General features: G+C 46.0%; 2 protein-coding genes and 1 long non-coding RNA gene across 4 annotated transcripts; 1 reads left to right on the forward strand and 2 right to left on the reverse strand.

Moving 5' to 3' along the window:
- Positions 1 to 83992: 83992 nt before the first annotated feature.
- On the reverse strand, positions 83993 to 152529 carry RWDD4 (RWD domain containing 4). Its single transcript, XM_085641889.1, has 8 exons — positions 152485 to 152529; positions 152031 to 152173; positions 132115 to 132195; positions 88728 to 88837; positions 88483 to 88633; positions 87995 to 88106; positions 86971 to 87020; positions 83993 to 85161 (listed from the first exon to the last, which is right to left on the reverse strand). Exons 2-8 carry the CDS (start codon positions 152052 to 152054, stop codon positions 85129 to 85131), a joined length of 561 nt encoding a protein of 186 aa, XP_085498015.1. The 5' UTR covers positions 152055 to 152173; positions 152485 to 152529; the 3' UTR covers positions 83993 to 85128.
- An 86-nt stretch (positions 152530 to 152615) lies between these two features.
- On the forward strand, positions 152616 to 778841 carry TRAPPC11 (trafficking protein particle complex subunit 11). 2 transcript variants are annotated; one of them, XM_085641890.1, is made up of 30 exons: positions 152616 to 152780; positions 192290 to 192514; positions 194029 to 194198; positions 196064 to 196134; positions 205190 to 205304; positions 205750 to 205849; positions 210282 to 210355; positions 249102 to 249198; positions 249356 to 249489; positions 287253 to 287400; positions 287731 to 287824; positions 306919 to 306998; positions 307079 to 307160; positions 307276 to 307330; positions 309529 to 309674; positions 315267 to 315328; positions 315418 to 315550; positions 333285 to 333415; positions 349410 to 349565; positions 358639 to 358826; positions 392379 to 392527; positions 446603 to 446724; positions 502913 to 503032; positions 554361 to 554426; positions 579577 to 579733; positions 668484 to 668595; positions 685799 to 685890; positions 738752 to 738885; positions 766913 to 767080; positions 778652 to 778841. In XM_085641890.1, the coding sequence occupies exons 2-30, from the start codon at positions 192311 to 192313 to the stop codon at positions 778694 to 778696; spliced, it is 3405 nt and encodes a 1134-aa protein (XP_085498016.1). In that variant the 5' UTR covers positions 152616 to 152780; positions 192290 to 192310; the 3' UTR covers positions 778697 to 778841. The 2 variants fall into 2 exon arrangements, with proteins under 2 accessions (XP_085498016.1, XP_085498017.1); XM_085641891.1 differs by lacking the exon at positions 152616 to 152780 and adding an exon at positions 177041 to 177305.
- Positions 374224 to 379264, reverse strand: LOC146862671 (uncharacterized). Its single transcript, XR_014978494.1, has 2 exons — positions 379185 to 379264; positions 374224 to 376268 (listed from the first exon to the last, which is right to left on the reverse strand). It is a non-coding gene; the product is annotated as an uncharacterized LOC146862671 (long non-coding RNA).
- Positions 778842 to 1153433: the final 374592 nt, after the last annotated feature.

A 1153433-nucleotide genomic window follows, 5' to 3' on the forward strand; every position in this document is an offset into this window, starting at 1 on the left:
TTGGACACGTCTGGCCTTTTTGTTTTTCCTCCTGGACTTACACACCAGAAATCCAAAATGTCAAATATGCCAGTAGTAAAATATCAAGCACATGTTGCTCCAACTAAACCCACATCACATATGCACACAAGCGACCTTCATGTCCTACAGGGATTAAGCGAAGTTTGCAGGGGGCTGGCAGAGCACTTTAGAGAAAAGAGGCCAGTAGTCAATGCTCCCTGGGCAGGCACTGGTAGAAGGCATACCCTGTCACTCTCCTCTTTCTGCAACCACCACTATCAGTCCTCCGCCGCTCAGTGAGCTGATAGTAGTTACACTCGCGAAGGAGTGGTGCCCATGGTATGCCCATCCATACCACACAGTGCTTAATTTGAGCCTTTGGTTTCCGGTGCTCAGCACCGACCCTTAATTGCCGGAACCTGCACTTATGACAGCTGCCACATGCTGCAGCTGTTTGTGTAATTTAAAGAAAAGCAGAAAACCAGTTGTTTCTTAGTTCAATGTTCATAAAAAACAACTAATGCCCGTTACCCAAGCCATTCTTAAAGCTTTGGCAACCTCGAACGGTCTGAATTGTCACACTTGTAGCAGTGTGATGGTTAGTAGCTGTGTAATTATAGTGTCAACGTGTGGTGCAAACTTCAGTGGCCTCCTGACGAGGGCTCCTGCACTTAGTTTTTTTTACAAATTAAGCACTGATACCACAGAGCCCAATCCTGAGTTGTCTACCAGATTTCCGTGGCCTATTTAGGGTACACGTGTGATAGTCATGTGCGCTGTCTTGCAACAGGTGATGTCTGGGCAGGTGTGCATGCTCTACTGAGCAATGACTTTGTGGCAACTAAATTTGTATTGCATTTGCCTGCCAGTTGCAATGGCATACCAAGAGTTCCAGGGTCAAAATGCAAGTAAGGATAACTACGGCTTGGGTGGTAAAACACTGTTATAAGGAGGGGTACAGGAAGCTTCTAACGTCCCTGGGCCCGGGTGTCACTGCACCTGCACGTTGGCTCTCTCAAGGAGTATAAAAGCACTATACAAATACCAATACGTTGATAGCTGTGCCGCTATCCCAACCTCTGACTGTCATGGCGGAATGCCCAGTTTTGCGACACCAGTCAGAAATTACATGCATGCATCCAAAAACTTCTGTAAATCAGTCCCAGTGTTTAAACTGCTTGAAATAAGCATGCCAAAGCAGGGAAAGTCTGCAAAAGATCCACATAAAAATGGAGGTGCATGTAGTAAGCATCTGCTAATAGCAATGAATGATCATGATATGCTGCTTGGTATACATCATGCATAAATCTAGTCTAATGGTTACATTTTCAGCTCATGAAACAGGTCTGCTAATCTTCGCTCTCACTTGGCCAAATCTTGTGATTCAGGGCCTGCTAATTTTTTCTGTTGCCGGGCAAAAACAGGTTGCCTCCTAACAGGGTAATCAAAAGTTAGATACGAATGCATATTTATGTAGTGTCCTGCCTTTGTATGCTGTTTTAGGTGGGGTGAAAAGGTAAAGTTGGTCTTAAATGTGTGTGGCATAAGGAGTATATCTAAGAAATCTCCACAAGAGGTGTGGCCTATGAAACTAATTGTGCAGCCAGAAAAACAAAATAGACGTTCCCGAGCAAAAACAAGGCAATTAAGCCACTTAAACAGTAAATCTCAATGTGAGTGACACGAATAATCCAGAGTCCAGTGAATCAAAGATAAGTGTATTCTTCTTTATTTTCCTTAGTCTTCTTTGCTCGTATTAACAGCACCAAGATAAGAACAGTAGCCTCTTCTTTGCTCGTATTAACAGCACCAAGATAAGAACAGTAGCCAACACGTGTTTCGTCTCGGGTAAGTTGCCCGGCGACTTCCTCAGGGCTACAACAACAACAATAAAATTAATTCTAATCAGAAACTTAGCCACTTCTGGTTACATTTCTTCACAGAAGTTAAATTAGAAATAAAGATAAACCATAAGTGCGGTGTGATTCAGGTAGGAAGAACAAAAGGCCATACATTAAAGAAAGCCAAAAGAAATCAACCCAGTGAAAAAGCCAGAAAGTAAAAGTACTAGGCCACATCCATGACCAAGAAAGAAACGCTCACAACAGAGGATCACCTCTTAAGAGAAGGAAAAACGACTCCCTACTGCACCTGAAATTGGATTCCCAAAATGGTGAATATAAGAAAAAGGAGAACCAGATAAGTCCGGTGTGTCACAAAAAAGGTATATAACAGAAAAGATCCAATCGCATGCCAAAAGAATATTTACAGGCGTCTACTCACCATAACAATAATCACATCCAAAAAATATGTTCATTAATCCACCACATCAATAATGTATTACAAGTAGGTCCATACAATTTTGAACGTCTGTGTACAGTAAATATATATCTCTGAAAGGGGGAGAGGATAAGAGACCACATCAACTAATGTCCTACTCAACACCGAACTAAAAATAGTCCATAAGAGATGCCACAATATCCCTCAGTGAAATTGCTTGGAAAACGCCCCCTTATCCCGTCAAGACATAGTATCCCCTATATATAGGAAGTAACAATGGGACGGAAACGAAACAAAACAAATCAAAAATGAAAATCCTTTTTGTTAGAACAAAAGCTATTAGAAAGCGATATTCTAAAACAGGCATAGACCACTCAATACATCATTTGACAGATAAATTGCTAATATTAAGACGTTACCTTAAAACACTTTCTCAGTCCCGATCACAAAATCAGATGAAAGGGGTAGGACAATATATCTAAAAAAGGAGCAAGACCAAACAATTAGGTCAGGCAACTACTAAAAGCACTGTCAATAAATATAAAGCGAAGATTCATTAGAGCCAAGAAATCTAAGGCATATGTACCGCTGAATTGTGCAGCCAAACACATGTGAAATAGAATCTTCTGCTTGGCAAATTCTTGTTTAGAACCATACTGGACATTTAATTACCGATACCAGTAGACTTCAAGATATTTATTTCGCAGTCTATATAGCACTATTTTCCTTAGCCATAAGTAATAAAACAGTGACAAGGTAAACTTAAAAGCAAGCGGATATAACTTGGTTATTCGGTTGGAATGAAATAGTATCTTAGGTCCTGGTGCACCACTGATAAAAATAGAACCGATAATGTCGTCTGAGGGTCCCAAATTGGATGTCTTGCGTCGTATCTTATACCTCCAGCGTGTGACTGCCATGTAAAAAAATGTCCACAGTTGGCAAAGGACGGGCGAGGAATAGAAGGTCCAATAAGGAAAATGCCAGAATTAGTGACTCCGGACCCTCCTTAGCACCCATTACTTAGTTATTTTTCCCTTTCTATGACTGCCTTACCCTTGCTCCACTACCCATTCACATCATAAATGGCACATCCGGCCTTCTAATATCGTATTTGTGCCCTGCTGAACCTCCTCAGTAGAGTCTTTGTATTTTAATTTCTTTACGATAGGTCAGCGGAATGCTCCCTGAGGGCTCTCACACCACCTTTCTTTCTTTTCTTGTTTGGACTCTACACTGATTCGTCGGTTTGGAAGCAGGCACACTGGTATGGTGCACTCAAGCCACCGGCATCTCTTTCACATGGAAGGAAGAAGGGGCCACATGAACGACCAAAACATTTTGCGAGTTCCTAATCGCAACTTTTTACGACTCGCAATTAGGAAGTCGCAGAATGCAACGTACCATTGTGTCTCAGACACATTTAGCGAGTTCCAATGGGGTCGCAATTGACCTGCCTCATCAATATTCATGAACTAGGTCGCAATTTGCGCCCCAGTGGGAATGGTCTGTAATCAGAAGGATGGTGGCCTGCTGGGGTCAGCAGACCACCAGGTCTGTGATTGGTTTTCAAATAAAGCATTTTTTAAAAATGCAGTGCGGTTTCCTTAGAGGAAAATGGAATGCATTTAAAAAAGAAAAATTAAAAGTTTCCTTTTAATTTTTAAGAGTAGTCAGTGGTCCGTGGAACTACTATCTGCTCTTAAAAAATATTGGCACCCACATTCACAAAGGAGAAGGTGTCCTTTGGGGACCCCTTCCCGAGTCTGTAAAATCTGAATGTTTTGAGACTGAATTCAGGTTGCAAAACATTCATACATCCCTCTGCGGCTCACTATTAGGAAGGGACACCCTCAACATGCCCCTTCCTAATACCGACTTGCAAATCCTATTTTGCCAGTCGGTATTAGGTTACTGATTCGCAGAATATGCTTAGTACATGTGAAAAGGCACTTTCGCAGTGGCAAACAGCCAGTTTCTCCGTTTGCAACCAGTAACATGTGTCGTTCAAGTGCCCAAGTTGTTTAACAGTGGTGCAACCGAACCGCTTAAGGTATTTGATATAAATATGAGCGCACCCGATCGCCTTCATTTATTTCTTTGAGGAAAATAATACGACGACCTGCTGGTTTGAAACAGAATAGAAGAAATCATTAATTTACCTATACTTTGTTTTTAGTCTTGATTGCTGCGTTTTCTTCCTTCATATTTTGTTAAATAGCATCCGTTGTGGAGGTTCATATGAACATCAAGTAATGTTTTTTATAGAAAGGAAAACGATGGATCAAATGTTAATGGGGGACATTTACTTCCCTGTCTTTCTGTGTTTGTCTTATTTCAGCGATGCTGATCTTGCATACACTTCAAGTATTAATGCTTTCAAGGTAATAAAGACAGGATGGTGTTCAAAGTTAAAAGATCTATACATCGGTAACAAAATAAAATCCTATTTATTAGACATTTTTCAGGGTGACCTTTTATTGAAAACCCTATGATGCTATTTAAGCTTCTAACTAAACTCAGGTCCTGCCCTCCACCCTAATTCCATTTATTTTAATTGTTGTTATAAAATGTGATAGTTCTTCTAACTCGTCTTTTATCCATTCAAAGCCTTCTCAGGCAACTCTTCTTCCTTTTCAGGTTCCTGATTCCAAGAGTAATCAACATCAGCATTCCTGATTAGGCCAGAATCGTTTGGCAGTCAGGATCTTGGGAAAATATTTAACCCTGTTCGAAGAGGCAAGGAGAATTTCAAACAAGTGGGTTCTTGAGGTAATTTCAAAATGTATACAATGGAATATATACTCAGGCTTGCTGGCATCGAGAACCATTAACGAGTAGATCTTTACAGGATTGTGTCAATCCTTTGGCAGCAAAGAAGTCCATTATTCCAGTTCCCCTCTAGGAATTTAGGTTCAGGTGGTATTCTACAATGTTCCTGGTCAGAAACGAATATCATGAAGGCAATACAGAATGGTGATAAATTAAAGAGTATTGATAAGTTTATAGCAACATCCTGCTTTAAAATTAATATCCTTCTGGCGATCCTACCAGTAATTCCTCTGGGGGACTTTTTAGCACCCATAGACCCACACAATGCTCAGCTTCATGTTCAAATTCAGGCAAGGTCTCACGTACCTTACATCATTGGTTATTTTGAGTTCTCACATCAGGGTTGAAAACAGCTCCATGAGTTTTCACCAAGGTTCTTACTCCACTATTGTTGCTGCTTCACAGCGAGGATGTTCAGGTGCACCTTTATTTGGGCAATGTACTAATTAGGTCTCCTTCAGACACTAGAAAATTCTTGCCACCTGATTCAGGTTCTAAAGGATCATGGCTTCATGATCAATAAGCAAAGTTTCATCTTCATCCTTCTGAGAATGTGGAGACTATTGAGGCCGGGTTCAGGAAGGGTCTGGGAAAGGTCTTTCTTCCTCCCTCCAGAAGGACCAGACGATGTCACAGGGTATTCTAAGTGTTAATGAAGAAACACGAATCAGCCTGAGAAAGTTTCTAAGACATGGTGACTGCAGCTGTTAAAGAGAATAATGTGGATTTTGGTGCCAATCCAATAAAACACATCTCTCTTTTTGCTGTATGTGTTTTTCTTACACTCTGCTTGCTTGTTTCTAGTACCATGGGCTCATCTGCATTTAGGACCACTAGTTCTTCATCTCCTGCAACACTGGTGCACAACTTTAAGGGTTTTTGCAGCTACGATTTCTGTGACAAATTGTATCCAGAAACAGCTTGAATGGTGGTTCCTACAAATGTAGAGTCAGAAGTGTCTTTAAGTCTTCAGGATCTAATGATTCTGACAGCAGGCAGCAGCAGTCTGGCACAAGGAACTTCTTCAGGTGTTGGGCAAAACAGCAGAAAAGACATCCATGGCAATGGAAAGAGTTACCAGCTGCGTAGAGCAATCTGCAGGTTTTTGCTCCAAATTTTAATTGTAGGATATTAGCGATTCAAACAGACAACAAGATTACTGTGGGCCCAATGGTTTCGGCCCCAGCACACACGAGGAAGGCAGAAGAGCTTCCAGAGAGGGTAGGGAACAAATAGAAGATATGGTTTTACGGGAGTCTATTAAACAGTACAATCATGTCTGTCTAGTCTGAAGAGCTGCATTTAACAGCATCCAACCAATGCACCTCTGAGTTTAACCGCCCCCTGTCCCATGCATTTCACGACATATCTAGATGACATAAGGGCAGGAAAGTATTGTAGCACCCAGAGAGAGTGACCTGTGACGTGCAATTTGTTGTATTATGATCTGGTATGATCTATATTATGGAATAGCATGGTATGGTTGATTAGATAGGCATGTTAGATCAAGTTATGTGATGCAATATTTGATATATCTTGACATGTTAACAAAGTATTTGATGCTGTGTCTTAAGATGAAAGGCGGTCCATTATGTTGTGCTGTATCCTTATGCTATGCACAGGGGTGTAGCTTGGTCAGTAAGACTGGGGGGTGGGGTGAGCCTCAGGCTTTTCAGCAGCCATGCTAGCTGGCATAGCATGTTACAATACGTAATAAGAGAAGCAGTGCAGAATAGGTATTTAAGAGGCAGTGAAAAGGGAGTGCAGTGCAGATTGTAAGGGGTCACTTAAAACACAATATTTTGTAAAATATCCAACTTTTTAAAGACATTTAAAACAAAGACGAGAGACAGTGTTTGCGTCTGTTTTTGTCTGTGCATGAATGTAATCATTCCAGGTGAAATCCGACTGTATCCTTTTCACACCTGACTGAAAACACCTCTATTTCATGCCCTGCGCCTGCTCTGCGTGTTTCTACAGAAGACGATGATGGAGTTGTTTTGCCTGAACACAGGGTGCGATTATATCTGCTTTTCGGCCCGTCTGTCATGTTGACTTGATATCAAGCCCTTAGTATAATGGGAGGCAGAATTCTTTCTAGGGCATATTTAGCATGACAAACACTTTTTTCTGCTTGAGCGGCAGCAATATGACGGAGTTTAGGGCAAGTCATGGGAGAGCGTGGTCCAGCATCAGCGAGCCCTGCTCCGGAGAAAGGGTGCGTAGACTGAAGGCCAAGGGCAGAGGGTTACCGAGTCTTGTGCTTTGTCCAAATGAAGGCCTCCAATAAAGAGTTATTTTAATCAACTCAAACAACTTTCGATATTTCCCCTCAGAAAGTGCCTTATGGTCGTAGAATTATTGCAGCTCAGTTTGCACTGCGCTGAGCCCGGCTTTACAAATGGCTGCTGCCTCCATATAAACAGCGCGCGCAGTTTATAGTGGTCACGTGTAATGGAGAATATTAACATGGCTCGGAACAAAGCCGATTACACGTAAACGAATTGCTGTAGGAATGCAAATATTCACGTCATGGCACGCATTGGGATGCAAATGTTTATGGTGCTAGTAGAAAGCCTCCAACATCCTGCGGGAAGCCACAGACGGGCGAGGCGCTGACTCCGCCAAATGGGCCACTGCCCGTCCTAAGCCTGTAAGAACAAGCACGGTCTGCTTTCACTTTCGTCCGGCGTGAAAACTTTCTTTTCTTTATGGGGCCATGTGTTTTGAAACACATGGCCCCATAAAGATAAGAAAGCTTTCACGGCAGAAGGAAGGCAGACGAGCCCGTCCAAGTGGGACGGCTCAGAAAGCTGAACGAAAACGTCACCAACACCTCTTTTCCAATGGCTGGCCACCATTTAGCATAAACGGTGACGCCGGCCAAAGGAAAAGAGGGCCGGGGCTTAATGTCAAAATACCCCAAATCATTAAATCTCACCAGCGAGACTGCGCATGAGCGCAGCCCACGCCAGGCGAGACCTAAAAAGGAGCACACGCACAGAACGGCATGTCACAGCTACCAGCCTTGCTCTCACACTACCCGTCTCTCTACTGCCCATTCACAGACACCTACATGTCCTATATATATATTTTTTTTTTAAAACTAATTTTATTAGGTCACTACGGTGAGGTCTGGGCAAAAGCCCTACATGTACCAGTAAAAGGGCAGGGATACGCAGGAACACAATTATTTTTAAAAAAAATCTTTTGCTATCCTGCCAATATGCAGACAGTTCAAGAGTCCACTCAACAGTCCCATAATAAAATCTTTGAAATACAGACTACTCCAATGCGGAAAGGTGTTATATCTAGGAGAAATACCTACGCAATGACCACAGCTAGGGGTCCATTGATGGTAACGAGGGGAGCTCAATCCCATGGTACACTGCCCAGCGGGCCCATATCTTGCGGTGTTTTTGAGGACAGCCACGTGCCATAAGTACTGCAATTTCCACACCCATACACCTATCAAGCTCCAGCTTCCATTTGCCCAAGGTCGAGGGTGGGGGGGTAGGAAGTCCCCTTCCATAGCTGTGCAATGTCGCGTTTAGCAATAGTGAGGGCCAAGAAGAGTAAGTGCTGCTTGTACCTGTTGCCCTCTATCTCGGCGGTTCAGTATAAGAGGAAGAGTCGTACATGTCCAATTTATTTTTAGTAATTTTATTTTTTATATATCGCCGACAAGGATGACATAGCGCTAGAAGTAGTAGTCAAACGGTGTGATTAAAACTTTATCAGACGTGGTGGAATTGCCATTAAAAGTACACCAACTCTTATAAGAAGTTCTGCGACTGCTACTGCAACATTCGAGTTTAGGGGAAATGTGTGCATTGTGCCACTCACAGTAAGTCCATCAGTCATGCTGTAAAGTGCTACTGCTGTGTCATAACTAGGGCCACTGGAATTATGCGACAGGACCAAATTATACAGCAGGGTTGACTAAATTATGCAGCAAGAAAAGGCAAACTATGCAGCATCATTTTCCGATACCGTCAGCTCATTTTTACACATTTTAGCCCAATGGACCGTATTACGGAAGTGCCCTGGGAACACTATGGGTGTTAGCGCCCACTTTGCACTTCCGGGGCACTTTAGTATTACAGAAGGTGCCGCAGATGCTTGTTTGGCCCCTTCTGTAATACAGATAGTGTCGGGGCTATCACCAGAGAGCGTTCCCGCAAATGAGGGAATCCTTTTGTCTCAGCGCCCGCACCACACTATGGACACGTGCACAGAGGCAAAGAAACTGTCAGGAGGTGACTGCCAGTACGCCACTTAAAAGTTGGCACACTGTTGTTGTGCTCCCTGATGGCAGCCCTCTGGAGTGGGGAAAGGAGGTCCTATGGAGCCCCCCAGACATCTCCTTTCATGCAGGTGCAGTCACTCACTGCACCCACCTGCAAGGGGATCTCTCTCCCCTCTTAAAAGTGCAGACAGGTTGCTGCCTTCACAGTGAAACACGGAGCGACTTCTTCGAAGCTGCTCTGTTTTTCACTTGAGAGTGCTGGGGCAGGACGAGTTCGCAGCTGCCCTAGGGCAGCGCATTCAATGTAGTAGGGTACACGTTTTCTGTTTGCGCAGCACACCTGTTTTAAGGTGCACCGTGGCACAAACAGGGAAAGTACTCCTATCCATAATATATGCAAGCAAAGGTCCTTAATACTAGTATGACACCTCTCATCTAGTAAACTAGTATGACATCTTTCATATTTAAGAATTGTCGGTTATTTGTTTTGTGAGGTGGTGAGGCTCACTCACTTTGAGAAAGGCTGTTTGTAAGCTGAAACGCATCAGTGGTTTGAACTTGCTGCAATATAAAAGAAATAAAAAATTGCACAGACTGGAGTGCCTGCAATTTTTCGGTTTTCTGAAACAAATAAGAATATGTAGGCTGGCGTTGCACCAACTGTGGAGCACCCACACAAAGGTGGATGAAACCGTTTTGCGATAAACAGCAGCTTTTGAAACTTGAACGGTTTCCACTGCTGCCCTTTCGGAAAGGCCATTGTGGTCTGAGCGGTGAGAGTCATGACGAACTGCCCGCTCGACACAGAGTCTCCCGGTGACTGGCAGTATGGGATCAATACAGCAGTAGGGTTCTCGCTCGGGTGAAGAAACAAGCCTGATTACGAGAAGTGGTGTAATTACTTAATTTGGTACAATGCAGCAATGGAGTCCAACAATGGAGATTTGGCAACTCCGGAGACAGACAAACATGTGTTTTATGACGATATCGATAATGTTGGGAGCAGCGGTTTTGGAGGAAGTACGAGAGGTGGAAATTCAGATACTGTCACTTTAAAACATAAATTGTTTATGCTTGAGAAATTATCTAACAAGGAGATAAGTAAATGGTGGGAACTTACCTCTCTCTCACTATATTAAAGTAAATCAGGTCCCATGGGGTCTAAGAATATTCACAGTCCCCACATGTGAAACACCATACCCAGGATTGTAATGTTGCGCCTGTGACGCAACAGGCGTGGAACGTAAAGGTCATGTGACCTTCATGTAATAAAAAGGGTCGCGTGTGTACGTACGCCACTAGGGCTACGACGGCGAGACCACAAGTAACCCACAACTGGCTCCCGTGTTTTCATTTAAGGCCTTGCCCCTAGTCTGTAACATTGGCCTGCATAAGTGCCGGCCGCGACCCAGCGCCGGCCCTTTAAACACAACAATTGGCGACGAGGGCAGGCGTGCCCTTGCCGATTAGCTGCCCATCGGTGAGGCGGCCGTGAGCACTGCTATCGGCTCGTGGCGCTCGTGCCCCGGTGCGTGGCGCTTGGTGTCCCGACAGCGGCGCGTTCAGCGGAGCGCCGATCATCGAGGCAGAACCATCAATTAGAGCCCCGCGAGGTAAGGAGGCGAGGCATTGCCCCTCCCCCGAGTCGGCGCGAGCGACGCGCAGAGCCCTGGCCTACCAGCCACGTGGCTCAGGCCTTGAATGCTAGGTTGTCCTGGTTGATGCCCTTTGAGCCTCTGAATGATCCTGTCTCCTCTTGACCCAGACTGCAGTGAAGGGAGGTGCTGTATCCAGAAGACACTGTTGGCTGTGTGAGGGGGGGTGAAGTGAGGCCCACATTACAATCAGCCTGGGCACGTCTGAGCAGAAGAAGAGTCCACTGGCAAGTGGGAAAAGGGCATCCACCTGTAGCAAGGTTTTCTGCCGCTGAAGGCACAGTGCTGCAACTGCCATGGGCCAACTTGAGTGGGGGGGAGCCCCAGTGTAGGAGTCGGCCCACATGCACCGAATGACGCACACGCCCTAAGAAGCACAGCAGCCAGGAGGGACACGGATCAAGGCGGTAAACATGGCCACTATACCACCTATAGAGCCTTTCATAGTGGAGGGGTCGCCTTCATCGTAAGCGCCCAGATGGAAAGATTGGGTGGATTGCCTGCTTAAATTCTTTGAGGCCACTAAGGTCCACAAGGACCAGAAATGAGCGATGCTGCTACACCTGGAGGGCAAGGACATCCACAACATCGCCAAAACACTGACAGAAGCGGCACCCAAGAACCACCACACACTGATAGACGCCCTCAATGAACACTTCGAACCAATGGCCAATCAAGATTATGAAAGGTTCATATTCAGGCAAGCGCACCAGCTCCCTGAAGAGTCATTGGACACCTATCACGCCCGACTAAAGAACCTAGCGTCCACGTGCGGGTTCCGCGATGAAAGGGAAGAGATTCGCGGACAGATAATCCAAGGCTGCGCATCGGCCAAGCTCCGCAAACGAATACTAGAAGAGTCAGGGAAGTCTCTTGCGGATATCCTAACCCTGGGGCAGACCAAAGAACTGTCAAAAGCGCGAGCTGCGCACATGGAGGCAGCCCTCCAAGTACCGGTAAAAACTGAGCCAGTAAACGCCGTAACGACCAAACCCCCAACGAGATGGGGCAAGAAAGGGCCTGGAACCTCCACCTCGGGACAACCCAAATCATGCGGATACTGCGGGGGATCACCACATCCGGCGGCCGAGTGCCCCGCCAAGGGCAAAAGGTGCTCAGGGTGCGGACGGTTTAACCACTTTGAGAAGGTCTGCAGGTCAAAGAGGTACCGCAAGCCCCGCCAAGTGGCAAACACCCTGACCGAAGGAGAAAGAGAGCCCAGCGACATGGACGATGACGACGAGGAAGAGAGGGTAGTGCACAAAGTCCACATGATTGGCACCACCAACCGAAAAGCGAGGCGTCTACCCCAATGCAGCATTCGAGTGGTAGCCCAGGACGTCACGGCAGTTGTTGACAAAGGTGCCACCATCAACATCATGGCGTCGGCCCTACACAGCAACATGAATCCAAGGCCAGTCCTGCACCCCTCGCCAATAACCGTGTTCGAATACGGTCAAGACTCTCCTCTGAAGATACGAGGCCGCTTCCAAACGTCCATCTCACATGGGGCTCAATCCATCACCACCAATGTTTATGTCACCGAAGATGGCCAAGGAATGCTCTTGGGGTGCCGAGCGGCTGAGGAGTTAGGGGTAGTGACATTTGCCTATGGGGTGCACCAGGAGTCCATTCAGCACCTCCTCACCAAATTCTCAGAAGTATTCCAGGGGATCGGAAAATTCAAGGGGAAAGAGATACACCTCCACATTGACCCCACTGTTCAACCGGTGGCATTATGGCATCGGCGAATAGCCTTCCACTTGCGGCCCCTGGTCGAGGAAGAACTCAAGAAATTGGAAGCTGCTGGTATAATTGAGAAGTATCCGGTCCCACCCCGTGGGTGTCCCCGATTGTGGTCACCCGAAAGCCCAAACAACCTGGCGCGGTGAGGATTTGCGTTGACATGAGGCTGCCTAACGTCGCGATCAAGCGGGAGCGCAACATCACCCCCACGATAGACGATCTGATTGGGGAGATGGCCGGAGCCTGTTGGTTCTTTAAGTTAGATCTGAGGTCCGGATATCATCAGCTGGTGCTAGATGAAGCGTCCCGCAATATTACGACATTCTCAACACATGTGGGGCTCCGGAGGAACACACGGTTGAGTTTTGGGGTGTCCAGCGCAGCTGAAGTTTTCCAGAACATCATACAGGAGCTGATTGCGGACATTCCCGGAGTCATCAATGTCAGTGACGACATTATGATACATGGCAAAACCATCCCTGAACATAACGAACGCCTTGTCCAGGTGCTGCGGCACCTGCGAGACGCGGGCCTCACCCTCCATCGAGAAAAGTGTGAGTTCTTACGCAGGAAGCTACAATTCTTCGGTTGCACGTTCTCCATGGAGGGAGTCAATCCGGACCCCGAAAAGGTTCGAGATATAAAAGATGCCGTCGCCCCACCAATGTCACTGAGGTCTGCAGCTTCCTTGGTATGGTGAACTATTGCGGGAGGTTCATTCGGGATCTAGCCAACTTGACCTTACCCCTGAGGGAGCTCACCAAAGAGTCCACCACCTGGAAGTGGGGCCCTGACCAGGCCCAGGCATTCAAGAAAATCAAGGATGCTCTTTCGGCGGCCACCACGCTGGCCTTCTTCGACCCCAGGAAGCTGACATTGGTCGCAGTGGACGCTGGCCCCGTGGGATTAGGGGCCGTGCTGCTGCAGAGACGGAACCCAAGTGAGGACTGGGCCCAGGTGGCGTTTGCAAGCCGCTCTTTCAACGAAACGGAGCAAAGATACTCCCAAATTAAAAAAGAAGCCATTGCAATTCATTGGGGGTGCTGTCATTTTCACCTGTACGTCTACGGAAAACCCTTCGTAGTAGCGACGGACCATAAGCCGCTTGTGGCTCTCTTCTCGGGGACCTCAACTAAGCCGCCGCCACAGATTGAGAAGTGGATGCTACAGCTCCAGAACTATAATTGTAAGGTAGAATACCAGCCTGGTTCAAGGAACCCGGCCGACTACCTGTCTCGACATCCCCGGGCAGCCACCATTCAGGAGATGGAGGACGCGGCTGACACGGAAGAGTATGTCCGGTGTGTCGCCGCTCGCTCCTGTCCCATACCCCTTTCTATGGAGAGCCTCCGTGAAGCGACGGGCCAAGACGAGTGTCTACAGCGAGCCAAAGCAGCCATGAAGAGTGGCCAGTGGCACAAGGCTAAGGAGGAATGGAGAGTCCTGACGGCCAGTGCGCAACGAATTATGGAGAGTATCTATCACATCAGAGACGAGCTCACTGAAGATGACACGGGGTGCTTGCTGAGAGGACACCGGCTGGTGATCCCAACATCACTAACCCAACGAGTCGTTGATCTTGCACACATTGGACACCAGGGCATGGTCAAAACAAAGTCCCGTCTCCGAACCAAGGTGTGGTTCCCGCTGATGGACGAACTCTTAGAGGCCACTATACGGGCATGTGTGGCCTGCCAAGTAGCTGGGGAAGCACCCCGACCAGCGCCCATCATTGTGGAACCCCGGCCGGGAGTCCCGTGGTCACGAGTCAGCCTAGACTTTGGTAGCCTTCCCGATGGTCGCCACACCTTCGTAGCCATCGATGACCACTCTAAATACCCGGAAGTGGAGATAATATCGGTGCCCAGTGCTGCCGAGGTCATACCGAAACTTGAGAAGATAATGGCCAGCCATGGCCTCATACAAGAATTAAGGACTGACAATGGTTCGCCCTTCCACAGCCATGAATTTTCCTCCTACGTGCAGTCTCTGGGCATTCACCACAGAAGAATCACACCCCGGTGGCCACAGGCGAACGGGGAAGCAGAGAGATTCATGCGGACCCTCAATAAAGTAATCAGAATTGCACATGATAAAGCCCAGTCCCTGGAGCTAGCCATATTTACCTTCCTAAGGAGCTACCGCCAAACGATACACTCCACCACAGGCATAGCACCGGCCCACCTTCTCATGGGGCGAGTGATCATGGATTCGATTCCCCATCACCCGGAATGGCAGCCGGAAACCCCCAATGAGACTTCAATTGATGCCCGGCGCCGAAAGGCACATGCTCATGTCAGCATCCGGCGGAGATCCACAGCCCCACGTATCTAGAGAGGGGATGTAGTGTTGCTAAGAATCGAGTCACCAGTGGCAAGTTCCGTTTGACATATGAAAAAGAGCCATGGACAGTGGTAACAGTCAGGGGAACCCGCATCATTGCCACCCGAGGGAGAGAAAGAATAACATGCAATGTGTCACACTGCAAGAAATACCAGCCCGAAGGTTCCGGGCCGTCACCAGTCCGGCTGGAGCATAACCTCAGTGCCAGGCCAGTGGAAGAAGCCAGTCCAGGTGGAGTGGAAGCCGGGCCGGTCATGGAAAGCGTCTGGGAGTCCGAAAGCCCTGAGTCAACTCCGTGCCGAGGGGCTGCTGGTGTGGCGGTGGACTATGGCCGTGGCTCTCCAGAGACCCGGCCCAATGAAGTCTCACTGGACATTGGAGGCCGGGACTCTCAAGACTGTGGTATGTCACAGCATAATCTGTGGGGGAACCCTGAGCCTTCCTGCCGTTTGAAGGACTACCTCACGTAAGACTGTTTCATTTTATTTTGGCAGAACGTTTTCTTTGATGATCATTGCACTGAACTGGGAGGTAGCCCAGAGAGGTAATTGCTATTGTTGTTTTGATGTTTGTTGGAGAGGAATGTAATGTTGCGCCTGTGACGCAACAGGCGTGGAACATAAAGGTCATGTGACCTTCATGTAATAAAAAGGGTCGCGCACGTACGTACGCCACTAGGGCTACAACGGCGAGACCACAAGTAACCCACAACTGGCTCCCGTGTTTTCATTTAAGGCCTTGCCCCTAGTCTGTAACATCGGCCTGCATAAGTGCCGGCCACGACCCAGCGCCGGCCCTTTAAACACAACACAGGATTATTAGAGGAATGGTCGAACTTTACTGCCAAAACCAGCAACGTCATTAAGGAAATCCTGGTGAAGTACACAGAACTGGATCTAAGAAAGATTCATGAGGAATTAAGCAATTTGAAAAAGAAATTGGACCAACATGCTGATCAGAATATAATTAAGGACTGGTATTTGAAAATGTCTCCTAGATTGAAGAAATATGAGGAGGAGATTAAGTTAAAAAAGCAACAGAAATTCTAACGCGACAAGCGTGATTATGCTGACAGAAGAATACTGACCTTTGCAAGAAAGTATGATGCATACTGCAAGGAAATGCAACAAGAGGACACTCCGAGGAAACAAGACAGCATTTCTACAGCCTAAAGCTCAGATGTCGGTACAGATAATGAGGACCCACGAGAATGTGTACGAAGAGCCGAGATGTCGGGTTTTCACAATGAATATCGATTACTTCGACAGGCAGACCAACCGATAAAAAATCACCCACCTTTGAGAGGGAAAGGAAAATGAAAAGGTGCTGGCAGAGGCACAGGATCAGAAGAGGAGGGGGGCATGGCAGCGTGGACCGGAAGAACAACCCTTCAGAGCAACAAGAAGAACCAACCCCCAGATTGACTGTTCTGAACCTATCCCAACGTGACTTTATCACAGATGTGATTTCTTTGCTTAAATTAGGACTGTCATTTTGCCCCTACTCGGGGTTTAATTATGCAGAGTCGTATTGATTTGCACTTATTTATTTGAAAGTTGAAATTAATTAAGGTGCATAAATTGCCAAAAATAAATTGAATTAACAGCAAATAAATGCACCTCAGTGTGATTTGCAAATTGGGGAGGTAGAAGGTCTCATTGCCCTGCAGTCCTTACATAGAGAAAGCGATTGGGACGAGGCAACTGTGGAATTAGATGAGGTACTGGGCAACCTAGGGATTGATTGGGAGATACCAAGCGGCAGTGGTTTAAAACCAAAATCTAAATTGATTCTGACCCTGCCGCATGAGAATTTGGATATCTTTAATGCGATCATGATCAGGCAGCTGATCAAGATCAAAGATAATTGTGGAAAATCATCGGATAATTTAGCACAACCTCAAAGGGATGCCCTTCTATCTTCAAAAAAACAATAAATCTCTAGTAATAACACCCTCAGATAAAGTGGAAAATGTTGTGGTTCTTGATGCCAACATGTATGAAATAGAAGTCATGAGGCAACTATCGTAGGACGACTGCTATGAGGTCATAATATCTGAAGTATATAAGGCTTTGACACTAAGATATGGTGAACATCTGTTAGATTGGCAAGATAGGGGGATCTCAGATTTTGATGAATATTATTTTTTGAGGTCAGATCACCCCAAGGTACCATCTCTCTATGTACTGCCAAAAGTACATAAAAACAGCAGCAATCTCCCGGGGAGACTGATAGTCTCCTTAAATCAGGGGTCTTCAAACTGTGGGGCGTGACCCCCAGAGGGGCCGTGGAGCGATGCAAAGGGGGTCGTGCATTCCCACTTATGCCCAGGCCCAAGGGCTTCAGACCCCGCTTCCCCCGTCCTGTGTCTCAGCCCGGGTTCTGAAGTGCAACTCGAGCTGCTGGAGGCTCAGCTGGGCAGTGTCTGGAGTCTTACCTCTGGCCCGCCCAAGTTTTTCACAGGTCTTTAAAGACAATTTGCATATTTACATGCCTTTGTAAACTGGTTACAGAGGCTTAGTGTTTTTTCCTGGTTCCAGTACCCCCTGGGTCCCCACTCTGCCTATTCCTTACATTTGTATTTTACATGTACTGCTGTAGTGTGAGAATGCATTTCATGAAAAGGAATATAAAGTAGGGTTGCCAAAAGAAAAATGCCTGTCGTGTGTTGTTTAAAGAGCCTGCAAAGACCTCTTTGACACTAAATAGAGTTATAAATAAAGAAATATGTATTCATTCATTATGTGACTTTTCTGTCTTTGTTCTCTTTAATTATCAGTCATGGGTCATTGAGGCAGCCCTAGAACACAATTAAAAGAGCTTTCTATTTATATTTGCTGTTCGAAGTATGCACAGATAAGTGCTTAAAATACAGCTTTCGGTGACTGCTTATTTTTGTCCTGACTGGGCCATCAAAATAATCTGCTGGCAACCCTAACCATAGGACTGGAAGTTTGTTGCAGGATCAGCACATTTTTTATTTCCTCCACCCTCGATCCCTGATTAAAGCCATAATAGCAATAGTTTAACTTAGATCTTAAACCCTACGCCGCTGTCAATAACATGCTGAGTTACTTCAAGTGTCTGGGAATGCACCCTGCATTCAGACAACTCACTCCTCATTCTCGCCCTTCACTTTCACGCTCACCCTGCACTCACAGCGTTCACAATGCACTCACACTGATCACCATGCACTCACACCATTCACCCGCTCACACTGCACTCACAGTGATCACTCTGCACTCACAATGCACTTGCGCTGTTCATCCAATACCTCACCCTGCAGTCACACAAGCACACTACCCATCCTGCACTCATGTGACACTTCATTCACCTGTCAATATGCAACTCACTTAAACAAGCCCATCAGTAATCATACATTAATTCGTCCCATTCTGAACTTGCATCTGCACCCAAATTCGTACGGCCACCTCACTCACCCTGCAGTCACTCCTCTCACCCTACTCTCACACTGTTGCATCGCTCACCGTGCACTCAAATGGGCACTCTTGTCACCCACACAGTGCAGAGGGTTAATGTGCCTGCTACAAAGAATATGTACCATGCAGATCACAGAAATGAGTGTGAGTAAACTATGAGTAGCGCTATAAAAATTGAAATTTTTGTTAGAAAGAGGCTATAGAGAGATGAGGCGCATTGTTGGTGAGTGGTAGTGAGGGAATTCATGGAGAAGAAGGAAACAGGGGTGGGGCACCAAAAAAGACTGTTGCACCGTGTGCTACCAGTGTTGGGGCCAGCCCTGGCTGCTAGTGTTAGCCCCCCACCCCGAAGTTCTGGTCTAGTGGCTCCCCTGCTTCTGCCTTTTATTATTATTTACATTTGTAGTGCGCTACTGTTACCAAAAGGTGTCCAGGGGGTAATAGCCATCTGCTGCCTGAAGGCAAATGAGAAACACACAGACGGGGAAAGAGAACCAGCCAAATGGGGTAACCTACAGAGCATAGAGCCAGGTTTTTATATCTTTCTAAAGGATAATATATTCTTGGTGGAGCAAAGCAAAGGAGGGTGCAAGTTCCATAACTGCGCGTCCTGAACCACAACAGCGAGACAGACAACTCATGCCTTCTTGAATTAGGGAACAATAAGCAGAGTGCCACAGGTCGAGAGGAGCATACTGGTCCAACCCGTATGCTTACTGAGGAGATATGAGAGGGTGAGAGAGGACAGCAAGGGAGTGAGAGAATTTGATTGAAGAGGTCAGTGATGAGGAGAAATGTGAAGTGCCGAAGAAAAGTGTGGACACACAAGAAGTGAGTGTAAACCAAAGGTGAGGGCTTCTGTTAGAACAAAGGGGAGAAGTGAAAGATGAATGGGGGACTAGAGAGGTGTAAGATACAAATAGACAAAAATTTGAAGGGAGAGACGATGTGAATGAGAAGTGCTGAGGGGCACGGGAAGTGACGGGGCCAGAGAGGCCATGAGATAAATGTGAGAGACTGTTAGAGATGAGGGCAGTGAAAAGGCAGAATGGCAAGAGGTGATTAAAGGTGAAGTGAGAGGTTGAATGGGGAAAGTTCAGAAGTTGTAAAAAGGGGTGAAAGAAAATGGCTTGCAAAGTGAGAGAGGGATCCGGGGTTGGGAGAGAAGAGAGGGATGGAAGGGAGGGGGTGAGTGGAAAGCCGCATCGGTAAATTGCTTAACTCTGCACAAAACCGCCAGGGTTTTAAGGGACCCCTGCTTCTCCCGGCCCGGGCCAGGTGAGCTTCTAATGTGGCAGCACGTATTCCTTCGGAGTGGAAGGTCCTTCACAAAGGTTGACTAGAAATCTTTCTGATGTTAATTGCTGTATTTTTGGTTATAACCAGGTACTGATGGGGTGAAATCTTTCCTCAGTGTTACTGGGTGTAAAAAATAATTTCAAAATAATGAAGCAATGCTATCCCAAAATACGCGGCATCACATAACATCATTTACATTTTCTTCCCACACAATTCAGTCAAGCCTGTTGTGTAATTTGGTCCTCACCTGCCTCATAATTCCAGTAGCCCTGCCTACAGGTTTAGAAATTTTTGTCAGGAGGGGGTCCTTACACCTCAAGATGTTGACGGGGTCTCGGCATCCAAACGTTTGAAGACCTCTGCCTTAAATGAAGGCCTTGCTTGAAAACACAACTATCTATATAGATTTTTTTCTATTTCCATTTGTGGCTGTCCTTCGTTCCTACTGTAGAGCTAGTAGAGACTTTTTATCTAATATTTTCACCATAGAATGGTCATATTCATTTCAGATGATCACATTAGGTGTAGTCTCACTACATACATGTATAGATCACAGCTTTGGGATCAGAGCTTGTGAATATTTCCTGAAAAGGATATCTGACTCATTTCTTGAGTATAACAAGATGCTAGTCAATATGATTAAGTATCCAACAAAACATTTTTGTATAGGAAGGGACCTTTTACAGACACACAGTGGGTCCTGCAAATGGCACCTACTTCGCCCCCAGCTTCGCAAATCTCATGATGGGCAGGTGGGAGGAACATGTGGCCTGAGGAGAAAGACAATCGGGAGTTTTTACCACATATTTTGATTTGGTACCGCTATATTCTTAACTTGTTTATTTAGTGGAGTGTTCCGAAAGAGACGGAATATGAATATGTTATTAAGTTGAATGAAAACCCTTTTAATGTAAAATTTACAGTCACCATGAGTTCACAAGAAATTGCTTTCTTGGATGTATAATTGCAAGTGCAAGGAGGGAAAATACAGTCCACCGAACACCGCCAACCAACAGCTGGAAATAGTACTTTACACTTTAAGAGTCAACACCCTAAAAATCTAATATTCCGCATGGTGAAACTTTAAGATAAAAAATTATTTGTAGTAAGTCTAACTCCTCCATCCGAATGTGGTAAATAAAAAGAAGTTGAGAGTATTAGATTCATAACCACCTATAAGTCTGCCTCATATAGAGTGAGAAATGTAATGTGTAGACATTGTTCCATACTAAAGAATGATGGAGTGATAGGCACAGAACTGCCAGCTAACCCAGCTATCACCTACAGAATGAGCAAGTCTTTGGGGGATGAACTAACGCACAGTTACCACACAAGCACTTGAAGAACAGACATGTGGTTGAGTCAACCCAAAGGGTTTTATAGGTGCAATCATTGTAAAGTTTGTAGATTCACCCCAAATACAATGGAATATAGTACAGCTAGTGGTTTCAAAACGAGAATATGTGTTTTTTAGATTTGTGGGCCAGATCATTGCGTATATGTATTGATGTGCCCATGCTTGCTCATGTACATGGGCAGCACCATCTTTCCTTTCCATAAACATATTTTAGAATATCAAAGGGTGATCAGAAATTTGGATTTTACGTATCCAGTTTTTACAATTATCACCATAACGATATTCCCAAATTGAGATTCTTTGAAGTAGATAGGATAGCTGCTAGCCTGAGAGGAGGAGACCGAGTGAAACAACCGAGACATATGGAGTCGAGTTATAGTCTAGACCTGCAAACAAAGCCCCAGCAGGATTAAACAGGGATGAAGAGATGGAAGTACATTTAGGATAAATAGTCAGTGGCTGATTTTAGATATTGTAAACATTGTGCAAAGATGCTGTAGGTTCAGGTATAGAGAAAAATAGCATATATAGCCTATATCAATGAAAGGAGAAGTTGAAGTTTGAATGAGGCCATGTGTGTGCAAGAGAAGAATATTTTATGATTAATATTTTTTAAATAGAAGGATGAATTTATTTGAAAATGAAATAATTTTGTATTTATATTTGATAATTTGTTTTCTCTCTGTTGAAAGTTGCTTCAGACATATAAATATTGTACATGGTATGGGCACTTGCTTGATATTTTGGTGTTGAGCATTGTTAACGTAGAGGCAGTAAGAGATGGAAAGTGAGTTTCGCTGCTGCCTCCGCCAAGCAAAAAGAGTCTCACTTTCACAATAATGTTTTTGGAAAGAGAGATTGATGACTTGAATTGTAACTAGAGTCAGTAGATTTTACGGAGATAAGATTAATTAAATTTTAATGTATTAGTAAAGTATTAATTATCTATTCATCAAATTATATGTAGATCCTCTTAAGCTTTTTTTTAATCAAGTCTAAATTCATTGGAATTGTTTCTGCTTTTACCTAATTTTTTTTTTTTTTAAGTATATATTTTATTTTCCGTTTTGCACATATAGTATTTCATATCACCATACATTTTGTAAAATTCCATAAATTCAAAGCAGTATCCATTCAGTACTTATACATTGCAATTACATTTGATTACATTAGTACTTCACAATAAGGCTTCTAAACAGAAATGAAAAAGAACATAGAATAAACCAAGCACGGGCCCTAGATTTTACATATGGTTCATATTTTAAACATATACTATTCCTTACCTATTATCCCATTACCTAGAAATAAGTAAAACCTTCCTTCCACCTAGTGACAGGCTCCCATATTCTTAACCCAAGCTGCTTCTTCTCTTGCCTTTTCTATCATAAATGGGCTTTTCGAGATTGTATACTGCCAATAGGTTAGCCAACCATATTTGCCAACCCGGGGGATTCTTATCCAACCAGGCTCTAGCTATAGTTAATCTGTAAACTGCCATGGCTATAAACGTAAATTCCCTTTGTGGAGTATCGGTCTCTGGGCTAATCCCTAAAAGGATCCATAGTGGCGTGAGTATAATTTGTATGCCCAGGGATCTGTTTATAAATGTCTCTATATCTCTTATTAAGGTATACAATTGGGGGCAAGATGCAAAGATGTGCACAATGTGTGCGCCAAACAAGTTACAGCGAGGGCAAGAAGTCCCTGTAGTTCCTCCCCATTTTGAAATTCTAGCAGGGGTGAAGTATAATGAATATAGGGTCTTATAATGTTGTGACTGTAGCGGAGCAGAGCAGAGAATTGTATAACCCAGACCCAATGACTCTTGAAACCATTGTTCTTCCCCGTTCAGATTTTCGGCCCACTTTTTACTATATTTATCCAAATCATCTGGTTTCCCTTTTATCAAACTTGCATAAAAACTTCTAATTGTGCAGTCCCCCCACATTTTTATCTTCTCTAGAATTTCGTTCGTGGCAAACCCTACTGGGCCCCCCTTTTTATTGCATAAAAAGCTTCTCACCTGGAGGTATTTAAAAAACCCTCGTCTATCTAATCCAAATTTATTTATTAAATCAGTAAACTGCAACACCCCCTCAGAATCCATAACATCACCAATCTGAACTATACCCTTATTAGCCCATCCCGCCATTGTCGAGTCTGCGAAGACTGGAACCGGAAAAGACTTATTCCTATATAATTTAATATATCTATTGAGTCTTCCCAGACCAGCACTCTTCAGGAAGGCTTTCCATACTTTGATTGCCGCACTGACCGTCTTGAACCTCGTTCTATTGTAGTACCCAAATTTAATGCAGTTTAAAAACAGTTTTCCGCCTCGCCCCCTAACACGGTTGCATACACCTTGGTGGAATTTGTGGTGACTCTTGGATCTATTCCACCCCCTCCTATCAGCCCCTGCATATATTGCAGCGCTGTTGCCCAATAATATAGCCTAAAATCCGGTGCACCCCACACACCCCTCTCTCTGGGGAGGGAGATAAACTTATAAACCCTTTGCGTCTTTCCTTGGGCCCAAATGAATCTATTTAGTGTTGCCTCCAGCGCATTAAACCATACGGCTTCAAAAAACAGAGGGATAGTCCTAAAAAAGTAAAGGAATCTAGGTAAAATTAACATCTTTATTACATTGGTACATCCCACAAGGGATAAATGCAGATTATTCAGCCTCTCCAAGTCTGCTTTTACCTTGCTAAGTAATGGGACCATATTTCCCTCTACCAGCTTATCTAAGTCTGCCATGATCGTGACTCCCAGGTATACTGCTGATCCAACCACCCTTGTGTCATTACAATTAGAGTACATGTTCTCAACTATCTGTGTCTTGGACCTGTTCAAATTATAACCAGATATTTGTCCAAATACCTGCGCCGCTGCTTCCACCTCCGTAATAGCCAATGCTGGATTAGGTGTCAGAATGGCCACATCATCAGCATATGCCAGCGTTTTGACCTCGCTGGCGTTGAACTTCATAGGGGGAATATCATGGTTACCTTCTAACCTTCTTAGTAGTGGGTCCAAATACAAAGAAAAAAGAAGGGGGGACGAGGGGCAGCCTTGCCTAGTCCCCCTAGTGATCTTAACTGCTAATGAACATCCCCTATTAACTCTAATTCTGGCTATAGGCTCTTTATATAGAGTTTGGATGGCTTTTATATATCCCTCACCTATGCCACACCACCTCATAGCCGACCAGAGGTAGTCCCAGGAGACCCTGTCGAACGCCTTCTCTGCATCTAGAAAGATCGCTGCCATAGGGTCTCCCGAGGTGCCTGCCGCATCAAACATTGTGATTACCTGTCTAACATGTTGCGTAGTGCCCTTTCCTGGGATAAAACCATGTTGTGCAGGGCTTACCAGGCACTCAATGATGCCAGCCAGCCTCGTTGCCAGTATTTTTGAATACACTTTAGTATCTGCATTCATTAATGTAATTGGCCTATATGAGCCTGGTGCTGTCGAGGACTTCCCTTTTTTTAAAATCACAATAATGTCCGCTCCACCCCAAGACTCAGGAATAAATTCCCCTTTTTGTGCCTGCAACATAGTACTATACATATCCCTTTCCAACACTCTTTGAAATACTTTATAAAATTCCACCGGGATCTGGTCCGGACCGGCTGCCTTACCCGAGGGTAGATTACACAAAGCTGTGCTAACTTCTTCCAGCTGGAATGGGGCGTCTAACATCTCTCTTGCTTCCTCTAGCATTAATGGGGAAGGGGTGTCCTCAAGATATCTCTCTATTTCTTTTGACCAATCTTCAGGATCGGAAGTATATAAAACTGTCTAAAAACCTCCCTCACTTTATCTGGTTCCGTGACAGCATTGCCTTGGTCATTTATAATCTCTTTTATATCTGTAAAAGCTAACTTTTGTCTGGTCCGCACAGCTAGAATGTGACCCATCCTTTCACTTAGTTCATATGCGTTTTCCTTTCTGGTAAGATAATTCTCTGCAGCTTTCTTAGTGATGGATTCTGTGACTTCTGCTCTAAATGCTGTAATTTTAAGCAGATGCTGCTCCAGTGGGCGATGCTGCTGAATGTCTAGGGCTAGTGCTTCTTCGACCTTAAGTAACTTCCTAGAAGCTTCTTCAACCCTGAGTTTCTCCTTCTTTTGTCTCGCTGATACAAAGCTCAGTGTCTCGCCCCTAACCCCAGCCTTAAAGGCGTCCCATACCACCCCCGAAGGTGCTGTCCCTCTATTTATATCCCAGTAATTTTTAATCCAGACCTCCATAAACTCCCGATATACCTCATCTTTCAGTAATATTCTTTCAAATGTCCACTGAGTATCCCTTCTTTGAGGATTACCTATTTTAACTGTTAACACCAGTGGGTTATGATCGGAAACAGCTCGGGATATCTTTCAATCTGTGATCCCTGAATCAGGGACCTAGTAATTAAAAAATAGTCCAACCTAACCATAACCTTGTGGGGAGCTGAGTAAAATGTACTACCATCTATATTCGGATGCAGCTTGATCCATGGATCGTCCAGGGAATTATGCAAAACCATATCTGACAAAGCCCTATTTGTTTTCTTCTTCCTCCCCAAATAGCGCCCTCCTGGCTGTAGAAATGAACTACTAAGATCATGAATGTTGAGGTCGCCACAGCATACAATTGGCTCTGGCCACTGAGCCAACTCTGTGTCTAAATATTGAAAAACATACGGGTCATCCTCTGTTGAGCCGTAAATGTTTACCAACGTAAGCCTTTCTCCTTTGAAAACTATCTCCATTAACACCCAGCGACCCCAATGATCTTCCCGCTTCCTACTCACAATCACGTTTCCACTTCTCCCCAGTACTGCTACCCCTCTCGTTCTTGTCCCTTGTTTGGAGTGTGCCAACAACGAGAAACCGAGCTGTTCCAATAAGTACCCCCTTGAACCTTCTACATGTGTCTCCTGAAGGCAAACCAGATCTAACCGAAATGTTTTAAGTAGAGCAGCAACTCTAATTCTTTTGTTAGGGTCGTTAAGTCCACAGACATTAATTGTGGCAATTCTACAAGCCATTGCTGTGGATCAGATATCTTCCCTGTAAATACATCCATATCCTTAAGTATATATGTGGACACGAAAAGTTGTCAGTGTACTGCTGATAATGCTCAAAATGTACTTTGCTGTATACTATACTATGCTGTGCTAAACAATGTGTGCCATATGATTGAAGTCCATTTACCCCCCTCCCTCCCCCCTTAGCCCCCCCAACCTCCCAGCCCTGCCCTCCCCCCCTTTTACAGGCAAATAGGTCAATCGTGACCTATGTGTGGCTGCTTGTGAGTCATAGTTGTCGCCTCCCTCTCCCCTTGAACCCGAAATATCTACCCGCAGTAGTGCTCCCTCTTGGAAATGTTGCCCCCCTTCCATTCCTGTACCTTATCAGTTATTTCTCATCTACCCCACTTTCTGTCCTTTTAATTCTTCTAAGAACTGGTTTGCTTTGATCTCTGAGAAGAACATTCTTACATGACCCCTTGTGACTACTTTTAGTCTAGCAGGGAACAGTAGGTATGCTTCTGAACCCAAATTTTGAAATGGAGTAATTAGTTGCCTTAATTTCCATCTCCTCTCGACCGTCACATGGCAAAAGTCGGGTCTCGCAAAAAATGTGGAGCCGTTAAAAGATCTTTTCGAGTCCGGTCTGGCCTTATCAATAATCTCCTGTCTCAGCAAGTAGTTCCCCACATACACCAACATTGCCCTAGGGAGGCTTTCTTGGCCGGTAGGCCCTTTTTTCCTTAGTGTGAGTGGGAATCTATAAGTCCTTTGGACTTCCGACTCCCATTGCCAGTGCGCCTCTGGAAAGGCCCCCTTTAACAGATTTATTACAAACCCTCTCGCATCCTGCCCTTCCACCCCTTCAGCCAGTCCCAAAAGTCTAACATTGTTCCGTCATTGGCGGTTCTCAAAGTCCTCCATCTTCCACTGCATATCTTCTACCACCTTCTCTTGAGTAGATTTAAAAGATCGCCAGTGTGCCATATCATCTTCTAACCTTCCAGTCCTTTCCTCTACCTGTACTACTCTGTCCGCCACCTCTTCGTACAGTTTGTTCATTTTTTTGAGAGAGGACTGGATTTTTTTATTATCCTGTCTGGCCCTCCGGCTCACCGCTCTTGCCTCCCCTTGCATCTGTTTCAGGATATTAAATAATAAATCAAATGGTGTTTGCTGGGGTGTTTCTCCTGTTGAAACTTGGTTGTCTTCTTGATATATACTTGGTGTGGCTGAGTAGTCCCATAGGAGTTTTTTGCTCATAGACGTGGGAGAGTTCTGTCGTCCTGACTTGAAGATCTTTTTCTGGGTACTTTTCCCTCCTGGTGAGGTAGACTCAGAGTCAGAACCCCCACCTAGACTGCCTTCGCTGGAGGCTACTGATTCGGAGTCTTCATTCAGGGAAAAAAATCGGTCACCCTCTGGGGAACCTGCCCCTCTGTTATCTGTATTTTTAGAACAAACATCTGTAAATGAATAATGCGGTGGAGTTCTCTCCTCCCCTCCCCCATGGTCTGTTGCTGAGTAAGGGCTATTCATCCCAGCCTCCACCTGCAATAGAGCGTCTAGCATGTCATTGTTTCCAGTATTTCCTGTATTTCCCGGCTTCTCCGCTCGCCCCTCGCGTTGCTCTGGCACATCCCCAGTCCTCACCTGCTTCTTTCTGTTGCTATCCACGATGCACTGCTCGGATTTCTGCTCGCCTGTCTGCTCGACCGTCTCCTCCGTCGAGAGTGTCCAAAAGGCTGGGGGTTGCTTGGCAACCACGTTATCGGCGTTGTCGGCATCCTAGCGGGTTTGAGAAGCGTCTGCTTGCCAGCTTTGCTCTGGCTTCTCCGAAGATGTGTGTTGAGCTGCCGCTACCGCGTTACTGGAAAACATCTCTGCCAAGGTAGATTGCCGAAGTACTGTGTCCTTTGTGTTAACGTCCTTTACCTCGCTCGGGATCCGCAGAACGTTTTGCTGGAGCGCTCCTCCTTCTGTGCTATCGGCGGTTATCCTGTTTTGTAGTTCTGTTCTCCTCTCTGCCGTCTTTTTCTTAGTTGTTGTGGGGATAAGCTTCTTATTGACAGGGGGGGGGGTTTGATTACATCCTGGTGGAGCCGTCGCCTTGCTATTCCCTTTAACCCCATGGTTTGATTCCTTCGGTATAGCACAGGATTCCGCGGTAGGCTTTCCTTTCTCCTGTCGCTGTGTACATGCGGGCATCTTGGGCAGTGTCGTAAAACCAGCGATGAGCTGATAGAGGGCTCTCAATTTTAAGTTTAGTAAATGCAAACTTGTGAGATTAGCCCAGTGCTCAGGTAGTGTGTGCAACCACCTTTCTGCCTCCTTGCCATATACAGCCCAGCTTTCCAGATACTTCGGGGGCCACTTCATCCCTTGTTCGGGAGAGGGATTGTGGCGACTGCTCTCTACGACCCAGCTGCGGCCATCTTGCCTCACCTCAGACTCAAACTTACTTTTTTTTTTACGGAGATAAGATTAATTAAATTTTAATGTATTAGTAAAGTATTAATTATCTATTCATCAAATTATATGTAGATCCTCTTAAGCTTTATTTTTAATCAAGTCTAAATTCATTGGAATTGTTTCTGCTTTTACCTAATTTATGATTACTGTTTTAATTGTTTTTAAACTGATTCATGAAGTATATACTTTATTGTGAAGATATTGGAATTTCTATGCAGAGAAACCATTAGAACAATAGTATATCTTTCATATTTATGAATCGTCTGTTATTTGTTTTGTAAGGTGATGGGGCCCACTCATGTTGAGAAAGGCTTTTTGTAAGTTGACCTTGTATAACGTCCCCCCAGGGGAGACGTCTCCTCTGTGCACAGCTTCTCCTCCAAACTAGTGGAGTAATGCCAATTCAAACACACTTTACACCAAGGGTGCGACTGTAGAATTGATTGGATTCTTCATAAATTCTCTTTGGTTTTCCAATTACGAATACATAGGACTATGGTTTGCAATTCCTCTACCGAGGTAGTGTACCATGGGTTGACTTGCGATTTGTGGTATCAATTGGTCAATCCCAATGCATTTCGGGCTCTAAGGGCCCTTTATCAGGGGAATGTTCACAATCTTGTGAAATGACACCAACATTCTCCAGCAGGTACGAGTTGAACTAGTTTGGAGCAGAAGCTGTGCACAAAGGGGACTTCTCCCCTGGAAGGACGCTATACAAAGTACAAAAGAACGCTCAAGGACCAGAGAGCGATACCCGAATTGCACGCAAACAGAATAATCAGTTGAATTTCACCTTATTCTTTTGAACAAAGGTGTGCATGTACCACCCTTGACTTTTTTGTAAGTTGAAACATGTCAGTGGGTGGAACTAGCTGCAAGATAAAAGAAATAAAGAATTGCACACACATTGTGTTCACGATTTTGCGTTTTTCTGATACAAATAGGAATTTGTAGTCTGGTGTCGCACCAGACGAAGGTGGAAGGTGGAATATATATCATTTTTTGTTTGAGTTCCTGACCTTCATTAAGAAGTACACAGTCCTAAAGAATATAGGTGGTGGAAGGGCTGATTAGCATAGGTAATGTGTAATCACAGCATGTAGAGTGATGATGCAGGGAGTGATATTCCATGAAATGATGTCAGAGCCCTATCATACTTCACTTTATTAGGAGCATGCCTGTTTTATAAGTTAAGGTTTCCAGTTTCTATTTCTTGTGAATTACTGTGAGGTATTGTCATTCCTTTTCAGTGTTTTAAAATCAGTAGTCATCAGTGTTTGCACTTTTTTGTGCCATAATAAATGATGGGGACAGTGTTCTTGGGGTGCTTACAGGGGATGATGCTTTTATTACTGTTTACTTTCTGCATGCATTAACAGTGAATCATAAATACATATAAAACTAGTAAACAGCAATATAATACTAGCACTGTCAGATCCAGACCTATTCTTGCTCTGCCTGTCCTATACATACTGTTAGCTATAGGGCGTTTAGTGTCTATCAACAGTGATGCTGTATAAAAAAGAAGCTAAAGTAATAAGGAAACTTCTTGATGGTGCAAAAGGACAGAAAGGGCCCATATACTCATTATGGTTGAAATTGTTCTGTCTGGAAGAAATACTAGGAAACACAGAGCAGTGGCTATCTCTTCATTATTTTGAGCTGTACAACCTGTAGTTCATACACTAATGTCTGGATTTTCTGAGTTAATGTATTCACTGTAGGCAAAGCAGTTTCAGCAAAATCAGTACATAGGCATTGAAGATGTTATTGATTGTAAAGGCATAGCCTTTATCTTTTTGTATGAGCAAAGTAACTCATAAAGGCATGCTTTTCAGACCATCATGAGGAACTAATAACAGGAAATGCAGTGCGTCAAGGGAGGACATTGATTCTGGAGGCAACCATATGCACAGTGATATTTGTTGTCACAATCCTAAAAACTTTCAGAATGCAAAGCTCAGTTCTCCTCCTACTGAAGGAGATGACCTCATGTTGGCCTTATCTAAAACGAAGACCCTGCTCAGAGTTAAACTTCAAACCTGCAAGCCACTACAGTGAAACGGCAGCATACAGCTGGCTGAAGCCTTATGAAGTGTGTGACAGGTTGGCTTAGTATATCGTGATCAATTATTTAAGTGTAGAACTTTGCACTAATCCAGACAACCTTTATGATGATTTTAGTGGTCTTAGACAACCTTAGAAAGCTCTCTACTAAGTGGTAGCTGTGGAGAGCAGCCTTCAGGCTTAGTCCAGGAGTGTAAAGCAGCTTGCTTTACCAGCACATAATCTTATTGATATAGATTAAGGGGAAAAGAACCACACTGCATTTACATTAATAAGTATTTATTATAAAGTACTCACTAACACATACAAGTATCTCCCACCCGGAGAAATACACACCCGAGGACCAAAACATATATTAAAATAGTGGGTTGTGAACCATGACCCTAGTCAAGACTATACCCAGAAGACGTAGAAGTGCTGGGGACCCAAGGAACCACAAAGGTAAGTAACCAGGTACCCCTCGGAGGCCGTGTGCAGAGTGGGAACACAACAGCGTGCTCCATTCAAATCAATGGGTAAGTCGTGTTTGCAATTTTAAAGAAGGACCCTTTCCAGTGGACCCTGAAGAAACCCTGTGGAAGACAGGAGGTTGGAGAGCCACCCCACCCATGGATACCCTCAGAACCATGATACCTACACCAGGGAAGCCGGGTGCACAAGTGTGAAGTGGCATCCGAAACCTCCGTCAAACTCAATGGAGGACTTTAGGAATATGCTGCTGGTAAAGAGGGTGAAAGTGTCTGTCGGAACCCAAAGTTGGATTCAAGATGTATAGTACCTGCAAGCAGAGGGGACAGAGTCTATTTCACTCGGGAGTGACCAGGAGGTACAGAAGACGAATGCCCACCGATGTCGGGTGTTGCAGGAGAGCGGACGATGACCTTGGAGCTGTGGCTGTGTGGAATCGGCGAAGGTGTGGAAAACCAGGAGCCGTTCACGAGCTGTCCCACGTCGGATGTCAAGAGTTGAGGGGTAGGTGTACATCGAGAGCACCAACAAGCCTTTGCAACTACAAACAACATGGCAAGTGAAAAAGGTGCAGGGTTAGGACCACAAAGGCCCAAGGGTCTCACCAAGTGCAGGTGAGTCGGAGAAGGCCCCATGCAAACAGGAGAGCCCACTGGGATCAAAGAAGTCCCTTGAGAGGACCTGAAGATCTCTGGAGACAAGAGTCACCCAGCCTCAGCAATAGCCAGATGACACGGTGCACAGGGGCTCTGTTCCAGTGGTACAGACGAAGGGGTTGTAGAACCAACACCTGTGTTACTGAGCCTGCTGAAGTCCATAGTTGCGGTGCCTGCAGTTGCAGGGGAGTGACTTATTCACTCCATGTGAGATTCCTTCAGATGTCCACATGCCCTGTGAGGGTCCTGTATGGAGTATGGACACGGATGATGCAGCGGACTTGCAAGACGATGGGACTCGGAGCAGACGGAGTCTTCCCGAAGTTCGATTCGGTCAGCACAACGCGGTCAGAGAGTCCAGACGGTTGAAGATGATGCGGAGTTGAATCTGAATCGGATCCCACGACAAATCTAGGGTCCTACCCACAGGTAAGTCCTTAAGTACTGTAAGGAAAGGGTTGGGATGATTCAGCGGTCCCTCCCAGTGGAGGGTTTGGGCAGTGGGGAGGATACTCCCATGTCCTTTGTCCAGTTTCGCGCCAGAGCGGGAGCCAGAGCCTCCCTGTACTGGTTTAAACTGGAGTATGCAAGAAGGGCACCAAGTGTGCCCTTCAAGCAATCTCAGTGGCGGTGGCAAGTGCCCCCACCCTGCCCCAATACACCTCCCTGTGACAGGATATCTATTGTCCTACCTTCCCCTGCTCGAGCTTGGCTCAGCAGCAGGAGGGCAGAATCATATCTCTGGTCGGCAGCAGCCCTAGCTTGCTGTCCGGTTCTGGAAGACTGGTACCGGGAGCACTGAGGGTCTCCCGAAGGAGATTTACAGTGCAAGGAACCATACCTCCCACACCGGCTATGGTGTGGGGGTATGATTCCAACATGTTTGATACCAAACATGACAGAGTTTGTTATAGCCAGTTTAGAGATGGTCATCACATTGTGACGCATGACCACTCTATATATTGTTATAGCTGATGCCCTTACAACCCAAGAGAATGGACTCCAAAGGTTGTAGTGGTGTCCTGCTCATGCCATGTACTAGGGACTTATAAGGGTGCACCAGTAGCCAATCTGGGATGTACCTAGGTACTCACCATATCCAATTTAGGGTGTAAAGCACAGAGACTGGGGTCCTGATTAGCAGGATCCCAGTCAAACTAGTCAGAAACAGCATAACACCAAGCAAAAAGAGGGGGTTACCATGAAAGCAGATCTTACTTTCCTACAAAGTGAGTAATGCTGCCAAAACGGGAGTAGAAGAAGGTCCTGAGTGTCCTGAGACCTGGCAGACAGTCACAACTGAATGTTAGGTACTATACAATGGCCAGAATGAGTCTTATCAGGAGCATCCTTCACGGAAAAGTACTTAGAAGCAGGTGCTGCACTTCTCCTGCTCTGACACTAGAGGACATCAAAGCAGTAAAAGTGCGGCAAAATGAAGTGTCTTGCCGTTACTACTGAAAAACAAAAAACATAATTTGGTGGTGATTAGATGCTATGATTTGTTTGAACTAATAAACAAAAAACCAGGACATACATTTGGGGGTCTATCACTCGACCAGCCAGGCACTCTTCCAGCACAGTGCAAACACAAGGAGATAGCGGACGGAGTGTTGAAACTTTTCAGACACTCACCTCCAGTCACAGATCTGGGTTGAATCCATCATCATTCATTGCTCATGGGGCACAGGGTCAAGAATGATTTGCGTATAGCTGGGTCTGAACTGGGGTGGCGAAGTGAGCTAAAGAACGATGATGGATTCAACCCAGATCTGTGAGTCTGAAAAGTTTCAGCGCTTTGTCCATCATCTCCTTGTGTTTGCTTTGTTCACCCTAAGTTCGCAGAGTATGCCCAGACGTGGGTTCCTTGCTCACTTTGCCACTGGATTCCAGCTACCCAGGCTGATGAGGGGTGTTACCCCGAAACCGGTCCCAGGATGCTTGTTTCCGGTCCAGGGAAGACCTGGCTTAGCAGTTCGGGCTGGACTGTTCCCATGAGGCACAGGGTCAAGACTGATTTGCATATAGGTGGGTCTGAACTGAGGTGGTGAAGTGAGCTAAAGAACAATGATGGATTCAACCTAGATCTGTGACTGGGGGTGAGTGTCTGGAAAGTTTCCGCGCTTCATCCATCATCTCCTTGTGTTTGCACTCTTCCAGCACAGTCCAATCATTACTTCCCACCCATCCTAACTCAACACATACCGAGAATACATATTCCTTCCTCGCCCATTAGAATCAAACCAGCCCCCAGAACAGCCACACCATCTCCACCATCTCCTTCCAGCATGCTACTCCGAAAATCTATGGACTCGTTCCCCCTCCCTGACCAGCAACAGCATCAAAGCTTCGTCAAGGGTGCCCCGACCGCCCCTGCCGCCAATCCAAAATTCAAGAATGATGCAAGACCCTACCCTACCCTGGATATGAAAATGTATCGCCCAAGATGACTTACTTAACATCAGCAAACAAAGAAGACCTACACATACCATTCCAACATAGGATTACAATGACTCACCCCTGTCAATCAGCATTAGAATTCCGTGACAGTAACTGTGACTAAGCCCATTTAAAAGAAATCATCCAAACGATCCCATTCCAATTGAACTAAACAGTATGAGGCTTGAATACAGCAATTAGCACAAGCAGGTATGAGGACCTGGGTTAAGCAACAACATATTACACAACGGTATGTTTTTAGAGCCTCTCGTTTATGGTATGTTATGTTTGAGCCTAGCCTACACACCTAGACACAACACTGCCACATGCTCCCTGCTGTGTATACTTGCATTGCTGCCAAGTTTCCCAGGCTCCAGCTGCTCCACGCTAGTTTAATGTCTTTGAATTCCTGGATTTGCATTTCTGGTTTTATAATGGAATAAATAAGACTACAGGTACCAGAATTCAAAGAAAACACCTGGACTGGACCAACTCATCATACATTGACCTGGTAAACTTGAGAATAGAGAGCTGAACACTACTCTCTCCTCACCTGCAGAAATCCTAGAGACTGTGATAGAGTGGGCCACATGGTCCTCTTTTACTGCTGCCAGATCCGGATTCATTTCTGAAATTCACCTTTGATTGAGCTGTGATTCAGCTTAGCGTACTGCCAGGGCCTAACATGGGCTGGGGGTTGGGGTCCTCCATCTTCGTAGGTTTCGCCATTTTCTTAACAACACTTTGCAACGTAATACTGCTAAGCACATCTCAGGATATTTCCAGTTGCAATGCTGCTATCTCTAAACCGAGTTGACCTGAATGAACGGATAATAATGTATAGAGCTGTCACCCTATTAAGGTGTCTTTGCACTTTGAGATTCACGTGATCAGATTAAATGGATTGATTGAAAAGCCAGGTCTTCAGTCCCCTCCCCCACCCCTCCTCCAGTACTTACATCCCTGATCAGACCTAGTAGAGAGGGGGATATTGAAGGGAAGAACGAACCATACAAATCTCTGTTGGTTGAAAGAAGGACCTAATTGAGCGATTGTCACATAAAGATGCAGAGCGCCTCGAAGTCGAGCTTAGACACCAGGAGCCAGTGTATATCAAGAAGCAGGCCTAGATGGTGAGAAGGCTCCTCTGGAGTCTAGCAAGTGTGCTCTTGATAAGCTGAAGTTTGTGAATCGCGCATTTGGGCAGACTGAGGTAAAGAGCATAGAACAAGGGATTGGATGACTACTTTATGACAATCCAGCGGTAATGTAATTTATCTGCCTGATATATCAGTATCCCTTTCGGGTGCTATGCTTACAACTTTACTTGGTGTTCCCCTCACACAGAAATGCGACATATACATTGCGGTGATCCGCACATCATTACACATTGATAATGATGGAACCTGTATCCCATCATAAGGCTTGGGAGCCCGAGACAATTTTGGTGGTGCGAGTTATGAGGTATGCTCTCACGATGTACCAGATATCGCAGGGTCTAGAGGTCGGAGGAGGGGGGGGGGGGAGTAATGTGCAGCAAAAATAGGTGAGTGTGTTGGTTCGTGCTAAGTCAGTGAGCCAGTCTGTTGCCTTACGGGTTTCACCCCCCCCACCCAGGACATCACCACTCATCTTTTGTCCAGTAGTATGGCCAAGCCTACTCGATTCCTACTGGTTTTGGGAACCAATTTCACATAGCCCAATAACACTAACATAGGGAGTCAGATCGGTCAGATCACTCAGCATTTGTATCAGGTCGTCCCATAGTGGGCGATAGGGGGGCACTGCTATGCCAGATGCATGAAGCCCACATCCGGTGCAGAGTTCCTTCCTCAGTTAGCAAATTCTCTAATTATTGGTTTTAAAAACTCATTTTACGGGTGAGTTTAATAAAAACACCAACCCAAATATCAATTAACTGAACCAATCATTATATATATAAAGTTTTTGTTTTCTTGCGTGTGGACTGACGTTAGCTTCCCCATCGCTCGGCAAAAAACTGTTGTTACGCAGTTAAGAAATCACAAGAGGAAGGGCCATCCCCTCTGTTTGAAATTACCACCAGTAATCTGAATTGACCAGGATCTGTTACAGAAGCAGCGAGAACAACTTGTCCACGATAAAGATTATTCGAGTTAATCGCAATCAATAAAGGGTCTTTTTATGCAATACCTACTGTCCTGAAGATGGTCTGACGGATTGATGCCATCCAAGACCGAAACGTCTACTCCATCATCTATTTCCGCAATATTCATTATTTTCAGTTGATTATTTTTCTCATTATGAGATATGTCTCTGTTGATTTTATTGGAATAGATGTTTTTTCGTGAAATGTGGATAAGACTTAGGTTTTCCTTTTTCATGATTTATTGCTGAATCAATTGTTCATTTGTACTCCTTTTTAATCGGATTTGCATATAAAAACATTTGTGTTTATTTCACAAAAAGATACTCCCGTGTGTGTGCTTTATATAGCTAATGATTGGTTCAGTTAATTGATATTTGGGTTGGTGTTTTTATTAAACTCACCCGTAAAGTAAGTTTTTAAAACCAATAATTAGAGAATTTGCTTGAAATAAAATCCCTTGTAGGCATTTTGACCTGTTATTTAGTCTGCCCAAGCCCTCAAGGGTATATTGGGTCTTTTTCCCTACGGTTACATTACCACAGTTAGCATCATCTTCTCCTTCGTATCTATGCAATTTGAGTGGTGTGTAATATAGTTGATGTAGATATTTTTAATGTTTGAGGTGATGTCTTCCATTCATCGAGACTTCTTTGGCAGTAGTCCCATTGCAGGTCCATAATCTTCGCTAAGTCTTGGGACCACTGATCTTGGGATCCATGCCCTAGTTTCGGCATGGTGGTGATGGTTACTGTGTTTAGCAATGTGATGGTGTGATTAGTAACTGGGCCTGCTGTGAGCAGACTAAGTGGATGCCAGTATACAGGCTTCCACGTGGAGGTTGGAAAGAACGGACTCTCGCAGTCAGTGGTAGGTAAACACGTCTAGAGGTGTAGATCTGTCCCTGAGCAGGTAGTCATTTAGGGATATGAATTGACTGTCTGCGTAAAAATCACCCATCGTACCAAGCTGTAAATCTCATAGGCCTTAAACAATTGCTGTTTCGCTGGTGATGGTCAGTTTTGGAGTCTTCTAAGTCTGATATGCGGCAAGTATATTGCGTCAGTGGCACACAATTGCGCCGGGCGTGACCATGCTCATACAGTGCAGTCCACAATGCAGATTTCCCATGGTCGGGTGGGTGTTTTTATCACCACAGTATTTAGGTTCCACAGAGCTGCTAGTCCTCGCTTTAGGTGAGGGTGTGGGACCTTTCTGTGGCTATGGAACCAAGCAGCGACAAAATGGACCTGTGTAATATAACATGCTTCGAAATGGGGTGCCGCAAAGCCGCCTTGGTTATACAGCCTCTGCCAAATTTTCCAACTGATACATTGCTGTTTGCCAGCGCATGTTATTTTTCTAAATATTGTCTGGAGTTGGGTGTAGCAGCCTCAAATTAAAGGAAACAGATAGAGCAATTGCGAAAGCATTACTATTTTAACTAGAGCAATCCGATACACCATTGATAGGGTCAGTCGGCTCCATCTATTTATCCATCTATTTATACTTGCTTCTATTTTAGACATTGTTCTCCCCCAATTTTCCCTCATGAGGATATTCACATCTCTATGGATTTAAATGCCCAAATATCTGATTGGTTTCTCTTGCCACTGTAAGGGATAGTCCAGGATAGGTTTGTTAGTGACCAAGGTGAGAAGAATAAGTTGTGATTTAGACCAATTGATTGTTAAACCTGATAATTTGCCGTAAATAATTATTTCCGTGATTACAGGCCCAATATTTGCCTCAGGAGTAAGAAATCATCTGAGTACAGTGAAGCCAGAACGGTGTAAGGACCCAAAATAAACACCCTTGCAGGATCAGCTCTTCCACTAGGGTGGAGGAGTATCACACCACTGCTTTTTCGCAGTGCGAGAAGCAGAAACATAAAAGGGTAAAACTACCATTTTATGTTTCTGCTTCTTGCACTGCGAAACAGCAGAAGTGTTTGGTTGTGGGAGGGTGGGGGGGGGCTGCTCTACGAGCAGGGCTGCGCAGTGGAGGAGTGGTGTACCTACTCCTGAGTGTTCATGACTGGTTTGGTCGGCCCTCTGGGGCTCCCCAAACCAGTCATGCGCACTCTGCCCTTTCTCCATGCAGGCTGCAATGCAGCCTACATGGAGAAAATGGCCTCCCCATAGGCGCCTGGCTGGGCGCCGTCCCGACCAATCACAATGCTGGCATTGCAGCGTTGTGATTAGCTTAGGGGAGGGGAGGGAGGCTGCCTGCTTCCTGTTTCTGCCAGAGGCAGGAGAGCAGGAGCCGAGAAAACGCAGGACATGACGGCGGACAGGTAAGTTTTTAAATGTATTATTACATTTACCAACCCCCTCCCTGCGCGACCCCTCACCCACGATTAATGCCGACCGTGACTGGGGGAGGGAGGCTGCTTGCTTCCTGTTCCTGCCAGAGGCAGGAGCCGAAGCTGAGAAAACACAGGACCGACCGGCCGGCTGGCCGGTACGTATTAAAATGTATTATTACATTTACCACCCCCCTCCCCACGCGACCCACCTGCCCACCCCACCCATAATTGATGCCGGCCGCAATAGCACCCTTGTCAGAGTGTATTTCATTTATGCAACTCAACAAGGGTTCCAGTGCTAGAGCAAATATTAAAGGAGATAGTGGACATGCCAGCCAGGTTGTGCATTGTATGTTTTTTCGGGCAGATAATTGATTATTCACTTGATACAAGTTGTAGGGTTGGTGTAAAGAAATCCTATCCTTTTGAGTGTAGACTTGCCCAACCCCTTCCTGGACAGGGCCCCCAAAATATAGGGCCATTCATTGAATCGAATGCCTTGGCAGTGTCAAGAAAACTTGGCCTTTGCCTTTGTCTCCGGATTAATCTGGTGTAGGACTGCGAAGAGTGTTTGTAGGTTGTCTGATGTAGAGTGGCCTGGTATAAAACGGAGTGGCTGCAGTCATGCTTCCAAACATTTTCCCAGTATTTTATTGTCCATGTTAATAAGAGAAAGACGGTGATAAGAAATGCAGTAATTAGCGGGTTTCCCAGGTTTAAGCAGCACGACTTCTAGTGCCTCCATGACAGTAGGAGGAAGCTCTCCATTTTGAAACGCCTCACCATACATTTCCAGTAGGCGGGGAGCTAAGAGATTGATGTATTCCTTGTAAAAGTCTCCCGACAAGCCGTCATTGCCGGGGCTTTCCCATTAATTAAGTTCCTGACTGCATTTTTTATCTCATCAGTTGTGAGTGGGGCATACCTCCTCCTTTCTTATGTTAATTTTTGCTCCTTGTTTATTGAGGAAGGTCTGCGCTGCTTGGGGAGAATCGCCAAAAATATGGGTTTTGCCTCGCCATTGGAAGCGAAGTTGTACCTGGTAAAGCATGGCATATTTAGTGTTAAGATCCTGTAGCTTCTTTTTGACTGGGTTGAATTTAGGGCGAACCTCCTGGACCAGTTGTGTTTGGTCAGGGAAAAATGCTGTTTTGACACCAAAATAGAGGATTTCTCCCCTGGCAGTATCAAGGATAGTATCCCAGTCCCTGTTTAAGAGCTTTGCGAGGATAGGTTGCGATGGGGCACCTGGGATCAGCCAGGGTCTCAGTGTACGATGTACCCACTCCATAACAAACTGAGGAAAGTTTATCTTTTCCATTCATAGTCAACAGTAGGCACTCTATGAAATCTTCTGTTTTTCCACAGGCTGTGGATTCTGGGTCTCCCACGATACGGATATTGCTGCGCCTTGATATGGCTTCCAAATCTTCATTTTTCATTTCACACATGCCAGTTTCTCCAACATACGTTTTTGTATGGAGTCAACCGCAGTAAGGGAGACTTACGCCTCTTAGAAATTAGTTTTGGTTGTTGTGATGTGTTGTGTTTTTCCTGGCATTCCTTCATAGCGTCTAATCGGAGTCAATGCGGCTATTTTCAAGTCAATTTTTGTGAGGTAGTTTTATAAGGAGAGCAGGAGGTACCACACTTCTGTGCCAGTCTCTGCGGGTGAGTGCATTTCCATGTCCACACCCAAGGTGTCCTCCATAGTCTTGTTGTGGGAGCATCTAACATTTTTGGCCTCGAAGGCCAGTTTACACTGGGTCTGGTTTTCTAGATCTCATTAATTCCTCCAGTGGGGCTTGCAGATGTGGTCAACGGTGTAGATAGTTGCAGAGGGAAGAGCTGTTATGGCCCGCACTGATCAGCACTGTGCAGTCATATCAGTTCATAACGTGCCCAGAATGAAAAGAAAGGCTTCAATCTCCTCCCTCAGGGCTATGGTCTGGCCAGGCCTCAGCTGCCAGGTATAGTCCACCTCGATGTAGGCCTCCTGTGACCCTGCATCCCCCCTTTCAGTCTCTCCTGCTCTTCTTACCACTATGAATTTTAATGATGGGGAGGCCACTTGATAGGTGTGTCGCCCGTCATCCCCATAGGAGAGCAGTGTGTGGGCATCACACCAGCGCATTCACCGTTGTCCCGAGCGTCACGATAGTGGGTGTGTTCTACCACACATGCCTGGCATTTCAAGGCCTCGACTGCTGGTGTTTCCTCCTCCAGTTGTGCAACGGGCCAAGAGCAAAGTATCAGCGGGGGATCCCCAATTGCTGCAGGGTTATATCTTCATTTAGGTGGCATTGTCAGAGTGGAATTCGGAAGTCAATGGAGCCTGCCTATGTTCATTTATTTGGCTTGTCCATTGGAGCACTCTTGGAGTGCGGCCTTTTTTGTCATCTCTCTAACTCACCGAGGAGAGCTTCTATGTTTTTTGCAGAATTATCAGGAGCGGTAAGAATTGGCAGATCTAGGAGCCACCATCAAGGTGTCCAGAAGAAGGGAGCGGTATCACAAATCAGCACCTCAGCAGCAGTGGCTCCCTAGTGTGGGCAAAGGGGGTCCGCCCTTTTATTTTTCTACCTTAAATAAGAAAAAATAATAATGCCTATACACACACACACACACACAGAGTACAACTCTCCATCTGTCCCAGTCGCCCTTACGCCTCAAATACTTATCTCTGCACTGCACTTGTAGTGATATGGTGATGGTGTGTGCAGATGCTTTATTTAAGCTGGCAATGGTCATCAATTGCCGGGCTGATACATTCACAAACCTGAAGCCATGACGTCATCTGCTCCGCAAAGTAATAGCCTTTTGGCATAGGCTCCACTCTGATGATGCTGGACTAAAGCATTTCGGGGTCAAGCCCTGTTGCAGCAGAGGATACATGTCAATTAATGATTGGAGCCGTGTCACCCAACCCTTCCCCAGTTCGTCACAGAATAGGGTGGGGCAGTGGGTTTCACTGATCCCATTTTCCATAACCAGTCACCTCCAGTTGATAATTGGTGCCTCTGGGCACCATAGCCGCTTATTTGTGGTGACCGGGACTACTTTCAGTTCCTTCCATAGGCAGTCCTGACGCTGGCAGGAAGATAGAAATGGTCCTGGTTGCCTGTTCTGTGCCGGGGTAAGGTGGCCCTTCACTTCACTCCCTGCTTATCTCAGCGTTGCATAAGAAATGAGGTGAGATGAAGTGGTTATCCTTGCTTGCTGAGTCTGGTGTTGCCATATCTGGCATGAACGAGTAATAACGTGGGGGTGTAAAGCACTGCGAAACACCAGGCTTTTACTAACACAAGATCACATGTGGTGATATTTCAGTAAGCGCACTATTGCGAGAGATAGCCACACTGGCAATGGGGGGGAATAGCCCAGCCTCATTAGCTGGTTAAAGCAAAGAAAAACATCTGATAATGAGGACATATTAACCTTCTGCTATATAACCAGATATAACCCGGCTGTCTGACCTACCCAAAATTAATACCGGTTTTTTTTTCTTCATATTTTACTTTTGGAAATTCCTTCGTTGTCTGAATATGCAAAGGCTCGAATCCTCTTGTACATAAACCTGCATTCAAGCCCAGTCCCGGAGAGCAGCCCATGAGCCTGCTGATGTATGAACTCTTTCTAAGATGCCTCAGACACTTGCCTAAGCCCATGCTCCTACCAGCATTGCTGAACATTTACATTTGCAGTGTTAAATCTGATTGTTAAAGCGGGCATCTTTCAACATAAATGTTATATTGCAGGAGCAAAAGAATTTGCCAATAAGCCATCTTGTCCAGTTAGGTGAATAAAGCTAATACATTAACTGTGTCCAGTATAAGAACTTTGTTTCTTTGTGTGTGTCCATTGAGTACCCACCAAAATCACAGATCATTGCCTGCTGTGAAGAATTACATGCCCTTTCTCCAGACTTGCAAACCTCAGTGTACCTTTAGCGCCATTACCAGTGAGTGGTGGTGTAGAGCAGGGTTCTCCAAAGTGGGTCCTGGAGAGCAGGATCCATGCCAGATTTGTAGCATATCCCCATTTAGATAAATGTAGTTATATTAAAAATCTGGCATGGATCCGTCCCTCCAGGACCGACTTTGGAGAACCCTGGTGCAGAGGGCAGGGTTTGCCCAGCATATTGTGCTCCTCCTGATTTCTTGATATGACACTCACAGACCCAACATGCAACGTGTGCCTCTGACTGGGCCTAGAGCCCAGGTCTTCTATTTTCATATTTGGTCGTTCGCAACTATTATGCATAATAATAGTCCTGAAGGATGAAAGTCCATCGAACCAGGGTTCAAGCAATTAGGAACTGCAGGAAAACAATGATCCTGCCTGCTCAAAGGTGTTAGAAGTGCAAAGGAAACCAATTCTGGTGAAATATCAATAAGGAGTGAAGTGTAATAAAAACAAATGCTCAAAGAAAGGAGAAGTGCTATGTATGAAGGATGAATAACAAGCAAGGAAACAGGCTGCAAAATGTGACCAACACTGTACTGGTGAACAGAAGGCCTATTGAAGTGAGCAAAAGGCAGCAGCGCAGCAGACAATGGAGGGGGCTGGCCAGCACCAGAGTAGAAACCCCTCGATGACGGGCTCCTAGGATGAACAGGGAGAGGAGGGTGCTTTTAATTAATTTTTTTTAATTTGTATTTTTTCCAAAGAGATACAAACCGCGGTAAGGCAAACTCAGAATGCTTAAAATACTATGTTGGAAACACTGCACAACTCTACATCTTTAGCACATAGCAGAATGTCCCTTTCAGTTCACTAACTTCAACACTATTCCTCTCGGTAGGATTATACCCATCATTTGTGTGACACTGCCCCCTTCCTCTGGCAGTGCTGGTCAAAAGGCATTCATTAGATCTGCATTCATGCCCAAACTCTGCCAGGAAGCCCTTCTATCCACCGCCATCTCCTAGCCTAGGACAAACTCTGACTTTGAAGGTGTAACTCATAGGTGGTACTCTAGATTGGATAGTAGCCTTAGTCAAGACTTTTTCATTTTACCCCTTCCAAATCCACAGAACTATTGCTATCTGCAGCAAAGCCGCTGGCCCCTTGATCTGGAATGAAGCCCCCCGAACTAGCCTCATGACAATCTTGCTCGCTAGACACATTCCAAATGTTTTCTTTTCCGTTTCATCACTTTAAAAGTTTACCAGCCGCCACTGCATCTCATTTTCTCCCCTTTGAGCTCAAGGGTGTAGTTACATTGTTTTGAGTTATATTCTTTAGCACAAAGCTCTTATCTTGAGGTCAAGTTTACACTCAAACACCTTCATAACATCGGAAATTTAACAGAATAAGTGTAAGTTTGGACTGGTCAGATTTTTGGTCGTTTTGAATTCCAAAAAACGTCACTTTGGCTTTTGGAACCAGGTTATGATGACCCCCGAGGATTGAGTCCATCAGTAATTCACATCTGGGGATGCATTACATTTTGGCTCACCTGCTGAAGGTCAAGAAATCAGAACATTGTGAGATGAATAGGATGAAACCAGGGTGGCAGCTCTGGAAGATAAAAGGAGGCCCTTGTAATTTCGGGTTCCATTCACCATTGCGAGGCACCACCTACTTAATTGAAACTACCCGGAAAGATGTGACATGGATTTGTAGGACTACAAGTTGTAAGATAGAGGCATAAATGGCTGCAGTCGAAAGCCCTGACACTTATTGGATGTTAGCATTATCACTTATAAAAAAAGCACGCAAAACATGTCTTTTATTCACTGAAAACTTTTAAATATAACACACGACGCCCACATCCTTTTAGTTAAAAACATTATTACTGCATGTCACTTAAAAGCTAAACTACCCTTTAACTTGTGGAAGAGATACGTGGGATTTTACAATAGGTAAATTTACAATTAAAAGGTATTTTCAGATTTCTACCTGTGATAATATCTGTGAAAATATACTTTTGTATAGCGCTCACACAATGAAGTGAGCGCTTCACAGCATGTAGGAGGCTGGCTTAATATAAGGTGCACACTTAAAGAAGTGATGCACCTTGCACTAGTCCAGGCAACGCTTATTGTGACTAGCATTTTTGTTAACCTTAAAAGCTCTCATAGGGGTAGCTGTAGAGAGCAGCCTTCAGGCTTATCTTGAAGGAGTGTAAAGCAGCTTGTTTTACAACATTTAATGAAGGTTGTAGATTAGATGAGAAAGGACCACACAGTGTTTATGAAAAATAAGTATTTATTAACAACACACAATCAATATAACTTGGGATATCTTCTATGCTGAGACATCAACAATACACATAAGAATACTTCAAAGAAATCAGGTAAGTAGCACAAATATACACTGGTTTTCAGGGGGAGACCAAAACATATACCAAATAAGTGGAATGTGAACTGCACAGGAGACTGGGACTTGGACCAAAGGACTTAGAAGAGCTTGGAGAACCATGTACCATCCAAGGTAAGTATCCAGGTACCCCGAGGAGGCTGTGTGCAGAGTGGAAGCAAAGCCACGTGTTTAATAGAAGTCAAAGAAGTTGCGGTTGCAGTTTTAAAGAAAAAGGACCCTTCTTTGAGGACCCAGAAGAAACCCTCTGGAGGACAGAAGGTTGGAGTGCCACCCCACCTATGGCATCACCCAAGAACCAGACTACCTGCATCAGGGAAGCTAGGGGTGAAGTGGCGTCGGAATCTCCCGTAGATGAAAACAGGCGACTTGGGAAGAAAGGCCTCCGGAGAAGTCTGTGAAAAAGTCTGGTGGAATCCAAGGACAGATTTTGGAAGAGGAGAACCTGCAAGCAGAGGGGACAGTCACTATGCCACTTGAAGGTGACCAAGAGGCACGGAGGCACAATGAACACCCTTGGCAGGAAGTTCAGAAGAGTTGACGAGGACCTTGTTGCTGTAGCTGTGGGGACTGGGCGATATTGTGGAAGACCAGGAGCTGTACACAAGCTGTCCCATGTCGGATGCCAGTGTCCAGGTGGTCGGTGTCCAGCGGGAGCACCAACAAGCTTTGGTAGCTGCAACTGGCGTTGAAGACGAAAAGATGCAATTGTTGAGACCAGCAAGGTCCAAGGGACGCATCACGTGCAGGAGAGTCAGAGCAGGCCCCGAGCAAGCAAGGGAGCCCACCAAAGTAGGAGAAGATTCTCAAGAGGACCCACAGGCCAAAGGCACAGGAGTCGTACAAGGACCTCAGGCAGCTCATCAAAGATGGAGGCCCACGATGCAAGGGATACAGGGAGGACGCTGATCTGAGGGGTGAGGTGCTGGAGGCTTGAACTTCTTGTAGCCAAAGATTTCTGGAGCAACGGCAAATCAATGTGGTGCACAGAGGTTCTGACCCAGCGGCTTTGATGAGGGATACTGTCCTTCAAACTGCAAGGAAGACTGGTCAGGCCTCTGGAGAGCCACAGATCCACCATCTGGGTTGCTGAGCCTCAGGGCGTCTGCAGGACTGCAAGAGCAGCAGACCGGTCAGCCTTGATGCGATGCCTGAAGATGCAGGGGAGAGACTCCTTCACGCCAAAGGGAGATTACTTCAGATGTCCTTGATGCCCACAGGTCCTTGGAGAGCCTGAGAAAAGCACAGACACGGATGAGGTAGAATACTTGCAGAACAGCAAGACCAGGAGCAGCAGGAGTCTTCCTTGATGCAGTCTCGGTTCCAGGCGAAGTCCAAGTGTCCAGAAGGTCGAAGAGTGTCTTGGTTTCAGAGGTGAGTCTTGTTCCATGATGAATCTGAGGACCCACCCAGGGGGGAGCACTTAAATACCCAAGGAAAGGGTTGGAACAACTCAGGGATCCCTCCCAGAGGAGGGGTTGGACAGAGGGGGGGATAATCACCGGGCTTTTGTCCAATTTCACGCCAAGGTAGGTTCCTGAACTGGCGCAAACTGGTGTACACAAGGGCACCAAATTAGCCCTTCAATACAGTCTGGTGGCACTGGAAAGCGCCCCCAGCCCAATACACTAAGTCCTGTCTGGGAGGTGGTCACACATCCCAGTGACAGGAAACCTATTGTTCCATCTTCCCTGCTCAAGTTCAGTTCAGCAGCAGGATGGCTTAACAGTGTCTTTGGTCGGCCGCAGCACTAGCTTGCTGGCAGACACTGAAGGCTGTAATCTGGAACACAGGGGGCTCCTCTAAGGAGCTCCCCAGTACATGGGATCATACCTCCAACACCGGAATAGGTGTCGGGTATGATTCCAAGATGTTGGATACCAAACATAACCAGGTTCAGTGCAGCCATTATATAGTTAGACATCTCGTAATGACTGATGTTCACTATATGTCATAAAATGGCTGACCGCATGTACAAAGCCTGAAGAATTGACTCTGTGTTTAGAGGGGTGTCCTGCTCATGCAGGGACACCCTCACAATTATAACCAAGCACCCTACTCTCAGGACTGAAGGGCCTACCATGGGGTGATTTATAGGATTTAAGTGCAGTGACTTCAGATAGAAGGAAACATATCTGCTGTGAGTGCTGCAAGCACCATCTCATACAGGCTGCAATGGCAGGCCTGTAGTCAGAGTTTAAGTGGACTTCTGTGGGTGGCACAATACACGCTGCAGCCCATGGGAGGCCCTTGGTGTACCTTGCCCTTGGTACCTTAGTACATATAATAGCAACTTATAAGGGTACACCAGTAGCCATTTGCAGAGGTACCAAAGTACTTACCACAGCCAATTTCGATGAGAGCACACAGATGCTGGGGTCCTGGTTAGCAGGATCCCAGCAAACTACAGTCAAAACTTACTGACGCCAGGCAAAAAGTGGGGGTAACCCTAAAAGAAAGATCCTACTTTCCTACACAGCATTAATAAAAACAGAACATGATCACAAATCTCTGACAACCCTGATTGGAGCGCTGCATTCATACCACATGGTGCGCTCTCTTTAGAGTATCTCAAATACATTTTCACAAAATATATCGATGATATTAATTTGTGGCGCTCCATATAGAAAGAGTTATGGCATAAGCTCTGGTAAAAACAATCTTGGTATTCCTTAATGTCTGATCTACTGCATGGCAGGTATGAATATTTATTTAAAAATTCATTTTTTTTAATCTAGGGTCAGGCATCAATTTAAACACTGCTCCTTTGCAAAAAAACAAAAAAGTCGTTACACATGAATGTGTAGTTTATTTATATGTACTTAAATTCACATATAATATATATTTTTCAAACGTATCTCATTTTGACTGAATAATAGAGCTATCCCTATTCAAGTGATGGTAGATAGGGTTTTGACATCTCTTGTAATGACTCTGGTATATCATTGTCCATTGTCCCGGCTAATCGGCCACCTACCACTTTTGTGGCCATGCATGTTGTTATTATCTGGAAATCGGGCACATGGGTCAGGTTATCCCATGCTGGTAAATTTCCAGTCAGAAGTCTTCTTTTCCGCATGGGGATTGTGGAAAAAATATCCGCCCCCCTGCAGCTTTAAAAATGCTTGCATCAATTATTTTGTTTTGAAGCACGTTTGCAAGAGTTTACAGCGCCAGCGTGCAAAACTACCTGGTAAGTTTTGGCGAATCCCATACATTTCCACATTTGTTTGGCTTTCCAAATGTTTGACTAACATTTTCTTTCGATTTCTCGGTCCTTTCCTCTGAAAGGGAAAAAGCCATCACATTTGTCCACTTTTCCATGTAAATAAATGTGTGTTTGCTAGGAAATCCAGGGTCTATCAATCGGGAAGTTCGTTTCAGATGTGGCTATGAATTTGTTTATGCTTATGCCGCCTATGGGCGTAGACAATTCCGGTGATTCAGGCTCTGTAGGGCATATTGAAATATTTCAGTGTATGATTCGTCAGCACTCATTTACAGAAAAACTGTGAAATGTTTGAGAAACAAAGAAATTCTATCTGGCTATCACCAAATTGGAAAATCCGCCAAACACATTCTTTGCACCCTGTATTTAATTCACAAACACATTATGGGCCGAGCAGGAATAGCGGCCACTCCTGCGTTTTGCGTGGAAGATTTTTTCCAAATCCTACATGGAGACAATTATATAAACAAGAAAACCCAGCAGCGCGGGCAACAACACCACGCGAAAAAACAACAGCCACAAATTGTTTTTTTTGCTCGTCATTGTCCTTTTACTAGAACAAAACACGTACTCGGCTGGAAAACAGTCACGATACAGTGCGCAAACCATAGCTGTGCCGGGGTCTGTTTGCACCGGTTATAAACACACCACTATGTTATTCCTTAACATTTTTAGAAAAGCTTCTAGCAATTATGTGGAATACAGAACAAATATTGCTATAACAAATAAAGTACTCTGGGCATAATGCCACTGCCTGGTCACAAAATGGTTAATAGGGTAAGACCCGTGTTTTTCCTCCATTGGACTTTGTTTCCCTAAAGGAGGTTACGGCATCCTTGAAAACGCCTGGTCTGCTTTGCTGCTTCCTCATAAAGACGCCCCCTGGGCTGGGAGCTTTACACACGAGCTGCCAAAACAAGGCGAACCGCAAGAAGGTACTCCTTTTGTCGGGAGTAACAGGAGCGAGTGTTTATATGAATTCCGAGAGCATCCTCCAGTGAGAGCGCAGGCTGACGAAAACACAAGCGGACTGGAGATTGGAGAAACGCATGCAAAGGCGACTATGCAAAAATACATCACTCTTCTTTCAGTCCAATAAATATTTCATCCAGCGCGTTTTAGATCAATTACCTTTTTCAGGACAACTCCGTTTATGCTCTTGATTTGGTTTATGCGGCGAGTACTTCCCGTTATGTAATAACTCGAGTTTAACAAACACTGAAAAGATACATTTGTTTCCTACACGCCGGGACTCTCCTAATTCCAACCTGCGAGTAGCCTGCAACCTAGTGGTGAGGCTGAAAACCACTACTCAATTCACAGTTTGTCTGGTTGGTAGCAGATATACATCACAAGATGGACAGGGGCCAACCCAAATGCCCCCAAACCTGTGTGCACCCTGGTTTCAGAACCTCAATTTTCACGCATGAGCAGAACACAAAATGATTAGTCAGCTCTTCCCCAGGCAGCGGACACACACTATATATATATATATATATATATATATATATATATATATATATTTTCACTGAAAAAACCATAGGTTTCAGGGGCGTTATAGTTAGCTGGACTTTTCACTCGTACAAAACCATTGAAATTCCCCAGTTATAGTTAGTTCAGCTAACTATAACTCACGCGCCCGCAATGCACTGCTGATGACGTCACATATTACATCACTCATGACATGGTCAGTGACATCACATCTCTAGGGAACACTATGCGTTGGGGTCCCCCTGTGATTAGCATGACCTCCTCTGTAAACCCCTAGTATATAATAGGGCAGGGGATTAAAACTACCTCTTAAAACGCGCCACTGGGCGTGTTTGCACACGTCACCTCAGGTCCCAACCCCTCCCTTCCCCACTGTGTAAACACGCACTGTGGCCGTTTTTAGTTGGGAGATTAAGTCCCCTTGAATCCTGAGGGTCCCTAGGGTCCAACTAGACCACTAGGTACCTCCAGTAAGCGCCACAGAGCTGCGTTGCAGAGAGGTGTAAAAAGTGGCACTGCCTGGACCACCTCTCTGCAACGCAGAGCAGTGGCGCTTACTGGAAGCACCTGGTGGGCTAGTTGGCCCCCAGGGTTCCTCAGGATTGAAAGGGAATTATTTCCCCAACTTAAAACGTGCCACAGGGCATGTTTGCACACGTCACCTCCGGCCCCGTCCCCTCCCTTCACCACTGTGTAATTGCGAGATTAAGTCCCCTTGAATCCTAAGGGTCCCTAGGGTCAAACTAGCCCACTAGGTACCTCCAGTAAACGCCACAGAGCTGCGTTGCATAGAGGTGTAAAAAGGGGCGTGGCCTCAGAACACCTGTCTGCAACGCAGCTCCCTGGCGCATACTGGAGATACCTGTTGGGCTAGTTGGCCCTCAGGGACCCTCAGTGTTGAAGGGGAATTAATTCCCCAACTTACAACTGGCCAGGGGGCGCGTTTGCAGAGTGCCTCAAGGAGGGGGCGTGGCCTCCGGCTCGATGCCAGTCTTTTATTTATATATATATATATATATATATATATATATTTTTTTTTTTTTTAAGAAGGAGGGCTGTGTGGCCCCCCTTTTTCTAATTTATTGGCCCTGGCGACCCCATCCCCCAGGGCCTGCACCCTAATTTTTTTTGTTGAAAAAAATTAATTTGGAAGGGGGCCGCGTGGCCCCCCTCCCAAGACCTTAATCGGCCCCGGGGACCCCAACCCCCAGGTCATGACCTTTTTTTTAGAAAAAATCTTTAGGAGGGGTCTGCGTTGCCCCCCCTCCTCAGGCCACTTATGGCCCCAGGGACCCCATCCACCAGGCCAGCCTTGGTTTTTTTATTTATTTTTTTAAAATATATTTATAGAAACACCTAGGACATGCTGGACAAACCATATGTACCTATCACCATGACGATTTGCATGATATTCATTAAAAGGCGACTATGCATACAATGAATCCACGTGGAATGTATTTACACCGCCAGTGAAGCTCTGACGTGTCTGACGCCCTACCGTGCCTAATCCCGGCGCCCCCGCCGGTGGGTACTCTCCAAGTAGACACCCTTGTCGTTTATTTATACAAACATGGGTAGCTATTGACGGGCACATTTAATACACACGCACACCAAGCCATTCAAAGGGGATTCGACAACAATTCGACCAAACTATGCAAGAAACCCCCCTCACGGTTAATAAAACACACATCCACCGCCGGATGTGTAATACTTTTTATTTTACTCTCTGGAAAGGAAACAAACCTCACTTGAGAGTCACAGCGTGCTCCTGGCTGAGCCCAATGCTGTGTTACACCCACCAGTGCCCGCCGAGTGCCACACACCTCTGTGTTGTATTCCACCAGCTAGTACGTATTCTAGGACACTCTCCATCCCATGTGCACTGTAGCACCACCCGTGAATATGTCATGCCACACTTGCCTTTGCACGGGTTATATTGCCCCATCTAACGTGCCTTCCTCGATGCCTATGTTATAACACACAGCGCTATGCCATACATATTACAATCTGGGATCCATATCTTTGTCACAGTGCATATGCAACATTACACTCCCCAGCACATATTTTATATTGCAACTTTAGAGACTAGTTAGGTTACACAACACTGCCCTGTGCATATTACACTCCAAGGCGTATATCGCATAGCACGCGCTAGTGCCTGTGCTATCTCGCGCTCTCCAATGAATCTGTCATTGCGCACAATGTATTGCATGTTATATTTCACGCCCGGTTCATCTTAGATCACACTTTTTGGTGCATAGTTTATACCATATACTATATCTAGTTTTCATTTTCAATCGTGCTCTCAGGACTATGTTCTATATAACACTGCATCCACATACCCTTTTCACAGGCATTACATTTTGCGATGGGGGGTGGAGGGTCAGGGGGTGTTTCTGCCAAGTGAGCCCGGAGTCACAGTCACAAACGTCCTCTTCTTCCTGAATAAAAGTGAGATTATGCTGCATACTTGTTCATATTTTAAGTAGTTCGCACATACACACATTTTAAAAACAAAGTTCCTAATACCCACCTTCTCTGAACAGTTAGCTTGCTGCCCCATCCACCTCCTCCCTATCCTCTGTTGTCTGAATCCATGGACTAGCCTCCTCCCTCCTGCCATGCATGGTCTGATGTGCTGCCACTGCCCTTCATTTAGCATGATGTACCAGTCCACTCCTCCTGCCCTCCATTTCCCAATTCTATGGCCCATCATTGACCTCCTGCTTAGCCTCTGTGCTTAGCTTGCTGCCCCTATTCTCCTTCCACCTGCTCTCCGATGTCTTTGTGCATGCCCCTGCTCCATCCTTTTTGCCCACCATGTTCCATGGACCTGCCACTCCTATCTACTCGGAGTGTTCTGTTGAGCTGCCACTCCCCTCCCACCTGCCTAGCATGGTCAGATGACTGTAACCTGTCCCTGCCACCTCTACCCTGCCTGTCCACATGCCATGCCCCCATCTCCTTCCTCCTGTCCTCCATGGTCCATTTTACTGCCACACCCTTCTGCCCTCCCTGGTCTGTTGTGCTACAACTGCTCCTCCTGCCTGCCCCGCGCGGTCTGTTGTGAGGCCCCTTCCCCTGAACTCTCTTGTCTGTGCCCAGGTCCTGACCCTCCCTTCTATCCTCCATGGTCCTTTGTGCATCATAGCCATTGTGCTGCCACTAACCCTCCCGCTTGCCATGCATGGTCTTCTGTGCTGCCATGGCCCCTCCCACCTTCCCTGTGTGGTCAGCTAGCTGCCCCTGACCCCCTCCCACCTTCCCTCCATGGTCTGTGTGTATGCCATCATAGTCTCACTGTTGCTCTCCATGGTTTGTCTTGTTTCTAGTGCCCATCCTGCCTGACCTCCATGGTCATCTTGCTGGTCCTGCCCTACCCCCTTGCCCCCAGCACTCTGTTTCCTCCCTCCTGGCTCGTCTGTTCCATTGTAATGCCCCTGATCCGTCCCTCCTGCCCTTTATGGTCTGTTATGCTGCAGCTTTCTCTCCTGTCTGTCCATTATGGTCAGCTAGCTACCATTGCCTCTTTCCCCTCTGTTCTCTGTTGTCCATGTGCATGGTCCTGTCCCCTCCCTATTGCTTTCTATGGATTGTTGTGCTGCACTCCCGTCCCGCATGCCCTGTGTGGTGTATTGTGCTGCTGCAAACCCTGATACCTGCCCTGTAGGTTCAGTTTGGTGCACCTCTCCATGTCCCTCCTGTCCTCTGTTTTCCGAGTCCAAGTCCCTACCCCAATTCCTCCTGCCTACCATGATCCAATGTACCATACTTGCGAACATTTTGAACTTGGTAAGAGGGAGATTTTGAAAAAAACTGGGGTATTGATTTTCCCCTTTGAGTTACATTGAAAAAGAGGAGATTGTATACAGATCAAATAAAGCCCATTTGAGCTTAAAAACATTGGACGTTTCCTGGCTGAAACGGGTCTGTTGGCATGTATGGTTGTACTACCACTGCCTCTTCCTTCTGCCCACAATGGTCTATTATATTGCCACAGCCTCTCTTGCAAGTCCTGTATTGTTGGTTTGTTGCCCCTGCCCTCCATAGTCTGTTGTGCTGCCACTGCCCTTCTTGCCTGCCTAGTGTGGTCAAATTGTTGCCTCTGCACTCTCCTACCTGCCTTCAATTTTCAGAGTCCGTGCTCCTGGCCTCTGCCTCTCAACAGTATCCCAATGAACAACTAGATTGCTAACATTCTATATTTATTACAAAAGTGTGGCACGCCTGACGTCATCTTGATGTAATCAAAACTGTAATACCTAGAGCATTTCCTTTAGAAATTACATATACGAGAGGGTCTTATTTGCAGCAAAATTATGGTTAGTGCTCTAAAAAACTAAAATGAGGACATATTTTCTGAGTTTTCAAATAGCGACAAAGAACTTTTAAATTATTTGTAATCTTTATGTTTTTTATCCAGTTGACCACTTGATTACATGTTGCACTTAGGGGAGAGGATGTGGTGTTACTTCCAGAGCTGCAGACTTTGCAACTGGGGAACCAGGTCGGAGTTTCTGCTTCAGCTCAACATTCTGGTCAAATCACTTAATCTCCCCATGTCTACAACCAAAATGAATTTGATCTTGTATGATGTAACCAATGCTCATGTAAAGCACTCCAATGCCTGACAAGTCTGCACTATATAAAACTGCAAATACACAAAAAAATAAGTGTTTTGCACACTTCTGTAATTGGGCTACACGTGGGCTACATCTGGGTGATATCTGTGCTGCATTTGGGCTCTTTTGTCTCTGGTGGCCATCTTGGGAGATTTATTTGTTATGAAATTTCCTAATTTCCTCATTTACTGCAGTCTCCTCAGTAGGAAATACTTTCAGTTTTTTACTTTGGTTCCATCAAGAAGACATTCATATGTGTCACTTATTTGCCATAAATTCTGAATATTAGCACTCTAGTTGCTCATTAGATCACTGTAGTAAAGCTACTGCTCACCAGGGAAGTCTGCTGCTGGTATTCAAAGTGCATGTTTCAGTCTGCATGTCAGAATTTTTTTATGAAATAGAAGAGGATTTGAGAAGTCACTCAAAATGTGCCCTAATTTTCTTTCTGCAGCACTAATCATACTTTCTATGGCAAAATGACCCCCTTATTGTGTTCCTTTTTAAATTAAATGTTTTAAGAGTTACCACTTTATTCCAATCAAGATGGCTTCAGGTGTGCAATATGTTTGTCATAAGTAGGACTGTTAGCGCTCTAGTTGTTCTTTAGAATACTCTGGGAAGCTGCAGTAGAACACAAAGGAATCAACTGACAGTCTCTGCCCTTGTTGGAAGTACATGTTTTACTGAGAATTTCAGACTTCATTCTTACATGACTGAGAAAGATAATGTGAATTTACAGAAAATATGCTCTCAGTTTAGCTTAGAGATCACCTTCCAAACCTCTGTGGGAAAAGCATGAGAAAATAGTTCTCTCAAACATGATTCATGATATCACAGCAGAAGGCTTTTTCACATGGTAAAATCACCTTAGAACTCACCACAATTCCTAAAATGAGTATGGTACCATCAACAAATGATTTATAATGTAACTAAAGTCTTAAAACCTTCTATTAACTGCAATGCTTTTTAATGAGGTGCTATCATCTATATTGGTCCCTAGATGGCTGCTAACACTTCTTGGATGAAGTACTGACAGCCAATCAGATCTCACGATGAGATGTGTGGTTAGGCTCTGCCCAGATATATCTATCTTTTTAACTCTAATTTTCTCAGGAACTACTGAACGGATTTACACCATTTAAGCAAAAGGCACGAGTCTGAACTGAGGACTACCTCTTTGACAAATTTGGTGTAATTCCGTTAAGCAGTTCGGGCTGTAGCTGCGTCAACAGGTCCTATGGGAAAATGCATGGGGAAAACGCGTTTTGGGACCCCCCCCCCTTTTTTCTCGGCCCCCGCTTGACGAATCACCGTGAAATTTTCAGGATAGGAGCTGGCCAAAAGTTTGGAAAATTTCGCGAAGATTAGTCAATCAGCGCCAACGTTATTTCAAATAGAATGTTGCGGATTTCCTATGGAAAATAGGTCCTAACTATAACTACCTACTGGCGACTGCCAGTAGGTAATATATATATATATATATATATATACATATACACACACACACACACACACACACAAAGAGAAGCAGAGAAATCTGGGTAGTTCTCAAGTTTAGGTGGAAAGCAGCATAATTCATGCGTCACTCTATGCCTATAAGGGTATTGTCTTGACTTATACTGGGTGCTCCCTTGTGTCTGGACTAAGCCATACCTCTCTGAAGAGCTCTAATGAGAGCGAAACACTGTCAGGGGTTGCTTTTACTCATTTCAGGTTGGCTTTGTTGGTATTTTACCAATTGAAAGCTGTAATATAGCCTGGAGTGGTAAATGGCTTTTGTCATTTTACAGCTTGGCATGGACAGCACTGTGGTAGTCCTCTGCTTAAAGATTTGCCAGAAAAATGGCAAAAGACTTTGTCCCTTTCTATCTCAGCGTGGATGTCACTGTGCTAATCCTATGCTTAACGACTTCGACCGAAAAGCAGACATTTGAGGTGAGCAGATCTAGAGTGTTGCTGGTGTTGAGGGTGCTCTATACAGGAGCTGCTTTCCACCTAAACTTGAGAACTATGCAGAGTTCCCTGCTTATTTTATTTTTTCATAATTTATGTATCACTATGCCTGAAAGGGTATGGTTTTGACACACACAAAACTACATATGCACACCAAAAAATAAAGGGAGCAGAGCGACCTGGGTAGTTCTCAAGTTTAGGTGGAAAGCAGCTCCAGTATAGAGCACTCTCAACATGTGATTACCTCAAATGTCTGCTTTTCTGTCTTTAAGTGTAGGAATAGTACAGTGCCATCCACACCAGACTATGTCATTTTCTATCTCGGCGTGGATGGCACGATGCTAATCCTACGCTTAAAGACTTTGATAGAAAAGCAGACATTGAGGTGAGCACATTTAGAGTGTCACTGGTGTTGAGAGTGCTCTATACTGGAGTTGCTTTCCACCTAAACTTGAGAGAAACCCAGGGTTCCCTGCTTCTTTTTTTGCATAAGTTACGATTCACTCTATGCCTGAAAGGGTTTTGTTATATACATACTCTCTCCCTCTCTCCCCCTCCCCCTCTCTCCCCCTCCCCCTCCCCCTCCCCCCCCCTCCCCCCCCCCCCCCTCCCCCCCCTCCCCCCCCTCCCCCCCCTCTCCCCCCCCTCCCCCTCCCCCTCCCCCCCCCCCTCCCCCCCCTCCCCCCCCTCCCCCCCCTCTCCCCTCCCCCTCCCCCCCCTCCCCCTCCCCCTCCCCCTCCCCCTCCCCCTCCCCCTCCCCCCCCTCTCCCCCCCTCCCCCTCCCCCTCCCCCTCCCTCCCCCTCCCCCCCCTCTCCCCCCCTCCCCCTCCCCCTCCCCCTCCCCCTCCCCCTCCCCCTCCCCCTCCCCCTCCCCCTCCCCCTCCCTCCCCCTCCCCCTCCCCCTCCCCCTCCCCCTCCCCTCCCCCTCCCCCTCCCCCTCCCCCTCCCCCCCTCCCCCCTCCCCCCTCCCCCTCCCCCCTCCCCCCTCCCCCTCCCCCCCTCCCCCCTCCCCCTCCCCCTCCCCCCTCCCCCCCTCCCCCTCCCCCTCCCCCCTCCCCCTCCCCCTCCCCCCTCCCCCTCCCCCCCTCCCCCCCTCCCCCTCCCCCCCTCCCCCGTGGAGCGTGGAGAAGTAGTGAGAAATTGTCAGAGAAACTGCTGATTGTGAATTAAAATCCTGACTGATCGACGTGCTAAGAGGGAATTAAAAGTCAAAGAAATTTTTCATAAAGACCAAACAGCAAGTGATGAGGATCGACAGAAAATGGATACATCCCCCTTGAAACTGGTTAGAGAACTGGAACAAACCAGGATTACAGCGATAAATAAATGGTGGGAAATGACCACATTAAAGAACTATTTATTGTGTGAAAGGATCCCGAGAGGTCTAAGAATCTTCGTACTACCAGCTCTGAGTGACCTAGACCCTGACAAAACAATGGCAGGAAGATACAACGGAATTCTCCAACAAATGAATGCCGACATTAATTACACAAGCGGATAGAAAATTAACAAAAGCAGTAGCTAAAATAAAGGAACTGGAGGATGTCCTAGAAACTATGCAGGACAGAGAAGATGTAAAGAGCGCATTAGTGAAAATGGAACAAAAGCTGGAGAAACATGAGGAAGAGGTGGAACAAAAAAAGCAAAAACTTTAACAGAGATAAAAGAGACTATGCTGCAGGAAGAATATATACGTTTGCAAGAAAATATGATTATCTATATGCTAAACAAACTTCAGTAATAAATATCACTGGCATTAGACCAGTCACCTCAAGTGTGGAGAGTTCCGAAGCAAGTTCGGGGGACTAGGAGCCTACAACACCCTTCTCCAGGCTATATTTTTCAGGGGAAATGAGGCTCTTCCAAATGACAACAAGACAAAAAGGAAGGGGAAGAACAAATGTGACCCTGGAAAGCCCCGCAACACCAGAAGATCTAAAGGGAGGTACAAAAAGAGGAAGAGGAACGCAAACAAGAGCCCCTAATGAAATTGAAAGCACAAGACGATAATCTGGTCATTAATCTCTCCAAGAAAATAATCAATGATAATTATAGGACCCTCCTAAATAAGGGATTACGTCTTTGCCTCAATGAGCGCTTTGATTTTGTAGGTACAAGAATAGACTTTTATAAATTCACATGGAAGGTGAAATTGGAAAAACATTTCCTACAGAAGAATAAAGAATGGGATGTTAAGAAAGCTCAACCTAGTATGAAACCATCCATTATCACAATCAATGATCTCGGTTCACTACAATCTCTAACTTGTCTGGAGAGAGAGGCATCAGGACTACAAAGCACCTCCAGTTAAGGGCTATCAGAGACGGATCTTTGTGAATACCTTGAAATTCCTACAGATATGACATCTTAAAAGTGGGTGTAAACCTAAATCCAAATTTTGCCCCCAACTACATGTTGGCAGTAACATTGATCTGTTCTATGAAATTGTGACAGATGGATTAAAAAATATGGTATCAGTAGAGACCACTAGATCAGAAAAAAGGAAACAATGGGCCAAACAGAACGCAACGAAAAAGGAATGGGAAGCTTTGAAAGATCTACAGAGTGATCAAAATATCATAAAACCAAGGGGTAAACATTGTAATTATGAGTCTGCAACAATATCTAACTGAAGTGAACAGACAATTTAAGAACAAAAACCATTACAGAATACTCCCAGACAATCCCCTCCAAATGCTTATGGCCCAATTCTCCTCTAAATTAAAAGATTGGCAAGAAGGAGGGCTTATGGACGCGGAAGAATACAATTATTTGAACACCTCTCATCCAATAACTCCCACCATCTATTTTTTACCTAAGGTGCACAAAGATCTAATTAACCCGCCGAGCAGACCGATAGTCAGTTCAATTGGAGCACTAGTAGAGGACACATCAAGATTTATAGACATTTTTTCTTTTTTCCTATGGGAAAAAATTACCATCTTATCTACGTGATTCGCAAGCTTTCCTCAAGAGGATCAATGAGCTCCCTTGGAAACCAAACTACTTGATGGCTACTGTGGACGTAGTGTCTCTGTACACTTCAATTCAATATCGTGATGGCATGGAGGCCTGCAGATGAACACGTTTAGTCTCCATACTAGAACACTCAGACATGTGGATGCAAATGATAGAAGTCTGTTTGCACCATAACGTCTTCATTTCAAACAACAAGTACCATCTCCAAACCCAAGGGTCAGCCAAGGGGATATCATTTGCCCCAACCTACGCAAACATATTCATGGGGCTTTGGGAAGCGGAGGAAGTATGGAAGGAGTCAAACAAGGAGAAGATGGAACAGATAATACTGTGGGTCCGATTCATTGATGACCTCTTCCTAATATGGGAAGGGGAAAGAGTAGATCTAGAAAATGTTCTAAAATCATTGAATCAGAATATATTTAACCTTCAATTTACCTTTGACATACAAGATCAGGAGATTAATTATTTGGACACCACAGTATACATCAGCGCAAACAATAAAATCTGCAGTAAAATGTATAGAAAGCCTACCAGCACAAACAGTTAGTGCATGCTAACAGTGGGCACCCTTTGCCTCTGAAATGGAGTGTCTCATATGGGGAGTTTTTAAGATCAGACGGTGCTGCTTGGAGGAGAAGGATTTTAAGCATCAAGCAAAGGACAGGAACATGCTATTCTTAAACAGAGGATACCCGGATGGGCTTCTGAAAGATGCTCTGAGGAGAGCTAGTGCAAAGATAAGAGTATTGTTATTAACATCTAACACAGAGTGGAATCAAACTAAACTAAAAAGTGAACAAGAAGTGAGATTTATAACCATTTTTAACACATCAAGTACTAAAGTTAGAGACATACTTCGGCACAACTGGAAGATCCTACGAATGGAAGATCTAAAGGAGGTACTGTCACAAAAACCAAATATTACGTACAGTAAATCACCCTCATTGGGGGATCTTCTGACTACCTCCCACACGAGACCAGTGAACGCCCAGAAAAATATAACATGGACACCGGCCACTACACAAGGTTTATTCAAATGTACAAAATGCAAAGCCTGTAGGTATGGCAAGAACAAGAGCAAATATAAAACCATCTATGGCTCGAACAGTAAAATACAGGAGAAGATTACCTGTGAAACACAATCTGTAGTTTATGTCTTGGAATGTCAATGCGAGATACAATATGTAGGCAGCACCATCAACAAGCTCAAGTTACGTATATTGCAACAACTAAGGGCAATCACAAATAAAGACTACCAATGCACCATGGCAAAGCATTATTGGGAGAAAACAGGATGGCAAGCCTGAAAACATAACATACAGTTATGTTATGTTAAAATCACTTATTAAGCGCACGTACACCAAACGGTTTCATGGCGCTAGAGTCACGGCGAGGCAGTGGCAAGGGGGTTGGCTTAGTCATTAGATGCCTAGGAAAACAGCCAGGTCTTACGCTGTTTTCTGAACTGTGCAAAGAAAGTCAAGGACCTCATCTCCACAAGGAGGGAATTCCAGAATTGTGGGGCCAAAACTCCAAACCTTAAACCACCATGCTTCTTACATTTGAAGGAGGGGGTTGCCAACAGGCTCAAGTGGGAAGACCTCAGGTCTCGAGATGGAATGTAGCGTTGAAGCCTTGACGAGATAAAAGCTGGACCATTGCCAAAAAGAGCTTTAAAAATAGTGCATACCAACTTGAAGGCACAGCGGTTGACCACTGGAAGTCAATGGAGGCTTTTCATAAGTGGCCCAACGTGATGCCACTTGGGTTGGTGAAAAATCAGCCTGGCAGCTTGGTTCTGAACCAATTGAAGGCATCTCAGTTGGTACGCAGGGATGCCTACATACAATGAGTTGGCATAGTCCAGTCAGGAGATTACCAAGGCTAGAATGACTAGGGTCAGAGCATCCCTACTCAAGAATCTGCTAATCTTCTTTATTCTCCGCAGTTGGAAAAAGCCAGCAGAGACAACTTAACTGATCTGGGCTTTCATGTACAGGTCATTACTGATTACTATACCCAAATACTATGGTATTAAACATGCACAGGAAAAAACAATAGGAGGAAACACGGAATTAGAACTATGATGTGAGGAGTTGAAGAAGATCCTCCTACTGGGTACAGAGACCCCCAATGGGTTAAATGCTGATGCTGAATTATATATCCACATTTAATCTGATATTTGAGAACTGTTGGAATTTCAACGATCTGTAAAAAAGGATTTACTCCATGGGCAGTTTTACGTTGATATGATCTGGAGATAGAAATATTAATGTCAACAATAGAACAATGAACATTTAAAGTGGATTGCTTTTCAGATTCTGAAACCCATGAACTCCATTTAGTTCTAGATGTACTAATTTGATGAATTTTGATCATCGTTTATATTTCACAAATTTCGATAAATTGGTTTAGAATGATATTGACATGGGAGAGTGGATATAATCTTGTGATTTGCAGGATTACATGGAATGATATTATGGATTTGTATTCCGCTTTAGGCGTCCGTATATAGGTTTTCCTGATACATGTCCTTTTATAGGCACAATTCGCATGGACCTTATATAGGCATAAGATCCCAGTCCTTATTTAGGCATCAGCCATGCTATCCAAATACAGGCATGGTCACCTACATCCGTCCACCCCAACGTCACGAGTTTTTAGAAACTAGACTCTTAAGCTCTTGGGAGTTCCCCTAGCACAGGATTATTGATTTCTCCAATAACTAATTTATTATGCATGAACCGCTATTCCTTAAGGGTCCATTCCGGACGTCTTCCTCTGTTCGACCTTTTGTCAATGCTAACATTCCAAGGCACCTACCGGGTATAAATATACCTTTCCTTGTCCAAGCAAGTAGGAGACCTCGACTTTCGAGGAGCCCGTGTCCCGGCCTGACGCACTGACAAGAGACGCTGTCCTCCCTGCTCGCAGAGAATCCAGCTTCCAGTGTTCTGACTCCCTTCGCGGGGTGTTAAAGTTCGAGACCCGGAAAGAGATTCCCACCTCTCATTCTCAAGGTATGGAGCTGACTAGAACCTAGAGGGACTCTTGGCATACTAAACTTGGCATACTAAACTTAGCATACCAGACTATGCTATACAGCACCTACTTCTTACCTTGTACTACACTTAGGTTAGGTACACTGGGGTAGAACTAGTTAGAGAAGCATCTCATGAATATTCACATTTTTATCTTATGTAATTTATGTATATGAATATATGTGTCATAGCTAAAAGATAATGCTAGTGCGGTATTATTTCTTTCTACTGCTCACGCTGTACATAATATATCTCGCATACTGTCTTATGATTGTAACAGCTCATATCTCTTACACGGGAAACAGGACTGTTCAATAAATCCTTTTATTGAAACGCCCGTCTATTCTTTCTGTGCAACTCTGAAGAAACTAAGCATGCACAATTAGCTGAGTGAAACGGTTATCTATTGTTTCCACAATTCTGAGTGTTCAGATTCTAAAGGGAAACAAAGTTGTCATGTTTATGGGGTTGCCCGAAACTACTCCCTTCTTGTTTACAAGGAGTTTCTAGTGGCCTTGGAGTTAGCTGGTTCAAATTAATTAGGTTTAATATACTTGATGGGGGAATACTGATCTCAGTCCTATGCCAAACCTATAGGGTATATTATTCCAATGCGCAGAGCCTATTAGGGAAATAGGAACTACACTACATGGCGCCCAACGTTTGGTAAAGCATTAATTTAATGCTAGATACTGAGTAACTCAGTAGCGCTTTTCTCAGAGATCCATACTCACATACTCCATAAGACGTCTGGAGTGGGTAGGGTTAAGTATCCGCCAAAGGACAAAAATCCTATATATTAGCGGATTGATTTGTTCAATGTTGAAGGATACAGTGTTCCCAAATATTGCGCACCTTATCTTGGTTTCCTTGAAACTGGTTCTACATTTTCCCTGAAAGGGGATACTAACACTGAGAACAGTGTAGCTGCGGTTGACCCAGTCGTAAAAGCTTTTAATTTTACAGGTTTAAATGAAACCGATGAGGGTGTTCTAAACATCCCTCCAGACTTAAGGAGAGCCATCACTCTAAAACGTATAAAACATGGCCTAACACCAAGAGGTGGTAGAGCAGTTTTAGTGATAGATGCACACGAATCCTTTCAGACAGAGGTTTTCTATTCATGCATTATATTCCCCGAATCAAATCCAGTAACAAAAGTATTTCATTTCTTTAAAGAAGATGAACCACCTGAGGAATATATTCCTTTCGAGGGTATTGAAATTCCACTCACATACCAGGAGCATAATCTCTGGTTTAAAGGCGCCCTAAAACATCACAAAAACATTACCAGGCTTGGTCCACTAGGTAGACCAGGAGCAACATGGCTGATTTTAGCAGGTTACACACCTCATCCTGATATCGAAGAAATGTCAGACGAAGAATTACTTACTCAACTACAAAAGGTAATAAAAATTTACAGACAATTGGTCCAATATTTCATGCGGACTTTCACAGTTCAACAACCAATAACTATTCCAAATCAAACCCCTCAACAAGGGAATACACTAAAAATTACTCCACAGACTTTACACGCAGTCATGGGTAAAATGCCCACAAAACATGAACAAATTCTATTCCGGATAGCTCAAAACATTATTCAAATCGAAGCAGTATTTCCAAATACTAGCCCTTATGAGAAACACAGAATCTTGAAAATCTGTTCGCCAATGGGGATCACACCACAACTGGAAGACTGCACCACTTGGGGCACAGTCTTTGCTGCCATCTATACTAAAACACATGGTGTTCCGTCAATTACAGTAATACCAGATGTCCTAAAACAAATTCAAAACTAATACGGGGCAGAGCCTGCTCTGAATTTAGGTATGAAAATACTGAAAAACTTCTACCAGGTCTCAACAATAATATTATCTAATATTAAAGGGAAGGCAGCATCAGTGGCGATCCGCCAACGCTTAAGGGAATTTGATGCAACAGAACATCAACATGAACTACCCAGAATAATAGAAAAATCTTATGCAGAATTAGGCAGAGACAGTTTGGGTGGAAAACCTTTGAAGCCAAAACTGTCTGAAGGTCCTGAGAAGGACTTCAATATTCAAAATCCTACATAATCTAAAAAGAAGTGGGAAAATAATAAACAAAATCCAAAAGAGACACGTTCTCAATCCCGAGGTAGGTCTCCTCAAAAAGAGCCCTTTGAAATGAGGTATAACCTCAGGAATAAGGATAATTTAAGAAAACGGACAGGTATCTAGATACTGATACACGTTCCCCTCGTACCTTTGAGATATCGTCACAGACATTAGAAAGAAGAGGACGGTGAGACCACAAAGAAGAACGCGTGAAGTCCAAAGACGATTAACACGTTCAGAAAAATCAATCAAAACCTCAATTCACCAAAATGAGGTAGCAGGTCTGAAGATCAGACATGCTGAGAATACTGAGAACACAGCTCAAGAACAGAGAATGGGCTCAGACAATGCTGGACAGTGCAGCAGAAGAAACAATATCTCGCTAGAACCTGAAGGAACTTCTGGAGATAGTGGACTTGAATGAGTACATAACAGTAGAGACTGTCAACACCAGGGTTAGTACTCCACAAAAGTTATATGAAATAACACTCCGGATGGAGGGAGACATACCAAGTAAAGTGAAAGCACTCTTTTGGGAGAAACTTCCAAGGGGTTATGATATACTTCTAGCAGAACAGGACTGGCCACCAAAATCTGTCAGGGAGTGCCCACATGGCGAGGACATCATTATGCCAGCCTTCTCCAACCATATTTCAATTCATTTAAAATATACTTATGTCAGGAAATGGGCAGTAGCCCAGGCCCCATCATTATACAAAAATCATGTAGGATGGGATGAGGACTCACCTCACCACAAAATACAGCAAAAAAACAAACAAAAAACAATCTACTGCACAAAGGCAGTGCCCAATAATGCAAGCAGCTAAAAAAACAGGCCAGGGAGATCTTAGATCAACTTGAATACCAAGGGGTGATTGAAACATGCACCTCCTCAATGAACAATCCTTTGTTTCCTGTATCCAAACCAGACAATACATATCGTGTAGTTTTGGATTACAGACACTTGAACACTTGTTCCAAAACATTTGCTGTGCAAAATGCACATAGTACAGAATTAATGAATAACTGTGCGTAAAAAATATAAAACCACATTGGACATTTCAAATGGTCTCTTTTGTCAAAACATAGCACTTGAAAGCAGGTACTTAACAGCGTTCTCTATAATGGGGACTCATCGTCACTTTTGTCGACTCCCACAAGGGTTCAAAAACAGCCCGGGGTTATTCTCAGCAAGGGTAACAGTGTTACTACAAATTTATGATGACGAGGCATTGTCATATGTCGATGACATCTATCTGACAGACGATGACCTAGATAGGCACTTGAACAGGGTGAATACCATTATACTGGGCTTCGCCTCGGAGGGCTGTAAATTAAACTTTAAAAAATCCAGAATTGCCAATCTCAACGTCCTTTTCCTAGGATATTAGCTTTCAAGTGAAGGCAAAAGCCTGGTAGCTAACGTTTTAGAAAAGTGTGCGCTGCTCCAACCTCCAAAAACACTGAAAAACTTACAATCCATCTTGGGTTTCTTAAAATTTGGAAGAACTTACATTCTAAATTACCCAGAAAGGGTTAAACGAATTAATCAAACCTGATTTTTCAACAAAACATTGGACACAGGAACACTGACATCCTGCGTTCACTCCATGCCAACATGTTAGCAACAAATCACTTACAAACACGCGTAAATAAACGCAATTTAGTGATCCGAATAATTTCGGGTCAACGCGGATTCACCTATTTAACATTTAATGAGGGTGAAAAAGTACCAATAGCATACAAATCATATTTGTATATACAAGCAGAAATGTGCTTGACTTCAACAGAAAAGATACTGACAGCAGTTAAAACCGCTGTAGCAAAAGAAAGAGCACTAGCTCAGGGGAAACGCATTATTGTTGTGACTCCATTATCAGCCTTAGAGGCAGTTACAAAAGCGAGCATTCCAAATGCAAAGCTTTACATCCTAGATGGATACAATGGGTTAATTCTCATGCTGCAAAAGATGTTAAATATGTTTTTGATCCTGATTTAAAAACACAAGCGTTCCTGCAATATGAACATGAATGTCCTCTGCCCACTGAAATTCTGCCTCTCGATCAGTACAAATTTATAATTTATACGGACGGATCAGCACAACCCGCTACAGGGAGTAGGCAATTTTACAGTTCAGCGGGCGCAATCGTTAAAGGTCGCATGCGCGATGGTAACTCCCAACCAATGGTCACTAAAACTCAATCTCTAGGAGATTGTACAGCTCATCGAGCTGAAATACAAGCATTCAAACTGGCACTTGAAAGTACAGATCGCAAATTCTCCACACTTAGAGTGTGCGATTCGTTTTACTGTGTTCAGTCAAATAATCAATATTTACAGAATTGGCTTCAAAACAGATTCAAATATGCAAAAGGTGGCACAATAAAGCATAAAACGCTTTGGGAACAAGTATTTCAGTTGAGAAACGAACTACCAAAAGCTCACGTGATACACACGCTGAGTCATCAACGTGATGGCGTTCACGTTGCAGGGAATTCATTGGCCAATGAAGCTGAAAAGGGGGGGGGGGGGGAATGTACAAACTGCTTCCGTAGCTGCGATCACTCATTCAAAAACGAGAATAGACAGTGAGATATTTAAGGCTGTCAATGCTTCAAGCAAAGGAAGTGGTTCAGCGTTACCAAAGAAATTTCCACTCAAGTACTCTTATGTAATTGATACGAACAACATTCCTTTTGCTCGAATCCCTGGAGTGGGGGGGATAGGGCAACTCCAAACATGGAACGTAGATTAGGACTGATCCTAGCAGCACATGAAGGGATAGCCTCTGCCCATGCAGGTGTTTTAGCAAAGATACTGTTGCAGAAACAAAGATATTGGTGGCGTGGCATTAGGAAACAGACCAAAAACTAGGTTTTGGAATGTGAAATATGCCAACAAATGAAAATCTCCACAGTGAAACATCCTGCGCAGACACCCCTGTTGATTTCCACAAACCATTAGCTTGTGTTTACCTGGACCACTGCGGTCCCTTGCAAAGGGACGGTAACTATAAATATATAATGGTCGCAGTGGATTAGTGCTCAAGGTTCTTATGGATGTGGCCTCAGCGCTCGGCTGACGCTCAAACTGTTAAAAAAGATTTGCGAGTCTTTATCGGCACACTACAATCTGGCCAGGGCCCTGCGTTTAGCTCTCGGGCTTACAAAGAAGCCATGGCCAGTTTGGGCGTAGCATTGCGGTACTCCTCTCCGTTTAAACTGAGGGAAATTCTGTTGTGGAAAGGAAAAACCTGGACATAAAGCAGTCTATAACAGCTAGAGTATTAGGTTCGGGCAATGGGTGGGTCAAACATTTTTATGGGGTCCAAAGCTCATTAAATAATTTGCCAAGAAGTTCTCTAGAGGGGGTCCCTCCATATGAGGTCCAATTTTGGGACAAGAATGTGGGTTCCTGATCTCGAATGTAAAGGCACAGTTGTGGAAAATAAACCCTTTGATATTAAAGATAGTTTGGCTGTTTTACAGGATCTAAATGAACTAAGATCGAAACAAAGCAAAGTGTTCCTGAAGCCAACCACCACTGGGGAAAAACCGGCAGTCCCAGCAAGGCCTGTCTGGATCCCAAAAGTTAGGGATCTAGTCAGAGAGAAGATTGCGGACAAGAAGAAATTTGGACCTTCTTACAGACAACTAGTACCGGTCTTAGCCATCCACGGAACAAGAACAGTACTTCTGCCGCCCCTTGCTGGAAAAAAGGAGAAAAGATGTGTGTCAATCGACCTCATCAAACCACACTATGTGGCCGATACTAAATAGTAGGCCTCGTGGACTCAGACCTAGTAGCAGATGCCCTCCTCTCGCTACTATCCAAGAGGTTCAGACTAAAAGGCTCATATACATCGAGGATTCAGCAGTAAGCGATGAAGGACTGAGCAACAATGCTATGGAACTCATCCCTCTTGAAACTCAATTAACAGTTCATCCAGATACACCTGTCTACACAAACGTAACACGTGATCAACTGGTTCCAGCGATTGACGAATCCTGATGAAATTCCAACAATTGACCGAAATGCTTCTGGCTATTTCATTAACTTTGATACGTTTTCGGAGGATCCAAGCGAGCCTGAAACGACACCAGCCCTAAAAACTTTCAAACGACAAGTACAAGAATTTTTTCATTTTCTGAAAGACACTTATCTGGTTTTACCATGGATTGAAGTATGGATTATTTCTGAATATTTGTCTTTCTGCTTTGGCTACCTTGGGTAATGACTCTTAGCGTGCTTTTGAATGGCAGATACATTCGCATGGACACTGAAAGTAAAAATGTGAATTTATTTTTAAAACCACACCAATCTTCCCATTGTGAAGCAAGAGACTTATCAGCAGTGAACATCACCGTTGTTCCTATACAGGATGGTATAGTTTGGGACAAAACCGATTTGAACTTATTCGGACCGACGGAACTTTTGAAGATTCCACACTTACTTAAAATTTCATTAAGTGACTTTATTACCTCCAGTACCTATTCTGATGATTGGGACTTTGAGACTGTTCATAACATGATGTCTGATCTAGAAAGGTCTGCTGCGTTCTCGAACAATGAAAACTTAGAGGGTTCATCAGACTACAAACAGCTTTATTCTTACAACCACTATGGTCATCATTTCTTGCATAAATCTTCAACACCTAGAAATGTGTTTATGTTTAACCAATGGGAACATTGTCCTACACCACCAAAGGGTAGTTTAAAAACATTTGCAAATAAGTTTCCATTTTTTCAGCGTACAATACATCTGATCCAGAAACATTTTTCTATAGAAATGTAAACAAAACAGGACAGAAAGATATGTTAAGAAATACAAAACAGATTTATTCTGCAGCCTTTATTGCCCAACTGTCTAGACAAGGATTTGACTTTTGGAAAGACACAAAATCTGTCTGGGGTTCTAAAGATTGGCAAGTGCAGGGGATACAAGCTTTGTTTAGAGCCTGTATAATCCCTCAGCTAATGTTTTTGAATGACACTGTGCAACAAACGTCTTGCCTTGGATTAGCCAAGATCAAAGACATGAACATACCTTGTGTACCAACACCTGCAAGCAATAGCACTACACAGGGAGCGGTCACAGTAGACACAATACTACAAACCAACAGATCAGATCCTGATTGGGAAAATGGTTGCGCTGGCCCACACACACAAACATCTGTCTAGAAAGATTCCTGAAAAGAAGACAGGGCTTTACTAGCCATAGGCCAGACCCACGTTATGTTCAACGACAGCATCCGGGGGTAGTAACAACATACAGTGTAAGAAAATTGTGCCTCGACTGGCTACGAAAATCTATACTCAAGGATGCGAAACAACACTTATCTTTACTTAAAGATGACGCAGACCTTAGGGATTTCTTGCTAAGACCAAGAAAACCGCGTTAAAAACGTTTCATATATGCCGGCATTTATGTTACTTATAATGAAATATGGAAGGTTTCACAGGCGGAGGCCGCAGAAAGAATATGTGAGCTTGATCGTATTAACTTAAAGAAATCTCGCTCTGTGGTCGACAATGGGTTAACATCTTGGTCATCCAGAATATATTCACTGGACAACATTGTACCCTCCGCTATTGACATACCGGAACAAGATTTAGCCATGTTACAACAAGGCCAATCTCAGTAACGTTCTATTATGTTATTAGGCTGGACGCTGCAATCCTTGCGTGCATGCTATGTGCCTTGGCGTTTTATCAACACGTAGTCTCTGTTTTCAGTATACAATCTCACGGATAAACAGATTGAACTGGCACAAAGGGGAGCAAAGTATACAGTGCTGAGCATTGACAAACTGGAATAATTACCATTTACGGTAGCAGAAAAACCAGCTCCAGAATGGCTTATCCATGGCAAAATAACTCTGCCTGACACTACTTTTCATTTTCAGTATTGCCTCAAACAGATGAAAGCAGGCAAATATGAAAGGTTGGGTGAAGAATACATTAAGACAGCCTGGGTTTTACCTTACGAATACAGATATTGGAGTGGGGGTCGTGAAGGGTTTCTAAGCGGTCCACACTGTGAAAATGCACTGAGCGGATCTCTCATATGTCAGGAAATGTCTTTACGCGTGGCTTGCAATGGTTCTGTGGCAAACTTGTCCTGCCACCTGCAGTGTACAGCAGCTGCTGTGCTTAATCCAACGTTTGGCCAACTTTCTAATAGGAGTTACCTCATGTTGAATGATCAAAGTTGCTGTGGCATGTTGCCAGGAATCCCATATCTGGTAACGGTTAGCTGCAGGGTTACTTGTTGTATGCAAGTATTGCTCCCCCAAATAGACACAGTCAGGGAGTCGCCTCTATGGCCTTAATTGAATGTTTCTTTTATACGTTTTGATACTTCAAGCAGAATGAAAGCCATGCTTTTGCAACACACAGTGCCTTTGACCTCGGCCAAAGAAACCTATGATCTACAAATTGCAAGGACTTCGTCTGAGATACAGGCTCTAATAAGTACAAACTGCCCTATACATTTTGTAGAAATGATGGGACATATCTTAAACATGTCTGATAAGAGCGGAATTGTACATGTATTTAAGACCATATGTTCAGGACTGTTAACACCTTTTCAGGCGGTCCTCTGAATCATTCCAAACTTCGTGCATTCGGTGTTTGGTGGTCTGCCATTAGATCTAGCGCTCATTGGAGGAATCCGGTTTCTATTCCTACTGCTACGCTATGGCAAGCCTATCCACCGGCGTCACTCCCAGCAACTTGGAGAAAGCTCTCCTAGAACGGAAGGGCCGTGAGCGTATAGTGCAACTTTTGGGCATTCCTCATATACGGGAACTTAATACAACATGGTTTCTGTCATTTAGACCAATCTGGCAAGATTGCATCTTACCTGTTCTACGCTGCCTGCTTTGCGGTGAAGAATGCGTGCTAGACATATGTCTAACACTCCCATCAGTCATGCCAACGGATATCGATACTCTGCTGGACCCGATAACGGCCCATGCTCCGTGTTGTCCCCAGAGGATACCAATCCTGATGACGGCATTCGTTGAGATCTCACAGACGCTTCCTGCTGCTGCTGAGGTACGAGATGGATCAACAGGCACACAGGTAACAACTGACGCGAACATTGCTCCGGCATCCCATGCTGAAGGCGATGCTTCACATCTCTGTGCAGTTAACCTTCTAAACGATGAGTTCCAACTGTAACCAACATCGGTAGATGATCTTTTTTCTACAAGAGTTGATGATTTCATGTTTTCTCCAGACCCATACACTGACTTTGATTCGGCTCACAGTGTACCAGGGAAGCAATGAATTTTGCCTCCATATTTTCAGAACAGAACTTGGAACTCTTCCTAAAATTGACTTTATTCTAAATTTGAAAATACATGGCAAATCAATCTGCTTACAGTAGAACTATTCATATAGAACGGACTTCTTTGAATACTTCCAGGGACACATTGTCACCTTATTTACCACTATTTCATTTAGTACCATGTTATGAAATGGCTTCGGTTTTTTGAATAATTTGTCAACCATTTCGTCATATGTATAGATTTCTATTCATTACTATTGCATTTATTTCCGATATATGCTTAGAATGAAAAACTGCTTTAAAATATACAGTACCTTTTCATTACATGTTTAGCAACAGTTTTCTTCTTTTAGTATGCTTTTACAAATATTTTTAGCAACATGTGGTACTCAGTTTAATGTTTAGCAGTTAGTATCATTGTTCATTCGAAAGTGGAGCGGGTGTTGTATTCTGCTTTAGGTGTCCGTATATAGGTTTTCCTGATACATGTCCTTATATAGGCACAATTCGCATTGCCCTTATATAGGCATAAGATCCCAGTCCTTATTTAGGCATCAGCCATGCGATCCAAATACAGGCATGGTCACCTACATCCGTCCACCCCAACGTCACAACGAGCTCTTAGAAACCAGACGCTTAAGCTCTCTGGAGTTCCCCTTGGATTTCTCCAAGAACTCATTTATTATGCATGAACCGCTATTCCTTAAGGGTTCATTCCGGACGTCTTCCTCTGCCTGACCTTACATCAATGCTAACATTCCAAGGCACTTACCGGGTATAAATATACCTTTCCTTGCCCAAGCAAGTATGAAGAGACCTCAACTTCAGAGGAGCCTGTGTCCCGGCCTGACACACTGACAAGAGACGCTGTCCTCCCTGCTCGCAGAGAATCCAGCTTCCAGTGTTCTGACACTCTTAGCAGGGTGTTAAAGTTCGAGACCCGGAAAGAGATTCCCACCTCTCATTCTCAAGGTATGGAGCTCATTAGAACCTACAGGGACTCTTGGCATACTAAACTTGGCATACTAAACTTAGCATACCAGACTATGGTATACAGCACCTACTTCTTACCTTGTACTACACTTAGGTTAGGTACACTGGGTTAGAACTAGTTAGAGAAGCATCTCATGAGTACTCACTTTTTTATCTTATGTAATTTATGTATATGAATATATGTGTCATAGCTAAAAGATAATGCTAGCGCAGTATTATTTCTTTCTACTGCTCACGCTGTACATAATATATCTCACATACTGTCTTATGATTGGAACAGCTCATATCTCTTACACGAGAAACAAGACAGTTCAATAAATCCTTTTATTGAAACGCCAGTCTATTCTTTCTGTGTAACTCTGAAGAAAGTAAGCATGCACAATTAGACGAGTGAAACTGTTCTCTGTTTCCACGATTCTGAGAGTGTTCAGATTCTAAAGGGAAACAAAGTTGTCATGTTTATGCAGTTGCCAGAAACTACTCCCTTCTTGTTTACGAGGAGTTTCTAGTGGCCTCTGAGTTAGCTGGTACAAATTAATTAAGTTTAATATACTCGATGGGGGAATACTGACCTCAGTCCTATGCCAAACCTATAGGGTATATTATTCCAATGCGCAGAGCTTATTAGGGGAAATAGGAACTACACTACAATGGAACATCATGAAAACAGGGAGTCTTCTGAAGAGATTGTTGTCCTGCATGTGGCATTGTATCAATTGGGCATGTCTTTTCTTTCAATTAGATTGTATATTACTGTGGTCATTTGCAATACTTGCAGCACTATGCACTTTAGAAAAAAAAAGCTGCTATGTTTCTAAGTATTGAAACACCATCCAGGACTTAATATAAATACGACTTTATTTTCATCTATAAGTATGGATGAGATCAGTTTGAAGTGTGAAAATACGGTCCTAATATCTGTTTACAGCACAATGACACTTTAAAATTAAGGTACTGTGCATCAGAACAACAGCACTTTAAACATCATGGTACTGTTTATGAATATAAAAGCACATTACATAATTATTAAGTTACTTTTGATATAGCTGATTGAGTTCTATCTATTTGTTATTTATTGAAAGTTATATTTAATAGGTAGATAGAAGGATATTGCCCTCTGACATAAACAAACTTAGATAGACAACAACTCAGGAATGACGGAAGCATTTCCGATTTTTGATCTTTAAGTTCTAATGTACTTCCCGGACCGATCATTACTTTCCTTGACATTTTCTAATGTCTTTTTACAGTCTCTCACACACACACACACACACACACACACACACACACACACACACACACACACACACACACAACACGCACCAGATTGTTCAAACGTCGACGGTTCTGCAGAGTGGAGGTGTCGGTGTCTCATTATAAGCTCCCCAACCCAGCATCCACAAGTCAATTTTTAATCTGGACAGAGTACCCAATATTAAAATTGTAATAGGGACTCCATGAGACCAGTTTTAAACCACTATAGCTGCACCTTGTTTCACGTGTGATCCCATTTTTCTCTCAATTTATGTTTTTTTGTCTTCCCCCTCCCTATTGCTCCACCTCCAGCGTTGGCCTGCGCGGAGGTGTGTCAGCAGCCCTATGATTAAGCACGACACAGCTCGCTGTGTGTGAGGGCAGTTTTAATCACCTTTGTTTTTTCCCCCACACGCACACTCTATCAAGTTTCCTGTCCCTCTTCCAGGTTGTGATTAAGAAGTTCCTCTTGACCCAGAAGTGTACAAGTGTACAGTTAAATGTATTGCTACCAGATTACCCTTTAAAGTCTCTATATGGTAAAGGAGATTTGGGGATTGGGTATTAGAGATTTAAGACCCCAACTGGGGGTATATTGATCAGACTGGTCTCGACACACTCTTTAGTTACACATTCATTAAGTCCAGGTTCCGCTGGATTACCTAATTTGCCTTCCATCAGCGGAACCGATAGACCCGGCTGATCAAAATTCCCCCAGATAAAGTCTTACAGCTACAATCCCAAGATAGGACTATTTCTTGCCTTTTTATGAAAGTGTACATAGTTCTAGTATTAATAATCCTGTATGTCCTGATAAAGCCCATTGACTTGCAGGCAAGCAGTGGGGTTGAAAAATGCTGACATTAGGCAGGATGACAGACAGAATACTAGTCACTCATCCTCCTCATCTATTTTTAATCTGATCTTCGATACCCTCCAATAAAAGAACCTTTGGGTTTACTGAGCGGGATTTTTACTAAATATCTGGAACCCAGTTATGCAAAGTAATTATTATTAAGAACCCCCTCGCTCAGAGTTGAGCGCTCCCTGATCGTACTCCCTTATCAAAGTGGGGTGAGTTCACCTAGGATGACCCACAATAGTGTGGGTGGGGCCTCCTAATATAATATCCACTCTGTTCCGATGACTAGGTCTCTGATGCAGAGATTTTTTTTATTTTGTTTTTACTATCATCACATCTTTAGCCATTTTATGGTACAGTTTTGCCCAACTTCAAGGGTGTCAAAACACTTTAGTCTTGGTAACCCAATGCTATTGCTTACATCAGAATGCAATCGAAACCGAATATGCAACTAACTAAGCTGAGCCTCTTACAAATAAAAGATGCTTTCCAAGAGGGGCAATTTTTAGCTCTTTGGGTTCCCATATTTTGTTACATAGCGTGATAAAGGGAAGCTACTCTCGAGTCGGATACATGTGGCTCACTTGCAGTTGATCACAGACCCGACTCACACTGCTAAGTGCCTGTATATATAATGCAATGATGGTTTTAAAAACAGGGGTGCATAACAAGACAAGAAAGCTCTGTGACAGAGACCTTTGGTATTGCAATATCTGATGACCAGTGGGCTTCTTGCTGCACACACTCTTCATATAGTATTATACATTTATCCAAAAGGTATATTACATGGAAATGGGCATGGTATCATTTCTCCTGGATGTAGACACCCCATGTGGGAGATATCATTAATTGGAGGCATATTTAAGTTGGAGACTTACTGGCAGTGCATTTCCCCCAAACTCCCAGAGCTGTCAATTCTGATTGGGTAAGACATTTGTCCCTCACCTTTACAAGGTTATGTCAATGATGTCCCATCCTCATTATGTAGGTTTCACACACAGTGTTTTGAGTACTCAAAGGAGGGAATTTGTGAGCAGGGGAATGGGCACACAACCTGTCGTCACTCAATGGGTAAGATATGTGGTTTACTCGAATGCAGACACCTATAGCACTCCGTTACCCCTTGACCACGAGACATATGAGCCCACTTCCATAGTTTAACACAAGAGGAAAACTTAACTAATCCATGATATGCACTATTCTGATAACCTTTTGGTTTGCATAGCATCGGATTGCTATGCTGCAGAATGTTATTTTGTAGGCTATTCTGACATTTCTTAAATAAAAGTTGCATGAACTTTTTTGCATCCACAGCAAGATACTACTTAATGCACCAGAAACTGCACACTCCAGTAATTGTTGAAAAGGTAAATGCATCATCCTTGGAGCAAACTGGCTGTGCCTTCTGTAATTATCAGGGCATTTGGTTTCAGATTTGTCATTAACCATTCTCACTGTGGGGAGTTTTGTTATTTTCCCTTACTGACAACGAAAAGAAAACGCTTTAAAAATGAACCAGTGAGGGGGCGTGGCCAAGATGGCGGCTTGAGCGGACGTGTTCCTCGGTCTCTCCCGCCGGCCGTCCAGCAAAGCACTGGCGACCGGCTGTAACCCGTGTCCCTGTGCCGGGGCCGGTCGCTGCACCGATAGCTCCGGGGGCAGCATTCCCGCGCGAGCGCGGCTCTTTGGCCCCCCGCACAAAGGAGGAAGTCGAGCCTGCGGGACCCGACCGGGAGGCAGTGCGGCGACGCCATTACCAGGTGGAGTGAGGGCGGCCTGGCCGGCGGTGGCATGGGTGTCCGAAAGAGGACCAGTGGCCGGACCACACACTGTGGGGGTCTCCACGGGCCTGCATCGGGGGCTCTGTGCGGAGGGGGCGGCGCCGGCTCCCCTGCGGCTTGCCTGCGTGGGGGAGGTGCGGAGGCCCTCGGGAGCACCCTATTGAGAAGAGCGACCCAGGCCCCCGGCAGAGCCGAACGAGCGGAGTCGAGAAGGCCTGCGCTCGGCGCGGGGCTGCCACGCAGAAGGGCGATCGTGTGAGTGGTGATCTGGAGGCGTGAGGCCGGTCGGCGGCCCCTGGGAGGAGCTGGAGGAGGTCGGAGGGCGCGGGGCAGCCCGAGCTGCCGGAGACGCGGAGAGGCCTGCCCGGAGTGCCGGGGCATCCCCCGGGGGGAGGCGGCCTTCGAGAGGACAGCGGGAGCTCTGCCTGGGATTGCCGGTTGGAAGCGCCTTGGAGGCTCGTGGACCCTGCGGCGGCTGCGGACTTCGAGGAGAGACAAAGGCCGGCTGCTTGGTGAGGTGAGTAGGCCTGGGCGCCCCGGGGTGCGCTTGGAGGGAGCGAGCATTGGCGGAAGCCTGGTGGGCTGCAGTGACACTCCTCCGCCCTGGGGTAGCATCATGGAGTTGTCTGGCGCCTTTGGGGGCCGGGGGAGACTCAGCACGCTTTAAGGAACCCCGAGCACCGGACTTACAGGCGGGCGACCGTGGTGTTGAGGCCTGGTGGGAGCCACCTGTGGGCCCCGCCGCACGGCGGAGGATTGTGGCTGAGTGCGTGGCACGAGCGGAGGGCCTGGAGTTGGAGGGCCGGTGAGGTAGCATTGGGGGCTCAGCGCGCCTGAGTGGACTGACATCGGCTACGCCCAACCGGGGTGGATTGCTAGCAAGTGGTGGGGAGCGGCGGCAGTGGAACGAGCTCCTGGTGGTCGTGAGCGGCGGGGCTGGGCCTTCCCGTGAGGGGGAGGAAGACGGGAGAGCAGGGGCGCGTAATGGTCCCCCCAAAGCAGCGGAAAGACAAGACGCTGAAAGAACTGTTTGCCCACGCTCCGGCGGGTCCCGCGTTGGGCGCCATGGCGGCGCCCGGCCCCTCAGCCGCGCAGCAGGAGGGACCTGAACAGATCACCAAGTCCTTCCTGGAGTCCATGTTCACGGCCCTGTGAGCGGATATCCAAAATCTGCAAAAGGAATTCACATCTGAACTCAAGGAGGTCCGCAGAGACGTGGACGGCATCGGAGAGAGGGTCGCCGCGCTGGAGGAAAAAGGCGACGGGCGGGACACACAGCTGGCGCGTTACAGCAGGAACCTATCCGGATACACGACCAGCAGGTGGACCTCCAGTCCCATGTGGAGGATCTTGAGAACCGTTCCCGGCGCCACAATATCCGCGTTCGCGAGTGAAGCTCACGGAGGACACGAAAGATCTGTTTGGCTTCACGACGGCGCTCTTTAAATCACATCCTGGAGCGTCCGTTGGATGCGGAGCTGCGGATCGATCGGGCACATCGAGTTGGGCCCCCCAGGTCGGAGGCCGCCGCCCCCTCGGACATTTTGGTGTGCATACAGGACTACCGTACTAAGGAAGACATACTCCGGAAGGCACGTCAGAAGCACCCCGTGACATTTAGGGAACATGCCCCGGTCCTTTATCAAGACCTCTCGGCGCTCACGCTCCACAAGCGCAGACTGTTTCGGCCGATCACGGTACATCTACAGCAGCACAACATCCCGTACAGCTGGGGGCATCCTTTTCGCTTAGTGTTCCGCATTGAAAACACCCTATACCAATTGTGCTCCTTGAAGGAGGCGGCGCAGCTGCTGGAGGTCGAGTTGCCGGCGGAGGACAGCGGGGATGATGGTGGCTCGGCAGACAAGTGGCCGGGGTGGCGCCGGCAGGGACGCAGCAGGCGCACCAAGAGGCCCCCAGCGGCAGAGATCCTCAGAGGCCAAAAGGCAGCGTTGGAGACTGTATCTGCGGGGATGCGCGCCCCCTCGCCCACCTGAGCCGCACACTGCAGTGCCCGGCTCGTTGGCTGGACTGTCGGCGGGAGAGAGGCCTCCCCATTGTGACATCTTATTCCTCGCTGCTTTCTTATCACTCTTTGGAAGGTAGAGGACATTGGTTCAGGACTTATCCCTTTTTTCATTCGTTTGGTTGTTGATTTTTGGTTGTGGGGTTAGGGTAGGGGATGGGGGTATTATTTTCGAGAGGGTCTGGAGTTCCACGTCCATCACTAGGTGGGGTTGCATCTGTCGACAGGCTGCGGAGCGGGCACATCAATCACACATGAGGCGTTCCCTTGTAGTGCGCTGTATTGCAGGTCAGGGGCCTCCTAGGTTCTACAGATAAAGCAAATGGCTCCTCATACACTTAGAGTATTATCACTTGTCCTGTTTAGAGAACTCACGAGCGGACATCTGTCTCTTGCAGGAGACGCACCTCCTAGCGCAGGACTGTTACAGGCTCCGGTCCCGTAAGTTCCCAACGCAGCTCTTCTCCTCTGGTTCTACCAAGGCAGCGGGGGTGGCGATCTTGGTGGCCCAGCGGTTTCGCGGGGAGGTCCTGCAGAAGGAAGTGGAGATCAGGGGGCGGCTCTTGGCTTACAGGTTCGCTCTGGGGGCCCAGACCTTCACCATTGGCTCCATCTATGCCCCTAACGAGGGCCAGGAGCGTTTCTTACAGGCCGCACTCACAGAAGTTACGTCCACCAGCGACCGCAACGTCCTTCTGGGGGGGGGGATCTGAATCTCGTTTTTGACAATATACAGGATAGGTCCTGTCAGCGTACACATCAGGCGGGGGTCGCTTTCGGCGGCGGGAGTGACCCGCATACATGACTTGGGGTTGTGCGACTTGTGGCGGAGTTTTCACCCCCGGGGCCGCGAGTTCTATTATTCTCACGCGCATAAGACTTCTTGGCCTCATCCACAGTGCGGGCACTGGCCACGGAGGCGGAGATTGGAGTGGCCTCCCTTTCTCACCATGCACCGCTCCGCACGGTTCTGGCTCTGCCGCCGGTGGTGCGTCCGGATAGAGTGTGGCGTCTCAGGGACACTTTGCTGCATCGAGAGGAGGTAATGGTGCAGATACGTAGGTCTATCAAAGACTTTCTTGAGCACAACGCTAACACCGACACGACCTTAGCGACCCAATGGGCGGTACTGAAAGCCGTCCTTCGGGGGGGAATTCATTGCTATTTCGTCCGCCGACAACAAGGATCGAGGGCGTAAGAGGGAAGAGCTCACACGGACAACCAAAGAGTTGGAACAGATACATCAGAGGACGGGAGCACCCCGGGTGTGGCGCCAGCTTAAGGCCGCCCGACAACAATTAGCGGCTCTGGATCAAGATAGAGCAGAGTACGCTGCCCTGCGCTTAAAGCACGCTTACTATACGGGAGGAGACAGGTGCGGGCGCCTATTGGCTCATAAGCTCCGGGAAGCCCGCAACCGACAGGGGGTCCGTGAAATATGCCGGGAGGACGGCACGTGACTTACAGACGATAGAGGCATAGCTGAGACGTTTCGTGCATACTATGCCGACCTCTACACCGGCTCTCATCTTGTGGCCGATCATGGGGTGGACTATCTAAATTCGATCACCCTCCCAACTCTGTCTGGAAGCCAGGCGGACCAGCTGGACAGGGACATTCGTCCGGAGGAAGTGATCACTGCCATCTCGCTGTTGAAACTGGGGAAAGCCCCGGGGCCTGATGGCTTCACCGCTGTCTTCTATAAACAATTCTGTACCCAGTTGGCTCCCCTGCTTACCAAGCTATTCAATTCCTTCGCGACAGAGGGCGCGATCCCTGCGGATGTTAGGGGCCCATGTAACGGTCATTCCCAAGCCAGGGAAGGACAAGACCCGTTGCGGGGCCTATCGCCCCATCTCCTTATTGAATGTCGACCTCAAGCTATATACGGGAATTTTGGCCAGTCGGTTGGCACCTTGTATGCCGGGCCTAATCGAGCCAGATGAGGCGGGGTTTAACCCAGAGCGTCATGCCCCTGACAATACGAAACGAGTCCTGCATCTGATTGAGAAGGCCTCCCAGACGACGGGTGGGGTGGGGGAGTGGTACATGCTTCTCACGATCGATGCCAAAAAAGCGTTCGATCAGGTCCATTGGCCCTATCTAGAGCAGGTGTTGCTGAGAATGGGCCTTGGAGAGAAATTCCGCACCCACATCTTCAATTGTTACAAATTCCCTTCGGCGGCGGTCCGAGTGAATGGACACGTCCTCCAGCTTCCGGATAGAACGGGGCACGAGACAGGGGTGTCCGCTGTCGCCGTTGCTTTTCGCTGCCTATATGGAGCCTCTAGCCCAGAAGATTAGACAGAACCAAAGTATCTCCGGTATCAAGTTTGGGGCTATATCCATACCATCAGCCTGTATGCTGATGACGTGCTGCTCTCCATCGCTAACCCGCGGGAGTCCCTCCCGGCCTGCATAGCGGACCTGGACACCTTTGCAAGTGTAGCGGGGTTTAAGGTGAATATGGATAAGTCACAGGCTCTTAGCCTCTCTCAGTCTCGGCCCACCCGGGAATACCTGCAGACTCTGCTCCCCTTCCAGTGGGAGGGGGAGTCCATCCCCTACTTGAGGATTCAGCTGGCGCCTACATTGCCGCAGGTGGTGGGCCTCAACTACGCAGCTCTGCGTCGGAAAATTCGCAGGGAGCTGGAAGTACTGCCCCCTTTCATGGCTGGGTAGAATTGCGGCGGTCAAGATGACCGTCCTGCCACAGATTCTTTACCTATTCCGCACGATTCCCCTATACCCGCCCAACTGATGGCTCCGACAGATGCAATCGGAGCTGGCCCACTTCATTTGGAGCGGGCGGAAACCGCGCATGAAGAGGCTGTTATCCACTCTCCCACCTGAGAGCGGGGGGCTGGGGATTCCTGATCCTCAGCTCTACTTCCAGGCCGCACAGCTGCGCTACCTGGTGGAGTGGAGTCGCTGGGAGTCGGAGAAACACTGGCTGTTTCAAGATCAAGCAGTTGCAGCCCAGCCCCTGCAGGAAATTCCCTTCCTACGTAAGGAGCACAGGCCCCCTAACCTGTACGCCTCCCACATCACCTGTGTGCCTTTAGAGATCTGGGACCGCATCAATATCACGCATGAATTCACCACGTTCCCCTCTCCGCTTACCCCTTTGTTTGATAATCCGGAATTCACCCCTGGGATGGACACGGAGGCGTTTTGCCAGTGGAAGCAGTCGGGTTGTCGCTTTCTTTACCAGATGTATGATGGGGAGGGTGTTTGTCCCTTCACGCAATTCAAACAGGAATACGGACTGCAGGAGACGGAGAGGCTTCGTTACCTGCAAGTTCGGCATTGGGCGCTGGACAGACGGGTGCGCCCGTTGGCAGATCGGAGATTCACGCCGTATGAGAAATGGCTCCTCACGCGTACCTCGGATAAACAACTAATCTCCGATTTGTATAGAATGCTGCAAGCCCGGCACACGCTTACTTATAACGCGGGGAGGACACGGTGGGAGAGAGAGCTGGGTCAAACCTTGACTCACAAAGAGTGGGAAGGAATATATTATAGAGCCTGCCATTCCGCGTACCATATGGGCCTCACTGACACGCTCACGAAGATTGCGACCTACTGGTATTACACCCCAGAGCGGCTACATGCCATAGATCGTCAGAGGGAGGCATGTTGCTGGAGGGGATGCGGGCAGGTGGGCACATTGACGCATTTACTTTGGGAGTGTGAGTATGTACGGCCGTTTTGGTCGCATGTGCTTGATGAGGTGGACAGGCACCTTAACACAGAGATACCGCGTTTCCCTGCATATACGCTACTGGGCCTGCCAAATCCCTTGACCTATCCGCTTCGGTCACGGAGGGGAAAATTGATAGCTATAGCACTGGGCTCAGCGACACAAACTATACTCACCCATTGGCGCACTAACAGCACTCCAACCTTCACTGAGTGGTTACATCGGTTATGGCACGTCCTGGGCATGGAAAAACTTACATTGACATTAGCAGGGGAGGGTTCCAAATATGGGGAGCTGGGGAAACCCTTCTTGGCATTGTTGGCCTCTGAATTTCGGGAGGTTACTTGTCCCCGATACCTGCGTTTACTGCGCCTCTCCGAGGATCAGAAGACTGAGTAGAGCTTCCAGATCGGAGGTGTCCCCGTGGGATGAGGGGGAGATGGACGTGGAACGTAGGGGGGGGGGGTCGGAACAGGGGTGGGAGGGGACGGGTGGGGGGGCTTAGGACCCCCGCGAGGGTGCTGCTGCAGAACTACTTAGAGGGGCGGCAAGGATCCACGCTACGTTCTCAGGGAAGGGGGGGATGGGAGTTCTAAGTTCGTTGGATTTTTTCCTTTCTTTATGTTTCATTTTGGTTTTATGTTCAATGCTGGAGCACCTCTTGGAGCTTATAGTCTCAGCAGGTCGTCTGCCTACAGGCACGGCCTTGGGGCCCCTTGACTATTCCACACGGCCCTCGGGCGACATGTATGTGCTACTACCCACATTTTGCAGACGCGGCCGGCCCGGAAGGGTTGTAGGCGACTTGCTGTGTTAAACTGTGGACAATGTTATATAGTTTGTTGCCTCTTGCTATAAGCGGATACACGGTATGCCGGCCCTCTGGGTTGTAGGCATCTTCCTCATGTTCCTTGGATTGGGCTCTGACAAAATAAATTTAATCCTAAAAATGAACCATTGTTCTTAGTTAACACTGCTTTATTCACTCTTCCTGCTCTTTCAAAACACAAAACATTTTATTAATATTCTTAAAATTACCAACATTTCAGTAATTTTAGCAACTTTATCTCTTATTTTGACCTTATTTTGTCCAAGTTGGAGCTGCGATTTCTTCTGAGGCATATACTTATTTAAATTTGTCAGATTTATCAAAACAGCTTTGTTTCAATTTCGTGTTTTTTTACTTTAGACATTTGTCAGTCTGGGTTCATCAAATCCCGCTTATAAAACTAGAAAATAGTTTTTGGTAACATAATCCAAGTCAGGGTGATTTACAGGTGCTTCTAGCCTTACTAACACCTTGTCTACTGAGAAACAATGATAAAATCCCTTTCTTAATCATTATACCATTCAATGCTCTTAAACGTAAACACATTTTAAAGTGTATGCGTAGTCAAATCACTCTTAGGCATTACTGGACATGGCAATGCTAAGAATCTTTTTTTATTTGTGCCATTTACTATTAAGCAAACAGAATACTAAATTTGTGAATGTCCTAGTCAGTTACGTTTTGAAAGACTGCTATATACGCATTGAATGCTAATCAAATATAGACTAAAACATTCACATGGCAGAGGAATAGTTATTTATTAAAATATCACAGACAAAAATAGCACATTAAGGCAGTTTATCCTCAACTACTGTTTTTTCTTTACATCAAGTTTTCTTCACACCCTCACAAATAAATTTCGATGTGGTCAGATGAAAGTGAAATTTCTTTCCCTCCATACTAATTTATTGTGAAGACAATTTGAATAGAGGTAAATTGACATCAATAACATAGCATGTTGTCACATTTGTATCAAAGCCAAATTATTAAACGAGTTTTGAAAAAAAACATAGCTGACAATCTGGCGTCTACTGCACATAATGGGCTGCAATTGTGCTGTAGAGGAGACATTCATATATGGCGGCACTGCTATAAAGCAGCTTTCTGGCTGTAGAAACTATTAGGACAAAGAAATAAATATTCCCCAATGCCCAAAAAAAGCACTGAACAAAAGGACAGAATTAAATTAGCTCAGTATTAATCACAATATGCCATAAGGACTAGTCTAGGACCATTAGGCATGATCCTGGATTGGAAGATTTAAAAAAAACTGTGCATCCTTAAGCATTTGTCATATTCATACTTATTTTTTCAAGTATTTATGACATATGAAAATATGTTCAGTTCATTTTCTAACATCTTATCTTTTAGTAGTGTGATACAGTGAGCACTACGAAATAAGGTTGCATTGACAAATCCAGAAGAACAGTGTTAAATAACATCACTGTACTAAGATATTTTCTTTTTATTGCACCACTTAGTGACCAAATTAACTGCAAAAATATGCACCTATTTTCCTGCTACTATTTAATAAAGCAGCATAAGACAGGACTACTGCAACGCCTTCCAATTCCTTCTTCAATATCTCAGCCACAAACGCAGAAGGAGTTCCATGGACCAATTTGTATATCCTTAATCTTCATTATCCCATATAACTTTAAGGCAACAGTTTGGTTTCAGGTTTGAAAGAGTTGACAAGAGGCCAACAAATAAAAATCTATGCTTTAATATTTAGGAGCCTTATAAAATGGTCAGTCATTTTCTGTATAAAATTACTTTCCACTTTCTTAATAAATAACTATAATAAAAGAAAAAACTGCCAGTCCAAGACGGAGCACATCTGTATAAATGTGGGATTATTTGTATCAAAGTCCATTATTCATCATCTTTTGAACCAGTTTTGGCCAACTATAAATAAAGAAGAATGACAGTTAGAAACAGTTTAAATATGACCTTTAAATATTTACAAATGATTTAGCTTGTGCATTTAAATACTTCACTGTACACTCCCAAGTCTCTAAACTTCACAAATATGTGAAGGGCCAATACACAAATTATACAGTAAATTAGGAGGGGTGCTCTGGCAAGAATCTCTACTACTGCCTCAAAAGAAAAGAAATGCACGGATACATTCGCTACTGCAGATCTTCACAACTTCACTGACATAACAGGTAAACATGTGATACAACATTTGGTGTGCAACTATTTTATTGATTTAATATTTAGCTATAAAGTATTAAAAAGAGACATGTAATAGAGCAGAAATTGCAACTCACTTAGAAAATAAAAAGAGGCAAAAGAGTATTCAATCAAAGCCTCCGGGAGCTTAGATGTCAGTCTGAACAACATTCCTCTTCTTTAGTTGCCGACTCAATAGTATAGATAGTCTACCCAAAACTAATTCCTCATTTGTAAAGAAACTACACTTTATAGGACAAAAGGGCGTCGAAAAAAGTGAATTTTATTAAAATACTCCAGCACAATACCCACCACATCTTTTGAATCCATCAGGATCTAAGATTGTGGTCACTATTGGCCCATTGTTCTGTGTCTGACGGTTCACAGGGCCATCACACTTTTTCCTCTTAAGTGTTAGTTTCTACAAAACAGGATCAGTGTGTTGAAGTGCAAGAGGCAAGAATATGTGATGTAATTGGTTATATCTTGTACTTTTGTCCACTTCGTTCAATTCCGATGCAATAGTGGTAGGTATTTTCTCCGGAACAGTCACAGACTGCTGTACAGTTCTCTGGATAGTGACAGTAGTTTACAAGTGGTGTCAGAGGGCCTTCGGAACTGCTCATTGTGGAAAAGTATTCCTATTTGGGTCATGATTCTTCAATTGGTGGTGTGACCGAGTTAGGAGTTGATAATGGTTTGGAACTCGCATACTATTTGACGAGCAACATTAACAGGTCACTGTTCAGAGCTATGTTTCTGAAGAAATTGTAAAAAAAACATTTACAAACAATTGAATGTAGAATGGTAAAATGAAGACAACAAAGTAGTTGATGTTCCTAGAAAATTCTTCAACCTAGCTACACCCCTCAAATATATTTAGAAAGCTTACACATTAAAGCAACACTATTCATTTTATCTTGGGGTCTATGGGCAATACAAAGCTATGGGACTGAGATTGTGAGTATTGGACAGTGTAAGATATTTGGTTTTCAGTCTTTTACTATGGCAGTGTCTCCCAATGAGATCAGATGGCACACAGAATTAGTTACAACAACTACAGTTCTTTAAAGTGACTCTACCAACATAGGGACTACAGGTGCTGAAAATAATTTTGTGTATCCTAAAGGTACTTCCAGGAGTACCAAACTCAAGGGTTTCACACCTCGCAGGTGGAAAAGGTTTCATCTGTCAAGCACAATAAAATACATTATGCTAATGCTTTGCAAGTTATTCTGACACTTCATCCCTGTACTTGCATTACAGTGAACTGCAAAAACCTAGCAAGAATGTCTGCATACCACATTATTTCCTTATGCATAAAACTTTGATTAAAGTTCAACAAAATTATCAACTTAAAAGGTTACAGTAAAATGTTTTATGTACTCACATGCTGATATAGCAATCAGTTTAAGAGCCAAAAAGTAGGAATATGGAGGGGAAAAAAAACACAAGGTTAAAAAATAGTTTGTAGTAGACTGCATACAATGAATGGTTGTGACCATTTAAATATCATTACACTTCTACAAATGACAATACCTTAATGACATCTACCCAGTTCCATCCTCGTGGTAACTCCCCTTTGTGATCTGCAAATTAGAAACAGATTTGATTGAAAAATAAGATTGTTTCGTCATGAATATATTGCGTGACTAGTTATAATTTCATAACCAAAGAATTTTTAGCACCGTCAGCTAATTGGTGGCTCTAGCTCACGGAATGTATGAAGACAAAGATCTTAAACCGAAAAACAAACCTAGAATGTGCGGATGCAATACCCGAACCTTTAGATGCAACATGGAATTTATGTTTTTAAACAAGGATGACCCAGGTAGGAGACAATATTTAACAGGATCATGATTATATTTTATGTGACTTAAGCTCCCTCAGACAAAAAAAAAAAAAAAAAAAAAAAAAAAAAAAGGAGGAAATGCATCCCCTTCTGTGTGTGATAAATAATATATTTGAACAGACTTAGCAACCATATCAGGGGACTGTACACCTGTTATTTTAGAAGCTCTTCTATACGAAACACGTACACAATCACCCAATGGCTGTGGAAAGTTTACAAAAAGGTGCAACTGAAGCCAGGGTTTTGCAAACATGCTGTTTTTGGATGTTTCCTATGCTGCACACTAAAGCCCTGCCCACTCACATCCAAGCTAATCTAGTCGGCATTAAAAAGATAACAGAATGGACTATGGTACTGGTAAGCAGGGGGAGGGGATGGGGGGTCCAGGATGGCTTCATGTCACAAGTGCACACAATGCTCCAGTAAGGCACATTCATTTCACACCCTCATCTCCTGGGAGTTGTTACCTTGCTTTACATTAATTCAGCCTATGGGAGTCATGCTCAACATAGCACTGAAAATGAGGAACACCGTTTACTAGTTGATTGGGGGGGGGGGGGGGGTCTAATATCTCTGGACGAGGGGAGGAGACACAGAGTGGAGGCATGCCAGATATATGTGCCTGGCAGGTAGATCTGCAAATAAAGCTTGTCCATGTTAAGAGCCCTACACCCAGCACACTTCATTGATTATTGTTGTAGTGAAACCAACCGGTCTTATCTGCTAACTTCCGTTTCTGAGATTTTGACAACTGCTCCTTTTTATCCTTTTTCTTGTTCGACGAAACGGAGTATACAACAGAATCCTCATTTCCAATTGAAGTCTAGGGTAGAAGGTATACATAAAAACATTACGGAAAACAAGTTTTGATTATCAGAGAAATACAACATTGAAATGATGCCCCAGATCTGTGTAGGTGCTCGTATATCAGAAAAGAGATCCAAAGGTCTTCACAGCAAGTCACAATAAATGGAAAATAAACTTTAAAAGGACAGTCTTCTGTGTGGTAGTCTTACCTTAGCCAAAGTTAATATGGTATCAAAGCTTAAGTAGCCAACTTTTTCTCCAACTACTAAGGGTTCCCCCCCAAACACTGCGTCAAAGTGCTTTGGTTAGGAAACATCCCAAATCATTAATTTCTATCATATCATATTTCAAGGATTTCATTAAGCAGAACAAAGAATAAAAGATATACTCGCCACAGCATTGACATAAGGTTGGTGATCTTCCATAAACTGTTCTTTGTTATCCTTGGCATATTCAAACAGTGTGTATGTCATGGAGGTCCCTAGATTAGCTTCAACCTGTTCCAGTAGTTTATCTAATATGCTTTGTTTAATAGCAGGTGATCTGTAAGGAATGCAAAACAGAATGCTTCATTCACAGAGACCATATCAACCAAAGTTTACTGAGAGGTCTGCAGGAAGGAAGAGAGATAACTTACATACTATTATTAAAGAAAGCGTTCATAGATATGTTGGGTGCAGTTTCCGGGTACGTTTCAGGCCAGGATATGTCCACAAGGAAGGCTTTAGGATCTCCATCATCACCTACCTAAATAAAAACATAAATTAAGATGGGATAAGAGAACAAAGGATATTTTATTTAGAAGGCATTCATGCCAATTATTGAGACTAACAAAACTAACCAAATGCTTGACAAAAATAGATCTACAGAAATGCACTCATGCAAAAGAATCTTAAATCACACATTAGCTGTCTGGTAACTTTCATGAACATCACACATATCACTTGTACAGTTAAGAATTGTCATCCAAATTGAGAACTCAAACGCAGGCAAACATTGTTGTGCTGTGTTGTTAGGCACTGTCAGGTTCGCAGTATTTCACATAGCATGCTTTTCTGGGTAACAGCAGAGTTAGATGGTAACAGGCATATGTTTGTGTATGAAACGGAAAGGTTTTCTATACTGGGTTCCTTTGTGGAATTTGCAATACTCCCTAGCTCCTTTTTCAATAAGCACAATATGAGGTAACACTTTCTGATATCAAGAAACTTAATTAACATCTTGATATCTTACATTGTCCCCAGCTGCGCTGCCATATTTTACTATTCTTTAAAAATGTGTTTCACAGGACACGAGGGGCCAGAGAATGGTAAGAAAAAGTATGTGCACAGTATTAGGTAGAATTGTTTAGGTATCCCTCTCAAAAACGTTCAGCTTATTCCTTGGTCATTTATATTTTCACTATTGTCTGTTCATAGATATCCAAATTAGCTGTGTAGTATATTTCTGTCCTTCTCTTAATCTTTAAGAAACCGTATGGCTGAATGTCCGATAGGCTGCACTTCGACTTGACTAAACTCTAGCCATGAAAATTACTTTCCCTTTCTTGTTCTATAACTTATCTAATTTATTGAATATTATATATGATTTACTGTTACTTGGTATGAACACAAGTTATTTCAGAATAATGTATACATTTTATGGTTTCTATGCATTGTGAATTTCTTTTTCTCAAATAAATAAATATGACACAAAAAAAACTCTAGCCATGTTTCTCCAGTACTACATCAATGGGCAATAAACTATTGAAATGCATGATCCAATATTAAATTAAGCTCCTGGAGGTATGGTTCAGAAAGGGACAAGTGTATGTGTGGGATGGAATTTAAAAAGTAGGCTTAAAACGTGCTTGAAGGTCATAGTTTGTGTCAACAATGGCTTGGGTAGGGAAGCATAGCTAGGCTACTGTCAAGCAGGCTAGTTTTCTATAGACCTCCTTAAAACATGCTCACATTTGGAAATATACCTTCAATACAAGATAATACACTAAATAAATTGATTTGTGATTCATAGTCAATTTTACTTGAAATATGTTTGGCAATGATTTGGATAGTGAAGACTGATAAAATGGCGGCGACCAAGAAGATTTTGTTCCCTTCCGATGTGATGGTGCAGCTTGTGGGCCCCTTGGATATCAAACTCTCTTTAACTGCAGGAGATTCTTAGCAAAGACAGATATTTTGGCTGTGTATGGCAAGTAGATGAAGCAAGCAATCAGGCAAAGGCCCTGGAAGAATAGCTGAATTTGTATTCAGAAGGCAAAACAGATAGAGCCTCACCCATTTTGTGGGCAATTGTGTTGTTCCTTTGAACAGCTAAGGAAAATAGATCATAGATATATACAGTTATCCAGAATAGAGCCATTTCACAGGGCAGCTGCTAAGTCAAGGCCAACCACGTGACTGTTACAGCGGATGCCAGTAGATAAAGAGCATAAATGCAAAATGTAGTCATGATTTCAATAGCAAATTTTTAAAAAATAATACGAAACGTGCGGCAAATCCCTTTGCCATCATGCGACTTGGGAGGATATGTGGGGGGGGGGGTCTCTGAAGATTGCTTCTACTTTCTTTTTCCTCTTGGAGAAGTGATCTAGCAGCTATATTGTTTCTCCTCCTGGAAAAGCGATTTAGAAGCAATTTAGTGGTCTTCTTGAAATGGGAAATGTTTTCTGGGGAGCCAGTTAATTATATAATGCAGGGCAAATGGGCACCATTCAAGTCACTTGATTGAGCACCTGAGTGCCTACCAAAGATGGGCAAACTTGGAGCAGAATTGCTAAAGGCAGTGGAGAGGTTTGCATACAGTGTTTTTATTGAAGCACAAACATCGTAAAACGGACATTGCTCACAGAATGTTACTTTGTGCGTTCATGCTGAAACCAGATTATAGAACCAAGGATATGATGGAGTAGGTAGATGGAAACATGCTACTGCGACAGAACTGGATTACTTCAAGGAGGAAGAGATCATCTGCGTCGGAACAAAAGCTACTACAATCCAACACCGCCAAGATGCTGTTTCTCTTCTCAAAGGTATATAAACACTTGAACATAGGTAAAACAAAAATAAAGTGGGGTGGTACCGACTCCCAAGGACTGAACAAGGGCAGATGTCAAGGGGGAAAAGGAACCGGGTAAAGAAGAAGTAGGACCGATAAGGCATTTGATGGGTAGAGGAATGAAGCTGGTGCGGAGGAAAGTAGGTAAGGCGTGGAAAGGGGTGAAGACAGGTTTGAGGGAGAAAGATTGGTGGTGTTAATCTAGACAATGTGCCGGTGTTGTGTAGTTCCTACAAATCTATGTTGTCTAAACGCGCAGATCCTATAAACTAAGGGATTGGTTTCCATACCGATTCTAGACACCCCCACAGTATAGGTTAGTCTGTGGACCAGCTAGCTCACAGTGCCACTATAAGCCCCACAACCGTACCAAGGAGTGAATGGTTTCTGCCAACTATCAAACATGACAACCCTGACCCCTCAGGGATTGTGGAAACAGTACAGTACTTTTCGCTCAGTCACTCGAGCTCACTTCTTCTCCGAGAGATACACAGAATAAACGATGGGGATGTTTTAAATCAGCATTTATTGAACCAGCGTCATTTTGGTATAAAATACATGTGCTGCAACAACCATTAGACAGAAACAGCTATATACAATTACAAGCACCAACAGAGTAAATAAAAGGTAGAATTCTACCATGGTGCTAAAACTGTGGATATATGCATGCATATAAATACATGGCAGTAATCATAGGTACTCCGGAGATGCAAATCCTAGCTAGTGTACCTGGCATGTTTGCAGGTGTAGAGCCGAGAATCCCCCTAGGAAAGTGCCAACCCCATTACCTGATGGGAGAGAACACAGGACCCCGTGTTGGTCTCGAGTTGGACAACCCACAAGGGATGTCAGACACTGCGTACTGGTGTGTCTGTGTGCAGGGACGTCAGCGTCTCGTGTCAGCATGGAAGCTTCTCCTCTAGTTTGCTCAGCGAAAATGAGGTACTTGTATACCCGAAAGGTACCCTTAGGGGGTTCTACCTAGATATGTCATGGTACTGTGGGCCTGTCATCCAAGGATAACAACAGCAGTGACTTCTGTACAGAGTTCTTATGCAGAAGATGGTAACCCTGCTGTGATACTAAGAATCCTCATGCATAATAAATGAGGCTAGTTTTCAAGGAAAACCACACAACATTTATTCGGCATCTCAATCAGTCGTTTGTTAAGCACAACTACTCACCCGTAAGAGTCTCAAGGTGGTGGGGTTTAAGCAGGCTCCAGTCCACCAAGGAGGCGGGGGGGGGGGGGGAGTTTGAGTAGTTGTGCTCTTCGATGAATGTGGCGAGTTATCTGTGGATGGCTTTCTCGATGACCTTCGCTGGGAACGGGAGCAGGGCGATGGGTCTGTAGTTTCAGGTCGGTGGGGTCTGCTGAGGGTTTCTTCAGGAGGGGGTTAACCTCGTCATGTTTCCAGTCGTCTGGGAACATGGCGGATACCAGGGAGCGGTTGATGGTGTGGCAGAGCATGGGTGCGATTGTGTCGGCGGCTTTGTTGAAAATGTGGTGGGGACAGGGGTCTTTGGGGGCCCCGGAGTGGATCGACTTCATCGTCTTCAGTGTGTCTTCGGTGGTGAGGGCTGTCCAGTTGTCGATCGCTGGCTTCAGGGTGTCGGGGGTGGTTGGTGAGAGTTCAGTGTGTTGGTCGTCTTCTAAGTTGTCATAGATGCTCTTGATTTTGTGGTGAAAAAAAAAGGTGCTGAGTTTGTGGCAGAAGTCTTGTGATGGGAGAGATGTCGGTGGACTTGCTGGTGGGTTGGTGCGAACTCCTTGATGATGTTGAACAGTTCTTTGCTGTTGTGTGCATGAGTGGAGATACGGTCTTCAATCGCATTTTTCCTCACTTTTCTGATGAGTTAGTGGTGGGCGTTGGTGTCGGCTCTGAAGTTGTAGTGGGCTTCTGTGGAATTGGTGTTCCTCCAGCCCTTCGAGGCGGCGGCAAGTGCGTCTGGACTCTTGATATGGTGCACAAATCACCCGTGAGCATCTCGGCATGGTCTACAGTTACAAGCAATTATCCACAAGGATCGGTCACTTTAAAATAGGTAGGCTTTCAACAATTTCCTAAATTGGCAATAGTTTATGTAGGTACGAATATGCACTGGGAGCCCATTAGAATAGGAAGGGGCCAGGTAGGAAAAGGATTTCACCCCGCATCTAGTCAAGCGGATGCGGGATACACACAGCAGGACTTTATCCTTGGATCTTAAGCTTCTGGTGGGTACATATGCTTTGATTTTCTGTTGGAGATATTTGGGTTCTTTGCTCCTCAAGGCGCTGTGTGAGACAGCAGATCTTAAAACTGCTCCTTTTTAGGTCTCGCGTGGAGTTGCAGTGCAAAGCGGTGCTCGCCTCGACGAGATTTATTGTGAACGAGGAGTTTTAGAAAAGGGCTTTAAGCCCCGCCCCTCATTTCCATTGGCCGGCGTCACCGTTTATGCTAAACGGTGGCCTGCCATTATAAATTAGGGTTTTTCGTTGACACCCGGACTGGGTTCCTGCTTTGCTGCTGTCGCAAAGCACTTAATCTTTATGGGGCCATGTGTTCCACGCTAATTAGAAACAAATGGCCCCATAAAGACAAGAGATCGATGCTTGTTCCTCCAGCTGACGGATCCGGTGAGTTCGTAGAGAGGGGAAAGCCGAGCGGAATCCTGGCTCACACGCACACACAGCCCTCCCTGCCTCCCTCCCACATCCCTCTCCCCCACCCCTCCCATCCGTCCCCCAACATCAGCAGATAAGTAAATCCCACACTTGGGAAGCCGGACACCAGCTCTGAGACGCAGGCTCAGGTCTTAGCTCCAGTGTGGAATAAAATAAATGCACGCATAAATATATGCACATGTACTCGCAGGTATGCGTGCGTACCCTGCATTTCCGAGGGGGGATGGGGGTGTGGTGGTGTGTGCTCACACACGCTGACGTAAAGCTACGTGTCTGTAGGTGTGAGCTTGTACACAATAAGTATACAAATATACATTGTACACAACTATGAAGGTAAGGGGGCAGATGCAGGCTGATGGCTAGAGATAACGACAGGAAGGTAGGTGGGACTTGGGCAGAAAGGCAGTCAGACCGGTAGGTGGGTAGGCAGGGTGGCTGGTAGGGAGGCACATACTGATGAGAAGGTAGGTAGATGTGGACATAAACAGCTAGCGCAGGCAGGCAGAGAGGTGGGTAGATAGAAAGGGGGAGGCTGGCAGGCAGGGCACTAGGTGGGTAGAGGTAGGTGTATATGCAGGCAGATAGTTATGCCTGTGGGATTCTATGGGGAGACAGGCAAGGAGGTCATCAGGTAGGCAGGGAGGCAGGGAGGTCTGGGGGCAGACAGGTAGATGAATATGAGCATAGCGGCAGGGAGACCGGTAGGAAAGTATGTAGGTAAATTAGGAAAAAAACAGGCATGTTTGTAGCTAGGGAATCAGGCAGACTGTAGGTGGCCTACTGGGGGAACTGATGGAAAAAAGAAAGACTGAAACAGCTAAACATGTGCATTAAGAACAACATGCATGGCGAAAAATACCCAGTCAGCGCCTACATGAGTTGGTAACCAGTTTTCACACAAGTCAGCTCTACAGAGTAAATAACTGGAATGAGATATTCATTAAAAAACAGAATATTTTCCATGTTTCCACCCAGAACTGGACATTAGTAGTGCAGCAGGCGGTATAGGCATACACCTTCAATTTACGAGGCCCAAGTGAAATTTCCTGTTTGCTGCGTAGTTCTGTGTTACGCTTGTTATGCAACATTCCTGAAATTACTCAATATGCCACATCAAATATTTAGCGAGAGTGCACAGGAACAATGTGGACAACCAGAATACAAGTGCCTGCTATTTGGGGCCGTTGTATTTTTTTTTGTGCGCGCGTGCTAAATACCCTTGTCACGTCTAAAACGGGTGTGACGTCGCATTTTTGGCTAAAATATAGCGCAGGATTTGTGTGTCAGTAATCACACAGAATATTTAGTCTGAAATTATGCAAAAACAAAGTATGCTAAGTTCGCACACCACTAAAGTTTACTTTACAACAGCGAAATCCTCCCAGGAAGGATCACAACTTCACCCAGAGGGCTTGGGAACAAAAATAATATGCAAAGTTTAATTTTTAAAGATTTGAAAATATATAAAAAGGCTCCTTTGTGAGAGATTTGTAGTGGTGCCTAATGATCCACCGACTTGTGAATGTTTATACATGCTAAATATTTATAGATCAGCACATTCTATGCTTGTGTCTGCAGCCGCGTTAGTGTATTCTTGAATGCTCGGATTCGAAGTTCAACCAATACAGTCATCAAGGCAGTTTCAGTTCCATGTCCCGGCCGGAAACCACATTGTACATCCTCCAATTTATTGTTACTTTCCAGAAACTGCAAGAGTGTTCTACTAACCAGGCACTCTGCGATCTTAACAGGGTAGGGTAAGAGTGAGATTGGTCTATAGTGATTAGGGCTCAAGGGGTAGGGAGCTGAAGGGGTAGGGAGCAGCGGACAGATCTGTCGGAGCAGCGGAAAAAGTTCAGTTTTTAGTTCTTTCCAGATTCTATGGGGTAGTGGATCCATTGGGGAGCCTGAGGAAACACTTAAGGCTAACTTGCTGAATTCCTCTTCTGACGGTATATCAAAGTGATACAGAGATGCCGTTCAGGCCCTATCTAACCATACCTCCTTCTGAATCACTGGTGGTGAGCCCTCATGAATGCTGCTAGGGTCTTCCACTTTATCTATCTCACATAATCTAAGGCCATCAATGATCTTGTTAATTTTCTCCACAAAAAAGATTGCCAGCTTGTCAGAGATCCTGTGTGGCAATGATCTTATTTTTTGTGCAGTCTGGATTAGAGAGATCTTTCACTATTTTAAAAACACTTTTAGTACTATTTCAGGCTTTCTAGAAAATACCTGCATAATATTCCGCTTTAGTCATAGTAATTTCTTTTTTATAGTTACTTCTTACAGGCAACTTTGTCCTCCTCTGCATATTCTTTCCTCCACTTCCATTTTGCCTGCCTGCAGCCCTTTTTACATTTTTTTTTTTTTTAAACATTTCGCTATACCACGGGCTGAGTGTCGACATGTTTTTTTTGGTCATTTTTCATGGGGGCTACCTGGTTTAACATACTACTTATTTGTTCACAAAACAGCGTGTAATTTTCATCCACCTATTTGTTTATGTTTAAAGGACCTAGCGCAGGACATATTGGGGATAGTTTTGATTTTTCAAAAGTTCCTTCTTCTACAATGGTTTCCTTTGGTACAAGTAGAGGTATTGCGTCTAGGTATATATATCAGGAACTTTATCAAGTAGTGATCAGACCAGTCTCAGGGGTCTCCCCATATTCAAGATGGCAGGGACTGAAAGTTGTACTTTACCTCGCCTACCCCACCTTATGGGTGGGGTTGGCAGAGGAGAGCACACCTCCTATTCTTTTAAATGTATTGTGCCAGTTTTCTCGCCCAAAGTGGAGGTGTATACCAGGTGCTGCCATCTGCTGCTTGCAGCAGAGGCTGGGGGTTGCATTACAGAGGTGTCAGGCCTTTGAAGATCCCCTCTTCAAGCACTGGGCCATCCTGGGGGAGGAGGCATGACACCTGTGCCCAGGATGTGCATGGTTTCTGGTCCCAGAGAGCATGGGCTCTCTACCCAGGGGTCCAGAAAGATGTCTAGTGATGGCTGGTTGCCTACAGCCGGTCAGAGACCACACCAGGTTTGGTAGGTTTTCAAGGGGCACCTCAGAGTACATGTTATGTTAATCTGATTTGTAAAGCACACAGCTACTCAGCAGTGCGTCCCGTCGCTCAGGCCAAGAGCAACATAACAGGACACCTATATTGGCTGCCTGAAGAGCCATGTCTTCAGTTTCCTCTTAAAGGCAGCGAGAATACTGGTCAAGTGGAGGTCTGTTGGAACCTTGTTCCAATTGAGCGTCCTCAAGTAGGAAAAGGATCTACCGCCTATTCTATGGCAATTGATCCGCGGCACTCTTGCAAGGAGCGCGGAGGAAGAACGCAAGGTAAGGTATGCGCTGGAATATATTTGCTGATCCTCTCTCTAAGGGTGACTGCGTCCGTAACATGCATGGCCTTAAGTATTAAGACCAGAGTCTTAAAGACAAGCCCCTTTTTAGGTCTCGCCTGAGCCAGCGCATGCGCTGCTCTGGCGAGGCATTTAGTGAGTGGGCTTTCAAAAGTCCGACTGGGTGGCATAGAGCGTGCAGTTACGCGCACAATGATGAGCAGAGGCGCCATCTGGCTTTCCTCTCATGGTGCACGCACATCGCACACCACTCGCCAGCCTGCTTTCACTTTTCCCATCGCGCGCACGCACCACTAGCGTCCTTATTTTTCCTTTAGCGCGCACACAAATCCCGGGCTTGTTTTTTTAACTTTCACTTTTTTGTCCTCGTCAGTTACCGGGCTACAGCTTTTTTTTTTTTTACTTGCATCGTTAGGCGCGCGCTTGTCTTTTTCTCTCTCTCTCCTTCCGCTGGTGACATTCACAGCGTGCAGGGACCAGGTGACTGCTGCCTGCAAACTTCGCATAATTATAAATCCCCACATTGCTCTGTAATCTCAATCATATATATCATACAAAACAGAAGGCACAATACTACATACGTGTCCTTTTCTTAAACAACAGTCCAGTACTACAAATGATGCAATCCTGATGCATACTGCCGACTGGTAACCATGGTCTTTAAGGATGTGTTCATGGCTGTGCCATAGATAACAACTAGGCCCATGTTAAGAAAGTACCCCTATGCCGATTCGGTTTTTAGCCAAAAGCACGTATTGTGTTCGGACGTACAGTCACACTTCGAAAATGAAACTACATCAGGAGTCTACTGTGTTGTTAACTAAAAGGTCAGATGTGGCTACTGGCAATATTATTGGAAAGGGATTTTTGCCAACCCCTTGCTACTGGGTCATACTCAGTTATTGGGTGTCTGATGGTGCGCGACAATACAGTCTGGCACAAATCATCAGGTGTGTGTCTGACTGTTCCCCCTTTCGCTTCAGACTCGACCTCCATCATGATATCCGCTCCTCCCTCCCTCCGTCAATGACTAACTATTACAGGTGGCATATTCTTGACGGTGCCAGGTCTCCCAGTAGCATCTCCATCAGGTAAAGCGGTTACGCGAAGGGGAGGCTGCAGTTCAACTCCTTGCATGAGTCTACGACCTGATACTGACAACCTACTAACAGACCAATCAAAGTGGCTCCTTCTCTGACATTCTCATAACAGGAAGTGACGAACTCCGCCCGCGACTTCGTACACTAGGAAACAGAGTAACTTTATGTAAATGAGAGAGAACAATGACGGACAAAGCTGTACCCGCGCCATCAAGTTGAAGAACTAATAGTTGTCTTGGAATCAAAGTTATTCCGTCAAAGGATCGAATGTTTTTTGTGAAAAATCACTTCAGCTTACAGCCATTTCATATATGAAGACCAATTCTCTTTGTTCGGATAGTATAAAGTCAATGTGTATTTGTAATTCTGTTTCATAAAGGATACTGCAAAACATTGGTTTTTGTAATTTGGAAACAATGATAATATATTAATCTGCACATATTTTCCTCGGTGTGTAGGAGTAAAGCTAAAGCCTTCCATAAAGAACTTCGAATATAGTGTAATTTCAAGATGGCTACCCTGTTCGAGCTCAACAGAGTGACTGCCGTTGCTTTCCATCCAGTCATATGGACAGTAGCTCTTTCTGGAGTTAATTCAGTGTCTCTTGGGTTTTTCTGTCCTCCTCGGGCACGGGCAAGGGCAACTGTCCACCTTGTAGGTTTTGGTTTCGTCTAGCGCTCTGGCATTGTGTTGATGTTCTATTTATTCACTTTTGCTGTTGAAATATTTCCCATTTTCTTTATCCAGTTGGTGTTCAGAACTCCCTCTTTCGCGGTCATTTATTCCTCAAGCTAACGTTTGGGCTTTTTTTTATTTTTTTATAAATATCTGACAAGTGCTCGGTGCTACATTTTCGCGTTCCTTGATTTTGGCTCAGTTGTTTTGGACGACTGCATTGCCCCGTGGCTGAATGATCGTGGCAGGCTGTACAAATGCTGCAAACGAAGTAGGGACAGTTTCAGTAATGCGCACATGGGATGGACGGTGAGTTTGTCCATTAACACATGTATCATGGAAATGTACACTGGGGGGAGGTTTCAAATATTAGTTAACAAATTACTGTAGGAAATAAGGATGTTTTATAATTAAGACTCCTGATTTTCTGTGTATACTGGTCTTTACAGATATACAGACAGACAACTATTTTCTAGTCTGTATCATGCATGCCAATAGACCCGATTCGTTTGGGAGTTTCCCCAATTTTGAAGCAAAAAAATGGCTTTATTTTGGCTCTCCTGCCTGAAATTGCTTAGCCTTCAATAGAAGTCAATGGGGGAAATGCATTCCTATGATTATTTTTTTAGAATCTCCCACTTTAATCCTCTAAAATGTTGGCATGCATACTGAAGTTATGTTTAAATGTGGGTGTGAACGGAAATGAAGTTGTGTTTTGAGGGATTCTAAATGCTGTCAGTCATGACTGCAAGGCCAGTAGCTGTGTGCATTGACAAGTAAGATGGTTTACAAAAAACATGTTTTAGTAATGAGGCTTCTAAAGCAGTAGATATGCACACACCTCCACACCTCTACCTCTACACACCTCTCGCTCTACACACCTCTCGCTCTACCTCTAAGTGGCAGCCGGAGCCTGATCGCACTGCTTGTCCTTTAAAAAAAAAAAAAAAAAAAAAAAAAGAACTGGCATAGCCAACAGGTCTCGCCTTTAGGGCCTTATAAGTGTTTAACCATGCAACAGTTAATGTTGTTGCACCAAGGATATTGTGCTTCATAACTAAATACTTATAAGGCCCCAAAGCGAGACCTATTGGCTATGCCAATGCTGGTTTTATATGGAGCCTGTGGAGGGGTGAAGTCTATTAAGAAGAAAGTCAGGGAGACCAAGATGTTACAATAAATCCCACACTATCACTAGTGTGAATTTATTGTAAGGAGTAGGTTGGTGCCAAACACTCCTATGTTCATTGAAGCCATCATGGTGCTGTGGAACTCGAGTTTGAGTTTCCAGCCCATGTACTCTCTATGGGTACACTGGCACTTACAATATTAGGAAATGGACCCTAATATTGTATTGGCATATCTGCTCATGCAGATATGCCCTCGCCTGTGGTATAGTGCACTCTGCCTTAGGGTTGTGAGACCTGCTAGAGGGGTGACTTAACTGTGCCTTCAGGCAGGGTTAGCTGGCATGGCACCCAAGCAGTGCCATGCCAGCAAACAGGCTACCATTTACTAGGGACTTACAGGTGGTAAAAGGTCTAATTGGGGGTTTGTTTTTAGGGAAGACGCACTGTCAGGAACCCTGTGCGCTACATTTGAAACCACAATAAAACCAGGCAAAAGTTGGGGGCTGACCAAGCTAAAGAGGCACTGTCTCACAGAGAGAAAAGAAACCAGGTGATTTGAAGAATTATGGAACTGGATTAATATAGCAATTTTCCTGAATCTATAACTGCAGCCATATGCTGTGTTTAGTAATCCCACATAAAGAAAGCAGTAAAATGATGAGCCTAAAGAACATGACCTCTCTATATCTGAATTAAAGGAAATATCAGGACTTTCTTCTGGGCAGGATAAAAGCTGGAAAACGGCAAATTGAACATAATTCACCAAGATGTAAGCTCTAAACCGAGACCAAAATAAAGCACATGACCAACAAAAACACACCTTTTGCTCATAGGTCAATAGCAATAATAATATAGCACACAAAGGCAAATGTTACTTTAAGGAGCCATGCATGTTCTGAGACTGCCTCACTGAAGAAATGCTTGAGATCCCAAGAAGGTGAAGGTTTACAAATCGAACGGAATAGCTTTTTCAACCTTTAAAAGAAGTTTTAAATCACTGGGATCGTGAAGCAATATCAAGTGCCTTAATCAATGAGAAAGTCTATTCTTGGCCAGCTGCAGTAAGTAAGGCAGCAGCAGCACTTAATGGCATGGTGTGGCAGGATACGGAATCAATGCCCTTTCCCTGGAAAACATTTTATAATCTTTTGGCAGATTTAAATGCCTGTAACGAATGCAGGTAGGAGCCATGCTGCCAAATTTAAGGATGTCAAATTTGGATGGGGTACTTGGCCTGGAACTATGAAAAAAAAGGTTGGGTTTGCGAGAGACAGCCTCTTGTGAATTTTTTTCCAACAGATGAAGTAAGTCGCTTTGCCACCACTTTTTTCGGCCATTCCAGTCCAATCAAGATCTTCTTGGTCTTTGTCGGCCTGAGCCTCAGTAAAGTGCAAGAGATTAGATGGTAAGAGGGAAAAGCGTAAAAATAAATTTCTGACCAGTTCATCAATAGGGCATTTTATAGGGAACCTGGATGTGGGTATTTGGATGCAAATTGTCAATGAAGAATTCTGCTGTTGGAATAGATTTGAGTTTTTCCCAATCAGCAAAGATGCATCTTAGAAAGTAGTTTAAAACCCCCAGTTTTTCTTTGTACAGTATGCTTTGAGTAGGCGCATGACTATTCTCTGTTCCTGGCAGAAGCATCAGTTTTATAGTGTAAGCCAACTGGAATTAACCATTTTCATATTGTTTGTGCTTCTCTAGACAAAATCCTGGATTTGGATTCCTATCGCTTGTTGAGGTAATGCAGTGTGTTTATACTGTAAGTCTGAATCTGAATTTTGTATGTTGGTAGATAAGGAAGGAAAGAGTAATTGAAGGGCTAGATGAAGTGCCAGAGCTCCAAATGAATTTTAAAAGATAGCGTCTAATTCTCCTACTAGACGCTCTGTGCGGTCAGACTGCTGAGATGCGTAACCCAGACAGTCACCTATGCATCCCCGACTAATGTCGGTTTTGGGGATCTTGATAGAAACTGATTTCTTGAAGACAATTTTGGCGATTGTTCCACCAGGTTAGACACTCAAGGCTTTTTCGGATAGAAGTATTTGATGTCCCAGGAGTCCCACATCGGACTCATCCGATGATCTTCCAGACAAGAGCATGCCCAACTAGGTGCTCGGAATTATGAATACGCATGAAGCCATAGACCCAAGCAGAGAAGAGACTTGCCTCACCATTCGGATTGTGCATCACTTTGAGTTGTCAACCCTTCAATTCTAGAGCACATACTTTATCCAGTGAAGGAAAGCTTTTTAGGTCTCGCCTAGGCAGCGCGCATGCGCGGTCTCTCCGAGACATCAAGTAATCTCTATCAGGGGTGAAACTCCGCCTTTTGCCGGGGAATTTCTCCTGAAGCTTGCCATTTGTAACCACTGGCATTGCTTTTCTTACAGGGCTTATTATTGGCTCTAGAGGTGATGCGCCACTTCCGGTTATTACCGAAGCAGCACCGTCTAACTACAGTTTTTGTCCGCTTTCGTGACCAGTTTAGTTTCTGCACAGCCGTATTTTTCATTTATGGACTACTTCATTTTTTTTTTTTTTTAAAGCACCATGGCGCATGGTTCAGCCATAGCGGCCCGCGCCTTTCTTTTGTTTACTCTATTTTTTTGTATGGAGTTCATCTTGTATTTTCCTCATCCCGTGGTTCAGCCCGGGCATCGCGAAAACTGCGGCTGCCTGTGCCCCGGCCGCCATCCACTTGTCTCTAAGTTTAGTGTGAAGGCTGGCACTGAACTGATGCCAGGTTCATAAACTCACCGTCCGGCTCATAATTCAGTCTGATTGGCAGGGGGGTTCCTCTGACGGGCAGCACTCCGGGCTCCAGTTCAGCGCCCCCTAATTCACCCACTATCGAATCCGGCTAGCGCCTCTTACTGCCATACCTTCCCAAGCGCGCACTCTTCATTGACTTTGTTCCTGTGTCAGATCACAAAGCAGTTTACAAAGGATTCCCACACAAAAGCTGGGAGGACGGTCTATTGTCCGGCGTCATTACATTTTATTGAGCGTGTGACCCTTCAGAGCTGGGAGATTCTGAAGCCTGGAAGTAATATATACTTCTCAAATTCTCTCTGTAGTTTAGCTTACTGCCTTTGTCACTTTTTTGATATATTGCCACATTTAAATAAACATTCAATATAGGCGTCGTGCGTGCGTATGCAACAGACGGGATTTGGTACCTCAGGGAACTTTGGGGGCCTATAAATAGCTTGGCGGGGACAAAGGCAAGGTGTCTGAAGAGCACCCCTCCCATGTGTAACTCCGGCTCACGTCTGTAGTGAGCATCAATAGAAGGAGCGGCTCCTGCAGGACCAGGGACTAGAAGATGCGGGATCCCGTGCTCTCGCGCCTCACCGGAGCAGCCGTGCAGCTCTTAGAAGCGGCCCACTCAATGCGCTGGAGCTCTCGCGGCCACCGCCGGGGCAGAGGGACATGGTAAGTTTGGCTTAAGATGTTCAAAAGACCATTGGCTTTTGCAGAGTGTGTTGCTTACTTGTCAGTGGGGGTTAAATTGAAGGTAACCCGAAAAGTGATGTTCGCCATTAAGCAGCATTGTTGTTTACATGTGTGCAAAATAATTAAGGGCACAAATGTATTTAGCCGTTGTTTAAATGAAAGCTCCCCCCTTTTTACTTTGGCTTGTGTACTCCCCATACTACGCAGCCGCCACTCATCTGTTCACCACACAGCCCTTGTGCACATATACACATTGTGCAGCCTCCTCTGGCGGGCCCTTTGTCTCATCTGCATACCACAAAAAACCTTCAGCTTTATCTACTTACCGCACAGCTTCTTACAGCTATCGGCATCGTCTGCACAGTCATCTGTGGCCTGGAGACTCCCTCCCCACCCCCCACATATCCCTTTGACCCTTCTACCCTCCACCGAGCCATCTGGATCATGTGCACCCCACGCAGCCACTGTTTGACTCCTCTACACACCACACACCACACACATCCCTTTGACCATCTGAAAACATAACCCAAGTGTCACAATAAAAAAAACAAGCATTTGCAATGCAAAAGGTCTCGCATTTACGCATTTGAGCTATTGACATTGCAAATAATGCCTTTTGTTTTTGTTTTAGAAACATAAATAAAAGGCATTGTCATTTACAATGTCAATAGCTTAAAGTTGCGTAACTGCAAGACCTATTGCATTGCAAATGCTTGTTCTTGGATGGTGTTCAGAATTGAACCCAGGTACCTTATTTATATACATATACACACACACACACACACACACACACACACACACACTTTTTTTTACATGCTCAGGACAGGGGATTAAGTTCAGAGTTCTGTAACGGCTGGCAGCCAAACAGAGTCTGACTCCCGCAGGAGCGGATTTACACCAAATTACAAAAAGCACAGTATATGTATGGACCACGTACTAGCTTCTTGCCAAATTTGTTGTAAGTCCATTCAGCAGTTTTTGGTGTAGCTCTTCTGAAAGAAGTCCATGGAAATGATTGGGGATTTTGCGTTTTGGGAACTCCCACTTTTGGGGCACCCCTTTATCTTTGCCCTCTTTTGAAAAATCACCCGAAACGTTCCATGCACAAATTAGCGTAAAAGCAGCATCTTTTTCGAACGTTTAGAGGAAATTCGTCAAACTGTGTCAAAGTTATTAGCAACACAAAAAGGCTTTTTTTATGGACCAGCTGAAATAAATAAATATATATATATATATATATATATATATATATATATATATATATATATATATATATATATATATATATATATATATATATATATATATATATATATATATATATATATATATATTTATATTATCCCAAAACTTGCTCAGATTTGAGGCCGCAACTCACCCGCAGGCGGCTCACAAAGCCTTTGTATAGCTCATTGCAGTTTCCCATCACAGTGTTTAATCCTTTGGCCTGACGCGCGTTTCGAAGCCCATTCGCTTCTCATCAGAGGCCTCACGCAAGACAGTTCGTTTGTGCCACATCTTCCCAGCAAGCTTTTTCACGACCACCATTGGTCTTCTCTTCAAATAGAGTTCAATTTTCACCAGTGCCTGCTGGGATATGTAGTTTTGGGCCATTTCACTCCCCTCAAGTGGGTTCCGTTCTTGCATGACATTTCAGGATTCATTTAAAGCCCTCCATTAGGCTCCCGGATGAGATTGTGCAATGTCAATAATGCTCCCCGCTGGTGCCGATCAAAGAGGAACGTTACCTCTCTGTTGGTTCCTGTAACACTTTCAGGCAGCGCGATCCCTCCACGGCCGAAGCCGCCGTGATATTTATTATCCCAAAACTTGCTCAGATTTGAGGCCGCAACTCACCCGCAGGCGGCTCACAAAGCATGTTGGGAGATGAATTGCCTAGTGACTACATCTCCCAACATGCTACGTGTGAAATTGAACTTTACTTAAAGAGGGGACTAATGGCGGTCTCATTAAAGCATGCTGGGTAAATGCGGCATAAATGCTCTGATTTCCTGCGTGGGGCCTCTGAGGAGAAGCGCAAAGGCTTCGAAACGCGTCAGGCCGAAGGACAAAATACTTGATGGGAATCTGCAATGATCAATAAAATGGCTTTGTGAGTCACCTGCTGGCGAGTTGCGGCCTCAAATCTGAGCAACTTGTGGGATAATATATAATATATATATATATATATATATATATATATATATATATTACCTACTGGCGGTCGCCAGTAGGTAGTTATAGTTAGGACCACGTTTCCATAGGAAAACCTCAACATTCTATTTTGAATAACTTTGGCGCCGGTCAACGAATCCTCGCGAATTTCTCAAAATAGGTGGGGCGCTACGCTCCGCTCCTACCCTGAAAGTCTCGGGGGGATTCGTCAAGCGGGGGCTGAGATAAAAGGGGGGTCCCAAAACGCGTTTTTCCCATGCATTTTTCCATAGGACCTTTAGAACGAGCTACAGCCCGAACGGCTGAACAGAATTACTAGAAATTTGGCAGAGAGGTAGTCCCTAGGTCAAGGAAGTGCCTTTTGTAGGTTTGGTGTAAATCTGTTCAGTAGATTCTGAGAAAATAGCCTTTAAATCAATATATATATCTGAGCCCGCTTACGGTACGCTTACCGTACGCTTACCGTACGCTTACCGTAAGCTTACGGTGGCGTGCGCGAGCGCGATTCTGATTGGCTCTTAGATCTTAGTAAACATTCGAATCGGCCGAAACCAGGAAGCGGCGTCCGCCATTTTGTCTCTCGCACTGAGTGTTGTTTATCAAACATGATGGCCAAAAACATGTTACGGGGCTGTTTTGACAACTCCCTCCCACATAGTCATGTTGAGGGAGTCCCCAAACATCCCCCAAGAGCAAAAACGGTTTTATTTTTTTTTCGGCAATTTCGCGGGGTACGCTTACCGTACGCTTACCGTACGCTTACCGTAAGCTTACCGTACGCTTACGGTAAAAAAATAAAAATAAAAAAAACACTATCCACACTTACCCCACCCCCTGTGCTTTTGGTGGCCGCAGGCCACCAAATGTGCAGGGCTTATTAATAGAGAAAAAAAACGTAATTTTGGCAACATGAAATTATAAAATCGAAATAAAAAAAACACTATCCACATTGACCTCACCCCCTGTGCTTTTGGTGGCCGAAGGCCACCAAATGTACAGGGCTTATTAAAGTTGATAAAAACCGTGCACGGAACGAACTGCGTTAAGTGGGCGCGCACGCCACAAATGGCGTAAAGTAACTTAGCATTTAAAAAACCGTACAAATTCACTGAAAAAACCATAGGTTTCACACACGTTATAGTTAGGAAATAGCATTTAAAAAACCTTGCTAATTCACTGAAAAAACCATAGGTTTCACACATGTTATAGTTAGCTGGACATTTTACTGATAAAAAACCAATGAAATTCCCCCGTTATAGTTACTGTAGGCAACTATAACTCACGCGACCGTAATCCTCTGCTGATGACATATGTGTCTTTATGAAAAAAAAATATTTGTAATATATGTATAGCTAAAATTTAATGGAAGAAGATATGGGCAAATAAGTGTCTAAATACAGTATTAGCATCAGCAGAGGATTGCGGTCGCGTGAGTTATAGTTGCCTACAGTAACTATAACGGGGGAATTTCATTGGTTTTTTATCAGTAAAATGTCCAGCTAACTATAACATGTGTGAAACCTATGGTTTTTTCAGTGAATTAGCAAGGTTTTTTAAATGCTATTTCCTAACTATAACGTGTGTGAAACCTATGGTTTTTTCAGTGAATATATATATATATATATATATATATATATATATATATATATATATATATATATATATATATATATATATAATCTACTGGCGGTCACCAGTAGATAGTTATAGTTAGGACTGAGTTTCCATAGGAAATCTCAAAATTCTATTTTGAATAACTTTGGCGCCGGTTGACTTATCTTCGTGAAATTTTCAGAACTAATGGGGCGCTCCGCTCAGCTCCTACCCTGGAAGTCTTGGGGTGATTCGTAAAGCGGGGGCTGAGAAAAAGGGGGGGGGGGGGTCCCAAAACACGTTTTCCCCATGGATTTTTCCATAGGGACTTTAGTCGCAGCTACAGCCTGAACGGCTTAACATAATTATGTGAAATTTGGCAGAGAGGTAGCTAAAAGGTCCATGAAGTGCCTTTTGCAGGTCTGGTGTAAATCTGTTCAGTATTTCCTGAGAAAAAAAAGCATTTAAAACAATATATATATCTGTAAGCGCGCAGCGTACGCGCTGGGTGCGCGCACTCGGCACTGCGCGAGCGCACTTCTGATTGGTTGTAAGAAGTAAGTAAACATTCTAATCAGTGGAAATCAGGAAGCGGCGGCCACCATTTTGTCTCTCACATAAAGAGGGGGTGAGAAACAAAGGGGGAGAACGTGAAAAGGGGGCAGAGTGGGGAGATATTGACCCACTAGGCATTGTAAGGGGGTCACAGTAGGACCTTGTAGGGCAAAAAAAAAAGATTTATATTTTGAAAAAAAAATATCGCCGAGTGCGCGCACCCAGCGCATTTAAGTGTTTAGATATAAGGTGGCTCTAAAAAGAGCCCTTATGTTTATTGTGTGTTTTTTGGTACCTACAAGTAAGTACCGATGCAGAGTCTAAAGTTCAAGAGGAAGACTCTGTTGCCTTCATCAGTGAAGTGTACACCATCTCCTCTATAAATGTCTTGCATGTTGTAACGCAAGTTGTTGTGGTATATAGAACCCATACCATAGTCTCTGAGGAAAGCAGAAATAGATTTGTTGACGTGCTTCCTTGCTTTGTCAATCTGTGGACAAAATTGGTTGGACCAGTTCCACTTTTGCCTTCGGCATATGTTAGAATATACGAAGGCAGTTTGTGGAAAAAGTGACATCAATTGCACAAAGGTGTCCTTAATAAGCATTTTCAGACCTACCCCAGTTAGAGTGCCTAGGTCATTACCACCACAGTGCACAATAAAAAGGTTAGGCTGTGGGAGATGTAGAAAGGTTTTCACCAAAGGCATTAATTGGTGCCACTTTAACCCTCTCTGACCAATCCATTTAATGTCTACATTTGGCAAAGCAAGGTCTCTCACCATACCTCTTTTTTCTGCAAACTTTTCACTCCAGAAGACATAGCTGTGACCTACAATCCACACTGTGAACATCTTCCAAGGAGATCTGGATGCACTCAGGAGGTGTCTTTCAGTAGAAAGGCAATATGAAATGAAAGACAATTGTAAAATGGAGGCATACATATTTTTTTAACATAAAAAGAACACATTGGCCGATTCAAATCTTTTAACAGAAAAACGTAGGCTGTATGTGTATATTTTTAGAAGCATGTTTTGTATTGGTTCAGAAAATTGTGTTCCCACAGAAGATTAGATTGGATTTGCTGTTAGGTTGGACAGGTGAACTACTCTTGCTCTTTGGATTTGAAACATTGTGTGCTGAACTTCTGACCTCTCTCCTCACAGCAGTGTTCCATGAGCTGTTGCTATGGTAGCAGGCAGAAGTCAAGTTGGGGGAAGGGTACATTTGGAAAGGGGTTGAAGTTTTCAACCAATAGAAATGTGTGATTTCATTTGAAAAAAAGTGGGAAGCACTGAGATTTGAAATTAACATGTATATTTGTGAAAAAAGAGGGAAACATTGCCATTTACTGGTTCTGGAGAGAGGAGAGATGTGTAGACCTCTGATATTCTGACTCTGATAGTCTGCTGTTTGAGTGGCACATTTCTTAAACAACTAACTAATTTTAAAGGTGAGTTATGAGTTTGAGAGGGAAAGTATGTGGTGATTTGAGATAAATATTAGAATTGTGAATCTTCTACAAAAGTTATGTTTTACATTTTGAGGTTTGGGAGATATTTAACTGTCTTGAACTTGTAAGATATTATGGAGTATGTTTTCACCAGAAGTTAATGTGTACTGGTAACAATGAGGAATACTGTTTTGTGCCTACCATCAAACCATGAGTCTGTGTGCAGAGAAGAATTGTTGACAGATTTAATTTGTGTTGCTGTTGAAAAGTAAGACTGGCAGTTGAAAAAAAAAAGGACAGCTTCTTTTTAATTGTGATGGTTAGGATTTAGCAGAAATCACTTTGAAAGAAAAGAGAGGAAAATGGCAACACATTTGAAATTAGCATTAGTTCTGTAAGAATTGCAGTCCCAGGAAAGGGGCAGCCTGTGTTTTGTGCCTACCAACACAGCATGAGTCTGTGTGCATATAGGAATTGTTGTCTGAGATTTAATTTGTGAAGTTGTTGTTCTGTAAGAATTGCAGACCCAGGAAAGGGGCAGTCTGTTTTCAAAACACAAATTAACTCTTACCACACATGCACTGTTACATACATCCCAGCAGTCTTCATGCAGTTTTGGAAGTCTCTTTGCTCATCTGTCTTGCACCAGACAATACACAGTCTCCAGAAACACACTCTTGGCACACACGCAGCAGCTTCTCCAACACTCCCATGCGTACTACTCAGCTCTGTGTGCTGTTTCAGATAGCACTGTGTAACGCAAACACATTCAACGTCACCAAGGCTCATTTCCTTTGCTCTAGTGTAGTCACTCACCCAGGTTGCACATGCTCATGGTATGAAAAAGCAGTAAGGACATGTGCTCTTTTCTGCCTCTGTAATCTACAAGGAAAATGTGTCAGGCTGTAACAGTAATTATCACTTGCTCTACCACAGTAGTAAATGTGCTTTGAAATTGCCAATCAAATTCTGTTTTCTGCTTAGAATCACACCATGAGGCTGTGTGCGCACAGGAATTGTGGCCAGAGATGTAATTTGTGTTGCAGTTGTTGTGTAAAACATGCACTTGCAGGAAAGGGACAGCTTGTTTTCTTCAAATGTGGTGGTTAGCACTCAGCAGAAAACACTAAAACGCAAATGAGAGGCAAAAGCTAAAACATTTTAAATTATTGAAAAGCTAAAAAAATTTTTTAACGAATTATAATTACAAAAAGGTATTTTTTTTACAGTTTCTTGCAGGTATTGCTGAGCAACAGTGAAAAAATAAAAAAAAATGCCTTTAAGGACAAGAAAGAGGAAAGAAAAGCAACAACAACTATATCTGGACAAAACTGGAAAAAAAAAATAGGAGGAAAAGCTGGTGATGGCAAAAAGAAAAAGTCTACTGGTAAGCAGAGTAGAGATTTCTTAAAAAAGATCTTCAAAAAACAAAAAAATGGAAAAAATAAATGTAAAACAAACAGTGTTTTAGGTACAAAGCAACAACAGAGTCAACAGCAAAAAACAAAAGCTAATGTACAATCAGAAGTAAGTAAAAGTGATTTAACACGAAAATTAGATTTTAAAAACATTCGTCGAAAAATGTTTCAGAGAAGAGTGATGTTAAATTTGCTAAAGGACGTTAAAAAATATAAGAAAAAAACAAAATTTATTAAGAAAAAAAATGTATAGAAAATATTGTAAGTAAGGCTTTGGAAATAAAAAGAACACTTTTTATTCTAATTTTGAATAGGATGCGTAGATTAGATAAATTAGTCAATGCAATGAAGTCACAAAGCAAAAGTAAAAGAGAAGTGAAAAAAAGTAACTTTTATAAAGTGTTCTTGGGAGAATGGAAGCACAGATCAAGTACTGAACCATTTTTTAATGAAGAGAGTTATCTTCAAAGTAATAGCTTGTTGCATGCAGTTGACACCAATGGTAGAGCATATGAGGTTAGAGATGGTTGTGTGATGGAAAAGGAGAAAATGGTTCCAAGAAATGAGGAAGAAGTGATGGCTGCTGAGGCTATGGGTTGACGTCCAAAAGCCCCAGTGTACACTTGGAATTGTAGTAGTATTTGTACTGTGCGTCAGGAATCTATTGATAAATTACGTGAGTTTCTAAGAGAATTTAGTAAAAAGAGTGTAAAACAGAAGATTAAGGTGCTTCAAAGACTAGATCCATGCAGAGTGAGAGAGAATACTGGTTTGCAAGGACATTCTCTGGCTTGTCTATCTAGGAAAGTGTGTCAAAGTGTTTTTCACCATTTTAGGATGCTGGCTGTTCATCATACTGAAATGAGAAAGTTTGTGAGAACATTGTATTTTGCTAAAAGTCCAGCAGTAAAGTTAAATGAGTTAAATAATGCTCTGTTCCGTGGATCTGTATCAGATGTAGTGAAGGTTACTGATGAGATTCAGTTTTGTTACTTCGGTCCAGAACAAGAAAGTGCAGAAAAGGACACAGTTAATGAGGAAAATGTGGAAGAGAATGTAGAACTCACAGTTACTAAAAATTTTGAAGATGAAATGACAAAATTTACTATCATCTCCAATGAAAGACCAAATATTACTTGTATTTGTTGCCGGAGAAGCCATTACAAAATTCAAACAAGGAATGTTTATCTGTATAAAAGTGAAAATGAAGATAATTATAAGTGGAAGGATTTTGCAACATATATATTTCTGGAAAATTGTTATGAATTGGGTGAAGATCAGCGTATTTGTAAATACTGTTATAATAAGTTAGAAGAAAATAGAATGCCGACCAGAGCTGTACATAATAATTTAGAATTGGATGCTATTCCTGCCGAACTTTCTGATTTAAATACATATGAGTCTAAACTCATTCAATGTGTTCATCCGTTCCAGACCATAGTACGTATGGAGCCCAAAACTGGTAAATTACCTCCTTCAGATTTACTGAGAGGTTTAAAAGGAAGAGTGGTGTATTTGCCATTGGATTTGAAAAAAAATATGGAAACTATTGATGTAGATAGTTTGGAAACTGAACCATTAGTTATTCTGGTTAATGGTGTACCTACAAAGAATAAGAAGATTTGGCAGGAGCTGGTAGATGTGCGGAAAGTACAAAGAGCAAATTTATATTTGAAAAGGAATAATAAAATGGTATGAATCAATTTATATGGATGAAGATGAAGAAGAAATACTAGAAGACACAGAAACACCAACTGGGCAAATTGAAAAAGTCAAAAGAAGAAGAAATTTATGAACATTTTAGCATACATCCTCTTCATTCTAAAGAAGTTATGGGAGACACTATTGATCTGTTTCAGATGAAGAAAGCAAAAGGAACTCCCGTTAGTGTATGGGAGAAGAGCTTGGAAGCTCGATGTTTTCCCCAGCTGTTTCCTACAGGAAAAGGTGGACGATACGATGATCGCCCAGAACAGATTCCAGCTTCTGAGTATCGGACTACAAGATTAATGCAGAAGATTCAAGATTGTCAAAGTATTCCTTATTTGTTTCATCTTTTATTTGAAAGCGACTTGTCTGCACTATCTTATGCAGTAAATCACATTTTAAAAAGTGGAGTACATCTACATAATGTGTCTGCTAAGGATTTTATGGACAAAGATGATCATTTGGAAACACAATTGATCAATCTCATGGCTTGTCAGCGTGGGACGAATGAATATTGGTACCGACGCCATGGAGAATTAAAATGCATGTTACGGAATTTAGGAACTCCAACATGGTTTCTTACCCTAAGCTGTGCAGAGTATGCTTGGGATGATTTACTGGATTTTCTACGAGAGGCAAATTCTAACATTAAAAACATCCAATACAAGACAGCAGGAGAATTGTGCTCATTGGATCTGGTTAATGTTTGCAGACAGATTTGAGGCTATGATGTCCTTCATCTGCAATAAAAAAAAAATCCACCTCTTGGAGAAGTTATGGATTTCTTTTTTTATTATTTTATTTTAATCGAGCAAAAATTCATACAACATAATACGTCATACAGTACATAGTAATACATTAGCAAATCTGAAATAAGGATTCAAATCAAAATTTAAACAAATAAGCAAATATAAAGCCCAACAGCTAACTTGTTTAATTCAAAAGAGGTGGCTCATTGGATCTATGTTTCAAATACCATTTAGAAATAGGAGCCCAAATCTGGGCCCCAAAAAGCCGAGCTTTTTTACCTCTAGAGCTATAAATTAAAAGCTCCTGTTTGTATGTTGCTAAAAATCGGCTAAGCCACATCTGAAAAGTAGGTGAATCTGTGTCTTTCCATCGTGCAGCTAAAATAATACGAAAAATAGCAGTACCCAAAAAAAGTATCCTTTGTTCTTCAATATTATGACCAAGTGATTCATCATGTCCCAATAAATAAAGAGTTGTAGAGTCTTGAATGTGATGACCAAATAATCGGTTCCAAAAGCCCATGAGCGAAGCTTTTAATAAATCTAATTTGGGACAACTTGCAAACATATGTACTAAATTCGCTTGGGGCTGATTACATCTCGGACAGTTATCATCAGCCCGAAGACCCCAAGAAAATAGCTTTGCGGGGGTAAAGTAGAGGTTATAAAGAACTCTGTAATATTGGGCTTTAAGATTCGACGGAATAAAAAGCTCAGATGAAAGGGCCAGGGAAAGATCAACATCAACATTTGGATTAGCTAATCTTATAGCCCAGGTCTGTTCAACCCGCTCTAAATCATCTGAAGTATTTTGGATCAGCAGTTGATAAAAAGTGCCGATCCTAGTGGAGTGTTTCCCAATAATAGAGAACAGCTTGATGTCATCCAATTTAATACTAGGCGTCCGGTCACGAATGCTTGTAAACACCTGCAGGTATTTCAAAAAATCAGTGGAAGGAACATTAAATTTCTGTTGTAACCGTTCAAATGACAAAGTGATGTCATTGCCAAAGAAATCATCCACTGTATTAATACCTAAATGTTCCCACCTATGGGTGGTAGAATCGTTAAGACTAGCAGGTATAATTGCACTATGCCATAAGGGAGTATATTTCGAATATTTTGGAATCGATAAATATTTAGATACAGATTTCCAAACCTTCCAAGCATCTGTGACTACCCTTAATTTGATTTTTTTGTAGTATAGTTGCTCAACCTGCCTTAAAAATAACCCTTGACATTTATTTCCAAGACTTAGCTCATAAATAGAAGGGATACAATAATCCATACTAGGCGAGGTAATCGTTTTATATCTAAATAGGGGAGCCATTTGTTGAACGAGTGTTGCCCATAAGTATAATTTTAAACTGGGAATCCCGAGCCCACCTCTCCTCTGGGGTAGAGTCAAAAACGATAGGGCTCTTCTGATCTTTCCAAAGCTCCATATAAACTTGGACATGGAAGAATCAATAGTCTTAATAAAACTATCTCGGGGTAAAAGCGGTATTGCTCGAAACAGATAGAGTATTCTTGGAAAAATATTCATTTTTAAATAATTGGCCCTGCCAATTATAGATAGATGTAAATTATCTTTTCTCCTAAGGTCAACCTTAATTTTATTAATCAAGGGAGTATAGTTAAGATGATCAATTTCACTTACATCAGAAGAGAGACAAATGCCTAAGTAAGTAGCTTGTTCAACTCTTAGGGGGCTATCAAAGACAGTATTATTTGTGCACAGGACCATTGTTTTGTCCTTGTTGAGGGAATAGCCTGAAAAGAGTCCGAAGGACTGAGTGATTGATTCGATTTCCTGAATGGCCTCAGCGGGATTTGTCGTTAAAATGGCCACATCATCAGCATAGGCCAATACTTTCGTTGATAACACACCAATATCAATAGGCCGAATAACGGGTGAGGAAAGCAATTTGACAATTAACGGGTTAATGTAGAGAGAGAATAATATAGGAGAGCAAGGACATCCTTGTCTCGTACCTCTTTGTATATCAACAAGCTCCGACTCGACACCGCCAATGGAGACTTTTGCTTTAGGATCAATATACAGGGATTTTATAGCTCTGATGAATTTATTCCCAAAGTTGTTAAAATCAAGAATGTTCCAAAGAAAGCTCCATGATACGCGGTCAAATGCCTTCTCGGCGTCGAGAAGGATCATCGACATCTCACCCCCCATGCTGCCCATGATATTAAAGAGGGTAATGGCTCTCCGCGTATGATCAGTGGTACCCCTACCTGGAACAAAGCCGTGTTGCCATGGGGAGACAAGATGTTCGATGATCCCACTCAACCGATTAGCTAGAATTTTAGCATATAATTTTGAATCAGAGTTTATCAACGATATAGGTCTATAGGAGGATGGATTATGTGGGGGTTTGCCTTTTTTCAAAAAAATGGCTATGTTGGTATGTTTCCACGACTCCGGTGGAAGTGAGTGATACTGAACCCCCAAAAACAAGTCCAGTAGATAAGGTAGAATTTGTTTGCCAAGCACCTTATAAAGATCAAGTGGAATTTTATCCGGTCCGGTCCGGTCCGGTCCGGCAGCCTTCCCATTTGCTAAATCGTAGAGTGCAGTTTCCAGTTCCGACATTCCGACATTGAAATTTCTCTTTCGAGATCTTCTTTAACTAGATCAACCACCGGGTTAAGGTCCTGACCCGATAGCCATTTTTTAAAAAAAGTTTAAGGTATTATCAGAATGTGGATTATCATTATGATACAGTTTTTGGTAATATTTTCTAAATGCCTCTACTATCTCGCTTGAAGATTCATATTCCTGACCCTCATACTCAATCTTCTGGATCTTGTTTTGTGATAATTGACGTGTTCGAAGAGCTAAATGTCTGCCTACATTCTCTCCAGACTCATATAGCCTGTTTTTATTAGCTTCATATGTTTCTACCGCTTTCCTAGTTAGAGTATTGTTAATTTCAGCTTTTAATACCAGTATTTTTTGAAGAGTATCGAGAGTTGGAGCTCCCTGATGTATCTGGGTAGCATGTTGTGTCTCGAGGTTTGACAATTCTCTCATTAAACTCAAATTAATATTATCTTCAATCTTTTTACGTTTAGCAACGAATGCAATAGTCTCCCCCCTTAATGCAGCTTTAAAACAGTCCCAGACGATCAATCTGGAGGCACTAAACTGATTACAGTCGAAATATTCCTGGGCCCAAGATGTAATATGGGCTATATATTGATAATTAACAAGTAGCTTTCTATCAAAGGACCACTGCGTTTTCGGCTTCGTATTGTTTGGGGAATCAAATATTAGGGTAAGTGCATTATGATCTGAGATCGTTTTCGGGGATTTAATTATATCTACCAAGAGGTGGAGCTCTAATGATGACATAATATAGTCAATTCGGACATACTTGTTGTGTGGATAAGAGAAATAAGTAAATCCGTCATCATTTTTCTTTTTTAGCCCCCATATATCCTGTAAATTATGGCTGTCCATCAGTTGACGCAAAGCCCTATATACCTTAGGTTTACGCCCCTTGTAATTAATAGAATTTTGATTATAAAAATGACTCCCTGTAGCTATGTTTAAATCCCCACATAAGATGAGGGGTCCAGACCAAGAGGCTAGTTCCAACTCTAGATCTCTAAAGAGTAGGGGATCATCCAGGTTTGAGCCATAAATTGCACAAATTACAAGACCAGATTTTAATTGAGCTATGGCCCACCTGCCATGACTATCGGCCAATGTACGAATAGGATCACCGATTAAGGGCTTTACAAGAATGGCAACCCCGCGTGTTTTAGTTGTTTGTGATGTTGCTATAATAACATTATATCCTGGAATATTAAGCAGTTCTTTATCAGATTCAGAAATATGCGTCTCTTGTAAACATAAAATATCGACAGGATCCTGCCGCAAAAGTTGGAATAATTGTGCCCTTTTATTTCTGTCATTTAAGCCCGCAATATTCCAACTACAAAGTTTTATTCTCCCCATCTATAAAAACAAGAACAGTTTCCAAATCTAATTACTAAAAAGAAGATAGGTTTTATAGATAACAAAACATAAATCTTAATCTGGTCCCCTCTGATTACTTGGATATATTCCATGTACAAAAAAGTGAAAATTGCCTTATTTGCATGAATTTGCTCATTTTTGTGTTTTTTTCCCCTCACCCCCCCTCCCCCCCCCTCATCCCCCCCTCCCCCCCCTTCTCCCTCTCCCCACCCCCCTCCCCAAACGGCGGCCAACAGGGCATGAGACTCCGAAGGAGTCTAAATCGATGGAGAGATATGCTCTGACCAGCATAAGAAGAATAGCCATCAAGAGTGAAAAATCCAATAAGACCATAATGGTGCAATCATAATAAAAAAGCAAAAAGATAAAGAAAAAAAGAAAAAAGGGTAGACAACTAAGCAACCCAACCCGTTTCAGCAGTCAGTGCTACAGGTGCTACTAGTATATGTAATATGCAATATATAATATACATAATATAAACAAAATTGTTTAAAGACTTTAAAGGGTTAAGTTCAGGACAGGCTATCCAAAAATTCCTTAGCTTTAATTTCTGACGTGAAAAATTTAGCCTGACCATTGTGAATAACTTTTAGCTTTGCAGGGTTGTTTAAATACACCTGCATTTTTTTTTCCTGAAAGGGTTTGATTAATTGACGAAGACGCCATCTCCTTTCAACAGTAGTGTGACAAAAGTCAGGCCTAACAAAATAGGAGATATTGCCTCTGTTACGCCGGGCTTCAGGTCTTGCTTTCTCCGTGATAGCCTGTCGAAGTAAAAAATTACCGAAAAAAACCAAAATTGCACGGGGGTACCCCCCTTGTGTTGAAGACTTTAAGGAAATTGGGACTCTATGAGCACGTTGGATTTCTAGGTCCCAGTTCCAAGATGCCAACTCCGGAAGCGTGTCTTTGAACAGTTGAACTATAAATGAGCGTACGTCATCGCCCTCAATTTTCTCTGGTATACCAAGTACACGAAGGTTGTTACGTCGAAGGCGATTTTCCATCTCCTCCATTTTCCACCTAACATCCTTCAAATCGTCTTCATGAGCCTCAACTTTATTCTGAATTGTGGCGGTTTCAGTTTCGTTGGCAACTATACGATCTTCAATCTCCGTCAGTCTTGTGTTGAAAGTTGTAACTGTTTTAGAAAGCTTCCGAACCACACCTTGAACCTTATTAAGGGCTACTTGCGTCCTGCGACCGTCCCTGGAAGTCTGTTCCCGATGGGAAGCGATAGCCTGAAGTACTGTATCCATAACAGCTGATAAAGTAGCGCTTTGCGACTCAATAGCAGGCAACTCAGAATGAGACACAAAGGAATGGTCCTGTGGGATTGATAACACCGCTAGGGAATGGTCTCGTGCTGATCCCGATGCTATATGAAGGCTCCTTCTCTTTCGCAGCACAGACCGTCTACTCTCCCTAGACTCTCCATAATTTGAATCATACTCGCTTCCTATTGGCGCGGTATCGTGATCAGTATCAATTTTAGAGTCTGAGTCTGAGTCCGAGTCTGATTCTTGAGACCATCTAAGCTCCTCCAAACCTTCAGATATAGAATAAAAATCTGAAGGATCTTTATCAGTATCAAAAGAGTCAGAGGTATGCATTTTCCCATTAGGAACTTTGGCGCGATGTAAGCATTCTTTTTTGGCGTTTTTGGCATTTGCAGGGGAATCGGCAGTCACAAAAGGGGCATTAGAAGCATTAGAAGCATTAGAAGCCACAGAAGCCACAGCAGCTAGTGAAGGGGGAGAAATAATTTTGGCAACCCTACCTTCGCATTCTTCATTCCCTTCATTCCCTTGCACAAGATCTTCAGAGGTCGGTGGCTGAATGTTACTTTCTCCCCCCTCTCCTCCTCCTTCTCCCTCTGGATTTACCGGTATACTTCTTCTTGATTCAGTACTAGGCACCCTCGCCTCAGTCTCTACTTGTCCGAGAGCATCAGCTCCAGCTCCAGCTCCAGGCGGGTCACTCTGAGCTAGCGAGACCAGCTCGACAGGGGTGGATGGGGGAGCGGGAGAGGAAATCCCAGGCACTTTTTGAAGTAACTCAATTACCGAAGGGCCAGGTCCCGGAGTAAGAGGGAGTTGCTTTGATGTTTTATTCGGTCTCACGGAAGCATCGCCTGGGCAGCTAGCTTTATCGGAGTCATGAATCTCCCCGCGTCGCGTTGACAGCTCGCGGTCTCAGTGCCTGCTTCGCTGCTCGAGTTTTTGAGGCTGCAGCGACTGCCGCGGCGTTCTTCGGTGCCATTGACGTACCTTGGTCCAAGCCTGCCGTGATCAGCACACGAATAGAATTTCGCGTACTTTTCAACTTTTGTGCAGTTGCTGTTTCGTCTCCCTGGTCAGTAGCAGCGAAGGCTTCAATGCGGGATCCAGTCAGCCGGGAACGTGAACGTCCGACTGCCCTCAGCACTACGAAGCCGATTAGAGAAGCCAGGACCCGCAGGTGAGAGCGTTTAGAAAATGAGATCGGCGGGCCTCCTCCCGATTCCATTGGACTCACAAGTGCTTAAAGCCGTTAAGTCCTTTAAAGTTTAAAGTTTGAAGTTGAAATCGAGGTTCAGCATAGCTTTGACATAGTTCAGAAAAGTATGTACACTTCTGCCGATATTGAGAGGCCTCGGGTTAAGTCCATTATAGTCAGAGCCTGTGCTGGTCAGAGAGATCTCACAGCGGTCAGCACACCGCCGCCATCTTGCCCCCTCCGCCGATAACCTCCACCCAGGAAGTTATGGATTTCTTTTGGAGAAAAGAGTACCAAGCAAGAGGTGCTCCTCATATTCATATGCTGTTGTGGATCAAGGATGCCCCAAAATTTGGAACAGATGCAGATGAAGCAGTTTTAAGTTTTATTGAAGAATATGCAACATGTGCTATACCTAAAAGCACACAAGAGAAAAAGTTAAAAGAGCAAGTTCTAGGTTTTCAAAATCATCGGTGTAGAAAATACTGTCGAAGAAAGTACAAGAGCAAAGAAAAATTCTACACAAAATGTCGATTTGGATTTCCAAGACCTGTCCTTTCAAAAGGAAGGGTTAACAGTTTTATGTCAGCTGTGCGACATACTATTACAAGAAAATCGCCAAAAAATACCTATAACCCAAGAAGAAAAGAAGAGTCGAAATACATAAATGACTACAACCCAGTCATTTTATCCATGTGGAATGCTAACATGGATATTCAGTATGTGGCAGACAATTCTATTGCTCGGTATGTCACATCATACATCACTAAATCTTAGAAAACAGAATTGAAAGAAATGTGGGAAGAGATTTCTCATGAGAAGACGGTCAGTAAGAAGCTATACAGTTTCAGTTTAAAGATGTTATCGCATCGAGAAATTGGATCCTATGAATGTTCAGATAGGTTATCATCTGCAAGTCTTTACTCGAAATCCAGAAGAATAATTTGGGCAAGTTTAGGTCTTGCAGGAATGCGAAATCGGGTACTGAAATCTATTCGAGAAATTGAATATTTAGCAGAGTTCGAACCAGAAAGTACAGACATTTTAAGAACAAACATGTTGGACACATATTACCCACAAAGAAGTCATCACCTTGAGAACATGTGTCTCTATGAAGTGCTGCAGAACTATGTTTAAACGGAATGTCACAGAAGATATCAACAATGGAAAATATAAAGTCATTGGTGAGGAAGGATGTTTGGTGAAGCAAACAAAAGGACGTTTGATAAATCACCGGAAGCTGAGTTGCGAAACTCCTGATAAAAAGGAATTTTACTACTTGGCACTTTTGCAGCGGTTTAAACCATGGCGTTCAGAGGACGAACTTCAGAGCTATGAAGATTCCTTCAATGCTAGGAAAGACAGCATCGAATGTAGTACTTTCACAACTTATGTTCAAATGTTAAATGAAGAAATTGAACAAGAAGCAACAATTGCAGCTGAAGTAGCTAGAGACAGTTCTCAAGACAGTCAAAGTTCTGGGACATTCAGTCAAGATCCTCTAGGACAACCGATCATCGAAAATGAAGCAGCAATAGCTATGAACGAAGTGGAAACAGCTATGAATCAAGCTCAAGAAGAATTAGTAGACTTAACATATTTGGAGGAGCAACTGAATGAAGAACAAAAACACATTTTTGAAGAAGTCAGACAAAAAATTGATCACGGATTACTACATGAAAATAAAGAGTGCTCATGTACATCTTTTGAACCAATGAGAATGTATGTAAGTGGACAAGCAGGAACTGGAAAAAGTTTCTTAATTAACGTAATTAGAAGCTACCTACAGAAGAAAATGGAATCCATTTTGTCTTGTGTTGTTACTGCTCCAACTGGGTTAGCAGCGTATAACATCAAAGGAGTTACCTTACATCGTTTGCTAATGTTACCAGTAGAGTATGAGAACAAAATACAGTACCACAAACTAGCAGGAGAAGCATGCTTGGAAGTTTCAAGAGTATTGAAGAAAATGAAAGTACTCATTATTGATGAGGTAAGCATGGTATCAAACTTAATGCTTGCCTTTGTGCATTTAAGAATGCAGCAAATTCTGAAGACAGACTTTGACGTCCTATTTGGAGGAAAACACATCATAGTTTTTGGAGATCTTTCGCAACTTACTCCAGTTAAAGGACAACCGGTATTCCATACTCTTACACATGAAGACACGAAAAAGTCATTAGGAAGTATAGGCAATGTAAATATTTGGACATATTTTGAGTATAAGGAACTCATTACCAATATGAGGCAAGCCAATGATGAGGACTATGCAAGTATTCTGAAAGATATAAGAATTGGACTACTCACAGAACATGGCAGAAAAGCATTAGAGAGTCGATTGCTGAGTAATTTGTTTCCAACAGAACAAATAGTTCCAGAGAAAATATACAAGGAAATTGCGGAAAAAAATACTGTAATCTGCTTAATGCCAACACTACATGAATGCTCTGTATTCAATGAAGAACTTTTGAAATTGGAAAATGAAGAGATCATAAAACTGGAAGCTGTGGATAAAATAGAACATGAACGAATAATTGTTATATTGACAGGCAAATTGGGTACTAAATTGGATTCTCTGGAGAAAAACATTTCAAAAACAGCTGGTTTGGAAAAGAATCTTTATGTGTGTATGAACTGTAGAGTAATTTTAAGACGTAATTTGGATGTAGAGAAAGGTTTAGTGAATGGAGCTATGGGAAGAGTTGTGGGTTTTATTAATTACCAGAAAAAAGTTGGAATTGAATGTTTAAAAATAAAATTTGATCAGATACAAGAGGTTAAAGACATTTGTCGTTGTTCAGTTCGTTTCTTGCTTGTGAAAGACTTATATGTGCGTAGGAAGCAGTTTCCGTTTTCTCTAGCATATGCTGTAACTATTCACAAATCTCAAGGATTAACTGTTGACAGTGCTTTTGTAAACATTGGATCTACTGTGTTTAAAGAAGGTATGGCATATGTTGCTTTGTCACGCGTGAAAAAATTATCTGGGTTATTCAGGATAGACTTTGATGATTCAAAAGTAAGTGCTGATGCAAACTGTGTAAAGGAGTATAATAGATTAAGAAGGAGCTATGCTCCTCATTTAGGTCAGTATCCTGTGTTTGAAAAACGTGTTTGTCGGAAAAGGAGATTTGAGAATATCTAATGAGGATGTATAGAAGAGAAAACAAAAAGAGAGTAATGAGACTGCAAGCAAAAAGAAAAAGGACAGTGTGGAAGAGGTTGTTGGTTGTCATTTTGAAAATAGCTCTGGTGTCAACTGCTACGCAAATGTAGTGCTGAATGTTGTATTTTATCTTGATTTTTTGCAAGAGCAGATAATACTAAATCATGAAAAAAGATTCTGTTCTTTGCTGAGTCTCCTCTATGAGAAGCTGAGTAATGATAAAACTAAAATAGAAAGTGCTTCTGATGTTAGAAATCTTTTAGATGTATGTTCAGGAAGTACACAGTTTAGTCAAAATGTCCAGCAAGATGCACAAGAATTCTTAATATATATGCTGATGGTACTTGAAGATGAAGGAGTAGAAGTAGAAAACTTATTTGGTATCTCTTATAGATGGGAACATTGCTGTGAAAACTGTATGAACACATGCAGTAGTAATGTTGATTTTGAAAGGTTCATATATTTACCATTACCACAAAGTAAATCAGTGACTTTTAGTAAATTAGTTAAAGATGCCAATCATAACATGGAATGTTCTGAATGTAAATCTGACATGTTTTCCACGTTATTTTTACAGAAATGCGGTCAGTATGTTATTTTAATGATGCAACGTTGTAGAGCTGATGGTTCTAAATTGGATACTTTAATAAAGAAGTTTATAGGACAACAATTATCAATTTCTGGCAAAACTTTTGTTACAGTTGCAATAATTTTTCATGAAGGACCTACTGTAACTTCGGGACATTACACAGTTTATCTTAAATGTGAAAAAGGCTGGACATTGTGTAATGATTCCCAATTGATTTTCAAACAACGTTTGCCTTATGATTTACCCAATTCTTACTTAATTTTTCTGAAACCTAAATTTAAAAAAATAAAAACTGCATCTGAAGAAAGCATTTTTTGAAATTTTAAAGGATTATAATTGAAGATATCACTTAAAAAGGATTTTAAAATTACTATTTGGACTAAAGGAAAAGTAATAAAAGGATTTTGAAATTACTATTTGGCCTAAAGGAAAAGTAATAAAAACAATTGTGGACTTTTTTGATAGATATATGTGCTTTTGCAACAAGGTTTAAAGACAGAATATCTAAAAAAAATGTATTCATCTAGAAAGGTATTTGTAATATATATGTAATATTTGTAACAAGGTATATTTTAGTGTGGATAGTTTTGGGGCTTTTTTAAACAATCTTTCTGATTGTTTTTTTTTTGCCCGCTGTTAAATGATGAATAAAATTGTTTTCACTATTTTAAGTGAAAATTAAAAAATTCTGAAAACAGCAAAAAAAGGGCAAAAAATTGCTTTGTAAAATATGTAAAAACATGTACTGCTTTATAAAATGTATGATTGAATATTAATATTTTCTCTTTTTTTTCACAACTTGAAAGAAAAATTAAAAAATGAAATTCTGTTTCCTTGCAAATTATTAAAAATGTTTATCAAAATAAGTTTTTTTAAAAATAAGATAACTAAAAAATATTTGTATTTCTTAATCCTTCCTTTTCATTATTCCTTTTCTTCACCTCTTTGTTCATTAAAATAAAAATAAATTTTTTTTTTAAAAAAACTCTGCGCGCACCCCAAAAAAAAAGTTTAAAAAAAAAATCCCCCAAAAATATTTTTGGGTTTAGTTTTTAGGTGGCTCTGAAAAGAGCCCTTGAGTTAATGTAGGGAAACGGGAAGAGAAAAACGAAAAAAAGAAAAAACATCTATGGCCTAGAGCAATGATGCGCATCAAATTTTCGTTGAAGGAGATCAAGACTGGTCTCCCCCACAGAAATAAGACTACCTCAATCAGTGCACCGTGTAGACAACCTCGCCAAACAAGGTGGTCCAACAAGAGGTGTAGAAAAAGGTGAAGGCACCATCGCAGTAGAAGTGCTAGCCTGAGCTGCCGAAGATGTGCTCGGCTGAGCTGCTGCAGATGTCGTCGGCTGAGCAGGTGGAGGGTTTGCTCCAGAAGCTCGACGAAAAGTCACTGGATGCATTTTGTCAACATGCCTCAACATAGTGTGAATTAATCAGTGATGTCATGAGTGATGTCACTGACCATGTCATGAGTGATGTAATATGTGACGTCATCAGCAGTGGATTGCGGGCGCGCGAGTTATAGTTAGCTGAACTAACTATAACGGGGGAATTTCATTGGTTTTTTACGAGTAAAATGACCAGCTAACTATAACATGTGTGAAACCTATGGTTTTTTCAGTGAATTTGCAAGGTTTTTTAAATGCTAATTCCTAACTATAACGTGTGTGAAACCTATGGTTTTTTCAGTGAATTTGCAAGGTTTTTTAAATGCTAATTCCTAACTATAACCTGTGTGAAACCTATGGTTTTTTCAGTGTATATATATATATATATATATATATATATATATATATATATATATATATATATATATATATATATATATATACACACACATACATACACATATACACACATACATATATACACACACATATACACACACACACATACACAATGTAAACATATACACACATACATAAATGCAGATATATAAACACATAAGGAGGCAGGGAACTCTGGACTGTTCCCAAGTTTAGGTGGAGCCTTTTGTCATTTTTATAGCAAAATGTTTGAGCATAGGATTAGCAAGTGCTGAAAAATGGCAAAGGCCTTTTACCATTCCAGGCCACTGTAAAAATACCAAAAGGCTTTGTCACTCCCTTGCTTGGCATGGATGGCACTGTGCTAATCCTAGGCTTAAAAACGCTGCTAGAGAAACAGACATTTGAAGTGAGCAGATTCAGAGGGTCGGTGGTGATATAGGGTGCTTCATATACAGGAGCTTCCCCTTCACTTAAAAGTTGGAAACTACCCAGAGTTCCCCACTTGTTTTTTTGCCTACTTTATGCAGCACTCGGTAGCGTCTTCCCAGCTTGGGTAGCAGCCAAAAAGCACGCCAAACACTGAGCTTAGTACTACACGTCTTTATTCTGCTGCATGTAACTGTGAACCAACATTATAAAACAAGCTTTCATGGCATTGCGCTCGGACACCTACGTCACAGGAGCCAAAAGAGTTCCATTCTAAAATAATCGCTAGAAACTACATCTCTCCCTCTGTTAAATAAAACATTTACACACACACACACACATCACATATCTTGAATGAACCTTCTGAGTGCTTTAATCACTCAGCCTGATCTTGTTACTGGAAGCTGTCATCTTCACTATCAGATCTTCGAAGACTGAGAAGAAGTAACAACAGTCACTGGGTTCTTAGGTTCAGTCTATCTTTCACCATCTGAATTAGAAGACTGGTGAATCAAAACACGAAAGTAAGAAGAGACTCTGGTAACAGACTTCCCAGGATGTTGGGCAGGCACCATATGTCCTTTGGTGGACACAACGTGGAGAGGTGTAGCATCATATGGAGCATCAGATTTTCTCCTTTGCAGTTGGAGGGCGATCACTAGATCTCCTGTCTTAAATTCAATGATCTTTGTATGTCGCCTCTTGCAAGCACAGGCTTTCATCTTTTCTTTATTAACCAAGTCCTTCATTTGAGTTGTATTAACACCACCTTCTCGTTTGTTGGTTCATTGAGGTAACTTGGTAGTCATTGCTCTCCCGAACATCAAAGTCACAGGACTTTCACTCCTGGTCGAATGAGGTGTTGAACTTGTAGGGTGGAATTCAACACATTTTGCAAATAGAGGGTCACAAAAGCTGCATGCTGTACTGCTTTCTTTAGCGTACTCATAAACCGCTCAACAGGACCATTGGCATGCAGCCATAAAGGTATACTTTTCTAATATTTTATGTTCGGATGCTCCAGAAAATCCTTGAATTCTCTACTGTTGAACAGCAGGCCATTAGAATACTTCAAAATGGCAGGAACTTCCCATTTTGCAAAAATGCCATCAAGTCTCTCAATGACTCGCCAATGAGGCGAGGATATGAGATCCTCCATTAATGAAAAATCGAGAGTACTCATCCACAATTACCAACAAATTATGTCCATTGTCGAGTGGACCAAAGAAATGGATGGCTATTCTCTCCCATTCATGCTTAGGGAGTTCTGACATGGTAACAGAATGTTAAGTAATGTTCATAGAGAGGCAGTTACATAGAAGACAGGCCTGGAGATTCTTTTCAACCCTCTCATCTAAATATGAAAACCCGACTATCTCAGATAGCTCTCTTAGTAGCAACAGTACCATTATGTCCTTCCTGAGCCACTTCAATTATCTCGGTCTTAAACTCTCCGGAATTAGGATTCTCGACCCTCGCAGTATAACTCCTTCCTGAGTTAGACAGTTCATCTTTAATTTTTAATTATATCTCTCAACTTCAGCATGTCACTATCATGGCTCATGGCAGTGATGATCTGGACTAACGATATGGCAGCTGGCGTATTTGACTTTACAGTGAAACTGATGTAGGTTTCAGTCGTCTTGGATAGAGTACCTTGACCTTGTACAGGCGTTCTGGAAAAGTAGTCAGTGTTTTGATCCTACAATGGTGTAATCAAACTCTTGTAATCAAGAGTACCCACCGCTTAATTCAAAGAAGCATCTTGGCTTTTGGATTGCAAAAGATAGTCAAGAAGGCATGATGATCAGTTACCAGCGTAAAAAGCTTTCCATACAGGAATACATGGAAATGTTCACAAGTCCATACCACGGCCAAACTTTCTCTCTCGGGAGGAGAGTAAGCCTGTTCCGTTTGGGCCAAACTTCTACTGGCATATGCCACAATATGCCCTCAAGAGTGGGGTGTCTGCTGTGCCTTACCAGGATACCGTCTAACCCAACAAGTATAGCGTCAACAACAACATCTGTGTGAAGCTTTGGAGTTAAATAGGCCATTTCAGTAGCCGTTTCAATGGCTTGTTTGATTTTCTTGAAACTTCTCACATTCCTGGGACCACTTGAATGAAACATTTTTCTTTGCCAACTCTCGTAAGGGAGCGCTTATGGTCGCAAAGTCTCATATGTATCTTGCATAGTAACTGGTCATGCCAAGAAATGAACGTATCATAGAAACATGGGGGGGGGGTGGTAAACCAGCATTAGTCAGAGCTTGTACTTTAGCAGGATCAGGTGTCATACCCCATCAGAAAAGATAAGGCCAAAGGACTGCAATTTAGTCTTGTGGAACCCGCACTTGTAAGCGATATACTTGAGTGAGAGCTTTAGCATGCTCCTTTAGTGTAGCTCTGAAAATCAATATGAAATCGCTATAATTGAATGCATTCACACCCACCGGCTGTATGACACGCCAAATGACATCTTGGAAAAGTTCTGCACCCGATGACACACCAAAACTGAGCCTTTTATATCGAAACAGAACTATGTGTGTAGAAAAGTTTGTAATATTCCTGCAATCTTCTTCGAGTTCCATCTGATGTTAACCTTTAATTAAATTAAGGTGAGAGAAAACCCTGGCACAATTTAGTTGCGTTACGTCAGCAATATTTTGCACTTGGATGTTGTTCTCATTCAATTGCCTTGTTTGCTTGGCACATATCAACACATATGCGTACAGCTCCTTCAGTGTACTTTTTGGCCACTGCCACTATGGGAGAAACCATGGCGTCAGACCAGTTTAACGCTCAATTAAGCCATGTTTAAGTAATGATTCAAGTTCTTTTTTGAACAGCTTCTTGTAAATGAAAAGCAACTCGTCTATGTTTCTGAGCAACAGGATGGACAGTCATTAATGATTAACTTTAATTCCAAAGTCTTCAGCATTCCCAAACTGTGGCACAATGAAGGAAATTGAAGGAAATTGACTTACTATTTTGTGGTAAGCATTCTGGTCATAATTCGCAGAAATCAGTTCCAAATCAGCAGCGGTGCTGAAACTGAGCATAGAGGTACTTGCTGCTGTACCTAGAAGCACATGGATGGATGCTTGCACCTTCGTTTTCTTGCGTTTCAATGTTGATAAAAATGAACCTTGACTTTTTATGGGCGTTGATGCTGCCAAGTGTACACTTCGGCTTTCGATGGTGTAAGTTGAGGTAATGGAGACAATTCATGATACTTCTCTTCAGGCATAATATTTATCGATGCGCCACTGTCGATGATGAAAGGTATCGAACAGTCATTTATTTCTGTTATTTTTAGGCAATGTTCGTATGACTTTGGTATGTCAACTTTTCTTTGACTGACATTTTTCCTCGCATGCGGCCAGTCTGACATGCGCTTTTTTCAATACCATGGTGCAACATTCTTCTTCACTTTCATTTGATACGGAGGCAGATCAGAGGTTTGATGAAGATTTAGAGGACAATCTACTTCGTTCAGTGTTAATTCGCCTCAATTTATGTCGCAGGTTGACCATGTGGGGATGCGTCGAACGTTGCCTCTGGAATGCTCGTGGCGGCCATTTTGTCGTTGTGCCGTGATGCACTTGCTTTTTCCTTCGCTTTACAAACTGTCAGAAAATGGTTCTCTTCCCCTCAGTCTTTACATAGCTGTCCAATGGTGGGATATTTGCCTTCATGTGTAAACGAAAATCCACATTTAAAACAGAACTTTTATTTACTTGAAAACAGCACTATGTGTCCTTCAGTCTTTTGCTTACTTTTTATGCTCATGCCCGATTTACTTGGGGGGGGACCTCCGGACCCCACGTCTGTGGCTTGTCTTTCAGCACGCTCCTAAGCTCAGTGACAGCCATCAACACTGGCTCCAGACTCATTTTCTCTCAGCATTTGTCGTCTGAATGAATCTGACAAGCATCCATCAATAACTCGCATAGCTTCCTCATCATTAAATTCATTGAAGGTACAGTCTCTGAGCGTATCAAGCCTCTCCACAAATTCATCAATGGCTTCACCAACTTTCTGATGTTCTCGACTGAAAATGTATCTTACGTAGTCAACATTTGGCACTGGATTGAACTTTAAATTTAGAGGTTTTTTTTTTATCTGACAAGTACTTCCTTTTTAAGTTCACAGCATTTTCTTTATGACTTTTTTCACACAATCGCCAGCAAGATTTTTTGGATACTTGATAATCTTTTGGTTATCAGTCTCTTCAAGTGCATCCATGAAATCATCAAATGTCTATCTACACAGACTGTTGTCAATAGTTTGCTTTTTGGCATTATCAAAAGGTTGTGCTGGTTTCAGGAACGCAGCAGCATTGTAGACCAGTGTGGAACTTAATGACATTGCTGGCTGTTCCTTGTGACTTGGTGTTTGCAATTTGAGACATTGCAGTGCACTGGCCTCAGACTCATCTGTAATGAGAGCCAGGAATGAGACTTTCTTTGCAGCAATCTGAAAAAAGTAATTATTCAGAAAATCTTTCTTGGACCTTTGGTCTTCAAAAAACTGTGAAGTTGTTCTGAGCCTCACTCGGCAACATTGTAAGTGAGCCGCTTCGGGTATTGATGACTCCGTAAGCACAAACCCGAAAACTTCTCCTTGAGCCACCTTCACCTAGTGCGATAGAGTTAGACCTGGCATCGTTGGCGTAGGTTTCCCCTGTATTTTTGCCTTTGCCTCCTGTGTTTTTGCTGTGTGTTGGACTTCGTTTTTGCTGGTCTAGATGCTTTGGGCACTTTGTCACTGCTGTTCAGTGCCAAAGTGCAAATGCTCCCCTTGTAAATTATTGTTATGGATTGGCGATTCCACGATTGGCATATTTGACTCATTAGTCAGACCCTAGTACAGTGCACTGTGTGTGCCCAGGGCCAATAAGTCAAATGCTGCCAGTAGGCCTGCAGCACTGATTGTGCAACCCACATAAGCAGCCTGTAAATGTAACTCAGGCCTGCCATTGCAGTGCCTGTGTGCAGTCTAGTACTGCCATGTCGACTTGGCAAGTGCACCCACTCGCCAGGCCCTAACCTACCCTTTTCTTACATGTTAGTCACCCCTAAGGTAGGCCCAAGGTACCCCTGTGGGCAGGGTGCAGTGTATGTGAAAGGTAAGACATGCCTTTAGGTGCTTGGATTGTCCCGATAGTGAAATACTGCCAACAAAAAACAAATGCAGTTAAATTGGGAAATGCAGACTTTTACCGATGAAAAATCAAATAGTTAACGTGAGCGCTACTGATGTCGGGGTTTGACCAGAGACAAAAGCACTGAGAATATGTCTTTATGGTATGCACTATCTCAACCCAGTCACTCTCACGGCTTACAATCAGTCATCTTACTTCCCACCCACTCTCACAGTGCTCTCCTCAACTCTTCTCCCCGGCAAGTGCCTCCCAAATGCAGGCCCGCGCTCTTTCGCATCCGCATGATTCAAATACTGGTGGCACTTGAGCCTACCAAACCAGACTGCCGCCTTCCTCTTCCAGCAGGAAAACAAGATCATGAGCTTCAAGAATGTAGAAAGGACGCATGGTTAGGGAGGATTGCATAAATTGGGCTTAACAGAGCTGGCATCAGGGCTGAGAAGAAGGGCATGAAACGCAAAGAGGACGCGAGAGCCAGAGAAGCAGCACCTCCAAGCTAGAGAGGCAGCAGGCGGGTAAATGGGGGAGTGTAAGGAGCCAGCTGTAGGGTATTCGTTGGTGTCTGGAGACGCATTCAAATTAGCTGGTGGATCCATATTATTGGAATTATAAAGTTTTCAATGCTGGGCATTATAAACCATTTTCATGTGAAGTGCACAAAGACTACAGCTTCCACAATGCATCAGAGCGGCCTACCTCCTTCACCCAGGGGACCCCAGGGCCCAGCCAATATCCAAACTGAGGAAGAGCCCCCACCCCCTCCGAGCCATTAATGGCCCTGGGGACCCTATCCCCCAGGGCTGGTCTCCTACTATGTCCTGGGGTGCCTAACCCCAGGACAGTGTTTTCCCTGCTCGCACCACAAGGCCAAATCATTAATCAACACTGGGCTTACCTATTAAGCTATACTATAGTATGGCTCTGATGTTTTGACCAATCATTTAGGTCCAATCTGTCAAAAAAACTAGGAACACTGTGGAGAGGGAATGTTTATAACGTTTTGACACAGGGGTAGAATAAGTGAAGTTGCTTGTTTTTAAGGTGCTCTGATAATCTATAACTAGTAAAAGATTTGTAAATCACTCTGTAGCATTTCACATTGTTGGGTACTTTAATACAGTATTTGTGTTGTGGCTATTGAATGTAGTGATGCTAAGCAGGATTTCCAACTACGCATTACAAGTAAAAACACAATGCCGATTCCACATCACAGAGGTGCAATTAGCACATAGCTGCTCAGGACTGTTATCAAAAGTCTTCTTTTACCTAAAAATAAAAACAGGTTTTGTAGAGCCTTACCCTGTACTGAAAAGCAGCAGGACCAAGTTCTTTGAAACACTCATCGCCTTCATAGATGGAACGCAATGCTTCCAGTTCCATCTGAAAAACAGTATAATTACATTCAAAATGTAAAGTTAACAAAAATATAAATGCTTAGAACTGTAAAAATGTTAATAAAAAGAAGTCTGTGTTCGAGGTCCTGAAATGAAACCAAAATGTCAAAATAATGCAAAGGGAACAATTCTACTTTCCACAAGTGAAAGGATCAAACTTCCTGGTGGTAGTTGCACATAAAATGCATTCACTTCAGTACAACGTGTTCGGTACTAAAATAAACCAATAAAATAAGTGCGCCATTGTCTACAAAAGACTAGCCATTGCATTATTGTCTAAACTCTTTCAAGTCAATATGCAGTTCAGCCCAAGATAACCTTCTTCAACCCAACTGTGAGCACCAAAAATTCTACTCGCATGACTATCTTAGACTACAATTCATGTTGCCCCACTTTTAGGTCTCAGCTAGACTCCCATGCGCTGTCTCAAAGAGACATGTTTACAATTCCGTGGGCTTCACCCCAACCATAGGCTTACCATTTGTTCGCTCCTTCATCGCTCTCGTATTATTTTTAACTAGTACAATGCTATGGCTTGTGTTAGATCTCTACTGACTACAGCTTTTTTTTTTTTTTTTTTAAAGATTCCTATTGCCTTTCTAGTGGCCTTTTGCCCATCACTTGAAAGATGCTGCTCTTGGGAGTGCTCTAGTAATGGACGATGGCCTAAACTAAAATGCAGGTGGGAACAGGGGCACAGCAATGGAACAGAATGCCTGTGAAAGTCGAGCCTCGGCAGAATGGATGGACATTTATCATCTTTTATTTTCCCCAAAAGGTGACATTAGAACAGCTGCCCTAGGACCTTGCTGACAAACTAAACTCCCTCAAAACCACATTCTTTGGAGAGGGTATTTTACCTTTGTTTTTCATCAATGCTCAATTCTACCAAGACACACTTACTAATATTTGGCAAGAATAGACAATAAATAGACAAAACCTGTCTCACCAAAAAGAATATGGATGTATTCAAACCACAATATTCGCCCAATACCAATTCACTCAGATTGTCTAATGCTTATTTATACTGCGCGCATATCACCTGGGATGGAGGAGGGGGGGGGGGCAGGGTATACCATCGCCTGTAGTAAGGGGTGGAGGGGGACTGCCCTGTTTGGCATCTACTGAAGACCCAGGTTTTCAGTTTCTTGTGGAAATCTAAGATGGAGCTTGCAGATTTGAAGTGGTAGGGGAGGGCGTTGCACCAGCTATGCCTTGGCAAAAGTGGGTGAGAAAACTTGCCGTGCAGAGAAGCCTAGTAGGTGTGTGGAACTGGATATATTATATAAATTCACTGAAAAAAAACAAAAAGGTTAAAGTGGGATCACACTTTGTTAAAAAAACAACAAAAAACACTGTAATTCACTCATTAATTTAAGTATATATAACTTCGCCCTAACCATGTACAGGGATGCCATTTCAGGTGACATAAGTGAGGTCATAGACCATGTGATGAGTGCTGTAGTATGTGCGGTCATAAGCAGTGCATGGCGAGAGAGCAGGTACTACCACAAAATTACACAGGGGCACTGAGCCTGCAGTAGTACCAGAGCTCTATGAAAAAATCTTTTTCATTCGACACCGGGCATGTCCCTCTGGGATTCCACTCCCCACCCCAACGCCCCACAAAGACCAAGGTACTCCTACCCTGCCCTCTTATTCCTTATTTTTATTAGTTTCTATGACACAGGGACTGAGTCTCACAGTCATAAAATGGCAGCCACAACTTTCTCTTCATGGTGCAGCCAGACAATCACATTGCATGTTTTGACGGAATGGTACCGGGGAAGTACAGAGGAAGTAGAACTTCAGTCAATCAGATTGCGTATTTTGAACTTTAGTACACTTCGCTACGTATACATGCATTTTGAACCTTAATTTCTCAAAAACGAAGGAATGGATTTATACGAAATCACAAGAATCACACTTGCTGGGCAAAGATCTAGCTTTCTGCTAAATCTGGGGTAATTCGGCAGGCTACAAGCTTCAGTGCACGATGGCGTGCAGGCGCACAGCTGCTCCCCGCATACCCCCTCCCTTCTCGCCCAGCCATCTGCCTTTCCTGCTCCAGCCTTCAGCACCATGCCCCTCCCCCCGCTGCTTTAGCGCGTCATCGCAATCACTTTCAGAGTGCTCGCAATGACTTTCGCTTTTACGGCAGCACGGCGTTACTTTTACTGCCGCACGGCCAGTGCTTGTTACCTCTACCCATGTGTTCTCTTTTTCAATTCACCCTCTTATCCTCGCTTTTCTTCCACTTACTACTTTGCTCTTCTCCCTTTGTTCACTCTTCACTCCGATCCCCATTTTCTTTCTTCTTATGTTCCGTCTTATGTCTTCCTTCCCTCTCCCTCTTCTTATCACACCTCCCCACTCTATATTGTTTCTATTCTCCCACATTGTGCAATAATTTTCACCCCAAGGAGGGTGACCGTCACCCCTTTCAGTTCTCTTTTGTGATTGCTCTTAGAGCCTCCTCTGCCTGTCTCTCTTTCTCCTGTCACTTCTCTGCATTTCCGTCACCCCATCTCTCCCCGTTGCTCCTACTTCTACATGTATACTGGAGCATTTACCAAACCTTTCTGCAGCCAAAGCTGGGACCTTTCTTGACTAATGAAAAAAAACAATGATTCTGAAAGATTTTTCAAAGCAATATTCAATCCCCCGCAGCGTTGGCTTCCATCAGTACTGCAATTTGTCCAACATTCTTCTGGTATTCAGCCTCGCAAACAAACAGCGGGACGTGCTTGGTGCACAATGCATGCACCTATTTTCTGTTATCAGACCGATTTACAGGTCTACATTATTAAACTCAAGTAAATGAGATGGTGGAAGAAATGTTGCATTTCCTCTGAATCACTACAAGAAATTTTCCTATTTCCAGGTGGTAGCTGGCCTCGCTGTATTGTGCAATAATTTAGTAATGTCCTATTGAAATGTATTGGATCAAAAGAAGATTTTTGAGATGGGCAACAACAAATACATCTGGAAGACCATAATTCATAATTACGTTCTTTGTGAAAATAGATCCTTTCGCTCTGAAGTAGCGTTTGGTAGCATCCATGTACCCTAGTCAATAGTTCATTCACTCCAAGTTATTCACTGAGCGCAAGCCCTCTCTGCAGGTCCCCTCTTCTTAACAAGCATTTGCAATGTAATGGGTCTCACATTTACGCGAGTTTAAGCTATTGGCATTGTAAATGACAATGCCTTTTATTTATGTTTTAAAAACTAAAACAAAAATAAAAGGCATTGTTATTTGCAATGTCAATAGCTCAAACTCGCGTAAATGCGAGACCTATGGGCTATGCCAATGCTTGTTCTGAGTTCCGGCTTGTCAGACCACCCTGAAACGTTTCACAAAGGAGCAGAGTTGGCTTAAACTCTGTTGTGAATGTTGTGTGAAGATTCATCAGATGGTGCCAATACTATTGGCAAAACAAACTCAATTTCCTATGAAAGCCCTGTCCAAATCATAGTTACACAGTGGAACGTGTATGAAAAAACCAAAGGTTAAAGTACCGTTATAGTTAGGTAAATGTCAGTAACATTGACATTTTCAACAAAAAAATTCAAGCACAGAAATTCACCAGTTCTAGTGAGCAGCACCAACTATAACTTGCAACCCTGCCATGCACTTATGACCCTACATATGACCTCGCTCATGAAATGTTCTATGACATCATTTAGGACATCTCAAATTACATCACTGATGACGTGAACCTTTCTTTTTTCAGTGAACCTCTAGGGTGTAACATAAAGTAATATTTCATTACCATATGTGAATGCAACCACCCCCCCACCCGCCGTGCCTCTTTAGGCCCTTGGGAGCCCCTTCCCCGAGCAGTTATTGGTCCTCAAGACCCCATCCCCAAGGGCCTAGCGTTCTTTTGATGGAAGGGGGGCACGCAGTCCTCTCCCCAGGTCAATTTCAGTCCTGGGGACCCCAATCTCCCGGCACTCTTTTGAGGGGAGGGGGTAAGGCAGCCTGGGGGCAGTTTCGCCCGGGGCATTGACACTTAAAGGTGGGTGCCCTGGAGCCCAATCAGGGCACTTACCATAGTCTCATTGAGGGCCACAGAAGGAGCCCCAAGGACCCCGTGGCCACAGCAAGCTCCCTGCATACAGCAGGAGCTGGCAGTGCTCCCACCTGCAAGGAGTAGCTTCTAATGCTGCTCCCCCCAGGCGGGAGCAATCCTTTGATCCGTTTCCCTGCCTGCTTCAGTGCGGGTAGGGATGCAGAACAAAAGTCCACACCCAGGGGGCACGAGCATTTTTGAAGCTCCCACCCACTGAGAGTGGACTTGATGTTTAGTCCTCCTTGGTAGGAGATTCAAACATACTCCTGCCAAGTGAGCGCAAAAACAGGTTTAGCAGCCCGCACTGGCAGGGAAACCACTTTGTCCCAAAGAGGTGGGCTCCCCAGGCCAAAGCATCTGAGCCAGCCCTGGGGGGTGGGATCCCCAGAGTATTTAGAGGCTTGGGAGGGAGGTTGCGTGGCACTCCTCCCCATTTTGAACAATTTTGGCCTCTGAAGGCTTGGCGGGTGTAAGGCATGCGGCCCACCCTCCCCATATAATTGAATTCGAAGGGTTGGGCTCCCTGGTGTATAAGGTTATGAAATGTGCCCCTGTCCGCCACTTTATTTTCCCCCCGTCCATCACTTTACTTTCCAAATCCCGCAAGTCTCTCGCGGGATTGCAGGGGGTGGAGTCCGCCCACACACATGGGGCCTAGTGGGGGTCAGGGTATTCCTGCCCGCTTATATTATTTTATTAGTTCAGGACAGGGGACTAAGCTCCAGAATCAAGTAATGACTCGGGGAAGGGGGGGGCTTTTTTTAAAAAAATGTTTCTCTTGTTGCTGTCAGCCAATCAGAGTGATCACTCCAGAGGCGTCCAACTCTTGTGGAGCGAGATGTCCCAAAGGAAATAAAGCTTCCTGGGACAATCAGAACAAAATTTTTAAACTGGTGCTCACGCAACAGTCTCTTGAGGCTCTCGCAGACCCAACCATCCAGATACATAATTATTTTTGTCCCTTAATTTCAAGAACTACTGAACGGATTCACACCAAATACAGTTTTTTTTTTTAAAAAAGCACAATCTGAGGACCAAGATAAAGCTTCCTGTCAAATTTGGTGTCATTTGACCAGTAAAAACTGGTGCAGCGGCCATTAACCAACTTTATCGAGAGTAAGGGCATATTACATGACACCCAATCCAGTTTTCGGTCTGGTTTTAGTACAGAGACTGCGCTCTTGGAGGTGGCTGAGTCAGTAAGACTGTCAGTAGATTCGGGGCATCGGCAATGCTGGTGCTCCTGGATCTCTCTGCTGCATTCGACACAGTGGACCACTTCTTGCTGGCTCAAAGACTGCAGGAGATGGGCATTGGGGGCATGGCCCTGGCCTGGCTGAAGTCTTACCTCAATAATCGTTCCCCTCATCCTTTAAATCTGCTATTGTTTTGCCCATTCTTAAAAAACCCGGTCTAGATCCTTCACTCCCATCTAATTTTAGGCCTATCTCCCTTCTTCCCTATCTTGGCAAGATTTTAGAAAGCTATGTTACTTCTTGCCTTTCTGCTTATATCGAGGAGAACCATCTCCTGGCCTCCCATCAAGCAGGTTTCCGTCGAGGCCACTCCACAGAGTCTGTGGTTCTTGCGGTCCTCGACGAGTTAAAATCTAAGGCGGATTCTTCCCTCCCTCAAGCCTTGGTTCTCCTTGACCTGTCCGCTGCGTTTGACACGGTCGATCATTCCATCCTTCTCGACCGTGTCAGCGCGGCGGGCATTCGGGGTTCTGCACTTTCTTGGCTCGCCTCTTTTCTTTCTGGCCGTTCTCAGGCAGTTCACTTGTTTGGGTTTTCTGCCCCCACCCGCTTTGTCTCCTGTGGGGTCCCCCAAGGTTCCTCTCTCTCCCCTCTGCTCTTTAACCTTTACATCTACCCTCTTATTTCTGCTCTTCTTGACCTGGGGGTCTCAGTGTATAACTACGCAGATGACCTCCAGCTTGTCTTTGATCTTTCTTCTTCATCTCTGTCTCTATCGAAATTTCACTCTACTTTGGTCTTTATTTCTGAATGGATGAGCTCCAACCATCTTAAACTTAACCCGGACAAGACCGAGCTGGTCTTGACGGGTGGCTCATCCAGTTCTTGGTCCTCTGCCTTTTGGCCCCCCTCTTTTGGCTCTCTTCCTACTCCTGTTTCTTCAGTTAGAACTTTGGGTATTCAGGTCAGTCATGACCTTTCTATGCACTCTCAAATTAGCTCTGTTTCTTCTTGTTTTCTCTCCCTTCGGCTCATCCGAAAGATCTCTCGTTTCTTTTCTTCAGACGCTCTCAAAATCATTATCATGGCTCTGATTACTTCCCGCCTTGACTACGGGAAGAGCTTGTATGTGGGTATTCCTGCTTACGAAACACGCCGTTTGCAAGCTATTCAGAACCAGGCCGCCCGTCTCATTTTCCACCTCTCTAAAACTCATCATATTACTCCTCTGCTTAAATCTCTTCATTGGCTTCCTGTTTTTCAGCGGTCTCTTTTTAAAATGGGTTGTCTTGTTTTTCTAGCTCTTGCCCGCTCAGCTCCTGCTTTCATCTGCTCTCTTATTTCTTTTCACACCCCCGCTCGTACTCTTCGTTCTTCCACTTTGGCCCTTCTCAATGTCCCCCGCTTCCGTAAATCCAGAACTGGAGGCACACGTTTTTCTGTTCTGGCCCCCCGTTTCTGGAATAGTCTTCCCCTCTCCATGCGATCCATTCCCATCTACTCCCATTTTCGCAAAGCTCTGAAAACTTTTCTGTTCTCTCAGGCGTACTCTTGCTAATCCCATCGGGATGCCCTTGTGACTGTTGGTCTCACTACCAGCGCCAGGAAGCCGCATGGCCACAGTGCGCTTAATCAAGTACTTTTTTTCATTTCATTTCATTTCAGAAGGTCGATTTGGAACCCTATCAGTCTGAACCTAAACATCTTTGGTGCGGAGTCCCTCAGGGTTCAGCGTTGAGCCCACTTCTATTCAATCTCTATCTGGCTCCGCTGTTCTCTCTGATAGCTAACGGGGGGTGAAGGCGATTTCATACGCCGACGACACCCAGCTGTTGTTTTTTTCCTTTAAAGAGCAGACTAAGGATACCTTCAAGATCTTCAAGGGCTGTTTGAGAGGCATTGCGTTGTGGATGAACAATAATAAACTCAACGATGGAAAAACGGAGGTGATGTTTTTCGGGAAGGAGCCGCCTCCAGCGCCAGATATCTGGTGGCCGTCGGAAATAGAACCAACCCCTGTCCCGGCAGCTACTATAAAACATCTAGGCGTGAAGTGGGAGATCGATCTCTCATTCTTGGCTCAAATACGACAGGTGACAGCCTCCTGTTTCAGCAAATTGAGAAATTTGAGGACATTTCTGCACCTGCTGCCAAAAGATTGCCACAAAATCATAGTCCATGTGATATCTAGGCTAGACAATGCAAATGGCCTCTATCTGGGTTTGCCAAAGTACCTAATTAGACGACTGCAGATAGTCGAAAAGGAGGCTGTGAGACTGATTAGACGTGTTCCATTCCATTATCATGTCTCTCCGCATATAAAAGCGCTCAATTGGCAACTGGTGGCAAAAATAATTGAATTCAAGGCTCTGACTTTGGCATTTCGTGCTATGCATGGTAACTGCCCCAGATACCTAAAACAAAAGTTATGCTGCTATAAGCAGACTCGCTAACTTAGGTCCAATTCACAAAAGCTGCTCTGTACCTCGCGCTTTAGGAAGGCTCGCCTAGGCGGCAGGTCCTTTACGGTCAGGGCTGCCAAATTGTGGAACTCCCTTCCAAGCAACCTCTGTCACATTGATTCAGAGCCTCTCTTAAGGAAATCAGTTAAGACCTGGCTCTTTAGGACAGAATAGTGGTTTAGGGTTTCTGCTCTGAGCTTTTCGTCGGCCTACTGCTAGAGCGCCGGGACACCTGATTGAGGCAGCTGTTTGCGCTTTATAAAGGTCGGTATTATTATTATGCATTCTTGTCTAAAGGAGTCCATCCAAAATGCATGGGGATTTTGCATTTTGGGACCGCCTCCTTTTTTCTCACCCCCAGCTTAACGGTCACATTGAAACTTTCCAGGAAGGAGATGAGATGGATGAACTTTTTAGTTGGGAAGATTTGTGAAGGTTCATCAAACAGGGCCAAAGGTATTAGCAAACCAAAAACACTCTTTCTATGGAAAAGCAGACCGAATTATAACCATCTAGTGGCGATATATATATATATATATATATATATATATATATATATATATATATATATAAAATCTGAGAGAAGAGTCATCGGTCTAGTTCCTGACTAATGAACATTGATTTTGATTAGGTGGTGGTATTAGTGGTTTACCCCATTAAATAGGGACTCTAGCAGCATGACTATGGCCCTGTGGAAGGCTGCGGCCAAAATGCGTAGGCTATATTATGACTGTACGATGTACTTTGCTTGTTAAAACAACAACAAATATTAAATAAAACTATTTTCAAGATCTCCGAGGTGTCGCTTGCTGCTTGAACCAGGAGAATTTGAAGTTGCAAATCTGTTTGATTTGAGAAGTAAACAGTCTCCATTGATGTGTATACTGGCCCATCCTGGTCTGCTCATTGCCATTTGTATATGGCAGTGTGCCAACCCTGCCCTGTGGGTGTGCACACATCTTTAGGCTGTATGCACTGGGAGTGGATTCCATTTAAAAGGAGGGTGAGTTTGAATCACCTGGGCCAACTGTCATTCTGAAGAGTGGGCAGGGTTAATGGGGCTATCCTTTCCCAATTTCCCTAGGATCACTGCGCATAACATTTTATTATGCTTAAAAGTCACTGTGTAAGTTGTTAGCAAACTCTTTGGGCTCAATGGCTGCATGAGAAAGACACTCAGAAAAAGTGATGAACAGATCTGCATCTGCACGAAATTTTAAATAAAGCCTCTTATTTGAAAGAACCAAGCATCTGTAAAAGTATGATGTTATCTGTACAAATTGAAATTGCCTTACTGCTAAACAGCTGACTTTACAATACCTACATAATTACATATTTGCAAGGGTGTGGAATTCCTATAGCCGACTCCCAGGACACTGTTTGGGGTCAGGCCAACAAGTTTTCCTTTTGTTCTTGGGACAAGTAGCCCCCAGCCCCTGCAGTACAAACCCTTTGGCTGCCAGTTTAAAGTACCACATTATGGATCAGGGAAGGGAATTGCCTGCAGTCAAGGTAATATTTGGTCTGTATGTTAATGCTGTTCGAACTATGGGTTATTAATACAAAGCCTATCTTATCAAGGCGAGCGTGCCAAGGAAATGTTGTAAGCTTGGACTGCACTACCGACAGTGGTTCCAGTGTAACAATGTGTACACGCGTTTGCAAAGTTTAATAATATGAGGCTACATACAAAGCTCCCAGAACGCTCTCTGATTAAATGCAAATCTGCAGAAGCTTGAAAGCAAGATTGATGATCCTTTAATTTCAAAATAAAATGTTCATACATTAAAACAATGCAACTAGGGAAAAAATGTTTTGCTAGACTACTGTGAAATAGTAGGTGACATTTCTTTGAAGCATCATTTAGTAAATGTGTTGATGCATGCTAGTATTTCCCAAAAATATTCATAATGGAAAAATCAGTGCAACCAGTTTCTACGAAATAATGGGAAACAAATATTCAAGCATTGGCAAAGCCAATAGGTCTGATATTAGTAGTCAGCCTTTTGGTTTTGTCAATGCGTGTCTTGATATGATTTTTGTAAACCTTTGTGAGAACTGTCAGACCCTCACTATTATAACAAACATTGACAAAAAGGAATAATATTTTTTGGTCTCAAGAAGTACATATCGCCACAGTAGTCCCTGGAACTGAACAAAACTAGTGTGTTCCTTGTGAAAGAGCGGAAGCCGATGGATGATGGAGAGCTATAGATATAGAGAGGGCTATAGAGAGAAAGAGAGTGACAAAACAAAATGTCTTGGGTAACTCCAGACCTAATTATGGGCCCAATTCTTTAAGAAAATAACAAATTTGCATCCCTGGTATATGTCCTTTCCTTAGTGAAGATTTGTGGCTTTCATGAACTTACAAAAGTAGCCCATGAAATCCTACACCTAGAAAATATTTGAGAACTGTTTTTTAGCGCAAGCAGATATGCAGGTGTAGCTCATGAGAAAAGATGTTGAGCGTTTACAGGTACACTTTCCCTCCAACCACTTTTTGTCCAACCCTGGAGAAAGTTTTACTTCTGCCATTGTCAGGGGTAGATTTCCAACCTCTCTCAGTATGGGAAAGAATTTGAGAAATGCTGGTGAGAAACCCTAAAACATGCAATTTAGTAGGTTTGCAAAGACTCGAAAGGGCATTCAAACCTGGGAACCATTGCTTAATGCTACCTCGAGCCCATGTATGGAGATCTGTTGAAAGTTAGCAAAATAAGGAAATTGCTAGAATTCAAATCCTACTATAGTATGAGTCCTGGCATAATCAGAAAGGATAATATCAGAGCTTTTATAGAATGAGATTGCTGCCATAAATTGTAGATGCACTGCGTGGTCTCAAAGGGACAAGTGGATTTTTTTTTTTTACAGCACAAGTAGATTTATTAAACAACCTGTCCCATGGACAAGTAGATATTTTACTAAATGTCACACCCCTGCATGTTTGGGTATTTCAATTGAATAAAAAGCTGTGATTTCAGAGCCATTATTTTGCAGGTATGATATACCTGTGAATTACTTTCCACAATAGTCAAAATGTGTGTGGTTCTAACTAGCTATTGAAAAGCAAATCAGGTGAAGTATAATGATACATTTAGGTAACAAAAAAAACAAAATACATTGCTCACCTTCATCCTGGCCCTTCGTTTAATCAATGTTGTGTATGTCATATTTGTCTAGCAAAAATCTAGCCAATGGCACGGAGCACTGTACAGAGGCAAAGGTAAATATAACAGTGTAACACCTAGTACCTTGTGCATTTTTGGCACCATTCATTGGTCAATTTGAACTCTGCTCCCGTTACCTCTGCTCTCTTGTTCCTCAAAGAAGCAGGCTTTACTTACTGAAGTTCGTAAGAGCCCCATCCTTCCCTTCTTTGCAGCCTCGGTTTTTTACTTTCCGCTTTGCTCTCTTTCTCTCCTTTCCCTCTCTAGTGTGATCTTGCATTTTCCCACTCCCCCCTCACCACTTACTGGGCCTGCTCCCATTCTTTGCTCTTTTTTCCCCTGTGTACAGTCTTTATTTTTCCTGTCTTTCGCTCTGCAATTTTCTCGTTCTTTTCCTCTCCATTCATCCCCATGCGATCTCCCACTCACCCCCGCCAATTAGTGGCTCTTCTCCCCTTTCTTTGCTTTACCTCTTTGCAGCCTTTTTTGCTCTTTGTGATGTTTTTATCCTTTCCCTCTCTACTCACTGTGTGTGCTTTGACTTCCCTGTATTCTATCTGTCCCCTTAAAGACCCTGCTGACTACCTAGTCTGCCTATCAGCCCAATTACTGGTTTAGTCTTTGCGCTACAATCAAAGAGGCCCGTAAGGTACCCACTAAGTCACAACAGTAGTAAGGGATATCTGCTTTAGATCAGTTTGCTGCTCCTGTTTGAGTTTATGAAACATATACAACCAACATGCACACAATCTCTAGGTCACTCCAAAAAACCCTCACCCAGCAGCCACTATGTATCTCTACAAAACACTTCTACATATCCTTCTACCCTTACATCTACACAAAGGATCTTTCACTTCTACACAAACCGCAATTCTGCTAAGTCCCAATCCAAAATACTTATCCCTACTATGCTACTATCCCACACTGTATATATCAATACTCCCCACGATCTCATCATCCACACCATCTCATCATCTACACCACCTTAACCCTTCACATTCAAATCCTACATTTCAATATGCTATACCATTATCAGACAATACTACCCCACCAAAACAAAACCCAACACAGATACAATCTTTCTTCAGCAAAACATCTCAGAAATTCCCAAACTCCCCCATCCCACAACCAATGTTCGCTCTAATTTTTTTTTTTTGCTGTGCGACAAAGTAGTGTGTGTGCACACTTTTCTGAACTGTGTGTGCAACAGAGTCATAACTATGTGAGTGAGCGTAGCATGCTGCCTCTAAAAAGGGTGAAAAGCAACAGCTCTCATTTTTGGACAAAATGAGGAGGAAGGGTGCATGGCTGAAAGTTTTTTTTCAATGAGTGCTATGACGCAGCCAGCATTGGCAGCATCAAACCTATTTTTTTTATTTTTTGTGGCAGGTGGAGGGGGTAACACGGAAAGCGAGAGGAGAGAGAGGGAGCAAACAAGAACACAGACGGAGGTTGGGGAAAACAAGAAAACGGACAGTAGCTGGGGGCAAGCTACAACACCGACATCTAGAAGAGGGGGCAAGTAACAGCACAGAGTGGGAGGGAGTAAGTAACAACAGAGAGCGAAAGGAAGGTGGGGAGGGCAAGCTACAACACAGGCAGCAGGAGGTACATGAGGGAGCCAGATGAAAAAAGACACTCTGGTAAAGTGCTTAAACTTAAAGAAAAAAATTACACCTAATAAAATGAGCAGTGGAAGGACACAAGTAATGAATCAATGCTCCAGGAGAGGGACAAGCACATGAAGAGGAAGGAAACCTACGGCAACTGACCAATAAGATGCAAGCAAATGAGAATGACAACGAAGCCAACCAATGGTAAATAATAGGTGGCCTCCAAGTCCACTGCATATAAAACAAAAGATCTTACATGTACCGTCTTAGGCAAGACCTAAAAAAGGGTAACGTTTTCTGGTACGCATATAAAGTGCGCCAGGGCCCTTGGGACAGGTTTGCGCTATAAAAATTGCTGAAAGGAAATTGTTTCTAGGTGTGTTAGCTCAAATGGATCAACACATGTAAACCAAGACCATAACTCAGACTGCACAGGGCTGTTAAATGCAAATCCAGCTTCCAGCATATTAATGGGATCTACAGGAATTGAAAATGGTGGTCACTGAAGCCAGAAAGGGCGAACAAGAACAAGGGCCGAATACGCAAAAGCATTTTGTGTTCACAAAAAGGTATGATTTGCAATATTGGGCTGTTTGCACCCTTAAATATTGCCTTTTGGTATGCAATTGATTGCAAAAATATAGATCACAGTGTGCGACCAATAGCAATCGGAGCTTCATACATCTAGACCAAGAGCTTTAGTAAAATCACTTTTTTGGTGTTTTACTGCCATCACTTTTGCCTAGTGCAGTGTTCCCAAACATTTTAGAACAATGACCCACTTTTTAGTACGACCAACTTTTGTGGCATCAGAATTATACAGAAAAGTGCTTTCTTTTCGGTTTTCTAACTGCAGAATCTATACATATTTACAGGCATTTACATTTTGTTGTGTTCTATGAAAAAAAAATGACAACCTACAGCCTTTCCTATTTTCACACTTTATGTGCCCTAGCAAGACTGGCCCATAATTAACTACTTTCTCCAACTGCAAACTAAGAGGAGTTTATAAAACGCCAGTTGTGTTAAAAAACACACACAAGCAGAGGAAGACATAGCCTGACTTTTGACCAATATGTTTGAAGCAACACAAACATGAAAAGATAAAACAGAATTTAAAGGCATCTTTTTTATAGCTTGGACATACCACCTTAAATCAAAGGTTTGGAAAACATTGTCCCAGCACTAAAATTAAAGGAATATATGTAAAATGTAGAAGGGTAGAAACAAAATATAGTCTATGTTGAAAAAGAAAGGTCTCTCTTTGTAATGCATATATACTTTAGATTCACAGTGCTCTCCTTAATTGATTCAGTAAAACAATGCCACAACAGTTGCAGCCCACAGCAAACTGCCTCGAAGATTAAAGATGAAACATTCTGCTGTGATTTAACTAAAGAAATCCAGTTACACCCCTGCCCTGTTCTTTTTATTGCTGGCACCCATCTCTTTGTTCTTCTTCAGATGCGTGTTGATTTTCAGATGTCCGTAAAGAGCTGCCCTGTTGATAATCAGAAGGACCCTTTTTAATGCGCACTCTAGATGACCACCTGCGCGTTGATAAATGACAATGTGCGCAGCCACCCAGGCGCTCACTCTAGAGGGAACAGTGCCCACAAGATTCATTTACTATCAGGCCTCGAAATATCATGAAAGTATTACTGCAGGTCTAGTAACTTCTGAAATCTACTCGACCTTACTGTAATGCGCTTGACCTATAAACTGGTCTCAAAAATTGTATGATCCTAGGAAAGTATTTTATTTCACCAAACTGCATTTTTCTTCATTATTACTTCTGAGAACACATTTTAATATGTGAATTGAGCAGGTCTGCTGTACAAATAATTGTTGGTTTAATAGGCTAAACTTTTGCTACATGTATAATAAGAATTTAGCCCACATATAGGTTACACATGACCCCTAACTAGACTCTTAGTTCACGTACATCACTGTGATCAGGGTGGAGGCATGAATGTTTCTCAGTTCATGTTTAAAAAGTCTCACTTTTAATAAATATATTACTAAAGCACGATGTGGTAGCTCACTGTCATTTACAGACTGCATATTTTCCACTTAAATGGCCAAAACATTTCCCACTTAAATGCACTTTTACTGATAAAATTATATAGCATACAGATGTACATGGCAAACATCAACAGACTTGGACACCAGGTCTCACACCTATACAAACTCCTATGCCCAAAATCCACCAATCTTAACACTAAGACAATTAACTACGAAAAACAAATTAAACAAACCATGGACGAACAAGAGCTGGCAACACTATGGGCTTCTGCCTCACGCAATAAAATCTCACTGGTGCTCTCACAGACAAAATTTTGGCTACTCCACAAGGTCTTTTGGACACCGGCACGCTTATTCTCGCTAGGTCTCAGGGACAACGAGCTATGCTGGAACTGTAGCAAAGAAAAAAGGGATCTAGTACACCTTATCTACCAATGTCCAACTCTCAAAACCTACTGGGAGAAAATCTTTGGGTTTATAAATAGGGTTCTGGGCTGTACACTAACAACTGAATTATCCTCCCTCGCCACTGCATTCATGACCACAGAGTTAAGATCAGAGCACGATAAGGACCTACTGCTGACCGCAGCGGTGAAAATGGTCCGAGCCAATTGGAAGGACACAAGTAAGACCTCATACAAGGGCTGGTTCAACTGGATTACGCACCTCAGAGGTGCGGACAACATTTCACTACAGAAATCAACCTGGAAACCAGCGCCAGAGGATGTGGAACTCACTCGACACATACCTAGACTTCTACGAACCCCCATGAGACCAATCCGCCCCGGTGACACCCCCCCACCCCCGTTAAGTGCGGCAAAAAGAATGCAAATGAGCGTAATCACTAGGGCTCTACGAAGCGGTTGGACCGACGTATCTCCCTACCTCGCCAGGAGCAAGCCATTGACGTGGCGGCCAGGTCACGTTCCTATAAGCCTCACAACTACAGAACCTTCCTTGTACCCTTCTTTCACTCCTCTCTCTTCTGCTTTTTTCTTTCATCCTTTTTTTTCTTGTCCTCACCAAACCACGTCAGGTGGAGTTAGCTAAGCATATGTTTCGAAGTGACTGCTAACACTGCTGTACAAACTACGATTGGATAACCTTGGAACAGAAATCCTGATTTCTTGTTTATAAAAATTAATAAAATACTTTGAAATCAAAAACAAAAGATAATGTGTAGAAATCAAGTTTCAGCAAATATTTATCATGTACACATTACCAACTAAACGTTCTAATTTGTTTTGATCCTATTAATATCTGTTTCCATAACATAAAATACAAAAAAGTGCTTTCTTTCTGAACTGCCAAAATATTTTGAAATAGTTGTACATTTCATTTACAAGCTATTTAAATAGTGTGCTAGAAAAAAAACTGACACCTAACAGCCTTTCATTTCACACCAGTGTCCCCATGCCCAATTGTGAGGCAGTTCACTTAAATAAAATAAAAATAAAAAGTCTCTAACTTTGCAGTCAGAAAAAGAAAAGTAAACCCCAATCTCTGGTATAAAATAAGCAGCAATTTGTAAGCTGACATTTGACCTCTGACTTTGAACGCACAACAAACTTGAAAAGATAAAAACAAGATTTAAAAGGAATCTTTAATTATCTTTCACTTTCTCAGTGAACAGCACACTTTCTTTGCCAGCTCAGCTCTCTCGCTAGAACGGTCCAATGAGCCCTAAAAACAGCACGCCCTGATAAAATGTGACTTGCCATAGCCAGTGGACAAGAAGAATTTGAGGACTGCGTTATGTCCGATACTGATGCAAGCGTCTAGATACAATTCCTTTTAAAGTTAAGCACTGGCATTGTGCAGCGCCTACAATACACAACAGAGCTGCCAAACCAATGCGAACACTCACCCCTGGTAACATCTGTAAAGGTAGATGATCTACAGGCAATCCAGTAGTGTCTCTAGAAGTAACTTTTGAGGGGGCACACACTGTACCACAGTTAAAAGTGCAGTGGCCACTTAAAAAGGTGTGTATGTATATATAAAAAAAATATTTAAATCAGATTCTGTGTGTGCTATCTTAAATTTCTTATATATACACACAGGTACATAAGGGGTCATATTTAAACATTTTAAGCAAACAACAGTGCTTTGCAGTGTACTGTACCTGGGCTGTTCACTATGGACGAAGCTTTCAAGTATCGTATGTTGGCGCAAGTTGTGCATATAGCTCTTTTTAGGTCGAGCCTAGAGCAGCGCATGTGCTGTTTGCTCGACTTTTAGTAAGGGGGTTTTGAAAGTACTACCCACAAGCTTTTCCTGGCCTCAAGCTTGCATGCACGCGCGCAGCCACCATCTGCCTTTCTTATCTCTTCCTCCGCATCGCAGGCCATTACTTTCACTTTCGCGGCCGTATCACTTTCACGGCCACGCAGCCATTGCTTGTTAACTATAAATGCACGTTTGGCACACTACTTTTTGTTTTCCCCTCAGCTCATGCACTGTCCCTAGACCACCTCGCACCTGTTATTGCCTTTCATGCTTGTGTTGACACCCGTTGGCAGCCAGTGTGCATATGTGGGACTAACTAAGAAAAGAGTAACCCGTGCCACTTGTTTCTTTCTCTGAATTGCTCCCACCCCGTTTGGGATCCTCTAATCATTCATTGCCAGCGTCCTCTACCATGACGGTGGACGGCCGTTTTGAAAGGGGCTTTCATTATGGTAAGCGCTGTGCTGTATTTGCTTGTAACATGCTGCGCTCTGCACCTTTGTTCCACAGTTGTTTCACTTTTCACGCACATTTGTCTTTGAAACCTTGTTTATGGCAATGCTCACTAAACGCCGGCAGCCCTTCTCCTCCTGCACCCTTTGGAATCTAATTCTCTGTCTTCGTTTCTCCCACGCTATCTGCCAGTGTGCACATTAAGTATGCACATAATACAAATCACAGGAACCACTGAAGGTCCACAGTGGCGAGGGACAGGGGCACATAATGCCCCAAACTGACTCCCCAAGCACATAGGCCATAGTATGGTCCGTCTTGTACTCTACTGGCTCTGGGCTGCAACACGCATAATTTTCACCAAACCATTTTCAGGGACTTTAATTGTAGTCCAATGCTGCAATGGCTGTCCTGCTCTTTCTAGCTTTCCTGATTCTGTTCACATCCCATTCCGTCCCTCATCTCTCCCCATGTCCATCCCTCCTCCCCTCTGCAGTCATTGCTTGTTTTGATTACTACATATTTTATCCAGAACGTTTGTGTACTTGTCTGGTCCCTGGCTCTTGCCCGTCGGGTGCTGCTCCTCCATGCAGGTAAACGGCATCTTGGCAGTCAGGAATTGAGAATGAGGAGTTGGAATCGCCACTTGTGAATTATAAGAAACAAGGAAGGGCATATGGGATGAGCAGGATACAACACATCCTTGTCTGATGCCTGTCCAAGCCCTTTTAGTCAAGCCACTGATTCAATTTGGTAAAAGGACAGGCCGGCCAAAGTCTGAACAATGACTAGTGAGTGCTTCCACTGCGCTTCTTAACGCAGGCCTCTGCGGTTTACAATTGTGAGCACGTTAGTAAGGCCCTTAACTTTCGAAACCTGTTGGGTTTCCCATACTTAATTCCTAAACATGTCTGTGCTCATTCGTATGAGATCAACTTCATGGAGAGATTATGTGCTGGGGTGAACGATGGCACTGCCTGAGATCCAGTGCTTGGCGGGTTTGTCCTTTTGACTGCTGCTTGTGGGGGCTTTACAAAGCAGTGGGGGTCCCTACAGAGGTCCTAAAGGAAATAAACGTTTATTATACAACACCACAGGGTATTTTTCAAGATTCTAGTATGGCCAATCTTTTTGAGCGGTTGGCAGCATCGTCTCTTCAGAGGAAAAAGTTGCCACAAACTGTGCTGAAGGTGCCCTTACTTAACTCTACTTCCCTTAGAGGTATATCATAGGTCAAAGATTTGAGCTTGCCTCCCTACTTACAATCTGCACTCCCACATCAGTTAGCCACCTTTTGAGTTCACAAGGTGAGTGGCAGATCTCCATGTTGTGCTGCGCACTGTGGTGTTGTAAAGGGCTATATTAAGCCACGACATGCTATATTTTGATTTTCAAGTCCCCTACAGAGTCAGCATTGTGGACTCATGGCATAAGGGCACATGAAGGTAAAGGAGTGGTGGCATTCCATGGTTTTATAACTTTAAATCTTTGGAAAAAAATGTTTTCACTTTAATATTATCTACCACTTCAGGAGTAAAAGATTAGCCTCTGCTTCAGCCTTTTTTGCTTTTCCTGCTCTCTGTTCTGCACCATCCTGCGACTTTTCCTCCCTTTTCTCTCAAACTTTTACTACGCATATGCCTTTACCATTCATGTCTTTACAATGAAATGTTCGTTGTAAAGGCATGCATGGTAAATGCATATTCGTTGTAAATATAAATGATAAAGGCTTGCGTCAAAAGACCAATTCGTGGTAATGCCTTTGTTTGTAAAGGTATGCATGATTCAGCCTTCGTTGTAAAAGTATTTGCCTGTTTAAACAGGGAAACAGCCAAAATAGGAACTATAGAAATGCCAAGCAATGAACATACAGCTTATAAGAAAAGAGGTCTCGATTCCAGTTTAGAGAAGAGAATGCGTACCTTTTTAAAACAAGCATTGGGATAGCCAATAGGTCTCGCATTTGGGACCTTATAAGTGTTTAGCCATGCAACAGCTGATGTTGCAGTAAGGATATTGCGCTGCCTAACTAAATACTTATAAGGCCCCAAAGGCGAGACCTATTGGCTAGCCAATGCTTGTTTTGTATTTGCATGCTGGTCCTAGTAGTTTAGAAAGGACTTCGCTGCATATATACCAATATTTTGGAACATATAGCTCTCAATAGAATATGAAGAGTGGGGCATTGAGGCTGGAACGTACGTTCACAAACCAGGTTTCTTGGCACTCGCTGTAAGGATTCGAAGTAGCGTGTGTGCTGGAAAATAAATATTTTTCCATGTTTTCTTAAATATCATGGCTATGTGGACGGCAAAAATGAACCATGCTTATTTCAGTTGACTTGCACCGGAAACAGGGATGCTTGAAGATTAAGAAAGTAAAAAACAAAGTTTACAAATATAAAGGTTTGCGTTTCTGGGATGAAAATGTGCTAATGTCACCTAATAAGAGATGGCTAGCACAAAAGGCACTGAAACAGACAGGCATGTTGGGAAACAGGGCAGGCTGTCACCCCATACATTCCACAGCCCGTCCTTATGCACGGAGACTCTTGCCCACCGGAGAGGGCTAGACTACTAATTCCGCGTGCTCACCTCCTGGTCCTCGTTAGCCGTCATGCTACTGCCCTAAAACCCTCTGCTCTGAAGGAAGCTGCTGCCTTTCTCCAAGCTGCACGCGCAGCAGCCTGCAACGTACGCTTCCCTGAGTCCCGAATTCATGTATTTACGTCACCACGCTAAAAAAAAATAGAAACAGAAATGGGACTGGCGAATATTAATTTCGTCGTTCACAGATACCTTGATAAACAATAAAAAGATAATGCAAAACAAGCTCGCACTATGTCATCTTTCATAACCACTTCAATTTCTGCACAAATTGTACCATCTCTTTAAAACTTTAATAAGACTTTGGCATAAGCTAAAATAGCGATACATATACAGAATAAATAAAATCCATAACACTCATTTACAAAATTAATCTTTCTATGTACTTAAAAAAGGATTTGCGCATAAACGTTCGGAACACTTTCTATCAAACTAGACCTACACTTCAACACCCATTAGGTTCTTCTGTTTGTAGGCAGGAACTCGGTATCTTTTCAATTCCCACGTTTCTTTCATAACCTTTCCAGACCCCGCCCATTTTACAGTCACTAAACCGAGCAGAAGGCGGTCCTAACCCGCACCCGTGCGCATTGATTGGGTACTTGAATGACAGATACCGACTGGCTTGCTTTTCTTATTTGACTGGAGCTAACTTGGCCCTGCTGTGAATCCGTAGCAAGTCAGGAACGACGTTTCTTTCCTGGTGTTGGATGGAGCTAATAAAACAGCCCATGACAGGTATTCAGGCAGCGGGGACCCTGGGTTCTAGTCCATCAGTTTTAGAAGGTGGTACGACGACTGTGCTGTTATTCTTAATCCCCGCAATGGTTTGCGTTGTGTACTCTAGCCCTATCTGTCTCCCCACCCCTTAGTGATGTCTGTTGGGTGCTTATGTGCTAGCAGCCACTCAACTTCGAGATCTATAAGGATCCTTCCTGATATTCCCCAGTAATCCTGAAACTAACGCGCAATATCCCAGAATGGATATAGTTAAGTTGCGATGGAGTACTGTGTAGCAATTTATACTTTTGTTGTATAGACGTGAGGTTGGGTTCTGTTTTTTGTTTGAATGTTATTATTAGCATTCCATCCTTGGATTACATTATTGCGAATGTTCAGTACCTTTCCACCTACTGGTCGTTGTAGTTCTTATGTTAATGGTGAGCTGACCTTCAATGAATCTTTAGAACTGAGCAAGCCATTTACGAGAAGAGCCGATCATGGGTCTGGCTTGCATTGTAAGAGCTAAAACATGAGTGTCCTTGATAGGTTGGCAGGCTGAGAGTTGGAGAAAGATTAGTTGAACTATGGACATTCTGTGATTGGCTGGTACACATGCCATTCCAGTAAAGTAGGTAGTCGCATATCACGTTACTATGTCAAACAGTTCAATATTTTTGATTGTATGGCGAACAAAAACCGTTACAAATAGAATGACTATCAAGCAATTCTAGAGAAATATAAGCCAATAACCATTTTACAATACTGTTGTTAAAATATCTTAGTGCTGTGCAATTTTATCAGAAAAAGGTAAATATAAAACGAGAATTCCTGCTCAGTGCCTATTTTTGTTATAATTTGGCCAAAACTGTTGTAAAAAAAGATTATAAAACTGCTTGCCCAATGCTTATCTGTTTTCGGGGCTAGTTAACATATCATCATATTTAGATGCCGAGGGATGGAAATAAAAATTTAGATTGTTCTATGAAAATGCCATGACAGAAGAGGTAGTTCCTTCCAATAGTAGCTAAAACTGCAGTTCGTGGAGTCGCGGGTTTTATTTCCATCCTTGCTATAGCGTTCTCCCCTGGCTGGATACCTTGAAAGGACTAAGCCATGCACAGAGCTTAGTAATGCACATCTTTATTCTTCTGTGTGTAACTGAGAACACAACATTTTAAACCAGCCTTCAGTACATTCCGCTTTAACGCCAACATCACAGTTCTACTGAGTCCATCTGGAGCCAAAAGAGTTCTATTCTTTCTAATTCTCAAGGCCCTACACTTGGCTTATCTCCCATCATCAAATTGGCCAAATCTCAGTCTTGTAAGATTACGTTTCATTCTGAGCAGGAGTGCTGCCAGCAGATAAGATCCTATTTCGTTTTGGCCATACAGGATCCATAAAGTAAGTGTGATTTGTCCAAGAACTTGTAGAGTTGTCTAGAGTAAAGGAGCATAGACACTGTTGTTTCCTCACTATGGAATTAAAGTGGCACCTCAGTGCTGTTGGGTCCTACAAGTCCGTCATCTTCAAAAGATTGAGAGAGTTAGTCATTGCATTAAGATAAGTTTGATTTAATTTGTTTGCAAGACCTAACTCAAGACTATATTCTAGACCTAAGTGAACTTTGCAGGGCCATCTGTCAATTATGGCAAAAATGTAAGATGTGTCCTGCTTGGTATGCAATTCGATGGGTCGGGCTGAATTCCAGGCAAATTTGGGCTTGAGCTGGGGATGAAGGAAGAGTGTAAAGCTGCCAGAACACAGTGCAATGCTGTTTTTCTAATAGCCTATCAGTGATACAGGAAACACTTTACAGCCTTCTGTTAGTGCCAACATGAATTTATCTTTAATAGCGTCCAGTAAAGTCTTCAGTTGTGGACTTGTTAAGTTGTTAACCAGTTATGTCAGGGTACATGCTGTAATTTTCATTTCCTCTTTTTGTTTTGAGATGGATCCATTATTATTAAACCAGAGGGAAAGATATTTATAAGATACCACCACTTAATTATTTTGTTGTTTATATCCAATCAACTCTTGTTTAATATTCCAGGTACTGAAATATAGGACATTTGATTTTAATTAGTTCATTGTTAAATATTTTTTTCTGCAGTGTGCTTCAAAAATTTTCAGTATGTGCTGTAGCCCTATGCTGGTTTGATCAAAGATCATGGTATCAGCCTCATATATCAATTGCTGCATTTGTCTTCCTCTGATGTTTGGAAGACAGGCTTTTTTATTGTGCAAATTGTCAGCAATATCGGAAACCTAAAGACTAACAAGTAATGGGGATAAAACACAGCCCTGCTTAAGGCTTCTAGTTGTTGGGAACCTTTGGTGAGTGACTTACAAGTTTCACTCTGATCCAAGTGTTAGTATATAGTACCTGGTTGGCTTTTAATAACTAATTGTCAATTCCCCATCCTTTAGTTTGAGCTAAAATAGTTCCAGGTCTAGTTTATCAAATGCGACCTTGAAATCAATAAAACAGGCATAGATACCTACTGTAGTTGAAGGTAAATATTTACTAAATAACATTAATAGAATCATGATATTATCTTAAGTAATATTATTGTCTCTAGACCTTCTCTGATTCCAGCTGATCAGTTCTTGTTCCTCTGCCCAAGTTCTAAGATCATTTAAAAGGAAAGTGGCATATTGTTTTGCTGTTGCATTCAGCAGAAAATCATTCTTTAATTGACTGGGTCTGTGTGTGGGCCCTTTTTGTGAAATGGAATGGAAGATTAAACCCTGCCTGTTAGACATGGCATCTTTTGGCGTTATTTTCCCTGTCTTTTTGCTTCTGGCCTCCTGTTTTTGACTATGTGCTGCATTTTGTTTTTGCTGGGTTTAGGACTCTCGTCACTGTACCACTGCTAAAGTGCAAGTGCTCCCTGTGTAAAATGTATTGGTTATTGGTTTATTCATGATTGGCATATTTTATTTATAGTCCTGACCCCTTGATATACCTCAGAAAAAAATTGTTGTCCAGAGATTTTCATTTTTGATTTGTGTTTTTGTATCATTAGTAAAGTAATTTAGCTTGGGTAGATATCGATAATCTGGGCCAAATTTTTCTGGATAACCTTTTTAAAATGGGGACTATGTTGCAGTGATGATGTAATATTTCAGAAACCATGAGACAAATATACTTCACTTTGGTTTCAAAACATAGGTTTTGGGGGTCAAGTAGTCTTATATAGACAGAAAATAGCTCCTCAGAGCAATCATTTCAACACTTTCCAAATTGGTGGCTCTATAATGATGTGTTTTAGCCATCATATTGGTAATTTATTTTAATATTGTTTTTGTTATAGGTTTTCCGTTGATTCAAATTCGTAAAAATGAGTGAAGCAGGTGGTAGCAGAGAATCTTTATCTTCTTAAAGAGTGTTGCTAACTACTAAATCTACTACTAAATCTGAGGACTCCTTCAACATAGAAAAATGTGTCTTATGCCAAACTAATCCAAAAGAAAGCTAACATCAACTATGGCTGGACAAACAAGATTACAAGATGGTGCAGAAATATGGCAAGACGAAATTCACAAAAGATTGAAACTGAGAGGTGAAGAGGATCAAAGATTTTATCATTGTAACAGCAAGTGCTGCAAGTCTTATACAATAGAAAATAAGCCTGGAAAAATATAGCTAAACAAATAGCAGAAACCAGTGAATCGCAACAAGAATTAGAGTCTTCTAAGAAAGCAGCAACACCAAACCCAGTTCCCATCCACTTAAAAGGTCAATGGCTACCCCCTCATCCACCTACAAACTGATCAGAAAGAAGAGGATCTTCAATGTGTTATCTGTGTTTTAGCCAAAACAAGGACCAAAGGGATTGACGAAAGAGCAAAGTACAGATCATGTGAGTCTCAAAGGGCGAACATGTTTTTATCTGCAGGTAGTTTTCTTCTAAGATGAAGTTTTCAGCCGAGTAGCTGATCTAAACAGCGAGGTGAATGTATTTGCAGTGGATTTGTATGTCCACCCGAACTGCATGCATGCATACATTCGAAAATATGAATATACAGTGAGCTCCTAGCAGCAACGTAACCGCCAGCCTTCAGTTACGTTTGCACTCTTTGAAGTTTTAAAGCCACTCTTGAGTGCTGGCTGTGGGTTCACACACCATGAGATCAGAGAAATAATGGTCAACTTTGAGGAAACTGTATTGATCTATAATAATGAAATTAAGATTTTTCTGGTGAGAATGTACAATGACAGAATTCCTTTTTGTCAGTCTAACAAAAAATATTAATGAATCAGAAGTTGGTCGCACTCTGCTCGTCACACCAGCAAGTTGCCCCAAGGAACTGTGATCAATGTAGTGGCGACGGCGAGTACGCCTATGCCACGGTGTATGTAGAAAAGTATGTGTCGCATTAGCCATCCCTGGACACGTATTTCGAGGTAGTTGCCTCTCGTCAGCAGGGAGCAGGTCAGTGTAAAGGGGTGCCGCGTGGACTTCCAAAATGTAATTAAAACAGGTAGAGTACCTCTCATGGCGCGCAGGTGCAGGTCCAAGGCTCGTCAGCCCGTTGGCTCAAGGGAGCCGTAATAAATGAATCAGAAGTTGGACGCACTCTGCTCGTCACACCAGCAAGTTGCCCCAAGGAACTGTGGTCAATGTAGTGGCGACGGCGAGTACGCCTATGCCACGGTGTATGTAGAAAAGTATGTGTCGCATTAGCCATCCCTGGACACGTGTTTCGAGGTAGTTGCATCTCGTCAGCAGGTAGCAGGTCAGTGTAAAGGGGTGCCGCGTGGACTTCCAAAATGTAATTAAAACAGGTAGAGTACCTCTCATGGCGCGCAGGTGCAGGTCCAAGGCTCGTCAGCCCGTTGGCTCAAGGGAGCCGTAATAAATGAATCAGAAGTTGGTCGCAGTCTGCTCGTCACACCAGCAAGTTGCCCCAAGGAACTGTGGTCAATGTAGTGGCGACGGCGAGTACGCCTATGCCACGGTGTATGTAGAAAAGTATGTGTCGCATTAGCCATCCCTGGACACGTGTTTCGAGGTAGTTGCCTCTCGTCAGCAGGGAGCAGGTCAGTGTAAAGGGGTGCCGCGTGGACTTCCAAAATGTAATTAAAACAGGTAGAGTACCTCTCATGGCGCGCAGGTGCAGGTCCAAAAAAAAAATTAGCCAATTATGGTGTTCTCAGCTTATTTGACTTCTGAAGTCCTTGCTGCCAAAATAAGATCACAGGATGCAGTAAAATCAGCAGGAACCATTTTAAGAAACGTTCTGAAAGATTTCGAATTTTGGACTTAATGACAAATTTTGTGATGCCCTAGAGCTCCGCAAATCGTGGGAGTGAACAAGAATGCCTGATGTTGTCTTAACATTTTATACCTCATTGTTTAATATCAGAAAAGCAAAACTGTTACAAACTAAAGTTCTTGAGTTCGGAACAGAAGCCGACCACATTGATGATGGCTTTGAAGTTATAAGCGAAGAAGTGGAAGACAATCACATTAACCGACAGGCTTATGCTGTGCAAATGTACTGTCTTTTCCATTTAATGTTTTATGAATTGCATCTCGGCAAAAAGAAAACTCAGCTACATAGGATGACTGCCTACGCAATCTGTGACAAGTACAAAAGTATAGAGCCAATCACTTCAATTAATAGGATTGGTGTACCAACAAGTTATAATGACATAGAACGGAGCAGGAACTAAATCTTGTGAATCTGACAGCACACCACATCCAAGTCACTTTCCCAGGAAAGGATTTACAATTGCTGCTTTTGATAATTTTGATTTTGAAGACTGCTCTTCTTTGTCTGGAACATCTAGCACACATGATAATGCCATGGTGCTTTTTCAAGACTGTACCAATGAAGTAGCTGCTGGAAAACAAGCTGAGTCAGTTGTAGACCTAATCAAATGAAGCTGCAAACTTGTAACCCAACTGCCTTGCCAACGTGTGCAGAATCACTACAAGCCATCAACACATCCCATTCCACCAGAAAGTTTCAAAGTGACTGAGGATATGGATCTTCTTCTACCTGATGCTGTGGTTTGTAAAGCTAATTTAACTGAATTTTTCATATAGCTTATGCGGTGCGGACTGAAGGTTGTCGAAATGCCAGTGCCTCCCTGGGCTGGAATTTATGCTCTGATCTCCCAGAATACCATTCCACTGAAAAAGGTTGGGTTTTTACCAGTAATACCATCTCCAGTCACAAACTTCCCAACAGTATACATAGCTCTAAACCTATTTTGAAAAAATGTGCATGCTCAGCTTGAAGACCAGCGTATCCTGCCAATTTTCTGCAAGTAAGGTGTTTTCTGTATTGTAGCTGACATTTTTATGAGCAATCCAGTAGAATTTGATGATCTTTTATCCATTATGGGTGTTTTTCCACATGTCAAAAGCTCGCGTTGAGGTGTGCAGGAAGTTATTTCAGTGGATGTGGCACAGACAATGCACTTATTGAGGCTGAAATCTTTTAAAGCAAAACTGTCCAGCCAGTATTGGGCGGAACTCATTATGTTCATTCATTAGAAGGTATGCTCATCATATCTGTGGGTATAGAAACATTGCGTTGGAATTCTCTCTGGAACAAAAATGACAAATTAGGTTGTGCATATCTTCTCTCTGAAGTAAACCAGACACTTTGCGCACTTCATTCAAAAACATAATGCAAAGCCAGGCAATGTTCAATACACTTAGTTCAAAATCTGAAATACAAGTTTGGAGTTTGTCAAAAAATTTGAAGAAAAATCTGATCTTTTCAAGTACTGGGGAACTGTTTTACACGGTATAGCTCTAGTAAAAAACGTGTTAATTGCTGATCGGGAAGGTGATTGGGAGCTGAACGTTGAGTCTGTGGAGTCACTGATTACTATGTTTCTCAAATTCGATTGCATAAACTACCTGAGAAATGGGTCCTGGTATTTGAAGAAACTAGAGGTAGAAAAACCATACCTCGAGAGAAAATTCATCCAAAGACATTTTGTGGTGAAAGACAAAGTGAAGGTGCAATGAATATGAAACTGGAACAGACAATAAAGAGATCACAGAAAAGCTCCAAGGGAATTGTTGGTCAGACATGTTAAAGTGAATATGTTGCACAAAGGCAGAAGTCCTTTCTGTCTGCTATGTTTTCAGAGAGATGACAAATTCTGAATTAATGGACCTTTGTGAAATTGTTCCTTACCACAAACTTGTGGGAAAGAGAGCAGAACGTTTTAATAAACATGTTGACAGCCTTTTTCATTTCATGCAGCAGCAAGAAAACCCCTTTGAAATGACTGGGCCTGTGTGACTACCAGTGGCGTCTGGTACAGAACGGTGGCAGGGGAAGTGTGGGGGGGCTAAGAAAAAAAAAGAAAGAAAACTTAACTGGTGGTCATTGTCACCAGTTGCCGCCTCTCCTCCGATGCAGGAATCAGGGAGCACCCAGGCTCCTGGACTCCCCTGACCAATCACAATGCAGCGTTGTGATTGGTCTGAGCACCGTGGTTCAGTGCTTGGAATGGATTGGGAGACTGGGCATGCTCTCCATCCAGGCTGCAATACAGCCTGTGGAGAACATGAAAAGTGCAGATGACGGTTTGGCCGGCTCCAGCCGGCCGGGAAAAAACAGTCATGCACAATTTCGGCGCAGCCATCACTCCTCTTCCCTCGACGTCACTGGAGCCCGGCCCGCCCGCCCTAACTTAACGTGGTTGCAGTGCAACTGCAACACTAAAAATAAAATGATACTAACGTTCCATTATTATTTTATTTTTCTTTTGCACTGCTTTAAGTGGGTCAATGCTCTGTCCCCATAGCGGAAGAGCTGCCACTGGTGACTACACAACTTTGTGACCAAACAATATGTGGATAACGATTTAAAGACACATCTACTAGATGTCCTTGACCATGCATAGAAACTATATGCAGGACTGAAGCAGGAGAGATTTGTATTGAAAGAGAAAAAGCTGTTTACATAATTACTAAAGCTAAACTTCCACACTTCATTTGCCTTGGTATGAGTTTCGTCCAACCAGCCACTACAAAACAGGTTAAAAAAAAAAAAAGCACATACAGAGGTGGGTGTAGCGAAAGAAAGGAGTGAATTTAGCAAGGGCCTTCTGTCGCATGATATTCTTCCAACAAAGCAATTATTTGATGGAGATACTGCAGCCAAACCAGTGAAGCACAAAGAAGAGCTCTAAAAAAAAATATCACCTGAAGAATTTCAATTCTAAAAGGTGTCCTCATTGAAAAGTGCTGTTGTTGTAGACTATATGTCACAATTGCAAAGGGTCAAGATTTCATCCTTGCAAAACTTCGAGAGAGGTCTTTCAAACTATTCTACAGATATCAAAGTCAGCATGCACCTTGCAAGAACTGCGCAATGTCTTTGACAGCTACCTGCCAAAGAAAGTGAGAGAATCCGACAAATGTCTTCAATTGGAACAATTGACCTTGCCTGCATCAAAAAGTTGACACCTGTACCTGTGCAACTCTGGTCATCAATATCGTACTAGACTAACTTGGAGATGTTAACTCGTCAAAACATTGCTGAGGCTTCATTGAACACTTAATTTCCAAATATTGTAATTGGAATGATTGACAATGAAGAGTTGGTGACTGCAGTGAATTATTCAAAAGTTACGGGCCATATTGTTCAAGAACCTAACAGCAAATTTGAGGAAGCTGTCCTTTGTGTTGTGCCACATGCTGAGTGGGCTGTTCAAAATGGTTCTATTCGAGTCATTGTACTGTCAAATGACACAGATGGTATTATTGTGCTACTTAGATTTGTTGCAATGTTCATAAGTCAAGGATTGTCAGAGTTATGGAACAGGCAAGAAAGACACTTAATACTGCTTGATATTTTGTACAAGAAAATTGACCCAGTCTTCTTATCAAGGCACACATTCTTACGGGTAATGATACTATGAGCAAAATTGGAACAAAACTTGGAGCTTTAACTGATGAACCTGTGAAGCTTCTAAAAGGCTTTGCTGACACAGAAGAAGAATGTGACTTTAAAGACGTAGAAAAATACCTTGTGCGTGTGTGGAAAACGAGTTCTGGCATTTACAGATTTGACGATCATTGGTGCAGTGTGTTCAAGAGATCAGTCCCTCTAACTTTTCACCAACGTCATATTCTGTGCGTGAACGCATTAAAGGAGCGTTCTACTTGATCATAAGATGTGTAAATGTTTTGGATCATGCATATGTAGAGAAAGATCTGTGTGAATTTGGTTAGGAAGATATTGATGGGGTACTAAAACCTATGAATTTCTAAAGCCTCTACCCACAGAACGTACATGTACTTGCAGAACCTGTGCTACAAAAAGATGTCCCTGTTGATATGCTCTCCTCAAATGTTCAACATTCTGCAAATGTACCACGAGCGTTTGCCGAAACAAAAAAAATAAGGTGAACTATGAAAATGTGTCTAAAACATGAGTGATAAACATTATTTTCTTTTCATATTCAGGTCATAAACATTGTTTGGTGTATACATAAAAGGATTCAAAACCATTATTATTTGTTTCCTTTCCATATATGTCTCTACCTCTATTGTAGCTGCCATTCTGAAAAATGGAAGAGGGCTTGCTCTGAGGATTTATTTTCTGACTCTAAGACCACCAAAACTTATGTTTCAACACCAAAATGAAGTATATAGGTCTCATGGTTCCTGAAATACTGCATTATCACTGCAATACATCCGCCATTTTTAAAAATGTCGTCCAGAAAAATTCGGCCCTGATCAGCAATGTCTACACAAGCAAAAATACTACTCTAATGATTCAAAAACGAAAATATTGGGACAACAATTTTTGTATGGAGATATATCGGAGGGCTGTGATTATTATTAGGAAGCACCAGGTGTGCCCAGGTCCTGTAAATCAAATGCTACTAGTTAGCCTGCAGCACTGATTGTGCCACCCACATGAATAGCCCTGCAAACATGTCTTAGACCTGCCACTGCAGTGTCTGTGAGTGCAGTTTTAAACTTCCATTTCAACCTGGCAAGTGTGTGCACTTGCCAGGCCCAAACCTTCCCTTTTACTACATGTAGGTCAGTCCTAAGGTAGGTCTAAGGTAGCCGCGTGGGCAGGGTGCAGTGTATTTAAAATGTAGGACATGTACTGGTGTGTTTTACATGTCCCAATTGTGAAATGTTGCTAATTTTGTGTTTCACTATTACAAGGTCTATCTCTATTATAGGGTAACATGAGGATTGCCTTAAACTATACTTTAAGTTTTAATGTCCCAATAGGAAGGGTTGGAGCTTAGGGGCTCTAAATTCACAATTTAAAAAAATACATCTTTTGGTGAAGTTGGTTTTTAAATTGGGTGCTTGAAAATGCTACTTTTAGAAAGTGGGCATTTTCTTGCTTAACCTTTCTGTGCCTCTGACTGTCTGTAGAATACATGGCTGGGTTGGCTGATAATTGGACTCTTGTGCATTTACTTAAGACAGTCACACAAAGGGAGCTGAGGTGTGTCTTGCATATCCTGATGGGCTACCCCCAGGCTGATGGGTCTTCCTGAGCTAGAGTGGTGGGGGGAGTTGTCACTGACACCTGAATAGGGGTCTGCCTGTCCTCACACAAAGCTGTTTACACCCCCCTGTAGTGTGTCTGGAGCCAGAGCAGAGAAAGGCAGGGTCTTGTGCACTACAAAGACTTTCCTTCGAAGTTTGGCTACTTAAGTGGCAGAAAGGGGTAAAAGTATTGTACCTCTAACACCCCAAAATTAGAACACTTCTGGACTGAGGACATTCTACCAGGAAGAAGAGCTGGATGCTATAGGAGGGACTGCCACTCTCTCTGCCTGTTGCTTTTTTGTGCTGGCCTGCTGCATGCTGCTTCTGTTCTGGGGTGAAAGGACTGAGCTTTGCTTTAAACATCCTGCGTCCAAGGTTCTCCATGAGCATGTGCGTGCTTGCCTCCTGTTAAGAAGTCTCAAGGCCACCAAAGACTTCACCTACCAGTGCCTGGGCTCTTCTGCTGAGAGTCCTGACTAGCCAAGTGGTGCCATCTCCCGTTTCTTGGCCCTTTGAAGTGTAACCTGGTGATCCTAAAGAGAAAATCCATACATCGACTCCAGCTCCTGTTTTCTCAACTCATCGCTGCAAAAGATTGATGCATTGCCGCTGGCTGCACCTGCTGGAAGCATCGACCACGGCTTTCACCGCAGGCCCCTGGCAGCTCGTCAGAAAAATCGATGCAGCGTGAGTCCCGAGTACCATGTCACCAACATCCGTGGCACCTGTTCTGACTCCGCACCTGCTCGCGGCTGAAGAATCGACGCAATGCCGGCCTTGCGGCTGTAAAATCGGTTCTACGCAGCACGTCAGGATTTCCAACGCATCGTCCTTGGACTCTGAATCTTCATCGACACCGCAGTAAGGAACCGAGGCCGTGTGTCCGGAAACCAAAGCATCACCTACCCTATCAGTAAGGAACCAATGCATCACCTCCCCTGCCTAGCAGTAAGGAACCGACGCATCACCTCCCCTGTGCAGCAAGGAACCAACACATCACTGATTTTTCCTACGCCTCACCTCTCCTGTGCCTTTGATTTGTTCATACATCTAACTTTGTGTTTAAACAAATAAATCCATTTATTTCTATGGACTAAACTTGCTTAACCTTTTAAAAAGTGATATTTTGGCGTACGTTAGATTTTTATCATTTTGGTCTTGTTTTATTCAGATAAATATTGGCTATTTTTCTAAACTGGTGTGGACTCCTTTTGTAGTGTTTTCACTGTGTTTTGTGTGTTTGGGTACAATTGCTTTACACATTGCCTCAGATAAAGCCTGACTGATCGTGCTAGGCTACCAAGGGGGTGAGCAGGGGTTATCCTAGCTGTGTTACTCCATTACCCTGACAAGAGTGAGGGTCCCTACCATTCTAATACTGCAAAAAGGTGGAATTAAACCAGTGGAATAGGAAATATTGTGTAAAGGATTGAGCTATTGAACTCAGTAATCAACATCTAGTTTGAATACTTTGGCAGGTTGGCCGTTTGGGCTGGGGGCTACTACTTGGCTAGTGCACCAAAGTGCATAGGTTATTGTTTCATTCATAATGCCGCCGGTGTTTCCCTTGATTTATAATATACTGGAGATATGCTCTTCCCATACGGTTTATGGTATGCTGTTCCCTAAGTTTCCTGTGTGCTTGTTTTCAATTGCGTTTACACATGCCCAAAATGTTCGAGAAACTGTAGATTTGCAAATGGACATTAGTGTCAGCCATTCGTTTTGTGTTTTCTTCGCCTCCTATACTTCTTTCATGTATAGTTTTCTCTGCGCCTTATAATCTTCGAGGGCTCAAACTTTGGGTTACTTAGTTTTATATGATGCCTTAGTTTGTTTAGCTTCCTTTAATATTTCCTCAGTGCCGTGGTAAACTTCTTGTCAATTCTTTGTTGCTTGTCTTTCCCAGATATGTTAGGTGATTTAATGATTTTGTGTTCAATCGGAAATTGTTTCTTTGCTTTATATCGAGGAATGGTCTCTATGGGAAGTTAGCTACATGTCTGTGTTGGTGCACTATTAACAGAAGATGATCATTCCATACTTTGAACCAAGTGTTTCACAGATGCATTTTTTTCACTTTTGCTATGTTCTCCAGGCTTGTATCCTATTTTTGCCTCTTTACCTTCTACAGCCCTACAGATTAATCCAAGTTTGATTCCTCATCATTATGCAATTTGTTGAGGGCCAGTTCTACACTGTGGATGAAATGACGACTATTCAAGGCTTCCAGTGTTTTGAAGTCCTTTATGTTTTTAAATAGAGTCAGGCTTGCAAATCTGTAATCCAAAGGTTTGGCATTTTGCATTGTAGTTAGTGATTCTAGTAAAGTTGCCCAGTTTATCTGCAGGAAATCTGCTGACAAGACTGCATACTCCTGAGATGTATAAATAAGTTACAGTGTTTTCGCTCTGATTAGTGCTTTTTTGTTTTAAAAATGTGCAGTCCGGAATGCCCTGAAATGAATCTTGTACTTATTTTTTTATTTTTTTTTATTTTGGAATTCAGGAAAAACCAATAAATACAATTATTTCAAGTATTGACACAAAATCAGATTCATCAGTTACTTCATCAATACATACAGTCGTGAATAATTATTCCTAACTTAGCTTACTGCATACCAATATATCCTGCACATAAAGGATGGGTAGAACAAAAATAATGAGTAAGGTCATGAAAAATAGATAGGGTATTATATTAAGCATACAGAAAAGGGAGAATGTATCCAAGAGGAGGTTAGAGCAGGGCCAACTAAGTGGGAGGGAGGAGAGATACAGAAAATACCTTATTTAAACTATAAACTTAATTCTCCTCTACTTCCCACAGCGGGTCCCACAATTGGCGGCCTCTTTTTTTTGTGCGCTCCTTCCTTTACATTTATACAGTGCCTTCTCTAAATTAAAGACATGATAAAACCTGGCATACCACTCCTGAAAAGTCGGTGGATCTACATCTTTCCATTCAATTGTGATTATTCTACGAAAAATGGCTGTTACCATAAAAAATAAGTATATTTGAGACAAATCCATCTGTAGACTATCGTCAAAGCCAAATATAATCAATGTAGAAGTTAATGGAACTAATCGTCCTATAGTTTGGTTCATAAAGTTTTCTATTCTTTGTTTCAAGTCGCACAATTTACTACATCCACAAAACATGTGAACTATATCAGCCGGGCCTAAACCGCATCTCGGGCAACAGTTAGTTTCCCTTTTCCCCCAAATAAACAGTTTCGCTGGCGCATAATATAGCCTAAACACAGTTTTAAAATGCTGTGCTTTGAGACTTGCAGCCAGAAATATTTTTTTAGAGAGATATAGAGATCTGCACATATCGACATTCTGATTCCCCAACTTCCTGCCCATAGGCTTTCTGATCTAGCTATGTCATCTTGATTAGCATTCAGGAGAATTGTATACAGATCTTTAATCCGAGGCTGTCTGAACACCAACCAATCTAACATGGGGATTTTAACCAGACTGGTAAGCTGAGCCATGAATGGTTTAATTATCTCCCTAATTTGTAAATATTTAAATGATGACTTAGAATCTATGCTGTGTTGTAGCTGGAGTTCTCTGAATGACATTGCCTCTGTTTGATAAAACATATCTCCTAAAGTGTTTATTCCAGCCTGCTCTAAATTTCTACCCAGCCTATCGTTAAATAAGGGAGGGAACATAGACGATCGCCATAAAAATAAGTATCTCTGGACCTTTTGAAACTCTAACAAGCTTTCTTACCTTGTTCCAAACATTCCAGGCTGTTCTTAATACTTTAAATCGCGTTTTCTTATAATAACTCCCCTCCAGCTGCCTCAATAAAATTCCTGATGCTGCATCCCCCAAAACCAACTCGTAAATAGAGGAGGGATCTCCCTGTCTTGATCTCCCGGGGTAGTTTCTATCCAATTTTTAGGTCTAAAGAGGCCAATCATTTGCTGCAAGGTTACTGCCCAGTAATAATATAGCATGTGGGGGATTGCCAAACCCCCACGGTTTTATGGAAGAGTCATCCAGCTTCAACGACCTTCTGACCTTTTTATAACCCCAAATAAATTGTGAAAACATTCCTTCGATTTTTACAAAGAACCCATTTGATGGTTCCACCGGTATACATCTAAATAAGTAAAAGATTTTGGGAAACATCGTCATTTTTATAACATTTCCACGTCCTATAATGGAAAGATGTAAGGTATCCAAACATTTCAAATGAAATTACACGTCGGACGTGGTCGGTCGTTCCTCGTCCTGGAATATATCCGTGATGTCACGGGCTGACCAGGGAGGATATTATTTTTGCCAGTCTTAACGCTAACATTTTAGAATAAAGTTTCTCGTCTGCATTTATAAGGGAAATGGGCCTGTACGAAGCGGGGTCTTCAGAAGGTTTTCCCTTTTTCAAAAAAATGACTATTGGTTTCCTTCCAAGACTGGGGCGGGCTTCCCCTATGCTGTACTGCCAAAAACAGGTCTAACAAAAGGGGTGGGAGCTCCGGCTGCAAGGCTTTGTATATTTCCATCGGGATCCCATCTGGGCCAGCAGCCTTACCTTGTGCCATAGCCTGGAGTGCCTCGGAGACCTCATTTAACGAGATTTCTTCTTCTAGTTCCTGTAGTATAGGGGGGAAGATATTAGTTCCCGCACCTACTAGTTTTTGTGAGTTAGCCTCAGAACTATACAGGTCACCGTAGAATTCAGCGAAAACTTGAACAAAGTCCTGAGGTTCTGTCACCATTTTCCCATCCTTCCTCTTTAGCTCCGAGATATTATTTGCCACCGCCCTCTGTTTAAGTCTGAGTGCAAGATGTCTCCCTGTCATCTCCCCATATTCATAATTATCCCCGGCCCTAGTCTGGTATATTTTGGCAATTTTTTTATTATATATTCCGTTTAGTTTTGCTTTAGTGCTAATTACCTTTAATTCTAATTGGCTCTGTAATTCCATCTGGTTTCTTGCAATAGCCCCCATATGTTGCTCCTCATATTTAGAGAGCTCAACCATAAGCTGTTGTGTAACCTCTCTGTTCTTTCCTGAGATGCCCGGCATAGCTAACAATCTCCCCCCTGAGACAAGCTTTATATGCGTCCCAAACAGTTTCCCTCGATGCACTATACCTATTTGCCTCATAAAATTGTCTAGTCCACCCCCTAATATGATCTATAAAGCCCTCAGTAACTAAAAGTTTTCTATCAAAAGACCATTTAGAGGGAGAGTTCTCCTATTCCTGAACCTCAATTTCCAGCAGTAAAGGGTTATGATCTGATAAAATCTTTGGTAATTTCCATATGGTGGCTCCCTCTATAAGAGAAGCAGAAATACAAAAATAGTCGAGCCTAACATATTTCCGGTGAGGGCAAGAAAAGTAGGTATACCCAGCGTCCCCCATTTTTTTGTGAGCCCACACGTCCACTAGGCCATGGCTTGCAACTAAAGCCTTAAGGGCCTTATATACTTGTGGCTTTCTCCCCTGATACTTCCCCCGGGTGTATCCTGTGTTCCTAGGTGGATATTGAAATCTCCACAGATTATAAGTGGAGACGGCCAAGAAGCTAGCTCCAGCTCTAATTTTGCCCATAAATCCGGGTCATCAAGATTTGGGCCATAGATCGTGCAAAGTGTTATCCTACTGGGTAGTAAAGCTATTGCCCATCTTCCCCATTTATCCGCTAAAGTTTGCACAACTAATGGCATCCGTTTTGAAGTATGTATAGCTACACCTCTCGTAGTAGTAGTCTTTAATGAACTGATTGCCTGCGTGTATCCAGGGATAATATTAAGTCCTCTCTTTTGTCATGGGATGTGGGTCTCTTGTTGACAGATAATATCTGCACCCCAAGAACGTAACACTTCTGCTGATCTATTTCCCTTGCCGCTATCGTTCAACCCTCCTATAGAGACAAGATGGCGGCCGAGTGAGGCTATGATGAGGGAACATATGAGGAGACGTACATAAATCCGCAAAAAATGTGGAGCCCCCCAGCCGCTATTTTCAAGGGAAGTGATAGCAGTGCGGAGATTAAACAAAATTTGTGCAACTTACAGTGCTGGGTTTCGGCGCTTGTCAGGAACGCGGAGCTGCTGATTGCAGGCTGTAAGCGTTTCGAGCAGGCGTTGCTTCGGGCTCCGGCGGGAGCACCGCCCGCTTCGATCTTGGAGAGTATGGGCCCTAAGGCGATCGCAAGAGGGAGAGGTGCTGATGGGTAAGGAGCAAAGTGGGGCCGGAGCAGAGTTTGAAGAACGTTCGACTGGTAAACCTCCCTTGGAGGTAAATGACAATCAGAATAGTGAATCACTGCAGCCGGCCATTTGTATGAATGGAGCTATTGAAAAAGCTCAGCCAACTGTCCCCCCTGGTAATGTAGCCATCTTAGGTAATAGACATGAAACTGAATCGGAAGTGATAAATACACAGGAACACATGGGAGTAAGACACAGAATGCCTTATTTGGGGGATCGGACCGGATCCTACTCAGTCAGGAGCCTGGGGGAATCCAGAACACAAGGGGGGTTTTAGAACCCCCTGGCTCATAGGGAAAGAGATATTGATTCAGAGGCAAATGATTTTTTTCTCGCTCTCGGATACAACATGGTCAGGTTTTGGCTCAGATTCTGGGGGCAATTCTGAGTCCAGTGAAGAGAGTGATACACAAGGCAAGAGCTTGGCAACCTCAGACTCTGCAGTAACCGTCCGGACGACGTATCCTAACTTGGGGGGGGGGGGGGGGCCTGAGAGGGAAAAGCAGGGGGACCTGAGATGGGATTACTCTTATGGAGACCAGCTGACGGGGGGCACCAACAAACCCCCTGACAAAGTACTCATCCCAGACCCCCCAAACTCTGGAATCGATCCTACAGTGCGTGGCAGCGCACCGAGAAGAATCTCGGCAGCAAAGTAAAAGATGTCAGAATGCCTCCCGTAAACTGCAAGGTGCAATCAGGAAAGTTGCAAGAACCTGCAAAGACATAAGTGACCGGATGACTGAGATTGAGTCTAGAACGGATCTGCTGGAGTCAGAGGTAGCCGGGGCAAAGGGGCAAGTAGAAGTCCATGAGGCACGAATTGTGGATATCCAGTGGAAGCTGGAAGAGAGTGAGAACTATCGGCGAAGGAACAACTTGAGATTCCAGGGTATTCCGGAGGGAAAGGAGGGGCTTGACGCACGTGTATATATGGCGCAACTACTGCAAAATTCCTTCCCTGAATTGGAAGGTTGGAACTTGCAGCAGAAGATACAAAGGGCACACCGAGTTCCATTTGCTATCCAACAACCATCCCGCCCTGATGCCAAACCTAGGGAATTTCTGCTCTATTTTGGTATCTATTTATTGAGGCAAAATGTGTTTGAAAGGGCGAGACCAGAAGCACAACATAGGGTAGATGGGGTTTTGTATTTTACTAGACCAGACTATTGCCATTTTACTGTGGAACGTCGGTGGCGCTTACACCAGATGATCAAGCCCTTCCAAGATAAGGGAGCGCAGGCTTTTCTTTTAAATCCTGCCCGACTAGAAGTAGTTTGGAAGGATCAAACGAAATTCTTTATTTCAGAAATAAAGGCGAAGGAATTTCTCGATGCCGGGGGGAGAGTATAAATAAATAACTCTATATGGCTGCTTGGATATTTCCTTTGCCTTGATGGGTTCCCCACAAAAGGCAATAATTGGGATGGGTAGCTCTCAAGGGACGAATAATATGGGTTCAAAGCATACATAATCACACGCACCACTATCGGGAAGGTTCACTGTTCATCCACTACAGACCTGACTGGTCTGTTGTCTCCTAAAACTGGGAGGGCGGGGTGGGAGGGCTGGCTAGGTAGGGGAGGGGTGTATGGGGGGGCGTAACAATTCGGGGAAAACTGAGGAGAGGCGAGATCAGATTGACACAGAGATGAGGGAATGGTTTAAGGTACAACGTAGGTATCAAACAAATTATAGGGATGGGTAGGTTAAGTATTTGCTCGGATGAATCTTGTACTTCAATGTATTTGTTACAGGGGCTTCTGGTTAGTAAGTTCAAATTAAAGTTTCCTGGTACTAGGAGTATAGCATCCATGTACCACATCTTCTGCTTTTCCTATTAGTTTTTGATTTTGGGTAATGCTAATTTTTTTAAAGTTGTCCAGCTGCAGTAATGTAGATGTTTACCATTGCAACCTTCCCTGGCCATAGTGGACATTGTCTGTGCTCAATGAGTGTTATTTGTAAGAATGATTGATCAGTCATGATTGGTGTTTCTGCGGGGTATAAAGAAGCAGATGTCTAGGTTGCTAAAATGCCAGTTGAGAGTCCAGAATTTCAATTTTTTTAGCAGGAGTATGTGTTCTCAAAAAGCCATCAATAAACTCAGCCCCTACGTCCCAAGTTTCCTGTTAACAAAAAATGTAAGTTTTCTTTAATTCCATCGCTGAGTCGATATTTGTTTGCCTCTGCAGACCTGCCACGTTCCAGGAGCCGCAAAGGAAAGAGTTAGTGTTGTTGGTTTCAGATGTACCAGGACGAAACAATGATATGCTAGGAGTGATATTTGATGACTAGATTCGCAGATAAAGGCTGTTTAATATGCATCCTTACAGGCTGATGGCCCCATGAGCTTGTTTGGACTGGGCCAGTCCAGAGGCAAGGTCCTTGTATGTCACTACCACAGTTGACCTGTATACTTGGCTGAGGAATCGCTGTATAATTTGTAGCTCCTTTTGCTGCTCTCTGTAAAGAGATCGGTCTGTCACTGGAACCCAAAGGCTCAGACAATTCACACAGCAGTAACTGTGTTGGATATGATTACTTTGCTGGTTTTACTATAATTATTCCCGTGTTAGCTAAGCCATTTTTAAACGAAAACATCAGATCTACTAACTATGTCTCAATCCTCCCTGCCTCTAACACCAACCAGCCTGTCACAATCTGTGGGTTTCTGACCAGTATCCTTATTGAGAGCATAGATTAACTGAAATTAACTGGGCATCATTTCTATAAAAAGCCTTTGGAGGCGATAGAATGGCGAATAGGCCTCCAGGAGCAGGGCTTACTTGGCAGTGTAATGCCAACAGACACACATGACTCACTGGCCTGGGAGCCAAGACAAGTGACCCATGCATCACCTATTCTTTCTTCACTCATCTGGCTGCACCCGGCTCCTCCGAGAGCCTAAATGTGTGCTTGCATGTGAGCGGCATTCATAAGTGCCTGTCAGCACATTAAATCTCTTGCCAACAAACTGTCCTTGTAACACATCTGCTTGCTGAACTTCCAGTGGTCCAGTTGGGCCAAAGCATTGCAGCTTCACCTATGGTTAGGGAGTCTATCAGAGGTCATATGAGCAATTACTACTCTCTTGCAGATGTAACAGGCAGGCCTGGCCTATGTCGATGGAACTAGTCACGATCTGCACAGGTGATTGGGGCGTGATGTCTTCCTTTGTTGCGTGTGTAGTTCCAGGTTTATATGTCTGGGACTGTGTTGGGGTACTATCTGGGGGTGCTCCTCCCATCTCAATGTTTTATTTGTAGGGTCATCACCATTTCAATGTTTGTGTTCTCTGGCTGAGGGAATCTTTCGAAAAGTGACACATTTCGGGTCACCTGGGTGTCCTGTCTCTCCACTGTCCCCATGGTACCTTGCACCTGCACTTCTCTCCATGGGCTGCATTCAAAAAGAGTCCTGAACTTCCTTGCTGGGAAACCATCTTTTAGGATGACCCACTCTGCTGTTTTCGGCTAACTCCTTGCTCACCTCATCAGCCGGCATATGTGGTGTTACAGGTCCTCCTCTGGAGTATCATGTGGGTATTCAATTGCTGAGGAGTCCATCTAGGGTTGTGAGGCAGAACAACCTCTAGTGTCCGCTAGAACATCTGGAAAGCTGTGGAATACTGTGTTATACATTGCAGCGTGAGCCAGGTGTGCTCTTAGGAACTGGTGTATAGATGTTTCTATGTTTTTTCCCTGCTCAACTCCAATTCGGATGGTCTTATCTAATGTCTGCGAGAAGCATTCCACCTCCTTGTTAGCTTGTGGCCAGCGCTGCAGTACATTCTTTGAAGTAAGCCCCTTAGAAGGGGTTGTTGTAGGTACTCCAAACGCAAAAACTTTATCATGCTTTGGTTCAAAGGCATTTGAGTTAATCATCTCTATGACTTGGTATTTAGTGTAGCTGTCAATAATTACTAGGAGCTCTACAATAGTAGCAGTTAAGTGTAAATCGCACATCTCCAAGTAATGTGGCCTAATTAGTACAACATGATTGAATTGAAAACAATGCTTGTATAAACTGATGTAATCCGTAGTAATTCGTTGGACAGTGTTGAACGATAATACAGAAAATTCTGTTAATTTAATTGAAGTAGTTTTACAAAATTACCTATTAGCTACAATAATGCAATCTGTTAGTAAGAATATGGTCAGCCGGGCCACAAATTTAAAAGCCAATGCTTTTGGTTCTGTCAAAGACATTGGCGTAGCATTAGTATTTTCCAGTAATTGTTCCGAGTTAAGGCAACAATGTCATTGTCCCATGTCTCTGATGGCGTGTTGCAATACCAGCAGTGTTAGGGGGACAATAGTGAGAGGTGGACAGTCAAATTAGACCTGCGGAAAGGAAGCAACAAAAAAATCCTACTAGACATAGCAAAACTAGAAGAAGACATCTGAGCTGTAGCTCTACCTGAAGTATCCTTGAAAAATCCAGGCAGCAATGGCTAGGCAGATTTGATCAGGTCAAGCTATTTTTAGCACCTACTGGTCTGTTGAGTGAACATATTCTTGGAAGGAACAGGTGTTCTGTTCATTCAGAAAGTGAATGTACAATAAAGATGCCTTTAAATCTTGTTTTTATCTTGACACATTTTCTGTCTGTTCAAGGAAAGAGGTCAAATGCCAATTTGCTATTTTACTAATTGCTGCTTGGAAAATTGAGTTTATTTTTCTTTCTCTTACTACACACAAGCATATTGATTTGTAATTGAGAAAAACAAATCAGAGCACTTTGCTTGGTGATGTGCAAATGACAAATATTTACAGAAACTCGATTTCCAAACATTCTTTGTATGCTATATAGTTTTATCAGTAAAAATGCATGTCAGTGGGAAAGTTTGAGGCCATTTCAATGTAAAATCTGCTGATTGCAAATTATAGTGTGCTACCACTTCATGCTTTAGTTATGTGTTTATTAAAAGTTATAGGTTTTAAACATGATTTTAGAAACATACTTGCCCCCGCCCTGATGAAAATGCTGTTAATGAACTAAGAGGCAAGTTGGAGGTTGTGTGCATCCTATATGTGGCAGCATTTGTAATAGATATGGCGCAAAAGTTTAATCTATTAAATCAAATGGAAGAGTTTTTTGTACAGCAGACATGCTGAACTCACATATTTGACGGTGCTCTCATGTGATAATGAAGAAAATGGCTGCTCAATGTATTAAAATATTTGCCCAGGATCACATCATTTGAAACCAGGTCATGAGCATTATTCATGTCACTAGACCTGCAGGAATGATTTTTTGAGGCATGTGAAGCATATGCCCAAAATGACAAATCCTTAAAGAAATTCTTGACTCTGATCAGCTGTATATAAAGGATAACATCACTTTAACCAGGGCCTATGTTTCTGTTCATCTAATGAATGTGACTTTGCTCAAGTATACATAGACTTTTATAAATGTGTTTGTAAAATCAAGCTACACGGTTACTTTCATGAAAATCCAACAAACCATCCTGCTATTCCACCTATCTCACTACCATGTAACATGACTATTCACGATATACTTGACATACACACCTACGTATCCATCAGTGAGAGGGAAACCAATGAGTCATCCCTAAGGGAATTACTACAGGATGTAGACATAAGATCTGATCTTAATGTTGAAAGTCGTCTTAACCTAAATCAATATTTAGGCCACCATTACCATTCAGTAATGATTGATGATTGATTGATTGATGTACTTATAGAGCGCAGCTATCACCCTACGGGCATCTTGGCGCTTGCATTGGGAACCCGTCCTGGTTTTTCCCTGTAAGATAACCCGTACTGGGCATCCCCAAGGTGAGAGCCAGGCATCCCGCCGCGGGGGGCCGTTGTGGAGATTAAGCAGGCTTGTTGCCCAGAGCTGCATAGTGTGAACTAGTGCTTAGAGTGGGCACCGAAGCGAGAATTATCGAGTCCGTGGACGATTGGGCTCTGGACCCTGCCGCGTCGGGAATCGAACCCAGGTCCCGGGTCTGATCTCTGCTTCAGGGTATGCCTCCTCTAACCAGTGAGCTACACTTCTCCACAATAACATTGATCTCTTCTACTAACCAATAATAAATATATTCTTTAACATCATTGTGGCAAAAAACCTCCCGCCCAACACTTAGACAACCTGAGTCTCAAAGAACTTACTGCCCTTGAATTATTAATGAAGAGGTGATCTTGAATTATTAATGAAGAGGTGATCATGAACAGGTCCTAGCTCAATAGACCACTTAATCACTTGCTTATGAGACTTTAGACAGGAATTGGGGAGAGGATGTGGCCTAACGGCTACGGCGGTCAACCTCAAATCTGGGGAACCAGGTTCGAGTCTTTGCAACCATGCTCAGCATCCTGTGATTCTGGGTAAATCACTTAGGGCCAGATGTACAACCCTAAATTGCATCCGAAACGGACAATCGGCTCGTTTGCGACCGCAATTTAGAGCATTGTCATGTACAAACCTCATTTTGCGACTCAGTAAATTTTACCGATTCGCAAAATGAGGTTTGCAACTCGCTATTGGGAAGGGGTATACCTTCCTAATAGCGACTCGCATTTGTATGTATGAATGTTTTGCAACCACAATTACAGGCGCAAAACACTCGCAATTTACCACCTACTTCAAGTAGGTGGTAAACCATTCGCAAACGGGAAGTTTCATATTTCTTTTTTTTAAATGCATCCCGTTTTCCTTTAAGGAAAATGGGATGCATTTTAAAAAAAAAATGCTTTATTTTAAAAGCAGTCACAGAAATGGTGGTCTACTGACCCCAGCCGGCCACCATCCTTGGGAGTGCTAGCCTTTCCTAATGGGATCGCAAATTGTGACTGCCTCATTAATTTTCATGAGGCATGCAATGTGCGACCCCATTAGGAATCACAAACCATGTCTGACACACTGCGACTCACAAATTGAGATGTACAACAAATTGGTGGGTCATACATCTGGCCCTTAATCTCTTCGTGCCTAACAAAAATAAATGTAAAAGCTACATTTGAACACACTAATATGATTCTAGAAAGGATTAATCTGATACTAGAAAACAGTGTGTTTGCACATGATTAAAAATGATTGGGCCAAATATGGGCATAGCAACGGGAACTACATTTTCACCATCCTATGCAAACCTATATTTGGGCTACTTTGAAGAACATCATTTGTAGAAAGTGTGCCCCAACAACTCTATCAGCCTTTTTCACTGGGGCTGATATATTGACAATATTGTGATTTGGTACATAGATGCATCACAAGATCTTTTTGTGTACCTCAATATCAATCGCTTTAATCTGTATTTTACTAACAAATTTAGTCCAACATTAATATAATTTCTTGACATCATACTATATGTGCATGAGCAACACCTAGCTTCCAGACTATTTAGAAAGCCTTTAGCTTTCAGTTCTATTCTCCATGCACTACACACAGCTTTAATATTCAGTCAGTCACATTCCATGAAATTTCAGATTGAGATGCAGTTGCAGTGATTACATCATATTCCAAGAAGAACTTCTACTAATGGAGTCATGTTTCCTAGATAGAGGAGACAATCAATACATATTGAGAAAACAAATACAAAGTCCCAAATTACCGGGACCTCATCACAAGGCAAGCCGGTGAACCCTCACTGGAACCGGACTGGCTGGGAGCTTCAATGGGGCCTCGCGATAAAAATCTCCAGAAAAGTTTCCAAGTGTGAAGGTAGAAATTCTGACCGGGACCTGCCGGGAGCTGTAGCTGCTCAGGGCTCCATCACGCCTGGCCTGAAACTTTGACTTTGCACCAGTCTATCGTGAGCAGGTATGGTGCTATAATCTTCTAAGTGCTATATTTTATTAAAACTTTAAAAATTCATATCTCCGGTTCCCTACATTGGATTTTTGTCGTTTTGGTGTTTTTCTAAAGATAACAATATTTCCTATTTTTATAAATTGGTGTTGGATCTTTATTATGTATTGTGACATAATTATTTACTGAAATTGTGTTTTTAAATGCTTTACATACCTGTCTTTGAAGTTAAGCCTGTCTGCTCGCAGCCACGTTACCAAGGGTTGAGCATAGGAATAATTTTCTAAAACCTATGCTGAGTCCTAGCCTGTGTTAGTGGCCTTATTGCCAGTGGCAGACCTACATTTGCCCCTACCAATAACCCATTTTCCAACAACCACCTTCAGGACAATTGTTTAGACATTTTACACACAGTTCACGTACAATAAATCCTAGATGAACAAGTTAAAAACATGCCAAAAAGCAAACATAAAAACCTTCTCCTCTATCGCCACTCATATGTCCTGGTGATTCTATATTCTGATCTTGCCCTATCCGGAGGCATCATCAAAAAAGCAGTCCAAAAAGTCCATGACATTCATGAGCCTGTCTTGGAAGAGAAGATGGTTTTAACTTCTTGTCTGTCACTCTCCAGATGCTACAAATCAGCTTATGCAAGAGCAATAGATGATTCATTTAGACCTTGCATCTATGAATCGAAATTTGCTTAGCTTAATAACGGTAAGTTTCAATTCTATTAAGGGCACGGAGGTGAGGATTATGCTTTATTCCTTCTTCGCTATATTCTATAAAACATTTTCAGCAGCCTTTTTAAAACATATCACCAAACATTTTTTATTCCAACCAAAAGGGAAAAACAATCTGTTGGAGATAAAACCAAATAAGTCTGCGACCAAACTACTAATCCCATCAGTCCATAGGTCACTTCCAACATTAGTCCTTTTACAGTGTTCACAGAATCCTAGAAAGACCCTCCTCTGCCTTTGTCCCTCTGCTTTCTTCGCGCGAACGCCTCAGAGTCACTGGTCTTGTTTGGAACCATCATTACCTAGAACAAAATACATCATGTAAGATTCACCAGAAAGTGTGAAAACCGCAACATAACAGTAATCCAGAGAAATACATCAAACATCGTTACGCACACCATGTAAACATATCCAAGAAGGCTTACTTACTGCCATACGGGAGGGTTTGCACCAAAATGTGCCGTGGGAGGGATAATCCTCGCCTCCGTGTCCTTAATAGAATTGAAACGTACCTTTACTAAGCTAGGCAAATTTTGATTCTATGTCCGGACCGGAGGCTCTGATTATGCTAGTTCAAAGCTGACTTACCACCAAATGTGCGATATCCACAACCGGTTTGAAATAAAACCGTTTAAAAGTTGAATCCGAAGACCAATCCGCAGCTTGCATCAAATCACCAAGCGAGCTCACAGGGAAAAGGCTTTAGAAGCCATTGCACCCCTGGCGGAATGGACACCAAACTGCTTTGTGTCAATACCCGCTTCCTGCATGACCCAAAGCACCTACCTAACAATGGTGGGGGAAGAGACTGCTTTGTGCGGTTTCCTTAGTGCAATAAGGAGTTGTCTCTCGCCCGGAGGGCGTAATTCAGCAGTTAAATCCTCATAAGCCTTAAGGCAATGCACAACACACAGCTTGGGTACATCCAAAAAAGCTGGATACCAAATTGTTCTTGAAGCCGATTTTGTCCGGCGACCAACTGTAAACGTCACCCCATCCGGGGAAAAAGCTTGCGCCGAAATATCCAATGCACGCACATCCAAAACCCTGCGACAAGAAACTAAACATAGCAGCATGGCCAGCTTAGCAGAAAGTTCCTTCAAGGAAAGATATTTATTAGGCTGCCAGGACAGAAAAAGATTCAGAACCAAATTGACGTCCCATAAGACTCAGTAACGTGGTTCAGGAGGTAATGATAACTGAATACCCCGCAAGAGCTGACAAACCAGAGGATGTTCGCCCACGGGGGCACCATCGATCGGGCAATGAGCCGCTGAAATAGCTGAACACACTGCATTAATGGTTCGATATGCAAGACTGTCCGTCGCCCACTTTGCCAAGAAATTTAGCACGGGAACGACACCTGCGACCACAGGATCCAAGTCCCGTCGAAGACACCAACGAAGCCATTTCGTCCAGGCAGACCGATAGCGTTTTGAGGTACTGCTGGCCCAGGCCTTTGATAAAAGGACCTCAACCGGTCCCGAAAGGCCTGGGAGCGACCAGCGTCGCCTGCAAGCTGCCATGCCATTAGTTGGAGAGAACCCTGGACGATCAGGCGATGCTGTTCCCCGACTGGATCCTGAAGGAGATGAGGAAATAGGGGGAGTAGGATTGGAGAATCCCAAGAAAGTTCCAGAAGAACTGGAAACCACACTTGGTACCTCCAAAGCGGTGTCACCACCATCACCTCTGCTTTCTGACGGCGGACCTGAGCCGCCATCCTCACAATCATGGGGAATGGGGGACGCAAACCGATCTTTCGAGAAGGGGCCCCACAGACCGACATCCATTGGAAAACGTGAAAATCCAGCTTCCACTGGCTGGAATCCCGCAGGTGACGGGAATGCCAGTCCGACACCTGATTGGCCTGGCCCGGGAGGTACTCCGCTGTAACGGAAATGTGATGTTCCAGACAATAACTCCAAATATCCTTCGCTAGATTCGCTAGAGCCTGAGAATTGGGGTCCCCCAGGTGGTTGATGTATCGCACCGTGGAGACATTGTCCATCTTTATCAAGATGCGGGAGCAAACTCTGTCTCTGATCCAGCACTGGACCGCGAACGACCCTGCCAAAAGCTCCAAGCAATTGATGTGTAATGCTTGCTAGTCTAACAACCAGGTGCCTCCAGTGGAGAAATCTCCGCAGCGGGTGCCCCACCCGACCTGTTGGCGTCAGACTCTATTACAACGTCGGGGCGGCCCCGAAAATGGCCCTGCCATTCCAGGCATCCATGTGGGAGAGCCACCAGGACATCTCCTCCCTGACCTCGGGGGACCATCTGGTCGTACGACAAGACCCTTCGAAGGTGGTGCGCTTTCAGGCGTTGCAGCGCCCTGTAGTGCAGGGGTCCTGGAAAGATTGCCTGGATGGACGAGGAGGAGTCCCACCACCCGGGCAATCTGACGGAGAGAGACATGGGACTTGGATATGGTCTGCCGCAGCAGGTGCCGGATCTTGGTCATCTTCCGAGACGGAAGGCTCAATGACGAGTGGACCGAGTCCACCACAAGGCCTAGGAAGACAATATTCTGAACTGGGCAAAGAACCGACTTGTCCTCGTTGATGATGAACCACAAGTCTTGCAAGAGAAAGACCGTCTGGTGCAACTGAAGAGTCAATTTCTGAGGACATTACGCCATGAGAAGGGTGTTGTCCAAATAGACTATCATCCAAAGTCCCTGGCTCCGCAGGGACTCCACTGCGGGATGGAGCACCTTTGTAAAGCGCCAAGGTGCTGAGGAGAGTCCGTACGGGAGGACGGTAAACTCGTAAACCTGCAGTCTCCCCTGGAACTGCAAAAAACGGCGATGCAGAGGGTGGATCGGGACCACTAGATACACGTCCTTGAGATCCAAATGCGCCATCCAATTGCCCGGCAGGAGACCATCTCGAAGGAGATGGATCCCCTCCATCTTGAAGTGACGGTACATCAACCATCCGTTGAACTCTTTTAGGTTAATTACCGGACGCCGTCCCCTGTCGGTCTTGTCCACAAGAAAGATATTGCTTAGGAATCCGTTGGGGTGTAGCTCCGCCCGACAAATCACCCTTTTGCGGAGGAGCTCCGAAATTTCCTCCTCGACCAGCAGTGCATCGGCTGCGGAAAAACTGATCGGATATGTAAGTCTTGCTTGGCGGGGTGAATCGTAGAATTCGATATGAAAACCTCAAATTGTTTGTAGGACCCAAGCATTGTTTGTAATGGCTGTCCAAGCCTCCTGGAAGGCCGCCAGCCGCCCCTCAATATGAACTTGAGAAGCCGAAATGAGACTTACCGGTAGGGGCAGGTCCGCCTGTGATATTTTTGTAGCCACCGCGGCTCCGGAACCCGCTGGCCTCTGGTTGGGTAGAATTTGGTGTAGTTGGTGGTGGAGTTGTACTGCCCCCTCCCAAAGCCTTGTCCCCTGCCGGGATTGTGCTGTTCGCCACGGCCGGTCGCGCGGCCCCTGCCACGACCGGCCCCGTTGGAAAAACGGGACTGAAAAACCCGTTTAAGGTTGGACTGGGCCTTATCCAAACTAGTGAAGGTGGCCACGAACTTCCCTAATTTTTTTACAAAACGATCTCCGAAGAGGCCCCCTTGTGCCACCGCTCCTGCCTCAGAAGAGGCCAAGTCACCCAGTTTCGGGTCCAACTTGATCAAGAAAGGGCACAATTGGCGTTACCCAGAAAGATAATCGCCCAATTCGAGAGAACGTCGGGGGATATGGTGGATCCCATCACTTTCGCCTCCTCTGCATGTCCAAAATTTTAGTTAGTGGTCCCACCGCGTCTAACAGCTTATCCTGACAGGAATGCCAGGAGCGGTCTATACCCTTGCGGGATCTTTCATGAATTTCGCCAAGAAGGTGGCCGTCTTGGAGTCAAGCTCTGGTGTAACGGCCACCTTCCCATCCAATGTCGGTCGAGGACACTCAGCCCTCAGACACTCCCTAGCATCTTTCTCCAAGGGCTTGCGGAGGCAACCCGCCACAAACTTGGCCACCTTGTTCCCAGGCCGCCGACCGCCGACCGCGGATGAATAATCTCATCCGGGTCCAGCATGCCAGAAGAATCCTGTGGTAACTCAGCGGCAGAACTGGCCGGGCACCAAGACCGAGAGGAACCTTCCTCGTCATCTGTATCCGCTGGCGTACCCCCATCCGGCGACGGGGAGACCAGGACAACGGAACCACAAGGGTTCAGGCCAGGGGATTTGCCGGTGGTGGGACCGCCGCCTTCACTAGAAAAGCGCTTTTGAGGCGGTTGAAAGCTTCTTTGGCCACCCTCTGTGGCCCCCCTGGGCCCTCCCCCGTGCGAACACTCTTAGGTAATGAGGGACCCTCACCCTGGGGCAGGTCAGCAACGGGACTCGGTGAATATACGTGGGAAAAAGCCAACCTTGCGCATTCTGCAATAATGCGATTAGATAAACACTCCTCCATAGGCCTCACTATGTCATTCACACACCTATAAATAGACTCATCCACAGCCTCAAAGAACTGGTCATCTAAAGGTAAGTACTGGCATTGTTCCTCCTCATAATAGTCTGCCTGACTCATTGTTTCTGTGGCTAAAGTCCACCGAATACCAAAACCCCCTCACTACTGGGAAGAACCACCCGTTAAGTATATGGGGAAAAACTGGAGGAATTCAGAATATTCACCGGCAGCCGGATAGACTGTACAAGTTTTGGTGTGGGGAAACCACCGCGATAGAGGCTGCACCTGCCTGGAGTGCGCCGGCCCTCAGCTGAACTTACGGTGCCCAACCGCCACCCGGCGCGCAAGAGAAGCTCACCCTGGAGCAGAAAAACGTGCAACTACCCGGAGGCGATTTTCGCGGCCGCGCCGCAGTACGGACCCCCAACAGGGCGTGAAGAATTAATTTGGTGGGGAAATACGGACCCCCGAGGGGGCATTCAGGTGTGGCGGCAAGGGGACAAAGCTCGAAGGACCCGCAGTCTCGCCACGCGTCTCCTCATCTGAGGAGACGCGCCGCGGGACCAACGAGTTGTCCGAGCTCCCCATAGCGGCTCAAATAGGAGACTGCAACAGGTGTGGAACGGCCGCGAAAGGAGTGAGAGCGCTCCTGTTGCCGAAGGGAATCTGCGAGGGGAAACCAAGCAAGAAATAAAAACAAAGTGACTCCGGGTCCCGTTTACCACGGAAACCGGGGCCCGGAGCATAGAAACGTACAAGGAATGCAAAACACACAATGTTTCATCAGAGAAGAACAAGCATTTGCAATGCAATAGGTCTCGCATTAGGAAAGTGTGAGCAGTTGGCATTGCTATTAATAATGCAATACTAGCTATTGGCATTGTAAATGATAATGGCATGACTTTATGTGTTTGTTTTATAAAATAGATTAAAAAGGCATTGTCCGGAACAATGGCAATATCTTAAAATTTAGCAAAAGCGAGAACTTTTGCATTGCAAATGCTTGTACCATCCATGTATATGACATGTAATGCCTCCTAGAATTGCTTGCTGTATTTTGTTGCCTTGTTTCATGTTTTCCACAACAAGCAATATGGCTAGGGAGAGGTTTTCAAAGGGAAACATCTCCCCCTTCATCTCACTTCTTGTCAGTCAGATCAAAGCAGCCTGGCATTGGAATGCCTGATTCCCTCCTCCCGTTGTGGAAGATCCTGGCGCAGCCATTTGCCTGGGGACACAGAAAGAGGTCTTTCCTCGCTCCAAATTAACGGAGTAATTATCACATTACTGAGATAACAAAGAGCCTGGGCTTTTGTTGAATCTTTCCCAGATCTAGCAGGCTTTTTTAGGCAGAGAAAGACAATATGCAACCTAAAGTGGCGCTGGATAAATATAAAATAAGCGGCCAGTGGTGGATCTGGAGCAGAGATATAGAAGAGAGGGGAAGTGAGAGCGGTCAACCTCGAAGCCGGGAAACCGGGTTGAAGTCTCGGCAGGGACGTTTATCCTGTGAGTCTGGGCAAATCACTTAATCTCCCGGTGCCTAACCAAATGAATGTAATCGTCTGCAACGCAACTAGTACTCATGTAAAGCGCTCTGCTACCTCCGGGTCAAATTCACGCGATATAAAACTCCAAATTAAAAAATATATACATCTATACTTGTTATCATTGATTATGCTTATTGTTACTTTGGTATGTTTCTGAAGTAATGACTGGGACAAGGACATGTGATGGTAAGGTAATGGCCTGATTAATTACCAGCAATATTCATCGCTCTGAGTCTCATCTGAGTCATTACAGCCCACTCTCCCTCCCTTGACATTCATGGTCTTCATTTAGGATTGTTATGGTACGAGGATGCAGTGAAAGTAAGCTTTTTATGACACCCAGCTGTGTGGGTGGGATTTTATTTATACCATATCCGGTTGGTTCCTGTCTCAGATAGGTGGGATAACCCCATAAGTAATAATTGGGACGAGTGGGGATTACGAGTAACATACCACCATATTTCCATAACTTGATTTCTGTGAACCGCTAAGGCCCTGGTGCCACTGAACCTGTTGCGCTATTAATGACTATGCCCCTGCATGATACTAAAAGCATATAATTTGTTTCTGGACGAAAAATCGTGACAAGCTAAAAGTCACCCTGGTAGACCAGCCCATCCCAGTGAAAAGTTCTCTCGCAGAGACAGCCCTCGGAAGGGAAGGAGGGATGGAAAAGGATCCTGTTGTTTGGAGTGGGCGGGGTAGTGCTGGGAAGAGGACGGTAACCACATTTTCCATAGGGATTTATGTAACTAAGGCGTAGGGCCTTGTGCGAAAGGGACACTGCCAGCAAAACACCCTCAGGCTGGGAAGGACGTCAGAGACCCTCGCGGTCAATGGCCGGCAGAGAGGAGGGCACATGTGTTTAGGACTAGTTCTACAGCATACTAAAGGGACGATAAAGGAGTGTTCCGCATTTCACAGAATAGGTGCCACATGCTTGTTTTTTTTGGGGGGGGGGGGGGGTGGTTTAAGAGCAAATAGCAGTTACGTCTTGGGATGGGTGGTGACGTATGAGCGCTCACCTGAGGGTTCGAGGGTGTCTTGGCGGGAAGTTGAGAAGAAGCAGCAGCGCTTGCTGTCGGATCGGAGGAAGGGAAAAAGAAGTTGAATACGACGAGTCGCCATTTTTAAAGTAAGAGCGCGCGTGGTGCGCTGCAATAAAACACTAAAAGCGCCCGCCATTGTTGAAGCCGGCATCCCGAGTGCTGTGTGGGGCAGGATGTAAAATAAGTGTACGGCATTGTAAAGCGAGCATGGCACACTGCAAATTAAAAATAAATAAATCGATAACTGGAAAAAAAAACATTTGGGTGTGCTGTGCGGCCGGTTCTACGAGTGGGGGGTGTGGCTCTGCAGGAGGTAAGCGAAGCCCCCAGGTCGGCGTAGCTGCCTCGCAGTGCCTGGGATGTGTGGAGCAGCGCATGTTTTCTCAGGGGTATTTCAGCTGTTTTGGGTGATTCCTTGCCGTGTACGGGTAGGAGCTCAAAGAACGTGGGTTGGGGGTCGTTCAGAGGGGCGAGCCCGCCCATCCAACAGTTAGTTTATAAATTCAGAACTTGAAGGGGCTGTGGAAATGCGCTGAGCCCCTTCATTTGAGATACAGTATTTGAGGAGCGCATGCATATGGTTGCGTTTACCTGGAATTCACAGAGAGGCGGCAGTTCCCTCCCTGCCCATGAAGAGCTAAACTGAAGTGAGGCCTGTAACTTAACTATTGCACATGTTTACGGAACCACGTCTTCTTGGCCTTGCATGTTTCCTACATGGCCTAGTGCTATATTTAAGTCTGCGGACTTTAGGCAGTGCTGTTTTCTTAATATAGCGCTTTTTCTACCAGGATTTTGACATTTTCCCAAGCGCTCCCATTTGTGACATATGAAAGAGCTTAGGAAAAGGCATAGAAAGTGAGGGGCTCCGGTTCGTAATTAAGTCGAAATTAACTCCGTCATTTTTATCCCTACATGTTAATCCATGCTTTAAATGGTCCTGTGCTGTCAAGCTCTGAGTACCTCACATGGACATTGCCTGCTCTTGTCAGCAGTGACGTGGCTCTCGCTCTCTGAGCGGGGTGTGTTTGTATCCTTGGTGCGCGGCGCTGCTGCCTTCCGTTCACAGTTTGATAACCGGAGGAAAACGTCGCTATTGTTGAACTGCAGCCGACATCTCAGAGCCGCCTATTTTCACAGCTGCCAACCTATTGAAGAAACGTGTTTATTGAAGTCTTTGATGGCACAGAAGCACGTTGAGTCGGCCACAAGGGAATATCTTGTTTATTATTGGAGCCTGCTTTGCCGCATATCAGCATGAATGAGTCTTCGAAGTATCCTGAATAATGTAGTTTTATAATGTAAAGTTTTACTAGAGGAAGTATTTCTCACTACGATACAATTGCCAATCACGTCTTATAATGACTGCCTTGCATCACAGTGTGGTAAGTATTAACTGATGTCATATCATTGGCAATCTCTTGCCGAAACAAGACCAGCCCGGCGGAGCGTGGCACGCGCGCGCTTGGGGGCGGGAGCGCATTCCAGGCGGGGGAGCGGACCCTTTGAAGTGCTCCCAAAAGGCGGATTGCATGGCGGCACGATGCGCGTGATTGTGCGCGTGCTAGCCATGCAATCCGCTTTTTGGGAGCACTTTTCAAACCCGCTCTCTATAGTCTCGGTTTGCGATCGCTTACGCGATAGCAAGGTCGAGACCTAATAAAGCAAAGATGGGTCAGATGAAAGGGCCTTAAGTCTTTTGTGTGTGAGTCGACAAATGCTGTGCGGGCAGGGTGCACGGGGGATCTTTGGCGCTGCCTGGCTAAGGCGCGCAGCGGTATTACAAGGAGGGGGACAGCGGGTGGGAAAGGGGGAGGAAAACCCGGGAATGCGAGAGAGAGGGAGGTGCGAGTGCGCGTGCACAAACATCGGGAACGCAAGCTGGAGGCCTGAAAAGCCACTGTTTGCACTTCCAAAACTCGCTTACTATAAGTCTCGCCAGAGCAGCGCTAAAGCGCTGGCTCAGGCGAGACCTAAAAAGGTGACTTAGCTTTGGCTGCGGAGCAGTGAAGAAAGAGGAGGGACAAAGGCAGTGGAGAGTCTTTCTAGGATTCTGTGGACACTGTAAAAGGACTAATGTTGGAAGTGACCTATGGACTGATGGGATTAGTAGTCTGGTCGCAGACTTATTTGGTTTTGTCTTCTACAGATTGTTTTTCCCTTTTGGTTGGGATAAAAAATGTTTGGTGATATGTTTTAAAAAGGCTACTGACATTTTTTGTAGAATAAAGCGAAGAAGGAATAAAGCATAATCGGAGCCTCCGGTCCTGATATAGAATCATCAAACAGTCCCTTCTAGTGAAAAGGCTCTAAAAGCTATTTTCACTGTACCTTGTCTGATTGTTCCATAAGAAAGCATTGGTATACAAAATAATTATTATAAACCCAATTTCTGGTAAAGTTGGATTTGTAATTAAAAAATATTTTGGAAAGGATAGTTTTAGAAAGTTACCTCTTCCATTCCTAAATTTTCTAGAATCCCATTTACAGGAGCTTCAACTGTCACATAGGAGCTGAATAGCCATTCAAATGAGGTGTGAGACAAAGGCTTTCGATGTTTTGAACCTATTACAATCTGTATTTCCATCTCACTTCAGAATAAAAAAAAGTCCTTTCCTATCTACTGAAATATATTTTGAAATAGTTGTATAGTTAATTTACAGGTTATTTAAATGTGTGCCAGCACATTTGTCAGACAGTTCACTTTACAAAACCTTCCAACTTAGGAGTCCGAAAAAGAAAAGTAAACCCCAACATCCAGGATAGAATTAGCAGCAATTTGTAGGAAAACATAAGCCGACACTTGACCTCTGTTTTTGGCCATACAGCAAATGTGATAAGATAAAAACATGATTTAAAGGCTTCTTAATTGCTTATTCACTTTCTGAAAGAACAGAACACTTGTTCTTTGTCAGCTAGAACCAGTAGGCACTAAAAATAGCCCTCACTGATCAAATCTACCTGCCATAGCAATTGGGCAAATGGATTTCTTGAGGCCTGATGTATAATGAAAACATAGCTCACGTATAGATTACACATGAACCCCGACTTGCCTCTAAGTTCACTAATAGCATTGTCTGGTCGGGGGTAGGAATGTTTCCCAGTCCGTATCTAAAAACTGCCACTTCTAATAAATATAATACTAAAGTGCGATGTGGTAGAGCCTTTTCCTTTGAAATGGCAGCAAGCTTTCCCACTTATATGCAGTTTTACTGATAAAACCATACAGCATACAAACTATAATGTGTGGAAATCGGGTTTCAGCAAATATTTATAATTTGCACTTCACCAAGTAAAGTATTTTTAATTGATTTGATCCTATAAAATGTTTGTTTCCATCTCTCTTCAGATATACACAAAAAAGTGCTTGCCTTACTGCTGAAATATATATTTTGAAATATTTGTACTATTCCTTTACAAGCTACTTAAATGTTGCGTTCTTGGCACGATTGTCAGACAGCCACTTTAAAAAATCCTCTAACTTTGTAGTCGGAGAAAGAAAAGTAAACCCGAATCTCCTGGACAAAATACTCAGAATTTTGTAAGACGACATAGGCTGGCATTGGACCTCTATCTTTGAATGCCTAACAAATCTAACAAGATAAAAGCAACATTTAAAGGCATCTTTATTGTTCATTACTTTTCTGAATGAAGACCAGGCCACACTCGCCATAGCGAGAGGGTGAGTAGATTTCTCAAGGCCTCAGTTTGCAGCCTAGACCAGCTGGAGGAATCCGAGCTCCAAAAATGTGACTAAGTTGAAACTTAGAAATCTACACTGGAAGGCACCAAACATATGTGACCGGTGAGGGACCTTCATAGGCCGTGAATTTAAAATTTCTCCTGCTCAGAGCTTTCGCCCCAAAAGTCAGCTGCTTCACCGGGACTTCGTCCCACTGTAATGCGGCCTCCTTAAGCACTTCACGGCCAAAGTCTTCTGCCTGAGGGTTCTTTACAGTCAAAAAGAGACCAAGTCAGAAGGAAAAATTTCTGACTGGGACGAATCTGGTTACTTTATCCAAATTGAGCTCAATCGCGGTTGGACTTTATTCAGCCCATGGTCCCAATCAAGCTCAACCAGATGTCCGCAGTTGGTGCGTACCGCTTTTTGGTGCTACTTTTGCATTTTAACTTTAAAACTTCGTCTCTCTGGTCCCCCTTATTGAATTTGTTTTGTGTGGCTGTCACTTTGTTCAATAAATTATGCTCTATTTGCAGGATTAGTGACATTATTACTTGTGGTGGGATATCAACTACCCCAACTAACAATCCACTTTCACACACTGTGCATCTATATGGCGATAGTGTCTCTAAGATCGTCATCCAGAATGCCAGTCCCCTGAGTTGATCTTTAGTGAATCTCTTGTCATATTTGATCAGCAAATATGACTCCTTAAGGGTTTACATCACTCTGCCACTGCAGCATCTCCAGGCTGGTCTGGCTATTCTGCCTCTCACTTTTTTTTCCCCAGTTGGCTGGACTTTATAGGACTGCTTCAGTGTTTGATGGGCTGCATGACTCAAAAATTAAAAGCTGTTTCAGACCCACTCTAGACACAACCCCCAGCAGCGTATCTCTGGTTAGAACAGCTTGAGAGGACTGATCTTGATTTTTAATCTGTCCCTGCAGGGGCTACGAACTTCTGCCCTTACTCCCCTGTACATGCATTTGAAATCCCACACTGCAAGCTGCCCCCATTCTCTCAAACTGTCATTAGCACTCTCCTGGCCTCTTTAAAGAAATAATTTCCTCTTTGTGCAGTAGCAGAGTAATCAACCTGGGCATCACAGCTCTATCACGGACCATCCCCAGCCTAGACAATTATTTCCTCTCCAGTGGTGTCCTCTCTCAGGTACTCAAACATGCAAACATTATCCCTATTATAAACAAACACAGCACTTCTCCAATCTGCAGATTATCTCTGGCCTAGCTTATGATGCAAAGGCACTAGAATCAATCGTCTCCCATCAGCTGTCTTCCCACCTGGAGACAATTGGCTTCCTAAGTGACTGCCATTTAGGTTCTGAGTAAGCCTGTACACAGAGACCGCTGTTCTTAACACCAGGGACCAAATTAATCAAACCCAAAACCAGTGCCAACCCTAAACGTTGATCCTGTTGTTTAATGAAAATATTGCCTACTTCAGCTTATTTCAGAGGAGCTGCACTGAGGTGGTTTGCATTAGTCTTGAAAACCATTCCCATCATGTTGAACTTTGATTGCTCAATCGTCTCCAGAACAGTCAACAACAAGACTGTTGATAAGGCTTTTACTGTTTAACAGGTACCTGGCTGCTTTTGCTAGCGTTTTTAGACTTCTCCATGTAGGTAGCAACATATAATATATAGTTTCAAGTGAAGCTTGAAGATGATCTTGGCAACCTACACACATTTTCTTGCTGTCTTTCATAGGTTCACTTCTAGATGCACAACAACTAGCTCTACCTCAACAGCAATAACCCCGAAATCCTGTTCCTTGTCCCATCATCCTTTCTATCCCATTCCCTTTACTTAGTCTGTATGAATAGGACTTTCCTGTCTCAGTGGATAAAGCTTGCAATTTGGGTGTACTTTTTCATAGTGATGTAATATTTACTCACCAACTAAATACATTATCCAAAACTGTATTCCTTTATATGTGTTCTGCCATTACGCCTCTGATCCCAGAAAATGCCTCTCATCCCTGACGTAAGTTGTGTCCTGCTTTGATTATTATAATAGCGTATGTACAGACCTCCCCAATGTGTATCTCTCAAAACTCCTGAGAATTCAAAATGATGCAGCCTGTCTGTCGTTTGTTTAGATCCAACAGGATCACATCATTCTGACTTTGAAATTCTGTCACTGGCTCCTTGTAAAAGAGTGTGATTTAAAAAAACTACCTAATGAATGGGGTGCTTTATGGTCATTTAATGAACTACTTCAAAAAGCTGTTCATCCCTAACCTACAAACCAGAAGCCGTAGGTCTGCAAAAAAGTCTCTTGATTATCTTTAAATATGTAAGAGGCTTGGTTGTCAAATGGTTCATTTCCAAGGCTACTCCTTGTGGAACTGCCGCGACTACATCTGAGCCTTGACAATGACTGTGGCGAGTTCAGAATAGCCTTAAAGAGTCATCTTTTCTCTCTGACCTTTAGATAATGTAGACTCCTCCAATACCGTCTGACTCGCCTTCTCCTGAAAGTCCGGGCTGGCCAGACACCTAAAGAATGCATGCTTCTTTTACCTTGGCTTTTATGGCTCTGTTCTCTAAAGGTTTGCAATCTGTTGGGGCATTTAGATGATGGATGCCAGAGGCAACTTCCTCCTTTACCTGATTAACTTTTCCCTAGTTTACATAGTCAGATTTACATCACCATCACTTACTACTCACTTCTCTTAAAATGTAAGCGACCCCAAAGTGCTCCAAGGCTATAAACATTTAAATAGCCCCATAAATAAGTTAAAGTTGTGATGGCTTGGAGGGGATAAGGGAGTGCTGTTCAATGTAAGAAAGTGACTTGGCTGAGATGAGAAGGTAGATGGTCAATGATGCGTCAAGCTGCAGATTGTAAAAGAGTTCATATTTTTGTCTATGATAATACTGACTGTGTCCTTAGTAACCTGAAACTGTTATGACATTTTGTGTTAGAAAGAGATTCATCATTTTCTTGGCATTACTTAATGACCGTGCACTCACTTCCAGTAGAAGCCACCTTCACAGCTAGACCCGGTGCTACTGGCAAGGAGAGTTGGGAAGCAGTCTTTTTCTACCACGAAATCTGTCCCTCCATTTCGCTTGCATACCTTGCCTCCTTTACACTCTCCTTGCATGCCCCTGTTGCGAAACTGTTGTGTGTGTACTATGTTGATTCCTGGTTGTACACTTGAGCCGAATAGTAAATTTTTTTTTTCAACCAGGCTCTGGGCCCAACCGAACTTCTAGAGAGAAATAATGGATCAGTGTATTTATTTGCCAGATCCACCCAGCACATTTGTTGACTGGATAAAATCATGAATGAACATCCTTTAATAATTTTTTACCTGCCTACTTCAGATTTGGAGACAATAGAAAACTATATTTCCTACATTTTATTGCACACTCAGGGAACGTTAGTCGATTAGTCTGTTTCAAATCTTTGTGGCTCTTTGTAACAGTTGTTGGTGGAAGGATGAGAAAAACACAAATTATTTAGAGATCGATTATTTGTATTTTAAAATGTGCCTATACCATTATTATTTCAGATTGGTTTTAGAATATTGAAGATGAGTCCAACACAATGGGATTTTCCTGTGGAACTTTGCTGCCGGCCTATGGCCTTTGTAACGCTCACTGGCTTGGACATAACTTACAATGCCATCCATCGTGCAATATGGGATGCTTTCTGTGCCAACCGAAGAGCAGACCGGGTGCCAATTTCTTTCAAAGTTCTACCTGGTGACCATGAATTTCCAAAATGCAGACAGAAGGTAAAAATGTTTTACAGTCTCTCCCTAGATGAGAAGCTTTTCAATCGCTCCTTTCAATAAGTCATTCCATCACTTCCATACGCTACCAGCACATGGCACTATCTTGCCACACAAATGCGAATGATGTTTGTCAAGAGGCGTCTGTTATGAATTGGTCCCCCACATACTGTGCAGTTATGCGCAAGAGGGGCTAAGCATGAAACTGATCTCACTAACACACTGTACATCTAAGTGGGTTAATAAGTTCAGTGAATTTGCTCATATAGAGTGGCTGTCCATGACATTGTCCCACTCTTACACAGCTCTACACTTATCTGTGGCCAAATAACCCTTCTCCCAAAACACACACTGGCTGATCAGTAACTTGCGCTTATAGACAAAAATATATATGTTTATGATTTAACAAAGTACAGCTACACTGTGGATAGTACATAGTGCACCTAATCAGAGTTTCAGAAAATGTAGTCTTCGAACGTAGGTCTTGTTGTTGGATGCACATGTCGATGTCCGCATTTTTTAAAGCACTGTTTGCGTTAAGAAAACCAGCATATACCTTGCTGCAACTGACAAACATGTCATTCAGTGACAACATTTTGAAACACTTGCCCCTGGTATGTACATAGATCATAGCAGTGATTGAATGAATAGTTATGCCTGTGCAGTTGCTAGTTTGAGAATTCTTGAAGTACTGTTTCTCTCATGTGATTCCCAAGACGGTGTATTTTTTAAAGAACTTCTAAATGCTTCCCCATGAGATAAGCCTTCTTATTAGGGGGTGTCATTTATTTGTTGAACTTCTTTGGCAACGATGTACTGTCTTCTGTTAGAAGGAAATCACAATTGTGGGCGCCAATGATCAAATCCACGATACATTAAACGGCAAACTATCGTCCACTTTTAAGCTGTCGTGAGAAAGTACTTTTTCCCGTTGCGTCTATGGACTTGGTGTGTAAGTTGGGAGCTTTTGTCTTTTTTTTTAAGGGATGCTCAAATACACTTTCACACACCTGACATAATGGTTTCTAATATGCATTGACTATACCAACACTTCAGTAAGAATTGTTGCTTCTGCAGGTCCATGTTCCGGCCATCGATGTGAATAACTCCATTGATATCTGGGTAGTTTCAGGCATGGGGCGGTTGTTGCTTTGAAGTTCCTGAGAAGGCAGGACTGGTGTCACGTAAATATTGTAGTCTACACTAACCATGCTGTTGAAAAAGTGTTAGTATGTTCAAGAAACATGCGATTTTCCCGATGCTTTTGTTCCGTCATATTTGTTACAATGGGAAAATATCGTTTTCGTGATCTTCCTGACTGCGTTTTTGGCAAGATGCGTGCACAAGAAGTGTGGTTCTGCTTGCTATAAGCGGAGAAAGTGATTTTTATGTTCCTCTTCACGAAGTAGAGCATAATGGATGATTGTATTGAAAATGATGGGGGGCGGGGGGGGGTTCTGGAGGTATTTGTTTAACTAGTCATTTCTTCCTTTTTTCCTCCGGGGCTGTCTTTTCAGAGAACGTCGTACGAGTGGTACATTCCCAAAGGCATCCTGAAGACGGGCTGGATGAACAAACACCTCAACCTCGTGCCTGCTTTAGTCGTGGTCTTCTATGAGCTGGACTGGGACGAACAACAGTGGAAGGAGAAGCAGCTAGAATGTGCAACGAGGGTGGAGATCGTCAGGTGCAGTGGTCGGCTTTACATTGTACTGCTGACAGTAGACCCTGTAGTTAAAAGAGATATGTATCCTCTTCCCTGTACATAAACAACTGAACATTCCTCTAAAAATGGTGTATCAACGTCTGACACTTATAACATGCTTCCAACTAGTTACATGCGCAAAATCCGAAAACAGGAATGATTTCCAGTTACCTGCATTATTTTGTCCTCCAGGGAGCACTCAACCAGTAATTTAGAACTGTTTCCTTAACTGATTTATGTGGGAAAAGAGGATTATCCTTCGTACATGAAGACATAGGTTGTATTTTTAGGTCTACTTGACAGCACCGCTGTCGCCTACCTTATGTGATCAACAGAGAGCTTTAAAAGCACTGCTGAGAGAGGCGCAGTTAGTTCTGGCAAAATGTTGATTTTCTTGAGTTCAGATTTTGGTTGTGCTGAAGTTGTGTGCTTCTACTGAAAGTGCACTTGCACTTTTTTTTCTGTCAAAGCTTCTACTCGGCGCAGCAGGATCGAGTTTGTTATGGTGACAAGCCATTGATCAAGGCTATTATAAGTCTGATCTAATTAATGACAAAGACGGTAGATCTGACTTACTTATTGTGAAAAGCAGACGTAACTGCCAATTGGGCTTTTGGGGTATATTGTCATTACATTGGCTTTAAGTTTGTAGAGGTGTTTTGTTAAGGGAATCTGACAGATCATCGTTGTAGACATAGCTTTCTGTGTTGGTTACCCCCAGTGACAAACCCCTATGGTAGAATGTTGCACTCTTAGAATCCTTGTTGCGCCCTTTTTAGGATGGGTTGTATATCGTTTTTCCAACTGTAATTGTTTTCATATTTGTAATTTTATGGCTGTATACGAATAGTTGCCTTCTGGGAAAGCATATGCAGAATACAGTGGGCTTGAGTTTGTTCTGGTGATAAGCCAGTGATTGGAGCTATAGGCTTGATTGATTCCTTGGTAAAAGTTCTGTCAGAGGCCATAGGCCTAATCATTCTATTATGAAAGTTTACGACAAACGCTTTAGACCTGACCTATTTATTGTGAAAATAATATGGTAAAGCTAATAGGCCTTAAAGAGTGGATTATTTTTAAACTGTGCTAAATCCTGTAGGCATGTATTGTGTTACATGGATTCTCATAGATTGCAGTAAATCTCATATGTTTATTATACAAAGTTGCGTATAAGCTAGTAGGCATTACCAGTTGATTTCGATATGCTTTTATTAAAGTCAATGTTAATTTAAGAATGTACTATTTTATAGCATTGTGCTAGATCGGTGCCAACTTACATGAAATACAGGAGGCCTGAATTGGTTATGGGGACAAACCAATATCAAAGGCTTTGAACCTTATTTTGTTCTTTGGGAAAAGTTATGACATGTGCCATAGGTCTGATATGTTTATGATGATAAGCTATGAAACAGTGATACATTACATATTTTAACATTTGAAGATGACCGCCATGTGTGATGTTTATTGAACAACCCTCTTTGAATGGTATTGTACATGATCTACCATTGTTCTTACTGCTTCAAGGTGGCAAACATTTTGCTTCTAAACTGGTAGCTATGTTGGAACTTTAAAACAACAATACACCATGTATAATACCATTTAAAGGTGTCCGCCCACTATTCTGTATAATTTTCTTATACTTGATTGCCTGAATTCATCAGAGACTGAAGAAACACTGAGTTATAAGCCCAAGCACTTGGTATTACCAGTGGTTGTCTCTTTCCTCCATTCCATGTCACTCCAGCTTTTTACAACTTCCAAAGTATATATATGCTATTTTGAGTTCACAACAGCACTAAACTCCATGGGGTTCCCACGCTAACCATAGTCTACAATTTATTTTACAGGCAGAGTTTGCAAGGGCGCAATACAAAGGTTGCTGTTGTGTTGATACAAAAGAAAACACCATTACCCCCAGGTATGTCACTGATTAGTTCAACGGGACTGAGTACCAGAACATAAGCATTGCTAGCTCATGCTCTAGGAACTATTTATTTGGAACAAGTGCTTAAAATCCCAAGGGTTGGGAAGAAATGCTGTTTGCGTTTATGCTCACCTGCTTGCGATGTTCCAGTTGGTTTACATACATACATACATCAACCACCTACACCTGCCACACTTAATTTCTCCCTCACATCCTATTTTGAGCTGTACGCATGCTCCAGTGTCTTCCTTTTCTAGTTTTTACCCCCACAGTGATTCTAATTAACAGCGGGCTACTTATCTGATATCAATGATGTTACCAAGGTTCTTTGCTTGAGATCATATCTGTGATAGGAAAATTATATGCAGGGCTCTGCAATTTCTGATCTCTTCATCATTGTGCCAACTGCATGACAGGTTTATTAGTGAACTCTACAAGGAAGTGCAGGGCAAGCAACACCTTCTCCTAGGAACATACACTCAACCCATTAGCATAAATCCAGACCTCAAACATACCCAAATTAACTGCTTTCAGCAACTTCTCCCCTGGTGAACCGGCCCTGAAAGCCACCTCATACGGATTCAGCATAATGTCGTCATTGCTACTAAAGACATAAACTGGAAAGCTCTACCATTACTGCTGAACATCGCCAATGCTTCAGTTGTTCATGACACCTTTCAGAATTCCATATGACCAGACAGATACTGCCCCTCCTGAAGAAGAGCAACATAGATTGCTGCCAACGTTTCTGATTACGGTCTCATCATCTCCCTGCCATTGCAAATGAAAATTATGGAGAAGGCTGTAGCAGCTAGCCACATGAGAAGATCAAGAGTCTTTCACGCCACAGTACAACGGATTCTCAACATGCTCCCTTATCCCGTTTTGGCTTTTCTGCATTGCCTGACCCAGTTTCCCACCATGCCCTTTGCTCCATCCACTGCCTATGGAATGTTCTTAGGCGGTGCATTAATGCAGTGGTTCTCACTCTACCTGAATTACAGAGCCCAGCTCACCCTGATGAATACCTCCACATCTGAATACTTCTCTATCACCTTTGACATGGTATGCAGTCTTCACAACGTGAGTGTAACCACACATTACACTTATCACACAACAGTTAACACAGGTAAGTACCATGACATTTTCTGGCACTTTACAGCATGGAAATTTACAACGTAAAGCAAGTAAGTGTTTTTAAAGATATTTTAATAAGCGAATTAAAGGAAATTAAGATATTTAAGGGGTTTGCAACGAGTATGGGTAAGTAAAGGTAGGACTGGGTTTTTAGGGTCCAGGGAAGGGTTGGAGGTAGTAAAGGGTATAGAGAGATTTTTAGGGGTCAAGGATGGGTGAGAGTGCAGGGTTTTAAGGGTTTTTAGTATTCAAAGTTTGGTAAGGATGTGGTAAAGTAAGGGATAGTAAGGGGATTTTAAGGTCCTGGATTAAGTAAGGGTCAGGGTTGTAAGTGGCTTTAGGGATCCGGGAAAGGTAAGAGTATGGGGAAGCAAGGAGATTTTTAAGGATTGTGGGGTTGAGAGAGGGTTATAGACAAAAAGGGTGGGTTGGGGCAGGTTTCTTACCCCCAAAACAAGATAAATATTTAAAAACAATAATGCGATAGAAAATAGGAAACATTTGGGGGGGGTGGGGGGGTCCCTCCTCACACACACGTGCACAAGTGCTCTGCTTGAGCAGGCATGATGCTTAGGCAGTAGGAGAGGGAGGGATTCCTAAGTTAATTTTGTGTAATATGGGATTATTGGGTGACCAACATGTTCCTATGCACCAAGGATCTAGACTGTCAGTCTAGGTCCTCCAGAGACTGCCTCTTCTCCAATTCCACAAGCATCAGAAAACCCAGCTGTTTAAGCAACACCTCACCACTTTGGAGGTAATCCGGCAAGCAGGTGGGTACTTGCTTGCCTGATTACCTCCAAAGTCCTTGCTTTCCTAATCCTGCTCTCCTTGCCTCTTAAACTTCATGAAGCCACTCCTTAGCTCCATTCTCCATAGGTTAATTCGCCAACCTGTTATTCCACTAATTTACTTGCTGTCCCTCTCCACCTTCCAATGTTTGGAGAGTGCTCTGTTGCTAGGTTGGTGCTTTATAGGTTTCTTACGTACTGTTAGAAATGGGGTCTCTTGTTGGCAGTGGTTTGCACCCTGTCCAAGTAGGGACCCTCACTCTAGTCAGGGTAAGTGAGTCACACAGCTAAGATAACCCTTGCAGGCCCCCTTGGTAGCTTGGCATTAGCAGTCAGGCTTATCTCCGAGCCAATGGGTAAAGCATTTGTGCATACACACACAGTAACATGGTGAAAACACTACAAAATGAGTCCACACCAGAAAAATATAGCCAATATTTATCTGAATAAAACAAGACCAAAATGACAAAAAGCCACCATACGCAAGTAAAGCTATCACTTTTCAAAGGCTAAACTAGTTCAGTCCATAGAAATCTAAGAATGGGTCATTATAAGCACAAGGTACCTTGTGTTGCGTCCTAATTCAAAGACGAAACGGACGCAGGGGAGGTGAGGTGCCGGAAAAAGAAAGCGATGCGTCGGTTTCTTACTTCCAGGGGAGGAGATGCATCGGTTTCTAACTGCTATGCAGGGGAGGTGATGCGTCGGTTCCTTACTGCTACACAGGGAAGTGATTCATCAGTCTGTAGACATGCGGTCTTGGTTCTTTACTGCTGGGAAACGTCGATAAAGAAAGCGGCACCCAGGAATAATAAGTTGAAAATCCAGATGTGCTGCGTCGATTCTACAGCTATGAAGAAGGGGCTGCGTCAGAGTTGGAGCAGTGCGTCGCGGAATTCGGTGATGCGGTGCTCAAAACTCACGCTGTGGTGGTTCTTCTGACGTACTCTGTCAGAAAGCTGGGACCTGCAGTGACAGCCATGGTCGATGCACTCATCAGGAACCACGCTTTGGTGCTGGCAGTGGCGATGTGTCGCCATTTGTAGTGATGCATCGATAAAAAGAGGTGCTGGGAGTCGATGCATGGATTTTCTTCTTCAGTTTCCTAGATTCTACTTCCAAGGGCCCAGGGACTGGATTCGGCACCACTTTTCAAGTCAAGACTCTTAACAGAGAAACCCAGGCACTGCTCGGTGAAGTCTTTGATGGCCCTGAGACTTCTTCACAGGAGGGAAGTGTGAGAACGTGGTTTGGATATATGCTGTCCAGTAGTTAAAGTGGGCCCCTTGTACCAGGCTACACGACCCTTATGATGTATGAGGTCAAAGATAACCTTATTGAAAGTTATCCTAGTGGTAGCTATGGAGAGCAGCCTTCCGGCTTAATCTTGAAGGACTGTAAAGCAGCTTATTTTACCAGAATATCACCTCCTGAATGACTAAATGAAAGGAGAACCACACAGTAGTTATATAAAATATATGTATTTATTAATAGAACTATCTCTACTAATCACGAGATTAAAACATAAAGCACACAATACTTTAACGATAGAACATTCGTAAGTAGCAAGATACACAGCGGGCTCCAGGGGGAGACAGAACCATATACTAAAAAAATGGTATCACAATCACGACTTCAATAGACACAGTGCCTAGAGCACATAGAATCACTGGGACCCCAAAGAACCACCCAGAGGAGTGACACAAGGAGCCCATGGAGGACGGGTGCAGTGCGGGAACACGACCATGTGCTCCGTACAACTCTATCGGAAAGTCACGGTTGGAAAGTTAGAGTTTAAGGACACTTCTACGAGGACTTCAAGCAAACCCTTTGGAACATAGGAGGTTCTAGAGCCAACCCACAAGTGAGTACCGAGTACCCGTGTTACCTATCCCAGAGGAGCCGGGTGCATAGGGGTCAAGTGATGTCGGGAACCTTAGTCGTTTTCAATAGAGAGCTGCAAAGAAGTACTGCTGCCAGGAAGGCGAAGAGTGTCCAGTGGAATCCAAGCCTGGATTCGAGGTAAGAGGACCCTGAAAGCAGAGGGGACAGAGTCTGGGTCACTGCAAGTGACCAGGGGCTCGGCAATCGAATGCCCACCGATGACGGGTGCTTCAGGTGCGAAGAAGGGATGCTTGACTCTGCAGGCACAAGGACCAGGAGACATCGAGGACGACCAGGATCCAAAGGTAAGCTGTCCCACAAAGGATGTCGAGTGCTGGGGGGTCGGTGTACGGCTAGAACATCAACAAGCCTTGGCAAATGCAACCAACGCGGTCAGAGAAAACGGGTTACGGTGTGTGGACCAGCAAGGTCCAGGGGACTCTCCAAACAATGGAGAGTCAGGGCACATCTGTAGCAACCAGGTAAGCCCAAAAACAAACCAGGTGACCCTCGCCAGGAACCATAGGCCAACGGACCAGGGATCACAGATAGAGCACTCGTTGAGTGGAGACCAGATATCTTCGGTGGAAATACTGCTCGGGGTCAGGACTACACGGAGTCCAGTGCACAAGCTCAGGGATCACCAAAAAGCATGTGCACTTGCAAATGTACACGGTGCACAGGGGTCGGGTTGCACAGCCCCCACAAGGGATACTGGTCTCAGAATCGCTGAGAGGTCAGATCTACCTCAGGGACCTTCGGGAACCAACCTACTGTGTTGCTGAAATCTTCAGAGTCCGCAGGAGCTCTGGAGAAGCAAACCGATCAGATGTGTTTAGGTGCCTGCTGCTGCAGGTGAGTAACTCCTTTACTCCAAGGGAGATTCTTCAGTCGCGCAATCGTAGTGCAGGCAGTCGAAGTACTTGGTTTCTTCTTAGCAGAATCTTGTCCAGGTAAAATCTAAAGTCCTGTAGTCAGGTAACCCACTTTATACCCATGGGAAGGGGTTGGAAAGATTCTGTGAACCCTCCTAGGGGAGGGGCAGGACAGGGGGGTGGCTACACCCATGTCCTTTGTCCAGTTTCGCGCCAGAGCAGGAGCCAATGGCTCCCAGAACTGGTTTGAGCTGGACTATGCACAGGGACACCAAATGTGCCCCCAGTGCAGACTTTCTGGCACTCTCCTATTGCACCCACCCAGCCCCAATACACTAAACCCTGTCTAGGAGGTGGTTGCACCTTCCTGTGACAGGATGCCTATTGTCATGCCTTCCTCTGCGCTAGCTTGGCTCAGCAGCAGGAGGGCAGACTCGTTTCTGTGGCTGGCAGCATCCATTTTGTGCTGCCCTGGTCGAGAAAGCTGGTACCGGGTAGACCGGTGACCCACAGTAGTGGTTCTAGAAGGGTGGAATCATACCTCTCACACCAGTAAGTGGTGTGGAGGTATGATTCCAAGGTTTTTGACACCAAACACGACATGTTTCTAAGCAGCCATTTTAAAGTTAGCATTTACCGCAAGGTTATAATGCACTTAAACATATTTGTCTGGCTGCATTACAGACAACCCTCGAGAATGGTCTCCGAAGGCTGCAGAGGGGCTCTGCTCATGCAGGGGCACCCTCTCATGTAAAACCCAGCACCCTGCCTTCAGGATTGTTCAGGCCTGCCAAAGGGGTGACTGATAGGTTTTTAAGTGTAGTGATTTAGATAGATATAGTGAACCTATATCTCAGAAAGTGGTGCAAGCACCATCTTACACAGTCTGCAGTAGCAGGCCAGTTGTGTCATTTTGAATGGCCTCTCAGGGGTGTCATAATACATGCTGCAGCCCATGGGAGGCCTCTAGGGTACCTATGCTTTGGGTACATAGTGTACCATATACTAGGGACTGACAAGGGTACCTCAGTATCCAATCTGTAGTGTACCTAAAGTACACATATAACAATTTAAGGGAGAAAGCAGATAGACTGGGGACCTGATTAGCAGGATCCCAGTCAGACTTGTCAAAAACTGTGATACATCAGCAAAAAAGTGGGGGTAACCATAAGAAGCAGATCCTACTTTCCTACAGTAAGCATACAAAGGCACTTGGAGAACATTGGCAGCAGGATACAGAAAGCAAAGTCCAGTCCTTTCATTCCCAGGACAGAAGCAGCAGGCCAGCACAACAAAGCAGCAGGCCGAGTGACCCTGCCGCCTACAACATCCAGCTCTTCTTCCTGGCAGAATATCCCATAGTCCAGAAGTATTCTGATTTGAGTGTGTCAGTGGTCCCTTTCTGCCTTTGAAGTAGGCAAACTTCAAAGGAAAGTATTTGTAGTGCACAAGAGCCTGCCTTTCCCTAACCTGGCTCCAGACGCACCAAAGGGGGTAGAGAGAGCTTTGTGTGAGGACAGCCCTATTCAATTGTCAGCGACAGCTCCTCCCACCACTCTTGCTCCGGAAGACCCATCAGCCTGGTGGTAGCCCATTAGGAAATGCAAGGCGCGCCTCTGCTCCCTTTGTGTGACTGACTAGAGTGCATGCACAAGAGCCCAACTTTCGTCCTAACCCAGACATGGATTCTGCAGACAGGAAGAGGCACAGAATGGTTAAGGAAGAAAATGCCCACTTTCTAAAAGTGGCATTTTCAAACACACAATTTAAAAAACAATTTCACCAAGGTCCAAGGTGGCAGAGACTGGGTAGGTGTGCATCTTCACTCGATGTCAGGACACATGGTGTCCCTAGCCAGCTAAAGTTTAGCTTGGTCTCTGCATCCACCCGAGGGGCCCTCGACTTCCTTAATTGGGTTGCTGTTTTATCATCACTAAAAGTATAAAACTGGTTGCCACAAATTGATGGTAGTGATTGGATAAATATACATTGAGTAAGATAATATTTCCAATCATGGTGTAGGTTATGAGTTTTAGGTCCTGATGAATGTACCTTGATTGTTTTGACTACCATGGCAAGAAACATGTCGACTCATGAGCTGATACAGACCATGACTTCTGGTTACAGCCATCACTTCTAATTTTAACCTAGACAAGGGGACCCCTGAATAAAAATAGTTGGTAGGGTACTCCTTAGCCTATTCAAACTCACTCTCACCAATCTACGCCAAAGAGCCCTTCCACACTTATACCCTAGCCTCACATCTGGCAAACAAACAAAAGATCTCCGTCAAAGAGCTCCTTTGTGGGTGCTTGTCGGGTATTGTTGTGCCTGCCAGTTGATGAGGCATGACACCTCTCTGGGTGTGTGAGGGCTCTTGCTCCTGAGAATTCAGATGTCCCATTATGTGTCCTCAGGCTTTAAGCATCGACCTGTCTGTATTCTCACTCTAGTTCTTTAGGAATTGCATACTCCTTGTTGGTAACTAGTGCAAAATACCCTGTCTTTCCCTAATCTGGCATCAGACACACCACAGGAGGGGTGGAGTCAGCTGTGTGAGGACAACCACAGCTCTATTCAGGGGCAGTGAGCACTCCACCCACTACTAGCTCAGGAAGGCCCATCAGCCTGTGATGGCCCAACAGGATATGCAAGGAACACCTCAGCTCCCTTTGTGTGACTGTCTACAGTGTATGCACAAGAGCCCAGCTGTCATCCTAACCCAGACGTGAATTCTACAGACTGCCAGAGGCACAGAATGGTTAAGGAAGAAAATGCCCACTTTCTACAAGTGGTTTTGAGAAACAGGGGTACCCCAATATGTGAACCTGGGTTTGTAAGTAATTATTTTAAAGAACAGTGGTTCAGGTGTGGCCTAAAAAGGTCCAAAAGCAAGAGGGGTGACCCAACGAGGGCCCCTGTTTACACAAATGAAATCAATCCAAAGAAGGGAGCAAAAGACAAAGTCTGTAGAGGGTCAAGTAGGTCAAAAGATGACAGATATTTATTTGAACAAATTCAATTTAAGAGTGCTCACATAATAAGTAAAGAAAAGCGTGGTGTGAAATAGTGATCGTGGAATTAAAAAAACATTGCATTGACAACAGTATAGTAGAACTCCATAAATGATTTATACGTATTCTAAGGAGTTCATGTTGTGGGGTGGTCGACGGCATTTCAAACCCAAATATTGGGGTTCTTCTTCAGGGCAATGGTGAGCAAGTTTTATAAACTGAAAAACAACCCAAACGAAGCTGGGTGGTGGCTAAGGCACAGTTTTCCATTGCGGAAGTCAGGAGCTCCATGTAGGCAGTATTACTTAAGAGCCAAACGTGTTGGTATGAATTTCAAACGGGTATTAGGCTGAGCAGCTGGGCAGTGCAAGGATCCGCCTTGGCAATATCAATTTCTTTGGAGAGGCGACAGGGCATTAAATGGGTTCCTGAAGCCTGAGCAGCCGGAGATGTCCTGCTGCTGCTGGGGCTGGCTGTTGAGTGCACTCAAAATGTATATTTGTACATGTTGAATTTACCTTAGAAATTTAAAGAGCAATATGCACAGCTGTTTGGAGGGAGATCAAGTGTAACCTACAAGTGGGTGCACTTGCCAGGTCGAAATGGCAGTTTACAACTGCACACCCAGACACTGCAGTGGCATGTCTGATACATGTTTGCAGGGCTACTCATGTGGGGGGCAAAATCCGTCCTGCATGCCCACTAGTAGCATTCGATTTGCAAGCCCTGCATCTTGTGCACTTTACTAGGGACTTAATAGTAAATCACATATGCCAATCATGGAAAAAACAATCACAATTACAATTTAGACAGAGACCATATGCACTTTAGCACTAGTCAGCAGTGGTAAAATGCCCCAAGTCCTAAATTCAACCAAACCGGTGAGAAAAAATTGGAGGAAGAAAGCAAAAAGTTTAGGGATAACCCGCAAAAAGTGCCAGGTAAAACACATACGTTAAGGGTTTGGCTTTTAATTGAAACACTGTTTGCATTGTGTAAAACACATTCTTTTAATCTTTACAATTTACAAAAATGTTTGGTGATGCTTATAAGACGTATTTAGTCTCCAATATATTTTGTGTATATACTATTGTTCTCCATTAATTTTATTCACCATCTATTGCAGGACCAATGTAACGTGGTTATCAAATACTGTTCCTTTTGATCTACCCTGTTGCATGGCTCAATGTTTATTGAAGTATGAAACATCCATTTGTATAGTCAAAACGCATATCTAACAAGTACACCCATAATATACATTCTTGGTTCTCCAAGTGTTTAGGTAATGATATGACATGGCTATACTAAACATTGTTTTTTTACTTTCCGATTGCGTGTTTATTATCAGGGGAAGACGTTATTGCTTCAGAAAGAGCTTCAACGTTGTGCAGTGCTTGTGACCTGTCAGGAAAATCTTTATTTGTGTTGCCACATACCGATCATCTTGTTGGTTATATTATCAGGCAAGTAGGGCATGAACAACATATTTTACTTGCTTGCTATTCACTGGTTGCTTGTACTGTCGATGCCCATTTTTGCAATCTTTTGGGTCTGTAATTGTCACTTAGCTTTCAGGTTTTGATACTTAATAGCCTTCTGCTGCTATTTTGTCCTTTTTATAAATAAATTGACATTTTTATTAAAGTTAACATTTTTGGAGCACTGTTCTATAATATCTAATACAATATTATGCTGATATGTTTGCTTTTCATGGACGTGACTCAAAAACCAGGAGAGGGGGAGGGAACTGACTATTAGGAAAACATATTTTGTTGTTTCTGGTTAATCTATAGCTACTGTACATAGGTCAAGGATCATATTGAAGTGTGTGTGCTAGTGCTATGAGTGCCTTTTCAGATGGGAAAATTAAAACATGCTGAAGTATCACTGTCTTTTTCTTTTTCACAGGTTAGAGAATGCATTTTATGAGCATGCACAAACATATTATTACACAGAAATCCGGAGAGTGAAATCACATAAAGAATTTTTAAACAAGACCACACATCAGGTAATAATATTCCCTTCCAATTTTTTATGTTTCTTAACTAGCTTATAGCATTCCATGTATGGAACATATACGTAGCACAAATAGAGCTATAAATCAATGGAGTGCTGCACAAAGTGGAGGTTCATATTAGAGACAAAGTAAAATAAAGAAGTTTGGGAGAAGGCGTATTTGGTCGACAGTTATAACCTATATAAACCAATTGAAAAGAATGGTGAAAGTTGGTAGATTAGAGAGGCTGCTGGTAGGCGGTAGCTGTGCTAAACTCGAATGATGAGTCACATTATATAATATGACTATGAGCTCCTTTTAATTGGGATTCAGGCTGCAGTTACCAAATGTAATCCCTTTGCCTAACACAAGTAGAGATTCCATGCAAAATCCAATCACAGTACAAGGCGGGCAAAGTTAAAACACATTCAACAATCCCTCTTTACATAAAGAATTGTGGAGGGGATATTGTGAGCAGGTCACAGGTATTTGTCCTAGTCAGGCATATTAGATGCACATGTGCATGATCCCTGTGGCCCCATAAGGCTGCAGTACTTAATAGTTAGTAGGGCAAGAGGTTTGTTTCGTTAGCAGCAGGACAGTGACTTGATAAAACTGTCTGTGCATGGTCTGTTAATATACATGATGTGAGTTTGCAAATGGACTGTGTGGATGAAGATGTGCGCCTTGAGTGCTCCTAATGAGGGAGTGTTTAAGTAAAAGTTAGTCAGGTGGTAGTTATTCTTGAACTGAATACATTTAGAAAGCACTTTGCACGTCCAACTATTATTAGGCTCTGTGCACCCTATTGCCTGCATGGATTGGAATGAAGCCATTACAATGATCTGAATTATGTGATAGGCGTAGGGTATTAGGAAGCACATTCCAAAGTACGAGGCATGCCCAGTGGAAATAACACACTCGTGTTGTGGAATTATAAAACAACTGCAGCTTTCAAACATTTCCTTTTGTGGTTTTGAGCTTCAGAGTTTTTTGCCAATCAGTCCTTCCTAGGCAACAAGACCCAACCTCCTACAATGGCTATCAAAGGAGAGAGGGTGTGTGTTACTTTGATGGAACATTTACCATCTCACTATATTTTCACAATAGCAAAACAAAGGAATCTCCCATCGCTATTACATAAAATCAAAAGGTCCAAGGAATGAAGTTGGTCTCATCTGAGACCTCAAAACTGTCAGTAAATGAATCAAGTTAGCATAATTCAAAGTGTTGATGCTCGATCAAATTAATATATAAATCCAACAAGAAGATTGATTATCACCATCAACATACAAATGAATATGTTCATGTTCCAGTAATCTAGAATGCAGAAAGATTCTCTTCCATTGCAGTAAAAGAAATCGTTGACTGCCCATTCAGTGTATCACCATTACACCTGGAGCCTGCTCTCGGAACACCTTTAAAGTATTTGGCTTTGGTTGCTTCGTACGTCACATGGTGGATGCTGTCTTGCCTAACGTCTTCCAGAAGTCTAACAGACCCCTCCTTGGGTAGCTCAGGGCATATCGTACAAGAACAAATTCGGGCACAGCCACACTTATGATGAATGTACCTATCACGTATGGGGATGGGCCAACTATTGTTCAACTTTTTATGAATTTTAGTGCAATCCCCTCTATGGAGGATGGAAAGCTGCTTACTTGTAATTCTAGTTCTCTGTTAGGGGTGTATTCTGTCAATTCATAAACAATCCACTCTCGTCCTAGGTAGAGCACAGGCAACATTACAAATCCATGTTCAATATTTCACATGAAAATAAACTGTGAGGCTAACTACTCTTGCAAAACATGATGGCACAGGATACCCCCTGGAATACTTCCAAGAATGTAGTCAAAATAACTCTTCATTAAGGAAAGCACTTCCCTTACTGCCATTTCCTGTTTGTTCTTGTCTGTAGGAAATCTGGAAACAATTTTGTTTTCTAAGCAAAATTAAATTTGCAGTTTTAATGGATACATATACAATTGTCTTTTTAAAATGGGCCAACAATGTTGCCTGTTATAGGCTTGTTTTTGCAATACGTTTTTATATATTTAACTTTGATTTGGGTTTTCATAAACAGGCAGCGATAGTGTAGTGTTAATACATTCCCAGAAAATACCCATGATAAAAAAACCTGGATTACAAGTATATAACTATTTATTTCTTACAACCCAGACCCAGTACCCCATTACTGTCATGATTGATGGAGAAATAGGGGCAGGAGTGCTCTGCCTATTGTGTTAAAATCAAATAAGTTAGCCTAAAGGTATTGTTTTATTGGGCACCATGATTTACTGATATAATGTTTATGCCAATCGAGCACTAGCATAATCTTGAAAGTGAGAACAACACATTCAGTTTCTGGGATCCCTCAGTCCCCAGAGAGAGAGAGAGAGAGAGAGAGAGAGAGCGAGCTCAGTTGTCAGCACTCACACTGAGTACCAGGAGCAAGAAGTAAATTACAAACTCCTACCTCCTCTTTTACCCAGAGACTATGCCTGAGTATTTATGTATAATCTCTCTTTCAATTTCTGAGGCATCCATTTGCTGCTTCGGATCCAAGCTAGTAACTTTGCACCCTCATAACCTCTACATAGAGTAAAGTATGTAAACCCTAGTTCACATAACAGACAGAACAACAGCACAACTAGGCGACCTGAAAGCAGCTTTTAAGGTTGTCAGAAGTTAGCAAATGCAGCATCATGTAGGGAAGTGGGACGGGTATCCCATACGTAGATCCTCTGCTCATTTAGCCACTGGAACCAAGCTGCACCTGACCAAAAAGGCCCAATTAGGCTGAAAGCGGCCTTTTGTTGCATATGTTCCTGTTTAGAAAATCTGACTTGGCACTTCGGGCTGGACTGTTCCTATTGGAGCAGGACCAAGGCTGATTTGCATATGGCTGAGTCTAATCTGAGGTGGCAGTTCGGGCTGGACTGTTCCTATTGGAGCAGGACAAAGGCTTATTTGCATATGGCTGAGTCTAATCTGAGGTGGCATGATGGGGGAAAAAAAAATTATGGACTAGGATGAGGCTCCAGTAATTAGCTGTGGGTGAAAATAACTTAAGCATTCTGCCCATCATTTTTTGTTGTCATACCATGTTCTAGCATATATTGACTACTTTAAGTCATTTGCTTGTCTGTCTTAATCTCTTTCTTTGCGCATATACACCTGCAACTTAACAAATCTAATAATAGCTATTTGTTCCATTTACTAATGATCAAGTCATTATGGTACAATAGAGAAACCTGAGTAAATGCATTTTATGACTTCTTTGAGAGCACATGATTAATCCCAATAACAAATGGACTGACCGCTAACTTTGGGCTCCTGGCTAGCATGCTACTTACTGTAAATCCCTTCAGTGCCTTATCAGGGGTAATGCGCACTATGCAAATGCAATTTCAATTAAATTATCATAGGGTGGTTTAGGTGTGATAAGGGATTCAGATCCCTAACTCACATTCCCCTCTTCCAAGCCAGCCATCAGCTGCATGTCACCCATACAAGTGGAAATCCACATTATGCACTCTGCTAACCCTAGTCAGTAGATCAAAGAATCAGCAAGGGAAAACTTTTCACTCTACACCTGAAGAGACCTATCTTTGAATAAGATTACTTCATTATTTGACATCCTTAGGATCCCTGTTGGAATCTGCAGAGGGTCTGTCAAAAACTCATGCTCCATAGCCTCAAAAAGAGAACTAGGGCCAGATGCTCTCTTCCCACAGTAGTTTTTCAGCAATTCATCTGGGGTAGTTTCCTTTCCATCAACTTCTTGGAGATCTGATTGGTTTGCATCTCACAAATTTGGGTATTCAGTATGCTTCTGCACTAACTGACATACCCAAATTTCATAAGTGTGCCTTACATGGGCCATTAGATGCCAAATTGGGGATAGTAGAGCTTTTTTGTTGTGGAGACCTTGGCACTTTTCGGTGCATGCATGCGTGAAAAATGTCTATATATGTATTTCAGTTAGTTTTGTGGCCACAGCCACAGCCATTTTAAAAGTTGTGTACTGGAGATGATCCCCTACAAGAGATGAAACAGAAAACAGAAAGCCCACTCTGTTTCTCAGCCTGGCCACAGTCATGGGACACAAACTGTTTGCCTATAATGCCCAGGCCTCTAGGGATGCCTTTTGTCTGCTCATGCTGTCAAAACAAGGGGTTGACCTTTGACAAGCTCCAGCAGCACTACTACAAGGAATGTTTAAAGAAGCCCCCCCTTCACCAAGCCAGCCTAGGCATGCAGTTTCATAGTGTTCTTAAGTACCCATAAGGCAATATGCCATTGTTATACACAACTCTTAAATAAATAGAGGATGAGCAACTCTTCTTTCGTATAAGGCCACTGATCTGTTGAGTATAAAACAAATACAATTCATTAACTTCCAGAAGCTGAAGAGTAGCATGTTTTTCTGTTTATTTTACAGCTCTTATTTGTGAGACATCAGTTTAAGATTGCATTCTTCAGTGAGTTGAAACAGGATTCCCAGAATGCTCTCAAGTAAGTATGTTCCTATATGTATTTTTTTGAATTGTAAAACCTATTTTTATTAAACCTCAAAGACGATAAATATGAACTCTTTGATGTTATAAAAAACTTGAAGTGCATATTGTGTCAATACCTGAATATGGATTTGATAGGTCTTTGCACTGGTACATTTACATATACTTGTTTGCTTTGTTTTTGGACAGAACTATTCCATTTTTTTTCTGTAATTGACCTAACCTAGTAGTTTAATTAGATGGAGTATTTGTTGACAAATGGTCACACCAGTTATTGCAGACCGCAAGCATTTCACAACATGAAGGAAGTAAGGGCTAAGAGTACCACAGAAAAAAGTTTCAAAACGGCTGGTTATTACCACTCCCCTGTTAACTGTTCCTTTTTTCCGACAATTTTCGACAAAGCAGCTTGTCTTTCTACTCTAATTCTTCTGTAAAACCATTACCATGCATTAAAGAGGTACAATGTGTAAAGGAAAAACTGAAAAATTGGGAATATTGACCTCCAGCCGTTCTTTTTTTTTTTTTTTTAAATAGATTTGATTGCAACGTATAGTCGCAACATACAGGAAAAAACAAAAACGGTGTAATCTCCCTCCCCTTCCAACGACCTTCCCCTCTCACCCTTGATCCCACAGGTGCCCTAGGTCTCAACTGGGTTGTAGTGTGGTAGTGCCCCTGTCATTAATCACACACAGTTATTTCTGTGATCCCATCAATCAGGATAATACAGTGCTATACACTGTGGTGATGTTCATCCTACTGGGATTGTGTAGTGTGGTCCTGTGTTCATTTATTCAGTTTGACGTGACACCAGTTCTGGCATTAGGAGACCCTGGGCGTGACTCGATAGGGAGATTTATTTGCAGACGTTGCATCATGTAACATTTACAGTAGTTCGTCCCAGGTGCTTGCTACCTCAGGCGATCCCTGTCCCCTCTTGGTGTCTCTAAGTATATTTATGCTTTTATACGTTGCCCATTTGGTTCTGCTCTACATTTAGTCACTGTAGGGCCATTTGTCGCTTTCCAGTTAATTTTATTTTAGTGCTTTGCCAATATCAATGTAATGTCATTGAGTTTATTGTAACCTTAAACTTAGCGGAGCATGGAAACTGGCACGGTAGGCAAGTTTTTGGCAGTGTAGCAATATTGCGCTCAGTGACATCATTGATCATGTCCACCATGCCCGTCTAGCAGTCATGGAGAGATGCATCACAGGCATCATCCAGTGTGCGCCTCGGGGAGAATTTGTTTATTTTAACAGGTGTCAGATATGCTCTGCATAAATAATAAAAATTAATTTGCTGGAATCTAGCATTGCGGGATATTTTCAGGGTTCTCTCTAATATTGTCACACACTCTGCATCCCTAATGGGCTCACCCATATCTTTCACCCATTTGTCTCTCAGTGTGTGTAATGGTGTAGACATGTCTGCCCATATTTGGCTTGATATAGCCCTGTTATAGCTTTCTGTTTACCTGTAGTTGTGCATAGTACATATCGACTCTGGTTTGTTTTGGGTTCTGCCATGCTTACCCTTCACTTTTGCTTTATCGTCACTCCCACTGGTCCAAAACAGAGGAAGTGACCCGCTGGGATGTCATATTCAGTTTGAATCTCCTCAAAGGATCGTGCCTTTCTGTCTGCAAAGAAATCGCCTAGTCTATCTACTCCTAGCGTTGATCATTCTGCCAGTCTTCCCTGTACTTTGCTCTTCAGGAGGTCTGCTATGAAGTGAAGTGGGATGTCCGAGGAATAAGGGTGTTCTGTTCTTGTGTTTTTGTAAGCATCCCAGCCAGCAGTATTTTGCTATTGCAACAACCCATGGTGCTCCGTTTGTACCTGTTTAGGCGTCAAAATCAATTGTGCATCCCTTTCTGCGGGGACCTCCTCATACTTTTAGCATGTACCCATCTCGTGATCCATTGCATCTGTACTGCCAGGTAGTATGTTTCAAAGTCTGGAGCTGCAAGTCCCCTATCTGTTACCTGCTTTTGTAATTTGGTCAGCGCCACCCTACACCTTCCTTTGCTCCATTTCAAATTGAGGAGTAAGCTATCCAGCTCCTGAAATTTCCTCATGGGTACTATCTCCGGTAGAGTAGAGGAGAAGTACAATAGTTGGGGTAATGCTATCATTTTTGCAATGACTACTCGTCGTGCCGCTGACAGTGGAAGAGTATTCCAATAAGATATTCCCAACTGTAGGGCAGTGATAGGCCTGCTCATGTTCCCGTCCAACAAATCTTGCTTCTGCATGTATAATCTAACCACCCTCCCAGATATTGTAGTGACGTATGTTCCCACTGAAGTCCCAAGTGGAGTAAATCATCGCAATGTGATGGCCTAAGTTGGAAGAGGCTTTTTTGGGCAGTTTATGTAGAACACTGAAATAGATCCAGAGCCGTTAAGCAATTGGATAGCTTTCTGAGATTCCATTCTTACATCGTCAAGATATTGCAGCATATCATCTGCATATGGTGCAATATGATTTGTTGTTCCTCGCACTACTAACTCATCATAGTGTAGCCCCATTCTCCCACTACACACAGTGGTTCAACCGCAGCTGTGAATAATAATGGAGACAGTGGGCATGCCTGTCTTGTGTAACGTTCCACTTTGTAGGACTCACATATAATCCCACCCATCTTGACCCTTGCACTCGGAACTGTGTACAGCAGGCGGGTCGACCCAATAAAATCCTCTCCCAACACCATCTTATGCGTTACCTCACAGAGGTATTCCCAGTTCAAGCTCCCAAATTCTTTTTTAATGTCGACTGACATCACCGCTGCATATTCATTAAGTGAGTGTGCCTCAAGTATGATATTCACCACTCGTCTGATGATTATTGTGGTAGGTCTTTTTTTCTTTTTTTTTTTTAATGGATCCTGGTACTCTAGAGTTCTAAAATGAGCTACCCATTTTTATTTGGGTTAACTAACCATGCAAGTTGTGTGCCCTGCCCTGTCATATTCTGTTTGTGTTTATATCATGTACTCCCTATAATCAAAGCAGCGTAATCGTTCAGTATGTTCTGCTAATTTTTCTTTCCCTACCAGCAATGTCTCCTGAAGGTCTGCGCGTGGTGGTGCATCCTTTTTCTATTTTTCTTCCTGACATTCTGTCTCGTAAAAGTGTTCTGCGTACTCCCCCATTTTTGCAGTGCGTTGACCTCTGATTACTGTTTAAAGTCTGCCCATTCTATTAGTATAGAAGAGGTCGTGTTTTCGTTGTCCATAAAATAGCTCCCCAATGGTGTGGTGGAAAAGTGGATCATCTAGAGTGTTGACATTTAGTCACTAACTTCATATAGTAGTGCGGGTTGGCACCCTATCCAGCATAATAACAACAGGGTCAGATCTGACATAGTTTTGGCAAGGAATTTTAAGTCTGTAACTTCTACCTGAATGTCTGTTGTGCACATAAATATGTCAAGGCGGATATGTAAATCAGCGAGTGTGGAGTACAAGGAATATTCAAGAGTATCCATTTGTGTCATCCAGCACGTATCCGCAGCTGATCATTGGGTCTGCCAGGTCTTAAATTTCATCGCTAGTCTCCTGACAGGGGAGTCCTGAAATGGAAAATGCGACCAGTCAAGGTCAGGGTCCGTAACATAATTAAAGTCTCCTCTGAGGATGACCGCATGGGGCATATATGCTGATACAACTGTGGACAGGTCGTCAAGAAATCAGGCTTGATCCATGGTGGTGGCATATAGATTAACTATAGCTATATCTCCCACCCCCCCTGTTTTTCCCCTCCAGCGTTTCTGGAGCGGCAATCCCTCTTAAGGCATTAAATGGGTTTCTTGTAATAATGCTATGTGTACTCCCCTTCATTTCAGGAAGGGCTGTACCTTTTATCGTTTAGTCATATTATTTAACTCTCAGACATTCCAGGATATTATTTTGTACTTAACACATCCCACACCAAATCTACGACACCATGGTAGGGACCCTGGCTGTGTTCCTGTGTCTGTGTATGATGTTCCAGGTGTTTTGAACAGGGAAGGGCACTGTGTGTTGTGTGGGAGACTTCAAGGACCTCAGTAACCAAACTCGTACCCTCCTCGCCAGGATAGTAAAGCAACACTCCCCCTGGACCCCCAACTAGTAATAACCATAGAAAACTCATGTGCTAATCACACAATCTCATGTCGTGGGATAGTGGGTGCACATTAAAGTGGGCCCCGGTGTCGCAACCCGCCCCCTAGTCCACGATCACTAGTGAGGCACTGGTATGTTAATTTCCTCCCATCCCTCAGGTTTACCTGAATTTTCTGGTATTTACGTTAATGTCATTATCTTGAATCTCAAATCCCTGGTGTTGCTTGAGCCATATTGACCTTCTCCCTTGAAAGGTTTTCCGATGTCTGGATTAAAATCCCTTTGCCTAACTAATATTTATTTATAATTTTATGCAGTGTCTTCTAAAAGACTTGGGAATGGCATCGGAGAGCCATTAATTAGTGTATGTAAACCGAGGCAAGCATCATCCCAAGAGATTTCACTGATTACCGTGAAAGATGGGAAGTTGGACTTTGATTCAATAGGTCTTGCACCTTCCGAAGTACTTTGAGGGTGTTCGAGGGATGTGATCTTTTATATTGGATTGTAAAACATAATTTCAGTTTGCACTGCGGCCCAGATCTGGCATAGTTTGTTTGGTGCTTTACTTTGTACAATCTAAACGTCCAGATTTGTACTCATTGTTTTAGTAGCCCTAAACCTTTAAATATTCTTCTGTTATCTGGATTACTGGGAGTGTGGTTGCAGTGTTTACATGTGAGATGTAGCACACGAATTTACATAGAGAATGCCTGTTTTCTGTGATTGAGAGCCAAGTAAGAAGTAGGGGCCATTGAACAAGCTTACTTCGTGTATTGTGAATGGAATAAATGATGGGACTAAATGGAATATGTGATCCTATTCTATCACCGGAGATGCAGTTCCTTTCCTGATTAGGTTTAACTGTGACCTTAGAATTCGTAAGGGCTCAAGAGAGAGTGACATGCTGGTTCAGGTATTAAAAAGTTATTATATTTGGTATTTGGCATTCTTGATGCCCCCCACCACTTCAAAGTAAATCCCTGATGAAAATACAGCACCTACTGGAAATACAGATCCTGCCTCTGTGTGGGTAGGCAGTCTATTTTGGCACGCTTTGCAAGGGCTTTGCTCAATTGAAGATGTTTGAAATAAATGGCACCTGGGGTATGAGAGTTTTCTCTTTCTAAGTGTCTTGTTCTCCCTTTTTGAGAACCCAAGTAACTTTGTAGTTTATGGCCAATGAGGCACACGGATATTAGATGCATATCATATGCGGTCTCTTGATGTGAGAGTCAAACTAGAAAAGATGATGTTGGAATTTCTTCATCACAGCAATCATTCGAGAGTGATGACACATTGAGAGGGTTCTAACAATGGTGAAGTCCCTTCTTCCAAAGAAGACTATCCCTTCTATTTATCACTTTTGACTATACTAATTATGATTTCCTTTTTTTATTACTGATGACTGCACCCACATAGACTTGATGAAATTTTTCTTTTTAAAATGTAGTTTTCTGAAACTGTTCACGTGGTCATTTTGTTCCGTAAATTAATAAGATAAAGCCCCTCACACTACCCTTGCTTCTATCAGATGCTTTTGCTTTTCTTTTTCATCTGTTCATGTCTTTCCTGCTCTTGCATGTTTTTAAATGTATTGTTTTCTATTTGTTCAACTGTTCGCGCTTCATTTATTCTGCTCTAGTCTTTGCACAGGTCCTGAACCTTCTATTACTCTTTAAATAACGGATAGGAGAAGCAACCAGTACGATTTGCTCCCAATTACATTCACAGTTTTCACTCTCAGTATTCATTTAATTGTCTGAAAGCTACCTCTTCCCAGTTGGTGTAACTTCCTTTATTGATGCAATATCACTTGGAGCGTGCGTTAGCAGCAAAACGGTTTTCATAATTTGAAATGTTTTACAATTTTATTCTTATACTATATGATTTGTAGTGCATGCAGTTCCCATAATTATTTTGGTTTCCATAACATGAATGAACAAGGTTGAAATGAATCCCTTGTGAAATTTTGCAAAACGAAATAATTATTATAATGTACTCGCTGATCAGTATTTTCACTGAATATCTGTATGGGATTAACAAAGGGTACATAAAGGGATGTGAAATGCTTAACAAAGAATGATTTCTGATGGATACTTCTAATTGCAAATTCCTTACCTTGTGAATGCCCCCTAGGCGCCAGACTGAATCCAGAGATTTTTCTCAGCGTTATTTCGTTGCCAAAGCCACATATATGCGCCACCTCTGTGTGCTAATGTCATTTACTTTTTTTCTGCACCTTTGGATGCAGAGCTCGTTCCCAGACTTTTTGTGTCACTTGACAAATGTTTCTCAAACATTTTTTCACTGAGTGAAAAGAAATATGTCCCCTCCAAAGGCTACAGGGTATAATCATAGTAGGGAGTCTCACTTGACAAATGTCTGTGAAATACCGTAACAAGACTTTTCTCTGGTGTCTAGGTTCGACTCATTACGCCATATCTTGCAGGGTCTGCACCTGGATGAACTCCAAATTGGTCCAGCACCATGAAGCCAAACTCTACATTGCCAAACACCATTGGAAGTTATAGAGTACTGGGTCCTGGTCAAAGTAGAGGACTGAAACCTGCTTATGTTCTCAATGCCATTACTGTGACAGGTCTTCTTACCACTCCAAATATTCCATTCAGCATAAATTAGAAAAAAAAAACGCAAGAAGACAGGATTGTTTAACGTCCCTCCGCTCTCAAACAGGGAAGTCGCATGGACTTCTATGTTCTGCCGAAGTTCTGGACATACAGCTCCCATCCATTGAGGTCAACACTTATATCCTCACTGAAATCCTACAGCCTAGGCAGGCTTCCACAGAGCTGCTTCTTCCCTTTATTGAAGCGCTGGCAGATACTCTAATGGGCACTTGGGCCAAACCACCTTATTGCGCTCTGGTAAAAAGTGGCTAGATGGCACAGACCTGCCCCAGGGGGCCCAGCTTTTCTCACTCATCACTCTACGCCTAAGAGTTTGTTGGTGCAGTCATCCACAAGTAGACTGACCCAAGTTCATTTTCTACCACACCTCCCGATAGGGAATCAAAATGTATGTAGGTATTTGGAAAGAGGATGCTTTCCTCTGCTAGTGTGGCCCTTCGTTTGATCAATGCCAGCTGTCTTTTAGGAAGATACTTGCATGTGTTGTTGGACATGGTTAGTGAGATCTTGCAGACAGTCCCTGAAGACGATTGCGCCAATTTAGCACAAATATTTCAGGATGATCAAGACGCAATAAGGTTTATCTGCTCTGTGCTGGACACTGCTGGTTGTTTAGTCCGGGGGGTTGGTACCAGTGTGGCACTTTGGCACCACACATGGATGAGATACATGGGTTTTTCTTGTGATACCAAAGCATCCCTAATGAATATGCTGCTTGACAGCACTTGTCTCTTTGGAGATAAAGCAGATTTTGCACTGGAACACTAAAAGAGTAGATCCTCAGCACGCTCCCTCTGTCTGTCTTTATCCGTGAGGCAGTATCTCAAGCAATATCCTCCCTTTTAAGGCTTCCAAAGGGGTTTGGCTCAAAGACAGCGTCAATGGCCACCACCCCAACAACAGGCCCGAAAGTCCTTTCAGAACTGGGGTCGGGCATCCAGCCTACAATGTCTACGCCCTTAGGGGCAGCATACTGAACAGCCCCCGTGCCCCTCTGGCTTCTTCTTCTAAGCCACTTTAGTTTGCCAATGGTGGGACATGGGCGCCCTAATAGAGGCAGGATGTTATTTTTTTAAATGGGTGGCAAAGCAAAACATCTGACAAATGGATGCTCCAGATAGTCCAACAAGGATATGCCCTTGCATTCATGTCTAACCCAGTCACATATATTTTCAGCATCAGAGTAGCTTTTGTGTGTCCATTGCAGCAGGAAGTCCAGGCTCTTTTGGACAAAGGAGCCATAGAGATTTTTTCAGCATTGGAAATGGCGACTAGCGGTTACTACTGTTATTTCCAGATGCCGAAGAAGGATAAAGGTCTTAGTCTTATTTTAGATCTTCACCCTCTTAACGTCTTCCTGAAAAAGGGCAAATTCAAGATGCTCAGCTGACTAAGGTTTTTTCTGCCCTGGATCCAGGAAACTGGATGTTAACGCTGGATCTGCAGGACACCTATTTTCAAATCCATGTCCTTCAGTCCCACAGGCACTACCTATGTTTCAAAGTGGGGCAAGAGCATTTTTAGTTTGCCATGCTCCCACACGGCCTCACCAGTGCATCTCAGGTGTTCACAAAAGTGATGGCAGTGGTCACAGCATGCCTTTAGAGATTGGGTATACCAGTCTTCCTCTGACTTTATGACTGACTGCTGAAGGCGGGCTCACTGCAGTCAGTCGTGAACCACTTCCAGATGGCGGCGGACCTCTTGACATCTTTAGGTTGTTCAGTCAACGTGCTGAAGTCACACCTAACTCTGTTGCAAAGGCTCCTGTCTATCTGAGCCATTCTGGATATGGTGCAGTTTCTAGCCTTCCCACCAGTTCAATGAGTCCAGGCCATTCGTCCTGCTTGTGGATGACGCCTGATGGCATATGGAGGCCTCAGTAGCCTGCCGGATTCCACCCTGGTTTTAAAGGAGGTATAGTAAAATTAAGCAGTTGTTTGCCGACTCCACAAGCGGGATCTCAGAAGTTGGGTGTGTGGTGGGGGGTGAGGGGTGTGTCTGTGTGTTTGTTTTTGTGTGTGTGTGTTTGGTTTTATTTTTCCTTTTCATCCAGGATCGGTTGCCACTGGGTAGTTGTAGCTAGATCAGTGTATCATTAGGAAATGCCTTTTTTGTTGTGCTAATTACTTTTGTACCGCTTAATGAATCTCAGGAAAACTTGCCTAGTTTGTAAAGCGTGATCTTTTAAGTGGAGGCTTAGAAAAAGAGGGGGGTCACACAACGCAAAATCTCAACGCATTTTCCAGAGACTTTTTTTTAAGGCAGCGCTAAATTTTTTCTATCATAAGGTTTTATCAAACAAATTTGTTGCAGGTCCTTAATCATACCTCGTTCAAAGGTGTAAGTAGCATCATTCATGATCTGGGGCATGAACACTGACTTCGGTTTCAAGCCGCTTGAACAATTCATGCTTACCTCAATATCTTCATTGATCAAATTTAAAAAGGGGTCATCAAATAAAATTTGCATCATCCTCCAACTCATGCATGGTATGCAGTACGTCAACATCATTAATGGTTAGAGTTGTGGGTTCACCTTGGTGGGTTGCAATTCTTTGTGCATTTCGTGAGGCATACCATTTCTTAACTTTTAATTTCCTCATGAAGTGAAAGAGATCTGTGCGACTTTCAGTATAGTTGAAATTAGACGAAGGGCAGAAAGACAGACCTAATGCTAGAACTTCCAATTGATGTTTACTATGTTCTTAATCAGATAAATTTACCACGGTCCTGTTGTCTTTCATGTTCCACCATTTTGCCCCCTTGTTAACACTCCCACTGGGCTTTCTTGTTGATCCTTTTTCGTTGTTCTTTGCTGATATGCCACTTTGCTTTAATTTTGTTCAGTCTTGAATACGAAGGAAATCTTTTTCAATTGTTAATACTCCAAGCAAACAAAGAATCTGTTTATGTTTATCACGTCACACGGAGCACATGTGGCGTTTCTTTAAATGAATCGGAAGTAGCGTACAAACCTAACCCGCGGCCAAGGAGCGGAAGGCCCTGAAACGCGTTGGGAGTTTGTTGCTAGCGTTTTGGAATAAACATGCTGAATACATTAGAGCCGCTGTATTGTGGTTTTTGTGTGACTCGTATGTACCATGATCGAGCTATACCTGCAGCTTTGGTTGGATATTTGGGGTTCGCTACCCCGCCGCAAGGCTCACCGTATAAGTGGCTTGGGCTAAAGCGATTAACGACTGGGTGGAGATCTATATAATATATAGATTTTTTTCTTCTTCAAAGTCCTTTCTATCTCAACGATGTCATGTCACCACAAATGAAAAGACAGCCAGGGCAGAATTAATATCGGCGTGTTTATTTTCTTTTTAAGCAACAAAAGAAAAACGCCTGACACATTTCGAAGCCTTCGCTTATTGTTCACGGGACAATTGCTTTTACCATCCTACACCATAAATACATGTGACCTCCCACCACCATAGAATTAGGACCACATAGAGTACTTATTTCCAACATTTTACATGACGGCCATCTTTGAGCATTATTGAAGTTTACCCATCTTGCTCAATTTCATTAACAACCAGGTATTCTCTGGCTCTTACGAAGCATGATTCATTGCAGTTTATCTAATACTACTGTATGTGATTCACAGTGTAAAATTAACAATATCTAATGAGTGAAATTCACTCATCCATCCATTCAACCTTTTACTCAGTCCATCCATCCATCCACTCATCTATCTATCCATCTATTTACTCTTTCCCTTATCGATCCATCCTTTCACTCACTCATCCATTGTTTCTCTCATCATCCATCCACCATTACATGCATCCATTCACCCTTTCACTCATCCATCCATCTATCCTTCCTCCTCTTCACTCATCCATCCTTTTGCTCATTCAGCCCTGCATCTATCCATCCACCCATCCATACACCATTTTACTCACACATCAATCCATCCACCCATCCATTTACCCTTTCACTCATCCATCCATCCTTTCACTTACTCATCCATCAATTCACCTTTACCCTCATCCATCCGTCCACCCTTTCATCCAGCAATCCACCTATCCTCCCTTTCCCTCATTCATCTATTCTTTAACCCATCTGTCCTTATATCCCTCCTTTCACACATTCGTCCACCCATCCACCTATTCTCTTACCTCATCCATCCTCCCTTTCCATCCATCCATCCTCCCTTTCACTAATCCATTCTTACATTCATCATCCTTAAATACATCCTTTCACTCATTCAGCCATGAATGAGTGGCATACCCATCCCACTTAGGGCGAAAAGCGTTACAACAAACAAATGATGGACGGAATGCTGACAATGCAGACCTTCTCCCCCAGCTGAAATGCCAGAAACCGGTCCTAGGAAGCTTGTTTCCGGTCCAGGGAAGGCATGGCTTGGCAGTTCGGGCTGGACTGTTCCCATGAGGCACAGGGTCAGACTGATTTGCATATGGCCATGTCTGAACTGGGGTGGCAGAGTGGGCTAAAGAACGGTGATGGATCAAACCCAGATCTGTTGACTGGGTGTGAGTGTTTGATTGGTTCTGATGCTCCGTCCATCACCACCCCCTTTTGTACCGCTTTGTTCGCCATAAGTTGGCAGGGTATGCTCAGACGTGAGTCCCTTGCTCACTTTGCCACTTGATTCAAGCAAGCGTGGCTGAAGACGGCTGAAAGGCCAGAAACCGGTCCTAGGAAGCTTGTTTCCGGTCCAGGGAAGGCCTGGCTTGGCAGTTCGGGCTGGACTGTTCCCATGAGACACAGGGTCAGACTGATTTGCATATGGCTATGTCTGAACTGGGGTGGTAGAGTGGGCTAAAGAACGGTGATGGATCAAACCCAGATCTGTTGACTGGGTGTGAGTGTTTGATTGGTTCTGATGCTCCGTCCATCACCACCCCCTTTTGTACCGAATTAAAAAAGCAGAGCTGAAGCTGAAACTATTGTTGATGACAAAATCTGATGTGTTCCCATTGATGTTTCAAATCCCGTCTCCAGTGGCAGTGACTCACCATTATCAACATCAACACCCGTGTCTATGATATCATCAACTGTAGTTCAGTCAATGAAGATTTAGTTGGCGAAACAGCTGGCAAAATACTTCAAAAATACTTTTATTGAAAAAGGATTGCAATTCTTTTGTTGCCTGAACACCTCTCCAAGCAAAGTGTCACTTTTGCCACCTTGATAACTTTTCCGATACTGAGGGATCTGATGACATTGGGCTTTCTTGTTCGTCTTATAACCCAGTGTAACTTAAGGTTCACTACCAGCATCCAGTTGATGACTATGAGGAAGGAGACACAAGCCTTCCAGTCTCAGCACAAGGTCAAGGTGGCGGACATGAATCCAGAGTCCCTTACCAGTCGTCTAAAGAACATCAAGTTGATGAAGATTGACTTTATGATTATGCTCTTTGTGAGGAGGAGTCATAATAATCGAAACAACCTATTGTTCAGTTTCCTACAGCACTAAGGAAAGAACTCCAGAATTTGCTTTCTGATTATAAAGAACAATTTTGACAACCCCCCCCCCCCCTCCCCCCCATGTGGTGTAGCAACCACTGATTACAGGGTGCTAGCTTGTGCTGCTGTGTTGTGCATGCAAGATTGACTACATTCCAAGTCATTTACCCCAAAGATCCAAAGTAGGATTCTTAATATGCCCTTTGAGGGAGAGCCATTGTTTGGAAGGCATGTGGATAAGGCTTCCCAATCAATCAAAATGACTCAACACTGCAAGGTTGCTGGTAGTTCTTGAACAGAGGTGACTACGCTCATTTCGTGGGCCAGAGGAAGAGGACAATCTTTGTACTGAAGGGCATTGCAATCCTTCAGACACCAGCCATACTTGCAGCCTTATCAACCCTACTGCTAACAGTGTCCAGAACAATAATACAGACAACAATACAGGGCACCACCATCAGTCTAACAAAAACAAGTGTCTTGCTGAAAGGATGTCATACAATTGAGATCATAATACTGCTTTGGATAGCAGTGGCAATCTTCAGCATCAGCCATTCATTCAATAATTCAGAGACATTCCCTTTGGGGGGGGGGGGGGACGCTCTCTGCTTGTTACAGTTAATTGGCCCATATCACAACAGATCTTTGGGTCCTGGACACAGTAAAATATGGGCATACACTGGAGTTTGCCTAGAAGTCTCTTCTACGCACAAAAGCTCACAACAATAGTTTTGCCAATTACAAGTCAAAAATCACTTTATTATGAAAAAGGGGAGTGCTAGGTTCCCAGATCAAACCAAAATATGGGTTTTAACTCGTTTTGTTCCTGGTTAGGATAAAATATTGCATCTGGTGGGTGATTTTAGACCTATGGCAGCTGTCAGAATCCGTTCAGCAGTCCTCCAGACAGAGAGAGGCTAGTGAGTCACAACCATGAGTGTTAGGGAGTTTGCCAACTGATCTCTCATTACTGGTTCCTGGAAAAAAATGCTCCAAATACAGTCCTTGGGTCCACCATACTATGGCTCATCAAACTGGGCAACTGATTCTGCACTTGATTCTCAGGATAGGGAGTGCGAGCAGTGACAGGCTTCTCAAAAGGTAGTGTGGAATGCTCAAACGCCACAAACAATCAACCAACAGACACAATAACTTCAATGTTCTGCCCAGTGCTTGCTTTTTTATTTTTAAAATAAGTACTTTTAATCAAACGGCAGTTCTAAATATTACACATTACAACTTAGTACACAGAGTAGTGACTTTAGATACGATCTTCCTTTGTGATGCCAGTTGCACAAAGGTGACATCCCTTATGTCCCCTCCTCTCGTAGTCTGCTCCCTCTTCTAATAGTTAGGTAAAAGTATGAATCTTAATTTCCCCCACAAGTCAAAAGGCGCACTGAGTTCAGTTTTCACAGTTTTTACACCCTTGTGGTGTTGCAGATAGTCTATAGTCTTCTTTTATTTTTGTGTTGCTTCGGAGCAGGTGGTCCTTCCTCACTCCAATAGGTGGGGGCTGCGACTACCAGAGATGGTACCAGGATGCTGGGTAGGCAAGCGGTGGGACATATCTCTCTCTGTTGCCCACCTGGCTTAGACCTGTGGCACAACGGCCCTGGCATAGGTGCGGTCCCTGCTACTGTAGCTTCTTTGAGCAGTGGCTATGTTCTGGGCCCGGCCTGGATTTAATTGGGTAGTTGCAGCCCGATCGGGATGATGCACGGGTCATAACCAATCTGGGTCCGACTGGACTGATGTGGTGATCACTCAAAATGCAGCCCCACCTGGACTGATTGCAGTTGCAGACCTGATCAGGCTAGTGCAGTGATCACAGCAAATGTTTACCCCTAACCTGGTCACTGGCAGTTGCAACCCAAATCAGGCCAATGTGGTGATCATGGCATATGCAGCCACAGTTTGGCTAGTGCATTGATCCCAGGAGATGCAGCCTGGCTGTGCCAATGACACCGCTAGATGAGGCGGTTCCAGCCAGGAACCAGTTATGAGAGACCAGGGAGACCCTCGGCAGCGCAGGTTACTTCTAGCTTGCAGTCACACAGTCGACTCTCTCCAGATGTTCCTGTGTCCCGGAGACATTTTGGGCCTCTCTCCTTCTTGACTGTCTCTCTTGTTCCATAGTCAGGCAGACCCCTCCTCTCTGTCAGCAGGCCGGGTTCTAAGCACCCAGCAAGTAGGCAGCCTTCTAGGCACTCCAAGTAGATCTTCCAATCCTCCAGCAGAAAGTGCAAATTTAAGGTGATGTCCACTTGACTCAGGGAGATTGTATGTCAGGCAAACACCATCCCTCGTTGCACAGCAGTCCTTTGAGTATGCGACAGAGCGCCCTCTTTCCTGATCATTAAGGACTTGGAACTGGAACCGAGAGGAGTAGTTTGGGTCCCACTTTGTGTACACATTTCTACACCTGGGATGTGGATCCCTTGTTTCAAACTGAGAACAAACTAGTTTGCAGTGGTTCTCCTTTCAAGGTCCACCTTAGGCTGCTCTCCATACTCCATCCTTTGCGTAGAGTGATGCTTCTTAGAGCAGGCAGATCCGAGGAGGTCCCCATACTGGAGCATATAGGGATACATTCACATATTTTTCTGGACACAATACATTAGATCCAAAATATTTGTATTTTAAACTTGTTCCCACAATAGCAAAGCAATATATGCTTACTCAAACTAAACTAATATATACAGATTTGTTTGCCATACAATTAGCCATGAAAGGCTATGACTATTGGCAGGATACCATTGACGTAAAATCAGTTCGGGGCACAAAATCTTGGCAAGTTCAGGGAATAGACACTTTATTTCGAGCCTGCTTAATTCCAGCACAGATGATTTTTCTGAATGATAAAATTCTGCAGAGTACTTGTCTAGGATTGGCAAAAATGATACGAATGCACCAAACATTCCTTCCATTGCCCAATTTGACAATTGGCAACATCTCACAAATTACTCTGAACAACAGCTCAAGTGTATGTTACAGAATCAATCAATCATTCGCATTTATAAAGCGCGCTACTCACCCATAAAGGGTCTCAAGGCGCTGGGGAGGGGGGGGGGTCAGTGCTCGAAGAGCCAGGTCTTGAGCTGCCTTCTGAAGGAGAGGTGTTCAGGTATGGCGCGAAGGTGGCTGGGCAGAGAGTTCCAGGTCTTCGCTGCCAGGAAAGAGAAGGATCTTCCTCCGGCGGTGGCTTTGCGGATGCGGGGTACGGCTGCCAGGGCCTGTCCGGCGGATCGTAGAGTGCGCGGAGGAGTGTAGAAGGAGACGCGGTTGTTGATGAGTTTGGGTCCGAGGTTGTGAAGGGCTTTGTGTGCGTGGGTGAGGAGTCGGAAGGTGATCCTCTTGTTGACTGGGAGCCAATGGAGTTTTTTCAGGTGTCCTGAGATGTGGTGGTGGCGAGGGATGTCCAGGATGAGTCTTGCGGCAGCGTTCTGGATCCGTTGGAGTTTCCTCAGCAGCTTGGTGGTGATGCCCGCGTACAAGGTGTTCCCGTAGTCCAAGCGACTGGTAACGAGGGCGTGGTTGACGGTCTTCCTGGTGTCGGTGGGGATCCAGGGGTACATTTTACTCCACACTTTCAAGTCCAAATGAGTGGTTATTGTGGCCAGTGGATATGCTTGTTTTTTTAATTCCACACCAGGGATCTGAAAGAAACACGTTAGTTAGATTCCTCACCTTAGAATATCCCCAGGCGTCAGACTGGATCCGGAAGATTTTTCGTCAGCAATACCCCTTGCGCGTCGCTAGGCGTCGTCTGCGGCTCCGCGTCCGTCGTCGGCGTCGTGCGCCGGGATGACGTCGTCGGAGTACTTAGACGCCGCCCTCGCGCGCTGACGTCAGTTCTTCTTTTTTCCGCGCCAGTAAGCGCAGATCCGGGAGAGCTACCCCTTTTAGTCTTTTTTGACTAAATCTTTTTGATCATTTTTGATCCTTGTCTGTCGACATCTGGTGCCGGTAGGATGCCTGGGTTCAAGGCTTGCGAAGATTGTCATCGACTGATGTCGGTGACCGATCACCACCGCCGGTGCCTCTACTGCTTAGGCCTCGACCACGACGCGGAGTCGTGCAACGACTGTCAGGCCCTGACTTCGAAGGCTAGGCGGGAGCGGTCCCGCAAGCTTCTCGAGCTTCGCCACTCGGCTCCGCGTCGTGCGCGATCCCGGTCCAGGAGGAGGTCCAAGGATCGCTCGCGGAGCCCTAGCCGACGCCACCATCGATCGTCGGGCTCCAAGTCGTCGGGTAAGTCTAAACACTCTAAGAAGTCCAAGCGGCGACATCGCTCTTCGGACTCCCCTCGCCGGTCGCGCGACTCGGCCGAGGGTCCAAGTGGTTCCACCCCCGCGGCTCCGGCGGAGCCGCAGGTGCCGCGTCCGCCCCCATACCTTCCGGTCCCTGGGGCTGACGCGGCGCCGGCGGAGATCAGTGCCTTCCTCTCGGCCATGAGGAGCCTGGCCCCGCCGTCGACGCCCGCTGGCGCGCCTTCGGGCCCCGCGGACTCGACTGGGCGACCTCGCGTGCCGGCGGCTCCGGCCCCGGCGCCGTCGACGACTCCGGTCTCGACGCCGCAGGTCCCCGCGGGGCCCTTGCCTGGGCCCCAGTCGACGCCGGTTGACCTTGTCACTCCTCCACCGGCGCCGACGCCTGAACCACCGACGCCGTCACCGGCGCCACCGACGCCGACGCCTGTGACGCCGACGCCCCAGTTTAGCCCTCATCCGGACCCGACGCCGGCACGGCGTCCGCCGACGCCGCATCCGACGCCGCTTGAGTCCTACCATCTCTACAGTCCGGTTCCGATCATTCCTCCTGTTTATCAGGAATCGGAAGAAGGGGGCGACTGGGAGGGGTTCGAGGACCCTCTGGCTGTTCAGTCACAGCTTTCTCAGGACTGGGCAGATGAACTGGGGGAGGCCAGCGGGCTGGACACCTCGCCAGACGCTGGATTCACTTCTCCTCCGACCGTGGCTTCGGAGGAGGGTGCAGCATTTTCTGTGGTGCTGCGCAAGGCGGCTGAGGCCCTTGGGCTCGAGTTGCCTGCCGTGGCTGTGAGGACCAACATCCTCACTGAGGTGCTTCAAACCTCAGCAAGCTCCACTGAGCCTCTGCTGCCGTTCAACGAGGCCCTCACTGACGTTCTGCAGGGCACCTGGTCCAAGCCCTCCACAGTTCCTCCTGTGGATAGGAACGTTGCCAGGCGCCACCGCCCTGCTCCGGGCGACCCCAGTTTCCTGTCCCAACACCCCACCCCCGAGAGTCTGGTTATCCAGGCCTCTACTTCCCAATCCTCCTTCCCGACCGCTCCGCCGGACCGGGATTCCAAGAGACTCGAGCAGTTTGGCAAGAAACTGTTCTCGTCCCTTAGTTTGGGCCTGCGGTCCTTAAATACCGCCTGTCTCTTGGACCGTTATTCCCATTCCCTGTGGGATACGGTGGAGGACGTGCTGCCCCTGTGTCCGGAGGAGGTCCGGACGCGTCTTACCCAGGCTTTGGCCGATGGGAGGGATGCAGCACGGCACGCCATAAGATGTGGGATTGACACCACGGACTCGCTAGGTCGGGCGATTTCCACCACGGTGGCGCTCCGCCGCCACGCCTGGATGCGGTCCACGTCATTTTCCGGGGATGTCCAGAACACCCTCATGGACATGCCCTTTGATGGCACTCGCCTGTTTGGTGAGAAGGCGGACAGTGCGCTGAACCGCTTTAAGGACTCCCGGGCTACGGCCAAGTCCTTGGGCCTCTCGGCTCCGCGGGCGCACACCTCCGCTTTTCGCCCCTTTCGTGGCCAAGGAAGGGGCGCCTCCTCACGTCCGCAAAGCCACCAGCCGCAGAACCAACCTGCGCGCGGTCGCGGACGTGGCTTCCGCCGTGGCGGGAATGGAGGCCGACGTGGTCAGCCCACATCCACCCCGGCAGCATCCGCCTCAAAGCCTTCCTAGTCCGAGCTTTCAGGCCCATACCACGCCAGTGGGCGGCGGAGTTCGCCATCACCTGCTCCACTGGCGGTCCATAACATCGGACAGGTGGGTGCTGCAAATCGTCCGAAGGGGCTACTCCCTCCCCTTCGAGACGACCCCTCCAGCCATGCCACCGCAGCACCACCGTATCTCGGGGGATCATTTGGATCTTCTCCGCGAGGAAGTTTCGGCTCTCTTGGCCAAGGGGGCCGTCGAGCGCGTTCCGAGTCCAGAAGTAGGTCGTGGTTGTTATTCCCACTACTTTCTGGTTCCCAAGAAGGGCAAGGGGGGCCTGCGCCCTATCTTGGACCTCCGGAACGTCAATGCCTTCCTCCGAAAGGAAAGGTTCAAGATGCTAACGTTGGCTCAGGTTTTAGCTGCCCTAGACCCTGGAGACTGGATGGTAGCGTTGGACTTGCAGGACGCATATTTCCATATCCCCGTCCTGCCGGCCCACCGGCGTTGCCTGCGGTTCACGGTGGGCCAAGAGCACTTTCAGTTTACCGTGCTCCCCTTCGGCCTCACCAGTGCCCCTCGGGTGTTCACGAAAGTGATGGCGGTGGTCGCAGCTCATCTGCGCAGATCAGGGGTCCCAGTCTTCCCCTATCTCGACGACTGGTTGTTGAAGGCGGGCTCGCCCCAGGCAGTCGTCTCCCACCTCCAGACTACGGCGGATCTCCTGCATTTGCTGGGGTTTTCCATCAACGTGCCGAAGTCACACTTGAGTCCCTCTCAGAAGCTCCTCTTCATCGGAGCGGTTCTCGATTCGGCGCAGTTCCGGGTCCATCCACCGGAACAGCGGGTCCGGGACATACAGGCCCTGATTCCCATCTTTCGGCCTCTATCCCGGGTTTCGGTCAGGCTAGTGTTGCGGCTTCTGGGGCTGATGGCCTCCTGCATCCTACTAGTGCATCACGCCAGGCGGCGCATGCGGGCTCTGCAGTGGGACCTGAAGTTTCAGTGGGCCCAGCATCACGGCAACCTGTCCGACCATGTCTTGATCTCGGAGGGTACTGCACAGCAGTTGCAGTGGTGGCTCACGGACCGCGAGTGGGTCAAGGGCAAGAGCCTCTCCCTTCACCAACCGGAGCATGTCGTAGTGACGGATGCGTCCCTCCTGGGATGGGGTGGCCATATGGGAGAGGCGGAGATCAGAGGCCTCTGGTCTCCGGCGGAGTCTCGTCTCCACATCAACCTGTTGGAGTTGAGAGCGATCCGGCTTGCACTGAAAGCCTTCCTTCCCTCTGTCAGGGGAAGTGTCGTGCAGGTGTTCACGGACAACACCACCGCCATGTGGTACTGCAACAAACAGGGCGGGGTGGGGTCGTGGACCCTTTGTCAGGAGGCTCTGCGCCTCTGGACATGGCTGGAACACCAGGGCGTCACCCTGGTGGTTCAACATCTGGCGGGCTCTCTGAATGCCAGAGCAGACGAACTCAGCCGCCGGTGCATGATGGATCACGAATGGCGTCTGAACTCCGAAGTGGTGCAAGGCCTCTTTCAGCAGTGGGGAGAGCCTTGGTTAGATCTATTCGCCACCGAAGAGAACGCGCAATGTCAGCAGTTCTGCGCGTTGGAATTTCCAAGGCGGCACTCGCTCGGCGACGCTTTTCGTCACGAGTGGAGTTGCGGTCTGTTGTACGCCTTTCCGCCTATACCACTTCTGCCCAGAGTGCTGAAGAAGATCAGGCGCGACCGGGCCCAAGTCATCTTGGTGGCTCCGGATTGGGCACGAAGATACTGGTATCCCGAGCTACTCAGTCTGTTGACCGATCCCCCGATACGTCTGCCCCTTCGGGAGGATCTTCTGTCGCAGCAGCAGGGGACGGTCCTCCACCCGAACCTGTCCAGCCTCCACCTCCATGCGTGGAGATTGAGCGGCGGCAGTTGATGCCATTTGACTTGCCTCCTGAAGTCTGTGATATCATTCTGGCAGCCAGGCGTCCCTCCACAAAGTCGGTATACGCCTGCCGGTGGAACAAATTTGTGGCATGGTGCACAGCAAAGGCTGTGGATCCCCTTTCCGCCCCTCTTTCTGAGGTTCTCCTCTTCCTTCTTTCTCTGGCCCGGCAGGGCTCTGCCCTGGGCACCCTGAAAGGTTATCTTGCTTCCATCTCCGCCTTCTTGCGGCTTCCTGATCAGCCTTCTCTTTTCAAGTCCCCTGTGGTTACACGCTTTCTCAAAGGCATTACACACACGTTCCCTCCTGTCCCTTTTGTAATGCCTCAGTGGGACTTGAATCTGGTTTTGACATTCCTGATGTGCGCTCCCTTCGAGCCTCTTCACAATTGCCCTCTTCGTCTTCTAACTCTAAAGACTGCTTTTCTGGTAGCCATCACCTCGGCTAGACGGGTGAGTGAGCTCCAGGCTTTATCTTCAAAGCCTCCTTTTCTATCTGTTCATCCGGACAAGGTTGTCCTTCGGCCTCGTCCCTCCTTTCTTCCTAAAGTGGTGACTCCATTTCACCTTGGGCAGTCTGTCACCTTGCCCACCTTCTTTCCGCCTCCGCATCCTTCCAAAGAGGAAGAGAGGCTCCACCGTCTGGACCCAAAACGTGCGCTCTCCTTTTATCTGGACCGCACAAAACAGTTCCGGGTGGACGACCAGCTTTTTGTTGGGTACGTGGGCGCTAAGAAGGGGAAAGCTGTGCACAAACGAACCATCTCTCGGTGGGTCGTTTTGTGTATCAAAATCTGCTATTCCTTGGCTAAAAAGGACCCTCCTGTTGGGCTGCGCGCCCATTCTACTCGGGCCACGGCGGCTACTACTGCCTTGGGACGGGGAGTCCCTTTGCAGGACATCTGTCAGGCGGCGACGTGGGCTTCGCTACACACGTTTGCCAGACATTATTGCCTTGACAGCCAAGTCCGGAGGGATGGCTTCTTTGGCCGTTCTGTCCTCCAGGACTTTCTGGTGTGATCTTGGTTCGCAGACCCACCACCGGGGATGGTATTGCTTGGGTATCTATTCTAAGGTGAGGAATCTAACTAACGTGTTTCTTTCAGATGAACAAGTTACTAACCTTCGGTAACGATGTATCTGTAAGAAACATTAGTTAGTTAGATTCCTCACCGACCCTCCCATCCTCCCCGTTCTGCGAACTGACATCTAGGGTTAAGGTTGTCCTTTCAGGCCCCTAGATTTTATTTTTGGCACCAGTGTCGGTCTTTGCATGGCTCTGCGTTCCTGGCGCGGAAGGCTGTGTACAAGAACTGACGTCAGCGCCCGAGGGCGGCGTCTAAGTACTCCGACGACGTCATCCCGGCGCACGACGCCGACGACGGACGCGGAGCCGCAGACGACGCCTAGCGACGCGCAAGGGGTATTGCTGACAAAAAATCTTCCGGATCCAGTCTGACGCCTGGGGATATTCTAAGGTGAGGAATCTAACTAACTAATGTTTCTTACAGATACATCGTTACCGAAGGTTAGTAACTTGTTCTTTAAGGCAAGCATACCCGACCCTCTTTATTCACATTCTCAACACTTCAGATTAGTCACCACCTATTTGGTAGGGAAATTGTGCTTGGAACATTCCACACTGTCTGCTGTAACCCAAAAATGTTCTCTCCTTTCGGTAAACATTTACCTATCTGACTTTTTATTGGGTCTTAAGTCTCTGCGTTCAAAAAGATCCATCTATGCTACATATAATGAAAATTTGGAAACATTAACAAATGGAACCTGCTCCGTGTTTAAGACTAATTGTTCATTATATTTTGGATAAAGTGCTTGCTGTTATTGATAATAGTATCAATACGTTATCTTCTCGCATTTATAACTTGAATAACATTGTGTCATCTTGTATCGATATTATGCACAATGACATGTCTTCATAATACCATGGGCAAAATCATCCTCGATATATCATACAGTTTAGTTGGGCGCTTCAAGTTCTTAAAAATCTCCGCGTGTCATGGGGTTACCTCAGTTCTACGCAGCTATTTTTGTCTTTCAGTCTGACACATAAACAACGGCTCATGTCTAAGGAAGATGCCACTTAAACAATGTTACACTTCGAGAAGTTAGAACAACTGCCATTCACAATAGCAGAAATACCCTCTGCAGTGTGGTTAATACATAGCGTAATATCTTTGTCAATTTCAACATTTCAGGTCACAGCTTGCGGGAAATTTTTTCAAGTGGGTAAATATGAGGCCCTACGAGGTAGCTGTATTCATAAGTTGGGGTCACTCCCATTCTCTTACTGATGAGTGGGCTGAGAAGGAGGTATTCCTGACTGGAAAGTAATGAGACTCTTTTGTCGGTCACTCACTTGTCTGTAAACACATTACCATTTATGGTGCATGCAATGCTTCTGTAGCAAATTTGGCCTGTTTTCTAAAAGGCGTTCCAGCACCTTCATTTCTCCCCCTCATCACAGTCCTTACAAATGGAAGCTATTTAATGTTAAGTGACCAAGAGTATTGCAGCATGAAGGCCGGGATCCCGTATATTTAATTGGTCTCCCAGATAGTCACCTTCTGCAATAATAAGCTTTTCCCACCTACATATACGTTTTCTGGTAGGTCATTGTGGCCTTCAATTCCAACTTTGAAGGCAGATTTTAAGAGCTAAGCTGACTCAAAGCCTTATTGTTTCAGACAACTGTATAATTAATATCTGCTAGAAAACCTTTTGAACTGCAGTTTGCAAGGATGTCCAGTAGAATACAGTGCTTGTTGAACACAAATCTTCCAATGCATTTCTGCGAGCTTGTGCACCGAATATTAAATGCCTCCAATACCGCCGATGTAGCAAACTTTTTAAACAATCTGAACTGGCTAGGTCAGTACTTTCCAGAAGATCTTTGGAATAATACCAGCATTTATCCATTTATTATTTTCCAGTGTATTCGAGGCATATCCTTGCTCCTTTTCCTCATTTGTTGCATTTTGCTTCCATTGTTGCTTCTCTGCAGTGACTGTACCGTTTCGAGGGCTATTGGTACGGGGACTACCTTCAGTCCAGCTGTGCCGTGAGCAATTAATGCTACTCTTTAGAATCCCTTTGCTCCATGAACTTATCACTGACTGGTCATTGTCATTCCGACACGCCTGGTTCAGCTTCGTGCAACCAGTGTTTCATTGCCTGTGGTGCCCCTTCGAATGGGCACAGGATGTCTGCTTGGCTCTGCAATTGCCTGTTCCTGTGGACATCAATCTATTTATGAGTCTGACGATAACGACCCATTTTGGGGGAAATGGGTGCTTCAGCACAATGAATACTGAACTATAGCTCTAATAACACAGATACAGGTCACCCAGCTGCATCAGCTGATAACAAGGATCCTGTCTGTTCTTTGGAGCTTATAAATGGGGCAATTAGGTTATCATCATTTGCGGATATGGAATCTTTTCTGCATTCGTTAAACATTGATATTATGGAAGAAATCTTGGGTGCCTCCAGCTTACCTTAATTTGGCAACGTTTTCAAAATGTACATGTTAAATTTTATATTATGATTATAATTATCTTTTATGACATGTTTATTCACATTGCATTGAATTAGCATTTTTATTATTTTGTTAGTCGCGAAGTTACTTTCCCGACCAAGGAACGGGTGTGGTGGTTTACATTTTGGTTCCATTTTGGTTCTCCCATAGTTGCACATATTAGCTGTTTTAGGTTGTCTTTGCTTTGAACAGGCACATATAATACATTTGTTTTTGTAACATGTTATTTTATAAATACGCTGCACATATTATTTGTTATTCAGTTGCTATTCTTTTGATTCAGACTGAACATTTTGTACAAAAATGAACAACTGCCAGTCAGCAACATTTCCTACCATTTTTAGACATAACACACAGTAGCACAGCTGCAGTTTTCTAATCTGTAATGCTTATATAAACCATGTCTCCCCCTCCACAACCCCCCCCCCTCCCCCCCTCCCCCCTGGGATGCAGAGAGGAGAATTCCAGCAGAGAGACTAGTCCTGGAAAGGAGGCAGCAGCCTTGCATAAACTGAGTTTACACCTATGATGTGGACCTACACACACACACAGCAGATATGGGTCCGATGCTAATCCCAGGGATCACTAATATATCCCTGTGCTCACATAGCGAGGTTAGGCCTAGATATATATATTAGTTGCCATGTTTTAGATGTTCATTGTATACAGTCTTCTAGTAATGTTGATAACGTTGCTCAGCTGTATTGGTTTACTAATCGCAGCACACTTGCTTCAAAATAGACTACGATAGTTTCAATAAATATATTGTAAACTTTCTTTGTGTCTTTCCTTTGTTTACTATGGACATGCATGAGTGAGAAATGAAATGTGATGATCTGTTTCCACAGTTCCCTTGAGGACTAAACGTTTATGTTCTAGGTTTGCCGAAATCACATGCTACTCTGGAAGGTTAGGAGTTCAGGTGAGGCACTGTAAGCTAGTAGGATTTGGGCCTGCCAATACTGACGTGGTAGAGAGACTAAGGGCCATATGTAGGTAGCCCAATACCGGTCGGTAACGGCCGATTTTCGGTAAAGATACCGTTACCGACCGGTATTTAGGCTCTTGTTATGTAGGGGGAACATTTCAGGATTCAGTAATTTACCGAATCGGTAAAATTACCGATTCGGTAATTTTACCGATTCGGTAAATACCGAATCCTGAAATGAGATGTAGGTGACACTCAAATGAGTGATGTGTAGGGAAAATAATTCTGTATTTAGCACCAAATATATGTTGGTGCTAAATACCGAATTCATTGCAAAAAGCAATATTTTGCTGGACTGACAGTGCCATGTGGCAGACATACATGCCCTTAGGGCATGTATGTGCGCCACATGTGCACACATGCAGGAATCAGGGGTGCAACAGGGTGTCAATGTGACACCCTGCCACCCTTGAATGTGCACCCCCCATTACCGAATCGGTATTTACCGATTCGGTAATGAGGCATACCTTCCCAGTGATTCAATCAATGGGAAGGTATGCCTCATTACCGAATCGGTAAATACCGATCCGGTAATTACCGAATTTCTCAGATTCGGTAATATTTACCGAATGATTACCTACATACGAGTTACCACTTCTTAAATACCGAATCGGTAAAGTTCGGTATTTAAGAAGTGGTAACTTGTATGCTACCTACATATGGCCCTTAGTCCCTACGTTCTGACGTCTTGTTCGCCCATTTCTTGCTCAGTCTAATTACTATACATTTACCTTGGCACCACATAACCACCCTTGTGGTGGACAGCATGGGGAGTGGGTACCCCAAGCGTGAATGCGCCAAACTGGCTGGCAGACCAGAACATATGTCTGATACTGAGGAGGGAGGGGCGGAAACAACCACCACTGACATCATGGCGAAATTACACACTGGTTTCCCCTCCATTGAGGCACATTTCAATATACTGGCCGGCCGTTTTGATAGTTTTTTTGAGAGGCTCGATCATCATAACATCCGTCTAGAGGGTTCAGAGGAACGTATATCGTGCTTGGAGGATGGCTCTGTGTCACTTTCTAAATGACTGGAAAAGACTGAACGGCTCCTCAAGGCATTTGCTGTTAAAATGAAGCAAGATCGCATAGGAATAACATTTGCATCATGAGAATCACAGACTCTACAGGCATTTGGGGCCTAGACCAGTTTGTGGAACGTCTCCTTGCGAAACTTGTTGACTGCCAAAGCTTCACGCCCACACTTGTGGTAGAAAGAGCCCACATAACATTAGCCCCCCCGTCCATCGCCAGGGCCCCCTCCTCGGCCTATTATCGCACACCTATTAAACTGTTATAATTCATATCAGTACCCTAATATAGGTCCAGGGAACATCGTACACTTTCCCTACATCATCTGCCCTTCATTTCATATGAACGAGCCTTATAAGGACAGCACTCCTAATAAGGACAGAATTCCTTATAGGGACAGAACGCCTTATAAGGACTGACACCTTTTATGGACTAAACCTTTCACCTAGTTCCATGCAATGGGAGGGTTTTTTCCAATCAATATTGCTAAGGCGTCATCCTTAGCACATATGAATAATTTATGAGAACACTACCCGGGAGGTATACTTCACCTCTCCTATCTACGCACAAGGTTTAATATCCATACGTCATCCTTATACTAAACAATGGCTAACACATGCACAAGGACTGTATAAATACAGCAACTTTTGCTATCAGTAGGCAGGAGGGAACCGAGACTTTAAGGCCGACACACTGACCAGAGACGCTGAGACTCCTGCATGCAGTTGCTCCAGCTGACAGTAGTCTGAACATCCCTTGGGGGGTGTCCAACTCGAGACCAGGACGAGGTCCCACACTCTCATTATTCAGGTAATGGGGTTCGACTAAATCCTAGCGGGATTCTTGGCTCTTAAACTTATTAGCTCTTTCACACCTACTCACATGCCAAGTACACTTAGGTAGATCTAGACAGGCATCTTAGGAGTATGCGCTTTATTTTATAAATGCATTTTATATTCATGTATATGTTCATGACTATTGCAAAATGGTAGAACTGTACTATTCCTTTTTATTCACTGTACTGCTGATCCTATATCTCTGCTAATGTGCATCAGTTGTAGCAGCGCATATATTGTACACGGGAAGAACAACAGTGCAATAAATTCTTATTGTAAACACGCTTTACTGTTACTTCCGTGTATCTCTCTGAGACAAATTGAGCAAGCACAAGTGACTGGGTGAAAAGTAGTATATTGTTTCCACGAGTCTGAGGAATCCGGGTTTTTTGTGTTCTGAGGTTGCCAAAAACTAATGTCTCTGATAAAAGGAGATTCTAGTGGCAATGTGGGCTAGCTAATGCAAAACAAGGCTAACATACGCAGTGGACGGTGCACAAGGTCAGTCTACCACCCGACCCACCGTATATGTTGTCCAAAAGCGCAGGTCCTGCAGGGGTACTATAGGAACTACACTACAAAACCACAGAGATAGGGACACAACGCTCTGCTTGGCCCGTGAATGCAGCCTGCTGCAATATCAGGGAACCACCATCTCCTTCTATCCTGAGTTCACCTTAGCGGTGCAAGAGGCGAAGTGCAAGTTTCAGGATGTTAAAGCTGTGCTCCGGAAACAGGGACTGAAATACGGCATGCTATCCCCGCCAGTCTTCGCGTGGATGTAAATGGGAAGGCCCGATTCTTTGACTCCCTGGCATAGGCGATGGGCTTTTGTAAATAGAATGGAACTGGCAGGTCCACATCCCGCAAACCTCATCGGAGCACACTCCTCCGGATTTTCATGCCTTGATGAGCACGGATCTGTTCACCCCTGACTGAGCAGATCTCGCATTGATTTGCCTGTGTATTCTCCTATGTCCATACATCCCAGGGCAGTATCACACCTGCATATCTTTTGCATTGCTCTTCCTGTAACCCCTGTTTCATGTTTAACATCAGGTATCTCTTATCATTTGGGCTCAATTTGCCGTAGTGTTGCCCACCTCTCAAGGTGTATATCACACGGATGGTGTTTGGGGTATTTGTTTTCTAGATTTCACTGGGATAAGCTGGGTAGTTTGGTGCCTGGTGTGGGAGGTAATGGACTGTTCATGTGGGCATTGTTATTTTGTTTTTGCTATAACGCCTGCTTGGAAGGGGACTACGCCATCACCATATACACAATACTGGACAGACTTTTTCCACTATGACTAAAGCTCCAGGGGCGAGGTCACATGGCTGAGCTTACCTTTTTTTTACGTGGAACATACAAGACCTAAACAATCCCCGTAAGGGCAAACGGGTACTAGCATACCTCAGTAGACGTGGAGTGAAAGTCACTTTCTTGCAGGAGATGCACCCCGACCCCCTAGGACACACCCGCCTTCCCTACCTCATGGGGCTCACATAGATAGTTCTCTAATTACAGCATACATTCGCAGGGAGTATGCACACTCATCCATAAAAGTATCCCTTTTAGCCTTACCGCCAGTTTATTGACAATGAGGAATGTTGCTTGATCCACGTGGGCAAGCTGGCTGGACAGCGCCTTTTACTCGTTAACGTTTATGCTCCCAACGTAGATACTTCTACCTTTTTTCAGGAACTTCAATCCATCATGCGGCGTGTTGACATAGACACAGTCCTACTGGGTGGGGACCTCAGTATGGTTCAGAATCCAATGATGGACTCAACTAGTGCCAATACAGTGGGCAAACCACAAACCCTACGTGTTTTTCAGGATATAAGCGACACTTACTCCCTTAAAGATGCTTGTTGACACAAAGGCTAACATGCCGGAGTATAGCTTTTACTCTGCACCCCATGCGTTGTAGGCACATATAGACTGCTGGTTCATATCAACTAATGCCCTCTTGTTGCTAGATGATATTCGTCATCTTCCGCGTACATTATCGGACCATTCTCCAATGAGGATGCTATTGAAGATACCATATGGAGGGAGGCTGAAGACGAGGTACTGCTTTCCTGGCACTGCGCTCCTGCACGCTGTATTCCGCCCGAACTGCATGACTCCATACATGTATACTTTGAGCTGAATATTGGCTCTGTTACATGTCCGGCTAACTTGTGGGATGCCTTTAAGGCATATATCCAGGGAGTGTGTATTACCAAACACTCTCGTGTCCTCCCCTACATCCTCAATAGCCTTGCTCGCATAGAGACCAAATTGAAGGATATTGACAGGGCCGACGTACAGCAGCACTGCAGGGCCCAACTACACCGGTGCTCTATCCTGATGGAGGACTTTCACTCCCTGTCTAAAAGGGAGACTGCCTTTTTGCAGACATATGCTAAGACCCGTCGATATGGGAAAAGTTAACACCCAGGACACATGATGGCCCGTCTAATGCACCTGACCGGTGGTTCAAAATACATCTCTGAGCTCCACCTTAACAGGGTTGGGATGGTCATTGCTAACGATGATGTTACTCGTAAGCTTCTTCAATATTATAAACAACTGTACGCCTCCAAGCTCAACGCGGATGCACATGCAGAGTATCTGGCGGAAACTGAGACGGTGTGTGTATCACTGACGCACAGTGACAATTCCTGAGCGAGCCTATTTTTACCTGTGGAAATCATCCAGGCAATTGATTCCTCAGACTGCTCCAAGGCCCCTGCCCTGGATGGCCTTACAAGTGTTTTCTATAAGGCATACAAACTTATCCTTTGCCTGCATCTGTTGGATATGTATGCGGAGTCTCTCACGGAAGAAGCCTTGCCACCTTCGCTGTGAGAGGCAGTTATCATACTACTGCTGAAACCTGGTAAGGACCCCCATCTCTTCATCTTATAGACCTCTCTCGTTAACTAAACTTTGACAACAAAATCCTGGCTATGGTGATTGTTACCCAGTTATCCTTCCTGATTGATCAGATTATCTCCCCGATCCAAACTGGATTTGTCCCCCACGGATCCACATCCTTCAATCTTTGCACCGTGTTTGCGGTGCTCAACAGGGTATCCCCAGATGTACCAGCGGCCATTGCCCTGCTCGATGCAGAGAAAGCCTTTCAATCCTTAGAGTGGCCATTCCTGCAAGCGACGCTCCAGAAGTAGGGGCTCCTCTAGAGCTTCATGGACTTGATCCTGTTTTTGTACTCCTATTCAGTGGCCCAGTTACAGGTGAATGGCTAGGTCACTGAGCCGTTTACCATGGCTAGGTGTATTTTCCAGGTCTGCCCCTTGTCACCGCTTCTTTTTATAATTGCTGTGTAACCGCTGGTTCATTTCTTCATAGAAAAACAAATGCATCATGGCCTTCGATTTCGCCCCGGTCCCCTGCTCATATCTTTGCACGCGGATGCCATTTTATTGTTTATCCTTCACGCCTCGGACAACCTCACTCATATTGTCTGTGGGATCATCCGGTACGGTGGCTTATAAATACTTGGGCATATTTTTGTATTGTGATGTAGAGCAAGTACTTCGTCTAAAGTATAGCCCTGCCTTTGACAGGCTCACAGTCCAAACTGAACAGTAGTTGCATCTCTCACTTTCCATGGCGGGTCTGTAGCCATCATTAAACTGGTGGTCCTCCGCCGCTTTTTACAACTATTCTTTAATATACGAATCTCTTTTGCCAACGCCTTTTTCCTCTCCCTCCAGGGTCTGTTGCTGCTCCTTAACTTGGCTGGCTGTAGACCTCCGATTTGTTGGGATACATTTGTGCTTCCCTATGATATGGGCAGGTTCGGGGTCCCAGACTTTCAAATCTACTATCTAGTAATACAGTGTCAGTTTGCATTTCATTGGTTTCATGCCGATGCTCATCTGCTATATGCCATATCTGAATGTGACCAGGCGGAGGAACCTCCCCTGGTGTCTCTACTGTCACTAGGGCTTAAATTGGATCCTTCCGACATGCAGACTTTGTCCACCACGAGTTGGGGATGGACGAATCTCCGCTGACTCCTGGGGGGAGGCGCGCTATACTCACCTGCGCTCCCAAAGGCATACAACCCGTGGCTCCCCCTGACTCAGGAGAAATTGGTCCAACGCACATTGATTTGTCATGACTTGCACACAATCGGGTGCTTCTTCCCTGACGGCCACATACTCTCCCATACTGACGATGTTAGATTTGCAAGTGCCACACATATAGGATGATTTTGTTCTGTGTTGCTTACATGACTGCGTGCGTGCCCGTATCCCCTCTTACCCATTAGCTCCTTACTATTTCCCTCCATTGACTTTATTAATCGCGGATATGGGGGGGAGGGGGCCACTCTAAGCTTGCATGACCATGAGACCATGGGCGCAGGATGGTAAGATTAGGGAGAGATGCCCGCTAACAGACAAAGAGTAATACTGCTGCTGTTCACAGGCAAAGTTAGTCTTACCCAACCACAGGCATAAACTTCTTCATTTTAAGTTCTTACACAGGGCATAAAGTCCCCCAAGTGCCCTAGCCAGGATTGACCCTACCAGATCCTCCCAGTGCCCAAAATGCAACACAGCAGAGGTCGCCCACTTGACCTGGACATGTCCACATATGGGTACATATTGGGGGGAGGTATTTGGGTGCCTTTCTTTGATGACAGACGCAGCTCCGACTGGCCCCCATCATGGTGCTTCTGAGCTATGTAGCAGACCTGCCAAAGAGTGTTAGTAGATTTACTGCCATAGCGCTCCTGTTGGCCAAGAGGGAGATAGCAGTACATTGGGGCGGAGGTATTCGTCCTACTTGTAAAGTTTGGCTAACTAGTATGATGTACTGTGATACGATGAGCGAAGTGTAAGCGACCCTGCAGCCACCCGCTACTAGGCCGGAGCACATTTGGCAGCCTCTTTGTGATTACTTGTTAACTGTTGATTCGGAAGCTCCGAGTTGAAAAGCTGAACCTATTCTCTTGTACGACTACTATAGCCTGTGCTCTGTGTCCCAGTTATTTCTAGTTGGGCCTCCTTGGTACTAATCTATGAGCTTGCCTTGCCCCGTCCGAGGTGTCCTGTATCATGTGCCCTGCTAGTAACTGATTATGGTAATGCCCCTTCTTGAAATTCCGATGCACTGAATGTATGCAATATCTAACCCACATCGTGGGATTGTTGTATTGTTTTTTTGTTGTTCTGAAAATAATAAATACATAAAAAAAAAAAAAAGGATGTGTTATTTTCTTGCCAAACAAGGAACTTCAAGAGGGCATCAGAGCTCATTCTACCAGGGCAAAGTCTTCTACTTTGTCTCTGGCAGGTGGAGTGCGCATGGTAGAGATCTGCAAAGCTGCAACTTAAGCTTCTCTCACACCTTCTTAAAGCACTATTGTTTTGATTCGGAGGTTTGAAGGGAGGGGCACTTTTCACGATCAGTCCAAAATACCTTTTTATTTTAACAACTCCTTTAAGTCTCTCCTCCTGGTTGGGTATTGGTTGAAGAACATATTCAAACGGTAAGGAATCTGCAAGTAGAAGTATTCACCAGAAGCAAAAGTTGCATACCTTTGCTAAGCATCTTTCTGTTGGATACTCGGACTACCATCCTGCCCCATCTACCTCCCCTTCTTAAAGACTTGTTTTTTATTAGTCTTTAAAATAAGGTTCCAAGTTTAGATTTGCACCTTGCTGATATGATGTCGCTCTCTTCCAGTCCGCCTCCAAAGCACAAGAAAAATTTATAGAAAACTGAAGTTCGGGTGCCTTTTGCTGAGGGGGCGGTAGCTTTATGGCTTCAGTGTCATGATGGCACTGTTTCCGGTACCAAGATGGAACCAGCTCTCCCCGACTGTGTGAAGAGCTATTGAAAAGTTTCAAATCCAGTCTATCGCTTGGGCAGGGAAACTGGAAGTATGCCATTCTGCAGTCTGTTTTTTTCCGCATAATTATGGATTTGCCGTGTGATCTGCTGCAGGCCTATGCATCCAGTCTGTCTCCATGCAAATCCTATGAGTACAACCTCTGAAGGCTGGAAAAACGCGAAGGGGGAGCGAATTTTTACTCACCTGAGTCCTGCTGGTGCTGTTGGTGCTCCGCGGCGGTTCCTTGGCCATTGCTGCCGTCACTGCATCGCCCCGGTGTGGGCAGACTACATTTCCCAGGCGCCCTAGCGTCCCACACACGTCACCCAAGCGCCCGGAAGCGCTTAAAAGAACGCCGCTCCTCTGGTGGAGCGGGAAGGCTGGAAAAACGCGAAGGGGGAGCGAATTTTTACTCACCTGAGTCCTGCTGGTGCTGCTGGTGCTCCGCGGCGGTTCCTTGGCCATTGCTGCCGTCACTGCATCGCCCCGGTGTGGGCAGACTACATTTCCCAGGCGCCCTAGCGTCCCACACACCTCACCCAAGCGCCCGGAAGCGCTTAAAAGAACGCCGCTCCTTCCGCGTCGCGGGACGCGGGCGGGCGCCGGACGAAGCCCGGACAAAGGGCGGGCCCTCTACGGCCCTCATCGGCAGGAGGAGGCAGGGGCAGGGCCAGAAATGCTACAGGATTCATCTCCGATATTATTCCTCAAGTAAGCCTAGCCTATATAAGATCTTATGTACTGTTGTTCATGCGTTCTTCCCTAATATTTGTTATATTATAAGCCATGCCTAAAAAACTTGTTGGAGCTCAACAAAACAAGATTAACAATTATCTTGTTCAGACCGTACAGAAGATTAATATGCAAAGGAGGGAGTCATTGGGGCTGAGCCAATCTCCTGATTTGCTTTGTCCGTCTCCATCTAGACTTGACATTACTATGACTGATGAAATTATCACGCAAGATGTCTACAGTACAGCCACGATTGCTGACATTGCTTCCCAAGTCATACCTGACACTCCAGACAACGTAACCCCGGCTTCTGAGGGCTTGCCCGTTGAGGGCAATGCAGATAACTACAATGATATTGATTCTGATCAAGACACACAGTCTCAGGTCTCTGGTCTTGACCAATCTTCTATAGGTCATGCAGTCAGACCTAAGCGACAATGTACAAAGATTCCTCTAAAGCGGGGTGGTTTATGCTCAGGGACAAAACGGAAGAGGGCTAATACCCCAAAATGCATACAAATGACTCACGCTGAGGATCATCCTATCTGTTCTATTGAAGAAGTCCTTCTCGATAAAATTGCAGATCTTATTGAGACTAAAATCAACATCATTGTTAAACCTCTCATATCCAAGATTGATAAATTGCAAGCAGAGGTTAAGAAGCTGGGTGGTCACCAAAATACAGTTGCAAGTGGCATTGAAAATATAACTACGTTAGTTACTCTTTTGGGCAATAATTCTAGGGGAGTTGTCGCCGGAAGCGATTTGGGTGTTGGAGAAGGAACTGAACTGCCTGGGGAGAACCCATTGCCATCAACTTTGACTGCTATTATTGAGGGCTCTACGCTACCATGTCCTCCAACAAACCCAACCCCTTCGGCTAATATTCCCCGAGTGCAAACACAAGTTCAAGCCCAAACTTTCACTACGGATCCTCTGCAATTTATTGTTGAAGCCACACCTGTGGTTTTAGTCCTCGCAAATGTCCCTCCGCTGGAAAGAGGCACGGTGGAAAGTTCTAATTCACTGTGTAGCAAAGCCCTACATTGGCTAACTAGTAATATGCGGCTAGCCCCAGGGGGACAGCATCATCTAGTAAGTGTAATTAAATCAGCTACTAGGGTTCCCTGGCTGGGAAATCGGCCAAAAAAATTTAAAGGTGACTGTGTGGCTGTGAGCTTTTCAAATCAATACGTTCTTCCCAATATCCTTGCAAACATCTTTCCTCCCCAACGACAAGGCACCGTGGTCCCCCTTACTTTGAAATTCTTTTATGGGGAACAGCAGAACGTATCTATCCCAAGGACTCCTGCCCCAGGGTGGAATACCAATTGGGATTTTCACTCCAGATGGGGACAAGACTTAAGGAACAACGCACCAGTCCACCGTCATCAACCCTTTATGCTCAACCCTGTTACACAGCCCTTAGAACTGTTTAACCGCTTTGCGCCACTATCTCTTATGGACCAAAATGATTGACTTTTGCCAAGTCAAGCCAATGACGTAGAGGGACCACACCCTGCTTTTGGTTTGTCAGCTCAGTCCTCTGCAGGCGCTAGGGCCCGCAGAATTATGAGCTGGAACATTGCTGGGCTTAGAACCAAATTTAAAGATAAAATCTGGTTGGACAAAATCAGGAATTATGATATTCTTGCTTTTCAGGAAACTTGGGAAACGCTAGATTGTTTGGCCTTAGACGGCTATTCTCATTTTTTTGTACCTGCAGTCCCCAGTAAAGCAGGAAGAGCAAGGGGCGGGTTGGCTGTATACATTTCACTTGACGTCAAAGGTAAACCTAGACATATTAAGTCTAAATCTAAAAATTGCTTAGTGGTTGAATTGACTTCATCAAATTGTAACTCTATTTTACTCGTTAATTTTTATAATTCCCCGACCAGTCAATTTCCTAACGAGCACTTGTTATCCCTAGAGGATCTCTTATCCACTCATATTGAGAACAGTTGCTACGGGTACGAGGTGATCCTTATGGGAGATTTTAACATTCATCCTTGCCAGGCAGGTTGTTAGAGGGAAACTGAGAAATTTTTTTCTTATTCCTCCTCTCCGCATTTTGAACACACACCAAGCGGAGAGGTTTTGGAATCGCTCTTGGCTACCCTCAACCTTCATGAATCATGTACCTGCTCAAATGATTTGAGGCTACCGACATATGTGGGTAATGATTCTGGCACAATTATTGATTATATTTTTGTATCTTTAAGAGTTCTACCTGAAATACTTGTTTATAAGGTAGAAACTTCTGTTTTTAGTGATCACAATCCTGTGATTTTAGAGGTTTTTGCTCAAGGAGTCCTGGGAAATAGGAAGATGGACACACTGTGTGCGACAGATCTTGTGCTAAGAGATCAAAACCGGAGGCTCAAATGGGACCAAGTTACTCCAATAATCTTTTTACAGGAAACCATTGCCAAAGTCGCCAGCGAAATTGCCATCTGTTTAGACAATAAAAACCCGAGTGTCACTATGGTCGAGGCCTTTAGTGTTATTTGCCATCAAGTCAACTTAGATTTGACTGTAAAGGCAAAGTTTAATAAATCAAAGGGCCCCAAATGGTTTGATACAAACTGTTCTAAGGCCCATTCAACTCTTCTTAAGGCCCTAAAGCGTAAACCCAGAGACAGAGTGTTGATAGCGTTATTGAGGAAACAATATAACCTAGCTATCAGGAAGAGGAAATCTAAGATAAAAGACGAGGCCTGGAATGATTTGTTACTGCCCGAGATACAGAAAGATAGTGCTAAATTTTGGGCAGTTATAAATCACCCATATTTTGTGGGATTAGATAATCAGAGAGCTGACTGCATTATCCCAGATGAACAGTGGGTGACACATTTTAGCAATATTTATAGTCAAACTTATACCACTACAGAATGCGAAACACCTCTACCAAAACCGTTAACTTACATCACTCCCTTCACTCAGGAAGAGGTGAAACAAGCAATTAAAGACACACTCTGTAAAAAGGCACCGGGGCCAGATGGGGTCCCTGCAGACTTTTTTAAGAGCGCTCCTGAACTTAGCTCAAAAATTTTAACTAATATTTTTAATGCCACAAGGGAATTTATTTTCCCCTCTAGCTGGGCAAATTCGACCATTGTGCCAATCTTCAAGAAAGGACAGAGGACAGACCCGGCTTGTTATAGGCCAATCTCTCTTATTGATTTGAGTGTTAAAATCTTGGGGAGAGTCCTCTTAGGTAGATTGACCCTGATTTTAGAAAGTAAGGGTATTTTATCTAACGCACAATATGGCTTTAGAGCCAATAGAGGAACCTTAGATCAGTGCCTAAACCTAGAATTAATTTTAAATAAATATGTAGTCGCCAGGGGTGGTTCATTGTACATGGCCTTTATGGACCTCTCCTCAGCTTTTGACCTGGTCAACAGGTCAAGGCTGTGGGGGATCCTTTTGGCCATGGGCCTTGACCCCCCTTTGGTCGATTACTTAGCTGAGCTACATAAGGATCTTATGACTTCAGTTAGAGTCACTAGGGAAGGAAGATGTACTTGTCATTTTAGGTCAGAGAGGGGGGTCAGGCAAGGGTGTATACTTGCCCCCCTCCTCTTCACCCTATATATTAATGACCTTGAGGCAGTAATGTCAACATCACATAGTGACATCCCGCGTGCAGGTGAGACAAAGATACCTGTCCTCCTGTACGCGGATGACGCTGTTCTTTTAGCACGCTCTGGAGTTGCGTTGAACAAACTTCTTTTATCTTTTGGAGCTTTTATGTCATCACTGGACATGAAAATTAATACAGAAAAATCACATGTAATGATTGCTGGATCTGCAGGTAGGAAAAAAAAGTCTCTAACATTTTACTGTGCGGGGAAGGAGGTTAAGAGAGTCCCTTCTTTTCCATACCTAGGTGTGACTTTTGATGAAAAGGGTACTTGGGGCCCCCAGCTTCTGGTCAAAAGCAGCGCTGTTGCTAGAGCGGCCGCAGGGCTGCTAGGTTTTGCTAAAAAACTGGGCGCCCGTCCCATGGAAAGCATAATTAAAGTTTATAAAGCAAAATGTCTGTCAATCGCCCAGTATGGCTCTGTCATCTGGGGATATACTAGCCCTGCCAAAATACAGAACGTAGAAAACAAATTCTTGAGATCTCTGCTTTCTGTTCCCCAATCAACCCCGACCTTTGCATTGCATACAGAGGTAGGCTTGGGCTATATATCTGACACTCTAAAACTAGCCCCAGTGATTGGCTGGTTAAAAACCTGGCTTAACCAGGAGCTTACACTAAATCATATTATTTTAAAAGATTGTTTAGCCCTGGACAGAGCCCTTAATATCCCATGGGTAAGATATGTGAAAACCCAGCTTATTTTAGCAGGCCGCCCGGACCTCTTCTCATCTCCAGATGGAATAACCCATGAAGACCTAAAATCAGTCAAAAATACTCTGACAAATTTATATGCCCTGGAGAGGGAAGCAATAGAGCTAAAAAAAACCATGGTAAGGAAACACTGTATGCTTTCCTCTGTTCCTGGAATGGAACCATACCTTTTTTTGGTAACAAATCCTTACCATCGCTTTCTCTTAACGAGATTTCGCTTTGATTTAATTCATTTTATACTGGGCAATTTTAGAACCTGGACTAGACCTGATGACGCTGAACCATGTGACTGCGATCATTTTTCAACACAGGACACGATGCATTTCATCATGTTTTGCGGTCATTATATTGAGATCAGAAAAAGATATTTGCTCCCTATTTTACGTAATCAGGGCTTTATTCAGGTAAAACCAGCCCTGTTGTTTTTGCAACTTCTTCCTAACATGAAAGTAGCTTTTTCTGTCGCTAGATTTCTAGTTGCAGGAGCACGTTTAAATAAGCATCGCACAAGGCACAGGCACTTTATCTTTGAAAAATGAATTTCCTCTTTTTAACAAACCCTTCTTTTTATTTATTTATTTTTTTTTAAATATTTATGTATGTCTTACTGTAAAATTTAGTGTTTTTTGTGATAATTGTTTGCAAAATTTTGTGATCTGATGAAATGGTGATATGTATTTTTGCTCGTTCTTTTATGATTTTTAATAATCGAATAAAGATAATTGACTCACTGACTGACATTTAATGAATCATTTGCTGCATAACCTTCAGATTTTAACAAAATTTGTTTCTAGCTCAAACAGATCAAAAGTTAGAAAAAATACGGCGACTTGTTCGCACGCAGGGGAAGGCCCTTCACACAATGTAAATGGTCCTCTTTCAGTTGCTTATTTTTGTATTTGGTTGTTAAACTGATACTAATTAGATGAACCAAGAGAAGTAATGCTATGAGAAAATGCAGCATTAGGCCGCATAATTTTCCTCTTCTTACTGCATAATTTAGCCAGCTCTGCCGCGTACTTTTGTGTTCCCCTGCTGCATAATTCCAGTGGCCCTGCGACTGGGATATTTAAACTGTGAGGAATTTGCAGGTAAATGGAGTATCCGCTATGAAGATTGTTGCCAAAGTAACTTTTTCTTTAGGGACTATAAAGCTATATATTACTGTTGGGTGGTGCAGTTCCTTTTTGTGTAAGCAAGCCAATGGGTAGGTCAGTTGCTGTTTGCTAAGTATCCTAAATGCATTACAGTTTTGCACATTGCTAAAATCAAATAATCTGTACTATATTCCTTAGGCATTACAGAACAGCATATAATCTTGTGCATGAGCTCAGGGCACATGAAACAAACATGCTGGAGATCAAGACAATGGCCGGATTTATAAACTACAAGGTAAAGTACCAAAATAATTCCAAGATGTGATTTGTAGGATCATAAATCAGTGACTCTTCACATGATTTGTTTTAACTTTTTGTATATTATAAGTGGTGAAGTACAGAAGGATGTATTTTCAATTGCAATGTTTCTATGTTCTTTTCTCGATTTATAGATCTGCCGTCTATGCTTTCAGCATAACACCCCACTGGATGCGATTGCTCAGTTTCGAAAACACATTGACTTGTGCAAGAAAAAAATAGGAAGTGCTGAATTGTCGTTTGAGCATGCAGCCTGGATGTCCAAACAGTATGTTTATTGTGTAATATTTTTTCAGTATTTATTGTTTCATTCTGTGTGCTCTTAAATTGCTTTCTGTGCATCGCTTATTAATTGCCACATTTCAAAGGAAGCCACCCACGGTTGATACCTCTTCATAACCCATTCAGTTACTGATTTATGTCATGAGTTTATAGCTGCAAAATGCATTTATTTGTGTCTGGCTCTTTTTGCTCACAGCATCAACAAGCGGTAATTGCCACTACTTCATTTAATAATTCATTTGCATTCAGGGAACACCAAATAAAAACAAATCTAGTCATGTAGAGGAGGTTGCCAGGGGACCCATGAGATTCTCTGTTTATGATGACCTTTTGGCTCTGCAGCCCCCACAGGAAAATAAACATATGTATATGTAGATTAAAGTATATGTGGTGTTGTACAGCACTCCATATAAAGGAGGTACACTCCGCCTAAGACCTGGGAACTCCCCAGGGCAACCTGCTTCTTTTTGCAGTTAAGGTGGCGGTGAAAAAAAGTGTTTTCCATTTTCGCTCCCATAGGAAATTTTGGTCAAGTCACATTTACACCACGCTGGGCATGGAGGAAGAACTTTACTCAAAGTTTGCTTTTGTTTGTTTTATGTAAATCCATTCTGTAGCTTTTGAGATATAAATGTTTTTTAAAAAAAAGTTACAGAGCAGGTTTTAAATGGCTGACACTTTTGTATATCACTGTTGTTTGGGAAGCGTAAATATTTTACAAGTCCAGGATTACAATTTTTTTAAAACACAAATCAGATTGGATGAGGGAGCTTTTCGGCTTCCGTCCCTTTTGGATCTGCGGTATGCGAATTGGTCCTGTGGATACCAGAGCTCTGATGGTATGCTGAAAAACAAACATTTCTCATGCAGCAGTCATTAAAAGAATCTGCTTGCAGTCCCAGTGTCTTGCAGTTTAAAAAGATTGGCTATAAGAGGGCACTCCCTGATCCCATACCACAGTGGGTCGACCCTCAAAGAGCACCGCTATGGTTAATGTAAAAACCTCGATGCTCCGATGCATAAAATGGTGGGCGTATGCAGCAGGGTTGTGCGTACGCAGTGGAGTTGTTAATTAAGTACATCATAACAAAAATTAAACTGAAAAAAACTAAATTGACAACTGAGTTATGGTTCTGGCTCAAACGCTTAAGACTGTTAAGTCAAAAAAAAGCTCCGCTTGGGGTTCAAACAGTGATACAACAAGTACTTCAGACTTTCACACCTCCCACCTTTCAGTCTTATCCAGCACTTTAGTTCGACCCCCAACTCCACTGAAGTTAAAAACCACACCTACACGCGGTTGAAAAGATCTTTAATGCTCTATTCAATAAAATCAAATCCAATAAAAAAAGCAGTTATGAAAATTCATCTAGGCATCACAAAGTGAATCCTATAGGTTTTTATTCAAAATACAGCAGCAATTTAAAAATGATTGAAACTAAATCTGGCAGGCATTGAGACGCAGTAGATGTTGGCTATCTGGAAATACTATGTGTTCATAACAATGGTAACAATGACCAAAACAGATTCGTTATTGTAAAGACATATGCGTTTGTCTTATGTGTTCTCCTCGTTTGTGAATCTTTGTGATTTATTGTCAATGATTGTTGTTTTAATTTTTTTTTAAACCGTTTATTGAAAAATGCAAAGTCCAACTCTGCTTCTCGCCTACAACCCTGGGGCCGGCAGCATGTCGATAATGAGTAGTAAACACAGCTAATGAGCCAACAACCCAGGGGGCAGGCAGCGTTCCGGAACCGAAGGATTCAAGTGACAAGATGTACAGAATATTCGTGGTGAATAATAAAACGTCCAACATAAAGCCAATAGAGCTTACTGCGGTCAGTAGTTAACGAAGCGCATATAAAACATTTTGAGGTCAGGTGTATATACATGCATCGGTCAGGTGTGGCACCCATCTTGTCGGTTGGCACCAGGCCCGCATGCCCTCCCACCCAGACACACTGTACGCCCTATGAGTCAAGGCATCCCTCGGACAACACACTCAAGAAGACACTGCATAATGGAAACTGCAAACAACAATTTAAATGACACTGGTGTGAGTATTATCATCAGGCTCTACTGGAACAACCACACCAGGCTCCGCATTCCTGTTGAGCAAATATGTTCTATAAAGCCCCCAAAAGTTCTTACTTCTACTCCGGGGTGGAAGCAATTCGCTGAAATTCTCAGACTGTGTGCTACAATAAAGCATGTCGTGAGACCATTGTGACATTGTGGGTGTAGGGCCCTTCAACCAGCACATTGCAACCCTTCGTCTCGCTATGAGTAGACCCATGTCCACCGTACTGCGTATCGCCTTAGGCAGCATTTTAGAATATCCCAAAAGAGCCAATGCTGGATCCGCAGAGAGCTCAGTGTCAACAATTGTTCCCGATTCCAAAAAGACAGATTCCCAGAATTTATATACCCCTGTACAATGCCAAGCTAAATGAATAAAATCTGCATTTTGTGCGTGACATCTGTCGCAAGCCAAATTGTCCCTCAGACCATACCGATATAATCTCTCTGGGGTATAGTACTCCCTATTCACAAACTTGAAGTGTATCAGCCTATGCCTGCCGTGCAAAGAAATACGTCGCGTATTAGTGCAGCAATAGGACCACAAAGTCATCTATGGTGAGTTGTAAATCTTGCTGCCAGGCAAGTCTGGCTTTGGTATAATGATGTGCTCTGTGAGACATTGCTAACTTATATATATTAGAGACCGACTTGCGGGGCGTCTTAGTTTTAATGATATAGGACAGTTCCAGCACCTCAGGGGGTTCCTGTGGGTCATCTCCCAGCAAGTCTCGCAGAGCCCTTCTTACTCTATAAAACTGAAATCGTTGCAGCAAATTGCCAGCTACTGTCAAGTCCTCAACCTCCTCCCATGTTTTAACCACGCCATCTTGAAATAGATCTCCCGCTGTCGATATATTCAAGTTACGCAACACTCGTGTAACCTCTCTATTCCTACATGGAGCCAACCAGAGGGTCCACTCAATCGGCATAGCCGGGGAGTACAGCAGTGCCCCCGCCTGCAGTTGCAATAGATTATGCCAAGCGTGGCGAGTCGAGCCAATGGAATCCAGGAACCCGGTCCTGCGATCAGTAGGTTCAAATATCGTGGCCAGAAGGGGGAGCGGATCTGCAAAAAGTTTTTCCATGCGGAGGAACAGAATTTCTGGTGAGCCATGTATCCAGTAATAAGCTAGCGAACCTTGTGCCGCTCTATAATATAAATTCAAATCTGGCGCGCCCAATCCCCCCATGTGATATGGTAGAGTGAGCATCTGCCACTTCACCAGTGCCTGTCTAACCGCCCAGGCCAATTTTATCAATGATTTGTTGACTGTGAAAGAAGGAACGAGGCAAGACTATGGGGATATTTTTAAAAAGGAACAGGAATCGGGGCAGAATCACCATCTTCGTAATAGAGACCCGGCCAAGTAAAGACAACGGCAACCTGATCCAGGCTTCCACGTCATCCTCCAGCCTGTTGACTGCAGTGCCGTAGTTATCTCGAAACACGATCTCCGAATCCGTGTGTAGACGTATGCCCAGGTAGCAAATCGCCTCAGTGGACCAGAGTAGTGGGTAATCCGCCTCGAAGCTAGTCGTGACCAGGGTGAGTGGGAAAATTACGGACTTAGACCAATTAACCCGCAAACCCGACAAAGCCTCAAAGTGTAACACCTCCCTGATGACAGAGGATAGGTTGTTTTCTGGATCATGAACATACAGTAGCTTGTCATCCGCGTAAGTGGATACTACAATCTTATAATTCGGGAAACAAATACCTCTATTACCATGGTACTCCCTTAATGCGCACGCTAGTGGCTCAGCGATCAAGGCATATAAAAAAGGGGACAGTGGGCATCCCTGTCTCATCCCTCTGGATATGGCAATAGAATCCGTAACCAAGTTACCTATTCTTATGCGTGCCTTGGGTGCATTGTACAATACCCCGATCTGTTGGAGGAAGACTGCGCCCAGTTCCATCCTAGACAATACTTGTCGCATGAAGGGCCACTTGACTGAGTCGAAGGCCTTCTCCATGTCGAGAAAGACAGCAACTGCTTTAGTATCTTGTTTGACATGTTGTATGGTTCCAAACACAGTGCGGCGATTGTAGGTAAGGTTACTATCAGGAATGAATCCCGCCTGTTCAGGGGCCACAAATACCGGTGCCAAGGGAGCTAAACAATTAGCAAGTATCTTCGCAAACAACTTGGTGTCGACATTGAGCAGGGAGAGTGGGCGATAAGACCCACACTCATCTAGTGGTTTACCCGGCTTAGGAATGGCGACAATAATCGCTTCCCTCATCGTCTGCGGCATTGTGCCTGATACACACATATCATCAAAAAGCGTTGAGAGACGTGGGAGTAATAAACCAGTGAAAGCTTTATAAAAGCCAACTGTAAGGCCATCCGCCCCAGTTGTGCTCGCTGCTTTCATACCTGCCAAGGACAATAATAGTTAGTCTTTTTCTATGGGCTGCATAAGGAACTCCCGGTGTGTGTTGGTAAGAAATGGTAATTTGATATGCTCTAGATAGTCAAGGATTTCCTCCTGCGAGCCAGAAGAACGGGAAGTTTATAGTTCAGAGTAAAATTGCTTGAACCTATCCGCAATGTCCGCCTCTTCAGTTAGCATCTCACCCTCCGCTGACTTAAGCTCAGTGATCAGAGTTTTGCCGCGCTTAGCTTTCAATATCTGCACTAGTACAGAACCAGGCCGGTCACCCTCCCCATAGACTCGAGCTGTGGCTTATTTGCCTAAATGCTTGATTTCGCTATCTGCAGCTTCCTGATATTCCCCCTGCAGATCTTTAATTTCACTTGTGAGTGCTTCGTCCTCACTGACTAATTGACGTTGTTCCAAGGCTCCCAACTTCCTTTCCAGGTCAGTCAGTCTCTGACGAATAGAGCAGAGAACTCCCGAGTGTTTGGCCATAGCCATGCCCCGAATATAGACTTTGAAGGCTTCCCATACAGTCGTCTGAAAACTGTCCACTGACCCCACATTAATAGTGAAAAAAGTGTGTATGGCTTCAGCTAGCTCTTCTTTAAAGAGAGGGTCCAGCACTGAATAAGGGAGAAACCACCACGTAAAAGGTGGTATAACTTTCCTAGGTGTGGCCAGAACCAGCAGAAGTGGTGAATGATCCGACAGAGTACGTGGGAGTATCCAATAGTCCCGAATATGTGTCATAAGTGACGAAGAGAGCAACATCCAGTAGTCTATATGAGTGTGTAGATTATAATAGGCAGAATAGTGTGTGTAACCTCCCTTGTCTTTTTTAACCCAGGTCAGCACCCCTCGGGCACTCGGGCATGAGTAGTGAAACCTGAGACATTTATGTTACCCAGCAGTCCTCTACAACGTAACAAAGCGCTATTCAGGAGATGTCTACTGAATTAGGGCTACATCAGTGTTCTGTCTATTCGAATAATTCAACACCTTGCTTAATTTACGGTGGTCGCTAAGCCCCCGGACCTTCCACGTCCGTGTGCGGAGGGCGTCTATTGCTTTCGGAGTGTTATCCTCACTGGGTCCCACCATCGTGTGTATCAGAGCCCATAATGCATCCTGACCTATGCAACCTATAATTAGTGTGCACACCATATAGTGACCAACTTCAGACAGCAAACAACCAAAACAACACAACCCCCCCCCCCCAATCCTCCCCGACAGACCACACCCAACTTGGTCGCGAAGCGTCCCTAAAACTCCCAATCAGTCTCCCTCCACCACCCCCAAATCAAAAAGTACCACCTTTGTGTGTTTCGCGCGTGGACAGCGGTCCCTCGCCTAGCAAGGAGAACAATGGAAGCATTAAACAGCTCCACCTCCCGTACATCGTCCTATTTAGGTATACAGCATTCCACGCCAAAAGCCTCAGGCAATGATAACATTACAGAGCAGAGTGAGGTATCACAACCTCCGCCCCCCCCCCAGGTCCAAGGTCCCCAGCCCCAAGGAGCCACAGCGGTCCTCTCCGAAAGTACTGGAGGAGTCACTATATGTCCAACGCCTAGTAGCCCCATCAATCACCTCACTCAATTAGCCCAGTCGGCCATCAACATCTTTTCGGGAATTCCTCCCCCCCCCCCCCCCCCCCCCCCCCCCACTTCTGTGCTACGAGTTCAGTCCCGAGCGGAACGCTGGCTGCATCTGGCAGTATGCAGGCCACCCACAGATACACCCACTCCCCTAGTTTTCGGGCCCCACGTCCATACTTATCATCTAGTGGCAGCTCGTCCTTATTAGTCTTGTTCCTCCAGGGGACCCCCAGCCGCCTCATCCAGCAGGTGTCGCTCCAGACTGTGACATTGCTCCTTGGACCAACCCTTCGGGGCTTTCTGTAGGGACTTTGGGTCTGTAAAGATGTGAGAACGGCCCTGTCTGTTGACCCGGAAATTAGCAGGATACAACATGGCGTAGTCTATGCCCAGGTCGCGGAGCTGTTTTTTCATCGGAACAAACTGTCGGCGAGCCTCCTGCACACGTACAGTGAAGTCCGGGAATAGGGATATCGTGGATCCTTCGTATGCCATTGACTGCTTTTCCCTCGCCAGTCGCAGGGCAGTGTCCCTATCACGGTAGGTGAGCAGTTTTGCGATAATCAGTTGTGGTGGTGCCCCCGGGGGTGGGCGAGGCCCCAGGGAGCAATGCGCCCTCTCCACCACAAACATAGTGGAGAAGACTACCTCTCCCAGCAGTGTAACCAACATCCTCTCAATAAATTGTTCCATGTTACCAGTCGGGGTGGACTCCGGAAGACCAGTAATTCTGAGGTTACAGCGACGGGAACGCGCTTCTAAGTCCTATGTTTTATCTTGAAGGACACGCAGGACTCTCCCGAGTTGTTTGTGGTCAGTGTCGAGCGTGGTGTGCACCTCCTCCACCTCTGTAAGTCTCCGCTCTGACATATCCAGCCTTTCAACATGTTTATCTAAGCGCTCTACCATTCTGTCCATCCTGTAGGAGAGAGCGTCCATTTTTTGTACCCAGAGAGGTAATGTCACTTTGACTCTTCTCCATGGCCAAGAGCATACTACGGATATCAGTGCTGGGATCTTCAGTGTTGGGAGCCGGCATCCTGGCAACCTCATCCGTAGAGGCGTCATGGGATTTCGACTGTTTCTGATCAAAGGAGAGTTTGGGCTGCAGTCTGTCCATCGTCACAATCAGCAGGGCCCACCAGACAGGGTCCTGCTACTCCACTGCATCGGGACTCCGCACTAAATATGGCCGAAGTGACCGTGGGCCGCTGCAGGCGACTCCAGTCTTCAACAGCGTCTGCTCGTCGCAATATTCAGCACTCGAGGCAGCGCAGTTCCGGAGACCCGCTCCCTGAAGCCGGCACCTGGCGCCAGACTCCTCTGCCCAGGCGCCACCAGCAAGTATGGTAAGTCCAAGTTGTACGTCCCGGTCAGGCCTCAGTCGCCAGCTAGAAGGCACGCCGCTGCACCCCGGGCTTCTTCACCTGGCACCCCACTGTCCTGTGCGCCACAGCCGGTGCTACACGCTCTCCTCTCTCAATAACCAGCTCAGAGTCAAGCCAGCGTTGTACAGGGCAGAGCTACCGGCCCACATTACGCTCGCTCCATCTCGTATGCTCCCCTCCATACCAGCCATGGGCGTTCAGGCCACACCAGATTTCACAACCAACCTGGGGGGACCGTAGAGGTTACTGTCTCAGTCCTCTCTCTCCGGTGGTTCTTTTCGTGCCTCACTCTCCCCCGACTCAGGTGCGAAGAACACCAACCTCCAGCGCAGCGTCTCACCCCAGAGCCGGGCAAATGGCGCTCAGGGCGCTGCACAGCAAGATGGCGGTCTCCAGGGGTAGGAGGCCCACCAGACTGTCCGGACCCCAAGTCGTCTCAGCAAGAGCAACACACTGCTAGGAAATCGCCTTCCTAATATGCCCAAGCTCTGGAGGGTGTCCCCACAGCCGGATCCACGTGCGCTCGTGATCACGGCATCGCTCGCGGCGGTGCAGTCACTTGGCTCCAAATACCTTCTTGTGTAGCGCCTTAGCCGCTCGTCTCCCGCTGTTGCGCCAGGCCTTCAAGCGCACTCCGGTGGTCTGGGGCTCATCAAGGCGGAGGCTGCGACAGACCTCCTGGGCCGCTACAGCGCCGTCCGCGCCCCAGGCGCCGTCGCGTCACGTCGCTGTACGTTTTCTGGCGCTTCGGACTACTCGAGCTGGGGGATTCAGGCCCTGCAGGGCGGGCAGCGTCAGAGTCTCGTAACACGGGCAATCCCGGTCGTAGAAGAGCCGGAATTCATCCTCCGCACTCCCAGCCTGCTCCGGTAGGCAAATCTAGTTCGGCCTTAGAAATAGTACGATGCTGTCGGATATATGCCGGATCTTAGGACGATGTTACGGAGCTAAAGGCTCAAGCGGCCATCTTGGTCGCGAGCAAGCTCCGCCCCCCCGTCAATGACTGTTGTTCTTAATGAAAAAAAAATCTCTCTTTTTTTTAAATAAATGTAATTCACGTTGTTTTTAAAAGATTTAGTTTTTTACATAAGTCTGGTACGGTGCCTTGTCCTCTTGGATTTTGGGCCTCTCTCTTTTTACATTGATCAAACGCTTAAGACCACTGAAATTCGCCAGTTATGGTTCTTAACGCGCACCATAACTCCTGGCATCTGCCATGCCCAAAACCCCAATTTGGTAATAGCTCAATAACCATTATCATGATAACAACAGGAGAAGCAGCTCCAGTTATGGCGCGAGTTGTGTGTGCGGTGAATGACTGACAAATAAATCAACCAAGACCGTGTCTCTATAAACTGCAAGGCCCTGCTGTTTGCCCACTGACGCCACTGCTTTTTGTTTGTTAACCCTTAGCTGCTGAGACTTTTCAGTCCTCAATGTTGAATCCCTTTTTACCTAAATAAGGGAGATTTCACGGTTAAACATTAAAATTTTCATACACACAGGTATACAGGCCAAATTTGTGTCCTTAGTTCCCACTCTTGTTGTGGATTCCCGTGAAGAGAATTGAGAAAAATGCTAAATATAGCATGACTTTGTGTTGTGTTTTTTGTTTTGAATGGGGGGATGGCAAAAAAGCAATGTGCAAGAAAGCGTAGTGTCCCCCCTCCGTCCCCTCCCCCGCCCATAACAATTGCATCAACAAGAACTTTGCTATGCTAAGAATACCATCTTGCCATCCTCCAGGAATAAGCAGAGTTGTAAAAAAAAAAAAGTGTGTGTACACCCATACATACTATTTTTTAGCATTTTTTTCAGCAGTACACCATTTTTTCTATTTTTATGGATGCTACTTACTTTCAGTGTATGGTGGGAAGACGTATGAAACCCAGGTTGAATTTGGAAAGCTATACATTTCTGAAAAGTGAACAAAATTTTGAATTTGGTAAGGTGTCATTTGTTTAGATCGCTCTCAGTTGTACCAAAGAAACTACTTGTTGAAATCAAAAAATGCCAAAAAGTATGAAAAGAAAGTAGGAGGTGGTAACGTTTTCAACTAGGATTTTTCTTTTGTTTCTCCTGATGGCTGGTATACAGAAGTAATATACTATTACATTCATCAGACCCTTCTGTTTTCAGCAAAATAGTGTTTGTTGATCATCCAAATGCAAGCGGAACCCAGAGCCAACAGCTAAACTTTTTAATGATAGCTCATTGAGTACCAGCCATGCATCAAATCACACGGTAAAATGAAATGAATGGAAAAAATGGATATGAAGGAAATATAGGTATTTTAGGAAAATTCCCTAGATACTGAGTTTAGGGCTAGTAGTTATTTGTACAACTCAGAAATATGGGTTACTATCATGTGATTCAGTAGAAAATGTACGAAATGTGTTCTTTCTTGCACACTGGTTTACATTTGGAAACCAAAAATGGAAAGAAAATCAATTGATAACAAATTTTCTACTATTCTGTAGTCCTCATAAAAACACCACCCCATTTGTGTGGCTGTGCTTAGCGCCTGTGAAAGGAAAGTCCCATAAACACAATGTGAAAACATCAAGTTTTCGTCTTGAAAATTGGCCCTTTTTGGCGATGTGGATAGCTGCAATATTTGAGACCAAGGTTGACTGTCACTCAGGGAAACCTACTAAACGCAGACATTTCTGCTGAAAATTGTACTCCCAGGCGAATGGAGGGTTGTGTAACTTGAGCAGATCCTACTGCATTTTCTCACATAGAATGCCCTCAAATCTCAAACTTCAGCTATAATTACACATTTTGTACACATTTCTATGAAATGGAGTTCTTGAATCTGAGGGGATCCACAAAAAAGACTCTCCTACCTAACCCCCAAAAAACACATTAGTGGCCTGCTTATGGATTGCAGCATGCCAGCCACCTACCAGCAGGAATCATTTGGGGAGAGGCATTGCTTAACACTCCCTCTTTTGGTCAACCCTAACCATAACTGGTGAATTTCAGTAGTTTATAGGTTGTATTTAGTGAGCAAAACTTCACTTGAACTAATTTTTTCCAGTGAATGTGTGTGTGTGTGTGTGTGTGTGTGTGTGTGTGTATATGTATATATATATATATATATATATATATATATATATATATATATATATATATATATATATATATATATTCACTGAAAAAACCCATAGGTTTCAGGGGCGTTCTAGTTAGCTGGACTTTTTACTCGTACAAAACCATTGAAATATTCCCTGTTATAGTTAGTTCAGCTAACTAGAACTCTATCGCATGCAATGCACTGCTTATGACGACACATATTACATCACTCATGACATGGTCAGTGACATCACTCATGACATCACTGATGACCTCTCCAATGACCTCACTGATGACATCATCCAGTGAATGTGTGTTTTTCTGAAAATTAAATATGTTTTATATATATATATCTCAAGGTCGATGGAAGAATAAATGGGTAGATAAGTGTCTAAATGGATGAAATTATTTTAAAAAATTGATTGTATAACTGACTGATTAAGTGTATCTTAGTGAATACATGGCTTAGTGAATAATGTTTAAATATGTAAATATCTGTATCAGTCTCTCACTTTGTGTATAAGTGGCTGCATGGGTTGGTGAGTAGCTACATGAGTGTCTATATAGGTTATTAGTTGGTTTTTTGAGTATCAGTAGGAGTGTCTGAGTGTCTGTATGGTTTGGTGGGGGGTATTACGTAGTGCATAGGTGCATGAATGACTGACTCACTGTTTGCATGTGTTGAAGACAGCATGTGTGCAGGACTGTATAGGTGGATGAGTGTGTGTATGGGTGTGTTAGTGAGTGAGTGACTGTCTCAATAGTGTCTTTATGAGTAACTACATATGTTTTAAACTACGATATGTGACTATTGGTGTATATAAGTGAGTATATGTGAGAGTGAGAGATTGGAAGAGTTCCTGTATGAATAAGTATGTGTTTCTATATGTGATTGTTTAAAAGACTAAGTATGTGTAAGTTTCTGTAGAAGTAAGTGTGGTGGTGTGTGTATAACTGTATATGCAAGTAAATGGATGTTTGATTCTTTATTAGCATGAGTGACTGTGTATGAGTAACTCTATGGATGAGTGGCGTTGTGTAACAGGATGTATAGGTGTATGAGTACATATGAGTGAGTACATGTATGAGTGACTGTATAGGACTGTTGGTGAATGAGTGGATGTGTATGTGGATCTTAGAATTACTGAATAGGTTGTTGTAACTGGTATTGGTATGTCCATTGTTTTGGAAATTTTAGTTTCTATTCTTTAATGTGTGTATCAAAGGTTATCTGAGGGTGAGAGGAGGCCTGCCACTCTGTCACAAGGATGATGTCATCCGTGATGTCATCAGTGATGTCATGAGTGATGTCACTGACCATGTCATGAGTGATGTAATATGTGACGTCATCAGCAGTGCATTGCGGGCGCGCGAGTTACAGTTAGCTGAACTAACTATAACGGGGGAATTTCAATGGTTTTGTACGAGTGAAAAGTCCAGCTAACTAGAACGCCCCTGAAACCTATGGTTTTTTCAGTGAATTTCTAAGGTTTTTTAAATGCTAATTCCTAACTATAACGTGCCTGAAACCTATGGTTTTTGTCAGTGAATTTAAAAGGTTTTTAAATGCTAATTTCTAACTATGCCTACAGTGATAGGACATGTGAAGAAAGAAGAAAAAACGCACAAAGAAAAAAAAAGAAATGCAGAAAGAAGCAACAGAAGTCCTCAAAGATGAAGAAAAGTGCAGGAAGAAGGATAACGTGCAGAAAGAACAAACAGAAGAGCAGAAATAAGTCTTGTTGCAAAATCATCCTGTACCCTCAACTTTTTCAGATGGATACTGGTGATAACGGCGTCTGACTAACCAGTCCTAGAGCCAGTGCTATGTTAAAAGACACTCAGAATACAGTGAAAACACCTACATACACTAGGGAACACTATGCGTTGGGGTCCTCCTGTGATTAGCATGACCTCCTCTGTAAGCCCCTAGTATATGATAGGACAGGGGGATTAAAAAAACCTCTTAAAACGCGCCACGCCACAGGGCATGTTTGCACACGTCACCTCAGGCCCGTCCCCTCCCTTCCCAACTGTGTAAACCCGCCCTGTGGCCGTTTTAAGTTGGGAGATTAAGTCCCCTTGAATCCTAAGGGTCCCTAGGGTCAAACTAGGTACCTCCAGTAAGCGCCACAGAGCTGCGTTGCAGAGAGGTGTAAAAAGGGGTGTGGCCTCAGAACACCTGTCTGCAACGCAGCTCCCTGGCGCATACTGGAGATACCTGTTTGGCTAGTTGGCCCTCAGGGACCCTCAGTATTGAAGGGGAATTAATTCCCCAACTTACAACTTGCCAGGAGGCGCGTTTGCAGAGTGCTGCAAGGAGGGGGCGTGGCCTCCGCGATGCTGGTCTTTTATTTTTATTTATTTTGTAAGAAGGGGGGCTGTGTGGCCCCCTTTTTCTAATTTATTGGCCCTGGGGATCCCATCCCCCAGGGCCTGCCCCCTAAGTTCTTTTTTTTTTCTTTAGAAAAAAAAAATTGATAGGGGGCCGCGTGCCCTAACCCCCCCCCCCCCCCCCCCCCCAAGCCCCCTCTTCAGGCCACTTATGGCCCCCAGGACCCCATCCCCCGGGGCCAGCCTTTGTTTTTTATTATTTTTATATATATATATATTTATAGAAACACCTAGGACATGCTGGACAAACCGTACGTACCTATCACCATGACGATTTGTGTGATATTCATTAAAAGGCGACTATGCATACAATGAATCACCGTGGAATGTATTTACACCTCTAGTGAAGCTCTGACGTGTCTGATGCCCTACTGTGCCTAATCCCGGCACCCCCGCTGGTGGGTACTCTCCAAGTAGGCACCTTTGTTGTTTATTTATACAAACATGGGTAGCTATTGGCGGGCACATTTAATACACACACACACCAAGCCATTCAAAGGGGATTCGACAAAAATTCAACCAAAACTATGCAAGAAACCCCCCTCACGGTTAATAAAACACACATCCACCGCCGGATGTGTAATACTTTTTATTTTACTCTCTCGAAAGGAGACTATCCTCACTTGAGAGTCACAGCGCGCTCCTGGCTGAGCCCAATGCTGTGTTACACCCACCAGTGCCCGCCGAGTGCCACACACCTCTGTGTTGTATTCCACCAGCTAGTTCGTATGCTATGACACTCTCTAGCCCATGTGCACTGTAACACCACCCCGTGAATATGTCATGCCACACTTGCCTTTGCACGGGTTATATTGCCCCATCTAATGTGCCTTCCTCGATGCCTATGTTATAACGCACAGCGCTATGCCATACATATTACAATCTGGGATCCATATCTTTGTCACAGTGCATATGCAACGTTACACTCCCCAGCACATATTTTATATTGCAACTTTAGAGACTAATTAGCTTACACAACACTGCCCTGTGCATATTACACTGCAAGGTGCATATCGCATAGCACGCGCTAGTGCCTGTGCTATCTCACGCTCTCCAATGAATCTGTCATTGCGCACAATGTATTGCATATTATATTTCATGCCCCGGTTCATCTTATATCACGCTTTTTGGTGCATAGTTTATACCATACACTATATCTAGTTTTCATTTTCAATCTTGCTCTCAGGACTATATTCTATATAACACTGCGTTCACCTACCCTTTTCACGGGCATTACATTTTGCGATGGGGGGTGGAAGGTCAGGGGGTGTTTCTGCCAGGTGAGCCCGGAGTCACAATCACAAACTTCCTCTTCTTCCCGAATAAAAGTGAGATTATGCTGCATACTTGTTCATATTTTAAGAAGTTCGCACAGACACACATTTTAAAAACAATTAAGTTCCTAATACCTGCCTTCTCTGAACAGTTAGCTTGCTGCCCCATCCACCTCCTCCCTATCCTCTGTTGTCTGAATCCATGGACTAGCCTCCTCCCTCCTGCCATGCATGGTCTGATGTGCTGCCACTGCCCTCCATTTAGCATGATGTACCAGTCCACTCCTCCTGCCCTCCATTGCCCAATTCTATGGCCCATCATTGACCTCCTGCTGTCATGCCCCGCGGTCATGCCCCAGAGAGCAGAGAGTATTTAAGGGGCGAAGGGCGTGCAAACGCTGCTTAGCGTTCTTGCACTTAGCCCCATTTCCGTCCCAGTGGTGTTTGGCTGACTTCCGGTTGGGTTGTGTTTCCTGTTTGCGGTTGCAGACGAGTTGTAGAGAACGAGTGCCGGCGTATTTGTTGTTCCTGGTGAAGCGTGGCGTTGGCGTTTTCGAGCCTACAGAAGCGGCAGCTCTAGCTGCGCAATTCCCTCTGGTTGGTGTGGCTGTAACCGAGTGTTTCCCCATTACCAAGTAAGGTCTAACAGTTGGTGTCTAGTCCATGGGTCCCGTTCCACACGCTGTTCCTTTCAGTGGATTCTGGGACTGAACCTTGCATTAACAGTCTTTTGTTTTTACGAGTGAAGCCTGCAGTTAAGGCGACCCTCCGTCTTTGTCTAGCCGGAGTCTCATTTTGGGTTCTTACTACTTATCCTTTGATATCACTAACTTTAAGCCAAGGGATTTCCATATCTTTTCCCTACACTACGTTCCTTTAAACGTTTATTAGGTGGTGAGGACTGGCGTGGACCATTGAGCATTGATTTAGGTTTTCCGTATTGCTGTATAGGAAACACGGTAATCTTCATTCATAACTCTTAAGATAAGGTGGGGGATATTAGCCTTTATTTTATCTTGACCCATAACTATTTGTTCCCTTCAGCCCTAAGGTAACTTACTCAACTGTAGAGAGTGGTAGAAGAAGACGATTGTTTAGCCTCCCACCCAGTTCACTTGGATACTTACGGGGTGAGCCAGGTACCTTCACTGTTTAAGTTCATACTCTGAGGGATGTTGAGTATTGCACTTGTGTCTCATCATGGGGTCTTCTTATAGAGTGATGCACAGATAATCATGCTGACAGTTACCAGAGCGGCTGACGATAATCGTGGTAGGTTCCTTAATCTTGAGGATTCAAACAATCATGGTTAGTGGAAAATTGGTATTCCTTAATACAACTTTGTGTTACAGCTGGGAGTTCTTGCCTTTAACCCTGACGTGATCCACCAATCAAGACCTGCCTTTCTCCCCGCCTATCCTTGTTTTGTTTCCCTGTTTTCCCCTAGTGTGTCCTCCGTACTCTAGAGTCTGATAGAGTCGGAGGGACGTGGGGGACGACTGCGGACTTTTCTCCGAGATTCCAGACGCTCCTGTAGAACATCCTCTGCGATCATTACACCTGCTTAGCCTCTGTGCTTAGCTTGCTGCCCCTATTCTCCTTCCCCCTGCCCTCCGATGTCTTTGTGCATGCCCCTGCTCCATCCTTTTTGCCCACCATGTTCCATGGACCTGCCACTCCTACCTACTCTGGGTGTTCTGTTGAGCTGCCACTCCCCTCCCACCTGCCTAGCATTGTCAGATGACTGTAACCTGTCCCTGCCACCTCCACCCTGCCTGTCCACATTCCATGCCCCTATCCCCTTCCTCCTGTCCTCCATGGTCCATTTTACTGCCACACCCTTCTGCCCTGCCTGGTCGGTTGTGCTGCAACTGCTCCCCCTGCCTACCCCGCGCAACCTGTTGTGAGGCCCCTTCCCCTGAACTCTCTTGTCTGTGCCCAGGTCCTGACCCTCCCTTCTATCCTCCATGGTCCTTTGTGCATGCCCCTGCACCCTCCTTCTTGCCCATCATAGCCATTGTTCTGCCACTAACCCTCCCGCTTGCCATGCATGGTCTTCTGTGCTGCCACAGCCCCTCCCACCTTCCCTGTGTGGTCAGCTAGCTGTTCCTGACCCCCTCCCACCTTCCCTCCATGGTCTGTGTGTATGCCGTCATAGTCTCACTGTTGCTCTCCATGGTGTGTCTTGCTTCTAGTGCCCATCCTGCCTGACCACCATGGTCACCTTGCTGCTCCTGCCCTGCTCCCTTGCCCCCAGCCCTCTGTTTCCATGTGCAGACCCCTATTCCCTCCCTCCTGGCTTGTCTGTTCCATTGTAATGCCCCTGATCCGTCCCTCCTGCCCTTTATGGTCTGTTATGCTGCAGCTTTCTCTCCTGTCTGTCCATTATGGTCAGCTAGCTACCATTGCCTCTTTCCCCTCTGTTCTCTGTTGTCCATGTGCATGGTGCTGTCCCCTCCCTATTGCTTTCTATGGATCGTTGTGCTGCACTCCCGTCCCGCATGCCCTGTGTGGTGCATTGTGCTGCTGCAAACCCTGATGCCTGCCCTGTAGGGTCAGTTTGGTGCACCTCTCCATGTCCCTCCTGTCCTCTGTTATCCGAGTCCATGTCCCTACCCCAATTCCTCCTGCCTTCCATGATCCAATGTACCATACTTGTGAACATTTTGAACTTGGTAAGAGGGAGATTTTGAAAAAAAACTGGGGTATTGATTTTCCCCTTTGAGTTACATTGAAAAAGAGGAGATTGTAGACAGGAGACAGATCAAATCATTCCCATTTGAGCTTAAAAACATTGGACGTTTCCTGGCTGAATCGGGTCTGTTGGCATGTATGGTTGTACTACCACTGCCTCTTCCTTCTGCCCACAATGGTCTATTATATTGCCACAGCCTCTTGCCAGTCCTGTATTGTTGGTTTGTTGCCCCTGCCCCCCTTTCCACTGCCCTCCATAGTCTGTTGTGCTGCCACTGCCCTTCCTGCCTGCCCAGTGTGGTCAAATTGTTGCCTCTGCACCCTACTACCTGCCTTCAATTTTCAGAGTGCGTGCCCCTGGCCTCTGCCTCTCAACAGTATCCTAATGAACAACTAGATTGATAACATTCTATATTTATTACATAAGTGTGGAACGCCTGCTCTAATCTTGATGTAATCAAGACTGTAATACCTAGAGCATTTCCTTTAGAAATTACATATATGAGAGGGTCTTATTTGCATCAAAATTATGGTTAGTGCTCTAAAAAACTAAAATGAGGACATATTTTCTGAGTTTTCAAATAGCGACACAGAACTTTTAAATTATTTGTTATCTTTATGTTCTTTTATCCAGTTGACCATTTGATTAAATGTTGCACTTATGGTAGAGGATGTGGTGTTACTTCCAGAGCTGCAGACTTTGCAACTGGGGAACCAGGTTGGAGTTTCTGCTTCAGCTCGACATTCTGTGATTCTGGTCAAATCACTTAATCTCCCCATGTCTACAACCAAAATGAATTTGTTCTTGTGTGATGTAACCAATGCTCATGTAAAGCACTCCAATACCTGACAAGTCTGCACTATATAAAACTGCAAAAACACAAAAAATAAGTGTTATGCACACTTCTGTAATTGGGCTACACGTGGGCTACATCTGGGTGATATTTGTGCTGCATTTGGGCTCTTTTGTCTTTGGTGGCCATCTTGGGAGATTTATTTGTTATGAAGTTTCCTAATTTCCTCATTTACTGCAGTCTTCTCAGTCGGAAATGCTTTCAATTTATTTACTTTGATTCCATCAAGAAGGTATTCAGATATGTCACACATTTGCCATAAATTCTGAATGTTAGCACTCTAGTTGCTCATTTGATCACTGTAGTAAAGCTACTGTTCACCACAGAAGTCTGCTGCTGGTATTCAACGTGCATGTTTCAGTCTGCATGTCAGAATCTTTTAATGTAATAGAAGAGGATTTGAGAAGTCACTCAAAATGTGCCCTAATTTTTCTTTCTTCTTCACTAATTATAATTTCTATGGCAAAATGAACCCCCTCATTGTGTTCCTTTTTAAATTAAATGTTTTAAGTGTTACCAGTTTATTCCAATCAAGATGGCTTCAGGTGTGCAATACGTTTGTCATAAGTGGGACTGTTAGTGCTCTAGTTGTTCTTTAGAACACTCTGGGAAGCTGCAGTAGAACACAAAGGAATCAACTGACAGTCTCTGCCCTTGTTGGATGTACATGTTTTACTGAGATGGTCAGACTTCATTCTCACATGACTGAGAAAGATAATGTGAATTTACAGAAAATATGCTCTCAGTTTAGCTTATCGATCACCTTCTAAACCTCAGTGGGAAAAGCATGAGAAAATAGTTTTCTCTCAAACATGATTCATGATATCCCAGCAGAAGGCTTTTTCACATGGTAAAATCACCTTAGAACACACCACAATTCCTAAAATTAGTTTGGCACCATCAACAAATGATTTATAATGTAACTAAAGTCTTAACACCTTCTATTAACTGCAATGCTTTTTAATGAGGTGCTATCGTGTATATTGGTCCCAAGATGGCTGCCAACACTTCTTGGATGAAGTGCTGACAGCCAATCAGATTTCACGATGAGATGTGTGGTTAGGCTCTGCCCAGATATATATGTGATTTTACTTTTGATTTTCTCAGGAACTAGTGAACGGATTTACACCATTTAACCAAAAGGCACGACTCTGAACCAAGGGCTACCTTTTTGTCAAATTTGGTGTAATTCCATTCAGCAGTTCGGGCTGTAGCTGCGATTAAAGGTTCCTATAGAAAATTGCATGGGGAAAACCCCCGCTTGACGAATCACCCCAAGACTTTCAGGATAGGAGTGGACCGGAGCACCCCACCAGTTTTGAAGATTCATCAACCGGCGGCAAAGTTATTCCAAATAGAATGTTGCGGATTTCCTATGGATAATAGGTCCTAACTATAACTATCTACTGGCGACTACCTTAGTTCAAATGAAGTAATGTTTAGTAAACTAAAAGCCACTGAAATTAACCTTAACTTCACCCCGTCAAGCACTTCTTATGACGTCATGTATTACATCATTCGTGACATGTTAAATGACCCCATCGATGACGTATTGTTTGTCATGGTGCTTTGCTGTACGTATAAGTTATAAGCAAAGATGTTCAACTTGAACCTTTGCAGGCAATGAGGTCAAATGACATTAATTATTCTGTGTTAATATTAACAGGTTTTTCCTGCTAAGTGATTTTAATATGCATTCTTTTAGAAAATAAAAAGCGTTTCACTTGTCAATTACACTGTGTTATGATAAAAAGTATACATTATGGCCTTTGCACAATAGTAACAAACCCCTTTGCTTCTAGCAAAATGATTCCTTTTTCTCTTCTATGGTGTTTGGATAAGTTACTTACCTGTAATCCTAGTTCTCTTCCAGGGGTATCCTCATCAAAGATCAAAGTCATAAGCACATGAATATTCCTGCCCATGCGTGGGGACCCCGGGAACATATAAAACATATATGTGGGAACATATATATATATATATATGTGTGTATATATGTATATGTATGTGTGTAACAATAAATACATTGCAGCCTTCCATGTACTAGAAAAGCTGAGCAATGTTGTAAGAATTTCCTTTGCACATATATACAATTCCAATAAAGCAGGGAGAAAGAAAACAGATTTGAAAACTGCTTTAATCCACTATAGAAATCATAATCCTGCAAAGAGGAATGAAAGAACATTGCCAGCACATAGGCTGCATTGCAGAAACATTAGTGTAGAAAGCTGAAAAGCTAACCCACAGAAACACACAGAATAAACTGGCACCGTGCCTTTAAGGCAGCCATTACCCCTTGCTTCCCATCATGCCTCAGGGGTGACAGTTGGGTCAGTTGTTCTTTACGGAGACTGGAAGGCCAGGGCACAAAGAGATGACATGTACCTTGCTCATTTGCCCGGGGAGGCGGGTGGGGTGCTTATGACTTTGATTAGGATTCCCCTGGAAGAGAACTAGGATTACAGGTAAGTAACTTGTCCTTCTCTTCCAGGGGATCCTCATCAATAGTCATAAGCACATGAATAGAATAGCAAGCCCATGCCCTCATCCTGCGGGGAAGTGACAAGCATAAAATAAAGTAACATTGTTAAAAAAACATCAAAGAATCCAATCAAGTTAGCATTGGAACCGATTCCTCAAGGAGGTTTGGCCTACTTGGGTATCCGCTCTGGAGTCAGAATCCAAGCAGTAATGCCTAGTAAACTTTTGCACTGATTTCCAAGTTGCAGCCTTGCAAATCTCGGCCATCGGTACATTGTGTAAGAAAGCTATTGTAGCCGCCTTCCCCCTAGTAGAATGAGCTTTAGGGGAGACCAACAGAGGCTTATTCGCTAATTGGTAAGCCAATTTAATACAGGACACTATCCACCTCGAAATGGATTGTTTGTAGGTTGGAAAGCCTGTTCTAACAGAACCGTAGTTTACAAACAACTGATCAACCTTTCTAATGGATTTTGTTCCCTCCAAATAGAATTTGAGAACCCTCTTGAGGTCTGGTGAGTGAAGAGACCTTTCTGCTGGTGTAGCAGGATTGGGAAAAAGAGGGGAGAGAAATCATCTGGTTGACATGGAAGTCAGACACTACTTTTGGTAGGAAAGAAGGGTGAGTTCTCAAAACCACCCTATTGTGATGGAAAACCGTATACGGTTCCTTAGAGGAGAGTGCCTGGATTTCACTCACTCTGTGTGCTGATGTAATAGCCACCAGAAAAGCTACTTTCCATGTAAGGTGTTGTAACGTAGCCTTATGAATGGGTTCGAAAGGAGGACCCATCAATTTGGACAAAACTAGATTCAACATCCCAAGGAGGAGGAGGAGGTCGGACAGGGGGATAAACCTTCTTTAACTCCTGAAGGAAATCCTCGAACTCCTGTAGCTGAAAGAAAGAAGGTTGGTTAGGTGATTTTCTATAGGCTGTAATGGCCGCCAAATGAACTTTTATGGAAGTGTACTTCAAACAAGATTTGGCCAAGTAAAGCAGATACGACAAGATTACCTCTTCTTGCCCGCTAGTAGGACTCCAACGATTGCGCAAGTAAAATCTTTTCCATTTAAAAGAGTAAGAGCTCCTTGTGGATGGTCTCTTTGACTCCCTCAAAATGTCCATGCAGTCCTTAGGGAGATTCAAGTTTCTTTACTGCAAGACCTCAGGAGCCATGCTGCCAATCTCAGTGAGGGCAGGCTGGAGTGCAGAATCTTCCCGCCCATTTTGGTCAGAAGGTCCGGCCTGCACGGAAGACTCCTGTGTGGACAGATCGAGAGCTGTAATAGGTCCGGATACCACCACTGGCGAGGCCAGTCCGGTGCAATCAGGATCATCTTCATCCTGGATTGGATGAGCTTGGTCATCACCTTCGGGATGAGAGGAAGGGGCGGAAAGGCGTATGCAAACGTCCCGGACCAGTCTATCAAAAGAGCATTCCCTCTCGTTCCTGGACTGTAAAATCTGGACGCGAAGGCGTGGCATTTTCTGTTTAGATCATCTGCAAAGAGGTCGATGGATGGACGACCCCATTGATGAAAAAAGTCTGCCACTACCTCGTCGTTGAGCACCCAGTCTTCTTGTTCTTCGAAGTGTCGACTGAGAGCGTCTGCTTGCACGTTCTGTTCTCCTGGCAGATGCACTGCCATGATCGAGAGGTTCCTGGCCAGCAGCCAGTGCCAGATCACTTGCGATTCCAGAGACAGAGGGCGAGAGTGTGTTCCACCTGGTTTGTTCAAGTAATACATGATGGTTGTATTGACTGTTTGTATCAGTATCGACTAGGACAGAATCGATGGATGGAATGCCTTGAGGGCCAAGTGAACTGCCCACATGTTTATATGATAGGTCTGCTCCTTGTTGGTCCATCTGCCCTGAGTCTGCAGTTGACCCAGATTCGCCCCTCATCCCTGAAAACATGCATCTGTGATCAGGAATTGCTTTGGAAGAGGTTGATGGAATGGGACTCCCACTAGAAGATTCTTAGGCTGAGTCCACCAGAAAATGGACTTCTTCGCTGCTTGAGAAGGGAGAATTCGGTCTCTCCTCCGAATGGAACAATCTTCCTAGGCCGGAGTCCAAGGTGGAGCCCAGATAGTGAAGCGATTGAGTGGGCTGATGAACTGATTTTTCCATGTTCACATGAAGGCCCAAGCGGTGAAGTATATCTAGGCAGATGTGGTAGTGGTTCTGCACCATGTGAGGAGATAATCCCTTCAACAGTCAGTCGTCCAGGTATGGATACACAAACAGGCTTTGGCGATGTAATGCTGCCGCCACCACTGCCATGCATTTCGTGAATACCCGTGGTGCAGAGTTGAGGCCGAACGGTAAGACTCTGAACTGGTAATGTTTTGCGCCTGCCATGAATCGCAGGAACTTGCGATGCCGTGGAGCAATTGGAAAGTGGAAATACGCATCTTGGAGATCCACCGAACACATCCATTTCCCTTTCCCCAGATGTGGAAATATTTGATGGAGCGCCAACATACGAAACTTCTCCTTTCAAATGATCTTGTTCAGAGATTGGAGATCTAGGATAGGACTGAACTTGTTTGCTTGGGCTTTTTTCGGTACAAGGAAATATCTGGAGTAGACTCCCTTTCCCCGCTGAGCAACTCGAGGGACCTCTTCTATGGCTAGTTTCTACAGAAGGGTCGACACTTCCTGACGCAGCAAATCCAGGTGCTGAGCACATGACCTTACCGGAGGAATGTCTCTTGGAGGCATGCAAAAACATAGCGTGTACCCATTGCGCAGTATATTTAGCACCCACTGATCTTTGGTGATGTTGCGCCACTCTTTTATGCAATATGAAATACTTCCTCCCACTGGAGTGCGCAACGGTGCTAGGGGAAGCAAAAACTCATTGCTTGCCTGGAGTTTTAGCTGTGGAGGAGGACTGCTGTTGATGTCCTCCTCTGCCTCTCGAAGAACGACGGCCTTGGTATTGAGATTTTGATTGCTGTTTTTGCGACCATTGAGGTGTTTGAACCATCTGATGGTAGTTTTTACAGTTATAGGGCTTATAGCGCCGCCTGAACTCTTTTTTTTTTTTTTTTTTTTTTTTTTCTTTTCTAGGCCCACGGCTTTCAGTGTATCCAACTCTGCCTTCATTCTGGCCATCTCCTCGTCGGTGTGCGATCCAAAAAGGGAGTTACCAGAGAATGGAAGATTTAAAATACGCTGCTGAGCTTCCGGTTTCAAAGCCGTTTGGCGTAACCAGGAAGACCTCCGTGCACATATTCCATGTGCATGCGAGTGTGCAGCCAAAGAAGCTTTATCATACGCTGTGCTGATCACTTGATTGGCTACCAGCGCCCCTTCTTGGAGAATCTGTGCGAAATCTTGTTGATCCTTCTTTGGCAGTTTCTCCTTAAAACGCTCCAAAGAATCCCATAAGGACCTGTTGTAACGGCCCAGCAGGGCAGCAGCGCTAGACACCTTCAGAGAAGATGCTGCAAAGCCGCAGGCCTTTCTCCCCCAAGAATCCTTAGCTCTACTCTCCTTGTCTGGAGGAACTGAGGAGGAAGAGGCAACAGCGTGCGTCTTCTTTGCTGCTGCGATGATAACCGAATCCGGTGGAGGATCTGATTTCAGAAATAAAGGATCCGATGCAGCAGGTTTGTACTTTTTCTGGATCCGAGCCAGAGCTGTCTTAATCGAGGATGGGGTGAGGAAGATGTCCATTATTGGTTGAAGGAGACCAGGGACCAGAGGGAGCAATGGTCTAGCCGCAGACCGCTGATGGAGAGTCTCGAAAATGACTGATGTGGTGGTCTGAGGAGCCGACATGTCTATGCTCAGCTTCTGCGCTCCTCTAGCGAGGACATCGTAGAAGGTGTTAACATCATCGATGGCTGACACTCTTGAGGGAGGGCTATCCGTAATGGTAGGAGAGTAGTCCCTTTTGGAAGAGAGAGTCGAAGATGATGACCAAGATGGCGTTCTTCGTCTTTTATGATGAGCATGAGTTGGTCTATGCTCCGGAGATTTGCCTCGGTGATCCCTGGTCCAAGTAGTGGGAGACCTGTCCACCTCCTGCACCAGTCGTTGTAGTGGAGACCAGTGCAGTGGACTGTAATAGTCCGTAGGCCGCTGAGCTTGACCGGAGAGTTCTTTCTGCCAGTGATGGATAGGCTGAAGCCATCTTGGCGAAAGATGAACCGAAGGAGATCGCTGTCTCCATGGAGAGCCTCTTGGAGATCTTCTTGTCTGCTTAGGAGACTGAGCAGAAGAGCTTTGTGACGTTGGGAGCACCTGGGGAGAGCTCATAATAGAATGAGAGGACTCTCTGCGGTCTTTGGAGACTGATCGGCGTCTTGATGAACAATGTGACGTTGATGGGGAGTGTCTCGACGTCGACCGACTATGTGTCACCAGCACTGGTGAATCTTTAGAGGGGGATCGTCTCCTCGATGCCGAACTCTCCTTGTGTTTCGATGTTGTATGCTGCGACGTCGAACACGTGGACCTTACAGACTTCGCCCTCGATGTTGAGTGTCTAGGAGAACCCAATGAAGTACGAACTAACGGAGAAATCCTTCTCGACGTCGTGTCTTTAGGCCTTTCTGATCTCTCTCTCTCGACACGGAGCATCTAATGGAAGCCAGCGGAGTCGAGATCGGAGCACTTCTCGCTGTCGAACGACGCCTAGTATACTTGACCCTAGGTCTCGACGACAAATCCTTCTTCGTCGTCGATAGAGAACTTGCCCTCGACGTTGATCGTCGCCTGGTTGACAACAACGGAGGAGTTGAATGCCTTGCCTCTGGTGACAACGAGGCACGTCTCGACGTTGACCGCTGCCTTGTTGACCACAACGAAGACGCCTGCTTCGGCGACGATTGCTGATGAACCGGCGATGGCGGAGCATGTCTCGAAGTCGAACGCCAAACTGATGGCGACAACGGAGATCTGTCCCTCGATGTTGAGGGCGAGCCCGCACTAACGGAGAACGACTTCTCGATGCCGATCGTCGCTGGGTTGACGACGGCGGAGTATCTGACGTACCTGTAGTCTTCGTCGACGACCGGTGTTCTCTCGATGGCGAGCCCGCCATCGATGATCTCTTCGATGTTTTCGCTGCCGATTAAGGTATTTTTGGCGCCGAGCCCAACGCCGATGAAGAGAAGACTGGAACCTTACTTCTAGATGAAGATTTGGCTCTCTCTTTACTTTTCTTCATCGGAGACCTGCCTCTTGAAAGTGTCTTTCCCTTCTCAGCCATTCCATAGAGGCTAATTCTCTCTCTGTCCTTCAGAGTTCTCTTGGACAGGGACTGACAATGCTGGCAAGTCTTAGGAGCATGATCATTAGGAAGGCAATGAATACAGACCGGGTGGGAGTCTGTTTTAGCTTTCTTTTTGCCACAGGAAGGGCAAGAGTCAAAAAGAGAGGGCATATTTGTGTGAAAATTATGCTCAACTCTCTCAGAAATAGCAGAAAACTACTTCAACAGCGAAAAGACGTCGACGTAAAAAGTTCTTGACAAAAAATAAGTAGTAATTTCTGACAGAAATCAGAAAAAAAACTGAGAGCTGAAGTTACCAGGGTCCTGACAGAAGGAGCCGGAAAGAACAACTGACCTAACTGTCACCGCTGAGGCATGATGGGAAGCTAGGGGTCATGGCTGCTTTAAAGACACTGTAAAAACCAAAGGAAATGATGGACGGAGTGTTGAACATTGCAAGCACTCACCCCCAGTCAACTGATCTGGGTTTAATCCATCACCGTTCTTTAGCCCACTCTGCCACCCCAGTTCAGACATGGCCATATGCAAATCAGTCTGACCCTGTGCCTCATGGGAACAGTCCAGCCTGAACTGCCAAGCCATGTCTTCCCTGGACCGGAAACAAGCTTCCTAGGACCGGTTTCTGGCATTTCAGCCGTCTTCAGCCAGGCTTGCTTGAATCCAGTGGCAAAGTGAGCAAGGGACTCACGTCTGAGCATACCCTGCCAACTTATGGCGAACAAAGCAAAAACCAAAGGAAATGATGGACGGAGTGTTGAACATTGCAAGCACTCACCCCCAGTCAACTGATCTGGGTTTAATCCATCACCGTTCTTTAGCCCACTCTGCCACCCCAGTTCAGACATGGCCATATGCAAATCAGTCTGACCCTGTGCCTCATGGGAACAGTCCAGCCCGAACTGCCAAGCCATGTCTTCCCTGGACCGGAAACAAGCTTCCTAGGACCGGTTTCTGGCATTTCAGCCGTCTTCAGCCAGGCTTGCTTGAATCCAGTGGCAAAGTGAGCAAGGGACTCACGTCTGAGCATACCCTGCCAACTTATGGCGAACAAAGCAAAAACCAAAGGAAATGATGGACGGAGTGTTGAACATTGCAAGCACTCACCCCCAGTCAACTGATCTGGGTTTAATCCATCACCGTTCTTTAGCCCACTCTGCCACCCCAGTTCAGACATGGCCATATGCACAGGGTCAGACTGATTTGCATATGGCCATGTCTGAACTGGGGTGGCAGAGTGGGCTAAAGAACGGTGATGGATCAAACCCAGATCTCTTGACTGGGTGTGAGTGTTTGATTGGTTCTGATGCTCCGTCCATCACCTCCCCCTTTTTTACCGCTTTGTTCGCCATAAGTTGGCAGGGTATGCTCAGACGTGAGTCCCTTGCTCACTTTGCCACTGGATTCAAGCAAGCCTGGCTGAAGACGGCTGAAATGCCAGAAACCGGTCCTAGGAAGCTTGTTTCCGGTCCAGGGAAGGCATGGCTTGGCAGTTCGGGCTGGACTGTTCCCATGAGGCACAGGGTCAGACTGATTTGCATATGGCCATGTCTGAACTGGGGTGGCAGAGTGGGCTAAAGAACGGTGATGGATCAAACCCAGATCTGTTGACTGGGTGTGAGTGTTTGATTGGTTCTGATGCTCCGTCCATCACCTCCCCCTTTTTTACCGCTTAAAGACACGGTGCCAGTTTATTCTGTGTGTTTCTGTGGGCTAGCTTTTCAGCTTTCTACACTAATGTTTCTGCAATGCAGCCTATGTGCTGGCAATGTTCTTTCATTCCTCTTTGCAGGATTAGGATTCTTATTGTGCATTAAAGGAGTTTTCAAATGTGTTTCCTTTCTCCCTACTTTATTGGAATTGTATATACGTGCAAAGGAAATTCCTACAACATTGCTCAGCTTTTCTAGTATATGGAAGTCTGCATTGTGTTTATTGTTTTGTATATGTATGTATGTATGTATGTATGTATATGTGTGTGTGTGTGTGTGTGTGTGTGTGTGTATATATATATATATATATATATATATATATATATATATATATATATATATATTCACTGAAAAAAACATAGGTTTCACACACGTTATAGTTAGGAATTAGCATTTAAAAAACCTTGCAAATTCACTGAAAAAACTATAGGTTTCACACATGTTATAGTTAGCAGGACATTTCACTCGTGAAAAATCAATGAAATTCCCCCGTTATAGTTAGTGCAGGCAACTATAACTCACGCGACCGCAATCCTCTGTTGATGACGTCAAATATTACATCACTGTATTTAGACACTTATTTACCCATGTCTTCTTCCATTAATTTTTAGCTATACATATATTACAAATATTTTTTTTCAGAAAGACACATATGTCATCAGTGATGTAATATTTGACGTCATCAGCAGAGGATTGCGGTCGCGTGAGTTATAGTTGCCTGCACTAACTATAACGGGGGAATTTCATTGGTTTTTCACGAGTGAAATGTCCTGCTAACTATAACATGTGTGAAACCTATGGTTTTTTCAGTGAATTTGTACGGTTTTTTAAATGCAAATTTTTTTTTGAGATTTTTGGTAAAAAATAATATCCAACCTATGTATAAAATAATATATGTACTATATCCTGCATTATGGAATGGTTAATTTAAAAAAAAAAATAATGTTTACATACAGTTGTACATCACAGTTATTATCTTCTAGAACTCTTGAAACTTGTATTTTTTTTTAATGCATTGTTTGCCGTGCGCGTACGGTAAGCTGACGCTACGCGCTCCGTACGTCATAAGTACGGTGCGCTTACGTGATACGATGCGCGTACGGTAAGCTGATGCTACGCGCTCCGTACGTCATAAGTACGGTGCGCTTACGTGATACGTACGTGACGTATGCGTACACGCATGCGCGTTGCGCGGAACCAACATCGCGGTTATGCGGGTGCGTTTAATGCGCATGCGCGAGTGCGTCCTACGTACGCGCTCCGTAAGCGCTCCATAAGCGCATATTTACGTCACGTTTGCGCATGCATACTTGTTTACGAGCGCTTACCGTAAGCTTACGGAGCGCGCACGGTAGGTCATGTGATCCACAAAGAACACTTTTCATTGGTTGAAACTACTTTCAGTTCCAGAAACTTCCCACACCCATTCCCCTCATTACTGCTTGAGATCCCCTAGGAGAAGTAGCTGAATTGACATTGAGATACAATGGCAGAGCAGCAGTCCTCTTCTGAGAGTGAGCCTAGCAGTACCATCATCAGACAGAGAAGGAGGAAACAAAAGGATTCTTTTGTGTGGGAGTATTTTACTTTTCCAGAGGGGCAGAAAAAGGTCAATGCTCCATTGGTCACTTGCAGACTTTGTGACCGTGTTTTATCTAGAGGAGATCCAAGGAAGAAGTATTCCTTTGGAAATCACTCTATGATGAGACACCTTAGGGATAAACATCCCAGGACCTTTGCTCGACATACTGAAGAAAACTCTTCAGTAAGTCACCGGAGCCCAACCTCAGAAGCTCAGCCGAGTACATCATCGGCAGCTCAGCTGAGCCCTTCCTCTGAGGTGGGAGCATCACCTTCTTCAGCTCCTCTGGACATTAACCCTCGATTTCGGAGGGTTTCAATGAGGTGTACAACGTGTTGTGGTCTTATTGTTTTTGGGGAGACCAGTGTTTCCCTTATTAACAATAAGATAGACCAGCACGTTTGTAGACGTTCATAATATTCCCATTCTTTCTTTCCTCTATCCCTGTATTAACACAACGGCTCTTTTAAGAGCCAACCTTACCTCACAATTTTTTTTATTTTTTTTTAAGCTTTCCTCTTTGAAATTTTTTTTTTGCCGTGCGCGTACGGTACGCGTAATAGTTACGCGAAGTTCGCGGAATTTTTCCGTTTACACCGTACGCTACGCGCATTCCGCGATTTTTCTGTAAAAAAATTTAAATTATTTTTTTCCCTTGGGGGTCCTTCTGGGACCCCCTGACAAAGGCTAGGGGGTCAGGAACTGTCCACCCTGCCCCCTTTTCACGTTCTCCACCTTTGTTTTTCACCCCCTCAGACTGCGAGAGACAAAATGGCGGCCGACACTTCCTGGTTTCGACCTATTTCGAATGTTTACTAAGATCTAACAACCAATCAGAATCGCGCTCGTGCACGGCGGCGTGCGCGTACGGTAAGCTTACGGTACGCGCTCGGAGCGCGCCTATAGATATATATATTGATTTAAATGCTATTTTCTCAGGAAATACTGAACAGATTTACACGAGACCTTCAAAAGGCACATCCCTGACCTGAGGGCTACCTCTCTGCCAAATTTCAAGTAATTCTGTTCAGCCGTTCGGGCTGTAGCTCGGACTAAAGGTCCTATGGAAAAATGCATGGGGAAAACGCGTTTTGGGACTCCCCCTTTTTCTCAGCCCCCGCTTGACGAATCCCCCCGAGACTTTCAGGGAAGGAGCGGAGCGGAGCGCCCCACCTATTTTGAGAATTTCGCGAGGATTCGTCAATCGTAGATTATATATATATATATATATATATATATATATATATATATCCCAAATTTGCCCTGAAGCAAGGACGCCCACGCAGAAGAGTGCTTTCTGAAAAAGCTTTTACTTTCAGAACCGGCATTTACACACCAACAGCAAAGTTCCTAACGCGTTTCAAAGCCGGGAGGCTCCTTCATCAGAGGATGGCACTTGTTCCAACTGACAAACTCGCAGGGGCGCCATTTACTGCATGCTCATGTCTTGCCCACGTGGCCCTCACAGGTGAGTCATTATTCAGGCATGCTGGAACCCGTAGTTTATTGTTTGCGAAAAAGTTTCCCCATGTAGGTGCAGTTCGAAAACAGTGTCTTTTCTTTAAAAATAATTTCCAAGTGGACTGGAGTGAAAACGCCAATTCCCTTTCATTCTCCTCAGCTGCGCCGCAAGGTCCGATTCTCTGAGACCTCTTGGCCCCATATTTCAATCCAAGGTGGGGCATCCTTCTCGGCCAGGCTGCCGAGTTAAATAAATCCCAAATTTGCCCTGAAGCAAGGACGCCCACGCAGAAGAGTGCTTTCTGAAAAAGCTTTTACTTTCAGAACCGGCATTTACACACCAACAGCAAAGTTCCTAACGCGTTTCAAAGCCGGGAGGCTCCTTCATCAGAGGATGGCACTTGTTCCAACTGACAAACTCGCAGGGGCGCCATTTACTGCATGCTCATGTCTTGCCCACGTGGCCCTCACAGGTGAGTCATTATTCAGGCATGCTGGAACCCGTAGTTTATTGTTTGCGAAAAAGTTTCCCCATGTAGGTGCAGTTCGAAAACAGTGTCTTTTCTTTAAAAATAATTTCCAAGTGGACTGGAGTGAAAACGCCAATTCCCTTTCATTCTCCTCAGCTGCGCCGCAAGGTCCGATTCTCTGAGACCTCTTGGCCCCATATTTCAATCCAAGGTGGGGCATCCTTCTCGGCCAGGCTGCCGAGTTAAATAAATCCCAAATTTGCCCTGAAGCAAGGATGCCCACGCAGAAGAGTGCTTTCTGAAAAAGCTTTTACTTTCAGAACCGGCATTTACACACCAACAGCAAAGTTCCTAACGCGTTTCAAAGCCGGGAGGCTCCTTCATCAGAGGATGGCACTTGTTCCAACTGACAAACTCGCAGGGGCGCCATTTACTGCATGCTCATGTCTTGCCCACGTGGCCCTCACAGGTGAGTCATTATTCAGGCATGCTGGAACCCTTTGCTGTTGGTGTGTAAATGCCGGTTCTGAAAGTAAAAGCTTTTTCAGAAAGCACTCTTCTGCGTGGGCGTCCTTGCTTCAGGGCAAATTTGGGATTTATTTAACTCGGCAGCCTGGCCGAGAAGGATGCCCCACCTTGGATTGAAATATGGGGCCAAGAGGTCTCAGAGAATCGGACCTTGCGGCGCAGCTGAGGAGAATGAAAGGGAATTGGCGTTTTCACTCCAGTCCACTTGGAAATTATTTTTAAAGAAAAGACACTGTTTTCGAACTGCACCTACATGGGGAAACTTTTTCGCAAACAATAAACTACGGGTTCCAGCATGCCTGAATAATGACTCACCTGTGAGGGCCACGTGGGCAAGACATGAGCATGCAGTAAATGGCGCCCCTGCGAGTTTGTCAGTTGGAACAAGTGCCATCCTCTGATGAAGGAGCCTCCAGGCTTTGAAACGCGTTAGGAACTTTGCTGTTGGTGTGTAAATGCCGGTTCTGAAAGTAAAAGCTTTTTCAGAAAGCACTCTTCTGCGTGGGCGTCCTTGCTTCAGGGCAAATTTGGGATTTATATATATATATATATATATATATATATATATATATATATATTCACTGAAAAAACCATAGGTTTCACACATGTTATAGTTAGCTGGACATTTTACTGATAAAAAACCAATGAAATTCCCCCGTTATAGTTACTGTACGCAACTATAACTCACGCGACCGTAATCCTCTGCTGATGCTAATACTGTATTTAGACACTTATTTGCCCATGTCTTCTTCCATTAAATTTTAGCTATACATATATTACAAATATTTTTTTTTCATAAAGACACATATGTCATCAGCAGAGGATTACGGTCGCGTGAGTTATAGTTGCCTACAGTAACTATAACGGGGGAATTTCATTGGTTTTTTTGAGCTGGGCAGTGGTATTTATAATAGATAATAGGCGCTTGTGGTGAGTGCACCCGGTATTCGTGAGATTCTAAATCAGTAACGGTGCTAGAGGGTAGGGGAGAACCACTAGCCTCCCTAAAGGATTTGTGGCCAGAGCAACAAAAGTCAAGAGTTGGGGTACCCAAGCACACGTAAAATAAAGTTTGCATAGATTATTACATCAAGTAACAATTGTAACACAATAAGTGATTTTCCGTTTCTTTCTTGTAGCTTTCTTCAATTTAATATTCTTGATTCATAGCAATTTCACAGTCTTCACAGTGGTTTCCAAGCCAACACGTGTTTCGTCGCCTCTAGTAGTATTGTACATGCGACTTGTTCACGTCTAGGTACAAATTGATATGGTAATTTACATTAGTTGAACTGATTATTTAGGAAATTGCATACATTTGTTAACATTGTAAACAAATGTGCTCCCAGGGTAAGTGTCACAAATTATGGGTTCTTTTCGTGGGAGGTGGTATCCCAAGGCTATAGTGTACTTAGCATGCACCGTGAGGTCAGGTGAGTACTAGCCTTATAATATCCGTTTGTGACCAATCAGATACATGTAGCTTTAGCGTGAGTGTGGTGTGTAGTGAAAATACACATATGTGATAGAAATCCGTTTTTTTGTGATGTCTACTGATAAAGCATGCGATATGCAGAGCCAAAGACCCAGGTAGGTGGTAATGGGCAGTTGCAAATCATATAACATCAATGTGGGGTATGTTAAGCTGAAAAGTTATTAACTCGAAGGTATGAGCAAACTGACCTGCACACTGTCTAATTATCAGTATCTGCAATGAGTAAAAAAAGGAAAAAAGAAAGTACATGTGGCCATGAGTACCCACGTAAGGGGACACTGAGATCATAATAATCGTCACAGGCATATGCCAGGGAGAGATACATACTTAAGGTATGACGATAATTCCGGGTCATACAGTCATGCGACGGGGGGGGCCCGGTCCTTGTAAGGTAAACAATTTCGGTTGGTGGCTGTGCTCAGTATAACAGCAAAGATCCCATCTACGGTCAACGAGACAAAATAATAGGATCCGTGTAAGGAAACACTATTTAAATTAATAGGTGGTCAAAAGGACCCAATATGCGCGTCCCGAGTGCTGCTAGTTACTCTCTTACCTCCGAGTAGTGGAGAGTACGTCCGTAATATGAGACTGCCCCCATCCGCGTCTGGCTCCAATTCGAGTTGCCGGTAGAGAACACTCGGCATGTATTTGACTCGGAATCGGAAGTCACATGACCGGAAATCGGTCATGTGTACTAACACAATGCAGGTAAATGCAGGCGCCATGTCTAGGACTGTTTAGAATGGCAACATCAATGTGTATAGGCGATCAGAATATGGTCATGTACATCGTGTGGGTAATTCAAGACGTACATATTTACTTGCGTGTATGAAACGATAATAATCCCGAAACAGCGAAGAAAGTATGTTCGGGTGTTCATAAAGATGATAATGTTAGTAATCGTATCCTATAATATCCATGGATACGTAATAAATCTCAAAGGCCATTATCAGAATGTCGAAACTAGGTCAATCCAAAATAAAACTTCTGGTTGCAGCAATATGTGATAGAAAGGCGGCGGCCATCTTGGGTCAGGATGTGCCCCCGTTTAGATTAATAGGAGAAAAAAGCGGCAGTGAAGCGCTGGGGTCAGTTTAACTCGATATTTGACATGAACACAGAAAAGCCAAATGTGGTTAGCAAAGTATGTATTCGAGCTGATAGGCGTATATCAGATTTAATCTGAAGTTATATACAGGCTCTTCTAAATGTTAATACTATCTATAAGGGCAATGATTGGGCCCCTTGGGGGATGGGTATATTGCCCATAAAGTGGCAGAGCTGGCATAAACCTTGAGGAATTGGGCATAAGCTGTAAATAGTCTATATCAGCGAACTTCAGAAGTTGTTGAGAATACTTATATATATGAAGGGCTAAACATACCACTGTGTGTAATTTAGTGAAAATATGTAAATTAAGGTTTTCAGTAGCTAAGGTGCAGGGATGAGTGACATCTTAAAACGTAATATACGCATCTGTTAAAACACTTAAATAGCATATGTACAAAATTTATGCAGTTATCAAAGATACTTCATTACTGTGTATACATGACAGGAGATGTATACACAGTAATGAAGTATCTTTGATAACTGCATAAATGTTGTACATATGCTATTTAAGTGTTTTAACAGATGCGTATATTACGTTTTAAGATGTCACTCATCCCTGCACCTTAGCCACTGAAAACCTTAATTTACATATTTTCACTAAATTACACACAGTGGTATGTTTAGCCCTTCATATATATAAGTTCATGTCAAATATCGAGTTAAACTGACCCCAGCGCTTCACTGCCGCTTTTTTCTCCTATTAATCTAAACGGGGGCACATCCTGACCCAAGATGGCCGCCGCCTTTCTATCACATATTGCTGCAACCAGAAGTTTTATTTTGGATTGACCTAGTTTCGACATTCTGATAATGGCCTTTGAGATTTATTACGTATCCATGGATATTATAGGATACGATTACTAACATTATCATCTTTATGAACACCCGAACATACTTTCTTCGCTGTTTCGGGATTATTATCGTTTCATACACGCAAGTAAATATGTACGTCTTGAATTACCCACACGATGTACATGACCATATTCTGATCGCCTATACACATTGATGTTGCCATTCTAAACAGTCCTAGACATGGCGCCTGCATTTACCTGCATTGTGTTAGTACACATGACCGATTTCCGGTCATGTGACTTCCGATTCCGAGTCAAATACATGCCGAGTGTTCTCTACCGGCAACTCGAATTGGAGCCAGACGCGGATGGGGGCAGTCTCATATTACGGACGTACTCTCCACTACTCGGAGGTAAGAGAGTAACTAGCAGCACTCGGGACGCGCATATTGGGTCCTTTTGACCACCTATTAATTTAAATAGTGTTTCCTTACACGGATCCTATTATTTTGTCTCGTTGACCGTAGATGGGATCTTTGCTGTTATACTGAGCACAGCCACCAACCGAAATTGTTTACCTTACAAGGACCGGGCCCCCCCGTCGCATGACTGTATGACCCGGAATTATCGTCATACCTTAAGTATGTATCTCTCCCTGGCATATGCCTGTGACGATTATTATGATCTCAGTGTCCCCTTACGTGGGTACTCATGGCCACATGTACTTTTTCTTTTTTCCTTTTTTTACTCATTGCAGATACTGATAATTAGACAGTGTGCAGGTCAGTTTGCTCATACCTTCGAGTTAATAACTTTTCAGCTTAACATACCCCACATTGATGTTATATGATTTGCAACTGCCCATTACCACCTACCTGGGTCTTTGGCTCTGCATATCGCATGCTTTATCAGTAGACATCACAAAAAAACGGATTTCTATCACATATGTGTATTTTCACTACACACCACACTCACGCTAAAGCTACATGTATCTGATTGGTCACAAACGGATATTATAAGGCTAGTACTCACCTGACCTCACGGTGCATGCTAAGTACACTATAGCCTTGGGATACCACCTCCCACGAAAATAACCCATAATTTGTGACACTTACCCTGGGAGCACATTTGTTTACAATGTTAACAAATGTATGCAATTTCCTAAATAATCAGTTCAACTAATGTAAATTACCATATCAATTTGTACCTAGCCGTGAACAAGTCGCATGTACAATACTACTAGAGGCGACGAAACACGTGTTGGCTTGGAAACCACTGTGAAGACTGTGAAATTGCTATGAATCAAGAATATTAAATTGAAGAAAGCTACAAGAAAGGAACGGAAAATCACTTATTGTGTTACAATTGTTACTTGATGTAATAATCTATGCAAACTTTATTTTACGTGTGCTTGGGTACCCCAACTCTTGAATTTCATTGGTTTTTTATCAGTAAAATGTCCAGCTAACTATAACATGTGTGAAACCTATGGTTTTTTCAGTGAATTTGCAAGGTTTTTTAAATGCTAATTCCTAACTATAACGTGTGTGAAACCTATGTTTTTTTCAGTGAATTTGTACGGTTTTTTAAATGCTAAGTTACTTTACGCCATTTGTGGCGTGCGCGCCCACTTAACGCAGTTCGTTCCGTGCGCGCACGGTGCGCTTCGCGCACCGTGCGCGCACAGTGAGCACGCGGTGCGCTTCGCGCACCGCGTGCCCACGTTACGCTAGATGGGCCATGAACGCACGATGCGCTTCGTGCACCGTGCGCACATAGAGGACATATGATGAGCATCGTTGTGACAGGTAAAATATATGTTTTGTTTAGCTCCAATAAGCCATGCACAAAAGGTGCGCTTCGGGCACCTTTTGCACACGGGGTGGGGAGAATGTGGATATTTTTTTTATTTTTTATTATTTCTTACCGTACGCGTACGGTAAGCGTAATCGGCGAAATTTTCGAAAAAATTAAAATTGCCTTTTTTCACTTGGGGGATCGTTGGGGACTCCCTCGACATGGCTAGGTGCTTGGGAGCTGTGTAAACAGCCCCTTTACATGTTTTTGCACTTGGTTTTTCAACCCCCTGTCAGAGTGCGAGAGAGAAAATGGCGGCCGCCGCTTCCTGGTTTCGACCGATTCGAATGTTTACTAAGATCTAAGGGACAATCAGAATCGCGCTCGCGCACGCCACCGTACGCGTACGGTAAGCGCACCGTAAGCTGGCTCAGATATATATATTGATTTAAAGGCTATTTTCTCAGAATCTACTGAACAGATTTACACCAAACCTACAAAAGGCACTTCCTTGACCTGAGGACTACCTCTCTGCCAAATTTCAAGTAATTCTGTTCAGCCGTTCGGGCTGTAGCTGTGTCTAAAGGTCCTATGGAAAAATGCATGGGAAAAACGCGTTTTGGGACCCCCCTTTTATCTCAGCCCCCGCTTGACGAATCCCCCCGAGACTTTCAGGGTAGGAGCGGAGCGTAGCGCCCCACCTATTTTGAAAAATTCGCGAGGATTCGTCAACCGGCGCCAAAGTTATTCAAAATAGAATGTTGCGGATTTCCTATGGAAACGTGGTCCTAACTATAACTACCTACTGGCGACCGCCAGTAGGTAATATATATATATATATATATATATATATATATATATATAGCTACATATATGGTTTCCACATATGTTTCCGGGGTCCCCGCGCAAGGGTGGGAATATTCATGTGCTTATGACTATTGATGAGGATTCCGTGGAAGAGAATCTTTTTTTTTTCTCCCAAATATTTCTTTTGGTTCTCCTACTGCCTTCTTTGTTAGACTGTTCTCCAGATAACTGCAGTTTCTTGATTCTCTTTTTTGTGCTGTTTACGGGTGTCCGTGACTATCTTCGACTGTAGCTGTCAATTTAACTTGGTGTATAATGTATTCTTTGTGGAATCCTGGCCTCTGTTTTCGTTGTGTGAGAAAAATATTAAGGGCAATTCCTCTTAAAGGTGTATTTCAAAGCAACAATTTTCACTTTTACTCAATCTGTATCATCTTTACAAAGTATGGCAAAATTAATAAGGGAGAGAACCCCCAAATCATTCTGTAACATCTCGCGTTTCAAAGGTTCCAAGCATTTGGAGACTTATTTGATGAAGCTATAAAGTTGGGTTTGACGGCTATTCAGACTCAGAATCCAGGTTTCTACTACCAGCAGGCTGCATACTACGCCCAAGAACGTAAGCTGCTTGCCAGTCAACTCTGCAACCATGACGTAAGTGTCTATTTCAGATGTGGAGTTGTTTCGTACTCTGACAGTCTCAATATGTTTACCAGCTTCATTCCCAAATGTATATATATATTTTTATAAACTGGCCCAGTTGTGTTTTTGCAGAGACTACTTACACAGCCATAGAGAAGACCTATTCTAAATGTAATATATATATATATATATATATATATATATATATATATATATATATAGGATAATAATTACATTTATGCAAATTGTTGGTAATAGTCAAAAAATTTGAAAGGTACCGCTACGAGAAAAAATAAAATCACAAATACCTTGTGTATTGACACTTTCGCACCATTTTTGTAGGCCTCTGCAGTGTACCCTAATCCTGACCCACTGGAGACTCCAAATGGTACGCTGGACTTCTATGGCCAAAGACCCTGGCGGCAGGGAATATTGAGTATGTGTTACTTTTTTATTGACATAGGAATTGTTACTTTGTAAATAATCTAATCAGACTGAAGAACATGGAATCATTATGTGTTGTCCCTGCAAACATGAATATTGTATGTCTTTATTTATATTTCAATGAACATACTGAATTGGTCTGTCTCCCTCATCAGACCACTCAATTAGGATACCTTGGGGCCCTCAAATAAACAAGCATTTACAAATGCAGTACGATTGGCCTTATAGTCTATTGCTTTAGTATGTTTATTGTATTTCTTTAACCACAAACATGAGGTTAATTACCACTGTAAGTAATGGGTGTGAGAAGTTGGCCTGATGTATGATGTCACTAGTTCTAGTGTACACCTTATATCAGTCCAAACAACCCTTATGGTGATTGGTTGTAAAGTCAACCTTATAGACCAGCTATCCTAGTGGTAGCATGGACAAGAGCAGTCTTAGGCTAAACTCTGAATGGCATGTGAAGCCAGCTGTGATACCATATATAATCCCTTGAATACCAAATGAAAGGACACCACAACAGATATATATATAAAATAAAGTGTATTTATTCTAGTCAAACCCTCAGCACTCTTTATGAGATTCGAGGTAAGTACAACACAGTCTTATTTAAGCATACATTAAGTCACACAGGTAAGTAATACAGTTAGGCCCTAGGGGCCACGTAAACCATATACTAAAGAAGTGGTATAAGGACCACTGTCACGGAAATAGAATAGGCCTAGGCCTAAGGAATCGCTGGGGCTACACTACACTACCAACAGTTAGGAAGTGGGAGGCCCACGGGATTTAGGTGCAGAGTGGAAACACTCACGCGCAATGCGTATAACCGATAGAAATAGTACAGTTTTGAAATAAGCAGTTTTAGGACACTTCTGGAGTAGCTAGAAAGTCGAGACTCGGAATCTAGACCCTAGGATAGTCACTACCCTTGTGAGCACCGAAGTACCCAAGTTACCTAGCCCCCGGGCTGCGGGTGCATAGGTGTGAACTTGCGTCGGGTTTCGTCGTGGACTTCTATGGATGCCTGAAGGAAAGTTGCTGACAGGCAGTCAGTGCAGAGTGTCCGGTGGATCCCAATGCCGGGATCAAGAAGGAAGGGTACCTGCAAGCAGAAAGGACAGAGTCAAGGTCACTAGCCAGTGACCACGTGGAACCAGGAAGGAACCAGGCGATGTCGTGAAGATTGCAGGTGAAGAGGTGAAGCTTGTCACAGCAGCCACGTGTACCAGGAGACGTCGAGGACGACCAGGACCAGGAGGCGAGCTGTCCCACGAAGGCTCTTGCTGTCGGCGGCGTCGAAGTCGAACTAGGACTCACCAAGCCTTGGCAAGCGGAACCCACGAAGAATGGAGGACTTGCTTCTGGTGCAGACCAGGAAGGTCTGGGGTGCTTCTCTTTTGCAGAGGAGCGGGAGCCAGTCTGGAGGAGCCAAACCAGCAGTGAAGATTCGAAGGTGTGTCGTCGCAAAGGCCGCTAGCCAACGGGCAAGCAACCGGACAGACGCGGCAAGCAGGAAAATGCAGAAGGGCCCCACGCAGGACTCGTGGAGTGTGGGGGGCTGATCGTCGGTGCAGATGGTGCTTGGGGTTGGGGCTTCTCAATCCCCGGTGCACAACTTCGAGGGTGCCTCAGAAGCTGCGCTGGAAGATACTCGCCACTTTTCCCAGGTAGCCGGTCCCACGTCTCTCGTCGCCTCCACGGATCTCAGCTCGGCTGTGGATGTGGATCAGGGTCGGAGAAGTCTGGAAGTCAAGGCTCTGGTCAGGCTCTGCAGTCGGTCCCTCGTAGAACTTCAGCAAAGCAAAGGGTAAGTCTCTTGATGGTTCCTGTTTGCACAGGGTAGCCACTCCTTGGCCACAAGGGAGATTCTTCAGTCTTCTTCTTTCGTCGAATGTGGAAGGTCCAGAGTTTCTGTTCAAGTTGCAGGTTCAGGATAATCTAATCTACTGGGGCCCAGCTACCACACTTATACTAATCTGGGGGGCTGGGTTGCCTGCTAGGTCACGCCTTATGGGTGGGACCTGGGAGGGGGGTGGTTACACCCCCTTCCCTTTGTCCAGTTTCGCGCCAGGACTGGGGCTGGAGTGCCCCAGCACCGGTTTGAACTGGACTATGCATGGGACACCTTGTGTGCCCCAGGCATGTCTCATTCCTTTCAGCCCTCCCTGCCCCAATACACTAAAGTCTGTCTGGGGAGGTGCTAGCACCTCCCCAAGCAGGAAACCTATTGTCCAAGCCTCCCTTGCCGGGATCACTCCCAGCAGCAGGAGGTCAGACTCGTGTCTGTGGCAGCAGCATCCATTTTGTGATGCTGAGGCTTTGGTTAGAGTTAAACAGCAAAGTAGGATTTTAACATGTCTCTCCCTCTAGAAGGGGGGAATAATATCCTCATCACCAGAAATGGTATGGGGGTATTATTCCAAAGTGTTAGACACCTTACACGACATGTTTTGATAAAGCCAAACCATAGTTACCATAACCGTTTAAGATTATAAGGTATATGGTAGGCTATGTCATAGAACAGCTATAAGGACATGGTTCCGAAAGCTGCAGACAGGCTCAGCTCATGCTAGAGCACCATCTCACATGTTACCAAGCACTCTGCCTCCAGGATTGTTAAGGCCTGCCATAGGAGTGGCTGATAGGTACACATGTGTCTATTTTAAGGGTAGATATAGGTATACTATATCTAAACAAGGGGTGATTACACGACCTTGCCCCAGCTGAGTGATCAGCCAGTTGTGTCTGATTGGAAGGCCAGACCAGGGGTGGCATAATACATGCTGCAGCCCCTGGGAGGCCTAGGGTACACCTATGCCCTGGGTACCTAGGGTACACTGTACAGGGTCCAATAAGGTGATCCTTACCAATTGGGAATGTACCTAGGGTACATGGAGTCCATTTTAAAGAGAGAGCAGACAGCCTGAGACCCTGAATTGCAGGATCTCAGGCCAACTAAGTCGAAAAACCAGCTAGACACTAGGCAAAAAGTTGGGGGTAACCATAGTCAGATATCCACCTTCCTACAATGGGCATCACTTAACTTCCCATTACATGATTAACCATACATGAATGAAAATCTGGATAGTCGACAAGAAAGATAATTGCAAACAAAGACAGTGGTGTGAGACCGTAGCAAGAATGGCATTGAGCAGCAGCAAAACCAGCATTTGATCAGTTTTAGACAATGGTTACCAGAGAGACTGGTGGTGGCATTCAGAATCGAGCCATACCAGGGTCAAGTAATAAGTGCTTTTGTCCATGTCAGGCAGTTGCAAGGTAACTCTCAGAACTACTATCAGGCAACGGTTCAGTGCAATGCAGTAGTTGTGGTAGGCAAGCTGGGTCAGAAATCCGCAGTAGTAAGGTCACTGCTAAAAGCCTGGGATGCTACTATCTGCCAGTAGTAAAGCAGGTCATGAATGTGTGAAACTAGTGCCAAGAAGTAATGAAGCTTCTGTCAGACAGTGCAGGCATCAATGAACCTGAACCGGCTGTGCAACTTCTGTTCAGTATCGCTGCTCCCCAACCCAGCCAAAGTGAAGGATAAGGCCATCAAAAAGCAACTCTGAACTTACCTCAAGTTGCACCACCTACTGGACAACACTCAATCAGGTTTCAGAAAGAACCACAGCACTCATTGCAGCCACCGACATCAGGGCCATCCTGGATCATGTACAAACAGCAGCCGTCATCCTACTTGACCTGTCCATGGCCTTCAACATCGTCTCCCCCAATACTCTGATCGGAAGACTCCACCTCATAGGCATCCAAACACCTGCACTCGACTTGATCTGCTCCTTCCTCACGGGGAGAACCCAAAGAGTTAGAATGCCACCTTTAATATCAGAGACAGAGAAACTGATCTGCCTAGTCCCTCAGGGATCGTCTCTCAGCCACACCCTATTCAACATCCACATGACCGCGCTAGCCAACATCATCCGATCCCAAGGTATCTCCATTATCTCATACACCGATGACACTCAACTCGTCTTTTTACTGTTTTCCTCTCTCTTAATAGAGGCAGGCACTTTGTGTTCAATTTCCAAACCTCATGGTGTACAGTGGTAATCTTATTGAAGGGGGAAGGCCACCTATTAGTAATCTCGATTTGTCGACTCTTTATGGGGAGCTTGCTGTCCATTAACCGGTCTTCACTAGATTGAGGATACTGCTGTGCATGTGGTTCCATGGGAAAGCCCAGGTCCTTACCTTGATTGCCCAGTGGATGCTAGTGTTAGTTGCTTGCTGTGGGGATGCAGCCTCAATTTGTCTCACTATAACCCACTCCCCCCCCACTCCCCCAATCTCCAAGGAAGAAATGTAGCCAGTTTCACCTTGGATTCTTTGCAGTCTGGGTTAAGTGATATCTGTAGCAGAAGTGGTATCCTTGCAAAGTCTTCTTTGGTTAGCAGATTCTTTGTGATTCAACAAAACATCTGCTGAACGTTCAGAGCCTTAAGCATAAATGGGGTAACACTGTGTTCCTTAGAACCTGGGCAACTTATAGTGCATAAGCACAAGTTATTGTGTCATATACAATTTTTGTTGCATATATACTTTATTCATTCAAGAGAATGAATCTAAGGAACACATAGGTCTAAATACCTCAATGAATCAAATGTATTTTACGAAAGTACAATAGCAATAATTAATTTGATCAAAAGTGCTCCATATGTGCCAAGTCAAAATGTGCTCATGCAGAGCCAACATATGTAATGCTCTATCCTTGGTGTGGTGATACAGAGTTTGGAAGGACTTGGACACTGGTGATAAATGATAGGTTTCAGTTCTTTGACAGCTGCGCCAGTGCTTTGGTGGCTGCAAAAGGTCGGTGTAATGCTGCCTGAAGTGCTGGGACTCCAAGAATGGAAGTTAGGCAAGCTGTTTATTGACATTAGTGACCAAAGCTGCAGTGGTCTACTGCATGGCTTTGAGGGAGTGAGAGGAACACAAGTATGGACTAGTTAGCTTTTACATTAGTCTAAGAATGCACTTTCTGATGGATACATTTGCCAGTGGATTCCTCACCTTGTGAATATCCCCTGCGCCAGCAACATTCGGAAACTTTTGTAGCAGTCCACGCCGATGAGGTCGAAGACGACGTCACAGAGACACCTCTCCGCTCGCGACTCCGCTGACGTCACTGGCTCCATAAGAAGACCTCGTCGGCGTGATGACGTCCGTTCCCTTTTTTCCGCGCCGTCGACGCCAACGGATTTCGGGAATCTCTATCTGTAGCTTCACTGTTACTTTATTTTTTTCTACTGCTTCTCCTTGTCTTCTTCTGTGAAAATGTCGACAAAGAAGTCAGGATTCAAACCCTGTTGTGAATGTGGGAAGCATATGTCCATTACGGCTCCACATGACGACTGCGTATGGTGCCTGTCATCGGACCATGATGTAGAGGGATGTTCTTGCTGCCGCAAGATGAGTTCCAAGGCTCTCAAGGAGACAGAAGCAAAGCTCTTCATCACGAGGATGAAGAAAGAGAAAAGAGGCCGGAGAGATTCGAGGACGGGGTCAAGATCGAGGTCGGCGTCGACTTCGGGGCATGCTTCCAAATCCAGGAAGCACAAGAAGAGGAGGCATTCCTCTCGGCGTCACTCAGATAAGAGTACGGCTCCAAGATCGAAGTCGCCCACTCGACGCCGTAAGGACTTTGTATCTCCCTCACCCGTTCCGGATTCACCTGTTGGCCTGTCTTCACCTGTGGCTTCACCGGAACATGCTCCGGCTCCATCTCCGACGCCGGGTCCATCTCCAGCTCCGGCTTCGTCCCCGGCACCGGTTGAGGAGCTTCCAGTTCCGGGTGAGCCTTCGGCTCCGCAGATTCCACCGTCGGCGCCGGGTAGCCCGAGTCAGGTGATGCCTGAGCAGTATCCTGCATTCCCTGGACCAGGTCAGGACCCCACGCATTATCTTAATTCAATGTACGGGGTATTCTCCAGAGCCATGTACCCCTCTGGTGCACCTATGGGTCCTATGGCCTTCAGTTTGGGGGTTCCTCAAGCCTATCCTCAGGCCCCCTTCATGCCATTTTTTCCGGCGACGCCATCTTGGCATCTACCGGCGCCGAGGACGTCGACGCCGCTCCCTTCTTCACCGGCGCCGACTCGACCTCGCTCGACGCCGGCTGCTCCTGTGGATCCACGTTCGACGCCGTCGGATTCGATCACGGCGCCGCCGATGCCGGTTGTAAGAATCCGGTCTAGGAGGGAGGCTCAGAGTGTGTTGGATGAGCAAAGATACCTAATGGAGGAAGTAGAAGAAGGGGAGCTCATGGAGTCAGATGATGTTTTTGAGGAGTTGAAGAAGGCTAGTGGCCTGGACTTGTCTCCTGAATGGGAGATTACTCCTCCTTCTGATGCACCTTCAAAGGATGTGTCACCATACCATGCGGTCATAAGAAAAGCAGCTGAACTTTTAGACCTGCAGTTGCCTTCAGCTGAATTCAAGCCGAACATTTTAACGGAGGTGCTGCACTCTCCCACTACTGTTTCTGAGCCTTTACTTCCCTTTAACAAAGCTGCCATAGAGCCAGTGATGGAGGTGTGGCGTAAACCCTTTTCTGCTCCGGCAGTTTCGAAAACCATTGCCAGGAGGTATAGGGCAGCTCCGGGGGACACAGAATTTTTAACTTCTCACCCATCTCCTGAGAGTCTGGTGGTCCAGGCGGCATGTTCACGGAAATCTACAGGTTCGTTTCCCCAGGTCCCGAGTGACAGGGAGGCTAAAAAACTGGATCAGTCAGCCAAGAAGGTCTTTTCTTCGGCCAGCATAGCCCTTAAATATACGAATGCCACTTGCCTCTTGGGACGCTATATTCATGCGCTCATGGATTCAGCGAAGCAGCTAGCTCCAAAACTATCAGAGAAGGATAGGGTTGGTTTTAATGAGGTCCTTTCGGATGCCCAGGCGGCAGCGCGTCAGGTGATACAGAGTGGATTGGACACAGCTGACTTGGTAGCAAGAGTCATGGGATCTTCTGTTGCCACTAGGAGGAGCGCGTGGCTTAAGTCATCGGAATTTTCCCCTGATGTTCAATCAATGCTGGTGGACTTGCCTTTTGATGGCTCCGGACTCTTTGGCAAGAAGGCGGATGCTGCACTTGAACGTTTTAAAGAAAGTAAGGCTACGGCTAAATCTTTGGGCCTTCAATCCCAGTCAAGGGGATCGTTCAAGAGGTACAGGGGTTTCGGAACGGCAACCTTTCGTACTTACCGGCAGTCCCAGCAGCAACAGCAGCAACAGCAGAGCACTCTGTATAAGGGGTACAGAGGCAGAAGCAGGGGTCGCGCTTGTGGCCGTCAGCTCTCCTCCTCCTCTTCCTCCTCTTCCTCAGCCCCTCCCACCACTGCAAAGCAGCCCTAGATCCACCATTCTGGATCATGTTGGTCCTGTGGGGGGCCGGCTTACCCATTTTCTACAAGATTTGGAATTGGTTACTACAGACCTTTTGGGTTCTAGATCTTGTAGCAAATGGGTATGCCCTTCCCTTTCGGGAATTTCCTCCAAATTACCCTCCTTGCCAAGGGGCTTGCTCAGAGAACCACCGTCTTCTCCTACAGGAGGAAGTCCTGAAGTTACTAGAGAAAGGTGCGATAGAGGTGGTTCCAGAGCAGGAGCGGTGTCAGGGATGCTACTCCCGGTATTTTTCTGATTCCGGCAGATTGCGTCCGATATTGGACGTCAGGATCTTGAATCTTTATCTGAAGCAAGAGAAGTTCAAGATGCTCACCCTTGCGCAGGTTCTTCAAGCGCTGAATCAGGAGGACTGGATGGTGTCGATCGACTTGCAGGATGCGTATTTTCACATCCCCATCCTGAAGTCGCACAGGAAGTATCTCCGGTTTACGGTAGGGTCGCAGCATTATCAGTTTGCGGTCCTTCAATTTGGTCTTACTACTGCAGCTCGAGTCTTCACGAAGGTGATGGCAGTGGTGGCAGCCCATCTCAGAAGGTCGGGGATTTCAGTTTTCCCCTATCTGGACGACTGCCTGATCAAAGCGGAGTCGCCAGAGAAGGTGCTTCATCCTCTGCAGGATACAACTCCGCTGTTGTACAAATTGGGTTTCTCGATAAATGTGCCCAAATCTCACCTGGTGCGGTACTGGACACTACTGTGTGTCGGGCATTCCCACCTCCACAGAGGATTCTCGATATACAGGAATTGATTCCTTTATTTTACAATGGAGCGGTTGTTCCAGTCCTGAAGGTCCTTCGCCTGCTCGGTCTGTTTGCTTCCTGCATTCTGTTGGTCAACCATGCACGCTGGCACATGAGGGTGCTCCAGTGGTGCCTCCGCAGGCAGTGGTATCAGCACAAAGGAGATCTCAGGGAGTCTGAGGATCTCCAGAGAAGCTGCGGCAGATCTGTCTTGGTGGAGTGTGGAGGGCAATCTGTCTCAAGGAAAGCCCTTCCATCTACCTCCATCGGTGGCCACAGTAATAACGGATGCATCCACTTTAGGGTGGGGTGCTCATCTGGGGGATCTGGAGATCAAGGGTCTTTGGTCTCCAGAGGAAAGGTTGCTTCACATCAACCTTCTGGATTTGCGGGCGATACGTTTGGCGCTCAAGGCCTTACTCCCTTCCCTTCGCGGTCAGTCGGTTCAAGTCCTGACGGACAACACTACTGCGATGTGGTATGTCAACAAGCAGGGAGGAGTGGGTTTGCATTGTCTCTGCAGAGAGGCTCTGCGTCTCTGGTCCTGGGCTCAGGATCATCAGATTTGTCTGATGGCAAATCATCTGGCCGGGGTTCTGAACGTGCGTGCAGACAGTTTCAGTCGGCAGTTCTCCTCCGACCACGAGTGGAGGCTTCATCCGGAGGTGGTCCGTCATGTTTTTCGGATGTGGGGAACTCCTCGGGTGGACCTGTTTGCCACTCACGAGAACGCTCACTGCAGTCTCCAGTATTCATTGCAGGGAGCTTTGGGGGACGCGTTTCAGTTGAGATGGGACTCACATCTCCTTTACGCGTTTCCTCCCATACCCTTGATTCCTCAGGTTCTGAGGAAGATTCGCCAAGACCGGGCCCAAGTCATATTGATCGCCCCGGATTGCCCAAGAAGGGTGTGGTACACAGATCTTCTCCACCTCTCCTTGTGCCCTCCGCTCCGTCTCCCTCTGAGGGCAGACCTCCTCTCGCAGTCGGAGGGGCAGGTTCTACACCCCCACCTCCAGAGCTTACACCTTCATGCCTGGAGATTGAACGGGGCAACCTGAATTCTTTCTCTCTCGCCCCGGATGTGGTAGGTGTAATTTTGCCTGCCAAACGTCATTCCATTAAATCTATCTATTCCTATAGGTGGTCTAAATTTGTTCTCTGGTGTGGAGAGAAGTCAAATTATCCTTTAAAGGCTCGTTTATCTGACATTCTGCAGTTTGCCCTTTCTCTTGCTCAGCAAGGCTTTGCTGTGGCCACTGTAAAGGGATACTTATCGGCTTTGTCGGCTTTCCGTTGTTTGCCGGATCAGCCGTCTTTGTTCAAATCACCTATTGTTTTACGATTTCTAAAGGGCCTTACAAACAAGTTTCCTCCTACTCCTTTTATTGTGCCTCAATGGGACTTAAACCTTGTCTTAACTTATCTTACGGGTTCTCCCTTCGAGCCCTTGCACAAGTGTCCCTTGAGATTGTTGTCTTTCAAGACGGTTTGTCTCATTGCGATCACCTTGGCAAGGAGGGTAAGTGAGCTTCAAACTCTGAGTTCAAAACCCCCGTTCTTGATCATTCATGCTGAAAGAATGGTGCTCCGGACCAGGGCTGCTTTTCTGCCAAAGGTGGTAACTCCTTTCCATCAGGGGCAGTCCATTACCCTTCCTACCTTCTATCCTCACCCTTCCAAGGAGGAGGAGAGACTTCACCGCTTGGACCCTAAGAGGGCGGTGAGCTTCTACCTTGACAGGACAAAAGACTTTCGGGTTGATGACCAGCTCTTCATGGGCTTTGTTGGCTGCAGGAAAGGCAGAGCGGTGCACAAGCGCACCCTTTCCAGATGGATTGTCTTGTGCATCAAGATACGCTACTCTTTGGCCGGTAAGGAACCTCTAGAGGATTTAAGGGCTCATTCCACTAGAGCTAAGTCTTCCACTTCTGCTTTGTCTAGAGGTGTTCCTGTGGAGGACATTTGTAGGACGGCAACTTGGGCCTCCCTTCACACTTTCGCAAAGCATTACTGCTTGGATTCCGAGGTGAGGAGGGACGGACACTTTGCTCGTTCCGTCCTTCAGGACTTTCTGGTATAGAAGGGTGGACACCCTCCTCCGGGAGTGGGGACTGCTGTGGGAATCTATTCACACGGTGAGGAATCCACTGGCAGATGTATCCATCAGAAGAACAAGTTACTTACCTTCGGTAACGCTTTTTCTGGTGGATACAGTATCTGCCTGTGGATTCCTCACTGACCCACCCGCCTCCCCGTTGTCCACCCTTGTATACCTACAATTCTACTAATGGTGTTTCAAAATGTATTTGTTGCTGTTAAAGGCATTGTTATTTCTTTTGCCTTTCTATTTATTTTCCACACTGTGTGTGTTGATTTGTATATTATGTACTGTGTATACTGTGTATATATTGTTGTTAGTCCGTCCGTGTGCCTCGAAGGCACAGAAAAAAGGGCGGAACTGACGTCATCACGCCGACGAGGTCTTCTTATGGAGCCGGTGATGTCAGCGGAGTCGCGAGCGGAGCCGTGTCTCTGTGACGTCGTCTTCAACGTCATCGGCGTGGACTGCTACAAAAGTTTCCGAATGTTGCTGGCGCAGAGGATATTCACAAGGTGAGGAATCCACAGGCAGATACTGTATCCACCAGAAAAAGCGTTACCGAAGGTAAGTAACTTGTTCGTTTGGTTTGCTGATTGCTGTATGGTGTTATCCGTTAGTGTAGAAGAGACCGTGAGGATGGGTCAGCCCCAATAATTAGGCAGTTGAGAGATCACATTTGTCTTTGTGGGGGAAGATGCTACCTTTCATTCTCTGTAGGTGGGCACAGACATGGGCATACTTATTCTGAGGGTCACGGGAGGTAAAGTTCTGGTTCAACCCTACCGCCAACTCCTCCAGTTGTTTCTGGTCAGGCTGTGGTAGCTGTATTTATATCCCTCACAATACTTATGCTATACTTGACTGGGCCACTTTAGACCTTCTTATGATGGGCTTTTCTGGTGCAACTCCTGCAGGGCGTAAAGTTAATTAATTTAACCTGATATTACTTGAAGTTAGAGCTTTATTTTTAGATAGTGCTGCTTGGAAACCGTGGGCAGGTTTACCACTTTCTAAGTTAGCTATCTGAAAATAAAGCTCTAACTCTGAGAAATACTGGGTTAAATGAATTTACTATATGCCCTGCATGCACATAAAACAGACACTCGGCTCTGCTTCAGAGAAGTCCATCATGATATGGCCCTTGATGGTTTTGCCCTTGTCTACTCTTTTCTTGCCAACTAAGCATATTTGCACACTGTCCAGGAAGGTTGGCGGAGTGGGAAAGACAGAGGATAACTACTGCACAGTTTTAGAAATAAAACTTGAATTTCTTAAAGGGGTAGAAAGATCAAATTGTCCTGGTTTTATCATTTTAGTATACCCATTGTTTTTGCATTCATGGACACATCTCTGGACTTCTTACTGGAATTAACATGTTTTTTCTGACATACTTAAGCACCGGTTTTGTGATGATTTTTTTGTTTCTTTTGTGATTTTTTTTTTTATTGGTACCTTGGCCCACCCACACAAGTCTTGTACTGTTTTGATCACGAGAAATGTGGGAACGCTGAGTGGTAGAACTTTTGTCAATCCTTGCAAATTTCTCAACTTTCCTTCACAGAAATGTAAAGAAGTTCTATGATTTTCATCCAAACATTGACATTTGTAAGGCATCCCTGGTAAGATAAAGTGGTGGGGTCCAAGCTTGCCTCACCACTCTGGATTCCATGGAGTGTCTAGCTTTTGAAAATTCCTGGGGTTGGCATGAGACCTTGGGCACCAGCCAATACTCAGCCCAAACCCTGTAGCTATTCCCATTCCAAAAAGCAATGACATTCAAATAGAAATCATGGTGTTGCTATTGTATGTTTTGGGCCTTTAATATCCATTGCGATAGGCCCACTCGGGTACCACTTTTATAGAGACAAGTGTGAGAACATGGAATAGAATATTTGTTATTATCTACTGAATTCTTAAATTTTCTTTACTTACAAATGTAAGTCATTGTGCACAAGTGCAAAAAGGTACAGAGGAAAACTTTCTCATCTGTTTTTGTTTTTCCAGCCTTACTTTAACTGTTCCTTGATTTCAACAATTATTCTCTTTGGGAAAGCCATTAGTGAACTACATAAATGATTATTGGTTAAATTCAGAATTTTGTCCCCTTTTCAAAAATTATATCTGAGTGCACCCACGGATTTCAAGCCAGTACAGCATTCCCAAAGTCCAATCATCAGCTTTGAACAGGGAAGGCACACAAGCCAGTACAGCATTCCCAAAGTCCAATCATCAGATGACAGGTCATGTGAGATGAGTCGGCATGCTTTCTTTAGATTTTGTAGATTGACGCTTGTCACTTTGGACTTTTTATTTTTGTGTGTGATAACGAGAGTGAGTTGTGTCCAATGCGAATACTAAGGATTTAGGAGTTGTGGATGTGTGGGATAGAAGCTGTCCAGGGTTAGTACATTTAGGATGGATGAGTCACATTTGCTTGTGGTAGTCGCATAATACTAGGAATTTGGTCTTCAAATGGTTGAGAAGAAAAACATTTTCTTTCATCCAAGTTTTTAGAAGTAGAAGTGTAAGACAGTTTCCAGGACTGGCTAAGTCATCAGTAGAGAATGTTTCCAGAAAAAGCTGGTTGTCATCAGCGTATTGATGCATACTGATATCTTGAGTCTTCAAATTAGGCTGAGGGGCTTCATGTAGTGGCTGAGTGAAGATGGCATGAAGATAGAGCCCTTTGGATTGAAACATTCATATCCGTAGTGGTCAAGAAGTTCTCCCACATCTTTGCCAAAAGGTGTCTGTTAGTTGAGACCGATGTCAATCAGTTTAATCAGTTCTAAACAATTGTTAAAATCCAGTTACTAGTTCAGTAAAAAATGGCTTATTCTATACACAAGGCATATTAAATCGAGCACCTGACAGAGTTTTGTTCCATCTCAGGAGTCAGCAAAACGCTTTTCTATGTCCCTTCTTCATGGAGAATACTTTTCTACATCGTAGGATGTTCATTGATAGCCATAAATGCTTGAATGATCTCCTGCCGTCTGCATGGATCCGAAGCACTTTACCACAGATATTTTGTTCATGTAATATAACACAGGGCGTGAAGAATCCATTTGTCCGCTGGATGAAAGCAGAAGCCTAAATGTGTGAAACAGCAGGTTCATCCTGACAACATTTCAAAACTACATTTCAACAGCTTATGTGCAGGTTAGAATGTGCAAGGGTTTAGTAACTTGATAGACTTCTAATGTAACACAGAGTGAAGAGTCCTGTCCCTTTAACACGAGAAAGCCCCGCTACCCATGATGTTTTGACTGGCAGTTGGCCTCACCCCAGTTATTTATTCTGGCTCCTGCAAGAAGGATCTTCTTCAAAACTATGTCCTAGAAACAAAATTTCATTTTCACTCAATGTTTTTAACAACTGAGATAATATTTTTCCACATTTAGAGTTTTCCTCAAAATGCTGTGTCTATTTGAGAAATGTCCCTCCTATGGCAGAAAAAATGCAGTGTCAGACGATTACAAGATCTTTGTGTAGTGTGTGTTTTTCTACTGCCCCCCGCTCCCTCCCCGAGCACCTTGAGACACTTGCGGGTGAGTAGCTGCGCTTCACCTGGCCCTGATTGATTGATTGATCTCATAGTGAAAGACTGCAATATCTACCAAAAGATGTGTAAAACAACTCTTAGGAACAGGGATGACTCAAGACTTTGTGGAATGCTTGAAAACCCTGAAGCATGTATCACTTCATTGTAGATTTCTGTGATTCAGAACTAGAGGCCAGATGTACGACCAATTTTTGCATGCGCAAACAGGTTTGAGAACCCGTTTGCGCTTGCATAAATGGCATGGGGTATGTACAAAACCTATTTTGTGAGTCGCAATTTTTTGTGACTCGCAAAATAGGGTTTTGCGACTCGCTATTAGGAAGGGGCGTTCCCTTCCTAATAGCGTGCGCAACCCTATGTATAGATGTTTTGTGTCCGCAATTGCGGGCGCAAAACACTCGCAAATTACCACCCTCTTCAAGAGGGTGGTAATGGGGTAGCAAAATGGAAGGGCTTCCCCAGGGTACCCCTTCCCCTTTGCAAACACAGGGGAAAATATTTTTTAGGGCAGGCAGTGGTCCCAGGGACCACTGCCTGCCCTTAAAAAATTGAAACAAAAATGTTTAATTTAGTTTTTTTAAATGCATCCCGTTTTCCTTTAAGGAAAATGGACTGCATTTGAAAAAAAAAAACTGCTTTATTTAAAAGCACTGCCAGACATGTTGGTCTGCTGAGCCCAGCATGCCACAATACCTGGGAGGGCCTGCCATTCCCAATCGGGTTGCAAATTGCGAGAGGCTCATTAATATTCATGAGACTCTCTATTTGCGACTCCATTGGGAATCGCTAATAGTGTGTTACACACTGTTGCACATCCTAAATAGCGCCTCACAAAAAACTCGCAATTTGTGAGGTGCTATTTAGGCCATCGTACATCTGGCCCTAGTACTACAAATAAGTAACCATTTCTTTTGAAGGATTTAGCTTCCAGCAGATTCCTCATCTTACAAATTGGCATTGCAGACTTCAGTCTGGTACTCAAAAGCTTTATTCCAACAATGCCTCACCACTGCTGCCAAGTGGCCCCAGCTGGTGCTCTGCATTGACATGAGTACAGGAGATGCCAACTGGTACCCTGATGCCAGTGCCTGTTTTTCTGAGCCTCATTGATCTGGGTCCGGACCTCTTTCAGTGATTCACTGATAAATTCTTCAACATTTTAAGAGTGACTAAATCAGAAGTCTCCCCCTAAGATTTCAAGGTTTAACCCTTATCGCAGATGCCCCAAGAAAATGTCTTTCGCATCAACGTAACCTCTTCATGTGGTGCATGACTTGTGGCCTGTGTCTCTTGTTCCTCCTTGTAACCAAAGTCCATCAGAGAGCAGGAGGCCAACTTGTATTTAGCTAAAACCCGCAAGGGGAAACTGAGCACTTTGCTTCAATCAGAGGTAAATCATCCTAGGGAACGTTCTCCTAAGGATTTTTTTCCCACGAAAATCGCCATAGGAAGGAGAAGTCCTCTTTTTTCTCGACAAAATAGTCAAACTCTTGAGACCGTCCGGAGTCTTGACTCCATTTGCCCCAATACCAGACTCTTCCTCATCATCAGACAAAACTACAGCTCCAAAAAATTGAGACTGGGTTTTCAGGGTTCATTGGTTGACCCTGCACAGGACAGGCCATGGTTTTCTGGCTGGCAGTGCTGCCTATTTTCAAGATGGCTTTAACACCCTCTGGGACACTCGCCAAGGGGGAGCTTGACCCTTTTTGCATGGCAGTACCGACTCAGGCAACTGCGATTGTTACTTCGACCCCGGCTTCTACAGCGATATCCAAGCCAGTTAAGGCTCAGTCTCCCATTTGCACCAGTGCCTACTTCGGCATCTCTATTGATGCTGCCCAAAGATTCAGCCATGTTGCTGCTCACAAAGCTGTTTAAGTTGGAGGAAGTTATCTGTGCGGCAATAGTGATGGTTAAGGCAAAATATGATTATGTACCCTCGGCCAAGCACTTCCCCAGCGTTCAGAGATTTGGCCTAATGGAGGAGATTTCTGACTCTGATTCAGATGCCTTGGAAACACCAGACTAAAACTATTGCCACATAAAAGGTGCCTAAGCAGAGATGGACAACCTCCCACCACACTATATTATTGATAATAGACTTACCTAAACTTAGCAAATTCAAGTGGCCTAGGTATTTGCCAGTGTTGGCATTCCCTACCTTTCTGACTCTGCGTCATGGGAGGTTTACTCCTTTAAGACTGTACTTTAGAAGGCACAGGATGCATTAGAGTTGACATTATATTTGCGTAGATAATAATCCGACTGAGATATTGCTGTTCTTTTCCTCAGTGTCAGAGCTCTTGCTGACATTTAATAAGGCCCCTTTGGACCCAACCATGGCTGCAAGGAGAAACCTTTTTCTGTAGGCCTGCTCTGGGCGATTCCTTTTTTTTTTGTCTTCTCACCTTTTTCTGGAATGTCTGGTTGTCCACACGTCGCCCTCCAAACAGAATACAATAACCTTCCTATGGCCCCTCCTGATAGAGTTGTAGAAACTTGGCCATTTAGGTCACAAGGGTTTTTATTTAGATAGCCTGTGTCTCTGAACTGCTAATGCCACCTAATCTCTTGGCCAGTATATGCATCCCTTGTGAGAAGTGGAAAAACTTAAGCTAGTAAGCTTGCTAGACTGCATGAAAGAACTATTTAGAGACCTAGTGAATGGGTGAGATTCAGCCAAACGTTTCTTGAGGTGCACCTTGACTCTGCGTTAACCGTTGCTTAGTCCATGGGCATGCCTTTTTTTCTGTTCCAACACTTTTGAATGTGTTTCAGTAGCTTTTTTTTGTGATGCCCAATCCACAGTAATGGGCATGCCCTTTGGTGGCTAGTGGCTGTTAGGATGCAAAGCCGAATCCTCCTTGGACAGTTTCAGAAACAACTTGAGCGCTAAGATTCACCTCCCAGATCGTCATTTACACCAATAGTACAGAAGGTTTCGTGGCTATTCCATAGCAGTACAGTCACGTCAGTGATTACTTCCTCAACCTGTCCAGACACCCCTGAAGCTATACTGCTGCTTTTGGGGCAAACATGAATGTAGGGGATACCAGCTACAGCAACAGATGCAATCTCTGCCTTCCTCTGACAGCTCTGTTACCTCAGAGACTCTCTGATTTCCGTCTCTTTTAAGCCATGATTGGATATAGGTGTCCCATTTGGTCCCCAAATGGAAGACTATCCCAGAGATTTACGGCCCACTCTGAATTGTCAACATCTGAACTTGATTATTTGGTGAAAGTGGAGTCCCCAGAACTGGTCAAGGGATAACCTCCAGCAAATGATGGCTCTCCTCCAAAACTTGGTCTTCACGGTTAACAACCAAAGATCTCAACTGTTCTCTATGTAGAGGTTAACCTTTATAGGGGAAGAACTGGACATGATCAGCATGAAAGCATTTCCTTCTTTGCAGAGAATCGCAGATATTCCGGAGATGATTTTCACACTAGCTCATTTCCCTGTTCAGCAGGATGGGGCGGGGTGATGGATCTTATGTTGGGAGGTGATTCACTTGTGGAAATGGTCTAGGCGAGCAGGAATCATCCTAGCAGTGACCCATTTTGCAGACTACTTCAGTGGCAAAGTGGTGCTGTCAGGATTAAAAGTGGAAGCTGCACGCCGAAGTGGCAGGGGTGATCTTATACAAATTGGAGTTTCCATTCATGGATCTCTTTGTCAAGACCTAACACAGGGTCTTTTGTTTTGAGCCATATGCTTCCCTCTGAATGGTCCCTTAGGTGATTCCTTCACGTTTACTGGTCTTGGCCTATGCATTACCTCCAATTTCTCTACTGTTGATAGAACCACTGAAAGTGCAGGATGATCAAGCTCTGCTAAGCCTGATTGCTTCAGGTAGGTTGCGGATATTGCGCTGATCTTTTGACACTCCGCTTTTGGCTGCTTCTTATTCTCACAGTGGAATGGTCAGGTCCTTGACACCAATTCCCAAAAGCTGCAGCTGCATGCCTAGGAATTGAGCAGTATTAGCTAGAGTTCTTTTGCCTACCTGAAGAAGTCACAGACATCTTTAGTGGCAGTAAGCCTGCTACCAAATATGTCTGTGGAGTCCAATGGAATACATTTGGTCAGTGAGGCAAGTTGGAAGGCCGCAATCCTTTTAAAAATCTCAACTGTCTGATGTCTTGTGATTTTTGTCGTCCCTTGAAGGGCAGGGTTTGGTGGTGGCCGAAGTTAAGGGCTATTTGGCTGCCATGTTTGTCTTCATGCTTCTCCTGATCTTCCTTCCCTGTTGAGATTGCCACTAGTGGTGCATTTTCTCAAAGGTTTGGTTTACCTGTTTCATTCTTTCCATTTATTGTTCCTCAGTAAGATTTGAATCTTGAATGCTGACTTTCTTGGTAGAATTCCTGTTTGAGCCAATGTAAAGTTTCAATTTTGTTAGTGACTATTTTTTCAGCTTGTAGGGTCGGAGAACTCTAGGCCACTTTTAAGTTCTTCTACCTTTCACAGTCTTCTACCCAGGTAAGTTGGTACCCTGCACTTGCCCGTCCTTCTTACCCAAGGTGGTGTCTACATTTTTATATGGGCCCGCCTATTACTCTTCCATATTTCTTCCTTCATCCACAAAGATCCGGAGAGGGATACTCTAGCAGCATTACCGAGGAAAAGTTTTCCCTAACCAGTCTGAAGCCTTGAAGGCTAATTCATCAGGTGAAGAATCTGTCAGAAGAATTTGTCTACCAGAAAATCTTTGGAGAAGTTTTCTTTAGTGGACTAAGCACTCTCTTCATAATTATGTTTTGGGCTTTATAATGGAACGTTTGGTGTGCAGCTGCATCTTGCTGGATTTGATAGACTAAACAAATGAAGCACGTGGGGAACTGATTTGCCCCAAATCGTACAATTTGGTTAAGTGGGGAAACCAGTATTGGAGCTCTGATTTTCTAGTTCCAAACCTGTCAATCTAGGCATTAAAAGGTATCTCACCTGGTGGATGTACCATGTGATTTTGGAGCTCATTTTTAGGGATTCAGCTTAGTAGCTATATTAGAAGAATGATGGAGCATGGGTGTTCTATGCAGCACAAAGGGCCTTCAGAGTTCTCTGGACACAAACATTCCATCTCCCAAGAGACTGAAGCTATGTATATAGAAACGCTTGCTTGAAAAAATGTATTTTATACAAGTCCCCTAATTGTTCTTTTTGTAAGCACATTCACCTTGCCTTCAGAGCTAGATACTGTTCCCATTAATGGAGTATTCTGTATCGTTCCCAGGCTTTGATTTGTCTGATCCTGAGAAAGAGAAGGCTGCTATTTTTGCCCTCCAGCTGAAAGAGCGATCTGTGCTCCACACGGTAAGCAATTAATTGAAAATGATTCTGAAAGCTTTCATATTCTGGATCCTGCTATATCCTCAGTTTGGGCTTTCTTCCAGGAGCTGATAATAACCACACTCTTGAGCAATGCCGTGGCACAGTTTAAGAAGTACAAGTGTCCGAGGATGAAGAGCCATCTGAGTAAGTTTATGGTTACATTTTCATCGTCTTGTAGGAAATACCTGTCATTTGTTGCTTGCTGTGATTTTTAGAATGTTTCTCCCTATGTGCATTAATGTGACTACATTGTTTACAGTGGTTCAAATGGGAGAGGAGTATTACCATGCTAACGATTACACAAAGGCTTTGAAGTAAGTGTTTTTCACAAACATCTACTTAGTACTGACCTGTTGCAGTTTCTCTTTATTTTGTGTGTGTGAGCTTTGCTTCTTCTGTTGGCACAACAAAGGCTACAGGGACCATAATATTCATAGTCACCAAATTATTATGCCATTGTTTTAGATTGAGCCCTGTGTCTTTTATTCTGGTCACTCCATGAAATATGTGTGGAATGAGGGTTTCTTGGGACATTGAATTACACTTAATATAAGTAGCTTCTGCTCAGGAACAGTCAAAATACTATTAAAACCTTAAGTAGTACCTTAGGGTCAATCGATACAGGGCCTTGAGAAAATAGTTGTAGTATACTGAAAGAAGTCGAGTCCAAGTAATTTTCCATGAAGGTTTGATTGATTAGCAGGTTACATGGAAAAGAAGAATAAGAGCCCCACCAGGAGCAGCTTCTCTGCTGCTCAGCCCATACACCAACTGACTCAGGCACTCCAACATTCCAAATCCCAACATTCTCTCACTCAATCATTCTGGCTGTGCAGCAGGATACCACATATCTCCCTCTTTTACAATGGAGAAGAAGGAAGTATTAAAATACATCAGAAACTAAGCAAGAAAATAGAGAAGAAAATACACTGGAAGAAAGCATGGAAATGAAAGATGGAAAAGTAGGAAACGCAAACAAGAAAAGATGAAAAGAAAACAATGACTAATGCACCAACACCCTTTCTCACAGAAAGACAAACCCACATCCTCCCTCACATAAATAACAAAACAAACCCAAGTACAAAGATATGAAAGCTGGCCAGGCAAACACAAAAATATACAAGGTCATAAGCAAAAAGGTGAAGGAGAGAACAAAAGACAGAAGCAAAAGAACAGTAAGAGGGTGGAAGACCGCTATAAATAGAACAAGCAAAAGGAGAGTTGCCTTTAACTCAGGCAAGAGTATGAAGAAAAGTCCCCAGAAAGACAGTAAATCCTTGGGGAGAAATCGTCACACAGGGGAAACCCTCGCGACTACGGCTCAAGGTGAGGAGGTGCCTCGCGCCGTGTTTAAATGTTGCAATCCAGTAACGGTAACTGCCAGGGCTGAAATGGAAATGCTCGGGGAAACATTTTCTTAAATTAAACTGATAATGCAGGCAAATATAAGTCCCACTGACCTCCAGCAGATGGCAGCGAACATCTATTCACTCCCGCCGGTAACATCAACAAAATTCGAGTGCCATTTAAATTGAAAAAAAGTAAAGTTAACACTTCTGCTCGGCTCTTGACCCCCTGACCTGTTAAAGATTGTGAAACACTGACCAGATCTTGTTCTCATACTCCGGTTCTTGGTCTCTTTCTCTGTTTTAGCTCTCCTTTGTTAATTCTACACTCTTAGAGCCAGAACAGGGCTCACTAACCCAGTTGACATTTCTTGTGCCGGTTCTGGTTTTTATCACCCGTTTTGTAGGGTGAGCAGGAATTAACCAAGTGAGGGCGACCGATGTCGCAGAAACTGGCAGACAGCAGGTCAGATAGGAAGGAGGATCTTTGGGCAGGAACTGCAGGCAGGTAGTAGGCAGGAGGAGCAGGTAGACATAAATTGTAACTGTCACGGTTGAGTTGTGGGCGACCGATGAAAGGTCACTGGTGGGGCTTGTTGATGCCAGTTAAATTGAAGTGCTCCTTATAAGTTTCAAAGGGAATCCTTTAGCTTGATTGTGGGTTCTTGTTTCTTAAGCCTCTCCTTTTCAGACTGTAGACACCCCACTCCTGCTACCAAATGTAGTATAATGAAAGAAGTCGAGTCCAAGTAATTTTCCATGAATATTTTATTGATTAGCAGGTTACATGGAAAAGAAGAATAAGAGCCCCACCAGGAACAACTTCCCTGTTGCTCAGCCTATACACCAACTGACTCAGGCACTCCATTCCAAATCGCAACATCGTCTCACGCAATCATTCTGGCTGAGTAGCAGGATCCCACAATAGTGTATACTGTGCCAGCCAAAGTTTTGATTACATATTAGTCCCTGCTTTGGTATTTACATCTGCCCATGCATGCCAAGTCTGTGTTTTAAAATTGTTTAAAAAAAAAAATACTGTGGTGTGATGTGAATCAGGCAAAAAACCATATTTCTTTATCTGAGAAATGGCTGACTACAGGAGCCATAGTAAAAGGAAAATGCACAGGAGTCTAAGCTTTGTCTGTCTTGTTTCTTCATTTTAGGCTGCTGGATTATGTGATGTGTGATTACCGGAGTGAACGGTGGTGGACGCTACTCACTTCCATACTATCAACAGCCCTTAAATGTTCTTACCTGATGGCCCAACTGAAAGAATACATTACTTACTCACTAGAACTTCTGGGTAGGGGTATCCTTCCGAGAAGCGTTTACTTTATGTGCGTCCTTGGCTATAAGTAGAAATATCCTAATCTTAAACATGCTTTAAAGAGTTTTTACTTTCTCCAGATGCAACCCTGTGCCAAAATAGGCATGTATATAATCAACACTTCTGTTTTGATTTCTTCTCCAGCTGGTTTTCCTGGTAATTGCAGAAATGATTAACGTAGGGGGGTCATAAGTCGATAAAAAGTCTATCACCGGGAGGAAGAAATAGAACGTCCCAATTCACCCAGATGTCATAGACTTAGGCTGGAGTTGCATTTGTAGTTTAAAAAACATAAATTCTAATGAACTCAAATTCCTCACCTCTTGAATCTATTCTAGGCGCCAGATTGGATCAGAAAGTTGAGGTAGCTCTCCTGTATTGATAGGTGTTCCTTCGCTCCGACTCAACTCCAAGATCTACCTTGGATATAATATTAAAGAGCAGTATAAGGTGCCATCCCAGAGTTGCTGTGATCTGAACATTTCCTCACAAATTATCTATTTTTGCAGTTTTTGACAGAATGCCTCCCTTGAAAATTAGAGTTTAAACCATGTTGCTCTTGTCACAAGCAGATGTTCCTCTCAGAACTTCGCCGTGTTGGTCTCTGGTGCCCAGGCCATGTGAGAAAGTGTGGGGTCATGCATGTCAAAGTCATGAAGTAGCGGAAATCCAAGCTCTTCATGGAACAGGCTTGAGACGAATGCTGGGTCTGTTATTGCTCTAGATACAGGTCCTACATCCGGTCCTTCTTCAGCTCATCCTTGACTAGAAGATCTTTGAAAAAGGTTCCTGACAGGTCCTCCAGGGAGAAAAACGAGAAACTGCATCAGAGGAATTGTTCGGCTTCTCACCACTGCTCCCGATCAAAGGGTAAGTCTTCCAGCCAGTAGCTTCATTCCACAACTTCAGCCTTCATTCGTGTCTTCGAAGCCAGTCTTGGTAGAGATGTAGCAGATGCTGAATTTAGCGCCAGTTCCTGGCCCACATCCCCATGCTCTTTCTAGAGTTTCCAGCCCCTGGCACTGATCATCCAAAGATTGTGGCTTCTCGGCTAGTTAGAAAAGTGGCGACTTTTCCAAAGACCATTTTGATCAGATTTTAACACAAAAATCAACAGTTCATGATGGAAGAATCCCGATACAGACAATTAGGAGTACTTTGGCAGGTTTAAGGGACTTTCAGACCCCATTCACATACCCACTATTTTTATGATGACATTGACGGACTGCAGTGAAGTGGTAAATATTCTCTCCTCTACTGGAACAGATAGTGTTGACCTTTTTGTGTGTTCTTCGGGGCCAACCGCTAAGGAAGTTGTCCCACTGCTTTTCTTTACAAAGCTGCAGTGGTCCTTGAACTGCCATTTCCTGTGGAACCGAACATCATACACTGGTCCTGCAATTGCACTTGCCTGCATTTTTTGGAGCGCTCCCCCACTATCAATTAGGGATCCTTTTGTTGCGCTAACACTTGCTGCTCAAGTCTTCTTAACAGTGATGTAGTTTGTTGCGGCGCATTTTCGCAGGTCGTGTACACTATTCCCATACCTCGATGATTCCCATACCTTGATGACTGGCTGTTGAAGGGCAATTTGCTGTATCTGGTGTTGGAACCACTTGCAGACCACGATCTCCCTGCTCTTTCACTTAGGTTTTTTTAATCAACCTCACCAAATTGCCTCTCTGACCCCGTGCTTCTATTAGGAACAGTAGTGAGTGCAGAAACAACAGTCTTTGCTATTTTTTAATTTGACCAGGGCATAACTTTTCAAGGTAAACCATCCAAAACCTCTGCCTCGGTTACCACTAATATTCTGCAGAATACTAAAAAATCTTCTTGTAACTGAAGGTATATGAGCATAAGAGATGTGGCATTTTTGCATGCACTCAAACATTGTTAGCTTGCACAAAATGAACCATAGAAACAGTCCCATCCAGTGTACACACCTGAGCTATGTTGACACGCATTAAGGACTACAATCTATGCTAAAATTATTAAATACCTAAAACGTTTGTACATACAAAGCAGTGGCAAGGACTACCAGTACAAGTGTCATTAAGTGAGTAACATGTACCGGTAAGACTTGTGCCTCTAGATTGGAATGTGTAAGAGGGCATGTATGAGCAGCCAATAGTGAATAGAATGTGCTGTGACCTTCCAGCGGTTAACCGTTGACAGTCTTCACAAAATCGTGATGATGAGTTGGTTTTTATTTTTACTGCTGGCTAGTCTAGAAAAGTTGTAACATGTTCTAGGACGTAGCCTTAAAATGTTAGAATACGAGAGGCAAGAAGCACTCTTGCCAACACTTGGGACCCTATTAATGTGTAATTTGACTTGTCTCTATATTCATATACTTCACACCTGGTACTAGTTAAGTAAATTGTGCTCCAAAAGTGAGTGTATTAGATTAAAGTTTATCTGATGGACCTTACTGGGACAGCATGAGGTCAGAGGTGATATTCTTTTTGACCACATTCAGGGGAATAGGGATACAGTTCAATCCTTACTGCTGCTGTAGACACTCCCCATAGAGGAGCTAAATCTGTGATTCGTCCAGTAGTTTCATTTTTCAGTAGTGAAGCAAGGTCAGATAGACTGGCCCCCCTCTTATGCAATTTCTCACGTAGTGGGTCACTCGGTCCATTTGCCCATTTTTATGTCAAACTGATCACACAGTGGTCTAGAAATGACATGCTGCATACTAGCAACGTGCTCGTGCTAACTTCCTGTCTGTCCCCTAATGTACTTGAAGTTCTTACTATTACTGCCTGTAGGAACCTGGGTTCACCAGGCCCTAAGGGCGGTAACGTGGCGCGAGCCGGTCAGGCAATCAGAGGGCTATGTGTTAAGCAACCATACACCACACGCTTCTCATGGACTAGAGTCACACACAATAAGGGACGCCACACCGTTTACATTATGCAAATACTTCAAGTTTATCCAAGTATAGCTGGTCAGTTGCAGTTCAGGAAATAACAAGGTAATACATGAATCATAATACCATCGTTCAGTACATGCGACACTCTTGGTGATATCTATGCAGTGCCTAACCTCGTTCATGTACCCACGCCCGCGGGTTAAATGCGGGAGATTCTAGCGCTGTGCGCGCTTATGTACAGTCTTTCCCTGAACAGGCCGTCTAACACAGCGCACTACTTGTAAGGGGGAACATTGGGTTCATCAACATGGCGCCCGTCGAACTGAGCGCTCCTCGTGACCACTGGCCCCTAGTACTGTGAAGCAAGGCATATAAAACACAGCGCTACGCGCAATCAGTTGCATATGGAAACGTTCGCGTAGAACAGTTATCACAACGCGTTACTCGTAATCAGTTGCATATCATTACCTTCGAGCAGAGCATATAACACAGTGCGCTACTCGCGTTCCTGGGCAGGTAATTAATTTCGAGCAGAGCATATAACACGGTGCGCTACTCGCATTCCTTGGCATGTAATTTACTTTCGAGCAGAGCATATAACACAGTGCGCTACTCGCATTCCTTGGCATGTAATTTACTTTCGAGCAGAGCATATAACACAGTGCGCTACTCGCATTCCTTGGCATGTAATCTACTTTCGAGCAGAGCATATAACACAGTGGGTTACTCGCAGTCCCGGTCTCTCCGGCTGGGGAAGCAGGGTCGGTGGCGTGAAGCGCCACGCGAGGGTAATGTCAGTCAGTTCTTTGGGCGGCTTCCAGCGGGGAGGGTGACCGAACTTGAGGAGCGGGTCCCTATGCTCCGGTGCAGTCCACAGAGCACCGCGCTCAGTATTACCAAAGGGGGGACACGGACAGGATCCCTCGGCGGGGTCTCTCTGTCGCGCAGGCAGGGGAGGGGACTCCCACGGAGGGGACAACCCGGGCCAAGTGCGGTGTGGTTTCCAGACCAGCAGGGGGCGCACCGGGGGGATCTCGGCCTCCGGGCTTACCTCCGTCTCGGTGTCAGCAGGCGTCCGTCCTCACGACGTTGGGGGAACTCGGCCCCGACCTTGCAAACCTCCTCACACGGCTGCGACGGCAGCGACGGGGCCCCGGGCTTCGCCTGGGCCTCGCGACACAGCAGGGCACTCCTCCAGGCCGCGGCGGTGAGCGCGCTGGCTTCGTCGTCGCAGGGGGGGGCTCAAATTAAGGATGGGGTAAAGTGCTCAGTGGAGCACGCTGCCGGGGGTCCCAGACCAGGGCAGGGAGCGCGGGGGTCACAGCGCTAGTACCTGGTCGATCCCCGGTGGCTTGGCAATCGGTTTAGCAATTAGTTCAATAGGTTAGCTTGGACACGCAGTCTCAGCTCTGGCATTCAAGGCTTACAGCTCGCTCTTGTCATGCAGTCTCAGTTCTTAAAGTTAGGTTTCAGTTCTCAGTTGACAGATGAAGTCTTTTGGCGCAGATGTATCTGGCGCCCTTAAGGGGTTCTGTTACAGGGGTAGGGATGGAGAGGGCGACTAGGTCCTTCCTAGTCAGGCTGGCAGAGAGTCTCTGGGTCCTCCTACTACTGGGCAAGATCAGTGGGATTCACAGGGCACCTCACTCACTTAAGAGGCAGTATCTAAATCCTGTCACTCTCAGAGGCATAAGTCCCTGGCTAGGCCCTACCGCCTACACTCCTGGTGGATTCTTCCAGCTCTGCTTCACCCCAATGGCCAACTCACCACAAAAGTTTCCCTCCCACTCTTAAGTAGCCCTAGGTCAGGTGACCTCTAGCCAAGGCGGCAAAAGTAAAACCCCACCTCCCTTCTAGAAGGTTCCAGCTTCTTCCAAGAGCTTCCCCACTCTAACTATGGGACAAAAAGGCGGGCTGGTATCGCAACATTGTTGTGGGTCCCAGCCAGCTCCTGGCAGCTAGGGTGCTACTATGAAAAACGACCACCCTGCAGTAGCAGGGGTCTGTGGCAGCCATCTTGGGAGAAGTAAGCACCTGCACCTTAACACTACAAAAACGAAAAAAATGAGGGAAAAAGGGCCAAGTCCAACACTGCCCAACTTGTAAATGGGCTGTATTAACAACCAAGCAAGACAGATAATGTTTAATCTGTATTTTTAGTGAAGGTTCTTCGAGTAACTTTGTGCTGGAAATTTCACTTTGGCAAGCGAAAACCTGTTCACGCCATAAAGTAATGCTGCTGTAGTCCTGTGTTTTGTTGAGCGGATATAATCTGTTTGTTTTCTCATTTATTTTTGTATTTGGGCAGTCTTTTGATATGTGGAGTATCTAGTCTTGCTTTCCCCTTTACTTCCATTAGCTTACCCTAGGTAGTTGCAGTGGGACTGACAAAGATGCTGTGAAGATCAGCTTTTGGTGAACATGATAAGTATGGATGTTTTAAGGTATGCTACAAATGAGCACACATGTGATTCATGGGCATCTGTGTAACATAGCAGTCTGATTACTCTTTGGGTTTTCTCCTTTCTCAGCAAAAATTTATGAAGTCAGAAAGTCACAGCAAGGAAAATGAAATGCATTTTACAAAGGTTATTTCTCAGCAAAAAGCAACATAGAGGAAACTGAGCATGTGTCTTGTTTTATCACTTTGTACACTGTTCATTTGAGCTTAATTTCCTTAATTATTCTACTAGCATCTACTCTAAAAGATGATCAGAAATCTAGAATAGAAAAGAACCTGATTAAAGTCCTAATGGTAAGTGAGAATCATTCAGTGGTGTGATTGTTTTGTATCATGTGTTTTTTTTATGGTGCTATTATTTTACTCTGCTTTGTTCTGATTAGAACGAGAGTCCTGACCCTGAACCTGAATGTGATGGCACCATGGTGAAGGCTGCACAGAAGCTGTGGACAGACCGAATTTCTCTGCCTGTCAGCAATGTGTTTAAAATAGTAGTGCAGGATTTTGTACCATTTGGTAAGTACTTAATGTGATTTTCTGTTTAAATGTGAATGTTTGTGATTTAGGAGCATTATTCTAGCTATTTAAAATGTTAGGGATTGATTCATAAAGCTACTAACACCCATAAATCTGATTTAAAAGTAAAAAATTGCTTGATTTATAACTACAAGGAATTTGTAAAATATGAGCTTACTGGTGTAAATCATGAACATCTTGTATAACATTACCCCACAAACATATAATACTATGCAGGAATGATCCCAATTAAGGGATAGGGATTGGATGTTTCAAGCAGTTATCCTTAAGAGTTTTTGAATGTTCAAAACCCTTCATTTTGTGGCTATTTTTAAACTCATCTCTGCTTACTCCAGTCAGGGACTGTAGTAAAAACCTTTGCCTGTTTAGGAAAGGGCCATGAACACTCCCAAGCTTTTATAGCATCTTCAGGAAGGGGTTTCCCAAAGAGAACATTATTTTCCATGTGAAGAGAAAAGAGAAATCACTGCGATTACTCAAATATGCTGGATTTTCATGCTACACTATTGTAATGTGTATACAGTTCTGAACTGGGGAATTGAAAATACACATTAAAAAATGTACATAGCCTTTCTAAGATTGTCTTAAAATCTGCAACTTGTTTAAGTGTGCAGGTGTACTACTGGAAAATGTGAATTCCTCAAAGCCTACACCTTTACTAGTTTTCCAAGTACGAGGTAGATTTATAAGATCATTTATGTATCATACCTTTATGTTTTGTGTTGATAACAATTGCCTTGGGAACTGCATGCTTCTCCTACCTCAATTATAATCCCTTCATGTGCTCGTGCATTGGTGATTGAGTACTTCAGAAATCCCATTTGAAGTTTTCTGTGTACAAATGGAAATGGAAAGTGAGATACCTTGACCAGTGGGGTTAAGGAATCAACCAATATTATTCTCACAAACATAAACCAGTCTAAGTCTGTACAGAAAATCAATGTTTTGAACATATTCAGATGTGTCTGAAAACTAAAAAATGCCTCGACTGACGTGGGGCACAGAAGATGGAAAATTAGTTTACAGCCAGTAGCATTCAAGCTCAATTGGTGCATTATATCCACTGTCTGTTATCAGATGGAGCTAAGAGCAGAGAAAGATCAACACCCATTTTTAGGTCAAGCCTAGCAGAGCGCATGCACTGCTCAGCGAGGCATGTAGTATCAATTCTAGGGCTTGACGCACCTCACATGTTTAGGTCTCGCCTAGACAGCGCTTGCGCTGTCTTTTTCAGACATGCTGTATCATGTGTGGACTTTAAGTTTTGCCCATTTCGCGCCCATCTTTTCAATTGGCCCCTGTTTCTATCCTTTGTAAATAGTGGCTTTTGATTCGTGAATAGGCTTAGTAGTCCCTCGTTAGTACCTCCTTTTCTCCTGTTGTCACCTCCCATGAGGACTGCCTCTGTTACATGTGTTGTTTCTCATTATATTTTATTTACAGTCTGTGAGCGCTATTTTCTTAATTGTTGCCCTTGCTTAATCTCTCTCCAGTACTATCCCCACATCACCACCACCTCCCATCCTCCCTGCTTTAGCATTCCTCATTTTGTTTTGTGACATAGTCATACACTCGCCATGCTTTTGCCCCACTTGTGACCTTGCGCTCAGTTAGGGATTGTGGAGCATTCATAATTTTGTTTCTGTGACGATTGTCCTGTATTTACCTTTTATTTTTTTTAATGATGATTACCGTATATTTATATTATATATTTTTTTTAAAGGCACAGTTTTAACAAATGCTGAGGCTTGAACCCTATTCCCCAGGTCCGAAGTCAGCAGCTCTCAAGGTTATGCCACAGCTTCTCTCCTGTTGGGCATTGGCGTCTTTTTGCTTTCCCTCCTCCACTTGTGACCTTGTACTCAGTTAGGGATTGTTGAACATTCCTCATTTTGTTTCCATGACGATCGTCATGTATTTACATTTAGTTTTTTTCTTTAAATGACGATCGCCATGCATTTACATAATATATATCCAAACTATAGATCAGACACTGACACAGGGGTAGCGTCGCTATTCCATGCATTTATTTCATTCCTCTTGCTATATGACGCATTTCGGCATACCTGCCTTGCTCACATTGGCCAATATATATATATATATATATATATATATATATCAACCACAAAAGTTGCCTGCAGTGAGAGGCCCACACAGGTAAGTTCATCTTGTACCAATTTTAATGAAGGATTGCACGGAACAACAGCTTGGTGCCTCCAATGATTCGATTGTCCTCTCCGACGCGTTTCATGCCTTGACAGCACTTCCTCATGGGGCTCTGGACTCCAAGAAAGGACCACGGCAGTTTGATATCGGCACAGCTTTCATAGTCTTAATCCCCCTCCCATGTGGGCGTGGCCACCCGCGTGGCCTGGTGGTTCTCGTAGTGCCGCACTTTTACTCCAGTGAGTTGTCGTGCCTTGCTTGAATTCAAAATTAAATAATACCAAGTGGGTTTGCGGAAAGCAGTTCTGCCGTCTCCCGTGCCTCGTTCCTCCTTCATTGACAGTTCCCTGTCCCAATGCCGAAAAGCCGTTTGACCTCTCAGCGGGGCTGCACAGGAGGTGTAGCGGGGCTCTTCTCGCGGCTCAGGCGGTGCCGCTTAATACCAACCACAAAAGTTGCCTGCAGTGAGAGGCCCACACAGGTAAGTTCATCTTGTACCAATTTTAATGAAGGATTGCACGGAACAACAGCTTGGTGCCTCGCAATGATTCGATTGTCCTCCCCGACGCGTTTCATGCCTTGACAGCACTTCCTCATGGGGCTCTGGACTTACCTGTGTGGGCCTCTCACTGCAGGCAACTTTTGTGGTTGGTATTAAGCGGCACCGCCTGAGCCGCGAGAAGAGCCCCGCTACACCTCCTGTGCAGCCCCGCTGAGAGGTCAAACGGCTTTTCGGCATTGGGACAGGGAACTGTCAATGAAGGAGGAACGAGGCACGGGAGACGGCAGAACTGCTTTCCGCAAACCCACTTGGTATTATTTAATTTTGAATTCAAGCAAGGCACGACAACTCACTGGAGTAAAAGTGCGGCACTACGAGAACCAACAGGCCACGCGGGTGGCCACGCCCACATGGGAGGGGGATTAAGACTATGAAAGCTGTGCCGATATCAAACTGCCGTGGTCCTTTCTTGGAGTCCAGAGCCCCATGAGGAAGTGCTGTCAAGGCATGAAACGCGTCGGGGAGGACAATCGAATCATTGCGAGGCACCAAGCTGTTGTTCCGTGCAATCCTTCATTAAAATTGGTACAAGATGAACTTACCTGTGTGGGCCTCTCACTGCAGGCAACTTTTGTGGTTGGTATTAAGCGGCACCGCCTGAGCCGCGAGAAGAGCCCCGCTACACCTCCTGTGCAGCCCCGCTGAGAGGTCAAACGGCTTTTCGGCATTGGGACAGGGAACTGTCAATGAAGGAGGAACAAGGCACGGGAGACGGCAGAACTGCTTTCCGCAAACCCACTTGGTATTATTTAATTTTGAATTCAAGCAAGGCACGACAACTCACTGGAGTAAAAGTGCGGCACTACGAGAACCAACAGGCCACGCGGGTGGCCACGCCCACATGGGAGGGGGATTAAGACTATGAAAGCTGTGCCGATATCAAACTGCCGTGGTCCTTTCTTGGAGTCCAGAGCCCCATGAGGAAGTGCTGTCAAGGCATGAAACGCGTCGGGGAGGACAATCGAATCATTGCGAGGCACCAAGCTGTTGTTCCGTGCAATCCTTCATTAAAATTGGTACAAGATGAACTTACCTGTGTGGGCCTCTCACTGCAGGCAACTTTTGTGGTTGGTATTAAGCGGCACCGCCTGAGCCGCGAGAAGAGCCCCGCTACACCTCCTGTGCAGCCCCGCTGAGAGGTCAAACGGCTTTTCGGCATTGGGACAGGGAACTGTCAATGAAGGAGGAACGAGGCATGGGAGACGGCAGAACTGCTTTCCGCAAACCCACTTGGTATTATTTAATTTTGAATTCAAGCAAGGCACGACAACTCACTGGAGTAAAAGTGCGGCACTACGAGAACCAACAGGCCACGCGGGTGGCCACGCCCACATGGGAGGGGGATTAAGACTATGAAAGCTGTGCCGATATCAAACTGCCGTGGTCCTTTCTTGGAGTCCAGAGCCCCATGAGGAAGTGCTGTCAAGGCATGAAACGCGTCGGGGAGGACAATCGAATCATTGCGAGGCACCAAGCTGTTGTTCCGTGCAATCCTTCATTAAAATTGGTACAAGATGAACTTACCTGTGTGGGCCTCTCACTGCAGGCAACTTTTGTGGTTGATATATGTATATATTATATGTATATATATATATATTTATTTATTTATTTAAAGGCACTGTTTTTAACCGATGCTGAGACTCGAGCCCTATTCCCTCGGTCCAAAATCAGCAGCTTTCGAGGTTACGCCACAGCCTCTCCTATTGATTATTTTTTTGGGTAGTTGGCCAGCTCTGGTTTCCTTTGTAACCACTGTCAGTCAGCCAATTACGAACCATTTACGATATGTGGTCACAAATCATTGCCTCTGTCGAGACCCTTGCAGGCTCCGGAAGCAATTAAAGTAAACTCAATGACTGTAAACCTCTCAACCGGTTGATCCGCTTCTCAGACCAACACAGAGTAATACGGTGAGTGCTGCTTCATTTCTCGTCTCAATGGCCCTTTAACTACAACGTAACGGGTCACCCAACATATCATTTATCTTTCTTCGCTGGGCACGACCCGGTCTCCCCACAATTACTAACATCAATTATAGGCATCGTTGGGCCTACTAGTAACGTATAACTAATGTCGGATGATCCCGTTTAAGCACAATATTAACGTTGCATGTCCGCATTAACAATCGCGCTTTGGCATCAATTATTTTCTAGCCTGGAACACTATCGCTATACGCGCGCACATTAGTTTATTTATGTGCTCCTTTCCACCACCACCGGAACACGGATCCGGCTATCACTATTAAATATAGTAAACTATGGCCAACCAACACAGCTGTTTTTTAACGCACATTAGTTATTTTAGTATGCTCACTCCCGGGCCACCCCTTGAACTTTGTTCACGCCGATACCATTAAGCGGGCTTAACTTCTGACTCACTATTGAGACTGCACTCGTTCTTTTTAAATTACCACCACACCCATTGATCAACGATGATGCACAGTACGTGAGCATGTGCATATTTCTAGACTCACTTTTAGGTTTAAATCTGTTTTTATTGGTCTTGACCAGGTATCACCAACACAGCAGTAACTTCCGCCTACAACCCTGCGGGCCGGCACGTTACTCCCCAAAATACCCAGCCTGTCGTAGCACCAGTGACTCATGTTGTGAGGACATCTCTATACACAGCATGCCGCCTACAACCCCGCAGGGCCGGCCGCGATTAGCCTTAAGCTGAACCAAAGAGACCCCTACCCTCTCACGGACTGGCGCTGTGAGGCCTACCTCCAGGGTGAACCCCGTGTATAGCCCCTCCCGGGAACATGCTGTCGTGAAGAAACCCCAGGGAGGTTACCATCCCTCAAGACTCCGAGCCCCCCCTCGTGTCGATAGTTCCACTCTCTTGTCCTATCTGGGAGGGCCTCCGTCTGCTGTGATACCTAGTAAGGAACCCGAAGTCCTACCCCCAACACCCCCCCCCTAACCCTCCCTCCCCCACCCCTTCCCAACTCCCAATGCCCCCCCCTCTTCCCGACCCCCCCTCCCCTTCCCCCTCTCAGTCCAGCGCGCGCCTCCGGTGGGTCCTACACAGTCCCCGGGCCCATGCACCGGCACCGCCCCTCAGCCATCTCCTGCGGCCTCCTCCTCCCGCACAGCAAGCCGCAGAAGTCTCAGATATTTCGGGCAGGTCAATTCTCTAAATTCCGTGATCAGTAGGGACCGAAACGGCTGCCAAAGGTCAATAAACTGCTCCGCGTCGCCTGCCACCGCCAATGACATTTTCTCCATCCCCAGCACATGCCACAATCTGTGCAACCTGCCCGTAACTGTGGGGATCGAGGTTGAACGCCAATGCACAAGGATCGTCTGGACTGCTGATCCCAAGGCTATGGCAATCTGTCTGCCCCTGTGGGATTTTAAGGGATATGTTAGCACATTTGGAAGGCCCAGTAGAGTATACGCCGGGAAGCGCGGTATTTCGGTGTCGAAACAGGAGTCTACATTATCGATCACTTCCTTCCAGAAGGCGGCTAGCAGGGGGCAATCCCACAATGCGTGCGTCAGGCGACCTGCTCCCATTCGGCATGACTCAGGGACCTTCCCAGCTCCCTTTCCCAACGGTCTCTACCCAGGTTATATAAGTGTGAAGCGGGTGTCTGAAGAAACCCGTACAGGTCACTGATTAACTTTGTATCGGATGTGCGTGTCAGGAGCCAGCGTTCATAAGGGAGGAGACGCCGGTCAGCCGCCTCCCGTACCTGAGGGTTCAGCGCCCAGTGGCGAACCTGCAGATATCGCATTCTCTCGGATTCCGGGAGCGCATACTCCTGTCTGAAGCTTTTGAAGGGAAGGACTCCCTCTGGGCCGTACAAATGACACAAGGCTCGGCATCCGGCCGGCCGCCAGTGCTCGAACACTCCTTTCTCTAATCCCGGGGCGAAGTCCGGATTGTCCACTATTGGTGGCAGCGGGGAGGGGAATGACGTCAAGCCATGCACCAGGTTTGTGGCATCCCAGACCCGCAAGGTAACTCTAGTGATAAAGGAGGCATAGAAATTAGCTGGATGGTGAACTCTACGCAGGAATGGTACCTCCTGTAGAGACCGCCCCGCCACTGCCTGATCCTGGAAGAGCCTGTGTTTATCTGACTCCCATCGGCTCCACTCCACAAGATAGCGTAATTGTGACGCATAGAAGTATTTACGAAGATCCGGGATTCCGAGACCTCCCGCCTCCGTCGACAACATCGAGAGCACCCTTCGCATCCTGGGTTTCCGGCCCTGCCTAATGAAACGCCCCAGATCGGATTGCATCCTCCGAAGCCACTCCGCCGGAGGCTGCAACGGGAGCGCCCGAAACAAGTATAATATCTGAGGCAGGATTGTCATTTTAACCGCCGCCACTCTCCCCAGCAACGAAAGGGTACTTCGGTCCCATCGAGTCAGTTCCCCCCGAACCTTCGTGCCCAAGGCAGCGTAGTTTGCTGCCACCATCGCCGGCAGCGTAGGGCCGAGCTGGATCCCTAAATAGGACACCGAGTCTGACGACCAAAGTATCGGAATCCTTTGCCGCAATAGGGCTTTAGTTCCCGGGGCTAAGGAGAGATACAAAGCCGCTGATTTCCCCATATTCATCCTGAATCCCGACACCGTCACGAAGGAGGCAAGTTCCGCTATACATGCCGGCAATGCCGCAAGCGGGTCATCCAGGGAGAAGATTACATTATCCGCATAGAGGCTGACGGCGTGGCTGAAGCCTCCGAACTTCACCCCCTTCACCGCCGGATTGTCCCGCACCCGCTGCGCAAAGGGCTCCATATATAGTGCGAAGAGTAAAGGCGACAGCGGGCAGCCCTGTCTCGTGCCTCTTTCTATCTCACAGCTCTGGGAGCAATATCCGTTCACTCTCACTACTGCAGTCGGGGAACGGTAGCAGTTGAAGATCATACAGCGGAACTTCTCCCCTATCCCCACCTTCATCAAAACCTGTTCCAGGTATGGCCAGTGGACCCTGTCAAACGCCTTCTCGGCGTCCACTGACAGCATCATTCGTTCACCGGAGACCCGCGATGCTTTTTCTATTAGATGTATGATCCTCTTGGTGTTGTCCACCGTCTGTCGCCCTGGCACAAAACCCGCCTGATCCGGGTCGATTAACCCCGGGAGGAGGGGGGCCAGGCGGCCCGCCAAGATCCCAGTGTAGAGCTTAAGATCGATGTTCAAGAGCGAAATAGGCCTGTACGAGCTGCACTGTGACCGGTCCTTCCCTGGTTTGGGGATGACCACTAGGGACGCCCGCAACAGGTCCGGCGGTATGGCTCCCTGCGTCGCAAAGGAATTGAACAACCGCGTAAGGATCGGAGCAATCGACGCGCAGAAAGTCTTATAAAAGAGGGAGGTATACCCGTCTGGGCCCGGGGATTTACCGTGCTTCAGCTTGGCGATGGCGGAGATAACTTCCTCTATCCGGATCTCCTTATCCAGTGCTTCCGCCTGTGCGGGTGTCCGGGACGGCAACGAGACCGAGTCAAGGTAGTCCACTGTGGCGGGGGCGTCCGGGGGGTCCCCCGTGTACAAGTCCGCATAATACCTACGAAAGCGCTCCGCGATTTGGGCATCCTCCGTGGCCGTCGGCCCCGAGGGGTCGGCGATCTCCTTCACCGTCTGACTCTGCCGGGCTACCCTCAGCTTGCTCGCCAATAGCCGGCCGCATTTGTCTCCCCCGTGTAGTAGGCGTGCCGTAGGCGTAGCGCTGCGTACTCCGCGCGGTCCATGTCTAGAGCCGTCCGGAGCTTCCTTGCCCCCACGAGCTGCCGCCAGACCCGCGGAGCGCCCGTCCGCCTGTGTATTTGTTCCAGTTCCCGTACCCGCTGCGTGAGCTCCTCCCGCTTCTGTTGCCGGTGTGCGTTGTCCGCCGCCGAGATCGCAATAAATTCCCCCCGGAGTACCGCCTTTAGTGCCGCCCACTGTGTCGCTCGCGACGTGTCTGAGGTCTCATTATGGGTCAGGTAATCCCGAATCGCCGCAGTCACTTGTTGGACCACCTCGCGCCTATGTAGTAGTGCGTCCCGGAGACGCCAGACTCTGGGGGAATACGAAATCGGCGGTAGACAGAAGGTGGCTGTCACCGGGGCGTGATCTGACATGGAGACCACCCCTATGTCCGCCGCCGTGGCCAGTCTGCAGACTGGTCCAGTGACCAAAAAATGGTCCAACCGCGCGTAGGTCTTATGCGCGTGGGAATAGAAAGAATAATCCCTTTCCGCCGGGTGCAGGTGGCGCCAGAGATCTGCGAGGTCCATAGCCGCCAGCTGGGCCTTGCACCCCGCCGAGAATTCTCCAGTCTGCGGCGAGCGGGGGGCCGACCTGTCGAGGGCTGCGTCAAAGACCATGTTAAAGTCTCCCCCTACAACAATGTGTCTGTCCGGTGTGGCCGTGACCGCACCCAGCGCCGCGCTGAGGAAACGCTCCTGATGCTCGTTAGGGCTATAAAGGGACCCTACCGTGAAGGGGATGCCGGCTATCCTGAATCTATACGCTAAAAGCCTGCCTTTTTGTTCCGTCTGTTTGTGGAGCACCTCACCTCGGAAGTGCCGGGCCACCAGTATCGCCACCCCCGCCGTTTTTGTGTTACCGGACGAGAAGAACTGGGTGGGAAAAGCTGAGGAGCGCAGTCTAGCACAGTAGCGGGGCAGGAGGTGTGTCTCCTGTAGAAGACCAATATCGGCCCGGGTGCCTTCCAAGAGGGAGAGGACGGCTCGTCGCTTGAGCGGGTTGTTGAGGCCCCTGACATTCAATGTAACAATTTTAAGTGCCGTGGGCGTCATTGCCAGTGGCAAGTTGGACAGCAGGGTCCTCTCGAGAACCCACGAATCAAAGAATGGGTGCCGCCACTGCGGCCGTGATGTGGGGCACGCGCTGGACTTCCTCCCCCTCCCATCTGCCTCTCCCCCGCCCCCCACCCCACTCCCGTGTTCCCCCCGTTCCCCCTCCCCTCCCCAACTCCTGCAACAAACCCCCCTCCCACCCCTCCCCCCACCCCTCGGCAACGTGCCAACAATTCCCGAGCCCCCTCGGGCAATGCCCCCCTCCCGCTCCCCTCGACCTGAGTCAACATTGTCCAAGTCCGGTCCTCAAGGGACAAGTCTTTGGTAAAGTACTCCAGTGGACGCCCTGCCATCGAACCCCCCTCCCCCGCCTCCGCCCAGCCCCCAAACCTGCTCAGTGTAGAAGGCCATGATGATCTCCCCCCGGAGCAGACCTATGCTGTCAGCGCCGTGTCTCCTGGTCCAGTATTCTCCGCCATTTCCGCCACCGCCTCCGCCATACTTGCTCTGATAGTGGGTGAGTCTGGACGCGCCACTCGAGCCTGGTTGTGTCGCCTCGACACCCGCTGCCATCCGCCGCTGTCAGTGCGCCCCCGCCTCCGTGGGGCCACCTCCTCCTCCGGTACGGAGATGCCCAAGACCTCGCGCGTCTCCCGCAGGGAGCGCAACTGATGCATAGTACCATTCCATCGGAATATGAGTCTGAACGGGTGTCCCCATGCGTATGGTGTGTCGTGCGACCTCAAGAAGTCGGTGGCGGGTTTAAACGCTTTCCGTTTCTGAAGCCTAATAGCTGACAGATCCTGATACAGAGCAACTGAGTGGCCCCGGAAGGTGAGGGGATGCTTCCTCCGAGCCTCCGCCAGGATGCGCTCTTTGAGCGGGAAGTCCGGGAGAAAGGCCAAGATGTCCGGGGGCGGCAACGACGCCCTGCGCCGTGGCTCCACTCGATGCGCCCGGTCTATCCGGATGTGGAGCTCGTCTGACTCTCCCAGGACCTCTCGGAACAGGGCCTGCAGGTATCCCACCATGTCCGTTCCTTCTTCTGTGAGTGGAATGCCTCGAACTCTGATATTGTTGCGCCTCGATCTGTTTTCTAAGTCCTCTGCGTGCGCTTGGAGGTTGATCTGTTGATCCCGGAGGCGGATCACCTCCTGTTGCAGTCGCTCTAGTTCTTCGTCCCTGTTCCGTCCGGTATCTTCGATCGTGGCTACCCGCTCTCCCAGGCTGTCCACTTCCCTCCGGACCTCCCGCACCTCGCTGGCTACCTCTTTCTTCAGGGCCTGGAAATCCTCCCGCAGGGATCCGAAGAGGGATTCCATGAAGGATCGGGTGATCGGGGGCTCACCGCCCTCGGCAGCTGGCGCTCCTCCGGAGGGGCCGGGCGAATGTTGTCCCCGGTCCACTCTCTGCTGGTTCCTGCCCAGCAGTTCGGGGAGGGTGCGTTCCCCTTTCCTTCCTCCTTTGCTGCCCGCCATGTGCTCAGAGACCCGGCACTTCTCGGCCCCTCGATGCCCCAGGCGCCTCCCAGGGGCTCCTGTCCCGCGTCGCCGTCTCTGGCCTCTGCTTATGCGCTCCTGTGATCCGCAAGTGTGTCCCGCTGCGCGCCCTCTGCTCCCTCCTGCACGTGTGGCGCAACCGCCGGCTCTGCGGGCCGCGACCACCTCCCCAGTCGGTCAGCTGCCGCTCCCGATCCGTCCGCTCCCTGCGTTTCACAGTCTGTCGCCTCCGTGGGGGACGCGCAGGTCGGATCCCAGCCTTCTGACCCCGGGCCTCGGGCCGACTCCCTCCAGGCACACCCCCAGTCTGTTGGGCCCCTCCAGTCTCCAAACCGGCTCCGAGGGCTACGGGGGCGTGGGATGAGGGGAGGGGGGGGGGCGTTCATAGGCACCCACTTTCTGATCCAGCTGCTGCCCCCCTTCGGGGTGCTCCCCAGGCCTCAGTGCCGTCGCGCGCCCGTGTCCTCACCCACACCGGGACTCCTCCACGATGCCGTCCTCTGACCCCCCGGCCTGGTCGACCGCCTCAAGTCCGTCCCGTTTCTGCTTGGGCGGGGGGCCGGCACCGCACTCTCGGGACCGCGTCCCGTTCACCGCCACCTCTGTGTCCGCCGCTGCTGTCCGCCTTTGGGCTCCGAGGGCGCTCCGCTAGGCTCTGCGGGGGCTGTGGGGGCGCCCCCGACCTTGCACTCTGTGGACTTGCTCCTCTTGTCCGCTGCCGGGGGCAGGATCACGCCTCCCCCGTCCGGCCACCTCCACTGCAGCTTCGTGCCACAGCTCTCGCCTTTTTTCCGGCCGTTGTTTTGGCCGTCTCTCGTGCTGTGGACCGGGCGCTCTCGTAGATAGGCGTCCGGGCGCGTCGCAGCTTGCGCCGGCCTGATGCTCTCCCCACCCCCCCCCCCCCTCGGCTCCGGCTGCCAACTTCTTCCGGTGGGCGCCGCGGGTTGAAATCCAGCTCTCCGGGCCGCCGGGTCGTCCCCACCAGCACGCCAGAGTCACCGTCTCTCGCACCCCGATCCTCCGGGGGGAGATGCCGCGGCTAGGTCCGGTCCAGGGGCTCAGCGGAGCGGGAGCCGACGGAGAAGCCGTCCGCGTCCTCGCCATCTTGGCAACGCCCCCCCTCTAGACTCACTTTTAACCACCGGGGCCACTGCGCATTTATCGCCCATGGATGCTCTTACCCACCGGGTCCTCTCTTCCTTTTCTACCCTCTGTTTTGATTAGATCAGCAGACTCCCCTGATTCATTCGGGCACTCTGATTTTCTGATTTACGCGGATTCGCCATAACTTTACCTGGGCTCCATGCTTCTTCTGGACCAGTTTAAATACAACACTAGAAGTAAGTGCGTTTTCCCAGAGGTAATTTCTCTCTTGCCCCAATATTTATGATATCTCAACCGGCTGACAGGCTACTCATGTCTTACAGGTAATTTCTCACTTCCTCCTTCCTACGTTTGGGAACCACTGAGTCCATTGCACCTCCACCAGTCAACTGTGAGAGACCCCATCCCCAGCCATTCTTGGTAACTAAATCGACCAGCACCCTTGGGTTAACTGGTTTTACTCTGTTTTTAACTTAATATAGGGTCCATTCTTTTGTCCTTGTCAGGTGCCCCCGCACTCCCTACTTCCGTCCTGAGGAAGACCCTGCTTGTAAGGGTCTGAAGAACCTACACACTAGGGGTCGAAGCGTCGACACTTTGTTTTTCGCCAGTCTTTCTCATCAGTACTCATTTTACTGTGGATTTGTACATGACATGGCTAAATATGCATAGATGAATTGTGATTAATACCCGATTGACCTTTGGGCGTGCAAATTGTATATGCCCTATTGTTGAACTGAGATATTGATATCACTACCTATATTTCATTTACCTCACCACCGTACACAAATCACTTTCCCGCTCCTCCTTCCTCCCCCTTGGGCACTGTTATGATGATTTTGTTTCACTAAAATATGTCGATTAATATTTGTCGAATGATTTGTCATGTGGTTTCAGTGTGATTAAATAACACTGTAACAACTTACCCAGTCTTGTTTGAACATTCTACTTCAAGTACGATTGTCTATTTTCTCTTCACCTTGCACATGATGCTTTGAATACTGGGACCACCATTATAAATACTGCCTTGTACCCAGGTCCCAGGGATTTTTGGGTTTACCCGCTATTTGTAACTGTGTTCTCTGGGACATTGCAGCAGATCTGGCTTACTGGAGCTTGGAGAAGAATCTTGAGCAGCAAAGTATGGCCATGGTTGTAACAGATGCCTCCGTCCTTGGATGGGGCACACACTTTGAGGAACTGGAGATAAGATGACTGGTTTCCAGGAGAGCAGATTCAGCACATGAATCTGTTCGCACTAAGGGCAATTAATTTGTGGTCAGTCCAACCATATCCTGTCAGACAAATACAACAGCGATGTAGTATGTCAACATGCAGGGAGGAGTGGGGTCTTAGCCTTTCTGTCAGAAAGTGCTGAACCTCTGGCCTTCAATACACCAGCACGGAATTTGCCTGGTAGTGGACGACCGAGCAGATTCTGTGAACACCGGGGCTGCCATACTCTGCCTGCGCCATCTTGCCGATCGCAAACAGTGTCTCCATCTGGAGGTAGTCCAGTACATCTTTGCTCTCTAGACTACCCCTTCGGTAGATCTATGTGAGGCTCATAGCAACATGCATTGCTCACAGTATCTGTTGAGCCTTGCGGGATATGTTTCACTTGAAATTGAATTTTCCTCTTCAATATACCTTTCTTCCCATTGCCTTGAATCCTCAGGTTCTGAGACAGATTCACCAAGACTTGATCCATGTCCTCCTCATCACTCCAGATTGGCCAAGAAGAGTACGGTATGCAGACCATCTTCACTTTCCTTTTGGCCCCTTCCTGTCTTCCTTTAAGGGTGCAAACTTGGGGCTTGACGAATGTTTCCCCCTAGTCCCTTTGTCATGCCTCAGTAGGACCTTAACTGGGTTTTGATTTTCTTGAATGGGTCTTAATTCACACCACTTTATATGGGCCAATTAAGGCTGTTAACATTAAAAACTGTTTTTCTAATAGGTATTACTTTGGTGAGGTGTGTCTGAGTTGCGAGCCTTGAGTGTATCCCTATCCATGGTTGTGACCTCATACCATCTTGGTCAATACATTACTCTCCTGTTCTTTTAACTGCTCCATATCTCCCCAACGTGCAGCTCAGACTTCACTGACTGGATACAGAAAGGATGCTTAGTTTTCATATTGACTGCAACAAAGAATTCCAGATTGATGAACAGCTCTTTGTAGGGTACGGAGGCAGCAGGAAGGGAAAAGCTATTCAAAGGAGACCCTTATTGAGGTGGATCATCTTATGCATTAATGTTTTCAATCAATCAAAATTCTTCATTTCCAAGAAATACATTCTTAAAGAAATGTTGTACAATACTCAATTCATTGGTGTATAAAATTACAGATATTATAAAATCAGCAATACATAACACTTAATTAAATCAATTCGACCAACCTGTATCACCGGCCTAAAATGAATCTAAAATGATGTGAATTAAAATATCTTCTCACTAAAACTCATTGAGCGATCTGCAGCCCATTATCCCACACCTATTAAAATATTTGAAAGTGCAACCATTTACCAACAACATGCAACTCATTTCGTTAACAAAAGAGCATTACACAGGTCAGCATTGCATAAACTGGGAGAGATGATCCATGTTAAAAATCTCATTCGACAGAGCATCATGGGATAGGTTCGCCCTAGAGGAGCATAGACGTCAAATCTTAGTTATAAAAAAATAAAGTGCATTGTGCGGGTCCAAGTTATCGCAATCCACAAGCGTCTCATTCAGAATGGCCTCACCAACAGACCCAATGTTCCCATCTTTCTGGTGGATGCTCTTTGTACCGGCAGATTCCATACTGATTCCACCCTCCTCCCTGTCTTGAAGGGTGAATAAGGTTCCAAATAGTTTTGTTGTGATGCACCTCTAAGAAATTCAGGCCATTCTCATCCTTCCGCCTTGATGACATGGAAAAAATGGATGGGAAAGTGGCATCCGGGTGCGGCGAGGAGAGTGGTTGTTAGAAATGAGGGTCTCTGGTTGGCAGTGGATGGCCACTGTCCAAGCAGGGACCCTTCTTTCTAAGTCAGAGTGAAGGGCTGCACCCCCTTGACAACCCCTGCTCCACCCTGTGGTAACGTAGCACGAGCAGTTAGGCTAATCTCAGAGGCAGTGTGTAAAGCGTTGATGGTCATACACAGCAAATACAGTGAGAAACACTACAAAGGGACACAACATAGATAGTTATCAAAAAATAGTTATCTTTATATAGAGGCTTATCACAAGACCAAATAACGAGGAAACCACAATACTGTACAAAAAAATAGTTCTCTCTGGATGCTGCAAAAATAGTTCCAATGGGGAAGGTAAAGCTCAGTTCAGGGCAATGGTCTCTGCGACCCTTTTTACTCACAGTTCTGAGATGTTGTCAAATAATCCACAAGAAATGTCGGTCCAGCGGGTTAGCGATGTTTTTCTTCACGCTTTGGTCACAGCCACTCGCTAACGGGGGTTAGCGACGATTTTCCGGACGCTCAGCCACTGTAGCGATGATTTTCGGGCTGCAAACATGCGGGCGATGATCAGGCCAGCGGGCCTTCAGCGGCAGTGATGCGACGATTTTCTTCACGCTCAGCAGCTGTAGCGATGATTTTCTGGCCGCAAACATGCGGGGCGAATATCAGGCCAGCGAGCCTTCAGCGGCAGTGATGCGACGATTTTCTTTACACTCAGCACCTGTAGCGATGATTTTCTGGCCGCAAACGTGCGGGGCGATGATCAGGCCAGCGAGCCTTCAGCGGCAGTGATGCGACGATTCTCTTTACGCTCAGCAGCTGTAGCGATGATTTTCTGGCCGCAAATGTGCGGGGCGATGATCAGGCCAGCGAGCCTTCAGCCGCAGCGATGCGATAATTTTCTTTACGCTCTGTAGGTGTAGCGATGATTTTTAGGCTTTAGTGATGAAATGAAGTCTACTGGTCCTGAGACTTCAGTCGGGGGGCTGGCTCTCTCTCTAGCCCTTGGGTGATTGCAGGTTCAAGATTAAAGTTCTCTTACAGCTCCTTTTCCCTCCTTTTTCCTGTCCAATGAAAACTACTGCAGGCCAATCCAGGGAACAGCACACAACACCAGGACAGTCCTCTCCTGTAGCTTTCTTCAGTTCCACAGACAGAGGTTGGTCTTGAGATCCAGGGGCAATACAAATTGTAGGGGTTTCAGCACAGATATTTATACCCCAAAAGTCTTTGTTCTAAAGAGTCACAAGTCACTGAGCCCAGCCAGAACCAGTTCTGCTCAGTCCTGGAGCACTTGGTTTACCAGGCTGCTTCTTTCCTTTCAGGGTGCAGGGCAGAGACATCAGACACACCATAGGAGGTGGAGCCAGCATTGTGGAGGGAAGGCACAGCCCTATTCAGGTCCCAGGTGCAACTCCTCCCACCCATCTAGATGCAGATCTCTCTATTCACCACTGGGACACCTCACCCTGTCTTCTGGAATTCCCCAACCCTGTCACTCCAAACCCAGACAGCCAATACACATAACAGCAGAGCACACTGGAAGGCTTAGGCAAGAAAATACCTACTTTCTAAAAAGTGGTATTTTCAAACACAGAATATAAAAATAAACTTCACTAAAAGATGTATTTTAATATTCTGAGCTCAGGCATACTAAATTCGTTTTTGTACCATGTTCTATGGGTCAGTTAGGACTATAGAATGTAATAGCCAAACCTCCCATTCTGGCCTATGGAGAACAGGTAGCCTTACAGTAGTGAAAAACGAAATTGGGTGTAATTCACTACCAGGACATGCTACACACATCAGAGCATGTCCTACCTTACACATACAACGCACCCTACCATGGGGTGGCTTACATGATGCCAGGGGTTGGGAAGTGGGTGCACTTCACAGCCAAGATGGCAGTTCTAGACTGCACACAGACACTGCAGTGGCAGGTCTGAGACACACTTTACAAGCTGCTTCTGTGGGTGGCGCAACTCAGCGCTGCAGGCCCACCAGCAGCATTTGGTTTACCAGCCCTGGGCACACACAGGCCACATTACTAGGGACTAACAGGTAAACCAAATAAGCCAATCATGGATATACCAATTCACATGTCATATTTACAAAGGGAGAGCATATGCACTTTAGCACTGATCAGCAGTGGTAAAGTGACCAGAATCATAAAATCAACACAAACAGGTCAGAATAAATACAGGAGGAAGGCAAAAAGTATAAGGATGACCCTGCAAAAAGGGCCATTTCCAAAAATGGTGCTTTATTGTTCCAGTGATGCCACAGTGGCACTGTTTCCTGCATTGATGTGGTGCCTGCACTTCCTTCTGGTATGAAAGAGCTATGGGAATGTCTCACATGAAAGAGCTATGGGAATGTGTCTGAACCCAGACTAGCGCCTGGGAAATTTAAAGAGTGAGGAATCTGCAGTTAAATAGGGTGTCTACCAAAAAAATTGTTATTGAAGATAAGTTACTTTTTCTTCTAGGAGTGCATTGTCAGCAGTTGGATATGGTACAATGCTTAAGCTCCATCTACATTTTGAACTAAACCTAGTTTTGTGAAATATATTACAGACAGTTTAAAATATAATTCTAAATGTGTATTAGCTCGCAGAATGACTGTAGCCTTTGCTTTCTTTTTAGTGCAATGCAAAGCCAGGTTTCTATCTCCAAGTTTCCATGTGGATGTACCTGTTCAGTTTCATTTATATCTTAAAGCTGACTGTCCTCATCCTATCCGGTTTTCCAAACTTTGCATTGGTTTCAATAATCAGGTAACCATGTAAATCTTTTTTTGTTAAAAGTATATTTCTGTGACTTATGATTAGATTAATTTGGTTGTTTGAGTTTTGTTTAACTTATGTCCAGTGCTAGAAATGTACTGAAATTCAAATGAAACCAGTTCATGTAGTGAAACTAGAGCAGGGATTATATTCTTTTCAAGACACTGAGTTGAGTTCTTGTTATTTAGTTGGACTGGCTCATTAGTGTTCTACATTGCATTCTGATTCTGCCAGGGACAAATTGTAGTAGGTAAAGAAAACCTTGCTATATGAATTAGATGATGATGATATTACAGGTGAGTCAATATACTCCAGAGTGCACATTTCCTGCTTGAAACACTGAGATGGCAATGGCCATGTGGCAGTGCAGAGTTGAGGTACCCATCCAATCATTGACTGAGTGGGGAGAAATCCAAAGAAGTTGATGCACATAAGAGTGACTTTTCATGTCCTATTCACAGTGGTTTCCCAGCCTGCAGTGAAATATTTTGAAAGCATCTGCAAATCTATGAACGTTATGAAAAGATATGTATGGCAAATTAATACAGTTCCAAGTGTAACTTGTTTTTTTCTTATAGATTCATATTTGAGAATTTTCCCTCACAGTGGGATAATCCCAGAAAACATTTCAACACTATTTAATTTGCTTTTTACAATTCATCGGCGCATAAAATACTAATACTATGCATAAGAATGCATTTAGATGTTGCCAACAGGCCCTTCGTTCAAAAAGCAGGTTCAAAACCTCTGTGATTGAGGGGATCAAAGAATGCAGTACATTTGCTGCATCTCTGATTTTATAGTTCTGTAGTAGGGGATCTCTGTGTATAGTCATAATCTAGTGAATAGTCCCGCCCATGTGCGTGGACCCCGGAGCAATAAAAAATAATCTCTAAAAGGTGACAAATCATGCAGACCTGCATACACCTTTAAGAGAGAATTTAATTTAAAGACAGATAATGCAGCCTATACCCACAGGCTACACTGTCCAGTACTTCAACTAGAATTCCACCAACATCCACAAACAGCACTGCCTGTCTAGTTTTTCTCCCCATAGGAAAAAACCCTGCCTCTACCAACAAAAGCCTCTGGAATGATAGAGAGGAAGGAGTGGACAGACAAGCCCCATAGGCTGCCATTATGTGGCTTAAAACAGGATACTGTGCCTTTAAGAAAACTTTCCAGGTTTCCAGAACTTTCCCCAGTATCCCAGAATGCCCAGCAGGTCCCATTTACTTTCAGTTCTTTTTTCCGGCTCCTGCTAGCAGGACCCTGGAGCATTGAGCTCTCCCCTTTTCAAGGGTTTTTTGGAGATTTTGTCAATTTTTGTCACTTTTTCAAGTGCTTAGTAGCTGGTACTGTCAACATGCCTGGCTTGTTCGACAAGTGCCCGGAATGTGGTAGAAAGAAGGCTAAAACTGATCCACACGAGGTGTGTATAGGTTGCCTTCCCCAGTCCCACGTGCCTGAAGACTGTACCATCTGCCACTCGTTCTCAGCCAGGACCCTGAGGGACAGAATGAAAATCAGGCTTCAAGTTCTGGAGGAGAGAAGACTGAAGGCACCAGGTGGGTCTGGAGGGGCTGATTTGGCCCATACTGAGGCCTCTGGGGGGCTCCCCAGGGGCAGGAAGACCACTAAGCGCTCCCACTCCCCGTCGAGGGCGTCGACGGCGACGTCGAGGAGGATGACCACCGTCTGTTCGCCGTCTCCCCAGGGCTCTGGGGAGAAGCGGCGTCGACGATCGACGTCGAGGGACCTGAATAGGCCGCCGTCGACTACATCGGCATCGGCGGCGACGACGCCGTCTTCGGCGCCGTCCAGCAGTCGGCGTCGAGCTCGGACCCGGCGTCGGCGCTCGCCGTCGAGGGGAGATCGCCGTTCGCCGTCGATGAAGAGGAGACGGTCGACGTCACCGCCGAAGAGGAGATCGACGTCGAGACGCTCGAGGTCGAGGAGATCGCCGTCGAGGCACAGGTCGCTACGTCGAGGCACAGGTCGCTACGACGAGGCGAAGGTCGCCGTCGAGGCGAAGGTCACCGTCGAGGCGAAGGTCACCGTCGAGGCGGAGGTCGCCGTCGAGGCGAAGGTCGCCGTCGAAGAGAAGATCGACGTCGAGGGAGAGAGAGTCACCGGAATCGGTGTACTCTGTGGTGTATACGCCTCCTCGGATGCCTCCGTCACCGCCTCCTCTCCCACCTCCTCCGACCCCTTCTCCACCACCACCACCAACGCCGCCTCCTCCACCACCGCCGCCACCACCGCCTCCACAGCCGCGGACACTGCCTCCGCCGCCCCCACCTCGGTCGCTGCCACGCACTCCAGTGGGGCCGCCGCCGGTTCCCCCGCGGTCGGTTTCCCTTCCGAGGTACCCGACTCCGCCGCAGGGGACCCCGAAGCCACGACGCCCGCGGTCGCCGGGACCGGCTAGACCGGCGGACAGGCCGAAGCCGAAGAGGTCGCGCTCCCGCTCTCACAGGAGGAAAAGGTCACGGAGCCGTGGACGGTCATCGTCGGACTCAGGACGACGCCGTAGGAGGCAGAGGTCCAGGTCGCACACGCGCTCCTCGACCAGAGACTTTTCCCCGACGCTGTCGGACTCACCGGGGACTAGGGTGTCTCCGGTGGACTATTTGGTCTCTTTCCAAGATGTGCTGTTGAGAGGGGCAGCAAAGTTGGGTATCACGGTGACGGTTTCAACACCCACGACGTCCGTGATATTCGAGACACTTCATAAGAAACATCTGTCTCGCCCTCTACTGCCTCTTGTACCAGGACTGGTGGAACCCGCGTTGGAGCTGTTCCTAACTCCCGCGATGACGAAGGCCGCCCCCTGCAGGCTCATGAAAAAGTATAGGGCCCCGGAGTCGGACCCTACCTTTTTGAGAGTGGACCCGAAGCCGGATTCGGTCATCGTGACGGCGGCGAGGAAACAACATGCGACCACCCCTTCGTCGACGGTCCCGCCTGACAAGGAAAGCCGCTGGCTAGACTCTGCGGGCAGGAAGGTGTGTGGGACCGCCGCCACCACCATGAAGGCGGCGAGTGCAGGGGCTTTGTTGGGCCGTTACGACCGGGCCCTGTGGGAGTCCCTGCAGCAGTATGCGGACCTGCTGCCCCGGGACAAGAAGGAGGACTTCTTGGAGACAGTGCGCGAAGGCATGCTGGTTTCTAATCAGGTGATCGGTGCAGCGGCGGATGTATCCTTGTTGGCCGCCCACGCCTACTGTCATGGCGTCCACCAGAGGTGGCATTCGTGGCTGCGCCTGACGTCCCTCAAGCCAGAGGCGCAGCAAAGAGTGGCCAACCTGCCCTTCTCGGGGGAAACCCTGTTCGGGAAACATGCGGATGATGAGATGGCCCGCATGAAGGCGGAGGCGGAAACCCTGACGGCCGTTGGGTTGGAGAAGGCCGAGAAGAAGAAGCGCCCGTTCCAGAGGCGGTTCGGGTCTTCGGTCAGAGGGCGTGGGCAGGGTTCGGGACAGCAGCAGCAACAACAGCAGCAGTTCCGCAAGCCCTTCCAGAAGCGCCAGAGGGGTAGAGGAGGCCAGCAGGCTACTACCACTACCAAGGGCCCGGCCGGGTCTCGGCTCTGAGCAGCTACTTCCCCCTCAACCGTTACCCACTCCAGTGGGGGGAAGCATTCAATTTTTTCCGGCAGAGTGGAGAAAAATTACTCAGGACAAGTGGGTGCTGAATATTGTTTGCAATGGATACAGTCTTCGGTTTATCAGCCCGCCTCCAGCGATTCCGCCGGTCAGCTCTCGATTCCAGCTGAGAGAGCTCCAGGCGGAGGCAGACATCTTGTTGAGAAAAAAGGCGGTAGAAGAAGTACCTCTGTCTCAAAGGGGAAGAGGTCTGTACTCTCGGTTCTTCCTCATTCGCAAGAAGGACAAGAACGAGTTCAGGCCCATTCTGGATTTGCGACAGGCAAACAAATGGATTAGCAGAGAGAGGTTTCGCATGTTATCGTTGCACCAGATTTACCCTCAGCTGCAACGGGGAGACTGGCTCTGTGCCATAGATCTACAGGATGCGTACTTCCATGTGCCCATAGCAAGGAAGCACAGGAAGTTCCTGCGATTCCAAGTCGGCGCCAATCACTATCAATACACAGTACTGCCATTCGGGCTAAAGTCTGCTCCCAGGACCTTCTCGAAGTGCATGGCGGTGGTGGCGGCACACCTGCGGAGGAACAAGGTGTTTGTCTACCCGTATCTGGACGATTGGCTGATCAAGGCTTCATCCTTCTCGGAAGCATAAGATCACTTCCGATGGACGTGCGCTCTCTTACACAAGCTGGGGTTACACGTCAACATGTCCAAATCGGTCACGACTCCGGTCCAGTGCATACAGTACCTGGGGGCTTCCATCGATACGCGGTCAGCAAGCGTGTCTCCTTCGGAGGAGAGACGGTTATCACTCCTTCGGAAGGCTCAGGACCTCAGGACTGCTCCTTCGACGACAGTGAGGAAGGTGTCTTCTCTACTGGGATCGATGGCCTCCTGTATCTTCCTCACGCCTCACGCACGGCTTCACATGAGACCACTGCAGGAGTGCTTGGAGGATCAGTGGGATCAGAGGACAGGCTCTTGGGACGACAAGATACGACTGTCGCTGCATGCTCTTCAGTCTCTGAAGTGGTGGTGTTCGGCGGAAAACCTCCTCAAGGGGGTTCCCTTCCACAAGGACATTCCCACGACGAGTGTAGTGACGGATGCTTCTCTCCAGGGCTGGGGAGCGCATTCCGGGGACTTGCAGATTCAAGGAAAGTGGTCTCCTTTGGAATCGACGTACCACATCAATTTCCTGGAACTCAGATCTGTCTTCCTGGCACTGAAGGCCTTCCTTCCGTCCTTCCAGACCACCTCGCTGCTGATACAGACGGACAATACAACCACGATGTATTACCTCAACAAGCAGGGGGGGGTCGAGATCGCGCACTCTGTCGCAGGAGGCGCAGGCGATCTGGCGCTGGCTGCTGGCCCGAGGACTGACGATTACGGCCACGCACCTGCCAGGGGTGCAGAATGCTCAGGCGGACGCCTTGAGCAGGCTGATTCAGGAAAACCACGAATGGGTCATAAACGACGAAGTACTAGGAGAAGTCTTCGCAAGGTGGGGGACTCCAGACGTAGATCTGTTCGCCACCGCCGAAAACAGCAAATGCCGAGACTTCGCATCCAGGTACTACCAGCGGGGGACGCTGGGGAATGCGCTATGGATCGATTGGTCGAACAGCTTTCTGTACGCTTTTCCACCCATTCCCCTGATTCCGGCGGTGCTCATCAAGCTGTCCCAGTCCAGGGCGCGGATGATCCTGATCGCCCCGGAGTGGCCCAGGCAGTGGTGGTTCATGGACCTTCTTCACCGGTCTCTCCTTCCTCACATGCGGTTGCCGTTCAGGCCGGACCTTCTCACGAAGTTCGGGGGGCGGATGGTGCACCCCAACCTCTTGTCTTTGAGTTTGGCGGCATGGCTCCTGAAATAGTGCAATATGGCCATCTGAATCTACCAGACGATTGTATGGACATTCTGAAGGAGTCTAAGCGACCTTCCACTAGGACATCCTATGCTTACAAGTGGAAGAGGTTCTGTATCTGGTGTAAGTCCAAGAACGTTGATCCGACAACATGTAAGGAAGATGTCATCCTTCCATACCTTTTACATCTGGCGCAGTCTGGCCTTAATTTCCATTCCATTAAGGTTCATCTGGCTGCTTTGACTGCTTACAGGAAATGCCCTTCACAGACTTCCTTCTTTCAGATCCCTGTGGTCAAGGATTTTTTGGAAGGCTTGAAGAAAGTGTTTCCTCCCGTCAGACTTCCCTCGCCTTCCTGGGACTTGAATGTGGTGCTGTCCAGACTGATGAAGGAGCCTTTTGAACCCATTCACAAGGCTTCATTGCAGCACCTATCCTGGAAGGCGGCGTTCCTAGTGGCCATTACATCGGCCCGCAGGGTGAGTGAACTTCAGGCATTATGTTGTCAAGAACCTTATACTGTATTTCATGCTGCTAAGGTTGTGATGCGTACTCACCCTAAATTTCTTCCTAAGGTTATCTCTGATTTTCATGTCAACCAGACCATAACTTTACCTACGTTCTTTCAGAATCCCTCTTCGCCAGCGGAAAGGTCTCTCCATTCCCTGGATGTTCGGAGGGTGTTGAAATTTTATCTGGATAAGACCAAGGATATTCGTAGGTCTGACCAATTGTTTGTTAATTATGGCTCAGTCAGGACTGGTCTTGCGACCTCTAAGCAGTCCATTTCTCGGTGGATTGTGTCCTGCATACAATTGTGTTATCAAAAGGCTAATAAGACCTTAGGGGGTAAACCTAAGGCTCATTCCACCAGGGGCAAAGCTGCCACGACGGCTTTGCTGCGTAATGTTCCGATTGCGGAAATCTGCAAGGCGGCCACTTGGAAGTCGGTCCATACCTTTGCTGCGCATTACTGTCTGGAAACGGATGCCAGGGCAGATGCTCAGGTTGGGCAGGCTTCGCTGCGAAATTTGTTCGCACAGTAGTGGTAGTGTCTTGTGTGTTCTCCACCGCTTTTGTTGTGTGGGGATGGGCTTGCCATTCTATTCACTAGATTATGACTATACACAGAGATCCCCTACTACAGAAGGAGTAGTTTCTTTTCTGTAACTCCAGTTCTGTAGTAGGGGTATCTCTGTTATAGTCATAAGCGCCCGCCCTCCTCCCCGGTGGAGAGATACTTATTCATATGTAGAATGCTACAGGTCTGGCGTGCTACGCCTTCAAAAAGAACTGAAAGTAAATGGGACCTGCTGGGCATTCTGGGATACTGGGGAAAGTTCTGGAAACCTGGAAAGTTTTCTTAAAGGCTCAGTATCCTGTTTTAAGCCACATAATGGCAGCCTATGGGGCTTGTCTGTCCACTCCTTCCTCTCTATCATTCCAGAGGCTTTTGTTGGTAGAGGCAGGGTTTTTTCCTATGGGGAGAAAAACTAGACAGGCAGTGCTGTTTGTGGATGTTGGTGGAATTCTAGTTGAAGTACTGGACAGTGTAGCCTGTGGGTATAGGCTGCATTATCTGTCTTTAAATTAAATTCTCTCTTAAAGGTGTATGCAGGTCTGCATGATTTGTCACCTTTTAGAGATTATTTTTTATTGCTCCGGGGTCCACGCACATGGGCGGGACTATTCACTAGATTATGACTAAAACAGAGATACCCCTACTACTGAACTGGAGTTACAGAAAAGAAACTACTCCTTTTGTTGCACTACCATCCAGCTTTCGTGAACCTATAGGCCATGCTGCGTCTAACAGTTGCATTTTTGTGAAGGACGGTTTCTTTAATGAGATTTGGCCTTTCAGTGCAAATTACATCAACCAAAAGAGTACTTGAGATACAGGCTCTCTCTTTTTCAATACCCATTTGTACGTTTCACAAAGGTAAAGTGATGCTTAAAATACAGCCAAAATTATTTCATTCAGACTTTCATTTCTTATAAGATAGTCTCCAAACAGGTGGTGCTTCCAAATTGATTGTGCTTGGCTGATAGAATGTTGCTGACGTTTAAGCCAAAGGATTTGGATATAGCTGGGAATGAATCTACACTCTTTAGACTCATGAACTGGCTTTTTGTGTCTTTAGGCAAAAATAAACCTAGGCCAAGATATCAAAAATCCTTATAGACATTTCACTGCATTAATCTCTGTGTCACAATGGCCCAAAGACCATTGCTACAAAGCATCACAGCCCATACAACAAAAGCTGAGAAACACCACTATATGAATTGCCAGCGCTGTAACGTGCATACGTTTACAAATTACTGCTGCTTGGATGTTAAAGGATAGTCCGATTCACAAAAAAACTAAACTGTAATTTGAAATCTCTTCAAATTATTAACTACTTTCTCCTACCTCCCTCCTATATGCAGCTCAAAATACTAGTCCGTAAAGAATGTGAATCTATGAAAGATTCAATACTGGATGAGTAGTAAGTACTTTAAGTGTATAAATGAGAAGTTCAGTCCTTTACAAACCCCTACCCACAATGCTTTGTACCAGCAGTTAACTACCAGAGCCAGTTCTTTTCTTCAGCTTGCCACAGCAGTATCTATGAGCAAATCTGAGGTTTCACTACTCTGGAAAAAATCCTTATTTTTTGTCAGAAAATATCTTTTACAAATTTTACTTGACCTCTTTTCATTTCTAATGTTGAGGACACTGGTTTTTCCTGACTATTATTGAGTCCAAATCCCTTCCTTATTCACCAGCATCCCTTCATGTGGAAGGAAGAAGGCAGCTACTGATGCCCACAAGGTCGGTGTGGTTTGTCTACCAGTGTCCCATTCAGTCCAAGACTGTCAATCAGTCAGGGAATTGTGAAGCGCGCTACTCACCCGTAAGGGTCTCAAGGCAGGGGGGAAGAGGGGGCAGCTCCAGTCAGTTGAAGAGCCAGGTCTTGAGGGTCTTCCTGAAGATGTGCAGAGTGGGGTCGTGTCTGATGTTGATTGGGAGCTCGTTCCAGGTCTTTGCTGCGATGATGGAGAAGGCTCTTCCTCCCGTTCTGGCTCTGCAGATGTGCGGGGTTTCGGTGAGGGCGAGGTCGGCGGATCGGAAGTTTCTGTTGGGTGCGTGGAAGGGGATTCTTTCATTGAGATATTGGGGTCCGGTGTTGTGGAGGCATTTGTAAGCGTGGGTGAGTATCTTGAAGGTTACTCTCTTCCTTGACCCTTGGGTAGGTCACTTCCCCGCCACTGCAGCTCCACCTGTCTGCCCGGCTTCCCACCTGCTGATCTCTCAGTTCAGCGCTCTGCTCGAGCGCCGCCTGCCTGCCTGTGTGAGACCGCGTGCCTGCCCCCTGCTCTTCCTCCTGTACCCTGTGCAACTGAGTGTCCCCCCTTTTTCTATTCTGTACCCCGCGTGCTGTGAGTTGTGTGTTTTTTACTTTTTTACGGGCTTCCAGCCCCCCTGCGTCTTCCCGCCGCTGCCTCCCGTGCGGCTCCGCCCCCCCTGGCACCCATTGGCTCTCCCTCCCGCCTCCCAGCTGACCCCTCCTCCCCTCCCTCCCTCTTATGGCGACCGGTGCGCGGCGGAGTCAGTGACGCTTGACCCTTGGGTAGGTCACTTCCCCGCCGCTGCAGCTCCGCCTGTCTGCCCGGCTTCCCGCCTGCTGCTCTCTCAGTTCAGCGCTCTGCTCGAGCGCCGCCTGCCTGCCTGTGTGAGACCGCGTGCCTGCCCCCTGCTCTTCCTCCTGTACCCCATGCGCCTGCCCCCTGCTCTTCCTCCTGTACCCCGTGCAACTGAGTGTCCCCCCCCCTTTTTCTATTCTGTTCCCCGCGTGCTGTGAGTTGTGTGGTGTGTTTTTTACTTTTTTACAGGCTTCCAGCCCCCCTGCGTCTTCCTGCCGCTGCCTCCCGTGCGGCTCTGCCCTGCCGGCACCCATTGGCTCTGCCTCCCGCCTCCCAGCTGACCCCTCCTCCCCTCCCTCCCTCTTATGGCGACCGCTGCGCGGCCGCGCCGAAGGAGCGCCTAAGGCAAGCCCGTCTGCGCCTGGACCGCGCCCAGCGCCAGGACCCCTGGCCGTCAACGATGCCATCCCACCCGTCTGACTTACGACACCGCCACCCTCCTCGCACTCAACACCGGCCGGAACAACGCCTGCCACCCGGCCAGCCCGAAACGCACCCACGGACCCTTTACCTGCCTAGCCTGCAAGTTCACCTGCATCCGGACCTGCACCGTACCTGCCAGACCAGGCCCCAACACCAAACACCTCAAGTGCATTCTGCTCAACACCCGCTCCATCCACAGGCACGCCGTCGAACTCTGGAACCTCCTGGACGTGACAGCACCGGACGTCGCCTTCCTCACAGAGACCTGGATGAGCGTTTTCTCAGCTCCCGACATCGCCATAGCCATCCCGGACGGCTACAAGATCATCCGACGGGACCGCACCAACCAAACAGGAGGAGGCATCGCCATCGTCCATAAAATCCCCATCCACGTCACGACCAACTGCGACGACTCCCTCACCACCGCCGAGCACCACCACTTCCAGATACACACTGACCCCACGACCACCCTCAGAGGCACCCTCATCTACAGACCCCCAGGACCGTGCACCCACTTCAGCGAAGCCATCGCAGACTTCATCAGCCCGGTCGCCCTCGCCTCCTCAGACTACATCCTCCTAGGAGACGTCAACTTCTACCTGGAAAACAACAATGACAGCAACACCACTGCCCTACTGGATAACCTCGCCAACCTCGGACTCAAGCAACTGGTCACCCCCCCCACCCACGACGCCGGACACACGCTTGACGCCGTCTTCTCCTCTAGCAACCACATATCCTTCAGCCACTCCACCGGACTACACTGGACAGATCACAGCTGCATCCACTTCAACTTCAGAAAAACAACGACCCATCACCACCCACAACAGATCCCCCGAAGATGCTGGAACAAGATCACCACAGCCCAGCTCACCACCTCGCTGAGCTAGAACCCTCCCACCCACACCACGAACCCCAACGAAGCAGCCCGCAACCTCACACGTTGGCTCACCGATTGTGCCGACACCCTGGCCCCACTGAAGAACCCCCCCACGAGAACCGGCAGCAAGAAAGCCCCGTGGTTCACCGACGACCTCAAAAACTCCAAGAAATCCTGCCGGACCCTCGAGAAAGCATGGCGCCACGACCAGTCAACAGAGAACATGACAGCCCTCAAAAACGCCATCCGCAAACACCACCAACTGATCCGCACCACCAAAAAGACAGTGTTCAGAGAAAGACTGGACAACAACACCCACAACAGCAAGGAACTCTTCAGCATCGTCAGGGAGCTCTCCAACCCCAGCGCCAGCAACAACGACATCACGCCCTCACAAGACCTCTGCGACTCACTGGCCCTGTTCTTCCACAACAAAATCGCCGACATTCACAACAGCTTCGGCCCCCATACCACGCACCCAACCACCGAACCCACACCCGCCACCACCACCCTCCGCGCCTGGAACCCCGTGAGCACAGAAAACACCATCCGCACGATGAACACCATCCACTCCGGCTCCCCATCCGACCCCTGTCCACACCACATCTTTAACAAAGCCGACGCCATCATCGCCCCCCAACTGCGGAACATCATCAACAACTCCTTCGCATCCGCCACCTTCCCGGATAGCTGGAAACACGCAGAATTCAGCGTCCTCCTGAAGAAACCCACCGCAGACCCCACCGACCTCAAGAACTTTCGCCCCATCTCACTCCTCCCCTTCCCCGCGAAAGTCATCGAGAAGACCGTCAACAAGCCGCTGACTGCATTCCTCGAAACCAACGGCTCCCTCGACCCTTCACAGTCTGGCTTCCGAGCGAACCACAGCACCGAAACCGCCCTCATCGCGGCCACCGACGACATCGGGGCCCTGCTTGACAACGGGGAAACTGCCGCCCTCATCCTCCTCAACCTCTCGGCCGCATTCGATACAGTCTGCCACCGCACCCTAACCACTCGCCTCCACAACGCCAGAATTCGAGAGGGAGCTCTAGACTGGATCACCTCCTTCCTCTCAGACAGAACACAGAGAGTCCGCCTCTCCCCCTTCCAATCATCGCACACCAAGATCATCTGTGGCGTCCCGCAAGGATCCTCACTCAGCCCCACCCACTTCAACGTCTACATGAGCCCCCTCGCAGCCATCGCATGCCAACACAACCTTAACATCATTTCCTACGCTGACGACACCCAACTGATCCTCTCCCTCACCAACGACCCCGCCACCGCCAGAGCCAACCTCCAAGAAGAAATGAAAGAAGTCGCGGAATGGATGAAACTCAGCCGCCTGAAACTGAACTCGGACAAGACAGAAGTCCTCATCCTCGGATCATCCCCCTCCACATGGGACGACTCCTGGTGGCCCCCGGAGCTGGGCACCGCCCCCAAGCCTACGGACCTCGCACGCAACCTGGGCTTCATCCTGGACTCCTCCCTCACGATGACCAAGCAAGTCAACGCCGTCACGTCCGTCACGTCCTGTTTCAACACCCTGCGCATGCTCCGCAAGATCTTCCGATGGATCCCTACCGAAACCAGAAAGACGGTCACCCAGGCCCTCGTCACCAGCCGTTTGGACTACGGGAACGCCCTCTACGCGGGATCCACGGGCAAACTACAGAAGAAACTGCAACACATACAGAATGCTTCAGCACGTCTCATCCTGGACATCCCCCATCACAGCCACATCTCCGCCCACCTGAGAGACCTGCACTGGCTCCCGGTCAGCAAGAGAATCACATTCAGACTCCTCACCCACGCACACAAGGCCCTCCACGACACGGGCCCTACCTACCTCAACGACCGCCTCACGTTCTACACACCCACCCGCCAGCTCCGATTCGCCACCCTCGCCCTCGCCACCATCCCACGGATCTGCAGAACCACCACAGGAGGAAGATCCTTCTCCTACCTGCCTGCCAAGACATGGAACTCCCTCCCCACCCACCTTCGACTGACCCAGGACCATCTCACGTTCAGGAAATTGCTCAAGACCTGGCTCTTCGAGTTGTAGCACACATACACACATACAGAAAAGAAAACAACTGGCAAACCATTGCAGCTGAGGGTGATCAACGTTGAGACCTACAAGGTTTGATTTGAATAGATTGACTCTGACCTGCTTGTCGTCAGGAGATGGATCAGCAGTGGCTCATCAACACTGACTGCATTCAAGATCTTTGCTGTCAAGACCTTTGTTATCAACACTGAATAGATCACTGTCAGTCCCAATTTTGACCGAGCAGGTAGATGGACGTCAGCTGCCTGCTGGAATCTTGCTCAGAAGTCTCTCACAACTTGGTTAGTCGTCTTTGAAACCTGAGGCACACCTGATTGCCAACCTGCCATTTCTCATTGGGGTACTTCAACTTTAGACCTGTTTACCACAGTTCAAAGGAAGAAGTGCTGAGACTTTGCATCGAGAGCCCCAGATCTGAACTCAGTGGCCAATGCCCCTTTGATCGGTTGGTCAACTCCATTTGTCTGTTTCTTTCCACCAATTCCACTGACATCACCGGTGAACCTCAAACTACGGAATTCTAAAATTAAAGTGATTTTGATGGGACCATATTGACAGAGGCGGTGGTGGTACCTGGACTTTCTAACAACTGTCCCTGTTGCAACACAAACAATTGCCACGCAGACAAGATCTTTTGAGTAGACTTTGGGGCCAAATACAGCATCCGAGTCATAAGTCTTTGAATTTGGCTGCATAGCTCTTGAAATCAGACAGCATGGGCATTTAAATCTTCCCCTTGATCCACATGAATATCCTGAAGGAGTAACAATTCCCTTCAACAAGATCCTGTTATGCCTTAAAGTGGAAATGATTTTGCAGCTGGTGTCAAAACAATGGTCATGATGCCATTACTGGTCAGGAAGATGTCATACTGCCATACTTGCTTTATCGCACTAAAGCAATTATACAAATTCCATTGCGAAAGGTTTATTTGGCGGCCTTACTGCTTCCAGAAGATCACCACAACAGATATCCTTCTTTAAGATTCCTTTAGTGGAAGATTTCCTGGAAAGTCTTGCGGTGGGTTTTCCACCAATAAGAAAACCGTAACCATCATGGGAGTGGAATTTGGTGTTATCAAAACTGATGAGCACCCCCTTTTGAAGCTGTTCACAAATCACCTATTCAGCACATTTAATGGAAAACTGCTTTTTTAGTAGCAATTACGTCAGCAAGAAGGGTAGGTGAGTTGTAAGAGTCTTTCACTGTTCTCCATGCCAACAGGGTAGCCTTAAGAACTAATTTTTACACAAAATTGAAACTTTACAATAATCAGTCTATTACACTCGTACCTTCTTTACTAACCCATGTACACCAGCAGAGAGAGCTCTCCACTCCCTAGATGTTAGAAGAGTACTACATTTGTGTTTAGATGTGTCTTAAGATATTCGACAGACTGATCAGATATTTGTGAATTACGGTCATATTAGGCATAGTGTGGCCATTCTAAACAATCTATTGCAAGATAGGTAGTGGCATGGATTTTCTTATATCAAAGTCTATTAAAGTCTAATAAACCTTTTCCAGGTAGACCCAAGGTCCACTCCACAAAACGAAAAGCTGCCAACACAGACTGGGTTAGACGTGTACCAGTTTTAAACTTATGCAAAGCGGTGACAGAAGTAAATACATACGTTTTTTAGACAATACTGTCTAGAAATGGACTCTCAGTCGGAGGATAACGTTGGTCAAGAAATGCTTAGAAATCTTTTAGAATGAGAGCAGTGTTTATACAACTAATTTCCAAAGATTAGAAACATTTGACTACTTTGACCTACCAGCCCCTTAGTAGACTTGCTGTTCTAGTCTGCACCGTAAGAATCTTCATTTAGGTTATAAACGACCCAACGCCTCCCTGCCAGTTCCTAAGCTTTGGTTATAAACGTCATTGAAATGCTTAGTTTGTAAAAAAATAACACGCTTCAGCAGGTAACTGCTGGAACAATGCATTGTGGGAAGGTATGCCTCCCAGATTTTTAAAGGGACAGGCCTTCTTTTTAGCTGCCCTTAATGGAAGCCTATAAAGCTACATTTTTACTTTCATGCCCACAGAGGCGTTTGTCATGACAAATGATGTAACTTAATAAAGTTAGACATTTCACAGCAGCATTTTGAGCATCCGTGAAAAAATGGCATCTCTAATAGAGTTCAATCTGCATTGTAGGACTCTTCATTGAAGTAATAAACGTTTGAATAATTCTCTGCTGCTTGCTTGGACCTCAGCCCAACTTTCCACATAGGCATGCCTTCATGGGTTTACCCTTCTCTCTGCTATTCTTTTGAAATCATTTTTACAATTAGCATAAACATTTTTTGACTTTGGAGTAACCGGTGTTAAATTCAGCATTTTCTGTTTTGGTGTTATAAATGCGGTGAGACACCCTTCCAGTAATCTAATCATTTCTCCTTTATCTTATGCTTCACCTAACGCTAGCCCTAAGCTTTCCTTTGTGGTATTTTGAATCTTCAGCATAACATTTGCCATTACCCCATAATGCTTAGCTGAACCCTTCTTGGATGTTTTACTCCCAGGTTTTTTTTTTTAGCTGGATATTTTTGTATCTAGATTTTTTTTATCCCAAATAAATTACTTCACTATTGTATAATTTCTAGTATGTTGAAGAGTTATGCCTATTTTCTTAACCCTAACGTTTAATAAGGTTAGAAAAATGCACAGATTTCTTAATTATGATAGTTTTAGAACTCCCTCGTTTGTAGATAATTTCCTTTTCTTGAAACCTCTTCCTAAACACAGCTTGTAGCTATTGCATGTAAATGCATACCTTTTGTCAGGGCCATTTGTGAATGTGAATACCCAAACATTAGTAAAGGTGAATTTTCTGCAGATTTCAATTTCTTGCCCATGGACACTTTTATGCTCTGTCCTTTGGTACAGCCTCTTGTATATGACCAGTTGGAAATAACCCAACGTTTTACTGTAGTCCACAAACTTATTATTGACTTCTGTTTGTGAACACTGTGTGGTGCATGCTTGCATACCTACTTAGTCCTTTGCTTCTTCTGTTCATGATTCTTTCATCCTCACTGCTCTGACCTGCTTAGAATATCATCTGCTTTTGAGAGGATGTTAAGGAGCTAAGAGGTGATGCAAGCAAAGAGCTCACTGGGTGCACATTTTAAGGGGCGTTTGTGAGTATCTTGGAAGGCAATGTTTGTCCCTAAATCATGTAGCTTGAAGACATTTTCTAGTATTGTGTGTAAAGTGGTGTGGTTGTCACATGTTCTGTAATTCTGGTTATTTGTTCCATACTTACTTTAAATTACTGCAACTTGAGGGTAACCGCTGTTTAATTAAATCATTTGAAATTTGCTGTTTATTTTGCATGTTTATGTATGTTGTTCTGTTTTAACCCAATGTTAAAGTAATTGCTCATTAACATGTAGCAATTAATTTAATGTCTCCTTGTTTTAGGAGTACAATGAGTACTGTGTGGTGGAACATGCATGTCCGTCAAGTGAGAATATGGAACTGTCTCCACAAGGAACAATGTGTCTAGTCCCTGGGAAAACAAGAAAATTCACTTTCAAATTTGCTGCAAAGACTGAAGACGTGGGGAAAAAAATAGAGGTTTGCTATTGAATTTCAGAATAGTTTTTTGTGTAGATGATAATTTTTTTTCTGTAAATAAAAGTTAACAAATTATACAGGAATCATAGCATGGTATAAGTGGCATTTTTTGCCTTAACGTTGTTACTCAGTTACCCAATGAATCTGCAAATTGAGATGCCAAAATAGTGATCAAAGTCCATACGTAGAGTTTGCACACACCAGACAAAAGAGAAATTACGTGTATAATTATCTAGCTCCCCTTCATGTGATCAGCCACTGGACATGCTCTGGGAGTAACTCACAGATACAATTAAATTCATGCCAAGCTCTACTATAAAAAGTTCCCCGATTGTAATGAGTTGTTCACATTTTCAAAGTAGAATTAATTCAACAACCTCCATCACCAGATGCAAGTCCACTTTTTGTCACATTAATATTTTTGCAAGCATAAAAGCCAGAACCAGGATTTTGGAAATCACATGTGTCAAAACCAATAATGCCCCTTTTAGAATTGTCAGTCTAGTTACCAAATCGACACTGTCAAAACAACTCAGACCAAAATTAATTAACTTTAATCCAATTCCATATAATAGGATGCTATCTAAAATATTTATTATGTGGTAATGTAAATAGAATAAGAAAACTATTACAAGATAAAGTTACTATATGCATTTTTTTAGGTACAATTGTAGTATTTGCTGTTGAGTTTACTTTTGGAAAACTTTCAGTATAGATATCTATTGTAGATATTGCACCATTTCTCTTGCTCAGATGAAGTCTTTTACTACTAGTTATTGCTTTTAAATGAGTATAATTTTCTTGAGCGATATGACCGGCTGTACAGTCAGGCCATCCCATCTTGCATGCCTCAGTATTGACCACCATTTGCTGTATTGATGTCTGCCAAGCACTGTACCAAGAAGAATAGAGACTCCGTATTTCTGCTTTGAGTTATCCCATCTGTGTTGAGCCTTGGCTCTTCCAAGCTCTGCTAAAGGCAGAATGAAGTGTTTTTCATATTTACTTTACCTTTCAGACCCTAAAGAGAAAGAATGCACCATTTACCATTTGATTGCAGTGCCAAGAAAGGCGACCCTGTGTCCTGGTCTCGTCCTTTCTCCAGGGGAAAGTGGTTTTCTAGTGATACCTGCTATGTTATTCTTGTAATTGGAGACTTGTATTGTAGCTATGCTTTTCAAGGGATGATTACACTTTGAGTTTATTGATGGAAGTGGAAAGCTGAAAAGTCTGTTGCCTCCTTTCCATCCCCAATGCACTTCCACAAAAAAGATTATTTTGCTACAGTTGCGAATAAGGTATTTACAGAAAGAACAGCACTTTACCTACAACACATATCATTTTAGTATTGAATTTGTTTTAGCAGTATTTTGCACATGATTCTATCAAACAAATCTGTACAATCAAGCTCTCTCTCTTCTCGACAGCTTTTATGTTTTGTATTTGAGAGCACAGTGGTGTATCAAATCTGTGTTGGTAAAGTTCTGACAAAAGGATACAAACAAAACACCACATTATACCATAACTCCTGCCTGCCTGCCTCTCATCTCTTTTTCCTCCTCTTCCTCTCTTCCCCATCTTTCTTCTCATCACTTCTTATTCTTGCCTCCCTATGTCCTGCAGTCTCTGTCATGCTTATCTTCTCATTACTCGCTCTCATCGCTCATGCCTCTCTTCTTAGTCTAATTTATTCCCTGCTGCTGGTTATCAGCCTTCCTCCTTCTCCTCTCTTCTCTGCCCTTTCCTACTTTCCCTTATTACTGCCTCACATCAGCTTGTCCCGTCTGTCATTTTTGTCCTCCTTCCTTATCTTGGGCTTTTTCTCATGCCTCTCATTAGTCCTGCCAATACTATATCCTGCTTTTTCACTCTTTCTTCCTTCTGTCTATTTTCCATTCATTCTCTACTGCCTCTGTTCCATAATCTCATTTATGCTAGCAGGTGCACTGATTTCTTATGAATACCAACTGCAGATTCCTCACCATCAAATATCTGTATCTTAGGTGCCAGACTGGATCCGGAGAATGTTGTGGCAGTGCCCCTGTGTGCTGGTAACTGGCGTCATGTGGCATATATGTGCTACCCCTGCACGCTGGTGTCAGTTTCATTTTATTCCTGCACCTTCTAACACAGTTCTGCATCTCCAGTCCTGACTATGTCAGTCTGTCAATGACACCAAAACTATTCCACAGTGTACTAGCGTGCAGTGTCCCCACCAAAAACAGAATGCAAATCATGCCATGACTACAGGAAACAGGTATCTGCCACAGACCTGCACAAAGTCTGCCTTTGGTGCTTGGGCTCTGGACACAGCTCTTGTCGTGTGATAAATGTGCTTCAATGAGCACGAAGGCGATTTCAGACCCAGAGACAAGTTTTACGTCACCAAACACAAGAAGTTATAGTCTTCACACAGACCCCACACCTGCTCCAAGTTGCAGGCATCATCCCGAGGGCATTCTAATTATCGTATTATCATTCCACTTCCTACTTGAAGTCCTCCAGTGAGTTCAAATACAAGGTCAGAAAGTGAAGTGGGACACAACCGCATCCCTCCACTCTGAATCCAAAGAGAAGGCGCAAGGGCATCAAGATATAAGTCGTACTCAGTCGAGGGCACTTGCCATGGAACAGATTCCTTATTTGGTTCCGAATCACCCTGGGCTTCCAGGTCTGTCATCGATCCCGTATCAGATCCAGGTCTTCATAGAGGCCATGCTGTACATTTTAAGTATGATTTTGGTTTCCTTTAGTGTACCTTTGGGCCCCACAGAACAGTAAGGTTCTGTGTTACTGCTAGTACACCTGTCCCAGATGCCATCTGTCCCCTTTGGAACTGTCTTGGGGCCCTTACTGACTCCGGTACAGACTTTCACCCTGGCCCAAAATCCATGCTGATGGCAGCTGCTACAATAACAGTGCTGACACTGATGGATGATCCGGTGCAGATGCCTATGTCGGACCCCAAACTGACTAAGGCTTGAGCTTGACTGATGTTGCCTTATGAAATTACAAAATGTCGGTTGGTATGCACCCTGATTCCTAACACTTTCCCTCTACTACATTGTTGCTATCAGGGCTCATTTGTAGTGGTGGTCCGAGCGGGGCAGCCAAGGTACTAGAATTACTGCTGCCTTCCTTTGAGACTGTAACAAGTGTTTTGGCAGTCGTTCTATAGGTTGGGAACTTCCTACATCTGAGTCCTCATTTAAGGATGCCAGCACAAATACTCTGATGGCTATCTAGTTGAAACCATGTTCATGCCCATCAATTAGTTGCCTGGTGGACAGAAGCCATGGGCTAGTGCCCTGTGATCTAGATTTTCTCATCAAGCAGCCTGCTACTGAAGGTCTCATTGAACAGGCCTTGACCAGTAAGATGGTCCCACAGATAGAGAATCTAAAAGGATTGTTCCCTTTGGCAAACACACTTCCTGTGCCAGCCTGTCACCATGATCAATAAAAGAACCTGTCTGTAGGGCTGATACACACGTGCCATTTGGAACATGGCCAGTGAGATCCTAACGGCAGTCCTGGAGGATTTTAGGGCCCATCCGGCTCAGACTGTTCTTGATGGACAGGATAAGGCCAGGTATCTTTTTCGCATGGGTTTGGATACCACTGATTGCATTGACAGGGCGGCGGTTCCAGAGTTGGACATTCCTGAATGGTGTCTCTCTGACGATGTATAGGTTTTGTTAATAGATATGCTCTTTGATGGGTCTCACTTCTTTGGAGAGAAGGTAGACTTCACTTTGGAATCACTTTAAAGACAGCAGAGCTAAAGCAGGTCTTTGGGGCTTTTGACCCCTGCCAAACTGTTTACGCACCAGTTCAGGAAATTTAGAGATGTGGTTCCAGCAGACACTGTGCAGGCCATGAGGAGCATCAGTCGTTTAACTCCTCTTTCCATACCTCAGCAGCTAACAGTCTGCTTTAGTTTGCTCTCAGTGGAATGAGGGCAGGATCCAGCACTTCCCCTCAGGTTTTCTCTCCTCCCCAGACCCCCACGTACCCCCACCCACTCCCAATATATCCTTCTGCACCAGAAGTGTTTCAGAAGAACATCTGGCCATCCTGCTACAGGAGATAAGCCTGTTATTTTCCAAAGCTGCAATAGTTAGAGTGCTGTACTCGGAGGTAGGAAGGAATTTTTATTCCCACTACTTCTCCTCTCGACAAAAGGAATTGGACCTCAGGCCTATCTTGGACGTCCGCCCCTTAAATCTCTTCCTACGGAAGAGCAAATTTAAAATGCTCACACTGGTTTAGCTCTGGACCCGGGAGACTGCATGGTGTCCTTGGACTTGTGGGACACTTCTTTTCATATACCAATCCTGCAGACCCACAGGTGTTACCTGTGATTCAACGTGGTCCAAGAGCATTTCCAGTTTTCTGTACTCCCCTTCGGGTGTTCATGAAAGTGATGGCGATTGTCTCTGCCCATCTTTGAAGATCAGGAGTTCCTGTATTTCTGTAACTCGTTGATTGGCTTTTGAAAGCAGACTCACCACAGGCAGTTGTGGACCACCTCCAGACAAGGGCGGCACTCCTAACATTGCTGGGGTTCACTATGAATGAGCCAAAGTCCCACCATAATTCCATCACTTAAGGCTTCCATTCATTGCGGGCATTCTGGATACAGTTGAGTTCAAAGCTTTTCTTCCGCTGCATTGTGTCCACGACATTCAGGCTATGATCCTGACGATTCAGGCTCACTCCTGGATCCAGGTGAGAGTAGCTGTGAGACCTCTTTGCCTCGTGCACCCCCTTCTTTTCAGCTATGCCAGGTGACACTACTCATGAGTTCCTATAGTAGAACTTGAAGACCGAGTGGATCCAACATCAAGACAGCCTTTCCAACACTATCCAAGTCTCTGAGGAGACTGCCTGCAATCTGCACTGGGGTCTGACTGGTCACAGTCTGTCTTGCAGCAGACTATTGTCCCTTCTCCTCCCAGAGCTTAAATTGGTGACATTTATATTATTGCTTGGTTGGGCTTGTCATCTGGGGGAGGTGGAGTGCAGAGGCCTATCCTCTCCAGTGGAGAGCCAGCTCGACTGCAGCACAGCTATGTGAATAAACCTTAGTACGAGTCTTCAAAAAATACAGAATGACACTCAAACCACCTTCTGACCCCTTGACACTGCACATTAATCTTGACCTGCTGCATTCCATATTATTTGAGTACATGTACCCACGCTCTGCTGTGCCAGTGCACCTCGGTCCTTCAGTGAGCGGGAGATTGCTGGTCAGTTAGTGAATGAGACATTTTGCTATTAAAACACTCCGTTGTAATAAATGTTCATCATATATTTCACAACTCTTAATTGTCATTATCCACTATCGTACACCAAAACCTGGCTATGTAGCAAGGATACACACTTCCCTCAGTGTGTGTTACAGAAGTATAATCACCTATATTACACAGTCACTGTGCCTTGCAATACACACAGATACAACCCCAAGTCAGGAAAAAGCTAACTTAAATACCAAATGACTAGAGAACTATAGAATTGCCATCAGATAAACATTGTCCAGCATTTACTCAAACAAACTGGGTGAAGGTGACCAATATTACTTTGGTACGAATCGAGGGTAGGAATTGGTTAATCACCAGAAGCATACATAAGGATTATAAAACATTAGTGTGAGACAAAAGCCTGTTGCAAGGATTGGGCCATATTATTATTAGTGTAATTCCAATATAAATTAATCCATACAGAATTTATGGACGTGCCTCACTACGAAGCTTTTGACTTAGATGGAATCATGCCTATGACAAGTGGCATATAAAAGAACCCTGAAAAGAGAGCTTGTTTTCCTGTCCTGTGGAGTGATCTATTTTTATTTACCCCTCTAGTCATTCTGATAAGAGATATAAAGGCCCTGGACTTTGTTTGGAGAAGCGGGTTCCCAGCGGTCTGTTCTGAATATATTCCTGGCAAATGTTGTGAACATATTTTGTTTTTAATCCATGGAAGGTTTATATCTATCATAGTCCTGACGAAGGTGGAACTTATAATAAATGCCACCAAAACGCTTCGACGAATTACTGTGGCACAACCTACAGTCACTGGACATTCCTAAATAACATAGAGCAAATTCATAGATGATCAGTGATGTGTATGGTAGAGGTGTATATGCTTGAAGGCAGATTGATTTGTCTTAGAAAAATCTACAGTTTCCTTTGTGGTTATTTGTGGTATATATACAATTTTTATCTGGTTAAAATTAAATATTTTCCGTTCATTTCATATTCACATTAGCCTTTTTCTGACTTAGGGTTGTGTGTTTGTGTACAGACAATTATACATCAAATGTAACGCACCATTTGCTTGTTTCTTCCTTTTGTATTTATATATTCATAGGTACTCTGAGACCTTGGTCGAACAATACGACAATACATTCACTTAGGCTGTGACATTACACATCCTACACCCTCTTAGGTCCTGAAGAAGGCCCCCTGACCCACATGGGCAAACTCTAAGGGCCGAAACATGTCGACCTCATATATGGACAAACGAGTGCGTTAGACTAATAATACGTCTTCATACGCACCTCACTGTTTTTACTTACCTCGACTACCTTTCTGAATAAAGGTACAGTTTAGGTAATGAGAGGTTTTCCTTTTTAAACTCACTGATCACCCCGCACAGAGCACATTCACATTTTTTATATCTGATCGCTACTGTACTAACCAGTGGTCCCTCCAAGTGGAGGAAGCAGAAAAAGAAACCCAATGATGATGCTATCACGTTGATTAAAAAAGGCGGAGAATCAAGATACACCGCCCTACGACCTGTTCACGTGAATGAGGGTTTTTTACTGATAGACGGAAAGTGCACTGAACCCTGGTTATTCAGGTACAAGTAATCCATTCTTCTCCGATTATTTGCTTTATTAATCTTGCCATTTTCTAAACAGTAGCTCCTTCTTTTCTGAGACCAGTTTTTTCATTGCCAGTATTTGCAAATATTTCAACTTACAATGGGCCATGTAGGGCACATATGAGAAGATACCAGCATGATGAAGAAGGTATTAACCTCTTTGAACTACAATGTCCCTTTCATAAACATCGAATGAAATGAGGGTGAGGAGGTGCGGTCTATAGAGTACATCATTTCAGACAAGAGCATTTAACTAGAAAACTGAAGACCGTATTCTGGTCTTTCTCCTGGAGGGTCTGTGTTCCTGGACCAAACAGTTTATATTTGTTTGTGTCTTTCCGCTCTACTTTAATTTAGAGATGAACAGCAAATCCAGTATTAAAGAGATCCTCCTGGAAATATGAAATCTCAGAAAGCCACAATACCTGATGGATTACGTTTAAAAGTCAGCTTGGGCACAGTGTGCATTCCTCCTGAATTGTGGATGACCTCCCTAAGCTGTGCAGATGGGGAACTCCCCGCCATTCATGTTCTATCCCATTAAATATTCTCCTATAGCAGGCCCATGCTATATGCAACCCATACATACTTAGTGTTAGTAAATAAACTGGTATTGTCTTATAACTGTTTGTGGGTGTACATTAACAGTCATCAACTCTTAGCAACTTCATATTTCTCAAATTTAAATACAATTAACATTTTGCAAACGTGTTGCATATTTCGCAGTAGACATGTATAGAATTATTTATATACTGTTTTATGATAAGGAGCCCCAGCCCAATAAAAATCAAGGTCAAAACCATGGTTAACTGATAGCCATGCATTGTTGTACATTGAAAACCTGTCTTTTTTCATGAAAATGGAAAGGAGTCCTCAGTATTTACTATTATATGATGTACTCAAAGGACACCCAAGTCTGATTCTCACTTTTCATCCCTCACACTTTACCTCCAGCCACAAATACCTAAATACCTCTGGGCAGTTCTTCTCTGAATGGCTCCTTACTCACTCATGCTGAACTCTTTCAAAACACCTCCACCCTTGCCTTCTTACCGAACAGAATCTACTTTCTCCCTAGCACTGGCTTGTTTCCGCTGCAAGAAACCTTATGATACTGGTCAACCCCTCTGTGATTGAAATACTTTTTTACCACCACATCATCCAGCTATTACGTTTTAAATATAATAAAGTGCCGCCCAAATATCCATTTCCACATGGCCAGAGAACTGATCACTTCATTGATCCTCACCAAATTGGGCTATTTCAGTACTTTGCTTGTGGGTCCTTAATTCCTCTTCTCTTTTTCCCTACTTGGCTACATCTTAACTTTTGCTATATGTACCCTACCGACTATCTTCAGACATAGCCCTGCCTTTTCATATCGCCATCAGGTTGCCTGACCGTCACCCAAAGACAAAGGCTAGGGCAAGCTATAGATTATTGTTGTTAATCCTTTCACCTCTGGGTGCTTCGTATATCTTTATCCGGTATGGTATAAACTGTAATTATTGCAAGGATGAATGGACTATTTATCCACAATGTTTATATTAACTGGGCTATGTGAAATGGGTACATGAGTGCATCCCCTGTATAGTTACTTGGTTTTCTTCTTCTACTTATGCTATTCTAGGATAACATTAAGTAGTGGAACCATTTTTCAACTGGGTTCTGGAAGATATGCTTCTGGTTCGTTAGAAATGTAGACGTGAAACAATGTAGAATTGTGGTGACAGGCTCCTACACTGCATTAATTAAAGCTACATGCTTGTACCAACACTGCACAGTTTCTACTATGCAAACAACACTGTCCACATCTGACACACTGCACTCCTTTTCTATATTTCCATTGAATAGTGGTTGCTACTGGATCGCCTCATCTCTTACTCCATTTTGCTTAAAATTCACACTTGTGTGTGTGCAGTGAGAAAAGAATCTTAGTACACCTTTAATCCTTACACACAATATCAAAACATTACAGATGAACTCTGCCTAGCTGTCCAGTGGCGTAATACAACCATTCTACAAATGCACTTCAGTAACTACAATACAATATATTACAATACAGCATAATTACAACTTTGTACTCCAACGAAAGGAGATCCATTTTTGTGTAGTCACCTAGCTACATTTTTAAATTAAATCAAAGTAGTCACTAGGCTATTTACAGTAAATGTTTGTTGCAGATCACCTCGGTAGATCTCATTCTGGGCAGTGAGACGGGCAGGTGTGTGATTCTGAACTGGAGAGGTGGAGGTGGAGATGCTGCATCACCGCAAGAAGCACTGCAGGCCGCTCGTTCCTTCAAACGGCGACCCAAACTCCCTGACAACGAAGTGTTTTGGGACAGTATAACCATTCAAGCAAGTACAATGTGAGTGGTCGTAAAAAAAATATAGATTTTTGATTGTATATATCGTGGAAGAAGTGTGTATTTGTGTGTGAAGTTACACTAGACTTACCATAGAAATGGGGGTTTTCCACTTTTATTATACTTTTTGGAAATGCTAAGACACTTTGCTTGCATGCATCAAAAATGTATAGTTTGGCGGCATATTAAGTGATTTTTGGAGAATATGTCGGATTTCATACATTTTGTGTCAGTGGAAAATAGGAACCCACTTGTAAAAGTGGAGGCAATTTAATTGAGCCTTTGTTTTTTCAATGTAGTATATTCACATTAGCAGTGGGGAGTCACCTAGCTGAAGATATTCCACCTTCAGGTTCAGAATATTACCCTATCCTTCAATGTAAGCAAGTTTATGATTATATGAATGAGCACCACAGCTTTGAAGTTGCTCAAAAAGTTGTTAACTCGTCTGCCATGATATCAGCAGCAGCCGTTTAGGAAATAATTTGCTGCTGATATAGTGGAGAAGTTTGGTCCATCGTTTGTGAGAAGCCTGTTAGAGCTTCTGCCACCCCAGCAATTTGGTTGCCCCTTGTCTAAACAGCAAGTCACCCCTTAGGTACCTAAAGCAATGAAAGCACAAGGATCGGTATATGCATGCTTGTGAGTTGTAATAAGGTGTATTATTTCGCTGAACTCCCCCTCTATTATCCCACAGTGAAGAGATGTTCTCCAGTTTGGACCTCATATTTCATCCTTTCAATGTGGGCTTCTAAATCCTTTTAAATGCTTCTATCCTCTGATCGAGATGATCCTGCTGTTTGTCAGCTCTGCGCACAGAGCGAGTGAACTACAGGTAGATTTGCGTGAACAGCTTTATCCTTGTGAAACTCTCCATAACATTGTTTTTGAGAACACTTCCCTCTTTGTACCAAGAGACTATTTTATTTTCACATCGAATTGAAAAATTTCTACAAGCCCTTTTTTCTGCTCCTCTTTCAGTTGCTGAAAGAGTAATCCATATTCTTGCTATACTGCAGGCTTTTTCTTTCATGGGAGTATATGTAATATTCACTTCCACACGTGTCATTCAGGGCCTGAAGAAATATGATCGCTTCTGATGGATACTTTTAACCGCAGATTCCTTATCTTTAGGTATCCAGGTACCAGACTGGATCTGAAATATTTAAACAACATTGCTCCTGCCCGTGGGTGGGTGGCTTCGACTTAATTCTGTCACAGAAGTGATGAACGGAGCCGCATAAACTCCACCACTGCACGCTGACGTCCGTCCCTTTCTTTCTACGCCTTTGCACACTGATCGAATTCCCATGTGCAAGGGAACAAACTCCCCTCCTAAAACTTCAAGGTTTAAGCCTTGTAAGGACTATGACAAACAGATGCCTGTAACTGATACCAATGAGGTCTGCCTCTGGTTCGGTGCACAAGTCCAAGTGATGCAATGAATCCAATAGCAATTCAGGAACTCGATGTGAAGCTGTATGCTGCACCGAGGCATTTAGAGAGACGGGGTTGCAAATTGGCAGTACCCTGCCAGCTTCCTCTGACATGCTATTGGACTCCAAGGATCTGTAGAAGACTCCAGTTAGGATGCCACCTGCGGGTCTGCCCTCTGTTCCATCCGTGCCTCAAGAATCCGCCTGGGTTATGTTTTGCGTTGGAGCTGACCTCCAGTCCGGCACTAAAATTTGTGCCAATTCTTGCGACATAGATGCTGCGCCACAAGTGCCAGAGGATGATTCCATTTCTATGGTCTACTCCGACTGTGAGCCAGATTCATCTTAGCCCTGACGAGGGTAGTGTCTCGATGCAGTACTGATGCAGCTGGCCACAGTTCATGCCGACTCAGACTGAACCATGCCTATCTCTCAGAGCCCCCATCCCAGCGATTCAACAACTTTTCGGTTCTGACTCTTATAAGAGCCACCCAGCCTTTGGGGATGACAGTGGTGATGAAAGAAAGTATTTTCCCCAATGTAATGATGGCAATTTGTATCTGGATTTGCAGACGACCAGTGGGTCACTTCCCCAAACACTTGGCTTTGTTCTCCCACGAGACCACCAACATAAGAGTGCCTCCTTTCCAAGATTTTTAGATGCAGAGCAGAGGATTTGGACTTAAAACTGCCAATTATTGAATTCAAAACCAATTTACTTACAGCTTTTACTGAGAAACCAGATCAAAAGCAGACATCTGAAAGAAACACGTTAGTTAGATTCCTCACCTTAGAATAGAATATCCCCAGGCGTCAGGCTGGATCCGGAAAGAGTTTTGTAGCAATACCCCTTGCGCGTCGCTAGGCGTCGTCTGTGGCTCCGCGTCCGTCGTTGGCGTCGTGCGCCGGATTGACGTTGTCGGAGTACTTAGACGCCGCCCTCGCGCGCTGACGTCAGTTCTTCTTTTTTCCGCGCCAGTAAGCGCCGATCCGGGAAGAGCTTACCCCTAGTCACTTTTTGACTAACTTTTTGACCTCTTTTGGTTACTCGACTCGACATCTGGTGCCGGCGGTAGGATGCCTGGATTCAAGCATTGTGACGCCTGTCACCGACTGATGTCGGCAACGGATCACCATCGCCGGTGCCTGTACTGCCTGGGGGCCGACCATGACGCGGAGTCGTGCCCCGAGTGTCAGGCCTTGACGTCGAAGGCTAGGCGGGAGCGGTCCCGTAAGCTGCTCGAGCTTCGACACTCGGCTCCGCGTCGCTCTCGGTCCCGGTCCAGGAGGAGGTCCAAGGATCGTTCACGGAGCCGCAGCCATCGACATCGCTTGTCGGGATCTTCGGGTAAGTCCCGTCACTCCAAACATTCTAAGAAGTCCAAGCGGTGTCCTCGCTCTTCGGACTCCCTTCGCAGGTCGCGCGACCCGGCCGAGGGTCCGGATGGTTCCACCCCCGTGGCTCCGTCGGAACCGCAGGAGCCGCGCTCGTCCCCATACCCTCCGGTCCCTGGGACTGACACGACTCCGGCGGAGGTCAGTGCTCCACTGTGCTCTCGGCCATGAGAAATCTGGCTCCGCCGTCGATGCCTGCTGGCGCGCCTTCGGGCCCCGCAGGGTTGACTGGGCGACCTCGCGTGCCGGCGGCTCCGGCCCCGGCGCCGTCGAGGGCTCCGGCCCCGACGCCGCAGGTCCCCGAGGGATCCAGGCCTGGATCTCTGCCGGCGCCGGTCGACCTCACGACGCCTCCTCCGCCGGCGCCGACACCGGTTCCGCCCCCGACGCCATCCCTGCAAAGCGTCGAGCCTCAGTTTAGCCCTATTCTGGACCCGGCGCCGCTACGGCGCCGTCCGACACCTTTCCCGGCGCCGCTGGGTGACCGCTTCATCCACTGTCCGGCTCCGATCATTCCTCCTGTCTACCAGGAATCGGATGATGAGGGCGACTGGGAGGGGTCTCAGGACCCTCTGGCCGAACAGGCCCAATTGTCTCAGGACTGGGCAGAGGAATTGGGGGACGCCAGCGGTTTGGATACCTCTCCAGAAGCTGGATTCATCTCTCCTCCGACTCTGGCCTCGGAGGAAGGTGCAGCCTTTTCTGTGGTGCTGCGCAAGGCGGCCGAAGCCCTAGGGCTCGAGTTGCCTGCTGTGGCTGTGAGGACTAACGTCCTCACTGAGGTCCTTCACCCGACAGCAAGCTCCACTGAGCCTCTGCTGCAGTTTAATGAGGCCCTCATTGACGTTCTCCAGGGCACTTGGTCCAAGCCCTCCACAGTCCCTCCTGTGGACAGGAACGTTGCCCGGTGCCACCACCCTGCTCCGGGCAACCCCACATTCCTCTCCCACCACCCCACCCCGAGAGCCTGGTTATCCAGGCCTCAACCTCCCAATCCTCCTTCCCGTCCGCTCCTCCGGATAGGTAATCCAAGAGGTTGGAGCAGTTTGGCAAGAAACTGTTCTCGTCCCTGAGTTTGGGACTGCGGTCTTTAAATACCGCTTGCCTTTTGGACCGTTATTCCCACTCGCTGTGGGATACGGTGGAGGACGTGCTGCCCTTGTGCCCGGAGGAGGCCCGGGAGCGACTCACCCAAGCACTTGCTAACGGGCGAGATGCAGCGCGGCACGCCATTAGATGTGGACTAGACACCACGGACTCGCTGGGTTGGGCGATTTCCACCACGGTGGCACTTCTGCGTCACGCCTGGCTGAGGTCCATCTCGTTTTCAGGGGATGTCCAAAGCTCCCTCATGGACATGCCCTTCGATGGAACTCGCCTTTTTGGCGAGAAGGCGGACAGTGCGCTGGCCCGGTTCAAGGACTCCCGGGCCACGGCCAAGTCCTTGGGTCTTTCGGCCCGCGGCCGCAAACTTCCGCCTTTCGCCCCTTTCGTGGCCAAGGAAGGGGCGCCTCCTCACGTCCGCCCAGCCACCGGCCGCAGAACCAACCTGCACGCGGTCGCGGACGTGGTTTCCGCCGAGGCGGTTCTGGAGGACAACGTGCCGGTCAGTCCACATCCACCCCGGCAGCATCCGCCTCAAAACCCTCCTAGTCCGAGCTTTCAGGCCCATTCAACGCCAGTGGGGGGCAGAGTTCGCCATCACCTGCTCCACTGGCGCTACATCACTTCGGACAGGTGGGTGCTGCAAATCGTCCGAAGGGGCTACTCCCTCCCCTTCGAGACGACCCCTCCAGCCATGCCACCGCAGAACCACCGTATGTCGGGGGATCATTTGCATCTTCTCCGGGAGGAGGTTTCGGCCCTCTTGGCCAAAGAGGCCATCGAGCGCGTTCCTGGTCCAGAAGTAGGTCGTGGTTGCTATTCCCACTACTTTCTGGTTCCCAAGAAGGGCAAAGGGGGCCTACGCCCGATCTTGGATCTCAGAAGCGTGAACGCCTTCCTCCGGAAGGAACGGTTCAAGATGCTAACTTTAGCTCAGGTTCTTGCTGCCCTAGACCCTGGAGACTGGATGGTAGCGTTGGACTTGCAGGACGCTTATTTCCACATCCCCGTCCTGCCGGCCCACCGGCGTTACCTGCGGTTCACGGTGGGTCAGGAGCACTTTCAGTTCACTGTGCTCCCCTTCGGCCTCACCAGTGCCCCTCGGGTGTTCACGAAAGTGATGGCGGTGGTCGCAGCTCATCTGCGCAGATCAGGGGTCCCAGTCTTCCCCTATCTCGACGACTGGCTGTTGAAGGCGGGCTCGCCCCAGCAAGTCTTCTCCCACCTCCAGACTACGGCAGACCTCCTGCATTCGCTGGGGTTCTCCATCAATGTGCCGAAGTCGCACCTGAGTCCCTCCCAAAAGCTCCTTTTCATAGGGGCGGTTCTCGATTCGGCGCAGTTCCGGGTCTATCCGCCGGAACAGCGGGTCCTGGACATTTGAGCCCTGATTCCCATCTTCCGGCCTCTCTCCTGGATTTCGGTCAGGTTGGTGCTGCGGCTTCTGGGGCTGATGGCCTCCTGCATCCTGTTAGTACCTCACGCCAGATGGCGATGCGGGCTCTGCAGTGGGACCTGAAGTTTCAGTGGGTCCAGCATCGAGGCAACCTGTCCGACCACTTCTTGATCTCGGAGGGCACTGCGAAACAGCTGCAGTGTTGGCTCACGAATCGCGATTGGGTCAGCGGCAGATCCCTCTCCCTTCCCCAACGGGAGCACGTGGTAGTGACGGATGTGTCCCTCCTGGGATGGGGGGGCCATATGGGAGAGGCGGAGATCAGAGGACTCTGGTCTCCGGCGGAGACTCGGCTCCATATCAATCTTTTGGAGCTGAGGGCGATCCGACTTGCACTGAAAGCCTTCCTTCCCTCTGTCCGGGGAAGTGTCGTGCAGGTGTTCACAGACAACACCACCGCCATGTGGTATTGCAACAAACAGGGCGGGGTGGGGTCGTGGACCCTTTGTCAGGAGGCCCTGCGCCTCTGGACATGGCTGGAACACCAGGGCATCGACCTAGTGGTTCAACATCTGGCGGGCTCTCTGAACGCCAGAGCGGACGAACTCAGCCGCCGGTGCATGATGGATCACGAATGGCGTCTGAACTCGGACGTGGCGCAAGGTCTCTTTCTGCAGTGGGGAGAGCCTTGGTTAGATCTATTCGCCACCAAAGAGAATGCGCAATGTCAGCAGTTCTGCGCGTTGGAGTTTCCAAGGCGGCGCTCGCTCGGAGACGCTTTTCGTCGCGAGTGGAGTTGCGGTCTGTCGTACGCCTTTCCGCCTATACCACTTCTGCCCAGAGTGCTGAAGAAGATCAGGCGCGACCGGGCCCAAGCCATCTTGGTGGCTCCGGATTGGGCACGAAGGTACTGGTATCCCGAGCTACTCAGTATGTCCATCGATCCCCCGATACGACTGCCTCTTCAGGAGGATCTTCTGTCGCAGCAGCAGGGGACGGTCCTCCACCCGAACCTGTCCAGCCTCCACCTACATGCGTGGAGATTGAGCGGCGGCAGTTGATGCCATTTGACTTGCCTCCTGAAGTCTGTGATGTCATTCTGGCAGCCAGGCATCCCTCCACGAAAACGGTATACCCTTGCCGGTGGAACAAATTTGTGGCATGGTGCACAGCGAAGGCTGTGGATCCCCTTTCCGCCCCTCTTTCTGAGGTTCTCCTCTTTCTTATTTCCTTGGCCCAGCAGGGCTCTGCTCTGGGCACCTTGAAAGGTTATCTTGCTGCTATCTCTGCTTTCCTACGGCTTCCTGATCAGCCTTCTCTTTTCAAGTCCCCTGTTGTTTCACACTTTCTCAAGGGCATTACTCATATGTACCCTCCTGTTCTTTTCGTAATGCCTCAGTGGGACTTGAACCTTGTTCTCACTTTTCTGATGTGCGCTCCCTTTGAGCCCCTTCATAACTGTCCCATCCGTCTTTTGACTTTGAAAACTGCTTTCTTGGTAGCAATCACCTCCGCTAGGCGGGTGGGTGAGCTCCAGGCTTTGTCATCTAAGCCTCCCTTCCTTTCAGTTAATCAGGACAAAGTTGTCCTCCGGACACGTCCTTCTTTCCTGCCTAAAGTCGTGACTCCCTTTCACATCAGGCAATCTGTCACGCTGCCCACCTTCTTTCCGCCTCCGCATCCTTCAAAAGATGAAGAGAGGCTCCACCGTCTGGACCCAAAACGTGCGCTATCCTTTTATTTGGACCGCACAAGACGGTTCCGGGTGGACGACCAACTTTTTGTTGGATACGTAGGGGCTAAGAAGGGTAAAGCTGTCCACAAGCGGACCATCTCTCGGTGGGTCGTGTTGTGTATTAAGACCTGCTATTCTTTGGCGAAAAAGGTTCCTCCTGTTGGGCTACGGGCCCATTCTACTCGGGCCACAGCGGCCACGACTGAACTGGGACGGGGAGTCCCCTTGCAAGACATCTGTCAGGCGGCGACGTGTGCTTCGCTGCACACTTTTGCGAGACATTACTGCCTGGACAGCCAAGTCCGGAGGGATGGCCACTTTGGCCGTTCTGTTCTCCAGGACTTTCTGGTGTGATCTTGGTTCGCAGACCCAACACCGGGGTTGGTATTGCTGGGGTATCTATTCTAAGGTGAGGAATCTAACTAACGTGTTTCTTTCAGATGAACAAGTTACTTACCTTCGGTAACGATGTATCTGTAAGAAACATTAGTTAGTTAGATTCCTCACCGACCCACCCAGCCTCCCCGTTCTGCGAACCGACATCTAGGGTTAAGGTTCTCCCTTTCAGGGCCCTAGATTTTTTGGAACCAGTGTCTGTCTCTTGCATGGCTCAGCGTCCCCGGCGCGGAAGCTATGTACAAGAACGGACGTCAGCGCGTGAGGGCGGCGTCTAAGTACTCTGACGTCATTCCGGCGCACAACGCCAACGACTAACGCGGAGCCGCAGACGGCGCCTAGCGACGCGCAAGGGGTATTGCTACAAAAATCTTTCCGGATCCAGCCTGACGCCTGGGGATATTCTATTCTAAGGTGAGGAATCTAACTAACTAATGTTTCTTACAGATACATCGTTACCGAAGGTAAGTAACTTGTTCTTCAGGTCGATAAAGGTCGCCTATAGGTGACATTTGCTGATAAGCACTGTTTTACGGTATAATTGGAGGAAACAGAAGACAGTGCTGGTCTTTTCCCTGACGCCTGCTTGGAAGGGAGAGAGTATCTACCCTTCTTCGACTTGTGCACAAATTTTGTCTAAAACAGCCCGGTAAAAAACTCTTGTGTATCGAGTCATTCAGACTAATTGGTTTGTAGCATGATGACAAGTTGTGGTTCTCTTTTTTTTGTAAATTGGTAACACCCCAGCACCTTTCCAGGACTTGGGAATTGGGGCTCTTTTGCCTGTACATTGCTCAGGAGCATAATGTACTCAGCCCACTTTACTTTGTCAGAAAGGTAAATGTCGCCGGGAATACGATCTGGTCTGGGGGCTTTCCGCTGTGCTGTAGCACCTATGGCAAACTCTAAGTCCTGTAGGTCGAATGTTATTATAAGGTCTGACTGGTCTATGTTGATAAAGACCTCACCATCTCTGGTACGATCTGTCAGGCCATCGTCATACAAAGATTGGAAATATTTGGCCCACACTAGGGGCTACTATAGTTTGCAGGCTGGGCTGTTGCATCAACTCTTCACCATGTGCAAAGTGACCAACATTTTGTCACATCTTTCTCCTGGCTAGAAGCTAGAAGGTCACTCCTCCTTTTTTCCCTATGCAGCATAGCTTATAGTTGGGCATGATTCTAGGCTTTTTCCAAAGCTCTAGTTTGATTAATGTATTTACTTTTTATTGCTACTATGAGTTTAGATTATAGTTCCTGCCCTCAACGTTATACCAGTACGTGATTTTCTGCACACTTCTTCTATTGTTGTTGGGCACACAGAAGTGGACAATTAGCTGGTTTAAAAAGCTTGAGTGGATTTCGAGGACATCTTGTGGGTTATCCCTGGGAGCCCCACGGCAGCTTTGAGTTTTGCTAAAATGCTTAGCACTTAATTCTCTTTCGTGGCCAAGGAAGGGGCGCCTCCTCACGTCCGCCCAGCCACCGGCCGCAGAACCAACCTGCACACGGTCGCGGACGTGGTTTCCGCCGAGGCGGTTCTGGAGGACAACGTGCCGGTCAGTCCACATCCACCCCGGCAGCATCCGCCTCAAAACCCTCCTAGTCCGAGCTTTCAGGCCCATTCAACGCCAGTGGGGGGCAGAGTTCGCCATCACCTGCTCCACTGGCGCTACATCACTTCGGACAGGTGGGTGCTGCAAATCGTCCGAAGGGGCTACTCCCTCCCCTTCGAGACGACCCCTCCAGCCATGCCACCGCAGAACCACCGTATGTCGGGGGATCATTTGCATCTTCTCCGGGAGGAGGTTTCGGCCCTCTTGGCCAAAGAGGCCATCGAGCGCGTTCCTGGTCCAGAAGTAGGTCGTGGTTGCTATTCCCACTACTTTCTGGTTCCCAAGAAGGGCAAAGGGGGCCTACGCCCGATCTTGGATCTCAGAAGCGTGAACGCCTTCCTCCGGAAGGAACGGTTCAAGATGCTAACTTTAGCTCAGGTTCTTGCTGCCCTAGACCCTGGAGACTGGATGGTAGCGTTGGACTTGCAGGACGCTTATTTCCACATCCCCGTCCTGCCGGCCCACCGGCGTTACCTGCGGTTCACGGTGGGTCAGGAGCACTTTCAGTTCACCGTGCTCCCCTTCGGCCTCACCAGTGCCCCTCGGGTGTTCACGAAAGTGATGGCGGTGGTCGCAGCTCATCTGCGCAGATCAGGGGTCCCAGTCTTCCCCTATCTCGACGACTGGCTGTTGAAGGCGGGCTCGCCCCAGCAAGTCTTCTCCCACCTCCAGACTACGGCAGACCTCCTGCATTCGCTGGGGTTCTCCATCAATGTGCCGAAGTCGCACCTGAGTCCCTCCCAAAAGCTCCTTTTCATAGGGGCGGTTCTCGATTCGGCGCAGTTCCGGGTCTATCCGCCGGAACAGCGGGTCCTGGACATTTGAGCCCTGATTCCCATCTTCCGGCCTCTCTCCTGGATTTCGGTCAGGTTGGTGCTGCGGCTTCTGGGGCTGATGGCCTCCTGCATCCTGTTAGTACCTCACGCCAGATGGCGATGCGGGCTCTGCAGTGGGACCTGAAGTTTCAGTGGGTCCAGCATCGAGGCAACCTGTCCGACCACTTCTTGATCTCGGAGGGCACTGCGAAACAGCTGCAGTGTTGGCTCACGAATCGCGATTGGGTCAGCGGCAGATCCCTCTCCCTTCCCCAACGGGAGCACGTGGTAGTGACGGATGTGTCCCTCCTGGGATGGGGGGGCCATATGGGAGAGGCGGAGATCAGAGGACTCTGGTCTCCGGCGGAGACTCGGCTCCATATCAATCTTTTGGAGCTGAGGGCGATCCGACTTGCACTGAAAGCCTTCCTTCCCTCTGTCCGGGGAAGTGTCGTGCAGGTGTTCACAGACAACACCACCGCCATGTGGTATTGCAACAAACAGGGCGGGGTGGGGTCGTGGACCCTTTGTCAGGAGGCCCTGCGCCTCTGGACATGGCTGGAACACCAGGGCATCGACCTAGTGGTTCAACATCTGGCGGGCTCTCTGAACGCCAGAGCGGACGAACTCAGCCGCCGGTGCATGATGGATCACGAATGGCGTCTGAACTCGGACGTGGCGCAAGGTCTCTTTCTGCAGTGGGGAGAGCCTTGGTTAGATCTATTCGCCACCAAAGAGAATGCGCAATGTCAGCAGTTCTGCGCGTTGGAGTTTCCAAGGCGGCGCTCGCTCGGAGACACTTTTCGTCGCGAGTGGAGTTGCGGTCTGTCGTACGCCTTTCCGCCTATACCACTTCTGCCCAGAGTGCTGAAGAAGATCAGGCGCGACCGGGCCCAAGTCATCTTGGTGGCTCCGGATTGGGCACGAAGGTACTGGTATCCCGAGCTACTCAGTATGTCCATCGATCCCCCGATACGACTGCCTCTTCAGGAGGATCTTCTGTCGCAGCAGCAGGGGACGGTCCTCCACCCGAACCTGTCCAGCCTCCACCTACATGCGTGGAGATTGAGCGGCGGCAGTTGATGCCATTTGACTTGCCTCCTGAAGTCTGTGATGTCATTCTGGCAGCCAGGCATCCCTCCACGAAAACGGTATACCCTTGCCGGTGGAACAAATTTGTGGCATGGTGCACAGCGAAGGCTGTGGATCCCCTTTCCGCCCCTCTTTCTGAGGTTCTCCTCTTTCTTATTTCCTTGGCCCAGCAGGGCTCTGCTCTGGGCACCTTGAAAGGTTATCTTGCTGCTATCTCTGCTTTCCTACGGCTTCCTGATCAGCCTTCTCTTTTCAAGTCCCCTGTTGTTTCACACTTTCTCAAGGGCATTACTCATATGTACCCTCCTGTTCTTTTCGTAATGCCTCAGTGGGACTTGAACCTTGTTCTCACTTTTCTGATGTGCGCTCCCTTTGAGCCCCTTCATAACTGTCCCATCCGTCTTTTGACTTTGAAAACTGCTTTCTTGGTAGCAATCACCTCCGCTAGGCGGGTGGGTGAGCTCCAGGCTTTGTCATCTAAGCCTCCCTTCCTTTCAGTTAATCAGGACAAAGTTGTCCTCCGGACACGTCCTTCTTTCCTGCCTAAAGTCGTGACTCCCTTTCACATCAGGCAATCTGTCACGCTGCCCACCTTCTTTCCGCCTCCGCATCCTTCAAAAGATGAAGAGAGGCTCCACCGTCTGGACCCAAAACGTGCGCTATCCTTTTATTTGGACCGCACAAGACGGTTCCGGGTGGACGACCAACTTTTTGTTGGATACGTAGGGGCTAAGAAGGGTAAAGCTGTCCACAAGCGGACCATCTCTCGGTGGGTCGTGTTGTGTATTAAGACCTGCTATTCTTTGGCGAAAAAGGTTCCTCCTGTTGGGCTACGGGCCCATTCTACTCGGGCCACAGCGGCCACGACTGAACTGGGACGGGGAGTCCCCTTGCAAGACATCTGTCAGGCGGCGACGTGTGCTTCGCTGCACACTTTTGCGAGACATTACTGCCTGGACAGCCACGTCCGGAGGGATGGCCACTTTGGCCGTTCTGTTCTCCAGGACTTTCTGGTGTGATCTTGGTTCGCAGACCCAACACCGGGGTTGGTATTGCTGGGGTATCTATTCTAAGGTGAGGAATCTAACTAACGTGTTTCTTTCAGATGAACAAGTTACTTACCTTCGGTAACGATGTATCTGTAAGAAACATTAGTTAGTTAGATTCCTCACCGACCCACCCAGCCTCCCCGTTCTGCGAACCGACATCTAGGGTTAAGGTTCTCCCTTTCAGGGCCCTAGATTTTTTGGAACCAGTGTCTGTCTCTTGCATGGCTCAGCGTCCCTGGCGCGGAAAGCTATGTACAAGAACGGACGTCAGCGCGTGAGGGCGGCGTCTAAGTACTCTGACGTCATTCCGGCGCACACAGCGCCAACGACGAACGCGGAGCCGCAGACGGCGCCTAGCGACGCGCAAGGGGTATTGCTACAAAAATCTTTCCGGATCCAGCCTGACGCCTGGGGATATTCTATTCTAAGGTGAGGAATCTAACTAACTAATGTTTCTTACAGATACATCGTTACCGAAGGTAAGTAACTTGTTCTTCAGGTCGATAAAGGTCGCCTATAGGTGACATTTGCTGATAAGCACTGTTTTACGGTATAATTGGAGGAAACAGAAGACAGTGCTGGTCTTTTCCCTGACGCCTGCTTGGAAGGGAGAGAGTATCTACCCTTCTTCGACTTGTGCACAAATTTTGTCTAAAACAGCCCGGTAAAAAACTCTTGTGTATCGAGTCATTCAGACTAATTGGTTTGTAGCATGATGGCAAGTTGTGGTTCTCTTTTTTTTGTAAATTGGTAACACCCCAGCACCTTTCCAGGACTTGGGAATTGGGGCTCTTTTGCCTGTACATTGCTCAGGAGCATAATGTACTCAGCCCACTTTACTTTGTCAGAAAGGTAAATGTCGCCGGGAATACGATCTGGTCTGGGGGCTTTCCGCTGTGCTGTAGCACCTATGGCAAACTCTAAGTCCTGTAGGTCGAATGTTATTATAAGGTCTGACTGGTCTATGTTGATAAAGACCTCACCATCTCTGGTACGATCTGTCAGGCCATCGTCATACAAAGATTGGAAATATTTGGCCCACACTAGGGGCTACTATAGTTTGCAGGCTGGGCTGTTGCATCAACTCTTCACCATGTGCAAAGTGACCAACATTTTGTCACATCTTTCTCCTGGCTAGAAGCTAGAAGGTCACTCCTCCTTTTTTCCCTATGCAGCATAGCTTATAGTTGGGCATGATTCTAGGCTTTTTCCAAAGCTCTAGTTTGATTAATGTATTTACTTTTTATTGCTACTATGAGTTTAGATTATAGTTCCTGCCCTCAACGTTATACCAGTACGTGATTTTCTGCACACTTCTTCTATTGTTGTTGGGCACACAGAAGTGGACAATTAGCTGGTTTAAAAAGCTTGAGTGGATTTCGAGGACATCTTGTGGGTTATCCCTGGGAGCCCCACGGCAGCTTTGAGTTTTGCTAAAATGCTTAGCACTTAATTCTCAATAGAGGATAGAACACCATCTCTCGCTGCCAAATGTCTCCATTTAAGATGGCGTTTGCTGTTGGCTAGCAGGACATCCTTAGTAAGTCAACCGAGATGGAAGTCAAAGGTGACTTTCCTCCTACAAGGAGTCATAGTTAGGCATAGGGGCTTTTAATCGCAGTTGTACTTTTCACAACCATGTTGTAGGAAGCTGGCTCTCTATATAGTGTACACTGTGCAGAGCGTCTAGTGGGTCCCCAATTGGTTTGCAGAGTCTAAAGTAAATATTGGTAACGCTCTCTTTTGTGGTAGTGTGGGCAAGCAGTTAGGCTTATCAGAGGGTAGTGCTAAGCGTTTGTTGTACTCACAGAGGCAATATATGAGACACACGCTCAAAGAATAAATCGGAGACAAAATTAGAAAAAGAACACTTTTTTTATATATGTTTTAAAGCCAAGAACTTTGTTCATCGGTAAGTACTTTTCTCAATAACAAATCGTACAGGTAAGTAAAGCTGGTAAAGTTGTGCACCTTTACGCACAATGCAGTCCTATGAAAGGAAATGTCAAAGATACATAAAGGTAGGTACAGACTGTTTCAGGCATTCACCTTGTGGGATCGAAATAGTAGTGGGCAAAGGTTCAAAGTACTACCAGCAGTTCTTTGGGAATTGCCCAGGTTCTACCAGGAGCAGGATGCTGGTGAGGATGGTAGCTGGTGCGCTACAGAGAAGTGGGGCCACCTGAAAAGAGGCTTCACATGGGGACTAGCGGGCAAGTCTGAGGGCTCACAAACGGGGGCTCAAGTTGCAAGGGGTCTTTGAGCACGGGGACACAGCGGGTTTGTCAGGACCTGGACCTGGGGGTTTGGGAGCAGAGGGGTTTGGTTGGTTGGGCTGGGTGCACAGAGATGCACCTCGTGGTCAGGGGCAAATTCAAGGCAGCTGGGCCACTCTTGAAGTGGGTCTCAGTGATGCTGAAGTCCCTCGACAGCTGCTTGGTCCTGGTGCAGTGAGAATCCGGACTGGTCTCTCACTGTTGGTGTTTGATGAAGGGCGTCCTGTACCCCAGGTGTTGGTACTAATACTGCATGGGGTCTTTTTACTCTGTGGGTAGACAGATTTGACCTTCCAGAGCACGAGTACCTTCTCCTGATCATTTACAGCGTTGGTCGGGCTGGGGAGCTGCAAGGCGATGGACCGGACGTTGCTCATCGGTGCCTGCGAACAACAGGGTAGTTGCTCCTCTTCTCCAAGGGAGACTGTAGGAGATTTTCGAAGTACTGGCAGGCTACCCAAGACTTTGGCAGTTCTCCAGCTTGCAGGACGAGTCACTCTGTTGCGAATGTCGATAGAAGGCAGAGGACAGAAGGGTTTTGCACCAAAGTTCTACTGTAGTTCTCGGCAGGCAGTGACTCTCCTTCAGCCTTCTACTGTTGTGCCACCTAAATACGCAATTTAGGGGCGTTTACGGGGAGTGACGTGTAGTAGCCAATGGGCTACCTACCGTTAGGAGGAATCTGAAATGTGGAGTTTACGTCATCTGACCTGCCTTAGGGGTAGTGCTGGCTGACTGTGGGCACACCTCCTAATCTTACTCATTTTCCTGCCTTTCTTGCCAGCAAAAAGTGGGGTTAGGACAGGGCTGCGGGCACTTCCACTATCTGGCAAGGCCAGAAGTAGCATAACAAAGGGGAAAGGGGGCTTTGAAGCTTCCCGCCCTGGAATGCCCATCCAGCATCGAGGAGGGGTGAACATCTCCGCCCAGAACAGGCTTTGTTCCTCACCTCCGAGAGCGAAAGCTCTCACCTCAGTAGGTCAGAGACCTGTCTATGTGTTTTGAATGTAGCTTCTCACCAATAAGCCACACCCAATCCCTGCAATCCCACCTGGGAGGCAAATAACAAAATGCAAAGACTCTATCACTTTTAGAATAAGGTTTGGGGTTTATTATAAAGGCTATCTCAGATACCAAATGCATAAGATTCAAATATATGTAGCAAACTCATAATCTAAAGGCATGAATCAATAACTGAGCAAACTATAATACTGATTAATAAACAAGCAATAACTGATATAAGATAAGATACACTGGACGTCCTGCAAGAGATCAGAAAGATATATATATATATATACACAGTAGAGGATCACTCTGGATGTGCACCTCCCACACCACAAAGAAAACACCTCAAATGATCAAAGCCACTGGCCACACATCACAATGGCAATAACCACACAACTCAATACATCACCTGGTGCATACACTGCCCACTTCTGACCGGGGGAATCACAGCCGGGGATCAGAGCTCAGCAAGCCAGGGTTCAATCCGAGATAGACACGTCTGCCCTCACTCGGAATCCAAACTCCCAGTTTCTCAGCCTGCAACCCTCAGCTTTAAACACACTAGAAGATTCATGAAAGACCTCCTCCCACCGCCAGAGGAATTTTACCACAACTGGCCAAGTTCCAAGGAAGCATCTCCATCCAGTAAGGAGCTCTCAAGTCTCTTCCTCCATTTGCACTTCTTACAGCCTCTGTCTTGACGAAGCTCTCACAAGGCCTTCCACAGTACACTAAACAAAAACAATCGCTCAGGAAAACACCAAGACCTTGAATGTGAATAACCCAAACAACTTGCAAGCACTGCTGTGCACGAATCAGCAAGGCAAAGTCCGACATGAGGCCCTGCCAAAGGCAATAGTCAGCACTTATAATTCTCATCCACACAACTTACAAGCACCACTGTGCACACAGAAAAGTTTGAAGCAAGGTAAAGTCAGAAGGCAGGATGACCTGACAGCAAGATTACAGGATGGAAGAGAAGCAAGTATATGCAGGACCATCCTACATTAAGGCTAGGGTAAAATAACACACTAAAGTCAGTTAAAATGGTGGCGGTCGGAGGTCATCATAGGGTGCCAGACTACAAGAGTGGCTCTTTCACTACATTCCACCCCATGACCTTCGACTATCACCATTCACATATATCAAAAACTGAACCTCTTAACTAAAGACACCACCACTAGTGAAAGCACAAAAACTGCATTCCTTAATTGGAAACACAACTATAAGTGAAAAACCTCATTTCATAACCGAAAGTCACAAATATAAAAATGCATGTGATAAGCATTACTGGAAAGCAAGTTGTAACTGAAAACATAACCATGATTGAAGAACTGCATTTCAGTACTGAAGAAACACAACTAAAACTGAAAGAACTGCATTTAAGAACACAAATGTGAGTAAAGAACTACATTTCCTAAATACATGTTGAGACAGCAACTTATGTGCTGAACTGAAAGCACAGAAATAGATCATGCATATCTGGATACATGTTTGATGGATACACAAAATAAACGAATCAAGCTTTTGAACGCTCCTAATGTCTCTAATGGTTAAACTGGAACTTCTACTGCTAAGGCAGCCAAACTAATATGAATTGCCCGCTGAAAAATAAAAGCAACATCAACATGTTTTTCTCTGTTCAGTCTCTAGCACAGAAAATATCTGCTCAAATTGCAGCACAACGTCTCAGTTGTACACCTTCTTTTGTGTTCAAACCAACAGTTCATCTGGGTAAAAGGCACACAGCCCTTGCATGTTGTTTCATCACAAGTTAATAAAACCACTCCAATTGCAGCACATTCTGCTGCTCACTATTCACTTGAAAACGAAGCAGCCTGTCTGTTTGAAAGACGCACAGCCTTCTCGCTTGTCGCGTCATCTCCATCTCCTACACATCAGTACTGTTTGCTCGGCAAAGGAGGACCCCATCCAGTCCGTTCAGCAAAGGAAGACCCCATCCGGTCCGGTCAGCCACGGACGTCAGCCTCCCATGTCCGGTGATCACTCCAAGCTTGGGGGGGGGAAGGGGAGGGAAGGGAAGGGGAAGGGGAAGGAGGGGGAAGGGGGGATCCCACTCATACGTGGACTGGGCACCACGCACACCAAGGCGCTGCAGTACGATGATCTGAAAAAAAGAAACGAGCATCACTTTTCTTGCAAAAAAACATTTTTCAAAAGCATTCCCGTCTGCATAGCTCTCCGCTGGCTCTGGGGAATTGTCTGAGAATTCTACCCACGCTTTAATCTCTGAATCCTTGATATGAGAGTGAAACTCTTTTTCCCTGCACAGTAAGAAGGGCTTGGGCAGTCTACTTCCTGACTATTTTTTCACTCACTGCTGAATACGTGCTCCCTTTATCAATTGGCAGCAGCCCAAGGCACTTCATCTGCTCTGGTAATTTTCCTTACCCCAACACGCCCTTCACCATCGGTGGGGCTGGTCTGGCTTGTGCATTCTGACACATAAGAATCACAAATCTGAGGAAATCTAGGGGGATATACATCCCTTCATGGTCTGCCCACCTGTTTGTATGGTCTTTATCTCCTAGGTGCTCGAAATTAATCATGCACACCAAATTTAAATCCTGTATCACCACCTCTGTTAGCCTTTTCATCTGCAAGGAAATTAAATGCTTGGTCATGTACAATAACTGACACTCTGGGGAATCCTATATATCAATTTCCACCACTGGACTTTATTAGGACCTGAAAAATCACATTCTATATTTTCCTTTCCCTGTTCATTACAAAAACTATTAAGAACACACTGCACATTCCTGAATTGACTACATTTCAGTTTCTAAAATAACATCCCTCCCTGTAAAGCAAAATTTATTATTCACCAACATGTCTAAGTTATACCTACGAACAGCGATCGTTAAATCTAAAATAAAAAAACTGGTCTATTCATTTTCCTCACGTTTTCTAAACTCACATTTGTTCACATATGACTCATCCTGGCTGGTCAAAACAAATGGCTAGAGTACATGTTTAATTCTCTCTTCAAAAAAAACGAACTTGTTTTCAAATTGCTTTAAAAATACATCTCTCCATCTAATGTTCAAATAACCTGTTACAAGGATGGCAAAAGGACACCTTTTAACTCCTATTCTCTGTATCTTTTTCCACTATCAGAAGCTGCTCTGTGTGTGTCTCTCAATCCCCCTTGAGCACTGCACCTCCTCTGTAAGGCTTCCGCGGAACCTTCTGGGCCCCGTGCCAAAATTAACAAGCAGAGCCTTCTTCCTCTGCTGCCTCTAGCCCCCACCTTATCTCCTCCAAGGCCAAAGTGCTCTGCACACCTGCCAACTTTAGTCTGCTCCTATCTGCTCTGCGACTCTCCTCATAGGGGGGAGGAAACTTGCGCCTTTGCAAGCCTCCCAAACATCTATCTCAAAGACGCACGCACTTCACCATCACTGACTGTGTATTTCATTTCTCATCCTGCACCAGATTTTTACATGCCATCCACTCCCAGGACGAATTTCATGTCTGAGAGGGAAAACAGCCTCATATTTTTTTTTCTCAACCCTTTCACCTCTTGTCAGAAGGAAACGGAATTCACAAGCTAAACATTTTATTCAACACTAATACACCATTGTCTCCCTTTCTTCTGTTCTTATCTCAGAGCTATAAACTGCCCACTATCAGACCATGAGTCTGTATTTCACTTGTCCTAGTGCACATTTAAATGTGTGTCAGTGCAGCACAAATTCACACTGGCCTGAACAGTCACAGAACTGCCTTTGATTTAAACGCACATTTCTTTTTCCTAACATTTCTCTCCTGTTGAATCACTTCCTATATTAAAATAATGTACATTCTAGTACTTCTAATCAAACCATATTTTTACATTTGTTACATTTTACAAATTAAGAACAACCAGGACAACAAGAAACTCATTCCAGGCATCTTCAGAAAAGGACCAAATTCATTAGTTTGCCTGGGAAAACAATTGCAAATGCTCCTTTTATTTTATCATGTTCTCAAAGAAACCAAACAATTTCAAGCGCTTTTTCCAAAGACCTCAAACAAAGAACACCCCACATTTCAGGGTTCCAGTCAATTCCAACCTTTCAACGCACTGTTCTCCTATTAACCCTTCCTCTGCTTTTCCTATACTTATTTAGCATGATACAAACCATATCCTTTTCTACCACAGTCTTGTAAGTTTCCCACTTATATTTGCAATAATTTATTCTGACAGGTTAACATTGCAGAGGTCTTTTTGGCTCCACAAACCGTGTCTCTCATGTCTCAAATTCACACTGCAACTGAACATATTTTGTATGCATTTCTTAATAAACACTTGAAAGGGATCCAGTCCTTTCTGCTTAACGTAGCAAATGATGTATAAGCACTTTTACAAGAGACACTGAAACACACACACTCCAATTCTCACTCAGCCCAGCACAATTAGCTCACTCTCGGGCTAGCACACCATATGGGCTACCTCCCATCCAAATATATACATATATCAATTGGTATCTGAGAGTCTGCTTCTAATTTCTAGCAAACATATTTCTTCCCCTTTTAAATCAACGTTCACATCCTGCAACCGACTACGCCAAAATGTTTTGAATGTAGCTTCTCACCAATAGGCCACACCCAATCCCTGCACTCCCACCTGGGAGGCAAATAACAAAATGCAAAGACTCTATCACTTTTAGAATAAGGCTTGGGGTTCATTACATAATACTCTCTAAACAAAGGCTATCTCAGATACAAAATGCATAAGATTCAAATATATGTAGCAAACTCATAATCTAAAGGCATGAATCAATAACTGAGCAAACTATAATACTTATTAATAAACAAGCAATAACTGATATAAGATAAGATACACTGGACGTCCTGCAAGAGATCAGAAAGTATATATATATATATATATATATATATATATATATATATATATATATATATACACAGTAGAGGATCACTCTGGATGTGCACCTCCCACACCACAAAGAAAACACCTCAAATGATCAAAGCCACTGGCCACACATCACAATGGCAATAACCACACAACTCAATACATCACCTGGTGCATACACTGCCCACTTCTGACCGGGGGAATCACAGCCGGGGATCAGAGCTCAGCAAGCCAGGGTTCAATCCCAGATAGACACGTCTGCCCTCACTCTGAATTCAAACTCCCAGTTTCTCAGCCTGCAACCCTCAGCTTTAAACACGGTAGAAGATTCGTGAAAGACCTCCTCCCACCGCCAGAGGAATTTTACCAGAACTGGCCAAGTTGCAAGCAAGCATCTCCATGGCAGTAAGGAGCTCTCAAGTCTCTTCCTCCATTCGCACTTCTTCCAGCCTCTGTTTTGATGAAGCTCTCACAAGGCCTTCCACAGTACACTAAACAAAAACAATCGCTCAGGAAAACACCAAGACCTTGAATGTGAATAACCCAAACAACTTGCAAGCACTGCTGTGCACGCATCAGCAAGGCAAAGTCCGACATGAGGCCCTGCCAAAGGCAATAGTCGGCACCTATAATTCTCATCCACACAACTTACAAGCACCACTGTGCACACAGAAAGGTTTGAAGCAAGGTAAAGTCAGAAGGCAGGATGACCTGACAGCAAGATTACAGGATGGAACAGAAGCAAGTATATGCAGGACCATCCTACATTAAGGCTAGGGTAAAATAACACACTAAAGTCAGTTAAAATGGTGGCGGTCGGAGGTCATCATAGGGTGCCAGACTACAAGAGTGGCTCTTTCACTACACTATGGTGGCCGCTGGTCGAGACCAGTCAGTTTTGGTCTGTAGGTTTTCAGGGGGCACCTATGAGGTGCCCTCTGGGTGCATTCATTATTAAAACCAGCACTGGCATCAGTGTGGGTTTATTAAGATGAGGTGTTTGGTACCAAACATCTTGGGGTACAGTGCAGCCATAATGTAGCTGGGGAACCAGTAATGATGAGTTTCCAGCCTATGTACTCATTATAGAGGAAAACCGAGCACAATGTGGCAAGGTTTATATGCGCAAACATTTTTTTTTGTAATCCCCACAATCGGATGCAAACTAATTATATTGTGTGCTCCAAGGAAGAGGGCAGCCACTCATACCCCCAGAAAAAGGACCAGAGAACCGGTTCCACACCAAAAGAAACAAATATCCTGAGCACAACACCATGTGTGTCATAAAATCAATGTCTTTCCAATTCCGTTGATTTTATTCTTGAAGTGTGATAAAATCTTCTCCAGATCGCACAATAGCCCAGATCGTACAATAGCCAACACGTGTTCCGTCAGATCTGATGCCTCCGCATCTCTGACTTCATCAGGGCTACAAACAAATTGACAACAAATGTCTGAGTAACTCTTAAAAATATTTAAATATGATCACCTCCACCACATCACCCATGTGCTTTCGGCAATCACATAGTGATTCTGAAATCATTCATAAGTGCCCACAATGTTTGTTAACAAACATATAAATGTACCAATCGTATTAATATCATGAATACTCATAAAGAAGAGGGAATTGAAAACCATACAATCCTAACCTCCATACAACATTTTCCATACATCAGTATATTCACAATATGTAAACACCAGAGCACGAATAGCATTTATACCTAAAAACAAATTCACTTTTTATGGTGTATAATTCATCATCACACATATGAATAACACAAATGACTAATCTAGTGGTTCCAGACAATGAGCTTGCCTTAGAAATATCCCAAATCCATATATTAGTTCCACCGTACTCCAGACGTCAAATACTCGTATTAGATTAATGTGTAATCTGGAGTATAGAAAAAAAAAAATATATATATATATATATATATATATATATATATATATATATATATATATATATATATATATATATATATATATATATATATATATATATATATATATATATATATATATATATATATATATATATATATATATATATATATATATATATATATATATATATATATATATATATATATATATATATATATATATATATATATATATATATATATATATATATATATATATATATATATATATATATATATATATATATATACCACAGGTTGCCCCAAGTGAGGATATCACACATGAAGAGGTAGCGCACACAGCTACCGGCAGCAGGGTTCTCAGCCAGCCCTCCAGTTCTCAAAAAGTGACTGCCATACGCGTTTCGAGGATACTCTCCTCTTGATCACTGGCTCACTCCAATTAGGCAAGGAAAAATGGTTTTGAGAGGAAACACCTTTTATTTGAATGTGTAGACCCGCCCATGTGGGCGTAAGCAAAACAGGGCATCATGGTCTTTGTAGTACAGCCCATCGTCGCTGAGTCAAGATCCCATATAAAACCTGGTTGGGTACCGTTCTCCCACAAGGAATGTTCACTGAATTAATGTCTACCCCAGTGGGCTCGAGGACCGAAAAGGCTGCTTCCAACTCTGCCAATGTCAAACCAGCAGCTAGGCCCTCTTCATTCCCAAACAGCGCTCGCCAAATCCGAGCGTCAAGGAACCGCGGCAGGACATCCTCGCGGCCGGACCAGCCGCTAAATACAAAAGCCACAGGTTGCCCCAAGTGAGGATATCACACATGAAGAGGTAGCGCACACAGCTACCGGCAGCAGGGTTCTCAGCCAGCCCTCCAGTTCTCAAAAAGTGACTGCCATACGCGTTTCGAGGATACTCTCCTCTTGATCACTGGCTCACTCCAATTAGGCAAGGAAAAACGGTTTTGAGAGGAAACACCTTTTATTTGAATGTGTAGACCCGCCCATGTGGGCGTAAGCAAAACAGGGCATCATGGTCTTTGTAGTACAGCCCATCGTCGCTGAGTCAAGATCCCATATGAAACCCGGTTGGGTACCGCTCTCCCACAAGGAATGTTCACTGAATTAATGTCTACCCCAGTGGGCTCGAGGACCGAAAAGGCTGCTTCCAACTCTGCCAATGTCAAACCAGCAGCTAGGCCCCCTTCATTCCCAAACAGCGCTCGCCAAATCCGAGCGTCAAGGAACCGCAGCAGCGGCAGGACATCCTCGCGGCCGGACCAGCCGCTAAATACAAAAGCCACAGGTTGCCAACCGGGTTTTATATGGGATCTTGACTCAGCGACGATGGGCTGTACTACAAAGACCATGATGCCCTGTTTTGCTTACGCCCACATGGGCAGGTCTACACATTCAAATAAAAAGTGTTTCCTCTCAAAACCGTTTTTCCTTGCCTAATTGGAGTGAGCCAGTGATCAAGAGGAGAGTATCCTCTAAACGCGTATGGCAGTCACTTTTTGAGAACTGAAGGGCTGGCTGAGAACCCTGCTGCCGGTAGCTGTGTGCGCTACCTCTTCATGTGTGATATCCTCACTTGGGGCAACCTGTGGCATATATATATATATATATATATATATCAGGCATATAATTGGAGCATCCCAAACAGAGTGCATGCTATAACATGCTAGACATTAACCAAAGCGCCTTTCCGTAAATTTCCATAAGTCCTCTATTCAAAGCAATAAATGACCATAATAAGTCTTTCCTGACCTGCAAATAATACAGATTAGTCAAAATCGGTCTCGTATCACTATTTATATATAGACACCACATATTCTAAAACGAAATACAAATGTACTAACAAACATCTCAGCTTGCCCAATAACATCTTAAGGATACACTCACTACTTGCTACATATTTATAGGTGACAATCAAAATGACAGCGTATGTCCAAGTACACTTTAAACCATGTCACCCCAGTATTAGAGGATCCTTATCATCTGCTATCTAAAACATACAGGCTAAATCACTGTTACAACTCACGTGCTATCAAGTATATAAGGAGAACAATAAAGTATACGACCAGCCACACGGACCAAATCACAGCATAAGCCTCATGTCTCATCACGCTTGCTCCAGTTTCCATAAACTTACTCAACCGAGCAGCGAAAAATGCCCCCGACTCGCTATTTATTATATAAAGACCACATATTCCAGAACCAAAAATGCATGTACTTCTAGATATCTTATCTTACAAAATCACATCATAAGAGTGCACTTTGCTGCCTACTACATATTAATTGGTAACACATGTAGAAAAATCTCAATGTGTTTTAAAATACACTTAACACAATATCACCCCGGTAGTGGATGACCCTTATGATGCGATGTCTCAAACATACGGACTAAGTCGCTGTTAAAACTCACGTGTTACCGAGTATACAAATAACAATAGAATAAACGGCCAACAACATGGACCATATCACAGAATAAATCTCGTGTCCCATCACGTTTGCTCCAATCACAAAAATACATTATAGCCAGCTAGTACACATGTTGCTATCTAGACATGCTTACCCGAGCAGCGAAGAGTACTCCCCACTCATTACACCAGCGTCTTGCTTAGACGCCGTCTTAGATCTCCTGCTTATATAGTCACAGTCTGGGATCATGCCTCACATATTCCAAAATGCGCTAAAGTATTCCTGTAATATATAACTCACAATACCTACAGGGAAATACATGTTATGCTAAAAATATTATTATTACGATGTTTTCCCAAATAAACGCTATTAGTAACGGTAATAACCTTACACAAGATGGCCACCAGAAACTTCATCACAAGCAACAAAGTTCAAATCTATGCACGAAACGTAATCCGGGACCATCAGCCAATGTAGAAAAGCAAATAACTTTATTGCTATCTCTATTTCTGCACCAACACACGCAGGCTGCAATGGCAGTGTGCATGAGCTTGGTGAGGGGCCCCTTAGGGTGGCACAATTCGTGCTGCAGCCCTTGGGGGCCCTCTTTAGTTCTAAGTCCTTAGGTACCAGGGGTACCACTTACTAGTAACTTACAGGGATCCTAAAGGGGTGCCAATTGTAGAACAATTGTACAGTTTTAGGGAAGAACACTGGTACTGGGAATCCGGTTAGCAGGATCCTAGTACACTTTCAGTCAGATTTGCACCAGATACCAGGCAAAAAGTGCGGAGGGCGGTACTGCAACAAAACCCAAATTCCTAAAGGGGAGAGGGGTTACTGCAACAAAACCCAGTTTCCTACACAAGCTCAGACAACCCTCACCCCAGCCAACTGGCCAGGGAGCTCAGCCACTACCTGGGAGAACCTACCTAGTCTGTCGGGCGTGGACAAGTATGGAAACAGGCTGGATTGTTGCAGGGCTTACTCTGCCTTACATCATCCTGTCTTGGTCATTGTCTCTGGGAAGTTGAACTCCGTCAACAGTGTCCGGACCCAATTTAAAAAGCACTTTGTCTGCTTCTTTGCCGAGTTTCATTTCTTTGGGGTGAGAGGTGTCTACCTCTGATAACCCTATCTTGGCCAGGGGAAGCCCCAGATTACCCAAAGAGGTCACCCTCAACTTGAGTAAACCCACCATTACCAACAGGGTCAGGGGTCCTGGCTCGCTAGTCGACAGGAGGTCAGACCACCATGCGAAGAACATTGTAGCCACAACGGGTAACTCCCAGCAAGGGCACTAAAACCTGTCAGTCCCCAGAACCACACCTTTAGCTCTTCACTGGAAGGTGAAGGGGCTAACTTAAAGGCTTCGTTGAGTTTAGGTTTCCTGTCTGCTGTTTGAGAGTGGGGGTTACTACATCCTGTAGCAGGCACCCTCCATCCACACTCTCTTCTGTTAGCTGAGGAGCCACTTTCTCAGGGTTAACAGTTGCCTGGGTAGTTGGGACTTCTCATGAATCAGGTGAGGCTTCACCAGAGCCACTTAGGGAACCCTCCGCAGCAAGGGCAGGATCTCCTTGGCTTACTGGAACTTTGGCTAAAAGTTGTCCACCTTTCCTACACCTTCTCTTTTTTCTATTCTTCTGGGGCCTACAGGTTTAGCACCTTCAGAATCCTTGTGTGATGACTGACACTGGACCAGTACCTCACTTTGGCGCAGAGGATCCTCTAGGTGGTCATTCCTAATGAGAAAGTCAAAGGGGGGTCTTTCCTTTTTACCAACCTTCTCCAACTAAGAGCCCAGCTATTTCTAGGGGTATTACAGCCACAGGCCTAATAGTAACCGCCCTTGGGATAGCCCTAGTCTCACCTGGGATATACTGGTTTGAGAGGACCAGCCTGTCATGCACAACAGTGTGACTGGTACAGGTATATCTCAGGCCAATGGCTGGGATTCCATTCACCAGTAGGTTGTGGAAGTGTCTACTCCTCCCTGGAAACTCCAACGCCACTTTTGGGCCCTTTTCCAGTTAAAAGCTAAGAAGACTTCCTCATCTGAGGAATCTCACTCAAAGGCTACACTGACAACCCCAGGGGATACACTAGTGGGTTTGTTTTTAGGACAGGAAGAGTCCTTGGCCTGGTGCTTTGCCTGTTTACAGTTAAGGCAGTTTTGCTTGGTGTCCCAGTTCTTACCCTGGTACCAACCTCTGCTCTGTGAGGTGTTTCGGGGCCACCCTCCTGGTCAGGTTTTTGGGGTCCTACAGAGGACTCCTTTTGTTTATCTTCAGAGTGGTCCACATTTTTCTCCGGGCTGAAGGTGGGGGAGGGTGGGGTGTTTTTTCGCTTGTTTTGGTCACGCCCTCCATGACGTGTCTTGGACACTCTAGTTTTTGCCCAGTGGTCAGCCTTCTTCCCCAACTCTTGGGAAGAGACTGGCCCTAGGTCCACCAGGTGTTGGTGCGACTTTCATGAACACAATTGCTTAACAGATTTTCTTTCATAATTCCATTATAAAGCCCATCATAATCATGCACATTGCTACCTTTTAACCGACCGCCTAGTATTGTTACTGAAAAGTCTACAAAATCAACCCAGGACTGACCTGGTTTTTTGAGTCTCCTGGAACCTGATCCTGTATTCCTTAGTGGTGAGTCCAGAGCCCTTAATCAAGGTACCCTTTATGTGGTCATAGGACTCTGCATCTGCTCCTGTCAATGTCGGGAGTCTATCCCTGCACTTACCAGAGAATAATTCCCAAAGTAGAGACCCTCCATGCTTCTGGCTGGCCTTCCTCATAATACAGGCTCTCTCGAACGCTGTGAACCATTCTGTGATGTAATCACCATCTGAATATTTCTGGAAAATCCCTTTGGGGATTTTACTCACAGGTTTCCTCTCTGACGAGGTATTATTTTGCTGCCACCATTTATGGGTCCTAAATCCATATCTGCCCTTTCTCTTTCTATGGCCAGTATGGTCTTCCAGGGCTAATCTGTGGGCCAATCGCTCAAGAAGAGCCTTCTCTTCCGACAGTTCTTAGATGTACCTTGAGCAACCTGAGCCATCCTCGCTAGAGGCAGGCGCTGTTGGCACATTAGGTTGGTTTTGGGGTAGATGTACGGTATCCTCTCCTCTGAGTTGGGGTATTTTTGGGTTATCCTCCTCACTCGCTCTGCCCTGGTTTTCAGGGTCGGTGGCTCATCCATAGGATGAACCGGCTCATACTCTCCCAACAGCTTCTGCCTTTCAGTGGTAGGGTGTGAGTCAGTTTCTATTTTGTACCCTTGGCAGAGGATCCTTAACTGCTTGAATGTAAGCGGCAGATAAGGGGTAATTAATTATTGCACCGTCCATACAGGAGGTAGTCTATAATGGGAACACACACGGAGGACACATTTGCCATCTGTTTCTTAGTGTGTGTCCACAAATTATATTTTGAAAGGTTTACAGATTGAAAAAAGGAGACGCCTCCAAATTAAGAAGCGCAGCCATAGTATGGAAGAACAACTGGATGACTGAAGAAAGTATCAAGTTGCTACACAAATTGTAAATTCAGAACTTGTACAGCACGTTATTTTTGCTTGTTCTTTTTCATCTTGTGTGATATATGTATAACTGTTTGTCAAGAGTGTGTTTTACTATATACACTTTAGGTACCTGTACCCGTAGTGAAGATTACCATGATTGTTAACAATCAAATACATCACCAGTGACTAATTCAAATTTTCACTGTGAAAATTACACTTCTTATATTTCATTCCCATTAGATACAGTTTCCGCTGGACTAGCTTGTGCACGGTATTAGAGCACATTTTTTAAATATCTTTGCATGTTTCCTTTTCTGAACATTGTTTAGCCCAAAAAAGTGTCTATAGTAATGAACCTTTAAAAACACGGCAACATTTACTTAACCAACTCAGTAAAGTATAGGCTAAAGTATAAAATATTCTAAATGGTGCATTGCCCCATTAGACACAGAGGTTTCAGTCAGACGTTTGCTTTTCCTCTCACTATTGGAGTATTCCAGACCACTTCAGCTTTTTTTTAAGGCCACTCTTGAAAGAAAACTAGTTTATTATTCCATTGTTTATTCAGAGACTCTTGAGGAGCTATTTTTTCCTGCTTCTGTTTAAGTTTCTGTCACCTCACTTGTATTTCCACAGTCACAGAGCCTCCTCTCTTTGACCGATGTTCTTTCTGTGGTAGGAAGATGTCTAAGAAGGTTCATCCTCACATATACGTTGTCTAATCAGATAATCGCTCTGAAGGAAATGGGTTGTATTATATGGTGTGGTTGTGAGGCATCACCATGTAATACACTTACCAACCCTTATAGGACCAGCAAGTTTAATTTGCTGAGCCGTCCAGCTCAACCATGGGTAGCTGTGGATCAGTGCAGCAAGGCTTACACAAAGGAACAAGTTAAAAGCATTTAAATAACACTAAAACAATCTGAGAAGAACTGCACACAACACTCAAGAAATCCAACATAAATTTATTAAAATAGATTGTATTTTTATGTATTTATAGACTCCACAACGAAAATGAACCACAGAGGGTTCCGGCGATATAAAATTTACAAGATATAGCAAATATGCACTTTTTCACTTAACCACGAACAACTGTATGCAAATTTAACAAATGTTATACTTAGAACGTTTTTTAGGAAAAACTCGGGCAACTGTCAATGCAGTTACTTAGAGTTAGTTACTTAAGGCGACCAACTTCAGTAGGGAACCAGTCATGGGGACCAGCAAAGTCCCTTTTATGCCTAGAAAATGCTAGTATGCAGTTGGCAACCAATGGGCTACCAGGTTCCCTCCCTCCTGATGACCACTTTCGGCGAAGTGTGGTATCTGGTTATACAAGGATGCACCATTCTGCCCGCATCCAACATTTCAGAACCTCTCTTTCGGTGTCCAGAGCTCCCTAACCAACCCAGGCGCTGTCTACACGCCGCTGAAAAAGTGGTTTGGCAACTGGTTTTCCCTAACCCTGGTGCCAACATGTCTAACTAGACAATGGAGCAGCCCATCTAATAGTGTTTCCCATTTGCCCTTCTAAGAGGCTTCACCTTTAAAGTTCACCTTTTGGGCCAACATGCGTGTGGCTTCCTGCAGAAGGGCAGTAACACCACCCTCCAGCGCAGGCTTCTATTGTCTGCTTTCCTGGGAGTCATTAGAACGTCTCCCAGGAGGACAGAAAGCTATCTTGAGGACCTGCTCCTTGTGCTACCAATAAGGGCACAGGAGACTAAAGGCAAAACGTCACAACTTTGTGAAAGTTGCACACAACAACATGTTAAATTAATTTTGATTTGAAAATCAAGTTGGGCTTAATGTAACGAGTTGTTTGATACCATGGAGGTTCAGCTTTGGTCTTTCCATTCAGGAATTAGCACAGCTGATTGGTCAGTATGTAACCCTGTACTTGCCACTGGGGCAACCAAGTCTTTCCACAGTAAAACCTAACATTTCACATTTTTAATGCCAGAACATGTAAAATACATTTTCTGCCCATGAAATATGCTGCACCCTGCCTTAGGGCTCAGTATGTCTGCCTTAGAAGTACCTTACAGATATCTCTGCAATATGTGTAAGTCACTCCTAAGGCAGACCTACTGGGCCCTAAGGCAGGGTGCAGCATATTTCATGGGCTGAAAATGTAAGGTTTGAGTTTACCATTGCTTTAAATGGCAAAGTCAGGTTAGCAGTTTAAAACTGCTCTTCCAGTCTGCAATGGCTGAAGTCACACAATTATGTGGTCTTAAATTGTTTCTGGTCAGCCCACAGAACACTTTGAGCACCCATGGAAGAGATACAGGTCGTGTGGTATTTTTTGTGTAATTGTAATGCTTTTTTTATTTATTTCCCAGACTTTAAATTACTATAGTAGGGGATACCATCATTTTCTGGTTCACCCTTAGCCAGAGCTGCAGTCTAATCTGTTTTTCTGGCAACACTTTCCAGAGTCACTTAATCAACTGATTCAACCAGTGAATGCACACATTAGAGGGATCATCAGAACATTGGATCATGCTTTCTGGACCCATGAGTGGCCATTACTCTTCCAGGGCCCAGAGGTTTACCCACCAAGGTGAGCTTTTTTGCTCTGATTCGGTCTCATTGGATATGCCCATGTATAGTTCCAGCACACTGGCAAAGATGTGTAAGAAGCTGATAACCTTCATTCACCACATTAGATTGATTCTAGACTTTATATGGACCTCCTAAATGCCACTGTCCTCTGAATCCTCATGCAGGGATATCCCCTATCCTTCAGTTCCTCCTTTGGAAGATAGCTGTTCTTTCATGGCTCGAATACCGAAGCTGTGAAGACGCTGGAGTCCTCCTCCTGACTAATAAATCAATGTCAAACCTCTTGACAGGAGTTTTACAACCATATTTCTGTCTTTTAATGAGGCCCAGCTCAAATTCATGCTTTCTGCTTGGAAGATCCCTTTTAAGGCATACTTAATCCGTCCTAAATTTCTGTTGTCCCACCACTCCCCAGAAAGCCTGGTAGTTCATGCATCATCAACAAAACTGAAGTCCACTGCTTTCCCACCTGCACTGTCTGACTGTGAATTTGAGCATTTGGATGCAATGGGACAGAAGGTCCGTGCATCTGCCTACAGCAACCACTATGTGTATTTTGAGATATGTCCACACAACTTGAAAACCTTTCAACTTCACAGCTATAATCTTTTTATGTTTGTGTTGACTATACATAGATCTCTTTGTTTGCCATGAAGTGCCCCTTGTCAGGGTACTTCACTTTCAACTATGAAGGTAGCTGAGAGATGTGTTCCATTTGTAGTGGAACAAGGGTCTTCTAAATGTGTTCCAATCAATTCCATTTTTCTTGGGTCCTCCAGATGTCTCTAGTAAACCCCAGCGTCCCAACTTGGCAAAGATGGTCGGCGTCTGTGTTCCCCCTTGGACAGTGCTGATTTGCTGTCACAGCATGGTGGTTAGGTTCTGTATCCCAGCTCATGGATGCTCCTACTGAATGCCTCCATTCATGGAGAGTAAGTGATGCATTTGATCTGCCTTAAGAGATCACTGATGTTATCTAGGCTACTAGGGAGCTGACCACGAATTTGGCTTATGTTGGCCTTCGGTACAGGTTTATGCCCTGGGTGATACTGCAGAGGGCTGAATTTCTGATGCTCTGCGTTTTGTAATTTCTCATGCCCAGCAGTGATCTGATGGTTTCCACTGTCAAAGGCTACTTGGCCCCCTAATCTACATTCATATGCCTTCCAGATCAGTCTTTTCACTTCAAGTCCCTCTTGGTGGCCAGATTTCTGAAGGGCTTGGTGCTTGTTTCCTCCCTTGTCTTTGTTGCTGCATTCCTGCCAGCAGGGACTGTAAGCTTCAAACCTTGGTAGTATTGACAGGCAATTTTACCCATACTCCTCCGTACTTTCCTGTTCCATTCTCTTCTAAGGAAAAGAGTTGGCTACACAGGTTGGACCTAGGAAAACAATCTCATACTGCTTTGATTAAAGGAGAAATGGATAGGATGGTTGAGCAGCTTTTTGTAGTCTTAGCTCGCACTAAAAAGGGTAAGACTACATGAAGTAGACTATTTCCTATTGGGTCACTCTTGAATTCAAATATGCTATGCTTTGGTGAAGAAGAAACTGTCTGAAGTTATTAGGGTGAATTCCTATTGCATGTCAGTGGCTGCTTTTGTGGCACATTGCTGGGTGCTTCTTTTTCTGAAAATCACTAGTCTTTGCTTCATAAGTTTTTTAAACAGTACTGCTTGGCTGATCAGTCTAGGAAGAATGGCCACTTTGCAAGAGTTCTTTGTTATTTTGAAATTTTCACTCCCTATTGCCAACCCCACTGGCTGCTGCTTTGGGACTCATTCATAAGGTGATGAATTTGAAGGAAGAAATATCCACTAGCAGAATTCATTTACATTCAGTAATGTTTTTTTTCTGATATTATACTCTGTGTTCCTACAGACTCCACTCCATCCTCCTTCCTAGCTTATGGCATTTCTGATAAGTATCTGTGGTCTTAACATTCTGTTATTTCATCATGCCTACTGCCATTTAAGTCCTTGTCTAGTTGTGAGAGCCCTGTTATGCATAGGAAAAAGTGAAGAAATAGACTCATGCGTGCCAATTGGCTACGTATATGGCCATGGGAGGTGAGTAGCGGTAGGTCACCTGGTGATCCTACACAGTTATATCTTGGAGAACTTTTCAGGATCCAATCTAGAATATAGAATGTCTACCAGAAAAAAAACTGTTGCCAAAGTAAATAATTTGTTCTTCAGGGCTTCCACCTGGAGAACGGTTAATATTTTTACTAAAGATTACTGCATAGAATCTGGCACTCAAGGAGATACCCCATTGGTTCAGTCTTCTCTGCGCAGTCAGCTTAATTTTCGTCACTATAATCCTGCCTCAATCATTTTAGATATGGGGCAAACTTGCTGTTTATGAATATCAGAAGAAATCCTACGATTGGGAAGGAAAAGAAAATTCACCTCCCCATTGACCAGATTCAGACTGTGAATAGGGTTTGAGTTAGATCTTTTATAACACTGGCTTGCATGCAAGGGGATACAACGGTGTATGATGGTGCTGAGAAGTTTCTAAAACCCTCAGAGTGTCTGTGACTATTTTCAGCCATAAAAAGCTCCTTAATGGGAGTATAATTCCCTGCTTTCTTCAATTTATTTTAAAATATATTCTAGGCTGGTGTATTTAGTTACATGTTCTTTATTATGACTCTCTTAGTTTAATGGGATTGTTTAATAAAGTATAGAAGAAAGAACATGACTATAGACATGTTTTCATAGCTATATTGATTTCAAGATTATTTTTAAAAGTGTATTCTATTTGTAATGCATAGGTGTCTAAAGTAGTCATTACTTTAACACTTGCATGAGATGTTTTGGGACAAGCTTTTATTCTTTTTCATTAGGTCTCTTTTGTGCAAAGTCTTATTCTGTGGTGTGGAGAATTTTATAAATAGATTTGTCTGTCAGACGCTTATCAGTAGTATTTGTCTTTGAAATTTAAAGGATTATTTCCAGAGTTCCAAAAATTTCCGTTCAGCTCCGTCATGAGCCTCCTGCACTGACCAATGAAATGTACTGCCTTATTGTGACCATCCACTCAAATGAGGAAACTACTATCAAGGATGTCAAGCTTACAGCTGGCTTGAAACCAGGTACGTACTCCTTTCTTCCACTTTGAATTTCCTGTTTTCATTCCCCTTTAGTGCTGTATTGAAGATACATTTGTTTGTATTAACATTTTGGAGGAAAGAATGGTAACAAAATTTACAGTGACCGGGTATTTATACAATTCTAAATCTGAAAATGAAGTTCTTGCAGTCTTGTTGCATCACCTGAGGTTTTGGATGACAGGGAAATCTTCATTTATAGTCGTACTCATTGGATTGTCCATCTAGAACCGGGTTCCCCGAGCAATTTGTACAAAAATATATACAATCGTTTTGACAGCCCATAATATTCCATATAAGACAGTTTTCAGGTATTTTCTTTAAATATGCAAATGTAAGAATGTCACTATTTTATTTATAGCCAAGTGTGGCTCAATGATTAGAGCGGCAGACCCTGATGCAGCGGTCTAGCCCGGGACCAGGGTTCAATTCACCGCCTCGGCGGGTCTTGGGCTAAAAAATTCCACGGACCTGATAATTCTCGCCTCGGTACCATTCCAATCATGGAGTCCCACTCTGCAACTCTGGGCAATAGCTTGCTTAATCTCCACAACGGCCCCCACAACGCTAAGGATGCCTGGCCTCCACCTTGGGGGTGCCCAGGAGTGGACGCCTCACAGGGAAAGCCAGGATGGGTTCCACAGCGGTATTCGTACAAGCGCCTTGAGACCCTTGCGGGTGAGTAGTGCGCTATACAAGTATCAATTTACATTTACATTTTTTCACTGATCGTTTTAAAGCAAGGGTGAGAAAAAAGATGTTCAATATTTTTTTGTATGGGCAAAGAAAAGCTGTTACTGTTGTTTTAAGGCACAGCTTACCACTAATATTCCATCATGCCTTGTTAGTAGCACGTGTGCCAATTCCCTTTTTACTAGGATCATGGAATGACATTAGGAAATTTCTTTGTCTCTTCTCCGGAGATAAAGGAGTAGTGTTTATGACTAAAATGAAGATTCCACTGGACGAGAACTCGGATTACAGGTTCATAATTATTCTTTGTCCTCCAGGGAATCCTCATTTGTAGTCCTAAGGTTAAATAGAATGGCAAGCCCATCCATGTAAAATGCAATGACAATGACAGATAAAAAACAAAAGTACAAAATCTATAAACATTCCAAAAAGAAGCTTGCTCTACTTAGCCATCTTCTCTGGAATCTTAATCAGAATGTTCTATAAAAATATGTACCAACCTCCAAGTGGTCGGTTTACACATGGCAGCAGTGGATACAATTCTTAGTTTGCTGCGGTAGAATATTTACCTTTCATGGAATGGTCTTTCGGAAATTGAGAAATTGCCTTTTTTAGAAGTGGCTACACATGTACATGGCCGTAATTAACAAATAGATGGTAATATTATATATATATATTTTTTTATTAAAGTAAAATTGTAAAACCATATTAATATCCAGAGATTGTAAAGTACTCTCTGCTGGAGAGCTGAAAAGCCAGAAAGCATTGGAAAGGAAATAGTTTGATTAGCAAAGACGTTTGAAACTACTTTAGTAAGAAAACTAGGATGAGTTCTCATCACAATGTCCTTTTTAATGGAAAATAGTATATGGCTCCTTAGAACACAGAGCACAACTAGAGTGACCGCTATCAGAATAGGTGCTTTCCCAAAGATATTTTGCAATGTAGCTTTATGAGAAGTTTCAAAAAGGGCAGCACATTAATTTTTTTAAAATAAACTTTTTATTGCATATACAATTTGGCACAAGTTTATCATACAGTACATAGAAACAGTATATCCAGACATCTGTGTTTTGTCAGTCAACGGCACAGTGACTTTACAGGTATCATAGCTGTGGACAACTTCCCATCCATTAAATCCGGCCTCCCCATCATTCCCGTCTTCAGATTCCCCCTCCGCCCGCATCTCAGTAGGCTCGCAGATATATCCCCTGAATTTATTCCACGTCCCCCATACTCTGCTCCACTTCTTCAGACATCCTCGATGGATAAAAACTGCCCTCTCGGCCATCATAGCGGTGTCTAGATCTCCACACCATGCAGCGAGCGTTGGTGATTCTATCGCACCCCATTTCTGTGCGATGTTGCGCTTCACCATCAGTATCCCTAGTGTGGCCCATTCCTGCATTGGGCGCGTGAGGTCGTTTGGTTCCCACATGTTTAGTAAGCATCTCCTGGGTTCCGGCGTCAATGACACCCCTATCGCCTGTGATATGGTCCTCATTACTTTTACCCAGTATTCCCTGATTTTAGTACACTCCCACACCGTATGAAAGAATGTGCCTTCCCCCCCACAACGTCTCCAGCAGTATGGGTGCGGCGCCGACCCTATTGTGCGAAGAGTGCGTCTCGTGTAGTAGGTTCTGTGTAAGATTTTAAGCTGTACTAATTTAAGTTTGGAGGGTATTCCCACCTCGAGCGGTGAGGCCAGCGCCTCCCGCCATTCAAATTCATCGAAGTCGCCCAAATCCCGGGACCACCTCTCCCTGAGTGCTACATGTGGGTCGGGTAAATTGTTTACTAATTTACAGTAGGTGAAGGAGGTCGCCCGCTTCGGCATGTAGTTTGTCAGCAGCCTATCCTCCAGGGGGGTGGCCTCCGGAACCTCAGTGCCGGACTGCAAGACCGCCTGCAATGCATGTTTTATTTGCAGGTATCGAAAGAGTTCTTATGGTGCTAAGTCATACTGCGTTTGAAGGCGCTCAAATGGTATCACCTCCCCCTTGTGCCATAAGTCCCCCACCGTGGATATACCAATTGCGTCCCATTTGTCAAAGCCTTTGCACTGTTTTAGGCTGCCCAAACGTTGTGTATCCCATAAAGGGGTAAGTTGGGTTATCGTTCCTTTCCAGCCCAGTTTAGCTTGAGCTTCATACCATAGGTCGACTGCCTGTTTGGTGGGTCCGATCACCGCCGGTGACCGCCTTCTCTTATATAATGCAGACATCATGCCCTCATTCCCTAGCCCATGCCTATCTGCCTTGAAAGCGGGATCTGCCTGCGGGGCGTGTATCCATTGGTTGATTACTTTCAATTGGGCTGCCCAATAATACAGTTTTATGTTGGGGAGTGCAATGCCGCCGTCATACAACCCTTTAGTCAATTTGCGCTGCGCTATGCATGCCGGTTTGTTCCCCCTTAACAGTCCGGAGACCTGGGCCGCTATCTTTTTGAAATAATCAGCTAGCACGGGGTATGGTGTATTTTCCAAGGCGTACAGGAACCCGAGGCAGCGCCATCATTTTAAATAGCGCCGCCTTCCCTAACAGTGTCAGAGGCAATGTCCCCCAATGAGTTGCATCCCTCTTTAAGCGCTCCAGGGGGGGCAATAGATTTCTTTTTAGAAAGTCACCCGGATCAGCCGTGACATAAATACCCAGATATTTAAAGGCGTCACCAGAGATCTGTAGAGGACAGTCCCTTGGGAGTTGCGGTGGTGGGCCCCGAAGCACAAAGAGTACCGACTTGGACCAGTTTATTGTAGATCTAGACGCTCGACCGAACTGGTCACATATATTCAGTAGCACTAGAATGGATCGTCTGGGGGAAGTCAAATACAGTAGGACATTGTCCGCATATAATGAGATGCGGTCTTCCCAGCCGTCCGTCCACCTAAGACCCCAGATCATTGGCTCCCATCTGACCCACGCCGCTAACGGCTCCAGAACAAGGGCAAATAATAACGGTGACAAGGGGCAGCCCTGACGCGTGCCCCGGGACAGCGGGAAGTCATGGGATATGTGACCATTCGCCGTCACGTGCGCCAGTGGTTTTGTATATAAGAGACGCACCCATGCGCAGAACTTTGGGCCAAAGCCCAAGTGTGTCAGCACAGCGAACAAGAAAGGCCATTCCACCATATCAAACACCATACGGGCGTCCAGTGATAGAAGAACGGCTGGTTCTTGAAGATATGGTATGCAGGCTATCACTCTGTGCAGGCGCCTCAGGTTCAGTGCCGTATTTCTATTGGGCATAAAGCCGGACTGGTCCGGGTGAATTAGGGTTGTGAGGTGCGGGGTCAGTCTGATCGCGAGAAGCTTTGCAAGAATTTTGGCCTCTGCATTGAATAAGGAAATGGGGCGGTAGGAGGTGCAGTCTTCCGGGGGCTTCCCAGGCTTTGGGATCACCACCACCGTGGCCAAACGCTGATCCGGCTGGAGCTCACCTATTTGTAAGCAATCGCAGTACATATTGAGCAGATGCGGGGCCACCCTCCCCCCTAGCCTTTTATAAAGCTCTTCGGGTATACCATTTGGCCCCAACGCTTTCCCAGATTGCAGGGTACCAATTGCCACCTGCAGCTCATCAGTGGTAAGGTCCGCCTCCAGTGTTAGTTTGGGCATTGCAATATCTTTTATATAAGTCAGCGCCTCTTCCACGGACATCTCGGAAAGCGATGTGTAAACCTGTTGAAAGTGCTGTGCTAACATTTGCACTATGGCGCGCGAATCAGTCACTGTTCGGTTATCCCTTGTGCTAAGCTGCGCTATCCACTTTCGGTCTCCCTTTTATCGAGCCATGCCAGGAGCTTTCCGGCTTTATCGCCGGCCTCATATACCTTGTGTCTCGTGGCCGTGAGTCGGAGACGAGTCCTCTCTGTGAGATATTCCCTATGTCGTGTTTTTTGTAGATGCAAGTGCCGGGCTGTGGCCGGAGTTGGGTTGTGCGAGTGCTGGGTGTCCGCTTTCTGCAATTCTAATTCAATAGTAGTGAGCTCTTGCTCCCGTTCACGCCTATGTCCTGTGACAGCGGCAATGGCCTGCCCCCTCAGCACGGTATTATATGCCTCCCACAGGTGGGTCGGGGATTGGACCGATGCAACATTTTCTTGGAAGAAATTTTGCGTTGCAGTGACAATAGTTTTCAGGATCTTGGGGACCTCCAGGTATCCCGGAAGTATGGGGAAAATTCGCTGCCGTCCCTTTTGATAATAGGTATAAGTTAAAAGGATTGGGGAGTGGTCCGATATGCCCCGAGGTCTAATTTCAATCTTGTCCACCTTCTTCAAACTATCTGAGGATGCAAGAAAGTAGTCTATTCTGGATAAGCAGTTATGCACTCCAGAGTGAAAAGTGAATTGACGCACCACGGGGTGGCGGTACCACCATACGTTCACCAGCCCCAATGCATCCAGAAAGCTCCCCATTTGCGATACCCCCTTAGTTTGCTCCCTCGCAGGGTGTCTGTCTAGTGTCCCATCTATCGTGGCATTGAAGTCTCCCCCTATTAATAACTCTCCCGCGGGGAGGTCAAGGAGGAACTCGCTGAGTGCTGGGAGTGTGACTGCATGTAATGCCGGGGGAATGTAAACTGACACTATATTGATAGGGTGTCCTTCCCACTGACCGACAATAGCCGCAAAGCGACCACCCCTGTCCGTTGCCGTTCTATGTATTATCAGTGGTGACTGTTTTCGCACTAGAATACCCACTCCTCTGGAGCCAGTTGTGAATTCCGAGTGGACTGCCATCCTGAACCCCACCTGTCCAATGCCCGACAAGCGGTACCCGTGAGGTGCGTCTCCTGCAGCAGGACCACCGCCGGGGAGCATCGCTTAAGATATTGTAGCACTAAACCTCTTTTAATTTTGTCCCCCAGTCCATGCACGTTCCACGTCACTAGCAACAAGGAGGCCATCTGTGTGCTGGGGACCTGCTCCCGCTCAGAGGTCCGTGAATTTGGCGCTGCCATTGCCGATATCGTGTGTATGGAGGGTATCAAGCTCACTTGAACTGTGTCGCTGCCACAAAGTGTTGCATACTTGTGCCTGCGTGGTGCATACTAACAAAAAAACTCATAACCAGAACAACAAGCCCCTTCCCTCCACCCCCCTCCCTGCCTCCCTGCTCGACGGATTTAAAACTACCCGCCACCCCAACATTGCAGAGCGCTTAGTACCCAATCCCTATAACAGTACTTGCGGTTCGGGGGTGAGAAATCCGGGGAACATCGCATCCTCCCCCCTCCTTGAAGTACACTGTTCATTTGAGGTTCGCCGCCGCCTCTCAGCTAGGCCCCTGGCCTCCGGCCTCGGCCCATCCTCTTGCTGTCAAAGGCAGTCCTGGCAAGCGGGGGCCGCCCGGCAGACCTTCGTTTTGTCCCTTAGTGTTAGCCCTTGGGGATCTCCCGGAAGGTCGGTGTTATCAATCAGGTCCTTGTCTCTTGTGATCAGTCTTTAGCCTCCGGCCCAGGTGCGCTGTCATCGTCCTGTTCCTGACTGTGTTCCTCGGGATGCCTCTCCATCATCCGCTGTTGCTGGCATCTCCCGGATCCGTCCCTCCATCGCCATCCCTCGAGCCACTCATGGGCCTCGTCCGGAGTATCAAAAAACCAGGTCTTTCCCTCCGCCACCACACACAGTTTTGCCGGATATAGCATGGAGTAAGGAACTTCCCTGCGCCGAAGCTCTTTTTTTACCTCTAGGAAGCTCCTACCGCGTTTGGCGACTGCCGCTGTATAGTCCGGAAAGAAGAAAACCACTGAGTTCTGGATGCGAAGTGGTGGGGCCACTCTTGCTGTTTGTAGTATTGCATCCCGGTCGCGGAAATTAAAAATCCGGGCCATGATTGGTCTAGGAGGTGCTCCAGGTTTAGGTCTACCGCCCGGCACCCTGTGTGCCCTTTCCACTGAGAAATAGGCCGAAAGCCCCCTTGGCTGGAGTCTTGTCTTTATCAGTTCCTCAACATAAAGGTCCATGGCCGGGCCCCCTTCGCTTTCGGGTACACCCGTGAGGCGGACATTATTGCGACGGGAACGCCCCTCCTGGTCATCCAACTTCGCCGCCATTAGTTTGTTTTCAGTCTCAAGGAGGCTAACTTTTTTAAGTAATGTGGCCGTGTCTCCTACCAGGGTTTTCGTTACCTGTTCCACCTCCGTGACTCTAGCAGACATTTTCTGGAAGTCGGCTCGTAGGAATGAGACATCTGTTGAGATGGTGCCCACCGTCGACTTTACATCAGCCAGAGCGGCCATTATGTCTTCCAACGTCACTTTAGCCGTCTTTTCTGCCTCCAGGGCTCTATCTGACACCTCTCTGCGGTCCGTTGATTCTTTCGTGTAGGCATACTTGTCCAGTTTGCCCTGGGCGGCCGTGCGCGGGCCCCTGTTCCCCTTTTATGCCTGGATTACTCTGCGCCAACCGGTAATCGCCGCCGCCAGCCGTTGGAGGTTACCTCCACACGCGGCCTGTCGGTTTTCCCACCGCGCTAGTATCTATATGGGGACGGGGTCCGGTGTCCAGAGTGGTCGGTTTACTTGAGAAAAAGCCGTCCACGGGGGGGGGTGCACTCCACCCGATCTGGTGACCCCCGTTGGCCACCCCGGGCGCCCCGACAGCCAAGCCTCTGTCCGTAGTGAGTATGTTTGGTGGAGCCAGGGTTTTCCCGCCTGGACTGTGATATGCTCCACGCGCCAATTCAACCCGTTCCCCCTGAGGCCAACGTCTGGTCACCAAGTCGTGGTGATTGCGGCTCTATTTGACCCCCAGGGGCGCCCTTAGTGTTCCTGGTTTCTCACAGCATGGTCCATTGTGCCCAGGCTGGGGCCCCTGGAGAAGGGCCCGTATTGAAGGGGTCCGGGGGAGGCAGAGGCCGGGTTTCCGCTATGCCCACTGGACCGTGTTCTGCAGTAGGTGGGTGTCCTCACTCTGTTCCCACACCCTGCCTCCTTCAGCTGCAGATTTCACCCGGGGCCGAGGTCCGAGTCAACCCCCGATCTGCCCTCATTCACCGCAGGGCACCGTTGCAGCAGGTCACACGTTCGTCCCGTATTCGGAGCCTCTCAGGGCTCACCACCCTGCGGGACCCCCAGGATCCTGCGCCGCGGGCGTTTCTCCCTAAGCCGCTTCAAAGCAATGCCTCCAAGTGGGGGTGGGGGGGGGGCAGAGCCTGCACCGACGACTGCGAGCCCCGCCCGCGCCCCACTGTCCCCCGCTTACGTTAATGCCGCTGCCGGGCGCACTCCCGCAGCCGAAGGCCAGGCGCCCCCGCCGGGTCTATGTTGCAGGGCAGTCCCCGGCTTCAGTTGCTCAGGTAGGCCGCACCGCCGCACTCGGTCCCTCTGTAGTCCTAAGCAGCGCAGTCACCCGGAAGGCAGACCGATCGGCGCACCGGCGATTCCGATCATTGCTGGCCGTCTTCAAGGTCGGATATTGCCCCGGATGATATGCCGGATGGTGAGGGGAGTCTACCTCGTCCCCGGAGCTATTCTATTCCGCGGCCATCTTTAGCCGGCGGCAAGCCACGCCCCCCAGCCCATTATCGATAAATTTGCAGCCTAGATTTCACCAAATGAAAAAGAAATAAGTCAGAAACTATCCAACATACAAGAACATGAACTTATGGAATATTAATGTATGTAACTTTGGCTCATGTAGTGTTAGCATTCAAAAGGAAACATGCTGGATTATGTATTGCACCAATAAAATATTCACTCTAGTTTGAACTCTCAAAGTAGATATATCAGATCCCATGCCTATTGTGACTCCTATGCTCTTTGTAACCTTAAATATATTCAAGAACAGAATGGTTCTGGTGGACAATGTAAGAATACTTTATAGAGTGTAAGCACAATGACAAATAAAACTAAAGTAGGATGGCAACTGAGAAACTTTATACAGAACACAATAAAGAGAACAAATACTGTTTTGTAGAAGAAATAGTAAGTCTGTATTGTAAACATGCAGATAGTGCTCGGTTTCCCATGTGAAAGAAACCAACATAACAGGGGTAGCAAATTGAAGCATAGAGCAGGGTTTCTTAATACATATAAACAACCATTTTCAAATGAACAGTGTCACACAACGGTCTTCTTTCAATTTAGAAAGGCCAGGTACAGTTCATTAAAGTATGAGATGATGATGTTTCGACCCCTTAAACAGGTGGGGGGGAGGGGTCTCATCAGGACCTTGGAATGAGGGACACATAATGAAATAATGGAAATCAGCTTTTCTTCTTACAGTCACTTTTGCTCGGCGTGTTAGTGAGAATCAGGCCTCATTAACCACCCCTCCATTTACCATGTTCTCTTAGGAAGGAGTGACTTTGAGGGTGAAGCCTCCATTATTACCTAAAGTAGCTTATAATTTTCATATCGCAGGTCGTTTCTTTGCCTTCCTTCTTTCGGCTTTTGCATTTTTCAAAAGAGCAAGACTATTTGCTCAATCTTCATCCATCCTTTCAATCATTAAATTCATAGGTCTAAATCACTCCGGTTTCTTTAGAGATTAAAACGGTAAATGAGTTGGAAAACAAATTATATCCAGATTAATCTTTGACAGTATCTCAGTATGTAATGCAGCTTTGTGGTCTTTGTGGTCTTCTCCCCATTCATTTTCTCAACATTATTGCATTAGCAACCAATGCAAAACAGCACAAATATTTTTAGGAGAGCACTTATGTAGTCTTTTCTTCTTGACAGTTGAAACTCTCAACTCTCCCTATTCTTGAGGGGGGCAGGTGGGTCACTTAAGGGATCTGGAGGAATTATTAGAGAAATACTTTATTTGCTTTTGGTAAACATTCTTTCTAATAGATGTCAGAGCGTTTGTGTCTGGCTACCAAATACTTTGCAAAGCTGAGGGAAGAGAAGATTTGGGATACACACAAAATATAAAGCAATACAATTTGTACCGTTTTAAGCTCATGTAATAAGGAATATGCAAAGTGTTTTTGTTCCAGTCTTACTTGGGACTATATCACAGTGTTTTACTCTACAGAAAAAAGAGCACTAATGTAGCACTATTTTTTTCTCCTCATGCAGTTTGAAATGGCGCAAACTGTGTGTGAGATAAATTGTGTCTACTCTGTTCATTATTAAACAAGTGGTAAATATGTTCTCTCCTGTCTTCTCGGTGAAAATGATTTTATGATGAGTGCCAGCAATACCTCTTAGAGTGGGACAATGAGTTTCAGAATAAGGGGAGGTAAGGCTTGTCAGTCCCATGTTTAAATGATTTAAATGTTTTATTTGTGTGCCTTCAGAATCTCTTGATTTTTACTTAAATTATATCAATAATTAAAATCCACCATTTGGTCCTTTTAAATTTTTTTCAAAATTGGCTCTGGATGACCCCTTCTCCCCGAACACTTCTTAAGAATGTCAAGCTCGGGGGGCTTGGTCTGGCCGTGCCACAAGATGGCCACTTGAGTCCAGAGCTTCGTGCTGCGAGGAACCCTGTATGGCAACGACGCACCTTACCTAGAACAAAGGCCGCATCAAAACCTTGGTCCCAGACGGCAGAAAACAAGAGGAATATTTTGTGACGAATCTATCCTGGCTGGCATCCGCAAGAGTCCATTTACATCTGAGGCCTGAGCGAGGCCTGTGAGGTGCAGGGATACGGCCGGTCAAACGCATGCGAAGCTGAGGTGAGGAAACCGTGGAGAACACGTGAAGCGCCCTCTAGCTTCGTGGCGGGGTGTCCTCGACTGCGTGTGTACTGTTATGAGCTGCCTCTTGACTCCGAGTTTTCTCCTCAGATAAGAACACTTTTGTCTGATGCCAAACCTAATGGGCATATCTATATAATGTGGCAAGTGAGGAATTTTGATTTATGACTCATTTGTAGACCACAGAGGGAGAATTTGTGAAGATTGCACCTAGCATTTTTTGAGTTTTATGGCAGTCTCACAACAGCTTATTTTGATGTATTGCCTCTTAAAACCTGGCCTTTTCTTCAAGAAGAACCGGGCTTTACTGTTGTAAAGTCAGATAGATTCTTTCAACCAACTTGATATTTACAGAACTGTGACCCACCATGTGGCACGCAGCTGAGGATAAGAATTTGTATTAAACGTGCCCAGTGTTTCAGGTTTTGCGATGGTTTTTTCTTCAACACAGACAAAGTAGTATTATTACTGAACCCAATATGACCATGTATAAAGCCTGAATTGATATCCATATATTAGTTCTCTCTCCTCTGTCTACTGAGCATATATACGTGTTTACTGGTGAATAAACACCAGTCATCAGCTCAGTAAATTACTTATACACCTGTGTTTTGATGCAAAGGCTCTGGGAATTTCATCCAGTAAGACATCCGGAAAACATGCCAAGCAACTTCTTTTCTCAGAAGCTTTAAATCAATGTCGCTCCAGCTCAGATTCAACCAGTGTCAATTCCTTGAATCAGAATCCATCTAACCTCAAGATGACGACAATTTCATCAGAATCCACCATGGAACGGATCTTACAGGAAATCTCTACTGTAGGTCGACGATTAGAAGATATGGAGTCCTCCATATCTACCCTCATCTAGCCATTCGCTCAGATATAGCTGGATTCCAAAAGCATTTAGATAGAATTACTACACAAGTAACTCCAGTAGAAAACCGTCTAGATTTAATACTGGATCGTGACCAAGAACTTTTGTTTCCTAGAAGTCAACTAATGGATTTTAAAGATAGAAGTTGTCGAAACAATGTCTGCTTTTTTGGCTTTCCAGAAAATTCTGAAGGAACATACTCCAAAGCCTTCCTCAAAGAAACTCTTCCAAAGCTCACCGGTCTTTTTTTTGACCCACCATTGGAAATGCAGAGAGCTCATCGTATTGGTCCACCTAGCGTAGGAAAAAATGTGCGACCGTGTCCACTCATTGTAGGTTTCTTACGACACGAACAAGCTCATCAACTGAATACTGCGGCTCGTTCTCACGGCCCATATACATTTGGAAGCCATGAGATCAATATAGCAGCAGATTTCTCAAAGGAAACAAATAATTGTCGCAAGGCTTTCCTTTCTCTTAGACCCCGCCTATGACAGCTTGATATCAAATACGGTTTATTTGAGCCGGCACGGCTGAGGATTACCAAAGATTGGATTTCCAAAGAGTTCTTTAATCCAGATGATCTCTGTAATTTCCTAGGCAATCTTTCTTCTCAGAGTATGGAATACTCTACGACTCCACAGGAAGTTGGCCCTCCACTTTCAGAACCAAATTTTGTGACAACTATGAACGAATTTCGACGTAATCAAAGTCGATCCCAAAGCCAAGGCCGCAATTTAGAACGTCCTGCCCGTTCTTTAGGAGTTCGTGCTCAGGCTCTTCAGGAAGTTGCTGCCCTCACACAGTAAAGAGATAGAGACAAACCTCGCTCTCCTCTGAAATCTTCTTCCTCAGATGAAAATGTAACCTGAACTCGATTTTAAATTTGTTAATTCTCTGCTTATTGAAAAAAAAGACGCTGAAGGAGAAAGTGATCAAATATATATTCCTTGGATCTTGACACATTTATTCTCTGCACATAGGAAAGAGACTATACTTATCTACACGCTTATCTCTCCTTCTCTCTCCAGTCACTTCCATTTGATAATCTATCATTCTAAATTGTTCGCCTGATGGATGTTTATTACCTACAATAGAAACAAGATGAGGGTTTGATTTCTTATTAATTTTCCCCTTTTATTCTATCCCTTTTCCTTATTTCTTCTCACTCTTACTTAAATTCCCTTTTTCTGTCTTTAAAGTTTTTTCTAAGACTTATTTATCTCTTTTATTATTGTGTATTCTCTAACTTTGCATTTCCACTAATTTGATTATCCAATGATATTTATTAAATATAAACTTGTTATAAACCGGTTATAAATTAGTAGTGTCATTATGCTCTATTCTTCTTAGTATGTTCTCATACTTTTGCTTCTTTCCTTCCTTAACCTAATCAGTAAATTGTATCAATATGGATAATATTTCATATTGAATTGTCCTAGCATTTCCTTACAACAACGTTTAATTATATTGCGAAGATATTTTGTTACGTTAACATTTTTTAAAATGATATTATATGTTTAGGAAAACATTTATTATTTATTCATTGCCACTTCAAAGCTATATTGTGTCAATTTACTTATGTTTCTTTCATCTTTAAAATCTCTTCCAAAACTGTTTATTTATGATTTTCATTGTACATTGCTAAACTCTATAAAAGATATTTTGGATATTCAAAATATACATATGAATAATAATTTACTTCCTTTGTATATGTCATGAATACGATATAAACTTCAAATATTACCATATTCCTCTTTTATCAACCTTCTCTTCATATTCTTCTTTCCTCTTTCATTTTTTCTCTTTTTCCATTCGAATACTTATGATATACACCTGCCCCCGCCCCATTTGACCCCTCACTGTACGACATACATCTCCTCATGGCCTACTCCTCCCACAACTCCACTTGCACTTTCTCTATGCCTATCACTCCGAACACAAGCATCCCCTCTCCTCTAGCTGTCCCATCCATCATCCATTCCCCCTCCCACACATTACACAACTCTACCCACCCCACCGATCTCGCTATGCCCAGCATCCCCACTACAAACTCGGCCCCAACCTCTCCCTACACCAGTACATCCGATCAGCCAGCATTCCGACAGGCCTCCTCACGTCGAACTTTACTGCCTCTTCCCCCTACAGCACACAACAGTACCCCGTGGCACCCCTTCTCTACTTCCCCTCTTACATCGGATCACCACACAAAAAAACAGCCATTCATCGGACCACCTCACTTCTCGCCTCACGAACACAGTCTTATAACCCACCTCACCTAAATACAGACCAGGTGAGAAATAAGTCAATTCTGTCTCCTGACCCTATACTCGAGGAGATATTACTAGCCCTAAGTCAAATTAAAGATGACATTCAAACTCTTCATGACATTATCCTGACACAACCAAACCCAAAAACGAAATTCCCCAACAATCACACGCTATTTCCATGTCACAGAACCCCACTAGATGGAAATCAATACCTGACCCCGATGCCTTAATAAAAAACCCACTCTCACCGCAAGATCTTACCTCTCTACTTCAGACCTATGAACCCACAACTCCATCCCCCCTCTCTGCATACAGACAACACACTGATACTGTCCTCTATCCAAGCCATCCCTTCCAGCCCCGAAAGAGCCAGTAGACACATTACCAGAGGTATTGTTGAAAGAAACCTCAAGAAAGTTCACATCTTACAAGACCACAGCACTATACCTACCAAGGCCCGGCTAAAATGTATCCTACTAAACTGTAGGTCGGCAGCATGTCATGCCGCTGATATAGTTGACCTCATACTAAACAATGAACCTGACCTCACAATCTTAACGGAAACATGGCTAAACGACGCATTGTCGCCCATCCTAGACATACTAGTCCCACCTAACTATCACATCACAAGACTAGATAGAATTGACAGGCTTGGAGGAGGTATTGCCTGCATACACTGGAACTACCTCTCCGTGAAACGTCTCATCTCCCCGGGTTTCTCCTCCTGTGAATACTTACATCTTGAAATCTCTAATAATAACACCCCAATATGCTCACTTCACTCACTGTACCATCCACCAGGAAACAACCTTCCCTTTATTGAACAAGTAATGGATATCCTAGCCACAAATGCCGGACTCCAGAACAAGCAGATATTCCTTGGAGACTTCAGCCTCCACTGGAATGACCCGGAGGTCAATCGCCTCAAAACTTTCTTGACTGACCTCAACTTATCCCAAATTTGTGACAGCCCAACACATGAAAAAGGATCAACCCTAGATCTGGTAATCTCCAAAGCAGACTACACCCAGCTGGATTCTGTCCTCCCTTGTGACTGGTTCGACCATCACATCATCACTTTCTAGATCAACGAAGTAGTTAAACCACTTTATGTCCAACCCAAGAGAACGAAAATCTGGAAGAGAAACCTAAAACACGTCAATCCCTCCTCACTTGCAACCGCTTGCCCTATCTGAACGCCCCCATCTGACAGCTCACATAAAGTACATGAGCTAACCAATCACTACTTCCAATCTATGAACATATTATTAGACAATTTAGCCCCGCTACAATTGAAAAGTATCTCAAACAAAGTCTCAAACCCATGGAATGACGGTAGGTTAAATGAGGACAGAAGAGCTCTTAGAACAATTTAACGTCAATGGAGAGCACCACCTTCCTCCCTTCACCTCAAATTACTCAGAAGCACGAGAAACGCTTATTACAGGAAAATTAGACGCTCAAAAACCGACTTCATCAGCAATCAATTGAACCAATCCAAGAATCGCCCCAAAAGACTGTTTGAAATAATCAAAGCGCAATCTAAGGGTGTCTCCCACTCACCTCAAGTTAATGTAGAAACACTCCCCAACTGCGAGGCATTCGCGTCATATTTCAGAACAAAAACGGAAAACATAAAGACAGACCTATTGAAGGACCTATCAGCCCTCACATGATCGCCTCAGGGACCCCCTGCAGGAACCCTCTAAGCTGTTCCGCAAAGCTCGACCCCAAAAACAGTGCAGATTGGTCCTCATTCAACCTCTACAGCGAAGAAACTATTCTAAAAACACTTACGGCCTTAAATCCCTCCAATCACTTCGCTGACCCACTCCCAGCTTCCCTTCTAAAAGACTTCATACCAACATTAGTGCCTCTATGAACCAGGATTATAAACACCTCTCTGCTTCAAGGATCCATCCCAGATATCCTCAAAGCTGGTCAGGCCCCCCCCCATTTTAAAGAAACCATCAGCTGACCCAGCTGACCTAAATAACTATCGCCCCATATCCAACATCCCTACCCTGGCCAAACTACTAGAAAAATGTGTTCCCACGCAATTTACCCACCACATTGATCACTTCAATCTGCTCGACAAATTCCAATCTGGCTTTCGATCAGGGCATAGTACCGAATCCGCAATGACCCACATAACAGATGATGTCTTGAAAATACTGGAGCAAAACCAAGCATGTTTTCTAATCCTACTGCACCTATCGTCCGTCTTCGACACCGTCAAACACAACAGTCTATTAGACCTCCTGAAACATAGAATGGGGCAATTGCGAACGGTTCTCAACAGGTTCACTTCTTTCCTTCAAAACAGAACTCAAAATTTCAAGACCAATCAATCTTTATCCAAACCTACTTTTGTCACTTTAGGAGTACCCCAAGGTTCCTCCCTCTCCCCGACACTCTTCATCTTGTTCATGGAACCACTCACAGAACTTCTCAACTCTGCAAAGGTCCAATAACACAGTACGCAGACGACACACAGCTCTACATTAAGGTACTCTCACTTGAGGACATCTAGTCCCTCAATGCGACGCTTCAAAAAACGCAGACCTGGCTGGCAAATAACCATTTAAAATTAAACACCCTAAAAACAGAATTCCTCCTAATAGCGCCCCCCAACCAAACAACCACCATCATGGAATGGATGAAGCACCTAACAGCACTAGACAGCCAAACGCTCATGATCAATTATGCCAAATCGCTAGGTATAACTCTGGACAATAAGCTAAATATGCAGAAGCACATCAGTGCAGCAACAAAAGGAGCAACATTTCAAATGAGCACCCTAAGAAGACTGAAACCCTTCATACCCACAAATGACTTTAAACAGGCAGTCCAAACTCTAGTAATCCCCAGAGTGGGATATGGGAGTGTCGCTCTGCGGCCTCCCCAGAGCAATGACAGCCCCACTAAGAGCATCAATCAACGCAGCCGCCAGGCTCAATACAGGTTCCAAAAGAAACTGTCACATCTCCCCGGACTTGCGTGCCCTTAACTGGCTACCCTTTGAGGCCAGAATCCATTTGAAAATAGCCTGTATGACACACAAGGCATTGTATCACAAAACACCACGTTACCTTGCTGAGAAACTAGTTCCATCGGGCGGCAACAGAACTAACAGGAGCTCATATAACCTTCTTTTGAAACCACAACAATTTAAAAAAAAAAAAAAAAACTTAAAAACGTTCATTCTCAGGAATGGACCCTAGGATTTGGAATGCCTTACCCCCACATACAAGACAGAACCCTGACGCGGCATCCTTTACAAAGGAAGTTCTATCGATTCTCCTGACAAAATTCACTTGATCTATTTGATGCAGGACTGTAGATATGTGCTATGCTGGAACTATCCCCGTTTGTTTGACCTATTATAAGCAATAATATTTTCGTATGTATATGCCTATTTCCCTCTGTCTATTCCCTCTTTTCTTTTATTTGTTGTAAAGCGCTCTGATACCTGCAAGGGTCTTGTCTGCGCTATATAAAACCTTCTAAATAAAAAAATAAAAATAAATGATAGTTTTAACGTCAATATTTATTATATATTATTTACAAGTCCTCTTTATTTCTTTATTTATGATATTAAATTGTATAGTAACATTATTTAGCTAAGATAATATTTAAATTTGTTGATAGTTATTGATGCTAACGTTTAAGATCACATCTTTTGCTATTGTTATATTACGAAAGGTTTGCTTCATTGTCTGAACATGTCGTGTATCTTGACTATGTCGCCCGATGAGGCTCCTCCGGTGCGATTAGCCCGAAAGTTTAGATCCACAGTAAACAGTCCTATTCCAGTGGTGCTGTAGTGTCCCTACACAGTACATAAATCATTCTTTCTTTTATATTTTCATTTTCTTTTTCCTTTCTATTATCTATCCTTCTATATTATCTATAACTTGCTTTTTCATTATCCCTTTATTTCCCCCTAGATTTCTTGAAGATTTTCTTACTCTCATCCTCCTCCTTACCCGGAATGTATTCCCTCTTTTCTCTGGTTTTTTCTTATATTCTTCATTTTCCTCCTTTCACATACTGTTTTGTCTTGTATTTTATTATCTCCTCTTAATTTCTCTAACCATTCGCGTCCTTTTTTCTTCTAAATCAACCTCTTTCCACTTCTATTCCACATATGGCAGCGAGTACTTCTTCTTTATCCTGTCCATGACGCATAGTTTCATGTAATGTTAGCGGCTGTACGCACTTCATGAAATGTAAAAAAGTACTTTCTTATTTAAAAAAGAACTGATATTGCTCTTTTACAAGAAACTCACTTAGATGCTCTGTAATCAGCCAAATTGCAGCGAAATTGGGTAGGAAAAGTTATTCATTGTGGAGTTACAACACAATCCCCTTCTGAGAAAAAACATCCACAGAAATGTGGTGTGACTATCCTTTTACACATATCTCTACCTATCTCAATTGTCAAATTGTGGATCGACCCGGAGGGCAGATATGTCTTTGCCAAGTTAAAAATCGGAGAAAAGGTCTTCTGCATAGGCTCTGTATATGCTCCAACAGGTGCTAAGCGTTCCTATTTTCTCTATCTGAACCGTCTTCTTGTGGAGATTGGTGCTTCCAGTTATATTATCGGTGGCATCTGGAATTTATCATGTGACGCTGTTTTAGATAGAACAGGTCCCTTAGACAGATGTAATGCTGGTGACAGGGCTATATTAAATGATATAACAACAGACCATGGTTTAATAGATCACTGGTGACTTTGTCATCCATCAGACAAAGAATACACCTTTCTTTCCTCTGCTCAAGGCAATCTAGGATAGACTACTTTCTTGTTTCAAACTCATTAGTTACAGCTACGAATGAATCTCAAATTCTAGAAGCCACTATTTCTGATCATTTTACAGTTCTTCTCGCTCTGGAAATAGGTTTAGCCTTTCCTGGTCGAAAACCATGGCGAATGAACATCCAAAGATATCGATCACCGCAGGATAAAATCCAACTACGTTCTAATTTCTCTGATTCTCTTTATAACAATAAATCATCAGTTCTCCAGTATTGGGGTGTTTTTCATAGATTCACATGCTTGAATATTCCCCGTCGTCGAAGTGGGAGTCCCACGGTACATAACATAGCAAGGATGTAATAACATAAGCCTAATAGGCATAAAAGAAAGTAAAACCATAGAGTTTTTATGGATAGACAACTTGTCACATATTTAACATATTACTGTCATTATGTTTTAGTCCAAAATCCAGCCAATCAGGCGTCCGCACTCTCTAGAACCTTCTCCTCAGAGGCTCAGGCCCTCAGATTTTCTACCGCACGTCGTGTGAAGGGAGTCTCCCTGAGCTTGCTCAGTTTTTCTTCTCATATCTTCTCAGAAGATTACCGCTATTATGTCTACTTCCAAGAAATCCCTCTTCAGACATTGTGGAAGTTGTGGTAAACTGAGGCTTCATTCTGAAGACCCTCGCAAGAAATGTATTTATTGCTTATATCCTGAACATCAGGTAAAAGATTGTAAAATTTGTAGGACCTTCTCTCAGAAGACTTTAAAAGACAGAGAAGGGCGTCTCCTTCTGTGGCTACAGAAGTTGAAGACTTCAGAGAATCCTCTCTCAGATGTGGAGTGTGTCTTAAATCAAAACTGCTCCCTCCTTAAAGAGAACAAGTGACTCTCAGAAGGTTTCTCCAAGACCTAAGGTGGTGAAGAAATATCATGTTGATAAGCCCACTACCCAACCTTCATCTTCAAAAGGGGTGATTTCCCCCCCAGGAGCCTATCTGAATCCATTACGCCCCCGAGATCTGATTCTCAGGCGTCAAAGACTCCATCTGCGCAGTTTTTACCTCAGAAACTGCCTCTCTCGTCGACGAGCACATCAACGTCGACGAGAGCTGCCGTCGTCGCATCTACGTCGACGACTTCGACTTCTGTGTCTATGAAGCCGGCTATGATCCTGTCGTCTGCATCTTCACCGTCGATGTTGGTATCTCTTAAGGTGAGACCCATTTCATCTACAGTGCCTTTAACATCGTCGATGACGGCAAGCAAACAGGAAAAAAGCATACGTCATCGACGGTGGCTTCGTCGTCGACGGTGGCTTCGTCGTCGACGGTGTCTCAACGTCGACTTTTATCGTCCGCAATACCGGCTACGACTCCATCCATAGATCTGGTACCACTAAAGGCTTCAAGCTCTTTGCTTCAAAGACGACATTCCTCTTTGGATACCCTATTGCCAATTCAAGCGCCTTCTCAGCCTCCAGAAGTGCTATTTACGTCTGAGGATGAGGAATCCGAAGATGACAGATTTCGGGCTGCTCACAGTCCCTCTGAACTTCTAATAAAGTGTCCGGAATCCGATGATGATGATGACTTACAAGAGGAAGATTTCTCTACTTGTGACACACAACCGGCGCAGGAACTACCTATGGCACAAATGCCTTTAAGTCTTCTTTCCAACCTCCAATATATGTTGGATGATTACTACCGCCGTTTTCCATGTTCTGTGCAGACTTCCCCAACGCCGCAGGTACCTCCACAACCTCTTCCAAATAAGGAATCAGTGGCCACACCTACGTCGGCGACCAGAGTTCAACGTCTTGAAGTTCCTCAAATCATAGAGGAAGACATTCTCGACGAGCAGGATGATGACGGTGACAAAGAAGAAGGTGAGCTGGATGATGGATCCCTTGTTTCTGAATGGAACAACTATCAAATCCAAACGCCATCTCCCACTGATCCAGCTCCTTTGGATACTCCACCGGTCGACATCGGTGGTTTTCATTTGCTCATGGAAAGAGCAGCTAAAAGATTCCACCTTCCTATGACCACCAGAGAGGAAGATTGTTTCCTGTATGATTTTAAGGATCAACCTTAAAAACATGTCCGTTGTATTCCAATTATCGATTTTATCTGGCAGGAAGGCCTCAAGCTAATGCAAAATCCTAATTCCATTCCAGCTATCCTTCCTAGGCTAGATAAAAAATACAAGGCCCCTCCAAATTCTCCTGCTTGTCTAATTTTGCAAACAAAGCCTGATTCCATCATTACTCAGGCAGCTCAGCGTCGATCCAGAAACCCATCGTCTCCATTGTCTGCACCGCCAGATCGAGAGGGTAGACGCCTGGATGGTATAGGAAAAAAAGAATTCTACTATGGCTGCAACTACAGTTCGTGCGGCCAATTCTTTAGCTATCTTGGGCCGTTACGACCGCCAAATGTGGTCAGACATATCATCTCTTATAGACCTTATCCCTGAAGTGTCTAGGCCAGAGGCATTAAAAATTCTCCAAGAAGGAGAAAGAATTTCCTCAGAAATTTTCGATTGCGCTGTTGATGTATCGTCCACTGATTTCCGTCTTTTGGCGGGTGCAGCAGTCCTCAGGCGTCGGGGCTGGTTACGGGCCACGTCTTTCCGTCAGGAGGTACAGACAAAAATACTGGACATGCCTTACGACGGTGAATCATTGTTCGGCCAGCATATAGACGATGCCCTTCAAACTATTAATAAGGACACTGACCCTGCTCTTGGGACTTTACAGTTCAAAAAGCAGCCTTTTCGAGGCGCAAGAGATCATGGCTCCTCTTCTTCCTTTAGAGGAAATTCAAATCAGTACAGACAAGGACAAAACCGCCACTCCTCCCAGAATCAGAAGTCATAGACAGCAGCATTCTTCCAACTATAGACAATACAGAGGGAAATCCTCTTACAGAGGAAAGGATTCCTCCCAAAAAAATTACTTTCACCGCACACCGTCACAGAGTCCTCCCGCTTTTTCAAAAGTTGGAGGTCGAATCTCCCACTTCTACTCCAAATGGTCACAAATTACTACCGATCAATGGGTGCTGGATATTGTGCGCAGGGGACACGCATTGGAATTCGTAAAGATTCCTCCCAATTCTCCACTATAAGGTCCCCCTCCTGCCCACCTAAAAGAACTTTTGAATCAGCTAAAACGTTTACTACGAAAGGGCGCGATCGAAGTGGTGCCAAAACTACAGAAGGGCAGGGGGTTTTATTCAAAGTTCTTCCTCATACAGAAAAGGTCGGGAGACTGGCACCCAATCTGGGATCTACGTGCCCTAAACAAATATATCAAAAGGCAAACTTTTCGCATGTTGTCCCTTCAAGAAGTACTTCCTTTTCTAAACCAGGGAGAGTTTATGACAACTTTGGATCTTCAAGATGCCTATTTCCATCTTCACATACTGCCGAGACACAGAACGTTTCTCAGATTCAGAGTAGCCGGAAAGGACTTCCAATTCAAGGTCCTTCCATTCGGCCTTCGCTCCGCTCCCTGAGTGTTTACAAAAGTCCTTGCACCGGTGGCAGCTTACCTTCGTCTACAAGGAGTGCAAATCTTTCCATACTTAGACGACTGCCTACTGAAGGCAAAGTCGTTCGAACTGGCATCCAAAAAAAGTCTGTTCTGCAGGTCGCTCTTCCAATCTCTGGGCCTCACATTAAACATGGACAAATCTCGTTTTCTCCCAGCCCAAAACACTGTTCTTGGGAGCCATTCTAGACACCAGGCAAGGAATAGCTTTTGTGTCGCACGAAAGACGTCAACGTCTTCGCAATCTGGCGACTTCTATCCATCTTAAAGAGTCAGTTTCTGTCCGACAGTTGAAATCTTTCCTAGAGATGTTGTCCTCGTACATTCCTCTAGTCCCTCACTGCTGCCTGAAAATGAGACCTGTCCAGGAGGAATTGGACAAACAATGGGCTCAAGTCTCTGGAACCTTCAACGACTTGCTCAGAGTCACACATCGACTAAAGAGAACTCTTTTATGGTGGACTCACGAAGAAAATACCTCCTCAGGGCGTCCGTTTCTGGCGGACACTCCAAATTTCACCCTCACGACCGATGCGTCTCTCGAGGGTTGAAGCTCCCACTTACAAGGACTGACTGTAAAAGGCAAGTGGACCGTTCAACAAAAGACAAGCCACATCAACCTTTTAGAGTTACTGGCCATTTTTCTGGCTCTGAAAGCTTTCCGAACCATCATTCAAGGAAGCTCGGTGTTGATCCGTACGGTCAACACAACGTGCATGCACTACATCAACAAACAGGGAGGCACAAGGTCAGTTTTGTTGTCCCTTCAGGCTCAACAAATTTGGAACTGGGCGATTCAACATCACATCGTCCTCACAGCAGTTCATGTCCCGGGAGCGTCGAACAATCTTGCGGATTCCCTAAGCAGATTGTCCACGACCAATCACGAATGGGAATTGCACCAACCCACTCTGGATCACATTTTTCAATTATGGGGTCCCCCAGATCTGGATCTGTTCGCAACATATCTGAACCGCAAATGCCTGTTCTACGCAAGTTGGCTTCCCCAACCAAAGTCATGCGGGAATGCCTTTTTGATGAACTAGTCAAAAATATATGCTTACGCTTTTCCACCAATACCTCTAGTCCCCAAGGTTCTGCGGAAAATGAGGAAAGAGCCCTGTCACATTATTCTTATAGCCCCCCGGTGGCCTCGACAAATCTGGTTCACGGAACTCCTGCTCCTGTCTCAGTGCGACCCGATCATTCTTCGCCCTCTTCCAAATCTTCTGACCATGGAACACGGCCAAATTTGTCATCCCGATCCAGCATCTCTACGTTTAGCGGCTTGGAACCTGAGCACTATGAATTTGTAAATTTGGACATTCCTTTAGATTGTAGAGAGGTTTTGGCTCAGGCTAGAGCACCTTCAACTGTGAAAACATATAAACTCAAATGGAAACCATTCTGTCTATGGTGCAAGGAAGCTCAAGTACATCCTATACATTCCAAGCCAGAACAACTTTTGCCTTTATTTTTGCACCTAGCAAAATCAGGCCTATCGTACTCTACCCTTAAAGTTTTCCTAGCAGCAATCTCAAGATTCCGTCAAGATGGCTCCAATTCACTTTACTCGTCAAGAGTAATTCAACAATTTTTCAAGGGTCTTTTTTGAATGTTTCCTCCGACACGTTGCCACCTTCACCTTGGCATCTAAACATTGTATTGGCACAGCTCATGAAACCACCATTTGAGCCAATCCATAAGGTCAGTCTCAAATATGTTACTTGGAAGACTTCCCTACTCCTGGCTCTTACATCCTCCCGCCGGGTCAGTGACTTGCAGGCGTTTACTACTAAACCACCTTTTCTTCAATTTACTAAGGACTCTATCCTACTCCGCACCAATCCGGCCTTTATCCCCAAGGTGCCATCGGATTTCCACCTCAAAGAGCCAGTTGTTTTAAAAACATTTTTTCCAAATCATCAAACTCCTGCAGAGAAAACGCTTCATTCTTTGGATGTCAAGAGATGGCTCAAGTTTTACCTTCAAAGAACAGCTACTATTCGTAAGAATGACCAACTCTTTGTGGCCTACGGACGGATGCGAAATGGTCATCCGGTCACCAAACAAACTATAGCACGCTGGATATCTTCTACTATTGCTTTTTGCCATCAACAAGCTGGAAAACCACTTACATCAACCGTTCAAGCTGTGGTAAATAAAATATCACGCTGTCATAATTTTTCAGATATCAATAAGATCATGCATAAAGCAAGAGGCTGAGTCTGTGGTATCAGATTCATAAAGGGCTTTATTCCAATAACTCGAGTCAAAGGGAGAATATTTCCATCACCAAAAAGGATCTGGACGGGGCTGAAAAGTATTCTCGATATTCTCAAAACATTATTCACAGAGTACAGTATATATACATTTCTCAATTGTACGTAAGCAAGAGAGCAAGAGAGAATGAGATAAGAGCATGTGGGCGTGTAAGTAGGCGTGAAGGTGGGCGTCCATGTGGGCGTCCACTTGATGATAATGGGTAAATTGTCATGTGTGGGTGGATACCTGGAGATGATTTCGCAATGTCAGCAGAAATACTTGGCAGAGATGCGCGCGCAGCAGCATGACGTGTGATAGACGTGCAACTAGAGGGAGAAAGGGACTTGACATTTAGCTCTACATGTGGAGACAAAAGTCTGGGGTTATGTCAACCTAATCCCAAATCATATCTAATATCCTATGTTTAAAGAACTGTGTTATCCACAAGGGAAGGGCTCTCGGACAAAATCTATTCTATACTGACTGAGTGCGTGTACAAGCGTCTAAGTGTCTATATGAGATGCAAGGGGCAGAAACTTTCCATGGTAACAGGGCTATGAATTACTTGCATGAAGACAGAGAAGCCGGGCCCTTTGCTTGGTAACTGGAAGAATGTTTACTTAAACTACTAGGCAGGAATGCATCGGCTGAGGGGGAAGCAGATAATTCGAAGGTGAAATACAGTTTCTTGGCAGGCAGGCAAAACTGGCCGAGGCAGGCACCGTTAGCCGCACAGGGAGTAGGACAAAGTTCATGGATACAGATGCGAGCTCAAGCTGAAGCTGTCAGAGGCAGAGAGCAGGGAAAGGCTTTGAGGACAGAATCGGGCCTACTTGCCTGAACTGTAAAAATGGAGTAACTTAGCCATATAAAGTCGGTGGCCTTTCATACTTAGGAATCGAATATCCAGCCCATTCATGGCGGATCTGACAGAGGACATGTTAACGGTGGACGCACATGTATTTGCGTCTTCATAACTGGAACTGGAGGGAAACATACATGTACTTGTGACATGCACATAGAACCGTTGGGGTCCAAGATAGGGGACATAACTGGTCAGGAGAATCCACATTTCCACATTCCCTCCTTGTCCCCTACTTGCCCTTCAAGAGATATCAATCTTCATCAATCCATTGATCTGTTCATATAGCATCATTTGTTCTTCTTTCTTCTTCCGTGATCTTGAATGAAATCTTGGTGGTGGAATACACGATGTGGCACACAGACCACAGATCGCTGGTCCACATTGTAGACATAGACAGCAACTGAATAGTATGAGAAGGCCAATACCTAGGAAGGATAGGACCCTCCATCCAAAGGTAGATAATACACTCCAAAACCAACTGGACCAAGTCCAAGTGCCTGGGTTCTGGTGTATCTGGTTTACAATCTTATGAAGGCGAGTTATGGCTTTATATACAGATGGCGAATTTTCTGGTATGAAAAATGCAATAGCTTGATCCGATGACCCTACAAGCTCAGCCCCTATCGGCCAGGATAACGTCAAGGACAAGACTATTTTGAAGCACAACAATCCGCATAGCAGACTGCTCTTCTGTTAAATTGCCTAAGGCGGAAATAGTTTCGTTCACTACTGCTTCAAGGGTTCTGGTTAATCTACGTATCAGCTTACTATTGGTAACTGTACCTATATAGGGAAAGAAACCTTTATTGAAATCTGTGTATTTTTCCCATGCTGCTTCAGTGTAATCGACAATTGGGAGATCTCTCTGCTGTCTATTGTGTACTAAATGAGTATTTCTATGAGAATCAGGAGGAGCTAGGAAAACAGGTGGTAGGAGGAATGCTATGTAACAGGTACCATCCCAATCTAGAGGTAAGCGTATATATGCGGTCTGGCCACATATAAAGTAGGAATGACGAGAAGCTCTAAATGTAGACTTGCCTTGATCACTGAATTTTATTACAGTGGTGCATTTACTATGGCCCATGTGTATGGAGCCATTCTTTCTTATACATAATTCCTCTTTTACTGGGAATACGGACATGGCGGGCAAGATTGGTGTAGTTTCAGATTCAACGTTCAGGATCATGAGGTTAATTGTAAAATTACCTAATCCATATACTTCATTTCTTAGATCAGTTCCTGTTCTTTTGGGAAGTCCCTCCTTGTTAGGGTAGCAGACTTTAAGCAAAACTAAGTTCAGGTTTCCCCATACCCAGTTGTCTTGATAAACTGCGGAATTCGAATCTAGGGAATTAATCAAACTAAACCATGCTCCACAGGAGCCATTGTGTGTGAACGGATAGAGAATAAAGGGGCAAAACTCCCTTATAGTTCTGATAGGGGGGGAGTCGGCCACAGACCCAGCAGTCTGTAGCATTGCTAGTCTGATGTGAATGGTGCAGCATCTGAATAAAGGTATTGTTGCGTAAGGCAAGTCGATATGATAGCTCATAGGATGGCAGATCACTAAATGTGTGCTTTATGGTGTGCTTTATGGTATCATTAGTGGAGGAGTATAAGAGTGAGGCAATAGGAGGAAAAATAGCATGTAGTATTAAGCTGATACATATTATCGTGATGCTCTTAAGATATTGAAAAATTACAGTCACTATACATCTATTTGCTTCTTATCTAGCTCTCTTATTTTTGCTTTGTTATTGTCCAAGATCTTATGCGAGCCAGAATACATGTTCAACCGCTTCACCACCTAGTGGACTTAATTGATCAAACGGGTTCTGACTTTTTGAATCAAGGTTTAGCTTTGTGGAAACTTCTGGGCATTCTCCTCTAGAAAATGTTGTTCAAAATCCAAGTTCAAAGTTTTTTTTTCCTTTGTAAAAGAGTGGTGAAGGTGCACTTTGACTTTAACGGCCGTCCCCGTGGTCCAGAGCACTGACTTTGGCGCCTGTCATCCAGGAGCGATGGAGTATTCTTTGACCTGGGTGTTGTCAGGGAAGGCGGCAGCAACCTGCGAACAACAAGAGAGTAGTGCAGACATCAAGGAAGCCAGGTAATCTGTCAGCATGTTACTGTCAACATAAGTAATCTTTTAGGCATTGTAGTGCCCACATATTTTGGTGGTCTACCAAAGACCACTTCATAGGGAGATAAGCCTGTTCTAGAATGAGCTACCATTCGCATGTAAAAGAGGGCAACCGGCAGGGCTACCATCCAGTCTATACCTTTGTCTGCGCAAAATTTTAATGTCTGATTATGTCTTTCTACAAGGCCTGCTGCTTCAGGATGTCGCACACAATGGAATTTCCAGGTATACCCTAAAAGAAGGGACACCTGCTTCATTAGTACCAGGACATATTTGTAACCTCTACATCTGTTTATTTGGATATAATCCATTTGGAGCACTTCAAAAGGGTGGTCAGGTGGATGGAATCCACCTTGTTCCATCGGAATGCCTTTACCTGCATTGAATTGGCAACAGATCATACATGTTCTGACCTTTTGTTTCGCTGCTGCACGCAGGTGCTTGTTGAACCATATATTCTGTAAGCTATCTATCATTGCTTTCTCTCCTAAGTGTGCAGGACTATGTGCGGTATTTATAATCACTTGTACCCTTGAATCAGAAAGAAACCATGTGGATTTGCCCTTTGTCATCCAACCTTGATCAGTCAGTACCCCTCCTTGTTCCGATCATTTCTTTAATTCGTTTACAGTAGCATGTGTCTGAATGTCTTGTACATCCCTGGAAGGATCCCTAACTGTCATGGCTTTGGACACTTATTGAACCTGTAACTTTGTCATGTCTAGTGGGGTCTGAGCTGTCTGTTTAGCAGTTCGGTCTGCCAGATCATTGCCTTGGGAAATGGTATCTGTGGCTCTAGTATGTGCTTTACATTTTAGGATAGCTATGGCTGTTGGTAAATGTATTGCTTCCAGTAGGGCTTGAATAAGGGGGCCATGCTGTATCTTGGCCCCATGAGAGGTCAAGAAACCTCTTTCTCGCCAGAAAATCGGTATAAATGTTTACTCTCAGGTGCTTAGCTCTTATGCACGCTTGTGTCAGGGCGATGAGCTCTGCTGCTTGTGCTGACAATATGTCTATTCTTTTAGTCTCTATTATTACAGTATCAGCAGTCACTGCATATGCTGCCACTAATTCTCCCGCCCCTGTCCTCATGCATGAGCCGTCAACATATAGTGTTAGCTCGGGGTCTGGGAGTGCAACATCTGTCAAGTCTTGTCTTGGTTTAGTCACGGTATGTATTACTTCAACACAGTTGTGTGGTGAAACGCTTTCTGTACTGGAGGGCAAAAGGGTAGCGGGATTCAGTATGTTGCATCGTCTGATCTCTATGTGTGGTTGAAATAACGTCAGCTCATAATCCGTCAGTCTAGCTACAGTCAGGTGTTGTGTTTGTGTCCGGTTCAAGAGAACCTCTACTGCGTGTGGTACTTGTACTGTCAGAGGGTGGCCCAGCACTATCGAGTCACTTTGTCTTATGGCTAAGGCCGTTACTGCAACTGATTTAGGCACGCAGGCAAAGCCTGGGCTACTGGGTCTAATGTACTAGAAAAATAAGCACAGGGCTCGTGTTTTCCTGCATGATCTTGTGTTAGGACAGATAGTGCTGTTCCATCCCGCTCTGTCACAAAAAACATAAACGATTTGTTGTAATCAGGGTTTGCTAAAACTGGTGCTTGACATAAAGCTCTCTTTAATTCTTCAAATGCCACAGTGTGTTCTTGAGGACTTTAGTCTTTTTGTGTCTTGGGCTGTGAAAAACCAGAAATCAATTGAATACGTTCCGGTGCCCACAACTAATTCCCCTGAAAGATCACAATAAAACATGAGAAAAAGGGGAAAGCACCATACCTATTTCCTCGGCTTAATTTCTAAGGGGGCTAATTTCTAAGGGGCTTAATTTCTTAAGGGGCTAGCGGGAAGCGAACCTCCTCAGGGGCCAGCAGAAAACCAATATTCTCCTCCTTCCCCCCCTTTTTGACAGGAGGAAATCTGAAACAGATTTCACTGCTGTCAAACACTATCAAACCCTGTGTCTTGTCAACACTATTAATCCCTGTGTGTAGCTACTGGGCGTAAGCAAAATTATAGGAGATACACAGTGTATTTGAAATGGCGAGAAATCCTTCAAATTAATGTACAAACCTCATTGTGTTAGCTCATAAGCTGGCCAAATGACATCTCATATGCAAATGTCCCTATTACATGAACCTACACCAACCTGAAGTCAATACTAATGCTAGGAGGCCCTAATAGGAATGCTAAATTACCTAAATATTCGGAAAACCAAGTTTAAGAACAGTTGTTAATGTTGATAATTAATAATTTATCTGCTAAAGAAATCAGTCATTGTGCAATAATTTCCACCTATACAATAAATAGCCTAATTCAAAAACAAGTCAACTTTTGGGGCCACCACTCACAAGAATGAGCTTACTAAAGCAAACTTTAAAAAGGAAATCCTGTCAGATATTTTCTCATTACCCTAAATACCGGGCCTCATTTGTCACTCTGTGGTGGCAGTCCTTATTTAAAACAGGCCTTCAAGAGTTAAGATGCAAGTGCACAGATCATAATTGTTCCTTAATGTCCAATCTGGAAACATATGACCGAGGCTGCCTGTCTATAAGAGAAAGGCAGTCATGTGATACATATTTTAGTCTTGCATAACTTTTCCTTCTTTTATTCATCTCCAATACCAATTAGACATACACTGATAACGTGTTGTCTGCTATTTTGACAGCATGATAAAGGTAATATCACGTCTGTGAAATTTAGTAATTTAGTAACGCTAAACAGACTGGTCAATACAACACAAAAACAAAACATATATAAAATACATATGCCAAGCCATCAGTATACCAGGCACAGAAAGCATAGACAATTACACTAACATATATAAATGAGCAGCGATGCGCAATTACAGTACCTACAGCTCAGATGCGAACATTCTGGCCTGCTTAATTTGTCAGGCTTATAATCAATAACTTATTTACCTGCCCTATACAACCCCATCTGGCAGTGGGTCATCCCAATGATGACCGCGTCAAGTCTGACACACAGGATCAGCAACAATAATCAAAAAATGACGAACACACGAACCTGTCTCTTTTTTTTTTTTTTTTTTTTTTTATAAAAATGTGCTATGCTTCTTTGTACACAATGTACCCTCATGTCCTAGTCGAAGATGCATCTCACATCTTTCCTCACAGACCCGTAACCACTGGATCATTTATCCAATGCAACTGGTGGCAGCTTGTGGCCACAATTCAAAAATGTCTGAATTTGAAAATCGTTTTTATATAGGCACATAGCCCTTAAAATTCCAAACAAGAGCAACATTTTACTTTCTGACCAGAAGCAATATAACAATTGCTAAAAAATAAAACAAATCTTCTCCATAGACATTTCCTCGGGGCACTTGTTTTGCACAGAATAGAACAAGGGAATCTTTCTCGACTTACATTTCTCAGCTGCCCTGTCTTATCAGAGAAGTTAAAAATAGCCCCTCAGCGCGGCCTGAGCCTGGGCTGCCAGCCATCTTTTTTTTGTTTTTCCTACTCCTGGCCCCAAGGCTCTCCAGCTGCAGGCATTACACAGATGCGATGTCAGAGAAGCCTTCTAAGCAGTGCCCTGTTCTGCTCCTCTCATCGGCCCCCACCTACACTGGCTACAAGGTCAGAATCTGTCTCCGATTTCTGTATCACATTCTGCTCTACACGGCCCCCACCTTCTCCTCACTCTGAAGCTGTCAAAGACAAAAAGACTACTCAATTCCATAAAAACTGCAATAATTCGCTCAATTGAAAAATTATTTTTACATACAATTTGCACTCAGGGGGTCATAATCTTACCGACTTGACCCAGCACATTGGCTCACTGGACCACCAAGAACACAAACCTGTATTCATGAACAATTTGCAAATTCGAAATACCCACAATTCTTTTTCCAAGCTAAACTTGTCACTAATTATTTTTCGTTAACACTTTGTACATTAGGGGTTTCATCAAATCACAGGAGTTGCTCCTTCTCTAGCTGCACCCCTCTCAATTTCCTATTGACAACGTAGTCAAATGTTGGACCATGTAAACACCAGCTATGCGCTGTTCATTTGGTGGGGGGCTCAAGAACCTTTGGGCTACTATGTAATTAATATATGTATTATAACTGGTCTTTTTACTGGGGCCACTCTTGCTAGGTCCTCTGAAAGGACAGGATAAATACCAGCAACGTCAGTATTTCTTTTTCTGTCAGCCTGCGCTCATTTTACCAGCTCAAATTCCTCCTGTAACATCTCATCCTTGGCTTTTCCAGACTCCAGTCCACTTCTCTCTGCTTCGTGAAACACTTACTCTGTCCTTCTATGTCACTCCTTGCGCCAAAAACTCAATGGCATCCTTCCAAGCTGGTCTACATTTTCTCTTTCATAAGAGTGTTTCGTTGTCCATCTACTTGTCCTGCTTTTACTCGTATACCTTCCCCAACTAACACGTTTTCTCGGGCTTTGTCTGAATCCTCCCTACTTTTTCTCTTCTTTTCTGAGTGCTTACTCTGTGCGTCTATGCTATTCTTTACGCCATAATTCAACAGCGTCTGTCTGTGACTGTCTAGCTTTCCTCTTCCACAACTCTTCTTCGACTTTCATGATACATTCGGCATCCCAGGTCCCAGCTACGGGCCATCTCTGACTTTCTGGTAACTCTTTGGTGTAGTCCACCCATAGATCAAGGAATAATATGGCGTCTAAGCCATGCTTGTGATACATAAAGTGCCCTGAAGTGTCCCTAGGAGGAATAGGAACTGCTTCTTCAAGCACCCCTTTTCTAGTAGTAATCTGTCTGAACTTCGAAAAGAGCGGCATATTGACAACTGATCTGACACCTGGTCTTGAACACACTTAATACAAAAAGCACAATAATGAACAATCATTCATACCACAATATGCAGGACATTTTAACACATTAAACATTGAACATAAAACATTTTAACCTTTAAAAATGACCAACAATGATGACAGTCTGCATAACTAATCACCAAGCAGAATTCTTGACAATAACTAGATACTTCGGAATACTTGATATACTGCTAAACAGTACATATACACTGCTAAACAGTGCAGACCGGATTTGTGTACCCAAATCCGTCTTGACCGGCACAACCTATGTGCGCGTCAACACGCCTCCCCGGCGATGGTACTCACCGAGTAGCTCCTTGAAACGGAAGGCCTCAGAGAATGGACTGGACTCGACGACTGCGGACATCGGACCCTCTGGACATCGGGACTTTGAAAACCTGGTGGGCCTCTGTATACCTCGGACGCAGCTCTCTCGCAGGTGGGCTCTGGGTAGACAATCTGCGTTCCTCACCGCCTCGTATGGATGCCTGGTCACAGTCTGTCCCCTTCGGTGGCCTGAGGGAGTTGGCGGGAAAACCCGCGACGTGCACGCTTGAAGTCCATCACGGCTATGGAAGGGGGCAAAACTGGACCTTCATCTCCGGCGTGTGGGGAAAGAGATTAAACTGTTCGGGCGCCATTCTGTGGTAAATAAAATATCACGCTGTCATAATTTTTCAGATATCAATAAGATCATGCATAAAGCAAGAGGCTGAGTCTGTGGTATCAGATTCATAAAGGGCTTTATTCCAATAACTCGAGTCAAAGGGAGAATATTTCCATCACCAAAAAGGATCTGGACGGGGCTGAAAAGTATTCTCGATATTCTCAAAACATTATTCACAGAGTACAGTATATATACATTTCTCAATTGTACGTAAGCAAGAGAGCAAGAGAGAATGAGATAAGAGCATGTGGGCGTGTAAGTAGGCGTGAAGGTGGGCGTCCATGTGGGCGTCCACTTGATGATAATGGGTAAATTGTCATGTGTGGGTGGATACCTGGAGATGATTTCGCAATGTCAGCAGAAATACTTGGCAGAGATGCGCGCGCAGCAGCATGACGTGTGATAGACGTGCAACTAGAGGGAGAAAGGGACTTGACATTTAGCTCTACATGTGGAGACAAAAGTCTGGGGTTATGTCAACCTAATCCCAAATCATATCTAATATCCTATGTTTAAAGAACTGTGTTATCCACAAGGGAAGGGCTCTCGGACAAAATCTATTCTATACTGACTGAGTGCGTGTACAAGCGTCTAAGTGTCTATATGAGATGCAAGGGGCAGAAACTTTCCATGGTAACAGGGCTATGAATTACTTGCATGAAGACAGAGAAGCCGGGCCCTTTGCTTGGTAACTGGAAGAATGTTTACTTAAACTACTAGGCAGGAATGCATCGGCTGAGGGGGAAGCAGATAATTCGAAGGTGAAATACAGTTTCTTGGCAGGCAGGCAAAACTGGCCGAGGCAGGCACCGTTAGCCGCACAGGGAGTAGGACAAAGTTCATGGATACAGATGCGAGCTCAAGCTGAAGCTGTCAGAGGCAGAGAGCAGGGAAAGGCTTTGAGGACAGAATCGGGCCTACTTGCCTGAACTGTAAAAATGGAGTAACTTAGCCATATAAAGTCGGTGGCCTTTCATACTTAGGAATCGAATATCCAGCCCATTCATGGCGGATCTGACAGAGGACATGTTAACGGTGGACGCACATGTATTTGCGTCTTCATAACTGGAACTGGAGGGAAACATACATGTACTTGTGACATGCACATAGAACCGTTGGGGTCCAAGATAGGGGACATAACTGGTCAGGAGAATCCACATTTCCACAAAGCGCATTCCACCAGGAAGGTTTCGTCTTCCACTGCGCTATTTGCTGGGGTGCCTCTTCAATACATCTGCAGAGCTGCGATATGGTCCAGCAGACACACCTTTACGAGACACTACTGTCTAGATGCTGCAGACAACTCGGACACGGCTGTGGGACAGGCAGTCCTTCGAAATCTTTTTAAATAAGATGAACCTCTGATGCTTCCCTCCTCCTGTATACAAGGTACATTTATTATTTATTTATGTATATATATGTGTATATATATATTATATTTTATATGCCTATAGTCTTTTGAACTGGGTATTGCTATTGCTTTGATTCTTATGTACCTTGTATTATTCTGATATCACTGCTCACTACTCTTATTCAAGCATGTGAATCTATGAAAGACACCCCAATACTGGAGAAGAACAAAAGTTACTTACCTGTAAACTGTGGTTCTCCAGTAGTGGTGTCTTTCATAGATTCACATGCGACCCACCCACCTCCCCTCAGAGGCTCCAATCATGTATTTGACTATTATGTCACTCTTGTGCTACGAAAATATGAGGGCCTGAGCCTCTGGGGAGAAGGTTCTAGAGGGTGCGGATGCCTGATTGGCTGGATTGTGGACTAAAACATAATGACATTAATATGTTATATATGTGACAAGTTGTCTAGACATAAAAACTCTATGGTTTTACTTTCCTTTATGCCTATTAGGCTTATGTTATTACAACATTGCTATGTTATGTACCGTGGGACTCCCACTTCGACGACTGGGAATATTCAAGCATGTGAATCTATGAAAGTCACCAATACTGGAGAACCACAGTTTACAGGTAAGTAACTTTTGTTCTTACTTATTGTAGAACTCTTTTGGCGGCTGCGAAAGCTACAATTCACGGACAATTAATGAGAGATGCTGCTTTGGCCAACAAATCAACATTTCTGCGTCGTACTGAACTTGAAACCCAAATTATTTCCCTTACTCGTTTATATACCTCTTCTCCTAATGCAACCAACCGCAAAAAACTAGAGCTAGCCAAAATGGCACTTAACAACTTATATACCTTTAAAGCAGAATACGCTCTTCAACGTCTAAAAGGAAGACACTATGAGCAAGGTGAGAAAGCAGGTCAATTGCTTGCAGCACAACTAAAGCAACGTGAAGCTTCCATGGCTATTTCTGAAATACGAACGGAGTCGGGTGAGATTCTCACTAAATCACAGGAAATTGTAAATACATTTGCATCTTTTTTATAAAACACTTTACACTCCTGAAAATCCAGCGACGAAAGATCAAATAACTACATATCTTGAAAACATGAACCTTCCATGTCCTACAGATGAGGGCAGAAACCTACTTGGTGGTGATATCATTAAAGAAGAAATCGCGGCAGTCATCTCCAAGTTACCTTATCATAAATCCCCAGGTGAAGACGGATTTCTTGCAGAATACTATAAATGGTCCGGAGTAGAAATAGTTGATACCCTTCACTCTGCTTTCCAAGAAGCTATTCAAACATCTTCTTTGGGTCCTATTTCTAATAAGGCACTAATTGCGGTTATTCCTAAGCTGGGCAAAGACCCACTTGCTTGGACTAGCTATTGGCCCATTTCCTTAATAAATGGGGATATAACAATTTTGGCAAGTATACTTGCATCGCGACTCCGTAAATGTACCCCCTCTTTAGTACATCACTCTCAGGTTGCTTTCGTCCCAGGTCGTTCCGCTAGAAATCATCTTCGAACATTAGCACATACTTTATGGTCTGCAAAAGGATTTCCTTAGATGCAGAAAAAGTGTTTGACTGTGTTGTTCGGGTCTATCTTTTTACCACTATGAAACACTTTAGTCTTGGGGACCAATTTATCTCCAAGGTCCATCTATTTTATGACAATCCTACAGCTCCGGTCAATTGTGGAGGTTTTCTTTCTGACTCCTTTCAAATTAAAAGAGGTACCCGCCAAGGCTGTCCTTTATCCCCCCTTTTATTCTTATTAGCAATGGAACCTCTTGCCTCTCTCATCCGTCATTCCTCTCAAATCCAAGGTTTATCCATTGCTGGAGGTATATCAAAAATATATCTAAATGCTGATGATATCCTTCTAACCCTTAAAGATCTTCCCAATTCTTTATCATCTTTGCTCAAGATTATTAAGGATTTCTCAGCCCTGTTGTAAAGTAAATTGGGATAAAAGTGACACGCTTCCACTCTCTTCTGGTACTACTAAGGCTTCTATCGATAGATATCCCTTCGGCTGGAAACCGTCCCACTTAAAATATCTAGGTATATTGATTAATCGGGGTCTAGTAGGGATGGTTTCAGATAATCTCTCACCACTTATTGCACAAATGGACACTGATTTCGCCAAATGATCACTTTTAGCCTTTTATATGTGGGGTAGAGTGCAAGCTGTAAGAATGGTTACTTTACCTCGTTTTACTTATGTTCTAGGAATGCTTCCGATTATAGTGCCCTTAACCACACGCCGCCGTATTGATTCCAGTATTCGAGCTTTTGTCTGGTGTACTATGCGTCCTAGATTAACTGCTGCAAAGCTAATAGCTCGCCGCTCACATGGTGGCTTAGGATTGCCATCATTGGAACATTACTCCTTAGCCTTACACCTTTCACAATTGGCCTATCTATTGCAAAATGTGACTGATCCTCCACAATGGGTCACAACAGAAAATTCAATTTTCGGTTGTAATAATGGTCTTAATTTACTATATGATACTCGAAAACCTCGTACTTCTCCTCCACATCCTGTACTTCATGCCACGTATCAAGCTTGGCAAAGAGCACACCGTCTTCTAGGGGTTGCTCATCGCTTGCACTCTAAAGCTCCATTATTGGTTAATGAAAGTATCCGAATTAATGGTAGTGCACGCTACTGGCCTGCTTGGAGTTCAAAGGGAAGCCACACATTAGACCAGATTATAATAAACGATGAATTGAAATCATTTGATCTTCTTTGTGAGGAATTTAATCTTCCTTTGAATCTTACTTCACAATATCTGCAATTACAGCATTGTCTGAGGAGATGCTTTGGCCCCTCCCTCTGGACAATAGAATCCTCACCGATCTTAGATTTTCTTCACACTTGGGGTCGACACAAAGGAGTAATGTCAGGATTATACTGCACCCTAATTAACCACCTATTTTCACAGCCACTTCTGAAGTCTCTGTGTGAGAAATGGCAGGAACGTTTACATATCTCTATTGACCAAGATACTTGACCGGACACGCTAGAAACCCTTGACAAAGGTACTCGTGAAGTACGCCGGAAATTTCAAAACCTTACATGATTGGTATTGGACACCATTGAAATTGCAACAAGCAAGATTACTTGCACACTCCAAATGTTGGAGATGCTCTGAAGTTAATTGTGATCTCCCCCATATACTTTGTGAATGTCCCTCCATACAACATTTCTGGACACAAATAGGAGATACACTAAAGGAAACTATTCTTCTTCATCTACCCCTTACTCCTTCTATTATTTTATTGCATGATTTTGAGAGGTCACCTAACATTATGCGTTCTCAACGTTGACTTTTACATACTGCACTTTCTACTGCTAAAAATTGTATTTTAAGATTGTGGCAGTCACCCGGTCCTCCCTCCAGAAAGGACTGGAAGGCTGCAATGATTCAGATGGCATCACATGAACGTGTAATATATAATTTTCAGGATCAAGAGGAGAAATTCCAACAAGTGTGGTATCCTTTTTTACGAGATTCTTGAATTCTCCTATATTACTGTTTTGTCTATCCACCTTTTGTCCCCATTTTTCCTCATTCATCTTTTCTTTGTTTATTTCCTCTTTGTTTACCTTCTCTCTCTGGGTGGGGGTATGTCTTGTCTTTCCTTTTTCTTTCCTCTTCTTGAATCCTCTCTCTCTTCATTTCTTTTCCTACTTACTCTTCCATTCATTTATTCATTTACTTGCTCATCAATCTCTTCAATTATCTATATACCTATTTATTCACTTATTTATTTACTTCTTTATTTATTTACTTATTCCTCTATTTATTTATTTATTAATTATTCTTCATGATTTTCTCACCACTCCCAATATACTCAATATTTCTTACATTTATAATTCATAGATTTTAAATATATTTATTAGTTTTACAATTTATCTTGCTTATATCTCATCACTATAATGAATTATATATGTAACTGTGCTAGATTATTGTAGATTTATTATATTGTACAATGTTTTCATAAATGTGTTTTTCTTTAACTGTTTAATAAATAATTAAGACACAAAAAAAGAATGTCAAGGTCTGGATCTGTGGAATTCCAAGAAGAATGTTTTTAGCCCATGTCGCTTTCGTAGTTGAGCTGTCACTACTGATGCAGCTTCTACCAGGAAAGTTACTATGCTCACATTAAGAGACATAGTCTTGGCTTATCATAAACAAACCTGCCTCCTGATTCTAGCATTGTAGCCCATAGCTTTTTTGTCAAACCGGTAGGGATATGTAGAGATTTAAATGGATGCAGTTCTGTCTGGCATCATTCAGAAGTACTAAAAAGTGTATGCAAAGGTTTTCTTTAGCTACAGGAAAGAATATCCTTCAGAGAGGAAGCATTTTTAGTTGTAGTGGTGAACAGGCTGGAAATGATAAGGTGATCAATTGAAAGAATTTAAAAACAAAGTACAGTTTGAAAGTACAATGCCTCTGTCGGATTCATCATCAGCAAATATAGCATTAAGTTCAAATGTATTATTGTGAACCTTGTTTTAAAGGTGTCCAAGGTATTTGACAAAGATTAATTGTAATCTTCCTTTGATTTAGCACACTTTTATTCGAAGTTCAGAGAATGTATTGAGAGGTTGCAATTCTACATCCACTCAAATATCGAACCCTCGGAAGCACAATGTGGCATTTAGAATGTCTAAGGCCACAAAACTGGCAGTACCTTTGGGATGGTTTGATGCCAAAAGAACGCTTCTTCTCACTATGGATATAAGTGTAAAGGTATTGTCTGCGATTTGAGGATGGTTAAGAGGTGGCCATGGTCATTGCATTTGATTCTAGAGCATGTTTGTGCTGTTCAGGTGTGAAGAGAGCGGCTCTTTTTTGCTGTTGGGCAATACAGCATTATAAATTTGATTTATAGTGCAATACGGTTTGTGGTTAGTGTTATGAAAAAGTTAGACCACACACGAGGTAAGTGTGACTCTCTTTATTCTGATCATCCGCTCTCCTCAGTCACATAGAATCTACGTTACAAACATTCTAAGGTGAGCTTCCACAGCCCGGGCGTACCAACTGGGTCAGAGTGGGAAGGGGGGTTGGGCTATACCAAATGCAATGATGGAGATTATAACACATCTCCTTATGTGGGGAAACAATGGAAAGGCTTCACAGTTGGGGTGAGTTAACCACTCTGTCTTTGCTCCATGTCTGTCCATTCTCCAGGCGAACTACATTGCGACCACACTTTACCACACCCTGGTGTGTATGGTACTTGCTGCGTCCTGGAGGAACATGAGTGGGCATCTTAACCTGTACAGTGGAGCCAACCTTGTACTCCTGGGCTTTAACGCCATGCTTCTGGTCGTACCATCCTTTGTATTTGCGTTGGTGTTGAGAAATCTTCACTCTACTCTTACCAAGGTCGGGGACTACCCTTCTTCCTCCTCCCAACCACCCCGGGTTCATTTTGGTGCAGGGTTCCCTCCCTCTTAAACACGCAAAAGGAGACACCCCTGTGACAAGATTGGGAGTGGTATGGTAAGACCAGATGCACTCTCTTAACGAATCTTCTACATCGAATCCACTGGTGATGGCCAATTGGATGTGCTCTTTGATAAGCCGATTGGCCCTCTCTACCAACCCATTGGCTCTTGGGCAATAGAGAGCAGTTTTCTCATGCTTTATATTGAGATTCTCTCAAAACAACTTCATTGTGTCTGAAGTAAACTGCACACCATTGTCTGTCACCAATGTTGTTGGGATGCCCTCATATACGAAGACACTCTTTAAAAATGAGATAAGGTTGCTTGTCGTGGTATATGAAGTAAATTTAAAATTCACCCAATGAGAGGTATAATCAACAAGAACAAACATGAACCTCTTTTGTGTACCCAGGATTTCCATAGGACCAATAATGTCAACAGCTAGTTTTGTCCAAGGAATCTCCGGAACTTCAACCGGGGATAAGGGAGTATTGTGTGTGATTTTGCTTTTGTCACTATTCGCACAGCTAATGCACTCCCTTACTTTTTGTTCAACCATAGAGTCCATTTTTGGGAACCAGAAACAGCTCCTAACTTTGTTCTTAGTGAGGCTCCTCCCTAAATGACCCTCGTGTGCCAAGTCAATAATTTTGTTCCTCAAACTCTTGGGAGGAACCGCTCTGTTCCCACGATGTACCACCTCCGACACTATTGACAATTCATACCTCACCTCCCAAAAGTCCTTGATGGAATCTGGAACTTGTGAGCGAGTCTCAGGCCACCCCTTGAGGATAAACTGTTTTAGAATGCTCATTTCACTGTCCTCCCTCACACTGGCGTCCCATTCCTCTTTACTTAAAGCAGGGAGATGTATGGCTAAAATGGGGACATCCAACTGTTCCTCACTTGAATAATCCACCAGTGGTGCCCTAGATAAATAGTCCGCAATCACATTCTCTGGACCTGGGAGGTACTCCACCTTAAAGCAGTAGTTTTCTAAACCCAGGACCCATTTAGAAATTCTCGGGGAATTGTTATGTACACTTTTAGACGAGAACATAAAGGTCAGAGGCTTGTGGTCTGTATGTATGACAAATTGCATCCCCCACAGGAAAAACTTAAAATGATTGACGGCCCAGTAGCACGCCAACGCCTCCCTCTCAATGACTGAATAGTTTTTTTCCGCTGAATTTAGGGTACGTGATGCAAAAGCTATAATTGTATCTTGGCCTTTATCCTTTTGTGACAGCATCGCGCCCAACCCTTTATTGGATGCATCCGTGGTGAGGATAGTTTTTTTTCGTGGGTCGAACGACCCTAGTGCAGGTGAACCCAGGATACACTCTTTTATTGACTTCACTATCCTACTATGTCTCTCCTCCCACACAAATTCTCTGTCTTTCTTTAAAAGTTCACGTAGGCCTTCACACAGATCCGCAAAGTTTTTCACATACTTTGACATGTATTCAGCTAGATTAACCAACGTAAACGGTGAACACGAGTCCGCATACACCTCAAGAGGTTTGTTGTCAATGAGAATGACACATTTAGGATAATTTGTCCTTTCCACTTCTTGGCTATCTTTCACCTGAAAAACGAATCTAGCTTGCGATTCTCCACTGGTGTTTACACTCCTAGCAGGGCTACTTGAACTAGAACGCTCCCTGCACACCCTGGCTAAATGTCCTCTTCTATTACATTTTTTACATAATACCCCCCGTGCAGTACAAAAGGGGCTGTTGGCCAGGTGGTTATTGCTGCCACACCTAAAACATTTCAACCCTTGGGTCTCCCTTCCTGGATTACTGTATGGTGTGCTTTTACTCTCCTCTCTCTTGTTAACCTTAAAAACTTCTCTCTCTGGCCCTTCACTCTGAATGGCTGCCACAACATCCTCTTTAATTTTCATTTCTCTGACACACTTGGCGGTGTGCTCCACAGATTGTGCAATAGAAACGGCATCCTTTAGAGATGGATTTTTCGCCAACAGTTTCTCTTGCACTTTTCCACTATTTGTACACCTTACAAGTTGATCTCTTATAAGGGAATCATTCAAGTCACCAAAATCACACAATTGTGTAAGGCCTCTCAGGGCTGCTATGTAATTATTAATCGACTCCCCCTTTCCTTGGGTGCGACTAAAAAACGTATGGCGTTCAAGCACCACATTGACCTTGTCACCAAAATGTGACTCCAATTTCATCATAGTAATGTCATACACATCAAACTTTTCATCCTCTTCCAACTCTGGTTCAGGTAAAGTTTCGTAAACTTTCCGTCCATGAACACCCAAATTGTGTAACAAGATGTGTTGTTTGCGCAGAGGAGAGAATCTTTCACCTCCCATGGCGATTAAATAAGACTCAAATAGCTTTGTCCAATCTTTCCAATGTATCTCTGGATCACCACAGTCATTGAGGAAAGACGGAGGTTGACTCATGCCCGGAGTGCCCATTTCGTGAGGTTACACAGATGAAATGCTATATTACTTGTAACCTTGACCAAAAATAGAGGAAGTGCAGTTAATGGCAACCAGACTGATGCAGGAGGCAAGGCAAGCAAAAGCAGGATTACGCTTTCCAACAATTCAAAGGAGTCACGCCAAATCAAACGCACTAAGGAGTGCGAGTCACCATGGGAGGTACTCTTGTTTTAAGTAAGGCATAAACTGACCAGAATGTGTGCGTGCCACAGTAGGACACGCTGATGCACGATTTTGAGATGCACAACCCTGTGTGCATATCACAGAGGAGGATGCTCACGCAATAGATATGGCCATGAAGAGTATACCACACAACAGTGTGCGAGGATAAACGAATAAAGAAAACTGGTTGGACCTTACTTGTAGTCCGGAGGCTTCAGACAGGCCAAAAAGACTGGAGCGCCGGTGGAAAGGTTTCGCTGCGAACCACCAGAGACTGCAGACCGGCCCTGGAGGTACTGGTGCGCCGGTAGACGACACAACGGGGCGGAGCAGAACGCCCCCTCAGGAAGGCAGCCTCACAGGAACAGCAGTTGCCGGACGGAGACCAACGCCGGAGATGAGCACCGCAAAGGCAGTTGTTCCCACACGATGTCGAAGGAAAACCTCCTCTTCAGGAATAAAGCGCAACAGCCACACTCAAGGAGCTTCGATTTGTTCCGCTAGCCCAAGGAACGGCACACGGAGCACACACCCGGTCCTTCACTGAAGCGCCGTTGCAAATTTCCACACTCTCCTCCTGACAGAATCCTTCTCCCTCCACCTGAAGCGATGATGTCAGATGACACAGCGTCGACTCAATTTGAAAGAACAGCGCCACAAATCGCGCAGAGTCACCACCACGATCACAGTCCCTCACTGGACGCTGAGGCGACTCGTCACTCTCCACTTGACAGGAATCGTTCTCCTTCAACCTGAAGCAAGGATGCCAGCTGACGTTGATCAGACAGCGCCAGGGTAGAGGAACAGAGTCACCACCACAGAAGCAGAATAGTAACTCCAAACCCAAGACTGCCTAGTACATGGGCACTTAGCAGGAGAGAACACGTAAAAAGGGGAGATGACCAGCTGCCCCCTCCGCAGGCGTCGCCAGTGTTATGAAAAAGTTAGACCACACACGAGGTAAGTGTGACTCTCTTTATTCTGATCATCCGCTCTCCTCAGTCACATAGAATCTACGTTACACAACATTCTAAGGTGAGCTTCCACAGCCCGGGCGGACCAACTGGGTCAGAGTGGGAAGGGGGGTTGGGCTATACCAAATGCAATGATGGAGATTATAACAGTTAGCAATGTCTGGAACCAATGGTAAATGTGTGCACTATTAAAGGATTCAGTAGTGCTGCTCCCAAGATAGCAAGATATGTTTTGTTTGATGCAGTTCAGTTTCTTAGTCTTTATTCCAAGTATATGGTATGCGAATGCAAGCCACTTGTGTTTCCCAATTGAGAATATTACCAAGATTGGTCATGGAGAAATGTAGTCTCTATGCCATAGTGTAGGGGAATCAGTAGTAATGGAATTATTGTGTAAGAATAATGCATGAGGTAAAAAAGTATGTTGTACAGTGGTGACTAAAGAAATAGAATGTTGAGAAACAGTTGAGCGAGCTTTGGAAAATGAGGGATGTGTTATATGGTGGATTGCAAATTGTTGAGGATTGTAAAGTTGATACTTTTGGTGACTTGAGGAGCAGGCTTGTCATGGTGGCTCACAAGTGGCATCTATCTAGGAGTGTAATGAAGTAAAGAGTGGGGCAAGCACAATGGTAGATTTAGTGATGCAACAAGCAGTAAGAAAATTGCAATTTGATAGGTGATTAGAAAGCTAGATGTAGAGTTGGACAAAGGCGAGCACTGTGCTCCAAATGGGCCTAAGAGGCAATCACTGTCTTTATAAATGGATATTTTTTAATGTGAATTGCATTTTGTCAAACTTATTACTATTTTGTAGCTTGATTACGAAGAGACGCGTGGGCTGTGTGTTGCATGTAGTGTTGTAATGTGAGAGTTGCATTCTTGTTGTAGGGAGCATATTGTTGGATTTTAAAAGCATTAAATGTAGAGGTCTGAAGCCAGTTATCTAAGAGGTTGAATCCAGAGTGTGTAGGTGCCTGTTAAAGCGCTGTACTTGTAGAAAGTGCCCCTTCGTGACATGGTTGCCCCACTTTTTGCCCTAGTGCTGTCTAATTGTAACCCAGTTGGCAAGGACTTTAGCCGTTGTGTAAGTCCCTAGTAAGTGGTACCCCTAGTACCTAGGGCATGGGTACTAAAGAGGGTCTCTATGGGCTGCAGCATGTATTATGCCACCTAAAGGGACCTACACACAAACTGCATGCAGACTGCCGTTGCAAGATGCGTGAGATGGTGCAAACCATTTGTAAAACACGACATGGCACACACCCTGTGTTCCATGCCAAGGTTCACTGCATATACTATATTTAAGTCACCCTTATTATGAAATCTGTTTATTGGCATTTCGTTAATATAGACATAGCACATGTCATAAATGGAACATCTCACAGGCAATGAGTCAGTTATTCGGAGGAGTCCCCGCCAATTGTGAGTACAGCGAACCACAGGATCAAACGCCACCCCCATGTGTGAAGCAAAATAAACTGATAGGTCTCAGGACCACCGCCCACATTTAAACAGTTCCATAGAACAACAAAAAGAAAGAGGCAAAACAACAGAAGCCCCAGCATAACAGCAGCAGCAGGTTCGGTCTTCAACCACGTGATCCCCAAGGTACTTCCCCCAGTCCATCCCTCCCCACCCGGTCCCCACCCCTCGGTACATACAGTTCCATTAAAGGCAATTGTCAATGTCCACACACCTGCCCGGCTCGACGAGAACCTCCACACCAGTCCCCAAATTAGACCCCCCGGGCTCACCTCCGTTCCCCTCCTCCTCAGGAAGTGCCTCCGCAGTACTTGCCCCACAGAGTCCCAGGGCATCCCCATCCAGCTGCATCAGGGCCTGCAAGTGTACGTCCCACTGGTTCGCTATAGGCGTGCGTCTAAGGCCCAACGTTTCTTCCCGCAAAAGGGCCGTACCCTCTGCCCCCGCCCACACCAGCAGGGAACTCCGCCACGCCTGCGCTCGGGGGGGGCTCAGCCGCCTTCCAGCGCTTAGTGATTAACCGCTTCGCCACGATCAAACCCAGGTCGAGGAAGCGACAGGCAACCTTCGTGGGGGGAGTTCTACGAAACAAGTGTAACAAACAGACTGGCCATTCCCGCAGCGCCAGCGGGCCGGCACATTCACTTAACGCTCCATGCACTGTCCGCCAATACGAGTCTAGTGCTGGACAACTCCATAACATGTGCACCAGTCCAGCATCCAGAGCCTTGCAGCGTGGGCAGTCCGCGTCCGCGCGATGGAAATATCGGTTGAGAGTCAGGAGTGAGATATGCCCTGTGTAGTATAAAGTACTAAATTTGGCGAAACCGCAAGTTTCTGGGAACCCGCGTGGGCCCCCGTAGTGCATCCCTCCATTCCTTGTCGGCCATGGGGCGATCCAAATCCGCTTCCCATTTACCACACAAAGGAGACAGGTCCGTCGCCACCTGTGTGCGCAGGGAGGCCGCGAACCAACCAATCATGTGACTGCCCCGTCCCATGACATGGAGGTACTGCATCATGAGGTGCTGTGCCGGCTCCTGCTGAAGAGCACCCCACCGGTTCGTCAATGTCGCGATTAGCGAGCAGTGACAGAGGAACTGACCGACTGGTAACCCCGTCTCCTCCGCTAGTTGAGCGAACGGGATAAGCGCACCATCGCGGTAGAGGTCCCCTAGTGTGCAGATGTCCGCCGCGTGCCATTCCGTAAGCTCTGTCGAGCACAGTATCCCCCGACCACTAGGCGAACCCTCAATTGGCATGGCGGGAGCGTACGGGATATGCGACTGGGTCAAGTAAAGGGCACGCCGATAGCACTTGTAGGCCACTGCCACAAGGAGGGGACCCAGCTTGACCATTCTGGCCGTCGGGTGGAACGACGCTATGATATCCGCCAGGGGGAGCGGCGGCTCCGTGGACGCCGTGTCATCCCTCTCCCTGTCGGCCAACCACCTGGCCACCCATTGCAGCTGCGCTGCTAGGTAATAGTGCGCAAAGCACGGCATCGCGAGTCCCCCCTGACCCGTGGGGAGGTATAACTTAGAGAGCGTCACTCTGTGGCGTGCGTTACCCCATACAAAATCCCGGAGGGAGCGCTCCAGGGTGGCGAAGAAGGACGCCGGGATGTAGATCGGCAGGTTAACAAAATAGTAGAGGAGTCTGGGCAGGGCTACCATTTTGACCAGGGCAATGCGGCCTGTGACCGCGAGAGGGGGGTGCCTCAGAAACGCATCTGGGCCTTGATCGCCGTTACCGCCCTGCCCAAGTTGCCCTCCACCAGGTCAGCTGGCTGCCTATACACCTGGATGCCCAGGTAACGGAAGGCACACCCCCTAGATGAAACCGGGGATCCAGAGCATCAGCACAGAACGGGTAAAGGCACGATTTGGCCGCATTCACCCGCAACCCGGATAGCGCTGCAAATTCCGTGAGAACCCGCTCAAGGTCCCCTGAAATGTTCGCCACGTCCCGTACGAAGATCAGAAGGTCATCCGCGTATAAGGAGACCTGGTGGGTGGTATCGCCCATGGGAATGCCGTCCGTCAACACCCTCCGCAGGGTGGCCGCTAAGGGCTCTATGGCAAGCGCAAAAAGGAGGGGCGAGAGAGGGCACCCCTGCCTGGTACCTCGGCCGACCGAGATGGCCTCAGAGATGTATGGGCCAGTTCACACCCAGACCACAGGATTCTTGTAGAGAAGCGCCGCCATTTGTAGGAACCAGAGGCCTAGTCCATAGTGCGATAATGCCGCCACCAGATACCCCCATTCAAGGCAATCAAAGGCTTTTTCAAGGTCTAATACTAAACAGCCCGCTCGCGGCCAATGCTGTGCGCCATGCGCGCCGACACGGAAGAAACGGCGGAGGTTAAGCGAGGTGCTGCGCTTCGGCACAAACCCATTCTGGTCCCTGTGCACCAGTACAGGTACAGTGGGGGCCAGCCGCTCCGCCAGGACCTTGGCCAGGATTTTATAATCGGTATTGAGGAGGGCGAGGGGGCGATAGGACCCCAGGTTAGTAGGGTCACGCCCCGGCTTGGGTAAAGAGATCAGGTAGGCCTCCCTCATGGAGGCGGGCAGGGTAGCTTCCTCAAGGGCCGTGAGATATAACTCGTGCAGTCTGGGCACCAGAGACTCCCGATATGCCTTGTAGTACTCCGCCGGAAGACCATCCGGCCCAGGTGCCTGGCCAGAAGCCAGTGAGGCCACCGCTTCCCCTATCTCCCCCAGTGTGAGGGGACCTTCTAATGTGTCCTGGTGGGCATCCGGAATCGTGGGTAGGCCCCTAGGAACAGATCGAGATCCTGTGCCTGCCGACGCCCCACTGAAGTGTACAGGGCTTTGTAATGCACCGTGAGTATCTGATGGATCTCCTGTTGCGTGTGCACCAGTGTCCCGTCCGATCCACGGATGGAGGCTATTGGCGCATAGCCCGATTCCTGCCTGATCAACCAGGCCAGCAACCGCCCTGCCCCGCCCTATCAGAAGTGGCGTGGACCCGAGCCGAATGGGCAACGTAGTTATGGCAACGCAATCTCTCCAGCAGCTCAGCATGGCAGCCGGGTCAAGTCTCGACCTCCTCACTCGCCATGGCGTTCGCGCGCCATTAGCCGTGTTTCCAAAGCGGTGAGCAGTAACGTAAGCTGCTTACGGATATTCCCCGTCGCCCCTAGGCAGTGTCCCCGCATGGTAGATTTGTGCGCGTCCCACTCTGTCAACGTGCTCCCTGCCGTACCCTCATTGAAGTCAAAGAACTGTTCGACCGCTGTGCCGAGCGAAGCTCGAAACTCCGCGTCCTCCAGAGCGGCCGGTTGCAAACGCCATGTGGGAATGTGGGGCCTCCCCAGATCCCAGCAGAGACGCAGCCTAAGAGGATTGTGGTCCGAGTGGGTCCGGCCCAGGTAGTCCGCCTGGGTTATCAATGGGTCCAGTGAAGGAGAGCTCACCACCCTGTCAAGGCGAACGTGAAGGTCATGTACCGCCGAGTAATATGAATAGAGTCGGTCAGTGGGGTGTAAGGTACGCCAGACGTCATGCAGGGCCCATCGCGACAGCCAATCAGTAAGGTTCCTCGCGTTCGAGACTGCCTGTGTGATACGGAGTGGCGGGTAGGATCTGTCAAGGCCCGTGTCCAACACCGCGTTAAAGACCCCACCCAGTAACCAGGGAAGACCCACATACGGGGTCAAGGCCGCCGAGAGTTGGTCAAGGAACGACGGTTGGTCAACGTTCGGGCATAGATGGATCCCAGGAGCATAGAGTGCCCGTTGAGCCTCCCCCGAACCAACGTGTATCGGGCAGTAGGATCAAGCACTACTTCGGAGCATGTGAAGGGTGTACCCGCCCGTACCCAAACCAGCGTACCCCGAGCATGCGCAGAATATGTGGTCCCAAAAAGCTGCCCCCTCCACCGAGCGCGCAACTTGTCCAACTCTGGCCGTGTCATGTGTGTCTCCTGGAGAAGGGCCACCGCTATCCTGTGCCTCTGCAAGTAGGCAAAAACAGAGTATCGGCAGGCCGGTGTGTGCATGCCTCTAATGTTCCAGGTGACTATTGCAGTGTCAGCCATCAGTGCGGAATGTGGACAACGCGAGGCCCACAGGCCGAAGCGGGCCAGCCGGGGGGAGGAGGGAGACCAAGAGCACTGTTACCCAGACCGCCTGCTGCAAGAACATGGTGTACAAGAAAACTGCAGAACACTGCAGAGTGCAAATAGACAAAGGTAAAAGTAAGATTAACAAAAGGAACTCCATAACCGCAAGGGCAAACCCCAGAACGGGCATTCGTCCAAACATGTAAGACTCAATCGCCTGTGAACTACCAGGCCAAATATGCGTTAGTGGGGGCCAAAGGGCAATACTGCTGGTTCCGATCTGCAAGAGCCCCATGTTACCCCCGTCAGAGCCTCGTGTGCCTATAGGGGAGCCAATCGCTCAACTGCTCCCCAGAGGAATGTGTGTGGGAATCGCCACCACCCCGTACCCCTGCGACCAGGACATGCGTGGACTCCCAACCCCGTCTCCCGTGTAAGGGAACCCACACTGCCCCTCCAGCCCCCGTGACCCCCACGGCACCCCAACCTGCCCAGCCATGGAAGCATAAAGAGCCACAGAACCACAATCCCGGAGGCAACAGAGGCAGGAAACCCCCTCCCCTCAAGAGTAGTCCGCAGCACTCAGCCCACCACCTCGGGGTACCTGCATTGAACACAGTGCAATCAGACAAGAGTTCACCCCAGAAGGTCGGCCGTCTGGGGGGTCACCACCGGCAACACCTGGTATTCCGGAATCATGATGGACGGGGAGGAGGACAGGTCAGTCTCAGTGTCACTGTGTGCGCGAGCCGCCACGTCCCCCTGGCTGCTCACGGATCCCAGAGTGGCCACCGCTTCAAGAGCCTCCAGCCGCTCCACGCGCATCCTCTCCGGACTCGGGGCCGCCGGAGGACTCGGCCCCGCTCCACCGCGTCGGTCCCTCTGTCTCCGTCGTCTCAGTCTTTTCTCCCTGCGCCCCACGGGCCACGGGTCCGCGGGCCGGGGGCCACCAAGTTGGCCCGTTTCCTCCAGCCAGTCCCAGACATCAAACGGGGCGTCGAAAAAACGTGTCCCATCTTTCGTGAGGCGCGAGGGGAACAGCAGCGAATATTGGATTTGCAATTCACGGAGCCGGCGTTTCACCTCCAGATAGTTGCTCATCCGCTTCTGAACGGTCGCAGTGTAGTCCGGGAACAGCATCACTGCGCCACCCCCTACCGTCAGGGCACCCATTTTCCTCGTTTCCCGGAGGATCACGTCCCGGTCCCGGTAGTTGAGGAGTCGAAACTGGAAAGGACGCGGCCGGGCCCCAGGGACGGGTCTCCTCATCGGCACTCTGTGTGCCCGCTCCACCACAAACTGCGGGGAGAGCACCCCCGGGGGCAGGATGTCCCGCAACCAACCTTCAACGAACTGCTCCGGTCGTCCACCTTCCTCAACTTCCACCAGGCCCACGACTCGTATGTTCTGGCGCCGAGAGCGGCCCTCCGCATCCTCTGCACGGTCCTCGAGAGTGTTAACGCGGTCTATCAGGTCCTGCAAAGTGGCAGAGTGGTTGCGCGCTATCGGCTGAACATCCTGTAGCGCCTGGCTGTGACTGGCAACGGTGTCCGCCAGCTTGCGATGGTCGGCGTGGAGCAAGGTGAAGTCAACCGCGACTTTGTCAATCCGGGACTCCAGGGAGGTTCGAGTTTGTTCCAGCGTATTGCCCAGTCGGTCAACCGCTGCCAGCATGGCGTCCATCTTGGCTTCCAGGGTCGACGCAGGCGGTGCCACAGTCCCAGCAGAGCGCCCCGGCGCCGCGTCAAGACCTTCCACCCTCAGCCTGGTCTCGGTGTGCCTGTTCCGAAGCCGCCCCATGGCCAGTTGCTGCGCCGACGGCATTCAGAGAGTCCAGTGGTGCGCGAGGTCGACCGGGGCTCCAGGCACCTCCAGATGCCGGTATCAAAGGGCCCAGTCCCACTACCACGAGTCGGGCCAACACCAGGGGGGTCAAGGCGCAGGGCAGCGTCACCGGCGGGGGAAGTGCGTCGCGGTCCGTGGGCAACCGACAGCCAGAGTCCTCCAGTCCGCGCTCCGCCTAGTCCACAATGGCCAGATCACCTCAACGCACCCAGCAGCAGGCAAGCGGCCAGCTCCCCAAACTCCTCACTCTGATCCTGGCTGTCCGATCACTCCCACGTCGCAATTCTCAGGGCCACAGCACGCTCTCCAGGGTCGCCTCCGCCACCACAGCAGTCCTCTTCGCCCCGAGGGCAGCAGCCAGGCGCTCACCAGGTGCCCGTCCACAGCCTCGCAGCCAGAGGGGGGTCTTTCGCACCAGGTCACTCACCGGGCTCTCGGGCGCCGCAGGGTCCCATGTCTGCCACTATCGCCCCCGGCCGTCATGGTCACCACCATCGACCACCACAGCAAGCGCCTGCAGGCTCGGCGCTCTTAGGCAGGCAGGGTCACAATGCAGCTGGTCGTCAGTTCCCCCAGGTCCCTTCGTTGCGGGGTAATCCCTTGCGGGTCGCCAGTCCGCCAGCCGTCGATCCGCACCTCGCTGCACGGCCCAGCCTCCTCGTGGCAAGCCGCGGTGTAGGGTGATTCCCGCGGCCGGCCGCCGCCTCCAGCTCGCCCCGCACCGCACCGCTCCGCTCGCCAGGCAAGTCCCCAATGGGGCGGCACGTAGTCAGAGGCCGCCCCCGCTTTCAGTTCGGGCCCCACAGGGACGCTGGGACCTCACGGGCAGAAGCAGGCAGCACCGGCAGCCCCGGGGCACACCCCGGGCAGGAGAAGCAGAGGATAACGGCTCTGCTGCTCGGGAGCCTCACTCGAGCACAGCCATCTTGGCCGCGCGCCCTCCTATTTAAGTCACCCTTATAGCAGGCCTTGGAGCCCTAAGGCAGGATTCTATGTATTGTATGTGAGGACAAATCTGCATCAGCAGATATGCCCCTGGGATGTCTGATTCCATTGCCCCGACACTGCAAGTGGCCAGGAAACCATCTTAAGCGTATGCACTGGGCACTGGCCATTATGAGTTACCCAGGTGCCTAATGGCTTCACTGAAAATAATGGTGTTTGGTATCAAACACCTCGTCATAATAAATCTGTACTGATGCCAGTACTAGAGCCATTATGACATGCATAGTCTCTTAGTGTGCTGGCTGACTGGTATCTCCTAGCCTCCCACCACAAACAAGTTTCTGATGCCCTGCAGGTTAGACCCTGCGCTGTCAAAGGTCAGAAACAATGCCTGTCCAGGTGAAGGTGCTCATACCTTCTCCAACAGGATAGCTAGCAGTCAAGGTCAGAGGCTTCAAAGCGTTTGCCCCCTTTAATATGCCATCTCCGGCTTCCCCCCGACCTGGGAATGGCACCCCCTGCCCTGGGGCCCATTTGGCACCAGAGCAGGTGAGGAAAATTAGATAGTCAGAAGGTGTGCTCACTTACTGGCTAGTCACACACAGATGGGCTACCTGAAGTGAACAACGAAAGAAGGGTTTCACCATCTTGGATTCAGTGAAAATAGGAACTCTGGGTCAGGTTTAAGCCCACTCTCCCCACTACTTGGCACTGCTTTGCTGTTGGAACCTCGACAGTCGCACCAACCCAACTTGTCCAAGAGCTGAACTCCTCGCAAAGCTGTGGAGAAACGTCCAGAAACTTCAACAACCAAGCAGCATCTCCTTTGAGGTGGAGGAGCCATACCCCTGATTCTGCAGGCAGCGAAAGCATCTGTTTGGTAACCATTGGGCCCACCAAAGGAACAGCGCCACAGGAGGTGGTCCACAAGGCTCTAGGAGGTCAGACTCATCTCTCTGGCATGTTTAAAGACGCTAGACCCTCCAGGAGCCCCCCTGCACCAATACCCTGACTACCGGGGCACTTGCGCCCAAAACGACTTTTTTGTGTCCAGTCCGGACACCACCCGCCACAAAGATTTACCTGTACCTTGAGGGACTTTGAGAAAGGCGAGCTCCACACTGAGAGTGGCCTTCCTGTGTTTCTTTTCCCTCTACTGCAGGTGCACCAAGAACTGTGACAGCTTCCAACGCTAACGTGGCCCACCAGCCAATACCTCTGCACCCGAACCACACAGCCCAAGTACACCTCTTCTGCCTGTGTCCGCTTGGCCTAGGAGTCCCTACGAACTAAACTTCCCTTTGGGTTCCGCTGGACTTGACCCCAAGTCCCACTGTGGTGACTCTGATGTTTTGACATGTCCATTTGAACTTTGACAGGTAACCGCGCTCACGGCTACCATCGCAACCAGCACCTTTGCATCCGGACACACTAGGGCAGGTAAATCCAAACTGCTGGTGGTACTTTGGAACTTGGCCCCCAGGCACCTTTAGTTCTAAACGGTACCCTCTGCAGCCGTTTGCAAATATCTGTGTGCAGTAGATGTCTTTTCCTTCCAGAGGATAACATTACCGTGTTCGAGGCTCTTTCCTCAAATCTTACAACTTTATTATTCAACTGTTTTACTTTGTAAAAAGGATAGCAAACTAAAGTACTTACCTGATCTTGAAGATCTGGTGTCTAAATACAATATAAAATATTGTGTTATTTTTCCTAATTGGCCTGGGATTTCTTATTGAGTGTGTGTCTCTTTTATTGACTGTGTGTGTGTTCACCAAATGTTTAACACTCCACTCTGATAAGCCTAAACTGCTCGACCACACTGCTGCAAATAGAGCACTTTGGGATTGTTAAAGCAAGCCCCAGTAAGCCATTAAGGGTTGCCTGGACTTTCTGCACAGTGTACCTCGTTTCGTTACACTGCATAAAAAAGCCAGCGTCCTACAGTACTGACTTAATTTTATTTAAGAAGGTGTGCTCTCCACACTGCTTCTTGACGTATTTTAAAATTCATGGATACACTTCAAACCTGCCTGTACATTTATGGATATTCACCCATACGTTGCAGAACATTTCTCACCATTAACACCTTGTTATGCAGGCAGTTAAAGGGAGCATCTGTCCACCATGTTCTCCTTTATACTTGTCTTACATTTGGGTTTGCTATTCTTTTGCATATATACGGTCTAAATTTCTTTAGTCTGATTGACTTTTACTTGTCATGTTTGTACTCACCATTTATTGTTTGTAGTTCATACCCAGATTCCAGAAGCCCATATTCAAGGTCCAGCAAACTAATAAAACATATATTCTGGAGGGTAAGTCAAGTAACGGGGTGATGCAGCAGATTGTTCACCGGTAAACAATAGATGGAGCCAGACTTATGTATAGTTTGTAGGGAGGAAGACCTCAATAAGTGCATGAATATTGAGAGTAAATTGGGTTTGGAGGTACAGGAAAAGGGGGCTTCAAAGAGAGAGTTAAAATAAGGGCAGTTGAAGACATGGTGTTGCTCATGCTTCTCGCTTGAATAGAAGTTGTTTTAATTTTTGCTTAAAGCTTGTGAAATTGTTGTCTAGTCACTGCTCTTTTGTAAGTCTTGTTTGTGCCGTTTGCAGGACAAGATGCAAATTTGACTCAGAAAACCCATGTTACTCTAATTGGGACAGAAATGTGTGATGATTCCCATCCTGCCCTCCTCACAGACATTCCTGTTGGCGATTTGCAGCCGGGTGAAAAGGTAAGCTTCACATCCAGTGACTGATAAATATTCAGTGTATCCCCTTCACACAATTTACATGAGACTTTTATTTGGACCAAGCGATATAGTTTATTAAGAAAGGCAAAAGGATACTGCAGAACGCCTTTGCACGAGAACCTCAGCATGTTTGTGTGATTTGTTAATGGTTTATTGAATCTCTATGTCACTGGGCAAGGAAGTGTCTGCAGTGGCATTTTATAATCAGTCTTGGACAGAGCATCACCAGAGAAAACTAACAAATTCCATCCAGATTTTATAGAGGGCTGCAAAAGACATGCACTGATTGCTCAACCGCAATTGGACCTGCAGCAGGTTTGGCTGACAGGTGTGGCTAGATGGGACTGGGATGGGTAGGTCATCTGGGAGAGGTGGAGATCAGAGGCATCTGGTCCCCTGCGGAGTCACTCCTCCACATAAATCTATCAGAGCTGCAGGCAATTCGCTTTGTGTTGAAGGCCTTCCTGCCAACCTTCAGGCTGGCAGGCTGGTTCAGGTTCTTATGGACAGCACCACTGCCATATGGTACTGCAAAAAGCAGAGCACATTAGGGTTGTGTGTCCTGCACATCTGGAACTGGTTGAGCTGTAAGGGTGTTTTCCTGCCAACACACCACCTGGTGGGATCTTTAATTGCAGATAAGCTCAGCTGCAGACGCCTAGCGGATCACAATAGCATTTATGAGGGTGGCGCATGTTTTCTTCCAGCTGTGGAGAGAACCCTAGCTTGATCTCTTTGCCACTTCGCCGAGAATGTGCAGTGTCATATCTGATAGAGACTTCTAGCCGCAGACTCCTTATCTTGGAATTATCCCTAGCATCAGACTGGTTCAGTAAACTTTTTTGTGAGCAGTACCCCTGCACACCTGTAGGTGGTATCTTTTGGCTCCACCTACAGGTGTAGGTGGTATCGTTTGGCTCCACATGGCAACGTGCAAGGTGCCTAATCAGCGTGCTGATGTCAGTTCTTTTCTATCTGCGCCTTTCAACCCAGATTGGGAGAGAGCTGCCCCAGTTCAGTTTTTGACTGAACTTTTTTCAAGTTTTGTTGAAGTTCTTCTTGAGAAATCTTCTCCTGGTGTGGATGGGATGTCCTCTAGGAAGGCCGGCTTCAAACTTTGCTGCTCCTGTCACTCACAGATGCCAGTGAGTGACCTGCAACTTGTTTGTCTCTGGTGCCTGGAACGCAACCAAAACACGTAGACCTGCACCGACTGCTGTGCTATGCACCCCAAGGCCTTAGGAAATGGTCCCTCAAGCTCCTTGCTGCTCAATGCCACAACCGTCTCAATCTCAGTCGAGAGGAAGATCCCAGGATCAATTGCGGCATGCAAGATCTTCATCGGATTCAAAGTCATCCCGGCATTGGTTGTAAGTCCCACAAGAAAAAGAAGAACAAGAAGTTGAAGAGGTCTTCAACTCTGCCCCATCCGTCATGGTCCTCTGACGAGACGAGTGAGCATAGTCATTTAAGGCCTGTCTCCACAGTTGAGCTTGCGCTTGGGCCAGCTCTGCGCCTCCCAAAGTTTCCAGGAGCCGGAGTGATCCCTGCCCAACTCCATGAGTTTTATGAGGCCATGCCCCTCATATTTTGGCAGCTCATCCCCGTTGGCGCACGTTTGGACCCCAGGGTTTAGTATTGGCCCCTACTGGTTCCCCACTGGCGGGTCTGCCCTTGGCGCTAGTCAGGCCCCTTGGGTTAACAGATGGATCAGGCACCATCTCGATCTTCCCCAGTGCCGGCCCTGATGTGGGCACTCCCTGCCACACAGCAGAGCCATTCCCATTCTTATCCCTGACTCCGACACGGAGGGGGGTGTCGTCTGACATGACTTCGGCGCTGCTGGAGTTTTATTCCCATTGAGTGGGTCTTTGGGTGGATTGGGAGGGGTCGCTGGCGTCTGAAGAATATTAGATGCCAACATGGACTGTTGATTAGACACCTCCCCAGATACTGGAATGCTTTCTCACCCTACTGTGGCTATGTGGGAGGAAGCATAATTTGCTATGGTGGTGAAAAGGGCGGCTGAGGTCCTAGACTTTCAGTTGCCCTCAGTGACAATCAAGGCCAGTGTCCTGACAGAGGTGCTTTAGCAGGGAGTGACCCCCTTTGAACCGCTTTTCCCTTTTAATGAAGCCCTTACGGACATCCTGCTTGAGACCTGGTCCAAGTCCAGCACAGGGGCTTCTGTGAACAGGACTGTTACCCGCCACCTTTGCCCCGCTCCAGGTGACTCCAACTTCTCACACAACACCCAACCACAGAGAGGTTGGTCAGTCAAGCCTCCACCTCACACATAAATCCTGGTGCATTCCATCCTGCTCCACCAGATAGGGATTCCATTGGCTGGACACGTTAGGTAAGAAAATGTTTTCTTCCACCAGCCTGTCACTGAGGTCCTTGAACTCTGCATGACTTTTGGGTCATTACTCCCAAGCCCTATATGATTCGGCTGCGCAGGTGCTGCCAATGGTCCCGGAGGAGGCCTGGGCCATATTTTCCTAAGCTATTGCTGATGGGAGAGATGCAGTGAAGTTTGCGATCAGATGTAGACTGGATTCCACTAGTTCGCTAGGCAGAGCGGTTTCATCAATGCTTGCCTTACGGTGCCACGCTTGTTTTTCAGGGGATGTCCAAGCCTCGCCTATGCACATGCCCTTTGATGGCTCCCGTCTTTACAGAGACAAGGCACACTCAGCACTGGAGCGCTTCAAGGACAGCCGGGTTAGGGCCAAGTCCTTGGGCCTTTCCATGGCCCTTCGCCAACCCCAGTCCGTCTCTCACTCCTTTCGTGGCCACGGAAGGGGCTTCCAGCCGCTTCTTTACCCACCCAGCCACCACGGTGCGCAATTTTCCCAGCCTCTGCATGGTCGAGAACGCGGTACACACAGACCTTGTGCATCGGGCAGCCAGCGGTCGGGCCAGGCACCTCCTTAGCTGCAGCCTCCAAACCCCTTTAATTTGTCCTCTTAGCATATACTACCTTCCACTGGGTGCTATCACCTGCCCAACTGGAGGTCTGTAACATCAAACCAATGGGTTCTTCAAATTGTCCGAAGAGCCTACTCCCTTCCCTTCATGAATACCCCTCCACCCATGGCACCCACTTGCGACAGGCTTACTGAGGACCATCTTACCTTGCTCCACCAGGAAGTGACGGCTGTTTTGGCCAAGTGAACCATAGAGAAGCTGCCGAAGTTGTGGTTGCTATTCCCGCTACTTTCTGGTGCCAAAGAACGTCCGAGGCCTCCATCCTATCCTAGATCTGTGTCCTCTCAGTTTCTTCCTCAAGAAAAAGTTCAAAATGCTCAAGCTCACTCAAGCTCTGTCTGCCCTGGGCCCAAGACACTGGATGTCAGTATTAAACTTACAGGACACATATTTCCGCATAACTGTCCTGCCTGCTCACAAGCGATAACTGTGGTTCACTGAGAGCCACAAGCACTTTCATTTCACTGTGCTCTCTTTTTTTTTTTTTTAAATTCTTTTTATTTGCATTTTTCAATAACAAACTTAAAACAATACCACTCACTGCTGTGTACATATGTTCAGCGATGACGATACGTCTCCCCACCAACATAGCACCAAATACGAGGTTGCGAGGACACCCACTCAGTGTTATATGACAATCTGCTCTTTACCCAGCTGTCCATCTTCCTCCCCCTCCCGCACGCGCCCCTCCAACCCAACGTCTGCCAATACGCCCCATGGGCAAATGCAATGACCACCATCTCCCTCCCGCCCTAGGGGATAGCATCGAGCTACAGCGCCTGCGGCAGAGCGCGCTCCAACCAGTGTGTGAAGGGCCCCCATATATCCTTAGGCCTCGATCGCATCGGCATAAACTCCCAGTACAAGGCGAGCTGTGTCTGGCAGTATACAGCGCTTCTGACCCATTCCCTAACGCTAGGCGACGTAACAACTCCCCAATGCATAGCAACTTGTCGTTTGGCCAGTAACAATAGCATCGCTGGCAGCTTACGGTGTTTGGGCTCAACCATATTTAAAATTCCCAGCAGCGTAACCTGTGGTGTGCATGGTATCTGTAGGCCCGTGATTTCGCATACTATCTTCACCACCCTTGTCCAGAAGGTCGCCAATGTGGGACAGTCCCACGCCATATGCATAAAGGTGGCTCCACGAGTGTAACAGCGCCAGCACTCATCTGTGTCTCTTAAGCCCATGCGGTGCAATCGGCTAGGGGTGCGATACGTCATGTGTATGTATTTGAAGTGGATCAGGCGCAGCCTGTAGTTGGGGGACAGAATCTCAAGAAGCTAACAACACAAGTCCCAGTGCACATCAGAAATATCTGCACCCAATTCCGCCGCCCATAGGCCCCGCGCCGCCGGAAGAACCACGGGGTGATTAGCTTGCATTCGCACATACAATCGGGATACAAGCTTGCGCCCTGACTCCACGGACAGCACATTTTCCAGGGCAAGCAGATCCGGCGGCGGCGCCGGGAACGTGGGGAACAGCTTCCGGCACGAGTGGCGGAGCTGATAATAAAGAAGCGTGTCCAGTAGCGTCGGAGCTTCCGCACAACACATCTGCTCCAGCGTGAGGAAGGTGTCCCCCGGAAACAAATCGCCCCCAGTGCGAAGGCCCAGCACCGCGGCACGCTCCCCGGTCTGCATATTTCGCAGCGGTGGCCACATCGGGTTCCCGCGCAGAGGCATAGATCGGGTGTAAAGAAGGTCCAGCCCGGCCCTCCGTCTCAGCCCATCCCAGGCCCACCTGAGTGCGTGCACCGGGTCGATTTCCGTGCATCTCCGGATGTGTGGCGTGTAGAGTGCCACAGTTAGCGGCAGCGGGGCCGCTCTATCAGTCTCTATTGCCACGTGCGGTTGAAACGGTGTGGGGTGCGCCCAGTAGTGCAGGAACTGTGCCTGTGCACAGTAGGCATATAAGGAGAAGTCTGGTGCGGCCAGGCCTCCCTGTCGCTGTGGAAGAGTGAGGGTCTCCCATGCCACCCTCGGCTGTTTACCTCCCCAGGCCAGCTCCACCATCCGCGAGCGTACCTGTCGCAAAAAATGTGCAGCTAGGGGCAGTGGGATATTCACGAATAAATATAGGAGTTTAGGCAGGATCACCATTTTAGCCACAGCGATTCTTCCAGCCAGCGAAAGGGGCAAATGCTTCCAGCAGCCGACCCTCTCTTCCACCCAACTCATCACCCGCCCGTAATTTTCCGCCCATATCTGCTGCATATCCGTGCTTATCCAAATCCCCAGGTACCGCACCGGTCCAGTTGCCCATTTCAGCGGGCAGTCCGGGGTAAAGCGGGGAGTCCCGGACGTCAGGGGCAAAATGACCGATTTCTCCCAATTTATATTCACTCCCGACAGCCGACCATACTCCATCAGTTCTCTTGTCAGAGGGGAGAGGTTTACCTGAGGATCAGACACATATAGCGTAATATCATCCGCGTACAGCGATATGGACAGCGCCCTTGACGAGAAGCCAATGCCCCTGGCCGCATGATGCTGTCTGATGCGGGCAGCCAAAGGCTCTGTGGCGATGGCAAAGAGCAGGGGCGATAGGGGGCAGCCCTGTCTCGTACCCCTCCGAATGGCAAATGGCGCAGAGACGAGCCCGTTCACTCTCACCCTAGCAGTGATGCCGGTATAAAGCAGTCTAATGTATCTGATAAAGGCCTCACTCACACCCATGCGCTGCAGCAGAGGAAACAGGAACCCCCACTCCAGGGAGTCGAACGCTTTGGTGGCGTCTAACAGTACCGCCGCAGCCTTAACATGTGGGGCCAAATAGTGCAGCACCCCGAAGAGGGTGCGGAGGTTGTGGGACGTCGAGCGGCCCGGCACAAAGCCCGACTGATCCGGGCGGATCATGAGGGGCAACACTGGCTGTAGCCGAGTTGCGAGCATTTTTGCAAAGATCTTTGCGTCAGTATTAATTAAAGATAATGGCCTGTAGGAGTCGCATTGCTGGACATCCTTGTCCGGTTTTAGGAGGGTAATGATGACAGCCTCTCTCATGGATTCTGGGAGTATACCCGTCTCGACCGCCTCAGCATACACTGCCAACAGTCGGGGGGCCAGGAGATCTGCATATTCCTTGTAAAACTGTGCCGCGAGGCCGTCCGGTCCCGGTGCCTTGCCGGCTGCCAATGATCCTATTGCCTCCCGCACATCTTCTGCCGCAAAGGGCCGATCGAAGTAACCTTTTTGGTGCGCATTGAACCATATAAGTTGTATCGTATCAAAATAGTCAGACAGCTCCGCCTGTGGGTGGGCTGCCCGAGCATTATACAAGTCCCTGTAAAAGGTCCGAAAGGTATCTAGTATTTCCGGAGGTGTATACACGGTATCACCTCCCTTTGTCATCACTGAGGAGACGAAGGGAGAGGGTCGTTGTGAGCGCAGCAGGAGGGCGAGCGTTCTGCCTGGGCGATCCCCCTCCCCATATCTGCGGGCCACAGCATGCTTAGTCAGGAACTTAAGCTCCCTATCAGCTTCTGTCTGATATTCAGTTAGCGTGGTGCGAGTTTCAGCCAAGGTGGCAGTCGAGGGGTCCGAACAGTACTTCACCTCCAGAGAATGCAGGCGATCCTCCAATTTACCTAGCGCACCCCTGATAGTCTTTAGGACTTTGGCCTGTCCCGCAATGCAGTGGCCCCTGATCACCACCTTAAACGCGTCCCACAAGGTGCCCAACGATGTCACGGAACCCGCATTGTGCTCAAAGTAGTCGAGTATGTGCTGATGGATATCCTCCCGAAACACCTGATATGACAGGGCCTGCGCAGGCAATCGCCACGTGAAGAGTGTAATGTATGGCTTGGGGACAGTCAGAGTCAGTTCAACAGGTGAGTGGTCTGAGAGGGTGCGCGCCTTGTGAGTAACTGCAGACACCCAGGCATGCACCTGTGGGGTCAAGAGCCAGAAGTCCAAGCGGGACCAGGCTCCTCTGTGCGGGGTGAAGCAGGTGCCTTCCCTAACCGCGGGATGTAATACGCGCCACGAGTCCAGTAGATTATAATCTGCCATTAGGCCGCGTATAAGACCTGCAGCTTGCGGGTGATGCACGCGAGCAGCCCCCTTCCTATCTAGCTCCAGCGAAAGCACGGCATTGAAATCTCCTCCCCACATGCATGCCCCTCCGCCCAGTGATTGTGCCAGGTGCCAGACGTGACGAAAAAACCCAGGGTCATCCGAGTTGGGGCCATATGTATTAACTAATGTGATCGGCATGTGAAATAACTTCCCCAGCAGTATTATGTAGCGCCCCTCAGAGTCCGCGTGCACCTTAAATGTTTGCCAGGGAAGGCCTTTGCGGAGAAGAATAGCCACTGCCCGGGAGTAATTGGAGCAGCCGGAGGAGTGTATCTCGCCCCATCGAGCACATCTAAGCTTGTCCCCGGCGTTGCGAGTCAAATGCGTTTCCTGTAGGAAACATATGTTGATTTGGTGTCTTGACAAATGTACATGGGTCAGGCGTATCTTGCGGTGATCGTTAAGACCACGGATATTCCATGTAAGGCAGCGCAGCGCGGTCAGGGAGGCTTATATGTGTGTGTCCTATGTAATGGCGAAGTCACCGATGGCCCCCGTTCCAGGGCCCACAGGGGGACCCCCCACTTCACATTCCCCCGGATCCACAACCATAGAAAGTCGGCCCGTGGCAAGGCCGCATCATCATTTAGTGGTGTAGTAAAAAAACGCAGTGTAATAAAACCAACCAACAATAACCACAAACCCATCCACCCACTCCAACCCCCCAATCAGGTTGAGATACCTTCCCCCCCCCCCCGCCACCCCACCCAACAGTAACTGTCCTGCAATAGTATCTCGGGAATCATCCCACAGGGGCGTGGGGTCACCGGCTAACTCCCCCGTCTAAAATCGACAGGGTGGCCGAACAGTTCTGCCTTCTACTCACGCAGTACATCAATTTACAGCTAGGGAGGCCCTGCATTCCTCCCCTTACAGTGTTCCGCAGGGTATCAGCAAAGTTAACCGTGCTAAAGCTGACCATTCCCACAGCTCCGGGACAGAGCTATCGTCCCCGCAGGCCCCAGGGACCCCCATAGGTGGTTACAGGCCGTGCAGCTGACAGTCACGGTGTCCGGCGTCCCAGCACGTCTCAAGGTGATATTGTGCTGCGTTATTCAATGTCACCTAACTGGCCCATCGGAGGAGAATCTTGCTCATCTCGCCGCTCTCACTGCGACCGTTCCGCCTGCCTCGCAAATTTGAGCGCATCCGCCGCCGCTGTGAAGACCATTGGCTTCCCTTTATGGTGTATCCGCAACTTGGCCGGGTACAGCATGGCATACTTAGTCCCCACCTTCTGGAAGATTTTTTTTGCCGGCACGAATTCTCGCCTCGCAGCCTGCACAGCCTGCGTAAAATCTGGAAATAAGGAGATGGCCATATTTTGGAAAGTGAGCTCACCTTTTTCACGTGTCAACCGCAGGATAGTATCCCTGTCCCGGTAATTTAGAACACGGGCCAGGATCGGTCGTGGCGGAGCTCCCGGCACAGGTCGCGGCCCCAACGTGCGGTGTGCACGCTCGATCAAGAACATGGCCAACAGGTCCTCCCCAAACAGGTTGCGGAACATACCCTCAACGAAGTGTTCCATATTGCCAATGTTTGTGGATTCCGCAATACCAATAATTCGTACGTTATTTCTGCGGGAGCGGGCTTCCAAATCTTCGTTGCGCCCTCGTATCACCTCCAGGACCCTGTCCATGCAAAGTAATTTCTCCTGGGTGTCTCCGTGGCCCTCTTCGCAGTCGGCAATCCGCGCTTCCACCGCCGCGATACGCTCCTCGTGCTGGTCGACCTTATGTGATATGCCATCAAGCCGCTGGGCCATGGAGTCGAGTTTGCCGTCAATTTCCTTGAGGCAGCCCTTAAGGTCGCGGAACATGCTCTTGACATCATCCTCCGGCGTTGGGTCCAGCTGCGTTTCGGGGACCACAGTCTGCGACGCCGGCACCGCCTCGGCGCCGCGTGAAGCTTGCCTCTCAAAGTGGAGCTTCCGCTGCTTGGTGTCCGACTTCCCCATGGCGCCTCCGAGGGGCCACCACACACCGGCACCGATTGAGGGAGGCAGCAGGCACACCGCTGGTCACAGGCCCCACCAAGCGCAAGGACCGCGCAGGCCAGATAGTCACATCCCCAAGTGGCCCCACGCTCCGCCCATGCTCCGCGGAGAACACCGCCAAACAGGCAAGGTCCAGCCAGCTCTCGGCGCACTCAGGTCGCGGGCCTGCGTCAATCAGGTACCAACGGCGGTTTCTCCGCGCTCGGGCAGCAGCCCGGAGGGCAACCCGGCCGGCCTCTCGTGCCCTCCTCACCACCACCTCATCAACTCCCCCCGCTGGCAGACCCACGGAGTTTAGGGCATGGATTCCACAGGCCAGATAGCCGGATTTCATTCGTTGCAGGTAGGGATCGGGCCGCGCTCACAAGGCGCCGCAGCCCCCGTCCCTCGCCGTCTCAAGTCAGCAGGAGCACCGGTACAGGCATCAGCGCAGAGCGCGGCCACGCCGGCAAGGCCCAAGCAGTCCGCACATCAGCTCCGCAGACGTCTCGCTCCAGCCCCACAACAAAGGCTGTCCGCCGCACAGCAGGGGCCCGCCGCCGTCACTTGGGTGCCAATCGCAGGGCGTCCCACGCTCCACCAGTGTCATCGACAGCCTCCACGCGTCTGACGGGCCACGGCCCGCGACCAGGGCCTCGCGTAGCAGAGGACGCCGCTCAGCGCGGTGCCTCCCAGCCGCCGGATCAGCTAGGGTATGTAGCTCCTGATCCCCGCTGCCAATTTCGGCCACAGCAGCACCGCTAGACTCCTCTTCGTCTGGGCACCTCCCGCCGTATCTTCCCTGCACAAATATCAAGGCAGAAGCCGGATGGGCTGACGGATTAGTTGGCCGGCAGAGCCCCGTTACACGGCGGCCATCTTGCAGCTCGGCGCGGCCACGCCCCCACTGTGCTCTCTTTTGGACCCACCATTACCCCTCGGGTGTTATCCAAGGTGATGGCGGTGGTTGCAGATCATCTGTGGTTATCAGGATTGCCTGTCTTCCCCCATCTCGAAAACTGGATATTGAAGCGCGCTCAGACCAGGCTGTCTTTTCCCATCTCCAGACTAGGACAGACCTTCTGCATTCTCTTGGGTTCACCATCAGCTTGCCAAAGTCACACCTGACTGTCTCTCAGATGCTCTCTTTCATCGAGCTGTTCTGAACACTGTGCAGTTTCAAGCCTATCCTTCCGAATGGCGAGTCTAGGATATTGAGGCTATGATACAGATGTTTCAGCCTCTATCCTGGATTTCGGTGAGACTGACTGAGGCTGCTGTGCCTTATGGCCTCCTGCATCCTGCTTGTGACACATGTGGGCATATGTGGGTTTTGCAGTGGGACCTGAAGTTTCAGTGGGTGCAGCATCACAGGAATCTCTCCAAATTGGTCCAGATCTCGGAGGGAACTGCAAAAAACCTGCAGTGGTGATTAACGAACCGCGATTCGGTCAGCGAAAGACATCAAGCCATGTGGTACAGCTACAAACAGTATGGGTGGGGTCCTGGACCCTCTGTCAAGAGACACTGCGCCTCTGGACAGAGCTGGAACGTCCGGGCATATCCCTGGTGGTTCAACACCTGGCAGACTCTCTGAATGCCAGGCCAAACAAACGCGTCCGAAGATGCCTAGCAGGTCACTAATGGCGTCTCCATCTGGAGGTTGGAGGTGACACAAGGCCTCTTTCAACAGTGGGGAGAGCCTTGGTTAGATCTTTTTGCCACCACCGAGAACATGCATTGTCAGCAGTTTTGTACGCTAGAGTTTCCAAGGCTGCTCTCGCTCGGAGACTGTTCATCTCGAGTGGAGCTCACACCTCCTGTATGCCTTTCCTCCCATACCATTCCTGAACAAAGTTCTCAAGAAGATCAGGAACTACTGGGCTCAATCTTCCTTGTGGCTGCGGATTGTGCTCGCAGAGTTCGGTATACCAAGCTTGGACCATGGCCATAGGTCCTCTGACGAGGCTGCCCCTTTGGGAGGATCTTCTGTCGCAAGCAGCTTGGTAGGTCTCTCCTTTAGAGTCTGTCAATGCTCTGCTTTCATGCATGGATATTGAGCGGCAACAGTCGAAGTCTGCAATGTTATCTTGGCGGCCAGGTGGCCCTCCACCAAAACGGTATAATCCTGCCGTTGGGGCAAGCTTGTGGCATGCTGCACAGAGAAACAGATTGACTCTTTCTGCTCCCCCTCTCTTAGGCTCTGCTCTGGGTACCCTTAAGGGCTATCTTTCTGCCAACTCAGCGTTTCTGCGGTTTCCAGATCAGCCATCCCTCTTCAAATCCCCTATTGTAAACAGGTTTTTGAAAGGTCTGTGTGAGAAGCTGGCTTAGTATATGGTGCTCACTTCTTTAAGTGTAGCACCCTGAACTACTTCAGACACCCTTATGGTGATTTTAGTGGTCTTAGGCAACCTTAGAAAGCTCTCTAAGTGGTAGCTGTGGAGAGCAGCCTTCAGGCTTAGTCCAGAAGGAGTGTAAAGCAACTTGTTTTATGAAAACGTAATCTTATCGATATAGATTATGTGAAAAGAACCACACAGTGAATTTATAAAAGTAGATATTTATCACTAACAAATACAAATATCTCCGACCTGGAGATATACACAATGCACACAATACTTTGCAAAGAAGACAGGTAAGTAGCATGATGTACACAGTGGTCGCCCGGGGGGACCAAACCATATACTAAGATAGTGGGTTGCGAACCATGACCCAAGCCAAGACCTTAAGCAGAAGACTTAGAAGCGCGGGGGACCCAAGGTAAGTAACCAGGTACCCCACAGAGGCCATGTGCAAAGTGGGAACACAAACACGTGCTCAGTTCAAGCCCATGAGTACGTTGCGGTTGCAATTTGAAAGAAGGACCCTCCTCAGTGGACCCTGAAGAAACCACGTGGAAGACAGAAGGTTGGAGAGCCACCCGACCTGTGGATACCCAAGGAACCAGGATACCTACACCAGGGAAGCCGGGTACTTGGGTGTGAAGTGGCATCGGGAACTGCCGTCAAACTCAATGGAGTGCTTCAGGAATATGCAGCTGGTGAAGAAGGTGAAAGTGTCCAGTGGAACCCAAAGGTGGATTCAAGATGTAAAAGTACCTGCAAGCGGAGGGGACAGAGTCTTTGCCACTTCGGCGTGACCAGGGGCACAGAGGATGACTGCCCACCATTGTCGGATGTTGCAGGAGAGCTGATGATGACCTTGAACCTGCAGCTGTGAGGACCCCGCGACGCTGTGGAAGACCAGGAGCCGTTCACAAGCTGTCCCACGTCGGATGTCGAGAGTTGAGGGGTTGGTGTCCGTCAAACACCAACAAGCCTTGGCAACTACAAACAACGTGGCAAGCGAAAAGGTGCAGAGTTTAGGACTGCGAGGCCCAAGAGACTCACCAAGAGGATGGGAGTCAGAACAGGCAGCCAAGCAAACAGGGGAGTCTACTGGGATCAAAAAAGTCCCTTTAGAGGAGCCGGAGATCTCTGGAGACTGGAGTCTACTCCCCTTAGCAACAGTCAGCGGACACAGGCAGTCCTTGATGAAGTTGTAGAACCATCACCTGTGGTACAAAGCCTGTTGGAGTCCGTAGGAGCCCGAAATCAGCAAACCGATCAGCTACATTGCAGTGCCTTCAGATGCAAGGCAGTGACTCCTTCACTCCATGGGAGATTGCTTCAGATGTCTTTGATGCCCACAGGCCCTGTGAGGGACCAGTATGGAGCACAGACACGGTTGAGGCAATGGAGTTGCAGGATGATGAGGCTCTGAGCAGACAGTCTTACAGGTTGCAGTCTCTGTTTCCCGAAGCAAAGTTCACTGCGGTCCGTCTGACTCGGTCAGCACGAATTGGTCAGGGTGTCCAGTCGGTTGAAGATGACGCTGAGTTGGATCTGAATCGAATCCCATGACGACTCCAAGGACCTGCCCACAGGTGAGCCCTTAAGTACCCCAATGAAAGAGTTTGGATGATTCAGGGGTCCCTCCCAGTGGAGGGGGCTGGACAGTGTGGAGGATACTCCCATGTTCTTACTCCTGTTTCGCGCCATAGCGGGAGCCAACGTCTCCTTGAACTTGTTTGAACTGGAGTATTTAAGGAAGTCACCAAGTGTGCCCTTCAAGCAGTCTCAGTGGCGCTGGCAAGCGCCCCTGCCCCAATACTCTAAACCCTGTCTGGGAGGTGGTCATATCTATTGTTCTACCTGCCCCTGCTCAAGTTTGGCTCAGCAGCAGGAGGGCAGAATTATGTCTCTGGTTGGCAGAAGCCCTAGCTTGCTTTCAGGTTCTGGAAGACTGGTACCCAGGGCACTTAGGGCCTCCTGTAGGAGATTTACAGTGCATGGAATCATACCTCCCACACCAGCTACAGTGTGGGAGTATGATTCCAACATGTTTGATATCAAACATGACCGGGTTCATTACAGCCAGTGTAGAGTTAGCCATCGCGCAGTGATGCATGGCCACTCTGTGTATCGTAATGGCTGATGCACTTACAACCCGGCTGTAGGGATGTCCTGCCCATGCAAGGGCACCCTCACACTTAAAACTGAGCTCCCTGCCTTCAGGATTCAAAGGCCTGCTTTAGGGGTGACATAGATTTTAAGTGCAGTACCTTTAGATATAGGGAAACCTATATCTTTCGTAAGTGGTGCTAGCTTCAGCTTACACAGCCTGCAATGTCAGGCCTGCAGTCTGAGTTTGAGTGGTCTCCCATGGGTGGCACAATACATGATTCAGCTCATGGGTACCTTAGTACCATATACTGGGGACTTATAAGGGTACACCAGTAGCCAATCTGAGACGTACCCAAGTACTCACCATAACCAATTTAGGGGAGAAAGCACCGAGACTGGGGTCCTGATTAGCAGTATCCCAGTCAGACTAGTCAGAAGCAGCATAACACCAGGCAAAAAGTGGGGTTAAGCATGAAATCAGATCCTACTTTCCTGCAGTCTACAACACGTTTTCACTGTTGCCCTTCATCATGCCTCATGGGATTTTAATCTGGTCTTAACTTTTTTTGTCAGCTGCCTTTTAACCATTGCACAATTGTCCTCTCAGGCTCCTTATCATCAAGATGGCCTTCCTGGTGGCAATAAGATCTGCCTAGAGGGTCAGTGAGCTTCCGGCTTTGTCAGTCAAGCCTCTGTATATCTACCCAGACAAGCTGTTTCTTCGCACTAGAGCTTCCTATCTGCCGAAAGATGTTATTCCTTTTCATATAGGCCAGTCCATCACCCTGCCTACTTTTTACACTCTGTTACATCCCTCCAAGGAGGAGGAGCGACATCTCAGTCTGGACCCAAAAAGAGAGTTGTTACTCTACCTTGACAGCAGACCATCTCCTGATGAATTGTGCTCTGAATTAAAATCTGCTACGCACCGACCAAGAAGCAACCCCCAGAGGACTTGCATGCTAACCGGATGGACAGTCCATCAATGAAACCTTTTTAAACAAACTCCAGACTCTACAAAACATTGCGGCTAAAATGATTCTGAACCTCCCTCATCGAACTTCTTCTGCTCCATGTCTTAGAGCTCTACACTGGCTTCCAGTGAGAAAGCGCATTCTCTTTAAGGTCTTATGCCTTACGCATAAATATCTTTATGGGAAGAAACCACAATACTGGTCCAGAAAACTCTGTTGGTACAAGCCTCAGAGGGCACTGAGGTCTAGTACCAAGTCCTTGCTTATCCCCTTCAGAATATACACCACCAGACAGGGTGGTAGATCTTTTTCCTACTTAGCCCCAGCTTCCTCGAACAAATTGCCCGCTGACCTACGATCCACCCCCATTCTAGGGTGCTTCCGAAATAAGCTTAAGACATGGTTATTCGACCAGTAATCCTCCCCAGCTCTTTTCCGCTCCCAGCCGCTGCAAGCGCCATGAGACTCTTCGAAGTGATATGTTTTGCGCTACAGAAGTGCCTATGACTTGACTTGCTCATTCCACCCTAGCCAAGGCTATGACCACAGCATTAGCACGTAGAGTTCCAGTCCTGGACATGTTCCAGATAGCAACATGGGCATCTCTACACCCATTTATCAAGCACTACTGATTGGACAGTCAGGCTCGTAGGGATAGGCATTTTGCCCATTTGGTCTTGCAGAACTTTTTAGTTTGAAATTGTTTCGCAGACCCTCCTCCAGGGAGGTATTGTTTGGGTATCTAGTCTAAAGTAAGGAATCTGTGGCTAGAAGTCTCTATCAGATGAACAAGCTACCTTCAGTAGAGACTATCCGCAGATTCTTTACCGAGCCACCCATCTTCACGGCCATGTGAACGTATTTCTAGTGACAGGGTTTTTCCCTTTTCAGCGCCCTAGTTTCTACACCAGTCATCCGTATTCTTCATGGCTCCCGATTCTGTTGTGGAAAGTCATGAAAAGAAACTGATGTCAGTGCATTGGGGTGGTGCCTATATAGGCACTGTGCACCTCACTACCGGCGCTGCCACGTGTAGCTGAACAAAGCCATCTACCAGCACGCAGGGAGTACTGCTCACAAAATTCCAGATCCAGTCTTACACCTGGGGATAATTCTATAGTAAGGAATCTGCGGCTAGATAGAGTCTCTACCAGATAAGGCATTACCCAAGGAAAATAACTTGTTCTTTGGAGTTTCCATGAAGGCTGTGTTGTGACGTACTCCTAATGCTATACAGCATGGGACTCCTGTATGCTTTCCCCTGACTGCCTCTCCTGCCCTGCGTTCTGGAAAAGATCAGGAGGGACGGGGCCCAAGTCATCCTTGTGGCTTCAGATTAGGCCAGGAGAGTGTGGTACACAGAACTTTTGTGCCTAAGCATCTGTCCTTCAACCAGGCAGCCGCATCGTGAGGATCTTCTGTTGGGCATCAGGGCAGGGTCTTGCACATACATGCTTGGAGATAAAGCACCAGTAATTGATCTCCTTTGGCTTTCCTCCTAAAGTTGTAGTGATTCTGGAAGACAGGCGTCCAATCAGGAAATCCGTGTATACTGGGATTAGTTTTTGGCTTGTTGCAGCGCCTATCAGATTGACCGGTGGCATTCCAATCTGTCATATGTATCGATATTTGTTTTTTCTGTGGCCCAGCAAAAACTTGCTGTGGGCACGTTAAAGGTTATTTGTTGCCCATTACGGAGTTTTTACGTTTGCTGGATCAACCATCCATGTTCAAATCATCTGTTGCAATGCGGTATCATAGATGTTGGCAACATATACTTCCACTGAAACCCTTTGTGATGACTAGAATTTGGCCCTCACTTTGCTCATTGTATACCCCATTCGAACCGAAGCACAGTTGTCCATTGGGCCTCCTTGTATTAAAAAGGTTTTTTTCTGGTTGCAATAAATTCGGCATGCCATGTGAGTGAGCTTCAGGCCCTCTCGGTCCAACCTCCTTGTACCACTTAATGGTTTTTTTTGTTAGAAAAACTGATGTTACAAACTTGAGCAGTGTTACTGCTAAAGGTGGTGACATGTTTTCACGTCAAACAAACCATCACTCTTCCAACCTCTTTTGCTCCCCCATTTCTCTAGAAAGAGAACAAAAGACTCTACTGTTCAGACCACAAGAGAATGATAAGGTTTTACATCAATCATACCACAAAACTTCAGGTAAACGATCAGCTTTTTGTAGGTTTTGTAAGAATTTGGGCTGTTTGTTGAGGGGGTGGAAACCCCCTCTCAGGCAACAGCCGCAATCCATGTCGGGTTAAACCACAAAAGCCACAAAATTAACCTGTGCTTAACCCTCTGGTACCTTCTCTCAAAACAGATTGGCTTAATTGTGAGTGTATGTATCCTGGAATGAAGGTATGCAGGTCCAGCCTTTCTTTGAAGACAACAAGGTAGTCTTTCAGACCGGGGGCAGTCCTTCTTTTGTAATCTCCACAGGTCCAGGAGTGTTAAGATGAGTAGCTCAGTTGGTCCAATATTTATACCTGAATCCAGCATTTTTGTGGGAGTACTCCCTATCCTACCCCTACTAGATCTGAAACATTCTTCCCCTTTCCCTGTGAATGCTCCAAACTGTCTAAGGGGGACAAAAGGCAGGGCAGGCCTGGTGTCAGATTCATTTGTGTGTGCCAGAGGCAAAGCACTTTGAAGCGTAAGTGAGGCTGTCTACAACTCCTTCCCAGTCATCCTGCTAGGATGGCTCATCCAATCCAGACCTAAGCCCCCTTTGTGTCACTCTCTGAAAGGAATACACAAACCCCAACAGCAGAGCGATTCAGTCATGGGACCCAGGAGTCTGGCAGAAGGCACAGTTCAAGGACAAGAAAATGCCAACTTTCTAGAAGTTGGATTTTCAGATTTAAACTTCAAGTTCAACTTCAGTATTAAAGAGGGTTTTACATTACAATTAATGTGAGTGTAAACAGCAAATCTCTATCTGCTTCCAATCCAAAGTTGGCCCTTATTAAATGTAATAAGGCAACCCAGTGTTAGCCAATGGGTGATAAAGACCATACCACAGTGAAAAATGACTTAAGGAGTTTTTAACTGCCAGAACTTGTCAAATTTAAACGTGTCCTACTTTTTAAATACAATGCACTTTGCCATATGAGCCTTTAGGGCCTACCTTAGGGGTGACTTGTAAGTATTAAAAAGGAATGTTTAGGCTTGGCAAAATAATTACTTTTCCAGGTCCAATGGCAGTTTAAAACTGCTCTGCAGTTACAGGCCTGAGACATGTTTCAAAAAGCTACTTTAGGGGGGTGACATAGTCAGTTCTACAGTCTCGCTAATAGCACATAATTTACAGACCCTGTGTACATGTAGTATCATATACTAGGGACTTACAAGTAAGTTAAATATGCCAATAAGGTGTATGCCAATTTGACCACGTTATAGGGAGAGAACATATGTTAAAATGCCAAATTTACGATGTTTGAGATAGAGCACAAGCACTGGTTAGCAGTGGTAACGTGCACAGATCCCTTAAAGCCAACAAAAACAAGTTAAGCATAAGGAAGAGAGTGAAGGCAAAAAGTTTGGGGTGATCCTGCAGAGAGGGCCAGGGCCAACAGAGTTCTATGGCTGAAAAGAAGTGGAAGGTGATGCAGAAGCAGACCATCCCCTGATGGATAGTTCCCTGCTTAAGATCTGCTACGCATTTGATAAGAAGCAGCTCCCAGAATGCCTGAAGGCTCATTACCCCAGAGCTAAAGATGCGATCACTGCATAGGCATGCATAGTCCCTGTCCTGGCATCTGTCATGAAGCTATGTGAGCACCAGTGTACACGTTGACAAAGCAGTACTGCCTTGAAGGCTATGTCCAAAGGGAAGGGCATTTAGCTTGGTTGGTTCTGTGTGTCTTTTTGGTTTAAGTCACTCCAAATGCCCACCTCTTGGAAGGTATTGCTTTGGTATATATTCTCAAGTTGATGAATATACAGTTATAACTATCCATCGGAAGAACAAGTTGCTTAATTCTGGTAGCACTCTTTCTGGTGGGTACTCTAACCAAAGAGTCCTCACTGCCCTCCCACCTCCCCATTCTGTGCACTGGCCTTATTATCCATATAAAAAGGTCTCAATTTAGAAATCTACACACTGGTTATTCCAATCTGCTGTTGGGCTCCACGTCTGAAGGTGCAGACAAGCAAATCAAAGAAGTTGATGTCCTCTTTCATGGGTGGCGCTTGTATGCATCTCCATTCTTCACTTTCATAGTGGAATGATGTTGCCGCAGAGCTGCATGGGGCCAATTACTGGCACACAGAAGCACATTAAAAAAAATTCTGGGTCCAATCTGGCCACTAGGAATATTAACAAGTTGGAGAATCTACAGTTAGAGTATTGACCAGAAAGAGTATTACTGAAGGTAAGCAGTTTGCGTGTACCACATTCCCACCCAGAACTTCTCATAATATTTTTGAGCCTGGTTTATCACACTCCCTCACACATTTCTACATACACCCCTTTGTGCTTGGAGGTCTGTACTTTTTTCGGGAGGTAGTATATCTGATAGTGCTTGCCATTTCCTCCTCCTTCATTCCACCCAGAAGCAACACTATTTTCTATCATTCTGTATATGAGATATGGCCATAGTGCTTTTATAGACGTGTCTCGTCTTTTTGAATTCATTGATGTTCTTGAAGCCTTTCTTCACCTTTACTGTGGTAGACTTTGAGTTTCCCCTGCCCATCCGCTCTTTACAAGCCATGTCATTTTTAAACTAATCATTATTCTTGCTCCGTCTACTCTGTCTATCTTTCCATGTACTTCAGACCCCCTTTCTGATCATGTTTCACTTAGTTTTACTCTCCAGAGAGATCCTCATTACAGGCCTTGTGAAAAATATCAGGACTGGAATAGAGTTAACAAGTTTTTGTCAGTCTTTAGAACAGGAATTTTCTGCACCTGGGCAAAAAGGCATGGAATATTTAATGGAACTCTTAATAAACCAAAATATAACTATTGCTTATAAACCGTTGTATGTGAGAAATATGTTTCACACCCGAATCCCTATACTTGATTTACTTGTGTCATAGAGTAGCATGTGATTCTGCAGAAAAAACTGACTTCAAGATACTGGCCTGGAGAATCTTTCTCTAACTTTCTCTACGAACAGGTTTCAAATGTTTCTAAATTAATGACAATCCCACCATGACAAATTAATTCTGGTGAATTCATTTTTTGTAGAACAATTCACTGTGGTTTTGTTTTTTCTTCAATTACATAAATCAATACTTTCTCCTTAAGAGAGGGTAAGTGTTGGAGGGGGAACTCCCAAATTTCCCTTCATCTTCCATCTCTACTTATTTGTGGGGAAGGACTCTGATAACCCTTCCTCTTACTTAGTTTTTGCCTCCGCTTCCTTGACTGGCTTTTCTTACCCTAGTGCCTCTAACCCTACACATACCTAAAATACCTGTAACCAGTCTGCCATAGAACCTTTAACTACACTTATACCCTAGTACTTCTACCTTGTCTGTACTCTGTCCCTAGTATTTATACCTATAACCGTTTATCTCTAGCCCTAACTATCCCTTACAACCACTAGCCCTGCCTCCACCCTATTTTATCTACTATTCAGGAAGTTCTGTCTCCTCTGCTAATAGTTAAGTACTTTGCCCCTGCCTATTACTTTTTACCTCGACCTCCGACTATGCACTAGTGCTCCTTAGCCTACCTAAACACTAGTCCCCCTGCTCCTGCACTTACCCATATATTTCTACCTGTTTACAGAGAAGCGGAAGTGACGTCAGACGCGAACTCCGATTACCAGCACTCCGGGCTGCAGGAGCCGAACCGAAGGAGTCTGACCATCAGGAGGGGGTCACGGGTCAGGGTCGGTGTAAGCCTTAGCCAATAGCCCACCTGCAGCCCGTGTGTATTCGAGTTGAGGGTGGGAGTAGCCCGACGGGGACTCAGCCCGGACGGGTGAACAGACCCATCAAGGACACTTTAAGGCACTTCAGGGATCCTCTAAGGTTTGGGGGATTGAAGCTGAGCTGGAGGCAAGGCATGGGGTAAGGCCCAGGGTTCGAGCACGGCGGTAGCATCTACCGCACACAGAGTGCGAGCCCAGCCCCTGCAGAGGCGGGCCAGCTAGGTCTGGGTGCGACTTGTGTGTGGCATGGGGGGTTGCCGCTTGGCCTTAACCCCTACCATGCTACAGTTGTATCCTGTGTTTCCTTACTTCTTCTCCTGCTGACGCTCGGGTCGCTTTGGCTTTAGCTATCTTATAGCCCCTGCCTTAGCCTCAGGCCCTGGGCCTCAGCTATTCTTATCATTATTGCCATAGTCTACTACAGTCTGCCATCTACGGCTATCCGGCACACTAGAGAAGGGCAATGACGTACAGTCGCACAGACACAGCAGATAGAAGGGCTGCATTATATTGCATCATACTATTCTAGAAACACAGCGCCTTTCTTGAGTTAGTGTATTCTATATGTGCAAGTAGGCGAGCGTGATTAAAGGAAAAGCGCAAGCAAGCATTCAACACTACCTGTCATAGTAACAAAGTGATTAGTACCATTTGCAGTACCATTTGCCATAACAACCAACCAATAAGGATAAGATCCGGCAAAGTACAAGGCAAAAAACAAGCCACCAATAAAAGAAAGCGGGAGCTTACTTCAGGAGAAGCCACAGCAAAAAGGAGGTCGAAAAACAAAACCAGTGAGACAGAGAAGGCTCCACCTTTAATCTTGGCGAATAGTAGCCCCAAATCAGTCTTGGACCTAGACTTTAGACTTATGATGGCAGTCAGCCCCCCATGCAACGGCAACCTGGGAATGTGTGAGCCATAGAGAAGGGAAATTGGCCTTTGGATCAGTTTAAAACATAAAAGATAACAGATTTCTTTCAGGTTATAAGCAAACAAGGTGGCACGCCGCAATCAAGTTTGACTAGTATGAAGCAGCCTGAGAAAGGACCCGACTGTACTAACTTGAAGGGTGGGAGGTACTCCGACCTCCCCCGTCATCAACTATTCTGATTGTACAAAACCCACGACCACACAGTTGGTCAGCCGAGGGTCGGCATAGATGAAGTGGGGCATGCCGACAGGATACCAGATCGATTCTGGTAGACAACACACCATGACAAAAGGTGGATTTAGTTGTCAATCAATTGACTCGGATATGTTGGCAAACTCCATGTCCAAGTTCTACTTATTTCCTGAATTTATGGCCAGCAGCGCTGAATACCATAAGCCACAGGACTCATCAGAAGGGATTAACAAGTGAATTCAGGGAGGTGGCCCAGAGAGGGAGCCAAAACAGAGATCACAGACGGACGAACACAAGAGTACACCACAATCCAGTGATAATTCCTCTACCTTGTGACCAGCCATATTAAACTCAATGCAGGCAACAGTTCTGGCTCTGAAACATCACTCTAACAAAATGGACATTTCAGGTTGACTTGCTTAATATTAGGGCAATCTTTGTGTCAGGAATTGACGAGAAACTTGAGAAACTAAATTAATTGATTACGAGGATTCAAACAAGCCACCATAATGATTTTACGGTCTGTTCATGCAAGAAGGTGGTAGATAGATTAGTGCTACTACTGGTAAACATGGAAGGAATTCTGGAAGAAGTTAAAAATAGTTTTGCCACAGAGGCCCGGCCCAGGATATCTCTTCCTATGACATTAGATGGGGAATTAAATGTAATTGTGATGGGGCCCCTAGGGGGACAGGAAGAACTCCCTCCAAAGGATGGCGGGCCAAGATCATATGAAAGTTAGGGACCAAAATATAGAAACAATTCACTCATGTTGACGCACACGCAAATTATTATAAATCACAATATGACATTATATCAAAGTAGAACAATGATCAGTTGGGCTTCTGTTCTTCCTTTTTATTCTCAATAAATCTTCCACTCCCAACGCGTTTCGTCACTACAGGGATTGAGCCAAACGACTTCCTCAGGGCTGGAAGTAACACAAATATCGAAATTGGAATACATAGTATTTTTACACATAATATCATAAGTGAGCCCAGATTACAAACTCGTGCAGAGGGACTATTCAATGTGCCTAACAAATCGGGCAACACAATGTTCAAGTGCTCAGTGATTGTACACGTGTTAACACTTCATTCCACTGAATCGCTTTCTTCAGAAACCCAGTGTAGCTAAGAACAATTTGCATGTTACATATTCTAAACATCCTCATTAGCAAGTACACCCGATTCATAGTGGTGTCAAGTGACCATGTACCTAACATTATTATTTTAACCAACCCTAGTGAGTGGCATGCTCAATAAGTTTACCCAAGATAGATAGACCTGTACCTTCAGCTTTAGTTCAGTTGCCTGTAATGGTTCAAATCATAATAATAGCATTATTGATATATATGAAGCACATGAGGCATAGGTCTTTCAGTACGTTTGATAGTTAGCAAAACAACCCGAGTCCTCCTGCAAGGCCAACTTACCTCACAAGGTCATCTGTTTCTTTCAAAACTCTCTCATGGTTCATAATATTCACAAATAAATATAAATGCTGGTGTAAGACCCTAAAAGGAAAATACATTCGTATCAGCATAAAGTTAATATCGCCATAGCAATACTCTGTTGCTAATGTAAAGCAACTAGTTCCATTATGTACCAATTCTTACCTTCACTATATATAAACGTGTAAACCAGCACCTCAGACTTCCACGCTATCCAATTCCACGTTAATTCATATGTTATAAAGTGAGATTATCGGGCCTGCAAACTCGGCGAACTGTAAAAATTAATAAATAACTATCTAAACTACCAGTCATCAGCCGTCATTAGTATCAAACTCAATAGTTACAACTCTTACCCCAAACAAGGCTCCTCGCGAGCAGTCTATAATAGCGTTCCACAACGAAAAAGAGCTGATCCCTCCAAGAGTCCCTGAAGTACGGGGATCTATAAACAAATTAAAATATTCAACTAAACCACCAACAGTTTCATGGTCCTTGATTTGCAAACGCTGTGTATACCTCACGTACCTCTCGCCGCTCCCGCCACCCGGATACAGGTAAACGTAGGCGGCTTCTGAAGTTCAGCCTTCGTATATTAGTAACATAGAAATCAAAGAGGTGACTCAACCAAAGTTTACTTCTACTAGTGCCATCTTTGAAAGGCAAAATGGTGCGTAATACGCACCATGTTAGAATGATAATATATCTATTAAGATAGTTTGTTTGTCATTTCAAAACATGTCGAGTCGCATGTAATAAAATAAACTAAATTAGAAAGTTTATGATTTCGGCCAGTCAATTTACCTAGTTGGATTGCCAGCCTGAGTTAGGGTCTATTAACGAAAAACTATGTGCATGGTTAATGCGCCATCTAAAACCGGTAGTATCAATACAAAATTCATTGCGTCAGGTAACCCAAATTATAACATGCGAAAGAATCAATTCAAAAGCGTATTCGTTATACAACTTATACATCGACCAAGTTATATGCCCAATATGGTTACCTACCCAAAGTAAGGTCAATCACAATCACTTTCAGTGATTATAAATTAAATACTATGGCCAAGAAATGCTTACATGTGCCAACTACAAAATGTCAGATTATTATTAAGTCTTATATTAACCTGTTCCTATCTCAGTTTATGTGCCTATTGAGTGGTCGTTCCAAAAGATGTCACACTGTCGATTGCACTAGAAGGTTTGATTCACAACTCCTCAATACTTAATCTCCTAAAAAATATTCTCCTAAAAAATATTATTGTAGCTCCTGGTCAAAATTCAGTCCCTCTTCCACGGCCCTCAAACGCATGATCCACCTTGCCTCATGCCTTCGCAGTTTAAGTTCCCTGTTTCCACCCCGTGGGTCTAATTTAATGTGTTCTATACCAAAGAATTGGAATGCTTTGGTTGGGCCTTGTGCATTGCCGTTATAAACATGTTCTGCAATAGGGTATCTCGTGTCATTTTGCTTTATTGCTCTCATATGTTCACTAACACGATCTTTTAAGGCCGTTATTGTGCTGCCCACGTAGATTCTTTCACATTTGCACATGATAATGTATACAATATTTTTGGTACTACATTTAATGTTGGTTAAAATGTTGTACGTTTGATCATTTTTGTCCTTAAATTGCTTTGTTTTGTCTTTCGCATATTTACACATGCCGCAGTGACCACATTTGAAAAAACCTTTAGTAAATTGTGTCAACCATGGTTCTTGTTGTTTCTTTGAAGGATAACTGGGACTTAATATTGTGCCCAATGTCTTACCTCTGCGGTATGTGATCTGAGGTTTATCAGTTAAAAATTCCTGCAGTGTCCTATCTGCTTTCAAAATGTGCCAATGCTTATTTAAACTCTTACGTAGAGTCCTACTGATAGGTGTATAGTCTGTAATCATTCTGATGGGTGGTTTAGTCAGTGTGACATTTTGTCTCGGCTTAAGGATGGATAATCACTTTATCTTAAAGGCCCTTTGTTTGGCTGTGATAATGTCACGTTTTGAATAACCCTTTTGGATAAACCTTCTTTCCATATCCTCAAAGCATACCTTAAATTGTCTATCTTCGCTGCAATTATGTCGGGCCCTCCCCATTTCTCCAAATGGGATCGCTTTTATCTGGTGTTGGGGATGAGCACTATCTGCATGCAAAATGGCATTACATGATGTAGGTTTGCGATACATATTGCTATGAATTATGATATCTTTTACATACAATTCTACATCCAAAAATACCACTTTTGTGGGGCTTGCAAATGAAGTGAATCTTATATTCATATCATTATTATTAAGATAACTAATGAAATCCTGTAACACTTCCTCTGTACCCATCCAGATCATAAGGCAGTCGTCTATATAACGTTCCCAGTAAAGGATATGATCATTCCAACAGCTGCCTGATGGGCCCCATATCACCAACTCCTCCAGCCAGCCCATGAACAGATTGGCATAGGCCGGTGAAAATCTGGAGCCCATAGCCACTCCTTGGGTTTGCTTAAACCATTCCTCTTTATAAAGAAAAAAGTTATTGCATAAAATCAGTTCTGTCATAGCCAGTAACATTTGGGTATGCTCCCAGTGACTTGCCGGTCTCTTAGATAAAAAATGGTTTACTGCTTTCAAACCTAGTTTGTTCCGTATACTGGTATATAATGATACCACATCATGTGTTACTAACATCATACCTGTCTCCCAGGTGATGTCTCCTAATATATTCAAGATGTGCCTGGGAGCATACCCAAATGTCACTTGAACATTGTGTTGCCCGATTTGTTAGGCACATTGAATAGTCCCTCTGCACGAGTTTGTAATCTGGGCTCACTTATGATATTATGTGTAAAAATACTATGTATTCCAATTTCGATATTTGTGTTACTTCCAGCCCTGAGGAAGTCGTTTGGGTCAATCCCTGTAGTGACCAAACGCGTTGGGAGTGGAAGATTTATTGAGAATAAAAACAGAAGCCCAACTGATCATTGTTCTACTTTGATATAATGTCATATTGTGATTTATAATAATTTGCGTGTGCGTCAACATGAGTGAATAATTTAATCAATCTTTGATTGAGCCTTTGGGGATTTGGGTGTTATTCCCCGAGTTGGAAAGCACCGCAGGGTACTTTTAGTACCAGTAACAAATAGTGTGGAATTTTGTTGGAGCGCTTGGTTACCCGTTACACCCAATCTGCATATTACAAAATATAGAAACCCCAGCTAGGCACCAGAAAGAGCCCACTGAAGATAGAAATGTGGTGCAGGATAAATTTCATGTACTATCTCAACTTACAAACAGGGAAAGGAAACGTGCGAGTAAGGGAAGGAATAAAACCCGTTCTGGGCAGGCTGGAAATGTATCCACCTCGTCAACATTACAACATGAAGATTCAGATCACTCGGATAAGGCAACTGTTGTGTCACATGCAGCAAGGACCATGCCGGGTCCAGTATTGGAAAAGGCATTCGATAAAACTGCAACTTCCCAGAAATACCGGAGGGCAATCCTCACTACCGCCAGTGCGTATTCGGCGACATTCAGCCCTACAGACGGGGGGATAGTAGGAATACAAGGTGGACCCTGACAAGACCATATCATGGGCCGGAGGAGCAACAAGCCAGAGAACTCAAGGAAATCGCAAATTAAACTCAGTCTATTGGCCACTGGGGCTTGCAGGAAGTTTATTCATTGCTGGGAAAAGACACAATCAGCGACCGGAACCAAATGACACCAAGATCATTTTGAATCCAGCGAGTTCACCGGACACCAAAGTAATGCTGGACAGAGGCTTCTATGGATCCCTGAGTTTAAGTCGAGAGGTCCACAGGATGTCTTAAACTGTTCAAGTATCTTAAACCTGATAAAGACCCTCGTGGGCCTAGATCAAGTCAAGTCGGAGGACATTTTAGCGATTACGTTTTTGCCAGCAAGAGGGTGACAGCACACAGATCCTACCTTGGTTACCTTTTCTACGCCGGACCTTCCGGGTCAGGTCCTTGAGAAGAGATAGTATTTCAAAGCCTGGGGGATAGAAGTAATAGCATATCAGGGGGACATATCCCCCAACCTGCTATCAGCAGGGTCCCTCCCAGACGAGTACTCCGTGACCACCTCATCAGTTTTAAGAGGAGCAAACGGAGGGTACTCATCTACGGGTCTTAATAAATTTGTCCCGGATAACACCAAGGTCATAATCAAGGTAACCAAAGAAGATGAACCCTGCATGCAGCGAACTGTAACAAACCATGAGCAGCAAAACAACTGGAGTTGGCTACCTATAGCCCTTTCACAAGCTGGGAATAGTAATGTCTGAATGGTGGGGCGGCCACCTGCAAGCGAACAGGGTGGCTTGACAATCTGCTCCTGGAACATCAGCGACTTGCAGACAAAATTAGCTGACCCAGCAGTTCTACAATACCTGGGATCATTTGACATATTAATGTTCCAGGAAACCTGGGCTCAAGATAGCTTTCCCCTCATCGGCTATAAAGAAAATACAAAACTTTCTGAAAGAAGTAGTACATTTGGAAGGCGAATATACATCAATAATAATCTATCAGTCAAGGCTGTAGAGCTGCATGTGGATGATCCAGGCATGCTGGCACTGAAAATGGATGGCTGGGGTAACAATTCTAAAGAAACCATCACTCTTGTTAATCTATACATTAATCCAAAGAAAAAAGCAGCAACAGCAAGAAGAATGGCAGCACACCTATTCCAACTAAAAGATACATATCACAAGTCACACTGGCTAGTCACAGGAGACCTCAATCTTAACTTGTTCCATCAGCCAACTGAGGAACACACTGATGCAGTTGGAACCCTTCCTGTGCAAATAATGCCACCCAATAACTGTTAGGATAAAGTAGGAGAGGATCTAATAAATTCCTGTGAATTGAAAGGCCTACTGGTCCTGAATGGCCAGCTAGGCGACACCCCCCTGCCCGGACAAGAGTTTGGGGCAACTCCGTCTCCATTCTAGATTATATTCTTCTGTCACTGCCACTATTCAACCTTTACGTGATTTTAGCATAGCGCATCGCGTGGAGAGCGATCACAATCCCCAGCTGATCACGGCAAATACACATATAGGTAAACATGAAGTGGCATCTGCGCTACAGGGAGAGATTTGCACAGGAAACCTGAAAGTCTTAAGTGGTCCTCAAGCACAGTCAAGAGTTTAGAAGAGGAAGCCGTGGCATGCCTTGAGGAGCTGGCCCCAACAAGCCCTAATCAGATTGCAGTATGGGACATATTTACAGATAATTTGACCAATACCCACGAAGACAATAGTCGGAATAAGGGAGCCCTTCTGGGGCACTGCAAAAACATAGTTATGCTACTTTGTATCTAAAGAATAAAAAATGAAGTAGTCAAGCTCTTCCGGCAAATGCGTCAAAATCTAGGAGATACAGAACAATTAAAACATTTCCACAATGAGAGACGTCGATTAAGTAAGGAGATCTTGATGTTCAAAAAAGCCAAACAAAAAATTACTCAAAGTTTCTGGAAACTTGTTAACATCTAGAAAGGAATTGGAACGGCATATAACGCAAATATTAGCGAGTCCGAGTGGGTTCAACATCTAAAATTACTTTTTAAGGGAAGTTCTCTGGACGTAAAAAGCTTGCACTGGGCCCATAAAAGCAACCTGGCACCCTGTGCATACACCCCAGGGAAGGTAGAGAAAGTCATCAAAAAGTCGCTGGCAGACTGTGCTCTGAGCCCAAATGGGCTACCACAGGCTCTCTTTAAGCATTCTACATCCAGATGGGCAGTCTTTTTGGCATCATTGTTCAGTAACATTCTGGCAAACAATGTTATCCCCGAAAGCTGTAAGGGCTCAGTAAGCCATCCCCATTTTTTAAGGAGGAAAGGCATCTTCACCCACCATTTACTGTCTAATTGCACTCATGGATGTGGATCTTAAATACATTTCTACTCTTGCTACACAATCTGGAATCCTTGGCTCACAAAAAAGGAAGACTCCCATCTAATAAAACCTGTTTTATTAGGGGTCAAGGCACTACAACCAACCTCATGACCGTGGGCCTACTATTGAATAGAACAAAGGCAACCGGTACATCGCCCTATATGTGCTTCGTTGATTTCAAGGCAGCCTTTGACTCTGTTCCAAGTAATAGGTTATGGGCCAAACTCCAGCGATGGGGAATCATACCTTCCATCCTGCGAGCAATCAGATTAATATACTCGGACACATGGATTAAGATAAAGATTGGAGATGGCACCCACGTATCAAAGAAAGTTCAAACATCAAAGAGCTTAAAACAAGGCTGCGTGTTAGCACCCTCTCTTGTTTAATTTAAATATTGCAGATCTTTCAGCAGAGCTGGAGGGGCAGACAGCGCATGCTTGGGTGGTCAACAACTGTCAAAACATCCACTATGCTGATGACTTACTACTGCTCATTAACACACAAAAGGCTACTCAACTGTTTTGGCATATATGCATATAAGAATGACCTGGAAGACAATCGCAAAAAAACAAATGTGATTGCTTTTAATAGGCTTATCAAAAAAAAAATGCAAATGGCTCCTTAGTTGAAATACACTAGATTTAGGCATCTACCTACGTATATTTAGGGTTTAAAATAGATGCAAGAGGCACGTTTGCACTCGGAGAAAGGCAATCAAGGGGAAAGCCCAAGCAATCAATTATGCATTTTCAGCTTTGGCAAGATCCATTCGAGGCCACGAACTGAAACCTTTGGGAGCAGTAATGAAGGCCAAACTTATACAAACCTTTGCGTATGGATCAGAGATAATCCTAGGCACGGAGGCCAGCCTACCTGACAAACTTGTGATAAGATCGTATAAACAAACCTTTCGGCTTCCCAGATCTGCCTCGCCTGTGCAAGTTCAGTTGGAGTATTCAATAACGAAACAGTCACTTGCCATGCCTTCCACATACTGTGCGAATCTGCTGACAAGACGCTGGCCAATCAAGTTTGGACTGAAATCAATCTCCAGCGAGGGAATGAAGCCTATAAGAAATATTTGGCATTGTGAGGCTAGAACTGGATGACCTGTGGCACGCCAATATATCTGGGCAAGTCTTTAAGAAAATAGTAAATAAGTTGACTAAACTGAAAAGTTGGACCGCAGACAAAGAAAAAATATCCAAGCGTCTTCATAGGTGGCTGGTACTGAAATCTTATTCAATCCTAAGAGAATCTCTGCTTCTGAAAGCACCCTACCATTGGAAGATAAAACAGACAGTCCTGGCACTAAGACTTGGTGAGATACCTACACTAGACTTCCTTTCAAAATGGAGGAAAGGCAGCTGAGTTGCCGCCTGGGTCATCAGGGGGTTGAACCTTTACAACACTTCATATGTATCTGTCCCGTACTGGTAAATCAGCGAAGAAGCTTGTTAAGACAAGAGTTTAACGGCTTAGGAATCCGGTCCTGTAGGACTGCACTGATGGAGTCATTGGACCCTAAGATATACACTGCTGAACATCAGATTAGTGCAGTTCCTGGCCATTTTTAAAACTATAACAGGAGTATAGGTTTGGTCATGGGAAGAGCTGGGTGGGGTGGTCAAGTGAGCTGATAAGCTATCATTGAATATGTAGATATGTTTGAGACTGGCTGCTAGGTAAAAAGACACAAGTTGTTCCCTATCGCGTCATGCCATATAATCATTTGCCTAACACATAGTTCTTCTCTGTACGCCTTCCCAATCTGCATACTGGCATTTTAACTGCATTATAAGCTTGCACATTGGCACTTTATCTGTAAATTGACATTCGGTTGAATCCTCTGCATGAATGAGTAAATTGACATGTAGGGACAGGCTGCTAGGGAAATTGTCATGAGCTGCTCCCAATCCCGTCAAGCAATGAAAAACTGTGTAATACACAGTTATTCTCTGTTCGCCTTTCCAACCTGCACACTGGCACTTTAACCGCATCTTAATTTTACTCATTGGTACATTTTCTGTAAATTTACAAAAGCTCGTATAGTAAATTATAAACATGCTCTTTTTTTTTAAAACACACTTTATTGGTCTTTAAATGTTATATATCATACCATCATGTTACATATTTTTTTTTCACATCATCAATCATGTCTTTATAAGAATACACATATTTACGGTATAGTCCGGCTTCAGCATAAATGTACGTAACATGACAATGTAACCTTTGCAGTAACTCACATTTCCTTTGGGATAGCGAGCCCAACTGATGGTAATGCATTATCGCATTAATACAGTAAACTGTCCCCAACTCCCTCCTCCCAATCCTCCCCAGTCTTGTGCGTACTTCTCAGCCTAGTGCATTTGCCTCATTCGGTATATGCTTGTGACAAAGCCATGTGTACTTATACTGCATATCCCTGTTTAGGCGCCGTTTACAGGGTATAGTTATCCCCCTGCGCAGTCAGTTGTACACCACGCACCGGGTCTTAGACATCATCTATTGATTTTATGGCTTCTAGCATCGCATCCCACTCTAATGCTATTGGTGTTTTTCGCAGGCCCTTGAATTCTTCTCTGCGCAGTGCCGCACTCTCAGCAGTGCCCCAACGTAGTAATTCCGTGTGCCAGGTCAATATGTCTGGGGGTTTCCGCGATTTCCATCTCATAGTAATGTTACGTATCGCTAAGATTAGCGCTAGATCTATAAAACGGTATTGCACTTTATGCTTGGATATTTGCTGATGTAGCCCTAAAATGCATTCCTCTATTGTGTTCTGTATTTCCAGATTTACCGCTTCCCCTGTTCTTTGCCTGACAGTGTCCCAGTATCCCCGCACTTTTGGACAGGTCCATAACATGTGAAGTAGGTTCGCTCCCTCTAGCAAGCATCTCGGGCAATAATGTTGAGCTTGGGGGAACATTCTATCTAATTTATGTGGAGTAAGATAAGCTTGATGCAATACCATTGTGTGTATAAATTTGAATTTCGTGTTCCTCGAAGTCTTCCTTAGGTGTTCCAGTACCTTCATCCTTTCTTTATCTGTTAGCTCCCGTTCTATGTCTCCCGTCCATGCAGTTCTCAGTGTGTCTAGGGTGGCTTTCGTATGCGAGCTGATGCCTGTATAAAGCCACCTTATAAGGTGTCTACCTCTTCCCATATAATGAACCATCTTGACCAGGTAATTGATGGCGGGTTCTTGCCTGTGCGGGGCCCAGTGTGTTTTTATGTATCGCAGCAGTGCAGCGTGTAGTATGTATAAGTGTACCGGGACCCCAGTTTCATTGACAAAGGTATCATGGTCAAGTAGTACTCCGTCCCCAAACAGATCTGACACCGTGCTAACCCCTGCCTCCAACCAGGGCGGCATTTTGTGTTTCGTGTGTTTTCCTCCCGCTAATGGGATCCCCAACAAAGGAATGTTACCTACATATGCCGGGGGTGTTTACATATACTGTAACACCGCCTTTCAGCATCGGAGCGTTGTGGCCAGCATTGGGGGGAGGTCTCTCGGGGGTCTGCTACCAGGTAATAATAGGACGTGTAATGCACCGTTGTCCATGTCTGTCTCCGTGAACCCTATTTCCTGTAAGTTGCATCCCTCTGTCAAATATGAAAGCCACTGTAAGTGGCATGCATAGTAATATGCTCGCAAGTCTGGGACACTCGAGCCTCCCATTCGTGTACCTACTTGCAGCTTCTTCAGGCTTATACGTCTTCTACCGTTACCCCAGATAAGGTCAATGATCATCGTGTTCAGCAGTTTGAACGTGGTTTGCGGCACGATTAACGGTAAATTAGTGAAATAGTACAATAGCTTCGGCAGAACCACCATTTTTGCTATGGCCACCTTCCCCATAACTGATCGTGGCAATGCCATCCAGAAAACTACTGGATCGCAGTGCTCGGATTGCTTTGTGCAAGTTACCATCTAGCATATCTTCATGCATCCTATAGATTTGTATACCTAAGTATTTAAAAGTAGTCAGAGCCACCGTTAGTTGAGCGTCTCCAAAGTCTATACCTGCAGTTTCTGCATGCTCTGTGAAGAACGCATGCGATTTCACTATATTAATGGCCAATCCAGACAGTTTCAATTGATGGAATCAAAGGCTTGCCTTAGATCTAGTGAAAGACAGCCCGCATGTGGGTATCGGCTCGGGCTTCTGTCATTAAGTGGTGTAACTTTCTAATATTTAGCGATGTGCTGCGTGACGGTAAGAACCCAGTTTGGTCAATATGAATTAGCTTTGACAGAGAGGGCAATAACCTGTTAGCCAGCTCCTTACTTAGAATTTTATATTCAGTGCTTAGTAGGGACAACTGTCGGTAGTTGGCCATATCTGTGGGGTCTCTCCCTGTTTTGGGGAGTGATATTACAAACGCTTGTGTCGTGTGTGGTAAAGATCCCTTCTCCCACGCTGTTTTATATAACCATTCCAATTGAGGCACTAGTGATTCTGCGTATGTGCTATGGAATTCTATTGGGAGACCGTCCATACCAGGGGTTTTATTTCGCGGAAGTCCCTTCATAGCTACTCTGATCTCGGATTGGGTAATGGGTCCTGTGAGTTCTTACTGGGCTGCGGCTGTGAGTCTTGGGTATGTCAAGTTAGAGAGGAAGGCTTCCGTTTGGGACTCCGTGTTGTGGTCTGTTGCACTGTATAATGCGGTGTAATAATGTCGAAAGGCCGCGTTGATATCTGCCTGCGTGTTGACTTTTGTCCCCTCCACTGTTGCAACTTCATGAATAACAGCTGGGGGGGCACCCGGATTAATTTGGCAAGTAGAGCCCCAGACCTATCTGCTTCGGCGTGGGCTTTACTTGTATATGCTTGATAGTCAATGACCCGCAGAGACTCTAGAAGTTCTGCATGTTTTATTCTCGCTTTTTGTAGTGGACCCTTTTGGTCCTCATTTGTTACAGCCTCCTGTTCTACCTTACCCATGCTATCTTCCAAGTCTACCAAAGCCTTGTGAAGTTCCTGTCGGACGCCCACAGTCGTGCTTATCGCTTTCCCCCGTTTCATAGCTTTAAAAGCGTCCCACTCTACCAGCCTGCTCGTTGCCGTATTGCTATTTTCTGTAAAATAATGATCAATGGTCTCTGAAAGGTCACTACGGAAGACTGAATCTTCCAGTCGCTATGTGGGAACCGGTGCGGGTACCCTCCCCCATACCATAGTTATCTCCAGTGGGTTATGATCAGAAAAGGTTTTTGGTAAGTATGTGGCGTGAAGCGTTTGCATTGCTATCCTGGTGGAGCAGTATATCTTGTCTATTCTGGTATGTAGGTCGTGCACTGCGGAATAATAGGAATATTCTCAGTGCGTGGGGTGCCTCATCCTCCAGACATCACACAACTCCCAACCTTGTGCCCACCTATCCAATGCCTCAGCTTGTTTGATCACACCTGCCCCATGTAGTGGCGGATGTGATCTATCCAGGGCCACGTCCATTACCGCGTTGCAGTCACCTCCCAGTATCCATGGCTGCGACTCCTACCCCGCTAGCGCCCCGCTCACTATATCCCAGTACTTATCTTGTTCAGAGTTCGGAGCATACACCATGCCCAGTATTACAGGTTGCCCATCTAACGTACCCTTTACAAATATGTATCTTCCCAGCTTGTCCACCCTCTGTTCTATGGCTATAAATGGCACTCCATGCCGCACCCAAATAGTGGTCCCCCTTGCGTAGTTGGAGTAAGAGGTGGAGAAGATTTGCCCCCTCCATTTCTTACGCAGTTTCGTCGCTTCGCTGTCTATCATATGAGACTCTTGTAAATATACTATCTGTGCTTTACGGCGCTGCAACTGCGCATGTATCCTATGCCGTTTCTGCACTGTTCCCATACCCCGTATATTCTATGTTATTATATTGTATTTACCCTGTGCATTCATCGCAACTAGTCTGTAGCTTTTTGGAAATTAATGTGATGCGCAAGTAAGAGCCTAGCTTTCCATTTCCATACCGTGAGATCTTCCCTCCCCCTAAACATCCCAATACTCGGTCTGATCACCCAACTATACCGGACCATACAACTTAATTGAAACAATAAAAACTCAATGGTCATGCATAGCGCCTTTGCCGTATGGGGGACATCGCTAGCGCTCCGCATGTGGTATACTCTTTACACAGCAATTCAGCTGAGCCTCTACGGAGTCTGGGCCTACTTAATAATGAACATTGTAAATAAACTCGCCGTTACTGTGGACATGTTAAAAGAGATCATTTTCCAGTTACATAATATATACTTGCGGGTATAATCAGCCATATAAGTCTTTAATGACTTGCGGGGTCGCAGATGGAAACAGAGCCACACAGCCCTCACAGTTCGATTTGTGCGTTACTTCTTCTTCCGACGAGGTCTTAGCTTCCACTCCCGAGGTATGCGTGAACGTGGCTGCAGCTATAAGTGCCTTCGATTTATTCTGTTGCGTGGTGATATATTGCCGTGCAGGAGTCCGATGCATTCTTCGGCTGCCTCGCCCAGTGGACCTCACTGAGCTTGTTCTGCTCTTTGTAGTGAGTTGAGAGTTAGTCTTTGCAGCGTTCGTTAGTTCCATCACCTCTAGCCAATCTTCCACGTCTTCGGGGCTTTCAAAGAAATAGAATTTTTAGTCGTGCAAAATTTTTAAACGCGCCGGGAAAAGCAGTGTGTATTTCAGGTTTAAGTCTCGAAGTTTCTTCTTAACTGCTATAAAGGAAGAACGCTGTCTTTGAACCAACCTTGTGTAATCTGGGTATAGTGAGATTTTTGTATTCTCGAAATTTATCGGAGATGAATCACTGGCTTTTTGCAGGAGAATGTCTCCTGTCGTGAAAGTTCAGCAGTTTCACGATGAGAGGTCGAGGTGGAGCTCCTGGTTTTGGGCAACCGGTATCCTGTGTGCTCGCTCTATGCAGTATTGCGTGGAGAGCCCTTTATTGGTGACGTGGTCTCGGAACCACTGATCCATATATCTCGTCTCGTCATTTCCCTCTCTTTTTTCAGGCAGTCCGATGACGCGGATGTTATCACGTCTGGCCCTTTTTTTCTGCGTCTTCAACCTTGTCTACCAGGATAGCCACTTGATCTTGCAGCTGTGTAATCTTGGTTTCAGTCTGTGATTGACGCGGGACCACTTCCTCCAACGTCGCGGTGTTATCTTTCACTTTGTCCGCAAGCTTAGTGTGGTCCGCCCGTAGCAAGTTAAGGCCAGTAGTTAGCGTCCCAATTTGAAGTTCTATCGCCTTCCTTGATTTGCGTACTTCCTGCAGTATGAGATCCAGCTTGTCTACAGGTGTAGGTGCTTCAGTCAGTGGAGTATACCCAGTCCCGGGCTTGTTAGTCGCAGGATCCGCCGTATCCAGGACAGAGTCCTGCCCGCCTTGGTCCTGCTGTTTCACACCCTTGCGCCCCATCATACAAATCAATCCAATGACATGTAGCTCTAGTAAAATGGATGCGGGTTCTCAGTGTGTCTCTTGTAGGTCACCAATACACCTCTTCAGCACTTCTCCCAGCGCTCCTACAACAACGTCGTAACACTCTCACATGACTGACACCACATAGTGTCGCTCAGCCTATCTTTTCGCTCACCGCCACTTACTTCAGGGTGTGTCTTGCAATGCAGCAACGTTGTCACACAGCGGGGTGGGAGATCGCAATGTATCCGCGTTGGCCATGTGGCTGCTTCAATCCCCGCAATGTCAACACATTACTCCTCACCATAGCATCATGCACGTTCTGTGTTCACCGTGGCAGTCGGTGAGAATGTGGCACGCCACAACAGACAGGGAGCCGCGTGCCTCGAGGTCTTCCCAGGGTCCACTGCAGGCCTCTCACCGTCTGTCCCACCTCGGCAATGTATGTAGGGCTCGTGCCACTGCCTCCGTTACTCCTGTAATCGCCACTATTAGAACATTGCTTTCTTGTATGCACTCTCTCCCCTGCTGCTTCGGGGGGTGCTCTGCTCGCTTCACTCCTCCGGGTCGCGTGGGCTCAAGTATGTCTGCACAAAGGCACCCGTTGCCGCCATACGCCCCGCGTTATTCAATATGTCCTCATTCAGGGCCTCCGAGTCATCAGCGCACCACTTTTAGGGGTTCCTGCTTCAGGCACTCGCTCCCGTCCCGCATACGTTCAGTACCTGCAGTGTTTATTGTCTCCCATCAGCATCGGTACCATTTGTGAAGCGCCGCCTGCAGTGCTTCGTCAGAGTGTCTCTCTACGCTACAGGGAAGCAGGCCACCCCGCATCCCCGGCCTCGCATAGTCTCTGGTCCTGCTGTGCTGGCACACCTCCCGCACAGTTTCACTTTCACGGCGCTTGCCACCGCGACTCCCCGTATTTCCACCCGGCAGCAAGGTAATCCTGTTTCTTGGGCCGTGTCCTCTCGCTATCGCCTCAGTGTCGTTGTCGTGTGAGCGTGGGAGCACTAGCCTTAATCCCTTAACAGCCCTCCGCGTTTGGCAGCCCGCTGCGCCATCAGGCCTCCGGGGTCATAACTTCGGCTGTGTTCGCTTCCTTTATCATTTAGGCGGCACCGAGTCTTCTCGCTCTTCCCAGCTTCGTACCCCTGCACTTTTATGTCTGCCCTGCATCGGTTAGCGCATTTATGCCAGGATTTTGTCGGCCCAGGTCCGGAGCTACTCTAAAGGACCGCCGCCATGCTTGGCTGCTAGCCACGCCCCCCCCATAAACATGCTCTTTAAATAGGAAATGGAAAAGTTGGTCCACGATCGATAATTACTTTAAGATTGTAGGTAGGCGTTGTGGTTCAGTTGGTTTTTTTTTAGCCATTCCAAACTGTGTATGCAGGTATTTTTATTTGTAATTATAATTATGATGGACAGCAAACAAGGCAATTGTCTTTTAATCAAAAAATGAAATGGTTTTGCTGTTGATGGATAATAAGTTTTTAAACCTTTTTAGGTAAATATTTTATAATGTTTATGGTTTTAATTGACTAATAAACTACCCTATTCATTCATTAATTCTACCTGTTTGCTATTAACTCTACCCCTGGCTACACCCCGGCACCTTCATTGCTAACTATGCTATGCTACTTCTGCTCCTGCCTACACACTAGGAGCTCTACCCCATATAACCTAGTGATGCTACACTGTGTCTTCCAGCACGTGTGCCCCAGTAACACTAACCCTTCCTCTACCCTTTCATCTCTACCTGCATTAGTACATCTTCCCCATCTATACCTGATTAACTGTACCCTGTTTACACCTTAGTACCTTTACCCACTCCTATGCCTTAGTAACTTTACTATTACCCATACTGTAGTAACTCTTCCTATTACTATTTCCATTATTCCTGTCCTATTTTCTACTTACGTGTTTTTGTTCCCCATAGTCTTATGCCCTTTCAGGTGTCTGTTGTCATATTACCTCAATATTGGAGGAAAGAGGATTTCGTCACTTTTGGACTTTTGGATTCCTCCAAAATGAAGTTTCATCAATCTCGAGTCATCAGGCTGATGCCTCTATTTTGTTTTTACTCCTTAATGAGGTAAAGCTGTCTCTCATATTGCTGCTGCCTCTCCACTCATTTAAGCTGTCCAAAGCTATTATCAGAACCTTCCTCCTTTTAATCACATTTCTTAATGCTTCTCTAAAGAAATTTGTGTTCTCAAGGGCTACGTTCTTCATTACTGAAATTATTAAAGTAATTAAGCTCAAGTCAGCACACTGTGTGAGCATTATATGTTGGCTTCAGATTTCAGAGGACATGCCTGGGTAAGGTAATCTGTAGTCAAAAACGTTTTTGGGGTATGTTTTACTTCCTCTGAAAATGTTCTTATAGTTGAGGCCAATCTTGGTACCCTGTCCGTACAGCATACAAACTAAGCTGTACAGAACCATTTGCAGGAGAAGAAAAGTGTGGTTATCTTTTAGAAATAATGTGCAGTATTTGTAGTATAAATTGGTTGCAGCACTGCAGTGTATGCTCCTGCCATCTACTAATTTAATCAGGAGCAATATTTTAAAAAATAGCATTTGAACATCAGCAGAGGAAGTGTCTATGAGCAGGTAGACCCTGATGATAATGGAGAGAGTAACCTAGAAAACTTTAAATTCTTTATCATATTTAATTTTCTTTATCTGCCACTACAGATAGTCAGATGTTTCTCGTCTTGCTTTTCTACATAGTCAATAAAATGAACTAAATTTGATAGACTTCCCATTGCTCCATGGTGCAATTTTGTTTTGACTGATTAATCATGCAACATCAAGTCCTATTTTTGGTTAATATTTCCTTTTAGTAGCCCAACAATTCATCAGCATAGAGTATGCTACCTTAAAACAGTGTACACTTTTAAGAGGGTACAAAGTGATAAATCTGTGTTTGCTGTCTTATCAAGGCACTATGTTTACAGTGATCAGAAGAAGCTCTTTCCAAAAGGCCAGAGGGATAGGCAAAAGATCAGACCATTTAAAATATCGAGTGCTCCTAAGGAGCAATGTGTAGCAGTTTTTCTTGGAAGACACTGCTGTTGACAAATTGATGTTCCAAGATTATCAGTCATTGCTCCCTACTTTTATGAATATCTAAAAAAAGAGTTAACATCTGTGAAATTTGAGAATTTTGTGTCTCCGGATATCAGTCAGGCAGCAACATGGGCATCTTTGCACATGTTTACCAAACACTACTGTCTGAGCAGTGAGGCACTTCGCATGTTCGGTCCTGCAGGACTTTAGGATTTGAAATTGGCACCGCAGACCCACCTCTGGGAAGGTATTGCTTAGTTACCTATTCTATGATAAGGAATCTGTGGCTAGAATTCTCTATCAGATGAACAAGTTACTTATCTTCAGTAGCTCCATATCTGGTAGCGACTCTTTCTAGTTGCCGATTCCTTCTGGAACCTCCCATCCTCCCCGATCTGCGAACAGATTGAAGTGTAAGGGACACCCTTCTCAGGGCTTTACTTTTTCACACCAGTGATCAGTTCTTATTTTTGGTTCCGTGCTCCTGGCATGGAAAGTCACAAAAGTAACTGATGTCAGTGTGCTGGATTTGCACCCATATTGATACTGCGCACGTCACTTCTGGCGCAGAGTGGAACAACGCCACCTACCGGCACGCAGGGGTACTGCTCAAAAACTTCTGGATCCAGTCTGACGCCTGGGGATTAGTCTAAAGTAAGGAATCTGTGCCTAGATAGAATGTCTACCAGATAAGATGCTGCCGAAGGTAAGTAACTTGTCCTTCACTTGCCCTTGTGAGCTATATAATGTGAATGGCTCCCTGTGGAGCGCCTCCTGACCAGACAGAGAGGGAACACAGACAAGTCTCACTAACCCTTGTGAGTTTTTTTTAATGAGAATGGTTCCCTATGCAGCTCCTCCTGACCTGGCAGACTTTGAAACAGACTTTAGTGGGTTCAGAATTGAGCCGCTAAGTTAATAACCGGAAGGAGAAAATATGGTTTAGCTTCTGCCACTATGAAAAAGCTACACTGACTGCCAATAAGTGAAACAGTGTGTTTTAAAACGACTTGTCTAAGTCACTGAGCCTTCTATCAAACGGGCCCAGTTAGTATTTCATAGAAATTAAATAAGTATGCTTTTAGACGGACTTTGAGATCAGGGATTGAATTTTATTTAACTGCCCTACACTTTGGTTTGGAAAGGAAAGTTGGCAGCATGTTTTCTGTTCTAGCCCCAAAATTGTCATTGTCTTCCTGTTGAGCTCAAGTCTGAAACAAATCATTGGAAGTTCCATAAGCTTTTAGAAACTTATCTGTTTCAAAAGATATAACTCTAGCTTGCATTTTAATCAGTTACCCGTGTTTCAGGGTATGCAATTTGCGCTTCATAAATATTCTTCATCATCATCACCACTGCATTTTTGGACCCTCGTTGGCTTTTTTCAGAAGGAATATGCTGTAAACACAAGAAGAATATTATTTGTAATGCATTGCAAAACACGGTAAAGAGGGATCTCAAACAAATTGATGATAAAACAACAGACAGATGTATATTGTGTTTTCAATCCACAAACTAGGATCAGTTGGATATTTATACCACACGCAAAGATTCTTATTATTGAATATTCTTTTAATTCGTTAAAGAATTGCAACATGTGAATTAAGAATTATAAATGAATACTCATGGTTCAAAATCACACGAGTAGTGGAATATTATTCTTGACCTTCTCCTGGGTTATATCCCATCGCCAACTGGTATTTATTATATACATTTTCTCAGATACTACTTGTATACTTCTTGTATATTGCAATACTGATTAAACCATCTTATTGTCCCCTCTCTTGGCTATTACTGACTATATTCATTAATTTAAAATTAAATACATTCATCTTACTATACACTGGCACCTTGCCAAAACTTAAAATATACCAGCAACCAATGGCATGCTGAAGACTTTGCGATATACTCAGTGTGAATAATCTGTATACCCATTGATAACAATTAGTCCCAGCAGTTTTACTTTCTGAATTGAATTTGACTATGTCCTTTTCTATCATTTTGGCCAATTAAAACCAACAAGTTCCTAAGACACCCCAATATAACTGGATCATTCTTTCTGACTCTGAAATATTGTTCCTCCTTGGAAGTGTTTTTACTCTTTATCATTATTATATATGTTTTTTTAAGACTGTAAAGTTTTTCCTTTACCAAATTTAATAATTTCTCCCCATTTTAGTTCTCCCTATACAGTTACTGGCTCCACTTCAAAAGTAAATCTTGAACGCAATATGTACTTGTATATCCAGTTTTTTTTACATATTCAATTGGTGATGGGTGTTCTAGACACTATGAATCACAATCCTTGCACTGGTCTCTCCCCTGAGGCGAAAGCCGGGGGATTTTACTTAGCGTTTAGCAATTTTATCGCATAGTTTTTAACTTTGATGTATACTTTGCTGTTTAACCTTTTTAAATTCTTTTAAACCCTAATTGCTGCTACTTACTTGTTCGCCGCCTTGCCATCACTCCTCGCGCGTTCTGTCACACTCTCGCGCTGTGAAGGAAGGGGCCGGCCATCTTGGGTGAGGGAGGGGTAGCACTGCAGCTGCTCGACGCCTCCCGCCCTCCCAGAGTACTTAACCAGCTAGATTTTGCATCGCGCTGACTTGCACTGGTCTCTCCCCTGAGGCGGAAGCCGGGGGATTTTACTTAGCGTTTAGCAATTTTATCGCATAGTTTTTAACTTTGATGTATACTTTGCTGTTTAACCTTTTTAAATCCTTTTAAACCCTAATTGCTGCTACTTACTTGTTCGCCGCCTTGCCATCACTCCTCGCGCGTTCTGTCACACTCTCGCGCTGTGAAGGAAGGGGCCGGCCATCTTGGGTGAGAGAGGGGTAGCGCTGCAGCTGCTCGACGCCGCCCGCCCTCCCAGAGTACTTAACCAGCTAGATTTTGCATCGCGCTGACTTGCACTGGTCTCTCCCCTGAGGCGGAAGCCGGGGGATTTTACTTAGCGTTTAGCAATTTTATCGCATAGTTTTTAACTTTGATGTATACTTTGCTGTTTAACCTTTTTAAATCCTTTTAAACCCTAATTGCTGCTACTTACTTGTTCGCCGCCTTGCCATCACTCCTCGCGCGTTCTGTCACACTCTCGCGCTGTGAAGGAAGGTGCCGGCCATCTTGGGTGAGGGAGGGGTAGCGCTGCAGCTGCTCGACGCCTCACGCCCTCCTCACACGGATAAATGGGAAGGTACACTCGTCCGCGCTGCGGGCGCGCCGGCGGCACGCCAAAGGCAAGCCCGTCTGCGCCCGTCCGCGCCTGTTCCGGGCCAGGGACCATGACCCCTGTTGTATTTTCCTCACAAATCAAGCAAACATATGACCGCTCAACTCTTATGAGGCTCCAACCCGCCCCCTCCTCTCAATGCATCATATATGATCCTTCACTATTAAATAAGGACGCCTACTTGACCTGCCCACACTGCAGCATCATGATCCGGACTTATAACACCATGGTGGCTGTCAATCAGCAGAATGACACTAATGAAGTGGTCACTCTCATGGCATTTATTAATGCACGCTCCTTAGTTAAACACAGCGTAGAAATTGCTGACCTTATTATCGACAATAACTTGGATGTACTGTACATCACAGAAACCTGGGCAGATGACGCTTCAGGCCCCGATCTTGCTGTAGCAGTTCCTTCTGGTTATAAAGTTTACCGACAGGACAGGCTTGGAAAAAAGGGTGGGGGGCTAGCGATCATAATTCGAGAGTACCTCGAAGTTCGAACATCACCCATCCCTGTCACTACTTGTGAAGCTATGTATTTCGATATAAAACTTACAGCCCTCTATAATTTTAAGGGTGTACTTCTATATCGTCCCCCGGGGACCAAAGCAAACTTCCTCACCAACCTCAGCGTTATAACAGAAGTCATAGCCACAGAAGCATCTGTTACAATGATGGGCGATGTGAATTTTCATCTAGAACAACTGGAGGACAGGGACACCGTTGCCCTCATTTCGGACCTAGCAATCATGGGTCTCAGACAACTAGTCACCGCCCCTACTCACAAAGCAGGACATACGCTGGATGGTATTTTCTCCAACGCAGAGGGCCTACATATATCACACATCTCGCCCATGCCTTGGACGGATCATTATGCCATTTTCAGCGTTTTAAAAATTAAGGAAGCAGCTAAGAACAAGGCTGTATCTTCTATAACACCCCCCTTTAAAGTTTGGAAGAATCTAGACCAGGATAAACTCGTAGCATTACTAGATGAAACCCGCCCTATCTTATCTGCTGATCCTATCACCGCTACCAACCAATTTCACGATTGGTTCAGCAAGGCTTCAAATCATCTGGTACCCATTAAACGTTACTCCAGGAACAGAAGCACTCCTACTGCTCCGTGGTTCACCGATGAACTAAGAGCCTTAAAACAAATAAGCAGGAACAAGGAAAGGCAATGGCGCAGAAGCTATGACCCCAAAAGTAAGATTATCTACAAAGAATCCTTGGCCACTTATAAATCCACGATTGTGGCTACCAAAAAAAAATATTTTTCCGAGCAAATCGAAACATCTAAAAATTCTAGTAGACAACTGTTCACCATTACAAAAACTTTGACTGGTAATGCGTCAGATCTACATCCTCCCCCGTCCCAATCACTTTGTGACGCGTTGTCAGAATTTTTCTACTCCAAGGTTAATAACATCTACCAAGCCTTTTCCTCTCAAAATTACATCAGCAAAGTTCCCCCTGCTTATACCAGCCCCAGTAGATCCATGACCAGCTTTAGGACCCTTTCCACTGATCAGATAATCACTATCATGAAATCTATTAAATCAGGTTCGGCCTTGGATCCCTGCCCTCCTGCAGTATTTTCCATGGCGATGGACACTACCGCCCCTGTCATCACCCAGGTCTGTAATACCATACTGACCTCTGGGATCTACCCTAACTGCCTTAAAAACACGCTGATTAAACCTCTATTGAAAAAACCCAGTCTTGACACTGAAGAGCTCAAGAACTATAGGCCCATAGCTAGTCTTCCCTTCCTAGCTAAAGTGGCAGAAAAGGCGATGAATCAGCAGCTCTCAGAATACCTAGAGACAAACCTGCTCTTGGATGACACACAGTATGGTTTCCGTAAATACCACGGCACAGAAACTGCCCTTCTCAAGGCAGCCGATGATATTAGAACCACTCGTGATCAGGGCATGACAGCGCTGCTTGTACTGCTGGATCTCTCGGCAGCTTTTGATACGGTCGACCACAAGATCCTGGTCGACCGTGTCGGGAAGAAGGGTATTGACTATCTGGCTAGAGAGTTGCTCTCGTCTTTCCTAGCCGACAGAACTCAGGTGGTCACCCTGGGACCATATCAGTCAGCTAAGCTGTCGCTCCCGTGTGGGGTTCCCCAAGGCTCATCCCTGAGTCCGACGCTATTTAATATCTATGTGTCGGACCTTGCAAGTATAATAAAGGCATCTGGGATGAGCCTAACTTCTTATGCTGATGATACACAACTGGTATTGGCCATTAAGGATAAAAGGACGGAAGTGGCAGAACGCTTTCAAAATACCATGAGCCTGATAGGAGAGTGGATGGCAGGGAACTGCCTAAAGCTCAACTCCGATAAAACGGAGGTGGTCATCTTTGGACCCCTCTCTCTGATCTAGCCTGCTTTTGGTGGCCCCCCGAGTTCGGCATTCCACCCAATCCGACCTCCAAGGTTAGGAACCTAGGGATTATTTTTGATGATCATCTCAACTTTATGGCACATGCCAATAAAGTAGCAGCTACCGCTCACCACAAATTAAAGATGATAAGAAAAATCATGCCAGTTCTCCCAGATGCTGCTGCCAAAACTCTGGTGACCTCCCTGGTCCTTCCCTCTTTGGACTACTGTAACTCGCTTTTTTTTAATGGTCAAACCAGAGTTATAAAAAAACTACAAACCATACAGAATGCGGCAGCACGCCTCCTGACAAGAACACCCAAGTTTGCACCCATCTCGGACACCATCCGGACACTCCACTGGTTAACTATCAAGAACAGGATCACTTTCAAATCTTTGTATAATTTATAAAACCCTACACGATCAAGGTCCACGCCCTCTCAAGGACCAACTTAAACTTTATAGACCAACTAGACAACTCAGATCCATGACTCTTAATAATCTAGTAGTCCCACTCTCTAAAACTGTCTCATGGGGTGATCGCCGCTTTACGGTAGCAGCTCCCAAGATCTGGAATATGCTTCCTCAGCATATCAGATCCAGCAAATCATTATTTCAGTTTCGCAAGAGCCTGAAAACTTGGTTGTTTAACCAGTAATCCCCCTGGTCTTTCCAATGCTGTGGAGATTCAGTCGTTCAGTCTAGCGCCGAGATGTCTACGGGTATTCGTTCGCGCTCTATAAATGCCAAAATTAAATTAAATCAAATTAAATCCTACCCCACTTATACCTTTTGGGTTCTTCATCTTTACTAATCTGGTCCACCACCAAATCATCTATGGGACTCTGAAATCTCATTTTTAATATTCTGTATTTCAACATTTCTCTAATTCTTGGGTCTTATTGTATTTTCTTCTGATTATTATAATTTCTCTTAACTGCTTCATCGGTACATTGCATTGAATGTTAAATGATGACCTATGTTCTATAAGCAATCACAAAGTCCTGCGGACAAAACAAGTGTTGGCAGTTTTTGCTATGGAGCTATTTTTTGTGCAATAATAATATAAAATCAGATTGCTTTTTCTATGTAAGCATGTTGTGAACTATAATATCATAGAATCAACCATTAAAAGAATACGACACTCTACCCTCTTTTTGTCTAAACTTATCTTGGGCTTCATACATTAAACTTGTATGAGTGCCCCTGTTAAATTGCTCACAAGTAAGGAATGATTATTGTTACAGCCACTCAAAGTACACCTGTTAGTAGAAGGATTTATTGATGGAAGAGTACCATTCTTTTATTCTGAATAAATAGTGTTTGTTAATATATTGTACTACTTTGTGCTTGCTTACGTTGGACCCATCATTGGATGTGCAACCATATCCCGTTAGCATTGGTTGTTGTAGTTGGTACACACGTACTGGTTTGCGATTCTTTAGTTGCAGTTCGTTATTTATCAGAAATTATTAATTGCAATTTATTAACTTTATCAAGCATTTTATTCTTTCGAATGCATTTTAATGATTTGATTTTTTTTTTTTTTACTTGTGATCGGATTTAGATAGCTGTAATAAAGAGTCGATTTTTTTCTTAGTTTTTTTACTATTTAGCTATTTTAATTCAAATTTGGTATAACCTTTAAACTCTTGGTGTATTTTCTTCATATTTGATTTCTTTTTTTTAGCAAGGTCTTAGCGTTTTACTTAAAGTTTTAAACATTTGCATAATTTATTTCTTCTTGTATTTTTTGTGTTATTTAGTCACCACTTGGTGTGTGGTATTTGTATTTACATGTGTGAGATTTGAACAGTGTAGACCTAGCTACAATCTACCATGGTCTTAGGTGAAGTAAGCCTTGACTGTCTGCTGTGCTGTCTAGAGTACTGTAAGATAACATCATTGAAACCAGCTTGACGATGGAGAGTTTCCTTGTCTCCTGTCAGATGGAATGGTATAGTAACAATCAATAACTGGACAGTGACCTCTATAATCCCATCCAACCCCTCCGGCGGGCCGAGTAATTTCATCCGTTCAGCCAAAATTGAACACTTTTCCAACAGGATCTCCTCGGCAGTCGATAAATCTAAGGAGGTGTTCAGAGTCCTGAACGAACTAACTACTGATGAGAGAACCCTCCCAGCCCAGACCCCCACCCAGGAAGCCTGCGATACCCTGAACTCCTTCTTCTTAGAAAAAATCTCTACAATTAAAAAATCCATTCCTCCACTCCCCCAATTGCCACCACCGGACAATTCCCTTAACAACCCCTCGACCATCACCTCCTTTCCTATTCTAGATCCCATCTCCTTGGCGGAACTAGCCACTCGCGTAAAATCTGGCTCCCCGAAAGACTGCTGTCCGCCGTTCATCCTGCGGAGCATATGTCTTAAATTACCCGGTTTCTTCTGAAAAAAACATGTGATCTATTGAAACACTCACGAAGAATGAACAGTCGTGTCTAAATAAACATGATTTGAACTTTATTGGTGTAACCATATCTTGGAGCTTGGTGACTTCGTCACCCATTACCGCTGTGCTTATAGAGGGACACTGCCCAAATCGGGTCAGTGCAACTACACAATTATTACTCCACCTTGGTTTAGAGGTCGCTCCTCTTTAGCACGCCATTACTTTCTGAAAATTGAACATATTTTGGGATAAACCGGTGTGCGTGGTATTTCACCTTATTAAATTACCCGATAGCATCTTATACCTACTCAATAGCTCTCTCAGCAGCGGCATCTGCCCCACCTCCTTTAAGGAGGCCATCCTGGTACCCCTCTTAAAAAAACCTGGTGCTGGAGGAGCCTAGCGCGCAACCAAGATGGCCGCGTAGGTGCGAGGCTGCCGAGGACCTCCGCGACCTCCTACATATATCCTGACAATATCCTGTCCTAGACGAGGGGACTGTGTTGGTGAGCCCGAGCTGAGGTGGCACCCGCTTTCCGCTTCCAAATTGGACCTCGGACTCCGGCGGTAGCACCGATTGAGATTTCCGGCCTTCTCCACGCCGGACCCCGGATTGGAGTTGTGGGGTGATCCGGAGGCAAAGTCAACAACAGCGGCGGGCTGGGCGCGGCGGCTCGCGTACCCCGCACTTTCACTGTCGCTTTTGCACCCTCCTTGCTGTCTCGGCGAGGTTGGGTCGCGGGGCACTGTGAGGTGGTGTGGCCCCGTTGGGGTGCCCTGCCGGCCCGCCGGCTGTGACTTGCCCCGCGGTCCTGTGGTGACCCCCCCCCCCCCGGATCCCGTGAACCGGCTTGCCCGCCCTTTACGACGTGCCTGGCACGGCCGTGGGACTGGAACCATGTCCACAAAGCAAGATGGAGATCGGGCAAAGGTGAAATCGACCCGACGTGGCGCAGTCCACCAGTCTAACAGCATGGACCGCTATACCCTCCAGAAGGGATCTCCCGAGGTGCCGCGTAGGTCCCCTGAGGGCCCGACTGATGCTCCTGCTCTACCCGCGGATCTGACCCTGCGAGACGTGATGGGCGCCATCGCTGAGATGAAGGCCTCGGTGGACCAGCGTTTTGATACGCTGGCGCAGAAAATTGACTCGGTCCTTGTGGATGTTGGCCTGGTAAGGGCCGATTTATCCAAGACTAATGACCGGGTCGATTCTTTGGCCCACACCACATCGGGCCTCACGACGGATGTGGCAGCCCTCCAAAAGGAGGTGCGCCGGCTTGGCTAGGCGAGCGCGCTGATGGATCGTCGCCTGGAGGATTCTGAGGGTCGGGCCCGGAGGAACAATGTCCGTATTCTCGGGGTGCCTGAGGGACGTGAGGGGGCGGCGGCGGATCTATTCGTGGAGGACTTGATTCTCACCCACCTCCAGCCCCGGGGACTGAGTAAATTTTTCGCGGTGGAGCGGGCCCACAGGGTTCCCGGGGGAAGGCCCAAGGCCGGAGCCCCCCCGAGGCCTCTCATCGCCCGGATTTTCAACTTTCGGGACAGAGACGCTATCCTGCAATCCTCCAGACTACAGGGGCCGGTCAGACTCGACAATATGGATATAAATTTTTATCCTGACTTCACCCCAGCGGTCCAAAAGCAGAGACTAAGCTTTCTCGGAGTCAAACGTCGTCTACGGGACCTAAATCTCAAGTACGCTATGCTTTTCCCGGCTAAGCTGCGGGTGGAGTTGGATGGCCGTACGCACTTTTTTGATCGTCCCGAGGCAGCCGGGGACTGGCTAGATACCTTGCCTGGGGATCGGGATCGGGGGGGTGGGGGGGGGGAGCGGTGGGGGGAGAGGGCCCGCCGGATCAGGACTGAGGGACTAATATTATGCCTCGCTCTGGACAAAATTGATGTCACTTTTGACTGTTCGCCTGTTCGAGTAAGTCTCCTCCTGTGGAGGTCGTGTGGGGTCTCTTGGGGGTTCTCCCTCCTCCTCTGGGGGTCTAGTTAGTTTCACCATCTATGGGGCGACAGGCACACTGCACTTTGGGGGGGCTGTTTGGGCTCATGCAGGGGTGCAGGGAGGGGGGAGTTCTGTTGGGGTGGGGGAGTTGGGGTGGGGTGTTGTTGTTCGTTTTTACCACAAGGCAAACCCTTTTCTGTATTGTTTTTAAGGTGCTCTCCGGGGGACGACTGATGGCTCCTGTGTGTGATGGGGGGTAGGGAGTTGACTTTGTTGTCTTGGAACGTTAATGGACTGGGGGATAGGATCAAACGAGGTGTGGTCCTGCAGTATTTGAAACGAATCTCACCCGATGTAGTCTTCCTGCAGGAGACACACCTTATTGGAAACTCTTTTTGTGCCATGAATCGGCGTGGCTATCGTTTGGTGGCCCACTCGGGCTTCACGTCGGGCTCACGGGGTGTGGGCATTATGGTGAAGAACTCGCTCCCGTTGGAAATTGATGAGGTGCGCCATGATGATAGGGGACGCTATGCTGTTTTAGTGGGGAGAATGGAAGGCAAAGTAGTGGTCTTTGTATCAGTATACGTCCCACCGGGGTTACAGGCGACCACTTTTGCAGACCTGGGGCGCCTCCTCCTGGGCCTTCCGGGGGGACTCCTGGTGGTTGGGGGGGACTTCAATGCGGTGGTTTCTGGGACTCTGGATCGTCACCCCCCTAGGGACCTCCCCCGGGCCCAGGCGTGGCTATCTGGCCTCTTGGATACACTGGGATTGGTGGACTGCTGGCGCTTAAAACATCCCACGCAGCAGCAGTACACTTTCCACTCGGGGGCACATGGTAGCCTCTCACGGCTTGATCATGTCCTTGTCCCGGCGGCCTATGCTGGGAGTGTGGGGGAGGTGCGCCATCTGGCGCGGGGTATCTCAGATCATTCCCCGCTCCTGTTCCATTTTGATGTCCTTCCGAGGGGTGAGGGCAGGGTAGTTCCCATCAATGCCTGGTACCTGCGCGACCCCACCATTCGCGCTGCTGTGATTAAATCCTTGCAGCGATACTTTGATGAGAATGTGGGGTCCGTCCCTTCGGCTATCTCCTTGTGGGAAGCCTTCAAGACAGTTCTCAGAGGAGAGGCCCTGTCCCTCATTTCCCATGCCCGGAGGCGCGAGCGGGAGGAGGTTACCCGGGTGGAGGCCGAAATTGCTGAATTGGAGGGTGATTTAGAGGGCGGAGTGACGGACGCTGCACTGCATGTCCTACAACTTAAGCAGGCGGCCTACAGGGCCCTCGTTACGGAGGCGGCCAGGGGTCTCAGTAGGGAGCAGCAGGGGCGACTGTATGATGTGGGTGATAAGGCGGGCAAACTGATAGCGTGGTTGGATAAAAAGGAGAGAGTGAATCGTGTGGTCCCGCTGATTGAGAGGACGGATGGTGTGAGTGTCACCGAGCCAGAAGAAATTGTCTCCTGTTTCGCGGATTATTTCCGCGAGGTGTATTCTCCGGTCTCTCCTTGCTCGGAGGAGGACTCCCATTCCCTGCTTAGGGATATCGCGCTGCCCTCCCTCTCGGAGGAGGACAGGGTGTCGCTGGATGCCGCTCCTACATCCGACGAAATTGCCCTCGCCATACGTTCGGTTGCCTCTGGCAAGGCCATGGGCCCGAATGGCATCCCTATCGAGTTATATAAGTTGCGACCAGATGTACTGGCACCCCACCTCCGCGCGATGTTCCTGGCGGCCCACTCGCTGGGCTCCCTCCCGCCGGACCAGCGTCTGGCTACTATCGTGGTGATCCACAAGGAGGGGAGGCCTCGGGACCGGGTCACATCCTATCGGCCTATCTCGCTTTTGAATGCGGAGCCCAAAATTCTCGCCAAGGTGCTGGCCAATCGGCTGGTCGGCGTGGTGGGCGACCTGGTCCACCAAGACCAGTCCGGCTTTATCCCCCATCGCAACACGGCCCTTAATCTGCGGCGCTTGCACGGGGTGCTCGCACGTGTTCCATTCGTGCGGGAGCCGGCCATTTTGGCGTCCTTAGTCGCCACTATGGCGTTTGACACGCTTGAGTGGCCATACATTTGGGCGATGCTGGCGAAGTTTGGATTCGGCCCGGGCTTCATCAGTTGGGTCAAATTGTTGTATTCGGGCCCATTGGCGCGGGTGGTGGTGAATGGAAGAGTTTCGGCCCCATTCGAGCTGGGCCGGGGCACGCGACAGGGCTGCCCCTTGTCGCTGCTCCTGTTTGCGCTGGCCTTGGAGCCCCTGGCGGAGTGGCTGCGGTGGCACCCCTCCATCCGTGGTCTCCGTTGGACCCCCGAGTATGAGGACCGTGTGTCCCTATACGCTGACGACATCCTTTTGTACCTAGCCTCCCCACGTAAGTCACTCATAGTCCTGGTTGATGTTTTACGTTCATTCGGCCGGAACTCAGGCCTTGTCATCAACTGGGCTAAATCATGCGTGTATGTGCTCTCTGGGGAGGCTCCTGTCCTTCCGCGGGGTTGTCCGATTCAGATCGCCTCTCAGGGGTTTCGATACCTGGGTGTCTACATTACTCTGGACCCAGAGGCCCGCTACGAGCGGAACTTGCTTCCCCCTCTCCAGCGCTTGAAGGAGGACGTCGTGCGCTGGCGGCGCCTGCCGCTTTCGCCGCTCGGCCGGGCGGCGTTGTTTAAGATGATGTCGTTGCCACGTTTCTTATACGCTCTCCAGAACACTATGGACCCAGTCCCGGCGCGCTACTTCCGTGAGGTGGAGAGTTTACAGCGCCGCCTGTTCTGGGACGGGAGGCCGCGCATTGCCCTGGCGAAGTTGACGCTCCCATGGTATGACGGGGGGATTGCCCTCCCGGATATTAAACGGTATTACTGGGCCTCCCAGCTAGCTGCAATTAACCATGGCCTCTATGGGCCCGCCTTGAACCCGGCATTTGAGATGGACAAGATGCTACTGCCCGGTGGCGACTACAATCGAGCGCTCTACTCTGGCGCGCCCGACGCTCGCTCGACGGGACCTACGCGTGTCATGGTCAGAGTATGGCATGCGGCTAATGCAGCTATGGGATGGAAGGACCGTTTGACCCGGGCGTCACCGCTGTATGCGTCTGAGAAGTTGGGCTCTCTCTGGACCTCGAAGGGCTTCGCGAAATGGGACATGATAGGCATCAGTAAAGTGGGGGATCTCTGGTCGAGGGGAGGATTTAAAACATTCGAGATGCTGCAGACGGAGTTTCAGTTGCAGGGCAGTGAATACTTTCGATACCTGCAGATCCGTCATGCACTGGGCTCCGTCTTCCCAGACGTCGCCTCCATCCCGGAGTCTTCCCCCCTGGAGGATAGAGTGCTAGATGGCCACGTCCCAGACAGTACGATCTCCCTTATTTATAAAAAACTGATTAATGATCGATCGGGCTTGCTGATTGGCCTTCGCGAGGCTTGGGTTGCCGACGGTCTGGAATTGGACGATGAGGACTGGATCTCCGCGGTGGCCTCTCCGAAGGAGGTGGCTATACCGGCTCGCCTTCGCTTCGTCCAGCTCAAGATACTCCACCGGGTCTACATGACGGGGCCACGGCTTCAGCGTATGGGCTATACTGAGGATGGATTGTGTAAGCGTGGTTGTGGTGCCGTGGCGACCTTCCTGCATATTTTATGGGAATGCCCGAAGGTGGAGCGATTCTGGCGCGGTGTGCACGAGGTCCTTCGAGTGGTTACGCGTGTTGCGCTGCTGCCGGAAGCGAGGAGATGCCTGTTGAATGTGTGGGAACCAACTGACTACTTGGCTCCGCAAACGTGGTGGGTGACTCTGGGATATATGATTGCTAAGCGTGATATTGCGCAACTGTGGGGATCCCAGAACCCCCCGACGGTGTCGGCCTGGAAAGAGCACATGGACTGGTGCATGTTTCGAGAAAAGGTGGTGTATGTGGCGAGGGGTAAGCCTGGGACATGGGTGAAAGTGTGGGGCCCCTGGAACGCCTACCGTGGGAGTATTTGCGCGCCACCATTGCTGCCGGCTGCCTCACCAGCCCCGTCCCCTTAGCTGACCCCTTCCCCTAGCCCCGGGCACAGGGTTCCCCCAGTCCTCGCTCTGTTTCCCTTCCCCTCCTTGGACTCCTCTGATAGTTGGGGTTCCCCATTGGGGAGCACGTGCTGCTACTTTCGACTGTGGGTAGCCTTGTGGGTGTTGTTTCCTTGTTGTTTGTATAAAATGAAACCGTACTGTGGGGTATTATGGCTGTGGCCCATGATGTTGATAACTCCTGCTTATGCTCCTTTGTAACGCCAAGTGTTCTATGAACGTATGCCATATGTTTCTGCCATTCCTAGCGGCCGGCCGGAAGGTTGTGGGCCCATATTTGTATATTCTTGAGATTTGTAATAAACGGTTTCAAAAAAAACAAAAAAAACCTGGTGCTGATGTGGCGGAGCCGTCGAACTATCGCCCCATTTCCCTCCTTCCCTATTTCTCTAAACTCATGGAGGCCCATGTCACCCGCTGCCTGTCAAGCTTCATAGAATCTTCCTGCTATCTTGAGCCGACTCAGGCCGGCTTCAGACCTGCCCACTCCACAGAAGCCGTTATCTTGGCAGTTCTTGACACACTCAGGAGTAACGCGGACGCGGTTACCCCCCAAGCCCTCGTCCTACTGGATTTGTCTGCCGCGTTCGACACGGTGGATCATAACATCCTTCTCCACCGTGTCGAGCAGGCGGGCATCCAGGGTGTTGCTCTTGAGTGGGTCAAATCCTTCCTAACGGGAAGAACACAGGCGGTTCGCCTAGGTCCTTACACTGCAAAAAAGACCCTCACTTCTTGTGGTGTCCCCCAGGGCTCTTCTCTCTCCCCGCTCCTCTTTAATCTTTATCTTCGGCCACTTATCCAGTCACTTCTGAAATGGGATATCGTCACCTATAACTATGCTGACGATCTACAAATTATCTTCTCTCTCAACTCACCACACGCCATCAAAACCTTTCACGGAGCCATGACTCACATCCAACTCTGGATGAACCAGAACCAACTGAAGCTGAACCCCGGTAAAACCGAGCTCCTTCTCCCCGGACTCAGTCACATCTACTGGGGTCCACAGTTCTGGCCTCCAGAGTTCGTCTCCCCCCCCTACCCCAGCAAAAACAGTAAAGAGTCTGGGCGTCATTATTGACACCGAGCTCTCTCTCAGGGCTCAAGTTGGAGCGGTGGTCTCCTCTTGCATGTATCAACTCCGAAGGATCCGTAAAGTCCGTCACTTTCTGCCCCTGGCGGCATTTACTCAAACTATCATTTCGCTGGTACTCTCCCGTCTGGATTTTTCCAACGCCATCTACCACGGTCTGCCACAATTTCTGATTCAACGCCTCCAAGTTGTCCAGAATCAGGCGGCCCACCTGACTCATGGAACTCCCAGATGGCAATCAGCCAAGCCTCTGCTCACGAGCCTCCACTGGCTCCCAATCGATCGAAGGGCCGCCTTTAAGGTGGCATGCCTCACTTTCAAAGCACTTCATTGCCCTAGCCCTGCCTTCTTAAAATCCCTCATCCGCCCTCACTGTCCCACACGCAATCTTCGATCTGCCCACCGCGATTTACTGACCACCCCCAGGAGTAAAACCAAGAGATTCGGCGGCCGTCGTTTCTCCTACCTAGCTCCTGTGCTTTGGAACCTCCTCCCTCTCCCAATCAAATCCTGTTCTTCCCTTCTGAATTTCAGAAAAATGCTAAAAACCCATCTTTTCCCCATCCTCACTTAGAATCTGTCATCTATGCTCCCCCCCTCATCTGTTCTGTTTATCAGCGCCAGGAAGCTCGGTGTCAGTGCGCTATATAAGTCACATTTAACATAACATAACATAACATGCTCATTTGCCACTCTTTATATTGCAATTTCGATCCTAAGTTTTAGTAAGGTAAACAATAAAAGTCTGAAATTCCAAATACAAAAAGGCCAAGTGATGGAAGAATGAATAATTGGCTTAGGGAAAGAGTGGTGCATGCAACCGGTATCACCATAGGGAGCTTGGACAGAAGAGGTAGTGGTTTTACTAGAAGATGGAATGTTTACCGGTAGCCACATCGAAACGTGTAGTGAGAAAAGCATGGAGCAGTACCAACTGGTAGTTGGGACTGAAAAGGGACTCTGGAGACTTGCAGTCATACTGTAATAGTGTTCAAGTTGCACGTTGAAGAGAAATAGGAAGCAAAGGTACATGCTTGAATGTGTGTTTTTAAGAAAACACAGAATTGATGAAGAGGGGAAGAAAAGTAGAAAGGGAAGGCATTTAATTATACTGTTTAAATGAGCCGGTAGTCTCCAATGACTGCAGCTGATTCAAAGTGTAAAAAAGAACTAATTGACACTCCGTGAAAACTAAAGGATTTGATCCTGGTAACGCTGGTGATGTGGCTGTAGCAAGTGAGATCATTAGGAGAGGATGGCTCAAATGTATACAGAGAAGGAAGTGGATGTGACTGAAAATACGTAGGTGAGAATATCCAAGGCATTGGTGGTATACTGTCACATGTAATGAGATGAAATTAAATATACAAGCCTTTTCAAGAAAGAAGACTGTTTAAAAAAGCTTGTATTTCCGAAGGGAAATGGAGATAATGAGTGTGGCGGTTAGGTTTGCATGATAAATAATAGGCATGTATACCAGATAATAGTAAAAATACAATAGCAAACCTAGTGTTATTGTTTGACACTTAGCTAAAGAGACTTGGCAGCTTTCAAGTTTTGCCATATAAATCAACTAAATTGCATTTCTTTTTTCTTACAGATTGAAAAAATATTGTACGTTCGCTGTGAAACTGTGGGGTCAAGAGTGTTTCTGGTCTATGTTTCTTACCTCATAAATGCAAGTGTTGAGGAGAGGGATATTATTTGCAAGTGCCATAAGGTGAGTTGTGAATGTGTTGATTTGAAACTTCTAATTTTCTCAAGTAAATGTTTTACAGTTCTCTAAAATGTAGAACCGAGAAGAAACTCTGACTCCAATTCCTTATGCCAACAGGAGCCGCCTCTTCCACCAGGGCTATTGACATCTTGTTTTTAATATATAATGTGTTGTTCTGCAACTTCATATTGCTGATAATCTATATCTGAAAGAGACACGTTAGTGATAGATTCCTTACCTTAGAATATCCCCAAGCGTCAGACTGGATCTGGAAAGTTTTTTGTAGCAGTACCGCTGCGCGTCAGTAGGTGGTGTCGTGCGGCTCCGCGTCCGTCACTGGCGTCGTAAGCGCGGAGATGACGTCACGTAGACTACTTAGGCGCCACCCAAGCGCGCTGACGTCAGTTCTTTCATTTTCTGCGCCAGCAAGCGCAGATCCGGATAGAGCACGTACCTTAGTCACTTTTTGACTACTGTTTTGGGAATTTTGTCTCCCGGTGCACGTAGTGATGCCTGGATTTAAGTCTTGTGGGTCCTGCCGTCGCAACATGTCGGTGGCGGGCTCCCATGATGTTTGCCTCTACTGCGTGGAGACCGAACACAACTCCCAGTCCTGCCGGAACTGTCGGGCCATGGCCCGAAAGCCTTGAGGGAGCGGCGCCAGAAACTGCTGGAGGCCCGGCACTCGTCCCAACGCCGCTCCAGGTCCAGGGACCGTTCCCCGGACCGCTCGTGGGGCTGCAGTCATCGCTCCTCGGGCTCCAAGTCTTCGCCCTCGAATTCCGGTAAGCGACGACATAAAAAGAAGTCGAAGAAGCGGGTTCGCTCTCCGACGTTCCCCCGTCGGTCCTCGGATGCGGACGAGGGGGACAGGAGTTCTGCCCCTGCGGCTCCTTTGGAGCCTGGGAGACCGTGGCCTACCCACCTTACCCGGGTCCTTCGGCGACTCCCGAACAGGTGCATGAGTTTCTTGCCACCATGGACTGCCTTTTTAGGCCTCGGGCTCCCCCCACCGTGCCTTCGGGCCCCGCGGTCCCGTGTCCAGATCCTGTTGGCCCATCGGCGGCGCCGGCGGATCCAGCTTCGGCGCCACAGGATCGTACGCCGTTGGCTCCGGCCCCGGCGCCACGAGGTCCGGCACTGCCGGCTCTAGCCCCAGCACCGCCCACGGCGCCGCCTCTGGCGCTGCAGTTGATGCCCTTCGTTCCGCCCTTGCCCCGCTTCCAAGACCATTTCGTTCCTGCCTGGGATCCGCATTGGGAAACGGCGCTGTTTCCAACGCCGTTTGCCCCTTCTCCTGCTCTTCTGCCACGTCCGGTTCCTCCTGCAACGGAGGTGGAGGATGACTGGGAGGGGTCCGAGGACCCTCTGGCCCATCAATGTGACTCCAAGCAGGACTAGGTGGACGATCTGGAGAACGCCGGCGACCTCGATGTCTCTTCTGACCCGGGTTTGCCTCTCCCTGGCCTACTATGGAGGAGGGTGCTTCCTACATGATGGTGCTCCGTTGGGCTGCTGAGGTCCTCAACCTTGATCTTCTTACGGTGGCCCTCAAAACTAACCTCCTCACCGAGGTGCTCCAGATGGCGTCTACTTCGTCGGAGCCACTGCTTCCCTTCAACGACGCCCTCACCGACGTCCTGTTGGGCACTTGGTCGCGGCCAGCCACGGGGCCCCTGTGGATAAGAATGTCGCCAGGTGTCACCGCCTGGCGCCTGGTGACCCCGCGTTTCTGACCACTCATCCCACGCCTGAGAGTCTGGTCATCCAGGCCTCGACGTTGCCTTTCCCACGGCTCCGCCGGATAAGGACTCTAAGAAGCTGGAACAGTTCGGTAAGCAGTTGTTCTCTTCGGCCAGCTTGGGGCTGCGGTCGGTGAACACCGCCTGCTTATTGGGCCGCTATTCCCACGCAGTGTGGAATACCATTGCTCAGGTGTTGCCTCAGTGTCCTGAGGAGGTCCAGGCTGTACTTTCCCAGGCGGTTGCTGAGGATAAGGATGCGGATAAGTTCGCCATTCGGTGTGGTTTGGACACCGCTGACTCGTTGGGAAGGGCGATTTCTATGACTGTGGCGCTGCGTCGCCACGCCTGGTTGCGATCTACTGGGTTCTCGCCCGATGTCCAGAGCTTGCTCATGGATATGCCCTTTGATGGCACTCGCCTGTTTGGCGATAAGGCCGACAGTGCAGTGGAGCGTTTTAAGGACTCACGGGCCACGGCCAAGTCCTTGGGTCTTTCCACGAAGAGCCCAGCCACTCCTGGTTTTCGTTCCTTTCGTGGCCAAGGCAGGGGCGCCCAGGCACATTCCTTCAGCAAGCCTGTGCAGAACCAGCCTCAGTGCGGACGTGGCTTCCGCAGGGGCAGGTCTGGGAATCGGCATGGGGGGCAGTCCACCTCTGCCCCTGCTGTTTCTACCTCCAAACCTTCCTAATCCGAGCTTTGTTGAGCACCCCACGCCAGTGGGTGGCAGGATTCTCCATCACCTCCCCCACTGGCTCGCTATCACATCGGACAAGTGGGTGTTGCAGATCATCCGCAAGGGTTACTCCATTCCCTTTCAGTCCACCCCTCCAGCCATGCCACCTCGGTACCACCGCATGTCGGGGGAACACTTGGCGACTCTCCAGCAGGAAGTAGCGGCCCTCTTGGTCAAGGGGGCCATCGAGTGCGTTCCTGGGCCAGAAGTAGGGAGAGGTTGTTATTCCCACTACTTTCTGGTCCCCAAGAAGGACAGGGGGGTCTGCGTCCCATCTTGGACCTGCAGAACGTCAACCGCTTCCTCTGGAAGGAGAAGTTCAAAATGCTGACTCTGGCTCAGGTCTTGGCTGCCCTCGACCCTGGAGACTGGATGGTAGCATTGGACTTGCAGGACGCATATTTTCACATCCCCGTCCTGCCGGCCCACCGGCGTTACCTGCGGTTCAAGGTAGGCCAGGAGCATTTTCAGTTTGCTGAGCTCCCCTTCGGCCTTACCAGCGCCCCTCGGGTGTTTACGAAAGTGATGGCGGTGGTCGCAGCTCACCTGCGCAGGTCAGGGTTGTCAGTCTTCCCTTACCTTGACGACTGGTTGTTGAAGGCGGGCTCGCCCCAGGCAGTCGTCAACCACCTTCAGACTACGGCCGACCTCCTGCATTTGCTGGGGTTCTCCATCAACGTGCCGAAGTCGAACCTGAGTCCCTCTCAGAAGCTCCCCTTCATCGGAGCGTTTCTGGATTCGACGCTGTTTCGGGTTTATCCTCCCGAGCAGCGAGTCCGGGCTATTCAGGCTATGATTCCGATCTTTCAGCCTCTGTCCCGGTTTTCGGTCAGGATGACCCTGAGGCTGCTGCGTCTCATGGCCTCCTGCATCCTGCTGGTCACTCATGCCAGATGGCATATGCGGGCTCTGCATTGGGACCTGAAGTTCCAGTGGGCGCAGCATATGGGGAACCTGTCCGATTATGACCAGATCTAGGAGGGCACTGCACAGCAGCTGTAGTGGTGGCTCACAAACCGGCATTGGGTCCAAGGCAGATCCCTCTCCCTTCCCAACCGGAGCACACGGTAGTGACGGACGCGTCCCTCCTGGGATGGGGAGGGTCACATGGGAGAGGTGGAGATCAGAGGCCTCTGGTCTCGCCCGGTGTCCAGGCGCCATTTCAACCTTCTGGAGCTTCGGGTGATCCGACTTGTGCTGAAGGCATTCCTTCCCTCTGTGAAGGGGAAAGTAGTGCAGGTGTTCACAGACAACATCACCGCCATGTGGTACTACAACAAACAGGGCGGGGTGGGGTCGTGGACCCTATGTCAGGAGGCTCTGCGCCTCTGGACATGGCTGGAACTTCAGGGCGTATCCCTGGTGGTTCAAAACCTGGCAGGTTCGCTGAACGCCAGGGCGGACAAACTCAGCCGCAGGTGCATGATGGATCACGAATGGCGTCTTCACTCGGACGTGGCGCAAGGTCTCATTCGACAGTGGGGAGAGCCTTGGTTAGATCTATTTGCCACAAAGAGAACGTACAATGTCAGCAGTACTGCGCGTTGGAATTTCCAAAGCGGCACTCGCTAGGCGACGCTTTTTGTCGCAAGTGGAGTTGCGGTCTGTTGTACGCCTTTCCGCCTATATCACTTCTGCCCAGAGTGCTAAAGAAAATCAGGCACGAACGGGCTTAAGTCATTCTTGTGGCTCCGGACTGGGCTCGAAGAGTTTGGTATCCCGAGCTACTCAGTATGACAATTGATCCCACGATCCGACTGCCTCTTCGGGAGGATCTTCTGTCTCAGCAGCAGGGGACAGTCCTACACCCGAACCTGTCCAGTCTCTACCTCTTTGCGTGGAGATTGAGCGGCGGCAGTTGATTCCTTTCAAATTGCCTCCTGAAGTCTGTGATGTCATACTGGCAGCCAGGCGTTCCTCCACTAAGTTGGTATATGCCTGCAGATGGAACAAATTTGTGGCATGGTACACTGCAAAGGCTGTGGATCCCCTTTCTGCCCCTCTTTCAGAAGTTCTTCTGTTCCTTCTGTATCTGGCCCAGCAGGTCTCTGCTCTGGGAACTATCAAGGGCTATCTTTCTGCTATTTCGGCCTTTCTCAGGCTCCCTGATCAGCCCTCTGTTTTCAAGTCCCCTGTTGTAAATAGATTCCTCAAAGGCATTACTCATCTTTTCCCTCCTATTCCTTTCGTAATGCCACAGTGGGACTTGAACCTGGTTCTTATGTATTTAATGTGCGCTCCCTTTGAGCCTCTTTACAACTGTCCTCTTCGTCTGCTGACTTTGAAGACTGCTTTCCTGGTTGCTATCACCTCTGCCAGGAGAGTGAGTAAGCTCCAGGCTCTTTCTTGTAAACCTCCTTTTCTGTCTGTCCATCCGGACAAGGTTGTGCTCAGGACACGTCCATCCTTTCTACCAAAGGTTGTCACAGCTTTTCACATCGGGCAGACCATCACTTCGCCCACCTTCTTTCCGCCTCCTTGCAGAGAGGAAGAGCGGCCCCACCGTCTAGACCCAAAACGTGCGCTCTCATTTTACCTGAACCGCACACAACAGTTCTGGGTGGATGACCAGCTCTTTGTTGGCTATATTGTAGCCAAGAAAGGTCGGGCTAACTATCTCTAGATGGGTCATCTTGTGTATTAAAACCTGTTATTCTCTGGCTTAAAAGGAGCCCCCGGTGGGGCTGCGCGCCCATTCCACCAGGGCGATGGCTGCCACTACAGCGTTGGTGTCCCCTTACAAGACATCTGTCAGGCAGCTACGTGGGCCTCGTTGCACACTTTTACGAAGCACTATTGCCTGGACAGCCACGTCCGGAGAGACGGCTTCTTTGGCTGTTCGGTTCTCTGGGACTTCCTGGTGTGATTTTGGTTGCAGACCTACCACCGGGGTTGGTATTGCTGGGGTATCTATTCTAAGGTAAGGAATCTATCACTATGTGTTTCTTTCAGATGAACAAGTTGCTTACCTTCGGTAACGATATATCTGTAAGAAACATGAATAGTGCTAGATTCCTTACCGCCCCACCCATCCTCCCCGTTCTGCGAACTGATTTCTAAGGTTAAGGTCATCCCCTTCAGGGTCCTAGTTTCAAGGCACCAGTGGTCAGTATCTTGCATGGCTCTGCATTCCTGGCGCGTAAACTGACATCAGCGCGCGAGGGCGGCGTCTAAGTAGCTGCCGCGATGTCCTCTCGACGATCACAGCGCCAACTACTGACGCGGAGCCGCACAACGCCATCTTCCGACACGCAGGTGTACTGCTGACGAAAACCTTCCAGATCCAGTCGGACGCCTGGGGGTAATTCTAAGGTAAGGAATCTATCACTACTAATGTTTCTTACAGCTATATCGTTACCGAAGGTAAGTAACTTGTTCTTTACAAGGACTGCTGCTGCTCACTGAGCACTAGGCAGGTGGGGAGATGTGACAACTGCCTCATGATGTGATATGATGTCATACTGGGCCTGTTAAACCTTTTTGTAAATGCTATGGGACGTAGACATGTGCTGAATCCTCCCATGTTATTGTATTCACCGATTCTCAGGATGCCTCTGAAATGTGTTGTGTTTCTTTATTGCAAAATGCTAAATAAACTTGTTTAAAAAAAGAAAAAGAATAGGTGCAGGAGGTCAAGTGGAAAGGATTCCAAAAGGAATTATTGACTGCAGATAGGGCTGAGGAAAAAGAAAGAAGCTGCCAGTAAGGAAAGAGTCTTTTACAAAGAATACAGGAAACTGAGATAGTACGAGTACTTCAACTGCAGATACACTAAGAGAAACAAGAATGGCACTAGATAAGATGTAGGATGTACAGGAAAGTTGTAATCTTTTCTGGAAGAGCAATAAGGATTTGGACAGTCTTAGTTCAAGTGGTAATTGGTTCAGTAAAATGGTTACTATACCAGAAAATGTTTGTTGGGCTACTTTGTGGGTATTAAATCTCCTTGTTTCTACGGTGAGATTTAGTAAGCTCCTTTGATTCATGGCACCTACATGTTTTTGGAGACAAGAAAGAAGGTATACAGGTTTATTGAAATCTAGTACCTTGCAGAAAATTCAAGCCACCTTTTATTTTATTCTGGCCTCAAGCGGGAGCCAGTGAAGGTCTTTGAGGACATAGGTGATATGGTCACATTTTTTGTGGCACAGAGCACTTCCGCCATAGAGTGCTTTCATGAGGGTGAAATAAGGTGCATCAGTACAGTTACCATAGTCAATTCTAGAAAGAACCTACTATTAATATTGCAATACTAATTTAAAAATGTGTTCAGTTTTTTGATGGTGTACACATTTGCTTGGGCTTTGGCAGCAGTTTGTTCAATGCGATATTTCATTGAAAGATTAGAATCAATCCAGATTCCCAAGTATTTCAACTGAATAGCCATATCTAGGGAGAATTCATTATTGCTGAGTGCAGCAAACCACTCTTTTATTTTGTGTTTGTGTGTGCTTTCAATTGGGAAGTACTCTGTTTTCTCAGAGGTAAACTGAAGGAGATTAGCAGTGGTAGAGTTATTGATTTTTGTTTTTGTTTTGTGTGCAAACAAGACAGCATGGAGGTCACAATTTGAACCACTGAAATCTTCAGGTAAATATTCATATCCTCTAAATATTAATGAGTGGCCAACCCTCGTTCCTCCATAAGGGTACTTTAAGCCTCCATTTACAAATTAAAGTAAACCCAAGGTATTATCTAAGGAATACCGCAATTTTTCAATGTACATTTGGATGTGTGTTTTGCAACTATAACTTATTGGATTTGATTAGTGAAATGGAATCAAAACCACCAATCAAACCACATGTCAGAACCCCTTTCAGAGGTCCATGAGGCACGCAGAGGTTACTGTGAGTGTAGATCCAGATTAGTGGATACGACACATAAGTCGCACAGTTTTATCAATATATCAATGTCCCATCAAATACTTGTTTTTATAACCAAAATAAGTATTTTATTGCTAACTCTAAACATGCAAAGAATAACTGCATTCATCAGCAACAACACAATCCTCTTGCGGTCGGGGCTCTAGCGTTTGTCAGGCAAATGCCTGTCCCACACTCTTCCCTGTAACGTTGTGGAGGTTAGTCCCCATTCACTGGTGGCTTCATTCAGGGAATACCTCTTGACTCTTAAGAATGATTTAAGTGTCTGCGGTGCCGCAGCACCATCCGCAGTGAGTACCCCGGGGTATCATAGGCCCGGTTCAAGTCTTACCTGCTCATGCAGCACAGAAACGTTCTGTGTTGTGGCAAGGTCCCTGACTGTGGGCACTCAAGAGTTCTGGTCTTGCTTCCCAAGCTTCGTCAAGAGTGGGCCGGCTTCCCAAGTGGCGCTGCCGGCTTCACAGGGATCAGTGATTGCTCCTAGCCTGCAAAGATATGGTAAGTGAATCTTCCCTACACGGGAGGGTGGGGCAATCCAGTCCTTCAGCTCTTGACTGGAGCCCAGGGACGTTACGACGTTGTCCGCAGCCTCTTATACAATCCTCGAAGGTCACTTTGGCAGTTCTCTAGCTGTGCGGTCTCGACCCGCCGAATGCAGCCTCAGTCTTGCCTCTGGGGACAGCCCAGACTTCTTTGCAACACCGGTACCGGCAGCCCCTCCTCGCTTCTGGATTTACCAAGGTACTTTACAAATCGAGCACTGACTCCTCTGTTGTAGTCGCATTCACCATGGCGGGTACAAATCTCAGCGTTCTTGCAGCAGTAACTTAACTGTGGCCCCCCTCTGGCATACAGGGTCATCATAGCGCGGCAACCCAGGCTTAGCAAGTTCTGCACATGGCTTATTACACGGCTCAGTCCACATTGACCATCTCCTGGCATGCGGGGGTCGCCAAGCCAACACTACACACGGCTAACAACACAATAGGTGCACAGCTGTTACTTCACACCTCCGTCGTGGAGTCCTCTCAGTAAGGGTCCCCGCTGAACCTCACTCCCTCCAACACTCTTCTCTTCATTACAGGACACACTGGTCTTGGCAAGTAGGCAGGCACTTGTGCTCCAGGCTAAGTGGTCTTGGTTTCCCTGGGTGATTTCCCATCACACAGCAAGTCTTGCAGAGCTTTCCGTTCTCACACAGCCGTCTGGCTGCTTGGTAGATTACACATTTTGGGGTCTCACCTCCCCTTCTTATAGCTCTTTTCCAGATACCAAATGTGCTTTAGGGTTCGAGTCTCTAAAGCTTTATGTTGTGGTTCTGCTTTGAAGTGTCCATTTTTCCTTCTCTTCTTCCCTCTTGAAAGGCTGTCTGTCACAGCGGGGAAGACTCCAAAGCTAATTGTCCCACAACACAGTTCATGCGAGTGACCAGAGTTCACACCTAGATGTCAGCCACACTGATATATGCATCAACAAGTTAATACTGGGCTCCCAGGATTATTCTTTATGGTTCCCTTATCAGCACCATCTCCTTCCTGAGATGCATCCAGACCCCTTCCTTGTGATCTATCACTGAATCAAAGAGCACCCTTTTGAAGTGTAAAGGGAGGGGGTCTCTTCCTCCCTTCCTCCAGTGTGTGTCCCACCCAGCTCAAAGGAATGCAGCAATACACAAATCTGTCTGGGGCATTCCTCTACTTATCTTGTCTTCACCAGACGTACCTGTGTTTCCTAAAATGGAACTCAGGGTGGTCCTCTAAGTAATGTACCATTGCAGGCACAATTACACACAGTGTGTATTCATAGCACACATACTGTCCAGCACTGTTACCTCGATGCATTGTGCCACTACAGACATACATGCTTTCAGCACACACATTAAATCAGCGTGCACTGTTCAGTACTGTAGCCTTTCTGTATTGTACCAGGTTGTGCTATTTGCAAACACACTTACACTTCCAGCATTCACACTCACCATGTGAGTGCTGCGCAACACTTCACCCATCATGTATTGTACATCTTGCAGACACAATACAGCCAGCTCATTCTATTCATTGCGCACGAAATGCACAGCACTACATCTATCATGTAATGTATTCCTCGCAGACATATATACACTTGGCACATGCACTAATCCCACATGTACTACACAGTGCTGCTCTACCTCTGTATTGTACCCTTTCCTAGGCACACGTACAACCAGCACAGAATCACTACTACTGCACTGCGCCACACTCCACATCCACCTGATGTAGGCCAAGGGATAGTTAACCACATAGCAACATAACTTTAAAAAAGTGAGTGAGCCTTTAGGCCTCCCTCCAGTGACACAAGGTAAAAAGGACCTGTTCACTCCTACTGATCACTGCACAGTATGCTGTCATCACCGCGCTTGTGCTACTTAACTTTTAGTGAAGGTCGTAGCTTTCCATCACTATAAGGGTAGTGCTGTAGGTGCCCCTCTCAGTCCAACAAGACTGCAATCCATGGGACAGACATATGTCATGGTGCACACACATGATCCTGTTTGCCTACGACAACTAAAATCCGCATTAGGGAGCCAGACAACAGTACAGTTGGCCACTTAGGGCAGTGATACACATCATTTACCATGCAGAGAACTTTTGCGTTCCAACAACACGTGTGTCTCCTGGATCTCCAATAGCCTCAGGTGATCAGTTGTGCCAAATGCTGCTGATCGAGCCAAAAGTATGAGCAGACTGCACCTTCATAGATTGGATGTGATTGAAAGTTCGAAAAGTGACAGTTTTGATACTGCTTCTGTTCCTAAAGCCCGATTAGTAAAAAGCTAAACAATTAGGATGGGGACGCTTGACTGACTTACCTGGTGCCATATCTTTGAGGTTGCTTGTCCTGCCGTGAGGGGAACGGCATTTGTCGGGGGAATCCTACACGGAAAACTTCCTCGCGCTTCACATTGCCGTGAGGGAAACGGCCATCAAAACTCCACCTCCCAGCATTCCCTGCCCCGGGCGCCTGCCAAACACGTCACCAGGCAGCGCCGGGGAGGGATTCAAGCCCGCAAGGAGACCCGCAGCGCGGGACGCTCGTGGGCAAAGCCCGGGCCCGTCCTTGCCCGTCACTGACAGGAACAGACCTGGCTGGGCCATCCCCTTAACGACTTACTTCAGCCCATGCATACAAGGTACTGTTGTGCTCCGTAGCTTGTAGGACAAGCGTAAAGTGAGCATTGCCTGTGTTGTATTGATACTAGGGTCCTTTTTACTGCCAACATAGCAGGTCATTGTGCAGCTTGTTTCTTTGTTTCCCTGTACTGGCGTTATTGTCTAGAGGCGGACAGCATCTTTCTGCCAGATTTAGGTGGTTGTTTTGCATAAGATGACGGGTAAAGGGAAGCGTACAGGTAGGGGTGGGACGGTGTCTGGTACCCTGGATCAGTTTATAACTAGAGCCGTTTCGGTTTTAGAGCATGAAATTGCCATCACGGAACGGCGTCTTTCGACTGAACCTATATACGCTAAACGCTCATCTATTGGGTCTCTAGCATTAGTAAAATCCCCTAGTAGTTTAGTAGGGCATGGTTCTAGTGATGCTGCACAACTGAGGGACGTTGGTGGTAGCCCCAACACTTTACAGGACAGTGGTAAGACCATGGATGCCCACGGTGAAGTTGTCTCTGTACCGGGCAGCCCCCCAAACCTTGTTGCAGCTTACCCTCAGACAAGGGCTTGTAAAAAAGTTGCAAGATCTTTTAATTTGAAGAGGAAAAGAGATGGGGTCGCTCAGGGGGGGGAGACAGGCGAAAATTCCTAACGTTCTGAAAAATACATCTAGTGGGCTGGGTGTTACACTGGCCGATGACTGTTTGTCCTTGGGCGAGACAAATAAATGCCCCTCTGACCAGTCTCAAATAGGTGAAATGATCTCCCAGATTGAGCAGGTGGTGCGATCATTAATACTTCCCCTTCTAGAAAGGGTAGAACTGGTCAATGATAGGGTTGAACGCCTTGAACAAACTATCTTGGATAATTTTTGCTCACTAAAAAACGTTATTAAATTAGCCACTAAAGACAGAGAAAAGCCCAACCCCACGCCCCCCGGTGTACCCACTATTCCCATTCCTCTACCTTCCTCTCATGTTGATCCTGTTGTGATAACCAAGGCTATGCCACGAATGGTTCCCCGTGGGGCTTCGGTCAAAGATAACCACAACATCCAAGATATAGGCCAGAAAAGTAATGATCCTGGGAGCAATACTAATAGCAATAATGCAAGCAAGGGCGAGAGCGACGGTGTAAATCGGGAGACTAGAGACAAAACTCCCAAACCTCCCATGGTTCACATCCATCTTCCCCCGGATTCTACACCTTATGCTGCCGTATTGACTGGTGTCCCTGAACTAAAAGGTGGTAAACCGGAATCTTACCAAGAACTCAAAAATAAAGTAACATTCTGGTTAAACAAGAACAGGCCGATTCCTAATTAGATGGACGGGAAGATCCTCTTTGTTAGAAGGGTTAGCTGGGTGGGACCTAGGCCAAAAGACGTCCCGGGTGACTCCATCATTGTTAATTTTGAAGACAGGCGCATAGTGCGCTTCATTTGTGACCACCCATCCTTTACGGACCGGTCGGGGATCGAGGTGCATGACCTAGGGTATTTTTACCTCTCTGCCCTCTAATCCCGTTGGAAGAACTAGACAAGACTGGGTCAGAGGCGGAACTAATCCTGGGTCCATCATTTCCCCCTCTGACCTCCGTAATGGAAGGTGTAATTCAGTCGACCTGGTATGACCGGTGATAGAGGGGTCGATCCCAGCGGTGTTTAGTAACGGAGGCGCTGCTGGAATCGTGCCCTCGGGTGGAGCAGATGCAGCCTTTTCTGTTTCTCCCAGGATATATAACTCAAACGGGGCACAAAACCCAAGGATGGATGGGAGGTACCCGAGGGAACATGAAACGGGCCTTGATACTCCCCATCTGGTTAAAAGGTTCGGTTCGGGCGCAGGTTCTATGATTTCTTGGAATGTTGCTGGCTTGAAGCTAAAAATGGATTCTCCCGAATGGTTCGAATTCATTGGTGGTTTTGATGTTTGTCTTTTCCAGGAGACCTGGTCCTGCGAACCCCAGTTCATGCAGGGATACTTGAATTTCTGCGTTCCTTCATCCAAGGGACCCAAAGGGCGCCCTATGGGTGGCCTGACTATTTGGGTTCGTCAGGACTCCTTTCCAGCGGTTACCGAATTTCCAACTAGGACCCTTGATGTTCAACTAGTTAGGCTGTCATTGGGCCCCCTGGGTGATTTGGACATTTACAATTTTTACATGAGAGGGACCAAGGGGTCTGGATCTCGGGTCCTGGCCATTTTGGATTCCCTTATAGATCAGCACTCGAGTGAGAGGGGAGTGCTGGTCGCTGGGGACTTGAACGTTACCTTCGAACCTCTCCTGGATCCAGACCTAGGGTGGGGGGGTTGATCCTGAGGAAGACCAGCTTTGGGGAATACCTGGGCTTGAACTCGATCCAATCAAAAGGTGGACTGAGACCATTGTCCAAGTCAACGCTCTCTGTTATGAGCAAGGATTGAGGGCGTTGAATGGTAGGACGCTGGGCGATAAATTTGGGGCAAATACATTTGATAACGGTCGGTACTCAAGTAGGATCGACTACGTCCTTTGCAGTTTGAAGTTATGGCGATTTATAATGGATATGGTGGTCGAGCCAAGAGTTGAGAGAGACCATAATCCTATCCGTGTAACTCACAGGTGGTGGAAAAGTAGCCATACAGTGGAGGAGGACAAGGAACCCAAGCCACCTGAAGTCGTCCCTTCAAATGACATGCGCAGACTTAAGTGGCGCGAGGTCAACATCAATGATAAGGCTATTGCCGACATTGATAATAAACTAGCTAGAGCCACATCGGACCTTGAGGGTACCCTGGCCAACGAGACAGGTAGTGTAGCAGCCACTGGACTTCATGAAATGTTGTTTGAGGGAATAAGTTCCCACTTTAGGAAACCAGTGAGAAAACCCAACAATGCCTCACCCAAGCAGCTCCGATGGTATGATGGTGATTGTAGGAGAGCCAGGGCTGATTTGGCTACGGCCCTTTCCAGTGAACACAAAGCTTGCGTTCGAGATGCCAGACAAATATATTAAAAAACTGTAAGACTGGCCAAAAAGAAATGGGACGAGCAAAAAGGGCTTGACCTGAAGGGAGCATGCTATGCCAGGGACACCCGGCTATTTTGGAACATCATTAAGTGGGATAGAGGAGGGCGGCCTGATAGACCCTCAAACCACGTCTCTCAAGACGAATGGTTAAAATACTTTGAACCGCAATATGCTTGTAACCCCTCATTTAATTTTACCTGGGCTACAACCTACGTTTATTATTACTAGGACCCCTTCAGTTGCCAAGATGCTCTGACGGCCCTGGGATCTGTTGCAAGTGGGCGTGCTCCGGGACCTGATGGGGTTCCTCCTGACGTCTTCCTCCACGACAAAGCTTGTTGGAGTAAGTATATTTCTCTACTGGCAAATGCTGTGGCTGAAGGTGCGCCAGTCCCCAAGTCATGGGGGGGAGGGGCAGTTATTATCCCTGTGTTCAAGAAGGGAGACAAGGCACTCCCAGGTAATTACAGGCCAATTAGCCTAATAGACTCCATCCAGAAGGTCATAGGGAGGATGGTCTTGAACCTGATACTAGAGTGGACTGAAGATAATAATATTCTGTCCCCCTTCCAGGCGGGTTTTCACAAGCTAACTAGCACAGTGGACCAGGTCTTTCGTTTTGTCCAGCTCCACTGGAAGGTAGTTACTCTGGGTAAAGGCAGCCTCTACGCTGCTTTTGTGGACCTGAGAGCAGCCTTTGATCTTGTGCCTCGCCTACGGCTGTGGGCAGTGTTAGAAAAACTCGGTCTCCCCATAGAAATTCTGAGCCTGGTAATGAGGCTACACAAGTCTAATTTTGCCAGGATTCAGTGGGGCGGGCCCGGTGATGTCACTTCTGAGTTTCCTGTAGAGCGCGGTGTGCGCCAAGGTTGTACCATGGCACCCACGCTCTTTTCGTTGTACATTAACGGGATAGTTGACCATATGCTTTGTGCTAGCACTGATGCCCCAAGGTTGGCCGGAGTCACCATCCCATTATTGATGTTTGCGGACGACACGCTAATTGTAGCTAAAACGAAACTTATGGCTTTTAACCCCCATCCCAGCTATAGAGGGAAAAAGCTTTTTATGAATGGCCAGCCACTAGAGATGGTTAATAATTTCACGTACCTTGGAATGCACGTAGCAAATGATATTAAATGGAGCAAGCATATAGAAATGGCTGTCCTGAGATTCAAGCAATTAACAGGAGCCTTAAGTAGGGAGCACAAGAAATCCTTTACAAAACCAATATATCCTGTGCTCCAAGTCTATGAGGCCAAGGCCCTAAGCTCTGTGCTTTACGGGGCAGAGCTATGGGGCTTTGACCGGCTAGCTCCTTTAACTAGAGTGGAAAACAAATTCCTTCGTAGTATAACTGGCCTCCCCCAGAGTACTCCTCTGATACCTCTAAGATACGAACTAGGCAGGAAGGCCATTTTGGACATAGCAAAACTCCGACCGGTTTTATACTGGCGGAGACTTTGGACCACTCCCGAGCTTTCCCACTTCGCCAAAGGTCTCATGGACATCATAAAACTAGATGTGTTCCATAAGATTGGATGGTTGAAGAACCTCCATGAGACACTGAACGATATGGGTATGGAAGGGTTATGGAGTGATCCGGCAGCTGCCCTGTTCCCCACAAAGAGATCCCTCAAAACGGCATACTGGGAAAGAGCCGATCATCAGGTATGGAGCAGAGCAGATACTTCTGGGATGTCTGGCCGCTATCTGGAGGCAAAAATTACACCTGCTCTAGAATCGTATTAGGACATGGTTGTCAAACCTGGAGACAGGAAACTTTATTTTCAGCTTAGAGCCGGTTCTCTACCTCTCAGGTCTTTGACAGGAAGGTGGACCAGTGTGCACGAGGAAACGTGCCCTGCTTGTGGGGCACAAGCAGAAACAACCGCTCATTTCTTGTTTGTTTGCCCAGCATTTGCTACTCCAAGGCGAGTTTGGTTGTCCCCAATGTGTAAGACCTTAGGGACCAGGAGTAGTGCTGTGGCACTAAATTCTGCGCACAAGCACTTTAACAATCATTTCTATAGCTATAGCTAAATATCTGGGATGGGCGTGGTCTTTACGGAATAAAGCAAAAACCAAAGGAAATGATGGACGGAGTGTTGAACATTGCAAGCACTCACCCCCAGACAACTGATCTGGGTTTAATCCATCACCGTTCTTTAGCCCACTCTGCCACCCCAGTTCAGACATGGCCATATGCAAATCAGTCTGACCCTGTGCCTCATGGGAACAGTCCAGCCCGAACTGCCAAGCCATGTCTTCCCTGAACCGGAAACAAGCTTCCTAGGACCGGTTTCTGGCATTTCAGCCGTCTTCAGCCAGGCTTGCTTGAAACGGAATAAAGCCATTAAGCAAACCCTAGAAGCCATATAGTAAAATCATAGGGGCTCTGGTCTCTCCTCTTGTATCATGATATGTTTTCTGTTTTTTAATTAAATGTAGTAATTTATACATTGTAGCAGACCTTGTTGTCTTTTTAACTATGTATATTCACTTCCCAGTCTTTTGACTTGTTTAATGCCTTTTTAATAACTTTGTATGTATTTATTGATGGTCTTTTATAACTTTTTTGGGTCCAATATGTTAAGTTTTTTGTGTTGTTTTATGTCTGTGTTTGTGTCTTTTATGATCTCTTAAATCGAATAAAGACTGATGATGATGGTAAGTGTTATATATTTATTGAGTTGAATAATTGCAAATTTTTCAAGATTCTTTCTAAGCCATGAAAGATTATTAATTGGAGATGATCAAACTGCTGCAAAGCATGTAATAGTCTGCCCTAGATACTAATGATTCAGTGGCAAGAGCCATGGGAAATACATCTCCCTCCGTCATCATGTCTGGTTTAGAAATTCTGGATTTTCACCAGACGTATAGACCACACTTATGGACATCTTGTTCGACGGATCTGAAAGAGCCTTTTAGATGCAGATTCCTTACCTTTAAAGTAATCCCAGGTATCAGACTAGATCCGGAAATTTTTCGTGAGCAGTACCCCTTCGCGTCGGTAGGTGGCATCGTTCAGCTCAGCGTGGCATCTGTGCTTGAAGTGACTGCGCTTGAAGTGACATGCGATGTGCCTATATAGACACCACCCCAGTGCTCTGGCATCTGTTCTTTTCTTTCCCCGCCAGTCAGGGCAAATTCGGAGAAGAGCTACCCCCAGTTTCTTTTTCATTTACCTTTTTTCGACCCTTTTGTTGTAGCTTTTTTAAACTGTCTCCTGGTGTGCAGGATGTTGACCAGAAAGGCAGGTTTTAAGCCATGTGGAGCCTGTCATCAACAGATGTCTGTGACGGACCCACATTTGGTTGTCTCTGGTGTCTTGAGCGTGACCACGACAGCAAGACATGCAAGGAATGTCGACACCCTACACCTTAAGGCGCTGAGGGAGCAATCACTGAAGCTCCTTGTCACCTAACGGTGATTGACTCACCAGCCCTCCAGGTTCTCAGTCTCAAGGAGAGTCCCGAAAGCAGACCCGACGATCGTCGTTCCACTGCAAGTAATCAGGTTAGTCTGGTAAGACCCACATAAAGAAGAAGTTGTCAAAGAGGTATTTGACTTCACTGTGCAAGTCTTTGGACGAGTCGCGGGCCGTCAGCACTTGAGACCAAGCTCTGCAGTGGATCCTGTGGCTGGGCCATCTTCATGCCTTCCTGAGTTTCCGGAAGCCAGAGCAGCCCCCACCCAACTTAAGGAATTTTATGAGGCCATGCACCTCATTTTTTGGGCACTCTCGGCCTCATGGGTCTGTAAGGGGCCCCTACTGGTCTTCCGGCAGGTTTGCCCTCTGCGCCGGTCCATCCCCAAGGATCCATTGACGAGCCCCCATTTTCATGCCCAACTACAATACGGAAGGGCATTGTCCGACACCGGCTCAGTCGCTGAAAGGGGCATACTCCCTTTATTGGAGCCAGTGCCTTACCCTTATGACAGGCCTGGATTTGGTGATAAATTGGAGGGCTCTGCGGACCATTATGGATACCAGTTAGAAGATCATGAGGACAACTGTTATGAGGATCTGGTGGATGCCAGTGGTCTGGACACCTCTCAAGATAGTGGCCTAGTCTCTCCCCCTACCATGGCTACGAAGGAGGGTGCCTCTTTCCCAGTGGTGGTGTGAAGGGGGGCTGAGGTCTTAGACCTTACATTACCCTCAGTGACAGTCAAGACAAGCGTCTTGACAGAGGTGCTTCATCCGGTAAATGCACCCACGAACCGTTATCCCCATTCAGTGACGCCCTTACAGTCGACTTACTCGGGGCCTGGTTCAATCCCTGCTCAGGGGCTCCTGTGCACAGGACAATTGCCCACTTCCGTCGACTCACTCCAGGACACCCCTGTTTCGGCACCAAGCACCACACTCTGGAGAGCTTGTAGTCTAGGCCTCTACCTCCTAAGTCAACTCTTGGCACATTCCCTACCACTTCACCGTATAAGGAATCCAAAAGGCTGGACACCTTTGGGAAGAGGGTGTTCGCTTCCAGCAGTCCAGCACTGCGGTCAGTGAACACTAGGTGCCTCTTGGGCCGATTTTCCCATACCATCTGGGACTCGGATGCACTAGTGCTGCCAATGGTATCTGAAGAGGACCAAGCCCTACTCTCTCAAGCAATTGCTGATGTGTGAGATCCAGCAAAGTTCACCAGCATATGTGGACTTGACACTACCGATACGCTGGGCAGAGCAATTTCACCGTCATTGACACTGAGACGCCACACCTGGCTGAGAACCAATTGCTTCTCTTGGCATAGCCAACCCTTGCTGATGGACATACCCTCGCCTCTTTGATGAGAAGACAGACTCCACGCTGGAGCGCTTCATGGATAGCAGAGCAACGGCCAGGTCCTTGGGCCTCTCTATGGCCCCTCACCAACACCAGTCTGACTTTCGTCTCTTCTGTGGCTACAGTAGGAGCTACCAACCGCACCATGTTCCACCCATCAACAATGCCGACAGGGTTCCTAGCCCATTCATGACCATGGTTGCAGTTCCCATATTCCCATAAATCATGTGGTACAACCAGCCAGAGGTCGGGTCAGTCCACCACTCCCCCAGCAGCCACAGCCTCCAAACCACTTTAGTTTGTCCTCTCACCAACCTGGGTACCCAGTAGGCAGCAGGATTCTCCATCACCTGCCTCCCTGGAAGTCAGTAACATCCAACAAGTTGGTTTTGCAAATCATCCAGGAGGGCTACTTCATCCCTTTCTTGGAAATCTTTCTCCCCATGCCACATGACCGGCTGATGGAGGACCATCTCTCCTTATTCCATTAGGATGTGTTGGCTCTTTTGCATCAAAGGAGCCATTGAGAGGGTGCCGGCATCAGAAGTAGGTTGTGGTTGCTGTTCCTCCTACTTTTTGGTGCCCTAGAAGGACGGAGGCCTTCGTACTATCCTAGACGTGTGCCTTCTCAACTTCTTCCTGAAAAAGGAGAAGTTCAAAATGCTCACCTTCGCTTAAACCGGTCTGCCCTGGACCTTGGAAACTTGATGGTGGTGTTGGACTTGCAGAACGCATATTTCCCCATTCCTCGTCCTGCCAGCCTACAGGAATTAACTTTTGAGGAGCATCTTTACATGCCCAGTTCCTCGGTCAGCACACTGCTCAATCTTTTCATGGCCGAGGATGTGATTCCCTCAGACCACAGGGGAACAGACATCCAGAGGTCGAACCTGTCCACCATCCCCTGGCAGCTGCAGCCACTAAACCCCTTAGGATGCCTTCAGACTATCATGGGCATCCAATAGGGGGCAGGATACACCATCACCTGCACCACTGGAGGTCAGTAACATTAGACCATTGGGTTTTGCAGCTCTTCCAAAGGTGCTCTTCCTCCCCTTAGTGACCACCCTCTATCCCATGCCACCTACTTGCGACAAGCTGACAGAGGACCACCTCTCTTTGCTCCGTCAGCAGGTATTGGCTTTCTTGTCCGAGGAAGCTATAGAGAAGGTGCTGGTATCACAAGTAGACCATGGTTTCTATTCCTGCTACTTTCTGGTGCCCAAGAAGGATGCAAGCCTTTGTCCTATTCTTAACCTGTACATTCTCAATCTCTTCCTGAATAAGGAGAAATTCAAAATGCTCACGTTTGCGCATGTCCTATCAGACCCAGGAGACTGGATGGTATCTCTGGACTTATAGGATGCTTATTTTCTCATCCCTGTCCTGCTCGCCGGCAGGCATTACCTGGGGTTCACGGTCAGCCAAGAACACTCTCGGTTTGCCCTGCTCCCCTTCAGCCTTACCAGCTCCTCTCCAGTGTTCATGGAAGTGATGGCAGTACTCGCAGTTCATCTGTGAAGGTCAGGAATTCCAGTCTTTGTAGAGGATGAGGCAAGGGCTGGACATGAGCTATCCCTCTCCCTACCTCCTCCTCTTCTTCCTCTTCCTGTCCCACGGCAGGGAAGCAGCCCTAGTTCCACTTTACCTAAACAGGCATAGCCTGTTGGAGGACAAGTACTCTCCTTTCCACAAGCTTGGAGGGCCATAACTTTAGACCTTTTGGGTCTTGCAAATTGCGGAGGAAGGGTATGCCTTAACCGTTCAAGAAAGCCCCGCTTTCCACCCTCAACCCCTTTTCAAATATACTCCTACCAGGCCATCTGTGGGTCCTCCAACAAGAGGGTCAGTCCTTGCTCCTCAAGTGCATAGTGTTATTGGTTCCAGAGCAGGAACTGGGCCAGGGGCATACTTTTAGTACTTCTTGGTCCCCAGAAAGGATGGTGCCTCTGTCCGATCCTAGACCTCAGAATTCTGAACTGGTTCTTCAAAAAGCAAACATTCAAAATGCTGCCTCTAGCACAGGTTCTACCTGCAAGGGATACAGAAGACTGGATGGCGTCTGTCAACCTGCAGGGTGCCTATTTTCACATCCCTATCCTGCAGTTGCACAGAAAGTTTATTTGCTTCACGGTCTGTTCTGAACGCCACCAGCTTGCGGTCCTTCTGTTTGGCCTCTCTTCCTCTCCTTGAGTCTTCACTAAGATGATGGCGGTCATCTCAGATGAGTGGGTATTCCGGTATTTTATCACCTGGACAACTGGCTCATCATGGTAGTTTCTCTACGGATGGTGTCGCACCAGTTGCACGTGACAACTACGTTGTTGTTCGACGTGGGCATTTTGATCAACCAGCCCAAACCTCAATTGGTGCCTTCTCAGCGCATCCTGTTCAAAGGGCAGTACTGGACACCATATTGAGTCGAGCCTTTCCTCCTCCGAGGAGGGTTCAAGATATTCAAGATATGATTCCGATGTTTCTGGATGGAGCAATTATTCCAGTCCTGATAGTCTTCTGCCTGCTCGGTCTCATTGGAATCACAGCAATACATCTGATGCTCAAGTCCTTCCTCCCTTCCATTCGCTGGCTGTTTGCCCAGATCTTGATGGACAACACGACTGCAATGTGGTACCTCAACAAACAAGGTAAAATGAGGTTCCATCTCCTCTGCCGAGAAACTATGCAGCCCTGGTGCTGGGTTCAGGACCATCAGATCCGCTTAGTAGCAAATCACTTGGCCAAAGTGCTTAGCGTGCATTTGGACAGTCTTAGCTAACGTCATCTTGCCAACCACAAGTGGTAACTTCATACGGAGGCGGTCCATGACATCTTCCAGCTATGGGAGGGACTCCTCAGATAGACCTGTCTGCCACTCACAAGAATGCTTACTGCTTTAAATTCACTACCTTCCAGTATCCAATGCAGGGAGCATTGGGGGACTAGTTTCACTCGAGGCGGAACTTTCAGCTCGACTACGTGTTTCCTCCAGTATCCCTGACTCTTCGTATTTTGAAGTAGATTCATCCTAAATGGCCAAAGTAATCCTAATTGCCGCATACTGTCCACGAAGGGTGTGGTATGCACATCATTCACCTGTCCCTGTGCCCTCTGTTCTGTCTCCCACACAGGGTAGACCTCCTCTTGCAGTCTCAGGGCAGTTTCTACACTCCAGCCTCCAGATCCTACACTTACATGCCTGGAAACTGAACGGGGCAACCTGAGGTCTTGCTTATGAAAACCATCCACCAAAACAGTCTGTACAGTGAAATGGAACAAATTTGTCACATGATGTTTTGTATGGAAGGTGCACCAAAAATTGAATTGAAATCGCTAATTCAGTACATTATCGTTCTTTATTTGTAAATAGATTAAAATCAGCCATCGGCGAACGCGTTTCGTTCTTATCACATTAATAACTTCATTAGTGCTTTGTACGTCAATTAGAGTGTCCACAAGGATAAGGAAAGCAGTTTAATATTTCGCCAGGATAATCACCCTCACGTCAGGGTTTCAGGTTTAGTCAATTCCCAAATGGCAATCTCGTATTACGGGGTTCCCAGACCAGGAATAGTTTTGTTGGCTACTATTCCTGGGCTGGGAACCCCGTAATAAGAGATTACCATTTGTGAATTGATTAAACCTGAAACCCTGACTTGAGGGTGATTATCATGGCAAAATACTACAACTGCTTTCCCTATCCTTGTGAACACTCTAATTGACGTACAAAGCTCTGATGAAATTCTTAATCTGATAAGAACGAAACACGTTGGCTGATGGCTGATTTTAATCCATTTACAAATAAAGAACAATATATGGACTGAATTTACGATTTCGACTCCATTCCCTACAAAGCATTTTATATTCTCTGGATTCCAGTGGCGCTAAACAATGGCTAGGGCTGGAAGCGGATTCACAGGACTATACAATATATTGCGACTGGGATTGAGGTGCTGAACCTGTGGTCAGCTGTTGGGAGCTCTTTGTTTAATTGTAAATTTGCCACATGATCTGATAACTCTATAGTTCCTCTTCAGGCTTGTTTATCTGACAATTTGCCCTCTCGCTGGCCAGAGAGGGCTGCATAGTGGGCACTTTTTAAGGTTATTTAGCAACCTTTATTTGTTTTCCTGATCAATCATTCCTCTGAGTCATTCATTGTTTTCAGATTATTAAAGGGGCTCATTTACAAGCTTCTCCCTTTTCCTTTTATTATGCTCCAATAGGACCTCAACCTTGTTCTCACACTCTTTATTTGTTGTTTGAGCAGTTGCACAGTTGTCTTTTATGGCTACTAAACTTTAAGACAGTTTTTCTGATTGCTGTTATGTCAGCCAGACCTGTTAGTGAATTAAAAGTCCTATCTGTGAAACCTCCATTTACCTCTTTCTTCTCAGACAAGCTTGTGTTGAGATCCAGGGAGGCCTTCTTGCCAAAGGTGGCTACCCCCTTCCACCTAGCCCAGACCATTACTCTTCCAGCGTTCTGTCCTCCTCCTTCACGTCCAACAAGGGAGGTACAAAGGCATCACTGCCTTGACCCCAAGAGAGCGGTCAGCTTCTACTTGGACAGGACCTGTGAATTCAGGCTGAGCAACCAGTTCTTCGTGGGATATGTTGGAAAGATGAAGAGCAACAAAGTACATAAGAGGAAATTGTCAAGATGGATAATTCTGTGCATCAAGGTCTGCTATGGAATGGTACATCAAGAGCCACTAGAAATTATTTGTGCTCATTCCATCAGAGCCAAGTCTTCCACTTCTGTGCTGGCGAGAGGCTTGTCAGTTACAGAACATTTGCAAAGCGGCAACCTGGGCATCCCTCCACCTTTGCAAAGCATTTTGTTTGGACTCTGCAGTAAGGGCGGAAGTTTTCTTCGCTTGCTCAGTGCTTCAGGATATCTTGAAATATCCTACCAGGCACCCACCTCCTGGTGGGAGGAGGGGGCTGCTGTGAAATCAAAAGATGAAGATACTGCAGGTAGAAGTATGCATCAGAAGAAAAAGTTACTTACCTTCGGTAATGGTCTGACTGGTAAATACTATATCTACCTGCAGATTCCTCACCGACCTACAAACCTTACGGTTGCATGGCTGCTTGTACCACATGTTTACTTGGGAAACATCGTTTACAACGCGGGGATTACATCGCGATGCCATTACATCGCGGTTTTTACAACGCAAGTCGTTACAACGACTTGCGCTAGATGGCGCTCTAGGACAAGGAATAGTATAATTTACTATCCAACACCTTCCCTACTGTACGTAGACTGGAGTTGGAATAGTAAATTATACTACTCCTAAGTCCAGCGCCCTCCTTGTAACGACTTGCGTTGTAAAAACCGCGATGTAATGTACCGCGATGTAAATGTATGCGTTGTAACGTCATACATCCGTTCACTTGATGTGGCTTCAACATACTACAGAAAACGGCATTTATCTTGGGACCATTAGTCATCCAGTTGCTTCGAAGGAATGTTAAAAATAGTGGATGGTAACAGACGTCATCACGCCGACGGGTATGCCTTATGGCTCCAGTGACGTCAAGAGGCATTGAGTGCAGTGCCAAGGTAGAACAGGTGCCCTCCACCGGTGTAGGATAGCTATTGAAGAGTTTCCAGATCCAGACTGGCGACTGGGATATTCAAAAGTTGAGGAATCAGCAGGTAGATACCAAAGGTAAGTAACTTTCTCTTCAATTCCATTAATTGGGAAACCTTTGTTGTCCATGCTCATCTCAACAACTACTTTTGGAGACCAACTCATCCATCAACTACTGACCCCACGGTTTTGGGTCCTCTACAGGGCCTCCAGACCCTCCTCTTTGGCTTGTTCTCCTCTGAGAATGCACCCAGGGTGGTGGAATGGGCACCATTCCAATACTGTCCCCAGTGCCATTCCAAATATCCATGGTTCGATCATCATGAGATGTGCAACCTCTCCCCTGACCATGACAACTCTACGTGCCAGGCATGCTTAACCTTCTTCTCACAGAAAACTTTTGGTACTGGCGGGAAAGGAGGTGGGCTCACCAAAAGATGCAGCAGCAAGGCCTCCGGCATCTTTGGTGAAGAGGCCAGCCTCGACGTCGAAGGTGAGGATGCCGGACCCTCAAGCATTCTGCCCCATCAGCCGTTGCCCTGTCCAGAAGCTCAGACCAGGAGGAAAGACAAGACGTCCCTCCTATTTCGACAGCCTCCGGCCCTAGAACCGAGACCTCTGCAAGGATTGCAAGTATGGTTGGCATCAATGCCTCTGAGGAGGCCTCAAGCTGAGGCAAGGCATCTCCTCTATTGTGTTCGGGTGTCAAGCACTTCCACCACAGCCTTCCAGACCAACCCCAACTTTGGGTGCCTTTTGCATTGAACAGCGTCCGAGGCTACTCCACTCTTGGCTCAGGACACCAACCTTTCTTGATCACCGAGCCTCAAGATCCTCCACAAGCCATGAGAATCTTCGAAGTCGAAGACACCCTCGGTGCTAGCACCACGGCCCACCTTCATCCCCAGGCCACTGTTGACTCCGAAGCTGCCACCGGTGTCAAAACCACAGGTGGCAACTTGGATTCTTTCTACGGCGGCCTCTGACAACTAAGAGCAACTAATCCTAAAGCGACTCTAGGAAGGATCTGGATGCACAATAAAAGCAACTGGTAATTCACCCCCAAATAGGTAGAATTTCAACGAAGCTCCCTTCAACAGTACCTTTGGAGACTTTGCCTTGGAAGAGGAAATTTACTTTTGAGGAGCATTTCCCTTTGCAGCCCTGTCCAACGCTTAAGCTCAAGAGACACAAGGACGGGGGCACCAGCCCTCTACCCTGTCTCCTCCACCACCAACTCCACCTCCCAGTTCACCACTTCCTTGCCTCTAGTCACTTGAAGGATCCCCTCAATCCTCTCATAGGGATGACACCCTTTCGACCTACTGAGTCTTATGAGGATGAGGCTCCATTCACAATTCTTATTTAAAAAAGTCACTAGTGTAAATGCCAGATCTGAAAATACCTTTCACAATTCTTTTTAAAGCAAAAATTAAAGGAAAGGCCAGTAATGTAGCAAGGTAGGCTGCCACCTTTAGAAAGGGCACTGCCCCTTTAAAGGCATCCACACCGCTAGTATCCCAGCATGCCCTAAAAAGTCAGTCCAACACCATTAGGATGAACTCTAAGAAGAAACCAGTATACGTCTGCAGAAACAGGCTATGGTGACTTTTCCGTTTTCTTAACTCGAAGAAGGAAATGTGTTCCTATTACTATCAGGATCGAAGTAAAGGAAGAAAGCAAGAGTTTAGGCTCATTCTAAACAAACCCATCAAACAAATGAATAAAGTAAGAAACATTCAGTATGTTTGCACTTTACTAAACTTTTTGGGTATCTTAAATAACGTTGAATTGAATATCTGACTCCCAAGACAGATATGGCAGAAGGATCAATCACTTGCAATCTGCTACAATTAACCTACTTTGAATGAATGAATACATTATACAGTTCATGTTGCGCACATTTAATACGAATAGGTACTTGTCAATGTCATTGGTCTTAATAAGGCTCTTTAAAGTAGGTAGGTTCCAAGTCTCATTCTGAAACAAGCTAGAGGAGGAGGGAAGGAGCCTGTACTGGGCAAAACCCAGTATGTTTCTAATATGTAAGAGTAGCAGGGCTCCACCAAAGGTGGATCACCATGGTGCTGCTGATTCAGTGGACTTCCCTACTGACATAAGGGATAAACAAAACACCAGTACAGGTCTTCCTACAGAGCCTCCCAACAGCATAGGATTCAAGTCACTCAGTGGCTACAGCAGGAGCACCAACAGTCTCAACATTGTTTCAACTCTGTGAAACCATGGAACAAAAACTACCTGTTATAGAAAAAACAAACAAACAGGGACACCCTTCTTTCCAATCTTTTTTCGCAGCTTTGTTCCCGAATCCTTGTAACATGGTCATTTAGATATTCAAGAAGATTGCTAGAACTTTTTGAAAGAGGTCAGATGTCTTCCACAAGAATGTCCTACTCCTGTAAATCGAAGAGGTTTTGCATCTGGTGTCTACAGAAGAACATCCTTCCTTGTTAGGAAGATGATGCATTTCTATACCTTCTTGAATTTTGTAAAACTCTGGACTACAATGTTCTCCTATAAAGGTACAGTTAGCTGCCTTTAGTGCTTACATGAAAAGCCATTCACAAATAACCCTGTTTAAGATTTTCTAGAAAGTCTGTAGAAGGTTTACCCTCCTTTAAGGAGATCCCTGCCTGGGAACTAAATATGGTCTAGTCTAAATTAATGTGTCCCCTGTTTGAGTCTGTTCATAAAGCTACTCTTAAGTATATTTTCATTAAGACAGCCCGTAGGAAAGTAGGATCTGCTTTCATGGTGACTCACACTTATTGCTGGTATTATTCTGTTTTCTGACTAGTCTGACTGTGATCCTGCTAATCAGGACCCCAGTCACTGTGCTTCCTCCCTATATATGACTGTGGCAAGTAATTTGGTACCTTCCCAATTGGCTACTAGGTTATCCATGTAAGTCCTTCGTATATGGGACTAATGTACCCAGGGTATACCGGGGTCTCCAATGGGCTGCAGCATGTAATCTGCGACCCACGAGAGACCACTCAAACCGTGACTACAGGCCTGCCATTGCAGCCTGTGGAACCTGGTGCTAGCACCACTTAACGACAGATATAAGTTTCATTATATATGAGGTCACTGCACTTAAAACCTATGTCACCCCTAAAGCAGGCCTTTCAATCCTGAAGGCTGGGTGCTAGGTTATAGGTGTGAGGGTGCCCTGCATGAGCAGGACACCCACCACATACCCTGGAGTCGATTCTCCAGACTTTGTAAGTGTGGTCAGCCGTTTTGATACATATCGTGGCCATGCGTCATTACACGATGACTAACTATATATTGGCTGTGCCGAACCTGGGCATGTTTGGTATCCAACATGTTTGAACCATACCCCAACACCGCTACCAGTGTTGGAGGTATGATTCCATGCACGAAGGGTTCCTCCGCGAAGCCCACCGTGCTCCCAGTAACAGCCTTCCAGGGTCTGCCAGCAAGCTAGTGCTGCTGCTGACCCCAGACAAGATTCTGCCCTCCTGCTTCTGGGTCAACAGACTGCTTTGAAGGGCACATTTGGTGCCCTCCTTGCATAATCAGTTTGATCCAGTTCCTGGCTCCTGGTGCAAAACTGAATAAAGGACATTGAAGTAGCCTCCCTTCTGTCCAGCCCCTCCTCTGGGACGGACACTTGAATCTTTCCAAGCCTTTCCCTAGGGTACTTAAGGGCTTACCTGTGGGTGGCTCTTCAGCATTCGTCGTGGGGCAAGATTCAGACTTGAAACCACTTCAACTTCAACCGTCTGGGCACCTTGGACTTTGCTGGACTTCGCCTGGAACCAGGACTGCAGCAAGGAAGACTCCTGCTGCTCCTGGTCTCACTGTTCTGCAAGTCTTCTGTGCCTGTGCTTCATCCAGGTTCTTCTCCAGGCATGTGGGCATCAAAGACACCCGAAGGAATCTCCCTTGGAGTGAAGGAGTGACTCCCTGCATCTGCAGGCATGGCAACAAAGCTGACCGGTCTGCTGCTCCTGACGTCCCATGGACTTTGAAAGGCTCAGCAACACAGGTGGTGGTTCTGCAATTCCCTCAAAGCTTGACCTGTCCTCTCAGCAAGTTTGAGGCCAGTATCCCTCGTTGGAACCACTGGAACAGAACCCCTGTGCACCACGGCGACTTGCCGTTGCCAAGGATTGTTGACTTTATCCTCCAGAGATCTTTGGGCTACAAGAAGCTCCCGCCTCCAGCATCTCTTCCTACCATGGTCTTCGACCTCACCACAACCTCTACACCATGGGCCTGCATCTTTGGTGAGCCGTTCAAGGTCCTCTTGCGACTTCTGTGCCTTTGGCCTAGGGGTCCTCTTGAGGGTCTTCTTTGGCTTCAGCGGGCTCCCCGGCTTGCCCTGGGCCTGCTCTCACTCTCCTGCACTTGGTGAGTCCCTTGGACCTTGCTGGTTCCAACATTGCACCTTTTTCGTTTACCACGTCTGTTACTGCTTCCAAGGCTTGTTGGTGCTCCTGCCAGACACCGACCCCCTGGTTCTTGGCTTCTGACATCGGACAGCTTGTGAACGGCTCCTGGTCTTCCACTGCGTCATCTGGTCCCTAAAGCTGCAGCGACAAGGTCTCCATCATCAGTCCTGCATCTTCTGTCTTCCGTGCCTCCTGGTCACTCCTGAGTGGCATAGACTCTGTCCCCTCTGCTTGGATTCCACTGGACTCTTTCACCGTCTACACCAGCGGAATTTTTTCGGACGTCCTCCATTATGGTCTACGGTGGCTTCCGACATCACTTCTCACCTATGCACCCGGCTTAGATATCCTGGTTCCTGTGGTATCCACCGGTGGGGTGACTCTCCAACCTTCCATCTTTCGCTGAGTTTCTTCAGGGTCCACTGGCAAGGGTCCTTCTTCTTGAAAATTGCAACCACATCTTTCCCATTGACTTGCATTGTGTACACTGCTGTGTTTCCACTCTGCACACAGCCTCTGTGAGGTTCCTGGTTACTTACCTCTGGTGGTTCCTTGGGTCCCCAGCTCTTCTGAGTCGTATGGTCCAAGTCCTGACTTCGGTCACATTTCGCATTCCACTTCTTTAGCATATGGTTTGGTCTACAATGGAGACCACTGTGTATTTTTGCTTACTTTTCTATTTTACATTTGAAATATTGTGTGTATTGTGTTGTTATCTTCGGGTAGGAGATATACTAATGTGTTAATGAGCGTGTATAATAAATATACTTATTTTTTATAACTACACTTTCTTTTTCGTTTAACCTACACTATATGATTAGTTCTGGAAAAACAAGCTGCTTAGCACTTCTTCTGGACTAAACCTGAAAGCTGCTCTCCGAAGCTACCACTTAGAGAGCTTTCTATGCTTGTCTAAGACCAGCAAAATCACCAAAAGGGTGGTCTGGATTAGTGCAATGTGCTTCACTTAAATAACTGGGCACCATATACCAAGCCAGCCTCCTACACAGCCTTTATAGTGGACATAACTTTCACCCATAGGGCTAGTGATATCCAGGCCTTCTGTTAGGGACCCATATACTGTTTTCCGTAAAGACTGAGACATGATGAGGACACATGGCGCTGCCTTCCTAAAACGGTATTTTCTCTACACATTTTCTTTTAGGATCTCTCTTTTCTAGCTGAATGAGGAGGTTTACATACTGTAGTATCCTGCTAGTTCACCTTGTGCTGACTCACACTGTGCTTTGTGGATTCGCTTTTAAAAGCCACCGTTTTGCTCAGCAGAGCCGTGATGTAACATAAAATGTTATGGTTCGAACCGACAGTTGATCATGAATTCAGCCTCACCTGCGTGCATGTGGCTGTCTCTTGCTTCATGTTGAATAAAGTCTTTAAATCTTCTCACTGCTTTGGCTCATTCACTACAACTTGATGGCGATGAGCTGTTGAGCAGACACCAATCAGTGGGATGCATCCCTTGCATTGGCAGCTGTTGTTAACACCTAACCAGGCACAACGTCTGAGCTCTGAGGTGCCGAAGTTGCTCTGATGACAACGAACTTCGCTTCCAGAACTGGTATCTCCCTCACAGCTCTTTTGAGGGTAATACACAGTGACCAACTATCAAGGTACGGCATAGGTTTCAGAGTTGCAGGAATAGCTGATTAAAAAAATGTCTTCCGTGTCTGGTGGCATTCTGTGTTTTTCGAACTGTTTGCACTACTGTTAGTGTTTGACAGGGAGCATTTAAGTTTCATCGCTGAATGAAAACGCGATTCACAATTACCTCAATGAAAATAAAATTAAAGACACTTCGGATCTTATGAGGAGGGAGGCACTAAAAAGTACTTTAAGAGGCGAGATCATCAAAATAAGATCCACCATGAATAGAGAAGCTAATAGTAACCTCCTGAGACTAGAGCTACCCACTTTATCAGAACAGGACAAAGTATCAATCAATGGTCCAATAACCTCAGATAAAATTCTGGACACAATCAAAAATCTTAAAACTGGGAAAGACCCTGGCCCGGACGGTTACAATGCCAAATTTTTAAAAACATTTGCTACTCCTCCAATTCCTCCTCTCCTAAACCTGTTTAACTACTTTGCAGGATCTGGCCAGGTGAGTGGAACCCCGGCAGAAGCAATCATTGCAGTAATACCCAAGGACGGGAAGGCCCCTCACAGCCTAAATATTATAGACCAATTTCATTGATAAACCTAGACTGCAAGATATATGCCATGATCCTGGCTAAGCGACTCCAAAAGCATATTTCCAAACTCATTCATTCCTCACGAGTGGGTCTTTTAAAAAAAATAGACTCTCTAGCGACAATACACTAACATTATGCCATGCTCTCAAGAAGGCCAAACTAACAGACTCCCCCACAGTTGCAATCACGTTAGATGCTGAGAAGGCTTTCAACAAGGTTGACTGGTCCTATCTGAAAGCAACACTTTAGAAATTCAACCTAGGTGAAAAGTTAATTCGCATGATAATCGCCCTGTACTACAAACCGCCTGCTAGAGTTCGAGCTGGAGGTACTATTTCTTCACCCTTTAACCTAGAACAATGTACCAGACAGGGCTTCCCGCTCTCACCCTCCCTGTTTCTATTAGCGATAGAACCCTTCTTATATCAAATACGAAATATTAAAGACATTTCAGACTCTGATGAAATAATTGTACGATCAAATCACTCCATACGCAGACGACGTTCTGGTCATCTCGAAAAAGGCAGACACCGCCATATCTGCCCTAATGTCCTCAATACAAGAATACTCCGCCGTATCTGGATATAAGCTCAACAAAGATAAGACTGAGGTTAAACTGCTCAATAATATTGGTAATTAAGAAATAATTGGTAGTTCGGGTTTGACATGGCAGCCAATCTGCATCAAATACCTTGGCTTGGATTTTACCAAGGACCTAATCACCACCCTCCAGACCAACGAAATGCCCTTCTCCAAAAAATCACCACCCTGTTAGAAGGCTGGTCACCAACATTTTTATCCTGGGGAAGGGCAGAAACATTAAAAATTATGATTACTCCATCAGTCAACTACCTGTCCAGCATGCTACGAATGACCCTTTCTAACGAGTTCTTAATCAAGATATATAATACCTTCAACTCTTTTCTATGGCAAGGGAAGAACCGAGAATCTTCCTTAAAAACCTTCAACTAACCAAAGAAAAATGGGGATTGGGTCTCCCCAACTTCAGGAACTATCAAACTGCTTACCTTTGTAAACAAGGATTCAGCTGGCTCATAAACAACCTAGAGTATCTCCCAGTCTGAGTGGACATGGAAAAAGCATTAATCAATGACATCCCTCTGCCTGCTCTTTTAACAATGAACATCTCTAACCTTCTGCACTCTAAATATATAATTCAGAACACGAGACAAGCCCTCCTACGTCTAGATCACCTCTTGAATGTAAAAATCAACAAGTCCAATCTGTCTTCTCTATGGCACAACCCATGCCTAAAGATAGATGGGGAAATGATACACTGGCAAAAATGGTCACACAATGGCATAAACCTAGTCAAAGACCTCTTTGTGGGAAAACTCCCCTCACCCTTCTCCAACCTTCAAGCTCCTTTTGGCCTGGACACCTTGGATTTTTATAAGTTCTTGAAACTTAAAGCACATTTCACGTTACACTCAATACTGCCTATTAGCCCATCGATCCTTACACTTATGGTTCAACTCCTAAAATCAGGACACATCGTATCTAAAACCTACAAATTACTACTTCCAAAACCACGCAAATCTCACTCGTGTAACGAACTGAAATGGGAGTCAGAACCTAACACTAAGAATATTTCCTTTGATTGGAATAGGATACATAAAACACCTTTCTCAAATAAAATCTCCCCTGTACTATCCCAAACACAATTCATATTAATAAATAGAACATATTGAACTCCATCGAGAATTTTTAAGCTCAACCTCAGTCAAAGCCCTACATGCTGGAATTGTACCGCACAAGAAGGTGATTTAGCCCATATGCTATTCCATTACACTTCTTGGCAAACCTACTGGGATAAAATATTCAACTCTATAAAAAGCACTTTTAATATTGAACCTCCCAGGGAATTCTCCTATATCCTCTTGGGCTTCTCAGACACCCGTCTGAAAGAGGAAAATGACCTGTTCCTTTTAGACCTAATGCTTACACTCGCTTGCAAACAAATTCTTAATAACTGGAAGAACTCAAAAACAGTCTCCTTCAAGATGTGGCAAGAGTGGCTGTCTTTCCTCAGAGGGGCAGATAATATCTCCCTACACTCTTCCCCTTTGGCGCTCTTCCCATAGAAAACTATGGAAATCTCTTGATGCCTTCTCCTTTAAATATGAACCACCATGAACTCGCAGGTATTTCTCTCTAATCCTGCAAGGCCGTGCAACGCAAGAACAAAACCACAGAGGGTCGCATATATATTATCGTTCTTCTTGTTGGTAATTAGACTACAATTCCTATGTAATGCTGACAATTATTCTTTTAGGCTTATGCCTCGAACATGCTTCCTTTCCTTTGTTCCATCACACAAAGGTTGTATCAAACTGGACATATCTCACGTTCCCTCCATAAGGTCTTCAAACTAATACTCAAGATGTAATAATGTTGGGAGATGGATGAAATATGTTAATTTCGTATGCTAAGACGATACATAGTATATATATGCGATATGCTTCTACGTATAACATAATACTCGGTAGGATGTTCTGATATTTACTTTAACTGATGTTTCTAGTACCAACCAGTATGTCGAACAAAATTATGTCCTTCACGCTGTACTCGGTAACAGGTAACCTTTTATACTTTCATTTTATTTGTAATTAGTCTCTTATTCATTGTAGTTTCTTATTCTTTGTCTTTTTGTTTCATTACTGTTCTTGTTTTGAAATAAACAATAAAAAGTATTTGAACAAAAAGTTTCATCGCTGATCGTTCCAAGCCTTGCTTTTTTCACATCGGTGTGAGGATTGAAGCCATACATGGGTTGTTTTTAGTGACTGTCCAGACCATTGCCTCCTTAGCTTCAGCCTGTTAAGAAGCAACTCTATAAAGACCTACTCTCCCACTGTCACTGCTCTTCAAAAGAGTCTCAAATGTCGCAAAGCCTGCTTACAGTTCAGTATAGAAAGCCTTGTTGTTAGATCTTGGTGTCAGTGCTTCATCGTGCCTTAGCACAGTGCGATTCAGCACAAAGAGAACAAATAATAAAGATTTCCTTGGAGGAAAACTATGATTTCAGATAAGGAATTAGTCCTTCTGGGGCTATTAGACACACAGTTATGATTTCTGGTATCCGGATACAAGGATGAATAATTTGTGTGCAGCCAGGCTGAACAGGTGGGTTACATCTTAAATAAAACTTTCACCTAGGTTTGGAAAACTGCTATTTGTGCTTTGGGTATTTCTTTAATAGTCCTCTTTGCCACCAGAGAGAAGAGCCAACATAATCTTTTTGTTGATAGCAATTGTTGTTCCAACTCTTCCTAAAAAATGTGTTTGTGATGAGCAGGAACCTGCCACTTTATTCTGTATATCTTTTTTATGTGTCTTTCCTAATGTGATCAACAAAAGCCCATTGTGCAGAAGTGATTCTGAATGCTGGAGATTGGATGAGAAGAACTTTGAACTTATACCTTTGTATAATGCCCATCTGCTCCTTTATCTCCTTTGGTGGGCCTATTAACTGAATAGCAGAGCCAGATCTTCTATCAAAATGCCAGCATCATCTGCCGCCGTGCCAAGAGACAGAGAACTAAGAGCAACTGGTACTTGTTGGACAATGTGATTGATGCTATACTAGCTGATCGGCTCGATTCCACCATGCCCATACACTATTGTAGTTGGAAGAAGTTTTATTCCTGTAGTTACTTCATGTGCTCTGGGGCTGCATAAATGCAGGGTTCCTGAAATTGTAGACTTTGTTTTTCCCTTCGAGAGGGTATAAATGTTGGCATAGTTAAGATCATTTGGCAGCCATCTCTGCATTTCAAATGCCTCTCTGAAAGGTCTCTCTGAAATGGTTCATTGTTTACGGTCCTTCTGGGGTCTCATTGTTTTGTTAAATGACCAACATTCTTCATATCTCCACCCCAGAGCCCTCTGCAGTTGAATCAAGTTCTAAATGTATTAATGAGTGCTGTCTTCAAGCAAAAGCACCATTATTCCTCAAAACAGTTTTTCTCACAGCAAACATCTCAACCCATATTTTTGGGAAATTTCTAATGTTTTTGTCGATCATTCTTTCACTTCTTTTTTACATAGTAAGTTTGTTTTATTAGTCATGAAAGACTTTGCAACCATCCTTCTAGCCGCAGCTCACACTTGTAAGACTTGATTGGATTCCCTTAAGATTCTTTATTAAAAGACCTGAAGAATGCATGTTGAATTGGCTGCTTCCTGGTGGATTCTAAATTACCAAGAAGAAAAAGGCAGTCTCTAAGCAGACAATTCCACTGTGAGCTGTGCATTGTATCTGACCATTACAAGCAAAGTCAGTGGCGGCTCGCCGAAGGAGTACTGCGTGGCGGCATCAACTCGGCGATGCAGCGAGTACAAGGTAAATAGTTTTATTTATTTATTTACACACCTTACCCCATGTCGTCGTATGTCTGACTCTACTACCCCCCAACGCTGCCTCTCCCCTGCACTGCCCTGCAGCACTCCCTTGGCGAGGTGCCACTGAGCAAACTAAAAAGACAACCCTTCAGTAGAGATTCTGAGCCATCATGGACAAAGGATCTACAACCCCTATAGCCTTCTGAGGCATTTGCACTTCTTTGATTGGTGTCTAATTCTTCATGACCTTATTATCAGTTATAGCCATCACTCTACACTAATATTTCACCAAATCCTCTGCCCAATTATATAACTGCTAAAGTGGCCTTTCAAAAGATGAGGAATCTGTAGAAGAGGAATTCATTAGGTGAACTAGTTATGTACCTTGGCTAGCAGTTTTCCCATATAGATTCTTCATCACCCTCCTGCCTCCCCTTCTTTGAGGATTTATTGAGTCTTTCTGTAACATTGTCCTAGTACTATAGTTCGCTTCGCTCCTCCTTCTTGCTTAGTTCTTCTGATAATTATGCTTCTGTGTCTCCATAGAAAGAGCTTCTCTGGTGCCACCTGCCATCCATTCAGTCATATTGAAAAGCTTCTATATTTACCCCTGGCGATATTTCAAACTATTATGATTACTGAGAAAGAGTTTTCATCAGAATGCCACCTTTATCTGTACCAGTGTTCCTGTGTCCAGTGGAACGCCATCCCTGGGTCCCAAAATAAATTCAGCTACCTAATGGGTACTCATATGGCACAACATAAGGAAGAGTAGGGATGGAGTTTAAAGTAGTGGATACAGGAGCTAGCACGACCACCGATTTCAGATAGTCTTCTTCAATGAATATTGACAAAAAACACAATAAGTGAATCAAGAGAAAATAACAAAACTCTTCCAAGATGACTCCATCCTCCACTAAAACTATGATGGAATAGAAGCATGTCTTTTTTCCAAAATCTGAACATTGACACCTGGCATGACATTTAATTTGGTAATGTCAAGAGTAAAAAATGTTTTGCTTTTTCCATAGCCTACTGCGTGTTCTCAAACTTAACACTATATACCCCTTAAAATTCAGTTAATTCCATAAAGTGTTCAGCTAGCAAGCAGTCTTGGTAGCGTGTAAAAGATCTTTTTTGATTTCAAATACTTTATTGAATTTTCAACAATAAACCAATATAACCAAAAAGAAAAAACAAGTTTGGAATAATGTGCAGGCCTAACAATTGAACTACAATTACGAAATGGCAAAAAGATTTGCAGATTAACTAAATTAGCAATCCAAACTGATAAACTCAAAATAAAGCAATGAAAAAGCCTAAAAGAAAGAAGAAGAAAGAGAAAGAAGAGAGAGAGGAAGAGAAGAAATGAAGTAAAACTCTAGAAAAACAGAGGAACAAGGGAAAGAAAGAAAGAAGGAAAGAATAAAGACCATAAGATAAACACAAAGAGAAACCTATATTGAAAAACTGGTACTATTAGTATATAAACATTGGAGGATTCACTGTAAATAGAAAGCAACAATAATGACATCAAAGCTTCACATGTTATCAGCATAGTTCTTACCGAAAGTACAAATGAAATATGTTTAATCATGGCGGTCTATGTGTAGTGAAATAAATGTCCAAGGATTTCCATAATGATCTAAACGAGGGTTTTCAAGGAGAGTTCTGTAGCTCAATATTATCAGCACCTCTAAGGTGAGCAACCCAGTTCATCCATCCTCTGTATGAAATCTTGTGTGTGTCTTTCCAAATATTGAGAACCATCTTTACCGCTGACATAAGTAAAAAGTCCAAGAGATCTCTATCCGTGTTGGTACATGAATCATTTGTTAAAAAGCCAGTAGTTAAAGCAGAAAATTCTCTTTTTAACTCACATTTAAATACTTTGAAGAGAAAAGCATAAACCTTGACGATACAGCCTTACAATGTAAAATTAGATGTGGCTAGATCTCCAGTTTCCTCTTTACAATTCCAACATAAAGGATTCTCACGAATACCAGGAGAATGTAATCTAGCAGGTGTCCAAAATGCCTTGTACAAAAGCCAATATTTAGTTTGAGATAACACTGGGGATATTTTAGTTGCTGTTACCGAGTTCCAAATAAGTGGCCATGAAGAGTCTGTTATTGGCAGAGAAGAGTGCGATTCCCAAAAAGCGACCAAATTATCATTAAGCTTCGAGGATTTAGGCGAAGCAGTATATATATATATATGTGAGACTTAGTGACCTAGTTTATTAATCTTTGCCACAAACATTGGTAAGGATGGAGGCATATTATGAAATTTGGCTCTTGTTATTGCAGCTTTCACTTTTAAAAAATTATAAAATTCAATGTTATTTAATTTATAGATATTTTGAAGATCTACAAAAGTCACTGGGTATTGGGCGCATTCTAACTAATATGGGAAAAAGATACCCTTTTTAATCCAGTCGTCAAGATCTAATGATTTCCCTTTGTAAAGTACCCTACGATTAAGCCATAGAGATCCCATCTTGGAACCTCTAATACTTAAATCTAATTTCTTATCTATCAACAAAAGTGCCAGTTTTGTGTTTTTGAAAATAGATTTAGATCTGTTTGGGTAAAGCTGATTGGAGGTAAGTAATACCAGAGGACTTAAATTGTCAAGAATGGACTTTTGTACATCTAGCTACACCGGGTTATAATGAGCTGGAGGCAAAATCCAATTGATATCATTTAAAGTCCGCTAAATTGACTCTCCCTCCCCCCTCCCCCCCCCAAAGATTTATCTAGTCTCAATGTTTTAATGCCAATTCTGGCTTTTTTACAACGTCATAAAAACTTTGTAAGCAGAATGTCTAGTTTATGATGAAAGTCCTCTGTCAGGAGAAGAGGAAGCATGTTTATAAGGTAGTTAACCAGAGGTGTGATCATCATTTTTATCATCATTTTTATTGTTTCTACTCTTCCCCACCATGTTATAAATTTTGGTGACCAAGAATCCAAATGTTTTGTAATTTTTTCCAAAGTTACTTTCTCGTTGTGATGAAGGGTGTCCATAATATTGCAACTATTTTTGATCCCTAAATACTTTATGTATTCCGGCTGCCAAGCCAATCCCGAATTACCTAAAATGTCCCTTGTACAATGCACATTCAGAGGTTTTACTTCCGATTTATCCCTGTTAAGTTTATAACCAGAGTGTACGGAATATTCTGCAATCGTAGTCATCAAAGCTGCAGTTGAAGGACCCGGATTTTCAGTCATAATTAATATGTCATCCGCATAGGCAGCTAATTTAACTTGTACATCCTTAAATCCTACCCCCTTTATATCCAAATTTAATATCTTGAATTAATGGCTCCAAAGCCAGCAAAAACAGGGATGGAGACAAGGGGCACCCTTGTCTAGTGCCTTGATGAAGGGTAAAAGTTTCAGAAAGAGATCCATTAATCGCTATACGAGCCAATGGTGCTAAATAAAGGGACATTACCATTTTTATAAATGAGTCTCTCAGATTTAATGAGTGCATACATTGCTTTAAAAAGGCCCAAGAGACCCTGTCGAAAGCCTTTTCTGCATCCAATGTGATAGCAATAGCCAGATCTGATGTAAATGCAGCATTTTCTAGAACATGGCACAACACACGCGTATTGTCATTAGACATACGACTTTTAAGGAAACCTACCTGAGAGTTGCTTATTAAATCTGGCAGAACACTGTTAAGTCTTGTAGCTAAAATCTTTGAATACATTTTACAATCTACATCAATGAGAGATATCGGTCTATAGTTCTTTGGGAGACGTGGGTCTTTCCCCTTTTAGGAATGACAACTATATTGGCTTCTGTCATGGAATCTGTAGTGCGTCCTTCACTAGCTATTTTATTAAAAGCTCGCAACATTGTCGGTTGTATATGTCCTGAGAAGGACTTATAAAACTTGGCTGTGAAACTGTCTGGACCAGGGGCTTTATTATCCTTCAAGGCTGTAATCGACTTTGTGATTTCCTCTGCCTTGATCGTTTTCCCTAGCGCTAGTTTGTCATGTTCTGATAACTGAGGTAAACTCAGTCTGTTCAAGTATTGGATGCAATTCTCAGAGTTAAGGTCTTGACCCTTCTTATATAGATCTTCATAGAAGGATTTAAAGGTGTCCAATATTTCCTTCTGCTTTGTATGTACCTGATCTTTTACATCCTTAATGGATGTAATAACATTCTGGTTCTGCTTATGTTTGAGATATGAAGCGAGTAGTTTACCTGCCTTATTAGCTTCGCAAAGATTAAGGGCTTTAAATTTATTCACACATACACCCGCTTGTTCACTCAAAATCTTATTATATTCATATTTCTTTTGTGTAAGTGTTGAAAGAATAGATTTATCATTCAAGGAATTGGCATGAGAAGCCTCCAGGGTTTTAATTTCGAGTTCTAATTTGACTAATTCAGCACTAATGTGTTTGTTCATTTTCGTCTTTATTTCAATGATTATACCTCTAACAGTAGCTTTCAAAGCATCCCAAAGAATATTGACATTAGTATCTGCAGTGTCATTGTGTTTAAGGTAATCTATTATAGCCTCTTCAATTTTCTTTTTATCCTCAGGGTCTGATAAGACATCATTATTAAAGTGCCATCTTTTTGAGAAGGTTCATTATGACCGCCCGACAATTTATGACTAATGCATGGATGATCCGACACCAGTTTAGGGGGAATATCTGAATGTACAATTACATTTGTGAACGAGCCTGAAATGAGAATATAGTAAATTCTGGTATACGAGTTATGAGGGGTGGAGTAAAAGGTATAGTCTCTGGAGTCTCGGTGTTGAAGGCGCCATGCATCTTTAAGGTTGAATTTAGAACATATGGTGTGGATTATGACATGCGATCTGGTAGGGTAATATTTGCAATTAGATTGTCTGTCAATTATTGGATCCAATGGAATATTAAAGTCTCCTCCAACAATGATAAGCTCCGCCTGGGGAAGTTCCTCTATAGTCTTAGAAATACCCTCCCAGGACCCTGGATTATCTGTGTTGGGCCATATATATTCACTACATGCATAAGATCTTCACCTTTCTTTAAGTGAGTAACTAATAATTAGGACTCCTGGTTTTATGGTATTTATTATTTTGCCATTTCCGTCTGTATTTATTCATATTTATTTTTTGGGCATTTTTCTGTATTTATCCACATTTATTTTTGCCACAAGTAAAAGACGACGCTACAGCTAGTATTTTTCAGCATTTATTTAAATTGACAATGCACACCAGCGCCCGGTTGTTATTGGTCAACACAATACATTCATCTGAAAACTTTGCCATTGTAGCACAAGCACATGTGCATTTCAAGAGACTTTGCGGAGATTGAGGCTCTTTCTGGTTTGTTAATGAAATGAAGACCACTGAAAGCCCGTTCAATATTTGCTGATGATACTGGAATGGCCAAGAGATTCGCCAGTATGTCATTGCACTGATGTCTTTTTGTGGGATGGGGTGCATTACATATTTCTTGAATTCTTCTTCTACAACATTCATTACATCATCAGAAGCTCCAACCAACATGAATACATCTTTGTAATCATTGAAATCCTGACTACACTGAACTTTCTTGAATGGGTCAAGGATTGTAACCCGTTTCCAAAAAGAGCTGTAACTCATTTGCCCAGTTATGTTACGAGCTAGGACAGCATCCCACTTGTTTTTCAGTGCATCTTTAAAAGTAATCATCTCTTTTATTAGGGCATTTGCTTTTTTTTTTGTGGTAACATTTGCAATAGACTGGCAATCATTGGGTCTTGCGTATATTCTTGCTCCAATGCCACAGCCATGTCAACCTCTATGGCTGAATATATTTGGTGGGCATGTGTTTCTTCTGACTCAAGCTTCTTCTGATTGTTGATGATACCAGTGAGGGTTTTAACAATGAAATGCAACTTCACATAGAAAGATTGGTAGTTTGCACTGTTGGGGCCGAGGAGTTTACGTAGGTGATCAATTTTGGATCCAGTGGCTTCTTCATGGTTTACAAAACCAAGGAAGTAGTGCCATATTTCCAAAAGTCTTACTGCTCCCTCATACCAGCTGAACCATCAGATCACAACAACCGCCCTTGGATATCTCATTCTTCCGTCTACATTTCCTTGCGAATAAATGCGTTTTAAGTTTCGCGCATACTTAAATACTGCTCCAGCCTTTATAACAAAATCATACATGTCCCGGTTCTCAGGCTGAGACAGAGCATAGGAAACAGCAGCATGTATAAGATGACATGGATCTTTTACATGGATGGAATTAACCCCTTCAGTGCCCCGCCCTTTCCCCGCCCTGTGCCGGCCCTTTCATTAGCGGGCGGGGTTCATGACGAGATAGTCTCATCATGGGCACAGTGCAACCGCGCTCCATGACGAGACCATCTCGTCATGGGCACTGAAGGAGTTAATCTTCTTAGCAGCGCGCCAATCAGTTACTGCCTTTTTCAATTCAATTATAAACTTTATTCGATATGTAAAAACAATATCACAAAAGTACACATATATTAAAAGAAATAGAAATAGAATAATAAAATGCCGCTGAGGCACATAAAAACGTTAAAAACATATTCGAAAGAGTACAGTAGGCATAATTACAGTGATTTAACAGCCATCATGCAATCATTTAAGTAAGAAATACACAACAAACGTTGGATCTTATATCATCTAAGGTTGCATTGAAGCCCTCACTCTCACGATCACTTTTAAATAAGAGGAAACAACAGCAATGGCTAAGGGATTGTCCAATGTTTTTAATTTGTAATAGGCCGCCCTACACGATTGTAGTCCCCATGATTTAAGTAAGGGTTTCAAATAGGTTACCCTCGGCATTTGATAAAACCTACAAAACAAAATGCAGTGGATGTTAGATTGTGTTGACAGACCATCGCAAGGGCATTTCTCCAGATCTCTGGACCAACAATTTTGATTGGGGAATGTTACTGCCTTTGTCATAAAGGGTGCAGAATCAGAACATATTGCAACAAGATCATGCCATGATTTACCCAACTTTTGAAGCACACTGTATACAATTAAGGCAATTTTAGCAGAATTACACTCATCAGATACAGTGATGTCAACTAAGGCTGAGCAGCGACCCTTTTCTTCATCATCACAGTAATATGTGACCAATGTTCCAATGGCTGGGTCACCATGCACCTCTGTGGTTTTGTCAATTGTTAAAGAGATAGGGACATTTGCTACAGCTTGAGGTATGTTTCCGAGTTGTGCTTCAAACACTTCGGGGAGATAATTTTCATACATTTGGCTGGATTTGCACATTGTCCTTGCTTCAGGGCACAGCTGCCTAATCAGCTCTCCAATTGGACCATCAGCCTGGTGAAGTGGAACACCACCTTCACACAGAGCTTTCACAAACTTGTGCGGGATATCTGCACCCTCTTCAATATTTTGGCGTGTACGCACGAGTTGTGCATTGCTCCATGGTCATTTGTTCCATACGGGCCTTCTTTACGACTGGAGAAGAAAGTCTCTCATGGGTTTTGCTGCTCAGGTGGGCTTTGATATACTCCGCTGCCCTGTTTTCAATGTCAACAGCTGTTCGACATGACTTGCAGATGAACATTTTCATCCCTTTAAGGGATACGGCTTCAAATTCTGCATACTCCTGTACATAATCATCAATGTCCTTGCGTTTGCGGCCCATCTCTATAAATGTAAGGATTCAACAATTAAGCAGCCATTGGTTTGATGTTTAAAATACTGTATGTGACTAGGACAAAACACTCAGCCATTATCTGCACTGCGGAATTGGGTATGTAGGAATTTTACCCGAAAGACATTCAAATCCATCAATGTTTCTCGTTGATCTTAGCTTGTACATTTTTAGTTGCAAATAATTTCTTCTTAATCAAAATATGTCCACGCCTTTCAAGATAACCAATTAGTTTTCCGGTTTTCGAGGAGCGGAGAGAAGCCAGCTCAATACAATTGCAGATGCCAATAATATGTTCACATATACCAATTGTTTCTTCGGTGATATATTCACACACTCACTCAATAAGTTGATTTATGGAGCTCAGCTAATCACCTGAGATGGTGCCTAGGCACTTGCAGGGTCCGAGAGACTCATTTAAATAGCCAGGTCTTAAGAACATTTTGAAATTCCAGAATAGATGGGGCGGTCTGGAGCTGGAGTGGGAGGTTGTTCCACGTCTTCGCTGTGAGATAGGAGAAGGAGTATCCTCCGCTCGTGCTTCTGCTAATGCGGGCAGTGTGGGTGAGCGAGATGGAGGCGATGGTGACGTGCTATGTAATCTGTAATGGTTGCCTTATTGTTCCGGATTTCCTCGGAGTTAAAAAAGCTTTATTTAAGGTTTCAAATTCTAGTTTTTCCAGTGGGGAGACAGAATTGGACAAATGGTGTTTTTTTAAACTAGTTTTATGATGTGCTTTTGCTCTGAAGAGTTACCCTCACCGTAGGTGTACACCATACTGACTTAAAACTAGGCGTTCTATCGATATGATAAGGATGGAAGGCCGAGTGGGCCCACCGGATTCAAAACTGACAACCTCTCTTTTAAACAGTTTGCTAATAATTACATGAAAGTGCAAAGGTAAACGGGGCACCTCAAGAAAGTTCTGGACCCTAAACTTAACAGGCTTACCTTAATAAGTGGTAAACAGGAAGTGACGTCAGGACCTTGCAGCAGCAGGCGAGTCAGGAGAGTGCAACACACTGAAAGCAAGACACACAAAGGCTTTAAATGGCGGCATTAGCTATTGTTGTTCGCCTGCATTCTGAGTTCAGTGAAAGTTTAAACCTTGGGCTACAAGCAGACAATGAAACATAGCGCTTACATTTACTACCAAGAACAGAAAGTGTTTCTTACTCTTTCTGTGTTTTTCAAGGCAAATAAAGTTACTTTCTAGTAACTCCATAGTAGTTCTCGAGAGGTACACATAATGTAAATAGGTCAGTGGGTTACTGCTTTTGTCAGAGAGACCCTATTGTTACTTGCAGTTACTAAGTAGCAATAGAGGCCATCACCAGAGCTCACCACCTGATATTACCACAAGAACTCACCCCTTGAGTTTAACACCAGAGATTAACACCAACACTTACGATCAAACCTCCCCACTAGCCAGGGCTCACTGGACTGTGTTAAAGCTGTGCGCATGGCTTCGAGAATGAGGGACTCGTATGTAAACCAACATATAGCCTATGGTTATATAGTCCGGAAACACCAGCTATTCGTTCACTCTTTTGAAAAACGAATTTGCATCAGTACCCCCATCACAATCGTAAGCAAACAATGCTACATTGAAAATTCAGGAACATACATTTTGTTCATTAAAAAAAATCTATTGGTCACTAATAGTGGTTTTCTTTAAAAACAAAAAAGGTTCTGTAGAGGATGAGGGGAACAGTTATTGAATTTTGTGGTGTTGCACTAAGGAAATCACTTCTGCAGTGATACTGAGAATGTCTCATTTAGGAATTGATAGATATTAATATGGTACCGTCATGCATTTCCCTGCTGTGTCCCCACATTCCAGCACCCTATAGTTGGTTCCACAATCCCATACTCCTGGTGGTCCAGAACCAAAGCATAGGTCCATAATACCAGCTGCCAAGTCTTAGCCTCAGCAAAACAGGCAGTATCCCTAGCCTACATTTCCAGTGGGTTAGCCCTTACTCCATCAAACCCAGAACCACCTTTGTACCCATCCCCTTACGCCACAGCCCTCAAAAGCCTAGCCCTAAACACATAATCCACTGCCTTATACCCACAGTTTGCCCATCCTAGTCCACAACAACCCCGGCAGTTCTAAGCCACAAAATTCTACAGCCCAGCCCTAGCACAGAGTCCAAAACAGCCAAGTATTGACCCACCACTCATGAGCAGCACAACCTTAGCACAGAAGTCTCAAACCTTCAGTCCGTAGACCCTAATGTAGGCCCTCAGACCTTGGACCCCAGCAAAGTGCCACACTCTAAACAACATGATACTGGGGAATAACCTTCACAGGAAGATCCAACAAAATAAGCTCTGTGACTAAACCCCCTGCTCTGCCTGATCCAAACAGGTGCCCCCTTCCCTCCTGTGCACTCCGTAACCCATCTCCCCAGGCCTCAGTCCCCTTGGGCATCTGCACCCAATTTCATAGCCTCAACTGTGCCCAAACCCTTGCATGAGCTACCCTGGGACTCGGCAGCCCCGGGCCCTCCGCAGCACCCATACATCAGCTTCAGCCCCCACATACACAGGGACGCGGACGCCTCTTAATAAACACACGTGGCCTCAGAGCGTCGTCACTGAGCGGCCCTTTTCTCAGATTACCCCCTCCCTTTAGCTGGTTCTAAGATTTCAAAATGTCCAATAAATGCGACGTTTGACTTGTTCTGGCCCAGTCCAAGTCTGCGAACGTATCGAGATCATATCACATAAAGCGCCTAGACACGGTCTCACAACCCACCAGCGCTACATACACATGTGAATGCATCTCCTGTGCTCGTGCCGACGACTCTCCCTCCTCCTGGGACACAGGCCTGTGTACTAAGATTGCCTCCTGGCGGTGGGGGCAGTACGGGGGGGTTGCGGCCCATAGCGGCTGGGGCTGCAGGGGGCATTTTCATACTTCGTGGGTGCAACTTTCACCGCATATAGGACCTGGCAGGAGATAAAGACGGGGCCGCAAGGACTCCCACTAAAAACAAACTCATTCAAGTCCTTTCCGATCCCCTGGTGCTGCCGGGGCATACAGGGGGGGCAGGGGAAATTCACTTACCTTGCCAGTACAAACGGCGGCGGGCTGGCGCAGAGCAAGCACAAGCAGCGGAGCCCTGGGGATGCCGAACTCAAGAGAAGGGGCGATTCAGGAACAAAAGCTGATGGTGGCAACAGGAAGCCGTCTTCAAGCCTGGTGGTCCATAGTGCAGGGAAAGAAGAAATAGTCAGGGCAAAAGTCATGAGGGCGATGCCGGAGGTGTTGGCACGCCCACACACTGACGCTTCGATCCGACGATGATTGGTTCAGGGGAACGGGCGTCACTGATAGACCCTGAGCCAATAGGTCCACATGAGGGCGCTAAAAGACCCTGATTGAAAGGGATTTCAATGAATTTCCAGGGGCGTGGAAAGGAAACTGATGCAGCGGCAGCGCTGCAACATTTGCTAGTGTTTTGCTGTTTCTACATATAAATACAGACAAAGGAAATATCGATTTCCGTCTGTATTTATATGTAAAAATCCATAAAAACGGAAAACCGGAAGCCCTACTAATAATCTGCCATCACTATTGTGAGTTTGTGATTCTAATACAATATTTGCTTTTTTAGCTATCAATGTGATCACCCCCTTCCTTTTATGATCTGCCGATGAGCAAGCAACTTGTGAAATCAGATTATTCTTAATGAAAGTGACATCTTCTTTATATAATTTGTTTTCTTGTAGTAAGATAATATCCTCTTTGGTTTTAGCTAGACAGTCAAATATTTTCCTAAGCTTAATTGGAAGGTTGAGCCCTTTAACATTTAATGATACGACAGTGAGATCTTTTGCAATCTTACGTGACCTAGGTTGTACCATCATAAGTATGAGAGAAAGCCGGTTGTTCTAAACTCGTAAACCAAAAAATAATAGCTGACATCCACCCTGACTACTAACACTTTGTCTGTAAATACCAGCACCTCATATATATCGCAAACTGTGGCAAGAAACATGCTTCAAAGACCAACCATGACTAAATATGAACTAATCCATAGGTACTCTTGTCTAGTAGGATCTAGACATAATCCGACTGACATCAGAGAAAGATCAACAAAAAGAAGAAGAAGAAAAAGAAATGGAAGAAGAAGCAGAAAAACAGGAGCAAGGATAGAGAACAGGAGAAAAGAAAAACAAAATAGCAAGAAACAAAATGGAACACCCAAAAAGCAAAACACTGCACACCTAGTGATATTCCTCATATTCTGGGCATCTCCCCCAGCTGCCCCACACCCCCCACCCTTCCCTGTAAACCTTGAATATAGGAGGTGCGACGGCAGGAGCGTCCCACCGTCGAACGGAGATTTATTTAAACTAACAACGTAAATATTCCAGAGGATATAGCCTACATCCAACATCATGGCTAGGTACTTTATGTAAACAAAATAGAACATGGGCCATGTTATCACCAAAGGGAATAAAAAGTCCCAGCAATACTCGCATAGTATAAGTAGAAATATTTAGTGCGATTAAAGTATTTAGTGCAATAACCTATCAAGATCCCAAGGGAACCCTAGACTTGTAAACGGAGAGAAATAAAGCATATATGTATTGAGATTTCCTCTTGTTGGAAGAGGACTGAGAAGAATCCATGCTCTGAGTAGGTGAGCCTTCAAGGAAATTTGCCAAGTCCCCATGGTCCATGAAGTAGAGGTTGCGTCCATTGGCTAAGATTCTAAATTTGGTTGGGCCAACAAAGGAAAAATGGATATTTCTATCTCTTAGTTTATCTCTTAAGCCAAGGAAGCCCTCCCTTATATCCACAGTGGGTTTAGAGTAATCCTGCGTGAAGATTATTTTGTGACCATTCCAAATGAGCGGTCGGGATTTTCGGGCATAGTTGATAATCTCTTCAGCGTGTTGAAACCGCAGTGGTCTACAAATGATAGGGCGTGTTGTTTGCCGTGAGGCCATATTAAAAATTGGTATTCTATGTGCTAGATCAGGTTCTAGAGGTTTAGCAAATTTTAGACCTGTAAGCTGAGGAATCCAGCCCTCCAGGAAAGCGAGACAAGATCCCGCGGCATCTTCTGATCCTTCCGGAACACATAAAATTCTAATGTTGCCCCTCCTATTTCTATCTTGGAGCTCAGCTGATTGTCTCTTAAGTTTAGAGGTCAGATCCCTAAGTGACTTCAATTCTTTGCCCTACTTAAAAGAGACATCTTCAACATCGCTAATCCTTTGTTCAGCGGGTGCCAATTTAGAATTAATCATGCTCATATCTGCCCTTATGGCAGTGAGTTCTAGCTGCATTGTGTCCGTATTCTGCTTAGTAGATTTAGCTATTTCGCAGACTTCAGCAAGTTTATTAAGGGTCATGTCCATGGTGCTATTAATGTCTGCTTTAGCTTTTATGGGGGAGTCAGAAAGTGATGGTTCTCCCTTATTTTTTTTATACTGGATCCTGGACTCCTTTTCCGCCATTGTGCACACCTGGGTAAGATCCTATACGGTTTGAAAATACAAGTACCAAAGTCGGTCTCAGCGTGAGGTATTTACTGAAATGATCACGCGACCGTTGCAGCCTAGAACTCTAATTAGCTACAAACTGTTTGTTGCATAAATCACTCTCTCCTCATTTGGCACAAGCGCAGGCACTGTGAATCATTGTGCTTTCAGCAGCTCATCAATGGTAGGATAATAATAATATGACCCTTTCAACCCTGAAATCAATCGCTGACCACAAGCAATTGCCTTCTCTTTTATTCTGTCATGTTTGGTTCCATTGCGATAATTGTAATTCTCACGCCATCAAGAAATCACCATTTTAGATTCAGGCATTTTGCAAAGACACTCCCCAGAGATCGGCAAATAGACTTTGCCAGCAGCACCTTCCCCGGGATACTTGTGTAACATCCACCTTGCTTGGGACATCCCACAGCCTTCTCTTTCCATCATCAACATAGAAAGTCTGTGTTACAAACGCCTCAGACCAACAGCCACAGAGTTTGCCTCCATCTAAGTCACTCGGCAAGACTCACGTGGCCCCCTCACCTTTTGTTTCAGATCTACTTTGGCAAATCGATCAATTTGCAGCAACAACCCCCGCCATCACAGGGTCAGGCATCACACAGGTACAGGCCAACACATGCAGGAAGGAAGCAGTATCAACACCCCAGTAGTTGGATACCACATGAGGCCCAGAGATGTTAGAACAAGAATCGCTATGCGATTGCGGGCGTTTAAAAGACTTAAAGTCTAAGATGGACACGATCCGCCATTTTGAGATCAGGCAGCGTTCGGGAGAAAAAGCTCCGCTATATCAGGGGAATCCATTTCGGGCTGTAAATTCCTTGTTGCATGCAGGACAAAGATCGAGCATTCACATACAGGCCCAATCCGGGATCTTCAATGGCATATCAGCGTGCTTGAAGTTCCGATGTAAAAGCGTTTGCAATCCGCCATTTTGTGTACTCCCTTGCGTTCCGAAGCAGAAATGGCTTCAAGGATCACTGCCGACCTCACACCTAAAATTCAGCATCATTTACATCCACGGTATCAGGCGACCTTCATAATTTGATTTCTTGCTCTCTGTGGTGAATTCAAGCGCCGTATCTCTGGAACCACCCCAATTAGGCTCCGTTCGGGGCAGAGAGACGTGCTCAACCAGCTATTGGCTCTGCCGTCCAAGCCATGCCCTCCTCAACCAGCCATCGGCTCTGCCGTCCAAGCCACGCCCCCGCCTGTAACAGATCTTATTCAGATCCAGGCATTTTTAGAATTTGTGCTTTAAGTCCCATATACAGAGTGATAAATCATCTATAGCCATAAGTAAACAACTGATGCACTCAGCTCTGGCTGCGGTTGTCTTAGGCAAATGGAAGGGGTATGATCCTTCCCATCTGCACCCTTCAAACGCGTTGACCATATCAGCAGCTGCATCTGAAATGCTGCAGTTTATACAGGGTTTGAAACATCCTGACCAAAAATACCCACCAGGAAGACCTTTCACTGTCTGCCATTTAAGAGACATTCCAATTTAATTCTTTATAAGCTATCTAGACTTGTGCCTTTGGGAGCCCAATATGCACTTGACACACATTCAAGCAAATATAAAATTTTCATTTATTTGATTTAATATTTGTAAAGCTGTTGGACGTTTGTCATTATATGAGAGCAGTAAGCCAATTGAAGGATAAGGCGAGAAATGGACAGTAAAAGAACCAGACAAGATAGAGTCAGAGCTTGCCATTCTGGAGAGCGGTTGATGGACATTTAAAACTCAGTGGTGCTCCATTAAATGTTGCAAAAGCCCAATATCTGATCTCTTTCACTCAATCTAATAAACATTCCTTACTCGCTACAATGTATTTCAGATTCCAAAGAACTGCAAGTCATCCATTAAGTCTTATGTACAACTTTCCCCTGTCATTTGCCATGAATTCAACCACACAATCTAACTGAAGTATTCAAAGATAACAAACTTTAATGCCACTTGATTTCCTTCAATTGTGTTGTCCAATACCTCCAAGTACATGTATGCTGCTGTCAGTGACAGCACTTTATTAGAACTCAAAATTAAATGAAATAAAAAGCAATTACAATTATATATTTAGGTGACCATGGTATGATGATTTAGATGAAAGGTGTCCAGAACATGGCTGGGGCATTTGAGATACTTTAACTATATTCCTAATCTCATCATTTGCGTTAAGCTACCATTTGTTCCTAAAGAATTGTATGGCTATAAATATTTGCATTTGCAGTTTTTTTTGCTCCTTAGGTGAAAGAGGTAAAAGATAGATGATGTGCATTAAGCTCTTCCTCGCCTACTCAGTCAGCTAGTTAGGCCTCCATGGAGCCACCAAGGCTTCTCAGGTCTTGCCTAGACTTAAGATTATTTTTATGATGGGTGTAGAAGCCTCCTTCAGTTCTACAAGATGTGCAGGTAATTGACTCCTTTACATTCTTCTTAATGCTTATGCACCACCAGTTGGTATTTCTTTTTTATTACCACTATTGGAAAAATTGTGCTTGCAAAGTTGGGAGACGTGCACAACCTATACACTTTATGGAAACGGGAAATGTGTTTGTCAGCTTAACGTCACTTAAGTTGAATAGTGCCTGCTAATACAGGGTTTAGTCACGTTTTTCTTCTTTTTTGCAAGAACATTGTGCATTTTTTTGCTTGGTAATTCAGTTGTTAAAAGTAGATTTAGCCCTGTTTTACCCCACAAGACACTATTTTTAGAAGTTTTTATTTTATCAATTTTTTCTTTTTTCGTCTGTATAAATATTCATTTGTTTCATTTCCAACCCAGAATCAATACAGAGATAGTGATGGTGAAGATAGAAGCAGAAGTATCATAAACAATACACCTTTGGTAAATAAGTGGTATTAAGCTGTAGAGACAGTGAGTCGTGCACTAAAAGTGAATCACCAAGGGAAATGAAAAGAATTGCTCACAGATCATTTATATTAGCAAATTTGTGCTTTACAGGTCACAGGTTTAAACCTTAGAGGGATTTACTCTGTTGCTCATCCTCCAGAAGCTATTAAAATAAGAACCCATCTAGAAACTATTGTATGTAGCATTGGATAAATTAGATGCCAGAATACCAATACCGAATCCTTATCAAGTACAAGTAAAGAACACAGATAGTTCCTTAAAGTATTTACCAGAATGACAAAAATAAATGGCATTCTCACTTTTTTGTTGCAGGATGAAACTGTTACTATTGAAACTGTTTTTCCATTTGAAGTTGCTACAAAATTTGTGTCGACAAAGGTAAGCATCTGCCCATGGAAACAGTTGTATGCTATTCCTTCAAAACCATGGATTCTTATATAGAGTCTGTAAAATGTGCTTTTTCTGCCTTGTCTCCACAGATTGTTTGCCTTTTTATGTCATTGTTTTTGATGGTAGGAATCTGAGCACTGTGAAAGTGCTATTCATGCTACACAGTGCATGTGTTCTGCCCCTGAAAACACAAGGTACAAATTGGTTGCACCCATTTGGCTATTTTCCTTACCGGTAAGGATGTACCTGTAACGTGGAAGTTAATCCTTAGCAGATAAGGCTTTTCCCGCTCCAGTGTTCAGCCTTTTTTATCTTTGGATCAATTTTCTCTTAAGACTTTATAACTTTTTTTCACAAAAGGTATCCAGAACACATTTTCAGCCCTTTTTCCCCACGTATTGGGGTTCTAAAGCTCCTACGACTTTTTGATTCCCATGGAGGGAACCAAAAAAATAGCCAAAAAATAGAATTTGTTTTTAAATGAGAAAAATGTGCTCTGGAATAAAACATGTGTTTCCCTCTAAAATGGCATCACCAAAAGTTTTGTTGTGCTAAGATCCCTCTCTTTCCAGATTTCAGGAACAACAGAAACCTTTTACCACAGTTGTTACAGTTTTTGGATTTTTTCTAAGTGGCAGCTGATTTTTCTATTTTGGGGGATTCCTACATACTTGCAGTTTGTAATGGAAATGGGTATCAAACCTTTGGATGAACCTGGAAAGGTGTACATTTGCATAAACTAGACAGAATTCCAAATTCAGCAAAGGTCATTTATGTAGGTAGCTCATGGTTTTCTGAAAGAAACTAGTTGTTGAAAATAAGAAGGAAAAAGCAGCAATTGTTGACAACGTTTTCATTTATAATTTTTGGCCCAGGTGGCTGTTTTGTAAAAGTAATATACATTTATATCAGTCAGACACTTCTGGTAAAATCTAATAATGGAGAAGCAAGACCTATGTGCATTTTTTTTTTTTTTTTTTTTTTTAAAGATTTTATTGTGCACAAAAAGGGTTACAAACACGGGCCTACAACCACCAGGGCCGGCCGCTAGTAGTCGAAGTGTTCCAGCATATCAGAAAACAATGACTGGCCCACAGGGGCTCCACACTATCACAGTAGATCAGACTGCACATAAGGGAAATCAGAATACACGCTTTTAGTATAAATAACAACAAAAAAGAAAAATACAAAAATACAACAAACAAGGCGAAACGACTTATGAAGGGCGGCGAACACCAGCCGGGTGAGTCAACACCCAACCACCCGAGGGCGGTCAATAAAAGAAGACCTGAGAGGGAGGGGGGGGCCACGAGAGAACCAAATCTGTACTCCAAAGTACGAGACACACAAGGAACCCTCAAGGATCAGGGGGACGAGGCAACCCCGGATGTATCCACCAAAGGGGGAGCACAGATAGACCCACGATACGCGTTCCCCTGCCCCCAAATTCTACCCCAAGCCCCCGGTTTACCACGAGCCACATACACCGTTTTCTCCCTGAACATGCACCAGTCCATGTTCTCCTTCCAGACGGATACGGTGGGAGGCCGCTGGGAACCCCAAAGCTGTGCAATATCTCTCTTTGCAATCATGTTCCCCAAGGCCGCCCACCGAGCCTGAGCCGCATTGCAGTCATTGGGCTCCCATACATTCAGCACACAACGACGCACCTCCGGCAGCAGAGCGACCCCGGTGACTCGTCTCATAATATCATGCACCCGGCGCCAGTATTCCGCCACCTCGCGGCATTCCCATAGGATATGGAGAAAGGTAGCACTGAGCCCGCAGCCACGCTTACAGAGTCCGTCGTCTGAAAACCCCATCAAGACCAGGCGGGGGCCCGTCACATATACACGATGGAGACTTTTAAGCTGGACCAGGCGGAGACGGGCCGGGATGGCCACCTCCTTAGGGGATGACAGTGCAGTCTGCCAGTCCTCATCGTCCAGCTCCACCCCATCTCCCGTCCATGCCTCCCGAAGACGCACCAAGAGGTCAGCCCGATTGTTTATCAGTTTTTTGTAAATCAGGGAGATAGTACTGTCGGGGACGTGACCATCGAGTATGCGGTCCTCGAGAGGCGAAGAAGAAGGGACCGTGGTCCCCTCCCCAAAGACCGAAAGCAGGGCGTGCCGAACCTGTGCATAACGGAAGAACTCTCTGTCACTAAGCTCATACTCGCGCTGAAGCGCCGCGAAGGATTTAACCGCACCTTTAACCCACAGGTCCCCCACTCTGCTGATGCCGATCGTATCCCAGCGCTCGAAGCCTTTCGTTGTCCAGAGGCTTCCCAAGCGGTCTGAGTCGAATAGAGGAGTGGCGCACGTTAAACGCTCACTCCAGCCCATCGCTACGTTAGCCGCCTTCCATACACGGACCGCAATCCTGGTAGGGCCCGTAAGGGCCCTACCAGCAGACCGCGAGTAAAGCGCTCTGTTATAGTTACCGCCGGGGAGCAGGAACTTATCCATCTCATATGCCGGGTTCGAACCAGGAGCGTACGTAGCATGATTAATGGCAGACAGCTGGGATGCCCAATAGTACCGTCTAATATCAGGAAGCGCGATGCCCCCGTCATACCAGGAAAGAGTCAGCTTGGCCAAAGCGATACGCGATCGCCCGTCCCAAACCAGTCTCCTCTGCAAACTCTCCACCTCCCTAAAGTAGGCCGCAGGAATGACATCAAAGGAGTTCTGGAGTGCATAAAGGAATCTGGGAAGGGACATCATTTTAAACAGCGCCGCGCGACCAAGCGGAGACAAGGGCAGCTTACACCACCGCGCCGTATCTGCCCTCAAACGCCGGAGCGGAGACAGGAGATTCTGCTCATAGCGGACCGCCGGATCCAACGAAACGTACACCCCCAGGTATTTAAAGCCGGACTGAGATATTTGGAGCGGAAGCCGAGGTGGCAAGAGAGGAAGACCACCAGAGATAGGATACACACAAGATTTGGACCAGTTAATTATCTGACCCGAGTTTTTCCCGAAGGAAGTAAGGACATCAAAGAGAACATTGAGCGACTTCCGCGGTGAGGTGAGATACAAGAGAATATCATCCGCGTACAATGAAACCCGATCCTCGAAGCCCGGGGCCCACCGGAGCCCTCTAATCGAGGGCTCCCAACGGAGCCAGGCAGCGAGCGGTTCCAGGGCGAGAGCAAAGAACAGCGGGGACAACGGGCACCCCTGCCTAGTTCCCCTCCCGAGAGCGAAAGGCCGAGAAACCCGCCCATTGACAACCACCTGAGCCATTGGTCCAGCATAAAGGAGCTTCACCCAGCTAAGGAACCCCTCCCCAAAACCAAACTTCGCCAAGACGGCCCAAAGAAATGGCCATTCAATGGTATCAAAGGCCATCGTGGCGTCTAGGGAAACCAATATGGCCGGTTCAGCGAAGTACTCAGCCCTAGCGAGGACGCCGTGCAGACGCCGTAAATTGAGAGCGGTATTACGATGTGGGATGAAGCCACATTGATCCGGATGTATCAAGTCACATATAACGCTCAGCAGGCGATTGGCGAGGACCTTAGCAAGGATTTTGGGTTCGGCATTTAGCAGGGAAATAGGCCTATAGGAGGCACAGCGGTCACGTGGCTTACCCTCCTTGGGAATCACCACTATAGTAGCCAGACGCTGGTCGTCAGGAAGGGAACCCCTCTCGAGCGATTCCTGAAACATATGACGGAGGAAAGGCGCGATTTCATCCGGGCGCAACTTATATAGTTCAATCGGCAGACCGTTGGGGCCCATAGCCTTGCCCGAGCGGAGGGAGCGAATCGCAGTAGCTATCTCTTCGACAGACAAAGGGGCATCCATCAGCTCGCGGTCCTCGACGGATAAGCCGGGCAGGGCAATATCCCGAAGCAGAAGACGAGAGTCGTCCTCTTCTCTATCAGACACCGGGGAGTACACTGCACGGAGGTGGTCAGCAAAACACTCAACAATCTCACCAGGCTCAGTCACACACACTCCATCCGACACCCGAAGCTCCGGGACCACACGATTCACTCTCTCCTTCTTGTCCAACCAGGCAATCAGCTTACCCTCCTTGTCTCCGGCGTCATACAACCTACCCTGCTGCTCCCTATACATAGTCTTGGCAGCATCAGTGACGAGAGACTTATATTCAAACTGCTTCAGGCTGAGGGCATGCAGCCCATCCGGGGTGACGCCCGCCTCCAAGGCTGCCTCCAGCCCCGATATTTCAGTCTCCAGCGTCACAACCGCCTCTCTCTTAACCCTCTTGGCCTCCACTATCTGGGACAGGGCATGCCCGCGGAGCACTGCTTTGAAAGCTTCCCACAGGGACACCGAGGACAACACCGACCCCTCATTCTCAGAAAAATATTGATCAATCGACTTAATCAGGCTATCACGGATCTTGGGGTCTCGCAGGTACCAAGGGTTAATAGGAGCTATCCGCCCAGCGGACCGCGACCCGGTGTCAAAAAGCAACCACAGTGGGGAATGATCAGAAATACCCCTGGCCAGGTGTTTGACCTCCCGAATCCGAGTAGCCTGGGCCGCGGGCATAAGGAAATAATCCAGTCTGGAGAGGCTCCCATGGGCCCCAGAGTGAAAGGTGTACTGACACTGTGTCGGATGCATTAACCTCCAACAGTCCACCAGACCGAAGGTCTCCAGGAGCCCGCCCAGCCACGCCTGGGCAGCAGGGAGGGCCCTGGGCGGATGACGGTCCAGGTCACCCGAGACAACCGAATTAAAGTCCCCACCCATAAGCAAAAGACTGTCAGGAAGCCCAAGCAACATCCGACCCAAGTCTGAGAAGGTGGAGTTCTGGAGGCCCGGGGGAACATAGACCGAGATCAAGGAAAGGGACTGCCCCTCCCACCTCCCAGTCAGAGCCACATAGCGCCCTCTATCGTCTGGGACCACCCTGGTGATCTCCAACGGAAGTGAAACTCGCAAGAGAATGCCCACCCCTCTCGAACCAGTGGTGAAACCAGAGTGGGCCACAAGTCGATATCCCCCCCTGTTCATAGCCCGACAAACATTGCCAACCAGATGCGTCTCCTGTAAGAACACCACATCAGGAGTCAGACGACGCAGATATTGCAGCACAACACCCCGTTTGATACGGTCCCCCAATCCATTGACGTTCCAAGACATCAATCTCAACCCGTCCCCCCCATCCCCTCCAGTAGATCAAGGGCCCCCTAGCAAAGAGCTCAACACCCAAGGATGAACCATAGCCAATACTTCGCCTTGAAAACAAAAAACACAAATCCAAACAACCCCACCCACCCACCAACCCCCCCCCCAACTCCAACACCCCCCACCCTGCACCCCTGCGGTCCAAAAAACCACCCCAACTTGCAGTGTGCCTGTCGCCCTACAAACCCCATTCTACGAAAAGACCCCGGAGGAGGGAAGGGACCCGTCCCCGCCCGCTCCCCACACACAACATAGTGAAACAAAATGCACAAAAGAAGTAGAACCCAGCCGAACAGTACAACATGGCAGAGTCCGGGACCATAAGTCACTCCAAAGGAGACCCGCCACCCTCGGTACCGGCAGAGGGCCCAGTCCGGTCACCCCGGTCCGGCAGCGAATCCAGCCAGTCACTCACAGTCGCAGGAGAGTCAAAAAAGGTAGTCCGATCTTCATGTTCCACTCGGAGCCTTGCAGGATAAAGCATAGAGTACTTGAGACCGAGGTCCCGGAGACGCCGCTTCACCCCCTGGAAGCCCATCCGCTGTTTCTGGACAAGTTGGGTGAAGTCCGGGAAAAAGTTAATGGACGAGTTCTCATGTCGGACCGGGCCATGGACCCGTGAGGCCTGCAGAATCGCTTCTCGGTCTCTGTAATGGAAAAGTCTTGCAACGATAGGCCTCGGGGGGGGGCACCCGGTCGCGGCCGGCCACCTGGGACTCGATGGGCCCGCTCCACAGCGAAAAACTTACTCAGGCCAGCGGGAGCAAGATGTTCGAGGATGAGCTCCTCGACCAGGAGATCAACCGGGCGGTTATCAGAGGTCTCCGGAACGCCTATGACGCGGATGTTATGGCGGCGGGCCCGTCCCTCGAAGTCTTCCAGCCGCCGGGCCATCAGATCATTGGCAGACTTGAGATCGCCGAGAGTGGCCTGCAGGTCCGACACGTCCGTACCAAGGGAGGACGTCCGCACATCCAGCGATTGAACCCTCTCGTTAGTCTTAGAGAGATCCGCCCGGATTAGCGTAATGTCAATGGCCACCGTGTCGATTTTACGGGCCAAGGCCTCGTACTGCGTAGCGATGGTCTCTCTGATGCCCTTATTGGCGCCCATGATGTCCTGCAGGGACAGATCCGGAGAAACGGACGGGCCACCACTGGTGTCCTCCGGGGGGACAGTGGCCGTCCCGGGGGATCCTTTACCCTGAGTGTAGCGGTCCATGTTGTTCGTCTGGACCGGTCCCCCACGTAGGGATGTTTTGGTCTTACGCCTCTCTGGGTCCCCCTTGCCTCCCATGAGAACCTCGATCGCCGAAGGGGACCACCGAGGAAGCGTCGAGGTGGCACAGGCCAGGCAGACGCGTTTCGCACCACAGGCCGCAATATGGCGGAGCGAAGGGACCCCCGTCAATGAGCACGCTGGCAGCAGACGAAGCCACCGGCATCAAGTCTCCCAGATTCCATCAACCAAGTCAGGATAGAGTCAGGATAAATTCCGAGGAGCAGCGAGGGTCCGGGGAGCCCTGTGTTCACGCGACCATCTTGGATGCGCGCTAGCCTATGTGCATTTTTAATATCTGCCTAAATTGTTGAGGTTAGGATTAGTGGTTATTTGTATAACTATGAATTTGGGGTTAACCATGCTATCCTGTGATTCAGAGCACATTTTGCAAAATGTTTGTTTTTGTGCGCACTGGCTTACATTTACAAAAGTGGAGATACATTCGATTGATAATAACAAATTTCCTACTATTCTGTATTCCCACACTTTTCCAAATAAAACGGTACCTCACTTCTGTGAATAGGACTATCGCCTCTGACAGGAAAGGCCTCAAAAAGCAATGTGGAGACGTCAAGTTTTTGGCTTGAAAATTGACACATTTTGATGATATAAGTGGCTGCAGTACTTGGGTTTGGCCTCCACCCAGTGAAATCTACTAAACCCAGACATGTCTGGGTTTAGTAGATTCCACTGGGGCTACCCAGTGGACCAGATTTTGTGTACCATCATGGTGGACCATATTTTGTCTCGGACCACCATGGGAGCCCAGGGTGGTGTGACTTGTATGGAGTACGCTAATTTGTATCACGCAGAATACCATGTTAACCACAACCCTTGGCTAAAATCTTGCTTTTTTTCACACATTTCAGTGAGGAAAGTTCAGGAATTTGCAGGGATTCACAAAATTCCAGCCACAGTGTTTCCACATTTCTCACAATAAAACAGCAATCCACTTGTGTTGCTGGATCTACTGCCTGATGTAGAAACAGATGAACACTATGACCATATGAAGTCAATGTGGTTTTTGCATGGTTTGCTCTTTTCTCAGGTACTCTCAAGTCAGTAAAGACACAGTGGTTCAGTTCTAATTTAGGAAGAAAAACTGCTTTGGATTATTGTACCTTTTAGGTTGAAAACTATTACAAAGATTTTCTAAACTAGGTGGAATTAGGCTTCTAGCTTGTCATGTAATGGGCTATAGATGAAGTGTGTTGATACACAGCCCTAGTCACCTAATAGCTATTAATCGGACTACTTTATATCAGTTAGTTTCCTAAAACTTCACACAAGCCTGACTGAGATGGGCATTAGGGGCAGTAACAAGGACTCTGCTGTATCTTTCCTTACAGATTGAATCTCTGCATAGGCCAAATGGTCGACTCTTTTCCTCTCTTGCTGCAATGCGGTCAACAAAAAGCTGATCCTGCAGCCTTGCAATCTCTTCCACAACGGATAAAGTAGAGGCTAGTGCTTCTACAGCAGAAAAACTATCATTAACAACCACTGAAAGTCATGGAAGTACATCAGTCTTTTTGTGGTAGTCTGGCGAGAGACACAACAAATACATTGTAGATTGCCAGATGGATCAGGTCGACAGAACGTCTTACACCATGTGTGAGTTTTACGACTCACATTATATTGTTGAAGTAACTGGTCATTTTTATCCACTCCGCCAATGTACTTGATGTAATCAAGTACACATTTGGGCTTTTGCACGTCTGGTGATTGGAGAAGAGCTCTCATGATTTCTAGTGAGCACTTACATTTATTGACTATCTGAGAATTTCACAGACAGCAGTTCACTGAAGCACAACGCCCTCCTTTGAACATTTTGGAGCTTCTTAGAAACAAGCTCCTGAGCAGAATCCTGTACAACAACTTTGAATTGTATTGCCAGTCAGTTCCAGTTTTGTATAGCTCACTGAACAGCTGGACTTCTCTATAAAAATTGTCCACATGAAGGTTATACCTTTATGAAGGAGTGATTGTTTATGCTCCTTTTCCATATTTTCACCGATTCTCAATGTGGAGGAGAAACCTGCAGGAATTATGCTGGAGTCCTTCCCAGTACTTACTTTCAGGCTGTATACATAACCAGTGAAACTGTTGCACAACTTGGGGCCCTAATAAGCTCTTTTGTTTGGTTTATACTCCCTGAACATCACCTACCCTTAGTACAGTATTAATGTCTCATCAACTGCTGTATTCTTTCCAGTCGTCTAAATCATTGGAAACTTGGCAGACAATATTCCATGGCAGGCCAGATTTTGAACAATCAACATTCTTTGTCTGAATAGTTCTGTGACAATTCTGCAGAATTGTCTTTCAAATGCAGCATACACTGCAGAATCAAAATGCGATTTTTGGTCTTTACCGACGTGAAGCTGGATGTTGCTCAGATCATACAAGTAGGCCACCAAGTATGCTATTGCTTTGTACACTATTCTCATGTGCAGTCAAAGACCAAAATTGTTTCAACTCGCCAACTGAAGTGGAGAGTCCACTAATGTGCCCTAGAATGATGTGCGAGAGTGCCTCTGTTCTCCCTTAGAAGCTGTTCGGCATGAAAACTAGTTTGGTGCACAGTTTCCTCAAGAAAGACGTCATCCACAATGAGATGGAAGTAGTCAATGAGCAAAAGAATTTGAGTATTGCCTTTACTTCCAGCATCTCCAGTAAGTGGGGGAATGTGTAGCTGAAATCTCGGAGGGAGCTGCCAAGTGAGCATGCTCACTGTACTCCTCACAATACCTTCCTCCCCTTCAAATTGGAGCTAAACTGCCATTGTCTCTCAGCTGTACAGATTGTGCTTGCAAAGAGCCATCACGGCTGCCTTGGCCATGCTGGAAGACATGCCCTCATCTCATGGAATTTCACCAACTAAAAATCACTTCCAAATTCTGATCCATGATCTTCTTCCTCAATTTGAGTCTCTGTATCAAAACCAGCCTCAGAGCTTTGCTCCATTATTTGAGTTAATGCCTTAGCAGCAGTCATCCCATAAATAGACATCACTGATAACTAACGAAAACTTTATTCCTCAAGGATTGTGCGCTAAATAGAATGCAGAGGGACTTGTAGAAATTTTGACGCACTACACTGAGAATGCTGTGTGTGAAAAATGAGCCGAAAGTGAGAATGCAGTGCAATACTGTGCAATTCAGAGTTTAGCACGAAAGTATTAGAAGAAGCAAAAACAAGTAAAGAAGGACTTCTGGTGGATACATCTGCCAGTGGATTCCTCACCTTGTGAATATCCCCTGCGCCAGCAACATTTGGAAACTTTTGTAGCAGTCCACGCTGATGAGGTCGAAGATGACATCACAGAGACATGGCTCCGCTCGCGACTCCGCTGACGTCACCGGCTCCATAAAAAGACCTCGTCGGCGTGATGTCCGTTCCCTTTTTTCCGCGCCCTCGATCCCAACGGATTTCAGGAATCTCTATCTGTAGCTTCACTGTTACTTTATTTTTTTTCTACTGCTTCTCTTTGTCTTCTTCTGTGAAAATGTCGACAAAGAAGTCAGGATTCAAACCCTGTCGTGAATGTGGGAAGCATATGTCCATTACGGATCCACATGACGACTGCGTATGGTGCCTGTTATCGGACTATGATGTAGAGGGATGTTCTTGCTGCCGCAAGATGAGTTCCAAGGCTCTCAAGGAGAGGGAAGCAAAGCTCTTCATCGCGAGGATGAAGAAAGAGAAAAGAGGCCGGAGAAAGTCGAGGACGAGGTCAAGATCGAGGTCGAGATCGACTTCGGGGCATGCTTCCAAATCCAGGAAGCACAAGAAGAAGAGGAGGCATTCCTCTCGGCGTCACTCGGATAAGAGTACGGCTCCGAGATCGAAGTCGCCCACTCGACGCCGTAAGGACTTTGTATCTCCCTCACCCGTTCCGGATTCACCTGTTGGCCTGTCTTCACCTGTGGCTTCACCGGAACATGCTCCGGCTCCATCTCCGACGCCGGCTCCATCTCCGACGCCAGTTCCAGCTCCGGCTTCGTGCCCGGCTCCGGTTGAGGAGCTTCCAGTTCCGGGTGAGCCTTCGGCTCCGCAGATTCCACCGTCCGCGCCGGGTGGCCCGAGTCCGGTGATGCCTGAGCAGTATCCTGCGTTCCCTGGACCAGGTCAGGACCCCACGCATTATCTTAATGCAATGTACGGGGTATTCTCCAGAGCCATGTACCCCTCTGGTGCACCTTCGGGTCCTATGGGTCCTATGGCCTTCAGTTTGGGGGTTCCTCAAGCCTATCCTCAGGCCCCCTTCATGCCATTTTTTCCGGCGACGCTGTCTTGGCATCTACCGGCGCCGAGGACGTCGACGCCACTCCCTTCTTCACCGGCGCCGACTCGACCTCACTGGACGCCGGCTGCTCCTGTGGATCCACGTTTGACGCCGTACCGGCGCCGTCGGATTAGATCACGGTGCCGCCGACGCCGGTTGTAAGAATCCGGTCTAGGAGGGAGGCTCAGAGAGTGTTGGATGAGCAAAGATACCTAATGGAGGAAGTAGAAGAAGGGGAGCTCATGGAGTAAGATGATGTTTTTGAGGAGTTGAAGGAGGCTAGTGGCCTGGACTTGTCTCCTGAATGGGAGATGACTCCTCCTTCTGATGCACCTTCAAAGGATGTGGCACCATACCATGCGGTCATAAGAAAAGCAGCTGAACTTTTAGACCTGCAGTTGCCTTCAGCTGAATTCAAGCCGAACATTTTAACGGAGGTGCTGCACTCTCCCACTACTGTTTCTGAGCCTTTACTTCCCTTTAACGAAGCCATCATAGAGCCAGTGATGGAGGTGTGGCGTAAGCCCTTTTCTGCTCCGGCAGTTTCGAAAACCATTGCCAGGAGGTATAGGGCAGCTCCGGGGGACCCAGAATTTTTAACTTCTCACCCATCTCCTGAGAGTCTGGTGGTCCAGGCGGCATGTTCAAGGAAATCTACAGGTTCGTGTCCCCAGGTCCCGAGTGACAGGGAGGCTAAAAAACTGGATCAGTCGGCCAAGAAGGTCTTTTCTTTGGCCAGCATGGCCCTTAAATCTACGAATGCCACTTGCCTCTTGGGACACTATATTCTTGCGCTCATGGATTCAGCGAAGCAGCTAGCCCCAAAACTATCAGAGGAGGATAGGGTTGGTTTTAATGAGGTCCTTTCGGATGCCCAGGCGGCAGTGCGTCAGGTGATAGACTGGATTGGACACAGCTGACTCGGTAGCAAGAGTCATGGGATCTTCTGTTGCCACTAGGAGGAGCGCGTGGCTTAAGTCATCGGAATTTTCCCCTGATGTTCAATCAATGCTGGTGGACTTGCCTTTTGATGGCTCCGAACTCTTTGGCAAGAAGGCGGATGCTGCACTTGAACGTTTTAAAGAAAGTAAGGCTACGGCTAAATCTTTGGGCCTTCAATCCCAGTCAAGGGGATCGTTCAAGAGGTACAGGGGTTTCGGAAGGGCAACCTTTCGTACTTACAGGCAGTCCCAGCAACAACAGCAGCAACAGCAGCAGAGCACTCTGTATAAGGGGTACAGTGGCAGAATCAGGGGTCGCACTCGTGGCCGTCAGCTCTCCTCCTCCTCTTCCTCAGCCCCTCCCACCACCGCAAAGCAGCCCTAGGTCCACCATTCTGGATCATATTGGTCCTGTGGGGGGCCGGCTTAACCATTTTCTACAAGATTGGGAATTGGTTACTACAGACCTTTGGGTTCTAGATCTTGTAGAAAATGGGTATGCCCTTCCGTTTCGGGAATTTCCTCCAAATTACCCTCCTTGCCAAGGGGCTTGCTTCGAGAACCACCGTCTTCTCCTACAGGAGGAAGTACTGAAGTTACTAGAGAAAGGTGCGATAGAGGTCGTTCCAGAGCAGGAGCGGGGTCAGGGATGCTATTCCCGGTATTTTCTGATTCCGAAAAAGGACGGCAGATTGCGTCCAATATTGGACCTCAGGATCTTGAATCTTTATCTGAAGCAAGAGAAGTTCAAGATGCTCACGCTTGCGCAGGTTCTTCAAGCGCTGAATCAGGAGGACTGGATGGTGTTGATCGACTTGCAGGATGCGTATCTTCACATCCCCATCCTGAAGTCGCACAGGAAGTATCTCCGGTTTACGGTAGGGTCGCAGCATTATCAGTTTGCGGTCCTTCCATTTGGTCTTACTACTGCACCTCGAGTGGTGGCAGCCCATCTCAGAAGGTCGAGGATTTCAGTTTTCCCCTATCTGGATGACTGGCTGATCAAAGCGGAGTCGCCAGAGAAGGTGCTTCATCATCTGCAGGATACAACTCAGCTGTTGTACAAATTGGGTTTCTCGATAAATGTGCCCAAATCTCACCTGGTGCCCTCTCAGCGCAACCTGTTCATAGGTGCGGTACTGGACACTACTGTGTGTCAAGCATTCCCACCTCCACAGAGGATTCTCGACATACAGGAATTGATTCCTTTATTTTACAATGGAGCGGTCGTTCCAGTCCTGAAGGTCCTTCGCCTGCTCGGCCTGTTTGCTTCCTGCATTCTGTTGGTCAACCATGCACGCTGGCACATGAGGGCGCTCCAGTGGTGCCTCAGCAGGCAGTGGTATCAACACAAAGGAGATCTCAGGGAGTCTGTGAGGATCTCCAGAGAAGCTGCGGCGGATCTGTCTTGGTGGAGTGTGGAGGGCAATCAGTCTCAAGGAAAGCCCTTCCATCTACCTCCATCGGTGGCCACAGTAATAACGGATGCATCCACTTTAGGGTGGGGTGCTCATCTGGGGGATCTGGAGATCAAGGGTCTTTGGTCTCCAGAGGAAAGGTTGCTTCACATCAACCTTCTGGAAATGCGGGCGATACGTTTGGCGCTCAAGGCCTTCCTCCCTTCGCGGTCAGTCGGTTCAAGTCCTGACGGACAACACTACTGCGATGTGGTATGCCAACAAGCAGAGAGGAGTGGGTTTGCATTGTCTCTGCAGAGAGGCTCTGCGGCTCTGGTCCTGGGCTCAGGATCATCAGATTTGTCTGATGGCAAATCATCTGGCCGGGGTTCTGAACGTGCGTGCAGACAGTCTGTCGGCAGTTCTCCGCCGACCATCCGAATCAAGAGAGCACTTAGCAGAGGCTAAATCTTGGTTAAGGCACGGTGAAATCAATATTAATACTAAGATGTAAAACTAACACGCGGTTTAAAATCCCAGCATAGTAAAGTCACGCAGTTTCTTTTATAACATCAACAGAAACGCGATAAATCCACGAACAATTACAACTAAAGAAACGCCAACACCACATCCATACCAGACCGGGTAGGTGCAAGAACCTTATACAATAAATCCTACAGTAAACTTATGAGTATATGTAATGTAGGAACGCAACGGTATATTGATTGTATCAATCCTTTTATTTAAATAGACAGGAATATATGGTCATCTCAACACAACAACAGAGATTAATAATAACAATACGGTACGTAAGCTTTTCTTATTATTTAGAACCACAAAGAATTTAAATGAGCACTCACTCATACTAAAACTAGACATGTTATCATTTATACAGGTAAAAGATGTCCTATTCGATTCTTGTGCAGCCCTGAGGAAGACCTTATAGTAAATAAAGTGCTTGGTCCGCATATAAAAATGTCGAAACGCGTTGGCTTCAAACAGACAGCGGTTCAGATTATATCAGGAAAACATTACGGCGACCTTGTTTTCCGTACAACATGAACATTAACTGATTTGTTGTCTCATATCAGCTATGTAAATATATTCTTTGACCCTGTTTAGGACCATAAGCAACAGACAATTTTGAGGACCAAGAAAATTACGGTCCCAAAAAATCAAACCAGTAGGACATAAAAAGGATAATTGATTTCAGCAAATGATTAGACCTATTGTTCTAATAATGTGTTCATTTTAGTATGTTTTGTCTTGTAAATTTATTGTGTACAGCACCAAGTCTAAATTTGTTTCGAGTCCGTTTAAATAGCACCACAAAGTGTATAAGTTATATGTGTGTTTTTTATATATAGAAGGGAGGTGAAAAAGTCTATATGATGAAGTGATTCTCTTCTGAAAACAAATGTGAAAAAGAAAAATTAAAAAATTGGAGCTCACAGTCAATGAAAAGGACTAGTGAGAAAAGAAACCGTGTAATCAATGGTGTCAGAGGCATTTGTGTGCTTATAAAGTTATTGTACTGATTCCGGCCTCTGTACTCCTGAATTGAATCAATCCCCTGTTTTGTATGCATAGCATAAATGGGACTTAAACCTTGTCTTAACTCATCTTATGGGTTCTCCCTTCGAGCCCTTGCACAAGTGTCCCTTGAGATTGTTGTCTTTCAAGACGGTTTTTCTCACTGCGATCACCTCGGCAAGGAGGGTAAGTGAGCTTCAAGTTCTGAGTTCAAAACCCCCGTTCTTGACCATTCATGCTGAAAGAATGGTACTCAGGACCAGGGCTGCTTTTCTGCCAAAGGTGGTAACTCCTTTCCATCTGGGGCAGTCCATTACCCTTCCTACCTTCTATCCTCCCCCTCACCCTTCCAAGGAGGAGGAGAGACTTCACCGCTTGGACCCTAAGAGTGCGGTGAGCTTTTACCTTGACAGGACAAAAGACTTTCGGGTTGATGACCAGCTCTTTGTGGGCTTTGTTGGCTGCAGGAAAGGCAGAGCGGTGCACAAGCGCACCCTTTCCAGATGGATTGTCTTGTGCATCAAGATATGCTACTCTTTGGCCGGTAAGGAACCTCCAGAGGGTTTAAGGGCTCATTCCACTAGAGCGAAGTCTTCCACTTCTGCTTTGTCTAGAGGTGTTCCTGTGGAGGACATTTGTAGGGCGGCAACTTGGGCCTCCCTTCACACTTTCGCAAAGCATTACTGCTTGGATTCCGAGGTGAGGAGGGACGGACACTTTGCTCGTTCCGTCGTTCAGGACTTTCTGGTATAGAAGGGTGGACTCCCGCCTCCGGGAGTGGGGACTGCTGTGGGAATCTATTCACAAGGTGAGGAATCCACTGGCAGATGTATCCATCAGAAGAACAAGTTACTTACCTTCGGTAACGCTTTTTCTGGTGGATACAGTATCTGCCTGTGGATTCCTCACTGACCCACCCGCCTCCCCGTTGTCCACCCTTGTATACCTACAATTCTAATAATGGTGTTTCAAAATGTATTTGTTGCTGTTGAAGGCATTGTGTTATTTCTTTTGCCTTTCTATTTATTTTCCACACTGTGTGTGTTGATTTGTATATTATGTACTGTGTATACTGTGTATATATTGTTGTTAGTCCGTCCGTGTGCCTCGAAGGCATGGAAAAAAGGGCGGAACTGACGTCATCACGCCGACGAGGTCTTCTTATGGAGCCGGTGACGTCAGCTGAGTCGCGAGCGGAGCCGTGTCTCTGTGACGTCGTCTTCGACCTCATCGGCGTGGACTGCTACAAAAGTTTCCGAATGTTGCTGGCGCAGGGGATATTCACAAGGTGAGGAATCCTCAGGCAGATACTGTATCCACCAGAAAAAGCGTTACCGAAGGTAAGTAACTTGTTCTTTAGGACTCCTCAATCAGAAATCACATTCTAAAATACCCAAGAGAACAAAAGAAAATACTTCAACTTGCAACACAAACAAAAATGCAATGAGAGTAAGAGTGTTCCATTTTCTCTTTCCTGGCAGATGGGTCAAGGGCCAGAGCCCGCCCCAGGGAGGGAAAATGATGCTCCCCTAGTGAGCCGACCAGCCAAACACATTGATGGATTTTGCAAAAACTTGATTGTTGGTGAAGTTGCTGGGCCCCTGTCTGTCTGGGGAAAAAAACATTGGTTCATGCCACCCCAGCACCACCGCATGTCGGGGGATCACTTGGTGCTTCTTCAACAGGAAGTCGCAGCCCCCTTGGCCAAGGGGGCCATTGAGCGCTTTCCTGTGCCAGAAGTAGGGCGTGGTTGTTTTTCCCACTACTTTCTAGTGCCCAAGAAGGACAAGGGCCTGAGTCCTATCTTGGACCTCAGGGAGGTTAATCGCTTCCTCTGGAAGGAGAAGTTCAAGATGCTAACTCTGGCTCAGGTCTTGTCTGCCCTCGACCCTGGAGACTGGATGACTGCGTTGGACCTGCAGGACGCGTATTTCCACATTCCCACTGGTGTTACCTGCGGTTCACGGTAGGCCACGAGCATTTTCAGTTTACTGTGTTCCCCTTTGGCCTTACCAGCGCCCCTCGGGTGTTCCCCAAAGTGATGGCGGTGGTTGAAACAAATCTGCGCAGATCAGGGGTTCCAGTCTTCCCCTATCTCGCCGACTGGCTGTTGAAGACGGGCTCGCCCCAGACCGTCGTCTCCCACCTCCAGACTACAGCCGACCTCCTGCATTTGCTGGGTTCTCCATCAGTGTGCCGAAGTAGCACCTGATTCCCTCTCAGAAGCTCCTCTTCATCGGAGTGGTTCTGGATACGACGCACTTTCGGGCTGAACGACGAGTCCAGGATATTCAGGCTATGATTCCAATCTTTCAGCCTTTATCCTGGGTTTCGGTGAGGGTGACCCTGAGGCTGCAGGGCCTCATGGCCTCCTGCATCCAGCTGGTCACTCATGCCAGATGGCATATGCGAGCTCTGCAGTGGGACCTGAAGTTCCAGTGTGAGCAGCATATGGGGAGCCTGTCCGATTACGTCCAGATCTCGGAGGGCACTACCCAACAGCTGCAGTGGTGGCTCACAAACCGGCATTGGATCAATGGCAGATCCTTCTCCCATCCTCAACCTGAGCACACAGTGGTGATGGATGCGTCCCTCCTGGGATGTGGGGCACATGGGAGAGGCGGAGATCAGAGGCCTCTGGTCTCCGGTGGAGTCCAGGCTCCATATCAACCTTCTGGAGCTTCGGGCGATCCGACTTGCACTGAAGGCATTCCTTCCCTCTGTCAAAGGGAAAGTGGTGCAGGTGTTCATAGACAACACCACCACCATGTGGTACTGCAACAAACAGGGCGGGGTTGGAGTCGGTGATCCTATGTCAGGAGGCTCTGCACCTCTGTCTGTCCATCCAGACAAGGTTGTGATCAGAACACATTCATCCTTTCTGCCAAAGGTTGTCACTGCCTTTCACATCGGGCAGACCATCACTTTGCCCACCTTCTTTCCGCCTCTGCATCCTTCCAGAGAGAAAGAGAGGCTCCACCGTCTGGACCCAAAACGTGCGCTCTCATTTTACCTAAGTCGCACCCAACAGTTCCGGGTAGACCACCAGCTCTTTGTTGGCTACGTTGGCACCAAGAAAGGTCGGGCCGTACAGAAGCGGACTATCTCCAGATGGGTCGTCTTGTGTATTAAAGCCGGTTATTCTCTGGCTAAAAAGGAGCCTCCGGTGGGGCTGCGCGCCCATTCCACCAGCACGACGGCTGCCACTACGGTGTTGGGACGTGGTGTCCCCTCACAAGACATCTGTCAGGCAGCTACGTGGGCCTCGTTGCACACTTTTACTAAGCATTTTTGTCTCGACAGCCAAGTCCGGAGAGACAGCTTCTTTGGCCGTTCTGTTCTCTGGAACTTTCTGGTGTGATCTTGGGTCGCAGACCCACCACCGGGGTTGGTAATGCTGGGTTATCTATTCTAAGGTAAGGAATATATCACTACGTGTTTCTTTCAGATGAACAAGTTACTTACCTTCGGTAACGATATATCTGTAAGAAACATTAGTTAGTGATAGATTCCTTAACGCCCCACCCATCCACCCTGTTCTGCAAACTGATTTCTAGGGTTAAGGTCATCCCTTTCAGGGCCCTAGTTTCAGTGCTCAGTGGTCAGTATCTTGCATGGCTTTGCGTACCTAGTGCAGAAAGTCATGTACAGAACTGACGTCGGCGCGCGAGGGCGGCATCTAAGTAGCTGCCGCGACGTCATCTCGGCGACCACGATGCCAACGACGGACGCGGAGCCACATGACGCCACCTTCCGACGTGCAGGGGTACTGCATACGAAAACTTTCTGTATCCAGCCTGACGCCTGGGGGTAATTCTAAGGTAAGGAATCTATCACTAAGTATTATTTTTACCGAAGGTAAGTAACTTGTTCTTCATGACCCATAAAAAATCAGCTCACAACACACCAGTGGGTCGCGACCTACAGTTTGGGAAACACTGTGCTACTTAATGGCAAAAAGCAGCCCCCTTAGGGCTTAAGAGCTCCTTCCACCAGAGCTAAAGCTGTGACAACTGCTCCAGTTAGAGGAGTCCCAGCTCTGGACATCTGTCAGGCAGCTACGTGGGCAACGCTGAACACATTTGTGAAACACTACTGCCTAGAATGTCAGTTCTGCCGTGATGGGCATTTAGCCTGATAGGTCCTCCAGGGCTTCTTAGTGTAAGTCAGTCTGCAGAAGCACCCCTTTGTTTTGGTATCTATTCTAATGTAAGGAATCTGCGGCTCGAGATCTCTGTCATATGAACAAGTTACTTACCTTCGGTAATGCCTTATCTGGTACAGACAATTTTTAGCCACAGATTCCTTACCGATCCTTTTGTCCTCCTCGTTCTGCAAACTGTATAGCTCACACTGAAGAGAACCTTCAGGACTTCACCTTGGAACACTGATCATTCCACCTTAATTTGACTCCATGCTTCTGGAGCGGCAAAACCGTCAAGAACTGAGGTCAGTGCACTGGGGTAAAGCCTATATTGGCATAGTGCACATTATGTCTGCATGCAGATGACGCCACATGGAGTCAAACTACGCCACCTACAATTGCGCAAGGGGTTCGCTAAATAATTTCCGAATCAGTCTGACACCACGGGAATATTTTAAGGCAAGGAATCTGCTGCTAGATGGAGTCTCTGCCAGATAAAGAGTTACCAAAGGTAAGTAACTTGTTCTTTATGTCTGTGAATATATGAAAGTCCTGTGCTGGAGCAGAAAGTTACTTACCTGTAACTAACTATAGTCCTTCAGCATTGGGATCTTTCATAGTTTGGCATGCTCCCGCCAAACTATGAAAGATCATGAGGCCACTTGTAGCAGCTAGGAAGAGCTACCAAAATCTGTCAGTTGGACAATCCTGAGGGTAGTGTGAGCTCTGAGCCTCTGCATCTCATTGGCCAGATGGGTTATACATTGAAGTGGATTGGCAGCATCTATTTTATAACTATTACAATGTTATTTTGCTGTATATGTATACTCTGGTGTTAACACTGACTAACAAGATTTCACCACCTGATGTAAGGAGATAATTAAAAGTATGTGAATCCATAAAGGGCACCAATGCTGAAGAATTGTAATTGCAGATAAGTATCTTTTCTTAAGCTGCTCTCTTTATTCTTTCCATACAACCATCTAAGAAGGAGAGTTTACATCAGTTGGCTCTTTGGCGTGTCCTTAGATTCTATATTAACAGGACTAAGGACCACCGGCTTATGCTGAATTATTTATTGGTTTGGCCAGTGCAAATTGTGGCAAGGTAGTCCAGAAGCAGATCATATGCTACTTTGTACTCCGTATCAAACTCTCCCATGCCATGGCGAAAAAGGGTCCTTCCGATGGCCTCAGGGCTCACTCAGTTAGGGTTAAAGCCACTACTATGACTCTTATGGGGTGCTCCTGTTTTGGTGTCTCTCAATTCACCACGTGGACTTATGCCTACATTTTTTCCAGGCACTATTACATTGATTCTTAGGTTTGGAGGGAGGGTTATTTTGCACAATTAGTCTTGCAGGACTTCCTACTCTAGTTCACTCTTCAGGCCCACCACCTAGTTTGGCGGGAGTGCTTTGGGGTTGATTCAAAAGATGAGGAATCTGCAGGTAGAAATATCCACTGGAAGAATACGTTACTTCCCTTTAGTAACACTCTTTCTGGTGGATGGTTTAGTTATTTTGTTTGTTTTAGACTTTTTATTAAGCGCATCTAACAATCAAAGGTACCTTGGAGCTGAACACATCAAACCTAATCTCATTCAGAAGCAAGACTACACAGAGCTAGTGTATAAAGCCTAGAATGCTGGAAATAGCCAGGTGTTAAACTGCTTTCTGAACATTAACAACACAAGTTCTTACCTAAGTTCAAGCAGAAGACTGTTCCACAACTTTGCTGCAGTTACGGATTAGGCCCAGCAATCTAACGAGCCTCAGCGGAAAGTTGGGATGTTAAGTCGAAAGGCCTTCCCTGATCTTAAGAAACGTCTTGCCACTTAAAATGAAAAACTTTTAGATAAAGGATTAGGGATCTATCGTACAGTGTTCTGTGCATTTAACATAGACATTTGAATGTTATCCTCTGGCTGACCGCGTGCCAGTGCAATTTCTCCAAAGCCGAAGAAATTGGTCCAGAATTATTTATCCTTAGAAACCTTCTGGTTGTAGCATTTTGAATCATCTGCAGTTTGTTGAATGATTTTGTTGGCAAGCCCAAAAAAGAAGAGTACAATAGTCCAGTCTTGTGAACACAAACGCATTCAAAATTTGTATCCTTTCTTGCAAATTAAAGGATTGTAACTGATTTTCCATGGTTAGGCAAGAATCGATTTTTACTCCGAGATTCCCAGGAGTGGCTTCTTTCCCCAGTGACGGGTGCAAAAAAGTATAGTTTCAGAATGAAGTACGTCCATGGGAAAGAATTCAATATTTTCTCCATTTAATTTTAGTCTGTTTTGAGCTATCCAGTACTGTACCCTCTACATACTGTGCTGCAAAATCTGTGCACTCTGAATACAGTTACCATCAATAGCTTATGTCCTAGGTGTACATTAAGGCAGTCATACCACATGATTCAACCAATTGGGCGAACGTCGCCAAAAATAAATGAAAGAGTTTAGAGGTCTAGTATCTGATGTCCACCTGATCTGGCTGCTCTGATTAAAACAAAACAAACTGTGAAACCATTTTAAAGCAGTACTGCCGATACCAAAGTCACACAGATGTTCCTGCAGTGCTTGATGGTCAACCGTATCAACTGCTGCTGAGCATCCTAAACGTCTCAGGGCCAATGGAATATTCTTATCACAGATAGACATAAATGGTCCAGGTCTGCTGTGATAACACTTTCTGTGCTTCAACCAGCGTGAAAACCGGCCTGGGTGAGATATAGGGATGGCTGGGATTCTACAAATGTGTATAACTGGTTAAAAACTTTTGCTGAAAAGGGCAGCTATGATTGTGGCGTATACTTTTCCCATCTGCCCATGGTCTAGTTGAGTGGCTTTTTTTTTTCTTTCTTTCTTTTATTAATGATAATATTTGAGCATTCTTTAATTCAGTAGGTACAATACCAGAGCTCAAAGATAAATTAGTAATATTACAAACAGCCAGATAAGCTATTCATAAAAGATCTTTCTGATAGTTACTTCTAACCTTGTTAATATTCCCCAGCTTTCATACTGGCTTCAGAAACGTTAAAGAAGTATTCCTGCACACTGGTAGGTGGCGACATGTGGCTGCACACTGTTATCGTTCCGCTCCTGAAGTGGAAAGCAGAGTCGTGTATAATCGCCACCAATGTTCGCTGACATCAGTTCCTTTCTTTCCACGCCACCACACTAGATCCAGAGCTTCTCCTTCGCCTTTGGCTTACTCTTTCAAGCAAAACTATCCAGTGTGCAAAGAGAAATTTCACCCTATACCACTTCTGCCCAGAGTGCTGAAGAAGATGAAGCGCGACCGGGCCCAAGTCATTCTTGTGGCTCCGGATTGGGCTCGAAGAGTCTGGTATCCTGAGCTGCTCAACATGTCCATCGATCCCCCGATCCGACTGCCTCTTCGGGAGGGTCTTCTGTCGCAGCAGCAGGGGACGGTACCTCACCAGAACCTGTCCAGCCTCCACCTCCTTGCGTGGAGATTGAGCGGCGGCAGTTGACGTCATTTGACTTGTCTCCCGAAGGCTGTGATGTAATCTTGGCAGCCAGGCGTCCCTCCACTAAGATGGTATACGCCTGCAGATGGAATACATTTGTGGTATGGTACACAGCAAAGGCTGTGGATCCCCTTTCTGCCCCTCTTTCTGAGGTTCTCTTGTTTCTCCTATCTTTCGCCCAGCAGGGCTCTGCTCTGGGCACTCTTAAGGGCTATCTCTCGGGCATTTCATCCTTCCTCAGGCTTCCTGATCAGCCTTCTCTTTTCAAGTCCCCTGTTGTAAAGAGATTTCTCAAAGGCATTACTCATCCTTATCCTCCTGTGCCCTTTGTAATTCTTCAGTGGGACTTGAACTTGGTTCTTACTTCTCTTATGTGCGCTCCCTTTGAGCTGCTACACAACTGTCCTCTCAGACTCCTCACTCTGAAAACTGCTTTTCTGGTGACCATCTCCTTTGCAAGCAGGGTGAGTGAGCTATAAGCTCTGTCTTCCAAGCCTCCTTTTCTGGCTGTTCATCCGGTCAAGGTCGTCCTCAGAACTCGACCTTCCTTTCTTCCAAAGGTGGTCACTTCTTTTCATATTGACCAAACCATCACTTTGCCCACCTTCTTTCCGCATCCTTCAAAAGACATCAAGGCCTGCTATTCTTTGGCAAAGAAGGAGCCTCCAGTGGGGCTGCACGCACATTCCACCAGGGCAACGGCAGCTACTACTGCTTTGGGATGGTGAGTCCCCCTGAATGACATCTGTCAGGCAGCTACGTGGGTGTCACTGCACACGTTCACCAAGCACTACTGCCTGGACAGCTTCTTTGGTGTTCTGTTCTCCATGACTTTATGGTATGAACTTAGTTTGCAGACCCACCTCCAGGGTTGGTATTGCTGGGGTATCTAGTCTAAAGTAAGGACTCTACTACTGTTTCTTTCAGATGAACAAGTTACATAGGTTAGTTATAAATTCCTTGCCGCCCCACCCAACCTCCCCGTACTGTGAACTGACTTCTAGGGATAAGGCCATCCAGTGGTCAGTGTCTTGTATGGCTCTGCGTTTCTGGCGTGGAAAGTTGTGTACCGAACTGACGTCAGCGCGCGAGGGCGGCGTCGAAGTAACTTCCGCTACATCATTCTGGTGACAACGACGCCAATGACGGATGCGGAGTGGACCGGCGCCACCTTCCAACGCGCAGTGGTACTGCTGACGAAAAATGTTCTGGATCCAGTCTGACGCCTGGGGGCAATTCTAAGGTACAGAATGTATAACTAACCTATGTTTCTTACAGATATATCGTTACCGAAGGTAAGTAACTTGTTCTACATAAGTAGATGGTAAAGAACTCCAATGAGCTATCTAACACAGCACTATGGGAACTACTGGGAGGTGAATAGCAAATGGCTAAATGGCAATTTACTCTCGTTACGTCAACCAGTCGGACCACTAATAGCTTGTGATCCACGTGGATATTTCAGTTACCTTTTCATATTTCAGAGCCTGCCAGGCAATTATTAGTCCCCCTCCACACTCCTCTTCTCTGCAGGCTCTAATTATCACATAGACTGGGAAGTCAAAACCATTTATTAAAATACAGCAAACTTCTTTTTACCGAAAATCGGATGTGCTAATAAAATCTAAATCTTTCTCTAGAATTAGGTCACCTATGTCACGACTTTTACTAACTGCTGGACGAGTCAACAGCGCGCTGTCACATGATTGTGATTTTCATATTTTTTGTATAATTGTAATGACTACTCAACCTGCCCCACTTTTTCTGAATTCAAGTAATTAGTGAACGACATTAAAATCCTATTTGTTTAAGTCTATTTATGGTTCAGACGGGTTTGCCTGTGGTGCACCATCATTGTGGAAGCGTTTGGATGCGCATTATGTAGGCGCCCTCACTGCAATGCCTCAACAACTAGAGTCCCTCACCAAGATGGCGTCTTAGAACGGCAGCGAGGAACCATAAAGATATAAGAAAAAAGTCGGCACAACAGTTACAACACCAGCAGTTAAAGCAATACCATTAATAAAAATGAATCTAGATCAGACCATTAAAAATCAGTCCCACCAAAGCAAACCACAAAATGTCACCCTCTCAGTAAATGTCTGCATATTCCAGTGTCTCACAGGCGTGCATGCAGGTACATGAACCGCCCTCAACAGCCCACCCTCCCCAGTCTTTTTTAAATCAACCTTTTATTGAACTTTAGGAGTAACTAATGTCATGTAATATTTTGTTAGGTACTTTCTAAAACGCACCTATACCCAGACTCTGCTTAATGATGCTAAGAGGGGTAGGCTAGGGACCTCTAAAACTTTACAGGGTAAGCTAAAAATTTGCTACCCAACCAGATTATTAGATTTTGTAAAAGACAGGCGTTTCTCAGAGAGATAGGCTTATCAAACTGTAACATTGTTATTCAGTTTACAGTCCATCCAATAGATGGGCACAAACTACATATGTTTGATGGTGCTTTTCATTAGAGCATACTATTCTTGCTGGCTTTTGGAGCAAAAGCCAACTTGGTCGGATGTCAGATTACAACAGTTAAACACCATGCAGCAGTTCCAGGTTTTCAGGAGACATGTTTGCATTTTTTGCATCCAGATGTAGATACCTTTTTAACATCATTTATAATCTGTTAAAAGCCAGGCTGCACTTTACCAAGTGAGAAAGTATCATAATTATAACCAGGTTTCGTTTGGGCCTCGTCTGTTACAGTGAATTATTTTGAAGTTGCTATTTGTAAGGTTTTGATTGCCAGACAAGTAATAATTTCAAATGCATAGCTTCCCATTCTCAGGAAATGACTCCAATGATTACACGTGTGTATTTGTTGAGTTCTGGGCTCATTGATGTAATAATTCATGTCTCTCTTGCTCAAAGTTCGAACCTTTGGATCGTGTGTACGCAGATATTCCCTTTCTTCTAATGACTGACATTCTGAGTGTATCACCATGGGATCTTACTGTTGTAACCAGCCAACTGCAGCTTGCTCCAACTATAGCAGCAGTAGATGAAATCGAATCACAAGTGGAGAATGGTGAGTGTAAACAACTTTTTTTCTGCTTTAACCCCTTCAGTGCCCATGACGAGCTGGACTCGTCATGGGCTGCGGTGGCGCTGTGCCCATGACGAGTCCAGCTCGTCATGAACTCCGCCCGCTAATGGAAGGCGCGGCACTGGGCGGGGAAAGGGGCGGGCATGCAAGGGGTTAATACTTTGTATAGTAACAAAAAAATTCACAAAAATACCTTTGTAAAATCGTAAACTTACCTTGGGCAATATATTCCTTGTGTGTTAAGAGTTGGTAGATCTGATGTACATTTAATAATACCTAGAGTTCGCTGTACACATTATACACAGAGTTCAGGATGTTCACAAGGCTTTCTTATATTGAAAAGAATCTCACCTCCACTAGATGACAATTTAATTAATTTGGACTCCACTGCACCCGGGTCGTGACATTAGTTTCCCCCGCCTCTGAGGGGAAAGCCAGTACCTAAAAAGACAGACAACATGTGATCCACTCCTTCCAGTGCTCTCAACTGGCACAGATTATCTAGAATTTATCTAACATCACCACTACATTCACCTTTTGGTGGAGCATTTACTGGGAGTGGAGAAAGATTTTGCAGACCTGCTCAGTAGGATGTATCGACCGGTCTACTGGTGGGAACTCCATCAACAGGTCCTCCTCAAGTACTTCCAATTTTATTCTATTTGTATTTGTAACATGCTAGGGTATCCTTGAGCATTTCTCTATAGAAGAATTGGTCAGGGATTTTTGCCTACACTTTTCCACTTCTTCCCCTCATCCTGTACGTTGTGCAGAAGAAGAAGCAAGTGTTCTTGACTCTCATCCTAGTTGTGCCACCCTGGTTAAGACAGCCCCAGTACTTGGTGCTCCTCGAGATGCCAGACAGTCTCCACGAGAAACTCCCAAGTTGCTGGACCTACTCACTTAGCATTTGGGCAAACTCAGGCACCCATGTGTTAAACAGCTCAATCTCACAATTAAGTACCTGCTGTTGGCTACCTTAAACTCCCACAGGAATGCATGGGTATTCTACAAAAGTCCAGGAAAAGGTTCATGCACTACTGTATTTCTGAGCTGCTGCAACTATTTACAGTCGCTGTGCAGGACTTGTTTCCTACCCTCTCCATCGTTCCAAGACAGGGCTGGTTTACGCTTCCATACGCCTACACCTATCTGCAGTTTTAGCATATCTGCAAAACACAGTTTTCAACTATTTTCAAGGTCCCAATCATTAAAACTTTCATGGAGGGTTTAAAGGGGTTAATTCTTCCAGACAACTGCACCTGTGTGGAACCTGAATGTGGTCCTTGCACAGCTTATAATTCCTCCTTTTTAGCCTCTGAATTTCTGGGCAATTCTTGCCTTGAAAAGTGACTTTTCTAGGAGTAATTAACATTTCTCAGACATGTTAGTGAGCTCCAAGCTCTTACAATACAGGCACCATTCATTCAGGTACATAACGTGAGGGTTGTTCTTCGTATTAACACTAAATTTCTGCCTAAGGTGTCATGTCTTTTCATATCAACCAAACTATTGATATTGAGCTACCTGTTTTTTTCCTCGCAGCCAGAGTCGGTAGCTGAAAAGACAACACTCTGGATATTAGACAAGCTCCTCATGTATTATATTGATGAAACTAAAGTGTTCAGAAAGTCAAATCAACTTTTTGTAGCATTTTCAAATCCGTCAGAAGGGGTGCTATTCCCAAAGCTGGTATTACTTGTTGGACAGTTAAATGTAGTCCAACCAGCTATGCTAAAGCCAAGCACACACTACCGGTGCTTCAAAAAGCAGATTCTACACATAAAAAGGGAACCACACCTAACACTAGTCTTTATCCGGAAACGTTTTGATACCTCTCATACACCGGTTGGGGCTGCCGGCTCTGCATTTGGTACTGCGTGATGTCACTGGAGCCATAAAGCTTTGTCGTGCTGACGTCAGTTCCCTTTTTATCCATGCCAATGGTACATTCCGGAGCTCTTCTACTCTTCTAAGTTTGTTGGTTTTCAGACTTTTTCTCTGTTACCCTTTCACTTAAGTGCAGTTTTCTTTCACAATGTCTCTGCCGAGCAGCCCGGGTTTAAGCCCTCTCGAGGCTGCGACGGTCACGGACCCCTATGAAATCTGTTGCTGATGACTCGGATCCCACCATGAGTTCAACACATGTCAAGATTGCCAGAGGATGCATCTAGTTTTTGAGATATTGGCATCCAACGCAGGGCTTGACCTATGGACAGGCCTTCCACCCTATCCTCTCTGTCACTGAGTAACAAAACGTGCATGGGGTGGTTGGCTGGCTTATGGCAGAGTTTTCGGCAGTGTGGTCAGGCTACTTTTTAATATTCTTTACCATACCCTTATGCAATCCTGTTTCAAAACAAGTGTGACTCAAATCTCCTCAAACACAAGGACATCCGATTCAACACCCTGAGCAACTTGACAGTGAGTACTGATAAGTTGTTTGTTTCGACTGTGCCTTCTGGCAGTGGGTCAGCACAGAGGAATGATGAATGACCCTTGTGGCACAATCAGTGTGCCCTCTAAAATTCTCCATTTTTGCTAAGGTGAAATAATTGCCCAGAGATGAGCACCTGACAAAGCCTCTGTATTATTGCTTTGGATAGTGGCAGCTTTGTCTCTGGATTGACGGTGTACATCTTCACTCTCATTGATAACTAGCAGCACCTCTCACCTTTGTTTCTCTGAAATGTGTACACCAGCTTTATTGATGTGGCATATTGCATCCTGCATTTCGACCAGAAAGCACGTATATAGTAAATAACCAAAGAGGCCTTGTTAATGCTTGCCTTTCTGTTCCAAAAAGATGGCAAAATACTTGAATATACCTACATCATGTCTCTTGTTTGGTGTGAAGTTGCCAAAAGCTATACAACTTAAGTGTTGCACAGCTAGTAGCCTGCATTATGCTGGCAGATCCTCTTCTGTTCTGTAGGTGCACACTGTTACTCATCCCTTCTTTATCTTTCAGTCTTGCTTGGGGGCTGTTTTTCTCATACTTATGGATGTAGTCCTCACAAGATCACTGCCTGACCTTCTGTTTTCAAGCTGCTCATAGGTGGCATAATTATGTCCGAGTAGTGCTTCTGCGGAAATTTGCACATGGTTGACAATATTGCTTGGTTGATGGGCACTGCATCCCCATAACATGCCACTTTCAGATGCTAGTTTTGGGTTTCCGCTTCTCTGGAGATGTCCTAGCAAGGACTTTGGAGATGTGTTTCAATGGTGATAGACTTTTTGGCAGACCAATAGCATTCTTCTTGGAGTTAACATTCCCTGCAAAGCAACTCCATCAACCATAAGGACATTTCTGGCGAGAGGAGTTGGGTGACGCCAGTGGTCTGGATACCTCTCCAGACCTTGGCATGCTCTTACACCCCCCACCCCCCCCACAGTCATGGCTACGGGGGAGGGAGCTTCCTACGCTGTGGTGTTGAGTAGGGCAGCAGAGGTCTTGGTCCTTGAGCTTCCTATGGTGGCAGTCAGAACTAGCGTCCTGACAGGTGTTTCAGCCGGCAGAGGTCTCTTTGGAGCCCCCGCTGCCTTTTAATGAAGCCCTCCCTGACATCCTTCTGGGCACTTGGTCCAAGCCCAGCACAGGGGCTCCTGTGGACAGGATGATTGCCAGACGCCACTGCGCAGCCCCGGGCAACCCATTTTTCCTCTCCCAACACCCCACCCCCGAGAGCTCGATGGTCCAAGCCTCGTCCTCGAAAGGCACATTCCCTACTGCTCCCCCAGATAGGAAATCCGAAGAGCTGGAACACCTTCGGAAGCTTTGGGCTGCTGTCTGTGAGCACCGCATGACTCTTGGGCCGTTTATACCCATACGGTGTGGGATACGGTTGCACAAGTGCTGCCACAGTGCCCGGAGAATGCCTGGCCCGTGCTCACCCACGCAGTTGCTGAGGGTCGAGACGCAGCTAAGTTCACCATCAGGTGTGGGCTGGATACCGCTGACTCTCTGAGCAGAACGGTTTCCACGTCGATAGCCCTGAGGTGCAACGCCTGGTTGAGGACGTCTGGTTTTTCACAGGATGTCCAATCCACCCTTCTGGGCATGCCCTTTGATGTTTGTCGCCTGTTTGGTGACAAGGCGGACTCAGCGCTCGAAGGATTCTAGGGTTATGGCCAGATCCTTGGGCCTCTCAGCTACTTCTCTCCCCACGCAGTCTGCCTTTTGCCCCTTTCATGGCTAAGGAAGGGGTGCCCTACCACGTTCCACCCAATCGAGCCACTGGGCCACGCAAGCTACCCTGCCTATGCCTGACCGCAGACTTGGGACCCAGCGACGTGCAGCAGCCTCCAAACCTTCCTAGTCCGACCTTTCAGGGCCACCAGAGGCCAGTGGGCGGCAGGATTCGCCAACAACCCCCCTGCTGGTGAAACATCACGTCGGACAGTTGTGTTTTGCAGATAGTCCGAAGGGGCTACTCCCTCCCCTTCAAGACTACCCCTCTTTCAATGTCACCAGCAGTCCATCGCATGTCGGAGGATCAGTTGGCCCTTCGCCGGCCACCAGGAAGTTGCGGCTCTCTTGGCCAAGGGAGCTATTAAATGGGTACCTGTGCCAGAAGTAGGTCATGGTTGCTATTCACACTACTTTCTGGTACCCTAGAAGGACAAAGGCCTGCGTCCTATCTTAGACCTCAGGGCCCTCAACCGCTTCCTCCGAAAGGAGAAGTTCAAATTGCTCACGTTAGCTCAGGTCCTCTCTGCCCTCGATCCCGGAGACTGGATGGTAGCGTTGGACTTTCAGGACGCCTATTTACACATCCCCGTCCTGCCAGCCCACAGGCTTTACCTACGGTTCACAGTAGACCACGAGCATTTTCAATTTACCGTGCTCCGCTTTGGCCTTACCAGAACCCCTCGGGTGTTCACGAAGGTGATGTCGGTGGTCGCAGCTCATCTGCACAGATCAGGGGTTCCAGTCTTCCCCCTATCTCGATGACTGGCTGTTGAAGGTGGTCTCGCCCCAGGCTGTCATCTCCCACCTCCAGAATATGGCGGACCTCCTGCATTCGCTGGGGTTCACTATCAATGTGCCGAAGTCGCACCTGATTCCCTCTCAGAAGCTCCTTTTCATCTGAGCAGTTATGGATACAGCTAGTTTCGGACTTATCGTCCTGAGCAGTGAGTCCGGGATATTGAGGCGATGATACCAATGTTTCAGCCTCTATCCCGGATTTTGGTGAGAATGACCCTGAGGCTACTGGGCCTCATGGCCTCCGCATCCTGCTGGTGGATCATGCCAGGTGGGATATGCGGGCTCTGTAGTGGGACCTGAAGTTACAGTAGGTGCAGCATCAGGAAAATCTTTCCGATGTTGTCCAGATCTCGGAGGGGACTGCACGTCAATTGCAGTGGTGGCTTACGAACCAGGATTGGGTAAACGGCAGATCCCTCTTCATTCCCGAACCTGAGTTCACAGTGGTGACGGATGCATCACTCCTGGGATAGGGCGGCCACATGGGAGAGGCGGAGATCAGGGGTCTCTGGTCTCCATCGGAGTCCGGGCTCCACATCAACCTTCTGGAGCTTCGAGCGATCTGTCTTGCACTGAAGGCATTTCTTCCTTCTTTCAAAGGAAGAGTAGTGCAGGTGCTCACAGACAACCCCACCGTAATGTGGTACTGCAACAAACAGGGCAGGGTGGAGTCGTGGACCCTATGTCAAGAGGCTCTTCGCCTTTGGACATGGCTGCTACGTCAGGGCATATCCCTGGTGGTTCAACACCTGGCAGGTTCCCTGAACGCCAGGGCAGACCAACTCAGCTGCCGATGCATGATGCATTACGAATGGCGTCTTCACTTGGAGGTGGTGCAAGGTCTCTTCCAGCAGTGGAGAGAGCCTTGATTAAATTTGTTCGCCAATGTACGCAGTTCTGCACGTTGAAGTTTCCAAGGCAACACTCTCTCTGCGACGCTTTTCGTCGCGAGTGGATTTGCAGCCTCCTGTACACTTTTCTGCCTGTGCCATTTCTACCCAGAGTGCTGACAAAGATCAAGCGCGACCGGGCCCAAGTAATTCTTGTGGCTCCGGACTGGGCATGAAGAGTCTGGTACCCTGAGCTCTTGTGCATGGCCATCGATCCTCTGATCAGACTGCCTCTTCGGGAGGATATTCTGTCGCAGCAGCACGGCACAGTCCTACACCCGAAACTGTCTAGCCTCCAACTCCTTGCATGGAGATTGAGCGGCGACATTTGACAGCTTTCGACCTTACTCCCGAAGTCTGCAACGTCACCTTGGCAGCCAGGTGTCCCTCCACTAAAACGGTATATGCCTGTAGATTAAACAAATTTGTGGCATGAAGCACAGCAAAGGCTGTGGATCCCCTTTCTGACCCTCTTTCAGGGGTTCTCCTCTTCATTCTATCTTTGGCGCAGCAGGACTCTGCTCTGGGCACCCTTGAAGGCTATCTTTTTGCCATTTAAGCCTTTCTTCGCCTTCCTGATCAACCTTCTCTTTTCAAGTTTCCTATTGTAAGTAGATTTCTTAAGGGCATTACTCATCTCTTTCCTCCTTCTCCTTTCGTAATGCCCCAATGGGACTTAAATCTTGTCCTAACTTTTCTTATGTGTGCTCCCTTTAAGCCGCTACATAATTGTCCTCTTCATCTTCTTACTTTAAAGACTGCTTTCCTGCTTGCCATCACCTCTGCTCGCAAGGTGAGTGAGCTTCAGGCTCTAGCCTCCCTTTCTTGCTGTTCATTCGGACAAAGTGGTCCTTCGCACTAGGCCCTCTTTTCTGCCCAAAGTGGTTACCTCTTTCCAAATAGGTCAAACCATCACATTGCCCACCTTTTTCCCGCCTCCACACCCTTCGAAAGAGGAGAGAATCCACCGTCTTGACCCAAAATGCGCACTGTCCTTCTACCTTTACCGCACTAAAGATTTCTGGGGTGGACGATCAACTCCTCGTGGGTTATGTGGGCACCAAGAAAGGTCGGACCGTGCACAAATGTATCATCTCTCGATAGGTTGTCCTGTGCATCTAAATCTGCTATTCTTTGGCAAAAAAGGAACCTCCAGTAGGGCTATGCGCCCACTCTTCCAGGGCGACTGCAGCCCCTACTGCTTTGGGATGTGGAGTTCCGGTGATTGACATCTACCAGGCAGCCACTTCGGCGTCTCTGCACAATTTCACAAAACATTACTGCCTGGACCGCCAAGTCCGGAGAGACGGCTTTTGCGGCCGTTCTGTCCTTCAGGACTTTCTGGTGTGAATTAAGTTTGCAGACCCACCTCCGTGGTTGGCATTGCTGGGGTATCTATTCCAAGGTAAGGAATCTATAACTACAGTCTCTTTCAGATGAACAAGTTACTTACCTTCGGTAACGATGTATCTGTAAGAGACATATGTAGTTATAAATTTCCTACCGCCCCACCCATCCTCTCCGTTCTGTGAATGGACTTCTAGAGATATGGACTCCCTTATAGGGCCCTAGTTATGTGCAGCAGTAGTCAGTGTCTTGCATGACTATGCGCTTCTGGCATGAACAGTCGTGTCAGAACTGACGTCAGCGCGCAGGGGCGGCGTCCAAGTAGACACCGCAATGTCTTCCCGGCGACCACGACGGATGCGGAGTCGACCGACGCCACCTATCGACACGCATGTGTACTGTTACGAAAAAATTCTCCAGATCCAGTCTGACGCCTTGGGGTAATTTCAAGGTAAGGAATCTATAACTACATATGTCTCTTATGTGTCAACTGTCGCGTGATGAATCCGAACGCAATGAGGGAGCGGTCCCTCAAGCTCCTGGCGGCTCAATGTGCAATGCTGCAAAAGTTTCAATTCCGGTCGAGAAGGTCACGAATGCCCAGATCTTCGTTGCAGTCCGAGTGTTCCGGTAACTCTGGTAAGTCCCCTACCTTGACAATTCGCTGTTGAAAGCGGGTTTGCCTCAGGCAGTCATTTCCCACCTCCAAACTACAGTGGACTTCCTGCACCATCCACATGCCAAAGTCACCTGATTCTCACTCAGATGCTCCCTTTCTTCTGGGCTGTTTTGGGCAGTGCAGTTTTGGACCTATCCTCTTGAACGTAAGTCCAGTATATTCGGGTTGTAATTCCAATGTTTCAGCCTCTATCCTGGTTTTCGGTGAGACTGACTCTGAGGCTGCTGGGCCTCATGGCCTCCTGCCTCCTTTTTGTGACACATGCCTGTGGGACCTGAAGATCCAGTGGGCACAGCATCAGGAGAATCTCTCCGAACTGATCCAGATGTCAAAGAGAGCTGCAGTGGTGAGTAACAAATTACGATTGGGTTAGCAGCAATCCCCTCTCCCTTCCCCACCCAGAGCTGATGGGAGTGACTGATGCGTCACTTCTGCTGCCATCGAGGAGAGGAGGGGATCAGCGGACTTTGGCCTCGGGCAGAGTCCAGGCTTCACATAAACCTGCTGGAGACCCAGGGGATCCGGTTGGCATTGAAAACTGTTCTACCTTCGATCAAGGAAAGGCTAATGCAGGTGTTGAGGGAAAACACTACCGCCATGTGGTACTACAAAAAACATGGCCAGGTGGAGTCGTGGACCATTTGTCAGGATACACTGTGCCTCTGAACATGGCTGAAACATCAGGGCATTTCCCTACTGGTTCAACACTTGGTGAGCTCCCTGCACGCCAGGGCAGGCAGTCTCAGCCATCAATGCCTACTGGATCACGAATGGTGTCTCCACCAGGAGGTGGTAAAAGTTCTCTGTCAAGTGTAGGGTAAGCTTTGGTTAGATCTGTTTGCCACCACCGAGAACGGTCAATGTCAGCAGTTTTGCGCTCTGGTGTTTCCATTTCTGTTCTCACTCACTCGGAGAAGCTTTTCATCTCACGTGGAACTCTGGCCTCCTCTAAACCTTTCCGCCGATACCACTCCTGCCCATAGTTCTCAAGAAGGTGAGGAATGACTGGGCCCAAGTCATTCTTGTGGCTCCGGATTGGGCACGATCATTTTGGTATCTGGAGCTTCTGAGCGTAAGCATCGGTCCTCCGCTGCTCCTTTGTGAGGATCTTCTTTTGCAGCAGCAGGAGAGAGTTATGAACCAGAACATATGCGCCCCTCCGCCTTCACGTGTGGAGATTGAGCTGCAACAGTTGACCGCTTTTGACCATCCTCCCAAAAGTCTGTGATGTTATGCTGGCAGCCATGCATCCCTCCATCAAGTCTGTATACACCTGCAGTTGGTACACATTAATGGTATGGTGTGTACACAGAAATATTGACTCACCCTACCCCCCTCCCTCTTCCACACTGTTACCCCGGTTCTGCTATTAGTTCTTCCTGGACCAACCTTCTTTTTTCAAGTCACCCGTGGTGACGAAGTTCCTGAAAGAACTGTACCACATTTACCTAAAGGTCATTCATTATGTCCCAGTGGGATCTTGAGTCCTCGTGTGCGCACCCATTGAGCCGCTACACAATTGTCCACTTCTTTTGTTTACTATCAAGACTCTGTTTCTAGTGCCCATAACATTGGCCAGGAGGGTCCCTTTTATCTCCTGTTATCCAGACAAGCTGGTTCTTAGGACCAGTGCCTTATTCCTCCCAAAGGTTGTCACACCCTTGCATGTAGGCCAAAATATCACTGAGACTCTACCCTCTGAACTCAAAAAAAGCACTGCCATTCTACATTGATCGCACAAGAGAGTTTCGGGTGGATGATGAATCTTTGTAGCATATGTTGGGACTAAGAAAGGGAAGACCGTGCAGAAACGAACCATCTCACGATGGATAGTGCTCTGCATGAAGATCTGCTAAGTACTGGCCAAGAAGCAACCACCAGAGGGCTTATGTACTCATTCTACCAGAGCCAAAACTGCGACCAGTGCATTATCTGGTGGAGTTTCTGTCCTGGACATCTGCCAGGCAGCAACATGGGGGTCCTTGCACGCGTTCACCATGCACTACTGCCTGGATGGTGATGTCCGTCGTGATGGGCACATTGCTCGTTCGGTCCTGCAGGACTTTTTGGTCTAATCTGTTTGCAGCTCCACCTCCGGGGAAGTATTTCTAGGGTATCTATTCTAAGGTAAGAAATCTGCAGCTAGAAGTCTTTATCAGATAGACAAGTTACTTACATTTGGTAATGCCTTATCTGGGAGAGGCTGTATCTAGCCACAGATTCCTTACCAACACCCTCACCCTCTTCCCTCTGAGAACGGATTCAGTTGGGTCTCCCTTCTGAGGCCCTTAGTGGTGCACACCAGTATGCCAACATTCTTCATTGTTTTACACTTCTGGCATGGAAAGTTGCAAAAAGAAACCTATGTCAGCATGCTGGGATGGTGCCTATCTAGGCACCACGCCGTAACTTCTAGCGAGACAGATTCAGAGTCAAGCGACACAAACAGCCTACAAAGCAACTGATGTCAGTGTGCTTGGGCGGCTCTGCTCATCACTTTCGGAGCGGAATGACTTAGCTGCAGAGCCATACTACTCCACCTACCGGTGCACAAGAGTACTGCGTATAATATTTCCCAGTCCAGTATCACGCCTGGGCAAGGTGAGAAACCTGCAGCTAGAGTATCCACCAGAAACATTGTATCTGAAAGTAAATAACTTGTTTAAACTGCTCTTTGATTTTAAATTGACTACTATAAAGATCTTCAGATCATCCCTGATAGCAGGAATTATATTGCTCTCCGGTTTACACAAGTAATTAATTGGGGTGGGAGTAACTCCTGTAATTCCGTGTAGCGTAATCACACGGAATTGCCCAAGAATTATGCAAGATTACCCTTTTCATCCAAAATGGATGCCAGGATGCATTTACGATGAGAAGTAGTACTAACTGCAACGGTCGATGGATAATGAGCGTGAGCAGCTCTTTGGGTGGAATGTTTCCCCCCCAAATTACTCTTAATTACTCGAGCAGGAGTAATAACGTAATTATTGGTAATGCTGCATTAAAGAGCAATGCAGAATTACTGAATTTACTCCTATTACTCTGGCATAATCAAAGTTCCACCCAGGCCAAGTGATAAACTAGCAACTTGCCATTCTTTTTGCCTCTCTCCCAGTATCTTCGACGTAGGATGAACTATATGCAACAGATTCATTTTTTTTGTCACTAATACTTTCTAGACCATTTGAAAATCCTTCTGATTTTTGTCAAAATGGTCTTCTGAGCTGTCATCAAAATCAGTGGGTTAGGTGATATTTCTAATGTAAAGATTTTGCTGAGTGAGGGGCGTGGGCAGGCAAGATGGCGGAGTAAACGTGTCTGCCAGTGCTCTCACCGACACAGTTTTCATCCTCCCGCATCCTGAGTGATCCTGCAGGGGATTTGTTCCTGGATAGTTCCCAGCGATCACGGCAGTGCCCTGAGGTATTGGAGGAAGCCCTGTCCTGTTGCCCGGGGTAGTTTCGCAGCAGGGATGCCGGCACGGCCCAAGTGAAGCGGCTGGAGCCATTATCTCTGTAGAGAATGGAGAGGTCCGTGGCCCACTCTGCATAACAATTGCCGCTGTAGTGACCAGTGACGTGGCTGGGGGCCTGCCCAAGCCTTCCATTTGAGAGGTATTCTGTGGATGGCAGGGGAGGAATATAATCCACCCTCCAACTGTACAGCGGGTTGGACAGATGAGGGCCTGCCTGCAGATTGCCGATGTAGCAACAAGGGAGCGCCCCTCCGTACGCAGCAGAAAGACCTTGGCTGCTGACCTCTGGGCGGGCTGGTGATGATTCTGGGCTCAGAAAGCCCTACAGTGCGCAGACCATGTGGGACCGTGCAGTGCGGGGACCTGGCTGATGCTGTTTTGGTGGTCGCTGCGAGGGCCTGCTAGAGAGGGCCCTCTGCCTATCACGTCTTGATAGGGAATCGCTGGGTCGCAGGGACCAATCACTGCCGGCCTACCTGAGGTGAGGAGACTGCCCGAATGGCGGGAGACGGGTTGGAGGGGATAGGAGTGGACACCCCCAACCCATTTGTGCCAATAATAGTGCAGGCTCTCTGGACCCTAACAGTGGAGACCCCCATGGGAGCTGGGGCTGAGCCTGGGACAAGTGATAATTCTGAGTGAAGAAGTCTACAGCTTTAGCCCTCTGGAGTGGATCAGTACAGTGAAACCAGTAAAGAGGAGCCCTGAGGGGTGGGTGTTGATTCACAAGAGAAAAGGCCTGTGTCGGAAACATCGTATAGAGACACCGGCTACTTCACCATTCTGTGACAGCTTAATGGTGTTTCTTTCGAGCCTCCTGAGCTGTGGTCCGGGCCTGGCACCCCGTGGGAAGGATGTTCTGGTGCCCGGGAGGGGTGTGCTGAGTGTGCGGCTGCTGTGAAGATCTGCCTACACCAACAGTGGCGGAGCCTAGTGAGACATTATGGTGGTGAAGAGCCTGATGTGATGCCTGCTGCCATCCCTAATCTGGTTGCTCCTGGTGCTTGGTAATTACTGCTATACAGAACCTGATGATGGTAAAAGAGAAAGTAAGTTGTGTGCCCCAGACTAACAAAGGGCCTTATGTATGAAGCCCATTTGCGATCGCATTTCAGCGTTTGCGATCGCAAATTAGCAGTGTGCAATGTATCACACAAAAACTCCCTCGCAAAATAAGGAATCGCAAATTTTGCGATTCCCTATTTTGCGATTGCATTTAAGGAATCACAAATTGCGATTCCTTAAATGCAATGTAAGAAGCACAAAAGAAAGTGCGATTTTGCCTTAAGGAATCCCAAATTACCACCATCTACAAGTTGGTGGTAAATTGCGAATACACTTAAAAATGCACTATTTTGCATTTTTTAAAGTGCCATGTGGCGCACATACATGCCCTTAGGGCATGCATATCTGCCACATGTGCACACATGCACATTTCAGGGGTGCAACTGGGTGTCCTTTTGGCACCCTTGAAATTGCATTCTCAATTTGCGATTCTCTAATTGCTAATCGCAAATTGAGAATGCATTCCCATTCATTCCTTTGGGCCTCCTGGCCCATAGAAATGAATGGGAAGGTATTCCTTATTTGCGAATCTCAATTTGCGATTCGCAAATAAGGAATATATGGGATTCGCAAAATTATTAGCAAATCCCACATGCATTGCATTTTGCGATTCTCAAATTGCGATTCGCTGAAAATCGCAATTGGAGAATCGCAAAACTCTATTTTGATACATATGGCCCAAAATCCTTAATTATGCACTATCGGTCCCTCTGGGGCGGGAGGCCCAGGTCGTGACCCCAGATGGTGGTGAAGAGATAATACCACAGACTGCGGAGGTGGCCTTCTCCCTCGCAGACTTGCTAGCTGAGATACAAAACTCTGTGGACTAGATGGCCCATAATATTGACTCTGTCGCAATAGATGTTACCCTTGTACGAGCTGATCTACGTAAGGTGTTAGACCGTGGGACTATTATAGAACAAGATGTAGGTACCCTTCAGGAAGAGGTTACACTGTTATTCGTCTTCAGAAATAGGCGTTCAAGGCATATGAGCTGTAGATCATATGCTATGCATAGATCGCCATCTAGTGTTGGGTCCGGATGTGTGCACTTTGTTTTACTTCGAAGAAGTCTTTCCAGTTATGAGGTAGGTGACTCCTCCTTTCGGTAATAATGTGCATGGGCATCGACTCCATTGTTAGATTGTTTTTTCCGCCATCAGGTTCGGACGTCCATCGTTACGCTCTGGTTCGACACCGTTCCTTCGGTTCCCCTCGGCACGCAAGATACTCACCCTCAACGGTATTGTTTTCGATCGCGTCTCCCTTTCTATCGTGCATCGTAATTGCTTAAAATAATCTTTCAAATGGAAAGTTTGTGGAAGGCCGTCGGGCCTACCCGCGTTGGGTCGACCTGCAGTCGATGGAATGAACTCCCTACAAGTTCTGCCCTCGGTGTCACGCGAAATACCCGCGCACCGACTCACACGAAGTGTGTAATCTGTGCTTGTCCCCCTGAACACAGAGAACAAGACTGCGACGCGTGCCAGGCTTTCCGCTCCAAGAAGACACTCTGCGATCGTCGGGCTCGACGTCACGACATGCAGAGCCAGCACACAAGGTCCATTCCGGACATCTTCGTTCAACAATCTGGTGAAGAGGCCAGTGAGGCCATGGGCACCGAGGAGGAGCAGCAGCCGGTCGCCATCTCAGAATTCGACTCTGACCAAAAGGAGGACATCCCACAGGGTTAACGTATGGTGAGTACAGCTCCCCCCTCATCCCAAGAGACAATTCCAATTAAAAAGAAGGCTTCGGTCCAACCCGTGCCCTCGGGCCCCTGTCGGCACCGAGATCATGCTTCTGACGCCCCGTCCTCTGGCTCCCCACCGAAGCCTACCAAAAACACTTCCGGCTCCGAAAGGACTCGCTCCAAACAGAGTTCGGAGGCCAGACCTTCAGGGTAGAAACACAAGTCCGGAGCTGACCCCCACCATTCCGCCCGAAGGAATCTTCGGAACCGAAGATATCAGCGGTTTCAACTCCGGCACCGAATATGTCGGCGCCGAAACAGACAAAAATGCAGAAAACAACTACATAGCCCAGTTTCGATGCCACAATTATAAAACCTGATCCGAAACAAAAGATTTTATATATCCATCCACAGACTGGCCATATCACCACTAAAGTGACTGTCAAAAGAAGGGTTGATGCAGAAGAAGAATTTCATATCCCTTTAAAGAAGAGATCTGTTGGAACTAACCCTTACCCTCCTCCTCTTCCTCCACCTATTCTTCCTTCATCACCACCTTCCCCTCAGCTTCAACCAATTTCAACTGAACATTCACCACCACATACACCTAACAACCAGGATGATGATGATGATCAGGATAGGGCTGATGACTAGCCATTACAAGACCCATGGGACGATTATAACATCGATTCGCCCACGGGTAATGATCCCGACTTGTACCCTACCAAACCCTCTCCATCAGATGATAGTGTAGGCTACATTGAGTTACTGGGTATAGCCGCCATCTACCATGGGTTGCAGCTACATAAGGAGTCATTAGAAGAGGATATCCTCTTTGAAACCCTCAGTACCACACAGAAGTCATCACATACACTACCCATGCTTAAAGGGATGGTTAGGCATGTAGATGACATTTTTAATGACCTCAAGAATAGAAGAGCTTTATTTGATTAAAAGTATAATCATAAAAGCAGAACATACGTATACAAAACTGAGAGATTAAAATGACCAAAATATAATAAAACTGCGTATTTTAAAACCACGTAGCAGCAGAATATCATTAAAAACAATTAATAATATAAAAAGAAAATGAGTGTTGCTGCTAAAAACTACAAGTAAGACACTGAATTGCAGAGAGACCCAAAGGATAAGAACAGTTCAGTGAAGCAGCTATCAGTTGTCTATAGTCCGTATCGAGTCGTCTGGATCATATTCCATAGTATTGCAGTGGCAGAGAACACGGGTTCTATACAGAGTCACCTGTGCACTTCCTCGAAATTGTTACCGGGCATGCAATTTGCTGGTTAAGTTTACGATATGCATGGTGAATAAAGATTGTGACGCTTATATTTAAAGCTGTGTTCTCTGGATTCAGTGCTGCAATGATTGCCTGCCTACAGGACCGGACTCCCAATCTGTTCCACTCTGACCTCAATTTTAATCTGCGCTGGGCAAGCAATGCAGGGCAGAGACATACAACATGCTCCAAGGACTCCACCAAGTTCCCGCAGCCCCTGCACTGTAGCTCATCTGATGTGCGACGCCAAAAAGGTAAATGTTTCAGAAAATGCAACTCCCCCAATCTAAGTGCCATAAACCGCAGTACAGGGAGTATGTGCAGGGCAGGTATGATGGAAGAGAAGTCAGCTGGTAAGAGTTGATTACTGCCCATGCATGCTTGCGTTTGGCAAAAAGAACTTTGCCGGTATTATAAGACCACATACGGATACGCTTCTTGATACTTGTTTTAAGGACTATGTTACTAGGGTTAGATTCCAGAGCTCACTTGCAGATAGTTGCTGTACACATTCATGGAAGAACTGACTATAGGACCCACCTGGGTTATTAAGGGTAATATCTGACCACAACAGTGACTCAAGGGACCCAGCTCCAGCCTGCCTTAACTTATGGGAAAATTTTAGATAAGCACCCGCGCTTATAATTTCGTAATTTGAAAGGCCCAGTTCTAATCGTATCTGTGCAGCCGAGGCAGATTTTGGCATATGAACAACTCTTTTATAGATCTTAGTCACGTGTTGATTTAATATTGCGCTCTGTTTGCCCCGGGAAATTTCAATGCTATAGGACAACGTGGGGCCAATTTTGGCTTTCATTACTTCCAACACTGGAGATAGGCTCAGGCCTGTCAGTTTTTTTGAGAGTTTTGAAGGGTTCACTCGGAAAGCCATAGCTTTCATTGAGATGTCGCTGCGGTGTTTGGCAAGGGTTGAAATTAACCCCCAGGGTATTTGTAAGATTTTCCTACCACAAGCCCAGTGTTCTTATACGTCCAACCAGTGCCTCCGTACTATTTTCTGCCGAATATGACTACTTGGGTTTTCTTTAAGTTAACCTCTAAGTTGTTTGTAACGGTATAACTATGTAGTTTATTTATCAGTCGTTGCAGCCCTACTCGAGTGAGACTGAAAAGGACGAGGTCGTCGGCATACAGAAGGTTGCTTAACTGGACACCACCAATCTTAGGGGGATGGCTGTTTATCACATCTAGTTCTGCTGAAAGGTCGGCAATGAACAAGTTAAAGAGCAATGGAGCTAGCACACATCCCTGTTTGACTCCTCTTGTCGTCATGATTTTTCGTGACAGGTGTGAGCTGGTGCCAAGCTTAACTTGTATCCAGGTATTAGTATATAGTTGGACAATGGCCTCCAAAAGTTTGACCGGGATTCCCCATTTCATTAGCTTCGCCCAGAGTGCTGCCCTAGGGACCCGGTCAAAAGCAGCTTTAAAATCAACGAAGCAGCAAAAGACTACCTTGGATGAGTGCTTTATTGATGAGTATTGATAATGCCAATAAGTTAGACATAGTGCCCGAGTTTGCGGAAAAACTGGTTTGATTTTTTGGGATCAGACCTTTCAGGTTAGCCCAGGAGCTCAGTTCTTCGAGTAAAATGCTCATACAGTACTTTGCCTCATTGTCCAGTAAGGCTATCAACCTGTAGTTATTTGGGGACGAGTGGGAGCCAGACTTATAGATTGGGTGGATTATTGCACCTCGCCAAGAGTCCGGTATAGATGAACTCCTCAGGGTGAAATTGAAGAGGGTTACTAGTTGTTGTGACCAGAGAGGGGTATTTGTTTTAAACAGGACCTGCGGCAGGCCGTTTGGACCTGGCGCTCCATCTGGTCTCGCCTTTGATAATATTTAAGCCAGCCTTGCTTGAGTGATAGAGATTTTCTCGCATTGAGGTTGCGTCAACTCGTGTGAACAGTCCTAGCACTCTGTAGGGCCGTCTTTGATCAATGTAAGGTTGTTTATTGCTGTAGGATCTACTCCTCCATTGGCCCTAAAATGGTCAGTCAGAAATTTGACCCATTCTGCCTCTGCGATGTTTGCACTCCCCTGGCTAATTGTTCCGTTGATTTGTCTATTCATTAGCGCACAAACTTTTCTTGAGTTGCGATTTTTATTTTCCCAAAGAAGTTTACACCAAAATTGTTCAAGGACAGATTGTTTATCCTTTTGGTGTGCCTGTCTGAAGTTTTTTGTGTGCAATTTTATAGTCATTTAGTCGTTCATTAGAATCTGGATGCTTCCTAGTTGCCTGTAGGGCGGTATTTCTGATCTTCTTTAGCACCATGGTTTGGCTTGAAATGGGAGACTGGGTGATACAAGAAACCGTATGAGGGAGCGAATGAGATGGAAAAAGACTTAACAAATGAGAACAGAAATTTGACCTTTCAACGATGGGAGAGGCTGTCGAAGGAGGGCCACCTAATGTAAGTGACAGACATTCCTTCATGATGTTAATGCTGATGTCGTCGTTCCATTTTAAACGTTTTAAGTGAGCTCCCTTGTAGGTTGTTGGAGCAGAATCTTGATAAGCTGGGTTTAGGGTGATAGACGACTTGTGGGCGGTGGTCACTCTCAGGTCGAGCTATGATACAATAGTTATCCAAGTATGAGAACAGGGCTGAGTTGCAGATGGTGTAGTCTAAGTAAGAATACTTTCGACCATTTGCCCATGACCAATTTGGGGGAATATCCTGTGTGAACCCACAGTTCATTACGATGAAACCGGCGCTGTAAAGTTGTAACACACAGAGCTCCCCCAAGCCGCAATGTGATTGATTTGGTGGTTTAAACTGGTCCCTCAGTGTCAGAGGAGGAAGTGGTAGAAGACCTCCAAAATCCGACGGATTTCCCTGAAAGAGATTGGTTTTAAAATCCCCGGTAAGTAGGCAATCCGTATGAGGGAAGTCCTCTGCCAAATCACAAAGGGTTTTAAGCAGACGGTTTAAGTGAGCCCTTTTTGTTTGTGCACTTGGATTAATATAGACATTAATAAGCAGAAGGGATCGCTGTTGTCTCCACGAGCTGATTTTAACTCCAAGCAACCAGTCCTCATCGAAGTTTAGTAACTCTGTTGGACCCTTTAGACTGCAAGAGATGTAAATGGACAAGCCCCCCTTGGGGCGTCCATAGTTACAATCTCTAACGGCTGGTTTCCAATATTCGATGAATGTCACAATGGGGCAGTTGTGGGTAGCCCATGTTTCCTGGAGGGCAATTAAGTCATGACTAATGGGTCTCCAATGAGGTCATTTTATGATGAAAGCCACTAATGTTCCACGAACACAGAGATAGGCGAGGCTGCAGCTGGAGATTTGTAGGGTTTGTAGGTTGAAGCTGAGGAACGCTAGGTTTAGCAGCCTCCAGTGAATTCAGTTTTGGTAAGTGTTGGCCAAGTGGTCAAGCTGGGTTTTTATGGGATTGAGCAGCTGGCAGCCACCCCCAGTCTTGGGCTTTATGGAGATTCGAAGGTGTGATCCCTGAGCTTTCTGTTAAAGATGCATCACCTACTGCATTTTTTAAGATTGAATATTGCTTGTTTCTATCACCATTCAGGTTCCGACGAACACTTGTCTCGGTAGCCGATTGCTTGGCTAGCGCTGTAGGGTAGCCTGGATTGTGATGTGGGTAGATTTTAATTCCCCATGACCAGAAAATGTCTTTACAAGCTAGAAAAGCTCGAGCCCAGGTAGTGGATTTGAATGTCACCAAACTTACTTCAGAGGGTTGAAACCCTCTTGGAGGGAGAAATTCTATGTATTCGATGTCTTCGGATGCCGGTGTGTCAAATCCCGGTACTCCTTTCAGTAGTTTGATATTAGCTCTGTTAAGGACGTCATGATGACCTTTTTGATTTATATTCAGGAGCAAGAAGAATTTTGGAGAGCTGGAGGTCACTGGCGGCACTCTGATGGCGATGGCCTGTGTCAAGTAGGACATTTTTTTCGGTTAGTGAGCCAGGAACTATTCCTAATTTAGGCAAAGGATTTTCTCGGGACTCTTGCAAACTTGTCAAAGAGTCCTCAGATGGCATTGGGGCGTGCTTGAAGGTGACTTTTAGATGGTTATCTCCGGTGCTTGATAGAACGGTCTGAAAGCAAGAATGAGGAGAAGGTTGAGTTTGAGTAGTTGTTTCTGTTGGCAGGTTTGTTTTCACTACTTGTAATTGACCAGTTACTTTGTCTGTGCCAATTAAAGACTCTATTGTATTTTCAGCAGCTGCGACTTCGTGAAGATTTAATGAGGGACCTCTTGAACAAGAGGGAGAAGCGTGTTGAACCTGATGGTGTGCCGCAACGGGCTGGTGCGCATTTGATGTTGGAAGAGCAGTAATGATTTGTTGATCCTGTTTTAGTGGAGTAAAACTTGAAACTGGTTTATTGTCCAAAGTTGTAAACAGTGGGAACAATTTAAGGGGTTCAACTGTAGATTTTACTGTTAACTTGTTTCTCTGTTTATGTTGGTGTTTTCTCTCTCTCTTACTAAGAGGTTGGAGTGATTGGGGGTTTGTCTTTAAGTGGAGTGGGGCAGGTATGGGTAGCTTAGGATCCAATTTTGCATGAGCAGAGTCAACTAAAGATTTTAAGTCACTCACAATTTGAGGGCTCAACAGCAGGGGTGGTATGGGCTTTGCTGGCGGTATCAACCCTTGATTCTTAAGATGCAAATTTGGTGCTACAGAAGATTTTGCCTCAATACTCTCTGACATCCCGTAAACCACTTATGTAGGAGGGTTGCCGTTTGTTTTGACAGGACTTGAATCTGTACACTTTAAGAAGTCCTGGTTCTTGTTGACACTACCTCCTGACAGTTGTTTGACTTCATCTAGGACACAGTTTAAGAAAGCTGGAAGCGCTGAAAGACTGTCAAAAATTGGGTTAACAACAGCAAACTGACTGGACCAAGTTTGAAGATGATTGAGCCCTTATTATTAAGTTATTTAGATTCTCTAACTTGTTATCGATACCTGCGGTGAACAGGGCTAAATTGTTTGAAAGGTCAACTTGCATGTCCAGTTTGTCTGAATGGCAGTTTAATGCGGTGACCGTAGTTTCAAAGGTTTGCAGCAGTTGTGGCCATACGTTTAACATAAATGTAGGGGGGAGGGGCCCGTGAGTCGGGTTCCGATTTCAGATTAGATAGTTTGTCTGAATCTTTAAGAAAGAAAGATAAATCCAATAGTTATTGGTCATTTGGGTCGGTTCCTTGTTGATGCTTAATAAGGGCTGTATCTGTTACTGTAGCTGAGTTTGAAGGGGTTTGAGGCAGAAGCGGTTTAATATTCCCCTTCGGTGGTTTATACCATTGAGCTGCAAAGGGGCTAAATACGTCAAAGCTTAGTGTTTGATTTTTTTGTGCAAGAAAAAGGCTTGGAGGCGAGTGTTGTGGTAGTGGTAGGAATGTCTGTTTGTTGTGAAGAAACATTAAGTTTTGGCTTGATGGTTTTGATCTAGGAGTTATTATTTAAGACGTGTGATACATGACTTTCCTAGGGGGGAGCTGGGTAACGAAGTGAGAATGCTCGAAGGCCGAGAGAGCCCCCAAAGGGTTCAGGGGAGTAGTTTTCTGATCGTCCACAGATGCTCTTACGCTGGGGACGACCAATGGTGATGTGGTTTTGTTAGTTGGCTGCATGTGGATAGTTGCCTCTGTTATTTGTTGGAAGTTGCTAGCCTTGGGCGCCTCCAAAACTTGGGAAGGAGGGGAAGGCTTAACCCCTCCAGGTACTTTTTTGAAGTAGTCCAAGATAGAAGAAGATTGCGTATTCTTAAGGCTGGACAGAGGAAGGCGATCCCTGTTACTGTCAGGGTCTGGATCTGATCCATGGAGAAAAGGACTCTGTGAGTGTGGCGGACATGGGCGCCGATTGTTTGGTGATGTTCGCTGCGGCTCCTTCTACCACTGCTGCCAGCTGTTTTCGTTTTTTTGCTTCGGTGATGAATACCTTCCTTGTTCTCCCAGATCTCATCCCTCTGCTTTGTTAAGCTGCGTTGCCGATAGGGAACTGCTTCTGCTAAGTCCTGGGTTCACACTGGGATCACAATCAACAGCTGGTGACCACAAGCGCTGCGGTTTGGACACCCCCCCTCCGTTCTTCCCCCTCCTCTTCCCTGCCCACAATGACCTGCCTTATGACCCTTGTGACCCTGCCACCATAACCAGGACCAGAAATAAAATGGAACTGGTGCAAAGTATGATTTACACCGTGCAGTATATACAAGGCCTCAGCAAGAAGTCAGTATGGCCAGTATAAAAGTGTGAACAGGGATAACGGAGGGGAAGTGGTGCTGGGGGGAGTGAAACCGGGCAGGACAGGGCAGGTCAAAGCTGGAGCAGAGCAGGGAAAAACTAGGATGGGTAGAGCTAGAGCTAGAGCCAGAGCTAGAGGCAACCAGGCAGACCAGCAAGTACAGCAGCTGCAGTCTGCGGTTCGATACAAACTAATGCAGCCAAGACTGTCCTCGGTCCGTTGGTGTGAGCAGCACAGTCAAAAGGAAGCAGGCGCAACAGGCACTATTAGCACAACCAGGTGAGGGTGAGGGCGGTGGTACTGTGCTGGGGAGTTAAACACCATAGTCCAGCGAGGGACTATACCTGCGGAAGAGGAAGTTACTATCTCATATGGCTGAAGGGGTCTGGGGGTCAGGACTCTACCTCAACCGGCTTCACCGACCACCATCCCCCTCCGCGGGAGTCCACAGGAATCACGGGAGTCCCCGTGATGTCCCCCGCAACGTCCCCGCAATGTGTCAACTCCAACTCCTTTCCTCCACACCTCCTCACACCTTGCCACGGCCACCGCAGACTGTAAACGCCACCGGCAGCAGCACCTGCCGGACCACCACTGATGCTGCTGTCAGGAGCACCGCCCCCACGTTCTACGCACCACCACTATGCCGCTCTCTCTGGGCTGCTCTCACCACTCTGCTCTCTGCTCTCTCGGATCGCTTGTCTCTGAAGTGAGTTTGCTGTGTTAATGACCTAGTCAGAGCTAGTATTCTTAAACCCTAGAGTGGACAAGAATTACAAGCCAGCACCATCGGACCCAGTTTTTATAAGGGGACAATTGCCACTAGACTCCCTGGTTGTGTCCAATGCAAGAAAAAGAGCCAACTCCCAGACAACAGGAGAGGCTCCACCTCCTGATAAGGAATCAAAACTTATTGACGCTTCTGGGAAAACGGTAGCTTCCCAAGCAGGCAATTTCTGGTGCGTCTCCAACACTCAGGCACTGTTAGCGCAATATGACCCTGCACACTGGGATGAAATGGAACAACTAATACAATATTTACCCCAGGAACACAAAGCAAAAACACAAGATCTGGTTCATGAAGAACAACTTATTGCTAACAATCAAATAAGATGCTCTTTAGATGCTGCAGACACCGCTGGTAGAACTATAAACACTAGTGTCCTTCTAAGAAGACATGCCTGGCTCCGTATTGCTGGTTTTAAAACTGAGGTTCAAACCTCCATTTTAAATACCCGATTCGATGAAAATCATCTGTTTGTCCCAGTGGTAGATTCTTCACTTGAGAAAATTAAGAAAGACACTGAGGTAGCCAAATCTATGGGAGCCCTTCAGTCCACACAGGGTCGAACTTCCTTTCGACGTTATTTTTACTGAGGAGGTTTCAAGAACACCTCATCAGAGGTTACCTCCACCTATAAGTGCAATAACCATCCCTCTTCATCTAGGATTATTTCAGGGGAGGTTACAGGGGTAACAACGGTAAGGGCAGGGGCCGGGGTTCAAACACACGCACCTCCCCTGCCAACACAAAGCAGTGACTTGCCTCCACTTCCCCCCCGACCACTCAACACCTGTCGGGGGAAGACTGTCAGATTTTCTACCAATCTGGCAATCAATAACAACAGACAATTAGGTACTCCAAATTATCCGTTCTGGTTACTGCCTGGAATTTATCAACACGCCTCCAAATATTCCACCAAAGCCCCACAAACTATCACCAGACCACCTACACCTCCTCAAACAAGAGGTTAAGTCTCTACTTCTAAAAGGTGCTATAGAGCTTGTGCCACAACATCACAGGTTGGGCGTATACTCCTTTTGTTTCCTAATTCCCAAAACTTTCAGACCAATTTTAGATCTCAGAGAACTCAACCAATACATTCAGTCAGACCACTTCCACATAGTGACACTTCAACAGGTACTTCCTCTACTACAGATAGGTGATTTTCTAACTACTCTAGATCTAAAAGACGTCTACTTTTATATACCAGTTCACCCTGCTGATCGCAAATTCCTCAGGTTTGTGGTAGCAGGTCAACACGATCAGTTCAGGGTACTCCCATTCGGAGTCACCACCGCCCCCAGAGTCTTCACAAAGTGTCTGGCGGTAGTAGCTGCTCACCTATGGAGACAAAAAATTCACGTCTTCCCGTACTTAGACTGGCTTATCAAAGCCAACACGTACCAACAATGTATGCAGCACACTTTCAGGACAATTTGGTTACTGCATCAACTAGGATTCACAATCAATGTGTTAAAGTTACATCTCCAACCAATCAATAAAAAGGACTACCTAGGAGCCACAATAGATACTCAAAAAAAACTCTTGCTTTTCCCAGCTCAGCCAGAATACGAAATATTCAGGCTTTAGTTCCCTGCTTTCAATCCAACCATTGGATTCGAGCTCAAACTTACATGCAGCCACTGGGAATTATGTCATCCTGCATCATGATCGTTCCCCATGCCAGACTGCACATACCGTCACGATCCCGCCTGGAACCGGAGAATCCTCAGGACTCGAACGTCGCAATATGGGTTCCACTCCTTGATATCCCCAACTCACACAACAAATGCACAGAGTATTAGGGTGATCAAGTAAGGGAAGGGAAAGGATGGGAACAGCGGGGAGTAGAACCTGTAACACAAAATACAGAGAAAAGTATACACACAAGTACATGCAACTCTACACTCAATAATTCTCGCTAGCCTACTTCTGACTGGCCGCACCAACAATCACCAGCTGTTACTTCCTAGGATTCAACAAGTGGTATTTCCTCATACCCAACAATTCAGTTCCGTAAGAAATGACATGCAGCGTGAAATAGAGTATGCATCAATGGGTTAAACACCCCCCCAGCCCCGGACTTGCTTAGCTTCAGCAACCCCCGTGTTGGGTGAGTTCTCGTACGAAATATATACACAAATGTAGCCTTCCTCTACTTGCAGAGATATCTAAATGCGCCACAACAAAACTCTACATGGAGCAATAGCGGTGCGGTCTCTAAAGGTTCCTATTTTCCTTAAACTGTTTGTTTAGTAGAAAGTGCATCTGTAAAAAGGCGCTCTGCCTCGTCCTCCGGGGTCCGTCAATTAGACGCTGAGGAGAGAGACTAACGCTGCTTCGGAACGGCTCGGTCCGAGTCCTAGTTCCAGCAGCCACTGAGGGTATCCACTTGCGAGTACCTTCAACGCTGCGGGGGTTTTCAGTCTTACTTGGCTTAACCAGGGAAATGGAGACCAGCTACTAGGCGAGAGTCCGATGGCGGGAATTGCAGACAGTCCCCGTCTCACCGTCGAGTTCCAGAGTGCTTGTCAGCTCGGTCTTCTCCAAAGGCGCAGTGATGGCTGCCAAATATCGGAATATCCCTGAAAATCGGGACCGGGCGGAAGGCAAACTTCCGCGTGTGCTTCGTACAGAGGCTGGGTCCGTGGTGTAACGTGCTTGCACAACAAAAATAACGCACGCCTCTCTGACGCGGTTCTTCCTACATTATGGACGTAGCTCCGCCTCACTCCTGGGACTTGTGGTTCTTTCTGGGACTTGTGGTTCCATGCAGGCACCAGCTCTATGTTTCCTGACACATACGTCCACTTCAAGAATGCTTAGCCAGTCAGTGGAACCAGTCACAAGTTCAATTGACCGATCTAGTGTTGGTAAGCAGCCGTACTCATCCCTCTCTGCAGTGGTGAAACACACAAAATGTATCAAAGCGACGGCCGTTAATAGACCAGGTTCCACAGATAGTACAGACAGCGTACGCATCCCTCACTGGCTGGGGAGCTCATCTACAACAGCACACAGTGCAAGGCTTGTGGAGCCAACAACAGAAGTTGCTCCACATCAATCACCTAGAGCAGCTTGCAATATTTCTAGCACTCAAAGCGTTTCAGACTCACCTAGAGGGCAAAGCTTTCCTAATTTGTACAAACAACATGACAACAATGTATTGCATACAAAAACTGGGGGGGGGGGGTGGGGGGGGGGACACACACTCTCTCCAACTGTCTCACTTAGCCCAAGACATCTGGAGGTGGGTTTTTCACCGCAAAATGTATCTCCTAGCTGAACACCTCCCAGGAGTCAACAACCAGATTGCAGATCTCCTCAGCAGGCAGAGACAGAAAATACATGAATGGGAACTCAGGTCCTCCTTCCATACTTTCAACGTTGGGGAGTCCCTCACATAGACTTGTTCGCCACATACCAAAACGCAAAATGCCCAAGTTTTGCGTGCAGGTATTCACACCCATTGTCCAAAGTCAATGCACTATGGATGAATTAGTTAGGGATATTTGCTTACGCTTTTCCGCCTCTCCCACTCATTCCATGAGTGGTTCGGAAACTCAACCAAGCACCCCTGACACTAATCCTAGCTGCTCCCATGTGGCAGTGGCGGCTGGTGACATTTGAAAGTGGTGAGGCGTAACAGTTTATTATGAGTGACCTGTGATGAGCGAACGCCACGAGCGAGTCCAAGCATTATAAGGGGTGTTTGGGGGAGTTCTCCCCCTAGAAATTTTGGGTAAAAGAGTGAGCAAATTGCACATTTTCAAGCACATTTGAGAAAGCAAGAAGGTTAATAGGGCAATTGGGAAAGTGTAGTTATGGCATGAATAAAGATATTTCATATGAAGAGTTACAGAGGTAGGGAGAGGTTCTTAGGAGAAAAATGGAGTAAAGTGCCTTACAGGGACAAAAGGTACTTGAGTGCTGCAGATAATATCTGTGATTAATGTAAGGCTGTAGGAGACACTTTACTGAAACCACTGAGAGGGGTTCGGTTACAGAGCTGACGGAGTCCCTCCTTATATAGGGATGGAGAGGGCAGAACTCCTGAGGAGAGCTGGATGCAGGAATATTTGAGAGAATATAGGACCAACTGCTGTCAAATGGGGGGGGGGGGCAGGGGCAGATTATTGGGCCATGCATGGATTGCAGGGTCCATGAGTTGGGATACGGAAGAGTGTACAAGAAACAGACTTGACAAGCCCACAGGCTACGCCCACGGCCGTGAGGCCACTCCCCCTCCTGGATCCTATTTAAGGCGTGCTGATTGAAAGCTCGCATTAGAGGTAATAACGCTCCTGAGGCGAACAGCCGGGAGCACGCTCCTGTGCTTTTAAAAAACTGCTTTTAACAAATTCTGTGTTATATGTTGGCACTTCCCCCCTGAGCATTCCCCCCACCTGTACCTGAATTCCCCACGCAGCCGATGTAAACGCTGCCGCGGGTCGGAGTTCTTTTTGCCGCCATTCTCGCTAAGCCCACAGGCCACACCCCCGGACGCGCGCAGCGGACGCGCCACCAGCGCGCCAAAGGCAAGCCCGTCTGCGCCCGTCCGCGGCCGGCCGGGGACAGGGGCCACTCCCCCTGGCCCCCCTCCTAGGACTCAATATAGCGCTGCGGCCCTCCTTACACTTAAACCCCCCACGGAATATAGCTGCCTTCACCAACACCATCCCCTGAACCTTCCCACCTATTGTCAACACTGCAACACTAAACTCCAAACTGCCCGGCTCAGACCGGCCCAGCAAAACTACACCCTACTGCTCCTAAATTGCAGGTCTCTGCCAAAACATAGCGCAGAAATCTTCCTGCTTTTAGATGAGCGGACTCCTGACGCCGTCTTCCTAACCGAAACTTGGTTAATCCCAGACTGTGACCCAGATGTGATTCAAGCCCTTCCACCGGGCTACCAAATTTCTCGCAGGGACCGCACATGCGGAAAAGGAGGAGGCCTTGCCATTATCCATAAATCTACATACCAGTGCCATTGTATCCTGGATCCAATCCCAGACTGCGAAAGCATGTCTTTCTGCCTCAAACTCACCCCCAACGACAGTCTAACAGGGGCACTTGTATATCGCCCCCCAGGCCCATTGAACCACTTTCACTCCTCACTACCCTCGTTAACGGCCGAATCTGCTATGTCTTCTTCCAACTTCACGGTGCTGGGTGACTTTAATATTCACTTCGACAACAGCACTGACAGCATCGCTAACGAGCTAGTTTCTAGCTTAGCCGCTATTCAACTAGAACAATTAATTAGGTCCCCCACTCATAACAAAGGTCACCTGCTCGACCCAGTCTTTAGCAATTGCCCCAACCTCACGGTTGGCACTATTACTCACCTCCCATGGACTGATCACTTTCTCATTCCCCTTAACTGGTCCACCCACAGATTCACTCCCTCCTCCCCCACCTCACGAAAGATGAGAAACTGGTCGAGACTCTCGCTAGAGCAGTGGTCGAGCCTCCTTTCCACATCCAAACCCGCTCTTTCCCAGAGCCCTATACCCGATAGCAGGACATTCAATAAATGGATCGAGGACTCCATCGACTCCATCCTCCCCTCCAGGAAAACCATGTTAAAAAGAGCACGAGAAACTGTCCCCTGGTATTCGGAGAAGCTCAGGGAGTTAAAACGTCAGTGTAGAAAGCTGGAAAGGAAGTGGCGCCTAGGATACGCCATCACCGAAAAAAACAGGAATAGGGAAGCTATCAGGGCATACAAACTCGAAATAAACTCAGCTCAAACCAATTACTACAAAGAGAAAATTATGGCAGCTCGATCTAAGCCAAGAGAAATATACCAAGTAGTTAAAAGCCTTTCTAAGATCTCCCCTCCCTCAGCCCCAACCGACAATCCTATAGCTCGATGCAACGAGCTGGCTGAATTCTTCTTTCAAAAGATCAATAAAATATACTTATCCTTCGCAGCCTCCAGCCCAGAGACTATCACTGCCAAACCACCACCTCCAAGCGCTACAGAACACCCTCAGCGAGTTTCCTTGAATGAATTCCCACCACTAGACTTGGAATCACTCACATCCCTTGCACATCAGGTAAAATCAGGCTCTCCCCTCGACCCAGCGCCCCCTCAGATGATGAATATGGCCAACCAAGTCATCCTCCCCACCCTCATGGACCTACTCAATAGCTCTATGCAAACAGGAGTGGTTCCCCCTTCTTGGAAACAGGCAATGGTGAGAGCATTACTTAAGAAGCCCAATCTCAATCCTACGGACCCTAACAACTACCGTCCAATCTCCCTGTTGCCTTGGGCAAGCAACATTCTGGAGAAGCATATTAATCTCCACCTCACTAAATTCCTCGAGGAGAATCTTCTACTGGACTCCACCCAAACAGGATTCCGTCCTAAACATGGCACAGAAACGGCTCTTCTAGCCGTGACGGAAGAATCCAGGAGGATCTTGGACCGAGGGGGGTCAGTGGCAGTGGTCCTCCTCGATCTAAGCGCCGCGTTCGATACGGTGTGCCATAAAACCCTGCTGTCTCGACTAGCCGATCTGGGAGTCTCAGGAGACGCTCTTGACTGGTTGGGTTCCTTTCTGAGCGGAAGGACCTTTCAGGTCTTCGACGGTGACTCCTGCTCCACTAGCAGACCTCTAAACTGCGGGGTACCCCAAGGTTCCTCCCTGAGCCCTACGCTGTTCAATGTGTACATGAGGCCGCTGGCTGAGGTCGTCCGACAATACGGTATCAAGATCATCTCGTATGCGGACGACACTTAGCTTGTGGTCTCTCTGGCACAGAAGAACAGCGGGCTCCCCCAATCCAACCTGGCAGCCTGCATGGAGGATGTTAGAAGATGGATGACAGCATCCTCATTAAAACTCAACGGCGACAAGACCGAGATTATGCTCCTCAGCCCCCCTACTCCCACCCCCACTGACCAGCTATGGCCCTCCAGTTTAGGCCCACCTCCATCCCCGAAGGAGGACATTAAAAGTCTGGGAGTCTGGCTGGACAAAACCCTTACTTTTAATACTCAGGCAACTAAAACAGCAGCAACCTGCTTCGGGATCGTCCGAATGCTGAGAAAGATCCTGCCTATTCTGCCCTTGGAAGCTAAGCAGGTTGTTATTCAGGGCCTCATCCAGTCCCGACTCGACTTTAACAACGCCCTCTACTTGGGAGCCCCTGAATACGTGCTGCAGAAACTTCAGCGCACGCAGAACTGTGCAGCTCGCACGCTACTCCAGATCCCTTGCAGAAAATCGGCTAAGTCAGTGATCAGGTCACTCCACTGGCTTCCTGTCAGGGAAAGAATAAAATTCAAAACCCTGTGCATATTGCATCAAGCCTTCCATAGAGCTAGTCCTGAGATTAACCACACACTTCTCACCCCCTATTGTCCCGGTAAGCCACTTCGATCTACGAACGCATTCCTTGCTGCAGTTCCCAGAGTCAAAAGGTCCAAAGCAGGAGGCAGGTCCTTCACGCTCAACGCTGCTAAATTATGGAACTCCCTTCCCTTCTCACTAAGGTCCAACCCTATTCTCTCGTCCTTCCATAAAGAGTTAAAAACATTCCTCTTCAGAAATTAGTCCCCCCCCCCCCTGGATCTCTCCCCCCGTCACTCAGAGTTCTATTCCCTCTACTTAGCCCTTGGACGCCCTCGGGCAGCAGCCGCGCTTTACAAAACCCCTTCATTTCATTTCATTTCATTTCATAGTGTGATGGAGAGATAACACCTGAGGAGTATAGAAAAGAGGGCATGTCTGTTGCCAGTGGAAGAGCCATAACCATCGTGAAAATGATGTAGTTTCTGTAATCATGAAACTTAGACCCAATTCCTTCGCTCAGTTTGTGGTAAAGTGTCACACATAAGTCATGAAAATAGTCACTATTAATTCATGAAAGGCCGCACTTAAGCTTACCGCAAACATGTTAATGTCATACACAAGCAAACCTGCAATCTTGACAGTTCTGCAGAAGGGAGGGAGAGGGTTGCAGAGGGGTCCATATTCCCAAAGCCACTTGGTTTCCAAAGGTCCCCCACTCCTGCTAAAACATTCTTTATAGATTTTCAGCAAATCTGCCCTATTTGTTAATGACGAGACAGCCAACATGGTTAATACCAGTAGATGGTGCCAGGCCCTCGTCCTATGCAGAGCCCACTTCAGTTTGTTATCTAGGCCTTGCTCAACTTGGCCTGGGTCATTGCAGCAAAATATTGTGCATTAGATAATTGATGTTAGTGCGCTTCCTGGAATGCTGATTAAAATATACATATGCAGTCTTCCAGCAAGGTTGTGTTTGCCTTTTACTTTCTGTAACAGCCTGTGTCAGTAATAGCATGAAATGTTCTGCTCATGAAAAGGTCTGCAATTCTAGTTTGTGTAATGGGAGAGGATTGAAATTTTAATGGCTCTGCCATAAAACGGACAATGTAATGTAATGTAATGAGGTGCTTGTAGAGCGCTCTGTCACCCGACGGGCATCCTGGCGCTTAAAAAGGAGAGTTCCCACCAGAAGTTAATAGGGGCAGACGAGGTGTGACACAGGAAGGGAGGAAAAGAGAGATAATATCAGAGGGAAAAATTACTCCAGCCTAGGGAATAAAAACGTTTTCAACTTTTTCCTGAAATCCATAAGACTTTGGACCTGACGTAGATCCAAAGGGAGAGTGTTCCATAGCCGAGAGGCAACGGCAGAGAAGGATCTGCCACCTGTTCTGGACCGCCTGAACCTGACTACATTCATCAGAAATGCAGAAGCAGAACGAAGATTTCTATTTGGAGAATACCAGCTGAATTTTCTTTGCAGGTTCGTAGGGCCCATTCCATGAGCTGCCCTAAAGACAGTGCATAGAGCTTTGAATTGAATTCGCTGGTAGATCGGCAGCCAATGCAAATCTCGCAAGGCTAATGTGGTTGTGGTCCCTCGCTGCCTATTTAAAGCGAGTTTTGCTGCAATGGCCTGTATTCTGTACAGCTTCCCGATAAGGGTGTTAGGCGCACCCAGATATAGAGAGTTGCAATAATCAAGTCTGCTGAGAATTACGCATCTCACAACCTGCGTTCTAGCAGAGTTAGGCAAGAAAGGGAGGAACTTTCTCAGCACTCGGATTAGCGAGCAGCAAGTGCCAACCGTTTTGTTAACCTGAGAATTCACTTGGAGATCCTGATACACCATCACCCCCAGATTGCGTACTGTGCTAGAAGGATTAATAGGTGCGCCAGTAGGGGACAGCTGAAAGATGGGTAAAACAGGCTGATCAGATCTTCTGGAAGAACACAGGACCACTTCCGTTTTAGAGCTGTTAAATTGTAACCAGTTCTTCTTAAGCCACTTCGTGGTGCTAGTCATACACTCGTGAAATCTTTCCAAGGAAATGGAATCATTCCCTTCCAAGGAAAACACGAGCTGGGTATCATCCGCGTAATTCACCACCTCCACTCCAAAAGATCTAATAAGCGGAATGAGAGGCTGCAAATAGATGTTAAATAGCACAGGACTAATCCCTGAGCCCTGCAGGACCCCCTGTCATAAGGAAGACTTGTTAGCGGAGAAGGGCTGAAGGCACACTGTCTGTGTCCTGTCTGTTAGATAAGAACAAAGCCAGTCAAGGGCGCGACCGGTCACTCCCTGGTCTTTAAGTCTCTCCAACAGTATACCGTGGTTTACAGTGTCAAAAGCCGCTGACATGTCCAACAGCACCAAGATCACTGACTGGCCACTGTCTGCCTGCATCCTCATATCATCAAGCACGGTAACAAGTGCTGTTTCAGTACCGTGCTTGGGCTGAAAGCCAAATTGCATCTCGTCAAGGAGCGAATACTCCTCAAGACAAGAGCGTGATTTAGAAGCAAATGTTTCAAATTTAACATGATGGCCACCTTATCCATGTAAACGCAGTATCGGAAAAGTGAAGGGTTTAAAGTAACTATGCAAGTGCACTTTTATCACAAAAGTTCCATGATTTCTCGTTGTTGCAATCGCACACACTCTTCTTAATGAGTGTTGTCATTTTCAGGAGAACAAGGAATCAAGGTGAAAATATATTTAGTGCCTAGAAGCCACGGTCCAAAGTAGAGTAAAGCAGCTGGTAACAAGGAGCGCGATCTGCAAATTACTGTTTAATCAGATCTGGTTGGAGGTTGTTCTACAGCCCCCTCCACCAGATTAAAATAAACTATCACCTCCCATCCACGTGTGCTGAGAGGCTGAGGAGGGCACAGGTGTCCGGTTGCACTGCTGGGGTCTAAAACGCCGTGCGGCACACACTCTCTAAAAGGCGGCCTCGGTGCGCTCTGTCTAACTCACCCACCTCTCCTGACCAGGCTGTGACTGCTAGAGATTAGGCTTTCAGCAGACAGTCAGACAGTGAACCACAAACACGAGGCTTAGGCAGAGTGCAGTACTGTGCTGTAAAACAGTGGCATGCCGAGTGCTTCCCCGACCCCCCCCCTAAGAACAAATACAACAGAAAAATGGGTTTCTTTCACACAGCGTGCTGCTTTGGATTTACGTTGTGGCATAAAACTATTGCAGCGCGCTGTGTGAAAGTGAACTCAGCATGTTCATAAAAGTGATCACCTATTTTAGAAAATGTTCATTTCTTTGTGGCGCTCTCTAATACTCGGCCTAATTTAACGTAATTAAAACTTTAAACACACTTACCCCGAACACGATGAGTTTATCGTTCCTGCATCTCCACTCCAGTCATGCGTGCTATGATCTGCTGCCCGATCAAATTTAAGTATCAATAAACCAGCCGTCACCCTGACCCACAGCCACGGGTGCAGCTACTCAGTGCCAGTGATCAGGGGTGGAAAGAGACAGCGGCCTGCACATGATTCCACCCACTTACTGCACTCCTAAGCAACCCGATTCCTTGGGGCAGAAAGATATGGAGAGCGGGTGAATGGTTTGGGGTTATACCCCTCTGTCCTAAAGCTCACCCAGCGAAGCTCACCACAACAATTTAAAATAAAATAACAGCATTCACCCTCCGCGCCGCCTCAGCTCCTGTCTCCCGCCGTCCCGCGTTTCCTGCAGCTATCCTCAGCAAAGCCAGTAAGCGACCCACAGGCAGCCTCCCTTCCCTCTGCCATTCAAAATGCTGCAATGGCGGCATTGTGATTGGTAAGGCGCAGCAGAGAGCGCCCCAGCCAGGCCATTTTCTCTACATAGCAGCAGCCTACATAGAGTAAAGGAACAGTGCGAATGACTGCTTTGGTCGGCCCCAGGGCCTACCAAAGCAGTCAGGACCCACAACAGTGGGCATGCCACTCCCCCCCCCCCCCCCCCGGCCCTCGAGCAAGACCGCCCACCCTCCCTCCCACAACTAGGCACTCCAGGCACTTCTGCTTTCTCGCAGTGTGAGAAGCAGAAACATAAAATGGTAGTTTTACCATTTTATGTTTCTGCTTCTTGCAATGCGAGAAAGCAGTGGGGCGACGCCCCCATGCCCCAATGGAGGAGCCGCCACTGCCATGTGGGCACGTCAGCCTTGGTTCACAACCCTATTGGAACTCTCAGTAGTTCCTCACCAGAAACTGTCTTACACCCAATCTTCCCCACAAACCCATTGAGACATAAGACGTCCAGATCCCAGTCAATTCAATCTGGCGATCTGGCTCCTGAAGTCTTAGAGTTTGGCTATCTTAATCTACCGCCAGACTGCATGAATATTTTCAAAGAGGCTAGACTTCTTACCACAAGAGCCCGCTATGCAACAAAGTAGAAGTGGTTTGTGATATACTGTAATAACAACCACATCAACCCACATGATGCTTCTGTACAAAACATTATATGTTAGCTGTTACATCTACAACTTTCCAATTTAGCGTACACATCCATACATTTACATTTGGCTGCAATAGCTGCATACCTCCAGGATAGACAACATCTATCTCTTTTTAGAGTGCCTGTTAGTTATCAAAGCCTTTATGGAGGGACTCAAAAGAGTAATTCCCCCAAGACGTCCACCTGCTCCAGTGTGGAATCTCAACATTGTTCTCACCAGACTAATGGGTCCACCCTTTGAGCCATTGCACAAATGTGAACTGCAATTTCTCACATGGAAAGTTACTTTCCTTGTCGTTATCACATCACTCAGACGAGTGGGTAAGCTTCAGGCATTAACTATAGATGAACCCTTTTAAATGCACCAAAATAAAGTGGTTCTTCGGACTAATCCTAAATTCCTACCTAAATTCATTTCTGCTTTTCATATCAATCACAATCTGTTGAGTTACCGGTGTTCTTCCCTCAACCAGATTCAGTGGCAGAACGTGCCCTACAATCTTTGGATGTGAAGAAAGCATTACTTTATTACATAGAAAGGACAAAACCTTTCCGTAACACAAATCAACTTTTTGTTGCTTTTGCTCCGCCACACAAAGGCAATCCCATATCAAAATCAGGTATTGCCAGGTGGATAGTAAAGTGCATAATTTGGGAAATTTAAGCTGCCTCTGTAACCAAGGTGGAAAACAAAGTCTGCTACATTTTACATTGTTCTGTGGTTTTTATGTAAAATATACCAAACACTTCCTAATTCCCTATTTTAGAGTCAGTGCTTTGACGGATTTTAACGCAGCTTTTAGAGATCTACTGATGTTAAGCTCGGACGATGTAATCTTTAGAGTTAGTTGTTTTCTCCAAACTGCTGTTCGTTCCCGCGCTACAATGAACATGGCCTGATAGGTTGCATTACTATCTTGCATTTTTTGCACATTGTATTTCTGCACAATGGGTGTTCGTACATTTTAACGAACATGGCCTGATAGGTTGCATTACTTGCACATTGCATCTTTGCACAATGGGTGTTCCTCTACATAATGTTATGATTAATAATGTTTGTTTTTATCGTTCATTTGGATGATTATCGTGTTTTATATATATCTTGATGGATGTCATTTTTAAGAGCTAATTGTCTTTTTTTTATAGCAATCATTTTTTATTGATTTTCATAACAACAGTATCAGTGCACATGTGTAATCATACTATAACAAGTAACTGCCGGGTGTCCCCTGGCCATAGGTATCTACAGAATGCCCCATAGGTGGTTCAGATGCTCCATGTGCGGCCCATGGGAATCCCTCCTCGAACCCCTCCAGTACCCCGTCCCACCCCCCACCACCACTCCCTCCCGCCACCCCCCCCTGAGGCAGCTGCAAAGCGTCCGAAAAAAGGGGGAACAATATCAGTCCGGGGAGTGCCAGGTCCGGAAGATACGCAACGCCCTCAACGTGGGCGGGAAGACAGCAGCCGGGAGGCCCCTAGATAAGTAGGCCAGCAGAGCGCCCCAAGACTCCTCAAAGGCTGTGGGATCATCCCTAAAGCACACCGCCAGGCGCTCCATCGAGAGCAGGCGCCACAGGCGGGCGTGCCACAGTGACATAGCGGGAGCGGCCTGTTTCTTCCATGCCGCCGCCACCGTGAGCTTAGCCGCCCCCACGCAGAGCCACCATATAGCCTTGTCTCCTCTGGACACTTCCTCCCAATCCTCTCCCCGAAGACCCAGGATGACATGAGCGAGGTCCCCGGGGGGTGTAAAGCCCAAAATCTCTTTAATCTGCGCTAAAATTTCTGCCCAGAAAGGTTGAATACTGGGGCAGTCCCACCAGATATGCTTGAAATCCCCGAGGAGACCACAGCCCCGCCAGCAGAGCGCAGAAGTCCCCGGGAAGATCCTAGCCAATTTTGTGGGGTAGAGGTACCAGTCAAAAATGGTTTTGTAGTGAGCCTCCCGTAGGCCTACCGACAAGTTATGTCTGGGAATATCCCGCCATAAGCCCTTCCACTCCTCTTCAGTTATCCCTCTCCCCAGGAGTTGCTCCCAGAATTCCATATGTCTGGCCCTGGGTGTGTGTAGCGTGGTCAGCAGCATCCTATAGAGAGACGAGATTGCCCCCTTCATAGAGCCCGCCTGCGTCAAAACCAGTTTCTCCATATCCGTGAGGCTCCGGCAGCCCGCCTCCCTCAACGGTGACGCCGTGGCCCAGTGTTTGAGCTGCAAATAGTGGAACTGCTCACTGTTGGGAACCCCAAACTCACTCCTACAGTTCTGAAACGAGCGGAACGCCCCCTTATCAAATAGGTCCGCCAGCTTTAGACACCCCCCCCTCCCGCCACCCATCAAAGGGACCCTCCTCTCTGGCTGGTGCGAAGGCCGGATTAAACTGTATCGGGGTGTATGGTGAAGGGAATGTCGTCCACCCCTCTCTCCGCGTGAGCCTATCCCAAACCTCCAGCGTAGTGCGCGTCGGCGTGCTAAGGTATGCATTCGGCGGTCTATCTCTCCTCGGTTTCCACAGCAGATCCCAGATTGATCTGCCGGCGATCGCGCGGTCCATATGAAGCCAATGCTTCTCCGATTCCCGTGCCGTCCATTCTAACACGACCCGCAATTGGGCCGCTTGATAGTAAAGCTCAAAGTCCGGCAGCCCCATCCCTCCGTCCGCCCTCTGTTTCCGAAGCACCGTAAAAGGGAGCCGGGCCCTCCCTCCCTGCCACACAAACTTAGTGATCATCATCTTCAGCTGCGGAAGAAATGCTTTCTCCAGCGGGATCGGCAAGGCCTGAAACAAGTAAAGAACCCGGGGCAGCACCATCATCTTCACCGCGTTGATTCGCCCCAACCAGGATATATACAAGGGCGTCCACCGCCTCAGCTCCTGCCGCAAGTGCGGCAAAACTGTGGTGTAGTTGGCCCCATACAGCCCCGAAACCGTCGGCGTAAGCTGCACCCCTAGATATTGTAGCGAGTGTTGAGCCCATGAGAGCGTCGTCTGGGATTTGAGCGCGGCCACCTCCGCTCTCGAGAGTGTGAGATTGAGTATGTATGACTTGGTCATGTTGACCTTAAAACCCGCCACTTTCTCGAAGTCCCTCAGTTCCCCCCGCACCGCGGGGAGAGAGACATGTGGCTCCCCCAGAGTCAGCAGAATATCATCCGCGAAGAGGGAGATTTTGTGGTCTTCCCCGCCAAACCGTATCCCTTTAATGGATGCATTCTCCCTCACCCGAATGGCAAGTGGCTCTATGCTGAGGGCGAAGAGCAGAGGGGACAGCGGGCACCCCTGTCTAGTACCTCTAGTCAGTTGGAAGGGCTCGGAAGGTGTACCGTTGACTACCACTCTTGCGGAAGGATGGCAGTAGTTAGCTCGCACCATCTCCATGAAAGCGTCCCCGAACCCAAATTTTCGCAAGGTCAAGAAGAGGAAGGGCCAATCCACGCGATCGAACGCTTTTTCGGCGTCCAACCCGACCAGCACAGCTGGAATCTTGAATCGAGAAAACATCCCGATAAGGTGGATTGTACGCCGTATATTATCGTGCGTCTGGCGCCCTTTAATGAAGCCCGATTGGTCCGGGTGGATCAATCGAGGTAGCAGGTCATCCAGGCGGCTAGCTAAGATCATGGAGTAGAGCTTGGCATCTAGGTTCAGAAGTGCTATGGGGCGGTATGACGCGCACACCTGCGGGTCCTTGCCCGGTTTAGGCAGGACCGTAATCACTTCTTGGACACTCATCGACTTGGACACTCGTGCCTCTTTCGCCACCGCCCGAAACAAAGCCGTCAGTTGCAGGGTTAGCTCGCCTACAAAGTGCTTATAGAAGTGAGCGGTATAGCCGTCGGGCCCAGGCGCCTTGTGGAGCTTGAGACGCTTTATGGCATTCCGCACTTCCTCCTCAGAGATAGGTTCGTCCAGCCGCTCCCGGTCCAGCGCTGATAGCTGGGGGCACTCCACCCCATCGAGATACGCCGCTTGTACGTCTTGCGCCAGCGGGTCCCCCCCATAAAGCTCGCCATAGAAATCCCTAAAGGCTCTAGTCTTCGCCGCCTCCTCGTGTGTGACCTGGTCTGGTCCTACCCGAATGCCTCCCACATAGGATTTCGCACGCTGAATTTGAAGCTTTCGAGCCAACTGAGAACCCACCTTGTCCCCCTGTTCATACCCAGCGCGCCGAAGCCTCAGCAATGTATATTCCGCCCTGGCGCTGTAAACCGCCCGCAATTTACCCCTCACCGCCGTGAGTCGTCGCTGTAGGTCGCGAGTGAGCTTATCTTTGTGTCTGCCCTCCAACCCCCGGAGTTCTTCCTCTAGTGCCTCCCTCTCCAGTGCCTGTTGTCTCCGCAGTGACGCCTGTAGTTGGATGCATTTGCCCCTCATCATCGCCTTGAACGCGTCCCACGTGTTCGGATATGAGGTGTCTTCAGGTGGGTTGCCCTGGAAGTACTCCCCTATGGCCTCGGTCAGCTCCACCCTCCGTACCTGGTCTCGCAGGAGGGCCCCAGGAAAGTACCATCTGCCACGTCCCCGCACCCCCCACTGGAGCTCCAATAGAACCATCCCATGGTCTGAGACCGAGATGGGGAGAATCTGCGCCCCCGTCGCCTTCCCCACTAATGCTTGGCTAATGAAAATGTAGTCTATTCGAGTGTAAGTCCGGTGAACATGGGAATAGAAAGTATAGTCCTTTGCCGTCTCGTGGAGAGCCCGCCACCCATCTCGCAGACCCAGGGAATCGAAGCGATCCTTGACTCGCTTGGAAAACACTGATAACGTGACCCCCGTAGCGTGGGAGCCGTCCAGGAGGCCATCCCACAGGCAGTTAAAGTCCCCCATCAGAATGATGGGGCCCTCCGCGAACCCGCCCAGGGACCCCAACATGCGCGCTGTGAACACCGCCTGTCCCGTGTTCGGAGCATACACGACCGCAATTGTGCATAGTTGGCCCTGAAGCCGCCCCTTGAGCATGAGCCACCTCCCCTCCTTGTCTCTGTGTGTATCCACGACTTGAAAGGGTGTGGAGCTATGGAACAGTATCGCCACCCCATTATGTTTGGTGTTGGCTGCTGAGTGAAAAATCTGCGGGAATGCCCTATGCTTGAGCCTACCCACATCCTCCCTTGTAAGGTGCGTTTCCTGCAGAGCAACTACCTTAACCTGCCGATCCACAATGTACTTCAGGACCTGCTGTCTCTTCTGGGGTGCGTTCAGACCCTTCACGTTCCATGTAGCCCACGTCACCATCTTAAGTGAGTGAGAACCCCCCTCTCCACCCCGTGCTGTGGGATCCAACTATACCAGACCTCAGCGCCTCTCCGCCTCCTCCCCTCGGCCCCCCCTTCTGATGCCTCGCTGCCCCTCCCTAGACCCTCACCAAGTCGTCGTTGCAGCCTACCCCTTACACCCTCCCCCCCGCCCCGACCCCCCTACGTCCCCCCTCCCCCCCGCCCGCTCCCCCCCTCCACAAAGACCCGACCATGGAACCCCACGAGCCTTGGGTAGTTCCAGGGAATGTAACCAAGACCCCGCCCCATCGAACTCCTAACCTCATCAACTTGCTCCGCAACCGGCAGAGCATCAACAACATGTGTGCCAGACAAAGGGCTCTAGAGAAAAACAAAAACCTCAGTGTCCATGTAACCTCAGTGTCCATGTGGAGACTGCCGCACCTTTCTCCTGATTCGTCGCAGTCCCGTCACCATCCACCTGGCCTCGCCACTCGGGTATTCGGGTCCCTCCCGGCTGGAGGACCCACCGCGGTCGCTCCTGAACTGCATCCCGGTGAATCCTGTACCTCCAGCACGCGACCTCTACTCACGGTGGGGCCCTCCTCGCTGGCGGTGCGCCCTGCGCCACTGCTCCCCCTGTGAGCCGACTGCCACTGCTCCGGACGGCCCCGGGCCTCCTCCTTCCACCGGTTCCGTAGGGAGGCCCAGGATACGCAGCCCCTCCCCCAATTCTGTGATGTGGTGTCGTTTATTTTGCTGTTCAAAGCTGAGCCCGAAGGGATAGGTCCAACGATAGCGCACATTGTCCTCCCTGAGTTTGCTGGTCACCGGGCGGAGCTGCTGCCTTCGTACTAGGGCGGCCTGCGACAAGTCCTGATATAGAGAGCAGCTGTAGCCCTGGAACGAGACCTCCTTCTTCTTCCTAGCCGCTTCCAGGATGGCCTCCTTGACTGGGAAGGCGTGCAGCTTTGCCAGGACATCCCTAGGTCTCCGGCGTTCGCCGTGAACCGGTGGTCCGACCCTGTGCACCCGGTCCAGTTTTATTTTCAGGTCTGGCCTGTTCACCACCTCCCCAAAGAGGCCAATAATAAATGCCTCCAGGTCCGAACCCTCTGCGCCCTCTTCCAAGTCTCTCACCCGTATATTCTCCCTCCGGGAACGATCCTCCAAGTCCTCTAGCTTCAGGGCAGACTGTGCCAGCTGAGCGCGGAGCTCCGAGCACTCCGTCCTGGAAGCCTGAGTGGCGCCATCCAGGGTTTGCACCTTCTCCTCCACCTCCAGGATTCGAGACCCCACGGCGTCCACATCGCGGCGCAGATCACCGAGCTTCTCCGTTAGGTCCCCACGCAGTTGGTCCAGGCTGGCGTGGAGGTCCCGTTTAAGTTCACCACATAGATCCCTCTTGAAGTCCCGGAGCATGGCCACCAGGTCGTCCTTCGTCAAGGCCATGCTGTCTCCTCCGCCCGGACCTCCCTCGTCTGTGGTGCTGGAGAGCGCCTCGAAGTACTTTGCCACGCGGTTTTCCTGTGGCTTCGGCGCCTTTTTTGTCGGGGGCGCACGGGACGACCTCCCCATCAGACCGTCCCCTCCGTGCCTCGCGCCGTCGCCACCACCAATCCTATGGCCCCGTTGCGACCGACCTCCACTGCTCGGCCACCGAGACCCCGGAAGCTGGAGCAGGGACCGACTTGTCTCCGCCTGCCGCCTCTAGACGCTCAGCTGATCCCACGGGCCATGCCTCAGAAAGTCCTCTCCAGCACCGACCAGCCCCTACATCACAAAGCGCCCTCCACACCCAGCGCGCCAGAGAACCAGTGCAATGGAGGCTCCCCCGATGCTGGCAAATGTCTTACTTGGCCGCCATCTTGGAGTCAGGCACCGTCTCGCGCCCGGACGCGCGGAGATCGCCCCCGGCGTCTCCGCTCCCTCCAGCCTGCATCGGTCTTCGTCAGGGTGCACCACTCGTCTCCCGTCGGCCAGCCGTCCCTCCTCATGAGCGCCATGGTGGCCGCAATCTCCGCTTCCTCGTGCGAGTCCCACGGTAAGGTGGCTCTGCGCGCTGTCCCTCCTTTCGGCGCCGGCAAGATCAGCCTCCCTCCAGCCGCGGCGGTCACTCCCGCTGCGTGGTCATCGCGACAAGCCTCCAATCACTCCCCTGAGTCCGGGTGGGCCGCCGCTCGGCGATCGGTCGCGGCCCTCCACCGCCATTTTGCTCGCTCGCTGCTCCCGGGTCAGTGCTCGCTTTCTAGCCGCACCGGGGCCGCCACATCCTCACCGCCTGTCCATTCGCCTCCACAAGTGTCCCGCGAGTGTTTTCCCCGCAGTGCGCCAGTCCAGAGCCCCCGTCTAGCCGCTTACAGGAGTCCGTGGGGCCGGAGCTGACTCGGTGCACTACCAGTCAGCCATCTTACTTGGCCACGCCCCCCGCTAATTGTCTTTTAACTGTTGCTGTCTGTTGTCGAGCGAAATGAACATGGTTCGTTTAGCCTGAATTATCTTTGTATTATTTGCACATTGCACATCTGCACCAATATTGGCCCTTTTTGCACATATTATAGCTATTTGATGTAGTTCTATTGTTTATAGGATGAATGTTGTGATTTATATGTACTTTTATGGATGTTTCTAAATATATCCGAATAAAGATCATTTGAATGGAATTGAATTGAGTAAAGTGCATGCAAATATGCTATGCAAAACAAACGTTAACAGTTCCCCCTAGAGCATACTCTACGCGCAGACTGGGGGCTTCAACGGCATTCTTAGGGAATATACCCATAGATGACATATGCAAAGCTGCAACATGGTCTACACCTCACACATTCACAAAACACTATTGTGTAGATGTGTTAGCAAAACAACAAGCTAGAGTGGGACAGGCAGTTTTACGTACACCATTTCAGACCACTGCAACAGATACAGATTAGCCACCTCTTGGGAAATAATTGCAATATAGCCTATGCCCAGCATATGATCTACAGCTCAAATGCCTCAAACGGAAAATGCTACTTACCTAGTATGCATCTGTTCTTGGCAGATAGAGCTTTGGAGTCAAGTGCGCCCACCCACCTCCCCGGGTACCTATACCTGTTGCAGTAACATCTTATTTACCACATTACCCACACTTATCAAACTGACTCCAAATCAAATCTAAAATGCATACTGCTCAACTGTAGGTCGGCGGTGAAACATGCTACTGACATTGCGGACCTCATCCTAAATAGGAAACTAGACCTACTAATCCTAACTGAAACCTGGCTAAATGACTCAGCTGGACCTGTCCTTGACATCCTAGTACCCCTGAGCCACAACATAATCAGACTTGATAGCGCTAAAAGAACGGGTGGAGGCATTGCTTGTATATTCCATAACTGTCTCTCAGCTAAGCAATCTCCCGCTGCAGCTCTCTCTTCATGTGAATATCTCTCTCTAGACATTATCAGCAAACACACAACCATATGCAACTTTCTTATCTTTTACCATCCCCCGGGAGACAACCTCCCTTTAGTCGAACAAATTATGGAGACCATCTCATCCAACGTGGGGCGACATTGCACCAGATATTCCTGGAAGACTTCAATTTTCATTGGAATGACCCGAATGAGCAGGCGGTGAACAGTCTTAAAAACTTCCTGATGGACCTCAATTTGACTGAATTCTGTGACAGCACAAAGCACAACCTAGGCGCGACCCTAGACCTAATAATTTCGAACAGCTTGAACTCCATTCAGCTGGAATCAATTACCCCCTGTGACTGGTCGGACCACTTCTATATCACCTGCCTCATTTTAGAGCGTTGGAACATTAAGAATGGCCAACCCAAGAAACGGAGGCACTGGAAAAGAATGCTGCAAAACACAAAAGTGAACAAGCTCATCTCTCGATTTAATCTGGCCCTGCCTTTACCTACATCTATGTCAGACGTTCATGAGCTCACTGAACACTACAACAACTCTACACTGAAAGTCTTTGATGTAATTGCTCCCCTAAAACTGAAAAGTCCAACAAAGAGTCCTACCGATGGTACAATGACAGTTTAAACTAGGACAGACGCAACCTGAGATCTGCAGAACGCGCATGGAGATCCTCTCCATCGCCGGAACTCCTTAAGCTCCTGAGGCTGAAAAGGAGTATGTACAGCAAACACATCAGAACGGCAAAAGCGTCCTTCTTCAGATGCCAACTGGACGATGCCAAAAACCACCCCAAAATGCTGTTTGATCTGATTAAACGTCAATCCAACACTGCCACCCAGACAACACTCAGCTCCAGTACACAACCAAATTGCGAGGACTTTGCTGCCTTCTTCCTCGAAAAGCTAACAAGATCGATTCATGCAAAGCTCGGCCCTGGTCGACCTATCACGTGTACCAAACCACCCTCTCCCCTCGCAGCCCCAGATGGCTGCAAGTCACTCCCCGAAAAACAATGCCTGTTGAAGTCAATTCACCCCCATCAACGGTGCATCCATTTACAACATTCTCTCTACCCTTAAACCCTCTAATCACTTCAGTGATCCCCTCTCCTCTTCTCTCCTCAAAGGTCTGATAAGGTTACTAGTCCCTCTCTGGTCCAAGATCGTTAATGCTTCCCTTCTTCAAGGTGAAATCCCGGACTTCTTAAAGTCCGTTCTGGAGCTCCCTATTCTTAAAACCATTGGCTTTCCCGGAGGATCTGAACATCTTCCAACCTAATTACAGACATCCCCACTCTGGCAAAAACCCTTGAGAAATGCATTCAGGTACAACTATGTAACTACATTGAAGAATTCCAACTACTGGATCAATTCCAATCTGTCTTCCGTCAGGGTCAAGGCACCGAACGGCCATCACACATATAGTGGGCGATGCTCTTACTATGCTTGACCGGAACGAATCCTGCCTTTTAATATTACTTGACCTCTCATCAGCTTTTGACACCATCAAACATGAAGTTGTCATGTTTATGCGGTTGCCAGAAACTACTCCCTTCTTGTTTATTCAAAGAGTTTCTAGTGGCCTCTGAGTTAGCTGGCACACAAAGTAATTAAGTTTAATGTACTCGATAGAGGCATACTGACCTCAGTCCTATGCCCCAACTATAGTGTATATTATTCCAATGCGCAGAGCCTATAAGGGAAATAGGAACTACACTACATGGCACCCAACGTGTTTGGTAAGGCACAAATTTAACGCTAGATACTGAAGTAACTCAGTCCTGCTTTTCTCAGAGACCCCTACTCACATACTCCATAAGACTTCTGGAGTGGGTAGGGTTAATATCCGCCATAGCTGAGTAGGACGAAAATCCTATGTATTAGCTGTTTGGTTTGTTTTTCATTGAAGGATACAGTGTTCCAAAATATTGTGCACCTTATCTTTGTTTCCTTGAAACTTGCTCTACACTTTTCAAAAACAATGTCCCAAAACGGGGATAATAATACTGTGACCGGTGGGGCTGCGACTGACCAAGTCGTAACAGCTTTTAATCTTACAGGTTTAAATGAAACCGATGAGGGTGTTATAAACATCCATCCAAATTTAAGGAGAGCCACCACTCTAAAACGTATAACACATGGCCTAACACCAAGAGGTGGTAGAGCAGTTTTTGTGATAGAGGCACATGAATCTTTTCAGACAGAGGTATTCTATTGATGGATAGTATTCCCAGAATCAAATCCAGTAACAAAAGTGTTTCACTTCTATAAAGAAGATGAACCACCTGAGGAATATATTCCTTTTGAGGATGTTGAAATTCCACTCACATACCAGGAACATAATCTCTGTTTTAAAGGCGCCCTAAAACATTACAATCACATTACCTGGCACAGTCCACTAGGTAGACCAGGAGCAACGTGGCCGATCTCGAAGAGATGTCAGACGATGAATTACTCACCCAACTTAGAGTTAATAAAAATTTACAGACAGTTAGTCCAATATGTCATGCGGACTTTCACAGTCCAACCACCTTTAACCATTCCAAATCAAACCCCTCACCAGGGGAATACACTAAAAATTACTCCACAGACTTTACACGCAGGCATGGGTAAAATGCCCACAAAACGTGAACAAATTCCATTCTGGATAGCTAAAAAAATTACTCAAATTGAAGCATTATTTCCTTATACTAGCCCTTATGAGAAACACAGAATCCTAACAATCTATTTACCAATGGGGATCACACCACATTTGGAAGACTGCACCACTTGGGGAACAGTCTTTGCTGCCATCTATACTAAAACACATGGCATTCCGTCTATTGTGGTAATACCTGATGCCCTGAAACAAATTCAAAATGAATACGGGGCAGAGCCTGCTCTGAATTTAGGTATGAAATTACTAAAAAAACTTCGGCCAGGTCTCAACAATAATATTATGTAATATCAAAGGGGACGCAGCATAAGTGGCGATCCGCCAACGCTTAAGGGAATTTGATGTAACAGAACATCAACAAGAACTACCCAGAATAATAGAAAAATCCTATGAAGAATTAGGCAGAGATAGTTTGGGTGGAAAACCAGTTAAACCACAACTGACTGACGGTCCTGAGAAGGACTTTATTAAACACAATCATACATCTTCTAAAAAGAAGTGGGAAAATAACAAACCACATTCAGAAGAGAAACATTCTCAACCCTGAGGTAGGTCTCCACAAAAGGAGCCCTCTGAAAGGAGGTATAACCTCAGGAATAGGGATAATTTGAGAAAACCTGACAGGTATCAAAATGCATGTACAGCATTAATGAATAACATTGTGCATAAAAAATATAAAACCACATTAGACATTTCAAATGGTTTCTTTTGTCAAAACATAGCACCTGAAAGTAGGTACTTGACAGTATGTGTCATCGTTAGAACTTGTATATTATACAAGTTCTTACGATGTATCCATGTTCCATGTTTTACAAGTGCAAATGTAGAAATGCAGGTCAAAGATGTGCAGCCCAAATGGTCCCGAAATGCATTGGGCTGCACACCTTTGACCTGCATTTCTACAACATTTGCACTTGTAAAACATGGAACATGGATACATCGTTAGAACTTGTATAATATACAATTACAGTATTCATTGTAACATGCGTTGATAATCGCATGAAAATTTATTTTTTTAAACAAAGATGTCTTTTGTTTGAAATCTATTGTGGTATCAGTATTTCTTGAAAACATTGTTGGTTTTCGTTTGAAATAATTGCAAATAAGTGAACATAAATTTGCATATATTTAACCCGTAGTGCACGCAGTGTTTCAAGCATTTTCTGTGCTTGAGTTTCCTTTCACTTAGGTGTCTATACCAGAATTTCTTGTGACATTTTCACAGAAGTTACCTCCTAACCTACATTATTATTGATGTGACTTCAGCTTTATGCCCTGGTACTTGCCTTATCGTTTACGTGATAGATGAAGTCCTCTACCTCTGCTGGATGTGGAACATTATTAGCCAAACGCTTGTCTTGTGAAGTTTTAAGACATTATATTGCTGTTCAAGTTCCGTCTTATGGCCTGTGATATTGAGCATATTTGTTCTTTCTCCCCATTAATTACTGCTGGCTTTCCTGATATTATATCATGTTATATTAGATCTTGTGGCGGATATAGTATATTAAGTCATTCTGTTCCTTCTATTGGAAAAAGTTATGTAATATTTTGCCCTTTTCTAGATTGTTGTAACGCTGTGCGTTATTACTGTGGAGTTTTCTACGTTTCTGAAGAACATTTTACTCTACGAAGATTTAATATAGATTGATCCTTGAGGAGGAGAGGCATGGACCTCAAAGTTTCTACCATTGTAGTAGTCTTTTATTCCTGACATTCAGGGTCTTTGCTTTCTTATAGGTCAGTTCATTTTGTTATGTATCTGTCTGTAGTTGCTGATAGGCAACGCTTTTCCTTATCTCCTACCTCTAGGGACTGTGTTGGGTTCACACACAGTAAAATGTCGTTCCTAGAGTGCCAGACATTTTAATGTTCGACTTTCTCAGTGGTTGGATTCTTTTATTTGGGATCCCTTTTTAAAGTTTTAGATTTTAGTCTTTTACCAGATCATCTGTAGATGGTCTCTATTCATAAAACAAGGTTTTATGTAGACTTTTTGTTTTGGTTAGGTTATCAAGATTTTCTTTTATTCTTGATATCTTATTCGATATTATTTTACCATTATTAATGGTGGTCTTTTAGGCAACGTGCATTATCCTGATCGGTTGGATGCCGTTGTTTTTCTGTGGGTATGATTACGCTGTAGTCACATGCTGTTATGTCACTGTTGCCTGCCGATTATTGTCTCTGTTTACAATCATGTTACTCTTCTGTATTCGTGTCTATATATGTACATTTGTGTATATGGGATCTTCTGGAGGTCCTTGTACATCTCTGGTTCTTTTTTGTATGGAAGGACTGCTTCTCTGTCAACAGGGGCTAATTTTGCCTTTTCTCCATGACCTTCTTTGGTTTACAGGTGTTGTTTAATGACACTGCCAGCTGTTCTGGGTTCACAGGTTTGAACATGCTGTTGGGACTTGAGTATATGATTAAATGGTTGTGGTGAAAGTCTTATTGCCATGGGTAATACCTTTCTCATGATTTTATTGTGTTATATTTATCTGAAAGAAACACATAGTGATAGATTCCTTACCTTAGAATTACTCCAGGGGTCAGACTGGATACGGAAAGTTTTTTTCAGCAGTACCCCTGCTGGTGGCGTCGTGGTCACCTAGATGACATCGCGGCAGCTACTTAGACGCTGCCCTCGCGCGCTGACCTCAGTTCCTTTTTTTTTTTTTTGGGTCAGCAAGCGCAGGTCCGGAGAGAGTAGTACCCCTAGTCCTTTTTGACTGTGTTTTTGAGGCTTTTGGACCTCGATTTTTTTCGAGTCGATCGACTCCTGGTGTCGTAGGGATGCCCGGTTTCAAGTCTTGCAGGGAGTGTCATCGGATTATGTCGGTGACGGACCCGCACCGCATGTGTCTCTACTGCCTGGGGCGCGACCACGACCCCAAGTCGTGCCCCGACTGCCGGTCCATGGTGCAGAAGACTTTGCGGGAGCAGCCCCGAAAGTTGCTTGAAGTCCGGCAGTCGGCTCCGTGCCGCTCAAGGTCCCGGTCCTGTGGGAGGTCGACGGACCAGTCACGAAGCCATCACCATCGTACTTCTGTATTGAAGTCTTCGCACTCGGGGTCAGGTAAGATGAAACACAAGAAGTCGAAGAAGCATCATCGCTGAACGACTTCCCCTCGTGCCTGACGGTGTGGGTGGTGCAGCTCCAGCGGAGCCTACAGTGTTGTCGTCAGCCTACCCGCCCTTCCCGGGTCCATCGGCAACTCCAGCCCAGCTCCAGGAATTTCTGGCAGCCATTGCCTGCCTCTTTGGGCCATCGGGACCCGCCGGCGCGCCATTGAGCCCAGCGGGCCCGACTGGGGGTCCTCGCCCTTTACTGTCGGTGGCTCCGGCATCGCTGTCTGCTTCGGCCCCAGCACCGCAGGGCCCCCAAGGATCCAGGCCTGGATTGCGGTCGACGCAGGTTGACCTTGTTACACCTTCACCGATGTTGACCCCACTGGCACCACCTCCAACGTCGCCTGTGGCACCGGACGACGCCGGCCCCGACATGTACACGGAGCTGGAACAGCGTCGCTCTACACCGATGGGGCCTTTCTACCCCTATGACCGACCTCCTTACCTCCTGGGATGGGGGGGGCACATAGGAGAAGCGGAGATCCGAGGCCTCTGGTCTCCGGCGGAGTCCAAGCTCCATATCAACCTTCTGGAGCTTCGGACGATCCGACTTGCACTGAATGTATTCATTCCCTATGTCAAAGGGAAAGTGGTGCAGGTGTTCACAGACTACACCACCTCCATGTGGTACTGCAACAAACGAGGTGGAGTGGGTTCGTGGACCCTATGTCATGAGGCTCTGCGCCTCTGGACATGGCTGGAACAGCAGGGCATTTCCCTGGTGGTTCAACACCTGGCAGATTCACTGAACGCCAGGGTGGATGAACTCAGCCGCAGGTGCATGATGGATCACGAATGACGTGGCGCAAGGTCTCTTTCAACAGTGCGGAGAGCCTTGGTTAGATCTATTCGCCACCAAAGAGAACGCGCAATGTCAGCAGTTCTGCGTGTTGAAATTTTCAAGGCGACTCTTGCTAGGCGACGCTATTTGTCGCGAGTGGAGTTGCGGTCTGTTGTACGCCTTTCCGCCTATACCACTTCTACCCAGAGTGCTGAAGAAGATCAAGCGTGACCGGGCCCAGGGCATTCTTGTGGCTCCGGTCTGGGCTCGAAGGTTATGGTATCCCGAGCTACTCAGTATGACCATCGATCCCCCGATCCGACTTCCTCTTCGGGAGGATCTTCTGTTGCAGCAGCAGGAGACGGTCCTCCACCCGAACCTGTCCAGCCTCCACCCCTTTGCGTGGAGATTGAGTGGCGGCAGTTGATTCCTTTTGACTTGCCTCCTGATGTCTGTGATGTCATTCTGGCAGCCAGGCGTCCCTCTACTAAGTCGGTATACGCCTGCAGGTGGAACATATTTGTGGCATAGTGCACAGCAAAGGCTGTGGATCCCCTTTCTGCCCCTCTTTCAAGGTTCTTCTGTTCCTTCTTTCTTTGGCCCAGCAAGGCTCTGCTCTGGGCACTATCAAGGGCTATCTTTCTGCTATTTCGGCCTTTCTCAGGCTCCTTGATCAGCTCTCTCTTTTCAAGTCCCCTGTTGTAAATAGATTTCTCAAAGGCATTACTCACATTTTCCCTCCTATTCCTTTTGTGATGCCACAGTGGGACTTGAACCTGGTTCTAACATATTTAATGTGCTCTCCCTTTGAGCCGCTTTACAACTGTCCTCTTTGTCTGCTAACCTTGAAGACTGCTTTCCTGGTTGCCATCACCTCTGCCAGGAGAGTGAGTGAACTCCAGGCTCTTTCTTGTAAGCCTCCGTTTCTATCTGTCCATCCGGACAAGGTTGTACTCGGGACACGTCCATCCTTTCTGCCAAAGGTTAACTGCTTTTCACATCGGGCAGACCATCACTTTGCCCACCTTCTTTCCGCTTCCGCATCCTTCTAGAGAGGAAGAGAGGCTCCACCGTCTGGACCCAAAACGTGCCCTCTCGTTTTACTTGAACCACACAACAGTTCCGGGTGGATGACCAGCTCTTTGTTGGCTACGTTGGCGCCTAAAAACGTCGGTCCGTACACAAGCAGACTATCTCCCGAAGGGTCGTCTTGTGTATCGAAGCCTGTTATTCTCTGGCTAAAAAAGAAGCTCCGTTGGGGCTGGGCGCCCATTCTACCAGGGCGGCTGCAGCCACTACAGCATTGGGACATGGTGTCTCCCTGCAAGACACCTGTCAGGCAGCTCCGTGGGCCTCGCTGCACACGTTTACTAAGCTCTACTGCCTGGGCAGCCAAGTCCGGAGAGACGGCTTCTTTGGCCGTTCTATTCTCCGAGACTTCCTGGTGTGATCTTGGTTCGCAGACCCACCACCGGGGTTGGTATTTGTGGGGTATCTATTCTAAGGTAAGGAATCTATCACTATGTGTTTCTTTCAGATGAACAAGTTACTTACCTTCGGTAACGATATATCTGTAAGAAACATTAGTAGTGATAGATTCCTTAACGCCCCACTCATCCTCCCCGTTCTGCGAACTGATTTCTAGGGTTAAGGCCATCCCTTTCAGGGCCCTAGTTTCAAGGCACCATTGGTCAGTATCTTGCATGGCTCTGCGTTTTCTGCCGCGGAAAGTCGTTTACAGAACTGACGTCAGCGCGCGAGGGCGGCATCTAAGTAGCTGCCGCAACGTCATCTCGGCGACCGCGACTCCAACGACAGACGCGGAGCTGCATGACGCCACCTTCCGACGCACAGGGGTACCGCTGACAAAAACTTTCCGGATCCAGTCTGACGCCTGGGGGTAATTCTAAGGTAAGGAATCTCACTACTAATATATGGTTACCGAAGGTAAGTAACTTGTTCTTGGTTACTCTGGTTATGTCCACAGTTCTTGTGACGTGAGAGCTACTAAGGCTAATTGATCGTACTGACATGGTTAGATTATTCCCATGGTTTAAATGTCTTGCAACTTGATTTACCTCTGGGCCCTCCTAGGGGACTTCATATGGTTAGGTAGGTTTATGCTCACCTACAATATTGGAAATTGCTGGTCTTTTTTCTTGTTCTGCACCGGGTTAGTCTTAGGAAGAGATTTCATGATTACAGCTCGCAAACCCTCATCCGGGGATTTATGCCTTTGGCATTTTATTCTAAAATAGAGACATCTAGCCGTAGATTTCTTATCAGATGAACAAGTTACTTACCTTTGGTAATGCATTATCTGGAAGAGACAGGATGTAGCCACAGATTCCTTAACGACCCTCCCATTCTCCCCGCTTAGCAAACTGGTTCCTTCTGGGTCTCAATTATTTTGTTTTTGGTTTTCATTAAAATAATTAATAGAATAAAAGTCCTAGATACACTAAGCAGGAGGCCTTGGTCACAATTTTACCTTCACACTTTTCTGTAGGATTTTCTCTTGTCGTCGAGCGGGACTCCTCTTCAGGCCGGGATCTGAGTCGACAATGATGGCTTGGCTCAGCGTGAGGCCTTGGTGAAATCTTGGAAGTATTGAGCTCCGGAGCTTTCAGCAGGACGAACCTGAAATCCAGGCCAGGTCGCTGTTCGACATCGGCGGCCTGACTCGACGGCTCAGTCATCTTATACAGCTTTTTTTCAAAAGTGGCTCCAAACTTCTGGAACTTCTTCCTGAAGTTCCTCTTGAAGGTTTAGTGTCCAAAATACAAATCCAAGAGATGGTCCTTGGACATTTGGGACTACAATTCCCACAGTGCACCTTACCAAATCATTACCAGTCCACTGGACACACTCCAGGCTGTGGACGTCTTAGGGGAGATGGTGCAGGTGAGCTCTGTTAACCTGTTGCTTTCCGGGAGTCCACACCTTAAACTTTTTTGAAGCAAGGCTAAGTCCTCAGGGCTGTAGCTCAAAGTGTGCAGAAGGAGCAGTCCTTCAGAGTGCAATCCTTTGGGGGTGCAGACCAGGTTTCCGTCAGGGCAGTCCTTCTTCTTATAGTTTCAGGCAGCAGATCTGAGTTGCTGTGCAGCTGTCACAAATGTATCCAATGTGCTGGGGCGACATGTATGGGGGCACCTCTGTCCAGTGGTGAGCAGGTTGCTATCCAAAATCATGACGCTTCCTCCAAAGTGGCCTAGTCTTGTCCCAAAAAGTACTGCACTTTACAATTAAAAATGGAGAATCTTTCTCCGTGGAGTGGAGACCTGGCTAAGCCGACCTACTGGTGTGGCTCATTTCCCTTAACACTCCCTCCTACAGACCTTCTGAAAATCCCATTCCCTGGTATCCCATCTGGCTGGGGGGTACAGGACGAGGGGGTAGGCCTGGCTTGCTTTCTTACTGTCCTTCTCTCTTTGAAGATCAGTTTGATTACCCAGCCCCCTTCCTGACCAGTTCTCTGCTGCTTCAGATCTCCCCCAACCAGTTAACCTCTGTCTCTATGCAGGCCACCAATCACCTCATCAAAGCAGTTTGGCTAAGCCTGTTAAGGGCTGGCCAATCAGGAGAGGCAGCTAAAAGGCTAGATTTTGGCTCACAGAAAATAAACTTCTTTAACTTATTTTCTGTATTAGTTATGACAACTTCAACAGTGGTAAGTTGTTGGATTTATTATTACTAATCCTTTAAGTTCATGAAATATTATTTTAGCTAACTCTATTAGTATTCCCATGTTAGCCTATGGAGCTAAAATGCTGCAACAGGGAAAAATGAAATTGGTAGTTTTTCCCTCGCCAGGGCTCATAAAACATCTTTTAAAATGCCCCAGCTCATTTTGACATGGCACCCTACACTGGGAACACCTAGGGTAGACCTTCAGGGTGATTTATATGTGAAAATAAGGAAGGTACTTTGAAGTACCTTTTAATCCAAACTCGATTTTGCATTTTAATTTCAGTGTAAAGCTGCATGTTAAGTGGTGCTGACTTTTAAAATGGCTGAAGGCCACACAACAGTGCATACTTAAGTGTAGATAATCTGCTGGGCCGCTACATCTACATGCCCTACCATATACTAGAGACTCACAGCTTGATTGTCTGGGCCAATTGTAATTGCTCCTAATTACCATATACCTTATTAAGCAGAGCATTGGCCCTGGGCCTGATTAGCAGAGCCCAGGGCACAGTCAGTCAGTTACCACCAGTATCAGTCAAAAAATGGGGGTGATCAAGGCAAAAAGGTTGACTTTCTCACAGTACTGTTGTTCTCCAGTATTGGAGTGTCTTTCATAGATTCACATGCTTGAATATTCCCCGTCGTCGAAGTGGGAGTCCCACGGTACATAACATAGCAATGTAGTAATAACATAAGCCTAATAGGCATAAAAGAAAGTAAAACCATAGAGTTTTTATGGATAGACAACTTGTCACATATATAACATATTACTGTCATTATGTTTTAGTCCAAAATCCAGCCAATCAGGCGTCCGCACCCTCTAGAACCTTCTCCCCAGAGGCTCAGGCCCTCAGATTTTCTACCGCATGTCGTGTGAAGGGAGTCTCCCTGAGCGTGCTCAGTTTTTCTTCTCATACCTTCTCAGAAGATTACCTCTATGATGTCTACTTCCAAGAAATCCCTCTTCAGACCTTGTGGAAGTTGTGGTAAACTGAGGCTTCATTCTGAAGACCCTCACAAGAAATGTATTTATTGCTTATATCCTGAACATCAGGTAAAAGATTGTAAAATTTGTAGGACCTTCTCTCAGAAGACTTTAAAAGACAGAGAAGGGCGTCTCCTTCTGTGGCTACAGAAGTTGAAGACTTCAGAGAATCCTCTCTCAGATGTGGAGAGTGTGTCTTCAATCAAAACTGCTCCCTTCTTGAAGAGAACAAGTGACTCTCAGAAGGTTTCTCCAAGACCTAAGGTGGTGAAGAAACATCATGTTGATAAGCCCACTACCCAACCTTCATCTTCAAAAGGGGTGATTTCCCCCCCAGGAGCCTCTCTGAATCCGTTACGCCCCCGAGATCTGATTCTCAGGCGTCAAAGATTCCATCTGCGCAGTTTTTACCTCAGAAACTGCCTCTCTCGTCTACGAGCACATCAACGCTTCCTCAGTCGACGAGAGCTGCCGTCGTCACATCTACGTCGACGACTTCGACTTCTGTGTCTATGAAGCCGGCTATGATCCTGTCGTCTGCATCTTCACCGTCGACGCTGGTATCTGTTAAGGTGAGACCCATTTCATCTACAGTGCCTTTAACATCGTCGACGACGGCAAGCAAACATAGAAAAAAGCATACGTCGTCGATGGTGGCTTCGTCATCGGCGGTGGCTTCGTCGTCGACTGTGTCTCAACGTCGACTTTTATCGTCAGCAATACCGGCTACGACTCCATCCATAGATCTGGTACCACTAAAGGCTTCAAGCTCTTTGCTTCAACGACTACATTCCTCTTTGGATACCCTAATGCCAATTCAAGCACCTTCTCAGCCTCCAGAAGTGCTATTTACGTCTGACGATGAGGAATCCGAAGATGACAGATTTCGGGCTGCTCGCAGTCCCTCTGAACTTCTAATAAAGTGTCAGGAATCCAATGATGATGATGATGACTTACAAGAGGAAGATTTCTCGACTTGTGACACACAACCGGCGCAGGAACTACCTATGGCACAAATGCCTTTAAGTCTTATTTCCAACCTCCAATATATGTTGGATGATTACTACTGCCGTTTTCCACATGCTGTGCAGACTTCCCGAACGCTGCAGGTACCTCCACAACCTCTTCCAAATAAGGAATCAGTGGCCACACCTACGTCGGCGACCAGAGTTCAACTTCTTGAAGTTCCTGAAATCATAGAGGAAGACATTGTCGACGAGCAGGATGATGACGGTGACAAAGAAGAAGGTGAGCTGGATGACGGATCCCTTGTTTCTGAATGGAACAACTATCAAATCCAAACGCCATCTCCCGCTGATCCAGCTCCTTTGGATTCTCCACCGGTCGACATCGGTGGTTTTCATTTGCTCATGGAAAGAGCTGCTAAAAGATTCCACCTTCCTATGACCACCAGAGAGGAAGATTGTTTCCTGTATGATTTTAAGGATCAACCTCAAAAACAAGTCCGTTGTATTCCAATTATCGATTTTATCTGGCAGGAAGGCCTCAAGCTAATGCAAAATCCTAATTCCATTCCAGCTATCCTTCCTAGGCTAGATAAAAAATACAAGGCCCCTCCAAATTCTCCTGCTTGTCTAATTTCGCAAACCAAGCCTGATTCCATAATTACTCAGGCAGCTCAGCGTCGATCCAGAAACCCATCATCTCCATTGTCTGCACCGCCAGATCGAGAGGGTAGACGCCTGGATGGTATAGGAAAAAAAGAATTCTACTATGGCTGCAACTACAGTTCGTGCGGCCAATTCTTTAGCTATCTTGGGGTGTTACGACCGCCAAATGTGGTCAGACATATCATCTCTTATAGACCTTATCCCTGAAGTGTCTAGGCCAGAGGCATTAAAAATTCTCCAAGAAGGAGAAAGAATTTCCTCGGAAATTATCGATTGCGCTGTTGATGTATCGTCCACTGGTTTCTGTCTTTTGGCGGGTGCAGCAGTCCTCAGGCATCAGGGCTGGTTACGGGCCACGTCTTTCCGTCAGGAGGTACAGACAAAAATACTGGACATGCCTTACGACGGTGAATCATTGTTCGGCCAGCATATAGACGATGCCCTTCAAACTATTAATAAGGACACTGACCCTGCTCATGCTCTTGGGACTTTACAGTTCAAAAAGCAGCCTTTTCGAGGTGCAAGAGGTCGTGGCGCCTCTTCTTCCTTTCGAGGAAATTCTAATCAGTACAGACAAGGACAAAACCGCTACTCCTCCCAGAATCAAAAGTCATATAGACAGCAGCATTCTTCCAACTATAGACAATACAGAGGGAAATCCTCTTACAGAGGAAAGGATTCCTCCAAAAAACAATGACTTTCACCGCACACCGTCACAGAGTCCTCCCGCTTTTTCATAAGTTGGAGGTCGAATCTCCCACTTCTACTCTAAATGGTCACAAATTACTACCGATCAATGGGTGCTGGATATTGTGCACAGGGGACATGCATTGGAATTCGTAAAGATTCCTCCCAATTCTCCACCAAAAGGTCCCCCTCCTGCTCACCTAAAAGAACTTTTGAATCAGCTAAAACTTTTACTACGAAAGGGCGCGATCGAAGTGGTGCCAAAACTACAGAAGGGCAGGGGGTTTTATTCAAAGTTCTTCCTCATACAGAAAAAGTCGGGAGACTGGCGCCCCATCTTGGATCTACGTGCCCTAAACAAATATATCAAAAGGCAAACTTTTTGCATGTTGTCCCTTCAAGAAGTGCTTCCTTTTCTAAACCAGGGAGAGTTTATGACAACTTTGGATCTTCATGATGCCTATTGCCATCTTCACATACTGCCGAGACACAGAAAGTTTCTCAGATTCAGAGTAGCCGGAAAGGACTTCCAATTCAAGGTCCTTCCATTCGGCCTTCGCTCCGCTCCCCGAGTATTTACAAAAGTCCTTGCACCGGTGACAGCTTCCCTTCGTCTACAAGGAGTGCAAATCTTTCCATACTTAGACGACTGCCTACTGAAGGCAAAGTCGTTCGAACTGGCATCCAAACAAACTCTGTTCTGGAGGTCCCTCTTCCAATCTCTGGGCCTCACATTAAACATGGACAAATCTCAGTTTCTCCCAGCCCAAAACAGACTGTTCTTGGGAGCCATTCTAGACACCAGGCAAGGAAAATCTTTGGTGTCGCACGAAAGACGTCAACGTCTTCGCAATCTAGCGACTTCTATCCATCTAAAAGAGTCCGTTTCTGTCCGACAGTTGAAATCTTTCCTAGGGATGTTGTCCTTGTGCATTCCTCTAGTCCCTCACTGCCGCCTGAAAATGAGACCTGTCCAGGAGGAATCGGACAAACAATGGGCTCAAGTCTCTGGAACCTTCAATGACTTAGTCAGAGTCACACGTCGACTAAAGATAACTCTTTTATGGTGGACTCACGAATAAAATACCTCCTCAGGGCGTCCGTTTCTGGCTGACACTCCAAATTTCACCCTCACGACCGATGCGTCTCTCGAGGGTTGGGGCGCCCACTTACAAGGACTGACTGTAAAAGGCAAGTGGACCGTTCAACAAAAGACAAGCCACATCAACCTTTTAGAGTTACTGGCCATTTTTCTGGCTCTGAAAGCTTTCCGAACCATCATTCAAGGAAGCTCGGTGTTGATCTGTACGGACAACACAACGTGCATGCACTACAGCAACAAACAGGGAGGCACAAGGTCCGTCTTGTTGTCCCTTCAGGCTCAACAAATTTGGAACTGGGCGATTCAACATCACATCGTCCTCACAGCAGTTCATGTTCCGGGAGTGTCGAACAATCTTGCGGATTCTATAAGCAGATCGTCCACGACCAATCACGAATGGGAATTGCACCAACCCACTTTGGATCACATTTTTCAATTATGGGGTCCCCCAGATCTGGATCTGTTCGCAACATATCTGAACCACAAATGCCTGTTCTACGCAAGTTGGCTTCCCCAACCAAAGTCATGCGGGAATGCCTTTTTGATGAACTGGTCAAAAATATATGCTTACGCTTTTCCACCAATACCTCTAGTCCCCAAGGTTCTGCGGAAAATGAGGAAAGAGCCCTGTCACATTATTCTTATAGCCCCCCGGTGGCCTCGACAAATCTGGTTCACGGAACTCCTGCTCCTGTCTCAGTGCGACCCGATCATTCTTCGCCCTCTTCCAAATCTTCTGACCATGGAACACGGCCAAATTTGTCATCCCGATCCAGCATCTCTACGTTTAGCGGCTTGGAACCTGAGCACTATGAATTTGTAAATTTGGACATTCCTTTAGATTGTAGAGAGGTTTTGGCTCAGGCTAGAGCACCTTCAACTGTGAAAACATATAAACTCAAATGGAAACGATTCTGTCTATGGTGCAATGAAGCTCAAGTACATCCTATACATTCCAAGCCAGAACAACTTTTGCCTTTCTTTTTGCACCTCGCAAAATCAGGCCTCTCGTACTCTACCCTTAAATTTTCCTAGCAGCAATCTCACGATTCCGTCAAGATGGCTCCAACTCACTTTACTCGTCAAGAGTAATTCAACAATTTTTCGAATGTTTCCTCCGATACGTCGGCCACCTCCACCTTGGCATCTAAACATTGTATTGGCACAGCTCATGAAACCACCATTTTAGCCAATCCATAAGGTCAGTCTCAAATATGTTACTTGGAAGCTTCCCTACTCCTGGCTCTTACATCCTTCCGCCGGGTCAGTGACTTGCAGGCGTTTACTACTAAACCACCTTTTCTTCAATTTACTAAAGACTCTGTCCTACTCCGCACCAATCCGGCCTTTATCCCCAAGGTGCCATCGGATTTCCACCTCAATGAGCCAGTTGTTTTAAATACATTTTTTCCAAATCCTCAAACTCCTGCAGAGAAAACGCTTCATTCTTTGGATGTCAAGAGATGGCTCAAGTTTTAGCTTCAAAGAACAGCTACTATTCGTAAGAATGACCAACTCTTTGTGGCCTACGGACGGATGCGAAAGGGTCATCCGGTTACCAAACAAACTATAGCACGCTGGATATCTTCTACTATTGCTTTTTGCCATCAACAAGCTGGAAAACCACTTACATCAACCGTTCAAGCGCATTCCACCAGGAAGGTTTCGTCTTCCACTGCACTATTTGCTGGGGTGCCTCTTCAATACATCTGCAGAGCTGCAACATTGTCCAGCAGACACACCTTTACGAGACACTACTGTCTGGATGCTGCAGACAACACGGACACGGCTGTGGGACAGGCAGTCCTTCGAAATCTTTTTAAATAAGGTGAGCCTCTGATGCTTCCCTCCTCCTGTATACAAGGTACATTTATTATTTATTTATGTATATATATGCAAATATATATATATTATATTTTATATGCCTATAGTCTTTTGAACTGGGTATTGCTATAGCTTTGATTCTTATGTACCTTGTATTATTCTGATATCACTGCTCACTACTCTTATTCAAGCATGTGAATCTATGAAAGACACCCAAATACTGGAGAAGAACAAAAGTTACTTACCTGTAAACTGTGGTTCTCCAGTATTGGTGTCTTTCATAGATTCACATGCGACCCACCCACCTCCCCTCAGAGGCTCCAATCATGTATTTGACTATTATGTCACTCTTGTGCTACAAAAATCTGAGGGCCTGAGCCTCTGGGGAGAAGGTTCTAGAGAGTGCGGACGCCTGATTGGCTGGATTTTGGACTAAAACATAATGACAGTAATATGTTATATATGTGACCAGTTGTCTATCCATAAAAACTCTATGGTTTTACTTTCTTTTATGCCAATTAGGTTTATGGATCGGATTGGTGGGGTGGTGCACTGCTCGTTATTATGACAGTAGTGGTCAATTAATCAATGAGTCTTGATATATAATAAGTCTTGTTTATTTCCCAAGAAATAGATTGCCAGCCAACGTGTGTCGTTCACGAATTGAACTTCTTCAGGGCAAGTATGGGCTCTCTTGTTGGATCGGAGCAGAAAGATGGCAAATGTACAGCGTGGGGGCCGCCTTGATAAGGGCCTGTATGCGCAACGTCTGTAATACGGCCTGCAGAGGAAGCTGTTCGCTCAAGGAATAAAGTGTGGACCACACTTTCTTCCTTGAGTGACCAGGAACTCCGATTCGTCTACCTGGGACCTGAAAAAGGACTAAGAAGAGCCGACCATGTAAGGACTGTGAACCAGCTCTGAAACTGGTGCCAAACCCTGCCTGGCTGCTGCTGTCCCAACAGTTGCCTGACTCGTCCAGAAGCTGTGAATCCTCCTAAAGTTTGGTAGGTCTGTCCAGCACTTCAACAACCTTGCAGCATCTCATTGGGGTATAGTCACCACGCCCCTACAGCTGCAGGCACCGACTGCGCTTGTCCGGTACTCTTGTTTGCTGACCACCAGGTCCACCAAGGGAGCAACTCACCAGGAGGAGGTCACCGTTGTTCTAGGAGGTCATCCTGTCTCTCCAGCAAGTTTCAAGACGCTAGACCCTCCAGGAGCCTCCCAGCATCAATATCCTGGGTCCTGGAGCGTTTGCCACAACCAAGACTTGTCGAGCCGACCTGCCAACTAGGATCAATGACAGCTGCTTCGAGAGTGGCCCTGATATCCTGTTTTTTTTCCCTGTTAGATTTGGGGGTCTCTAGTTGGCATAGGTAGGTACCTGTGACAAATAGCGACCCTTGCGTCTAATCAGGGTAAGGGGCTACACTCCTAAAATAACCCCTGTTCACCCCCTTGGTAGCTTGGCACGAGCAGGCAGGCTTATCTCAGAGGCAGTGTGTAAAGCATTTGTGAACACATACAGTAATACAGTGACAACACTACAAATAGACACCACACAGGTTGTATTATAAAAATAAGTATTTTTATATATAGACTTAACACAAGACCAGACGACAAAAATCCACAATACTGTACTTCAAAAATAGTCTCTTAAGAGAGCTTGGTTCTCTCAAGTTTGTAAATGCAACACTTTACTCTCAATGTACCTTAGATGCGTAGCGCAAAGAAACAAAAGGGTTGCAGGGAAGGTGATGCGTTGGATCCTTACACGCAGGCTAGTGGATGCGCCGGTTCCTTACTGCTGCGCAGAGGAGTTGATGCTCGCTTCCTTACTGTGTGGGGAGTTGATGCGTCGGTTTCTTACTGCACTCCGGTGCGATGCGACACGCTGGCACCTCGATGCGATACTCTTCTCGGGTGCGATGCGACAAAATGGCGTCTTGGTTGCAATGCAACAACGTTGGTGTGAGGCGACACGCCCGACGGCCGTGCGGCAACTCGATGATCTTTGGAGCCGCGACAGGCCCTGCGACGCGCTTCTCCGGTGATGCGACGATGACCTCTGTGGCAGCGTCCCGCTTCTCCGGCGATGCGCCGCGCTTCGGCGATGCGATGATGGCAGCGGCGGCTCGCTTCCTCGGCGATGCGGTGACAGCGGCGGCGACATGCTTCTCGTTATTGCGTCGTGCTTCCAGCTCCCAGCGACACGCAGTCTCTCAGATGGCCCAGCACAACAGCAGGCACTTCAGTTCCCAGCAAGGGAATTCCGGGGGGAACTGGTTGGTGAAGTCTTGTATCCCTGAGACTTCAGGCAGGAGGCAAGCTCTAGTTCAAGCCCTTGGAGATTCTTCTTCCAGTTGATAGAAAGCACACTCAGTCCTTTTCTCCTCTCTTTGGCAATGAAGCAACCACTGCAGGCCAACCCCCCAAACACACAGCACAGGGGTAGTCTCCCCCTTCATCTTCCTGGTTCTTCTCCTCAGCAAAGGTTTGTCTTGATTCCCAGAAGTGATCTAAAGTTCTTGGGTCTGGGTCCCAATATTTATACTCCTTTTCCCGTTGTTCTCTGAAGGCAGAGAGGCCTTTGCCTAGTCCAAACCAGTTCTGGTCAGTCCTGGAGCACTTTGTTGACATGTCTCCTTCTTTCCTTTCACAGTGCAGGGCAGACACACCCCAGGAGGTGGAGCCAGCATTGTGAAGGGAAGGCACAGCCCTATTCAGGTCCCAGGTGCTACTCCTCCCACCCATCTAGATGCAGATCTCTCTATTCACCACTGGGCCATCTCACCCTGTCTCCTGGAATTCCCCAGCCCTGTCACTCAAACTCCAGACAAGGAATTCACAGCCTAGCAGAGGCAGGTTTGAATGGTTAGACAAGAAAATGTCTACTTTCTAAAAGTGGCATTTTCAAACACAGAATGTTAAAACCAACATCACTAAAAGATGTATTTTATTGTTCTGAGTTCAGGCATACTAAATTCGAATTTCTACCATGTTCCCTGAGTCAGTTAGGATTATAAAATGTAATAACCAAAGTGCCCATTCTGGCCTATGAAGAACAGGTAGCCTTGCAATAGTGAAAAACTAAAACGACTGTAATTCACTATTAGGACATGCCACACACACCAGGGCATGTCCTACCTTTTACCTACAATGCACCCTGCCCTTGGGACTACCATAGGGGTTTCTAATATCTATATAAGGGAAGGTTTAGGGACTGGCAAGTGGATGCACTTGCTCAGTCAGCATGGCAGTACCAGACTGCACACAGGCTCTGAAACCTGAGACACACTTTACAAGCTGCTCCTGTGGGTGGCACAATCAGTGCTGCAAGCCCACCAGCAGCATTGGTTACAAGCCCTGGGCACACGCAGTGCACTGTACTAGGGTCTGACAAGTAAACCAATCAAGCCAATCATGGAGTCACTAATCCATACATCAATTTACCATAGGGAGCACTTGCACTGTGGCACTGAACAGCTGTGGCACAGTGCCCAAAGCATCTATAACCAGCAAAACACACGAGGCAACAGCAAAAAATGGAAGGGAGACCCACGCCAATGGTGCCAGGTCTAACATTCCCCTTTCCAGGTCAACCAAGAAAAGTGAGAGCCTTCAATGCAAGTGACCCGATGGACAAAACACCTCTGCACCGGAGCCCCACAGCCTGAGTTCACGTAAACCGACAGTGTCTCCTTGCCCTAGAGACCCTCAAGAGCCTCACTATGGTTTCTGCCAGACTTGTCCCCAAGTCCCCTCTTGCAGCCTTTCTTTTACAGATACCCTTCCATTGACTTTAACGCGCAACACTTGAGGCTACCAATGTGACTACCACCACTGCAACCGGACTCACCAGGGCAGATAAAACCGAACTGATGGTGGTTTCCTGGACCTTGGTCCCTAAGCAGCTTAAGTCCCAAAAGGCACTCTCCAGTAAGCGCTCGCAAGTATATGTATGCAGTGCATGTTTCTCATTTAGGATAACATTACCGCATTCAAGGCTTGTACCTCAAAAACCGTTATTTGAGTATTTTACTGTAAAACTCCTATCTTCTAAAGTACTTACCTGATTCTGATGATCTTGGGGTCTAAAATTATATGAAAATCTGTGTTATTTTTCCAAATTGGTCTCAGATTTCCTTCTTGGGTGTGTGTCATTTATTGAATCTGTGTGTACAACAAATTCTTAACACTATCCTCTGATAAGCCTAAGCTGCTCGACCACACTACCACAAATAGAGCACTTGTGATTATTAATTTATGCCCTGTAAACCAATAAGGGTTGTCTGTACTTTTTTGCAGGGTGTGCCCTTACATTGACAATACCACATAAAAAGCCAGCTTCCTAGAACAGTCTAGCTGTGTAAACAAAATGGAGTTTGTGCACATTGTCACAAGTCTATTTAAAAATAGGCAGTGTGGTAGCCCATGAGCCAGAAGTGCGCCAAAGAAAAGTCTGTAAGCATCAATCAATCAATCAAATAATTTGTAAAGCGCACTACATACCCGCAAGGGTTTCAAGGTGCTGAGGGTGGGGAGTGGGGGGTTACTGTTGCTACTGGTCGAACAGCCAGGTCTTGAGTCGTCTCCTGAAGGTTAGAAGGTCTTCGGTTTGTCGTAGGTTGAGGGGGGGGGGGGGGGGGGGGGGGGTGCTCCAGGTCTTGGCGGCGCGGTGGGAGAAGGATCTGCCTCCGGCTGTGGTTCTACGAATGCGTGGGATGGTAGCCAGGGAGAGGTCTGTGGAGCGGAGTTTCCTGTTGGGTACGTAGAAGGAGAGTCGACTGTTGAGATAGGCTGGGCCGGTCTTGTGGAGTGCCTTGTGTGCCTGGATCAGGAGCTTGAAGGAGATTCTTTTGTCAACGGGGAGCCAGTGCAGGTTCCTCAGGTGGGGGGTGATGTGGGCGCGGTGCGGGACGTCGAGGATCAGGCGTGCAGAGGCATTCTGGATTCTTTGCAGTCTGTTGATGAGCTTGGTCGGGGCTCTGGCTTAGAGGGCGTTTCCGTAGTCGAGTCTGCTGCTGACTAGGGCCTGGCTGACTGTTTTCCTTGTGTCTGTCAGGATCCATCTGTAGATCTTGCGGAGCATACGGAGGGTGTTGAAGCAGGTGGAGGAGACAGCGTTGACTTGTTTGGTCATGGTGAATTTCGAGTCGAGGATGACTCCCAGGAGTCGTCCCATGCCTCGGGTTGGGCCCGACGAGGAGGATCTCCGACTTGTCTGCGTTCAGCTTAAGGCCGCTATCCTCCATCCAGTCGGCGACGGCCTTCATTCCCTGGTGGAGGTTGGATTTGGCGGTGAGGGGGTCCTTGGTGAGGGAGAGGATCAGTTGCGTGTCGTCTGCCTAGGAGATTATGTTGAGGTTGTGATGTTGGGCGATGCGTGCAAGAGGCGCCATGTAGATGTTGAACAGCGTCGGGCTGATGGAGGATCCCTGCTGGATGCCGCAGATGATCTCGGAGGCTTCGGATCGGCTATGGGGGAGGCGGACTCTCTTAGTTCTGCCGGAGAGGAAGGAGGAGGTCCAGTCCGGGGCCTTGTCTCGGATCCCTGCATCGTGGAGTCGTGTGCGTAGTGTGCGGTGGCAGACGGTGTCGAAGGTGGCGGAGAGGTCCAGAAGGATGAGGGCCGCTGTCTCGCCGTTGTCCAGTAGGATCCTGATGACGTCTGTGGCAGCAATGAGGGCGGTCTCAGTGCTGTGGTTGCTGCAGAATCCTGACTGGGAGGGGTCCAGGATGCTGTTGTCTTCGAGGTAGCGGGTGAGCTGGATGTTGACTATCTTCTCGATGACCTTAGCTGGGAACGGAAGCAGGGAGATGGGACGGAAGCTCGGGTCCGCCTTGGGTTTCTTCAGTAGGGCGTTGATCTCGGCGTGTTTCCAGCTCTCAGGGAAGGTCGCGGTCTCGAAGGAGAGGGTGATGATGTTGCGCAGGTGGGGTGCGATGGAGCTGCTTGCTTTGTTGATGATGTGGTGTGGAAAAGGGTCAGACGGCGAGCCGGAGTGGATTGTGCCCATGGTCTTGATTGTGTCTTCGATGCTCACGTTGGCCCAGGTTGTCAGGGGGTCATGGTCAGTGGGGTGTGGTGGGTCCGGCGTGTTGGGGCCTGTTAGGGTCGTCCGGGGGTTGAAACTGTCGTGGATGTCGGCGATCTTGCGGTGGAAGAAGGTGGCGAGGGAGTCGCACATGGCTTGTGACGGCGGGATGTCGTTGGCGTTGGAGCTGGGGTTGGAGAGTTCCTTCACGACGTTGAAGAGCTCCTTGCTGTTGTGTGCGTTGTTGTCGAGGCGGTCTTTGAAGGAGGTCCTCTTGGCAGTCCTGATGAAGTGTGGTTGCGGATGGCGTCTTTGTGGGCTGCGCGGCTGCCCAGCGACTATGTTCTTCAACTTCCAACAGGTGCGCTTTGACGCTAGGCGTTCTGGGGTGAACCAGTTGGCTCTCTTGTTGGTGTCTCTGGGGGTTTGTTTTTTCAGCGGGGCTAAGGTGTTGGCGCAGTCATCCATCCATCGTCTAAGGGTGCGTGCACCATCGTCGGGGTTGGTCGGTGAGTTGAGTGCGAGGTTTGTCTGTAGTTGTACTTCGGTGATTTTGCCCCAGCAGCGACGGGGGATCTGTAGGGTGCGGTGATGTGCGACGGGTTTCCGGAAGGTGAAGTGGATGCAGTGGTGGTCGGTCCAGGTGGGTTCGGAGACGTGGCTGAAGGAGACGTGGGGGCTTGAGGAGAAGATGGCGTCGGGCGTGTGTTCGGCGATGTGGGTCGGTGTCGTGACGAGCTGTTCCAGTCCGAGATTGGCAAGGTTGTCTATCAGGGTGGAGGAGTTGCTGTCGTTGTTGTTCTCCAGATGGAAGTTCAGGTCTCCGAGGAGGATGTAGTCGGTGGAGGTCGGTGCGTGCGTGCTGATGAAGTCGGCGATGGCGTCGCAGAATTGTGGTCGGGGTCCGGGTGGATCTGGAAGTGCATGTGTTCGGCGGTGCTGAGAGTGTCGTCGGTGTTTGTTGAGACCCTGATGGTCTTCTTGTGGAGGATGGCAATTCCTCCTCCGACTCCGTTGGTGCGGTCTCGGCGGGCGACTTGTATCCGTCGGGGATGGCTATGGCGATGTCTGGAGAGGAGGCTTTGTTCATCCAGGTCTCGGTCAGGAAGGCGACGTCTGGTGATGCGGTGTCGAGTAGGTCCCAGAGCTCGATGGCGTGTTTGCGTGCGGAGCGGGTGTTGATCAGGATGCATCGGAACTGGTTGTGTTCTGTCGTGGCGGGTGTCTCTGCGTCTTCGATGCAGGAGAAGCTGCAGTTCCGGCAGGCGAAGGGACCATGGGTGCGCTTCGGGGCGGCCCTGCAGCAGGTGAGGGTCCGTCCTGGGTTGAGAGTGATGAGGGTGCTGGCGTCGTATCGGAGGCGGCTTCATGGCTGGTGCAGGGGCCAGGGGTTCTGGTGCAGGGCGCAGTCCAGGCGCGGACGGGCACAGACGGGCTTGCCTTAGGCGCGCCTTCGGCGTGCCAGTGGCGCGACCGCCATTTAAGAGGAGGTGGGAGGGAGGAGCAGCTGGGAGGCGGGTGGCGGGTGGCAGGGGGCAGCGAATGGACACGGAGGGGGGCGGGCCGCAGGGGATGCAGCGGCGGAAACAGGAGCGGCGAGGGGGGCGAGCAGGCACAGCAGGGGGCACGGGTACAGAAGGAAAAACGGGTAGCGGGGCACAGGAAAGGGCACACTAGCGCATGGGGAACAGAAGGCAAAAAGAGGGGGAACAATTTGTGGCTAAAGGAAGTTGGGTGTCAGCAACTTTATAATCTTCTGCCTTCTCAGCCAGTTAAAGCAGCATTTTAATTGCTGCTCATTAGTAAAGTATGAAAGGGACATTTTTAGTTTCATTCTTAATAAAACCATGTATTTACAATTTCAACATGACTGCAAGACTCGTCCTACTCTGATTTAGCAAATGCCCTGCTGGAGGGTTTTGGAATCATCTCTTGAAATATGATTTTTAATCTGTTCTTGCTAGTTTTTGTTTTTTAGTGGACCTAAATATCATTGGTTAAGTACTGACCACCTGATGCAAGGGTCAACATAAAAATAGCACTTTAAGATCTACCTAGTTATTAGTCCATCTATGTATATATCAATGTTCAGATAGATAGATAGATAGATAGATAGACAGACAGGGCTGCCTGGCCCTGCCTAACCACCTTACCTATGGCCTCCGATACCCTTCCTCCATTTGTCTCTTGACCTCTCTTTGCACCTCTACTTTCACTCTCCCTCACTCTTCTGCTGCTTTTGTGCTTCTGGCTGTTTTGCCTTCCTCTATCGCTTCTCACTTCCACTTTTGCCTTTTCTCACTTTTTGTCCCTTTTTTACTCTCTCTCTCTCTTTCTCCCTATTCCACTTATTTCCCGATTGCCTCATTTTGCATGCTTTCCACTCTTCTTCAATTTGTCCCCTGTGTTTTCACTCTTGTTGCTTTCTTTTCGCCTCTTATTTGCCTTCTTTCATTTCTTTAGTGCTTCTTTCACTTATCTTTATCTAGACAGTCTCTTGAGATATTGGCAAAGCACTTTCACTTGGTAATTCCAATGACATCTTAAATAAGCTTTTTCTGTGACTGAGGCACCGGGACTGGAACCAAAAATGTATGGTTTACAAATAGCCATAGAAATTGCAGATTATAACCCAGTCAATTAGAATGGTCTTGGAAGCACTGATTGAAAATGTACACGAAAGCGATTGTACAGGTGAAGAGCAATTACTTTGTTTGCTCAATTACATTTTAGGGGCTGATGATTATGCTTGTGAACCATTTTCTAAAGTGGAACCCTTCCTAAATCCATCTTGTCTTTTGAGTTTGTTGCCATGTTCTTAAGAGTTTGGTTTTAAACTGACCAACTGCTTTATATCTAATGTGATTGTAAAATAAAGGGCATAAAAATCAACTACTGCTCTAATTAACTTTTTCAGTGTTAGTGAAAGGGTCTAAACCACTCTGGAATTCTTTCTTCTCTCCGGGTAATGAGGTGAAAACTTGGATGTACGAGGCATGTGTGGTTGTAGATACACATGCTTAGCTTAATCCTGCCATCCAGTATTGGGCTCAGATGTGTGCGCGTTGTTTTTCTTCAAAAAACTTCTTCCAAGTCACAGGGTAGTGTGACTCCTCCTCTGACTGGTAATGTGCACGCTCATCGACTCCATTGTTAGATTGTTTTCTTCCACCATCTGGTTTGGACATGTGATCTTCTGCTCCGATTCAACACCGTTGTGCTGCTCTTTTCTTGGTTCATACCTGCTTTCTGTTGGTATTGTTATTAATCGCTGCCCCCTCTCTCTCTTTCTGCTGGGTTTGACAACTTTGATTTCATTGGGGTGACTTATTGATCGTGGCCCCTTGTAGGCCTTCACCCGTCGAGCTGTTTCTTCTATCCTTTAGGCTCCTCCCCCCACACCATGTCCACTCATTGATGGAACAGACGCCCATTTGTTTCTGTCCTCGGTGTCATACTAAATATCCTCACACCGATCTCCACCAGGTGTGTCTCTCTCCCGAACTCAATGAAGCCAACTACAAGGCTTGCTAATCCTTTCGGTCAAAGAAGACTTTACGCAACAGTCAGGCTCGAGATCTTGAAATGTCTCGAAAGGAGCACAGACGATGCACCAGACCTTTTCGGACCAGAGGACATCCTAGAAGAACATTATGCACAGGAGTTGGCCTCGTATGAAGGGACCTTCTCCTCCGATGATAGCTCCGGCTCCAAAGTTAAGATGCAAGTTCTACCTCCTGCTCAACTAGTCGTGAGTACTCTGCCCCGACCACCTTGGCCCCAGCAGACCATCCCAAATGGTCAACGTCTTGTCCAAGACCGATCTAAACACATTGCCAGGCCACCACTGCTTTCGGCCATGGTCGGCACCGTGGTCTTCGGACACATCCAGCCCTAGCTCTGCACCACAGAAACCATTGAAGCTGCATGCTTCGGAGCTGACCACTCCTGCTTCGGAGTTGAGTCACGCTTAGGATGTAAAAACTTCAGCATCGGAACACCGGCCACTGTCGGCACCGAAACCTACCCCATCGAAGCCGAGAACTTCGGAGCCCAAAAACATTGGCATGGGAGACAAGAACATCTGTGCCATCACAACTGGTCATGGATCAGGGTCCATTGAGCCCCTGCTTTAAAGACTGTAGTAAGAAATAGGCATTCTACTGAAGCATATTATGATCCACCCAGAAAGAAGCCAGATAATTACTCGACCTCCACACACATACAAATTTGCTCAGGGAAGAAGTACTTCTCATACAAGGAGCTATAGATCCTGTTCCACTCCACCAACGGGGCACAGGGTTCTATTCACTATCCTTCCTTATTCTCAAAAAGGACGGATCCTAAGACCAATTTTGGATCTCAGACCCCTAAACGAGTACATACTCTCAGAGCACTTTCACATGGTTACTCTTCAAGATGTCACTCCGTTGTTACAACAAGGCGAGTTCATGGCCACACTCTACCGCAAGGACGCATACTTTCATATTCCTAATCACCTAGCACATCGCCAGTATCTAAGGTTTATAATAAACAGTTAGTATTACCAGATCTGATAGAGACTTCTGACTGCAGATTCCTTAACTTTGAATTCTCTCCAGGCGTCAGTCTGGATTCGTACAATTTTCAGCAGTACCTCTGAACGCCGGGGGCGGTGTTGTACGGCTCCGCGGTGATGTCGTCTCCGGATATGACATCAGTGGAGCCTAATAAGTCCTCTCAGTTTCTTCTTTTCCATGCTGTAACGCGGATCCAGAGAAGCGGTTCCTCGGGCCTCTTTATGCTTTTTGGCCTACTCAACACCTTTTGTGTCGAAGAGTGTGCTGATGCCCTGTGGATTTAAAACGTGCGAGAACTGTACGCGGCATATGTCAGCGACAGATCCGCATACCATTTGTAGGTGGTGCTTGGGAGAGCACCACAACTCCGAGGAGCGTGATGCTTGTCGGAGGCTGAAGCTCAAGTCGTTACAGACAATCGTCGATACGACGCCGTCTGAACGTCGTTCGGTGCAGGAGACATCCCTAGTGGTGGACGTCGATACGACACCGTCTCAACGTCAGTCGGCACCAGAGGCTCCTGCTCCATCTCCTCTACAAATTGAGGATAAGGCTTCTTCGGTTGCCATTTCCCCAGTGTTGCAGGACAAGCCTGCAGCTACTGGTAGTATTGAGCGTTTGGGTTCTTTTGGCCAGCCGCATGCAGCAGTTTCTTTGGTTTTTGGTGCGGACGTCAGTCTTAAGCCGTCCCCTACCTACGATTTACTTTCACCTCCTAGAATAGCTGGTACAGGATGGTCATAAAATGGCTAAGTTCACTATCAAGTTGGCAGTGGACACTATGGATTCCATAGGTAGGGCTATGGCTAAATCTGTAGCTCTAAGGAGGCACTCTTGGCTGCATGATTCTAGTTTCCACGAGAATGTTCGGGAGAGTCTAAAGGGCTTACCTCATGATGGCCTCAATGTATAAGATAGCTATGCTAATTCTGCAGTCCAGCTCCTCATGGCTGGCAACTTGTGATTGGACCTCTTCGGGTCTTGTTTAATTTATTCTATGATTTCCACGACTGTGGTCTCTCTGTTATGAATTTCACGGCATTGGTAGTGTTGAAGTGTAAGCTCTACTTCTTACTAATGGTAGACTATTACTCTCTGGGTTTGAGTCTTTACTTCCCGGATAGGATTTGCAGCTGGGTAGCTGGTATAATTTATTTTCCATTATCTCTAATAAAGAGCTGGGCTCAAGAGACTATACCCTCTTACTCTATGTGGAGTACTGGTTTGCTATTGTATAGCTCGTCAGGAATACTACCTTGGTAGTGTATTTCTTCACTGTAATCTCTTTCGGTTATACCAATCTGTCCGCCTCAGACTTCGCATTATGTTTTTCTGAGAACTATTGTAGTGAGCGAGGGCTCTATTTTCTTCTTGTGATAGCCTTTCGCAAAGTTCTGTTGCGTTTTCACGCATTTATGGTGTTTTCCAAACCAGTGGCTTCTGTGCGATATGTTTCGCTTCCTAAGTATTTCTTTGAGTGCACGTTGTGGTGCTGTATACCTACCCATGCTCCACGTTGTGGGGCGGTATATTTTTCCCTGCTCCACGCCGTGGTGCGGTATTTTGGCAACAGTTGCATTTGGGCCGCTTTGCCCCAAGTTATATATTGGTGCATTCACCCTTCTAGTGAATGTTCTTGATATACGTAGTTCTGTCTGGTCTACATTCCCTATCTTCTGGAGGGCATGTACTTTTTCCTTTCAGCATTTCTCACTTTGTGAGGTTTCATGATAGTTTTTTGTTGTTTGCCAATTGACAGACAGCAATTTTCTTCTGACAAATCACATATACTGGTGTGGTGGTGGCAGTCCCACGACCCCCCTGTTTCTTGGGGCTGTGTAATTTTTACCAAATCTCTTATTTCCGAGATGTTATCTATGATGATAAATGGAGCATACATGTTGTCTGGTATCATAGGTGTTGTATGTGCCTGTTGTTGACAAGGCTGTGTCTATTTGAACTGCAATTCACGTGCGCCCTTTTTTACTACATCTTTTTTTTTTTGTACATTTTTTTTTTAAAGACAAAAGAAGGCCCTGTTTTTTTGCTTGCCCTGGTATTCGCGCTTATTGAGGCTTAAAGTTATGTTCCATCTTCCATTCTTTGATACTGTAGTGGGCACGTTTTATATGCCCCTGCGTTCTTGCAGTATTCATTGGCCAGTAGAATTCCATGAAGGGATGCACCATTAGGAGTATCTGATGATGCACTTCTGTATATGTTCAAGGCATGTGTGCTCTAGATACTCATGCTTTGCATACTCCTGCCATTTAGGGCCGGGACAGGATGTTGCAAGTTGTTTTTCTTCTAACAGGAGTCTCTATATATATGTATGTCTATACATGCATCTTTTGTGTCATTGAATGATTGTGGATGCTTCAAATTGTCCACACTATATTAATCATGACAAAGTGGTGGTGTTCATATTTCCTTTGGGAAATGGGTTCTGAAGGTTCCATTAGGTTCTAGTAGGACATCTCTTTTTATGTTTCTTTTTGTCAAAAACCGCAGAGATGTCTTCTATTATGCATTTGACCCTATTGGTCATCCAGTCTTCTTTCACCTTTTTTAGGGTAAAGGGGTCATGTCTGCCGTCTGCCAGAAGACTCCTAAAGCTTAAAGAAGACTCTTAACGCTTTTTAACTCTTTGTCTTCAAGGACCGATTTTCTCGGGCCTGTACAGTTGCTTTTGTTATATGCTCCATGACAGAAGTCATAGGTTCTATTAAGAGCCAAGCTCTAGTTTCCCTCTTCCCACATGCTCTTGGTCAGTCTGTAGTTGACTGCCTGGTTCTCCTTTAGAACTTTTGTGAGATTAGTTTGCAGGCCCTCCTCCAATGGGGTATAGCTATGGTATGTAATTTAAAGTTAAGGAATGTGCGTTTAGATGTCTCTATCAGATGTAAAAGTTACTTACCTTCAGTAACGCTCTATCTGGTAGAGACACAGTCTAGCCGCAGATTCCTTAACACCCTGCCCATCCTCCCCGCTCTGCGATTGACCTTTGAGGTAAGGGTTTTACTGTTTCAGTGATGGGTTTATAGACCAGTGATCTCTATTTCAATCTATTTTGGGACTAAACAAGTCGCTTGACATGGCCACTTAGCTTTTGTTTGGATGTTTCAATAACATACATTTCCAAATGTGTGTGGTTGGTAGAGTAGGGGTGTGTTTTCTCTTTCCTCTGGATGACACACCAGTGAGTAGTATTCATTTCATTGTTCTTTCTATGAAAGTCTTCTTGGTATCTTCATATCTTTATATTGCTACTGTCAATATATCACGTAATGGTGTGATTTAACATACAACCTGGTGTTGTTCTTGTAGGTTCTGTTGGCTTTTGCCATACCATTTATTTCCATTGCATAATGGTTTATAGAGTGCATAGTCTTTTCCCTCTTATAGGGGTTATTCACCAGGGGGTAGAGTTTCATGTAGCCCTGTGTTTGTCGATTTTATCTGAAAGAAACAGTTAGTTATAGATTCCTTACCTTAGAATTACCCCCAGGCGTCAGACTGGATTCGGAAAGTTTTTTGTCAGTAGTCTACTTCAAAAGGTGACATCGGTCGGCTTTGCGTTCGTCGTTAGCGTCGTGGTCGCCGGGATGACGTCGCGGCAGCTATTTAGATGCTGCCCTCATGCACGGACATCATTTCTTTCTTTTTCTGCGCCAGCCAGCGCATATCTGGAGAGAGCGGTACCTCCAGTCACTTTTTCACTGACTTTTTGATGACTTTTGTCGACATAGTTTTTGAGTCTTCGACTCCTGGTACACGTCAGGGATGCCCGGCTTCAAGGCTTGCTGCTCTTGTAGCCGGCTGATGTCGGTGACGGATCCGCACCACGTGTGCCTGTTTTGCCTGGAGTTCAACCACGATCCCAAGTCGTTCTCTGACTGCAGAACCATGAATCCGAAGTCTTTGCGGGAGCGTTCCCGAAAGCTTCTCGAGGCCCGGCAGTCGGCTCCGCGCCATTCGAGGTCCCGGGTCGCGTGGGAGGTCGAGGGACCGGTCGTGGAGCCACAACCACCACCAGTTTTCTTCAAAGTCTTCGCACTCCTTAGGTAATTCGAAGCACAAGAAGAAGTCAAAGCAGCATCGTCGCTCTTTGACTTCTCCTTGTTGGTCGGATAACGCGACATGGGATGCGGGTGGTGCCCCTTCCGCGGCTCCGCGTGTGGAGCCCGAAGGGTCGACTCAGTTTCCCACCTTTCCCGGGACCAGGAGCGACCCATGCCCAGCTTCACACCTTTTACGAAGTGTTGCATGCCATCTTTGGGCAGCCCAACTCCGCCGGCGTGGCTTCGGGCCCGTGGACGTGGCTGGGAACCCTGGGCCTTTGACACCGGCGGCTCCGGCACTGCAGGGTCCCCTTGGATCCAGGCCTTGATCCGGATCAGCGCCGGTCGACCTGATTACACCTCCCCCGGCGCCGATTCGACCGGCACCACATCCCCAGTCGAAGCCGGTTGTGTCCCCAGCCAGCGTCGACCCCATGCCTCAACCCTGGACTGGACACGGATCCCGACCGGCGTTGACCAACACTGGATCCGCGCCGATGGGTACCTTTGTACCCTTGTTCTACCCTTTTGCTCCAAACAGACCAGATTGGCAACCAGAGGAGGGTGAACAGGACTGGGAGGGGTCTGGAGACCCTCTAGCAGACCAGTTAGAGTATGACCCAGACTGAAGAGAGTAACTGGGGGAAGTCAGTGGTCTGGATACCTTCCCAGACCTTGGCATGTCGTTGTCTCCTCCTACTGTGGCTACGGATGAGGGAGCTTCTTACGCAGTGATATTGCGTATGGCGGCCAACGCTCTCAACCTCGAGCTACCTACGGTGGCAGTCAGGACTAACCTCCTGACAGAGGTGCTTCAGCCGGCAGCGAGCTCTTCAGAGCCCCTGCTGCCGTTCAATGAAGCCCTAACCGACATCCTTTTGGGCACCTAGTCCAGGCCCAACAAATGGGATCCTGTGATTAGGATGATTGTCCGACGGCACCGCCCGGCCCCGGGTTACCCCACTTTCCTCTCCTAACACCCCACCCCTGAGAGCTTGGTGGTTCAATCTTCCACATCCAAAGGCACATTCCCTCACGTACCACTTGATGGGGAATCCAAAAGGCTGGACCATCTTGGAAAGAAGATGCTTTCTTCCTCCTGCTTGGGACTGCGGTCGGTAAACACCGCAAGTCTGTTGGGCCGTTATACCCACTCTGTGTGGGATACGGTGGCGCAGGTGCTGCCCCAGTACCCGGAGGAGGCCCGGGCCGTACTCTCCCATGCAGTTGCAGAGGGGAGAGATGCAGCGCAGTTTTCCATACACTGTGGACTGGACACCGCTGACTCGCTAGGTAGGACAATTTTAACATCGGTAGCCCTTCGACGCTATGCCTGGCTGAGATCGAGTGGCTTATTCTGGGGATGTCCAAGCTACCCTTATGGACATGCCCTTTGATGGCCATCACCTGTTTGGTGACAAGGCATACAGCGCACTAGAGCGCTTCAAGGACTCGCTGGCTACGGCCAAGTCATTGGGCCTCTCCACCAGTCGCCCTGCACAGTCTGCTTTTCGCCCCTTTCGTGCCTACGGAAGGGGTGCCCACCGCGTCCCATCCAAGGCCACGTGCCGGCGCAAGCTGTTCAGCCCCTGCGCGGCCGGGAACGTGGGACCGACCGTCATGGTTCTGGGGGCCAGCAAGCGGGCCAGTCCACCAACGCTGCTTCTGCTGCAGCCTCCAAACCCTCCTAGACTGACCTTCCAGGGCCAACAATCGCCAGTGGGCGGCAGGATTCGCCATCACCTCCCCCACTGGCACACCATCACGTCGGACAGGTGGGTTTTGCAAATAGTCCGAAGGGGCTACACCCTCCCCTCCAAGACTACCCCCTCCCCCCAGCCATGCCACCCCAGTACCTTAGCATGTCAGAGGACCATCTGACCCTTCTCCAACAAGAAGTTATGGCTCTCTTGGCCAAGGGAGCCATCGAGCGAGTTCCTGCCCCAGAAGTAGGTCGTGGTTGCTACTCTCACTACTTTCTGGTGCCCAAGAAGGACAAAGGCCTGCATCCTATCTTGGTTCTCAGGAACGTCAACCTCTTCCTCCGGAAGGAGAAGTTCAAAATGTTGACGCTAGCTCAGATCCTGTCTGACATCGACCCTGAAGACTGGATGGTAGCGTTGGACTTGCAGGACGCCTATTTTCACATCCCCGTCCTGCCGGCCCACCGGCGCTATTTGCGGTTCAGGGTAGGCCATGAGCATTTTCAGTTTACCGTGCTCCCCTTTGGCCTTACCAGCGCCCCTCGGGTGTTCACGAAAGTGATGGCGGTGGTCACAGCTCATCTGCGCGGATCAGGGGTTCCAGTCTTCCCCTATCTCGACGACTGGCTGTTGAATGGGAGCTCGCCCCAGTCTGTCGTCTCCCTCCAGACTACGGCCGATCTCCTGCATTCCCTGGGGTTCTCCATCAACGTGCCGTAGTGGCACCGGACTCCCTCTCAACGAGCTCTTATTCATCGGAGCGGTTCTGGACACGATGCAGTTTCCAGTCTATCCTCCCGAACAGCGAGTCCGGGATATTCGGGCTATGATTCCGATCTTTCAGCCTCTATCCTGGGTTTCGGTCAGGATGACCCTCTGGCTACTGGGCCTGAAGACCTCCTGCATCCTGCTGGTGGACCATGCCAGGTGGCATATGCGGGCTCTGCAGTGGGACCTGAAGTTCCAGAGGGCACAACATCAGGGGAACCTCTCCGATTGTGTCCAGATCTCGGAAGGCACTGCATACCAATTGCAGTGGTGGCTAACGAACCAGGATTGGGTTGACGGCAGATCCCTCTCCCTTCCCCAACCAGAGTTCACAGTGGTGACCGATGCATCACTTCTGGGATGGGGCGGCCACATGGGGGAGGCGGAAATCAGAGGCCTCTGGTCTCTGGCGGAGTCTGGGCTCCATATCAACCTTCTGGAGCTTTGGACGTTTCGTCTTGCACTCAAGGCATTCCTTCCTTCTGTCCGGGGACGAGTAGTGCAGGTGCTCACGGACAACACCACTGCAATGTGGTACTGCAACAAACAGGGCGGGTGGGGTCATGGATCCTATATCAAGAGGCCCTCCGCCTCTGGACATGGCTGGAACATCAGAGCATATCCCTGGTGGTTCAACACCTGACAGTTTCGCTGAACGCCAGAGCGGACGAACTCAGCTGCTGGTGCATGATGGATCAGGAATGGCGTCTTCACTTGGAGGTGGTGCAAGGTCTCTTTCAACAGTGGGGAGATCCTTGGTTAGATCTATTCGCCACCAAAGAGAACGCGCAATGTCAGCAATTCCACGTGTTGGAATTTCCAAGGCAGCACTCACTCGGCTACGCTTTTCGTCGCGAGTGGAGTTGTGGTCTTCTATACGCCTTTCCACCTTTACCACTTCTGCCCAGAGTGCTGAAGAAGATCAGGCGTGACTGGGCCCAAGTCATTCTTGTGGCTCCGGATTGGGCACGCAGAGGCTAGTATCCCAAGCTTTTACTCATGGCCATTGATCCTTCGATCCGACTGCCTCTTCGGGAGGATCTTCTGTCACAGCAGCAGGGGACAATCCTCCACCCAGACCTGTCCACTGTCAACCTCCTTGAGCAGCGACAGTTTACGGCTTTCAACCTTCCTCCCAAAGTCTGTGATGTCCTCCCTCAAACTAAACGGCTCAAAGACGGAACTACTGCTGCTGGGGAGTAAATCTACCCTCCTTCCCCCACTCAGCTGGCCTGGTTGTATGGGTGAACCTCCTGCCCCCAAGGAAGCTATTAAGAGCCTTGGAGTCTGGTTAGAACCGGACCTGTCACTCCGTACCCACGCAAAGAAAACAGCAGGAGTGTGTTATGCCCTACTTAGGTCGGCTCGGAAAATCTTCCCTCTTCTTCCGTTAACATCAAGGAAGTTGCTGATTCAGGGTCTCATAACATCTCGACTTGACTATAGCAATGCTATTTTCTTGGGCGCCCCTGAATCTACCTTTAAGATCCTGCAACAGGTCCAAAACGCGGCGGCAAGGCTGCTCATGGACACCCCGAGGATGCAATCTGCGAAGCCGGCACTAAAGGCATTGCATTGGCTCCCTGTGCGGGAGAGAGTGACTTTTAAGGCACTTTGCTTGGCTCATAAAATCCTTTTAGGGAAAGGCCCCCTCATCCTAAAGAATCTTGTCACGGCTTACAAAGCAAGCAGAACGCTGCGCTCAGAGAGGCAACACCTCCTATTTGTCCCAAGAGTAAAAAAGGCCCGCACTGGGGGAAGAAGATTCTCCTTTAATACAGCAAAGCTCTGGAACTCGCTCCCGCTTAAACTACGCGCTGAGACCTGTACATTGCGCTTCCGCAAAGGTCTTAAAACCTTTTTATTCCCTGGATAACGTGTCATTGCTGTTCTCCATCTTGGATTGGATGTTTGTCGGGAAGCGCCGGGATGCCCAAGGGTAGCTGCGCGCTATATAAGATTTTAAATAATAATAATAATAATAATGTTATCTTGGCAGCCAGGCGTCCCTCCACTAAGAAGGTATACGCCTGCAGATGGAACAAATTTGTGGCATGGTGTTCAGCAAAGGCTGTGGATCTCCTTTCCACCCCTCTTTCTGAGGTTCTCTTGTTCCTCCTTTCTTTGGCCCAGCAGGGCTCTGCTCTGGGCACTCTAAAGGGCTACCTTTCGGCCATTTCAGCCTTTCTTAGGTTTCCTGATCAGCCTTCTCTTTTCAAGTCCCCTGTTGTAAATCGCTTCCTTAATCTTTTTCATCCTGTTCCCTTCGTAATGCCCAGTGGGACTTGACCTTGGTTCGTACATATCTTTTGTGCGCTCCCTTTGAGCCGCTACATAACTGTCCTCTCAGGCTTCTGACCTTAAAAACTGCCTTTCTGGTGGCCATCACCGCTGCGCGCAGGGTGAGTGAGCTCTAAGCACTTTCTTCTAAGCCTCCTTTACTGACTATTCATCCGGACAAGGTTATCTTTCAAACTCGTCCTTCCTTCCTTCCCTCCCTCCCAAAGTGGTTTCACATTTCCATATTGGACAGACCATCACTTTGCCCACCTTCTTTCGGCCTCTTCATCCTTCCAAAGAAGAAGAGAAGCTCCACTGTCTGGATCCAAAGCGTGCTTTTTCCTTTTACTTGGATCGCACAAAACAATTCCAGGTGGATGACCAGCTCTTTCTTGGCTATGTGGGTGCCAAAAAAGGTCGGGCCGTGCACAAACGGACCATTTCTAGGTGAGCTTGTTAGTCCTTGGCAAAGAAGAAGCCTTCAGTGGAGTTGCGTGCCCATTCCACCAGGACGACGGCAGCTACCACTGCTTTGGGACGTGGAGTCCCCCGTAATGACATCGGTCAGGCAGCTACGTGGGCATTGCTGGACACTTTCACAAGACACTACTGCCTGGACAGCCAAGTACAGAGTGACAGCTTCTTTGGCCGTTCTGTTCTCCAGGAATTTCTGGTGTGATCTTCGGTTCACAGACCCACCTCCAGGGTTGGTATTGCTGGGGTATCAATTCTAAGGTAAGGAATCTATAACTAACTGTTTCTTTCAAGTGAACAAGTTACTTACCTTCGGTAAACATAGGTTAATTATAGATTCCTTACCGCACCACCTATCCTCCCCGTTCTGCGAACTGACTTCTAGGGTTAAGGACTTCCTTTTAGGGCCCTAGTTTTGTGCACCATTGGTCAGTGTCTTCTTGCGTGGAAAATCGTGTACAGAACTGATATCAGCACGCGAGGGTGGTATCTACATAGCTGCTGCGACATCATCCCAGTGACCACGACGCCAACGACGAACGCGGAGCCAACCAATGCCACTTTTAGAAACGCAGGGGTACTGCTGACGAAAAACTTTCCGGACCCAGTGCGACGCATGGGGGTAATTCTAAGGTAAGGAATCTATAACTAAGCTATGTTTCTTACAGATATATGGTTACCGAAGGTAAGTAACTTGTTCTTCAGGGGTGTTCTTTAAAATCCACGTCTGGTATTAATATAGCATTTTATGTATTTTCTTTATTAATGTTTCGATGATTTTTGTTCTTTTTTGGCACACTGTTTCCACAACCAGTTTCTGGAGTGGCTCCGTGTGCTGGGGTGGAAGGTTTCACAGAAGAAACTGACGTCTGCGCACTGGAGGGGACTTATATGGCTCCACTAACATCATATCTGGAGATCCACCCCCCACACCCCCATTCCCACCTTCGTCCGGCCCGCAGAGGTACTGCTGAACATTTTCCGGATCCAGATTGGCACCCAGAGAGAATTCAAAGTTAAGGAATCTGCAGCTAGACTGTTTCTGTAGTGTTACCGAAGGTAAGTAACTTTTACTTCAAAGTGCTCCCCTTGGGGTCACAACTGTGCCCAGGGTCTTTACCAAATGTCTTGTGGTTGTAGCTTCTCACCTGCACAGACAAAACATACGTCTTTCCATATCTAAATGACTGGCTCATCAAAAGTGCCACTTGTCAAAAATTTTACCAACACACTGAAGTCTCTATAAATCTACTTCCAACCTAGGGTTTACAATCAGTGTTTTTAAATCTCGCCTCCACCCTCTCCGACCCAACTTTACATCGGAGCAATTCTCAACTCTCAACTGGGAACAGCTTACCTGACTACTGCCAGGATACAATCATTCCAGGCACTTATTCCCCATTTTCAACCAGGTCAATAGGTAACACGGAGGACAGTTTTGCATATCCTCAATATGGTGGCTTCATGTATAGCTATAGTACCTCATGCCAGACAAAGCATGTGTCCTTTGCAGGAGTGCTTAGCGCATTAATGGACTCAAGCGAAGGGTCAATGGGAAGATCTAGTGTTGATCGGATGTCAAACTTGCCACTCTCTGCAATGGTGGAACACCAACAACCTGTTAAAAAGACAGCCTTTCCTAGATCCGGTTCCAGCAGAGAACCATAGCAGTCGCCTCCCTTATGGGATGGGGAGCACATTCACATTATCTATCTGTCCAGGCCACTGGACACCCAATCAGCAACATCTCCACATAAATCACCTGGAGTTACTAGCTGTTTACCTATTGCTGAAAACCTTCCTTCCTCACCTAGTTGGCAAGGTAGTCCTCATTAAAACAGACAACATGACAGCCTTGTATTATCTCCAAAAGCTAGGGGACACCAAATTCCTACAGCTTTGATCAGATACAATATTCACCCGTTAGTGTAGTACCTTCCGAGAGTTGACAATGACTTTGCAGATCTCAGCACGAGGTGCCTACAAGTCTACCAGTGACAACTCCACCCTCATTTCTCCTCCAATACTTCCAGCCAAATGCCCAAACTTCGCCTCCAGTTTCCACACCCACAGTTCAAGGGCAGTGCACTATGGAGGAGTTGGTAAGGGATATTTACTTACGCTTTTCCACCTCTGCCACTTGCAAACTTGGGCAGACATCGCTCACCCTCATCCTGGTGGCTCCCACATGGTACGACAACTAGGGTTCACCACACTCCTCGAACTGTTAGTAGTTAACGAAGCACTGCCATGCAGGCAGGACCTTCTCATGCAGAACCATGGAGAAATCAGACACCCAGATGCCTAAATCTTGTGATCTGGCTCCTGAGGTCCTAGAATTTGGTTGCCTCAATCTCCCACAACAATGTATGGACATTCTCCAAGAGGCACACAGGACTACTTATCCGGCCTGTTACACTGTGAAATTGAAAAGATTTGTTCACTATTGCCATTCCAAACATATTGATCCATTATCAACCAAGGAATAAGACATTGTCTGCTACTTATTCCATTTGCACACCTCTGGTTTAACGTTTACATCCATAAGGCTGCATCTAGGGACAGTAGCCACATACCTACAGAATAGGCAACCTGGCCTGCTTGCAAGGTCTTATTAGTCATTCCTCCTAGGGTGCCACCAGCTCCCAAACGGAATCTCAGTATTGTGTTAACAAGATAAATGGGCCCTGCATTTGACCCCTTCCACTCCTACCCCTCCAGTTTTCATCTTGGAAGGTAACATTCTTTAATTAGCCAGTTTTTCACAATCATCCCCTCTATACCTGCCTAGGCATTTATACATCTTGCTAATCATAGATTCCCCTACTTTGTCATATATGAAATCCCAGACCTCAGACCCAGTTGTATTAGTCAACTTCAAGTGCCTTGAGAAGTAATCTCTGATAGTATTTTAACAGCATATGATTTGGCAGTTTATAAATAAGCTGTAATCTCTCAAAATAGATAATACCATTATAATCAAAAAGATCGCCCAAGCATCCTACTCCCAATCTGGCCCAATTTTCCCCCACCACATCATAAAATATGCTAGGTAAGGCAGGATTAGAATACAGAGGAAATTTATCATGATAGGAAGATATATTACCTTTATGCAAAATCGCCCGCCAAATAGAAATGCTGTCCTGATGAACAGTCTTAAATTTGACCCTTTTAAAATAATTAGGATCCATTATTCTATACAGAAACATTTTACTTTCTTCCCCCAACATAAATGTATGAAAAATAAGGTACTCGCAGGATTAATCAGACTACGAAAGCTGCCAAAGAAGGCTGACCAGAGATACATCTTAAAATCCGGTAACACCAAGCCTCCTTGACCAAACGGTAGCTTTAGTCGTTCTATCGCTCGCCTAGATTTCTTGTATCTTCATATGAAGCTGTCAATTGCCCCTTCTAATCGTTTGAAGAAGGAGTTAGGAACCCGTACTGAGATAGAACGAAAAAGATATAAAAACTTGAGCAGAATTTTCATTATATTAATACGGCCTATAATACCTATCGGTAGCTTATGCCAGTTTTTAAAAAAATTAACTGTGCCTTTCAGCAGCTCCTCATAATTCAAAGAAATAATTTTCTCTACTTGTGCTGATAACCGCACCCCCAAATAAGTAACGACTGGGCAAACCGCCTGTATACAATCTAGCGGTTTATGATTAATTCATATTTGGGTCTTATTAATATTTAATTTATACCCTGATATCAGACCATCCCGGCAGCCGCCTCTGTTATTTCCCCTAATGCTCGCCCTGGGTCTGTAGAAAATACTGCCAAGTCGTCTGCATATGCAGTGACCTTTAAGGAGGTTGTTCATTGCTAAAAGCACTAATTTGGGGATTATTTTGTAAAGCACAAATGAATGGCTCTATATATAAGGCAAATAATAGGGGTGAAAGAGGGCACCCCTGGCGCGTACCGCAAGACACCGGAAATACAGATGACAGTAGGCCTGAATATGCCAATTTAGCACTAGGCTTATCATATAGGGCTTGCACCCATTTCTTAAATCGACTCCCAATCCCAAAAGCATCAATTACAGCCCACTCGGTCAAACGCTTTCTCAGCATCTAATAGAATCCTACCGAGTGGGGTAGATGTTGTATTGGCCACATCGAAAGCTGTCACTGCCGTATTTACATGGGTAGTTGTGTCTCTATTTAGAATAAACCCATGTTTTTGGGGAGAAACCAGACTAGGCATCACTGGAGCAAGCCGATTTGACAGTATTTTTGCAAACTTTTTGCATCGGTGTTAATAAGCGAAATCGGTCTATATGACCCACATTCCTCTGCTGGTTTATCTTTTTTAAGAAGAAAATGATTTGTGTCATATTCCAGGAGGCTAATCAATTGAGTAAGCTATTGGAGATCCCTGTAGGGGCTAGCATTATAAAGCAAGCATTGTGTACTATAAAAGAGGTGGTCCATTCTATTAATTTGAGATTACAACAACATCGAACGATATGTCTCCTCTATTACACCTTAGAGAGGATAGCTAAGTGGGTGGCTAACAATACAATTACGGATAGGATGAAGTGCCCAAGATACGCACAAGGCAGATGTCAAACATATGTTTGTAACATGCTCAGAGTTAAGAACATTTTGGCAGGTTGTCCAGAATGTCCTCCATCAGAAACTGGGGCTAGAAATACCCCTGACAGTAGGGGAAATTATGCTGGGTTGTAGTAATGCTGGATCTAAAAATAATGGTTTATTAACTATTTTGTTAGTTTCGCCAAGGCAGATTATTGCCCGAGAATGGATATCGCCAAAGCCCCCAAATGTGATGGATTGGTGGCTTCTTGTTCGACAGACGTATGATATAGAACAGGCATTGGCCAAGTCAAGAGGCATCCGCTCAGTCGCTAAATGCAATGCAATATGGGGGTCTTGGCTTTAGATATTCCTGGAAATACCAGGATATCCAACGCGGTGTAAATAGGTGGGCGGGGTCCAATAATTATATGTCTGATATTAATTTATGCTTGATTTTTCCCCCTTCTTTATCCGTTATTTATTTTTATGTGCTCCTTGTTTATTTACTCTATCTGTGATATTATACTTTCATATTGGTTATATGTAGTATCGACACTGCTTTGATGTATGTGTTTGTATCATGTATTACCCAATTGTTGACACATAAAAAATCTTAAAAAGAAAAAAGGAAGGTAACATTCTTGGTCCCCATCATTCGGCTTCGAAACGTGTCAGTGAACTTCAGGCACTAACTGTAGAAGAACCTTTCTTCCAAATACATAGGGACATTTTTATACTTCACACCAACTCCAAATTTCTTCCAAAGGTGGACTCACAGTTCCACCTTAATTTATCAAACTCCTGTCTTTTTTCCCTAACCCGACATAGTTGCAGAAAGGGCTTTGCACAAGTTAGACATAAAATGTCTTGTACGAAATTGGCAGAACTAAATCATTTAGGAAGACACAACAATTATTTGTTGCTTTCTCAAAACCTCACAAAGGAAAGATCATTTCTAAAGCAGGCATTGCACTATAGATTGTTAAATGCATTCAAACATGCTATGCTAAAGCTAAAAGAACTATACCAATTCCTCCTAGAGCTCACTGCACTCGTAAAAAAAGAGCTTCAATGGCCTTCCTAGGAAATATACCTATAATTGACATATATAATGCAGCTACATGGTCTACACCACATACATTTACAAAACATTACTGTGTAAATGTACTGGCCGGTCAACAAGCCAATGTGGGCCAAGTAATTCTACATAAACTATTTAAAACAGCTGTAACTCCCACAGGCTAGCCACCGCTTATGGAGGAGGACTGCTTTATAGTCTATGCTAAGCATGTGTATCTACAGCCACACATTCCTTTAACAGATAATGTTACTTACCAAGTAAGCATCTTTTCGTGGCATGTAGTGCTGTAGAGTTGCATGCCCCCCCACCCTCCTCCCCAGACGCCTGTGTCTGTTACAGTTACTATCACAAACTCCTTTCGCATGGACATCTCTATATACTATGCTTTCTTTCACGTTTCATCTGCACCCGCCATGTGGGAAAACAATCTAACAATGGAGTCAATGACCATGCGCATTACCAGCAAGAGGAAGAGTCGCACTACCTTGTGACTCGAAAAGACTTTCTTAGAAGAAAAATAACTTGCACACATCTGAGCCCAACACTAGTAGGCAGGATTATTCTAAGCATGTAAATCTACAGCACTACATGCCACAAACAGATGCGTACTGGGTAAGTAACATTTTCCTTCTGACTAATTCTGGTCCCTCCAAAAGTCAATGCCCTATTGCTATACTGAGAAAATTAGTTTCTTGTGTAGCACCGCTATGCATAACTATTTAAAGCAATTTTATCCCCGGAGTAGTGCTACACGTCTGGAAACAATGGATTGTGTCTCCTTTACTGACAAAGCCTAATCTCGGTCCCACTGACAACAATAAATACTAGCCTGGTCCCTTTCTTCCTACACTGAGAAAGCTTTTGGATGAACTGGTTTCAGAACAACTGTTAATTTTCATTGACAATGTTAGTAGTCTAGTTTGTTGGCAAACAGTTTTTTTGCCCTTTGTGCAAAACTGATTCTAAAATGGTCATGGGTTTGTTGAGATTAGAACCATGCCAGTTAAGGATGACGCAGTGGGAGTGATCCTGTTAGCTTTCTATATTATTGCAGCAGAGAGATCTATCATCTGTCATTTCAGAAGCTTCATGATCTTAGCATCATTGGCATGATGACCTAATGGTGCATGTCCTTTTTCACTTTGTTCGTTCAGTCTTTTGCATGTCTGCCTGTTAAATCTGCCAATATGACTGTGACAAGTGGGTGTCCCAGATTTTGTTTACATTCTGTGTGCATCCCCTGACCAATCTGATCAGATATTTTAGTTTTCACACATTATCTTATGGTGATGGCACGCACTTAAATATTAGCCATGTCAAGATGATTCCTTCTTCGGCCTTTAAACGTGCCAATTTATGTAAGATAGACTTGTTTAATATCTGTGTGCATTTCCTGACCAATCTGATAAGATGCTTTACATGTTACATATTATCTTATGGCAATGGCACTCAATTGAATACTAGGCATGTCAAGATGACCCGTTTAAACCTTGAAACTGGGAAATCAATGAATCAAGGTTTTGTAGAGCACACTACTCACCCGTGAGGTTCTCAAGGGGTTGAGGGAGGGGTGTGGACTGCTCCATTGGGATCATTCGAAGAGCCAGGTCTTGAAGTTCTTTCTGGATTGGTGCAGTGTCGGGCTTCGCGGAGGTGAAGGGGGTGTTCGTTCCAGGTCTTGGATGCGAGGTAGGAGAAGGATCTTCCACCTGCTCTGGTCCTGTAGAAACAAGGGGCGGTTGCTAGGGCAAGGTCAGCTGACAGGAGGTTTCCCTTGGGGGCGTGGAAGATTTGGTCATTGAGGTATTGGAGTCCGGTGTTTTGGAGGGCTTTGTAGGCATGTGTGAGCAGTTTGAAGGTTATTCTTCTTTCGAAGGGGATCCAGTGGAGGTCAGGGAGATGTTGGGTGATGTGGTCATGTTGTGGGATGTCGAGGATAAGTCTGGCTGTGGCGTTCTGGACAGTCTGGAGTTTGTGGAGGAGTTTCTTTCTTGTTTCCGACATAGAGAGCGTTTCCGTAGTCCAGTCTGCTGGTGATGAATGCGTGGGTGACAGTTTTCCTGAAGTGGGTGGGGGGTATCCACTTGAAAGTCGTGCGAAGTATGCAGAGGCTGTTGAAGCATGTGGAGGATACGGCATTGATCTGGCAATTCACGATGAGTGAAGAGTCGAGTATGATGCAGAGGTTGCGTGCTTGGTCCATTGGGGTGGTTTTTTGAGGGCGGGGTCCACCAGGTGTTGTCCCATGCGGAGGGGGTGGAGCCGAGGATGAGGACTTCTGTTTTCTCCGAGTTGAGCTTCAGGCAGCTGTTGCTCATCCAGGCCATGACAGCTTTTATCCCTTCTTGGAAATTGCACCTGGTGATGTTGGGTTCCTTGGTGAGGGAGAGGATGAGCTGGGTGTCATCAGCGTAGGAGACTATTTTGAGTCCATGGTTTCTGACGATGGTTGTGAAGGGGGCCATGTAGACTTTGAAGAGTGTGGGGCTGAGACAGGATCCTTGGGGAACTCTGCATCTGGTCTCTGTCGGTTCTGAGAGGAAGGGCAGGAGTCTTCTTCTCTGTGTTCTGACTTATAAGAAAGATCATATCCAGTCTAAGGCTGTTCCTCGGATGCTGGTATTGTGGAGCCTGGTGGCTAGTGTGCGGTAGGAGACGGTGTTGAAAGGTGCTGACCGGTCGAGGAGGATAAGGGCTGCTGTGTGGCCTTGGTCGAGGAGGGCGCGGATGTCGTCGGTGGCGGCGATGACGACGGTCTCTGTGCTGTGGTTGCTTCCCTCCCTCCATCCATCAAACCTATTGGAAACTCATCACAAGCAAAAATGTGTTTTTGTTTTTTTCCAGGAGTGTTCTGACTTATTGGAAAAATAGTTTGTGGCCTCACTCTGTGGGAACTGATTCATCACCTGTTTACCACTGGGTGTAATATTAGACTAGGAGGTTGCACTCAAAATGCAGATTAGCAGTTCCTATTTTGTCATTCTTTGTATGTTAAAAAAAAAAAAAGCTTCCTTTTTTGGAGGGATCGCGGGGGGGATGGAAGGGGTAGCGCAGGGGAGGGGGAGGGGTAGCGCAGGGGGGGTAGGGCTAGCGCATGGGAGGGGGTGTAGGGGAAGCGCAGGAGGGGAGGGGTAGCGCAGGGGAGGGGGGGTAGGGGTAACGCAGGGGAGGGGTGTAGGGGTAACTCAGGGGAGGGGGGTCCCATATTAGACCTATGCCTTCTCAACTGCTTCCTGAAGAAGGAAAAATCCTAGATGCTCACCTTGGCTCGGGTCTTAACTGCCCTCAGCCTTGGAGATTGGATGGTAGCGTTGGACTTGCAGGACACTTACTTCCATATCCCCGTCCTGCCTACCCCGGGCCATTAACCTGTGGTTCACTAAAGTCTAAGAGCATTATCAGTTTTCTGCACTTACCTTTGGCCTTACCAGCACCCATCTTGTGTTCACCAAGGTGATGGTAGTGGTTGCAGCATATCTGCGGTGGTCAGGAGTTCCAGTCTTACCCTACCTCGACGAAGGGGGATTGAGGAACACAAGGAATCGTACCAGAGTAACATAATTGTACAGTCATTTTTCCTTTGCTCAAATGTGCTACTGTTGTTGTGTTTAAGTATGCTTAGATAAAGTTTGAGTAACCACGTTTCCATTATTTACTATTTTCGAGGCTTAGTTCAAAGGCAAGTTTTATTTTTGTGTTAAATGAATTATTGTTAAATAATATTAGCCTTTGATTGTGTGCTGTCAGAAATCAAAGATACTTTGTCAGCTCAATTCTTTACTTCTCTTACTTATCTGGAATTTCATTGATAGTTGTTTTACAGACAAGTGAAAGTGCAAGCGAATGTTTCTGCCTCCAGTGCCCACCTGTATCAAATGGTCCGGGAGGTGTAGCTACTGGCCGTTATATCATTTCCTGGAAAAGGTAAGCGGCCTTAACACTTGGTTAAACACCAAAATTATTAAATGTTTACAAACTGTTTTTAAGAGATGACCTTGGTGATAAGTTGTATAAAACTAAATTTCATTCTTACAAACAAGCTCTTCTCTTTGCTGTAATGTATATCTGTTTATGGCCTATTTTTCAGCTCCCTTATACCCACATATTTTTAAGACCTTTCATATTATATTTCAGTCTTGCCTACAAACATGTTTAGCTGTGTGCCAAGTTCCTTGATGTCTTTTGGTAGAATAGTGGCTAAAATCCGGCATCGTTTTCACATAACCTCATTTCCCACTTGTTCACCTCTGCAGGGTTTTGTTGTTTTGTTTTCTCCTCTTGGTATTGATGTACAATACATTTTTATAAGCTCTCTGAACTTTGATCTGCCTCTGCTTGACGACTATTCAGATTCTGTTTTTTGTTTTATCTTGAATCTTTCTACTACCACTGTGCCTTCAGCATTGAAGAAAGTTGTTGATTTCCTGCACTGGAATTTTCATAGTGTCACATGCTTTAATTATTGTTGTTGCCTGGCTGGAAATCCTCATTGAAAATGTTAAATTAGCTTTGCTTTACTGTGTACATTTCACACAGTATAATATGCAGGCAATCCACCTCACTGTTTGAAAAGCTAAGCAGCTAATGAGGTAGATTAACTCTTAACTCTAAACCTACTTGAGACCGCCATAATCCCAAGTTTACCCCCACTTTTTGCCCCCATTTTGACTACTAGGTACTGGTGTACTGGCTCTGAAATGCCCTGAACCCCGTTAAACAGGATAGAGTGCATGTGCTCTGACCCTTAAAATGGTGCATGTTTAATTGACTTGTCTCCAGTTGGCATTGCCTAACTTACTTGTAAGTCCCTCGTATATGGTACCAGGGGTACCCAGGGCCTGTAAGTTAAAGTGTCCCCCAGGCACTGCAACACTTGTGGAACAAAGTAAAACATGCCCCCCCCCCCTTCTGTAACTGTAGGAGCAGGTTTAAAATGCTAACTCGACTTTGCCATTTAAGGCAATGGCAAAGCCCTCTCCTCCCTTTTTAATATAGATTAATCATCCCTAAGGTAGGCCTAACAAGCCCTAAGTCAGGTTGCTGTATGTAAAAAAGTGAATCATGAACGTTTTCCAGCAGTAAAAAGCCTAAATTGCTGGTTTTACTGTGGAAAGGCTAGTAACCCCATTGACAAGTACAGTTACAGGCGGACACCTCAGCCCTGTTAACTCCGGAATGGGACTACTAAAGTTGATACTTTTAGGTATCAAAATCATCCGGGCATTAAATCTGTTTCAATGGTTAAATTGAATTTAATGTCACTGGTGTGCAAAGTGTAACTTTAGAAGTTGCTTCTTTAAGTTGCCCAAGGTTTCCAGTGCCTTTTTACTGTTTTTCTTGGGGTCTGTCCTGTAGATAGCTTTCTGCCCTCTTAGGGAGACATGATAACGACTCTGGGGAAAGGCAACAATAGATGCCTGCCACTGGAGGTGTTACCTCCCCCATGCAGGAAGCCACACAGATGTTAATCCAAACGGTGATCTTCAAAGGCATAGCCGCCTTTGAAGGGCAAATGGCGAACACCTGGAAGAGGGGCTGCTCTATTGTTTAGGTAGACAGGCTGGCACTAGGGACGGGGAAGGAGAAATCAGTTGTCAAACCAGTTTTCCGGGGGAGTTTAGCCCCCTTGGTAGCTATACTTCACAATTCAGGCCCTGAGGGAGTTAAGCATCTCTTTCAACGGTATGTTCCTTCTAGACAGTTGCATTCTGCTGGTAAAAATCTGTTAGTTATTTCTAGGTTTCGGAGGGAAAAATGGGGTGGGAGAGCTTTCATTGTGGCAGCATCTAAGCTTTGGAATACGCTCCCTCAGTCCATCTCCTGCCTAGAAGCCCATTTTCATTTCCTTAAGTCCTTGAAGACCTGGCTTTTTGCCTTGTAATGTCCCTTTAGCGTAGGGATGCTTCTCTTGCCCCCCAGTAGACTAACTACATTAGCGCCTTGATTCCTTTAGGCATTTGGTCATGCTTCATAGGTTGCCCAATCAATCGCCTCTGGGTTTGGGTAGGGATGTCTGCACGCCAGGAGAGGGGGGCCCTGCCTCAATGGAAGTGGGCAGAGTGGTGCACCTCTGGATGCCCGGATGCCACACTTCAAAGGAAGTGTTCATCAGGTGGGAGGAAACCTGGTAGCCAATTGGCTACAACAGCATCCTGTCCCAAGGGCATTTTCTGAGCATAAGTACGGCACCCCAAACTCAGATCTCGTGTGGACTGGAAGAATGACCGTGGAAGGACTGCCGTGCTGCAACATGGAGCTGGCGAAGAGAGGCTGCACTGTCATGGACTGCACCTTGGTAGCCACACCTCTGGGTTGGCGTAGGCAGCTCTGGTTGCCGAGAGATGGGTTCTGCCATCTTGGGAGTAGGCAGAAAGTTGCATGCTGGCATCCTGGGATAGTCAGATGCCACACTTCCCAGGAAGTGATCATCAGAAGGAAGGGAACCCTGGTAGCCCATTGACTACCAACTGCATCCTATCCCGAGGGCATTTTCTTAACATAAATAGGGCAGCCCTGACACCCAGAACTCAGATATTTACTGAACTGGAACAAGGACCAAAGAAGGATTGCCCTGCTGCACCAACTCCGCAGCGGAGAGAAGCCGCACCGACATGGACTGCAACTTCCTTACCTGGTGGCTACGCAAGGAGAGGAACTGTGCCTACTGTGCCCTGCTCAAGGAGACGTCTTCTCCATAGCCCAGCCAAAGGCAAGAGACTCCGAATTGCATGCTGACTGCCCTCCTTTTTTGCAGTACAGGGACACAACAGCTGAGGATGCATGCAATGGCAAGTAAGTAGCCCAAAGGGGCAAAGACCCGAAGAACAAAGTTGCATCTGAGTTTGCTGAGCCAGGTAGTGTCATCAGGGAGCATCTGGGGCCTCCAGAGGACAAGTTATCGACCCAAGCAAAATTGGCCTGTGACCACGATACTGGGTGACTAGTAGTCCAGTGGCAGGCTTCTATTGGCAGAAGTCCAGTGGCGACTGGACTTCTGAGAGGAGTTTGAGGGACATCAACCCTGCGACTGGGACCACCTCACCCACTTCGCAGACCAAGGAGTAGTCGCAGCAAGACCCCATTTGACCGCATTGCATCCATAGCATCCTTTGAGCATCCTTCATCCCTTGCATCAAGACCACTTCCATAGGAAAACCCTGCATAGAATAAAAGTCCCTGGAATCGACTGAAGACTTCACCTACTGAGGTAACTATTTCTAGGGACCATGCTGATCTACCTGACTGGCGTCCTACTAGAGTTGTTCAACTAAAGTGGCTCCAAGTGACACTATTACAACTAGCCGAAACATTTTAGTGAAAAAGTTTTGAAGTGTCAAATTTGTTGGATTTGCCAGTGCTTGTATGCCGTTGAGTGAAATGCTTTGATTTTACCTTGTAAATTCTATATCTCTGGAACCCTCTGTCAATCTTCTTTTGTTGTGGTGTCTAAAAATACTTAAAAATACAGTCTATTTTTATACATTGGTGTTGGATTTCTTTGGTTTCTTGTCGATTTCTTGCTCAATTATTTTGGGGCTGTGTAAATGCTTTACACTTGTTCTTTCTGTAAGCCGTGCTGCTCAGAGCCACAGCTACCCAAAGTTAAGCTGAAGCATTGACAAACAAAACCGAAGGCCCTAAAGGAGTTGGTAAGTGTATTACATGGTGAGATAGTGAGGTTGCACAACCACACCATATAATACACCCCATTTCTTCACATAGGTCAAGGGAAAAACTGAATCCTAACAAAACTCTGCTACCTTCATGAACATCTCCATCGGAAAACCTAAGACTGGAGTACTTTTTCCTCAAAAACTCCACAATAGGGAGAGAAGACAGTTGTGTACCTTCACAAAGACAAATTCTTCAGATTAATAGTTTGTTTGCAGCAGTCCTCCTACAGCACCCTCAGAAATTTCAAAGAAGGAGTAATTTCAGTGTAGAATAGAAAGGAGATGAAAGAACTCATTAATTGCCTGTGGTTTGCCCATCCTTTTTGAGCTTCTGACTTTCTCAGGCACAAATGTTACTCATAGTGAGAGTTTGAAGTCCTAAACCATAGCCAACAATCTCCTTGTCATGTAGGATGAGAGCCAATTTGCCTTCGAACAGTCTGCCAACAGTTACGTCATTGAACTATCTTGATTGAGAACTCCTCACTGGTGACCGTCTGGTATGCAACCACTTTGGGACAAAAGCCATCCACTTTACCAACTAGGTAACTGACTGGGGGACTGTCACCTTTCTGGATTCAATAATCAAAAGAGAATGGATCACTTGTACCTGTGTAACCAGGGTCACGAGTTGTGGCTCTTTTGGAGAAAAACCCTCATTCACGTACATAGGTGGTCTGGCAGTATATCTTGATTCTGTGCCTATTTGTAAAGTGACAGCATCATGATTGGGTTTTTATTATAGGTATGCTGAGCTCCCCCAGGAGGTAGACCAACTGGTAGTACAGTAGTGACCAGAGACAAAAAGGTGCTCATGTGAAGTGTATTCAAATCCCCTACATCACCATTTAAGAAGATTCTTTAATTGTATGGAGATGTGGAAAGGTAAAGACAAAGTGGTGCGCGTGTAGATCAAGTTACTAATCTTACGCACTGGTTAGTCCATGTGAGTGGTCGACATGATTCAGCCTCATTTGTGCCGGGCCGGATCGGTGACTTTCTTCAGGACCTGTGGGTGGATGTAGTTGCTGAATTTAGCAACTACAATAAGTGGGTCATTGACTTACCACTCTTGTTATGTTGTTATCAGTTCATTCGTACCTATAACTGTGATGAGAAAAGGAGACAGTAAATGTATATACAATGTTGGTATTGTGCTGTATTCTACACCCCAATTATAGTGATGCTGTATGTAGATCGTTTTTTATAACAAGTACAAAGTCTTATATAGAACACATATTGGTGAAAACAGAAATACACTCATTACTACGCAGGGTGGCTGTCTAATGGGTTAATGTGGCGGTAAACCCAAATCAAGTGTGTGTCCTTGCTTCTTGAAAGATGTAGTGTGTCCCAAAGTTTGTTTAGCAAGTGAGGGATATCAGGCTGTAGAGTCCCTGGATGTTTAGTGTAAAGCGTTAGATAGCTAAGCGCTTGATTATCGTGACAGCTATTTTTTATGCATCACAATAGTACATTGTTTGCTGATAGCAATAACGCGGTTAAGTTGGTGTGATATCAGGCAGAATCTACTGTGGGCGCTTGGTGTGTGACCCTCATTTAATTCTTAAAATCGTGTGCGCTCGGTAACAGTTGTTTATGGCGCGTTATGACTGAACTGTTTTAAATGGTGGGAAAAATGTCAAGAAATGCTTAGATTTCGGGGCATAGTAAATGCGAGCCTACCTGCTTGCGATTGATATACAGTAAGTGCTAACATACAAAAATTCTGTGCGCTCGGTAACAGTTGATTATGGCGTGTTGCGACAGAACTTTTTTAAATGGTGGGAGAAATGTCAAGAAACACTTAAATTTCGGAGCACATTAAATTCGAGCCTCGAAGCTTGCGATTGATAAACAGTGAGCGCTAACATGCAAACATGCAAAAGGTGCCTATTTCTTGAGTTTAGTAGTCACTGATTGGAGCGTGACTATGGCGTGTTGGTTAGATACCTTATTCGTCTCTACTGCGGGCCTCTTCGGGGGACCGGCGAGCTCTCCAGACCTGCTAAGGCGGGAAAGAGAGTCATTAGGAGACCTTACTTGTTTCCGCGTCCTCATGTGTAGAAATCTATCGTCGCCGCGTTGCTCACCTGCGGGAGCTCAAGTCCTGACTTGTACTCGCTGTGAACACGTGCCCAGGGTGACATGGGCCCGTGATGAGCTGTTATCTACTCTTCATGTCAGTGGACACCATACCAACTGCAACTCAACGCATGTGATCTACATGATCACTTGCCCCTGCGGTCTGAAATACATCGGGATGACTTGCCGCAAAGTTAAACAACGAATCTGCGAGAACAGGAGCAACGTAAAATGCAAAAGGGCAACAACCAAAATGAGTAAACACTACATTGACTCCAATCACACAATTGATGAACTGAACTGGACAATTCTCGAAACATTATCCATAAAAAATCACAATGCCGAACGAGTCCTGTTCAAAAAAGTTCAGCGCTGGGTACATCGCCTTAAGACGAATATACTAGGGTTGCATGACAATATCCCGTGGCATAGTTTAGCGTGAAACTGTATTCTTGTAGACCATATCAACAATAAGAAGCAAAAGAAGCACCTGAAGTGATTACCCTCCTTAACATCACAACACTAATCCTCACGAGATAGCAAATCCCTCTAGAAGCAGCTAACGCACAAAAGCGCTGCTCCACCACCAACAGAAACCACTCTATAGAAAGGCACAACCTCTCTATATAAACCTGCTACTGAACCAATTACAGCACCATCCACGTTTACACCATGGTTAAAAAATATTAACGTGGCCCCATGACATCATTAATCAAGCCTCATAGTGAACTTCACTAGAGCAACGAAGTTTACTCCAACAAGCGATATTTACAATTTACAATATCATCAGAAAATATATTTTCACATTTCAACCTTTAAAAAATTCTTCACCATTCATGTTTTGGAGGAAGTCTCTTCACTATGTCCACTGACATGAAGAGTAGATAATAACAGCTCATCACTGCCCCACGTCACCCGGGGCACCTTGTTCAGAGCAAGCACAAGTCAGGACTTTAGCTCCCGCAGGTGAGCAACGCAGCGACGATGGATTTCTACACATGAGACGCGGTAACAAGTAAGGTCTTTTTCCCGCCTTAGCAAGTCTGGAGAGCTCGCCGGTCCCCCGAGGAGGCCCACAGGGACTAATAAGGTTTCTAACCAACACGCCGTAGTCGCGCTCCTATCGGTGACTACTAAACTCAAGAAATAGTCCCCGTTTGCATGTTAGCGCTTACTGTTTATCAATCGCAAGCAGCGAGGTTCACATTTACTATGTCCCAAAATCTAAGCATTTCTTGACATTTCTTCCACCATTTAAAACCGTTCCGTCATAACGCGCCATAATCAACTGTTACCGAGTGCACAGGATTTTAAGAATTAAAAGAGGGTCACACACCACGCGCCCACAGTAGATTCTGCCTGATATTACACCAACGTAACCGCGCTATTGCTTTCTGATGGATACATCTGCTAGTGGATTCCTCACCTTGTGAATATCCCCTGCGCCAGCAACATTCGGAAACTTTTGGAGCAGTCCACGCCGATGGGGTCGAAGACGACGTCACAGAGACACGGCTCCACTCGCGACTCCGCTGACGTCACCGGCTCCATAAGAAGACCTCGTCGGCGTGATGACGTCAGTTCCGCCCTTTTTTCCGTGCCTTCGAGGCACACGGATGGACTGACAGCAACATATACACAGTATACACAGTACATAATATACAAAGCAAAACACACAGTGTGGAGAATAAGTAGAAAGGCAAAAGAAACAACACAATGCCTTTGACAGTAATAAAAATAACTTGAAACACCATCATATACTAAAGGTATACAAGGGTGGACAACAGGGAGGCGGGTGGGTCAGTGAGGAATCCACAGGCAGATACTGTATCCACCAGAAAAAGCGTTACCGAAGGTAAGTAACTTGTTCTTCTGATGGATACATCTGCCTGTGGATTCCTCACCTTGTGAATAGATTCCCACAGCAGTCCCACTCCCGGAGGAGGGTGTCCACCCTTCTATACCAGAAAGTCCTGAAGGACGGAACGAGCAAAGTGTCCGTCCCTCCTCACCTCGGTGTCCAAGCAATAATGTTTTACAAAGGTGTGAAGGGAGGCCGCTGACGTCACCGGCTCCATAAGAAGACCTCGTCGGCGTGATGACGTCAGTTCCCTTTTTTCCGCACCGTCGACGCCAACGGATTTCGGGAATTGCTGTTGGTAGCTTTACTGTTACTTTGTTTTTCTTCTGGGTTTTCCCTGTTTCTCTTTGAAGAAGATGTCGACGAAGAAGTCTGGTTTCAAGCCCTGTCGTGAATGTAGCAAACACATGTCGTTTACAGATCCACATGAAGACTGTGTTTGGTGTCTCTCTTCCGACCACAATGTGGATGGTTGCTCGTGCTGTAGCAAGATGCGCTCCAAAGCTCTAAAAGAAAGGGAAGCAAAGCTTTTCATCGCTAAGATGAAAAAAGAAAAGAGAGAAAGAAGGAAGTCAAGATCGAGGTCGGCGTCGAAGTCGACTTCGGGGCATGCTTCGCGAAGCAAGAAGCATAAGAAGAAGAGGAGGCATTCTTCTCATCATCATTCTGATAAGAGTTCGGCTCCGAAGTCGCCGGCTCGACGCCGAAAGGAATCCGTGTCTCCTTCACCGGTCCCGGATTCTCCTGGTACTTCTTCTCCAGTGACTTCGCCGGCTCCTGCGATGCCATCCCCGACGCCGTTTCCATCTCTGGCTCCATCTCTGGCTCTATCTCCGGCCCCGTCTCCGGCCCCGTCTCCGGCCCCGGTTGAGGATCTTCAAGTCCCGGGTGAGCCTGCGACGCCGCTTGTTCCACCGTCGGCACCGGTTGGCCCGAGTCCGGTGATGCCTGACCAGTACCCTGCATTCCCTGTGCCAAGTCAGGACCCCTCGCAATATCTGAATGCGATGTATGGGGTGTTCGCGAGAGCCATGTACACCACTGGTGCACCTGCGGGTCCGATGGGTCCAATGGCGTTTAATTTGGGGGTGCCGCAGGTCTATCCGCAGGCCCCTTTCATGCCGTTTTTTCCAGCGACGCCGTCTTGGCATCTACTGGCGCCGAGGACGTCGACGCCGCTTCCATCTTCACCATCGCCGGCACGACCTCGTTCGACGCCGGCTGCTCCTGCGGATCCACGCTCGACGCCGGTACCGGCGCCTTCGGATTCGATCACGGCGCCGCCGACGCCGCTTGTGCGGATTCGATCCAGAAGGGAAGCACAGAGAGTGGTGGATGAAAGTAGGTACCTTTTGGAGGAAGCTGAAGATGGAGAGCTGGTTGAGTCTGATGAGGTGTATGAGGAGCTTAAGGAGGCTAGTGGACTGGATTTGTCTCCTGAATGGGAAATCACTCCACCTTCAGATGAACCCTCAAAAGATGTGGCTCCGTATCATGCGGTCATCAGGAAGGCTGCGGAGCTGCTAGATCTTCAGTTGCCAACTACGGAGTTCAGATCGAATATTCTGACTGAGGTGCTGCATTCGCCCACTACAGTTTCGGAGCCTTTGTTGCCCTTTAATGAGGCCATTATTGACCCTGTTCTGGAGGTATGGCGTAAGCCTTTTTCTGCTCCTGCAGTCTCTAAGATGGTCGCAAGAAGGTATAGGGCGGCTCCAGGGGATCCTGAGTTTTTAACGTCGCACCCATCGCCCGAGAGCCTGGTGATTCAGGCGGCTTGTTCAGGTAAATCCAAGGGTGCTTTCCCTCAGGTTCCGGGGGACAGAGAAGCTAAAAAGGTAGATCAGTCGGCCAAGAAGGTCTTTTCATCGGCCAGCATGGCCCTTAAGTCAACGAATGCGACTTGCCTGTTGGGACGCTATATCCATGTGCTCATGGACTCGGCGAAGAAATTGGCGCCAAAGCTTTCTGAGGAGGATAGAGCCGGCTTCAATTAAGTTTTGACTGATGCCCAGGCGGCAGCACGCCAAGTAATACAAAGTGGGCTGGACACGGCAGACTCAGTAGAAAGATTCATGGGGTCTTCTGTTGCCACCAGGAGGAGTGCGTGGCTGAAGACTTCTGAGTTCTCCCTGGATGTGCAGTCGACTTTGTTGGATCTGCCATTTGATGGGTCTGGTTTGTTTGGTAAGAAGGCTGATGCTGCTCTTGAACGCTTTAAGGAGAGCAAGGCTACCGCTAGGTCTTTGGGCCTTCAAACCCAGTCAAGGGGGTCTTTTAAAAGATACAGAGGCTTCGGAAGGGCATCCTTTCGTTCATACAGTCAGACCCCGCAGCAGCAGCAACAGCAGCAAAGCTCTGTGTCCAAAGGTTACAGAGGTAGAATCAGGGGTCGCTCACGTGGCCGTCCACTCTCCTCCTCCTCTTCCTCCTCCTCTGCCCCTCCCACCACCGCGAAACAGCCCTAGATCCGCCATTCTGGATTATGCTGGTCCTGTGGGGGGCCCTCTTACCCATTTTCTACAAGATTGGGAATCTGTAACTACAGATCTCTGAGTTCTGGATCTTGTAGAAAATGGGTACGCCCTTCCCTTTCGGGAATTCCCTCCAAATTACCCTCCTTGTCAAGGGGCTTGCTCAGAGGACAACCGTCTTCTCCTGCAGGAGGAAGTTCTGAAGTGGTTTCAAAAAGGTGCGATAGAGGTGGTTCCAGAGCAGGAGAGGGGTCAGGGATGCTACTCCCGGTATTTCCTGATTCCGAAAAAGGACGTCAGATTGCGTCCGATATTGGACCTCAGAATCTTGAATCTTTTTCTAAAACAGGAGAAGTTCAAGAAGCTCACCCTTGCTTAGGTTCTTCAAGCGCTGAGTCAGGAGGACTGGATGGTGTTGATCGACTTGCAGGATGCGTATTTCCACATCCCCATCCTGAAGTCGCACAGGAAGTATCTCCGGTTTACGGTAGGATCGCAACATTATCAGTTTGCGGTCCTTCCGTTTGGTCTTACTACTTTACCCCGAGTCTTCACGAAGGTGATGGCAGTGGTGGCAGCCCATCTCAGAAGGTCGGGGATCTCGGTTTTCCCCTATCTGGATGACTGGCTGATAAAAGCGGAGTCGCCAGAGAAGGTGCTACATCATCTGCAGGATCCAACTCCGCTGTTGTACAAATTGGGTTTCTCGATAAACGTGCCCAAATCTCACCTGGTGCCCTCTCAGCGCAACCTGTTCATAGGTACTGGACACTACTGTGTGTCGAGCATTCCCTCCTCCTCAAAGGATTCTCGACATACAGGAAATGATTCCTTTGTTTTGCAATGGAGCGGTCGTTCCAGTTCTGAAAGTCCTTCGCCTGCTCAGCCTGTTTGCTTCCTGCATTCTGTTGGTCAACCATGCACGCTGGCACATGAGGGCGCTCCAGTGGTGCCTCCGCAGGCAGTGGTATCAGCACAAGGGAGATCTCAGGGAGTCTGTGAGGATCTCCAGAGAAGCTGCGGCGGATCTGTCTTGTTGGAGCGTGGAGGGCAATCTGTCCCAAGGAAAGCCCTTCCATCTACCTCCATCGGTGGCCACAGTGATTACGGATGCATCCACTTTAGGGTGGGGTGCTCATCTGGGGGATCCGGAGATCAAGGGTCTTTGGTCTCCAGAGGAAAGGTTGCTTCACATCAACCTTCTGGAATTTCGGGCGATTCGTTTGGCGCTCAAGGCCTTCCTCCCTTCCCTTCGCGGTCAGTCTGTTCAAGTCCTGACAGACAACACAGGCTCTGCGTTCAGGACCATCAGATTTGTCTGATGGCAAATCATCTGGCCGGGGTTCTAAACGTACGTGCGGACAGTCTCAGACGGCAGTTCTCCGCCGACCACGAGTGGAGGCTCCATCCGGAGGTGGTTCGTCACGTCTTTCGAATGTGGGGAACTCCTCGGGTGGACCTGTTCGCCACTCACGAGAATGCTCACTGCCCGTCATTCTGCAGTCTCCAGTATCCGGTGCAGGGAGCGTTGGGGGACGCGTTTCAGTTGAGTTGGGGCTCACAACTCCTTTACGCGTTTCCTCCCATACCCTTGATTCCTCGGGTTCTGAGGAAGATTCGCCAAGACCGGGCCCAAGTTATATTGATCGCCCCGGATTGGCCAAGAAGGGTGTGGTATTCAGATCTTCTCCACCTCTCCTCGTGCCCTCCGCTCTGTCTCCCTCTGAGGGCAGACCTCCTCTCGCAATCGGAGGGGCAGGTTCTACACCCCCACCTCCAGAGCTTACACCTTCATGCCTGTAGATTGAACGGGGCAACCTGAATTCTTTTTCTCTCCCACCTGATGTGGTAGATGTAATTTTGTCTGCCAGACGTCATTCCACCAAATCTATATATTCATATAGGTGGTCTAAATTTGTTCTCTGGTGTGGAGAGAAGTCAATTGATCCTTTGAAGGCTCGTCTATCTAACATTCTACAGTTTGCCCTTTCTCTTGCTCAGCAAGGCTTTGCTGTGGCTACTGTAAAAGGATACTTATCGGCTTTGTCGGCTTTCCTTTGCTTGCCGGATCAGCCGTCATTATTCAAATCACCTATTGTTCTTCGTTTTCTTAAGGGCCTCGCAAACAGGTTTCCTCCTACTCCCTTTATTGTGCCTCAATGGGACTTAAACCTTGTCTTGACTTATCTGATGGGTTCTCCCTTCGAGCCTTTACACAAGTGTCCCTTGAGGCTGTTGTCTTTTAAGACGGTCTTTCTCATTGCAATCACCTCGGCAAGGAGGGTAAGTGAGCTTCAAGCTCTAAGTTCAAAACCCCCGTTTTTGTCCATTCATGCTGAAAGAATGGTACTCAGGACCAGGGCTGCATTTCTGCCTACGGTGGTAACTCCCTTCCATCTGGGGCAGTCCATTACCCTTCCTTCCTTCTACCCTCCCCCTCACCCTTCCAAGGAGGAGGAGAGACTTCACCGCTTGGACCCTAAGAGGGCGGTGAGCTTCTACCTGGACAGGACTAAGGACTTCAGAGTTGATGACCAGCTCTTCGTGGGCTTTGTTGGCTGCAGGAAAGGTTGAGCGGTGCACAAGCGCACCCTTTCCAGATGTATTGTCTTGTGCATCAAGATATGCTACTCCCTGGCTGGTAAGGAACCTCCAGAGGGTTTAAGGGCTCATTCCACTGGAGCAAAGTCTTCCACTTCTGCTTTGTCTAGGGGCGTTCCTGTGGAGGACATTTGTAGGGCGGCAACTTGGGCCTCCCTTCACACCTTTGTAAAACATTATTGCTTGGACACCGAGGTGAGGAGGGATGGACACTTTGCTCGTTCCGTCCTTCAGGACTTTCTGGTATAGAAGGGTGGACACCCTCCTCCGGGAGTGGGACTGCTGTGGGAATCTATGCACAAGGTGAGGAATCCACAGGCAGATGTATCCATCAGAAGAACAAGTTACTTACCTTCGGTAACGCTTTTTCTGGTGGATACAGTATCTGCCTGTGGATTCCTCACTGACCCACCCGCCTCCCTGTTGTCCACCCTTGTATACCTTTAGTATATGATGGTGTTTCAAGTTATGTTTATTACTGTCAAAGGCATTGTGTTGTTTCTTTTGCCTTTCTACTTATTCTCCACACTGTGTGTTTTGCTTTGTATATTATGTACTGTGTATACCGTGTATATGTTGCTGTCAGTCCATCCGTGTGCCTCGAAGGCACGGAAAAAAGGGCGGAACTGACATCATCACGCCGACTAGGTCTTCTTATGGAGCCGGTGACGTCAGCGGAGTCGCGAGTGGAGCCGTGTCTCTGTGACGTCGTCTTCGACCCCATCGGCGTGGACTGCTACAAAAGTTTCCGAATGTTGCTGGCGCAGGGGATATTCACAAGGTGAGGAATCCACAGGCAGATACTGTATCCACCAGAAAAAGCGTTACCGAAGGTAAGTAACTTGTTCCTCAGCAAACAATGTACCGCTGGGACTCATAAAGAATAACCGTCACGATAATTAAGCGTTTCGCTATCTAACACTTTACACTAAACTTCCAGGGACTCTACAGCCTGATATCCCCCACTTGCTAAACAAACTTTGGGACACACTACATCTTTCAAGAAGCAAGCACACGCACTTGATTTGGGTTTACCGCCGCATTAACCCATTACACAGCCATCCTGCGTAGTAATGAGTGTATTCCTGTTTTCACCAATATGTTTCCACCAATATGTGTTCTATAAGCCTTTGTACTCATTATAACAAACGATCTACATATACAGCGTCACTGTAATTGGGGTGTTGAATACAGCACAATACCAACATTGTATATACATGTACTGTCTCCTTTTCTCATCACAGTACGAATGACCTGATAACAACGTAACAAGAGTGGTAAGTCAATGACCCACTTATTGTAGTTGCTAAATTCAGCAGTTACATCCACCCATAGATCCTGAAGAAATTACCCCTGAACTGGCTGGGCACAAATGGGGCTGAAAAAGGTCGACCGCTCACATGGACTAACCAGTGCGTAAGATTAGTAACTTGATCTACGCGTGCACCACTTTGTTTCTACCTTTCCACATATCATACATTTAAAGACTCTTCTTAAATGGTGATGTAGGGAATTTTAATACACTTCACATGTGCACCGTTTTTTATTTGTGGTCACTACTGTACTACCAGTTGGTCTACCTCCTGGTGGAAATCAGCATACCTATAATAAAAACCCAATGATGAAGGTGTCACATTAGAAATAAGCGGAGAATCAAGATATACCCCCCAACCACCTATGTATGTGAATGAGGGTTTTTCTCAGAAAGAGCCACAACTCGTGACCCTGGTTAACCAGGTACAAGTGATCCATTCTCTTTTGATTATTGAATACTGCGTGGAAGACGAATGGATCTCAGCTTCTCCCTTCCTCCCCCTTTGATCTAATATACCTTCCTGGATTCATCACACACACATATCAATGTGTTTTTTACTACTTGTGTATAGTCATATTGTCAACGCTTTTTTATTGCATCATTGATGGAAACACTTTCTGCAGGAGTCAGCATGTTGCTGGAAACACTTCCTGTGGGATTTAGTGTATGCAGGGAAAGAGAGGGATATTGATCCTGGCAGCAGTATCAAAGACCCATGGGTATTCTGAAGTTCCTAACTCAAGCTCCAGCCCTACATCCAAAGTTTTTACAAGGACCTGTCTTATAAATAACCACTTTGTCAATTTGCTGTTGAATTACACCTTTAACCACGGGCTCATTAGAAGGGAATCTCTTGTCAGTGAGGTTGTCAGGAGGTCAGCATCATACATTTTACAGTCACAGCCTACGTCCTCTGTGCTTCGTGTTGTTATGCAGCTTTCACCTATAATAATTATTCCTCCAGCTTAATTCTTCTGAGGCAAATGAGCAAAACTGTGAGGCTAAATAATTTCAAGTTGTGGAGTAGCAGGAGGATTTTGCGTATGAAAAAGCGACTACATGTAAACACTTGAGGATGTATTTAATTCCTGATAACGGAGAAAGTAATCATTTTGAGGAATAAAAGGAGGAATTGTATAGGCCGTACTGTCCTTTATCACAGGCCTTTCAACCAGTGTAGTCGAGTGCCGCAACATATGTGTTCATTAGTTCACCAATAAGTGGACCTTTTGCATTTGTTAAAGATCATGATACAGGATTTGTACAAATGTTGTTTATCCAGTGCCTGCTGACAAAACAATCTGCCTATGCTCCAGTGCCTGCTGACAAAGATATCTGCCATTAGTTGAGCCATCTGCGGCATAAATGCCACCTCCACCAAGACCTGGCATAGTTAGTACTCCAGTTCTACTTCCCTTTACTCCTGAAGATATGGATGAGGGAACAAAGTCGAGATGCTGATTTAGTGTTAATAGATACTGACAGGGATGTGGGTTAGACCTTTCTGAAGTAGATGACCATTTGGTGAAATATGTAATTTATGTTGATTGTAATTTAGAGACTCCTTCCCCTACAAACTTGACACGCGAATGTGTAGGCAGATTCTTCCCTTATTTATAGTGCTGCGGCTGAGTTGAACTTTCCCGTATCCTCTATACAATAGATATGTTTTTGCACAAACTCTCTGAGACCCACAATATTGTAGGTTTCATTAAAGACCGTAATCTGTCAACCTGACCTAAGGAGAAAAGGATGAGGGGAGATTCCTCATAACACAGGAAACACGGAAAGTACAATCAAGTATTCCATCGTTGTTTTATTTTAAATAGTAACAACGTGTTATGCTTAGTGCAAAAGATGCAAGGGCTGGAACAAATCAATCTTATTAATACAATCATAAAATCTTTTCCACGATGTAAATAGCTAACCAGACCTTGTTACATAGAACCCTTTTCCTGTGCCTGTTTAAGATAAAGGAAAGTTTTTCAACTGCTTGTAAGTGAAATACTTACTTTGATGGATACTTCTACTTGCAGATTCCTCACTGTAGAACAACCCCAGGAGTCATTCTGGTTCCAGAAACTACAAATTTCTCACAGGGGGCGCTGGCTTCTTATCTGTGCTGGAAGTGCAGTCTTGTGACATCATCAAAGCCATATAGTGCCCCTCCCAGCATAACAACATCAGTTTTATTTTTTTTTCTGTGCCTTTGGTGTGGATCCAGAGGCATGTGCTCTTTGAGGAGATTTTTTCCTCACATAAAATGTTTTCAAAGTGCACTGGGTCACCCACTAAATAATTAGCGCTTAAGCCCTATAGGGACTGCTCGGGACAGATGTTTATCCCGGATTCTTACACTGTTTTCCTCTGGTGCCTCTGGTGCCTGCTACTGTCACAACATGCACCCAAAGGCCTTTATGGAGCGTGAATCTACGCTAAATATTGCCAGAGAGCACACACTTAGTAGGAAGCATTCCAGGTACCACTCCAGATCACCATTTTCTTCATCTGGAAGCTCAAGGAAGAGTGAGCACGACTAGGTTGTTGAGTGGTGTTCACTTGAAAGAAATTTATAGAGTGGTATCTTTGATTCACTGCCTATCTTCAGAAAACATTATGTTTTGGGCTCTAAGATTGTGATAGAAACCAGGATCAGCATCACTATTTGTTCTTTTGAGGGTGAGCTTTTTAATTTGAAAAAATAGGACCAATTATTGTATAATAAAATTCTACCAGCAGCAACATTTAACTTTTTTATATGTGGTGGTTGCCCTTCATCTGCATTGCATTAGCACCTGTATTTGTTCTTAATTTTGAAATATACTTTTTCTTTTACTTCACTACTTTGTGAGAAAATGAAATGCGCTTGATTCCCAACAGTGTATTCCCTTTCTTAGACGAGAGCATTCTACACTATTTTAACACAGTTTGGCAAGCACAAAGACATTCTCGTTGTATTCCAAATATTGGTTAACATGACCACCTAAAATTTCGCCTCTTCATTTAACCTGCTGCAGTGCATTTTTCGTTTGTAGTAAGACTGCTGACTAACATGCTTGCTTGGCCCAACTTGTGTTCCTTGTTTTTGTCAACCATTTCTTTTTCTTCAATTCTGAAGGAGTGTACTGAAGGAAAGTGTACCTGTTGTCGACACTGTAGTCACTTTGCAACATGTGATTGTGGAGAGCATCCCACTGCATGTCAATGCAGGTAAGATATAGTGTTAATAATGATCCCAAACAAAAAAGTTGTTAAGAAAATATTTTTGTTTCTTATCAATCAGTGATTAGGAGCAGAACACTATCATGCTTGTCTTAATGCATAGAACTGACACTCAGCACTGGACCTTTCTTATTCCTAGTCGACAGGCTGTATTAAATATGATGATCTGTGTAAACACGCGTTACCAGTTCAGTCAATCAGTCCCCCCTGTAAGTGAAGTTTGGGCCACAATATAACTGTCACATCCACACGTGAACATCAGTTCCTTTCTTTCTGTGCCTTCCAATGTGAGTCAGTGGCTTGCTCCCTCGATTTCTGTCACTTGTCAGAAAAGATTTTCCGATGATATTTGAGTGTACAAGGGGCATGCATTCCCCTTCTGTAAAGATTGCCTCAAACAGATGTCAGTGGCGGACCCTTACAAGGTCTAGCTCTGGGGTTTCGGCTTCTTCCACTTCTGAAAGTAATGCAACAAAAGTGCTTAGGTGAACCCTGAGGCCAGCCCGGACTTCAAAGCCAAACTGTACGTCACTGGGCACTACTGGAAAGCACAAAAGGATGTGGATGTGTTCTCATCCCGAGGCCACTGCCGAGAGAGATATTCATCACACTCCAAGTCCAAAGGTAAGTCAAAAAGAGTATATACAAGAAGTCAAAACATAGATCTCCATTTTCCTGACACTCATCATGAGACCCCTGAGCCTTTAGGACCCATGAATCTGACTAGGTTTCCGGTCAGGTTATCTCCTATGGATCCATTCCCGATGTGTGCGCTCCCCCCGCTCCCCTTGTGCCCGACTTCAAGGCTGATGCCTTCTACAAATCCTTCCCTGGAGGCAAATTCCGCCCGGGTTCCCCGTTCATCGACACCAGCAGCAACACTGCAGAGGTCAGAGGGTGAACCCATAGTCCTTTCAGACTCTGAAGCAAATCTGCCATGACAATGCTCAAAGTCGCACCCAACATTGACCTCTTCCACAGCATTCTGGTAAACTTCCTTTGCCATATAGATAGTTCTTGATCTCCAGCTTCCTTCAGTGGAGCTTAAAACAAACATGCTCACTGAGTTACTGCAGCCAGGGAAGACCTCTTCAGAACCACTTCTTCCATTCCACGATGCCCTCACAAATACACACTCTTGGGCATCTGAGCGAAGCCAGCATTTTACTCCGGTGTCAATAGACAACTAGCCCGATGGCAGACCGGCTCTGTGGGATCCATCTTTCCTCCTGCAGCACCCAACACTAGACTTTTACCAGCTAACTCAACCCAAATGCATTTCCAACCGCCATGCCACACAGAGTCTAAACATGTGGAGGAATTCAGAAAAAGGATGCTCTCCTCTGCCAGCCTTGCCAATCGATCTGTTAATTCAAATTGCCCCTGGAGCATTACTCGCTCGCATTGTGGGACATGTTGAATGAGGTCTTACCCACAGTCCCAGACGACCTTCATGCCAACCGCCAACAAATAATCCAGTATAGTCGAGATGCGACTGTCTTCAGACTGGGCCTGGACACTGTTGAATGTCTGGGTAGGGCAGTTCGTACCAGAACTGGGTTTCAGTGTGACCCATAGATATGATCAAGGGGCTTCTCTTGCGATGCCCAACAATCCCTCATGGAAATGCCATTTGTTGCTACCTGTTTCTTTGGAGACAAGGTAGGCTCAACACTAGAGCAACGAAATACCCAATATCCAGCCGCTGCAGAACCCCTTTAGCTTACCCTCAGTGGTGCATTGTTGCCAGGTTGGAGGCTGGATAAGTTTGTACTGCCACAGATGGCAAAGCATCACATCCGACAGTTGGGTGCTTCAACTTGTCCAGTTTGGTTATGCCCTGCTTCCCCACCCATCCAGACATGCTACCTACACCACACTGGCTTATGGAGATCCCCTTGTCCATGCTCCGACAAGAGGTTCACACTCTTTTGGTGATGGAAGCCATAAAGAGGATACCAGCATCAGAGGTCGGAACTATCTGCTACTCCTGCTACTTTCTGTTGTCAAAGAAGGATGGAGGCCTTCATCCTTTTCTCGACCTTAGCCTCTGAACTTCTTCCTCAAAAAGGACAAGTTGAGATGCTCACTGGCTCAAATTCTGTCTGCCCTGGTTCCAGGCAGCTAGATGGTGGCATTGGATTTGCAGGATGCCTATTTTCACATCTCTGTCCTGCAATCCCACAGATGCAACCTGCGCTTTCAGGTAGGCCAAAAGCACTTTCAGTTCTCCATGCTAACATTTGGCTGCACCAGTGTCCTTTTGGTTTTCACAAAAGTAAAGGTGATGGTTGCTGCCCATGTGAGAAAGTTGGTAATACCATTCTTTCTATACCACGAGGACTGGTTGCTATCGTCTGGGTCACCTCAAACAGTCGTGAACCACTTCCAGATGACGCCCAACCTGTTGACATCCCTGGAATTTACCATCAACATGCTGTAGTCACACCTGACTCTTTCATAGTTATTCCCTCTCATTGGAGCCATTCTGGACATGGCGCTGTTTTTAGCCTTCCATCCGCATCAGCGTGTCCAGGCTATTTGCGGTATTATCCAGATGTTTCAGCTTTGGCTTGGGTCTCACTCAGAGGGGCTCTGAGATTTCTTGGTCTCCTGTATCCTGCTAGTGGACCTGGCCAGTTGGCAACTGTGGGTTCTGCAGTGAAATATGAGGTCTCAGTCGGCTCAGCACGAAGAGAACATCTCGTATTCCATCCTGGTGTTTGAGAAGACTGCAATAATTCTGCAGTGGTGGCCACTGGGCTGCAGTTGGACCGGCAGCAGACCCCTTTTCCTACCCCACCCAGAACTAACGGTTTTGACGGAAGCATATTTGCTGGATTGGAAATGTCATCTTGGGGAGGTGGATGTCAAAGGACTTTGGTATCCTGCGGAAACCCGCTTCCACATCAACCTGTTAGAGTTGCGGTTGACTTTCTTGGCACTAAAGGCCTTCCTCCCCTCCTTCAAAGGGGAGCGGGTGCAGATTCTGACAGACAACACCAGTGCTGTGTGGTACTGCAAAAAGCAGGACAGGATAGGGTCAAGTGTCTTGTGCCAAAAGCTTGTACGCCTCTGAAACTGGGTGAGTTGTCAAGGTACCACCTCCCTGGTCTTAGAACACCTGGCAGGATCTTGTAACACCATGGTGGACAAATTCAGGCACTGTTGTCTTCTGGTTCTGATGGAGACTTCTAGCTGCAGATTCCTTACATTTTGAATATTCATTAGGCATCCAACGGTATCCAGAAACATTTCTACAGTACCTCTGCGTGCCAGAAGGTGGTTCCATGAGGCTCCCCACTAAGGGCGTTCTTCTCTGGAAGTGACTTTCGGGGCCTATATAGGCCCCATTCCCACATGCTGATGTCACTTCTTTTCTTTCCACGCCTCTAGATGCGGATCCAGAGCTTCTCCTATCTCTCAGAGACAGCTTTATTGTAAGTTTTCATACATTTCTCAACAGTGTACAAGATTTCGCAGTCGCTCAACTCCAGATGGAAGAGTTCTGCACAGCTACGCTCTGGCTCTTAGGTTCTCCACCAACTGCCTCTGGTGCGCCTTTGGGCCCCATGGAGTTGAGATGCCTTCCACCTATGACTGCAGGTGGGTTCACCCTCTGCACTAGCTGGACCCTCTGAACCACTTCTGCCTTCGGCTCCAGCATCAGTAATGCCCCTGTCGCCCACGACCACACCAGGCAAAGGTACGTCAACGCAGATGCTGACTTCGCCTTCTGAAAAGGTGACCCTGAATGTCCTCTCTGATGCCGACTCTGCGCTGGTCTGGCTTTGACCGACATCACAGCTGAATCTGATCGAGGTTTCTGCGCACACTTTACTAAAATGCATGCAAAATTCCTTACACTCCGTTTTGGATCAGACTTGGATAACAACTATGCCCAAGGTGACGAGTTTGCTCAGCCCTATGCCGATTTCATTTGATACAAGGACTTGCAAGAGACTAGTGGGCTTGATACTTCCCCAGAAATATTCCTTTTCTCTCCTCCTGTCCCTCCTACAGAAGAATCTGCACTTACACCATGGTCATGCCTAGTGCGGCTGAAGTCCTTGACTTCCATCTCCCTACCAAGGAAGTGAAAACAAATGTCTTGACTGAAGTTCTGCAGGCTGGCCAGACTGCTTCTGAGCCTATCCTCCCTTTTAACAAGGCTTTGAGGATACCCTCCTAAGGGCTTGGGCTAAACTTTGTACTGGCCGCCCTAGTTAACTGACAAATTGCCAGGCACTATTGTCCTGCCCCAGGTGACCAAGCCTTCTTATCACAGCAACCCTCTTCAGAGTTCCTTGTTTTGCAAGATTCCACTAGATGGACTAATCCCAACAATTTCTCCACCATTCCCTCAGACAGGGAATCGAACAGAGTGGAGACATTTGGGAAGCGCCTATTCTCCTCAGTCAGTTTGGCCCTGTATTCAATAAATACCTCCAGTCTGTTGGGCCATTACTTTCATGCCCTCTGGGACTTTGTGGCTCAAGTTCTCCCTAGTGTTCCAGTTCTCCCTAGTGTTCCAGTTCTCCCTAGTGTTCCAGAAGACCTTTGCCTGTTCTATCTCAGGCCCTTCATGATGGTTGTAATGCAGCCAAGTTCACAACTCATTGTGGCTTGGACACCTCGGACTCCGTTGGATGGGCTATAGGCACTAGTGTTGCCATTCATTTCCATGTGAGGCTACGATCTACTGGGTTCTCAGGCAACGCTCAGTCCTCCCTCGTGGACATGCCATTCGATAGGAATTGCTTGTTCAGGAACAAGACTGACTTCTCCCCTGAACGGTTCAAGGAGAGTAGGGTGACTGATCAGTCTTTGGGCCTCTCTACCAAGCTTCTCCAACAGCAATTTCAGCACTCCTTTCATGTCTTTGGATGAGGCGTCCCTTACTGCTAGCTTGTTCCACCGCAGTAGGAAACCAGTTGGCAGAAGAGGCCATGGTCCCCACCGCCACCGTGGCCAAGTTCTTTGTGCCTCTCAGCTCACCAAGCCACCCTGCAGCTCCACCTGCCAATTCTCTTTAGTGTACCCTTACAGAGTCACAGGCACCAAGTGTGAGGCAAAATCCAACAATTCTATCCGGGTTGGCAAGCAATCACGTCGGGCAAGTGGCTTCTTCAAATTGTTTGCAAAGGATAAGCCACCTTACCCTTACTTTCGCCCTTGCCACAACTTCCACCATCTTCTCAGCAACTGACGGAGGACCATCTCTCCATTTTTCAGTAGGGCGTCCTAGCCCTTTTGACCAAACAGGCTATAGAGAGGATCCAGTGCCAGAAGTAGGACATGGTAGTTATTCCCACTTGTTTTTTTTTTTGCCCAAGAAGGATGGAGGTCTTTGGCCTATTCTAGATCTTGGCCCTCTCAATTTCTTTTTCCTCTAGCAGAAATTCAGAATGTTCACCCTGTCCCAGGTCTTGACTGCCCTCAACCCTGGAGATTGGATGGTGGTGCGGTACCAGCAGTACACTTATTTTCATATTTCTGTCCTTCTAGCCCATCGGTGCTACCTACGGTTCATGGTGGGAGAGGAGCATTTTCAGTCCACTTTGCACCCCTATGGTCTCACCAATGAAAGGGATGGCGGTGGTAGCAACACACCTTCGGAGGTCAGGGGTGCCAGTCTTCCTGTACCTGGGCAACTGACTGTTGAAGGTGAGCTCACCCCAGGCATCCACCAACCACCTCAAGATGACGGCGAACCCCCTGTCATCCTTAGTGCCACATTAAACATGAAGAAGTCACACATGACTCTTTCCCACACCCTCCCCTTCATTGGAGCCATTCTAGGCATGTTTCGGGTTTTTTTCGTGAGAGAGAGTCCAGGACATTCAGGCTATGATCCCGATCATTCAGCCTTGGTCCTGGATTTCAATGAGGTCCCTGAGGTTGCTTGGACTGATGGCATCCTGCATCCAATGGGTTGAGAAGTCAGGTGGTATATGCAACCTCTGCAGTGGGATCTGAATCCCAGTGGGCCCAACATCAAAGGAACTCCCACTGACCACATCCAGATTCAGAGGAGACTGCGACAGATTTGCAGTGTTGGCTACCGAATCACGATTGGGTCAGCGGCAGACCCATTGTCGATCTCTACCCAGAGTTTACTATGTTGACCTATGCATCCCTTCTGGGAAGGAGCAGCCGCCTGGGGGGAGGTGAACATCAGAAGCCTCTGGACTTAACTGGAAAGTCCCGGTTCCATATCAGCGGGCCATCTGCTTGGCGTTAAAAGCCTTCCTACCGCCCATCAAAGGGAGGTCGATGCAGGTGCTCACGGACAATACTAATTCATGCTGCCATCACAAATCGGGATCTAGAGGCAAAGTAAAAACGCCTTACACTGGCGACGGACCTTTTAGCCCTTGCTTTACTCGTGGTGCCTGCAGGGATTTGGTCACTCTCCCCCACAGGCGAGGCATCCAGTTGGAGCACGTCGTATACGGGTGACGGACTTCCAAGCTGTCACCTTGCTCGCATTGCCAGAAGGGAGTTAGTCACTCTACCTACCGGCGAGGCATAGAGTAGGAGTACACCAGACACAGGTGATGCCGGCGCCAAAAGTGATTTAATTATCACCTGTTAATCCAGTTAGAACCCGCTAGGTTCTGTCTAACTACGTGCATGTCCAGCTCCCTCCACGACTAGGAATCCCATTAGAAGTAAGGGATACTTATATCGATCCTCTGAGGCTCCGGAATAGTGGACATTGGCTGATCAGGCTACTCAGTTTGCTTGTGCTCTCCAATGTGTTTCTTCTTTCATTTGTCCTGAAGAGGCCTTAAAAAGTTGAAGGCCGAAACGCATCGACACTCTGCTAAAGAAGTCTCTTAAAGTATAACATCTATGTATTAAGTACCCTGTACACATTATTAGATACCGAAGGGAGGAATTGTTACTTCGCATACATGTACAGACAAAAGAGACTATCGGTCACAGCGATTGTGCAGAAAATTGCAAGCACAGCCCTTTTTTTCTAGATGCATTGGAAGAAGAGTTTTTATTTTGTATGGTTCCTCTGTAATGTTTTGTATTGATTATGTATAAATGTTAGATCTGAATGTTTTATGAACGACACTATTCAGTGTTGCATTCCTAGTGCGAAAACGTTGGAGAATACTATTGGATGTGTTAAATAAACAATGTATTAATTTAGATTTCGACCAATGATCAATTGAAGTAATCATCTTGATGAAATAATAGTAGCAATGTATTCCTGCACCTCAATTTGTGTTATTAATGTGCACGGACAATACTACCATCATGTGGTACTGCAACAGACAGGGCAGGGTGGGATCACAAACCATGTGATAGGAGACCTTGCTACTCTGGAAATGGCTGGATCGCCAAGGGATCTTCCTGGAGGTGAACCTCCTGACAGGCTTTTTGAATGCTATGGTGGGCAAACTCAGCTATCTGCGTCTTTCGGATTATGAGTGCCAATTACACTCTGGGGTGGTGAAAGGTTTTTTCCACGAATGGAGAGAGCCTTAGTCTGTCTGATTTGCCACAGCCAATAACTTCTACGCGTTGGAGTTATCAAGGCATCTCTTGCTCAGAGACTCTTTCCCCTTTGTTTTAAATTTGAGCCTCCTATGTGTCTGCAGATACTACCCCTGTCCTGAGTTCTCAACAAGATCAGTTCAGACCTGGCCAAACTCATTCTAGTGGCTCTGGACTGGGCACAGATAGTATGGTATCCAGATCTTTTGGGCTTGAGCATCTGTCTTCCATCACGCTTCCCCTCCAGTAGGATCTGTTGTCGAAGCAGAAGGGTTAGGTTGTCCACCCTGCCTCCCCAATCTTCACCTTCATGTGTGGAGATTAAGCAGCAGTAGCTGAACACCTTTGATCTTTCTCCAGAGGTGGCTTAAAATATGTGGTTAAAAACAAAGGCTTAACATGTTTCTTGAAATTGGAAAGTCATAAATGACCTAGACCATTCTTCCGGACCATTATAAACCTAATCTACAACTGATTGGTGTGAGAAGTTGGCCTGATATATGATGTCACTAATTCTAGTGTACACCTTGTAACAGTCCAAACAACCCTTATGGTGATTGGTTGTAAAGTCAACCTTATAGACCAGCTATCCTAGTGGTAGCATGGACAAGAGTCTTAGGCTAAACTCTGAATGGCATGTGAAGCCAGCTGTTATACCATATGTAATCCCTTGAATACCAAATGAAAGGACACCACAACAGATATATATAAAAATAGAATGTATTTATTCTAGGCAAACCCTCAGCACTCTTTATGAGATTCGAGGTAAGTACAACACAGTCTTATTTAAGCATACATTAAGTCACACAGGTAAGTAATACAGTTAGGCCCTAGGGGCCACGCAAACCATATACTAAGTAAGTGGTATAAGGACCACTGTCACGAACACAGGATAGGCCTAGGCCTAGGGAATCGCTGGGGCTACACTATACTACCAACAGTTAGGAAGTGGGAGGCCCACGGGATTCAGGTGCAGAGTGGATACACTCACGCGTAATGCGTAAAAGTCGATAGAATCACTAGCATTAGAAATAAGCAGTTTTAGGACACTTCTGGTATAGCTAGAAAGTCGAGACTCGGAAACTAGACCCTAGGATAGTCAATACCCTTGTGAGCACCGAAGTACCCAAGTTACCTAGCCCACGGGCTGCGGGTGCATAGGTGTGAACTTGCGTCGGGTTTCGTCGTGGACTTCTATGGATGCCTGAAGGAAAGTTGCTGACGGGCAGTCAGTGAAGAGTGTCCGGTGGATCCCAAGGTTGGGATCAAGAAGGAAGGAACCTGCAAGCAGAAGGGACAGAGTCTAGGTCACCAGCCAGGAGCCGGGAAGGAACCAGGAAGGAACCAGGCGATGTCGTGAAGATGCAGGTGAAGAGGTGAAGCTTGTCGCAGCAGCCACGGGTACCAGGAGACGTCGAGGACGACCAGGACCAGGAGGTGAGCTGTCCCACGAAGGCTCTTGCTGTCGGCGTCGTCGAAGTCGAGTCAGGACCCAACAAGCCTTGGCAAGCGGAACCCACGCAGGATGGAGGACTTGCTTCTGGTGCAGACCAGGAAGGTCTGGGGTGCTTCTCTTCCACAGAGGAGCGGGTGCCAGTCTGGAGGAGCCGGACCAGCAAGTTGAAAGTAAAGGTTCGTCGTCGCAGAGGTTACTAGCCAATGGGCCAGCAACCGGACAACACGTCGAGCAACACAGGTGCAGAAGGGCCCCACGCAGAACACGTGAAGTGTGGGGAGCTGGTCTTCTTTGCAGATGGTGCTCGGGAGTGGGGCTTCTCAATTCCCCAAGTACAGCCTCGAGGGAGCCTCGGAGGTCGCGCTAGTCAGTTACTAGCCACTTTTCCCAAGTCGCCGGTCCCACGTCCCTCGTCGCCTCCACGGGTCTCCGCTTCGCTGGAGATGTGGATCTGGTTCAGAGGTGTCTGGAAGTCTCGGCGCTGGTCAGTCTCATCAGTCGTCCCTCATAGGATTCAGTCGCAAAGCAAGCAGCGGTCGCTGGATGGTGCCTGGTTGCCCAGGGTGGTCACTCCTTGGTCACAAGGGAGATTTCTTCAGTCTTCTTCCTGAGGTCGAATGTCGAAGATCCAGAGTTTCTGTTCAAGTTGCAGATTCAGGTTAATCTAATTTAGCAGGGCCCAACTAGCTACTAATATACTGGGCTAGTGGGCTGGGCTACCTGCAAGGTCCCTCCTATGGGTGGGACCAGGAAGGGGAGTGGCTACACCCCCTTTCCTTTGTCCAGTTTCGCGCCAGAGCTGGGGATGGAGTGCCCCAGCACCGGTTTGAACTGGACTATGCATGGGACACCTTGTGTGCCCCAGGCAGTGTCTCGTTTCATTCAACCCTCCCTGCCCCAATACACTAAATCCTGTCTAGGGTGGTGCTCGCACCTCCCGAGGCAGGAAACCTATTATCCAAGCCTCCCTCGCTGGAAGGACCCCCAGCAGCAGGAGGTCAGACTTGTGTCTGTGGCAGCAGCATCCATTTTGTGATGCTGGGGCTCTGGTTAACTTTAACCGGGTAAGTAGGTTTCAACATGTCTTCTCCCTCTAGAAGGGAGGAATAATATCCTCATTGCCAGAAATGGTATGGGGGTATTATTCCAAAGTGTTAGACACCTTACACGACATGTTTCGATACAGCCAAACCATAGTTACCATAACCCTTTAAGATTATAAGGTACTTTAAGAGTATATGGTAGGCTATATCATAGAACAGCTATAAGGACATGGTTCCGAAAGCCGCAGACAGGCTCAGCTCATGCTAGAGCACCATCTCACATGTTAGCAAGCACTCTGCCTCCAGGATTGTTAAGGCCTGCCATAGGAGTGGCTGATAGGTACACGTGTCTATATATAAGGTAGGTATAGGAATACTACACTTAAGCAAGGGGTGATTACACGACCTTGCCCCGGCTGAGTGATCAGCCAGTTGTGTCATAATGGAAGGCCAGGCCAGGGGTGGCATAATACATGCTGCACCCCCTGGTAGGCCTAGGGTACACCTATGCCCTGGGTACCTAAGGTACACTGTACAGGGGCCAATAAGGTGATCCTATCCAATTGGGTTATGCACCTAAAGTACACAGTATTAGTTTAGAGAGAGAACAGCTGGGCTGTGGGTCTAATTAGCAGGCCCACGGCCACATCTAAGTCGAAAACCAGTGAAGCAAAAGCAAAAAGTGGGGGTGAACATAGAAAGCAGACCCTACTCTCCTACACAACCCCCCCCCCAAACTTAGGGACATTAAGCTAACCTTGACCAGTTGAGTCTTCATGCACTAAGTGGAAATATCTGGAGAGTCCATCTGCATTGGCATGGTCAGTCCCAGGTCTATGTTCCACTGTGAAGTAAATCCCCTGTAGGGAAATGGACCACCTAAGAAGTTTGGGATTTTCACCCTTCATCTGATTTAGCCACAAGAGGGGCTTATGGTCTGTCTGAATCTTGAAGTGAGTGCCAAACAGGTATGGCCTCAGCTTCTTCAGGGCCCAAACCACAGCAAAGACCTCCCTCTCAATAGCTGACCAACGTTTCTCTCTAGGGGTCAGCCTTCTACTAATAAAAGCAATGGGTTGGTCTTGACCATCTACATTCAGTTGTGAAAGAACAGCTCCCACACCCAACTCAGAAGCATCTGTCTGGACTATGAACTCTTTGGAGTAGTCTGGACTTTTCAGAATAGGTGCACTGCACATGGCCTGCTTCAGGTCATCAAATGCTTTTTGACAGTTCACTGTCCACTGAACTTTCTTTGGCATCTTCTTAGAGGTCAAGTCATTAAGTGGTGTCACAATGGACCCATAGTTCTTAACAAACTTTCTGTAGTACCCAGTCAGGCCCAAGAAAGCTCTGACCTGAGTCTGGGTAGTTGGAGGAGTCCAGTCCTTTATGGTCTGGATCTTGCTCTCCAGTGGTTGAACCTGACCCCCACCGACTAGGTGGCCCAGGTATACAACCTTGCTCTGCCCTATCTGGCACTTAGTGGCCTTGATAGTGAGGCCTGCCTTTTGCAGGGCCTCTAAAACATTCCTCAGGTGGACCAGGTGATCCTCCCAGGTGGAGCTAAAGACAGCAATATCATCAAGATAAGCTGCACAGTAGTCATCCAGGCCTGTAAGGACTTGATTCACCAACCTTTGGAAAGTGGCAGGTGCATTCTTCAAACCAAAGGGCATTACCACAAATTGATAATGTCCTCCTGGGGTCGAGAAAGCAGTTTTGGCCTTTGCATTCTCAGCTAGTCTGATTTGCCAGTAGCCTGCTGTCAGGTCAAATGTGCTCAAAAACTTAGCAGCTGCCAGTCTGTCAATGAGCTTATCTGCCCTAGGTATTGGGTGCACATCTGTCCTAGTGACAGCATTGAGACCTCTGTAGTCCACGCAAAACCTCATCTCTCTCTTACCATCTTGGGTGTGAGGTTTTGGCACCAGAACTACAGGACTAGCCCAAGGGCTCTCTGAAGGTTCAATGACTCCCAGCTCCAACATCTTTTGTACCTCAACTTTTATGCAGTCCCTGACATGGTCAGGTTGCCTGTAGATTTTACTCTTCACAGGCAGACTGTCACCAGTGTCCACCTCATGGGTGCACCAGTTTGTCTGACTTGGGGTCAGAGAGAACATATGTCTGTAGGATTGCAGAACTTGTCTGCAGTCCTGTTGCTGTTGGACCGTGAGGCTGTCAGAAAAGACCACACCATCAACTGAGCCATCATCAGGGTTCTGAGTCAACCGGTCTGGGAGAGGGTCACTCTCTTCCTCCTGCCCCTCATCTGTAGCCATGAGTAAGCCCATGTCTGCCCTGTCAACATATGCCTTCAATCTGTTGGCTTGAAGCACCCTGTGGGGGCTTCTGGGAGTCCCAAGGTCCACCAAGTAGGTGACTTCTCCCTTTTGCCCAACAATAGTGTGGGGTCCAGACCATTTGTCTTGGAGTGGTGCTGGGGCCATTGGCTCCAACACCCACACTTTATGTCCTGGCGGGTACACAGTCAGCACAGCCTTTTGGTCATGCCAAGCTTTTTGGAATTCTTGGCTTGCCTCCAGGTTTTTAGAAGCCTTCTTCATATACTCTGCCATCCTGGAGCGGAGACCAAGTACATAATCCACTATATCAAGTTTGGGTTGTCTGAGAGGTCTCTCCCATCCTTCCCTTACTAAACATAGGGGTCCTCTTACAGGATGCCCAAACAAAAGCTCAAAAGGGCTGTAACCAACCCCCTTTTGTGGGACCTCTATGTAAGCAAACAGAAGGCAGGGTAAAAGGATGTCCCATCTTCGCCTAAGCTTGTCTGGTAAACCTTTTATCATCCCTTTTAGGGTCTTGTTGAATCTCTCCACAAGCCCATTGCACTGTGGGTGATAGGGTGTAGTGAACTTGTAGTTGACACCACATTCCTTCCACATTGCAGTCAAATATCCTGACATGAAATTGGCACCTCTGTCAGACACCACCTCCTTTGGAAAACCCACTCTGGAGAAGACTCCAAGTAGGGCTCTTGCCACAACAGGGGCTGTTGTGGTCCTCAGGGGAATAGCTTCTGGATACCTGGTGGCATGGTCCACTATCACCAGTATAAATCTGTGCCCAGATGCTGTAGGGGGGTCCATTGGTCCTATAATGTCTATCCCCACTCTCTCAAAGGGAACCCCCACCACAGGTAGTGGTATGAGGGGGGCCTTTGTGGTGCCACCTGATTTGCCACTGGCTTGGCAGGTGACACAGGAGCAACACAACTCCTTGGTATCTTCTGACATGTGAGGCCAGTGAAAGTGAGGGACAAGCCTGTCCCAAGTCTTGTTCTGGCCTAAGTGTCCTGCAAGGGGAATATCATGGGCCAAGGTAAGAAGGAAGCCTCTGAAACTCAAGGGTATTACCAACCTCCTGGACGCACCAGGCTTGGGGTCTCTAGCCTCTGAGTACAGTAGCCCTTCATCCCAATACAGTCTATGGGTACCTTGAGCATTCCCTGCAGCCTCAGCAGCAGCCTGCTGTCTGAGGGGTTCAAGAGCGGGGTAGTCTAATTGAGCCTGCCTCAGATCTGCCCTTGAAGGTCCCCCTGTCCCAAGAAACTCAACCTGATCAGGTTCCAGTTCTTCTAGGACAGTTCCTTCAGGGCTCTCAGAATCATCCTCCTGGGAGGGCTGATCCACCACCTGAGGCAGGGGGGAAGGCACAGCCTTTACCCTACTGCTCTGTCTCTTGGATTGTGTCTGGTCCATTGTCCCAGGATCCAGCACTTGTTCAGTGTTACACTTTTTGGCCTGTGACCTGGTCACAGCAAGGACATGTGCATCTATCCCAAGCATTTCTGCATGGGTCCTATACTCCACTTCATACCAAACTGAAGTTTCAAGATCATTTCCTAACAGACACTCTACAGGAAGGTCTGAACTTACCACAACTTTCTTGAGGCCAGTTACCCCTCCCCAGGAGAAGTTAACAATTGCCACACTATGGGAGGTAGTGGCATTGCTAGTGTTGGTCACTAGGTAGTTCTCACCTATCATGATCTGTCCAGGGTCCACAAAGGCAGGTGTCACCATTGTGACACTAGCCCCAGTGTCCCTGTAGGCCTGAGCCATTCTATTATTGATAAAAGGAGTCTGTCTGTACTTGCCCAGGTTACTGGGGCCTACAGTAGAGGACAAGGCTATGTCCCCATCACAGATCAGAACAGCCTGAGTAGGTATCCTGACTAGGCCAGGACCCTCCTCAGTTCCCAGGGTTAACCCTACTACACCCTTTTGCTGGGAACCACCACTTACAGCTGGACTAGGGGGTACAGTTGCCTTAGGGGCAATGGTGGCTGGGGGCTTATGCTTATAGTTGCACCATGGTTTCTTTTGGCCATCTTGCTTCTTATCCTTTTGGAACCACCCTCCCCCTGAGCCTTTTGGGGGCCTGGTGAAGACTTCTGGTCTTTTTGTTTCTGATCATTACCCTTCCGGTCTGCCTTTTTCTGATCACCGCCCTGGTTCTGGTTTTTCTGCTTAACTCTAGTCCTGACCCACCTATCTGCCTTCTTTCCCAATTCCTGGGGAGAAGTTAGGTCAGAGTCAATCAAGTGTTGATGCAACAGCTGGTTTTGACAGTTATTAAGGATTTGTTCTCTCATGATCAAATTATACAATCCTGTATAGTCCTTAACCTTACTACCCAATAACCAGCCTTCCAGAGCCTTAGTGGCACAATCTACAAAGTCAATCCAGTCCTGAATATGTCTCTTCTGGGTATCCCTGAACAACAACCTGTATTGTTCAGTGGTTAGGCCAAACCCATCAATTAGAGCACTCTTCAGGACAGTGTCTGCATCCTCATCACTCACTGTGAGGAGCTTGTCTCTACCTTTCTCAGAGAAGGAGAGCCACAAGATAGCTGCCCACTGACTTTGGGGTACCTGCTGTACTTTGCAAGCTCTCTCCAAAGCAGTTATCCATTTGTGGATGTCATCCCCACACTTGTAGGGAGGGACAATCTTGCTCAGGTTTCTATTATCATAGGTCCTTTCTCTATCCTTAGGGATATTGCTGCCACCAGTAGGTTCTAACCCACTTAACTTCTGCTCTCTAGCCAGAGCAAGCTTCTCCTTGGCAAGGGCAAGTTCTTCCCTCTCAATCCTTAGATTAGCTTCCCTCATTCTGGCTTCATGCTCTTTTCTCTGTTGGGAAGTCATTCCCCTGTGAGAAGAGGCATTGGAGCTGTTAGAGACATGGGAGTGGATGGATTCCCTTGAAGGGGATCTGTCTCTCCTGTTTCTCTGGTTAAGTCCACTTGGGGGTCTGTATGGGGGGACCCCATTCAGACTCCCATGCAAGCTTAAGTTAGCCTGGCTAAGTCTTCCTACTTCGACCTGGCTGTCAACCTCCTCATCTGTAGTCTCATCTGACTCATCTGTAGTGGGTAGACCCTCACCTGTACCTAGGGTACCAGCCTGGGAGGCCCTACGAGCATCATACTCCTCTAGGATCTCTACTAGCTGAATGAGGGTAGGGTTTGAACCCTGTTTTAACTTTCTGGAGGTACACAATTGTCTCATCTCCTGAAAAGTTAGGGTATCATATCTAGAGGGGATCTTTCTAAGATGTACCCCTCCTGGGAGAGAATCACCTTGATCTTCTCTGAGACATGATCTAGTGAGGGTGTGGTGTGTGCACCTACCTACACTAGTTGTATCTACTAAACCTCTCTAGTAGTTGTAGTCAGGGTGTGCTAGGCCCTTCAACCTACAACAACTAAGTCCAGTAGTAATCTATGTTATATGTACCTAAACAATATCTTATGTGATCTTTCAATTTAGTATCTCAAGATTACAATGGTATTACAACAGCAAGCTCAGATCCCAACCGCTGCTCACCAATGTGAGAAGTTGGCCTGATATATGATGTCACTAATTCTAGTGTACACCTTGTAACAGTCCAAACAACCCTTATGGTGATTGGTAGTAAAGTCAACCTTATAGACCAGCTATCCTAGTGGTAGCATGGACAAGAGCAGTCTTAGGCTAAACTCTGAATGGCACGTGAAGCCAGCTGTTATACCATATGTAATCCCTTGAATACCAAATGAAAGGACACCACAACAGATATATATATAAAAATAGAATGTATTTATTCTAGGCAAACCCTCAGCACTCTTTATGAGATTCGAGGTAAGTACAACACAGTCTTATTTAACATACATTAAGTCACACAGGTAAGTAATACAGTTAGGCCCTAGGGGCCACGCAAACCATATACTAAGTAAGTGGTATAAGGACCACTGTCACGAACACAGGATAGGCCTCGGCCTAGGGAATCGCTGGGGCTACACTATACTACCAACAGTTAGGAAGTGGGAGGCCCACGGGATTCAGGTGCAGAGTGGAAACACTCACGCGTAATGCGTAAAAGTCGATAGAATCACTAGCAGTTAGAAATAAGCAGTTTTAGGACACTTCTGGTATAGCTAGAAAGTCGAGACTCGGAAACTAGACCCTAGGATAGTCAATACCCTTGTGAGCACCGAAGTACCCAAGTTACCTAGCCCACGGGCTGCGGGTGCATAGGTGTGAACTTGCGTCGGGTTTCGTCGTGGACTTCTATGGATGCCTGAAGGAAAGTTGCTGACAGGCAGTCATTGAAGAGTGTCCGGTGGATCCCAAGGTGGGGATCAAGAAGGAAGGAACCTGCAAGCAGAAGGGACAGAGTCTAGGTCACCAGCCAGGAGCCGGGAAGGAACCAGGAAGGAACCAGGCGATGTCATGAAGATGCAGGTGAAGAGGTGAAGCTTGTTGCAGCAGCCACGGGCACCAGGAGACGTCGAGGACGACCAGGACCAGGAGGTGAGCTGTCCCACGAAGGCTCTTGCTGTCGGCGGCGTCTAAGTCGAGTCAGGACCCAACAAGCCTTGGCAAGCGGAACCCACGCAGGATGGAGGACTTGCTTCTGGTGCAGACCAGGAAGGTCTGGGGTGCTTCTCTTTCACAGAGGAGCGGGTACCAGTCTGGAGGAGCCGGACCAGCAAGTTGAAAGTAAAGGTTCGTCGTCGCAGAGGCTACTAGCCAACGGGCCAGCAACCGGACAACACGTCGAGCAACACAGGTGCAGAAGGGCCCCACGCAGAACACGTGAAGTGTGGGGAGCTGGTCTTCTTTGCAGATGGTGCTCGGGAGTGGGGCTTCTCAATTCCCCAAGCACAGCCTCGAGGGAGCCTCGGAGGTCGCGCTAGTCAGTTACTAGCCACTTTTCCACGTCCCTCGTCGCCTCCATGGGTCTCAGCTTCGCTGGAGATGTGGATCTGGTTCAGAGGTGTCTGGAAGTCTCGGCGCTGGTCAGTCTCTGCAGTCGTCCCTCGTAGGATTCAGTCGCAAAGCAAGCAGCGGTCGCTGGATGGTGCCTGGTTGCCCAGGGTGGTCACTCCTTGGCCACAAGGGAGATTTCTTCAGTCTTCTTCCTGAGGTCGAATGTCGAAGGTCCAGAGTTTCTGTTCAAGTTGCAGATTCAGGTTAATCTAATTTAGCAGGGCCCAACTAGCTACTAATATACTGGGCTAGATGGCTGGGCTACCTGCAAGGTCCCTCCTATGGGTGGGACCAGGAAGGGGAGTGGCTACACCCCCTTTCCTTTTGTCCAGTTTCGCGCCAGAGCTGGGGCTGGAGTGCCCCAGCACCGGTTTGAACTGGACTATGCATGGGACACCTTGTGTGCCCCAGGCAGTGTCTCGTTTCATTCAACCCTCCCTGCCCCAATACACTAAATCCTGTCTAGGGTGGTGCTCGCACCTCCCGAGGCAGGAAACCTATTGTCCAAGCCTCCCTCGCTGAAAGGACTCCCAGCAGCAGGAGGTCAGACTTGTGTCTGTGGCAGCAGCATCCATTTTGTGATGCTGAGGCTCTGGTTAACTTTAACCGGGTAAGTAGGTTTCAACATGTCTTCTCCCTCTAGAAGGGAAGAATAATATCCTCATTGCCAGAAATGGTATGGGGGTATTTTTCCAAAGTGTTAGACACCTTACACGACATGTTTCGATACAGCCAAACCATAGTTACCATAACCGTTTAAGATTATAAGGTACTTTAAGAGTATATGGTAGGCTATATCATAGAACAGCTATAAGGACATGGTTCCGAAAGCTGCAGACAGGCTCAGCTGATGCTAGAGCACCATCTCACATGTTACCAAGCACTCTGCCTCCAGGATTGTTACGGCCTGCCATAGGAGTGGCTGATAGGTACACATGTGTCTATATATAAGGTAGGTATAGGAATACTACACCTAAGCAAGGGGTGATTACACGACCTTGCCCCAGCTGAGTGATCAGCCAGTTGTGTCATAATGGAAGCCAGGCCAGGGGTGGCATAATACATGCTGCAGCCCCTGGTAGGCCTAGGGTACACCTATGCCCTGGGTACCTAAGGTACACTGTACAGGGGCCAATAAGGTGATCCTATCCAATTGGGTTATGCACCTAAAGTACACAGTATTAGTTTAGAGAGAGAACGGCTGGGCTGTGGGTCTGATTAGCAGGCCCACAGCCACATCTAAGTCGAAAACCAGTGAAGCAAAAGCAAAAAGTGGGGGTGAACATAGAAAGCAGACCCTACTCTCCTACAATTGGGTCGATAATCATAAAGTCACCAGACTAAAGAAATGAGATTTGTACCTTATATAGACTAGTTGTAAATAATTCGACCTATACAAAGTACAAATCTCACCACTTTAGTTGGGTGACTTTATGATTGGGCACCTACGCACACTCCGTTGTCGACCTAGTCAGTTGTAGATTAGGTTCATAACGGTCCTGAAGAATTGCCTAGATCGTTTGACTTTCCAATGGCAAGAAACATGTTGAGCCTTTGTTTTTAAGCACATCTTTTGAGCAGTGAAGAACCATTATCTCTACACCACCCACACTGTTTTTTGTCAATCCAAGAGATACCACTTTAATAAACACTTATTAGGTAACTCTTATTTATTTTTATTCTCACACTTTCACCAATCTACACCGTTAGTACTCTCACACATGACTCATCATGGCTAATAATGTCTTAAAACATCTCCGGCACAGGGCTCCCTTGAGGGGCCCGTCGGGCATCGCAGCATCGGCCCAGCTAGGAGCTGCTCGATGAGGAAGCATGACACCCAACTGGTGGGTGAGGGCTCTTGCTTCTAATTTATCAGATTCTCCCAACCTATCTTTACAATAGGGATTTCCCCTTTTTTGTAATACCATAGTGTTGTGTGGTTCCTACATGGACATTGTCGTTTTCCCTAAGTTAGCCTAATTATGCACGTTGTAGGCCGCTTCTGCTTTGCACACGTTACCAAAGCACTCACTTGTTTTTGTGCCACATTGTATTTTCGCATATAGGTAGCACAGGTTTTTTTTTTTGTCCTTTTCCTGGGAGATAGTATGCAGAGCCTAGGAAGGGCAAAAAACACTGCTTTTGTTATTCTTTGTGGTCGGACACCCAGCCCCTAAACATAATAGAGACACCCAGCTGCTGTTTTTGAAAACACTTGTTTTGTCATATAACCCGGGACATGTTGTTCTAAACAGACGGAGCGGATACTTGCACACAGCGCAAAGGTCCTGAGTCAAGAAAGCGGTGTTTGCTGGGATGTAGAACAACTATGAATGCTGAGGTATGGGGTCCGCTGCCAACCCCAGAGTTCTAGAATCTATAATCATTTCTCTATAATCATTAAGCTTTTGTAGTGAGGGTCGGTTTAAGCAAATCTGTCAGATAATATGACAGGATCTTTTTTTGAATATAGTCTAATAGCAATGCTAATAATGTTACTGACCTTCATGTGTTTGCTAGTTGAGGTGCAACTAATGCACATTAGAGCACAATAGTTTAAATAAACATTGTAAACTTTCCTCGTGTCTCTTTTCTATTTATTGTGGACAAAGTACAAGTGAGCGAGCGAACAGGTGACCTGCTACTACGATCCTGAGAGGGTCGGGAGTGTTGTGTTCTGGGGTGCCAAATCATTTGTCTCTCTGGAAAGGTTAGGAGGGCAAGTGAGGCACTATGAGTTTGTCTGATTTGAGCCCATAGCTGCTGAGGTGGTATAGTGACTCAGCCCCTGCATTATGATATTCTATGGTCCCAAGCATTGTTCTGTTCCTGAGCAGAATCCCTGCAACAATAGAAACTAACTGCATACTCGTTGTTTATAGACTTATTCCAGCAGCATATATGCTGGACCTTAGTTGCCTAGCCTCTTTTGCTTTACATTACATTATATATGTATATATACAGCCACCTTCCTCCACAATCTATTCGGCAATTTAACCGTGCTTACAAGAGCTGGAAATGCGCATGGTGTTTTATCACTACTATTACATGCATGGCACTCTCCTATCCATTCTGTCTTTTCCCAGTCACCCAAATTATTCTTGAATTTTCCTCTTAGTTCAAGACTTTCCACTGTGCCCCTTGTGTGCCAGCTTCATTATTCTTCTTTATAGGTCTACTAGAGACACCAATATACCTCGTCTGGTTAACACATCACCCATGAATGTTAATTTGTTTCTCACCTTCTCAAAAGGAACACAATCTCCACAAAAATTTTCCCCACTTGGCTACCAATTTGAGGAATTGTTTTACAGATGTTATATCTTGGTCTATAGCTCTTTCCCATTCCTCCTCAGATAATACAACACCATGTATTATAAAAACTCTTCTCAACATCCTCAAATGTGGCAGCAAAATCACATTATTCATTACATTCTACAATCTCTTAAACCGCCCATAACCGCAATATAGACAACTGTTGGATCAGGCCCTTTGTGAAAGGTCACCCCAGAGATTTGCCCTTCTGTGCTCAGCCAATTTTTGTTGGCTTTAAAGACCCTGCACAGTTTACTCCTGCTAACCAGTGGTAAAGAGCTTGTGTGGTCCCTTCGAAACATGGTAAGATTGGTATACACCTGATTGGCACATTTAATTTACTTCTTAGTCCCTATTATATGCTACTTCATACTTAGTGTTTGGTGCAGTGTTCTGTCGTCAATTCACCTCCTAGGAATTTTGGTTTCAAACCATGGAAAGACTGCGAGGATCAGATGTCCGTTATCAATCCTCACGAGATATGTCTCTGGGTCCTGCAATCGGACCACAATGTCGACACTTGTCAAGATTGCCAATAGATAAACCCTAAAGCCTTAAAAGAACATGAGGAACAAATGTTTATGGTAAGAAGTCGACATGAAAAATGAGATTGTCGTAAATCTTGTCCAAGATCTAAGCCGCATCTCCTCATTCTTCAAAATCATCCAAGAGGAAACATAAAAAGGAGAGACAACATGGATCTCGTCATCATCCTTGTTCTTGTTCGTGCTCAGTGAGTACTCAACCTCACACCTCCGAAGAATGTCAAGAAGAGGTCGCACCAACACCAGTGCCCATTTCTCCACCTCGACCGGCTCTCGTGAAACCACCGGCCCAGATGTCTGCAACTGTACCAGCTCCAATGCCTGTGACTCCATCGGCTCCAGAACCGACTCCATAGATGACGGCAGTCCCTTCAGCATCTATTCGTAGACTCTAGGATGATAAAACGTACCCTGCTTTTCCAACTCTGGGTACAGATCCAAGAAATTTTCTGAACGCAGTGTTAAGTATTTTCAACAGGGCTTTGGTCCCATCTGGCGAGCCTTCAGGCCTCATGGGTCCCCTGACCCATTATTTGGGAAGAGACCCTGTGCCTTACCAACAGGCACCCTTTATGCCGTTCATGCTATTGGCCTAACTAAATCGGCCAGCTCCAGCATCGATGTCGAAAACTAAGGGGCCAAAATCGATGCCGCTTCAACTGGCCCTTCCATCCTGTCCTGAAGAGAAAGTTTAACCAGTGCCACAACCAGTACCATCAACAACTTCACCAATTCCACAAACAGCTCTATAAATGCTGCATCTGAAAGAAACAGTCAGTTATAGATTCCTTACCTTAGAATTACCCCCAGGCGTCAGACTGGATCCGTAAAGTTTTTCGTCAGCAGTACCCCTACGGGACGGTAGGTGGCGTCGGTGTCGCGGTCACCAGGATGACGTCGCAGAAGTTACTTAGACACTGCCTTCGCGCGCTGACGTCCGTTCTTTCTTTTTCCGCGCCAGCAAGCGCAGATCCGGAGAGAGCTGTACCACCAGTCATTTTTTGACTGACTTTTTGTGACTTTTTGTGGCATCTTTTCAAGTCTTAGATCGACTCCTGGTGCACGAGTGATGCCCGGTTTTAAGGCCTGCAGTTCCTGTTCTCGACTGATGTCGGTGACGGATCCGTAGCGCGTGTGCCTCTACTTTCTGGAGCACGACCACAACCCCAAATGGTGCTCCAACTGCTGAACCATAGCCCCGAAGTCTTTGCAGGAGCCGTCCCGAAAGCTACTCGAGGCCCGGCAGTGGGTTCTGTATTGTTCAAGGTCCCGGTCGCTTAGGGGGTCGAGTGACTCATCATGGAGCCATCATCACTCTTCATCTTCGCACTCGGGTTCAGGTAAGTCGAAGCACAAGAAGAAGTCGAAGAAGCATCGTCACTCTTCGACTTTCCGTCGGCCGACGCGACGAAGGGTGCGGGTGGTGCCACTCCCGCGGCTCCGCATTCGGAGCCTTCAGGATCAACTCAGGCCTTCCCTTACTTCCCAGGACTGGGAGCGACCCCTGCCCAGCTTTGTCAGTTCTACGAAGCAATGCATGCCATCTTTGGGTAGCCGACTCCACTGGTGCGCCTTTGGGCCCCGTGGACTCGGTTGGGGGCCCTAGGCCTTTGACGCCGGTGGCTCCGGCCTCGGCTCCGCAGGGCCCCCTTGGATCCAGACCTGGATGCGGATCAGTGCCGGTCAACCTCTTGACACATCCACCGGTGCCGATTCCACCAGCACCAGGTCCGCAGCTGGCACCGGTTGGACCTCTAGCCGGCGTCGACCCCGGCTACGGAGCCGGACTGCCGTCGGCCGGCGCCAATGTGTACTTTTGTGCCTGCTTTCCACCCTGGCAATTTTCAGCCAGTTTGGCTACCAGAGGAGTGTGAAGTAGACTGGGAGGGGTCTGAGGACCCTCTCACTGCTCAGTTGGAGTACGATCCGGACTGGAGAGAGGACCTCGTGGATGCCAGTGGTCTGGACACCTCACCAGACCTTGGCATGTTTTCTCCTCTTACCGTGGCTACGGAAGAGGGAGCGACTTACACAGTGGTGTTGCATAGGGCGACCAACGACCTACACCTTGAGCTACCTACTGTGGCAGTCAGGTCTAACCTCCTGACAGAGGTGCTTCAACCAGCAGTGAGTTCTTCGGAGCCCCTGCTTCTGTTTAATGAAGCCCTCACAGACATCCTTTTTGGCACCTGGTCCAGGCCCGACACAGGGGCTCCTGTGGATAGGATGGTTGCCCGACGCCACCGCTTGTGCCCATGAAACGGGTGCCCCAACACGTCCCCTTCAGAGCCACAGGCCAGCACAAGCCGGGGACATGGGAACCACCGACGTGGTTCTGGGGGTTAGCAGGTGGGCCAGTCCACCACTGCCCCCTCTGCAGCAGCCTCCAAACCTTCCTAGTCTGTCCTTTAAGGCCCATCAAACGCCAGTGGGTGGCAGGATTCGCCATCACCTCCCCCACTGGCACACATCACGTCGGACAGGTGGGTTTTGCAGATAGTCCGAAGGGGCTACTCCCTCCCCTTCAAGACTATCCCTCCAGCCGTGCCACCCCAGTACCATCGCATGACGGGGGATCATCTGGCCCTTCTCCAACAGGAAGATACGGCTCTCTTGGCCAAGGGAGCCATCGAGAGCGTTCCTGTCCCAGAAGTAGGTCGTGGTTGCTATTCCCACTACTTTCTGGTTCCCAAGAAGGACAAGGGCCTGTGTCCTATCTTGGATCTCAGGGACGTCAACCGCTTCCTTTGGGAGGAGAAATTCAAAATGTTGACCCTGGTTCAGGTCTTGTCTGCCCTCTACCCTGGAGACTGGATGGTAGCGTTGGACTTGCAGGACGCTTATTTTCATATCCCCGTCCTGCCGGCCCACCTGCGTTACCTGTGGTTCACGGTAGGCCACGAGCACTTTCAGTTTACCGCGCTCCCCTTTGGCCTTACCAGCGCCCCTCGGGTGTTCACCAAAGTGATGGCGGTGGTCACAGCTCATCTGCACAGATCAGGGGTTCCAGCCTTCCCCTATCTCGACGACTGGTTGTTGAAGGCGGGCTCACCCCAGGCAGTCGTCTCCCACCTCCAGACTACGGCCGACCTCCTGCATTCGCTGGGTTCTCCTTCAATGTGCCGAAGTCACACCTGACTCCCTCTCAGAAGATCCTCTTCATCGGAGCAGTTCTGGACACGGCGCCGTTTCTGGTTTATCCTCTTGAGCAGCGAGTCTGGATATTCGGGCTATGATTCCGATCTTTCAGCCTCTATCCCGGGTTTCAGCCTCTATCCCGGGTTTCAGTCAAGATGACCCTGAGGCTGCTAGGCCTCATGGCCTCCTGCATCCTGCTGGTCGATCATGCCAGATGGCATATGCAGGCTCTGCAGTGGAACCTGAAGTTCCAGTGGGCGCAGCATCAGGGAAATCTGTCCGATTGTGTCCAGATCTCAGAGGGCACTGCACGACAATTGCAGTGGTGGCTCAGGAACCAGGATTGGGTCAACATCAGTTCCCTCTCCCTTCCCCAACCAGAACACACAGTGGTGAGAGTCACGTCCCTTCTGGGATGGGGTGGCCACATGGGAGAGGCGGAGATCAGAGGCCTCTGGTCTCCGGCGGAGTCCGAGCTCCACATCAACCTTCTGGAGCTTCGGGCGATCCGTCTTGCACTGGAAGCATGTCTTCCCTCTGTCCGGGAAAGACTAGTGCAGGTGTTCACGGACAACACCACCGCCATGTGGTACTGCAACAAACAAGGCGGGGTGTGTCGTGAACCCTATGTCAAGAGGCCCTCCATCTCTGGACATAGCTGGAACATCAGGGCATATCCCTGGTGGTTCAACACCTGGCAGGTTCAATGAACGCCAGGGCAGATAAACTCAGCTGCTGGTGCATGATGGATCACAAATGGCGTCTTCACTCTAAGGTGGTGCAAAGTCTCTTTCAGCAGTTGGGAGAGCCTTGGTTAGATCTAGGTGCCACCAAAGAGAACGCGCAATGTCAGCAATTCTGCGTGTTGGAATTTCCAAAGCGGCACTCACTAGGCAACGCTTTTCGTCGTGAGTGGAGTTGCGGTCTTCTATACGCCTATACCACTTCTGCCCAGAGTGCTGAAGAAGATCAAGCGCGACCAGGCCCAAGTCATTCTTGTGGCTCTGGATTGGGCAGGAAGATTCTGGTATCCCAAGCTGCTCAACATGGCCATCGATCCCCCGATCTGACTTCATCTTCGGGAGGATTTTCTGTTGCAGCAGCAGGGGACGGTCCTCCACCCGAGCCTGTCCAACCTCCACCTCCTTGCGTGGAGATTGAGCGGTGGCAGTTGACGTCATTTGACTTGCCTCCCGAAGTCTGTGATGTCATCTTGGCAGCCAGGCGTCCCTCCACTAAGACAGTATACACCTGAAGATGGAATACATTTGTGGCATGGTGCACAGCAAAGGCTGTGGATCCCCTTTCTGACCCTCTTTCTGAGGTTCTCTTATTCCTTCAGTTTTTGGCCCAGCAGGGCTCTGCTCTGGGCACTCTTAAGAGCTACCTCTCGGCCATTTCAGCCTTCCTCAGGCTTCCTGATCAGCCTTCTCTTTTAAAGTCCCCTGTTGTAAAGAGATTTCTCAAAGGCATTACTCATCTTTTTCCTCCTGTTCCCTTCATAATGCCTCAGTGGGACTTGAACTTGGTTCTTACTTATCAGTTGTGCGCTCCCTTTGAGCCACTACATAACTGTCCTCTCAGACTCCTCACTCTGAAAACTGCTTTTCTGGTGGCCATCACCTCTGTGCGCAGGGTGAGTGAGCTACAAGCTCTGTCTTTCAAGCCTCCTTTTCTGGCTGTTCATCCGGACAAGGTCGTCCTCAGAACTCGACTTTCCTTTCTTCCAAAGGTGGTCACTTCTTTTCATATTGGCCAAACCATCACTTTGCCCACCTTCTTTCTGCCTCCGCATCCTTCAAAAGAGGAAGAGAGGCTCTACCGTCTGGACCCAAAAGGTGCGCTCACCTATTATTTGGCCGGGTGGACGACCAGGGCGCTAGGAAAGGTCGAGCCGTACACAAACAGACCATCTCCAGGTGGGTCGTTCTGTGCATCGAGGCCTGCTATTCTTTGGCAAAGAAGGAGCCTCCAGTGGGGCTGCGCACCCATTCCACCAGGGCGACGGCAGCTACTACTGCTTTGGGACGGGGAGTCCCCCTAAATGACATCAGTCAGGCAGCTATGTGGGCATCGTTGCCTGGGCAGCCAAGTCCAGAGAGACGGCTCTTTGGCCGTTCTGTTCTCCAGGACTTTCTGGTGTGAAATTAGTTTGCAGACCCACCTCCGGGGTTGGTATTTCTGGGGTATCTTTTCTGAGGTAAGCAATCTATAACTAACTGTTTGTTTCAGATGAACAAGTTACTTACCTTCGTTAATGATATATCTGTAAGAAACATAGGTGTGTTATTGATTACTTACCGCCCACCCATCTTCCCCATTCTGCAAACAGATTTCTATGGTTAAGGATATCCTTTCAGGGCCCTACTTTTGTGCACCAGTGGTCAGTGTCTTGCATGGCTCTGCGTTCCCTGTCGCTTAAAGTCGTGTACAGAATTGACATCAGCGCACGAAGGCGGCGTCTAAGTAACTTCCGCGACGTCATCCAGGCGACCACGACTCTGGCGACGGATGCAGAGTCGACCGACGCCACCTTCCGACGCGCATGGGTACTTTCCGGATCCGGTCTGATGCCTGGAGGTAATTCTAAGGTAAGAAATCTACAACTAACCTATGTTTCTTACAGATATATCGTTACCGAAGGTAAATAACTTGTTCTTTTTACCCCTCTGGCACAGGTGCATATTCCAGAACCCACTCAGTAGGTTGATCCTTTACCAGTACACCATTCTCAGAGTGAAGCACAGAGACTGGCAGAACAATAACAGCTTTTCTTCAGAAATGATGACTCTCAGCAACAAAAGGGAGATATTGGTGAACAATTTTCTTTAGACCTATACTTTGAAGGATTGAGAGAAGCTAGTGGCCTAGATACATCCCCTGGGGGCGAGTTACTATCCCCTACTGGAATTACACCTCAAGAGATGACTTCATGTCACTTAGTGATGTGCAGGGCAGCAGAGATGTTAGATTTACTTCTTCCATCTACCAAGGTAAAATCTTACATATTGACTGAGGCTCTACACTCCAGAAGCCTCTGAACCTCTCCTTCTCTTTAACGGGGCCTTAACAGAGCCCATTGTAGTAATTTGGGAAACGACCACAATAACCACTGCGGTCTCTAGAACAATAGCAAGAATTTATAAGTCAACTCATCCATCTCCATACTTTTTGGTAGTATAAGCTTCTTGCTCCTCAAAATTCACCTTGGCTCTTTTCCAACCACACCTTCGGACAATGAGTCTAAAAAGGTAGAGCAATCTGCGATAAAAGATCTTCTCCTCTGGCAGTATGTTCTAAAATCAACAAATGGTACCTGTGTCCTCGGTCGTTACATTCATGCTTTTCTAGATTTGGCACAGAAGGTCATCCAAAACTGCCGACAGACTTGCAAGCTTACTTTACAGTGCTACCTAATGATGGTAAGGCACCAGCCAACTATATGGCAAGTTCTATGGGCACTTGAGATTCAGTCCGACTTCATGCCTGGCTCAGAAACTCTGTGTTTTTTTCCATGATGTCCAAAGTACACTTATGGATTTACCCTTTGATGAATCATGCCTACTTGGGACTGAAGCAAATTCCATACTGGAGTGATTCAAGGACACTAAAGCCACAGCCTGCTCACTTGGCCTACAGTCACAGAATATAGACAATTAAGATATTTTCGAGACTTTAGCAGGAGTTTCCATTTCAAGGATATTCTGCTCCACAACAGCAGCAGAAGCAGTCAGATCCACTTTATGAAGGCTATAGAGGGAGGGCTAGAGAACGACAGAGCCTTTCCACGTTATACCTGCTCTACCCCTTACTCCTCTTCCTAATCCAATGCAAAAAGCATCCCTAGTTTCCCCTTTTTAGAGCACAATGTTTCCTGATCCCCAAAAAGGACACACTCACAGGCACACGCTGCATACATAAGTAGATTTGCTCTGCGATCCAAACGCATGCCCATTTCCTCTTTATGTGGCTCACCCAGAATTGACCCCCCCTTTCACCCCACCCTAAAGTAAATTTTATGACCAGAATAACTTCCTAGATTGTACCGTAGTTGGTTAGAAACGCCTATTCTACCACAATTTTGTGAGCACCTCATGACCAACAATAGTGTACCATACACATAAATCCATCATTATCTCCACCGGCACCCCATCCATCAGCACTATGCATTTGGGTAAGCCCTTGCTTTTGCCATTTTGCCATTTCCTGCCATGCTCTGCCTACACAGTACTGCTCTGTCTTCACATCTGGATTCCTTCCAACTGATCACCCACTCGCCCAATATGACCATGTATTTACATCTATTTTAGATCTTATCAACAGCCGGACAATGTTTTGCACTTCCCAGATGTTTAAAAAATGCACATCTGTAGCAATGAGTACCTTTTGTTCTCACACTGGTATTAATACTATTTGTACCATATTCTTCTTTAATGTCTCCACTCCTCTCACATTTCCCATCTGATAGAGACTTTTAGTTGCAAATTGTTTACCTTAGATTTAACTTGGGTGTTAGGCAGGATCTGGAAATCCTTGGGCAGTACCCTTGCACATAGTTGGCACTGAGTCTGCATCATCTGTGCCAGAAGTGATGTGCATGGTGCCTATAAAGGTGTCTCTCCATCGCACTGACATCCGTTCTTTTCTTTCCGCACCAGCCAGTGCAGATCCTGAAAGTGATAACCTCAGTCAATTTTTGACTGACTTTTTTCATATTTATGTTGAGATTCTTTTTAGAATTTTTTATTCCTGATGTTTTACGGATGTCCCCTAAAAAAACAGCGAGTTTCAAACCTTGGGGTGGCTGTCACAGGCAGATGTTTATGACAGACCCACAGTTGGTGTGTTTGTGGTGCTTGGAGCGGGACCCCGACTCCAAGCTCTGCGAGGAATGTTGCGCCATAAACCCAAAGGCACTGAGCGAATGTTCCCTGAAGCTCCTTGCCGCCCAACGTCTGATAACCCCATGACGCTCTCGATACTGGTCACGCAGAAGGTCCTAGGACCGCTCATGGAGCCACTTCCAACATTTGCTGTGCCAGTCAAGTCCCAAAAATGTACAAAGTTGAAGCTTTCTTCGACTTCACCATGCCAGTCAAAGTCATCTGACTCCGCTCGAGGCCCCGCTCCTCCATGGAACCTGTGCCTGGGATTGTTATGCACCTCCCAGAATTTACCAGAGCGACCCCCCACTCATCTCAAGGAGTTTAATAAGGCCATGCACATCATATTTGGGCAGTCTGACCCCTCTGGATTCCTGCCAGCGGGTCCGCCCTCCGTGTCAATCAGACATGGATCCGGAGCTGTATCTAGTACTCCACCTCAAACCTGCGACCTTACATGCAGTGTGCTGCAGTGCTGTCCTCATTCCCAACTCTGATAGGGTACCGGATCGGCACCATGCCGTCACAGTCAGTGCCTTTGATAGACCTGGGCAGAGAGACAATTGGGAGGGGTCAAGAGAACCCTTATACACTCCGTCATCCCATAGACGAGCCAGAGCACAACTGTTAAGAGGAACTAGCAGATGGCTTTCCTTCTACCATGGCTACGAAAGAGGGAGCCTCCTTTGTAATGGTGATGCTGAGGGCGGCTGAGGTCCTGGAACTTACGCTGCCATAAGTGGCAGTTGTACCAAACTTCTTGACAGAGGAGCTTAAACCAGGAGTTCCCCCCCTCAGAACTTCTCCCCCCATTCAATGAAGCACTTACAGACATCCTGCTTGGTGCCTGGTCCAAGCCCTGCACAGGGGCTCCCTTGCACAAAACAACTTCCTGCTGCCATCGCCTCACTCCTGGGGACTCATCATTCCTCCCCCAACACCCTCCACCCCTGAGAGCTTATTGGTCCAAGTCTCCACCTCCAGAGTCAAAGACATTCCTTACCACTCCACCAGATAGGGGATCCAAAAGGCTAGACTGTGCCCTTTCTGGAACTCCCTGAACCCCCTTTCACCCATGCCCCGTCTCATGACCTACTGTCCTGGACAAGGGCCATCTCCCCTTGCCTCGTCAGGAAGTATTGGCTCTTTAGACCAAATGAGCCATCAAGAGTGTACGAGCATCAGAAGTAGGTTGATATTGCTTTTCCCTCTACTTTCGGGTCCCCAAAAAGAATGGATGCTTCCGTCTTATTCTAGACCTGCACCTACTCAACTTCTTCCTGGAGAAAGAGAAGTTCAAGATGCTCAAGTTACCTCAGGTTCTGTCCGTCTTAGACCCTGGAGACTGGATGGTAGCATTGGACTTGCAGGACGTGTGCTTCCATAGTCCTGTCTTGCCTGCCCACAGACATTACATGCGATTCACAGTGGACCACAAGCACTTTCAGTTCGCTGTGCTTCCCTTAGGCATTGGATGTTTACCAAAGTGATGGTGGTCTTTGTCACACCTGTGTGAAGGTCAGGGGCTCCAGCTTTCTCCTACCTTGAAGGTGAGGTCACCCCAGGCAAACATCTCCCGCCTCCAGACTACAGTGGACCTCCTGCTCATGCTGGGGTTCACTAACAACATTTTGAAGTCACACCTGACTCCCTCTCAGGCGCTTCTTTTCATCGGAGCTGGTCTGGACCTGGTGCACTTTTGTGCCTATCCTCCCAAACGGAAAAGTCCAGGATATTCAGGTTATGATTCCGATGTTTGATCCTCTTTCCTGGAGTTTGGTGAGACTGACTGTGAGGCTGTTGGGTCGCATGGCCTCCTGCATTCTGCTGGTAACACATGCCCCTTGCCATCTGAGGGCTCTGCAATGCGACCTAAAGTCCCAGTAGACACAGCATCAAGGGAATTGCTTGGGCATAGTCCAGATCTTGGGGGGAACTGGGAACTGCACACGACTTGCTGATGAATGGCGATTGGGTCAGCGGAAGATCCCTCTCCCTTTCCCAGCTAGAGATGACTATAGTGACAGATGCATCACTCATGGGCTGGGACGGCCATCTGGGAGAGGTGGAGTTCAGAAGGCTCTGGTCTCCAGCAGAGTCCCAGTTCCTTATCAACCTACTGGAATAGCGGGTATCCAGAATTCCTCAGCATGAGCATCAGTCCTTCGATCAGGCTGCCTCTTCAGGAGGATCTTCTGTTGCAACAGCAGGGCAGGGTTATGCAACCAACCCTGCACACTCTCCACCTTCATGCAGGGAGATTTCAGTGGTGGAAGTGGATAGCCACCAACTGTCTGTGATGTTATTTTGGCAGGCAGGCGTCTCTCCACCAGGATGATCTACAACTTCTGCTGGGACAAATTTGTAACATGGCACACATCCAAGAAGCTTGATCCTCTTGCTACAAACTTATCCCAAGTGTTACTGTCTGTTCTTTACCTGGTCCAGCTGAACTGTGCTCTGGGCACTGTTAAAGGTTACTTTTTGGCCATATCTGCCTTTTTGCCGGACCAACCTTCCTTACTTAAGTCACCTGTTGTGACTCATTTCATTAAAGAACTACAACACCCGTTTCCTCCAAGACCATTAATTATACCCCAATGGGACCTCAATCTGGTCTTAGCTTTTCTTACAACTGTCCACTACGGTTACTCGCCATGAAAATGTTTTTTCTGGTGGCCATAACATCGGACAGGAGGGTCAGCGACCTGAAAGAACTCTCTGTCCATCTTCCCTACATGACTTTCTACCCAGACAAACTGGTTCTGAGAACCTGTGCTTCCTTCCTTAGGAAGGTGGGGACTTTCCATGAAGGGCGAAGTATCTCCTTACCTACTTTCTTTGCCCGCCTCACCCTTCTACAGACGAGGAGAGACTCTACGGTCTGGACCCAAAAAGAGCGTTATTGTTCTACACTGATGATACTAGAGAGTTTGGTGTGGCCGATAAACTGTTCATTGTGTAAGAAAGGAAAGGCTCTGCCGTAATGGACCATCTCATGATGGATAGCGCTCTGCATAAAAATGTGCTACACATTGACCAAAAAGCAACCCCCTGATGGTTTGTGTGCTCATTCCACCGGAGACAAGGCTGCAACCACTGCGTTAGCTCGCGGAGTCCCTCTCTTCAGTAACGTGCAGACAGCAGCGCAAGCGCCTTTACATATGTTCACCAAGTACTATTGCCTGGATAGTCAGGTCTTTCATGATGGGCACTTTGCCAGTTAGTTCTGCTGATCTTTTTGGTCTAATTCATCCACAGATCCACCTTCGGGGGATTATTGCTTGCGTATTTATTCTAAGGTAAAAAATCTGCGGCCATAAGTCTCTATCAAATGAACAAGTTATTTATATTCGGTAATATCTTATCTGGTAGAGACTCGATGTAGCTGCAGATTCCTCACTGACTCCCCCATTCCCCCCTACTCTGCGAACGGATGTCTGCATAGGGTCACCCTTATGATGCCTGTAGTGATGCACACCAGTTCATCAGCATTCTTCGTGGCTCTGTGCTTCTAGTGTGGAATGGTCATGAAAAGAAACTGATGTCAGCGCACTGGGGTGTTGCCTACATAGACATGTCACTTCTAGGAGTGCACGCAGATGCAGATCCAAACGACACCACCTACCAACCTGTAAGGGTACTGCTCAAGAATTTTTAGATCAACTGCATGCCTGGGACCTAAGGTAAGGAATCTGAAGCTAGACAGAGTCTCTTCCAGGTACGGCATTACCGAAGATACCGAACAAGTTATAGTTTGTTATTCCGAGAACTTTTTGCTACAACACAAATGTCAGATCCACTGTCATCTTTACGCACTTCTTGCACACTCTTTTCAAGCGACTCAGTCATCATGGCAGCATTTACTGCTCCTTTAAGAGTTGTATCTGTCTCTGCCCATAGCTTTTCTTGGGCATTCTTCGACTTTGTGTTCATCAACATTTGGTCTCAAATTGTCATCACAAGTAATATGTTCAAAGTCACACAATACTGCTAAGGTCCTTAATTCAGACACATACTCACCAATTACATAGACATCTTACTTACTGGATCCTCGGAATTCTTGAATGTGGATGGACGCTTTGTTGATAATAATTTTGTCAGCAATACTTCGATCAGCAAACCAAATAGAAAAGTTGATGTCCATCTCCTCATCTTCACTTTAGTGGCCATTCTAACACTTCCACTCATACATTCCACACTCACACCTCACATTCAACATTCCATCATTTCTACGCCAATATCTGACTTAAACGCACACACATAAATCCCCACAAGCCCAGTACCACAGTTAAGGGCTTTTTAGCTGCCTGATTGACTTCCCATAACCTGTGGTACATTTTCTGAAAAGTTTCCTTTACTTTTTTCACATTCCCTCTGTTTATTGTTCTTGAATGGGATTTTTAATATTGTTTTGACATTTTTATGGCATCTCTGCTCAAACTGATGCACAGTTGCCTGATTTGACTCTGTTCTGTTGGTGACGATTACTTCTCCTAGGCAGGTCCGAAATCTTCATGCCTTAACAGTTCATCTTCCCTTCACAGTTTTCTGCCCGTAAAAGATTATGCTTCTCACATGCCCGTTGTGCTTGCCCAAAGTGGTTTCTGCTTTCCAAATGGCTCACACTATTACTTTTCCATCTTTTACCCCTCTCCCACATTCGGCCATAGTGAAGGAACATATGCATAGCCTGGATCCATGGTGTGTTGCATTGTATTACATCGAACACATGCGACAGAGCAAAGTTAATCACCAGCATTATTTTTTGTGAGCTTTGCTGGACCTTAAAGAGCTTGGCAGTGACCAAACACCCAATTTCACATTGGGTTATCCTGTGTATAAAGATATGCTATGCTCTGACCATGTAATACCCTCCGAATGCTAAAATTGATTCCTTAGATCATTCTAGGGATGCACAAGTTGCTGACATCTACAGAGTAGCCACGTGGTTTTCATGGCATACTTTTGCAAAGCGCTATTGCCTCACGGCATGCAGTAATGGGCACTTTGCCTGAACTGCGCTGCATAGTGTCTTTTGCTAATGAGCACTACTCTATCCTTCCTCCCAGGTAGGTATTGCTTTGGGACTCATTCATAAGGTGAGAAATCTTCAGGAAGATAAATCCTTCACAAGAAAGTTACCTACCTTTGGTAAGGATATTTCTGGTGGACACATAATCTTTCAGGGTAGAAGGGTTTGCAGTTCCTAATAAAATGTGTTTTACTACTTAGGTTAATACAGTTCCAAAGAGTCAGCTGGGAGTGCTATTCTTTAGGAGCAAATGCCCTCACACACCTAGATAGGTGTCATACTTCATCATTGGGCTTTTGCTGCACGTCGTGCCGGTGCTGCAATCCCGGACGGGCACCCTCAATGGTGGCTGTTTACAGGAGGTCTTTTTATAAGCCGTTTATGAAGTGTGGATTGGTGTAGTAAGTGTATGGGTGTGAATGTGGTGTTACAAATAGACACGGGGTCTATTGTGGCTGGAGCTGCGTAACACTACCTCACGGCGCTTAAGATTCATTGCTGGGAAAAGGTTTTCCTACCAAGACTAAGGCTTGGAGAGAGTATTTATTAGGCGAGGAACTTGCAGAATCTATTGTGTTGTATTGTAATTGCATTTACATAGCGCTTACTACCCCAGACAAGGCGGCAAAGTGCTTTTTCGGCGAGGTAGCACGCTACTTCGTGACCCATAAAGGAGATTAGTGTTGAATTTGTATAGTGAAATATGAAAGTAATCAAAGTGGTGGATAGGTTAGTCCGTTATTAGGATTCGGAAGGATAGCGGAAGGATAGAAGAGGAAAAAAGGTTTGTATTTATATACCGCTTGTTACCCCTGATGGGGTGTTGAAGCGCCTTTTTTGGGAGGGGGAGGGGAGTAGCACGCTACTCCAGGAACCTATAAAGGATTAGTTGTGAATTAGTATGGTGAAACATGAAAGTAATTTGAGTGGTTGATATTAGTCAGTTATTTGGAGAGAGAAGGATAGCGGAAGGATAGAACGGGGACATGGGTTTGCATTCATATAGCGCTTGTTACCACTGAAGGGGTGTTGAAACGCTTTTGTGGCGAGTAGCACGCTACTCCGGAACCCATAAAAGGATTTGTGTTGAAAATTAATACAGTGGAATATGGAAGAATTTGAGTGCTGGATATGTTATTCAGTTATTTGGATAGAGAAGGGTAGCGGCAGGATAGAAGGGGGAAAGAGGTTTGTATTTATATAGCGCTTGCTACCCCTGATGGGGTTTGAAGCGCCTTTTTTGGTGAGTAGCACGCTACTCTGGAACCCATAAGGATTAGTGTTGAATTTATATAGTGAAATATGAAAGTAATTTGAGTGGTGGGTATGTTAGTCAGTTATTTGGATTGAGAAGGGTTGTGGAGAGGTAGAAAGGGGAAAAAGTTTGCATTTATATAGCGCTTGTAACCCTGATGGGGTGTTGAAGCGCTTTATTGGCGAGTAGCACGCTACTCCGGAACCCATAAAGGATTAGTGTTGAAAATTAGTATAGTGAAATATGAAAGTAGTTTGAGTGGTGCTATGTGTCCACCAGAAATATCATTAGTTGTTGTTATTATTATTAAAGGCTTTTATAGCACTCCGCTACCCATACAGGGTTTCCCGGCACTTTAACAGCAGGTTGGGCCTAACTAGGCCCCACTGAATCAGAACAACCAGGTCTTCAGCTGTTTTCGAAAGCAGGTCAATGAGGTGCATCTTTTCAGGGGTTCAGGAAGGGCATTCCACAAGTTGGGGCCTTGGTATGCGAAGTACCTGCCTCCCACATGTACATGTATAACTCTGGGGACTGAGCAAAGGGACAAGTTGCTGGAGCATAGTGGACGAGAAGGCTGGTAGGGTCTTACCAGTTCTTGAAAGTATCTTGGGCCAGTACCTGACCTAGTCTGAACACTTAGGACATAGCTTTAAACTGAATCTGCGTCCCCACTGCAAGCCAATGTAGTTCACTGAGAAAGGTTTATGCCGAGGCACATTTAGGAATTCTGTGAAGAAGCCTGGCAGCCGAGTTCTGGACTACTTGCAACCGTCTAATAAAGGCCTTATCTAACCCTAGATAAAGGATTTTGCTGTAATCCAGTCTAGACAGAATAAGCGCCTGAATGACTGCCTTTGGGCTGAGAACGGGAGCAACCAAATGATTTTCCTCAGCCATTTCAGGCCGGCAAAACAAATTGCGGCAGCCTCTGCCACCTGAGGTGTCATGGACAGCTTCTTGCCCTGCAGAAAACAAGGTTCTTAACATTGGAGGCTTGTTATGAAAGAGCACCCAAGGTTTGTGGCCTGTGCTGTGGGCCCCAGAGCAAGGGGTTCTTTCCCAGAACCAGTACCTCCGTCTTGTCTCCATTAAGTTCGAGCAAATTGCTGTTCATCTATGTAGCAATCATACCCAGGCCGGAGTTCAAGGCCTCAGAGTTGTGATTCTGAGCAGTTGACAGGAGGATGATGATTTCAGTGTCATCTGCATATGAGAATATGGTGAGGCCACAGCTTTCCACCAAGTCCGCCAGAGGATGAACATAGATGGTAAATAGCACTGGACTTAGGGCTGAACCTTGAGAAACTCCAGTGGTAAGGACATATGTGTTAAAAGAAGCACTGGCAGAGAAAACCTGGAAAGTGTCATCTTTTAAAAAAGATCCTGGACTTCCCCACTGCATTTGAAACAGTTTCTCATGCCGTCCTCCTCCAACTCCTACATGAAATCGCAATCCAAGAACATGCACTTCAATGGGTCTGCTCCTTCCTAACTGGAAGGACCCAGTTTGTCAGCCTTGCACTGTACACCTCAGACACTTGTGACCTCCTCTTCAGAGTTCTGCAAGGATCCTCCCGGAACCCAACCCTCTTCAACACATATAACAGATTGATCCCTTCAAGAAGGCCTTGCTGTAAGTTTTCCGTGTGCTTCTAGATCACAGTGGTGTGACTTTGGACCCCAGGGAACCTCCGGAGTCCACAGTGTACTCAGTGTCTAGCCCCGAACTGACTTCAGCTCGAGCCCAACCGATTTCAAGCTACAAAATTACATAAGTGTAACTGGTTGTCATGCAACTTGACTCTAACCCAGTGCATCTATCGGCATTCTCATTTTGGTTCTAACTGATCCTGTGCCAGAGCAGGGAACACCCCAAGATGTTGATCTTGATGGGGATGACTTGTTCTCCCCTCCTTATATTGATGATGCCTCATACGTTGATTTACAGAATGCCAGTGGGCTTGACACCTCGCCTGAGACACAGCTTGACTCACTACTTAGACCATGAGTGGAAGAGAGTGCCTTGTTTTTAGTGTAGTTCTGGGGGGCAGGTGAGGCACTAAAATTACAGTTACCCTCTGCCGAGACCAAAACAAATTTGCTTACTGAGATCTTACAGCCTGGGTGAGCTACTTCTGAGCCTTTGCTATCACTTAACGGTGCCCTCAATAATACTTTGAATGCTACTTGGTCGATGCCTTGTTTTTACCCAAACGTGAATAGGTAGGTGGCCAGATATCATACACTGGCCCCTGTTGACCCAGATTTTCTCACATAACAGCCCACACCAGGAAGCCCTATTGTTTAGGCCTTCACCAGTAAGATGAATCCTAACCCAACCTCTCTGGACAGAGAAGCCTAAAGAGTTGAGGCTTATGTCAAGTACATGTTCTCTTCTATAATTCTAGTATTACGATCCATCAATGCTGTTTGTTTGATAGGTTGCTACACACATGCCCTGTGGGGCATGGCCAGCGAGATCTGACTGGCTGTCCTGGACGAACTTAGGGCTCCGATGATTCGTAATGGAGAGCGGACTGCAAAATGTTATCACGGATTGATCGGAAATGGGAGTACGTATCTAAAAGAAACACATAGTGATAGATTCCTTACCTTAGAAATACCCCCAGGTGTCAGACTGGATCCGGAAAGTTTTCGTCAGCAGTACCCCTGCGCGTCGGAAGGTGGCGTCGTGCGGCTCCGCGTCCGTCGTTGGCGTCGTGATCGCCAAGATGACGTCGCAGCAGCTACTTAGACGCCGCCCTCGCACGCTGACGTCAGTTCTTTCCGTTTCCGCACCAACAAGCGCAGGTCCGGAGAGAGTAGTAAGCGTAGTCATTTTTTGACTGTGTTTTTGAGGCTTTTAGTCTCGATTTTTTCGAGTCAATAGACTCCTGGTGTAGTAGGGATGCCTGGTTTGAAGTCTTGCGGGGAGTGTTATCGGATGATGTCTGTGACGGACCCGCACCGCGTGTGTCTCTACTGCCTGGGGCCGCCACGACCCCAAGTCTTGCCCCGACTGCCGGGCCATGCGCCGAAGCCTTTGCGGGAGCGGTCCCGAAAGCTGCTTGAAGTCCGGCAGTCGGCTCCGTGCCGCTCAAGGTCCCATGGGAGGTCGAGGGACTGGTCGCGGAGCCATCACCATCATTCTTCTGGATCGAAGTCTTTGCACTCTGGGTCAGGTAAGACGAAGCACAAGAAGTCAAAGAAGCATCATCACTTGACGACATTCCCTCGCCCATCACGCGGCTGCGGGTGTGGGCGGTGCCTCCCCCGCGGTTCCAGCAGAGCCTACGGTGTCTCCCCCGCGGTTCCAGCAGAGCCTACGGTGTCACCGTCTGCCTACCCGCCCTCCCTGGGTCCGTCGGTGACACCGGCCCAGCTCCAGGAATTGCTGGCAGCCGTGGCCCACCTCTTTGGGCTGTCGGGCCCCGCCGGCGCACCTTCGGGCCCGACTGGGGTCCTCGCCCTTCACTGTCAGCGGCTCCGGCTCTGGCGTCGTTGTCGGCTTCGGCCCCGGTGCCGCAGGCCTGGATCCCATTCGACGCCGGTTGACCTCGTTACACCTCCAGTTGACCTCGTTACACCTCCACAGACGTCGACCCCACCGGCACCACCTCCGACGTTGCCCGTGGCACCAGACGACGCCGGCCCCGGTTTCAGCCCCGACATGGATACGGAGCCGGAACAGCATCACTTCGACGCCGATGGGGCCTTTCTACCCCTATGTCTGACCTCCTTTTTTTCGGCCTGTACATCAGCCTGAGGAGGAAGAGGAGGACTGGGAAGGGTCTGAGGAGCCTCTCACAGTTCAGTGTGAGTATGACCCGGACTGGGTTGAGGATCTGGGGTATGCCCGCGGTCTTGACACCTCTCCTGACCTTGGCATGCTCACTTCTCCTACCGGCTCACTTCTCCTACCGTGGCTACGGAGGAGGGTGCAAGTTATGCAGTGGTGTTGCGTAGGGCGGCGGAGGCCCTCAACCTCCAACTCCCTACCGTGGCCGTCAGGACTAACCTCCTGACAGAAGTGCTTCAGCCGGCGGCTACCTCTGTGGAGACACTGCTGCCTTTTAATGAGGCACTTTCAGACGTTCTTTTGGGCACCTGGTCCAGGCCCAACGCAGGGGCTCCTGTGGATAGGAACGTGGCCCGACGCCATAGCCCGGCCCCGGGCGACCCCCTTTTCCTCTCCCAACACCCCACCCCTGAGAGCTTGGTTGTCCAAGCCTCAACGTGCCAGAACACATTCCCTACCGCACCCCCGGATAGGGAATCCAAGAGACTGGAACAATTTGGGAAGAAGATTTTTTCTGTTGCCATTTCAGGGCTGCGGTCTGTGAACACCGCATACCTCTTGGGCCATTACTCCCACTCTGTGTGGGATACGGTGGCGCAAGTGCTGCCTCAGTGTCCGGAGAAGGCACGGACAGTGCTCTCGAAAGCTATTGCTGAGGGGAGAGATGCAGCCAAGTTCACGATACGATGTGGCCTTGACACCACCGACTCGCTGGGTAGAGCAATTTCCATGACGGTGGCGCTACGCGGCTATGCCTGGCTGAGGACTACTGGCTTCTCGTGGAATGTCCAGAACACCCTGATGGACATGCCCTTTGATGGCATTCGCCTTTTTGGCAACAAGGCAGATAGCGCGTTGGAGCGTTTTAAAGACTCACGGGCTACGGCCAAGTCCTTGGACCTGTCGGCCACTCTCCCTCCTCCGCCTTCTGCTTTTCGCTCCTTTCGTGGCAACGGAGGGGCGCCCCAGAGCGTTCGCTTCAGAGCCACAGGCCACAGCAGCAGCAGTCTCAGCGCGGCCGCGGACGAGGGAACCGCAGAGGCGGTTCAGGGGGTCAGCGGGTGGGTCAGTCACTTCCACCCCGGCCACTACTGCCCCAAAACCTTCCTAGTCCAGTCTTTTAGGCCCATCAAACGCCAGTGGGCTGCAGGATTCGCCATCACCTCCCCCACTGGCCACCTTCACTTCGGACAGGTGGGTTTTAGACATAGTCCGGAGGGGCTACTCCCTCCCCTTTTAGACTACCCCTCCAGCCATGCCACCCCAGTACCACCGCATGTCGGGGGATCACTTGGCACTTCTTCAACAGGAAATGGTGGCCCTCTTGGCAAAGGGGGACATGAAGCGCGGTCCTACGCCAGAAGTAGGACGTGGTTGTTATTCCCACTACTTTCTGGTGCCCAGCAAGGACAAGGGCCTGCGTCCTATCTTGGACCTCAGGGACGTTAATCGCTTCCTCCCGAAGGAGAAGTTCATGATGCTAACTCTGGCTCAGGTCTTGTCTGCTCTCAACCCTGGAGAGTGGATGGTAGCGTTGGACTTGCAGGACGCATTTTTCCACATTTCCGTCCTGGCGTTAGCTGCGGTTCACGGTAGGCCACGAGCATTTTCAGTTTACCATGCTCCCCTATGGCCTTACCAGTTCACGAAAGTCATGGCGGTGGTCGCAGCTCATCTGCGCAGATCAGGGGTTCCAGTCTTCCCCCTATCTCGATGACTGGCTGTTGAATACGGGCTCGCCCCAGGCAGTAGTTTCCCACCTCCAGACTATGGCCGACCTTCTGCATTTGCTGGGCTTCTCCATCAATGTGCCAAAGTCGTACCCGTTTCCCTTTCAGAAGCTCTTCTTCATCGGAGCGGTTCTGGACATGACGCAGTTTCAGGCCTATCCTTCCGAACGGCGAGGCCAGGATATTCAGGCTATGAGTCCGATCTGTCGGCCTCTATCCTGGGCTTCGGTCAGGATGACCCTGAGGCTGCTGGGCCTCCTGCATCCTGCTGGTCACTCTTGCCAGATGGCATATGCGGGCTCTGCTGTGGGACCTGAGTTCCAGTGGGTGCTGCATCAGGGGTACGATTGCGTCTAGATCTCGGAGGGCACTGCACAGCAGTTGCAGTGGTGGCTCATCAACTGACTTTGGGTTCAGGGCAGATCCCTCTCCCTTCCCCAACGGGACCACACAGTGGTGACGGACGCGTCCCTCCTGGGATGGGGGAGCCACATGGGAGAGGCGGAGATCAGAGGCCTCTGGTCTCCGGCGGAGTCCAAGCTCCATATCAACCTACTGGAGCTTTGGGCGATCCGACTTGCACTGAAGGCATTCCTTCCCTCTGTCACAGGGAAAGAGTGGTGCAGGTGTTCACAGACAACACCACCGACATGTGGTACTGCAACAAACATGGCGGGGTGGAGTCGTGGACCCTATGTCAGGAGGCTCTGCACCTCTGGACATGGCTGGAAGAGCAGGGCATTTCCCTGGTGGTTCAACACCTGGCAGGTTCACTGAACGCCAGGGCGGACGAACTCAGCCGCAGGTGCATGATGGATCATGAATGGTGTCTTCACTCGGACGTGGCGCAAGGTCTCTTTCAACAGTGGGGAGAGCCTTGGTTAGATCTATTCACCACCGAAAAGAACGCCCAATGTCAGCAGTTCTGCGCTTTGGAATTTCCAAGGCGGTACTCGCTAGGCGACGCTTTTCGTCACGAGTGAAGTTGCGGTCTGTTGTACGCATTTCCGCCTATTCCACTTCTACCCAGAGTGCTGAAGATCAGGTGCGACTGGGCCCAGGTCATTCTTGTGGCTCCGGACTGGGCTCGAAGAGTATGCTATCCCGAGCTACTCAGTATGACCATCGATCCCCTGATCCAACTGACTCTTCGGGAGGATCTTCTGTTGCAGCTGCAGGGGACGGTCCTCCACCCGAACCTGTCCAGCCTCCACCTCTTTGCGTGGAGATTGAGCGGCGGCAGTTGATTCCTTTTGACTTCCCTCCTGAAGTCTATAATGTCATTCTGGCAGCCAGGCGTCCCTCCACTAAGTTGGTATATGCCTGCAGGTGTAACAAATTTGTGGCATGGTGCACAGCAAAGGCTGTGGATGCCCTTTCTGCCCCCCTTTCAAAAGTTCTTCTGTTCTTTCTTTGACCCAGCAGGGCTCTTCTCTGGGCACTATCAAGGGCTACCTTTCTGCTAGTTCGGCCTTTCTCAGGCTCCCTGATCAGCCCTTTCTTTTCAAGTCCCCTGTCGTAAATAGATTTCTCAAAGGCATTACTCACCTTTTCCCTCCTATTCCGATTGTGATGCCACAGTGGAACTTGAACCTGGTTCTAACATATTTAATGTGCGCTCCCTTTGAGCCTCTTCACAACTCTCCTCTTCGTCTGCTAACTGTGAAGATTGCTTTCCTGGTTGCCATCACCTCTGCCGGGAAGTGAGTGAGCTCCAGGCTCTTTCTTGTAAGCCTCCTTTTCTATCTGTCCATCAGGACAAGGTTGTACTCAGGACACGTCCATCCTTTCTGCCAAAGGTTGTCACTGCCTTTCACATTGGTCAGATCATCACTTTGCCCACCTTCTCTCCGCCTCCGCATCCTTCTAGAGAGGAAGAGAGTCTCCACTCTCTGGACCCAAAACATGCAGTCTTGTTTTACTTGAACCGCACACAACAGTTCCGGGTGGATGACCAGCTCTTTGGTGCCAAAGAAGGTCAGGCCGTACAAAAGCGGACAATCTCCCGATGGGTCGTCTTGTGTATCAAAGCCTGTTATTCTCTGGCTAAAAAAGAAGCTCCATTCCACCAGGGTGACTGCAGCCACTACAGCATTGGGATGTGGTGTCCCCCTGCAAGACATCTGTCAGGCAGGAACAAGGGCCTCGCTGCACACTTTTACTAAGCACTACTGCCTGGACAGCCAAGTCTGGAGAGACGGCTTCTTTGGCTGTTCTGTTCTCTGAGACTTCCTGGTGTGATCTTGGTTCGCAGACCCACCACCGGGGTTGGTATTGCTGGGGTATCTATTCTACGGTAAGGAATCTATCACTATGTGTTTCTTTCAGATGAACAAGTTACTTACCTTCGGTAACGATATATCTGTAAGAAACATTAGTAGTGATAGATTCCTCCCCGTTCTGCGAACTGATTTCTAGGATTATGGTCATCACTTTCAGGGCCCTAGTTTCAAGGCACCAGTGGTCGTTATCTTGCATGGCTCTGAGTTTTCTGGCACGGAAAGTCGTGTACAGAGCTGACGTCAGCGCTCGAGGACGGCGTCTAAGTCGCTCCCGCGTGTCATCTCGGCGACCACGACGCCAACGAAGGACGCGGAGCCGCACAACGCCACCTTCCGACATGCTGGGGTACTGCTGACAACAACTTTCTGGATCCAGTCTGACACCTGGGGGTAATTCTAAGGTAAGGAATCTATCACTACTAATGTTTCTTACAGATATATCGTTACCGAAGGTAAGTAACTTGTTCATTAGTGTTGTACTTCGTTGAAGCTTATGGATACCTTCCTTAGGATTCTCTGGTGATGTGCAAGCCTCCCTCATGGATATGCACTTTAATTGGTCCCGCTTTTTCAGTGATAGGGCACACTTTGGGTTAGAGGGCATCTGATAAAGATATCTAGCCGCAGATTCCTTAACTTTTGAATTCTCACCAGGTGTCAGACTGGATGCGGACATTTTTCTGCAGTACCTCTATGCATCATGGGAGGGGATCGTACGGCTCCATGATGACGTCTACTCTAGTTGTGATGTTATTGGAGTCTTATAAATCCCCCTGGCACGCGGACGTTAGTTTCTTCTTTATTGCGCTGCAACGCGGATCTGGAGAAGCGGTTCCTCAGGCCGTTTTCTGGCCTACTTAGACAGTTTTTGTCAATGTGCCTTTTCTCATGTCTTCAGGCTTTAAGACTTGTGGGTCTTTTTGTAAGACAGATGTCTGCTACAGACCCACATTCCGTATGTATGTGGTGTTTGGGAGAACACTACCACTCCGAAGATTGCAGCTCCTGGCAGAAGCTGAAGTCGAAGAACGCTGAATGAAACTCTTGGTGGCACGGCTGACGCGTTCTTCCGACACTTCACGTCCGCCTCAGTCTGCTTCTCATTTAGATGTACGGGGCCATTGCAGGAGCCGGAGCCGTTAGAGGGGACATGGTTCTCCATCGACGTCTAAAGGTGAGCTTAGGCAGTTGAAGTCGCGGTACCTCTCGACTTCAACGTGTGGGGACTCCATCCCTCACGGCTCCTCCCGCTAGCCAGTTGAGGAGTCTGGACACGACTCAGCCCCGCGCCTCCCCATCTTTCCGGGTGCCGGGGCATCGATGGCCCAGATTAGAGAATACTAGAATTCTCTGCATTTCATCTTTGGGCCTCCTCCTCCTCCTTCTTCCCCTGGAGCACCGTCGGGCCCCATGGAATAGAGAGGGGAGCCACACATGTGGGTTCGCCCTCGGTGTTGGTTAGGCCATCTGAGTCGTTGGGTTGACACCAGTCGGCATTGCCAGACTCCTTTTTGGCGCCGATGCACAGCCCTTACGGGTTTCCACCTTCAGCGTCTATTCTCGATCAGACGACTCAGCATTGATGTCGGCAGTGCTGATCGGAGCCATTTCTCCTCCTCTCAGCGTCGCCTTCTCTGTGTCGATTGGCGTCGGGTGCTAAGTCGATGGAGTCAACTGGAGGGAATGTTGGGGCTTCTGAAAGAGGTAATATGGAGGAGTCTGGGCTATTACAGCCTATTGATGACACTATTCCTCCTCTTGTAGAGGAGAGTTGGCTTTCTGTACTTGTTGAGACTAGTGGGCAGGAGTATTCCCTAGCCTCAGGACTACTGTCTCCTCCTAGTCTTGCTACTGAGGAGTGTTGGAAAGTACCCCTTTTTGCATGATATCTGATGCACTTTGACTGATTTCGCCCTGCCAATCCAGTTCCTAGGGCCTGTGTTCTTTCCCAAAACTGTACCTGTGTTTCCACAATTGGCACACCTCTGGCCCACATATAAGTCCCTGGTAAAAGGTACCCCTGGCACCAAAGGCCTTGCGACCAGAGAGGGTCTCTAAGGGCCACTGCATGTATTGTGCCACCCCCAGAGACCCCTCACGAAACACATATACACTGCTATTGCAGACTGTGTTTTTGGTGCAGACAAAACCTAAGAGTCACATATCCCTGTGCGCCATGCCCACAACCTCTGCCTGTGGCACAGGTAAGTACCTCCTCTAGCAGGCCTCACAGCCCTAAGACAGAGTGTACTATACCACAGGTGAGGGCATAGCTGCGTGAGGAATATGCCCCTATAGTGTCTGAGTCCATTGTTAGACATTGTAAGTGCAATATTGAGTACATGGGCTGGGAGTTTGTCATTACGAACTCCACAGCTCAATGATGGCTTTACTGAATACTGGGAAGTTTGGAATCAACTTTCTCAGCACAATAAATCCACACTGATGCCAGTGTGGGATTTATTGTAAAATGCACTCCGAGCGCATCTTAGAGATGCTTCCTGACAAATGACCAACTCCGTTGTGTCCAGCTAACTGGTCTGCACCAGCCTACCATAGACATGTTTCTCACCCCCCTGAGGTGGGTCAGGGACAAAGCCTGCTTAGGGTGGAGGTACCCCCAAGCAGAAACAGCATTCAGGACGGTGAGCCTCAAAGGCTTCCTGCCCTTTATTATGCTAGCCAGGGTCTCTCCAGCTAGTGGACATGCCCGCCCCCCTGACCAAGCCCCACTTTTGGCAGCAAGGTTGGCAGGAAAATAAGTAGTCAGGAGAGGTGTGATTCCCCTCGGCCAGGGCCACCCCATAGGTGCCCTGGACCGAGGTGAGCCCCTCCTTAGTAAATCCTCCATCTTGAGATTCTGCCAAATCAGGTTAGGGGATGCCCTCTCCCCAAAAGGAGTTGACAGACAAAGAGTGTAGCCACTCTAAAGGCCGGTAGCCCATTGGCTACCAGCTGGCAGTACCTGTTACGCCCCTAAATTCAGTATTTAGGAGCACCCCTGAACCTTGATCCTCAGATTCCAGTGACCGAAGAAGACAGCATGCAGCAAAGCTAGAAGATGATGACTGACTTGGCCCCAGCCCTACTGGCTTGTCTCCAGCTTGAAGAGCCTGCGAAGAAGACGTCATCTGTCCTGTGGCCAGCGGCATCCAAGAACTCGAAAAAGACTGTCACTCTTGAAATAGGACCAGATCTCCCAAGGACAGTAGCCCTGTCCAGAAAACCTCCAACTTAAAGGAGTCCGGATCCATGACCTCAGTCCACTCTGCACCCGATGCCCACGGCCAGAGTCTGAGGTGCTTACTTGTCTAGTGACGTCTCCCCAGTGATCCAGACCTCGACTCCATCAGTGACTGACCTCTCCTGGACCCCACAAAGTCGCCTGCAGTTCCAACACTAAAGGTTCTCCTGATCGCGACCGGCTCCTGTAATGAAAATCCAACACCAAAAGGCACCCCTGCATTGTCACCCCCCAACCTTGGGGAGCCCAGCTGACGGTGCCCAGGTCTTGCCCTGCAACCCAACTTACCTGTCCAGCTGGTGGTCTCCTGCATCCAGCCTCCCGGCCCTAGCCTGCAGCCTCTTTGTGCAACCGATATGCTCCATTCGTTTGCATTTGGCACCCGACGCTGATTTGCACCCCACCGCCCCTGTGCTGCTGAGTTTGCTACTGTTTTTGATTGACAATACAAAAGTATTCCTATTACTGTAAAGCATATTTGCTGCCTTGCATAACAATTCCTACTGCATTTTGAAAAGCACTATTACTCTTAAAAACTGTTATTTACCTTCAACTGAGTTCCTCTTGGTTCTAAAATAAAATAACAAAGTCATAGCTTTTTATACAAAACAATTGGTCTCGGATTCAGTCTTTGAGTGTGTGTAATCATTTCTTGCCTGAGTGTGTACAACAAATGTTTAACACAGCCCTCTGATAAGCCTAACTGATCGACCACGCTACCACAAATAGAGCTTTCAGTATTATCTACTTAAGCTTCTGTAAGCCTCTGGGGATCCACTGGACTCTGTGCACACTATATCTTACTTTGGTATAGTATATGCAGCGCCAGCTTCCTAAAAGGGGAGTTTCTCTTTTGCAGATATGTGAGGGAGAGTGGCTATGGTTTTGGAATTATCTCTTTCTACAGTGGAGAAGTCCACTGATCCCCTGATTGATGTCCTTTAGCAAGGTCAGACGGGGTGGAGCCTAAATTGTTGGGCACTTAGGCTAAGCCTGATACTGGGGTCTCAGTGGATCATGCTATATCTCCCAGGCACTTGCCTGCTCCTGGAGATCCAGCTTGTCTCCTCAAGTATCCTACCTCTCATAGTTTGGTATTTCACGTGGCTTCAGCCTCACAGGATATGGATTCTCTACCATCGTATAGAGACTATAGGAGACCAGATTCATGTGGAAGGCATATATTTTTTCTTCAACTAGTTCTGCTTTAAGGTCCACTCACATGTCTTGGTTTCTTGGGCATTTTTCTCATGCTTTGTGGTATTCCTTGCAGACTATGTTGCCTTTGCTTCCAGATGGCCTTCGTTCTAATATAGAACAGTTTATTCTGGTTGGCCAACAGCCAACTAAGCTGATTATTAAATGTGGCATGGATACTACTGAATCAGTGGGTCTGGGTATGGCATCCTCTGTCGTGCCTGGTTAAGTACTTCAGGCTTTTCAGAGACTGTCCAAGCTGCTTCGGTTGATATGCCCTTTGATGGCACCCATCTTTTTGGTGCCCAGGCCAACTCCGCTTTACGCTTTTCCGTGATAGAAGAAGTGAGACAGAGTCCTAACTTCTCTTTTTATAATTATATACCCATTTGATTTTATTCCCTATACAAGGGTTGTATGGGGGATATTAATCTTTCGTTTCTTACACGGCTGGTCATGTAAGAAATGCATTGACAAGTGAAGTTCCTGACCTTGAGATCTGACAGGCTGGGTTGTCAGTGTCAGTGCACATGTCCACACATCACTATTGCCTTGACAGCCAAGTTCGGTCGGACAATTTGATTTGAGTCCACTCAACAAACTCTATACCTGGAGAGGTACTACTTTGGTATTTATTCTGAGGTGGGGGTTCTGTAGCTAGAATTATCCATCAGAACAAGTTACTCACCTTCTGTAAAGAGTGTTATTTCCATCTAACTGTAGATTACTCTCTGACCTCCCACCTCCCAGTTTTGTGGGGTGGCCTATTTTTAACATCTAAAAAGGCTTTAAATTAGTATTCAGCACACTGGTTCCAACAACTGTTCATGCTCTTTGTTTGTGGGTGTGAAAGGAAAGAGACAAGAAACTGACAATAGCGCTGGGGTGGTTTTCTATATGCGATGCTCTTTTATGTTGCGGGTGCTGAGGAGTCTGTGCTGAACTGTATTGTGCAATCTAGCAGTGCACAGGAACATTTTTGGACCCATTCTGGCACCTGGGGGAGCATTCTATGGTGAGGGAACTTGCGGTTAGATAGATTATCCACCAGAAGCGCTTCATTGAAGGTAAGTAATGTGTTCATTAAGCCCTGTTACTTCATCACCCAGATGGAACCAACACCCTGCTCAAAGGCATCCCAGAGACTGAGACCAGCCTCGCTCCCTGAGCAGTATGGCTCATCAATGGATTTGAGAAACCCCCCGCCCACCCTTATCATCCTACTGATAAAGGAAAATAGGTATGTAAAAGGCTGGTTTAGTATATAGTGAACACTTATGTAAGTGAAGTACCTTGCACTAATCCAGACAACACTTACGGTGATTTTAGTCATCTTAGACACCATAGAAAGCTCTCTAAGTGGTAGCTGTGGAGAGTAGCCTTCAGGCTTAGTCGAGAAGGAATGTTAAGAAGCTTGTTTTACCGGATCTAATCATATAGTGTAGATTAAATGAAAAAGAACAGCACGTTGTATTTAAAAAAAATATGTCTATTTATTATACAACACTCACTAACACATTGGTATATCTCCTACCTGGAGATATCCTCACAAATACACACAATACTTCAATTGCAAACAGGTAAGTAAGCACAATACACAGTGGTCTCCAGGGGGAGACCAAACCATATACTAAGAAAGTGGAATGCAAACTGCGACCGAAGTCGGGACTTGGACCAGGAGACACAGAAGAGCTGGGGACACAACGAACCACCCAAGGTAAGTACCCAGGAACCCCACGGAGGCTGTGTGCAGAGTTGAAACACAGCCGTATACTCCATACAATACAACGGCAAAGTTGTGGTTGCAGTTTTAAAGAAGAAGGACCCTCCCCAGTGGACCCTGAAGAAACCCAGGGAAAGACCAAAAAGTTGGAGAGTCACCCCATCCCTGGATACCCCAGGAACAGGATACCTACACCAGGGAATCCAGGTGCATAGGTGCGAAGTGACATCGGAAACCACCGTAGCCTACTATGGAGGACTTCAGAAAAGATGCCGCTGGCGAAGACTGTGCAAAGGTCCAGTGGAATCCAAGGGTGGATTCTTGAAGAGAAGAACCTGCAAGCAGAGGGGACAGATTCTATGCCTCTAGGAGGTGACCAGGAGTCACGAAGAGCAATGACTACCGATGACAGAAGGTGCAGGAATGATGACGGTGACCTTGTCGTTGCAGCTTTGGGGACCAGGCGATGCTGAAGAAGACCTGGAGCCGTTCACGAGCTGTCCCAAGTCTGAAGTCGAGAACCAGGGGATCGGTGCCCGGTGGGAGCACCAACAAGCTTTCGCAGCAGCAGCAGACGTGGTAAACGATGAAGGAGCAACGTTGGGACCAGCAAGGTCCGAGGGACTCACCAAGTGCAGGAGAGTCAGAGCAGGCCCCAAGCCTACTGAAGCAAAGGAAGACCCTTGAGAGGACCCACAGGCCAGAGGCACAGGAGTCGCAAGAGGACCTCGAGCAGCTCACCAAAGATGAAGGTCCACGGTGCACAGGACGTGGTGAGGACGAAGATCTTGGCAGGAAGAGATGCTGGAGCTTCTAGTAGTCCAAAGATCTCTGGAGTGCAGAGCCAACAAGCCTTGGCAACGGCAGATCGACTCGGTGCACAGGGGTTCAGTCCCAGCAGTTCCGACAAGCGATACTGGCCTCAAAATTACAGGGAGGACAGGTCAGGCCTCGAGGGAGATGCAGAGCCACCACCTGTGTTTCTGAGCCTTTCAAGGCCGTGGGACATCAGGAGCAGCAGACTGGTCTGCTTTGTTACAGTGCCTGCAGATGCAGGAGAGTGACTCCTTCACTCCAAAGGAGGATACTTCGGGTGTCCTTGATGCCCACAGGTCTGTTGAAGATCCTGGATGAAGCACAGACAACAAAGAACATTTGCGGAACAGCGAGACCAGGAGCAGCAGTAGTCTTCTGTGATACAGTCTTGGTTCCAGGCCAAGTTCAGGGAAGCACAAGTGTCCAGATGGTCAAAGAGTGACGTGGTTTCAGTCTTGAGTCTTGTTCCACAAGGAATCTAAGGACCCACCTACAGGTAAGCCATTTTATACCCTAGGAAAGGGGTTAGGACGACTCGGGGGTCCCTCCCAGAGGAAGGGCAGGACATGGGGGAGGATACTCCCATGTCCTGTGTCCAGTTTCACCCCAGAGTGGGAGCCAATGGCTTCCAGTACTGGTTCTAACTAGAGTATGCAAGGAGGGCACCAAACATGCACTTCAAAGCAGTCTGGTGGCGCTGGCAAGTGCCCTCACCACAGCGCAACACACTAAGTGCTGTGTGGGAGGTGGTCACACCTGCCTCTGACAGGAAAACTATTGTTCTATTTTTCCCTGCTGGAGCTCAGCTCAGAAGAAGGGCAGAATCGTGTCTGAGGTCAGCAGCAGCACTAGCTTGCTGGCAGACCCATGAAGGCTGTTACCCGAAGTACTGGGGACTTCCCGGAGAAGTCCCCCAGTGCCTGGAATCAAACCTCCAACACCAGTAACGGTGTTGGGGTATAATTCCAACATGTTTGATATCAAACATGCCCCAGTTCGGCACAGCCACTATATAGGTAGCCATCGCGTGACATATAGCTTTTAAGTGCAGTGACCTCAGATATAAGGAGACGTATATCTGTTGTAAGTGGTGGTAGCACCAGCTTACACAGGCTGCAATGGCGGGCCTGTGGTCACAATTTGAGTTGTTGGTGTTATACATGCTGCACCCTGGTGTACCTATGCCCTGGGTACCTTAGTTCCATATACTAAGGAGCTACATGGCAGTAGGCAATTGTGGAGGTACCAAAGTACTTGCCATGGCTAATTTAGGGAGAAAGCACAGTGGCTGGGGTCCTGATTAGCAGGTTCCCAGCCAGACTAGTCAAAAAAACATACTGACACCAGCAGTAAGTGGGGGCAACCATGAAGGCAGATCCTACTTTCCTACAGGGTATAACCAAATCAGCACAATGGTGTTACGTGTTGGCCAGCAGCCATCTTATTTTAGGATATCTTTCATGGGGAGCAGGGTATTTTGTCTTATCTTGAAAACATCTTAACTTCTGGTGATAGCTACATGTCCAAATTAGGTCCAAGTTTTTTTTTTTTTGCCAGAGACAGTAAAACCGGCCATGAGGAAAATCAGTTGTTGAGTGACTGTATTGGGAGATGGTGGGGTTTCTCACTAGGCATAACATTAATACCCACACAAACTGCTTTGTGCATCGTGCTTGTTTTCACTGTACCCTACATTCCCTTTGTTAGTGGTCTTGATGCTGATTTGCTTGCTCTCTCTAGTAATTTATGCTTTCTGCAAAGTCCCTCTTCAGCTTTCACGTCTTGCAAAAGTAAAAAGCACCACCCACCGCCCCTTGTTTTTGGGCCACATATTTGGAAATGCATATAGTCTCGTTCCCTGTGCTGCAAAAAACCAACTGCCTAACTGACACTCTGCTGAAATGATGGAATAGTGCAATCTTCTGGCGCCTTAAAGGAGCAGGGTCCAATTTTGCTATGGTATGTGTATTGTCTTCCATTGGTACACCATTTTGTGATTTTTCATTTCATGCTACATATGCTGTTTTAAGCAAATGTGTTTTCTGGTATTTTTAAGAAGTAAGTGAATGTTGCCTTTTTGCACAATGTTTCACATGTATTTTATTTGATTGGAAAATATTACATTTCTAAAATGAATTGTGTTCTGGAATCTCACACATAGGCGAAGATAGTCACCCTTTTATCAATTCATATGAATTTGCCCATGATTTAGAATTCTAATTGCAAGTAGCATTTTCTTACTTTAAATGAGTACAGATGCATCAAACCATATATAGCACTTATGACCTCAAAGGAGGTCTTAGATCCAAGACCTCTTTCCTCCTGTTAGCATATATTCTTAGCAGTAACTCTGGAGCCATGGACAATACTTGTTGTATCACCTGGGTCAGCTCGAAGAATTGTTGCATGAGACAAAGTTTCAAACATGAATGTTAATTTGAATAATTTAAATAGCAGGTATCTTGAAACCCTGCATGGATCCAGCAGCCTTTATGGACTAACATTAGACACCTTGATTTAAATCATTAGCTCCAGAATTTTAAAAAGTAATTTACTGTTTTTGTATTTGTTACGTCCCTTAGATCTTCCCTCATTTGGACGTGTCCGAGAATCATTACCTGTGAAATATCAACTACAAAATAAGACTGGTTTTGTACAAGATATCGAAATTGCTGTTGAGCCCAGTGATGCCTTCATGTTTTCAGGTTTGAAGCAGGTAAATTGTTTTAGCAAACCCATATTTAAATGCAGTTTAATCCCAATTCAGTCTTTTGAGATCCACACCAACTGTTTACATAACTTTTATTCTTGTGGGCATGACCTAAACGCATGTCTCATGAATATTATTTGGTCTGCAGGCAGCAGCATCCTGAATTATCCCATGAATTTAATGTTGCTTTACATATTTACTTGTAGGTGTGTGATGGCAATTTTTTTGTTAGTACTGTCATTGGCAGAGATGGCAGGGGCAGTCGTGGGTGGTGCACGCTGGAGTGACCTCTTGACGAAGGCCCGGCACTTATGTTCTGTACAAATTAAGTACTGTTTAGACCCCGCCCCCCTGTGTCGATTATTGAGTCTCATAGTCATAAGTTATTGTTTGTTTTATTCACTTTTATTGTTGTTAGCAAGTAGTTGAATGACAAGTTCTTATCCTGACACAATCTTGGTGAGTACAAGAACTGTACACATCTGGCACGTTTCAAAACAGGCCTTCAGGCCATGAGCTTTCTCATGGCTAAATAGTTACAGAAGTACACAGTAAAAAAGTTAACATAAAATATGATCTGTAGTGTAAAGTTAAATGAGGGGATGCCCCTGCGCAATTCAGTTACCTGCGAGATGTACAACAGTTTTGGGCTGAACAGGGCCCCTTGAGGGTGGGACGGGTATCTGACCTTTAAACGCTTTTGCTTGTTGTGGCCTAACAAAAAAGCCTAGGGATGTTTGGAAAAGGGACCCTGGCAGACCAGCTAACACAAAAGCAGAACAAAGTTTTTGTGGCCAGATCCATCACACCCACCTCCTGAAACTGAGGCTTGTGAAGAATGGTCTTGAATTATAGGGCTCATTTCTAGAACCTTGACTGTCTGCTTTTTCATTATTTGATAGAACGGTAAGCTCACAAGCAGTAAAGATCTAATTCACAGCTGATTCTCCTTAATCCCGGATGACCTGCCACAGTATTTCTGTAGAAGCAATCCAGGGGTGAGGGTGAAGTCCCAGAACACTTAACTTTTTCCTCTTTTCATAGTATTCCTGCAGGAAAAACTAGTGTTTTCATATCAAATGATATAGATGACAAGGAACACTGGCTGTTAAGTGTTTACAACTCTCATCCATTCAAGTGCAACTCAGAATCTTCTAGACTCCTGAGAGTGAGGATTCAGTGCACATGAATATGTTGCAACATGCTGGACAGACTGAGACCTGACTACACACATACCACCACACACCCGACCCTCACTGTGCCACACCCATCCTTGTCCTGCATACTCCTCAACACTCGCTCCCTCACTAAATATCCTACCAAAATGTGGCATCTGCTACCACGAATGCTTACCGGACCTGCTCATCCTGACCCAACGTGGATGACTCCCTTGTCTGCCTCTATCTTCGCCGCAGCAATCCATCCCCTGCCCACCACCGTTGGATACTAGATCTCAAGATAACACAAGACAGACACACAGAGGCGGAATTGCTATAATCTCCAAAGAATCCTTACAATGCTCCACTACTTTGGAAAGCACAACCAGCAACATGGAATACTTGACCTTCAAACTCATCACTGCCATCTATACACTACACCCTGAGTGGCACCTTTGTCTACCAACCTTCTGAACCACGTGCCAACTTTGGTAGTACCATCATGGACATAGTCACCTTTATGATCTTTCACTCCCACTCCAGTGCCTTCATCCTCCTCTGTGACCTCAATTACCACCTGAAGGTCCTCACTGATCCCAACACGACCAACCTTCTTGACGACTGTCCAACCTCAGACTCACCTAGGACGTGGAAGGCCTCACTTATGTCACCGGGCACCTACTGGACCTTAATTTCAGCAGCCTCACAGTAGAATAACCCACACTGATCACCTGGTCTGACCATACATTCATCAATTTCAGCATGCTCATCCCATATCACCTCAAACGCCATTGCCAAATCTTCATGATGGAACTGGAAAACGATCTCAGAAGCATCCCAGTCTTCAAAACTCCTACATTACCTGCTCGACTTATCAACAACCTCTCAAAATCCATCCCCAAGTTTAACCCCTATATCACCACCTACGCAGACTCCCTGGCTCCTCTCAAAGGCATGAGAAGAAAACCGCAAGCAAGCTGGAACACGCAAGAGCTCAGGCTCACCAAAAGCCACTGCAAGTAACTTGAACGCAGATGGAAATAATGTCAAGACGGTACTGACAAGAGCACCTACAAATCTGCCCTCAGATCCTACTATCAGCAAATTAGAGCCACCAAACTCTCTGCGTTCACTGACTGCATCAAAAGCAGCAACAAGGATATCTTTGCCATACTGAAAGGCTTCACCACTCCGGCAGCAACTCCACCAGTGTAACTCCCTCTCAGGACCTCTGCATCCAGATGGCCCTATTATTCAGCAACAAGACCACCAGCTTGTTCAACAACATCGAGGTCCATACTGACCCTTTCATGCTCTCGACCCTCCTGCCCATCTCAACCAACACCCAGAGGGTGGGCCAGGTGGTCAGGGTGACCATCACCCACTTAAGAAACCACAACGACCATGCAGTCCTCACACTTGTGAGCATCCTTGGACCCCAGCCCTCACCACCTCTTCATCAAAGGACTGGCCACCTTTAGTACAGCTCTCACCTGATTCTGAATGACTTAGTCATCACAGCCACCTACCTGGACTCCTGGAAACATGCCACATTACTCCCCCACTCTCAAGAAACCCTCAGCAGATCCGAAGACATTACCCATTTAGCCGCCGATGTCTCTACTACCCTATCCAGCAGGTGCCTTGGAAAAAATTATAAACCCCTAGCCACCCACCTCTATGACAACCACCTCCCTGACACCACTCAATCCAGCTTGTGGCCCAACCACAGTAAAAAGACCATCCTCATCGCCACCACGGACGACATCTCGATGTTCATGGACAGAGGTGACACAGCGGCCCTTTCCACAGCCTTCAACACAGTCTCCCACGCCATACTTAACCAATGAGTGCGCGAAGCCGGCATCCATGGACCCTCACTTTGCTGAGTTTGCTCCTTCCTCACAGGCCTCATTTAGTCGGTCAGTCTGGCCCCCCCTTTACCACAGATGCCATCAAACTCATCTGTGGAGTTCCACAGTGAGACCCTCTCAGTCCCATTCTTTTCAAAGCCTACTTAACGCTACTTGCCAGCATCATCTACGCTGATGAAATGAATATCATATGCAACGCTGACGACACCCAGCTCATACTCTCCCTCTCCAACAAAGTGCCAAATACCCAGACCAATTTCTCTGCCTGCATGACCGATGTCGCCATATGGATGAAAACTAACTGCCAAGAGCTCAACACAGACAAGACAGCAGTACTAATCTTTGTCAAAGACACCTTGCTCTGGGACTCCATCTAGAGGCCTGCAGAACTCAAATTCACACCCCTACCCACGCGAGGAACCTTTGAATAGTAATCAATAACTAACACACCATGCCTGGCAAAGTGAACGCAGTCTTTGTCTCCTGCTTCCACCCACTTAAGATGCCCAAGAAGATCTTCAAATGGCTTCCCATCAAGAATTGCAGAACCATCACCCAGGCACTCATCACAAGCAAGCTGGACTACAGCAACGCACTTGTGGCATGTGCACGTTATGTAGAACTTTCAGTGTAGAATGAGAACTGTGTATAGTCACTCCATCTGAGAATGTTGATGCTCAAGCTTGAGAGAGCAGTTAGCTGGAGTGGAACAGGACGGATCTCTGGTGGATAGGTCTTTGGAGAATCTTACTTAATAAAGGATAAGTTCATTTACATCAGAAATGAACCCATCCTGGGACCCCAACACCTTAATCAGTTCAACTTGCAGTGTGATGGTGGTAAATGCGACTGCCGTAATACGGAATCAGCAAGGTGGCGCATTTTCTAAATTTTCAGCATTCAGGTGCTAGTGTATGCTGTGCCCTGTACCCCCGGTGAGTTACACATTGAATGTGCGGTGCTGTTTTAACTGAAAATCGAGCACGAGCGGACCTCGAATTCTCTTGGAGAGAGCACAGGCAACTATAATTTACTTTGTCTTGTGTTCCGCCCCGCGCCTGCAGAGAGAGTTGTTGACAATGATGGAGAGGCTGAGGCTGTGTGCCATTTTTAGGTCTCGCTGAGTCAGCGCGCATGAGCTGCTCGAAGAGACTTTAGTAAGGGCTTTAAAAAATGCTACCGCCAGCTACAGCTTGCAGTGCATGTGCGTGGGCGTGCGCTTCAGCAGAGGCGCCAGATGGCGTGATTACTGCTGCGCGCACACCACTCACGCACATGCACTGCATGCACGGTAGCATTTTTAGCTAGCATGCATATCTGTTGTACCCCTCAGTCACTGTTGATAATATGGCAACAAGAATTCTGTGTCTTTAATTGCGATGTGCCCAAATAGCCACATTTTGTGAGCCTGGGGAAATAACTTCACTTCCCTATACATAGATTATCCCCTGTGTAAAAACTAGCCATGCTTAAACACGTGCAATACAAATTTTTTGCGTCATATATGAAATGATAGTTTGGTTTAGGGACAACCGTTATGTACATTAATTGTAAAATTATGAAACGTTTATTTCAGTTGTGCGCTTTCTCTAGTTTGTAATCCTGTCAGATGTGCAGCCTAGTGAGAGACTGCAGCAGTGTCACTCCCTTCACAGACTGTCTGCTATGGCACTCCTGACTTGGTGTAGGTAGATTACTGCTGGGAGGGAGCTCATCGCTGCAACTCCTGATATCCCGCTGAGGCTTTACCATAACAAACCGAAAGTAAGAGGTTTTAGTCAGTGCTTCAGCCGGAGTGTTGTTGTTTAGGTCTCGCCTGAGCCAGCACTTTAGAGCTGCTCTGGCGAGAGCTTTAGTTAATGCGGGATTTGGAAGTGCAAACTAGTGCTTTCAGGCCTCCAAATACAGTGCATGTGCGCCGGGCGCGCGCACCATTTGGCAGCCTGCGTGATCATTTCGCGGCCGCTTTGATGTTCACAGTGAGCCGCGCGGCCACTGAGAACATCAAAGCGGCTGCGAAAGTGCTCACCATTTGCCAGCCTGCGTGCCTCTCTCCCCTACCCCCTCCCTTATCCCACTTCCTGCTTGTTACCATGTGCAACAAAAATCGTGCTTCACGTCTAAAGCTAGCTGCAAGTGTTTGCAAAAAATCCTGTTACTTTGAAAACTTAAAAATGAAGTTTTTTGCAAACACATCAAATTGAAGTGCCACAGAGGCACGGTTTGCTTACTGGGCATTTATTAACTACTCTAAACCATAGCTGGCGTGACGGCTGACCGAGTTACATGCTCCCTGCTGACTTCTCCAGTGATCTAAACATCACAATCTTGACTCAGCATGGCTATATCCGCAAACGGAGCACCATTTAATTGAGGCCCACAATACCTGTCAGCTGCTTGTTTGGTAATGTAGGTACTATTTCCCAACTTCCACCATCCCATTGTTTATGTCCCACCCCATAACAAAAAAATCAATAACACACAAGCATTACAACAGGCAGGAAGGAGTTGCCAGCATGACCAAGAAAAAAAAACAAGCATTGGCATAGCCAATAGGTCTCGCTTTTGGAACCTTATAAGTGTTTAGCCATGCAACAGTTGCATAACTAAATACTTATAAGGTCCCAAAAGCGAGACCTATTGGCTATGCCAATGCTTGTTTTGTAATTGATGTGATTGAGTGGGCAGCGTGGAGATTACACGTGTCAGTGAAATGTGCATCTGCTCTCCCTCGTGACAGCTAATCAGCTGCTTATGAGACACATCTGCGGGGCTCTTGGGGTTCTGCAGATGTATGCTTTTAAAACTGGCTCTTTAAATCGAAAATAGACATGTTGATACGAATATATAATTAATGTTAACCGCATTAGAACATGGTGTGCTGCACTGATGAAGTCTTAGATGTGCTTACTTTATTGATTGATATTAAGGTTATTCAACACATAACCATGGAAAATGCCTGTCAGCCAATCAAAACTGGCCTCCCAACAGAATCATTTTAAAAGAGGTATGACAAATATTATAAAAATTTTACTTTAGTGCAATCAGAAGCTCCAAGCAAATCGTTAAACAAAGTTTCTAGGCCGGGCTTTCGTTTTTTACAAGTCATTATAAAGTTCCTTAAACCAAGATGTTTAATTGAAGGTAACGCAGACTTCAGCTCCCAGAATTCACTCTTCTGTTAGATGAAAGCCCTGGTAAGGAAACTACGTCTGCAGTTCCATGACGTCATAAGATCACCCTAAAATTATATACATTCTAATAATGTGCCAATTTGCCTGTCCTCGGGCAACTGAGAGAGTTCAACTCTTATGATGATCACTAATCAGCCAATTAGGTAATCGATCAATTCGAAGTCGATCAGCTTCAATGAACTAATCAATAAAGCAATCAAAATGTATCGTATGTTTTCAAAAACCCTACACATATCCATACGTAGCTTGAAAATAAAGATTTGATAAAGAGATATTCGAAACACAAACATTCTTGTGTGGGATTAATATATTTAAAGTAATATTGCGCTTTAATTCTCAATGATGGTACGCAGTTGGTTTCCCGTGGCCGTGCCGGCTCTCAGATGCGTTCATAATGCAGCATGTACCTTGGTTGGCGTTTTCTTAATCAGCAGCTTCGATGCCTAATACCTCCACCCTCTCGCTTATCTGCTGTTTTTTTAATGTCCAGTTACTTCTGAACTGGTCCCTAATTAGGAGGAGAATTTTGGTGAAATTAAAATTCTATTGTGTTTCCGGGAGAATCGAGGGTCGGTCAGGGGAGCCCGACCCACTTTGATGTACCTTTTAATTCAGTCAGATGTGAACACTGGCTTGTCCTGAAAGCCGAGAACAATGACAATTCTCATTTTTGTACCAAACTCTGTAAATCGCATCATTGGTGTCTCTGCCACTGCTTCTCACGTGACGGCAGACCGGCGCATCGCTTTACTTGGCACTGCACTGAGAGGCGATAACTTCACGAGCGGTGTTCTCTGTGCACAGAACACCATTTCGCATCAGTAAATCAGTATCATGCCTGCTCGCGGTATTTGGTGCCGATAACAAAGAGCACCTAACAACACACTGTAGGGGTAAAGTTAAAGAAGCGCTAATTCAAAGATTGTTCAGTGACTTGCTTGCTTTTTAGGTCTCGCTGAGTCAGTGCGCATGCGCTCCTCGGAGAGACTTTAGTAAGGGCTTTAAACAAGCATTTGCAATGCAATAGGTCTCGCATTTACGCGAGTTTAAGCTATTGGCATTGTAAATGACGATGCCTTTTATTTATGTTTGAAAAACGAAAACACAGATAAAAGGCATTGTTATTTGCAATGTGAATAGCTCAAACTCGCGTAAATGCGAGACCTATTGCATTGTAAATGCTTGTTGTTCCTTTCACTGTAGCAGTGACCTGGTTTGTTTTTAAAAAAATAAGACCTTTGGCCACACGCTGTTTGTTCATTTGCATCTCACTGATGCTGGGAACAAAGAGATTGCAATCTTTACTTCCGAGCTTTACTGCCCTGCGGCCCGCGAAAGTGAAAGCAAACGAGTGCTTTCAGGCCCCCAAATGGTGCGCGCGCCCGGCCGGCGCACATGCACTGTATTTGGAGGCCTGAAAGCACTCGTTTGCACTTCCAGATCCCCCATTTACAAAAGCTCTCGCGAGAGCAGCGCTAAAGCGCTGTCTCAGGCGAGACCTAAAAATGCTACCGCCGGCTACAGCTTGCAGTGCATGTGAGCGGGCGCGCGCTTCAGCAGAGGCGCTATATGGCGTGATTACTGCTGCGCGCGCATCACTCGCGCACATGCACTGTAAGCTGTGGCCGGCGGTAGCATTTTTGGCTTGCTAATCGCGGCACCGGTGCTTTACTTTTAACATTAAAAGTAAAGCGCCAGTGCCACGATTATAGCGAAAGTAAAGAAATAGAAACAAACATCTATGTCTTTACTTTTGCTATAATCGCGGCACCTGAGCTTTACTTTTAATGTTAAAAGTAAGCACTGGTGCCGCGATTAGCAAGCTAAAAATGCTACCGCCGGCCACAGCTTGCAGTGCATGTGCGCGAGTGGTGATTAGAAAGAAAACAAGCATTGGCATAGCCAATAGGTCTCGCCTTTGGGACCTTATAAGTGTTTAGCCATGCAACAGTTGCAGAACTAAATACTTATAAGGTCCCAAAAGCGAGACCTATTGGCTATGCCAATGCTTGTTCTGAATATGCAGTGACGTCGTACGTCGCAGCACCCATCTTGAATTAGGCTGGAACGCGCAGTGATGCGCACACTTCTCACCTTTCACGTTGAGTGGCAAAGTTCTTCCTAGAGCCCTTTGTGAGCTTGATGTATGCGGTGGCACTCCAACGCTGATGCTCACAGCTTATTTAAGTGCCAGTTAATGTTTTGCAGTGCACGTATCGTCGTTGAAACGCTGGTGTGCACATCTTGTTTACATGATTACCAAGAGTGTCCTTCGGTTACTGATGCATGCATTTCCACTCTGATGTGCACACCTTTATGAAGTATACGCGCATAGCATTTTACAATGCTGATGTGCACAGCTCTTTGTCCCATTGGTGCATGCCTTAACACTGATGTGCACAGCTGTGTATACCACAAAAGGTACATTTATTGACAGTCCTTATCTCGACTAATTTGGATTAATGCTTATCAATTTAATCAGTTTCTCTAGTAATAGTGTATTTTAATTGGCTGTTGTAGTGCAGAATGTTACTGCTCCTCCATTTTTTCTTCCTTCCCCTGGCGGGCCTATATTATCTTGGCAAAAGTGGAAAAGGGTTTTCATGCATTATGCTAGAGTGTGTGGCATGTCCCTAAATTCGGAGAGCAAATCTCTTTATTAATGCAATGTTTAGGGGCGGAAGGTCAAGAGGTGTTTAAACACTTGCTTGATTTACCAACAGAGGAAGCCAATAATCTCAGTAATAAGGAAATATGCATGAAAAAGCTTGATTTGGAATATTTGCATAAATTGAGTACTGTTTTGGAGTGTTACTTCGGAAGGAGGATGCAGTATGATGGAGAATCAGTAGGAGCATATATTTCAGCCCTCAGGAAACTGGCTTCGACCTGAAACTTTGGCTCCACGTTGGATGAAAGACTAGGTGATCAATTCATGTTAGACTGTGTTTTGGATAAAACAAGGAAAGCATTATGGTGATAACCACGGCAAAGCAGTGGCGGCCGGCATGGCTTGCGGGATGTGAGGAGGGTGCGGGGAGGGTGGGAAGGGCACGTCGGGGTGGGTGCAAACACGGACCTAGCTTCCAGGTCCCCCATCTCTGCACCTGCTCTCCTTGTCGTACTCGAGGAACAGAAAGCACAGCCAGGCTGTGAGCATCCGCAAGCATGTGTGGAGGTTATCTGAAACCATAATGGGGGTGATTAGAAAAAGGACTCTGCAGGTTGTGAAATCAATGATTTCCACTTAACTAGTCAAGGTTATCAACAGCATGCCAATTCCCAGCTCCAAATAAGAATTGGCGAAGTTCTTAGGAACTGCTGAATTTTACAGTAAATGTATTCCAGATTTTGCGGAGGGTTGCAATAGTATGCAAAAGTTATTAAAGAAAGGTGTGGAATTTAAATGGTCTGAGGAATGTGAGAAAGAATTTGTGCAGATAAAGAAGGCTTGTTCAGTGCTGCAAGGTTGTGTAGTTTCCAGCCCGGTGTGAAGACAGTGCTGAGAATGGATACTAGTGCAAAGGGACTGTTCTTGAACAAGTTGTTGAGGGTAAGTTGAATACAATTTTGTTCCTATCTAGATCATTACGTTGAGCGGAACAGAATTCTCCGGTAATTGAAAAGGAGGCTTTGGCAATATATCGGAGAACTTTTTGTGGGGTCTTGTTTTTGAAATTAAAACGGAATCACAAACCAATGGTGAGGTTTTTTGTAATAAAGGTATTCATGCTATATCCAGTAGAATAAGAAGATGGGTCGTAGCTTTACAGGAATATGAGTTCATAATTTCATATGTACCTGGTGTGATGAACATAACTGCCGACGGTTGTCCAAGATTACATGTGAATGAGATTGGTGAGGAAGGTAATTGTGGCATGGAAGATGAATTTGTGGATGAGGCTGTTAGTATCTGTTTGGTTTCAGATGGTGTTGTCCATGAGGAGGAATGGAAGTGTGCTTTGGAAGAGGATGCTCAGTTGAAAAATGTTATGTGCAGGATTAGGGATGGATGGACTGGAAGTGACAAAGGTAGTGATGAACTTGAAGGGTTTTACCAAGTGAAAGATGAACTTTATGTGGAAGATGGTCTGGTGATGAGAGGAGGCAGGTTAATCCCACCTGAGAGTGTAAGATTGCGTTTGATTGGGGGGGGCTCATGAAATCCATCCCGGAATTTCCAAGACTAAGGAGAGAATAAGGGAAAGTTATTGGTGGCAGGGAACGGACATTTTGATTGAGAGGGTTGTTCGTGATTGTTTTGAGTGTGGAAAATGTAATAAGATTCTGAAATGTAGAACGCAACCCATGATCATTCGAGATTTGACTACTGGTCCATGGATTGATTTAGCCCTTGATATCGTAAGACCCATTAAGGCGTCAGGTAGCGAAAAATGTGTAATAACATTAATCAACATGTACTCAAGGTGGCCTGAAGTGAAAGTTGTAAATTCTTTGGAGACTCGTGATGTCATCTTGTTTTTGGAAGAGTTATTTGAAAGAGAAGGGTTTCCAGTTTCCTTACTGACTGACAATGGGGTCCAACTGACCTTGAATGCTATGGAAGAGTTTTTGTTACAAAGAGGCATTCAACATAGGAAGGCAGCTCTATACCATCCGGAAGGAAATGGTATGATCGAATGCTTTAACAAAGTATTCAAAGATTGCTTGCAGCAAGCTTTAGCTAATGGTCTAAATTGGATGGAAGAGGTGAAAAGGAAGGTTTGCATGTACCGGCTGACTCCTCACTCACCAACGGATGTCACTCCTTTCTTATTGTTGAAAAAGAGATTTCCCAACAACATGGCAAGTCCAGCATGGGTGAACAAGTTTAAAGGTGCTAAATGCATAACTGTGGATGACATAATTAAACATGAATGGGAGAAATGGGTAATGAAGGAGAAAAGTGTTTTTTGTAAAAGGAAGAAAGGCTTTGATACAAGGATGGATGTAAAGAGCTCTAAGTTTGGATTGGGTGGAAATAAAAAAAAGAAACAAGGAAGGTTGGTTTTTAGATCAGTTTAGTCAGCCTATAAGAGTTACCAAGCTCTTTCGTAATGCTGTGAAGACAGAGGATCATCGTATTTGGAACCTTGTTAGGGTTGCGTTTTGGAAGAAAGCTTCTTGTGTGGACTCCGGTAAGAATGGTGTTGGTTCTGGTAAAAGCTCCAAAGAGTTGCTATATAGGCCATCTGCGAAAGGTAGAGTGCAAGTACAATTGAAGACAAAAGGGATTTTTTTGTTGTCTAAAAGGAAGAGTGGGCGTGTGTGTTTAAGAGGCCTGCTCATTTACAAGATTTTGTGTAAATTCTTATACCTCTTTTACAATTTGTTATGAAGTAATGCCTATATATAATTTGCTATTTTGGAAATATGTATTAATTGCTTCTTACCTCATTTGCTATTGTGGGGGAGGTATGTGGCATGTGCACGTGATGTAGAACTTTCAATATAGAATGAGAACTGTGTATCACCAACCCAGCTGAGAATGTTGATGCTCCTTTTGAGAGAGCGGCTAGCTAGAGTGGAACAGGATGGACCACTGGTGGATGGGGTCTCTGGAGAATCTTACTTAATAAAGGAAAAGTTCATCTAAGACTTTGGGGGGTCCATTCTTTTTACAGCACTCTATGCTGGTATCAACGCTCAACTGACCAGAAGACGCCTGACTATACAAAACTCAGCAGCCAGGCTCACCCTCAACCTCCCGCCCCACACTTGTATCTCCATGCACCTCAAAGAGCTCCACTTTCTCACAATCAACAAACGAGCAATCTTAAAATACATTTCTCATCCACAAATACAAAGCCTTACACAACATTGGAACCAAGTACATAAAGAAAAAGTAAACATCCACAAACCTACTAGAAAACTCTGCCAAATTGGTCTCCTACTCTTACAAAGTCCCTGCACACGCAGAACCAGATCTGCAGTTGTGCCTTCTCCTAAAGCCTAGAACAATCTCAAAGCTGCCTCCTAAGTTCTTAAAATTCCACACGAAACTGAAGACCTGGCTCTTCACCTAGCCCCACTCCTGGCCTGGCCTGGCCAGTACAGCTTCAGCCCTAGGATACCCTACCAAGTGAGTAGCACATTTTACAAATACACATAACATAACTAAATTTAACATAATGTATCTAAACATAACTAAAGTAATAATAACGAAACTAATCATAACAAAACTAAACATAACTAAGCTAAACTCAGCAAAACATGACCAAACGTAACTAAACATAACATAAACATAACACAAACACATTTCCTAGAACAGAATCTCTAGCTTCAAGTAAAATGATTGTCAATGTGAATATGCTACAAATTTGGAAATGGCCTGGAAGTTACACTTCCCTGCACCTATCTGCTTCTCACAAGTAGGATGGGCATTCTGTGACTTCAGTGGGCGTGTACCATGCAGAATGCAGAATTAAAATACTACACAAGTTAAGTGAGGCTCAGAAGAAACAATGAAGCTTTAGGCATTTGGAAACACGTGTAGGCCAGAATCTGTCTGCTAGTAATGTGAATCAAGTATGTTTTTTAAATCTATATTCGTTTTATGCTCCTTGCTTTTTCTTTGTTTGGGATAAACTGTGGCAAACTAAGACTATAGCTGAACCTTTGCTGCCTTTAAGGAAGGTATGTGGGATGTAGTTTTTGTAATCTTGAGAGGTTGTTTTTGTTTCATCTCATTAGCCTTAAAGCTCCCCTTCCTGCCTCTGATGTTTATTCTTTTATGTTTGAGTCCTGAATCATTGGTTGTTCAGACTACAGATGTTTTTTTCCAAGACTAGCTTTGTTCCATCTTCTACTCAATCTTATGAGTGTAAAGGCCACTGCTTATATTTTTTGGTTTATAGTCTTAACAGTTAGACACTCATCATAACATAAATATCTAATTCAAGCTAAGATACCAAAAAGCTATTCTATTTAACAATATAGTGATTAAGAGCTAGCTGGTTTCTTCTTTGTGAGGCATGTATGTGGGGTAGTCGGTACAATGTAGAAATTGTGTTCTTTGAATGATATCCCATCTACTTGAATTATACGTGGGAAGTGGATTGCTATTTGACTTAGAGGTTTCAAAATGTTCTATGGCCGTTAGCCCTAATACTGTTGGAATCCTAATTGTGTAGGTGTTCGACTAGAACCCGGATCTTTTCCTGATCAATACTTTGTTGCACAATGTTTTGATGTTACTTTTGGTCTTAAAAGTGAGGGACCACATAGAAACGATTGATTTGCTCATTGTCATGACGTGTTATTTACTGAAGGAGATGACGTGAGATTTTGGCTTAAACCACCTGTGGAATATAGGATTCCTGATGAAAGAGAATATTCATTAATTCTTATTGTTTCTTAATTAATTTAGTTTTAGGACCTCTACCCAAATATAAAACATGATCAATTGGTGACATTTGCTTCCCTTATCATTATGTGGTGATCATGCTGTCTAAATGTTATTATAAATGAAGAATTACTTTGACATATCAAGACTTTTATCAGCTACTAAGGGGTTTCAAACAAAAGTGGTTCCTGCTGCGGGGGAACGTTGCCCAGCAGTTTGGGCTTGACAATGCCTATTGAAGTGGTACAAAGGCTGATTTTCCTACAGTTGGTTCCCGTCTGGAAAGCCACAGATGAGCTAAAAAAACAATGTTATTAAATACATCCATACATAATAATTATCAGTGGTTCAGATTAATGAGGCCCAAAATGACTGAAAGCGGTCTAGATTTCCTTGTGTTTGCTTTCCCAGGAGACCTGTTCTAGCAGTATGGGATGGGCAGTTCCTAATGGTAGCAGGACCAAGGCTTATTTAAAAAAGCAACACAATTGATGGTTTGGAATACACACTAATTCGCAGTGGTTAAGATGGTTTAATCAGTGACTTTTTTGCTTTCCCATGTTTTTTATTTGATTATTGCCATATAAAATCTTAAAGTCCTTATGAAAAGAAGCAACAATATTTGTGTTTTTAAGAGGGGATAGGATACATCTGAATTAGAGCCGTAAGGAAAAAAATGTACACTTCTAATTACAAAATATTTTTGTAATGCAAACACTATAGATTATTTGAATTAGCTAGTAGTTTATTCAATAAAGTCAACATGAATTTATGATGATGCCTGATGTTTTCCAACATCTGGTGACTGATCAGGTCAGTTGCATGATGGTTCCTTCTCATGCCACCCACCAACGTCTTGAGACTTCTGTGAGAGATTGGTAAATGCATTGTGTTCACGTTTTACTTTCCTGAATGGATCCAATTGCTACAGACATTTCTGACCACCGGTGGTGTAATTAAGTTCCAGTATTCCAATGAGGTCAATAATACCTAGAGATCTTGTCAGACTGCATTCAGAGGATTAGTTTTAAAAAATGTTTTAGGTAAAGCCCCAAGCTGCTGTTATTCACAGGGACAAACATAACGTGTTTTATCCATGGAAACATAGTGTTTTAAAGTAACTTCTTTATGCTAACGATGCTGTATTTCTAAGCATGAATAAAACTATCTGTGGGAGGTAATTATCTAGTTCACCATCATCTCAGGCTACACAGTGATTGCAGAAAAAAGCAAAGCATTGAGATCAGGTAGTAGATAAGAAAGCTGAAAATACAACTGTTTTTAGGTATCTTTTGTATCCAAGCCCCACAAAAGGGACTTTAAAAGTTGTGATGAATTAGTTTTTTCTTTAAATCGGTCAAGTTACATTGTTATTCAAGTTGGTAGCCTCAATTCTGGTGAACTTTTTATGTCCAGTCTTACCTGTCAATCTGACGTAATAGCATGTTCTCTTGCACACTGTTTTGACATGCGAGGTACCTAAAACTGTGACACAAGTTAATTGGAATGAAAGGCATAGATGACTTACCCTTTTATCACGTACAATCCTATTGTTAGAATTTAGATTAACCATACTTTATGCCTTCAGACGCCTCCCTTAAGGACAAGCAGTGTAGGAGCTTGCTCCTACACTGCACCGACCAATTTCCAGACTACCACTACCAGCTAAGTTGGGCGGCCATGAACACAGCATTATCTGAATATATTGAGACAAATGCTTTCCTGGATGCCATCCAGTTTGGTTTCTGGAAACACCACAGCACGGAACTGGCACTGATATCTGCATCAGAACAGATCAGACAGGCAGTCGATGCAGGGGGTAGTGCAGCACTTGTGCTGCTTGATCTTTCTGCTGCATTTGACACTTTTAATCATATATAATTACTGGAATGCCTTGAGAGGATGGGCATCAAAGAAAAAGCTCTCTCTCTGCTTAGATCTTTTCTGTCTGACTAGAAACAATTCGTTGCGCTTTCGGAACTTAAGTGACAGAATTTTACACTTCCTTGCGGGGTCCCTCAGGGCTCCCACCCTTTTGAACATTTGTGGCCCCATTGGCGCAGCTGATAAGATCATTGGGTTTCTCAGCAATATCCTATGCTGATCACACCCAAATTGTGGTGTCGGTGACAGGGACACCATCAGATATGGCAGCTCAGTTCTACACCTGCCTCCGTCAAGTCGGAGACTGGATGGCAACCAACTGCTTGAAGTTGAATTCCAACAAAACCGAGGTGTTGCTCTTCAGTAGCAAAACCACCTTTTGGTCCCCTACTTTCTGGCCATTGGAGCTGGGCTCTCTGCCCACCCCTTGAAATAAAGTAAAAAACCTAGGCATCACCTTTGACTCAAAGCTCACATTTGAAGGTCATGTGAACCAGGTCACCTCAGCATCTTTCCATATGTCGAAATTATTGAGAAAGATTCTTCTGTTCATTCCTGCTGAGTTACATAAGCTGTTGATCACAGATTTGGTCCTATCCAGAGACGATTATTGCAACGATCTGTTCGTCAATCTCAGGTCTAAATGCCTGACTAAATTTCAGATCGTACAAAATGCTGCTGCCCGTCTTTTGTTGAATATTCCTAAGCATAAATTGGCCACCGCTGCCTTAAAAGAATTGCACTGGCTACCAGTGAAGAGACTCATTGAGTTTAAAGCCTTGTGAATAGCATTTAAAGCAACTCATGATATAGGGCCAGTCTTTTTCAAGCAAACCTTTTGCCTGTATGTCCCTGCACATCCGCTACGCTCAGCTCAATCTCACAAGCTGGTGATCCCTAGGTTCAAGAAAAGTGCTTGGTGTGGTAGAAGCGTTTTGGTTGGGACAACTGGAATCTGGAACTCTCTCCCACAGAGATTGAAGGACGAGACTCACCTGTTGGCATTCAGGAAGGCACTGAAGACATGGTTGTATAACCTCTAACCATGTGTCAAGATCTTACGACATTGGTTTGTTCTGATGAGTAAGCGCCTTGACACCCTCGGGTAATTGGTTTGCGCTTTATACATTTCTTTTTCATTTAATTTCATTTTGTTGTCAAACCCATGCACTCTATATCGAGAGATTTCACAGGCCAGCTTCGCCGGGTCAGGTAGTTTGTGTTTAAGCATGTCATGAAGTTGCGCAAGCCATTTCTCCTTCAGGTCAGGCCGCCCCATTCTGTCCTTGTACTATAGGTTCCACATCTCGTTTTCGAGTTCCACAATCTCTCTCTATCTCTTATTCTTCTCTTAACACAGGAGAAGCCTTGCCCATAGAAAACCACCTTAAAACCCCCCAGTGGACACCCATGGACGTAACCAAAAAAGTATTGAAGTAGGAGTATTCAGCAACGGTGTCCCTTAGGTAATCTACAGTTGTCTTGTCTTTCAGCCACCATGCATTAGGCGCCAGACAACTATGGTGTCCCACTGCAGCCGAGGTAGCTGTACCTCAACGGGATAATGGTCCAATAGACCTCTCAATAGGATATTAGTCTTGACTGTGGAGCCCAAGTGTGCTGTCGGAACAAATATATAGTCCTAATGGAAATTACATGTATGCTGCACTAACTAGCGTGTGTACTGCCTCCTGGAAGGATGCCACGCTTGTCAGACTCACTGTGTTCAGTCGCAGAGAGCCCACCCATTTGGTTAGCAGTGGTGACCTGGTTAACTGAGCGGGAGAGTCCACATCTTGCTCCTTACAGTGGATCGCATTCAAATTCCCATGTACAACTAACATAGCAGCCGAAGCATTCAAGAGAATTTTAGTGATTATCTCCAACGTCACGTGTACCAAGGAAAGGGGTGCATAGATATTGCACAAAATCCATGAGGCTCCATTCATCAACCCACCAACAACACATTGCGATCCATTCTATCCAAGTGTGCCCTTGACACTACTAAGGAGAAGGGTTGGTGTAAGAGGATAGCTGTGCCTCAGGAATTTCTGGTAAACAGTGCATGGTACACTCGCATATATCTGTGCCGTTTCTAGAACCCACAGTTGATACCCAGTAAATGAGCTTCTTGCAAAAATCCAGGATGTCCAGGGAGTGGCACCTAACATAGGATATAACAACCCCTCTTTTAATTTTATTTAAGAGCCTGTTGGCATTCCAGGTTATGATTTTATATTACTTCTGTGTGGTGCCCATCTCTGATGTGACTCAAAATAAGTAGTGAAATATAGTGGCCTAAACATTCCCCCAGTGTTGATGGCTACATGAAACTGTCCCAACAAACCAACTTCCCCACTTCCTACTTAGAAGCATCTGTCACCCCAATCTTTGCAAGATCCAAAACATCTCCAAAAACTCCCAACTCAAGAATTCAGTTCATCGGACAGAAACCCTGGTAGGATACTTTGCCTTGAAAATATTAAGTAGAGTTCGCCAGCCCACCATCCGTCACCCTCGGTGTCCATGGAGATCAGCCAGCCTCACCGGCCCCCACACTTCGAGATCGGGACCCTCCACAACTTCATGGCCTTAGGTAAGGTGACGGCTGCACACGTCACTGTCTGTGCAGCCGTCACCTTACCTAAGACCATGCAGTTATTGCGGCAACAGTCCCATCTCCCACCTTGTGCCTGGTCAGTGCATCTCTGGGAAGCAGCTGCCTTTCCTGAGCACATTGCTAAGCAAAAATCAGTACCCTTCCATGGAATATGACCTTTAATTTTGCATGGTACAGCAACATGTACTGGATTTCCATGGCTGTGAGATTTTGCTTCACCTTGGCAAGTTATCCTTTGCTGCTGCACGATGCAGATATAGTTGGGGTAGCTAACCAGCCAACGTGTTGCAGAGTACAGAGAAGCTGTCCCCTACTGGCCCCAGGCCATCAGTACAGGATATAAGTAGGCTTTGACATGTACCTCACAGGCTCCCCAGCACCAGAATTCCTCAGCTAATCCTTGTTGACATACAATGCGGTCTTTCTAGGTGTACTCAGGTGAATCATTCACATAGATCCACCCTCTGGCTACAATTCACCAATGGTGACAGTCAACACATGCTGGGCAGGGGGGGGCCATAACTGGGTGCCGGGAAGTCCCTCCCAGCACAGCATCTCCCACTGTCCCTGAAGTTGGTCACTCGCCTGCAGGACAGGCAGCCAGAGCCAAAATGTTGGGACTCAATTCAAGACCAAGCTTCACCAACGCCCAATGTTCTTCAGGCAGTGGTAGTAACAGGGCAACAAGCCCCCATGTCCCTGAGGTGCCAGGCCAACCCACAGCCAATAACAATCACAGCGGTGGGGTGGATCGGCAGAGCACACAGCGCCCGTGTGCAGCACCCCTACAGCAATGGTCCAGGAGCTTGCGCGCTTGACACAGCCAGATCCTACAGCACCAGGAGGTGTGCCCCCTCAACGGAGGGCAAACTAAAGGCTCCCCAAACATCGAGTCAGTCTGCAGGGAGTGAGGATGTGCGGGCTGGGAAACCACCATTTACACCAGGCTGCGCATTGTCTCTGCCCAGTCCCTCAGGACTCCCCAGGGCCACTCTTCTTGAATCCTTCTCAAAGTACTGGGGGCTCACCTTTGGCACAAGTACCAGTGAAGGTCCAGTCACCACAAGAATATTCTGAGAGCAGGAGCCCTCCACCAACTTTGCCATCCAAGTGAGGCTTCCCAGCAATCACACCATACCCCGAGGCCCACAGGCTGCTCCCCAGCAGCTGGCAGTCTGACACCAAGCAGTTGTGAAGGAGCATTCCTTGACATCTGATGACTGTGATATCTTGCTCTTACCACATGGTTGCCACAGACTCTGAGAATGAGAGAATGATAACAATAATGAAAGGGGTGATTTTGTTCCCCAATATGAGGAAGACAATTGGTACGAAGAGCTTCAAGAAGCCAGTGGGCTTGATATTTACACAAATAGTGGCCTGGTGTCTCCCCTGGATCCTGTCGCAGAGGAAAACACCTCTTTTGCCCTAGTAATGCAACCATGGATGTCAAAACGAACATTTTAACATAAGATCTCCAGCCTGGGCAGGCTCCAACTGAGCTTTGGTTGCCATTCAATGAGATACTTACTAACTTTCTTCTGGGCACCTGAGCTAAGCCTTGTTCAAGACCTCCCATTAATTGACTGGTTGCCCGTCACCATTGCCCTGTGCCTGACCACCCTGACTTTATTTCACAACCTCCCACTCTGAAGAGTCTGATGCTGCAAATGTCCACCAGCAGAATTATTTTTCTCCCTACTGTGATTCCAAACAAATAGACACTTTTTGCAAAACAATTTATCTTCCACAAGCCTTGCTCTGAGATCTGTCAATAACATAAACATCCAGCATAGTTCTTTTAAGCATACCAGGGGTACATAATAATAAGGGGATATCCTTTTGGGTTACCCTAAGATATTATTCTCTGGATTCCTGCAATTATCCAGGAATTATAATTGATCAAGAACTCCCTCATACTCATGAGTTTGAGTCTGCATTGGTGGTACCATCTTACCTGGATGGGGAAAGTATTTTTATACAAAACTACTGGATCTGGTCTTTCTCCAAGGTATATTTAATACAGAATATAATGTTCTTCCGCCCTCCCTTTTGATGCCCCTTACTCATTGTGGTTAAACATACACAGACATGTGCCTACCTCGGGTGTGGGACTGCTTAAGGAATGTATCCAAAAGGTGAGGAATCTGCAGGCAGATGTATCCATCAGAAGAACAAGTTACTTTCCTTTCATAACACTTTTTCTGGTGGATACAGTATCCACCTGCAAATTCCTCACTGACGGCCCTCCACCTTGTTGCATGTCTGGATAGATCAAACAATCCTGCTCATTTGTTAATTTATATCTTTACTATTATAAAAACTGCACCTATATTTTTTTTAATGTTCGTTCCATCCGTTTTCGTCAAAGGCACGGCATAAAAGGATAGAAACTGATGTCGGTATGACAGTGGGGGTGGTTTATGACTCCAGTGATGTCTCGCGGTGCAGTATGCAGAGCCCTATTGAAGTAGGTGCCCCCTACCTGCTTGTAAGAACAATCAAAACATGTCCTGTGTAAGCTGATGCATGGGATATTCACAAGATGAGGAATTTGCAGGTAGGTATTTTAACCACCCAAAAATGTGCTACTGAAGGTACATAACTTATTCTTTCATTATGGACCATCATGACTTTTGCCTCTGATACCTTGTCAGAGCTTGACCTGATGTCAACGGACCCCATTTGGCCTCTGCCTGGCCCCCTGTTGACTGCAGACCACATGTCCACTGTTTTGCCAGAGGTCACTCTGGTTCGGCACTGTCCCCCGCTCCAGAGGCATCAGTTTCAGATTGAAACCTGATGCTAGATTTGGTTTTGATTCCAATTCCGATGCAATTCAAAACCTTCAGAATGCTCCATGTCTACGATGATGATAATGGTGGGGAGGAGGAGAACTTGTTACTTCCTCACTATACTGATTTTGATCTGCCTTTGAACTTCCTGGAAGCTTTTGGCCTTGCTACATTCCCTGAATCTGAATTGGGTGCCCTATTCTGGCCCCGGTTAAAGAAAGTGCTTTTCAGTGGTTGACAGCAGTGCTACGGAGGTGCTAGAACTAGGGTCACCTACTGAGGAGACCAAAAAAAATGTGCTTACAAAAATATTGCAATCTGGCCTTCCTACTTTGAAGCCCTTGCTGCCATTCAACAAAACCTTGACGAGGACCTTGGCATCAGCACATTCGAAACACTGGTGTCACCAGTATGTCGCCCCATTGTGAGGCAAATATCTGCTGCTGGGGCCCTGAGCTTTTTGACACACCACCCCACAACAGAGCGCTCTGTGGTTCAGGCATCAGCCAGCAAGGTAAATCTAATGTATTCTCTACTGCTGCACCTTATAGAAAAGTGAACTGCAGTGACGCAGTGGGTTTTATCCTCTGCTAGACTGGCGATGTGGTCTCTCAATTTAGGTGGTTTTATTTTTTTTAATCTAATTATTTAATTTTTATCATTTATATCACTCTGCATTCACCCTGAGGTATCTTGGCGCTGAACCCAAAAGGTTAAGAAGCAGACCACCTACACTTTTCAATGAACTACTTGATAATCGGTAGAAAAGAGGCAAGTGTTCAGGTTTCTTTTTAACAGCAGTAAAGAGGATTTATGCCGTAGCTTTGCGGCTGAAAAGGCTGTCCAGCCTAAAGTAGAGTGACAACATTTGGAGATTACTACTAAGCAGGCTCTTTCAGATCTAAGATGGCTCTTAGGTTTATTGAAAGTTCTTTATGCTCCAGAGCGATAAACATGTTTCTTTGTTTTACTGGCAACTTGTGTAGTGCCTTAGGTGCTGTAGGGATGGAAATTTCCTTTTGTAGCTTTAAAGCCAATATGGCTGCCAAATGTTTACACAAATTGAAGCTTATTAGCGATTTGGCTGGAGAGCCAAATAAATTGTTGCAATAGTCTAACCTTGCAGAAATAAACTCTTTCAGGATCTGAATCCTCCGTGGTTGTGTGAACAAATGAATGATTCACTTTAAGAAATTCCCCAACTTCATGTTTTTTCACAGTTTGGAATTGCAGGCTTTTCACCAAATGAAGAAGGCCCAAAAGAAAGGCCCCAGACAGGGGAATTTCAATTTAGAGCCAAAAATCAGTTTTCGTCTTGTTTCGTTTACGCTGATTTTTTTTGCTATTCATAGGTATGATCTTTCTAGACAATTTAAAAGGTTCTTCACTCTCAAATACAAATCTCCATCAGCGATGAAGAGGATTTGTGTGTCTTCTGTGTACAGGAACAGGTCCAATACAAATGATTCAATTAAGTAAGCCAGTGGAAGCATGTGTACGTTAAAAAGTATCATGGATAAAACAGATTCCTGGGGTATCCCAAAAGTGAATTCTTTAGTATTAGAAACCGCTGAATCTATAGTGATCCAAAACGGCCTTTTTGTCGATACACTATAAAACCATTCCAACACCATGCCACCAGTACTAAACTCTTCCAGGGAGATTGGTAGGGTTTAGCGGTTTCTGGTGTCCAGTGCAGCTGAAAGATGTAGAAGAATAAAAGCAGCCAGGGGTATCTTGGGCAGCACACAAATGTAGGTCGACCAGAACAGCTTTCGATACCATTTCAATGTGAAACTCAGCTTGCAACACATATTATAAATTGCTAGCATTAATAAAAATTGTGGCAGTTGATTAAAAACTACCCGCACCAATAATTTTGACAAATAACCCAGTTTTGAAAGCAACCTATAAATGTCTCCACACTCTTGTTTTGTTTGTTTTTAATTAAGCCCAAATGCAAGCTCTTTTTAGTTTATCAGGGACTTTACCAGATACAAGCAAGGCATTCATAAAATCCTTTACATGAGTATATATTTTCAAAAGTTGCTTTATGCAGTCTGACAGAAATAACATCCTGATCAGATCCGTATGGTTTAGTACTTGTGATTAAAGCTTGATGTACATAATCATCTAAGAGCTGAGATTGAGACCACTTTGTAATAGTCATCTGTGCAGGATAGTTAATAGACCGCTGAATTGCGTCTTCGGTGTGTGACTGGGTTTTTTGAATATCCATCGCTGCTGTCATTTTATTTATTTTTGAGCCAAGATGATTCAGCGATTGATTACATTTAGATTGACCGCTCTCAATTGCATAATCACAGCAAAAATTGTTCTTCTCATGTTAGGTGCTGCTGATTTCTTTTGTTAGAAATATGAGGTATTTGTTTTATGTGGAATAATCCTTCTGCTAGATTTTTCCTTAACAACTAACACTGAATTTCATGGCCCTTAAGTCATCATTAAAGCAAAGATTTTGAATTCTATTTTCACTGACGTCTCGTCTAAATGGAGGTCAGATTTTTGTTATAAAAATGAAGCAGAGAATTAAGATATGTTTTATTTGTTTTTAGGAGAGACATAGAAGATAATTTAAAGCTATTGCCTTAGTTTCAATCTTTCCTCAATTTCTCAGTAATTTCATTAATACTGTATTATGCAATCGGATAAAAAAACTACTAACCTCTTCAATGGAATTACCAAGTGGTCAGACCAAGGTATTGCAAAGGCATTTGTGTCTCACAGTGCTCGCTATCAGCACAGATAATATTGAACATATGTCTTGCCTTATATGATCGAGATTATCTGTCATTTTAAATTGAAATAGAAATAACATTTCCCTGACGTTAACTTGGATTGGATTGCCTGGATCATCAATATTGACATAAATATCTCCCATAATAATATTTGTTATTTTACCCAAGAATGCTGGCCACTTAGGGGTTTTATTTGGACATCCATTTGGAAGGTGAAAGCGCAGGAACAATACCTGCCAGGCTTCTATGTGGCCGTCGGTGCTTACTTTAACACAGCACTACTGCCTTAACAGCCAGGTCTAGTGTGAGGGACACTTCACCCACTCAGTTCTGCAAGACTCTGTGGACTGAGTCTACTCCACAGACCCTCCTCCTTGATAAGGTACTGCTTTGGTAACTATTCTGAGTTGAGGAATCTGTGGGTAGAAGTATCTATTAGAAGAAAAGGTATTTTCTCTTTTCTAATTCTCTTTCTGGTGGATACTCTACCTAACTGTAGATGCCACTCTGCCCTCGCATCTCCCTTTTCTGTGGAGTGGCCTCCTTTAACATCTAATTAGTATTCACCACACTGTACCAACAATTATTCAAGCTTCTGGGCTGAGGGTATGGAAAAGAAAGAAACGGACGTCAGCACACAGGAATGTCTCTAATCTTTTTGGTGCCAGTTTTTGGGCTAACGCAATGCCACATCATATCTAGTTATACGCAGTAGCACTGGTACAAAAAAATCACTAGATCCATTCTGGCGTAAGGGGAATATTCTGAGGTGAGGAATCTGCAGTTAGATGGAGAATCCACCAGAAAGAGTTTTGCCGGAGGTAAATAACTTCTTAACAGCTAGTCTGCAACCCACATACTGTGTTGGCCCCCCCCTTTGGACATCATTTTTGTGATTCAATATCATGCTTAGATGCATGCCACAGGCTTCTCCAGTGCAAATATCCCTCGTCCACATGCCATTTGTTGGTTCCAAACTGTTGGGGACAAGGCTAACTCCCCGTTGGAGCAGTTTAAAGATAGCTTTGCTACAGCCCGCTCCTTGGAAAACTTCCTATCTCTTACCTGCCAGTGTCACCGCCAATATCAGACGTTCTTAGGCTACTACAACAGGCTTGCTTACCACCAGAGGAGCTAGTTGTGCTAGGCCTGCTACTTTTCCGTCCGCAGGGACAACAGTTCAGATTCTATCTACTGTGGACCTGGGGGATTGGATGGTATCCTTGGACCTGCAGGACGTGCACTTTCATGTGCGTCCTATTGTTCCACAGATATTCCAGCCAGTTTATTAAGGGATCAGAACACTTTCAGTTCATATTCCTGCTCTTCTGCTCACCTCGACCCACTGGATATTTACAAAGGCTGGTGGTCGCAACTCATTTTCACACATTGGGTTCCTATTGTACCTCAGTAAACTGGCTGCTGAGGGAGGGTTTGCCAGAGTTGTTTGCGAACCACCTGTTTCTGTGCTCTTCTGTCTGTTAATAAGTCGAAATTTGATCTTCGGGCAGGGTTCCCTTTATAGGGCAGGGGCCTGGCAATGGTGGAGTAAAGTCTTTTTACCCTTGCAGCAAGTCTGGGGCATTCATGGCATGATCCTGATGTTTCAAGCTTGTTCCTGTGTTGAGGTCCGATCTTTATGAGGCATCTTGGTCCACTGGCCTCAGGGATCCTGCTGGTGTCTCATGCCTTTAGGCACTTGTGGACTCTGCAGGGAACCCTTTAAGCTTCAGCAGACTCAGCATTGGGGATGTCTTCCGGTTGCATCTGCGGACGAGGCAAACCTTCGTTGGTAGCTGAAGGATACCAACATGACTTGCAGGTGGCTTTTTTCCTTACCCCATTTAGAGCTGACAGTGGTGATAGATGCATCGTCTTTGGGCAGGGGAGAAGTCACATAGGCAAGTCTAAGTTCACAGACCTCTGCTTGCTAGTGGACCAGTGAGACGGTATCTGTCTGGCGCAATTCAGCTGGCCCTGAAGGCCTTCCTGTCAAACGCATGCCTGCCCAATTCCTGAAGGACAACACAACCGGAATGTGTTTTCCTGATCATGCCTTCTTAGTTCAGTCATCTCTTATGATGAGTTTTCTGAAAGTACCTACATATATTTTCCTCCTGCACATTTTGTTATGCCACATTGATACTTTACTTTGGTGCTTACGTTCTTGATGTGCACACATTTTGAGCTGTTGCACTACTGTTTTTTAAGGGTGCTCACCCTTAAGACTGTCTTCCTTATTGCAATTATTTTCATACACCTTGTTATCTAACGGTAGGCGCACTTAGTGCAACCAATGTGTAACATTTGGGGAGGGGGGGTACTGATTCAGCAGCTATTCAAAAGGTGAGGAATCTGCTGTTAAAATTATCCATCAAAAGAACAAGTTACTTATGTTCTGTAACACTCTTTCTGGTGGATATTCTTTCACTATCCTCCCTGTAGATTGTCTTTGTTGCTGCAGCGATATCTATGGTTGCCGAAGAGTTCATATTTAAACATCATTAGAGAAGTGGCTGTGCCTATATATTGTGCCACGCTGTCACTCACATCGGTGGGGCAAGACCACCGCATAGTCTGATGATGCCACTTACCGGAGCACAGGAGTAATTGCTTAGGAAATGAAAATTCCTGATCCAGTCTGGCTCATGGGAAGAATTCCAAAAGGTGAGGAATCTCCAGTAAGAGTATCTACCAGAAAGAGCGTTACCAAAGGTAAGTAACTTGTACTTTCGGCAATCGTTCAATACATTTGTATTTGTGTTTGGAGTGGAAATATCACAACCAGGCCTTTTTAGTCTATCTGACTTGAAGTATGCTTTTGTCTCAAGGTTTGTTTTTTGTGCTCCTAGAGTGCAGCATTTTAGGGATTTCTTGGTGACTCTTTCTAAATGAGGAAACCACAGTGGAAAACTATTCACTAGTGCAAGACAATACTTGACATTATGAGTGTTTTTGGTAATATTTAATTTCTCAGTAAATTCTACATACCCAGCATCCTCTGTAGTTTGGGGACTACTCTTAGTCCTCCTCTTCTAAAATTGAGAACATATAGCTGGGTGAAGACAATAATATCCATGATATCATCACTTCCAGTGATATCAGTGTATATGCAGGACCACTGCCACATACTGCCGCTCTTTAAGGTATAGGAGTAGAATATCCATCAAAAATGTTGTCATCAGATGAGTAATGTCTTCCACGGTCTCATTTGTCTATATCTGTTGCTAAAGTGCTGGTTTCCGTCTCTGCCTCAGTCTGTATTGGTCTGTCATGATAATTCAAATAGCCATTGTTTGTAAATTTTATAAACAATTTTGTAAAAAGGCGCAGACGCATAGAATTCAAACGGTGGTGTCCCTGTGATACAGAGCAATACAGTCACGCACATAAAAAGCTAAAACAAAATAATTATCGTAAGATAGGGATGAGTTTAGGTTTCCTTTTTCCTTGAATGCTAATAGTATGGTGAGCTAGCTGACCAGTTAGGCACTCGTATAGTTGTCTGCATTAACCTTTAGAAACGTTCTTTTAGAAGTAATACATTACTTGTACTTAGAGCAGGCTTTGGGTCAGCCCCTTTCTCGTGTTTGGATGGCTAGTGTCTGTCATAGGTCTCTGCTCTTTATTCCATGACTTTCTACCATATTCTTGTGTTTGTCCGGCCCAGTTGTATTTCGGGGCTCACAGTGTTCAGATGAGTTGTATCCTTCTACTGTCGGCTTCAGGGACTCTGTTTTTCTTTCCATTTTAGCACTCCATGGGGTTGTGTGTCTTTCCTTGGTTTTTACCTCATTTTATTCCTTCTATCATCCCTGCCCCATTGCCCTCTTTCTGCATTCTCCCCCCTCACCCTTTCTTTGACTCGTGCATTCCAAATGCCTTTGCTCAAGGCCATCCATGCTCTCTTTATTTACTGCCCTCCCCTACCCACACTCATCCGTTGCTTCCCTGTCCCACTCCCTGCGTTTTGTGTTTTTATTGTTTTATAGCTATTTCACATGGTGTCTGCCAGCTGCAAAGTACCACCGGGCTTTGCGCCTTCTTTTTTTATTTTTAATGTAACGCTCTAAAGGGACCATCAGCCATATTTCAACTGTGAATTAAAAATACCCCTTTCTGCCATAATACTATCATAAACAAGCATTGGCAAAGTCAATAACTCGGTCTTTTACTGGAGAGACCTATTGGCTTTGGTAGTGCCTGATTCTCGTTTCCGCTAATAAGCGGACATATCAGGCGATGGTGCATGTACTCTAGAATCCCAACATATGTTAAGCATTGAGTTTGTCAGCAAAGTGTTTAAAATAGTTGCAACATAAATGTGGACTATGACTCTACGCTCTATTGTTATGAGAATTTGTTTCCTAAATATGTAATATTTATTTTATTGATTTGTAATCAGATGCGATTGCGAATACTTCCGGACACGGAGCAGCAAATGTTATACAATTTCTACCCTCTGATGGCCGGATATCAGCAGCTACCATCTCTCAATATCACAATGCAGCGGTTCCCCAGCTTTACCAATCAGCTGCTTCGTCGGTTCATTCCAACACACATATTTGTTAAGGTAGACTTCCATTTTAGAATTACTGAACCATGTTTTAAAGGAATAATTGGGTATTTTTTTTTTTTAGACTTTCTAAATCGTTTACATCGTTTACTTAACTAGTTTTTCATGTTGTGAATTTATTCAGTTCCTTCCGTGTTTTGGGGGAAAAAAAAAATTTTGTCAAGAAAGCTGTTAGCAGGTGTCAAGGCATCAACTTCTCCTATGCCATATTTATGGAAATACACCTTTGACCTTCCACCCTTTTATTTTTTCACTGCATTGCTTACTGTGGACCGTGTGGTTTAAAATGGAGCTCACTAAAAATTTATGATGGTGAAGGTGAACCAGTGCTTATCATAAGGCCCCCAGCTTGCTGTCCAGCTAGCCAGCTGAAGTGCAGCAGAATGGAGGGAAGAGCCATTTGTGTTTCTTCGGAGGTGGGCATTTCGGGCAGAGAAGTATGGTCCCCAAAGAAAATTTGGGAAAAATTGATCCAACTGGTGCACATTACACCACAAGTTTCTCATTTATGTTGACTAAATCTATAGGATACACACAGTTTTATCCGTTATTTTTAGGTCTCGCTTAGGCAGCGCGCATGTGCTTCTCTAGGAGAGGGCCTTTAGGAATCGGTCTTCATTATTCATGCACTCGAGCTTGTGGCGGCATCCACCTTGAGGAAGCGAGCAGCGGCGCAGCCACGGTAATTACAAACAGATGGCCCCTGCGCACCGCTGCTCGCTCCCGCAAGGTGGAAGCCACCACAAGCACGAGTGCTTGAAAAGTGCAGACTGCTTGGTTATGAAGTTTTATATAGTGCGTACATGACCAATATTAGAATCGTAGCGCTGTACAGCATAATAATAGCAAATACACAGAACACATACAAAAAGTCACAGGGTAATAACACAAGCAGTAACAGTAGACATAAGTAGAAATAAGACCAACTAAGGGAGTGTAGGGAACCAGTGGAATAAAGTGGTATGGATAATTGCATCAGATAGAAAGGAGACTATTTGGTAATCTCATTTTCACTTGTTTTTTTAATAGATTAAATGAGCCAGGTCCCGGGGGCATGCAGTTGTTATAGTTATAAACATATGGGGGGTTTTGCAGACCCCTGTGCCTCCGGAACCACCACCTCCTCTGCGCTTATTGATAAGTCATAGAGGGGTCTCGAGGCACTGACCTGCCCCGGAGACCGCCACCTCCCTGGGGCTATTGTTCAAATTAATGCGGGGGGCCTTACACACCCTCCCTCTGCGCAGCCCCAGGGACCACCACCACCCCGGGGCTGTTTGATGTGTAATGGGTGGCCTCACAGATCCCCCTTCCCCGGGCCCCGAGGACTACCACATCAGTGGGGCTAAATTAATTTTTAAAAATGGTAGAGGGGTGGCGTGGCCCCCTTCCCGGGCCGTTCTTGGCCCTGGGGACCACCACCTCCATGGGGCTGGCCCTACTACAACAAAGGTGGGGGCTGTGCAACCCCCCATCCTGGACCCATAGATTGCCCTGGGGACCGCCACCCCCCCAGGGCCGGCTCCTGCAATGTCCCGGGTGACCACCCTGGTACGTAGCTGTTTGCTGTTGCTTGGCGGGAGCTTTACCGCTCCAGCCAAGTCATAGCAGACACTCTGCTTCCAGCAAGCGAGAGCAGCAAAATGCTCTTGCTTGCTGGAAGTGAAGCATTTGTTTTTTTCCCTGCTCTCTGTCAAGCGAGCAGGGAAACAGATGAATTGCTTTCAGACACAGGGAGCTTCATGTTTAACAGCTCCCTGTGTCTGAAAGCGGGGCCAAAATTTGCCTGAGGAGGGTGGCCATGCAGCCCCCCTCCCCATTTTGTAAATGTTCGGGCCCTGGGGGATGGGGTCTCTGGGCCAAAACCAACCCGAGGAGGGGGGCCACGTAGGCCCCTTTCCCTAGTAAAGTTTTTAGAGAAATTTAAAAGTTGCCCCCGGGGGAAGTCTCTGGAGGCCCCGCCCTCTTTCTCAACCACTCTGCAAAGGGGCCTCCTGGCGCTCAACTTGTTAGGGGGTTTAGTCACCTTGGCTGGTGAGGGTACTTGGAGGCCAACAACCCCTACTGTTACCTCCAGTAAGTGCCACACAGCAGGATGGCTGAGAGCTGGTCGGAGGCCCCGCCCCTTTTCTCCACCACTCTGCAAACACTCCTAGTAGTTAAAAAAACGATAGAAATTCACTTAAAGAAAAACCAAAGGTTACAGGGACGTTATAGTAGGAAATAGAATTTTAAAAAACCTTAGAAATTCACTGAAAACCCCAAAGGTTACAGGGACGTTATAGTTAGGCTCAAATTTCACTCACAAAACCAGTTAAATTCAGCAGTTATATTTACCTGAGCTAACTATAACTTAAACCCCGCAATGCACTGCTTATGACCTCACATATTACATCTCTCATGACATGGTCACTGAGATCACAGATGACATCACTGATGACATCTCAAATTACATCACTGATAACATCATCTAGTGAGTGTGTTTTCTAAGAATATTTTTTTTTAATTCTTTTTAAAAACATTTTTATTAACAATCATCGACAACAGCGTAACGTACATTGATACAATAAATCCCATCAATAGTTTTCATATAAAGACCATTTTGCACATTTTACACATTAAAGACATTTCAAGGGGAAGACAAAGTCGTCAGCAGCTAGTGAATGCGGTGGGGCACAAATGCTCCCTCTATATGAATTCCATGACCCCCATATGTGGGACCATTTCTTAGGACAGCCCCGAGCCAGGTAGACTGATTTCTCACGGAACATGCACCAGTCCATGCTCATTTTCCAATCTTTCAGAGTGGGAGGGCAATGGCTCCCCAGGCCTGGGCGATGTTTCTTTTGGCCACCATGAATCCAAGTGTAGTCCACTGTGTTTGGTGTGTATTTAGATCAGTGGGCTCCCATATGTTGAGCAGTCACCTACATGCCTCCGGGGAAATATGGATCCCCAGGACCTCCCCCACCACCCTGTGAATTTCCCTCCAGTAAGACTGCACTGGACAGCACTCCCAAATAATGTGTAAGAACGTACCCAGCTGACCACACAGTCTACGACAGTCCCCTGTGGACGCCCTCCCCATCAACACCAACCTGGATCCCGTCATGTATATTCTATGCAGGATTTTAAGTTGGACCAGTCGGAGTCTTGCCGGGATGGCCACCACTCTAGGGGAAGACACGGCCTACTGCCAGTCTTCGTCATCCAGTTCGATACCGTCCGCTACCCATTTTTGTTGTGTTTTCTAAGAATTTGAATGTTAAACATATATACTAAGCTACTACAAAAGTTTATTTACTATACTAGGTGTACTACTAATGAGTGATACTACTTTTAACATATAATATTTGAGTGGCTGTGTGTATCCATGTGTGAATGACTATGTGGGTGTATAAGTGGGCGTGTGAATAGCTTTATTGGTAAGTGAGTGGCTGTATGGGTGGATGTGTCAATGGCTGTATGGGTGGGTGTGTGAGTGACTGTATGGGTGAGTTAATGAGTGTCTGAAAGTCTGTATGAGTGAGTGACTGGGTGTGTAAGTGATAGACCCAGTTGAAGGCATCAAGCTGAAGCGTGTCGGCCATGAACTGTTTTATATTTATTTTTGCACTTCTACACTTTTGTTAAATGATTGGAGACACCCGACGGGGCTCTGTGAGCACTATCTAATACATTTACGTTAGCACCTGCAGTGGAATCCTGTTGTGATTGGTACCGCCATAAACAAGTCCTTGGAGTGTGGAATATATATATATATATATATATATCTCCAAGTTTCCATAGACAAAGGATTTTTTGTTTTGCTAATAATTTTGCCGCCTTTTGATGGATCTTCACAAATTTTTCCAAACTACTACAGCAATCACTTCAGCTGCTGTCTTCTGGAAAGTTTCAGGGTGATTTGTCAACAGGGACAGAGAAAAAGGAGGGGTCCCAGAATGTGTTTTCCCCATGCAATTTCCCATAGGGATTTTAGACAAGACTACAGCCCGAATCGCTGAACGGAATTACACCAAACTTTTGCAGAAAGCTAGAACTTGGTCAAGAAAGATCTCTTTTTGTAATTTGGTGTAAATCAGTTCAGTAGTTTTGGAGTTATTAAAGAAAAAAGATGTTAAGCCATGCAAATCCTCCGCGGATCCGACAGATCTCATGGTGAGATCTGATAGGCTGCCAGCACTTCAACCAGGAAGTGCTGGCAGCCATCTTGGGACTCGGATTCAGCTGAGAAAAAAACATAATAAGAAAAAACATAAAGGGACAGGGTAGGAATACCCTGACCCCCAGGACTGGTGGTGGGCTCCACACCTGAGACCAGAAACTTTAAAAAAACAAAACATTTACCGCAAATTCACATAGAATACGCGAATCGACTGTAAATCAAAATTAAAAATATGCACGGGTGTCCGTGCTTGTTTACTATACGTCCCCTGTGTGGGCCAGGTCCCGGTAGTGTAGTTATTAATTTAATTGGGTTTCAACCTCAGGGACTGCATCCCCCGGCACCAGGCTGAGCTACAGAAGTGGGAGGAGGGCCCCCATCCCAGTCCGATTTCGGGCCCAGGGATCCCATCCACCAGGGCCTGTCCAATATACAAAATTGGGAGGGGGACACACAGCTCTCCTCCTGGGCCGAAATCAGCCCCAAGACCCATTCACCGGGGTCCGGCCAGTATCCAAAATGGGGAGGTGGGCCCCACGGCCTGGCAGTGCAATGCAAAGAAAGAGGGGCCTTGCGCCCCCTCCCAGGTTGCGGGAGCTGGAAAAATGCTCCCATCTCATGAAAGGGGACTTTTCATCTGTTTTCTTGCCCGCTATGAAGCAGGCAGGGAAAAGATGAACAAATGTTCCCTGCGTGCGTGAGCTTTACCGCCTTCCGTTGGAGGTGAGGAGCTGGCAGGGACCACAGGGCATTGTGGCTCCCCCGCGGCATCCAACAAAAAGACGCAGGGTGTCCTGGGTGTGGCCAGGGCACCCGCCATTGACTGTCCAGGACTGAAGTGGTTTGGGCCCTGCAGCTAAATCCCCGGCTCGCACGGCCAAAGGCCGGGCATGGCGGGGGTTGGATTAGCATATGGTAATTAAATATTACTTAACATTAAGAAAACCCTTAAAATTCATTGAAAAAAACACAAAGCTTACAGGGATGTTATAGGTAGGAAATAGTATTTGAAACAAACCTTAGAAATTAAATTAAAAACTAAAGGTTACAGGGACGTTACAGTTAGGTTTATATTTTACACACACAAAACCATAGAAATTCAGCAGTTATAGTTATACTTACACTAGGGTGCCATGCTGAGTCCCGCAGTGGATCCGCAGATCGGCCATAAACAAAATATTTGGGCAATTTTTTGCCCATGAGGGGTCCCTCAGAGACCCCTTCATATGTCCTATGGGGTCATGATACCTCTATCCTGGCGCCTTATTTGACTTTGTATTCATGTTTGCTCAACTGGGCCTAGCGGACAAACAGAATGGCGGCTGCCACTCAGGGCCTTGCTTTTGCCTTCGAATCCACGCATCCCTATTTATGTATACATTTATTTCTTTAATAACTCCCAAACTACTGAACAGATTTCCTCAAATTTACAAAAAGGGCTCTTTCTAGACCAAGATCTACCTTTCTGCAAAATTTGGTGTAATCCGTTCAGAGGTTTGGGCTGTAGTAGTCTCCAAAATTCAAAATCCCCATAGATCTTGCATGGGAAAAAAGCATTTTGGAACCCCCCCTTTTTCTTGGCGCTTGCTTGACGAATCACCCCGAAAGTTTCCAGACATCTGAGTAAACTAATTTGTGTACTAGTTTTGAAAATGTCGTAAACATTCGTCAAACAGCGCCAAAGTTATTAACAAGACAAAAAGCGCTTCATCTATGGAAAAATGTGGTCCTAACTATAACTACCTACTGGCTATCACCAGCAGACGATCGATAGATAGATAGATAGATAGATAGATAGATAGATAGATAGATAGATAGATAGATAGATAGATAGATAGATAGATAGATAGATAGATAGATAGATAGATAGATAGATAGATAGATAGATAGATAGATAGATTAGATTTGATTTGATTTGATTTGATTTGTTATTACATTAGCCTGGCAGAAGAGATTCTGGCAAGAATTATTATAGGGGAAATCTTTGACTCCTGAGGCTTGTTGGAGGGGTTAACCAATATAAAAATGCTTCCCTACAAAGCAATATAAAATCCATGTTAATAGAGCCTATTAAGGATTACCATAGTGCAGGCCTTCTATCCCCATGATCCTTTCGGGAGGGTCACCAAGACCCTTACCTACTATGTTAATCTACAAAATTCAGTGTTACAAAAAACCTGCTTCATTTTCACAGTCTAATATCAATCCATCCCTAAAAGCCTATTACATTTGACACATGGGTTTCATGCTAAAAAAGTCAGATCTGCTTGTTTTGTCATAACTTTCCGTTATAAACTACTAAGGGACCTAACATGACTTCTCCCAGTAAACCAATAAGGCCTGTAACGTTTACTGTTGGCTTTACATCATAACCAACACAGGAGTACTGAAGTGTGCATATGTGTGCAACCATCATGCATACAGAAATAAAATTAAAAATATGTAAAGAATTATAGTTGGCATAAAATATTCAGCTCTTCTCAGTAGGACCTAACAAGAGTCCTCACAATTCAAATCTTCTACTCCCAGCATTTGTCAGAGTGGGTGACCAACACCAAAACACTTGCCTACTGTGGTAACCTATGATATTACATATAACCAAAATCTTGTCTAAGACCTGTAAAATAGTGTGATAACAATCCACTATTAGAGGTCTGTAAATGTTGTTCACAGTACATACGCCAGGCACACTGCCCTTGCCATAACTTTTTATAATAATCATACCAGACCTATTGCATCTGGCATAAATTTTCCCTGTGCACCAATCAGGCCTATAGGTATTATCATTGACCTGTCGCCATAACTGACTCAGGCCTAATGTATTGAGCTTAAGCTTTCCTACTAGACAACCCTCAGGCATGAAGTCATAATATAACAAGTGTATTTCAAATTACAGGTTGCAAAGCAAAATACTATCTCTCCCAATACCACTCATTTAGGATTATTGTAGTACATATCTGCAATCGCAACGGTTTGTTTGATTAGGCGACCACATGAAAACCTTTGTCTATTACTGTAAGTAGTGCTCTCAAACGAGCAACTGCACCCTGAAGTTTAAAAAATGATGGAAAGAGGAGATCGGTGCTGCTGCTAGAGAAAAACAAGCCTTGTAAATTATCTACTTAATGAAGATACTTTACCAGCATTAGTGCCATGTGCGTGCACCCAAAAGTTGAAGCTCCGTCGCATTAAAGCGTGTTAGGAAGCCTTTTCCTAGGCAGCCGCATTGCTATTGGCTCATGTAGCTAGATAAAGTAATGACAGCTGTGTGAAGAGGAAACCCCTTTTTCTGTGGGACCACACATCTGCCACTCCAAAGGTGTACTCTTGTCCACCAACATGTGGGCAGAAACAAAGCCTCTCTTTGTAGTACTCCAGAAGGCTCTTTTTTAGGTTGATCACAAAGTCTAGTGACAACTGCACTGTCAAGCCAGATCTAAAAACTAACCACGTCACTTCAGCACAACAAAGACATAAGATGAGGATCACTTTCTTTTCTGTTAGGACTGGGCCAAAAAAGATATAAATGCTATACATAATTTAGAAGACATTAACTAACCTTTAGGTTCTTCCATATTGCAGCTGAAATGTAGGCTCTCGAAACTTGACTTGTACAGAGTCCTAAAACATAAGGCTATATTCTCCATAAATGGTCATTTGGGAGCACTAGAGTTGGCTGGTCATGTGGCCTCAGTGTCAGAACCGTTTCAGAGGGCCATGGAGCGCACAGGGGGTTGAGCCCTGTTACTTCTGATGTCCAGTCCCTACTATGGATCCTGAGTAACTGGGCCAAGTACCACTTCTGCACTCAATTGGTAGATGTGGACGAGCAGTCCAAGGCCCCCTCAAGGAGGTGGATACAGGCTCTCAAAACACAAAGAGCGCACAGCAGTAATAAATCAATGTCCAGCCATAGTATTTTATTTATAACTCTGTTCATTCAAAGGAAGAATTTGACATTCAGAAACAATAGCACTTTTCCCCTTGAGGTTGGGGCTCTAGTGTTTCAATGGCAATTCCCTGTCCCACTCTTGCCTCACTGTGCGATAAGGATTATTCCCCATGCACTGTTTGCCACATCCAGGAAATATTCAACTAGCCGTCCATATCTAAAGAGTCCACTCTGACTATTTAAGGTAAATGTTTCTTAGCGCCGGAACACTTTCAGCAGCAAGTCCTCCCCATGGCCAGTATCAGGAATCAAGTGTTACCTGCTACGGTAGGAGGGAAGCGGGCGGAGTCTTGGAGTGTGCACTGTCCTCAGGCGCGTCCAGCAGCTCCGATCCCTATCAGGTGAGTAGGCTCTCTTCCTTGCGGGGGTGCTCAGGCAGTGAATGGAGGTTTTCCTGCACTCTTTCTGCGGGGTAAGTTTTCACACTCCCAAAGGGGACAGGTGTGGGTAGGGCATGATTCCAATGCTCCTGTCTTCGTTCCCGAGCTGGGCTGGTGATGCTCCCATGCTGTCATCACTTGTTCTACATGGTCTGGTCAGTCACTGTCCTTATTGCTTCCAGTGACCTATGAGTCACCACTGGTCACAGTTTATGGGCTCCTGCCTGACCAACACAGCACAAGTACTACTGGCAGCTCCATGCAGGGCTGTCCCACAGCTGCTACGCAAGGCGTCGGCCCTTACCGCACGGCAGACTTTACCATGTCAGTTCCTCCTAGCATACGGGGGCGCCACAGCGTTGTCGTGTGGGATTCCAACTGTCTCCACAAGGCAGTCTTTAACACGGCGGCCCCTTCTGGCGCATGGAGTTACTGCAGCAGTGCCACACTGGCCTCGACCTATACTGCAAGGCAATCTTTTCCAAGGCTATCTTCATGTCAGCGCTCTCCTGGTGTACAGGGGTCGCTGAGAAGCAATGACTGATCGGTGCACCAGCCGTTTCATAATGCTCCTCTCGACAAAGCACCCTACTGAACTTTGCTTCCGCCAACGCTCTGATCTTCCTCATAGGGCTCCCTCGTCATGGCAAGCAGGCAGGCACCAGTGTTCCAGGCTTCAGAGCAGGTGGCCTTGGTTTCCCTGGGCGATGTGTCCTCACATAGCAGGGAAACTAGCAGGCATTGCCCCAAGCCCTGATCATACGCAGAAGTCTTGCAGTGCTTCTCCTTACAGAGCCCATTTAGCTACTTGGCACATGACAATTTTTGGGGTCTCAAACGCCCTTTATCATAGTCCATTTCCAGACTGCAAATGTGATTTAGAGTCTGGGTCTTTAAAGATTTATGTTAGGGTATTGCTTGTTTTGAAGTACACACTCCTCTACTTGACTCTTCCTCTTGAAAAGCCGCCTATTACAGCAAGAGAGACTCCAAAGCTGATAGTCCCACAGCTCAGGCCATGAAACTGACTAGAATTCACACCTGGAGGTCAGCCACAGTGATATGTGCATCAAAAGGTTAATCGTGGGCTCCCAGCCCTACTCTTTATGATTCACTTATCAGCCCCTTCTCCGTCCTGAGATATGTCCGGATCCCTTCCCATCTTCTCTCACTGAATCGAAGAGCACCCTTTCAAGTGTTCAGGGGAACATCACTCTCCCGTTTCTAGTGTCTACCACCCAGCTCACAGGGATGCAGCAATACACAAACCTGTCTGGGGGGATTCCTGTACCGCCTCATATCTTCATCATGCAGGCCTGGGTCTTCCAAAATAGAACCTAGGCTTCTCCAAGCAATGTGCCATTACAGTCACTCTTGCACTCCGTGCATGTACATAGCACACACACTGTCTAGCACTGTTAACTCCATGTATTGTGCCTGCCCAGGCACACATATATTCAGCTCACACATTCCCTTTTGCTTGCGCTGCACAGTACTGTAGCCTTTCTGTATTGTACCTCTTGCATGCACACATACACCAGCACACACATTCACCATACAATGGCATGCGGCACAACACTATATCCTTCATATACTTTACTCCTCGTAACTACAAATACACTCAGTACGAGCACGCGCTGCACAGCAATGCCTATCCCTCTGTCTTACCCTCCCAGGCACAGAAATATCCAGCGCAGAGGGGAACAGTCCAGCCTGAACTGCCAGGCCAGGTTCTCCCTGAACCATAATACAAGTAACATAGGACCGGTGCGACCCTGAGTAATTACCAGTGGCTGAGATTAATTCAAGCATCCCAACCATCACTTTTTGTATACTTTATTCATTCCTGGTGAAGGCGGTAGCCTTCCACCACTTGTGATCAGCATTAAGGATCCAGCCAGCAGTACATTTGGTCACTCAGGGCAGAGGTGCAAGTGTATTACCATCAAGAGGACTTTTCCATCCCAGCACTTGGAAATGTATTAAACACCCCCTCGTCTAAATCTAAGCTGCTTGCTCCTGTGCAGGAGAAATGGAATATGGACCTGGGAGATCTGTGCGCGCTCCCCCTAGATGAGGCATCTTAGGACGTATTTGGAACTACTCTTTAATTTAAAAGAATGCTCTGGTGCAGCCTCTCGTTTTTCTGTCCATAGAACATATTAAACCTCTACCAGACTTTATAAATTAGGCCCGGTGACAAGCGCTGGAAATTTTTATGAAAGATAATCACATGGTGCTCCAGTATGAATTGTTCTACCACTATGGCAGACAACTATTTCTCACACACAAACGTGTGTATCCTGTCCCTGCCTCACAATTGCCAGGCACACATCTTAGTGATCTAATGTTGTTATTGTGCACTAAACGCGTTCAGTCTGAATTGAAGACTGCCAGACGGTTATCCATTCACACACGGCTTTTTACCTCTATTAATGGTATAAATGGTATGCATCGTATATTCCAGAATCAGAACAGCCACGCTAATATGCTAGTTGAGATATTTCTGTAAATAATGCCTCATTGCTGCCATAGGCGTTTAGTAATGCTGGTTTCTGTTTTGGTTATTTATAAAGCGCTCCACTACCCCTGACATGAGATCTGTGCTATAGAAATATGTGGAGGTGACAAGAGGCAGATGTGGGAGTAAATGCTCATCTACGTTCTCTAAAAACTCAAAGGAGTTCAAAAGTAGTTCCAACAAAGTACCACCTCAGCCAGTGAATCCTGGTGATCTATCACCAAGTAGGTGATACCTGCTTGGCCTTCTATGGAAATTCTTCATAAACTTTATTGGCTTGAGCCTGAACCCTTGACTGTTGCCTAAATCAAATATTTTCATGTTTTATAGACGCGCACTTTCCAGGGTCCGTTTTATTTCCCCCTCCAAAAGCCCAGTGCAGCTGGCAAGTTTCACGTCCAGAAAGGAAAACGATTATTTTGTCAATAATGCATGCCCATGCTTGTTAAACGTGTCCCTTCCATGTATGACAGTTCAACAGTGTATAGATTGTTATACACTCTTGATGAAACTAACGAGTAATGGCTGTTTTGTCTTTTCCATTTAGCCACAAGGTCGGCAAGCAGATGACGCATCGATTGAAGCAGCATAATATATGTTTTCTATTAATCCTACAATCTACCTAGTAATGTTGAACCAACCACAACGATATAAGTTGTAGAGACTAACTTTTGGAAATGATGAATTGTCAACGTAAAACTATTTTCTAATGAGTAAATAAACATGTATCTCAACCAGTTTATTTATTAAAATTCTTGTGAGTTCGAGCGTTGGTTAATAATGACTGTACCATGTCGATTCTTGGTGTTTCTGAGTGATGAGGGCATCCCACTGAAAGAAGTTACATGTTTAAAGAAGCAAGAAGCACTGGTGTTAAACCTAGATACAAAATGTGACAGCCTGACCTCCTTGCCCGTGTTTCATTCTTGAATTTGACTGTACTGCTGTTTCAACGTGGTTCTTCCTTCATGCCGCTGCGAGCCAGGAAGCCATCTGTGGATAAGCCTGGCCATAATGACTTGCATTTGAAGCACAGCCTATTCCCAGCAGCCATAGTGGCTACTTAGTTTGACTCCTTAAATATGAAAACACGTATTTTCAAGATCACATGTATGTAACCTCAATATGTAGTGCAAACAAAGGGGCCCCTTAAAGGAAGCAATGTGGAGTGGGACAGGGAAGAAAAAAGCAAAAAAAGAACAACCCACCTCCAAAAAAAATGCTAAGCCAAGAGTTATGCCTCAAATGAATCAACACAATACTTTTTGTTGCCACAAATATAACATTTTCTTCTCTTTATTCAGACATTTATATCAATAGCGTATAATATATTGAAACCATTTTTGGGGAGGTGGCCTGTCCCTGTTTTTATTTCCCTGCACTTGCAAGGTATATTTGTAGAAAACACCTTATAAATAATCTAGAGCAACTGTGGGGCTAGCAGTGTTATATTTTTTGGTGCTTTCCATTACCATGCTTTGGCCCAATGTCAGGATATTTCGACCCTCCCCATCCTAAGTGTTCCATTTGGGTATCATTTTGGATCAGCCCATGCCCCTATTTTGTTTGAGGCCTGGAGGCTGGGAAGGAGGGGGGCGGGGGGGAGGTGTCAAGTCAATGATGGATTTTTTTGTCACTGTAAGGGAATGGACATCCCCCTCCTTCATATGGCGACTGGGCCATTTTGCACTAGTAGGCGCCACTCGCAGTCTCAATGTCGGTGGCACTGTAGGTGGCTGCTTAGTTTTGTCTGGTCCTGGAACCAGCCTGATGCGTGGGTGTGCTCCTGAATCTCCCAGTCGCGTAGATATCACAAAAAAGTACTAAACTCAATATGGATGTGCCTGTGGGCTTCTGTGAATGATTTTGTCCTCTGTTTACTTTCCCAGCGTTAAAAGAAAACCAGAAAGAAATTGAAGCAGCAGAAAATCGTATTGAGAGTAAATGCCTTTAGGGAGAGACGGAAATGGATACCAGGCTGGAGAATGTGTTTTCTCAGAGTGATTAGCACTTTAGCAATGATTGTTTTTCTCTCACTCATAAAATATAGAAAAGTAGAATACGTTTGGAAGGTGCAGCATTATTACAAAACAAGAATTGGCCAAGCCAATTGGTCTGGCATTGGCCATCAGCCTTCTGGCAGTTCTTGTGTTGTCATAGTTTCTGCAAAACGTTCTTTTGAAACATGCCAGGCCCTCATTAGTCTAAGAAAATAATGTGATAAAAAACAAAAAAATTGTTTTGCTCTCAAAAAAGAAAAAAAGGCATGAAAGAAAAAAGTCAGAAAAGAAAGAGCAAGAAAGAAAAAAGGAGGGAAAGAGAAAGAAAGAAGGCAGGCAAGAAATAAAGATGTCAAGAAAAAAGGAAAGGAAAAAGGAGGGAAAGAAAAGCAAAGCAAGAAGAAAAAAAGGGAAAGAAGGTAAAAATCGAAGGAAAGAATGCAAGAGTGAAAGAAAGCAAGACAAAACAAAGAGAAAGAAAGAAGGCAAGAATGAGAAAAAAGGAAAAAGAAGGAATGAGAAAGAAAAAAGATGGGAAAAGAAAGAAATGAGAGAAAGAAAAAAAGTAAAAATATAACGTTTTACGGGACTGTTTAAAATAGACAGTCTTATATGATGTTAAATAGCAGTCAGAAGAGCAACACACTCCAAAAGTAATTTACAATAGCATTGGGAGGAGATGGGATCTGATAAAGATCAAATGTGCATCAGAAGCCAACTGCTATCACATCAGGCTTTAACCACAAAGGCAACACTGAAGTAATTATAAAGATAAAACAACAAAAACACTGGCACTGACGGGAACTAGCTTGTGTGTGAATGTGTTCCTTGTGAAAGGGCAAAATACAGTCACTCACAGTGAAGTTAACCAGTGTCTGGAGTAGGCTGACCCACTGCCCCAAGCTATATACTGTAGTGGGTGGAAGCAAAATGTGAATGACACAACAAAAGACCAATGGAAGAAGGAAGGTGGCTGAAAGCCCCTATATTTAAGTATATTTTAGTAAAATCAAAAGTTCTTGGCTAACACCAGACCTAAGAACGGGGAAAAAAAGTTAGCTCAAAACTTCCAGTATGCCACTATTTTAATGTAATCCCTAAACCTAGCAATAAGACAGTGTTTGGACATTTAGAGACTTTTTTTTATCAAATGTGGGATGACTTTGCTTTTAAAAGTGCCAGTGGCAAGTTGTCAGGTCTACAGTGATTGAAATGATTTAGTTGCCCACTGTTTCATGATTGACTAGATACATTTATACTGTTTTGAACGAGTCGTTGAATGTCAACTACTTTTAAATGATTCTGTCGAAGTATGAAAATACCGCTGCCTATAATGCTTGTTCGTGATATATTATAGACTTATAGCGGGCTATACTGGCTATTAAATGCCCGCTCCAGCGGCCTTTAACAAGGGAGCGGGACTTTAATAGCCGGTATAGCCCAGCTACGAAGGGCTATAAGGCTATTAGAACATTCTGCCACTAGATGGTAGAATGTTTTAACAAATAAAACAAAGGCCTCAGGAAGCGCAAGGGTATTGAAATCCCCTCAGGCTCCCTGAAGACTCTGTTCACAGCCACAGCTGTGAACAAAGAAACATTGGAATGTTGGAGCTCAGGGCTTATACCAGCCATTATAAGCCCAAAGCTACTCCATTGTTTTCAATGGAGCTCCCAACATTCCAATGTTCTAATAATGACTACACTTGTGAGTATCTTGTTCAAGAAACCGGAAACCAGATCTTCACTGAAGGATTGCACTCCTGCCGTGGTTTTCCATTAACTGTTTATCATTCCAAGAATAATTTAATTTCCATTTTGAAAGCTAGCATGCTCATAATGTCCAGCCATCTTAAGTCATGTTTTGGATGAACTTCCGCTTTAAAAAGTATCAATTATTTCAAATGTGAACTTTTATTAAACTTCAGAAATAAAATTTAATTGTGATGTTTTATTTTGCTCAACTTTATTTTAACGGTTGTCTGATGAAATATTGGCAACAAAAATATTGGCAAAAACATGTTGAGGACACAAATATGGACTTAATATACTTTTGTGAAGTCAAAAATATTCACAGCAATCACAAGGTAGACCACAATATCATCAGAAAAATAGGTACGTATATCTAATTTTCATTATTACACACCCTATTAGGTTTAAAACATAATAACTTTCAAAACGTTACATTTTAAGAGAAATCTACTTGTACATTAAAAATATTTTGAAATATATTACTTATAAAATAAAAATATGTACTTTAAATTGTTTGCAAAAAATAAACACAATTGAACAAATATTTAAAAATACTTAAATTAATTATAATAAACATTTAATATTTAAAAAAATTAACCAGCAAAAAATAAATTAATCTAACTTTTAAAAATAAAAACTTTTTAAAAATCAGAGAAAAAATAAGATTTGGAGGGGTAACATTCTTTACTTCCACTCCAACCTAAAAACAAGCATGGAACATTTAAGGGGTCAGATTTACTATTCCCACTCCAATGTAAGCAAAAGTAAGGATAATATTAAGGATTAGAATGCTCTGATTAATAATTGACACATATATATGTATATATATATATATACATATATATGTTTATGCATATATATGTGTGTGTAGAGAGATATACATATATACATATATATATATATATATATACACGTGTGTGTGTATATATGTATATATATGTATATATATATATATATAAAGCAAAATATAGTTCCATAAACAATTGTAAAAAATATTTTAACATTATATAATTTATATAAACTACCATTAGAAACTAAAAACACGAAATGAACATATACAATTATACATAAAATAATATTTTGAATGATGGATTCAGCACTGGACCATTATAAGGATAGCTTGGCAATTTGTGACCGTGAGGCAAAGCTCGCTGTCGCCAAGTTGAGGAAGTCGAATATCCATTGCTGATCAAAGTCCAGGGTGTCGTGATGTAAGTCGAAGTCCAGGGTGCGGACGTTCCCGAGGTAGATCTTGTGACTGGTCTTCGTCAAAGTCATGGTAGTCAAAGATGAACCATAAAAAGTCCAAACATCGACCGCCTGCGTCTCGACATTGAGAGTCACATGACTCATGCAGCACCTCTAGGCCATGGACCTGTACTTCCCCAGCGAAGTCGGCTTTTTTTCATGATCTCTTTTTGAATTTCTTCTGAGTAGGGAGCGATGCCAGTTGAACTTCATCAGCTCAAGGTGCGTGTGGTCAAGATCTTTGGTGCCACGCCGGATACAGCTAGACACTACTGACTGTTAAGGTAAGGCAGTTGGCACCAGCATGGTGCTTAGGCAGCACGCCTTTGATTTGTTCTACAGGTTTTTCAACTGATGTCCAGCAGTCACTTAGGGACATGCCTTTTGACAGCTCTAGACTGTTCGGGGCAAAAATAGACTTCGCCTTGAAAGATTCAAAGATAGTAAGGCCACTGTCCTCTCTCTTGGGGCTTAGCTCTGCAATCACAACAGCTTCCTCAGTAACAACACCCTATCTGAGGCTTTGGAAGGGGCTATATGTAGAGGCAGAGGCAATACTTGATCTCAACTGCCCTTTAGAGAATTATGTTAGAGGAGCAAGTCGGCAGTTATCAAGCCCGCATGTCCAGCGTTCTACTAAAACCACAGCTCCTCCTCCTTCTGCCGCTGCCACAAAAACTCTTTCATTTAGCCTTCTCTACTCCAGTTTATCCGATTCGGGGTCTAATTACCTTTCACATCCCCGGATGGAAGATCATTATCTCAGATCAATGGTGCTCCAGATTGTGGAAGAAGGTTACTCCCTACACTTCTTGTCCTTTCCTGCAGACATGCCATCCACACCACAACATCTCAAGGAGGACCACTTTTTTTCTTGACCAAGGGAGCAGTAGAGAAGGTGCCGGCATCTGAGATCTGGACTGGTTGCTACTCCTGTTATTTTCTGGTGCTGTAGAAAGATAGAGGCTTTCATCCCATTCGAGATCTACACCATTTGAACTTCTTTCTAAGGAGAGACAAGTTCAAGATACTCGCCGTAGCCCAAGTTCTATTTGAACTCCATCCAGGATACTGGATGGTGGCCCTGGATTTTGCGGGATTCATGTTTTCACATTCCTGACCAGCATCCACCGAGGCATTACCTGCAGTTTAAGATCGGGCAAGAGCATTTTCAGTTTACTGTGCTTCCCTTTGGCCTAAGTAGTGCACCTCGGATTTTCACAAAGGTGATGGTGGCCACAGCTCATCTGCTGAGGTTGAGAATATTAGTCTTTCCTTACCTCGATAAAATGTTACTGATGCAGCCTCACCTTAAAAAATCGTAAGCTGGGGGGGCGTGGCTTGGGTAGCAAGCATGGCAGACGCAGCCTGATCGGGCTCCGTCCACCCATGCACAAATCCGCCGATAATCCTTCACAGATCCTGCCCTGAGGAGCTGCGCCCTACCTTGACCGACGCCCCGATCAGCTGTGGCCGCGGCGGTGGATTCATATCCAGGATCGCGGCGCTACTGTGGCGGTTTCTGGCTGACGACGATCCGGCGGGGCGTGAGCTGGGCCCTTCCCCCGTGGCCAGACTGTGTTGCGGTGTGCGCCGCACGTCGGAGAGGCGCTGAGGGTGAGCGCCGGTCTCCACTGCGTTCCCGCATGGTGTAATGATCCTGGATTAAAGCGGGGACGCCGCGGCCCTTCTTTTCTCTGCTGCTCCACCTGAAGCTCTTCCTGCCTGCTCGGAGGCGCGGCTGGACAGTCCCGAGACACACGCCGCGGCCTCCGATCTCACCAGCGTTTACTGCGGCGCCCTCTAGGAACTCGGCACGGTAGGACCCGCCCTTTAAAGAAGTGCCACTCATTGGGCTCCAGCTGGCCTGGACGCCTTGAATCATCACGGGAGCTGTGTGTGAAGCTCCAGAGGACTGCTATGGGACCAGAGACAGATTGAAGTGCAGTGACTGGTGTTTTGGCTCCCCCTCCCCCCTGCCGGTGAGTGAGGCTCCTGTGTGCAGAGTTCGGCTGGGGAGGATTGCCCCTACCTCCTGGGGTGGCACCGTGGGATGATCGGGGCCCCCCGCCGCAGTGGGGGCGCAACGGACATCCCTCCTCCCCACTTTTGCGGGGCTCCATCTTGGGGCGCGGTCGGCGCGGGTGGAGGCCTGTGCCCACCTGACTGGCGCAGACAGCAAGAAGCTTATTCTGGCAGTGTCGACCTGTGGGGTCAGGATTGGAAAGCGCGCTCAGCAGGTGGGGCCACCGCCTTAGCTGGCCCTCGCTGCTGTGGCTGCCCCCCCCCCCTTGCCCTCCTCTTGTTCAGGCGTCCGTGCTGGTGGAGATGCGGCCTGCCGCCCGGCGCTCCGGCGCTGTCGTGCCACTGTGGGGCCTTCAGGAGATCGCTGGCCCAGAGCGCGGTCCAGGCCCTGGCAGGAACCCTGAGTGGGCTGAGGCGGCGCGGGATCACTGATTGGTCCAGATTGTGCACGCAGCTCTGCGGCCTGGCCAGGCCCAGTCTTGAATGGACCCAGGAAAACGACGGCTGCATCTTCCCCACGCTCCCAGCTTCCGGATTCATGCCTTCCTCTCGTAAGTTGACCTGCGTGGGTGCCCTGAGAGACATGTAGGGCTTCATTGTCTTTGCCGCTGCTGGGTTAAAGATCTGGGCCGGATCCTCCACCGGGTTGCCATTCCCCCCGCGTCCAGGCCCCTCAGGGATGGGCAAGGGCAGGCCTGGGTGTGCGGGTCCCAAGCAGGGCACCATTGACAAATTCAAGAAACACCTGCTGGGGGGGACACAGGAGGAGACTGGGGTGCTGCTACACCCGACAGTGGAGCCCTCCTGGCAGCAATCAACCACGCAAGAGACACTCTCGATGCCAAGATAGGCGCAGTGAGTTCTGAGGTCTCCTTCCTGCGCCAAGATCTCCGCAAAGAAGTGAACTGGATTACTGAAGCCCAAACCCGGGTCTCGACGGTGGAGGACATGATATCCTCCCTCCAGAAAAAGGTCGCAGGAGCTGGCCTCCAGAGTGGAAGATGCAGAAGGACGCGCACGATGCAACAATCTACGCTTTGTGGGTTTGTGGGAGGGGTGCGAGGGTGGCTCAATGTCCACCTTCATTGCCAAATGACTCACAGATAATTTACCAAAAGATCTCCTTTCATCATCCTTTGTAGTGGAACGGGCCCACCGAGCCTTGACACAAAAACCTCCACCAGGGGTGGCCCCAAGGCCGGTCATCTCCAAGATTATGAACTATGCTGACCGCGATGCGATCTTAAGGTTTGCCAGAACTCACAAAGACGGCCTTCAGCATGACTCTCACCCCATCATGATGTTCCCGGATTACAGGCGCCTGGTTCAGCAACAGCGCCAATCCTTCACGTCTGCAAAGCATAGGCTACGCGAGGTGAACTTGCAATACATGTTGCTATATCCAGCCAGGATGCGGGTGATTTACAACTCCAAATTCTTTTTCTTTGATACCCCTGAGGCAGTTTTTGCATGGACTGATTAGCGCCCACAACTGAGGCCTAACTCTCTGTCTGTAGTGGATTCGGACTCCTCTCGCAGCTCACGCACTCAACGCCCGAGGCGCAATAAATCCCAAAAGCGGCGCGGCTCTGGATCCAGCAGAAAATCGGCAAGTCTGGAGCGGCCACTTTGATGATCCGGTAGTCGTGTCTACGTCTTAACTGCAAGTTGACTTGGGGCTGGTCTATTCAGTAACACTTGCTTATTAATCTCCTCTGGGTGGGCGTGGGGCGTGGCCATGGGATTGCGAGGCCACAGACTCATTGTGCCACTTTTTTTGTGAATGGTTGTAGGGTGGGAAGGGATCCATTAGGGGTGGATCCGGGGGGACCCCCGGTTGGGGGTCTCCTGGGTTACACACCGCGACAGATGCTCCTACTTCTTGGCAGTGGGCGGTGTTGGGGTTTTAAGGGAATTTAGTTGTTTTATGTGTGCAGTAATATGTTCTTTTTCTCAGATTTTTGTTGTGATTGTAATTCTAGGTGGTGTTAGTGTCAGGTGAGGCTACCCAGGATGGGGATCTAACCGTAGTATCCTGGATCATCAGGGGTCTTCTCAACAAGGTGAAACGGGGTGCAATCTAATGCCAAGCAAAAAGGTATGGTGCCGATGTCTTATTATTACAAGAAACTCATTTATTAGAGACTAAGACGCCCTGACTGGCTCGATTTGGTTTCCATCACGTGTATCACGCTGGTTTCACCTGGGGATCCAGAGGGGTGGCTATTCTCATCCATCATATGATCCAATTTCAATATATTACACATCAGGTGGATTTGGGAGGCCGGTTCCTCTTTGTCACATCCACACTGTCCGGGGAGCGGATCACTATAGGCAGTATATATGCGCCCCCTCCTCTAGGGACTACATTCATTGACAAACTAGTAGCAACATGGGGCGAGGTACACGAGAATTTAACCCTGTTCGGGGGCGATTGGAGTGACACCATGGGACCCCTTGATCGCCAGTGCACCCTTACAGGGCCCAACTAAGCTGCATACCTTGGTCAATACCCTGGGGTGGGCGGCCACATGGCGCGAATATCATCCCACCGAACTTGACTTTACATATCTTTCCGCGGTACATGGTTCGCAATCGCGGCTGGACTACTTCTTTGCCCCACAGATACACTTGCACAGATTCTCTCTGGTGACTCATATGCCCCGCGGGCTCTCCGACCACTCTCCGCTTCGATTACAGTTACACACACTTTCCCGTAAGCCCCCCTTTCGGTGGCGGTTGTCACCGTGGCATCTCCGGCATCCAGCATACCAGGATATGCTTCACACCGCAGTCACTACATATCTGGAGGATGATGGCCCCACTGCTCCTTCTCAGACTATTCTATGGGAAACCCTAAAACCGACGGTTCGTGGTGTTGAGATTAGTTACCGCACGAAAGAAAAGTGGGCACGACGGGAGCAATTGGTGGCTCTAAAGTCACATCAAGCGTGCCTGGCTTTGCAACTCAATACTGATCCTAACCCAGTTACTCGCCGAAATCTGTTGCAGGCACAACATGATCTTCGGCAGGTCCTCATGGGCGAGGCAAAGGAGATATGGGAGGTGTCACAGCACCGAATTTATCAATGAGGCGATAAGAGTCTATGATGCTCCATAGACTCTGCAGGGCGGATGCGTCTCCGGAGGTTGTCCCTGCTATTCGCAGTACCGACGGGACCCTCCATACGACACCACAGGGTGTTGCTACGGCATTCGTTGAGCACATCTGAAAGAGACATGTTAGTGATCGATTCCTTACCATAGAATATCCCCAGGCGTCAGACTGGATCTGGAAAGATTTCGTCAGCAGTACCCCTGCGCGTCGGTAGGCGTTGTCGTGCGGCTCCGCGTACGTCGCTGGCGTTGTCGCCCAGATGACGCCGTCGGAGCTACTTAGACGTGCCCATGCGCGCTGACGTCCGTTCTTTCTTTTCCTGTGCCAGTAGATCCAAGAGAGAGCGGTACTCCTAATCAATACATTTGACTTGTTTATGAGACATGGGACCCGCTCAATGTGTGTCTCTTCTGCTTGGGGCACGCCATCTCCCCGAGACGTGCCCCGATTGTTGGGCCATGGCGCAGAAGGCTTGCGGGAGCATTCCCAAAAGTCATTGGGGGCCCCGGCACTCGGTACCGCGCCGCTCAAGGTCCCACTCCCGTCGGCAGGTCGAGGGATCACTGGCGCAGCCGACCCATCATTCATCGGAATCGGGGACAGGTAAGTCCAAGGGCCATAAAAGGTCGAAGGAGAGGCGTCGCTCTTCCTCTACCCATCACCAGACGCAGGACTCGGTGGAGGGGGCGGGTGGTCACTCCCCCGCGGCTTCTTCGGGGTCTCCGTTGTTGTCAGCAACATGGGCCGTTTCTTTGTCCCATCGGGTCCCTCTGGAGCGCCTTTGTGCCCCGCGTACCCCTTGGGTGATTCTGCCCTCATGCCGCCGCCTTTGGCCCCGGTTACGTCTGCAAGATACCCTATGGCGCCATTGGCTCCGGCCTTGTCGCCATGCCGCTGTTGGCTCCGGCCTCGGCACTGCCTTTGGCTCCGGCTTCGGCGGTGCTGGTGGCTCCGGTCTGGGCACAGCCATTGGCTCCGGCCTCGGCGCTGCCGTTGGCTCCGACATCGGTGCAGCCCGTGGCTCCGGCCTCGGTGCTGCCGTTGGCTCCGGCCTCGGCGTCGCCGTTGGCTCCGGCCTCGGCGCAGCCGTTTGCTCCGGCCTCGGAGTAGGATCCGCCTTAGCGCAGCCGTTGTCTCCGGCCGCGACACTGCCGTTGGTCTCGGCGTGGCAGTTGGCTCCGGCCTCGGCGCCGCCTTCGGATCCGGCATCAGCTCCGGCCTCAGCGCAGCCTGCGGTTCCGGCATCGGTGCCGGCCTCAGCGACACCATTGCATCACAGCCTCGGCGCCATCGGCGCCGGAAACGGTTTCATTGCCTCCAGGGCCGGTTTATATCGAGCCTGCCTTGTCCTGCCTCCAATCCCTATTCCTGATCAAAGGGTGTTGCAGGGATTCTGCTCATGCACAGAACTATGCGCAGGAAACCAGGACCTCATGAATTGTGGTGTACCAAAAAACTCACCTCAGAACCCAGAACCCCTATCCTACCAGCATCAGTGTCCCATTCGTTATCCGTATTATATCGGAGGTCCCAATGTATAGACAACCCAGAACAAGCGACTTAGAGTGCTCTCAGGAATGGTGGGAATCGGAAATACCTGTTCGTTATTATTCTCATATCAGTCCACAACAAGAGTAATCAGGGACACTGTAGAGTTCAAAATGTTTATTTTATAAACTACGTGTCCTAAGATGCAGTACTTTGGCTAACATAAGCAGGCAAATGATTAAAAATAAAACCATCAGCATTGTTACAATACCATAGAAAATGAAAGGAGAAATCATATTATAAATGACAGTGGAATACAGCCACCTTCCCTTCACTAGTAAGCTAGTATTATTAGACTAATAGAAGGTCTCTAGGCTTGAATGGGGAACCCTATACCGTAAAGATCAGCTTAGTTGAATCACATCACAGGATCAGCTTTGCTCTGCTCCTGGGAAAGTTCTTCTCCAGAATGTGTGTGTAAAGCATGCAGACTGCAATATTAAAAGCACTCGACTTTCAGGTATTTACAGCTGTGTGCGTGTTATGGCTAAATAGTGGACCGATCAACCTGAACTCAAAAACATGCATTGTCTGGCGACCCAGACCGTTTCTTTACACAATGTTCAGACCAAGGTCGCAGCGCACGTCTAGGGATGGGAACAACAGACAGTTGCGTGTGACGGACAAGGAAAGTTGGACGACATCCAAGTTAATCCATCAATGTATAAGCACAGTAAGTAGCAACAGCTTCCAAGAGGAAGTCATTGGAATGTTCTGTAAAAGTGTCCGCCATCCAGTCTAGCAAGGTAAACAAACATACATGTTCTACAACTGGGGCCTCTAGCACAATCAGAGGACAACTGGCGTGTTCTTCAAGATAACTTCTTGCCAGGAAGTCATATGCAGCCGTACCGATGTCCCAATTCCCTAGGACTCCATGTGCCGCTCCACAGGCCATAATCCTGATACCAGAACAGTCCAACTCATGAGCCACTAAGGGACTCATTAGTCGATCATAATCCGGGGCAGGAGACACTGAGTATGACAAGCACAAATCCAGAGCCCATTCGAGTGGACAATCTAGGCAATGAAAAACAGGTTGCACGCATGTAAAGTAGGAAAACCGGAAGGACAATCCATAGGCTATGCTCAAAGTTGCCAGTGGTAATGTTCCATAGTATTCAAGCATCCGGTTACGAAGATGGAGCAGCCAGGACAAGCTGTTGTGTGACACAAATTGTGCAGCCATTGCGCAGTAAGCAGATCAACAACAGCACCCCAGCCACGAGGGCGAGAATCAACGGGAGACCGCCAAAGACGCTGGAAAAAATAGAATGAAAAAATGCCGGGATCACACCAAAAATAGTTTGGAAGGAGGTCACGAGGCTGGAGCCCACAATTTTGAAAAAATGAGCCAAGCCCATTGTGGACGAGGCATTAAATATAGTTTGAATTAGGGCACCAAAATGAAGTGGGAGATCAGTATTCAAAAGCGCATGCACCTCGGTGCACGTATTTGCTACGTGAAGGACAAATGTTTCCCGGGAAGAAGTCAGTGAGACAATAGAGCCCTTATTCTGCTCATCTTGTTGAACTCTGCTTTCAAGGTTGGAATGGAAGGCCAGATGGATACATCCAGCAGCCCATGCGGGGGTGGGAAAAGGACATTCTTACAGCAGACTACTCTCTGTAATACAGTCACTATGTAGGGAATTCCCACTAGCATCCCGCAGCAAGCTTCATTATTTAAATGCAAATAACTACCGTTAGCCAGCAACGTGAAAGATGGCACCGGAATCCCTTTCAGGACGCATGCTAAATTAGGGGCTAACACATTGCACGCGCCATGCAATTGAATGTCCCTACAGACCACAGAGTGATCAGGTGTAGAAGTGCATTCCTCACCTTTCAAATAGACTTCTTTACCGTCTCTCATGCACCTGTATGTAAATGGGAGTGACCAAACTTCATGCAGGAAGGCAGTACCCAGTCGTTCATATCTGCCTAGGGCATAATGTTTCATGCAAGAACTGAACTTAAACAAGGGGAACGATAGTGTTATTAACCCGTGGATAAGCCACACAGCGGAGTTCAATTCGGCCACAGAGAAAGGCAAAGGTTCTAACTTCTCAATATGCAGTAACGAGTATGTTGCATCTTTCATGGACATGAATTGTTGTTTTGCAGTTAGATTAAAGGGAAGGAACAAAGATGAAGTATTCATGTAGTCCCATGGGACTTTCCCAGCCTTTGACGTTTGCAATGTCCATGCAAACTGCATTATAGAAGGCAATTGATTTTGACCATGATACAAAACAGACATATCATCCTGCACAATATCAACAACAGAAGAAACAATATTGTCTTAAGTGTAAATTCTGGAAGAAAGGGTGTTAATGCTATTATCTATAACTGCTAGTACTTTTTCCATACTGCCTTGATCAATAGCCCTCAAGCGGGAAGCAGCTTCAATTTGTGATAACTTCCAAACTTCGTTATAAATAGCATATACCCATCTTTTGGACCTGCCACCTACAGGACCCTTAACAAAATCATTCAAATCTATTTTTTATGTAATTTAGATAAATGAAGTTTAACAGATGCCAAGGTGGAATGTTGCAGCCAAGATTGGCATAACTTCCCTACAGAGTAGGTAGTTACAGAATGAGAAGATTCAAAACGGGGGTCTACACGAACCTGCGTTTCAAACCCAGAAAACGATGTTGACAGGAATCTGAGCTCGTCTGCCAAGTTAACCATCCTTCCCTATCTAAATTGGAAATATTGAAGGATGTATTAGAGATGTATGACTGCAACGCATCAAGGGACAGATCTGTATGATTATCCCAATTTGGATAAGCACCCAGATCCGGAGTAGAGGGAAAATTTAGTTTTTTCGAAGTAGCCAGTCCAAAGCAGGTGGTCTGAAAGATTGTTGAATTTAAAAACATGTGGTTCGGGATGAGGCAGGCACGATGCAAACCTTCTGTTCCTTGTACCTGCCATGGTTTAGAACCCCAAACCGATTTAAGATCAATAATAGCTTTCCACAGATCATAACCTCTAATTGCCAAATCATCCATAAAGGATTTGGAATATAATAATTTCGTGTGTGTCAGCCTAACTTTCGAGGCAGACTCAGCCGCCACTTTAAAATAAAAGGAGGCAGGATTCGAAACACTGAAATCAGAAAAATATGTGAATTTGTTCACTAATGTGTTGGAGCTGCCTAGCATTAGCGTTGGACAATGTTCCCATTGCGTATAATTAATACAATTTCTATACGTATTGGCTTTATGTAGGAAATGATTGCCGTAATGTTGATAGCAAAACTGCTCACCATAATTAGCAGTATCTAAATACAAATCTTCAGCATCAAACGCAGCATAATATTTCAAATCAGAAAACAGTGCTTCTATGGCCTGAACGTCCCAATCATCAGAGCGGATGTTTTGCTTAACCACATCACGCATAGAAACACGAAATACATTTGGTACATTGATAACCTCAGTTGGACCATGAATCTGAAATTTAACAGCATCCCACGCAATCCCATTTAACACAGGCCAGGCAGTAATATTCACAAAATTCTGGTCCCTCTTCATTATGTGTGATGAGGAGTGGGGAGGGGCAAAGTTCCGTCAATTAGTCTAATTGCAGATCTTTCCTTAAGGTAGTGTCCATTCACAAGACGAAAAAATACCACCACAAATCCAATGGACATGAACAAAAAAATACATATGAGCATTAGCCAAATGTAAGTCCAAGGGGGAATCAAAAAATGTCTTTTAAACCAAACAGCAAAAATAGAAACTTTTGATGGGGCATTGGAAGTCATAGAGTTAGTATCAAAGGAGAAACGTGACTGGTTAACTGCGGTGGATTGTAAAACAGGCAGTGGTACATCTGCTGGATAAGCATACTCAGTATCTTCAGGTGGACCAGCCGGTGGTAGCAACAAAGGATCAGTAACTGTATGCATCTCGATGGCAATAGCAGACAAGGTGGTACAGACTGGAGCCAAAACAGAATTTCTCAGCATCGCAGGGCAAGAAACCGCTGGAGTCATACTAAGAAGAATCGGCCACTCGCTGTAGTTTGACATTGTCAATGGAGATGTACCTGTTATCCTTGCAACCAGGAAGTGGAGGTAAAATGACTGTTCTTGTACCCTGCACGCCAAGCACTGGAACCGGGTCACGATAAGAGGGGCCAAACTCCTTCTTGTTCTCCACCTTCTCACGGACCAGGTCACCAACTCGAGGTAGCCAGCCGACTACCAGAATCTGAAGCGCAGCATCAGATGTGGAGGGCAAGTGTTCCTTCCCGAGACTGTCTCTGGCTTCTTGTAGAGTCTGCAATACAGCACAGTGATCATCTACGTCAAAGGGTGCGGCAGACGCCGCCATGTCTAGACCGTCAAGGTCCGGGACAAACATTTTTATGCCAAAGAACATCATGTATGGGGTCCGCCCACCCAGAGACCTTCTAGGGAGATTATTAAGTGCACGTTGGACGTTATACAGATGGACTAACCAGTTCCGGCCAGTGCCTAAAACCCTAGCTGTCAAGGATTGCTTTAAGTCACGGTTCATTCGCTCCACTACACTATAACCCTCAGGTCGGTATGGAGACGAAAATTTGACTTGGACCCCCAAATATTTCATGGCTTCTTTGTATGCCTTAGAGGCGAACGCAGAGCCCTGATCAGAATGAAAGGTGCCACACGCAAAACTTCCCACAAAAACACGCAAATCCCTGATGACAGTACGGGCATCAGCACTCCTTTGTGGCCTTACCCACAGAAAACGTGTGCACGAATCCACTGCAACTAAGATATACTTGTACGCAGTATCAGAGGAGAAAGGACCGCAGTGATCTAGATAAACACACCCAAGTGGTTTATTAGATATGTACAACTGAATTTGTGGTGGACGCGCAGCAGTTGAAGGTTTAATCTGCTGTCAGATGTCACAATCAAGAACATAAGTGTGAGGTTGTTTATATAACCTGCGCCACCAGTAACGTTGTTGTAACAGAGTAACAGTTGCTGCAACGCCGGCGTGGGCAGAGGCCATACCCTCGTGAGCTGCTGTTATCAAGGATGGTCTGCAGTCCGCGTTGGGAATCAATCTGTCACCAACGTCGTTAATTCTCACTAATGGGACGTTATCAGGACTTAAGTGATAATGGTAACGAGAAGGGAAACCTCTCGGGAAATTACTTCCCTTCTCTGTAGCAGCAATAGCTGCCAAGATGTCATCATCGATCTTACTTTTGGATCTTGTAACTGCTGCTTATAGATATGTTGCCACTGCTGTTTTCGCTGCTTCGTCAGCTAAGCTGTTACCGACAGTGTGGACACCAACTCGCTGGTGCCCAAGCGTGTGAATTACATTCACGAGAGGCAGATGTTCTTTAAGTTCTGCCACTCGAACCCAAAGAATTTTATGCTTAATTGTGCTACCCTTGGAATCACGAGATTGTCGTTAAAGGACTGAACACAGTAAAACGAGTCACTTACTATAAGAGTAGTGACCCGAGGATCAGCAAACTCAAGTGCAAGCACCAGAGCATGAAGCTCCGCAAACTGTGCGGTACAATCACCCAATGACTGCGTATGCACGACATCCGATTGTAATTCACCATTCACGAAAGTACCCGCTACAATTGCGCAGGCCGCTGAATAGGCATGCTTCGATCCAGTCGCCGGTTGCGCCAAACCGTCAGTGTAAATGACACAATGGTAATCTTCGAGCAGGCGCGAAGACAGAGGAGCCGGATGAACGAATTCATACTGCAAAAACTCCTGAGTCTGCAATGAGGCATCAAAGATATTGGTGACATCGGGCGATGTCAAGGAAGTGGCCCATTGTATCCAACGTGGATGCAAAGCTTTAGAATTGGGTACACTTGCTTTCGTCACTGCCTCTAGGGCAGGATACGGTGTGACCACCAACATGCGTTTTCCTTGCGACAGTGCTCGTTCTTTAAGAATCGCCATCTGCACTGCCGTTAAAACTTTCTCGACCGAGGAAAAGCGCAGTTCAGCCGAAGTGTACAAGTGTGATTTGTATGCAATGGGGACGCTGTCGCCCTCATTGAACGTCAAGTACGTGAAACCCACCGCGCCCGGCACAATTCTTATCACCAGGTTAGTGTGGTTATCACGTGTCAGTAAGTATTTTGAAGCAAGAAGATCAGCTTGCATAGATTGCAAAATAGCTGAATGCTCTGCCAGCCAGCTTGATTTGGAAAAAGTAGGTTGTACCTAGGCATACAGCGGCTTTATACGCTGGGTGTAATCGGGAATGTACGTACGACCAAAATTCAGAAAGCCCAGCAAAGATTGTAATTTCTTCAATGTTGTAGGATCACGCAAGCATGCGCACTTCTCCAGAAAATGAGGAGCTAATCCTCGACCCTCATTGTTGAGCTCGTAGCCCAAAAACAACACTGTATACTCTGCAATGTGAGACTTCGCAAAATTGAATTTGTAACCGAAGTCTGCAAACATAACAATGATGCGATCAACGCGACACAGATGCAGCCACAACTCATCGTCCGTGAGATAGATAGATATCGACATATGAGTACGCATCAGGGTCAATGCTCTCTAACAGAGACAATTCGTGCGGTAAAGACGCCAGGGCTGTTTTTATAGCCCATGGCCAACCTCTTAAACTGTTTTTGTTTGCCGCCAGAAGTTAACGCTGTCCACTGACTGCTAATAGAGGACAGGTTATGGCTGTAAAAGCCATTTGAAATGTCAAGTGTGGTTTTAAACCTTTTTGCTCACGAGACTATCAACGAGAGCAGAACTGTGGGTATTCTGTACAGCACACGTCCGGCAATGAGAGTTCAGATGCCGGTAATCCAAAACTAGGCGGTACGATCCATTAGACTTCGTTACAGTGAATAAAGGATTATTCATTGGTGACACACATTTTTCAATAACACCCTGATATTCCAATTGTTCAAGGATGTCCGCGACGTGAGATCTAGCTTCACGACGCATGGGAAATTGTGGCTGAGGCTGGGGCATAGACCGTAATGGAAACTCATGGTTGGGGGACAATTTATCCCAGCCTCCTTGAGTACGATACAAAGCCGGAGCAAGCACCTGAGCCCACTCCTCGGCAAATTTTTCAGCGTGTTCCTTTGGCACTGTGTGCGCAAAGGACGGGAGGATTACCTCCTCCCCTCTAGGAGCATCTAAAATGAAAGCCAGGGGCCAGTCTGCCTCCGCTAAGAGAATGTAATAGGAAGATGTCAGATTATCCCAAAAATCCCTTGAGTTGTACGTTGTATGTCACCTTCAATTAAGAGGACTATATCATATAGTCTGTCAGGGGGAGCCACTCTAGTGTCAGCAGTTTCTACAGTAATGAACGTGTCAGTTGCTGTTGCCTCCAGATATGGACGCAGTGCTTGCCGCACTACTGTAACCTCCGCTGCGCTGTCGAGCAGCGTTAGTGCCCATGTCAGGTTCCGAAGCTGCGTTCTCACTATCTGTGGCATACCTCGCTGTTAGCGCAGCAACTTTCTTCTTCTGAAACGGGGGACGTTGACGTGCAAACTCGTCTTGCTTGCCTTTACCGTCAGCCAGACGGGGTTGCTCGCGTCCTTGCTGGGCACCCCGACCTTTGCCACGTTCTCCGCCACCGGACTGTGAGGCCGATGTTTCCTGTGGAGAACGAGGAGAGCGTTTTTCAGTAACCTGAAATCTATCAGGTGACCTAATACTAGTGCGATCGCGCAAATCGTATGTGCGTTCACTAGTCGGCTGTACGGGAGACGCAGGACGAGACCCCTGTTTCTGTTGCTGTTTTCCCTGTTTCTTTGTCTGCCAATTCTGCTTTGGAAAAGTTGGACGATAGTCTTTAACAGACGAGCTCACCTTAGTTTGTTGTATCAAGTCAGGAATGACTATAGTTGGTTTAACCCCTAAACTACTGCGGCCAAAAGTTCTATAAGCCTCCGCAATAATTTTAGGCAACTCTTTGGGCTTATCGAGTTCATTGACGCGGGCTAAGCCATTAGCCACTTGGAATTGTACCGCATCTCCCTTGAGATTACCAAGGACGAGAGAGGCAACTACGTCGAACACTCCGACAAGCCGCATTCCCAACTCTACAGCTGCCTCCGGACCGTGGTTATCTTGAACACGTTTAATGATGGAGGGAAGCACAGCCATAGACGGAGTACCAAAGCACTTCGAGTAGACCGCGGCAAAAACCTTACCCCAGTTGTAATCGGACACTTCTGGGATTAAGTCTTTCGGCAAATTAATGGTGAGGATCCTGTGTTTCTCCACAGCGGTAGAGTGCGGAAAAACTGCTTCCAGTTGGTCAAATATCTCGGCAAGCCAATAAGGCAGATCGTCCTTATTCTGGGGGCACTTGCCCATCACCAAATTAACTATGACGGGGCTAATAACAACCGCAGGGTGACCAGCTGGTAGTCCCGCAACAGCAGGTGCCCCCACCAGCACATTGCGCGAAACGTATTGCACTAAAGCCCTATATACTGTAATGAGGGCTGTATGGAGTGTACGCAATTCATCCACCGCAATAGTCCAATAGCGGGGGTGAGGCGTAAATCCAGCCAGCTCCGGCTATGTGGCCCCTGGAATTGACAAAGGGCCCAGTCTAGCCGGTACAACCGCATGGGGAAGGGCGCCATTAAACCAAATGCTATGCTGCCAGGCTGAAAGGGGAATCTCCATCGTCCTATATGGCGTATAATTTGCTGGGACCCGTGTGTGAGTATACGAGTGAAACGAGTGCAATTCTCTCCACACCCTGATACACTGTCCCCCTCCTCCGTAGCTACGGAGGTGGTGGGTACATTATGTGATATGGCGTAGGGGTCGCTCCTAACCTCATATTCCCTACAGTGCCTATCAGGGCAATCTCCTCACTGCAGTGCTTCAGCAGCGGCCTCCTCTATAGAACTGCTGCTACCCTTCAATAACGCACTTTAAACATAACACAGGGGCGCCTGTGCATACAAGGCATCCCCAGTTTCATCGCACAGCACCTACCTACCACCAGAGTGTCTAGTGGTCCAGGGCTCTGCTTCTCCAAGGGCCTTTTGGCCCACTATTCCAACTCTATGTGGGACACGGTGGCGCAGGTGCTGCCACAGTGTCTAGCGGAGGCTTGGAAGGTGCTCTCCCAAGCAAATGCCGAGGGCAAAGATGCAGCGGGATTCCCCGCATCCTCCATAGGCAGAGCAATTTGTATAAGAGCAGGGTGGGTCCCAGGGCTAGCGGGCAGATCAGTCCACCGCCACCCCTACCACCGCTGCCTCAAGACCTTCCTAGTCTGCTGTTTCAGTCCACTGTTTCAGGCCCACCACACGCCAGTGGACGGCAGGATTCGCCATCACCTCCCTCACTGGCGTCCCATCACTTTGGACTGGTGGGTCCAGCAAACAATCCGAAGGTGCTACTCCTCCCCTTCGAGACTACTCCTCCTGCTATGCCACATCAGTACCACCGCTATCGGGGGATCACTTGACGCTTTGCAAACAGGAAGTTGAGGCACCCTTGGCCTAGGGGGCCATCGAGTGTGTTTTAGACCTTCGGAACGTCATTAGTTTCCTAGACCCGAAAGGCGGAGGGTAGCGTTCCACTTGCAGGACGCCTACTTCCACGTCCTGCCGGCCCACCGGCGTTACCTGCGGTTCATGGTTAGCCACTAGCATTTTCAGCTCACCGGGATCCCCTTTGGGCCTTACCAGCGCCCCTCGGGTGTTAACTAAAGTGATGGCGGTGGTCACAGCTCGTCTGCGCAGATCAGGGGTTTGTCTTCCCCCTATTTCAACGACTGGTTGTTGAAGGCAGGCTCGCCCCAGGCAGTCGTCTCCCACCTTCAGATTACGACCGACCTACTGCATTTGCTGGGGTTCTCTGTCAATGTGCCGCAGTCCCATCTGGTTCCCTCTCAGAAGCTCCTCTTCATCGGAGCGGTTCTGGACACCTGTCCGACTACGTCCAGATCTCGGAGGGCACTGCTTAAGACTTGCAGTGGTGGTTCACTGACCAGCGTTGGGTCAGCGGCAGATCCCTCTCCCTTCCTCAACCGGAGAACACAGTGGTGACGGACGCGTCCCTCCTGGGATGGGACAGCCACATGGGAGAGGCAGAGATCAGAGGTCTCTGGTCTGAGGCGGAGTCCAAGCTCCATATCAATCTTTTGGAGCTCACGGCGATCCTACTTGCACTGAAAGCACTCCTTCTCTCTGTCAAGGGGAGAGTAGTGCAGGTGTTCAAAGACAACACCACCGACAGGTGGTACTACAAAAAGCAAGGCGAGGTGGGGTCGTGGACCCTCGATCAGGAGGCTCTGCGCCTCTGGGCATGGCTGGAACGCCAGGGCATTCTCCTGGTGGTTCAACACTTGGCAGGTTCTTTGAACGCCACGGCGGACGCACTCAGCCGTCTGTGCATGATGGTTCACAAATGTCATCTTCACTCAGAGGTGGCGCAAGGTCTCTTTCAACAGTGATACTCGGATAAAAGAATCCACTAATTCAGCCAGGGAATCTTTCCTAATTGTAAAAGAGCTTCTGAAAGTACCAACCACTCCGTCCTCCAATATCCCCCCTGTGGACCGGAGCAAGGAATTAGCCACTTATTTTAACGACAAAATTGCTCGCATCTTAGCATCCCTTCCCCCTTCCTGTCCCTCTAGCTACATGGACAATGGTTCACCCCCCAACCAGTCTGGAAGTAGCTTACGCCCTCAACTTGCGACATTTAGACCAGTAACCTGCAACGAGGTAGAAGCAACCTTGACCAAAATGAAAAGCGGATCACCTTTGGACCCTGTACCCATTAGATTCCTTAAAACTGTAGCCCCCGTCATCATTCCCACGATCACGGAGCTTATTAACAGCTCACTTGCCCGGGGATCGGTTCCCGCTAGCTGGAAGAGTGCAGTGGTGAAGGCACTCCTTAAAAAACCCCAGCTAGACCCAGCAGATATGGCCAACTACCGGCCAATCTCACTCTTCCCTGGTATTAGCAAGGTAGCCGAGAAATTGGTCAATGGACAATTGTCTCAGTTTCTCGAGGTAAATAACATCCTACGGCAATCCCAAACTGGGTTCCGCCCGTGCCATGGCACAGATACTGCCCTTCTTGCCGTCATCGAGGAGGCAAGGCGCATTCTAGATTCAGGAGGGTCAGTGGCAGTGATCCGCCTGGATCTTAGTGCAGCCTTCGACACAGTTAACCATCGTGTCCTCCTCAATCGGTTGACGGCAGCAGGGCTCACCGGGACGGCACTCAGTTGGATAGAGTCCTTCCTTGCTGGGCGCACGTTCCAGGTTTGGGACGGCAACCATCGCTCGTCCACTCTTCCCCTCATGAGCGGGGTTCCTCAGGGATCTTCCCTGAGCCCAACGCTTTTTAATGCTTACATGGCCCCCCTTGAAGACGTGGTGATTCCATTCGGTATAAAAATAGTGAGCTACGCTGATGATACACAGCTGGTCGTCTCCCTATCCCAACTAGACGACCACCCAGACAAGCTGGCAAACTGCCTTACTGTAATCCACGGTTGGATGTGTGAGTCATCACTAAAACTAAATGGGTCAAAGACCGAAGTGATGCTCATGGGAAAGCAATGGGTGACCATCCCCCCAGCGGTCTGGCCAGACGTGTTCGGAGAAATTCCTACCCCGAAACATGAAATTAAGACCCTAGGAGTATGGTTAGAACCCGAGCTCTCCATGAAAACGCAAGCGGCCAAAACTGCAGGAACCTGTTTTGGGCTTATGCGTACTACCCGCAGGATTCTCCCCCTACTCCCCCCCGCATCCAGGAAACTACTGGTCCAAGGGCTCATACTATCACGTTTGGACTATAGTAACATGATCTACCTGGGAGCCCCTGAGGCCACCCTGGCGAAACTGCAACGAACACAGAATGCAGCTGCCCGTCTACTCATGAACCTTCCCTCCAGAGTGTCAGCGAAACCTGCTATCAAGGCCCTGCACTGGCTCCCTGTGCGCCAAAGAGTGGAATTCAAAGCCATGTGCACGGCATACAAATTGATCAATGGAGGTGGTCCTTCGATCCTCAGCGACCTGGTTACCCCATATAAAACGTCCAGATCCCTGAGGTCCGAGAGTGAGCACCTAGCCAACATCCCCAAATTTAAAAAGACACGCACTGGAGGTCGACGCTTCTCAGTGAAAGCTTCCACTGGATGGAACTCTCTCCCACGTACCCTTAGACTGGAATCCAATTATCTGATTTTTAGAAAAAAATTGAAAACACTTTTATTCCCTAAATAACGTCTTCCCCCTTCTTTCCTCCCTCTCATCTGGACAGCAATTTTTTATAGCGCGGGGATGCCCTTGGGTCACCAGGCGCTTTACAAGTCACTAAATAATAATAATAATAATAATAGTGGGGAGGACCTTGGTTAAATCTATTCGCTGCCGAAGAGACCGCGCAATGTCCGCAGTTCTGCGTGTTGGAGTTTCCAAGGCGGCACTCGCTCGGTGACGTTTTTCGACGCGAGTGGAGTTGCGGTCTGTTGTACGCCTTTTCGCCTATACCACTTCTACCCAGAGTGCTGACGAAGATCAGATGTGTCTGGGCCCAAGTCATTCTTGTAGCACCGGCCTGGGCTCGAGGAGTTTGGTATCCCGAGCTACTCAGTTTCAGCGTACATCCCCTGATACGACTGCCTCTTTGGGAGGATCTTCGGTCGCAGCAGCAGGGGACGGTCCTCCACCCGAACCTGTCCGGCTTCCACCTCCTTGCGAGCAGATTGTGCAGCGACAGTGAATTCCATTCGACTTGCCTCCAGAAGGCTGTGATGTGCTTCTGGCAGCCAGGTGTCCCTCATCTAAGACTGTATACGCCTGCAGGTGGATCAAATTTGTGGCATGGTACACAGCGAAAGCTGTAAATCCCCTTTCTGCCCCCCTTTTTGAGGTCCTATTGTTCCTTCTCTCTTTGCCTAAGCAGGGCTCTGCTCTGGGCACTATTTAGGGCTACCTTTCTGCTCTTTCAGCCTTTCTCCGGCTGCCTGATCAGCTCTCTTTTCAAGTCCCCGGTGGTCAATAGATTTCTCAAAGGCATTACTCACCTTTTCCCTCCTACTCCTTTTGTGATGCCTCAGTGGTGAACCTGGTTCTCACATACTTAATGTGCGCTCCCTTTGAGCCTCTTCATAACTGTCCTTTACGGTTATTAACTTTGCACACTGTTTACCTGGTGGCTATCGCCTCCGCTAGGCATGGGAGTGAGCTCCAGGCACTTTCATGTAATCCTCCTTTCCTGGCGGTTCATCCGGACAAGGTTGTCTTAGGCCACGTCCCTCCTTTCTACCAAAAGTAGTCCCTGCCTTTTTTCTGGGGTAAACTGCCACTCTGCCCACTTTTCTTCCGCCTCCGCACCCTTCCAGAAAGGCAGAGAGGCTCCACCGTCTGGATCCTAAATGTGCGCTTTCAATCTACCTCAACCGCACACAACCGTTCCGGGTGGATGACCAGCTCTTTGTTGGCTACGTGGGTGCCAAGAAAGGCCGGGCTGTGCACAAGAGAACTATCTCCCGCTGGGTTGTCTTGTGTATTCCAGCCTGTTTCACTTTGGCTAAAAAGCAGCCTCCGGTAGGGTTGCGCGCCCATCTGACCAGGGGGACGGCGGCTACTACAGCATTGGGACGCAGTGTCCCACTGCAAGACATCTGTCAGGCGTCCACGTGGGCCTCGCTGCACACGTTCACTAAGCGCTATTGCCTTGACAGTCAAGTTCGGAGAGACGGCTTCTTTGGCCGTTCGGTTCTCCGTGACTTTCTGGTGTAATCTCACTTCGCAGACCCACCACTGGGGTTGGTATTGCTTGGGTATGTATTCTAAGGTAAGGAATCTATCACTAACGTGTCTCTTTCAGATGCACAAGTTACTTACTTGTGTAACGATAGATCTGTAAGAGACATTAGTTAGTGATAGATTCCTTACCATCCTCCCTGTTCTGCAAACTGTTCTCTAGGGTTCAGGTCATCCCTTTCAGGGCCCTAGTTCTATTGCTCCAGTAGTGGATCTCCGGCATGGCTCTGCATTTCTGGCGTGTAAAATCGTGTACAGAACTGACATCAGCACGCGTGGGCTCATCTAAGGAACTCTGACGACGTCATCTCGGTGACTACGATGCCAGTGACGTACGCGGAGCAGCACGATGACGCCTACCGACGCATGCGGAGCCGCATGACGACGCCTACCGACGCACAGGGGTACTGCTGACGAAAACTTTCCAGATCCAGTCTGACGCCTGGGGATATTCTAAGGTAAGGAATCTATCACTAACTAATGTCTCTTAAGATGTATTCTTACACAAGTAGGTAACTTGTGCTTTACTACCCTCTATACAAGGTGCAAACAAATTTCACCGGAAATGATCGCTGAATTGTTGGTGGATATTCCCCCCGTCGTCTTTCCGATCACCTCCGTGAACAACTGGACGCCCCCATTACCACGGAGGAACTCACTGGGGCCGTCAATGCACTTTATCTGGGCCGCGCTCCCGGTCCTAACGGATTTCCAATGGAAGACCGTACATGCACATGTTGAGACCCCGTCTATTGGCGACCATTTAGGGGGCTGTGGAGTCTGCCATTCAGCCTCTGGACTGGTGACATGCAGAAATTGTGCTTTTTCACAAGCCGGGTCGACCCCAGGAAGATCCGTCCTCATATCGCCCCATTTCCCTTATAAACTTCTAACCAAAGCTGTTGGGGAAGGTATTAGCCAATCGCCTGCGCAGCTGCATCGAGGGACTGGTCCACCCAGACCAGTCGGGCTTTATGCCACACAGGGCTACTAGACATAATATCCGATGAGTGCACAATGCCATGGCGGCAGCGCCGACGCTGGGTTGGCCAGCTGCTTTGCGTCTTGCCGACATAGATAAGGCGTTCGACTCCCTGAGCTGGGTGTATTTATTCCAGCTCTAAATTTGGGACCTTGCTTTTTGGCTTACGTGCGACTGTTCTACACAGAGCTGACGGCGTCAGTCCGCGTTGCGGGACATCATTCACTGCCCTTTTCTATCCAGCGAGGTACCAGACAAAGCATCCCCTTGTCCCCGTTATTATTTGCTCTGGCGATAGTCTCTGGCGGCATGGGTTCGGAGTGATCCGGTCCTTCAAGGGTTCGACTGGTCCCAGTCACGTTCGGACCGTATAGCATTATATGCAGACGATGTCCTTTTTTTCATGACTGACCCCTGGAACTCTGGTCCCCGTATATTGGAAATCCTCAGGGTTTTTGGGGCCACCTCGGGCCTCCATGCTAACCCCGCCAAATCTATTCTATTCCTGGTGTGCGGGCATCAGGGACGCAACACCTGGGCATCACAGCTTTCTCGGGCGACGGAGGGTTTCAAATACCTTGGTATATATATTTTCCCATGTCCGAAAATCTCCTGGGCATGCAATATCTCTCCCTTATTGGCTAGCCTTCACAACGAAACCACCATGTGGTCCTCTCAACCTCAGTCCCTGTATGGGCGCTCAGCCATCTTTACAATGGTATCGCTGCCTCATATTCTGTACCGCCTCCAGAATTACCCATATCCCATTCCGCGAACATGGTTTGCACAAGTGGCAGCCATACAAAATAAATTCATGTGGAACGGCGGGGCGGTCAGAGTGGCGCTCCACACATGTGTACAATCCACGTATTGTGGCGGGATCGCCGCAGCAGACGTCTTTGGTTATTATGTAGCGTCCCATGTGATGGTAATAAACGATACAAGTCTGGCAGGCTAAGACCCGACAGATGGGCTGGCGTGGGACACTTACTCAAATGACTCCCCTATGGCAGGACAGATATCTCCTATCTGTATCGACATTAACGGGTTTCAGGGGGTGGGATCGTGTCGGGATTTCGACCCTGGGCGATGTAATGCGTGGCGCCACAATGAAATCTTTTCAACAACTACAGACCGACTTTGATTTACATAAAACACAATTCTATAAGTTCCTTCAGCTTCGACACGCACTTCAACCCCAGATCCACACATTAGAAACCCTCCCTGAGTATCAACCCTTAGAGGGACGACTGCTTACAGGAGACCTGGGACCTCACAAGATCAGACAGGTCTATCAGACACTGACGACCAATGCACCCACCACACTGGATAAGACCAGGCTTGCGTGGCAGGCAGATATACCTGAAATCACCGACAATGATTGGACCAAAGCCATCGCCAGCCCTAGGGGTGCGGCGGTGTCCATGCGCTGTTGGCTTATTCAATTTAAGTACCTACACCGTGCATATTACCCTAGAGTACGTTTATAGCGGAAGGGCGTTATCCAGTCCCCCATGTGCCTGAGGTGGGATAGGGAGGAGGGGTCAATTTTAGACACGGTTTTGAGCTGCTCGGCGTTGCAGCCGTTTAGGTGCCAAATTTGTTTGTGCCTCCATGAGGTGCTGTCATGGGTTCTCCCGCTCGACCCTCGCCTTTTCTTGTTACGCTCCACAGAAGACATAGGGGTGAATAGGTATAAGCAGCATCTCTTGTTCATAGCACTCGCGCTGGCCAAGCGGGACATAGCACAAATGTGGAAGGCAACATTACCTCCGACCCTGGGCAAATGGAAAACTGAACTAGATAATTGTATGTGGGCTGAGATGGCCGTTTTTGAGGCCCGGGGATGCCCCGCTAAACTCTGCAAAATCTGGACTCGATGGGCGGACTATCGTGGTATAGACCTCCCCCTCCTTGCCAGAGGCGGACCCCTAAAAATGTATTGCTCTGTTTTATGTTGTTGGTGTATCCCCACCGAGAGTTTTGGACAAATATGTATGTGTATGTATTCAATGTGGCACACCATGAAGACTGCACTGCCTGTACGAACATGGAGACCGGAACCTGTCTAAGTTTTTCGTTTATTTCACCTACGTGTTTGGTGGGTGTTGTTATATATTGGAAATTTGGATATTGAAACAAACTCACGATGCATCTCTCTGGCCATGGTGGGGCTGCGACCCCTGCATATTGCAAAGTAACCTAATCAAACTTGTTATTAAAAAAAAAAAAAATCGTAAGCTACCTCCAGACGACAGACAACCTGTTGACATTCTTGGGTTTTACCATCAAACTGCCGAAGTCACAGCTGATGTCTTCACAGCGACTCCCCTTCATAGGCACCATCCTGGATACGTTGCTCTTCTGTGTCGTTTCTTGGCCTTGTAGTTTCCAGGACATCCAGGCTATGATCCTGATGTTTCAACCTACAGCCTGGCTCTCGGACAGGGCACTCTGAGGTATCTTGGCCTCTTGACCTCTTGCATCCTGCGTGTGGACCATGCCATGTGGCACATGCGGGCTTTGCAGGGGGATCTAATGTACCTTAGGGCTCAGTACCAAGGAAATCTGTGAGATTCCATTCAGGTGGTGGAGGGTTCTGCAATAGACCTGCAGTGGTGGCTGCTTGATGGCAATTGGGCTCACTGCAGACCCCTGTCCCTACCCCACGCAGAACTAACGAATGTGATGGATGCATTGTTATTGGGTTGAGAAGGTCAGCTGGGAGTGGTGGAGATCAGAGAACTCTGGTCTTTGGCAGAAGGGCATCTCCACATCAGTTTGCTGGAGTAACGGGCTAGTCACTTCCCACTGAAAGCGTTCCTACCGACGATAAAGTGAAAACGGGTATAGGTTCACATAAACAATACAACCGCCAAGTGGCATTCTGGGTAGGAAAACGTTGGGGAATCCACGCCAGCCATACCTCGCTGGACTCCCCTAGAAATGTGTGGGTTTGGTAGTTTCTTTAGATGGCCGCCGAGCCTGGGGCCAAAAACCCAGGTGACCCCCCCTTGCAAAACCAGGTTGTTTTGTGATTGGTAATTTTGATGTCTCCTCAATACGTCTTGGGCCCTTGCCTGTTGTGGGTACTTGACCCACCCACGCAAGTGAGGTATCATTTTTATCGGGAGACCTGGGGGAACGCTGGGTGGTAAGAAATTTGTGGATCCACGTAGATTCCAGAACTTTCCCACACAGAAATTTGAGAAAAAAATAATTTTTTCAGCTAAATTTGAGGTTTGCAGGGCATTCTGGGAAGGAAAACATTGGGGGACCCACGCAAGCCATATTCCGCTGGACTCCCCCGGGTGTCTAGTTTTCAGAAATGTGTGGGTTTGGTAGGTTTCCCGAGATGGCCGTCGAGCCCAGGGACAAAAACCCAGGTGACTCCCATTGCAAAACCAGGTTACTTTGTAATAGATAATTTTGATGTCTCCTCGATACGTTTTTGGCCCTTGGCTGTTGCGGGTACTTGACCCACCCACGCAAGTGAGGTACCATTTTTATCGGGAGACATGGGGGAATGCTGTGTAGAACGAAATTTGTGGATCCACGTAGATTCCAGAACTTTCCCACACAGAAATGTGAGAATTTTTTTTATTTTTTTCAACAAAATTTGAAGTTTGCAGGGGATTCAGGGTAGGGAAATGTTGGGGTACCCACACAAGCCATACCTTGCTGGACTCCCCTGGGTGTCTAGGTTTCAGAAATGTGTGGATTTGGTAGGCTTCCCTAGATGGCCGCCGAGCCCGGGGCCAAAAACTCATGCGACCCCCCCCCCCCTTGCAAAACCAGGTTGTTTTGTGATAGGTAATTTTGATGTTCCCTCAATAGGTTTTGGGCCCTTGCCTGTCGCGAGTACTTGACCCAACCACACAAGTGGAAGACTTTGGCAAATGCGGGGTGGGTGGAATTTTGTGGATCCACACAGATTCCAGATCTTTCCACCACAGAAATGTGAGGGAAATGTTTTTTTTTTTTTACAAAAGTTGAGGTTTGCAAGGGATTCTGGTTAACAGAACCTGGTGAAAGCCAGACAAATCACCCTATCCTGGATTCCCCTGGGTGTCTAGTTTAAAAAAATGTATAGGTTTGCTAGGTTTCCCAAGTGCCGGCAGAGGTAGGGTTCAAAATCTACAGCTAAGCACTTTTCAAAAAAAGGGTCAGTCTTCACTGTGAAAATGTGGTGTATGCACGTTGCGTTTTGGGCCATTTCCTGACGCGGGCACTAGGCCTACCCACACAAGTGAGGTACCATTTTTCTCGGAAGACTTGTGGTTGGAATTTTGTGGATCCAGATTCCAGAACTTTCCACCACAGAAATGTGAGGAAAATGTGTTTTTTGGACACATTTTAAAGTTTGCAAGGGATTCTGGGTAACAGAACCTGGTGAGAGCCAGACAAGCTAGGCACTTTGCAAAAAAAGGGTCAAAAATAAAGTGTGTCCACATTGTGTTTTGAGCCGTTTCCTGTCGCAGGCACTAGGCCTACCCACACAAGTGAGGTACCATTTTTATCGGGATACTTGGGGTAACACAGCATTGTAGGGCAACTGTTATCACCTATTGACTTTCGATGCAGTTCTGCCTTCCAAATGAAAGACAATGTGTAAAAAAGAAGTCATTTTGAAAAATGAACTATAATTCTCATGCTAGTATGGGTACTCACAATTTTGGAAATGTGCAAATATCTACTGTTTCTAAACTCTATATTTTGTTCCAATTTCAGAAATACATATGTGTCTTTCATAAAGATTTTTCCATGTATATATTTTCCCAAAGTAATTGCTATATACCGGGTACATAATGAAAAAACATTGCAAGACGCTGCTCAGTTATTGGCTCTGGGTTCGTCGGGTTCCTGGTGAACCTACAAGTCCTATATATCCCCACAAGCAGAAAGGTCCAGCGGATGTAACGGTATATTGCTTTCAAACAGCTGTCATAATTAGAAGAAGTTACAGGTGAAAACGTTGGCACAAATGGCTGTTTTTTTCAACTAATTTTCAATTTTTCCTATATTCAACTGCTAGTTTCCATAAAGAAACCTTGAAGGATCTACACAAATGACCCCTTGCTGAATTCAGACTTTTGTCTACCTTTCTAAAAAATATAGCTTTCTAGGATCCATTATTGCTTTCATACCCATTTCTACCATTAACTGGAAGAAGGTTGAAAGCACAAAAAATAGCAAAATAGGCTATGTCCCAGTAAAATGGCAAAACTGTGTACAAAATGTTGGTTTTCTGACAAAAGTCTGTCAGTCCCTAAAAGCTGAGAAAATTGTGATTTCAGCCCCACAAACCCTTTGTTGATACCATTTGCATGGAAAAAACAGACGCTTTCATTTGCAGCACTTCTTGCCCATTTTTCAAAACAAAACACCAAACTTTAGCTGTATTTTGGCTAATTCCTGGGTCCCCTCCAGGGGAATCCACAAACCCTGGGTACCTTTAGAATCCCAATGACGTTGGAAGAAAAGGACGCACATTTTATTGTGTATACCTTATGTTGTCAAAAAGTTACAGGGGCCTAAGCGCGAACTACCCCAAATAGCCGAAAAAAGGCTTGGCACAGGGTGGGAAAAGGCATAGCAGCAAAGGGGCTAAAAGCTTCTCTGTCTGATATTTTGTTTATCATTGGCCAAGCAAGGCATTGCTGTGGCCATAGTTAAAGGTTACTTATTGGCCCTTATGTCCTTTTTACATTTACCAGATCAGGCATTCCTCTTCAGATCACCCGTTGTGATGATTTTTTGATGGGGCGGGCCCATATGTCCCCACCTACTCCTTTTATAATTCCGCAGTGAGACCTGAATCGTGTCTTGACCTAGCTGGTGTTCTTACCATTTGAGCCTATGCACAGTTGTCCTTTAATCTTACTTATGCATAAAACTGTGTTCCTCATCGCCTTACCATCTGCTCTGCCATTAGTCTCCTTTTTATCCAGACAAATTTGTCCTTAAAAAAAGCAGCATTCCTGCACAAACCAGTCACACCTTTTCATGTAGGGCAATCCGTCACATTGTCAACATTTTATGCACTCCCTCATCTATTAAAGGCGGAGGACCTGCTACATAGCCTCCATTCTAAGAGGGCCCTTTATTTTTACATCAAGAGGACCAAGGAATTTTGCAGGATAACCAACTGGTATTTTGCCCAATCTGTCCTGCGGGATTTCCTGGTCTGAGTCATCCCACAGACCAACCACCTAGAAGGAACTAATTTGGTATCCATTCAGTAGGTGAGAAATCTGCAGTTAGAAGTATCTATCAGAGGAACAAGTTACTTACCTTTAGTAACACCTTTTCCAGTTCCAACAACAGATTCCTCTCCTCACATACCCTTCTTCCTCCACGTTTTGTGGAATAGTCTCGTTCAGTCCAGTCCTAATAAGTTTCCATCTCAAAAAGTCCAGCACAAAGTTTCTGATTAGTTTCTATGGGTCCCAAGTCTGTTGCCTCTGAAGGAATTTGAAAGCAAACTGACTCCAGCACGAGCAGGTGGCGCATATATATTGGTCCCAACTCGCATGCCCGTGGACAGAGCATCGCGAAGTAGAATGACGTCACACAATGCCTCCTGTCTGCACTAGGGAATTGCTATGCAAAAATTTCTGGATCCGGTCTGACACCTGGGGATATTTAAATCAATCAATCAGGTTTCTTGTAAAGCGCTGGGGGGGGGGGTGAATCTACGATTTCAGGTCTTAAAGTCCTTCCTGAATTCAGGCAGTGACAGTGATTGCCTGAGGTGGAGAGGCAGGGACTTCCAGGTCTTTGCGGCAAGGTAGGAGAAGGTTCTTCCTCTAGCCGAAGTCTTGCACATCCGTGGGATGGTGGCCAGGGCCAGTTGGGTGGAGGGGCATGCCTGATGGGTGTATAAAAGCAGAGCTGGTTGTTGAGGTATGCAGAACCGGCATTGTGGAGGGCTTTGTAGGTGTGCACAAGGAGCTTGAAGGTAATTCTTTTGTTTAATTGGGAGCCAGTGGAGGTCTCTCAGGTGACTGGTGATGTGGCTGTGGCGGGGGATGTTCAGGATGAGTCTGTCGGAGGCGTTCTGGATGTTCTACAGTTTGTTTAGGAGTTTCTCAGTGATGCCGGCGTAGATTGTGTTGCCGTAGTCAAGTCTGCTGCTGACAAACGCATGGGTGACCATTTTACTGGACTCTTTGGGGATCCACTTGACATTCATCTAAAGCTGGCATAGCGTGTGGAAGCAGGAGGACGAAACAGTGTTAATTTGGCGGTACATTGAGAGTGAGGAGTTCAGGATGATGCCAAGATTTTGTGTGTGGTCTGTGGGTGTGGGGGGGGGGGGGTTCCGATTCCAGGTGGAGGGGGTGGAGCCCAGGATGATGACTTCGGTCTTATCTGAGTTGAGCTTGAGGCAGCTGTCCTTATCCAGGTGGCGACTGCTTTCATGTTGTTGCTGAAGTTGCTCTTGGCGGCTGTGGGTTCATCAGTGAGGGAAAGAATCAGCTGTTTGTCGTCAGCGTAGGAGACGCTGTTGAGTCGCGGCTTCCGAAGATGGCTGCAAGTGGGGCCATGTAAGTGTTGAAGAGGATGTGGCTCAGGAAGGAGCCCTGAGGCACTCCACAGCTGATCTCTGTAGGTTCCGAGTAGATCGATGGAAGTCTGACTGTGTGTTCGGCCGGTGAGGAAGGAGCAAAACCATTCTAGGGCTTTGTCAGGATGCCGGCATCATGGAGTCTTGCACAAAGGGTGTGGTGGGAGACTGTGTGGCAGGTGGCCGAGAGGTCCATGTGGATGAGGGCTGCTGTTTTGCCTCAGTCGAGGAGGGTGCGGATGTTGTCTGTGGTGGAGAGGAGTGTGGTCTAGGTGCTGTGGTTACTTCTGAAGCCCGATTGGGAGAGGTCCAGGATGTGGTTCGTTTCAATGAACTCAGAGTTGAATGTTGATGGCCTTCTCAATAACTTTGGCTGGGAAGGGGAGCAGAGAGATGGATCTGTAGTTTTTGAGGTCCATCGGGTGGGCAGAGGGTTCTTCAGCAGGGGGTTGATCTCTACGTTTTTCCAGTCTTCAGGGATGGTGGTGAATATGATGGAGCAGTTGATGGTGCAGCAGAGTTCCGGGGCAATGGAGTGGATGCTCTTCATGATCCTGAGGGTGTTTTTAGATGTGCATGTGGTCCAGTTGGGCAGGGTCTGGAGCCATTGGGTTCGGTGGTTGCGGTTGGGGTGGGTGTGTCTTGGTCTGCAAAGCTGTCATCGTTCTCCTTGATCTTGTGGTGGAATAAGGTGGCAAGGTTGTCACAGAGGCCTTGGAAGCGGGGAATGTCTGCTGTCTCCGTCAGGGGCTTGGCAAATTCTTTGAATGTCGTTGGCGTTGATGCGTGTGAGAAGGTGGCCTGATATATGCTGTCCACTAGTTCTAGTGGGCACCTTGTATCAGTCCAAACAACCCCTTATTGTGATAGGTTAACGACAACCTTATGTGAAAGCTATCCTAGTGGTAGCTATGGAGAGCAGCCTTCAGGCTAAGTCTTGAAGGAATGTAAAGCAGCCTGTTTTACCAGTCTATAATCTCTTGAATGATCAAATAAAAAGACAACCACACCAGGTATATATTCAAAATATATGTATTTAAGATAAATCACACCCCTCTAGTCTCTTTGAGACTGGAGTTCGAAGTACTTTAGTTACAAGTGTTAAAGCATCAGTAAAAGCACAAATACATGCTTGGGCTCTAGGAGCGTACCAACCCATATACTAAAATAGTGGTATAAGAACCACGACTGAAATAGGCAAGGTGCCTATCACCTCTAGAATCGCTGGGACCCCAAGGAACCACCCAAGGTAGGGACGTCAGAGACCCACGGGAGCCGTATGCAGTGTGGAAACACAACCGCGGGTTCCTATTACTTTCTTTGGGGAATGTCGCGGTTGGAATTTTAAAGATTAGGGACACTTCAAATCGAACTAGGACCAAACCCTTTTGGACTTAAACAGTTGTAGGGCTAGCACCCTCGAGAGTACCGGAGTACTTGAGTTACCTCACCCAGGGAAGCCGGGTGCATAGGTATCTTTTGGTGTCGGGTCGCGTCGTCGATTCCAATGGAAGCCTGCAAAGAACTGCTGCTGCCGAGAAGAGGAGAAGTGTCCGGAGAGATCCAAGCCTGGATCTAGGATGTAAGGAACCTGAAAGCAGAGGGGACAGAGTCTAGGTCACTTGCCAGTGACCTAGGGCAGGATGGACCAATGCCCACAGATGTCGGGTGCTTCAGGTGAGTTGTCGAGTGTCTCGACTCTTCAGCCACGAGGTCCAGGAGGCGTTGACGAAGTCCACGAGCCGGATTCAAGCTGTCCCACGAAGTCTGTCGAGTGCTGCGGTGTCGGTGACCAGGAAGGACCCAACAAGCCTTGGCAACGGTAAGTCTCAGGAAATCAGAAAAAGGACTGCGGTGCAGACCAGCAAGGTCTAATAGACTCACCCAGCGAGGGTAAGTAAGAGCAAGTCTGGAGCAACCAGAAAAGCATAAGTAGAAGTGGAGTTGCCTTCGTGGGGACCTGCTAGCCAACGGGCTAGTGATCGCGAAGGAGCCTCGAGCGGTCACACTTGGAGCTGGCCCACGGGTCACTCGTGGAGACCAACAATCTTCGGTGCAGGAGGTGCTCAAGGCTGGGGCTACTCGGAGCCCAAAGCACAACTTCAAGGATGACCAGGAAGGTGCTGTTGCTGCAAAAGTTCACAGTGTCCAGGGGTCATGGTTCCATGATAGCCACGGGCCTCAGCTTTGCTGTGGACTCAGGGTAGCCTCGGGGAAATCTGGAAATCCACTTCTGGTGATGCAGAGACTTCGGCGTCTGGCGGGAGCTTCCGCAATGCAGGCCAGTCAGTTGCTTCTTTGGTGCCTGCCAAGCAGGGGAGTCACTCCTTGACCCCAAGGGAGATTTCTTCCGTCTTCTAGTTGTGATAGAAAGTCGAAGGTCCAGGATATATGGTTCAGAGGTTCGTCCAGGGTAATCTAAAGTCCTAGGGACTGGGTTCCTATACTTATACTAAGTTTAGGGGATGGACTAACTCTAAGGCTCCACCTATGGGTGGGCCTGGGGTGGGGGTGGTTACACCCCTTCCCCTTTGTCCAGTTTCATGCCAGAGCAGGGGCTGAGTGCCCCTGCAACCGGTTTGAACTGGGCTATGCACAGGGACACCTTGTGTGCCCCAGGCAGTGTCTCAAAAACATTCTGTGAATGCACCCACCCTGCCCCAATACACATCAGCCTGTCTGGGGAGGTGGTTACACCTCCCTGTGACAGGAAACCTATTGTCCGGGCCTCCCCTGCCGGAGTTTCCCCCAGCAGCAGGAGGCCAGACCCGTGTCTGTGGCAGTGGCATCCATTTTGTGATGCCAGGGCTTTGAAAGGATTTAACCGGTTTTAGCCAGTGTGAACATGTCTCTCTCTCTAGAAGGGTGGAATGCTACCCCCGCCGCCAGAACTGGCGGGGTAGGGGGGTAGTATTCCAAAGCGTTTGACACCAGACACGACATGTTTTGATGCAGCCATTCCAAAGTTAGCATTTACCGGCGAGGTTATAATGCACTTAAGAGTATATGGTATGGCTGTATCACAGAACAGGCATAAGGAAGTATTTCCGAATGTTGCAGAGGGGCTCAGCTCATGCCTGGGCACCCTCTCACATAAAACCAAGCAATCTGCCTTCAGGATTGTCAAGGCCTGCCATAGGAGTGGCTTATAGGTTTATATGTGTCTGTATAAGGTAGTGATCTAGGTAGCCTATACCACAGTAAAGGATGCAAGGACACCCTTACCCAGGTTGCAGTAGCAGACCTGTGGTGTCATTTTTGGAGTGCTTCCCAGGGGTAGCATAATACATGCTGCAGCCCCTGGTAGGCCTCTGAGGTACCTATGCCCTAGGTACATAGTATACCATATACTAGGGGCTTATAAGGCACTCCAGAATCCAATTAGATATGTACCTAATGTACACGGACACCATTTCAGAGAGGAAGCAGCTAGGCTATGGTCCTGATTAGCAGGGCCACAGCCAGACTAAAGTCGAAAAACAGTGAAACACCAGCAAAAAGTGGGGGTAACCATGTGAAGCAGATCCTACTCTCCTACAATGCGTTCTTGTATAGCTGTTTTCTCTATTGTTCTGATGGGGTGGTGGTATGCGGTGACGGTGGTTTTGAAGGCTTCGTGGTCTGCCAAGATTGTGCTGCTCCTCCATCTCTTCTGGAGCCGTCTGCAGATGCACCTGGAGATTTGTTGGGCGGGAGAGAACAAGCTGGCTTTCTTGGAGGGCTGCTTGCCTGAGGGTTTTCTGAGGGGAGCCAGTGTGTTGGTGCAGTTGGAGATCCATAGGTGGAGGTTGCGTGCTGAGGCATTGGCGTCCATGGATGTCGGTGTTGGGATTTTGCTGAGGGAGGTAGTGAGCTGGTTTTCGGTGACCTTGTTGCAGCTTATGCGAGGATAACGGTGGGTGTGGTGGTGTGCGGTGGGTTTGGTGAAGGAGAAGTGGACGCAGTGATGGTCAGTCCAATGTAGCTCAGAGGTGTGGCTGACGGAGATGTTGTTGCTTGCTGAAAAGATGGTGTTGAGCGTGTATCCTGCTGAGTGTGTTGGAGAGGTGACTAGTTGTCTATATCCGATGGTGGCGAGGTTCTCCAGTAGGGATAAGGTGTTGTGGTTGTCCAGGTGGAAATTGAGGTTGCCAAAGAAGATGTAGTCCATTGAGGCAAGAGCGCGGTGAGTGACGAAGTCGGCTATGGCTTCGTTGAAGGGGGGCGGGGTCCAGGAGGTCTGTGGGCAAGGGTGCTGTGGATGATGGTGTTCAGGTTAGTCTGGATCTGGAAGTGGAGGTGTTCCATGTTGGGTGAGTGGTCGTCGGAGCTGGTTTTGATGCGGAGGGTGTTTTTGTGTACAATACTGATGCCTCCACCTAGCCGGTTGGTGCTGTCCTTGTGGATGATTTCGTACCTGTCTGGGATGGCGGTTGCAGGTTTCCATGAAGGAGACATCGGGGCAGATGGAGTCAAGCAGGTCCCACATCTTCAACTTATGTCTTTGTTTTGTAACAGGTGTTGAGTAGGATGCAGCTGAGGTGGTCGGATCCTATTCTTGAGGCTCGTGCGGTCGGTGTGTCTGGTGTGCGGAGGCAGGAGAAGGTGCAGTTGTGGCAGACGAACGGGCCTTGGGTGTCCTTCGGTGATGCCAAATGGCTGGTAGTGGAATGTCCAGGGTTGTGTGCATGGAGGGTGCTGGCATCGTAGCCGTGGAGGCCGCGGGGACCAGGGTCTGTGGCGGTGGGTGAGGTCCAGGCTAGGATGGGCGCAGTCGGACTAGCATTTAGCACACAGCGACCGCCATTAAGTAGTGTTGGGGAGGCGGAAGGGCTGGTCAGCTGAGAGGTGGGAAACTGCCCTGGAAGGGGGTGGGCCGTGAGGAACAAGCAGTGGCAAGGGCAGGAAGGGGGGGGTCACGGAGGAGGCGAGAGGGAAAAAAATAAAAGCGAACCATAGTAAAAGGACAGAACAGAATTAAAACTGGATAGAAAAAAGAAGCAGAAAAATTAAAGAAAAGAAAACCAACAGCAGACAGAAACGAGCTCACCACTGGGCCACCAGGGTTGAGGCGCAGGTGGGAGCCTGCCAGTGGAGGAAGGCCTCGAACTCAGGACCTAGGGCTCAGGATGGCAGACTACCACTAGGTGGATCTGCGCAGCGGGGGGAGCAACGCGCGCTGACAAGATCAGTAAGGTGAGGACTATACAGTTGGAGTCTTTACCAGAAAAGGCATTACAAAGGTAAGTAACATGTTCTTTCTGGCTCCAGAGGCAGATATGTTGGCGGGGGCAGCAGTCCTCACTCTCTTCCTAACCAGTGGTACCCGCCATTAAACTGCTTTAGTTCCTCTTCCTTTTTTTTTTTAAAATATCTTTATTCGTTTTTTTTTTCCCAGCAATTTTCACCCTTCTCCCCCCCCCCCCCATCGGTCAGACAAGTAAGCATACATTTACATTTATTAACTCGCAACATTCGAAGCCTTGTTATTCCCAGCTTCAACTTAAATTAAGAATACATATAATTACTGCCTTGAGACTGGCACCATTCTAATAGGGGAGTCCTAATTTTTAACCCTCTTTTACGTCGTTTGCTACCCTTCCGTTTATAAATGGCTATTTCAATATTTGAAATGGCAAGAAATCGGGCTAACCATTGTTGGAATGACGGAGCAGTGGCGTTATATAGCCTAAAGACAGCCATAGCTATGAAAATTAGTTCAAGCCCTACTCTGGCATTGCTAGGATCCACTGCTCCAAGTAGAATAACATCGCTAGATAAAACTATCGGGCTTTGCCAAACTTTGGATAGAAATCTCCCAATTTCTTGTTTGATAGATATTAATCCATCACAAGTAGAGAAGATATGCACTATAGAGGCTGCATCTAGGATAACACGTACTCTTGCCACTTCCCAATTTGGCTATTTTATCCGGTGTATAGTATAAAAAAATACAGGTTTTAAAAAATTGTGCTTGCAATTTGGTTGACAGGAGTATCGTTTGTGACATTCGAAAAGCGTAATTGAACTCGTCATTTGACATTCCAACTTTCTCTTGCCATTTCTGCGAGGTTTTTACCATATCATCCGGAAACAGTGCATTAAAAAGAAAATAAATCCCCCCAATAGTGTTTTCTTTGCCACGCGTTAGTGTTTCAACTAAATTGTCTTTTTCAAACCCTCCCTTCCCCCCTCCCTACCTTACGTGACAAGAAGTCCCTAATTTGAAGATACTTGAAAAAGTCCCGCCAAGCCAGACCGAAATTATTTTTCAGTTCTTCAAAAGACTGAATCCCGCCCGAGGAGAGGAGACAACCTATTTGAACAATTCCCACGTCCAGACATTTGTGCATGTAGCTATCATTAAAAATTTCTGGAAGAAGTGGATTATTTTCTAGGGGGGTGTAGAAGGACAATCTCCCTATACCAAGCATTTTTCTAACTGCCTTCCATACCTTTAATCCACTGAATAATGTTTTAAATTGAACTTTTTTGTGGTAGCTATCGTGTAGATGTCGCCAAACATACCCTCTGCTCTCACGGCCTAAAAGTAATTGAAATATAGAAATATGGTCCTCTCTCTCTTCCACTCCCCTGGTGTTCTGTAATAGCTTGTTGCTATATAAAAGCACTGTTGCCCAATAATATGCTTTTAGATTTGGGAGAGCTAATCCTCCTCTATCCTTATGTAAAGTAAGGAGCTTAAATACCCGCCGAGGTTGTGAGTATACCCAGATAAAATTTGAGAACATCCGTTCTATTGATTTAAACCAGGAAGATGAGAATTCTAGGCAAATTGCCCTGAGTAGATATAGAATTTTGGGAAAGAAGACCATTTTAATCGCATTCACTCTTCCAATAATAGAGAGATGCAAGTTGTCTAGGCGTTGGAGGTCTTTCTGCATTGCAACTGTCATAGGTTTCAGATTTAGATTAACCAGATTATCCAGATCAGATGTTATGCAAACTCCTAGATAAGTAGCTTGTTCCACCACGCGTGCATCCCTCATTTTGCTTTTCCTATTTAACACAATCTGTGTTTTGCTTTTATTGAGTGCATAACCGGACACCATACCAAATTGGCTCGCCTCTCATTCAATAGCAATCATGGCCGTATAAGGTTCGGGTGTCACAATTGCGATGTCATCCGCATACACCAGTGATTTAGTGGCATAGTCCTGTGACATTATGGGTTTGATTGCTCTGTTCTCTTCTAGTCTGCAGATAAAAGGGTCTATATAGATTGCGAAGAGCAATGGTGAGCAAGGGCAGCCCTGCCGTGTTCCCCGTGATATCATCAATTCTTCAGTTTAGGCTGCCATTTACCATGACTACAGCCCTGGTATTCACATACAGTTTTTGGATTGCCTGTATATACCCTTCCTTTATGCCCATTCTGGCCATTGCAGTCCATAGAAAGTGCCAGGAGACCCTATCGAAAGCTTTCTCTGCATCAAGCAGAACCAGCGCCATAGGGTCTCCTGTGACATCCATGCCATCAAACAAGGTGATCACACGCTGGATGTGATTAATAGTAGATCTGCCTGGAATTAGGCCACGTTGACTTTGAGCAATCACCTTGTGGATAATGGGCGCAATTCTGTTTGCCAGGACTTTCGAATATATTTTGGAGTCTGAATTAATAAGAGTAATGGGGCAATATGAGCCAGCTGCTCCGCGGGTTTGCCTTTTTTAGGGAAGATCACTATTTTGGCCCGAGACCATGATTCTGGTGGCTGACCCCCTTTATAGATGTGAATGATAAGATTTAGTAAAATGCTTTTAATCTGTTCTAGAAAGGAAACATAGAACTCCGACGGGATTCAATCCAACCCTGTTGCTTTCCCCTTTGTTAGCTCTTTGATAGTGTTTATGAGTTTGTCTACTGTGGGGGTTTCCTCTAAGAGATTTGCATCCTCGTCCCAGAACTTCTCGTTGCTAGCATTCTCTATACATTCCTCAATGCTTGCCTGGTCACCTCCCCCGGTTTCTGTGTATAAAGCTCGATAAAGCTGCCAAAAAGCCTGTCTTACAAGTTCTGGGTCGGATACACGGTTTCCCTGAGAATCTAGGATTTCCCGAAGCAGATTTGAAGAGGCCTGTTGTCTCATACGTACTGCCAATTGGTGTCTGATTTGCTCGTTCACTTCATATATTTCCTTTTGTGAGAGTGCTTTCTTAACCGCGTTATCAGTAAAGATATTCATAATTAGAGCTTTTGCAATTGCCACTTGGTTCTGTATTTTATCTATCTCTTCCTTCCCGCCCGGCATAGTTCCCGTTGTCACTCTTATTAGCCCTTCCTCTGCCAACCTTAAGTTTTCCTGCATAGCTTCCATAGCTCGTTTATTCGCATTTAAGGAGTATTGCAAGGTCTCCCCACGGATCCCAGCTTTTAGAGCGTCCCACACTGTTTCAATTGAAGTGCTCCCCTCATTAACTGTTAAAAAATTGGGAATCCACTCTCTCATGTGACTGCAATAATTGTCATCTAAGAGCAGGGTTTTCTCAAAAGTGCATTTATTGGGTGGGCCTTTGCCATTTTCTATTTCTACGGAGCAGATTAGTGGATTATGGTCCAATAGGATTCGCGGGAGTTTCTTCATTTTGCATTTTGATTTTATTGAGTTAGACATCAATATATAATCCAATCTTACGTGAGTAAGATGTGGGCTAGAAAAGAATGTGATACCAGGATCGTCAGGTTTTAGGGTCTGCCAGCCATCCACTAGGCCGTGTATGCTGCACATTTGCTTCAGTGCTTTAAATACTTTGGGTTTACGGCCAGCTATCTTTTAAAGAACAATCAATGGGAAGATTGATATTGAGATCCCCGCAGATCATTAAGGGTAATGGCCAATGCATAAGTTCGTTTGAGATCTCATTCAAAACTGACGGATCATCGCTGTTACTACCATAGATGGCACACAAAGTCAATTTTTGCCCTTTCCCATACTGGCATTCTGTAATTGCCCAACGACCAAATTTGTCTACCTTGGAGTGACTAAAGACAAACCCGCTTCTTCTAGCAAGAATGGCAACCCCCCGCACCCTAGCACCTTGTGTTGTTGAACAGATCAACCTATACCCTAGTGTTTTTAAAATGTGTGTTTGTGAACCCTCAATATGCGTTTCCTGCAAACAAACAATATTTGTGCCCCAAGCCTGTAGTCCTGCTGCAACAGTTTGTCTTTTTTTGATGTCATTTAAGCCACAAATATTCATTGACAATACTCTTAGCTGCCCCATTTCTTTCCCTTAGTTAGACCATACACAAAACCAGAACCTGATGTATATCGAAGCCGGGTATTAGCTTCATACCTAGTTTGTCTACACCGTTTTTTGGAATTTGAAGCACCCTGTCTGATCTGTCCCATTACCACCCTTGAGGTTACCTGGCAGAGCCAGGGATTTGATATCCGACGCGCAGAGCCCCGCGAGCCCACTGAGCCTCCCCCTCCCCTCAGAAGACAAAAAAGATAAAGTAAAAGAGCCTCTGGTAGCCGTTAATTCCCCAGTCATAGAGTTCCTTACTGTCCAGAGAAAATTAAAAAAAAATGAGTCAAAACAAAATACAATAACAAAAAACAGGAAGACCAATCCCCGCAGCTAAAGCGAGTGCCTGAGCATTGTTACAGCCCTACATTCTCCACAAATTCCTTAATCCATATCTGAGCAAAGATTATCAAATTACCCCAGCGAAACGCTCAATAAAGCACCCCCTTTTTTTCCCTTCTTTTTTGAGCATATTGTCAACCTTATTTATGACCGGCCAGTTCCTCTAGGTATTTTTGCACTTGAATTTCTGAGATAAAGCTGCATATGGCATCCTTGTATACCACTTTCATCCTGGCCGGATTTTGTAGGTAGACCTCGGCTCAACAGTGGCGTGTGTGAAATGGGGTCTGGTGAAAAAGGTTATCCCATCAAAGGTTCGCTTGTTTTTGGGTCTCACCAGGTCGAATAGAGTTTGGCGGAGTAGGAAGTTACCAAAAAATAGCAGCATGGCAAGGGGGTGCTGTGATGGCATGGCACGTTTCCCAGGAAACAAAGGAAATCTGTGGGCTCGTTAGATTTCCCTGTCCAAATCCCATGATTTCTGGAGTTCTGGAAAAGCCCCTCTGAGCAGGGTAATCATAAATTTCCTGGGGTCGTCTTTCTCTGCCCCTTCCGGAATTCCAAGAAAGCGGAGGTTATTGCGTCTGTCGGTTTTCCTGCTCCTCCATCTTCCACATCAAGTCCTTTACCACCCCCTCATGCTCATCATGTTGTGTCTGCAGCGTGACAACATCTTTTTCTAGCTGTTCCGTCCTTTCCTCCACCATGGCCATTCGATCTGCAATATCGGAACAAGTTTTACCGATCTTTCTAACTGCCCCTTGCAGTTTTTTGGCGGCCAGCCGGGATCTGTCAAGGCCGGTTCATCTCTCGAGTGAGCTTCCCCTTTACCGCTGCCAGAGTTTGTTTGATTACGCCCGGAGGTTGAGGTGGCGCTTGAGAATAGCAGGAGAGGAGTGCCATTATAGTCCCATTTCAGTTCTCTCGCACCCTCTTTATCGGACATGTCGCTATTCTTTTGCAGTCGATCTCTACTCTTTTTCTTGAGAAGTTTTTTGGTGCACAGTTTACTTCTCTGCGTATCAGTGTTGGGACTGCTATACCACTGCTGACCTACCTCCCCGCTCGACAGCGAGATGCGGATATCTGACATGTCTGACTCTTCTGTCAGAGAGAAGAACTTGTCTTGGTTGTCAGGTGGTTTTGGCATACAGTCGTGTGGCTTGCTGTAATCTGATTGGGATGATAATAAAGGGCTATCAGTGTCCACAGTGGCTGTAGGATCAATGTTGTTACCCGCGGTGCTGGTGTTGCTCTGAGTACAGATCAAATTGTCCACAGGGCTGCCTTCCACGGCCAAAGCTACAGGTGCGAGGGCATTGTCTGTAACTGCGGGGGGAGAGTATCTAGCATTTGCCCAGTCAAGCTTGCTATACTCTGACTATCAGATCCGGAGGTAGGCCCATTTCCTTCAGCCCATTTTGTTGCAGTGAAGCTGCTGGTGATTAAAGGCTGCAAGACATCGGTTTCTTTCAATCCTCGAGTAGTGCTTTTTTTAACCGTGGCCGAATTTACAGTGTCTTTTTCCTGTGCGCTTTTATTCAGGCAATCAGCTTTCTCTCCCCCACCTCTGCCCTTAGCACTTAAAGCATCTATTGTTTTCTGGCGGGTGGCTGCCAGCGCTATACTTGGCTGGGACTCTATCAACGCTGACTTTCCCTTACCAGCCCTCGCTCCCTTGCCGGTCATCCTTACTTGTGTGTAATGACTGCTGAAGCGCTTGCTGATGCACTTGCTGATACACTGTATCCCCACGGTAATCCTACTCCACGCTCCTTCACCAAAACGATCACAGCGCTGCCTAAATGAGAAGCTTTTCCGATCGGAGTGGTAAACGCTCTGGTGTTGGCTCCCGATTGTTCTCCTGCTGTCCTGTCGAGTCGGGAGAAATTCACGCAGGCCAGGTTGCATCAGCGAAATCAGAGCTGTCCTGACGTCCTCGTGGCTGAAGCTGAGCGTGAGTACGAGTTGTAAAGGTGAATCCCGCCGGCTCTTAATGATATTAATCTGCCACATGCCTTTTGATATTTTTTACAAGCTGCGATGGGGGTTAACGCTGGGTTTTAGTGAATCCTCATGATTCCGCTACCAGAAGCGATTGGAGGTGTCCAGAATCATCATGTGCGGGGAGACTCAGCGGAGCGACTTCGCGACGATGTCAGTCGGTCGTCATCTTGCCTCCTGTAGGTCCAGCCTTTCCCTTCCTTTAGTTCCTCTTCCAAGGTTTAATGGGACTGATGGAGGGCAGAATATTATTTTGCCTACCCAGTTGACATGCAGTTACTCAAGACTAGTGGGTCTTTCTCATTGTTCAATTTGGTTATTCCCTTTCCTTTTTGTCCACTTCTCCACACGTTCTACCAGTTTGTGGTTCGAGAGCGACTGACCATGCTTCCATTCTAACCAGAGAAGCTCTGACCCTGCTTGGCAGGGTCCAGTCAAATTGCAACGGATCTTAGGCGTCTGAGCGCCTTCCTCAGGAAACAGATGTTCAAGATGGTAACTGAGGCCCAAGTCCTGGCAACCTTGGATCCCAGAGACTGAATGCTGTTCGTAGACTTGCCCAACGTGCATTCAACTAAACCCAGTGTTCTTATCGGAGAGACTTCATATTATGCATTTATTTGGCTAGACTCAAGGTCTCATGGACCCTGAAATACCCCTATTTTTCTTTTCCTTTTGTTCAGCACTCTGAAGTGGCCAAGGTGACGTTTAGCAATTATTAAAGCACAAAAATAAACAAACATGCTTTGGAGTCTGGTAGAAAGGTCCAGGCCTTATATGTAATATGTGTCGAGAAGCATTTGGATGGCATTCTCCCATGTGATGTTTCCTGGAAACCACACATAAGAAACGTGTAGGTTGGGATGGGCAAGGAGCTGGGCCTGTCCCCAGCATGGCAGATTTGGAAAGTGGTCATGCTGGATGTTTTGAAAGTAGGGAAGACGATTATCAACACTGCTCCATGAGCAGCAGAAAGCATGGCAAAACGTGTTGCTGTATGAATCTTTTCCAGATTCACATGCTGAGGATCAATTTGCCATCTAGTGGTTGGGTCGATAATTGTTTTGTTTAGTCCTTTTTAGGTCTCGCCTAGCGACACAGCGCATGCGCTGCTCGCCTTGGCGAGACCTATAGTCGTCGGTATTGCTAGCGAAGGGGGACAGGAGATGGCACGCGCCCGGAGAGGCGATGTGCACGCGCACGGCTGTCTCAGGGCTCGTGAGCAGCGCCCCTCCCATCACAGCTTGGCTGTTGCAGTCGTGAGGAGAGACTGCCTATTGGCTCGAGCCGTGCAGCTGACGTGAAGTACTGGCTCATCACTGCAGAGCAACACATGTATTGTGGGCAAAACTCCTCAATTTGGCTCACCGACGCTGGCTTCAAACTTTTAAAACCTATAATGGTAGGCTCAGATTGACTATTCTTTTAGGAGTACTCTAGAGCGACACAAAGCAGAACAAACACCAAAGTCGAGCAATTTTCAAACAAAAGAGATGTTTTGTGCTGATAATTTGAAGCACAATGGCTGGCTCTGTATTGAATAGCAGCAAGCCCCCTCTTAATGTAATGCAGTGGGGGCATATCAGGGCGGGAACAGCTTTTACATGCACAGGCAAATCTACTAACCTAGCAGAACGTGGCTTTGCGTGAAATCCTAGCAACAATCAAAAGCAGTTGCATAAAATGGCAAAAGAAAAATCCTGTGCTTTCTACATGTAATATGTGTAATTTATGAAAAATGACAAATATCATGCAATTAACCCATAGGTCATTGCTTGCCAATACAAATTTGTACTGGAGGGTGTCTCTTAAATATAAATCTCATCTCATGGTGCTGTAGAAAGATGACTTAGCTGCATGAGCGCTGTAGGTGGCATCAGCAATTTTTGTTAACTTTTCGCACAGGGCAGTACTGCAAATGTCCATGCGTTGCTTGCTGTGCTGCGTGAATTATGGTAAATGTGCATGTTTCGGTTATACAAATCTGAAACCTGGGGTATAGATAAAACAACTTAGTTGGCCAATGATTTTGACCTAAATAAGCATTTGCAATGCAATAGGTCTCGAATTTACGCGAGTTTGAGCTATTGGCATTGTAAATGACAATGCCTTTGAATTATGTTTTGGTTTTGAAAACACAAAGGAAAAAATAGCATTGCCATTTACAATGCCATAACTTAAACTTGTGTGAATGCGAGACCTATTGCATTGCATATGCTTGTTTTGTTTGTTGTCAGCTGTCAACTATTTGGTCACTTGTCCCTCCTTGAATCATGTCAGATGCATGTCTCAGAAACCCCATGATATCGCAATCTTCAGTTGCTTTTTTCTCCTATTGAGTTTGGAAGCCCACCAAAGAGCTCCGGCGTCATTTGAAAGATTGTTTTTTGAAAGTTTTGAAAAAATTCCAAGAAACCAAACATTTTGAATGTTTTTTCCAAGAGCAGATTGGCCACGAATGTCAGAGAACGAAAAAGAGGTATGGAGCACACCCCATTTACTTTTTGTCCAGACTGCCACCACAAGCAAGAGGGAAACCGACGTGGGCACATTACACCATGGCTTAGTCCTAGCACAAGCAAGGATCACAGAGATCTGGGTTTGTTAGTGATAACAATACAATTCACTGAGGCTCCAAGGTGGCAAGGAGGAAGGCTCCGATGTCACAGACGTCATCTAGGTTGAGAGCGAGAAATTCCAAATAGACATGAAGAAATGCCACATAATAAACCAAGGGTGCACAGTAGCCAAGCAAAATTCAGCAGACTCGAAGCACGCAATCCCAGCCTAAACACCGAAACCTTTGGCAATTAAAGGTAGGCAGAAACTGTAAGAGTTCCAAGGGTCATAACCTACCACTGTAGGAGACAAGCCCTTGGAACTAGCCTCAACACCAAAAGGGGATCAAGAGTGCAGCAGAAAGAGACACACAAGACTAAGTTTGCCGACTCATTGAAGCCATGCAAAGCCCCTGTGAAATCATCAAGGGAAAATGTTAGTGAACAGCCCCTCACAGACCTTGATCTGCCTGCCACACCAGAGCCTCAGGAAGAGGAGTTCTTTGAATATGAAGGCGAGACAGAAGATAGACAAGTCAAGCCAAAATCCTTCCAGGGAGAACCACTCCAACTCTTCAGAAAATAGGGTTGAATCCTACCCATCAAGACCCTCACGTCCAGACAATATCAAAGTCTACAACCCCCTGATAATGAGGACAGCAGACACTTGTGGGGTCCAGCTCGAGGAGGAGCACACTCATTCATGATTCTTGCAGGAAACAATCCTGCCAGTGCAAACAAAGAATCGGTTCCCACTGATGCTGCCCAGGGTCTTGGATCAGGGATGGAAGGCCTTCAGAGAACCAGCTGCAACAAAGTGGTGACATCAAGGGGAGAAAATAAATACAACCATTGGTAATTCCTCGGGCTGCATCCCAGTCCATTGTGATTTTGCACACCATGCCACCTCAAGTTGGGCACAGTGGGAATAGTCTAGCCCTAACTGCCAGTCCAGGTCCTTCCTGAACAGGAACACAAGCAACCTAGGACTGGTTTTGCTAGATGCTGCTGACACTGTTAGCACACAACTGTGTGTGGCTACAACCCTATAAATAAACATACCCAAAACATGTAGCAAAGTAGGAAAGCTGCATCTATGGCAAGAAGTCAAGGAGCTTTTACTCAAGATGGCAGTAAAACAGGTACCACTGAAGGACAAGAACCAAAGAGTTAATTAATTTTTTTCCTCATACCAAAACTAGGCGAGACATTCAGGCGCATATTAGATTTAAGGGCAATACTGAAGGAGGTCACGCCCACTATTGGAAAAGGGAGACTATATGGCAACTATAGACCTGCACATACTGATGGCCAGTAGGCACAGCAAATTCCTGCGGTTCATTTTAAATAAGGTACACTATCAATGCAGGGATAAAGTCAGTTCCAAGGGTTTTCAGAAAGTCCCTTCCTTAAGTAGAGGCAAACGTATAGAGAATATATGTTTACCCATATTTAGACAATTGGCTGGTAAATGTGAAATCGTTCAAACAGTGCCAGACGACATACAGTCTGTGATAAGGACACTTCACAAACTGGATCGCTCCATGAACTTAAAAAAAAAACATTTATAAGCCCAGATAGGAAAAAGATGTCCGTGGGCGCTAAATGCTGTGAAACCATAACAAAGAGTCCATGCACTGACAGAACAAACTCTCTTCTATCATAAGCGTCAATGTCTGACAGTGAGACGAGAGGGGAAAAAGATGTGTATGAAGGCATCATATATATGCCTAATACTCCTTACAAGGCTTCACACCAGAAGTTGGGAGGATCTACTGGTTGTCACGGAGTACACAAGGAGATACAGTGGTGGAATACAAACAGCATTACAGTGGAGCAGACCCTTCAAACTACTAACTCCCTCTGGAACCAACAGAAGAATCACACAAGGGTTGGCAAGTCCAAATGGAAAGCTAACAATCATGAGCCTATGGAACCCAGAGAAAGCTGTGATTCATAAATGAACTGGAGCTCACAATTGTCGGCTTACCTCTCAAAGCCTTCCAGATATGTGTGGGGAAAGCGAGCTCAGACCCAGAAAGACAACCATGTTCTACCTCAACAAATGCTCATATGCTGTCTAAATTAGCACATGACATATCGAAATGGGCTGTACAAAGTAGGATAACGCTAGTAGTGATACACCTACCAGAGTTACAAAACACTGAAGCAGAGTGGCAAATATGTCCCGGATTGGGAACTAAAGCAGCAGTTGGTGAAGGACATCTTTCAGAAGTGGGTCCACCACACATAGATCTATTTGCAACCCATGAAAGCGTAAAATGCCAGAGCTACACTTCCCGGTATCTGTACCACCACTCAATTGGGAATACCCTGTCAGCAGAAATATCAGGGAAATTTGCCTCCACTTTTGCCCCGATTCCGTTGATACCACTGGTAATACAAGCAAAAATAGCACTAATTCTAATGGCATTTCAGTGGATCAGGCAAATATGGTTATTAGACTTAGTGGATATCGCACAGGACAGGGTCATGAGATTACCAGCTCACTAGGACTGACCTATTGACATTATAAGGGGGTCTTGTGTATCCTCCAGAACCTGCTAATCTGAGCCTAGTAGCATGGTTTCTGAAAATCTAGAGTTCAATCACCTAGGTCTGCCAGAAAGAGACATGTAGATACATAAAGATGACAAAAGGCCAACCACAAGGAAGTGTAATCCTGTGAAGTGGAGCAGATTCATACACTGCTATAACAGGAAAGAACTTACTAATGGCTGGTTACTACAGTAGGGTGGTACCTGGCACATTCACTAAATAAGAACCTTTCCTACGCTTCATTCAAGATACACTTGTCGGGCCATAGTCGTGTATTCAATAGGGAGGAGTTTATTCACCGCACCAGTTATCAAAAGATTCTTGGGGGAGGGGGAAAGGAGAGTAGCACCCTAAAGGGCAGCACCAACACCTATGTGTAATCTCAACCTGGTTCTCACATAACTCCTGAAAACATCTTTCGAATCTATACATAACCTAGGGCTTAAACTTCTAACACTAAAGACATCCTTACTGATTGGTTTAACATTTTTAAGGTGCGTTGGTGATCTTCAGGCTTGGAGCCTTATCTGCAAATACACACGGACAGAATAGTAATGAGAATAAACCAACACTTTTTCCAAAAGGCACTATTGATACGTATCTTAGGGATATATCTACAGGTTTAGACTCTGTATCCCTATAGCACAAGGACTTAGTTCAATATGCTATGTATGAGGAAGATGGATCTGGTTTACTGCAGACTTGCACTCTGCCCCGTTTCACTGGGTGAGAAGTTCTGTCTGGTAAAAAAAAAAAACAGTCCCTCTCCCTGGGACACAGTGGCATTTAGGAAACCCACTTTTTGGACTTAGAATCTTCACACTCCAGCATCTGTACTAATAATAACACAATGTATGTTTAAATACATTTACTGTGTTATTCTATGATTTAGTACATGAATCGTGACCAAAAGACATATGAAGCAGATTGCTGTTATCACACAAGTTACTGACCTTCGGTAATGTAACATCTGGTAGAGACACAGTCTAGCCGCAGATTCCTTAACTTTTGAATTCTACCCAGGCGCCAATCTGGATCCAGAAATTTTTCAGCAGTACCTCTGCGCGCTGGGGGACGGCGTCGTACGGCTCCATGATGACGTTGTCTCCGGATATGATGTCAGTGGAGCCATACAAGTCCCCTCCGGCGCACGGACGCCAGCTTCTAAAGTGAAAACTTCCTTTTCTGAACGCAGAGCCACTCTAGAAACTGGCTGTGCCCAAAAACGATCAAAATCTTATAAAAACACCATTTACAAACAATATGAAATGGTATGCCAATACCATCCAAAGAGTTTAAGGTAAAACCCCCACATTAATCAACAGTGCTTAGGCTATGTGAACCCCTGCACCCCGAAGCAGAACCATCCTTAAAAAGGGTAACACCCTCCACCCTACCAACCACTCACCAGTAGAAGTGAGAGTATGCCCTAACCAATACAAGACCCACTAAACAACAATAAAATGTTTGATGAGTCACGATTGTGACCACTGGTATACAAACTAGTATTGATACAGGGTATTACTCTTAGTCTCATAGGTCTTTCGCAGAGTGGGGAGATGGGCAGGGCATTAAGGAATCTGCAGCTAGACTGTGTCTCTACCAGATATTATGTTACAGAAGGTAAGTAACTTGTGCATTTGATAGAGACATCTAGCCGCAGATTCCTTAACTTTTGATTTAAGTACCATAGCTATACCCATCGGAGGAGGGTCTGCGAGCTAACCCTACAACAGTTTTCAAAGAGAACCAGCCGGTCAAAATCAACAGCTGACTAAATGTATGTAGGAATAGTAGGAAAAGTGCCTGGCTCTTAATAGTACCTATGATCACTATTACAGAATATATAAATAATAAACCACCCTGTAGGCCTGAAAAAATCCAGTCCTGAGGGAAAAGGGGAGAAAAACCCTAAATAACCATGTGAGAGTTATCAGATACTATCATCTATCCTCCAAGGGGAAAGAGAACTTGTGGACCAAAAGGGCCAAGAACAAGACAAACGCCTTGTAATCTATATTTTTCACATCAATAAAGAAGTAGAGGAGAACCGTTCTGAGGAAATCCATAAAGAAGGACTCCCAGGACTCATCAACCATTATACTTAGATAAATTAGCCTTATTACAAAACTGAAGACATAATCCGTACACCATGAAAGGAGAAGAATAATACCTCCCTTGTATAAGGAACATTGTCTTGAACCAAATGGCCACCCGAAGGTTAATTCATACATTGTAAAGATGTTAAAAAATAACACCAAACCGCTTTGAATCTGGTAAAGGCTTCCACCAAGTATGCCAGTGCCATATGTATAAAATTTGTATGTATATATATAGATATATATATATATATAAATATATATAATATGCCAGGTATCATCCACCAGAGACTCCGAGTGGCCAGACAACTCATGAAATTTCGCCAGCCAATGTCCCCAGCTGAACCGCTAAGATCTACTTAAGCTTGTTCCTGCATGGCCATAAGAACCATGGTCTGGCAGCCTGAACATGACCTTGCGTCATGGACACCTCGAGGCACCAAAGGGAAACGAGGGAAGAGAATCAAACGCATCTCACACTAAAACCTCTTTCTGTTTTCTTCCTCTTTTAAAAAAACAAACGTGTAACACATGCACACAGCCATGAATACACTATATACATAATGGCGAAACAGAACTGAAAAATCAGTTCAAAATACTTTCTAATTTTATTGAAAAAGGTACTGCAACTAACAACACACCACCTTAGGTGACATGTACCACCACAGGTAACCTGGCATTAAGAGAATACCAGCTGTAAAACTGAACCTTTGCTAGCAGCAAATACATGCGATCACACTTGTGATCCAAAAAGAAATTTGGTTGTTAGTCCACCGGTATATACGTGTGTGTGTATATATATATATATTCACTGAAAAAACCATAGGTTTCACACATGTTATAGTTAGCTGGACATTTTACTGATAAAAAACCAATTAAATTCCCCCGTTATAGTTACTGTAGGCAACTATAACTCACGCGACCGCAATCCTCTGCTGATGCTAATACTGTATTTAGACACTTATTTGCCCATGTCTTCTTCCATTAAATTTTAGCTATACATATATTACAAATATTTTTTTTTCATAAAGACACATATGTCATCAGCAGAGGATTACGGTCGCGTGAGTTATAGTTGCCTACAGTAACTATAACGGGGGAATTTCATTGGTTTTTTATCAGTAAAATGTCCAGCTAACTATAACATGTGTGAAACCTATGGTTTTTTCAGTGAATTTGCAAGGTTTTTTAAATGCTAATTCCTAACTATAACATGTGTGAAACCTATGGTTTTTTCAGTGAATTTGTACGGTTTTTTAAATGCTAAGTTACTTTACGCCATTTGTGGCGTGCGCGCCCACTTAACGCAGTTCGTTCCGTGCGCGCACGGTGCGCTTCGCGCACCGTGCGCACACAGTAAGCACGCGGTGCGCTTCGCGCACCGCGCGCCCACTTTACGCAGTTAGTGCCGTGCACGCACGGTGGGCACGCGGTGCGCTACGCGCACCGCGTGCCCACGTTACGCTAGATGGGCCATGTACGCACGATGCGCTTCGCGCACCGTGCGCACATGGAGGACATATGATGCACTTCGTTTTGAAAGGTAATATTTTAATTTTTCGTAATTTTTATAAGCCATGCACAAATGGTGCCCTTCGGGCACCATTTGCACACGGGGTGGAGAAAGTGTGGATAATTTTTTCTTTTATTATTATTTTTTTAAATATTAGAGTTTATCACACCTCTAATAAGCCATGCACAATTGGTGGCCTTCGCCCACCAATTGCACACGGGGTGGGGAGAGTGTGGATAGTTTTTTTTTTTTTATAATTTTTTACCGTACGCGTACGGTAAGCGTAATCGCCGAAATTAGCAAAAAAATAAAAATTACATTTTTGGCCTTGGGGGATCTTTGGGGACTCCCTCAACATGGCTATGTGTGTGGGAGCTGTCTAAACAGCCCCTTTACATGTTTTTTGGCTTTATTTTAAAACCTAACTCTCGGTGCGAGAGAGAAAATGGCGGCCGCCGCTTCCTGGTTTCGGCCGATTCGAATGTTTACTAAGATCTAAGAGCCAATCAGAATCGCGCTCGCGCACGCCACCGTACGCGTACGGTAAGCGTACCGTAAGCGCACCGTAAGCTGGCTCAGATATATATATTGATTTAAAGGCTATTTTCTCAGAATCTACTGAACAGATTTACACCAAACCTACAAAAGGCACTTCCTTGACCTGAGGACTACCTCTCTGCCAAATTTCTAGTAATTCTGTTCAGCCGTTCGGGCTGTAGCCCTGTCTAAAGGTCCTATGGAAAAATGCATGGGAAAAACGCGTTTTGGGACCCCCCTTTTATCTCAGCCCCCGCTTGACGAATCCCCCTGAGACTTTCAGGGTAGGAGCGGAGCGTAGCGCCCCACCTATTTTGAAAAATTCGCGAGGATTCGTCGACCGGCGCCAAAGTTATTCAAAATAGAATGTTGCGGATTTCCTATGGAAACGTGGTCCTAACTATAACTACCTACTGGCGACCGCCAGTAGGTAATATATATATATATATATATTGACAAAGGCTTCCAGCAAGCCGAAACGCGTCTCTCATGTATCTTTGGGATTGAGGATGACTTGATCAAATAAAACAGATGCCGTATCCTGACCACCTCGAGTCCGTGCCTTCTTCCATGGTTAACCCTGTGGGAGCTGGTTGCTTGTGTTCATATATATATTCAGTGAAAAAACCATAGGTTTCACACACGTTATAGTTAGCTGGACATTTTACTCGTAAAAAACCATTGAAATTCCCCCGTTATAGTTAGTGCAGGCAACTATAACTCACGCGACCGCAATCCTCTGCTGATGCTAATACTGTATTTAGACACTTATTTGCCCATGTCTTCTTCCATTAAATTTTAGCTATACATATATTACAAATATTTTTTTTTTCATAAAGACACATATGTCATCAGCAGAGGATTGCGGTCGCGTGAGTTATAGTTGCCTGCACTAACTATAACGGGGGAATTTCAATGGTTTTTTACGAGTAAAATGTCCAGCTAACTATAACGTGTGTGAAACCTATGGTTTTTTCACTGAATTTGCAAGGTTTTTTAAATGCTAATTCCTAACTATAACGTGTGTGAAACCTATGGTTTTTTCAGTGAATTTGTACGGTTTTTTAAATGCTAAGTTACTTTACGCCGTTCGTGGCGTGCGCGCCCACTTAACGCAGTTCGTTCCGTGCGTGCACGGTGCGCTTCGCGCACCGCGTGCCCACTTTACGCAGTTAGTGCCGTGCACGCACGGTGGGCACGTGGTGCGCTACGCTCACCGCGTGCCCACGTTACGCTGGATGGGCCATGTACGCACGATGCGCTTCGCGCACCGTCCGCACACGGAGGACATATTATGCGCTTCGTTGTGAGAGGTAATCTATTAATTGTTCCTTGAGTTTACTATGCCATGCACAAAAGGTGCTCTACAGGCACCTTTTGCATACGGGGGGAGGGGGCAATGTGGATAATTTATTTTTTATAATTACTTATTACCGTACGCGTACGGTAAGCGTAATCGGCGTTTTTTTGAAAAATAATTAAATTGAATTTTTTGCCTTGGGGGATCTTGTGGGACACCTTAATCAAGGCTAGGTAACATGCCCCTTTACATGTTTTCCACATTTGTTTTTCCTCCCCCCCTCAGAGTGCGAGAGAGAAAATGGCGGCCGCCGCTTCATGGTTTCGACCGATTCGAATGTTTACTAAGATCTAACAGCCAATCAGAATCACGCTCGCGCACGTCACCGTACGCGTACGGTAAGCTTACCGTAAGCGCACGGTAAGCGCACCGTAAGCTGCCACAGATATATATATTGATTTAAATGCTATTTTCTCAGGAACTACTGAACAGATTTACACCAGACCTACAAAAGGCACTTCCTTGACCTGTAGACTACCTCTCTGCCAAATTTCAAGTAACTCCGCTCCTACCCTGAAAGTCTCGAGGGGATTCGTCAAGCGGGGGCTGAGAAAAAAGGGGGGGTCCCAAAACACGTTTTCCCCATGCAATTTTCCATAGGGACCTTTAGTCCAAGGTACAGCCCGAACGGCTGAACAGAATTACTTGAAATTTGGCAGAGAGGTAGTCCTCAGCTCAGGGATGTGCATTTTGCATATATGGTGTCAATCTGTTCAGTAGTTCCTGAGAAAATCACAAGTAAAATCACATACATATCTGGGCGGAGCCTAACCACACATCTCATCCTGAGATCTGATTGGCTGTCAGCACTTCATCCAAGAAGTGTTGGCAGCCATCTTGGGACCAATATACATGATAGCACCTCATTAAAAAGCATTGCAGTTAATAGAAGGTTTTAAGACTTTAGTTACATTATAAATCATTTGTTGATGGTACCATACTCATTTTAGGAATTGTGGTATGTTCTAAGGTGATTTCACCATGTGAAAAAGCCTTCTGCTGGGATATCATGATTGAGAGAAAAATATTTTCTCATGCTTTTCCAACAGAGGTTTGGAAGGTGATCTATAAGCTAAACTGAGAGCTTATTTTCTGTAAATTCACATTATCTTTCTCAGTCATGTGAGAATGAAGTCGGACATTCTCAGTAAAACATGTACATCCAACAAGGGCAGAGACTGTCAGTTGATTCCTTTGTGTTCTACTGCAGCTTCCCAGAGTGTTCCAAAGAACAACTAGAGCGCTAACAGTCCTACTTATGATAAACATATTGCACACCTGAAGCCATCTTGCTTGGATTAAAGTGGTAACTCTTAAAACATTTAATTTAAAAAGGAACAAAATGAGGGGGTTCATTTTGCCATAGAAAGTATGATTAGTGCTGCAGAAAGAAAAATTAGGGCACATTTTGAGTGACCTCTCAAATCCTCTTCTATTTCATTAAAAAATTCTGACATGCAGAGTGAAACATGCACTTTCAATACCAGCAGCAGACTTCCCTGGTGAGCAGTAGCTTTACTACAGTGATCTAATGAGCAAAAAGAGTGCTAACATTCTGAATTTATGGCAAATGTGTGACACATCTGAATGCCTTCTTGATGGAATCAAAGTAAAAAACTGAAAGTATTTCCTACTGAGGAGACTGCAGTAAATGAGGAAATTAGGAAACATCTGAAAGAAACACGTTAGTTAGATTCCTCACCTTAGAATATCCCCAGGCGTCAGGCTGGATCCGGAAGATTTTTCGTCAGCAATACCCCTTGCGCGTCGCTAGGCGTCGTCTGCGGCTCCGCGTCCGTCGTCGGCGTCGTGCGCCGGGATGACGTCGTCGGAGTACTTAGACGCCGCCCTCGCGCGCTGACGTCAGTTCTTCTTTTTTCCGCGCCAGTAAGTGCAGATCCGGGAGAGCTACCCCTTTAGTCAATTTTTGACTAACTTTTTGATCCTTTTTGATCGTGTCTCGACACCGGTGCCGGTAGGATGCCTGGGTTTAAAGCCTGTTCGGACTGTAGCCGATTGATGTCGGTTACGGACCATCACCGCCGGTGCCTCTACTGCTTGGGCCTCGACCACGACGCGGAGTCGTGTTCGGACTGCTAGCCCCTGACCTCGAAGGCTAGACGGGAGCGGTCCCGTAAGCTTCTCGAGATTCGCCACTCGGCTCCGCGCGCCTCTCGATCCCGGTCCAGGAGGAGGTCCAAGGATCGGTCGCGGAGCCGCAGCCGACGTCACCATCGGTCGTCGGGATCCAAGTCTTCGGGTAAGTCGAAGCATTCCAAGAAGTCCGAGAGGCGACACCGCTCTTCGGACTCCCCTCGCCGGTCGCGCGACTCGGCCGAGGGTCAGGGTGGTTCCACCCCCGCGGCTCCGGCGGAGCCGCAGGCGCCGCGCACGTCCCCATACCCTCCGGTCCCTGGGACTAACGCGACGCCGGCGGAAGTCAGTGCCTTCCTAGCGGCCATGAGGAACCTGGCTCCGCCGTCGGCGCCCGCTGGTGCGCCTTCGGGCCCCGCGGACCCGCCTGGGCTGCCTAGCCTGCCGGTGGCTCCGGCCCCGGCGCCGTTGACGGCTCCGGCCTCGACGCTGCAAGCGCCCGAGGGACCCGTTCTCGAGTCCCCGTCGACGCCGGTCGACCTCGTCACGCCTCCTCCGCCGGCGTCGACACCGGTACCACTCCCGACGACGACGTCGACTCCGCTCGACGTCGGGCCACAGTTCAGTCCCACTCTGGGTCCGGCGCCGGTCCGGCGTCGATGGACGCCGAGAACGGCGCCGCTAGAGACACATTATGTCTACCACCCGGCTCCGTTACTTTCTCCTCTATACCAGGAGTCGGATGATGGGGACAACTGGGAGGGATCCGAGGATCCTATGGCCGCTCAGGCTCAACTGTCCCAGGACTGGGCAGATGAACTGGGGGAGGCCAGTGGCCTGGCTACCTCTCCAGACACTGGATTTGTCTCTCCTCCGACTGTGGCTTCGGAGGAGGGCGCTGCTTTCTCTGTGGTGCTGCGCAAGGCGGCCGCAGCCCTTGGTCTCGAGCTGCCTGCCGTGGCTGTGAGGACTAACGTCCTTACTGAGGTGCTTCAGTCTGCAGCAAGCTCCACTGAGCCTCTGCTGCAATTCAATGAGGCCCTCATTGACGTTCTGCAGGGCACCCGGTCCAAGCCCTCCACAGTTCCTCCTGTGGACAGGAACGTCGCCAGGCGCCACCGCCCTGCTCCGGGCGACCCCAGTTTTCTGTCCCAACACCCTACCCCTGAGAGCCTGGTTATCCAGGCCTCCACCTCCCAATCCTCTTTCCCGACCGCCCCGCCGGACCGGGATTCCAAGAGACTAGAACAGTTTGGCAAGAAGCTGTTCTCTTCCCTTAGTTTGGGCCTGCGGTCTTTGAACACCGCTTGTCTCTTGGACCGTTATTCCCACTCTGTGGGATGCGGTGGAGGACGCGCTGCCCCTGTGTCCGGAGGAGGTCCGGACACGACTTACCCAGCCTCTGGCCGATGGGAGGGATGCCGCGCGACATGCTATACGTTGTGGGCTTGACCCCACGGACCCGCTGGGTAGGGCCATTTCCACCACAGTGGCACTTCGACTTCACGCCTGGCTGCGGTCCACGTCATTTTCGGGCGATGTCCAGAGCACTCTCATGGACATGCCGTTTGATGGCACTCGCCTGTTTGGCTAGAAGGCGGACAGTGCGCTGAACCGCTTTAAGGACTCCCGGGCTACGGCCAAGTCCTTGGGCCTATCGGCCCCGCGGTCGCAATCTTCCGCTTTTCGCCCCTTTCGTGGCCAAGGAAGGGGTGCCTCCTCACGTGCGCCTAGCCACCAGCCGCAGAACCAACCTGCGCGCGGTCGCGGACGTGGTTTCCGCCGAGGCGGTTCTGGAGGTCGACGAGGTCAGCCCACATCCACCCCGGCAGCATCCGCCTCAAAGCCTTCCTAGTCCGAGCTTTCAGGCCCATTCCACACCAGTGGGTGGCAGAGTTCGCCATCACCTGCTCCACTGGCGGTCCATCACATCGGACAGGTGGGTGCTGCAAATCGTCCGAAGGGGCTACTCCCTCCCCTTCGAGACGACCCCTCCAGCCATGCCACCGCAGCACCACCGTATCTCGGGGGATCATTTGAATCTTCTCCACGAGGAAGTTTCGGCCCTCTTGGCCAAGGGGGCCGTCGAGCGCGTTCCGAGTCCAGAAGTAGGTCGTGGTTGTTATTCCCACTACTTTCTGGTTCCCAAGAAGGGCAAAGGGGGCCTACGCCCTATCTTGGACCTTCGGAACGTCAATGCCTTCCTCCGGAAGGAAAGGTTCAAGATGTTGACTTTGGCTCGGGTTCTAGCTGCCCTAGACCCCGGAGACTGGATGGTAGCGTTGGACTTGCAGGACGCATATTTCCACATCCCCGTCCTGCCGGCCCACCGGCGTTACCTGCGGTTCACGGTGGGCCAAGAGCACTTTCAGTTTACTGTGCTCCCCTTCGGCCTCACCAGTGCCCCTCGGGTGTTCACGAAAGTGATGGCGGTGGTCGCAGCTCATCTGCGCAGATCAGGGGTTCCAGTCTTCCCCTATCTCGACGACTGGTTGTTGAAGGCGGGCTCGCCCAAGGCAGTCGTCTCCCACCTCCAGACTACGGCGGATCTCCTGCATTCTCTGCGGTTTTCCATCAACGTGCCGAAGCCACACCTGAGTCCCTCTCAGAAGCTCCTCTTCATCGGAGCGGTTCTCGATTCGGCGCAGTTCCGGGTCTATCCGCCGGAACAGCGGGTCCGGGATATTCAGGCCCTGATTCCCATCTTTCGGCCTCTATCCTGGGTTTCGGTCAGGCTAGTGTTGCGGCTTCTGGGGCTGATGGCCTCCTGCATCCTACTAGTGCATCACGCCAGGCGGCGCATGCGGGCTCTGCAGTGGGACCTGAAGTTTCAGTGGGCCCAGCATCACGGCAACCTGTCCGACCATGTCTTGATCTCGGAGGGCACTGCACAGCAGTTGCAGTGGTGGCTCACGGACCGCGATTGGGTCATGGGTAGAAGCCTCTCCCTTCCCCAACCGGAGCATGTCGTAGTGACGGATGCGTCCCTCCTGGGATGGGGTGGCCATATGGGAGAGGCGGAGATCAGAGGCATCTGGTCTCCGGCGGAGTCTCGTCTCCACATCAACCTGTTGGAGTTGAGAGCGATCCGGCTTGCACTGAAAGCCTTCCTTCCCTCTGTCAGGGGCAGTGTCGTGCAGGTGTTCACGGACAACACCACCGCCATGTGGTATTGCAACAAACAGGGCGGGTTGGGGTCGTGGACCCTTTGTCAGGAGGCTCTGCGCCTCTGGACGTGGCTGGAACACCAGGGCGTCACCCTAGTGGTTCAACATCTGGCGGGCTCTCTGAACGCCAGAGCGGACGAACTCAGCCGCCGGTGCAGGATGGATCACGAATGGCGTCTGAACTCCGAAGTGGCGCAAGGTCTCTTTCAGCAGTGGGGAGAGCCTTGGTTAGATCTATTCGCCACCGAAGAGAACGCGCAATGTCAGCAGTTCTACGCGTTGGAATTTCCAAGGCGGCACTCGCTCGGCGACGCTTTTCGTCACGAGTGGAGTTGCGGTCTGTTGTACGCCTATACCACTTCTGCCCAGAGTGCTGAAGAAGATCAGGCACGACCGGGCCCAAGTCATCTTGGTGGCTCCAGATTGGGCGCGAAGATACTGGTATCCCGAGCTACTCAGTATGTTGACCGATCCTCCGATACGTCTGCCCCTTCGGGAGGATCTTCTGTCGCAGCAGCAGGGGACGGTCCTCCACCCGAACCTGTCCAGCCTCCACCTCCATGCGTGGAGATTGAGCGGCGACAGTTGATGCCATTTGACTTGCCTCCTGAAGTCTGTGATATCATTCTGGCAGCCAGGCGTCCCTCCACAAAGTCGGTATACGCCTGCCGGTGGAACAAATTTGTGGCATGGTGCACAGCAAAGGCTGTGGATCCCCTTTCCGCCCCTCTTTCTGAGGTTCTCCTCTTTCTTCTTTCTTTGGCCCGGCAGGGCTCTGCTCTGGGCACCTTGAAAGGTTATCTTGCTGCCATCTCTGCCTTCTTGCGGCTTCCTGATCAGCCTTCTCTTTTCAAGTCCCCTGTGGTTACACGCTTATCTAAAAGGCATTACTCACACGTTCCCTCCTGTCCCTTTTGTAATGCCTCAGTGGGACTTGAATCTTGTTCTCACATTTCTAATGTGCGCTCCCTTTGAGCCTCTTCATAATTGTCCTCTTCGTCTTCTGACTCTTAAGACTGCTTTTCTGGTAGCCATCACCTCGGCTAGACGGGTGAGTGAGCTCCAGGCTTTATCTTCAAAGCCTCCTTTTCTGTCTGTTCATCCGGACAAGGTTGTCCTTAGGCCTCGTCCCTCCTTTCTTCCGAAAGTGGTGACTCCATTTCATCTTGGGCAGTCTGTCACCTTGCCCACCTTCTTTCCACCTCTGCATCCTTCCAAAGAGGAAGAGAGGCTCCACCGTCTGGACCCAAAACGTGCGCTCTCCTTTTATTTGGACCGCACTAAGCAGTTCCGGGTGGACGACCAACTTTTCGTTGGATACGTGGGTGCTAAGAAGGGGAAAGCTGTGCACAAACGGACCATCTCTCGGTGGGTCGTTTTGTGCATCAAAATTTGTTACTCTTTGGCAAAAAAGGACCCTCCTGTTGGGCTGCGCGCCCATTCTACTCGGGCCACAGCGACTACTACTGCTTTGGGTCGGGGTGTCCCTTTGCAGGACATCTGTCAGGCGGCGACGTGGGCTTCGCTACACACGTTTGCCAGTCATTATTGCCTTGACAGCCAAGTCCGGAGGGATGGCTTCTTTGGCCGTTCTGTCCTCCAGGACTTACTGGTGTGATCTTGGTTCGCAGACCCACCACCGGGGATGGTATTGCTTGGGTATCTATTCTAAGGTGAGGAATCTAACTAACGTGTTTCTTTCAGATGAACAAGTTACTTACCTTCGGTAACGATGTATCTGTAAGAAACATTAGTTAGTTAGATTCCTCACCGACCCACCCATCCTCCCCGTTCTGCGAACTGACATCTAGGGTTAAGGTTATCCTTTTCAGGCCCCTAGATTTTATTTTTTGCATGGCTCTGCGTTCCTGGCGCGGAAGGCTATGTACAAGAACTGACGTCAGCGCGCGAGGGCGGCGTCTAAGTACTCCGACAACGTCATCCCGGCGCACGACGCCGACGACGGACGCGGAGCCGCAGACGACGCCTAGCGACGCGCAAGGGGTATTGCTGACGAAAAATCTTCCGGATCCAGCCTGACGCCTGGGGATATTCTAAGGTGAGGAATCTAACTAACTAATGTTTCTTACAGATACATCGTTACCGAAGGTAAGTAACTTGTTCTTCATAACATATAAGTCTCCCAAGATGGCCACCAGAGACAAAAGAGCCCAAATGTAGCCCAAATATCACCCAGATGTAGCCCAAGTATAGCCCAATGACAGAATGTCCCAGAGTGTTCTTAAAAACAACTAGAGCGCTTACTGTCTTCATTATGACAAAAGTATGGCACACCTGAAGCCATCTTGATTGGAATAAACTGGTAACACAAAACATTTAATTTAAAAAGGAACACAATAAGGGGGTTCATTTTTCCATAGAAATTATGATTAATGCTGAAGAAAGAAAAATGAGGGCACATTTTGAGTGACTTCTCAAATGCTCTTCTATTTCATTAAAAAATTCTGACATGCAGACTGAAACATGCACTTTTAATACCAGGAGCAGACTTCCATGGTGAACAGTAGTTTTACTACAGTGATCTAATGAGCAGAATTTATGGCAAATGTGTGACATATCTGAATAACTTCATGATGGAATCAAAGTAAAAAACTGAAAGCATTTCCTACTGAGGAGACTGCAGTACATGAGGAAATTAGGAAACTTCATAACAAATAAATCTCCCAAGATGGCCACCGGAGACAAAAGAGCCCAAATGTAGCCCAAACTCACCCAGATGTAGCCCAAATATAGCCCAATGACAGAAGTGTGCAAAACACTTATTATTTTGTGTTTTTGCAGTTTTATATAGTGCAGACTTGTCAGGTATTGGAGTGCTTTACATGAGCATTGGTTACATCACACAAGAACAAATTCATTTTGGTTGTAGACATGGGGAGACTAAGTGATTTGACCAGAATCACAGAATGTCGAGCTGAAGCAGAAACTCCAACCTGGTTCCCCAGTTGCAAAGTCTGCAGTTCTGGAAGTAACACCACATCCTCTCCCCTAAGTGCAACATTTAATCAAGTGGTCAACTGGATAAAAAAACATAAAGATAACAAATAATTTAAAAGTGCTTTGTCGCTATTTGAAAACTCAGAAAATATGTCCTTATTTTAGTCTTTTAGAGCACTAACCATAATTTTGATGCAAATAAGACCCTCTCATATATGTAATTTCTAAAGTAAATGCTCTAGGTATTACAGTTTTGATTACATCAAGATGACGTCAGGCGTTCCACACTTTTGTAATAAATATAGAATGTTAGCAATCTAGTTGTTCATTAGGATACGGTTGAGAGGCAGAGGCCAGGGGCACGGACTCTGAAAATTGAAGGCAGGTAGGAGGGTGCAAAGGCAACAATTTAACCACACTGAGCAGGCAGGAAGGGCCGTGGCAGCACAACAGACTATGGAGGGCAGTGGAAAGGGGGGCAGGGCCCCAAACCAACAAAACAGGACTTACAAGAGAGGCTGTGGCAATGTAATAGACCATTGTGGGCAGAAGGAAGAGGCAATGGTAGTACAACCATACATGCCAACAGACCAGATTCAGCCAGGAAACGTCCAATGTTTTTAAGCTCAAATGGGCTTTATTTGATCTGTCTACTGTCTACAATCTCCTCTTTTTCAATGTAACTCAAAGGGGAAAATCAATACCCCAGTTTTTTTTCAAAATCTCCCTCTTACCAAGTTCAAAATGTTCGCAAGTATGGTACATTGGATCATGGAAGGAAATGGGGTAGGGACATGGACTTGGATAACAGAGGACAGGAGGGACATGGAGAGGTGCACCAAACTGACCCTGCAGGGCAGGCATCAGGGTTTGCAGCAGCACAATACACCACACAGGGCATGCATGACGGGAGTGCAGCACAACAATCCATAGAAAGCAAGAGGGAGGAGACAGGACCATGCACATGGACAACAGAGAACAGAGGGGCAAGAGGCAATGGTAGCTAGCTGACCATAATGGACAGACAGGAGAGAAATCTGCAGCATAACAGACCATAAAGGGCAGGAGGGACGGATCAGGGGCATTACAATGGAACAGACAAGCCAGGAGGGAGGGAGTAGGGGTCTGCACATGTAAACAGAGGGCTGGGGGTAAGGGGGCAGGGCAGGAGCAGCAAGATAACCATGGAGGTCAGGCAGGATGGGCACTAGAAGCAAGACACACCATGAAGAGCAAGAGTGAGACTGTGATGGCATACACACAGACCATGGTAGGAAGGTGGGAGGGGGTCAGGGGCAGCTAACTGACCACACAGGGAAGGTGGGAGGGGCCATGGCAGCACAGAAGACCATGCATGGCAAGTGGGAGGGTTAGTGGCAGCACAATGGCTATGATGGGCAAGAAGGAGGGTGCAGGGGCATGCACAAAGGACGATGGAGGATAGAAGGGAGGGTCAGGACCTGTGCAAAGACAAGAAAGTTCAGGGGAAGGGACCTCACAACAGACCACACGGGGCAGGCAGGAGGAGCAGTTGCAGCACACCAGACCAGGGAGGGCAGAAGGGTGTGGCAGTACAATAGACCATGTAGGACAGGAGGAAGAGGATAGGGGCATGGCATGTGGACAGGCAGGGTGGAGGTGGCAGGGACAGGTTACAGTCATCTGACAATGCTAGGCAGGTGGGAGGGGAGTGGCAGCTCAACAGAACACTCAGAGTAGACAGGAGTGGCAGGTCCATGGAACATGGTGGGCAAAAAGGATGGAGCTGGGGCATGCACAAAGACATCGGAGGGCAGGGGGAAGGAGAATAGGGGCAGCAAGCTAAGCACAGAGTTTAAGCAGGAGGTCAATGATGGGGCATAGAATTGGGCAATGGAGGGCAGGAGGAGTGGACTGGTACATCATACTAAATTGAGGGCAGTGGCAGCACTTCAGACCATGCATGGCAGGAGGGAGGAGGCTAGTCCATGGATTCACACAACAGAGGATATTGAGGAGGGGGATGGGGCAGCAAGCTAACTGTTCAGAGAAGGCGGGTATTAGGAACTTTATTGTTTTTAAAACGCGTGTCTGTGCGAACTACTTAAAATATGAACAAGTATGCAGCATAATCTCACTTTTATTCAGAAAGAAGAGGACGTTTGTGACTGTGACTCCGGGCTCACTTGGCAGAAACACCCCCTGACCCTCCACCCCCTATCGCAAAATGTAATGCCCGTGAAAAGGGTAGGTGCACACAGTGTTATATAGAACATAGTCCTGAGAGCACGATTGAAAATGAAAACTAGATATAGTGTATGGTATAAACTATGCACCAAAAAGTGTGACATAAGATGAACCGGGCGTGATATATTATGCAATACATTGTGCGCAGTGACAGATTAATTGGAGAGCGCGAGATAGCACAGGCACTAGCGCGTGCTATGCGATATGGGCCTTCGAGTGTAATATGCACAGGGCAGTGTTGTGTAACCTAACTAGTCTCTAAAGTTGTAATATAAAATATGTGCTGGGGAGTGTAACGTTGCATATGCACTGTGACAAAGATATGGATCCCAGATTGTAATATGTATGGCATAGCGCTGTGCGTTATAACATCGGCATCGAGGAAGGCACGTTAGATGGGGCAATATAACCTGTGCGAAGACAAGTGTGGCATGACATATTCACGGGGTGGTGTTACAGTGCACATGGGCTAGAGAGTGTCATAGCATATGCACTAGCTAGTGGAATACAACACAGAGGTGTGTGGCACTCGGCAGGCAATGGTGGGTGTAACACAGCATTGGGCTCTGCCAGGAGCGCGCTGTGACTCTCATGTGATGTTCGTCCCCTTTCCAGAGAGTAAAATAAAAAGTATTACACATCCGGCAGTGGATGTGTGTTTTATTAACCGTGAGGGGGGTTTCTTGCATAGTTTTGGTCGAATTTTTGTCGAATCCCCTTTGAATGGCTTGGTGTGCGTGTGTATTAAATGTGCCCGTCAATAGCTACCCATGTGTGTATAAAAAAACGACAAGGGTGTCTACCGGGATTAGGCACGGTAGGGCATCAGACATGTCAGAGCTTCACTAGTGGTGTAAATACATTCCACGTGGATTCATTGTATGCATAGTCGCCTTTTAATGAATATCACGCAAATCGTCATGGTGATAGGTACGTACGGTTTGTCCAGCATGTCCTAGGTGTGTCTATAAATATATATTTTTTAAAAATAATAAAAAACAGTGGCCGGCCCTGGGGATTGGGGTCCCTGGGGCCGATTAAGGCCTTGGGAGGGGGGCCACGCGGCGCCCTTCCAATTATTTTTCTCAAAAAAATATAATTAGGAGACAGGCCCTGGGGGATGGGGTCATCAGGGCCAATAAATTAGAATAAGAAGGGGGAACCACACAGCCCCCCTTCTTAAAAAAATAAAATAAACAAAAGACTGGCATCGTGCCGGAGGCCACGCCCCCTCCTTGCAGCACTCTGCAAACGCGCCCCCTGGCGAGTTGTAAGTTGGGGAATTAATTCCTCTTCAATACTGAGGGTCCCTGAGGGCCAACTAGCCCAACAGGCATCTCCAGTATGCGCCGGGGAGCTGTGCTGCAGACAGGTGTTCTGAGGCCAAGCCCCTTTTTACAACTCTCTGCAACGCAGCTCTGTGGCGCTTACTGGAGGTACCTAGTGGTCTAGTTTGACCCTATGGACCCTTAGGATTCAAGGGGACTTAATCTCTCAACTTAGAACAGCCACAGGGCGCGTTTACACAGTGGTGAAGGGAGGGGACGGGGCCTGAGGTGACGTGTGCAAACACGCACTATGGCACGTTTTAAATTGGGGATATAATTTCCCTTCAATCCTGAGGGCCCCTGGGGGCTAACTATCCCACCAAGTGCTTCCATTAAGCGCCACTGAGCTGCATTGCAGAGAGGTGGTCCAGGCCGTGCCACTTTTTACACCTCTCAGCAACGCAGCTCTGTGGCACTTACTGGAGGTACCTAGTGGGCTAGTTGGACCCTAGGGACCCTCAGGATTCAAATGAACTTAATCTCCCAACTAAAAACGGACACAGGGCGTGTTTACACAGTGGTGAAGGGAGGGGACGGGGCCTGAGTTAACGTGTGCAAAAACGCCCTGTGGCCCGTTTTAAGAGGTAGTTTTAATCCCCCTGCCCTATTATATACTAGGGGCTTACAGAGGAGGTCATGCTAATCACAGGGGGACCCCAACGCATAATGTTCCCTAGTGTATGTAGGTGTTTTCACTGTATTCTAAGTGTCTTTTAACATAGCACTGGCTCTAGGACTGGTTAGTCAGACTCAGTTACCACCAGTATCCGTCTGAAAAAGTTGAGGGTACAGGATGATTTTGCAACAAGGCTTCTTTCTGCTCTTCTTTTTGTTCTTTCTGCACGTTATCCTTCTTCCTGCACTTTTCTTCGTCTTTGAGGACTTCTGTTGCTTCTTTCTGCACTTCTTTTTTTTCTTTCTGTGCATTTTTTCTTCTTCCTTCACATGTCCTATCTCTGTAGGCATAGTTAGAAATTAGCATTTAAAAAACCTTTGAAATTCACAGAAAAAAACATAGGTTTCAGGCACGTTATAGTTAGGAATTAGCATTAAAAAAACCTCAGAAATTCACTGAAAAAACCATAGGTTTCAGGGGCGTTTTAGTTAGCTGGACTTTTCAGTTGTACAAAACCATTGAAATTCCCCCGTTATAGTTAGTTCAGCTAACTATAACTCGCGCGCCCGCAATGCACTGCTGATGACGTCACATATTACATCACTCATGACATGGTCAGTGACATCACTCATGACATCACTGATGACATCTCAAATGACATCACTGATGACATCACTGCTGACATCATCCTTGTGATAGAGTGGCAGACCTCCTCTCACCCTAATATAACTTTGATACACACATTCAAAAATAGAGACTAAAATTTTCAAAACAATGGACATACCAATACCAGTTACAACAACCTCTTCAGTAATTCTAAGATCCACATACACATCCACTCATTCACCAACAGTCCTATACAGTCACTCATACATGTACTCACTCATCATATGTACTCATACACCTATACATCCTGTTACACAATGCCACTCATCCATAGAGTTACTCACACACATAGTCACTCATGCTAATAAACAATCAAACATACATTTACTTGCATATACAGTTATACACACACCACCACACTTACTTCTACGGAAACTTACACATACTTAGTCTTTTAAACAATCACTTATAGAAACACATACTTATTCATACAGGAACTCTTCCAATCTCTCACTCTCACATATACTCACTTATAAACACCAATAGTCACATACACTAGTTTAAAACATATGTAGTTACTCATAAAGACACTATTGAGACAGTCATTCACTCACTAACACACCCATACACACACTCATCCACCCATACAGTCCTGCACACATGCTGTCTTCAACACATACAAACAGTGAGTCACTCATTCATGCACCTATGCACTACGTAATACCCCCCACCGAACCATGCAGACACTCAGACTGATACTCAAAAAACCAACTAATAACCTATATAGACACCCATGTAGCTACTCACCAACCCATGCAGCCACTTATACACAAAGTGAGAGACTGATACAGATATTTACATATTTAAACATTACTCACTAAGCCATGTATTCACTATGATACACTTAATCAGTCAGTTACACAATCAATTTTTCAAAAACAAATCATCCATTTAGACACTTATATACCCATTTATTCTTCCATCGAGATATACATATATAAAACATACTTAGTTTTCAGAAAAACACACATTCACTGGATGATGTCATCAGTGATGTCATTTGAGATGTCATCAGTGATGTCATGAGTGATGTCACTGACCATGTCATGAGTGATGTAATATGTGACGTTATTAGCAGTGCATTGCGGGCGCGCGAGTTATAGTTAGCTGAACTAACTATAACGGGGAAATTTCAATGGTTTTGTACAAGTGAAAAGTCCAGCTAACTATAACGCCCCTGAAACCTATGGTTTTTTCAGTAAATTTATATATATATTTTACCCTTCTTCATGAAGCAACAGCTTTGCATTCTCCAGGAGTGTTAAGTACCGAAAAGATAATTAGATACATACCTCAAAAGACCGGTACTATCTAACATTAGACAGAAAAACATGCAGGAACATTGTAGGAGAATAATAAGAAGACCTTATCCCAAAAAGATCTCCTACTATGTAGCACATGACTGAAAACAGCTTTAACCGCTTCAGACACTATCTCTCAGACAGTCTAAGGCATTGAGCTTACACCGGCGGGGGGTTTCAAGATTGAACAAAGGAATTACCTTTGTCCTCCAAGAAAGGAGGGAGCCACGAACCTTTGTATTCGAAAGAATACAATCATGGGGTTCAAAAATCAAAAGACCCATAATATATATGCAGTCTGCTTCAAGTAAAGAAAACGAACTGCGCAAAATACCCTGGTTAAGAAAAACCAGACTAGATTGAAAGTTAGCTCCGAAGAAAAATAATTGTTATGAGCCCACCATAATGGCCCCCTAAAGGTCATATAACATAGTTCAAGAAGGACCAATCCACTAGTAAACAAATAGACTATGTAAGTAGTGCACATACAAGCTTCTCATTAGACCCCCAATACTCCACATACAGTAAGACGTTTACCATAAAAGGTATGAACTCTTGAGAATAAGCTCATCAGAGTAAAATATAAGAACAAAACAGTTATGCAGCTGTAAAGACCATCCGGATATCAAAAATAGTCAAAACAGGAGGCAAACACTCTCAATCAGAAAGAAGTAGTGCTTAATACTTCAACACCACAAGCACAACAACGGCCGAGGCAGGAAATGAACCTTTCCCCAACTTAAAGATCCACGACCGTGACTGTATAAAAGAGAAGCAAAAGACCTGAAAGGCCATACTACAAGTGCATTAATGGTCATACTGACCCGAACAGACTTGAGGCTCCTCAACTCCCACAATAAAGTGTGTCTGCAAAGAGCAGCAGAACAAGTCACAGCACCACCAATAGAATCGGTGGTGTTAATATCATACATACTAAGTCAACTCAGGCGAAAAGGAGGGAAACCCGCAGAACAGGGTACACCCATCACGCAAATTGGAAAGGGAAGGAGGAGACAGTCTAAGGGTCTAACCCTCCCCAACTACCCGAAACTTGCGGCCTAGGGCGCATCAGCTTGGGACCCAAAAAGACCGACTGGACAACTTCCGAAAATGCAGACGCCCGGAGCCCTGCGTCCCGACGCAATGCCATGGCCCACCCATTGGAGTCAGTGGAATCCATTCCACACTTGATGAGCAGTCTGGCTGCCTGACAGTCATCTGAAATAACTGATGCAACTTGCCCCTGTTAGCCTCTAGGAGCAAGGGTAAAAGTTGGCTCAAAGACTCCCACAAAGTATGTAGGAAACGTCCGAGGATGCAGACCGTATTAGTGGAGCGTAAAGCCGCACTATTTGAGGAAAAAATCCACTACCCGCAAGAATCCTGTTTCTTGGACTCTTTATCAAGGGAATGAGGAAGTTTCCCATCTCAGGGGACGCCTTAATGACCTGGACCAGAAAGCTATGGTGGGTCGGCTGCCGACAAGGCAATTGAGGTCACCTGGTGCAGGGCGGTATGTGTGGGCAATGACCCGGCCCACTGGCACACCTGCCCATGCCCCCAACAAAATGTCAGTAAAGGCCTCACAAAAAGGGAGCATCGGCTAAACCCCTTATTGGCCGGGTTGAAGGACCTTAATAAGAGGGTCTGTAGCCTTTTCCACAGTAGGCAGAGTAAGATGCAAGACATCTGCCACTCTCCTCAAAACATCTGCGAAAGAGGAACTGGCGTCTGAGGCAAAGCCAGGAGGTGACAAAAGGGAGGAAGCAGGGAACAAATGTAGCCCGCTCATTTCACCCAGCTCCACAATCCAGTTGTCCAACCCAGAAGGGGCCACCGGCTGCTCCAAGGGGGTCATCTCCTCACAACCTTCCACTAACAAGTATTGTCTAACCTCCACAGAAATTACCGGCACCGCATATGGCTTCATAAATGGCGTCGAACTGCGTTGAGGCGATGCCATGCCGACTTCCACCTGGGAAGGAGGAGAGACGTCAGCCGGTATCTGCGCAGATATCCGGAGTCATGGCGAAGCAAGCTCTACAGTGCACACCGACTCCAGCTTGGAGCCTACCAGCACTGCAGCGACAGGGACTGTAATGGCGACGGACGTCGCACCGGAGCCGACCACCATCGGTGGGCCTGAAGGACCATGCGTAGCACTTCAGAGTCCAAGGCTGGATCTTCCGCTGAGGACGAAGCCGCTGGTGATGACGCAGTTACGATGCCTATGACCTCATTGGGGCCTGCAGGTGCTCCAGAGGGGGGTGAGGGCCCAATGAACAGATGGAGAGCCACGTAGTACTCCTGCATCTGCTTCCAGTTCACCCTGGCTCCAGGGAAAACTCGGAGGCGCGGGAGCAATGCCGTAACAGAGGTCTCAGCACTAGGGCATAAGACATCACCGCAGTCCAGGTCGTGATTCAACGAAGCCACAGAGGGCCATGTCTTCGATCTCTTGTGACGCCGCTTACCGTGAGATGTCGACAGAGACTGGGAACATTGCTGTTGACCATAGGGTGAAGAGCGGCACTCCCAGGAACAACCTCTGGCCCGGGAAGAAGACTGACAACGTGAGCTGGAAGTCCGCGACAACCGCGCCGACAGAAGCTTCATGCGCCGCTCCCGCAGCGCCTTTGGCTTCAAGCGCTGACAGGCGTAACACTCATCGGTGCCGTGGTGCTCGCAGAGGCACCACATACAGAGGGAGTGTGGGTCTGTACCAGACATCTTTAGAGCACAGGACCCACAAGACTTAACCCCAGAGGGTATAGAGCACACTGTTTCAAACAAAAAAGTTAGTCACAGCAGGCCGAAAAATGGCTTTACATCTCGAGTGGAGTTGCGGTCTGTTGTACGTCTTTCTGCCTATACCACTTCTGCCCAGAGTGCTGAAGAAGATCAGGCGTGACCGGGCCCAAGTCATTCTTGTGGCTCCATATTGGGCACGGAGAGTCTGTTATCTCGAGCTGCTCAACATGCCCATTGTTCCTCTCTTATCAGACTTCCTCTTCAGGAGGATCTTCTGTCGCAGCAGCAGGGTACGGTCCTCCACCAGAACCTGTCCACTGTCCATCTCCTTGCGTGGAGTTTGAGCATTGGTAGTTGACATCGTTTGACTTGCCTCCCAAAGTCTGTGACATAATCTTGGCAGCCAGGCATCCCTCACTAAGACGGTATACGCCTGTCGGCGGAACCAATTTGTGGCATGGTGCACAGCAAAGGCTGTGGATCCCCTTTCTGCCCCTCTTTCTGAAGTTATCTTGTTCCTTCTTTCTTTAGCCCAGCAGGGCTCTGCTCTGGGCACTATCAAAGGCCATCTTTCAGCCATCTCTGCCTTTCTTCGTCTGCCAGATCAGCCTTCTCTTTTCAAGTCTCCGGTAGTTAATCATTTCTTAAAAGGCTTAACGCATCTTTTTCCTCCAATCCGCTTTGTTATTCCTCAATGGGACTTGAATCTTGTTCTTACCTACATATGCTCTCCCTTTGAGCTGCTTCATAACTATCCTTTAAGACTCTTGACTCTTAAGACTGCTTTCCTGGTAGCCATTGCTTCTTCTAGAAGGGTGAGTGAGCTCCAGGCCCTTTCTTCCAAGCCTCCTTTCCTGTCTGTCCATCCGGACAAGGTGGTTCTCAGGACCCGTCCATCCTTCCTTCCTAAGGTGGTCTGCCTTCCACATCCGGCAGATCATTAATTTGCCCACCTTCTTTCCGCCTCCAAATCCTTCAAAGGAGGAGGAGAGGCTCCACCATCTGGACCCAAAACGTGCGCTATTTTTCTATCTGGATCGCACAAAACAGTTCCGGGTGGATGATCAACTCTTTGTTGAGTACGTGGGCGCCAAGAAAGGTCCGGCCGTACACAAACGCACCATTTCTCGATGGGTCATTTTGTGTATTAAGGCATGCTATTCTCTGGCTAAAAATGAGCCTCTGGTTGGGCTATGTGCCCATTCCACCAGGGCGACGGCAGCCACTACTGCCTTGGGAAGAGGAGTTCCTCTAAATGACATCTGTCAGGCAGCCACATGGGCATTGCTGCACATGTTTACGAAACACTACTGCCTGGACAGCCAAGTCCGGAGAGACGGATTCTTTGGCCGTTCTTTTCGCCAGGACATTTTGGTGTGATCTTGGTTCGCAGACCCACCACCAGGGGTGGTTTCGCTGGGGTATCTATTCTAAGGTAAGGAATCTATAAGTAAAGTGTTTCTTTCAGATGAACTAGTTACTTACCTTCGGTAATGATATATCTGTAAGAAACATTAATTAGTTAGTTAAGTAACTTGTTTATAAGGCGAAGAATTTATGGTAAAAGGTACCCAAAAGAAGGAAAAGTTATTTATCTTCAGTATGTTTGTTTGTTTGTCTGTTTAGAGAATTTGTAAAGTGCACGTATACCAACGGTCTCTTGGCGCTGTGGAGAGAGGGAAGCTGTCCTCCAGGGCTCTAGCAGTAGTCTTGAGTAAATAGCCATGTTTTGAGTTTTTTCCTAAAACTGGTGTATTCCGGAATTAGTCTGATTTCTGTTGGTAGGGAATTCCAGAGTGTGGGGCCCAGTACTGAAAAGCGCGAGCTACCCATTCTCTTTCGCTCAAATCTCGAGATAGTCAGCATATTCATGGTAGCTGATCTAAGATTCCTTCTGGGTAAATATCTTGAGATCTTAGTGGAGATGAACTTAGGGCCTGTTTTGTGAAGTGCGTTAAAGACCATGCAACCGGTCTTGAACATAGACCTCTAGATCACAGGCAGCCAATGGAGCTGTTTCATGAGAGTTTAAGTGTGGCAGTGTCGTGGTTGCTGAAAGACTAGCCTGGCAGCTTGATTTTGGATGAGCTGTAACCTGTGAGTTTGGTAAGCAGAGAGTCTCAGATAAATGGAATTGGCATAATCCAGCTGGGACATTATCAGGGCAAGCAAAATAGCTATGCTTGCCTCCCTGGAGAAAAATTTCCTAATTTTCTTGAAGGTCCTCAATTGATAAACGCACGAGGACGAGACCAGGTTAATCTGTTCCTGCATGGAAAGATTAGCATTTATCTTGATTCCCAAACTTTTGATAGAATTTTTGGGTATGGGAGGAGAACCCAGTGCAGCAGGCCAGTGTACAGGTGTTCACTGTTCTATTAGAAATAATTATCTCTGTTTTGTCTGAGTTTAGTTTGAGATAATTATGAGTCATCCACTCCTTGATGAAAAGCACGGTGAGTTGGAATAGTTCCTTGGTGTCATTTGTTTCATTAAGTGGGAAAATCACTGCATGTCATCTGCATAGTTGTATTCCTTCACTCCCCTTTCTTGAAGAGCATGAATCAGAGGGCAGATATATATATTGAACAAGTGAGGGGAAAGGGATGACCTTTGAGGTACCCCACAAGTGGTATTGACCCGAGAGGAATTAAAGGGTGCCAGTCTAACCGACTGGGTGCGTTCTTCTAGAAATGAAAGCATCCACTCCAGAGCTGTGCCTCTCAGACCTGCCGCTGCCAATCTGTCCACTAGAATGGAGTGATCCATGGTGTTGAATGCAGCGGACAGGTCTAGTAATACCAGGGCCTGTGTACACCCCTTGTCTACTCCTTCCTTCAGATCGTCCATGACACTTAGGATAACTGATTCGGTAGAGTGCAATGGCCTAAACCCTGCCTGGTGGGGATCTAGAAAATTAGAATATTCAATGAAGGCACACAGGAGTTTTGCCACATGTGCCTCCAGTAATTTGGCCAGGTAAGGAAGGAGTGAGATAGGCCTATAATTACTCAGGAGGTTGGGGTCTACTCCCGTTTTCTTTTGTAATGGCACTAACACTGCCTCTTTAAAGGCAAGTGGGACTACCCCTTGCTCCAGAGAGGTGTTTAGAAGGGAGAGAAAGGTAGCCGAGAAGTGAGAGAGCAGTTCTTTTTCTATCCGGGCAAAGGTCATTGGGGGAGCCAGACTTAATATTATTTTTAAGTTCTTCTAGCCGATCTGGGGTGATTTTTTGAAAGCTGGACATTGTTATGGTGTTTTCATATTGCTTGTATGATTTCCATTCCTGATGGCTAGTAGAGATAGAGTCCTGGATAGCCTTGATTTTGTTAATAAAGAAGGTGTTCAACTCATCACACAGGACCTGGGAGGGGGTAATAGCCAGAGTAATTTGGTCAGGGCTGGAGAGCTCTCTGACAATTTTAAAAATGTCTTTAGATTTGTTACTAGAACTAAGTACCCAGGTAGAGTAGAAGGCCTTTTTTGCCTTCACTATAGCAACCTTATACTCAGTAAGTGCTATTTCATACCTTTTCGTATCTGTCGGAGAGTAACATCGTCGTCATTTCCGTTCTGCCTGGCGCGTTTTGAGTTTTACAAGTTTTAACTCCTCAGTAAACCAATTGGAGGTTTCATGTTGCCTCAGTGACCTAACTTTCCACTGAAAGGGGGCATGTACCTCAAATGCTTGTAATTGCCAATTGGAGATGGCTCTCTCCATCTCATTGAAATTGTTTGTTATGGGCGGTAGAGTAGATTGCAACATGTGGAGGAGCTCAGGTAGTCGAGCGCGGTTCCAATTTCTGGTCATAGGTTTTGCGTCTCTCAGTGATTTAACTATGGATAGGCCATTTATAGAGAAATAAATTAGATGGTGATCCGACCATGCGCAGAGCTGTACCTGTAGGTCGTGGACTGAGAAATTAGAGGTCCATAATTGATCTAATATATGTCCTTTAATGTGGGTGGGTACCATTATATGTCCTTCTAGATTTAAATTAGTCAATAGGTTGGTGAGCTCTTTAGAACCCCGACTCTCCCCTTCCTCTGAAGGCCAACAATTCAAGTCACCAATTAGGAATATTTTTGCATAATCTATAGTAAGTGGAGTCAAATAATTAGCTAATTCAGTGTCAAACCCATCTATAGCAATAGGGGGTCTGTAGATCAGTATACATACTAACGTGAACTTGGGGAAGGTGAGTTTTAATGTGAGACTGTCCACTGAGCTCATTTCAAAGGATGGAATAGAAGTGTCCGACAGTTCTTTTTTAGCGGCGGCCACCCCTCCTCCTCTTTTCCCGGGGGTCTATTGGCCTGCATCAAGTAGTAAGTACCTGGAAGGGCCGCTAGAATTTCGGGCGTGGATTCCAGGGTCAACCATGTTTCTGTTACCAATAGTATATCAGGGGCAGCAGTGTCCAAAGGTTGAAGGTTTCTAGTTGGTGCTTAACCATAGAGTGTGTGTTTAAAAAAACTACTTTGAGCTCCTCTGTGTCAGGGGTCTTAATTTTAGTGACTATCTGCCTGTGCTGAGTAGTATGCGGGGTTTCAGAGATAATTAAGGGCAGAGGTACATCCAACTCAAGGTTTAAAAGTCCATATCATTCTAGTTTATGTTTAATATTGGGCTTAATCCCCGTATCAACCTTGGTGCCAATGAGCGTAGTTCCAGCGAAGTATATTTTTTAAAATGGCCATAATGGCTGGCCCCTGGCCCCTTCCGTGCACGGACTGGCACAGACGGGCTTGCCTTTTGCGCGCCCGCTTCGCACGTCCGCTGCACGCCCGCGGCACGCCCGCTTTTCCATCAATTTAAATAGCGGCCGTGTCGGTAATCCCTGTCCCGCTGCCCTGATAGTGGCCCCTCCTTCCGGAACCAGAAGTGGGTGTATCATCAGAGTCAGGCGGTCCCCAATCAAAGATGTCTGCCCCCCTCCGCATCAATTGAGCGCACAGCATATACCATATTTCCCAGCAGGTTCCTCAATGCCCATTTTCTTCTCCATTGATGAGTTAGTGCTGTGTTTAGTCAGATCCCAAGTTATGCAAATATGTTTTATACTATTGATGCTCCATTGGTTCTTCTCCACATGCCTCATTGGGGTGCAGGGATGATACTGGGAACTTATGCCAGTTTGAGTCTTCTAGGTCCTGATGTCGTCACATACTGGGCGGGCAGAGTCTCAGCTTAAGCCGCATGACACCACCAGTGATAGTGGAGAGCTACTGCTGGGGTAAAGGTTTTTAAATTTAGTCTGGCACCTGGAGTAAATGCATAAGGTACAGAATTATATATTTTTTTTAAACATAAGCAAATCTCATTACCAAAGTCAAGTAGCTTTTGATTCTCATCCTTTCAACTCTAGGACACAGCCAAATGTCCAGTTGCCCCTGGTTGGCTGTGTTTATTCCAGGAGGACACAACTATCCCAGTATTTTGAATCTTTCACTCACTCCCAGCCTTGCAACAGAGGTTCACTAGAAGGCAAACCTGGACTCCCCTTTGGATCATCAAGAAGCTAGTTTCCCTACCCCTTGAAGCAGCCTTGAAGGTGCAGAGATTCAGGGAAAAGCTGGAGACATCTTTCCATAGTTCTTGAGCAGGCAAACAGCATGTCATCACCTCGTGTAGTCACTGGCGGCTCCAGGTTTCTCCAGTGGCGGCTCCTGCATAGGGGCGTTTGGGCGTTGCTCACTGCTTTCTCGCAGTGCGAGAAGCAGAAACATATAATGGTAAAAACTACCATTATATGTTTCTGCTTCTCGCACTGCGAGAAAGCAGAAATGCCTGGTTGGGGGCGGGAGGGTGGGCGGTCGTGCTCAAGGGCAGGGGGGGAGTGGCTTACACACTGTTGTGGGAACTGACTGTTTGGTTGGCCCCTGGAGCCGAACAAACAGTCAGTACCCACAACAGTGGGTAATCCACTCCCCCCTGCCCTCGAGCACGACTGCCCACTCTCCTGTTTTCTCTACGTATGAGAAAATGGAGCGGCTGGGGCGCTCTCACCTGCGCCTCACCAATCACAACCCTGCCATTGCAGCGTTGTGATTGGCAGAGGGGAGGGAAGGGTGACGAGGAGAGCTGCAAGAATTGGCGCTTGACGGCAGGAGTCGAAACTCGGAGTAGGACCCATCCAGCTGAGTAAGTTTTATTTTATAATTCTTATTTAAATAAACCCCTCCTGCCTCCCCCATCCCCCCGCAATGACCCCATTTCCACACCTGCCCGTAATGCCGGCTGGGACTGTACGGGACACTTACAGTAGCTGCTTCATCCCCGCTTGGAACCTATGACACCTTAAAACGGACACTTGCAGCCTAAGGATGTGGCTACCGGGCTTCGTGGCGCTGCTACTGACCCTGCCTTCTCTAGCACCAGGTAACACGGATCGATAACTTGGATAACTCAGTCCTAGAACATTCCGGGCTTCTTGGCACCTTGTTTCATTTGTTTTGGTTTGGAGTCCGGAGCTGGGAATCGATCCGGGCAGCCCTTGGGTTTGTGATCGAGTAGCGGTGCTCCCTTGAACGAGAGGGGAACATCTACCCAGGAGTCCCTGGACGTGAGGATAACCCGTCGGAATATTGTATTATTGTGTGTCAGTAGTTGGTGTGTGTCTTGAAGTACAATGTGTGAACCTGATTTTATAAATTAGCATAAGTTACACTTGAAGTTGGTCGACGCATTATCTCCCCTTCTGAGTAAGGTTTATAAAAAAGAAGGGAATAAAACTATGGATCAGGTCGAATCAGGAAATCAATGGTATAACCAAGATTGTAGGGTTGCTAAATCACAATTGATTCACGTAGTAAAAAATGGGAGCCAATGTGATATAAAAAATGCAAGACTACTCTATAAAAATACCCTGAGTAAAGCTAAAAAAGCATGGGATGCTAATCTTTGGGATGACTTACTGAGTGCAGCTAAATTACATGACCAAAGTACGTTCTGGAATTTAATTGCTAAGGGAAATAAAAAGGGTAGATCACCCAAGGATATTTTTCTGGATGAACTGACCTGGTGTGATCACTTTTCTAAACTTTACACGATTAGTAAGGATGATTTGTCCCTAGTTAATGTAGATGTTAATCCAGCTAGTAGTACTGTACCATTACATTTTACCTTAGAAGAAACAGTTCAGGCATTATTAGCTGTAAAAGTAGGTAAGGCCCCTGGCCCTGACAAAATTCCTGGTGACTTGTTGAAACACGATGTCAATGTGTGGGGGCCGTACATTAACTTTTTAAGTAACTCAATTGTGGCCGGTACACCTATTCCAGAATCATGGAAAGGGGCAGAAATTATAACAATTTTTAAAAAAGGTGATCGCCATGATCCTAGCAACTACCGCCCCATTAGTTTAATTGATGTTTTACAAAAGATTTTTGCCAGACATATTTTAAATAGGATTTTAATTTGGATTGAGGAGACGAAATTACTGTCAAAATACCAAGCTGGCTTTAGATCTAAAGTAAGCACAGTCGACCAGGTGTTCAGATTTATGTGCATTTGTTGGAAATACTTAAAGATCAGACAGGGTAGTCTCTATGTTGCATTCATAGATTTAAGGGCTGCTTTTGATCTCGTTCCCCGGAAGTTGCTGTGGTCTACACTAAAGAAGTTAGACATCCCTGGCGAGTTACTTAATGAACTCATCAAACTCCATACAGGGAACTATGCAAAAATTAGATGGGGAGAAGCAGGAGAACTATCTAAAGCGATTCCTGTAGATAGAGGGGTGCGCCAAGGATGCGTGTTAGCACCCACATTGTTCTCACTGTACGTTAATGATATTCCAACATACCTGAGGAACTGCGCTCATGACTCCCCAAAATTAGTCGGTGAACCAATTACCTCCTTACTTTTTGCCGACGATACCATCCTTATCTCTCAGACCCCGAGAGGTTTGCAAAACTTGGTTAATACTTTCCATAATTATTGCGTGGAAAAGGGGCTAGAAATTAACCCAATGAAAACAAAATACATGGCCATAAACCCAACTAAAACGTTTAGGAAAAACTTGCTCTTAGAGAATCGCACATTGGAAAAGGTAGAAAGTTTTAACTATTTGGGGTTGATATTAGACAACAAGCTGTCCTGGCAAGGCCAGCTAAATAAAAGCTTACTGTCTCTCAAACAGAACTCTTTCCCTATCCTAAAGGTGCACGGAGCAAGTAGCTCCAAAGCCATTACTCCAGCACTGGAGGTCTTTAAAGCCAAGGCTCAATCAGCAGCCCTTTATGGTGCCGAGATATGGGGATACAGTAATTCTTCCAAATTTGGGATGATAGAAAATACATTTGTGCGTAGTCTACTTAAAATACCGACTCGTACTCCAGTTGTCCCCCTGTTTTTAGACGTCGATCTCAAAAGAACAGAGCACTTGGCTTCTATAAGACCATTACTGTACTGGATTAGGATATGGTCGACCCCTGAGCTGATAGACTATAAGGATGGGTTGATCGAACTTATTAAATTGGACGTTCATTTGAAAACCCCATGGCTGAAATATATTTGTACATCGTTTAAGAGATTGGGGCTTTTTACTTTTTGGGAGGAGCCCCATAATTTGACTCAGTTTTCCAAAAAACTCCTCAAGGCAACCTTTTGGTCCCACGTTAATAGTGAACTAACTCTGGGTCCTCGTATTGGTACTTTGACCCAGAATTTTTTAAACGCAAAAGATTCACCTAATTTTGAGGAATTTATGGATGAGATTGCTCCTCCCTTAGCAAAATCTCTCTACCTACAATTTAGGTATGGGGTTCTATTATGTATTTGTCTTGCTTTAAAAAAGTTGCACACTTCCCCAACTCTTAAAAAGTGGTGAGGAACACTTTCTACACTCGTTTTGTGTTTGAGCAACAACAGCTATTTTTAATGCCCTGGCTTTTGGATGTGTGCTATGTGTGGCTGCCTCTAAAGTGTCCAAGAGGCGCAGATTGGCAAAACCTCAGAGTCTGTGAAGCACCTCAAACTTTGCAGACCGACTTTATGTTACTTTCTTATAGCGCTGACATTGTCAAGAGGATGCCAGGGTGCTTTACAAAAGCTAGTCGTACATTTGAGTTACCTTCAGCTTGTATTATCAGCCCGCGATGAGGCGACAGCATTCTCTTTCTAGTGAAAGCTTTTGAAACTGACCCACGTGTTTGCTTGTGTGCTGCCTTCGTTGTCCGCCTGAAATATCCTTGACACTTTTTTTAAAGCTTTTTTTTCTGACACCAGAGAGCATGTTTCTAATGTTATGAAAACATTTTTAATCGTGCATATGACCATATGAAATGCATTACCTAGTCCAGGTATTGCTCGCAGCTTAATTGAATAGATACATATAACTGCATTGCCTTTGATACTACAAGCCCTTTCAGGACTGCCTTACTAAAGCGCAGCCTGTTCTGTCCATGTTTTATTTATTTATTACAACTAGTGAATTTCAAACAAGCTCTTAGATTGGATCTGTGCCCTTTCCTTGATTCCATTTATTGCCATGAGAGTGAGACCCTGGCTGTGCCGCTGGCCGTGCTGGTGAAGGTGTCCGAGCCGGCCTGCAGGGCGATCATAACCTTCCATGAAAGGCACGTCTCTCTGAAAGCCAGATGCATCGTAGACTGGCATTGGATGAAGCACTAGGCATAGCTGCGGCGTAGCCAGTAGAAATGCAGACTTAGTATGGAAAGATCTGTAGAGGTTGAGACAAGTCAATCACAGAACAGGCTCGCTTCCAAAAGGCTAGTTTGGCTGGGGCCAAGTCAGTCAGGGCTAAAGATTGTTTTAAACATAGCTTTTATTGGTTTCTGTGAGTTGGCATGATTAAAGCAAAGCCAGTCACGTATTAGACCCACTAGCATGCAAAGCCTTCGGGGCCCTTGAAGAGTCCGTTTCATGCATGACATGTTTCCCCCTAAGATGCCACCCTTTCAAACTGACTAGAATGCTGCTAAATTTCTCGATTTCTCCTACTTTGTCTATTCTAAACTTGAATGTGTTGCACTTTTTCCTGTTGTGGATAATTATTTAACGCTTGCATATTTCAGGTGTGCTTAAAGTTCAACGGCCTTACTATATGGCTCTAGCCTTCCTTCTTGTGTTTTCTTGAAAGGTAACTGTGCCTCCTTTCTAATCTATTTTGTTAGTTAAAGTAGCTTCCCTCCCATTAAAAATTACTGGTATACTATACTACCGCTTCAGAATTGCTTTAAAAAAATGTTTTGCATTGTAAACACATTTTTATGAAAATGTGCTGTAAATAACATGATTTTCTCTAGCAATATTATTTTACTCAGTCCCAATTTGTAAATTGCTCATCCTTTCTACCTTTATTGCCTTAGTGGAACTTGTCATCAACATTAACGCCTCACCACTTTCAAAAGTCACCAGCCGCCACTGGGTTTCTGTTAACCATTCCTATGAAAGGAAAGGGGTGTTATATTATAGTAGATTGACAGGTAGACATGATCTAGGAGGGAACTGCAGTGGCAGGAAAGTCTTTGTTCACAAACGTCTTTCAAGAAGGTCAGTTTGACCGCCGACCTCCTGATTAGATGACGGGTGAAATCATTAATTATCCCAGAGCCTCAGTTGGCCCGCCAGGCGGGACAGAGTAAGCTACAACTCCGTTCTACTATGTGCTTTATACAGAAATGTTGCAAACTTACAAAAGGCTTGTTTGCAGTGTAGGTAATTAATATTTAATGTTATTATTATATATATTTTTTCCCAGTTACACAAATGCAGTGTGAATGACTTTTCTAGCTATCCTGCAGATATTTGTGAACCTGTATTATAAGACAAAGTAACATTTTTACAAAGCTGCGACTAGTTGCCCTTAGCCATGTTAAAATTTTGGGTACAAATATGACACACATTATACTTTACATAATTTGACACTTATCAGCTAACAGTAATTTTAAATACACATTTACAGCTGGTACATCTGTTATTTAAAGTGCAAAATCTACTTTTCTGTATTAGGTCGAGCCTGGGCAGTGCATGCACTGCTTTGCGAGGCATTCTGTATTCAGGTATAGACCTAAAGGTCCACCCATCTTTTCAAATGGCTCCTGTTACTGTCCTTTCTAAATCGTTGCTTTTGATTCATGAATAGGCTTAGTGGTCCCTCCTTAGTACCGTCTTGTCTGCATTTGTAACCTCCCATGAGGACTCGACTTTTTACTTGTGTTGTTACACGGTCTGCTTCATCTACAGTCTCTCAGCACTATTTTCTTTAATGATTTTCCCCTTTTCCAACCACAACGTGCTTTCCTACAACGCGACACGCTTTTATATTTTTATTAGTAATGGCAGCCGGTCTGCTTTGACTATAGCGGTTGTGCTTCACTGTTTTATTTGCCAGCGCGGTTCGCTTTAACTATAGCAGGTGCGCTCCGGAAGCTTTGTTTTGTTTTTGTTTTTGGTGAAAGCGCCCTTTACCGTGCTTTCACTTTAATGGCGGCTGCGCCCCCTTCTATAGATGCAGCTCGCTGTAAGCTGAATACAGCGAACAGGGTCTAAAGAAAAGGGCACGACCACCATTAAAGTAATCTCGCATTTGCAATAGTTTGAGATATTGCCAATATAAATGACAATACCTTTTATTTTTGTGTTGGTTTTCAAAACACATAAATAATAGGCAATGTCATTTACAATGCAATAAGTTAAACTCTCGCAAATGCGAGACCTATTGCATTGCAAATGCTTGTTTTTGACACTCCGGTCGGGCCGGGCCTGGCCTGGGTTGCCACGTGGGTGTTTTGCAGGTTGTAAACCATATGGGAGTGCATAAGGTTTCGCTACAGTATCACATTTGGAATTTTATTTTTACCCAGACTGTGCAATTTGTCAAAAAATTAGGTTGATTTACAAAAAGATAAAAAATGTTATTTTATAACTTAAATTATATCATATTTAGGGAAAGCCACTTGAAGTAGGAAGATGTCTAGTAGACCCCAGCCGCCATGAGTCTAAGATACCAAGTGAGGAGAGCAGAATACCCCTGGTAGCATTAATAAAGGGCACGTGTGCCCATAAATGTTAAGGAATCCCTGAGGACAATTCCTGCAGGACTGATAGCAAAGTTGTGAGTCTGGCGTACTACTGCGGACGGGCAGAGAGTGAGAGGCCGGCGAGGGACCCTGGTGCAGCTGTGTAGCACACAACCCCGAACTATTGTGGCTCCCAAAATTCTTGATGCCTGCTAAGATAGGCGCAGACGGTGCGCGACGTTGCGGAACGTAATACTGTGTCACCAACACGGAGACCGCAGTTGCTGAGTGGAACAGGTGGGGACACTAAGGCCTCCCGCAACGGTGTGTGGCAAAGTGACTACACTGCCAGACATACCACACAGTGAGTGGCAGAGGACAAGGCAGGGGCACTGTGTGGTGTGCGACAAGCGAGAGAAGCAACACACGACGCAGCTGTGCGAGAGTTGGGAGGAGTGCTGAGTGGGCGCACTGGTGACCTCAGAGAGTACCACACTGTAAACTGGTATCCGCTACATCCATACTGCCTGTTGCTGGAGTGCATTGAAAGATGGGACGCAAGGGAGCAAAGCACCAAGACCAGGGAGAGCACGACTTAGTTCCGGAGACAACGGCTCCAGCGAGTTGCAATCCCGGGGTTGAAGATACCTCAAAGTTAGTAACACCAACACATGTAGACAAGCTGGATCTCATCCTGCAGGAAGTACGTAAATCTCAGAAAGCGATAGAACTTCAAATTGGAACCCTCAATACTGGCCTTAACTTACTAAGAGCGGACCATGCAAAACTTGCGGATAAAGTGAAAGATAACGCTGCAACGCTGGAAGAGGTGGTTCCACGACAATCGCAGGCTAACACCAAGATTACACAGCTGCAGGAACAAGTGGCCACATTGCTAGACAGGGTGGAAGATGCAGAAAGGCGGGCCCGACGTAATAACATCCGCGTCAGCGGACTGCCGGAGAAAAGTGAAGGGAGCGACGCGACTAGGTATATGGAGAAGTGGTTCTGGGACCACGTCACTAGTGAAGGACTCTCCACGCAACACTGCATAGAGAGAGCCCACAGGATACCTACCGGCCGTCCGAAACCAGGTGTTCCGCCTAGACCTCTAATTGTGAAACTACTGAACTTTCGCGATAGAGACACCCTCCTGCAAAAAGCTCAGGAGTCAACTCCTATAAATTTCGAGAACACAAAAATGTCCTTATACCCAGACTATACAATGCTGGTCCAAAGACAGCGCTCTTCCTTCCTAGCAGTTAAGAAGAAACTTCGAGACTTAAATCTGAAATATGCACTACTTTTCCCGGCACGCCTAAAAATTTGACACAACCAAAAATCCTATTTCTTTGAAAGCCCCTGAAGCGTGGAAGATTGGCTAGAGGTGATGGAACTAACAAACACCGCGCTGCCTACCTCTCAACTCACTGTGAAGAGCAAGACGGGTTCGGGGAGGTCCACTGGGCAAAATAATCGAAGAACACACCGGACTCCTGCACGGCAATACCTCACCACACAACATATGCAGCAGAACAAATCGCAGGCGCTTATAACTGCAGCCACGTTCACACATAATTCGGGAGCGGCAGCTGAGACCTCCTCGGAAGAAGAAGCAACACACGAGTCGGACTCTGAGGGCAGTGTGGCTCTGTTTCCATCTGCGACCCCGCAAGTCATTAAAGACTTATACGGATGAGTGTACCCGCAAGTATAAGCATAAATATATGTTATGTACCTAAACAAAGGGCTTTGTAAAACGGTATGCAGTAATAATGGTTCACGTCCAAAGCTTATTAATGATTCGGCCTAGGTTCCGTAGAAGCTCAACTGAATTGTTGATCAGAAGAATGCACCACATGGCGGGCGCTAGCGATGTCCCCCACATGGCAAAGGCGCTATGCATGACCATTGAGTTTTTATTGTTTCAGTTAAGTTGTATGGTTCGGTATAGTTGGAAGACCAGACCGAGTATTGGGATGTTCGGGGTGAGGGAAAGTCTCACAGTCTGGCTTCGGAGAACTAGGCTACCTTATTTATACATCACATGCATCTCCCACAGGCTACAAGCTAGAAGAAATCACAACACAGGGTAAATACACTATAATAACATGGAGAATACGGGGTATGGGAACAGTGCAGAAACGGCATAGGATACATGCACAGCTACAGCGTCGTAAGGCACAAATAGTATATTTACAAGAGTCTCATATGATAGACAGTGAGGTGGCGAAATTGCGCAAGAAATGGAGAGGGCACATTTTTTCCACCTCTTACTCCAGTTTGCAAGGGGAACCACTATCTGAATAAGACATGGAGTACCATTTATAGCACTGGAACAGAGGGTGGATAAACTAGGAAGATGCATATTTGTAAAAGGGACGTTAAATGGACAACCAGTAATCCTGGGCACGGTGTATGCTCCAAATTTCGAGCAAGATAAATACTGAGATATAGTGAGGCGGGGCACTGGTGGGATGGGAGTCGCAGCCATGGATACTGGGAGGAGACTGCAACGCGGTAATGGATGTAGCACTAGATAGATCACATCTGCCACTGCATGGAGCAGATGTGTATATAAGCAAGCTGAGGCATTAGATGGTGGGCAAAAGGATGCGAGTTATGCAATGTTTGGAGGATGAGACACCCCACACAGGGAATACTCCTATTATTCTACAGTGCACAACCTACATACCAGAATGGACAGAATATACTGCTCCATCAGGATAGCAATGCAAACGCTACAGCTCACATATTTACCAAAAACCTTTTCTGATCATAACCCGATGGAGATGACCTTGGCATGGGGGAGGGTCCCCACACCGGTTCCCATATGGCGGTTATGACCACACCTGCTGGAGGACTCTGTATTCCGCAGCGACCTTGCAGTGACCATTGATCAGTACTTTGCAGAGAATAGCGACACGGCGACGAACAGACTCATAGAATGGGACACTTTCAAAGCCGTGATCCGGGGGAAAGCGATAAGTATAATAGTAGGCACCAGACAGGAACTCCACAAGGCTTTGATAGAGGTGGAAGACAGAATGGGTAAACTGGAGCAGGAGGTTATAACAAATGATGACCGCAAGGGCCTGCTGCAAGAAGCGAGAATAAGGCATGAAGAACTTTTAGAGTCTCTGCGGGTCATAGACTACCAAACATACACGAAGAGAGCACACGCTGAAGCAGATAGGTCTGGGGCACTACTTGCCAAATTAATCCAAGACGCCCCCCCCGGCGGTGGTTATACATGAAATTGCACTAGCGGATGGGACAAAAGTTACTACGCAGGCAGATATCAATACGGCCTTTAGGCACTATTACACTACATTATACAGTACAACAGGCCAAATCTCGGAAACCCACGCAGAAGCCTTCCTTTCTAACTTGACATACACAAGACTCACAGCGGCAGCTCAGAAAGATCTCACAGGACCCATTACCCAATCCGAGATTAGGGTAGCCCTAAAGGGACTACCGCGAAATAAAACCCCCGGAATAGACGGGCTCCCCGTAGAATTCTATAGTCTGTATGCAGAATCCCTAGTACCGCAACTGGAAGTGTTATATAAAACAGCATGGGAGAAGGGATTTTTGCCAAATATAATGGCACAAGCGTTAGTAATATCCCTTCCGAAGCCCGGAAGAGAGCCCACAGATATGGCCAATTACCGACCGTTGTCCCTGCTCAGCACGGAATATAAAATATTAAGCAAGGTACTGGCTAATAGGTTGTTGCCCTCTTTGTCCGGACTAATCCACATTGACCAAACAGGGTTCCTTCTGTTACGTAGTACATCGTTAAATATCAGGAAGTTACACCACTTAATGCCGGAAGCCCCGAGCCGCTACCCACACGCGGGCTGTCTTTCTTTAGATTTAAGACAAGCCTTTGATTCCATTAGCTGGGAGTATATGTTCCAGGCTCTGGAGAAATTTGGAATCCCAGAGGGGTAGATCGCCTGGTTACGTCTGCTCTATAAGGTAACTACTGCGCGAGCTCGAACTGGTAGCCATATTTCAGAGGAATACTCCATACATAAAGGCACTAGACAGGGTTGTCCCCTATCTCCTCTAATTTTTATACTGGCATTGGAACCATTAGCCATAACACTGCGGAAAGAATTTGCAGATCGGGGCATAGTGCTGGGAAATATGTTACACCTCTTCTCGGCATATGACATCATTTTGTATTTACAGGACCTCACTATGCATTAGCCTCAATATACGACACGTTCTGTCAATTTGAACTTATGTCTGGGTTGGCTATCAATGTGGGGAAATCGCACGCTTTCTTCTTCACAGATCATGCGGGAATCGACAGTATGGCCTTTAGAGATTCTCAGTTAGAGGTGGCCAGACTACTTTTAAATACCTCGGCATACAAATTTACAGGGCACACGAACATATGTTAGATGGAAACTTGCACAAAGCAATCCGGGCCCTGCGGTCCAGTATAGTGTTCTGGACGACATTGCCACTCTCTGTAATGGGAAGGGTAGCCATAGCAAAAATGGTGGTGCTGCCGAGGCTCTTGTACTATTTTACGAACTTACAACTAAATGTGCCGCAGGCCACGTTCAAACTGCTGAACTCGATGCTCACTGAACTTATTTGGGGGAACGGTATAAGACGTATAAGCTTAAAGAAGCTACAAGTAGGCACACAAATGGGAGGCCTGGGTGTCCCGGATTTGCGAGCATACTACTATGCAAGCCAATTACAATGGTTATCATATTGGCCGGCGGGGCACAACCTGCAGGAAATAGGACTCACGGTGGCAGACATCGACAACGGCGCATTACACAAGCTATTATTACCTGGTAGTGGACCACAGAGAGACCTTCCCCCATTGTTGGCCACGGCACTCCGCTGCTGGAAGGCAGCGATACACTACACACAGGCATCCCCGACATATGCAGGTAACATTCCTTTGTTGGGGATCCCACTACCAGGAGGCACAATCACAAAACGCAAGCTGATGCCCTGGTTGGAAGCAGGGGTTAGCACGGTGTCAGATCTGTTTGGTGATGGAATACTATTAGACCATGATACCTTTGTAAATGAAACTGGGGTCCAGACACTTATACATACTACATGCTGCACTGCTGAGATACATAAAAACGCACTGGGCCCCGCAAAGGCAAGAACCCCTTACCAACGATCGGGTCAAAATGATGTATTATATGGGGAGAGGTAGACATCTTATAAGATAGATCTATACAGGCATAAGCTCACACCAGAACATGGACTTCTATTGGAATTCTCAAGGGCATATTATCAAGCCCATTATCGCCACTTTAGCTGCAGTTTTCTGCCGCTAAACCGGCGATAATTTTTAACGCTGCCCTTGATAATATGCCCCTATGTTTTTATTTAGGCTTCGTTGCTGATTTTTGAAGCCTGTTCTTTAGCTCTCACCAGATAATGCACATGCATTGACGCTTGCAACAATCTGTTGTTTTTAAAACACACAAAAACGCTAAAAAGGGCTTTTAACCCGCTCATTAATTACCATTGTCTGACTTCATTGTCACTTCTATTTTCATCCTTTTCATTGGTGAGCATGTGTCTGTGCATATCGGCTTCACTTTGCCTGCTTTTTTTGTTTTCTTCCCTGGAGCATGGACAAAGTACGGATTGATTTCTTGATTAGTGTTCTTCCGCACCCAGATTGTGTTAATTGTTCAATTGTATATTGTTTCTACACGCTCATATGCCACTATCTCGTTTTTTAGATGCTTTTTTGCCCCCTTTGTTTTTTCTTTTTCATCTTGAGCCCACTGCTCCCCTTCGCGTATTGTTTGCTTTCCAGATTTTTCGAAATTTCCCTTTTCAGCAAGCTGCTTTTCACCAGCCAGTCTTGTCCAAGCCACTTAACAACACAAAATATTTCATTTTAATAAAGTTACATGTGACTTGTACATGTTGCATCCAGTAAGGTTGCATTTGTTATTGACTCGTCCTCATTTTGGTTGCATTCCATCTAATACCGCCTTCCTTTCCAATTTGAGAAGGCCAACATAAGTTACATGTTTTTAAAATGTACCAACTCGTGATATCGTCACTTGCCTAAATGCATGGGTATGCATGCTTTAAGCATTTCATAGGCTGTATGCCTCAATAACACACCATACCATACTCATAACATAATATACTATGCAATAAAAGGCTGTGACATATCATATATTAAACAAAGAGAGGATCTCTTGGAAACCCAAAGGACTAGGGTTCGACACGAAACTATATATGGAATTGTCCTCTGGGAGGAGTTAAAAAACACTACTTCAACTTGCATTCATCATATACACACCACTCACTCTGGGCCACTCTGAGGAACCAATCACAAGCGGTTGTGTCATGGCACAAGGACTCGTCGTAGGTGGATTTCTGACTTAAGTTTATTACAATAGAAATTTGTTTACGATATATTTCATCAAACACAATAAAATCAAAGACCTTTTGATCAGAAACGATCACAATAAAAACATTTGTATTACAAACAGAATTTAAAAACAGTATATCATAAACATACCACAATCTATATACGAGAGTTTTTATATAGAGCAACAATAGACAATAGCATCTGTCATTGACTACCGCAATTAAGACCGAAAGTTAGACCACCTTGGTTGTGTATTCATATAAATCATCAATGTCTACCATCATTACATATACAAACAAATTTGTGGCTATTTTGAGAGCGTCGACGCGTTTCGAAGGACTAATCAAATCATGCCTTCTTTTTCAAAACCATAATATTTTCAAATCCCGTTCTTTAAAATCTATAAACATAAACAAATGCATATTTTCAAAAAATAATAAAACAAGTGACATATCATACCATACCGTGCTATACATTAACAGATCATAACTGTGGGAAATTGGGTTGTTTGTTGACTGGGGTGTGAGTTCTGGTCAAGCAGTTCACCCCTCTGGTAGCTTGGTATAGAGCAGCCAGGCTTAACTTAGAGACAATGTGCAAAGTATTTGGGCAACATTTCAAAAAGTAATAAAGTTAAAAACATCAAACAAACAGGATCCTATACAAAGTTAGAAAAATAGAGTGACATTTATTAAATAAAAAAAGGCCAAAAAGACAAAAATCCAATTAGTACAACTGATGTTATGAATTTCTAAAGAATAAAGTAAATATAGTGCCAAAAACCACAAAGGACCAACTCGGGATATCTGGTCATGCTCGATGCGGTCAAAGCACACTTGCAGGCTGACCGCGATGGAGCGCAGGTCAGATACAGTCCCAGGTTAGCTCTGGTGAAGTTTTACCTTCTCATGTTTTGTGCAAGATTCCTGGTCATGTTGGAGAGGGACTCAAGGAGCAAGTAGGGTGTCACATGAGGCTGTCAGCATGGCGCAAAGAGCAGGTCGGGCGTTGCGGGCAGTCTGGATCTTCGCTTTGGCTGTACCCCATGAGCGATGGATGCCACAGTGCGAAGAAAGAGGCTTGTGGCAACTTGCGCTGGTTTTCGGTGTGAGTGGCATGGTCTCTGTGCGGACGGGTCCATTTGCGGTCGTGAAGAGCCCAAAACTTGAGTTAAGCCTGCTGGGATACACCAAGGGGCACAACTTTGGGGTCAGGAACGTGCCACAGCTGGGTCTGGGAGCTAGTTGGGGATTCTTTTAATGTATGGGCCTCAGATCAGAAGGCCAGCAGGCTAGCCACTTTGGGGTCCAGGGTTCAAGATGAAGTTGCAGGTCCAGTTCTTCTTTCCCAGGCAAGAAGGCAGAAGGCAGCAAGTCAGCAAAGCAGGGCATCAGTTCCTTTAGAGTAGCAGTCCAGCAGAGTGGCAGTCCTTGTAGCAGCACATCAGTCCTTCTTCCTGGCAGAGTATCCAGTGTACTGAAGAGTTGGTATCGGAGGTCTAGTATATATACACATTTGTGCCTTTTGAAGTGGAAAGGAGCTTCTAGAGGCATGTCGTTGCTGTGCACAGATGCCCTACATTCCTGACCACGGCTCCAGACTAACTACTAGGGCTATGCAGCCCTTTGTGTGGAGATAGGACACAGTCTGTTCACATGTAAGTGGGGCTGGGCCCAGCTCCTCCCACTCATCCTTTCAGTGATGGACCATCCAGTCACACCTAATCTCTCCATTGGGTGTGGCTGTGTAGGAGGAATGCATAAAGCCAATTGTCAGCTATATCTAGTCATGTGGCCCAGAGATAGGCTGCTGGCCCCAAATGGCTAAGTCAAGAAAATGCTAATTTAAAGTGGCAATTTCAGAATTGCAAATTAAAATCCGACTTCACCATAAATTAGGATTTTAAATTATGATTCCTGAGACAACAAACATGAACTGGTTATCTCTTACCATTTGGAAATTACACTTATAAAATACAATAAAGCAACTCCAATGTTATCCGAAGGAAGAGAAAGGCCTTATAGTAGAGAAAAACAAATGTTAGCACTACCAGGGCATGTAAACCTTAAAAGTACATGTCCAACTCTTTAAATACATTGCACCCTGCCTTCTGGGCTGTCCCGGGCCTACCATAGGAATGAATTATTTGTATGAAAAAGGAATGTTTGGGCCTGACAAAAGGTTTATATTGCCACGCCGAAATGGCGGTTTGAACTGCACACACAGGCCCTGCAATAGCAGGCCTGAGACATGTTTAAAGTGCTACTTGAGTGGATGACACAACTAGTGCTGCAGGTCCACTAGTAGCAATTCATTCACATACAGTGCCACTTTACTAGAGACTTACAAGAAAATTACATTTGGCAATTGTGTATAAGCCATTCTACCAGGTTTTAACCCCTTCGCTGCTAGGACTTTCCCCCTGTGCTAAGCCTTTTTTTTTGGCTTTTTGGGGTAGTTTGTGCCCCTGTAACTTTTTGTTCACATAAGGTATCCACGCCAAATTTGCGTCCTTTTCTTCCAACATCATATGGATTTTAAAGGTACTCAGGGTTTGTAGATTACCTGGAGGTGACCCAGAAATTAGCCAAAATACAGCAAAATTATTTTGGGGGGGAAAAAATGGGGAGAAGGTGCTGCAGAATAAAGCGTCTTTTTTCCCCCTGAAAATGATATCAACAAAACCAGGTTGTTTTGTGATAGGTAATTTTCATGTCTCCACAATACGTTTTAGGCTCCTGCCTGTCGCGGGCTTTTGGCCCACCCATGCAAGTGAGGTACTATTTTTATAGGAAGACCTGGGGGAACTCTGCGTTGTAGGAAATTTTGTCAGCCCGGTGATCCCACATCTTTCCCATACCGAATTTTTAGAAAATGTTTTTTTCAGCTAAATTTGAGGTTTGCAGGGGATTCTGGGGAGGAAAGCATTGGGGGATCCACGCAACCCATACCTCCCTGGACTCCCCAGGGTGACTAGCTTTCAGAAATGTGTGGGTTTGGTGGGTTTCCCTAGATGGCCGCCGAGCTCGGGGCCAAAACCCAGGTGACCCCCCCTTGCAAAACCAGTTTCGTGATAGGTAATTTTGATGTCTCCACAATACGTTTTAGGCTCTTGCCTGTCGCGGGCTCTTGGCCCACCCGTGCAAGTGAGGTACTATTTTTATCGGAAGACCTGGGGGAACGCTTGGTGGTAGGAAATTTGGGTCAGCCCGCTGACCCACAACTTTCCCATACCGAAATTTGAGAACAATTTGATTTTATTTTTTAGCTAAATTTGAGGTTTTTTAGGGGATTCTGGGTAGGAAGGCATTGTGGGATCCACGTAACCCATACCTCCCTGAACTCCTCAAGGTGTCTAGTTTTCATAAATGAGTGGGTTTGGTAGGTTTCTCAAGATGGTGGCTGAGGCCAAAACTCAGGTGACCCCCTTGCAAAACCCTGTTGTTTTGATGCCTCCACAATACGTTTTGGGCCCTTCCCTGCCGCGGGTACATGACCCACCCACACAAGTGAGGTACCATTTTTATCGGGAGAATTGGGGAAATGCTGGGTGGTAGGAAATTTGTTGTTTCTTTCTGAAGCGTAAATATTATGGCACAGTAATGCACGGAAAATGTGACAGTCCCATTTTGAGATTTGCAGGACATTGTGGGTAAGATAACTTGTTGGGATACACGAGAGAGACTTCACCATGTACTCCCCGGGGTGTTTGGTTTATGAGAATATCTCGAGTTTATAGGTTTTTCTTGGATGAAATGTACACCTTGGCAGAGAAGGACAGTAAAGACAAATATTACTACACAACCATCTATTCCTCAAGCATCTACACATATTGGTTGGATTTGGCATGAGGGTGAGTGATGGTTCAGTATACACAATTTTATTAACAAGAGATTTCACAAAAATCAAATGCACTGTTTGAACCATTGACTCGCAGCTCGTGAGCTATAAAGCCACGACAAGGCACCAACGTCTTTACAGGCCATTCATACACCTTTCATACGTGTAACACATACAAAACCATTCACACCTTCAGCCGAGGGCCCATCAGCAGACAGCGCCATTCAAGGGCCCATTACTTTCACACACCCACATGCCTGACAAAGCAACCACACTCGCTGACGGATTTTGTGGACTGGCGTTTGGTTACCAGTGTGTGTAGTGACCAGCAGCAAGTCACTACTCACACACTGCCAGCCAAGCGCCTATCCATGAACACCGCCTGCCAAGTGCTAGTTCACACAAACACACACCACCAGCCAAGCGCCAGTTCACTCACACCACCAGCCAAGCGCCAGTTCACTCACACCACCAGCCAAGCGCCAGTTCACGCACACCACCAGGCAAGCGCCAGTCCATTTAAACCGCCAGCCAAGTGCAAGTCCACGCACACCACCAGCCAAGTGCCAGACCACGCACACCGCCAGCCAAGCGCCAGTCCACACACACCGCCAGCCAAGCGCCAGTCCACACACACCACCATCACATTTATGTTTTTTTATACAACAAAGAAAACACAAACAAATTGTCTGTAGATACAAATCTACTAACACTAAATACATTGCACCAATGCCAACCTTGAAACTGAACAAAAAAATGTAGAACAATACAGACCAGGCAGTTCACAGTTTGCTGTGTGGTACATTCTAAAACAAGTAGGCACACACAGCACAGGGTTAGAAGGACACTCAGGGCAGTACATACGAGTCTTCTTCGACGTACCTCTTCACGAACAGACTTAACATCTAGTGGAAAAGTCTTTTGAGGGCGTGTGTAGGAGAGTAGGATCTGCACATATGTTGCCCCCACTTTTCTTCTGATGTTAACACTGGTTTCTGGCTATAGTCTAGCTGGGACCCTGCTAATCAGGGCCCCAGCCTCTCTGTTCTCTCTAAACAACTTGGTGTGCATATTAGATGCACTAGTGATTGGATACTGTGGTATCTTATGAGCCCCTGGTATATGGTACCTTAGATACCAAGGGCATAGGTACTTCACAGGCCTACCAGGGACTGAAGCATGTATTATGCCACCCCTGGGAAGCAGACTAAATCTGACACCACAGGCCTGCTACTGCAGCCTGGGTGAGGTAGTGTTAGCACTCCTCACAGAGATATAAGTTCACAGAGATATAGGTTCCCTATATCTCACCTTAGACACACATATAAACCTATCAGTCACCCCTAAGGCAGGCCCTATCAATCCTGAGGGCAGGGTGCTTGGTTTCCATGTGATGGGGTGCCTCTGCCTGAGCAGGGCCCCTCTGCAGGTCTCAGAGTCCATTCTCTGTGACTGTTTGTGGATGCGGTTAAACCAAATACTCTTAAGTGCATTATAACGTCGCGGTTAATGCCAAGTTTGGAATGGCTGCATCAAAACATGTCATGTTTGGTGTCAAACGCTTTGGAATCATACCCCCACACCAGTAACTGGTGTGGGAGCATGATCCCACCCTTCTAGAGGGATAGACATGTACCCACTGTGAAAACACGGTAGAATCCTGAAGAGCCCTGGCATCACAAAATGGATGCCACCAGTCACAGACACTGGGCTGCCCTCCTGCTGCTGACCGAAACTCGCAGTGGAGGAGGCCCAACAATAGGCATCCTGTCACAGGGAGGTGTAACCACCTCCCAGACAGGGTTTAGTGTATTGGGGCTGGGTGGGTGCACTCCTAGAGTGCTTTGAAGTCCTGCAGTAGGCTCCTCTGTGCATATGCCAGCTCAAACCCGTTCATGGGCCTCCTGCCCCTGCTCTGGCACGAAACAGGACAAAGGGAAGTGGGTGTAGCCACCCACTCCCCTGACCCTCCCATAGGAGGGATCATTGAGCTAGTCCCTCCCTTCCTTGTAGTATAAGTTAGGGAACCCTTGCCATTGCAAACTAGATATCCCTGGATGACGCTCTGAAGAAGAATCCTGGACCTTCGACGTTCCACTACCTCTGGAAGACTGAAGAATCTCCCTTGGAGTCAAGGAGTGACTCCCCTGCTTGGCAGGCACCAAAACATTGAATCAACGGTCACAAACTTTCCCACTCCCGCCGGAGTCCGAAGTCCCTGAAGCCCCGGATGTGGATTTCCTGATTTCTCCAAGGCCATCGTGAGTCCCCAGCGACGCTGAGGCAAGTGGACCCCACGAGTGACGAGGAACTGCAATACCTGGGTACCGGGCACTATTTTTGAGTGCAACCCCTTCACGATGTTCTACGATCTTGTGCATTGGACCACAAGTGGTCCAAGCCTCCATCAGGATATCCTCTGAAGATCAGAGGCCTACCTTGTCCTGAGTGACCGTGGGCTCCTGGTGAGTGAATCCTCCCAAGGCATCTTCATGATCCCTTGCCGGCTGGCTTGTGGGTCCCCAGAAGACCTTTCTACAGTTTCAATGGGCTCTCCTGGTTGCTCCAGACCTGCTCTGATGTACCCTCGCTGGGTGAGTGCCTCAGACCTTGCTGGTTTGCACCGCTGACTTTTTACACTTTCCATGAGACTTGCTGTTACCAAGGCTTGTTGGCTCCAATATGGTCACCGACACTGCAGTAAGCTGCAGATTTCATGGGATACGCTGAATCCAGCTCCTGGTTGTCATCGACACCTCCTGGACCTCGTGGCTGAAGAGTCAAGACACCCGTGATCACCTGAAATCACCCAACGACTGTGGGCATCCATCTTCCTTGCCCCGGGTCACTGCCAAGTGACTTTGAACACTGTCTCCTCTGCTTTAAGGTCTTCTTTCTTCTGAATCCAGCCTTGGATTCCACCGGACACTTCTCCTGTCTTCACAAGCAGCAAGTCTTCTTTGGCTCCCATTGAAAACGACGCCGCGACCCAACACCAAAAGACACCAATGCACCCGGCTTCCCTGGGTGAGGTAACTCCAGCACCTACGGTGCTCCTATGTGTATTGGCTCTAGAACTACTCACCCTGTAAGTTACTTGCTTGTAGACTCTCCCGAAGTATCCTAAAACCTTAAAATTCCAACCGCGACTTGCTCCTTTGAAGTCAATTGAGATCCGCGACTGTGTTCTCACACTGCATGCGTCTCCCATGGGTCCTTTACTTACCTGCCGTGGGTGGATTAGTGAGGCCCCAGCGCTTCTGAAGGCCCTAGGCCTTGTCCCTTTTCAAGTCGTTGTTCTTAAGTCTCTTTTTTAGAATATGGTCTGGTACGCCCCTAGGGCCCCAGCCATATTTGTGCTTAACTTGTTGTGAAATGTTGATTTGTGCATATGTTCCTGACTTCTAATCTCATAAAGAGATTAGTAGAGCGTGTCTAGAAATAAATACTAATATATTTTATATATATCCCTGTGTGGTGTCCTTTCATTTAGTAATTCAAGAGATTATAAGGTAAAACAAGCTGCTTTACATTCCTCTAAAGACTTAGCCTGAAGGCTGCTCTCCACAGCTACCACTAGGATAGCTTTCTTTAAAAGGTTGTCTTAAACCTACCTACCATAAGAGTTGAATTGTACTGGTGCAAGGTGGCCACTTTAACTAGTGACCAGCATATACCAGGCCAACTTCTCACAGCGTGGGAGGAATGTGATCAGGAAAGTGGCGATCTTTCAATCTAGCCACATCCTCCACCACTCCAACTCTAAGAACACTTGTCTGTTCCACTACAACAAGGCTGCCTATCACAGAGTCCTGAAACTTAGAAAAAGTCATTGTTGACTCAGGGCAACAATCCTTAAATACAACAAAAGCATTAAAGGTTGCCAAGTGGAAAAGATGGATAGCCAACTTCTTTTACCAAATGTAAGCCTTACGAAGAGCAGTGTAAGGTTCCATCCTCTGATCTACTCTGTCAACACCACCCATGTGCCTATTATAGTCTAAAATGCACACAGGTTTGTGCACTTTAGCAATCTGACCCCAAACAGTCACAGGTGAAGAGTTTCATCATGGTTGGTAGTCAGCATGTAGACATCTCTCCTATCTGCAAACTTCACAGCTAGAAGTTCCTCACTACGCAACGCACTGCACTGTCCCAAAACAAGCTTTTGACAAATAAGTTCTTTTGGGAAACCTTTACAGTTAGAGCAAATTGTGCCACAAGCATCAGTGTCCACTTTGGCTAATTCCCTGAAAAGGTGCACGCCAGTGTAGCAGTTATCTACATATAAATGATGACCTTTGTTAAAAAGTCCTCTACCAAGTTCCCACACAATTTTCTCACTCACTTCAAAAGTGGACGGACAACCAAGGGGGTCAATCCTGGAATCCCTACCAGTGTACACCCTGAAATTAGATATATAGCCACTCCTACTGTCACACAGCATATACATCTTAATTCCATAGCACGCCCTCTTGCTAGTAATGTACTGCCTAAAATCCAAGCGGCCCTTGAACAAGACCAAAGACTCATCCACAACAATTTCTGAAGCATACATCTCAGAAAATTGATATACAAAGTGATCAATGACAGGCTGAATCTTAAAAAGACGGTCACAATCAGGGTGATCTCACGGCAACGCTAAACCATTATCGACAAAATGCAGCACCCGAAGCATAAGCAAATACCGATCACAGCTCATGATTGCCAGAACTATAGCTATTGCCATCAAGGGATTGGTAGAGCAATATGAAGACATCGATGGAATCCTTAGCAAGCCCATCAAAAAAGTTAAACCCATGAACCTTTTTTTTCAACTCATCCAGATTCGTGGGAGCCCACCGGGTAGCTCTAGAGTGGGGCCTAAGGCTGGCACTTTTGTTTGTCAAATACTGTTCAGCATACAAATTAGTCTGCTCAAAATCTCTGCCTGAACTACATCGTCCATTAACAACTGACATTTTTTATAGGCAAAACATTTTCAGTATCCACTCTAAACCCTGGAACACCAGTAAAGTCTGGAAACACCGATTGCACCATGCCTGGGGCATCCCAGAGGTCAGCACTTCCAATGGGCAGCCTTGCAGTTTCAGTCTGCAGCCCAGATGCCTCTTACTACTAACCATGGACGTAGTGGGCGTAGTGGGGCTACGTGGAGCATCGCGTAGTGTGGCCAAATCTACGCACACTCGCGCACTCCGTGTAGCCCCACTACGCGCCACCCGCCCGCCCTCATTTTAAAATAATTTAAAGTATTTTAAAGTAAGAAAATGCCTTACCTGAGGTGCGGCGTCCCGGGCATGCGCATTTGTGAGGAAGAAGTTGCCGCTAAACCAGGAAGAGGGAGCCCCTGGACGCCGCACCTCAGGTAAGGCATTTTCTTACTTTAAATTATTTTAAAATGAGGGCGGGCGGGAGGCGGGTGGCGGGCAGCTCTGCTCCGCCACGCTGTGTGCGTAGTGCTGCCTGCTACGCCTACTTCGTGGACCACGAAGCAGGCAGCACTATGTACACTCCGTGGGCGGAGCACTACGCCCACCCTTACTTACTACACCATCGGCACCATTGGCACATCAATGTCCTCCTCTAAAACAGTCACTTCATCTGCACTGAGAGTAGCTTCATCATCCGATGATTCCTTGTGGACAGAATACTCACTGCTGGAATCTTTCACTCCCTCCTCTGCCTCAGAAGCTAAGTCAGTCTCCGAACCATGGTCAGAGGAAGACTCAAAAAGCATACCAACAACCTGCTGAGCAGTAATCCTGTGGCTAGCCATAATCCTTACTAAGAAGGGAGACTTCACAAACAAGTCAACAACAACCAACACTGTGCAAAATAAGTAAACGAAGTGTGGCTTTATCACAAAGATCTTTATACTAAAAAACTATACGATTTACTTGCAAGAGACATCCACACTCACCAGCACCTACTCTGCAGAGACACAGCAAAAAGCAACGATATTCCACTAGAAAGAAAAAACAAAACCAATGACTCACATGACAACAAAATAAAACCGAGCACAAATGCAAAACGTTTTTCACACTCAATAAAACAGAAGCTAAACATTCTTCTATTAGTACACCATTTACAAAAACACATTCATGCAGGGAAATGAGTAAATAGTACAAAAACCATTTTCTTACCAAACACGTGCAACTACACAAACTACAGAACTACCAGTGACGAACCCCAACCTGGAACATCAGTCAAAATCCTTGAACCAGAATAAAAAGGAGAACTAAAACATTACAATCACAATTCACAAGAAATAAAACACTTAACATTACAATACACTATGTCACTACTCAAATGGCCAATCTGCCACCAAGGGGGACAGAAAAACAGCCAAAAGTAGATAATAACTGAAGCCCTATCCCATTGGGGCAACTCTTACCCAAGAGGCCACGACAAAACATAAATATATACATATCCCTGGTGCTAGTGGGTTTTCTACCCCCAGATGGGCCTTCAAATAGGGCTTCTCCGCCCCTGTGGGGGGCAGAAACTGGCCACAAGTACAGACAAAAACAAATCCTTCCCTAAGGGATCGCCCCCATGCACTTGAAAAACAAATCCTAGTGGGGTTTTCTGCCCCCCCGCCCGGGGACAGAGAGGTCCAAAAAACAGACTGATCTGTCCTGGGGGTGTGGTGGGGGGGGGGATGAGGGAGGTAGCAGAAAAGACACACACATAAAATATGCCCCTAGGAAGCGACCCTTGCCCAAGGGGTCGCTTCCATTCACAAAAACAAAAAATCACTGTATCTAGTGATTGTGGTTTTTTTCTGCCAGGGGGAGCAGAAAACAGCAAAAAGTGCCCAAAAAATGGGGGGGGGGGGGGGGGGCAAGCAAATGGCTTCCAGGACGTCTGGCTGCTCCTGATGACATCACAGAGTTGCCGAGGGGGGGTCGCGGGTGGCATCGGAAACTCTTGCGCTGCCATCCCTGCTTGGGGGTGTAGATGGGCTGCCCATGGAAGGAGCGCCAGCACTTCACCCATGGGTGGGTGCCATGACGGAATTGTTCCGTCATGAGCATAGAAGGGGTAAAGGATAGATCGCAAGCACATTAACACTGGTTATCAGTGATAAAATAGAGTCCTAAGGCCAATAAAAATTAATTCAGCAAAAATTGAGGAGTGAAGGCAAAAAGTCTGTGGATGACCCTGCAGAAAGGGTCAAGCCCAACAAGAACATACCATAATACATAATAAAACACCATACCATAAAACATCATACCATACAATTACAGGTTGTACCATACCATACCATACAATAACAGCCCATACCACACTAAAAAATGACAGGTCATACCAACCCAGGACCCCAAAGGGATTGCAAGGACTAGTTGGCGAGTAGAACCTCAATTTCAGAAGGCTCTAACAACCTTGATCCAACACCTGGACTCTGCCATCTGTGAGTCTACTCTGCCATGGGGTGCCACCCCAGGCCTGGACCTTTGGAAGTGGGCTTACGGTGCTCTGACAACCTCTGTGGACCCAGTGGAACCAACATATCTCCTCTACTGAGTGGCTCAACCCTGAGCAGAACCGACGCATTGCTGCTGCAAAATGGGTCGGTACTACTGCATAGACCCACATTGTATCATAGCCTGTTGCCCCATCGGAACCACTGGTGCAGCCCCTCACATCCCTCAGCGATGATGGCTGGCTCCACATCGCAGCCTCACAGCTCCTGGGAACCGATGCATTCCCCCAACTGCTTGATGCATCCTTGATGCCGGGCTTCACATCACAAGCCCTCATCGACAGGATCCTCGATGATGCAGGACTTCACACCACAGCCTCACCACAACCCGAAACCGACACATCACGTTGGATGCGCAAAACATCTTCAGTGTGGATGCATGCATCGCTCCATGATAGCGCACAGGTGGGGGAAAATGTTACAAATATGGTTCAACCTTTTCTGACCATCAGTTTCTGGATTAAGCCCTGTTCCCACGCTGGCTTTCAAGTAGAACTCGTTCAGGTGATGGATCTTTACCACTGTGTTTTGAAACGGGTGCTATTTCCTCATCATAAGTTAAATCACAATATCTATTCTAAGTTCAGTCAACGATGAGAGCTTAAATTCGTTTAAAAAGTTTATTGCTCATCAAAAGATTAGTCAAATTATTTTTTTTTTTTTTTTTTTTTAAAACCCCTATTTGTGCAGAGTAAAAGAACAAATACGGGCCTACAACCATCAGGCCGGCCACAATACGGTTGAGCACAGAGGCAAACAATACATTCCCTGTGCGGCAAGGTCAAGATTAGCAACGATTCAGGATTCATACACTGGAGGGATCCTTGACACCGGGGGAAGGAGAAGTGAAGGTTAATTTTAAGGTTTTCAAAAAAAAAAAAAAAAATTTTTATCGAGAATAAAGTCAGTAAAGGATAGAAACAAGGAGATTCGAGTCCGCAAGTCGGCTTCATACACTGGAGAGCAGCAGCATCATTAAAACAGCCATAGAAAATCTCATACAGTAAGGCGATGCAATTAGATAACAGGATCATCACAGTAGTAAATACGCACCCCCTAAAAGCCGCCCCCACTCAATCCACCCCACACCCGGACCCCGAATCGAAACAAGTATAGCGCAGAGACATGAAAGAAAGAGGCCCATAGAACTAAGAAGAAACAGTAAATTACCCCCCCACCCTACACCAATGCGGAGGCTATGGCCTACCCCCCCCCCAGCATAGTGCCTGTCGCCCAATGAACCCGAAATATAGACGAGAGAGAAAGTAGGAATAGAGTAAAGAAACTAAGAGAAGAAAGAAGAAAGGAGGCGGGGAGGAGCCCACGTATCCTCAGGAGCGCCCGACACCACCGGCCAACCAAGCCTCCACACACTGAAGCCCCACTACACCCGAAGGCGGTCGTGGGAAGATAGCATGTAACACCACGGAAATGAAGGCAGACAGATCGCGACGAGTGCGCACAACATAAGTAGACAATTCCAGTCCCAGTCCAGCCCGGCCGTGAAGCCATGATGATAGAAAGTAATCTAGCCCTGGCCCGATCGCGGGCGTACGATTAGACCCGCCCCCTCTTGAATGCCCCCCATCCCGAACAGACAAAGACAATATGGCCACTTGGGAGAAGATGGATGTTCTGCTTGGGTTTTTGGATTGGGTAGAACCTGCTCAACAGAGCCCTTCTGACCCAAAACAGAACGTTACCCCCTCCCTAGGGCCTTTTTACACCTAAATAAGCATATATATATGTACCACCTAAGGACAGAGAATTCCTATTATATATATGTATCAAGACCTCAGAGCCTCGCAATCTCAGCACCCACAGTCTCGCGACCTCAGTCAGGTCCAGAATCTCCTACCCATTCGGCAGCAACACACACAGTCTCGCGACCTCAGTCAGGTCCAGAATCTCCTACCCATCCGGCAGCTACATACAGTCTCGCGACCTCAGTCAGGTCCAGAATCTCCTACCCATTCGGCAGCTACATACAGTCTCGCGACCTCAGTCAGGTCCAGAATCTCCTACCCATTCGGCAGCTACATACAGTCTCGCGACCTCAGTCAGGTCCAGAATCTCCTACCCATTCGGCAGCAACACACACACAGTCTCGCGACCTCAGTCAGGTCCAGAATCTCCTACCTACACGGCAGCCTTAGCACGAGCTCATCCTATTATGATTGTGGTACACAACAGGGGAATCGGGATTACCATATATCAGATCACACAAAGACTATTAGTTGAGCACAACCTGTTCTCTAGTTCGAGGGGCTTGTTTTCCCCCTCATCCAGTTACCACTTACCTGACCAGGATTAACCTCTGTTCATTTTAAGGCAACTCTGACTAAAGAATAGGCTATCCTCCTATACAAAAGTACACAACACATGCTAACGTACAACAAGCTAAATACTTTATTTAAATGCCACATGCACATTCGCAGAATACATTATATATATAGACAACCTGCAAGGAAAGTGAAAGGTTAAGTTGTATACTCTAAAGAAAAAGGGGTCGACTTCACCTTTATGGTACGTAGCCCGTGCTCAATGGTCATCTAGGTTCCCTTCTCGTCTATGCCTCGGCTTCGCCTGGAAGTCACCCTCCTACAGTTGTGGGTCTGCTCCCTTCTCCCTCTCCGAGTCACTGGAACCTCTTCCCTGTCGGCTACTCTGTCCTCTTTAGATTCGAGTTCGTCATCCGTCTTCCCTGGAATAAGTAATAGCTTTTCTGCTAACGGCCAGATGCCGCCTATGGTCTAGAAGCAAGTGCCCGTGTCTGCCTCAGACTTTCACTAATATAGATGTGCATTCTCTCATGGAAATTTCCAGCTCGAAACCTGCCGCCCACCAAATTCCTGTACCTCCCCGCACCAAGGACACTTTCCCAGCCGGCCGGCCTGATGTAGTGTCTTCGGCATGAAGAAAAATACAATCCTTTGATAAGGGCCGGCCTGAACCGGTTCTCTCCGAGCGAATAACACCTCATAACTAAAACACTGCCTATGACCTAGAAACTTCCCAAGCTGCCAGAGCAGGAGGAAAGATGGAGTCTCTCCCGTTTAAGGCCTACCAGGCCTGAATGCAGCACAGCTCCATTAGATACCCTCACTACAGAACAGATTACCCCTAATGCTAACGGATCTATCCCCTAGGATATGTATGCAAACCCTGATCTATGGGGAAGGACACAGGATCATGTCGAAGTGAATAATATCTCTCCCGTTTAAGGCCTACCAGGCCTGAATTCAACACAGCTCTATGAAATACCCTCACTATAGGGCAAGTTATCCTCAAGGCTACCGAATCTATCCCCTAGGCTATGTGTGTAGGCCCTGAGCTATGGGTAGGAGCACGGGATTGTGTCAAAAGTGTCTAATAGACAGGCCCTATTCACTACTCCAGTCCTTAGACTTGGATGGAAAAAGACTGAAGTCATATGGATCGCTCTATAACACCGGAAGGCCGGGAAAATCGAGCAGTACATTCCACCCTTGACTTCAGTCTATTATACATACTAAATGGAATTAACATCTGTGGAAGAATAATATGAAACAAAACTAACCGATCTATGTCTAGCACCAGATGTGCAGAATTGAAGCAGTGAAGGGATACACTGAATAAAACAACAGATAGAAATTAAGACAGCAAGAGCAATCAGAATGCCACCTAATGTGTGGCGTAGCATATGCATGTCCGGCAACCAATTAAAGAGCCAGTCAAACCAGCCCTGATCAATGTGTTTCCTAACTTCATTAGTTAAATCATGCAATTTATCTATATGTGCACGAATGGATTGTGTATGATCAGATAAGTTAAAACAACAGAGACCTTCAAAGTCAGAGCAGCCATGTCCATGTTTAAGCAGAAGATAATCAATGGCTGCTCTATTTTGCAAGATGGCTCTACGTTCACCCTGGGCGTCTAATAGCAAGTCAGATAAGACTGTAGAAGTATGATTAATAGATTTGACCATCCAGCAAGCCATTTTCCCAATGGATTTGGCATTGTAAACCGCCAAGGCAGGGACACCAATAATTGAAACAGCTAGACTAAGATATTCAGACTTGGAATATAAATGCAAAGATGAGTCACAATCCTCCTGTAACAGTATTGTATCTCGAAGCACACGAGAGTTGGCATTTGGATGTGAAGAAAACATCAACAAACTTAACCTAGTAATGGCACACGGGCCGCCGGAAATGTTTGCGGGGACATAGGGCCAGGAAGTATTACCACATGAGAAAAGCCATCCGGCAGGTAGCAACATCGCACGATAGTGACTGGGGGTAACTACTAAACTATTGCAAGTCATATTGTTCTGGACGGAGATACATTTCGTCGGTGTTCTCTGGAAACACAAAGTTCGTTCATGAGATGTGAGAGAGGTGGCGCCTCTTAACTTGAGACGTAGACATTCAGAAATTGCATTAGGATTACATGTGAGGAAAAAACATAGGTCGCCTTGTGTAATATTATACGTAGTTATTTGGGATTGGATGGGAAGTTGCTCATTCGGCAGTTCAGTACACAAAGGACAATATGCATGGGTAGCAAAATCACCCAGAATAATATTCGGACGAGCCTTTGAAATGTTGAAGATGCTTATTAAGGTATCCAGCGAGGCGGGGACAGCAACTAGGCAGGTCGCCAGGATATCGTGCACAGATCTCATCGGTGTCAAACAGAAGTGAGGGGCATCAGTCACTCTTTTCGCCAGGAGCGTCCAAAAGTTCGATGACGAATCCCACGCATTGAAGGAATGCAACACTCTAGTTCCCAATTCATCCCGGGTTGATGAGATCCCTTCTCTCTCTCCGAAGTAGTCCGAACGGTGTCCAGTACCGACACATCCTGCAGCAACAATCCAAAGAATGATCTGAAAAAGAACCAAATACAGGCATTAATCATTCTCGTAAATAACATTTATCAGCTGGGACAGCTTCCCAGCTATCTTTCCCTGGCCTCATAACCAAAATGGTATTATCCTGACCGGTGGCAATAACCTCTGCTTGTTCAGGGGGATTCTTAGGCGATTGCACCCAAACCTTGGCCCCAGGGTTATCCGTAGAGCCAAAGCCTTTCTGGCCTCGTACAGTTAGCAAAATTGGGGCAGTGCCTTTCATTATTTCACCACTGAAAACAGGCATAATAAGTAATTGAGCCACCCGGTCGGTGCGGTGTATTAGCAAGTCATTCTCACTGCTATTTAGCAGAAGTACCTTAATCTCTCCCTGATAGTCGCTGTCAATGACCCCTCCAAGTACCTGGATGCCTTTTACAGCCAGCCCCGATCTAGGGGCGATCAATCCAAAATTCCCCGGTGGTATATGAATACCAACACCGGTAGCAATGATGACCCGATTTTTACTTTCCAGAACGGTGTCATCCATAGCATGCAAATCTAAGCCTGCCGACCCTGGAGTCGCTCTGCATGGAGCCAGAGCTCCGGAAGTAATCTCCCAATACATCACAGTTTCATTGATTACATTAGGCATAGTCTCAACCTTTGGGGGAAACAAACGCATAAGTGGAGATTCAGCATTTAAAAAAGGACGATTATTCAGAATCAATAGTGCTTGGGGTAAAAAGTCTCGCCAATTTTTATACTTGTCATCTGTTAATTTACGCAGTTGATCCTTTAGCAGGCCATTCAATCTCTCCACCAGGCCTGAGGCCTGCGGGTAGTAAGGTATATGAAATATCCATTCAATATTATTTTCCACACAGAATTCCTGTACCAATCTTCCACGGAAATGGGATGCGTTATCAGATTGAATTTGGAATGGCACACCATAATACATCATAATCAATTCTAATGTCTTTATGGTATTCAACTGGGTGGCTTGCTTACATGGAAAAGCTACCAGCAAACCACTATATGTATCGACAATTGTACAAACATATTGACAATTTCTACTCATGGGAAGGGGTCCAATGTAATCAATCTGCCAAATTTGAGCGGGCAGTTTCCCACGATGTAAATGACCTCTAACAATTTGAGGTACTTTACGCTGTCTGATATGCTGACAGACGGGACAATGTAGAATAACATTTTTGATTAGATCCAGGGGAATATAAATTCCTCTATCAGCAGCCCACCTGCTAGTGGCCTTCTCTCCAAAGTGTCCTGCCTTCTGGTGTGCCCATTTCGCCAATCCCGCAATATCAGGATCTTGTCTGTCCACCACTGCCTCAGCAATTTTAGATTTCTCATCTGCAATATTATGAAAAAATTTGTCAAGAGAGTCTATTGGGGTGTGAGCATCCACATGGAAGATGGTAACAGTACTCTGTGGGAGCATTTCCCAAATCTCTTGCCATAACTCTTTTCCCCATAACTCTTTGGAGTGTAACCTCCAATTATGGGAATGCCAGGTCGGCAACCAAACAGCCAGTCCATTGGCAGTGGACCAGGAATCGGTGAAAATGTGGCATACGCCAGGTAACTCCTGTTTCAAAACTTGGTAAACGGCATAGAGCTCGGCAAACTGACTACTCTTCCCTTCACCAGTTGTGCTCAACAGTTTCTGTGTGATCGGATTATAAGACACCGCCTTCCAGTGCCGTGTCGTTCCAATAAACTTTGCTGACCCATCTGTGAACCACACATGGTTCCTGTCCTCGACGGATAAATCATCAAAAGGTTTACCCCACTTGACAGGAGACTCCTGTTCTAAAGGTACGGAACACTCACTCTCAGTCTCAGTCGATGGTGCTTGTGCCACTTGCTCATGTAAAGACGCAACTCCTTTCGGACCCACACGTGCCCTGTCTTGTATGTACCATTTCCATTTAATCACACTCGCCTCCTGAGCATGCCCAATTCGATGAGTTTTTGGTGAACTCAAAACCCACTGCATAATAGGAATTTCAGGACGCAAGAATATGTCATGTCCCAAAGTCAATTGCTCAGTATCCACTAAAGCCCAATAACAAGCAAGTAGCTGCTTCTCAAAGGGTGTATAACGCTCACCAGCATCAGGTAGCTTTTTGGTCCAAAACCCTAATGGTACTTTACACCTGCCTTGTTTCTGCCACAGACTCCAGTTTGCATAAGGGCCTTGCACAGACACATTCAAATCCACATCACCATCACGTACAGGCCAGAGATCCATAGCATGTTGAATTGCCTCTTTCGCCAGACTAAATGCATCTTGCTGTTGCTTACCCCATTCAAATGCATTCTTTTTACGTGTAACTCGGTACAAAGGGGCCAATATTTGACTCAAATGAGGAATATGCTGGCGCCAAAAACCGAATAAACCAATGAATCTTTGGGCTTCCTTCCTATTCCTCGGAACCGAAAAATCAAGAATTTTCTGTTTAACTTGAGGGATCACCTCGCGGTGTCCCTCATGCCAATTAATACCTAAAAATTTTACAGCTTGAGACGGACCTTGTAATTTGTCCGGGTTGATCTCCCAACCTTTCCCACGCAGACACTCAATGACTCTATCTAATTGTGTCTGAACATCCTCTTGTGTTTCGCCTTGGATCAAAACATCATCAATATAATGACATATCTGGATTTTGGGATGAACTGGTACCTCAATCAAGTGTTCTGCCACCAGCCGGTGACAAATCGTAGGACTATGCACATAGCCCTGAGGAAGGCTTCTGAACGTCATCTGACGCCCATTCCACGTAAAACTGAACTGTTCCTGACACTCAGGGGCAATTGGAATAGAAAAGAAAGCATTAGCAATATCGATGGACGCATACCATGTACCTGGATGTGTTTGAATTCTTTCAATCAGGGTGATAACATCCGGTACTGCAGCAGTCAAAGAGGGCGTGTGTTTGTTCAATTCTCGATAATCAACAGTCATGCGCCAAGAGTTATCACTTTTACGCACCGGCCAAACAGGATTATTCCAAGCAGAAGTAACCGGAGTTATAACGCCTGCATCAACCAACTCCTGAATGGTGGTACTAATCTCTTCATGACCACCCGGAATACGATACTGCTTCTGACAAACCACTTTGGTCGCCTGGGGAACTTGTATGGGGGGCATCCTTAAACGACCAACCCGTATAGGTCTGGACGAGATATAATGCGTCGTTCCAAATTGGTAACATCCATCATCAAGATGCAATGTCATTCCCTTCAAAATATCAATTCCAATTATGAATTCTAGAAGTGGCACCACTAGTACAGAATATTCCTTTCTAGGGATTCTACCTATTCTCATTTCAAGCAAAGTTTGAACTGCAGGGGTTTCCTTTCCTCCTAATCCGGTAATAGTGAAAGGCTGCCCCGTAAATTTCTTTGATTTTCCATGAATAAGAGTGGCCTCCGCTCCTGTATCAACTAATGCTCGGGCCCTTTGGATATTACGATGTCTCCAAAAAATATCAATATCTACATAGGGTCTATTATCTCTGTGAGCCCATCTGTGTACCGGAGCTTGACCTATTTCCTAGTCATTCTTACTGCATTCTGTGTACCAGGACAAATCAGGATAAAGACTCTCACGTTTCTTAGGTATCGGTACCTCCTGTTCATATCCATCTCTATTACGAAATGGATTCCTGTCCTCTACATTGCACTGCGAGTGTCGATCGGCCAAACTGTATTGATCCTCCCTCCTTCTCAATTCAGGGGATTGATCCCTATCATCTCTACATCTGCTGTAAGCATGATCATTTCTCCCCCTTTCCTTTTCCCCCTCTCTCTCCCTGTCCTGCTCTCGACGAGGGGACAGATCACGTACAGGACGCCGATCATCACGACGATCAAAGCGCCCACGGCGATCATCATCACCGCTACCATCAGAACAACCACGATCACACTCAGTCGTCCGAACACGCCGGGCACCCTCCTTCCGGTCCAAGCCCCGTTTGCGAAACATTTCCCACAAACGAGCAGTAGTCTCACCAGTCCGCTGCCGAAAGCGTTGCAAAATATCACTAATTTCTTGCTGGGTAAAATCTTCCAAACAGTCCAAAGAAACACCCTGCGGAGCATTGGGAGACTGCTGCAACTTCCGACGAAAAACCGGGTGCGCAGAAACAACGGGACGAGCATCACAAGGAGCCCGAGCAGTACGAGTAGAGGGACAGTCAGTGGGAAAAGTATCAATCCCGCCCGAAGAACGAGCGCAATCACGGGGTGCACCATCAGAGGTGCGAGAAGTAGACTTACTGTCAGGACGGGAACGAGAAAGCTCATGCATAGCACATTCCTCATCCGAGGAACAAGACGTAGTCGAGCCCCAGATATTACCATCCCATTCATCAGGATTCCAATCCAGTCCAGCTTTCGCCACGACCAGACGCACTTTACACGACGAAACACGACCACGCCTGTTCTTGTACTTATAACGAGCAATCCGCACAGCCGCCCTTTCGGCAACCGTTTGGTAAGTGTCAAGTTTGTCGGACAGCAACTTATTTTGACACCGTAACAAAGTGTTAGAATTCTGAATCTCAACAAAGTGTGATTCCGCATCCTTAAAAGAGACCTGCAATTTCAGCAACCTCTCATGCAGAATCCGATACGCAGACAGAATAACCCAACCTCTGCGCCCCAAAGCGGGAACCACCTCACCCTTCAAGACAGGTGCCGTCTGCAAACAAGCAATCACGTCAGCCGGTTCCGCCGACTCCAAAGAAGAATTCCAATTTTCACTCAGACCAGTAGAATCAGCCCACTCTCGGGCCAAGGCACCATAAGGCGTTGAATCCCATCCGGGAATATCAACGGACAATTTAAGAGTAGATTTCGATTTCCTAGAAAACATCGCGAAAAAGAAAGAAAAAGAAACGCAGAGAAAAGAAAGGAAGAGAGAAAGAAAGAGAAAGAAAAAGTATACACGCAAATATACAAAAAAGAAAATCACGCACACGCTGAAAGCAAACACAAGACAACCACAACGCACACAGGTTACGTAAACAGTTCGTGACGCCAAATGTTCTGCTTGGGTTTTTGGATTGGGTAGAACCTGCTCAACAGAGCCCTTCTGACCCAAAACAGAACGTTACCCCCTCCCTAGGGCCTTTTTACACCTAAATAAGCATATATATATGTACCACCTAAGGACAGAGAATTCCTATTATATATATGTATCAAGACCTCAGAGCCTCGCAATCTCAGCACCCACAGTCTTGCGACCTCAGTCAGGTCCAGAATCTCCTACCCATTCGGCAGCAACACACACAGTCTCGCGACCTCAGTCAGGTCCAGAATCTCCTACCCATCCGGCAGCTACATACAGTCTCGCGACCTCAGTCAGGTCCAGAATCTCCTACCCATTCGGCAGCTACATACAGTCTCGCGACCTCAGTCAGGTCCAGAATCTCCTACCCATTCGGCAGCAACACACACACAGTCTCGCGACCTCAGTCAGGTCCAGAATCTCCTACCTACACGGCAGCCTTAGCACGAGCTCATCCTATTATGATTGTGGTACACAACAGGGGAATCGGGATTACCATATATCAGATCACACAAAGACTATTAGTTGAGCACAACCTGTTCTCTAGTTCGAGGGGCTTGTTTTCCCCCTCATCCAGTTACCACTTACCTGACCAGGATTAACCTCTGTTCATTTTAAGGCAACTCTGACTAAAGAATAGGCTATCCTCCTATACAAAAGTACACAACACATGCTAACGTACAACAAGCTAAATACTTTATTTAAATGCCACATGCACATTCGCAGAATACATTATATATATAGACAACCTGCAAGGAAAGTGAAAGGTTAAGTTGTATACTCTAAAGAAAAAGGGGTCGACTTCACCTTATGGTACGTAGCCCGTGCTCAATGGTCATCTAGGTTCCCTTCTCGTCTATGCCTCGGCTTCGCCTGGAAGTCACCCTCCTACAGTTGTGGGTCTGCTCCCTTCTCCCTCTCCGAGTCACTGGAACCTCTTCCCTGTCGGCTACTCTGTCCTCTTTAGATTCGAGTTCGTCATCCGTCTTCCCTGGAATAAGTAATAGCTTTTCTGCTAACGGCCAGATGCCGCCTATGGTCTAGAAGCAAGTGCCCGTGTCTGCCTCAGACTTTCACTAATATAGATGTGCATTCTCTCATGGAAATTTCCAGCTCGAAACCTGCCGCCCACCAAATTCCTGTACCTCCCCGCACCAAGGACACTTTCCCAGCCGGCCGGCCTGATGTAGTGTCTTCGGCATGAAGAAAAATACAATCCTTTGATAAGGGCCGGCCTGAACCGGTTCTCTCCGAGCGAATAACACCTCATAACTAAAACACTGCCTATGACCTAGAAACTTCCCAAGCTGCCAGAGCAGGAGGAAAGATGGAGTCTCTCCCGTTTAAGGCCTACCAGGCCTGAATGCAGCACAGCTCCATTAGATACCCTCACTACAGAACAGATTACCCCTAATGCTAACGGATCTATCCCCTAGGATATGTATGCAAACCCTGATCTATGGGGAAGGACACAGGATCATGTCGAAGTGAATAATATCTCTCCCGTTTAAGGCCTACCAGGCCTGAATTCAACACAGCTCTATGAAATACCCTCACTATAGGGCAAGTTATCCTCAAGGCTACCGAATCTATCCCCTAGGCTATGTGTGTAGGCCCTGAGCTATGGGTAGGAGCACGGGATTGTGTCAAAAGTGTCTAATAGACAGGCCCTATTCACTACTCCAGTCCTTAGACTTGGATGGAAAAAGACTGAAGTCATATGGATCGCTCTATAACACCGGAAGGCCGGGAAAATCGAGCAGTACAATGGAGAAGTAGAGTCACAAAATGGCCGCCGATCATCTATGGAGGTCCCCTTGCACACCATATAAAATCCAGACCTGGCTTGTAAAGTGCATGAGTTCCACATAAAAGGAGTCATAGGCCACCGTGAACGGTTCCTCGAGGTCGCCAGGTGTAGTTCAGCTGGAAACTCCTGCGGGCACGGTGAGGCAGGCAACAACAAAGCAGGCAGCAATGACCGGGGAAACAAAGTATCTGCCATTGAGCAGGAGAGCGATTGATCCCGAGCGCCGGGAAAGCCAAATGCAGACACCAGTGTAGCACCGTTATACCCAGTCGTTGCTTCCCCGCAGGAGGGCCACAGCACTGGCAGACTCACGTCTTGTTGATCACAAACGGGGCGCTCACGGCCCGCAGCAGACAGTGTAGAGTCGAACCGCTCACTCAGCGTTTGCAAGCCGACACACAATTGCAGACGAAAGTCCCGCAGGGCAGCCAGAACGGAGCCGTATGTCAGCGGAGGCTGCGTCCCCCCAACGGCAGCAATCCGGGACGGCACTGGGGAGCTGGAGTCTGGTAGAGGGAGGGCGAAGCGGGCAGCGGGCGAGACCGGAGCATCACCCCCCAGCAGCGAGCAGGCAATCAGCGCCATGTTTTACCGTTGAACGGTACCGTGGCCAGGGGGGGGGATCGTGACAAGGAGGCAATTCCCAACAGGTCTGCGCCGCAACAGGTGAAAGCCAGCAGTCTCTTCCCCTCCCTCGGGCGCTCTTTGCAGCCGACTAGACCATAGAAGAAGGGGGTCTGCAGCCTTCCACAGCGTGGTCCACAGAGCGGGGTAGGAGACCCGCCACACCGGGGCTTACCCTCTGGCTCCAGCCCGTCAGATGCAGGGTACAGGAGGTGTCCGGGCGTCTCTCTCCCGGCTCTTCTGGCGACCGTACGTGGCGTGAGGCGGGATCGGGACCTCGGGCTCAGATTTGCACCAGCGGGTCCGGTGACTGCGACGCTGCCAGGGGGCCGGCCGAGGCCACCGTAGAGCAAGGGTCCAGGGCGGGGAACAAAGGCACCAAAAACTCCGGCATCCGGGCGGGCTAAGACTTCGGGAAAGCGGCGGCGCAGTCAGCGCGTCGTCGCACGCGTTGCACCTCGAAAATCGGCAAGGATAGGAATCAGGATGATAGTCCGAGGCCAAGGGCCGACGGAGCCGGGCGCTCAAGCGACTGCTCCGGTCGCCATCTTGGCTCCTCCCCTCAGTCAAATTATTTTTGTTCTTTTTATTCAAATTAGTCAATACATTCAAGAAAGTTTACTGAAATCTCACAAAAATATGGTTAGAACAAATAATCAAATAATGCATCAAGCACGTCCCATAAAGTACAATTACCCTATTCTAAAGAACAGGACCAGAATTTGTGTTAGAACGCATGAAGAGTTCGAATCCAGAGGAAAAGAATGAGATAAAGAGAGCATAAAGCTTATGATCCAGCGCAAAAACCCTAGCAACAGGGAAACAACCTGCACCGATATCCTCCCTGCGTCACAGACCCGATGTCACACTAACTCATTCACACATGTAGTCATTGTTGGGGCCCATAACACCAACACTCACACATTACTTTCACACCGGTCTGCACACACAGGAGGGATGAGTGATTCAAGCGCCGGACATGTGGGGGGAACCTTATAACCTATAGGGAAGGAAAAGTAATTTACAAAATATACATTAACGCTCTTTCGCCTACAGATCCTTAATCCTAAAGCAGCAAGGCACTACTCCCACTTCGATCAATGGATCAAATTAGTAGGATTGGTTGATGGTGATTTAGAACCAGCTAAAACACATTTTAAGACTTCAGAATCTATCTCTTAAATGAAACTCATAACTCATGAATTCTTGTAAATCAATAATTGTTTATCTAAGATTTCATAATGTTATTAATTCGCATTTGTCTCGTCAAATTTTTAGAAAGTTTTAGTAAATCGCAGAACATCATATTTACCTAATCTGGCTATTTGGAGTCCTCTAATTCATTGGCTCTGCATAATTTTGTCATGAATCGTCCGAAAGCAAGCCAAAGCTCTTTGCTCAGCACATTACAGTCCCAAAGATCGGCCAAGGACCAGAGACGTGCAAGCATCTAACATTGCCCGTAGATTTAGGAAAAGTTCGCAGTCATCAGATGATCAGGCAGCATCCGGACCTTCAAGGATTCAGGAAAACGCACAAAACGAAGCAAGGCAACGTAAGCGACGTGACCCAAAGGTAAGAGCGAAAACGAGCGCCACAAATCATACGAGTCTACCCTCTCTATTCTACCACTTCTTTTATAACACAATGAAGCAAAGATGATACAATTTAATAATTTAGGACAGTTGTGATTGGCTGGTTGAGATCGTCCGATGTCAGTTTTTAAGTTTTCAGTTCAGTTCGTGGGGTGATGTCATGAGATAGTCCCAAAGTCAGCTTGTTCCGGTTTATTGTAAGGTCGATTGTTCTCTAGTCTTGGCTGGTGTCCCACTCTGTCCTTGTTCTGGTACATGGTGCATAAAGGTCGTGACATGGTTTAGGAGAATTCTTGCGCATGTGCAGCTCACTCCGCGCCTCGTGGGACAGTGGCCACTTCGTCGTGTGGTGTCAGCGGCCATCTTGGATTTTAGGCCCAAATGCTCATTTAAGCGAAACAAACACAAAAGTGTAATTAATACATAGAAATAATGAATCTAATGTTAACCCCTTACTAATCCCTCTATGTTCTTGTATTTATCTAGCGTATAGCAACATTTAAAGCCATTATATTCACCTTTTCGGTCCTCCTCTTGTGCAACATTACAAAAGCAACATATATCATGCAGTATTTTAATTACCACATATACTACTGTTAATATGCGTACAGATTTTAGTCATAAAGATTATTTTAGCCATGCAAATGCAAATCCCACTTGTAATTTCGATATTAATAATGTTGGTTAATAAACATGCAAACTCATTTAATAATATTATAGTTAATAGATTATTTCATTAGTATTTTCATGCAGAATAGAGGAGGTATACTAAATTTTGGACTACCCGCTCCATCACTTAAAGTCCAATTTAAGCTGATATACTTGCCATTAAGGTAAGTTCATAAGACTCAGCCAAGCCTCATTATTTTGAGGAAATAAGCATACAGTCACAGTAGCAATCTGTAAAATTGAGCATCAATAATAAGCCAAAGGAAGAACAGCCGCAGCGGTAGCCACAACTGTCAACAAGCATTTGCAAAGCAATAGGGCTCGCATTTGCGAGTGTTAGAGCTATTAGCGTTGTAAATGTCAATGTCTTTTACCTATATGTTTTGCTTTGAAGTGTAGTGGATGTGTGTGGTGTGAAGTGGAATTACGTGGGTTGTATTGGAATTGTTCGTTGTGGAATTCTGTCGTGTGAAATTTTGTACTGTGGAGTGTATTTGTGTAAGTCTGTGGCCAGGGCTTATGTTACAGTTGCAGCTGGCACTGGGCAGACCGGTTTGGCAGTTGCAGGGTACCGAAAGTACAAGAATGTAAGGGAGTTGCTCACACGGGCAAGGGACAGCTCGTGCCGCATTAGGGCATAGAGAGTGCAAGAAAAGAACAAAGAAGAACTTGAAGGGGGTGTGAAGGATAGGGCGAGCAATGACGTTGCCTGAGTGGGTTGGAGGGCCAGAGGCAAGCCGCAAACACATGCACTCTTATGGAGTGCTAGCCTAATAATAACCAGAAGGAAAGCGCAATCGCCTCAGGGGAGTAGTAACTTACTGGCCTTAGGAGAGTAGTAACTTACTGGCAGCCCCACACAGAATTTAGAACAGAGAGGCATAAGTAAGGAGTCGCAAAAGCAGTTGCCAAGGCTATCTCAGCTAAAGCTGATGGGGAGGTTTGAGAAGCAAACACTTACTGGATTGAAAAGCCAGTAACCCATTAAGTGAAGTTTGCCAATTGGATATTTATGACGTGCAGTTAAAGACAGTAAACTGGTAATTTGAACAAACCAAGACCATGCTTTAAGTATGTTTGATGACTAATATATATATATAATTATATATATTTAATTAATTAATTGTAATCATCTGGGCAAACTGTAACTGTCATACCGTACTCATTTCATCACATTTCTGCTTATGGAAAATTTGTTGTTTTTAACAAATTAGTACCAAGGAGAGCCGCCTATGTTACTTAATGAACCTCGTGATCAATTGAAACTAAGTTTGCACCGTTAAAGTCTCTACATTGTTTTGAAGGGAATTGGTTCATACACTGTTAAAAACTAGGGCGTCTTTAACTCAACAGTGGCTGGGGTGAATGGAACGAGGAGACAAAGGGAAGGAAGACACTCAAGGGAGGAAGATGAAAGGGATGTAGAAGTGGCGGTTGCTTAAGACATATTGAACAAGCATTGGCATAGCCAATAGGTCTCGCCTTTGGGACTTTATAAGTATTTAATTATGCAGCACAATATCCTTGGTGCAACATCAACTGTTGCATGGCTAAACACTTATAATGTCCCAAATGCGAGACCTATTGGCTATGCCAATGCTTGTTTAATCTAGCATCATATAATGCTATACCATGCTCTAACCACGTGCACCGAGAATTTAAGAAAACGCATTACCTTTAGATGTAAAATAAGAAAGGAGAAAATGAATATCTATCTAGTGGCTTATTTGTGCAATGTGAAACTAGAAAACCTAGTTTCAATCCTGGCTTCCCCATTTGCCCTAATTGTGTGATCCTAGGTAACTGTTTATTTCACTTTGCCCATTATCGTTTAAGTGAACGCCTTGAAATACATGATTTCAGGGTGTGCACTGTGCAAAACCTCTTGTGCTTTATTTACTAAACTATAATGTTGTCCTTAGTAACCTAGGCCACATAGAGGGTAGGCTGCACATGACAACTGACTGAATTGCTTCTTGGTTCACTAATGACATTGTTGGCAGGACAGGAAAGGCACGAATGTTTCTAAGTTCATGTTTGAGAAGTATCACTTTTAATAAATGCTGTAACTGGTTTTCAATGCAGTGATAGAATCTGATTCTGTGAAATGCTTCAGGACCTTAATAAAATTATTTTTTTTCATTTAAATTTGAAGCGTCTGTATCATAATTTTACATGTGTGTTGTATAATGTTTTTAAAATGAAGGTGTCGATGCAGATAATATGTGCAGGAGACCTCATTCACTTAAACTACATAAATCCGTTAACCTCTCCTACTTAACAGCTTTCTGAATTTGAGTGCTAAGTCAAGTAGACAGTAGCCCAGGGGGCTGCATGTACGGGTCAGGAGGCCCCAAGCTGCCCTGGGCCATACTTTGAGTATCCCTGGCCAAAGAGTGTTACTGTGATCCAACAACACAGTCATGCAATCCTGCCATGACAATTTTTGCTCCTATTCATTCCTTCCTTTTAATTGTGCTTTATTCAAATTTCACTGCAGGAAGTGGTTCTATACAAGAGTGTGTCATACACCTGAAAAAAATAAAATATATGGGTACAGAGATTAGAGGTGTCTCCCAAACACTTTTTAGTTGTGTAAAAGTGAATTTTATGACTTGTCTTATAGTATGATAGATACATGTATATAGTGCAATTTTGCAACTTCTCTGAGCTCAGTATTTTGAAATATGGGAGTCTTTCTAGGTTCTAGGCTTCTCGTTGACCCATCCAGTTACATTGTCTGGGATGTTTCTTGATCGTGTGCATAGAATGTTAAATTTCTGAGTACTCCGCGGAAAGATAATGCCCAACAGAAATGTGTTATGAGGTGGGTGATGGATGTAACAAGTTGTGGTTTGCCTTTGCAATTTGCGTAGAACCACAAAAATGTCAGTTGTGGAATCTCAAATATCTCACTGACCGCCTCAGAAACTACAAATGGTTGTAAGACTTGTTTTCTGAACGGGGCTAGAGTAAATTCCCTTCTGGGGTGGGAAGGGAAACGTAACACCCCACAACGTTGTGGGGTGTAAGGGAGTGGGTTTTTCCTTAGGGGAAAAAAAATCTTAGGGAGAAAAAAGCATTAAAAAATGTGGAATTGCGTAACGGGGCAGAGCACAATTCCAATTTGTGACAGATAGCAATTTCTAAGAAAGGCACCCAACTATCCCAGCCATTGCTTTTTTAGAATGCTGTTCTGCACCTGCAAAAAGAAAAGAATGCTTGTTTTTCCAATGTGGAACAGCATCAACAAAAACTTGAAATTGCCACCGCAGCATGATAACCTATACTCATATGTGTCAATCGGCTTGCACATGTATGCGTCATGATGTAGTGGCCATTTTTTTATTTTTTTATTTACTGTTCCAAGATGGTGAGAAATCAACAAAAAAAAGAACTCAGAAAGCACATATAAGAGAAAGGAGCAGCCAGGTAGCAAATTGCAGCAGCCAGGCACTCCATAAAGGAAAAAATAACCAAAATGGATAGGAGAAGTGGAGCACTGGATAAAGGGTGGAGGCCAGCAGGTCAATTCTGTCTAATGGTGGGAGTAGCTGGGTACACCGAGGGTAGCGAGGTAGGGTAAGTTTGGTAGGGGTTTGGAAAATACATTTAAAAAAAGCCATGCATGGGGGTGGAAAAAGCAACAGACGAGATTGGGGAGCAACAGTGAGATTATGGGGGTGTCAGGATTTGAGAGCAGAAGCAGTACACAAAGGAGACAGCGGGGACATCATTACAGATGCAATTTTACATTGACATTTGCAAAGCATAACAAATACAAAAATACAATTTGTAACAAAGTCGTTTTGCAGCAGTCGCTCACTCATAGTGCTGGGACAAAGTTTCATCAGCTCTCGCAGTCTTTGTAAGTCAGGCCCCACCCTTTAACAGGACCCCGAATTACTGATCTCAACACTGAGCAAACAAGCAAGAGCTCCAGATGCCAGAGCATACCCATGACCAGGAGTCAACTCAATGCATTGGGACTTCCAGTGTGTCCGTCTACTGTCATCTTATGGGGGTTGTGAGTATTCCTAAGTACAAGACATTAACTGCCTGTCCTTCCAGTCCGTCCCGCTCGCAGTTGCCATCTAGCCATGTTCAAACACACCTGGCAATTTGTGGTTCTTTTTAGAGTAGAGCACACACCTTCAGTAACCACAGTGTGAAACACTGGACTTTGTATTTTCCATAGCTATAGTAAGTATTTGGAACAATCACCACACACCAATGGATTCTCATTCAGGGAGAGTTATTCTGTCTAAGTGTCTACATAGGAGTGGACCACCAATGAACACACACATGCACACACAGCGTGTACATACACACACATGCAAATGCACAACACATTTAAAACTGGATAGCAACCTTCCAACTCACACAGTGTCACACCTGTTCACATCCTGGCCTGGTTAACGGGCGCTTCTAGGTGGTATGAGCAGGGCATTCTTTCATAGACTAGATTTCGAGCTCAGATGTGAATGCTTTGCACAGCGGGGCTACATTTACAGCTGCCCCAGGGCCTGACAGGTGACTCAAGGTGAAACATGATTGATGTGGTCGTGGCGGGTGATAGGTGGGTGTGCTTTAGGGAAGGTCGTGCAAAAGTTCAGATTTTAACCCACATGAAGAACCCCTTTTTAACTACAGGTAGTAGCTGTAGTATTTGTGAGCATTACGGAATTTCGCAAAGGAATATTTTTGGAACTTCACACACCCCTAGTTTATGACAAGCCACAGCAGTTGCGGGGCAGAGTCAGTCACATCCGTGGCTTTGCCTGCCACGTGAGAGGCTTTGCGACAACCACGAGACTGCATGAAGCAGGAATCCAAGCAGTCAAGCTGATAAAAGGGACCTTGAGGAAAATACCCGATAAATTCCTTAAATTACAGATTCTAGTTTAAAAAAAAAAAAAGAAGTGCAGAGATTGTTAGACTTGCAAGGCACTTAGTGGGTGCACTGAAAGACCGATTTCATGCCTGTGTGTTGGGTGTGGGTGTTCTCTCACTTAAATGGATGGTTGGGTGTGGGTGTTCTCTCACTTAAATGGATGTCAAGGACAGCTGTAAGTGGCACTTGTCAGGCATGTACAGCCGTCAGGCTAGCTGACCTGTGGCCTGTTCAACTTGACAAAGCATTCAGAACCACACAAATCCGTCCTCCTGGTGACAAACGAACAGATTAGAATGCCGTGTGCATTGACATGGCTTGTTCAGGCAAGTGCTGCCTGAAAACACCCTCTTGTTTCGATGCCTTTTACCGACATAACGGGTGCAATTGAGCAAGAACAGGCTCAATAGATTTGCGTCTGTTTAACACAGCATCTTGTTTCACGGTAAACGTCCTGGCAGCCCCCCAACAAGCTGCCGGTGAATAACAACAAGCGGCATTTAGAGGACGGAAATGGACGATGGGGAAAAGTGAGCAGCATGAATAAAACTTTATTTAGCAGCATAATTGCACAATAGCGTGCAAGGGAATGCTGCTAACGCTGCCCTCAGTCACCAGTAAGCTTGTGGAATGCATGCTAACAATAAGCAACAAACAAACATCCTACAAATACCTACCACCCTAAAACCGGCAAGCAACAAACAAACATCCTACAAATACCTACCACCCTAAACCGACACTTACCTCGCATTCCGCTGATCAGCACACATAAGCTGTCAGGCGAAACAAGAACAATCTATCCCAGGCTCATTAGCGCTCGTTCCACTGCCCATCACGGACCTGGCATAAAAGGCAACATTTTCCTGATACACCGCCAAACTCTCCAAGCAAAAGAGAAATAAGCGCGCGTGCCTCGTGCTGAAAGGAGGCAGCAGGGGGAAGGGAGAGAGGAGGGGGCCTGCGCCAGTTTTCCTTGCGGGAGCGAGCGAGTTAATTATAAACATATGGTTTGAAAGCTCGCTCCCGCAAGGGAATCGCCAGACGTGCACGCGTTGCCATAGGAAGCAATGCAACGCATGCACCTTTTTGCCTGCAAAGCTGTGCCGATGGCTAAAGGTCTTTTTCCTACGCAGCGCATGCGTGCTGCGTAGGCGAGACCTAAAAATGTTTATCAAATAGCAACACTTTTGGTCCTAATGGAAGAAATCCTTTCAAAGGTTATACTGACAAATTCCTGAACTGAAATAAACTAGCGCCCATGCAAACTAGTGACAATCCTTTGGAAAAATGTTTCCTCTACAGTACATTGAGATTCCCAGACCAGAAAAATCAAGGAGCTTTGCATGAGCTAAAATAACGACCCTTGACATCCTCCCGTTAACCGGGGCCTGTGCAGAATAAGATATGAAGACCTTTCTTAAGGGATTCCTGCAGGGACCTCCTACATCTCCAACAGCTCAAGAAGTTGCTCTGTATATGACAAACACATCTGTGAAAAAGCCTGACTAGTGCTGAATGGTCATCACTCCTTAGAAAGGACTGTTCTTGTCAATAGCAAAACTGTACTGAAGATCCATGCACGTTTGTGGACTACAGCTAACACTTGTATGAAAGTTATCTTGCTTATTAGGGTTGGCTCCTTTAATAAAATCACCAAAAACTACAACTTTGTCAATCTTGCTCAATCAAATTTTTGGAGGTGCCACAAAGCACACAGAAAATTGGTTCTTTGAACGTAATTTCCTTTACTCTCAGTGGTTGTGGTCATGATATTGCTGTAGGACTGCGTCCGCCCCCGCCAGCAGCCCATGGCGCTCATGGTCCGAAGACTGCCGTATTAAGGGTTGACCACAGGGCCGGTGATGTGGTGGCGAGAACCTTGCAGTGATGATGAGATTTTTTTATACAAATATATTAATGCCTGTGTGTGCATTTCTCAATGCCACTGGAGTCAAGCTATCCTGGCTGATGAGGGCTGAAAGCCCAAAACCGGTCCTAGGATGCTTATTTCCAGTCCAGGGAGGACCTGGCCTGGCAGTTCGGTCTGGACTGTTCCCATTGGGCACAGGGTTAAGGCTGATTTGCATATGGCCAGGTCTAAACTGGGTTGGCATGGTGAGCAAAAGAATGATGGATTTAACCCAGATCTCTTGACTGGGGGTGAATGTCTTGATTTGTTCAGCATTCCTTCCATCAATTGTGTGTCTTTTGCTTTCTCGCCCTAAGTGCGTCAGGTATGCCCAGACGTGGGTCCCGGACTCACTGTGCCACTGGAATTAAGCTATCCTGGCTGATGAGGGCTGAAAGCCAGAAACCGGTCCTAAGATGCTTGTTTCAGGTCCAGGGAGGACCAGGCTTGGCAGTTCGGGCTGGGCTGTTCCCATGAGACACAGGGTCAAGGCTGACTTGCATATGGCCAGGTCTAAACTGGGGTGGCAGAGCGAGCAAAAGAATGATGGATTTAACCCAGATCTCTTGACTTGGGGTGAATGTCTTGATTTGTTCAGCATTCCGTCCTTCAATTGTGTGTCTTTTGCTTTCTCGCCCTAAGTGCGCCGGGTATGCCCAGACATGGGTCCCGGGCTCACTGTGCCACTGGAATCAAGCTATCCTGGCTGATCAGGGCTGGAGGCCCGAAACCGGTCCTCGGATGCTTGTTTCTGGTCCAGGGAGGACCTGGCTTGGCAGTTCGGGCTGGACTGTTCCCATGAGGCACAGGGTCAAGGCTGATTTGCATATGGCCAGGTGTAAACTGGGGTGGCATGGTGAGCAAAAGAATGATGGATTTAACACCGATCTCTTGACTGGGGGTGAATGTCTTGATTTGTTCAGCATTCCGTCCATCAATTGTGTGTCTTTTGCTCATTTTTTTTATATGGGAGCATTTCTGACATTACAGAATAGCAGTTGTATGGGAGAGTTCGACAACTGCTTTAAATATTTTGGCAATTACTTCAGTAAGGAAATTTCTAAAATGTAAGATATGCATTTTTATACTTTCTGTATTGTGACTATTAATAGAGTATGGTGTCAGCCTCTGCAGGAGTGCTTCCCTCTGTATCATTTAATAGAAGTTTCGGTAGTTTAAGAAACAAAAGGGGGACTCAGATGAACGGCGCGGCTGGTGAAAGACGGCACAATTAAAGTTATTGTGTCCCTTCAAAGTTGCTCAACTCCCCCCTTCTCCCCACTCCTTCCAGCTCCTCTGCTAAGCTACTTCGAGGCAATGTGGTTGGTAATATGAAAGGAGCACCCCAGTCTTATGGTGTGTTGCCAGCTATGATGGGCTGCAATGGTCCCCATACGGCCTTGTTCTAGGGCTATGACTGGTGGAGTCAACTGCCATGCCACGTCTCTGTGCCGCAGTTCTGCTGTAGAAGGAAATGTGTGCCATACTGTAGTGCTGCTTTTCAAGTAGAAATTGTCGTCTCCCAAAGCAGAGCATGACGGAAGCTCTACATGGCCGCCCCTCCACAACACAAAGGGTGATGTGGACGGTGCTGGTGTGACAACAGCACCAGAGAGATTGAGGGAACTGTGAGCAGTGATGAACAAGAATGCAGGAAACCATAAGAGTAGCCGACTTTGAAGCTTGGAGGTCGGCTCCTCTGGCGGGCTAATAAAAATTAAGCGGCGGCGTGAAGTGGTGTATGCTGAACAAAGGAAACGCCTGGAAGCCATCTGCTGAGCGCAAGCCTATGCAAACAACTAGGCTCAACCTAAAAAACATTTTTGCTCGAAACTAACATAAATTGCAGCAGGTGAAAGCCTATAAGTAATAGGGCCAGTAGCCATGGGCGGTAAGAGCACACCAAGAGGATGGACAAATGTAAGTAATTGACCACAGAAAAGCAAGGATTCTGAAGGGCACACAAAGAAATGAAAAGTAATGGGTGTGGTCTAAGCCCATCTAAGCTCAAGAGAGCGCCTGTGCTGCCTAGGTTTGACCTAAAAAGGGACAAGGGAAATGTGTCTCGGTCTCAGCATCTTAGCGTTACCCTCTCTGCATCGCAATAGTCTAGTCTAAGGGTGAATGAAGTGTAGTCCAACTAGGAACATGCACTATTTTAAAAGGCAAAAATAATGTTGCAAAATGAGTAGCAGTTCTTTTTCCTCGTCGGATCCAATCAGACAGCAGCATTCGCCTTGGGACTAAGTTCAGCTCTTCCTTTCTCACGAAATAACATGCAGATTGCAAAGTTTTATCAATAAGTTTGTTACCAACATCTTGTATATGTAGCTTCTCGATTCATAAGTCTCCGTTCCCATAGGCATTGAACACAGTTTAACCTTCTAATGTTAAATGTCTCATTGCGTAAACAATGAACTGTGCTAAAGAAGAGAACATCAACTTGCAAAAATGCTGTTTAATAATACATTTCATTAACATGAACAAGAAATAATTTTATTAAATATAGAACTATTCTATTCCAGCCTTAGGTGAAATATGGGGTAAATAGGAAGTTCTGTTATCAGAATCAGATGTTTCTTAGCAAAATGTAATACATTTGTTAAACTGTAACATTCTGCAGTAATGACGAATATTTCTAAGCATATCACATTATGGTTAGGTCTCAATTTTTCATTGTGCACATTTCAATATTGTCGACTTCACTTCTAGCTAGAAGAAACTCCCATTTAAGCAATTCTGTGACCTATACGAATAACTATGTCTGCCTAGTGCAGTGAGCACACTAAAAATGCGTCAGTTTATTTTAAATATTACATTAGTCATTGTACATATAGCTGTTATTCTAAATAAATTTGCATTTTCGTTAATTCACTTCAAACCAGGATTTAAGGTACTTTGTTCAGCGGGCCTAACTCAGCCCCTGTAGCTTGTCCACACTCTGTCGCGGTCACCCTAAACTTGTGACTTTGTCGTGGTCTGGCGTGACCAGATATCCACAGTTGGCGCTTGTGCATTTTGATGAAATTGTTACTGAAATCTTTAAACTTGCTCTACTAATTGGATTTTTTGTTGTTTTGATCTTGTTGTATTTATTAAAAATGACTGTTTTTAACTTGCTGTGGGATCGTTTTTATGTGGTGCTTTTAACTTTATTACTGTTTGAAGTGTTGCACATATAGTTTACACATTGCCTCTAAGTTAAGCCTGACTGCTCCGTGCCAAGCTGCCAGAGGGTTGAGCACAGGTTAATTGAGGGTTGGCTGGTGCCTCCCCTAACAAACTGTTGTTGCTGCTTGACCAGGGCTCACACCTCAGTCAACCAACAACCCAATTTCTTACAGTCATCTTTTAATGCAAGTCTGTAAATGTCGACCTGTGTTTTAATTGTATGTTGCTTTTATGGTAATACTTTGATGTGTTATGTTGTTTATGTTATTCTCGTTCAACAGACCGCAGTCTTAATGTTCTATGCACTATTCTTTAAATAAATAAATAAAGAGGCCACAGACAGGGGGAGTCGTTAGTGTGATAACCACGGGGTTTGGATACGCACTCGAGAGCAAGTGCATCATCTTTTTGAGCTTTCACTTTTCACAGCGTTTCACAACTTGACACACGTCAATATTAAGGCTTAGAAGTGCCAAGTGTTTGGTCGGTCATTGAAACAAGGTGCCAACAAGTTATCAGACGCAAACGGCGCGCAAGAAGGGCTGGAAGTTTGTAAATACATGAGATAGCTAAATAGGAATGTCTGTTTTGTACCTATTGTATTTGTGTCTTTACGTCGGTATGTGGTTTCAGTCTGAACTGAAAAGTAACGAAAGTTATTATGATTAATTCATTGTACGCTTTTCCAAAGCTCACGGGTTTATTGTTGGTGAGGTGGAGAAAGCACTTCGGGGCGTGAGTCATGGAGCGTTCAGTGGGATTTCTAATTCCTTGCATGTCTGCAGGTCTAACCGGCCTGCTGTACATATAGCGTCGCTTTTCCTGTACAAACCACCTGGCCTGGACTTGTCGGCGGGCTATCGGGTAATCTGCAAAATCTTGTGAAAGATGAGAGGGTGGTGTGTAGACAAAACACATAAAAACAAAATACTTTGAAGTGTGCATTCAGGGCACGCATATAGCTCTTCTCGGCTTACCTGGATGCAAAGGATTTCAAAAGGCCATCTCTATTTCCACTTTGTAAAACACGACATTAGCGTTATATGTTTGCAAACCAATTCCGAGATTAATTTTATTTCAAAAGAGAACAACATGTAGAATCTTTCTTAAAATCACAGCTTCTCCAATGTAAATTCAGGCTTATAGTTGTGTGGCCCCTCCTACAGCATTCTTTGTTCACTGTTTACTGTATATCTACAGAAAACAGACTAATAGTGATGAGGGACAGGGTAAAGAAAGCAAGACACTCGTCAGGGCTCCCGCCACACTCTGTAACCTTGCACGCACCATACAGAGACCTTTGAAGGCATGGGCAAAATAGATAGTTGCCCAGGGCCCCCACCTTCCAAGTGGCCTCCAAGCTATGTGAACTCTCTCCCAATTTGACCTCTCTCTATTATATTTTATTCTGCAAACCTCTCTCTATTTTTGTATAGTTTTAACTCTGTCTCCCCCTCCATTGTCATTTTAAGGATGTTTGTGGTACCGGTCAACATACATTTCAGTTGTTTCCTGTGACCCTCTTAAAGTTTAACATTTATTTTAGGATTGTTTGGAATCATGCGAGCTTGAATTAGGATGAAATGGCGAATCAAATTTAAATTGTTTCGTACAGTGGCCCCAAAATATGCTTTTCTTTGGGCCCCCAAAATTCTTAAAATGTCTCTGGTATCTACAAGCATGGTTTTCTTTATGCGTTCACCTTTGCAGGTCATTCACCTCTGCAGGTGTAGCAGCCTAACCCGGACGTGCTATATAATAAATGTGACTGTTCTCCCTGCAGGCAGATTATTATTATGATTATTTTTTTAATTCTCAATGTATGGCATAGGCAGCAGCAGCTCCTCTGTTAGGGTGGAGGAGCGCCACCCCACCACAATTTCAAGCATGAAAAGTAAAAAGTAAAACGATAATTTATTTTTCATGTTGCAGGCTGCCGAGCGTCTGAGCCAGTAGAGTGGGGCCATCCTGACATACAGCAGCTGCAGCAGGGGAAGGTGGAGTGGTGGGCACTGCAGGTGGGCATGTGGGCTTGGCCAGCTGTCTTAGGACGGCCAAACCGACATGCGCACTTACCAGCCTCCAACCCGAGCTGTGTTTCACAGCCGGGTGCAGAACAGGCACAAACTCCCAGTCCATATAAGAGCGTAAAACCAGCCAGTTCAGACCAATCACTGCGCTGGTCTCATGCTGGGTAATAGTGTTACCAGCATGAGAGCAACATCTGGATTGGCCTACAGGAGTCTGGGAACCTGTGCAGGGCAACCCCATGGAAGGCCGGGAGTTGGAGTGAAACCACAAGTCTGCACTGAAGACTCCTGGATTGTCAGACTGTGGAGCCCTCCTATCTCACGGGGTCACCGCACCCCTGGTACCCGGATTGTAGGACACCTGGCGCTCCGAAGCACAGAGATCTATGCCCCCTGGTCTGACAGTGAGGACACATGGATTGTAGCTCCGAAGATGACACAGTCCAGAGGGCGTGACCCTCAGTGCTTTATTCGTAAGGTAAGACCCATTTGTTCACATCCTAGACCAGAGCACCCCCAAACTGTGAAACTAGTGATTGTTCTCTCAGGGCCCGTCTTATAGTGGGAGCCTCCACTCTGAACCACAACCTCCTCACCCGTTGCTCATAGTTTCCCTGAACTAGCCGCCCCCAACCAATAAAACACTGTCAGTGCAATATAATCTCTACCCACACATCATTTGTGTGTGCATTGCGCCTCTGGCACAGTCAGCCCCATCTAGTGGGTATCATGTTGTAACCTCTGCCCCTCTCAAGCGCTACTTCTGGACCTCATGTTCTGGGCCCCACCTGCACCAATGCACATCCAGAGCAGTGAGACAGACACAATGACACAAAGCAAAATACTAGCATCCAAAACTAATATATGGAGTTGAGGAGTCCCCGAGGGTCGTTAAGCCATAGAAAGCCTCCCATCATAAATCGCAGCACCTCAGCGGGTGGTATTGTATTTGGAGCACAGCAGATGAAATGTGTTAGTTAATCTTTTTAGCCCTTTCTTCCGGCCCACCACACTCCTGATTCTGTCTCCCACTATTTTATTTTTTATTTTCAAAGTTTTATATACCGCGAACATGACCCTTGTGGGTATCTGAGCGCTTTACACATGTACAGAGAGCATAGACATATAGAACCAATAAAGCTCCCCAGAAACAGGAGGGATCACCACAATATATAGATACAAATGGATACAATAGTATAAAAATCACAATAAGAAAGAAAAAAAACAAAATTGCAAAAACAATAGCAGCAAGCAGTAGTCATGAGAGTAATTGACAAGACAAGAGAGGTACGGAGAGAGGAGATCCTAGGATCTAAGGCATACATTTGTTCATGGGTAGTACTTTAACTTCTTTTTTGAAAGAGACAGTTGAGGGGTTCAGTCTGATTTCAGGGGACAGGGAGTTCCAAATTCTCAGGGCGATCCCAGAGAAAGTTCGGTAGTAGGTTTTCTTTTTAAAGAATCTCTGTGGTTTTAGCAATAAGGTGGTGGAGCTTCTGGAGGATCCGCAGCCACCAGAAAGATCCGATTTCTGAACAAGGTATCTCGGGGTATTGAAGTGTAGGGCTTTATGGATCATGCATGCAATTCTTGTCTCAGAAGGAAGCCAATTGAGAGATTTCAAATTAGGGGTGCTGTGGCTGTTTCTTTTTGATCCTGTGATGAGTCTTGCAACGGGGTTAAAGGAGGTCCTTAGAGGAACCATTTTGAATTTGGGCAGGCTGCAGAGGGTTGCACTTCCATTGCACTGCAGATTTTAAGTCACTAAGGGGTGGGGGGGGGGGGGAAGTGTTTACATTTTCTTAAGATGTTCATTTAGAGGTTGGCTCCATTGATGGCAGCACTAATGTGCTTCTACATGTTAAGGTTCACGTTGAGAGTTATTCACAGTGATCTAGCTGAATCAATAACTTAAGGCAAGCAGTTGAGGGCTGTTAGTTTTTTCAACCATTCCTCAATGTTGGGTAACTGGTTGGATGGAGCGATTAGGAGTAATTAGGCTTTGAGAGTATTTAGTTTGAGGTGGTTGCCTGCCAGCCATCATTGGGTTTTCTGTAGAGTTAAGTTGAGGAATCTGATGTCTTCAAGGGAGGAGACATTCAGGTTTAATTGGATGTCATCAGAGTACATGTGATAGTGGATGTTGGATGAACTCAGAATTTTGGTTAGAGGCTCCAAGAACACGTTAAAGAGAGTAGGTGAGAGAGAAGAACCCTGTTGGACCCCTAGTGTGACTGGAGTGGCCGTAGATAGCGACTGATTAGCCTTGAATCTTTGAGTTCTGTTTTGGAGAAACCAAGTAAACCAGTTTAGGATGGACCCTGATAAGTTCCAGTACATCTAGTAAGTTGTTGTGCTTAACCGTATCGAATGCAGAAGATAGGTGAAGGAGAATTAGGAGGCAAGATTCGTTTTCATCCAACATTTTTAGCGCATCATCCACTATGTGTGTAAGAAACGATTCAGCGTTGTGCCCTGGGGAAGCCGGATTGGAAATGGTCCAGAGGGCAGAATTGTTCAATGTGGTTACATAGTTGGATGTGTACACATGTTTTAAGGAGCTTCGCCAGAGTTGGAATGTTGGAGATTGGGCGGAAGTTGTTTAGATCAGTGTGCTCTGCTGTTTGTTTTTTTGGAGTGGGGATATCTGCCCAGAGATTTGCCAGTTATGTATAGTGTCTTGAAGATGAGAGGCATTTACAATCTTGGTCGAAAGTAGGAATATCGATGGTTTATTCTCATTGCAGAAATTGTAGGAAAGAGGATCGTTAAAGTGGTTAGAGGGTTTCGGTGCTGCTAGAATTGTGAGAATGGAGCATTCCTGCAAGCTTTTCAAAGAAGTCCATGAGGCGTTGTTTTTTAGGATGTGTCCCGGGGACATGAGGGTACAACAGTCAGGGAGGGGGAGAGGCTGGACTGAGGTAAGAGGAAACAGTGCTCCAAAGCCATCTGCAAATCATTTCTCAAGTTTTCTGTCTTCTCAAGGAGGCAAATTCCTCGCAGTTTAGTGACTGACTGGATCCAGCTAGGGGAGGGTTGGATGGGCCATTTGATTGTAGCTTAACAAGTTCAAATAGTTTTCTTGGTCGGTTTCTAGCTGGTTTCTAAAGAAATTAGCTTTTGAGCTTCTGATGCATTTTTTTAAAAACTGTTTTTATTATTTTCATTACAGGTACAGCATACAGATTAACTTTTGTTTCCAAGTTTAGCATTGCACAATCAACAGAAGGCGTTGTCACATTTTCTTCATTTATCCAATATGGTAAGGCACATACCCCGTCCACTCCCCTACTCTGTCCTGCCCCCCTGCCCTCCCTGCTGTATCTTATGTTTCAAATTGTGTCGTCCCCTGTTCCTCCCCCTCTAGGTGCCCGTAATATCGCATCCAGGAACCCCATTTTTTTACTTTTTCGGGCATCCACTGGCTTTTTATGTCGTTTTTTCCCCTGCCATATACAAGTCCATCCCTCCTCCCCATTCATGTAGTGTGGATGGGTCAGGCGTCTCGCAGTGGCGTGCCACGTCTCGTTTGGCTACTACCAGTCCTAAATTTGCTAACAGTAGCTTCGCTCTGGGGAGGTCTATTTCTGCAGGTACTCACAGTATTGCAAATTTGGGGTCCATAGGTACCGTTTCACCCAATATTTTGCTGAGTTCTTTCGTTATGGTACTCCAATAGTCTTGTATCGCTGATTATTCCCATAGTGTATGTATAAAGGTACCTCCCTCATTTTTTCATTGGCGGCACTCAGGTGTGTCTGCCCTTCCCATTTTATATAAATGTGCCCTGTCATAATATGCCCGGTGTAGTATTTTGAATTGTATTAGGTGGAGGCGAGACTTGATGGCCACCTCGCATGGATGCATCAGTGCTGCCTCCCATTCAAGGTCGCCCATGGTACCCACCTCCATTTCACACTTTGCCATCAATTTTATCAGATTATCCGGCTTATTATTTATGAGAGTTTTATAGGTCCATGAGACAGCCTTTTAGCTGATTTCTCCCATGAGCAATCTCCCTTCTAGTGGATCTAAGGTAGCCATCTTTTTCACTTGTCTTACTATGAATTGTGTGTTCAACATTTGCTTTAGCCTTGTGTATTTTTACATTGCACTTCCATGCAATTTTATTCCTATGTGTAATGTATTAGTGTTTATTTTAGAACTTATCAAGGTAAAATTAACACATCTGTATTGACACCGAAAAAATATGTTTTTGTTGTGTTGGCTCTGGGTGTAAATGTATTATTGTGTTTATGTTGTTTGAATGCTGTGCTATATGTACAAAAGGGGGCATAACACATTACCTACATATATTTTTTATGCAAACAAAACATATATGTGTAGTCACACATTAATGAGTACTACTTATCAGCCTCCACTCCACCAGGGACTGCTTCAGAAATCCGCCACTAGGACAATGCTAGCACAACAGGGAAATTTAAATAGGCTTGGCGCAAACCCACCACCCTGACAGCGACGGAGTACTGTTAGCCAGCAGAGGAGTCTACTGCGTGGATGAAGGTGCACCGCTTACGCAATGGGAATCTGTTCATGCAGATGGCAGTTCAATCAGCCCACATCCAAATACGGCGACGGTACTCCGTCAGCTCGTTGGAGTACTTGTAACTGCCGCCACGGAGGGACGACAGGAGTCCCTCTAAGATGTAAATCAGTCCCTAAGTACCAATACTATTGCCAATACTATACCTCTCCGATGTGCAATAAGTTAAAAGAAAAGGTAATTATGATAATAGAAGGTTGTATCATAAGAATATGTTCTATGCACTCTCAAGATTCTAGCTGTCAGTTGGAAGACCAGGAAGATGATGTGTAGGGTTGGTGGTAACAACAGTGCCCTTGTTTAATTCGAATTCAACTGCTTCTGACTCCTTTGCTTGTCCTTTCAGTCCCTTGTGATTTAACACCACCGTAACCGTACAGCACTACTTACTTCTCTTTTGGTTCCAGATAATCATAAGGGGCCTGTTTACATTGATGCATCTTGTTCTGTGCCTTATGATCCTTAGATGCCCGTGTGCCTGAAAACTGCATAATTGCATCTTGTGATGCTACCTATAATTGAGATGTTCATGAGAGGACTTGTCGGAAGTGGCATGAATCCTATATCACTGCACTCAGCCTTATATTGACGCATCCTGGTCTGTGTCTGTGCCAGAAACCTATATCTCCCCAACATGCATATGCCCTATAATTGTGAGAGGTTTGTGCACCCAATTCTTGACTTGCTGTATTTTGCTTCTGTTCAGAGGATTGTAAAGGGCTATGAACACTATGTTGCTGAACTATTCTTGCAGTGAATGATGACTTTAGGGCTTGAGTGGCCAGCCTTGTGTACCGCATCATGTTCTGGGAGCATAGATTCGGGCCAAGGCCCTACCTGGTACTAACAGCCCCAAGGGGTTAAGGAAATTGAGCACAAGTGGCTGGGGGAAAGGCAACCAGCCCAAGATGGCATGAGTCGGGAGAGAGGAGAGAGGCCAAGGAGGTAAGTGTGATTGGAGGAGAAAGGGAAGGCCCAGTCAGGTGAGGAGCCAAGCACTTCCTCGGATGGTGTTCAGAGTCAAGAAGTGCGGCTCAGTTACCTGTAGGACAAAACAACAAATGCAGGGCAAAACTAAATATTCCTCAAACTATGGTACTCTACACATTTTTATCTAGCACAAAATCCTCAATTTTCAGGAGTTACCCACATTTGGGTATTCACACATCCGCAGACACACATTTTCCACTTATGGTACACACAGAACCAGACCACAGGTGAAAGGTCGATGCTCATTAATAGTGTCCGAGATGTGGTGAAATTAGAAAGTTGGAACTCATGAGATTCAGTGAAGGGAACATGGCTCAAACGTCTATGAATCTCTTTTCAAATGACAAAGTATTCACATATCTCTCTAATTGCCTTTTTTAGTTTCTATGAAGCTCCTTCTTCTCTAGGTCCCAATTAAGCCACTGGGTTAGAGAGAATTAAAATGTTCCTTGTGTCTGCAAACAAAATCAAGCATTGGCAATGGCAGATGATGTACAGAGGGATTGTGTTTGACTGGATGGTGCTCATTCTGGTTTGGCTTTCACACGACCATGGTCTTCCGTGGCATCTTGAGCACCTCCCTCTTACTCGTTTCAGTGGGTGTAGGTGGGTGCATCTGTTGTCAGCACTGATTATTTTCAATATTATTGGTTTGTGGCACTGATCTTAGGCCGCAGCACCACTTCATGCATAGCTCAGCCATCTGCACAAGCAGCTGGCCCTAGATTCTTGGAACTTACATGGCAGTATGCAAGGCAGGGTACCTACCTTTTTATCCATGTCAGTCCTTCACAGGGATATCTCCGAAGGCCTTAGAGTCTTGTCCTGACTCATGATGCACAGACAGCCAGTCTTCCTGACTCTGGTGCAGTCCTTCTGTGGCAGCTCACAAAGCTAGCCGTGGAAGTAAGGTGAACTCATTTTATGGATCACTGGGACAATTTTACGGCTGAGAGCCAGCCAGCAAGCAAGCCAGCCACTCAGGAATGATGCAGTGCTAGAATATTTGAGGGACAATGTAGCCTACATGGAGAAAATAGCAGAGTGCGCATGACTGGTTTGGTGGTCCCCAGAGGGCTGACCAAACAGTCAGGGCCCACAACCAAACCCTTTTGCTTTCTCGCAGTGCGAGAAGCAGTAACTTAATATTGTATTTATACTATTTTATGTTATGTTGTGCGAGAAAGCAGTGGGGCAACGCTCCTCCGCCCAGATGGAGGAGCCGCCCCCTGTCTACACCATCAGAGACTGTCGGCCCAATTCATAGCTACCTCACAGTGCCTCACCCGAACCCCTAACCTTTCTGGTGTGCAGGTGATTTTGGCAACATCAAACATGACACTCAAATCCCCAAGGGAATCGTGGAAACGGATCTTACTCCTGTCGTTGTGTACTGATGCATGCCCTTAGAAAAACAAGAAGGCTCCAAATAAAGTTTTCAATACATTTATTTAAATAATCATAATCTTGCATAGAGAGAATGAGCTGCGATTAGTAGGCAGATAAAACAAAGTAGAGTAACCAGCATTATGAACATGGTAAAAAGGATAAACAGTTCAAACATTGTAGTCTAATTTTTAAATATTCCTACCTATCACTACCTCTACTCTGAGTGCATAGTGGGTGTACCCTCTGCCCAATCTCTGAGGTAAGCCTGAGACCCCATAACTGGATAGCTGAACCGAGGAATCAGCCTGGAATAGGATTGGCAATACTTCTCTGCAGGATGGAAGCTCAGCGTCAACAGAGCTCCATGTCAAACACAGGATTCGTTCCGGGACAGTAATGACTGGAGTGCCCCACTGACCTGTAAAAGGACAGTGAACTATTTATATAATAAAACCGCTGTGCTAGAGGCAGAGCTCAGATGCAATGATGTGTCTAGATGTTAGAAGCTGTCTCCGAACGGGCAATGCATGCACTAGAATATCTTGTTGTGTGTTCCTAACTTTGAATGAAGTGTACAGATTATGTAGCAGGAAAGGCTTTCTAAAAAGAAGCAGCATGTGCAGTGGCTTATTTGAATAATATTGTGCAAGCAAAATATGTAAAAATTATATAACTAAAACAATGTCTTCTAAAACGTGCAAAATGTAAAACTAAAATGCAAAACCAAAGTGGACCCAAGAGGGCCTCACTGCAATGTCAGAAGAAGTAATGTAAAGGTTCAGACAGCACCGCTTAGACTGGACCTTGCAATATACCCAGAGACCTATGGTGTATATATTTTTACAAAACATCCTTGTATATATAAAAGGTTGTGATTCTTTGTGCCAGTGCTTATATTTTGCTACTTAGCAAATTTAAGAGTATGTATGACCTCGATGAGCAGCAACAGTTGTTGAAAATATTGTTAGCATGGTGTGTTTGCCATTTTCAAGAAACAAAAATGACAACATCAGTTTACTCTCCTGCTTCCTCACCAGAGACCACATTCCGTCCTCATTGGGTCATCCTCATCATAATCCTTCTTTCCTGAGAAATAACACAATTCTCGAGACAACCTAACTCGAATACTTTATTGCTGCAATGCTGTGCTGTTTCAGTAAAGTTTTTGCCTATATTCAAAGTTAAATATAGTCTTTCTCCAATGTTTATACTCTATGATGGCAAGAAAACCCACCATTACGCTCACTCCTCCTGTTTATGCCAAGCAATCCACTCACTGGAAAGGTGGGATTCTGGAACTGTTAATGTGGAAGAACCCTGATTCACAGTGATAAAGATTAACAGCAAGTAATTACTGAGGCTGGGTACCACGTACCATAACTAGAGGATGTAATGATACGTAGTGGTTATTGCAAATGTATACCACAAGCCCACAATCTCCTTCACTATACCAAAATACAAAATTTCAAGGTCTCAAGTATGATTCCAGACTTAGCAAATTTTCAATTCCAATGCACATTCTGAAAGCCATCCACCTCCTATGTTCAAATACATGGCTCGGCATCAAGAGTGGCAATCGTGGGGCTATCATAAAGAAAATGCCAACATTTACCGGCTCAAACAAGGCTGTGTTTTTGCCTCCAAGCTTTTAAATCTCTTTATGTTGGTTTTAGCAAATTTCTTCGATTCCATAAATGTTGATGTCCACAAAATAGACCAATTACATTTGCCTATTATGCAGTATGCAGACATTTTAATGCTGATGAGTAAGACCCTAAAGATTTGCAACGTCTACTGGATAAGCTCATTGCAAAGCAAATTACTTGGAAATCTATCTAGACAAAGCAACAATTATGATTGTAGGTCCACAAAGACCAAGGAAAAAAGGCGTCTGGCTCTCAAATTCCCAGAAAGGTGAACTCATACATATATATAGGCATCGTTTTTGATAGCTGTACCTCATTTAATGATCACAAAGCCTCCCTACAACCAAATGCTATTGCCTTGATTGCTGCTTTAAAAAAAATCAAATGCCAATTTGCAGAGCCCTTCACTTGAACATCGGTTGAAAGTCATCCAAGAGAAGATGGAACCTGTGCTAATCTACGGCCTCGCTTTACTCCCAACCGGATGAGCATCATGTTTGAAAGCATTGATAGCAAATGGTTTACAGGAAAGTGTTCATCCTTCCATTGTACTCGGCTCACAGCCAGATAAGTCTATGGATTGGTCTTCGTCATTTACTCACCACAAGGTAATTGGGGTAAGTCAAATGAATGGGATAGAGCGTCATGTTTTTCTGAAATTTGTAGGGGTGTATCATAATCCCGGTTAGTCCGCACCCATATATTTAGTGGAATCGTATTAATGTGTGAATTGTAATACTAAAGCAGCATATCTTAGAAGGAATTAGAAATGTAATCTTGTCATTTATGAAGCTCAATGTAGTGGTTAATCGAAAATGTATTTTAGACAATGCATAAAGATTGGTTCCCGTATAATGTGATGCATTAGGTTTAAACGTGCACCAAATTAAAGTCTGCACGTGTAGTTTTGCTTACTCATATATGAAGTGTAATGACACCAATGCTTATAGTGTGATTTTAGAAATGTGTGTTTAAATTGGGCAAAGGCCTGATCGCATATACGTTTAAGAGAAGGCCTGTTCGTTTCTTATGTTAGCTAAATATTGTAGGCTGAAAATGGTTTCCCTTGGTAAGGCTCTGGGTTTCAGGGATGTTAGAAAATCTCAGAGAAGTGGAAAGTTTCTCGTTCTCATGTTTCTGTTGCAGGTGCAAGGACACCTAGCTTGTTAGTGAGACTAACCCTTTGTTTTAGGAGTTAGGAAGGCATGAGAAGCCATCATGGGAGTATACTTGAATGCAGAGATGATACTTTCGGCGGAGAAGGTGCCTGGAACCCAAGGACAAGCTAACCGTCGTTGGATGGGATACAAGTTTCAGTGGAAAAGTACTGGAAGAAGACCTGGCTGGAGAGGTGTGATGGATGGCGTGTTCTACAATTTTGGGATTTTGAATTAGGGACAGTGCCCCGTGGGTTGAGCAGTTGAGGTTTAGGTGGGAAGCTAGAAGGAGCATCTTAGAACGAGCTCTTGACAAAGTGAGTGTACTTATGAGGAAGTCTTCACTTCTGACACCTTGTATCCTCTTGCCTGGGGAAAATGCTAAGTAGGGATGTCACTTTAGAGATACAGTAGGGATAGACTAATTGGTTTTTTCTTTTTTTAGGTTAATGACTTCTAATATAGAGATTGGAGCAGTTATTGCCTGTCTAATGCTTCTGGAACTGACTATTCTTCTTATTCTGAGTCAGATGAGACTCCAGCATAGACTTTTCTTTGTATTAGTGCCCATGTATTTTCTTAACCTCGTGCTGAGGTGCTTGTATGTGCAAAATTATTTTTGGCTTTGTAATAAACCCCTAAAATTTGAGATTTGGAGTTGTATGCTAAAAAAATTGGATTTCCTCCTCTCTACAGTATTTAGCAGATAATAAGATCGTGCCGACCTGGGAGGATTCTTGGTGATGGTAAGACATAAGAGATTCTGGCTTTATCAGTTGGTAGCAGAGTAGGATGGTTACCTCTGATAGTGAAGGGGAGATCTAGATCAAGATAAGAGATTACAGAGGCCCATAGAATTCGAGTGATGGTGACCCATTGGATGGTGAACGGCAGACAACGGCAGCTGATGGAAACTGACGGAGAGTAGCGGTGCGGCGGAAAGCAGCAGTCCGTGTTAGAGTGAGTATGAATAGGGCGATGTGTTTGTAGATTGCGGTGTTGATTTGATTGTATGATGTCTTGCGGAGTTGGAGTGAGAGTTGAGTGATTGTGAGAACAGGCTGTGAGCGCGCGCAGCCCGGGGATTCTTAGGCTCAACGAATAGTCTGAGAAGTTGTGGTGTAAAAGACACCCAAGGTAGACTTTGTTGACCATTGAGAGGGGAATCGTGAGACGTCATCGATTACCCAGACCGAGATAGGGGGAGCGAATGTGTGAGTGTGTTAGTAACCAAAGCTGGTCGTGGGTTGCTGTATGTGGAACATAGAGCGTTTGAAACCTATCAGTTGAGCTGATTGTCCGGTCGTTTCGCGGACAGACAGTTGCCAGGTTTGAGGTCAACAATTTCGAGAGACTGTCATAGGCAGTCAGAGAAGTGATTGTCCGGTTGTCTCACGGATAGATAATTACTTCAGAGTGTGAATGGGCCAAATGCAAGAGTGAGAAGCGAATTTTGAAAGAGGGGAACTGCTGCGAGCGGAGGAAGTGTGACGTCAGAAGGTGTAGCGCTGCGATAGGTTGGTTGGTGTGAATCACGCTGCTATTGGTGGATTGACACCAGGAAGTGAACGAAAATATTGTGCGCGATCAAAAATTAGTTCATGATGAAATGTTTTAAAGTTTTACGAGAGTTGTGTAGAGGTGATAGATATGTGGTTACTCGTGGGGGAGAAGAAGCCCCTCCCGAGGATACTCTAGCACATTATATGGCAAAGAATGTAGGAATGCATACTATAATTTGGCTTGAAAATTGGCATAAGATGACTTAGGGAGAGGGAGAACTGACTTCCCCTGATATGGTACTTTCAGGTTGGATGTGTTGTATCAGTTGAAATCTGTGAAGTCTTCCTTGCGACCTCTGCCTAGACCGACCCAGTTTGAGGCACTTCATGCATGGATCAGAGCAGCGTATGACAGGAAAAGAGACAGAAGTCAAGAAAGAGTGAAGAAGTCGATCAGGGCATTCCAAGATGCGAGGTGGTATGCACTAGAGAAGAGGTGGAGAGTGGAAACGATTGAGGGGGATAGATTGTACCCACTACTAGAGAAAACCGAAAGTGCGAAAGCCAAGAGCGTAGAAGAGGATGATAGTGATACGGATGACAGTTTGGTAGAGAGGTTGTTGTTGGAAAGACCGCCTCCGTTCAATCCAGATTCCTACGAAGGAAAGTTGACCCCAGTGGAAGGGACTAGTGGATTACAGGCTCAGCCAGATGTGAGATTAGTAGGAAGAATCTCGACAGGAACGGAGGACATGAGAATCCGGTCTTTAGCGAGTACAGAAGTTGCGAGAGGAGCGAGGTTACTGGATGCTTTAAAAGTACTGGTTACTATTGGACCCATAGTTTTAGTCTATGACCCAGACCAAGAGAAAGTTGGTAGTCTAGCACAGTCAACTGCTGGACCAAGGAATGCTGCTGAAGGAAATGGTACGGTGAGCGAGATGGAACAGGCTCCGAGACCTATAGAATGGAGTATGCCATTGCCAGCCACCGCAGACTCCTCTACAGGTGGATGTGAGACCGGTAAGACCAAGGTTTTTGGCCGAGCCAAGATCAGATCTGAGAATGTGGGTACTACCTGCGAGGAATCAGAAAGGTAGGATTACAGGAAATGGTGAACTAGATGAGTCGGGTAACAGATCAGGATCTAGGGACATGTCAGAAGAGAGTAGGTTGAGAGATCAGAGCTGCGAGGGGAATTAACGCAATGGAACAGCTTGTCGAGAATCATTGAGAGGTGCCGTGAGGGCACGAATGGTAGATGTAGTGAGACAGAAAGCAGAAGTGGATGAAATAATAAATGGGAATTTGCCTCTGGACAGGATAGGGATTTATGAACAAGATGATTTGCTTTTTGTAGCCAAGGATGTGACTCGTAAGGCAAGGATTGCACATGAGAAACTGACTGATTTGGCCAAGAAATACGAGGTAGATCTGTCTAAGATGAAGTCATTGCAAGGGAGCCATTGGTTGCAGTATAGTGACCAAGAACTGGAAGAGAAAAGGGTCATAGGACTGAGGACACACATCAGAGACCTGATTGTAGGGATATGTGCATGGATTATGCTTGATAAATGGTCTAACAAGAAGAGTTCCAAAAGGACTGTAGGAGAGACGCCGCCTCCAGGTGGAGGGACGCTGGGCGTAGGGAATTACCCTTTACGAGAGGTACAAAATGGAGGGTAGGTGCATGTGCCTTGGAGTAGGGGTGATTTGGCTGCATTTACGAATGATTTCCCTCGGCTGAGGGAGAAGCCTATAGAATGGTATAAGCAGGTTGATCGATTTGTCAAAATCTCGAAAGTATTGTGGATTGATTTGAACACGTAGTTTGACATCGTGGTTCCATGGGATTTATGGTCTGCATGTAAGGTTGCTGTTGAATGGCTGACTTCTAAGCCAGAAAGGGATCCTGTCACGAATGGTCCGTTACCCATAGTTATGAAAAAGTTTGAGCAGGTGATTACATGGTTAAAATTGAAGATCTCGCTTCAAGATATTGATTGGGTTAAGAGAGATCGGACTGTTCAAGAACCAAAAGAGACGATGCATGAGTATTACGAACGTCTTTTGCAAGCCTTGAAACAGTACAGTGGATTAGATGCCTTAGATTCTAAGGACATGGGACAGTTTGTCTCGAAATTTGTTTTGGGATTGAGGCCAGAGGTTAATCTCATGATACAGCATCATTTGGTCTCTTGGCAGAACAAACCGGTAGATGAAATCTTGCGGTATGCCAGATGCTGCAGTGATGAGGTAGATTTGAAACACTGGAAATTGAAAGATAAACTGATGCTTGTCCAAATGCAAACGGCTCATGGAGGGACGTTGGGAAGGAGACAGGGAAACACCCAAGGAGGGAATCAGAATGTGCAAGGTCAGGGAAGAGTAAAGTCTGTTGATCCCAAGACAGGAGTGAATGTGGCGACGTTGAAGAAGATCACTGCGTGTGATCTTTGTCACCAGATTGGACATTAGAAGCGCAAGTGTCCGTTGAACCCAATTAATCAAGTGCAGCAGGAGGTAGAGATAGTTCAGGTACCTGTACCTGAAGCGGTCCCTACGGTGACTAGACCAAGGTCGATGAAAAGGGGGACGTTCAGTCCGCAGGTACAAGTTCCCCAGCCACCTAGGGTTCAGCAGGGAATGTGGATTTATCAACAGATGCCTTTGTTTGAAGGGTATGACGGGTACAGCCCAGACCCGTTGGCATGACGGTGCCTGAGGGGGGAGGAAGACTGCACACTTGGAGCAGTCTTGGAGGTAGACCAGAGGGGACCTTTTGTGGAAGCAGACATTGATGGTCACCCTACCACATTTTTGGTTGACACTGGTGCTACCCGTTCTACTGTAAGATCAGCAGTAGTTCCTAATCTACTCTTCTCGGGACAATCGATCCAAGTTGTAGGAGTAGCAAACCAGAAAATGACTAGTCCTTTGACAGAGCCGATTTCTGTGAGAATAGGAACCATCCGAGACCGACATCAGTTTGTGGTGTGTGACTCGGATCCAGTTTTCCTGTTAGGAAGAGATCTACTATGCAAGTTAAATTGCACCATCCTTTGCACACCTAAGGGAGTTGAAGTACAGACGAAGATGAAGATGCGACCTTTAAGGTTACTAATCAGCACTTGTGTATAGAAAAGTACCCAGCGCTGACTGTGGAAGAGCTTCCACTTGATCTGAGAGATTCTGTGTCACACGAGGTGTGGGACTTCACCAGAGAAGAGATTGGGTTGATCAAAGGGGCAGAGACAGTGAAGATTCAGGTCAAGCAGAATGTAGAATTGCCTAGGACGCCCCAGTACAATTTGTCACCCAAGACTATTGCAGGGATCAAACCTGTAATTGAGTCTATGATCAAGCAAGGAATTCTGAAAGAGATTATGGGTAGCCCATGTAATTCACCTATCATGAGACTACAGAAACCGAGCGGGAAATTCAGAATCGTGCAAGACCTGCGAACGGTTAACACGATAGTTGTTCCATGGTGTCCAGTGGTACCGAATCCATCTGTAATACTGTTTCAGATTCCATGTGAAGCTGAGTGGTTTACGGTGATTGATCTGTGTCAAGCATTCTTCTCGACACCACTCCATGAGGAAAGCCAATTTCTTTTTGCTTTCCGGCTGGAAAATCGTGTGTTAACGTGGTGTCGTATCCCTCAAGGACATACAGAGAGTCCATCAATCTTTAACCAGATCTTGAAGAAGAATCTTGAGAGTCTCGTGTTGCCACAGAACTCAGTTCTCGTGCAATACATTGACGACTTGCTTATAGCGCCAGAAATGGAGGACGCTTGCAGGATCGATACTATCGCTCTACTGAATCATTTGGCAAGGAATGGACATAGTGTCCCCCGAACAAAGTGCAGTACTGTTTGAGCGAAGTACAGTATTTGGGTCACGGAATTGAGAAGGGCAAGAGGAAGGAGTCGCCAGATCGCATTGAGGCAATTATGAACATGCCTGTGCTCACCACACAGAGAGAGAAGTCAGAATGTTCTTGGGGATGGTTGGCTACTGTCGCCAATGGATTCCCAATTTCTCTTTCGAGGCAAAGCCTTTACAGTGGCTGACGCACAAGGATGTGAGTGATTTGGTACCATGGGACAACGACTGTTTAATGTCGTTTTCAAAGCTGAGAAGGGCTATGTGTCGTGCTCCTGCTTTGGGAATTCCTGATTACAACAAGGCTTTCTTGTTCTGTTGCGAGAGAGAAGGTTGTGCATTGTCAGTTCTAACTCAGAATCATGGAGGTGTCCGTAGACCAGTTGCCTACTTTTCAGCTACTTTAGACCCAGTAGCTTCTGAGTTGCCCAGATGTCTCAAATCCGTTGCACCAACAGGTGTCAGCATTGAAAGGTGTGAGAGTATTGTGATGGGGCACCCACTGACAGTCTACGTACTACATTCTGTTGAGTTGTTAATGAAGAGGACCAAAACACAGCACCTCACGAACAGATTAACACGCTATGAACAAGTTATACTTTCTGCAGAAAATGCGACTTTGAAGAGGTGTTCTGTTTTGAATCCTGCGACATTGATGCCTATTCCAAATGCAGATGATGAAGATTGTGAGGACCATGATTGTCTCGATGTGACTGAACTATGCACCAAACCGAGACCGGACATTGTCGATGAACCACTCCCTGATCCTGATGAAATCTTCTTTGTGGACGGTTCAGGCTGAAGGGACAATGTTGGTCGACTAAGAGCAGCATTTGCTGTATGTACCATCACTGGAGTTGTTGAAGCTACTTGTTTAGAAGGAGTACATTCCGCACAGGTAGCTGAAATCATTGCTTTGACCAGTGCCTGTTTGGCTGCTGATCAGATTCGGATAACGATCTACACTGACAGTCAGTATGGGTTTGGTGTGGTTCATGACTTCGGGCAGTTATGGTCACAGAGAGGTTTCATGACATCTTCGGGTTCGCCCATCAGAAATGGGGAATATGTGAGACAGTTGTTAGAGGCATTACAGTGTCCCAAGGAAATTGCAGTTGTCAAATGTTCCGCTCATGGGAGGGGGGCTGATTTTGTTTCTTTGAGTAATAATTACGCGGACGAAGTTGCCCGCTTCTGTGCAGAACAAGGATGCATATTTACAGGAGGTTACACTGCAGAGAGCCAAGAAAGAACTGAGCTCAGCATGATGTTAGCAATGGCAGACACTTGGGAGGACCTAAACGGTTGCAAGATGAGGTTACCGAACAGGAACAAAATGGCTGGATAAGGTCGGGATGTGTGAAGGGAGATGTGGATGTGTGGGTCTCAAGTGTTGGTCGAGCTGTGTTACCCGAGGACCTATTGAGCCCAATGGCAAGACTGATACATGGTGCAGTACATCTTGGCAGAGATGCAATGGTGTGAGTGTTTAGGCAGACATGGTACAATCCGAAGTTTCATGCGGTTGCTGAAGCTGTATGCCAGAGGTGTGCTACGTGCCAACAGATGAATGCAGGAAAGAAGACTGTGGTTACTTTGAGTCATATTGGGAGGTCAGGAGGACCTTCAAATAGGATGCAGTTGGATTTCATTGAGATGCCAAAATGTAATGGGTTGAGGTACATTTTAGTTGTGGTATGTGTTTTCTAAAGATGGGTGGAGGCTTACCCAACACGTAGATGTGACACTCTCACTGTAGCTAAGCTGTTGTTGAGGGAGCTTATCCCGAGGTTCGGTTTTCCGACCTCCTTGGAATCCGATAGAGGGACACATTTTCACAGCGAAATCATGAAGTTGCTTTGTGCTGCATTGAATGTGGATCAGAGGTTACATTGCAGCTACCGACCAGAGGCTTCTGGGATTGTGGAGCAGGTTAATGGAACTTTGAAAGCACGGATGGCAAAAGTTTGTATCGATGTCCCTGAAATGGCCTGATACATTGCCTTTGGTCCTTATGAGTCTTCGAAGTGTCCCAGACAGGAGAACTGGGTTGTCACCACATGAGATTTTGATGGGGAGGGCAATGCGATTGCCGGCAATACCAGCTACCGCTCTAATTAGCATCACTGATGACTTGATTCTCGATTACTGCAAAGGACTGGCTGATGTGGTCCGTTCTATGTCTCAGCAGGTGCAAGCAGCAACTGTTCCAGCCTCGAGTGACCTGTGCCACGACCTGTGTCTGGGAGACTGGTTGCTTGTTCGTAAGCACGTGAGGAAGAGTTGCTTGGATGTTTGGTGGCGCGGCCCGTAACAGGTGATACTGGTCACGAACAAAGCAGTGAAGTGTGGAGGGTTGCCGAACTGGGTGCATGCCTCCCATACCCGCAGAGTTCTAGCACCCTTGGAAGAAACAGCCCCTCTCGTGAATGAAAATCCAGCTGAGGTGGCAGGGCCATCTGAGAGGGCGAGTCAAGCTGTGAGGGTTGCTGATGCAGCTGGTTGTGCACTGGATCGAGCTGAAGGGGGTTGCTTCAATAAGAACCCTGAATTTGACTCGGACGGAGAAGTATTGCTGTGGGTGGAGTAGAGTCAAATTCAGCCAAGAAGGAAGTAGTGCACAGGGTACCCAGGGAGAGAGCAGAAGTGCGACAAGAGCAGAAGAGGTTTGGCCCATGAGTCAGAGGCGGTTGAAACTGAGGTTGGCACCTGAGAGAGATCTTGCCCCAGTTTCTGAAACATCTGAATCCGAACAGAGTGACGAGGAACAAGCTCGGGGAGGCCTGAGGAAGTGCAGGAGAGCAAGATTGCCATGTCAGAGATACGCCACACTGGACTGGACGTACGTTGTGACTGATGCCAGGCGTGTGAGTTCGGGGAGGTTGAGGTTGGTGCCTGTGGTCAGCAAGATCCCGAATGTGAAAATCGACGTGGGATTGGTGGTCCCAGGTCTCGAAATCGAAGGAGTGCTGACCCTAACTGTACCGAATCCCCCACTTCTGAATAAAGTCCGTGAACTGATACTGCAAAGATTGGTCTTCCTAACGTTTGGGTTTGAGGCACCGTCCCATGAGGTGATTATTCTTCATCTTGAACTTTTGCAACATGTTTTAGAGATTCTGGGAGCTGATCTTATTTTGGACTGAAAATGAATTTTGTTGTAAATAAATGTCTATAAAGAAGATAACCTAGGCCCGAGTGGAAGAAGAGTAAACTTAGGGACTTTCCACAGAGAAGACGAAAGAGGGCTGGGAAGTCTTTTTGTGGACTGTGTAAATAAGGAACTGAAATTGCAAAGGGGATTTCCAGCTCCTTGGAGTATTGTTCGAACTGGTTAGCAAGCGACGTTTGGAGGAGAAAAGAGACTTTTAATTGTCTGCTGCTGAAACCAAGAACTTTGAGAACTTTATGAGACCATGGATGCTGGAGATCCCCATCGTAGGTCCAAATTAGTTGTACGTACACTTGTAGGTGGAGTGATAGTCTCTATAATCATAGTAGTTGTAGTTTCATATATTGTTCCACATGAGCAGGGAGCGGATGTACAGGGAATACCTACACCTACCACTCCTAGCCAAACGAAGGTCACCATAGGAGCTGAAAGAGCTTTACTAATCGAAGAGAGTCGTAGATTTCACATAGATTTGTCTAAAGGTGATTTTAAGCTTAATGCATATGCAAGGCTGCTATATGAGTATGTAGATGCGATGTATTCAAAGGAATGCTATGTGTGTATGCAGTCACCAGCTTCAGTGGACAAGGGTAATAGATATCACCATCTTCCACTGACGTATGGGATTTCATGTAGTCTAGTGCTTAGTATATTTCATGAAAGAGGTCAGTTTGAGTATTTCTTTTCCAATTACGATGCAGTGCTTCCTGAAGTTCCAGCTTACAGGCATCTGAATAAGTATGACTATTACAAGTCAGAGGACAGGCTTAGGAAGTACTTCATATCGTCTTTGGAACGGGATACAGCTTATGCTCATCGGCATAACCTGACCTGTTCAATATCAGATGTAGAAAAGAAGTTTGTAGATCAGGTAGAAGATAGATATAGAAAACTAACACAGACCCGAGATACAGGAGACAGTCCAGGAGATTGGATTGAAGAAGAAAGATCTCACAGAGCTAGAGGAAGTTATGGTCCTATAGCATTGGACAAGGAGCAGAGAGGAAAGCTGTGTGTGAGACGTTATCAGACCTATTATGAAAAAGTTCAGGTGGGACAGAGTACGTGTGATCATATTTTCACCATGGAAGATTCTGCTAAGAACTTTGCGCAAGGCTCTGTGCAAGTGATTCCAACTGTTTATTACGTGTGTGGAAAGAATGCCTTTGTCAGGTTGCCTGCGAATTGATATGGTACGTGCTATTTGGGAATTATTTTTCCAAAGATTTACCATGCAGAGGATTTGGAGCTTTTAGAGGATGGACAGCATTCGAGAGTGAAGAGAGCTGAGAGTGCAGGAGCAGTGATTGGGGATGTCTTTGGAGAGATGATACCGAGTTTTGGTGTGGTTTTGAATGATGTGAAGATCAGATGATTGGCGACTATAGTTGATGAGTTGTCGATGAACACAGCAAAGTCACTGTTACTTGTGGATGGAGAGATGTTATCGATAAGGACGATGGTTTTGCAGAACCGCCTTGCTTTATATGTATTGTTAGCAAAAGAGGGCGGAGTCTGTAAATTACTGAAGGTCCAGGAATGTTGCATGTATATTCCAGACAACAGCAAGGATCTGGAGAACTATATATGCAACATTACTATGATCCATCATGAGATAGAGGATTTGACTGAAGAGGGTGTTTGGGAGAAAGTTGGTAAAGGATTCAGCCAAGTGGGGAGTTGGTTTGCCAATTTCGGGAAAGGGTTCCTTGGCTTTGTATTAAGACCCCTCATTATTGTTGTGGTTTGTGTAGTTTGTTTGTGGGGATTCATCAGAGCCTATAAGTGGTATAAAGGAAACAGAGTTGAGAGAGTTCTTAGAGCGAGTGAAATGCAAATGGCCAGACTGCAGGACAGTCACTATCAGAATCTTCAGAATATGGAGAGACTCCGACGGGGGAGGATGGCAACAAGTACTGTTTAGGTCGGTTCTTTCTCCAAGGAAATTGTGGAATGGTGTGATGACCCTAGTCATCAAAGGGGGGAACTGATAGAGCGCCATGTTTTTCTGAAATTTGTAGGGCTGCATCATAATCCCTGTTAGTCCGCACCCATATATTTAGTGGAATCGTATTACTGTGTGACTTAGAATTGTAATACTAAAACCAGCATGTATTAGAACGAATTAGAAATGTAATCGTGTCATTTATGAAGCTCAATGTAGTGGTTAATTGAAAATGTATTTTAGACAACACATAATGATTGGTTCCCGTATAATGTGATGCATTAGGTTTAAACGTGCACCAAATTAGTCTGCACGTGTAGTTTTGCTTATTCATATATGAAGTGTAATGACACCAATGCTTATAGTGTGATTTTAGAAATGTGTTTTTATATTGTGTAAAGGCCTGATCGCATATACGTTTAAGAGAAGGCCTGTTCGTTTCTTATGTTAACTAAATATTGTAGGCCGAAAACGGTTTCCTTGGTAAGTCTCTGGGTTTCAGGGATGTTAAAAAATCTCGGAGAAGTGGAAAGTTTCTCGTTCTCAAGTTTCTGTTGCAGGTGCAAGGACACCTAGCTCGTTAGTGAGACTAACCCTTTGTGTTAGGAGTTAGGATTGCATGAGAAGCCAACATGGGAGTATACTGGAATGCAGGGATGATACTTTCGGCGGAGAAGGTGCCTGGGACCCAAGGACAAGCTAACCGTCGTTGGATGGGATACAAGTTTCAGTGGAAAAGTACTGGAAGAAGACCTGGCTGGAGAGGTGTGATGGAGGGCATGTTCTACAGTTTGGGGATTTTGAATTAGGGACAGTGCCCCGTGGGTTGAGAAGTTGAGGTTTAGATGGAAAGCTAGATGGAGCATCTTAGAACGAGCTCTTGATAAAGTGAGTGTACTTCTGAGGAAGTCTTCACTTCTGACACCTTTTATCCTCTTGGCTGAGGAAAATGCTAAGTAGGGATGTCACTTTAGAGATAGAGTAGGGACAGACTAATTGATTTCTTTTTAGGTTAATGACTTCTAATATAGAGATTGGAGGAGTTATTGCCTGTCTAATGCTTCTGGAACTGACTATTCTTCTTATTCTGAGTCGGCTGAGACTCCTGCGTAGACTTTTCTTTGTATTAGTGCCCATTTATTTTCTTAACCTCGTGCTGAGGTGCTTGTATGTGCAATTATTTTTGGCTTTGTAATAAACCCCTAAAATTTGGGATTTGTAGTCAGTGGTCCTTTAGAGTTCAGATTCGGTTTGTTTGGTTATGTGCTAAAAAAAATTGTATTTCCTCCCGTCTACTCTGTTTAGCAGATAAAAAGATCCTGGTGACGTGGGAGGAATCTTGGTGATGGCAAGACATAAAAGAATCCGGCTTTATCAAATGCATAACATAAAAGCATCAAATCTAAATACATTGTTATTACATCTGGATGGAAATCTCCACTCTTTCTCAGGCCAAGGTCAATTAATGGATGTAGTTTCTTATAGATGCAATAAATCTGCTGGAGCTCCAGCAGTGCTTAATTTGTGAAAGTATAAGTGCCGGGGCTCTCGACCGGGAGGCCACTGTAGCTTGCAACACACATAACCCATGCCAGCGCTGCTAATGACAGTACATACACAGCTACTAACATTCACACTCCTACAAGTGTGACAAGTCAGACTATTCCAGGCCCTCAAAGCCAGAAGAATGGCTTGGGAGGCAGGTACCAGTCATTAATAATGTAAATTGAACAAATAAACCGCTGTTGTTGTGTTCATACTGAAATTTGCAGGACAGCGCCACCATGTGGCAGACTGTCATAGCCCCGGTGCTGACAATAAGGTGCCAGTGCCAGTGCCGAGCACCGGAAAGCACCGGCTCAAATTAAGCACTGAGCTCCAGGATCATTGGCAGGCCCGATGAGTCATCTTTTTAAGAAAGTGGTTAGCTCTGAGGCAAAAAAAGCATTGCATGGTAAGGACAAAACTGCCTTATATATATATAGCCCAACTCTGGGGACAGAAAACCACGGCTCCTAATGACACCAACATCATATCTAACACATCTCGACTATGTGGAGAGCCCTAATATGCATGTACTTCCAGGACAATACAAATGATAAGAGGCTATTACATGTGAAGATCACCACAAATGCACAATCTACTGCCACATTAATGTCAGTCTATTTCAGTATTTATTTAATGTATGAACCTAAGCTTCTCTGTATCTAAACTATCAAAATCTAATAAACAAATTTAAACAAAAACAAAAAAAAAACAGCCTTTAGCTCCTGTTCTCATCCCTGGTTTGTGATAAATTCATATAAATATAAATCATTTCGTTCACAGCAATATTTTAACCAGCTATTTTCATGGTTTTTAGAAAGGAGGTTTCCCCTTTACAGATTTGGATTTTTGCCTTCAAAAGACTGCGCACCGCCTAGAGAACGAGCACTTGCAGTGAAGTCATACTCTTTTTTTGCATCTGCCAACATGGGCCAGCCGTGCACATTTTATGCACGTGTCCAGAAAATAAAGAATAGAGAATTCGCCTGCTGATTGCTGAAACCCTTGTTTAACACTCTGCATGTCAGATCTTGTAGGCAGCCCATTTTAAAAAGCATGTAGTGCGCTAACATTCAACTAACATAGGTTCATCACATTTTTCATGATAGTCCAAAAAGGCGCAAACAACTATCAGAAAACAGTTTTGATTAAAAAATATATTTTTATTGATATGCAGCATTAGAGGCATGAATAAAGTACACATCTCACAACCTTATATGTTAATACATGCAATTGGTATTTGTTTCTTATTAAACACATAACAAAACTTTCCCCATCGTATCCCTCCCTCCTCCCCTACAGGCACAACATGTAATATTCCGAATCTACTTTTAACAGCTTTAAAAACAAGCATTGAAAATGCAATAGGTCTCGCCGTTGATTAAGTTAAAGCCATTTGCTTTGCTAATGGTATTGTACAGCAAAGAAAATGGCTTTAACTTAATAAAACGCGAGGCCTATTGCATTTTCAATGCTTGTTAATAAGGTTACCAAAGAATATAGAGTGCAAGTATGAGCCAAGTTACAATAATATTTATAGGTCTGGCATTAGCCAGGATATTTGGTTTGGTTTTCAGCCCCACCTCTCTTCATCCATCGGTCTGTTATTATCATTAACAATTTTCTTTGCCCACTGCAGCATACTACATGGGGTGGTGGGTCAATCAATTTCAGCCATTAGCTAACTTTAGTGTGAGTGACTGGATTCTACCCTTTAGCAAGGTGCTCATCCACACATTAAATAGTCATTTGAGGTGCCTGGAGCTATTATCGTAACACATGCTTTTTGAGACCAAGAAAAATGTTTGATTTTTAGGCATTTTTTTTTAGTTTGAGGGCCAGGCAACTTCTCCAACAATAAAGTTTGGCAAAAACCATGGCAAAACAAGCCTTGACAAAGCCAGCAGCCTGGTGGACAACGCTGGACCTACTGACTTTTCCAATACTTGTTAACCATGGTTGTCAAAACTGTTTAAGCCGTTCCGTGACTGTTCCAACTGTATAAACAAGTATGCAGCAACCTACATTTTGCAGAATATTTTGCTGTAAAACATTGGTCTTAAATCATTTTGTTCCGTTGTCATGCATAACAGTGGACTACTCTATTAGTGAAATATCATACATAAATGAGCGGATGGCATGCTCTAGATCATTGGGTCTGAACGTTTTGACTTATGTGGACCTGCCACTTAATCATAACTGGAAACGGATGACCATCACTGAGTGGGTATTGGAATCAAGGGACCCCCCAATGAGTCATTACTGGAAACCAGCGACCCCCCCGGCCTCACCATTTTTGATTATTTGAACCACAAAACAATACACAATAACAAACAAGCATTGGCATAGCCAATAGGTCTCGCCTTTGGGACCTTATAAGTGTTTAGCTATGCAACACTTCCATAACTAAATACTTATAAGGTCCCAAAAGCGAGACCTATTGGCTATGCAAAGCGGCCCTGCGGCCGCGAAAGTGAAAGTGATCGCCATCACGATCACACATCAAAGCGGCCGTGCGGCCACTAAAGTGAAAGTAATCTCTGTAAAAGTGGTGCGGGCGCCCGCGCACATGCACTGTAGCTCTAGGCTGGCCTGGTAGCACTTTTTGGAGCCCTCTCAATAAGTCTCGCCAGACCAGCGCATGCGCTGGGTCAGGCGAGACCTAAAAAAGAAAACTTACCTTCCTGGGTCCTGTGCCATCGCAGCTCTTGGCCGAGTCCCGTGGTAAGGAACAGGAAGCAAGTAGCCTCCCTCCCCTCCCCATAGCCAACCACCACGCTGCAATGGCAGCGTTGTGATTGGTGGGGACGGTGCCCAGCCGGGCGCCTATGGGGAGGCCATTTTTTCTATGTAGGCTGCGTGCAGCCTACATAGAGGAAAGGGAAAGTGCACATGACTGGTTTGGTCGGCCTCAGAGGGCCGACCAAACAGTCAGGGCCCGCAACATTGGGCTAGCCACTCCTCCCCTGCTTTCGAGCAGACCCGCCTGCCCTCAACCAAACACTTCTGCTTTTTCGCAGTGCAAGAAGCAGAAACATAAAATGGTAGTTTTACCGTTTTATGCTTCTGCTAATCGCGCTGTGAGAAAGCAGTGGGGCGACGCTCCTCTGCCATAATGAAGGAGCTGCCCCTGGACAAAGTCTTAACAACACTGGAAGCACGGCCTGGGTAACTTTTAATAGCCGACCAGCTGAGGTGCAGGTTGGGTTTAAGAACATGGAGCTGTGCAGTGAAACTTTGCAGGGAAGCCACCCAGTCCTAGTCACTCAAAGACTTTGTACTATGTAACGGAATGTAGTAATCTTTTTTATGTGCTCTTAGCCACTCAAACATTCCAAGGATGGCCTAAGCAAATGTCTGCAAAGGTACAGATATCTTGGGATTGGGCTGGAAAGGGATTTTTGAGCTGGTGAGTATTTGTGTGGGAGATTGAGACTTTCCCATCCAGTGTCATAGCTGAAAGGATATGTTCACCAGAGTAGTAGATTTGAGTTATTTCAATGTGCTTGTTTTCTAAACATTAAAGAATGTTTAAACTGCACGAGTGTAGGTTTGTGTACATTCCTCGTTAGTTTAACATTTAGTGAAGTTTTATGAAAATGCATTAGCTAATTACCGCAGATGTGGTTCTTTTTTTCCTGCCAAAATGGAAAAATATTTCCAGATATTTGGTATACTTATGAACACAGTTTTGAATTTCAAGAGAACTAACCCTTGCTTGAACTCTTCAGAGCTTGATCATGTGTGCCACTGACTGAAACGTGTTTGTTACTGTGCCTCTCAATGTTGTTTCTCAGTTCTCTTATCAAGGACATTTGTAGCAAGCTTTTGCAATTTTTGTTTTAGAGGCTTGTTCACAAGCTTTAAACATTTTATTTTACATCTTTCCTTTCTAAAATGAAGCAGTCTGAACACCCTCTGTGGAAAAGGACACAATGATTTTATAAATTAATCATTGACTGAGAAATGTGCTTAGAGAGGTTCTAGGACTTCCATCCAAGGAACAGTCACTGATGCATGAAATCAGGTGGTAACTGCTTTTAGTGCAATCCATGCCTAACTATCTTGTTGTATCCCAAACTCACCCCATATAACTTTATGTACTGGCCTCCCCCAAAACTGTTTTTGTGGCTGTAAAAGTGTGGCATATTATGCCTCATGCAAACTCCACCCACCCCATAGGATATCACGGTCTGTTTTGCGAAGGTTTGCTATTGGAGGAAAAAAAAGCAGCCAAAAAAAACAAAACTTGCTGTTTATTTAATTACCCGTCACAAAAATACTGTGGCACAGTTTTAGAACTGTGAACTGTAAACCAGCACCGCTCAGCAAGTTTAAGCTGGGAATAGTGATGTCTGGTGCCATAGTGCAGATTTCAGTTCAAAATCTGTGCTGTTTTGCACTTGCCAGACATATCGCTCATCAGCGTGACGTAGCAAGTTTTGGAGAGAAGTTACTGCGGCACCCTCCCCACGTCGTAATGGAAGATGCTGGAGGGCATCGAGGGAACTATGGTACTAGCTCCCTGTGGCACCATGCTGCCACGTCCTGCTGCTTAGTTGTCAGAGGCTAGTAGAAGGGGGTACAAAGGCCTGGAGGGGATTTCAGGAGGTCGACTGCAAAGGTTGGGGGGCCATTGGAAAAGAGTTGATGGGAGGAATCGGTTTCAGCTGCCACTGGGGAGGGAGGAGTTTGGGGGGGGGGACGATAAAGAAGTGACTAGGAGAAGGCATGAAACCGCTGCTGGATAACTGGGGAAGAGAGCAGGGGGACACTAGCCAGGTGGGGGGTGAAAACAAGTACTTGGCTCAGTGTATCTGCTCTTGCCATGCGGGGAACGGTGGCCTAGCGCGGGCTTAGGCATGGTGCACATGGGCCTCTTGGCCTTGGGTAGTGTTGAACAGCCATAGTTGAGATGCAGCGGACCCCTCGCATCACTAGGCCCGTTTTCCGCTGCACTGGGGATAGCCGAACCAGTGACGGCTCTACTCGGCCCCACAAACATGGTTTCATGGGGCAGCGGAGAGAAATAGTCAAGTGCTCGTTAACCGAGAAGCGTTGCTTTGTAAAAACATTTGAGTGACCATTGCTGTAGAAAAGTTGTAAGAGCACGGCGAAATGTAAATACTTGCACAACCATGCATGTCGGGTGGGCTTGTAAATGAAGAGCAGTCCGATGAAGACAACATGCATTTCACCTTCTCTGTAGGCTGTCAGACCGTTGAGTTGTGTCTTACTTTAACTATCTTAAGCTGCGGCACTAATTTGCATGTTTGTCTCGGTGCCCAGCTTAAATCTTCACTACAAAAACAAACGACACGTTTAATAAACGTGTTGTAGAAAGAAAATAGAGCTTTTAATTCATGAACCTGATATTGGCCACCCACTTCGATTCCGAGTGTTTATTAAACCATATGTTTTCAAATTCGCCTTTGGGTCTGCTAATGGAGTTTTTGAACGTATGATTTCATGGAAAATTACGATGTGTTTAGTAGTTCAAAAAGCTGAAACTTGGACTGGTTTCTTAGAGAGGTTTATCTAGTGCTTTCTCCCAGTGCACTCTGTTGTACAATTAATAATTGACCAAAGTATATTCTCATTTAGCCTACACTAGGAATTCAAAATTTGCGAACATACGTGACAAGAATTTTCAATTCTATTAAGGACACAGAGGCGAGGATTATGCTTCTCATTTCTTTACTAGAAATTGCTCAGCAGCCAATCATATTACAATAAATAAAAAACTAAGACTACAATACCCATGAACCCACTGGGTATGACGTAATAACCATAGAGTGTGTTTGTATAAAAGGTCACCAAGAGAGTACCATATCCTCTTTCTTTGGTAGTTAGAACAGTTAGAGGAAGAAAATAGTTCAACATCTGGAAAGAGCTAGGAAGAAAACCAACGTAGCTCGATCACTGCAACAAGAGACCAACAGTTCGGAACAGCTGACGTGATGCTTGAGTCGACATCCCAAAACCGGAACCAGCAGGTATCCAAAAGATAATCGAAGAAAAATAGAGGAGCGCAACTCACTTCGGATCAGAACCTGAAAAAAGATATAAAGTCGTAATATACCATTCCTAAATGGAAGAAAAAAGGCATAGACACTAAGGGGAGGGAAGAAAAAACAAGGAATTCATCCAAATTACATCATAACAATACACAAGAAATATAGAATGGAAAATTACCATATGCAAAGATATATATGCAAATTACATGACAGAAAAAATGGGTGGGATAATCCTCGCCTCCGTGTCCTAAATAGAATTGAAAATTCTTGTCACGTATGTTCGCAAATTTTGAATTCTATGTCAGGACCGGAGGCTCCGATTATGCTTGTTCAAAGCTGCGCCACCACAACAGAAGCAATATCCAAAATAGGTTTATAATAAAAAGTTTTAAACATAGAGTCAGTTGACCAATCAGCTGCTTTCATAATATCCATTAAGGTCACTCCCATAGAAAAGGCCTTGGAAGCCATTGCTCCACTAGTTGAATGCGCACCAAAAGTTGTAATATCAATACCTGCCTCACTCATGAGCCATCTGACCCATCTTGCTAAAGTAGCCGGGGTCACAGGGCGGAAAGGTTTTTGCAACGCAATCAACAATTGACCATGCATATCTTGTCGAAATTGAGCAGTACTTACCTCATAATCCTTAATACATTGCACTACACAAAGTTTTGGATTATTGTGAAAACTTGGGTAAGTGACTGAGGCAGTATTACACTTAGTACGTCTGGAAATAGAAAAAGTAACTCCTTCAGGTGAAAAGGTACGCCCTGCAAGATCTAGCGCGCAAACATCAGAAACACGTTTGCAAGAGACTAGACATAACAACATAGTCAACTTTGCAGATAATTGCTTGCGGGATAAGGAATCGTTGGAGGGCCAAGCCTCCAAACAACGTAAGACAATAGACACATCCCATAAAGCAACATATTTCGGACAAGGAAGCTTAACCAACCTGATACCCCTGAGTAATTTAGAAACCAAAGGATGTTCACCCGCAGGTTTACCATTAATAGGAATATGTCCTGCAGAGATGGCAGAGCGGAAATTATTGACAGTCCGATATGCAAGCCCGGAGGAGGCAATAGATGCTAAAAAATTTACAATCAAAGTGACATCTGCTGAAGAGGGATCCACTTCCCGTTGAGCGCACCAATCACACCAACGTTTCCATGCTGCGGCATAACGTTTGTGTGTGTTGGGAGACCAAGCTTCGTTGATAAATCTGGAAGCGTCTCACGAAAGGCCTGAGATTTGCCAGCAATCCCCGAAACCCGCCATGCCACCAGAAAGAGTTGACCCGATTCTAATAGAGGATGAGGATTGCTGAGAGGATCCAATAACAGATTCCACAGCTGGGGAAGAAGAAGTGGCACTGCACAAGACATCTGCAGAAGAACTGGGAACAAGCCTGAGCCCTCCAGAGAGGAGTGATCAGAATCAACTCCGTCTGATAAAATTTAATGCGTGCCAGAACCCTGGATATCATGTCAAACGGGGGAAAGGCATAACACAGAAGAGACGGCCATGTCTGTAGAAATGCATCCGTGGCTAGAGCCTCCGGATCCGGACGCCAACTGAAAAACTGAGGAAGTTGAGTGTTGAGTTCAGAGGCAAAAAGATCGATCTGGCAGGGGCCCCACATTCGAGACAGGTATCTGAACACCCGAGGGTGAAGTCTCCAGTTGCTGAAATCCCGAAGATGACGAGAATTCCAGTCCGCCACCAGATTGCTGTGACCCGGCAGGTACTCTGCAATCACCGTGATGTTTCTCTGAAGACCGAAGTGCCAAAAATCCTTGGCTATCTCTGCTAGAATCTTGGAACGTGTCCCCCCTAACTTGTTGACATATCGAACCGCTGAGACATTGTCCATGCGCAGGAGAATGCAACAGTTCGTCATGCATTGAGACAGACAACGGATCGCAAACGACCGCGCCAGAAGCTCCAGACAATTGATATGGAGAGATAATTCCTCCGAAGACCACCGGCCTCCCGTGGACATTGGACCGCAACGGGCTCCCCATCCCCACCGACTGGCGTCGGATTCTATCACCACCTCCGGGGACACTCCGAATAGGGCTCGGCCATTCCACGACTCCATGTGTTCCAACCACCACAACATCTCCCACCTCGCTTCCTCTGAAAGAGGAATCTGATCCGAATACCGGAGGCCTTTCTGGAGATGACGGATTTTGAGTCGCTGGAGCGCCCGATAATGGAGACGGCCCGGGAAGATGGCCTGAATTGATGAAGCTAACAGACCGACAATCCGAGCTATAGATCTCAACGACACAAGCTGTTTGTGTAAAATCAATCTCAACTCCTGTTCAATCGTTCTGATCTTCTGAAGGGGCAAGAACAGTTGGCAAGAGAGGGAATTGATCAGAAAACCCAGAAATTCCATCGACTGCGAGCGACGGAAAATAGACTTCTGAGGATTCACTAGAAATCCGAGTGACTGTAAGAGATCTATTGACCATTCCAAATGGAGCATTAACAGACGGGGACAGTGAGCCATGATAAGAATGTCGTCCAGATAAATTATCAGACGAACTCCCCGAGCTCGCAGTGACTCCACCACAGGCCTCAGAAGCTTCGTGAAGCACCAAGGTGCTGACGAGAGGCCGAATGGTAGAACCTTTAACTCGAACCAGACACCCTGCCATTGGAATTGGAGAAACCGGTGATGAGGACCGTAAATGGGAATCGACAAATAAGCATCCTTCAGATCGAGACGGACCATCCAGTCCCCTTCCTGAAGAAGATCTCTCAAAAGATGGATGCCCTTCATCTTGAAGTGGCGATAGACAATCCAACCGTTGAACTATTTCAGGTTGAGAACTTACCTGGAACCGCCTCCTTTTTTCTAAACTAGAAAGACGTTGCTTGAAAAACCCCGAGGATGAGGGGAAGACCGGACAATAGCCCCTTTCCTCAGGAGGGAGTCTATTTCGGCGGAAATAATCGCCTGATCGTAAAGGGAAAAAATTAAGGGAGAAGGAGGGAAAGGTTGACTTGGGCAACTGAAAAACTCTATTCTGAAACCTTTGACAGTCTCCAACACCCATGCATCGCTGGAGATCAGAAGCCAATTGGGAAGAAAAAACTGAATCCTGCCCCCCAACACGACTTCTGTAGCCGAGAGCAAGCTCACCTGAAGCAGAGGAATCGTGATGTCCTCCCTGATTACCGCCATAACGTCCTTTCCGGAATTGGTGTCGACCTCTACGGGAGGGGTAGAAGGAAGGCTTGTTGGTGGTGTAGTTGGGATCTTGACCTCCTCCTCGGTGGGACTGGAAACCACGCTGGGTGGATTGGTTAAAACCGCGGCCGAACGATCGTCCCCTATATCGTCCGGCCCTTCCAAAAACCGTGCGAAAAGCCCGTCTAATAGAAGCTTGAGCCTTGTCAAGACCACTGAAAGTGGCCACAAATTTCGTTAATTCCTTAAGGAAAGGATGCCCGAACAATAAACCCTGTGCCAAAGGACCAGATTCAGAAGTAGAGAGTTCAGCCAACTTTGGGTCCAACTTTAATAATATAGAACGTCTGCGTTCAGAGGACATGGCACAATTGGCATTTCCCAATTGGCAAATAGCCCTTTGAGCCCAACCAATCAGGTCATCTGGGTCAATGGCGGAGGAAGACTCCTTGCAGCGAAAGCCTAAATCCAATATTTTGGTTAGAGGTCCCAGTAAGTCCAATAACTTATCTTGACAAGAGCGCCATGCTCTATCAATGCCTCTTTTTGGGTCCTTGGCATATTTTTTAAGATATGTCACCATAGTGGGATCCACCTCAGGAGTGTCCGCCAATTTGTCTGCTAAATCAGGCCGTGGACACTCAGATCGGAGACGGGTACGCACATCCTTGTCAAAAGGTTGACGAATGTGTGTCTGGACGTACTCCGCCACCTCCTGAGACGGGAGCCAAGAAGAAGAATTAGGATGCATGATGTCGGAAGGTTCAAAGGTAAGGACTTGGGGATGCGACGGCGCATCAACAAAATGCTCCTTCCGAGCCCTCTTAGAAGGAGGAGGGGAAGCAACCTCATGGTCAGAGGAGGAAGAAGGAGAGGTACCATCATCGTCTGTCTGGCGAGCTGGAGGGGACGAAGGCTCCCTGGAAGGCTGACCATAGGAATGCTCAGAAGAGAGGGCCTTAGCAAGCTTTACAAAATCAGACTTATGCGGTTAGCCATTGTGGAAGATTTAGAAGACCTGGAGGACTGTGAAGATTTAGAAGACTTAGGCAGCCAACCCTGCTGCACCGCATATTGGGACAAATGACGTTTTAATGGTGCAATACCGCGAACCAGCGCTTTATTCACACTCACGTCAAGAGCCTCTACTAAATCCTGTTCCATAGAGCCAGAGGCTTCCTCATCATCATAATAATAGTAATCATCTTCCTCAAAATATTCAGCCATGGTAGTAGCTGGCGTAAATAAAGCCCACAAGAGGAAGTAAAAACAACAGGAAAATCAATATGCCAAAGCGCAATAAAGGGGGAGCGGCAGAAACCCGAAGGCAAGACCAAACAACAGGTGAAATAACCTGAAATATTTAAATGTGGAGGGAGGGCTTGCCAATAATTATAAGCCACTCTAGGCAGCGCATATGCAATATTATCCAGCCCCAACTGTGTCAGAAATACAGCAGGACGTCAATAGGGGCAAGAAAACAGGCTGTGGGCATACGAGCAAAAGAAGCGCTGCTCTCGCGCTGAATTTCTGAGGAGAAACAGTGTTTGCAAACACAGAAAATGGCCGCCGCGCATGCGCGGTAACGGCCGCCTGAATTCAACAAAGGAAAGAACTACGCGACACGCGCGTAGCCTTTCAGCCTCGTTTTCTCCCGCTCCACTAGCTTAATGAGGAACCGGGGAGGCAGACACATGCTCCCTGCAACGCTAAAGCGAATATTGTGAAGTCAGTCAAACACGCGACCAAATAACGAAAACGGAATGCGCACAGCGCTAGTGATGCAAAAAACACAACGCTAAATACTACAATAGCAATGCTGCTACAGCAACGAAATACAGAGAAAAAGCAGTAGAATATAAATAGAAATGCACTTAACTGGCTGCGGAGCAGCAAAGAAAGAGGATATGGTACTCTCTTGGTGACCTTTTATAGGGACACACTCTATGGTTCTTACGTCATACCCAGTGGGTTCATGGGTATTGTAGTCTTCGTTTTTTATTTATTGTAATATGATTGGCTGCTGAGCAATTTCTAGTAAAGAAATGAGAAGCATAGTCGGAGCCTCCGGTCCTGACATAGAATTGGTTACTTGTCCATGTTTGTGTTGCTCGTTTTCGCCCACCCTCGTAATTTAATTCCTTCTGAAAAGTTTCTCCCCCGATGATTTACATGCTACTCTGCGCATGCTGAATCTAGGAGAACAGGTTTACCCACAATTTGTTTTTCATAATTTTTGGGGACGCTGTGATTCCGTTGAATGCTTCGCACCCTGAGTCTTTCACCGCGGAAGTACCAACTTAGTTTACAGAAAGGACATACTTTAAAATCCAGAATCAGGGATGTGGTGAATAATTTACTGTCGAAACTTGGAACAGAATACTATATTTTTTCCCTTTGGCTGATGTTCAGACTAGCGCAAATTACGGTTGTCCTGAAGTTCCCCCGGGGCACAAGCAGGCATCCACTTCTGTGAGGACAGCTGATCTCAGCAAAAAGACAGAAGTGGATGCCTGCTTGTGCCCCGGGGGACTGACATTAAAAAAAAAATCACGCGAAGCGGCATTTTGTTGCTATGGCAACAAAATGGGTGGGACTGTCCACAGTCCCACTGACACGCGCATGCTGTTTGCAATGGACAAATGGCGAGAGCAGCCATCTTTGTCCATTGCAGACGCGTGCATGAGAGCCCTCGCACAATTGATTCCAAAAAGGTGCTCTCCTGGCTACAGCAGTGCATGCGCTCCGGGGACTGACATAAAAAAAAAACACGCGAAGCGGCAATGGCAACAAAATGGCGTGGGACTGTCCACAGTCCCACGGACATGCGCATGCTGTTTGCAATGGACAAATGGCGAGAGCAGCCATCTTTGTCCATTGCAGACGCGTGCATGAGAGCCCTCGCACAATTGATTCCAAAAAGGTGCTCTCCTGGCTACAGAAGGGCATGGGCTGCTTTCGCCAGGCGAGACCTAACAAGAGAACAAGGCGCTAATGTGATGAACATCGTACATGTGTGTGACATGTACGATGTGCATCCCTTTTGTGTTTAACTCGTGTAGCGTATCATACCGCTATTTAGTCACGTTTCATCATAGATTGTTCATCATCTAATGGGTGTCAGAAAGCACTGAGCATCAAGTATTCATTCGGGAGCAGTCAGCAGGGTAGGCGTCTCACCCTGCTCGTTTAAATCTACTAGCATTTGCCTCCATCCTCATAGGTCGTCTTCCAGCTTCTCGTTGCGTCTAACCTGCTTCATCCTAACTTCCTCCGCCGTGCCCCATCCATCATGTCCCGTAACCATTCCTTAAGGGTGAGCGGGCTTGGCTGCAGCCAAACTATCAGAAAACAGTTCATCCCTCAATAAGAGACACTTTACTTGATCTATCGTACAGCAGTATTTAAATGTGTATGCCCATGCTGGATCCAGGGCAATCGCAGGGTACGAACTCTTTTTAGTACAAGTCCTTTTGTTATGATACTGTATTTTTGTCATTAAAGTAGCTATATAAATCAAGTTGACTTGAATTTCGAATTCGATGTGAAAGTCACAGTCTTTATTTTGTCCAATTTTCTCTGGGGAGTTTTATAATACTAGAATTTATTGTACTATGGGACCAAATACGTCTTGCCGTTAATGGACTGATTTTAAATATGAACGTTTCCTTTTCGATGCTCTTTGCCTGCTTCTATGTGGTTAGCTTGATCCTGGTGTGACTTGATTAACTCTGCACATGCACTCTCAGACTGTAGTTGTGGAAGTCATAAATGTTTTGCTGCTTCTCTATCATGATCCTGAAATTACTTGAATAGCTTTGCACATGCACTTTGATAATGAAGTTATGAAAGACATAAATGTTAGCTTACATTTATAGAGCACTCTGCCCATTTCGGGCTTGTAGTCATCAAAACAATCCGATAAAGCACTTTCTTTATTTTAGTTGTGCAAGTCATATATGTCAGCTCAATCCACAGAGGAGCCTGCCAAATTTGGATTTTCAATATTATCATAATAATCTTCTAATGCGCTTTCTCATTTTAATTTATTCAGTTAATTGGTCACCTCTGATAATTGATTTTAATAATTTGTATGTATGAATTTTAGGATCTCATTGCTTATTATGAGATTTTTCACAAAACAAACAATAAATACTGTTATTCCTCAGTAAAACATATAGTAAAGTCTCCAGGGAGGCTAAAGGTCCTCAGGGTACGACAGAGCCTGTAACAGCATTTTCTTCGATTTTATTGTACTTTCTGAACATTTTGAGAATATTTAATTCCTCCACCTCCCTTGACCAGTCCTTTCTTTGCGCCATTTTGTATGGCATTCTACAAGAATATTGCATCCACAATATGTTGCACCAAAAATATTGGTGTGGAGAGTATGGATTTACTATAATTATCTATATGCAATTTGACAATATATTTATCTTAAAGGTTCGTAGATGAGGAGCTAAGAATAGCAACTCTAACATACCTATATAGAGCTACTTTTTAAAAAAAATCTTTTTTATTTTCAATTCTTTTTATTAGGTTCAGCAGTAGTTATGCATACATCATTAATCATTGTTTTCCACAGTTACATAGTACAACATTGCGGTATCAAGGGGAGAGAAGTGACATTTACATAAAAGCAACATCCAAATCGCCAGTACGTCTCAGTTCTAATTCCACCGATGGGGAGACCCATGGAGTTCCCCGGTATTCATTCCATTTGCCCCATTTCTTATCCCACTTCTTAGGACACCCACGTGTCGTAAATACTTCCTTTTCTGCGATCATACATTTGTCAAGTTCTCTTATCCATGCCCGGGTAGTCGGTGGGTTTGCTGCCCCCCATCCCCTGGCTATCTCGTGTTTGACAAGGGTATAGCCCAGTGTAGTCAACTGTTGTTCTATGTCAGTAAGTTCCGTGGCCATCCAGATATTAAGTAGGCCCAGCTCTGGTGTGAGATTTCTTTCTTTCCCTAATGCAGTCTGGATATGAGTCGTAGCCCCTTCCCATATTCGCAAAAGCGCCGGGAACTCCCAGATCGTGTGATAAAAGGTAGCCGTTTGGTTGCATCCCCTAAGACAGAGTGTGTCAGTTCTGGCACCTATTTTCGCCAAGGTCACTCCTGTGAGGTACGACCTATGAAGGATCTTAAGTTGTATCAGTCGGAAGCGGAGGATAATAGCCGCTTCTTTGGGGGACATTAAGGCCGCCTGCCAGTCCTCGTCTTTGAGTGGTCCCAAGTCTGCCTGCCACTGTTCCATAAGTTTGTGGAACGTATCTGGTAGGTTGTTACATAATTTTTTATAGGTTAATGAGATGGCTTTTCAATGTAATGGCCCATCGAGAAGTCGATCTTCCAACGGGGACGACTCTGGTATCTTTGTAGGATCTGGGAAGGCTGTGGTGAGTGCGTGCCTAATTATAAGTATCTAAACAGTTCCCCTTGTGCCATCTGATATTGTCCCTGAAGTTCCTCAAATCTAAGGATCGACCCTTTTTAATGAGATCTCATCTGTTGAGATCCCAATTGTATCCCACCTGTCAAAGCCCGGCTGATAGCAGAAAGAACCCAACCTCTGGGCATACCATAGCAGTGTCGCTCTTGTGAGGACATTGGAAGTACCCAGTTGGAAATTCGCCTGATGCCAAATTGCTCCAGTGTGGGATAAGGGACCGAAATATCGCCCACTCTTGACCTTCGAGTATAGTGCTCCTAAGTAACCTGATCTTCCAGTCTATAGAGCTACTTTTACAGTATGGTTGCTGTCGATATTTTTGTTATGATACATTTGTAGCACAAAAAAGCTGTTATAGCATTCCTCTTCTTAGCCGACATAAGAGCCAGTGTTAAAAGTTTATAGAGCAGAATCCATTGCCTATTGGTCAGGATTGTGGGGTTATACCCTAGTAAAAAGATAAAGCCAGAAGAAAACAGGCTGCTGTGGAGAGTATGACAGTCAGCAACTACATACAACAAGCATCAAGAAGGATAATTAGCCACGTTGAGGATCAAGTGACTCTTCCTCACACCTGAATAATGCCTCTTCATAGAAATAACTGTGTGAGAAATGCATTAGGAGGTTTTCGTTTGCATTATTGTCTGTTATTTCACAATCTTGGCTCATCAAAACCCAGACTTCTCAGTTTTGTGTCTGTATTGTTGCACTTCCTCTTGGGCAATGGATCTTAAATGTCACATTGATGGTCTGGTGCACTCCATCTTGATCTCCCACAGCCAAGTCAATGGCACAGTTTGAACCATCTGATGGAATCAATTTACCCGAATATGGGATGAGTCTAAGTAGGGACTCAAATAGTGAGATGCCAAAGGCAACATATATGCTATGCAGCACAAATTGTGGCTGGCAGGATCAGGCCCACCAGCACTTCTGGATCAACCCCAGGAGGCAAGGTTCCTCAGTGATCCAAGTCATAGTGTATATCTAAGGTAGACACCATTTTAGTGCATAGTATAAACAGATTATTGAGTTCAGTCATTATCTGTAAATGGACTTGTTGCAACCCCAATCCTAATTATGTGTGTCAGTAAGTTACTGCATGTCATTTATATGTATTAAATAGTGCTGCATTCTCCTGCTAAGTTAACACATGTGTCCAGCGCATATGCTTCATATCTGGGTTCCTTGCCATTATCGTCAAAGGTCATAGATGTGGAGTTAGAAATAGCACACATATAGTTGCCTACATATACACTTACCTGCACAATATTTTGGTCCGCGATATTTAGGCTCCGCGATATTGTGTAGTTGATATTTTGGCCGAATACCTTAGGGACAGGCAATAGAATGCAGGGGCCCTTTGCAAATGTAAATGCGGAGATGGGAGCAGACTCTATCTCTCTCTCTCTCTCACTCTCTCTCTCTCTCTCCCCCGCACGCCTCAATCCTTGCATTCACATGAATTTGGAGGGATTCCCAAACGGGATCGCTCAATGCCCAGCAGTCTTCTGTCAGTATTTGTGAATTTCATTATTGTACTATGATGGATTGTTTCATAAATTGCACCGCAAATATATTCTCAGATCACATCACAGGTACCACAAAATCATTGATGTGTGATGAGTCACAAAACTGCTATGCCAGGCATGGTTATTATAAACATGTTTCAGTCTTTTGGGATTTTATAGGTTGTGCAGACGCTGTGCTCTACGAGCAATGCTTATGGTGCCCATCTCCAAAGATTGTATGGCTGTGATAGAGCCTACACTGTGATGGCAAGCCTTCAGGGTGATATAGAGGGCGATTCAGAGGTTTGATGTATGCAGGGGATTTGTCAAACAGTGGCAGAGCCCCTTCTACCAAATTTGCGGTTGGTCCACCCTAAGGGGGATCTCTCAATATGGTGGGCAGTCTTCTGCCAGGAGAGAGGAGGCTATATCCTCCTCTGACCTGAAGGACAGCCTCCTTACTCTAAACAAAGCCCATCATCTCTACAACTGGCAGGCTGCAGTGTGCTCATTTACTTTACCCATGGGTCCAGTTCTTGAGACTGGCCACTTGTTCACCCATTAAGTATAAAACACAGAAACCTAGTTTATGAAGGTGCAAAATCACAAATGTTTTTGCATTCGGGCGTTCAACTAAGTTCTGTTAAAAAAACATTCAGGAAGGTAACTCACATTCTGAAACAATGAGCTTTTAATGTCAGACATTTATCTTCGCATATGGGATTTCCCAAAATGTAATTTAGTGGAATTCATATTTTTTGTTTGTTTCTCGGTGGGTGCACCTGCAAAACTTGTGAGCTTAAGGGATGTTCACCAACAATTTGCAAGTAGGTACCCCAGATTCAGGCATAAAGTACCCAAAATAAAGACAGATTGTGGCGTGCACCCTCTGCAGCTGAATTGCACCAGGCTTCACAATTGTATTTGAGCACCTAAGTGAAGGTCTACAAACACCTCCATTTATCAACAAGGTCGGATTGTGATCACAATTAGGCCCAGACACTCCCAGAAAAAGTGACCCTCATTCTCAAATCCTTCGTTTTTTTGGGGCGTAGTTTTATATAACTCGGCCCAAAGGTATTGGCGCAGTTACCATGGGCACCAGCTACATTACACAAGATCAAATTAATTTTTATTTTAGATAGGGAGATTAAGTGATATGCCCAGAATCACTGGATGTTGAGATGACGCCAGAACTCAAACGTACTTCCCCAGTTCCAACGTCAGCAGCTCTGAAACCATACCGCTGCAGCCTATGTTTTTTTTTTCTCTGGGAAAGGTGAGATCACAGCGAGGCCTATGCAAATGATCCTCCACCCCTCCACCCAGGCCTAAAAGACACTGGGAATGAGATGACAACACCTTACCCGAGCAAGGCCACTTCTCCCCTCCCCAGTCCAGTATGGCCTCAGGGTATGACCTGGCAGGGGAGGGGGTCAAGAAAAGCACATGGCTGCTGCTACTCCAGGGGGACTTAGGTGAGAATGCCCCCCTCCACATGTGGCCCCTGCATACTCCCACCCTCACCACACCAACCATAGCCTGAAAGGGATAGCCCAGCAGGGGAATGACACTGTTTCTGGGCCGGGCCAGCCACATGTAGCAGGGGGCTGAGGTGAGAATGCCCAAAGCGCCAGAACAACACCTGGCCCCCAGCCTCAGTATGACAGCATGGCAGGGGAGTGCCCATGATACTGGCGACACATTACAGTGCTTTGGCGGGGAGCAGGGAAGACAGTTAGGGGTCGATTCCGATCCTGTATTTTTTTTTTCCGTACGACTCGTATCCGTATTTTTTTCCGTACGGATCGTACAAGTCACGTTCGACCCGTGAAGTACGATTCGTACAGGAAAAAGTACATACGGATCGGCCCAATCCGTACGAATCGTAGCGGGAAAAGTTGTACGAGACGGACCCGGACACTTTTCCATACGAATCGTAAAAATAAAGTCCGAGCGTACAAGTACGATCCGGACCGGCTTTCCGATTTACGATTCGTACGGAAAATGTCCCGTACACGGGGAATGACTTGTACATATGCAATGTCGGTGTACGCACCGTACATACGCAATGTCGGTGTACGCACCGTACATAGCAACGGCGGTGTACGCACCGTACATAACAATGGCGGTGTACGCACCGTACATAGCAATGGCGGTGTACGCACCGTACATAGCAATGGCGGTGTAGGCACCGTACATACACAACGCATGGGGGTGTGTGCCTGTACGACTCGTACCCCTGTACCGTTCTGAACCACGGACACTGTAAAACAGCACAAGGAGGGTCTATTCGACTCGCAAAACACCACAAAACACGTCTACAGTGCTCCAAATTGGAAATGACTGACCTGGACACATCCAAACAGGCAAACAGAGGGGCAAACTCACAACCACCCCTTATAACACACCCACCAAAAATTCAAACTGAGGCCCACCCACAAATGGACCAATAAAAAGGGCCCACACACACAAACCATGAGCCTTTGCAACAGACTCACTGCAGCTAGAGAGCACACACCAACAACTGCACCCATCCACCTTAACATATACACCTTCACACAACCTCCTTCACACATACCCCCTCTAAACATTCAGACCCACACCGTCACATTCAGACCCACACACCCACAACCCCACACCATGCCCACAGATAAGAATCCAAAGTTCACAAGGGAGGAGCTGGACATCCTTGTCAATGAAGTAATCAGAGTCGAGCCACAGCTGTTTGGAACATTGGTCAGACAGACCAGCATAGCCGAAAAAATACGCCTGTGGCAGAGGATCGTCGATATCGTGAATGCTGTTGCACCCATCAGAAGGACCAGGAATGAATGCCAAGCCAGGTGGTACGATCTGCGGAGGGCGGTAAAGCGCAAATTGAATGATGACTACGCCCAGAGCAACATCACTGGAGGTGGTGGGCCCCGCAGACCAGTACATTTCCATCCCTGGGAGGAGAAGGTGATGGCCCTGCTTCCGCCGGTGGGAGTACATGGACTGCAAAGACTTCCAGAGCCTGGTGAGTACACAAACAACTTAGGTAACATGGGGGTAATGGCATCCACACCCCAACTACACCAAATGCACACAACTACCCCCAAGCCCTCACCGGCCACAACCACAGTCAAAAACAACGCTAATGCCACTAACATGTGTATGCTCCATTGAGAAAGCAAGGCCAAGCTATGTCCCATGCTACACGAAGCAGCATCCCAAGAATGGATGTCCGGTATGCTGGGAGGGTGGGTGGCACAAAACACATTGTTGAACTCCAAATCAGACACAATTGCCCTCATCCCATATGGCCCAGGTACATACCCATGCACCATGCGCAATGCACAGGGATTGGGAAAGTACTGACAAGATAGCTCACACTCGGCCCGGGTGTAGGCAGCACAAGGCCCTCCTGTGACCAGTGCAAACACAAACACCAAGACAACACGGTTAGATATCTAGCACAGGAACTCACACTCACTGTCATGGCAGCATGCTCCATGGGGGGACAGCTACATCACCTGGGAGCCCCAGTGCCAAATCACACTACACCCACCAGCAGGCCCTGTCATACTGTGGAAATGTGGATTTTCCTGATCAGTTATGTCCCCTATCTTGGACCCCAACGATTCTATGTGCATGTCACAAGTACATGTATGTTCCCTCCAGTTCCAGTTTCCAAGACGCAAACATATGTGTGTCTACCGTCGACATGTTCTCTGTCAGATCCGCCATCAATGGGCTGGATATTCAATTCCTAAGTATGAAAAGCCACCGACTTTATATGGCTAAGGTACTCCATTTTTACAGTTCAGGCAAGTAGGCCCGATTCTTTCCTCAAAGCCTTTCCCTGCTCTCTGTCTCTGACAGTTTCAGCTCGAGCTCGCATCTGTATCCATGAACTTTGTCCTACTCCCTGTGCAGCTAACGGTGCCTGCCTCGGCCAGTTTTCGCCTGCCTGCCAAGAAGCTGTATTTCACCTTCGAATTATCTATTTTGCTCTTCAGCCGATGCATTCCTGTCTAGTGATTTAGGTAAACATTTCCTTTAGCTCACAGGCAAAGGACTCAGCCTTTCCGTCCTCCTGCAAGTGATTCATAGCCCTGTTGCCATGGAAAGTTTTCTGCCCCTCGCTTCTCATATAGACACTTAGACGCTTGTACACGCACATACAGTTAGTATAGAATAGATTCTGTCCGAGAGTCCTTCCTTGTGGATAACATAGTTCTCTAAACATAGGATGTTAGATATGATTTGGGATTAGGTTGACATGACCCCCTAGACTTCTCGTCTCCACATGTAGAGCTAAATGTCAAGTCCCCTTCACCCCCTAGTTGCACGTCAATCACACGTCATGCTGCTGCGCACGCATCCATGTTAAGTATTATCGTATAGATCCACCTATGTAAGATAATCAGAGCCAATCATGTTTCTTTTTGCTCCTTATTACGCCTAGTTTCAATTACGTATCACTATGTTAATTTATCTTATCAATTGTTACGCCTTTTTGCACTTGTTTCATTGTAAATGTATGACCTATAAAAGTTACTTCTTGTCAATAAAGTATTGTACTTCACTTCCTGAACCCTCGTGGTGACGGAACCTGAAGGCCGCGACTCGAGTCGGCCATTTTGGATGGAATAAAGCCCATTTAGAAAACCTCTTATACCACGGATTCTGCCTCTTGTTATTCTGAGCTATTTTACTTTATTTTAAAGATTCCGTATGAAATTCAGTTTCGGTAAAAAGAATATTTACCACATAATGGCGCCCGAACAGGGACACTTTCTCATCTCACGCGCCGGCGGTGCGTTGCAGGCCCGGTCTCCTGCCACAGCTGGACGGACCATAAACGCGTACCAGCAGGATTTCCTGTAAGCTCCCTCCGGTCAAGCGGGGGCGACTGAGGCTGCGATCAACCCAGACGAGGCGGTGAGAAGTGCGAAGTATCCCGACCAGAGCCTAGCTGAGAGAGCAAGATCCGAGGTATACAGAAGCCCACCAGGTTTTCCGAAATCCCGATGTCCAGAGGGTCCGCTGTCCGCAGTCATCGAGTCCTGTCCATTCTCTGAGGCCTTCCGTTTCAAGGAGCTACTCGGTGAGTACCATCGCCGAGGAGGCGTGTTGACGCGCACATAGGTTGTGCCGGTCAAGACGGATTTGGGTACACAAATCCGGTCTGCACTGTTTAGCAGTGTATATGTACTGTTTAGCAGTATATCAAGTATTCCGAAGTATTCAGTTATTGTCAAGAATTCAGCGTGGTGATTAGTTAGGCAGACTGTCATCATTGTCGGTTATTGTTAAAATGTTTAATGTTCAATGTTTAAAGTGTTCAAATGTCTTGCATATTGTGGTATGAATGATTGTTCTTTGTTCGCTGTTCATTATTGTGTTTTTCGTATTAAGTGAATTCAAGAGTAAGTATCAGATCAGTTGTCAATATGCCGCTCTTCTCGAAGTTAAGACAGATTACTACCGGAAAAGGGGTGCTTGAAGAAGCAGTTCCTATTCCTCCTAGGGACACTCCAGGGCATTTTATGTACCACAAGCATGGCTTAGATGCCATATTGTTTCTTGATCTATGGGTAGATTATACCAAGGGATTGCCGGAAAGTCAAAGGTGGCCCGCAGCGGGAACCTGGGATGCAGAGTGCATCATGAAAGTGGAGGAAGAGTTATGGAAAAGAAAGGTCAGACAGTCACAGAAAGACGCTGTTGAGTTATGGCGTAAAGAATCTCATAGACGTACAGAAAAAGCACGTAGACAAGAAGAGAGGAGTAAAGAAAGTTCAAATAAAGTTCAAGAAAATCTATTAATTGAGGAAGGTATCCGAGTGAAGTCAGAACAAGTAAATAGACAAAGAAATGCTCTTATGAATGGTATGTATCCCCTTCTAGCCGAAGGACTACCAAAGGCTGTTCCAGGGATGCCAAAAGACTTGCCACCCCCGTTATTTCCAATTAAGGTACATCAAAAAGGGCATCCCAGAACCGCAGAAGATGTTTTTCTTTCCTCATATCTAGACGACACAGCTCCCGAGTATGCTAACGCCACACTACATAGACCGTCTGGCGGAGGGGTTCAACGTCAGGATCAGGTATCCGACCCCGTGCAACAGCAAGTCCCGATACAAGCTTCGGCAAGCACATCTGTCCCCGCAGTCGATTCTACAGTGGTATCGACACCCATAGTTGCTGTGTCACGTTCAACGAACCCATTCACACCCGACGCCCCAGATGGGGCCACGGGAGGTGCTAGCAATACCTTTACACCACCCAGAATAAATAAACTTGTCTTTCAAGAATCAGCGCATTCACGTACACCTAAATTCGTAAGTGAACGTACGCTTAAGGAACTCCTTGTAAATTGTAGATATGACCCGGTGGTTGGTAAAGAGGACGAAATGGTCCTGGCATCATTACGCATCAGGCGAGCCGCAGAGTATTTAGCAAGGTTACCAGGAATGACTACGCATCTAGATAACATATACCATTTTGTTCAAACAGGACGAGATCCAGGATGTATTAACAGAGCTATGGAATTCCAGAAAGTAGAGATACAGGGGGAACTGTTACGTTTCCTCATAAACTGTGTGATCAGAAATCAAGACCGTCCGGGGGTAGACCCGAATGCAATGCTTATTCTTACAAGATGGAGCCAGAATATATCAGAAGGGAGACACGATAAGCAAAATTGTATAATAGCCATGTGCCGAAAAATCCGTAGAGAAATAGAGCGTATTCATGAAGAAAGATTGGGAACAGACGAGTTCGAGCAAGATGAAGTGTCCGAATCAGGGAATTCCGCAAGACAGTCAGAGACCATAGCCTATGTAGGCAGAGGAAGATCCTGTGATAATGCTAGATGTTTTTCTGATCCCATACACTCTGTATACCCAAATAATAGCAGAACGTATCCGACGCCTGTAATAAATCTGAAGTCTCCTGAACATTTGTTTCAAGCCGCAGATAAAATACTACGAGAACGAAGGGGTTACCACCTCCTCGATTCCATGGATGAGCAAGAATTAGCCAGATCAGCTGTTCACTGGATTGACAGTCCTGAAAAATACGGTGATGAGACCGTAGCACACACGTTTTTTAATCTCAGTGCAGACGAACAACGTTTAGCTGGAATCTATATGATTCAGCAACTCCTTATATTATATAAGAGCCAACATGCTGACCCTGGTCCTTTACCTGATATATTAACGGAACTACTCACGAACAGATGGAGAGGTTCTAGTAACAAGCTAATTAAAGAGATATTAGTGTCACGTAAACAGTATGTCCTTTTTGTAAATCCGGATTCTCTCTCGCTGCCCCACAGAGAAAGAACGCCGTACTATATGGATAGACAAAATCCTTTACGAGAAGTGCACCCAATAAAAGGCGAAGACAATGAGTTTCACCGTGTATTTGTTTACACACCCATATCAAAAATGGAATTATTAGAAATGAAGAAAGTAGTACCTAGTCATGACAAAGACCCAGCGGGTTTCCACCGAGAAATTAAAGACATGTTACTAATGGGAGAGTACACCTTTCCTGATATTATGACGATATTAAAGGTGCTTTTGCCTGCTGGCATCTATGAAAAACTGAAAGAAAAAGAGTGGGAAGTGGGAGACCAAAAGATAGACTGGACAGCATTAGCAGAGGAAGAAAGGGCCCGAACTGCAGGTTCAGGGCTCGGGGATAAAGTTAAACTGTTACCAGGTTTACTAGTACAGGTACTGCCACGTCTATTAACTACAAAAAAGGAAGATTGGGGTGCAATCACAGCCTGCAAACAAAAGCAAGATGAAGACACAAGCGATTATTATGCTCGATTTGAAAAATGTTTTGGTATAAACAGTGGTATAAAAGCAAGTAGTGACTCATATCCACATTTATTTGTGACAAAATTAGTGGAAAATGCATTGCCTCCAGTGAAGAATAGAATATTGAAATTCGAGAGTACCTGGCAAAGTAACACTCCGTCACAAATGCTACAAATGTTACAGTATCATCACAATAGAATTAGGGATGAACAAGAACACGAGCATAGACGCATGAAGGATACAAAAATGAAAATGCTAGTTTCTCAGACAGTACCAGCAGAGGGTCACAAAAAGGGTGTGACACATTCTGGTGATTCTGCAGCTCCTGTAAAAGGAACCTGCAATTACTGTAAGCAACTAGGCCATTATGTACACGATTGTCCAGTCCTGAAACGTAATATAGCTACAGGTATTGCAAAAGAGAGACCACGATTAGTTAGACAAGATCAGAATGAACAAGGAGCTATGCAGCATGGACAGTCCATGCCAGTTCAGCAACAGTCCATGCCAGTTCAGCAACAGTCCATGCCAGCCTCACAACAGCCCATACAGTTTGTGCCAGCTGCACCACCGTTGCCTGCTACTGCCACACAAACCACAACACGACAAATGTATCAGACTGCACAATATGAATATCCTGAGTATCAGCGTTACGCATGAACAAGCCTAGAGAGGGAAGTTGACTTACCGCTCATCGAGATTCCTGTAGATCAAGAAGGACCGTATGTACATAGTGAATTATTAGGTCAAGATAGAAAATTCTTACTCGATACAGGGGCAAGTCGAACAACTATAAAACGTAGTGAAGTTCCAGGGGCACCCCTCTCAGGCTCTCAAAATGTTTCCCTTGGTTTTTCAGGAAAACCTATTGTTAATGAAGTATCACAGCCTCTCCCACTTACGATAGGACCTTTGACACGAACTACAGATTTATTGCTTACTAAATCATGCCCAGAAAATCTGTTAGGAATTAAAACTCTGAAAGCACTAGGAGCCATAATATGTTGTTCTCCGGAAGGAGTAAGGTTGTTTCTACGTGATTTTAAAGGTCACTATGTGTCTAGGGACATGGATCCCCGACTACAGACTTTACCAGTACATCTATGGGCACAAGGCCCTACGGATGTTGGCTGCATGAACATTACACCATACCGAGTCACATTGAAAGCAGGAGTGGTACTACCACGAATGCGACAATACAAGTTACCGCATGATGCTGTAGTGGCTTTGCTGAAAATCATTGATGAGCTAATTGCCCAGGGAGTAGTTGTAGAAACAGACTCCAATGTATGTAATTCACCGATAATTCCGATTCTTAAACGAACTGATCCTACTGCCCCACCAGTATACCGATTGGTTATTGATTTGCGTGAACTAAACAAGTGCATTGTACCACAATTTCCTGTGGTCCCTGATATATCATCATTATTGACAGCAATTGATTCCGAAGCAACATTCTTTACTGTAATTGATCTCAAGAATGCCTTTTTCAGCGTCCCAATAGATCCGGAAAGCCAATATTTGTTCGGATTCAGTTTAAATGGGCGCAGCTTTAAATTCTCACGCGCTCCCCAAGGATTCACAGAAAGCCCCAGCATCTACAGCCAAGCACTGAAACGAGAACTTGACAGTATCCACATGCCAGTCAATACTGCACTGCTTCAATATGTCGATGATCTGCTGATCACCGCGAGAAGCGAACCTGAATGTGAAAAGGCTTCTCTGACAGTTTTACATTTTCTAGCCGACAAGGGGCACAAGGTGTCTCCTTCTAAGCTGCAATTCTGTGTCCAGCGAGTTATTTATCTTGGTCACTCGCTGTCCAAGGAGGGAAGGCAGCTTACATCAGATCGCATCCAGTTAATTGCTAACATGTCAATACCCCAGACACAAAAGGAAGTGCGGGCTTTTATAGGCCTCACTTCATATTGTAGGCAGTGGATCCCTCAGTACGCATTTCTAGCAAAACCACTCATTCAGTTAACCACACAGGAGGCAGCCACATCGACTGTTCTCCCTTGGACTCAGGAACATACACAAGCTTTTGAAAGCCTAAAGGAAGCTTTATGTCAAGCACCTGTTTTAGCAACACCATGTTATAGCAAACATTTTACACTCTTTGTTACAGAACGTGAAGGTACTGCCTTGTCAGTACTCACTCAGGATCAAGCAGGATCACGCAAGCCATGTGCTTATTTTTCCAGTACATTAGATCCCGTAGCTCAGGCTTTGCCTGCATGCCTGAAATCAGTGGCGGCGACAGCTTTAGCAATCAGACAAAGCGATGCCATAGTATTAGGACATCCATTGACAGTACAAGTACCACATGCAGTAGAGGTTCTTGTGAACCGAACACAAACACAACACTTGACCATAGCAAGACTTACCGGTTATGAACTGACATTGTTTCAACCACACATAGAGATCCGACGGTGTAATACATTGAATCCTGCTACACTATTACCTGTAATTGGAACAGACCCACTAGCTCATGATTGTGTTGAAATCATTGAAATAAAGACGAAACCTAGACAAGACTTGACAGACGTTCCATTGTTAGATCCAGACCTGACGTTGTATGTAGACGGATCGTGCATGAGAACAAGTACAGGAGATTTAGTGGCCGCGTATGCAGTCACAACAGACACTGAAGTTATTGAGACAAATTGTATAGATACTTTGTCAGCCCAAGCAGCAGAACTTATTGCTCTAACACAAGCCTGTATTCAAGCCACAAATAAGAAAGTTAATGTATACACTGACTCACGTTATGCATTCGGAGTTGTACACGACTTCGGCGTACTGTGGCGAGAGAGAGGTTATTTAACCTCCCATGGTGCCCACATTCAGCACGGACCCCTCATTCATGCCTTGTTAGACGCAATACATCTACCCACTGCTATATCGATTATGAAATGTAAAGCACACACGAAGGTTACTGATATCATTTCTCAAGGCAATGATTTAGCTGACAGAACAGCTAAACAGACTGCTCAGAATCGCACATTAGACATGACAAAGCCAATAGTTCAGACACCAACACAGTGTATGACAATTAAGGATCCCGCACTTGACGTAATTGACATACAGGCACATGCTACTGCAGAAGAATTAAAGAAATGGACTGAACTAGGAGGGATCCAGACAGATCAGGGATGGATGACGAAGGAGAAATCTGTATGGTTTCTTCCTGACTCTATGGTCCAAGCCATTATAGCTACAATTCACAGCCCGGCGCATTTAGGAGAAAAAGCTATGCTAGATAGCATTCAACACATTTGGTTCAATAAACATTTACGAGCAGCAGCTAAACAAAAGGTCCGTACCTGTATGATATGTTGTCAGTTCAACCCGGGAAAAAGTGTTCCCGTAGAACAGGGTGGATTCCAGACTCCTGATCATCCTTTTGAAGTGCTCCAAATGGATTATATCCAGATGGAACGATGTCGAGGATTCAAATATGTTCTTGTAGTTGTCTGCGCTCTCTCCCGATGGACTGAGGCGTACCCAGTATCAGATTACACGGCCCCGACTACTGCCAAACAGTTAGTTCGAGAATTCTTCCCACGGTACGGGCTACCACGTGTTGTATATTCAGATAACGGCCAGCCTTTCTCATCCGAATTAATGAAACATGTCTCACTTTTGTTGGGATATCAGTGGAAGTTCCACTGTGTCCGACACCCCGAGGCAGCAGGTCTCGTGGAACGACATAATCAAATTTTGAAAATCAGATTGTCTAAAATATGTAAGGAGAAAGGTGTTGACTGGATAGTAGCCTTACCAGTTGCACTATTTTACATAAGAATGGTAGCACACTCTCGAACAGGGCTATCCCCGTATGAGGTGATCTTCGGAAGGCCACCAAATATGTGGGGGACGCCTGTACCACGTAAAATAACTGATGTTAATTGTAATATGCTGACAGATTACCTGGCTTCCTTGATGTCTGCACTACAATCTTGTCGTTCACAGGTAGCTGCAGCTTTTCCTGACAACACTGAGGTGAAACCCCATGACGTTGCTCCGGGGGATCTGGTGTTTGTGAGGAATTTCGATCGGAAAACCCAATTGGAGCCCAGGTGGAAAACACCGAAGCTAGTCCTGCTGACCACAAGAACAGCCGTGAAAGTGGAGGGCCGCAAAGGATGGATACATTCCAGCCACGTTAAGAAATTTCATGGACTATCCTCGGATATAGACACTGTGCCCTGCACTCCCTCACAGACTGATTCAAAACTTCCCTTTGTTGAAAGGAATGACTCTCAGAACTATAAATTGAAACTTAGGCCCAAACAGTCGAGCAATTTGATTGTTTAAGTCCTCTCCAAGGTGAAGCGGTTGAATTGTCTCTGACATGTATCCCTTGGACCTGAGTAGAGAAAATACCAGAGAAATGTTGAAACGACAGGCGTATTGTAAATCACTGCGTAGCTACTGTGTGAGGACATTATTAATTCTGTTTTTATTGAGTGTTTTAATAATCATTACGAGTGTGATTTTGCACATATATCATCCTATTTCTAGACATGTTTATAATATTACTGCTGAACATTCTTTTAGTGACCTACCGCCACATGAATTATCTTATAGACTTGCGCTGCGCAATAACACCTTCATTAGTATGTTACATCATTCCCATCAGACTAGTAATGCCACCAATTGTTGGGTGTGTGGCCGACTCCCTCCCTATCAGAATAACAAAGGAGTTCTGCCTTTCTTTCCACATCCGTTCACACACAATGGCTCCTGTGGAGCATGGTTTAGTTTACTAAATTCCATAGACCCAGACACAGCAGTTTATCAACAACATTGGATATGGGGAAATCTGAATCTAATTTTATTCAAAGTCTGTCACCCTAATAAGGAGGGTCACCCCAGTAGAACAGGAACTGATTTAGAAAATGAAGTGTATAAATTAGGTAATTTTATGCCTAATCTCATGATTTTGAACGTCAAATCCGAAGTTGAATTAATTCTGCCCACTATGTCAGTATTTCTAGTTAAGGGTGAATTATGTGTGAGAAAAGTTGGTTCCATACACATGGGCCATAGCAAATGCGTTACTACAGTAGAATATAGTGATCAAGGGAAATCTTCATTTAGAGCTTCTCGCCATTCTTACTTTATATGTGGTCAGACGGCATATATGCGTCTGCCTCTAGATTGGGATGGTACCTGTTACATAGCATTCCTTTTGCCACCTGTTTTCCTAGCTCCCCCTGATTATTATCGAAATGTTCATTTAGTACACAAAAGAGAGCGTAGAGATCTCCCAGTTGTCGATTATACTGAGACGGCATGGGACAAGTATGTAGATTTCAATAAAGGTATCTTTCCCTATATAGGTACAATATCAAATAGTAAGCTGATACGCAGACTCACCAAGACTCTTGAAGCTGTAGTAAACGAGACTATAGCCGCCCTAGGCAATCTGACAGAGGAACAATCGTCTTGTCCTTGACGTCATCCTGGCCGATAGGGGCGGAGCTTGCAGGGTCATCGGATCCAGCTGCTGCATATTCATACCAGAAAATTCGCCATCTGTATATAAAGCTATAACACGCCTTCATAAGATTGTAAGCCAGATACACGAGAATCCAGGCACTTGGACGTGGTCCGGGTGGTTTTGGAGTGTGATATCAGCCTGGGGATGGAGAGTTCTATCTTTCCTAGGTATTGGCCTTTTTATGCTCTTCAGTTGTTGTTTATGCCTACAATGTGGACCAGCTATTTGTGGTCTGTGTGCCACATCATGCATTCCATATCAAAGTTCTCGTTCAAAATGCCGGAAAAAGAAGGAAGAAGAAATGATGCTCCATGAGCAAATCGATGGAATGATGAAGATTGATATCTCTTGAAGGGCAAGTAGGGGACAAGGAGGGAATGTGGAAATGTGGATTTTCCTGATCAGTTATGTCCCCTATCTTGGACCCCAACGATTCTATGTGCATGTCACAAGTACATGTATGTTCCCTCCAGTTCCAGTTTCCAAGACGCAAACATATGTGTGTCTACCGTCGACATGTTCTCTGTCAGATCCGCCATCAATGGGCTGGATATTCAATTCCTAAGTATGAAAAGCCACCGACTTTATATGGCTAAGGTACTCCATTTTTACAGTTCAGGCAAGTAGGCCCGATTCTTTCCTCAAAGCCTTTCCCTGCTCTCTGTCTCTGACAGTTTCAGCTCGAGCTCGCATCTGTATCCATGAACTTTGTCCTACTCCCTGTGCAGCTAACGGTGCCTGCCTCGGCCAGTTTTCGCCTGCCTGCCAAGAAGCTGTATTTCACCTTCGAATTATCTATTTTGCTCTTCAGCCGATGCATTCCTGTCTAGTGATTTAGGTAAACATTTCCTTTAGCTCACAGGCAAAGGACTCAGCCTTTCCGTCCTCCTGCAAGTGATTCATAGCCCTGTTGCCATGGAAAGTTTTCTGCCCCTCGCTTCTCATATAGACACTTAGACGCTTGTACACGCACATACAGTTAGTATAGAATAGATTCTGTCCGAGAGTCCTTCCTTGTGGATAACATAGTTCTCTAAACATAGGATGTTAGATATGATTTGGGATTAGGTTGACATGACCCCCTAGACTTCTCGTCTCCACATGTAGAGCTAAATGTCAAGTCCCCTTCACCCCCTAGTTGCACGTCAATCACACGTCATGCTGCTGCGCACGCATCCATGTTAAGTATTATCGTATAGATCCACCTATGTAAGATAATCAGAGCCAATCATGTTTCTTTTTGCTCCTTATTACGCCTAGTTTCAATTACGTATCACTATGTTAATTTATCTTATCAATTGTTACGCCTTTTTGCACTTGTTTCATTGTAAATGTATGACCTATAAAAGTTACTTCTTGTCAATAAAGTATTGTACTTCACTTCCTGAACCCTCGTGGTGACGGAACCTGAAGGCCGCGACTCGAGTCGGCCATTTTGGATGGAATAAAGCCCATTTAGAAAACCTCTTATACCACGGATTCTGCCTCTTGTTATTCTGAGCTATTTTACTTTATTTTAAAGATTCCGTATGAAATTCAGTTTCGGTAAAAAGAATATTTACCACAATACACACCTCTTACACAAGCAGACACCCCCAGGACAGGCAATGGATTTACCCACTGTCACAATGGACATGTAACACAACAACACCAATACATAGCCGACGAAGCATCCAAGCCAAAAATCTACATGTCAAAGACTCAGGAGAACATATCAATCTGTCCCCCGCAACATACCCATCAACAAGTGAACATTGAGGAGAATGCTAGGCACATACAACTACCTGGAGGAACAGTGCCAACTTGAATGTGTATGATACATGCATGTTGCATGAAACAGCATTAACATTGTCTGTCTCTCACACACAGGGCAACGTGATGAATCTACCCCCAACAATGGGAGTGAAGATTCACAGTCCCTGGCCCGGGAGGAACGTGATCCCACCGGCAGCGACGCCTCTCAACACTCCGCGGATGACCCCGACCGACCTGGACCCTCTGGTGTCCAAGCCCCTGCAGAACCTGGTTCAGGACCATCTGTGCCAACCACCACCCCCATTCCTGCCACATCCCAGGAGACACCGAGGAGCCCTGCCCGCAGTGAACAACTGAGCCAGTCTGACCAGGAGGGACAAGGAGCGCCGGGCACCCAGGAGGAGGCAGACAACACCGCCACTGCCATCCCTCAGGGGTCCCGTAGACCCGATGTGCCTACAACGGCAGGCCAGGCTTGTGTGGGCAGGGGTGGTGGGAGTGGAGGCAGGCAGAGGCGAGAACCTGACCAGCCAGCTGAAGGGACCGGTATGTCACACATACACAACATCATGGAGGCATACCGGCGTGACACCAGGGAGATCAGCCAGGTAGTGGTGACCCTCAAAGAGATCAAGAACCAGCAGGCCGAGCAACACGCCAGTCAACTAGAACACCAAGGACGGATGGAGGCAAGGATGGTTGAGCTCCTGGCGGTGCAAAGGGACATAAGCCATTCACTCCGTCGGATCGACGACAACATGGCCCACCCTCCCTGTGCCACCAGGCGAAGACCACCACCAGCCACAGGGAGGGAGGAGGAGGAGAATTTGTCCGATGGAGCGTCCCAAACATCGTCAAGGCCTGCATCTGAAGGTCCCCCGAGGAAGGTGGTCATCCACGGAAAAGACCGTGAGAGGCAGCGGCACATCCACATCTCCCAGGTCACCTGGCCTGGCACCTGGCCTTCCTGTGCGACAGCATCACCTCATTGACTGACATCATCTGCCACATGGACCTGCTGGTCACAGTCTGACTAATGATGCCAAACACTGTGGTCTGGACTCTGATGACTTCAAATGGCAAGGATCCCATCTCCCCCTGTGAACTTGGGTTTCTATGGTCCCTGCATTGCATCTTTTTCAGTGCACAAATCACGCCCCAGAGCTATAATTAAATAATTAATACGTGAAATTTTATGTTGCAGTCATTTAGCATGAGTCCACAATATACGTGTGGGGATATGTCAAAGTATGCCTGAGTGTGGACCTAACTCCAGCCATCCATACACTTGGATCTGAGTCCGGTCGAGGACACACGTGTCTCAATGTATCACCAAATACAGACATGGAGCCCAATACTCACCTGTGATGACCTCAAGCTGCTGGGGGGGGGCTTGCAAAACTGCTCAGACAGACCAATTTGGAAGAGTATCATGAAGGTGTAGAGGTCATGGGTCATGTTGGTGTGCCCGGGGAGGGAGTTCCAGGTCAGTTTGGCGAGGTGGGAGAACTATCTCCTGCATGCAGTTTCATGTGGATGCGATGAATGGTGGCCAGGGCAAGGTGGGCTGCATGGAGTTGGGCCAACAGGGTGTTGGATGACAGACGTCCAAGGTTTGTTTTGGGTCTGGGGTTGTGGACTGCCTCCTAGTGTGGTTGAGGAGTCTGAAGGGATCCTGCAGCAGACAGGGAGCCATTCTAGCTATCTCAGGTGGACGGTGATGGGGCTGGGGCTGGGGATGTTGAAGATGAGGTGTGCGGATGCACCCTGGATGTGGACAAGTTCTCCTGCAGTTTTGCTGTTGTTCTACGTAGAGGCCGGTGCAGTAGTTGAGCCGGCTGGTGTCGTGGACCTGGGGGACGGTCTGTCTTGCCTTGTAGTGGATCTATCTGTGGATCATTTGCAGCATGCAGAGGGTGTTGCAGCATGAGGTACAGATGGTGGTCAGTTGCATGGTAATTGTGAGCGGTGGGTCCATGATGAACACCAGCTTGCGTGCGTGGCCACTGGGTGCTGGTGTGGTGCCCAGACCAGTGGGACACAAGGAGTTGACCCAGCCGTAAGGGGACAATCCTCAGATGATGACCTCAGTCCTGTCCAAGTCCAGCCTCAGGTGGCTGATGTTCAGCCATTTGTCAATGGATCACATGCCTTCTTGAAGCTTGGATCTGGCAATGGCTGGCTCTTTGGTGAGTTTGAGGAGCAGCTGGGTCTCAATGGCATACGAGATGATGATGAGGTTGTGTGCGCATGTGATGGTGGAGAGGGGGGTCATGGAGACATTGAAGATCGTCACGCTGAGAGAAGAGCCCTGGGGCATGTGCCACATGACCCCAGTGTACTACATGCTGCAGGGTGGAGGCCGACTCCCTGGGCCTTGCTGGTGAGCTACTTTCTGATTTAATCCTGGGCCCTCCTCTGGATACCAGTGTTGGAGATGTGTGTGCTGAAAGTGTGTTAGCACATGGTGTACAATGCCGTTGAGAGGTCAAGTGGGGTGAGCTCACCATTGTTGAGAAGGGCAAAGTTGTCGTTGGTGGTGGCAATGATGACAGTTGCAGTGGTGTGATTACTGTGGAATATGGTCTGGTACTGGTTGCCTGGAGCTGGTTGCGTGGAGGAAATGTGTCAGTTGCTTGTTGAGTGTCTTCCGGATGACATTTGCTGGGTAGGGAAGCAGGGTGATGTACCAGGAGATCCTGCGGTACTGCCGTCGGTTGTTTAAGAAGGGCCATGGTCTCTGCATGCCTCCAGCACCCATGGAATGTGGCTAACTCAAAGGAGACATTCATGACGCGCTGGACGTCGGCTTCAAGGATGGGGAATGATGTGGTTGAGATGTTGTGTGGGAAGGGGCCTGATGGAGAGCCAGAGTGGATGGTGCACAAGAGCCACGTGGTGTACTTGCTGCTGACGGGAGTCCAGAACCTGAGGGGGGTTTGTCCTGCGGATAATAGTGCTGTCTGCCTCTGTGTGCCAAGGCTATTGTGTATGGCCGTGAGCCAGCAGTGGCACAAAGTTGCAAGGGATGTGATCTGCCTTGCAAGGGTGGGGTATCTTGGATGGAGATCTGCTGTCAGTTCACTCACAATGCTGATGAGCTCCTTGATGTCGTGTGTTTTGGTGTCTCGGCACTATCTGAAGGATCTCCACTTGTCCTCGCTGATGATATGGTGATGTCTGTGTGTGGTCTTTTCCAGGCCTATATGGCTCTTTGTGTTGTAAGGTTTGCACAAGAGTCCGGCTACGTCTATAGTCCAGTAGGTCTGCCTTGTCCCAGGTGCATTAACTGTTGTTGTGCTTCACAGGAAAGTCCATCAATGTGGCAAGATTTTTGGATCAGTTGCTGATCCAGTGCGTGAGGTTTCAGGGTGTTGCGTTGGTGTTGTTTTGAGTGTCCCACACAGCTTGTCTGTGGTGACTTACATCATGCATCTTTGGGGGATCGTTAGCGGGGCGTGGGGCAGTGTGTTGCTTGTCGGAGACGTCGATTAAAATGTTGATGGACCAATGATGGATGGTGGTGTGGTTCTCCTCCAGCCAGAAGTTGCTGGCCCCCAGCCACATGTAGCCTGTGGAGGTGAGGGTGTGCATGCAGATGTATGTGTTGATGGATTAGCGCAATTGTGGATGTATGCCATAGATGACGCATGCAAACTGGCAAGAGAGCTGCAGTGACAGAGATGAGGCACTTTGGATTGTGCTGAACACCTTTATTCCACATACACACACAAAGGGAAATGCATTAATGTGAACAGACTCACAGGTCAGTTGACAGAACATGTGGCACATACGCTGGACCCCCCCTTCACGACACGTATGATGCCAATACCAATGAACTGGCACACAAGTTAAGGGGATGAGCCAAACACATCCTGCTGCACACGGAGAGGCTGCAATTCCCCATAGAGCCTGTTGTTGTGATGTCCCACACTATGTCCACCCGTAGCATCCGCAATGTTTCAGAGGGAAGGTTTACACACATTGATGCCTTCATCAGACGCCACACTCCACTACAGATGACTGTCAAGAAGGGAGACTATCATGTCATGGGAGTGATGCTACATGTTATATGCTCCATGGTGAGAAGACATGTATGCATGGTACCACAACATGCACAGAAGCAGGCCCACACATTCCCAACCTGTACCACCACCAAAAAGCCTTGCTGCAATCCTTACCCAAACTGACATTTCCACATGTCCGTGCATGGAACGCTGATTCAGCACACGTTGCAATCCTCATGAGGAATGACAGGAGGACAACGATGACACGAGCATGCGCAAAAACCTGGGAATGACTAACACACAAGAAGTCACCTAAAACAAATCTCGCCGCACACATGGACATTTACAAAACATGAACAATGTTGGACACATGTAAATTTCAAAGAAAGTCACATCAGAACACACCTCAAAGTCACTTTGCATTCAGTCAGCTGGACACACACATTGCAACACATGCCACTCAATGCTACAAGCTTGCACACTCATACCCAGTGACTCACCATTATGAGAAGAAGTTGCGTATGAGCTGACTCTGGATATCCTCCTCCTCCTCCTCATCACTAGCCTCGTGAGCAAGCCCTTGATCCTCCACGAGTGGATGTTCCTGCTCATCCGGATCCAGGATGAGTGGCACTGCCTTCTCAACTGCCATGTTGTGCAGCATGCAGCACACGAGGGAGATTCGGCAGACCTTCTCCGGGGCATAAGGGAGGGACCCGCCTGTCTTGTCCAGGCACCGGAATCGGCTCTTCAGGAGTCCAAACGTCCTTTCAATCACTCGCCTGGTCTGCCCGTGTGCATTGTTGTACCGGTGATCTGCAGCTGTTCTTGGGTTGCGGAGAGGTGTCGGCAGCCATGGCATGTTGGGATAGCCAGAATCCCCTACATGGAAACATCATGTAAAAAAGTGGGTCAGGAGATGCCGTAAGAGCCAAAGATACCGCAACACACAGGACAAACAGAGTATACCCACCAACAAGACATGCTCGTTCGTTGTGCAGCCGCAGCATCATTTGTGGCACCCTGCTACGCCTCATGATGTAGGCATCATGTGCTGATCCTGGAAAACGTGCACAGACATGGCACATCAGCATGTTAGCAAGACACACCACAAGGGCATTTATCGAGTGGTAATGGACCCAATGACATGGGGCATCCCTCCAGGGCATAGAAATCCCCCTTGACATCTGTCAACTCCTCAGGAGTAGGAAATTGGATGAATTCATCAAGGTGCTCCAACATGGCTGCTAAAACATCACGCAGGACACGGCTGTGACATGCCACCAACATCAGCTATGGTGAATTGAAACGTACCTGTGGCAAAAAAATGTACGGCTGCCATCACCTTCATCTTGGGGGTCAGTGCAGTAGGATACCTGTGTCACGGTTGCAGGTGTGGTGCCAGCTTGTCTGTCAAGTCCTCAATCAACTTGCGAGTGAATCTGTAATGGCGGATGCAGACACGTTCCCTCATGGCACCCAAGTCTGGCATTGTTCTTGGGACAGGCTGTGCCCTGCAAGACATTGTTTGTAAGAATGAAGCTTGAGAGTCTGCCAATATCAATGTCAATTAACATAGCACATGCTACACTGCTAATACACATCAGGTAACTATGGAGTCGGGTGTGTGCAATACATACAGGACACATATGCCAGCTTGCTGGCATTCCTACAAAAAGCCAGATACACCTGTTGATTGTCAAGTCTACATGACATGCCCTGAAATGAGTTGGTGGCCAGTCTGAGTGAAGAGCCACAGATATCACCAGAGTGACACCCACCCACCCACATAGCTGCATTGGAAGGATGTCATCTCATCCACACAGCTGACTGCAAGGCACATGCACAGGTCACAAGGAATGTCAAATGTACATATCAAACACATTGCGATGAAGGGGTACACGTGACAAGAGAAAGACACAGCCATTGAGACAACGCAGACATGTATGACTGGGAAAATATGATGTCCGATGCACACAGACCCTACAGCGGTGGGAATCCACATGTGGCATGGTGTGCGTAGATGTGTCCCATGCCCATCTCCACACAGACCCATGTTGGATGCACCAACAGCAGATGCAGTTGACGGAACACTGACATCAAGCTCATGGGAACACATGACACACACCTGACATAGTCACAAAGGGGCACGCAGATCGTGACATGTCAGTTGATAGAGTGTCCCTGTCCCTGGCATCAGGAGACAGGTGCGGGTGGTGATGACTGTGCCATCCCACTGCTGCTGTGCATGACACAGTTGGACTACAGACACACATGTGGCAAGTGTCAAGGTGATGTGTACCACATAGTGCCCCATCACACATGACATGTGTCCACAGGTCATCACACATCAATTGTGCAACTAGATGAGATGACCTGTGCAATATCACTGGCTGCCACACCTAGGGCCTGCACATAACAGTATGCAATGATAAGTACTTGATGGACATCCTTGTGCGACTCGTAGCCCTCCATTCCTGGCATGTGTGCGCCTGTACTACCATTGTAAGCGTGTGAAATGCGTACCCGTACGTGTGAACTAGTGCGTACCCGTAGGTGTCAAACGCACTGTACTACTAGTGCGTACCCGTATGTGTGAACTAGTGCATACCCGTAGTTGTCAAACGCACTGTACTACTAGTGCGTACCCGAACGTGTGAACTAGTGCGTACCCGTACGTGTGACCTAGTGCGTACCCATAGGTGTCAAACGCACTGTACTACTAGTGCGTACCCGTACATGTGAAACGCACCATACACCCGCTATCATCGCGTGTGTACGCTTCGTTTCACCATTGTACTTGTGCCGTAGGGGTACGTGTGAAACGCACCGTACACCCGCTATCATCGCGTGTGTACGCTTCGTTTCACCATTGTACTTGTGCCGTAGGGGTACGTGTGAAACGCACCGTACCTGTGTGTGGATTTCAAAATTACATAGGGGACACATAAAGGACAAGTATTAGGCCCTAAATGCATGCTGGTTGTCATGGGGACAGAGTTTTCAGTTGAAAAGTGTCGATCATGTGTCCTGGAACAGTCAGTTGGCCACAAAATACAATGTTGCTAAGTGGTTGTTGACTTAACATGATGGTCAAAATTTGAACAATGCGAATGCCGTCATTGGTGTATGTCTAAAGTCATTGGTGTATGTTTAAAGGTATTGGAGTAAACGTAGGATGCGAATGAGTCTGACCAATCACTACGTACTCCTCTAAATGAATGCCCCTCAGCAAGACTGATATAAGGCAGCCAGAACCCATGAGAGGGCACTTGTCTGCACAACTTTCCAGTCGACCACACTGCTGCTGTCTCTGCTTCCTCTGGACCATGTCACGTACTGTGGAGTGGGCCCAGCCATTCATCCAGGAGGAGAATGAGGCCTTGCTGAACATCCTCCTCCCACAGTACACCAAGCTGTATGGGAGACCAGGGGAGCAGGTGAGTGCTGAGTCCACTACCTTTGCCTATGCACCTGTTGTGTGACTGTCAATATTGTGTCCAGGTGGGACAGACATGCAATGTTGTTTAGAGTGGGTCCCAGGGGGGGACATGCTGATGTCTCTTATGCAGAGCATGAGGTAGTTCCTGTGTGCACTCCTCACTTGCATTGTGCTTACTGTGACTTTCACTGCATAGTGCATGACACTTTCAGCCTGGCAAATCCTTGGTGGCTTTTTTTCCTATTGTCCTGAGGTGATTCAGTGGTCCCCCCCGGTGTGACAGGTGACTGTACCCACAGATGTGTATGAGTTGAGTGGCCCTGTGGTGAGAGTGTCCAAATGATGGGTACGACCTCATGGACATTGATGTGTGTGAATGTTCCTTGTCATGTGGGTGAGTGTCTATGTGAAGTGTTGCACCACAGCTGCATGGAGGAGGCAACAGATCAACCCATCTGATGTGACAAGTAAGCCGTGCTGTGTGTCTGACTTGCAGAGCTAGCATGACACCTGTGACACCCCACTGGCAAGTGGCACATGTGCAGAGTGAGGGTTGTATCCGCTGTTGTCAATGACAGGCGAGTGATCTGTGCTTGGGTGTGTCTGTCTAGTATGCTGATGGTGCGTCAGTAGAGTGGGACATGTGACTGCTTGGCACGTGCTGGCCTTCAGCCTGCTGTTGCATGTGCTGCACTGTGTGTGGCATGATCAGTGAGTGTGTCGCACCCCTCATGCCAACCTGTTGACTTTCAATGCCATGTAGTGCATTGGGGCTTGCACACAGGCCAATTTCTTATTGTGTATGATGTAATTCCTGTCTGCATTCTATGCCCTGTTCAACATTTCAATGATGTTCAAATGTGTGTCTCTGGGACATGGAGCAGTTGTACTGATGTTGTGTCACTTTGTCATCCTGATAGGTAACTGCCTACGAGAAGGGGGTGATCTGGAAAAACATCGTCAGGGCTGTGAGATCTGAGGGGGAGCGTAGTCGGCAGCTGCCACAGGTCCGCAAGAGGTGGCAGGACATCCGGTGCTGGACCCGGCGGATCGCCCGGGTCCAGCTGGGGCTCGACAGTCCTCGCCCCCACGGCGGCCGCCGACGCCTGACCCCCCACATGAGACGTGTCCTGGCGGTGGTATTCCCTGAGCTCGATAGGCAGTTACAGGAGAGACTGCAGCAAGGAGGGGGTAGGTACATGGCTGTTTGTCGTGTTATGTGTCGCCAGCTTTTGGAAGTGCTCTGTAGCCTGGATACACTCCCAGAGTTAATATGTGCAGTGCATTTTCGGTTCCTGGTGCTCTTTTTCATCCCTTCCCCTCCTTGACATGTGTCCCCTGGTCTGTGTGTAATCACATTTGCACATGGTCATCTAGGGTGCCAGTAAATCTAAGTGCACATTTCTTTCTGCATCATGTGGGAGGGTGGTCTGTGACTTGTGTTGGTACCTTGACTGTGCCATGACCTGTTCACTATGTTGGGGGTCCATATTTGTTGTCACTGATGATGATTCTCAACATAGGAGTGTGAGCTTTCAACTGAACACCCTTGCAGCATGCATGACCAATGTTGTGGCCTCAGACATAATGTGCATGAGTGGGAGATATGCATATTGCCATGACGGGTGAACATGGTACAGTCAGCTCATTCCAGGACCACGGAGCAGTGTGCCCACTACAGTCCCCTGAGACACCCTGGCCTCCTAATCATGTGTGTCATCCAACACTGTGCACATTCTCTGTGGGTTCAGCATAGGTCTGCCTCTGTGGCATTGTTCCCTGGCCTAGTTAGTATTTTGCAAATGTGTGCTACATGTGTCCACTGGACAGGGATACACCATTTTGCTTGTGCATACTCACACTGGGCAGTGCCTGTGTGGCTATTCGCAACAATCTGTTGATGGTTGTTTGTCACAAATATGTGTTGCCAGCCCCACGAGGTGATGTTGTTTAAATGAAGCTATTTTTCCAGCACAGTTATTGTAACCCTGAATAAGAGGTGTCACTTCTTGATCTGTATCAATCACATCGACTCAGGGGTGGGGTGTGCGGGAGAGGCATACATGTGCAACCCTGATTTTTCATTGCCAGGTCTGACTTGTGTGTGAAACTTGGCTGTACAAAGAATCACCGTGCAGTGCCCCTGTGATGCTGGCCAGTGCTTAATGTTCGTGCTTTGCAGCCTATGTCAGTTTTTTAAAAACATGATTCCTGCTCATACATTTTTAGCACCTGTGTGTGGTTCAGATGCAACGCTGTTTGGACTTTGTGTGCTGACATCTGTGTGTACATTCTGGCTTGCCATGAGGGTGTTCCCACAGTACAGCTAGGGTTTTTTTCAACCCAATTGCAGGCCCATTAGCTTATGCATTGTCCTGGGTGTGGACATGTGTGCCACTCAAGATGACAGGCAGTAGGTCATATGTGTAGCCAACTGTGTAATCAGGTGACGGATGGCCATGTGACAACTGACATAATTCAAGTTGTCAGTCTTAAAAAATTGTACCTTGGCACTCACAGCACTTGTCAACAGTTCTTCATGTGTTAAATGTGGAAATTTGATGATTTGTGTTAAGAACACTGATGTGCCTGCATGAAAAAGTCTCCCAAGGAAGTGCACACCAAACGACATTTCCACTTTCATGGAACACACTGGCACATTTTCTAAGAAGCCACTGTTAGAATTAAATGGTGTTGCAGATTCTCCATATACATGTTCCCACAGTGCTCTTGATTTTGTGAGACTCCTTTGTTGTTGGTGATACAAACTGACGAGTCTCAAGACATCAAGACCTCCGTGGGCCCATGTATATGTACTTTCTGCAACACCATTAATTTCTAACAGTGGCTTCTTATAAAAGGTGCCAGCTTCTTCAATGACAGTGTAAATGTACTTTTGTGTGCACTGCCTTGTGCGACATATTTCATGCAGGCACATGAGTGTTCTTTTCATGAAATGGCGAATTGGCACATTCAAAACATGTAGATTGTGTAAAGTATTGTGAGTCCCAAGGTAGCAACATTTTTTCGTTTTGTGTTACAAAGTACTTACAGGTCTCTGAGTGTGGTGACACCTTGAGTATTTTTTTTTTTTTTTTTTTTTTTTAACCGTTTATTACAGAATCCAAAAGATATACAAAGATGGGCCTACAACCTTCAGGCCGGCCGCTAGCAAACAGGAAGAGCATATAATACAAACAGTGGAACACACGCTGCGGCAGAAGAGAGATCACAGGAGTGGAGAGAAGCGTCGGCAGCCGCACCATTCGGACCCCACACAACGGTTTCATTTTTATGTAAATAACGAGAAAACAAGTCCACAAGGCAACCCACAATCGAAACAGCCGCATGTGCTCCCCAGGGGGGGATCCTACCAATCCACAGGAATAGCAGGGGGGGGGATAGGTCGGGACACCTTGAGTATTGAGGTGTGTCAGTTTACGTTGGGTGCACCACTACTGTTTCTTTCAGGGTAAACAAGAGGTGGCATGACTTCATTGTATTGCTGTGCTCACCGGTTCACAGACACTAGCTTCTCAGTGTATTTCTCGTTCAAGTTGTGGCCTTTTGTGTTCTTTTTTTCCTGGTGTCCAAGTGGCATAGTGGGTCTACCAACTGGGCAGTACAGGGCTTACATATGTGCGGAGTTATCTAGCTGTTACTCATGATGCATTGCCTGATATGCACTGTGACCAATTGTTCTTGTGCTCATGTGTCAGATGTATACAGGTGACTGATGCATTTCGGTTTCTTCTCCTTGCCCACAGCATCATCATCCGGAACCGAGGGAGACACCTGCATGGACCTGGAGGAGGGACCCAGCGACAGTGCCACCAGTGCTGGGGAGTCAGAAGGAGCCAATGGCACGGAGGGCAAGGGGAGTAAGTCGGAGGACCTGTCTGGAGGCGAGAGCAGCTACGACGCCGACAGGTCCGAGGCTGACCTCCCTGAGGAGGCGGAGGCTGCAACACCAACTGGCAGCATCCCCACATCTGTCCCCGCCTCCTCCATTACCATCTCCACCCTCCCAGTTGCTCCCGTCCCTTCTGTCCGTGCAGAGTCCCACCATGTCTCCTTTGGCCCAGGCACCGCACCCCCTGCCCCTGTCACCCCTGCTGCCCTCAGTGAAGAGTGTGTGGACATACTGCGGCAGTTGCAGGTTGGGCAGGCATCGGTGCTGAATGTCCTCCATGGACACACTAAACTGCTCACACAGATGGTGTCGTTCATGGAGGGCATGTCAGCAACGATGTCTGACCAACGCAGGTTTCTGCGGTCCATGGACTCTTCCCCTACCCCGGACCCATCCACACTGCCCTCTCCCATGCCTGCCCAACGCACACCTAGACAGTCACGGGCACGCACCCCACCAGACGCATCCAGCACACCCCCAAGTAAGGCACAGCGCACACCTCCTGGCACGCACACTCAGGGGGGTGTAGGCAGACCAACAGGGTCTGGGGGCAGACGACATGCACACAGTCACAGTCGCAGTCCACAGTCCTCACAACCCTGTTCCTCCAAAACCACTCCCCTTAGCTTCCCTGCCAAACTCTCACCCAAGGAGACCTATATGGTTGAGCTGGGCCTCGCCCCCACTGAGCCACCACCCCACAAGCGGGCGAGGAAGTCCCCGGGCACGGGAGTTGAGTCCCCCACCATGTCCACCCCCTCCCCCAAGAGTGCTGCACCCCATCCCTCGCCCACCACACGCTCCGTTGGCCCTGGGGCATCTTCAGGTGCAGGGGCTAGGATGGAGGCCCTAGCAGCAGTGTGCAGCGCCGAGCTCACCTCACCCTCTGGTGCTACCCCACCCCCTGTGGTCGAGACGTCCACCCCTGCACCCACCACATCTACCCATCCCCCTCATGTCCCTGCGGTGCCTGGTCCTGCCACAGATGATGCCCCCCCCCCGGTCGACAAACCTTGAGGTTCCTTTGTGCAGGCAAGGTAGGGGTGGACGCAGTCCCCTACGTCCACCTTTGAACTTGAGAAATGGACTGGCCATCGGCCTTTGTACATAGTCTCTTTTTTTGGTGCTGAATAAAGCCTTTTCTTTTACTTTAAACACTATTGCATTGCAGGTACTTGATGTTGGTGATGAGGCTCCTGGAATTGGTGTTCTGGTAATGTGTTAGGGTTCTGAGAAATGTTTTTGTATGATGGTCATGAGGTGGACCATGATATCTGTGTGCCATCACAAGGTCTCTGCAAAGAATCATTGGTAGTGTGTGTTCATTTAGTTTGGAGACATTGTCCCAAGGAGTGTTCCTTCCTCTGTGGCACCTGACATCTTCCTTGCAAACAGTTGCACAATTGTTGTGCTGACCTGTGTCCACATTTCCTTTGTTGGTGACGGATCCCTTCAACAATGGCCATGCCTGCTCACCGATGTCTCCTGCTGAATCGTCTGTGCCATCCTTGCTAGTCACTGTACTTGTGTTTTGGGTATGTAGGAATGCCTTCAGGGACAAATTGGCCCTTTTCAGCACTATGCATGTGTGTAATAACGGCCTACCACACAAATGGTACTTGTTATGCAGGGTATTTGGGCACCTGACTCACAATTGTGGGCATTGTATCTGGTGGAATTGAACCCTATTCCTTACATGAGAGACAACATCTTGGTGGCTGGACCAGCACCTGAACATTCCTATCAGTCCTGGGATGTGCGTGACAGTGTGTGTTCCCTTTGGCTATCTTAGTTTTGTATGCAGTTACATGACTATACAGTCTGTTGACATGAAATCAGGGTGTGTATTGTGCTGCATCCGCCATGGGTGGGTATGCATGTGTTATATGTCCTCACACCCACATGTGGTGTGTCATGAAGTTTGAGAAAGACATCCATCCTCCTGGGAGTGGGACACTGCTGTCAGTGATGTGTTGTAATAGCACTAAAATCATAGTCCAATGTTAGGGATGCGTCCATACCACCATGTAGGTGTGGTCATCTGATGATGATGTACACCCCCCCATATCTCTGTCCACTGCTGGGAGTCCTCTGCCCCCACCCCTCATATGTCTGGACACTGCTGGGAGTCATATGCACCCACCCCATATCTCTGTCCACTGCTTGTAGTCATATGCACCCACCCCATATATGTCTGGACACTGCTGGGAGTCATATGCACCCACCCCTCATATGTCTGGACACTGCTGGGAGTCATATGCACCCACCCCTCATATTGCAGGCCACTGCTGGTAGTCATATGCACCCACCCCTCATATCTCTGTCCACTGCTGGGAGTCATATGCAACCACCCCTCATATGTCTGGACACTGCAGGGAGTCATATGCACCCACCCCTCATATTGCAGGCCACTGCTGGTAGTCATATGCACCCACCCCTCATATGTCTGGACACTGCTGGGAGTCATATGCACCCACCCCTCATATGTCTGGACACTGCTGGGAGTCATATGCACCCACCCCTCATATTGCAGGCCACTGCTGGTAGTCATATGCACCCACCCCTCATATGTCTGGACACTGCTGGGAGTCATATGCACCCACCCCTCATATTGCAGGCCACTGCTGGTAGTCATATGCACCCACCCCTTATATTTCTGGACACTGCTGGGAGTCGTATGCACCAACCCCCCATATGTCTGGACACTGCTGGGAGTCGTATGCACCAACCCCTCATATTTCTGGACACTGCTGGGAGTCGTATGCACCAACCCCCCATATGTCTGGACACTGCTGGGAGTCATATACACCCACCCCTCATATTGCAGGCCACTGCTGGTAGTCATATGCACCCACCCCTCATATGTCTGGACACTGCTGGGAGTCATATGCACCCACCCCTCATATTGCAGGCCACTGCTGGTAGTCATATGCACCCACCCCTCATATGTCTGGACACAGCTGGGAGTCATATGCACCCACCCCTCATATTGCAGGCCACTGCTGGTAGTCATATGCACCCCCCCCCCTCATATGTCTGGACACTGCTGGGAGTCATATGCACCCACCCCTCATATTGCAGGCCACTGCTGGTAGTCATATGCACCCACCCCTCATATTGCAGGCCACTGCTGGTAGTCATATGCACCCACCCCTCATATGTCTGGACACTGCTGGGAGTCATATGCACCCACCCCTCATATTGCAGGCCACTGCTGGTAGTCATATGCACCCACCCCTCATATTTCTGGACACTGCTGGGAGTCATATGCACCCACCCCTCATATGTCTGGACACTGCTGGGAGTCATATGCACCCACCCCTCATATTGCAGGCCACTGCTGGTAGTCATATGCACCCACCCCTCATATGTCTGTCCACTGCTGGTAGTCATATGCACCCACCCCTCATATGTCTGGACACTGCTGGGAGTCATATGCACCCACCCCTCATATTGCAGGCCACTGCTGGTAGTCATATGCACCCACCCCTCATATGTCTGGACACTGCTGGGAGTCATATGCACCCACCCCTCATATGTCTGGACACTGCTGGGAGACATATGCACCCACCCCTCATATGTCTGGACACTGCTGGGAGTCATATGCACCCACCCATGCACCCCCTTGGAGCAGTACACTGCTGGCCAGGACCTACACACACACCAATATGAAGGTAACATGCTGGGCCAGTCCTCTCAGCCCACATTCCTGGTGTGTGTACGCCTCGTATCTCAAATGTACTGGTGCCGTAAGGGGGTACGTGTGACACGCACCGTACCCACGCATTCATTGCGTGTGTACGGTCCGTATCACAGTTCTACTGTGCCGTAGGGGTACGTGTGGTACGCACCGTACCCACGCATTCATTGCGCGTGTACAGTCCGTATCACTGTTCTAATGGTGCCGTCGGGGTACGTGTGACACGCACCATACCCAAGCATTCATTGCATGTGTACGGTCCGTATCACAGTTCTACTGAGGCGTAGGGGTACGTGTGGTACGCACCATACCCACGCATTCATTGCGTGTGTACGGTCCGTATCACTGCTCTAATGGTGCCGTAGGGGTACGTGTGACACGCACCGTACACGTCCACTTCCGTTGTTGCGGTACGCAGAGGTTGCTGGCCACGCCCCCCCAAGTGACCAGACCCTGGTGGTAATGTATGGCCTCCATATTATAGGTTTGGCTTTGAGTATGGGGTTTGTTTCCTGCCCCGCACCCCCACCCTGGCCCCTGCGTGTTGTTCTCACCTTCTGCAGCGTGTGCGTCGTAGGCCAAGAGGACCGGGATGACACGCACGACGGTGTTCATGGTGTGTACGTCACGTACCGGGGCTCCGTTGCGTAGCGGTTCGCGTTGGACTCTGCTTTTCCAGATGTGTTTGACTCCCGTAAAAAAAAGACCCGTACGGAGTGACGTAGGGATGAATCGTACTTGCTGGGCCGGAAACCGTTGCCTGAATACGTCCGGACGTCGCGTACAAGCTGTTCCGGATCAGAATCGTAGGTTTTTGTGACCCGTACGGGCTTTTTTACGAAACGTACAGAAATAGGCTTTCTGTACGAATCGTACTTCCTAGGTTGTACGGAAAGTTTACCGGGTACGAGTCGTACGGGGTAAACGCTCCATACAACGATTCGTACAGCCTTTTTACAGGATCGAAATCGACCCCTTAGTCTCCGTGGACTGGTTTACAGAGGCCCTAAAATAACAGCCCACAGGTGACCCTGAGGCACCAGTCTGTCGGCCAATGCCTACCTTCCCAATCTGACCCCTGTTTATCAATGTAAGCGACAGTTTGCTCTCACTTTATTTCACCAGAAAGGTGTGATGATACATGTTGGGTGTGTTGGGGTTTCCAGGTGTGGATATCTTGCTAATGGATAAATATACACACACAAAACTTGCAATTAGCAGGAATACACAAACTTTTGGCGGGTACATTCCAGCGCTGGAAGTGTTTAACCAACTTCTTCCTTTGATGGGTAATGTGTAAATTTTTATGTTGGTGGGGACCGCCCTTATAACTACCAGGGAGTCAGGGAAGGGGTTTGTCTAAGGGAAAGACAATTTCCCTGAGTTAAAAAAGTAAAATTGCACTTGGGGGGCATTTTTATGCATACCTCTCAATTCACTTGCCTTTAGTAGGTGTAACCCCACCTCAGGTGTTTTACACCCACCAACCACATTTCCTTGCTGCTGGGTAAGACAAGACTGGCTGTTCTACAGCACCAAAGCTCAGATACAGCAAGGGCAGTAGTTCAGAAAAATCAGACTATCACTCGCTTTCAGTGTTTAATGTGTGAGAGAGTGAGTGCTGGTGCCCAAAAGTTTGCTCAGAAGCACGTTGTCAGCACTATGAAATGTTGGAGATGCTTTATACCAAGGCTGCGTAGTCTTGATTCCACCTCATGCCTTATTCATCCACCACCAGACATTCTCATCCCCATTATTTCATGCTTGCTCGTTCTTTTCAATTCCTACCATCTGTGCCTTTAATGCAAGGGGTAGCAGAAGTGACATTGCACACCATTTGAACTTTACTTTGACTCCCACACAGATGCTAACACATACGAACACATTCAAACACTCTTGCGCACATAAACAAACTCTCACCTGCAAGCATGCATACAACATACATTTAACAGCAGTCTTTATTTATCTTAGCTTCCAGATAGGGTCATATTCCAGCTAATGTACTCCATTTTTTTATTACAGTAATAGTGAATATTATTATTCACTATTTCTATAATAAAAATAATTGACAGAAATCAGGCAACTTGAACTCTAACCAGCATCCATTAGAAGAGCTGCCCCTGTGTTCCAGGTACTGATTTTGCCACCTCTGAGGCCATGGGTTGCAAAAACAGTGCTGGGGTGGCAATGGGCAAGCCAGGTGTCGCAGATGCGACCCCTGGCGACCTCTAAATGACGTCCATGCCTACTGTGTTTGTCACTGTGTTCCCTTCTTTCCCTATTGTGTGTTTTTTCCACCACAACCACCGGCTCAAAAGAAACACTGCTTGCTTTATGTTACAGGCGTATGCTATATCCGTCTACCGGCTGCGGGCGGTTGGCGCCTGGAAGGTAGAGTCTGGCTTCGAGTTCTTGACCTGCCGATCACCGTGTTGTTTTTTGCTGGACGTACAGCAGCTCGAGTTGTCTCTCCTGATCGGTTGTTGAACGGCACTTTAACAGCTGGGGGGACAAGAATGCAGAGAACATGTCTACTTCTTTGTTAAAATGTCACTGGTCTTGACTCACTGTTTATGGAGGATGTTTTAAACTCAGGGGTTCAAATACAGGACTGAAATGGAAACAAATGTTTGATTTGAGGGGAAAATAAAGAATCTTCCAACTGCTGTCAAAGGTAGAGGTGTGTTCATGTATTCAAACATTTTTTACATTTGAGTAAATTGAATTTCAAAATAGACATACTGAATTACTCTTGGAAAATTGCATTTGGTGCATCTTTCCCAGAGTACATCTGAAACATTTATTTATGAATTTTTATATAGCGCAAACTTTACCCAAAGGTGTCAGAGCGCTTTACAATAGAACAAAGTAAATTACATAATAAAAGCGAGTAGCATGGAAGTAGGTAAAACTACTTCTAGGTACTCGTGGTGGAATTTACATAATAACAAGTTACAGATTCATTCACGATTATAATAAAGAAAGGTGGCACAATTAGGGTAATACACGTACAGAATACCTGGTTTGAGGCTAATTATTCATAGAAATGTCTTTGGAAAAGAAGAGTTTTAAGATCTATTTTGAAAATCCGGAAAGAGGCAGTGGTCCGATGGATTGGAGGTAGCAAGTTCCAAATTCTAGTCACATTACCTGGGAAGGATTACGCCATAAGTCTTTCCCTTTTTGAAAGTAGGAGGTTGGAGCAGTCCATTTTCAGTACTGCGTGAAGGTCTGGAGCCGCTTGATATTTTTAGTTCGTTGGCCAGGTAGCGAGGAGTGGAAGTGTGTGTGGCTTAATGGGTGATGTTGCAGTCTTGTAAATTCACCTAGCTTCAATGGAAAGCCAGCAAAGAGAAATCAGTATGGGTGTAATATGATAATTTCTTTTGACCCCAGAGATGAAACGTGCCACTGAATGGAGGATGGATTTTAGACGGAATAGGTGGGTTTTGGGTGGCCAGCAAGGAGAGAGCTGCATTTGTCCAATCCGGAGAGAATCAATGATTGTACCAGAGTTTTCAAGTCTTGCTCAGGAATGAAAGGCCAAATCCCTCAGAAAAGTCGCAGTTGGTAGCATGCGTTCTTGGCCATGGTGTTGATATGGGAATGTAAGTTGAGTCTTTTGTCCAGGATGACACCTAAGGATTTGGCACTGCCGTTGATGGTAGGTTTGTTGTTAAGAATGTTCAGATTATCCCTCCCTGATTGAACAGGAGGAGGAGAGTTTGAGGTAGAGAGAAGAAGGAATTCAGTTTTAGAGGGATTCAGAATTAGATGATGAGATGACATACAGTCTTGGATGGAGTTGAGGATTGTGTCAAGGATTGAAATGCCATGTGCAGAGGACACCTTTCGGTAGATTTGGGTGTCATCAGCATAGAGGTGATAATGGATCCTGGATTTGTTTAGGAGGTTTCCCAGCAGTTCCATGTGAAGATTGAAAAGGGTGGGCACGAGGATCGAATCTTGTGGGACACCTTGATCCACAGCCTTTGATGTAGAGAGACAGTTTGCTATTTTGATCATCTGTGATCAGCCCAAGAGGTATAATTTAAACCATTTGAGCACTGTGCCTTCAAAACATAGGTCCAGAAGGATCAGGAGGCAGGGCTTGCCTGAGTCAAGTACTCACTGGGCATTGTCGATAACTTGTAGCACAGCTGTTTCAGTGCTGCAGCCTTGAGTGAAACCGGATCGAAATTCATCAAGAAGGTCCTTGTCCTTGATATGTTGGGAGTGGTGCTTCGCTACACATCTTTCAGTTATTTTATCAAGGAAAGGGAGGGTGGTGATAGAGTGGAAATTGTTGAGGTCATTCACATCAGCAAAGGGTTTCTTTAGAAGTAGGGTAACCTCGTCTGTTTTGAGGGTAACAGGAAGGGAGCTTTGGCTGAGGAAGAGGTTAACCAGACTAGTCCAGTAGGGGAGAAAAGTTGGACATTACACCAGCCTTGTACAGCAGTCTGGGCGAGTAAATTGCTTTCTTTTTTTAGATTGAGCCTAGAGTCAGCATGCATGCGCTGCTTTACGAGGCATGCTGTAATCACTTTGTGTGCTTTGAATAGCCCACTGCTCTCAATTGGTTGCTTGGTCTACCTTTAGAAATGCCATTGCTTTCATTGGTGAACAATGTGCATTTGTCCCGCCTTGTGGCTGTTTTGTTACGTCCCTGGCGGCTGCCCCTGCTACATCGATCCTTTCACTAGTGGCCATATGTTATGTTTCAGTGCACTACTTCTTCGTTTTGCCCTCTCCTCACAGCTCGCTGGTATTTGTTTCCTGGTCCTGTCTTCAGCACTTGTTCAGCTTCAGCACCTGTTGCTGCTCCCAGCTACTCGTTTTCATTTTGGCTGTATTCCTCATCTGTGCATAATTTCTGCATGAGTAATCCTAACTGTGGCATTGCCTTTTGAGTCATCCCTGATTTGCACTGATTGTTTTGTGTTTTTCGGAAGCGTTGTTCTCGCTGGCCATGACATCCGTTGTGCCACGGGCTCCAGCATTATTGGATTGTTAGTACGCTCAGTGTTTACAGTTGTAATCGCTGTGGATGTACTGTAAAATGTTATATTAATAGTTCCTTGTGGTGCCCAGTGCACGTGCACCAGAGTCCTTATGTCCTGCTTAGGACCAGTCAATCGAAGCATGCATGGGCTGTCCCCAATTGTGTCACAGAAATGGATGAACTTGCGTTTATTTAGCCACACCATTGTCTCAGCGCACAGAATTCCTTTGTGATCGGGCAAGGGTTTTTATTTATTTATTTCAGGAGGGCACAATATTCTCTTTAAAGGCACATGCATATTTTGTTTTTAAATGCCCGCACAAATTACCGTTACTTCTGTAACACGGTTACAAAAATCTTGTTTTACGGCATGTGGTAGGAGCTGCTTAGCAGACAGAAATGTCTTGAGAGTGGGCGGACCCTAAAGGCTGGGTCTGTGCCTTATAAAGCAAACACTATGTGTGCTGGGAATGTCTGCAGGCTGTGCTCAGCCTCATACAGCTGTTAGTTAGGCTGGGCAATCAGCGCAGGACTTTAATCCTCCTTTCTTCTTAAGGATAGGCTGCCCAGGCTGTGACTCTTGTGCTGGGGAAGCTCCCTTACCTCTACCCTGGTGTCAGAAATGTGCTGTGCCTCCTACTTCAGGCTGGGCAGTGGGACTTTTAATTCCCATGTGGATCTGTGTACCTCCCTATGTTGCTGCATGCTCCCTTGACAAGAGTGAAGCCATCCTACCCTCATCTCCAACAGTGCAATTCTGTGAGATGTTGGCTTTCCACCACTAACTATCTGCTTTTTTGCATTTGTTTTTCATCACCGCAGCACGGATGGCATCTTCTTACGTGCATAGCGATGACTGCGAAGAGCTAAGAGGAGCAGCCAATCACTGTGCAGCATTGCAAGCGGAGTTACAGGGTGATCCTAATGCAAAAAGCAATGAATACCCCAACAGGTGGAGATGGGGTGGCTAAATATGAGATCTTCAGGCCACAGGGGGCCATGAGAAGAACACAACGGCGACCCCTTCATCCCGTAAGGGACAGCTGGTATCCTGACAGCTGGGGGGTGGCCTTACCTCACTCCCTGGTTGCAGCAACCATTAAAATCATTGAGCCACAGCTCCAATGCAAAATATACAGCACCGGATGACTAATAAGATGGCTGGAGATTGTTTCAGGATGGGTGTCAATGGTTAGTCCTAAACGGTGCTGCACTCGTATGTTCACCCGTAAGTTCACCCTACCTGTCTATTGCATAACAGAATGCAAATAACCTTGCAACAGTTTTCCCTTAAAATAATTTTTGGTCTGTTTTGCTGATGATGCAACTGTATTTTGCCATAAAAGTATGTGCATAGAAATGTCAGATGACAGAAGGGCTAGGGGTGAAAACTCTAGTCTCAAACCGAATCCGTGAACCACTCAAGTGGTTTGATGTTCAAGAAACTTGTTATTTTCCTTGTGTATACTTTAAATCTTTCACGTAGGGTGAAACTGTAGCTTGCATAACTTGCATAATCGGCAGGGAGTTTTAATGTGACCGAGAGCCAAACTGATTTGCATTTTGATAGAAAAAGGGGATCACATTTTGAATTGTTTTGAAAATATTGTGAAACTACTTTTCAGGTCTGCACCGGTTTGTAGTGAAACATGAAATCTTAACACGGTTATAGAATGCTCAGAGCAGTGGTACTTAACCTCTGATCTCCAGTAGACGCACAGTGGATTACCACTTGAACTACAAATGAAAATACAAAAATCGAGATTTTAATTTCAGTGAGAAGATTGGAACTGATCAAAGCTGTGTTTTATTCTAAAATACAGCAATATTATTGTTGACTCTAACATATCTGCCTCTTTATTCCTAATAAGTGCTCTCCTCTCGTCGTTGCACACCAGTGCTTCAGTTCAGACCGCCACTCATCCCTACTGGTTTGTTAGCTGTACTTGTGCACAAATCAAGCCAGAGACCAACTACATTTTTACCTTCAATCGCGTTTCAATGGAAGTGTGCACAGCTGGCAGCATTTGCATGTGTATTGGTGCATTGTTGTAATTTTTTGTAAGTTTTGTTATGGCTCAAAATAAAAGCAGCAACTGTGGCACATTTGTGGCCAAAACGTGGACGTGATGCAGCCCCGTGCTTGTCTTGGCTATGGGTGGGTCGTTGTTTGCAACACTTGAGGCTTGGACAGTTATGCAGGGCCCCTGGAAGCGCCTGCAGGACAGCAGCTCTTTGTTTGCACGGTGCCGCCTCCTCACTTCAACTTTCTCCTCTGATGGGCGAGACTTCAGTCCCTACCCTTCGTTGGCGGCAGCTCTCATCGCTGGGGCTGCTAAACGAACACTGAAATGTTCAAGGATCCAATTACCCCAGGAGAGGTAACTTTAGTCTCCCTAGCCGTTTTTAGGGAAAATACACCGTTTCGCTAATTGCCGAACTACTGCTTAAAATTGTATCTTGGCTTTCTCATCGTCAGCGGTACAGATGGTGGCAACTGAGTCATGAGCGCTGTGGCAAAATCCCTGGTAGTCCAACTGACTGTGACACCTCAATTTCTAGTAGTAGTTACTGTTTTCCCACTCTAACCAGCTCTCCATTTCATTAATCCTTAAACCCACCAATCACTTTTATTTAACAACACCACCACCGCAGCACCAGTCAGCATCACTCAGCACCACTTCAGCAGCACCACCGCAGCACCAAGTGAGCATCAGTCAGCAGCACTTGAGCACCACCACAACACCTATACAGCACCACCTCAGCATTACTGAGCCGCAGCATGGCCCCAGCACAGCACCACCATAGCCCTAGTGCAGCACCATCTCAGCACCTGCACAGCACCACCTCAGCATCAGCACAGCAACATCTCAGCCTCAGCACAGCACAATCTCAGCATCAACACAGCACCACCTCCCCATCAGTGCACCACCACCAGCGCAGCACCAACTTAGCATCAGTGCAGCACCAGTGCAGCCTCATATTAGCACATCATCACCTCAGCACCAAATCAGCATCACTCAGCACCACCTGAGTACCATCAAATCACCAGCACCTCAGCATGACTAAGCACCACCTCAGCATAACTCAGCACCACCTCACCATTACTAAGCATCACCTCAGCATGACTCAGCACCGCCTGAGCACCACCACAGAATCACCTCAGCTTCAGTACAGCACCATTTCAGCATCAGCACAGCACCACTTCCTCATCAGTGCACCACCACCAGTGCAGCACCAACTCAGGAACACAGAGCAGCACTACCTGAACATCAGCACAGCACCATCGCAGTACAGCACCACCTCCACATCAGTGCACCAGCGCAGCCCCCCCAGTACCAGTGCAGCCCCACCGCAGCATCACCTCAGCATATCATCAACTCAGCATCGCTCAGCACCACCTGAGCGCCAGTGCAACATCATCACCTCAGAATGACTCAGCACTACAGCGTCACACAGCACCACCTCAGCACCACCTCAGCACCACCTCAGTATCACTCAGCACCACCTGAGTATCACTCAGCATCACCTGAGCATCACCTCCGCACCAGGACACCACTACCTCAGCACCACTCAGCACCACCTGAGTATCATTCAGCATCACAAACCACAAAATGGTGTCACACCCTTTGATTTCGCTATGAGCCCAGTTGGCTATTCAGCAAAACAAGCAAAGAAATGTAGAAAAATCCCTGCTGTTGCTACCTAATGCAATCCCAGTGTCTAGGCAATTCCAAGAGTTGGAGGAGGATGGCTCACTTACGCAGTGTGACATGCTTCATCATTTGCCATCTTGTACCACCCCAGTAAGATGGTACTACCAGGGTGGACTCAACAGCAGGCGAGTTTCTCAGGATAATGCTATGATCCAGTTTTTTTATTAAAAAGCCTTAGGATATAACAATATATGCCTCCTGTTTTTACCCATTGGTAATTTTTAATAAACCTAGGATACTGCCTTAAATAAGGACACTTTTGTGGCTTATCCTAAGGAAGCGACAGCAGGGATTTTTCTATATTTCTTTGCTTGTTTCGCTGAATAGCCAACTGGGCTCATAGCAAAATGCAAGGGTGCCATGCCATTTTGGGGCATGTTACGTGAATAATGGCAGGAGTGAGCCCACTAATGCCCTTGATCTCTCACCTTGTGTGATCTAGTATCATTCAGCATCACCTGACATCACCTCCGCACCAGCAAACAACCACCTCAGCGCCACCTTAGCATCACTGAGCATCACCTCAGTCTGCCCCATGAATCTGGCATCTGCTGATTCTCCCCTAGTGTCCATCCACTGCTCGTGTTGTTATTCAGGTACTACTTCCCAACCTCCACCCTCCCTTTGTTTATGTCCTCCCAAAAGACTAGAAGACATTTTTCATGTTAATTAATTTTTTGGGAGAGTCGTTCAATTGTACATAATGTCTTCTTGCTTATCAATAATGTAACCAAAATGCTTATAACACCTTTTTCTTCTGACTTTTCAACATTCTGCACAGCATCCACAATGCTTTACAACATAGCTTAAAGACATTGTCAAAGGCAATTGCTCTGGCTAAACACTTGTAAGGTCCCAAAGGCGAGACCTATTGACTATGCCAATACTTGTTGTTAGAATCCCATCTCTAGTTTTTCCCTCTGAGAAAGCCTTGTGAGTTTTAATTTCCTATTTCTTCTTTGTTTCCTCCCTTTTAGTCAGTATATTCTAGTGCCGTGGGTGGGGCAGGCAGGTGGCTGGACATATTGCTGGAAAATTATGCCTATATTTATTTATTTATTTATGCATATCAGTATAGAGCAGACATTACCAAAAGGTACTAGAGCGTTTTACAAGAGAGATTTTTTATTGCAAGGCAGTTACAGATGATGTAAGATTAACATTACTGCTAGAAGTAATTACAGGGTTAAGAGTACAACTATTTGGATCATTACATACAACAGAATGTCCGAAAGCAGTTACAGATGGTGTAAGATAAACACTACCGCTATAAGTAATTACAGGGTTTTGAGTACAAATAAAAAGATCATTACATACAACAGTGTATGCAAAAGCTCCAAGAGTATTGAGGTAGTAAACAGAGTATACAAAAGGAAAATATGTCTGTAAAAAGGTTGCGAAAGTATAGAGGTCTGTGCCAAGAGTTGAATACAGTGTTTTATCTCAAATACCGTTGGAAGAAAAGGGCCCTCAGATCCGTTTTTAAAGTCATCAGAAAGGTAGTTGTGCGCAGGTTTGTGGCTAGTGAGTTCCAGTGGCGGCTGGTGAGATTTTAAAGTGGTGGGGCTGAAAATTTTTGGTGTCGAATGGCGCGCGAGCGAGCGCAGCGAGCGAGCCCGAACCACCTACGGAGGGTTCGGGGGGGTTCCCCCCCCGAGAAAATTTTGAAAAATTAGCAGCCAAATGGTGGATTTTCAAGACTTTCGGAAGCCATTGTGCTTAACAGAAACAGGCCACTGCCTCCCCTAAAACTATCATCAGTTCCAAGGCCTCATGAATAAACCATTCTAAATTGCAATAAACCACAATTAATTTTAACAATGTTGCATAAATAGGTTGGATCTGCCTACTGACCAAGTGGAATGATTGCACGCAGAAGGGTAGATGACGAGGAAAAAAGGTTTGTATTTACAGCACAGGTTCACAAAATGGAAACTCATCGAAAATCATGTAGGTGTGCAATAAGTGGTCTTAAAACAGGCACAACAATGAAATAGCATACATTTCTAAAATTTAATTTCACAGGCTACTATGGGAGAAAGTTTAAAATTATGTGAAAATTGTGCTTTAAAATTCACTATTAGTGCCCATTTTTTCCAATGTTTCTCAAAAGGAGAGAAACACCCACCTGATTACTACAATTCAGGTGCCTGCTCTCTTGACATATCATGTCCACACCTTTATATAGATGACAGTCAAAACAGACATTTGTTTGTGGTGTGTTGTTACATTAATCATGCAAATATTTTGGAATTTCAGAAATGTTAATTAATGTGATGTCATCAGGATTAATGTCATGTGACATCACTCCCTAGGAAGATTCAGAGTCAAAGGTCCTGTGTTGTCACTTCCTTTGACATCATTAGGGTCAAAGGGTATATGATATCACTTCCGTTACCCCAGACATTTTAGTGAATCAATGCTCATGCTCACCGCAGACAGTGGTCTAAAACAATGTGTAATGAACAGAAATGGGCCATCTCTACTAAACAGACTTCAATTCAAGTTGCTTTGGATTGCAATATCTTGTAAAACAATTATTTCAAGAACGTTTGTGAAGGCTATGGGACCCAAACACAGATGTACATTCCTACCACAGCATGAATGGATTTAAAACCTGATTGTAAAAGGTTTTGATGCATCTAAAAGTTCCAGTGTGGGTTTCATTGTATGTCACAGTCGGACTGGCCTATAGCGAACTCTGTCAGCGCCAGATGGGCTGGCCGTTTCATTGGCTGTTTGTGGGTTGCCTGTTTTAATAGTCTTGTGGCTGAATTGTTATTTGGTAATACCACAAACATTGCCTGCAGCAAGCACATGTGAATGCAATTACAGATATCTTGGAAAAACACATATACAGCTACAAGTTCAAAACTGGCTTCAGTTGCAAATGTGGACTACTTTTTTTTTAGATATCGGATTCGCTAGAAAGGACTACTTTGTTTTTGGTGCCCCGCCCAATTTTCTGTCTGAGTCCGGCTCTGTTTTATGTTACTCTTGTAGGACTCCTAGTTGAATTCGAAACGATGTCACATCTAGATGTATCAATTTGCTTTAGGAGTCAAGGCAGCCGCCAAGTCACTTCATACCGATAACGACAATGCCCCTAGGCTCACCCATAGAAACCGACTTGTTTTGCCAGACTTAAAAAGATTACCTAGCAGAGGCTTCCAACGGAACGCAACCAAAAAACAGACACTCAAGCGAAGGAGGAGGGTTGAAAAGCAAACATGCACACAAACGCGCTACTTGTGAAATACAATATGTTACTGCTCACAACATACTTATGTCTAAATTCCTGGAAACAAATGTAACATAATATGCCTCATACAAACGTTAAAATACTCCCTAAACAAAAATGTATAGAATGTTACTGTAGGTTACCAGTGAGAACCCTCAATTAGGCTGGATTCCATGCTAGCGAAACCTCGCAGCTGTATTTAATTACGTTTCGCGCGGGAAGGAAGGCCTCATAAATGTCTCTGTAATGCAGCGTGCTAGCATCGCTCACAGTCTCCTTCTCATACCCCGCGGTGATTCGTATGCTCTGTGCTGGTTCTTCCGCCCTGCTCCCCTAGGGTAGGCTTAGATTAATCTCTGATGTCATTAGCACGAGCCATGGCGTCCACATATGGGAGTCTAGAGAACGGTCCGGTAGGCCCTACCTGCCCGAGTTCACACACGTCTCACTCTCGGTCCTCCTGACAGCAACCTCCTGCAAGTGCAACCAAATGGATGGATGGTGGACTAGGCTGGCTGCTGCTACAGAGCACGACCGGTCCGCTTTCTTTTTTCAAAGGCCCCGACCTTGACTCACTAGTCAGTCTCCACCGCTCCTGACACGACACAGTCCGTCCCGAAAATGGCGGCTGCTGCTACATGCGCGGGAAGAACTACTCCGAGTCTGCGCAGAGGGTCCTATCCACTCGTCACAGGGACAGGTGGTTCACTTCTCACCACGCCCTGTGACGAGTTGGGAGGGGGTGGGGGTGAATCTCACACTCTCCTGTCTCCTCCACTCTCTGATTGACGTGGAGATGTTAGCAATCCCGGGCTTGTGTAAAAAACGCCCGGGGCTAACTTAATCTCCACGCCATCAGGGGGTGGAGATTGGGCCTCCAGGCTATGTCTTTGCCTGCTGATGGCGTCACAGCCTTCAGGGCTGTGAGGTTCTCAGCCGGCAAAGACATAGCAGGTGGTGCAGCGCGGGGGTATTGACAGTGGGAGGCAGCAGACTGACGACAGTGTCCCATGTTAAAGTTTGCGGCGATGTGTTCTTTTTCTTTGCGTTTTTTTATTTTCTTAATAAAAAAGAAACGTACTGGTATTTATTTTTTTTTTAAATCAAAGGAAACTTGTTAAATTAATTAACTGGGAAATTACCTGGGGCGGAGCCCCGACGCCCACACAGAGAAACCGCCACTGGTGAGTTCCAGATTGGGGTTGGCTTCCTGAGAAGCATTGTGCCTCCTGTTCTCGTTTAAAGACCGGGGGTTTAGGGGCATTGCTTCCGCATTTCGCGATGGTCTGGAGCTGTTTGATGTTTGAGTTTGCCCGCCACATATCAGGTATTGGAAGTGTTCTGGGCTTTCTGGGTAATGCAGGCTGTCTTGTCGATAGCCCTTGCTTCAAACTTGGCAGCCATCGGAGAGTGAGCAGCATGGGGGTAATGTGGTCATTTATTTTTACCCGGTAGACGAATCGCTTTCAAGGGGGTGAGATGGGTTTTAGGGAGAACAGTCTGCAAAGAGTTACAATATTCTAATCTGGATAGCACCAGTGTACAGGAAAGAGATTTAAGATCTTTTCTGGGATGTAACAGCAAATTCCCCAACAGAGGGCTTAGTTAATAGTGAGTGTTTTTGGCCCTGATGCTGATCTGGGAATGTTGGTTGAGTCTTTCGTCTAGGCTAGGGTGACTCCCAGAGACTTGGCGCTGTCGACAATGGTAGGTTTACTGTTGAGCATGGTGTGTGTTCATCCAGGATTGCAGTGGAACTGTTGATTTCGAAGGGAAGATGAGAAATTATGTTTTAGGAGTAAAAAGCTTTTTAAACACCTAATAAACATTCACATGGAAAATAATGTACAGCGCATTGAACTCAGTTATAAAAGGTGTTAAAAACTCACTTGCAAACATTTGATGCCTTTTTGCTTCAGTAAAAGCGTTAAATCGTGTAACGTTCTCTGATGTGTACAATAACATTCCTTTCTTGCTGTGTAATAAGGGAGCCGGCAACGGAAGGTCGTTTATCACTCTTATCAGCACACCTTGGCTCCAGTGCCTGGCACGCGCCTGCGCGCCGCGCCCCTTCTGTTCCGACTAGAGATTCATGCCTTCGACTCGGGAGTACATTACCTGCAGAAACACAGGTGCTCCTCGTGGTACACTGCAGTGAACGAATCCGAGATTCCTCATAAATTGCGCGTGAATATATCACTTTATTCCATGTGGGATTCTTGAACACATGCAACATCTTAGAACATTGAATGTTGGAAGAAAAAGGGGGGCATCCGGTGACTAATACCAATAGTTCCCAAACCCAAGCAAAAGAACATTTTGGAATGACCACTGTATAACTGGGTAAAGAGAGTTTTTTTCCTCCACATTTAATGGCATCTTAAAGACGCATGCCAGGCGTGGATGTCAGGTCACCAAAATGCCAGGGGGAGCGAAGTGACATCACATGCCCTTTAACTTTCACTCACACACACATGCTTACACATGGGCCCACATTCAGATATGTCTCATGATTGGTTCTATTGTGCGATACCTTGTACGTATAGAAATAACTCTTTGCATACCCTACAGAACCCATTTTTTCTTGATAAACTTTATACACAGGTTCTGAGGGACACCGGGTCGCCCCCTTTTTTCTAGACACATTCAGACATGCACATGCTGTATTTCAAATAAACGAACTCTCACCCGCAAGTACACACAACATACATTTAAAATCATTTTTTACAGACCTCAGCTGCCAGGGAAGGTCATATTTTCCGCTGATTGTACTCCATTTGTTTGCACTGATAGTGAATAATCTAATATTATTCACTATGTGTGTAATGAAAAATTGACAGAAAACAAAGAGACCGGAGCCCCAACCGATGTCCATAAAGCTGCAGATGTGTACCAGGCACTGATTTTGCCACCATTCTGGCCAGGGGTCGCAAATGCAGTGCTAGGGGTTGCAAGAGACAAGCCAGGTGTCACAACTGCGACTCCTTGAAACTCCTAAAAGACGTTCATTGTACCAGGACCTTCTCAAAAGTATCCCTCTTAATACGCTTAGACTGTGTGTGGTTGGAAGGATTTTGGATTGGAGTGTGGCCTATGTGGAGCGTGCTTTGATGTCAGGGGAGACGGTGGCCAGAGTGTAAGGTTTACCATGAAATGACATAGTTAATATAACAAATCACATAAATGTTCTTTAAGCTACACTTTTAAAATTTAAAATAAAATTTAAATTAAATAATTATTGATTACTTCAAGACTGTAATAGGAAAAAAGTTTGACCAAAAAATTGAAGTAGGTTAGCAATAACTGGTACCTATTTGCAATACTTTTTTTTAAGAAACCTGCTAGGACGTCATTTAAAAACTCAGCATAATAGTCCTCAGGAGTATTTTGTTCATCCAGATATTATTGGGGTAACACCCAGTAGATCCATTTTGCCCCAAAAGGATGTGACTCTTTTTGGAGAATTGGCAGCCATCTCCCAGTCCTCCTCTAATGAGCTATGCTGTATTAGCTAGGAACTGTCAGCAGCCAGACAAACTTCTCAGATAATCTCTTATCCGCAGGTGATGCTAAAAGGAGCCTGGCAGTGGTACACCAAATCAGGAGGCTTATACAATAATTGGTATTTTACTGTGTAAGTAGGATCATTTATCTTGCAGTTTTATCTACACATCATGTGAACAATCATAATGAGTATAAACAACTCAGCAGATGATATACAGAGGGCGAATCATACGTAGATCCCAATCATATTTCATCACACATCTCTAATCCGTTAGTCTAACTATACCCAACGTCCCCTAATGTTGGCAGCCCTACAACTAATATGACTGTAGAAATGTACTAAAAAGGTTTTATTATGCCGAGACATATTTTGTTTCTTGCATACTTTATGCTGGCATCGGGTTAGCAGCCGGAATTCAGCACGTTAGCATCTCTCCTCAGCAACTGGTCCATGTGTTTAACCCCAACCCTGCACCAGCACCTTATATACCTTTGTCACCAGTGATTTCTATGGTGCGAGGAGGCGTCATTTGTGCTTGGTTCCTGCTTTGCTACAAAAATATGCAAACATTGCCCCTTTGCAGACGCATAGGAAGCTAATGCTACTTTCCCCTTTTTCCTACCAAGACAGACCACTGCAAAGCCATCTTCCTTTTACAGCTGCACATACAATGCTTTTTACCAGAGAAGTGGAAAGTGTTCCTTCTCTGCCTTGTAAGTTTGAACAGTGGCAGAAAACATGGATTTCCCAAACTGAAAACATGGCAAACGACCACACATTTGTTATTTTTACCATACAAACAGTAAATCTACTAGGATTGACTGTTAACATGCCTATTGCACACAGTCTCAAATATTAAACACAACCATGTTCACATGCCGCTAGGACTGTCTTGTATTCGACATGAACTATCATCATAGAAAAGCCCTGCCACACATTATTTTAATGTTATTTATAACTAGGGCTCCCGGTTTTATGGTGTTTATTTTTTTAACATTTCTGTCTGTATTTATCCATATTTATTTTTGGGCCATTTTATCTGTATTTATCCATATTTATTTTGTGTTTTGTGTAAAAATGTAGTTGGAAAACTGTACATTTCCATATTTATTTAACTGATCAACACACACTCATACTTTGATGGCTCAAATCACCCCGACGGGTATCTCGGCGCAACCAGCAGACAGGGCAGCAAGAGCAGCTAGATCAGAACAAAATTGTCTTAAGTACTTTCCTAAAACAAGAATGATCCGAACAGATCCGAATATGCTGTGGCAGTTTTTTCCAGTAATAAGGAGCCAGATCGGAAAAGGACCTGAACTGCCCTTTTGACTCAAGGAAAGATTAACAAAGCTTTATCACTCGCTCTCAAAAGTCTCACCGGGCTGTAGTGTCTGAGTTTGGTAGCTAAGTAACCAGGGCTGTTTTCAGTTAGGGCTTTATGTGTAAGACAACACATTTTAAAAATGATTCTCTTCCAAACCGGGAGCGAATGCAAGGTCTGCAGATGGAGAGCTGTGGCAGCCCCATATGGCAAATTGGAAATGGTGCGAACCGCAGTGTTCTGTACAACCTCCAATTTTAATAGCAGCGTCTCGCTTGCCGAAGCCAACAAAACGTTGCATTTTGCGTCAACAGATGCGTCAGAATTTCTGACGCATCTGTCACTCCTTGCGCCATGGTGGGCCGTATTGTAAATACTGCGCATCTATGGTGGCGCAAGGGCTTCGCAGGCTGGCGCAGGGAAACTATACAGATGCGTCAGTTTCTTGTAAATTAGCCCCCATTTGTTCAGAGAATGACAATACCACATACCTTTAGATTATAACCTAACCTCTTGAGATTTCGCTTGTATGACAAATGTCCTGTCTATAAAACACATTTCAGTTTATATTTTTAAGCACTTGAATGCATGACCTAGGCTGGAGTGCTACCAATTCTCTGTAGACAAGAATTGGCAAAGCCAGTAGGTCTTGCCCATGCATGGTATTGGGGTTGACAATATTTTAGCCAGGTTGCACAGCAGTGCATCTGCAACAGACGGAGAGAAAGTTTAGTGGCGGCAAGAAGAGAGAAAGAAGATGGGGAGAAGTACATGAGGGATCCTGCTGCAAAGACACACTCTAGTAGAGTGTAAACTCAAAGAAAATAGTAGCGCCTACAAAAATGAGCAGTGCCAGGACACAAGTAATGAGGCCATGCTCCACGGGATGGAACAACACACGAAGAAGAATGGAGCCTACAGCAGCTTACCAATAAAAAGCAAGAAAATGAGTGACAATGAAGGCAACCAATGGTAAGCAATGCTCAGTCACCAAGCCCAATAATAGAAAACAGAAGATCTGGAAGAGACGGCATACACCGTCTAGCAAGACATAAAATGTGAGACTTTACTGGAGCTATTAGGACTGGAAAGCAGATAGACCATCCCCATAATGTTACGCATTTCTCCATGTTTAAACATTTTTATAATGATTAGTTAAATATTTAAGTGTTTTCTAGGACAACAGATATTCTGTATTATGACACGTGCTCAAATATGGTGATTACATTGTTTTGGAATCATGTAGGGTATAGGAAATGCTGGAATGTGCAGCAGCAAGTTAGAGACAGCTGCTTTGCCCCTGTTACTCTGGTGTCTGTTCTTTTTGTCAGTAAACTATAATGACTTTAACCCCCTGTCTCATCTTTTGGGTGGAATAGGCGGCCTGACTTTCTGCTATGAGAACGATCTGCAATTTTATGATTACAGTTTGCTAAGATTTGAGTTGGTGTAATAGGATTTGTGGTTTGTTAATGAGCATGTGGTAAATATGGGGTTTGGAACCAGGAATATATATTATTTAGTGGATTGCATTTTCCAACTGTATGGACCCATTTATAGGTCGAAACCTATCAAGCAGCAAAGCTGTCTGGTTTGCTAAAGACATCTTGAGGACATTCGGAAAGCTTCCCTAGGAATGCATTCTGCTCGTTGCTTTCCATTGGTTTGTGGTTTGTAACTGGTTTTTTGTATGGCTATTTGCTGGCTTTATTTGTTTTAGGCTGTGCCAGTGTGATTTTTTTCCCTCCGAAGGAGCAAAGTCAGTTCACACCAACTCCCCATGTATTCTTACACAAGTGCTCCTTTCTGTAAACATGCCTGTAAATCTTGTTATTGTCTTGTTACACTTGCTGTGTATTCAAAGACAGTGGTTAAATGTCGGGCTCCGTCTTCCGAGGGAGCTTGGTCTTTACTTTTCTTTCTCTGACTTCAAAGTGAGAGTATTAATGTGACAATCTTTTTTTTCTTTGTTTATTTATTTTTTCAAATGAATAAGTAGCACAATACAATTCTTACAGTGAGCATCACCCGTGATCAGTCTTGAGTAGATAAAATACATGATCGTCATGAACAGGGCCAATCCCCCCCCCATTAGATTAACGTAAGTTTGTATTTTCCAGTCGTAACGTCTTGTTATAGTTGTATGGATTCGTTTGGAATCAAGGAACAGCACTAGGTGAGCACCAGGGACGCTGTCTAGGGTAAGGCTCTGTTGGATCCCTGCGTAGAAGTCCCCTGCGCCGGTTGCGTTATGGACTATTGTTTGTCTCCTCCCATGTTCAGCCCAAAATGTCTTCTCCATGCGTCCCATATCTTGTGGAATTTCTTTAGGCACCCCCTGCTACGATATGTGGTTTGCTCAGCCATCATACATATGTCCATTCACCTCGTCCATTCCTGTATAGTAGGTTTATCTGCCACCCCCCATCACCTAGCAATATTCCTCTTGGCAACCACCAGCCCCAGAGAAGCATAAATTAGTGGTGGTCTAGTGACGTCTACCTCGCTTGATATCCCCAATATCACAAAACGAGGTTCCATCGGCAGCGTCACTCCCAGGACCGTACCCAGCAGCTCGACCACCTGCGCCCAGTATGTCTGAAGCTCTGGACAAGCCCAGACAGTGTGGAAGAAATCGCTATGTGCCGTAGTGGCAGTCAGGCAGAATGGTGAGTCTGCCCTCCCCATTTTATGCAGCCTGTCTCTGTCATAATAAATACGGTGTAATATCTTGAACTGAACGAGCCGAAGCCTTGCTTTTAAGACAACCTCTCTGGGGTGCATCAACGCCGCTTCCCAGTCTATGTCCCCCATGGAACCCACCTCCCTCTCCCACCACGCCCGAAGTCCAACCAACCCGTTCGGGATGTTGTTATTGATCATTTTATTGGTAAAGAAGACTTCCTTGTGGATCAACTTCTCTTGCAGGAGCCGCCCCTCTAACGGTGCGTACCCGGGAGATGATCACTGGGGATATTCTGTTTCTGCCATGCATGACGTAGTTGCGCGTATTTAAGAAATTGGGAGTTGTTCATATCATATTCTCATTTAATTTTTGCCCATGCTTTAAGCTCCCCTTTTTCGATTATGTCCCCTATTGTGGAGATCCCAAGTCCCAAACCCTGTGAGCTTATGCAGCTCCTTAAACCAAGTTCCTTCCCAGAGCGGGGTAGTCTTCGTAACATGACCCGTCCACCCCATAGTCTTAGTTGCCCTCCCCCATGCCGTCAAGGTCACTTGGGTCGCAGGAAGCAGGCAAGAGCCCCTTTTCCCCATACAGATCATATAGATATGTGTGTTGTTGCATTTCTTCCCGCTCAAGGCGGTATGTAGGGTGGTCTCTTCTTTTATGTATCCATTCATTTATGGAAATCAGGTGGGACGCCCAGTAATATGCCTCTATATCGGGGAGCGCTATCCCCCATTGTAGGGATTACGCTGCAGTGTCTGGAGAGCTATTCTGGGGTGCCCTCCCTGCCACAACAGTGTTTGAAGTGTAGTATTTATTTCTGTGAAGGTGTCTTTGGATAGGGGATGGTATGAGTTTTGTCGAGCGTAAAGCAACAGAGGCAGGGTGATCATTTTAAAAATGGCTCCTCGCCTGAGCAGGTTAAGGGGGAGATCCCCCCATCTCTCCACATCTGCCTTACACTTACACAAGACTAATCCTATGTTCTCCTTCCTACAGACCCTCAGATGCGGACTCTTGCACTATTTGCAACTCTCCGGGCATGGGCCAATCTGGGCAGTATTCGGGCAATAAAGCGTAGATTTATTCCAATTGATTTTGTAGCCCGAGAGGCGTCTGTATTCGGTAATTGTGTCTAACAGGGCCGGTATGGTCGTGATGGGATTAGTGATAAATAACAGAATGTCGTCGGCATATAAAGAAATTATTTCTTCTTCGGTATCTGCGGGTGTGATACCAAAGCCTCGGATAGAGAGATGTATCCTAATGGGGCAGGCTATGGACTCCAGAGTTAAAGCAAAAAGGAGAGGTGAAAGGGAACAGCCTTGTCACGTCCCTCTCTCGATGGTGAAGGCTGCTGAGCACCTGCCATTGACACGTACCGAGGCCACCGGTTGGTTGTAAAGGAGCGCCACCCAGCTACGGTATTTCGGCCCAAATGCGAATTTCTCCAGTGTGCCATCGAGGTGCATCCAGTTTTTGGCGTCAAACGCCTTCTCGGCATCCAGTGATAAGAACACCTGCAGGCTTGTCTGGTTCCTTACTTTGTCTCAAGTTAAGACGAGTAGACCTGCACGGCATGAATCCCGACTGGTCCTCATGGACCAGGGTCTTGATCACACCCAGGAGACGGGTCGCCAGAATTGTAGCTAGAATTTTAACTTCAGAGTTAAGCAATGAAATGGGTCTGTAGGATCCACACTGAATGCTGGGCTTGCCTTCTTTGTGTATGACCACAATAGTGGCCATCCTCAAGTCTGGTGGAAGGACACCCTCTTTGTGGGAGTCAAGAAAGAGCTGAAGGAGGTGGGGGTTCAGCATATCCGTGTAGCGCTTATAGAATTCCGCAGGCAGCCCGTTGGTGCCGGGGTTTTTTCCAGTACGGAGTTTCGGCACCGCCTCCTGGATTTCTGCCAAGGACAGGTCCGCCTCTAAGTCTAGTGCTACCCCATCCCCTAATACTCGAGTGGGGATGCCTGCCAGTAGACCCTTATCTTGACCTGCAATGTGGGTATTCAGGCCTGGTACAAGTTCCTATAGTACTCTGCAAATGTATGTGCCACCCCTTCATCTGTAGAATGATTGGTACCCTGGAGGTCAACCACATCCCGTATCCATCTGTCTTGGATCTCCCACCTGCTAATCCAGGCTAGAAGCTTTCCGGCCTTAACCCCAACCTCCTGAAGGTGATGTAGTGTCGCTAAGTGCAGTTTTTTGGCATCTGTGGCCAGTTCCTTATATTCTAGTCGCAGGGTGGTCAACCTACGAGCCACGTCGGAGTCCCTTTCCTGGGAAACCTGAGCATCAAGCTCGCATATTTTCTGTTCTAGCTCGACCAGATGTTTGTCCTTCTCTTTTTTCTCCCAAGCTATACAGTTTTGGGCTCTATCCCGCAACACGTTCTTATATGCTTCACAGACTGTCACCCCAGAAGGGACCGAGTCCTTGTTTTCAAGGAAGAAAACCTTTGTGTTTGCTCAAATTCCTTTTGCTATTTTGGGGTTGTGTTAATCCCATGGGCTCAACCTCCAAGTATGGACCTTGTCCCGATCCCACAGCCCCATCCCTACCAGGAGCAGGGAGTGGTCAGAAAGGCCTCTAGCTGTGTACTCTGCCTGTCCTACGTCCTGTAGTTCCCTCTTAGGGATGAATATATAGTCCAATCTGTAATGTGAGTCATGGGCCCCGGAATGAAAGGAGAAGTGCCTGGTCTGGGGGTGTATATCCCTACATGCGTCCGTCTGGCCCATCGTTGTGGAAAATCATTTCCGAGGTGTGGATTGTATGGAGCCATCTCCCTCCCACGTACGGTCCATTACTGGGTCCATAACATCATTAATGTTGACCTCCACTATGTGTAAGGTGGAGGGTGTCTCTATCAAAATATCAATGACCTTTGTCATGGTGGGCGCTTGTAATCTAGGTGGTGAATAAACACTAATCAATGTGACCTCGGTCCTGCCCCATAGCTGTGTGACTCATACGTATCTACCTAGGGAATCCTGCCAGAGCCATGAGGTTTGGAAGGGAATTCACTTCTTGATCAGAATAGCCACCCCCCTCGCCCCAGATGTGAATCCTGAGTGTGCCAGGACCTTGTAGGCCCCGGGACCTATGAAGCCGCACTGCTTGCCCTTTAGGTGCGTTTCATTGCTCTTGTCCAGGTGAAGCCTCTTAATGTGTTGCGATACCAGCCCCCTTTTTATCTTGTCTCCCAATCCATTAACGTTCCAGTTCATAACCGTTAGATTGGGAGGCCGGGTCATGTCACATCTGGAGGCAAAGTGCGTTTGGCACCAAGGCCTAATAACAGGGGAATTTAATGCTCCCTAATGTCCCTTAGTGTGTAGGAGTGTCTCGCAAGGGTGGGCCCTGTGCTCAGTGAACCGATGTGCAAACAAATAAACCCCAACTGTGTGGTCCTCCTCCCCTCCCCCCCACCCCACCCGCCTCCCTCCATTCCCCCTCAGCCTTCTGCCCCTGATGGAGCAAGGTTTCGTATTTAAGAAACTTGCTTGTATGCAATCCTCTCAAATAACATGTAACCACGTAACCAACAAGTCTTGTAAAATACTAATATTGCATTACATACAAACATACTGTATCTAGGGGAAGCCGTTCTATGAGTATAACTAACACAAGTAACCTGAGTGTCTTAGAATGGCTGCCAAAAATGCGGGAACTTCACTGCGCATGCGTCTACTGCACCTACATAGTATGACGCCTTCTGTGCTTGGGGGTAAACTTTGCAGCTGAGCAATAGCTTTAAATATGGCCACTTGAAACTCACATGATAATGCACACGCTATCGCTTAAACTAAAACCTATAAGTTCTACTAAGCACTAATGCGAAAAGATTAAAATAAGTACATGGGGATAGAGTAAAGATAAATAGTATACCGTGAAATCATTTAGTGTCGCATTCTAACGTGTCTTTTTCTGACTTTATTATTAGTTCATATTTGGGCCTCGGAGGCTGACTGAAATCTTTACCCAACCTGATCCGTGCGCATGCACATAGAAACGTGCCGGAAACTATGATGGCACACTTGAATTACAGCCAAGGCCACATTGGACGAAGACGCCTGGGAAGAAAACTATTGACCTGGACAAGCAACAATTTTGAATAAAATATATAACTTGTATTCATCATAATGTGAAATACGGGTGGGAATGCAGCTTTGGGAAAGTAAATTAAGGGGCGGAAACATAGAACAATGGCTCAAACAGAAAATATTACTTTTAGTATGGTGTGATGAACTCACCTCCTCGCCCTGACCAATCAGAATATGGGAAAACAGGAATATTGAAACTTTTGGGGGTGGTACACGAATACAGAATAGTATAATTGAGGTAAGTTAGCTAGAGACTATTGTCAGACTTGTCAGATCCGTCATTACCCAACATGTATGATGCTACAGATTCTGTCCGAGACGCTGTCTCAGACCTTGCTGCTGCAAGAAACTCTGCTCGAGAAAACGAGATACTGATCGATAATCTAATCATCTAGCAGGGGGTATCGGAAGAGGGACACTCGAGGAAAGTAGTGTCAGCGAGGGGTGTACTTAGAAGAGGTCCATTCCCAGATCTGAATGTGCCCAATCCTCTGTCTGCATCCTGTCCTGGGAGATTCTATCTGGCTGTTTTTCAAGGAGCTGGGTTCATCTATCACTTTAGGTAAATATAATTCTGCAAAACCTGTCTTTGTACCTGCTCTCTCTCTTTTTCCTTTTTACAGGTACCGTTTCATTGATCATTATTATGACTGTGCTATATTTGAGTTTAATTTGCCTCTTGGAAGAATGTGTTTAAACTGTAATTGATTCTGATTCACAAAATTATTGATTTAGATAAAGATTTTTAAAACTTTCGAGTTTGTGGTTATTTCAAGTTTAAAGTTAAATGTAATTTTCTACCTTAAACTATCTCAGCAACCTGTTTCATTGAGTAAAGGAATTACTAAGGAGATCAAATTGGTAAGACTTGGTAAAGGTGAATATCAAATTACAGGTATACTCAAAATTGATGTCAGCGGAGTTTACTAGCTTATCTGTGTGAATGTTATGGGCCCAGGTGAGTATTAGGTATGTGTATGTGTAACCTGAGCTGGTAACCCACGCTCCATCAGTTTTTCTTGGCAGCAGAGGCATGGTTAGGTTCTAGTTAGTTAGGTAGAAAGTATTGTGAATTGAATTATTGATTTATGCACTAACAACCGCTATTCGTTAATTGTTATGTATTGTTTCATGTCGTCTGCAAATTCCCGGGAATATTGAATAGCGGGTGGCGAATGGAAACCATACTGCAGTGAGGTTACTTGTCTGGATTAGGAAAGTACTGAAAGTTATGCAGGACTAGAAGCACTGATTATGGGATTATTTTCTTTCATATAAAAGTGAGAGTAATGGGTTGCAAAGGAGTTCGCTGGTGAAACTTTGGTCTTATATCACCTAGAAAGGGTAATACTGAAGGAGTAGCAGGTTCTCTGATGCTTGTGTGAAGATTAAGCGGAAAAGTTGTGCTCGTAGTGTGTGAAGAGTAAGCGGAAAAGGCTTGCTCGCGGTAAAAGGTTGACTATTCTTTGAATTTAGAGGATCAGACACAGTAGCGCATGTTTCTATGTTGTTGATTAATGAAAATTGCATGTAAAATTGTGAGTAAATAAGTTTATGTATTACCTTGCAAAGGAGGGGTCAGTTGCTGGTGCTGCACTGTCGTCACAAAGAGATGCGCTGGGATTGGTTGAAACAGTGGGTGTGTGACTGACGCGAGAATTGTAAAGGAGGGGTCAGTAGTGAGGAGTGATACTGACGTCATTGAGAGCCACGCTAGTATTGGCTAAACGCACAGTGGAAAACAAACCCTGATTGGTTGCAAGACTAGAAGACGCTATATTAGTGGAGAAGTGTATTAAGAAAAAGCGGACATTTGAAGAGCTGTAAACATAGAAATCCAAAGAATAATAATAGATAGTGGATTTTGTATGTACGATCCACCATTAATAGGGACTCGCCCAGACAGAAGATTTATAGGCTTTGCACATGAACAGTACATAAAAGGGAGATCGCACAAAATGTATGGAGAGAAAAGAAAAATTTCATTTATGCAGAGAATTAAGAATTATTTTAAAAAGGATAAACCCATTAAAACTAGAGAAGGAATTCTCATTCCTCCTCCGAAAACTCCTGCATCCTTTATGATGATAGAAAGAGGTTATCATACTTGCTTATGGTTAGAAAATTGGGTAGAATATACAAAGGATGATGGAATGCTGGCTTTTCCGGAGTATGGAACATTTAATGGAAGAATTTTACATAATTTACGCACTAGAATGAATGAATTAGAACCAAGACCCAGATTCACTCAGTATGAAGCACTAGAAGAATGGGAGACTGAGGCATTTGAGCGAGATAGACCCAGGATTGACAGAAATTTGAGTCGATTTTATCCAAAATTTCCATGTGAAACCCAAGATAAACAGATGAAACAGTGGAGAAAGGCCATGTTAACTGAAGGGATATATCCTGTATTGATGGCTGAAGAACAGACAGGAGGAAAATGCTCAGAAAAGAAAAGAAAAAGCATTTAACAGTAACAGGTTGCGGAGACTCAGAAGATGATTATTTAGAAGATATTTTAATGAAAAATCCTCTGCCTTATCAAGAAAGACCTAATAGAACTACTACTACGAGTGCTCCGATTCTAGACCTACCCTTGGTACCACAAATAGTACATGAGAGAACAATGGAAAGGGTACTTCAGGAAAAAGAAAGAGAAGTGATAAATAAAAATAGTGGGTGAATAATACAGAAAATTACACAGTTAAACGCACATCCCGAAGCTCTGACTATACCAGTGACTATAGGTCCTGTTGTCCCACTGTGCGGGGATAAATCAAATTGCCCTAAAACACCTGTCATGACTACACCCATTATTGAGCCAAGAAAAGAGAAGCTAGTAGTTGATGACCAAACTAGTGACTGCGAGTCTGTAATTTCATTAAGGGAATTGCCGATAAGAGGACAAATAAATGACACACCCAGATGAGTCACACCAGGTTGCTCAAAAGAGGTACGAATTGAGACATCCACAGGATCAAAAAGTGCCACCATTGTAACTCCAGAAGATATAGAGAGATGGGCACAGGAAATAGAGAAACCAAATCCACCACCGAAAATATTAGACATATTTATATTAAGAGTTGAATTAGAAGAAATAATAGCTAGAAATGTAGGATTAGATAGGTTGAATACATATAATGTGGAAGAATTGCTGTTTATTTGCAGAAGCATAGCCCGAAATACAAAAACATTTCATGAAAAATTGATAAATTTAGCTTGTGAAATCGGAATAGAAATAGGGCGATCCAAATATTGCAAAAAGCTTATAGAGCAGAATTTTCCGATAAGGATTTGGACAACATGAACGTGTCAGGAAGAAAATTGCGGGTTAGAGAATTACTGACCATATTGCAGAAATGGGGAGACTTAGCCTGGTGGAAAGTTTGGTGGTCAAAGAAAAAGGAGGAAGCCCAAACAAATCGAGTAAAATCTGAATATTTAATGAAAGAAAAAGAGAAGGCAGAAAGGTTGTACCCAATGAGAGAAGTTCCAGGAGGGGGTTATGTACATGTCCCATGGACCCGACAGGATATTTTATCATTTACAAATGATTTCCCCAAGTTGAGAGAAAAACTAGTGGAATGGTACAGACAAGTTGAAAGGTTTGTGAAAGTATCGAAAGTTTTGTTGAAGGATCTAGATGGTCTTTTTGATATAGTAGTGCCTGCTGATTTGTGGACTGAATGTAAAATTACAGTAAATTGGCCTAATGATGAGTACCTGAGAAATGAGAAGTTATGAAGAAATATAACCAAGTAATCACTTTCTTAAAAGGGAAAATTCCCCCAAAGGAAACAGTCTGTATATTATGAGCGCCTCCTACAAGTGTTCAAACAGTATAGTGGATTTGAGAGTTTTGGGGATAAGGACATGACTCATTTTATGTATCGGTTTGTGTCAGGGTTACGAAAAGAAATATCTGAAATGATTAAGCAGCATCATTTGTGCTGGCAAGCAAAGCCAATAGATGAGATTTTAAAATATGCAAAATATTGTGGAGATGAAATTGACAATAGACGAAAAAATTTGGAAGAAAAAGTGATGTGGGCTCAAGTGAAATAAGCAGAACAGCAAGATCTCCAGTTACAAAATCAGGGAGGAAATACAGGACGGGGGCAAGGTCAAGATGAAAATAATGGGGGTAAACCGAAAGGGCGGTTGAGCAGAGACGAGGCCAAGAAAAAGTTCACTTGTCGTGTGTGCGGAAAATTGGGGCATTGGAAGAACGAGTGTAAAAGCATACAACATAATAATGGCCCAAATTTAAATCAACAGACGCAGAATGAGGTGCTAATGAGTCAACCGCAGCAGGTTGTAAACCTACAGAGTCAATTGCCACCTGCCCCTTTGCAAAATTTGGTGAGTCAAGCCAAGTACAGTGCGGACACAGGATTCCAAGAAGGCAGTGGTAAGAAAAATTATGTAACAATGCAGTTTCTTTTGCAGGATACGTATTTTCGAGATCAAGATCAATGACGGTGCCTGAGAGGGGAGGAAGAGGACTGCGTACTTGGCGCATCCTTACCGGTAGATCAGTCAGGTCCGTACATTGATGGAAAGGTAGAAGGAAATGACATTACCTTTTTGTTGGACACTGGTGCTACCCGTTCTACTGTGAGAACAGCAGACATCCCAAACCTACCCCTCTTGGGAGAAGCGATCCAAGTAGTGGGCGTTTCGAATAAACAAATTAGGACCCCTATTACAAAACCAATGGAGGTGTGCATTGGAAATTTTAAAGAAATGCACAAGTGTGCGATTCTAGTCCTGTAAATTTATTGGGAAGGGAATTGTTGTGCAAAATGAATTGCACTATATTTTGCACACCGGACGGCGTTGCCATCCAGACCCCTGATGAAGATGGAGTATATAAAACCATGTTAGCCAAACAAGGAACAGAAGTAGATGAATTATATTCAGTGATGACCAAAGATGACTTACCAGATGAGGTCAAAACGGCAGTGAATCCTGAAGTGTGGGATTTTACAGGAAAAGAAGTAGGGTTAATGACGGACGTAGACCCTGTTAAAACGACTGTGAAAGAAGGTGCAGTCTATCCAAATACTCGACAATACAATTTGAGTCCTAAAGTAAAGGCTGGTGTTGCAGCAGAAATTGATCGAATGGTCGAACAGGGCATCTTAAAAGAAATCATGAGTAGTCCCTGTAATTCACCTATAATTGGCATTAGGAAATCAAACGGAAAATATAGGGTAGTTCAAGATTTAAGAAAGATAAACAAAATTGTTGTGCCATGTTGCCCTATAGTACCCAACCCTGCAGTAATTTTGTACCAAATACCATGGAATGCAAGATGGTTTACCATAATTGATTTATGCCATGCTTTTTTCTCCATCCCACTGCATCCTGATAGTCAGTTTTTATTCTCATTTAAATTTGAGGATTGTATTTATGTTTGGAATCACGTTCCTCAAGGGTACACAGAAAGTCCTTCGAACTTTAACCACATTTTGAAAAAATGTCTTGAGACATTGGTACTACCTCGAGAGTCAGTCCTGGCGCAGTATATTGATGACCTATTGGTCACGTCTAAAACAAAGAGTGACTGTGTAACTGATTCCATTGCCCTATTGAACCATCTAGCAAAAGGTGGACATAAAGTGTCCCCTAAAAAATTACAATTCTGCAGAAACAAAGTAAAATATTTGGGACACCAAATAGAACATGGATTAAGGAGAGTGACCACTGAGAGAATAAAAATAATAAAGCAAATGAAAATACTGCAGTCACAAAAATAAATAAGAATGTTTCTTGGTGTTGTGGGATATTGCAGGCAATGGATTGTAGGGTTTTCTGTACTGTCAAACCCCTTAATACAAATGACAAAGAAACGAGCAAAAGACCCAGTAGAGTGGGATGATCAGAGCATGCAATCTTTTGTAAAATTGCAAAATTGTTTATGTGAAGCTCCTGCTCTAGGTATGCCAGATTATTCGAAATAATTCACATTATTCTGTTGTGAGAGAGATACCTGTGCCCTCTCAGTATTAACACAGAGACATGGTCTAATGCGACGTCCTGTGGCATATGTTTCTGCTACCTTAGATCATGTAGCATCTGTATTGCCAGGAAGCCTAAAAGCTGTGGCTGCAACGTGCGTAAGTTTAGAACAAAGCAAGTCGATTTTGAAGGGACACCCTTTTAAGGTATATGTCCCTCATACAGTTATGATTCTATTAACAAGAACTCAAACTCAGTATCTCACGCCGAGCAGATTGACAAAACATGAAAGGATCATATTAGGAGCAGAAAATGTGACCATAATCAGATGTACCGTTCTTAACCCAGCTACCTTGTTACCAGATCCATACAATGAGGAAGTGAAAGATGAAGCTGAACATGAATGTCTTGACGTAACAGAATTCAGTACTAAGCCCCGACCAGACATACAGGATGAGCCTTTGAAAGATGCTGAGCACGAGTTTTTTGTAGATGGCTCATGTATGTGCCATGAGAAAGGAGATTTGAGTGCTGCTTCTGCTGTGTGTACATTGGCTGGAATAGTCGAAGCATCCTATTTACCAGGAGTCAAGTCTGCACAAGTAGCTGAATTGATAGCTTTAATTTAAGCTTGCAAAAATTGGAAAAATTGGAGAGTAACCATTTACACTGATAGTCAGTATGGTTACGGGGTTGTGCATGACTTTGGCCAGCTTTGGATGCAGCGAGACTTCCTGACTTCTACAGGGTCTCCCATTAAAAACGGAAATTTTGTAAAAGAGTTGCTTGAAGCAATACAATTACCAAAAGAAGTGGCAGTGGTCAAATGTGCTGCACATAAGTCAGGGAATGACCGTGTGACCGCAGGTAATCCATATGCTGACCAGTTTGCCCAACACTGTGCAAAATTTCAAATGGCAGTAAACAGGAAAGTTGAAAATTGTGGAATCAGCTGCCAACTTATGCTGTTGTCAGGATTACAAACATGGAGAGAAGTAAGAGAACTCCAAGAGGAAGCAGAGGCAAAGGAAAGAGAAGAGTGGGAGAACATTGGTTGTCAGAGAAGGGCAGAAGGTGGTGTATGGGTTTACTTAGATGACAGACCTGTATTGCCAGACTGTATGCTTGCACCCATGGCTAGGATGTATCATGGAGACACCCACATAGGCAGAGATGCAATGATTAGACTCTTCAGACGAGATGGTTTAATCCAAGGTTCAGGAACATTACAGAGAGTCTTTGCCACGGATGCTTGACATGCCAACAAATAAATCCCGGCAAGAAAACAATAGTCTGTAAAAAAAAATTGGAAAAGCTGAAGGTCCCTTATAAGATTTCAAATTGATTTCATTCAGTTTCCTATTTGTTGAGGATTGAAATATGTACTTGTCATCATTTGTTTATTTTCAAAGTGGGTGGAGGCATACCCCACCAGAAGAAATGACAGCTTGACAGTGGCCAAACTCCTATTAAGAGAGCTTATACCACGTTTCGGTTTTCCAGTAACTATTGAATTAGACCGAGGGTCTCATTTTAATAATGAAATAATTCAATTAATTTGTGAAGCATTTAAAATTGAACAAAAGCTGCACTGTGCATACTCCCCAGAGGCATCTGGAGTGGTAGAACAATTGAATGGCACAATTAAGTCAAGGCTGGGAAAGGTGTGTGCATCCACTCCACTGGACTGGCCTGATGCTTTACCGCTTGTTCTGATGGGACTTAGAAGTATTCCAGACAAGAATACCAGATTGAGTCCCCATGAAATAATCATGGGAAGAGCAATGAGGCAGGCATGTATACCAGGACACAAGCTGTTAAATATAACTGATGATTTGGTACTAGAATTTTGTAAAGAGTTGGCTGACAAGTGCGTTCTATATCTCACCAGGTTGGAGAAGACGCAGTCCCCAGGCAGCCGAACCAAGCACATGATCTGAATCCCGGTGACTGGGTTGTAGTGAAGAATCACACTTGAGAATCATGCCTAGCACCAAGGTGGGATAAACGACCTCCGGTTATATTGGTTACAACAACAGCAGTAAAATGTGCAGGTTTGCCTAATTGGATTCATGCAAGCCATACTAAAAGAGTACCAGCACCTGACGAGGAAGAAACTCAACCAATTCAAGCAGGTGAAGGAGCTGAAGGTTATGCAGCTGAAGGATCCCGAATAATAAATCCTGAAGTAGCTGACCAAGAGCAACCAAGCACCAGTCAGGATGATTGGATCCCAATAGTTGAGATACCTGAAGAAATTGTAAGAACAAGGAGCCAAACTATATTAGTTAGTCAGGAAAAGAGTGAGGACCAGGTAGGAACAGAAAAACGTGCTCAGGTAAGTGAAAACACGATTGTTAGGGAACCTGAGCAGGACCAGATAAGGAAAGAGCAATTTACTCAGACAGACGAAGTTGAAGTCACAGCCCCAGAGTCTGAGGAGGGACAGAAAGGTCTTGGAGAACACGTTCAGGCAGAAGAAAATCAAGAAACAGAAAGACCTGAGCAGGGCCAGACAGGAAAAGTCAAACAAGTTCAGGTAAAAGAAGAAGAAAAGCCAATCAAAACTGAACCTGAACAGGGTCAGATTAGGGAAGAAGAACGCATCCAGGCAGATGACATTAAAATAATAAGCCCTGGGCAAGGTCAGGTAGAGAGGAATTCAGAAAACGAAAATAATCAAGTTGTGCCACAACCTATTCAAAATAAAAGAACACTTGAAGAAAGGGAAAGCGCAGTGCAAGCTAAAAGAATCAGAAGAGGCGATAATTGCCCTAGTGTTATCAAAAGAGTGAAATACCGGTTTAAACCCATAACAGAAGAACCAGAGCAAGTAGACGAAGTATCCAGTCGATTTGGACCATCAACTGAAATACCAAAACGAAGAAGTCCAAGATTGAAATTAGTAAATAATAAATTCAAAGGTCCTGAATGGACGTGCATTATTCTTGAAGAGTTCGAGAATTTGGAAATAATTGGAGAAGATGATGAAAGCTTAAATGCAGAGCAAATTGATGAAGAAGTGAGACCAACTTGAAAAGAATTTTCCCCTTTATATTCTGTCACAAAGTTAAAATACTATAGTAAAGAAGAGAAATCTTCTTATCCCATTTGATAAATGGCTGACAATAGAGCTGCTGGAAATCAGAATTGTGTAAAGAAATGTTGTAGAATATGTATATGTAGTATATTTTTAGTACTCATAATATGGTTAGAACTAACCGTGGCCATTCCTTCTTTGATGGTTACAAATGTACAAAATAGCACTAATACACATGAAAAGGTAGATACCATCAAAGGAGACAAAGTAGAATTAGAAGCACCAGATGAGTTAGATTTGCATCACACTGTGAATAAAAATGATACAGACTTAAATGTTTTTACAAACCTGTTAGTACAATATGTAGAGACCATGGAGGTTAGTGATTGCAATGTGTGCATGAAATCGCCCGCATCTGTAGCGGAACGAGTAATATATCATCATTTACCATTGACAATTGGTATTTTATGTAGTGTTTTAGCAAGCTTATTTTATAGAACAGGGAAATTGCAGTATTATTATTCTAATGTAGATGTGATCTTTTCCGAGGTTCCCATGCGAAAGAACATGAACCCTGTCCTTAGTACGAGAGACTCACAATTTATGGATGAATATTTTCTAACAATGAAAGCAATAGATATAACTGAAGCACATAAGCACAATTTAACTTGTAAATTGCATGAAGAAGAGAAAATATTTTTGAATTTAGTTGAAACAAGGAGACAGAATTTTCAAAGAAGAGCTTCTGAACCTAAACCTCAGATACCTAAATGGGCTGAGGAGGAAGAGCATTATGCAAATGGCAAGACTTATGCTGCTATGTCCTTGGATTTTGAAAAGAAAGGAAAAATCTGTCTCCATAGGTTAAAGACTGAATATAACAATATGTTTATTGGTTCCAGTGAATTTTAACATAATTTCTTAGTAATTGGGGGATGGGGACTAAAACGAGGGACAGATCCAGTATTTCATGCAATCTATTGTGTGTGTGGCAATAAAGTCTATTTTAGGCTGCCAGACGATTGGTATGGGAGTTGCTATTTTGGAATAGTATTCCCTAAAGTATACCATGTAAAAAGAATCACTGGAAGCAATGAAGATAATGATGGACTAACACGTATAAAAAGAGCTAGTATTTCTGAGATAGTAGTTGACATTTTTGGTGCATTGATACCTTCAGGGGGAGTTTTTCTAAATTCACGGAAAATTTGTCAGCTGTCTACAGTAGTTGATTGGTTAGCTACTGACACTACTGGAGGATTCTTGATGATTAACAATAAATTAATTGAGGTCAGATCTATGGTTATGCAAAATCGACTTGCTCTTGACATATTATTAGCAAAAGAGGGTGGAGTCTGTAAATTATTGAAAACGCAACATTGTTGCACGTATACTCCAGATTAAAGTGTTGAAATTGGAAGATACATTAAAAATATTACGAAATGAGAAGAAGAGTTGAAACCACTGGAAGTTGAAAGTGTATGGAAGAAGTTGACAAATAGCATTTCTAACTTAGGTAATTGGTTCTCCAAAATAGCTAATGATATTCTAGGTCACATAATACTGCCCATAATGGGAATAACACTATTAGTATTAACAATAATGTTTTGGCATAAATGCTGCAAAGGGAGAAGAAGATATGAAATGAATGAAAGGGGTAAGAAAAGAAAACTTGAAGAAATACAATTAGAGGAATTAAAAGGAGACTTTTACAAAAGAATGAGAGGATTACAATGCAAAAAGGAGAAAGAAAGAAATGAAAGGGTTGAAGAAGAAATCGAGATGTGCTAAAGTTGGCATCTGATTTAGTAGAAATAAGTGATGGCTTTAAATGCCATCAGAGGGGATTGATGGAGCAAGGTTTCGTATTTAAGAAACTTTCTTGTATGCAATCCTCTCAAATAACATGTAACCAGGTGACCAACAAATCTTGTAAAATACTAATATTGCATTACATACAAACATACTGTATCTAGGGGAAGCTTTCTATGTGTATAACTAATAAGTACCTCAAGTGTCTTAAAATGGCTGCCAAAATCGCGGGAACTTCAAGGCGCATGCGTCTACTGCACCTACGTAGTATGTCGCCTTCTGTGCTTAGGGGAAAAAACTTTGCAGCTGTGCAATAGCTTTAAGTATGGCCGCTTGAAACTCACATGATAATACACACACTATCGCTTAAACTAAAATCTATAAGTTTTATTATGCACTATTGCGAAAAGATTAAAATAAGTAAATGGGGATAGAGTAGAGATAAGTGGTATACAGTGAAATCACTTAGTGTCGCATTCTAACGTGTCATTTTCTGACTTTATTATTAGTTCATATTTGGGCCTCGGAGGATGACTGAAACCTTTACCCAACTTGATCCGCACGCATGCACATAGAAACTTGCCAGGAACTATGATGGCACACTTGAATTACAGCCAAGACCACATTGGACGAAGACGCCTGGGAAAGAAAACTATTGACCCGGACAAGCAACAATTTTGAATAAAATGTATAACTAGTATTGATCATAATTAGGGCTCCCGGTTTTATGGTATTTATTTTTTTGCCATTTCCGTCTGTATTTATCCGTATTTATTTTTGGGGTATTTTTTCTGTATTTATCCACATTTATTTTCGCCACACGCTAAAGACGACGCTACAGCTAGTGTTTTTCCACTTTTATGTAAATTAAAAACACGCGAAAATAAAATGCCTTTCTACACTTGAAGTTGAAGGCATTGAGTAAACTTAGTGCACTGTAAGTGAGTGTCTTTGAGGCGAGTGACTAGATTGTAGCACACCTCGGGCTTAACGTGCGCCCGAGGTGTGCTTCCTCACTGCTGATTAGCACATGCCAGAAGGCGACCTCATCCATGCACAGTTTTACTAGTATTTTTCCGTTTCTAAATATAAATACAGACAAAGGAAAAATAGTTTTCCTTCTGTATTTATATGTAGAAATCCGTTAAAACGGAAAACCGGGAGCCCTAATCATAATGTGAAATACGGGTGGGAATAAAGCTTTGGGAGAGTAAATTAAGGGGCGGAAACATAGAACAATGGCTCAAACAGAAAATATTACTTTTAGTATGGTGTGATGAACTCACCTCCTCACCCTAACCAATCAGAATATGGGAAAACAGGAATATTGAAACTTTTGGGGGTGGTACACGGATACAGAATAGTAAAATTGAGGTAAGTTAGCTAGAGACTATTGTCAAACTTGTCAGATCCGTCATTACCCAACACGTATGATGCTACAGATTCTGTCCGAGACGCTGTCTCAGACCTTGCTGCTGCAAGAAACTCTGCTCGAGAAAACGAGATACTGATCGATAATCTAATCATCTAGAAGGGGATATTGGAAGAGGGACACTCGAGGAGAGTAGTGTCAGAGAAGGGTGCGACGCTGGCGTTGCACTTAGAACAGGTCACTTTCCCAGATCTGTATCTGCCCAATCCTCTGTCTGCATCCTGTCCTGGGAGATTCTATCTGGCCCATCTTCAAGGAGTTGGATTCATCTATCACTTTAGGTAAATAAAATTCTGCGAAACCTGTCTTTGTACCTGCTCTCTCGCTTTTTCCTTTTTACAGGTACCGTTTCATTGATCATTATTATGACTTTACTATATTTGACTTTAATTTGCCTCTTGGAAGAATGTGTTTAAACTGTAATTGATTCTGACTCACAAAAGTATTGATTTAGATAAAGATTTTTTTTAACTTTTGAGTTTGTGGTTATTTCAAGTTTAAAGTTAAATGTCATTTTCTACCTTAAACTATCTCAGCAACCTGATTCATTTAGTAAAGGAATTACTAAGGAGGTCACGTTGGTAAGACTTGGTAAAGGTGAATATCAAATTACAGGTAAAACTCAAAATTGATGTCAGCTGGGTTTACTAGCTTATCTGTTGGAATGTTATGGACCCAGGTGAGTATTAGGTATGTGTGTGTGTAACCTGAGCTGGTAACCCACACTCTATCCCCCCCCAACTTGGGAAAAGACTCTTGACAGGAGAGAGTCGGTCGGTCTGTTGTCCTCCCCCACCCCCTTGGTTATATACCCCACAACCCCAACTCTTACAGATTGCTGCTCAACTGTCCAATATGTTCACAGTTTAAATCTCTGTGAGCTTCAGAGGGGGTGGTTGATGCTGGCCCACGGTACCTTCCCACTGGCTTTCAAGATGCAGTGCCCACTTTGGTCAAGTCGGTCCCCATGGGTGAATCTCCATCCGCTGACCTCTCGTTCTCCTCACTTTGTTCGAGTTCCTGAATTGTCACTACCAGTAGATGTCTTGACTCTGGTCCAGGGGACATATCGTCGTCTTTGGAATCAGTCTGTTGGATGAGGGATTCAGTCCCCTGAGCCAAATCAATTTCGGAATGGGAGCGCTCATCCGTTTGCTGATCAGACGGACCTTTATCGTGCTTGGGCTTTCGCAGGGCATATGGAATTCCGTTGCCTAATATCCGTGGCTGGCTCACGGTTGCATGGCTCCTGCGCCGGGGAGACCTCTCTCTGTTACTTCTGTTCCGTGTCATCCGGCTATCTGTTTATGGTCGTGCCGCTGAGGGGCGCAGCGCCGGTTGTTCCCCCACTCATGTCCCGTACTCCTCTGGGGTCTAGAAGAAGAAGGCTTTCCCCTGGTAGAGGACCTTCAGTTTTGCCAGAAAAAGGAGCATATATTGTAGTGGGAATGCCCGTAGCTTAGCCTTGATCGAATCGAAAGTCCGGCGTTGTTTCTGGACTTTTCTGCTATACTCTGGAAACGTAATGATCTTCCGGTTTTCACAACGGACTTCTCCTTTGTGATGCATTTCGCGGAGTATCATGTCTCTGTCCATAAAGTTCAGTATTCTGGCAATGATGGACCTAGGCGGAGCCACGGGAGGGGGTTTGGCGCTCAAAGCGTGGTGTGCGTGTTCTATAATGAAGCATTGAGAAAATAATGCCGCTGGTATGAGATCTGTCAGCCAAGTTGTCAGAAACGCCACAACGTTGGTGCCCTACGCACCTTCCGAAAATCCCACAAAGTGGAGATTGTTCCTTCGGGCTCGATTTTCTGTCATCGATTCTCCATAGCATGTCTGCTGTAGCACTATGCATGTCTCTCATCCCCTTTTGGAGGTCTTTGATGGCATCTTCCACCTCCGATATTCGAGTCTTGGCCTCTGTTACTCTCTCGGACACCTTATGGAGGTCCTGTCGGAGCAGCGACACCTCCGAGCTAACCTCCCCGATCTTCCCCTCTAGGGCTTCCCTGGAGCTTTGTATGGCTTGGAGAAGCAGTACAGTGTCCATTGGCGGCCGGGCCGCCTCCGCAGCCTCGGCCGGCGCCAAGAGCACCCTGGTGTACTTGTCCACCTTTCCTTGTCTGGGAGGCTTCGGATCTTTATCCTGGGCCATGGCAGAGCCCTATACCCTCCCCTCCCGGGGGGGGGGGGGGGGGGGGGACTGAGCTTGTTTCGTGTGGGTCCACGTAGCAGGTCTGGGGAATTACTCTTGGTGTCCTCCTTCAAGATTACTAGTGGACTCCTAGTGGAACAATGAGGCGGTCTGTCGTTTTTCACCGTAGGCCTTTAGGGTGTAATGCCCAGCCTAGTATGCCAATCGGGACCACCCACTCATAGGGCCCTCCTATGGCCTCTCTGCTCTCGGCCGTGATGGCGATGTATCAGGCTTTAAAATCTAGTGTCTCGCGCCCCGCCCGGTTCCCGCTCAGGTCCCATCCAGTTCAGTTCGGGCCGTATGCCGCCCCAATGATCTCTGGGTCACTTCGTGAGCCTGCCTGTCCCCTGCTCCTGCACGGCATGGTCCACTTTTGTGCGGGATTGCAGTGGGTCCCTGCGTATCAGCCTGTCAGAGTCTGTATCTTCGAGCCGCAGGTTGGCCCTCGCTCTCACACCATGGGTCACCACCTTTCCCTATGTCTCAGGCTGAGGGGTCAGGCTCAGAGGACACTTAAGACAGGTCAGTGTCACAGCCCCCGCCGCGATCTCCATAGTGGCCGGCCTCACACCAAATGCGCTGGCACGACCCGTTATGGCCGTCCAGCACTTTGCGACCATATGCCAGGGTCAGGGTACATGTGTCCTCAGATATTACTGGCCTTAAAGTCCAAACCTGTGCATTAGTTCAGCCTCGTCTCTCCAGCTGCCTCAGGGAGATGGTCATACGATCTCTATAGCGCTGGCGCTGGCCTCTCATGCACTGACCTCTCTCCAAGCCACCGATTACAACGCCAGTGACCGGAGTATACCTCAAGCGCAGTGATCCCGCCTGGTCTTGCCCGTCTCGGGGGGGTGGATGGCTCGCAGCCGTTAGGAAACTGACCGTATGACATCCCCGCCGATGTTCCAGGGCTCTCCCGTCACTGCGCCTGCCAGCTATAGGCCTTGATCTCCCAATTTACCTTGCTCAGGGCGTGTGTGGGATCAATCAGGGTCTCTCACAGCCTAGCTGGGTGCTGTGTGTTATGGGAGATTCAACGGACTCTGCCGGGGGGACTCACCACTTCCCCATGCTGGCCCCTCCGCCCGCTCCGGAGCCCTCTGCAGCTCTCGGGGAGGGGGGTGGGCCGCACTCCACCCCGTCCGTTCGGCTATCTTTCGGAAACCAGACAAGTTCCAGCCACCTCAGGCCTCACTCCACCTCCGTGCCACTCACAAAGGGACCCAGGGGCTCCTCTGCAATGGCGCCTGCTGGCGTGCACTGTTCCACACCGGCCGCGGTCCACGGCCCTGCGATGTCCTCTAGTCGTTAGAGTTTGTGGCCACTCTAGGGCCCTCACATCCTCTCGGTTCCCCTCGCCCCTCACAGGTCTCCAAGCTTCGTAGATCTCACGGACCGCATCCTATCAGCGCAGCCCGCCCGTTGAGTCTGAAACTTCCATACGCCACTGCGCAGCCCGAAGGAGGTAAGCGCCTCACTGCTTCTATCCGGCTTGCATCCGGGGGTCAGGCACAGGCGGGTCGCACCAATTCTTCCACGGGCACGCACCTCAAAGGCAACGAGGCGCCATCTTAAATCCTCGGGCCCCACACGGCTCAGAACTAGAAATGCCACACCTTGCGGTTGTAGGCGTTTGTCAGGCTTCCACTTATCGCCGAGGGAGGCTAGCCCATCAGGAAGGATCGTCAAGGAGTGTAATTCAAGTAGGTTACTGCAGGATTCAGAACTGATTTAGAGCTCTGGCGGGAGCTCGTCCTTGCACCACTCAACGCCACTGCACTCTACTCTGCACCACTCCACTCCAATTAACACTACTCTACACCATTGCACTCTACACCACTCCTGTCTAGGCCACTCCAATCTACTCTGCACAACTCCATTCTATGCCACTCTGTACCACTAACATCTTAGCAATTGCACTTCATGGCATACACGCTACGCCAATGCACTTTACTCTGTAACACTCAACTCTATGCCCCTGCACTCTACAGCAATCCATTGAATGCCACACTAATCTTCTCTGCACTACTGCACTCTATGCCACTGCACTGTACACCACTTTACTGTATGCCATAACACTCTACGCTACTGCACTCTTCCTTGCACCACTCCACTTTACACCACTTCACTCAACTCTGAAACAATCTATTATATGCCACGCCACTCTACTCTAAACCACTGCACTCTACACCAATGCACTCTATGCAACTGCACTCCACATAACTGCACTCTTCTCTGCACCACTGTACTCTACGTCACTGCTCAGTATGCCACTCAACTCTACGCCCCTGCACTCTATGCCAGTGCACTCTACACCATTGCACTTTATGACACTCTACTCTGCAACACTACACTCTCCACCACTGAACTCTACGCCACTCTACGTTACTGCACTCTAGGCCAATGCACTCTACTGACACAGCTTGTGAAGGAGCCAACTCATAAGGGTGGTACACCCTGGATCTTATCTTTTCTGACCCTCTAACGCTTTCAGCTATGCCAGTTCTACAATTAACTTGGTCAGATCACTTTTTGATTCCTTTTGTGGTCCCTACCCCAGAGTGTGAACGTAGCCGTGAAAGGAGACACTTCTATGTAGAATTATCAGGCCATGGAACAAGATATAGAAAGTTACAATGGCTGGCTTGCAGAGGCGTTTATCTTATTGCCCCTAAAAAAATCTTCTGTCAGTAAAAGATCTACGGCGTCCATCCCTTGGTTTTCATTAGACTTGAAAAAGGAAAAAGCTTTGTGTAAAGTGCTAGAACATTTATGGAGGAAATCCTATGTCGCTGAGGCCAAAAGCGCATGTAAGAGAGCGCTGAAAACCACCGTTAAGCTATTATCATAGCCTACAAGGAGTATATCTCCTCCTCAATTGCCAATGCAGCCAACAAACCTTTTCAAAATAGTGAATTCCTTGCTTTCCCTGAGTGCTCTATAGAATAAGCCCACCCCTTCTGCAAATCCATGTGAAGAGCTCTCAGAGTTCTTCCATAATAAGATTCGAGCTATTTGTGACCAATTCCCCAGGAATATGGGAGCTATGCCTGGCGTGGAGTTCAACTTTCCTCTGGACCAGTTTTGGCAAACTTTAATCCTATATCTCAGAGGATTCTCTAGTGGAACTGGCTAAATGCAGGTCTTGTTCCTCTCTTGACCAATGTCCACCTGACATTCTTAAAATCCTCCACAGTGAATCCTATCCTGAATAAACTAATGAATTCCTCCATCGATTGGGCCCAGGTACCCAGGTGTTGAAAGCTGGATTTTCTGCTTCCATTACTTAAAAAGCCCAATGCAGACACCATGAGCCCGATTCACAGAACTAACTTAAGACAAAATCCTAAACTTACTACCATTTTGGTATTCACAGAAGGCACTTACTCATTTTGGTATTCACAGAAGCCACTTACTCATTTCGGTATTCACAGAAGTTAGGAGTCCTAACTTTAGGACTCCTAAATGCCTTCTGTGAATACCGAAAGCCTTAAAATTAGGATTTTTCTCAGTTTAGGAGCCCTAAGGTTAGGACTCCTAACTTTACAACTACTAAACTGAGAAAAATCCTAATTTTAAGGCTTTCAGTATTCACAGAAGGCATTTAGGAGTCCTAAAGTTAGGAGTCCTAAACTTAGGACTACTAAATTTAGAAATATCCTAATTTTAAGACTTTCGGTATTCACAGAAGGCATTTAGGAGTCCTAAAGTTAGGAGTCCTAACTATACTACTACTAAACTGAGAAAAATCCTAATTTTAAGACTTTCGGTATTCACAGAAGGCATTTAGGAGTCCGAAAGTTAGGACTCCTAACTTCTGTGAATACCGAAATGAGTAAGTGCCTTCTGTAAATACCAAAATGAGTAAGTGCCTTCTGTGAATACCAAAATGGTAGTAAGTTTAGGATTATGTCTTAAATTAGTTCTGTGAATCGGGCCCCATGTTCTTAAGTAACTATAGACCAATTTCTCTTCTGCCAGTAGGGGCCAAGATGCTGGAGAAACTTGTGAACAGACAATTGTCATACTTTCTGGAGTCAAACCATCTTTTACATGATTTTCAATCTGACTTTAGGACTGGATACACCACGGAATCAGCCTTGCTGGAAGCATCTGAATATAAAAGGAAACTCCTCGGCCATGGTGGTGCTTCTAGATTTATCTTCAGCTTTCAACAAGGTCTCCCCTGAGGTCATTTTGAGCAGGCTTAGGAACTAAGAGATACAAGGCTTGGTCCTTTTTATGGTTTAAGTCTTTCTTGGAGGGCAGGATGCAATTGGTCCTATTAACACCCTTTTCCTACTCTGAAAAACCAGTATAGTGTGAAGTGCCACAGGGTTCAGCTCTGAGTCCCACTCTTTTTAACATTTACCTGGAACCGCATGCGAGTCTAGCTGAAACCTGGGGTCTCAGGGTGATTTCCTATGCCGACGATACCCAATTGCTTTTACCCTTCCATGAAATGGATTCTCGCGCCCACAACTCCTTTAAAATGGGCTTAATGTCTGATGGAGATTGGATGAGTAACAATTACCTCAGTCTTACCTCTGATTAAACAGAGCTTCTCTTTTTTGATACTATGTTCCATCCTGACTCATACAATTGGTGGCATTTGGAGCTCGGGTTCCTCCTTCCACTGCCTAGATTGTTAGAAACCTTGAGATTAATTTTGGCTCCGATCTTTCCTTTGCTCATCAAGTGAAAACTGTATCTGGCAGCTGTTTTACAGCTCTTAAATCCCTAAGGAGAATGTTACACTTGTGACCAAAGACACACGTATGACCATTGTTCACTCTTTAGTGACGTCCAAATTTGACTGGGCTACCAGTCTTTATCTGGGTCTACCGGCTTACTTACTGCGTTGTCTACAGATTGTGCAAAATGCTGCTGCTCAACTGATTTTGAAAATTCCTGCTTTTCAATCAGTAACGTCCCATCTTCGGATCGTCACTGGTTGCCTATTGTTAAGCAAGTCCAATTTAAGGAGCTCACCTTGGACTTTCTAGCTTTGACCTTAGAGGCCCTGCATTTTTAAGAAACAGAATTAAGACCTACTCTCAATCGAGATCTCTGATATCTAGCAGCCAAAGACTACTTCAGACTCCTCGATGTGTAAAGCAAGATGGGGTGGAAGATTGTTCGCTTTTCTTATTGCGAAGCTCTGGAATGCCCTTCAGTCAACCTTCTGCTTGCTTCCTCAGAAGCCATTTTCAGAAAAAATATGACATCTTTTCTTTTAGCTATGCAGTATAATTTTCTTCTTTCTAACTTATGCTGCTAGTACCAGGACGCCTCTTCTGAGGCAGCTGGACGCTCTACAAATTGTTTTGTATTGTATTTTTGTATTTTACGCCACTCTACTCTGCATCACTGCACTCCATGCCACTGCACTCTACACCACTCCACACCACTTTATGCCACTGCACTCTCTGCCACTCTACTCTACACCACTGCACTTTACACCACTGCACTCTACTATGCACCACTTTAACCTATGCCACTGCATTCGAAGATGCTGTATTCTATGATGCTGAATTGTACGCCACTGAATTCTATGCCACTGCACTCTACGTCATTTCACTCTGTCACTATACCCCACAAAGCTCAATGCCAATGCACTCTACAGCAGTCCACTCTATTCTATGCCACTCCACACCAGTGCACTGTACTCTACTCTACTCTACAGCACTGTATTTTACACCACTGCACTCAATGCCACTGCACCACTGTACTCCGTGCCACTGCACTCTCCCCCACTCTACTCAACACCACTCTGTGAATGCGCTCTATGCCACTTTACACCACTGAACTCTTTGCCACTCTTTTCTGCACTACTGTATTCTATTCCAATGCACTCTTACGCCACTCCACTCTGCAACAATCCACTTGAAGCCACTGCACTCTGCAGCACTCCGCTCCATGCCACTGCACTCTGTGGCACTATATTCTCTACTATGCAGCACTTTACTTTACGCCACTGCATTCTACAACACTACATTGTACACCACTGAATTCTATTGCGATGCACTCTACGCTACTATACTCTGCAACACTCTATGCTAGCGCACTCTACAGCAGTCCACTCTACTCAAACACCACTCCAAGTGGCTCCATTCTATGCCACTCCGATACACAACACTTTATGCCACTTTACTGTACAACACTCTACTCCACTCTTCGCCATTCCACTCTATGACACTCCACACCACTCTCCTCTACACCACTAACTTTTAACCATGCTAAACAGCAGCCGCGGTGTTGTACAACTTAGCTAAAACACACTGGCAAAGTCAATAGCTCCTGTATAGTCGAGACCTATTGGCTTTGCCAGTGCTTGTTATTATGCGCTGTAGTATGTCTGTGTACAAGTAAGAATGTTTTCCTTGTGAGGGTGAATCTATAATGTTTTTTATTTCCTCCTGGAGCTCATCATGGGTGTGAAATAAGGTGCTGGCACCCTTAAAAGTTGTATAGGTAGTTGCTAACCCTCTGATCGTGGTGCATGCATTTAAATGCCCCCTTGTAACGATGCTTCCTTTTTCCACATCTCTTTTGCTGCCTTCATTTGCCTCTGAGTTTGTGCTGGATCTGTAGAACCTGGTGACTAACTGTAAGTGGGGATGGAGATTGAAGGGCATGAGAGGAGAACGTCTTGCAAAGGCCCAGGTGGATGCTGTGATATCTTGCCAGCGTTTTCTCAGAGACAGGCTCTTTCAGAAATATACACTTATGCATAGCGAAAACTGGATGGGGGCATCTTTTCAAAGTTTAACAAGCTACAAAGATTCTGATTACCCATGGCTACATAGGCCGTGCCTATTTTAAGGATTTTAAGTGCATACTTTTTCTGCTTTGTTTTGAAGGTGTCTCTTTATCATTTTAGCCTAACTAAAACATTTCTACAAAAAAGACTAAACATCTCGCGTAGCAGGGTGAAGGCTAGACCGGTTCTTGACTTGGCAAGAGGAAAGAAAAATTGTCCTGCAGGGTTGATTTTATCTAAGTCAATTGCTTAAGGTAAATCATCTTTTGTAATCTGAGTGGGCAATTTGGATACCAGTAACCTATTTGCTTGAGTGGGACTCGCTCTTAAAACTTTTAGCCTCAGACATAAATGTGCAATTTGCCTGATTTACGAGTGCAAAAACAATGTTCCTATTCAGTCAAGTTAGTTTTCCAACCATAAGTGGATTTTCTGTCACAGAGTTTTGTCTATAAGTAAATCTACTTGGATTGGGCATGTGAGAGTGGAAATATGCTGAAAGTGTGTGTCCACCAACAAACGCATACTTTGTGAATATGCATTAACCCCTTCTTGACCTTATCCCACTCGGGAAAAGACTAGAGTGGGAATTTACTCATGTGATGGGCAGGAGTAAATCCCTTACAAGAGTGTGAAGGGGAAGTGACCAGCCCCCAAAATTAGTGGCGAAAATCATGCTTTGTGGAGAAGTAAAAAAAAAGTTACCAAGTGCATGTTACTTGCTCTTATTATTTTCGCATGTGAGAATATTCACGTTGTCAGAACCCCTTTTAAAGGGCCACAGGGCAAGCAGGAGTTACTGGGCCCTGCCATGGGGCTTAGACCGTTTACTCCTGATGTCCCATGTGCCAACCTACTACAGATAGTGAGCAACTGGGCCAACTACCCCTTCTGTACTTGACTCAGTAGAAACGTTGTTGAGAGTCCAAGGCTCCCTCGGGTTGAGGTGGATACAGAGAAATTAACACAGGCTTCACAACTCAAAATGGGTGCAGTAGCAACAATAAATCACTGTCCAACCAAATAGCCACTTACATGAAAAAAGAGAAGTATTTATTTCTTCCATTACCAACACAAAGGAAATATACAACATTCATAAACAAATACACAGTTCCCCTGAGGTTAGTTCTCCGGGTAACACTCCCTCCTCGCTCCCAGCATTAGTGGTTATTCCCTATTCAGTATAAGCAACATCCAGGGTAAGTCCCACTAGTAGTCTGAGTCTCAAGAGTCCACTCCGACTCCGTTCTAAAGTCAAAAGTGTTCCAGGGCTGACGCACAATCTAGCCAATAGGTTCCCCCCAAGGCTGACTGGCCTGAATTCACTCTTGCACGCACCTGCAGGCTCTGGATTTCCTGACTGTGCACCCTCTACGAGCTTCAGAGCGGCAGTGGCTGGTCTAGGTGAGTTCACTGCACGCAGCCCAGGCAGGCTGCACTTGCAGATGCCTGATCTCCTCACGCGTGGTTGCGCTCCTACATCGACCTGAGGTTCTTTACGTCTCCTCGTTGCAGGTAAGTGATTTGAGTCTATCCCACATCAGGGAGGAGATAACGAGAAGCTCCCAGTGCTGATCCCTCACTTGGGGGTGAGATGCGTGGGGGGCTCTCCACAGCAGCCTCACTCCTCCATGGATGCTCTGCGACAGTACACACTTCTGGCTAGTTCTGCTGACTCCATCTGGAATACGGGGTCACCGTGTCCCTACTGTACATGGGCACCGAATGCTTGGTACAGTAGGTGCCTGCACAAAAGCCCCTCCTGGCATTAAGGGCTGGCTTTCCTTATCTGTACATGGGCTCCGGGCCAATCGGCACTGCATTCAGCAAAGTTCACATGCCGAAGCACCTCCTGGTATGCAGGGTTGCCGATCCTTTGCTGCACAGGGCTCAGTCCCAATTGGCAAAACTTTCACTATGACTCACTTCAAGGCGGCCCTCCCCTGGCATACAGGGGTCACTGACTTTTGCCTGCACACAGGCAATGGCCCGACTGGTGCCGCAGCCATTTCCTCATACCTCGCACTGGGAGTCCACTCGACTGGATTCCCCACTGGACCTCACTGCCTGAATCGCTCTCCTCTTCCTCACAGGTCTCAGGGCACACTAGCCTTGGCAAGCAGGCAAGTGATGGTGTTCTAGATTCCAGGGCAGGTGGTCTTATATTCCCTGGGTGATGTCCCCTCATGCAGCAGGGAGACTAGCAGGCCTTGGCCCCCAGCCCTATTCACAGTCCTGCAGAACTTACCCTCCTCACACAGCCCATCTGGCTGCTCAGCAGATGAACGTTTTGGGGGGTCTCAAGCTCCCCTTCTTATAGTCCATTCCCAGACACCCAAAAGTGTTTAGGGTCTGAGTCCTGCAGTTTATGTTGGGGGGTCTGCTTCATTTGAAGTGCGCACTCCTCTGCCCTCTTCTTCCTCTTGAAAGCAGTCTGTCACAGCAGGAGTGCCTCCAAAGTTGATAGTCCCACAACACAGGCCATGGGAGTGACTAAAGTTCACACTTGGATGTCAGCCACAGTGATATGTGTACCAAAATGTTAGCCCTGGGGCCGGGCACCAGCTCTATTGTTTACGATTCTTTTATCAGCCTCATCTTCTTCCTGCGATGTGCTCAGACCTCTTTCTTGTGACCTCTCGCTGAATCAAAGAGCACCTTTTTAAGTGTGCAGGGGAAGCCTGGCTCTCACCTCTCCAGTGTGTGCCAAACCCAGTTTACAGGAATGCAGCAATACACAAATCTGGGGGGACTCCTGTACTGTACCACTCATAGTCACACATACACCCAACACATGCATTTAACTTACATGCACTACACAGCACTACATCCTTCAAGTACTGTACCACTCATAGGCAGACATACACCCAGCACATGCATTCAACATGCAGGCACTGCACAGTACTGCATATCTCTGTATTGTATCCTTCCCAGGCACACATACACCCAGCGCAGCTTCACCACTCATGCGCAGCTCTACACACCAAACCAATGTAGGCCATTGGCGACTTAAGCCCCCAGTAGCAGAACGGTAGGCCTCACTCCAGTAACACAGGTTAAAAAAACCTAGCCTTCCCCCAATATGACGGTAGTGCTTTTGGTGTCCCCACTAGTCCAACAAGACGGTAATCTGTGAGATTGGTCTATGTCATGGCACACTTGCAGGATCCGTATTCGCCTATGACAACAAAAATCACCATTAGGCATCCAGACACATCAGTACAGTTGGGCACTCAGGGGAGGGTTCCATGTCCAGTACCACGCTGATGACTTTTTCGTCCCAACACATGTATATTCTTGCATGCACATGCATAATTTTAGATGTGAAAATTAATGTTAAACATTTTTTTAACATGAGTACATCTGGAAATCTATGACATTTGCAAGTTTCCAGGTGACTCTACTATTGAAAAAATTCAACCCTTGACTGATACATATTCAACAAATATGGCCCAATGACACATGCACCGTTTTGAGTGAAGATGATGAAAACCTGTGTCGCCTCTGAAATCGCACAGAGAGTCAGGGGTGATAATATGCTACAATATTATCGCCGTTGAATCTGGAAAAGCTGAATCACTGATACTTCCATTCTCGCAGTACTGCATGAATTCTATGGCTACATGAGGATGCAAGTACCTGTTTTTTGTTTTTGCTACACGTCTCAGTCCCTTTCGATCCTGTTAATCATATGATACTAATCAGTATTATGGAAGTCCAAAGGGCTTTCTGTGGCAGGGTTCTAACCTATTCTCCTCCTACCTATCCTGAGAAAATTATTTGGTTACTACAGGCAAGATAAGTTTAGCCCTGTCACTGATACCATCAGAATTCTTCATTGCTCCATTCTTGCATGCCTACTTTTCAACCTATATGAAGTTGTTGGTGCATGCATTTTCACGCATGCAGCAGTACGCAGCTCACAAGAATTATGTTCATATATTATCTCTCTTACCTGAGGCACTGCCATGGCAGTTTTGAGACTTGCATAGCCAAGTAGTGTTTCAAGTTCAATCCAGCAATGACCAAGATCTTACTTATCTCAGACATCCCCAAGAAGGTTCCCGTAATCCCAAATTTAAATGTATTCAATTGATGTTGTTACACAGGGTGTACTTGACCCCACGCAGGCTGAGTGTTATGTTTACAGGGGCGAACGATGACTATCCGCGCTGCCACGCACCCAATGCGGGATTGGTACACATGGTATGGGCTTGCCCTAGACTGGGACATTACTGGGCGACGGTGTGCAAAATATTGACGGCAGTGGCCCTGGTGCGCCGGAATGACACCTTGGAGTACTGCATACTGGGCCTGGGATCCCGTGAAAAGAAGGGCAACCCTGCCTCACGTTTTGCTAACCATGCGCTCCTCCTAGCCAAAAGAGCCATAACCACGCGATGGAAGGCCACTAGAGCCCCGTCCTTACAGGAATGGCACACCGAAATGCTGAAATGGGGCAGGGCAGAGGGGACTGAATTGAAAAGGGAGGAATATAGAGGTCTAAGGAAAACACTGATTTCGCTGAACTGGTATGCAATGCTAGAAGAATACGCTGCGATAGATATTTTGTCCTAGTAGGATATGTTGGGGATGTTACAGGGGGGGTCTGATCAGCGGATATGGGACACTTGGGCTCCTTATGTTGCATGTGCGCTACGCTAGGTATGTTAACAGGACTGTATAGTTCAAGTACGACGGACTTTGAAACCAAGTTGTACACACCTGTGGATATGGATGATATGCCAATGCCATTGTTGGATAATGTGGGCCGGGCACGCGGGGAGGGAGGGGAGGTGGGATGATTGTTTTTGTTAAGATGTTTTACCTACATTACATTCAGATAGATTTAACAGATTGCCATTCGTTTCGCCACACTTTTGGTGTACACGGGAATACTGAGAATTACATGTTTTGATATAATGTTAGAGATTTTATAATGATACCGGCTCATTGTATGTTGCCATTTGAAGACGATTACGGATGTCTGCTATTGTTCAAGTATATTATCCTATACTGGTTGTAACCATGTCATGTGTTTATATGTCCTTACATATCGCTTTGTGATGACTGGCTCACTGAACTTTTTAAGACTAGCTGCAAAATTAAGGAAGACCAGACATGAGGTGTAGACAACTTTGTCTTTTAGGGCAGAGAGGGTCGGGTATTTTAATTAAAGCTGTTTTCCTGAAGCTTTTATGTATATTTTACCCCTACCGTAGACTTAGCTAAGGACCTAATCTAATTATGAAATGAACGGTATATTGTATTTGGGAAGTGTTATGATGTTTTAAAATGATATAGTTTATATTATTACCTACCGTTTTAACTTGGCTATGATCGTGCATTTTTTAAAATGTTATGTTGTTGGTATTCCCTGTATTAAATCGGTTAAAACCCTGCACTTTATAACACCTTGTTTTTGCTGCTTTTTCAGAGGTATTTTGCTACTAAAGCAGCGTTGTTGTTTTTTTTTTATGTACCAATGCTGCTGCCCCGGATAAACCCCGAAGAATTGACATTTTTTGAATATTTTAAGGATATTTTGTCATATTAATGTATTGTTGAAATTTGTAAATGTTATGTTCTTTCTTGGATGTTTTAATATCCGAATAAAGATTAAGTGATGATGATGACTGGCTCACTGTTCTGTAAAATCAATAAAAAAAATACATTAAAAAAAATAAATCTTAGACGTTACCTAATAGTAACATGCCTAATGGGAATGAGACTGGTCTTACCCAACAAGGTGAGGCCATTAGCTTTCATCTTTGGTTCAGAGTTGACTTTGAACTGCCACAGGTTATTACCATGTAAAAAAAAACACTGCCTACTGTTTTCTAAGAAAGTCATGCAATCATGTTCCATCTACGGGTGTGTACATTATTGTAAAAAGCCTGGTCCCATCTTGTTTGTTAACTCCCCTCTCCTTCCCCTGAAGGAGGCACTCAGGGCCAGATGTACGACGTGATTTTGCATGTGCAAACGGGTTTGCAAACCCGTATCCACATGCAAAATCACTGTTGGCCATGTACAATTCCTAAATAGCGAGTCGCAATTTATTTGCGATTCGCTATTTAAGAATTGGCAGTCGCAATTAGGAAGGGGCGTTCCCTTCCTAATTGCGTCCAATATGCTATGTGTGAATGTTTTGTGACCGCAATTGCGGTCGCAAAACACTCACAAATTACCACCCTCTTCAAGAGGGTGGTAATGCAGTCGCAATTTGGAAGGGGTCCCCTTCCATTTTGTGACTGTCTCCAAAAATATTTAAGGGCAGGTAGCGGTCCCAGGGACCACTGCCTGCCCTTAAACTATTAAACGAAAACGTTTCTTTCTTTTTTTTTGTTTTAATGCATCCCGTTTTCCTTTAAGGAAAACGGTCTGCATTTAAAAAAAAAAAAAAATGCTGTTTTATTAAAAAGCAGTCCCAGACATGGTGGTCTGCTGAGCCCAGCAGGCCACCAGCCCTGGGAGGGCTGGCATTCCCAATGGGCTCGCAAATTGCGAGAGGCTCATTAATATTAATGAACCTTGCAATTTGCAATTTGCGACTCCATTGGGAATCGCAAAACAGTGTAATAACAAAGTGTATGTACATTTCATTTAGCGCCTCACAATTTGCAACGCGCAATGAGTCGCAAATTGCGAGGCACTAAATGAAAGGGTCGCACATCTGACCCTCAATGCTGTAACTCAGGCAATGTATGTGACCAGAAGGTCCAATCTATTGAGCAGATATGTAGCAAAGGTGTGTGCCTTGATGGTGTCAATCATGGGTTATCATTTGAAGAATGTTATACAAGATGGGGGTAGCCTGCCAGATGAGCAAATGTGTATTGCTAACATACTTGAAGCTTTTGTGTAGCATCAGATTCTGAAATGTGGAGAGGACAGAGTCAGGCTTCCTTTAGAAGTGCAAATGGTACCTTTTGGCGTGGCCTCCATTGTGTTCCTTCCTAGAGCACTCCCATTAAAGTACATGGTGGCTGTGGGTAGTCTGGAGGCAGTGGTTAGCTTTTGACAGGGCCTGACACTTATATTCTCCCCACAGGGGCTGTACCCGAAAGACTGATGGGTGGGTGTCAGCAGCTCTTTCCTCTTTGTGCTCATGTTCTGCATTTCTCTCTTTGAAGACTCCCAGCATCACCACCTATCCACTGCCATCACCTGGAAAGAAAGGTTGTGTTTGCTCTGGAAGAAGAGTGGTATACAAAGATAAAGAATCTCTTTTAACACTACTCTATTTTTCACCATACACCTCCCTCAATATATCCTCTACCTTCTCTCTGACTCATCCCAAACCCTGTTCTACTACTATCATCCCTCCTCTACCCCTGCTTACATCATCCCAAACTTCTTTTACTAGTCAGATCTCCAAAACAAGCCTTTCTAAACCCTTACCTCTGACGCTTCCTCCTCCACCCTTCTTTACTCGTCCCAAACCTCCTCTTACTGCTATGATCTCTAAATAAATACTTTCTCAACCCTTCCCTCTTCTATCCCTTCACTATACTTTTTCAATCCAAATAACAGACTCGCAGGTCTTCTGCTCAAATTAATTTCATATTTCCCTATAGTAATTCACCACTAATCCTTTTTAGGTTTTGGAGTAGTGTGCTTCTTGCCAAAAAGCGCTTTGACGCCTCGTCAGGGGTAGTAAGCGCTATATAAATGCAATTACATATGGAATTCACAAACCATGCCCGAGAAAGGAGGATTAGAATAGGACTGAAAGTGTCAGTCATTGCTCTGCAGGATGTTGGAGAAATGTTCTGAAAGCTAGGACTGATGTAATTGACCGCTAACTTCCCATAGCTGAAGAAACAACATCTGATGAAGACTATAACAATCTGCTGGGAGGAGATATGGATCTGTTTGGTACAGAATTCTATGTTATGAAGGTTTCTCTGCAGGAAGGAGCTGCTCAGAAAAAGGGGACTGCGTAAACCACTTTTGCAACATTGCATTTAGGGTGACAAGGGTGCTGCCTGTATTTTGCGATGGGCTTTACTTCCATAGTATACCGCTAGTTGCCCTCATTGTGATTTGAGGATTTCCTCAGCCTCTTCCCTGGTATAGGAGTGATCAGTGGACTTACTGGAGAAAGAAGTGAAGGGCACCACCAAGAGTGATCCAAAACAGGGTACTGGTGAAACTGTTGACCTTCAATGTGGGGGGTCCATGGAAAAAGAAGTTGAAAGTTCATATTGAACACAGTAAAGGTAAAAATTCTTACTGCATCTTCAGATTCTAGTAGTGGCATTGGGGTGCTATGGGAGGCTGAGATTGAAATGAAGGATGTGGTGTTCACGCCAGGTAATTGTAATACTTTCTGTTAATGTGTCTAATTCCAGTAAGAAAACAATTTCCTCAAAAATATACCCCGCAGACTGTGCTAGGCACGAGACTGGATGATCTAAGTCAAGTGCTTCTGGGTTAGTAAGGAAGGATGAGGACCCGTGAATTCCACACTGTTGACTAGGTGATGAGGTCTACGCAAATGACTCTATTAAGGTTGCCAATCATATGGCCTGGTATTGCAGAGTCCCCTCCCAGGAAATGATCAGTTAAACCCTACCCATGAACCCTCTCTCCCCCGAGGTATTGATAGTAAGACATCCAACACAATTCTTTTGGATTAGGGGTCAGATAACCCTGGACGTATTTTATTACAAATTAATAAAACATAATAAAATTTCATAACACAATAAAATTTAAAATAGACACAGAAAACCACAATGAATTAAATCACATTTTTTAATACAGTTATTGAACACAATTTATGGCTAACCTTAACATGAATCTAATACATGGCCATACCTAACTTAAAACTGGAATATGTACATTTGTTTTCTGCGTATCCTGGATGAGCCTACGTGCCAGGTCATGACTGTTTCCCACTAATCGCCAGGTCCCCCGTTACGTAGTGACCTTGCGCTTGAGGCCCGTGTGCCCAGCAGATTCTTTTCGCAGGCACCCCCTATGCCCTTCCATCCTACCTCCCAGGGGCTGATGTTATGCCACGTTGGTGCCCAATGCGTCTGAGCAGGAGTTGGACCAAGCGGCCTACCAGAAGCGGAACTCCCTACCTCCTGCACCCTTCAGCCTACTGGCCGGCAGTGCCACCTGGAGTGTGATGAGGGACCACTGCCCCCGCCAGGCATCCCCGTTAAGCAATGGGATGCCTACTAAGAGATGTAAAATTTGACGTAGCAATCATGACCTTACCGCAGACCAAGGATACTCAGACATAAAATACGACAAGTGAAAATTGACCTTAACCTGTAAAGAAAAACATAATGAAATGGTATTCTTTGACAATAATGACAACCAACTTGCAGACCTAAAACCTTTTAAGCAAACAACCAATTAACACAAGCCTGACAGAACTACTTCCTAAAACCTCGCTAACACATCTCGGATGGTTAGATTATCTGGAGGGGTTAATAGATAAGTAGAAACATGGCAGAGAAGGTGAGCAGCGGACTAGTATGCAATCATGAAGAGGGCTGCTATGTTTAGGAAACTGGAGGTGGGTAAGGAGCCTTTGCATACAATGGCTAATCGACTTCCAGTCTTCCGGGTGGGGCAGTTTCCATTGTGGTTTCCACTGTAGATGTGCTCCCATTTTTGTGTGTCACACTCTTCTACTACCTAGATCTCTTTTAGCATGTGGCCCACAGCTCAGAAGCAGAGTCTGATGAACTGCATCATATTTACATCCCATCACAGATTATGTGCCCACACCATATATGCAAACCTAATGTGCTTGTAATTTACCAGCACTACCACATCACTCCTCAGGCCCTCTTTACATGTGACTTCAAGCAGTCTCCTTATGGAAGGAACTGCTCAGGCCCATTCGGCGTAGCCCAGTGTTTCAAGGCCCGATCAGTGGTATAACACAAAATGATGGGGCCCCCCTGCGGAATGTGATGCGGGACCCCTAAGTCTCCCATATCTCACAAATACTCATTAGTTTTGTACTGGGGAGAATGAAGGGTCAGAGTCCCCTGCGCCCCTGTGCCTGGTCTTACCCAATCTGTAAATAGTGGACGTGGTATTCCCGTGCCCAGAAACATCGGACCTGGGCCGATATGCGTTCCTGTTTGGGCTGCAGTTCTTCACAGAACTTGGCACCCACCTACTCTCGAACTGCACCACCAGAGGAGAGGGAGGTGGGCTGAAAAAGCTCCAGTGACTCATGACAGTCCACCAGCCACCCGCCCTACACCATTCCCTCCACTGCAGTATGCCACCCTCTTCTAGCAATTGGCAAAATACAGGGGGAAAGCTGGGGCTGGGATAGAGAAAATCTACAGAAAAGGAACCATTAAATGTGGACGGCAAGTTATCACTCATTCTGAGTTCATTATATTGTAATAGCTAAATGTTATTGCAGGATACCAGCTGAAATTGGAGATTTCAAGCCCCCGGCCCCCCATCCCCTGTGTCAAATATAACTTTACTTGTAATGAGCCCCTCTGTGTTAATTCCCCCTTAATCGTGCTTCTGTGGTAAGAGACATCCTTCACCACTCTGTGAGAATTCCTTGACTGAAATTAAAATATTGTCATATTTGTCGTTTAATTATTTAATAGATAGTATGTAAAATTCTGAGTTTTATTTTTATGAGTTTTGATTTTAATTTCTCGCTTTAGAAATTAAATATAGGGCCTTTAGAGCTCCAGAAATCATTGTGAATTTGGGTTTTGAAAAACAAAGCTTAAGTTTCAAATAAATGGGTACTTTCACCTTTTCTAGTTCCTGTCAGAACCTTTTTCGCGATGTTTTTTTGCCTGGGTCCCACTTCGCAAATGAAACTGAGCTGGGAAATAAACTTGTAGGGAAAAAAATGGTATTTCCTGGAAAGTTCTGCCCTGCGTATGTCACGGAAGTTGTAAGTGCCGTCATGTTTGTCCTTTTACTTACAGCCATCATGGCGGCCATCCACCTGTACAGTCCACTGTAATTAGTAGGGAACTTGTTTTCAAAAGCACTTGTTTGGTTACCAGCTTTTCGAGTTAATTTATGGGGGTATGTAACCAATCTCACCCAGTGGGCAGAGTAAAGGGAGTGTTTCCATTTTATAGCCTCATTAAGGCGGGATCTAATCACACGATCCTGTTTTATTCTCGCCGACAACCCTGATTGATCTTGGAGTCCACACAAAAGGCACTTTAATTAGTAGCTTGTGTCTGCACATAGTCACTCCACGCTTTTATAGGGATCCTTAAAACGTCAAATAGCCCTCAATGTGAAGAATAGGTAAACTTTGGTTCTTACGTAGGTCGTGGTAATGTTCCTTGGGATCATTCTAGAAAATGTTTTGCACCTGAAATTAAATAAATGCAAAACTATCTTTGTGTAGAGGGGAAAGTAAAACTGAAAATATGCTAGATTAATTTGTTGTCTAGCAATGGAGTATTATTGTCACCATTGAGCCCGTTCAGCTGCTTGAATTTCACAAAATCTCTTTAAAAATATTCATTTTGTCTCATATCACATACCTGTCCACATGACGCTCAATGCTCGCCATCGATACTGAACTGTCTCTTCAGATGGAACTCTGCCCGACATCCCTGCAGCCTCGCGTCTGCTAGTGCCGTTGTGTCTGGGTTGCCATACGCTCGCTTGTGTTAGTGTAGACGCAGGACCAGTCTCACCGTCAACCAAACCCCAAGCTTACGTGGAAGAAAACTCTGCCTTCAGGTTTTTCGTACAGCCTGAAAGAGTATTAAATAAAATAAAAGGTCTGGGAGTTACAAAATCAGTGAGCAAGGGGGATCCCTCCAGCCACAGTGATGGAATCAAAGTCCCCGATGCAAGTCAGAAAACATTTATACCCTAATCCAGAGCTTTCTGATATCGGTCACGTGCACGGAATTTTACTCGGATGGAAACAGGTGCATGGTGGGTGAGATCATGAGAACAGATGTAGTGGCCTTCGGACACTACACTAGTACACAGAGGAGTTTTGCATCTTGACTCTGAGTAGTACCATGAGTAAACGTGTAACAAAGCATGGCAGTTTCAGTTTACCAAAGTCAAACAGGTACATAGAGTAATGGCTCTAATTTCAGACATGAGATGGGAAGCTAGAGGGTCGCCCAGGTAGATAATTGTAGGGATGGCCCAGAGGTTAGGGAAGAGCAATGTGAGGGACGCAGATGCAAAGTGAGGGGTAGAAGAGGAGTAGAGAGATGGATGGAAAAAGGACAGACTTAGCGATGAAGAAAGACACAAAGCAGGAAAAGACAATACCACAGAGAGTGGGCACTTGTAAACCAGGTTGAAGGAAGTCTACCTGTATTCTAACTCAGAAGAAGCATTGTATTATTTTTAAAATTTGATTGATATTTGTAGCATATTTAGGATGGCCCTGCAGATCTAAGAGCACAGGGCATCGGGTTGCTTCAAACAGGAAGAACCAATTCCCCGTATGGGGGCGGTAACAATAGAAGTGGGGCAGGCGGCCTCCACAGGCAGTACAGCAACAGCTGTCACTTCTAGGCCATCCCTAATGTGCTGATGTGAATTCATCATTATGTGTAATTATGCCAAGTGAGATGCTTGGTGAAAGGTAGTTGGCAGCGGAAACCGTCTGTAGATGATACTGGTGTTATTGCTGCAAGAAAATTGTGCTTCATTGTTCCTTGCGGCTCTCGATGGGGCACCCAAGACTGCTCACTCACCACAGCCCAACACTCCAAGACTGCTCACTCACCACAGCGTAACTCCCCAAGACTGCTCACTCATCACAGCGCAACTACCCAAGACTGCTCACTCACCACAGCGCAACTCCCCAAGACTGCTCACTCACCACAGCGCAACTCCCCAAGACTGCTCACTCACCACAGCGTAACTCCCCAAGACTGCTCACTCACCACAGCGCAACTATCCAAGACTGCTCACTCACTACAGCGCAACTCCCCAAGACTGCTCACTCACCACAGCGCAACTCCCCAAGACTGCTCACTCACCACAGCGCAACTCCCCAAGACTGCTCACTCATCACAGCGCAACTCCCCAAGACTGCTCACTCACCACAGCGCAACTCCCCAAGACTGTCATTGATCTCAGTGACACTCCTTTGCCGAATTGTGATTTTGTACACTGTACTGATGGTTCTTGTCTCAGAAATGACAATGGACTCTGGTAGCTAGTTATGCCATTCATACAATATAGGAATTTATGGAGAGTCAACGTTTATTCCACATGCTTAAGTAGCTAAAATGCGAGCCCTTAATGGTGCTTGTAAATTAGCTGCTTAGAAAAATGTAAGCATTGCCACTCATTTTTAGAATAAGTTTGGAGTTGCTCATGGTTTGGGACTTTTTTAGATGCAGTGTTGGTTCCTTACCTCTGTTGGGGCCCGACCAAAAATATATTTTATGTGAAAGGTTTGCTTGATGCTCTCCAGTTGCCTTTTCAACGTCGCTATTGTTAAATGTGATGCTCACCAACCCAGCTAGGGCAAAGTCTCCAAAGTTAACACTTTTGTTGATCTTACTGCTAAAAGGGCTGCACTGCCCCCCAGTTCTGAAGGTACCCTGTATGTGTCTCCACTCACTGATCTTTGCATGTCCACTTCAAAGGATGTTTCCAAGTTACAGGAGTATGCCCCGTAAAATGAAAAGAGCGGAAAAGGGACCCCAACAGAGTAGAGAGAGATAAACAACTAAGGGTAATTGTTCTCAGAGTGCCCCCAAATTTAGGCTTATTATATCATGGTGTTACTCTTGTCAGTGAAGATGGCATGATTCATGTCTCAAGCACCCATTGATTTACACCATACTTCCCCTCCATTGTCCAGCAGAACTGTTACACCTGTGCTACTTGCCATGCCACCAATGTTGGTGAAGACATTGAGTTTACTCTAGCTGCCCATCTTCCACAAAGGAGACCCTTTATTTCACATGCAGTTTGATTTTATCCGAATACCCCAGTGTTGTTCCTATGTTTATGTACTATTCGTGGTATGTATATTTTCCATATGGATTGAAGCCTACCCCTGTGCCCGAGCTGATGTGATCACTGTAGATAAGAAACTATTCCAAGACTTCCTCGGGTCAAGAGTGACAAAGGAGCCCACTTTGTATCTATTGAACATCGTTTTCATTGCGGATATCACCATGAGTCCTAAGGGAAGGTAGAGAGGTTTGATGGTCTGCTGAAAAACATAAAATCTAAGATTTATATTGAAACAAGGCTCAAGTAGACTGATGCACCAATCTTGGCACTCAGCTATATCTGAGCCATGCCCAACCACAAGACTAAGTTGAGTCCATAGGAGATCTTAATAGAACGACTCATTGTCCTTCCTGCTACCCCACAAGTGTCTTTACCTTTGCTCGATTTGCACTGGAATGATGACGTGACTTTAGAATACTGCATATTTTAAATGTGCTGCCGTCTTGTTATCCATTGTTGCACACTGCACATAACTACAGCTTCGTTCGGAAGTTGGTATAGCCAAGAGAGAGAGAAATGCAGATTTAATGAAATCATCCTTTTAACAAAGCTTGTTGTATCTTCATCTCAAGGCCTTCTCACATTCTTCCAGGATGAGCCAGGCACCTGCTCATTAGTGTTTATCCGGAGTGCTATTTGACCATGTGTTCTGTCCTCAGCTCCATGCATTAGGAACAATTACACAGAATTAATGTGAAAATCTATAGAATTTACCAATCTGTGCTCCAGCGAAGAGGGGTGTGGCTAGCAGCCTAAGATGGCGGTCACATAAGCGACAAGCTTCGGGGCCGGGACGATAATCCGCCACATATCCCTGCAAAATACGGCCCCTAGAGGCGTTAATTGTTACCAGAGCAGCACTTAACGCACATGGGCGCTTCGGAGCCGAACGGAACTGGTAATGAGGTGGCCAGGAGCACAGAGCTCTCCAGAAAGGTCACGGGCCTACATGCGACACTGAGGCCTGCAACGCCTCGGGCTTAAATGTCGGTCTCTGCCGCAGCCGGCGCCGCCTACCGGAAGAAGCGACTACCAGAGTGACCCGAGAGCTGCTTTGGGGGTCAGCCCAGACGACAAGAGCCGCAACTCCTGCACAGAGGGAGCGGAGCCTTAGAACGAGTCCCTGCTGGCCCAACGGGGACTCAACTGCTGGTGCAATCGGAGGAGGCGGGGGGGGGCCTGCAGCGGCAACCTGACCGGCACATACCGTGGTCCAGACTGGGGCCATCTGAGGTGGGTCCGTCCTTCCGTGCTTCTCCCCCCCCCTCAATCTGCCAACTGCGGATCCTGTGAGTGGACCGGGGGACAGATCGGCCCTACTGTCGTCTCCCGACTCCGGAGGAGAAATCAACGGTCCATCGGGCCTATGCCCACGGCCAGCAACCCCCCTGGCGGTGCCGAAAAAGGATAAGGCAGCACCTGCTGCGATCAGGGGCTGTGCCAGCTGGGACTAGGCCATTCTTCCTCGCTTCTACCCCCCACGACATTTGTCACCAGTGGAACCTGCACGCGGATAGGTGGCGGGTCGGCCCTACTGCTGACCTGTCTCCCGCATCCAGGGGGCATTGCATGAACCTTTGAGCCTGCGTCTGTGACAAACGCCCCCCACTGAGGCCTCAAAAGAGACGGCAATGGGAAAAGCACGACATACACAGAACGACAAGGTCGGTGGTCTCTGTGGGAGTGAGGGACCGGCTGGGATCGAACGACGAAGAGTGGGGCCTCCGATTACCATTGAGATGCCCTGAGAAGATTGCCAGTGCCACTGAACCACACAGAGTGTGCTGGCCCCCCGGGGCGTTGGACTGGTGCTGGATGGGGTCGGCTTGTGCCTCCCTCCCCCGGATAGCATTATACGTTGCTTGTAAAGCCCATATATATACCATGGGGCGGGAATGCTTTGGCGGCTAAACTTGGCCACCTGGAATGCATGTGGAACTATTCGCCCTCCAGTTGTTGCCGGCGGGGGGCCCCCCTCCAACAGCCCTGAACGTGCCATCACTAGGATCCACAAATTGCAGCTCTGTGGACTGAGGAGAGAGAAGAGGGTCCTGTTAAGATCGTGGCAATGAAAGGGAGAGGCCTACAGAGGCTGAGCACTACAGGGGTGTCCACAATGACCTACAGATAAAGACCGGGCCGGCGAGAAGACAATAACTGCTCTATTAGGACAGGGGGGCTAATACCGGCTGACCTCATACACGTCCACAATTGCCCCGTGGCATGCTGCCTACAAAAGGGCCCAGAACATTAATTAGAGAGCGGCTCAGTCATCATAGGACTTCAATCCATTGTGCTGTTGATGAGTGGGCCTGCCAGCTGGACCGTGTCCCCCTTTCCCCACTCTCCTCACAAACTAGCCTACCACTGATAATGGGGTGCACAAAATCTAAGGTGGGGGCATCGTCGGTGAGAGCCCAGTTCCGATCCTCACCCTCTGAGGCTTCCTCCATGCAGTCTATACTGGGCGGAGACAATGCTTCAAACCCCCCAACAGATAAATTAGACATGATATTGCAGGAGATAAGGGAGTCCAGATCAGCCATTGCACAGCAGTTGGGAACTATCTCAACTGAGCTCAATTTGTTATAAGATGACCACAGGAAATTATCGGATAGGATCAAGACCTCTGAAGTGGCGCTTGACTTAGTAGCGCCTAAGATGAAAGAACACGATGTGCAGCTTCTACAACTGCGCCAACAAATAGAATCTCTCTAGGCCCAAGCGGATGATGCAGAAGAGAGGTCCCAGCAGAACAACCTGTGTATAGTGGGCCTCCCTGAGGGGTTGGAGGGCCCGCAACCAGCGCTGTTTATTGAAGACTGGCTTCAAACAAAAGTGGCTCCCACAGGACTATCAGATCTATTTACAGTGGAACGCGCACACCAGGTACCCACTAAAGAAACCTATCCCTGGTGCAAATCCACGGCCGGTCATAGCAAAAATCCTAAACTTTAGAGACTGTGATTTACTCCTGCAAGCAGCCTGAGACAATGGTCCTCAACTGATTAACAACAATAAAGTTCAATTTTCACCGATTATACATTGGCAGTCCAGCGTAAACAATCTTCTTTCCTGGAGGTCAAATCTCGAGTTTGTGCTGCTGGCCTGTTTGCTCTTTTATTCCCAGCCACATTAAAGATCCTCTACAATCAGCGCTCCTACGTTTTTTCGAAGCGCCAGAGTGTGCCTGGGACTGGTTGGTAGGAATTTTCCAGAAACAGGTGGAGGTGTTCGCCAAGAATGATCGCAACCGGAATCACAATGACCTCCCCGTAGGTGCAGAAGAGGACTAACTACACAGGACAGCCTATCTGGGGTTCCATCCCCTAAGTTGGTCTTGGAGGGGGGACGGGGGCTCTTTGCTCAGCAACTGCTTTAGGACTCAGCCACCCACCTAACAACTCCAGTCCATCGGGAGAGGTGACATCGGACTCAGACATGAGGTGATGTTGCATTGTTCTCCTCCATGACACACTGAGTTAAGAATTGCTGAATTGTCACCCCATTGGGAGGAAGGGAGTGTGGGTGGTGTTATGCCCCTCAGGCGGGCTCAGCAGTTGATCATAGGTTCCGCTAGCTAAGGTTACTGTTACCTAAAATTTACATGTAGGTAATGTAGCGGCCCGTTTCTCACAGTACATGATGCATCTGAAAGAAACACGTTAGGTATAGATTCCTTACCTTAGAATTACCCCTAGGCGTCAGACTGGATCCGGAAAGTTTTTCGTCAGCAGTACCTCTGCGCGTCGGAAGGTGGGGTCGGTCGGCTCCACGTCCGTCGTTGGCGTCGTGTCGCCGGGATGACGTAGCAGTAGCTACTTAGATGCTTCCCTCGCGCGTTGACGTCAGTTCTTACTTTATCAGCGCCAGCCAGCGCAGATCCAGGAAGAGCGGTACCTCCAGTCACTTTTTGACTGGCTTTTTCTCGACTTTGTCGGCTTCTTTTTTGAGTCTTCGACTCCTAAGGTGCACGAGGGATGCCTGGCTTCAAGCCATGTGGTTCCTGTCATCGAAGGATGTCAGGGACGGATACTCACCGCGCGTGTCTTTTTTATCTGGAGCGCGACCACGACCCCAAGTCGTGCTCCGATTGCTGGTCGATGGTGCCGAAGGCTTTGTGTGAGCGGTCCCGAAAGCTGCTTGAGCACCGGCAGTCGGCTCTGCGCCGTTCGAGGTCCCGGTCGCGAGGGAGGTCAAGGGACCAGTCGCAGAGCCACCATCATTCGAGTTCCAAGTCTTCGAAGTCTTCGCACTCGGGGTCGGGTAATTCGAAGCATAGGAAGAAGTTGAAGAAGCATCGCTGCTCTTCGACCTCTCGTCGGTTGGTCGACCCGACGAGGAATACAGGTGGTGCCCCTCCCGCTGCTCCACGCGTGGAGCCCGAAGAGTCGACTCCGTGTTTCCCTCCCTTTCCGGGAGCCGGAGCGACTCCTGCCCAGCTTCGTACATTCTACGAGGCGATGCACGCCACCTTTGGGCGGCCCAGACCCGCCGGCGTGCCTTCGGGCCCCGCAGACTTGGTTGTGGGGGCCTAGGCCTTCTCCGCTGGCGGCTCTGGCCCGCAGGGCCCCCTTGGATCCAGGCTTGGATCTGGATCGGTGCCGGTTAACCTGATTACGTCCCATCGGCACCACTTCCTCTGGCACCACTCCCGCGTTTGACGCCGGTCAGCCCCTCAGCTGGGCGTCGACCCCGGCCTCCATCCTGAAGGGGACCCGGAGCCGGACCGGCGTCATCCGACGCCAGATCCGGCACCGAGAGGAGTTTTAATACCCCTGTTCAATCCTGGGGCCCCTTTTCAACCAGAATGGCACCCAGATGTTGAGGAGGAGGATTGGGAGAGGTCAGGTGACGATCTAAATGACCAGATGGACAGTGAACAGGACTAGAGAGAGGAATGGGGGCAGCCAGTGGTTTGGACACCTCCCCTGACATTGGCATGTTGTCTCCTCCACCGTGGCTACAGAGGAGGGAGCGTCGTACGCAGTGGTGTTGCATAGGGCGGCAGAGGCTCTCAACCTCAAGCTTCCTACGGTGGCGGTCAGGACTAACCTCCTGACAGAGGTGTTTCAACCAGCTGCGAGCTCTTTGGAGTCCTTGCTACCGTTTAATGAGGCCCTCACCGTCATGGGGGCTCCCGTGGACAGGATGATTGCTGACGCCACCGCCCGTCTCCGGGCGACCCCACTTTCATTTCCCAACACTCCACCCCAGAAAGCTTGGTGGTCCAAGCCTCCACTTCCAAAAGCGCCTTTCCTACTGCTCCACCAGAAAGGGAATCCAAGAAGCTGGACCACCTTGGCAAGAAAATGTTCTCTTCTGCCAGCTTAGGACTCCGGTCCGTAAACACTGCATGTCTCTTGGACCATTATTCCCACTCAGTGTGGGATATGGTGGCGCAGGTGCTGCCTCAGTGTCCGGATGAGGCCCAGACAGTACTCTCCCAGGCTGTTGCCGCCGGGAGGGATGCAGCTAAGTTTGCGATATGTTGGGGGCTGGACACCGCCGACTCTCTGGGCAGAACCATTTCAACATCGATAGAGCCTGGATGAGAGCTACTGGTTTTTCAGGGGATGTCCAGAACACCTTGATGGACATGCCCTTTGATGGCCTTTTTGGCGACAGAGCAGACAACGCTTTAGAGCGTTTCAAGGACTCACGGGCTATGGCCAAGTACTTGGGCCTCTCCACCCGCCCTGCTCAGTCTGCTTTTTGCCCTTTTCGTGGCTACGGAATGGGTGCCCTGCTACGTTTCACCCAGAGCCTTAGGCCGCAGCAAGTTACCCAACCTTCGCGCGGCCGGGGACGTGGAAACAACTGTTGTAGTTTCGGGGGCCAGGGGCGGGCCAGTCCACCAACCCCCACTCTGCAGTAGCCTCCTAGTATGACCTTTCAGGCCCATCGAACGCCAGTGGGCAGCAGGATTCGCCATCACCTCCCCTACTGGCGCACCATCACGTCGGATAGGTGGGTTTTGCAAATAGTCCGAAGGGGCTACTCCCTCCCCTTTGAGACTACCCCTCCAGCCATGCCACCAAGATACCACTGCATGTCGGAGGCTCATCTAGCCCTTCTCCAGCAGGAAGATACGGCTCTCTTGGCCAAGGGAGCCATTGAGCGCGTCCCTGTCCCAAAATTAGGTCGTGGTTATAATGCCTACTACTTTCTGGTCCCCAAGAAGGACAAGGGCCTGCGTCCTATCTTGGATCTCAGGGACGTCAATTGCTTCCTCCAGAAGGAGAAGTTCAAGATGTTGGTGCTTGCTCAGGTCTTGCCTGCCCTCGACCCGGAAGACTGGATGGTAGTGTTGGACTTGCAGGACGTTTATTTTCACATCCCGACCTGCCGGCCCACCGGCGTTACATGCGGTTCATGGTAGTCCACGAGCATTTTCAGTTTACTGTGCTCCCCTTTGGCCTTACCAGCGCCCCTCGGGTGTTCATGAAAGTGATGGCAGTGGTCGCAGCTCATCTGCGCAGATCAGGGGTGTCAGTCTTCCCCTATCTCGACAACTGGCTGTTGAAGGCGGGCTCGCCCCACGCAGTCATCTCCCACCTCCAGACTACGGCCGACCCCCTGCATTCGCTGGGGTTTTCCATCAATGTGCCGAATTTACACCTGATTCCCTCTCAGAAGCTCCTCTTCATCGGAGCGGTTCTGGACACAACGCGGTTTCGTGTCTATCCTCCCGAAGAGCGAGTCCGAGATAGTTAGGCTATGATTCCGATCTTTCAGCCTCTGTTCCGGGCTTCGGTCAGAATGACACTGAGGCTGCTGGGCCTCATGGCCTCCTGCAGCCTGATGGTCGATCATGCCAGGTGGCATGTGCAGGTTCTGCAGTGGGACCTGAAGTTCCAGTGGGTGCAGCATCAAGGGAATCTGTCCGATTGCATCCAGATCTCGGAGGGCACTGCACGACAATTGCAGTGGTGGCTCACAAACCAGAATTGGGTCGACTATAGATCCCTCTCCCTTCCCCAACCAGACCACACAGTGGTGACGGATGCATCCCTTCTGGGATGGGGCGGCCACATGGGAGAGGCGGAGATCAGAACCCTCTGGTCTCCGGCGGAGTCCGGGCTCCACATCAACCTTGTGGAGCTCTGGGCGATTTGTCTTACACTGAAGGCATTCCTTCCCTCTATCTGGGGATGAGTAGTGCAGGTGTTCACGGACAACACCACTGTCATGTGGTACTGCAACAAACAGGGCGGAGTAGGGTCGTGGACCCTATGTCAGGAGGCTCTGCGCCTCTGGACATGACTGGAACATCAGGGCCTTTTCCTAGTGGTTCAACACCTGGCAGGTTCACTGAACGCCAGGGCAGACGAACTTAGCCAGAGGTGCATGATGGATCACGAATGGTGTCTTCACTCGAAGGTGGTGCAAGGTCTCTTTTGACAGTGGGGAGAGCCTTGGTTAGATCTATTCGCCACCGTAGAGAATGCCCAATGTCAGCAATTCTGCGCGTTGGAATTTCCAAAGCGGCACTCGCTAGGTGACCTTTTTCGGCGTGAGTGGAGTTGCGGTCTGTTGTACGCCTTTCCGCCCTTACCACTTCTGCCCAGAGTGTTACAGAAGATCAGGCGCGACCGGGTCCAAGTCAAATTTTTGTGGCTCCGGATTGGGTGTGAACAGTCTGGTATCCCGAGCTGCTCAACATGGCCATCGATCCTCCGATCCGACTGCCTCTTCGAGAGGATCTTCTGTCGCAGCAGCAGGGGATGGTCCTCCACCCGAACCTGTCCAGCCTCCACCTCCTTGTGTGGAGATTGAGCGGCAGCAGTTGACGTCGTTTGACCTTCCTCCCGAAGTTTGCGATTTAATCTTGGCAGCCAGGCGTCCCTCCACTAAGACGGTATACGCCTGTCGGTGGAACAAATTTGTGGCATGGTGCACAGCAAAGGCTGTGGATCTTCTCTCTGCCCCTCTTTCTGAGGTTCTCTTGTTCCTCCTTTCTTTGGCCCAGCAGGGCTCTGCTCTGGGCACTATCAAGGGCTATCTCTCAGCCATTTCTGCCTTCCTTCGGCTTCCAGATCAGCCTTCTCTTTTCAAGTCCCCGTTGTTAATCGATTCTTGAAAGGCATAACTCATCAAGTCAAGTCAAAATAGTCTTTATTTCGAATATTTCATCTTAAAAGACATATTAATAATTCATCATGACAATTAAAATTGGAATAAGATTATTAACATTATATATTTAATAAATAACAAGTTAAAAAGCAGTAGTAAAAAAAATATTAAACATTTCAATATACATCGACTTGAAGTTGATTATAACATGGGGTTTAATTGTAACATACTCCACGATAATAAGGGTATTGCTAAGCTGCAATATATAAAACCAGTGGGGAAATTTCATCTGTTCCGTAAGAGCCATGCCCAGCCAATGTATTTGGCTAAGCCAATAACCACAAGAGAAGATGTATTTGTCTTTAAAATCCTTCTAGCGGTCTGGGCTGATCTGACACCCAATTCACGACACACAGGACACAACCAAACTCTTCTTGGTTGAAGGTATACTGGACAGACAAATAAAAAATGATCAACTGTTTCAACCAAATTTTTACAAGTTGGGCATTTATCACTACCATTTAGGGTCCAACTTGAAGTAAAGGAACATAATGGTAGTGTCCCAATTCTAAATTGGTGATATAGTTTCCGATCCTGCTTTTTGGTTATTACATCCCAGTATGCTTCGAGAGAGGGTTGATCCTTAATGGACAAATAGGTTGTGGTCAGAGAGTTACCAATCAAAGGAGTAAGGCGATTATGTAAAGTCCATTGCCAATAGGCTTCCTTAAAGATTTTTTTTGGGGGAAAGACTGCCGACGCAGGGTTAGACCACAAATCACCCATGCCCATTCCTGTCAATATAAGTTTGATTTCTGATAGCCAACTAATTCTATGGGAGCCCCCCATGTCCTTTACCTCGCACAACGCCTTAGCATAAAGGGAAAGCTCTGGGGTAGTCCATAGGCGTCGCCAAAACGCCAAGGGCCTATACCGGACCATATCCTCAATAGGTTGGCAACCCAGATCGAATAGCAAAGGGATGCGTGGAGTGGAAAGGGGTAGCCCTGTTAATGACCTCAAAAAGTTATTTTGGGCCACCCTTAAGGAGTCCAGATTGCTGTACCCCCATAACTCGGCACCATACATGACTGCAGGAAGGATTTTAGACCCGTAAATTTGCATCACTGGTGCTATGGGTTTAGTGCAGGATTGCCTGTGTTCCTTTAGTAGTGCACCACCTAATTGTGAGTGCTTTAGACTAAGAAATTCTGTTTGAGGCCTCCAACTTAGGTTGTCACTAAAAGTCACCCCCAAATATGTGAATGTGGGAGTCTGTTCCAGCCTGACACCACCCATATCAACCCTGGCTTTTACGGGGCGGGTGCCACGAAGGACCATGAATTTAGTCTTACCCACATTGACCTCGAGCTCATGTTCGCGGGAAAACAGCTCAAACCTAGACAGAGCCAATTGAAGCCCCTGTCGGGTTTTGGAGATAAGGAGCGTATCATCTGCGAACATGAGCAAGGGGACTTTCATTCCTGCCAACGAAGGTGCATCAGTCGGAAAGTTAGAGAAATAACTAGTTACACCATTAATAAACAGGGAAAACAATGTAGGGGCCAGAACGCACCCTTGTCTGACCCCTTTGGACACTTCAAATCTCGCAGTTACTTCCCCTGGTTTACCCCATCTAACCTGGGCAAATGTATGAGCGTGCAGTTTAACTAAGAGCCTCAAAAACTCGGCCGGCATACCCATCTCCCGGAGGACCTCCCACAGTTTGGGTCTTGGCACCATATCAAATGCAGACCTGAGGTCCACAAATGCTGCAAAGAGCATGCCCCCCCCAAGGTAGACTTACTTCCTATATAGTAGTGTAAACCTAAAGGCTTGATCTATAGTTCCTACATGTGTCCGGAAACCTGCCTGAAAAGGCGTCAGGATGTCATTATCGGAAATCCAACTAGTGATGCGGCCCAGCAACAAACGTGCGGTGATTTTGTGGGCCGCATCTATGAGGCTGATCGGGCGGTAGTTGGCAGGGGCAGAGCGATCGCCCTTCTTATAGATTGGCAAAATCTCTGCCCCAAACCAAGATTCCGGGACCGTCGCTCCACTAGCCAGGGCATTAGCTAGGGTTTTTAAGTAAGGTACCCAAAGATCCTGATCCTCTTTGAATAAGTCAGCGGGGATACAGTCAGGGCCTGGGGCTTTACCGTTCGGGAGAGATTTCAAAGTTAACATCACCTCACTACAGGTGAACTCTAATATTCCTGCATCATTAAATAGCAGTGGGGCATTTACGGTGTTTTCGGTGGACTTAAATTGTTTTTCGAAATAACTAACCCACTGGGCAGGTGCAACATGATTAGCCGGAATCATAGCCAGCGGGTTCCTACCCCATTTTAAGAGATGCCAAAAATGGCACAAATTTCCACCCTCACAAGCCTCAAATAGCTCACACCAGCGAGTTTCGTCCCAGTTTAACTTTGCTGACCTTTGAGCAGATTTATAAGCAGCTCTACATTCCTGATCTTTATCGAGTCCCTTGACTTAATGGCTAGGATTAATGCTTTGCGTGACTCTCTACATCCTACATCGAACCACGAATTCTCCCTCTGACGAGTGGGTTTAATAGTGGCTGGGACACTTTTGATGAAGAATTTTTTAAGGGCTGTAAATAGTTCACTGTGGATGTCCGGAATGAGAGTAATAATCTCTTCCTTGGCGTCATAGCAGGACAACTTAAACATAGCAACATTGACCAATTCCCTAATAGCAGCCCGAGCAGAGGGATCATGGGCAATCTTAGGCCAACGAACCCTTCTCATGTCATTAGACAGGGTAGCTGGCACCTGCAGGGAGGATACATCATCATTACTACAACCTGAAAAACTACTATCGGTTAGGGTCAGCATCAGGGGGTTATGATCACTCTCTAACCTATCCGTCACCACCATGTCAATGACGTCTGCCCACAACTCACAATTAACCAGGATGTAGTCAATTCTGCTCTTACTTCTGCCATTGTCGAAGGTTGTCATTCCTCCCCTATACGAGGTTGTTCTTCCATTAACAGCCCGCAACCCCAATTCCAAACAAAGCCCCTTCAAAAATAGTGCTACTTGTGTCCATTTACTAATGGGGTTTAGTTCTAATTGGGGGATACCCCACACAGAGTCCTCACTTTCAGTAAGATACCCATCGTCAGACCCCAAAGGTTCAAAACAAGTGTTGAAGTCACCTGCCACCACCCTGTGGCCAGCTCTAGGTGTGTTACGAAGTAATAGGTCCAATACAAAGACAGAGGGGGGACATTTACCACCGGGAACTCCCCTAAGATAGGTGTTAAATATATGAATATTAAGGCCCTTAGGAGAGGAGACCTGTATGGGCAATATGTCGGGGCTGTCCCTTGGGACTTCCCTAACTTCAATACCTTCGCATTGACGTACCCAAATTGATAGACCACCCACCAGTCTACCTCTAATACCCCTAACAGCTGGTTTAAAATAATTAACATACCCTACACGATAAATCGGATCCACTGCCCACGTTTCCTGGAAACACCAAATATCAACCTGATCTACAAACGCCACCCAATCAGGAGAGGCCAGTTTAGAGTGGAGACCGGCTATGTTCCAGGAAGAAAATGATAGGCTGTTACTCAGATTTGGCGGGTTCGTAAGCTGTGTCTCCATAGGGGGGTCAATAATAGAACAATCGGGAAGTAAGCTCGTATGGACAGGAGTAACAGACGGAGCAGGTTCGATAGCTTGTGCCAGAGGTTGCAAAGCAACAGGTGGCTCCCAACAGGCACACAATGAGCTCCCTTTTAAAACAGGCCATGACATCATAAAGCTATCCCCCTGTCAATCGTTATCCTCCAGGGTGGAAAGAGCAGCAAAGCGATTTTTTAACCTAATTTGTTGGGGGCCAGGTTGAGGAACACAATGGGGGGCTTGTTGCAGCATAAGGGTCGTTGCTCTTACAGGCCTATAAAAATAACCTAGAGGTAGAATCAGAATCTCGTCTTGGGAGGGAGCTTGGTATATTGCCTGCTCCAAGATACGTTCTACCAATAGGGGGGACCTAAAACTTAGTACGACACAATCACCTCTCAGGGCCTTTTGGTCATGGCCAACCCAGGACACCCGCCTGACCATTTTAAATTCATCAAATAATGGTTGAGTCGCCCCAAACTTTCTGCCTAGGAAATACAAAGCTTTGTTTTTTAAATTAGTCCAATGCTCACTAGTCCCCACCGCCAGTTGGGGGACATTGGCTAGAATGATAGTATAGGGCGTGGCTTCTGGGGGGAGGTGAAGACTCCTTGAGTCTGCCGATGCCTCTGAGTTAAGTGACACAGGCCTTATCAATTCATCCATAGGCTGGGAATCGATCAACGAACTTCTTGCTACATTGTGGGCGGACGGGGGTCTAGTAGAAGGAGCCCTAGGTGCTAATAAGTCCAAGGGGTTACTAGTGTGCGTTCCTGTAGTGTTTTGACCAATGGTAGACCTTGCCCTGGTACAGCTGACCTCTTCCTCATTATTCTGAGCTGGTGTGACTACAGCTAGAGTCTGAAGTTTAGTCAGATTAACTTCGATGTGATTAAGTCTGGTTACCACAGTATCGAGTTTAGCCAAAACAGGTTGAATAAGTGTCGCTAATTGGTCCCTCAATATGGAGCTTAAGCAATCAAGACTCTGTTGGCTCAAACATTGCATATTATTTGTGTATGATGGAGCAATGATTGGGGTTGGGGGCTGGCCGCCCGGGGGACCTATGGCAACTCCAGGGATGGGGGGTTTATTTTGAACCCTGCCTTTCCTCTTTTTACATGGAGGTTCTCTAACTTTAGGGCCTGCTGCTCTAAAATTCGCACGAGTAGTTACCATTACTGGGGTAGATGGTGGGCTAGAGGGAAGAGGTGTATCAATGAGACCAGAACATGAGGACGTGTTTACTAAACCCCCCAGAGTACAGAAATCCGGACGTGATTCCAATAAGGGATCACTAACAGCTAAGGGGAAAGTGCAAGGCAAAGCTGTAGAGGGATCCAGTGACAGCCTACGTTCCACAACTAGGATTTTATCAGTTATTTCTAGTTCAACCCTTGTAAGATAATCATCAAGTGTGCCCGCCATCCTTCCCTCTGCCTTCCTTCTACTCATATTGGAAGTAAACTACACAACAAACAGCCCACAAGAAAAAAAAAACCACAAACAAGTACTAAGTGCTACAATAGGTCCCAAGCACGATCTCTTACTGAACACCAAGAGGGTAGGCCCAGCCCAGCCACTATCGGCCACTGACGGGCAAGGACGGACCCGCCCTTGGCCCGGGCTTTGCCCGGGCGCTGCCCGCGCGCGTCCCGCGCTGCGGAAGCTCCCTGGGGCTTTTGTAGGACACCGGCGCGCTGGGATGACGTCAGTTGCTGCGCCGGTGTCAGGGGGTGCTGGGGGATGAAGTCTGAACAGCCGTTCCCCTCACGGCACGGGAGTAGGATGCGAGAGGTTCGATTCCCCCACGAGGAAAGCCGTTCCCCTCACAGCAGATAAGTGGAGTCACAAAAACAAAGGCACTCAGCTCCTCCGGCGCGTCCCGCGCTTCGGAAGCTCCCTGGGGCTTTTGTAGGACACCGGCGCGCTGGGATGACGTCAGGCGCTGCGCCAGTGTCAGGGGGTGCTGGGGGATGAAGTCTGAACAGCCGTTCCCCTCACAGCACGGCAGTAGGATGCGAGAGGCTCGATTCCCCCACGAGGAAAGCCGGTCCCCTCACGGCAGGTAAGTGGAGTCACAAAAACAAAGGCACTCATCTCTTTCCTCCTATTCCTTTCGGTATGCCTCAGTGGGACTTGAATCTGGTTTTAACTTATTTAATGTGCGCGTCCTTTGAGCTGCTTCACAACTGCCCTTTGAGGCTTTTAACTCTCAAAACTGCATTCCTGATGGCCATCACCTCTGCCAGGTGAGTGAGTGAGCTCCAGGCTCTTTCTTCAAGGCCTCCTTTTTTCTCTGTGCATCCGGATAAAGTTGTCCTCAGGACCCGTCCCTCCTTTCTGCCAAAGGTTGTTACTGCCTTTCACATTGGGCAGACCATCACTTTGCCCACCTTCTTTCCACCTCCGCATCCTTCCAAAGAGGAAGAGAGGCTCCACCGTCTGGACCCAAAATGTGCGCTGTCTTTTTATATGGACTGCACAAAACAGTTCCGGTTGGATGACCAGCTCTTTGTTGGCTACATGGGTGCCAAAAAAGGTCGGGCCGTACACAAACGTTCTATCTCTCGGTGGGTCATTTTCTGTATCAAGGCCTGTTATTCTCTGGTGAAAAAGGAGCCTCCAGTGGGGTTGCGTGCCCAATTCACCAGGGTGACGGCAGCCACTACTGCTTTAGGGCGAGGAGTTCCTTTGAACAATATCTGTCATGCAGCTACGTGGCCCTCGTTGCACACCTTTACAAAACATTACTGCCTGGACAGTCAAGTCCGGAAAGACGGTTTCTTTGGCCGTTCTGTTCTCTAGAACTTTTTGGTGTAATATTGGTTCGCAGACCCACCACCGGGGTTGGTATTGCTGTGGTATCTATTCTAAGGTAAGGAATCTATAACTAACGTGTTTCTTTCAGACAAACAAGTTACTTACCTTCGGTACCGATATATCTCTAAGAAACATTAGTCAGTTATAGATTCCTTACTGCCCCACCCATCCTTCCTGTTCTGCGAACTGATTTTTAGGGTGAAGGATATCCTTTCAGGGCCCTAGATTTGTGCACCAGTGGTCAGTGTCCTGCATGGCTCTGCGTTTCTGGTGCGGAAGTCGTGTACAGAACTGACGTCAACGCGCGAGGGCGTCGTCTAAGTGGCTACCACGACATCATGCCAGCGACACGACGCCAACGACGGATGCAGAGCCGACCGACGCCACCTTCCGACGCGCAGAGGTTCTGCTGACAAAAAAATGTTCCGGATTCAGTCTGACTCTTGGGGGTAATTCTAAGGTAAAGAATCTATAACTATCTAATGTTTCTTACAGATATATCGTTACCAAAGGTAAGTAACTTGTTCTACTGACATATAAACAAAGGGATATTATAACATGTCATAATATGCCCCGTTACGTGGTCCGACTCGTGCTGCTTTGTGCCACCTATTACGTGTAGCCCACACACCCACTGCACTTGTCGCCTACCCCACAAGCGAAGGCACTTGTTATATCACGGTTAACCATGATATCAGTTAATGTTAAGTTTGGTTGAACGATGTTGATTCGATTGACTGAGTATTGGGAAGTTGTTCACTTGTTAAGCCTGACAATGGTCTGGACTATTAGTTACTGGATGCACCACATGAGGACTGGGGGGGCGAGGGCTTCTGATCTACATACTGGTTCCTAGTGGTAACAGTAGTTAAATCATAAAAAAAATTCACTTGCAAAATACATGGTATGGGCTCGATCTAAAAGCGGCATAGAATACTGGCTCAGTTACACAGATGCCGCGCTCACATAGTATACCTTCAGGAAATGCACTTATGCTTGCTGAAACCCTCGAATTGAATAGGAGATGGAGGGGGAAATTGTATATGACTGCTTTTTCGGCCTTTTCACAAGGGGCGGCAGTGTGGATATGCGCAGGGGTGACATTCTCCTTAATAGGTGCCAAGATTGATGACCAAGGCAGATATGTGCTACTTAATGGCACATTTGATGGGAAACGGGTGGTATGGGGGGTCAATATATGCACCTAACACCGACCAAGAGGTGTTTTTATTCCACCTGTCAGTCGCCTTAGCGAAATGGTGATAATATACCTGGCTGTTGGGGGAGCTTTTAATGCAGTCCTTTATAAAGGACTACATCAGTCACACCCTCCACTACCGGGAACTATAAAGATCAAACAGGCTAGGATCCTGCGCCAATGGGTGGCGGGGTGGAATTTAGAGGATGTCTGGAAAATACGAAACAGGGGTATGCGTGAATATTTCTTTTTTCTCATCCCCATGGCTTGCACTCCCGCCTGGATAGATTTTTATGTACACCAAACCTACTTCCAACTATACCACATATCACCTATTTAGGCAAGACCATCTCAAACCACAACCCGCTTGTATTGACCATTAACTGGGACTAGGTCCCATCCTCAATCCAGCATGGTGCCCACAACCCCTACTTTTAGAGGACCCTATCTTTAGGAACACTCTAGTCACGTCAATCACCTCTTACTTTGCTGACAATGAGGTTACTGCCACAACGAGATCAGTGGAATGGGAGGCCTTGATGTAACAATTTGTGGGGTTTCAATGAGGGCGGTGGTGGGTGCCAGGCGGGAGGTCTTCTGAGACATTACAGACTTGGAATCAATGTTGGAATCACTGGAAATAGCAGCCCAGACTGATGTACAAGGAGAGGAGAGGCATCGAGATGCTAGAGTGAAATATGCAGAACTACTAGAGTACCTGCGTTTAATTGAGTTGAATGCATACACTATGTGATAGCACGAAGAAGCTGACAGATCTGACACATTACTGGCTCACATAATACGGCCTAAACCTTTCCCCATGCCCATACTATCTGTGCACACTATGGATCACGAACTGGTGACTACGCTGGTTGGGGTTAATAAGGCGTTCCATGATTATTATATACACTGCCCCTCCACAGCCCTCTTTGGAATCTACGGATGATTTATCAGTGTCAATACCCCTTCCAGTCATCACACATGCAAATGTTGCAGACGTAGCAGCTCCAATTACACAAATAGGAATTTGTGGAGCCATCAAGGGGCTTTCCCACAATAAAACACAGGGCTCCGATGGGCTTCCCAACAAATTTTACTCTACGTTTGCATCCCAGTTGGTCCCCAAGCTGCTACAACTGTATGACACTACCCTGGAGGAGGGAACTTTACCTCCCACGACAAGGGAGGCAATAGTGACTTCCTTATTAAAGCCTGATAAATCCCCTATGTACCTCTCCTCCTATAGGCCCTTGTCTATTCATAATGCAGAATACAAGATACTTAGTAAGGTATTGTCATCACGGCTCCTTCCCGTGCTGATACACATCGACCAAAGTGGCTTTATGCCCTGACAAAACACTTCCCTAAATATACATTGCCTCTTCAGCTTAATTAACACAGCCCAGGACCACTTCCCTTATGCAGGCTGTCTGTCATTGGATATTCGTCAAGCCTTTGACACCCTGAGCTGAAATTATATGCTTGCAGCACTGAGAAAATTTGAGATCCCCCCCACTATTGCCGTTGGGTAAAAATACTTCATACCATGCCTACAGCACGAGCAAAAATAGGTCGCAATATCTCTCCCGCCTATCAGATTTTCAGAGGGACACGCCAAGCGGCACCCTATTGCAGCTCCTATTTGTATTGGCTTTAGAGCCCCTTGCCCAACATTTACGCCAAGCAATGGAAACCTATGGTATACCAATAGGCCCGGTTACACACTCAGTATCTCTATACACCGACGATTTGCTGTTGTACTTTAAGGACATACAGATGGACTTACACCCACTGGCAGACCTCCTAACCCGTTTCAGCTTCATATCAGGACTACAATTAAATGCCTTGAAATCAATAGCATATTCCTTTTACAATAATTACAACTTGCCCATTTTGCAATTTGGCACAGCACAGCTCAGGGTTGAACCGGTCACCTTCAAATACCTGGGTACCCAGATATATAGACACACACACGACACATTGGAAGGAAACCTGGTCCATACAATTAACTCCCTAAAGTCACAGGTGGCCTTCTGAATTAAATTGCAATTGCCCATGGCTGGGCGCCTCACAGTAGAAAAGATGGTAATGTTGCCAAGGCTACTGTACCACTATGTTAATCTACTGATGGTGGTCCCAGCTTGGATATTCAAAATGTTTGACTCCTTATTGATAGCCCTAGTATGGGGACAGGGACGCCGCTGGGTAAGCCTCGCTGAACTACAATCGCCCACAGCAAAGGGTGGTATGGGAACCCCAGACTTTAAAGCGTATTGTATAGTTGGACAATTACAGTGGCTAGCATACTGGCTAGCAGGCCATAACCTGTTTGAAATTGGTTATACACCTGCACAATTATGGCTTGGAACACTACAAGCTTTCCTCTGCTCGGAACCTGAGAAGCCAAGGGAAATTCCCTTACTTCTCCAGACAGCAATACATTACTGGAAAGTAGCATTGAAGTACACTAACACACCTACCCCATATGCCCTGAACATTCCCCTCTGCAGTCTGCCTACACCGCAAGGGATTTTCACAGTCCATAGACTAGCACCTTAGGAAGATGTTGGAGTTACGACAGTAAGATCACTGTTCACTGACAAAATCCTAATGCCCCTATGTGGTACCTAATACATTGTTTTTGATACATGCTAGCATAATATACTTTATCCGTCGACACTGGCGCATGGAACAGCAAGAGACCCCCACATTCAAATTTTTGCAAGCATTACACATAATGGGCCATGGGAGCCACTTAGTCAGATGGCTATACAGGAACTTGAGAGAACACTTAGAAGCTCCATTATTACTCCTTAGGCGGAAATGGGAGACAAATATTGCGAGGGCCTTCATGGAAAAAGAGTAGGCACTTATTCTTGACTACCCCAAACGAGTGTCTTGTAATGTCCGATTCAAATCTATACAGCTCTCACTATTACATAGAGCATGCTTAATATCACACAGGGTCCATGCAATGTACCCATCTGCCCCCTCGGAATGCCCCCGCTGTCACTTGCCTGAAGCCGACTTGACCCACATGCTCTGGTCCTGTTCCTCCCTGCATGAGTATTGGAAGGAAGTCACTGCAGGTCTGGCGCAAATGTACGAAGGACCTACATGGTCATCTATTGAAGTGTGTATCTTGGGCCTGCCCCACTTCCGAGGAAAGTTGCTGTGCTGCGCCGCTTCACCGACCTCTCCCTAATATTGACCAAAAGAATGCTCACTCAGCGTTGGAAATTCCACTCAGCACCGAGAAAAGGAGCTTGGGGAGAGGAAGTGATACATTGGGCCACGGCAGAAAGAGAGGTCCTACTGCGGGAGGAATAGAGGACTTCGAAAGAAAAAAACATCTTGATGGAGAGGGCCCACCTGCTAGAACAATTTAAATCTTACTCCACTGACGATTAGGGAACGCACGAAATGAGACACCCGTCCATACTAGACCACCACTCATTAGGACTTCAGTAATTGAAGAGCCACTCCGGGACTGTTGGCCTCCCCCCATGTGCTCTTGGCCCCCTTCATGTGCAGTGTACACGAAAGTCCATCCAGACCACTCAAGCGAGTTTAAGGTGGGAGTGGGGGAGGGGTTAAGCACTTTGCTCCAAGTTGTAAGCATGCACCGTAATATTAGTATTGCATTTGCAGCTGTCAAGTACCTATGTCTATATATAAACAATGTTCACTGTAATCCGTACCTGAAATGACACAAATTAATTGCGCATTATGTTGTTCACGATATATGTTTTATGGATCAAAATAACGTGACAGTACTGTAGCATATGCTAATAGCTCCCAAAGCCTAATAAAACCATGTCCTCCAGCCAATCAGATGACGTGGGCGCTGGTCAATTGACGTTGCACTTAGAATATTTTCTCATTCTTTCCAACTATTAATTTTTGCATTAAATATTTATTAGACTTTTATGAGCTTTACCGAGTGTCTGATTGCTTCCACACCTGCCTATGTTGTGGAAGCCATCAAACACTTGGAAGCAAAGCCCCCTCCTCTGTAGAAGAGACAGCTCGTAGTCATTTCAGAGACAGCCCAATTTTCACCATCTTGTTCCAGAGTTACGGATTGGACTATCCATTTGCATCAGGTTGCCAAAGTAATAGAGGTGGTAGCAAACTCAAATGCTCTTGCCTTAATGTTGATCCCTAAACAACTGGAAGCACACGTGATACAATGGCTCTTCATTTTGTCCCGACTGCCGTAGTTGGAGTTTGTGCAATTGTAGGTGCAGAATGTTACACGTTTATCTCAGATTTCTTGAGGCATACATAAACAAATTGATCTTATACATGAAAGTTTAAAGCGATTACACGCTATTGATGGTGCAACTGCTTTTGAGGTGGTTTGTTATTATTAAGGGGATTTATCGAGGTTGAGTAAATGTGATATGTACTAGTTGTTTTCATGGTTCATTTGCTGATTTACATTCTTGCCTGAGTCTATATTTTGTCTTCATGTCAAGTTTTATTAGAGGCATGCTTCATCTCCATATTACCCTTTAAGAATATTGCATGTTAAAGATGATTATAATGACAGAGGGTCATAAGATTGTGATTGTGCAAATAATTAGCGCATTGCAAATAAATAGTGCTAACGTTTCCCTCGTGAAGTATCCACCACTGAGCAATTCCCACCTCTTGACTTCCGGGGCAAGAAATGGAAGACTAGCTTGTTCATCCAAAATGTTTTCATACTACTATTACTATTTGAAGGTTGTTTCACTTGTTCTCATTATCCACGGCTCGGTACTGCTTTTCTTAAGCGAAAATAATCACTTGACTGTTTTCGAAACATGTGAGTACTGGTGTATAAATGTGTGCTTTGCTGTCGCTCAACAAGCTTGTTCCATTCAAGCTATGCTGTTTGAAATACTGGCTGGTTGACTCTGTAATTCATAGACTATTAATTTATTCATTTTTCTTTTGTTACTAAACCCTTTGAGACTTTTGATTGGTTTTTGAGGAGTTTTCTATGACACAAGTCTGTCTTTTTCCCCGGCAGTTTCTTCACTGCGACTAGTTGCAAAATCCAAAACGAACCAGTTGAGCGTGATTGTTAATCGATGGACTTGGTCTACATCATCCCTCTTTTCTTCAAGCCAGACCATTTTGGAAAGAGGGCACTGCATAGTTCTGTGGAGGGCACATGTTCACCACCCATGTTGTCGAGCTGCAGCACAAGAAGATTCATGGGAGTCCATCCTAACTGTCAGGCGGTGACGCTGTTAGTACATGGTGTTGAAAGTTTAAATTCAAGAGTGTGTTAGACATGGCCCTGTCCACTGCTGACATGGATGCTATGCAATTTAGTCCTCATTCATGTAGGATCAGGGCATCCTCACTTAGGTTATGGACCCTAGTCAGGTAAAGAGAACTGGGAGATGGAGATCTGATTATTGTATGTTTTATGTCCACTGTAGTTTGCTGTGAAGTTGCTGATTGATGGTTTTACAGAGTTGAAAGGGGTATTTTCCTACATTCTTCTTTTTCTCCGAATTTTCTTATCGGCGTTACTCTTCACGGTGCCAATCAGTGTTTTAGTTTTTGGCCATTGTTTTGTGCAACAGACTGGTGAATTCTGCCATGCAGGTGATCCCAGAGGCAAGTAAAAATTAAAAAAGGTGGCTTGTACATCTAGTTGTTTAATGCTGGGGAAAATTATTTGGCCAGGTGAATACTGGGGGGTGTATGGGGGGGGCCGTTCATGGCATTTCAGGACCTACAGAGGGTATTCCACTGGTGGTCCACAAAGTGTGTGTGGAGATGGGGCCTGTGCATGCGGACCACATTATAGTCCAGTTGCCCATCTCACAAGCAGTGTCAGGTGGTCCCCAGAGTTTGGGGTAAATTCCTGCATGACATTGAAGTCGAGGTAAGAGCTGGATCTTTCTACTTCATTGGGGGTAGTGGTTTGTTACATTTACCATGAGCTTTGCTTTGCCTGCGTACGGTGAGGTATGTGGAGGGGAAAGACTGATGGGAGTGTGGATAATAAGCTTACATGATTTTACAGTATTGGTAGCTGAAATTATTTATGTGTTTAAGAATAATGTCATTGGCTCTAAGTAATATTGTTGCACACCTGTTCATTCAAACATGTCCATTTCTTACATATAAAGTGTGAATTTGTATGTTCTTTGTGTGTATTATATGCTGCAGTAATAAATACGAACCAGGACGCTTTCGCTCACCACCACCTTGAGTCTCTGCTTCAGTTTATGGGTTGCCTTCTCTACTGTTATAGGGGATTGACATACTTCTCTTCTATGCACCATACTCCATTGCCCATTCTCTATTGAGTGCATGTAGCAGGACCCTCAGACCTCGGTGGGTGTAGCACAGATATATACACTGATATTTGCAGATAGTGCAGTTCTGTTGGAAGGCTTTCTATGAGATGGCGGAGGTTAGCTGGCGAGGAACAGGAAGAACCCTCGTCTTAACCTCCATCAACATGGCATGTCTGCTTAAACAGAGAGCTGGGGGAGAAAAAGATGTGTAAGTCGGGCAGGACCTTATGTGGAATGTGAGGTTGCTCAATGGTCTGTGTGCTTGGAGAGTGAATTGTCTGTTTTATACGTCTATGTCTTGGAGTATGGTAAGACAAGTCTTAGGAAGCCGGCCGGTTGGAACTTTTCGCAGCGGCTCATGGTATCCCCCACATGTAACATTGTGTGACAGTATGCATGTACCTAAGGGACGCTTCAATCCCACGTGCACCCCAGGATTTTTTTCATTCAAACAGCAACCATTTTTAACCATAACCAAGTTATTAGACACTGTGGGGCATATTTACAAGCCCCTTGCGCCACTGTTGCGTCACTTATAACATAGGCAAAGTGCCGCAAAAGAGGCGTAAGGGGCTTGTAAATCTGCCCCTGTATTTTGAATCCCTCCCTTTAGCAACAAGACAATTTTCATTTTAGGGATGTGTGAAATCACAATTATTTTCTCATGAAACGTTCTGATATACCATGAAAAATATGGGAAATTACACCTTTATAGCGAAATGTGATTTAACAATCACTAGAGGTACTTTTTTTCATCCGATTCCACACCATCTGTAAAAGAAAATTCTCGTTTGATGACAGCAGGAGTCTAGTTATAGCCGAGACATTTTCTTTTTTAACCAGTCTCCTGAGACTTTATGCACAAATGCGTAATTGCAAACTTTCAAGAAATCTTGTGGATTCGGTTTTTGACAAACGTAGAAATGTCTCTATTTTTTTCTGGCATTATTAAAAGTTCATGCAGGATTGTTGCACATGTGACCGGATGTAATGGTAAAAGTGTGGTCGCTCTACTGTGCCAGTGCAGACGGCCATAGTGTGAAGTTAAACATGGCCAAATGTACCCAGCCAGGTGGAAGTCACAGTAGAACATTCGATTAAGCATAGAAGCCTTTGATAAAGCATTTCGGCCGAAAAGCGGCGATAATTTTATCGCTATATTAGCAAGGTCACGCTATCGCGTGAAACCTTGCGAGAAACCTTGCCTTAGCGCCTGAATTCCGAACGCCCATCTTTGCATCTCTAATGAGATGCAAAGTGGGCGTTCCTCCCCAGGATAACTGGAGAAATGTCACTAAGCGACATTTCTCCTATTATCAAGCCTCACGCAAAGCAGCATAGCGACAAGAAAAGTAGCGATAACCTCTGTTATCGCTACTTTTCTTACGCCTGCTTTGAAACTGACTTAGCCATGATATCCTATGGAAGGTGGATATCATGGCTAAGTATGTAAGGCCCTATCAGCAAGCTATCGCCAAACTTCGTGGGATTATCGCTGGTTTTCCAGCGATAATCTCACGTTAGGCAGTTAGCGCTAGGATTTTTATCGCTTTTGAGATAAGCGTTGCTAATAGCACGCTATCTCAGCGATAAAAATCCACGCCAGCCGGCGATAATTATCCTAGCACTAAGTGCGCTTAGCGATAATTATCGCCGGTTGTTGCTGATATGCCCCTTGATGACTCTGAAAGACACACCTGCGTTAAATGTAGTGAAAAATCAAATGTATAATTTAAATTCTATGAATGAATGTTGGAATTTTCAAAACTTTAATTCCCCCTGATAAGTTTTGATTAAAGAAAGAAAAATATGATTTTAGCGCCTCCCCAGTTAAAACGTGCATTAGACGGCTGAAAAAACACATCTGGAACGGAGCTGTTTTGTAGGATTAGGCCCACAGCCCCGTCTTTTCATTTAATATTAAAAGTGAGATAATGTCTTCTCTTATGATGAAAGAGACAGACCATTATTCTTTAAACCCAAAATAGATTGCGTTCTCATCTGGGTTTTAGGAACTTCCATTGCAGGTTGGGTTTGAGTGCAGCCTGGCTTTCTAGTGAGTGGGTTTTTTGGGGGAAAAAACTTTGAATGGAATTTTGGGCCTACTAGAAGCTGGCATGATATTATCATTGCTACCAAGCAACACTCGCAAGACTTATTGGTTCCCACTTTGTAGTGAAAGTTGGCCGACACTAGAACAAGGGACACCTACCATTAGTTAGTCACTCAAAGGACTGAGCTTGCCCATTGTTGAATTCCTTCTTTACCCCCCTCAGCCACAGGAACACATCATCATTTGACTAAGGACACGAACTCTGATGGGACAAGCTATGTTCCTTTTATGTAACCAAACCCTCTCTATTATTTGCACCTCTGCTTCTGGCAGAACTTGCTTTTCAGATTGTGTTCCCTAATCTAGCCTGAACCCGAGTGTCCCTTTGATCCTTCCCACTTCCTGTTTCGTTCCCTTCAGGAAGCCCTGACCAGCACTCAGAGGGCCAGACTGATGTCCCCAGGCTCCTGCTGTTCATTTTGTTTTCTCAGTATCTTTGTTCGACGTGATGCCCAGGTAGCAGTACACTCTTTACAAAAGACTTCTGAACATGTTTGGGGACACTTTGGGGCAGATTTACAAGCCCCTTGCTCTGCCGGGGCGTCATGTTGCGTGATGCACCGGCTGTGCAACCTGCTGAGTGATATTTACAAGCACACGTAAAGCCATTCTGTGTAACTTTACTTGTGCTTGTAAATATCGCTCTTTTTCATGCAACACTTTGCGCGTTAGGGACTTGAAATGGGTGTTGCTGTGGGTGTTCCCACTCAACACCCATATCCACGGATGCATTTCCAGATTTACGAATAGTGGTAAATCTGGAAAAATGTCAGAATGCTATGCCACCATAGGGGTGTCGTAGCGAGGTAGAACGGAGGAGAAATGTTTTCATTTCTCCTCGTTTTATTTCCTCTTTCAATGCGTGCTGCATTCTACAGCACACATTGGAAGAGGAAATCACCTCGATTGATTGTTTTTGTGCAGGAAGGGACACCTTGGTGCCTTTAGCCTACGCACCTTTCAGGTGATTTGTGCTTTTCTTGCACCCTTACAGTCTTAGCTTTGATTGTGTTAAATGGTGTTGGTGATGGTGTACTAATAACAGCTCCTCTTCCGCTGGTGCTATTCTCATTGGTTTCTTGTCTTCTTGAACGTTGACGAACTCTTAAAAGGTCTAATGTGCTTCATCTAAGAGTGGGTGGGATAGTAGGGTTGCCTCCTTCACTGACTTGCGTGTTGTTTGTTGACTGCATCACTTCCCCTGCTTGTATCCTCACATTCTGTCAGGTGCTACCGTCTACCCATGTTGGTGGGCCTTCTGTTTTTTGCGAAGACTTCAAGCATTGTCTGATCTGTAAGGAGACAAAAAAGAACATGTCAGTGACGTGTTGTGAATAAAGCATGAGAGTGACTACACATGCAGACTTTCACACTGGTCTAAGTGATCATGGGTGAAAATATGCTGATGTTAATATTGTATAAGGTAATTCGTAATCAGGAGTGTGGCATTAACTAAACATGAAGTAGTGCTACAAATATGCACACCTCCAACGTTTGCCAATTCAGCATATAATCACAGGTATTGCATGTAAGGTGTAAAGACTGAAGAAGTATTGTTCAAGTCACACTGGTCTTGCAGGTACTGTATAAAGATAGTAAAGCTATTACTCGAGTCTCACAGATATTTCGAGTAGGTTGTAGAAAGAGCCGAGCTGTCAATCACATCTTATTGGTTTTGCAGATAGAGGGGAAAGACAGCAGAGGTACTGCTCATATCACACAGACCTTACAGATATGGTGTGAAGACAGCAGTACTATTGCTCAGGTCACACCAGTCTTGCAGGTGGAGTGTAACAACAACAAAGATATTGCTCAGAACCCACAGATCTTGCAGGAAAGCTGTACTATCAGTAGAGCTACTGCTCGGGTCACACAAGTCTTGCAGGTAGAGTTTCAAGGCACAGAGCTATCGTTCGGGTTGCACATATCATGCAGGTAGAGTACAAGGTAGAGATTAAACACAGCTGTACGGTGACTACCTCACTCCAAGTCATTACAGATGCGGTCTCCAGTCCTGAATTTTTTACCTACTGACAGATAGTTGTTTTCAGGTGTATTAGTTCAACTAGTTCAATTCAACCAAAGCATGACTACAATAATAAGAATGTATAAGGTGATTACATGAAACTTCAGGATTAAACGCATTGTCCGTAATGATCTGGATGGAGGTGGTCACCCTAGACAGCAGAGCTATCACTCAAGTCATTCAGATCTTCCACATTGGGTGTGAAGACAGCAGATCTACTGCTCAGGTCACCCAGGTCTTGCAGGTATATTGTTAAGGCAGCAGAGCTATCGCTCAGGTCACACTAATCTTGGAGGTAAAAAGTAAAGACAACACAGCTATTGCTCAGGTGACACAGGTTTTGCAGGTAGAGTGAACACAGAGGGGCTACAGCATGGAAGCCCCCCGCAGGCAGGATGGCCCACCGCAGGGTTGAGGGGGAATAGAGGGATACTCAATGGTAATTTTGTCATTGGGACAATATATTTATGAATATTGGTGGGAGCTGGGCGCGGCAGTGGAGGCTTGTGAAACCCGGCTCCCACCATGATTGGTGAAACAGATGCAGAGGTACTGGTGAAGGCCAGCTGCAGATTGCTGGGGCTATCCAGCAGAAGGGCTGGGGGAGTGCCTCCTTTGCCTGTTTTCCTGATGACCTTCAGATGACTACTGGACCCCTTGGAATCACCCACAACGTCTTCTTTTACCAATTGTCCAATCCCTAATGTCAGATTATTTGATAGGATGTGCTGTGCGTACTCGAACGGCTTTGTTTTGTCAAATTTTGCAGGGTAGACTCATGGTTGACCACAAGGCAGGTAGACTTTAGTTAGCTTTATTAGTTCAATGGAACCAAAGTGCGGCTACAACACCCAGAATGTACAAGGAGATTATATGAAACTTCAGGAGTGAAAACAGTGACCCATAATAATCTGGAAGGAGGTGGTCACCCTCAACAGATGAGCTATCACTCAAGTCACACAGATCTTCCATGTAGGGTGTGACGACCTTGGCATAACGAAGCAGAATATCAGGCAAACTCTGGATTCAGCTTCATTTTACCCCAAGCAAGGCCAATGGTATTGCAGGGATCAGGGAGGATTAGTTGTAGGATGAACATTTAGGCATGTGATCCTTGCCCTTAAAAGGCGCTTTACAGCGCTGCCTTGTGGATGTGGGGGAGATGGTGCTTGCACCAGGAGACCAAGTTATGGCCCAGTTGCCCAGACCCATCTACCAAAGGGTGCCAGGGTGGATCCCTCTCTGGGATTGGCTCTGGCATGGTGTTCTTTTCAGTTCAGCTAGTTAGCTGGCGGAGGGCTCCTATTGGGGAGCACGCAAGCTCGTACCGTGAGAACTTTGTTAGGGGCTTCAGGAGACATTGGAAGGCGCCCCAATTCAATTAGCTGATGTTGGAAGGGTCAGCTGGGTGGTGAACCATAACTCTTGTAATTTTGATAGGTGTTTTAATGTCTAGTTTTGTTTTCCTAATTCCATAGAGTAGTGATGGCCCCTTGTGTAATGTTTGTTTAAACTTGTTTTGTAAATAAATAAGGCCTAGGCATTTTGGTTCTCATAACCAACACTGATTTAAGATTTAAGAAAGATTTATAACTTGAATAATTCTTTCTAGGATGTTAACTAGAGTTGGGAGTGAGTGGATTTGTGTGGGCTGGAGGCATGTGGTGCATCTCTTTCTATACAACAATTGTGTTCCATAGGTGTCCTGCAGCTAAGAAACGTATTGCATGAGTTTGTACTGTTCTTTTAGTCATGATGTTAGTTCTTAGTACAAAAGTTTCAGAATCTGGGTCTATGACCAGATTACAAAAGTTCAAGCACAGCGCTAGTCTAGTGCTGGTACCTGTGGTCCAAGTGTCCAGATTATACGGTGTTCTATGTGCAATACTTGAAAACAGCATCTCCTGATTGTAAGGTGGTTCGCTTTGGAGCCCTCTAAGAGATCCCCTTTGTCATCCTGATGAACGATTCTGTCCTCTCTTGCCTTATTGCACTGTGCACTACAACTAGGAGGTTCATCAACATAGGGCTTCAGGAACACGGATGCAAAATAGTAAGCATGTTTAGGTCTGTGTGTGGTTGTAACTGCTCTCATTTGGAGCCATGGATTAAAAGATGCACTCAATATCAATATGCAAACTGCATGTACTGTGCCTGTAAATAAAAAAAAACCTAGGTATTTAAATAACGCTAAACATGCACAAGAATGTTGTAATAACTTACCTAGCAGAGAACTATGTCTAAGCTCTCCAGTTGCCAGCAGGTCAAAAAGGATTGAATGTCGAAACACGAAGGATTCATCTGTACTCCATGGATATTTTGAAAATAAATCAACAATAATCCAAGCAGGACTGTAAGCCACCTAGATATAAAGTGAATGGTAGTTTTCTATTCCTCTACAGATAATCAGTGTGTGAGGGCAGGCATATTAAGTTGTGAGTGGCATTCACACATGAAATTGCATATGAAAACTGAACTATGCTATGACAGTGTACCTTAGTGGCATTAATCTCAGCTGGGCTGCTTGGGAATTATATGTGCAAATAAATGTGTACAACATTGTGCTCAGAAAAAAATGAGAAACCTTTAAAACGGGGTTCCCCAGGAACTGCAACTATTCCCTGGTAGCCACCCGAGTCCAGGCGGTGGAGGTCACATCGCACCTGTATATGAGTAGGTATGACCTGGCTTCGTTCAGTTTGTCCCATTTAGGATGGGCTCAGTATCATCTATTAACTCTGTAAAAAAACACCCTACTTAATCTATATTTTGTAAAAACCTCTTCCTCTGTCTGGTCTAATAAAGTAAAATGCACCCTAAAAATCTTTTCCTTTGGCCTCATGTCCCCGGGCAACCAAGATATGCTTTCGCTTCACCAGAACATACAGTGCAACCATTCTAAAAGTTTAAATGTTTTTAGGCCCCCTTTATATGGTTCACCTGGTTACAACCAGCTTCCCCTTAATGGTAATTTGCACATGCAATTTCCATGTTTTGTGATAATTGCATTTTTTGTGACTTATTAATAAATTGAAACAGTGATTTGGTGATATAGAATAGAAATTAATGAATCACAAAAACAAGTCTCAAATTACAGAATCCTTAAACATCTTCATGGGTGTGCAATTTAAATAAATACTTAGTTGCCTTTTGTAAATTGAAAAAAACAGCTCTTTGAGTGACCACAAGTCGATCTGCGACTGATTAGCAATTTATAAAAAACATTACTTGCATGTGGTTACATCTGGTCGCCATTTTGAGGTTTCTCATGTTTTAATTTGGAACTTTCTTTCTTCCCCTGCAAGTGTTGTACCTGTGTTGTAAGCTGCGGTCAAAATGGATGTCCTGAACGGAGGACGGCATACATAAACCACAGAATACTGGCAGGAGCTTATCATAGCCTGCAGGATTTACTATTTACGTCAACAACATTATATCCTGGAATTTTGACTACCACTTAGGAAATGGATCTTAACTATTCTTAAAGAGAGCTGCTCAAAGAATTGTTCTGCAGCCAGTACCAGCCCTTACGGGCACTGTTTATTCTTTAGTACTTACATGAACAATTGAGCGATCTGCACGACTAGTCCAACAACATACTGGTGATTCCAGGACCTGCAACTTTTTCATAAAAAGCCTTGAGGAAGTCACGGGATGTGACGAAACACGTGTTGGTTGTTTCTGTATTTGCTCACTTGGATTGATGCACGTCATTCCCAAAGAAATGTTATGCCATCTATATGGAGGTTGGGATTTACTTTGAGTGTATTCGATCCTGCTTAAAATTGTTATAAGTGATGCTTTTAGCTTATATATATAACCTCTTTTGTATGAAATAAATTGACGAAATTTTGTTTAAAGAAATTCTGTTGAACTCTTTCTCTGGGTGTTTTTCTGTGAGTGAATAGACCATTGTTGTATGAGTACAAAAACCTATTAAGGTTAAAATACTTGTAATCTTGAAACACTCTAGAGTGCCGGGATTCATTTTGTCACAGTGTTGTACCTGTATTGTCATGTAAATTTGGAACCCATGTCAAATTCTTTTCACCTAGGTTTTTTAGCACATCCCAATCCTTCCTGTGTTTCAGCTGGATGAAAGAGAGACATCTATGTGCAGGCCTGTAGTGTGCCGTAAACCTATTCTGATGATTGCGACAAAAGAAATTCAGAGGTATGTTTGGCGGGTTTGCATCAACTCATAAGCACTACTTCACATCAATGAGTACTTCACAAGACCTGAGGGCACAGGTATGTTTGATAACCAGAGATGATAGATAATATGTCATAGATGTCTGTAGGCAAGCTGTGTAAAAATAATCATTAACAAATGTATGACCTTAAATAGATTCTATAGACTGATATACTTGTAATGAAGGAACAGCACATCAAGCTACGATACTGACAAAAGAGGATCAAATTAACAATTCATGACAAGAGAAGAACTATGAAGTATGCGCTAATGACACAGCCACGATCTTGGAAGATTTAGTCTGCTGAGCACCAGTGTTTTCCGTGTTGACAGTACACAGGAAGAGGAAATGCAAAGTTCTTCAATACTAACCCCCCTTGTCAGGTCACCTCTTGATTTCACTGAAGAATTCGAGTTATCCCCAGCAAATGGTTTTTGGACTCTCAGTGGTTAACAGTTTCCTGAGCAAATAGCGATCGCCAATTTGCCAATTTGCCAAGTGGACCAGGATGGGATTGTCTAACCATCATGCTCTCACAGCTACATCCCTTGACTTTGGATTTCTACTCCACAGTAAGCCTTTCTATCAAGCATTATTAACACAAATAATTTGCCTTACTCTAAAAAGAGGGTGTGATCTCTTTTTCTCAAAAGCTTACAGTCATTCTCGTCCAAAAACAGAAAATAATGAATCCCCCAGCTCTTTAAATTGGTATAAAAATGCTAAGTACAAAGAGTACCAAGCGTATAGGCTCAATTCAGAAATATGAAGAGGTATGGGATACATCTAATGATTATACGATGAACCTCCCTGGGCATAGTTTTTGTTAAGAATCTTAAGTTGGGCAAAAGACCTCCCGATAATTTAATAGTGGTGACCATATTATTCGCACTAGCACATTGTAATGAGAAGAATCAAAATCCTGTATGTTTTTCGTATTAGACCTTTAAATAAGGTATTTTGTTTTTGCATAAGATTTATAAAATGGTGATACATGAATTATGAAGCGTTCATGATGCTGAACCAACTAAAGTAAATCATTATTTTTACATTCTCCTCCATTATTTTGAGTTTTGATTCTAGTAATATTATCAAAATATGATTTTCTTTTGTTTTCATAAATAATTTTATTCACTGCTTTAACAAATATATGATCAAACAACGTTAAAACATCATGACACCAAGGTGCAGCCTGCAACAAACCCAATGCCCCAAACTAAACAGAAACCCTCCTCTCCCCAACCCGAACTAGGACCAGGCAACCGGCCTCTATCATTTAGCCACTCAATACTTCACCAAGAACTCAACCCCAAAATCTAAATCCAACGTAAGTGTAGGTCACCACCAAGGGGTCCATCACCCCAACCTACTCAAGTATACCGGCAGACTGTACTGCTGCTTCCTATTTAACTGTGTGTATGGCCCCTGAGAGCATCCCCTCACTCAACAGCCAGGCCTAGGGAACCCATGAATGTCGCCATGCGCATATCTGATCTGGGCAGGTGTCCCGTCTGTGTAATCCTGGCCCAGTCACCCTGTGCCATCAAATTGAAGTCCCCAACCAAGGAGTGTGAGAGCATCTGGTACCACCACCAAACAGTCCCTCATAGTTGCTAGTCCCTCCGTCTGCAACCCTGGCGGGAGATACCACTACACAACCATCAGGGGCAGCCAATTCCAAGTACCTGAAGCAGCTGCCTGACAACCATCCGGGGTCACCCAGGTCTGAATGATGTGAAAGGGGCGGTTTCACGCACCAAGATCCCAACCCCCCTGGACCTGAGAGAGGACCGTGCATGCACAACTACCCGGTACCTCCCCCTGTTGAAAATTCCACATCTATTGCCCACCAGGTGGTTCTCTTGTAACAGTACTATGTCTGGGTCATGCCTAGATAAGAATTGTGTGACTATCCCCCTTTACAAACTGATACATAACCCATTCACATTTCAGGATAGGACCCTGTGGCCGCCACCTCCAAAATTGCCGGAGCACAAACTCTCTACCTTGTGTAACCCACTCATGCTCATTTAGTGGCCATTTGTTCTGACAACCTCTGCAAGGGCCACAGCCTGGTCAATCCAACATCCCTAACGGACACCATACCCCTCCCCACAACCTTGTGCAGTGAGCCTAAAACAACCTGCCACTCCAATGCTCGAGGTGTCTGCTACCCCCCGAAACACATTCGCTGTCCCAGCCTGCCTGCGTAAAACAACACCAGAGTCAAAGTGGGGCAGACCGTCGACCTGCAGAGTCTCAAGATTATGTCAAGCCACCAATTCCACCACCATCGAAGTCACTACTAACAGTCTCTCCTCATTGTGCCCCAAACCTACGGAGGATGCCTCATCATCCATGGGAACCCTTGTCCGATCTTGGGCCGCACATTTGTTGCCAGACGACCAGGCCTGACTTAGTTGAATTACAGCCACCAGCCAGGCCCTTGCACACTCAGCCTGTGATTTAGTGGGGGTAAAACCATGTCCCTGTCGTTGCACCTCCGCTGGGATCTCCAGGGCTCAGCATGGACGCCCTCAGAGCGGCTCGACAAGGGGTGCCTTTTAGACTCCAACCAGTCCCACACCGCCGCCGCTGACGAACCCTCCCAATCCATGATGGCCAACTTTGTGGGGAACATTAGGGCATACTTGTTGTTGCCCTGCCGCAACTAATGCTTCACCTGCAATAAAGACTCCCTGACCGTCTGCACCTTCGCGGTATAGTCCAGATGGATGTTTACTGACCCCCGATCCAACTGCCAAGGGCTGTGGGTCCGAGCCACCTGCAGGATGTGGTCTCTGTCCCTGAAATTGAGAAGCCTCAACACCATGGCTCGTGGGTATGGCCCCAGCGGTGGGGGACCTCCAAGCAAACTGTGTGCCCTCTCCACTGTAAACAGTTTAGAGGGTTTCCCTTCTAGCACCACGAGCCCAGCCAGTCCTCCATATACAGCTCAGGCAATTGACCCTCTGCACACTGCTTGACCCCCACAGTCCTGACATTATTGTGGCAGGAGTGTCCCTCTAATTTTATCGAATTTCGCTGCCATGCACGCATTTTCTGCCTCCAGCATCTTGAGGCGATCCCCGGTCCATTTGACCATCGGCGTCAGCTGGGCAAGGGGCCGCCCAGTGGTCCCCACCCTCTCAGTGTGCTTTCTGTAGTCCGCCCACAGCAATCTCACCTCCTGCAACACTGACTCAATTTTATGCTCCAAAATGGACTTTGCATCCTGTTTGGCCACCAGGACTTTTGCAGTATGGGCCTCCAAATCCAAGTCTGCAGCTCTCGTCGGGAAACTGCACGCATTGCCCTGCAGGCCCGCAGGAGTCCCCTTCAGCACTGACTTCTCCCCCTTGGTGCGACAGATTCTCAATACGTGGTCTCCAGCACTCCAGCCTCTGATCCACGGGGCCCCCTGCCTGGTGCCCCCCAGCCGGCCACTTCACGCACCCAGAGGAAGGCTTGGAGTCTCCTCCGCCTGACTTGCCAATGTCTGTGTTGCCCCAGTGCCTTTTCTGCTGCCACTTTCATCAGGCCGGGGACGCCCACTGTTGGTATTCCACAGCTCCCCCAGGCCCTGCACAGCTCCCCATCCCCCTCAAGAAGCAGCCGGTTCCCCAACTGCAGCCCATAGTTAAATGCATCAGATTGTGCACATCAGCCCACGGCAAGGCACCCCAGCATGAGCACCCCGCCCCACTACTCACTCACTGATGGGGCACTAACTGGGAGTCTTGGGCCTCCATGCCAACAACACCTGCCGCACTTCAAGGACCTCCTTCGCCGACACTGCCTGCACCGGGGAAAGGGGGTTCTGCTTCCATGTTCTAGGCACCCCCAGCTCGGCGAAGCTGAGAGATCACCACAGGGGTCACTGCTTCTGCCAAAGGCACCTCGGGCCACCACCGGCTTGAATCCAGCTCCCTGTCTCACTGCCACCTCCAGTGGGTCTCCCATATGGCCACTAGGCTGCACAATCGGTCGCCATCTTGGGTCCGTGGCTGCTGACCTCACCGCTCACTTTCCAGCCTGTGAAGCCAGTCTCGGGACCCATCAAAATGCCAGAGCATGTCTCTAGGCGTCCCAGTCTGTGGTACTTTAAAATTTGGACCCGTGTTAAAAACATCGTCGTATCATGACGATTTTGGTATCAGCAGACCGCAAATGATTAGGATACTATGCACAACCATTTTCGGCATGGACAATGGGCTTGTCATCATGACTTTGCTTTTTCTTTGTAATGGAAATATGTGAATGGTTTACTGTAAAATAAGGAATGTTTGCCTGAAGCATAATATTTTGTATAAAAGAGAAGGCCGGCTTTGTAAGTTTGAGCAGTCTCCTGAGAATATACACCGTGTTGTACTTCTAGGATATCTGTTACTGGCTGCAGCCAATAAATTCAATCTTTGACTTCACCTGGAAGAATCTGTGTTTCTGTGGTCTGAAACAGGAAGAACTCGAAGTCTTCGGGTGTGTCCCCTGGCACCGCTGGGTTCCGAAAAACCCAGTACTTCAGTTGGCGCCCAATGTGGGGCGATTTCAGCGGTACCGGTCCAAGCCAGAGGTTTGTGAGGAGCTTCGTGTGAAAATTCTGGAGGAAGGCCGCCACTTCATCGACCCCTGTATGTCGACGTGGTCCGAAAGTCTTTGCTGCGAGGTTCCCCGCTTCCCGACGACTACGAAGGACTGCTGCCCTGACTATCGCCCTGTTTTGGACCCTTGATGATTTGGTAGAGCGAAACGATAGACGAGTCTTCTGGTGACGTCATCGATACTCAGTTAAGTATAAGTGGAGCGTCTCCCAGTCCTTAGTTTGGTTTTTGGTTTTTGGTTTGGTATCCCCTTGGGATCTTTGATTTGGAACTTGCAAGTACCAAAGCCGAGGGACTCGTGTATTCACGAGACTATCGTATTCGATAATCCTTTGAAGTTTGAAGCTAGACTAGAGAGCGAAGATGCCTGGTCTTAGCAGACTTGGAAATTTGTTTTGTCTTGGTTATAATAGGGATTCCCGATTGGAGGACTCGTGTCCGGTTCCTCCAATTGGAACTCCAACCTATGAACTCTATGTGAAACATGGCGTAGGCCCCATCACATATAATGAAGTATGGGTCCGATACACCAGGAAAGATGGTGTTTTAAAGTGGCCCCAAAATGGTAGTTTTGACACAGAGATTTTGGATAATCTGGAGGTTAAACTTTTTAAGAAGAAAGCCCGGCCGGCGATGTTTGACTCTTTCCGCCTATGGCGTAAGGAAGCCAAACAGAAGGAAATTAAATTAGCGAAGAGAAATAAGAGAGAAAACGGTATTACGGTAATGCAAGCTGCTATGCAGTTTAAAGATAATGAAGAAGAACAGATAAGTGAGCAGTTGCACAGGCAACGTAACATGGAGATCGATAAATGTTATCCAGTTTTGCCGCTTCTTCAGCAAGATGCGAAATGGAGAAAGACCCTTTAATGTCACACTTGTTGACTTCACCACCCCCTTATGTGCAGAGTGCTACAGCACCTCCGCAACCCTTAGTTGTGCAACCCCCAAATATTGTGCCTCAAGTTCTTCCACAACCACCAGCTCCTCTTCAGTTGGCTTCTACTCCCATGGTGCAGCCCCCTCAAGGGCCGCCGACTTTGCTACCTACTCCACCTGTACTTCCTACGACTTTGCCTATGGAACCAACCGACTCTTCTGGTGGTGTTCCCGATACTGCCTCTACGTCTGCATCTGCATTTGCCTTGTTTCCCTCTGTTTTTCCTCCAGTTCTTTTGTCAACTTCTCCTTCTATGCGACAGAGAATGGCTGCTACTGTTGCTAGCATTATATCTCCTCTCTTCGAGTCCACTAGTGTGACCCCTGAATCAACACGTAAGCAGACGCGTAGTCAACTGCCTGATTCTCGAGAGAAAGAAATGTTTGACCGAATGGCGCGTAAATGGGTTATCTACCCTTCAAGGTATGATACGGATTCTGTTGTGAATGCCTTCCGTCAATGGGAAGCACCGAAACAGAGATACGTTTTTGAAAAGATGTGTGTTTTTCTTTGTGAGGAATTGGAGGATAATGATTTAGAAGCGAATCCACAGGAGTTGTGCCGTGTACGATTTGAATTTGAAAAGGGCACGATTGTGGGTCCCGATGTTGAAAAAGCGGTTGCGACATTGTTGTCTTTTAGGATTGAGGGCCCTTCTAAGTCATTGTTTGAACATGACCCATCTGATAAAAAGGTAAGACAATACCCTATGAGAGAAGTCCCTCCGGTATGGAAGGACGCGGTTGCGGCTGATGCCGCTAACGGTATTGTTGCTATGCAGCTCATTTCCAGCGTGTTTGGGTACATGTTCCTTGGAAACGATCTGAAGTTTTAGCCCTTAAGCAGACTTTGCCTGACCCCCGTAAAAATCCTGCAGGATATTATAAGGAATTATCACAGACTGCAGACTCATGTGTTATGAATTTAGTTGACATAGACATGTTATTTGGGAATGTTGTTCCACAGCCTTTGTGGGGAGTGATTCGTAATACAGATCATGCGCAAGAGTTAGGTGACACATGGGCTAATATTAGTACTGCAAATGATAGACAAGTTGGTGGTGCCAAGCCTGAGCCTTTGGTAGCGGAACTTCCTGCTAGGATCATTACTTACATGAAGACTTTAATGCCTGCGATGCGTGTAAATTGGGATAAATTGTCTGCGTGTAAGCAGAAGAAAGATAAAACAGTGTCTGATTTTTTCACTAGGTTTGAGGAAACGTTTATCGACCACAGTGGTCAAGATATGAGTACAGAAGGTGGTCAACGGTTGTTCGTTGACAAGTTTGTGCACAATTTGCTTCCCGAGTTGTGTAAGAAATTGAAAGATTCAGAGAGTTCTTGGGCCGTTTCCTCTTCAGCACAAATATTGGCTACTGCACAGTATTACGAAAATAGGGATAAAGATGAGAAAGATAGAGCAGAAAAGAAAACGAAAGAACTAAAGACGAAGGTTCATTTACAACAGGCTTACCCGCCACGCGGTGGTCAGAGTAACTTTCAGCAACCACAACAGTTTCAGAGAAACTCGCAAAGGTTCGAGTATTCTCAACGACGTGTTCTGGTAGGTCCCAATCAGTGTTCGTATTGTAAAGAAGAGGGTCATTTCAAGTATAGTTGTCCTATTTTGTTACAGCGTACGAATGGTGCTTCTGGCGCAAGAGGTCGAGGTATTCAACAAGCTCCTAGAGGTAGAGGACGTGGAATTGTTCCCCAGAACGCGCGTCCCCTTCCATCTCAGAATTCAATGAATAGTTTTGACCAGCAAAATAACGCGTCTGGTAGGACGGCTCAGTACTATGCTGATGACTACTATGCAGAAGATGAGAATATCGAAGGTAATGACTGCTAGGACAGCCATAGACAAAGAGAGGGAGTTGTTTCAGTTCCAGTAGATCAAGGTGGACCGTATGTTAAGGTAACTACATCAGGTGTGTCAGAACCTTTTCTATTGGATACTGGTGCTGCAAAGAGTTCTATTATGCACACAAAACTCCCTGGCGCACCTTTGTCTGGCAAGATGAATGTTTCAGTAGGTTTTTCTGGCGCCCCGGTTAGGAATCCGATCTCTAGTCCTATGTCCCTTTCTGTTGGACCTCGTGAATTGGAAGCCCCCCTTATTCTAACGAAAGGTTGTGGTGAAAACTTGTTGGGATTGGATTTGTTAAAAAGATTGTATGCGACATTATATTGTTCTCCTTCAGGAGTACAACTTACACTGGGTAGGAAAGTGACCTCTCCAATGTATTTGTCGAAGGATAAAATCCCAACAGAATTGTCGTTTCTTCCTGATACTCTTTGGGCTACTGGTCCTAATGATGTGGGTCTTTTGGAAATACCGCCATATGTTGTGACATTGAAAACCGATGTTAAATTGCCACGCATTCCCCAATACAAGATCTCTAGTGAAGGTGAAAAGGCGTTGCTAACGATCATTTATGATTTAATTGAAAAAGATGTAATTGAAGAGACGAGAGGTAATATTTGCAATAGTCCTGTTCTGCCTGTTTTGAAACGTACTGACCCTTCTCAGCCACCTGTTTACAGGTTCGTGATTGATCTTAGAGAGGTCAATAAAATAGTTGTGCCACAGTTTCCAGTTGTTCCTGATATCACTGCCTTATTGACTATGATTCCAGCTTCCGCCACTTGGTTCTCGGTGATTGACTTGAAGAATGCTTTCTTCAGCATCCCGATTGCCGAGGAGAGCAGGGAGATTTTTGGTTTTAGTCTAGGAGGCCGAAGCTTCCGCTTCAAACGCGCTCCTCAAGGCTACTGTGAAAGTCCGTCACTATATAGTTAGGCTTTAAAAACGCAGCTTGATGAAATTGTTTTACCTCATGGTGCTACCCTCATTCAGTACGTCGATGATTTACTAATCGCCGCAGATACTGAGGAAATTTGTAAAGAAGCCACCTTGTCGTTGTTGCGTCATTTGTCTGATTTACATCACAAAGTGTCACTTTCAAAACTGCAATATTGTCGACAAGAAGTGACCTACTTAGGTCATCTCTTATCGAAGGAGGGAAGGAAACTGACCCCAGAAAGAATTCAGGCAATTGTGAAATTGAGTGTGCCAAAAACACAGAGAGAAGTACGTGCTTTCTTGGGCATTACATCATACTGTAGGCAGTGGATACCGAATTTCTCTTTGCTGGCCAAACCTTTGGTAGCATTAACCTGTAAAGATACACCGAATCCCGTTCCTTGGTCTGAAGATTGTCAGAAAAGTTTTTCCGAATTGCGTAATGCACTGTGTTCGGCTCCTGTGTTGGGTACCCCCGACTACGGTAAGCCTTTTACACTATATGTCCATGAGAAAGAGGGTTGTGCATTGTCAGTGCTGACACAGTCTTTTAGAGACAAGCAGCGTCCATGCGCGTATTTTTCGTCGACTTTGGATCCGGTAGCTAAAGCATTGCCGAGTTGCTTGAGAACCACAGCGGCAGCAGCTGTTTCTATTCGACAGTCTGCTGGATTAGTGATGAATAACACGTTGATTGTGATGGTTCCACATGCAGTGGACACGTTGTTACACAGGACCAAGACACAGCACTTAACTAGCGCTCGATTGTCAGGTTATGAGTTGATACTGTTAGCGAGTCATGTGCACATAAAGAGGTGCAATACGTAGAATCCAGCCACGTTATTGCCGATTCCAGTAGAGACAGATGATGTTGAACTGCATGATTGTTTTCTTAGAACAGAAGAAGAAACGAAAGGAGAGTAGATCTTAAAGATACTCCTCTTGTAGAGTGTGGTGGTACCTTATGGGTGGATGGTTCATGCTTCAAGCTTCCGAATGGTGATACGACTGCAGCATATGCTGTCACGACTTTGCATACGATTGTTGAAACTGCACGTATACCACATAATTCAGCTCAAGCAGCAGAGTTGATTGCACTTACGAGAGCGTGTGTGTTATCGAAAGGAATGAAAGTGACCATATATACTGACAGCCAGTATGCGTTTGGTGTGGCTCATAGTTTTGGAAGATTGTGGAAAGAACGTGGGTTCCTGACTTCACATGGAACTATAATACAGCATGGTCAGTTGGTGAATAAGCTTCTTGAGTCACTGACCTTGCCACTACAAGTCGCGATTGTGAAATGCAGTGCACACAAGAAGTTTACTGATGATGTTGGTCGTGGTAATTCATTTGCTGACGAAATCGCTAAAGAAACAGCAAAGGATGTGAAGAATAGAATGTATGTTGCGGGCCCTGCAAGATGGGTTGGTGATGTTGGAATGTGTGAAGACACGATAGAGAGTGTGAAGTCCCTTCAAGCCGAAGCTTCAGAGAAAGAATTGAGTATGTGGAGAGAAAGTACTGGTAAATTGGATAAGAATGGTTGTTGGATTGACTTATCAGAGCATCAGCGATGGTTGTTGCCTGATGCGTATGTACTTCCAGTGGTTACGATGGCACATGGAATGGCTCATATCAGTGTGAAAGGGATTTGTAAGTTGTTGGCTCCAGTATGGCAAAATGCTGGAATTCTTAAATGTGCAGAGAATGTGGTCAAGAATTGCATGGTGTGTCTGAAATACAATCCTGGTAGGGGAACCCCAACTCCAGCTGGTCATTTTGCGCCTCCAACGTATCCGTTCGAGGTTTTGCAGCTAGATTTTATCCACATGGAAAGGTGCAACAATTTAAAATACGTACTCGTTGTTGTTTGTGCCTTTTCAAGATGGGTAGAAGCATATCCCTTAAAAGACAACACTGCCTTATCTACAGCTAAAGCCCTTGTCAAAGAATTCTTCCCCAGATTTGGAATGCCGAGAATGGTCTGGAGTGATAATGGGAGTGAATTTGTGGGTCATGTGATGAAAAAAGTATGTGAAGGGCTAGGTATTCAGCAGAAGTTTCACGCTGCAAATCACCCCCAATCAGCTGGATTAGTAGAGTGCTATAATGGCACTTTAAAATTGAAGCTGGCCAAGATTCAAGCGAGCTCTGGTCTTAAATGGCCTGACGCCCTACCTTTAGCACTCCTATCAACGAGAATGACTATGCATTCGCGAGTGGGACTTAGTCCTTATGAAATTGTGTTCGGCCGCCCAGCCAACATATGGGGAGTGCCAAGGCCGACAAAATTCAGTGAGATCGAACACCCCGTATTACTTGATTATCTAAATGAATTGACGGCTAAATTGCGTGTTTTACACCAACAGGTGCATGATACTCTGCCTCAGGTCTCTGAAGCTCCAGGACATCCTATCAATCCTGGATCATGGGTGCTGGTCAAAAACTTCAAAAGGACAAAGAATGATGAGCCCCGTTGGACCGGCCCCCACCTCGTTCTTCTTGCAACAAGGTCAGCTGTTCGAGTAAAAGGGAAAAAGAACTGGATACACGGCGTTCACTGCAAGAGAGTCCCTTTGCCTTTGCCCTACGACCGGTGGGTCCAGGAGGGAATCGCTGACTCCGAGACTGAGATTGTGCCTCGTTTTCTGTCTTTTAGCGATGCACGTGTAAAAGGAACAATTTCTAAGAAAGAAAGTGACGACATTCTGCAAGAAGCTGTGCCACCGTCAATACGATTAGACACTACAGAGCCTGAACTCTTGTTCCAAGATCAGACAGTATCTGTAAAGCATCGCTATAATTTGAGGTCGAGAACTATGGACAAATAAAAAAAATGTCTTTGCTATTTTTGAAAGTGCAGCTCTCTCTTCTGAGAAACTTGCTTATTTTTGTTTTTCGAACCGCCATCCAGGTTCAACTGCAGGGTCGTGGTTGCCCAAGTCTTTGGAGTGCAGCTGAAGACGTTAGGTCAACAGTTCTGGTCGGTCTAAGGGAGTTGCCCTGGACTGGCAGAAGCATTCCTTAGCATAGAACACCCTACAACCACGAGCAGCGATTAGAGAGGATGGAGTTTGTCGAGAATGAGAAACCTGCCAAACAGATGCATTTTAAAACCAAAATGTGCACAATGATGACAAAGAAACGATTTTTGATAATATGTATTTTTATGTTGTTTAGTATAATGACGTTTTTAATAGGATCTATTTTATTCTCTTTTCAAGTGACATTTGCACCCACTGCACAGCCCATACCTCCTTCTTTTGTTTCCTCGCACTTCTTTTCACCCTCTGCCTGAACACGAATCTGCTAGAAGATTAGAATTCGTCAATAGGTCATTCATTCAGCTTCTACACCAACACCAATTAGTAGTTAACACAACTAACTGTTGGGTGTGTGGTCTTATGCCTCATACTACTGAAAAAGGTATCCCTTATCTGGTCCTACCTTTCAGCCACAATGGTTCTGTGTGGGCATATAGAACGATATTCATATACGCTCATGAAGCCAATCCCCTACGTTCTGTGAAAGATAATGCTAAGAATAGTGCTCTAGTTAAGGGTATAGTAGATATGATTAAGGAAGACATTTCCTATGAGACTATCCCGAGAGATGAGACACTAGCATATATTGGATGGAACATAACAGGATATGGAGCTGCTCTGAGTAAGAACCAGCGAGAAAGGGGATCCTCCCCGATTTGGGTTGTACCCCATCAGGGTCACCTATGTCTACAAGGTAATGGCAAGAATCCCAGAGCTCAGTTAGGGAGAAGTATCTGCACTGAAACATATGTCTTTACGTCTCAGACTTCCCCTTCGTTCTTAGCAGCTAAGGGTACCTATTTCATCTGCCATAATAGAGCCTATACATGGTTGCCCCCTGACTTCTCGGGCACATGTCTTGCTTCGTTCCTGTTGCCTCCCATCTACACGGCCGCGGCAGATTACCGTAAGACAAGGATAGTTAGAGGTGTCATCAGTCAAGATGACACTGCAGGACAAGAGTTTGAAGATTTCGTGAAAGGTTCTCTGCCGTTTTGGGGTCTTATGGTTAACAGCAGGAACATAAGGCAATTGACAAGGGTGGTTGAATCCACATTAGATGAAACAGCCGGTGCCCTTAGTAATTTGACTGCTGAGCTCCAGTCGGATCGCCTTATGACTCTTCTGAACAGGGTCCCATTGGACGTCATACTTGCAGACCGAGGTGGGGTATGTACAGTGATCCAATCAAGTTGCTGTGTTTTCATTCCAGATAACGCTCCGACAGTTTACCAGGCCATTTCCAAACTGCATAAGATCTCCGAATCTATTCACGTGGATAAAGGAGATTGGTCATTGATGGGGTGGTTCTGGGAACTGATATCCACCTGGGGATGGAAAATTCTGATATTCATTGGGATGATCTTAGCCATTCTTTTCCTGTTCTGTCTGTGTGTACAGTGTGCTCCTGCAATATGTGGCCTCTGTGCTATATCGTGTGTAAGGAAACCTGTATCAAGGGACGAGCTAAGTAATAGGATGATGCTACAGCAACATCTCAACGATTTTATGAATACAGACCTGGACTCAGATTAACGTGAATAGAGGTTAATTGCCTATGTAAGGGCAAAAGGAGGGTCTGTGGTACTTTAAAATTTGGACCCGTGTTATAAACATCGTCGTATCATGACGATTTTGGTATCAGCAGACCGCAAATGATTAGGATACTATGCACAACCATTTTCGGCATGTTCAGGTGAAGAAATCACCCTGAAATCATAGTTTCCGTTCTGATCCCTCGGGTTCCATTTTAGAACGACCGCCATTTTGTGATTGCCCTCACATAGGCCCAGAACTAAAGCCAAGCATGGGTCTGAAGGACACGCACACCTTCGTTGACTCTTCGGTGACCTGGGCAAGCTGACGCCACTGCCCGAAGCCAGACCTGTTCGGCCAGTTCCGTTCCCAGTGGTCGAACGAGATTAATATCAAGGCCCAACCTATCGTAAAACCCTTTGATCACACACAAACCATGGTTAATCTTCTACACACCTGTCCCTGTTTCCTTCTTTATGACTTGCTTTACGAGGAGGAGGTGCCCGTTTTATTGGGGGTCCGTCGATATCTGATGAAAGTACCGGGCCTTGCCGGGTAATTGATTAAGGGCTGGACAATGGGCTTGTCATCATGACTTTGCTTTTTCTTTGTAGTGGAAATATGTGAATGGTTTACTGTAAAATAAGGAATGTTTGCCTGAAGCATAATATTTTGTATAAAAGAGAAGGCCGGCTTTGTAAGTTTGAGCAGTCTCCTGAGAATATACACCGTGTTGTACTTCTAGGATATCTGTTACTGGCTGCAGCCAATAAATTCGATCTTTGACTTCACCTGGAAGACTCTGTGTTTCTGTGGTCTGAAACAGGAAGAACTCGAAGCCTTCGGGTGTGTCCCCTGGCACCGCTGGGTTCCGAAAAACCCAGTACTTCAAGTCCCCACTCCCATCCTTCGGGCCCCTCAGGTTTCCAGAATCCACAGGATTAATGTCTCTGCGGGCCGGCCATGCCGAAGCTTGCAGGTCACACGACTGACTCCATGCGTGTCCCGGCTATGCCCCTCCAAAATATTATTTTCTACTGTGTCAGCCCTTTTGTAATTTAAAAGATCATGAAAGTACAGGTACTTAAAATCAGGAACATTGGTAAACTGGCTTAAAACAAAGAGCAGAACCCCAAAAAATACACATCATTAGCTTACCCAACGTATGCTGTAAACTTTGCCCATACTTTGCAACTGACCTCTGAAAGTGTATCTTTCAGTATCTATCTACTCATGTAAGATTAAATTATCTACTGCATTTTTAGGAAGAAAAGCTCCCTGGGGTTCTTAATAACCTATTCCCTACTGAATTTAGAACAGATATCACGTGTCTTGCTCAATTATTAATGAATAGGCTTAGTAAAGGTTTTCAAACCAACAGGCTAAATAACAATTTTGAAACCATAATACAAGAACTAGATGGCTTAGTTCCTGCTAAATATCTTTTCTATGCTTTAGACTCATTAGTCATTTTCATGGGAAGCTCCTACTCAAAGTACTATACAACCTTAATGCTGACAAGGCATTTGATCAAACTGAGTGGGAGAAGTTCTTTGAGGCCTTAAGAAGGACGCAAATTCCTAAACTTCTAATGACCTTTCTGAATGTGCTGCCTATCACCAATGCATTACAACAAACAAATGATGGACGGAATGCTGACAATGCATACATTCTCCCCCAGTCAAGAGATCTGGGTTAAATCCATCGTTCTTTTGCCCACTACACCACCCCAGTTTAGACATGGCCATATGCAAATCAGTCTTGACCCTGAGTGGGAAGGGTATGCTCAGACGTGAGTCCCTTGCTCTCATGCCAGGACCTGGCTTGGCAGTTCGGGCTGGACTGTTCCCATGGGGCACAGGGTCAAGACTGATTTGCATATGGCTGGGTTCAAACTGGAATGGCATGGTGAGCAAAAAAACGATGGATTTAGGCCCAGATCTCTGTACTGGGGTGAATGTATGACATTGTTCTGCATTCTGTCCATCAATTGTTGTTTTTGCATTTGTCACCCCGAGTGGGAAGGGTATGCTCAGACGTGAGTCCCTTGCTCTCCATGCCACTGGAATCAAGCTATCCTGGCTGACGAGGGCTGAAAGCCCGAAACCGGTCCTAGGATGCTTGTTTCCAGTTCAGGGAGGACCTGGCTTGGCAGTTCGGGCTGGACTGTTCCCATGGGGCACAGGGTCAAGACTGATTTGCATATGGCTGGGTTCAAACTGGAATGGCATGGTGAGCAAAAAAACGATGGATTTAGGCCCAGATCTCTGTACTGGGGTGAATGTATGACATTGTTCTGCATTCTGTCCATCAATTGTTGTTTTTGCATTTGTCACCCCGAGTGGGAAGGGTATGCTCAGACGTGAGTCCCTTGCTCTCCATGCCACTGGAATCAAGCTATCCTGGCTGACGAGGGCTGAAAGCCCGAAACCGGTCCTAGGATGCTTGTTTCCAATACAGGGAGGACCTGGCTTGGCAGTTCGGGCTGGACTGTTCCCATGGGGCACAGGGTCAAGACTGATTTGCATATGGCTGGGTTCAAACTGGAATGGCACGGTGAGCAAAAAAACGATGGATTTAGGCCCAGATCTCTGTACTGGGGTGAATGTATGACATTGTTCTGCATTCTGTCCATCAATTGTTGTTTTTGCATTTGTCACCCCGAGTGGGAAGGGTATGCTCAGACGTGAGTCCCTTGCTCTCCATGCCACTGGAATCAAGCTATCCTGGCTGACGAGGGCTGAAAGCCCGAAACCGGTCCTAGGATGCTTGTTTCCAGTCCAGGGAGGACCTGGCTTGGCAGTTCGGGCTGGACTGTTCCCATGGGCAACAGGGTCAAGACTGATTTGCATATGGCTGGGTTCAAACTGGAATGGCATGGTGAGCTAAAAAACGATGGATTTAGGCCCAGATCCCTGGACTGGGGTGAATGTATGACATTGTTCTGCATTCTGTCCATCAATTGTTGTTTTTGCATTTATCACCAATGCAAGCACCCTTGAGCCATGGTGCAAGGGTATCTGCTTTACGGGAGGGATTGTTTTTGTGCAGCAAAGGATGCCTTTCTGCACAAAAATATTCCATAGAGGCATTTTCCTCTTTCTACGCATGCTGCAAAATGTAGCACTCACAGAAAGAGGACGTGACGATGGGAAAGACAGATATTTCCCCTTGCTACACCTGGGTCGGGGAGACACACCATTCTGGCGAAATCCCAGATTTACTGACCAAAGTAAATGTGGGACTGCATCAAAATTAGGGGTGGGCGTAACTTGCAGAGTTACATATAAACTTCACGAGATTCCGCAGAGTTCCGCAAATGGGCAGAAATAGGCACTTCGCGCTGCTCGGGCTAAGATTAAGCATCAATGGCATGTTCCGTTCTGAAAAATCAGCGTGAACGGCACCACGCAGTGCGACAGAGGGTGCAGCTACTCAAGGTGATTTTGCTGCCATTCAAGTAGATTTTCTCCTCGAGTGGCAGCCTTCTGACCACAAAGGCTCGCGACCTCCTACATTACAAAAATCTCTTTGAATGTCCTACCAGTGACCGGAAATCGTGCTAGGGGATGCCAAATCTCGCTCGCACTTACCAGGTTACCATTCTGGAGCCTTGTGCAAGAAAAAGTCGTCCACATGGCGATTGGTGGAATTTGGCCTGAACGCCGCGTTACTAGAGTAATGGGGAGTTGCCAATTTTAACGAATTCTGTTGGTGTAACCGAATATTCCACCCACCCCTACTCAAAATCCATGGGTGGATGCACGATAATGTCCATGCTCCACCAATGGAACACCGTCCCAGCGTTAGATAACGCAAGGCAGTGCTACGTGCTGTGTTTAATTACTTTTTCTTTACAAAGCCACTCAAAGTGGCCCAAATCACCCCTTGCATGGCTTAGTAAATCCTAGTAAGGACCTGCATTGCCATGCAACGATTTGCGTCACTCAAGGACAATGCAAGCCCTTAGGAAATCTGGGCTTAAATGTGTTAGATTGAGTTAGCCTATGCTTTTCTAAGATAGTATCTGTAGTTTGGTAAATTATAAGTACAGTTTTCATATTTCTTAACTTAGTTTACTGCAAGACCGTCACCAAGGAGTCATCAGTGATACATTTGTGGTTCTTGCCAGGTCTGTATTTTTTTATCTGAGGCGTTAACTGAACAGATATTTCTTGAGCTTTCTTAACCTATGATCAATTTACTATTACTCTGAGGAGGACTTTAACAAAACAGCTCTAGGTGTCTCCTCAGGGTCACCCTTGGACCCTCGTCCTCATAAGATATGGAAAGAGCTAGGCTCAGAACTATTTCCACTACTAAGACAGTTGTGCAGTCAATCTTTGAGCAGCGGGTTGGTACTGACCTGCTGGAAACAAGCAGTTACAACTCCACTTCTGAAAAAACCTACATTTGATCCAGCCTGCCTTACAAGCTATAGGCCCATCTCTCTTCTACCTTATCCAGTGAAGATCACAGAGCGTTTGGTAAGCAAAACACTCTCCCAGTTTCTGAAGGTTAACAATAAGCTGGAGGACGTGCAATTCGGCTTCCGCCCAGGACATGGGACGGAGACTGCTTTGGTGACTGTTTTGGATGGTCTTTGAATGCGAGCAGACAGGGGACAATCAGCAATATTGATCTCGCTGGACCTGTCTGCCGCATTCGACACGGTCAACCACAAGGTCTTTCTGGCGAGGCTGGAGGGAGCTGGGGTGGTGGGCGTGGCGTTGAAATGGCTTCAATCCTACCTGTCCAATAGACGACAGGCAGTAGCTCTGCCCCCCTATCAATCAAAGTTTGTTGATATTCGGCATGGGGTCCCTCAGAGATCTGCGATTAGCCCTATATTATTCAACACTTACATGCGCCCTCTGATCACCGTCATTAAGTCCCACAATATCAGCCTTGTGAATTATGCTGACGATACACAGCTTATCCTGTCACTGGAGGGAGATCAGTCGATCACATTAGGTAAATTCCATGCCTGTATGCAGGACACGGTACAGTGGCTGAAAAATAACTCCCTGTAATTTAATGCTGACAAAATGGAGATCCTATGCTGTGCTGCTGAGAAAGTGCCATTTCCACTCCCAATTGATTTCTGGCCTCACGGATACACCACCGTTACCCTCTGAGACGGTTCGCAACCTGGGAATCTGTATCAATGACAAGATGAGCCTAGAAACTCAAGTCAATAAGATCGTTGGAAGCAGTGCTCCCTTATTAGAGTACTCCGGAAGATTCTTCCGATGCTACCAACACAGGCATTAGCATTGGTGGTAAGGAGTGTCATTATGAGCAGGCTGGATTACTGCAATGCCCTGCTGCTGGAGTCCCCCAAGTATTTGATTGGGAGACTCCAGGGAATTCAGACTGTGGCGGCCAAGCTTGCTCTGAGGAGACCACGATGGGCCTCTGCATCTGAGGACCTTGCGGAGCTCCACTGGCTCCTAGTATTACAGAGGATACAATTTAAACCACTCTGTATTGTGTTTAAGGCTCTGCACGGTTTGGGGCCCAAACCGTTGCAAAACAAATTTGGATGGTATGCTCCCATCCGTAATCTCCTCTAGTCCTCGGTAAATTTGGTGAAAGTACCAAGGACTAGAAGAGCAAAACTGGGGGGACGTGCTTTTAGCATCGCAGCAGCACGGCTTTGGAATAGCCTTCCCATGGTCCTTCGACAGATGGAAGACCTGCTGCAGTGCAGAAAGAAAATAAAGACCTGGCTCTACCCCAGAGAATAATATCTGTTTTTATTCTGCTCCTAATGCACCATGGTTTTCTATTCGGTAATTATGTTGTCAGGACACACGTCTCTCAGCGCCAGGATACCCGTTGGGTCACAGTGCGCTTTATAAGTAGCGATAATATTAATATTAACATTACCATTAACATTAACCTTATAAGTTACACATTACCGCATATTTCATAGTATAATCTCTCACACCCAAAGCTGAAAGTTGCTTGAGTTGCTGCTAATCAAATTGATATTGTTTGACCACTGTGCTTAATATTGATATCTCTGGAACAGTGATGATGTGATGAGCTAGGGAGGGCACTTTTACGTAAAGTCTGGGTTATTATTCTGGCACATCAAAAGCGCAAAAATTAATTGAAGAGAACCGTGAACCATCTATAGGTTTCTGATGGAAAGATTTGAAATCACATATGGTCATAGTTACTTACTCTTCAATATAAATGGTCAAATTAAGCAATTGTACAGGACTTGCGAACTACTTCAAAAATGTATTAATAAATCTCAGAAAAAAGGAGAGTTTTAGGAGGCAATTCATGGGGTTCGAATAATCTAGTTAAAGCCAGTTCACCCACTACATTACATTTTAGAAGAATAGTTGAAAGGCCACAATTCTAATTTGTAATACCCTGGAGGCCAGATTTAGTATTTTAATTATTTTATTTATTCATTAAAGAGATTTGCAAACCATTACTTTTAGCCTTATGGTCATGTCATTTATTTGTGTATCTTTTTGTATGTTTGAATCTGCCTGTCTATCTGTTGGCTGCATGTGTGTGTGGGTCAGGTGATAGTCCGGGCACGCTAGTGGCCTGGGAGTTGCTGCCTTGCTGCTTTGCCGCAGCCTGCTGGGCATGAGGTGTGTCTTTTGTGCTTCTTTGGCGCAGCACTGCACGGAGCAAAGAACGACTTTTGAGTGCTTTGCACAAGAAAAGAGGCAGCGCGACGGGGTGCATCACACCGAGAGCACTGGTGCACAGTCTTGAAAACAGTTGCGGGTCAAGGCATATGGGGGTGGCTTGCTGTACAGCCGATGGGCACTTCATATAGAGGGCACCTCTGGGTGCATTGCAGAGGGAGATGGAACAGTGCAAATGGTGACTGCAGTGGGAGCTGTGCACCTCCGTCCAACACCTTATGTGGAGCGCCGTTACCTTCGTGCCCTGCTAATGTAGTTGTTGCATTGACGTGTGTGTGGCGCGCACAGTCTGCCATTGACGTGGCATAGGAGTGCTTGCTATTTATGTGTATGTGGCACTGGAGGGCCCACGGAGTAGCCAGGTGCTCTGTGTTGGAGGGAGGAGGTGACACATTGTGTTTTTCACAGAGTCGTGAGGATGGATGGGTGGGTGTACCTCAGGTTCCTCCTCGAGGCTGCTTGAGTGGGTGGTTTGCCAAGGGGAGTGGGTAGGAGTCGGGTACCTGGGGCACTGGTCACCTGTGGTGTATTTGGAGAGTTGTGTGTCGGAGTTAGGGAGTCGGAGCACGGGTTGCTTTTGGGATTGGCCATTGGTGGGCTTGTCTTTGGTGGATGGTGCTGTTGGACCGCAGATGGCTTTGGGGGTGGTGGTGGTGGATGTATGTCAGATATATGTGACTATTAACCTGCCTGTCCTGTGTGTACACATCTACCATGGATCGCATCTGTGGGAATCATTTTACATGTGCGCATTGTGCATGTGTCCATTGCATGGTGTGGCAGGCAGAGGCGAATGGTGGGAGGGAGCTATGTGTCGAAGCTGTGTCGCACACCCTGTCTCTTCTGGTCGGTTTGCTTTGAAGGGGGTTATCTCTTCGAGGGGATCTTCTTTTTGAGTTGTCCATATCGGCAAAAACACGGGGACCGGGGTAGCCATCTTTCCTGATCAGGAAAGGTACATTTCAATACGTTTACATTTCAAATGGCTTCCAGGCTGCGCTCCAGACCCAGCCTTTGTATAGTGATGCCCACACAGCAGGACTGTCTCGAACCTGGAACACCCAAAACGGAGACACACAGAGGTATGAGGGCTCTGCACTGAAGTGTGTATTAAGGTAAACAAATGCTTGGCCTCACCTAAAGGATCCCCTTCAACCTGCAGCTCCACCCTTACTCCCCCATAGCATCTACAAATGTTAGCCAGTTGCTAACAAAAGTGTTCATTGAATTTGTAAAGGGAGCCCTTTCACCATCCCCTCACTCACACCAGTGTTTGCATCCCCTGCACTCCAGTGACTGCTATGCAAGTAATACTCTTCCACTGTCTGGGAAGCTGCCCTCACCTTCCATCTGGTGCCAATACAAACCAGAGGGATGTCAATGTATCCTACTCTGCTGTATAATCAATACTCTGATTCAAACCTGAGAATGAGTGCCAGAATCTCTTTTTAATGTGTACATTATTTCCCATATATATTCTCGACATATGCGTCCAACCTTATATTTCACTTTCAGCCCTTGAGCTGATCAACTGAGTTGGCTGCATCGGTCATCTAGCAGTAGCCTAGGAGCGGAGAGATGGTTTACCTGATTCTAGTACCGATTAAAAATTTCCAATATAGCACAATCCCGTTAATAATGTTGCTTTTCTACATTCTTGCATCCTCAACCTGAATGCTTGCTCAAAAATATTCTCTTTTAAATGTCCGTCTCCGGGGGGCGTGGCTTGACGCCCAAGGAGTATGGACGCGTCTCCGTGAGGCTCCCGGTCCCGGAGCGGAGAAGTGCAACTTTGTGATGATTTCTAAGGAGGCAGCTGGCAGCAGTTAGCATAGGAAGTGCTCCTGCATCGCGTACCATGGTTTTCGAACAGTTTTGAGACGATTACTTTGCCTTTATCAGGTAATTTGTGACGGCTCGTCTCAGCAGCAGCGCGACCGCCATTTTGTTTTTTCGGCGGAATGGCTTCTCCTTTTGCGAGTTTCCATCACAAGGCGACCTAAGGACATAATTCCAGTGGCAATCGGAATCTCCTCCATTCACGATGTTCGAATGACCGTATCTCCTGTTTTTTTTCTTTTCTGGTGCTGTTTCTACCTCAGCCTGCATGGATACCAGCAGTGGCCGCCATCTTAGGTAACGACTCGTCTCAGTGCTGACTGGGTCTGCACAATTTTGCTCGGAGCCTGTGAAGTTTCCTGCTGTCACTCTTCAGGACCTTTTTTATGACGGAATGTATCTCTGACAACCGCCTTGGCAAATGACTCCTGATCTTCAGCCTCGCCCGGCTCGCTGATTCGCGACCAGCTACTGCGCACCACAGCCGGTGGCTCTTTCTTCTTCTTTCCTTTTTCTTTTTTTTTTTGTGTGGCGTGCCCTGCTACTGGCCCTGATAGTTGATGGGTAGGACACGGGGCGCTCATACCAGCCCGTCCCTGCCGCCACGTTCCTTTATCAAAAACTCTACTTTATTCTCACAACTTTCCAAATTGGAAGATTCGCTGTTAGCTGAGGAGGAAGACAAGCATTCAAAGATGGATTCTGCACCCGCTACAACCGCCAAGTCGAACGTGAAGAGGCTAAAGAAAGACCCTCCCTCGCCTCCCAAAGCATCCTCGGACATCTCCATGGAACTTTTGCTACATGAGATAAGGGCTCTTAGACCCTTTATGGAGGAAACAAATTCCACACTACAAGCTCTCTCTGATAAGTGGGGGCAACTTGATACAAGGCTTACAGTGGTTGAACGCGATGTTGCCACTTTCATCGACACTACTAAAACGGTTCCTGTCATACACTCGCAAATCACCACCCTCCAGAAACAGGTCGAAGACCTCGAAAACCGTAACCGGAGGAACAACCTTCGTATTTTTGGTCTGGGGGAGGGACTTGAAGGAAGCGACCCCATTGCGTTCTTTAAGACTTTCCTCCCTAAAGTCCTTCACTTGCCAGACGGAACTATGCTTAACATCCAGCGAGCCCACAGGCTGGGGCGCGCTCCTTCGGCGGGCTCCTCTCCCCAGCGACCGAGGGGGGTCATTATCTATTTCTTAGAGTACACGGATCTGCTAAAGGTGTTGGCGGCAGCCAAAGCTCTCCAGCGCGTCACATGGTCAGGTTCCACACTATTTTTTGCGCAGGATTACTCCAAGGCCACCGCTGACCGACGCAAAGCCTTTCTGAATCTTCGACCTGATCTTCGTTCTATGGGGGCCAGATTTGGCCTCTTTCACCCTTGTCTTTTCAAGGTCACGTACAATAATAGAACCACGACTTACGAAGACCCCGGACGTCTGCAGAGCTTCATTGACTCACACAGGATGGATGCCACCACCTCTGCTGGAGCATCCTCCTCACATAGTGTTTAATTGTCATTCAACATTTGTGCTTTTCTATTATTCTCCTTGCTCCACAGTTTTCTCCATTCGCTAGGCGAAGTTGTTTCCGTTTTATTATATACAATAGTACCAGTTTTTTGTGCTGATTTCCACTGCATTGATGATTATGCATTGTTACAGTAATGTTCTTCATTATTCCCTTCTTTTCTAGGTCCGTATTTTCTTGGTTCCTGTTTTTATTTCTCTTACAGTTGCTTCCTGAGATTAACTCTTGTCACATGTTCTTGTTTCACAGTTATGGTGTTTCCTCATACGGTCTTCCCCGTTCCCCATCGGATCCTCCCTGGACGTGTGTCTGCTCCATGTGGCTTCACCCACCCTCCCACTCATTCTCTCCTTTTGTAGGTATGTTTTACATTTTGTTTTGCGTCCTCGTTATTGTAGTGTTTTTGTTTTGTTGCTGTGTTCTTTCATTTGTATCTCATTGCCTTTATGGTATCCCTACTGCTTCGATTCCCTCTCTCTTATTTACCTTTATTCTCTTCTTAATCCTTGCTCTGTCTCTCTCCTCTGTCCCTCTCTTTAAACAGAAGTTCTCTTTTGTGCCATACATTTTTTCCATTTCTTACGGATCTTGTACTGCATTGACTTCTCGCTTTTCAACTGCATTTTGTTTTACCTATGAGTGCTCATGTCTTTGAAACTTGTCACTTGGAACGTTAGGGGTTTACATTCCCCTATTAAACGGCAAAGGATCTTGACCCATCTGGCCAAATTAAATGCGGACATTGTCTTTTTACAAGAGACTCATCTCTCCGCTGATGAATCGTTAAAGCTGAAAAGGGGCTGGGTGGGGGAGGTCTTTTTCTCTCCTGGGGATGGCAAACGGAACGGTGTCGTGATTCTTTGCCGTAAGTCTCTTTCGTTTACATTATTGTCCCAGAACTCAGATGTTAATGGGCGGTGGTTAAATGTCAAATTATCCTTTAAGGGGGTTCCTATATCTCTGTTTAACGTGTACGCCCCAACGTGTGGAGAACCTTCCTTTTGGTCCACCTTAGCAGCTCAGATTGCCCTTGGTTTGGAAGAAAATTTTATATTTGCTGGTGATTGTAATCAGGTTTTTGACCCCTTTATAGATAGGAGTTCCAAAGTCCCTTATATCCCCAATAAACCCCAGAAATCATTTGTGCGAGTTATCTCCCAACACCAACTCTTTGACGCCTGGCGTCTCTGCAACCCAACCACCAGGGAGTATACCTTTTACTCCCCCTCTCATCATACCCAGTCAAGAATCGACTATATTTTTGTTTCTCACTCCATCTCACAAACCCTTACGCAAGCAGAAATTGGCCCTATCCTGTTATCAGATCATGCCCCCGTGTCAATCGTATTCGAAATTCTCCCTCGAGCCACAGGTCCTAAGAGGTGGCGATTTAACAACACCCTCCTTCTGGACCCGAAATTCACCGCTGCTTTTACGACCTTTTTTGAAGAATTTTTTGAGTTTAATACCGACCAATCCATGCCCTTCTCCACCATTTGGGACGCTTTCAAGGCCTCAGCGAGAGATTTCGTGATTGGCTTTGTTGCAAAGAGGCGGAAACTTTCCCGCAAATTTACTGCTGACCTTCTACGGGATATCAAGACACTGGAACACTCCTTTTACACCTCGCACTCGAGCCAGTCCCTCACGGCCCTCATCAACGCCAAATTAGCATTTAACAAAAAGTCTACGGAGGATGCTTCTTTGTACTTATTAAAGTCCAGTGCTAAATTTTATGGGGGCAAAAACAAGGCAGGAAAGATTCTGGCTAACTATCTGAAAGTCAAACAGAACAGACTCAATATTGAGTCTATTTATGATGAGTGCCTGGATCTAAAATTTAAAGATTCGGATATTCTGACCGAATTCTCCCTATTTTATAAATCCCTATAGGCCTCCGAATCGCAGCCCTCTGACGACTCTCTCTCCCAGTTTTTTTCAACACTTCGGGCTCCTTCCTGTCATCAGTCGGATCTCACTCTCCTGGAATCCGATCTAACGCACCAAGAATTGTCAGCGGCACTCCAGCTGCTCAAGAAAGATAAGGCGCCGGGGCCGGATGGCTTTACAGTAGAGTTCTTCCAACACTTTTCTAAGCTTTTACTACCCAAGTTGCACTCCCTCATAACTTCTTTTAACACACTGGGGTGTTCCTCAGGCACCTTTTCGGAAGCACACATATGTTTGATACCGAAGGAAGGGAAAGACCATAGACACTGCAAGAATTATAGGCCTATTTCTTTGGTTAATATAGATTATAAGATTTTCTCAAAAGCCCTAGCCATACGTCTTGACTCCTACCTGCCTGACTTACTAGAAGCGGAACAATCGGGCTTTGTTAAAGGCAGATTTATCACGGACAATACGAGACTTCTCTTTGACGTCTTGACCAAAACCTCGGCCTTGAAACACCCCCTAGCGGCAATAGCGCTTGACGCCGAGAAGGCGTTTGATCGAGTCGAGTGGAAGTACTTGTTTCATACTCTTCGTTGGTTCGGCTTTGGCCCCAAGTTTGTGTCCCTGATCTCTCTCCTTTATTCTAACCCCCGTGCGGCTATCTGTGCTAATGGTCTGATATCCCCATACTTCGATTTGGGCAGAGGAGTTCGTCAGGGTTGTCCTCTCTCCCCTTTTCTTTTTAATCTAGCTTTGGAGCCCTTTCTCTCTAAGCTTCGCCAAAATCCGAATTTATTCGGCTTTCAATCAGCGAACATTCACCTTAAATTAGCTGCCTATGCAGACGACATTTTGCTTTTCATGTCCAATCCCAATGTTTCTGTCCCTGCCTTTTTGACAGATGTACAGGCATATTCCAAAATCTCTGGCTACAAATTGAATAGCGATAAGTGTGAGATTCTCCCCCTGACCAAGTACACTTTTAAAGCAGATTTTAGTGCCTCAAATTTTACATGGAGCCCCTCCCATATTAGATATTTAGGCATGCATATTACTCCCTCAATATCTGACACAGTAGCGCTATGTCTAAATAAATGCCTACAAAAAATCACTGATTTAACGGCCAGGTGGCATCCATTGTACCTCTCGTGGTGGGGTCGGCTAGACACCATAAAGATGATGCTTGCACCCATTGTACTATACACTATATCCAACATTCCAGTCCCTATTCCGGCCAAATTCTTCAAAAAAATTAATTCCGCCCTCTCTTCCTTCTTGTGGAATTCAAAGCGATCTCGTATGTCACTAGCTAAGCTGATTCGCCCAAAAACTGAGGGGGGAGTTAATTTTCCTGATTTTCAGGTTTATCAAAAAGCTTTCCTTCTACGACAAGCCTCACTTTGGCTGCTTGATCCTTCGGAGAACTGCCCTCTATGGCTTAGAATAGAACGTCTTTACCTCTCTCCTTTCTCCTTCCCTGAATACCTCTCATTCTCACGTAAACCGCAGGCGGTGTCCTCTCCTATAATCAAACTGACTTCCAAGCTCCTGTTACCCTCTCCTCCTTCGCCTCCAGATTCGATCGACCACTTCCTAAGTTCAACAATCTGGCATAATACTGACTTGACTATCCGCGGCAAACCATTCTTTTGGAAAACCTGGCGTCGAAAGGGTTTAATATGGGTGCGCCAGCTTTTCTCAGATTCAGAGTTTATGTCCTTTCACCTGCTTAAACAATGCTTTGATCTGCCTGCCTCATTCGCGCATAAACATTCTTTGCTCAAATCGGCTGTGATGGATAAGTTTGATCACCTATCTGCTTTGCCTCAGGTCCCCGCCTCTCAGACTTCTACCTCGCAACTCTCCTCCCTACTTAAGTCTAAACCCTCGGCTTCTAGTATATATAAACATCTGCTAGGAGCAGGTGCTCCTAGACAGAAATCTAAGGTGGAGGAAGCTTGGGAGCGCGATTTTCAACTTTCATGGCCACTTTCTCTCTGGAACAATATCTGGCTCAAGTTGCGCAAATCCTCCAGGGCAGCAAACCTCACGCAAACGTTATTTTTTGTGTATAATCGTATTCTACTTACACCGAGTGCTTTGAGCAAAAGATTTGCATCCACTCCAGACACATGCTGGTCATGTTCGTCCCCAAACGCTGACATATTTCACGCGCTGTTTTTATGTCCACTCGTGCAGAGCTTTTGGGAGCGAGTTTGGTCCCAAATAAACCTGATTTTTGACACTGCATTCCCTTTTTCTATCCCTCATATTTTCTTGGGGAGTCTCGCACCATGCTGGGAGAATGTCCCAGGTAAAACTAAAATTGTTGATCTGTTGTTAGCAGCGGCGTTTCAGCAGATCACGGTTAATTGGAAGGACTCCACAAAAATTTCCTATAAGGCGTGGTGGTATGTAATCTGCCATAATCATAGATTGGACACCTCTTTCGTATATCCCGTAAAACTGGCGACGAAACGTCTAGAACTGTGGTCCCCTGTTACATTGTTCCTCGACAAGTGTGCCAAAAAATCCTCTCAGATAAAGCCGTCCCAACCTGAGGTCTTGAAGCCCCCATGAACCCCTTACACGTTCCCAGATTTACTTCCAAATTTTAAATACTGTTTTGGTTCATTTTCTATGCATTACTGGCACATCTTCTACTCATGAGTTTGTCTTTTATTTTTTCACGCAGTATAAGTCGTTTATAATGTGAAGGCATGAAATTGTCGTTTTCTTTTTGCTCTTTGTCAATGAATTACCTTGATATGTATTTACTGTTATTGCCTGTAACATGGATACCTTTATTTGTCTCAATAAAACTTTTCTTTCAAACTTAAATGTCCGTCTCCTTCCCTTCCATCCTCTGCATGCCCCTTCTGTCTGAGCACAACCTACTCTGACACATGACCATTCGAATCTTCTCTATTTCAGCAAATTTCTTTCCCACAACTTATCTACTAGATCACAAACTCTCCTTATTCCACTGAAAGTTATACCTATGCATCCTAATAATAAGTATTCTCCTCTAACTCCTGTATTCTTCCTAACTAACCATGTGCTCGAGCTCATCCCACCCCCTCCCACTAATGATCACAACCAACACTATTCATTTAGTCCACCATAAAAAACTGAAATGACTGCATGGAACTGTTTACTTTGAGCTCACAATACTAGTCCCAATAACAAACAGTAACCAATAACACTGAACTAACCATTGGGTTCCGGAGCAGCATGCTGCCCGGTGTAAAGCACTACGACACCTTGTCAGTGGCAGTAAGCGCTATATAAATACCATTACAGTTATAATTTCAGAGTTCTAGATAAGAAAAGGTTCGATTGTGTGGAGAGAAGTTAAGTTCCTGTGAAGGGGATGCTCCGATATGACATTTTTTGTTAAAGCCTCCTAGAGCGTTTAATTCATTCACAGGAGCGCCAGAAAAGGTCTTTTTCAGATTTTTTCCTAAAGCAGTTGTAGTTTGGTTCAGAACTCAGGCTTGAGCTCAGAGAAGTTCAAGAGTTATCCCTCTATGTATGAGCCATGTGTGGTTTCTTTGTTAGTGGAAGTGTGCAATTAATGGTTGTAGGTACCTGTGAATGCCATAGAGAGGTGGAGGCTTCAATAGGTACACTGTGCCCCTGGTCCTGAAAGCTTTGTACAAGGTGCACAGGACCTTAACGGTAACCCTCAGCTCCACCCAGAGCCAGTAAAGCATTCTCAGGTTTCATCAGAGGATCACAAACATGATACCACACAAATCAAATCTTGCCATAACCAGAGCTCTCTGAAGTTCATCCTATGGTCTGTACGGAGATGTTTACACAGCAGGGAGCACTGCAATCTGATCCTCTTGGCTGCTGCATTCACTTGGGGATGAAAAATGATACGAATTGGACTTGTATTTGGAGGTCAGATAAATTGGTCAGAAGCAATGTTTCCAAATGATCTGACTTCAGTCAAGGTTGTGTCACCTCTTTTTCCAGAATCTTGCTTGGAGATGAAAGGTTATAGTTAATGTAATAGCTTGCCATTTGTCAACACTTTAAAAGACGCCCCATGGGATAAGCAATCCACTTGTCCTTCTTCAAAATGAGATGACATTTTTTAAAGAAAATGACTAAAACGAAAAAATGAAGAGAGCAATTAAAAACAGCCTTTTTTATTTTCAATATAAAAAAGACAATATCAAAATAATACAGAGAAAAACCCTATATGTGCTCCCGCAAAGAGGTTTACAAAACACCCATCACACATCCCGTTTAAAATGCATAAATACACTCCAACTATCACAATTGTTTTTAAAGAACCAAAAAACTAGGTAAATAAGCTGAGGGGCTTAGGGGTCCAAAACAGAAGGGAAAACACCTTACTTGTATTAAAGAGTAATGGCCCATTCTACTTTTGATAACAACATTATGATGCCATACAGAGCTTTCAAACTGTTGATGTTTCGATCCCACTGATATAATTTCTAATGACCATCCTCAGGACAATGATGAGGGTTATACATTGATACAATACTGTAAAAGAACATAGTCAAAATGTATTCTAAAAGCTCTCTTTAATACTCATTTTATACTTGAATAACAATATTACAATTGATGATGCAAGCCTCCAATGAAAATACATGTCCAAATTGAGACCATACTTGCCAAGTAACACATGATCCATTTTTCCATCATGGGTACAATTATTGAGTACATGCATTCATTGTAACATTGGTACTTTTTAAGTAGAATATTTAAATCAAACAAACTCAAGTGACATATACTGGCTTCCACAGCTCCCTACGATAATAGTGCGCAGGGTATACCCTATTGGTGTTTATTTAAATCCCTATTGTCAGCTAATGGCTTCATGAAAAGAGGAGAGAATGCTCCAGGCAAACAACTGGACATGGCTTAATCTAAAGGTAGGTTGAAGGCTTTAGCTTTGTTGGCTAAGGGTGAGAGTTCCTCTTTAGTAAAAGAACTGGGCATGCAAAAAGCAGAATGTAATGGTGAAAGAGTGATGCGATGGCTAAATGATTGAGGTATGTTACAAAGTAATGGGATTTCTAAAATTTCATATTTTGGATTTAAAAAATGCCATAAGGCCCTCAATGTCCTTTTGAGATGAACCAATATTATTTCAAATGATGATCAGATTGATGAAGAAGATTTTCCTGTTTGATTGGTGGCCTTTTCTATGTGTTTAGCTAGGTAGGCATCTATGTTTCTTTGATGGCACTTTGATAGCTCCTACTGAACCTTTTGCACAGTATTTTGTCTGCCTCTGACAGAGATTTGTGACAGTGCCTGTCAGAACCCCTTTTAGAGGGCCACAGGGCATACAGGGGCTTCGGGGCCCAACTGTGGGGGTTGAGGCCTTTTACTCCTGATATCCCGAGGCCTGGCCTACTATGAATTCTGAGCAAGTGGGCCAAGTACCCCTTCTGCACTTTGCTCTCAGGGTATGCGTGGTCCAAGCAGACCAAGTCTTCCTCAGGGGAGGGGGATGGAGGGAGCGGAAGGTTACAGAACATGGGATCACATCTAAAAATGCACAGGGCAGCAATAAATCAAGGTCCAGCTGGAAGTATTGTATTTCTACAGTGTACCAGACAAAGGCAAAATATGACATTCACAAATAATAACACAATTCTCTTTGAGGTCGGAGCTCTAGTGTTTCAATGCCAATTTCCTATCCAACTCCCATCTCAAGTTATCGATAGTGGTTATTCTCCATTCACTGTTATGTTATGTTATTGATATTTATTAAGCGCTTGAATGACTCCCTAAGGGGTCTTGCGGCTTAAGGAAGTGACCCGATCGGGGTCACCCGGGTCACTTGCAACCACATCTCGGCCTTCCAAGAAATGAAGAGTCGATGAGACAGTAGAGAATGCAAACCAAGTTATTTATTAGCAATTGAGCTCAAGCGGAGTCTAGTCAGACCAGCCTCCTTGGATGCGACAGAGGCTTCCGAACACTTGGTAAAACATAATATGCATTCCCAACACCCCTAAAGACCCGCCCAGCCTGGAATTTTCCAGCTCGGGCACTGATGAACAAAGGAGGTACAGAAGGGTGAGCTACCAACTGCAGACCGGGTACATGTTATCAGATTCTCAAGGTTGTCTTGTTCAAGCTCAACGATCTCTAGGGTGGGAGCAGGGCTACGGTACAGGAAAGGCATGCAAAGACAGTATAAGCTATTCATAAGTGTGTTAGGATTCAACCTTGAATATGATGAGCAGAAATTACTCGAAGCAGCTTTTCGTTGAGGCAGACAGTTCATGAGACGGAATCTTACTTTCGATCACAGTGCAAAATGGCGGCTAACGACAAAATGGCACCGCAAATGCTAACTTAACTCGCACAATGCTAGAAGGAGTCGGCTAGACACGTTTGCATTCCAAAAGACCCTCCTTTTAGCATTTGCTAACAATTTTGTCTACTCTAGCATAATAAGGAAAGCATTAATGCAGAGCAATACACATACTGCTAATATTCAAAAATACTCTTGTCGATATTCATCAGGTCATGGACAGTTTGCATCATCATTGCTGAGGGCTTAGTATCATGCCCTGGGGCCTTGGGTGCAGGTGTTAACTTGCTAACACAATATGTACAGCAGGCAGGAAGACAATTAATACACAGGCAACAAGTGAAAATGACACCCGCAACAGCTACTAGGAAAAGGAGTATTTTCCAACCCCAGGATGCTATCAAACCCCAGAACCAACCAGAAAGAGACCAGGTGCCATTCTCTTGGTGAATATAAGAGGCAAGTCGATGCAACTTCTCTATTGCTGCATAGACATTCGGAGCATGATCCGGTATGTACACACAGCAACTACCACTGATGATGAGACAGGCCCCACCCGATCAGCTAGGATGATGTCTAACACCATTCTATTTTGTAAAGAAACAAGCCTCGTAGCCTGAAGCTTTGCTGTAATATTTGTTAAAATCCCTGCTGTGGTATTATTGACCCCTTCTACAACTCTGGTGAGCCGACAAATGTTAAGGCTATTGGACATAGGGCCCCAAAAGGGGATAATATCCTTCACAGCATCGGTGAACTGCTGCAGAGTAGTGTCTGTCTGATCTATGTCTTCTGTGTTGATAACCCTTCTAACTCAGGACAAGTATATACTTCTACGCTGCAATTGATGATCTCTGTGATAACTGGATGGCGCTATATATACTGGAGGAAAGAGACATAACATATCCCAGACCATCCCCTGGGTAGCCATATATAAGCCTGGGACCCACAAACAAAATACACATTATGGGGTGGAACTAAAGGTGGGCTATTGGTCGTGCTCAAATCATAGGTATAATTGCAAATACTCCTTCCCACTTTTACACTCCCAAATCCTTGGACACAGAAACTAGCTGTCGTGTTAACTATCGGTACTGGCATTGCTTTGTCTTTAGTAATATTACACATCTGAAAGAACCTGAAGTACTCAGTGACTTTAAAATCTTAAATATCCATCATCTCATTTTGAAGCCATGTCATATTCTTTTTGACTTCACAAATATTCATACAGGCATTTGGATGCAAAGTGTCAGGGGCCCCTTGTTCTCCTGGAGTAAACCCCTGGTGTACCCAGATATATTCTAACACAGTCTCATAATCAGTTTACGTTACATTCATTGCATCAGTATGGTAAGGGATATATACCATGGTAAACAATTGAAACCATGCCTCACAGCTCCCTAAATAAGAGATTGGTAACGACATTAATAAATCATTTTATGTATCACAGAAGGGAACAAGCCACAAACCCAGCAAACAGTAATATTCGAGGTATGGTGTGCCTGATGGAGCATCTGTAAGAAAACATTGTGAACGTATGTTTGTCTGTGTCTCTCCTTATGAGGGGCCAAAGTGACAAATACATGCTTGGGGGGAACAGGGGTAGAACCAATCAAAGAACGCACAGAATATTTCTCCTCAAGAAACCACATAATCCCGAATGCAGTTATTAAGAAGATCAGGACAATTAAAAAAAAAACTATCTTGCTTTTATTTGACCAGCTAGGCCAACCAGGACCACTTCGCTCAACACGTGGGGCCGCTAAGGGCTGTTCTTCATCCATAATTAGGCAGCCAAATGGATATATATTTTGTTTTCTTAAAAAAAAATTGGACTACCAGAGGAAAGGTCATGTAGTGGAGCCAACGATGATAAATAAAACAAAGAAGAGAGGTACAAAACCCAGCGTCCTACTGAGCCTCGCTGGTAGACTCCTATTGTCCATCTACGGTGGTGCTATTGAGCACTTTCCGGTGGAGTTGCGCGATCGCAGCCCGTTCTGAAGAAATCCACATCGCTCAGGATAGGGCACTCTCCCTCCTGGAAAGATACCCTCAACTTATCCTGTCCAGTGTCTCGGACAATGCACCAATCTCCCTTTCACTGATCTATTGTTGGTACGTACACGTACACCCTATTCTTCATCCATGCAGTCCATTCCTACTAATCTGGCTTTCCCTTTTGTGCACTGTCCCCCCGTCGGGGGAGTAAATTGTACCTAGCCACTCCGTTCACTGTGTCGTCACAGAAAAGGGTCTTAAACTCAGAGGGGCCGAGGGACTGAGACTGATGGAGGAGGATCCTGGGCAGCCCTTCCTTCTGGGGGGGGGCCGCCTCATTCAAGACAGCGTTGTTCTCCTCCTTCGTTTGCGCCCATGTCAGTCGAGCGTCAGAAAAGGGAGCAAAATGTGGTACCTTCTCTGTCTCGTTGTCCCCCATGCCGGCCGTCCAAGACCCACTGGTCGTAGGGGAGGGGTAAAGGGACTCTCCGGCAATGGGATGTGTATATCCAATACTTTCAGCCGTCCACCTTCACTGCTGTCAGACTGGCCAGGAGGACCTGCAGAGGTCCTTTTCAATGTGGCTTCAAACTCCCCCCGCCTCTGGTAGTTCTTCACCAATATGTAATCACCAGGCCAAATGTCATGACCAGGTCCCTCAGGTATTGGCGGTAGAGTCTCGTGAATCTGTTGGTGAATAGAACGCTAATTTTTAGTCAACTCGCACAAGTAGTCCACAAGCACAGGGTATTCTATCTCGGAAAAACTATGGGGCTGTGGGACACCCCAGACATTTGCTGGGCGGCTGAAAAATGACCTTGTATGGTGACAATCCTGTTCTAGAGTGGGCTGTCGCCCTTGTGGACAACAGTGCTTGGGGTAATGCATCTGGCCATTGCAATCCTGTGCTTTCTTTGATCTTTGCCAACTTCAACTTGAGAGCACCATTATACTTTTCAACTAAACCTGCCAATTGGGGATGCTTTGCTGCATGAAAATTCTACTTGATGTGCAAACCATCGCACTCTAACTGGATAAACTTTTAGTTGAAGTGACTTCCGATGTCACTCCAAATCAAACGGGGCAAGTTGAAGCGCGGGAAGAACTCTTTTAAGAGTTCCTTCGCCGTTGCCATGGCTGTGTTCTCTTTAGTGGGATAAGCTTCAATCCATTTACTGAACGCACAAACAACCACTAACACATATTTCAAATTGTTGGCTCATTCCATTTCGATGAAATCCATCTGGAGAACCTCAAAAGGGAAAGGAGGTGGTGCAAAGTTACCAGAGGGTGTAGGGGTGCCTTTTCCAGGATTGTGTATCATGCAGACCATGCAGCACTTCACCAGATGAGCAGGTATCTTAGGGATGTTATTGTTCTGCCATACAGGGTCTAACAACTTACATATTCCCTTAACACTGATGTGCGCTGGCCCATGCACCATTGTCACTACAGGGAGTGCATATGCATCTGGTAACATCCATCTCTGCTTCTCTGACTTATCAGTCCAGCACCCTTCTACGTATAAACGTCCTGTTCTCTCCTGCCATACTGCTAACTCCTCAATTGTTGCCTCGCTTTGAATCTCTTTAACGTTCTCCAATGTATCTTCTAACATCGCACAGTCAGGTACCCATCTAGCAGGACCTGCCACAAGCATTCTTTTCATTTTAGATCGGGCTGTCTCCTTAGCTGTCGGATCTGCAAACGCATTTCTCCTCCCCACATCATCAGTAATTGCCTTGTGGGCTCTGCAATTCACCATTGCTAGCTTTTTGGGAAGTGTCAGAGCTGACAAAAGCCTGTGTATCAGGGGGCCATTCTGGATTTTTAACCCATGCAAAGTCAAGAATCCCCTCTCCTCCCAGAGCCGCCCAAAATTATGGGCAGCCCCAAATGCATACTGGCTGTCAGTATAAATATTGACAGTCATTCCCTCACTTAACTTCCAAGTTCGAAGGAGAGCAACTAGTTCTGCAGCTTGGGCCGATTGATAAGAAACACGTGATGTCTCAACTACAGTACGCAGCGTAGTAATAGCGTATGCTGCAGTGGTGGTGCCATCTGGTAGTTTAAAACAAGAGCCATCGACATATAGTTCCCCTTGTGGGTCAGATAAGGGAACATCAATGAAGTCTACCCGTCCCTTCGTCTCTTCTTCAGTCCTGAAGATACAGTCATGTATATCTCTGTCCTCACTTTCAGAAGGGAGCAGTAGTAACGTGGCTGGGTTCAGAGTGGCACATCTTTTAATTGTGATATGTGGCGCAAAGAGGGTCAGTTCATAGCCGGTCAGACATGCACTAGTGAGGTGCTGTGCCTTCGTTTTATTCAAAAGTGTGTCCACAGCATGAGGTACCATAACTGTGAGATCAGTATCAAGGAAGAGCCCCGCCGATTGTCGGATAAAGACGGCCACAGCCACGACCGTTCTTAGACAGCTCAGGAGGGCTCTCGCGACGTTATCAAGCAAAGCGGAAAAATAAGCACACGGCCTCTGCTTACCTCCAAAGGCCTGTGTTAAAACAGAGAGAGCACAGCCAGCCGTCTCGTGCACGTACAACACAAATGGCTTGGCATAATCTGGGGTGCCAAGCACAGGTGCAGAGCAAAGTGCAACTTTTAATTGCTCAAAAGCTTGCTGACATTCACGTGTCCAGGGCAAGGGTTCATGCACATCTTTAGTGGTTGGCTGCAGCAGTGGCTTTGTTAGTAAAGAAAAGTTAGGTATCCAGTGCCGATAATACGAAGTAATGCCAATAAAAGCTTGCACCTCCCGCTGAGTCGTAGAGATGGGCATTTTAACAATAGCACTAATGTGTTCAGGTGTTAGTGTCCTTCCCTCCTGCAACAGTAGGTGACCTAGGTTGATGACCTCCTGTCGACAATATTGAAACTTTGAAAGAGACACTTTATGCCCGTGCTGTGCAAAACGTAGTGATAATTTGACCGTTGCATCTTTTCAACCTTCTTCAGTGTCAGAAGCTATCAAGAGGTTGTTTACATACTGTAGTAAGACGTTACCTGGGAGAAGTGTGAGGGAATCCAATTGGCCTTTCAAAGCTTGACTCTATATGCTAGGACTTTCAGTATAGCCCTGAGGAGCTCAACAGAATCTAAAGCTTCTGCCGGCCAGGGTGAATCCAAATAAGTGCCTGCTATCTGGATGAATGGGAATGCTAAAGAAAGCATTTTTCAAATCAATCACAGAAAAGAACTTCGCAGTGGAAGGAATCATTGTCAGAAGGGCGGTGATGTTGGGGACCACTGGGAACTGAGGGATGACTATTTTATTAACCTCACGCAAATCAGTCACAAAACGATAGACATCAGGATGAGCATCAGAGCAATCCAAGGGTGCCTATTTTTTTGTCAAACGTTATTTATTAGCATTGCTGGTAGACATACACTTCGTACATTATAGCAAAATGAGTTGCAGGATCAAAAGTACAAAGCAGTGTAACATGAAAAGTAGTGGGGTTAAACTTGCTTATTCAATCATATCCATGCCTTCCTTTATGAGAATTCTATAATACCCAATACAGTGTCCTATTTTCTACAGGCCTAGGATATCCCCTTCGTGAAGATGCGAACAGACAACCCGTCTTTCTTTTGCGACAGGATTTTATTCTATCCTTCCAACTGGGAAGGTCCCCCAATAAAAAAAAAACAGATTTTAGAAAATAAAGAAAGAAAGAAATCCCAAAATAGCAGGAAAAAACTAACCCCCCCCCCCCCAAAAACAAGGTAAGTGGCGGCAGCTCTAACAGTGGGAAGTATTTCATCGTCTAATCATATGCAGATGTTTAGAATTGGAAGAAATGCATGTCCCTGAGTGAAGGTGGACATACTGCCAGTGGCAGACCCTGTGTAAGAAAGGCAACCAGTGGTCCCCACTTGTGTTCGAAGCTCTTATAGTCATCGAATGCAAAAATAACAATTGATGGACAGAATGCAGAACAATGTCATACATTCACCCCAGTACAGAGATCTGGGCCTGAATCCATCGTTTTTTTGCTCACCATGCCATTCCAGTTTGAACCCAGCCATATGCAAATCAGTCTTGACCCTGTGCCCCATGGGAACAGTCCAGCCCGAACTGCCAAGCCAGGTCCTCCCTGGACTGGAAACAAGCATCCTAGGACCGGTTTCGGGCTTTCAGCCCTCATCAGCCAGGATAGCCTGATTCCAGTGGCATGGAGAGCAAGGGACTCACGTCTGAGCATACCCTTCCCACTCGGGGTGACAAATGCAAAAATAACAATTGATGGACAGAATGCAGAACAATGTCATACATTCACCCCAGTACAGAGATCTGGACGTGAGTCCCTTGCTCATTGCACCATCAGGATTCAGGCAAGCCGGGCCGACGAAGGCTGTGATGCCAGAAACCGGTCCCCGGAAGCTTGTTTCCTTCCCAGTATAGGAATTGGCTTGGTAGTTTGGTTTGCCCTGTTCCCATCATGCACTGGGACAGGTACAGACTAATTTGCATGTAGCCTGGTTCTGAGCTGGGATGGTGCAGTGAGCTAAAAAACGGTGATGGATTAAAACCATGATCTCTTGACTTGGTAAGAGTATTCTGCATCATTCTGAAACTCTGGCCATCACCACCCCCTTTTTCCCAAATCTTATAGTCATCGAGGCAGATATCCGCCATTCTCTCAAGACATAGTAGTTTCCACAGGCGCGAGTGCCCAAGTGAACGAGCGGGAGTGGACATTTTCCTCCAGGCAGGTGCGATTGTTACTTTCGCTGCTCCTATGCACGTCCACATAATAGCTTTCTCCGCTTTGGTTTGGTGTTTAAGGGAAGGATCACGGATGCCCAAGAGGACCCCCTCCATGGTAGTCGGTATGGGGTAGGGCAGCATGGTCTTGATTTGTGCTCGGATTTCAGTCCCACCAGATGTGTTGAAAATCCCAGAGCAGACCACAGCCTCTCCAGCACCTATCTGACGTGTTTTTGGGAAGATGCGCTTAAGTTTGGCAGGATATAGATACCAGTCCATCAATGTTTTCAAGTGCGCTTCCCTTAGTTCTAGAGAATAATTAAATTTTGTGATGTCGGACCATATGGCTTCCCACTCACTATCTAGTATTTCTCTTTGTATCACCCCCTCCCACATAGACATATATCTAGGACATGCTGAGTGTGAGGAAGAGAGAAGATAATTATATAGAAATGAAATCACCCCTTTCATGGAGCCCACCGTCGTCACGTATTTTTCAGATCCCGTTTTTACCCTTGTAGCTGCCTCATGGACAGAAGGGGTGAGAGCCCAGTGCCGGAGTTGGAGGTAGTGGAAGTGTTCGTCCTGATGTAGGTGGAAATCTCTTCTACAACTATCATAGGTTAGGATATCGTAATTGTGGAATAAATGATCTAACATTAAGCAGCCACCCTCTCTCCAAGCGTCAAAGGGGCCTTCCCTTATGGCTGGTGGAAAGGCCGGATTGAAGTGGATGGCGTGTATGGGGAGGGGAAAGTGGTCCACAGTTCATTCCCCGTCACCAAGTCCCACACCTTCAAAGTGGTGCGAGTGGGGGTGCTGATGTACGCATTAGTCGGTCTGTCCTTCTTGGGCTTCCAAATCAAGTCCCATACTGTCCTCCCCGCAATAGCTCTATCCATATGGAGCCAGTGTTTCTCAGACTCTCTTTTAAATCACTCCGTCACTACCCGCAATTGAGCAGCTTTGTAGTATAGGCCCAGATCCGGTAAGCCCACTCCACCTTTCGCTCTGGGGCGCCGCAAAATTGTGAACGATAATCGTTCCATATGAACCAGGTGAGCATGAATTTAATTTTAGGGAAGAATGTTGTGTCTAATTCAATAGGCAGAGCCTGGAAGAGATGTGACAGTTTGGGGAGAACCATCATTTTGATCGCATGTATTCGATCGAGCCAGGAGATGAACAAGGGCTTCCAACGTTTGAGGTCATTTTGGAGTTGAAGAAGCGAAGTTGGAAAATTGCCCTTATAGAGCCTTTCCACCTATGGTGTCAATTGGATCCCCAAGTATTGAAGAGAGTGTTCAGTCCATTATAGTGGAGAGTGAGACTGGAGGTCGCTGGCCTCGTCATCTGGGACTGTGAGATTGAGTATAAGTGATTTGTTGAGGTTAATCTTTAAAGCCCGCTACAGCCTCAAACTAAGCCAGCTCAGATTGAAGTGCAGGAAGCGATATTGAGGGTTCTGCGAGGGACATAAGCACATCATCTGCAAAAAGAGAGATTTTATAGTTGTCACCGCGAAGGGTATCCCTTTAATCATCTGCGTCTCTCAAATAGTCATTGCTAATGGTTCAATACTAAGGGCAAATAGTAAGGGCGATAATGGGCACCCTTGTCTAGTACCTCTCGTTAGAGAAAAGGGGGCCGATAGCACTCCATTGACCAGCACCCTAGAGCGGGGTTGTGCGTAGTTAGCTTTAATCATTTGTATAAATGTATCCGCGAAGCCGAAATGCGTTAGCGTGCGGAATGGAAAGGTCCAATCCACCCGATCAAAGGCCTTCTCGGCGACGAGGCCCACCAGTACAGCTGGAATCTTGCGTTTGGTTACTTTTTCAATGAGATGTATTGTGCGCCTGATATTGTCGTGAGTCTGGCGCCCTTTGATGAAGCCGGATTGACCAGGGCGGATTAGATACGGCATCAGTTCGTTCTGCCGGGCTGCTAAAATTGCAGAGTAAAGCTTTGTGTCTAAATTTAAGAGCACAATTGGGCGGTAGGAGGCACATAGCTGCACATTTTTCCCGGGTTTAGGAATAACTGTCACTACAGCCTCGTCCATTGAGGGGGTCACCTCTCCGGCCGGCCTCTGCCATGTGGTTAAAAAGACCCGTGAGGACTAGAATGAGATCGGGCGCAAATGTTTTATAAAAGTGGTCCCTAAGTCCGTCAGGACCAGGGGCCTTGTGTATTTTGAGAGCAGTGATGGCTGCAGTCACCTCTGTTGCTGTTATGGGGGCTGTTAGTTTATCATTCGTGCATTGTGATACCTGGGGGAATTGCAGTGCCTGGAGATAGTTATCCTGCAGCTCTTCATCTCTGTTTTCCCCAGTGTAAAGGCACCTGTACAAGGACCCAAAGATGTCTGCCTTGTCCTTATCTGTATGTATGAGCTCGTTGTTCCCGTCCGGTATGCCTCCAATGTATTCCCTCTCGTGTTTCTCTTTCAGTTGCCTAGCTAAGTGTTTGCCTATTTTATTCCCCTGGGTATAGGAGATGTGACGCAGCTTCAAAAGCGTGAGTTCAACCCTATTATTATAGATGGCCTTCAATTTACCCCGTACTGCTATAAGGGTCCATAGAGAAGCCCTGGAAGGGTTTGATTTGTGTGCCTTCTCTGCCAATTCTAATTCCGTCTCTAGTTTTTCCCTCTCTTTAGTACGTTGTCTATTTAATGTGGAGTTGAGCTCTATGCATTTTCCCCTTATGACTGTTTTAAAAGCATCCCATGTATTGCCCATGGTGGTGTCCTCTGGTCTATTTAATTTTAAAAATGCCAACTGGCACTCCTTCTCACCCATCCCGGAACACGACATCTATAGCACCCTGCAAGCGATCAACCCTGCCAATCATATCTCCGATCCCCTACCCTCAGCTGTATTCAAAATGATAAAGACCTCTATTCTACCCCTATGGGCAAAAATTGTTAACGCCTCTCTGAGGCAAGGCTCCATACCTGACTGCCTTAAAATAGGGCAGGTCACACCTATGCTAAAGAAAGCCAACTCCCTCTCCACAGACCTCAACAACTATCGTCCTATATCCAACATCCCCACTCTGGCGAAACTTTTGGAAAAATGTGTACAAATTCAACTCTGCAACCACATCAAGAACTTCAACCTTCTAAGCAAACCCCAACCCCGGCTTCCGTCACGGCCACAGTACCAAATCAGTACTCACTCACATAATGGATGACATTTAAAAAAATGTTAGATCATAAAGAATCGTGCCTATTGATACTTCTGGACCTATCTTCCGCTTTCGACATGGTTAAACACGGCAATCTACTGTCCCTACTTGAACGAAGGATGGGCCTAACCGGTCCAGTGTTACAATGGTTCACCTCCTTCCTAAGCAACAGAACCCAAAGAATCAAAATGAAGCAATCATTATCTCAACCATCCATGGTCACCCTAGGAGTTCCACAGGGAGCAGCACTATCACCAATCCTTTTTAATCTACTCATGGAACCCCTCGCCAATGCTCTGAATTCTGCAAACATTCTATATCACCTGTACGCGGATGACACACAACTATATATGAAAATCTCCTCACCAGATGACTTCATCTCCCTCAACGCCATTCTTCATAATACCCAAAGTTGGCTCAATGGCAAATACCTCATGCTCAACTCCAAGAAAACTGAATCATCTCCCCTCCCAAACACACACCCAAGATAGACTTATGGCTGAAGCATCTAACGTCCTTCAATTGCTCCCCACACATCATTGACTCCGCAAAATCCCTGGGAGTCAACCTGGACAAACATTTAAATATGCAGGCGCAAATCTACAATGCCACCAAGGGAGCCAATAATCAGTTGAGTATCCTAAGGAATCTTAAACCCTTCCTCCCACAGACTGATCTAAAAATGGCGATACAAGCACTAGTACTACAGAGACTGGACTATGGAAGCACCACTCTATGCGGTCTTCAAAAATATAAGCTAGCACCGCTCACGGCATCACTTAACGCTGCAGCCAGGCTGGTCACCGGAATAAAAAGAAATAACCACATCACCCCGGCCTTGAAGGCTCTGAACTGGCTATCCTACGAGGCGAGAATACAACTAATGATCGCCTGCATGACACATAAAGCCCTACATGCCAACACCCCCAGCTATTTAGCACAAAAGCTGGAACGGTCGGGAGGATGTAGACATTCGAGAAGCTCAAGCTCACTACTACTAAAACCTCAATCCTTCCACAAAAAGAGAACTGGGTGCAGAGCTTTCTCAGGTATCGCACTGAGGATTTGGAACACCCTTCCCCCAGATGTACGCAGAATCTCCTCCTTTGCCGCCTTAAAAAAAGAAGTGAAAATGTCTCTAATGAACAAATTAACATCCTAAAACTTTAACTCTCTGATGACTTTTACCACTGATTGTATCCAAACACCAATGTCTACCTCTTTTGTATTGTATGCGATTTCCGATTGTATGTAAAAAGTGTGTGATAACAGTGTACTGTAAAGCGCTCTGATACCCCCGTGGATCATGTTTGCGCTATATAAAACTTTATCAATAAAATAAATAAATTAAAAGTCAGCGATCGCTTCTCGGAGTTCAGTGCTCAGCACCCTATCCCGTGTAAGGGAGATAGGGAAATACCATTTAGGCGTGGTCGCCGAAACCGCCCGTCATTGTAAGCAAATTGAAACGAGACAGTGATCCGAAAGAGAAAGGGGGAAAATCTTAGCCCCCTTGAGGGTGCCCAGTAAATTTTGACTGAGGAAGATATAATCCAACCTAGAATACCTGTGGTGCACCGTGGTGTGGTAAATATTTCATTACCGGTACTATTTTTTATGCAGTAAAGTCTAGTAAGAATAACTCAGTAAATATAAGAGGCAGAATCCGTGGTATTAGAGGTTGTAAAAGGCTTTATTCCTCTACAAAGGAAATACAATTCGAATTGCAGGCTTCACACTCCATCACCATGAGGGTTCAGGAAGGAAGGCGATACATTATTGACAGGTAATCAGTTTTATAGGAAATGCATTATAGTGTAACAGATGCAGGAGGCGAAACAGTTGATAAGAGAGATAAAATATGCATACGTAACCAAAAGGCGGATATATAGGCGTAACTTAGAAAACGTCATTTATACATGATGTCACAAGTGGGTGGATCCATAAGAGAATCCTGCAATGTCAGCAGAAATATTTGGCAGAGATGCGCGCGCAGCCGCATGACGTGTGATTGACGTGCAACTAGAGGGTGAAGGGGACTTGACATTTAGCTCTACATGTGGAGACAGAAGTCTGGGGATTATGTCAACCTAATCCCAAATCATATCTAATATCCTATGTTTAAAGAACTGTGTTATCCAAAAGGAAAGGTCTCTAGGATAGAATCTATTCTATACTGACTGTTAGTGCGTGTACAAGCGTCTAAGTGTCTGTATGAGATGCGAGGGGGCAGGAATCTTCCATGGTAACAGGGGCTATGAATTACTTGCATGAGGACAGCGAGGCCTGGCCCTTTGCACGGTAGCTTGGAGGAATGTTTACCTAAACTACTAGACAGGAATGCGTCGGATGAGGAGCGAAACAGATAATCTTGAAGGTGAAATACAGTTTTTGGCAGGCAACAGGCTGGATCAGGCACCGTTAGCCGCGCAGGGAGTAGGACAAAGTTCATGGATACAGATGCAGGCTCGGGCTGGAGCTTCCAGAGGCAGAAAGCAGGAAAGGCTTGATGACAGAATTCAGGGCCTACTCGCCTGAATCTGTAAAATGTGGAAAGTGAACCACATAAAGTCGGTGGCCTTTCATACTTAGGAATGGAATATCTGACCCATTCATGGTGGATCTGAAAGAGGACATGTTGACGGTGGACGCACATGTATTTGCGTCTTCAAAACTGGAACTGGAGGGAACATACATGTACTTATAGCATGCACATGGAGCCGTTGGGGTCTACGATAGGGGACATAACTGATCACAAAATTCATATTTCCTCATTCCCTCCTTGTCCCCTACGGACCCTCAGGTGATATCGATCTTCATTAATCCATCGATCTGTTCATATAGCATCATTTGTTCTTCTTTCTTCTTCCGGGATTTTGAACGAAAACTTGGAGGTGGGATACACGATGTGGCACACAGGCCACAAATCGCTGGCCCACATTGTAGACATAAGCAGCAACTGAATAGTATGAGAAAGCCAATACCTAGGAAGGATAGGATCCTCCATCCCCAGGCTGACAACACGCCCCAGAACCAACCGGACCAAGTCCAGGTGCCTGGACTCTGGTGTATCTGGCTTATAATCTTATGAAGGCGGGTAATGGCTTTATATACTGACGGCGAATTTTCTGGTATGAAAATGCAGCAACTTGATCCGATGACCCTACAGGCTCCACCCCTATCGGCTAGGATGACGTCAAGGACAAGACGATTTTGAAGCACAACAATCCGCATAGCAGACTGCTCTTCTGTTAAATTGCCTAAGGCGGACGTAGTCTCGTTTACTACTGCTTCAAGGGTTCTAGTTAATCTACGTATCAGCTTACTATTAGTGACTGTTCCTATATAGGGAAAGAAACCTTTATTGAAATCTCTGTATTGTTCCCATGCCGTTTCAGTGTAATCGACAATCGGGAGATCTCTCTGCTGTCTATTGTGTACTAAATGGGTATTTCTGTGATAATCAGGAGGAGCTAGGAAAACAGGTGGCAAAAGAAATGCTATGTAGCAGGTACCATCCCAATCTAGAGGTAGGCATATATATGCGGTCTGGCCACATATGAAGTAGGAATGACGGGAAGCTCTAAATGTAGACTTGCCTTGATCACTGAATTTTATTACAGTGGTGCATTTACTATGGCCCATGTGTATGGAACCATTCTTTCTTACACATAATTCCCCTTTTACTGGGAATACTGACATGGCGGGCAAGATTGGTGTAGCTTCAGATTCAACGTTCAGGATCATGAGGTTAAGTGTAAAATTACCTAATCCATATACTTCATTTTCTAGATCAGTTCCTGTTCTTTTAGGAAGTCCCTCCTTGTTAGGGTAGCAGACTTTAAGCAAAACTAGGTTCAGGTTTCCCCATACCCAGTTGTCATGATAAACTGCGGAATGTGAATCTAGGGAATTAATCAAACTAAACCATGCTCCACAGGAGCCATTGTGTGTGAACGGATATGGAAAGAGGGGCAAAACTCCCTTATAGTTCTGATAGGGAGGGAGTCGGCCACATATCCAACAATTTGTGGCATTGCTGGTCTGGTGGGAATGATGTAACATACTAATGAATGTGTTGTTGCGCAGCGCAAATCTATAGGACAACTCATGCGGAGGTAATTCGCTAAAAGAATGTTCAGCAGTAACATTGTAAGCACGTTTAGAAATAGGGTAATACATATGCAGCAATATACTAAAAATGATGATCAGAAGACTTAGAGAAAACAAAATTAATAATGTTACTGTGCAGTGACTACGAAGTGATTTACAATACGCATGCTTTTTAAACTGCATCTGTTGATTTCTTTCTCTATTCCGGTCTAGAGGATACATGTCAGAGACAAATTCAACCGATTCACCTTGGAGAGGACTTAAACAATCAAATTGTCTGACTTACTAGACCTTAATTTTAGTTTATAGAGTTCAGTTTTCATGGGTTCAACCAAGGGGAGCTTTGAATCAGTCTGTGAGGAAATGCAGGGCTTAGTGTCCACACTGGACGGTAGTCCATAAAATTTCTTGATATGACTCGAGTGCAACCACCCTTTACGTCCCTCGATCTTCACGGCTGTCCTTGTTGCCAGTAGAACAAGTTTTGGCGATCTCCACCTAGGCTCCAGTTGGGTCTTCCGGTCGAAATTCCGCACTAGGACCATATCACCTGGAACCACGTCATGGGGCTTTACCTCAGTGTTATCGGGAAAAGCTGCAGCTACCTGTGAACGACAAGATTGTAGTGCAGACATCAAGGAAGCCAGGTAATCTGTCAGCATATTACAGTCAACATCAGTGATTTTGCGAGGTATAGGCGTCCCCCACATATTTGGTGGTCTACCGAAGATCACCTCGTACGGGGATAGCCCTGTTCGAGAATGTGCTACCATTCTCATGTAAAAAAGTGCAACTGGTAAGGCTACTATCCAATCGACACCTTTTTCTCTACATATTTTGGACAATCTAATTTTCAGAGTTTGATTATGACGTTCCACGAGACCTGCTGCCTCAGGATGTCGGACACAGTGGAATTTCCATTGGTAGCCTAATAAGAGTGAAACGTGTTTCATTAGTTCCGATGAGAATGGCTGGCCGTTATCTGAGTAGACAACACGTGGCAAACCATACCGTGGGAAGAATTCTCGAACTAACTGTTTGGCAGTAGTCGGGGCAGTGTAATCTGAAACCGGGTAGGCTTCTGTCCAACGGGAAAGAGCACAGACAACTACGAGAACATATTTGAATCCTCGACATCGTTCCATCTGGATATAATCCATCTGGAGGACTTCAAAAGCATGATCGGGAGGTTGAAATCCACCCTGCTCTACGGGAATGCTTTTACCTGGATTAAACTGACAACATATCATACAGGTACGAACTTTTTGTTTAGCTGCGGCTCGTAAATGTTTGTTGAACCAAATGTGTTGAATGCTGTCTAGCATAGCTTTTTCTCCTAGGTGCGCTGGACTATGTATTGTGTTAATGGTGACTTGAACCATGGAATCGGGAAGAAACCATATAGATTTTTCCCTCGTCATCCATCCTTGATCCGTTTGGATCCCTCCTAATTCAGTCCATTTCTTTATTTCATCTGGTGTAGCATGTGTCTGTATGTCAATTATATCAAGGGCGGGATCCTTAACTGTCATGCAATGTGTTGGTGTCAGAACTATTGTCTTTGTCGCGTCAGTTGTATGAGTCTGGTTCTGAGCAGTCTGTTTAGCTGTTCTGTCAGCTAGGTCATTACCCTGAGAAATGATATCGGTAACTTTTGTATGAGCTTTGCATTTCATAATCGATATTGCAGTAGGTAAATGAATCGCATCTAATAGGGCTTGAATGAGGGGTCCGTGTTGGATGTGGGCACCGTGAGAAGTTAGATAACCTCTCTCTCGCCACAGCACGCCGAAGTCATGGACGACTCCGAATGCATAACGTGAATCTGTGTATATGTTGACTTTCTTATCTTTGGCTTGAATACAGGCTTGTGTCAGAGCGATGAGCTCTGCTGCTTGAGCTGACAAAGTGTTAATACAATTTGTTTCAATGACTTCAGTGTCTGTTGTGACTGCGTAAGCGGCCACTAACTCTCCTGTACTTGTTCTCATACATGAACCATCTACATATAATGTCAGGTCTGGGTCTGATAAAGGGATGTCTGTCAAGTCTTGTCTTGGTTTCGTCGTGATAGTAATGACTTCGACACAATCATGTGCCAATGGATCTGTTCCGCCTACTGGTAACAGTGTGGCAGGATTTAACGTATTACAACGTCTGATTTCTATGTGTGGTTGAAACAATGTCAATTCATAACCGGTGAGTCTCGCTATAGTCAAGTGTTGTGTTTGTGTGCGGTTCAAAAGAACCTCTACTGCGTGTGGTACTTGTACTGTCAATTGATGTCCTAACACTATGGCATCGCTTTGTCTGATTGCTAAAGCTGTTGCTGCCACTGATTTCAGGCACGCAGGAAGAGCCTGAGCTACTGGATCTAATGTACTAGAGAAATAAGCACATGGTTTGTGTGATCCTGCTTGTTCCTGAGTGAGTACTGACAAGGCAGTACCTTTGCGTTCTGTAACAAAGAGTGTAAACTGTTTATTGTAACATGGTGTTGTTAAAACAGGTGCTTGGCATAAAGCTTTCTTTAAGCTTTCAAAGGCATGTGTGTGTTCTCGAGTCCAAGGGAGGACAGTCGATGTGGCTGCCTCCTGTGTTGTCAACTGGATGAGTGGTTTAGCTAGAAATGCATATTGAGGGATCCACTGCCTACAGTACGAGGTGAGGCCTATAAAAGCCCGTACCTCCTTTTGTGTCTTGGGTGGTGGCATGTTAGCGATTAACTGGATGCGGTCGGGTGTAAGCTGTCTTCCCTCCTTGGACAGCGAGTGCCCAAGGTAAACAACTCGCTGGACACAGAATTGCAGCTTAGAAGGGGACACCTTGTGCCCCTTGTCAGCCAAAAATTTTAAAACCGTCAGTGATGCTGTTTCACATTCAGGTTCGCTTCGGGCGGTGATCAGCAGATCATCGACATATTGAAGCAAGGCAGTGTTAACTGGCATGTGGATACTGTCAAGTTCTCGTTTCAGTGCTTGGCTATAGATGCTGGGACTTTCTGTAAATCCTTGAGGTGCGCGTGTGAATTTAAAACTTCGTCCATTTAAACTGAATCCGAACAGATATTGACTTTCCGGATCTATTGGGACGCTAAAGAAAGCATTCTTGAGATCAATTACAGTGAAGAACGTTGCTTCTGAATCAATAGCAGTTAGTAGTGAAGAGATATCTGGGACCACAGGGTATTGTGGTACAATACATTTATTTAATTCGCGCAGATCAATAACTAATCGATATACTGGTGGTGCGTTTGGATCCGTTCTTTTAAGAATCGGAATTATCGGGGAATTGCATATATTGGAGTCGGTTTCTACAACCACTCCTTGTGCAATGAGTTCGTCAATGATTTGCAGCAAAGCCGCAACAGCATCTAGTGGTAACCTATATTGTCGCATTCGTGGTAGTACTACTCCTGTTTTAGTGTGACTCGATATGGTGTAATGTTCATGCAACCAACATCAGTGGGGCCTTGTGCCCATAAATGTGTAGGTAAATTCTGCAGTCGGTGATCCATGTCTCTGGACACGTAGTGACCTTTAAAATCACGTAAAAATAATCGTACTCCTTCCGGAGAACAACATATTATAGCTCCTAGAGCTTTCAATGTTTTTATACCTAACAAGTTTTCTGGACAGGATTTAGTAAGCAATAAATCTGTAGTACGTGTCAATGGACCAACCGTAAGTGGAAGAGGCTGTGTTACTTCATTAATGATAGGCTTTCCTGAGAATCCAAGGGAAATATTCTGTGAGCCTGAGAGGGGTGCCCCTGGAACTTCACTGCATCGTATAGTTGTTCTGCTTGCCCCTGTATCAAGTAAAAACTTTCTGTCTTCCCCTAATAGTTCACTATGTACATAAGGTCCCTCTTGATCTACAGGAACCTCAATAAGGGGTAAGCCAACTTCCCTCTCTAGGCTATTTCATGTGTATCGCTGATAATCGGGATAATCTGCTTGTGCATACTGGTACATCTGTTGCGTTGTTGCTTGTGTGGCAGCAATAGGCTGCGCTGGTGGTGGTGCTACGTTCTGTTGTGGAGCTGCCTGTTGCGGAGCTAATTGTTGCGGAGCTGACCTAGGTTGTACATGCTGAGGGATTTGTTGTTGATTCTGATCCTGTCTAGGTGGACGTGGTCTTTCTTGGGTTCTACCTGTGGCAATATTATGTTTCAGGACTGGACAATCGTGTATATAATGACCTTGTTGTTTACAATAGTTGCATGTCCCTTTCGTTGGACCTGCGGAATCACCCTTTTGATGACCATCAGCTGGAACTGACTGAGCAACAAGCATTTTCATTTTTGTATCTTTCATACGTCTTTGTTCATGTTCTTGTTCTTCCCTAATTCTATTGTGGTGATATTGTAACATCTGTAACATCTGTGATGGGGTGTTACCCTGCCAGGTACTCTCAAATTTCAATACTCTATTCTTAACTTGCGGTAGGGAATTTTCAACTAATTTTGTCACAAACAGATGTGGATAGGACTCACTACTTGCTTTTATGCCACTATTTATACCAAAACATTTTTCAAATCGGGAATAGAAATCACTAGTGTCTTCATCTTGATTTTGTTTACAGGCTGAGATTGCACCCCAGTCCTCCTTTTTCGTAGTTAATAAACGTGGCAGTACCTGCACTAGTAATCCTGGTAGTGCAGTAGTCTTTTCCCCAAGCCCTGCTCCTGCAGCTCGGGCCTTTTCTTCGTTTTCTAATGCTGTCCAATCTATCTTTTGGTCTCCCACCTCCCATTCCTTTTCTTTGAGTTTCTCGTAAACACCGGCAGGCATTAACACTTTTAATATTTTCATAATGTCGGGGTAGGTATACTCTCCCATGAGTAGCATGTCTTTTATCTCACGGTGGAAACCTGCTGGATCCTTGTCATGGCTGGGTACTACTTTCTTCATCTCTAATAATTCGATTTTAGTTATAGGCGTGTACACAAAAACGCGTGTAAAGTTATTACCTTCACCTCTGATTGGGTGTACTTCGCGTAACGGATTCAGTCTATCTATGTGATACATTTTTCTTCCCATAATGGGAACTGGAACGTGTTCTGGGCACACGAAAGTTATATACTGGTTTCGAAATTCTAGAATTTCTTTAATCAAATCAGTACCTGACCCTCTCCATTTATTCGTGAGTAGTTCTATCAATATGTCAGGTAAGGGTCCTGGATCGGAGTGTTGGCTTTTATATAATATAAGGAGGTGTTGAATCATGTATATACTAGCTAAACGCTGTTCGTCTGGGGCAAGGTTCAGAAACGTGTGTGCTAGTGCATCATCATTGTATTTGTCGGGACAGTCGGCCCATTGTACTGCTGACCTGGCTAATTCTTGTTCATCCATGGAATCGAGCATATGGTACCCCCTTCGATCTCGGAGTAATTTATCAGCGGCTTGGAATAGGTGTTCAGGGGACCTTGTATTTAACATAGGGGTTTGAAAATGTCTATTACATTCTGGACGTATCGGACATATCGGATCATTGAAGCCTCTAGTAATATTATGGGGTCTTCCTCTACCTACGTAAGCTATCGTTTCTAATTGTTCTGATTCTTGCTCCTCCTCTTCCTCTGATTCAATTCTGTCTGCCTCTCGTCTTTCTTTATGTATTCGTTCTATTTCCTTGCGGATCTTTCGACACATAACTACTATGCATGACTGTTTATCATGTTTCTCGTCTGATATATTCTGACCCCATTTGACAAGTTTTTGCATGGTTTCATGATCTGCCCCAGGCCTGTCTTGGTTCCTGATCACGCAATTTATAAAAAAACGTAGTAGTTGTCTTTGGACATCCACTTTCTGGTATTCCATAGCTTCGTTAATACTTTCTGGACCTCGCCCTGTTTGGACAAAGCGATATATATCGTCTAGGTGTTCAACCATCCCTGGTATCGTCATTAAATACAATGTAGCTCGTCGTATACGTAGTGATGATATGAGCAATCTGTCCTGTTTACCTGGTACTGGGTCGTATCTACAATCCACAAGCTGTTCTTTAAACATGTCGGATGTCGCTAGTTGGGGTGTACGCTGGAGTGCTAAATCTCTAAGGGTCTGTTTATTTCGCGGCGGTGTGGCAAACATGTCTGTCGTACCTCCTGTAGCACCGTCTGAGGTGCTGGGCACGAAAGGATTCGTTGGACGTAAGATAGAAATTGTAGATGCGGGAAAAACAGTAGAAACGGTCGGACCTATGGGAACTGGTGTAGGAGTTTGTGATTGCGGGGATACAGACGGATGCTCTTGGTGTTGTGCACCATCGGCAAGCGGTGTGTGTGGTATGGTATTAGCATACTCGGGAGCTACGTCATCTAAATAGGAGGAAAGGAAAACGTCCTTTGCTGTTTTGGGATGTGCTTTTATCGGGAGCAATGGAGGAGTCAAGTCTTTTGGTATTTCCGGGGTGGCCTTAGGTAATCCTTCGGCCAGAAGAGGATACATACCATTCATAAGAGTATTTCTTTGTCTATCTACTTGTTCTGTTTTTACTCGGGTACCTTCCTCAATTAATAGATTTTCTCGGGTTTTATTTGAATTCTCTCTACCTTTCTCTTCCTGTCTGAGCGCTTTTTCTGTACGTCTATATGATTCTTTACGCCATAATTCAATGGCATCTTTCTGTGACTGTCTGGCTTTCTTTTTTCATAATTCTTCTTCTACTCTCATGATGCAATCTGCATCCCAGGTCCCCGCTGCGGGCCATCTCTGACTTTCTGGCAAATCCTTGGTGTAGTCCACCCATAAATCAAGAAATAATACGGCATCTAGGCCATGTTTATGATACATAAAGTATCCTGGAGTGTCCCTAGGTGGGATGGGAACAGCTTCTTCGAGTACCCCTTTTCTGGTTTTGATCTGTCTTAATTTCGAAAAGAGCGGCATTTTTAGATCTGGTTACTTAATTTTAAACACACTTAATACAGTAAACACAATAATGAACAGTCATTCATACCACAATATGTAGAACGTATTAAAACATTTAACAGTTAACGAACGATGATAACTAATAGGAAACTAGTTACTGACATAATACTAACACTAGAGAATACTGAATTATATGCAAGACATACTAGATATACTGCTAAACAGTACAGATACACTGCTGAAACAGTGCAGACCGGAATTGTGTACCCAAACCCGTCTTGACCGGCACAGACTATGTGCACGTTAAATGCCTCCCCGGCAATGGTACTCACCGGGTAGCTCGGAACGGAAGGCCTCGGAACTGAACTGAAACTGGACCGGACTGGACTCGACTCAACTGGACTCGGAACTTCGGAACCTGGTGGGCCTCTGTATACCTCGGATCTTGCTCTCTCAGCTAGGCTCTGGTCGGGATACTTCGCACTTCTCACCGCCTCGTCTGGGTGTTGATCGCAGCCTCAGTCACCCCCGCTTGGCCGGAGGGAGATACAGGAAATCCTGCGGGTACGCGTTTTTATCCGTTCAGCTGTAGCAGGAGACCGGGCCTGCAACGCACCTCCGGCGCGTGAGATGAGAAAGTGTCCCTGTTCGGGCGCCAATTTCTGTGGTAAATATTTCATTACCGGTACTTATGCAGTAAAGTCTAGTAAGAATAACTCAGTAAATATAAGAGGCAGAATCCGTGGTATTAGAGGTTGTAAAAGGCTTTATTCCTCTACAAAGGAAATACAATTCGAATTGCAGGCTTCACACTCCATCACCATGAGGGTTCAGGAAGGAAGGCGATACATTATTGACAGGTAATCAGTTTTATAGGAAATGCATTATAGTGTAACAGATGCAGGAGGCGTAACAGTTGATAAGAGAGATAAAATATGCATACGTAACCAAAAGGCGGATATATAGGCGTAACTTAGAAAACGTCATTTATACATGATGTCACAAGTGGGTGGATCCATAAGAGAATCCTGCAATGTCAGCAGAAATATTTGGCAGAGATGCGCGCGCAGCCGCATGACGTGTGATTGACGTGCAACTAGAGGGTGAAGGGGACTTGACATTTAGCTCTACATGTGGAGACAGAAGTCTGGGGGTTATGTCAACCTAATCCCAAATCATATCTAATATCCTATGTTTAAAGAACTGTGTTATCCAAAAGGAAAGGTCTCTAGGATAGAATCTATTCTATACTGACTGTTAGTGCGTGTACAAGCGTCTAAGTGTCTGTATGAGATGCGAGGGGGCAGGAATCTTCCATGGTAACAGGGGCTATGAATTACTTGCATGAGGACAGCGAGGCCTGGCCCTTTGCACGGTAGCTTGGAGGAATGTTTACCTAAACTACTAGACAGGAATGCGTCGGATGAGGAGCGAAACAGATAATCTTGAAGGTGAAATACAGTTTTTGGCAGGCAACAGGCTGGATCAGGCACCGTTAGCCGCGCAGGGAGTAGGACAAAGTTCATGGATACAGATGCAGGCTCGGGCTGGAGCTTCCAGAGGCAGAAAGCAGGAAAGGCTTGATGACAGAATTCAGGGCCTACTCGCCTGAATCTGTAAAATGTGGAAAGTGAACCACATAAAGTCGGTGGCCTTTCATACTTAGGAATGGAATATCTGACCCATTCATGGTGGATCTGAAAGAGGACATGTTGACGGTGGACGCACATGTATTTGCGTCTTCAAAACTGGAACTGGAGGGAACATACATGTACTTATAGCATGCACATGGAGCCGTTGGGGTCTACGATAGGGGACATAACTGATCACAAAATTCATATTTCCTCAGTGGGAGTAGAACGCATAATCGATAGACTAAGGGTACATAGTTCGCCAAGCATTGCGGAGTCCAGAGTCAGCTATTCTCCGTTTAATGTCAGCAGTAAATGAGCTAGAGTCAACTCGGTGTGAGTGTGTGCTTTCTAAGTCTGCCTGCCAGGTGAGGTTGAAGTACCCCATGAGAATCGTTGGTCCCTCCGCAAAGTTATCTATTTTGTCTAGTACAAGGGTGCCTTTTTAAGGATGGAAAGGATAGGACTATTACACACATTCACTGCTGTCTCTTCAACAACGCCTGACTTTATCAAATCCTGTATAATCTGCAATAGAGCCCGCTCCCCTGCCTGCAGTATTTTGTACTGAGGAATACGAGGCAACACAGCATTGTCTATGATCTTAATAGAGACCGGACGTATCTGCACCAACCCTACATCCGTATCATCTGTAGCCCACAATGTGGCCGGTACACCTTTGAATTCAGCAGGGAGCGGCACATTTTTGGAACTAGCCACATTTGGTCCTATCGTCATATAGACACCATCCGGAGAACAAAAAATTGTTGCATGCAACTTCTTCAAAGAATCTAGTCCCATTAAATTCTCTCCGCAATTTGTTGTCAATAAAAATGGATAATCTATGGTAAAATGGTCAATAGTCAAAGCAAGGGGGTTGGAAATGGGGCTCACGACCGGTACGCCTGAAAAACCTACTGAAACATTATTTTGGCCAGACAGAGCTGCCCCGGGGACCAGCGAATGAGAAACAGATCTATTCATTGCACCTGTAGCCACCAAAAACCTTTTGACCAATCCGTGAAAATCCGCTACGACATAAGGACCACGCTGATCTACAGGTATCTGAACTGGTCCCTCACCCTGTCCAAGGCTCTCCTAGCTGTAAGACATCCCTGTCACCTTGTCCATATCATAATCATCATGATAATATTGTCTTCCTCGAGGGTCATCAAAATAGTTCTGATCAGAGCGACCCTGCGACGACTCATCTGCCTGAACATCGTCATGACCACCTCCACCACGACCCTGTCTGCGAGGACCCCATCCCCTGGGGGCCGCAACTTTCTGTAACAACTTCGGGCACTCACTTCACCAGTGTCCCTCCTTCCTACAATACGCACACTGGTTCGGCCCACTGGTGCACTATTTCCGATAGTGCAGGGCAATTGTCACGCCGGACCGGTGCCACGTCCTCCACCATTCCCCCTAGCTGCCTGCTGCATCAACACCTTCGTCTTCAACTCTTTATTTTCTTCTCCACCTTTTCCTTCTCCTCATTTTCCCTATGCTCATAATACTGGGCCATACTCAATGCCACTGAAGGGGAGGATGTAGTCCAAGTGCTCTCCGAAGCCTGTAACCGAGTCGCGATCTAGGGAAACAGGTTTGTAACAAATCTGTTAGCAAACAATCGGACACCTCCCTCCATTGACAAATCCTGCCAACTGAAATCCCAAAACAAACCTTCAAACCTAGTAAAGAAATCGGATATGCGTTCATCTTTCTTCTGATGACATACTGCTAACTTGTCCCAATCTACCTGTCTAGGTGGGATGAGGGAGTGCATGTAAGTAATAATGCAACTCAGCAAAGCTAGTATCTCAGCCCTAGACTTCTCACCAAGGTTCCTCTCTTTATCCCATGACCTGATCTCATCCCAAGTGCCACCCAACTCCACAACGTGGTCCTGTGTATGCACCTGCCTCCAAATATCCACCGGTACCAACAAACCTAAAAACATCTCAATATCTGCCAACTTCATCACTGTTGACGAGGCGGCCTCTGTCAATTCTTTGTAATATGCAGTCAGATTTTTCCTATGGTCTGGCAACTGACTCTGAGCTAAAACCTCACTCCTTTTCCTTGGAATGTAAACCCATTGTTCTTGAAAGTGGGCCTCTACTCACTGTCTGATAACGTCATCCTGCTGATTACGCAGCTCCGGTATCTCAGGGTGAAAAATAGGATGAACTTCCCTCATCGGAAACTGGGACACTGTTGTTGGTGTCTTCTGCTGTAACCTCCCATGATAACCAATCAGTGTGGCAACATTACTAAAATCGTCGTTAGGAGCCATGTCGGCAGCATATACACGATCCTGGATGTCATTAATTATCTGAGGTACGATACTATTGAAACACTGTTCCCACAACCCTATCAGGATCGCCGACATATGCTTGAGGGCATGCTGCTGCACAAACGGCTCATAATCTTTCACCACACATCCTCCATTCTATAAATTGAATTCTGAGCCTACTGTGTGGCCTGATCAGCCACCATCTTTTCCTCCTCATTTCCCACATCAGATCGAATCAACACCCACCCCATTTGTTCTCTAGCTGCTGCCCAGTTCCCTTCATCCGGTCTACGCACCGGCGTCCCAATACTCAGCAGGGTCGGGGAAGAGACAGCTAAGGAGGACACAATAGACAAAGGAGCAGGCACTAACATTATTAATGGCTGTGTTGAAGGTGTGATGAATGGAGAACAGGCATAAGCGGAAACAATAGGTGCAGCCAGGAGACTTGCAGTCACTGCATCCGCAGCATGTGAAGCTAGATAAAGAGCAGGAGATGCCGTAGCCGAAGCAGGCAGGTCAGGAGCAGAAGAACCAGAGGTGGAAGCAGGAGGGGCAGAAGACTGAGGCATCGGGACAACAGGATATATTCTCTGCGGGGCATAGGGAGGTGGTGGTCAAGCATCCAACAGCTCTTCCACGAATGTATCGCCTTCCTCTTGGGTACATAGGATATGTCACATTGCAATCGGAACTTTCTATCAGCACATTCTATACCTTTTTCTGTTCTCATGAGCCTTTGCCTAGCTTCCTTTTGTTATACCTAAAGAGAATCAAACATCAACTGTCTATTTCGTTTTGCAAACAGTTTGTCCTTCAGGAAATTCAGTTTTTGTTCATCAAAGGTACCTGTTAGGGGCCATTGCAGCTCGGCATTGTCCCTCGTATATTTGTGCCATAATGTACTAAACATAATAGGGCTGATGCCTTGCTTGGTGTACATATCAAAGTTTGGGGTGCCTTCCGGCGGTGCAGGTTGCCTTTCCTCCAATCGAGCCTCAGCAGAACAACAACGGCACCCCAAACACCAGAATTTGCTCAGACAAGGCATCTTAATAAAAGACACGTTAACTGCATCAAACAAAGGAAACCAAGAGTCAGTCGTCGGACTGCACCAAATAGACAGGCTCAAGCCCCAGGCATTTTCAAGAGTAAGCCAAATTCATTATGTTGCCTGGCAGAGTATCCGCAGACACTCTGTATCCACACGGTCCGCAGACCTACAAAGTTCAAACAACCCAAGAAATGGTCTTCAGACCTTACCCAAGATTATTCAAAATGGCGCCATTTTCACCAAGAATCAAGACCAACTCACCTGGTGCACACAGGTCGAGCAAAGTTATACTCCACTGCCGACTCATCGGACCAAACAGTCAGATCCAAAGGTTTTGCCTATCAGGACTCCAGCCGGGATGACCGCTGGGCGAGGCACTGTCGGATCAGACTGGCAGGGCAGCTGCGAATACTAGGCTCTATCATGCAGGGATCCCCGATCTGCCCATCCGACCCGACGTGGCTCCATCCTCTCCACCCGTCCACGGGCAAAGATGGGTCAGCCTCATGGAGTCCCTGTTCGGGCGCCAACTGAAGGAAGCGACCCAGTTATGTTCACCTGGGCCACTCACGACTACCTCTCGACCTTCCAAGAAATGAAGAGTCGACGAGACAGTAGAGAATACAAACCAAGTTATTTATTGGCAATTCCTCTCTAGGGGAGTCCAGTCAGACTAGCCTCCTTAGATGCTACAGAGGGGACTGACTTCCGAACACTTGGTAAAACATAATATGCATTTCCAACACCCCTTAAGACCCGCCGAGGCTGGAATTTTCCAGCTCGGGCACTGTTGAACAAAGGAGGTACAGAAGGGTGAGCTACCAGCTGCAGAACGAGTACATGTTATCACATTCTCAAGGATGTCTTGTTCAAGCTCAACGCTCTCTTGGGTGGGAGCAGGGCTACGGTAGAGGAAAGGCATACGAAGACAGTATAAGCTACTCATTAGTGTGTTAGGATTCAACCTTGAATACGATAAGAAAAAAATTACTCAAAGCAGCTTTTCACTGAGGCAAACAGTTCATGAGACAGAAGCTTACTTTCGATCACAGTGCAAAATGGCAGCTAACGACGAAATGGCGCCACAAATGCTAACTTAACTCTCACAATGCTAGAAGGAGTCGGCTAGACGCATTTGCAGCCCAACACGGCGCTCCGGCAAGCTGCATATAATCACTTGAATGAGATTACAAATTAATTAGCCAGGTTTTCAGAAGTTTTTTGAATGCTGATGAATTGGCACAGACACAAAGATTTAGTGGCAGTTGATTGCAGTGATGTGGGGTCAAAAAGGAGCAAGCACACCCCCATACCTGAGCGTACCAATGCACTGGAGGCATATCAGCAGTTGATACCTGAATCTCGGATTCCAAGTAGGAATGGATTGTTGCACCCTATTTTGTAAGTAACAAGGCCCTTTTTCATGCAGGGCCCTATGGGCCAAACATAGAAGTTTGAAAGTAACACGCTTTCTCACGGGCAGCCAGTGGAGAGATCCCAGCGTAGGTTCCGGAGGAGAGCGAAATGGTAGGTTGCAGACCAACCGTGCTGCTGTGTTTTGGATCACCTGGAGCTTAGAAAAGAGACCCTCATTCATTGCAGCCATTAGCGGATTTCCGTAATCCAGACAGTTCACAATGAGTGCCTGGATAAGTGGTTTCCTTGTATGCAAGGGTAGTTACTGAAAGGTTTTTCTGAGCATACGCATTATACCAAAACAGGTTCAGGAAATAGGACATCACCTGGTCATACCCATTGCGCTCACAGATTGAGTTATCCAACTATCCCATGCTGGACACCAGGGCATGGTGAAAACAAAAGGCCGATTGCAGACCAAAGTATGGTTCCGGCTAATGAACGAGAAGGTGGAGGAAGTAGTGCGATCTTTCCCATGGTGCCAGGCCGCTGGTGAGGCCAGCTTGCCAGCCCCCGTGAAAATGTCCATGGGCCTGTGTCAGTCTTGATTTTGGAAGCCTACCAGATGGAAGGCACACATTTGTATTGATCGATGACTACTCTAAGTATCCGGAAGCAGAGATAATGCAGTCATTGAGGGCTTGTGACGTGATCCCTAAACTGGAGAAGGTGATGACCACTCATGGACTGATGAAGGAGCTGCGAACAGATAATAGTGCTCCTTTCCATGGACAGGAGATAGCAGCCTATCTCTCCTCCCTTGGTATAACTCACAAGAAGAACACCCCGCGGTGCCCCAGGCGAATGGAGAAGCAAAGCGACTTATGCTCATGTTAAATAAGGTGATTTGGATTGCCTATGCAAGCCAGCAGTCCCTTTAACTTGCAATATACTCCTTCCTTTGTGAGTATCACCAGACCTCATACTCCACCACGGGGAGGGCCTCTGGACATCTATCCATGGGGCAAGTAGTAGTGGATTCAATTCCACATCATCCACTGTGGCAGCCGGAGCGGGTGGATGATCACCACGTGCATGGTCGCCGTCAACACCGAAACAATCAAGCCAGTCGTTGACGAAGAGCACAGACATCTGATCTCCGGGTGGGCGATGTGGTCTTACTACAGAAATTAAATGCTAGCAGCAAGTTCCATCTGCCGCTTGAACGAGAACCTTGGACTGTGACCCATCGGAAAGGCACTCGTGTCACGGAAAGGTGGAGAGACAGTCACCAGAAATATATCAGCATTCAAGAAGTTCCATCCTCATCTGGGACAACCCTGAACATGGACAACCCACCCTCAGTGGTGGAGGACTAAGGGGACAATGATGATTCAGATTGTTTTGAAGGTGATTTGCCAGTGATGCACAATTCCGACATAGGAGCCGCTGGACTCCCTGATATGTCGGCTGGGTTTCCCCCAACGATAATGTCTAGCCGATCTTCCGGGTGTGACACTTGGACCAGATATGGCCAATGAACAAAAGGGGGGCCCCAAAAAAACAAAATAGAGGTAGAGACTATGGGGAAACTAGTTCAGAGCAAAAGGAAGTAAACTCTACCCTATTTATCAAAAAAGTACACAGTATCAATAAATATTTTTAGATGCAAGCTAGAGACACACAAAGGAAAGGAACACAAAAGTATATACATATACAAGTACACAGCCACTTCAGTTGGAATTTCATACAAAAATTTTTTTATTTCATTAATTAGGATAAATGATATATGTAAATATAATACATTAAAGACATTTTAGTGAGACAAAATTCAAGAAACACAGGTTCCCACTCAAAAAGAAGAAAGTCTAATCACATACACATTCATTCACAACCAATCACACACTTTCATCAAAATACATACAACTGTGCTGTTTATGCTGGAACTGAATAAGTGGTACACAAAGAGAACCCAACCCTCAAAAGGGTCTTCACAGAAATACTCAAGGACACAAATGAGAATGAAGGCCTTGGTGGAATAGGGATTTCAGAGGAAGACAATATAACTAGATGTTAAGTCCAGTATGGAGAGTCAAGAGGGAGGGGCCCTTGTGTAAAACTTGGACCAGATATGGTCTGAGGAGTAACCCCATGCCGTCTACCAGGCTGAGGGATAATTTCATATTAGACGTTTCTTTGTTTTTGTGTTGTTTTTCGGTTGATCATATGAAGGTGTCGCAGTTGAATCATTAATATGTAAGCATTACGCAGTGCGCTGAACGCCAGTGTGGTTCCCTAGTGTAGTGTAATTGCTTTTGAATATCTATTTTGGGGAGGAATGTAGTGTCGCTCCTGTGATGTAACAGGTGCGACACAGAAGAATCTATGTGATTCCTGACCGCAGGGGTGGTGTTACAAACCCCCTATAATATTGAAGTGAATGGGTGGTCCGGGACAACGTGGGCAGGATGTAACAAGAGGAGCCCCGCCCGGAAGTGACGTTAGTGTGAATATTGAGGCTGGGGCAGAGTAAACCACACACTGTGTCTGTCTCCATTATTGTGCCCCCAATGCATATTTTATGCAGGCAGTAACTGAGCACTGGGACGCGCCAATCTCACAACAGTGTCAGACTCATCCCGTGAGTCACGACGCAACAGCCCTAACAAAGGCAAAGCTCTGCAGAGGGACATGAGGGCTGTTATGATGTTGTACCTGCACACGCTGCATTTAAAGGGTATTTATTATTTGAATGCATGCATATAGACAGCACTCTGAGCAATTTCTAAGAGCTTGAATGTATGGACTGACACATCCCAGAGGGGGAGCGGACATACAAAGTTCTGCCTTGCCCCCAACTACAGCCTCTCTGGAGCCATGGCCTGTCTGGAGAAGACCGCCTTAGCTCATTACGGCAATAATTTTTTAGTCGAAAGGTATTTAAGAGGATGCCTGTGATTTACCTTGCTTGCCGTTGCTGACTGCTCTTCTTCCTGCACCGCTGCTCCTGGCTGCTGCTGCTGAGTAATGGGAGCGGGGAAAGGAGGGTGTCATGTGAGTACAGGATGCAGCAATGCTGGAAGGCAGTAGAAAAGTGAATGTCTTGTATGGCGCGTGTTTGAAAAATAAATACTATTAAAAGATGATCATGCTCTTCTTCCTGCACTGCTACTCCTGGCTTCTGAAGCTGAGTAGTGGGGGCGGGGACGGAGCAATGCTGGAAGGCATACAGGGCTCAGCTATATGAAAATGAAAGCGCGGTATGGCGCATTGTTTAAAAATAAGAAATGGATGTTGTAAAGTAGTTTGTGGACAGCCACGCAGAAGAAAACAAAAGCATGACCGCCATCTTACATATTAAGTGCAGTCTGCCCGCGGCGCTACAATGAAAGTGAAAGCATGCATGGTGCGCTGAATGTTACAGAAAAGCATGTCATGCCTGAAGTAAGAGAAACTCATTAAAGAAAATCGTGCCTACGGACTAAATAAGACATGCAGTGTAACAACAGAAGTATAAGGGCCAGTCCTCATGGGAGGTTACAAATGAAGACAAGGTGGTACTAAGGAGGGACTAACAAGCCTATTGACGAATCAGAAGCCAGCATTTACAAAGGACAGTAACACAAGCCAATGAAAAATATGGGTGGAGCTCCAGTGCATACTCTAATACAGCATGCCTCGCAGAGCAAGCAATGCATGCGTGCTGCCGCTAGGCTCGACCTAAAAAGGACCTTTTTTACTCTTACTAATCACTAGGCGGTATCCTGCCATCATCTGCTTGTACTGCTTTACCTCTGGCGAAGGCAGTAAGTACATTTCCACCAACATGAGCTAGCGCTTTGGGTGTCCCTCCTGGTCCAACTCGATCTCAATCCATAAGACAGGCCTATGACTTGGGGCACACGCATGATCTATGTTTGCCTATGACAACAATATCAGCATTAGAGAACCAGTCACCAGTACAGTAGGGCACTCACGACAAGGGTGGACGGTCATTACTGTGAACGGGATTTTTCCGTTCCAACAGTGCCATTAAAGGAGGTGGCTGGTTCTTTTTTACTGATTTATTAATTATTGTTAATTGGTTGTAGATGAAATGTATAGCTGTTTGGAAAATGGAAAATCTACTTATGAATTGCCCACTGGGTATATTAGAAATGCCTATGAATATGTGTAGGTATGAGTCAAACTTTGGCGAAGCTGTAGATCTGATGAGTTTCCTGGTTGTCCCTGACTCTCTCTAGAGCTATCACTAGAATACCACACAAGGGCAGGAAAAAGAAACAAGAAGGAGGAGAGAAGACTCAGTTGAGGTTGCTACAATGGGTCGGTGTCAGTAACACCCAGAGTGGAGTAGCGGCTGCTTGCGGATAGGCCCAGCCCTGATGCAGCATCCACTACATACAACCTTCCCACAGCACAGCAGGATGTCCCGCCAGTAAGAAAAGGAAGAGGGGGCTGCTCAATATCAATGTCATTAGAGGGTTCTTATTTTGAGCAGAAGGGGCTGAAGGAGGAACTAAATAGTGCATGAGAATCCTGTGACCGGCCACCATTAGCATCCTTTATTTTGGCAGTATCACGAGTAACTTTATTTATTCATTCCAAATTTTTTTAATATATATTTGATTACACAATGTAAGGATTTCAGTCCCATTGTAAAGGTGTTAAGTGCAAATTATTTAGCCCCTCATGCAAGTTCCTGAATCACCAGATTACAATGGTAAAGATAACGGTGGGTTTGGTAAATTTGCCTAAGTACAGTCAGGAAACTACATTCAGGTAAACTTGTGGATTTTGATAAGGCTGAGGTATCCTTCCTGTACAAAAACAACAATTGAAGGCATTTTCTTCTTTCTATGCGTGGTGCAGAATGCAGAACAAGCACAGGAGTAATACCCGTAGACCCAACTGAGATTTGGGTGAATACTGTATAAATGCGACAATATCTCAGCGGGATTTATTGGAATTATTTAGACTGGTATGTACAAGACATTACAAAAAGCAAACAAAAAAGAGGAGGCTCAAAGTTGTTCTTTTCAAAGCGCCAATCGGCGTCATATATTTAGAAGATCAAGAAAAATTTTAAACAGTGATAGTAAGAGCACGATAGGGTATGAATACTCAGGCAACCATAGTGTAGAAGGTGTACAAAAGTGCTCGTGTTTGTGAAACAACGGCGCAAGTGACAACGTGAATAAACCACAACAGACGGCGCAAAAGAATATGCAATATATACAATTAAAAGGTTCATATAACAATTTACTCAATGGTATAATTGGTATTTTTCATTATTTCAATGAACCAGGTTAGCATGCGCCAAGGAAGTTTGGGCTGGTGGATGATGGTCGACGGCGTTTCGATCCTGTCAATTTAGGATCATCTTCAGGACCTGGGTCGCCTAGTTAGGGAGTGCTCTGGCGCACGTAGAGTGAGCGCTGAAGTGAAAAGGTATGTTCAACTGCAAATGGTGCAGAATGCAGCATGCATAGAAAGAGGAGAAAACGAGGAGAAATACAAGAATTTTGGATTCTGACACATTCTCACGTTAAAATGTTGTAAATCTGGGAATGCTTCAAGTTCCATGGATGTTGCGTGGGAACACCCACAGCAGCACCCTTGGAATGCCCCTTTCACGCAGAGTTATGCGTGAAAGGGACACACATTTACAAGGTTATGAAAAGTCACACAGGGGGACTTTACATGACCTTGTACATTTGGGGAAGCCCATTGTGCTGCCGGTGCGTCAATAAAAGTGACGCACCGGCGGCGCTGCGCAATGGACTTGTATAGAAGTCCTTGGTATTTGTGCGTTTCTGTTGCCTGTCCACTCGTTTCTAACCCCTGCTAGCTCTACTACTACCACTCCCTCCCCCGTCCCAGCGGACCACATCTGCACCGGACAGTCGGTGTGAAAAGGCCACGCAGTGGCACCTGTGAGCTGTGGGCATTTTCATTAGTTCCTCGAATTAAACTCTCTGTACAACTTGAAAGCGCGCCGAGCCCAGCCCCCCCTCCCTGCCCACAGCCTGTTGCAGGCCTGGCAGGCAGAAGGAATGAAGGTTATCTGCTCCGGAGGTGGCAATGATTTACAGCGTGCAGCCGCCGGGCCAGGCAAGGTTATCCAGCATCTAAGGAATGCGAAACAGCGTTCTCATGCTCTCCGGGAGGAAGCAAGATAAGAGAACCTCTCCAAAGTAAAGCAAAAGCGCAAGAGAGAAGCTTGTAAGAGCCCTTTTTATGTGCATTCCCCCTCAGGAAAATTAAATGGTGGGAAGAGCGCCAAATTTAAAATGTAAATAGATAGTCCTTTACAAATTGGAGGGAGGGGAGAGTCAGGTACTAGCAAACACACATTCTAGCTCGCACTTAAGTGCCTTTTGTGCATCTGGAAACAGTGCTTTGATGTTTCTTTCATGCGTTGTGATGCAATCGGAATTCTGTCATGCTTCATGTCGGCCGCTGTGTTAACGTGGCTCACTGCAGACGAAGGCCGTGCCGTGTGCGGTGTGACACCAGGAAGCCACTCACTGTATCTGTAGTGTACGTGGATGAAGAGTAGGCCTGGCACGAGAGTCCTGAAGCTAACTGTAGCGACTGCACCTCTCATCTTCTGGAACTTCATCTCAACAATAGATATTAGCATGCTGGTGAGAGGCTGGGTAACCTAAAAACACTTCTGCTTTATTATTGGTATTTATATAGCGCACCTCCTCGTCTAGGCGCTTGTGGATTGTCCGCTTGTGGGCTCTTTGGAGTGTGTGAATCTTGTTGCTGTGAGAGGCTTGTGAACCTGTTCTGCAGAGCTGGCGGTGCCCGCTCAGTTAGCGCTGTTGAGAACGGTACATTGAGCCATTGCCGCTGCGGTGGTAGAGTGAGAGGGTGGTGGTGCCAGTCTACGGACCTCATGTAAAAGAAGCTGATGACAATATCCATATCAGATTTTAATGGCCTATTGAGCTGATTGTACACACGGAGGGCCTCATTTATAGGAATTTGGCATAGGGCAGCGCAGCAAGTCACCTTTCTGCGCTGCCCTACATCAAAGTGAAAGGGCAGAAAAGCACTGTATTTATACAATATGGGGCATTCCTGTCTTTCCCCTGCGCTTGCGCCGTTTTGCCAGCCTTGCACCAATGCAGACACCCTTGCACCATGGTGCAAAGCAAGGGTGCCTGTGTTGTGGGCAGGATTGTTTGTCGGCAGGATTGTTTTTCACCAAAGCAATCCTGGGAGTCATTTTCCTCTTTCCATGTGTCCTCCTGCTGAATGCAGCACACATGGAAAGAGGGAAAAACTCGGAGAAATAAAGGTATTTCTCTATGTTGCGCCCCTTCTGGGAAGGCGTAATGTTTTGGCGCTTCCCGAAGGTTTACATAGTTTTGTAAATCTGGGGAAGCGTCCAAATCAGTGGGAACGCCCACTGTAACACCATTGGAATGCCTCCCTAGTGCAGAGTAAGGCAACGCAGCAATCCTCGCTGCCTTGCCTTACTCCATATCTATGAGGGTATTCAAAGCCACGGATGGTATAGGCACACACGTGCTCCAAATTTGGCATGCATGGTAATGGAAAAGTTGGGCTGCAGAGTGAAGTTTGGATAGCACATGATACCTTTTTTTTGTTTTTCTGCGTTTTGTAGGTCATCTTAGGAAGGAGCTCCTACAGCATTTCACAGCGGAGCCGCGCTCATGAGGTACAGTGGGCACTCTCCCTTCGAATGGGAAGTCTCCGGGTAACAGGACACGCCCTCCTTGGCTTGCAGTTGGTGCACACCAGCTATGTAGCACTTTCAGACATTGGGGAGAGCAGTTTGACCTCCTGTACAGCTTTGGACTTGGTCTTACAGTCACGCTACCACGAGATGCTGAGCAGCCCATAAGTGGGGTGTCTGTATTCCTGTGCAGTACAATCAAAGTGTCTGACAGATCTGTAGTGGAAAGTTCAAATATTAAGGAGCTCTCTTGAACTGTTACCTGTACTTGCCTTTACCATGAATATGCTGAAACCTTTACCACACATATGCCTTTATCATTCATGCCTTTAGAACGAAATTCATCGTAAAGGCATGTGTGGTAAAGATATATTCGTGGTAATGGCGTTGTGTCACGCATGGTTATAACCACATTGTAATGACTGTTTCCCTTGTCGGGCAGAAATCTAATTTTAGTGTACAGGCCAGTCTGCCCACACTGGAGGTGTGGCTAGACGTCTGGAGGTATATACCTCCTTGACTAATTTCCAGTTTGTCTGGGTGTAAATGTGCTAGGGGCAGTTTCTTCCACTGGGAGTCAGCCCTGATGCATATCATAGGTGGTGCAGCCTCTTAAGCTCACTGCATTGACGTGCCACTTCACTAGCCTGCCTGGGAGGAAGGAGGTGTGACCTTTCTGCCCAAGCCTTTGATCCGGACTTCTGGGAGTGATCACACTGCTTAGCAGGAGGTCCAAATCCTGTCCTGGCAGCAACAAAAATGTATAGTGCAGGCTTACCAGCCAGAGTACAGAGAGGCTGGGGCAACCAAGGGCCATATTATGGATGCAGCACATTTTCATTTTCATGGATTGCGCTCGGTGCAGGTTTCAGAAGGTGTGCCCAGCGCAATCCAGGACAATGCCCCGCATTATGGTGAATGCGCTGCCCCCAGGGCAGCAACAAAATTGTGCTACCCTAGGGGTAGCGCATTAATGTGCAACATGGAGCCGCTGCTTTGAAGCCGCTCCATGTTTTCACAGTGCAGGCAGCAACTTGCCTGCACTGGTAAAGGGGATTAGAGATCCCCTTTCAGGCGGGTGCAGTAAGTGACTGCACCGCCTGCAAGGGGATGCCCAGGGGGTCCATGGGACCCACTTTCCCCCATGAAAACACAAACAAATCCACGGGTCTGTCATGCCTAGTGAAGGTATGAAGAGAAAGATGCACAAGTATAGACCTTAACTATGTTACGGGGAAATCCTTTAAAAGGACGGAATCCCATCACTCACTGAAGTGACACGCTTCATCATCTGGGATCTTCTCTTGGTTGCAAATCCTAGTGCAACCAAGGGCTACAACCCCCTCATTTTGAGGGGGGAGCTCGGGGATGTTTTAGGGTAAATGTCAGTATAACAGATCACTAGAATCCTTCAGAAGTGAAGACGTGAGAGTGATGGGCGCAGTACATGTGTGTTGACAGTGATGTGAAAAATAAAATGGGCTACCAGGAGAAAAAGGTTTTATTAATTATCTCCTGATGTCCAGATTAAAAATAGTGCAGATAAACTTTGTTAAAAAATGACTGCATATGTCCAGAAACAGGGTCTACATGTTTCAGCCATGTGGTTCTTATGGAATCGCGGCTTTCTTCAGGACCTCGATGGTATGATGCTACTGCGCAATTGTGAAAATTATAACAAACAATGACATACAAGGTTAGGACGAATACAACCTTAAATCTTGTTTCTCCAGGGATTACAGAGTGAAATTAACACCTGTGTAGAAAAAGGTATATAGAAAAGGTTCAAAACTTGTGCTGCACATTATGTATAATACGTGATTCAATGGAGGACCATCGTAATTCATACCTAAACAGTGTACTCGGCAAAAAGTGTGTCGGTTACCCGTAATCGCGAGAAAGCTGGCCTCACCTCACCTGGCAACAACTCAGAACAAGGGGGCCCCGCTCTAAAACGGAAAGAAAGAGGAGAGAAAGGCAAAAGCCAAGTTCATCGTCAGACATCAGATCAGAGGTTCTGATGCCGCAGATATATCTTATAGAGCATTTAACCTACGTGTAATGCGACATGGATATTCAAAATTTTAAACCAGTAGCCGGATACATCAAGCATTGTTCATTGAGCTCCATAAGCACAAAGTTAAGCAATGGGCATAATCATACTAAATTCTTTATGAATTACAGCTTGATGTAGATGTCAAATGGTGTAAGAGAAAGTGTGAGTGGTGCTCTACTGTTAACAGGGAAGCTTGAAAATTTCGTTTTAACACGAATTGTATCTGACAACGAACTTGTGAATGAGTGTTGAATTTGTGATGCAATATATGTGCAATTAGGTAGCTTCACAAATTGTCTTTTAAGATTGCAAAACAATCTAAATATTCCCTGTTAATCAGCCAGGTCGCAGCTTGTGACCCCAGTGACTTGCTGCTTATTTAGGAATATAGGGGCACATGCATCAAGGTTAGGAGTTGCGATTCCTTAATAGCGATTTCTAAGGAATCGCCATTAAGGGCTCGCAATTCCTTATGCATGTAGGAATTGCAAAATAAATTGTGATTCCTACACATTCCCTAATGGCGAATCGCAAATTACGATTTGCTATTAGGGAATGAATTCCTATTCCTTCCTATGGGCCTCTAGGCCCGTAGGGATGAATGGGACAGCATTCGCAATTTCAAGAGTGCTAGGCGGCCTAAAGGCCACCTTGATGCACCCCCAAAACTTTCATGTGTTCAAACGTGGCGCACACACAAAAGCCCTAAGGGCATGTGTGTGCGCCACATGGCACTTAGAAAAATGCAATTTTATGCATTTTTCTAAGGAATTGCAACTTACCATCAACTTGAAGTTGATGGTAATTTGCGATTCCTTAATGCAAAGTCGCATTCTGAGAATGCTTCTTGCATTGCATTTAGGGAATTGCAAATTGCGATTCCCTAACTGCATTCACAAAATAGGTAATTGCAAAATTTGCGATTACCTATTTTGCGAATGGCTTTTGGGTTGATGCATCCCAAATGGCTATTTACCGGTTGCAAAGACGCCAATTCTGAAAATCGGCCCGTTTGAGACCGGTAAATAGCTTGATGCATGTGCCCCATAGATTACATACTTCCATCTCTGCATTTGTTTCCCCCCAAACGAGAAATATGTTATTTTAATTGGCCTGTGTCCATTAGTACTGCTGTAAGGAAGTGTTTTCCATTTGTGAAGACATGACAAGGAAGCCCCTGACCACTGCTCCCGAAATGATGGCTCCTGAAACGACCCCAAAGGGGGAAGCAGTCCCAAGGGCCAGCTTTACTTTTGCGAACCAGTTACCGCTAACTTGGAGGTCAGTAAGTGACCAATGGTTTGCCAGCCATAGTTGCTGTCATCAACTGTTGATAGCTGCTTTACAATTCTTAAATTAGAGAAGCCGCCCCTTTTCACGCCCTCTCCTATTTGCATTTCTAAAAAATCATTGCCAAAGCCCTTTTACTATAAACACTTTTGTGACTCATAAAATAGCTGTTATACATTATAAAACGCCCTTTTGCGGTCACAGACCCTGTGATTTTGAGAACTGTAGGGGTTACAGTTGCAGAAGGGCTTTGTATATAGATACTCTAACTGTTAATGGATTCTCACAGTCTCTTGAGTGACATGTTGCACATTCCATTTACTTTCTGAGAAGCCAGCATTCTGAAAATGTCATAACACCACGGGTAAAATGTGATCTTATATCGGCACCATGTTCAACCATGCACTCAACCTGTGAGGGCGAGCTGGTGGGATGTCAACGTGTTTCATGGTGACAGATGTGATCGGGCTTGTTTTACTATGGCAGCCTTAAGCAGTGCCTCACTGTGTGTACATGTATATGCAAAGAGCAGGCCTACAGCAGTGCCATTTGAAAGGCCGATATTAATCCTGCAAAAATAATTCTCTGTTTGGACGCTCACCTCTGACCGCTTGAAAACACTTTTAAATTTACTATGTAGAAGATTCGGATTCCAATCGATTGCAATTGATGATTGTGCAAATAGTCTATAGTAATGTGAGTCTTTGAAACCTGCCGGCATAGGTAAAATACCATTTTAAATACCACTTTACAAGACATAAAGTATTAGTTGTGTGAAATAAAACATTTCACTTGCTGCCAAACGGCTGATAAGTGGTTAGGAAGTACAAATGATACCGTTTTTGGCGTCATATCTGGCTCACGTAAACTGTGTATGACAAATTTAGTGATTATGGACCCTAGACAACATCTCTGTTCCTTTGCTCCCAGTTGTCTTTCAGAAAAACCGTTAAAAAGTCTCTTGTGTCTCGTACTTCCTCTGCAGGTGACCAAAGAATGTGATCTGCCTTATAATTTACAGATCCCAGCTCACTGAAGCAGCGCGTGGGAGAGGTGCACATGACACTACAGCAGATTGTCCAATGGGAGGCTGGGTTTTCTGAGGTAATAAGTATAGTGATGGGGTGGAGAACGGGGCTCCCAGGAAAGGGTCGTGAGGAAAGGCCTTTGGGAATGGTCTGAACTTTGTGAGTATTCAGAGGTTCTTATGGCTGCCTGGGTCCTCCGCACTCCAAGTGATCCTACCCTCCTACAACAGCAGCATCACCCACGTGACGTCCGTCTGACTATCTATCCTCAGAGGGCAGAGGCGGGCCTATGAAGCTCGTTGTCAGTAAGACGTGTCCTCTCGAGACGTGGCAGGTGTGGATGACCCTTGTGGTTGCAAGGTGAACAGCATCAAAATCCAGTTCAGGGCAAACATAGCGGGTTGTAGGGGACATAGCAGCATAGAGCACCCGTCCACCAGGAGACACTAGACCCTCACAGCGCACTCCTGGTCCAGGTGACAATAGAAATGGACAGACGCACAGAGAGATGCAGAGCCATTCACCCGAGCACAGTATAGACGCTGGCTAGAAGCAGGGCAGCTGTTTTTGCAACGTCCCCCTACCGTCAGCACTATGGTACAGCTCCTGCTTGCTTCATTGGACGCTCCACCCTGGACTCAGGAAGTTGCTCTTTGAACTGATTTCATGCCCAGGCCTCTACCCTGCTCTTTCTTTACCTCTCGTTTTCTTTACTCTTCCGGGCGTTTATGCCTTCTTGACAGTACCGATACATTTCGGTGGGGATTGAACTTTCCGTCGCTCCTTATTTTTTTACATTTCTTAGTGAGTTTAATAAATGCAAGAGGCGATACGTCATCAAATTGCATATAATCAAAACAGCAGGATACTTGAAAAGCAGTGCAGAATGGCAGGGTAAAATGTTCATATGAAAAAGTCCTTAAATAGCGTAAATCCATACTCCATAAATTTAACGATAAAGTAGTCAAAGAGAACAGTACAAAATTCAAGGATACAATAGTTCAATGATTCTTCAGACTAAAACAGGTAAAGGGTATCCCAGGTGTTAAAGTGCATCTGTGCCATGGCTTAAAATACACAAGATACATCAAAGTGGTACCACATATGTTCCAGCACAGTTCAAATCGCAGCTGGAAACATGCAAAAAGATGCCCAGCCATGAACGTCATTTAGGGGTCGCAAGGGCTCGCTGCTGCGACCCCTGGCATGCCCCGTGTTACCCCTGGCACTGCCTTTGCGACCCCTAGCGTCAGTAAAGGCAAATCAGTGCCTGGAACAGAAGCAGATCGTCCTTATGGACGTCCGTGGGGGCTTCACTCACATCGTTTTTTGTCCATTTTTTACTGTACTAATATTGCATATTACATTATTCACTTTTATTTTAATAAAAAATTGAGTGCAAATATCTGGAATATGACTTTCCCTGACAACTGAGGTAAGTAAAAAAATGCTTTTAAATGTATGTATGTTGTGTGCGTGCTTGATGTTTTGAGTGAGTTTATGTAAGAGAAAGTGTTTGTATGTGTGAATGTGATTGCATGTGTAGGCTGAGTGTGTGTGTATGTGTCAGTGTGTGTGTGTGTTTGTGTATGTGTGAATGCATGTGTATGTTTGAGTGAAAGTGAAGGTCAAGGGGCATGTGAAGTCACTTCCACTATTCCTGGCATTTTGGTGAATTGACGTCCATGGCCCTGCATCATGCCCTGTCTTTAAAATAGGGCCCTTAGTAGAAACTCTTGATCCATTCACTTACCGGAGAACGGATTAGGTTTCCCCGTCTTTGGGCCTTCCCACCCTTACACTCATATAGGCCCTTCTCAATATTATGCATGGTTAAAAATCGCGAACACCATTCTGGGAGTGTTGGGGGGTCAGGGCTAATCCAACCAAAAAGCAATACACATGCAGACTACCGCCATGGCCATGAAGATCAGATACTTTTTGCCTTTTGAACACCTACAGTCTTCACTAAATCCTAGCAGCATCGCTTGGCGAGTGATATTGAACTGCTTCTTAAGCATTGGTACCGAAACTGCATTGCTGGCAGTTGTCGAAGAGTCGCGAAGGATATTGGATCAGGGAGGATCAGTGGCAGTGATCCTCCTTGATCTAAGCGCGGCCTTCGACACTGTCAACCATGCCACCCTGTTGAACCGTCTGCACAACATCGGGGTCGGAGGCAATGCTCTAAAATGGCTGGAATCATTCCTGTACAACAGATCCTTTCAGATCTTCGACGGGGACATAATATCAGCCAGAAAACCCCTGAACTGTGGAGTTCCACAGGGCTCCTCATTGAGCCCTGTGCTCTTCAATGTATATATGAAACCATTGGCCGGGCTCATTGAACCGTCAGGAATAAAAATCGTATCATATGCTGACGATACCCAGCTAGTGGTTTCACTGACCCAGGAAGGCGCCGATCATACCCCAGGAAGTCTGATGAACTGCCTAGAGGACATAAAAATGTGGATGACAGGCTCCTCCTTAAAACTGAATGGAGATAAGACCGAGCTTATGCTCTTAGGCCCCGCAATACCCACATTAATTCCTTCCATGTGGCCTGGATGTCTGGGCTCCCCTCCCACCCCCAAGGAGAGCGTTAAAAGCCTAGGAGTATGGCTGGATAAAAACCTTTCTTTCTCCACCCAGGCTACTAAATTATCCGCCATCTGCTTTGGCCTTCTGAGAATGTTAAGGAAAGTCCTCCCCCTCCTCCCTTTGGAAGCCAGACAAGTGGCAGTTCAGGGCCTCATTCAGTCCCGGTTGGACTCAAACAACGCCCTGTATGTAGGGGCTCCCGAGATGTCCATGCGAAAACTACAGGTGGTCCAGAACTGTGCAGCCCGCATCCTGCTACAGACCCCAAGGACGCAGTCTGCTAAATCCGCACTAAGCAGCCTACACTGGCTTCCAGTGAAACAGAGAGTGGCTTTTAAGGCACTATGTATCGTGCACCGAGCTTTCTGGAAGTCAGGTCCAGCGCTCATTAACAAATTGGTTACTCAATACCATCCCAACAGAACCCTTCGGTCTACGGAGGCCTTCCTGGCCGTAGTCCCGAGAGTAAGGAGAGCCAGGACCGGAGGAAGGTCGTTTTCCTTAAATGCCGCAAAGATGTGGAACACACTCCCGCTACAAATCAGGTCCAATTCTAACCTACTCTCATTCCGCAAACAACTGAAGACCTATCTATTTGCCAGGCCCACCTAAATCTTATTCTCTGTTACCCCCCTAGCTCTGTTCTCTGCACTCTAGCGCTTGGACGCCCTTGGGCAGCAATCGCGCTTTACAAATAACAATACAATACAATACAATACAATACAAAAGTCCCTACCTCTTTGATATAGGCATTTAGGCTTGGGCATGTATAAACCATATGAACCATATCGGCTTGTTCAATTCCACACCTATGGCAGTTGGAATCCGGTCTCCTGCCCCATCTCAATAATTTAGCCGGAGTATGATATAAATCAAATATTGCTTTAAAGTGCTGGCTTTTTAACCCTGCCGGTAAAAGTGGCTCAATAAAGATATCCAGCAAACCCTTGAGTAGCAGCCCTTCTAAGCCCAATCTTCCCTCCCATTTGATGTTCTGTTATTCTTGATCGTCCGGGAGGACCTGAATTAAAAGACTATATATATGTCCTATTCTGGCTCCACGATCTACAGGTTCGATTTTGGGGAATTTTGCAAGAGAGACTTGTTTCTTATCCAGCTCATTGATAAAGTCACCACACCTTGAATCTAGTTTTTTTTATAGTAGCTTCTTTCCAGACTTCTCAAAAGCAGTCCTTGGCCTCAGACCCCCTTGTACGTTCATAAATAGTTGGTTCTTTGGCCTGATTTACATTATGCGTATTACCCGTAATCAAGATCCCCATATGCCGTACCATACAGGACCAATAATAGAGCAGAAAGCTGGGTATAGTCCACTCCCCACGATTACTAGGCAGTATCATCAATCTCAGTGCCCTTATTGGTTTTTTAAACTGCCAGAGAAAACTGGAACATAAGCTATCTAAATTGGTCACCCAGTTCTTATTCACCTCCAATGGCATGGCCCTAAACACATATAAAACTTGCGGAAGGGCAAGCATTTCCAAGACATTGCATCTCCCCACCAGCGACAAATGCAAGTAATTAATTCTTACTAAATCCTGTCTGATCTTAAAGATCAGAGGAGCAAGATTCACCTCAACCACTTTATCAAGGGCAGATGTTATCCTTAATCTTAGGTAGTTGGCATCCTCCACAAACCGTTGCCCCCGCCCCCACTGATTTCTTTAGTACAAACTACTTGAGTCTTACCTTCATTGAAATAATACCCTATTAGCTTTGACAAAGCCGGGATCGAGTCCCTTCCATTTTAAAACCTCCCAGAGATATCCCCAAGAGACTCGGTCGAAAGGCTTTTCAGCATCCAGCAGTATTAATCCCATGGGTGTCTTTGTTACCTTGGCTTTGTCGAACAGACTCATCACGCTTCGTACGTGGTCAGTTGTTCCCCGGCCTGGGCAAAGCTATGTTGGTGGGAGGATACCAGATTGGAGATTACCTTGCCTAGCCTTTTAGCATATACTTTTGCATCCAAATTCATTAAAGATATAGGCCTGTAAGACCCTGGGTTTAGGGAAGGCTTGCCCTTTTTCCTAAAGATGACTATATTGGTGTCTTCCCAAGAGGAGGGAGCTCACCTTCCCTCTGTACCCTTAAAAAGGTAGCAGTTTTATCCTCCCCAAGCTCCGGAAGAAAAGTTCTGTACAATTCCAGAGGAATCCTGTCTGGACCGTTGGCTTTCCCCGAGGTCATAGATCAAACAGCTACCGTTACCTCCTTGAGAGGGATTGGAAGTTCCATAGAAGCCTGCTCTTGCTCACTCAGTGTATTCCCCCTGACTGAGCTAAGAAATGTTACACAACTATCTATGCATGGGGATATATCCTCTGAGTATAGGTCCTCACGAAATTCCTTAAACACCTTGGTAATTTCTGCCAGGCTTTCGGTTCTCTACGATAGCATCGATCCCTCTTTCCGTCTCTTTTTTTCTTATATGATGTGCCAATAGCCTGCCCATATTTTCCCCATACTTGTAGCACTGTGACTTCTAATTTTGGAATGTGCCAGCTACCTCTTTATTATGATGTTGATTAATTCTAGCTTTTAGAGCCGCAATATTTTGCAGAATTTCACTGCAGTCCAGCCCATCCATTATAAAACTAGTCAGTGTAGTTTCCCGAAGTGAGAGATCTCTGTATAACCCCAGGATCTGGTTGAGTCTCTGCTTCTGCTTATAATGTCCATAGCTAAGTGTTTCAGCCCTGATCTCTGCTTTGAGGGTGTCCCAGACCATATTATTAGCCTCAGTACCTCTATTTATCGCAAGGAAATCTGTTAACCACTTACTCATGTGATCTATATATTCTGTATCTAAAAGGAATTTTCTATCAAATGTCCAGGTCCCACCTGGCTTCACTAGATCAGCGATTGCACATTTGAGCACCAAGGGTTTGTGATTGGATAGTGCAATAGGATATCTCTCAATTCCCACCTGACCGGCAAGAGATGCAGATACCAGAAAATAATCCAGGCGCACCAATTTATCATGAGGGAAGGAAAAAAATGTGTAGCCAGGGTCAGGAGCTTTTAAATTATCCCAAACATCAGCCCATGACCTCTGATCAGCCGCTGAACTGCACCGAACACTGGTGATTTCCTACCAGTGTATGAATGAAGCTCCCCACTGTTCCCTCCAACAGACATATGCAAATTAAAGTCCCCACACAGGATAAGGTGGGCTGGCCAGGATGTGAGCTCCAAATTAACATGGTCAATGAAAGCAGCCTTATTCAAGTTGAAACAATAAACGGAGCATAAAGTGAGTCGACCCGTGCCTACATACAGTTCCAGAATCACCCACTTCCACAGTTTATCTGTCAAACTACGGATTACCACACAGAAAGCTTTCTTAGCAACGATGGCCACCTCCCTGGATGTCATCCCCTGCATCGTGCAACAGAGAAACGAGTATCCCAAGTGCCCCATCGTCTCCTGCATACAAATGATGTTGGGCTTCAGCCCCCTAAAACCCAGTGCCATTCCACCCCTCTTACTTCTATCATTCAAACCACATGCATTTATTGTACAAATACGCAGATTATTTTGTGACCTTCACTACTCTGATTCCAGTTCCAGATATTCCGCAAGCCAATAATATCATTGCCGTCCTTTAAATTTCCACATATATCCTTTAAAAAGCTCATTCTGATGTTTCTGCAAAAGGAAAAATGCATACCAAAACATCTTGCCATTTCTTTACCATTTTCCTGCTGTAAAAACTCTAACCCCCTCTCACCTGTGCCACCTCCACCGCCCCTTCCCCTGTTGCACTCCAGCCCTCCCCCGAGTGCACCACCCCCTATCTGTACTCCCCCCCCCCCCCCCTCCTTCCCCTGTATCCCCCCACCGCCAATTGGACCAAACATGGCCCATTGATGGCGATTAGTGCTCCTAGAAAGAAACAAGAATTAATCTGAAAGATTCATTCTGGATTGTTAGCCTTAAACAGCGCAAACAAATCAATAAACAAAAGACATTAATATCAATAAACAGCCACCATCTGACCAAAGACATTCAAGTACATTTCCCCATATGTTGCAGACTCTATTCAAAATACAGAACAGGCCCTATCATCCGTTCAAAATCGCATCTAGAGTGCCACCGTCCTGAGCTACCCCAGGTCATCCATCAGCTCTTTTGCTTTAATTTCTGAAGTGAAAAAATGTGCTTTGTTCTGCATAGTAAATTTTAGTTTGGCTGGATTCCTCAAAAATACTTGTGCTCCTTTGACCTGAAAAGGCTGTATCAGCTGCCTCAGACGGCATTGCATTTCAACCATAGTATGACAGAAGTCTGGCCACACAAAAAATGTACAACCTTCGGCCATTTGCTTTGCGTCTGGTTGGACTTTTTTGAAGACGGCATGCCTAAGGAGGAAGTTTCCAAAAAATACTAGAATAGCTCTTAATTTCCCCCCGCCCTGAACGTGTTGCTGGTGTTGTTTAAAAGGAAATCTATGTGATTGTTGAATCTCCCTAGCCCAGTTCATTCTACCATCTCTGGAAAGGCACTCTTAGATAGGCCCACTCTAAACTTCAGAGTGTTGTCTTTCTTGGATCCCTCAGCAGCACCCAGAACCCTGAGGTTATTGCTCCTCATACTATTTTTGAATTCTTCGAGTTTTCACTGAGTGTCAATCAGCCGCGCCTCATGCTCTGTACCTACTTTATGGTTTGCAAGTACATCAGCTTCTAAGACGGTCACCCTGTTCTCTACATTGACCATTCTGTCAGAGAATTCAGTGCATGCTTTTGCAACCTTTCGTATAGCACCTTGAATTTTCCTGTTAGCAGTTTATGCTCTCCAGTTGTCTGCTCAGGTCTCCTCCTGATGGGCCACTGATAAATAGTCTCTAAAGTTGCAGTGTCGGATTGAATTAGCCCCCGGCTTGACTGAGCAAATGGCGAACTTGCTTCCAGCCTCGGCTTTGGCAAGTAGTCATATTTAACACCAGCCTTAACTCTGGATCCCCCCTTCCTCTGATGTATTTTCCTGATGGTTCACCAAGGATCTTTCTCCTTCTCCCCTAGGTCTTCTGAGAGGGCCTCTCCTCTTCCACTTAGCTCACTAGAGCAGCTTGAGAGGCTATCTCTTGGACCCCTTTCCGAACCCCACATCTGAATCCTCCCCAGTCCAACTCGATTGACCTGATGAGAAGAAATGATCCACTGGGTCCATCTCTATCCCATTACTGACTGCATAACATTTACTTTTGCTTTGTGCCCTTTTTCTAGGCTCTCTGGTGCCTGAATGGGAGTTTGATCCCGGTAGGCCCCTCCTGTGCTCCCCTCATTGTGCTGTCGACATTCCCTGCATCACACCTGGGATCTGCACCTCCCCATTAAAATAATGTTAGCTCATTGTGATGGCAAACCTTGGAAATTACTTTGCTTCCCATTGCCTGACGGGTTATCAAGCTCATCAAGTACTTGAGATGACATGGGGGGAATGTGTAAACTTGCAGGTTTGTACTCAGAGTTGTGGTTCCATCTGCCGGAGCCCCTGTGCTCCCTGTATCTTCATGCACCCTAGGAGTGCCCTGATAAGAGCTGGCCGATGCCTCACACGTTGGGGCATATTATCAAGGATGGCATTAGAATTATCATCGCTTTAGCAGCAGGAAACACCAGAACATGGGCTTCTATTGGAATTCTCTGCGGCATATTATCAAGCCCAATATCGCCGCTTTTAGCGGCAGTTTCCTGCTGCTAAAGCGGAGATAATTTTAACGCCGTCCTTGATAATATGCCCACCTGAATCAAAGGATAAGTTGAATGGTTGAAAAGACTGGGAGGAATGGGAAGGATCTCTGTGCTTGCCTGTCAACGTTGGGTCTGGCACCCAGTTTGTTTTTTTAAAGAAGTTAGCAGTTGTCGTGGTGGAGTCTGACCCCCGCAGGGCCGGCCTTCTCTGCTGCCGAGTCTCCATTTGTTTCCCGTCTCGGACTTGCATTTCACTGCCACACTTCCACTGGAATTCAATGAACAGGGCTTTGGGGCCCCGCAACCTTTGGACCCATCTTGGCAGCAATCCACAGCCAGCCCCACCCCCGGGGCCAACACCTGGCTGTGCGGGTATAATGCAGCAGACATCTCACAAACCATAAAAACTCATCTGCCCTCAGCCCGCAGTATCCACACCATATTGCTGCTATGCGGTCAGTCTGTATTAGACACAGTGGTGGAGGGACAGGACACAAGTCGGGGGTACACGCGGGTGGACGGCATCCACCCACTATTTTCACAGAGTGGAGCCGAGAAGTTGGGCCCCACTAAATAATGTGCTGAACTCGTCCCGGTGTAATTTGCAAACACGGGGACACATTCAGCAGTGCCTGCGTGTTGGTGTCTGCTTTCGATCCACAACAACGTGCAGGCTTGGAGGGGGCTTTCCTATTTTAGACTCCTGCTGGGCCCATAACAAAGGCCGAATCACAGGGGTCATCAGGCCTACTTTTGTTCGAGTCTCCTGGCTGGCAGCAGTCAGGAGCCTCACACCTAGAAGCATATGCAGCAGAGGCTCACACCTCGTTGGCACTTCACACATTTTTAAGAGAGGCAGCTTTTCACTTTGTCAGGTTCTGTTTAGGAGATATGCATGCACTGTAAGAATGTCAGATATGTTGGTCTTTCTCAGTATTTACACAAAATAAATAGCATTTATATAGTGCTTACTACTCCTGAGGAGGAGTTGTAATAATTTAAATATCACTATTTTTTCTTGTAAAGCACTATGGGTAGATGAAGTTTACGCTGACAAAAGGCAACATTGTTTTACATGTACCTTACCAAAGTGTGAATCGTTTGCCTAAATCAGGAGGGTTTCCCTGTATATTGGAATTGTGCTCCAATATACTCATGATAGGCATGTTAAACATATATGTGTGAGTGCTTAAGATCTGATGTCACTTCTTATGATGTCACTTCCTGTAATGTCACATGCCGTGATGTCACGCGCCGTGATGTCACGTGCCGTGATGTCACTTGCATACTGATTAACTAGGTTAGTCCCCGCAGTTCTTTTTTTAGGACTTGTGCCCTGGGGAGGGACCACAGCTCCAGAAAGGTGCACTAGCAAGAGTGGAGCAGACCAGGAAGAGGGCCGAAAATGCCCGTGTTCACACAGTAGCCATCATGCCCCGGGTACCAAAATCGAACTTCCTGTCGCTCCTGATGATTTCTGCCCTCCTCTCTGTCAGAACCGGACTATAGCATTCCCCACGGTAACATTATTTATTTTGTAGTTTCGTACAGAGTACCAAAACTTTTGCACATGAAGATAGTCCAAAAATGGAGTGAGAGTGTGTTTAAGGTATGAAAGTTCTCCACACTCGGAGTGTAAATAAAGGGATTCATCGACATGGAAACATGTTCCGTAGGGAGCAAAAAGATGGGATCAATGTTGAATCATAGATTATGCTTGAATTGTACACTCTACACATCCTGCAAAAATGTAGTCAAATAAATGACTTATAAAAATGAAAAATCGTTCCAGGAACCCGGAAATAGCGCGGGGGTGATTGCTGGTGCCTTGCCCTGCCCTGAAACGCTCACCAAAGTGTCGCTGCTGTCCTGCTGGGTGTCCCTCTGCCGTTGGTGTTGCCGCATCGTCATTCAGCGGCCCCGGCGTGGGGAGACCACAACTCCCAGGCGCCCTAGCGCCATTTGACGTCTGCTAAGCGCCCGGAGGCGCTCAAAAGAACGCCACTCCTTCCGCGTCGCGGGACGCGCGCGGGCGGGCGCCGGACGAAGCCCGGACCAAGGGCGGGCCCGTTTGAGCCCGTTAGAGGCCGTGTAAGGTCGGGTCGGGCCCACCCTCTGCGAAGAACTCTGGAGAACTTCACCAAGGTCAGTTACGCCAATGCAATCCTTCACAGTGTAATACATAGTCAAAGTGTCCTGTAAAAGATGTCTGCTGTTCCCGATACGAGACGGAAGTCCCTGGTTGGCACACTTGATCAATTCCTTGTAAGGGTATCATCCATATTGGATAAAGAGATTGACTACACCGAAAAACGTTTGTCGCTGGGTTCTCTCACAGACAAACGCTCCTCACTGGGCCACCTCACTTATGCCCATTCCCCGGCGCATAATACAGACCAGATCCCAGATAATGATGTGAGCATAATGCTGGTAGCACCGGGTAATGTTGATGATGATCCCTCCCCACAGAGAAATGTACCTCATTGCATTCCAGCCTCTGAAGGAGCCAATCTCAATACCAGGAAAAAAAGGGGCCAACTAAAGTCGCCACGAGAAACTGGTGTAACTGAGAGTGTAAAGACTCGCTCCACTTTGAACTCTAAACGTAAGAAAACTTCCCCAAAGAGCAAGGAAAGTATGAAAACAGAGAGATCCAAAAGGAAACGCACAGAACTACCAAATATTGGCCTAACCGCTAAGTCAAGGAGAATAACCCCAGCGGACATTGTTGAAAAATCAACTACATGCCTAGAAGTAGCCTCGGAGAATGGGAAAGAGAGTGACCAAATGTTTCATGTATCACCCCCCCCCCAAGGAACAGCACAAGGTGGGCGATGATTTCTGGGGGAAAATAGAGGCAATATTCTATAAAACGTGTCAACCTATCTATGATCGACTCGATGGGATTGAAAATAGATTGTCTTGTCTGGAGCTGCAGTATTCGGCAGCACAGTCTCGGCAGAATAAAACTAGTAAATGCCGGGCATGTGATAAATCACCAACAGTTATGCCCCCTAATAAGAATGCCACTATTGCTAATGCTATACCCACCACCTCTATATCTAAAACAAGTACCAACCCACAAGAGCCGGGTCTGGTTACCCGGGACACCACCAAGACCATTACACTAGGCAGTATAGCGAGTGGGGGGAATGGTCCTGCAGGAGTACATAGTGGCCCAGTACTAAAATATCCGGGTAGGGAAGCATGTAGAGACTCAGAGACAAGAAAACTCCCAAACATACACCTCCCTCTAGAGTCTAGACCCTATGTGATAATACTGGCAGGAGTTAAGCCCTTGGGTACTAATACTAGGGAGGATTACGGGGAATTGAGGAACAAATGTGTTTATTGGTTAAATTGTAATCGCCCCCTGCCTCCAAATGTCTCAACAGAAATCCTTTTTGTGCGCCGGGTAAACTGGGTTGGTTCATTGAAGAAAATGATAGAAGGCGATTGTATCATAATTAATTTTAGAGATACCAAGGCAGTGGAGCATATCTGCCAATGGCGAAACCCAAGTTCCTGCAGTCCAATCCTTTCACTGCCTTTGTCCTTCTTCTATTGCGACTACCAACCACGCAACTTAGTGGGCTCTGGCCAGAGAGATCATAACTGGCGGCCTAGTAATCCAAGCGAATCTAATATGCAGCATAAGACAATCGGGTCTTCCGGATTGGAAGACTGCGATTGACGACTAAACTCTCACTATAAAAAGAATAGTACATGTGAACCTGTTATAATCCTTGGGGAAAAGCGGGTAGTATGTTCTACATTAACAGAGAAAGGTGCGTTCAGTAAAAACCCTTCCATGGAAATACCACTGGACCAGCACCAGAAGGGGGTAAAACCCCTATTAACAAGTGAGTCTGGGGTGATAGTATCGCCTAGTTGCACTGTAGCCTTGGCTGACTTTGATGGGAAAGCCGTCCCTAGTGATACATTTAACATGAGTACTATTGGTAGCAATGACTTGGTCTACCTGCAGAGAGAAGGCCCAAGCTCATCACGATTGAGCATAGGACTAGATAATGGAGGTTGCATTGAGAGTGGCCCATTGACCATAATATCTTGGAATATAGCCGGCCTAGGCCCAAAAATAGCTGATCCTGATTGGTTAGGTTTTATATCCAAATTTGATATATGTCTCTTTCAAGAGACATGGCTACTAGCCCCCCTTATATGCATTGGATTCCTTAACTTTCATATCCCAGCCATAAAAAGCAAAAGAGGCCGGCCGTCTGGCGGGCTAACTATATGGCTAAAGCAAAACTTAGGATGCCGAGTAACCCAAAGTCCCCGCGCGTGTGATGATATCTTATCTATAAAGATTGTCCCGAAGTCTGGGATTAACTTAGAAATTTTTAATGTTTATGCGCGAGGTCTTCCCGGGGGAAAACGGTCCCCAGTTGTTCATTTATTGGAAGAAATAATCGATTCCCTACCCCCTAATATCCTGCCTATTATAGCAGGTGATTTTAACACATCATTTGAACCACTGTACCTAGATGACATATCACAGCTTACAAAGGAAGAAGATGTTAAATGGGGAATTCCACCACTGGAGACTGTACCAGCAAAAAGGTGGACGGAGGCCGCAATTCAATTAAACGGCCTCTGTTTAGGCAATCACATGAGAGCAGCGAACGGCAGAAGTCCCTCCGACAAACTAGGTGCAAACACTTTTGATAACGGACGTAGGGTTAGCAGGATTGATTACTTACTGATCCATGTACAACTCTGGGCCCACTTTAAAGACATGGAGGTAATTAGCCGGCAAGAGAGCGATCACCATCCATTAGTCTCGTCATTTAATGCGTCCTTGCTTGGTTGTTCTTCACCAGTGCAAGCTACGTATGAGTCTGAGCACCTTTTGTCTAATAATACACGTTACCTAAAATGGGACCGGATTGCTGAGGATCCAAAGACTGTGCAGGCAATAAATGGAGAAGCATTCTCTGCTCTAGAAGTATTGGGTGTACAGGCTGAGGGCCCAATTCCATCTTATCTAGTGGCAGAAATCCATACCAGGCTTTTTGCGGGCCTGCGGAAATACTTTCTTAAACCTATCTCCGGTAGAAATCCTAAACCCCACAAAAAAGAGGGCTGGTATAACAACGAGTGTCGGAAAGCCCGGATAGAGCTTGGCAGTGCACTCAAGGCGAAAGATGCATCGCTTGTAAGGACTGCCAGGACTCGATATGGGAAGACATTGAAAGAGGCAAAGGTAACCTGGGACACCGAAATGTGGAAGGACCTACTGGATGCTTCCAGGGATAAGAATAGTAAAGCTTTCTGGGATACATACAAATGGGACAGGGGTGGAACTGCAGAGCGGCCACAAAACAATGTGGCACAAAATGACTGGGTTGATTACTTTAAACCCCAGTATGCCGCTCCATGTGAAACCAGCCCTTTTGAGACCTCTCCATCTGTATCTTACACAGAGGCCCCGTTTATAATAAAAGATGTAAATAGAGCCTTGGATAAAGTGGTCAGAGGAAAAGCCCCGGGCATGGATGGAATCCCTGCAGACATGTTTCTTAACAATAGAAGTCTTTGGTCTAGTTACATTTTGCAACTTGCAAATGCAATTGCTCAGGGAGCCGACATCCCGTGTTCATGGAAGGGCGCTGAAATCGTCCCAGTATATAAAAAGGGGGATAAAACAAAGGCAAGTAACTATAGGCCAATCAGTCTAATCGACTCGATCCAAAAGATTATAGGCCGCTTGTTCCTCCATAAAATTCAATGCTGGATCGACGACTATGACATTTTGAGCCCAATGCAGGCAGGGTTCCGTTCCCGGATAAGTACCATTGACCAAGTCTTCCGTTTTGCCAACATATACTGGAAGACCGTGGTCTTGGGGAGGGGTGCCCTTTATGCAGTATTCGTGGACCTAAGGGCCGCCTTTGACCTGGTCCCAAGGAGCAGGCTGTGGCAGGTTTTGGGGGAAATGGGTATTGCTCCTGAGCTCCTCTCCGTGATTGTCCGCTTACATGAGGGAAACGTTGCCCGAGTGCGGTGGGGGGGCATGGGGGAGGTGACCGAGGACTTCCTGGTCGGCAGGGGTGTGCGGCAGGGGTGCGTCCTGGCGCCGACCCTCTTCTCACTGTTTGTCGACGGGGTGGCCGGTCGGCTCTCCCTGACCCCGACCGATGCACCTGCTCTGGCCGGCGAACGCATTCCTATCCTCATGTTCGCGGATGACACGTTGATTATCTCAAAGACCCCCAGTGGCCTATCGAAGGCCCTCCGGTGTTTTGAAGAATTCTGCACTGCAAGGGGCCTGGAAGTCAACACGGGGAAAACTAAATTTATGTCATTCAACGGATCAAAATCCTTCAAGGGGAAAATATTCATGAACAAGTTACCCTTGGAGGAGGTTACCTCATTTACGTATCTAGGGATTACTTTACAAAAAGACATGCGTTGGGATTGCCAACTTGACCGTGCCGTCTTGCAACACAAGCAAAAGTCAGGGGCTCTTCTATCTAGGTTTAAAAACTCACTAACTAAGCCAATCTCTCCAGCTCTAGAAATTTATGGAACGTCGGTCCTGGGCTCATGCCTTTATGGGGCCGAGCTCTGGGGCTTTGCCAATTTGAATAGGCTGAAGGTCCTAGAAAATGCTTTTCTCCGCAAAATTACAAATCTTCCACCCAGTACGCCATTGCGTCCCTTACTATTGGATCTTGGCAAAAAACCCCTAGAACATCTGGCGAGGCTACGTCCAATATTATATTGGCGTAGACTCTGGTGTACAGATGAACTCTTGCACTATAGGAGTGGTTTTGTGGATATAATTGAATCCGACAGGTCCCAAAAAATATCCTGGCTGCTTGAGATCAAATCCCTACTAGGCAGTTTAGGCCTGATTGAACTCTGGAAAAATCCAACACGTGCAGTTTTTCCTCCCAAAGAAAAGCTGAAAATGTTGTACTGGGAATGGGTTTATAAATTAGAAATTGCCCAAGGCCTTTCCTCTCAATTAACGTCCCGCTTCCTAGAGTTTAAATTCCAACCCCTCAAAGAGAAATTCTGGGACATCATTGAAAAAACCACTGATCGCAAGCTATACTTTCAACTGCGGGTGGGTACACTACCCGTTGCAAATTTCACCTCTAGATGGGGGGGAGCAGGTACTAACAAGGATAGGTGTTTTAGATGTGTAGATGAATGCGAAAATATAGGTCATGTACTATTCTTTTGCCCATTGTATGCAATACCGAGGGAAAAATGGATAAAACCAATTTGCAAGTCCATGGGCATTAAAAGATATGCTATTGCCCTTCGCATTCTATGCACCGACCCTGCACCTCCGATCTGTGTAGCTGTAGCAAAGTTCTTAGGATGGGCCTGGGGCATAAGGTTAAAAGCTTTGAAACTTAATGTTAACTTCTTACCCATAAGTAACTCATCATCTTGTTAACATTACCCGCTGCTGTTATTACAATTAGGAAATCAAGGTGCCCATAACGTTATATTATGTTATTCCCTGTGTAATTTAAGCTGATATAAACTGGTTCGAATTCTATGACTGTGGAGCTCATTTTTAACTTTTTCTTCTTAAAGCATGAATTAGCTTGACGGACATTGAAAAATTTAATTGGAATTTTATTCTCTTTTAGGTAATTTATATAATTGTAAATAAATGTTTGTAATGTGCTTTTATGTCTTAATTGCCGAATAAAGCTGATTGATTGATTGATTGAAAAATTATTTCAATTATTTTTTGTGCTGGCTGATTGACTGCAAGGTATGCAACTACATGATATGTCTTGTTAATTGACGTTCTAGCTCACCTAAGACGGCAGATGCACTGTGTGTTGGGAGACATTTGTTAGTTTACAGTGGGCTTAGAGCCCACCCATTGTTTACAATTGATTGGCCTCATTGTCACTATCTTTTGCATGCTTCTTATTTGATAGCTTGTGTGGGATTTACTTCCCCATTGTGAGTGTGGATGCATCACTGTGTCCCCACACTGCTTGTTTTGTTGGTGCTACTTTTTTCTTTTTAGTAAACCACTCTACAAGAGTGTGTTTTTTTTCAAGCTCTCTCGTTTGTGTGTTTATCTGCTCCCCTGTCTCCATGTTGCTCTGTCTCGCCATATACTTCTCTGCCCCCCAGTCTCCATGTTGCTTTTTCTCGAAATATGCTTTTGTGCCCCTAGAACCCGTCTAGATCTGTCTTGCCGTGTGCTTCTCTGCCCCCCTCTCCCGGTCTCAGTGTTACTCTGTGTCACCGTGTGCTTCTATGCTACCTACCCCCCTGAGGTTTCCCTGTTGCTCTGTCTCGCCGTGTGCTTCTCTGCCTCTCTTGTGTTTACAACATCCCCATGTTGCTTCCACACCGTCTCCGTGTTGCTCACCATGTGACTCTGTGCTCCCGTCTCTGTGTGACTCTGTCATGGCATGTGCTTCAATGCTCCCCCTTGTTGCTTTTCCTCACAGTGTTCCTCTTTGTCCTGCCAGTGTTGCTTCCCCAAGCCGTATTTCCCCAGTTTGCTTCCTTGCCCGCCCCCCTCCCCTGTTTTGCTTCCCTGCTCGCCCGCGTCTTCTGTTTTGCTTCCAAACCCCTCTCCAGTTTTTTTTTAACTTTTTTGTTACCGATCCAATTCAGATGGGTGGCTAAAAATAAAAATAAGGACCCACGTCATTTTTTTAGGTGCACACGTGTGGTATACGCGCTTAAAAAGTTACAAACCATTTACTCTTACTTCAGTTCAATACTGACCAAGCTGCCACACTTGTTGGGACTCTAGTGTTGATCAGGTGAGACATCAGGACCTGTGGCACTCCTCCCATTTTACACTCAAAGGTCATTGATTTACCTCCTATCAGCATCCTAGCCCCATGTGATGTCAAGAGCACAAACCTCAGGTGGGTGGGCCCTGAGGCTCAGCTACCCTTCTTGTGGTTCAACCCATTGGGCAACCATCAAACACCACTCTGTAAAGAGTGGTGTTTGATGGTTGCAAAGACGATCATAATATGTCAAATATATTTATTGACATGCTGCGACAGTCTCCTTCAACTCCTTGTCCTCAGTACTGTTCCTGTAACTCAACAGTGCTTGAAAAGATAACATTCTGTGTGTGGGTATGGCCAATACATGCTACATTCTGTATTACATCACTACACACTCCTCGACTGGGAGTAGTTGTCAGAACATTGGCCCGTATCTATTACATGCACCCAGAACATTGTACCTCATTGCCTGTTTTTATGATTTGTGATATGTACCTTGAGAGAGAACATTCATAGCATTAGTTGAGTTTACTGCTCCTTGGCTATTTTCACTGCCATCCAGTGCATGTTGGATCTTACAGTGTTGTGCCCGTAGTCTGCTTTTCTTTTTCTGCATCTTTAGATTCCCACATTGAAGCACATTTTTACACTTCTTG

Source organism: Triturus cristatus, chromosome 2_2, assembly GCF_964204655.1.
Source record: "Triturus cristatus chromosome 2_2, aTriCri1.1, whole genome shotgun sequence".
NCBI lineage: Eukaryota > Metazoa > Chordata > Amphibia > Caudata > Salamandridae > Triturus > Triturus cristatus.

Excerpts from the sequence above, each read along its gene's own strand:
- RWDD4 (XM_085641889.1), bottom strand. The coding sequence starts at position 152,054 with ATGACGGCTAACGAGGACCAGGAG. Across the intron at positions 87,021-87,994 it reads GAAGTTAGCAGATAAGACCG|ATCACAAAGGGGAGTTACCA; the intron begins GTTGGTTTCACT and ends TCTAATTTGCAG. Across the intron at positions 85,162-86,970 it reads ACTGGGTAGATGTCATTAAG|TTGGCCAAAACTGGTTCAAA; the intron begins GTATTGTCATTT and ends CTTTATTTATAG.
- TRAPPC11 (XM_085641890.1), top strand. The coding sequence starts at position 192,311 with ATGAGTCCAACACAATGGGATTTTCCTGTGGAACTTTGCTGCCGGCCT. Across the intron at positions 194,199-196,063 it reads ACGAGGGTGGAGATCGTCAG|GCAGAGTTTGCAAGGGCGCA; the intron begins GTGCAGTGGTCG and ends TTTATTTTACAG. Across the intron at positions 349,566-358,638 it reads ACGTGGGGAAAAAAATAGAG|ATCACCTCGGTAGATCTCAT; the intron begins GTTTGCTATTGA and ends TGTTTGTTGCAG.